General features: G+C 44.9%; 13 protein-coding genes, 3 long non-coding RNA genes and 3 other non-coding genes across 35 annotated transcripts; 10 read left to right on the top strand and 9 right to left on the bottom strand.

Annotated features, from left to right (window-relative positions):
• The first annotated feature begins 31,845 nt into the window (after nt 1-31,845).
• On the top strand, nt 31,846-78,333 carry serhl (serine hydrolase like). Its single transcript, XM_078532085.1, has 12 exons — nt 31,846-31,937; nt 33,050-33,199; nt 39,422-39,535; nt 45,272-45,313; nt 45,999-46,018; nt 47,958-48,032; nt 54,504-54,607; nt 64,212-64,291; nt 71,357-71,391; nt 74,301-74,377; nt 76,066-76,159; nt 78,054-78,333. The coding sequence occupies exons 1-12, from the start codon at nt 31,895-31,897 to the stop codon at nt 78,162-78,164; spliced, it is 945 nt and encodes a 314-aa protein (XP_078388211.1). The 5' UTR covers nt 31,846-31,894; the 3' UTR covers nt 78,165-78,333.
• Nucleotides 78,334-129,010: 50,677 nt separating this feature from the next.
• On the bottom strand, nt 129,011-505,201 carry LOC144669599 (alpha-N-acetylgalactosaminidase-like). 6 transcript variants are annotated; one of them, XM_078532129.1, is made up of 9 exons: nt 505,192-505,201; nt 147,924-148,097; nt 146,090-146,264; nt 142,407-142,584; nt 139,891-139,985; nt 136,833-136,994; nt 134,582-134,779; nt 132,133-132,276; nt 129,011-129,315 (listed from the first exon to the last, which is right to left on the bottom strand). In XM_078532129.1, exons 2-9 carry the CDS (start codon nt 148,076-148,078, stop codon nt 129,181-129,183), a joined length of 1,242 nt encoding a protein of 413 aa, XP_078388255.1. In that variant the 5' UTR covers nt 148,079-148,097; nt 505,192-505,201; the 3' UTR covers nt 129,011-129,180. The 6 variants fall into 6 exon arrangements, with proteins under 6 accessions (XP_078388255.1, XP_078388251.1, XP_078388252.1 ...); XM_078532125.1 differs by lacking the exon at nt 505,192-505,201 and adding an exon at nt 155,368-155,486 and having other exon boundaries at nt 147,924-148,113; XM_078532126.1 differs by lacking the exon at nt 505,192-505,201 and adding an exon at nt 151,993-152,195 and having other exon boundaries at nt 147,924-148,113.
• On the top strand, nt 178,380-193,004 carry smdt1a (single-pass membrane protein with aspartate-rich tail 1a). Its single transcript, XM_078532132.1, has 3 exons — nt 178,380-178,573; nt 183,796-183,940; nt 192,127-193,004. Exons 1-2 carry the CDS (start codon nt 178,412-178,414, stop codon nt 183,931-183,933), a joined length of 300 nt encoding a protein of 99 aa, XP_078388258.1. The 5' UTR covers nt 178,380-178,411; the 3' UTR covers nt 183,934-183,940; nt 192,127-193,004.
• Nucleotides 192,519-204,749, bottom strand: LOC144669600 (NADH dehydrogenase [ubiquinone] 1 alpha subcomplex subunit 6-like). The gene is made up of 3 exons (XM_078532131.1): nt 204,575-204,749; nt 198,225-198,340; nt 192,519-196,302 (listed from the first exon to the last, which is right to left on the bottom strand). Exons 1-3 carry the CDS (start codon nt 204,711-204,713, stop codon nt 196,171-196,173), a joined length of 387 nt encoding a protein of 128 aa, XP_078388257.1. The 5' UTR covers nt 204,714-204,749; the 3' UTR covers nt 192,519-196,170.
• On the bottom strand, nt 222,545-244,980 carry mcm5 (minichromosome maintenance complex component 5). Its single transcript, XM_078532084.1, has 16 exons — nt 244,643-244,980; nt 243,312-243,438; nt 242,132-242,260; nt 237,849-238,021; nt 235,381-235,536; nt 234,208-234,374; nt 233,507-233,678; nt 232,233-232,344; nt 230,982-231,125; nt 230,780-230,845; nt 229,705-229,881; nt 228,280-228,392; nt 226,846-226,974; nt 226,578-226,720; nt 225,031-225,158; nt 222,545-222,949 (listed from the first exon to the last, which is right to left on the bottom strand). Exons 1-16 carry the CDS (start codon nt 244,807-244,809, stop codon nt 222,848-222,850), a joined length of 2,205 nt encoding a protein of 734 aa, XP_078388210.1. The 5' UTR covers nt 244,810-244,980; the 3' UTR covers nt 222,545-222,847.
• Nucleotides 254,265-272,357, bottom strand: LOC144669580 (uncharacterized). Its single transcript, XM_078532083.1, has 11 exons — nt 272,237-272,357; nt 269,618-269,738; nt 266,585-267,076; nt 266,288-266,340; nt 264,781-264,901; nt 262,441-262,932; nt 262,143-262,195; nt 260,618-260,738; nt 258,311-258,802; nt 257,099-257,195; nt 254,265-256,531 (listed from the first exon to the last, which is right to left on the bottom strand). Exons 1-11 carry the CDS (start codon nt 272,266-272,268, stop codon nt 256,392-256,394), a joined length of 2,214 nt encoding a protein of 737 aa, XP_078388209.1. The 5' UTR covers nt 272,269-272,357; the 3' UTR covers nt 254,265-256,391.
• On the top strand, nt 311,115-343,496 carry foxred2 (FAD-dependent oxidoreductase domain containing 2). Its single transcript, XM_078532082.1, has 9 exons — nt 311,115-311,192; nt 313,958-314,512; nt 316,691-316,942; nt 319,990-320,274; nt 323,570-323,736; nt 336,873-337,038; nt 338,827-339,068; nt 339,713-339,883; nt 340,981-343,496. Exons 2-9 carry the CDS (start codon nt 313,980-313,982, stop codon nt 341,139-341,141), a joined length of 1,977 nt encoding a protein of 658 aa, XP_078388208.1. The 5' UTR covers nt 311,115-311,192; nt 313,958-313,979; the 3' UTR covers nt 341,142-343,496.
• On the bottom strand, nt 325,134-328,845 carry LOC144669579 (uncharacterized). Its single transcript, XR_013573696.1, has 2 exons — nt 328,631-328,845; nt 325,134-327,167 (listed from the first exon to the last, which is right to left on the bottom strand). It is a non-coding gene; the product is annotated as an uncharacterized LOC144669579 (long non-coding RNA).
• Nucleotides 364,846-387,973, bottom strand: txn2 (thioredoxin 2). Of its 2 annotated transcripts, none has more exons than XM_078532080.1 (4): nt 387,739-387,973; nt 384,372-384,649; nt 370,185-370,308; nt 364,846-365,910 (listed from the first exon to the last, which is right to left on the bottom strand). In XM_078532080.1, the coding sequence occupies exons 2-4, from the start codon at nt 384,647-384,649 to the stop codon at nt 365,800-365,802; spliced, it is 513 nt and encodes a 170-aa protein (XP_078388206.1). In that variant the 5' UTR covers nt 387,739-387,973; the 3' UTR covers nt 364,846-365,799. The 2 variants fall into 2 exon arrangements, with proteins under 2 accessions (XP_078388206.1, XP_078388207.1); XM_078532081.1 differs by having other exon boundaries at nt 387,668-387,783.
• On the bottom strand, nt 446,525-463,653 carry LOC144669576 (uncharacterized). The gene is made up of 4 exons (XR_013573695.1): nt 463,572-463,653; nt 457,692-458,243; nt 448,483-448,618; nt 446,525-448,346 (listed from the first exon to the last, which is right to left on the bottom strand). It is a non-coding gene; the product is annotated as an uncharacterized LOC144669576 (long non-coding RNA).
• Nucleotides 463,791-647,726, top strand: LOC144669596 (myosin-9-like). 2 transcript variants are annotated; one of them, XM_078532118.1, is made up of 42 exons: nt 463,791-463,956; nt 489,986-490,336; nt 501,667-501,823; nt 527,672-527,699; nt 532,390-532,483; nt 532,812-532,832; nt 536,391-536,483; nt 537,166-537,229; nt 538,475-538,573; nt 541,897-542,040; nt 544,241-544,336; nt 548,444-548,562; nt 554,423-554,575; nt 560,434-560,607; nt 560,695-560,868; nt 561,526-561,640; nt 571,838-572,031; nt 575,074-575,195; nt 580,073-580,142; nt 594,016-594,176; nt 599,222-599,330; nt 601,882-602,013; nt 602,368-602,574; nt 608,658-608,795; nt 608,940-609,063; nt 609,996-610,167; nt 610,556-610,768; nt 613,553-613,697; nt 614,716-614,922; nt 617,852-617,956; nt 618,892-619,044; nt 619,845-620,093; nt 620,782-620,994; nt 622,177-622,389; nt 622,747-622,908; nt 623,593-623,721; nt 625,093-625,181; nt 628,674-628,797; nt 631,188-631,396; nt 637,991-638,099; nt 643,823-643,995; nt 645,486-647,726. In XM_078532118.1, the coding sequence occupies exons 2-42, from the start codon at nt 490,004-490,006 to the stop codon at nt 645,598-645,600; spliced, it is 5,901 nt and encodes a 1,966-aa protein (XP_078388244.1). In that variant the 5' UTR covers nt 463,791-463,956; nt 489,986-490,003; the 3' UTR covers nt 645,601-647,726. The 2 variants fall into 2 exon arrangements, with proteins under 2 accessions (XP_078388244.1, XP_078388245.1); XM_078532119.1 differs by lacking the exon at nt 532,812-532,832.
• Nucleotides 647,727-657,685: 9,959 nt separating this feature from the next.
• slc25a38b (solute carrier family 25 member 38b) lies at nt 657,686-679,065 on the top strand. Of its 2 annotated transcripts, XM_078532077.1 has the most exons (9): nt 657,686-657,729; nt 658,235-658,296; nt 665,817-665,938; nt 667,199-667,283; nt 668,272-668,345; nt 670,454-670,559; nt 672,028-672,196; nt 674,465-674,631; nt 678,538-679,065. In XM_078532077.1, the coding sequence occupies exons 2-9, from the start codon at nt 658,282-658,284 to the stop codon at nt 678,658-678,660; spliced, it is 861 nt and encodes a 286-aa protein (XP_078388203.1). In that variant the 5' UTR covers nt 657,686-657,729; nt 658,235-658,281; the 3' UTR covers nt 678,661-679,065. The 2 variants fall into 2 exon arrangements, with proteins under 2 accessions (XP_078388203.1, XP_078388205.1); XM_078532079.1 differs by lacking the exon at nt 665,817-665,938.
• A 19,779-nt stretch (nt 679,066-698,844) lies between these two features.
• On the top strand, nt 698,845-710,280 carry rpsa (ribosomal protein SA). 2 transcript variants are annotated; one of them, XM_078532075.1, is made up of 7 exons: nt 698,845-698,965; nt 700,039-700,207; nt 703,591-703,709; nt 704,276-704,521; nt 708,437-708,565; nt 708,884-709,127; nt 710,106-710,280. In XM_078532075.1, the coding sequence occupies exons 2-7, from the start codon at nt 700,075-700,077 to the stop codon at nt 710,198-710,200; spliced, it is 966 nt and encodes a 321-aa protein (XP_078388201.1). In that variant the 5' UTR covers nt 698,845-698,965; nt 700,039-700,074; the 3' UTR covers nt 710,201-710,280. The 2 variants fall into 2 exon arrangements, with proteins under 2 accessions (XP_078388201.1, XP_078388202.1); XM_078532076.1 differs by having other exon boundaries at nt 698,921-698,969.
• LOC144669871 (small nucleolar RNA SNORA62/SNORA6 family) lies at nt 702,455-702,607 on the top strand. Its single transcript, XR_013573772.1, has one exon. It is a non-coding gene; the product is annotated as a small nucleolar RNA SNORA62/SNORA6 family (small nucleolar RNA).
• On the top strand, nt 703,793-703,953 carry LOC144669872 (small nucleolar RNA SNORA62/SNORA6 family). The gene has a single exon (XR_013573773.1). It is a non-coding gene; the product is annotated as a small nucleolar RNA SNORA62/SNORA6 family (small nucleolar RNA).
• LOC144669873 (small nucleolar RNA SNORA62/SNORA6 family) lies at nt 707,515-707,667 on the top strand. The gene has a single exon (XR_013573774.1). It is a non-coding gene; the product is annotated as a small nucleolar RNA SNORA62/SNORA6 family (small nucleolar RNA).
• Nucleotides 710,281-715,252: 4,972 nt separating the features above from the next.
• LOC144669571 (ubinuclein-2-like) lies at nt 715,253-793,666 on the bottom strand. Of its 2 annotated transcripts, XM_078532067.1 has the most exons (17): nt 793,251-793,666; nt 782,947-783,039; nt 780,314-780,415; nt 774,202-774,339; nt 773,243-773,355; nt 768,155-768,662; nt 759,952-760,022; nt 759,348-759,477; nt 757,458-757,576; nt 753,572-753,685; nt 745,014-745,157; nt 742,387-742,437; nt 734,806-734,848; nt 732,688-734,280; nt 728,826-729,084; nt 723,931-724,011; nt 715,253-721,567 (listed from the first exon to the last, which is right to left on the bottom strand). In XM_078532067.1, exons 1-17 carry the CDS (start codon nt 793,458-793,460, stop codon nt 721,518-721,520), a joined length of 3,819 nt encoding a protein of 1,272 aa, XP_078388193.1. In that variant the 5' UTR covers nt 793,461-793,666; the 3' UTR covers nt 715,253-721,517. The 2 variants fall into 2 exon arrangements, with proteins under 2 accessions (XP_078388193.1, XP_078388194.1); XM_078532068.1 differs by lacking the exon at nt 780,314-780,415 and having other exon boundaries at nt 793,251-793,620.
• LOC144669573 (uncharacterized) lies at nt 790,824-848,904 on the top strand. The gene is made up of 4 exons (XR_013573694.1): nt 790,824-790,964; nt 826,461-826,572; nt 845,688-845,795; nt 848,274-848,904. It is a non-coding gene; the product is annotated as an uncharacterized LOC144669573 (long non-coding RNA).
• ift56 (intraflagellar transport 56) lies at nt 808,398-888,524 on the bottom strand. Of its 7 annotated transcripts, none has more exons than XM_078532071.1 (18): nt 888,429-888,524; nt 885,971-886,108; nt 884,156-884,248; nt 880,974-881,088; nt 880,376-880,425; nt 879,240-879,385; nt 875,747-875,918; nt 870,423-870,497; nt 866,553-866,655; nt 855,370-855,425; nt 851,787-851,840; nt 848,902-848,965; nt 843,962-844,050; nt 833,979-834,062; nt 828,923-828,992; nt 827,324-827,430; nt 824,617-824,750; nt 808,398-808,789 (listed from the first exon to the last, which is right to left on the bottom strand). In XM_078532071.1, the coding sequence occupies exons 1-18, from the start codon at nt 888,429-888,431 to the stop codon at nt 808,678-808,680; spliced, it is 1,665 nt and encodes a 554-aa protein (XP_078388197.1). In that variant the 5' UTR covers nt 888,432-888,524; the 3' UTR covers nt 808,398-808,677. The 7 variants fall into 7 exon arrangements, 5 of the variants coding, with proteins under 5 accessions (XP_078388197.1, XP_078388195.1, XP_078388198.1 ...); XM_078532069.1 differs by lacking the exon at nt 888,429-888,524 and adding an exon at nt 887,738-887,918; XM_078532072.1 differs by lacking the exon at nt 888,429-888,524 and adding an exon at nt 887,602-887,739.
• Nucleotides 888,525-932,200: the final 43,676 nt, after the last annotated feature.

Genomic DNA, 932,200 nt, shown 5'->3' with positions numbered 1-932,200 from the left:
ACAGGTAGAACCTCAGCACGTAGTGACACTTGGTGTTTGCGTACTGAGGGTCTACGCACCGCTTGATGCAGCCACACACAAAGGTGGCCATCAGTATGAGGGCGATGTTGGGCAAGTTTTTTTCCCCCCTTATCTAGAGGCTTGTATATCATATTGTGTGGGCACGCTCCATCTTCAGTTTTTGATAAAGGAGAAGATGGCTCGGATGACTGCTGTACAGCAGGAGTGTGGAATGGGCCAGACCTGCGCCACGTACAGCAACAGCGAGAGTACCTCACACCTGATGACCAGGTTCTTACCCGCAATGGAGAGGGAGCGTCGCTCCCACATGCCCAGTTTCCTTTTCACCATAGACACTCGCTCCTTCCAGTTTCTAACGCATGCCCCGGTCCCTCCGAACCATATCCCCAGCACCTTCAGGCCGTCAGCCCTGACAGTGAAGGGGACAAAGGATCGGTCAGCCCAGTTCCCAAAGAACATGGCCTCGCTCTTCCCACGATTTACCTTGGCTCCCGAGGCCAGTTCGAACTGGTCGCAGATGTGGATCAGTCTGCGCACCGACAGCGGATCCGAGCAGAAGACGGCGACGTCGTCCATGTACAGGGAGGCTTTTACCTGAGTGCCTCCATTGCCTGGGATCGTCACTCCTCTTATACGCGGATCCTTCCTGATGGACTCAGCAAAGGGTTCTATGCAACACACGAAAAGAACAGGCGAGAGAGGACAGCCCTGCCTGACTCCAGATTTAATTGGAAAGCTATCTGATTCCCACCCATCGATTGAGACTGCGCTACTGATGTTAGTGTAGAGCAGTTGGATCCAATTGCGAATTCCCTCCCCAAACCCCATTTTGGAGAGCACATCCCCCATGTAGGTGTGAGATATTCTGTCAAAGGCCTTCTCCTGATCCAAGCTGATGAGGCAGGTATCCACACCCCTGTCCTGTACATAGGCAATCGTATCACTGAGCAGCGCCAGGCTGTCAGAGATCTTCCTGCCCGGCACAGAGCAGGTCTGGTCAGGGTGGATCACCAACTCCAGAGCGGATTTGACCCGATTGTCGATGACCTTGGACAGAATCTTATAGTCCACATTTAACAGTGAAATGGGTCGCCAATTTCTAATTCCCTCCCTTTCCCCCTTGTGCTTGTAGATGAGGGTGATGATGCCTTTCCTCATGGATTCTGACATACTGCCGGCCAGGAGCATACTCTCGTACACTTCTAGCAGGTCTGGGCCCATCCAGTCCCACAGAGCCGAATACAACTCCGCCGGCAAGCCGTCGCTTCCGGGAGTTTTACTCTTCTCGAAGGACTTGGCAGCCTTTGTCAACTTGTCCAGAGTTAGCGATTTGTCCAGACTCTCCTGAGAGCTGTCATCCAAGACCCTCTGTGATAGAGGACAGGCAGGAACTGTGCTGTCTCTGGGCTCCGTGCCATTCATTCTGGCAAAGGATTTGTTGATCTGTAGTGTATCAGCTTGCGATTACATTACTGAGCCGCCTTCTTCTTTCTGTTGACATTGTGAAGAGCAAATACTCGAGAGTGTGACCTTGAGCAGAAAGGTGAACATCCCAGGGCACTGGCAGTCACTCAGTCACACAGTAAGGGTGATAACGTGTGAGGAAGATGCAGGAGCAAACTTAGACCATCAGGCTGACAGGGGGGAGGAAGGTGTCTTATCCCTTTGCCTGTGATCTGATCCTTTTGAGAAACTCTGCATTAGCAAAGCAGAGAAAGACTTGCACTTATAAAGTGCCTCTCACAACCTCAGGCTGTGTCCAAATATTTTACAGGCGTTAAGCTAGTCTCAAAGTATAGCCCCTGTTGGAATGCAGGAAATTTGGCAGCGAATTTGAGCACAGAAAGGTGCCACAATGCAATAGTGGCCAAATAACCTGTTTCTTTAGCAGTAAAAGCAAAAAACTGCGGATGCTGCAAACCCAGAACAAAAACAAAGATACCTGGAAAAACTCAGCAGGTCCGACAGCATCTGCGGAGAGGGACACAGTTAATGTTTCGAGTCCGTGTGACTCTTCATCAGAACTAAAAAAAATATAAAAATGAGGTGAAATATAAGCTGGTAGAGGGGGTGGGACAGGTAGAGCTGGATAGAGGGCCAGTGATGGCCAGTTTCTTTAGTGTTGTTGGTTCAGGGGTAAATATTGGCCCAGGCTCTCAGGGAGAATGTCTCTGCAATGCCTGGAGTGGGACAAGAACCCATGACCTCCTGACTCAGTGTGAAAATCACTCTGACTATCCAGGCTGACACTGCTCCCTTTGCACTGAATCATCGAGTCACAATGGCACAGGAGGAGGCCACTCAGCCCATCACGTCTATGCTGGCTCTCTGTAGAGCAATCTACTCCGTCTAATTCCCCTGCTGTAATGCTGTAGCCTTGTAAGTTTATTTAATAGAATGGGAGGCCTTTTGACCCATCATGCCCATGCTGGCTCTTTGCAAGAGCAACTCAGATAGTCCCCTGTGGTCCCTGCAATATTTACCAGTTCAGATAACCATCTGATTCTCGTTTGAAAGCCATGATTTTCCTCCACCACACCCTCAGGCAGTGCATTCCAGATCCTAACCACCCGCTCCGGGGAACAGTTTCTATCTACCCTGTGCAGGTCTCTCCTGTTTTTGAACACCTCTATCAAACCTTCTCGATGGAGAATAGCCCCAGCTTCTCCAATCCCTCCATGTAACTGAAGTTCCTCGTCCCTGGAATCACTCTATGGAAATCTTTTCTGCATCCTCTCTAACGCCTTTGCATTCTTCCTAAATTGTGGTGCCCAGGGTTGGACATAATACTCCAGTTGAGGCTGAAGCAGTGTATTACCAAGGTTCATCTTTATCTTCTTTGTTTTTGTGCCTCTATTTATAAAGCCCAGGATCCCATAAGACTTATTAACCACTTTCTCAACCTGCACGGCCACCATCAATAATTCGTGCGCCAAAACCCCCTTTAAGTTGTATTTTATATTGCCTTTCCTTATTCCTACTATCAAAATGTATCACGTCACACCCCTCTGCATTAAATTTCATTTACCACATGTCTACCCATTCCACAAGACCGTCTATGTCCTCTTGAAGCCGATCACTATCCTTCTCACAGTTAATATTTCTCACTCAGAAGGTTGTGCTTTTAAGCCCCACACCAGAAACTTAAGCACAACTCCGGTACAGTCCTGAGGGAGTGCAGCACTGTCAGAGGGTCAGTACTGAGGGAGTGCAGCACTGTCAGAGGGTCAGTACTGAGGGAGTGCTGCACTGTCGGAGTGTCAGTACTGAGGGAGTGCTGCACTGTCAGAGTGTCAGTACTGAGGGAGTGCTGCTCTGTCAGAGGGTCAGTACTGAGGGAGTGCCGCGCTGTCGGTGGGTCAGTACTAAGGGAGTGCCACACTGTCGGTGGGTCAGTACTGAGGGAGTGCCGCACTGTCGGTGGGTCAGTACTGAGGGAGTGCCGCGCTGTCGGTGGGTCAGTACTAAGGGAGTGCCACACTGTCGGTGGGTCAGTACTGAGGGAGTGCCGCACTGTCGGTGGGTCAGTACTGAGGGAGTGCCGCACTGTCGGTGGGTCAGTACTAAGGGAGTGCTGCACTGTCGGTGGGTCAGTACTAAGGGAGTGCTGCACTGTCGGTGGGTCAGTACTGAGGGAGTGCCGCACTGTCGGTGGGCCAGTACTAAGGGAGTGCTGCACTGTCGGTGGGTCAGTACTGAGGGAGTGCCGCGCTGTCGGTGGGTCAGTACTGAGGGAGTGCAGCACTGTCGGTGGGTCAGTACTGAGGGAGTGCTGCACTGTCAGAGTGTCAGTACTGAGGGAGTGCTGCTCTGTCAGAGGGTCAGTACTGAGGGAGTGCCGCGCTGTCGGTGGGTCAGTACTAAGGGAGTGCCACACTGTCGGTGGGTCAGTACTGAGGGAGTGCCGCACTGTCGGTGGGTCAGTACTGAGGGAGTGCCGCGCTGTCGGTGGGTCAGTACTAAGGGAGTGCCACACTGTCGGTGGGTCAGTACTGAGGGAGTGCCGCACTGTCGGTGGGTCAGTACTGAGGGAGTGCCGCACTGTCGGTGGGTCAGTACTAAGGGAGTGCTGCACTGTCGGTGGGTCAGTACTAAGGGAGTGCTGCACTGTCGGTGGGTCAGTACTGAGGGAGTGCCGCACTGTCGGTGGGCCAGTACTAAGGGAGTGCTGCACTGTCGGTGGGTCAGTACTGAGGGAGTGCCGCGTTGTCGGTGGGTCAGTACTGAGGGAGTGCAGCACTGTCGGTGGGTCAGTACTGAGGGAGTGCTGCACTGTCAGAGTGTCAGTACTGAGGGAGTGCTGCTCTGTCAGAGGGTCAGTACTGAGGGAGTGCCGCGCTGTCGGTGGGTCAGTACTAAGTGAGTGCTGCACTGTCAGAGGGTCAGTACTGAGGGAGTGCCGCGCTGTCGGTGGGTCAGTACTAAGGGAGTGCCACACTGTCGGTGGGTCAGTACTGAGGGAGTGCCGCACTGTCGGTGGGTCAGTACTAAGGGAGTGCTGCACTGTCGGTGGGTCAGTACTAAGGGAGTGCTGCACTGTCGGTGGGTCAGTACTGAGGGAGTGCCGCACTGTCGGTGGGCCAGTACTAAGTGAGTGCTGCACTGTCGGTGGGTCAGTACTGAGGGAGTGCCGCACTGTCGGTGGGCCAGTACTAAGGGAGTGCTGCACTGTCGGTGGGTCAGTACTAAGGGAGTGCCGCACTGTTGGTGGGTCAGTACTGAGGGAGTGCCGCACTGTCAGAGTGTCAATACTGAGGCAGTGCAGCACTGTCAGAGGGTCAGTACTGAGTGAGCGCTGCACTGTCAGAGGGTCAGTCCTGAGGGAATGCAGCACTGTCAAAGTGTCAGTCCTGAGGGAGTGCAGCACTGTCGGAGGGTCAGTACTGAGGGAGTGCAGCACTGTCGGAGGGTCAGTACTGAGGGAGTGCAGCACTGTCAGAGTGTCAGTACTGAGGGAGTGCAGCACTGTCGGAGGGTCAGTACTGAGGGAGTGCAGCACTGTCGGAGGGTCAGTACTGAGGGAGTGCAGCACTGTCAGAGTGTCAGTACTGAGGGAGTGCAGCACTGTCAGAGTGTCAGTACTGAGGGAGTGTTGTACTGTCAGTGGATTAGTACTGACTCAAGTATATGATTCACAATACAAAGTAACTTTTAAACAATCTCCAGGCTAATGTTCTTACAAAGTTCTTGATTTGCACTGTATAAAATTGTGCAGTATCATATACTTGTGCCGCACTGTCAGAGGGTCAATACTGAGGGAGTGCTGCAGTGTCAGAAGGTCAGTACTGAGGGAGCGCTGAACTGTCAGGGGGTCAGTTTGAGGGAGCGCTGCACTGTTGGAGGGTCAGTACTGACGGAGCGCTGCACTGTTGGAGGGTCAGTACTGAGTGAGCGCTGCACTGTTGGAGGGTCAGTTTGAGGGAGCGCTGCACTGTTGGAGGGTCAGTACTGACGGAGCGCTGCACTGTTGGAGGGTCAGTTTGAGGGAGCACTGCACTGTTGGAGGGTCAGTACTGAGTGAGCGCTGCACTGTTGGAGGGTCAGTACTGAGGGAGCGCTGCACTGTCAGAGGGTCAGTTTGAGGGAGCGCTGCACTGTTGGAGGGTCAGTACTGAGTGAGCGCTGCACTGTTGGAGAGTCAGTTCTGAGGGATCTCTGCACTGTCAGAGGGTCAGCACTGAGGGAGCTCTGCACTGTCAGAGGGTCAGTACTGAGGGAGCGCTGCACTGTCAGAGGGTCAGTTTGAAGGAGCGCTGCACTGTTGGAGGGTCAGTACTGAGTGAGCGCTGCACTGTCAGAGTGTCAGTACTGAGGGAGCGCTGCACTGTCAGAGGGTCAGTTTGAGGGAGCGCTGCACTGTTGGAGGGTCAGTACTGAGTGAGCGCTGCACTGTTGGAAAGTCAGTTCTGAGGGGTCTCTGCACTGTTGGAGGGTCAGCACTGAGGGAGGTCTGCACTGTTGGAGGGTCAGTACTGAGTGAGCGCTGCACTGTTGGAGAGTCAGTTCTGAGGGGTCTCTGCACTGTCAGAGGGTCAGCACTGAGGGAGGTCTGCACTGAATCTCCAGTAACCTGGGTGAGCTATGTTTATGCAATATTTATTTAACCCTGTCTAATGCAGTTTGCCTGAATCCTGCACATGAACTCATTAGAGAGCAGCTAAGTGAGGGTTTGTAAACAAACCGCATAGTGCACAAGGAGGCCATTCAGCCCATCATGCATGTGCTCGTTTTTTGAAAGAGTTATCCAATTAGTTGCACCCCCATCGCTGTTTCCCCACAGCCATGAAATATTTGCCTTTCCAAGAATTTACCCAACTCCTTTTCCTAGTAAATCTGTTTGTCCAGCGACGCTGACAAGTCTATTATTGCAGGTCCCAGCAGCTCACTGTGTGCAGAAATTTCTGGTCCTCCGGTTTCCGACCCTCCTACCAGCTTTTCATCCCCCCCCCCGCTTCATCAAAACACATTTATGCTTTTTGAACACAAGAGATGAGACACTGGAGCTCGTACACAATCGCTTTATGAGTCACACCATTTATAGATGGGCCCTGCACCCAGTGACCAGCACTTCACACAGTGGCTGTACTGCTGTCCCTCCGAATACTTTCAGAGCAATACGTCAAGTATTGTAGCGTTCGCACTTTGCACCGGCCCAGAGCTCATGCTGCCTGTCACCCGGGAATGTGCAACAACACAGCCTGGGCCAAGCTGCATCAAACCAACAATCTGAAAATGTTTGAGAGGACACCAGCATTCCAAACCCCAGCCTCTTGTGGGCAGAAGGTGTAAAGACCAGTTGCTAAAGGTTATGTCAATATGCAGGCATCTGATTCCAACCCATAAATAGACTTGTGCTGCCAGTAGGATTGCGCGGGCAGAGACAGATAGAATCAGCTCCAGGAATTCCACGTTTCCTGCTGCTGTGGCCTGATTCAACACAGCACAAGTCATTCTGCAGGAGCTGCTGTTCTTCGTAGTGGAGGGGTGGGGGGAAAGAAAATGAAAGACTGGCATTTACATAACGCCTTTCGCTATCTCAGGGCTTGCCAAAGCACCTCAGTGCCAGCTAAGCAGTTCTTGAAGAGTAACCACTGTTGCAATGTAGAAAAGGCCATCGACCCCTGGAGATGACAAAAGAGTTAGAGAGTAAGACGAAGCTGATAAAGGGGGGTATATGACCCCCCGCGATGTCACATTGATAGTACAAGCAAGAACCAGGCAGAGTACAGAAAGTTCAGAGGGGAAGTGAAAAAGCACATAAGAGAGGCAAAGAGAGATTATGAGAAGAGACTGGCAGCTAACATGACGGGGAATCCAAAAGTCTTCTATAGGCATATAAATAGTTAAAGGGCAGTAAGAGGAGGTTGTGGGGCCAATTAGGGAGGGCCCTATGCGTGAGAGAGAGGACATGGCTGAGGTACTAAATGATCTGACTTTACCAAGGAAGAAAGATGCTGTCCAAGTCATTGTGAAAGAGGAGGTAGCTGAGACACTGGATGGGCTAAAAAAAAGATGAGGTATTAGAAAGGCATTAGCACTTAAAGTTGATAGGTCACCAGGGGAGGATGGGATTCATCAGAGGATGGAGGAAGACAAGGAAGGAAGTTAGGGAGACATAATCTTCCAATGCTCTTTGGATACAGGGGTAGCACAGGGAACTGGAGAGTTGCTTATTCAAAGTAAGGTTGCAAGAACAAACTCAGCAACCACAGGCCAGTTAGTTTAACCTCGGTGGTGGGAAAATTTTTAATCCAGGACAAAATTAACAGTCACTTGGACAAGTGTGGATTAATTAAGGAAAGCCATTTTGGACTTGTTATAGACAAATCGCGTTAACTAATTTGATTGAATTTTCTGAGGAGGTAACAAAGAGAGTTGATGAAGGTAATGCACTTAATGTGGTTTATATGGACTTCCAGAAGGCGTTTGATCAAGTGCCACATAATAGGCTTGTCAGAAAGGTTGAAGCCCACGGAATTAAATGGGACAGTGGCAGCATGAATACAAAATTGGCTGAGTGACAGGAGCACTGGCTCTAAAGTTCATAAATCTCCTGGGATTTCGGGCTTCTTGTGACACCTGAGTTGGAACCAAAGGTTTTGTTTAAGATGCAAGTGAAATGGTGTAAGGACTCTAGCGGTTACTATAAACACAACACTACCACTCGTCTTTCACATCTCCTGAATGTGAGTGAGAATAATGCAATGTGATTACTTTCCAGGAGACTTTCCTGGAGATTGCAGTAACTAAAGGACCTTGTGAGTTGCTGTTTGTCCTGTGCTGCAAAATACACTCAGTTTATCCCAACTTCCAGTGAACACATCACTCTGTCATATACCCCCATTCTGTGTACAACCCCCACCACATATACTACTCCCTGTATGTTGGGCCTCAGTATCATTGTATCCAGAGCTTGGCCAGCAACAAGCTGATGCCATTTTCATTCACCTGGGTTTAGCACGGTATCAAACATAGATCCAGGCTTCTGCGGACCAACTTTATTAGTGTTCTTATTTTCAAATAGAACACACAAACAGATTCAGGGAACATCTGCACACTTCCCGGAGTCAGCTGTGCCTTCAGTGAGTCACCCTCTCACCTCAGAATCAGTCTATCGTAGGCTCAGGTCTCACATCATCCAGGCTGATGCTTCCAGTGCTGCGCTGAGGGAGTGCTGCACAATCGGAGGTGCCAGCTGTGAGACGAGATGCTAAGTTGATTCCCTGCTGGAGGATGAAAATCACATGACTCTATCTGAAGTAGAGCAGGGCAGTTCTCCCTGCTGTCTTGGCTGATATCTCTATCTTTCAACCACCATTAATAAACCAGATTATCTGCTCATTATCACATTTTTGGTTGTGGTTGCGCTGTGCACTCATTGGCTGCTGTGTTTTCTACATTACAACATTGACTACACTTCAATAAGTACTTCATTGATTGTCAAGTAATTTGGGATGTACAGGGGTTGTGAAAGGCCCTATATAAATGCAAGTTCCTTTGTTTGTATAAGTGTGCATAATTCATTTTTAAATTTAACCTAATTAATTTATTTTAATTTCTTAAGGCATTAACATTTCACTGCAATCTCCACAAGGCTTTGACCCCGGCTGGTTTAGATGTCCAATCTGACTTGTTTGCACTTACCCCCGATCCCAACACCACTTCCCCCAATTACCCCTCCCATCCACCTGCACCCACCACCAACTCTGGCCTCTGATCCCCAAAAATCTGGGCCCCTCTAAGTTTGGCTGAGTTCTCCTGATCCGATTTTAGCCTCTGATCCATGGCCTGTCCTGTTGGATTCTGGGATTCCCACTGTCCCTCTGTATGGGCCCACTGATCTGCAACTCTTCCCCACCCCAGGCCCGCACTCAAGAACCAACATCCACCCACACCCAAACTCTGGTCCAAACTACAGTCTTAAACCAACAGGCCATTTGGAAGCACAGTGAGCAACAGAACAAACAACATACCCACTTAACCAATGAGATATAGGGATTGAGAAATAAACTGAGGAAGGATTGAGAAGAAGGGTGAATTAGAGGGAGTGAGTTCAATGTCAAATCAGGTACAAAAAGGAAAAGAAAGCGAGGGAATGAAATGTGGATTAAAAGAGGGGGAAAAAAACAGACAGAAAGGAAAACAAATAAAAATCGACATCTTTAAAATCTCCTAATACTATTCACCACCTGAAGGAATGAGACTCCATACTTCGAATCACTCACTTTCCGGGCCAGAGAGGTTGATGGGCAGTCGTCAACAATCAGCACATGGTTTAAAAGGCCATTCGCACAGATAATTATCGGGCTCAACGTGCTTTAGCCAGCTTATTGGGCAATAAACGTTCAAAACATTTTTGTTTTGCAAGAACGTACTTGATCCATATCATTTGTAAAAGTAATTACGTAACAGTTCACATTTGACATAACACAAAGTGTAATACAGATCAGTCATTTCAATCCAAGACATAAGGTGCCTCACTACACCCACACTTGAGGTGTCAGCTGTGGCTCAGTTCATAGCACCCTCGCCTTTGAATCAGAAGGTTGTGGGTTCATGTCCCACTCCTGGAAAACCAAGAACTGTGAATGTACTCGAAAGAGTTACACCCACACTTACAGGTTATATTTACAATGTACATTTACATTGTATGTCAAACATTCCCTGGTGCATACAGCCTGAGGGGTTTTATGCAGTTTCCAGTCTCTCGGTGCACTATGGCTGAAAGACCTTAGACAGAGGCTTTTCCACAATGTGCCTTTAATTTGCAAAACCCGAAACTTCATGGAAATCACAGAGGTTCAGCAATGACATGAAGTTAATGGTAGAGCCTCCCAAAAACCAGGCTGCGATTGATTTGTGATTCAAAGTGAATCTCTTCCTCACCACCAGTTTTTGGCCAATTTGCGCATTACTAAAAATGAGCGTCTTTCACTCGATTATTTTTTTGAACAGAGCCTGGGCCGAATTGTCATATCCGCCAGCCCTGACTGCCAGTGTGAGGCAGCGGCGCCACCTGCTGCCAGCTTCTATAGCCCGCACCCATTAAACTTCACACAAAAGCACCAGCCCCTGTTAAAGCAAGGTACAGGTTTGAGTTTTAGTTGCCCAACTAAGGAAAATACCTTCTCTTGCTCAGGCTGTGAGGAATTTGGGAATGGGAGAGAAGGCTAGAGGTAGAGAGAGGGGCAGAGGTAGATTACAGTCCTATTCTAGGAGCGGGAACAGGAGGAGGCCATTTAGGTCTTTGAACGTGTTCCCACATTTAGTGAAATCTTGGCTATTTTGTGACGTAACTCCATATAGCCGCCTTTGTTCCATACCCCTTAATATCTCTGGTGAGTGAAAATCTCGGATTTAAAATTAACAATTGATCAATCACCAATTGCCATCGGTGGGGGAGTTCCAAATTTCTACCACCCTTTGGGTGTAGAGTATTTCTTATGACCCCTGTGACACCTGACCCTAATTCTGAGACAATGCCCCCACTCACCTTGTTCCCTGTTCTCAGTGCTTTGTATAGAAAATGCTTATTTTGACCACAAATCCTAAACCCTTCAGTTTTAATTTCTGACTCACAACCTTTCTGTCTCCAGATTAATTACTTCACACCTTTATGTTTCTTCTTCACTTGCAATGCCTGAAGCACAATTTCTGACCATCACTTGACTCCCTTCCCTATCGTCTGTTTCTGAAGTATTATTAATACTAAATTTCCCACCTGAGCCCTCGGGCCATTCACTGTTTACCTTTAATGCTTTTTACTAGAACACTGGTGCCAGGCCAGACCAAGTGGAGACCAAGCCAACAGCACAGTTCCTTCCTGTCCCAATATTGGTGCCCAGTTTCCATGGTGCAGAACCCCCTCTTCCCCAAGCAGCATTTTCACTTGCCTAAGCTGCTTATCCCTATATCAATTTGCACATAATAATCCGGAGGTTTATCACCCTTGATGCCTTGTTCTTTAATTTAGCTTTTGGTTCCTGGTGCTCTCCAAACAGGACCTTTGCCCCACTCTCTCCCCTATGGATCCAACAAGGACCCTGACAATTTGAACATCCTACTCCTTGTCCAAGATAATTTGAAGCTGGTCCCTTTAACCCGGCACCAGGTAGACAACATGTTGCTATGGACAGGAGTGGGGTGGGGGGGTTAATTTAAATGTCACTTGTTAACTTCCTGTGATCCGTGTACAACGACCCCCAGGTCCCTCTGAAGACCGACACTTCCCAGTTTCCCACCTTTTAAAAAATATTCTGCTTTTCCATCTTTTCTACCAAACTTCAGTTTTCTCCGCATTATATTCCATCCGCCACGTTCTTGTCCGATCACTGTACTCGTCTAAATCCTTTTGCAGCTTCATTTGCATTATCCTCACAGTTTACATTCACCCCCTAACTTTGAACCATCAGCAAAATTTCACACATTACACTCATTCCCCTCATCTAAGTCATTAATATGGATTGTAAATAGTGGAGGCCAAGGCACTGATCCTTGCAACACTCCACTAGTTACAGCCTGTCATCCTGAAATTGTCCCATTTATTCCTGCTGCCAGGTTCCTGTCCACTCGCCCAATCCTCAATCCTCACTAATATATAACCACACCGCTCCCTGATCACCGCAGGTCAAAATGCTTCAGCAATATGTCTCTCTTTAAAGCAATATTCAAATCTGATACGGAAAGAGAAATAAAGAGAGGGAAAGGAAGATTGGAGTTAAAGAGAGAGAGCAAGGGCAGAAAAGGAAACAAAAAATAAAAGTTGACAGTTTTAAAATCTCCTAAAACAACTCATAACCTCAAGGAATGGGGCTCCGTACTCAGGATAGTTTACTTTCTGGATCAGAGAGGTTGACTGGCCGTCATTAACAATTTATCTCATAGCCAAAGGGTGTTTCAACCGATAATTATCAGTCTTAACATTCTGTGGTGAGTTCATGGACAATCTATGCACTGGTTCACCTACTTTGAGACGATCAGTGTGTGACTTGCTGTTTAAGGGCATCGGATGGCAAAGTGGCACAAATTGGCCAACCACTTTGATGATTTGTAATTCACAGGGAATCTCTTCCTCTGTCCCGAATGGGCCATAATAGCAGCGAGAATCATTCGCTCAAGTTATATTTCACACAATAGACCCTGGGTCAGACTTTCACACCCACAGGCCCTGAGTGCAATGGTGAGGCAGCACCGCCACCTGGTGGCCAACACCTGTCATTCCTGCAACTCACGTCCTTCCAACTTAATGGCCGATTGAATTTGTGGTGAACTTTCAGAGGGTGGTGGGGGTGGATGGGGAGGTATGGATGGGTGAGTGAGGTGGGGGAGAGTGGGGGTAGGTGGGGAGGTATGGACGGGTGAGTGAGGTGGGGGAGAGTGGGGGTAAATGGGGAGGTATGGACGGGTGAGTGGGGTGGGGGAGAGTGGGGGTAGTTGGGGAGGTACGGACGGGTGAGTGAGGTGGGGGAGAGTGGGGGTAGGAGGGGAGGTATGGACGGGTGAGTGGGGTGGGGGAGAGTGGGGGTAGGAGGGGAGGTATGGACGGGTGAGTGAGGTGGGGGAGAGTGGGGGTAGGTGGGAAGGATTGGACGGGTGAGCGGGGTGTTAATTGTTCAGCCGCTGTTGATCACCGGGACTCAGAAGAAATCCTGATGTGTGCACATGCACGGTACTTGCCTGGGCAGAGAGATGTTGCCTGGTGTGGATCCCTCTCACACTGACCCTCACCGCAGTGGACATGGGCTAAATCCCGAACTTGCCCAAAGATTTACTCCAGAACAAGGACGTGATCAATCACAGGTGTAGGACCCGGATTAACAGCAGAAGATGTGTCAGGAAAGCCTCAAAATGTATTAAAAAGTAAACTTGCTGAACAATTATCACCTCAGTCACCTGTCCATACCTCCACACCTACCCCCACTCTCCCCCACCTCACTCACCTGTCCATACCTCCCCACCTACCCCCACTCTCCCCCACCTCACTCACCTGTCCACACCTCCCCACCTACCCCCACTCCCCCCCACCTCACTCACCCGTCCACACCTCCCCACCTACCCCCACTCTCCCCCACCTCACTCACCTGTCCATACCTCCCCTCCTACCCCCACTCTCCCCCACCTCACTCACCTGTCCATACCTCCCCTCCTACCCCCACTCTCCCCCACCTCACTCACCTGTCCGTACCTCCCCACCTACCCCCACCATCCACTAGTCCGAACCCCCAACCCACCCCCCATCCAACACCCGCCCCCACCCCACATACCCACCCACCCCCACCCCACACACCCACCCACCCCCACCCCCACCGTCACACTCTCACCCACCCCCACCCCACACACCCACCCACCCCCACCCCACACACCCACCCACCCCCACCCACCCCCACCCCCACCGTCACACTCTCACCCCCACCCCCACCCCACACACTCTCACCCACCCCCACCCCACACACCCACCCCCACCGTCACACTCTCACCCACTCCCACCCCACACACCCACCCACCCCCACCCCTCACACCCACCCACCCCCATCCCACACACCCACCCACCCCCACCCCCACCCCACACACCCACCCACCCCCACCCCACACACCCACCCACCCCCACCCCCACCCCACACACCCACCCGCCTCCACCGTCACACTCTCACCCACTTCCACCGTCACACACCCACCCATCCCCACCGCCTCCCCTACAACCTGTCTACCTCAGCATCGCCGCTGACTGGAGGGACCAATCCAATATAAAATCAGAGCTCTCGTCTCCGTAAATCAAGCTACAGACTTGCACTTTGCTTAGCCGATTCAGGGAAATATCATTCATCGGTTGGAATGCGAGGAGAGCGACACACCAGGAGTCTCACCCCCTCTGCACGTTGCCTTCGAGGTGGCTGTGGTGGGAAAGAGACCGTTGTTCACCTCCTTGTGGATTGTGCCTTTGCAAAGAAAGTCTGGAGAGAGATGCAGTGGTTGCTGTCGAGGTTCATCCCGAGCAGTTCTGTGACACAGGACTCTGTGCTCTACGGGCTGTTCCCAGGGACACACACCGAGACAAACATCAACTGCAGCTGGAGAATCATCAACTCGGTGAAAGACGCTCTTTGGTCTGCCCGAAACTTGTTGGTCTTCCAGCGCAAAGAGTTGTCCCCGACCGAGTGTTGCAGACTGACACATTCCAAGGTCCAGGACTACATGCTGAGGGACGCACTAAAGCTTGGGGCAGCCGCCGCAAAGGCGCAATGGGGAAAGGTCGCTGTCTAAGACCTTTCAGCCACAGCGCACCGAGGGGCTGGGAATTGTATAGACCCCTCGGGCTGTGTGACTCACATTGAATGTATACAATAAATATTACACGTATCACAATTATTTTGAAGCACCTCAAAGTGCAACATGATTGATGTAGATAACTTAAATACCATTGCACTGTCCGACTGTCTGTAATGACCATGTTGAAATGTCTGTAATGTTCCTTTGATCATATTGAAGCACCTCAGGGTGCGACATGATCTATGTGGAAAACTTGAATATTATTGCATTTTTTCTGATGGCCATTTTGAAGTGTTTTGTCATGTTGTTTCAGGTAGTTTATGAATAAAGTATATTTTTGCCAAAAAAAGTACTCAATGCCTCTATTGATAAAGCCCAGGATGCTATATGCTTTATTAACCGCACTCTCAACCTGTCCCGCCATCTTCAATGACTTATGCACATATACACCTCTGCTCCTGCACCCCCTATGGAATTGTACCCTTTATTTTATATCATCTCTCCACGTTCTTCCTACCAAAATGAATCATTTCACACTTCTCTGCATTAAATTTCATCTGCCACTTGTCTGCCCATTCAACAAACCTATCTCCTTCGTCACTATCCTCCCCCTGGTTCACAATACTTTCATGTTTCGTATAATCTTCGGTTTTTGAAATTGTGTCCTGTACACCAAGGTCTGGGTCATTAATATATATCAGGAAGAGCAGGGGTCTTAGCACCAAACCCTGGGGAACTCCACTATAGACCTTCCTCCAATCTGAAAAAACAACCATTTAACACTACTCTCTTCCCTGTCACTCAGCCAATGTCATATTCATGTTGCTCCTGTCCCTTTTATTCCATGAGCTCTAACTTTGTTCACAAGTCTGTTGTGCTGCATTGTATTAAATGCCTTTTTTGAAGTCCATGTACATTATGTCACCAGCATTACCCTCATCAACCCTCTCTGCTACCTAATCAAAAAAACTCCAGCAAGTTAGTTAAACATGATTTACCCTTAATAAATCCATGCTGGCTTTCCTTAATTAACCAGCAATTGCCCAAGTGACTATTAATTTTGTCCCAAATTATTGTTTCTGAAAACATTACCCCATCACTGAGGTTAAACTGACTGGTCTGCAGTTGCTTGGCTTGTCTTTACGTTTCTTTTGAACAACATTTTCAATTCTCCTGTCCTCTGGCACCATCCCCGAGACTAAGGAAGGCTGAAAAATTATGGCCAGTGCCTCCTCAATTTCCACTCTCAGCCCCCTCAGTATCCTTGGATGTGTCTCATCTGGTTCCCGTACCTTATCAACTTAAAGTACAGAAACCTATCCATTACCTCCTCCTTATCAAGTGTCTGAACTATGTCCTCCTTCACCATGACCTGAGAGGTGTCAGCTGTGGCTCGAGAGGTGTCAGCAGTGGCTCAGTTCATAGCACCCTCGCCTTTGAATCAGAGGGTTGTGGGTTCATGTCCCATTCCCGGAAAACCAAGAACTGTGATTGTACTCGAAAGAGTTGCAATCTGTGACTATTGATAACTTGAAAGAGTTTCACCATGACCTGGGCAGCATCTTCTTCCTTGATAAAGACAGATACAAAGTATTCTATTAATTCCTCAGCCATGGGCCCCCTCCATTGGAAATCCCCTTTTTGGTCCCTAATTGGCCCCACTCCTCCTTTTACCAGCTCTTTCCTATTTATTTACCTATAGAAGACAGTTGGATTACCTTTTATGTTAGCTGCCAGTCTCTTCTCATACTCTCTCTTTGCTTTTCTTATTTGCTTCTTCAATTCCCCTCTCAATCTTCTGTATTCGGCCTAGTTCTCAACTGTATTATCTGCCTGACATCTGTCATAAACGCATACTTTCTGCTTCATCTTCATTTCTATCTTTTCCACCATCAGTGGAGATCTGGATTTGTTTGCCCTACCTTTCCCCTTTGTGGGAATATATCTTGACTGTACCTGAATTATCTCTTCTTTAAAGACAGCTCATCGTTCAGTTTCAGTTTTGCCTGCTAATCTTTGATTCCAATTTATCTAGGTTGGATCCATTGTTATCCTATTGAAGTTGATCATCAGTTAATTGTTCTTACTCTGGATCTTGTCCTTTTCCATAGCCAACCTTATGATACAATAATCATTTTCCCCCAAAGGGTCTCCTACTGACTCTTGACCCACCTCATTCGCCAGAACCAGGTCCAGCAGTGCCTCATTTCTTGTTGGACTGGAAACATACTCCTGAGGAAAATTCTCCTGAACATACTCTACGAACTCTTTCCTCTCTCTGCCCTTTACACTACTACTGTTCCAGTCTACATTTAAGTGATTAAAGTCCCCCATTATAATTACTCTATGGGCGGAATTTTATGGCCCTGTTTCAGCAGAAGGGGCGGGAGGGCAGAGCTGTAAAATGTGGCGAGCTGTTCAAAAGTCTATTGCCGGTGGCTGGACTGTAAAATCCCACCGGCATAAAATTGCTATAATTCTTGCACTTCTCTGTAATTTCCCTGCAAATTTGTTCCTTTACATCCTTCCCACTAGTCGGTGACCTATAGATTACACCGAATAATGTAATTGCACCTTCTTTGTTCCTTAGCTCTAGCTAAATAGATTCTGCCCTCGACACCCTCTCTCTCCAGCACTGCAATGCTCTCCCTAATCAATACCGCCACAACCCCCTTCCCCTTCCTTCCTGATCTTTCCTGACAGGGAATATTTAATACCCAGTCCTACCCTTCTTTGAGCCAAGTCTCTGTAATAACAACAACATCATATTTCCACGTGGTTATCTATGCCAACACCTCACCAATCTTATTTACCACAGGCATTCACATATATGCACTGTAACCCTAATTAAGAATTTATTACTTTCTCTCTTATTCTGAACCCACCTAATATCTTACTACTTCCTACTCCAGTATTATCTCTCTCCCCCTATATTCTTGCACCTTAGTATTCCTCTCTAATATTACCTCCTGGTTCCCACACCCCTGCCAAGTTAGTTTAAACCCTCCCCAGTAGCACTAGTAAATCACCGCACAAGGAAATTGGTCCTGGCTCTGTCCAGGTCTGGCCTGTACAGGCCCCAACAGCCCAGAGCAGGTCCCAATGTCCCAAGAATCTAAAGCCCTCCCTCCTGCATCTTTCCAGCCACACATTCATCTGCCCTGTCCTCCTACCTCTTTTCTTGCGTGTGGTACCTGCAATAGTCCAGAGATTCTTTGGAGGTCCTGCTTGCTAGTTTACTACCGAGATCTCCAAATTCTGACTGTGGGTCCACATCCCTCTTTCTGCCTATGTTGTTAGTACCGATGTGGACCACGACTGCTGGCTGTTCACCCTCCGCCCTCAGGGTGCTCTGCAGACGCTCAGTGACACCCTTGACCCTGGCACCAGGAAGGAAACGCACCATCCTGGATTCACATCTGCTGTCTCAGAAATGCCAGTCTACCCTCCCTCCCCCTAACTATCTGACCTTCTGTTGCCCTTTCAGTTTTCTTCATGCCTCCTGAATAGCAGTTCTGCAATTCTGAAGAAAGGTCCTGGGCCTGAAGAGTTTCTCTCTGTTTCTCTCTCCACAGATGCTGCCTGACCTCCTGAGGATTTCCAGCATTGTCTGTTTTTAATGACAGCTCAGGCATTATCGGGACAATGACAAAATACAATCATTTCCTTAACCATTAATACACTGATGTGGATCAGTTTTACTAACTGAATATATTACTGTCAGAAATGTTCTATCTCCAAAGAAAGAAAGAAAATGAATCAATCTTCTGCAGCCTGTGGGATAGAAGGTGAGGCCTCCAGTCTAGGAGAGCACCTTGTTGAGAATCCCTGTGCAGTCCGTGTCCAGAATCTCCATCTAGAAATCAGTGACATCCAACTGCAATTCCACCTTCTACCAACAGATGTCAGTACCCTATGTTGTGAACATACTGCCTATTCCAGACTGATCCAACAAAGAGTCACGATGTCAGCTGGTTAGAACATAAGAATATTAGAAATAGGAACAGGAGTAGACCATTCGGCCTCTCGAACCTGCTCCGTTATTCAATAAGACCATGGCTGATCTGTTTGTGTTTCGAGTTCCACATTCCCATCTACCCCCGATAACCTTCGATTCCCTGGCCTAACAAGAATCTCTCTACCGCTGCCTTAAAAATATTCAACGACCCCGCCTCCGCTGCTTTCTGAGGCAGAAAGTTCCAAAGTCGCACAACCCTCTGCGAGAAAGAATTTCTCCTTATCTCCGTCCTAAAAGGGCGACTGCTAATTTTAAAACAGTGCCCCCTAGTTCTGGACTCACCCACAAGCGGAAACATCTTTACCCACATCCACCTTGTCAAAGCCGTTCAGGATCTTATAAATTTCAATCAAGTCGCCTCTCACTCTTCTAAACTGCAGTGGAAATAAGCCCAGTCTGTCCAACCTTTCTTCATAAGACAACCCGCTCATTCCAGGTATCAATCTATTGACGTTCAATGGCCATTAACATCACTGAATACCCCACTATCAACATCCTGGGGGTTACCATTGACTAGAAACTGAACTGGACCAGCCATATAAATACTGTGGCTCCAAGAGCTAGGAATCCTGCGATGAGTAACTCACCTCCTGACTCCCCAAGGCCTGTCCACCATCTACAAGGCACAAGTCAGGAGTGTGATGGAAAACTCTCCGCTTGCCTGGTTGAGTGCAGCTCCCACAACACTCAAGAAATTTGACACCATCCAGGACAAAGCAGCCCACTTGATTGGCACCACATCCACAAACATTCACTCCCTCCACTACCAATGCACAGTAGCAGCAGTGTGTACCATCTACAAGATGCACTGTAGGAATTTACCAAACCTACGACCCCTGCCACCTAGAAGGACAAGGGCAGAAAATAGATGGGAACACCACCACCTGGAAGTTCCCCTCCAAGTCACTCACCATCCTGACTTGGAAATATATCGCCGTTCCTTCACTGTCGCTGGGTCAAATTCCTGGAACTACCTCTCTAACAGCGCTGTGGGTGTACCCACACCACATGGACTGCAGCGGTTCAAGAAGGCAGCTCACCACCACCTTCTCAAGGGCAATTAGGGATGGGCAATAAACGCTGGCCCAGCCACTGAAGCCCACATCCTGTGAATGAATTAAAAAAAACCCTCCTCTGAATCACCTCCAATGCATTTACATCCTTCCTTAAGTAAGGAGACCAAAACACAGTATTTGAGATGTGGTCTCACCAATGCCCTGTATAACTGAAGTATAACATCCTCACTTTTATGTTCAATCCCTCCTGTAATAAAGGATAGCATTCCATTAGCCGCCTTAATTACTTGCTGTACCTGCATACTAACTTTTTGTGACTCATGTACTAGAACACCTAGATCCCTCTGCACCTCAGAATTATGCAGCTGTTCTCCATTTAAGTAATACTCTGCTTTTTTATTCTTCCTGCCAAAGTGAACAACTTCACCTTTTCCCGCATTAAACTCCATTTGCCAGATCCTTGCCACTCATTCACTCAACCTATCTATATCCATCTGCAACCTCCTCATGTCCTCTTCACAACATACTTTCCTACCTATCTTTGTGTCATCTGCAAATTTAGCAACCATGTCTTCACTCCCCTCATCTAAGTCATTGATGTAAATTGTAAAAAGTTGAGGCCCCAGCACAAACCCCTGTGGGACTCCACTTGTCACATCTTGCCAATCCAAAAAAGACCAATTTATGCATACTCTCTGCTTTCTCCCAGCCAGCCAATCTTCTGTCCACGCTAATATGTTACCCGCTACACCAGGAGCTTTTATTTTCTGTAATAACCTTTGATGTGGCACCTTATCGAATGTCTTCTGGAAACCCAAGTACAGCACATCTACAGGCTCCCCTTTATCCACAGCACATGTTACTCCTTCAAAAAACTCCAATAAAATGGTGAAACATGATTTCCCTTTCACAAAACCGTGCTGACTCTTCCCTATTGTCTTGAGCTCTTCTAAGTGCCCAGCTATAACCTCCTTAATGGTCGATTCTAACACCTTCCCCATGACAGGCGTCAAGCTAACTGACCTATAGTTTCCTGTTTTCTGCCTCCCTCCCTTCTCGAATAGAGAGGTTATATTTGCTACTTTACATTCTGATGGAACCTTGCCAGAACCTGGCAAATTTTGGCAAATTAACACCAGCGCATCCATTACCTCATTAGCCACCTCTTTTAAGACCCTAGGATGTAGTCCATCAGGACCCATCCGCAGCTCCATCAGTTTCCTCGGTACTGTTTCTTTGTTAATTTCAATTTCACCAAGTTCCTTCCTCCCGTTTACCTCCTGATTTGCAGCTCGAACTAGAATGTTTTTTGTATCCCCTAGAGTGAACACAGAAGCAAAATATTTGCTCATTTCTTCCCCCATTTCCTTATTATCCACTATTAACCCCCCACTGTCACTCCCTAGAGAACCAACACTCACTTTACTTACTCTTTTCCTTTTTAAATAGTTTGTTTTTGCAAAAATATACTTTATTCATAAAATATCTGACACAACATTACAAAACATTTAATAATGGCCCCAATAGAAAATGCAATCATATTCAAGTTTCCCACAAAGATCATGTCGCACCCTGAGGTGGTTCAATACAATCAAAGGAACATTACAGACATTTCAAAATGGTCATAACAGACAGTCAGAAAGTGCAATGGTATCTAAGTTGTCCGCATAGATCATGTTGCACTCTGAGGTGCTTCAATACAATTGTGATACATGTAGTGTTTAGTGCATACATTCAATGCGAGTCAAACAGTTCGAGGGGTCTATACAGTTCCCAGCCCTTTGGAGCCCTGTTGCTGAAAGGTCCATGCTCCCGAGGCCAGTTCGAACTGGTCGCAGATGTGGATCAGTCTGCGCACCGACAGCGGATCCGAGCAGAAGACGGCGACATCGTCCATGTACAGGGAGGCTTTGACCTGAGTGCCTCCACTGCCTGGGATTGTCACTCCTCTTATGCCCAGATCCTTCCTGATGGACTCAGCAAAGAGTTCTATGCAACACACAAACAGGACAGGGGAGAGAGGGCAGCCCTGCCTGACTCCAGATTTAATAGGAAAGCTATCTGATTCCCACCCATTGATTGAAACTGCGCTACTGATGTTAGTGTAGAGCAGTTGGATCCAGTTGCGAATTCCCTCCCCAAACCCCATTTTGGAGAGCACATCCACCATGTAGGTGTGCGATATTCTGTCAAAGGCCTTCTCCTGATCCAGGCTGATGAGGCAGGTGTCCACACCCCTGTCCTGTACATAGGCAATCGTATCCCTGAGCAGTGCGAGGCTGTCAGAGATCTTCCTGCCCGGCACAGTGCAGGTCTGGTCAGGGTGGATCACCAATTCCAGAGCGGATTTGACCCGATTGGCGATGACCTAGGACAGAATCTTATAGTCCACATTCAACAGTGAAATGGGTCTCCAATTTCTAATTTCCTCCCTTTCCCCCTTGTGCTTGTAGATGAGGGTGATGATGCCTTTCCTCATGGATTCTGACATGCTGCCGGCCAGGAGCATACTCTCGTACACTTCTAGCAGGTCTGGGCCCATCCAGTCCCACAGAGCCCAATACAACTCCGCCGGCAAGCCGTCGCTTCCGGGAGTTTTACTCTTCTCGAAGGACTCAAGGGCCTTAGTCAGTTCGTCAGGAGTTAGCGGTTTGTCCAGGCTCTCCCGCGTACTGTCGTCTAAGACCTCCGTGATTGAGGACAGGAAGGACTGGGAGGCCGTGCTGTCTGTGGGCTTCACGTCATACAATCCGGCATAAAAGGATTTGCTGATCCTCAAAATGTCGGACTGCGATGACTCTACTGAGCCGTCTTCTTCCTTCAGGCTGCTGATCACAGAGCTCTCTCTGTGTACCTTTTGGAAGAAGAAACGTGAGCACGTCTCATCCTGCTCCACGGAGCGGACTCTGGAACGGAAGATGATCTTGGAGGCCTCCGAGGCAAAGAGCGAGGCTTGCTGGCTCTTCACCTCTTGGAGCTCCTCCTTGACATCGACCCCCATCGACTGCAGCTGGAGCAGATTCTGCATGTTTTTCTGGAGTCGGGACATTTCCCTCTGTCTTTTCCTGGCCTTCTGAAAATCTTTGAGGATGAAAAACCTGTTGATGTTTTCCTTGATCGCTTCCCACCAGTGTGTCAGGGACTCAAAGAGGGGTTTCACGGTTCTCCAACCTTTGTAATCCCTCTTGAGCTCCTCAATGTTCTCTGGGGTCAGCAGTTGCACGTTTAGCTTCCATTACCCCCTGCCCACCCTCTGGTCTTCCTCTAAGTGACAGTCAGCCAGTAGGAGGCAGTGGTCAGAGAAGAACACCGGCTTGACGTCGGTGGATCCGACTGTGAACGCACGGGACACAAACAGGAAGTCTATCCTGAAACGAATGGACCCGTCTGGCCGCGACCAGGTGTATCTACGCTGTGCTCCGTCTGCAGGGTTACTGAAGACATCGTGCAGCTTGGCATCCTTAACTGTTTCCATCAGGGATCTGGACGTAGCGTCCAATCTGCTGCCGGCCCTGCCGGATCGTCCAGCCGCATCGATGATGCAGTTGAAGTCACCGCCCAGAATGACCGGCCTGGAGGTCGCCAGCAGCAGTGGGAGCTGCTGAAAAACCACCAGCCACTCAGCCCCTTGTGCCGGGGCGAACACGTTAATTACCCGGAGTGGAGCGTTCTTGTACATTACGTCTGCTACGAGGAGGCGCCCGCCCACCACCTCCTTAACCTCGGAGACGGTGAAGTTGTTTCCCCGCAGCAGAATACCCAGGCCGGAGGAACGAGAGACGTTTCCGCCTGACCAGATCGATGGCCCGTGGGACCCACCATGGTGACCATTGCCTGTAGGAGCTGAGGTGCGGGATCGCACACTCCTGCAGAAGCAACAGGTCAGCTTTGACCTTGGCAAGGTAGTCCAAGGTCACAACACATCGCGTAGTAGATTTAATGCTACGCACATTTATGGATACAATCTTTACACCCATTTTTAAAGCATTTTGTCGCTTATCAGTTCTGTTGCCTTTGACAGTTCCAGACCTTTAGTCTGCTCCTGCATACCCATAGTGTTCACAAATTGTCTCACTTTGGATGGGTTGAGGAAACTGTCCTGAACCTCCCCATTGGAGATGTTCCGCTCAGGTAGCATTGGGGGAGTGGGGGGGGTCGTGCAAGGAGTGAAGTTTGAATTGTTCTCTGTTGGATAAGCCTCTCCGATCCATCCCCTCTCCCGGCTTCCCGGAGCTGGGATACGCTGAGAGCTTCACTGCTCCCAGATTCCTGGGGCTGGGGTGCGCTGGCCTCTTCGGGTTCTGGGCAAAGTTGGGGTGTGCTGGTCTCCTCATTGTCTCCAATGTTCTGGAGCTCGGGTGTCTCGTCCTCCAACTTCCTAGAGCTTTGCTGCTTCTTCTGTAGGTGTCGCCCTTTCCCTTCTTCGTCCGAAGAGCTGCTGCCCTTGTCATCCGTGTCGGATGGGAGACGCCTCTTGTCACTTGTCTGGGAAGTGGCTTGGTCCCTTCTTAGCCCCTTCTTCCTTTTGGCTCTCTTCACCAGCTGCCACTCCCCCGGTTGATCCTCTACTGATTCCTCCTCCATTGCTTCGCTCTCCTGAGGAGTGGGAGGTTCAGGGGGCGGTGCAGTTGTTTGGCCGTCTACTGCCTCAATGTTTCCCTTTGTCTTGTCTCTCTCTCTGTCTCCTCCTTTGTCCCGTTGTTCTCACTGGAGGCCTTGGTGGTTGGAGGGTTGCAAGTGTCCTTGGTAGTCGTGACACTGACCATTTCATCTGCTTTGACCTCGTTGGCTTTGGCTGCCTGTGCATAATTGAGGCAGCGTTTGGGGCAGGTCCTGTAGAGGTGACCTGCCTCGCCACACAGGTTGCAGCACTTAGTCTGTTTGCAGTCCTTTGTCTGGTGCCCTTCCTGTTTGCAGTTCTTGCAGAGGGTGGCGCTGCAGTTGGCCGCCACATGACCAGACTTGCCGCATGAGCGACAAAGTTTGGGCTGCCCAGCGTAGACAAGGTAGCCACGGCTTCCCCCGATAGCCAAGCTGGAAGGAGGGTGGAGGATTGCTCCCTTACCGTCCATCTTGAGAGTCACCTTGACCGGCTGTTTGCTGGTCCAAATCCTTTGACCTCGGTGCAGTTCCCAACCTTGTCGACGTACCTGGCGATTCTTGGTAAGAAGGGGGTCAGTTATCGGGGTTAGGCGGGCTGCAGATTTGAGGTTAATGTCAGAACAGCCATGATATTATTAAATGGCGGAGCAGGCTCGAGGGGTCTGTCCCTTGTTCATATGTTCGTATGTTTTTCACCGAGTTGATGATCCCCCAGCTGCAGCTGATGTTTGTCTCGGTGTGTGTCCCTGGGAACAGCCCGTAGAGCACAGAGTCCTGTGTCACAGAACTGCTCGGGATGAACCTCGACAGAAACCACTGCATCTCTCTCTAGACCTTCTTTGCAAAGGCACAATCCACAAGGAGGTGAACAACGGTCTCTTCCCCACCACAGACACCTCGAGGGCAACGTGCCGAGGGAGTGAGACTCCTGGCGTGTTGGAAGGATCTGACGGGGAGGGACTTTCTCACCACCAGCCAAACTACATCTTGGTGCTTGTTGGAAAGTTCTGGCGATGAGGCATTCTGCCAAATGACTTTGACAGTCTGCTCGGGGAACCATCCCACAGGATCCACCCTCTCCTTTTCCCGCAGGGCCTCTAGGACGTTACATGCCAACCACGTTGGTCTCATTCTCAGCATTAAATTTTACCTGATTATGGTCCAGCTATGAGTTTTAGAAAATCTCCATAAAACGTTTTTTAAAAATTTATCCATGGGACGTAGGCATGCTGCCTAGGCCAGCATTTATTTGTTATAGTTATATAGTTCTGTTGAAGGGTCATGAGGACTTGAAACGTCAACTTTATTCTTCTCCGCCGATGCTGCCAGACCTGCTGAGTTTTTCCAGGTAATTCTGTTTTTGTTCAGCATTTATTTCCATCCCTAATTGCCCTTGAGGTGATGGTGAGCTGCCTTCTTGAGCCGCTGCAGCCCATGTGGTGTAGGTACACCCACAGTGCTGTTAGGGAGGGAGTTCCAGGATTTTGACTCTGCTTCCTGTTAGCCAGCCAATCTTCTATCCGTGCCAATACGTTACCCCCTACACCATGAGCTTTCATTTTCCGCAATACCCTTTGACGTGGCACTTTATTAAGTGCCTTCTGGTGGTGTTCGCTTGCATCTGCTGCCCTTGTCCTTCTAGGTGGTAGATTTGAAAGGTGCTGTCAAGGGAAGTGAGTGTTAACAAAGGTTCTCCAGTCTGTGTTCCCTTTCTCTCTAACCAAGGATATTTTTTTTTTGTTGCAAAAATATACTTTATTCTCAAAATATCTTCAAACAACAATCCAAAACATTTCAAAATCACCAACGCAAAAATACAAACAGGTTCAAACTTTTACAACACATATCACGAAATCCATTGATACATACAATAAATATTACATTCATTTTGAGCTGTACAGCCCGAGGGGATTTAAACAGTTCCCAGCCCCTCGGTGCACTATGGCAGAAAGGTCTTAGACAGCGACCTTTCCCCACTGCGCCTTTGTGGCGGCTGCCCCAAGCTTTAGTGCGTCCCTCAGCACGTAGTCCTGGACTTTGGAATGTGCCAGTCTGCAACACTCAGTCGGGGACAACTCTTTGTGCTGGAAGACCAACAAGTTTCGGGCAGACCAAAGAGCGTCTTTCACCGAGTTGATGATCCTCCAGCTGCAGTTGATGTTTGTCTCGGTGTGTGTCCCTGGGAACAGCCCATAGAGCACAGAGTCCTGTGTCACAGAACTGCTCGGGATGAACCTCGACAGAAACCACTGCATCTCTCTCCAGACCTTCTTTGCAAAGGCACAATCCACAAGGAGGTGAACAACGGTCTCTTCCCCACCACAGCCACCTCGAGGGCAACGTGCAGAGGGGGTGAGACTCCTGGTGTGTTGGAAGGATCTGACAGGGAGGGACTTTCTCACCACCAGCCAAGCTATGTCTTGGTGCTTGTTGGAAAGTTCTGGTGATGAGGCATTCTGCCAAATGACTTTGACAGTCTGCTCGGGGAACCATCCCACAGGATCCACCCTCTCCTTTTCCCTCAGGGCCTCTAAGACGTTACGTGCCGACCACTGCCTGATGGACTCGTGGTCAAAGGTGTTTCTCTGCATAAATTTTTCCACGAGGGACAGGTGGTCCGGCACGGTCCAACTACTTGGAGCGTTCAGCGGCAGCGTGGCCAGACCCATCCTTCACAACACCGGGGACAGGTAGAACCTCAGCACGTAGTGACACTTGGTGTTTGCGTACCGAGGGTCTACGCACAGCTTGATGCAGCCGCACACAAAGGTGGCCATCAGGATGAGGGCGATGTTGGGCACGTTTTTTCCCCCTTTATCTAGAGGTTTGTACATCGCGTCCCTGCAGACACGATCCATTTTCGACCTCCAGATAAAGCGGAAGATGGCTCGGGTGATCGCCATCGCGCAGGAGTGTGGAATGGGCCAGACCTGCGCCACGTACAGCAACAGCGAGAGTGCCTCACACCTGATGACCAGGTTCTTACCCGCAATGGAGAGGGAGCGTCGCTCCCACATGCCCAGTTTCCTTTTCACCATAGACACTCACTCCTTCCAGTTTCTAATGCATGCTCTGGTCCCTCCGAACCATATACCCAGCACTTTCAGGCCATCAGCCCTGACGGTGAAGGGGACAAAGGATCGGTCAGCCCAGTTCCCAAAGAACATGGCCTCGCTCTTCCCACGATTTACCTTGGCTCCCGAGGCCAGTTCGAACTGGTCGCAGATGTGGATCAGTCTGCGCACCGACAGCGGATCTGAGCAGAAGGCGGTGACATCGTCCATGTACAGGGAGGCTTTGACCTGAGTGCCTCCACTGCCTGGGATTGTCACTCCTCTTATGCCCAGATCCTTCCTGATGGACTCAGCAAAGGGTTCTATGCAACACACAAACAGGACAGGGGAGAGAGGACAGCCCTGCCTGACTCCAGATTTAATAGGAAAGCTATCTGTTTCCCACCCATTGATTGAGACTGCGCTACTGATGTTAGTGTAGAGCAGTTGGATCCAGTTGTGGATTCCATCCCCAAACCCCATTTTGGAGAGCACATCCACCATGTGGGTGTGCGATATTCTGTCAAAGGCCTTCTCCTGATCCAGGCTGATGAGGCAGGTATCCACACCCCTGTCCTGTACACAGGCAATCGTATCCCTGAGCAGTGCGAGGCTGTCAGAGATCTTCCTGCCCGGCACAGTGCAGGTCTGGTCAGGGTGGATCACCAATTCCAGAGCGGATTTGACCCGATTGGCGATGACCTAGGACAGAATCTTATAGTCCACATTCAACAGTGAAATGGGTCACCAATTTCTAATTTCCTCCCTTTCCCCCTTGTGCTTGTAGATGAGGGTGATGATGCCTTTCCTCATGGATTCTGACATGCTGCCGGCCAGAAGCATACTCTCGTACACTTCTAGCAGGTCTGGGCCCATCCAGTCCCACAGAGCCCAATACAACTCCGCCGGCAAGCCGTCGCTTCCGGGAGTTTTACTCTTCTCGAAGGACTCAAGGGCCTTAGTCAGTTCGTCAGGAGTTAGCGGTTTGTCCAGGCTCTCCCGCGTACTGTCGTCTAAGACCTCCGTGATAGAGGACAGGAAGGACTGGGAGGCCGTGCTGTCTGTGGGCTTCACGTCATACAATCCGGCATAAAAGGATTTGCTGATCCTCAAGATGTCGGACCGTGATGACTTTACTGAGCCGTCTTCTTCCTTCAAGCTGCTGATCACAGAGCTGTACCTTTTGGAAGAAGAAACGTGAGCACGTCTCATCCTGCTCCACGGAGCGGACTCTGGAACGGAAGATGATCTTGGAGGCCTCCGAGGCAAAGAGCGAGGCTTACTGGCTCTTCACCTTTTGGAGTTCCTCCTTGACATCGACCTCCATCGACTGCAGCCGGAGCAGGTTCTGCATGTTTTTCTGGAGTCGGGACATTTCCCTCTGTTCCTTTCTAGCTTTCTGGGTGCCTTTGAGGATGAAAAACCTCTTGATGTTTCCCTTGATCGCTTCCCACCAGTGTGTCAGGGACTCAAAGAGGGGTTTCATGGTTCTCCAACCTTTGTAATCCCTCTTGAGCTCCTCAATGTTCTCCGGGGTCAGCAGTTGCACGTTTAGCTTCCATGCCCCCCTGCCCACCCTCTGGTCTTCCTCTAAGTGACAGTCCGCCAGTAGGAGGCAATGGTCAGAGAAGAACACCGGCTTGATGTCGGTGGATCTGACTGCGAACGCACGGGACACAAACAGGAAGTCTATCCTGAAACGGATGGACCCGTCTGGCCGCGACCAGGTGTATCTATGCTGCGCTCCGTCTGCAGGGTTGCTGAAGATGTCGTGCAGCTAGGCATCCTTAACTGTTTCCATCAGGGACCTGGATGAAGCATCCAATCTGCTGTTGGCCCTGCCGGATCGTCCAGCCGCATTGATGATGCAGTTGAAGTCACCGCCCAGAATGACCGGCCTGGAGGTCGCCAGCAGCAGTGGGAGCTGCTGAAAAACCTCCAGCCGCTCGGCCCCTTGTGCCGGGTCGAACACGTTAATTACCCGGAGTGGAGCGTTCTTGTACATTACGTCTGCTATGAGGAGGCGCCCGCCCACCACCTCCTTAACCTCGGAGACAGTGAAGTTGCCTCCCCGCAGCAGAATACCCAGGCCGGAGGAACGAGAGTCGTTTCCGCCCGACCAGATCGATGGCCCACGGGACCCACCATGGTGACCATTGCCTGTAGGAGCTGAGGTGCGGTATCGCACACTCCTGCAGAAACAACAGGTCAGCTTTGACCTTGGCAAGGTCGTCCAAGGTCACAACACATCGCGTAGTAGATTTAATGCTATGCACATTTATGGATACAATCTTTACGCCCATTTTAAAGCGTTTATTTTCTTAGCAAACCAATTGTCTCTGAGGGCCCCAGACCTTCAGTCTGCTCCTTCATACCCATAGTGAGCTCAAACTGCTTCACTTTGGACGGGTTGAGGAATCGGTCCTTTAACCAAGGATATGGGCGATTGCTCCCCCTGTTGGGTTTATAGGGAATTGCAGCTTGTTGGCGCATTCTGTTGGCGGAAGGCGGGCGTACAGACCCCGGTCACTGACCGCAATGTTCAATGTCATTCTTCTTGGGAAAGCCAACCCTTCATTTGTTTACAAACACCATTTATTTTATTAGGCGGCTGGTCCTTCGCGCCTCGAATAATGACTTACAATTTAACGGACACACTGGAAGCTCATTTCCCCACTTTCCGGCGAATGGGGAAGGGCGCCTGTCACGTCAATCCGTCCACTGATTGGACAGAGCCGTGTCAATCACAGAGATCCCCCCCCGCGGGGTCATTGGACCGAATTCCGTCTCCTGCCCATTCGCTGGATGGTTCCGAGCTCTGATTGGGTAATGGACATGTCAATCAGGTTATGGGCGGGGACCACCCATGCACCCGGCTGCGGACTGCGCATGCGTCGAGCCTTGGCGGTTCAGGCCCGGGGAGGAAAGCGGAGCAACGGTCGTGGCTGTTTCGGTAAAACTCGCATTTATTGTTGTTATTTACTTATTATTGTTGGATTTGTTTTACCTGAGAGTATCCGTGATTTATGGTCACATTAGAGGTTGGTGAGGGGTGAGGTGGGGGGGGTGGGGTGGGGGGGGGAGAGGGAGGGGTGGGGGGGGTGAGGGGGAGGGGGGGGGTGGGGGGGAGGGGGGGGGTGGGGGGGAGGGGGGGGGTGGGGGGGAGGGGGGTGGGGTGGGGGGGTGGGGGGGTGGGGTGGGGGGGAGGGGGGGGGGTGGGGGGGTGGGGGGGAGGGGAGGGGTGGGGGGGAGGGGTGGGGGGGTGGGGGGTGAGGTGGGGGGGTGGGTGGGGGTGGGGGGTGGGGGTGGGGGGGTGGGGGTTGGTGGGTGGGGTGAGAGGTGAGGGGGGGGTGAGAGGTGAGGGGGGGGGTGGTGGGGGGGGTGAGAGGTGAGGGGGGGGTGGTGGGGGGGTGAGAGGTGAGGGGGGGGGTGGTGGGGGAGGTGAGGGGGGGGTGGTGGGGGGGGTGAGAGGTGAGGGGTGGGGGGGTGAGGGGGTAGGTGAGGGGGGAGGTGAGGAGGTGAGGGGGGGGTGAGGGGGGAGGTGAGGGGGTGAGGTGGTGAGTGAGGGGGAGGTGGGGGGTGGGTGTAGGTGAGCCCTCACCTGTTCTTGCAGGTGGTGGGGTGGGTGTAGGTGAGCCCTCACCTGTTTGCAGAGGGGGGGGTGTGGGTGTAGATGAATCCTGACCAGTGGGGGAGAGTTTTGGTACAAAGTTAGCTGAAGGAATGCAAAGTGACAAGTTACGATGAACAGTTGCTCCTCGGACTTATAGGAAGCCTTCCCCTGATTTCGGTATGAGGACCATTGCTCTTTTCAATCACCAGAACAAATGTCATGATTTCAAACTTTGCAAATGGCACCAAAACTTGGAAACATGGTAAACAAGGATTTTGAAGTAATAACAGATTTCGGGAAAACAGACTGGTAAAACGACATATGGCAGATGAAATTTAACGCAGGGAAGTAAGACATAGGAGCAGAAATTAGGCCATTCGGCCCATCGAGTCTGCTCCGCCATTCAATCATGGCTGATAAGTTTCTCAACCCCATTTTCCCACCTTCTCCCCGTAACCTTTGATCCCCTTACCAATCAAGAACCTATCTATCTCGGTCTTAAATACACTCAATGACCTGGCCTCCACAGCCTTCTGTGGCAATGAATTCCCTAGATTCACCACTCTCTGGCTAAAGAAGTTTCTCCTCATCTCAGTTCTAAAAGGTCCTCCCTTTACTCGGAGGCTGTACTGGGCCGCAGGCACGATGGGCCAAATGGCCACCTTCTGTTGATAGACACTGATATTTGAGGTGGAGCTAGATTAAGAAATGTGCTTTAGCCCTTGGGCTCACCGATAATTTGCAGTGTTGTTCTTCCCTTTAAACAGGATTTTATCTGAATCCTTTCCTGCAGCCAGCGGAACAGATGTCTTTCTTTTCAAAATGGATTTCCACAGCAGCCGTAAAAGGTAAGAGTTGATGGGGACACCAACCTGTGGGTGAAACTTGAAAGTGGTCTGTTCCTCCAATTTCAATTAGGGTTATTACCATTGAGAGGGAGATTGGGTACAAAGATGGAAATTCGTTGTGGGGAAAGGAAGAAGGTTGAATGGGAATAAGGATTTTTAACATAAAATTAGTTAATTTTTCATGGTTTATGTTAGGATATTTTTATTACACTGTAAATGACTTTCACCAGTAAATTTTGACTTTCACTTTTGTTTCTGTTGAATTGCGATGCGTTGCTGTTTAATAAAAAAAAAATGATGGAATTTGCATATAAGCCTGTTATAGATTTATCTCTGAGCGAGTGTGATAGAGAATTGTGACATGATGTGTTAACTTGTTACAACGGAAAGGGGAGCACACAGACAGTTTTCGGTACTCTCCTATTCCTTCAGCTTTCCTCTCGCGATCATTGAGAGCACCAGTAACTTGTCCATCTGCCTGTGTCTGTCCCTATAATCAGCTGCTAATGGTTTCATGGCTATCCCAATCCCCCCATGGTGGTGTTCTCCTTGGCACCTTCTTCCTGTGCCTGGCTAAGATTAGAATCTTTGGTGTGGGGGCTGGAGGAAAGATCAGGCTTTCTTCTGGCACTCTGTGCTGTGGCAGTGCCACATTAATGTAAAAATGTTCACTTATTTGGACAGTATTTTTTTAATTCTTTCATGGGATGTGAGCATTGCTGACAAAGCCAGCATTTATTGCCTATCCCTAATTGCCCTTGGACCGAACGGTTGCTAGTCAACCACGTTGCTGTGGTAGTTACAAGGAGGCCAGACTGGGTAAGGCCTGCAGATTTCTTTCCTGAAAGGCCATTAGTGATTCAGATGGGTTTTTACGACCGATTGAAAGTTTTGTGGTCACCATTACTGAGACCAGATTTCAATTCTAGGTTTATTAAATAATGAATTAATCACATTTGCTGCACTGGTGGGATTTGAACCTCTGTTCCTGTACCATTAGCCTCTGGATTACTAGTCCAGTGACCTTGCCACTGCGCCGCCATCTCCCCTTTGCTCTACTGATGCTCACAGGAAAACCTCACAGTCCTCTCCCACTTGTTCTTTCTACACAGGTCTCTGCCAAGAGCTGAGTTTCACAGTCCCGTGGGGCCACATTGCGGCCAAGGCTTGGGGACATCCCAGTGGGCGGCCAGTATTTTGCTTGCATGGCTGGGCAGATAATGCAAACTCCTTTGACCGACTCATCCCATTGCTACCAGAAGGTGAGTATTGGGCTACATTATAATCATGGATTTCGTGACAGGAAGCATCATCTTTTTTTTAAGATAACCAAAAAGGCTAATGAACATTGACTTTTATTTCTAGGGAGTTGGATTGGAAGACCCTGCCTCAGCTCATCTGCTTCTGAAACCCTCGCATTTGCCTTTGTTGCCCCTAGACTTGACTATTCCAATGATCTCCTGGCTGGCTTACCCACCCCCAGCCCCTGTCTTGCACCTCCCCCTGTAAACGTGAGCTCATCCAAAGCTCTACCCGTATCCTAACTCGCACCAAATCATGTTCCCCTGTGCTCACTGAGCTCCATTTGGCTCCTGCTTAAGCAGCGGCTCAGTTTGGAAATTTTCGCCCTCCCTCCACGCCCTCGCCCTCCCTATGTCTGTAACCTCCTCCAATCCTACAACTCCTCAAGATATCTGCACTCCTCCGATTCTGGCCTCTTGCCTATCATCGATTTTAGGTGATCCGTGCCTTCAGCTGCCTGGGTCCTAAGCTCTGGAATTCCCTGCCCAAACCTCTCCACCTCTCTTTCTTCGTTTAAAGATGCTCCTTAAAACGCGCCTCTTTGGCCAAGCTTTTGCTCATCTGTCTTGTGTGGCTCAGTGTCAAATGTTGTTCAAAAATGCTCCTATGAAGTGCCTCGGGACATTTTACTACACTAAAGGCTCAATAAAAATACAAGTTGTTATACGCACCTTAAGTTAAACTCCATTTGGAGTAATTGTTCTCAGTTTTGGGTCCTCCAGCTCAGGAAGGACATCTTGGCCTTGGAGTGGACACATCACATATTTACCAGATTGATGCTGGAGCTCAAAGGGTTAAATTATGTGGACAGGTTGCACAGACTAGGCTTGTATTCCCTAGAGTATAGAAGGTTTAGAGGTGATCTGACAGGTGTTTATTAACATAATTCAATAGAGTAAATAAAGAGAAACTATTTCCTCTTGGGCAGTCCAGAACAAGGGGACATAACCTGCGAAATTAGAGCCAAACCATTCAAAGGTGATGTCAGGAAGAATATCTTCACACAAAGGATAGTAGAAATCTGGAATTCTCTTCCTCACCCCCCCACCCCCTCCCTAAAAGAACTGTGGATCATTTGGAGCTTTCAAGACTGAGATGGATAGATTTAGTTGAATTAGGGTATCAAGAGCTATGGAGCAAAGGCAGGTAAATGGAATCAAAGTGCAGATCAAATATCTAATTGAATGGAAGAACAGGCTCGGTGGGGAGGGGAGGAGGGGAGGGGGGGGAGGAGGGGAGGGAGGGGGGAGGAGGGGAGGGAGGGGGGAGGAGGGGAGGGAGGGGGAGGGGGGGAGGGGGGGAGGAGGGGAGGGGGGGGAGGAGGGGAGGGGGGGGAGGGGGAGGAGGGGAGGGGGGGGAGGGAGGGGAGGGAGGGAGGGGGAGGGGGGGAGGAGGGGAGGGAGGGAGGGGGAGGGGGGGAGGAGGGGAGGGAGGGGGAGGGGGGGAGGAGGGGGGGAGGGAGGGAGGGGGAGGGGGGGAGGAGGGGAGGGAGGGAGGGGGAGGGGGGGAGGAGGGGAGGGAGGGGGAGGGGGGGAGGAGGGGGGGAGGGAGGGAGGGGGAGGGGGGGGAGGGAGGGAGGGGGAGGGGGGGGAGGAGGGGAGGGAGGGAGGGGGAGGGGGGGGAGGAGGGGAGGGAGGGAGGGGGAGGGAGGGAGGGAGGGGGAGGGGGGGAGGAGGGGAGGGAGGGAGGGGGAGGGGGGGAGGAGGGGGGGGAGGAGGGGAGGGAGGGGGAGGGAGGGAGGGGAGGGGGGGAGGGGGAGAGGGTGGGTGGGGAGAGGGAAGGGTGGGGAGAGGGAGGCGGGGAGGAAGTGGGGGAGAGGGAGGTGGGTGGGGGAGAGGGGGCGGCGGAGCGGTGAATGGTCCCCTGTGTGTGTGTGTGTGTGCAGGGAGGTATTGAATTGATGGGGGACGCTTCTTGTTAAGGAGGCCTGAAGGAAGACCATGCTTCACTAGGACTAGAGCTGAAAAACTCAAAAGAATCAACAACTGACACTCCAGTGCAGTACTGAGGGAGTGCTGCACAGTCAGCGTGGTTGACTTTCGGAAGGGACATTAAACTGAGGCCCCGTTTGCCCCCTCAAGTAGATGTAAAAGATCCCCTGATGCTATTTCAAAGAAGAGCAAGACAGTTACCCCTCTCACAAAAATAAAAATAGCTATTATTATTATTTTTGTTTCAGATTTCCAGCATCCGCAGTATTTTGCTTTTATTAAAGTTATCCCTCAGTTCCCTGGCTAATATTTGTCCTTGAATCAACAAAAAGCAGATTATCTGGTCATTATCACATTGCTGTTTGCGGGATCTTGCTGTGCACAGATTGACTGCTGCGTTTCCTACATTACAGCAGTGACTGCTCTTCAAAAATATTTCATTGGCTACAAAACCCTTTGGGATGTCCTGTGGTCATGAAAGATGCCATAAAAAAGCAAATCCTTTTTTTTTTAAGTATTCAGTGTCCTTGAGAATCAGAACTTGGTTCTGCAGTTCTTTTCTCTTAACTCTTATGAGCGGCTGTCATGAGTTACAGGAATGGTTGACCCAGAACTTTTGTTTTAGTGAATCGAACTTTATTATGTTTTATAGGTTTATTTCATTTCACCTCCCTGATGGGCCACATCACTGATGGTGAGAGATTTTACCACAGTGGCAGGTGATGCCTCAAATCACTTGCCGCAACTTACAGTGGATGTTGGTGTATAAGTTGACCTTTGAAGCCTCATAAAATCCCTCCAATCATGGGGGTTGACTTGTATGGTGAATATAAAAGTGAACCGTGAGTGTGGGTGGTCACCATTTTAAAACATATTTTATGGAACCGAGAAAATGCTGCAATCTACGGTACAAAAAAAGAAAGATTTGCATTTCTGTAGCGCCTTTCACAATCTCAGGACTCCCCATCGCAGCCAATGAAGTACTTTTGAAGTTTAGTCACTGTTGTGATGTGGGTAGGAAACGCAGCAGCCAAGTTGCGCACAGCAAGCTCCCATGAGCAACAGTGTGATAATGACCAGATCATTTGTTTCTTAGTGACGTTGGCTGAAGGATAAATATTGTCCCCAGGAAATGATCGCCCTGCTCTTCTTTGAAATGGTGCCATGGGACCTTTTGCATCTGCCTGAAAGGGCTGACAGGAGCTCGGTTTAACATTGCATAGGGAAGACTGCACCTCCGACAATGCAGAGCAGCCTCAGCCTAGGAGTGTAAATTCCATGCCGGAGCGCGTTCGTAGTGTTGGGAAATTCCTGAATTTGGCTCAGCGACCTCCCCCCCCCCGCCTCCCCGATCCCCAGTAAACATCGGTTGGACAAGATGCGTAGCTTCAGCGATGGAAATCCAAGACAAAGCACTGGGGCTCACAGTGCTGTGACACATTAAGATACCAATTCCCACTTGCTAAAATGCTGCATTTTACATACAGAGGCAAAATACTGCAGATGCTGGAAATCTGAAATAAATACAGAAAATGCTAGAAGCAGGAACTGGGAAAATTTAGAGACGTAGCAGGTTTTAAGCAAGCACGGAGGCAGGGAAAGGGACTAGGGGAGGCAGGGAAAGGGACTAGGGGAGGCAGGGAAAGGGACTGGGGGAGGCAGGGAAAGGGACTGGGGGAGGCAGGGAAAGGGACTGGGGGAGGCAGGGAAAGGGACTGGGGGAGGCAGGGAAAGGGCCTAGGGGAGGCAGGGAAAGGGCCTAGGGGAGGCAGGAACAAAAGGGAAGGCCTGTGGCTGGGTGGAAGGTAAGCGAGATTAAATGATGAAAGGGATGATGGGGCAATGCGAAAGGAGATGAATTTGGAGCAAGTAAAGAAATGGGATGGATCGAGAGGAGGTGTAGATGGGAATAACAAAATTGTTGCCAACAGCTGTTGTCTAAATGAATGGGTTTTGCAAGCGCAGGCTGGTTGAGAATGGTCTGCACTCTGCCATGAACAGCTGGAGGAACATATTGTTTGATTCAATCAACCAATCACTGGGACATACAGCCCATGTGTCTGGCATTGCACCAGTATTGAAATTCATACACATTACCTGCCACATGTTCCTCCAGTTCATAATAGGTAGAGAAAAAAACCGACTCAGCACACGCTTGCAAAACCCAAAACAGAGTCTAGTGTCAGATGTGATTCCGCAATTTGGCAGCACCTATTGAACAATCCCGAGTGCGCTAGTAGCTACACTAACAATCAACTCAAGATAATCAGTTGCGCTTGTAATGTGGCTCATTTACACTTTCTAGAAGTGAAATACATTCATATGCAGGGACCCGTTCTCTGCAAGCAAAATGAATATGTCCAAGCCTTGCACTTTGTTTGAATTACCCAGTAGCTTGGGGAACTTATAGTTCCCCGTTGTTTTCTTTATGTTAACGCCTCGGCCAATCAGAGTTGATTTTCCAACCAATCAGCACCCTTTTCTCTCGTCGTATAAATTGTTGTGATCGTGTGAAATTTGGCGTTCTTGTGTTTGTCCTGTCAAACGTTTTGGCGACATATCTCTCTTTTCAGCAATAATAAAGTAAAGATTTGTCTGTAATTTTGCCATGCTGCTGTACACACTGCTGAGAATGATGTCACTTTTGAGCTTTCCTCCTTTGTCTGGTGTATCCCACTATGCCCCGGCTTCTTCCTAGAGACTCTGCTGCTGATGTTCAGCTGCTCTGTTCACTGCCTCAAGCTTACACAAACCACTACAAGTGCTAAAGACTCAGAGAAGCACCTCCTTCTCCCTCTGTACAAAATTCCTACTCTCTCCAAATTCTAAATTTCCCACTCAGTTCATGATGCAATTTCTGTTAAGCTTGCTGCATAAGAATAATTCTCCTCTTCTCCTCTCTGCAGTTTGCCAATCCAGGTCCTCCCAACAGCGGGTACAGTCTCCTCTAATTTACTTTAGCAACAACCTTCATAATTTTGAACACGTCTATTAAATCTCCCTTTAATCTTCCCTTCTCCAAGGAGAACAATCCCAGTTTCTCTAGCCTTTCCGCATAACTGAACTCCCTCATCCTAGATGTCATTCTAGTAAGCCTCTGTCCCCTCTCTGAGACCTTGCCATTCTTCCCATAGAGTGTATGCCCAGAACTGGACATACACAATATTCTGTATACAGAGGCCTAACCAGTGATTTATAAAGGTTTAGCGTAACTTTGTTGCATTTGTACTCTTGAATTATGTAGAACATGCCTGTGTTTATGCTCCATATGCATCTCCTCCACCCCTCTTCATCTCAACCTACCAAGCGTAACCTTCTATTCCTTTCTCCCTCCTATGTTTAACTGGCTTCCCCTTAATTTTGTCTATGCCTCAACTATTCCTTGTGGTAGTGAGCTCCACATTCTCAACACTCTGGGTAAAGCATACCTGAATTGAATATTAGATTTATTAGTGACTAACTTAAATATATGGCCCCTAGTTTTGGTTACCAACACAAGTAGAAACATTTTCTCTACGTCTGCCCTGTGAATCCAATTCATAATCTTAAAGACCTCATCAGATCTCCCACTAAGCCCCTCTTTTCTAGAGTAAAGAGCTCCAGCCTGTTCAACCTTTCCTGCCCGGTGGAGCCGCTTCGTTCACTGGCAGTGGGAGATGGTGGCATAGTGGCAGTGTCATTGGGCCGGAAATCCAGGGGCCCAGACCCAATGCTCTGGGACACATGTTCAAATCCGGCCACGGCAGCTGGTGGAATTTAAATTCAGTTGATAAAACCTGGAGTTAGAGCCAGCCTCAGTAATAGTGACCATGAAACTATCATTGATTGTCGTTTAAAAAAAAAAACCCCATCTGGTTTACTAATGTCCTTTAGGGAAGGAAACCGGCCGACCTTGCCTCAATCTGGGTACGTTTGACCCCAGACCCACAGCAATGTGGTTGCCTCTTAATTGCCCTCTAAAATGGCCTAGCAAGCCACTCGGCTCAAGGGTTAATTAAGGGATGAGCAATAAATGCTGGCCTTGCCAACGATGCCCACACCCTATAAAAATAAGTATCGGCCCTTGTGAATCTATTGCAGTTACACAGCCATGGAAATGAGCTGAGGCCCCTTTGTCAACTGCCAGCTGCAACCCAGTGACCCAGGATTTGACCATCGCTAGGCCCAGTCTGAGAAAGTGAACTTCATTTGATGGAGGAAAATTATTCTCCTGCAGAGACGACGTGTAGTGACTGATCTTTCCTCTTCCAGAGTTTTATTACATGGTGTTGGATTTTCCTGGCCACGGTGTTTCCTCGCACCGGTCCCCGGGTGTACCCTATTACTTCACTGAATACATCTCTGACGTGCGGAGAGTAGCAGATGGTGAGTTTCAGACCCTCGAGTGGGATTTCATGGAGTTGGTGGAAATGGCGAACCTGGTCTTGAGAACGTTGCCCCTTTCGCTCAGCCCCTGCTGGTTCTTCCTGCTTGCAGGCAGCGTGTAGCTGAGGCCGTCAGAACAGAAAATGCTGGAGAAGCTCAGCAGGTCTGGCAGCACCTGAGAGAGGGGGGAAACAGAGTTAACGTTTCGAGCCCAACATGACTCCTCCTCTGAGCTGGAGAGAGGCAGAAATGTGGGTTTTATGCTTTAGAAAAGGTGGGGGGCGAGGCAGGTGGAACAAAGGAGAGAGGTGAGAGGGGCAGGAGAAATTACATGACAAAGATGGCATGAAACACGAGACAAAAGGAGTGGTAAGTGTTAACGGCAGAATAAAGGTCAGCACGGTCTGAAAGCAGAATTTTGCTTAATTTTTCCAGCATTTTCTGTTTTTATTTCGGATTTCCAGCATCTGCAGTGTTTTGCTTTGCAATGTTGCTGAGGCATGCAGATTGGCAGAGCTGACTTAACTAATGGGAACGGGAGAAGCAGCCAAACTTTGATCACTAGAAAGTGGACGTTGGTGGACATTGGCCTGTGTTGGCTAGAATGACTGTTATGGTCAAGGTTCACACATGAAGCATGCCCAATTTAATGAGGTACCAGAGGATGACTATCCCAGCATGCATTACAGTAGTGTTGCGGTTATGCCACTGGTCTAGCCATCCAGAGGCCTGGACCAAATGGACTTGCATTTATATAGCACCTTTCACAAATGCATGATGTCCCAAAGTGCTGTGCAGCCACCGAAGTACCTCTGACATGCAGTCATGGTTGTAATGCAAGAAATGAGGCATCAAATCTCTAGAGAGCAATATACCACAAATGTAACAAGGTAATGACCAGATAATATTTTCTTCAGTGATTTTGGCTGAAGGGTAACTTGGCAAGGACACCAAGGCGAACTCGCCTACACTTCTTTGAATAGTGAGATGGGACCTTTGGCGTCTACCTGAACAGGAGTCTGCACTGGCTCTCTAAAAGAACATTCTACTTAGTTCTACTCCCGTGCCTTATCCCTATAACCATGCACGTTCATTCTTTTCAGATAGCAATCTAATTTCCTTTTGAATACCTCGATCGAACCTGCCTCCACCAACCTTTCAGGAAGTTCATTCCGGTCACCAGTGACCCTCTGGGTGAAAAAATTTTTCCTCACATCACTTCTACTCCTCTTGCAAATTATTTTGAATCGGTGCCCTCTAGTTTTTGATGCTCTCTTGAGTGAGAACAGTTTCTCACCACTTCCACTGTCCATACCCCTCAGGATCTTGAATGCCTCTATCAAGTCTCCTCTCGGCCGCCTTTTCTCCAAGGAAAACAGTTCCACCCTCTCCAATCTATCGGCATAGCTACAGTTCTTTATCCCTGGAATCATTCTTGTGAATCTCCCCTGTACTCTCTTTAATGCCTTTACATCCTTTCTCAGGCATGGTGCCCAGAACTGGATGCAGTACTCCAGATGAGGCCTAACTAGTGTCTTATACAAGTTCAACATAACCTCCTTACTCTTGTACTCAGCGCTCCTATTAATAAAGCCTAAGATACTATATGCTTTATTAACTGCTCTCTCAACATGCTCTGCCATCTTCAGTGACTTATGTACATATACACCAAGGCCCCTCTGTTCCTGCACCTCCTTTAGAGTTGCTCCCTTTATTTTATACTGTCTCACCATATCCTTCATGCTGAAATGCATCGCCTCTCACTTCTCTGCATTATACTTCATCTGCCACTTGTCTGCCCATTCCACCAACATGTCTTATGGCCTTTTAAAGTTCAAGACTATCTTCATCACAGTTGACACCATTTCCAATCTTCGTATCATCTGCAAATCATACCCTGAACACAACAGTCTAGGTCATTAATATATATATATCAAGAAGAGCAAGGGTCCCAAAACTGACCCCTAAGGAGCCCCACTACAAACCTACATCCAATCTGAAAGACAACCATTTATCACTACTGTTTCCTGTCACTCAGCCAATATCTAAATGCCTACTTTCCCTTTTATTCCATGAGCTAGAATTTTGCTCACAAGTCTGTTGTGTGGCGCTGTATCAAATGCCTTTTGAAAATCCATTTACACCACATCAACAGCGTTGCCCTTATCAACCTTCTCTGTTGGCTCCTCAAAAAAGCTCCAGCAAGTTAATTAAACTTGATTTTCTCTTAATGAATCCATGCTGGCTTTCCTTAATTATCCTGCACTTGTCTAAGTGACTATTGGTTTTGTCCCGAACTATAGTTTCCAGAAGTTTCCCCACCGCTGAAGTCAAACTGACTGGTCTGTAGTTGCCATCTTTATCCTTGCACCCCTTTTTGAACAAGGGTGTGATGTTGCAATTCTTCAGTCCTCTGGCACCACCCTTGTCTAAGGAAGACTGGTGCCTCTGTAATTTCCACACTCTCTTCCCTCAGTACCCTTGGATGCATCTCATCCAGTCCTCGTATCTTATCTAAATTAAGTAAAGTTAGCCTTTCTAACACCACCTCCTTCTCGATTGTAAATTCCTCTAGTGTGCCATTTGCCTCCCCTCTCACCTTGGTCTGGGTAGCAGCATCTTCCTTTGTAAAGGCAGATGCAAAGTACTCGTTTAATACCTCTGTTATTTCTCCAGCCTCCACGTGCAGAAGTCGCCTTTCTATCCCTAATTGGCCCAACTCTTTCTTTTACCACCCTTTTATTATTTACATGCTTATAGAAGACCTTTGGATTCCCTTTTATATTCGCTGTCAGTCTCTTTTCATGCTCCCTCCTTGCTTTTCTTGTTAGTTTTTTCACTTCCCCTCTATATTCAGCCTGATTCTCCATTGTATTTTCTACCTGATATCTGTCATATGCACACTTCTTCCTTTTCATCTTCACCTCTATCTCTCTCATCATCCACTCTGGTTTTATTTGTCCTACCTTTCCCCTTCAAGGGAATATACGTTGCCATTGCCTGCAATACTTTTTCTTTGAAGGTGGTCCATTGTTCAGCCACTGTCTTTTCCGACAACATTTCATTCCAACTCACTCGACTCAGATGCATTCTCATCCCATTGAAGTTGGATTTCCCTCAGTTGACTATCCCTGCTCTGGATTGCTCCTTGTCCTTCTCCATGTTGATACAATGGTGACGGTCCCCTAAATGCTGTCCCACTGATATTTGATCCACTTGGGCCAACTCATTCCCCAGAACCAGGTCCAACAGTGCCTGACCTGTTGTTCAAGACTATGCTGCAGAAAATTGTATTGAACACATTCCAGGAATTCTCACCCCTCTTGTCCCTTTGCACTATTCCTATCCCAGTCTATATTTGGTTAATTGAAGTCCCCCATTATAATTACTCTATAATTCTTGAACCGCTCTGTAATTTCTTTGCAAATTTGTTTCTCTACATCCCTTCCATACACTACACTGATCAATGTTATTGCACCTTTAACTTTCCTTGCCTCTAGCCAGAGAGATTCCATTCTTGACCCCCCCGGAACATCCTCCCTCTCCAGTAATGTAATGCCATCTTTAGTCAATACTACCACTTTCTCCACCTGCCCCTAACTTTTCTTCTTTTCCTGTCTTTACTAAACACCTTGTACTCAGGAATATTTCTGCCCTTCTTCGAGCCAGGCCTTTCTTATAGCAATAATATCATAGTTCCATTTGTCAACCTGTGCCTGTAGTTCACCAATCTTATTAACCACACTCTGTGCATTGACATACATGCACATTAACCCTGATTTAGGCTTTCTTTTTACTTTTCCTTTACTCTGACCCCACCTAATGACTTACTATTGCCTACTCTAATTCTACTAAACTCTCCAAGTATTCTATTTACCTTGACAATCTACCTTTGATATATCCCCCTTATTAGTTAGTACTACTTCCCATTGCCAGTTTTCCACTCTGCACTCTGAATTTCTCCACCAGTTCCCACCCCTCCCCTGCCAATCTAGTTTAAATCCCCCCCCCAACAGCACGAGTAAACCTCCCCACAAAGGACATCGGCCCCAGTCCTGTTAAGGTGTAACCTGTCCTCCTGGTACAGGCTCCACCTGTCCCAGAACCGGTCCCAATGCATCAGAAATCTAAAGCCCTCCCTCCTACACTGTTTCTCTGGTCACATATTGAACTGCTCAATCTTGCTATTCTTATGCTCACTAGCACGTGGCACTGGGAGTAATCCAGATATTACGGCTCTTGAGGTCCTGCTTTTTAATACCCTTCCTGAATCCCTAAAATCTGATTTCGGGATCTCATCCCTTTTCCTACCTATGTCGTTGGTCCCGATGTGGGCCACGAGCTCTGGCTGTTCACCCTCCCCCAAAAAAATGTCCTGCAGCTGCTCTGTGACACCCTTGACCCTGGCACCAGTGAGGCAGCATAACCTCCTAGAGTCATGTCTATGACTTCAGAAATGCCTGCCTCCTCTAACCATGGAATCCCCTACCTCTATAGCACTTCCATCCTTCCTTCCTCCCGCAGCTGAGCCACCCGCGGTGCCACAAACTTGCAGCCCTCTGAGGAACCATCTCGCACACCAGTATCCAAAATGGAAAAATGGTTAGAGAGCGAGATAGCCTCAGGAATCCTGAGGCTATCTGCCTGTTTGTCTTTGATACTCTGGTGGTCACCCATTCCCTCTCTGCCTGTGCACTACTTAGCTCCTGTGTGCCGCCGCCTCTAAACGTGCTATCCACGTAATCCTCAGCTTTGCAGATGCACCACAGTGACTCCAGCTGCCGCTCAAGTTCCGCAACCTGCAGCTCAAGTTTCTGCAGCTGGTGACACTTCCTGCAGATGTAGCCATCGAGGGCGCTTTGTGACTGCATGACTTCCCACAATTTAAAAAAAAATTTGTTCTTGGGATGTGGGTGTTACTGGCTAGGCCGGCATTTATTGCCCATCCCTAATTTTCCTTGTTCAGAGGGGATTTAAGAGTCCGCCACATTGCTGTGGGACTGGAGTCACATGCAGACCGGACCAGGTAAGGTTGGCAGATTCCCTTCCCTAAAGGACATTAGTGAACCAGATGGAATTTTATGACAGTCGGCAATGGCTTCATGGTCATCATCAGACTTTTAATTCCAGATTTTTATTGAATTCACATTTCACCATCTGCTGTGGTGGGATTCGAACCTGGGTCCTCGGAGCATTACCCTGGGTCTCTGGAGTACTAGTCCAGTGACAATACCACTATGCCACCACCTTCCCACACCCCACAGGATGCACATTGCACATGGCTGAGCTGTACTGACATACCATGCAGTAATAAACGCTTTATATCAAGTTTAAGGAATGATATAATAACTCAGCTGATATTCACCGATTGTCCCCTTGATGCACAGTCCAGAAAGGCCTATATTTACTAACCAGTCAACTTGAGGGACTCCTGTGACATCACTTTTAGATTTTATCTGTAAACTTCCTTACAATCTTAATGTCCACTGCTGGTTGTATGTGGGTGTGGAGGGAGGGTGAGGAGAGCATAAACTCTGTGATGCCCCCATAGTCTAACAATCTGCAGCACTGAACACCGAGGCTCCCACAAAGGTGATTGGAGAAAATGCTAAGCTAAAATCCATGGAACTTGCCCCTGGTGAGGAGTCGACATCTGCAGGAGACGAGGTTTGGAAATTTGATGAGAAGTTAATGCTTCAGACATGTTTCTGATCATATTTCATTTTACTATTGCAGCCTTAAACTGGAATAGATTCAGCATTTTAAGCCACAGCATGGGTAAGTGAGCATCCTAATTAATCAAAGAAAATGACATTGTATGTGCGGTGACACACAGTAAAGTGCAAACCAAGTGTAGTCTTCAGGTGAAGTGGGGTTAGGGACCAAGTGATCCATCAGCGTAACATGAATGTCAGTGAGTTAGAAGATTGCAGGTTTAAGCCCTACTCCAGAGACTTGAGCGCACAATTCATGCTGACATTCCCAGTGCAGAACTGAGGGAGTGCCGCAGTGTCAGAGGTGCTGTCTTTCAGACGAGACATTTAACTGACATTAAACAAAATTCAAATTTGAATTTAAACCAAGCTGGGCAGTTAACTGTTCCATGCTGCATTCTCTGTGGCCATTAACCTTAACCAATCAGAGTCCACTTGCCAACCAATCAGCGCACTCGCCTCATGCAGTACAAATTGTTGTTCCCCATTGCTGTTGGTAATTTCTTGCGAGCTACCCTGGTGAGTGCAAGACGAAAAACTTTGACAGCATGTCTCTTTTTTTCAGCAATACTTAAGATCTGTACTAGCAAACGACTATTTGATATACTGATAGTACTAGATGAACAGGTGGGAGGAGATTCTTGTGCAATATAAATGCTGGCATGAACCATTGGGGCCAAATGTTTCTGTGCTGTAAACTTTAGGCAATTTTATTTCAGACATTAATCTTTCCCATGGTTCTTTTTCAGGGGGGCATGTTGGAGGCCTGGTGAGTGCTGAGACTTTAACCGTTTTAAGATGAGCTGCAGATTCCAAAGCCCTTGTTTAATTTTGCAATTGTCATTTGCATTGACATGCTTGACTTCCATGTAGTACTTGTGCTGCAATAACCATCAGGTGTTGTAGAAGTAAGTCAGCTTCGTTTAGAGGCTGGGGCTGTGGATGACCCAGGGAGCTATGAGGAAGGAACAGCAGCACCGTTGATGTGTCACGCTGGGTTGGTGGGTTTGGCTTTGCTCTCTCAATATTTACTCCAGGTGCTTAAGTGTGTGATTCAAATGAAGGCCGCATGTTGACGAACTGCCCATCTGGCCGGGGGGAACAGATCTGGAAGAATGAATGGCTCCATTTAATAATGTACAGAACAATCTGCTCGAGGCAAAGTAGTTGATGAAATGAGGGTTGTGGCAAGGGCGGCCGACAGAACCCGGATACTAAGGGGCAGAGTCCATTGAGCAGGCACTTCAGCATGGGACCCCAACAGCAGATGTGCTAGAGGCTATCTTAGTTTTTAGATAAAACGGGAGAGACACACCCAGCCTTGGGAAAAACCTTTTAAATATGTTTGGGCAAGAAGCTTGTCAGATTGTTTTGGTGCTCTGATGAGTTCTCTAAAAACACAGCACCTGGGAGATGGAAGTGCAGCAACAGCATCTGCTGGTGGGAATTTTCTCATTTCAGAATGCCGGACAATGTGAATACTAGGCTTTTCGATAACTTAAGTCATAGAATAATACAGGAGGAGGCCATTTGGTCCATTGTGTCCGTGCTGGCTCTTTGGCACAGCTAACTAATTAGTCCCATTCCCTTGCTCTTTCCCCATGGCTCTGCAAATCTTTTCCTTTCCAGGATTTATCCAATTCTCTTTTGAAAATTACTGTTGAATCTGCTTCTGCCACCCTTTCAGGCAGGACGTTCCAGATCGAAACAACGATGTTCCCATGGGAACACCACCACTTGTAAGTTCCCCCTCCAAACCACACACCATCCTGACTTGGAACTATATCACCATTCCTCCCCTGTTGCTGGGTCAAAATCCTGGAACTCCCTTCCTAGTCGCACCATGTGGCCTGCAGAGGTTCAAGAAGGTGGCTCACCACCACCTTCTCAAGGACACTTCAGGGTGGGCAATAAATACTGGCCTAGCCAGTGATACCCAAATCCTCTGAACGAATAAATAATTTCTTTTAAATTGCGATGTCGCCTCTGGTTCTTTTGCTAGTCCCCTTGAATCTGTAATAAAAACGGAAGTGCGGAAAAATCTCAGCAGTCCTGGCAGCATCTGTGGACGGAGAATAGGAATTAAAGTTTCGAGTCTAATGTGACACTTCAGAACTGAAGAGTGTTAGGAATGTGATGGGTTTTATGCTGTTGAAAAATGGGGGAGGGGCAGGTGGAGCAAAAGAGGTCAGGGATTTTTTTTAGATACTTTATGAATAAAGTATATTTTTGCAAAAAAAGATGGGGTCAGGGATAGGCTAGAGAGCAGGGAGATACAATGACAAAATTGTCATGGAACCAAAGGCAAAGGGAGTGGTAAAGATGCAAAGCTTGGTCAGAATAGGTGATAATCTGCGTTCTCTAATTGCCGACCCTTCTGCCGCTGGAAACTGCTTCTCCTTGTTTACTCTATCTAAATGGTTTATGATTTTAGACCTCTTATCAAATCTCCTCTTTAACCTTTGCTACTGTAAGGAGAAAAATTCCAGCCTCTTCACGTAACTGAGGACTTTGGCAGAAAACCATTAGTCTGAGATTGTGACACAGCAACAACTGTAACGTGACAGGAAACAAGAGTTATAATATATTAATAATGATGCCTAATATATATTCATTTGAGTAAATGTAACTGTGTCCATGTGCATAGTGCATTAGTGAGTTATAACTGAGTCTTTTTTTTTCTTTCTGATTTGTTCTTGCTTTTGTAGTTCTGTTCAATTTTCCCAGAGATGGTGGATAAGCTGATTATACTGGATGGATATGGGTTTTATCCATTCGCTGGTGTAAGTTTTATTGTTTTTTAATATGAATATGCATGCAGGGTGAAAGCAAGCTGGCAGTATGTTACACACAAACTAACAGGTAGCTGAGAGTCCTGCACACAGCAGCCTCCAGATCTGACACTTTGGCTGTATCCAGTCTGGTGGTCCGGGTTATCTGGACAATGGAGCTCTACTTATTGATTTCCCTTCCCCAGCAGAAACAGCCGATCTTCCAGCAATGGGAGAGACGGTGACTCAGTGGAATGTCGCTGGACTAGTAATCCAGAGACCCAGGCCAATCCTCTAGGGGCACAGGTTCAAATCCCGCTACAGCAACTATCATCAATTGTCATGAAAAGGTTCACTACTGTCCTTTTAAAGAAGGGAATCTACCGTCCTTACCTGGTCTGGCCTACCTGTGACTCCAGATCCATAGTAATGTGGTTGACTCTTAACTGCTCTCTGAAATGCCTAGGAAGCCACTCAGTTCAAAGGCAATTAGGGATGGGCAATAAATGCTGGGCTTACCAGTGACGCCCATGTCACATGAAAAAAAAATTATAAAGGGGAGTTTGAAAAAAAAAAATCAGACAGTGCTGTCAGGGATCTCAGTAGGAGGGTTGAACTACTGTTGCCACTCCCCGCTGCACTGTTTTAGTCCACACTGTGGCTCTGTGCTGCAACTGAGAGTGGGAAGTTGGATAGTTCATCTTAGAGCAATAGACAAGACTCGTATCTCAAAGCCTGAGCCTGGGGATGCCTCCCTTCGTAGACTGCACCGGACTTTCAGATCTCACCCTCAGCAAGCGGCAGCGTCTCTGACATCCATTCCCACCATGTCCTGCACCCAGTGTCCACCGATACTGCTTCCACCACCCTTCCCAGCAGTGCATTCCAGATCCTGACATTGGGACTGAGCCGGGAGGATGGGTTAGAGGCAGCAACACTGGGACTCAGCTGAGTTTTAAAGCAGGTATTTTTCACAGCCTTCACTGTCCAGAAGCAGAGTATGGAGAGTAGGTGAATCTGGAGGCCACAAAAGGCTTTTGTAAAAGTTTCAACACTCAAGAGGCCAAGGAAGGAAGGCTGTGTTAGAGTGATGGAAGTAAATTGTCTTGCAGATGAATGGGAAATGGGGTTTAAAGCTCAGCTCAGGGTCAAGCAGAGTGTCAAAGTTGTGAATATTTTGCTTCAACCTCAAATAGGGTACTGTAGTGTGGTGGTTATGATACTGGACTAGGAATCCAGAAGCTTGGACTAATGCTTTGGAGTCATAAGTTCAAATCCTACCACAACCAGTGCAGCTGAGAGTGGCAACTGCAGTTCAACCCTCCTAATGAGAAACCTGACAGCACTGTCTGATTTTTTTTAAACCCCCCCGCCCCCCCACCAATATTAGTTTTTTTTTCATGTGACGTGGGCATCACAGGTAAACTGGTAAATGGTAGCCAGCAAGAAAGAGTGACTCCGTCAAACATCAGATGAGAGGCACCCTCTACATGGTCATACACCTACACCCAGCCGCCTAAAGTCAAGGAAGAGTTTCATGAACAATGTTGTTCCGTTACAATCAACCCCATCTGAAGCCCGCATCGCCTTGTGGAAAGACCGGCTCGCCAGTCTCAAACAACCCCCAGCGATGGAAATTCTACCGGATGAAAGCCTTTACCCAGGAGCTAATTGCAACTGGGCAACCTGGAAGTGCCTTAACAGACTTAGGACTGGTGTAGGTCGTTCAAAGGTGTCACCAAGCAAATGGGGATATACAACCTGCCCGACAACTTGTGAATGTGGAACTGAGCCACAGACTATGCAACATCTCCTGCAATGTCTATCGCTAGAGGAACCCTGCATTGTTGCAGATCTTGCCGAATTCAACAACAAGGTGCAAAAATGTGTCCAGTTCTGGCTGGGCCATGTATAGACCGTCCATGGACACGATAAGAAGACTGGTAAACTCAATATTAATTTGGAACACACAGTCAGTAATAGTTACCACGGAACTACCAGATTGTGGTAAAAACCCACCTGGTTCACTAAGGCTCTTTAGACTCTCGCCTGGTCTGGCCTCACTTGAGTCAAATCTACAGTGATGTGATTTGCTCTTAACTTCCCTCTGAAATGGCTTATCAAGCTCCTCAGTTGTTAAGAAGGCCTACCTCAAGAGCAGTTAGGGATTGGTTAAAAATACATGTCCGTATTCCAAAAATAGGAACTTTTTTTATTCCAGTCCATGTGGTGTAGGTATACCTACAGTGCTGTTAGGGAGGGAGTTCCAGGATTTTGACCCAGCGATAGTGGAACGGCAATATATTTCCAAGTCAGGATGGTGAGTGGCTTAGAGGGGAACTTCCAGGTGGTGGTGTTCCCAAGTGTCTGCTGTCCTTGTTCTAGAAGGTAGTGGTCATAGGTTTGGAAGGTGCTGTCCAAGGAGCCTTGGTGAGTTCCTTGCAATGCATCTTGTAGATGGTACACACTGCTGTCATTGTGTGTCGGTGGTGATGGAGGGAGTGAATGTTTGTGGATGGTTGCCAACCAAGTGGGCTGCTTTGGCCTGGATGGTGTCAAGCTTCTTGAGTGTTGGAGCTGCACTCATCCAGGCAAGTGGGGAGTATTCGATTATGCTCCTAACTTGTGCCTTGTAGATGGTGGACAAGCTTTGGGGAGTCTGGAGGTCAGTTACTCGCTACAGGATTCCTAGCCTCCGATCTGTTCTTGTAACCACAGTATTTATGTGGCGAGTCTAGTTCAGTTTCTGGTCAATGGGAGCCCCAGGGTGTTGATAGAGGGAGATTCAGTGATAGTAATGCCATTGAATGCCAAGGGACGATGGTTAGATTCTCTTATTGGAGATGGTTATTGCCTGGCATTTGTGTGGCGTGAATGTTACTTGTCAGCCTAAGCCTGGATATTGTCCAGGTCTTGCTGCATTTGGACATGGACTGCTTCAGTATCTGAATGGTGCTGAACATTGTGCAATCATCAGCGAGCATCCCCACTTCTGATGTTATGATGGAAGGAAGATCATTGATGAAGCAGCTGAAGATGGTTGGGCCTAGGACACTACCTTGAGGAACTCCTGCAGTGATGTTCTGGGACTGAGTTGATTGATCTCCAACAACCACAACCATCTTCCTTCGTGCTAGGTATGACTCCAACCAGTGGAGAGATTTCCCCTGATTCCCATTGACTCTAGTTTTGCCAGAGCTCCTTTATGCCACACTTGGTCAAATGCTGCCTTGATGTCAAGTGCAGTCACTATCACCTCACCTCGAGAGTTCAGCTCTTTTGTCCATGTTTGAACCAAAGCTGTAATGAGGTCAGGAGCTGAGTGGCCCAGGCGGAATCCAAACTGAGCGTCGGTGAGCAGGTTATTGCTAAGCAAGGGCCGCTTGATAGCACTGTTGATGACCCCTTCCATCACTTTTTTGATGATCGAGAGTAGACTGATGGGGCAGTAATTGGCCTGCTTTGATTTGTCCTACTTTTTTGTGTACAGGACATACCTGGACAACTTTTCACATAGTCGGGTAGATGCCAGTGTTGTAGCTGTACTGGAACGTTTTGGCCTAGGGGCTTGGCAAGTTCTGGAGCACAAGTCTTCATTACTATTGCTGGAATATGGTCAGGGCCCATAGCCGTTGCACTATCCAGTGCCTTCAGCCGTTTCTTGATATCACGTGGAGTGAATCAAATTGGCTGAAGGCTGGCACCTGTGATGCTGGGGACTTCCACAGGAGGCCGAGATAGATCATCCACTCGGCTTCTGGCTGAAGATTGTTGCGAGTGCTTCAGCCTTTTGCACTGATGTGCTGGGCTCCCCCATCATTGAAGATGGGGATATTTGTGGAGCTTCCTCCTCCAGTGAGCTGTTTAATTGTCCACCACCATTCATGACCAGATGTGACAGGACTGTAGAGGTTGGATCTGATCTGTTGGTTGTGGAATTGCTTAGCTTTGTCCGTCGCTTGCTCTTTGGCACATAGTAGTCCTGTGTTGTACCTTCACCAGATTGACATCTCATTTTTAGGCATGCTTGTTGCTGCTATTGGCATGACCTCCTGCACTCCTCATTGAACCAGAGTTGATCTCTTTGCTTGGTGGTAATGATAGAGTGGAGGATATGCAAAGCCATGAGGTTACGGATTGTTGGTGAGTACAACTCTGCTGCTGCTGAAGGCCCACAGTGCCTTATGGTTGCCCAGTCTCAAGTTGCAAACCTGTTCGAAATCTATCCTATTTAGCACGGTGGTAGTGTGTCACGAAATGATGGAGGGTGTCCTCAATGTGAAGTTGGGACTTTGTCTCCACAAGGACTGTACGGTGGTCACTCCTACTGATGCTGTCATGGACAGATGCATCTGCAGCAGGCAGGTTGGTGAGGATGAGGTCAAGTATGTTTTTCTCTCTTGTTGGTTCCCTCACCACCTGCCACAGACCCAGTCTAGCAGCTATGTCCTTTAGGACTTGGCCAGCTCAGTATGCAGTGGTGCTACTGAGCCACTCTTGGTGATAGACATTGAAGCCTGCAACCAGGGTACATTCTGCGCCCTTGCCACCCTCAGCGCTTCCTCCAAGTGGTATCCAACATGGAGGAGCACTGATTCATCAGCTGAGTGGGGGGTGGTACGTGGTAGTCAGCAGGAGGTTTCCTTTCCCATGTTTGACCTGGTGCCATGAGACTTCATGGGGTCCGGAATCGATGTTGCGGATTCCCAGAGCAACTTCCTCCTGACTGTATACCACTGTGCCACCACCTCTGCTGGGCCTGTCCTGCCAGTGGGACAGGACATAGCGATGGTGGTGTCTGGGACATTATCTGTAAGGCATGATTCCATGAGTATGACTGTGTCAGGCTGTTGCTTGACCAGTCTATGAGACAGCTCTCTCAATTTTGGCACTAGCTCCCAGTTGTTAGTAAGGAGGACTTTGCAGGGTCCACAGGGCTGAGTTTGCTGTTGTCGTTTCCAGTGCCTAGTTCGATGCCGGGTGGTTCGTTTCGTGCCTTTTCGACTTTTTAGCGTCTGTTGATGACAGCATTGGTGGGAGTGACCACCGCACAGTCCTTGTGGAGACAACTGAGAGGCTTGCTAGGCCATTTCAGAGGGCGTTTAAGAGTCAGCCACATTGCTGTGGGTCTGGAGTCACATGTAGGCCAGACCAGATAAGGATGGCAGATTTCCTTCCCTAAAGGACATTAGTGAACCAGATGGGGTTTTATGACAATCGACAATGGTTTCATGGTCATCATTAGACTTTTTAATTCCAGATTTTTTTTACTTCAGATTTCACCATCTAATGTGGTGGGATTCAAACCTGGGTCCCAAGAGCATTACCTGGGCCTCTGGGTTACTAGTCCAGTGACAATACCACTAAGCCACCCCTAACTGAAGTAGCCCATTTAGCCCCTTGTGCCTGTTCTTCCATTCTGATCTGCGATCTAATTCCTACACCTTTACCTCATATCCCTCAATGCTTTTGGCAAGCAAAAACCTATCAACCTCCATTTTAAAATTAACAATTGATTTATCATCAGTTGCCCTTTGCAGAAGAGAGATCCATCCCTCAACCATCCTTTGTCTGAAGTGTTTCCCAATGAATCTTTTAAAAAAAAAGGGAGCCCAGGTGAGGAATGGAGTCAGTGGGACTTTCATTAGGACAGAGGAGGTTTATTGGATAGAAGTATTTAAAATTAGGAAGAGATGGAACAGTGTGGATTGAAACAGTGTTTCCAGTGTCTCAAGAACAAGGGACATTAATTTAAAAGATTTTGATTAGAGAACAGGAGAAACCTTTACATAAAAGAGGGTTGTGACGCTTTGAAATGCACATCTGGCATCAATGGTTGAAGTACAGACCATGTCAATATTTAAGAATAGGGCACATGGGTGTTTGGAAAAAAATGGGAGTTAAAAGGACGTGGAAACTGAGTGGTACATGAGACTCGGAATATTGCTGGATATGGAGGATAAATACCAAGATGAACTGATGGAGTGAAATGGTCTTTATTGCATGTTGTGATCTTTGTATAGTTCCCTAACCAGGCCCAGGCTAAGGCCTGGAATGGAAATTGAGTTGGTGGGAAGACCGTGTGGAAATTGCAGCAGATGATAGCTTCAGTCTTCTCCCATTTTTAGCTGAGGAAAGTTATGGATTTGATGTCAAACAAACAAACTGACAGCGCAGAGGGAGCTGTGGGGTCAGGCGAGGTGGTGGAGAGGTACAGCTGGGTGCTATCTGGTAGAGAGTAGAAGCTGAGAGCACGTCTGCAAATGTCCCTAAGAGACATCATGCCGTAAATCCACACAAGTCAAAGTCAATTTAGCCGGTTATGGTCATCTCACTGCTTGAGTCTGGCTCACAGTCTGTTGGGAGAACAGGGAGCTAAGAGCATGTTTTATATACAGAATGGGGAGCAGAAAGCTGGTTTTTGTCAGGTTGGGAGTGCCTGTGCTAAACTATCATTATGAAATACTTTGTTTTAATTACTAGAACGCTTTGCAGGAACAACTTCAGAAAGCAATCAATGGGCTTATAAAGCTGGAGAAGGAACAGGATTCACCCAGAGTGTATACGCCTGATGGAGCTCTAAAGAGGTTGGTACTGGTACTATGGCAAGAATTAGGAATGGGTCAGATTGTTATCTGGCATGGCTTCCTCTTGAGAGAGAACTTGCATTTATATAGCACCTTTCACAGCTGGGACATCCCAAGAGTTTCACGTTACTCCTGAAGTACAGTCACGGTTGTCCTGCCAGCCCTTGCAGCAGCCAATTTTCACACATCCAGATCCCTACGTCCCTAAATTTAGAAGAATGAGAGGTGATCTTATTGAAACATATAAGATCCTGAGGGGATTTGATAGGGTAGATACTGGGAGGATGTTTCTGCTTGTGGGAGAGACTAGAACTAGGGGACACAGTTTAAGAATAAGAGGTCTACTGTTTAAGCCAGCGGAGAAATTCTTTTCTGAGGGTCATTAGTCTGTGGAATTCTCTTCCCCAGAAAGCAGTGGAGGCTGTGGGTCATTGAATTTATTCAAGGCAGAGTTAGACAGATTTTTGATAGACAAGGGAGCCGAGGTTATGGGGGGCAAATGGCAAAGGGTAGTTGAGACCACAACCAGTTCAGCCATGACCTTATTGAATAGCAGAGTAGGCTTGAAGAGCTGAATGGCCTACTCCTGCTCCTGCTCCTAAGTCCTATGTCCTTATCCCACCAAAAGTAACTGAGGTGATTGACCAGTTCATCTGTTTTGGTGACGTTGCTAAAGGTGTGAATGCTGACTGAGACACGAGGGCCGGTTTCCCCGATCTTCAAGTGTGGCTATGGGATATTTTTACTTGCACATGAACAGGCAGATGTGTCCCCACTTTAACATCTCATCCAAAAGACAATACAGCACTCCTGCAGTACCACACTAAAGCGTTAGCCCTTTAAATTACTTGCTCAAGCGGGGCTTGAACCCACAACCATTTGACTTGGGCAGACATTTATTTAATACAAACCAAGATGGATTGAGGCCCTTAAGTGGCCTTTAGTTGACCATCAAGTTTGACTCCCTCCACAAACTCCAAACGCTTGCCACCCGTTTGTAATCCCATCCTGCCCACTGAACCAGACCGTCTGCAGTCCAGGCAATCGAGCCATTCGGAGCAGCAGCGGGAACAGAATGAACATGGGCGGTGAACGTTGCCAGTGGAGCTTCTCGATAAAAGCCTGAAAGCCGAGGCCCAGATCGAGCCAGTCTGAGCAGCAGCTAACCCCAATAGGAACCCTACCAGAATTCGAAAAGGCTGACAAAAGTGACGTCAGCGCAAAGCAGAGAGCTGATTGGTAGGCAGTGGGTAAGTTGTTTTTCTCCACTTTAAAGCTACGTTAAGGAGAGGTAAGAGTTCTAGTTTTCTTTTTTAAAAAAAGAAACTTAAATAATTTTCTGCTTGGCTTACATTTTGGGTAAGAGTATTTTAACTAAGGTATGACAGGGGAGCTTAGTCCCCGTGTGTTGCACATCCTGCGGTATGCGAGAAATCCTAGACGGTCCTGGCAGTCTGGATGACCACATCTGCAGGAAGTGCCACCGGTTTGACCAGCTTGAGTACCGGGTTTTGGAGCTTGAGCATCGACTGGACATCGGCTGTGCCAGCTTAGATGTCAACCCCGCAGCTTAAGGAAATAGGAAAAAGGAGAGGGAATGGGTGACCACCAGTCAGAAGAAGGGGAGGCAGGCAGGTAGTCAGGAAAGCCCCAGAGTGCATCTCACTCCAGAACCGTTTTTATGTGTTGGAAAACGGTGAGAGTGACTGTTCCTCTGGGGAGTGCAGCCAGAGACCAGCTGCACAATGGGGGAGGAGAAGGAGAGGAAGAGCAATAGTGGTAGGAGACTCAGTAGTGAGGGGTACAGGCAGGCGTCTCTGCGGCCGCAGACGTGACTCCAGGACAGTGTGTTGCCTCCCTGGGGCCAGGGTCAAGGATGTCACAGAACGGCTGCAGGGCATTCTGAAAGGGGAGGGCAAACAGTCAGAGATTATGGTTCACATTGGTACCAATGACATGGTAGAAAAAGGGATGAGGTCCTGCAACAAGAATTTAGGGAGCTAGGTAGCAGATTGAAAAGCAGGACCTCAAAGGTTGTAATCTCTGGATTACTCCCGGTGCCACGTGCTAGTGAGTATAGGAACAGGCGGATAGAGCAGATGAATGCGTGGCTGAAGAGTTGGTGCAGGAGGGAGGGCTTTAGGTTTCTGGGTCACTGGGACTGTTTCTGGGAAAGTGGGACCTGTACAAGTCCAACGGGTTGCACATGAGCCAGAATGGGACCAACATCCTTGAGTGGGGGTTTTCAGGTGCTGTTGGTGGGGGTTTAAACTAATTTGGCAGGGGGATGGGATACAGAGTGGAGGTATAATAGGGGGTGATGCACATACATGTATGGAAGACAAACTGAGTCAGTCTGGAAGGCAGGGTGTATATAGTCAAGTTAAGGCACAAGGGAGCATGGCAAGGCTGGATGACATTTATTTTAATGCAAGGAGCCTTGCAAGTAAGGCAGATGAGTTGAGGGTGTTGATTAACACATGGGGATAATGTATCATTGCTATCACGGAGACATGGTTGAGGGAAGGGCAGGACTGGCAGCTCAATATTCCAGGGTATAGAATCTTCAAGCAAGACGGGGTGGGGGGGGAGGTGGTGATCGATATTAATCGAGGAGTCAATTACTGCAATAAGGAGGGATGATGTCTTAGAAGGTTCCTCAAATGAGGCCATATGGGTAGAACTTAAAAACAAAAAGAGGGCAATCACATTGCTGGGAGTGTACTATCGAGTCCCAAACGGTCAGGGAGAGGTAGAAGGGCAGATATGTAGGCAAATCTCATAGTAGTGTAAAAATAATAGGGTAATAATAGTAGGGGACTTCAACTTCCCCAATATTAACTGGGATAACTTAGTGTGAAAGTCTTAGAGGGGGCGGAATTCTTAAAATGTATCCAAGAGAGCTTTTTAAATCAGCACATAAAGTCCTACGAGAGGTGCTGGACCTAATTTTAGGGAACGAAGCCAGGTAAGTGGTGGAAGTGTCAGTAGGAAAGCATTTCGGTGATAGTGAACATAACTCGGTAAGATTTAAGAGAATTTAAGGGAAACAACAAAGATGGACTGGAAATAAAAGTTTTGAGTTGGGGGAAGGCCGGTTTTAATATGATAAGATAGGACCTGGCCAAAGTGGATTGGGAACAGCTACTTGTAGGAAAATCTACATCGGAGCAATGGGAGTCATTCAAAAAGGAAATAGAGAGTGTGCAGGGCCAGTATGTTCCTGTAAAGGTGAAGGGTAGGACCAACAAGCCCAGAGAACCCTGGGTGTCGAGGAATGTACAGGATTGGATAAGGAAAAAAAGGGAAGCTTAAGGTAGGTACCGAGGGCTCAAAACAGCGGAAGCCCTAGAGGAGTATAGAAAGTGCAGGGGGGGTATTTAAAAAGGAAATTAGGAGAGTGAAGAGGGGGTGTGAATAAATACTGGGTAAAATAAAGGAAAATCCAAAGGCATTTTATAACTGTATTGTATTCAAGAGGATAACCAGGGAAAGAGTAGAGCCCATTAGGGACCAAAGTGGCAACCTGTGTGAGGAGCCAAAAAATGTAGGTGGGGTTTTAAATAATTACTTTGCATCTGTATTCCCTCTAGAGAAGGACGATGTAGGTATAGAGGTCAGGGAGGGGGACTGTGATATACTTGAACAAATTAGCATTGAGAGGGAGGAGGTTTTAGTGGGCTTAAAAGTGGATAAATTCCCATGCCCAGATGAGATGTATCCCAGGCTGCTATGTGAGGCAAGGGAGGAGATTGCAGGGGCCCTGACACTAATTTTCAAATCCTCTCTGGCCATGGGAGAGGTGCCAGAGGACTGGAGGACAGGGAATGTGGCACCATTATTCAAGAAGGGTGGTAGGGATAAACCAGGTAATTACAGGCAAGTGAGTCTAACATCAGTGGTAGGGAAACTTTTGGAAAAATTTCTGAGGAACAGAATTAATCTCTACTTGGAGTGGCAGGGATTAATCAGGGATAGTCAGCATGGCTTTGTCAGGGGGAGATCATGTCTAACAAACTTGGTTGAATTTTTCGAGGAGGTGACTAGTCCTGTACATCAGAATAGTGCAGTTGATGTAGTCTACATGGACTTTAGTAAGGTTTTTGACAAGGTCTCGCATGGGAGACTGGTCAAGAAGGTAAGAGCCCATGGGATCCAGGGCAATTTGGCAAATTGGATCCAAAATTGGCTTAGTGGCAGGAGGCAGAGGGTGATGGTCAAAGATTGAGACTGGAAGCCTGTGACCAGTGGCGTACCACAGGGTTCGGTGCTGGGACCCTTGCTGTTTGTAGTGTACGTAAACGATCTAGACATGAATGTAGGAGATATGTAAATTCACAGATGACACGAAAATTGGTGGTGTGGTAAATAGCGAGGAGGAAAGCCTTAGATTACAGGATGACATAGACGGGCTGGTCAGATGGGCAGAACAGTGGCAAATGGAATTTAATCCTGAAAAGTGTGTGGTGATGCATTTTTGGGAGGACTAACAAAGCAAGGGAATACACGATAAATGGTAGGACCCTAGGAAGTACAGAGGATCACAGGAACCTTGGTGTGCATGCCCATGGATTCTTGAAGGCAGCAGGACAGGTGGATAAGGTGGCTAAGAAGGCATATGGGATACCTGCCTTTATTAATCGAGGCATTGAATACAAGAGCAGAGAGGTTATGATGGAACTGTAGAAAACGTCAGGCCACACCAGGAGTACTGTGTGCATTTCTGGTCGCACATTATAGGAAGGATGTAATTGCACTAGCGAGGGTGCAGAGGAGATTCACCAGGATGTTGCCTGAGCTGGGGCTTATCAGCTGTGAAGAGGGACTAGATAGACTGGGGTTGTTTTCCTTAGAGCAGAGAAGGCTGAGGGGGGACCTGATTGAGGTGTACAAAATTGAGGGGCATAGATAGGATAGATCGGAAGAAACCTTTTCCCTTAGTGGAGGGGTCAATAACCAGGGGGCATAGATTTAAGGTAAGGGGCAGGAGGTTGAGGGAATTTGAGGAAAAACTTTTTCACCCAGAGGGTAGGGGGCATCTGGAACTCACTGCCTGAAAGGGTGGTAGAGGTGGGTAAGAAGTATTTAGATGAACACTTGAAACGCCATAGCATACAAGGCTACAGGCCAAGTGCTGGACAATGCGATTAGAGTAGATAGGGGCTTGATGACCAGCCCGGACATGATGGGCTGAAGAGCCTCTTTCCGTGCTGTAAAACTCTGACTCTATGAGTAACCTATCTGATCCTGAGCAGAGCCTCCAACCTATTACTCCTCTCTGTCCACAAAGATCGTCCACTTCCACCTTCATAATACAGCCTACCTTGTTCAAAATGGTGGGTTTTCAGAAAGGTCTTGAAGCAGTGTCAAGAAGATATAATAATTCTCAGTTATTGGAATTTATTGTAAAATAGAGTAATAGTGGGATGAGTGTGTGTGTGAGAGAGAGATTTAGGCCACAAGACCATAAGATGTAGGAGCAGAAGTAGGCCATTTGGCCCATCAAGTCTGCTCCGCCATTCAATGAGGTCATGGCTGATCTGATAATCCACAACTCCACTTTCCTGCCTTTTCCCCATAACCCTTGATTCCCTTACTGATTAAAAATCTGTCTATCTCAGCCTTGAATATACTTAACGACCCAGCCTCTACAGCCCTCGTGGTAAAGAATTCTACAGATTAACTACCCTCTGAGAGAAGAAATTCCTCCTCGTCTCTGTCTTAAATGGGTGATCCCTTACCCTGAGATTATGCCCCCTGGTCTTAGACTCTCCAAAGGAAAACAACCTCTCAGCATCTACCCTGTCAAGCCCCCTAAGAATCTTATATGTTTCAAAAAGGTCGCCTCTCATTCTTCTTTACTCCAATGAGTACAGACCCAACCTACTCAACCTCTTCTCATAAGAAAATCCCTCCATATCCTAATGAATCAACCTAGTGAATATTCTCTGGACTGCCTCCAATGCCAGTTCATCTTTCCTTAGATAAGGGGACAAAAACTGTTAACAATATTCTAGGAATGGTCTAATTAGTGCCTTGCATAGTTCTAGCAAGACTTCCCTATTTTTATACTCCATTCCCTTTGACATAAAAGCCAACATTCCATTTGCCTTCCCTATTACCTGTTGAACTTGTATGCTAGCTTTTTGGGATTCATGCAAGAGGACCCCCCAAATCCCTCTGTGCTGCAGCTTTCTGCAGTCTTTCTCCATTTAAATAATACTCAGCTCTTCTATTCTTCCTACCAAAGTGCATAACCTCACATTTTCCCACATTATATTCCATCTGCCAAGATTTTGCCCATTCACTTAACCTGTCTATATCCCTCTGTAGACTTTGTCATCCTCACCACTTGCCTCCCCACCTATTTTTGTCATCCGCAAACTTGGCGATAGTACATTAATTTCCCTCCTCCAAGTCATTAATATATATATTGTAAATATTTGTGGCCCCAGCACTGATCCCTGTGGCACTCCACTAGTTACAGGCTGCCATCCTGAAGATGCTCCCCTTATTCCTACTCTGTCTTCCATTAGTTAGCCAATCCTCTGTCTATGCTAATATATCACCCCCAATACCATGACTCTTATCTTATTACGCAGCCTTATGTGTGGTACTTTATCGAATGCCTTTTGGAAATACAAATATATTACATCTACTGGTTCCCCTTTATCTATCCTGCTTGTTACGACCTCAAAGAATTCGAATAAATTTGTCAGGCATGATTTCTCCTTCATGAAGCCATGCTGACTCTGCTTGATTGTATTATGCACTTCTAAATGCTCTGCTTTACATCCTTTATAATAGACTCTAACATTTTCCCAATGACGGATGTTAAGCTCACTGGCCTACAGTTACCTGTTTTTTGTTTCCCTCCCTTTTTGAATAAGGGTGCTACATTGGCAGTTTTCCAATCCTCTGGGACTTGTCCAGAATCTAAGGATTCTTGGAAGATTACTACCGGTGCATCCACTGTCTCTGTAGCTACTTTAATTGAATTAGAGGCAGCTAGTCTAGGTGCTTTGATCTTAGAAGAAAGGGTAGGTTTGAAATGTTAAATCGATAAACATGGGGAAGTTTAGAAACATAGGTTTCAAGGGATCATTTGCATTTTGAAATAAACCAAACTACATTGTTTTCAAACGAGGGGTGAAATGTGTCACCTAGCCAGGTGAAGTTTAGAAACAGTCTGTTTATTTTTCCCAAACACTACTGGTAAAACTTAGTGCTGAGAGGGTTTTATTACCAGGGAGATAAAGCCCAAATACATAGTGAAACAATGGGTGTTTGCATTCAAAGAGGAACATGGAAAAAGAAGAAAAGACTGTTTTGTAAGGGAAGGCATTTTTAAGACCATACAAGTATGAAAAGCCTTCAGCATCTATGCCTCAAGCTTCTGTCTTCCAAAGGACTGACGTTAAGAAAACTCACATGAAAGTCAACTTGTTCAGGGTATCATGTTTCTTTGACTGGGACTTTTAAAATCTGGGTGTCTTACTGTTGCCTTAATGAAAGCGTAACTGGGAGTCAGATTGATTAGGGGATTTAGAAGTTATAGTAATTTGTAGATCTATGTATTTAAAATCATTTCTCTTATTAAATGTTTAATCTAGTTTTATAAAAACCTATAAGACTCGGCGGTCTTATTACTACTGAATTCAAGGCATGCATCTCGAAATTTATAGAGTCTGAAAATTGATTGTGACAGTTGTTTCAAGTTTCCCTCTGGGATTTGAATGGCTCAGCATTTACCATTGCAGGCAAGGCTATGAAGGGATTTAAACTCGAGGATGTTAGAGAAATAAACAGCCTTCAAAGAGGAGGGAAAGGAAATGCAGCCTTTGTCTTTTTTCACATCTTAGTCAGGAACCAGGAATTTGCAAAGATCTGCCAACCTCTACTGAATAACCACTTCAGGACGTGGCAAAGTGGAATAAGGCTCCAGATGCCCTCAGGTTGTGCCTATTTAAAGCAGTTGGGTTTTGTGGGTTTAACATCATCTCAACTCAACTAGAATGTGGCTCCAAATGTCACATGGGATAATGCCCTTGTCCTTTTAAATATCATCATCGCCATGTTTAAATCCCTTTTTTGAAAGTTCTGAGTGAATCTGCTTCCGCCAGCCTACATGTAGTCCATTCTTGGTTCCTTTGCCAATTACCTTTAACCTGTGTCCTCTATTTACTGACCCTTCTGCCATTGGAAACAATTTCTGCTTATTTACTCTATCAATAGCCTTCATGATTTTGAATGCCTATATTAAATATTCCTTCATACTTCTGTGCTCCAAAGAGGATTTCTTAATCATCCCACATAATGAAAATCCTTCATCCTTGATACTCTAGTCTCTACATTCTAGTCTCTTCTACACCCTCTCCAAAAGCTTGATATCCTTTCTAACTATGGTGCCCAGAATTAGTGTTTTTCTACAATAAGGGCATGATATAAATGCAAGTTGTTGTTGCAATTGGATGACAATTGCAGAGTATCGAACAGGTGCAAACTCTGACTTGTACAGTGTGTTGTAAGTTCAGGAGTTTGCTGGCTGAGGTCCTGTACGTTGAGAAAGACCAAAATAAAAACCGAAAAATCTGAAATGCGCAGCATCTGTGGAGAGAGAAACCAAGTTTAATGGCCAGAATCTTCTGCTTCCGCCGTGGGGAGTTTGGTGGCGGGGAGGGGACTTTTAATCATATGTGAGCATGGCAGATGGGGATTCTGCTGTCCCAAGTCCATGGTGGAGAGGTCCACAAGTGGCCTTCCTGGCCTGTCGTCAGTTGGAGCCCTTGAGTGGCCAATTAAAGCCCATTTTGGGCTATCTCATTGCTGTTTGTGGGAAATTGCTGGGCCTCATCCCGCCCGCCACTGCAGGTAGTGGGGCTCGCTTCTAACAAGTGTAAATGAGCTTAAAGCAAAATGTCTACTATTAGATGCAATTCCACGATTGGGCAGCACCTGCTGAGCAACCCTGAGTGCGCTAATAGTTACACTAACTAAGAAAGATAAGTGGGGTTCATAACATGATTCGTTGTCACTTGCTAGAAGCGACATACATTCATATGCAAGGACCCGTTCTTTGCAAACAAAAGGAATATGTTGAAGCCTTGCACCTTTTTTGAATTACTGGGGAGTTTGGGCTGCCTATAGTTCCCCATTGGTTGAGGTTAAAAAATATATAAAACAAGGTGAAGGCAGAGGTTGTGATGTAAAATTATCGACCTCCATGTTGAGTCCAGAAGCCTGTAGGGTGCTGAGTCAAAAGATGAGGTGATGTTCCTTGAGCTTACATTGAGTGTCATAAAGCTCAACGCACGACACCACATCCACACACCAACTCCGCCCCTACCCACCCACCCACCCACCACCACCACCTTCCACAGGCTCAAAGCCTATTACGCTTTTACCCTTCTTCATTTCTGATGAAAGGCTATGACCTGAAACGTTACCTCTGTTTCCCTCCACGGATGCTCAGAACTGCCGAGTGTGTTTCCAGTGTTTTCTGTTTTTATTTCAGGTTGTTTTAACTCTGCTTTATCGTTGTCCAATGTCTGTTGTATTGAACTTTCAGATTCTCTTAAACCAAACTCTTTCCCCCATTCTTCAGGCTGCTGCAGGGAAATGGATCAGTTTCAGAGGAAAGCGGCAAGATTCTGCTTCAGCGGGGATCTACTGAGGTACCTGGAGGTACAGTTAGGCTGCGAAATGGGAGTATCTGATTGTGAACTTTTATTTTATTCCTAAGTTGTTGGACGTTTGCCCCGGTGCAGTCATGATAGGAGTCATAGAGTCAAAACGGCATAGAATTAGGCCATTTGGCTGATTGAGTCCATGTTGACTCCCTGTGGAGCAATTCAGCCGGTCCTTTCCCCTGCTCTGTCCCCTGGTGCGGTAGGTTTATTTTCCTTAAATGTCCGTTCAATTTCCGACTGAAATCATTGTTTCTGCTTCCACCAGCCTTGTAGGCAGCAAGCTCCAGGTTACCACTCCCTGCTCAAAAAAATGTTCTTCCTCACAACCCCTGCTATCTCCTGCCCAAATTCTTAAATCCTTGGTCCCCTAATTCTTGTACCATCAGCTACTGGAGCAACCTTTCTTTGTCTATCTCATCCAAACCTGTCACATGTCATTCAGATCTCTCAAACTCCCTTGCTCCCAACCCCAGCTTCCAATACCCTTACAGGTAGTGAGTTCCAAGTTATTACTACATGCGGCATAAGAAAGTTCTCACAGCCCCTCTATCTCTTGCCCAAAACCGTAAATCTGTGACCTCTACTCCCTGCTAATAGGAACAGCTTTTCTTTTTCTACCTTTATCTAAACCTTGTCCACCTCTATCAAATCTCTCCTCAATCTCCTTTGCTCCAAGGAAAATTGTCCCAGCTTCTCCAACCTAACCTTGTAGCTAAAATCCGTCATTCCTGGAACCATTCTGGTGAATCACCTCTGCATCCTCTTGAGGACCCTCGTAATGTCCCTAATGTGTGGTGACTAGAACTTGACGCAACACTGTAGTTGTGGCCTAACCAGAGCTTTAGAAAGTTTCAGTGTAGCTTCCCCACTTTTGTTCTCAATGCCCCTTTGTAGGAAGGCCAAGATCCTAAATGCAAGAAATGAGGGAAGGAAACATTTGCTTTTCCTCCCTTTCTCTTGTGCAAGTCCTGTTCCACGCTCATTTCTCATGTAGTTGGGTCTGGCTCCATCGGGGAAAGAAATGTGTTTGTGACTTTCATGATCAGCTACTGATCACCACCACTGAGAAACAGATTAGCTGGTTATTCTATCTCATTGCTGTTTGTGGGCTATTGCTGGACCCAAAATGGCTGCTGCATTTCCTACCTTGCAGCAGTGACCAGAGTTCAAAAATAGTTAATTGGCTTGAAAACGTTTTAGGAAATCCTGAGGTCATGAAAGAGATTGTATAAATGTAAGCCCTTTTTTGCTACACAAGGCAAGCAGGGGAGAAGGGAACTAATTTGTGAATTTGTCCGTTCAACTCTCCTGTGTTTAGTGTGGATTCTCTTGGAGCATAGGGGAAGACGCACGATGGAGAAGTGCTTGCACTTAATGCAGTAGTAAAGTGAGTTGATGAGGATGTTGGAGATGGCGACCCGGAAAAGAAGCACAAAAGTGGGAGGGTGGTGTCAAATACCTAAATTTTAGAGTCATAGAGTTATACAACACAGAGACGGGCCCTTCGGGCCATCATGTCCATGCTGATCATCAAGCACCTATCTATTCTATGGCGTTTCAAGTGCCCATCTAAATACTACTTAAATGTTGAGGGTTCCTGCCTCTACCACCCCCTCAAGCAGTGTGTTCCAGATTCCAATCACCCTCTGGGTGAAAAAATGTTTTCTCAAATCCCCTCTAAACCTCCTGCCCCTTAGCTTAAATCTATGCCCCCCTGCTAAGGGGAAATGTTTCTTCCTATCTACCCTATCTATGCCCCTCATAATTTTGTATACCTCTCTCAGGGGTCTCAGCCTTCTCTGCTCTAAGGAAACTTAGCGTATGATTGACGAGGCATGTTCTCAGGCCCAAAGAAAATAAATCCAGTGAGGAAGAATATTGACTCTAAGAATTCCTAAGCCAATTTAAACAATGCAGAGTTGCCTAACTCGCCTCAAGACAGCTCTTGCCCATTTGTAATAGCTAGATTTGAACCATCAGAAGAGGGGCTGGGAATTCTGCAGCAAATAGCTCACCTCCTGACTCTGCAAAGCTTGACCAGAAGGCTCAAGTCAGGAGTGTGATGGAATACTCCCCACTTGTTGAATGTGTGTGGCCCTAATGCTCAAGAAGCTCAACACCATAGAAGACAAAGCAGCCTGCTTGATCAGGACCCCATCTACACCGCATATATTCACTCCCTCTACCACCAGTGTGTACCCATATGTAAGCACCTTCCAAACCCGTGACCATTGCCACCTCAAAGGACAAGGGCAGCAGATAGATGGGAACACCAATACCTGCAAGTTCCTTTGAAGTCACACACCATCCTGACTTAGAGCTATATTGCTGTTCCTTCAGTAATGACCCAGCAGTTGGTAAAGCTGAGTTATTTAAAAATCCCAGAGGGAGACTTTAAACAATGTCATAACCTATATTTTTAAGTGGTATGTTTGAGATGCAACTCTAAATTCAGGACTCAGACCCCCAGTTCTCAAGAGGTTTTGTATTAAACTAAATGAAACATTTTATTAATTTACACAAGTTAAGTATATACACATGGCTACAAATTACTGCTATCATAACTTTTACCAAATTCCCAAACTAATCTCCATTAAGGCAACAGCAACCCATCGACTTAACCAAACACTAGGCAAAGCATTTTCCCCTTACGAATAAAAAATGGGGTTCCTGTGGAGTGAGTTGTAGGCTTTGATCTTACATTGCCTCTGCCCTGGACACACAAAACTGCCATCAGTTATATCCAGCACATATTGAATGTAAATTCTCATTGTATCACCAGCCTCTTTTGTAATCCGCCTCTCCTAACAATAAAACCCCTTTCATAGTACCAATTTTATTAGTAATATAAACATATTGCTCGGTCTCTGCTAGCTAGGTGCCAGATTTCACCCCACTTCTTGAATGTTCTATTCAAAAAGATGCAAACGCACTCTACCTCTCTTACACCTCAAAACTAGTACACATCAAAGCACCCAAACTAGCTGGCTTTAATCCAATTAAGACTCCCACAGACTAAACCTCTATTTTAAAAGAAAAATATTTTCCAATAACATTATATACATTAATAGCTTCATGACACTTCACTGTCACTGGGTCAAAATCCTGGAACACTCTCCCTAACGGCACTGTGGCTGTACCTACACCACATGGACTTCAACAGTTCAAGAAGGCGGCCCATCACCACCTTCTCAAGGAAAATTAGGGATGGACAATAAATGCTGGCCTCGCCAGCATCACACTCATCCCATAAAAGAATTAAAAAATAGTGAAATGATACTCTGCACCATCAGTCTTTCCAAACCCCTGGTATCATTTTGGTGAATCTGTGCTTCTGTGAGGTTGACTCTCAACTGCCCTTTGAAATAGCCTAGCAAGCCACACAAGAGGGTGACTCACCACTGCCTCCTTGAAGGCAATCAGGGATGGGTAATAAATGCTGGATTTGTCAGTGATGCCCACATCCCATGAATGAATTCTCTCCCCCAGTGCCCTGGCCAACATTCTGTCGACCAACATTAATGAAGCAGATTCATGGACTCAGATGTTTACAGCACAGAAGGAGGCCATTCGGCCCATGGTTTCCATACCGGTCAACAAAGATCTGACTACACTAATCCCATTTTCCACTGCTTGTCCCATAGCCCTGGAGGCTATGGCAACGCAAGTGAATATCTAAATACTTCTTAAATGTTACGAGACTTTCTGACTCAACCACCCTTTCAGGCAGCGAGTTCCAGACTCCCACCACCCTCTGGGTGAAAAAATTTCTCCTCAATTCTCCTCTTCCTTCTACCTCTTACCTTAAATCTATGCCCCCTGATTATTGGCCCGTCTACTAATGGAAAAAGTGCCTTCCTATCCATCCTATCTATGTCCCTCTGTCTTATACACCTCTATCAGGTCCCCTCTCAACCTTCGCTGCTCCAAGGAAAAGAACCCCAGCCTATCCAATCTTTCCTCATAGCTCAGACCCTCCAGCCTAGGCAGCATCCTAGTAAATCTCCTCTGTACCCTCTCCAGTGCAATCATATCCTTTGGATAATGTGACCAGAGCTGCACGCGTACTCCAGTTGTGGACTAACCAACGTTTGTATAGTTCCAACATAACCTCCGTGCTCTTGTATTCTATGTCTTGGCTAATAAAGGCAAGTATCCCATATGCCTTCGTAACCACCTTATCTACCTGCCCTGCTACCTTCAGGGATCTGTGGGAATGCACACAAAGGTCCCTCTGATCTGCAGTACTTTCCAGGGTCCTACCATTCATCGTGTAATCCCTTGCCTTGTTAGCCCTCCTAAGTGAATTACCTCTCACTTTTCTGGGTTGAATTCCATTTGCCACTGCTCTGCCCACCTGACCAGTCCATTGATATCTTCCTGCAGTTTACAGCTATCCTCCAAATTATTTACCACCCTACCAATTTCCATGTCATCCGCGAACTTCTTGATCATACCTCACCTACATTTAAGTCTAAATCATTAGCATACACCACAAATAGCAAAGGCCCCAGCACCGAGCCCTGTGGAACCCCACTGGAAACAGACTTCCAGTCACAGAGACATCCCTCTGCCATCACCCTCTGTTTCCTGCTTCTTAGCCGATTTTGGATCCAACGTGCCACTTTGCCTTGGACTCCATGGGCTCTTACTTTCTTGATCAGTCTGCCATGAGGGACCTTATCAAAAGCCTTGCTAAAGTCCATGTAGACCACAAAAAATGCATTACCCTCATCAACATTCCTAGTTACCACCTTAAAAAATTCAATCAAATTTGTCAAACATGACCTTGCCTTAACAAATCCATGCTGACTATCCCTGATTAGTTCATGTCTCTCCAAGTGCCGATATACTCTGTCCCTCAGAATTCTTTCTAGTAACTACCTCACCACCGAGGTTAGACTGACTGGCCTGTAATTTCCTGGTTTATCCCTTCCTCCCTTTTTTAATAATGGGACAACGTTAGCAGTTCTCTGGCACCTCACCTGTGGCCAGAGAGGAGTTGAAAATTTCTGCCAGGGCCCCTGATATCTCTTTCCTCGCCTCCCTCAACAGTCTGGGATGCATCTCATCCGGGCCTACAGATTTATCCACTTTTAAGGCCACTAAACCCGCTACTACCTCCTCTCTTTAAATTTTGTCTAATATTTCACAGTCCTCCAACCTGACGTCTATACCTGCGTCATTGTGAAGACCGACGCAAAGTATTCATTGAGGACTGTATCAACGTCCTCCGGTCCATACACACATTACTTCTTTGGTGTCTAATTGGCTCTACTATTTCCTTAGTTATTCTCTTGCTCTTTATATATTTAAAAAACCCTTTGGGTTTTCCTTTATTCAACCCACCAATACTTTTTCATGCACTTTTAGCTTTCCTAATTTCCTTTTTAAGTTCCCCCTTGCACTTTTTATACTCCCCTAGAGACTGTGCCGTATTGAGCCCATTGAGCCTTTGTGGCAGCTGCCCCAAGCTTTAATGCGTCCCTCAGCACGTAGTCCTGGTCCTTGGAATGTGTCAGTCTGCAACACTCGGTCGGAGACAACTCTTTGCACTGGAAGAGCAACAAGTATTGGGCAGACCAAAGTGTGTCTTTCACCGAGTTGATGATCCTCCAACTGCAGTTGATGTTTGTCCCTGTGTGTGTCCCTGGGAACAGCCCGTAGAGCACAGAGTCCTGTGTCACAGAACTGCTCGGGATGAACCTCAACAGAAACCACTGCATCTCTCTCCAGACCTTCTTTGCAAAGGCACAATCCACAAGGAGGTGAACAACGGTCTCTTCCCCACAACAGCCACCTCGAGGGCAACGTGCAGAGTGGGTGAGACTCCTGGCGTGTTGGAAGGATCTGACGGGGAGGGCCTTTCTCACCACCAGCCAAGCTACATCTTGGTGCTTGCTGGAAAGTTCTGGCGATGAGACATTCTGCCACATGACTTTGACAGTCTGCTCGGGGAACCATCCCACAGGATCCACCCTCTCCTTTTCCCTCAGGGCCTCTAAGACGTTACATGCCGCCCACTGCCTGATGGACCTGTGGTCAAAGGTGTTTCTCTGCATAAATTTTTCCACGAGGGACAGGTGGTACGGCACGGTCCAACTACTTGGAGCGTTCCGCGGCAGCGTGGCCAGGCCCATCCTTCACAACACCGGGGACAGGTAGAACCTCAGCACGTAGTGACACTTGGTGTTTGCGTACCGAGGGTCTACGCACAGCTTGATGCAGCCGCACACAAAGGTGGCCATCAGTATGAGGGCGATGTTGGGCACGTTTTTTCCCCCTTTATCTAGAGGCTTGTACATCGTGTTGCTGTGGACACGATCCATTTTCGACCTCCAGATAAAGCGAAAGATGGCTCGGGTGATCGCCATCGCACAGGAGTCTGGAATGGGCCAGACCTGCGCCATGTACAGCAACACCAAGAGTGCCTCACACCTGATGACCAGATTTTTACCTGCAACGGAGAGGGAGCATCACTCCCACATGCCCAGTTTTCTTTTCACCATAGTCAATCGCTCCTTCCAGTTTCTAACGCATGCCCTGGTCCCTCCGAACCATATCCCTCGCACCCTTAGACCATCTGACCTGACGGTGAAGGGGACAAAGGATCGGTCAGCCCAGTTCCCAAAGAATATGGCCTCGCTCCTGCCATGATTTACCTTGGCTCCTGAGGCCAATTGGAACTGGTCGCAGCCCAGGGTGGTCCTCTCAAACTCTCTTCTGATGATCTCTCCAGATGACCTAGTCATTTATCTCATTGCTGTTTGTAGGAGTTTGCCATTACAACAGTTACTACACTTCAGAAGTCCTTCATTAACTGCAAAACACTTGGGATGTGCTGAGGGTGTGAAAAGCACTATATAAATGCAAGTTCTTTCCTTGGAAAAGATCTTTAGAGTGCAGCCTTTCTGAATGATCCCTGTGGTATGGTTTTTTTTTTAGAAGTGTGATAATCTTTAATGGGTTTCTCAATGTGAAACATATAAATGTTAACGGGAGGAATTGAGAATTGTATTTTTTTATGTTTCTGATTGTTTGTTTGTGTCATTCTTGTCAGGTCTTGTCTTCACCCGAGATTTAAGAATCAATCTGGTGAGTTCTCTTTTAATTTTGGCAAGTGCTGTACCAGTGATAAATTAGTATCCACCCCAAACAGACAATCAGCACGAATCTGTCTAATGAACATATTCATTAACCCAGCCTCCACTGCTCTAAGGAAGAGAATTCCAAAGACAAATGACCCTCTGAGGGAAGAAATTCCTCCTCATCTCTGTCTTAAATGGGAGACCCCTTATTCTGAAACAATGCCCCCTAATTCCAGAGTCACCTTAACAGTAACCCACCAGCCCCCAAAAGACCAAGATATGCTAGGGCGTAGTGGTATTGTCACTGGGCTAGTATTCCAGAGACCCACGGTAATGCTGTGGGGACCTGGGTTCGAATCTCACAATGGCAGATGGTGAAATTTGAACTGAATAAAAACCTGGAATTAAAAGTCTAACGTCGACCATGAAACCATTGTCGATTGTCGTAAAAACCCATCTGGTTCACTAATGCCCTTTAGGGAAGGAAATCTGCCGTCCTTACCTGGTCTGGCCTACATGTGACTCCAGACCCACGACAGTGTGGTTGATTCTTAAATGCCCTCTGAACAAGGGCAGTTAGGGATGGGCAAAAAATGTTGGCCTAGTCAGTGACACCTACACCCCATGAACAAATCTAAAAAATAATTGTTTTGTAGCAAAGTAGTAACTGAGATAGGACCTCAGAAAATATACAAGATATTAAACCACATCATAAAGGCAAATCCAGGACATTACTTCAAGCTAAAGCATGACAGATGGATCTCACAGAGGGAGACACGGTTTGAAATAAAAACAAATTTAATGCAGACATCATGCTTTTTTTAATATATTTGTTCACGGGATGTGGGCGTCACTGGTTAGGCCAGCATTTATTGCCCATCCCTAATCACCCTGAGAAGGTGATGTTGCACCACCACCTTGGACCACTGCTGTCCATGTGGTGTAGGTACACCCATAGCCCTGTTGGGGAGATGAGAACATAAGAATTGGGAGCAGGAGTAGGCCATATGGTCCCTCGAACCTGCTCCACCATTCGATAAGATCATGGCTGCACTTTCCCGCCTGCCCCCATAACTCTTGACTCCATTGTAGATCAAGAATCTGTCTAATGAGCATATTCATTAACCCAGCCTCCACTGGTCTAGGGAAGAGAATTCCAAAGACAAATGACCCTCTGAGGGAAGAAATTCCTCATCACCTCTGCCTTAAATGGGAGACCCCTTATTCTGAAACAATGCCCCCTAATTCTAGATTCCCCTAGGAGGGGAAACATTCTTTCAACATCTAGCCTGTTATGCCCCCTCAGAACCTTATATATTCAGTAGGATCACCTCTCATTCTTCTAAACTCCAATGAGTATAGGCCTAATCTGCTCAACCTTTCCTCATAGAACAACCCCAGTAAACCTTTGCTGAATTACCTCCAGTGTAAATATGTCCCTCCTTAAGTAAGGAGACCAAAACTGAACACAACACTCGAGGTGTGGTCTCACCAACGACCTGTACAGTTGTTGTAAGACTTTCCTACTTTTATGCTCCATTACCCTTGCAATGAAGACCAACATTCCATTTGCCTTCCTAATTACTTGTTGTGCCTGTCTGCTATTATCTTAAACACCTTAATTGGATCACCACTTAGCCTAGTCTATACAACCTGCCCTCATAATTTAACACTTTTAGCTTCAGTGTGAATCTGGTGAATCTGCACTGCATCCCCTCCAAGGTCAGTATATCCTTCCTGAAATGGGGTGGCCGGACCTGATTGCAGTTATTCCAGATTAGGTCTAACCAGAAGTCTGCACAGGAGTAACACAACTTCCACTCCTTTGTATTCCAGCCCCCTTGAAATAAAGGCTAACGTTCCATTAGCCTTTTTAATTTACCCTGATCTACCTAACTTAGGTCCAAAGTGAATAGCACCTCACTTTCCCACAGTGAACTCCAGCTGCCACAGTTCCATCCACCCACTTAATCTGTCAATGTTGTCTTCTATCTTTCTGCTCCCACCTACACCATTTACAGTGACACCTGACTTAGTGTCATCAGCAAACTTAGGTATATAGCTCACTACTCCTTTATCTAAGTCATTTATAAATATAATGGAAAAGCTGAAGTCCCAGTGTGAACCTCTGAGGTTCACCACTAGTTGGCTTGTCAATTTGAGAACATCCATTATCCCTACTCTCTCCTACCTTCTACTATATCTCCTATCCAAGCCAATAGGTTGTCTCCACTTCCATGTGTGCTTATTTTTGTTTAAGTCTATTATGTGGAACTATATCAAATGCCTTCTGGCAGTCCTCAAAAAAAAGAATTCAACTAGGTCCATTAGACATGACTTACCCATTACAAATCCCTGCTGCTCTGTCTGCCTGGTCAGCTCATGTTTCTCCAAATGCTAAATCACCCTGTCCTCAATAACTGATTCTAGTGATTTTTTTTCACGAGACATTGGGCTAATAGGTCTCTAGTTTCCTAGTTTATCTCTTCTACCCTTAAGTAATGGAGTGATAGTCATGGACATCTTCCTCTGGGGTACCCTTCCCTCCTCTCCTATGTTTCACTGACTATTCAGGATAGGCAGATGACCCCCATAATCTCAACCCCCCCCTGTCAACCCACTGCCCCTGTGTAACTGGGACGAAGAATTGCAGGAGCTTCCTTCATTTCTTTACCTTAATCTAGCCTTCCCCTGCCGAACACCAGGAGACTCAGAGGGGCAGTTGTGTGTGCCTTTGATGGCATGCCCGGCCACCTGACACAGTTTTCTCATCTGCCTTGAACCGCTGTCATTCGTACGTGCCCGTGAGAGCTGTGTTCTTGGTGAAGAAGGGACTCATCTGATTTGAAGCAAAGAGAGCAGCCAGTAAAAGCAGAAGTTAATGGTTCCACCTTGTATTTTGTTCAACCTCATCAGCGAACCCCTGTGAGGTACACCATTGACCAGTGTCTGGAGTTTCAGAAGAATATCACAGCAACCATTCTCCTTATTAAGTAAGTACATTGCCTGCCTGTAACCCCTCCCTGTTTTCCTAGGTGTGAGCTATGGCTCCATGGGTAGCACTCTCACCTCTTGAGTCAGGAGGCTGCGGGTTCCAATCCCACTCCAGAGATCTGAGCACAAAACCTAAGCCAATACTTCAGTGCAACGCTGAGGGAGGGCTGTCCTGTCTGACCTGCCATCATTCTGATGAGATGTGAACAGAAGAGCACAAGAAATAGGAACTGGAGTGGTCAATATCTCTGTGTAGCCTGCCCTGCCACTCAGTACCATCATGGCCGTCTTGGGCTTCAACCCCACACAACGAGCTTTATCAAACATTGCGATTGTCAGGTTGGTTAAGGGTTAAGTTTATATTTACCAGAGCTCCCCTTTTTCCACTGCACAGCCCTTCGTATATCCATCTAATGTTCGGGGACTGAGACCAGGAAGGCTCCAGATTTAACTCCTGGGGCAGAATTTTCTGCCGGGTGGGCAGACCTGACCCAATCTCCGGCGAGCGGGGAGCCGATCCCCACCGGAGAAGCGGGCCCCGCCGCCATTTTAAGTGGACGGGCCAATTAAGCCCCGTTTAACATGACGTCCGGCGGGAAGTGCAATGGGCTCCCTGTGCGGGCGGGGGGTTCCCCAGATGCGAGAGTGCGCTCTTTCACGCATGCTCACAAAAGAGCGCACATCTCCCTGAGGCTAAGTGCAGCCTCAGGGAGATCGCTGACAGCTTTATAAACTTTAAAAATAGAAAAATAAAAAAATCCTTAACATGTCCCCCTCATGTGACAATGTCACACGAGATGGGACATGTTAATAAATTTCACTGAAACTTTAATAAACTTTTTTTAAACCCTACATGAAACCTCATCCCGCCGTTGGATGAGGTTTCATGTTTTTTCAGAAGCCCGCCGGGGCTCCTGGCCGACCCACTGCCCTTAAAGGTTGGACGGGCAGGTCCTTTAATTGTTTTAATCATCCTGTCAGTGGCCTCAATTGGCCATTGACAGGTCGGCGGGCCCGCAGCTGATTTCGCTGTCCGCCCACCTTCCTGAAGATTTAAATGGGGCGGGGTGACATTGGGGAGTCCCCCTGACGTCATCCCGTGTCATTTTGCCCGTCAGCGAGCAGGCCCCGCCCCCTGCTCATCAACGGCAAAATTCAGCCCCTGGTCTCTGTTGAGTTTGCTGATCTTAGCCTCAATACACTTAGGCTGAGGGCTTGAAAAATCATTCAGGATTCCCATTTCTGAACCTTACGCTCTGGGAAGTGCTTGTGTGGGTGTCTGATGGAGGGGGGGTGGGGATGGCCCCCAGTGTTGAATAGCCTGGTTTCACACACAAAAGAATAGCCACAGGTCAGGCACTGGGTAGTGTGGGGGACTGTGGGCTGCTTCATGGAGCTGGACCCCAGCATAATTCAGCCTCTTGGGAAGGGGAGACTGGCCACAAATAACCCCTCAACTATTTCCCTGTACCCCAAAACCATCTCTCCAGGCCCTGTCCCTGGTCTTCAGACATATCGCGTTGCAGCCAATCAGGTGCTGGAGCAATGGGGTGCCTCCACTGCACATGTTCAGAATCATACTCAAGACTGATCTGATCCAAGCAGGGGTATTTCTGAGCTTCACCCCTTAGTTTCACCGCAGCAGCAGCCTGATGCCAGTGACTCTGTGTCTTTGCTTTTTTTTCAGCGCTAAGGATGGACTGTGGACCCAGGAGAAGTGGAACCCTAACAAGCCACCATTTAGTCTCTTACTGGACGGGTACCGGTCTCTCTCAAATCAGGTAAAAGAGATGTCTCCGATGTCAGGATTGGAAACTGACCTCTCTCCTGTCTGGCCCTTTAAAAACACAAGTCATTCCATCAGGACAACTTTGAATTAGAACGCAACTCAATCAGGCACCTTCAAAAGGGCAAGACTCTGATCTTCACGCCTATAACACAGCACACCTTGTATCAGACCATACATTTGCTACACGTTTTTTTTCCACTATTATTACGTACCTCTTTAGGGTAATTTACAGAAATCAAGGTATAAAAACATAGAATGTTACAAGTCTTAGAGCTCTAAAAGTAGGCACTATCTGTAAACAGTGCACGAGAACATTGGAGAGCCCTTCTCCTGTTGTCTGCCTTATTAGACTGGACTGTTTTACTCACAGGATGTATAGGTGGATGGCCTCTTTTTCTCTGTGTCAGATTTCTATGCACCAATATCTAGTGAAAACATCAATCACCCAATCAAACTCCTCACTCACCGTAAATACTCACTGACACCATTTCTGACATGACTCGCACGCTGTTAATGGCTCCTTTCAGAACCACAACTTGATAAAACATTCTGTACTCTAGCTCCTTGATGTTCAAGGTAACTGTTCCTCTCTCTCGCTGTGTGACCATCTCTCTTATTGAGGTGTAAATTTTCAGTGCCTCTCTAGTCTCGAATGCTTAAAGTTTTGTTGTGTCAGCAGCTCTGGGATCATCCTTCTGCATTATGGGCAGGTTTAGCTTGGCCATTTTATGATCTTTCGCTATGACTCACAGAATCACAGAATTTTAACAGCAGAGAAGGAGGCCATTTGGCCCATCATGTCTACACCGGCTCTCCAAATGAGCATTATGACCTAATGCCATTTCCCTGCCTTTCCCCCACACTCCTGCACATTGTTTCTATCCAAATAATCATCTAATGCCCTCTTGAATGCCTTGATTGAACCTGCCTCCCAGGCAGTGCATTCCAGACCCGAACCACTCATTGTGTGAATAAGTTTTATTCTCACATCACATTCCCCGCTACCTTATCTTTATAAGAGTGTGCTGCTTACGTATTATGATGCTGAACCTAAACAAGAGTACTTTATATGTTTAAAAAATACTGAATCTAAACATAAGTTTCAGACACTGAAACTACCTAATCTTACATTCCCATCCATGAGGGAGAAGGAATGAGTTCCTGACCTCTTGCTGTTTTAATTAGTCAATTCCAAGTTCTGGGTTTTCTGTGAGTCCCTTCACTGTGTAAACCAGCACATCGTTACACTTAAATTTTGAGGGAAATTATCTGGGTTTAAATCAGATATAGCAAACAACAGAATACCAAAATAGGTAACTGACATGCACCTTTGAGAGTGGTACATCATCCCCCTCAAATCCCCGGGTGTCGTCAACCACAGGTTGTTTGGTGCTTTCCTGACCGGTCACTTCTACTGATGGCCCGCAGCTATAACTCCCCTCGATCTTTTCCAAAAATTGGAGAACCACAAGGTGCCAGAGAACTACTGGGCTGGGGTTCTTCAATGACTTTTGGATGTTGATTAGGCCCACGGAACAAAGTCCCATTAATCCTTCTAATATCACTGTCATACATTTGGCCTGTGCTGAGAAATAGGAATTAAAGCACCTAATCTAAATATTATATACTGAAAATGCCAAACCTTATAGTTTGCGACTCTAACTCCACCCCCCTTCCTATTCCTGTTTATGCAACTTGCTTAAAATTAGTGTAGTACAACACTCAATTCAGCCCATTGCGTGTTCCCCAGTTCAGCCATCTCCTCTCTCCCTATTCCTGTGTGTGTAACTTCTCAATCTTTTTGCTCTCTCCTATTCCTATGTTTAATTCTACCACCCTCACTCTTCCCGCATCCCCCCCTCTCGCTTTCCATTCACTTTCCACAGTTCCGATTGGAGAAGGTTGAAGGAAATCACCATGTCCATCTGAACGAGCCGGAACGAGTTGCAGGAATTATCAGCGAGTTTCTCAGGATGGACCTCACCTCCAAGCTGTGAGAGTGAAATGTGGGCAGGCTGTGCCCAGCACTGGTTAAAGAGTGGGAAAGGCCCAGTCACTGGCAACAAGACAAGAGTTCCCAGTCCTCTGAGTACAGCTGGGCCTGACCAGTAAATAACCAGTTTAACTATATGTTAACAGGAAATATTAATGGCGATGTATAATTAATTGCTGGTTTGAATCAAAATGTAAAGATTATTTCTTGCTGACTAATCGGAAGCTGATGGTCTGTTGAAGTAACAGACCTGACAGCAGGTTAATTGCAAAACAATGAAAGGCTGAAAGCTTGCTGGAGTATGGTGGGGGTGGGTGCTGAATGGTTTGAGATTTTGACTTTCTGCTCAGTTCACAGCATAGAAAATTAAAATCTTAAACCGTTTAAATCAGGTACAGTAAATGAGCCATGGCTAAGGTCATTGGCCCTAGTGGTCCAAGGCCCAAGGGCAGAGTTCTCTTAATAGCACTAGTTACTAATGCACTATAACTGTTCGGGTGATAACCCATCAAGAGGCCAACTGCACTGGATTAACTGCACTAACATCTAGCTTTTGTATAAAAGTGTAATTTTTTTAATCCTATAAAAGATTAGTTTGTGTATTTACATAGAATTTACAGGAAAGAAACAGGGTATTCAGCCCCACCCAACTAGAGCCCAACTCTACAACTCCCCAGCCTAAACCTTGCTGTGAAGTTCTCTAACTGTCCAGAGGGTGAGTCTCTGTCTGGCAGCTCCACACTCTGGAAGTGTCCAAGGATCCTATGATGGTGTGTGAGGCTATCTGGGTAAGAGACCGTATGATAATATTGCCCGTGGAGGTGTCCCACCGTGAGAGATTCAGCATCACTGGGAGAGATGGGGAGAGCTCGGGGAGAAAATAAATCGACACATTTTATTTCTCCAGTGCCTTTAGTGTAGGGAACATTCCAGGCGTATCAGAGGAGAAGAAAGGGGACGTCCAGCCATAATGGGAGAGTTAGGTAAGATTGTTAGAGAGAATGGCCTTGTTCAGAGACAATTACTGAGTAAGAGCTAAGTTACAGTGTATTTTGCTACATTCTCAGGATGTCCTCAAGCAGTTCATAGCCAAGGTGAAAATGTACTTTTGCCATTACCAGATTATAGATTTGAATGTTTTCTTGCCAGTAACAGTGTAATTGTATTTTCAAGCAAGAAATAGACATTCTCAGTTGAATGGTTGAAATTCAATGATTGTGGCTGATTCTTTTTGTGTCTCATAACAATGAAGTTAATATATATATTAGTTAATAAGTTAAGCTTTTTGTTCTGAAAGTTCTGAACCTCAGATGGTTCTGGATATGTTTCAAAATGTGACAACCGGCAATTTATAACAACTGAACGATTTTATAAGCACATGCAGCAACTACTTTAGACAATATCCCTCAAACATCAAATCAATGAATGGTCAGTTAACCTGTTTTTGCTGGTGTTGATTGAGGGAGGAGTGTTACCCAGGTCATCAGAATTCTTTGCTTTTGTTTAAATAGTGCCAAGGGATCTTTTACCTCTAATTGAATAGGAGGACACCTCGCCCAGTTCTGGGCCCCATGCTTTAGGTTGCATTCACAACCATCTTCAGCAAGAAGTGCCATCTTGGCCTCCTCCTGAGGTCCCCAACATCACAAGCCAGTCTTCAGCCAATTCGATTCACTCCATGTGATATCAAGAAGCAGCTGAGCACACTGCATACAGCAAAGGCCCTGGACTCTGACAATATCCCAGCTGTAGTACTGAAGACTTGTGTTCCAGAACTAGCTATACCCCTAACCAAGCTTGTTCTAGTACTGGCGCCTGCCTGACAAAGCATAAAATTGCCCTGGTATGTTTTCTGTCCACAAAAAGGCAGGACAAATTCAATCTGGCCAATTACTGCCTCATCAATCTACTTTCATTCAGCAAAGTAACTGACGGTGTTGTCAACAGTGTTATGGAGCTGCATTTACTCATCAGTAATCCACTCACTGATGCTCAGTTTGGGTTTCGCGAGCACCATTCAGTTCCGGACCTCATTACATCCTTAGTCCGAACGTGGACAAAAGAGCTGAATTCCAAAGGTGAAGTCAGAGTGACTACCTCAAGGCAGTGTTTGATCGAGTATAGCCCCAAGGAACCATTCTAAAATTAAACTCAATGGGAATCGGGAGGAAATCTTCCCACTGGTTGGAGACATACCTAGCAAAAAAGATGATCCCAGCCCCTGGACAACGCTGCAGGAGTTAGTCAGAGAAGTATCCTAGGCCCAACTGTCTTCAGCTCCTTCATCAGAGACCTTCCTTTTATCAGTGGGGATGTTCGCTGATTGCACAGTGTTTAGTTCCATTTGTAATTCCTCACATACTGAAGCAGTCTGTGTCCGTATGTGGCAAGACCTGGAAAAGGTCCAGGCTTGGGCTGATAAGTGACAAGTGGCATGCAATGACCATCCTCCAACAAGGGAAAGCCTGACCAGCACTCATTGACATCACTGAATCCTCTACACTCAACATCTAGGGGAAGGGCGGGTGGTCACCACTGGCCAGAATACTAGACTGTGGCTACAAGCGCAGGTCAGGGACTGGAAATTCTGCAGTGAGACACTCACCTAATTCCCCAGTCTCCAGATGAGTCTGCAATTCCCCAGACGAGTCTCAGTGAGAGACTCATCTAATTTCTACTGCATACAGGGGACAGGTCAGAATTGCAGCCCCAACACTTGAGAAACTCAGCACCATCCAGGGTAAAATAGTCTGCTTAATCAATGCCCTCTCCGTTACATTATATGTTCACTCTCTTCATTACCAGTGCAATGTCACTGCATGATGTACCATTCACAAAATGCACTGCAGAACCTCAGTTGACAGCAACTCCCAAACCTGCAACCTCTACCCACTAGAAGAACAAGGGCAGCAGGCACATGGACCCCTTCAAGTCATACACCAACCCTGACTTGGAAATACATATTACAGTTCTTCATCTTGGAGCTCCCTTCCTAACAACACTGTGGGTGTAGCTCCGCCCCACACTGCAGTGGTTGGAGCAGGCAGCTCTCCGATATTCTCGAGGGCAGTTAGGGGAGGGCAACAAATGCTGGCCTAGCCCACATCCTGCGCATGAACAAATTTTAAAATGATCAAAATCTTGGAGGGGGTGCAGAGGAGGTTTGGTAAGATAGTATCACGGCTGAGGGACGGGTCAGGCGGTTACCCTCATTAGCTGCAGCTTCACTAAATTGCAGATATTGTGAGATAATATAAGACCTGGGATTGTTCCCTTAACCTTCTCTGTTCTGTGGAGAGATTGGAGAAGTTGGCATTGTTCTCCTTCGAGCAGAGAAGGTTCGGGGAGATCATCCAACAGAGATGTTCAAAACTTCAAAAGGGGGTTTTAGTTGTATGCTTGAAAAGGGAAATTTTGCTGGGTTATGGAGGTGAAGCTGGTTGGGTAGTTTCTATCTCTGTTGCATCACACCCTTGGCAACTCCCAGGCTTCCCAATCCCCCTCCCCCTCAGCCCACCTGCTATGGAAACCCTCATTTATGCTTTTGTTACCTCCACACTCGATTATTTCAATCTTTCCCAGCCAAAGTCGGAGTAAAGGAGCGAATGATCTGCCTGTCATTGGGAGATTCCTGGTAAGGGACAGGTCAGCTCATCTGCAGCTTCGGAAATTGTAGACATTATGTGAGATGGTACAGGACCTGGGGTTGTTCTCTTAACAAACACCTCTGTTCTAAGGGGGGGATTTAATAGGGGTGTTTGAAATCAAAAAGGATTTTGAGGGGAGGTGGTGACGTAGTGGTATTGTCACTGGATTAGTATTCCAGAGACCCAGGGTAATGCTCTGGGGACCCGGGTTCGAATCCCACCACGGCAGATGGTGAAATTTGAATTCAATAAAAAAATGTGGACTTAAACGTCTAATCATTGTCGATTGTTGTAAAAACAAAAAAAAACCCATCTGATTCGCTAATCCCCTTTAGGGAAGGAAATCTGCTGTATGTAACTCCAGACCCACAGCAATGTGGTTGAGTCTTAAATAGCCTAGCAAGCCATTCAGTTATCAAGGGCAAATAGGGATGGGCAATAAATGATAGCCTCGCCAGCGACACTCACATCCTGTGAATGAATAAAAAAAAAATGCAAAAGTCTTCCCAGTGACAGGGAGGTTGATACCAGAGGAAGACGAGCAATTTTTGGCAGACCAAAGGGCACCTTTCACCAAGTTGATGATCCTCCAGGCTGCTGTTGATGTTTATCTCGGTGTGTGCCTTGGTAACAGCCTGTAGAGAACAGAGTCCTGCATCACAGACCTGCTCAGGCGGAACCTTGGCAAAAACCACTGCATCTCTCTCCAAACCATCCAGAAGGAGGTGGATAATGGTCTCTTCCCCACCACAGTCATCTTGAGGGCAATGTGCGTACAGGTGTGAGACTCTGGGCATCTAGGAAGGATGTGATGTGGAGGGCTTTCTCACCACCAGCCAAGCTACGTCTTGGTGCTTGTTGGAAAGTTCTAGCGATGAGGCGTTCTGCCAAATGATCTGCTCGGGGAACCATCCGACAGGATCCACCATCTTCTTTTCCCACAGGGCCTCTAGGATGTTACGTGCAGACCATTTTCTGATGGACTTGTGGCCAAAGGTGTTTTTCTGTACAAACCTTCCCATGAGGGACAGGTGATACGCACGGTCCAACTGAGTGGAGCATTCCATGGCAGCGTGGCCAGACCCACCCTTCACAACACCATGGACATGTAGAACCTCAGCACGTAGTGACATTTGGTGTTTGCATACCAACAGTCTGTGCACAGCTTGATGTAGTCACACAAAAGTGATCTTCAGGATGAGGGCGACATAGGGTATGTTTTTTTTCCCTGTATCTAGAGGTTTGTACATGCGTTCTGCGGGCATGGCACATTTTTGATTTCCAGCTAAAGCAGATATCTGAAGTACCGCCACAGCATAGAAGCGAGAAACTTTCAGGCATTGGTAATTGGTGTTTAGTTTGTAAAGGGTTGGATACAAGAGTGGGAGCTTGGATTTAATTAATAGAGAAGCAAAATACTGCAGATGCTGTAGTCCGTGAAAGCCCTTTTATCAGACCTGGAACGTTAACTCTATTTGTCTCTCCAGACCTGACTATTTTTGAATTTTCTCCTGTTATTGCATTTATATAACACTTTCATGGTCAGGCCAGCATTTATTGCCCTTAATTACTCTTGTGAAGATGCTGGTGAACCACCCTCTTAAATGTAACTTGAGTGTCTTCCTAGGCCATTTCAGAGGGCATTTAAGAGTCAACCACATTGATGTGGGTCTGGAGCCACATCTAAGTTGGACCAAGTAAGGATGGCAGATTTCCTTCCATAATGTTTTTAGCAACAATCCAATAGTTTTATGATGAGCATTACTCACACGAGCATTTTAATCCAAGATTTAATTAATTAATTGAGTTTTAATTCCTCGCCTGCCATGCTGGGATTTGTACACATCATTAGTTCAGGCCTTTGAATTACGAGTCCAGTGACTTGACGACTGTGCTACCATGCCTGTTTTAACATGCAGTCTTTTTGAAGTGTAATCCTTCCAAACCCACGACCACTACCATCTAGAAAGACGAGGGCAGCAGACACATGGGAACACCGCCACCTGCAAGTTCCCCTCCAAGTTACACACCATCCTGACTTGGAAATGTATCGCCGTTCCTTCACTGTCGCCAGGTCAAAATCCTGGAACTCCCTCTCTATCAGCACTGTGGGTGTACCTACACCACCGTGACTGCAGCGGTTCAAGAAGGCAGCTCACCACCACCTTCTCAAGTGCAATTAGAGATGGGCAATAAATGCTGGCCCAGCCAGCGACGCCCAGATCCTGTGAACGAATTTTTTAAAAAGCACTCATTAAAGTCTGTTCAGAAATCGAAGGGAAAGTCTAATCAAAGTGTTGAAAATTTTGAAGATTTAGATAGTGTAAATAAGGAGAAACTGGTTCTGGCAGGAGAGCAGAGGATACAGGTTTAAAACAAAAGATAGGAGAATATTTTTTTCACGGGATGTGGGTGTCGCTGACTAGGCTGGTATTTACTGCCCACCAGCAAGTTATGATGGACTGGAATGAAAGGGTGGGGAAGCAGATTCAGTAGTCAGTTGCAAAACAGAAGCCAATATATTCTTGAAAAGGAAACATTGCAGGGCTATGGAGAGCATAAAATTACAGAGACATTGAGCGATGAAGTGAGTGAGTGGAACTGTGGCAAATTGCAGCAGTTCAAGAAGGTGGCGGCTCACATTCCATGAAAGAATAAAAGAAAATGGATTAAAATGCAGGTAAGTGTGAGGTCATCCATTTTTGACCAAGAAAGGATAGAATCAAGAGCCAGGTTTTATCAGCAAATGGACCAGTTAAGGCAGTAACAAAGACAAAGTTACAGAGGTGATAATACTTGTGATGGAGAGATCATGGGATCAGAAGCTCAGCTTGAGGTTAAGAGGGAGCCAAGGCTTTAACTGCTCTGGTTCAACCTAAGACAGCGGCCTGGGAGGTAGAAGGATAAAGAATTTGAAGATTATGTCAATAAAACAACTTTACTCCCCAGCTAATTCTGCTTCACCTCAAATGAAGTATCATGAAGGAAACACAGCAGCTAATTTGCTCACAGCAAAGTCCCACAAACAGCAATGTGATAATGACCAGTTCATGTGCTTTAGTTATGTTGATTAAATGATAAATATTGGCCAGGATACTGGGGAGAACTCCTCTGCTCTTTAAAACAGGGCCTTGGGATCTTTTCCATCACCTGAGACAGAATATGGTTAGGTTTAATATGTCATTTGAAAGGCAGGACCTCCAACAGTGCACCATATCCTCAGTACTGCACTGGAGTGCCAAACCTGGGTTATGTGCCCAAATCTCTCGAGTGGGACTTGAACCTCCAGTCTTTTGACTCAGTGAAAGTGTTATCACTGAGCCACAGCTGGCACCTTGTCTAAGTGGTGGCCAGTTTCTCTCCTCTCACATCTCTCTTCCTCTGCTCTGAATCTTCATTGACTAGTTCAATCACTGTCTCTCCCAGATGGTTTTGATTCCTCTGTTGGAAATGGGATTGTTTTAGGCCCTTTAGGTGTCATTTGATTCTTGGAAAATAAACACAAATTGTTCAATAGTTTTTTAGAAGTTTAGAACAAACCACAGACTATTGTCTGCTGCTAGAAAGGTACAGAAAACAGTGGCAATTTTAGACAGAAAGAAAAGAAACAAAGACGTAATAGGCCTCTTGTATGGTAGTTCAGAACTAGAAAAATAACCTCACAAAAGTCTTACTTAAAAAAAGAAGGAACTGTTGGGAGCAGAGGCAACATGTAGAAGACTTGGCACAATCTCTTCAGGAGACATTCCAGGGTCTGGTCGATTTATGTTTTGAACATAAGGGGAGGCGATGGCGTGGTGGTTTTGTTGCTGGACTACTAATCCACAGACCCAGGGTAATGCTCTGGGGACCTGGGTTAAAATCTCACCACGGCAGATGGAGCAATTTGAATTCAATAAAAATCTGGAATTAAAAGTCTAATGATGACCATGAAACCATTGTCGATAGTTATAAAAACCCATCTGGTTCACTAATGCCCATTTAGGAAAGGAAATCTGCTGTCCTTACCTGGTCTGGCCTACATGTGACGCCATTCCCACAGCAATGTGGTTGACTCTTAAATGCCCTCTGAATTAGGGATGGGTGATAAATGCTGGCCAGCAACAACCACATCCCATGAATGAATTTAAAAAAAAAACTAATCCACAGCTTTTTTTTATCCTTTTACATGATGTGGGCATCACTGGCTAGGCCAGCATTTGTTGCCCATCCCTAATTGCCCTTGAGAAGGTGAGTTTGGAAGGTGCTGTTGAAGGAGGCTTGACAAGTTGTTGCAGTGTATTTTGTAGATGGTACATACACACTGTTGCCACTGTGCATTGGTGGTGGATGGGTTGCCAATCAAGCAGTCTGCTTTCTCCTGGATGGTGTCGGGCTTCTTGAATGCTGTTGGAGCTGCACTCATCCAGGCAAGTGGAAAGTATTCTATCACACTCCTGACTTGTGCCTTGTAGATGGTGGAGAGGCTTTGGGGAGTCAGGTGAGTTGCTCGGTGCAGGATCCCTAGCCTCTGACCTGCTCTTGTAACCACAGTATTTATATGGCTAGTCCAGTTCAGTTTCTGGTCAATGGTAACCCCAGGATGGTGATAGTGGGGGATTCAGTGATGATAATGCTGTTGAATGTCCAGGGGTGAAGACTAGATGCTCTCTTGTTGGAGATGGTTGTTGCCTGGCAATTGGGTTGCACGAATGTGACTTGCCCCTTGTCAGCCCAAGCCTGGATATTGTCCAGGTCTTGCTGCAGTTGGACATGGACTGCTCATTATTTATGTTCGGCAGTCGAGTAAAGTGTTTAATCATTTTAGTACCAGTTTGTGTGATCATGTCTCTGCTCTAGGTTAGAACTAGGTTATCGATATTAGCAATAACCCAATACCTCTGAGGACACAGCCCATCTCCAGATGCCTCCTGATCTCATTCCCCAGGCCTGCCTTCCTGTTCCAAATGTGGGTGCTCCTCTTAAACTGGCAGTGGTTGGACACCATGTGCTCATTACCAGGCTCGTGTAGCGCTTCCTGCTGTGATGTCCAAGAGTATAGGCCTCAAGTCAGAACATTGGGAGATACCCACATTCAAATACTCACTCTCTGGGTTAGGCACTTGTTACCTGGTGGCTGTAATGTTCCCTCTTTATCACCCAACACATATCGCAGGCAAATCACATTGGTATCAACTCACCTGCTGTAAGCAGTGGGGACTGTGTAAAAGTATATTTACATTAACAGCATGTGGTGGGGAAGTGCTCGCCCTGTTTTATCCCAGTTTTTCCCCATGGTGACAGTGTCTTCTACATCCCAAATGGAAAAGGATAGAAGGACTTCCATTCCTGTAGCCCCTTTAACCAACTCAGGACATTTCGAAGCACAATTGAGCTCTTTTAAAATGTAGTCATTCTTGCATTCCAGGAAATATGGCAGCCAATTTGTCCACAGCAGGGTCCCACACACAGCAATGTGATAATGGCCACATCATCTTTTTGGTGGTAGTTGAAGGACAAATATTGGCCAGGACACCATGGGCGAGAGCTCCCCTGTTCATGTTCAAGACAGTGCTGTGGGATTGTTTACCTGAGAGGCCAGATGGGCCCTCAATTTAATGTCTCATCCAAAAGACAGCACCTCCAACAGTGCAGCACTCCCTTCTTACTGGGCTGAAGTGTTAGCCTGGATTATATGCTCTACTCTGGAGTTAGATATGAACCCATAACCTACTAAATCCAAGGCATGAGTGCTAACCACTGAGCCACAGCTAAATTGTGCATTGCAGCTAAGAGAGGGGTGGGATTGGGGTGAGTGTTAGGTCCCTCCACAGACAGAGGTCCCTCCAGCAGGTGTTGGGTCAGTAGTTGCTATGGCGTTGGTGGTTATCTCTGCAAAGGGCGGTCATGTTACCATAGCATTAATACAAAATAAGGACCTCTATGACAGGAGCAACTGTTGGACCATTGGACAGGGCAGGGAAGTAAGGTACCATCAGATACAGGAAGAATGACAGGTTTCCAATAACAGGAGGGTCAGTACATAGAGGGCACAGATTTAAGGCAATTGACAAAATAACCAGTTAAGTAAAATGAGTTCTGCCGAAGGGCCATGAAGGCTCGAAACGTTAACTGATTTCTTCTCCGCCGATGCTGCCAGACCTGCTGAGTTTTTCCAGGTAATTCTGTTTTTGTTTTGGATTTCCAGCATCCGCAGTAGCTTTTAGCTTTTTGTTTTTATCTAAGTAAAATCAATATGGGTGAAGGTTAGGAATAGCAAGGGTCAGAAAATGGTGGAAGTAGTTTGTACACCTTCTAACAAGAAATTATTGAAGCTCATAACAAAGGCAATGTAATAATTGTGGGGGACTTTAATCTTCATATGGACTGGATCAATCAAATTGGCAATGGTAGTCTGGAAGATGAGTTTGTAGAATGCTTTTGTGATAGTCTCCTGGAACAGTGCATTATGGAACTCACCAGGGATAAAGCTATTTTACATCTAGTATTGTGCAGTGAGGTGGGGTTAATTAGTAATCTCATAGTAAAAGATCCGCTGGGAAATAGTGATCATACTATTGAATTCCATATTAAGTTTGAAAGCGACATACTCCAATCATCAACAAGAATCTTAAACTTAAAGCTAGTTAGATAGGTATGAGGGGAGCGCTGTAGATAGACTTAATGGGTACGCTGGTAAATAGCAGGAAACATGAAGAAACATTTCAAAATGTTCAACAAAAATACATTCTGTTTAAAAAAAACAAGAACTCGGCAAGATCAACCCATCTTTGGCTTACTAGGGAAATTAAAGATAGTGTTAGATTAAAAGAAGGGACTTATGTTGCAAAGAGTAGTAGTAAGTCTGAGGACTGGGAGTGTTTTAGAAATCAGAAAAAGACCACCAAGAAGTTGACAAAAACTGAAAATTAGAATGAGAGTAAACTAGCCAGGAAAATAAAAGCAGATTTTAAGAGCTTTTACAAGAACATAAAAAGGAGAGTAGGTAAAGTAAATGTTGGGCCCCTAGAGGCAGAGGCAGGAGACAAATTATCATGGGGAATGAGGAAATTGCAGAGACATTGAACAAATGTTTTCTGTCTGTCTTGACTGTAGCAGTTACAAGTTACATAGCAGAAATAAAGGGTAACTTAGGGTCTAATTAGAGTGAGGAAATTAAGGTAAGCGATATCAGCAGAGAAAAAGTATTGGAGAAACTAAAGGAATTAAAAATTAAAGGGATTAGACCTGATGGCCTAATAGTGGATTGGAAGTTAGCAAATGTAACATCGCTATTCAAGAAAGGAGGGAGAGAGAAAACAGGGACCTACAGACCAGTTAACCTGACATTATTTGTCAGGAAATGCCGGATTCCATTATTAGGGAAGATTTAACAATGTGCTTTGAAAATCACAGTAAAATCAGACAAAGTTAACGTGATTTACAAAAGGAAAATCATTTTTTTACAAATTTATTACAATTTTTTGAGGATGTAACTAATAGGGTAGATAAAAGGGAGCCAGTCGATACAGTATACTTGGATTTCCAAAAGACATTCGGTTAAGTACCACGCACAACAAAAGATCTCTCTCCCACCAGGTCCCACATTATCAAATCTCAAATGGCCAATGTTCCAGCGATTGACCCTAATGACTGAGAGAAGCTCGCTACCAATTGTTGAGAATGGCAACAACTTGTCCATCAAGCTGCAACTCCTTTGAGTGCCAACGTCTTAATGATGAGGCAGAGCACTGGCAGAGAAGGAAAGAAAAGGAAGCAAATCCTGCACTCCGGACCCTGCTACCTCGTGGAACGTCCTGCCCCATGTGCCCAGAGATCTGCGGGTTGCGAATCAGCCTGTTCAGTCACATGAACGCTCAGCGCAGAAACTCACGACCCTGAATCGACATCACTCTCGAAGTGAGGGACAGCCAACGTTGATAAGGCCCGAGGGCAGCACCTAAATGGCACAGTTCTCCATTACAGCCTTTAAATATTGAGCTACCTATGAAAGATAAGAACCCTCTGGAGCACTGAAAGCCAACTTCACCAATGCTGAAACCCAGGGTGTCTCAGCAGGTGAGGGTTAGCCAACCTGGGAAGGGACCATTAGGATGGTGGCTAAATGTGCTAATTGATGTCATGTCTTTGTGCCACAGGTGCATTCAGGGAAGCTGGGAAAATACCTTGTAAGGTCATTACACTTTATTGGCGTTGCACTGCTCTCCTGGAACCCAGAGAGAAAGCACTGATTGGCACATGTGGCTCACCCTATGGTATTCTCCTTGACTGGCTCTCTGCCAAAATAAGAACCTGGGGTTCAATGTTGGAGAAGTCGGCTGCTGTGCTTTGCAAGAGGAGGGTTTTGTCTCTTATAAGTTCTTGCCCTGTGCCATTTATATTCTACAGCAATTTCAACCTCTGCTGCATTGGCTAAAGTTACTGCGTTCCCTTTTAAGCAGCTGCTGGAATTTAATCTGCAATAGCTGCAGAACGGATATAAGTGACTGAACCACGCCGACAGCCAAATAGTAGAATACTGCCTTAAAATAATCTTCCCATCGTCTCATCCAGCTCAACAACAGCCTGCACAAGCACCGCTAATACAGTAAGACATCGCAATCTGCTTCATAGAAATGCTACCAAACAAAATTTGACACTGAGCCACGTACGAGGCATTAGGACAGGTGACCAAAAGCTTGGGTAGAGGTTGTAAGGGGTTTCTTAAACAGGGCACGAGAAGCTCAGGGAGCGAGAGGTTTAGGAAGGGAATTCCAGAGCTTGTGCCCCGGCTGCCGAAGGCACAGCTGCCAGTAAAAACAATTAAAATCAGGGAATGCTGATAGAGATTACAAAGATGGCTTGGAGCCAGATAATCGAAAACAAGAATGAGAATTTGACAATCAAAGTGTTACTGGACTGGGTGCCAACGTATCGGTGAACAGTATGGCTCAGTGTCAAACCCCTTTATTCTGTATTTTCTTCCCTCCCCAATCTATAAATTGCCAACGGTTATTTTCTATTTTGTAGGTGCTGTTAAATGGATGTAAGATTTTCTGCTGCTTGTCTGGTTGCTGTGGTTGCACTCAGTGTAACTGGCCTGTTAATGTTCTTAATTGCTTGCCTGCTGCCCTCTGTTGGAGTGATGTGGTGCTGCAAGTGTGTTGCCAAATTAGATCTTCTAAAAAGACTTGTATTTATATTTATACTCACACTCTAATCCCTTCCAAGTGAAACGGCAACTTATTTTAATTTAGTATATTGTATTCGCTTCTCACAATGTAGTTCTCTTTCACACTGGGGAGAACAAACGCAGGTTGGGTGACCACTTATGGAGCATCTCTGTTAAGCCTGTAGGTGTGATACCAAGTTTTTGGTCACGCGTCATTTTAATTCTCCACCTTGCTCTCGTACTAATTTTCTTCTGCAAAAATATAATAAAATTGCATAAAATATCTGAATAAACATTACCAACCTTTTCAAAATGGTCATCGCAGAAAGTGCAATAATATTCAAGCTTTCTACATAGATCATATTGCACTCTGAGGTGCATCAATAAAAAAGAACATTACAAATATTTCAAAATGGTTGTTACAGACAGTGCAATGGTACTTAAGTTGTCTACATAGATCATGTTGCACTCTGAGGTGTTTCAATACAATTGTGATACATGTAATATTCACTGCATATATTTAACATTAGCCATACAAGGGGTCTATACAATTACCACCCTCTGTGCACTATGGCTGAAAGGACTTAGACAGTGACCTTTCCCCACTGCGTCTCTGCGGCGGCTGCCCCAAGCTTTAGTGCGTCCCTCAGCACGTAGTCCTGGACCTTGGAATGTGCCAGTCTGCAACACTCGGTCGGGGACAACTCTTTGCGCTGAAACACCAACAAGTTTTGGGCAGACCAAAGAGCGTCTTTCACCGAGTTGATGATCCTCCAGCTGCAGTTGATGTTTGTCTCGGTGTGAGTTGCTGAGAATAGCCCGTAGAGCACAGAGTCCTGTGTCAGGGAACTTCTCTGGATGAACCTCGACAAAAACCACTGCATCTCTCTCCAGACCTTCTTTGCAAAGGCACAATCCACAAGGAGGTGAACAACAGTCTCTTCCCCACACATTTTGCTCTAATACTAATCGCTCTGTCCTCAGCCTCCTGCAGTGGTTCAGTGAAGCTCAAGGAACAACACATCTTCCGATGAGGTACTTTACAGCCTTTCAAACTCAACATTGTGTTCAACAATTTTAGAGAGTAACCTTTGCCCCCATTTTGTTTCCTTTTTCTTTACAGGTTTTGCTTTCAACTCATCTTGTTGTTTTTGCTTTTGGATAGCAGCCATTCACCATTCTGCCATTCACACACCTCCTCTAAACGCATCTTTGGCTTCTTTCCATGTTCCATTATCATTCCCTTTGGCCTTGCACCAACTCCTTTGTCATTTAATCTCTCCTGCCTTCTATCCGATGACAGACCTTTTCCTACCTCCTTTTTCCCATCCTTCTCCTTTACTTTTATCAAAACTATTGGATTTTTAACTTTTCTTCAGTTGCCTTCACCTCCACTGATTTTTTCTTTGAAAAATATACTTTATTCATAAAATATCCGGAAGAACATTACAAAACATTTCTAAATGGCCATTACAAAAGTACAATCAGATTCAACTTTTACACATGGATCACAAGGTGCATCAATACAATCAATGAATATTACAATCATTTCAATGTGGTCATTACAGACAGTCAGACAATGGGATTGGAGTTATCAACATACATCATGTTGCACTCTGAGGTGCTTCAATACAATTATAATACAATTAGTATTCACTGCAGACATTCATTTTGAGCTGTACAGCCGGAGGGGCTCTCAACAGTTCCCAGCCCTTCGGTGCACTGTGGCTGAAAGGTCTTAGACAGTGACCTTTCCCCATTGCGCCTTTGCGGCGGCTGCCCCAAGCTTTAGTGCGTCCCTCAGCACGTAGTCCTGGACCTTGGAATGTGCCAGTCTGCAACACTCGGTCGGGGACAACTCTTTGTGCTGGAAGACCAACAAGTTTCGGGCGGACCAAAGAGCATCTTTCACGGAGTTGACGATCCTCCAGCTGCAGTTGATGTTTGTCTCGGTGTGTGTCCCTGGGAACGGCCCGTAGAGCACAGAGTCCTGTGTCACAGAACTGCTCGGGATGAACCTCGACAGCAACCACTGCATCTCTCTTCAGACCTTCTTTGCAAAGGCACATTCCACAAGGAGGTGAACAACGGTCTCTTCCCCACCACAGCCACCTCGAGGGCAACGTGCAGAGGGGGTGAGACTCCTGGCGTGTTTGAAGCATCTGATGGGGAGGGACTTTCTCACCACCAGCCAAGCTACATCTTGGTGCTTGTTGGAAAGTTCTGGCGATGAGGCATTCTGCCAAATGACTTTGACAGTCAGCTCGGGGAACCATCCCACAGGATCCACCCTCTTCTTTTCCCTCAGGGCCTCTAGGATGTTACATGCCGACCACTGCCTGATGGACATGTGGTCAAAGGCGTTTCTCTGCATAAATTTTTCACGAGGGACAGTGCATCTTGTAGATGGTACACACTGCTGCTACTGTGTACCGATGGTAGAGGGAGTGAATGTTTGTGGATGTGGTGCCAATCAAGTGGGCTGCTTTGTCCTGGACAGTGTCAAGCTTCTTGAATGTTGTGGGAGCTGCACTCATGCAGGCAAGTGGGGAGTATTCCAACATATGCCTGACTTCTTCTTGTGGATGGTGGACAGGCTTTGGGGAGTCAGGAGGTCAGCCCAAGCCTCTGACCTGCTGTTGTAGCCACAGTATTTATATGGCTAGTCCAGTTCAGTTTCTGGTCAAGGATGTTGATAGTGGGGGATTCAGTGATGGTAATGCTATTGAATATCAAGGGGCGATAGTTAGATTCTCTCTTGTTGGAGTTGGTCATTGCCTGGCACTTATGTGGCGCAAATGTTACTTGCTGCTTGTCAGCCCAAGCCTGGCTATTGTCCAGGTCTTGCTGCATGGACTGCTTCAGTATCTGAGGAGTCACAAATGGTGCTGAACATTGTGCAATCATCAGCGAACATCCCCACTTCTGACCTTATGATGGAAGGAAGGCCATTAATTAAACAGCTGAAGATGGTTGAGCCAAGGATACTACCCTGAGGAACTCCTGCAGTGATGTCCTGGAGCTGAGATGACTGACTGCCAACAACCACAACCATTTTCCTTTAGTGCTAGATATGACACCAACTAGTGGAGAGCTTTCCCCCTGATTCCCATTGACTCCAGTTTTGTTAGGGCTCCTTGATGCCACACTCTGTCAAATGCGGCCTTGACGTTAAGGGCAGTCATTCTAACCTCACCTCAGGACTTTATCTCTTTTGTCCATGTTTGAACCAAGGTCGTAATGAAATCAGGAGCTGAGTGGCCCTGGCAGAACCCAAACTGTAAGCAGGTTATTGCTAAGCAAGTGCCACTTGATAGCACTGTTGATGACACTTTCCATCACTTTACTGTTGATGGAGAGTAGACTGATGGGGCGGTAATTGGCCTAGTTGGATTTGTCCTGCTTTTTATGTACAGGACATACCTGGGCAATTTTCCACATAACCGGGTAAATGCCAGTGTTGGAGCTGTACTGGAAAAAGCTTGGCTAGGGGAGCAGCAAGTCTGGAGCACAAGTCTTCAGTACTATTGCTGGGATATTGTCAGGACCCATAGCCTTTGCAGTATCCAGTCCCTTCAGCTGTTTCTTGATATCACGTGGAGTGAATCGAATTGGCTGAAGACTGGCATCTGTGATGCTGGGGACCTCCATAGGTAGTCAAGATGGATCATCCACTGGGCACTTCTGGCTGAAGATTGCAGCAAATGCATTAGCCTTATCTTTTGCACTGATGTGCTGGGCTCCTGCATCATTGAGGATGGGGATATTTGTGGAACCTCCTCTAGTGCGTTGTTTAATTGTCCACCACCATTCACAACTCGATGTGCTTCTGCTGTTTGGTACGCAAGTAGTCCTGTATTATAGCTTCACCAGGTTGACATCTCATTTTTAAGTATGCCTGGTGGTGCTCCTGGCATGCCCTCCTGCACTCTTCATTGAACCAGGGTTGATCCACTGGCTTTGATGGTAATGGTAGAGTGGGGTATATGCCGGGCCATGAAGTTACAGATTGTGGTTGAGTACAATTCTGCTGCTGCTGATGGCCCACAGCGCCTCATGGATGCCCAGCCTTGAGTTGCTAGATCTGTTCAAAATCTATCCCATTTAGCATGGCGGTAGTGCCACAAAGCATGATGGAGGGCATCCTCAGTGTGAAGGTGGGACTTTGTCTCCACAACAACTGTTCAGTGTTCACTCCTACCGATACTGTCATGGACAGATGCAACTGCGGCAGGCAGGTTGATGAGGATGAGATCAAGTATTTTTCTCCCCCTTGTTGGTTCCCTCACCACCTGCTGCAGACCCAGTCTAGCAGCTATGTGCTTTAGGACTTGGCCAGCTTGGTCAATAGTGGTGCTACCGAGCCATTCTTGGTGATGGACGTTCAAGTCCCTCACCCAGGGTACATTCTGCGTCCTTGCCACCCTCAGTGCTCCCTCCAAGTGGTGTTCAACATGGAGGAGCACTGATCTATCAGCTGAGGGAGGGCGGTATGTGGTAATCAGCAGGAGGTTTCCTTGCCCAAGTTTGATCTGATGCAATGAAACTTCATGGGATCTGAGTCAATGTTGAGGACTCCCATACCATATACCGCTGTGCCGCCACCTCTGCCAATGGGCAGGACCGGACATACCCAGGGATGGTGATTGGTGGTGTCTGGGACATTATCTGTAAGACTTGATTCTAAGAGGATGACTATGTCAGGCTGTGCTTGACCCCCAATTTTGGCACTAGCCCCCAGACGTTAGTAAGGAAAACTTTGCAGGGTCGACAGGGCTGTTGCCTAGGTCAATGCCGGGTGGTCCATCCGGTTTCTTTCCTCTTTTTTTAGACTTTGTAGGGTTTGATACAACTGAGTGGCTTGCTGGGCTGTTTCAGGGGGTATTTAAGAGTCAATCCACATCGCTGCGGGTCCGGTGTCACATGTAGGCCAGACCAGGTAAGGACGGCAGATTTCCTTCCCTAAAGGACATTAGTGAACCAGTTGGGTTTTTACAATAATCGAGTTTTAATTGCTGATTTTTATTGAATTCAAATTCCACCATCTGCAGGATTCGAACCCCGACGGGTCATTACCTCGGGTTTCTGGATTACTGAAGACGAGTCTCACGGACTCGAAACGTTAACTCTGTCTTTCTCTCCACAGATGCTGTCCGACCGGCTGAGTTTTTACAGCAGTTTTTGTTTTCGTCACTGGGTCACTAGTCCAGCGACAATGCCACAACACCATTGCCTCCCCAGAGCTTCGGCTCTGAAGAAGGGTCAAACGGACTGGCAACATTAATTCTGTTTCTCTCTCCACAGATGGTATCTGAATTTTCCAGCATTTTCTGAGATTATGTTGGGCACATGATCAATATTGTATTAGTTAGAAACAACACACAGTTTAAGAACATTATGAAAATAATTAAATAACAAAGAATCTAAGCTTCCAACTCTCTCTGTTTGTTCTGATAAGGAAGGGAGACAGAGCAAGAGTGAACCACTAATGGTCTCCCCAATAGCTGGGGAGATCCGCTCCACCTCCCACATCCAATAAAGAGGTTATTTTTTTTTGCAAAAATATACTTTATTCATAAAATATCTTCAACCACATTCCAAACCATTTCAAAAACACCATTACAAGGGTACAATCCGGTTCAACTTTTACAAAATGTATCACCTGGTGCATCAGTACAAACAATATTACAATCATTTACAGCCTTTCATTTTGAGCTGTACAGCCCGAGGGGCTCTAAACAGTTCCCAGTCTCTCGGTGCGCTGTGGCAGAAAGGTCTCAGACAGCGACCCTTCCCCATTGCGCCTTTGCGGCAGCTGCCCCAAGCTTTAGTGCGTCCCTCAGCACGTAGTCCTGGACTTTGGATTGTGCCAGTCCGCAACAATCGGTCGGGGACAACTCTTTGTGCTGGAAGACCAACAAGTTTCGGGCAGACCAAAGCGCGTCTTTCACCGAGTTGATGATCCTCCAGCTGCAGTTGATGTTTGTCTCGGTGTGTGTCCCTGGGAACAGCCCGTAGAGCACAGAGTCCTGTGTCACAGAACTGCTCGGGATGAACCTCGACAGCAACCACTGCATCTCTCTCCAGACCTTCTTTGCAAAGGCACAATCCACAAGGAGGTGAACAACGGTCTCGTCCCCACCACAGCCACCTCGAGTGCAACGTGCAGAGGGGGTGAGACTCCTGGCGTGTTGGAAGGATCTGACGGGGAGGGCCTTTCTAACCACCAGCCAAGCCACGTCTTGGTGCTTGTTGGAAAGTTCTGGCGATGAGGCGTTCTGCCAAATGACTTTGACAGTCTGCTCGGGGAACCATCCCACAGGATCCACCCTCTCCTATTCCCTCAGGGCCTCTAAGACGTTACGTGCCGACCACTGCCTGATGGACTTGTGGGCAAAGGTATTTTTCTGCATAAATTTTTCCACGAGGGACAGGTGGTACGGCACGGTCCAACTACTTGGAGCGTTCCGCGGCAGCGTGGCCAGACCCATCCTTCGCAACACCGGGGACAGGTAGAACCTCAGCACGTAGTGACACTTGGTGTTTGCGTACCGAGGGTCTATGCACCGCTTGATGCAGCCACACACAAAGGTGGCCATCAGTATGAGGGGAATGTTGGGCACGTTTTTTCCCCCTTTATCTAGAGGCTTGTACATCGCGTCCCTGTGGACACGATCCATTTTCGACCTCCAGATAAAGCGGAAGATGGCTCGAGTGATCGCCATCGCACAGGAGTGTGGAATGGGCCAGACCTGCGCCACGTACAGCAACAGCGAGAGTGCCTCACACCTGATGACCAGGTTCTTACCCGCAATGGAGAGGGAGCGTCGCTCCCACATGCCCAGTTTCCTTTTCACCATAGACACTCGCTCCTTCCAGTTTCTAACGCACGCCCCGGTCCCTCCGAACCATATCCCCAGCACCTTCAGGCCGTCAGCCCTGACGGTGAAGGGGACAAAGGATCGGTCAGCCCAGTTCCCAAAGAACATGGCCTCGCTCTTCCCACGATTTACTTTGGCTCCCGAGGCCAGTTGGAACTGGTCGCAGATGTGGATCAGTCTGCGCACCGACAGCGGATCCGAGCAGAAGACGGCGACATCGTCCATGTAGAGGGAGGCTTTGACCTGAGTGCCTCCACTGCCTGGGATCGTCACTCCTCTCATGCCCAGATCCTTCCTGATGGACTCGACAAACACACAAACAGGACAGGGGAGAGAGGGCAGCCCTGCTGTCTAATTCTGTTTCTCTCTCCACAGATGGTATCTGAATTTTGCAGCATTTTGTGAGATTACTTTGGGCATATGATCAATATTATATTAGGAACAACGCACAGTTTAATAACATTATTAAAAAAACTAAATAGCAAAGAATCAAAGCTCCCAACTCTCTCTGTTTGTTCTGATAAGGAAGGGAGACAGAGCAAGAGTGAACCACTAATGGTCTCCCCAATAGCTGGGGAGCTCCGCTCCACCTCCCACGTCCAAAAATTAAAGAGGTTTCACACGTGGTGAGTACACGAAGCACAAGTGAGACCGAGCAAATCGCGGCTGCTAAAAGTCTTTCAGATCTCGCCACCTTCAAGTCACGGTTACCTACAATTGGCTATTGATTGTAACTAATTGATACTTTAACAATTTATAAATCTGGGATTAAAGTATTAGATCCAACCATCGAAACCAATATTTAAATCTTTTTCGCCAAAGACTGCTTTCATTTGTTCCCACATCTGCATATCATCAAATATTCACCAATCAGTGAGCGGCTCAGTCTTCGGTGTGTCGTCACAATCGATTGTATCCAATCGAGGCAGCCTCAATTAAAGCTGTTGTTTGGACAGTTGCGCGTCCATCAGGTTTTTCAATTCGCGCTGATGATTGGCGGCTTGTTGCCGTCCCTCGCCGTTCCCCACTTGTGATTGGTAAGCTGATTTGGAGGTGGGGTTTAGAGCAGTCCCGCCCTCCTGGGTGAGTTCCAAGGGGGGAAAGTGTGACACTGAGCTGGACAGCAGCTTCTGCCAGTGAGAGACAAGTGGGTGGGGAGTGGTATAAAAGTGCAAAGGGACATTAGCATTGAAGAGAATGGATAACCAGATTCACCAGAATGATTCCAGAGATAAGAAGCTTAATATGTGGATAGATTGGAGAAGCTGGGGGCTGTTCTCCTTAGAGAAGAGAATTGAGGGCAGATTGATTGAGATAAAATTACCAGGGGTCTGGACAGAGGAGACAGGGTGAAGCTGTTCCCATTGATAGAAGATTTGAAGACCAAAGGGCACAGATTTTAAAGCGAATGGCAAAAGTACCAAGCACGGGGAAAATCTTTTTTCCGTGGTGAGATTCCCTCGGACAAGGGTCGTACTTAAACCAAAAGCTTTAAATTAAATGAAATATTCGCAACAGTGGACCCTTGTTAATTTCCTTTTCTGTGTCTCTTACTGAATGCCGCAGCAGGTCTGAGGGACCGATTCCCACCTCTCTCTCTCTCTCTCTCAAGTCTAACACATTTTTTTTTTTTTTTTTATTGTAAAAATATACTTTATTCATAAAAATCTTCAATCACATTCAAAACCATTTCAAAAACAACATTACAAGGGTACAATCCAGGTTAAACTTTTACAAAATGTATCACCAGGTGCATCAGTACAAACAATATTACAGTCATTTACAGCCTTTCATTTTGATCTGTACAGCCCGAGGGGCTCTAAACAGTTCCCAGTCTCTCGGTGCGCTGTGGTAGAAAGGTCTTAGACAGCGACCCTTCCCCATTGCGCCTTTGCGGCAGCTGCCCCAAGCTTTAGTGCGTCCCTCAGCACGTAGTCCTGGACTTTGGATTGTGCCAGTCCGCAACAATCGGTCGGGGACAAATCTTTGTGCTGGAAGACCAACAAGTTTCGGGCAGACCAAAGCGCGTCTTTCACCGAGTTGATGATCCTCCAGCTGCAGTCGATGTTTGTCTCGGTGTGTGTCCCTGGGAACAGCCCGTAGAGCACAGAGTCCTGTGTCACAGAACTGCTCGGGATGAACCTCGACAGCAACCACTGCATCTCTCTCCAGACTTTCTTTGCAAAGGCACAATCCACAAGGAGGTGGACAACGGTCTCTTCCCCACCACAGCCACCTCGAGGGCATCGTGCAGAGGGGGTGAGACTCCTGGCGTGTAGGAAGGATCTGACGGGGAGGGCCTTTCTCACCACCAGCCAAGCTACGTCTTGGTGCTTGTTGGAAAGTTCTGGCGATGAGGCATTCTGCCAAATGACTTTGACAGTCTGCTCGGGGAACCATCCCACAGGGTCCACCCTCTCCTTATCCCTCAGGGCCTCTAGGACGTTACGTGCTGACCACTGCCTGATGGACTTGTGGTCAAAGGTGTTTTTCTGCATAAATTTTTCCACCAGGGACAGGTGGTACGGCACGGTCCAACTACTTGGAGCGTTCCGCGGCAGCGTGGCCAGACCCATCCTTCGCAACACCGGGGACAGGTAGAACCTCAGCACGTAGTGACACTTGGTGTTTGCGTACTGAGGGTCTACGCACCGCTTGATGCAGCCGCACACAAAGGTGGCCATCAGTATGAGGGCGATGTTGGGCACGTTTTTTCCCCCTTTATCTAGAGGCTTGTACATCGCGTCCCTGCAGACACGATCCATTCTCTCAAGTCTAACACATGATTGACCAATGTCAGTGATACGTCATCATCTAAGTCATATATTAGCATATCCCATCTGTTAACCCTTTATTCTACACCTCTTCACAAGTGTGCTATCCTACTTTTTAACAACAACATAAAATTGATTTTCTGCACCCGCCCACCGCTGGGATCTGCTTGTCCCATCGCAAGTCAAAGGGCTTCTGGCTGGGGCGCCCCCTCACCCGCGGCTGGTCCTGCCCGTGCCAGGGCCGGAAAACCCCAGCCTATGTCTTTAACTGTTTACGTTGCGTTTCTGGAACTCCCTTTTTGTACAACTACAGATTCCAGCCAACTCCTACTCTTCCCCTCTCCAAGTCACAGTCCTGGGAGATTCAATCGCCCTCAGTATTCTCGGCCCTTACGGAAGACACCTTGGAGACATGAAGGCTTTCTCCTGCATCTGGTAGGACGTCATCATCTGCAGAATAAGACAACATTTTATCAGCATATTTGTCAGCTGGGAAGCTGAGTGTAGGTTTCAGAATGGCTGAACCGCAAAAACAACGAAGACTTTGGAATGAAAGACTGATTCGAAAGAGAAGACTGAAGAGAATTGACCTTTGGATCCTCTGGGACCAGAAGAGAAGAACTCAGGACACTCTGAGGACCATAAAGGCAAAATACTGCGGATGCTGGAAATCTGAAACAAAAACAAAAAAATGCTGAAAATACTCAGCAGGTCTGACAGCATCTGTAGAGAGAAAGGCAGTTAACGTTTCGAGTTCATATGACTCTTCATCAGACTCTTTAGCTCTGAATAAGAGTCATACAGACTTGAAACGTTAACCCTGTCTTTCTCTCCACAGATGCTGTTAGACCTGCTGAGTTTTCCCAGCGTTTTCTGTTTTTGACTCTGAGGAACTTGTTGCCCTGGGAAGAATCTTCAGAAGAGGAACAATTTTCAACTTCAGGGGAGCCTGTGACTGCTGTATCCTCCACTGCTGTATCCTTCACTGTTGTATCCTCCACTGCTGTATCTTTCACTGCTGTATCCTTCACTGTTGTATCCTCCACTGCCGTATCCTTCACTGCTGTATCTTTCACTGCTGTATCCTTCACTGCTGTATCCTTCACTGCTGTATCCTCCACTGCTGTATCCTCCACTGCTGTATCCCTCATTGCTGTATCCTTCACTGCTGTATCCTTCACTGCTGTATCCTCCACTGCTGTATCCTCCACTGCTGTATCCTCCACTGCTGTATCCTCCACTGTTGTATCCTTCACTGTTGTATCCTCCACTGCCGTATCCTTCACTGCTGTATCTTTCACTGCTGTATCCTTCACTGCTGTATCCTTCACTACTGTATCCTCCACTGCTGTATCCTCCACTGCTGTATCCCTCATTGCTGTATCCTCCACTGCTGTATCCTCCACTGCTGTATCCCTCACTGCTGTATCCTCCACTGCTGTATCCTCCACTGCTGTATCCTCCACTGCTGCATCCTTCACTGCTGTATCCTTCACTGTTGTTTCCTCCACTGCTGTATCCTCCACTGCTGTATCCTTCACTGCTGTATCCTTCACTGCTGTGTCCTTCACTGCTGTATCCTCCACTGCTGTATCCTCCACCGTTGTATCCTCCACTGCCGTATCCTTCACTGCTGTATCTTTCACTGCTGTATCCTTCACTGCTGTATCCCTCACTGCTGTATCCTCCATTGCTGTATCCTCCACTGCTGTATCCTTCACTGTTGTAGCCTTCACTGTTGTTTCCTCCACTGCTGTATCCTCCACTGCTGTATCCCTCACTGCTGTATCCTCCACTGCTGTATCCTCCACTGCTGTATCCTTCACTGTTGTATCCTTCACTGTTGTTTCCTCCACTGCTGTATCCTTCACTGCTGTATCCCCCACTGCTCTATCAAAGACTGAAAAGGCATTGAAGATCTGAGATTTCAATGAACTTAGACAATGATGGAATAAATGACCAACTTCCTGTATTCTGTCAGGAAAAGGAGAAGAAATGATTTCCTAATGATATTTTGGGAGAACCATCCATTTTCTGCAGGCAGTGGTAAGTGAGCCACACTTCACTCTGTGTGAGGTTACTCCACTATGGGCAATGGGAAGAATTACTGACAATATACAGACAAGACAGCCTCATCTTCTGTAATGACAGGAATCTCCTGTAGACAATCAACTCGGGGACAAAATTACTGTTCCTGCAGCTTCAGACGTGCTAAAGATTCTGCTGCAGACTCTGCGCTGACCCTCAGCTCTGAAGTGAGGAAGACTTTTGGCTGGGACTGAAGTATGGATGCCAATTGGCTTTCACACTTGGGAGGTACCAGCTCTTGAGCAACCTAATCTGTATGGACCCTGACCTGGACTCAGGCAAAATACCCTCTGAGGAAAACTCTTCATGAACAACAGGAGGGAAAGGAGGCAAAATCTTTCTTGTGGGCAGGGCCGCTGTCCATGGACCTTCCCAGTCAATGGAGTCATGTGAAGCCTTGGAATCTCACTAAACGTTAATTATCCCCGTTAAATTCTCTAAGCTTGGCTTGCCTCACACACTGGACCGCTTGATCTAAAGCAAGATCATCTTTGGTCCACAGAAAGTCGTGGAGTTTTTCACCCTGGACACCCATGACTATGTGATCACGGATTAGCTTACCCTTCAGCGCCCCCATATCTGCAAGAATTAGCTAGGCAGTAAAGGCTGATTGGAATAAGTCAATCAATTCTCTAGGTCATCGCGAAAGCTGGTTAAACCATGCTCGTTCTATTACTAAATTTTGCGTCAGGCTAAAATAGATGTCAAAGGCTTTAATTATGCAATAAAATTCACGGTGGACTCCTGCACACCCTGCCTTAGGAGAACGTCACCTGCTGCTTGTAGTATAAAGGTGTTCAGGCAGAGCAAGGGTCAATGTGGGACTGGGAAAACAGTACCGCCCACAGTATGATGTAGAGAGTCACATGACGGTCGTCTGCATGTGTCGTAGAGTCTGGAACGGGCCTGCATGGAGACAGTACCAATGCATGGTGGTATCTTGGAGATGTATTCAGTTATGGGTTACCAGTAAACAGTTTATGTTTAACCACACAAGCCTCCAGACCTCTTAGTGAGACAGCAAATAAGCTTACAACATGGTGGCAATGAAGGATGGACCCCGAAATCCAAGAGAAGCTGGAAAAGGAGCCCAGAATCCCAAAGCATGAAGAACTAAAGAAACTGAAGCCTGACCTGAGTGAAGAGTGCCTAATTTGGAGATCACCTAAAAAAGAAAAGCTCTATTCCAGGCGTGGAGGCGGAAGGACTCCAGCAGGGCATGTGGAGGTCCATTGCCAGACCTGATAGAACACAGATTGAATGGACCTAGCTAGATCAAAAAAGGGTGAGCAAAATTCAAAAAAGGGGAAAAAAAGCAGCAGGCAGAGTTTAAAAATCGCCTGCCAGTTGATTCCCGGCCTTGGAGAGGGAGGGAGCTGGCCCAAACGACTTGTTTGGCCATTTCCTGGAGAATCGATTAGTTTGAAAAACAAACGGCCTATCAGCGCAATGGGAGCCTGCCAAAACCCGACAAAGCACAGGAAGAACAAAGGGAAGAAAAGAAATAGCAGCTGCAGAGCCATTTTGAAGAGTAAGAAGTACTCTCCTCCTGTTATGAAAAACAGCCATGGAGAGTAAATTAAAACTACCAGGACCATTTAGGCTAAGGTAAGAGCCAAACCAGACCCAAAATTGGCAGTCTGGGAGAAGAAAATTTTTAGATTACATCAGAATTAAGCAAGGGATCAGAAAAAATACAAGTTAATATGTTTTCTATACTTATTTGGTGTATTTGCGGATGAAGTAATCCTAAATCAAGATATAGATGAATCCTCAACCACATTTGGTGAGGTATTGAAAGCCTTTGGCCAGTATTTCAAAGTCCATGTTGTGGAAAGCGCAACCCTTAAACGAAGTTCTAGAACACCCCCCAATAAAGCACCAAGGGAGACAGAGGACCCCAGGCCAAGGGAGAAAATACCGGCATATCGCAAGATGGTCACAGACCATGTCAATGCAATGAAGTGTACAAGAAGAAGTGTTTAGTGCAGAAGAAAGAAGAGGGTGAAAAGCATCCAGAAGGCTTAAAAATAGAGCTTTTTGAAAATGTCAACACATTACCCAAACTGTAACAGCAGGTGGCAGTGCAGAACAAGCGGCTGGCTGTGAATGAAGGAAAGCCAGCTGAGGTAACCCAAAAGAAACAAAGCCTGCAAAAAGAAAATGAAGCTATTCCACAGGAAAATGTTTGTATAAAAGCTTTGCACGAACTAGAACCAGATGGCAGGGAAGACTCAGCAATCTTCAATATTCCAGGAGGAAGCCAAAAGGTACAAAAAAGAGACTGAACAGCTGAAGAACCTGCAGAACCTTCCAAGCTGCGAGCAGATAATGAAGCCAAGAGTAGCATGATTACAGAACTGAAACAAGTTAAGACTTCGCTGGAGAGAGACCTGGCCAACAGTGAAACCAAAATGAAGGACAAGGACAAAACTGTGCAACAGGTGGAGAAAGAAAAGACAGTGATAAGATCATAAAATGCAAATCCAAAGCTGAAGCTCAAGGAACTAGAAGGAAAAGCACTGTGTTGGGGGATTTCTCAATTACACTTCTTGGGGTCTATAAATTTGCTGAGGGTTTCCTGTCGAATTAGTGCGGCCTAGAGAAAACAAGAGAAAGCCACAAGACCCCGGCTGGAGGTGAAGACACAGCTGATTTTATTATCATTGCAACGAGAGATGTGGACTACACCAGAGTCACATCTAACAAATACAAGCATGTATCCAGTTTTTATAGTAAGACAGTTTCATTCATTGCTATGGCTAACAATACAGCGGAGATAGTAAACAATACGCAGAGATTGCTTCCCATTTCATATTAACGATTGTGCACTGTCAAGTTCATGTTACAATGCAGCCGGAGGTAAACTCTGATAAGTATTGATAGCCTGTTAACAATCGGAGGTGAATTCCGATGAATATTGACAGTCTGCTATTGTCTACTTACAGACATCCATCTCTCTTTAACTACCCTCCCGTAACAAAGTTATGGATGTCCACAACGCCCAGACGATTCCAATAATTTTAAACACACAAAATACACTTACAACCCACGTCAACGTCTGTCCCTATCTTACATAGATTTACATTATTAACTAGTTCAGCCTATTACCTTTGTTCTCAACTGACCCTGGTTTGGCTCACGAGCAGCAGGGGTCCGAGCACCAGCACCAAGGAGTTGTCCCTACATACCTTTTTATCTAGCTAATGTCGGGGGGGACCACCACACAGCCAAGGAACCATGTTCCCTGACTGAAAATTCTCCACAACACACTCGATGTCTCAAACGTACTGAGAACCATTGAGTTGCTGAAAAACGACATGGCTGAAATAAAAATCAAGAACCTAGAAAGCCAAGGAAAAGTTGAACAGGTTGCAAGAGAAAGTAGAAGTTCTCACAAAAGAGCCTGAAGAATCTCAGGAACAATTAGCAGAAGTGAAACTACAACACGTGAGCTTGAAGGATAACACACAGGAGTTAGACTGTGCTCAGGAAAAACTGTTCAGTGTAGAAAACCAACTTTCACATACAGAAGATAGAGTCATCGAGTCATAGAGTTATACAACACAGAACCAGGCCTTTCGGCCCATTGTGTCTGTGCTGGCCATCAAGCACTTATCTATTCTAATTCCATTTTCTAGCATTTGGCCCATAGCAGGATGAGTTTGATGAATTGTTGGAACATCATCGTGAAAAGAGCTTTGAAATTCTTGAACTTCGTTCCAATCTGATGAACATGAAAGATGAAATGGAAGAGCAAATCCAGACTTTGAAAAGGAGATAACTCTGAAACAAAAGCAACTGAACTCACCCCAGAATAGTTGCTGAGCTGAATGAAAAGATTCATAAGCTTGAAAAAGATTGGAAAATAAGAGAGTAAACAAGTATTTGGCTAAGATTGTGCAACAAGTGGAAATGAAAGTTCTATTTTTGAAATGTCAACTTCTAGGAAGACCAAGGCAAACCCCAGGGAAAAAGAAAATCCAAGTCAAGTCCACTCTAGGAATGAATGGAGTGAACATTCCCTGCAGAAGAAATGGGACAAACCCATGCTGTCCAAGCAAAGCAGATGGGTTGTCAATGAAGGGAAAAGCAAGGTAAAGGAGCTCAAAAGGTGAATCAAATGGTGACAACCAAGTGCCGGAAGCACAGGGTACCACATTTTCAATGCCCACCCGACAAAGTCAAGCCAAAGCGATTAAGACCACCATTGCTCCAACCATGACAGAACAAGAACTGGAGGAATTGTCAAGTCTCCAGACCGTCTGGATTTATAAAGTCAGGGACTTGAGAGGAGAAGAAAGGATAGCAAGTAAAGTAAAGATTGTGGTGTAAATATATTTGGGTAAGGACTTGGGGGAGGTGCAGTATAAGGGCATTTGGGCAGAGCAAGGCTTAATGTGGGACTGGGGAAACAGTACCACCTAAAGTATGATGTAGAGAGTCACATGATGGTAGAATGTATGTGTAGTGGAGTCTGGAAGGAGTCAGAGTGGAGACAGCAGCTATGCATGGCAGTACCTTGGAGATGTATATAATTCTGGGTAACCAATAAACAGTTTATGCAAACCCAACCCGTGACAAAGACAGGTGCAGAGAAACCAGTTACCAGAAACTGTGTGAACAGCCACCATTAAAACCCCATTGTGCAGTAGTTGCTTCTAACTTCGAACCAGTTATGTGAACAATGGAAGTATTGATCATGGGGGGGATGGGGAGGGGGGTGCAGGGGGTGGGGAGGGAGATTCGGGGGTTGGGGGTGGGGTAGAGGGTGGGTTGGGGGGTGCGGTGGGGGGGCTCACTTAATGAAACCGACCTCAGATCACAAATCCATTTACTTCAAGAACCAGGTCAGTCGGCAAACCAACAGGGAGAGGGATGTCCCCCAACAGGAACAGAAACCTGCCTAACAACCAGTCAACCCAGGCAGTGAGAGAGGGAGAGGGAGATGAATTCACTTTCACCTGCAAAGCTTCACCTCTACAATTTTGGCCCCAACTTCGTCTGGAGATCTAGAGGCTTCCAACTTCCATTTATCGAAAGAACCATGAGAGAGAACCCATCTAGGCCCACTACGCATACATTTTTAAAGGACTAAAATTTGGGCATTTGATTTACTTCTTGCATTTTCCTTTGCTAATAGCCTAAATGCATGCTTTGTATCTTGAACCCACCTTTACTTGTGTGTATGTCTGTGTGCATGATGGAGTGAGTGTGTTTCGTTGCATTTACATTTCAGGGTGTTGCATGAATAAGCATCATCCTTCCTTTCGATTTAAACTTACCTGAAAGGCTGCTTCGTGTTTAATATGAAAAATTACAACACTCGAAAGGTCTAAACCCTCCCTCTAAAACACATCTTGTTGGGGACAGCTGAGGGGCGAGGAGAGAGGGGAAAAGCTATCCCACCATCTCTCTCCCCATCCATAACACTGAACAGCCAGAGACATACATGCCAACATATCTCTGGGAAATGCAAATGACTGGAATGGATGATAATAGCTGGAACGTTGATGGGATATCAAACATTTCCCCATTGTGTGTCAATTTCATTGGCTTCAACCAATTATGTGGAAAATGGCATACATTGATATTGTCATCACATAACTGAAACTGGCTGGAGAGGAAGCTGATACCTTATTAATCCACAAGGGAAGCTCAGAAAGGCAGCACCTCAGAGGGAAAAATCTCACCCAGCAAAAGGAAAGAACCCTGCCTCAAAAAGAAAGTCATCTCAAGCAGTGAAGTAGGGCTAGCTTGTTTTACCTGCAATATTATATTTCTTTATTACAGAGGCTTGAACACAATTTTGACTGAAAAGCCAGCAACTTCCAACCTCTATTGTCTTTAAGAGACCAGGAGAGAACCCTTCAGACCTGCAATGTTTTCGACCACCATCTTAAAGACTGTAAAGAATTGACCTGTTTCTGTTTTACCTTTCTAGTAATCTAAGTGCATGTTGCATCTATAGAAATCATCTTTTCTTTTGTGTGTGTGGGTCTGTGTGTGTGTGTGTGTGTGTGTATGAGTGTGTCTGCATGTTTAGGGAGTGGGGGTTTGTTGGGTTTACATTTCGGGTGTTTTGGAAATAAAAGTCTATCCTTTCTTTAGATTTAAATTTACAAGAATGCCTTTTGTGTCTGTTCTTTAAAGTCACAGCACTCAAAAGGTTCAAACACTTCTTCTCAAAAAATACATTTTGTTGCAGTCAGCTGAGTGGTAAGAAAAGGGGGAAAATTATCCCACATCTCTCCCTGTCTGTAACAATTGCACTAAGTCTTCATTCCTATACTCCAATCCTCTCATAATAAAGGTGAACATACCATTTGACTTCCTCATTGTTTGCTGTACTTGCTTGTTAACTTTTTGTATGATTCATGTACAAGGACACCTGGATTTCTGTGAATATCAATATTCCCTCAGTCTCTCAATATTTACAAAATGTTCTGCTTCTCCTTCCAAAGTGGTTAAATTCACTCCTCCTCGTACTTTTATATCCCAACTGCCATTCTCTCGCCAACTCACTTAGCCTAAGTATAACCCTCTGCAGCCCCTGTGCGTCCACCTCCCAGCTTTACTGTCCCGCCTAACTTTGTATCATCAGCAAACTTAGATACGTTACACTTGGTCCCCTCATCCAATTCATTCGTTAGAGATTGTAAGTAGCTGAGGCCCAAGCACTGATTCTTGTGGCCGTCCACATGTTACACCCAGTCTTCCCAAAAATGATGGGTTTAGAATCATAGGGCGGAATCGTCCCAGATTTGCACGAGTTGCGGTAGCAGGCAGGGAAAAGAGCGTTTTTCCCGCCAACTGCAATGGCGGGTTTCCGTGTCGCTTCGTCCCAATCCCACCCCTCATTAAGCATGTATTCCCAGGAAACACGCCATTTCAATGGGGGGGCAGTCTCTCATTCGCCCGCCACGCTGTCATCTCGCTACTTCGTCATGCTGGCCGCCATATTAAAGTGCAGCCGCGCGCGCACCTCTCAGTAGAGATCTCATTGAAACACATAAAGTCCTGACCGGGATGGACAGACTGGATGCAGGGATGATATTTCCTCTGGCCGGAGGGGATGGGGGAATCTAGGACAAGGGGTCACAGTCTCAGGATACGGGATAGACAATTTAGGACTGAGATGAGGAGAAACGTCTTCACTCCTATGGAACCTGTGGAATTCTCTACCACAGAGGCTGTGGAGGCCAAGTCACCGAATATATTTAAGAAGGAAAGAGATTTCTGGACTCTGAAGGTGTCAAGGGGCATCGGGAGAGAGCAGGAGTGCGGTGTTGAGATAGAGGATCAGCCATGATCATATTGAATGGCGGAGCAGGCTCGAAGGGCTGAATGACCTTCTCCTGCTCCTGTTTTCTGTTTCTATGTGAAATCTTGGTTCCTGCACAAGATAAAGGCAGGTGTCTCAGTCCAGGGCCTCTTCCTGTGCTTTGTGCAGCCTTCGGACCAAAGTGATGGTCCGGCCTCACACTCCCTGGACACATTACCGATACCCGCACCTCAATGGTGCTGGTCATTGCTGCCAGAATGTAATGGGCAGGCGTCACAGAGTTCCCTCATTCTCTCTGTGTGCTCTCAGCACCTTTAAGGTGGGGCTGGCACCCAAAATGTCAGCATCTGTGACCAATGACGCTGTGCTCCAGAAGGGGACAGGTGCTGAAGGCAGACAAAGGATCAGGCGCATTTAAAGTTTCACGGCTGCATCTCTGTGATATGACCCTGATCACAGAGCACAAGCGAGCTGCCCTCGGCCAGACAGGAGTCAGACATTCACGGAGGCAATGTGAAGATCTATGGATTGTCCTCACTGCATGTCGTCATCACCCTTCACAAATCTAGCAGATATGAGGGCCTCCTGTGTGTGCCTGCCTCATCTGGCCAGTGCGATGACCTCATCGCCTTCATCGTCACCTTTGAGGACCTCCTCACCCTCATCCCCATCGATGTCCTCCTCACCTGAGGAGACCTCCAGCTCCTCCATCTCCTCCTCAGCCAGCTTCTCTCCTCGTTGCAGCGCCTGGTTGTGAAGGGTGCACCAGGCAATGATGATGCATGATACCCTCTGTGGACTATATTGCAGGGCTCCACCAGACCGGTCCAGGCACTGGAACCTCATTTTTAACATCCCGATGGTTTGCTTCACCAGGTGCGAGTTGCAGCATGAGCCTCATTGTACCTTCACTCTGCTGCAGTCTGAGGCCACCACACGGGTGTCATCAGCCACATCCTCTGTGGGGAGCCCTTGTCCCCGAGGAGCCATCCCTGCAGCCTCTGTGGACCCTGGAAGATGTCAGGGACCTGAGACCTACTGAGAATGTAGGAGTTGTGCACACTCCCTGGAAACTGAGTGAAGACCTGCAGGATGTGTTTGTGGTGGTCGCACACCAGCTGCACATTCAGTGAATGGAAGCCCTTGCAGTTGACATAGTCGACCGCTTGTTGCCACGGAGACCTGAGCGCCACATGAGTGCAGTCGATGGCTCCCTGCAACTGTGGGAAACCTGAGCAACTCCAATCGCTCTTCCATCCTGGCTTTCCTGGTCCCAGGCGAATTGCACAAAGTTGTTTGCCTTTGCGAAGATGGCGCCTGTGACCTCATGGATGCATTTATGGGCGGAGGCTTGTGATATCCCACAGAGGTCACCTGTCGAGCCCTGAAAGGAGCGACTGGTGTAAAAATTGAGCGCCACTGTCACTTTCACAGCGATGAGCAGTGAATGCCCTCCATGTCCCCGTGGCACCAGTGACAGATGTGACCGACCAGTTCCCTAGACATGCGCAGTTGTTGGCAACACTGGTTCTCAGTCACCTGCAGGAATGAGAGGCGACATCTATAGACCCTGGGTCTAGCTAGGCCCTGCCCTGCGATGGCTCGCTGTAGCTCTTCAGCAGCGTGTGTGGGAGCCCCAGCCACCCCTGCTTCCTGAGGGTGCTGCTCCTCTCTCTGCGTAGCCAGGTGCCCCTGTTGCTCTCTTCTCCATCATCTCCACTCCCTGTACAGCACAGGGCATACAGCTAGGTCACCAGGCTCCATGCTCCTGATGTGCACCTCCTGCAGGATGAAAGAGAGAGGTGTGGGTTAGCTTGGGTATACTACAAACCTCTCTTGGTTAAGTCTGAAGGCCCCTTAATGCATCCCAGAGAGTGCTGGCCACCACTTGGATGGCCAGAGTTTAGTGCACTGCATGGCTGCCCGAAACCCCACCCACATCCGCCCCACCCTACCTGACCGATTGGTGGCAGCTTTGCCCACTGGACTGCATGCTGTGCTCTCAGCTCAGACACAGGCATTCTCCTAACCCACACTGCAAGGCTGCGCTGTTAACTTAAACATTGGGGAGACGTTTTTTTTAAAAAAATATTTTATTCATAAAATATCTGGAAGAACATTACAAAACATTTCTTAATCACCATCACAAAAAGTACAATCAGATTCAACTTTTACACATGGATCACAAGGTGCTTCAATACAATCAATGAATATTACAATCATTTTGATATGGTCATTACAGACAATCAGACAATGGGATTGGAGTTATCAACATACATCATGTTGAACTATGAGGTGCTTCAATACAATTATAATACAATTAGTATTCACTGCTTACATTTATTGTGAGCCGTACAGCCTGAGGGGTCTATACAGTTCCCAGTCCCTCGGTGCACTGTGGCTGAAAGGTCTTAGACAGCGACCCTTCCCCATTGCGTCTTTGTGGCGGCTGCCCCAAGCTTTAGTGCGTCCCTCAGCACGTAGTCCTGGACCTTGGAATGTGCCAGTCTGCAACACTCGGTCGGGGACAACTCTTTGCGCTGGAAGACCAACAAGTTTTGGGCAGACCAAAGAGCGTCTTTCACCGAGTTGATGATCCTCCAGCTGCAGTTGATGTTTGTCTCGGTGTGTGTCACTGGGAACAGCCCGTAGAGCACAGAGTCCTGTGTCACAGAACTGCTCGGGATGAACCTCGACAGAATTTTTTTTTTTTTTGCAAAAATATACTTTATTCATAAAATATCTTCAACCACATTCCAAACCATTTCAAAAACACCATTACAAGGGTACAATGAGGTTCAACTTTTACAAAATGTATCACCAGGTGCATCAGTACAAACAATATTACAATCATTTACAGCCTTTCATTTTGAGCTGTACAGCCCGAGGGGGTTTAAACAGTTCCCAGTCTCTCGGTGCACTGTGGCAGAAAGGTCTTAGACAGCGACCCTTCCCCATTGCGCCTTTGCGGCAGCTGCCCCAAGCTTTAGTGCGATGAACCTCGACAGAAACCACTGCAGAGGAGATGAGACTCCTGGTGTGTAGGAAGGATCTGACGGGGAGGGACTTTCTCACCACCAGCCAAGCTACGTCTTGGTGCTTGTTGGAAAGTTCTGGCGATGAGTCATTCTGCCAAATAACTTTGACAGTCTGCTCGGGGAACCATCCCACAGGATCCACCCTCTCCTTTTCCCTCAGGGCCTCTAAGACGTTACGTGCCGACCACTGCCTGATGGACTTGTGGTCAAAGGTGTTTCTCTGCATAAATTTTCCCACGAGGGACAGGTGGTACGGCACGGTCCAACTACTTGGAGCGTTCCGCGGCAGCGTGGCCAGACCCATCCTTCGCAACACCGGGGACAGATAGAACCTCAGCACATAGTGACACTTGGTGTTTGCGTACTGAGGGTCTACGCACCGCTTGATGCAGCCACACACAAAGGTGGCCATCAGTATGAGGGCGATGTTGGGCACGTTTTTTCCCCCTTTATCTAGAGGCTTGTACATCGCGTCCCTGTGAACACGATCCATTTTCGACCTCCAGATAAAGCGGAAGATGGCTCGGGTGATCGCCATCGCGCAGGAGTGTGGAATGGGCCAGACCTGCGCCACGTACAGCAACAGCGAGAGTGCCTCACACCTGATGACCAGGTTCTTACCCGCAATGGAGAGGGAGCGTCGCTCCCACATGCCCAGTTTCCTTTTCACCATAGACACTCGCTCCTTCCAGTTTCTAACGCATGCCCCGATCCCTCCGAACCATATCCCCAGCACCTTCAGGCCGTCAGCCCTGACGGTGAAGGGGACAAAGGATCAGTCAGCCCAGTTTCCAAAGAATATGGCCTCGCTCTTCCCACGATTTACCTTGGTTCCTGAGGCCAGTTACAACATGCCCAGTTGTCCAACTGTTCTACATTCACTAAAATGCTCATTAGTTTGAAGTCTGTCCCCGAGGGGTGAAAAGCTCTGGAACACTTGGGGCCGTTTTCATGCCTCTGCATTGCTTGAGTGGGCAGATAAGCCAGAGGCCCAACTCCAAGCATTTCAATGTGGCTGCACCTGAACTGTCTCAGCTGCAGAGAAATGGTCACTTTCTACAAGGTTTCCCTAATGCGTGGCCACTTCTCTCACCTACCCCACCCCAACAACTCTGCACGTGCTTGTGCACTACCATCAACCACAGTGCTGCCCTTGCCCCCTCCCTCAAGTCGCCTCAACTGCAGTGCAGCCCTTATTCCCCCCCGCAAGTCGCCTCCACCTTGAATTCCAACAGGCGCTGCGCAGTGTTACTGTACACTCACTCCCGAATTCCCCTCAAAGTGCAGCCGGCCAAGTGCACGCCTTATATACGCTGTTGTGAAACACGTTGGTGTGCAATCATGCTAACATGCTCAGGTGATCCAGCGTGGGGGGATGATTCCAACGGGATGGACTTATAATGATACGCAGATGTATCACAATGTGGTTCCTGACATCTGACAGCGGGAGACGCAGCCCACCATTAACGGGCGGAGGGGATGATTGCAAGCTGGCTTCACTATGTCGTGAAACCAATTTTTGGCCTTCTCGCCATATCGTCCACTTTCGCTGCCGAGCACGTGTATGGGCACAGAAAATTCCACCCATCGAATGACTACAGCATGAAGGAGGCCATTCAGCCCATCATACCTGTGCTGGCCCTCTTACAGGGGCAACTCACCTAGTCCCACTCCCCTGCCTTTTCTCCATAGCCCTACAAATTTTTCTTTCCAGGTATTTATCCAATTCTCTTTGGAAAGCCACAATTGAATCTGCCCCATGCATAAAAACATTTCTCCTTAGGTCTCATTTGGCCTTTTGCCATTCAACTTGAATCGGAGTCTTTGTTTATTCCTACTGTTGGTTTTCTGTCTGCTAACCAATCCTCAATCCATGTTAACATATTACTTCATCGTGGTTTCCCCTTACCAATGCTGCTGGTTGCAACCTCAAAAGACTCTTAACGGATTTGCCGAATCCTTGTTGACCCTGTCTAAACATTTTATGATTTTCTAAGTACCCCATTACCACAGCCCTAATAGTAGACCTTGTGGGGGTCGGTTAGCTCAGTTGGCTAGAGTGTGGCACAGAATGACGTCAATGGTGTGGGTTCATACCCTATGCAGACTGTGGGTGGTCCTGCTTCCTCCCCTTGCCCCACGATTGCCGAGTGGTGCCCCTCAAGCTATAAATAACCAATTATCTCTCTCCAATGGAGGGATATGCCAATGATCCTTTGTGGGCAAATGCTAATTACTAAGAGTAAAGTCTAGCATTTTGCCTGCTGCTGAGGTCAGGATAACGAGCCTATCGCTCCCTGTTTCCCCTCTCCCTCCTTTCTTGAATAATGGTGTTACGTTTGATACAATTCCAATCCTGGGGACTGTTGTAGAATCTAGGGAATTCTGGATGATCAAAACCAATCAGGAGCAAAATCTCAGAGGGTTTGAGGAGGCTACAGATACAAGAAGTAAAGGGGAAAAAGGCAGGGAAGGGAGATGAGGGTGGAAAGCAACTTTTAAGGGATAGACTGGAAGGACCAATTTCAATAATTTGCCACCCCCTTCTCATCAGCCCTGCACTTCCACCTTTCCTCAACAAGGGTCTGACCCTTGACCTGTTGAGATGCTCAAATGGCTGAACCTTGCCCCCCAGCCCCATAGGAGTCTGTGTAGAACAGAAATAAATGGAGATACAAATGGTATCTGGCATGGGCTCGATGGGCTGAGTGGTCTCCTTCTGTGCTGTAATGGCTGTATGACTGTGAGGAGGTTTTTACTGGCTAGCAATAAACATTATTGGGAAATGCTCAGCACTTTGAGCTAACACCTGTGCCAACCATGACTCAGTGTCTAACACTCTAACCTCTGAGCCAGGAGCCACTCCAGTGCAATACTAAGGGAGTGCTGGACTGCCGCTGTCCCTCAGATGAGAAGCTAAACTGAGGCCCTGTCTGCTCCCTCAGGAGGATGTAAAAGAACTCATAGCTCAAGTTATCCCTGGTGTATTGACCAGTATTCCTCCCTCAAACAACATCACTAAAAAAAGGCGTTCTGAAGAAGGGTCATACGGACTCAAAACGTTAACTCTGTTTCTCTCTTCACAGATGCTGTCAGACCTGCTGAGTTCCAGCATTTTCTGTTTTTTGTTTCAGATTTCCAGTATTTTTGCTTTTATCACGAAAAAAAGGACGACCTGTCCTCATTGCTGTTTGTGGGATCTTGCTGTGCACCAAATTCGCAGCAGTGATTCCTACATTAAACAATAGTAGCAGCTTTATATAGTACCCTTAATGGGATAAAACATGCCAAGACGCTCCAAAGAAGTGTTATGGAGCAGAATTTGACTCTGAATCACATAAGATGATACTAGGGCAGATGGCCCATGGCTTGGTTAAAGAGGTAGGTTTTAAGGAGTGTTTTAAAGGAGGAAAGTGAGGTAGGGAGGCCTAGGGAGGGAATTCCAGAGCTTAGGGTCCAGGCAACTGAAGACAAAGCTGTGATGATGGTGCAAATAAAATTGGGGATGTTCAAAAGACCAGAATTTGCCTGAGAGCAGGGATCTTGGAGGATTGTGGGGCTGGAGGAGGTTACAGAGATAGGGAGGCTTGTAGGGGCTGGAGGAGGTTACAGAGATAGGGAGGTTTGTAGGGGCTGGAGGAGGTTACAGAGATAGGGAGGTTTGTAGGGGCTGGAGGAGGTTACAGAGATAGGGAGGCTTGTAGGGGCTGGAGGAGGTTACAGAGATAGGGAGGCTTGTAGGGGCTGGAGGAGGTTACAGAGATAGGGAGGCTTGTAGGGGCTGGAGGAGGTTACAGAGATAGGGAGGCTTGTAGGGGCTGGAGGAGGTTACAGAGATAGAGAAGAACAATGTCCTAGGGGGATTTGAAAACAAATATGGAAATTTTAAAACTGAGGCATTGCTGAACTGGGAGTCGATGTAGATCAGCAGGCACAGGGGTGATAGGGGAATGGGACATGATGCAAATAAGGCACTGGCAGCAGAGTTTTGGATGACCTCAAGTTTACGGAGTGTAGAACGTGGGGATCCAGCAAGGAGTGCTTTGGAATAGTCGAGTCTAGAGGTAACCAAGGCAGGAATGAGGGTTTCAGTAGCAGATGAGCTGAGGCAGGGGTGGAATTGGGCAATATCCTGGGCAGGGGCGGGGTGGAAAGAGGTGGTCATCATGATGGTATAGATGTGAGGTCAGAAGCTCCTCTCAGGGTTTAATATGACACCAAGGTTGTGATCAGTCTGGTTCAGCCACAGACAGTTCCCAGGGAGAGGGATGGAGCCATTGTTTAGGGGACGGAGTTTGTCATGGGGACTGAAGATAATGGCTTCAGTCTTCCCGAAATTGAATTGGAGGAAATTTCTGCTCATCCAGTACTGGATGTCGGATAAGCAGTCTGATAACTGAGTAACAGCGGAGGAGTCAAGACGGGTGGTGGTGAGGTAGAGCTGGGGGTCGCCAGTATATATGTCAAAATTAATTCTGCGTTTTCAGATGATGTCACCGAGGGGCAGTATGTAGATGAGAAATAGGAGGGGCCAGGGATAGATCCTTGGGGGACACCAGAGGTAACAGTGCCGGAGTGGGAAGGGAAGCCATTGTAAGCGATTCTTTGACTACGATTAGACAGATAAGAATGAAACCAGGCAAGAGCAGTCGCACCCAGCTGGATGCCAATGGGGAGGCATTGGAGGAGGATGGTGTGGTTAAACATGACAAAGGCTGCAGACAAGTGGAGAAGGACAAGGGGGGAAAGTTTATCTTTGTCGCAGTCACAGAGGAGGTTGCTTATAACTTTGATAAGAGACTGTTTCAGTGCTGTGGTGGGGGCAGAAACCTGATTGGAGGGATTCAGACATGGGGTTCCAGGAAAGACGGAAATGGATTTGGGAGGTGACACCATGTTCAAAGGCTTTGGGGAAGAAAGGAGAGGTTGGAGGTAGGCCGGTAGTTTGCAAGGACAGCGGGAGCAGGGGTTGGTTTTTTTGAGGAGCGGCAGATTTAAAGGAGAGAGGGACAACATCAGAAGAGAGAGAACCGCTTACAATATCGGCTAACATGGGAGCCAGGAGGGGAAGTTGGATGGTTAGCAGTTTAGTGGGAACAGGATAGAGAGAGCAGGATGTGGGTCTCATGGGTAAGATGAGCTCAGAGGGGGCATGAGGGGATATAGGAATGAAAATAGAGAAAGGTGCAAGTTCAGGGCTAGGGTGGGGGGGGCATCTTTATAAGAGGTTTGGCCTGGCGGGCTGGTGGAAGGGAGAGAAGCAGCAGAGGCAGCCGATTGTATTGCCTCAATGTTTGTGACAAAGAGGTTCACGAGCTCTTCACACTTATTGTTAGAACCACAGAATGTTTATAACACAGAAGGAGGCCATTTGGCCCATCATGTCTGTGCTGGCTCTCTACAAGAGCAGATCACCCAGTGGCACTCACTGCCTTTTCTTCATCGCTCTGCAGATCTTTCCCCTTCAGATAATGATCCAATACTTCATCGAAAAATCTCCAGCAAGTCCGTTAAATGTGATTTTCCCTTAACGACCCCGTGCTGGCTTTCCTTAATTAATCTATATTTGCCCAAGTGACTGTTAATTTGGTCCTGAATTATTGTTTCCAAAAACTTCCCTACTACCGAGGTTAAACTGATGGGCCTGTTGTTGCTGGGCTTATCCTTAAACCTTTTTTTGTACACGGCTGTAACCTTTGCAGTTCACCAGTTCTCTGACATCATCAGTCCAGCAGTCAATGCCACACATGGCTTTTGATTCATGCACACCCTGCCCGTCTCTCTGCCTAACGTTAACATAGTCAATTAGATGCCAATGCATAGTACGTGGGGGCATCCAAGATGTCTTGTTCCGACAGAAAACTGTGTTGGTGATTAAGAGCTCATGTTTGGCACACATCTTCAGTAAGAGCAGCCCATTGCTGTTACAACTGCCAACCCTGGTTTTTTTTCGCACACCTGGTGATCTGCACCAACTCTTGCCTTGAAGTCACCAAGAGCGATTACCTTGTCTGACTTTGGCACAATCAAGGAGTGGAGGTCACCGTAGAATTTACCCTTGACTTCATCAAGGTTGGTCATGGTAAGGGCGTGTACAGAGTCATTTACCTGTTGCCTGCAGGGGGAGTTTAAGCCCCATCGGGTTATCATTAACACCCTGAAGACGAGTTGACTTACTGACGAGATGGTTCATGACAGCAAAGCCTACGCCAACTTTGTGCCATTCTTCTTTTCCACAGACACTCCAAAAGAATGTGTAAACTGCACCGATTCCCTTGAGCTGACCCTCCTCCGATAGACGAATCTCGCTTAGGGCGGAGATCTGTACCTAGCCAGCACTCTCCCGATGAACAGTTCTTCTCTCAGTTTATAGGCTGTGGCGCTGTCCGTGAAGGTGCACATGTTCCATGTGCCAGTGGTGACCCGGTCTCACTTTTACTTTCTTTTTTGAGATTGACTTGAGACCGCGTGGATGGGATCCCTGCCAGCTGTGCCCCCTGGCCAGGGAGGTGAAGCAGACAATGTTTAGGGCAGCTTTCCTAACCCCTTCCTCACACAGCGTGGTCCTGAAAAGGGCTGCCCAGTCGCTCGGGAGGGGTGGCTGCCAAGTTCCACTTCTGCTTCCTTCCAGTGAAAAACCTGTGGCCCGAGCCGCCCCTGTGCAGATCTATAACTGCAGCTCCCAGTGAATCCACCCGCCCATCGCCACAGGCCGAGTGACAGGTAGACGATGGATGACAGATGGTAGAAAGATGATGGTCACAATTTGCACATGAATTGGATTACAATGAGGGAGAGTTACGTATTGCCAGCCAACACTCTCATCCTGACCTATCTTGGTCAAGTGGCAAGTCTAGCCATTAAACTGCTTCGATGGTAGGCCGAATCAGGTGAGGGTATAACAGGGTCGGGCCTCAGTGACTTAGGGATTTGTCTCCCTGGCATGTGATGACTGATTCTGGTGGGCTGGGCGGATAAAACCGATCTAAGGTCCAATAGTCTTGAAGGCGGGTCAGTATTGTGTTGTGGAATGCATAGAGCTTGACAAGACATGGAAAGAACATGGTGAAATGCTCAAAGGAGGACAAAGCGCCAGCAGAGTAGGGGATCTGGCCAAGGTGTGATCTGGTAATAAGCACCAGACTGCCAACGTGATGATCTTGGTGGGTCTAGTGGTGGAAGGTATTGCCAGGCACAGAGGCTTCATTTAGGAGGACGCTGGCATCATTCTCCATGCGTGTTTCCGTTAACACCATGATGTCGATGCAATCAATGAAGAGTGCAGGAGGTCATGCCAGGAGCAGCACCCGGCATACCTAAAAATGAGGTGTCAGCCTGGTGAAGCTATAACACAGGACTACTTGCATGCCAAACAGCATAAGCAGCAAGTGATAGAGCTAGGCAATCCCACAGCCAACAGATCAGTCCTGTCATATCCAGTCGTGAATGGTGGTGGACAATTAAACAACTCACTGGACGAGGAGGCCCCACGAATATCCCCATCTCCAATGATGGGGGAGCCCAGCACATCAGTGCAAAAGACAAGGCTGAAGCATTTGCAACAATCTTCAGCCAGAAGTGCCGATCCATCTCGGCCTCCTCCAGAGTTCCCCAGCATCACAGATACCAGTCTTCAGCCAATTAGATTCACCCCACATTATATCAAGAAATGGCTGAAGGCACTGGATACTGCAAAGGCTATGGGCCCTGACAATATTCCGGCAACGGTACTGAAGACTTGTGCTACAGAACTTGCTGCACTCCTAGCCAAGCTGTTCCAATACAGTTACAACACTGGCATCTACCTGGCAATGTGTAAAATTGCCCAGGTATGTCCTGTACACAAAGAACAGGACAAATCCAAACCAGCCAATTACCACCCCATCAGCCTACTCTCGATTATCAGTAAAGTGATGGAAGGGGTCATCAACAGTGCTGTCAATAGCTTAGCAATAACCTGCTCACTGATTTTCAGTCTGGGTTCTGCCAGGGTCACTCAGCTCCTGATCTCATTACAGCCTTGGTTCAAACATGGACAAGAGCTGAACTCCAGAGGTGAGGTGAGAGTGACTGCCCATTGACATCAAGACTGCATTTAACTGGCTGTAACATCAAGGAGCCCTGGCAAAACTGGAGTCAATGAAAATCAGGGGGAAAATTATCCATTTGTTGGAGCCATACCTAGCACAAAGGAAGATGGTTGTGGTGATAGGAGGTGAATGTCTCAGCTCCAGGGCATCACTGCAGGAGTTCCTCAGGGTAGTGTCCTAGGCCCAACCATCTTCAGCTGCTTCATCAATGACCTTCCTTCCATCATAAGGTCAGAAGTGGGGATGTTCGCTGATGATTGCACAATGTTCAGCACCATTCAAACACACGACTGGCACCATCTTCTCAAGGCTCCTTAGACAGCATCTTCCCAACCCACGACCACTACCATCTAGAAGGGCAAGGGCAGCAGACACATGGGAACACCACTGCCTGGAAGCTCCCCTCTAAGTCACTCACCATCCTGACTTGGAAATATATCGCCGTTCCTTCACTGTCTCTGGGTCAAAAATCCTGGAACCCCCTCCTTAACAGCACTGTGGGTGTACCTACACCACATGGACTGCAGCGGCTCAAGAAGGCAGCTCACCACCACCTTCTCAAGGGCAATTAGGGGTGGGAAATAAATGCTGGCCCAGCCGGGGATGCCCACATCCCATGAACGAATATTTAAAAATCAGCCACAATAAGTTCCTGGATGGCAAGGGCCTTGTTCACAGGTAAACAGACATTCTGGAGGGAGATGCAGAGAGGGGCATTGAAAGCCAACCCGCTGGCAGTGTCAGCAGTGAGAGGGGTGTGTTGGACCGATAAGAGATTGGCAGTATTAGCCCCTAGCTCCTCAACTAAGCTTCGGAAGTATCGCATTGGCTGTAAAGTGCTTTAGGACGAGAGGCGCTACATAAATACATGACTTATTTTCTTTAATGGCAGAACAGGCTCAAGGGGCTGAACGACCTCCCGCTGTTCTGTCGAAGGGTCACGAGGACTCGAAACGTCGACTCTTTTCTTCTCCGCCGATGCTGCCAGACCTGCGGAGTTTTTCCAGGTAATTCGGTTTTCGTTCCCGCTGTTCCCATCTCAGTTCTCCCAATTTCAACATTTCGATTTCCTCTTAAGGCATTTTGTGCAGCTCAAAAAAATTGTCAGCAGCTGCGGAGAAAAGTCAGTAAATGTTCTTGGAAGTAGATTCTTTCTCTATAAATTATTAAATACTTTGATCAGAAATTTGAATCCTTTCCTTCTTGTTTTGAAATCAATGATATGGGAACGCTCTCTCCCTCTGCTGGATTTATGTGGAACTGTAGTCATTTGACTGCAATCAGATGCTGTACCTGTAGCTATCAGTTTGGATGGAGAAGTGAATTTATCAATGTGGGACTGTGGTCATGCTCGCCAAATGGGACAAGGACATCTATTGCAAGAAAATGGTACTGAAGTGCATCCAATTTCAACAATTCAGCAACTCACTAGTTTCTCAGAGGCTGGAGATGAGGGTCTTTCACAGGCTGAGGGGTGGCAATGATGAACACAGAGGTTCCAGAAGGTGAGTGTTTACTGCTTGAAGCCGCTGGCGTGAATGGTGAAGCCCAGGGGAACAAGGAATGAAAAATGGACCCATGTCGGAACTAGAGTTGCCAACCCTCCAGGGGTCTCCAGGAATTAAAGGTCAATCTCCAGGACACTGTTGTGTGTAACCCTGGGGAAAAATAATCAGGACATTAAAAAAGATTGCTGTTTATTTGGCCATTTTCTTTGAACATTTCTCTTTACCAGATATAAAGATATTGAAAATGGGGAAAAGGGCCCGTTTGGGTTGACAGTCAAGCACCATCCAATTGGGTAATGAGTCTTTTTGCTTTCCAATTGGCGTAGGAAGACAGTGTGTCACAAGGATGGATGTGTTGGCTGACTCATGGCTGGGTAAGCCATATGATGAAACCACCAGGAATGCATTCGAGCACAGTTGGCAACCCTAGACAGAATCATGGAGGGTGAATGAGGGGCCTAGCAAGCAAGGAAACTACTGAGGTGAGAAAAGTTGCATTTATAGAGAGCCTTTCACAAGAACCTGAAGCACCTTTTGAAGTTACTGTTGTTATGATCCCAGCTGAGCTTACCCCTGGACAAGCCTGATCTCAGCGTCGAACCCAGCTTGCTGAATCCTAACTCTTATTTGTTTGTTTAGATACGTGGAGAGTAGCTACTGAACAGAGTCACAGGAGTCAGCTGATGAACTATTAACAAAAGAATGAAACATTTATTAAACAAGGAAAGATGAACTATATTACAAAACTCCTTCACCCACAACTATACCTTTACAGATATATACAGATTTGTAAGGATAACACAAGTTACAAAAGCTATCTTATATTCTAATGTTCACAGTAAGTACACAGTCCATGTAAACCAATAGGTGACCTCTGGTCAGACACACCGCACTCCAAAACCAAGTGACAGATGCCACCTCAACCAGATGCTATGGATCTCTCATCAACCCCCCCCAGATGCTTGTCACACCATGAGCCAAACAGTCTCACTGGACTCTGTCCTTCACACAAGGGTTTCCAATCTCCACTCTCCGAGACCTCGCCTTGGAATCTTCTCCCAAACCGATGCTTTATCCTCAGGCACCTTCTGCAAGGGTTCGCCTCCAGGGTTTCGAACTCCCCTTTCGATGTTCCTCTCCCCGGGTCACCGCTACAAAGTCACAAAAAAGGAATGAAACCGGATAGACCACCCGGCAATGAGTGTGTGTTGGTCACTCCTGCCAATACTGTCTTGGGCAGATGCATCTGCAACATGCAGATTGGTGAGGATGAGGTCAAGTAGGTTTTTCCCTCTTGTTGGTTCCCTCACTACCTGCCACGGGCCCAGTCTAGCAGCTATGTCCTTTAGGGCTCAACCAATTTCATCAGTAGGGGTGCTCAAAGCCACTCTTGGTGATGGACATTGAAGTCTCCCACCCAGAGTATATTCTGTGCTCCTGCCACCCTCAGTGCTTCTTCCAAGTGTGTTCAACATGGTGGAGCATTGATTCATCAGCAGAGGGTTGGGTGGTTGCAGTACATGGCAATCTCCAGGAGGTTTTCTTGACCATTTTTGATCTGATGCCATGAGACTTCATGGGGTCTGGAGTCGATGTTGAGGATTCACAGGGCAACTCATCCTGACTGTATACCACTGTGCCACCACCTCTAATAGGCCTGTCCTGCCAATGGGCCAGGATATACCCAAGGATGGTGATGGTGGTGCCTGGTACATTGTGTAAGGAACCTATATTTTTATTTTTTGGACTGTGGCTTTAAGATTGCACCTTGGCTTTAAAAAGCTACAGTGGCTGCAATTTTTTAAAAAATGTTCTCTGAAGCAGGAAGAGAAGATCTACAAAGTGGTTACTCTTTAGAAGATGGTGTGCCAGGTTGGATGATGGTGCCAGAGAGGACACGTTTGAGAGAGAACTGCCTAGTGATGGTGTTTGATTGGCTGCTGACCAGATGACCAGGGTTTTGTGATAGCAGTAGGGAGCTATGGATCCCAACCTGCCAAGATGAAAGACTTAAAAACCTCTCTGTCTCTCTTATGTTTATGGCAAAACTCCAATAATTCTGCCGTAGTAACTAGCTGGCTATCCCTCACATCTCTGTGTCCTGTTTTTTGAGAAATCACTAGCAGAGATGTTAAAAGCAGGTTTAACTAGTAAACTACAGACTGGAAGTGCTGAAAGATCACCTCATATCAGCAGCACAAGTCTGCAAGGAACTTGGAGGATTGCAAACAAAATCACCTCATCTAACCCTGTACTCCAGATTGGTGCTATTGAACTGTTTTATTCCTCACCCTTAAAATCCTTGTTCTGTGTGTCTTATTTGTGTGTGTGTGTGTTTTGTGTATAGGGGTTAAAAACAGGTAGAGAAAGTTATTGAGCTAAGAGTTAGCAGTTCGTATTTCTTTTGTTATTGGTTAAAAACAATTTGTTCAATAAACAGCTATTTACTTGTTAAGTTTACAAGCCAGTATTCTGTTAATCTAAATTAAATTACACAGTGAGGTAAAATTGGGGCATTGTGGTGGTCTGATTAAACTTTTCACATTTGTCACGGCTTGGGGAGCAGTGGGGCTTGACATTACAGCGCACTATCCCCAGTGAGTTGTGACAATTGTTAAGGTATGATTCTATATGATGACTATGTCAGGCCGTTGCTTGACCAGTTTATGGGACAACTCTCCCAATTTTGGCATAAGCCCCCAGATGTTGGTAAGGACCAACCTTTGCAGTGTTGACAGGGCTGAGTTTGCTGTTGTCATCTCCGATGCCTAGGTCGATGCTAGATGGCCTGTTTGGTTTCATTCCTTTTAGACCTCGTAGCAGTTTGATGCAGCTGGGTGGTTTGCTAGGCCATTTAAGAGTCAACCACATTGCTGTGGGTCTGGATTCGCCTATAGGCCAGACCAGGCGAGGATGGCAGATTTCCTTCCCTAAATGAGCCAGATGGGTTTTTACAACAATCGACAATTATTTCACGGTCACTGTTACCGAGATTCACTTTCAATTCCAGATTTATGGACTAAATTTAAATTTCACCAGCTACCATGGAGGGATTTGAACCTGTATCCTCAGAGCATCTTCCTGGGGCCTCTAGGATTGCTAGTCCAGTAACATTACCACTCTGCCACCGCCTCAATCAGCGAATGGGAATCGGGGAGCTTTCCGATCAAATCCGGAGTCAGGCAGGGCTGTTCATTCTCTCCCTTGCCCTGTTCGTGTGCTGTATCGAACCTTTTGCCGAGTCCATCGGGAAAGATGCGGGGCATTAGAGTGGCAAGCTCAGGCAGTAGAGGCACTCAGGCCAAAGCCTCGCTGTACGTGGACGAACTCACCATCTTCCGCTCGGACCTGCTGTTGGCCTGCAGGTTGATGAGCATCTGCGACCAGTTCAAACAGGCCTCGGGAGTCAAAGTAAACCGTGGCTAGGCCTAGGTCATATTTTTTGGGAACTGGGCCAACTGATCCTTTGTCCCCCTTGACCATCAGGTCAGACTAGCTGAAGATCCTGGGGAAGTGATTTGGAGGGACCGGGGGGAGTGGTGGAGGTGCCAAAAGCTGAGAGCAATGTATAGCCAAGGTGAAACAGAGATTGAGCATGTGGGAGTGATGGACACTCTGTGTTACAGCTGGTCAGTAGGTGCGAGACACTCTTGGTGGCAGAGATCTGGCTCATATCCTGCTCCTGTCCCATGGTGATCATCCAAATCCCTGATGGAATCCTTTATAACGAGGGCTCAAAATCAACTTCACTGTTTATTTGAGCTTTTTTAAAAAATACGATGGAAGACTTTTGGTAAAGTTTTAATTTTAAGTACATAAATCAAAGTAGTAGCAATTTGCTGGACAATTGTTAATATAGTTTATAACGAACAGGAAACTTTCAAACAGTTTTACATTCAAGGGATCAATTCTGCTTCTCTTTCAGTGAGTTATTGTCCTTCCTCAGCACGTAGACACCTTCAATATAGGGAGATTAAGGAGTGATTTGATCAAAGTTTTCAAGACATTCAGGTTCTCTCTATCTAACCCTATTGGATTGTTTATTTCAGCTGGTTGGGGAGTCCAGGACAAGGCGGCAAACCTTTCAGGAGTGAAGTTAAGGAATACTTCCACACTTGGGGGTTGGTCGAAATTTGAAACTGTCCCAAAACAGATTTGGATTGATCTTCAACAACTTCTGTTTAAAAGTCGTTTGGTCGACCAGAACTTGAGTATTGATGAAAAAAGACATTCTGTCAAAGCTTCTCGCCTTACAGTCATCAGGACAATTCCAACTTCAACTTATATTTACTTTGCAACTCTCGTGTAAAACTCTCTAAGCCACTTCACAGAGATATGGTCAGATCAAACTGGACACCTGGTCAAGAGAGAGTTCAGGAGAGGTAACCAAAAGCTTGATCAAGAAGGCTGGTTTTAAAGAGGACCTTAAATGAGGAGAGAGAAGCAGGGAGGTGGAGAGGTTTAGGGAGAGAATTCCAAAGCTAAGGGTCCGGGCACTCGTAGTGGGGTGAATAGAGTGAGCGATGCACAAAAGGACAGAATTGAAGGAGCGTGGGGATCTGGGAAGATTGTAGGCCTGGAGAAGGTTACAATGGTCAAGGAGGGATTTGAGTCAAGGAAGAGGATTTTAAATCAGAGGCTTTGCCAGGCTGAGAGCCAACATATGTCAGCAAGCAGAGGGCTGATGGGTGAGTGGGACTTGGTGTGAGTTAGGATGCAGGCAGCAAAGCTTTGGATGCACTGAGGGTGCGAGATAGGAGGCCAGCCAGGAGAGTGACGGAGTGGTTAAATCTGGAGGTAACTCAAGAGGCTTGAGTCAGAATTCCAGTATCAATCTGAACTTACAGAGGTGGAATAGACGGTCTGTGTGTTTTCCAAGTTACTTAGTACCCACCACAGCTGCTCCCTGGAGCCGACTGACGAATAGCTTTGCTTGAGTTGCCCTCATAAATTCCACCAACACCCTCTGCCCCAAAAAGCAGCTGCTCCCCTCCCCCTTGCCCACGGCTGAAACCAAACTCATGGGGGAAAATAGGTGGATTACACGTGCCCCCCCTCTCCCTGCCAATGTGGGACTCATCAACATCATCCTAACCCAAGTTAAAATGTGAATAGTGACTGTCGGAATGGCTAGTCAGGCAAGTGGTCCAAATAGATCAGCAAGATCCCAGTTTCAGTTGGCGGAGTTAACTGATCACCGCCGGGATGGAGTCAGGCAGTCAATCTTGGTACATGACATAGAGGGAGGATTAAACAACAAGAGAACAAATTATAACTCAGGCAGTGCTGTACTTGCCAAAATTTGGGATTGTAGGTATTTGACAAAAGAACCAAAGGCGAGATGAGAAGTTTATCTGTGCAGTGAGTTGTTGGGATAGGGACTGTGCTGCCTGAAAGGGCAGAGGAGAGAGGTTCAACCAGAACTTCCAAAAGGGAATTGGATAACGGCTAGCAGGGAGAAAGTTTGCTGGGCTATGGGGAAAGAGCGGGGCTGTTTCAATAGCTCTTTCAGAGGGTGCAATGGGCCGAATTCTCTCTTTCGGTGGTGTTTCGTTCTATGCCAGACACCATTGGCAGCAATGATCCTCCCCCCATCAGACACATGCTCCCTTGACCTGTCAAACACTCCCAAGATAAGCAACAGCACAGATGAGGTGCGGAGTAAAACTGAGGCCGTAAAAGCTGTTTCTTTGTCGTAGATTCGATGTATAACATGTTCAATTCTATACCGTCTGAACACATCGGGGTTCCACATTGCCAGACTTAAACCACTCAGTGCATTGTTGAAACTTAAAACGATGACTTCAAATTGGAAAGTCAAACATTGCTATTTGATAAACAGGGTGTCACCTTTTCTCTAAGTTGGAAGCTCGATAAGAGCTGATCCTTTCTGAGGTACAAGACCACTGGCTCAGGCTGCCCACCGTGATTGTGCGTCATGTCCAAGGGGAAACAGAGGAAATTCAGCAAGATATTCGACCAGGGGCGGCAGCCTTGGAAGGAGATAGTGTCAGATAGTGACCTGCACACAGCAGATAAGCTCGGCGTTTTATTCTTATCAGAGAGAGTAAGAAGCTGGCAGGGGGCGGGGGGGGGCAATAGTAAAAGGCAAATTTGGGAGCGATAGTAGGAGATTATCAGAGAGATGGAGATAGAGAGAGAGAGCGGCCAAGAGAGAGCGGCAGGGGTAGGGGGGGTGGTGCCGAGAGCGCATGAGACAGTGGCAGGAGTATGGTGGTACAGAGAGTTGACATGACAGAGCAGAAGGCATCCTGATTAAACCCCTCGCATTCTGGAGGCCCCATAATCCAAGGAAGACAGTAAACGAAATGGGACAGAGGAGGGGCCCGGGAAACCCTGAAAGGGGAAGGCGAGCCTGTTGGGAGGATAAACCTCCTGCTCGCTGCATGGCTGAGCTTTCAAAATAAGACTCAATTTGAGAACAACACGGACATTCAAGGGTCAATGTGCCTGAGAGGAATGAAACAAAGACCACAGCTGTCGCCACGGTGACAAAGGCCTCGCTCACTGCTGCCACGGACCGGCTTCGGGCCTTTCCTACCCCTGGTTCCTTCGCAGCTTTCTCTCAGGATACACGTACAGCATCACCACTCCAGAAGGATTGATGGTGACGGTGAACTTGGCGTCGATGTCCAGGCCCCGCTGGACCCACCCTGAGTACACATCCTGAGCCTAAATCCGGAAGGGAAAAACAAGAAGAGACAGGACACGTCAGAGGGGCATTCCCTCACCAACTGGGAAAACAAACCTAAAACAGCTCATCGTTCTTGCCGGGGCAAAAAAAACGTTTTGCAAATGGAAAACAAAAAAATTGCATTTCTATAACACCTTTCGCAACATCCCAAAACGCTTTACTGCCAATGGAGCGAATCCGAAATACAGTCGTCGCTGTAATGGAGGAAATACTTTGGAGGTAATTTGTACACAGCAAGCTCCCACAAACAGCAACGTGATAATGACCCTATCGATTATCTGTTTCCGGCAGTGTGGGACACGGGGCAAATACTGGCCCGGCTGCCCCACGTCCACCTTGGAGGGTGAACGGGGCTTCGGTGTGACATCACACCGGAAAGATGGCTCTTCCGACAGCGCGGAACTCCCTCAGTGCTGCACTAGAGGGTCAGCCTGGATTTTGTACTCTGGAGTTGGACTCACAGGCCTCGGATTTCCTCATTGAAAGGGGCCAATCGGCCAAAACGGGGCAACTTTGGACACCCAGGGGAAAGGCCCCTTTTAAAATGGCGCCGGTATTAACAGGGCATTGAGGCCCATTTTGAAACTGTTACTCCCTCACCCCATTAACACCAGGGCAGTGAAATTTGTCGACTCCAGTGAGTTTATTCAGTGACTAGCTGAGTTGTGTGATTCAGGTGGGGGGGGAATACAAGGTTTGATCACTGGTCTTTGCTGACCTGAGGTGACTTACAATTGGCCTCAGGATAAGCTGAAACCACCTCCCCCCCCACCCCGCTCCAGATTCTTGTCCAATGACCTCCTCCTGCCTGAGTCTTACTCAGGGAATTGGCCTTGACTGCGATGCCCCAGGTGGTGGAATAGCTGGCACTCATTATACAAGTTCACACCCGAAGGGTGGGCATTTGAGTTGAGTATGACAGGGTGACTGAAACGCAGAAAACTGTAGCCGAGGAAGACTGAGTGCCTTCAGTGAGGGTGTGACTGGGATAAATTGTGAAATAGTGGTTTCAGAAGCTCACATCCCCATGAAAGAATAAAAAACTTGACTAAAGAAAAAAAAAAATCAAACTGGTTTATTTGGCTTGTTGCATTGGGAAGGTCTGTCCAATAGCTGAACACTGGACAATCTCCCAGATGGGCAGTCATGAATCACACATCACAAATCAAAGCCATTCGGCCCATCGTGACTGTGCTATCCAAGAGTTTTCATACTAGCCTCCTTCTCCCCTTACAGGATGACAAGGCAGGCGATAACTGCAGCAGGGTGGGTGCTAGAATTAGTTCCCATTTTAAAGACACACGGGCTGCTCTTTATTTCGTATTTGCATCCTAAATTTCCATGTCTGCAATTATTATGAGAACAGCGTTGTCCGGAAGTGGCGGGGGCCCCTTGGTGGGAGGCTCTCTACGTGGGAGTCCTCCTCTTCACTATCGGAGGGTGGAGGGGAGGGTGTAGCGTGCAGGAGTCCTGTGCAATAGAAGGTTAGAGTGGTTCACGGACTCCCAGACCACCTGTATTTTCTGCGGCCTTGTTGTGGGGGGGGGTCCATGTTCCACGTTCAGATAGATTGTCAGAGGCTGCAGTCCCTTTTTGATTATTCGAAGGGGCTGCTTCTCAAGTTTGGTTGTACTTCAGCCCCGTGATCTTTGGCGCTGAGGGAGTGGGGGGTGGCGGGCAGGCAGATTGGAAGACTTCCTCGTGGGTCTGCTCCTGGGCCTGGTCAAGGTGGCATTAACAGGTACAGGCAGCGGGCCGTGGAGAGGGGCATTAGACCCGACTGTCTGCCCCTATTCTGCAGCTACGTCCGCACTCCGAGTGTCCCTGGAGAGGGAGCATGTGGTGTCCATTGGGTACTCTTGAGGCCTTCCACCACTGGTGTGCCCCACAGGGGCTGGAGTGAATTATCAGCCCCAGGAACATTATTTGAATTTAATTTGAGAAGTTGTCCTTAAAGTTTTATCTTTTTGTTACAGTCCCCCTTTAAGGGCTTTCAATTAGTTTATTAGCTTATTTGTTTATTTTATTGGTTTAAAAAAAAAGAGCATTTAATGTAAACAGCCAATGTAACCTTGTCAGGCTGCAATTACAGCCTCTAACCAGCAAAGGCACTGCAGAGGACAGGGTTTAGATAATGTGAAACGTTTACATAGGAAGTTTCCATTATAAACGTGGAAATAGGCAGTGCAGGCCTGGGGGGCCCAATAGAGGTGATGCTGGCCTGAGGGGCTTGGGATGGAATCTGTTTTTTCTTGTTATGTGGAGAAAAAATGTCCAGCAATAGGTCCCTGATACCCCTTGAAGGGGCCGTTCAGATCCAGATCCAGACAGGGGTTCCCAGTACCTCCATTACATCAAATCTACAGCGCAGAAACATGTCATTCAGCCCAAGTGGTCTATGTTCGTGTTAATGCTCCTGCCCACGTCATCATATCCCATCGGTATATCCGTACATCCTTCTATTCCTTTCTCCCGCATGTGTTTATCTAGCTTCCCCTTCAATCCATTTATACAATTTGCCTCAGTCACTCCCATGGTAGTGAGTTCCACATTCTCACTACTCTCTCGGTAAAGAGGTTTTCCTGAATTTCTGGAAATATCCTCTTTACATCTACCTTGTCAAACCCATTCATAATTTTAGACACCTCTATCGGGTCTCACTTTACCAGAGAAAAGAGCCCCAGCCTGTTCAAAATTCCCTGATAGTTACAACCTCTCAGTTCTGGTATTATCCTTGTGAACCTGTTTTACACTCTTTCCAGTGCCTTTCTATCCTGTGCAAACTACATGCTCACCGAGAACACCTTGGGGGCAGTGATGTTGAGTTGGCTCAGAGATGTGGTGTAGTGGTAAGGCATGTCTGTGCGTTGACTGAAGAAAACCAGTGCCATGGTTGATGAAGAAAGTTCTCGCATCCAGACTTCAATATTGTTTTTACCCTGGTGGTGAGGGAGGGGAACAGGAAAAATAAAAGATATTGATAAGATATCGGCCATAGTTTGCTGGAAAAGTAGTGGCATGTTAATGACACACACCGATATTAATGTGTAACTTGGTCAACAAGTTCTTGCAATTAAGAAATTTGCCACAAGTTACGAATCTGCTGGTTGACTGACTCTGCTCTGCCATTTGCATTGCACATTCAGCATCTCACTCTTAGCTTCCCTGTTATTTTAACGAACTTGCTGGATCTGTACATTAATTTGGCCATTAAATTAATTGTAGAAAGTTAGATTTGCTTACCAACAGTGTAAGTACCTTGTAACAACATGAATATTGTTAATGATTGCCAGTCAACCTCTCTGGCCAAGAAAAGTAACGGTTTAAACTGTTCAGTCTCATTCCTTCAGGGAGTTAATTGTTGTCGGAGATTTTAAAAAGGCTGCATTTGGTGACGTCGCGACTGCAGAGGGCACACATCCTTATGCGGGCTGTTGAGAAACCCTTGTCCCACTTTTAAATGGCACGTTGATTAATCGCTAATAAATGATCAAATCTGGCATCTAATTGCTGCCTGATTGCCTCAAAATTATTTGTCACCTGGGACTGATTAAAAACGCTAATATATTTTTGCTGAGGGGGGAAAGGGCAGGGAACTGAGGTCGAACAGAAAGAACAGAAAAAGGTAGGACCCAAACCATTCTAACTTCTAACATTCTAACATTCTAAGTACAGTCCTCAACACAGATATCATATACTGAACCGACAGGAAAAACTGCGCATGGGCAAAGATATCAAGCACACCTTCAAGACGACATCAGGAGATGCAGCGTGTTAAAAATGTCAAATTTTACATTTTATTTCCTTTTCCTTTTCTGTACCTCTTATCTCTCTCAATCCAATCTTTCTTTCTCTCTCTTTATTTCTCTTACCGTATTTCAGAAAAGCTAATGTTTTAAATCAGCCCCAGGTGGAAAATAAATTTAAGTGATCAAGCAGCAATTAGGTGACAGATTTGATCATTTACTAGTGATCAATCAATTACAGTACAAAAACTGTACAGAATATGCCATTAAATAGCAGGATAAGGGTTTTTGACTTAATGAAGTCTGCCCTCTGAAGTTGCAATGTCGCCAAATGCAGCCTTTCCAAAATCTACAACAATTGACTACCTGAAGGAATGAGATTGAACAGTTTAAATTGTTATTTTTTTGCATCATCTTGCTGATTTGACTCTAATTCATCCCCCTCTCCCACTTCTCAGTTTTCCCATTGTTTATTTCTCAGTTCGTTGGTTAAGGAAATATGTTGTTGGTCCTGTCAATCACAAAAGTCCCAGAAGCCCTGTAACTCTCGCCGCTCCATTATCAGCTTACACTCCCAGCACAAAATGTTTTTCAATCTTCGGCGCTGGGAAACGAAACTTAACAGCAGAAAGTTCCAGCTAACTGTGGAAGGACAAGGGCAGCTGAGACATGGCAACACCACCAGGGAGTTCCCCTCCAAGCCACTCACCATCCTGACTTGGAAAAATATCCCCGTTCCACTGTTGTTGGGTCAAAGTTTTATTCAATCATGGGATGTGGGCTTCACTGGCTGGGCCAGCACGTCACTATTACGGTTAGTGAAGGCCCGATTTCTGGCTCGAGACCTTTTTCAAACTGCTTGGTCCATCCCGGCGGGGCTCCCAACCATGGCTGCCAAGCAACACCAACCCCCTCCTGCTAACCATGAGCGCCCATCCCAAGGTCGGGAGCGTGAACTCCTCTGTTACTGTAAGAGGTGGCACACGCCCCCACACACACATGCAACACACGTGCACGTGAGCGCAGGCCAATTCTAGCCCTTCTCAACTTGTCCTGAGCAATTTTTATTTATTCGTTCGTTGCCCACATTGTTGTGGGTCTGGAGTCACGTGAGGACCAGACCAGGTAAGGACGGCAGATGGGTTTTTTTTTTACAACAATCGGCAATGGTTTTTAATCATCAGGCTTTTAATTCCAGATTTTTTATTCAATTCAAATTTCACCGTCTGCCGTGGTGGGATTCAAACCCGGGTCCCCAGAGCATTACCCTGGGTCTCTGGGATACTAGTCCAGTGACAATACCACATATGAATGGGGTGACGCATTAGAGACTCAAATGACCTGTGACCTTTTGGTTCACGCGGTTTAATGGCGTCTTTACACCCCTGGCCACAGCTGCAATCCCACTTTTCCTCATTCCTATCGAGCGCTTTGGTGCTGGGCCCAATCCCTCTCAAAGCCCCCTCAGCTCCTTGCTCCTCTTCTACCTGCTGCTCACCTTCAGTAACATGCGGCCCTGCACACCCAGCGGATCCTGGTTGATCCTGATCAGCAGTTTGTTCTGTAGGATGGACGAGGCCTTCGCGGAGATACCCCGCAGGTCATTAGACATGAAGAGGGGAGCAGCTAAGATGGCCCAGAGAGCCATCTGTGATTTGGACTGCTCGTAACTCAGGCCAAAGTTCCCTATTATTAACTGGAGAGAAAAATCAAAAAGAGTTGAGAGGGATGGAGACAGCACAATGCTGCGATTAACGGCACAACAAATATAACCTGCATTTATGTAGCACCCACGATGCAGCAAAACATCCCAAGGCACTTCACAGTAGCGTAACCAGACTAAACTCGACCACCGAACCAAGATGAAGATGTTAGATCAGGTGAAGTCGGTTTTAAGGAGTGTCGCAAAGGAGAGGAGGAAGAGGTGGAAAATTGGAGACGTTTAGGGAGAGAATTCCAGAGCTGAGAGCCCAGGCAGTTGAAAGCCAGTGGTGGAAAGATGGAAATCGGAGCTAGATTTGGAGAAGAGCAGTTATCCTGGAGGATCCTGCAGGGCTGGAGGAAGTTACAGAGATAGGGGCAGGTGAAAGGTTTGTAAACGAGGGTGAGAATTCAAGGCATTGAGTTATTAGGAGCCAATGTCAGTCAGTGAGAACAGGGGTGATGGGTGAACAGGACTTGTGTGAGTTAGGATACAAGCAGCAGAGTTTTGGATGAGTTGAAATTGGCCAGCAGTGCATTGGAATAGCTGAGTCTGGAGGCAACAAAAGTATGTTTGAGAGTTTCAACAGCTGATGAGTTGAGTCAGGGATGGAGTCGGGCGATGTTATGGAGGTGGAAGTAGGTGGTATTGATGACGGAGAGAAGATGAGGTTGGAAGCTCAGCTCAGGGTCAAATAGGACGTCAAGACTATGAACAGTTTCGGGTAGTGACATGGGAGAAAGATAGAATCGGTGACAGGGACTAGACAGCGACACTAAAATGTTTGAGATTTCATTGTGCAATGGGTTAAGAACTCTCAACGCATTATTCCAAATGGTTAACATTCCCGTTAAGGAATTTCACACAAAACAGCGGTTGCTGATGTCACATCATCCTGTAAGCGCCGGTCTGAGAGATTCTTGGATTTCTGCTGGGATTGTCCCGATCTCCCACTAACACTCCCAGAGAAACGAAGAGGGGAGATCTCGGCGTAGTCCGACAATCATTAGCCCCTCCCCCTTCCTCCTCCTGCCAATGAGATTAGCAGCTCCTGCGAGGAGGATTCACCTTGAGCGATGGCAGATCAGAGATTCCACAAAGCTGCAAAAACAGAATTCAAATCTCCGGCTGCCAAGGCTGGTTACGGGGACCAAATGGGACAGGTTGCACAATCTGCTACACCCAGCACTATAGAGGCAGAAATTAAAACAGAAAATGCTGGAAATACTCAGGTCAGGAAGCACCTGTGGAGGGAGAAACCATGAAGGGTCATCGACCTGAAACGTTAACTTCCACAGACGCTACCAGACCTGTTGAACTTCCAGCACTTTCTGTTTTTATTTCAGATTTCCAGCATCTGCAGCATTTTGCTTTTGTAGTCCAGCAGCTCAATACTGTAAGAATATAGCCTGACACACAGAGAAAGAACTTGCATTTCTATAGTGGCGTTTGCAACCTCAGGACATCACAAGGTGCTTTACAACCAATGAAATATTTTAAAGTGTAGCCACGGTTCTAAAATAGCAAATGCTACATAGAACCTATGGACACAGCAAGATCCCGTAGACAGCAATGAGATAATGACCAGATAATCTGCTTTTAGTGGCGTTGGTTGAGGGCCGAATATTGTTTAGGACACCAGGGACACCTTCCCTGCTCTTTGAATAGTGCCTTTACATCCTTTACATCCATTCGTGAGGGCAGAAACTCCTCGGTTTAACATCGCATTCAAAAGGCAGCCACTCTGGCAGTGCAGCACTCCCTCAGTATTGCGCTGGGAGTGTCCGCCTGGATTGTGGGCCCAACTGTCTAGAGTGGGACTTGAACCCACAACCTTCTGAATGGAAATTGGCAGTTGTCATTACAAAGGTGGACTCAATATGTATAATGGAAATACAGAAGGACTTTCAAATGGGGTGGGGGACAAGTGCCCACAGCGACTCCTACTCTCCGGTGAACCTGCGGCGTCTAACCCTGCTTCACCTGAAGGCTCCCATTCTGTGGCAGTGCAGGATGTGCAGCAGCGATGTAAAGTAAGGCAGGGTACCATGTCTGGGTCGTTCCATCTCCCTGGGCCAGCCGCGGGCTGTAGCACATCCTGGTGACTCGAGTACCAGTTAATGATTTTGCGAATGCTCTCCCACGAGTCGTCGATGTCATCATAGTTCCTCCACAGGTTGCAGATCTCCCCCAGGAATGTGTAGTTCACCTGCAAACAGCCCATTAAGACAAAGAGTCAATGTCAATGAGTGAGGGGAGAGAGGGAGAGGAGAGAGGAAGGGTTAGTACGTGAGAGTGAGAAAGGGAGCAAAAATGAAATGCATTTCCAAACTCAGATATCCCAAAGTGCTTTCGTGCCTTTTCAAAGTGTCGTTACGAGATAACGATGAGAGGTTAGGATTTCCAGGAGCAAACAGATTCAGACGGCCTTGTACACAAACCACTGAAAGCCGGAGCATAGGCCTTTGTCTCAGGTGCCTGAAATACAATGGGGAGGAAATTCTGCTTCAGAGCTGTACAGAGCCTTAGTCAAACCCCATCCGCATCCACTTCCGGGGATTGTAACCCAGTAAGGCCTTGGAAGGGCTGCAGTGCAGAATCACCAGAATTTGGCCAGCTCGCCGCATCGCCGGAGGATGCCGTCGGCAAGCGGGATCGGAAAATCCCGGCCTAGACTTATATCCGCTTAAAGTTAGACGGGGGATATAATCAAGGTTGATTAAAGGATTTGATCGAGGCGGGGGGGAATGACCAGGCCATTACAGGGGGTGATGTCAGGGGGCGCTTTCTCACACAAAGGATAGTGGGAATCTGGAACTCTTCCGCACCCCCCCAAAAAGGCTGAGAGATGCTGGAAGAGTCCAGGGTTATGGGGAACAAGACAGGAAAGTGGAGTTGAGACCACAACCAGATCAGCCATGATCATAACGACTGGCAGAGCAGGCTCGATGCACCAAATGGACTACTCCAGGTCCTAGGTTCAGTTGGAGGTTTCAGAATTGAGATCTACAGATTCTTTCTGGGAAAGGGTAATGGATCAAAGGCAGGTTAATGCGGTGGAGGTAGAGTTCAGCAACGATCTGAGTGGGCAGGTAGAAGAGACCCAGGCAGAATGGCTGCTGTGATTGCCTTTTAAGATTTTCCACAACTCAGCTTTAACTCTTCCCAAGCTATGGAGATTAAAAGCTTTTGTAATACAGCATTTCCTCATGGTTCATACCCTTTGGAGTTATATTTGTTTCTGATCCCTGAACCTTCCAGGGGGTGGGAACCAGCGCCTGGCAGAATTCCAAACCAGCGCTTTATAAACCCTCAGCAGAATTTCCAAACTGACTCTTCACTCACCCAGCAATGTTTCCCTTGCTAATACCAGGAGGGTCCAATGCAATGAGGCCGTCCATCCGAAGGATACTGGTTGTCAGCAATGAGAGATAAGCAAGTCCAGCAAGTGATCAGCAGAGAATAAGGCAGCTATCTGCTGAGTGCGAGAGGAGGCAGTTGACAGAACGAGAAAGTGTGAAGTAATGCATTTTGGGAACTGCGATAAGACAGGGGAATACACAAAAAAAAAAGGGAGGATACTGAACAGTGTGGGGGCACCTTGGATGTATGCACACAGGTCCTTAAAGGTGGAGGACAGATGGTTAAGAAGGCATGTGGCGTGTTTTCCTTTTTTCGAAATATAGATTATAAGAGCTAGGAGGTTAAGCTAGAACTGTATCCAAAATGGTTAGACCACAGCCAGACTACTGCGTACATGTCTGGGTCACCACATTACAGGAAAGATGAGGGGGCAGAGGAGATTTACGAGGACGCTGCCAGGGCTGGAAGGTGTTCGCTCTGAGGAAAGATTGGACAGGCTGTGCTTGTTTTCCTCGGAACAGAAGGAGGCCGAGGGGTGACTTAATTGAGATATATAAAATTGTGAAGTGCTTAGATAGGGTAAATAGGGACGCCCTCTTGCAAAGGAGATCAAAACCGAAAGACATGGACTTAAAGTAATCGGTGGAAGGATTTGAGGGAAGATGAGGAAACGTTTTTTCACCCTAAGAGTGGTAGAGACCTGGAATTCCCTGCCTGAAAGAGTGGCCGAGGGAGAAACTCTTTCCACTTTGGACGTCTACTTGAAGAGTCTTCAGCTGCAGGAAAGCTGGGATTAGGCCGGCTCTTCATTGCCGGCACGGACACAATGGGCCAAATGGCCACCTTCGGTGTCGTAAATTCTCTCTGACTTTTATGAATGTAAAACAAGTCCATTTATGGCTGTTCTGCCCAGTAACAAACAAGGGGGGAAAAAAGATGTGAAAACATTAGCTCATTGATTTTTTTTTTTCCTTTTTGAATACGTGGTATTCAAAATAAGATGGCCTGGGCCTCATCTCCCAAGGGAAAGGACTAAATCAGCCCTTACTGTACTCACTGGAAAGGCTGTGTGGGAAGCCATTGTCTTATTCAAAACTTGTGTCTCCAAGTCAAATAAAGCTCTTTAGAGTTAGAAAATAACTACTGTCTCACTTGGTCCTTTAATATTCAGAACTGAGGAGAGAGGAGAAAGCCTCTCTGTATCGTACACCACTGCTGTGTGAGTACTAGTCTTCTAATCCACACTGAGACTCAACAGGCTAAGGGTCTTTCTCTCAGAAAAGAGAAGGCTGAGGGGGTGACATGTCGGGGCCCTTTAAAATTACGAAAGGCTTTGTGGTTGAATCCAAAACTAGGGATCACAGACGCAAGAGGATCACCAATGAATCCAACAGGGAATTCAAGAGAACCTTATTTACCCAGAGAGCTGGTCAGAACGTAGAACTTGCTCCCACAGGGAGCTGAGGTGAATCGTATAGATATATTTAAGGGGGGAAGTTAGATAAAGATGTGGGGGAGAAAGGATTAGAAAGTCGTGCTGATCGAGTGAGATAAAGAGGGTTGGGAAGATGCGTGCGTGGAGAATAAACACAGGCATCACTCTGTTAGCCTGTTAGTTAGCTGTGCGTCGGATGTAATTCTGTGCGATTGGGTCTCTCCTGTTCCCACAAAACTGCTGCAGGAATCACTCTCTCTGCTCCCTCTGTCGGGAAGGGAGTACACGCAGTGTCCGGAAGCCTTACCTCAGGGGGAAGGCCTCCCTCATAAGCTGGCCAGCTACAAGAGAAGGCAATCCGACGGCCTGTGGCGTTCAGTGCCTTTGACATCAATGGATACCCTGTGTGATTAAAAAAAAACAAACCAAAAAGTTAAAAATCCATCTCTCTCCGGCCTTCTGAGTTTACGCGAATTTAACCCAAAACAAGTGAACACAGCGGACCAGGAAAAAAAATCTGCTTCCACTCCTCTCATCACCTCCACCCCTCCTCCCACACTCAGGTCCGTGCTGAGCCAGGGCACAAATAGGAGCATCACCGTTTGTTAGTGTCCCTGCGTTTGGGAGCAGAGGGGAGGGGGAACTAGCCAAAGTTGATTAATCAGCAGGCTCTACTGGAAAGGGCCTGTGTGAATGGATTTCAGGCCACAACTATGTGGGGCTTTGACACGATACCACCTGCAGTTGAATAGTTTATAACCTCTTTGCCTCAGGAAAAATTCCCCAAGCCGCTTCACAAGAGCGTGATCAGCAAAGACAATACAAAGGACACTAAGCCAAAGAAAGAGACATTAGGATGGGGTGACCAAACCCCCCGACCACAATGTGGGTTTAAGGAGTGTCTTGTAGGAGGAAGGGGAGGCGGAGGTGAGGGAAGATCTTAGGAGCAAGCTTGGAGCTAATGGAAAGGTGGGCACTGCCCATGAAGCCCAGGCCCCAGCAAGAGGTCCAGTCCTTCAGGAAAAACACTCACGAAGGAAAAACTGGCTAGAAAATAAAAACAGCCACCAGGAATCAGCTAAATATTAGAATTTTTAAAATCTGTTTACAACCACTTCACCTTGTCATGACTTTGGTCACACTTTTGCATCAACATTTAACATTTAAAACTGCCCACGTAAGCATTATGAATTGAAATTCTGCGTAAACAGTGGCAAGTAACACCGTGGCCACTAAGTGGTGATAAGGAACAGTTTCTTTCTTGGCCAGGGCGCTATCGTAAGGAAAGAAGTTTCTTCTGAATTCCCTGTTGAATTTGTTGGTGACTATCTTACATTTATGGCTAGTTTTGTCCATCAGTCTATCAACTTGCAGTTCTAGAGCAACTTTCAGAAAGTCCCAAAACGCTTTAAAGCCAATGAAGTACTTCTTGAAGCATAGTCACTGCCATAACATTGGAAATGTGGCAGCCAACTTGTGCACAGCCACTTCCCACAAACTGCAATGAAATAATGACCAGCCTGTTTTTTGCAACACTTGTTGAGGTATAAATATTGGCCCAGGACACCATGGAGAACTCCCCTGTTCTTGTTCAAAATAGTGCCATGGTATCGTTTACATCCACCCAAGGGGGCAGACAGGGCCTCAGTTTAACGTCTCATCTGAAAGGCTGCAATTCTGACATTGCAACGCACCCTCAGTGCACTGGGAGCACAGCCTGGATAATGGGCCCAAGCCTCTGGAGCGGGGGCTTGAACTCACGACCCTTCTGGCTCCGAGGCGAGAGTGCTAGCCATCGAACTTTCCCGAGGCACTGCTCCCGAGACAGGGAACACAGATCAGGCCGGCTGGAGATCAGTGCTCCTGACTGTCTGGCTATTAATGTACAATAATGACTAGAGTTATATAAGGAGAAATTGTTTCCAGTGGCAGGAGGGTCAGCAACCAGAGGACACAGATTTAAGCTACACCCCCATATAATAGCCAAGAAGAGCCAGTTAGTGATTAGGAGAAATTTATTAAGACAGGGAGCTGTGATGATCTAGAATGTGCTGCCTGAACGAGCGAGGGAAGCAGATTCAATAATAACTTTCAAAGAGAATTAGACCATAAGACATAGGAGCAGAAATTAGGCCATTCGGCCCATCGAGTCTGCTCCGCCATTCAATCATGGCTGATAAGTTTCTCAACCCCATTCTCCCACCTTCTCCCCGTAACCTTTGATCCCCTTACCAATCAAGAATCTATCTATCTCGGTCTTAAATACACTCAATGACCTGGCCTCCACAGCCTTCTGTGGCAATGAATTCCATAGATTCACCACTCTCTGGCTAAAGAAATTTCTCCTCATCTCTGTTCTAAAAGGTCTTCCCTTGACTCTGAGGCTGTGCCCTCAGGTCCCACGTCCACTCTATCCAGGTCTTTCAGTATTCTGTAAGTTTCAATCAGATCCCCCCTCAACCTTCTAAACTCCATCGAGTATAGACCCAGAGTCCTCAAACGTTCCTCATACGTTAAGCCTTTCTGCACAAATACTTGAAGGGAAAATATTTCAAGGGCTATGGGGAAAGAGCAGGGGAGCAGGACCAATTGGCTCTACTGAAGATCTGCTACAGACACGATGGGCTGAATGGCCTCCTCTTGCGCTGTATCATTCTCTGATTCTATGGCCTTTCTGCCGAGAGTCGGGAATGCCAACCTCTACGGCAATTCCCTGATCTCGTGGAGCCAGACCCCCCATGCCAGGAAAGCTCAGGGAATTTTACTCTCTTAACCCTGTCGCTGTGGAGTGCTGCCGGCCTGGCCAGAGGCTCCTGTTCTCACCCAGAGCCTTGGTGGAGGAGTTGGAGTAGCAGCCATCCAGCTTCAACATGTCCACTCCCCAGGAAGCAAAGGTGTCAGCATCCAACTCAATATAGTCCAGTGTGGTGCCTGGATATCCACCACAGGTGTAGGTGCCCAGGTCTCCATAAATGCCCAGCTTCAAGCCTTTTGAATGAACCTGTAAAACAAGACACAAGAGAAACATTTATTTTTATTGCTGGGCAAGGGGATTAAAGGGTTACAGAACCCAGGCAGGTCAACAGAGCTCCGATACAGAATAGTCACGACTCATTTGAGCAGGCCTGAGGGGCTGAATGGCCTCCTCCTGCTCTGACGTTTATGGCCAGCCATCTTGAATTCCAGATGCTGCCTTAACACAGGACGTGGGCAAATTGTCTGATCGAAACGGGGGCCGGAAATCTTCTCCCCTTCCCCCAATAGCCTCAAACCTATTTTGTCCCAGGGTCTTGCGTCCAACAGTAAGGCAGGTTGGCAAGGAAGGGGCTTTCACCCCGTCTGTGAGGGCTGGGTCAAAGGTAGGCCTGAGAGGTGAAAGGTCATTGATAAAGCAAAGCAGCAACGCCAAGTGGAGCCCAGTGAAGGAACCAGTTAGTCCAGAGCTCAAAGGGCCTGGGGTTGGTACAATGGCCTGTAGTGAAAGTTCGGTCAGTGAGGAAAAGAAGGCGAGAAAAGAACTGAGCAGTTGGTAACTCGAGGCCACAGCCTTCACTGAAGCAGAAGTGAGATGGAAATTGGGAACCCACTTAATCGTTTTGCTAATAGTTCCCTCTCTTGATGATGTCGGGGTTTGCTGAAACATGGGTAAGGGAACAAGTTTCCCACAAACTCCTTGACCAGCGCCCACACCTTCAAGCACATTGGGAAAGCTCTGTGGAGCTTACAAATAGAAAATAGAAAATCATAGAATTAAACAATGATTACAGCACAAAAGGAGACCATTCAGCCCGTTGTGTCTGTGCCGGCTCTCAGCAAGAGCAACTCACCTAGTCCCAATCCCCTGCCCTTAACCCTTTTCAGATAATTACCTTCCCTTCTGAAGGCCTCGATTAAATCTGCCCCCACCACACTCTCATGCAGTGCAATCCAAACCCTAACTACTCGCCGTGTAAAAAAATCTTCTTCCTCGTGTCGTCATTGCTTCTTTCGTCATTCGTCTTAAACCGGTGTCCGCTGGTTCTCGATCCTTCTGTCAACGGGAACAGTCTCTCTCTCTATCTACTCTGCCCAGGCCGCTGGTGATTTTGAACGCCTCCATCAAATCTTTTTCTTAATCTTCTCTCCTCCAAGGAGAACAATCCCCGGCTTCTCCAATCTATCCGCCTAACTGAAGTCCCTCATCCCTGGAACAATTCTTGCAAATCTTCTCTGCACCCTCTCTAAAACCTTCACCGTCCCTCCCAAATGTGTGGTGCCCAGAATTGGACACAATGGGCAGAATCTTACTGAGGCATTGGGTGGGCAGGGAGGAGTGGGGGTAGGGGGTTTCGCCTGCTGGCTGGAGAGCTGGCAAGAGACCCACGCTGCCTCTTTCCCGGGAAGGCCCATTGAACTAAAAGCTAATCGGGCACTGGTGAGGTCGGCAGAGGGTCTTCCCCTGGAGTCAAGATCCCGGGGGCAGGAGTCTCGCCTACCGAGAGCCGTCAGTCAGTGCCCGACAGCTGTTGTGCTCAGCACCACCACCACTGAGGAGGATGTGGCTGCTTCCGTAAGGACAGCCAGTGGAGTCCCAGGGTTGTGGAGTGACCCAGGCCACGGGTAAGTGATGTGGGAGGGGGATTTCGCGGGGTGAGGGCGGCAGGGAGAGGGGTGCAAGGGGGTCAGCAGCACGGGAGGGGGATCGGCTCTCAGCGGTCTCCACCCCTGCCACTTTCCTGATAAGCCCCGTGATCAGGCGCTGAGTGCCTTTGATTGAGGGACCCTCCCCCCCACCACCACCACCACCCTCCCTGCCAGAGGTGACCAGCTGCCGGCACCGTTTTAGCTGGTTTAATCCCAGTGGCAGCGGGATGAGGCCCTCAAGCGGTCATCATTTGGCCTCAATAGGCGGCAGGACCATGGGCCTTCCTGCCCAGAGTTCCATTCGGGCAGAGGCGGGTGGGAGACAGGGTTCGGGCGCGCCACAATCCTGCCCAAGTACATGCCCTGGCTGCCACCAAGCTCGCCACCAACGGCGGCACAACATTCCGCCCAACATCCCAACGCCCGCTACCTCATCCAAAGGGACACTCTCCCTAAGTGAGGGCGGTGGGGCGATGATGGGGAGTGGGTTTCTTCCCTCTGTTTGAGCACAAATGCTGGAAGGTGGCAGGACAAGTCGATTAGCCCGTTACAAATAAAAAAGAGGACCCTTGGCTTCAGAAAGATGTCTGGAGTACAAACGCAAGGTTAGGTGAAGAAGGGTTCGTGAGGAACATAAACAGCGTCATGGAGCATTTATGTTGAATGGCCCATTTTGGTGCTGCAAGTTCTGTGTGACTCTCCGTAAGGAAGTTAAGCTAAACCATTATAAATAACCAGTTAGGCCCCAGCTGGAGTATTGTGTCCAATCCTGGGTGTCACACTTTGCGGGCGGTGGGTGGTGGGGTGGGAGGGAATGTCAAGCCTTTAAGAGTGAGTGCAGAGACAATTCACCAGAACAAATCCCAGGGGTGGCGCACTTCAGTTCCGTGGAGACACTGGAGAAGCTGCCACTGTTCTCCTCAAATCAGAGAATGCTTTCAGAAGGGGAAATTTCACAGAGGCGTTCGAAGCTGTTTCCACTCGGTAGAGGGTCGGTAACCAGAGGACACAGGTTTAAAGCCTTTGGCTAATTGAGGGGAAGTTTTTTTTTTAAAACATGGCGAGTTATGATGATCTGGAAATCTCCGCCCAAAGGGGCAGATTCAGTAGTAACTTCCAAAAAGGGAATTGGATAAACAAACACTTGAAGGTGAACATTTACAGAGCCATGCGGAAGGTGTAGGGGGAAGTGCAACTAATCTGGAAAGTTTTTTTTGCAAAGAACAGGCTTGATGCCTTGAACAGCTGTGTCAAGATTATGACAGGTTTATACAAAGCTGAAAAAGGAAAGCCCTTCCCATTCGCTGATGCTAGAGCGACTAGGAGACACAGATTTGAGTTTTGGGCAAGAGTTACAGGGGGTGATATGAGGAATACTTTTTTTTTACATATAGGGAGTGGTAATGTCCTAGAACCTATTCCCCAAAGTGGAGGAAGCAGAAACAATCAATTATTTCAAAAAGAAACTGGATGGGCACTTGAGGGAAACAAATTTCCAGGATTACGGGGACAGAGCAGGGAAATGGGACTGACTGGATTGCTCTACAGAGAGCCAGCATGGACTCAATGGGCTGAATGGCCTCCATCTGCGCCATAAGGATTCTATGATTCTACAACAAAAAAAAATCTGCAGAACTAACATGTTCCTCTTTAAGCAGAAGCCAGACCTCAGAGTGACACATTGCAGAAGGAGATCAGCACCACAACCAGTTTCCATCCCATTCTGACTCATTCGCCATCCACATCAGCTGCAAACCAATGGTTACATGACCAACTCACCGCTGAGGTAGAGCAGTGGAGTCAGGTTCACACACCGAGGGGAGAAGGAGAGCAGGTTAAAGGAGAGGGGGAGAGAGAAACAGAGGGATGAAATCTCGACTCACATATTTAGCCAAAGCTTTAATTCCACTGGGGAATCGTTGGGGATCGGCAACCAGCCGCCCCTCCGAATCCCTCTTCTTTGCTGCCCAACAGTCGTCAATGTTCACGTACTCATAGCCAAGCTCCTTCCAACCATCCTCTGCTAACCGGTCAGCCATGTCCATAAACAGACGCTCACTGTTTGCAAACAGAGGCAAAAAAAAGGACAAAGATTTAGATTTCTTGCCCGCACAGGGCCAGCACAGGCCCCAGTGCAAGGCCCAGGCCCCAGCCCCAGCTCAAGGCCCAGGCCCAAGTGCGAGGCCAAGTCCCAGCTCGAGGTCCAGGCCTAGGCCCAGCACGGTACCCAAGCCCGCCAACCAAGAAACCACCGTCCCCAGACAGAGGCCAGGGCTGGAATGCTTGTCTATGAGTGTCCCCAAGGTGTCGAATGTGGCTTAGTGGGTTCAGGTGCCACCCCAGAGACTTGAGGGCCTAATCCATAATGACTTCCATAAGGAGGATCCCAGCTCGGAGCCCTTGCCTCTGCTCATCAGCTGATAGTTTAAGGGGAGATCGTAGCGGCAATGTCACTGAACGGGTAATCCAAGAGACCAAAGTTCACGCTCTGGGGATATGGGTTCAAATCCAACCACGGCAGCTGGTGGAATTTGAAATCAATTAATAAATCAGGGACACAAAGCGAGTGATTATTGTTAAAAACCCATCTGGTTCACCAATGTCATTCAGGGAAGGAAATCTGCCCTCCTTACCTGGTCTGGCCTACGTGTGACTCCAGACCCTCAGCGATGTCATTGACTCTTAACTGCCCTTTGAAATGACCTGGCAAACCACTCCGTTCAAGGGCAATGAGGGATGGGCAACAAATTCTAGCTTTGCCAGCGACGCCCGCATCTCATGAAATAATTTTTAAAAATTTAATGTCTGGAGTGGCAAAGGAAGGAAATCAAAAATAAGCCCAGCTTCCTGCTCCTTGAGTCTGACTGGAAAGAGTGGGCACTGGGTGAAGACAGGATAGTTGGATTCTGTGATGCCTTCTCTGGTCTAATAGCAATAGACACACAAGATCCAGGTTGACATATGGTCACATTGATGAGCTAATGAAGGCATTTGGTATCTGAGGAACTGAACCCAAAAGTAGCTAAACAGGTGGAACCCATACCCCTGCGAGAGTCGGTGCCCATGGAACTGTCCCCCAGTGACAGACAGTGTCATTGGAAACCGTACCCAAGTGAGAGACAGTGCCCATGGAACCTGTACCCCAGAGAGGGTCAGTGTCAGTGGAACCCGTACCCCAGTGAGCGTCAGTGCCAGTGGGACTGTGCCCCAGTGAGAGTCAGTGCCAGTGGAACCCATACCCCAGTGAGCGTCAGTGCCAGTGGAACCCGTACCCCAGTGAGCGTCAGTGCCAGTGGGACTGTGTCCAAGCGAGCGTCAGTGCCAGTGGGACTGTGCCCCAGTGAGAGTCAGTGCCAGTGGGACTGTGCCCCAGTGAGAGTCAGTGCCAGTGGGACTGTGCCCCAGTGAGAGTCAGTGCTAGTGGGACTGTGCCCCAGCAAGAGTCAGTGCCAGTGGGCCTGTGCCCCAGTGAGAGTCAGTGCCAGTGGAACCTGTACCCCAGTGAGCGTCAGTGCCAGTGGGACTGTGCCCCAGTGAGAGTCAGTGCCAGTGGAATTTTTATCCTGGATGAGTCTGGCTGGTCATGGCTGATATGGTGATAGGGTCATGAGTTCACCTATGATAGTTTCAGGGACAATGGGGCCCAATTTGATTCTCCGTCCAGTTTTCAGCTGATGTTGCTCAGGTTTCTCAGTGAGGTTCAGGTTGTGGCCTCACCTGATGCAGTTTTCGGGGTCAGTTTCGCAGTCGACGTTGCAGCGAAAGCGTTCCCAAGCCAACCATCCCATAGGCGGGGTCTTCATTAAGCCGTTGTCCAAGGAAAGCCCACAGCTGGCAAGCAGCAACACGAGGGACACAACCAGTAGCTCCATCTCTGGCCAAGGAAATCACCTACCAGGTCAACAGCCTATAACAACAAAAGCGGAAAACAGGCAGTCAGACAGGCGCACAATAATACAGCACAGAGAGAAGACGTTCAGCCAATTGCCCCTGTTATGATCCCCAGCTGAGGTTACCCCCGGACAAGCCTGATCCCAGAGTGGAACCCAGCTTAATAGATCCTAACTTTTATTTATATAGATTCGTGGAGAGTAGCTACTGAACAGAGTTACCGGATTAGGCTAACGAAAAATAAAACAATTATTTAACAAGAGCAGATGAACTGTATTACAATACTCCTTCACCCACAACTATACCTTACAGATATATACAGATTTGTAAGGATAACACAAGTTACAAAACCTATCTTATACTCTAATATTAGTCTACAGGAAGTACACAGTCCATGTAAACCAATACGCACCCTGTGGTCAGATACACTCTGAAACTAAGTGACAGAGGCTACCTCAATCAGATGCTATGGATCTCTCATCAACTCCCCCCAGACACTTGTCATACGGTGAGCCAACCAATCTCACTGAACTCCGTCTTTCACGCAAAGGTTTCCTATTGCCACTCTCCAAGGACTTGCTTTGGAATCTTCTCCCAAACCGACACTTTCTCTCAGACTCAACCATCACCGCTTCACATGCCCATAGCAAGGAGTTACAGACCTTCAATTGTCTCTTTGGACCTTCTTGCCTCTTGCAAGCTGTTCTCGCTTTAAATCTGCTTTCTGCAGCTTTTGTCTCTTTAAATCTGAAGCTTGGAACCTCTCTGCCCCTCGCTCTTAACTTCATTAACAGGTACTTTTCCAGGTTCCCCTCCCCTGGATTTTGGGGTCTTTCTTTAGCTTGGGACTTTCGATCTGTCCCTTATTGGCTGCTCCTGCCTGGCAGCTACTTTCAACCAGCTGAACTCCAACAGCTTCCAAAAGCAAAACTACTGTTTTTCTTCTTGTGCGTGTATCTGTGGGAGGGACCTGCCTCTCTGGGCCGCTGTTGCTAGGCAACAGCCCACTTCTTCCTCTCGTTTGTTTACCTAACTTCTTAAGTCGTAAACTCTCATTAGAAATGCAAGTACCTTTTTAAAGTGAAACTAAAGCTCCATTTTTTACCTTTCTTAACACGCAGATACAGAAATACAAATCAAACTTAAACTTTAAAGCTAAATCTCATTCCTAACACTTACAAATAGCAATATAACTTATTAAACTATTTCCATTTCCATTAGTCTCACTCCCTGCTCTTTCTCCATAACCCACAAAATTTCACCTCTTCAAGTATTTATCCAATTCTCTTTAGAAAGTTAATATTGAGTCTGCTTCCATTGCCCTTTCAGATAACGCATTCCAGGTCACTTTGTAAACTCACTTTGTAAAAGTTCTCCTCATGTCACATCTGATTCTTCTGCTAATTCTCTCCAATCCGGTGTCCTCTGGTTACCAGAGGGTGCCAGTGGAAACAGTTTCTCCTCATTTACACTTTTAGAAACCCCCTTCACGGTTTTGAACGCCTCTATTAAATCTCCCCTTAGCCTTCTCTGCTGTAAGGGGAACAATCCCAGCTTCTCCAGTCTCTCCACTTCACTGACACCGAAATAGATATTGGTTTTAAACTTTCTCTGCAGTTCCATGGACGCCCCCTGACCCTAAATGCAAGACCCACTGTGTCTGATCCTGCCCTCAAGCTGGCTGCTGTCCATGGGTGGGCTCCAGCCTGTGTATTTTTCCAGTCTAACCCACTCCCCCCCCAAACTCCCAGGAGAGCGTGTGTGTGGGGTTCAGAAAAGCCCAGTTGTTAAAAGCTCAGGCAGAATACCCGGCTGACCTCGGGGAGAATACACGCTCGCTCTCGGGGAGAATACACGCTCGCTCTCGGGGAGAATACACGCTCGCTGTCAGGGAGAATACACGCTCGCTCTCGGGGAGAATACACGCTCGCTGTCAGGGAGAATACACGTTCGCTCTCGGGGAGAATACACGCTCGCTCTCGGGGAGAATACACGCTCGCTCTCGGGGAGAATGGACGCTCGCTCTCGGGGAGAATGCACGCCCGCTCTCGGGGAGAACGTACGCTCGCTCTCGGGGAGAATGCACGCTCGCACTCAGGGAGAGTGCACGCTCGCTCTCGGGGAGAATACACGCTCGCTGTCGGGGAGAATACACGCTCGCTCTCGGGGAGAATACACGCTGGCTGTCAGGGAGAATACACGCTCGCTCTCGGGGAGAATGCACGCTCGCTCTCGGGGAGAATGCACGCTCGATCTCGGGGAGAATACACGCTCGCTCGCGGGGAGAGTGCACGCTCGCTCTCGGGGAGAATGCACGCTTACTCTCGGGGAGAATGCACGCTCGCTCTCGGGGACAGTGCACGCTCGCTCTCGGGGACAGTGCACGCTCGCTGTCAGGGAGAATACACGCTCGCTCTCGGGGAGAATGCATGCTCGCCCTCGGGGAGAATACACGCTTGCGCTCGGGGAGAATACACGCTCGCTCTCGGGGAGAATGCACGCTCGCCCTCGGGGAGAGTGTACGCTCGGTCTCAGGGAGAATGCACGCTTGCCCTCGGGGAGAATACACGCTTGCGCTCGGGGAGAATGCACGCTCGCTCTCGGAGAGAATGCACGCTCTCCCTCGGGGAGAGTGCACGCTCGGTCTCGGGGAGAATGCACGCTCGCCCTCAGGGAGAATACACGCTCGCTCTCGAGGAAAGTGCACGCTCGATCTCGGGGAGAATGCACGCTCGCGCTCGGGGAGAATACACGCTCGCTCTCGGGCAGAATACACGCTCGCTCTCAGGGACAGTGCACGCTCGCTGTCAGGGAGAATACACGCTCGCTCTCGGGGAGAATACACGCTTGCGCTCGGGGAGAATACACGCACGCTCTCGGGGACAGTGCACGCTCGCTGTCAGGGAGAATACACGCTCGCTCTCGGAGAGAATACACGCTCGCTCTCGGGGAGAATGCAACCTCGCCCTCGGGGAGAATACACGCTTGCACTCGGGGAGAATGCACGCTCGCCCTCGGGGAGAATACACGCTTGCGCTCGGGGAGAATGCACGCTTGCGCTCGGGGAGAATACACGCTCGCCCTCGGGGAGAGTGCATGCTCGCTCTCGGGGAGAATGCACGCTCGCGCTCGGGGAGAATACACGCTCGCTCTCGGGCAGAATGCACGCTCGCTCTCGGGGAGAATGCACGCTCGCTATCGGAGAGAGAGCGCGCTCGCTCTCGGGGAGAATGCGCGCCCGCCCTCGGGGAGAATGCGCGCTCGCCCTCGGGGAGAATGCACGCTCGCTCTCGGGGAGAGTGCACGCTCGCTCTCGGGGAGAGTGCACGCTCGCTCTCGGGGACAGTGCACGCTCGCTCTCTGGGAAAATACACGCTCGCTCTCTGGGAAAATACACGCTCGCTCTCGGGGAGAGAGCACGCTCACACTCGGGGAGAGTGCACGCTCGCTCTCGGGGAGAGTGCACGCTCGCTCTCGGGGACAGTGCACGCTCGCTCTCTGGGAAAATACACGCTCGCTCTCTGGGAAAATACACGCTCGCTCTCGGGGAGAAAGCACGCTCGCTCTCGGGGAGAATGCACGCTCGCGCTCGGGGAGAGTGCACGCTCGCTCTCGGGGAGAATGCACGCTTGTGCTCGGGGAGAATACACGCTCGCTCTCGGGCAGAATGCACGCTCGCTCAGGGGGAGAATGCACGCTCGCTCTCGGGGAGCACGAACGCTCGCTCTCGGGGAGAACGCACGCTCGCTCTCGGGGAGAACGCACGCTCGATCTCGGGGAGAGCGCACGCTCGCTCTCGGGGAGAGTGCACGCTCGCTCTCGGGGAGAAAGCACGCTCGCTCTCGGGGAGAATAGACGCTCGCTCTCGGTTGAATAACCATCCACCCTTGGGGACAATACTCACTAGTTCTTGATTTTTCTGCAATGTTCAGTCTTTCTCAACATTCCTGTTCTGTTCAGTCCAGTCAGTCACCTGATTTGTGTCAATAAATCACCTTTCACTCCACTGAACCTTTGAACAAACCCTCCCCGTATCCTGGACATTGGGAGAAAGACGCTCCCTCTCAAACACAACCAAAGCTCCTTAAACAACACAAGATAAATGGCTGAGGCTGAAAGGGGAGAATACACGGGGAGAATACACACTCACTCTCGGGGAGAATACACTCTCGCTCTCGGGGAGAATACACTCTCGCTCTCGGGGAGAATACACGCTCGATCTCGGGGAGAGTACACGCTCGCTCTCGGGGAGAGTACACGCTCGCTCTCGGGGACAGTGCACGCTCGCTCTGGGGGAGAGTGCACACTCGCTCTGGGGGAGAGTGCACGCTCGTTCTGGGGGAGAGTGCACGCTCGCTCTGGGGGAGAGTGCACGCCCGCTCTGGGGGAGAGTGCACGCTCGCTCTCGGGGAGAGCGCACGCTCGCTCTCGGGGAGAACGCATGCTCGCTCTCGGGGAGAGCGCACGCTCGCTCTCGGGGAGAACGCACGCTCGCTCTCGGGGAGAACGCACGCTCGCTCTCGGGGAGAACGCACGCTCGCTCTCGGGGAGAACGCACGCTCGCTCTCGGGGAGAACGCACGCTCGTTCTCGGGGAATACGCACGCTCGCTCTCGGGGAGAACGCACGCTCGCTCTCGGGGAGAACGCACGCTCGCTCTCGGGGAGAAAGCACACTCTAGCTCTCGGGGAGAATGTACGCTCGCTCTCGGGGACAGTGCACGCTCGCTCTCGTGGACAGTGCACGTTTGCTTTCGGGGACAGTGCACGCTCGTTCTCGGGGACAGTGCACGCTCCCTCTCGGGGACAGTGCTCGCTCGCTCTCGGGGACAGTGCACGTTCGCTCTCGGGAAGAACGCACGCTCGCTCTCGGGGAGAACGCACGCTCGCTCTCGGGGAGAACGCACGCTCGCTCTCGGGGAGAACGAACGCTCGCTCTCGGGGAGAACGAACGCTCGCTCTCGGGGAGAACGAACGCTCGCTCTCGGGGAGAACGCACGCTCGCTCTCGGGGAGAACGCACGGTCGCTCTCGGGGAGAACGCACGCTCGCTCTCGGGGAGAACGCACGCTCGCTCTCGGGGAGAAAGCACGCTCGCTCTCGGGGACAGTGCACGCTCGCTCTCGGGCACAGTGCACGCTCGCTCTCGGGGACAGTGCACGCTCGCTCTCGGGCACAGTGCACGCTCGCTCTCGGGGAGAGTGCATGTTCGCTCTCGGGGAGAGTGCACGTTCGCTCTCGGGGAGAGTGCACGTTCGCTCTCGGGGAGAGTGCACGTTCGCTCTCGGGGAGAGTGCACGTTCGCTCTCGGGGAGAAAGCACGCTCGCTCTCGGGGAGAATACACGCTCGCTCTCGGTTGAATAACCATCCATGCTTGGGGACAATACTCACTAGTTCTTGATTTTTCTGCAATGTTCAGTCTTTCTCAACGTTCCTGTTCTGTTCAGTCCAGCCAGTCACCTGATTTGTGTCAATAAATCACCTTTCACTCCACTGAACCTTTGATCAAACACACCCCGTGTCCTGGACATTGGGAGAAAGACGCTCCCTCTCAAACACAACCAAAGCTCCTTAAACAACACAAGATAAATGGCTGAGGATGCACGCTCGCTCTCGGGGAGAGTGCACGCTCGCTCTCGGGGAGAGTGCACGCTCGCTCTCGGGGAGAGTGCACGCTCGCTCTCGGGGAGAGTGCACGCTCGCTCTCGGGGAGAGTGCACGCTCGCTCTCGGGGAGAGTGCACGCTCGCTCTCGGGGACAGTGCACGCTCGCTCTCGGGGACAGTGCACGCTCGCTCTCGGGGACAGTGCACGCTCGCTCTCGGGGACAGTGCACGCTCGCTCTGGGGGAGAGTGCACGCTCGCTCTGGGGGAGAGTGCACGCTCGCTCTCGGGGTCAGTGCACGCTCGCTCTCGGGGTCAGTGCACGCCTGCTCTCGGGGAGAGTGCACGCTCGCTCTCGGGGAGAATAGACACTTGCTCTCGGGGAGAATGCACGCTCGCTGTCGGGGAGAATACACGCTCGCTCTCGGGGAGAGTGCACGCTCGCTCTCGGGGTCAGTGAACGCCCGCTCTCGGGGAGGGTGCAAGCTCGCACTCGGGGAGAATACACGCACGCTCCCGGGGAGAATACACGCTCGCTCTCGGGGACAGTACACGCTCGCTCTCGGGGAGAATGCACGCTCGCTCTCGGGGAGAATGCACGCTCGCTCTCGGGGAGAATGCACGCTCGCTCTCGGGGAGAGTGCACGCTCGCTCTCGGGGAGAGTGCACGCTCGCTCTCGGGGACAGTGCACGCTCGCTCTCGGGGTTAATGCACGCTCGCTCTTGGGGAGAACACACGCTCGCTCTCGGGGAGAATGCACGCTCGCTGTCGGGGAGAATACACGCTCGCTCTTGGGGAGAATGCACGCTCGCTCTCGGGGAGAATGCACGCTCGCTCTCGGGGAGAACGCACGCTCGCTCTCGGGGAGAACGCACGCTCGCTCTCGGGAGAACGCACGCTAGCTCTCGGGGAGAACGCACGCTCGCTCTCGGGGAGAACGCACGCTCGCTCTCGGGGAGAACGCACGCTCGCTCTCGGGGAGAACGCACGCTCGCTCTCGGGGAGAACGCACGCTCGCTCTCGGGGAGAACGCACGCTCGCTCTCGGGGAGAACGCACGCTCGCTCTAGGGGAGAATAGACGCTCGCTCTCGGTTGAATAACCATCCACGCTGGGGGACAATACTCACTAGTTCTTGATTTTTCTGCAATGTTCAGTCTTTCTCAACATTCCTGTTCTGTTCAGTCCAGTCAGTCACCTGATTTGTGTCAATAAATCACCTTTCACTCCACTGAACCTTTGATCAAACCCTCCCCGTCAACTGGACTTTGGGAGAAAGACGCTCCCTCTCAAACATAACCAAAGCTCCTTAAACACACAAGATAAATGGCTGAGGCTGAAAGGGGAGAATACACGGGGAGAATACACGCTCGCTCTCGGGGAGAGTGCACGCTCGCTCTCGGGGAGAATACACGCTCGCTCTCGGGAAGAATACACGCTCGCTCTCGGGGAGAGTGCACGCTCGCTCTCGGGGAGAATACACGCTCGCTCTCGGGAAGAATACACGCTCGCTCTCGGGGAGAATAGACGCTCGCTCTCGGGAGAATAGACGCTCGCTCTCGGGGGAGAATAGACGCTCGCTCTCGGGGAGAATACACGCTCCCTCTCGGGGAGAATACACGCTCGATCTCGGGGAGAATACACGCTCGATCTCGGGGACAATACTCACTAGTTCTTGATTTCCTGCCATGTTCAGTCTTTCTCAATGTTCCTGTTCTGTTCAGTCCAGCCAGTCACCTGATTTGTGTCATTAAATCACCTTTCACTCCACTGAACCTTTGATCAAACCCTCCCCGTAATAGGGACCTTGGGAGAAAGACCCTCCCTCTCCAGCACAACCAAAGCTCCTTAAACAACACAAGATAAATGGCTGAGGCTGAGAGAGGAGACTACACGGGGAGAATACACGCTCGCTCTGGGCGAGAATGCACGCTCGCTCTCGGAGAGAGTGCACGCTCGCTCTCGGGACAGTGCACGCTCACTCTCGGGGAGAGTGCACGTTCGTTCTCGGGGAGAGTGCACGCTCGCTCTCGGGGAGAGTGCACGCTCGCTCTCGGGGAGAGTGCACGCTCGCTCTCGGGGAGAAAGCACGCTCACTCTCGGGGAGAAAGCACGCTCGCTCTCAGGGAGAAGAGACGCTCGCTCTCGGGGAGAATGAACGCTCGCTCTCGGGGCAATGCACGCTCGCTCTCGGGGAGAGTGCACGCTCGCTCTCGGGGACAGTGCACGCTCGCTCTCGGGGAGAATGCACGCTCGCTCTAGGGGAGAATGTACGCTCGCTCTCGGGGACAGTGCACACTCGCTCTCGTGGACAGTGCACGTTTGCTTTCGGGGACAGTGCACGCTCGTTCTCGGGGACAGTGCACGCTCCCTCTCGGGGACAGTGCTCGCTCGCTCTCGGGGACAGTGCACGTTCGCTCTCGGGAGAACGCACGCTCGCTCTCGGGGAGAACGCACGCTCGCTCTCGGGGAGAACGCACGCTCGCTCTCGGGGAGAACGCACGCTCGCTCTCGGGGAGAACGCACGCTCGCTCTCGGGGAGAACGCACGCTCGCTCTCGGGGAGAACGCACGCTCGCTCTCGGGGAGAACGCACGCTCGCTCTCGGGGAGAACGCACGCTCGATCTCGGGGAGAACGCACGCTCGCTCTCGGGGAGAAAGCACGCTCGCTCTAGGGGAGAATAGACGCTCGCTCTCGGTTGAATAACCATCCACGCTGGGGGACAATACTCACTAGTTCTTGATTTTTCTGCAATGTTCAGTCTTTCTCAACATTCCTGTTCTGTTCAGTCCAGTCAGTCACCTGATTTGTGTCAATAAATCACCTTTCACTCCACTGAACCTTTGATCAAACCCTCCCCGTCAACTGGACACTGGGAGAAAGACGCTCCCTCTCAAACATAACCAAAGCTCCTTAAACAACACAAGATAAATGGCTGAGGCTGAAAGGGGAGAATACACGCTCGCTCTCGGGGAGAATACAATCTCGCTCTCGGGGACAGTGCTCGCTCGCTCTCGGGGAGAATGCACGTTCGCTGTCGGGGGAGAGTGCACACTCACTCTCGGGGAGAATACACGTTCGCTGTCGGGGAGAATACACGCTCGCTCTCGGGGAGAATACACGCTCGCTCTCAGGGAGAGTGCACGCTCGCTCTCGGGGAGAATACACGCTCGCTCTCGGGGAGAATACACGCTCGCTCTCGGGGAGAATGCACGCTCGCTCTCGGGGAGAGTGCACGCTCGCTCTCGGGGAGAGTGCACGCTCGCTCTCGGGGAGAGTGCACGCTCGCTCTCGGGGAGAGTGCACGCCCGCTCTCGGGGACAGTGCACGGTCGCTCTCGGGGAGAATACACGCTCGCTCTCGGGACATTGCACGCTCGCTCTCGGGGAGAGTGCACGTTCGCTCTCGGGGAGAGTGCACGTTCGCTCTCGGGGAGAGTGCACGTTCGCTCTCGGGGAGAAAGCACGCTCGCTCTCGGGGAGAAAGCACGCTCGCTCTCGGGGAGAAAGCACGCTCGCTCTCGGGGAGAAAGCACGCTCGCTCTCGGGGAGAGTGCACGCTCGCTCTCGGGGAGAAAGCACGTTCGCTCTCGGGAGAATAGACGCTCGCTCTCGGTTGAATAACCATCCACGCTGGGGGGACAATACTCACTAGTTCTTGATTTTTCTGCAATGTTCAGTCTTTCTCAACATTCCTGTTCTGTTCAGTCCAGTCAGTCACCTGATTTGTGTCAATAAATCACCTTTCACTCCACTGAACCTTTGATCAAACCCTCCCCGTCACCTGGACATTGGGAGAAAGACGCTCCCTCTCAAACACAACCAAAGCTCCTTAAACAACACAAGATAAATGGCTGAGGCTGAAAGGGGAGAATACACGGGGAGAATACACGCTCGCTCTCGGGGAGAATGAACGCTCGCTCTCGGGGAGAACGCACGCTCGCTCTCGGGGAGAACGCACGCTCGCTCTCGGGGAGAACGCACGCTCGCTCTAGGGGAGAATAGACGCTCGCTCTCGGTTGAATAACCATCCACGCTGGGGGACAATACTCACTAGTTCTTGATTTTTCTGCAATGTTCAGTCTTTCTCAACATTCCTGTTCTGTTCAGTCCAGTCAGTCACCTGATTTGTGTCAATAAATCACCTTTCACTCCACTGAACCTTTGATCAAACCCTCCCCGTCAACTGGACATTGGGAGAAAGACGCTCCCTCTCAAACATAACCAAAGCTCCTTAAACAACACAAGATAAATGGCTGAGGCTGAAAGGGGAGAATACACGGGGAGAATACACGCTCGCTCTCGGGGAGAGTGCACGCTCGCTCTCGGGGAGAATACACGCTCGCTCTCGGGAAGAATACACGCTCGCTCTCGGGGAGAGTGCACGCTCGCTCTCGGGGAGAATACACGCTCGCTCTCGGGAAGAATACACGCTCGCTCTCGGGGAGAATAGACGCTCGCTCTCGGGAGAATAGACGCTCGCTCTCGGGGAGAATAGACGCTCGCTCTCGGGGAGAATACACGCTCCCTCTCGGGGAGAATACACGCTCGATCTCGGGGAGAATACACGCTCGATCTCGGGGACAATACTCACTAGTTCTTGATTTTCCTGCCATGTTCAGTCTTTCTCAACGTTCCTGTTCTGTTCAGTCCAGCCAGTCACCTGATTTGTGTCATTAAATCACCTTTCACTCCACTGAACCTTTGATCAAACCCTCCCCGTAATAGGGACCTTGGGAGAAAGACCCTCCCTCTCCAGCACAACCAAAGCTCCTTAAACAACACAAGATAAATGGCTGAGGCTGAGAGAGGAGACTACACGGGGAGAATACACGCTCGCTCTGGGCGAGAATGCACGCTCGCTCTCGGAGAGAGTGCACGCTCGCTCTCGGGACAGTGCACGCTCACTCTCGGGGAGAGTGCACGTTCGTTCTCAGGGAGAGTGCACGCTCGCTCTCGGGGAGAGTGCACGCTCGCTCTCGGGGAGAGTGCACGCTCGCTCTCGGGGAGAAAGCACGCTCACTCTCGGGGAGAAAGCACGCTCGCTCTCAGGGAGAATAGACGCTCGCTCTCGGGGAGAATGAACGCTCGCTCTCGGGGCAGTGCACGCTCGCTCTCGGGGAGAGTGCACGCTCGCTCTCGGGGACAGTGCACGCTCGCTCTCGGGGAGAATGCACGCTCGCTCTAGGGGAGAATGTACGCTCGCTCTCGGGGACAGTGCACACTCGCTCTCGTGGACAGTGCACGTTTGCTTTCGGGGACAGTGCACGCTCGTTCTCGGGGACAGTGCACGCTCCCTCTCGGGGACAGTGCTCGCTCGCTCTTGGGGACAGTGCACGTTCGCTCTCGGAGACAGTGCACGCTCGTTCTCGGGGACAGTGCACGCTCCCTCTCGGGGACAGTGCTCGCTCGCTCTCGGGGACAGTGCACGTTCGCTCTCGGGGAGAACGCACGCTCGCTCTCGGGGAGAACGCACGCTCGCTCTCGGGGAGAACGCACGCTCGCTCTCGGGGAGAACGCACGCTCGCTCTCGGGGAGAACGCACGCTCGCTCTCGGGGAGAACGCACGCTCGCTCTCGGGGAGAACGCACGCTCGCTCTCGGGGAGAACGCACGCTCGATCTCGGGGAGAACGCACGCTCGCTCTCGGGGAGAAAGCACGCTCGCTCTAGGGGAGAATAGACGCTCGCTCTCGGTTGAATAACCATCCACGCTGGGGGACAATACTCACTAGTTCTTGATTTTTCTGCAATGTTCAGTCTTTCTCAACATTCCTGTTCTGTTCAGTCCAGTCAGTCACCTGATTTGTGTCAATAAATCACCTTTCACTCCACTGAACCTTTGATCAAACCCTCCCCGTCAACTGGACACTGGGAGAAAGACGCTCCCTCTCAAACATAACCAAAGCTCCTTAAACAACACAAGATAAATGGCTGAGGCTGAAAGGGGAGAATACACGCTCGCTCTCGGGGAGAATACAATCTCGCTCTCGGGGACAGTGCTCGCTCGCTCTCGGGGAGAATGCACGTTCGCTGTCGGGGAGAGTGCACACTCACTCTCGGGGAGAATACACGTTCGCTGTCGGGGAGAATACACGCTCGCTCTCGGGGAGAATACACGCTCGCTCTCAGGGAGAGTGCACGCTCGCTCTCGGGGAGAATACACGCTCGCTCTCGGGGAGAATACACGCTCGCTCTCGGGGAGAATGCACGCCCGCTCTCGGGGAGAGTGCACGCTCGCTCTCGGGGAGAGTGCACACTCGCTCTCGGGGAGAGTGCACGCTCGCTCTCGGGGAGAGTGCACGCTCGCTCTCGGGGAGAGTGCACACCCGCTCTCGGGGACAGTGCACGTTCGCTCTCGGGGAGAGTGCACGTTCGCTCTCGGGGAGAAAGCACGCTCGTTCTCGGGGAGAAAGCACGCTCGCTCTCGGGGAGAAAGCACGCTCGCTCTCGGGGAGAAAGCACGCTCGCTCTCGGGGAGAGTGCACGCTCGCTCTCGGGGAGAAAGCACGTTCGCTCTAGGGGAGAATAGACGCTCGCTCTCGGTTGAATAACCATCCACGCTGGGGGACAATACTCACTAGTTCTTGATTTTTCTGCAATGTTCAGTCTTTCTCAACATTCCTGTTCTGTTCAGTCCAGTCAGTCACCTGATTTGTGTCAATAAATCACCTTTCACTCCACTGAACCTTTGATCAAACCCTCCCCGTCACCTGGACATTGGGAGAAAGACGCTCCCTCTCAAACACAACCAAAGCTCCTTAAACAACACAAGATAAATGGCTGAGGCTGAAAGGGGAGAATACACGGGGAGAATACACGCTCGCTCTCGGGGAGAATGCACGCTCGCTCTCGGGGAGAATGAACGCTCGCTCTCGGGGAGAACGCACGCTCGCTCTCGGGGAGAACGCACGCTCGCTCTCGGGGAGAACGCACGCTCGCTCTCGGGGAGAACGCACGCTCGCTCTCTGGGAGAATACACGCTCGCTCTCGGGGAAAATACACACTCGCTCACGGAGAGAACGAACGCTCGCTCTCGGGGAGAACACACGCTCGCTCTCGGGGACAACACACACTCGCTCTCGGGGAGAGTGCACGCTCGCTCTCGGGGAGAACACACACTCGCTCTCGTGGAGAATGCACGCTCGCTCTCGGGGACAGTGCACGCTCGCTCTCGGGGAGAATGCACGCTCGCTCTCGGGGAGAATGCACGCTCGCTCTCGGGGAGAATGCACGCTCGCTCTCGGGGAGAATACACGCTCGCTCTCGGGGAGAATGCACGCTCGCTCTCGGGGAGAATGCACGCTCGCTCTCGGGGAGAATGTACGCTCGCTCTCGGGGAGAATGCACGCTCGCTCTCGGGGAGAATGCACGCTCGCACTCGGGGAGAATGCACGCTCGCACTCGGGGAGAATACACGCTCGCTCTCGGGGAGAATACACGCTCGCTCTCGGGGAGAATACACGCTCGCTCTCGGGGAGAATACACGCTCGCACTCGGGGAGAATACACGCTCGCTCTCGGGGGGAATCCACGCTCGCTGTCGGGGAGAATACACGCTCGCTCTCGGGGAGAATACACGCTCGCTCTCGGGGAGAATACACGCTCGCTCTCGGGGAGAATGCACGCTCGCTCTCGGGGAGAATGCACGCTCGCTCTCGGGGAGAATACACGCTCGCTCTCGGGGAGAATGCACGCTCGCTCTCGGGGAGAGTGCACGCTCGCTCTCGGGGAGAATGCACGCTCGCTCTCGGGGAGAGTGCACGCTCGCTCTCGGGGAGAGTGCACGCTCGCTCTCGGGGAGAATGCACGCTCGCTCTCGGGGAGAGTGCACGCTCGCTCTCGGGGAGAGTGCACGCTCGCTCTCGGGGAGAATACACGCTCGCTCTCGGGGAGAATACACGCTCGCTCTCGGGGAGAATGCACGCTCGCACTCGGGGGGAATACGCGCTCGCTATCGGGGAGAATGTACGCTCGCTCTCGGGGGGAATACACGCTCGCTCTCGGGGGGAATACACGCTCGCTCTCGGGGACAGTGCACGCTCGCTCTCGGGGAGAATACGCGCTCGCTATCGGGGGGAATACACGCTCGCTCTCGGGGACAGTGCACGCTCGCTCTCGGGGAGAATGGACGCTCGCTCTCGGGGCGAATCCACGCTCGCTCTCGGGGAGAACGCACGCTCGCTCTCGGGGAGAACGCACGCTCGCTCTCGGGGAAAATGCACGCTCGCTCTCGGGGAGAACGCACGCTCGCTCTCGGGGAGAACGCACGCTCGCTCTCGGGGAGAACGCACGCTCGCTCTCGGGGAGAACGCACGCTCGCTCTCGGGGAGAACGCACGCTCGCTCTCGGGGAGAACGCACGCTCGCTCTCGGGGAGAACGCACGCTCGCTCTCGGGGAGAACGCACGCTCGCTCTCGGGGAGAACGCACGCTCGCTCTCGGGGAGAACGCACGCTCGCTCTCGGGGAGAACGCACGCTCGCTCTCGGGGAGAACGCACGCTCGCTCTCGGGGAGAACGCACGCTCGCTCTCGGGGAGAAAGCACGCTCGCTCTAGGGGAGAATAGACGCTCGCTCTCGGTTGAATAACCATCCACGCTGGGGGACAATACTCACTAGTTCTTGATTTTTCTGCAATGTTCAGTCTTTCTCAACATTCCTGTTCTGTTCAGTCCAGTCAGTCACCTGATTTGTGTCAATAAATCACCTTTCACTCCACTGAACCTTTGATCAAACCCTCCCCGTCAACTGGACATTGGGAGAAAGACGCTCCCTCTCAAACATAACCAAAGCTCCTTAAACAACACAAGATAAATGGCTGAGCCTGAAAGGGGAGAATACACGGGGAGAATACACGCTCGCTCTCGGGGAGAGTGCACGCTCGCTCTCGGGGAGAATACACGCTCGCTCTCGGGAAGAATACACGCTCGCTCTCGGGGAGAGTGCACGCTCGCTCTCGGGGAGAATACACGCTCGCTCTCGGGAAGAATACACGCTCGCTCTCGGGGAGAATAGACGCTCGCTCTCGGGAGAATAGACGCTCGCTCTCGGGGAGAATAGACGCTCGCTCTCGGGGAGAATAGACGCTCGCTCTCGGGGAGAATACACGCTCCCTCTCGGGGAGAATACACGCTCGATCTCGGGGAGAATACACGCTCGATCTCGGGGACAATACTCACTAGTTCTTGATTTTCCTGCCATGTTCAGTCTTTCTCAACGTTCCTGTTCTGTTCAGTCCAGCCAGTCACCTGATTTGTGTCATTAAATCACCTTTCACTCCACTGAACCTTTGATCAAACCCTCCCCGTAATAGGGACCTTGGGAGAACGACCCTCCCTCTCCAGCACAACCAAAGCTCCTTAAACAACACAAGATAAATGGCTGAGGCTGAGAGAGGAGACTACACGGGGAGAATACACGCTCGCTCTGGGCGAGAATGCACGCTCGCTCTCGGGGAGAACGCACGCTCGCTCTCGGGGAGAACGCACGCTCGCTCTCGGGGAGAACGCACGCTCGCTCTCGGGGAGAAAGCACGCTCGCTCTAGGGGAGAATAGACGCTCGCTCTCGGTTGAATAACCATCCACGCTGGGGGACAATACTCACTAGTTCTTGATTTTTCTGCAATGTTCAGTCTTTCTCAACATTCCTGTTCTGTTCAGTCCAGTCAGTCACCTGATTTGTGTCAATAAATCACCTTTCACTCCACTGAACCTTTGATCAAACCCTCCCCGTCAACTGGACATTGGGAGAAAGACGCTCCCTCTCAAACATAACCAAAGCTCCTTAAACAACACAAGATAAATGGCTGAGGCTGAAAGGGGAGAATACACGGGGAGAATACACGCTCGCTCTCGGGGAGAGTGCACGCTCGCTCTCGGGGAGAATACACGCTCGCTCTCGGGAAGAATACACGCTCGCTCTCGGGGAGAGTGCACGCTCGCTCTCGGGGAGAATACACGCTCGCTCTCGGGAAGAATACACGCTCGCTCTCGGGGAGAATAGACGCTCGCTCTCGGGAGAATAGACGCTCGCTCTCGGGGAGAATAGACGCTCGCTCTCGGGGAGAATACACGCTCCCTCTCGGGGAGAATACACGCTCGATCTCGGGGAGAATACACGCTCGATCTCGGGGACAATACTCACTAGTTCTTGATTTTCCTGCCATGTTCAGTCTTTCTCAATGTTCCTGTTCTGTTCAGTCCAGCCAGTCACCTGATTTGTGTCATTAAATCACCTTTCACTCCACTGAACCTTTGATCAAACCCTCCCCGTAATAGGGACCTTGGGAGAAAGACCCTCCCTCTCCAGCACAACCAAAGCTCCTTAAACAACACAAGATAAATGGCTGAGGCTGAGAGAGGAGACTACACGGGGAGAATACACGCTCGCTCTGGGCGAGAATGCACGCTCGCTCTCGGAGAGAGTGCACGCTCGCTCTCGGGACAGTGCACGCTCACTCTCGGGGAGAGTGCACGTTCGCTCTCGGGGAGAGTGCACGCTCGCTCTCGGGGAGAGTGCACGCTCGCTCTCGGGGAGAGTGCACGCTCGCTCTCAGGGAGAAAGCACGCTCACTCTCGGGGAGAAAGCACGCTCGCTCTCGGGGAGAATAGACGCTCGCTCTCGGGGAGAATGAACGCTCGCTCTCGGGGCAGTGCATGCTCGCTCTCGGGGAGAGTGCACGCTCGCTCTCGGGGACAGTGCACGCTCGCTCTCGGGGAGAATGCACGCTCGCTCTAGGGGAGAATGTACGCTCGCTCTCGGGGACAGTGCACGTTCGCTCTCGGGGACAGTGCTCGCTCGCTCTCGGGGACAGTGCACGCTCGCTCTCGGGGACAGTGCACGTTCGCTCTCGGGGACAGTGCACGTTCGCTCTCGGGGAGAACGCACGCTCGCTCTCGGGGAGAACGCACGCTCGCTCTCGGGGAGAACGCACGCTCGCTCTCGGGGAGAACGCACGCTCGCTCTCGGGGAGAACGCACGCTCGATCTCGGGGAGAACGCACGCTCGATCTCGGGGAGAACGCACGCTCGCTCTCGGGGAGAAAGCACGCTCGCTCTAGGGGAGAATAGACGCTCGCTCGCGGTTGAATAACCATCCACGCTGGGGGACAATACTCACTAGTTCTTGATTTTTCTGCAATGTTCAGTCTTTCTCAACATTCCTGTTCTGTTCAGTCCAGTCAGTCACCTGATTTGTGTCAATAAATCACCTTTCACTCCACTGAACCTTTGATCAAACCCTCCCCGTCAACTGGACACTGGGAGAAAGACGCTCCCTCTCAAACATAACCAAAGCTCCTTAAACAACACAAGATAAATGGCTGAGGCTGAAAGGGGAGAATACACGCTCGCTCTCGGGGAGAATACAATCTCGCTCTCGGGGACAGTGCTCGCTCGCTCTCGGGGAGAATGCACGTTCGCTGTCGGGGAGAGTGCACACTCACTCTCGGGGAGAATACACGTTCGCTGTCGGGGAGAATACACGCTCGCTCTCGGGGAGAATACACGCTCGCTCTCAGGGAGAGTGCACGCTCGCTCTCGGGGAGAATACACGCTCGCTCTCGGGGAGAATACACGCTCGCTCTCGGGGAGAATGCACGCTCGCTCTCGGGGAGAGTGCACGCTCGCTCTCGGGGAGAGTGCACGCTCGCTCTCGGGGAGAGTGCACGCTCGCTCTCGGGGAGAGTGCACGCTCGCTCTCGGGGAGAGTGCACGCTCGCTCTCGGGGAGAGTGCACGCCCGCTCTCGGGGACAGTGCACGGTCGCTCTCGGGGAGAATACACGCTCGCTCTCGGGGACATTGCACGCTCGCTCTCGGGGAGAGTGCACGTTCGCTCTCGGGGAGAGTGCACGTTCGCTCTCGGGGAGAGTGCACGTTCGCTCTCGGGGAGAAAGCACGCTCGCTCTCGGGGAGAAAGCACGCTCGCTCTCGGGGAGAAAGCACGCTCGCTCTTGGGGAGAAAGCACGCTCGCTCTCGGGGAGAGTGCACGCTCGCTCTCGGGGAGAAAGCACGTTCGCTCTCGGGGAGAATAGACGCTCGCTCTCGGTTGAATAACCATCCACGCTGGGGGACAATACTCACTAGTTCTTGATTTTTCTGCAATGTTCAGTCTTTCTCAACATTCCTGTTCTGTTCAGTCCAGTCAGTCACCTGATTTGTGTCAATAAATCACCTTTCACTCCACTGAACCTTTGATCAAACCCTCCCCGTCACCTGGACATTGGGAGAAAGACGCTCCCTCTCAAACACAACCAAAGCTCCTTAAACAACACAAGATAAATGGCTGAGGCTGAAAGGGGAGAATACACGGGGAGAATACACGCTCGCTCTCGGGGAGAATGCACGCTCGCTCTCGGGGAGAATGAACGCTCGCTCTCGGGGAGAACGCACGCTCGCTCTCGGGGAGAATACACGCTCGCTCTCGGGGAGAATACACGCTCGCTCTCGGGGAGAATGGACGCTCGCTCTCGGGGAGAATACACGCCCCCTCTCGGGGAGAATACACGCTCGCTCTCGGGGAGAATACACGCCCCCTCTCGGGGAGAATACACGCTCGCTCTCGGGGAGAATACACGCTCGCTCTCGGGGAGAATACACGCTCGCTCTAGGGGAGAATGGACGCTCGCTCTCGGGGAGAGTGCACGCTCGCTCTCGGGGAGAATACACGCTCGCTCTCGGGGAGAATACACGCTCGCTCTCGGGGAGAATGGACGCTCGCTCTCGGGGAGAATACACGCCCCCTCTCGGGGAGAATACACGCTCGCTCTCGGGGAGAATACACGCCCCCTCTCGGGGAGAATACACGCTCGCTCTCGGGGAGAATACACGCTCGCTCTCGGGGAGAATACACGCTCGCTCTAGGGGAGAATGGACGCTCGCTCTCGGGGAGAATACACGCTCGCTCTCGGGGAGAATACACGCCCCCTCTCGGGGAGAATACACGCTCGCTCTCGGGGAGAATACACGCTCGCCCTCGGGGAGAATACACGCCCCCTCTCGGGGAGAATACACGCTCGCTCTCGGGGAGAATACACGCTCCCTCTCGGGGAGAATACACGCCCCCTCTCGGGGAGAATACACGCTCGCTCTAGGGGACAATACTCACTAGTTCTTGATTTTCCTGCAATGTTCAGTCTTTCTCAACGTTCCTGTTCTGTTCAGTCCAGCCAGTCACCTGATTTGTGTCAATAAATCACCTTTCACTCCACTGAACCTTTGATCAAACCCTCCCCATATCCTGGACATTGGGAGAAAGACGCTCCCTCTCAAACATAACCAAAGCTCCTTAAAGAACACAAGGTAAATGGCTGAGGCTGAGAGAGGCTCTGACACTCCGCAGGCACTGCCACCTACAGGTGGCACCTGACACTGACCCAATGATTGATCTTCTCTCAGCTTTGGCGACTGCTGCTTGTGTTAATTAATTCTGCCCAAGTCTCACAAACAGTAATAAGATGACCAGCCGCTTAATCCGTTTGCTCATTCAGGTCCCGCTCCAGAAACCTGAGCATATAATCCAGGCTGACACGGGTGTAATACTGAGGCAACTCTGTGCGGTCCGGTGGGGCATTGAGCCAAAGCCCCTTCTGCCCTTTCAGGTCGATGTCAAACATCCTGCGGCACCATCCAAAGAAGAGGAGTTTTTCCCCTGGTGTCCTGACCCACAAGTAACCCCCAGCCAAAAACTTAAAAACACGATTAGCTGCTCATGATCTTGTGGCTGTTTTTTGGGATCTTGCTCTGCACAAATTAGTTGACCTGTTTCCTGCATTACAACAGGTACTTAGACGAGAAGTGATTTGGGACGTCCTGGGACTGTATAAGGCGCTATATAAATGCAAGTTTATCCTTTTGTCTCAAAGTGCTTCACAGCCAATGAAGTGCTTTTGAAGTGCAGTCTGTTTTTGTAACATAGGAAACATGACAGCCAATTTGTAGCAAGGCCCTACAAATGGAAAATGTGTTTTGGTGATGTTGTTTGGGTTAACCTTTAGCCAGGACACTAGGAGAACTCTCTGTTCTTTCAATAATGTAATGGCATCTTTTACATCTACCTCAGAAGGCTTAACATATCCTCTAGGGCAGGGCACTGTTAACAGTGCAGCATCGCCTCAGTACTGCCCCTCCGACAGTGCAGTGCTCTTTCAGTTCCGCCCCACTGACAATGTGGTTCTCCTTCAGTACTGCGCCTCTGACAGTGCAGCACTCCCTCAGCACTGCCCCTCTGACAGTGTGGTTCTCCCTAAGTACTGCCCCTCCGACAGTGCAGCACTCCCTCAGCACTGCCCCTCTGACAGTGCAACGCTCCCTCAGTAATGACCCTTCGACAGTGCAGTGCTCCCTCAGTACTGCCCCTTAAACAGTACACCTATCCCTCAGTACTGCCAATCTGACAGTGCAGTGCACTCTCAGTTCTGCCCCACTGACAGTGTGGTTCTCCCTCAGTACTGCCACTCTGACAGTGCAGCACTCCCTCAGCACTGCACCTCTGACAGTGCAACGCTCCCTCAGCACTGCCCCTCTGACAGTGCAACGCTCCCTCAGTAATGACCCTTCGACAGTGCAGTGCTCCCTCAGTACTGCCCCTTAAACAGTGCACCTATCCCTCAGTACTGCCACTCTGACAGTGCAGCATTCCTTCAATACTGCCCCTCTGACAGTGTGGTGTGGTGCTCTCTCAATTCTGCCCCTGACAGTGCACAGCTCCCTCAGTAATGAACCTTCGACAGTGCAGTGCTCCCTCAGTACTGCCTCTCTGACAGTGCAGCGTTCCTTCAGTACTGCCCCTTTAACAGTGCACTACTCACTCTAAATTGCCCCCCTAACAGTGCACCGCTTCCTCAGTACTATCCTCTGATAGTGCACCTATCCCTCAGTACCGCCTCTCCGACAGTGCAGCATTCCTTCAGTTCTGCCCCTCTGACAGTGCAGCACCCCTCAGTACCGTCTGACAGTCTAGTGCTCTCTCAGTATTTAGGTTTAGAGGTAATTACTTGATGTAGATTGTGACGAATGTGCAGACTCCAAGCAGCTGAAGAGAACAGACAATTAGGTTTAATTTAAAAATGTTATTAAAGTATTGGGGAAAGAGCAGAAAAGACTCACAAGGATTTTACCAGATTCGAGAGGATGCAATTATCAAGAAGGATTGAGCAGTCAGTGAGAAAACAGAGAGAAGAGCTGACAGAAGTGGAATTGGATAACTAATTGGATAGCTCTTTCATGGAGATAGTACCGGTGCAGTGGACTGAATGGCCTGTTTCTGCGCTATACAAATCTATGATGCTATAATCAATTGCTCTTAGATCAGTTGACCTCAGTGTGTGATGCATTTGAAAATTGAAACTCACCTCTCTCCCTGCCTTGTCACCTCGAAAGCTGGGACATATCCGCATTCATAATGATGAGCGTTGCTAATGAAGGAAAATACGTTGCAGGAGATCTGGGGAAATCACACCCTCCCCTCCATCCCCAACCACCCCTCTCCTCCCCCCTGTCACCATCTCAAGATAGGTGGGAAAGAAAACGGTCACCCTAAAGTCTTGTTTAAAATAAAAGTCCAATTCACCCCACTTCATTCTGTGTCCCATGATTTGGATAAACAGTTTATTTTGACATTTCGTATGAACTCCCTTCACCAAAAAACAAGTGCCAGAGCTGAAATTTCCTACGTTACAATAATAACCACACACTTCAAAATTTCTCATTGGCTTAAAGCGCTTTGGGTTGTCCTGAAGTCATGGAAGGCGCTATACAAATACAAGCCTTTTTTTATGGCTGACGTTTTGCAACTAAGATGAAAATCACCACAACCCCGGACATAAATGAGTCAGTGAGAATTTAATTGCTGTGGGTGGTACAGTCAGAAAAATGTAACCTTACTCCACCTGTATCCTGCACCTGACTTCACTCCCATGACAGAAACCGGATCCAGTGACACACCTCAAGATTTCATGATATTGAAAGCTCTGAATAAAGGAAGGTAGGGAGTGACAGGAATTGAGCTGAAAACCTTTTTTTAAAATCGGGTATACCTAAACTTGCCCCTGCCACAATCTCATTCTGCTCCTGCAGCTCACCTCTCCTTCTTCTAAACTCCAATGAACACAGGCCCTACCTGCTGAATAAGAAAACCTCTTCATTCCAGGAATCAACCTAGTGAACCATTTCTGAACTTTTTTTTTGAGAAATATACTTTATTCATAAAATATCTGGAAGAACATTCCAAACCATTTCAAAATCACCATCACATAAGTACAATCAGATTCAACTTTTACACATGCATCATCACAAGGTGCATCAATACAATCAATGAATATTACAGTCATTTCAATATGGTCAATACAGACAATCAGACAAAGGTATTGGAGTTATCAACATGCATCATGTTGCACTCTGAGGTGTTTCAATACATTTATAATACACTGAGTATTCACTGCATACATTCATTTTGAGCTGTACAGCCCGAGGGGCTCTAAACAGTTCCTAGTACCTCGGTGCACTGTGGCAGAAAGGTCTTAGACAACGACCCTTCCCCATTGTGCCTTTGCGGCGGCTGCCCCAAGCTTTAGTGCGTCCCTCAGCACGTAGTCCTGGACCTTGGAATGTGCCAGTCTGCAACACTCGGTCGGGGACAACTCTTTGCACTGGAAGACCAACAAGTTTCGGGCAGACCAAAGAGCGTCTTTCACCGAGTTGATGATCCTCCAGCTGCAGTTGATGTTTGTCTCGGTGTGTGTCCCTGGGAACAGCCCGTAGAGCACAGAGTCCTGTGTCACAGAACTGCTCGGGATGAACCTCGACAGAAACCACTGCATCTCTCTCCAGACCTTCTTTGCAAAGGCACAATCCACAAGGAGGTGAACAACGGTCTCTTCCCCACCACAGCCACCTTGAGGGCAACGTGCAGAGGGGGTGAGACTCCTGGCGTGTTGGAAGGATCTGACAGGGAGGGCCTTTCTCACCACCAGCCAAGCTACGTCTTGGTGTTTGTTGGAAAGTTCTGGCGATGAGACATTCTGCCAAATGATTTTGACAGTCTGCTCGGGGAACCATCCCACCGGATCCACCCTCTCCTTTTCCCGCAGGGCCTCTAAGACATTACGTGCCGACCACTGCCTGATGGACTTGTGGTCAAAGATGTTTCTCTGCATAAATTTTTCCACCAGGGACAGGTGGTACGGCACGGTCCAACTACTTGGAGCGTTCCGCGGCAGCGTGGCCAGACCCATCCTTCACAACACCGGGGACAGGTAGAACCTCAGCACGTAGTGGCACTTGGTGTTTGCGTACCGAGGGTCTATGCACAGCTTGATGCAGCCACACACAAAAGTGGCCATCAGTATGAGGGCGATGTTGGGCACGTTTTTTCCCCCCTTTATCTAGAGGCTTGTACATCGCGCCCCTGCGGATACGATCCATTTTCAACCTCCAGATAAAGCGGAAGATGGCTCGAGTGATCACCACCACGCAGGAGTCTGGAATGGGCCAGACCTGCGCCACGTACAGCAACAGCGAGAGTGCCTCACACCTGATGACCAGGTTCTTACCCGCAATGGAGAGGGAGCGTCGCTCCCACATGCCCAGTTTTCTTTTCACCATAGACACTCGCTCCTTCCAGTTTCTAACGCATGCCCTGGTCCCTCCGAACCATATCCCCAGTACCTTCAGGCCGTCAGCCCTGACGGTGAAGGGGACAAAGGATCGGTCAGCCCAGTTCCCAAAGACCATGGCCTCGCTCTTCCCACGATTTACCTTGGCTCCCGAGGCCAGTTGGAACTGGTCGCAGATGTGGATCAGTCTGCGCACCGACAGCGGATCCGAGCAGAAGACGGTGACATCGTCCATGTAGAGGGAGGCTTTGACCTGAGTGCCTCCACTGCCTGGGATCATCACTCCTCTTATGCCCGGATCCTTCCTGATGGACTCAGCAAAGGGTTCTATGCAACACACGAACAGGACAGGGGAGAGAGGGCAACCCTGCCTGACTCCAGATTTAGTCGGAAAGCTTTCTGATTCCCACCCATTGATTGAGACTGCGATGAGCGGGGGGTGGCGAGCGGGGGGCAGCGAGCGGGGGGCGGGGCCTGCTCGCTGACACGTAAAATGACGCAGGATGACCAAATGATGCGGGATGACCAAATGACGCGGGATGACCAAATGACGCGGGATGATGTCAGGTGGAACCCCCAATGTCATCCCGCCCCATTTAAATTTTCAGGAAGGTGGGGGCGCAGCAAAATCAGCTGCGGGGCCGCCTACCTGTCAATGGCCACTTGAGACCATTGACAAGGTCAATTGAGCAATTAAAGGACCTGCCCATCCAACCTTAAGAGCGCATAGCCTTAATTGGCCCACCCACGTAAAATGGCGGCGATCAGCTCCACGCCTGCCCGCGATTGGGTCAGGTCCGCCTGCCCAACAAACAGAAAATTCAGCCCTTGGTCCTTCCATCCAGTCATTAATATAGATTGTAATTAGTTGAGGCCCCAGCACTGATCCCTGCAACACTCCACCAGTTATATTTTTCCAACCTGAAAATGACCAAATCACAGAATAGTTACAGAACAGAGGAAGGCCATTAAGCCCATTGGGTCTGTGCTGCCTCTCCAAAGGAGTAATTTAAAATCCTGGCCTTCTCCCCGTAGCCCTAACTTTCTTCCTTTTCAGATAGCACTTCGATTGAGCCTACCTCCACCACACTCTCAGGCAGTGCATTCCAGATTTCAACCGCTCACTGCCTGGAAAAACTTTTTCTACATATCTCTATTGCTTATTTTGCCAATTACCTTCAATCTGTGCTCTCTTGTTCTCGATCCTTCCACCGATGGGAACAGTTTCTCCCTGTCTACTCTGTCCAGATTGCTCATGACTCATAGACTCAGTCGTTTACAGCACAGAAGGAGGCCATTCGGCCCATCCTGTCCACGTCGGTCAACAAAGATCTAACTGCACTAAACCTATTTTCCAGCGCTTGGCCCATAGCCCTGGAGGCTATAGCAATGCAAGTAAATATCTAAATACTTCTTAAATGTTACGGGAGCTTCTGACTCAGCCACCCTTTTCAGGCTGTGAGTTCCAGATTCCCTCCACCCTCTGGGTGAAAAAATTTCTCCTTAATTCCCCTCTTAGCCTTCTACCTCTTATCTTAAATCTATGCCCTCTGATTATTGACCTCTCTACTAATGGTAAAAGTGCCTTCCTATCCACCCTATCTATGCCCCTCACAATCTTATACACCTCTAACAGGTCCCCTCTCAACCTTCGCCACTCCTTCCCAGCCTATCCAATCTTTCATCATAGCTCAGACCCTTCAGCCCAGGCAGCATCCTGGTAAACCTCCTCTGCACCCTCTCCAGTGCAATCACATCCTTCCTATAATGTAGTTATCAGAATTGCATGCAGTACTCCAGTTGTGGCCTAACTAGCATTTTATACAATTCCAGCAAAACCTCCCTGCTCTTGAATTCTACGCCTCGGCTAATAAAGGCAAGTATCCCATTTGCCTTCTTAACCACTTTACCTACCTGCCCTGCTACCTTCAAGGATTTGTGGATGTGCACACCGAGGTCCATCTGATCTTCACTACTTTCCAGGATCCTACTTTACACCATTGTGTAATCCTTTGCCTTGTTAGCCCTCCCCAAGTACATTACCTCACACTTTTCTGGGCTGAATTCCATTTGCCACTGCTCTGCCCATCTGCCCAGTCCATTGATATCTTCTTGCAGTTTACAGCTATCCTCCTCTACCAATTTTCATGTCAACCGCGAACTTCTTGATCATATTCTCTACATTTAAGTCCAAATCAGTAGTAGTAAAAAAATGGTGCTAGAGAAATTAATGGGGTTAAAAGGCTGAAAGATTCCCAGGGCCTGATAATCTACATCCCAGAGTACTAAAGGTAGTGGCCCTGGAAATACTGGATGCATTGGCGGTCATCTTCCAAAATTCTATAGACCCTGGAACAGTTCCTACAGTTTGGAGGATGGCAAATGTAACCCCACTATTTAAAAAAGGAGGGAGAGAAAAAACAGAGAATTACAGACCAGTTGGCCTAACATTAGTAGTGGGGAAAATGCTAGAGTCTATTATAAAAGACATGTTAACAGAACACTTGGAAAGCATTAATGGGATTAGACAAAGTCAGCATGGATTTATGAAAGGGAGATCATAATTAACTAATCTACTGGAGTTTTTTGAGGATGTAACTAGTAGAATAGATAAGGGAGGACCAGTGGGTGTGGCATATTTGGATTTCAAGAAGGCTTTTGATAAGGTCCCACATAAGAGGCTAGTGAGCAAAATTAAACCACATGGGATTGGGGGTAATATACTGGCATGGATTGAGAATTGGTTGACAGACAGGGAACAGAGAGTGGGAATAAATGGGTCTTTCTGGGAGGCAGGCGGTGACTAGTGGTGTACTGCAGGGATCAGTGCTTGGGCCCCAGCTATGCACGATATACATAAATGACTTGGATGAGGGAACCGAATGCAATATTTCCAGGTTTGCTGATGACACAAAACTGGGTGGGGTTGTGAGTTGTGAGGAGGATGCAAGGAGGCTTTAGGGCGATTTAGACAAGTTGTGTGTGTGGGCAAACACATGGCAGATGCAGTATAAATGTGGATAAATGTGAAGTTATACACTTCTATGTGAAAAACAGAAAGGCAGAGTATTATTTAAATGGTGATATATTGGGAAATGTGGATGTACAAAGGGATCTAGGTGTCCTTGTACACCAGTCAATGAAAGTAAACAGGCAGGTGCAGCAAGCAATTAGGAAGGCAAATGGTATATTGGCCTTCATTGCAAGAGGATTTGAGTTCAGAAGTAGGGATGTCTTACTGCAGTTATACAGGGCCTTGGTGAGACCACACCTGGAGTATTGCATGCAGTTTTGGTCACCCTACCTAAGAAAGGATATACTTGCCATAGAGGGAGTGCAGCGAAGGTTCACTGGGCTGATACCGGGGATGGCAGGACTGTTGTATGAGGAGAGATTGGTTCGATTGGGCCTGTATGCACTAGAGTTTAGAAGAATGAGAGGGGATCTGATTGAAACGTATAAAATTCTAACAGGGCTATACAGACTAGATGCAGAGAGGATGTTTCCCCTGGTTGGGGAGTCTAGAACCAGGGGCCACAGTCTCAGGATACGGGGCAGGCTATTTAGGACTGAGATGAGGAAAGATTTCTTCACTCAGAGGGTGGTCAACCTGTGGAATTCTCTACCACAGAAGGCTATGGAGGCCGGGTCACTGAATATATTCAAGAAAGAAATTGATACATTTTTGGATATTAGGGGCATCAAGGGGTGTGGAGAGAAAGCAGGAATATGGCGTTGAGATAGATGATCAGCCATGATCATATTGAATGGCGTAGCAGGCTCGAAGGGCCAAATGGCCTACTCCTGCTCCTAGTTTCTAATTTTCTGTCATTTATGTAGACCACAAACAACAAGGACCCCAGCACCAAGCCCTGTGGAACCCCACTGGAAATAGACTTCCAGTCACAGCAACATCCCTCTACCATCATCCTCTGCTTCCTGCCTCTCAGCCAATTTTGGATCCAACATGTCACTTTGCCTTGGATCCCATGGGCTCTTACTTTCTTGACCAGTCTGCCATGAGGGATCTTATCAAAAGCCTTGCTAAAGTTCATGGAACCACATCAAATGCATTACCCTCATCAACATTCCTAGTTACCTCCTCAAAAAATTTGATCAAATTTGTCAAACACGACCTTCCCTTAACAAATCCATGCTGACTATCCCTGGTTAATCTGTGTCTCTCCAAGTGTAGATATATTCTGCCCCTCAGAATTCTTTCTGGTAACTTCCCCACCACCGAGGTTAGACTGGCCTGTAATTTCCTGGTCTATCCCTTCCTCCCTTTTTTAATAATGGGACAATGTTAGCAGTCCTCCAGTCCTCTGGCACTTCAACTGTGGCCAGAGAGGATTTGAAAAATACTGCCAGGGCCCCTGATATCTCTTCCCTTGCCTCCCTCAACAGCCTGGGATACATCTCATCCAGGCCTGTGGATTTATCCACTTTTAAGGCTGTTAAACCCGCTAGTACCTCCTCTCTCTCTATGTTAATTTCCTTTAATATTTCACAGTCCTCCACCCTGATGTCTATACCTGCATCGTCCTTTTCCATCGTGAAGACTAATGGAAAGCTTTCATTGAAGACTGTACCCACATCTTCCGGGTCCATACACAGATTAGCTCTAATTGGCCCTATTCTTTCCCTAGTTATTCTCTTGCTCTTTATATATTTTAAAAACCCCTTTGGGTTTTCTTTTATTCTACCCACAAATGCTTTTTCATGCACTCTCTTAGTTTTCCTAATTTCCTTTTTAAGTCCACCCCCTCTGCACTTTTTATACTCTTCTACCATATTGAGCCCTCGGTATCTGCCATGAGCTTCTCTTTTTTTCTTAATCTTAGCCTTTATATCCCTTGACACCCAGGGTTCTCTGGACTTGCTTTGTCTTTACGGAAACATATTTTACCTGTACTCTCGCTATTTCCTCCTTGAATGCCTCTCACTGCTCTGACATAGTTTTATCTGCAAGTAGCTGCTCCCAGTCCACTAGGGCCAAATTGTATCTCATCTTAGTAAAATTAGCCTTTCCCCACTTTAGAACTTTTATTCCCAGCCCAACCTTATCCTTTTCCATAACTATCCTAAATCTAACTAAGTTATAGTCATTATCTCCAAAATGTTCCCCTACTGATACGCCTTCCACCTGCCCGGGCTCATTTCCGAATATTAGGTCCAGAACTGCCCCTTCCCTTGCTGGACTTTCTACATACTGGCTAAAAAGGTTCGCCTGGATGCAACTTAGGAATTTTTTGCTCCATCCCTACCTTGCACGCTAAAACTATCCCAGTTAATATTTGGGTAGTTAAAATCCCCTATTATTACTGTCTTATTATTCTTACACTTCTCTGAAATTTGATTACATATTTGATCCTCTATCTCTCCTTGACTGTTTGGGGGCCTATAGCACACACCCAATAACGTTTTTGCCCCTTTTGTGTTTTTTACTTCTACCCTTATGGCCTCACTTGATGATCCTTCCAAGATATCGTCCCTCCTCACTGCTATAACTGATTCCTTGATCAATATTACGACCCCTTTCTCCTCCTCTATCCCCCTCTCTATCTCGTCTGAATACCCTATAACCAGGAATGTTGAGCTGCCAATCCTGCCCTTTTAGCTAAGTCTCGGTCATAGCTATGATATCATACTCCCATGTGCCTATCTGTGCCCCCAGCTCGTCTGTCTTATTCTTCAAGCTCCTTGCATTAAAATATATTCCATTTAGCCTTGCTAAACTCACTTCTTTCTTACCTAGCTTATGTTTCCTCTGCCTTCCAGACTTACTAGCGTTTTAACTTCTAATTCCATCTCAGCTTCTCTCCCCTCTGAACTATTTTTCAGGATCCCATCCCCTTGCCAATTTAGTTTAAATCTGCCCCATGATTTTATATATCTCTATAAAATCTTCTCTCAACCTTCTCTTCTCCAAGGAAAATAGTCTCAACCTCTCCAATCTATCTATGTAACTAAAGTTTCTCATACTTGGAACCAGTTTCGTGAATCTTTTCTGTACTCTAATACCTTCACATCTTTCCTAATATGTGGCTCCCTAGTTGAGGTTGAACCATTGTTCTGTACAAGTTCAACATAACTTCCTTGCTTTTGTACTCTATGTCCTTATTAATAAAGCCTAAGATGCTCTATGCTTTATTAGCCACTTTCTCAACTTGTCCTGTCACCTTCAATGGCTTCTGCACATATACACCCAGGACCCTGTGCTCTTGTACTCTCTTTAGAATTGTACCCTTTATTTTATATTGTCCCTCCGTGTTCTTCCTACTTCACACTTATCCCATTTATCCCGACTCTGTTTCCTCTTAGTTGGCCAAACCTCTTCCCATGTTAATATATCACCCCCAACACCATAAGCCCTTATCTTTTCCAGTAACTTTTATGTGAAACCCATTGAATGCCTTTTGGAAATCCAAATACACTATATCTACTGATTCCCCTTTATCCGCCCAGCTTGTTACATCCTCAAAGAACTCTAATAAATTTGTCAAACATAATTTCCCTTTCAACTAAACCATGTCGACTCTGCCTGATTGTATTATGATTTTAGAAGGAGGTTGTGAGACCCTTGACTCCGGTTTCCAGCAACCTGTTGACAACCTGTTACCCTGGTCCCACAGATCATATAAAATGGTTACACTACAGGAGGCCATTCAGTCCCTCCTGTGCAATCTACCCTGTCATGGGAGCAGGAGACCATTCAGCCCCTCCTGTGCAATCTACCCTGTCATGGGAGCAGGAGACCATTCAGCCCCTCCTGTGCAATCTAACCCTGTCATGGGAGCAGGAGACCATTCAGCCCCTCGAGCTTGTTCTACCATTCAATCAAGCCATGTCTTAGCTCCATCCACCCACCTTATCTAACAAAAAAAATCAATCAATCAATATGAAAGGCGCTACCCAAGCCATTCAATACAGTTGGGTTTGAAGACTCTGCATGTTACTTGGTAAATTGCTATGGAAATGTTGATGATAGGACCATGGTAACGGGTTGCCATGGGAACCGGGCGGCCGGGGTCAAAGGTCGTGCGGCGTCTTTTAAATATTTGTGACGTCAACAGCCAGCGATCTTCCAACCTCATAAATATGGCGGCGGTCGGGTGGCGTCTGTTTGGGCTCGGAAGATCCCTGAGCACTGAGGTAACCCGGGGCCTTCTGAATCCCCGAACTAAAGCCGGGATTCAACTCAACTCTTTCAGAAACGTGGTGGTGACAAAATCGGGAACCATTTTACCCAGACCTGTCAAGGTGAGGGGAGCGGTGCGTCCGGATGACGGTTAGGGCGGGGCGGGGGAGGGGGTGGGAACCGGTTTGATTGATAGCGTTCCCAGGCCAATCAGCGTGCAGGAAGCCCTGATTGACGTCCGAGTTGGCCACTGACGCGTGGGGATTGCCGGTAGGCGTCATGCGTCAAGTGGGCTCAGTGGTTCGGAATGACAGAAGGAAATGTTGGTGCAAGGCAAATGGAGATGGGCAGGGAAGAAGCGAACAAACTATGGGTGCAGGGGGGTGGGGTGGTCGTAAGAAATGCGAAAAGGAGAAAACCAGCTCCTTTCGGAAAAATGGGGCTGTAACTTCTGATCTGTAATTATTGATCTCAATGTTGCTCGATAATCTGTCACCGTGGATGAGTAAAGAGGGTAATGGAAAGGGAAGATAAAAAGCAGACACAATGAAGGACATGATGACCAAAGGGTATACAAAGAGGTTAGGAAAGAAGTTGAAAAAACATTAGGAAGGAAAAGAACTATGAAATGATCAAAGAATGCTGAAATAAATGAAGTATTCGGGCACACAGAATGATTGATTATGGAAGGAGGCCATTCAACCCATTGTGTTTATGCCAGCCCTCTGCAAGAGCAACTCCATCTAGTCTCACTCCTCTGCCCTTTCCCCGTACTCCTTCGTCTTGTTTCTCATCAAATAATTATTCAATTCCCTTTTGAAGGCCATGATTGAATCTGCCTTTTACTGTCAGGCAGTGCATTCCAGATCCTAAGCATTTACTGTGTATAAATGAAGTTTTTCTTCATGGCCATTGGTTCTTTCCCCATTCGCTTTATATCAGTGACCTTTGAAAAGCAGGGAAGTTATGTTGGTTAGAGCAACATTTGGAGATTACTCTCCACTGTTCTGGTCTCAATTTTACAACCATCTTCTGCTGCATCAATGACCTTCCTTCCATCAGAAGGTCAGAAGTAGGGATGTTCGCTGATGATGGCACAATGTTCAGCACAATTTGCGACTCCTCAGATACTGAAGCAGTCCATGTCCAAATGCAGCAACACCTGGACAATATCCAGGCTTGGGCTGACAAGTGGCAAGTAACATTCGTGCCACACAAGTGCCAGGCAATGACCATCTCCAACAACAGACAATCTAATCTGCCCATTGTCGTTCAATGGCATTACCATCACTGAATACCCCACTATCAACATCCTGTGGGTTACTATTTGACCAGAAACTGAATTGGACTAGCCATATAAATACTATGGCTACAAGAGCAGGTCAGAGGCCAGGAATCATGTGACGAGTAACTCACCTCCTGACTCCCCAAAGCCTGTCCACCACTACAAGGCACAAGTCAGGAGAGTGATGGAATACTCCCCACTTGCCTGGATGAGTGCAGCTTTCAGAACACTCAAGAAACCTGAAACCATCCAGGACAAAGCAGCCTGCTTGATTGGCACCCCATTCACAAACATTCACTCTCTTCATTGCCGATGCACAGTAGTAGCAGTGTGTACCATCTACAAAATGCACTGCAGGAATTCACCAAGGCTCCTTAGACAGCACCTTCCAAACGCATGACCACTACCATTTAGAAGGACAAGGGCAGCACCACTGCCTGGAAGTTCCCCTCCAAGTCACTCGCCATCCTGACTTGGAAACCTATCGCCGTTCCTTCACTGTCGCTGGGACAAAATCCTGGAACCCCCTTTCTAACAGCACTGTAGGTGTACCCATCTGGTTCTGTAATGCACTTTAGGGAAGGAAATCTGCCATCCTTACCCCGGTCTATCCTACATGTGACTCCAGACCCACAGCAATGTGGTTGACTCTTAAATGCTCTCTGAATGAGGGCAATCAGGGATGGGCAATAAATGCTGGCCTACCCAGCGACGCCCACATTCACGAATGAATAAAAGAAAGGGCTGTAGAGGCACTGGAGAAAGAGCACTAAAAATTGGCAACGTTGATACCAGAACTGAGAGGTTATAACTATCAGGAAAGACAACAGGTTGAGACTGCTTTTTCTAGAGGAGAAGGCTGAGGGTTGACTTAATAAAAGTCTTTAAAAAATGAAGGAGTTCGATAGGATAAACATAGACCAGATGCTGTTCTGTTGAAGGGTCATGAGGACTCGAAACGTCAACTTTGCTCTTCTTCACCGATGTTGCCAGACCTGCTGAGTTTTTCCAGGTATTTTTGTTTTTGTTTTGGATTTCCAGCATCCGCAGTTTTTTGTTTTTATAGACCAAATGCTTCCAGTTGCAGGGGAGTCCGGAACTATGGGCCATAATTATGAGATAGTCACTAATAAATCCAATAGGAAATTCAGGAGAAACATCTTTACCTGAGAGAGATGAAAATGTGCATCTTGCTACCACAGGGAGTGGTTGTGGCAATTAGCATAGCTACATTTAAGAGGAGGCTAGATAAATACGTGAGGGAGAATGAAATAGAAGGATGTGTTGATGAGTTAGATGAAGAAAGTGGGAGAAGATTTATGTGGAGCATAAACACTGGCATAGACCAATGAGGCAAATGGCTTCTTTTTGCTGTAAATTCTCTTGTGTGGTAAACAGGATGGAAATTCTTTTTGATCCAGACACTGTTTATCAACATCAGGTTTTTTTTTTAAACAAATCCCCGTAATAGTTTTTCTCTCCGCTCATATCACCCTCTTTAGTTCACAGAATCTTTCATGATACCAGGAGGCCATTTAGTCCTTTCAGGCTGTGCTGCTTCTCTGAGAGAATGATCCAATTAGTCCTATTCCCCTTTTTCCCCATAGCTCTGCAAAACTTTCCCCGTAATGTGTTTATTCAAGTGTCTTTTGTAAGTTCCTATTGAATCTGTTTCCACCACCCTTTCAGGCAGAGCATTCCAGATCATTGCAACTCAAGAGTAAAAACATTTCTCCTCATCTGTCTGGTTTTTCTGCCAGTTACCTATATCTTAAATCTGTGTCAACTGGTCACTGACTCTCCTGCCAGTGGAAACAGTTTCTCCTTATTTACTCTTATCAAACCCTTGCATAATTTTTGGACACCTCCATCGAATCTTCCCTTTACGTTCTTCTAAGGTGAGCAATTGCAGTTTCCCCTGTCTCACTGCTTAACTGAAGTCCCTCATCCCTGGTACCATTTCCAGTAAATCTCCTCTGCACCCTCTCCAAAGCTCTGACATCCTTACTAAAAGGTGGTGCCCAGAATTGTACTGCAGTCAATACTACTGACCATAAGACGTAGGAGCAGAAGTAGGTCATTCAGCCCATCAAGTCTGCTCCGCCATTCAGTGAGATCATGGCTGATCTGATAATCCTCAACTCCACTTTCTTGCCTTTTCCCCATAACCCTTGATTCCCTTACTGATTAAAAATCTGGCTATCTCAGCCTTGAATATACTTAACGACCCAGCCTCTACAGCCCTCTGCGGTAAATAATTCCACAGATTGATTGCGCTCAGAGAAGAAATTCCTCCTCATCTGTTTTAAGTGGGCGACCCCTTACTCTGAGATTATGCCTTCTGGCCCTAGACTCTCCCAAAAGGGGAAACAACCTCTCAGCATCTACCCTGTCAAGCCCCCTAAGAATCTTATATGTTTCTATAAGGTCGCCTCTCATTCTTCTAAATTCCAATGAGTACAGGCCCAACCTACTCAACCTCTCCTCATAAGAAAATCCCTCCATACCCGGGATCAATCTAATGAACCATCTGTGGACTGCCTCCAATGCCAGTATATCTTTCCTTGGATAAGGGGACCAAAATTGTTCACCGTATTCTAGGCATGGCCTAACTAGTGCCTTGTATAGTCTTAGCAAGACTTCCCTATTTTTATACTCCATTCCCTTTCAAATAAAGGCCAACATTCCATTTGCCTCCCTGATTACCTGTTGGACTTGTATGCTAGCTTTTTGGAATTCATGCACAAGGACTCCCAAATCCCTCTGTTCTGCAGCCTTTTGCAGTCTTTCTCCATTTAAATAATATTCAGCTCCTCTATTCTTCCTGCCAAAATGCATAAACTCACATTTTCCCACATTATATTCCATCTGCCAAGTTTTTGCCCATTCATATCCCCCTGTAGTCACCTTGTGTCAGCCTCACCACTTGCCTTACCCCCTATTTTTGTGTTATCCGCAAACTTGGCAATACTACATTCGCTTCCCTCATTTAAGACAATGGATAGACGATTTTTTCTCTTCATCTTTCAGAATATTATCTACTCCATCTTCCTCATTTCTTTGTTTCTGTCTGTCTCTCTTTTTGTGTGGTTTTCACACACGTCTCTTTGTTATGTCTTTCTGTTTCATTCTTTTTCTCCCTCTTTCTGCTTTGCACAGAGGCAGGTACACCTTTAAATTAATCTGTATTATCTTGTGATCCAGTTAAACAGCTTATTCCTTTTTCTAGAGAGTCAGTAGGAAAAAGGTAAGCAATTAAATCATTTAGGCCTGTACTGTCTCAGGAATACCAATTTAGAAGCACTGGAGAGGAGGGAGCAAGAGAGGTTATATTGGTGATTTGGTGGCGCTGCAGAGTTAGAGGCAGGGGGAACAGCGGAGCCTGAGTCTCGACAGGGCTCAACAGGCCCAGGGGGTGGGGAGCAGTGCAGCCTGAGTCTCTGCGGGGTTTGGTAGGGATGGGGGCAGTTGCGGGGGGATGGGGGGAAGAGGGAGAGGGAGCTGTGAAGCCTAAGCCCGATGCAGGAGTCTTTTTATATCTGAAAGACTTGAAAATAGTGGTTGCAGAGGATGTAAATGAAGATGTGTCAAGTGATGTTAGTGATGTTGGCTGAGGGATGTCAAGAAACCAGGACCCAGAGAGAACTCCCTTGTTCCTCTGCAAAATAGGGCCAAGGGATCTTTACATCCACCAGAGGGAGCAGACAGGGCCTCTTTGTAATGTCTCATCTGAAAGATGGCACCTCTGACAGTACATCGCACCCATGGTACTACACTGGAGTGTCAGCCTAGATTCTGGGCTCATGTTTCTGGAGTTGGACTTGAACCCACAACCTTCTGTCTCGGAGGTTAAACTGCTAGCCACTGAGCCACAGCTGGCACCTCCTTGTTTCTGCTTGAAGGTGAGGTCAGGCTCCGCTGTTGAATAGGCAATTAACATTATCTTAGCGCGCCTGTGACATACCATCATAGTGGAACTGCACTGAGTTGACACCTGCAGAGTTGAGGTGGGGAAACCATACAAGGATATGTTTTAAACTTTTGTTTTCTCCTCCACAGACTTCCTTTGGTCTCATGAAAGTCTTTGTTGTTGTCATCCCATTTCTCTACATGGGTACTCAGATCAGCAAGAGCTTCGCCTCATTACTGGAGGAACATGACATCTTTGTCCCAGTCGATGACGATGATGATGATTAACTGATGGGTATAGAAATGTTTCCATAAATTTCCTATTGGTGACACCACAAACCGTTGGAGCTTTTTCATTAGACAGATGTGAGATGTACAACTCCACCTTTAACTGGGTGGTGGAAATCGGTGGCCTGATGTCAGACTGGCTCAGAGACAGCGGGTGTCTGTTTTTATAACTGGCTTTAGGATGCTTTTCTATGTTCATGGTAAAGGTCCACTCAGGGGCCAGTACTAAAGTTTGCTGATTGCAACTGATGACAAGAAACTGTAACTCGTGTCCTGAGTGCTGATCACAATCTGGCAGTCTTGACTGTAAACTGAACAACAGATAGGGGAAAGGAGGGGAGGGTTCAGCCAGTTGGAGGTCAGCATGATCTAAGACAATGCTTCCCAAACTTTTCCCCACTGTGACCCCATTTTGAGGCCTGAAAATTGCCGTGACACTTCACTGAAAACTGTGAGGGGGGTGGGATGGTGTTGGGTGCTTTGAGGCAGGGTGGGTAGGATGTGTTTACTGTTTAGGAATTTTTAAAAAAACTTACCTTTTCACTAGCTTTTTTGGAGCAGGTATAAGGCCTCAAAGATCAGTCAGTTAGGCCATGCCCACCATAAAATAAAGGGGCCTCACAGGTGTTAAAACTTGGTAGTTCCACAGCAGCCTTGGAGGTCGCGACCTCAGATCCTGTCTTGCCACCTGACTGGAAGGTTGTGACCCATAGTTTGCGAATCTCTGATCTAGGAACTGTACTCTAGCATTACACTGTGCCTTCAGGAAGGGATGGAGAGGATGTGTGGGATAGTTTCAGAATAGACTAGCAACTCAAATCTGGGCACCCACGCAGCTCTGTAGGTCATCAGCAGTAGCAGAATTGTATTCAACCATAATTTGTAACTTCATGGCCTGGCATACCTCTCGGTCTTCCATCACTATCAAGCCAGGAGACCAACCCTGGTTCAAGGAGGAGTGTAGAAAAGAGTGCTAGGAGCAGCATCAGATACATGAAAATGAGGAGCTAACCTGGTGAAGCTACATCACAGGACTACATGCATGCTAAACAGTAAGTGTTAGACAGAGCTAAGCAATCACACAGCCAATGGGTCAGGTCAAATTCCTGCTACTTCAGTCATGGGTGATGAAAAATTAAATAACTAACTGGTGGATGAGGCTCTGTGAGCACTCCCATCCTCAGTGATAGTGGAGCCCAATATGAGAGTGCAATAGACAAGGCTGAAGCATTTGCAATCCTCTTCAGCCAGAAGTGCTGAGTGTATGATCCATGTCACCATTCTAAGATCTCAGCATCAGAGGAGCTAGTCTTCAGCCAATTTGTCTCTACGATACCAAGACACAGCCGAGCACACTGGGTACAGCAAAGGCTATGCATCCCCAACAACATCCTGGCAGTAGTACCGAAGGCTTGTGCTCCAGAACTAGCCATATCTCTAGTCAAGCTATCCCAGTACAGCTACAATATTGGCATTTACCCAACAATATGGAAAATAGCCCAAGTATGTCCTGCCCACAAAAAGCAGGACAAATCCAATCTGGCCTGTTACCTCCCCATCAATGAACTCAAAATCATCAGCAAAATAATGGAAGTTGTCGATGACAGTGCTATCAAGCAGCACTTACACAGTAATAACATGCTCACTGATTCTCGGTTTGGGTTCTGCCAGCACCACTCGGTTCCAGAACTCATTACAGACTTGGTGCAAACATGGACAAAAGAGCTGAACTCGAGAGGTGAGTTGACAGTGACTACACTTCACATTGAGGCAGCATTTGACAGTGCAGCATCAAGGAGCCCCAGTAATATTGAAACCAATGGGAATCAGGTGAACTCTTCTGGAAAATGAGCTGGGGTCATATCTAGCACCAAGGAAAATGGTAACGGTTTTTGGGAGCCAAAAATCATTTTTAACCCCAGGTCAATTGTGCAGGAATTCCTCAACACAGAGTCCTGGGCCCAACAGTTTTCTGCTGCTGCTTCATATTGATATACCTTCCTTCCATCATAGCCAGAAGTAGAAATGTGTTTCCTGAGAATTGTGATATTCAGTTGCATTCACAGCTCCTTCGACACTGAAGCTGTCTGCCTACATGCCATCGTTGTCGTCATGCAGGACCTGGACAACATTCAGGATTGGGCTGATAAGTGGCAAGTGCCGTTCATGCCATAAGTGCCCGGCAATGACCATCTCCACCAAGAGAGAATCTAACCATTTACCCTTGACATTCAATGGCATTATCATGGCCAAATCCTCCACCTTCAACATCCTAAGGGTTACTATTGACCAGGAATTGAACAGGGGCAGCCATATAATTACTGTAGTTATAAAAGCAGGTCAGATGCTGGGAATTCTGTGGCAATTGACACACCTCTTGACTCCCCAAAGCTTTTCTGTCATTTACAGGCACAAGTCAAGAGTGTGATGGAATGTTCTCCACTTGTGTGCAGTGGAGTGCAGCTACAACAACACAACCTCAGTAGGACAAGGCTACTTCCTTGACTGACACCTCATCCACTGCCTTAAACATTCACTCCCTCCACCATCAGTGCACTGTGGCTGCAGTGTGTACCATCTACAGGGTGCCTTGGCAAGTTGCAGCAGTGCTTCTTTGACGGCTCCTTCCAAATCCACGACCTCTGCCAGTTAGAAGGACGAGAGCTGCAGATGTGTGGGAACACCACCACCTGCAAGCTCCTCTCCAAGCCCCACATGATCTTGACTTGGAAATATATCGCAGTTCCTTCATTGGCACTGAGAAAAATCCTGAAACTCCCTACTTTACCACATGGACTGCAATGGTTTAAGAGGACAGGTCACCACTACCTCAAGGATTTTAGGGAAGGGCAGTAAACATTGGCCTTCCAGTAATGCCCTTATCCCATGACTGAATTTTTAAAAAAAAGACATGGTTTTGGTCAGCCTTCAAGCACTTGTTCTCAGTGATATTGTTACTGTTACCACTTCTCCAATACTATCCTGTGCTCTATTCCCTGACCAAGAGGACAAGTCAGTGACCTCCTCCCAGGCCATTGCCAATGTTGCTTTAAAAAACATACAATGTTCCAGCACGATTTGCATGGTGTGTAGTGAAGGTGAATTTACCCTTAACTCTTGCCCCTACAGGACTAAAACCAATTAAGACAACAGGACACTTGGATAGCAATTCCAGAAAGTTAGGGGGGGGAACAATGGGCATAGTGATAATGTCACTGGACTAGTAACCCAGAGGCCCAGGCTAATGTTCTGCGGTTCCCAACACGGCAACTGGTGGAATTTAAATTTGATTAATAAAATCTGGAATTGAAAGCTGGTTTCAGTAATGGTGACCGTGAAACTATCATCGATTGTCGTAAAAACCCCTCTGGTTCACTAATCTTCCTTTAGGGAAGGAAACCTGCCAGCCTTACCTGGACTACATCCGACTTCAGATCCACAGTAATGTGGTTGACTCTTAACTATACTGTGAAATGCCCTATTGAGCCACTCAGTTCAAAGGCAATTATGGATGGGCAACAAATGCTGACTTTGCCACTGACACTCACATCCCATCAAAGCATTAAAAAAAATTGGTAAGTAAAATTATGGTTAACAAACTTTAGGCTCTTTCGGCCTTTTCCAGTCGAGGTTTGGTTGCAGTTGACAGTCTTCCTCTGGTCTTTGTTCAGACCTCATGGAGAAGTTTTTTGTTCTTCAACACTTGGTTTCGCCTCGGTGGGGGGGATCTTCTTTCTGCACATTGAAGCATTGCAGATCTTGACTTTTAACCCTTTCTGACCATCAGGCCGCCTTGTCTTTGGCTTGATGGTTGGCTCTGACCTTGTGATGTCAGTTGTTGGCCTATTTTAATTGGAGCTTGGGGCGATAGCTGTGAAAGCTTCTATTCATTCTCATTATCATTCCTATGTGTTGACGCAGGCAATAGGAAATTTGGATGACATTGAGTTACATAAACTGATACTTTGAACATTTACATTGTTAAAGCTACATGATGAAGACATGCGTAATTTAATACATATATAACTCAACCAAGGTTTTAGGATTAATTGTGACTGATTTCCTTTAATACATTGGTTAAAGGAATCATCATAATGTGTTAGTATCAGATTAAAAAAGTAAAGCTAATTCTAACTAGTCCCAAAACTACCTACTATGGTCTTCATTCTCAGAGCTCAGCGAGGACCACGGGCTCAGAGAGTAGGAGGCTGCGGACACAGATTACAACACTGGCACAATATAATTTTAAAAAAATTAGAGATGTTTAATTAACATACTTCAAAACTCTCTTTTTCATGTTAGCCTAGAGTTTGAAAAAGTGGCACGAGGCTAGAAGTCTGTAATATGATGAAGGGGTTCGATAGAGTCAATGTGGAGAAACTGGGTGTCCAGAATAAGGGGGCATACATGTGTGTTAAGGTTGTGGAATTTGCTGCTACATGGAGTAAGATAGCATTGCTGCATTTATGAGAATAGAATGATATGGAGAGCATGGAAACAGTAGTGGAGTGGGAAGAGATATTTGGAGTGGGAGGAGGCTTGTGTGGAATACAAAGAGTACCACAGATCAATTGGGCCAGATGGCCTGTGCTGAGCTCTAGATTCTCTGTAATTTTCCACGTATACAGCTGTAAACTGCTGCAGGATTCTGGCAGCAAAAATCAAACACCAAATTACTGACCCTACAGCCTAATCAAAAAACTAAATGATGCAAATCCCATCAAGTAACATTCCAAAGAATGATCACTCTCCTCCCTCCTGTTACATGATTTTCTCTTAAGCTAGCAACATTCCCTCCAATTAATCCTTCTCCATTTTATTTAGAGTTATTCAAAGGTTGATTATTTCTCAGTGAATGTTTCAGTCCATCATGGACAGTTTGGGTTCCATCATCTAACACAGAGCCTTAGCACTGGGACCAGTGCCTTCACCAAAGCTAACCCATCCCGTTACTTGCGTTGATTTTCATTGGTTGGGTGAGTGAAGTTATCTGAAGCAATCACAACATATTTTTCATAAAACCCCTTTCACCCTCAGGACCAACTCTACACTACTAGGGGAGTCAAGAAGCAAACAGTGACTCACTGTACTGTCCAGTGCAGAAACGAGTCCCAGAGCTTGGGGAAGTTGGACCTTTGTGATTATTGATCACCAGGTAGTCTTTACTTGTGTTAGTCTCCAAACCAAATTGCTGAGGAACCCAAACAGGGAGACTTTCTGTTTGTCAGATGGGGAATCCGCTATTTCTCCCCAAAGGTACACAGTCCATTTACTCAAATCCAGAGAGCTCAGATTGTTGGGGCTGATCCCCAGGTGAGCACTTGCTGAAGTTGAACCACCTAAGCCCACATGGCCTAGCTGGTACAGAGCTTGATAGCTTTCTGATCCTTGTCCAGCCCGAACCGTGCTTTCATTAGGAAGGCTTGTGGGGTCATCCAAAGGAAAAATCCCAGTCCTCAATGAGCCAGTGTCACTGAAAAGGCTAGAATTTATTACCCCACCTACAGCTGCTGACAACTATTTACTCAGTGGGTCATCCTCTCCCCTCTAAGTCAATACCGTATGGGCTCAAGCCCCACTCCAGGGATCCAAGCATAAAATGCAGGCTGACTGAGTACAGTGCAGTACTGAAGGAGTGCTGCACAGTCTGAGGTGCCAACTTTCGGATAAAATGTTCAACTGAGGCCTGTCTGTGCTCTCAGGTGGATGCAAAAGATCCCATGGTGCTATTTTGAAGAAGAGTAGGGGAGTTATCCCTCATGTCCTGGCTAATCTCTAAACCAACACCACTGAAAACAGATGATCTGGTCGTTATCACGTTGCTGTTTGTAAGAGCTTGCTGTGTGCAAATTGGTTGCCATATTTCCTACATTACAACAGGGACAACGACTCCTTCAGACACCATGTCCTAAGAGGGTGTTGATGACCATTGACTTGATTGCTAATTGGGTTATAGTGGTTTTGTCACTGCACTAGCAAACCAGAGAACCTGTATGAGTAATGCAGCGAAGAGCTCAAATCCAACCATGGAAGTTCAGAATTTGTATTTGGTTTTAAAAAGCTGGTATCAGTAAAGACTGCTATATAAATTCATTAATATTTCTATAATTGCCCATTTCGATCCCTTCCCCCCCCCCCCCCCCCACCCCCCCACTAGTGCTATATGTCGCTTGCTCGTCCTGCTTTCTACCCTTAATGTCACCATTATCACATTCCTTAGCTAATATCACCACCGTCAACACCCCTTTGTCCTTTTGTCTATGATATCTTTGGCAATCTCTCCTTTGCCTCCACCTGTCACTGGCCCTCTGTCCAGCTCTACCTGTCCCACCCCCCTCAAACAGCTTCTTTAGTTCTGATGAAGAGTCATACAGACTCGAAACATTTACTGTATTCCTCTCTGCAGATGCTGTCAGACCTGCTGAATTTTTCCAGCTGTTTTTGTTTCAGATTTCCAGCATCTGCAGTATTTTGCTTTTATATTAAACACATTAATATCCTGGTTCGTTAATATCCTTTAGGGAAGGAAACCTATTGTCCTTACCCAGTCTGGGCTATGAAACCTACAGCATAGAAGCAGGTCATTTGGCATTTATGATGCGCGTAAGTCTCCTCCCACCCCCTTTTCATCTAACCTGCATAACCTCCTATTCCGCTCTCCTTACATAGGTCCATGATTATGCTTGGCAAAGTACTGCAGTAGTTTGCAAATGCCTTCTGCAATATGGCTGACCAGGAAACTCTCCTACTCTTAATGCCTGCTATCAGGCATATTGGAAGGATTTACAGACTGATAATCAGCCAGTTTGGCCATATTATGAATGCACTTTCTGTGGCAATCATATCCTGAAGTGGGACTCAGAGCTTCTAGTCCAGAGGTAGAGACACTACCACTGTGCTACAAGACCTCCTACACAACAGTGACTACATTTCAAAAATAATTTAATTGGGTGAAAACACATTAGGACATCCTGAGACCATTAGTATAGCTTAAAAGAAAAAGCCAAGGTCTCGAAGTTTTTCATTTGCACTCACCAGGACAGACACAAGAATGCAAAATTTCAAAGGGAGCAACAATTTATGCTGCATGAGAATAGGTTACTGACTGGTTGGCAAGACAACTGATTGGTCGAGGTGTTGCCATGGAGAATGCACCAGGGAACTATTATGCCCAGTGCTTCTTTCTTGTTGCGTTGTGAAGGTGGTGGCTCTTCTAGTGGTTTTTGGTGCAAGAGTGTTTTGCTGAGCCACCTCAGACAGCAGACGATATTAGTATGGAGTGATGTCATATTAAAAGTAGCAACAGAGAATAACATTAAAAAAGCAAACATATTTCCTACAGGGCTACAGTTGAAAAGCTGGAAAATTATATTATATCTTTTATAGAACTTTGGTTAGACCACACATGGAGTACTGTGCACAGTTCTAGTCTCCATATTATTAAAATGAATATAGAGACACTGGAGAAAGGGCAAAAAAGATTCACAAAAGATGATGCCAGAGGTTATAACTATCAAGAAAGGTTGAACAGGCTGCTTTCTCTCAAAGACTGAGAGATGACCCGATACGATAGTAATAGGGTAGAAGTGAAGAAAATGTTTCAACTTGGGGAATCCAAACTAGAGATGATAAATAAATCTAATGGAAAGTTCAGGAGAAAGTTCTTAAAACCAAATAGAATGTGGAACAAAGAGTAGTTGAGGTGAATAGCATAGATGTGTGAGGAGAGCGGAATAGGAGGTTATGCAGGTTAGATGAAAAGGGGTGGGAGGAGACTTGTGGATCTTAAATGCCAAATGACCTGCTTCTATGCTGTAGGTTTTGTACCCCAGACCGGGTAAGGACAGCAGGTTTCCTTCCCTAAAGAATATTAGCGAACCAGGATATTAATGGATTTATATAGCAGTCTTTACTGATACCAGCTTTTTAAAACCAAATACAAATTTTGAACTTCCATGGTTGGATTTGAACTCTTTGCTGCATTACTCATACAGGTTCTCTGGTTTGCTAGTGCAGTGACAAAACTACTATACCCCAATTAGCAATCAAAAGTGTTCTGTGGCTCTGGCTGTTCAGGATTAATGTCTGCCACGGATGGTTGTAGTCCCATTTCCATGAATAAATTGGGAAGAGGTTAAAAGCTTTATAAACAGAACGAAAGAGTGAAACACTCTCTTCATTTTTATCTTTCAGGTTTCTGCTGTGTTTGTGAGCTGCTGTCATTGGATTGAAAACCATAGGAACTACTAACTGTACATATTCTAGTATCTGAAGCCCCCTCCTGCTCTCTCTGGCTATGAAAAGACATGAACACTGAAGGGGAAATGTGATCAATCCATGACCATGTTATGCATGCGTTGTACATAGTGTGTTGGAGGGAAAAGAGACAGTGTCCATTCTGATGGTTTGTATGGGCTGCATCCAATCGAGAACATTTTTTCAACTTGGTTCCCTTTAGGACTAGAACGGTGATTCTTTTTTCTGCCTGTTCTGGAAAAACCTTTCCTCTGTTTTCCCAGAGAGACATTGATTCAAACGAGGGGCCTCGAATACTTGTGGTTGTCTGTTTATTTGTCCAAAATCTGATTATCTCTCTCCCCCTCCTCACACTACCCACTTGAGAGAGAGTAAATCATCAGGCTGGAATGTGACCTGTGTAAATGGCTTATCACAGAGCCCTACTTTACCATTGCCTCAAGGTTGTGGTAGAGTTGCAGTGGAATATTGGTGTCTGTGCTTTTCTCAGCCAGTATAGTCCCTGGCTTTTATAGCAGGTGTGTTGGTGCAGGAGCAATTTACCCGCGATGCATTTCCAGTGGTGGGGTGTGGAATGGATACTGTCTTGACTCCAGTGATTGTTCACGTTTTGTATCTTAATGTGTGCTTGCTTTCAGTTTCTTTTCTAGGCTCTATGTTTTGTTTAATTGGTGCAGGGTTAAATGCTTTTGTTAAGTGATCTCTTTGGTCAAAAGATACGCTTAGCATGTTTGAATGGGGCTGTGTTGTCCAAGGAGCTAGAACCATTTATGGCAGTGTCTGTCATGCACAGCAATAAATCCAGCCAAAGCCAACTCCATCCCTCACGTCTTTCTGCTACATTACTGCAACAGCTGTGATATTGGCTCTTCTGGTGCAATTTGGACAATATAGAATTGCAGATTTATACATAGGATATACAGTACAGAAATAGGCTATTTGGCCCAACCAGTCCATGCTGGCATTTATCCTCCACTTGAGCCTCCTCTCCTCCCAACCTTCCACATCTAAATCTATCAGCATAACCCTCTATTCCCTGCTACCATATCACTTATGCAGCCTCCCCTTAAATCCAGGCTTCCCAGAAGATGCAGTGTGGGGTCGCAAGCTCTGAGGCAGCGATGGCTGACGTGGAGCTGTGACTGAGTGTTGGCTGCAAGGCACTTTTTAAATCCTTGTTTTTTTTTCATGGTGGTCATGGCCTAACTGACTGATCTTTGAGGCCTGATTCCTGTTCCATAAAAGCCAGTGAAAAGGTAGGTTTCCAAAAAGTGCCTGAAGATATAAACACTAATCCCACTCTTGCCTCACAGCTCTCCCCACTCCCTCCCCACCCCCAGAGTCTTCTCCACAGATACCCGTTTGTTCATCTTTTTCTGATAGGTGTAACCTCAGTTCTGGTATCATCCTTGTAAATCTTTTATGAACCCTCTCCAGTGCCACATAACCAGAACTTGTGTACAAGTGAGACCTAGTCAAGGTTCAATACAAGTTGAGCATAACTTTTCAATTCTATCCCTCTTAGAAATAAACTCTAATGCTTAGTTTTGGCCTTTTTGACTTGCCTTTTAATGATTTGAATATTTGTACTCTTAAAGTCCCCGTGCTCCTTTTTCCAATTTAGATTATTTCCCACCTAATATGTGACTTATTTTTCTTATTAAAATGTAATACTTCACACTTCTCTATGTTGAAATTAATTTGCCAATGGTCCAAATTTTTCACCTCTCTGCCCATTACTTGGATTTTTAAAAATTCATTCATGGGATGTGGGCGTTGCTGGCAAGGCCAGCTTTTATTGCCCATCCCAAACTGCCCTTGAGAAGGTGGTGGTGTTCTTGAACTGCTGCAGTTCTGATGTAGGAACAGATAGAAAGTTATTCAGGAGTACTCTCTTTAAGGGGCCGGTGGCGGGTGCAGGGTGCAGATCCTAGGATTCACTCTCCAGTCAGTGGGGCAGGGGATCTTTGTTCAGAGGGTCTCTCAAGGCCAATTCGAGCACTTGGACCCGTTACCTCGAACAGGTTTCCCTTTCTCATACTATTTAGTTTTAAAACCCAGTTGCCATGTCCTCTGTCCCTAGTCTCCCCTTTACTCCTGGCATACAGTTCTGCAGGAATTAATTGGATTATAATATCTCTTCCCCAAGGGGTCATTGTCCATATGATGGGCTGAAGACTATTGAATGTTGACAGGATGTTTAACCATTTGCTTCACAGGTGGGGCTGTCCTCGTCTAACATCCACACCAAGGCAAAGGAAGTCGGGGAGTCCCTGTCGTATTTCCCCCTCCTAATCCTCAGGTGGTGACGTCATTGCTAGCTCTCCCCCTCTCCCCCAACCCAGTCTAGCTGGTGCATTTATACACTGATGCACAGGGGGAGTAATCTCCCTATTATTGATGATGCCACCATGTTTTAAATTTTGTTCCAACTGTTTTGTCATTTGCACCATTGGAATCACTCTTGCTAGAAGTAATGTTTGTTAAAAGATTATCTTTCCATTCTCATTACACTCTTGTCACATTTTCCCTGCTTTATAGGAACTATCCTGGGATTACCATGATATTGACTAAATGTCAACCTCGTCTAGACCCACTTTTAAGTGTCTTGGCACTAAATCATGCGCACTGTATACGAATGTCAATACTAAAGGTTGGGTGTTTATCAACTGACTTTAGGGGCCATACAGCAACCTGTATCAATAAGTATCAGAGCACAGTGGTGGCCAGTACAATCTCATCATCTTATGTGGTCGTAGATTTACATTCTGTACTGATAGCTTCAGGTAATGCAGTTCACAACAAGTGCCTGATTCTTCACAGCTCCCACAAGTGAATCTTCACCAGGTACATGTACCATTGCAGCCAGATCAAAGGGAACCAGAGTAAGACCTCACTAATATGGGTTAAATCATATGTACTGTGCTTAATGTTTTTATATTTCAAATGATGCTGCTGCACATGCAAATAAACTATTATAGTTCTAAAGTCTCATGACCCAAAGTCCAAAAGATTTATTGTTAACATTTAAAAAGTGCCTATCATAACCCCAGGATGTCCTAAAGCTCTTTACCACCAATGAAGTATTTTTTGAAGTGTAGTCACTGTTGTGATGTAGGAAACACAGTAGAAAGCTGTGCATAGCAAGCTCCCACAAATACCAATGAGAAAGTGACCAGGTAATGTTTTAGGTATTGGTTATACAGCACAGAAACAGGCCCATCGTATCTGTTAAGGCCATCAAGCACCTATCCTAATCCCATTTTCCAGCACTTGGTCCGTAGCCCTGTATGCTATGGCGTTTCAAGTGCTCATCTAAATACTTCTTAAATGTTGAGGGATAAATATTGGCTGGGATATTGGTGAGAATGTGCCTGCTCTTCCCAATAGGGCCTCAGTTTAATCTCTCATCAGCAAGATGGCACCTCTGACAGTACAGCACCCCCTCAGTACTGCACTGGAAGTATTAGCCTAGATAATGGGCTCAAATGAGCCCACTCTCTGGAGTGGGACTTGAACCCACAACCTTGTGGCTTAAAAGTCAAGAACCGCAGACGATGCAATATAATTCCTACCCCTCCCTCTGCAATCAAGAAATCATTACTCCCCCTCCCATAGTGATGTCCTACAACACTACCTAGATAGAGAAAATGACGTCTTTTCATGGTATAATTCAGAATAATCAAACTTCACAGTTTAGTACTTAGTGTTTGCCTTTTTTCTTTCATTTGTTTTACCATCAACTCCCTTTATTTATCCATGTTTTGTTATTGGCTTGTTTGTTCCTGATTTTGGCTGAATATATTTCTCATTCACCTTTTTAAGTATTTCCCACTGCTGTTCTTTTTGTCAATATTTTTGCACAGTGAAATACAGAAGCAACCACCATTAACTACAGACCATTAAATCCACTATACTTAACATTACAAGATTTATTTATTTTTTAATATTTATTTTACAATAGCCATATTCTCTCATTATTTACACCTCGTGTCCCCCATAGAACCTGGAGAGGAAATCTGTGGGTCGGGGTATTTCTGTTTCATGGAAGTAACGCATGATGTGTGTCCGCTGCTTCCACACTTTAATAGTTTCTTCAAGATCCATTTTACCCTGAAAAAGGAAACCAGCAACATGAGAAATCAGAGAACTGGGAAGTTTACAAAACAGAGGCATTCATTCCAAAAAGCAACCCAAAACTCAACCCACTATCTGTATAGCCCTGCATCAATTCCAAACTAATCTCTGTCCCCTAGTCCTGTATCAATTCAAAACTTTTTTTGCAAAAATATATTTTATTCAGAAATAAACATCTAAAAGACCATTACAAAGTACATTTCAAATTGTCTTAACAGGAAGTGCAATAAATAAACAATCAGCCTTTTCCACAGAGCATGTTGTACTGTGAGGTGCCTCAAAACAATTGTATTAACCATATACATTGAAGAACAAGCTTCTATCCAGAGGCGTGCTACAGCATTACCAACCCCTTGGTGTAATATGGCTGAAAGGCCTTACACACTGGTCTTTCCCCATTGCCTTTGCGGTGGCTGCGCCAAGCTTAGTGCATCCCTCAGCACATAGTTCTAGATCTTGGAATGTGCCAGTCTGCAACACTCAGTCGTGGGCAACTCTTTGCACTGGAAGACTAACAAGTTTCAGGCAGACCAAAGAGCATCTTTCACCAGGGTTGAAGATCCTCCAGCTGCAGTTGATGTTTGTTTCAATGTGTCCCCCCTAGGAACAGCCCGTAGGACACAGAGTCCTGCAGCATGGAGCTGCTCGGGATGAACCTCGACAAAAATCACTTCATCTCTCTCCAGACCTGCTTTGCAAAGGCATATCCTAGAAGGTGGTACGTGTTCGTCTCTCCCCACTGCAGCTGATTTGAGGGCAGCGTGTGGTGGAGCAGAGAATTAGGACATGCATGAAGGATCTGATGGGGAGTGCCCCTCTCACCACCAGCCAAGCTAGGTCTTGGTGCTTGTTTGAAAGTGCCGTAAGCACTCTTGGCTACGCTCATTTCTCTTATCTACTCTGGCTCATGACCCATTACTGGATCCAGCAGTGATTCCTGTCTTGTTGGGCTTCTTACATACTGGTTAAGAAAAGAGTACTGCACACACCATCAAAACTCCATTTCCTTTTTCTCCTTCACCATTTTTTCTTGCCAATTTATTTAAGGGTAGTTGAAATTTTCCATTATTATTCTGTGCCTTTTACTCATTTCACAGATTTACCTATCTATTTCTTCCTCCACGTCCCTTCTAGCCCTTATTAGAAGGATGGATTAATTCTGTTTATACCATGTTAGTTATGCTCCTTCTTCCTAATGCCATTGTTATTTCTACTTAATAATGCTACCATTTCATCCTTCCTCATCCTTTCTAAAAACGTTAGATATTGTGGCATTTAGCAGCCCATCCTGCTGTCCCTGTCAGTTATTCCTACCACAGATGGCTCCTCTTTACAAATTATTGCCTACAATCCCTCATTATTTTTACGGATGCTGTGTACATTGATGTATAGGCAATTCAATTTATTTTTATTAATTGTGTCTCATTTTACTTTTAACAATGATTTTAGATTTAAGTTCTATACTTTAACCCTGGCCATTTGTTACCTGAATCATTTCTTTGACCTGATCTTGGATCACAACTCCCATTTCTTTTATCTTCAGGCTACAGTTAGTTTCAACAGGTCCTTCCCCCCACCCGTCGTCCTAGTTTAGAGCCCTTTCCTCAGCCCAATTTATCTTTTCTGTTAGGAATCCAGTCCTGCTCCAATACTGGTGTCAGTACCCACACACAGACCTGCTTATCACTACACAAATTAGCACATGGCTTGGATAGTAATCCAGAGATTCCCAACCATTGGGTCTTGCTTTTTTAGCTAGCTCCTGATACTCCCTTAGCAGGGACTATGATCATAACATTTATATTGTATAAACTCCCATTTCCCAAAGCCGACATAGTTCCAATCACACAACAGAGTCAGTTTTACGGCGGAATTCTGGTAATCCCAGATTCTCAGACCTTAATCACCAGCAAGTCGATAATCCGGGGGTCAGTTACGTGGGCATTTTTCATGAACATTTCCCGTACTTTATCCCGTCCCTGTTTCACTGTGATATCCAGGTAGAATTTATGTACTGTGAGAGAGAATGGAATGATAGTTACAGTCAATCAAACACTGGTTAAGTACTGCAGGGTTCCATCCTACACATCACCGATTACATCGAGTTACATTAAATGTACAGCACAGAAACAGGAAACTCGGCCTCACCGGGCCAAACTGATGTTTACCCTCCACATGAGCCTCCTTCCGCCCCCTCATCTAACCCTATCGGCATGTTGTTCTATTCCTTTCGCCCTTATGTGCTTATCTAGCTTCCTCTTAGATTCCAATCAACTCAATATCTAGCCTACTTTTGACTAGTCTGTAATTTTTCTTTAATACTTGCCATCTGCAGAATCCTACACCGCAGCAGTTCCAGGTTTGTTCGCAGTCAGTAGATATCTGACATACAAAGAAAAACATCAAGAAAGTTCAAGGATCTCCAAGCCAATCTAAAAAGAAATCCACATAGTGTGTGTGTGTCTGCACACACTCCCCCCATAGAGACACAACCAAACTCCACAGAACTTCAGGCACAGACTGGCTCATGAGGACAAAGTACACAGTGTTTCTCTACATTATAGCTCTTCAAAAATACTTCATGGGCTTGGAGTTGTTTTGGGACATCCTAAAATTATGAAAGGCACTATCAAAATCCAAGTTATGTCAGAGTTGCGTTAGCACTCTGGCCTCTGAGTCAGAAGGTCAAGTGTTCAAACCTCACTCCAGAAACTTCAGCAGGCTGACTCTCCAAGGTAGTGGGTACTGAGAGAGTGCTACACTGTCGCAGGTGCTATCTTTTGAATGAGACATTAAACCAAGGCCACTCTACCTTCACAGGTATAAGGAAAAGATCCCATTGCACTATTTTGAAAGGGAGGGGAATCCTCCCCGTTGTCCTGGCCAATATTTATCTCTAAACCAACAGAAAACAACAGGTTTACTAATCAACATCGTATTCCTGTTTGTGGGCCCTTGTGTGCAAATCATGGCTGCTGCATTTTCTACATTAAGTACACAAGAACTACGGAATAGTAATTTTTAATTCATTCATGGAATGTGAGTGTTGCTGGTAAGGTCAGTATTTATTGTGCATCCCTAATTGCCCTCGAGAAGTTTAGTGAGCTGACTTCTTGAACTACTGCAGTCTATGAGGCATGGGTACATCATTGAAGGGGCAGTAGCATGGTAATGTTACTGGACTAGTAATTCAGGGGCCTGGACAAATGCTCCAGAGACATCAGCTCAAATCGCACCATGACAGCTGGAGGAATTTAAATTCAATTAATTACTAAATCTGGAATAAAAATCTAGCATCAGTCATCATGATCATGAAACTATTGGATTGTCATAAAAACCCATCTGGTTCACTAATATTCTTCAGGAGAGGAAATCTGCTGTCCTTACCTGGTCTTGCCTACATGTAACTCCAGCTCCACGATAAGGTGTTGACTCTTAACTACCCACTGAAATGGCCTAGCAAACCATTCAGTTACATCAAACCATTGTGGAAAGTTTTTTAAGAATAAAACCAGACTGACCACCCAGCATTGACATGGGTATAGTATAAAGGACTAATGTTAAATATGTAAATATATATTCTACATCAGTGATGTATGATCACGTGACAGAGCGTGGAGTGAGATAGTTCTAATCAGAGCCTAGTGCCGAGTCTGTATTGTACATAGTTAGCCCAATGTTCAGCAAAAGGTAAAGTTTGCCAACAGTCTAGCCTCCAGCCTAATCTTTAAATCCAGATCCACGACTACCACATTTAAGACCCACAACGATGATACCAGATGGTGACAGCGGTGAAACACGACGAAAGAATCAACAAATGAAGAGCCTAGTGACTGGAAGTAGCAGCAAAAGAAATGACAGCAGGACAAGGACAGCGCGGGAAAATCTTCAAATAAACTCGAGATAGCAGCAGTAAAAAGGAAGACATTGGTAAAGTTAAGATTTTTTCTTGAGTGCTTCGATCACGTAGAACGCCTGGATCAAGCAGAGAAGCAGCAGAACTGGCGTCGCAGGTTTACCAGTACAGAACAGAATCAGGACTAACAGAGGAGACTAGCAAGGAGCAGGTCAGTATCTTACTCAATGCCATAGGCAGTAGTGAAGGCAAGGTAGTGGTCATAAACGAAGACATCATAAAGAAATTATCAGAGCCTTTGATACTTAATTCAGTCTTTGAAAAAACACCATTATAGAGAGAGCAAAATTCAATAGGCATAACCAAAGACTGGGAGAGAGCATAGATTCCTTCATCAATGAGTTACATCTATTAGCTGAAAATTGTGAATATGGAGCCCTGAAAGACAAATTAATTCTGGATTGTATTGTTGTGGGAGTCCTAGAAGAGGCACTATCAGGAAGATTTGACCCTATTGAAGGCTGTGCAGAAAACAAGGTAGGTTGAAGAGAGAAAGCAAAACAAAGCCTTTATTTGAGGCAAAAAAATAAATTTTGTGGTAAATAATGGCTGATACAGTCCAGTTTATACCACATAGAAATTGCAGTGCACCTAATCCCAAACAGAGAAAAAGCAAAGATAAGCATCATCATTCAGTGTTCTCAATGTGGGAAAAGGCTGCATCGGAATGAAGGAATTGAGGATAGCTATTCCTGTAAGAAGAGAAGTCATTTTAAATCAGTTTGCTACAGCAAACAGCCAAAATCAAGGATCATTCAAGAAGTTGAAGAAAAGGAACCAGAATGGGAGAAATTACAGGATCAAATGCGAACAATTGGAGTGCAGATATTATAGTGAACAGACATAAAATAAACGTCAATTCAGACACTGGAGCAGATGTTTCAATTCTTTCAGACATAGAACAGTGATTAAAACCAGGTTTACTCCAGCCATCGACCATAAGACCCCACGATCCAGGAGGCATTCAGCTGAAAGCTAAGGGACAGTTGACTACAAAACTCCAGCACAAAGGAAGAGAAATCACAGAAACTCTGTGCGTGATCCACAATCAAGAATGTTCACAGTTAAGTTGAAAAACTTGCACAGATCTACAACTCATCCTTAAAGGGGATGAATTGGAAAACCTTGAGGAAACCAGGCAGAAGATTTCCCTAAACAGGTGAAGGGACCAGACAAACATGTACAAGGCAAAAACAGCAGCCACACAGCGGCTAAACGAAATACAGCAAGTACAGAAAACAGATGAAGAACGTGCTAAGAGAATACGGCAAAAATGAATGCCAGGATATGTTCCAAACAATCTCATCCTGAAACAATACTTGGAGCAACGCAGAAATCTCAGTATTGTGACGACTTATTAATCTACGATGAGAGGTCGGCCATACCAAGAGAGCTCAGACTTAACATCCTTCAAAAGAATACACTAGGGACAACCGAGGCATTACAAAGTGTCATGTTTGGGCGTGAAATTCAGTTTAGTGGCCAGGAATCTCAAAATCACTAGAGGACATGATTTTGAGCTGCATCACCTGTGTAATCCATCACCTGGAGCAAAAAGAGCCACTGAGGGTGTCCTCATTTCCACCCAGACCTTGGGAACGTCTCGGAATGGAACTACTCGCGCTTAAGGGGAAGGCATTCCTCGTAGTTATTGACTATTATTCCAGATGGATTGAGGTTAAACGTCTTCATGGAACTGCCTCAGAAGCAGTCATTAATTCACTAAAAGAATTTTTTGCCACACAAGGCATTCCAGATCTAGTTTGCGAATGAAGGATTCAAGAAATTTACAGAAGACAATGATGATTTGTCCACACTAGTTCACCCAGGTATCCACAAGCAAATGTTAAGGCTGAGAGCAGAATAAGAACAGACAAAGCTTTGTTGATAAAGAATGATGATACCAACTTAGCATTATTGGCCTGCTGTTCCACACCACTTCGGAATGACTTGACTCCATCAAGACTTCTGATGAGAAAAAGACCATCAATGGAATGGACTAACTATCCATACGATCAGGAAGACAATCTGAAAAGAGAACCAACAGTCTCTGAAGATTCACGTGCCACTGTACTGAGTTTCAGAGAGAACATAGCGAACCTGAATCTTATACGTCCTCTGAGAGATGAGAACAAGGTCAAGGAGAAACCACCATAACGCTTATCTCTGTGAACCAGAGATTAAGGCAGAGACTTTGTGGGGAGATGTAGTATAAAGGGTTAATGTTAAATATGTAAATATATAGTTTACATCATCAGTGATGTAAGATCACATAACCACAGAGCATGGAGATAGTACTATGTAGAACCTCGTGCTGAGTCTGTATTTTTCATAGCCTAGTGTTCAATAAAAAGTTTACCAACAGTCTAGCCTCCAGCTTAATCTGAAAATCCAGGTCCACAACTACCACATCTACGAACCACAACGATGATAACAGAGTAGGCACCAGAAATGACAAATGCACAACCTGTCCAGTCAACCCTGCAAAGTCTCCTTACTAACATCTAGGAGCTTGTGCCAAAACTGGGACAGCCTGATATAGTCACACTCACAGAATCATACCTTACAGCCAATGTTCCAGACTCCACAATCACCATCCCTGGGTACATCTTGTTCCACTGGCAGGACATACCCACCAGAGGTGGCAGCACACTGATATACAGTCAGGAGGGAGTTGCCCTGGGTCTCTGGACCCATGAAGTCTCACGGCATCAAGTCAAACACAGGCAAGGAAACCTCCTGCTGATTACCACTTACGGGCCTCCCTCAGCTGATGAATCGATACTCCTCCATGTTGAATATCATTTGGTAGAAACACTGAGGATAACAAGGGCACAGGATTTTCAGTCTGGGTGAGCGACTTCACAGATTGACTGAGCTACCTGAATCCTGAAGGACATACCTGCCAGATTGGGCCTGTGGCAGGTGAGGTGGTAAGGGAACCAACAAGGGGGAAAAAAAATGACTTGATCTCACCCTCACCAGTATGTTGCACATACACCTGTCCATGACAGTATTGCTAGGAGTGGCCACCGCACAGTCCTTGTGGAGACAAAATTCCCATCTTCCAACTGAGGTTCCATTCTTATCTAATCATAGCCAGAGAATCACTTGCAATGGTTTCACTTCCTGCACCCGCACTGTTAACTCTAGTGTCCCCCAAGGATCTAACCTTGACACCCCCCCTCCTATTTCTCATCTACAAGCTGCCCTTTAGTGACATAATTCTTTAGTTTTCACACGTACAGTGATGAGACCCAGCTATACTGGCTCCATGCCAATTATAATCACTCCACCATTCGAGGTCTCTGGAACTCCCTCCCTACACCTACCCACCTCACTTTCCTCCTTTAAGACACTTTTTAAAAGCTACCACTTTGACCAAGCTTTTGGTCATCCGCACCTAATATCTCTTCATGTGGCTCAGTGTCAATTTTGTTTTATGAGGCTCCTGTGAAGCACCTTGGGGCATTTCATTATTCATTTACGACAAAATAATCATCATACATGATGGAGAACCAGGCTAAATATAGAAACAACCGGGAGATCTATAAAACAAGGGGCAACGGAAGTATGAGAATAGATTATTGACTGACATGAAGGGGAATCAAAATTCATTTACAAACACAAATGGTATAAGAGGGTGGGGCTGATTTGGGTACCAAAAGGAAGACTGTGGAGGCAGAATTTTTTTATGTATATTCATTCATGGGATGTGGGTGCCATTGGCAAGGCCAGCATTTATTGTCCACCCCTGGTTGCCCTTGAGAAGGTGGTGGGTGAGCTGCCTTCTTGAACCGCTGCAGTCCCTGTGGTGTAGGTACATCCACAGTGCTGTTAGGGAGGGAGTTCCAGGGTTTTGACCCAGTGACAGTGAAGGAAGGGGGGGTATATTTCCAAGTCAGGATGGTGAGTGACTTGGAGGGGGGTGTTCCCATATGTCTGCTGCCCTTGTCCTTCTAGATGGTAGAGGTCACGGGTTTAAAAGGTGCTGTCGAAGACCACCCGTGATTTTAGGGACATGGGATAACGACGGGTTTATGGAGTTAGATCGCGGATCAGCCGCCATTTGATTGGTGCCGGAATAGGTTTGAGGGGCTGAATGGCCTCTTGTCTCTGCACCAAGGACATTTCATTCACTAAAGGGAGGCGCAGGGCGCTACAAAAATGCAAGTCGGTCAGCACCCGGCCCCCGGGAGGGTCTCCAGCCCGGGTTACCCCCCAGCTCAGGATCCCGGAGGCCGAGACCCCCACCGTCCCCCAAGAGGCAGCTCAGGGCCGGCTGGACAGCCCCTAGTGACCGGCCGCCTTCCCCGGCTCCCGGCTCCTTACTGGTGTTGGGCACCTCCCGGTACCAGGCCCGGTAAAGCTCCCGCACCCGACGCTTGGCTTCGCTCTGGTTCCGGGACAGAAAAGGCTTCACCGCCTTGACCGAACCCACCACACGGGCGCTCCCAGCCGCCGCCGCCATCTTCAACCGAGCCGCCAGGGCCAGGAAATCTCCGTCCGCTGATTGGCCCAAATCCGACGGCAGCGACCGGAAAATTTTGCCACTCCTTTTCACCTATTGGTGAACGAGAATATCAATCACTGTGTGGACGGACATCCCGCCTCTCCTTTGTGCTCATTGCTGCAAATGAATGTCAATCAACTGTTATCCCGCCCATTCTTCTCACCGATTGGCGAAGGCGAACGTCGGGCTCTTCAACAACAACTTCGCACTGATTGGAGAAGAGAAATGTCAATCATGTTATCCCGCCCTTTTTCCGCAATGATTGGTGAATGTCTGTCACGCCATGTTGGCAGATAGCCCGGCTTCTCCTTCGCACTGATTGGTGAACACTAGCGTCAATCGCCCTTTCCTCACACCGATTGATGAACGCAAATGTCAATCAAACGGGCCGACCCGCCCCTTTCTTCGTAGAAGCAAATTACTGCGGATGCTGAAAACCTGAAACCAAAACAGAAAATGCTGGAAAAACTCAGCAGCTCTGACAGAATCTGTGGAGTTGTTGAACCCTTGAACCCTGAACCTTGACTTTGTTATCAAACCTGCCAACAAGGGTGGTGCTCTTGTTGCCTGACGCACTGACCCCTACCTCACAAAGGCTGAGCGCCAACTCTCAGAGACTTCCTTCTACCCACCACCGAACATCAAGCCAGGACTGTCACTGACCTCGTCCCCTCTGGAGATCTTCCCTCCCCACAGCTTCCAACCTCATGGTCTCCCAACCTCGGACGGTCCGCTTCTACCTCCTACCCAAAACCCACAAGCAGGACTGTCCCAGTAGCCCCATCATGTCAGCCTGTTCCTGCCCCACGGAACTCATTTCTTCCTACCTTGACTCCATTCTCTCTCCCCTTGTCCTGTCTCTTCCCACCCACATCCATGATTCCTCTGATGCCCTACGTCGTATCAACAATTTCCAGTTCCCTGGCCCTGACCGCCCCCTCTTCACCATGGACGTCCAATCCTTCTACACCTCCATCCCCCTCCAGGATGGTCTGAAGGCTCTCCTTGAACAGAGGCCCAAACAATCCCCATCCACCACCACTCTCCGTCTGGCTGAACTAATTCCCACACTGAACAATTTCTCCCTTAACTTGTCTCACTTCCTCCAAATAAAAGGAGTGGCTGTGGGTATTCGCATGGGCCCCAGTTATGACTGTCTATTTATGGGGTATGTGGAAATTTCCTTGTTCCAGTCCTACTCCGGCCCCCTCCCACAACTCTTTTTTCGGTACATCGATGACTGTTTTGGTGCCGCTTCATGCTCACATCTGGGCCTGGAAAAATGTTTCAATTTTGCTTCCAATTTCCACCCCTCTATTACCTTCACATGGTCTGTCTCCGACACTTCCCTCCCCTTCCTTGACCTCTCTGTCTCCATTGCTGGTGATAGACTGTCACAAGTCATTATTCATTACAAGACCACCGACTCCCACAGCTACCTCGACTACAGCTCCTCACACCCCGCTTCCTGTAAGGACTCCATCCCATTTTCTCAGTTCCTTCGCCTCCATCGCATCTTTTCCGATGTTGCCACTTTCCAAAACAGTGCTTCTGACGTGTCTTCCTTCTTCCTCAATAACTTTAGACCGTGAATTCTCTCCTCTATTTACACCCCTTTTTTCAATATTCATTTTTATTTTTTATCCACTTATTTTTATTCATATTCATTTATTCATTGTTTTATCCCCCCTTTTTATCCCATTTTCGATCCCTTTTTTACCCCCTGCCACCGCTCCTCCCCCCACCCCACCCTCACAAGGGCCATCAGTTACTTGTTCATCTTGTTCAGAGTGCTTACCCTTGTTCTGCTATTATCATATTCTGCTTTTTCACCTTAATGCCACTATCAGCACCTTTTTTAGCTCCTACCACTACCATTAACACTCCCTTTGTCCTTTTGGTCATGGCATCTTTGTCAATCTCTCCTTTGCCCCCACCTATCACTGGCCTTCTATCCAGCTTCACCTGCTCCACCCTCCCTTAAACAGTAAATTTCACCACATTTCTACTTCTCTGTAGCTCTGAAGAAGAGTCATACAGACTCTAAATGTCAATTCTGTTTCTTTCTCCACAGGTGAAGGGGAATGTCAATCACCCAGGTCAAAAGAGAGAGGTTTTAAGGGAGGAGAGAGAGGGAAAGGTTTAGGGAGTGAATCCCAAGCTTTAAGACACCAGACAGCTGAACGTGGGGCAATTAAAATCAGGAATGTTCAAGAGGCCGGAATTGGAGAAAGTGTGGAGATTGCAGAGAGTTGTTGGGCTGGAGGAGGTTACAGAGACAGGGAGGCAATGAAGGGATTGAAAACAAAAATGAGACTTTTAACATTGAAGCATTGTTGATATATGGTAGTCTAAGGGAGTGGAAAAGTTAAACCAAAAATTTTGATTGTCAAGGGAGGGGTAATGGTGGACAGGCAGGAAAGTGACTTAAGGCCACTATCATATCAGCCATGACACGAACATACGAATTAGGAACAGGAGTAGGCCACTTGGTTCCTTGAGCTTCTCCACCATTTAATAAAATCATGGCTGATTCAGGCACCTGATCCCTCCTGGGATATGGGTTCCTGCACCCAGACCCTGCTGGGATATGGGTTCCTGTACCTAGACCCTGCTGGGATATGGGTTCCTGTACCCAGACCCTGCTGGGATATGGGTTCCTGTACCTAGACCCTCCTGGGATATGGGTTCCTGTACCTAGACCCTGCTGGGATATGGGTTCCTGTACCCAGACCCTGCTGGGATACGGGTTCCTGTACCCAGACCCTGCTGGAATATGGGTTCCTGCACCCAGACCCTGCTGGGATATGGGTTCCTGCACCCAGACCCTGCTGGGATATGGGTTCCTGCACCCAGACCCTGCTGGGATATGAGTTCCTATACCCAGACCCTGCTGGGATATGAGTTCCTGTACCCAGACCCTGCTGGGATATGAGGTACTGTACCCAGACCCTGCTGGGATATGAGGTACTGTACCCAGACCCTGCTGGGATATGGGTTCCTGCACCCAGACCCTGCTGGGATATGGGTTCCTGCACCCAGACCCTGCTGGGATATGGGTTCCTGCACCCAGACCCTGCTGGGATATGAGTTCCTATACCCAGACCCTGCTGGGATATGAGTTCCTGTACCCAGACCCTGCTGGGATATGAGGTACTGTACCCAGACCCTGCTGGGATATGAGGTACTGTACCCAGACCCTGCTGGGATATGAGTTCCTGAACCCAGACCCTGCTGGCATATGGGTTCCTGTACCCAGACCCTGTTGGGATATGAGTTCCTGTACCCAGACCCTGCTGTAGGATGCAAGATGTAGAGGAAGAAATGTAATAATTGTCAGAGTAATTAGAATGAAAATGATGGTAAAAACAAAAAGCTAAAAGCTACTGCGGATGCTGGAAATCCAAAACAAAACAAAAACAGAATTACCTGGAAAAACTCAGCAAGTCTGGCAGCATCGGCGGAGAAGAAATCAGTCAACGTTTCGAGCATCCATGGCCCTTCGGCAGAACTGCAGCATAGTTTCAACAAGGGAGAAATATAAATTGGTTTAAGGTGGGTGGGGGGCGGGGGGGAAGAGACACATTGAGGGTGTGGTGTGAGCAGATAATAATCAAAAGATGTCAGAGACAAAAGGGTCAAAGAGGTGTTGAAGGTGGTGGTCTTTGTCTGAGAAAAGTGCTAATTAAGAATGGAAAACAGGATATTCAAAGTACAGCTCTAGTGGGGGTGGGGTGGAAAGACTAAAGGTTTTAGTTTTAGATTTAAAAATAATGGAAATAGGTGGGGAAAGAAGAATCTATATAAATTATTGAAAAAAAAGCGGGTGGGGGGGGAAAAGAAACGGGGTGGGGATGGGGGGAGGGGGAGTTTAAGATCTAAAGTTGTTGAATTCAATATTCAGCCCGGAGGGCTGTAAAGTGCCTAGTCGGAAGATGAGGTGCTGTTCCTCCAGTTTGCGTTGGGCTTCACTGGAACAATGCAGCAAGCCAAGGACAGACATGTTGGCAAGAGAACAGGGTGGAGTGTTAAAATGGCAAGCGACAGGGAGTTTTGGGTCTTTCTTGCGGACAGACCGCAGGTGTTCCGCAAAACGGTCGCCCAGTTTGCGTTTGGTCTCTCCAATGTAGAGGAGACCGCATTGGGAGCAACGAATTCAGTAGACTAAGTTAGGGGAAATGCAAGTGAAATGCTGCTTCACTTGAAAGGAGTGTTTGGGCCCTTGGACGGTGAGGAGAGAGGAAGTGAAGGGGCAGTGTTGCATCTTCTGCGTGGGCATGGGGAGGTGCCATAAGTGGGGGTTGAGGAGTAGGGGGTGATGGAGGAGTGGACCAGGGTGTCCCGGAGGGAACGATCCCTACGGAATGCCGTCAAGGGGGGTGAAGGGAAGATGTGTTTGGTGGTGGCATCATGCTGGAGTTGGCGGAAATGGCAGAGGATGATCCTTTGAATGCGGAGGCTGGTGGGGTGATAAGTGAGGACAAGGGGGACCCTATCATGTTTCTGGGAAGGAGGAGAAGGCGTGATGGTGGTTTGGTTAAAGGAGCAATGGAAAAGCTGGGGGCAAAGGCCCAATTCCATTGAATGCACAGCACAGAAACAGGCCATTCAACCCAACTTGTCTGTGCCAGCACTTATGCTCCATGTGAACCTACTGCCCCAGTTCATTTAACTTTATCGACATAACCTATTCCTTTCTCCCTCATGTATTTATCTAGCTTCCCCTTAATTGTGTCTATACTATTCATCTTAACTACTCCCTGTGGTAATGGTTTCCACATTCTCTGTGTAAAGAACGTTCTCCTGAATCTCCTTCGAGATTTATTAGTGCTAATATTTAAGGAGGTCTTGTTGCACAGTGGGTAGCGTCCCTACCTCTGGGCCAGAAGTTCTCCGTTCAAGTCCCACTTCAGGACTTTATGGCCATTCATAATGTGGCCAAATATGTCGATTATCAGCTTGTTAATCATTCCGAGACGCCTGATGGCAGGTGGTAAGAGCGGGAGAGTATCCTGCAGCTATATTGCAGAAGGCAGCAGCAAATCACTGCAGTACTTTGCCGAGCATAATCGTGGACCAATCCAGTGACAGTCCATGGTCGCCAACGCCCTCTTGGGGCCTGGTACCTGAAGGAGGATCATCTAATATTTATGGTCCCTAGTCGAAACATCTCTACATTTAACCTATCAAACACTTTCAGAATTATAAAATTCTCTATCAGGTCACCCCTCAGCCTTCTCTTTTCTAGAGAAAGAAGCCCACCAGCCTGTTCAATGCTTCCTGATAGTTATAATCGCTCTGTTCTGGTATCATTCTAGGAAATCCATTTTGCACTTTCTCCAGCCTTTTGTAACACGGGGACCAGGACTATTCCCAGTGCGGCCTAACCGAGATTCTATACAAGTTTAACAAAACATTTCTGCTTTCCATTCTATCCCTCTAGAAACACGCCCAAGGGCTTTGTTTTGCTTCTTTGAGGGACACTGATTTTCCAAGGTGTGTGTGTGGCCTGTTTATTTTTCCTGTCAAAATGCACCATCTCACTGTTATCTATAATCAATTAAATTACATGACCCTTCTGCAAATTTACTAATGGATTCTTACGTTTTGCTGCAGGCTTCCTCAGTATTAACACACTACCCAATTTGACGTTAAAATTGTGCTTCTGATCCCAGAGTCCAGAGTGTTTCTGGACATGGTCAGTAACAGTGATCCCAGCACCGATCCTGTAAAACACCACTTCCAAGCAGTCTGGGAACTTACCTTTAATTTCTAATGTTTCCTGTGCAGCCACCTTGCTGTCCATTCTACTGCTTGTCACCTGACTCCCCAGGTTCTGACCCCTTTTTTTATTTATTTACTCTTTCACAGGACGTGGGTGTCACTGGCTAGACCAGCATTTGTCGCCCATCCCTAGTGAGTGGCTTGCTAGGGCCATGGGTCAGGAGTCACATGTGGAGCCAGACCAGGTAAGGATGGCAGATTTCCTTCCTCAAAGGGCATTAGTGAACCAGGTGGGTTTTCAGAGCACTAGCCTGGGCCTCAGGATTATTAATCCGGTGACATTATCGCTGTGCCACCATCTCCCGATAATCATGAGGCCACTCTGATACCTTATCACCGGCCCTTTGAAAACCTATAATAATATGCAGCTTTTGTCTTGTCGTTTTTGTTCTGATTGGTTGGCGGGTTTGATTCGGTGGATGGAGCCTGGCACACGCGGAGGCACATGGAGCATCCGACACAGGTGAGGCTGCCAACAGTTGGTGGAGGAAGAGAACAGCGAAAGATATCGGGAGCCCAACAAAGGCTGGGGAGGTGGGGGTGGAGATGGTATAGAGGGACAGGGTTGCCGTGGGGAGGGATGGTTGGTGGAAATGCCGGGGGTTGGTGAGGGTTGGTGGAGGAAATAAAGGGGAGCCCAACGACAGTTACCCTGGCTGGAGGGATTGGCGTAGAGGGGGAACAGTATGGAAGGGGGGGTGGTGGGAGTGCATGGGAAAACAACAACATAGAGGGATGAAATGGGGGTCAGGGATGGCATAGGAAGAGGGGTAGGAGTCTAGCTGGACATATTCCAGGAGATGGTAGTGGAATGTAAAGCTGGCAGCACAGCACAGCCAGGTTCTAGGTTTATGAGCTGTCTGTACAAACGGAGATACATAAATACAAATCCACCTCCTCTTACTGCTGTCAATGCACAATAATTGGGAGGCCGTTGGGTGGGTTTTGGGGGGTTGGTGTGGCGGGGAGAGATACTGGAAATATCAGCAACAAGAAAATCTCAATCCCAACTGAGCTGCTGCTTACCCTCTGTCACAGCTGCTACTCTCACTCTTTTTACCTCAGTTCCCAGGGGTTTCACTTGATAAGTCACATCACCAGCGCCCACTGCCCCCGCTCCTGCCCTGCAGAGTCCTCGGGGAGTTTCAGCCTGCTCTCCACCCGGTTCCCCACTCTCCGCCACGTAGGGATAGAGTCTACATTTCCCAGCCGCTGCCGTGGGACCCTCCTTCCTGGTTTCGGGGGGGTCGGGGGTAGGCCATGGGGGGTGGGGGGAGGACTGATGATGCTGGTTTGAAGCAAAACCAGCCCAACTCACCCAATATTGTTTTCAAATCTCCAGGAAGACTTTCTGTGGCCACCGGGGGATTGATGCCGATTCCCCAGGAGACTCCCAGCCATCCCTGGAGGGTTGGCAACCCTAGTGGGATGGGGAATGGGAATTGAAATGACAGAGGGATGGCATGGGATGGGGATTTAAAGAAATACTGTTGCAATAAAGGTACTAATTTCACGCAAATGTTTTGTGGATCTTTGCTTGTCTAAGTATATTACCTAGACTCCATTATTCCTGTCTGCTCATTCTATTACTTCTTCAAAGAATTTAGTAAGGTTGGTCTAGCATAATCTACCTATAACTACAGAGCCACTGACATAGTGGTATTTTCACTAGACTAATATTCCAGAAGCCCAGCATAATGTTCAGGGGACCTTGGTTCAAATCCTACCACAGCAGATAGTGAAATTCCAATTCAATAAAGAACTGGAATTAGAAGTCTGATAATAACCACAAAATGATCGTTGTTAAAAACCCACCTGGTTCACTAATGCCCTTTAGGGGAAGTAAATCTGCCACCCTTACCTGGTCTGGCCTACATGTGACTCCAGACCCACAGCAATGTGGTTGACTCTTAAATTCCCTCTGAACAAGGGCAATTGGGGGTGGGCAATAAATGCTGGCCCAGCCAGTGACACCCATGTCCCATGAATGAATGCCAAAAAAACCTTCACTTTTAAAATCCGTGCTGACTAAATTATTATATTTTCAGTTCCTAGATGTTTCTCTATTAAATCTTTGAGTAAGGATTCCATTACCTTTCCTGTCACCACCGTGAAGTTAACTGGCCTATAATTCTGTGGACCTTTGAACAATGACCACTTTCCTCCTCTATAATGCAATGGCTATGAGTCTAATTGTAGCACCATTACCCTCACTGGTTATAGGAGAAAAGGTTTCCTCTGTGCACCATCTGAAGCAAAATTGTAAACTCATTGATAACCGGTTTAGAATTTCAGTATACTTATTAAACCTAGGGGAAATCTTCCTCCATAAGCATTTTTGTTAAAAGATCATATGCAAAAGTTGGACATATTACAGCTAAAGATTTTCAATGTCATGCTTATGTAAACCACACACTTGATACGGTTTATTATATAGATTATATATTCAGTGCATGAAAATGTGGTGGAGCTTTCTAATAACTACAGACTATGATAGAACATAACAAAAACAGAATTACCTGGAAAAACTCAGCATGTCTGGCATCATCGGTGGAGAAGAAATCAGTTAACATTTCGAGTCTTCATGACCCTTCGGCAGAACTGAGTATAGTTAGGAGAAAGGTGAAATATAAGCTGGTCTAAGGTGGGGGGGGCGGGGGGAGAGAGAAGTTGAGGGTGTGGTGATTGTGGAGATAAGCAAGCAGTGATAGGAGCAGATAATCAAAAGATGTCACAGACAAAAGGATCAAAGAGGTGTTGAAGGTGGTGATATTATCTAAGAAAAGTGCTAATTAAGAATGGAAGGCAGGATACTCAAGGTACAGCTCTAGTGGGGGTGGGGTGGAAAGACTAACAAAGTTTTGGTTTTAGATTTAAAAATAATGGAAATAGGTGGGAAAAGAAGAGTCTATATAAATTATTGAAAAAAAAGGGAGGGGGGAGAAACGGGGTGGGGATGGGGGGAGGGGGAGTTTAAGATCTAAAGTTGTTGAATTCAATATTCAGCCCGGAAGGCTGTAAAGTGCCTAGTCGGAAGATGAGGTGCTGTTCCTCCAGTTTGCGTTGGGCATCACTGGAACAATGCAGCAAGCCAAGGACAGACATGTGGGCAAGAGAACAGGGTGGAGTGTTAAAATGGCAAGCGACAGGGAGGTTTGGGTCTTTCTTGCAGACGGACCGCAGGTGTTCTGCAAAGCGGTCGCCCAGTTTGCGTTTGGTCTCTCCAATGTAGAGGAGACCGCATTGGGAGCAACGAATGCAGTAGACTAAGTTAGGGGAAATGCAAGTGAAATGCTGCTTCACTTGAAAGGAGTGTTTGGGCCCTTGGACGGTGAGGAGAGAGGAAGTGAAGGGGCAGGTGTTGCATCTTCTGCGTGGGCATGGGGAGGTGCCATAGGTGGGGGTTGAGGAGTAGGGGGTGATGGAGGAGTGGACCAGGGTGTCCCGGAGGGAACAATCCCTACGGAATGCCGCCAGGGGGGGTGAAGGGAAGATGTGTTTGGTGGTGGCATCATGCTGGAGTTGGCAGAAATGGCGGAGGATGATCCTTTGAATGTGGAGGCTGGTGGGGTGATAAGTGAGGACAAGGGGGACCCTATCATGTTTCTGGGAAGGAGGAGAAGGCGTGAGGGCGGATGCGCGGGATATGAGCCGGACACAGTTGAGGGCCCTGTCAATGACCGTGGGTGGAAAACCTCGGTTAAGGAAGAAGGAGGACATGTCAGAGGAGCTGTTTTTGAAGGTAGCGTCATCAGAACAGATGCGACGGAGGCGAAGGAACTGAGAGAATGGGATGGAGTCCTTACAGGAAGCGGGGTGTGAGGAGCTGTAGTTGAGGTAGCTGTGGGAGTCGGTAGGCTTATAATGGATATTGGTAGACAGTCTATCATCAGAAATTGAGACAGAGAGGTCAAGGGATCGTTCCCTCCGGGACACCCTGGTCCACTCCTCCATCACCCCCTACTCCTCAACCCCCACCTATGGCACCTCCCCATGCCCACGCAGAAGATGCAACACCTGCCCCTTCACTTCCTCTCTCCTCACCGTTCAAGGGCCCAAACACTCCTTTCAAGTGAAGCAGCATTTCACTTGCATTTCCCCTAACTTAGTCTACTGCATTCGTTGCTCCCAATGCGGTCTCCTCTACATTGGAGAGACCAAACGCAAACTGGGCGACCGCTTTGCAGAACACCTGCGGTCTGTCCGCAAGAAAGACCCAAACCTCCCTGTCGCTTGCCATTTTAACACTCCACCCTGTTCTCTTGCCCACATGTCTGTCCTTGGCTTGTTGCATTGTTCCAGTGAAGCCCAACGCAAACTGGAGGAACAGCACCTCATCTTCCGACTAGGCACTTTACAGCCTTCCGGGCTGAATATTGAATTCAACAACTTTAGATCTTAAACTCCCCCTCCCCCCATCCCCACCCCGTTTCTCCCCCCTCCCTTTTTTTTCAATAATTTATATAGATTCTTCTTTTCCCACCTATTTCCATTATTTTTAAATCTAAAACTAAAACTTTGTTAGTCTTTCCACCCCACCCCCACTAGCGCTGTACCTTGAGTATCCTGCCTTCCATTCTTAATTAGCACTTTTCTTAGATAATATCACCACCTTCAACACCTCTTTGATCCTTTTGTCTGTGACATCTTTTGATTATCTGCTCCTATCACTGCTTGCTTATCTCCACAATCATCCCACCCTCTACTTCTCTCTCCCCCCACCCCCCCACCTTAGACCAGCTTATATTTCACCTTTCTCCTAACTATACTCAGTTCTGCCGAAGGGTCATGAAGACTCGAAATGTTAACTGATTTCTTCTCCACCGATGATGCCAGACATGCTGAGTTTTTCCAGGTAATTCTGTTTTTGTTTTGGATTTCCAGCATCCGCAGTAGCTTTTAGCTTTTTGTTTTTATCTCTATGATAGAACATGCTCCATTTTCCACAAACTGGCACAACCAATGCTCCATGTATCACAAAGTGATTTAACACGAGAAAGAACTTGCATTTATTTAGCACCTATCAGGACGTTAGGTCTTCTCCCGGGCGTTTTACAGCCAATGGGACACTTTCAAAGTATAGTCACTGTTGTAATGTAGGGAACGTGGTGGCCGATTTGCGCACAGCAAGCTCCCACAAACAGCAATCTGATAAATGATCAAATAATCTGTTCTTAGTGACGTCAATTGAGGGATGAATGTTGGCCGAGACAGTGGGGAGAACTCTCCTGCTCTGCTTCGAAATCGTGCTGCGGGATGGTGAACATCTACCAAAGAGGCCAGGTGGGGTGGTCTCAGTTTAACGTCTCATCTGAACGAAGACTATCAATCTGTTGCTAAATTTGAAAGCTTTGGGAAGTTTTCATGTGGCAAGTGAAATTTTGCCAGATTTTGAGATTTATTTTTAATCTATTTTGCCCAGGAGAAACTTGCCAAGCCTCTAGGATTGTCCTGGAGTCAAAGGGAGAGTAAAAAAAAAATTGACTGACGTTATTTTTCTTTAAACACTTTATTGGTTATATAAATAGGGGAAGTGGAGAAAAGGCTGTGTGACTGGGGGAGGCAGTTGGAGGCCGCACAAAACCTCCAGGAATATGTCCATCCACAGTTGGCAAGCCTAAGGTGAGAGGGGAGGGAGAGGGAGACAGGGAGAGAGGAGAGGAGAGGAGGGAAGGGCAGGGGACAGATGGGGAGGAGAAGGTAGGGGAAGGGGAGAAGGGATTGGGATGACACTAGTCAGGAAGGCTCAGGCTCTAACTCTGCACCGGGCACCTCTTCAACTCTCGGCTCAACCTTTTCTCTTCTTCGATGAGTAGCCTCCAAATTTTCTTCAGATCTTCCAACGCTCGGAGATTTTTGGACAGCTCTCCCTCCTGAATTATTATTCTGTAGTAAACAAGAGCAGCATCTGGTGGGTTTTGTCTGTAATGGTGCTTCCTCCCCTCTCTGCTCCGCCCCTTCACACGCCTCCCCTCCCCTCAGTGTTCATGGAGTCAGGTAGAGGGAGGACTCTTTGGGCTTTGGGTCGGGATGGGGGTGGGGGTGAGGGGTGGAATAGCCAGGTCCCCAGCTCCTGATGGAACATGTCCCTTGGATACAATACCCTTGATGGCAGAATCGCTTGCTCACCCTCACTGCCAAAGCTCACACGAGAATTGGCACACTAAACTCCACTAAGAGGGGCCAGAGGTGGCAGAGAAAAGAATCTAAAGACGAAATAACTGACGGTGACAATTCTCCCACACAAACTACAACCATCTCACACATCAGTCAATCGCTGCGCACCTTTGTTTCTCTGCAATCTGATTGGCCCACTCCAGCACATCCAGTAGATGATTGCGATACTTCCTGAGGATCATGGCTCTGGCCAGCTCCTGCTCCAGGTGGTTGCTCAGCTGCCATTGCAATGACAGCGTCTGATTCTGCAAGTTCTGGTGATAACTGTACTTTGTCCTAAAACACAGAACGGACACCTGAGCAGAGGCGGAGAGGGGGTGGAGGTGGGGAGAGAGACAGGGAAGAGGCAGGGAAGGGGGAGGGGGACAAGGGGAGAGAAGTAGGGAAGGGGTAGAAAGAGGTGGTGAGGTAATCTGACCTTGCTGCAACCTCTTGAACAGCCCACTGCTCTTCCCCCACCCCCCTCACTTAAACCTTTCCAATATGCCTCCCCTTCCCTCGCTCCACAAACCTTAATTGGTCTTCCTTAAAACCTCAAAATAGGAGGTTAAGGGTCAGCAAGAATCTAAACAAAATGAAAATACAAATTGAGGAGAGAAAACAAGACTCTATTCTGAATTCAAAATTAAAGCTTGAAGACAGAATTCTTAGCATCTCAGGCACAGGAGGAGGCCATTTGGCCCCTCATAAATACTCAGAAGTGCAATCGCCAAATCTTTAACCCATCTTTTCTCCTCAACACAGATAGATTTTTAAGAATAAAAACCATTCTCAATGTGATCGCTGGCAAGACCAAGTTACCCTTGAGACGCCTTCTTGAACTGCTGCCGTCCGTGTGGTATAGCTACATCCACAGTGCTGTTAAGTGGGAAGCTCCAAGAATTTTGACCCATCAGCAATGAAGGACAGGGAGATATTTCCAAGTTAGTATGGTATAGTATTTGGAGAGAAGCTTTGAGGTGGTGGTGTTCCCATGCATCTGCTGCCCTTGTCCTTCAAGGTGATGGAGATCTCGGGTTTGGAAGGTGCTGTCGAAGGAGCCTAGATGAGTTGCTGCAGTGCATCTCGTAGATGGAACACTGCTGCCAATGGGTGCCCGGTGGTGGAGGAGGTGAATGTTCAATAAGGTGTCACATAAAAGGGTACTATTTAAGGCAAAGGTAGATAGATTCTTGATAAACAAGGGGATGAAAGATTATCGTGGGTAGGTGGGAGGTTACAATCAGGTCAGCCATGATCTTATTGAATGGCGGAGCAAGTTCAAGGGGCCGAATGGCCTACTCCTGCTCCTAATTTATCTGTACACCAGATAAGAGCACATGTTATTGGGGTGGTATATTATTAGCATGGACAAAGGATTGGGGAACTGACAGGAAACAAAGAGTTGGGATAAATGGTTCATTTTCAGGTTGGCAAACCGTCACTAGTGGAGTGCCACAGTGCTCAGTGCTGGGGCCTCAACTATTTGGATAACTTGGTAAAGAGACCGTGTGTTTTATCCAAATTTGCTAACAATACAAAGATAGATAGATAAACAAGCTGTGAGGAGGACACCAAGAGTCTGCAAAGGGATATAAAATGGGAAAATGCGAGGTTTTCCACTTTGGTGGGAAGAATGGAAAATCAGTGTATTATTTAAATAAAGAGAGACTGCAGGATGCTGCGGTACAGAGGGATCCGGGTGTCCTTGTACATGGATTACAAAAAGTTAGCATGCAGGTACAGCAAGTGATTAGGAAGGCAAATTGAATATCGGCTTTTATTGCAAGAGAAATGGATTATAAAAGTAGGTAAGTCTTCCTACAACTGTATAGGGCATTGACAAGATTGCCAGAGTACCCATGTATAATTTTGGTCACCTTGCTTAAGGAGGGATATATACTTGCATTGGTGACAGTAAAAGGTTCACTAGGCTGATTCCTGGGATGAAGGGGTTGTCTTAAGAGGAAAGATTGAGCAGGTTGGGCCTATACTCATTGGAGTTTAAAAAGAATGAGAGGTGGTCTTATTGAAATATAAAATATTCTGAAGGGGCTTGACTGGGTGGATGCTGAGAATATTTCCCCTCATGGGGGAATCTAGAACCAGGGGGCACAATTTCAAAATAAGGGGTCTTCCCATTTAAGATGCAGATGGGGAGGAACTTCTTTTCTCAGAGGGAGGCAAGGATTATGGGGGACTGGCTGGAAAGTGGAGTTAAGGCCACAATTGGATCAGCCATGATCTTATTGAATTGTGGAGCAGGCTCAAGGGCTGAATGCCCTACTCCTGCTCCTATTTCTTATGCTTAAGGTGGTGGATGGGATGCCAATCAAGCCGACAGCTTTGTCCTGGATGTTGTCAAGATTTTTGAGTGTTGCACAGAACGTACAGCACAGAAAAAGGCCATTTGGCTCAACTGGCACATTCAAACATTTATGCTTCACATGCGTCTCCTCCCATCTTATTTCATCCATCTAGAATACCCTTCACTTCTTTTCTCCCTCATGTTAACCTAACTTCTCTTTAAATGCAACAGTGCTACTCTACCCAAAAACGGGTTAGCTGGTAGAACTTGTGAAATAGTTGAGGTTAAAAGGTTTCTCCTGAAGTAGCTGCTGTATTAGGTTTGTTCCTGATTATCCTATATTTTGGGACTAGTTTTGGACTCCACTACAAGTGGAATCTTCTCTATATCTATCCCATCAAATCTCTCCATAACTTCACTCACTCTCTCTCTCACACTCACTCCATGAGGTCACCCCACAATCTACATTTTCCTGGAGAAGAGGCCCAGCCTGCCGATGCTTCCTCAGAGATACAGCCACTCAGTTCTGGTATCGTTCCTGCAAGCCTATTCGAACCTTCTCCGATGTCTCCGTATCCATTTTATATTATAGAAGCCAGAACTGAGCAGTGCTCAAAGTCTGGTCTAACCAAGATGCTGTATAGCTTCAACATAACTTGTTTTCCAATTCTATTCCATTAGAAATAAAAACAAACAGGAAATATAAGAGCTTCAAAAAGAAGTCAGATATAAAATTACAAAGGGCAAAGAGGCATGAAATTAAATTATCAAGGAATATAAAAAATAGTAAAGTGCTCTACAGGCACATAAATAACTAAAGGAAAATGCAACTGTACAAGGCATTGGTGAGACCGCACCTGGAGCACTGTGCACAGTTTTGGTCCCCTTACTTGAGGAAGGATGTAGTTGCATTGGAGGCAGTTCAGAGGAGGTTCACTAAATTGATTCCAGAGATGCGGGGCTTGTCTTATGAGGAGAGATTGAGCAGTTTAGGCCTATACTCGCTAGAGTTTAGAAGGATGAGAGGAGATCTAATTGAGGTATATAAGATGCTAAAGGGGATAGATAAAGTAGACGTGGAGCAGATGTTTCCCCTTGTGGGGCATTCTGGAACAAGAGGCCATAGTTTTAGGCTAAGGGGTGGTAGATTTAAATCAGAGATGAGGAGGAATTGCTTTTCTCAAAGGGTCATGAATCTGTGGAATTCACTACCTCAGAGTGCAGTGGATGCCGGGACGCTGAATAAATTTAAGGAGGAGATAGACAGATTTTTAATTAGTAATGGGGTGAAAGGTTATGGGGAGAGGGCGGGAAGTTGGAGTTGAGGCCGAAATGAGATCAGCCATGATCGTAATGAATGGCGGGGCAGGCTCGAGGGGCTGAATTGCCTACTCCTGCTCCTAGTTCTTATGTAAAATCAGGACTGGACAAGGGAACTAATGGATGCACAAGATAAACTCACAGGCAATGGCAGCAACATGGAAGAAATATTGAATAATCACTTTGGCTCAGTATATACCAGAGACTAACAAGCTGGAAGAAGAGACGACCAAAAAGGAAATAAAGACACTTAAGAAGGGCCAGGTGCGGAAAGAGAAAGATATTTGCTGAACTAATTAATAATCACTTGGCAGCACAGAATTTGAGTGTTGCTGTAAAAAAAAAGACATACTGTCAAAGATTTTCATCTTGCACTCATCAGGACAGATGCAAGAATACCAAATTTCAAAGGGAAACAATTTATTCTGCATGTAAAAAGGATGCTGACTGGTTGGCAAGTCGACTCTGATTGGTCGAGGCATTGCCATGGTGAACGCACCAGGGACTATTGCCCCCACCCCCAAGCTTTTGTTTTCACGGAGAGATAATGGAAGGAACACTGAAAGATGCAACAGAAAAATATCCAGAAACTGAAAATGTAATGGAGTATTCAACAGAGATTTCAAAAGGGAAGATAATACTTGACCAACTTTATTGAATTATTTGAAGGAGTAACAGAAAGTAGACGTGTGTCTTTGGTCTCCTGCACTGTTCCAATGAAGCTCAACATAAGAGGTGCTGTTCATGGCGCTTTCAATTAGGCACTTTACAACCTTCAAAACTCAATATGGAGTTCAAGAATTTCAGATAGTAACCTCCACCATCTTGTTTTTTTTTTCAGATTTTGGTTTTATTCGTGTCTTTGCTTTTGGATGGCAATTGGCCATCATTCTGCCATTCACACCTTCTCTAGACATCCTCCATTGCAGTCTTGTGGTGGAGTGAGTAGCATCCCCACCTCTGGACCAGAAGCCCTGTATTTCAAGTCCCACTTCAGGACTTGGTGGCAATGGAAGGTGCGTTCATAATGTGGCCAAACAGGTTTGATTATCAGCCTGTAAATCTTCCCAGTACACCTGATGGCAGGTGGGAAGAACAGGAGTGTTTTCTGGTCAGCCATACTGCAGAAGGCGGTGGCAAACCACTGCAGTACTTTGCCAAGCATAATCCATGGCTGCCAACGCTCTTAGGGAATGGCACCTGACGGTGGAGGACCTGTCCCATTACCACTCCCTTTGACCTTGCAACGCAACTCTCATCATTTCATCTCTCCAGTCTTTCGCCCAATCACAGACCTTCCTTTTTGTTCTTTTACCCTCATTACCTGCACACATCCCAGACTCCAAGCGGCATTTTCAGGTCAAGCTGGGCCACAGCCTCGAATTCTGCCACCCGCTCATTGACGCAGTCTGTCAGGCGGGCCCAGTAAGTGGCCAGCGCCCTGAAGGCCAGCCCCCTCCCCAGGAAGGCAAACAAGCATTGGAGACACTTCAGCAGCAGCTTGATAGAGGGGACGGCCTTGAGCCTCTCACAGCCCCGGACGGTCCACGTATAAAACACTTCATCGACTGCCCCCGTCAGCCGGTCAAGCTTCTGGAAGTGCTCCAGCATCGTGCCTGACCCCGCCTTGGGAAGAGACTCGCCTCACGCCCACAGCCCCAGGTTCCAATGCTCGCTCCTTGCGCTCACAGCTCGGTGGCAAAGGGACAGCAGTGCTGGGGCTCCCATGGGTCAGCTCATGTCGTTTACTTCCAAAAGAGAAGGTTCTAGAATGGAACGACACGAATATCAGAAAGCAAATAGGGTGAGTGCGCTTGGGTCAGAGGTTCCAGAGAACAATAAGCGAGGCCAGGAACCTGCTCATTTGGTGGGGCTTTAGGAACAGGACAGTGCAGGAGATCGGCCAGTGGTCTGTCCCAGGAGCGGTCTCCACCAGAAAGTAGAATTCTCAGTTCCGGTCAATCTGGTTAAACCTTTCCTTTCACCATTTTGGGACTGTAGGCGGGAGGACAAAAATAGGGCCAGGTGCGGTGCCTTCCACTGTTAAAATGCCTGAGAGCCAAAGTCCAGTCTGGCCACTGGGATGAGATACTGGGGGAAACCGGGGTAGACAGGAGCCAGGAAACTGCTCTCCGGTGCCAATGCGGGGAGCAAAGGTTATATCCGGGCAGACTGGCGGAGTCAGAATCACATTTAGCATCGCAATGAGTACAAACAGATTCAGGAGCGCAAATCATTAACTTTATTGAGGAATAAAAAAGAGCAGACACCACAAATTCCTTCGTCCGTCAAGATCCACTGAAAAAAAAAGGACAAAAACATCACTGTACAGAGGCCGCTTGTCCAGCCTCAGTCTCTTCCCAGCAGTCTCCTGGTTACCAATAACTCTTCTTGCCACGTCACTGTGGTGATCTCACCTGGATGGGGACAGGGGCAGTTCACAGATGACAGATAGAAGGGACTGGATCACATAGGCAGTGCAGGAACGCTCCACAGGCCCCGGCGCTCACCCCCATGGCCGCCGCTACTTGATGCGGTAAAGGACTTTGCGTTGCATTCGATGCTGGATCTCTCCCCGACGCATCATCAGCTGCAGGACCTTGTAGATGGCGTGTTCCGGATATTTCTGCAGGGGGACAGAGCACGTTGAAGGGAGAGGCACTTAAGAGTAAAACACAGAACCACCGGTGGGGGTGGAGAAATGATAAGAGCAGGAGGTCTGCACCTACACCAATCCCATTACCCAACTCTTCCTCCATAGCCCTGTCTCAATCAAAATAATCCCACTGCCCTGCTCTCTCCCTATTCTCATACTTAATCCACCCAATTCGAATGTTTCTCCAATTTCCCAGAACAGCTGCAATGGTCTCTGTCCCCAACCACAGCTCCTGGGGCAAAGCATCCAACCACCTTTCGTAAAGTATTTCTGAGTTGACTGAATTTTAAATTGTTGTCTCATCACTTATTTTAAATTGTCCTTTGTTAGTACAGAACTGGAGTATTGCTGAAAAAAAAAGAGACATGCTTTCAAACCTTTTCATTTGCACCCGTCAGGACAGCTACACAAGATAAACCAACAATAAAGGGAACAACAATTTATACCGCGTGAGAAGAGAGTGCTGCTTGGTTGGCAAAGGGACTCTGATTGGTAGATGCGTTGCCATGGAGAACGCAACAGAGAACAGATAACTGACAAGCTTTTGTTTCAAATTCAAACCAGGCAGGTCAGCAGATTGGCCAAGGCATCGCCAAGGGGAACGAACCAGGGAACGCATTGACCACAGACCACTTTCCGACCAATCAGCACTCTCTTTTTGTCTCATTCTATAGTCACCAACTGCAGCTCCTCCTGTTCATAAAGCAAACACCTCAGTTAAATCACCCTGGCCTTCTCTATTCCTATGAAAACACTCAGTATAGAGTCTATTCCTCATCAGCTAATGGGAGAAACTTTCCTCTGGCAACCTGACCTAAACCTGTCACAATCTTGTTCACCTCTATCAAATCTCTCCTCAATCTCCTCTGCTCCAAGGAGAACAAGGCCAGCTTTTCCGACTGAATCTTGTAGCCAAAATGCCTCATCCCTGGAACCATTCCGGTAAACCTCTTCTACATCTTCTCAAGCACCCTGGCATCCTTCCTAAAGTGTGGCGGCCAGAACTGGGCACAATACTCTGGCTGTGATCAAGTAACTGTCAGTGAAACACCCCAGGGCAATTCTAGTGAGTGTAACAGGATTGGGAGCAACTGGTAACTTTGGTCCCCAAAGCTCTCCAGCATTGCTTGGTATCTCCCTTCACTTATGCCTGGGTCTACTGGAGACTAATTGATTGACTTGCTGTGGTTAGTCATCAGCTCCATTTTTCTTTCATGGGATGTGGACGCCACCGGCAAAGTTAACACTGCCCTTGAACTGAGTGGTTTGCTAGGCCATTTCAGAGGGCAGTTAAGAGTCAAACCACATAGTCTGGAGTCACATGTAGGTCAGACCAGATTTCCTTCCCTAAAAAAGGACATTAGTTAACCAGATGGGTTTTTACAACAATCAATGGTAGTAGTTTCATGGTCACCATTACCGAGGCGACCTTTATATTCCAGATTTATTAACTGAATTTAAATTCCACCTCCCTCCTGTGGTGGGATTTGAACCCTTATCCCCAGAGCACATTAGCCTGGGCCTCTGGATTACTGGTCCAGTGACAATACCACTGTGCACATCGTCTCCACGACTGTTTCATTCTGCAAATACCACAGAAGGCGATGGACTTTGGATTTTTATTGTTTACAATTTCTGTGCTTTGCTCCATCAGAACCGACTCTCGTTTGATTTTAGACGGAATCTCAGTTCCTGGTCCTGGAATCAGAGGGGATCAGCTTTCCGATGCGGAGACAGCGGGAACTGCGTGCCACAACAGGTCAAAATCCTCCCCTCGTCTCCTCAGAACCACCAATCCCCATCCCGGGCTGCATCTCCACGGGTCCCGGCAAGTCCCCGTAACAGACCAGCAGAGAGAGGTCCCTCCGCTGGGACCGAGTGACACAGACTCGCACTGCAAAGGTGATGGGAGCCTGCGCAAACCCGCAGCCACTGCCCCTGGCTGCTCTCCCGTCGCCAGGAGGGTTTACGGATAACGGGAGCTGGAGCATTTTAACAAGAGGCCAGTCGGCCCATCGTGCCGGTGCCAGCCCTGCGAGCGAGCCACCCACCTGCTTGAGAAAGTCCTGGATGATGCTGTGTTCAGAAACCTGGGACCCGATGGCGAAGCGACGCTTCATCTGCTTCTCGACACGAGACAACATCTCCTGATCCTCCGCTGAGGTGAAGCCTTCCGCACCTGGAATAGACGGGACAATTCAGGCCAGTCAGCCCAGAGTGTGGGCTCCCGCCCTGCACTTCTTCCCAACCAATGGGACTCCATGAGGTCCCCTGACCAAATTAATCCCTGCCCCATACTGTCCAGGGCTTATGGGCCCCCTCCCCCGCCAGGCGATGGGACAGGTTGCAGCCCCTCCCCCAAAACCTTGGTGACCTCTCTGACCCCCAAGATTGACGTCAGGCTCTTGTGCGCTGGACAACAGAAAACAAACTCACCGGGGGCTAACATTCAGGGAGCTCACAACACCCACTCCACAAACAACACCTCCCCCCACCATACACTCTCCCTGTCCCCTCCCCCCACAAACCTCATACACTCTCCTTGCCCCTCCCCTCCACAAACCCCATACACTCTCCCTGTCCCCTCCCCCCACACACTCTCCCTGTCCCCTCCCCCCACAAACCCCCATACACTCTCCCTGTCCCTCCCCCCCACAAACCCCCATACACTCTCCCTGTCCCCTCCTCCCACAAACCCCCATACACTCACCCTGTCCCCTCCCCCCACCCCACAAACCCCCATACACTCTCCCTGTCCCCTCCCCCCACAAACCCCCATACACTCTCCCTGTCCCCATCCCCCCACAACCCCCCATCCACTCTCTGTCCCCATCCCCCCACAAACCCCCATACACTCTCCCTGTCCCCTCCCCCCACAAACCCCCATACACTCTCCCTGTCCCTCCCCCCCACAAACCCCCATACACTCTCCCTGTCCCCTCCTCCCACAAACCCCCATACACTCTCCCTGTCCCCTCCCCCCCCACAAACCCCCATACACTCTCCCTGTCCCCTCCCCCCACAAACCCCCATACACTCTCCCTGTCCCCTCCCCCCACAAACCCCCATACACTCTCCCTGTCCCCATCCCCCCACAACCCCCCATCCACTCTCCCTGTCCCCTCCCCCCACAAACCCCCATACACTCTCCCTGTCCCCTCCCCCCACAAACCCCCATACACTCTCCCTGTCCCCTCCCCCCACAAACCCCCATACACTCTCCCTGTCCCTCCCCCCCACAAACCCCCATACACTCTCCCTGTCCCCTCCCCCCACAAACCCCCATACACTCTCCCTGTCCACTCCCCCCACAAACCCCCATACACTCTCCCTGTCCCCATCCCCCCACAACCCCCCATCCACTCTCCCTGTCCCCTCCCCCAACAAACCCCCATACACTCTCCCTGTCCCCTCCCCCCCAAACACTCTCCCTGTCCCCATCCCCCCACAAACCCCCATACACTCTCCCTGTCCCCTCCCCCCACAAACCCCATATACTCTCCCTGTCCCTCCCGCCCCCATACTCTGTCCTTTCCCCCCTTCGCACCCCCACCCACTCTCCCTGTCCCTTACCCTCATCCCCACCACAGTCACTCACCAGCCAGATTTCCCGACAGCGCTGCGTCCAGTGTGGACACCTGGAAAAGTCGCAGGGCCTCCTCCACATCGCGCTCAGTGGCGAACGGCTGAAGCTTCATCTTCGCCAGCGACTCTGAGATCCGAATTATAGCCTCCAACTGCCTGTGGGGAACAGAGGGAGATGGATGGATGGACGGACGGACACGCGAGGGGAGAGGCATGGGGGTTCCCCGACACAGGGGGAAGTGCTGGGGGAGAGAATGACAGAGAGAGAGAGAGATGTTAACCTGACTGTGATGGGGATGCTGTTGGTCCGATCACTCTCACGTTCATGTTCCCGAGCTCCGCTACGCATCAGAATGTATCGATTCTTCAGCTTCTCCGCAGCCTCCGCCGACAGTCTGGGCCCACACTTCCTGTGGGAGAAAACCCACGGGATTAAACGTGGGAACAAAAAAAAATAAACAGCAGAATAAAACCCACCCACCACAGAACCAACCCCCACCCGACATCACCCCTACCCACCCAATACCACCCATTCACTACACTGGGTACACACCCCCAACCCCTTTTCTCACATCGGAGCCAAAAGCCCAGGTTTCGTGACACAAACAGACTCTTCGTTCCCCCCATCACCCCCCCCAAAATCTCTAAGCACTGCCTGGCTATTCTGCTGCAAAGTGCTTCACAGATCCCACCTTGGCATACCCAGGGCTTACTGAATGACACCCTCCCCTCAACTAAATGCACAAGATGAGGGTCAAACCCCAGTGCCCCCTTTCTAAATTCTTTTCATGGAATGTGGGTGTCACTGACAAGGCCCAGCATTTGTTGCCCATCCCGAATTGCCCTTGAACTGAGTAGCTTGCTGGGCCATTTCAGAGGGGCAGTTAAGAGTCAACCACATCGCTGTGGGTCTGGAGTCACATGTGGGCCAGACCGGGTAAGGATGGCAGATTTCCTTCCCCTAAAGGGCATTAGTGAACCAGATGGGGGTTCTTGTAAGAATCGATGATAGTTTCGTGACACCGTTACTGAGACCAGCTTCAATATCCAGATCTATTAATTGGGTTTCAAATGCCACCATGGCAGCCCGTGGAATTTAAATTCATGTCCCAGGGGCAATATAAAAACAGAAAGTGCCTTAAAATCTCAGCAGCATCTGTGGAGAGAGTCACAGAGTTAACGTTTCGAGTCCAATACGACTTCTTCAGAACTAGAACTAGAGGTAGAAATGCGGTGGGTTTTATGATGTTGAATAAAGGGGGGGGTGGGTGGGTAGGTGGAGCGCTGTGTTCCCTGACGTCTGTGTCATTTAATCTCTCCTGCCCTCCCATCTATCCCTGACCGTCTAGTCTGCTCCACCTGCCCCTCTCCTCTTTATTCAGCATCATAAAACCCATCACATTTCCACCTCTCTCCGGTTCCGAAAAAGTCATCTTGGACTCGAAATGTTAGCTCTCCACACATGCTGCCTAAAAACGACCCCTGCATTTTCTGTTTTTACTTCAGATTTCCAGCATCTGCAGTATTTTGCTGTTTAGTCCCAGGCGCCTGTGGATTACCGGTCCAGTGATATTACCACTCAGCCACCATCTCTGCCTCCTTGGCCCAGCGGGTGAGACATCGGTCAGAGTTGCACCCGCGCCTGCCCCAAACCTTCCCCAACCCCCCAAAAAACCCGGTCAGTCAAAACGCCCCCAGCCGCCCCCCTCACTCACGTGCGACAGTACGAGATGTATTTCTTCAGCTTGCTGAGCTCGATCTCCCCCTCGACCGCGTGTGTCTGCGTCAGCGCGCTGAGGTGCACGTTCATGACGTGTTTGGCCAGAATCTGCGGCAAAAAGGCGAGGCATCAGTCTCGAGGAGCCAGGAGGGAACTGAATGCCAAGATGGCATGGTGGGGGTGGGGGAAAGAGATCAGCGGGGCACAATTTGCATGGGGGCCGCGGGCACCACTGGCATCTTATTACCCGGCCAGAGCAGGTCCTTTTTTAAAAACGTATTCTTTCGTGGGGTGTGGGTGTCGCTGACGAGGTCAGCATTTGTTGCCCATCCCTAATTGCCCTTGAACCGATCGGCTTGCTGGAGCCATTCCAGGGGGCAGGTAGAGTCAACCACATTGTTATGTGGCCTGGAGTCACATGTGGGCCAGACCAGGTAAGGACGGCAGATTTCCTTCCCTAAAGGGGCATTAGTGAACCAGGTGGGTTTTTACCAACATCGATGATAGTTTCACCGTCACCATTACTGGCACCAGCTTTCAATTCCCGATTTTTATTAATTGAGTTTAAATTCCGTCAGCTGCCGTGGTGGGATTTGAACCCATATCCCCGGAGCATTAGACCAGTGACATTACCACTACGCCATCGTCTCTCCGCTCCCCAATCTCCCCCCAGCCGGCAAGGAATATGCCTCAACCAATCAGCTCCCAGATGCACACCGACCCCCCCGAGGGAGTTGAGACACTCCTGGGGTTCACAGTCAGGAGTGACTGTATTTAAGAAGTATTTAGACGAGCACTTGAAACGCTAGAGCATACAGGGCTATAGGCCAAGTGCTGGAAAATGGGGTTAGAATAAATAGGGGCTTGATGGCCAAGGGGCCAGTTTTTGTGCTGTATAACTCTGACTGGATGGGCGGGTTGGGGAGCAATTCCCTCTCTGCAAAGGGGCATTAGCAGTGTTTTGGTGGCAAATCAACAGTTTTCAACCTCATTTATTCCAATTTCAGTCCATGAGTGATAAATACATCCAACCTAACCCCCACACTTTGGGATTGGGGGACATGTCCGGCATCAGTACCCACTGGGAGATCAATGGTGCACAGCATACGGGATCTGATTTATAGGCGATTGCAGCAATCTCTGATCCATCCTGGAATTACCCAGGTGAAGCCAAGAGCAATAAACCCTCAGGATCCCGAGTGCCAAGAGGCCGACAGGATTGGGGCTGGGCAGCCGCTCATAGTCAAAGTGCCCACCAACACTTAACTGAGGGGACTATGCGATCCAGCCATGCCCTCAAAATTACAGGGGCGTGTGCCGCCCCCCCCCAGTCGACCAACCTCACCCAAAAAGCGAAAGGGCAGCTAGAGAACTCCTTCCCTTGCGCAAACCCCTCAGGCCCCACCCCGCCGCCCCTCACCATGTCTCTCTCTTCATTGTGCTCGTCCTTCACAATGAAGATCATGTCAAATCGCGACAAGATGGTCGGCATGAAGTCGATGTTTTCCTCTCCCTTTGTGTCGTCCCAACGCCCGAAGACAGAGTTTGCTGCAGCCAGGACCGAGCAGCGGGAATTCAGGGTGGTCGTGATCCCGGCCTGCGCCAGACAAACAAACGCAGGTCAATTCTCCCAGTCCCAGGTATTCCAAGCAACGCAACACAAGGGCAACCACCTCACCGGGGCTGACAGCAACCACGGCAACCCCTCTCGCCGCCGCCAACAGCAACCCATCAGCGCAACCCTCACCCCCCTGACCCCCCCCAGGACCAACAACAACCACGGCAACCCCTCTCGCCGCCGCCAACAGCAACCCATCAGCGCAACCCTCACCCCCCTGACCCCCCCCAGGACCAACAACAACCACGGCAACCCCTCTCGCCACCGCCAACAGCAACCCATCAGCGCAACCCTCACCCCCAACCCCCCAGGACCAACAACAACCACGGCAACCCCTCTCGCCACCGCCAACAGCAACCCATCAGCGCAACCCTCACCCCCCTGACCAACAACAACCATGGCAACCCCCCTCGCTGGGCCCTGCAGACAAGCTGAAGGAACCAAAAAGACCAAACCAAGCCCATCGAAATCCACTCTCCTCAATTAGTAATAATCTCACCATGTTCCTCTCTCCGTACCCACCGCACATTAATTCCTCCATCTCTCCCCCACTCTCGTGAATAGAAAGGTTACAGCCTAGGAGGCCAGTCAGCCCATCAAGGCCGTGCTAGCTCTCTGCAAGAATAATGCAGCCCGCCTCTCCATCCTTTCCTTCCCCCCTGGGATATTCTACACGTTCCCTACGCTCTAGACACCGACAAACTCTTCCCAATCTCACCCGGAACCGAATACTCGTTCTGGCCTCTTCAGAACGCACGCTCCAAGCCGCAAGACTCTCTCTAACTTTCTGCGGATTCAAGCCCCAGCCCCGATTCCGGAGCACAAGACCTGGCTGCACCCCTCCCACTGCCCCCAGCCTGGGGGGCTGTCCTCTCACCTTGGCGATGGAGATCGTCTGCTGCTCCATGGCTTCGTGGATCGCCACCCTGTCATCCTCACGCATCTGAGACAACAGAGCAGACCAAAAGTCAGCCAAACATCGGGAGAGAAATCGTGTCTACGCGAATTAGGTCTCTCGAACCCCAGAGCATCCCTGGGGTCCCCTCGCGATGAGCGCCTCGGCCCGCTCGCCCTCGTACCTTGTCAAACTCGTCGATGCAGACGACACCCCCGTCAGCCAGAACCATGGCTCCCCCCTCCATGATGAAATTCCGAGAGGATGGATCCCGCATGACAGAAGCGGTGAGTCCAGCTGCACTGCTCCCCTTCCCGGAGGTGTACACCTGCACGTGCAAAAATAAAGAAAAATCTTCCCTCCGTGATTCATTCGTCAAACGTGGGCGTCGCTGGCTGGGCCCAGCATTTACTGCCCGTCCCTGGTTGCCCCTTGAGAAGGTGGTGGGGGTGAGCTGCCTTCTTGAAATCTGCCATCCTTACCTGGTCTGGCCTACACGTCAGTCCAGACCCGCAGCCATGTGGTTGACTCTTCACCGCCCCCTGAAATGGCTGAGAAACCACAACCACGTCCCGTGAAGGAATAATAAAAAAAAAAATACCCCAGCCAACTACCACTCTTAGGACGCAGGCAAAGCTGCATTAATTGCCCACCCCGGTGGCACATGTGACTGAGGCGTGTGGGGGACTGGAGTCACATGTAGGCCAGGCCTGGCAGGCTTTCTTCCAGAAGGACCAAGGGTTTCCATGACAACCCCCAACAGTTTTCAAGCTCATTTTCTCTGAAGCCAGCCCACGAATTGATAAACTCATTGAATCCAATTCCCCAAGAGCTCTGGATCGCAAGTCCAGCAACGCCACCACTGGGGCCAATATAAAGCTGAAGAGCCAAAGCCTGGAGTACTAGGCCTCACTGTGGTCCGAAGGAGGAATGAACCACCAGATTTGTCCATCACCTTATTCAGGACAAAGTTAGCGTCTGCCGCAGCACAGAATGGAGACGCTCACCTGTCAACCTGGCCGTGGATGGAGTAGGTTCATTAAAGGCTGACAAGCAGGACAAACCATCTGTGGGTAACCAGGTGCTGAGCACGCATGGGGTACAGTGCTTGCTGTATGGAGCACTCTACATGACACAGGGGGCATTGCCACTACAGGGAGTGAGAGAAGATTTGCATTTAGCCAACACCCTTCACATCCCTGCGATGTTTATTTGCTTTTCACATGTGGCGTTTTCGAAGGGCCATCACTGTTCTAATGTGGAGGTTGCCCACACCTCAGCCTCAATGCCAGGGGACAGTACTAGCACTCAGCTTCAAGGGGTGAAAATTGCCCCAATTATTCAGCACCCCTCCCTACCGCCACCCCACTGAGTCCCCTTGCTTGCCCCAATGGGAGAGCGCACCCCCGCACCCCAATTGAGCCCCCTCGCTTACCCCGATGGGCGAACATCTCTCCACAAATTTCAGCAGCTGAGACTTGGCTGTCCCTGGGTCACCGAGCATCAGCAGGTTAATGTCGCCTCTCCGTGTCAGTCCATCCGGCAGACTAGAGGTGGCAGGAGGAAAAGGAAAAGGAAAAGGAAAAGCCAGTTAGACCACCCAGCAACATGTGCCACCCTGGTTTCTATGTCACCAAACAGACACATGGACACTGGAGAAGGCGCAAAAGGAGATTTACAAAGGACAATACCAAAACCGAGAAGGTTATAATTATCGAGAGATCGAACAGGCTGGGGCTCTTTTCTCTAGAGGGAGAAGGCAAGGGGTAGGGATGGGTGAAGATGACCAGGGGGTCTTTAAAATGTTGGACAGAAGGATGTTTCTACTAGTGGCTAAAACTTGGGGCCATTACAGTTACTAATGAATCTAATTGGGAATTCAGAAGAAATCTCTTTACCCTAAAGGCTGGAGGAAAGCCTGTAGGAACCCACTGCCACAGGAGTGGTTGAGGCCAATAGCGTATGAGAAGCTAGGTAAGAACATAAGAAATAGGAGTAGACCATTCGGCCCATCGAGCCCGCTCCACTATTCAGAACGATCATGGGCTTCAACTCCACACTCCCACCCGCTCCACATATCCCTAGATTTCCTAAGCCACCAAAGATCCATCTCTCTCAGCCTCAAATATATTCAACTCTGGAGCATCCACAACCTTCTGGGGTAGAGAATTCCAAAGATTCGCAACCCTTTGGAGTGAAGAAATTTCTCCCCATCTCAGTCCTAAGTGGCTGACTCCCCTTATCCTGTCCCCATGTTCTAGATTCTCCCAGAGAGGGGGAAAATACATTTTTAATTGAATTAAACTCTCCAGTCACTGTGGTGGGATTTGAACTCTACAGGCCTCTGGATTGCTAACCCAGGGACATAACCACTACACTATCTCACATACCCCGATCCTAAACATGCAGGGGAAAGGAATAGCAAGTTCAGCTGATGGGATTAGATGAAGCAAGGCAGGAGGAAACACCAGCATGGACCAGTTGGGCCGAATGGCCCATTGTTGTGCTGTAGGCTTAAACAGAGTGTGGTTTCAGGCCCAGAGAGCAGAAGGCCCGGCCGCCAACGATGGGAGCGGTTAAGAGCAGTGACACGCAAGAGAATTTTAAATCAGTATGGGGGGGGTCAGGAGCTCAGCGCAGGGGTCAAACCAGGCGCCACGATCGTGAACGGGTTAATTCAGGAACCAGCCCTCCCCTCGACACACTCACCGCTTCCTGGAGCCGCCAAACAACAAGCATCCAATAGCCTTCTTGATATCGGAGCTGCCATAGATGGAGGGAGCGATGCTCTTGGCGACAGTCTCGTAGACGTTGGGCGTGGCAGCCAACTGGCGGAACTCCTCCTCCTCCTGTGGGGCCGTGGTTCCCGACAGGCCGTGACCTGGAGGTCAAAGGTTCCGTTAGAAAAGGGTCCCGTCGCCCGTGGAGACGACCCCCGATCGGACGCAGCCGAGCGGTCAGCGGCTTCCACGCTTCACGAACTCCGCCGCCAGAATTGATTAAACAATTAAACAACGCAAGCACCTCCTCCCCACCCCCAGACGAGTTGCCGATTAGGTCAGACTACGCACGACAGAGCAGCACTCCCTCAGTACTGCACTTAAGTGTTGGCCTAGATAATGTGGTCAAGTCTCTCTCTCTCTCTCTCTCTCGAGTGGGACTTGAACTCTTGACCTCCTGACTCAGAGGCGAGAGTGCCACCCACTGAAGCACGGGCAAGACGCGATTGCGCACGTAGACAGGGCTGGTGGTGCATTTGAATTGGGTTCCTGTATTTGCCTGTGATTGGGAGGCCCGAGTGTTAACACAGCCCAGTCAATGGTTCCATACAAGAGAGCTGACCGATAGCACAGGCTCCTGTAGTTACAAAACGAGGGAGGCAACAAGGAGCCCGCGGGGGGAGAACGTACCTGTCCCCTCGGTGTCCACCTGGATTCCGACCACTCGGATGTAGGAGCCACGAATTCCCACCCCCACTCGGTCCCGGCCTTTGCTGCGGCCCGTGCCCGCCTTCTTGATGGAGTAGATGCCCATGATGGTGACGCGGTTGCCAGGGACGACCTTGTCACACAGGTACCTGCGGAAGAGAGACAGCATGAGACAGAAGATGGAGCTCAGTCACCAGCAGGAGGCGAGAGCGAGCTTGAGGGCCAATTCCACACCCACCCCTCCATACAAGCCCAGATCACTAACACTTGCAACCTGTTCCAACATGGAGGGCACTACAGTCCAGGAAAGGCCCAACAGCCAAAACCACGCCCCCTCCCTTCCTCCACCTTAAGTGACCAAGCCCAGCAATGACAGTGAGGGTTTAAAAAAAATACATTCACAGGAGGTGGACATCACTGGGAAGGCCGACATTCACCATCCATCGAAGTTGGTGAGTGGTGGTGAGTCCATCACCTCGACAACTGACTGAGAGCAGTTAAAATCCTGGAACTCCCTCTCTAACAGCACTGTGGGTGTACCTACACCACATGGACTGCAGCGGGTCAAGAAGGCAGCTCACCACCACCTGCTCAAGGGGCAACTAGGGAGGGGCAATAAATGCTGGCCCAGCCAGCAAAGCCCACATCCCGTGAATGAATAATAAAAGAAGTTTGAGTCAGCCACATTGCTGTGGGACTGGAGTCAAACGTAGGCCAGACCAGGTAAGGACGGCAGATTTCCTCCCCTAAAGGACATTAGTGAACCAGATAGGTTTTTACAAGCTGGTAGTTTCATGGTCACAATTACTGATATTGGCTTTTGATTTACTTAACTTAACCGATTTGAAAATCTCCACGGAGAGATGTGAATTCTTCACCCCAAATCATTTGTCCAAGGGCCTCTATTGCTCCCGTTCCTGTTAACTAAGCACAGAGCTCCAACCCCCACGTGGGGCAGATACCGACCTCCACCCCACCCTCCCACCTAGTCACCGACAGTAACCAGTCGATCACTCACTCACCAGCCACCGGGCTCAGGGAAGGGATGTGTTGCCAGCTGCCCCACCAGGGAAGGACAGTCTGAGTTAAATACCAGTGATCGAGGCCATGTATCCCCCACCCCCACCCCCACTAGTGTGCCCCGCACCCCCATACCTGTCACAGTAAAGCTGCATGTGCCGGGGCAGCTCTCCATGGGGCACGGCATCCGGAGACTCCTGGAGTTTCAGGGTTTGGAAATCCACGCACTTGCACTTGTCCGGGATGATGAAATAAGGGTCTATGGGGCACTTGGGACGCCCCGCCTGCTCCCTGTAACAGACAAAGCTTCCGTTACCTACCATTCCCCCACTCACTCAGCGCCCAGGGCAGCTCCGCTCCCAGGCCTCGGGCTCAAAGACAACTTTGCAATTGATCCAACACTGCCCTCCTCTCCCCTCCCACCCACCGTCCCCACTCACCCCCAAACCTTGGCTCCAGACCAAGGGGGCTAAGGGCGACCCTCCACCAACACTGTACTGAGCTGGGGAGGGGAGCAGAACACGTCATTTGGGTGTCCAATCCGGCCTCTGCCATTCTGGGCTCCTCAAACCCGGGTTAAAAAAAAGAGAAAGTTTTGCATTTTGCTATCTCCTTTCACGGCCTCAGGGCTCACCGGGCACTTCGCAGCTCACGGAATGTTTTTAGTCGCCCCTGCAGGAAATGCAGCAGTCAATGTGTGCACAGCAAGCTCCCACAAAGTGAACAGGAGCCAGCGACCACTCACTTGCAGAACCCAGAAGCCCACGAGTGGCTCGTGTGATGTCACCCTCTCTGCCGGAGGCAGTAATCACACCGGATACTGTTAGTTGAGAGGAAGGCGAGAAGCACACGGTCCGTGGAGGCACAACAATGCAGTGAGCACTCCGCACAGCACGTTATTTAAATGCAGATGGAACAGTAGCAAAAAAACTCCATGTCTGCTTCAACCTAATCCTTTAATATAAAAATAACAGGGCAGACCCTAAATCACTATAGCAACAACTGAGCCTTCTAAGGGGGCCTATTCAAGTTGCTGTAGGAATATAACTTCAACTCAATACGTGACAAGATAAAGGAACAGACAGCACAACTCAGGAACCAAACAGGTAGGATATTTTAGTGATGGTTATTGTTTCCCTCCGGACCTTGTTTCCTGCTGCACTCGGTTAGGAAATAGAGACAGTTTAAGTAAGTTATATTGGTATTTGTGGGTGTTAGGAATGAGTTTTAGCTTTAAAGTTTAAGTTGTATTTCTGTATCTGTGTGTTAAGAAAGGTCAAATGGAATTTTAGTTTCACTTTAAAAAGGTGCTTGCATTTCTAATGAGGAGTTTTATGACTCCACAAAGAGAAGGTAACCATACATGGGTAGAAGGATTGAACTGTTGTCTAGCAACGGGGGCCCAGAGAGGCAGGTCCCACAGACACACACAGATAGAAGAAAAACAGCAGTTATTTTGGAAGCTGTTTGAATGCAGTTAGTTCTGAAAGTTGCTGCCAGGAGAGGCTGGAGCAAAGGGAACAGATAGCCAGTACCAATCTAAAGAAAAACCCCAAAATTCTTGGGGGAGTGGAAGAGGGGAAAGTCCATTGAAGACCTTCTAGTCAAAGGAAGGACAGGAACCTGGGAAAAGGCCTGTTAAGTGAAGTTAAGAGCGTGGGGCAGAGAGAAAGGCGCCTTTCCTCAGATTTAAAGAGACAAAAGCTGCAGAAAGCAGATTTAAAGCGAGAACTGTTTGCAAGAGGCAAGAAAGTCCAAAGAGATGGCTGAAGGTCTGTAACTCTTTGCTATGGGCATGTGGTACTGTTGACGGCTGAGTCAGAGAGACAGAGTGTGTGGAAGACAGCTTGAATGCATGTGGTGACCCAGGGAAGAGGAACATCAGAAGGAGAGTTTGAAACCCTTGCGGAAGGCGTCTGAGAGAAAACTTCAGTTTGGGAGAAGATTCCAAGGCGAGGTCTTGGAGAGTGGAGATCGGAATCCCTCGTGTGAAGGACAGAATTCAGTAAGATTGGTTGGCTCACAGTGTGATATGCGTCTGGGGGGGGAGTGAGGAGAGATCCATAGCATCCGTTTGAGATGGCATCTTTCACTTGATTCCAGTGTGTGGTTTGTCTGACCACAGGGTGCCATAGATTTACATGGACTGTGGACATCAGAGTGTAAGATAGCGTTTGTAACTTGTGTTAGCCTTACAAATCTGTATATATCTGTAAAGGTTTAGTTGTGGGTGAAGGAATATTGTAATATAGTTCATCTTTTCTTGTTGAATAAATACTTTATTCTTTTGTTAAAAGTCCATCAGCTGACTCCTGTGACTCTGTTCGGTAGCTACTCTCCTCATATCTACACAAACAAATAAAAACTAGGATCTATCAAGCTGGGTTCCACTCTGGGACCAGTCTTGTCCAGGGAAAACCTCAGCTGGGGATCTTACTGGCTCCAACAGGTGCAGCTGAAAATAGGGTCTGGAAGGAAACAAATCTTTTGCACGCGTAACAAACCAAGCTTAGTCACAGCGCCACAAGATGCCAGCTCACCAGGCCCCAACACACACACACACACACACACACACGCGCTGCAGTTAATGGAACCACGCTTACGTGTTGCACTTGCGCGGTAGGGTGTAACCTTCCAGCCCAGGGCGGACGGCAATGTTGCTCATGACATTGCGGCAGCCGCGGCACTCGATGGCGATTCTGGTGGCTTTGGCACGCACGGTGCTGGCAGAGATCACGATGCCCGGAATCTTCACCAACCGAGACATCTGGTCCGACTGACGGAGAAGGAAAAGAGAATTAAATCGTGTCTGCAATGCCCGGCAAACCTTTAACCTCATTTTTTTTAAAAAAAAAACAATTTGTAAAGTTGGAGGCAGTAATCTGCCTGGATTGGTAACAGCATTATTTCAAAACACAGCTCAACACAAACAACATGTTGAAAGAACTTCCGGCGGGTTCCAATTCAGACCTGTTGCTCCTTAAAGCTGAAGTTGCTAATGATTCCATTTCAATAACAAGCTTTCGTGGTCCAATTCTCACCGAGTTTAAACTCGTTGGAGGTCTGGGGCTGTGGGGACTCACCTCCCGGTCCATATCTTGTCACACACTGGCACCACAAACCTTCACCTTGTAAGATTTGCTCTTTCCAAGCTTGAGGTTTTGCCTTGGAGACTCAGAAGCGCTACAATGGCTTTCCCAACTTTATTCTGTACTAAAACCAGCCACAGCGTATCAAAATCCTTACAATGCGGGAAGGGAGGGGCATGGATTGCCTCGAGTTTAGTAGGTTAAAGGGTGATTCAATGTTGTGTCGTCTAAAATGTTAAAAGGATTCAGTTAAGCAGATAGAAGCCTGCTGGGAGGGTGGTGATCTTGAAATTAGGGCTAGGCCGTTCAGGAGTGAAATCAAGACACAGTTTCTAAGGGCAGTGGAAATCTGGATGCTTCCTCCCCCACCCACCCAAAACAAAGACTGAAGGTGCCGGGGGGGTCAAATAGAGTGTGGAAGATTGAGAATGAGAAGATTTTTTATTGGATAATGGCATCAAGGGGTATGAAGCAGCTGGAGTTGAGGTGAAGATCACCTGTCATCTAATTGAATGTTGGGACTGGATCGAGGGGCTGAATGGCCTCCTCCTCTGCCCTAATAACCCTAGGAGTTGGACCTGGCTCGAGGGGCTGAATGGCCTCCTCCTCTGCCCTAATAACCCTAGGAGTTGGACCTCACTAAGTGTGAGTGTAGCACAACCAGAGGTCATGGTAACTGTGGGCTGCTCCACTGTGTCTGCTAGTGAGGGCTGGTGGCAGCAACCACAGGCGAGTACTACTCTACCATCTCCTTGTGCCAACATCAAACCCCTTCCAGCCAATGTGTTTGTGCCAAAGCGATGGTTGCTGTAACACACAATAGTAGCACTTAGGTGAAAAATATTTAAGCTTGTATAGCAGTCTTTGCACTGCATTCTGTTGAATTCTGGCCCCAGTTAATAGGCTCTTGCTTATATTGTCCCAATCTTTAAGTTAAGTTTGGCTAATTTCACAAAAGGTGCTTGTTATCAAAGTATTTTATATTCAAACAAATGCATCCCATGGCTGTGACGTAACATTGCACCCGAGAGCACATGGAAACTTGATATTGTTTGAAAAAGCAACTGCATTTAGATCATTGACACAGGTCCCTGTTTATTTTAATTAGTTTCACCTTTTGGTCAAAGGAATATTTTAATATCACCAATTCAGGTAGACATTGGGCTGTTGGTCTTAAAATCTTGGGCCCTGCTCATCTTCCATCCCACAGGATAGCCAGAATCTTGGGAGGTTCTGCATTTCATGGATCGATTTATGTATTTATGTTTAAGTATTGGTGGCACACTGGTAACGTCACTGTGCGAGTAATTCAGAGGCACAGGCTGATGCTGTGGGGACATCGGTTCAAGTCCTACCACTGCAACTGGTGGAATTTAAATTCAATTAATAAATCTGGGATTGACTGCTCAGGTGGGCAGAGCAGTGGCAAATGGAATTCAACCCGGAAAAAGTCTGAGTTAATGCAAGGGATTACACTATGAAGGGTAGGACCCTGGAAAGTACTGAAGATCAGAGGGACCTTGGTGTGCATATCCACAGATCCCTGAAGGTGGTTAAGAAGATATATGGGAACTTGCCTTTATTAGCCGAGGCGTAGAATATAAGAGCAGGGAGGTTATGCTGGAACTGTATAAAATGCTGGTTAGGCTACAACTGGAGTACTGTGTGCAGTTCTGGTCACCACATTATAGGAAGGATGTGATTGCACTGGAGAGGGTACAGAGGAGATTTACCAGGATGCTGCCTGGGCTGGAGGGTCTGAGCTATGAGGAAAGATTGGATAGGCTGGGGTTGTTTTCCCTGGAGCAGCATAGGTTGAGAGGGGACCTGATAGAGGTGTACAAGATTATATGGGGCATGGATAGGAAGTCACTTTTTCCATGAGTAGAGGGGGTCAATAACCAGGGGGCATAGATTTAAGGTAAGAGGTAGAAGGCTAAGAGGGGAGTTGAGGAGAAATTTTTTCACCCAGAGGGTGGCAGGAGTATGGAACTCTCTGCCCGAAAGGGCGGCTGAGTCAAAACTCTCATAACATTTAAGAAGTATTTAGATATTCACTTGCATTGCCATAGCCTCCAGGACTATGGGCCAAGCACTGGAAAATGGGATTAGTGTAGTCAGATCTTTGTTGACCAGCGCAGACATGATGGGCCAAATGGCTGTAAACGTCTATGAAAGCTAGTCTCAGTAATGGGGACCATGAAACTATCGCCGACTGTCATGGAAAAAGCCCACCTGGTCCCTTTAGGGAAGGAAATCTGCCGTCCTTAACCAGTCTGGCCTACATGTGACTCCAGACCGGCCTACATGTGACTCCAGACTGAAAGCAGCGTGGTTGACTCTGAAATGGCCTGGTAAGCCACTCGGTTCAAGGGCAATTAGGGATGGACAATAAATGCCGGCCTTGCTAGCGACGCCCACATCCCACGAATGAATAACTTTTAAAAACGTCGACTGCGAGGTGTGAGAGTTTATTTTAAGTAGTGCGCCATCACTTCTTGTATTAATTCCTTCAATCACTGAGCAGCGAACATCTTGTACTGGTTTCTGATCTGATGCAGTAACTGTGTCTTGTGCCACTCCAGTGGGCCAAGTAACTGTCTGATCTCTGTAACCTCGTTCAGACCTAAAACTCTGAGAACTCTTTGCTCCTCCAAGTTTGGCCTCTTGGGCTTCCCTGATTTTCCTGCCTTGGCGACAGCTTGGACCCCAAGCTCTCCCTAAACCTCTCCCTCCTCCTCCTTTGACCAAGCTTTTAGTCACCTGCCCTAATATCTCCTTGTGGGACTTACATTTTTAAAATGATCCCTCCTATAAAGGACATAAGAAATAAGAGTATATAGTTTGGCCCCTCGAGCCTGCTTCACCATTCAATAAGATCATGGCTTATCTGACTGTGGCCTTAACACCACTTTCCTGTCTGCCCCCCATAATCCTTGACGCACTTGTCAATCAAAGAGATGTCTAACTCAGACTTGCATACTATTGAATAATGACCCAGCCTCCACTGCTCTCTGAGGAAGAGAATTCCAAAGACTAGCGACTCTGAGAGCAGAAATTCCTCCTCATCTCCATCTTAAATGGGAGATCCCTTATTGCCCCCTAGTTCTAGATTTCCCCCACGCGGGGAAACATTCTCTCGGCATCTGTCAAGCCCCCTTAGAATCTTATGTTTCAATAAGATCATTCTTCTAAACTTCAGTGAGTATAGGCCCAACCTTTCCTCATAAGACAAACCCCTTCATCCCAGGAATTGGCACAGTGTACCTTTGAAATGCTTCTCAGGCAAATATGTCTCTCCATAAGCAAGGAGACCAAAACCGCACACAGTGCTCCAGGTATTGGTCTCACTAGTGCCTTGTACAGTTGTAACAAGACTTCCCTACTTTTATACTCCATTCCCCTTGAAATAAAGGCCAACGTTCCATTTGCCTTCTTAACTACTTGCTGTGGCTGCACACCAACTTTTTGAGATTCATGAACAAGGACACCCAGATCCCTCTGTACATCAGCATTCCGCAGTCCCTTTTCATTTAAATAATATTCTGCTTTTCTATTCTCCCGGCCAAAGTGGGCCTCACATTTCCCCACATTGCAGGCTAGTTGCCAAATTTTTGCCGCTCACTTAACCCTTTGTAGGCTTTTTGCATCCTCCGCACAACTTGCTTTCCTAACTATCTTCGCATCGTTAACGAGTTGGGGGGAGGGAGGGATGGGGTACCTGCTAACCTACCCCCAACCGATGTTCCCCCGACTCCCCCCCACCCCCCGCCAAGCATCGACACCACCCCCTTTACCTTCAAGCTGCGGATGTTGGCAGAGTTGGCGTCTGAGCGCAGCATGACCTGGATCTCCTGGAGGGTCTCCTCACCGGCCGGCCGGGGGCGAGTCACTTCGTCCGCAACCTCTCGTGCTGCCTCCTCCAGCTGCAGGGAAACAGGAGGAAGAGAGATGACGACATAACTCCAGCAGCAGTCTCCCCCACTAAGGCACGCGGTACCAACGCCGCGTGCACCTCTATCTGCCGGGACCAGGGCGACGGTGCTAATTAACCAATTCAGCATATCCAAGAGCGCCGGTCCCTGCACTTGCTACCCTCCCAGAGGATTTTTAAATCCCGCCCTTTCCTCTAGAACGGGAGCAGAGATAAGGGAGTAAAAGCTACGAGGAAAGACGGGAAAAACGGAGATTGTTCTCCTGAAGGCAGAGAAGGTTAAGGAGGGATAGAATAGAGGTGTTCAAAATTATGAAGGGTTTTGAAAGAGGGAATAGGAGAAACTGTCTCTAATGGCAGAACAGTTGGTAACCAAGGCAACATGAGGAAACTTTAAAAAAAAAACACAATGAGCTACAATCTGAAACGTGCTGCCTGAAAGGGCACTGGAAGCTGCTTCATTAACAGCTTTCAAAAGGAAATTGGATAAATAATCAAAGAAGGAGCACTTAACATAGCCCTGGAGAAGGAGCAGGAGCAAGGGGAGTGGGACTAAATTGGATAGTTCTTCCAAAGATCCAGCACAGGTACAATGGGCCGAATGGCCTCCTTCTGTGCTGTATGGTTCCGGGTGCAGCATCAACGCTATCAAACCGAGGAGCAACACGTTGTAGCAAGGACACAGCAGGTGACCCCCTGAGGAATTTTACTGGAGTCCAGCCCCATGGAAACCAGTAATCTACCCCCACCCCACACACCTCCTCCCAAACCATCTCAGCAAACTTCTCATTCTCCACAAGTGGCCCTAGAAAGCACTGGACTCTTCAACTGTCTTGGGCATCGTAACTTTGGCTTCATCCGACTTTCATAACTTCACAGGAAGGGGTTGTTAAATTCCCCCGTGGCATCGAGAATCCCAAGGGCACCTCGCCCATCAGTGCCACTGAGACAAACTGCTCCTTTCCAGCCAGTGTTCCTGCCGAGTGGGACTGATCCACACGTTTCGTTCCCCATGCACTCGGGAAGCTGCGCTGGGTCCTTACCAGAGGCAGGTGCTCGGAGGGCTGCTTGAGGAGGTAGTCAGCCAAATCCTCATCGAAACTGCTCAGATCCTCCAGCGACACCTCGATCCAGTATTCACCCAAATTGTAATGACGCTTCAGCTCATCCCTGGGCATCGGAGAAAACAAAAGGGAATTAAATCCCAGAAAAGGGAATTAAATCCCAGACCCCACAGTTAGCCCAGGCAATGGCAGGTGGGAAAAAGTAAACAAACTGCATTTCGCTAGCGCCTTTCACAACCTCAGAATCTCCCCAAAGTGCTTTTCTGCCAATGAAGCACTATTCAAAGTGCAGTCAGTGTGAATACCCAACTCTACCTCACCACCATCACTCTCAAACCCCTCCCCCAATATCCCCCTACGTCGATCCTCACTATCCCCCATAACCCACTCTCTTCCCGGTCCCCCTCACCACCCCCCCACCGCCCTCCCCACCACCACCCCCGGCCAGTCCCCCTCCCCTCCACCACCCCCCCGCCAGTTCCCCTCCCCTCCACCAACCCCCCCCCACCCCCCCCACCCCGCCAGTTCCCCCCTCCACGCCAGTTCCCCCCCTCCACTCCCCCCCAGTTCCCCCCCCTCCACCACCCCCCCGCCAGTCCCCCTCCCCTCCACCACCACCCCGCCAGTCCCCCTCCCCTCCACCACCCCCCCGCCAGTCCCCCTCCCCTCCACCAATCCCCCTCCCCTCCACCACCACCACCACCACCCCCCCGCCAGTCCCCCTCCCCTCCACCACCACCACCCCCCTGCCAGTCCCCCTCCCCTCCACCGCCAGTCCCCCTCCCCTCCACCACCCCCCGCCAGTCCCCCTCCCCTCCCCTCCACCACCCCCCCGCCAGTCCCCCTCCCCTCCACCACCACCACCCCCGCCAGTCCCCCTCCCCTCCACCACCCCCCCGCCAGTCTCCCTCCCCTCCACCGCCAGTCCCCCTCCCCTCCACCACCACCACCCCCCGCCAGTCCCCCTCCCCTCCACCACCACCACCCCCCGCCAGTCCCCCTCCCCTCCACCACCACCACCCCCCCGCCAGTCTCCCTCCCCTCCACCGCCACCACCCCCCCGCCAGTCTCCCTCCCCTCCACCGCCAGTCTCCCTCCCCTCCACCACCACCACCCCCCGCCAGTCCCCCTCCCCTCCACCACCACCACCACCACCCCCCCGCCAGTCCCCCTCCCCTCCACCACCACCACCACCACCCCCACCCCGCCGCCAGTCCCCCTCCCCTCAGTCCCCCTAACCAACCCCCCCACCCAGTCCCCCTAACCATCCCCCCCAACCTCCAGATCCCCCTCCTCTCCGCCGGACCGACCTGTATTTGAAGGTGAAGCCGGTGCGGTCGCTCCCCACCCGGTATTGTTTGAGGAAGTCCCGCAGCCGCTTCTGGATGTGAGAGTGTCGGAGCTGCCCGGAGTCTCCCGGGGGCTCGGGCCCGAAACTGTCGCTGAAAAACACCCCGGGGTCATCGAAACCCGACATGGCCGAGAGAGAGTGAGGGGGGAGCGGGCGAGAGGAGGGGGGAAGGCGGCCCGGGCTCGGGGGGGAGTCTCTCTCTCTCTTTCCCTTTTTCTTTTTCTTTCTTTCCCTCTCTCACTCTCTCTCTCTCCCTCGCGGGCTCCGGGGGCTTTGGCGCCAGAATCCGGCCTGGCCCCGCCCACTCCCACCCTATTGGCTGTCTGGCCGCGCAGCCCGCAGCCCATTGGCCACTCGCACCCTGCGGCCCCGCCCCCTGGTGAAGGTCTGGCGGGAAATCTCTGGGCCAGGCGGATGTAAAGGTTTGGGGGCGGGCACTCGGCCCTTTGTGTCTGTGCTGTCCCTTTGGTAAAAGCCATTCTGTTCATCCCAACCCGCCAAAACCTTGCAGATCTTTCCTCCCCTTTTCCAACCAGTAATTCAGCCTCCCCCCCACACATTGGAAATGTGGAAACTCATGTATTAACTGTAATTATCTCAGTCTATAACATGAGATTTCAGCTTTCTGCCCAGAAGGGAAAAACAGTAAAAACTGGGAAATAAGAATACTTTTCCTAACTTGTCTTGTATACCTTAAAATGGAACACCAGTAAAAACTGGGAAATAAGAATACTGGTCTGAACTCTTGTTTCCTTCTGTCTGTCTCTCCTACCCACAAGACTGGCTCCACTTTCTCTCCCTCGAGGAGAGTTAACCTTCAAGCATAGAAACTTCACCCCCTCCATTCAAACGTATACCAATAACCCGCATGCACTGAAGTATTTGAATCTCACAATTGTTGTAAATGCTTTTTTAAAATTCATTCATGGGGTGTGGGCGCTGTTAGATAGGCCAGCATTTATTGCCTATCCCTACTTGCCCTTCAGAAGCTGTGGTGAGCTACATTCTTGAATATCCACAGAGCTGTTAGAGAAGGGATTATGATCATGTGTGTGAATTGTGTAGAAATAGATAAATAAATATTCATGCATTTAGGCAATTCTCTTTTGAAGGTTCCTATTGAATCTGCTTCCACTGTCCTTTCAGGTAATCAGAGCATTCCAGATCACAACAAATCACTGCATTAAAAAAATACTTTCTTCTCATCTCCCCTCTGGTTCTTTTGGCAATTCTGGTAATTCTCTGTCTTCTATTTATTCACTGCCCTCTCACTGGAAAGAGTTTCTTTCATCAATTCTATTAAAACCCCTCAAAATTTTGAACACCTCTCTTAAATCACCTTCCTGAATAAATTCCCTACCTGGATAAAACAGTGCCAGCCTCTCCGGTCTTGAAATAACTTAAGTCCCTCATCCCTGGAACCATTCGAGTAAATCTTCTCTGCAAGGCCTTAACATATTTCCCAAGTTGTGGTGCTCAGAATTGGACATAATATTCCAGCTGAGGACTTAGCAAATATTTTCCTGGATTTTTTTTTTACTTTTTGGGCAGAATTGTTTGCTCCTGTTGGCGGCCGGCGTGTTTGACGGAGCGAGCAGATAAAATGCGAGAAGGCCAAAAATCAGTTTCAGGACAGCGTAAGTGGTACATGCAGTGTGTACCATCTACAAGATGCACTGCAGAAACTCACCAAGGCCCCTTAGATAGCACCTTTCAAGCCCACAACCATTACCATCTAGACGGACAAGGGCAGTAGATAGATGGGGACACCACCACCTGGAGGTTCCCTCCAAGCCACTCACCATCCTGACTTGAAAATATATTGCTGTTTTTTTCACCGGTGCTGGGTCAAAATCCTGGAACTCCCTCCCTAACAGCACTGTGGGTGTACCTACACCACTGGGACTGCAGCGGTTCCAGAAGGCAGCTCACCACCGCCTTCTCAAGGACAATTAGGGATGGGCAATAAATGCTGGCCCAGCCAGCGAAGCCCACATCCCGTAAATGAATTTTTTAAATTATCACTTGGAAAGACATCAGTTGGTCTGTGACAAACAGTAGGGATTTGTTAAAGGGAAATTGTGTTTGACTAATATTTGAATTCCTTGGTAAAGTAATGAGACGGTTGTTGAGGGTAGTGTGTTTGATGTTGTGTATGTTGATTTTTGAACGGTATTTGATTAAATGCCACAATATAGTAGACTTGTCTTGTCAAGTCTGCTTTCTGCTTCTGCAAGATTTAAGGCGATAAGATTTAAACAGGCTGTGGCAAGGCGAGTACAAATTTGGTTAAGGAGCAGACTGCAGGCAGTAATGGTAAATAGTTGTTTTTCAGACTGGAGGGAAGTGTACAGTGGTATCTATTAGAGATCATATTAGGATGACTGCTCTTTTTAATATATAGTAGAGACCCAGGTTTGGGTGCAAGGACATTCATTCAAAGTTCACAGATGATGTGAAAATATGGTAAACAATGAGGCAGGCAGTAGCAGACTTTACGAGGACATAGACTGGTGATGTGGGCAGACATTTATTCAAGGTGACAAAGTGTAAAGTGGTGCATTTTGGAAGGAAGAATGAGGAGAGGCAATTTTAACCAAATAATCCAATTTTATGAACAGAAAGGCTTCATGCTTTAAATGCTCAAAACTAGTTGGTCTTCCAGTCCTTTTTTTCTTCTTTATTCTTTCATGGGATGTGGACGTCACTGGCAAGGCCAGCATTTGTTGTCCATTCCTAATTACCTTTGAACTGAGTGGCTTGCTGGGCCATTTCAGAGGACAGTTAGGAGTCAACCACAGTGCTGTGGGTCTGGAGTCACATGTAGGCCAGACCAGGTAAGGACGGCAGATTTCTTTCCCCTAAAGGACATTAGTGAATCAGATAGGTTTTCACAACAATCAATGATAGTTTCATGGTCACCATTACAGACAAGCTTTATATTCCAGGCCTGTTAACTGATATTTAAATTTCACCAGCTGCCATGGTGAGATTTGAAACCCTTGTTCCCAGAGCATTAGGCTGGGTCTCAGCATTACTAGTCCAGTCTCCCCTTTTAATCCTTTTTCGCTTATCCTCCATTTTCTATATTCTGCCTGATTTTCTACTCTATTCTTGTTACATGGATCCACACCAGTTGCAAAATACTGATTCTGTTGGGAAGCAAAAATGCCAAGGACATACCTTGCATTTTCTTTGGTAGTGTCCAAATATCCATTTCATCCTTCCATTGGTCATAAGGTTCAACTTCACAGAACAATGGTGGAAAATCATACCCTGATATGTTATACTTGGTTTCAGACATTCCTCTCAAAAGTAACTCCAATTACAATCTTCTGTCTGAAAAAAAAATCTTTCTAGTTTCCAATCTTCACCTTTAGGCAACCATCCTCTGATACCAAGTTGTACAAATCCACGTCAGTTGGTGAAGTCAAAATTAAGACAGAGTTTTTCCTTGCAGATTGGGTTTATTGACTTAATACAGAGTCAATACTCCTCCACCCCACCAGTGTCCCAACTATCCCCATTAATAGGTGTACAAATACCCATCACCTGTTTAAAAATTTAATTATCATTAAACCTTAACATTGGAATTACCATTAATATTGACAATTATGAGCCTGACATTTCCCCCTTTCTCCGTTTAATTTTAATCTCTAGAAACAGAGTGCCTATTTCCACCTCGATAGCATTGCCCAACTTCACCCCATCTTCACTCATCTTCCACTGAAACCCACATCCATGTCTTTTTGGTTCTAGGTTTGACTATTCTAATGCAATCTTGACAGGTCTCCCAGATTCTACTCTCTATAACCTTAGGGTCATCCAAAATTCCTCTGCTCTTGTCCTAACTCACGCCAAGTCCCAATCACCCTACATCCCTGTGCTTGCTGACCCACGCTGGCTCCCAGTCAAGCAACACCTCAGTTTTAAAATTCTCATCCTTGTTTTCAAATCACCCTATGGTCTCACCCCTTCCTACCTCTGTAGTATTCTCCAGGCCTACAACCCTCGGAGATCTCTGTATTTTGTTCTGGCCACTTGGGCATATCTAATTTCAATCGCTTCCCCATTGGTGGCCTTGCTTTCAGCTGTCTGGGTCCCAAACTCTGGAATTCCCTCTCTAAACCTCTCTGACTCTCTACCTCTCCTTCCTCCTTTAATACACCCCTTAAAACTATCTCTTTAACTAACAGTCAGATGCCCTAATATCTCTTTAAGTGGTTTGGTCTCATGTTTAGCTTTATAATGCTCCTGTGAAATACCTAGGGACATTTTCTTATGTTAAAGATTCTATATAAATGTAAGTTGTTGTTGTTCCATATCTTTAGTCATTAAGGGGGCTCCGGTTTTGGATACCCCGCCTTTCCCTCTCTTGGAATGGGCCAAGTATGTACCCAGTTATCTCCTCTTTGAATGTCTCCTGTTTGTTCATACATTGCTTTACCTGCCAATCCACCTGGACAGGGAACCGTTTCAACTCAGTAGAATTAGCTCTCCTTCAGTTTAGTTTAATTGTTCCTTTTCCTTTTCATAATTACTCATAATTAGTACTCCAGAGACCCAGGGTATTGCTCTGGGGACCAGGGTTCGAATCCCACCACACCAGATGGTGAAACTTGAATTCGATAAAAATCTGGAATTAAAAGTCTGATGACCATGAAACCATTGCCGATTTTTGTAAAAATCCATCCGGTTCACTAATGTCCTTTAGGGAAGAAAATCTGCTGTCTTTACCAGGCCCGGCCTACATGTGACTCCAGACCCACAGCAGTGTGATTGACTCTTAAATGCCTTCTGAACAAGGGCAATTAAGGGTGGACAATAAATTCTGGCCTAGCCAGCGACGCCCGCATCCTATGAATGAATAAATAAATAAATAACTCGAAATCTGCGTCAGATCAGACTGAGATCGTATACTCGTATATCCTTACAAAAAACATATAGGGGGCACTGGAGTAGGTGCAAAACAGATTGACCTGGATGATATTGGAAATGAGAGGTTATGTATGGGGATTGGAGTACGAGAATAAAGAAGTCTTGCTACAGTTGTACAGGGTTTTGGTGAGACCACATCTGGAATACTGTGTGCGGTTTTGGCCTCCTTATTTAAGAAAGGATATACTTGCATTGGAGGTGGTAAAGTGAATGTTCATTAAATTGGTCCCTGGGATGAGGGGGTTGTCCTATGATGAGACGCTCAGTAAATTGGGCCAATGTTCTCTGGAGTTTAGAAGAATGAGAGCCGATCTCATTGAAACCTGCAAACCTCTGGAGGGCTTGATAGGGTGGACACTGAGAGATTGTTTCTGCTGGTCGGGAAATCTAAAACACAGGACACAGTCTCAGGATAAAGGGCTGATCATTTAGGACTGAGATGAGGAGAAATTTCTTCACTCAAAGGATTGTGAATCTTTGGAATTCGCTGCCCCAGAGGGTTGTGGATGCTCCATTGTTGAATATTTAAGGCTGGGATTGATAGATTTTTGGTCTCTCAGGGAATTAAGGGATATGGAGAGCGGGCAGGAAAATGGAGTTGAAGCCCAAGAGCAGCCATAATTGTAATGAATGGTGGAGCAATCTTGATAGGCCGTGTGGTCTACTCCTGCTCCTATTTCTTATGTTCTCATGATTATCAGGAAAGATTGTTCTTCACACCAGAACATTGAGGTGACCTAATGGAGCTCTTTAAAATTATGAAAGGTTTGACATGGGTAGCTGTAGAAATAGTTGAAAAATTAGAGGCCATGAAGTCAAAATGGTCACTATTATGTCAATAAAGAGTTCAGGAGAACTTTCTTTATCCAGAGAGTGGTGTTAATGGGGAACTCGCTACCACATAGAGTAGTTGGGATGAATAACCTAGAAATATTGAACTGGAAATGGGTAAGTGCATGTGGGAGGAAGGAATAGAAGGAAGGGCCAAATGGCCTGTTTCTTTGCTGTAAATTCTACGTTATGATATTATAGTCACTATTCCCCAAATACTTTCCCACTGAAATAGACTCCTCTTACCCCACTTCATTCCCCATTGGGCTGGAAACACACTGATCAAGAAAATTCTGTTGTACATATTTAAGGAATTCCTCACCCTCTTTGCTTGTAGATTTGTTCCTTTATCTCATTCCCACTGTTTGGTGAGCTATAGCAGTGGTTCACAAACATTTTTGGTTAAAGGACCAATTTTCAAATGGATTAATAATCATGGACCCCAATCTAAATTATTTCCCCGTGCTCCCGCTCTCTCTGTCCTGCTCTCCCCATGCTCCTGATCTTGCTCTGTCTCCATGCCCCTACCCTCTCCATGCCCTGGCTCCTTCCTCTCTCTATGCTTCAGCTCTCTCCCTCCTGCTCTCCCCATGCTCCGACTCTCTCCCCGTGCTCCTGCTGCCTCCCCTTAGATAAGACTCCAAATATGAAAATGCTGGGCGTAAGTGTTTTTAATAATGCTTTCAAGAGAACAGCTTAAAGATAGTAGTGGGATGATTCTCACTGTGGTGTCTGTCTATCTTGTCTAGGCTCAAGCCTGGGGGGAGCAGAAGAAGGGAGAGAGAGCAGGAGCACAGAGAGAGTTTAGAGAACATGACCATGGGCAGAGTGGGAGCACAGAACGTGGAAAGAGAACAGGGAACATGAAGATAGAGCAGGAATATGTCTCTTGCTTACACTTGACCTCAGTAGCCTGGTCTCCCATGTTTTCCACACAGAAAGCCAGCTCCATATTGCAGAGCCACAGAAGATTTCTGCAGGTGCTTAGGTTTCCAGACAACTCATGTTCTTCTTTTGACCCAACCCAAATAGATTCTGTCTTTGAATCCTACCAGACATTAGCAGGGTTGTAAGAGTATCTTTAATCAATACATTTTCCACCAGTTGCCATTGTGGGATTTGAGCCCATGGACTCACAGCATTAGCCTGGCTCTCTGTATTACAATCCAGTGATATTGCCGCTATTCCATCTCCCCTTGTTACTATATCTTATTGAAAGCTAAGCACATACTAATAGCGTAGAAACTTGTCTGGCACAAAACGGGCGGTTATGTGTAGGCGGAGGGCTATAGGCCCTGTCTATTAATCAGCTACATTGAAGTCAACAACAAGCAGCCAATCAGCACTGATGAACTTCGACCCCTCCCCCCATTCCTTTTATACCCCGCCTTTCATATCTTCGGGCTGCCTAGAATTCGCTTTTCAGCCAATGACGTCGCTTTGAAGTGCAGTTACTTTTCTAACATGGGCAAAATGCAGCTGCCAATTGAGTGCACAGCAAGATTCCACAAACAGTCATGAGCAAAGGACAGGGTTGTTCTGTTTTCGGAATTGCTGGCTGAGAGATGAATGTCCAGAATGCCAGAGGATTGCCTGCTCTTCTTTGAATGCTGCCATGTCAACGCTGTGTCTATTAAAGTTTATAAGACTGAGACTGATGGATTGGTGTTAGTAAAGGATATCAAGGAATGTGGAGTGATGGTGGGGAAGTAGAGTGGGGTACAGATCAGGCTTGAGGGGTTGAATAGCCTCCTCATGTTCCTATATCCACCTGAACAGGCAGATGGGCCTTCGATTTAATGCTTCATTCAAATGACAGCATCTCAAACAATGCAAGCACTACACTCACTTTTCCATCACAGTCCATCTCTCTAATTCCCCAAATCTCCCATCAAAACCCAACCTTCCAGAATCCTAACTCTCCCACACCCATCCCTCTGGTGTCTTAACACTCCCATCAAAGCCCATTCCTCTGGGACCCTAACTCTCAATCGAAGCCTGTCTCTCAAGTCCCCAAATTCTCCCTTCAAAACTCATTCCTCGAGAGTCTCGGACCCTATCTCTCCCATCACTCAATCCTCTAGGACCCTAGATCACTCATCCCTCTAGGCCCCAAACTCTGTTAGAAGCCAGGATGAAGATTAAAACCCCTCATCCCCTAGCCTTCCCTTCCCCCAACCACAGTCAAGTATTATGAACGCCTCCCCACCAAACCACAGGAACCAGCAGTGCCTTCTCTAACTGGGAATATGGTGATGTCGTGGTAATGTCATTGGACTAGTAACCCAGAGACCCAGGCTAATGCTCTGGGGATACAGGTTCAAATCACACCATGGTAGTTGGTGGAATTTAAATTCAATTAATTCATTAATAATTCTGAAACATAAGGCTACTCGCAGTAATAGTGACCATGACAACTATCATTGATTGTTGTTAAAAACCCAACTGGTTCACTAATATCCTTTAGGTCACACTCAAGATGGACGGTAAGGGAGATTTCCTCCACCCTCCTTCCAGCTTCGCTATCGGGGGAAGCCGTGGCTACCTTGTCTACACTGGGCAGCCCAAACTTTGTTGTTCCTGTGGCAAATCTGGTCATATGGCGGCCAACTGCAGCGCCTCCCTCTGCAAGAATTGCAAGCTGTTATATTATAATATATTATATTATATTATATTATATTATATTATATTATATTATATTATATTATATTATATTATATTATATTAATATAATATAATATAGGCACCAGGCAAAGGACTGCAAACAGACTAAGTGCTGCAACCTGTGTGGCGAGGCAGGTCACCTCTACAGCAACTGCCCCAAACGCTGCCTCACTTATGCACAGGCAGCCAAAGCCAACGAGGGGGAAGTAGACGAAATGGTGAGTGTCACCACCACCAAGGACACTTGCAACGCTCCAACCACCAAGGCCCCAAGTGAGAACAATGGGACAAGGGAGGAGACAGAGAGAGAGAGACAAGACAAAGGGAAACATTGAGGCGGCAGACGGCCAAACAACTGCACCGCCCCCTGAACCTCCCACTCCTCAGGAGAGCGAATCAATAGAGGAGGAATCAGTAGAGGATCAACCGGGGGAATGGCAGCTGGTGAAGAAGACCAAAAGGAAGAAGGGGCTAAGCAGGGACCAAGCCACTTCCCAGATGAGTGGCAAGAGGCGTCTCCCACCCGACACAGATGACAAGGGCAGCTGCTCTTCTGGTGAAGAAGGACAAGGGCAGCACCTACAGAAGAAGCAGCAAAGCTCTAGAGAGTTGGAGGACGAGACACCCGAGCTCCAGAACATTGGAGACAATGAATAGACCCTCAACTTGAAGAGGCCAGCGCACCCCAGCCCCAGGAATCTGGGAGCAGTGAGGCGCTCAGCGCAACCCAGCTCCGGGAAGCCAGGAGCAGCAACATCCCAGAGGGGGGAGTGGTTCAGAGAGACTTCTCCAACAGAGAACAATTCAAACCTTGCACAAACCCCACCTTCCCCCCGCCCGCCAATGCCAACTGAGTGGAACATCTCCAATGGGGAGGTTCAGGACAGTTTCCTCAGCCCATCCAAAGTGAGACCATTTGTGAACACTATGGGTATGCAGGAGCAGACCAAAGGTCTGGAACTGTCAAAGGCAACAGGACTGGTAAGCGACAAAATGCTTGAAAAATGGAGATAAAGATTGTACCCAATAACATGTGTAGCATTAAATCTACTATGCGATGAGTTGCGACCTTGGACTACCTTGCCTGGATCAGGCGCCCTTCTTCCACCCACCCCTTACAAGTGTTGAAACAGATACAACACAGAATCTGAAATCAGTATAGATTTTAATTCAAATGCATTTTGCCTCGATTGAAATGGCTCAGAAAGAATTTGTACAAATATATATTTATATACATTCAGACTAACAAAAAAATAGAAAGAACTCGCGTTTCTATGGTGCCTTTTGTGGCATCAAAGTGCTTTACAGCCAATTAAATACTTTTGAAGTGCAGTCAATGTTTTAACATAGGGAGATTTATGCACAGCAAGACTCCACTGACGTGAAAATGATCAGATGATTTTTTTTTTTTAGTGATGGGCGGAGCAAAACAAGTGGACAAGTTTCATAAACTGGAACTCCCTGCAGTAAAAGTCTCAACGTCAGTGACTTTTTCTCAAACAGCAACAACTTGCATTCGTATAGCACCTTTAACATTGGAAAACACCCTGAGGAGTTTCACAGGGGCGAGGATCGGTCAAAGCTTATGAGGCCAGGTTGCATAAATTTGACTGATATTCCCTTGAGTTTGGACGATGGAAAGGGCAGTTGATCGAGTGTGGAAAGGATTCAGTTGGTTAGATAGCAAGAAATTATATTTTCTCTAATGTGAGAGTCCAGAACAAGGAAAAGTGCAGCTTTGAGGAAAGATGGGATAGTCTGGGGTTGTTTTCCTTGGGCTGAGGGGAGATTTGACTGAGGTGTACAAGGTTGTGAGGTTAAATTGGATGAGAAGGACCTATTTCCCTTAGCAGAGGGGTCAGTGACTAGGGGGCATTTATTTATAGTGATCGGTAGGATTAGAGGGGACAGGAAGAAAGATTTTTTCACCCAGAGGGTGGTAGGGGTCTGGAACTCGCTGCCTGAAAGGGTAGTGGAGGCAGAAACCCTCAACTCATTTAAAAGGTGTCTGGAGATGCACCTGAAGTCCCGTAGCCTCCTGGGCTTGGACCAAGTGCCAGAAAATGGGACTAGGCCGTGGGGTTCCGATTTCGGCTGGCGCAGACATGATGGGCCGAGTGGCCACCTTCTGTCACAATTCTATGCTTCAGTAAGAGGCCATAACCTTAAAATCAGACCCAGGCCATCCAGGAGTGAAGCCTGGAAATAGTTCTGCACACAATGGGCAGTGGGAAATCTGGAACTCTCTTCCCCCAAAATATTGTGGAGACTGAGGGGTCAATCGGAGCTTTGGAAACTAGTTGTTAAATGTTTGTTAGGTCAGAGTATTGAGGGATGTGGAGAAAAGGCAGGAACATTTTGAGATATAAATCATCATTATCAAGTAGAATGGCAGAGCAGGCTAGGGGGTTGTGGTACAGCCTCCTCCTGTTCCTATGATACCTTCCCTGAGTATTTTTCTTTATCCTGTACCTGATTCACGGAGACCAGTGGTCACATGCGATGGTCAGAAACAGCGAGTGAAAAGTCCCACTAGCAGGACCACACTCCGCTCACCCACTAGAACCTGGTTTTCCCTTTGCTCGTGTCGCAAAGACAGAGCAGGCTGATGAAAGTTGAACGGTTGGAGAACTGTCCTGGTCCCACAGCCCAGAACGCGATTCCCACACAGACACAGCCCAGCTTTGGAGAAAGGATTTGCACCTATTTAAGTGCCTTTCACCATCTCGGAACGTCCCAAAGCGCTTTACAGTCAATCAAGTACTTTGCGACGTGTCATAATTGCAGGAGACGCAGCAGCCAATCTGCGCACTACAAGCTCCCACAAAAATCAATGCGATAGTGACCAGTTTTTTTTTTCCTCTATGATGTTGGTTGAGGGATACCTATGGGTCAGAAAACTGGGGAGAACTCCCAAACTGTCCTTCGAAATAGTGCCGTGGGATCTTCCCCATCCAAGCGAGCAGGGCAGACGGGGACTCAGTTTAACATTTCAGACCAAAAAAAAAAGGTGGGCACCTCCAACAGTGCTGCACTCCCTCAGTACTGCACCGGGGGTGGGGGTGAGTGTCAGATTGGATTATAAAATCAACTCTCCGGGGTGGGGTTTGAACCCACACAGCCTTCTGACTCAGAGGTGAGAACGCGACACTCCACCCCTCCCACCACCCCCAAGGCATGGCTAAATAGCTGATAAAGTTCGGTTAGTGCTGTGACACAGAAATCGAGGCGAAGACAGCAGCTGGAATCCCCTCGCTGCCTCTCGTTGAGCATTATCACAGCAGATACTGGTACCAGCCAATAGCAAGTGCTGCTAAACCGAGCAGGAGGGCGAATTGCAGGGATGGGCTGGACGTTAGCGAATCCTGTGGCTGCTTTGGCAGATGCTGATTGGCTCCTGTAGGTATTGCTTGACCTGTGAAGGCAGAAGATAACTGGTCATTGGTTGACTGGGACTGGACAGTAGATCGCAACTGATCTACCGCTTAATGTTTGTACTGAGATTCACACTGCCTCCCGCTCTCAATTGGACAGAGACTGGGTCCTGTTTGTTGGTGACCCTCCTTCTGCTGGTGGGAAGGTGCTTGTGGCCTAGGCTAATTCCCTGGGGACAGGGTTCAAATCCCACCATGGCAGCTGTGGGAATTTAAATTCAATTAATTAACAAATCTGGAATATAAAGCTAGTCTCAGGAATGATGACCATGATAATTGTCATCGATTGTTGTAAAAACCCATCTGGTTCACTAATGCCCCTTTAGGGGAAGGAAATCTGCCGTCCTTACCTGGTCTGGCCTACATGTGACTCCAGGCCCACAGCAATGTGGTTGACTCAACACTGCCCTCTGAAATGGCCCCGCAAGCCACTTGGATGAAGGGCAATTAGGGGCGGGCAACAAATGCTGGTCACAGTCACACCCCCAGTCACACTTTGCCCCCGCTCCCCACCGCCCCCCCACCCCGGCCCGGCCCCAGTCCCTTACCCTGTGCGATGGTGCGTTTCCTGGTCTCTGTGCTGGTCCCGTGTACGGCACCATTGCTCTCCGGTCCTGAGCTCAATGCTTGGAGTTCACCAAAAAGCTGCAGCAAGAAAACGAGGAGAAAGCTTTTCAGTCCGAAGGTCTCCGGTGTAACCGGGACAAGGCGGTGGGAGCTGCGACTCCCAGTGTGGGTTCCCGTTGGTCAGGGTGAAAATGGGGGCGGCAGAGTCTGGGAAGGCCCAGCTCAGAATAAACCCAGTGTCTGAGGGAGCACCCTCTCCGCCCCACCCCCCCCAATCCCGTCTCCTCATTGTGGGGCCCCAGCGAACCCTCTGACTGAAGCAGACTGGCTGCCCTGTCAGCTGAGATGTTTACAGGCACAGATGGAGCGTTCGTATTGTGGCTTCTTCACCAGCTCATGAACCCCTCCACTGTTTTAGAACCATGGAGAGTCATCGCACACAGAAAGAGGCCATTCAGCCCACTGAGCCCATGAGTACAAAGATACAAAAACAGCAAGGACGCCACAAGGTCAGACTATAACTGTCCTGTGAATCAGCCTCTTGCACAGACTCAGTTTCCAGGTATCCCCTGAGACCTGAAGAAAGCCACATGCGATTAAAGTTCACATTTTTTTGACTATTATTAAATTTTACACTGTTGGAAAGCCAGTAATGAGGGAGTGCTGCACTGTCAGAGGGTCAGTACCCATGGGAGTGCTGCATTTTCAGAGGGTCAGTACTGAGGCAAGGCTGCATTGTCAGAGCGTCAGGACTGAGGGAGTGCTGCACTGTTAGTGGGTCAATATTGAGGGAGTGCTGCACTGTCAGTGGGTCAGTACCGAGGGAGTGCTGCATTGTCAGAGGGTCAGTACTGAGGGAGTGCTGCATTGTCAGAGGGTCAGTACTGAGGGAGCGCTGCACTGTCAGTGGGTCAGTACCGAGGGAGTGCTGCACTGTCAGAGGGTCAGTACCGAGGGAGTACTGCACTGTCAGAGGGTCAGTACTGAGGGAGTGCTGCACTGTCAGAGGGTCAGTACTGAGGGAATGCTGCACTGTCAGAGGGACAGTACTGAGGGAGTGCTGCACTGTCAGAGGGTCAGTACTGAGGGGGTGCTGCACTGTCAGAGGGTAAGTACGGAGTCAATACTTCACACGAGGGAAAAGCACAAATACAACAGTCACCATGGTTACTGGTTATGAGTCTTTCTCTTACCCCCATGTTGAGTTGAAAGGCCCGGTTTGCCTCATCCATGATCTTTTCCTTTGTCTCTCTATTGACTTCCAGTGTGTTCATTCTCGAGCGGTACAGCTGTTTGAACTTGGTGGCGTTGGTGACCCGGTCAAAGGTGAAGAATGCGACCCCTTCACCCGTGCTCGGCAGCTGCAATGCTTTCTGGGCCACCCTCTTCAGCATCTGCCCCCCCGACAGGTCCCCCAAGTACCTGATGTAGGCGTGGGCCACCAGAAGCTCGGGCTCCCTTTGCCCCACGTGCTGGATCCGGGACACGTACTCCCCTGTGGCCTTCGGACACTCGATGCGATTCCTCCAGCCCGGCCCGTGGAAGTATTCCAGATCCTGCTCCAAGGCCTCCTTCCGGTGGAGCTCCGAGGGGAAGTAGAGAGGGGCGAAGGCCGGATGATCCTTGTTCCTCTCGATCTCCTCTTCCAAGGCCGTGTAGATGAAGTACAGAGAGTCCAGTAACAGCTGGAGGAGGGAGGAAAGGAAAGAGGATTGTGAACAGGGATTAGCTCAGCTCACTGCCAGAACGCCAACATAGTGGGGGTCACTGAGGGTCAGGGTGCTGAGGGCAAGGGCGCTGAATGTTCACCATTGGCATGTCCCACCTGGGTCCAAACAATACTGAGGAAATGCTGCACTGTCAGAGGGTCATTACTGAGGGAGTGCTGCACTGTCAGATGGTCAGTACTGAGGGAGTGCTGCTCTGTCAGAGGGTCAGTACTGAGAGGGAGGGCTGCTCAGTCAGAGGGTCAATACTGAGGGAGTGCTGCTCTGTCAGAGGGTCAGTACTGAGGGAGTGCTGCTCTGTCAGAGGGTCAGTACTGAAGGGGTGCTGCACTGTCAGATGGTCAGTACTGAAAGGGAGGGCTGCTCGGTCAGAAGGTCAGTACTGAGGGGGTGCTGCTCTGTCAGATGGTCAGTACTGAGGGAGTGCTGCTCAGTCAGAGGGTCAGTACTGAGAGGGAGGGCTGCTCTGTCAGAGGGTCAGTACTGAGGGAGTGCTGCTCTGTCAGAGGGTCAGTACTGAGGGAGTGCTGCTCTGTCAGAGGGTCAGTACTGAGGGAGGGCTGTATTGTTGGAGGGGCAGGGCTGAGGCAGGGCAACAATGTTGGAGTAGCAGTTCTGTAGCGATATCAGAGGAAAGTTTCCAACTCGTGGATCCTTATCTCCCCCATATTGGTGCTGAGTGTCCCTTGTCCAGACACAGCCCTGGGTTTATGCCTGAGTCTGAATTAGCTGCCCTCAGCACAGGGTAGATTTACAATTTACCCCATCTTCCCTGGACAAGGAGGCGAGACCAGATGTGATTCCCATTCCTGACCTTGGGCCTGTGGGTCTACGGACAGGTTCGAACTGTCCACAAGGCTTCCCAGAGTCACTTGCTGTCCGAGATCACTTAAAAAGGGGACTTTCTGTACACTTTTTAATCACCCTGTACATCCCTCCATCCCCTGTACACATTTCCAATGCCTGTACACCTTTCCATTGTGTATACACCTTTAAATTCCCAATACTACAATGCTGTTCTGAACTGAACAGAATTAAGTTAATTCCTTGATCTGTGTTGTTTGTCTTTCTGAAATTCTCTGTCTTCCGGTCTCCAGCGGAAGGAGCTGTGAGTCCCATTTACTGCGCTGTGACTCAGGAAATGGAGGGTGTCAGTGGGAAGTACATCAACAGTGATTGCTCCCTCACTCTGCCCAGTCCGACAGCACAAGACCAAGCCTTAGCTAAAAAGCTGCGGGACGTCAGTGAGTCACTCACCGGCCTCGACAAGCGGACAACTGGAGAGTCAAGTTGGAGGCAGGTTCAATCGAACCATTCAAAAGGGAATTTGACTGTTACCTGAAAAGGAAGAATGTGCTGGGTTATAAGGGGAGAAGAGGGGAAAATGGCGCTAATGAATTGCTCATTCGGATAGCAGGTGCAGACACGATGGGCCAAATGGCCTCCTTCTGCATTGGAACAATTCTGTGATTGTGCTGAGAAGAGGTGTTCTGGTGAGATGGCAGAAGATTATGTGCTGTCCCCTGGAGGTCCCTATCCAGAAACCATTAAAACTTAAGGTGGACGGAAAGGGGTTTAGGGACCCGAGGGGGGAGTGGGAGGGGGGAGTGGGAAAGGCATGGGCGAGAGTGAAGGTGGAGATGGGGGAGCGGGTGAGAGGGAAGGAGAAAAGGGAGAAGGGGAAGGGCTCAGAGGGAAGAGTTGAGGGAGGACTGGGGTTGGTGAGGGAGAGAACAGAGCGTATAGTTTAAAGAACCAGTATCTTTGCTTTACCTTAAACTGATCCTGGGTGAGCTGACCCTTCTGGAAGTTTCTCATGAACTCCGAGTTTTCGGCCAGTTCGTGCGATTCCTTTGTGGCCAACTTCAGGGCTTCCGACAGGTCGGCCGGCATGCTGGAGCAAAGAGGTCAAAGGGCAGGGTTAGTTTGGCTCAACCCAGCTGCAGCCACGGCTTTGGGTCCCTCATTCAAACACAAATCCCCTCCCACCCTCACACACCCTCACACCCACCTACACCTACCCCTACACCACCCCCACCCCCACCCCTGCCACCCAAAACACAGATGGAGACACTTCCATTCTCCCCTGAACAGCCAATCCACCCAGGACTGAGTCCAGTCAGCTCTTCGACAGTGGAAGCTTTCACACTGAGGCCAGTCCTGATGTTGGCAGGATTTCACTATCCAACTGACCTCGTTACACGTGTCCATGAGCAGCGACCCATTGGAATTGAGGTCCATAGGGGACCTCATGCCCACAACCCCATGTCCTTCTGTCTGAGCCACATACACACTCCCCTGCCTGAACAGCACGGTGAGCTAATGGATGCCTTAAAAGGCCCACAGATATCTTCTCCTCGGGGAAGGGGGATAGTTTTGTTGGTAAATCTGATGGCAAGTTTCACACCAACAATCCACAGCCACAATCTGGGTACAATCTCTATCCCTTCAGACAGTTATCAGAGCAGCCTAACCCTTACCCTGACTGTGACCTTGACCCTAACCCTGACCCTAACCCTAACCCTAACCCTGACCCTAACCTTTACCCTGACACTGAGCCAAAATCTGACCCTAATCCTAATCCTAACCCTACCCCTGACCCTAACCCTGATCCTGACCCTGAGCCTAACTCTGACACTGAGCCTAACTCTGACCCTAATCTTAACCCTACCCCTGACCTAACCCTGACACTGACACTGAGCCTAACTATGACCCTAATCCTGACCCTAACCTTAGCCATGACCCTAACCCTCAGGCTGATCCCCCTAGTGGTGGATTTGAAGCCTGTGTTGTGGAGGTACCTGCCCCTCTCCCTCCCGCCCTCTCTCCCCTTCCCCCTCCCTCTTTCTCTCACTCTCTTTGTCTTGGCCCCTCCATCTCCCTTCCCTCTCCCCCTCTCCCACATGTATTTCCTGTCCAGTGGGTTTGCTGCCCTCGGACTGCTATTGGGAAGCGGCCCAGGAAACATTCAGTGGGGACTAAGCCCAGTTCTGAGTGTCCTGTTCTCTCTCAAATGGCCCTCATTCTCACCAGGGTGCACACAGGAGTGGAGCCACTCCATACCCTGGTCAGATAACCACATCGACCAGCTCAGGTGATAACCTCTCTCTCCAACGCCCTGTGCTACTGACTGTATCACACTATCTTATCAGGGAAGGAGGGCTGAGGCTGAGCCGCATTAATGGGCAGTGTGGATGGAGCTTTACACTGCCTCTAATCTGCCATGGGTGTGCCTGTGCTACAGAGATTCACCCTGGCAGGGATAGAGTTCAAATCCTAGCTGGTGCCAAGTTCTTACCTGACACTTTGCTTCTGGTTCTGAGCTTCCAACTGCTGCAGCTCTGCAAAAACCTGCATTGGAAATAAAACAAGAAGCAGTTTGAGGGCCCAGGATGAAGGAAGAAACCGGAACCAAGACAGACCGAGCCTCAGGAGCTAGGCCGAGCCAGCCTTAGCAACAAAGTCCGAGCAAGCCTCAAGATGAAGGCCAAACCCAACCAAGGTTAGAATAGCCTTAGTACCAGGGGTGAGGAAGCATCAGAAATAAAGCCTTGTGTGATAATTAACACAAAATCGAAAGAATATCTTTCTCTTACCCCCACGTTGAGTTGAAAGGCCCGGTTTGCCTCATCCAGGATCTTTTCCATTGTCTCTCTATTGACTTCCAGTGTGTTCATTCTCGAGCGGTACAGCTGTTTGAACTTGGTGGCGTTGGTGACCCGGTCAAAGGTGAAGAATGCGACCCCTTCACCCGTGCTCGGCAGCTGCAATGCTTTCTGGGCCACCCTCTTCAGCATCTGCCCCCCCGACAGGTCCCCCAAGTACCTGATGTAGGCGTGGGCCACCAGAAGCTCGGGCTCCCTTTGCCCCACGTGCTGGATCCGGGACACGTACTCCCCTGTGGCCTTCGGACACTCGATGCGATTCCTCCAGCCCGGCCCGTGGAAGTATTCCAGATCCTGCTCCAAGGCCTCCTTCCGGTGGAGCTCCGAGGGGAAGTAGAGGGGGGCGAAGGCCGGATGATCCTTGTTCCTCTCGATCTCCTCTTCCAAGGCCGTGTAGATGAAGTACAGAGAGTCCAGTAACAGCTGGAGGAGGGAGCAAAGGAAAGAGGATTGTGAACAGGGATTAGCTCAGCTCACTGCCAGAACGCCAACATAGTGGGGGCCACTGAGGGTCAGGGTGCTGAGGGCAAGGGTGCTGAATGTTCACCATTGGCATGTCCCACCTGGGTCCAAACAATACTGAGGAAATGCTGCACTGTCAGAGGGTCATTACTGAGGGAGTGCTGCACTGTCAGATGGTCAGTACTGAGGGAGTGCTGCTCTGTCAGAGGGTCAGTACTGAGAGGGAGGGCTGCTCAGTCAGAGGGTCAGTACTGAGGGAGTGCTGCTCTGTCAGAGGGTCAGTACTGAGGGAGTGCTGCTCTGTCAGAGGGTCAGTACTGAGGGAGTGCTGCACTGTCAGAGGGTCAGTACTGAAGGAGTGCTGCACTGTCAGATGGTCAGTACTGAGAGGGAGGGCTGCTCGGTCAGAAGGTCAGTACTGAGGGGGTGCTGCTCTGTCAGATGGTCAGTACTGAGGGAGTGCTGCTCAGTCAGAGGGTCAGTACTGAGAGGGAGGGCTGCTCTGTCAGAGGGTCAGTACTGAGGGAGTGCTGCTCTGTCAGAGGGTCAGTACTGAGGGAGTGCTGCTCTGTCAGAGGGTCAGTACTGAGGGAGGGCTGTATTGTTGGAGGGGCAGGGCTGAGGCAGGGCAACAATGTTGGAGTAGCAGTTCTGTAGCGATATCAGAGGAAAGTTTCCAACTCGTGGATCCTTATCTCCCCCATATTGGTGCTGAGTGTCCCTTGTCCAGACACAGCCCTGGGTTTATGCCTGAGTCTGAATTAGCTGCCCTCAGCACAGGGTAGATTTACAATTTACCCCATCTTCCCTGGACAAGGAGGCGAGACCAGATGTGATTCCCATTCCTGACCTTGGGCCTGTGGGTCTACGGACAGGTTCGAACTGTCCACAAGGCTTCCCAGAGTCACTTGCTGTCCGAGATCACTTAAAAAGGGGACTTTCTGTACACTTTTTAATCACCCTGTACATCCCTCCATCCCCGGTACACATTTCCAATGCCTGTACACCTTTCCATTGTGTATACACCTTTAAATTCCCAATACTACAATGCTGTTCTGAACTGAACAGAATTAAGTTAATTCCTTGATCTGTGTTGTTTGTCTTTCTGAAATTCTCTGTCTTCCGGTCTCCAGCGGAAGGAGCTGTGAGTCCCATTTACTGCGCTGTGACTCAGGAAATGGAGGGTGTCGGTGGGAAGTACATCAACAGTGATTGCTCCCTCACTCTGCCCAGTCCGACAGCACAAGACCAAGCCTTAGCTAAAAAACTGTGGGACGTCAGTGAGTCACTCACCAGCCTCGACAAGCGGACAACTGGAGAGTCAAGTTGGAGGCAGGTTCAATCGAACCATTCAAAAGGGAATTTGACGGTTACCTGAAGAGGAAGAATGTGCTGGGTTATAAGGGGAGAAGAGGGGAAAATGGCACTAATGAATTGCTCATTCGGATAGCAGGTGCAGACACGATGGGCCAAATGGCCTCCTTCTGCGTTGGAACAATTCTGTGATTGTGCTGAGAAGAGGTGTTCTGGTGAGATGGCAGAAGATTATGTGCTGTCCCCTGGAGGTCCCTATCCAGAAACCATTAAAATTTAAGGTGGACGGAAAGGGGTTTAGGGACCCGAGGGGGGAGTGGGAGGGGGGAAGTGGGAAAGGAGGGGGGAGAGTGAAGGTGGAGATGGGGGAGCGGGTGAGAGGGAAGGAGAAAAGGGAGAAGGGGAAGGGGTCAGAGGGAAGAGTTGAGGGAGGACTGGGGTTGGTGAGGGAGAGAACAGAGCGTATAGTTTAAAGAACCAGTATCTTTGCTTTACCTTAAACTGATCCTGGGTGAGCTGACCCTTCTGGAAGTTTCTCATGAACTCCGAGTTTTCGGCCAGTTCGTGCGATTCCTTTGTGGCCAACTTCAGGGCTTCCGATAGGTCGGCCGGCATGCTGGAGCAAAGAGGTCAAAGGGCAGGGTTAGTTTGGCTCAACCCAGCTGCAGCCACGGCTTTGGGTCCCTCATTCAAACACAAATCCCCTCCCACCCTCACACACCCTCACACCCACCTACACCTACCCCTACACCACCCCCACCCCCACCCCTGCCACCCAAAACACAGATGGAGACACTTCCATTCTCCCCTGAACAGCCAATCCACCCAGGACTGAGTCCAGTCAGCTCTTCGACAGTGGAAGCTTTCACACTGAGGCCAGTCCTGATGTTGGCAGGATTTCACTATCCAACTGACCTTGTTACACGTGTCCATGAGCAGCGACCCATTGGAATTGAGGTCCATAGGGGACCTCATGCCCACAACCCCATGTCCTTCTGTCTGAGCCACATACACACTCCCCTGCCTGAACAGCACGGTGAGCTAATGGATGCCTTAAAAGGCCCACAGATATCTTCTCCTCGGGGAAGGGGGATAGTTTTGTTGGTAAATCTGATGGCAAGTTTCACACCAACAATCCACAGCCACAACCTGGGTACAATCTCTGTCCCTTCAGACAGAGTTATCAGAGCAGCCTAACCCTTACCCTGACTGTGACCTTGACCCTAACCCTAACCCTAACCCTGACCCTGAGCCAAAATCTGACCCTAATCCTAATCCTAACCCTTCTCCTGACCCTAACCCTGATCCTGACCCTGACCCTGAGCCTAACTCTGACACTGAGCCTAACTCTGACCCTAATCTTAACCCTACCCCTGACCTAACCCTGACACTGACACTGAGCCTAACTATGACCCTAATCCTGACCCTAACCTTAGCCATGGCCCTAACCCTCAGGCTGATCCCCCTAGTGGTGGATTTGAAGCCTGTGTTGTGGAGGTACCTGCCCCTCTCCCTCCCGCCCTCTCTCCCCTTCTCCATCTCTCTCTTTCTCTCTCTTTCACTTTGTCTTGGCCCCTCCATCTCCCTTCCCTCTCCCCCTCTCCCACATGTATTTTCTGTTCAGTAGGTTTGCTGCCCTTGGACTGATATTGGGAAGATGCCCAGGAAACATTCAGTGGGGACTAAGCCCAGTTCTGATTGTCCTGTTCTCTCTCAAATGGCCCTCATTCTCACCAGGGTGCACACAGGAGTGGAGCCACTCCATACCCTGGTCAGATAACCACATCGACCAGCTCAGGTGATAACCTCTCTCTCCAACGCCCTGTGCTACTGACTGTATCACCCTATCTTATCAGGGAAGGAGGGCTGAGGCTGAGCCGCATTAATGGGCAGTGTGGATGGAGCTTTACACTGCCTCTAATCTGCCATGGGTGTGCCTGTGCTACAGAGATTCACCCTGGCAGGGATAGAGTTCAAATCCTAGCTGGTGCCAAGTTCTTACCTGACACTTTGCTTCTGGTTCTGAGCTTCCAACTGCTGCAGCTCTGCAAAAACCTGCATTGGAAATAAAACAAGAAGCAGTTTGAGGGCCCAGGATGAAGGAAGAAACCGGAACCAAGACAGACCGAGCCTCAGGAGCTAGGCTGAGCCAGCCTTAGCAACAAAGTTGAGCAAGCCACAAGATGAAGGCCAAACCCAACCAAGATTAGAATAGCCTTAGTACCAGGGCTGAGGAAGCATCAGAAATAAAGCCTTGTGTGATAATTAACACAAAATTGAAAGAATATCTTTCTCTTACCCCCACGTTAAGTTGAAAGGCCCGGTTTGCCTCATCCAGGATCTTTTCCATTGTCTCTCTATTGACTTCCAGTGTGTTCATTCTCGAGCGGTACAGCTGTTTGAACTTGGTGGCGTTGGTGACCCGGTCAAAGGTGAAGAATGCGACCCCTTCACCCGTGCTCGGCAGCTGCAATGCTTTCTGGGCCACCCTCTTCAGCATCTGCCCCCCCGACAGGTCCCCCAAGTACCTGATGTAGGCGTGGGCCACCAGAAGCTCGGGCTCCCTTTGCCCCACGTGCTGGATCCGGGACACGTACTCCCCTGTGGCCTTCGGACACTCGATGCGATTCCTCCAGCCCGGCCCGTGGAAGTATTCCAGATCCTGCTCCAAGGCCTCTTTCCGGTGGAGCTCCGAGGGGAAGTAGAGAGGGGCGAAGGCCGGATGATCCTTGTTCCTCTCGATCTCCTCTTCCAAGGCCGTGTAGATGAAGTACAGAGAGTCCAGTAACAGCTGGAGGAGGGAGGAAAGGAAAGAGGATTGTGAACAGGGATTAGCTCAGCTCACTGCCAGAACGCCAACATAGTGGGGGCCACTGAGGGTGAGGGAGTGGGAACTGAGGATGAGAATGCTGAGGAAGAAGGCACTGAGGGTGAGGGTGCTGACGACAGATCTCTTCTGCTCTCCCAACAGTACTGAGAGAGTGCTGCTTTGTTGGAGGTGCCATCTTTCAGATGTTAAACCGAGTCCCCATACAGGGACACAAAAGCTCCTGCAGCCACTAGGCACAGAAGAGTGGAATTGTTCTCTCGCTCCACTGAGGCCAATATTTATCCCTCAGCCAACAACCCAAAAGCAGATAATCTGGTCAGTACCTCGTTGCTGTTTGCAGGATCTTGCTGTGCACAAATTGACAACAGTGATTACATTTCAAAAGCACCTCATTGTCTATAAAGCCCTTTGGGATGCAGGAGGTGGTGAAAGGCACTATAGAAACGCAAGCCTTTCTTTTCTATTCCTCATGAAGAAGCATTTCTCGGTTACTGATTGAGTCGAGGGCGGTATTGAGTGAGGGGGCTTCCTTTCTAAGCTCTTAAAGTGTTGTCCTGATAAATTCCTGCTGATTCGATGTAGGGGACCGTGTGCCTAGGACCCCCATGCTGCCCCCGGAGCTGAAGTCGGTGCTCGGGGAGGGCAGCGGGGGTTATGGGCGCAGGGAATGGGTGGGCACAGTTCATAAAACCCTGGAGGCAGAGGGCAAGGAATGGACTGTGGAGGGGTTTCCTTTACCCCCGTACTTAGGGGCAGAGGCTTGTAATTTTAAGCTCAGGAGCTGCCAATTTACAATTCATTGGTGTGACTCCACTTTGAACAATGTGTCCAGTTGTGGTCGCCAACATACAGAAGGGACAAGGCGAAAGTTTACAGAAAAGGTCAACCAGAATGAGTTAGGGTCAGAGCAATGATGAAGAGCTATGTTGGAAATTGGGAATCTCTTCACAGGATTATTCTGATAATTGATAATTACAATAGTTATTATCATTATAATTCTGATAACTGATCTCATTGAAACATGCAAAATTCTCACAGGGCTCGACAGGGTCTATGTAGGAAGGAGGTTTCCCCTGACTGGGGTGGGGGTGTCTAGAACCAGGCCGCACAGTCTCAGAATAAGGGGCAGGACATTTAGGACTGAGATGAGAAGAAACTTCTTCACTCAAAGGGTGGTGAATCTTTGGAATTTTCTCTCCCAAAGGGCTGTGGAAGCTCAGCCATTGAGTATGTTCAAGACTGAGATCGATAGGTTTGTACTTATTAAAAACGCCAAGGGATATGGGGATGATGCAGGAAAAAGATGTTGAAGTAGAAGATCGTGCACTATCTGATTCAATGGCGGAACGGGCTCGAAGGGCTGAATGGCCTCTTGCTCCTATTTCTTACGGAGAAGAGAGGGTCGAGCATTGCTACACACAATTACTCTTTTTAGGGTCCTGCCTTCTGGGGTCTGTTCTCCGGACCTCTCGCTCTCTCTCCAGTGTTCCCAGTTCTTTTGACCACCTGATTGTTGCTTGGCCCTGAGACCCAGTGCTCCATACCCCAGGCCTCAGCTCAGTCTTCTCAGATCCTAGGCCCCCCCTCGTCTCCAAAAACCCTGGTCACCGCAGTTGGCAGGACACCCAGGGTCACCGTTTAAAGATAAGGGGTCGTCCATTTAAGACACAGATGAGGAGAAATTTTATCTCACAGAGGGTTGTGAGTCTTTGGAACTCTCTTCCTCAAAGGGCGGTGGAAGCAGAGTCTTTGAACATTTTTAAGGCAGAAGTAGATAGATTCTTGATAAGGAAGGGGGTGAAAGGTTAACGGGGGTAGGCGGGAATGTGGAGTTGACATTAAAATCAGAGCAGCCATGATCTTATTGGATGGCGGAGCAGGCTCGAGGGGCCGAGTGGCCTACTCCTGCTCCCAATTCGAATGCATTTGCATTTTGTGGACCTATGTGGCGAGATTAGAGAAACTCCTTATGGCGGTGGGAAGAATTAAATCGAGGCGTTCACAACCAGGATGGGCTTTGATAAAGTGAACGAGGAGAAATCAGGAAATGGGGTAGGAGGGTCAGTAACCAGAGGGGCCCAAATTTAAGGTTACGGCCAAAAGCACCAGAGGTGGAATGAGGAGATTTTTTTTTAGCAGTGAGTTGTGAATTTGATGGCGGTTGTGGTAGGGGCTGAATGGTGTGGTGCGAGGTGGAAGCTGATTCAATAATAACTTTGGATATTAAAGGTGGGGGGGGGGGTGGGGGGGGGGGGGAAATTTGCAGGGCAATGGGGAAAGAGCAGGGGAGTGGGGAGAATTGGTAACTCTTTCAGAGGGCCAGCACAGACATGATGGGCTGAATGGTCTCCTTCTGTGCAGTAAAGTATTATGATTCCTATATAGGGCTGACGAATACAGGATCGATAACCTGTAGATCGACAAAGAGACGCGTTGGTGTTTGATCTCCGGCTCCCCTCCCGAATTCCCGAAAGCCGACTTTTCTTCTGATTGAAATCTTACCGTAAACTGATCCCGGGTGAGCTGACCCTTCTGGAAGTTTCTCATGAACTCCGAGTTTTCGGCCAGTTCGTGCGACACCTTTGTGGCCAACTTCAGGGCTTCCGATAGGTCGGCCGGCATGCTGGGGCAAAGAGGTCAAAGGGCAGGGTTATAGTTTGGTTCAGTCCACCCCACCCAACCTCAGGCTGGGCCCCTGATTCACACAGACAACCCACACCACGCCCTCCCTCGCCGCCCCCCTCCCAACCCCCATCCCCCATCCCCAACAGCATTAACGTCCCAGTTGTCCATGTGTGAATCTAAACAGTGTTTTCAGGATCATCAACTGTGGAGGCCGTCACACCAAGACAGAGGTCAGAGGGCGTGGCCGGGGCACTGGGAAAAATACGACGCAATTAAGTTGCTGTGGAGCCTGTGCGTTTCTGGTTGGGCCCTACAGCTCCACAGCCATGTCACTCTCACCCACATGGTCATTATTTAGATACGAGTGCAGACACTATAGTTCAGCAGCTTATTCATCTGTAGAGTGCATCGTGGCTGAGTCCAATCATGGCACCACCACCCCCCCAGCCCCCGCCCTGCTCTGCACTCTCCCCTCGATCCTGAGAGGAAACCCACTCCCATTTCCAACCATCTAACTCCAAATTGCGGAGGCCAATTGGGCCCTTCCCCAGAAACACTCATTGCCAAGGTGTCAGGTGCTTAAGGTGCTCAGTGGAGTCTCACTGCCACCTCTGAGTCAGGAGGTTTTAGGTTCGTGTCTCACCCACCCCCCCACCACCCCGAGACTAGAGCAGAAAATCTCACAAGGTCACAGGGATCTCACAGGGTCACTGGGGTCTCGCAGGGTCACTGGGGTCTCGCAGGGTCACTGGGACCTCACAGGGATCTCACAGGGTCACTGGGGTCTCGCAGGGTCACTGGGACCTCACAGGGATCTCACAGGGTCACTGGGATCTCACAGGGTCACTGGGGTCTCGCAGGGTCACTGGGGTCTCACAGGGTCAATGGGGTCTCGCAGGGTCACTGGGGTCTCGCAGGGTCACTGGGACCTCACAGGGATCTCACAGGGTCACTGGGATCTCACAGGGTCACTGGGGTCTCGCAGGGTCACTGGGGTCTCACAGGGTCACTGGGGTCTCGCAGGGTCACTGGGGTCTCACAGGGTCACTGGGGTCTCACAGGATCAATGGGATCTCACAGGGTCACTGGGGTCTCGCAGGGTCACAGTGTTGGCTGCTATGTGGCATTGTGCAGGGTTGGGGTTAGCCAGGGGGATTTGTGTTAGCAGGGAAGTGACCCCATGGAGGAATATGAGGGGCTGGGGTGGGTGGGGGTGTGCCGGTGAGTGGTGTTTGGGGAGCTGGTGTGAGATCGTCATTCTGACAGGATAATCTCATTCACTCCGGCAAAACTTCAGAGTCTGAAACCTATTCCCCTGGGTCTTCTGACCAAACCCGGCAAACAGCTGCTCACCATGTCCAATCACAGCCCAGGATACCGTTCAGTAAAGGCGGCTGCCATGGTTACACAGCACACACCTTCCTCCCGATCTCCACTCCCTGGTATGCAGCCAACTGGACCTGCCATCTGTAAATGTTTAATCCCTTGTGGTTTTTACACAGGTTGGTCGACCCAGCTGGCAGTAGCATTTACACCGTGCCACCTAGCAACAGCACCGTCTGTCACCCTTCACCGGGCAGAGTCTGGCCATGGGCAGGGGCTTCACCCCCAGGAGGCAGGGAGAGAAGGAGCAAGATCGCTAGAGAATACATTGCTCACACAGTCCCAGGATATCAAACAACAAGGAGAGACACTGGTCGGAGTCCGGACTTACTCCGGGTTTCAGAGTCCGGACTCACTCCGGGTTTCAGAGTCCGGACTCACTCCGGTTTCATGGTCTGAACTCACTCCGGGTTTCAGAGTCTGGACTCACGCCGGGTTTCAGAGTCCGGACTCACTCCGGGTTTCAGAGTCTGGACTCACTCCGGGTTTCAGAGTCTGGACTCACTCCGGGTTTCAGAGTCCGGACTCACTCCGGTTTCATGGTCTGAACTCACTCCGGGTTTCAGAGTCTGGACCCACTCCGGGTTTCAGAGTCCGGACTCACTCCGGGTTTCAGAGTCTGGACTCACTCCGGGTTTCAGAGTCCGGACTCACTCCGGTTTCAGAGTCTGGACTCACTCCGTGTTTCAGAGTCCGGACTCACTCTGGGTTTCAGAGTCCGGACTCACTCCGGGTTTCAGAGTCTGGACTCACTCTGGGTTTCAGAGTCTGGACTCACTCCGGGTTTCAGAGTCCGGACTCACTCCGGTTTCAGAGTCTGGACTCACTCCGTGTTTCAGAGTCCGGACCCACTCTGGGTTTCAGAGTCCGGACTCACTCCGGGTTTCAGAGTCCGGACTCACTCCAGGTTTCAGGGTCTGGACTCACTCCGGGTTTCAGAGTCTGGACCCACTCTGGGTTTCAGAGTCTGGACTCACTCCGGGTTTCAGAGTCTGGACCCACTCCGGGTTTCAGCGCCTGGACTCACTGGATTCAGAAACTGGTCTCACTCCGGATTCAGAATCAGGTCTCACTCGGGGGTTTCAGAATCGTGTCTAGCTGCTGTGCCCCTACCTGTCTCTGTCCATGTGGCCCACAATTCCCATCGGAGTATCCAAGCTGTTTATCTTTCGGATTCTCTGGCTGCTTCCTGGCTGCTGGTTCAATCCTCTGTTGGAAGCGCTGAATTCTGAGCCCTTTTATCCTGTTTCTGGGACAGCCCACGTGATGCTGTGGCTCAGCCCTCTTGTTAGAGCAAGTCTGTCCCTCCCCGCCCTCAAAATCTTTCACATGATAATCGGGTGAAGAGCTCGTACAGAAAGGATGTTGACTTCATTTCCTCTGTGGTTTGGAAACTTCTCCTCAGCACTAGCCTGTGTTCTTTGTCCTACAGAAACCTTTGACCTCCTACCTCCCACTCCCGCACACACACACACACACACACACACACACACACAGTTCAAGCCTGGACTGGTAAGCAATTGGCTTCTGCAGAAACGAAACATTTAACCGCTCAGCTGCCAGTTCCAGAGCTTCGGAACAGAATGCAGTAACATCTTGACTCAGAGGGACCGTGAACAATATTCCCCTCTGAGCTCTGCGGCAGGATCGTACCAGAATCAATAGGGCTGCAGACAACAGAGAGAAAGCAGAGGCGGCGCTGACTGTGAGGCAGTGGAATTCGCTTCTGGAGGGGGAAAAAAAAAATTGCATTGCTATAGCCCCTGCCAACACTTCGGGACACCCCGAAGCTCCCCGCAAGCAGCCAAAGGTCATTTTGAAGCATCATCACTGTTGCATTGTGGAAAACACACCTCGCGCACGGCAAGCTCCCACATGCATTGAAAATTAAAAACGGCCAAATGCTCTGTTTGAATGATGTTGGTTGAGGAACAAATATTGGCCAAGGCACTGGGGTGAAAATCTTTCTCAAAATGGTAGCCAGGTGATCTTGTGCCTCCATCTGGGCGGGGCTTGCAGTTTAACATCCCATCTGCATGGCGGCACCTCTGGCAGTGCACCGCTCCCTCAGTGCCGCACAGCGAAGCCTGGATTTTGCGCTCAAATCTCTGGAGTGCGACTGGAACCCGCGACCTCCAGGCCAAGTGCTCCACGCGGAGCCACATTTGACGTTAAGGCCAGTGGCTGTTGACATTGAAACTTCGACTGAGCGGATGAATGAAGGAAGAGGAGGTTGAAAGAATCTGAAGAGTGCGGGGTAACTCTGGCTTTGGACTGTGGAGGGTACAGGCTGGATGGGCAGAAAGGCCTGTTTGACCAGAAGCTTCTGGCACCTCGGGGAAAATTCCCACGCCCAAATAGGCTGGAGATTTGGGGCAAGTGGTCATGACCCCATCTCCGGACCCGGTGCTCAGGGGCAGTGAATTCACCTTCTCATAGGTCATTCCCATCAGTCAGTGTGTGGCAGTGAGGGTGAGGCAAGAGTTGCCATGCCAACTCCTGGGCCTCACTACAAGCGTGGCCATTTAGTCAGAGAGGCAGAGTGGGTGGGGGTAGTGGTGGGGGGGTGCGGGGGCAGGGAGGCAGTGTCACTACCCCAGCCAAGACAGGCATCTTTCTGGAGAGGCGGACGAGGACATTTCCGAGTTGCATCTCTCGTCAAACTGCAGGTCCGGAAAGTTCTAAAGATGGCAGGACAGTCTGACTCATGCCCCAACTGGTGCTGGACGTGTCTTCTCTGATTAAAAAGCAGTCAGTAAATGGAGCCTACCAGAACAAAGCTGGCTCGACATGACAGAGAGAAGGAAAACTTCCCCTCAATTCCTTCTCTCCCTCCCTTCCCTCCCTCTCCCTCCCTCCCCTTCTCCTTCTTCCCCTCACCTCTTCCATCTTCCCTTCCCCTCCACCTCCCCTTCCCCTTCCCTACCCTTCCCATCTCTTCTCCCCCTCCCCACCCACCCCTCAGCTGTAGTGTCCATAGCGCAAGCTTTCCCTCCCCGCACCACCCTCAACCCTTCACCTCCATCTCATTAGACCCCCCCTCACCTCCTTCTCATTTTTCCCCCTCAATGCAACCCACAGCAAACCATCCCCCCACCCTGACCACCCTTTCCCCCTACCAACCCTCTCATTTATAGAGAGAGTTCCCTTCGAACTGAGAGAACAGGCTTTGCTGGTATAGGACCCGCTCCAGGAGATCGCAGGAAACTATACCGTCCATCACCTGTCCTGGGGAACCCCGACGTTAGCAGGAAGTACAAAAGTCAACCTGTGCTTCCCACCTCCCATCTCCAGCCTGTTCATTCAGACTCTTCCACTCCATTGAAGGCCGTAGCCTTGAATTACCATCAGAGTCTTGCTATCCTTCTGTTCCTCACCGACTGAACGTTCTGTATTGTACCATTGTACCAGTTTCAGGTCCTTTGAGGTTGGACTGACGGGTTCCTTCAATGGCCTCCACTTTTTGCTTCATTATACTGACCTTTCACCTTTCGGGCCTAGCTTTGATCCAGCCTGAAAGCGCTTTGTGTGAAGAAACACTTCCTGACCTTCCCTTATACAGTCTGGCTCTAACTTTAAGGTAATGGCCTCCAGCTGGACTGTCCCCACACCAGAGGGAATAATTTCCCTTCATCTACCTTATAAATGATTTAATCATCTTAAAACGCTGCAATTCAATCACCCTTTTTTCCAGGGCATACAAACCAACCAGTCCTTATAAGGTAACCTTTTAGCCCCACTATCTGGTGAATTTCTGCTGCACCCCCTCCAAGCTAAGAACAGTATATCCTTTGTAGGGTGCGGTGCATTGGACCTACACTCCAGATGGCGTCTGACCAATGGAGCAGGCAGCTGTAGAGGCATCAGTGTTGCTAGGACATCAATCCCAGCTCACAAAGTGCACATGAACATACGAAATAGGAGCAGGAGAAGGCCATTCGGCCCTTTGGGCCTGCTCCGCTGTTCAATAAGATCATGACTGATCTGTTTGAGTTTCGAATTTCCACATTCCCATCTACCCCCGATAACCTTTGATTCCCTGGCCTAACAAGCACCCTTATCTAAGATAAAGGCAAAATACTACGGACGCTGGAAATCTGAGACAAAAATAAAAAAACACTGGAAAAACTCGGCAGGTCTGACAGCATCTGTGGAGCGAGAAAGGCAGAGTTAACGTTTCGAGTCCGTATGACTCTTATTCAAGAATCTTAGCTACCTCTGCCTTAAAAATATTCAACGACACCCGTCTCCACCCCGTCCTGAGGCAGAGAGCTCCAAAGTCGCACAACCCTCTGAGAGAAAAAAATTTCTCCTCATCTCTGTCCTTAAAAGGGTGACCCCCTGATTTTAAAAACAGTGCCCTCTAGTTCTGGACTCACCCACAAGTGGAAACATCCTCTCCACGTCCACCTTGTCAAGACCGTTCAGGATCTCATATGTGTCAATCAAGTCACCCCTCACTTTTTTAAAAGCTCCACTCGAAACAAGCCCAGTCTGTTCCTCATAAGACAACCCGCTCATTCCAGGTACCAATCTAGTAAACCTCCTCTGAACCGCCCTCAACATCCTTCCTTAAACAAGGAGACCAAAATTGCACACGATATTTGAAAGCCCACTGCTCTCCCCCATTTCTCTGCCTCTCTGAGCTTCCTACCCTCCTTTAAGACATTCCTCAAAACTTAAAAGAAAATGCTGGAAATGCTCAGCGGTTTGGACGATCTGACAATCTGACGATCATCAACCCGGAACATTGACTCTGTTTAGCTCTTTACAGGTGCTGCCAGACCTGCTGGGTGTTTCCAGCAATTTTCTGTTAATCTAGTAACTGCACTGCAGAGGTGGTAGGGAGAATGTCACGTTCCCCCTGCTAGTGGGCTTGTAGCTGGGGTGGGACCGTAAAATTTCCCAGGTGGCCTTCCCGCCGGGTTCCCGCCTGGCCCGACCTCTCCGAAATTGTACGGAGCTGGTCCGCCCTTCCCCCAGTTGAGGCCCTTAAGTGGCCAATTATTGACCACTTATGGAGCATTTCCTGCCCAGCCTCAATTTTCAGGGAGGAGGTCAGGAGCAGGAAATTAACCCTGTTCAGGCCTTGGGAGGGAAGTTGGGGTTGGCGGGGTGGGGGGGGGGGCACCTCCATCAGTAGCTTCCTTTTAAGATTGGGCCCTCCCTACAAAAGGGGGCACCCTCCTCCCTGGACTCTCCACTGACACCCCAACCTTACCCCTTCTGTCCATCCACCCCAGGCCTCACCTGTCCCTCCCCACCCCCCCCACCCCTCCCTGAAGTTACCTGGCCCCGGACTCCCGCTGGGACTGGGGGGCTCTGAGGACCACTTGCCGTCCCAGTCCTGTCCATTGCGTCTTCTGGGGGCTGCAGGGACTAGAGAGAGCTGCTGGCCAATCAGGTTGGTTGGCAGCTCGCTGAGGCAGGGCTTCCTCCCAAGTGAGGGCCAGATGTCCAACCTCCAGCCAATTAATGCTGACTGGAGCATTAAATGGCTGCCGGGCAGCCAGTATAGGCGGGGATGTGTTCCCCGTCGACTCTTCGGATAGAAAACTGAGGGAATCTCGATCGTCCAAAACGTCCCAGCCATGGTGGTGTGGTGGTAATGTCACTGAGTTAGTAATCCAATGGCTCAGGCTCATGCTTTAGGGTGGGGGGTGAGTTCAAATCCAGCCATGCCACTTGGGTGGTATTTAAATTCAATTAATAAAGTCTGGAATAATGGTAACTATGAAACTATCATTGATTATTGCAAAAGCCCATCTGGTTTACTAATATCCTTTAGGGAAGCAAATCTGCCATCTTTACCCTGTCTGGTATATATGACTCCAGACCCTCAACAAAGTGGTTGACTCCTATCTGCTCTCGAGGGCAACTAGGGACGGGCAGTAAATGCTGGCATTGCCATTGATGCCCACATCCCACGAAATGATAAAAAATATAATTTGACAGCAAACCCCACGTGAGAAGACATTCGGACAGGTGACCAAAAGCTTGGTCAACCTCAAGGGACATTTTAATGGAGAAAAGTGAGGTAAAGAGGGTGGGGTGGGGAGAGGTTTAGGGGAGGAATTCCAGAGCCACAACCACCAATGGTGGAACGATTAAAATCACGGATACTCAAGAGACCAGAATTACAGGAGCGCAGGTATCTCGGGGGGGTTGCGGAGCAAGAGAAGGTTACGTTATAAAGTCAAAGTTGAAAAGCCAGTTTGAAACATACAGGGTTAATTGGAGTTATTTTGCATGGTAGCGGAAGGGGAACTGACCCTAAGTTTGGTGAAGAGGTGAGGAACAGCAACAGCAAGTGAAACAAGCAGATTTTAAGAAGAGAGAGGGGAAGGATTAGAAGGAGTTTGTCGAGAAAATGTCAGTTCGTTCATTAAAGCGACCCCCCCCCATCTCCGACACAACTGTCAGCTCAGGCTATTCAACCACAAGGGGCTTCATAGCCAAATCTGGTCCTTTCCTTATCTAACACCATCCACACATACTCTCCAAGTAGAAATCCCTGGACTGTCATGTGTGTGTCTGTGCATTCATGTGTGTCTGTTCGATTGTGTGTGACTTTGTGTATGAGTGATTCTGCGCGGGTGTGTTTGCGTGTGTGTGTGTGTGTGTGTGGTCAAGTGAGTGCATGTGTGTGTGTAATGGTGTGTGTATGAGTGTGATTCTCGACATTATCACCTGTTGGACCAGAAACCCCACCATTTCTAGATGTCGGTGATCAGCTGGTGAGCACGAGAAATACTCCCCTAGGACACTGCCCACTAATTTTAGAACGAATGCCAATGGTAAATGGGTTTGGTTTTCACCATGTTGCAAGTTTGGTCATACAGAACTTGAGTATTGCTGAAAAAAGAGACATGCTATAGAAGCTTTTCGTCTTACACTCATCAGGACAAGAATCCCAACAGTAAAGGGAACAACGATTTATACCAGATGAGAAGAGAGTGCTGATTGATTGGCAAGTGGACTCTGACTGGTAGAGGCATTGCCATGGGGAATGAACCATGGAATGGCTGTACCTCAAGCTTGGTGCAATGTGTGACCATGCTCCTTCTATCTATAAAGGACAGGGCCTGTGTGTGAATATATGTAACTTCTAGCATGCATAAGTGAGACACACTGTGAGCCCAACTGATAATCTTATTAGTGTAATTCTTAGCACAATCAGGGTTGTTAAGTGAGTGCTGTTCAATCACAGAATCACAACATAATTGTTGGACATTATGGGCGGAATCATCACAGGTTTTCACTAAGTGTGTTAGCGGTCGTGAAAAAAGACATTTTATCCGCTGGCTGCAATGGCGGGTTTTCGCGCCATATTGTCCCCTCCCCGCCTCATAAATTAGGCAGCCATGGGAAACATGCCATCTCGCTGGCAGGTAGCCTCCGATTTGCCCGCCATGCCATTACCTCACTGCTTCTTCGTGCTGGGCGCCATGTTTAAACCGCAGCTGCGCCCACAGTTCTCAACGCCCGCAGCCCAGCACTGCTCCGGTGAAGATGGCCCCGAAAGCCAAGAGGAGCGCAGCCCCTCAATTCAGTGATGCGTGCCTGGGATGCCTTTTGGATGCAGTGGAGGCCCGCTGTGATGTCCTCCACATCCACCCTGACCACAGTGGGGCCATCAGTCCCACCGCTCCGGCTTGGAATGCGGTGGCAGAGGTGGTCAGAGGTGGACAAGAGGTCGGCCATCCGGTGCAGAAAGTGGATGAATGATCTCATCCGTGCAGCAAGGGTAAGTCGACCATCTCATCAATCTCAGCTCACACGCTTACAAGCCCATCACACATTCACTGGCATCTCACTCACTGCCAACTCAAGGGACATCACCACCCACTCTCTCACACACACCCTCACATCTTCATCTGGCCTCAACTCCTCTGGATACCGCCTCCTCAGCTCTCACCATCATGAGGCCATGTACACAGATCAACATGTGGCCCCCCCACACACACCCCGGGATACCCCTCCCTTCCCCAGTACAGCCCTTGTCCTGCAGCCTCTTCCCTTGCCTCAGGCCACTTCTCCCCCTCCCCCAAGCCAGCCTTAGCCCTGCAGCTGTAGAAAAGCCTCCCCCTCCGGCTTTACAGCTGGTCTGTTAGGTAGAGACCCGCCCATGGGCTTCCCCCTGAAAGTGACGTGGTGCTGCCTGTGAAGCCTGGCGCTGATGACCACAAGTGCTGCCCGAAGCAAACCTCAAAGTCCCGGGCGGAGTGCAGCTCACCGGGTGCACGTCGCTTATGTACAGTTGTGAAACACATCCGTGTGCAATCACACCAACGAGTCCGGATGATCCATCGTGGCGGGGTTGGGGGGGGGAATGATTCCGGAGAGCAGGGCTTATAATGAGATGCTAAAGTATTAAAATGAGGTTCCTGACATGTGGCGGCGGGAGACGCGTCTACCATTGGCGGGCGGAGCAGACGATCGCAAACTGGTTTCACGACAGTATAAAACCGATTTTTGGCCTTCTCGCCATATTGTCCGCTCATGCCCGCCATGACGCCTGCTACCAATGGGGCTGGACGATTTGACCCTATATTTTGAGGTTTGCAAGCGTGGGCCTGTTAGGTATGGTCAGAATCTCAGCAGCGCAACATTGGGTTCCGTTAGGCTGTCTCGGAAGCAGACCTCTGTGATGGTGGATTGGGAGGTGGCCCTGATTGTAACAATCGGTGACGGTCAAAGCTGGATTGACATCTCACTGCAACAACAACACCGACTTGTATTTACATAGCACCTTTAGCATTGTAAAACATCCCAGGGCTCTCTACAGCAGCAATTAGGAAACGAACTGTGACACTGAGCCAGAAGGACATAGCATTACAGATGAGCAAAGCTTGGTCAAACACGTAGGTTTCTAGGAGCATCTTAAAGGAGGAGACAGAGATGGGGAAGCAGAGATATTTATAAGTGGGGGGGGGAATTCCAGAGACTGGGGCCCAGGCAGCTGAAGGCACAGCCAATGGTGGAGTGGCTAAAATCAGGGATGTTCAAGAGGCCATGAGTGCCAAGATCTGGGAGGGTTGTAGGGTTGGAGGAGATTACAGAGATAGGGAAGGGCCAAAACAATAGAACCTTACTAAAGTTACGGTGCAGAAAGAGGCCATTCGGCCCATCGTGTTTGTGCCGGCCATGAAAAGAGAAAAAAAGAAACTAGCCGCTCATTTTTAAACACACTTTCCAGCACCTGGTCTATAGCCTTGCCGGTTATAGCACTTCAGATCCAGGTACCTTTTAAATGAGTTGAACATTCCAGCCTCAACCACCAACTTAGGCAATGAATTCTAGACGCCCATTGCCCTCTGGGTGAAAATGTTTTTCCTCATATCTGCTCTAATCCTTCTACCAATCACCTTAAATCTATCCCCCCTGGTAATTGACCCCTCAGTTAGGAGAAACAAGTCTTTCCTGTCTACCCAATCTAGGCCCCTCATAATTTTGTACACCTCAAATAAGTCACCCCTCAGCCTCCTCTGTTCTAAGGAAAACAGTCTCAGCCTATCCAATCTTTCTTCACAGCTGCAATTTTCAAGCCCTGGCAACATTCTTGTAAATCTCCTCTGCACTCTCTCCAGATTAATTATGACCATCCTGTAATGTGGTGACCCAGAACTGTACACAAAATTCCAGCTATACAGTTCCAACATTACATCCCTGCTTTTGTAGTCAATACATCATTCAATAAAGGAAAGCATCCCATATGCTTTCTTGACCACCTTGTCCACCAGTCCTGCCACCTTCAGGGATCTGTGGACATGCACTCCAAGGGCTCTCACTTCCTCAACCCCTCTCAATACCCTCCCATTTAATGAGCATTCCCTTGCTTTGTTTAGCCTCCCCTAATGCATTACCTCATACTTTTCCAGATTGAATCCCATCTGCCAATTAATAAACCTGAAATATGAAGCTAGTCTCAGTAATGGTGACAATGATGACTATCATCCATTGTTACAAAATCCCATCTGGTTCAGTAGAGTCCTTGACGGAAGGAAATCTGCCATCCTTACCCAGTCTGGCCTACATGTGACTCCAGACCCACAGCAATGTGCTTGACCCTTAACTGCCCTCTGAAATGGCCTCAGTTTAAGGGCAATGGGTAGCAAATGCTGGCCTTGACAGCAATGCCCACATCCCATGAAAGGATGATTAATTAAAGAATGTTCCTAAGAATGGTATTTGTTTCATTGAGATGATGGAGTTCATGCAGACTGTATGTGAACGGCCGTGTGTACATCCTGGGGCAAAGGGCTGGCTCGATCGATCTGTTGATGGAGTGTGGAGACATGTCAGCCTGAAGTCAACAAGGCAAATTGGCCTAGGCAAGAGGCCAAAACAAATCCCCTGAACTGAAACAACAAAAATCTTCATCTTTGAGTCTTACAGTTAATAAAAACCATTTCCCCAATAAAAACAATATCTAGCAGATATGGACTGATGAAAGTTCTCACTGTTAATTAACTTTCGATGCTAAACTTCTTATCATCACTCTCAAATCTCCTCTCGACCATGTCCCTGTGTCTGTCATCTCCTCCAGCCCCAAACCAAAATCTCTGCTCCCCTCTATTTCCGGCCTCTCGAACATCCCCGATTTTAATCACTCCACCATTGGTGGCCGTGCCTTCAGCTGCCTGGGCCCTAAATTCAGGAATTCCCTCTCTGACTCTCCAACCCCTTCAAACATCTCCTTAAAACCCACCTCTTTGACAAAGCAATTGGTCACTACATACCAGTCTCAGGTTTTATTTGCTATCTCTCCTGAGAAGTGCTTTGGGATGTTTTGCTGTGTGAAAGCTGATACTTAAATGTTGTTTGTTGTAGTGCAGTGGTGACAGTGTTGGGGAGAGTTAGTGCCTGTTATATGATCCAACAGAAACCTCTGTCAAAATTGGCCATCAGTCAAAAACAGCTTGTGATTGGAACAGGAATAAAATCTGAGCTCAAACAGTGACTCAGCACAAAGCCAAAGCCAAAGGTTAGTCAGCGGTTTCCTGTTGTTGGGACCTTGGTCTATTGTGACTCAGCAAATTTTGCTCAGCCACCATTGACTCAGCAGAGAAAGAACTAGATTGAACTGATGGTGCACCAAGGATTGAATCAGCAAAAAATGCCTGTGAAACAAGGGACTTCACTCAGTCCTTGTGATCATGGCATAGTGAGTGTATGTAAACCTAAGGCTGTGAAGGGCACTATATAAATGCAAATTATAATGTGTAAAAATGTAAGGCTTTCCACTTTGGCAGGAAGGGCAAAATATTGGGCAGAATCTTCCGTTCCAGAGTCTAAGTCCAGTGACAGGTGGGGAAGTCGGAATGATGCCAGCTGGGCAGCGGGAGGGCTGAACGGGCACCATCTTCCGCTGTCCAGCTCGTTAATTATGCATCCACGAGGAGCCCGCCAAATCTCATGGATGGCCGGGGGCGGTACAGGCAGGAAGTTGCCCTCGCCACCATTACCTCTTGGGGGTTGAAGGTCCTGGCGCCATAATTAAATGACACCCGGACAGCCATTCCCTCACTGCAGGCCAGGAGCTCCACAGGACTCCTCCAGAGTCCTTGGCGGCTGCAGCTCCTACTGGGGAAGTTAGCAGATGTGAGCAACCACATCCCGGGACGTGTGCAGGTGCCTCCGGCCATTGCCTTTTGCACATTTTTAGATAGGCTGCCTGTGATACACCCATGGTTGGGGCAATGATCGCCAGTGCAGTGAACTCTGTTCGCCAGCATCTTGACCTTCTTGAGGCCCCGCTGCCTCTTGCTGCTCAGGTTCTTGCTCCTCCTGGTCCTGTATAAACATGTGATGGGCCCTCCATCTCCCCACCTGAATGAGAGCCATTACAAAGGCAGGCTTGCCTGCAGCCTGCATCTCCGGCATCTCGGTGGATCTATGAACGAACTGAAGTGATAAAATTTAGTGAGCATGCCTTTTACAGGTTTCCCTCCATTTTAAAGGCAGTAGGTCAGTGCTAGGCCCTACACCTGGCCTCCATATCGACATGGCAACCCCACCCCACCCCTACATGCTGGAGGACCAGAAATGGGTGTTACTCACGTTCATACATGACTGTGCATGGAGATATTGACCATGGTGAAGAGAGCCTCAAATGGACACTATTCCACTTGCCTTTACTACCCTTGAGGCTCTATAGAGAGATCATTGCCTTGGCAGCATAGAAAGACTGACCACATCAGCCATGCCCATTCACCCAGGAGGATGGAGGTTTGGAGTCCCAAGTTGGCTACTATCCACCAGCCATGTCCCTTGAACGCATCACCCTCCCTCCCTCCCTTTATTCCTCCCTCTGACTGTAGCAGGTAGCAAGTGCACGGAATGAATGTCAAGGACATGCTCACTAAATTTATCACTTCAAATGAACCTTGCTGGGGTCTCGGTGTTGAGACCCATGAGTTGGGAACAGGCTTGCTGCTGTGTGGGCTTCACCACAGAGAGGAGAGCATAACTGAGTATGGTTCACATCCAGTTGCCTCAGAATGATTAGCGTATCCCTTTTGTCGGCCACTTGTGCTGACCTTGAATTCCTGAGAAGACCCTCCTCCCACCTTGAGGGGTCTCACTGACTGACGAACTGTCTGGTCAAGGTCAGATTGGAAAAATGGTGTGCGTCCCCTTCCAGACTCAGTCCACCACCTGCCGCCCTCCCCTGTCACCCATCAACCTCCCCCCCCACTGCCTTTGACTCACCCAGTTTCACCATCCCTCTCCATCCTGTCACCCATGAACTTCTGCCTGTTACCCTGGACCCTATACCATCCACCTCCACACACCTTCCCCTCCCCCCAGAGCTGATCCCATACCCACCCTGACCTTGCCCCCTCCTGCTTTGCCAGCCACCTGCCTAGTTCCCCTCCGTGACCGCCCCTCCCCCACCCCCCCACACCCCCCCCCCCCCCCCCCCCCACCCCACCCCACCCTGAGACCTTCAGCTACAAACTCTCATCCTGGATCTGCCACCCTAACGCATCCCCCTTTCCCCTCTGACTGTGACTCTTCCCTCCTATCACCAGTACCCCGAGTTCACCCCCTAGGACCTCACCATTGGCACCAACGACCCCACCCTCCAAAAACACACTCTCCCCCACCTTCCCGGGGACACACACACTCACTAACCTGCTTCCCCGGGCACTCTCTCTGCCACCCCTCCCCATTTAGCCTGCCTCTTGGGTCCAGCCTTGGCGCGGTGTTGCTAACAGCACTCGAGCGAAGTTATGCGAGGTCTCCAAGAAGGCATCTACTGACCTCAGAGCCATGGAAGTGGTGAATCTCGCCGGCTGCACACCACTTACATACGGTTGTAAAACTGAACGTTCTAAAGTCTCGCTGGCGGGGAACTTAATTTGAAGGGTGAGCTGAGGTCAGGCGAGGTGACCTTTTGATGAGCATGCATGATATGCTAATACATGCAAATGGGGTTCCCGACAGTGTTCGCTGGGAAGCTCAATTAAGTGCTCCTGCTCGCCACGATTCCCATTTGCTGGCAGGACTGGAAGATTCCGCCCATGACTTAAATGGGGAGAGACTGCAGGATTCTGTGGTACAGAGGGATCTGGGTGTCCTGGTACATGAATCACACAAAGTGATCATGCAGGTATAGCAAGTAATGAGGAAAGCCAATGGAACATTGGCCTTTATTGCAAGCAGGATGGAACATAAAAGTAGGGAAGTTTTGCCACAGCCATGCAGGGAATTGGTGAGACCTCAGCAGAAGCACAGTGTTAAAAGCAAAATACTGCAGATGCTGGAAAACTGAAACAAAAATTGCTGGAAAAACTCAGCAGGTCTGACAGCATCTGTGGAAAGAAAGACAGAGTTAACGTTTTGAGTCCATATGACTCTTCTTCAGAACTAAAGAGAAGTAGAAATGTGGCAAAATATATACTGTTTAAGGAGGGGGTGGGATAGGTGGAGCTGGATGGAAGGCCAGTGGAGGCAAAGGAGAGATTGCAAAAGATGTCATAAACCAAAGGTCGAAGGGGTGTTGATGGTGGTGATATTGGCTAAAGGAGGTGCTAATGGTGACGTTAAGAGTAGAAAGCGGGATAAGCAAGTGACAGACGGCGCTAGTGGGCGTGAGGGGAGGGGACGGTGTGGGAAAAAGGATCGAAATAGGCTAAAAGGCGGGGATAAAACAATGAATGGAAATATATATATTTTTTAAATAATAAAAATAGATGGGAAAATATATATATATACATATAAAAATTTAAAAATAAATATTTGAAAAAAGGGGATCAAAAAAGGGTGAGGATGGAGGAGAGAGTTCACGATCTGAAGTTGTTGAACTCAATATTCAGTCCGGAAGGCTGTAAAGTGCCTAGTCGGAGGATGAGGTGCTGTTCCTCCAGCTTGTGTTGAGCTTCACTGGAACATTGCAGCAGGCCAAGGACGGACATGTGGGCATGAGAGCAGGGTGGAGTGTTGAGATGGCAAGCGACAGGGAAGTCTGGGTCATGCTTGCAGACAGACCGAAGGTGTTCCGCAAAGCGGTCACCCAGTCTGCGTTTGGTCTCTCCAATGTAGAGGAGACCTCATTGGGAGCAGTGAATGCAGAAGACCAAATTGAAGGAAGTGTGAGTGAAATGCTGGTTCACTTGAAAGGAGTGTTTGGGCCCTTGGATGGTGAGGGAGGGGGAAGTAAAGGGGCAGGTGTTGCACCTTCTGTGATTGCATGGGAAGGTGCCGTGGGAGGGGGTTGAAGTGTAGGGGGTGATGGAGGAGTGGGCCAGGGTGTCCTGGAGGGAATGGTCCCTATGGAATGCCAACAGGGGGATGAAGGGGAGATGTGTTTGGTGGTGGCATCATGCTGGAGTTGGTGGAAATGGCGGAGGATGATCCTTTGAATGCGGAGGCTGGTGAGGTGAAAAGTGGGGACAAGGGTGACCCTATCATGGTTCTGGGAGGGAGAGGAAGATGTGAGGGCAGAGGCGGGGGAGATGGGTCAGACACGGTTGAGGGCCCTGTCAACCACCGTGGGTGGGAAACCTCAGTTAAGGAAGAAGAAAGACATGTCAGAAGCACTGTTTTGGAAAGTGGCATCATCAGAACAGATGCGACGGAGGCGAAGGAACTGAGAGAATGGGATGGAGTCCTTACAGGAAGCGGGGTGTGAGGAACTGTAGTTGAGGTAGCTGTGGGAGTCGGTGGGATTGTAATGAATATTGGTGGACAGTCTATCACCAGAAATTGGAGTACTGTGTGCAGTTTTGGGCCAGGATCTTCTGGTCCTGCCGAAAGTCAATGGCATCATCCCCTTTGGCGGGGCTGGAAATCCCGGCCTTGGTTTCCTTACTTAAGGAGGGACATACTTGCAGTGGAAGCAGTTCAGAGAAGGTTCACTTGGTTGATCCCTGGGATGAAGGGGTTGTCTTATGAGGCAAGGCTGAGTTGCTTGGGTTTACACTCATTGGAGTTTAAAAGAATGAGAGGTGATCTCATTGAAACATAAAAAGATTCTGAGGGGGCTTGACAGGATAGATGTTGATAGGATGTTTCCCCTTGTATAGAAGCCTTTAGCTCGGGGGCACAGTTAAAAAATAAAGGGTCTCCCATTTAAGACGAAGAAGAAGAGGAATTTCTTCTCTCAGAGAGTCGTTAGTCTCTGGAATTCTCTTATCCAGAAAACAGTGGAATTTGGTCCATTGAATTTATTCATGGCTGAGTTGGGCAGAATTTTGACCTGGGAGGCAGGCTGGAAAGTGGAGTTAAGGCCACACTCAGATCAGCTGTGATAGTATTGAATTGCACAGCAAGCTTGATGGGCCAAATGGCCTACTCCTGCTCTATTTCTTATGATCTTATTAAATCTTTATTTTCCCCCCGTGCTGAATTATTTTATAATTATTATCTAGCTTGGGATTGACCTTTTAGAGCGTAATGTTACGTTCCAGTTGATGATGATGAGTTCAGCGTTGAGTCAGGTGACGTCTGCTGCGGAATATGAGGAAAGGTCAGAGTTCAAATCGTAACATCTCAAACCGTCTAGTTTCACCTGGTGTCATTGGCTGAATCATTCTTAATGCGACTGTTACTTCCCGTGCTGCTAATTAAGTGAAAGCTTTATGAAGCCTCTGTTTATTCTGGCTATTCTGCCATCCCTTTGTGCTGACCCAGCCTTGGGAAGGCCCATTTTCACTCGTGGTCAATGCTTTTCACAGCTTCTCTGCTGCGGTTTTCAGATTTTGCAGAGTCGTGGACAGCTGAGAGGAACGGCTGGAAAATGCTGAGTAACTCTTCAGCTCTGCAACAGGATCCCTCTCCCTGACTCAATGCAGGGCTACACCATGTGACTTGCGGTGTGTCAAGTAGTGTTCCCCTGCACAAGACCCAGTTTCCTCTCAACAGCGTTGGTTCCCCTTGCCTGTTGTGTAGAACACTCTAGAGAGAATCTTACGAAAGAAAAACAGTGCAAATGATTTTTATTTCACTTGGGGCACACAGGCTCACCATCTCTGAGTCACTCTTACTTCAAACTAAGCATTCTTCATTTTAATTTTTAAAAATTCTTTAATGGGATGTGGGCTTTGCTTGGCTAGGCCAGAATTTATTGCCCATCCCTAATTGCCCTTGAGAAGGTGGTGGTGAGCTGCCTTCTTGAACCGCTGCAGTCCATGTGGTGTGGGTACACCCACAGTGCTGTTAGGGAGGGAGCTCCAGAATTTTAACCTAGCGACTGTGAAGGAACGGTGATATAGTTCCAAGTCAGGATGGTGAGTGACTTGGAGGGAAACTTCCAGGTGATGGTGTTCCTATGCATCTGTTGCCCTTGTCCTTGCAGGTGGTAGAGGTCACGGGTTTGGAGGATGCTGTTGAAGGAGCCTTGGTGCGTTGCTGCAGTGAATCTTGTAGATGATACACACTGCTGCCATCGCACATTGGTGGTGGAGGGAGTGAATTTTAAGATGGTGGATGGGGTGCTGATCAAGTTGGCTGCTTTGTCCTGGCTTTTTTTTTATTCATTCAAGGGATGTGGGCTTTGCTGGCTAGGCCAGCATTTATTGCCCATCCCTAGTTGCCCTTGAGAAGGTGGTGGTGAGCTGCCTTCTTGAACCGCTGCAGTCCATGTGGTGTAGGTACACCCACAGTGCTGTTAGGGAGTTCCAGGATTTTGTATAAGCTTCTTGAGTGTTGTTGGAGCTGCACTCATCCAGGCAAGTGGAGAGTATTCCATCACACTCCTGACTTGTGCCTTGTAGATGGTGGACAGGCTTTGGGGAGTCAGGAGGTGAGTTACTCACCGTAGGATTCCTAGCCTCTGACCTGTTGTTGTAGCCACAGTGTTTGTATGGCCAGTCCAGTTCAGTTTCTGGTCAATGGTAAACCCCAAGATGTTCATAGTGAGGGATAGTGAGGGATTCAGCAATGTTAATGCCATTGAATGTCAAGGGGAGATGGTTGGATTCCCTTTGGATTAGACACATTTCAATGAGTCTTTAAGTAATCTCAGTTTTTTTTTTCATTCATGGGATGTGGGCATTGCTGGCCAGGTCAGCATTTGTTGTTCATCCCCAATTGCCCTTGAGAGCAGTTAAAAGGGTCTGGGGTCACACATGGGCCAGATCAGGTAAGGATCGCAGATCTCAGTCCCTGAAGGATATTAGTAAACCAGATGAGATTTTTATGACAAATGGTAACCATCATTCACATGACCGTTCAATTCCGGATTTTATTCATTGAATTTGGATTCCACCAACTACTGTTATGGAATTTGAACCAAGTCCCCAGAGCATTAGCCTGGGCCTCTGGATGATCCAGCGTCATTGCCAGTACACCATCATCAAATTTCTGTGGTTTTTTTTGTACTTTCTATGTTTATATAAATCAGCTTGCTTTGTTTATTAAAATAATTCAAAGTCCGCTGAATATTGAATGGGACCTATACCTGCAACCAGCAGTGCGTTGGAATAATCGAGGTAACACATAAGTGAGGGTTTCAGCAGCAGATAAGCTGAGACTGGGGTGAAGTCGGGTGATGTTTGGGAGTTGGAAAGAGGCGTCTTAGTGATGACACGAATATGTGTTCAGAATCTCATTGAAGGACCAACTAGGTCAACAGGGTTGCCGAAATCTGGTTTAGTCTCAGACCATTGCCAGGGAGAGGAATAGAGTTCTCCCTTATTACCACCCCCCCCACCCACCTTAAACCAATTTATATTTCTCCCTTGTTGAAACTATGCTGCAGTTCTGCCGAAGGGCCATGAAGGCTCGAAACGTTAACTGATTTCTTCTCCGCCGATGCTGCCAGACTTGCTGAGTTTTTCCAGGTAATTCTGTTTTTGTAGAGGAATAGAGTTGGTAGCTAGGGAATGGAGTTCAGAGCAGGAACCAAGAATAATGGCTTCAGTCTTCCCAATGTTTAAGTGGAGGAACATCCTGCTCGTCCAGTACTGGATATTGGATAAACATTAACAATAGTGGAAGAATTGAAAAGGTGATGGTGAGGTAGAGCTGGGTGTCATCAGTTTACATGTGAAAACTAATACTGTGCTTTTGGATGATATCGCCTTGGGGCAGCATGTAGATGAGAAATAAGAGGGGGCCAAGGATAGATCTTTGGGGGGGACACCAGAGGTAACGGTGCAGGAGTGGGAAGAGAAGCCATTGCAAGTGATTCTCTGGCTATGGTTCGATAGAATGGGACCAGGTGAGAGGAGTCCTACACGACTGCATGAAAGTGGAGCGTTTCCTTCACTACAACAGTGATCTTTTTTAATTGGCTGTACAATGCTGTGGGACACCCTGAGGTTGTGAAAGTTGATATATAAGTGCTACCTATTTATCTATTTCATCTATCCATCTATCTCATCTATTGCTGAAAAAAGAGACATGTCTAAGCTTTTCATCTTTCGCTTATCAGGACACTCGCAAGGTTCCCAATGTAAGGGGGAAACAACAATTTATACTGTATGTTAAGAAAGTGCTGATTGGTTGGCAAGTGGCGTTGCCATGGAGAATACACCACAGATGGTGACTGACAGTTAACTGCCAAGCATTGTTTGAAATTTAAACCAGACAGCTTGACCATGATTGGTCAAGGCATTGCCCTGAGGAATGACTCAGCGAATGGCAGTCACTTATTTTGTTTAGCTGAAACAGGCACGATGTGTGTACATGTTCTTTCTGTCTGCAAAGTACAGGGCCCTGTGTATTAATATATGTAGCTTCCAGAACACACAAATACACCACATTGTGAGCCTGACTGACAATCTTAAATTGGTTGTCAGCGTAATTCTTAGCGCCAATATCCATGGCTCCCTTAAGCAGAACATTGATGAATAGGCTAGTAATGTCAAATGAGCCCATGGGCACAGCATTGCTACTGAAATGTAAATCCTGTGGTCTTCACAAACGTGAAGGTCATAAACCTATTCACCAATGTTCCACATAAGGAAGCCACAGATATTTGTGCTGCAGCACTATATCATGGATCCTTATACACTGAACTTTTGAACTCGCAACTCGTGCAGTTGAGTTCAGTTTTAATGACACCATAATGATGCCCAAATAAATGGTGTTGCCATTGGGATCCCCTCTAGGCCCAGCTCTCGCAAACATCTTTGTTGGGTCCCATGAGAAATGTGTCTTTGATGGAATGACTCCTAACCTCCTACCCATTGCGTATTTCCCATATGTAAACAATGTATTTGCTATATTTAAATCTGCAGCTGCATCTGATAATTTCTTTACATAGCTTAATGGGCTCCATCCTGTGCTCAAAATCACCTATGAAATGCAGCAGTCAAATAAACTCCCTTTCCTTGATGTACTAATTGAGAAATCTGCCAGAGGATTCTCTACTATGGTCTACCGTAAGTCTACCTTCACTGGTCAATATACATATTGGGATTCTTACAGTTCCACATGCTAAAAGATTGGTTTTAGCGACAAACTTGTAAATAGGGCCTGAGCCATTTGCTCACCGTGCATGCTTGATGCTGAAATAGGGCTCATCAAAGGCATCCTTCAGATAATGGCTCCCCGATCAGATGATTTCGCGCTGTATATCACGCAAACTCTTGAACAGGCCTAAGGCCGTCACTTTCGTCCCTGAAAAGTGCCCAGTCTACCTCAGGTTACCCTGGAAGGGCAAGGTATCTCAAAAAAACTTGAGCAACAGGTGAAGCTAGCTGTTCCACACTGCTACTATGCAGTAGCAACACGAGTGGTATTCACCACTCACCGTCAAGCCAAAAAGACGTTCTGCCTATCACACAAATGAGTAATGTTGGATATGGATTTCAGTGCCAGTGTGATGCTAGGTATGTCCCAAAGACTGGTGAATCATATCAAACAGCATGTCCCAGCCACTGTTCTGAATGGGCAGGGTATAGACCGTACCCAACCAGCCCGCACTTGCAAAACTCAAAACAGTGTCCAACATTAGATGTGATTCTACAATTGGACCACATTTACTAAATAATCCTCAGTGTGCTAAGAATTACGCCAACAACTCATTTACGATTGTCAGTTGGGCTCGCAGTGTGGTGCATTTGTGTGTACTGGAAGCTACATATATTAATATACAGGGCCCTGTTCTTTGCAGACAGATAGTACATGTACACACATTGCATCTGTTTCAGCTAAACAAAATAAGTGGCAGCCATTCGCTGATTCATTTCTCAGGCCAATGCCTTGACAAGTCAGGGTCAAGCTGCCTGGTTTAAATTTCAAACAATGCTTGGCAGTTAACTGTCAGTCACCATCTGCGGTGCATTCTCCATGGCAGTGCCAACCAACCATCTTGCCAACCAATCAGCACTCCCTCAGTATAAATTGTTGTTTTCCCCCTTATATCGGTATTCTTGTGAGTGTACTGATGAGTCCAAGACAAAAAGCTTAGACATGTCTCTTTCTTTCATCAATACTCAAGTTCTGTTCTACCAAATGACTATTCATCTCATCGATCCATCTCATCTATCCATCTAACCACCAATCCATCTATCCATCTAACCACCCATCCATCTATCCATCTAACCACCCATCCATTTATCCATCTAACCAACCATCCATCTAAGTAGCTATCTATCTAGTTATCTATGGTAGGTACCAAAGGATGACCAATAGCTATTGGAACAATTAGCTCCAACCAAGAGTCATTACCTTCAGACAGGAGAGATCTACAGACAAATTGAAAACAGGCCCATGTTAAAAAGAGGCCCAGCCAATCAAGTCTTTCACTCACATTAATGGAGAGAGACGCTCATTTACATAACAATATTTATGACCCTCACTGATCTGTTTATAGGCTTCAAGTGCTCAAAGTCTCGCTTTGGTAGTTATGTCCAGTGCTGGTTATGTTCATTAGTGCTCCTGAGGCCTGGGTTAATAAAGCAGGGAATGGGTGTTCAAATCCAAACACATTAATCTGAATTTAGTGTTTTTTTTAATAATTGCTATCAGTAGAAGTGGACCATGAAGGTGTTGGAGTGTCATTAAAAATCCGTGAGGTTCTCTTAAGCCTTTCGGGGAAGGATGTCTGCTACCCTTGCCAAGTATGTGATTCCTGCAGTCCCACAATGGACATAGCTGCCTTCTGAAGTGACAAGCCATTCGGGAAAAGGGCCCACGTGTTTTAGGAAAGGCAGAGGTCTATCCTGCAGAAAGTTGACCTTAGTTCTTGGATAAGTTCATCCATTGACCAACAGATACTCTATACATGGTCTTATTGCTGCTTGTGTGACATTGTTGTGCGCAGGAAAGCCCAGTAGAACTTGGAAATGACTGGTACTGGTCGGAGCCGGAGTTCTATTTTGAGGTGTACAAGGCCAGTTACCGGTACCAGTCACTTCCCAAGTTTTACTGTTTTTCCCTTCTGTTTCCTACATTCCAGGCCTGAAAACTACACTCCAAAGCATATACGGCATTAGCTGTAAAGACAAAGGCCAGCAAAGGACCTGTTCTGCTGTCTCCATTCAACGTGGAATCTTCAGGACAGCTGAGGTTATTATCGTCTCGTTTGTTCATTGTTGGAGGTCAGCGTGACCGGTTAAGACTGGATCCTGGTTTGGCTCCAGCCCAAAGGCTGATGCGCTCAAATAGGGAAGGAAACACTGGTCACACTACTTTAGTCCTCCAATGTGCATATGATCAGATTACAGAGAGTGAAACTGACCACATGCCTTGGCTTGTTTTTTGCAGGGGATAATGGTGGATCTGCTAGCAAAGTGGCTCTGGTATTGGATAAATTGTGGGGCGTTCACATTTCCCCTGATATACAATAACCTCAGACCAGGAAAAATGTCATAAAGAACCCCCCTGGCTCACTAAGCGGTGTCAGTTGTGCGTACCCTTCTGGCCTTTGACTCACGAGGTTCTTTGTTCATGTCCCCACTCCAGGGCTTCAGCGCAATAATCCAGGCTGATGTTCCAATGGAGACCGGGCCATCGGAGGTCTAGTTTTTCAGATGAGGCATTCATCTGCGACCCCCTCTGCCTGTTTGGGTGCATGTGAGAGCTCCCATGGTGCTATTTCGAAGGACAGCAGGAGAGTTCTCCCTGGGCCTGAATTTTGAGGTTGTCGGGAGGGCGCGGTGGGCGGGTCCGGGAGCAGCCGGGAAATGGCCCACCGCCCTCGATCGGACCCCCGACCGCGATTTCACGGCCGGATGGCCAATTAACAGCCAGCCCGCGTGAAAGGCGCGCTGCAAGGCTCAGCGCTGCCGGGGTGGGGGCGGGCGCTGAGGTCAGCGCGGGTGTGGGGTGAGCGCGGAATGAAAGCTCCCTGAAAGCAGAGAGCCGCCTCAGGGAGCTGAAGAGTTTAAAAGCATCAAATAAAGATTTTAAAATGCAGAAAAACATGTCCACACATCGGACTCACTCACTTAAACATATAGATTATAAAAATTCTGCCCAAGCATTTTAAAAAAAAAATCTTATATCAGAAGCCTCATCCCACCCTTGGATGAGGTTTCCTCAAAAATCCAAAGGCCGCCTGGCCGATTTGCCCGCCCGCCAACCGTTACGCTGGACAGGCAGCGAAAAATCCAGGTTAATTAATATATTAATGGCCTTGCCAGCAGGCAGGCTGCTGACTCTCGCACGCGCTCGCCATCGAAATATCGTGCGAGTGCGCAGTGATGTCGGGACACTCACCCAACATCATCGTGCATGATTTTATGCTAGATTGGGTCGGTCATGTGCCTGCCCGCGGGATGTAAAATTCTGCCCCCGGTATCTTGGTCAATATTTACCCCTCTAAGCAATGACTTAAAGGAATGATAAAAGCAAAATACTGCGGATGCTGGAAATCTGAAACAAAAACAAAAATAGCTGGAAAAACTCAGCGGGTCTGACAGCATCTGCGGAGAGGAACACAGTTAACGTTTCGAGTCCGTATGACTCTTCAACAGAACTAAGGAAATATAGAAATGAGGTGAAATATACGTTGTTTGAAGGGGGTGGGACAGGTAGAGCTGGATAGAGGGCCAGTGATGGGTGGAGGCAAAGAAGAGATTGCCAAAGATGTCATAGACAAAAGGACAAAGGGGTGTGGACAGTGGTGATATTAGCTAAAGGATGTGCTAATGGGGACATTAAGGGTAGAAAGCAGGACGAGCAAGTAACAGATAGGAATGAGTCTGGGCCACTACTTTGGCTGAAATTTTCCACCCAACCCCCACCCGGTGGCAGGCTCCCCCCCATAGCGGGGCCGGTGAGCCATTCAAATCTCGGTTCATGTCGGCGGGACCGGAAGACCCCGGCGGCGTGAGAGGCTGGAAAATCCTGGCCTTTTGTGTCTGTCCGTGAATCTCTGAAGATGGAGGGACAAGTTACAAAGCAGCTGGGGGCGGAATTTTTAAATCGGTGTGGGACCCGATCGGACACGAAATCGCGCGGGATGATGTCGGGTGAGTGTCCTGATGTCATCCTGCGCTCACGCGATATTTCAGTGGGCGGGCGCACCCAAAACTCAAAAGTGCGCCCGCCGACAATTAAGAGGCCTATTCAGGCCATTAAATTGTCTCCAATCTTTCGTGGTCCGTCCAATCTTGCGGTTGGCGGATGAGCCAATCGGCCAGGCAGCCTTTGCATTTTTCATGACACCCCAACCAAGGGCGGGATGAGGTTTCCGTTATTAAATTTAAAAAAAAAAATCTATGGGCAGCGTTTTTATCATGTATTTGTCGAGGCGACTGGTTGTGATGCTTGGACATTTTCTTTTCCTGATTTTGAAAACTTTATTTATCGGCCTTAAAGTCTTCAGCTTTCATCCAGCGCTCCCCCCACGCCCGCACTTAGGTTAGCGCCCGCCCTCCTCCAGCCCCACCCGCACCCCGGTAGCGGGCTGAGCATTTCAGCGCGCGTGCTTCACGCTGGCTGGCCGTTAATCGGCCATCGGGCGTGAAATCGCGGTTGTGGGGCCAATCGCAGTCGGCGGTCCATTCCCCGGCTGATCCCAGGCCCGCCGTTGGCGACCGCCCGCCCGCCAACCTAACAATCCTGCTCATGGAATCCTGGGCTTTACAAACGGTGTTTTTAAAAAAAAATTCTTTCATGGGATGTGGGCGTTGCCGGCAAGGTCGGCATTTGTTGCCCGTCCTTAATTGAGGATTAGAGGGGGGTGCGAGGAAAAACTTCTTCACCCAGAGGGCGCTGGGTGTCTGGAATTCGCTGCCTGGTTTGGTGGTTCGGCCTTGGAGGCAGAAACCCTCAACTCATTTAAAAGGTACCTGGGCCTGTCCCTGACAGGGGCTAGAAGGTGGAATTAGAATGGGCAGCTAGTTTTTAATTTTCAGGCCAGCACGGACATGATGGGCTGAATGGCCTCTTTCTGTGCTGTAACATTTCTTTGGCTCTATTGCCCTTGAACTGAGCGACGAGAAGGGTTTTTACAACAATTGACACAGGTTTCATGGTCACCATGACTGAGACTAGATTTCAGTTCCAGATTTTATTAATTGAATTTAAATCCCACCAGCTGCTGTGGTGGGATTTGAACCCATGTCCCCAGGACATTTATCTGGGTCTAGGCTGGATGACTAATTCAGTGACATTACCACTATGCTACCGTCTCCCCCAAATATAGAGCACAGAGGTGTAGAGTACAAAAGGCAAGAAATTAAGCTCCATCTTGATGAAATTCAAGTGTGGCCCCAGCTGGAGTATTGTGTCTAATTTTAGGTGCTGCAGTTTAGAAAGGACATAAATGGTTTGGAGAGGGAACAGAAGAGATTGCAGCTCCAACAACAACACTCGAGAAACTCAACACCATCCAGGACAAAGCAGCCTGCTTGATCGGCACCTCATCCACCACTTTAAACTTTCACTCCATCCAGCACTGGTGCACAATGGCAGCAGTGTGTGTACCATCTACTAGAGGCACTGCAGCAATACACCAAGCCTCCTTCGACAGCACATTCCAAATCCACGACCTCTCCTCCTAGAAGGACAAGGGGCAGCAGACACATGGGAACACCACCACCTGCAAGTTCCCCTCCGAGTCACTCACCATCCTGACTTGGAAGTATGTCGCCATTCCTTCACTGTTGCTGGGTCAAAACCCTGGAACTCCCTCCCTAACAGCACTGTGGGTGTACCTACACCACATGGACTGCAGCGATTCAAGAAGGCAGACCACCACCACCTTCTCAAGGGCAATTAAGGACGGGCAATAAATGCTGGCTTAGGCAGCGATGCCCACACCCCATGAGCGAATAAATAAAGTGTACCAGAGTTGTTCCAGGGATGAGGGATTACAGTGATGTGGAGAAGCTGGGGTTGTTCTCCTTCGAGCAGAGAAGGCGAAGAGGAGATTTGAGAGAGGTGTTTAAACTCATAAAGACTGAGTACATAAGGAGATACCGTTTCCATTGGCTGACAGGTTGAGAACCAGAGGTTAGGGATATAAGGTGATTGGCAAAAGAACCAGGGGTGACAGGAGGAAAAACCTTTTTATGCAACGAGTCATTGAGGAATTCACTGCCTGGAAACAGGTTTAATCGGAACTTTCGAAAGGGAATCGGATAAAGACGTGAAGGAAATGAAAGGTTGCATGGCTCTATAGAGAAAGTGGCGGGAGGGTGGGGGTTGTGAGACTAACTGGGTTGGTCTTCAAAGGAGCCAGGACAGACTGGATGGACTGAATGGTCTCCTCATGTGTTGTACTATTCTCTGAATCAAAATCAGCCACAGGCTCTACTGCAGCATCATGCACAGGCACCAGCGGGTATAACAACTTCATTCCCTTTGTTTTCTCAAAATCTTTTACATGCATCGAACTTTCATAAGCATTTTGAACATAAGAGATAGGATAGGAAGTAGACCATATGGCCTACCAAGCCTGCTCCGCCATTCACTACGATCATGGCTGATCTTTGCCTTCAACTCCCCCTTTCCTGCCCACTCCCCTGAGATTTCCTGAGAGACCAAAATTCCGTCCATCTCAGCCTTAAATAAATTCAACGATGGAGCATCTACAACCTCCTGGGGCAGAGAACAGATGCTTGCATGTGAATGCATGTCACTTCTAGTAAACCTAAATGAGCCACATTACAAGCTCCAGGAAAAAGCAAAATACTGTGGATGCTGGAAATCTGAAATAAAAACAGAAAATGCTGGAAAAACCTCACAGGTCTGACAGCGCCTGTGGAGAGAGAAAAACAGAGTTAATGTTTCGACTCTGCTTCTCTCTCAAGAAAGGCAGTTCTCTCTCAAACCACCTTGCCCAGCACTGAGGTGCTAGTCACTCTAAACCAGCTCCGCTGGGTGGGACATGTTGTCCATACGCCTGACACCGGACTCCCGAAGCAATTTTTCTCTTCGGAGCTCGGGAGGCTCCCAGGAAGATACCGGAGACGCTTTAAGGATGTCCTCAGAGCATCCCCGAAGAGGTCAGACAGACCTGCCGACCTGTGGGGAGACACTGGCTTGTGGTTGACCTAAATGGAGAAGGCTGATTTGGGAAGGTGCTGAGCATAACGAGAGATTGCATTGGGAATGTGCAGAGGCAGAAGTCGAGGAGTTAGAGGGAGCGCAAAATTCGTCTACTCAACCCTTCAGGCACCACCTGCACGTGGCAGAATCTGGAGTTCGACTCATTGGTCTCAGCAGCCACCTGAGAACCCATCGAACTGGAGTGGAAGCAAATCATCCTCGATCCTGAGGGACTGCCTAAGAAGGAAGCCACCAGCTGAGCCACCGCTAGAAAAAGGGCAGTTGAAGCAGATTCAATAGTAACCTCACGGGGGAATCTGTCTCCCATCAACCCCATTCTGAGCGACCCACAAAATAAGAGTGAAGCACAACGAGAACAGCAAACTTCCTGTAGCAGATCCTGAAAAATTCTGCGGCGTATTGAATCTGCTTATTTGTTCTCGTTTCTACGAACGATATTCAACGATGGCTAGAACATTCTGGAAGTGCAACAGTGTTTTGCCCACACAATCTCTGTTAATGTGCAGGTCGACCAGTAAGTTCAGGGGTTTAAGAGATGAATTGTGAACCCCGAGACTTTACTGGTATTTTGTGTCATCTTTCCATTTACATTGATGAGACCGTACCTGGAGCAGTGTGTAATGTTTTGGCCTCCATACTTAAGGAAGACTTTATTAGCATTGGAAGCAGTTCAGAGCAGGTTCACTAGGCTGATTCCTGGGATGGGGAGGTTGTCTTATGAGGAGATTGAGCTGGCTGGGCCCATTTACTCACTGGAGTTTGGAAGAATGAGAGGTGATCTTATTGAAACATATAAGATCCTGAGGGGGCTGACAGGATAGATGCTGAAGGGATGTTTCTTCTTGGAGGGGAATCTAGAACTAGGGGCCACAGTTTAAAAATGAGGTGTCTCCCATTTAAGATGGGGAAGGGGGGAATTTCTTCTCTCAGGGGGTCATTAATCATTGGAATTCTCTTAAATAGAGAGCAGCGGAGTTGGATCATTGACTATATTCAAGGCGGAGTCAGATAGATTTTTGATTAACAAGGGAGTCAAGGGTTTAGGGGCGGCGGGAGGTGGGGGATGAGCAGGCAGGAAAGTGGAGTTAAGGCCACAATCAGATCAGCCATGATCTCAATGAATGACGCAGCAGGCCCGATGGGCTCAATGGCCTACTCCAGTTTCTTATGATCGGGTCGGTTAGCTGGACAGCTGGTTTGTGATGCAGAGTGACCCCAACAGTGTGAGTTCAATTCCTGTACTGGCTGAGATCATCCATGGAGGCCCCGCCTTCTCAACCTCACCCCCTCGCCTGAGGTATGGTGACCCTCAGGTTAAACTCACCACCCCAACTCATCTCTTTCTGAAGGGAGAGCAGCCAATGGTCCTCTGGGACTACAGTGACTTTCTTTTGATCTCATTTGGATTTGTGCACACATACAATCAATATACAAACACACACAATCACACACACACACATATGTGTACAAACAACAACAACTTGCATTTATAAAGCTCCTAAGGAGCCATCCATTTAAGACAGAGATGAGGAGAAATGTTTTCTCTCAGAGGGTAGTGAGTCTTTGGAACTCCTTTCCTCAAAAGGTGATGGAAAAAGAGTCTGAATATTCTTAAGGCAGAGTTAGATAGATTCTTGATAAATAAGGGGGTGAAAGGTTATTGAGGGTAAGCGGGTGGTACAATCAGATCAGCTATGATCTTTTGAATGTTGGAACGGGCTCAATGGGCCGAGTGGCCTACTCCTGCTCCTAATTCATGTGTTCATATGTCTTTAACATAGCAAACCATGCTGAGGCGTTTATCTGACAAAGAGACATCCAAACACTGAGAGGAGTCTTGAGGACATTCAACAGTGCCTGAGATGTCAGGAAAAAATGGGAGGAATTTGAACTTTTCAACTTTGAAAGGTTGTGTCTGAGGGATGATCTTGCAGCTAATTTGAAATAATAAGTGCTATTAGTGCACAGCCAGAGGGTCACTACTGAGAGAGTGCGGTACTGTCAAAGGGTCAATACCGAGGGAGTGCTGTACTGTCGGAGGGTCAGTACTGAGGGAGTGCTGTACTGTCGGAGGGTCAGTACTGAGGGAGTGCTGTACTGTCAGAGGATCAGTACTGAGGGAGTAGTGCACAGTCAGAGGGTCAGTACTGAGGGAGTGCTACACTGTCAGAGAGTCAGTACCGAGTTAGTGCTGCACTGATAGAGAGTCAGTACTGAGGGAGTGCTGCACTGTCAGAGGGTTAGTACCGAGGGAGTAGTGCACAGTCAAAGGGTCAGTACTGAGGGAGCGCTGCAGTGTCAGTGGGTCAGTACTGAGGAAGTGCTGCAGTGTCAGTGGGTCAGTACTGAGGGAGTGCTGCAGTGTCAGTAGGTCAGTACTGAGGGAGCGCTGCAGTGTCAGTGGGTCAGTACTGAGGAAGTGCTGCAGTGTCAGTGGGTCAGTACTGAGGGAGTGCTGCAGTGTCAGTGGGTCAGTACTGAGGAAGTGCTGCAGTGTCAGTGGGTCAGTACTGTGGGAGCGCTGCAGTGTCAGTGGGTCAGTACTGAGGGAGTGCTGCAGTGTCAGTGGGTCAGTACTGAGGGAGTGCTGCAGTGTCAGTGGGTCAGTACTGAGGGAGTGCTGCAGTGTCAGTGGGTCAGTACTGAGGGAGTGCTGCAGTGTCAGTGGGTCAGTACTGAGGGAGTGCGGCACTGTCAGACGTGGCTATCTATTGGGTGAGACATTAAGCTGAAGCCCCACCTGCCCTATCAGGTGGCTGTGAAAGATCTGGCATGGGTTAAAAAGAGAACACGGGCTTCTATCCTCTGGGCCCTGGCCAATATTTATCCCTCAGGAAACAACAACAAAACAGATGATCTGGTCGTTATCATATTGATGTTTGTGGGATCTTGCTGTGTGCAAACTGGCTGCTCATTCCCTAAATGCACCATGGACTACACTTCAAAAGTGTGTTATTGGCTGTGGAGCTCTTTGGAATGTTCTGAGGCCATGAAAGGTGCTATATAAATGCAAGACCCTCTCTCTCTCTTTGAAAAAATAATCGACATGTCATAGCTGTGGTTGGGAACAAAACTGTGGAACTGTTTGAGTGACAACTGGATATTGCAATGTGGGGGGCGGGGGGTGGAACGTGAATGAAAGTGGTGGGGGGGGGGGTGCGGTGAGGAATTTATGGTCATTCTGGATGACTGTTGTTTTAAGGTTAACATTGCACCAGGGGGGGAGTGGTGAAGGTTTGTTAATCCTGTGGGTGGAGTTCATGCAGACTGTATGTGAACGGCCGTGTGTACATCCTGGGGACAAAGGTCTGGCTCGATCGATCTGTTGATGGAGTGTGGAGACATGTCAGCCTGAAGTCAACAAGGCAAATTGGCCTAGGCAAGAGGCCAAAACAAATCCCCTGAACTGAAACAACAGAAATCTTCACCTTTGAGTCTTACAGTTAATAAAAACCATTTCCCCAATAAAAAAAAATCTAGCAGATATGGACTGATGAAAGTTCTCACTGTTAATTAACTATCAATGCTAAACTTCTTATCATCACTCTCAAATCTCCTCTTGACCTTGTCCCTGTCTCTGTCATCTCCTCCAGCCCTAAACCAAAATCTCTGCTCCCCTCTATTTCCGGCCTCTCGAACATCCCCGATTTTAATCACTCCACCATTGGTGGCCGTGCCTTCAGCTGCCTGTGCCCTAAATTCAGGAATTCCCTCTCTGACTCTCCAACCCCTTCAAACATCTCCTTAAAACCCACCTCTTTGACAAAGCAATTGGTCACCACATATCAGTCTCAGGTTTTATTTGCTATCTCTCCTGAGAAGTGTTTTGGGATGTTTTGCTGTGTGAAAGCTGATATTTAAATGTTGTTTGTTGTAGTGCAGCGGTGACAGTGTTGGGGAGAGTTAGTGCCTGTTATATGATCCAACAGAAACCTCTGTCAAAATTGGCCATCAGTCAAAAACAGCTTGTGATTGGAACAGGAATAAAATCTGAGCTCAAACAGTGACTCAGCACAAAGCCAAAGCCAAAGGTTAGTCAGCGGTTTCCTGTTGTTGGGACCTTGGTCTATTGTGACTCAGCAAATTTTGCTCAGCCACCATTGACTCAGCAGAGAAAGAACTAGATTGAACTGATGGTGCACCAAGGATTGAATCAGCAAAAAATGCCTGTGAAACAAGGGACTTCACTCAGTCCTTGTGTTCATGGCATAGTGAGTGTATGTTAGTGTGTATGTCTGTGTGTTTGTCTGTGTGTGTGTGTGTGTTTGTCTGTGTGTGTGTGCATGTCTGTGTGTGTTTGTCTATGTGTGTGTGTGTGTCTGTGTGTGTTTGTCTGTGTGTATGAATGTTTGTGTGTCTGTGTGAGTGTTTATGAGTGTATGTTTGTATGTTTGTATCAAGTCTGCTCTGGAATTGGTGATCCACCCTGACCAGACCTGCACTGTGCCGGGCAGGAAGATCTTTGACAGCCTCGCGCTGCTCAGGAATACGATTGCCTATGTACAGGACAGGGGTGTGGACACCTGCCTCATCAGCCTGTATCAGGAGAAGGCCTTTGACAGAATATCGCACACCTACATGGTGGATGTGCTCTCCAAAATGGGGTTTGGGGATGGAATCTGCAACTAGATCCAACTGCTCTACACTAACATCAGTAGTGCAGTCTCAATCAATGGGTGGGAATCAGATAGCTTTCCAATTAAATCTGGAGTCAGGCAGGGCTGTCCTCTCTCCCCTGTCCTGTTTGTGTGTTGCATAGAACCCTTTGCTGAGTCCATCAGGAAGGATCTGGGTATAAGATGATCCCAGGCAGTGGAGGTACTCAGGTCAAAGCCACACCATTTTCTGCTTGAATCCGCTGTCGTTGTGCAGACTGATTAAGACCTGCGACATGTTCTTTGGGAACCGGCCTGACTGATCTTTTGTCCCCTTCACTGTTAAGTCAGACTGACTGAAGGTGCTGGGGATATGGTTCAGGGAGGCTGGGGCTTGTGCCAAAAATTGGGAAGAGTGTATAGCCAAAGTGAGGGACAAACTGGGCATGTGGGAGTGACGCTCCCTCTCCATTGTGGGTAAGAACTTGGTCATCAGGTGTGAGGCACTCTTGGTGTTGCTGTATGTGGCGCAGGTCTGGCCCATACCCCGATCCTGCGCCGCAGTGGTCACCTGAGCCATCTTCTACTTTATCCGGAGGTCAAAGATGGATCACGTCCGCAGGGACAAAGCACTGGTTAGCGGGGGGAAGACATACCCAACCTCACCCTGACGGCCACCTTGTGTGCGCGTAGACCCTCAATACGCAAACACCAAGTGTCACTAAGTGCTGAGGTTCTACCTGTCCCCGGTGTTGGGCATGTTGCCGTGGAATTCTCCATGTAGTTGGACCGTGCCGTATCACCTGTCCCTCGTGGAAAAGTTTGGGCAGAAAAACACTTTTGACCACAAGTCCATCAGGCAGTGGTCGGCACGTAGCGTCCTGGAGGCCCTGAGGGAAAAGATAATTTGTCAAGGTTCATCCTGAGCAGTTCTGTGACACAGGACTCTGTGCTCTATGGGCTGTTCCCAGGGACACACACCGAGACAAACATCAACTGCAGCTGGAGGATCATCAACTCGGTGAAAGACGTGCTTTGGTCTGCCTGAAACTTGTTGGTCTTCCAGCGCAAAGAGTTGTCCCCGACCGAGTGTTGCGGACTGGCACATTCCAAAGTCCAGGACTACGTGCTGAGGGACGCACTAAAGCTTGGGGCAGCCGCCGCAAAGGCGCAATGGGGAAAGGTCGCTGTCTAAGACCTTTCTGCCACAGTGCACCGAGGGACTGGGAACTGTATAGATCTCCTCAGGATTTATGGCTCACATTGAATGTGTACAGGAAATATTACATGTATCACAATAGTATTGAAGCACATTAGAATGCAACATGTAAGGAAAGATATACTGGCATTGGAGTCAGTCCAGAGAAGGTTCGCTAAGTTGATCCCGGGTATGGAGGGATTTTCTTATGAGGAGAGGTTGAGTAAGCTGGGCCTGTACTCATTGGAATTTAGAAGAATGAGAGGTGACCTTATTGAAACATATAAGATTCTTAGGGGGCTTGACAGGGTAGATGCGGAGTGGTTGTTTCCCCTTGTGGGAGAGTCTAGGACCAGAGGGTATGATCTCAGAGTAAGGGGTCACCCATTTAAAACAGTGATGAGGAGGAATTTCTTCTCTCAGAAGGTAGTCAATCTGTGGAATTCTTTACCGCAGAGGGCTGTTAGAGGCTGGGTCATTAAGTATAGTCAAGGCTGAGATAGACAGATTTTTAATCAGTGAGAATCAAGGGTTATGGGGAAAAGGCAGGAAAGTGGAGTTGAGGATTATCAGATCAGCCATGATCTCATTGAATGGCGGAGCAGATTCAATGGGATGAATGGGCTATTTCTGCTTTTATGCTTTATGGTCTTAAGGTTCTATGTAGAAAATTTGAATATTATTGCATTTTCTGTAATGACCATTTTGAAATGTTTGTAATGTTCTTTTTATTGTGTTGAAGCACCTCAGAGTGCAACAAGATCTATGATGAAAATTTGAATATCATTGCAGTGCGAATGCCATTTTGAAATGTCTTGTAATGTTCTTTTATATATTTTATGAATAAAATGTATTTTTGCAAAAAAAGCTCTGTGTGTGTGGTGTGTGTATGTGTGTGTTGTGTGTGTGTGTTTGTCTGTGCGTGTGTGCCTGTGTGTGTATATGTGTGCATGTGTGTGTGCCTATGTGTGTGTGTGTCTGTGTGTGTGTGTGTGTTTGCATGTGTGTGTGCGTATGTGTGTGTGTGTTTGTCTGTGTGTGTGTGCCTGTGTGTGTGTATGTGTGCATGTGTGTGTGCCTATGTGTGTGTGTGTCTGTGTGTGTGCCTGTGTGTGTGTGTGTTTGCATGTGTGTGTGTATGTGTGTGTACCTACACCAAGCATGGACCCTCAGTACGTAAACACCAAGTGTCACTATGCTGAGGTTAAGACCATAAGACATAGGAGCAGAAATTAGGCCCTTCGGCCCATTGAGTCTGCTCCACCATTCAATCATGGCTGATAAGTTTCTCAACCCCATTCTCCCGCCTTCTCCCCGTAACCTTTGATCCTCTTACCAATCAAGAACCTATCTCGGTCTTATATACACTCAATGACCTGGCCTCCATAGCCTTCTGTGGCAATGAATTCCATAGATTCACCACTCTGGCTAAAGAAGTTTCCCCTCATCTCTGTTCTAAAAGGTCTTCCTTTTACTCTGAGGCTGTGCCCATGGGTCCTAGTCTCTCCTACTAATGGAAACATCTTCCCCACGTCCACTCTATCCAGGCCTTTCAGTATTCTGTAAGTTTCAATCAGATCCCCCCTCATCCTTCTAAACTTCATCGAGTATAGACCCAGAGTCCTCAAACGTTCCTCATATGTTAAGCCTTTCATTCCTGGGATCATTCTCGTGAACCTCCTCTGGACCCTCTCCGGGGCCAGCACATCCTTTCTGAGATATGGGGCCCAAAATTGCTCACAATATTCTAAATGTGGTCTGACCAGAGCCTTATAAAGCCTCAGCAGCACATCCCTGCTTTTATATTCTAGTCCTCTCGAAATAGATGCCAACATTGCATTTGCCTTCCTAACTACCGACTCAGCCTGCAAGTTAACCTTAAGAGAATCCTGGACCAGGACTCCCAAGTCCCTTTGCACTCCAGATTTCTGAATTCTCTCCCCATTTAGAAAATAGTCTATGCCTTTATTCTTCCTACCAAAGTGCATGACCTCACACTTCCCCACATTGTATTCCATCTGCCACTTCTTTGCCCATTCTCCTAACCTGTCCAAATCCTTCTGCAGACTCCCCGCCTCCTCAATACTACCTGTCCCTCCACCTATCTTTGTATCATCTGCAAACTTAGCCAGGATGCCCTCAGTTCCTTCATCTAGATCATTAATGTATAAGTGAAAAGTTGTGGTCCCAACACTGACCCCTGCGGAACTCCACTAGTCACCGGCCACCATCCTGAGAAGGACCCCCTTATCCCCACTCTCTGCCTCCTTCCAGACAGCCAGTCTTCTATCCATGCTAATACCTTGCCTCTAACATCATGGGCTCTTATCTTATTGAGCAGCCTCCTGTGCGGCACCTTGTCAAAGGCCTTCTGGAAGTCCAAGTAGCTAACATCCATTGGCTCTCCTTTGTCTAACCTACTCGTTACCTCCTCAAAGAATTCTAACAGATTTGTCAGGCATGACCTCCCCTTGATGAAACCATGCTCACTTTGCCCGATTTTACCATGCACTTCCAAGTATTCTGAAATCTCATCCTTAATAATGGACTCTGAAATCTTACCAACGACCGAGGTCAGGCTAATCGGCCTGTAATTTCCCGTTTTTTGCCTCACTCCCTTCTTAAACAGGGGGGTTACATTAGCGATTTCCCAGTCCTCTGGGACCCTCCCTGACTCCAGTGATTCCTGAAAGATCACCATTAATGCCTCCACTATCTCTTCAGCTATCTCCTTCAAAACTCTGGGGTGTAATCCAACTGGTCCAGGTGATTTATCCACCTTCAGACCTTTCAGTTTTCCTAGCACCTTCTCCTTGGTAATGGCCACCATACTCACCTCTGCCCCCCGACTCTCTTGAACTTTGGGGATGTTACTCGTGTCTTCCACCATGAAGACTGACGCAAAGTACCTATTCAGTTCTTCCGCCATTTCTTTGTTCCCCACTACTACTTCTCCAGCGTCATTTTCCAGCGGCCCAATGTCCACTTTTGCCTCTCTCTTACCCTTTATATATCTAAAAAAAAACTCTTGCAATCTTCTTTTATATTACTGGCTAGTTTACCCTCATATTTAATCTTCTCCCTCCTTATTTCTTTTTTAGTTGTCCTCTGTTGGTCTTTGTAGGCTTCCCAATCCCCTGGTTTCCCACTGCTCTTCGCCGCATTGTATGCTTTCTCTTTAGCTTTTATGCTGTCCCTGACTTCCCTTGTCAGCCATGGTTGCTTCGTCCTCCCTTTAGAATGCTTCTTCTTCCTAGGGATGAATTTTTGCTGTATCTCCCAAATTACTCCCAGAAACTCCTGCCATTGCTGTTCCACTGTCTTTCCTGCTAGGTTCATCTCCCAGTCAATTCTGGCCAGCTCCTCCCTCATGCCTCTGTAGTTGCCTTTATTCAACTGTAATACCGTTACATCTGATTCCAGCTTCTTTCTCTCAAATTGCAGGGTAAATTCTATCATATTATGGTCACTTCCTCCTAAGGGTTCCTTCACCTTAAGCTCCCTCATCAAATCTGCCTCATTATACATCAATAAATCTAGAATTGCCTGTTCCCTAGTGGGCTCCACCACAAGCTGCTCCAAAAAGCCATCTCGTAGACATTCCACAAATTCCTTTTCTTGGGATCCACTACCAACCTGATTTTCCCAGTCTACCTTCATATTGAAATCCCCCATGATCACTGTAACCTTGCCTTTCTTACACACCTTTTCTATCTCCTGGTGTATCTTGTGCCCCACATCCTGACTACCGATCAGAGGCCTGTACATAACTCCCATTATGGTTTTTTCACCTTTGCAGTTCCTCAACTCTACCCACACAGATTCTACATCATCTGACCCTACGTCATTTCTTGCTATCGATTTAATTTCATTTCTTACTAACAAAGCAACCCCACCCCCTCTGCCAGCCTGCCTATCTTTTCGATAGGATGTATATCCTTGGATATTTAGCTCCCAGTCCTGATCCCCTTGCAGCCATGTCTCCGTGATGCCCATCACATCATACCTGCCAATTTCAATCTGCGCCACAAGCTCATTTCCTTATTTCGTATACTGTGTGCATTCAGATACAACACCTTCAGTCCTGTATTTCCCGTCCCCCTTCTCATTGTCGTCCCTTTATCTGATGTGCTTGAAGTTAGATTCCTAGCCCTTTCCAAACACTCTGTCCTATTTTGTGTTCTGGGGACTTTAATAGCCTCTCCTGGGCTCTCCTTTCTTTTCAGTTTTTTCATAATTTTCCATGAAGTTGAATCCACCCCCCTACATGCTAACCTGCTGCTTTGTTTCCCATTAGTCATACTTCTTGGAGTTTTACCCTTCCCTCCCCCCACCACTTTCTAGTTTAAAGTCCTGTTGACCACCCTATTTACCCTTTTCGCTAGAACATTGATCCCAGATTGGTTCAGGTGGAGACCGTCCCAACGGTAAAGATCCCTCCTGTTCCAATACTGATGCCAGTGCCCTATGCAATGGAACCCCTCTTTCCCGCACCACTCCTTTAGCCACGTGTTTACTTCCCTTATTGTCGCATCCCTATGCCAATTTGCACTTGGCTCAGGTAGTAATCCGGAGATTATAACCCTTGAGGACCTGTTCTTTAATTTAGTTCCTAGTTCCTGATAATCCCCAAACAGGTCCTCTTTCCTAGACTTACCTATGTTATTTGTCCCAAAGTGGACCACAACAACTGGATCCTCCCCCTCCCTCTCCAATATCCTTTCAAGCCGGTCAGAGATGTCCCTCACCCTGGCACCGGGCAGGCAACATACCATGCGGGACTCTCGATCCTGCTTACAAAGGATGCTATCAATTCCCCTAATTATAGAATTCCCTACAACTACCACTTGTCTTTTTGCTCCCGCCTCTTGAATGGCCTCCTGTGCCACGGTGCCGTGGTCAGCTGGCTCATCCTCCCTACAGCCCTGTTCCTCATCCACACAGGGAGCAAGTACTTCGTACCTGTTGGACAAGGTCAAGAGCCGAGGCTCCTCTGTTCCTGAACACAGGATCCGTCTACCTGCCTCACTTGCAGTCACACCCTGATGATCCTGACCACTGACCGAACTTGAGGTACTTAATCTACCGGGTGTGACTGCCTCCTGAAAAAAGCGTCCGGGTAACTCTCCCCCTCCCGGATGTGCCGCTGCGTCCGGAGCTTGGACTCCAGCTCATCAATTCTGAGCCGGAGTTCCTCCAGCAACCAACACTTGCTGCAGATGTGGTCACTGTGGCTCGCAATGGGATCTGCCAGCTCCCACATCATACAGCTACTGCACATCACCTGCCCAGCCATCTCGACTTAGTTAATTAATTTATTCATTAGCTTTACAGTGTTTTTTTTTCCAAAGTTGGTGCAGATTTCCTACCAACCAATCAGGTCACAGCTTTCCTGTGATGTCACTTTTTCAATTTTGGCTTCAGTTACTCTGTGCCCCCAGGTCACTGCTCTGGTGCTCCTACCTCCAAGTCTGCTCCCTGGAGACAAGGCTGCGAATCCCCGAGGTAAGCTAGATTTATACTCACCGCTCCGGTGCTCCTCCCTCCGAGTCTGCTCCCTGGAGACAAGGCTGCGAATCCCCGAAGTAAGCTAGATTTATACTCACCGCTCCGGTGCTCCTCCCTCCGAGTCTGCTCCCAGGATTTACTCACCAATCAGCTGCTTTTTCTTTAAAATCCACTTTCAGAAGAGTGTCCCTCGCAGGTCTGGTGCACTCCTGAACGCATTGCCTCTTCCTCTCTCTTTTTTTCAGGTTCTACCTTTCTCTGGTGTTACAAAGGATGGGCTAGGACATGTTACCTCCGAATGCTCCAAAGAGTTGGACCACCTGTTCCTCGTAGAAAAGTTTCTGCAGAAAAACGCCTTTGACCGCAAATCCATCAGGAAATAGTCTCCATGTAACATCATCTAAGCCCTGTGGGAAAAGGAGATAGCAGATTGTGTCGGATGGCTCCCTGAGCAGACTGTCAAAGTCATTTGGCAGAATGCTTCATTGCCAGAACTTTCAAACAAGCACTAACACATCGCTTGGCTGGTGGAGAGAAAGGCCCTTCCCGTCAGATCCTTCCTATATACCCAGAGTCTCACCCCAACTGCATGTTGCCCTCGAGGTGGCTGTGGTGGGGAAGAAACCATTGCCTGTCTCCTTCTGGAATGTGCCTTTGCAAAGAAGGTCTTTTTGTCAAGATGCATCCCGAGCAGCTCTGCCGATGATGTTTCATCAGTTCTGATATGTTAACTCTGTTTCTCTCGCCACAGACACTCTCTGATCTGCTGAGTATTTCCAGAATTTTCTTTTTTTAGTTCAGATTCCCAGCATTTGCAAAATTCTGCTTTTGGATTGTATAGAGTGCAGATAAGATTATTCAGAATGGTCCCAGGGATGGGGAACTTCAGTTATGTAGATAGATTGGAGAAGTTGGGACTGTTTTTGTTGCAGAAGAGAGGGTTGAGGACAGATTTGATAGATGTATCCAAAATCATGAGGGGTCTGAACAGGATAGATTAGGGGAAACCGTACCAATTGGTGAAAGGATCGAGAACCAGGAGGCACGGAGTGAGTGGCTAGGATCTGGAATGCACTGCCTGAGAGTGTGGTGGAGGCAGGTTCAATCAAGGCCTTCAACTGGGTATTGGGTTATTATTTGAAAAGGAAAAACATTGCAGGAGGACGGGGAGAAGGCAGGAGAGTGGCACTAGGTGAATTGCTCCTTCAGAGGGCCAGCAGCACAAATATGACCGGGTGAGTGGCCTCCTACTGCGTTGCTATGATTTTCTTCAAAGAGCTGGCATGGGTACGATGGCCCGAATGGTCTGAGGCTCCTCCTGGCCCTGTATACAGCAGCCCGCCGCTAGGGGGGGCCCGGGGCGCCAGATTACTCTACCCCCGTCCGGCCTGGTGCGGCGCACAGCGGCGTCGCGGGGGCGGAGCCTAGGCGAAGGGGCGGGGCCCGGGACGAGTAGGGGAGGGGGCGGAGGTGAGGGCGAGGCCTGGGCGAAGTGGGGGCGCGGCCTGGGGCGAGGGGAGGGGCTGGGGGCGCGGCCTGGGGCGAGGGGAGGGGCTGGGGACGCGGCCTGGGGCGAGGGGAGGGGCTTGGGGCGGGGCCTGGGACGAGGGGGCGGGGGCCCGGGCGGAGTCCGGGACGAAGTGGGGGCGCGGCCTGGGGCGAGGGGGAGGGGCGGGGAGGGGGGAGGGCGTGGGGGTGGGGCCTGGACGAAGTGGGGGCGCGGCCTGGGGCGAGGGGAGGGGAGGGGCGAGGCAGGGGGCGTGGGGGCGGGGCCGCGGTGACGCGGTGACGCACCGTTCCCATGGGTGACGAAGGATAGAGGAGAGACTGGGAGAGGAGGGACGCTCAGGTGAGTCGGTTTGCGGCTGGCGGTGGTCGCTGCGGCCCCGGTCCGGTAAAGCTGTCCGTTTGGCTTCTTAGTCCTTGTATTCATACGGGCAACGCAGTGACTTTCCATCGGGGATTCAGGCCCCAGGTTATTAACGGCCTGGATTGGATCTCCCTCCTCCTCAGTTATCAGCCCTTCTCCCCCCGCTGTTTCATCTTCCATTCACTCTCCCCCCTCATTCCCAGTGATACTGGCACTTGCTGCGGGGTCTTGCTTCTCGGGCAGTGCCCATCTCCCATCATTATGTCCAGGCGGTGCCAATTTTTATGCATGAGCCTCGATGGGGGGGGGTGTGTGGGCATCAGGACATAATCTATAGCTCAGTGTGGGAGCCCACCACCCTTGCACCGGCTCCTCAACAGCATTAACTACTTACATTTATATAGCACCCTTTAACACAGCAACATGTCCCAAGGGACTTCACAGGGGCTTTATCAGACAAAATGCGATACTGAGCCATGTAAGGAGATATTAAGGCAAATGGCCAAAGAGATGCTAAGGAGGTGCCTTAAAGGAGGAAAGGTTTAAAAGAAGGCAATCCACCCAGAGTTTAGGACCCAGGCAGCTAAAAGCACAGCTGCCAGTAGTGGAGGGACAAAATCAGGGGTGTGCAAGAGGCCAGAATTTGATGAGAGCTGGGATCTCTAGAGGGTTGTAGAACTGGAGGAAGTTGCACAGATAATCGGGCCAGATAAAGGCAGGGAGAGCAGAGTGCAGGGCATAGGCATCAAGGAAACTCAAGAGAAAATCAAATCTTCAAATGATAATTGAGTCTACAACTGTGTGTACACGGGCGTCTCAAAGCTGGAGTACCATCTGGTTGAGTTTCCCTGATGTGCTCCTCGCTCCTGTGCAGCGTTCCCTCAGTACTGCCTGTCAGACTGTGCAGCGTTCCCTCAGTACAGCTTGTCAGACTGTGCAGCGTTCCCTCAGTACTGCCTGTCAGACTGTGCAGCGTTCCCTCAGTACTGCCTGTCAGACTGTGCAGCATTCCCTCAGTACTGCCTGTCAGACTGTGCAGCGTTCCCTCAGTACTGCCTGTCAGACTGCAGCGTTCCCTCAGTACAGCCTGTCAGACTGTGCAGCGTTCCCTCAGTACAGCCTGTCAGACTGTGCAGCGTTCCCTCAGTACTGCCTGTCAGACTGTGCAGCGTTCCCTCAGTACTGCCTGTCAGACTGTGCAGCGTTCCCTCAGTACTGCCTGTCAGACTGTGCAGCGTCCCCTCAGTACTGCCTGTCAGACTGTGCAGCGTTCCCTCAGTACTGCCTGTCAGACTGTGCAGTGTTCCCTCAGTACTGCCTGTCAGACTGTGCAGCGTTCCCTCAGTACTGCCTGTCAGACAGTGCAGCACTTCTTCAGTACTGTCCTGGCAATTGGGCAGTGTTACCTCAGTACTGCCCCTCTAAATGTGCAGACTCCCTCAGTACTCTCCCCCTGCCTGTGCAGCAATCCCTTGGTACTGCACCCCTGACAGTACAGTGCTCCCTCTGAACAGCCTTTCTCAGTGTGGCACTACCACTGAATTTCCCATCTGTAGGTGCAGCACTCCCTCTTGATTGTCTGTCTGACAATGCAGCACTCCCTCTGAACTACCCCTCTGACAGGGTGGCACTCCCTCTGAACTGCCCCTCCAAAAATGCAGCACTCCCTCTGAACTACCCCTCCAACAATGCAGCACTTCCTCTGAACTACCCCTCTGACAGAGCGGCAATGGCATAGTGGTATTGTCGATGGGCTAGTAATCCAGAGACCCAGGATAATGCTCTGGGAACCTGGGTTCGAATTCCGCCATGGCAGATGGTGGAATTTGACAGAAATCTGGAATTAACGGTGCTCCCTCTGAACTGCCCCTCCGACAGTGCGGCGCTCCCTCTAAACTGCCCCTCCGACAGAGCGGCACTCCTCTGAACGGCCCCACCGACAGAGCTGTGCTCCCTCTAAACTGCCCCTCCAACAGAGCGGCGCTCCCTCTGAACTGCCCCTCCGACAGAGCGGCACTCCCTCTAAACTGCCCCTCCGACAGAGCGGCGCTCCCTTTAAACTGCCCCTCTGACAGAGCGGCACTCCTCTGAACGGCCCCACCGACAGAGCTGTGCTCCCTCTAAACTGCCCCTCCGACAGAGTGGCTCTTCCTCCAAACTACCCCATCTTACAGAGCGGCGCTTCCTCTGAACTTCCCCTCTGACAGAGCTGGGCTCCCTCTGAACTGCCCTTCTGAAAGTGGGGCGCTCCCTCTGAACTGCCCCTCCGACAGTGCGGCGCTCCCTCTGAACTGCCCCTCCGACAGTGCGGCGCTCCCTCTGAACTGCCCCTCCGACAGTGCGGCGCTCCCTCTGAACTGCCCCTCCGACAGAGCGGCACTCCCTCTGAACTGCCCCTCCGACAGAGCGGCACTCCCTCTGAACTGCCCCTCCGACAGAGCGGCGCTCCCTCTGAACTGCCCCTCCGACAGTGCGGCGCTCCCTCTGAACTGCCCCTCCGACAGTGCGGCGCTCCCTCTGAACTGCCCCTCCGACAGTGCGGCGCTCCCTCTGAACTGCCCCTCCGACAGAGCGGCGCTCCCTCTGAACGGCCCCTCCGACAGTGTGGTGCTCACTCTGAACTGCCCCTCCGACAGTGCGGCGCTCCCTCTGAACGGCCCCTCCGACAGTGCGGCGCTCCCTCTGAACTGGGAGTACCACCATATTGCTTCAAAGTGAATATCTGCATTTCTTTATTTGGCTAGGGACCGATGCTCGAGGAGCAACATGCCAAAATCATGTATGAGTTGTACCTTCGTCACGCTTGTGGCAAGTATCACCTTTGCCTCTGCCCACGCAGCTGTGCCAGCAGACTATCTCCACCTTGACTACTGTGTAATCGGAGCAGGTCCAGGTGGCCTGCAGACTGCCTACTTTCTGCAGCAGTCCCAAAGACACTACCTGGTTTTTGAGCGCAGCAACCTCTCCGGGAGCTTCTTTGTACGTTACCCCCGCCACCGAAAGCTCATTAGTATTAACAAGCGATACACTGGGAAGCAGAACAAAGAGTTTAACCTCCGTCATGACTGGAACTCGCTTATCAGCCATGATGAAAACCTGCTCTTCAAACACTATGCCAAAGATTTTTTTCCTCACGCTGACACCATGGTGCACTACTTGAACAACTTTACAAACAAATTTGATCTGAAGGTTCGGTACAACACTGAGATAACGTGGATCGAAGCCGAGAAGGACCCCAGGGCCTGGAATGGGCACTACTTCTTCCTGACTGATCAGAATGACAGTCATTACAGATGCAGGTACGGTCATATAGCCTTACCCCTGCCGGCGTTAGTGTGTGCTGGTAGCAGTGGGTTTCAGGAAGGCTGTGAAGGCATTGGAGAGGATGTAGAAAAGCTTGACCAGAATGGTTCCAAGGATGGGAGGTTTCAGCTACAGGGGAAGGTAAGAGAAGCTGGGGCTGTTCTCCTTAGAGAAGAGAAGGTTCGAAATTATGAGGGGTCTAGTTAGAGCAGAAAGGGAGAAACCGTTCCCATTGGCAGAAGGATCAAAAACCAGACGGCACAGATTTATGGTGAATGGCAAAAGAACCAAAGGGGATGCAAGGAAAAGTTGCTTTATCGCAGCGCGTGTTTAGGATCTAGAATGCACTGCCCGTGAGTGTGGCAGAGACAGTCTCAATTGCGGCTTTCAAAAGGGAATTAGATAATTAACTTGAAGAGAAAAGATGTGCAGGGCTACGGGGGAAAGGTGTGGGAGTGTGACTAGCTGAGCTTCTTTTGCAGAGAGATAGCATGGACATGACGAGCCGAATGGCCTCCTGTGTCATGACCATCTTGTGTGACTATCCTCCTCTCACTGCACTGTACTGGTGAAATGATCATGCTTTTATTGGGAGAATAGTTTCTGTTTAGGAACAGGAGGGAGCCGTTTGGCTGTTCGAGGCAGTTCGGCTGCAATACGTAGCTGATCTGTATCCTAACACGATCCACCTGCCTTGGCTCCATACCCCTTAATCTCCTTGGCTAGCAAAAGTCTGTCGATTGCAGATGTAAAATTATTCATTGAGTTATTGCTTTTTCTAGGAGTGTACTCCACATTTCCACCATCCTTTGCATGAAAAAGTGGTTCTGATGTTTGTTCCTGAATGGTCTAACGCTAATTTTAAAGTTAGTCCCCCATCCCCTAGACTCCCCAGTCAGCAGAAGGAGTTTCTCTTTTTCTACACTGTTGATTCCTTTCAAGACCTTAAAAAACTGTATGAAATCACCACAAACTGCAACTTGATAATGACCAATCTATCTGTTTTATTGATGTTGCTAGAGGGATAAATATTGGCCAGGGCATTGGGAAGAACTCCCCTGCACTTCGAATAGTGAGATGGGATCTTTTACCTGGGGGCCTCCATTTAATGTCTCATCTAAAAGACAGCACTCCCTCAGGATTACACTGGGCTGTCAGCCTGGATTATGTAATCACTTTCTTGGAGTGGATCTTGAATCCACAACCTCTGACTCAAAGGAGTTCTTTTTAAATATATATAAAAGCAAAAAACTGCGGATGCTGGAAATCCAAAACAAAAACAGAAACAGAAATACCTGGAAAAACTCAGCAGGTCTGGCAGCATCGGCGGAGAAGAGCACAGTTAACGTTTCGAACTGTTGAAGGGTCATGAGGACTCGAAATGTCAACTGTGCTCTTCTCCGCCGATGCTGCCAGACCTGCTGAGTTTGTCCAGGTATTTCTGTTTCTGTTTTTGTTTTTGAGTTCTTTTTAAAGCCCTCAAACTTGCATCCCTCACCAATTTAAAATGAGTCACTGCTGCTCAGTGAGCGATCACTGAGTGCTATCCGATGAGGCATGGCTGATTCCTTTTACATTGCTAAAGGACTGCACAGTTTTGAGGTCCTGCAAAAAAAATGCCTTTAGAGTCAAACGGGTGAGGCTTAATTTCAGCCTAACGAGGTCAGAGGATGAGGAAGGAGCTTGGATCTGCAGTTTTGAACAAGAGGGCAGAGTTCTGGGAAGCACTGACCAGATTTAATACGATCAAGTTTGCATCAAAGAAGCTGAGAGATGAGAGAGAGAGAGATCAACAATCAGATGAGGTTTCTCATGTACCTAGTCTAGGATTGTGAGCAAGTCCAGGTAAAAGTTAAATCCTTTCATTTTCATTGCAGGCTGTTGAATCAAAACAGGCCCAAGTTTCCCACAAATTGAATAGTACTGAGTGTAAAAAAAAAAAACCAGCTTTCACAGCTGTGCTTCGTGCTACCAGCCCATAACGTGCAGGCCTTGAGCAGTAATGTTTGTCACCCTGACCTCATTGGGTACTTTGGGTGCTGCCGAAGGCTGCGAGACACTGGGTGCAGTATTAAAGAGGCTTGTCGAGTTATGGGGATTCGGCAGGTGAGGGTGCACAGCCCTTTTGTGTTTAATGGTAAGCTGACAGTTTTCATTCCCCTCTCTCCTTTCAGTGTCCTGTTAGTTGCGACCGGAATGTGGGTGCCCAACATGCCGGATTTTCCAGGCTCCGAATACGCCGAGGGCTACGAGAGCATTTCTGTGGACCCGGCCCACTTTGCTGGGCAGGCAGTCCTCATCCTGGGCCGGGGCAACGCGGCGTTTGAGACGGCAGACAACATCCTCGGAATGACTAACTTTATCCACATGCTGAGCCGGTCCCGAGTGCGGCTTGCCTGGGCCACTCACTACGTTGGAGATGTTCGGTAAGTCGACTGTAGTATTTAACCAAGCCACTTGTGTTGGCTTCCACAGTGCAAGGTGACCAGATTGAGACCTCTAAGAATCCCTTTCAGATTTCAATTTTCATCAGCAGGGGCTTCATCATTAACAGTACGATTGTGACCAGCATCTTTAGCAAAAAGATAGATGACTGCAGGGATTGTCTCTATAATCTCCTCCAGCCCTTACAGCTAGTGTTTCCTCTAACTTGTGTTTGGCTATACTTGCTTATTGCATGGCACAACCCCTTAAAGGTTGCCATGTGACTGCATTTGTGTGCATCTTAAAGGGAACAGTAGTTGTGCGTGTCCTGATTGTTCCCGGTGTGACGTGTCCCAAATTGCTGTGCAGCTGCACACTTGTGCAACTTAATGTGAACATTACGTTCAGTCCTACGAGATCTCTGTGTTCTTCCAATTCTGGTGTCTTGCCCATCCCTGATTTTCATCACTACCATTGGTGGTTCTGCCTTCAGTTGTCCAGCCCTCAGCGTTGGAATTGTCTCCTTAAACTTCATCTGTCTCCGTTAAGACTTTTAAAAGCCGAACTCTTTGACCAAGCTTTTGGCTACCACTCCTGCTATAAGGCTCTGTACCAAATGTTGTTTGATCATACCTGTGAGAACTTTTACCAACTCAAAGGTGCTACATGCAAATTGTTGCTGAAAGTGGCCCATGGACAGGACAAGTCAGCCAGGATTTCCACTCCTGATCACCATCGGTGATTGCTCCTGGTGTGCTTTAAGATTGTGAAGGGGTTTCAGAGGGTAAACGTGGAGAAGATATTTCCACTTGCAAGGAGACAAAAACTAGAGCCGATAAATACAAGGTGGACACTAATCAATCCGATAGGGAATTCAAGAGAAACTTCTTTACCCAGTGAGAGGTGAGAATGTGAAACTTGCTGCCACAGGGAGTAGTTGAGTTGATAATGTTTAAGGAGAATCTAGATAAATACTTGAGGGAGAAAGGAATAGAAGATTATGTTGATAAGGTTGGATGAAGAGAGGTGGGTTGAGGATTATTTGTCCCGGCATTCACTGCCTTTTTGGGGGAGGAAGTTCCAGATCTCCACTGCCCTTTATGTGAACAACTGCTTCCTGACTTCACTCCGGAATGGCTGAGCTCAAATTCTAAGATAAAGCTACATAGAAAATACGAGCAGGAGTAAGTCATTTGGCCCTTCGAGCCTGCTCCACCATTCAATATGATCATGGCTGATCCCCTATCTCAACACCATACTCCTGCTCTCTCTCCATACCCCTTGACACCTTTAGAGTCTAGAAATATACCTATTTCCTTATTAAATATATTCAGTGATTTGGCCTCCACAGCCTTCTGTGGTAGAGAATTCCACAGGTTCACCACTCTCTGAGTGAAGAAGTTTCTCTTGATTTCAGTCCTAATTGGCCTACCCTGTATCCAGAGACTGTGACCCCTTGTTCTAGACCCCCCCCAGCCAGAGGAAACCTCATCTCTGCATACGGTCTGTCCAGCCCTGTCAAAATTTTATATGTTTCAATGAGATCCCCTCTCGTTCTTCTAAACTCCAGTGAATACAGGCCTAGTCAAGCCAACCTCTCATCATATGACAGTCCTGCCATCCGAGGAATCAGTCTGATGAACCTTCGCTGTATCCCTCAATGGCTTTCTTAGGTAAGGAGACCAAAACTGCACACAGTACTCCAGTTGTGGTCTCACCAAGGCCCTGTACAGCTGCAGTAAGTCACCCTTGCTCCTGTACTCAAGCTCTCTCAAAATGAAGGCCAACATACCATTTGCCTTCTTAACTGCTTGCTGCACCTGCATGCTTGCTTTCCGCGATTGGTGTACAAGGACACCCAGATCCCTTTGTACATCAACATTTCCCAATCTATCACCATTTAAATAATCCTCTGCCATTCTGTTTTTTCTACCAAAGTGGATAACTTCACACTTATCCACATTTTACTGCATCGGCCACATATTTGCTCACTCAGTCAACTTGCCTAAATCACCTTGAAGCCTCTTAATGTCCTCCTTACCACTCTCATTCCCACCAAGTTTCGTGTCGTTAGCAAACTTGGAAGCATTACATTTGGTTCCCTCATCTAAATCATTGATATATATTGTGAATAGCTGGGGCCCAAGCATTGATCCCTGCGGTACCCTACTAGTCACTGCCTGCCACTCTGAAAAAGACCCATTTATTCTTACTCTGTTTCCTGTCTGCTAACCAATTTTCAATCCGTGCCAATATATTACCCCCAATCCCAGGTGCTTTAATCTTGCACACTAATCTCTTATGTGGGACTTTATCAAAAGCTTTCTGAAAATCCAAATACACCACATCCACTGGTTCTCCCTTATCTATACTAGTTACGTCCTCAAAAAACTCTAGCAGGTTTGTCAAACATGATTTCCCTTTGATAAATCCATGTTGACTTTGTCTAATCCCGTTGGTATTTTCTAAGTCTCCTGTTATCATATCCTTTATAATAGACTCTAGCATTTTCCCTACTACTGATTGTCTGATTGTGTCCCCCATGTTATGGATTCTCCCACCAGAGAAAAATAGTATCTACCTTATTGAATCCTTTTAACATTTTAAACACCTTGATTAAATCACCCCTCAACCTGCAAAACTCAAAGGAATACAAGTCAAGTGCTTATGCAATAACTGTATGTAAAGACGGACATCTGTGTTTTAGTTCAAAGAGGATTTTTCCCCAGTGGCTCATTATTTCTTAAGCACACGAGTATGTTTACAAGTAAAACACTTATACACACAAACCCCCTCTGATCATAGAGGAATAGTACAGGTGATAACTGGTTCTGTTTCACACGTCTTGGTGAAATTGTCTGCCTGTTCTGACCAGTCCCTGCTGGCCCTTGGTGATAACTCTTTGCATCCCTTGCCCTGACTCCTTGGATTTCTGGAGGCCGGTAGGTTTGGAAGTTGCTTGAGTGGCTAACCACACTAAGCGCTGATTGGTCAAGGGGACGTGTTGCTTTCAGTACCTCATATTTCTGTTCACTCTTGTGCTCCTCAGGGCTGTGAATAACGCCATGCTGGACACCTACCAGCTGAAGTCACTGGACGGCTTGCTGGAAGGAGACCTGGACAACATTGCCATCGTCCAAGACAAAAAGGGAAAGCTGCACCTAAGACTGAGATACCACTTTGACAAGAGCAAAGCCTCCCAGGATGTGTCATCCAACAGCAACAATCAACGCCTCATGTACGAGGAAGAGGCTGATAACTTTTCGGTGCGTCAGCCTTACGACCGTGTCATCCGTTGCTTGGGGTGGAAGTTCGACTTTTCTATTTTTAACAAGTAAGCAGAGTCACACTGCTCTTTGAACTCCCAAACAGTGCCATGTGGCTGCTTTAGAGCTCCCCCCCTCGTTTTTGCCTATCATTTGTGAAATGTTCCGTATATTATAGTGAAAAAGATGGTTTTCCTTTCTAAAATCCATCATCTCAACCCTTCTGTCCAGCAGTATTGCTCCACTTTATTTCAGAGCTATCCTGGTCCTCTGTTCCGTTTCATCCTTGAGCTTGTCTGATGCTTTAACAGTAAAGAAAATATTTTTTCCTTGCAAGGACTGCAACCTTATCCCATCTTTCTTTTTACTTTATTTTAAGCTCCCATCTCTCCATCCAATCTTGCACCTTGGTGTATTTTTGCTATCGCGCCCCCCCCCCCCCCCCCCCCACCCCCCCCCCCCACCCCCACCACCCCCAGATGATGCATTCTCAGCATTGTTCCACTCGCCAATCTCAAGCTCGACATGTTGCTAAACTCTTCTCTCAACATTTTCCCTATATATATCCCAGCACCACCCTTTGCATGAGCCACTCACACACGTTCATACACACTCACACTGACACACAATCCCCCTCAACACCTGACCCTCCTGCCTTCTTTCTCCTCGATTGACCTCATTTGATGATCAATCGATCGATGCCAATGTGACAATTGGCTGTCACTCCCTTCACTCTAATTTATCTGCCCTTGAATTTACAATGCTCCATTCTGTGGGGTCCACTCTCAGATGTCATGTTGTATGGCAGCAGGATCTCCTCTAACCGACCAAAGTTCTTGGCAACACCCCCTGGCTCCTAGACTACAATCCCACGATTTAACACCAGGGCATCATTGGAATCATACCTAGAACAAAGGAAGATGGTTGTGGTAGTTGGAGTCTAATCATTTCAGTCCCAGAATATTGTTGCAGGCATTCCTCAGGGCAGTAATCTGGGCCCAGCCATCTTCAGCTGCTTCATCAATGATTTCTCCATCATAAGGTTAGAAGTGGGAATGTTTGCTGATGATACGCAGTGTTCAGTACCATTCACAACTCCTCAGATACTGAAGCAGGCCATGCATGGATGCAGTAAGACCTGGACAACATTCAGGCTAGAGCTGATAAGTGGCAAGTAATAATCGTGTCACAAGAGTGCCAGGCATGCCCATCTCTCCTTGAAGTTAAATGGCATTACCATCGCTGAATCCTCTGCCATCAACATCCTGGGGGTTAAATTCTGTAGCTGCAAGTTTAGGTCAAAAGCCAGGAATTCTGCAGCGAGTAACTCACCTGATTGTCCAGGCATCTGTCCTGACCAGCATTTACAAGACACAAGTCAGGAGTGTGATGTAGCACTCTCCAATTGCCTGGACAAGTGCTGCTCCAACAACATTCAAGAAGCTCGACACTATCCAGGACAAAGCAACCCGCTTGATCAGCACCTCATCCACTAATTTAAACATTCATTCCTCCACCAACAGCGCACAGTGGTAGTAGCATGTACCATATACAAGATACGCTGTAGCAACTTGCCAAGGCTCCTTCGTCAGCACCTTTCAAACCTGCAACCTCTACCATCCAGAAGGACAAATACGTGGAAACACCACCTCCAAGGCACCCACCATCCTGACTTAGAGCTATATCACCATTTCTTCACTGTCGCTGGATCAAAATCCTGGAACCCCCCTCTCTAACAGAGCTGTGGGTAAACCTACACCCACGTGGACTGCAGCGGTTCAAGAGGGCACCCACCACTGCTTTCTCAAGGGCAGCAAATGCTGGCCTTGCTAGAGACGCTCGCATCCCATGAATGAATAATAATAAAAAAAAATCCCAGATGTTACTGACCTTAGCTCCTCTGGAGAACTTCCCATTGAGCCTCCAACCTCATGCATTCCCAGCCCTGTTCAGGCTATTTCCACCTGGAGAGCCTGTTTTACTTTGAATGCTTTTCATGTTCCCCTTTCTACATGTGATGTCTTGTGAGCTCATCCACTTTGGGCATAAGAAGGATAGATCAGAGAGTTTTCTAACTGTGAAAAGCTAGAAAGGGTCCATGTATATAGATCATCAGCATCTGATCAAGAGATACAAAAAAAAAATCCAGGAGGCTCTCAGAATGAGGACTGAGTATAGAAGTCATGCTCCAGCTAAGCAAAGTCCTGGTTAGACAATGCCTGGGGCACTGTGAGTGGTCCTGGGTACTACACCATCAAAAGGCTTTGGAACAGGGTGCAGCATAGATTTACCAGATTGATACTTGGATACTGGAATTAAATTACGAGGAGAGATTACACAAACTATGGTTGCATCCCCTAGAATTTAGAAGGTTAAAGGGTGACTTAATGATGATTTTCATGACATTAAGGGGAACTCATAGGGTTGCTAGAAACTATTTCTGCCGGTTGGGGTATCTAGGACTAGGGGACATAGTTTAAAAATTAGAGCTAGGCCTTTCAGGATGAAAGGAGTGAAACATTTACACACACAAAGGATGGCAGAGGTTTGGAACTGTTCCTCAAAAGGCAATTGATGCTAAATTAATTCTTTTAAATCTGGGATTGATAGATTTCAGTTTACCAAGGGTAATAAGGAATGTGGCGCAATAGCGAGTAAATGGAATTAGGTTGCAGATCAGCCATGATCTCATTGAATGGCAGAACAAGCTCGAGGGGCTGAATGGCCACTTCCTGTTCTTCTGTTCCCCCACCCCTTTAGCTATTCATACACAGTATGTGCCTCATACATACCTTATTTCTTTTCTGATATGTTTTTCCCTCTTCCCTTCCCCTTGATTTGTTCCTTTTAACATGCGGTTCATCTGTAATGTTCTCCAGTTTGTAGCATTTTCTCATTCTGTTTCAGGTATATTTATCATTTGTTTCCTAGTGAGCCAGTACTAGAATTGCTCTTAGTTCCAGTGTGAAAATGAGTTATTGGGATCAGGAAGGCGCAAGGTTCAATCAGCCTGTGCTGAGTAAGCTGATCAACTCCTGGAGATGCTAGCATTGACCTGGGGTGGGAGGGGGAGCAGGCGGAATCAGCCAGGCCCCCTCATCCTGGTCACGCTTCCAGCAAACCTTGCTAGAAAGCGATTAGGGTGAGCTTTGGGTAAGTGACAGATGCCCTTCCCAGTTGAGCAACCTGCCGATGCACCCTCTCAAACCAATGGCCTCCTACTGGAGGGCTGCACATGCCCATCCAGCCAAACTCCAGCAAGAGGTCGCCACCTTCAGGTTGGATGGGGGCAAAAAAAAAAATTGTTGAGGAGGAAAATAAAAGCACGCTTTTCTTTATCCCTGCTCTTGGTTGATCCAACAGTCTTACCAAACCTCAGAGGGGCCGAGGCCGCATGAATAAATACCCACTGGTCAAAGCCTCCTACGAGTCGGAAAGCCTGCCTGGAATGTTTATTATTGGGACAGCCAGTCATTCCATCGATTACAGGAAATCAGCTGGTGGATTCATCCATGGGTTCCGCTATACAGGTGAGCATCAGTGCTACTCATATCCTCAGCAGACAAATCATAGATAAAATTGCATCAAACTTTCAACACAGAAACGGGACATTCGACCCATCTGGCCTATTCTAGGTATTTATGCTGCACATGAGCCCCTCTCACCCTCCTGCCTATCAATATATCCTTCAATTTCTCCCTCGTGCTTATGTAGCTTCCCCTGGAATGCATCAATACTATTCATCTCAACTTCTCCTTGTGGTAGTCATAATCTTTATGGCAAAGAAGGAGGCCATTCTGCCCATCAAGTCCGTGCCAGTTCTTTAGAGCATTCAGTCAGCCCCATTCCCCTGTTCTATATCCACAGGCCAGCCAGTTTATTTTTCTCAAGTGCCTATCCAATTTCCTTTTGAAATCATCCATTCCCTCAGAGACAGTGGGTTGCACATCATTACCACTCATTCTTCCTCACCCACCCCACCGCATCTCTAAATCTGTGTCCCCTGTTCCTTGTACCATCAGCTAATGAGAACATCTTATCCAAATCTGTCATAATCTTGTACACCTATCAAATCTCCCTTCAATCTTCTTTGCCCCAAGGAGAACAATCCCAGCTTCTCTAACCTACCCTTGTAGCTAAGACCTCTCACTCCTGAAAGCGTTCTAGTAAATCTCCTCTGCATTTGCTCAAGGACTCCCATATCCTTCCTAAAGCCTGGTGACCAGAACTGGACACAATAATCTAGCTGTGGCGTAACTAGAGCTTCATAAAGGTTCAGCATAACTTCCCTGCTTTTGTACTCAGTACCTCTATTTATGAAGTCCAAGATCCCATATCCTTTGCTAACTGCTCTCAATATGTCCTGCCACCTCCAAAAATTTATGCACATGAGCCCCCAGGTCCCTCTGTCCCTGCACACTCTTTGGAATTGTGCCATTAAGTCTGTACTGCCTCTCTGTATCCCTTCTGCCAAAATACATCACCTCACACTGCTCTATTAAGTTACAATTGGCACCTGTCTGCCCATTCTATTAGCCTATCTGTGTCATGTTGCAGTCGATTAGTATCATCCTCACTGCTACACCTCCAAATTTGGAACCATCTGCAAATTTTGAAATATTAGTCCTATTCCAATATCCAAGTCACTTATATATTAAAAAAAAGCAGTGGTCCTGGCACTGAGCCTTGGGAAACACCATTGTCTATCATCCTCCTGAAAAATAACCATTTATCATGACTCACTGTTATTATGGACAGGAGGGCAATTAATTTAAACAACCCTGATTTCTCCTCTCACCACCTGTCTGTAAACAGAGAGGTGTTTTTGATTTCTGATTTCTCCCTTTATAAGTGGTGACATAGTTTCCCCAACCCTTCAGTTTGGTGTGATCCAACCTCTATTATTAATCCCATAGCAAACTCAAGATAACATCAATTAAGAGGGATGGTTTATTTTTACACACGCACAAAATGTGAAAAGGGGTTTTGCAAAGTTCACTCTTTTTGTGCTTATACAATAAAAGAGGGATAAGGGAAAGAAAGGGGTACAGGGCAAGACCACGATAGAAATGAGTTGAGGTTTCACATGAGTCCAGAGTCCAGAATCAAAAGTCCAATGGGGTATTCCTCCAGAGGTTAGCAGGCTGAAACTGTTGCAGGGTGATCCATCTTCCCAGAGATGATGATTTCCTCAATGGAAAAAGGCACGTAGAGATAAATAAGTCTTATAAGCACAGATACAGGAGTTCAGATGTTCCAGTAGTTCACAGTGTAGATTAGGGTCAGGCACTTAACCTGGACAGAGCTCTTTCTGCTGCTGCCTGTTAGATGGTAAAATGGTCGATTGCCTGGGTTCAGTTCCACATGGCAATATTACTTCTCGCAGCTTGGGGGAGGTCATGTGACTTGCCTCCCACCACTCCTCCTGGGTGTTGGACAAAGGATGTACTTTCTCAGGTCTTGGAATCTTGAGGTGCTTAATAGAGGAGTCAGGGTTCCTTTTGTCCTTGCAGACATGCTGTCTCCATTGGCCAGCTCTGCCTTAGAAATGTAAAGGGTGTTGGTGCATTTTTTTTGGAATTTGATTTTCTGCAGTCACAGGGGCATTAGAGTTTAAAGATAACGAGGTCCCTGCTGGTTTCTGAAGGTTAGAAATTCCTCTGGCTAGTCAGGGAAAAGCCTTTGTCCATTTAAAAAAATAATAATTTTAATAGAGTAGCCAGGTTGACGTAGATGTAATTATTTTCCATCCCATCTTCTGGATGGGACACTGTTTTCTGCCCTTAAGCCAAATTTTAAATCCAATTTCCACATTCTACCCACACTTTGGGTAAAGAGGTTTCTCATGAATTCCATATTGGATTATTAGTGATTATCATCTTTTAATCCCCTAACTTTGGTCTCCCCACAAGTGGAAACATCTTCTCTACCTCTACTTTCTTTAAACTAAATTAAATTAGTCTAAACAGAAGAGATTTGGGACAGATGGCGTCAGAAAATGTTTTACACAGTGGGTTGTGAGGCTGTTGAATTCACAATTGAATAATTGTTGAGCAGTGAATACATCATCTAAGAATAAGTTAGGTGATTGAAATGAAGGGGGTAAGAGTACAGAGTGGTCACATGCTGGAGTGGAGGATCGCCACCAACACAGACTGGTTGGACCAAACTGGCCAGTTTGGTCCAACCAATCTGTGTTGCTGGTGATCCTTCACTCCAGCATGTGACCACTCTGTACCCTTACCACCTTCATTTCAATCGCCTGTTTCTATACTGGAATTTTTAAAGGAAGGGAGGCTCGCATTTCACAACCTCAGGACACCTCATAGGGCAATGGAGTTGGTATAATGAGGCACTTTTGAAATGCAGTTGCTGCTGTTTTGTAGATAACTGCATACCTCAATCCAGGATTTTAACACATCCTTCCAGCTGGCACTCCAGTGCGGTACTGAGGGAATGCTGCATTGTCAGACATGCCTTCTTTCCAATGAGACTCCATCTGGCTGTTCAGCTGGATGTTAAAGATCAGTGTGCCAACTGACACCACTGCACGAGCCAATGAGCTGGAGGCTGGGTGGGACTTCCCAGCAGGACTTGCAGTAAACAGTCTGTTTTACAGCAAACAATGTCTACTTACTCAGTAGACAGTCTATTTAAACAGTGCACTACAGCAAACAGTCTACAGAGTCTATTTGAAAAGAATCTCTACAAACCTGATCGAACAGAATTGTTGATTGAAACAGCAGCGATGCCTCATTATAAAAGCAAGGTGATTTCTCTAGCGTGGAGGATAGTTACAATCATACAAATCATGTGTTTAAAATCCCAGTCACTTATAGCGGGGTGGTTTCCAGGCGTGAGTAACAGGTGAATTAGCCTCTCCACCTCCATTCTGGCTGGTAATAGTGTCTCGCTCCCTGCAAGATACCATGGCATATTCGCAGCGAGTTCTCTCGGTGGCCTGGGAAAAGAAGGCAGACTTGCATTCATAATTAGTCCTTTCCCGACCTTAGGAGGTCCCAAAGTCCTTTGCAGCCAATTAATTACTTTTGAAAAGTAGTCACTGTCATAACGTAGGGGCAGCCAATCTGCACATAGCAAACTCCCACAAACAGCAATGTGATAAATGACTGTATAATCTTTTTTAATGATGTTGGTTGGAGGATAAAAGCTCCCAGCTCTTGTTTGAAATAGTACCTTGGGATATTTTTGCATCCACATGAAAGAGCAGATGGTGCCTTGTTTTAACATCTCATCTGAAAGACAGCGTCTCCAACAGTGCAGCATTCCCTCAGCACTGCACTGGAAACAGCAGCCTGGATTATATTCTGATCAAGATTTATTTCTTAATCAAAATACGGAGCTGTATAGAGCACCTCCAGCAGAGGAGAGGGGAAGCAGGAAATAGTAATCAGTGACATCTTTTCCAGGATGGCATGTTGCCTCCCTGGTGTCAGGGTCAGTGATTTCAGTGAGCAACTGTAGATTACTCTGAGCGGGGAGGGTAAACCACATTGGTACCAACAACATAGGTAGAAAGAGGGATGCAATCCTGCAAGCAGATTTCCGTGAGCTGGGAGGATGAATATATGGCTGGAGAGATGGTGCAAGAGGGGAGGGCTTTAGGTTCTCGAGGCATTGGTGCTGGTTCTGGGGGAGGTGGAACCTGTACAGGCTGGATGGTTTGCACCTAAATAGAACCAGGACCAATTTCCTCATGGGCAGTTTGTCAGCGCAATTAAGGAGGGGTTAAGCTAACGTGGTACGGGGCCAGGAACCAGTGCGTAGTATTAGAAAAGAGAAGCATGGTGCACAAAGGATTGGGACAGACAGACAGAACTAGAGTAAGAAATGTAAGTTATTGGATGGGGTCAGAGTAAGATGGAATGCAATAAGGTTTACAGTGTATTTGAGTGCATGGGGTGAGGTAAATAAGATTGCTGAGCTACAGGTGCAGATAGCCACATGGGTCAAACTGTTTACTGTAGTGTCAAAAACGGAGACCTGACTCAAAGAAGGACAGAACTGGATACTAAATATTCCTGGATAAAAGGTGTTCAGGAAAGATGAGAAAGAAAGGAGGAAGGGTAGCAGTGTTGATTAAGGATAATATTACAGTGCTGGAGAGAGAGAATGTCCTGGAGGGGTCAAAGACAGAATCTATTTGGTTAGAGTTAAGAAACACTATTTTGTTTTTTATTCATTCATGGGATGCGAGTGTCGATGGCTAGGCTAGCATTTATTGCCCATCCTTAATTGCCCTTGAGGAGGTGGTAGTGAGCCAAATTCTTAAACTGCTGCAGTACCCACCCACAGTGCTGTTAGGGAGGGTGTTCCAGCATTTTAATCCAACAACAATGAAGGAATGGTTAGGATGGTGTGTTACTTGGAGGGGAAGTTGCAGGTGGTGGTGTTCCCATGTACCTGGTGCCCTGTTCTTCTCGGTGTTAGAGGTTGCGGATTTGGAAGGTGCTGTTGAAGGAGCCTTGGAGAGTTGCTGCAGTGCCTCTTGTAGATGGTGCACATTGCTGCCACTGTGCGTATTCCATCACACTCTTGACTTGTGGCTTGTCGATGATGGACAGGCTTTGGGGAGTCAGGAGGGGAGTTACTCTCTGCAGGCAAAGACTCAGACACTGAATTAGCAAATATTATCAAAGTTTATTGGTTATAAGCAAATTAAACATCAATACGATCATCAAAGACTTATCAATCATCTACAAACTAATCAATGAATTAAAACTTTGATTACTAGTCAGTTGATACTGACTAATAAAGGAAAATAAAGGTAAAATATACTGATCAACAAAACTCTACAGACTTCACTCTTTCAAATGGGTGATCAATCCAAAAGAAGTTACTAACAACCTTGACTCTTTGGGCCATCAGGGTAACCTCAACTTTTTCCAAAGAGCACCGCACTTTCCTTGTGATCCGTACTGGCAGGGTAACTCTTGACTGTCCAGTACTACAAACACAATCTCCATACTGACAGGGATTTTTTTTCTTCTGTCCCCAAAGATCAAACCAGTTTCCCCTCACTTGATGTTTACAACTGGATGGTTCCCATAACCTTTTATATACCCAAAAGGTGGTGTAACCCCACTTTAGCCAATGTTGTTGGAAAGAGTTCATTGGTCAATTATGTTGTAAGAGTTAATATAATTGGTTCCAGCTGATTGTGCAAATTGCGTTAAAACTTAAGACAATGCTTGCTTTAAGCTATGTTACTTGTCTTAATGTCTTTACAAGCATCCCATTCATTAAGGTCAGAACCTTGGCAGTCAGGATTGGTGTGTTCCTGATAGGGAGGATCCCAAGAGTTCAGGCTTTTTCTTTCCCAGAGTGTGACAGCACTTTAATTCTTTCATAGAGTGGAAAAATACAGAAATATAAAATAAATGATTTCTTATTGACTATTGATTATTAATGACTTACCTCAATTACCCTGTAATTGAAGGATACTTTCTTATAACAAAATAATCTGTTGCTAGTCAGGGAATACCATATCAGGTTAGTTTCTGAAGTATAATTGTTAGCAATATCAACTTGGCATCTTTTCTACCCACATATTAATATAATATGGCCAAGTTGGTTCTTTACAGGTTACATGATTATATAAAAAGCCCATAAAAATACAGTCAAGTTTGAACAAGGACACTAAATTAACTAAAATAAAATCTAAGCCAGCTTGCTGTTACTCACCGCAGACCTGCTCTTGTAGCCACAGTATTTATATGGCTGGTCCAGTTAAGTTCTGCTCAGTGGTAACCCCCAGGATCTTGATGGTGGGCATTCAGTGATGGTAATATTGATGAAGATCAGGGGGAGATTGTTAGATTCTCTCTTGTTGGAATTGTCATTGTCTGGCACTTGTGTGGTGGGAATGTTACTTGCTATTTATCAGCCCAACCTGATAGGACTGGTTGTAGTCTATAGACTACCAACAAAGGGCAAGATTTGGGGGAGCACATTTTGTATATAAATGTGTATACACACACAATATATATGTAGATTGGGATAGCAACAGTGTAAAGGGCAGAGAGGGGAAGAGTTTTTGAAGTGTTTTCCTGAGCATTTTGCTGGCCCAATGAGGAAGGAGTCATTTTAGGATCTAGTTCTGGGTAATGAATTGGTTCAAGTGTCAGTAGGGGAACATTTTGGGAACAGTGATCATAGTGCCGTAAGGTTTAGATTAGCTATAGAGAAGAGAGAGGAGCAATCCAGAGTAAAAGTACTTAAATTGGAGGAGAGCCATTTTCCTGGTTAAATTAGAATCGAAAATTGGGAGACAGACCTGTAACAGAGCAATCAGCTGCCTTTAAAGAGGAACTAGTTCAGGTGCAGTCGAGGTGCATTCCCATGAGGGGGAAAGGTAGGGCAACCTAAGCCAGTGCTCCCTATTTGACAAAAGAGATCTAGAGTAAGATAAAGCAGATAAAGGGACAAAAGACAGATATCAGCTTGGTAATACATGAGAACCAGGCTGAATATAGAAAGCTCAGAGAGAACATAAACAAGGAAATAAGAGGGAAAGAGAGTGTGAGAAGAGACTGGCAACCAACATAAAAGGGAATCCAAAAATTTTTTAAAAGCATATAAATAGTAAAAAAGTAGTAAGAGGAGGGGTGGGACTGATTGGGGACTAATGAGGGGAGGTGCTAATGAATATTTGTATCTGTCTTTAAACGGACAAGATGTTACCAAAGTCATAGTGAAGGAAGAGGTGGTTGGAGATACAGGATGAGCTAAAAATTGATAGAGGGGTATTAGACATGCTGGCTGTGTCTAAATGTGATCAGCAATCAGGACCAAATGGGATACATCCTAGGATACTGAGGGAAGTAAGGATGGAATTGCAGAGGTACTGGTGTTATGACTAATGCAGTTGGTAAAGCGAAGTTATTTAAAAATTTCAGAGGGAAACTTTAAATAACTGTTATAACCTATAATTTTAAGTGGTATGTTTGAGATGCAACTCTAAATTCAGGAATCAGACCACCAGTTCTCGAGGTTTTACATTATTGAAACTAATTGAAACATTTTATCAATTTACACAGGTTAAAAATATATATACATATGGCTACAAATTAATATCATAACTTTTAACAAATTCCCAAACTAATCTCCATTAAGGCAACAGCAACCCATAGAATTAACCAAATACCAGGCAAAGCATTTTCACCTTACGAATTCAAAACCTGTGGAGCCAGTTGGAGGCTTGTAGCTGCCTTTTGATCTCACATTGCCTCTGCTCTGCACACCTGAAAACTACTGACGTTATACCTACCATCCCCATTGAATGTTAATTCTCATTGTATCAACAACCTCTTTGAACTCCACCTTTTAACAATGAAACCTATTTCATAGTACCAATTTTATTAGTCATATACACATATTGCTTGTAACTGCTAGATAGATGTTTTCACCCCACTTCTTGAATGCTCTATTCAAAAAAATGCAAATGCAAGCTATCTCCATTACATATCAAAAATAGTACCCTTCAAAGCACCCAGACTAGCTGGCTTTAATCCAACTAAAACACACCTGCACACTAAACATCTATTTTAAAAGAAAAATATTTTCCAAAATATTATATACATTAATAGCTTCATGACAACTGGCCATAATCTTCCAGTCCTCCTTAGGAGGTGATACCAGAATATTGGAGAATTGCATATGTTACACCCTTATACAATAAAGGGTGTAAGGATGAATCCAGCAACTACAGGTCAAGTCAATTTAACCTCGGTGGTGGGAAAGCTTTTTAGAAACGACAATCCAGGACAAAATTAAAAGTCACTTGGTCAAGTGTGGATTAATTAACAAAAGCCAGCATGGATTTGTTAAAGACAAGTCGTTTTTAACCTGAATTTTTGTTGAGGTAACAGAGTGGGTTGATGAGGGTAATGTAGTTGATGTGTAATGGATTTCCATAAAATGTATGCAGTATGGACTTGCCGGCAAAGTTGCAGCCCATGGAATAAAAGGGAATATGGGAGCATGGATATAAATTTGGATGAGTGACAAGAACCAGAGATTAGTAGTTAACAGTTCTCTTTTGGGCTGGTGGAAGGTATACAGTGGGGTTCCCCAGGGGTAGGTACGAGGATCACTGCTTTTCTTGATATATATCAGTGACCTAGACTTGAGTGTATAGGACACAATTCCAAAACTTGCAGATTACACAAAATTCAGTATTGTGAACTGTGAGGAGGATAGGGTTAGACTCTAAAGAGGACATCAGTTGGCTGGTGGAATGGGTGGACGCATGGCAGATGAAATTTAATGCAAAGAAGTGAGAGAGATTCATTTTGGCAGAAAGAACAAGGAGAAGCAATATAAAATGAAGAGTACAATTCTAAAGGGGGCGCAGAAACAGAGAGACCTAAGGGTATTGTGCACAAATCGTTGAAGGTGGCAGAGCAGGCTGAGAAAATGGTTCAAGAGGCGTACAGGATCCCGGGCTTTATAAATAAAGGCATAGAGTACAAAAGCAAGAAAGTTATGGTGAACCTTCATAAAACTCTAATTCGGCCTCAAATTGAGTATTGTGCACAATTCTAGACACCATACCTTAGGAAGGATGTGAAGGCTTTAGACACGGGGCAGAAAAGATTTATGAGAGTGGTTCCAGGGACGAGGGACTTCAGTTATGTGGATAGGTTGGAGAAGTGGGGGTGTTGTTTTCCTTAGAGAAAAGAAGGTTTGGAGGAGATTTGATAGAGGTGTTCAAAAGTGTGAGGTGCCTAGACAGAGTAGATAGAGAGAAACTGTTCCCACTGGCGGAAAGCTTGTGAACATTGATTTAAGGTGATTGGCAAAGGCGTGAGGCAGCGAGTGGTTAGGATCTGGAATAGACTGGCTGAGAGTGTGGTGGAGGCAAATTTGGCTATGTCTTTCAAAAGCACCCAAAGAGAAAATTTGCAGGGCTGCGGTGGAAGGGGGGGGAAGTGGGACTAGCTGATGCTTTTGCAGGGAGCTGACATGGATGCAATGGACCGAATGGCCGCCTCCTGTGCTGTAATCATTATATGATTCTTTCCAGCAGTTTGTACTTTCATGGTGTCTTGCTGCCATTGCTGAGGATTCCTCTTGCAGCATGTTTCATAGCACTGGCAGATGCTGCCCTGGATCTGCGATGTAAATGTGGCATTCGATTAGACAATTACAATTACCAAGCACTCAGAGTGAGTAACCACCTACTGAGGGAACCAGCTCAGGGGTGCTGAGCTCTAGGTGGGCTGAACTCTGAGATGGGTGGGGAAAGCCAAAAGCCATTGGGAAGTGTTCCTGCTCCGAATCACGACCCCATTACTCCTGCTGGTAAACTATATGCACGTCATTGTCAGACGAGTGTAGGGAGCAGGCTTGGATGTGGTGCTGCATGCAGTTGAATAGCTATCTGATCCTCACTGTGCAGGATCACCTAGAACAAATATTTGAAATGTTGCCTGAGAGCTGTGGAGCCATGACCCTTGCTGAGCCCTGCAAATCTGGTCCTCGAAGCCCAATCAACCTGGTGCTATTTTGACTTTAGTATCTTTCTTGTTTAAATTTCATGGGCCTGAGGGTTTTAGACACTGCTCTAATTGACACGGTTGCCCCATTGGTGGATAAACTCGAAATCACAGCAAGATCTGTCGGTAGCAGCAGTAAGTATTTAGAAATTAATGGGGGCACGCAGTTAAACTTTGTGTGTTTGCCCCTGAGGCTTCGAGCTCTGCCCTGGTGTGAATTGGTGGCTGCATACAGTATACCAGCATTGTTCCCAGCCAGGATGGAGATTGGGTAACTCTGGCATTAAACCTGCCTGGAGACCATACGGCTAGAGAGTGACTGGGATTGATTTCATGCACCTAACATTTATTATGTAACCATCCTCCACTCACTGGATTCTGCTGTAGAAATAACCGCCTTTATTGGGGGACATTGCTGTAGTTTCATTGAGCTCTGTTTGCTGCAGCTGGTAAAGACTCCCTTTTAATTTCTGTAGTGTGCTGTATAAATAGATTCTCTCTGCTGACTGAATAGACTTTGGTAAAATAGACTGTTTGCTGGGAGCCCTGCCTTAAATCCAGTCCCACCTCCAACCCATTGACTGACAGCGTTGTCAATCGACAGTCTGCAAATGGGCACCATCAGAACACTGAACAAGCTATCACATTCTCAATTAATACCTTGACCTGAGTATGAGGACATTGGCGAGTGTGCACAATATGTGAGGTTGTTAGTGCAACAAAGGGATGGCAGTGGGATTCAGGATAGTCGACCCACAGGTCCCCAGTTTCAGCTTGGCTCAGATTAGATGTGTAACCTTTTGAACCTAGTCCTTTAAATATGATTAAAAGCTTTGTGTAACCTGTCATGAAGGCTGATATTCTCGTGGTGACCTTTCCAATGGCAGTAAGCTTCAATGCAGTTCAGAGCTGGCTTTGTAATGTAGGTCAGTGGGATACAGAGACAGATCATCTCCCTTATTTAAAGCCCTGTGTTTGATCAAGTCTGCTGCCTTGGAATACTTGGCTGATGCCCAGGGTAATGGAGACTGAGAACCTGACCCAGGCCTCCAATAATCTCCAGATTCACGAGAACTATTTCTCTTGATTGGAATTAAATCTATGCATTGACTGTGATCCTAACCAGCACTAATATTGCACAGTCATTTCCAAAGCTCCAGAAACTACCCTGATTGTAGCTCTCAAGAATTTAGGTGAAACTGAGTGCATAAGGCGTTGCTGTGTTGGCCAAACTTGTACCCTCTTTAAACTTGAACTCATCTAAAACTCTGCTGCCTGTATCCTAACTCGCAACAAGTCAGCTCCCCTGTGCTTGTTGACTTAAATTGACCCCCAATCTGGGAAAGCCTCATTTAAAAATTCTCATCCTTGTTTACATATTCCCTCATGACCTTGCCTCTCTTTCTCTCTGTAAGCACTTCACGCCCTACAAACCATAAGATCACTGCACTCCTTCAATTCTGGCCTTTTGTACATCCCTGATTTACATCACCCCATCGTTGGCGGCAGTGCCTTCAGCCCTCAACTCTGGAATTCCCTCTCCTTCAAAACGCTCCATAAAATCTATCTCTTTGACTTAGCATTGGTACATTGACAGCCTTCTGTTTTGTAAGATGATGGTTTGTGCCATGGTGGTTAACTCTGTTTTAAGCGTTGCCTGGTGGGGCTCAGGAGCCCCTCTCTGGCATGGCAGTCTGTGCCGCATTTGCTGCAGATAAAGACAGTGGGCTGAGAAGGTGCACAATTCACTGACTTTTGTTTTCTCTGGGCCCTCTTCTTGGTCAGCTGAGCTTTTTATTTCTGCTCACTTCTTACAATGCTCTGCCAAACAATCAGACTACAAAGGGTCATGGCCATCGGTGAATGTCTCCCAGTTGTCAGTTTCAGTATCCACCATCTTCATAATTTGGTTTCAGGTGTCCTTGTAGTGTAGGGATGGATACCCAGGAGGTAATGACCCAGTGGCCGTACAGAAGGCCTTTGGCCTATCGTCCATCTGATCAGTATGGTTGAGCCAGTGCGGATGTAATTATCTTAGCAATGAGTGTATGCTGATGGAATTAGCACGCTCCGGGACCTCTGACTTAGTGACGTTGTCCTGCCAACAGATGTCGACGATATAACTGGGACAGCGACGGTGGAAACTGTTGAGCCGTTTCTCCTGCTAGTATATGTTGTCCAGGTCTCAGCACGGTAGAGGAGTGCGCTGAGGACACAGGTCTAGTTGCCTCGCAGTTTGGTGTTCTCAGTCAGGTTGCTGTTGCTCCTTACTCAATTTGGTTATAACAGCTGCAGCTTTTGCGACGCATTTGGTCACTTGTCCTAATATCTCCTTATGTGGTTTGGTGTCAAATCTTGTTTAATACACCCTTGTGAAGTGACTTGGGACATTTCACCAGGTGCTATATTCTGAGTTGTTATTAATGTCACAGCTCTCCTCATTGCCTTCTCTGCTTTTCGCCCCTTCCTCCTTTCTTGAGGGCACTGTCCTGTGAGGTTACAGCTCACCTGTACCCTGCTGATGTGTGAGTGCTACTGGGCTTTTGGGCCAGGGTCTCTGGATAATGATCAAGGATAGGAACCCTGTCTGACTCTTTCTCTCTCTCTCTCTCTCCGTCTCCCTTTTTCCTATACTGAGACTAGCTTTCAATTCCAGATTTTATTAATTGAATTTAAATTCCACCAGCTGTCATAGTGAGATTTGAACCTTTACATTAGCCTGGGCCCCTGGAATTCCAGAGCTTAGAGATTAGGCAGCTGAAGACCTAGCCACCAATATCAGAGCAATTAAAAGTGGGAATCTGCAAGAGGTTAAAATTGGAGGAGAGCAGATATCTCTTAGGGGTTGTAGGGATGGAAGAAATTGCAGAGATAGGGAGGGGCGAGGCAGTGGAGGGATTTGATAACAAGAATGAGAATTTTTGAATTGAGACTTTGCCGAATCAGGAGCCAGTGTAAGTCAGCGACCATGGGTGAATAGGGGTTGGTGTGAGTTAGGATACAGGCAGTTGTTTTGAATGAGCTGAGGTTTAGAGGGTGGAGGCTAGGAGGCCAGTCATGTCCGATCCCAGATATCACATTTGATTGTTGTGCGTGGTTTGCAATGCTACTGTCGTAACCTGTGGTTTTTGGTTGTTTCTCACCAGCCCGTGCTGTTCATCACCTGCTGGAGCATCGGTACCATGGCATTACCTGGCCGGCCACCACCCTGCCCATCACCCATTTGACCAACATGATAATCAAGCGCATCAACGAGGCGTCTGGCCTTTATCAGATGTTCAGTGTCCTTGCTGACTTTGTGCTGCTACGGAAGTGAGTGAACTCCACTTTAATAAACTTAATTGGGCTTGGCGCAGTGACCTCCAAAACAGCAAGCTGTTTCCTTAGCATCCAATAAAAGCTCCTGTCACTATAGTTTATATCAGGCCACCCTGGATGACCTTAGCTTGTGATGTGATACACTTCTTTGGGTTTAATCCAACTCCAACCCAGTGTTACCCCCCCATGCAATGTATTTTCTAGCATAAATTCCTGGATAGTAATCAAAGTGAAACCTGGCTGACATTAACCTGATGATACTGAGTTCGCTTCTGCTCCTAGGCGGAGATCATCTAATGCGGCTTAGCTGAACAACCACAGCTGATATCTCCTGGGTCTGTTGGGCTCTATTCCACAATCCCCAAAGTATCTGGGTCTGTTGGGTTCAGTTTTAAAATAAGCACATTTACATACCTGTTCTGTTTGAATCGATGTTGTTATTGCCCCAGGGGCCACCGTACCAATGATTTCAGTGCTGTAGTGTGAAGCTGGAACAAGTGTTGCTGCGACCAATGCATATCTCGCACAGACCTGGTGCTTACCTTAACTTACCGGGTTCACTGAGGCTGGTACCTGGAAAGACCCATTGAAAACCCAGTTGTCCGAGCAAACTTGGCCTCTTCACATTAGCGCAGGTGCTGTCTGCATGAAGCTTGTGTGTCATTGGCAGATGGCACTGACACAACAGAATGAAATTTACTGAAGGAGAGCCAACCAATTGGAAGCTAGCGCTGAAGGTTAATGGAGTTAGTGAGCAACCTTCAAAGGCCTGTTCTATGTCAGCTTGTCATGGATAACCATTCAGGGTGACCACGGAGAAAGCTGTTCCTGGCAGCTGAAGGTTTTTCTCCTCCTCGTTTTCTTCCCTAAAGTGCTGAGTCTCATCGGGGTACAATTCCATCTCCGCTGTTCACACTCTATCTCCTCACCCAATTTCCATATGCAGCATGGGTATAGATGGGGAACGTCACAGGATTGTTCATCCACAGAGGGTATGAAGTGGGACCTAATCTTTTAAGACCTCTGATTGGAGAGCCTAAAACTGAGGGGCATAGTCTCAGGATAAGCAGTCGGTGATTTAGAATTGAGTTGCACAAAAACTTCTTCACTCAGACAATTGTATATCTTTGTAATTCATTACTCCAGAGTACTATGGATTCTCAGTCAATGAATATATTCATGACTGGGGTCTATAGATTCTTAGGCCCTAAGGGAATTGAGGGAAATGGGGATAGAGTGATAAAGTGGAGTTGAAGTGGAAATTCAGCCATGATCTTATTGAATGGTGGAGCAGGCTTGAGAAAGCGCTTGGCCGACTCCTGCTCCTTTGTCTCATGCTCTGATGACCCAATCTTGTTCTCACCCAGTGTCCACAGTACGCACAGGGCAATGATCAGGAGTGGGAGAGTTAGCTCATTTCCCCCTTCCTAGCTCAGGATTCTGAGGCTCTGGCTGAAACCTTCAAATTCCACATTGTTTGGGAATTAAAACTATGACGTTGGATCTGAGTAGCTCAGTCGTGCCCAAGCAGTGCTGTTACTGTGGAGGCAGAGAGGAATCCATTGTCCATGTTGTCTGAGCAGAGATACGCAGTGTGCTGGTTTAGGACAATGACTATAGCCAGTGCTTTGCCCCTCACTCACGCTCCACAATATCACCTCAGCCATGCTGTCTAGCAAAGGCCCCAGGAAGTAGTAGCGAGGAACAAAGTATGTATCTCAAATGGTGAAAGGATTCCTATGTCCTGTGGCTGCTAACATCATTCCTGCTGTGCATTTGCAGAAATGCCACAGAGTTTGAATACTTGGAAGAGTATCCCATTGGAGCACTTCCACATCTTCCGGAAAACACAGGGAAAGATGCAACAAATGGGCTATTTGTTATTAACCTGGAATATGGGAGCAACTTTTCCAGACCAGAGTCTGATGTTTTCCATCCCAGCCGTGCAGTAGGAGAGCCCGGACACGCATGGCTCTCAAACTTCCTCCACCCCGTCATCTACTTCTACAAACGTCTACCAACAGGTCGGTGTTTTTCCTCTATTCTGCCTTTCACCCTCCGATCCTCTTGCTAACCTCAGCCAGGGATCTGTTTGCTGGTGTTGTTACTGATTGCTGATCCAATGAGCGAATTAATTGTATTCAATGAGCTACATAAGTTATCACATTTTATAGGAAAGGGACAATGTTTCAGGACAGTTTGCAAAGGCTACTGAACCAAGCGTTGGGGGAATCCCGGAGAAATCCCAATGAGCTGAGCACAAAATAGTTGGTATTTCACAGGGGTAGGAGCTGTTCCAGTTGTGTGTCCACTGTTCAGTACCTCACTGTGCTCAGGCACCAGCTGGTCGGGTTGCCCCTGATTTCCCTGGCCATGAGTTCAGTGACAGTGAAGGAACTGGAGCTTGCCCTGGGTTGAGCAGATTTTGAAGTCTAAATGTGGAGAGTGAAGAGAACCTATCAGGCTGTGCAAAGTGTAGATCCTGCCAATGTATGGAGAATAACATGGGTCCATGCACAGGGAGCAGAGCACATGCGGTGGGGGGGGAATAGTGCAGGGAGCAGTGTTCAGGTCAGTTCACAGGGAGCAGGGGCACTTGGTATATGGGGAATAGCGCAGGGAACAGAGCATGCCAGGGTGTGGAATGTAATTTTCTGCTTGTTTTCAGAGACTGAGATGATGCAGAGACCGAAGTTCTGGCCCCTCCCGAGGCCAGACAGCATCCATCACATTGTGGAAGATTTCCTGACTAACTGGACAGCTGCCAAAGCTCACATCCTGCCACTGCGCCGCTTCCTGGAGAACTGTCTGGGCACTGACCTCAGGAGCTTCTTTGCAGGTGTGACATCCTCTTGTAATGCAATCATGTAAAACAGGCACTTCCTTATTTAGAGGTGCCTTTATCACAAGCTGTTTCTCCCTGGGCTGGGGACTGTTCCTTTCTCTCTGATTGTTTGCTCAGGCTGTCTCTGCAGCCAAGGAACAGTGTAGCAGAGCCCCACACAAGTGCTGTGGGTGAGATGATGCCCTTCAAGTCTGGGACTCTCCATGTCCTGGATTCCCAACCTCTCACTAGTCCAGTGATACTGTGATTATATGTAGCCCCGCCTCAGATGAACAAACAGCACAGAACCTGAGTCCACATGCTGTGCCACATTGTTGAGCTTAGAGCCTCTGCATCGTGGAGCTCAGGGACCCTGTGCCATGGAAGTAGAGCTCCCAGGCCACGTAACTCAGTTTCTATGTCCTGAAACTCCGAGGATTGGGCCAAGCAATTACTCACTATTTAGAGACACTTCTTTGTTTATCTTCCTAACTCTGCTGTGGTATGGTTTCACCCTCTAGCACCTCCTGGCAATGCTTGTTCTTAATTTGCAGCCTAGGTAGTGTGTGTGTCTACAGTTATTTGACCATGGAGGGCTTCACTGTCTCATCCAGAGCAGAAGCTGAAACCCTGTGTGATTTGTTCACCCTCCCCTTTCTACTATCGAGCCCCCAACTCTTCCTCAGCTCCGGACTGCTTAGGGAGTGAGCTTTCGAGTTATCAACAGTCACGGATTGCAACTCTTTTGAGTACAATCACAGTTCTTGGTTTCCGGGAGTGGGACATGAACCCACAACCTTCTGATTCAAAGGCGAGGGTGCTATGGACTGAGCCACAGCTGATGAGCTGAAATTGTTCCTGGCCTGTGTGATATGACTGGCCGGTGGGACTGAAGCTGCCACATTTCGTACATTACTACAGTGACTACACTTCAAAATACTTTGTTAGTTGTGAAGCACTTTTGGACGTCTGAGGTTGTGAAAGGTGCTATATAACATTTGTTCATTCCTTCTTAACTCATTGGGAAAGCTTGTATTTTGAGCAGTGTGTTCTTGTAGCAGTTGAATTTATGGAAAGATTTCATATTCTAATGGCATTCCATTTCCCTGCAGAATCCTGCTTCAAGTTTGCTTTGACCAATCAGTATGTGCCACCCTTCTGTCGCCATGGTTACTTAAACATGCAAGGATTGCTGGGTGACGAGATCCTGTGGCTCGAGTCTGTGGAGATGGACCACCCTTCCAGTGACGCAGTCTCAACCGAAGAACGCTGAGAGCAGCACTTGTCCACAACCAGGGCATTTGGGCACTGCAACCATCTGGAGATGAAACTATTTAGTGACTGACTACAGACTGACAACCTGTGCACTTTAACCAGGTGAGGGCTGAGTGCACGCAGAATTTCTCCTTGTTGCAGAACTGAATGATTCCAGGAAACACACACAGCGTTGCTGCCATATACAAGGGGCTCACTAAGGTTTTATCCAACTTCTGTGCAATGTATATTTATGAGAAAAGCCAAAAATATCTGTAGGTAACAGGGAGATTATTTTTGTATTGTTCGTTTTGATATTTGGTACGGTTGCTCCTGACGTTTTTAAACACTTCCTCTCATGTTTGAGCACTAAACGTGATGTTTGGAGATTCCATGTGAATTTTCAAATCTTCACAACTGCCAATTCCTGGTCTTGCCGTCCCCTGCTTTTTAAAGTGGCTTCATCAAGTGGCACCTCGCTTCTATATCAAAACAGAACATGCTGAAGATGAACAGCAGGCTTTCTGGAATTCTGGGAAAACTAATTGCAATGTTTTGGGTTAGTACACAGCATCACTACAAACAGACAATCTTGCTTTCACCGTGCTGTTTGTGGGAGCTTGCTGTGCTGTCATGATTGCCGCGTTTCCTACATTACAACAGTAGCTACATTTTTAATGAACGTATGTCATTTGCTGTAAAGCACTTTGGAACGTCCTGATTTCCTGAAAGATGTGACAGAAATGCCTTCCCTCTTTTTCTTGTACCTGCCTCTGTTTCTGGAGAGAGGTTCTGCTGAATAGACACGCTCTTCGAACGGCTGGCTGGAACTGTGGCCCACTGCTCCCCTCCACCTGGCTCCCAGGAGGGAAGAGCCAGCAGGTTGACGACATTCTCCTGCCCTTCACCCCCACCTCCTGCCAACGGAACAGGGTTGAGATTACTGAATCAGGGGTCAGACCTATGCAGGACCTTTGGTGGATGTCAAAAATGCTGCTCCCTAGCGTTGTGTCTATTTTTCCAGCTCACATAAGCTTATGAACATTTTGAATGATACAGCACAGGAAGAGCCCATTCAGCCCACCGTGCCTGTGACTGTTCTTTGAAAGAGTTATCCAGTTATTACCACATCCATAACAAAAACAAAACTAAAAATACCTGGAAAAACTCAGCAGGTCTGACAGCATCTGCGGAGGGGAACACAGTTAACGTTTCGAGTCCGTGTGACTCTTCATCGGATCTTCATTACCACATCCATGTTCTTTCCCCAACCCTGAAATAGTTTCCTTTTCAAGTATTTAAATCTGAAACTCTCCCCCTGAAAAGACGCTGCGAGACCATTGGAGCTTTGGAGACTGAGATTGATAGACTGTTGCTGGGTAAGGGGTACCAAGGAATATGGAGCAATGGCAGATAGTTACAGGCCAGCTATGATTTAATTGAATGGACAGACCATTAGGTTCCTGTAGGTGATGCTACTGAGCTGTTGATATTAGCAAACGCAGGGAAAACCTGTGGCGACAGACAGTTACAAACAGGAAATGAATCATTGACAAATGAAGGAAGTGAAAAAGCCTTCAGGTAGACATGAAGGTTAGATAAATAGGTACCAAAACAGCAGAAGCAGTCTAATATGTGCAAGTGAAAGGTCAGTGATTCATTCAAGGGCTCTTAGAATGATATGGCATGGAAGGAGGCCATTCAGCCCATCGTGCCTGAGTTGACTCTTTGAAAGAGCTTTTCAATTAATCCCATGCACTCACCCTTTCCCCATAGCTCTAGAATCTAGATTGATGAACTGAGGACGAGTCACTGGAGGTCAGACAGTTCCAGTTCCTTTTTATTAAAAAAAATTTCAGACAAATAATATTTATCAAATAAATATAACTGCAGCCAGTGCAGCACAGCAGTGTCCAGTGAATAACTGAGCTGAACAGCACGTGCTTATTTCCTTTGCCAAGTTAACGTAGCTCAGTCGGGAAACTCCTGTTGGGCCTATCTCTGTGAACGTCGTGAGGAGAGGATCGAATTTGATGCCTTCAAATGTGATGCACTGTGCAGTTGAATTACCTCATGGCACTTTCTGTCTAAACACACCAAAGAGAGGATTGGCATCTTGGGCACCTTAATGGAGTCTTGCGGTGGAGATAGCAATGAAACTATACCCCAGCAGAGGTACACTGTACTTGGGAGGAGTGAGAAAGGTTAATGAGGGATAAAGAGCAGGAGCTGTTTGCCTCAATCATGGACTTTTGCAAGAGATGCCATTGGTTATGCTGTCACCCAATTCTTGCTGTCCCAGTTCCCTTGCTTTACCAGTACTATGCCAAGCTGTGTTATTGGGGTTAATAAAACTTACATTCAGCCAGCGTAATTATTGGTAAAAAGGAATTTGTATTGATATATATTTCTGTATTGAGTTTCTGGATCATGTTGGGCTGTGTGTTTTGAGAGTAACTGCTGTAAATGGAGAGGCCACTGGATGTGATCCTGCTGTTCACGGGTCATTACCATTCTGTCCTCTGCATTCTGTTCTGCTGCCTTTGCTCCATGTGCATCTTTAGTCAAATTCCCAATAAAAATAACTTCCAGCTCAGATATTCTAACTAGGCCCCCCCTTGTGTAGTTCTGATTAAGGGATGCGGATGTCAATGGCTAGGCCAGCACTTATTACCAATCCCTAATTGCCCTTGAGACACCACCTTGAACTGTTGCAGTCCATGTGTTGTAGGAACATCCACAGTGCTGTTAGGAAGGAATCATTCCAAGATTCAGGAATGATCCTGAATCCGTATCATTCAGGATTTTGATCCAGCAACAGTGGAGGAACAGCAATATAGTTCCAAGTTAGCATGGTGTGCAGATGGTACACATTGCTGCCACTGTTCGTCATTGGTGGAGGGAGTGAATGTTTGTGGGTGTGGTGCCAATCGAGCGGGGCTGCTTTATCCTGGATGCTGTCAAGCTTCTTGAGTGTTGTGGGAGCTACACTCAACCAGTCAAGTGGAGAATATTCCATCATACTCCTGGCTTGTGCCTTGTAGAAGCATTGTTTCTACAATCTGCCAAATCTTACATTTGCACACATCCACTTGTAAGCAAGCCTTAGTTTCTGTGATTAAGTTGCACACTCCTGTGTCAGTTCTTTTCATTACAGACTCATTTGTTCACAATAATGGGATCTGCCTATGTACTCTATGATGTAATTACAGCTTCACACCAGTGGGAACTCAGTGCTGCCTCTCCTAATGCCCCAGTCCGTACTGAAGACGAAACTCCTTTGCTTCAGTCAACATTACTTGTCATAAGTTGTCCATTCAACATGACACAAAGCAAGATATTAAATGAACATTAGGACGAAATGTGCAGATTTAAAATGGGGAATGTGTTATACCCCTGTGCCCTGGCCCAAATATTCTTACAACCCACCCTCTCCCCAATAGCTGTTGTTCAGAACACCATCAATTAATGATCCTGTCACATTTCTTCCCCAATCCAACTCCCACATCATAAAACTCCACCACATCACAAAGCCACCATTCTCTCCCTCCCCCCTCCCCCTCACTGTACAGTTTACCATTGGCAAAGAACCAGATGGAAGATTAATTTTGTTTTTACACAGCGAGTTGTTGTAATCTGGAATGTGCTACCTGAAAGCGGGGTGGAAACAGATTCAGTAATAACTTTCAAAATGGAATTGGATGAATACTTGAAGGGGAAAGGTTTAGTGTTCTTTGGAGAAAGAGTAGGGGGATGGGAATAATGGATGGTGCCCTCAAAGGGCTGGCACAGGCATGATGGGCCGAATGGCCACCTTTTATGCTCTCTGTTTCTATCATTCATCACTGGTGGTGAATTTGCCATCAGAGCCAGAGGGTGGGGACTACAGAAGTGCAGGCCAGTTAATCAGACCCTGCAGCAGAGGACAACATTGATTAACGTGAATTAATGGGAAGGAACGGAGACCAGAAGCTGTTAAATCTATTAATGTGATTTTCCATTATTGGTCTACTCAGTTTAACAATCTGTATTTATTAATAGCCCTGGTCTGCAGAGGTCATAGGGGTAGGCAATCCGATCAGAGAGCTGACTTTAATTCCTTCTCTCTCTAAAGCCACATTTAGAGTGAAGGTTACTTTCAGAAACATTCTACACAAATCTCGAAGTTAAAATGTTAAATATTTTAATGGGTTAATTTAACTCGAGGGTGAAGGCTGATATTTCTCAATTTGAATTGCAGCAACAATGCAATCTGATCCCGCTGCTTAGTAACCAAGGGTCAAAGAGCAGATGGGTGGCTGTAAAATTTTACTCCATCCTGTGCTGCATTTTTTGAAGGTTTTTTTTAATCATATTTAGCCTGAGAGTCTGGTGAGCAACTTTATCCTATGTTGGAGGGTCAGAGAGCAGTAGCTAACTCCTGGAACCTGCTTTATTACAGACATTCCAGTGAGATATGAACCTTGGTTTCAAAATGTTCCAGATTGGGGTAAATTGAAATGTGAGCTGCTGATAACACAAAACAATCAGCCTATTGTCTGATGTGCCTCACCTCTTGAATTCTGTACAGTAGCAGCAGTGTGTACCATCTACAAGATGCACTGTAGGAATTTAACAAGACTCCTTAGACAGCACCTTCCAAACCCATGAGCACTACCATCTAGAAGGACAAGGGCAGCAGATAGATGGGACCGCTACCACCTGGAAGTTACTCTCCAAGTCACTCACCATCCTGACTTGGAAATATATCGGCCGTTCCTTCACTGTTGCTGGGTCAAAATCCTGGAACTCCCTCCCTAACAGCACTGTGGATGTACCTACATCACATGGACTGCAGCAGTTCAAGAAGGCAGTTCACCACCACCTTCTCAAGGGCAACTAGGAATGGGCAATAAATGCTGGCCTAGCCAGCGAAGCCTATATCATGTGAAGGAATAAAAACAAATAATGGCCCAGAGGTAAGGATGCTACCACTGCGCCACAAGACCTCAACCCCCACTTCACAGGAGTGATTATCAAACAAAATGCAAAACCAAGCCACCTGAGATATTGGGACAGGTGACCTAAAGCTTGATCAAAGAAATCATAGTATTGTACAGCACAGAAGGAGGCCATTCAGTCCCTTGAGTCTATGCTGACTGTTTCGAAGGACAATCCAGTTACTCCCATTCTTGGCTTTGTGCCCCATTTCCCTGCATTTTTTTTCTCCTTCAAACTCTTTTTAAGGGAGATCTTAAAGGAGAAGAGGTTTAGGAAGCGAATTCCAGAGCTTAGGGCCTAGGGAGTTGAAGGCATGACCAGCAATGGTGAAGCTATTAAAATCAGGGATGTGCAAGAGGACAGATTTAATAGTAATTATAGAAAGGAAATTGGATATATACTTAAAAGAAGAAAATTACAGGGCTACAGGGAAAGAATGTGGGAATCGGACTAATTGCATATCTCTTTTGAAGGCCCTGCACAGGTAGAGTGGGCTGAATGGCCTCCTATGCCAAATGATTCTGTTGGAGGAAGGACTACTCCTGATCTGAGCTTCTGTATCAGTATGTTGAGGCAAAGACTTTAAAATTTAGAGGCTGTAAGGAAGGTCCAGACCTCCTAACAGACAAGAACATTAGAACATAAGAAAATGGAACAGGAGTAGACCATTCAGTCCCTTGACTCTGCTCCTCCATTCATTGCAGTCATGGCTGACCTTTGGCTTCAACTCCACTTTCCTGCCCGCTCCCCATACCCCTTGATTCCCTGAGAGACCAAAAATCTGTCCATCACAGCCTTAAATGTATTCAACAATAGAGCATCCACAACTCTTTGGGAAAGAGATTCCAAAAATTCAGTTTACTACCAGCGGAGTGCTTCTGATTCCGAATACAAACCCAGCTCCTGTTTCATGTCTCTGTTAAAATTCAGCCTTACGTCTTTTTGCATTCTCTTTGTATCCTCCTCACAGCTTGCATTCCCACCTAGCTTTTTATTATCAGAAAACTTAGATACAGTGAGAAAAGGATTGGGTGGTGGAGGGGGGTGGTGGAGGGGAGTGGGTGGGGGGAGCAATGTGATGCCCCCACTACAGAAGTCTCCACATACACATGGAAAGAACAGTCGCTCAGGTGATAATAAAGTTCATAAATATATGGAACTGTAACCCAGTAAGTGTCAACACCTTCAGGGAAGTCGGGGAGACACTGCTGAGGGAGATTTTTTTCTAATGTTCATGTTAAATGAGTTACTACATTTGAGAGAAACGCTTATTGTTGTAAAGGTGAGGAAAGTTGTCAGGTTTGCAGGTATTGGAGAAATATTACCCTTTGGATAAAACAGCCATCATCCCAAGCAATAAAAGCTGGGAAACCATGGACTGGTTACAATGGGAATTCTCCTGTTTTCCAGATAAACCTGTGAAGAAGAAAAACTGAGTATGATGTGATGTTGTGTTCCTATTGCAGCCTGTGGGGCCTTTTACAAATTTAAGGCCTCTAACTAGAAACTCGTAATGACAGACCCAGGGCTGCTCCTTTACAGTGTTAAGATCCCCTTGGAACCTTTAACTTTTAAGAAGAGATTCGAACTTCCAGTTGATAGCTGAAAGAATGACACAACAGAATTTCACATTTTAAAACTTTTACTGTAACAAATGACTATAAACACCATTAACCAAACACTATTTTCTTTTTGTAGGCAATGTATACTTTAAACTACAGAGAGGAACATTCCCCTTTCATACTTACCACGCATTGCATTCACCACAGAATTACAGTCCATATAGCAAACAGTCCGCAGTTGCTCCCTGCTTCCAATGGGTTCCTGTATCCCCGCTTCACCAAGTAGTAACTTCAAGTGACTGTCTCCAGGAACATTCCTCAGGTTTTGGAGAGTTTCTTAAATCCACCACCAGCAGTAAAGCCTGTTCCAATTATTCTTCTTCCCTTTGGCTATACCAGGGTGAATCTCCCAGAATCTACTTAGATAACTATAGGATGCATCTCATCAACTGGAGACTGTCTCCTCCTCAATCCAGCTGCAGTAGCTCATAAAGTCAAACCAGCCTCTTCTATCTGCTGACCACACAGAACTGTCTGTCTGAGATATTCATTGATTTGTAGGGAAGCCTGTTACCTGATCTCAAAAATGGTTTCAGCTGCCCTCTTCCCCATGGGAACGCGAAATACATTAACCTTGCACAAGATAGAAATGCTGATTAGCTATTCTTGGCCCCGTACTCTTTTGTCTTAGAAGTAAATGGACAGTTTACAGCACAACTGTTTACAACCTGAAATCTTCAACGCCTTTCTGGGACTTTAGAAGACTCAGATACTGCTGCCGTTGTCTCCAAGTGTAAATACCTTGCACCTTCGTCCCAGCAAACTAATCTAAGCCTTCCTTTGATCTCTAACAATCAACTACCCAGGCTTACTGTCAGGCAATAGGTCAGGACCCCCTTCATTTTTCCTTAAATTTAAAGACACAATTATAAACTTCATATTTGTAACAGCAGCGGTTGAAGAAGGCATATTCCATTTTTATTATGTGAGAACACAAGGTTTCTTTTAAACCAGTGTTTTAAGGATCATATTCTACAAGTCCCTCCATTTTGGTGAAACCATTGCTCTCTAAGCAAAGAGTAGTGATAAATGGGGCATTTTCAAGTCGATAGGTTACGACTAGTGGAGTGCCGCAAGGGGCACTGCTGAGGCTTTAGCTATTTACAATCTATATTAATGACTTAGACGAAGAGACAGATCCTTTTCTCTCTGTAACCTAAATGAGGCCATGAAGCTTGGCTGGCCATTACCCCATTCTAATTCAGGCGGAGTAAGAGTAATTTAGCAATCCTATCTACTGTTCGCCAAATTCCATTTAGTGGGTTGAACTTGAGCTGGGGGGCCATTAAATATTTTATTAAAACATTAAACACTATTTAAATTAAATAGTGGGGGTGGGGGATCAATTGAGGGAAGATGTCATAGATTAGCGGGAGAGAACAAAGCAAGGTAACAATAAGGATAATGATAATGAGACCATGGCAGGAAGGGACAAAGTGTACAAACTTAAGAGTGTGCCAGTTGATGAGGCCAAAGGTTGAAAAAATAGTAAGAAGACAGAACTAAGGCTCTGTATCTGAATGTGCGTAGTGTTCGTAACAAAACAAATGAATTGTAAGCTGAAATAGAAATAAGTATGTATGATCTGATGGCCGTTACAGAGACGTGGTTGCAAGGTGATCAATACTGGAATCTGAATATTCAAGGGTACGTAACATTTTGGAAGGACAGGAAACAAGGAAAAGGTGGTGGGGTAGCTCTGTTAATTAAGGATGAAATTAGTACAATAGTGAGAGGCAGCCTTCATTCAAAAGACCAGGATGCAGAATCAGTTTGGGTAGAGATAAGAAATAGCAAAGGTAAGTCACTTGTGGGAATAGTTTAAAGGTCCCCTATCAGTAATTACACTAAAGAATGTGGTATACATGAAGAAAATAATGGGGGCTTTGAGAAAGGTATAGCAATATTGATGGGTGATTTTAATCTATGTATACATTAGACAAATCAAATTGGCAGAAGTAGCCTGGAAGATGAGTTCATTGAGTGTTTTTGGGACAGTTTCTTAGAGCAGCACATTTTAGAGACAACCAAAGCAGTCTATTCCAGACCTGGTAATGTGCAATGAGACAGGATTAATTAATGACCTCATATTTAAGGAGTCCTGAGGGAGCAGTGATCATAACATGATTGAATTTCACATTCAGTTTGAGGGAGGGAAGAGTGGGCCTAAGACTAGTGTTTTAAACTTAAATAAAGGCAATTATAAGGGTATGAAGACAGAGCTGGCTAAAGTGAACTGGGAAATTAGCTTAAGGGGTAAGTCAGTAGCGATGCAGTGAAAGACATTTAAGGAGATATTTCATAACACTCAGCAAAGATATGTTCCAGTGAAAAAGAAAGAATGACTCTAGGAAAAAGATGCATAATGTGTGGTTTTCTAAAGAAGTTAAAGATAGTATCAAACTGAAAGAAAAAGTTTGCATTTCTGCACAGATCAGTAGCAGGTTAGAAGATTGGACAGAATATAAAAATCAGCAAAGAATGACGAAAAAAATAATAAGGATGGAGAAATTAGAGTACGAGAAAGCGAGATAGAAATATAAAAACAGATAGAGTTTCTACAGGTATTTAAAAAGGAAAAGAGTAACTCAAGTGAGTGTTGGTTCTCTGGCGATGAGTCTGGGGAATTAATGGGAAATAAGGAAATGGCGGATGCATTGAACAGATATTTTGTGTCTGTCTTCACTGTAGAAGACACAAATAACATCCCAGAAATACTTGTAAATCAAGAGGTGAAAGTAAGAGAGGAACTTAAAACTATTACAATCTCCAGAGAAAGGATACTGATATTATTAGAATTAAAGGCTGACAAAGTCCCAGGTCCTGATGGACTTCATCCTAGGGTCTTAAAAGAAGTGGCTGCTGAGATAGTAGATGAATTGGTTTTAATTTTCCAAAATTCCCTAGATTCTGGAAAAGTCCCATCAGATTGAAAAATAGTGAATGTAACTCCTCTATTCAAGAAAGGAGGGAGACAGAAAGCAGGAAATTACAGGCTAGTTAACCTAATATCTGTCGTAAGGAAAATGCTACAATCTATTATAAAGCAGGTTATAGCAAGGCACTTAGAAAATCGTAATGCAATCAGGCAGAGTCAACATGGTTTTGTGAAAGGGAAATCATGTTTGACTAATTTATTAGATTTCTTTGAGGAAGTATCATGCAACATGGATAAAGGGGCACCTGTAGATGTGATGTTCTTGGATTTCCAAAAGGCAATTGACAAAGTGCTTCATCAAAGGTTGCTACATAAAATAAGAGCTCGTGGTGTAAGGGGTAACATATCAACATGGATCGAGGATTGGTTAGCTAACAGGAAACAGAAAGCAGGGATAAATTAGTCATTTTCGGGTTGGCAAGATGTAAACAGTGGAGTACCACAGGGATCAGTACTGGGACCTCAACTATTTACAATCTATATCAATGATTTGGATGAAAGGTCTGAATGTATGGTTGCTAAATTTGTTGATGACACAAAGATAGGTAGGAGAGTAAGTTATGAAGAGGATGTAAGGAGCCTGCAAAGGGATATGGATAGATTGAGTGGGAAAAAATTTGGAAGATAGATGGAATATAATGTGGGAGAATGTGAACTTGTCCACTTTGGGAGGAAGAATGGAAAAAAAGCATGTCATTTAAATGGAGAGAGATTGCAGAACTCTCCGGTACAGAGGGATCTGGGTGTCCTGGTACATGAATCACAAAAAGTTAGTGTGCAGTTATAGCAAGTGATTAGGAAGGCAAATGGGATGTTGTTGTTTATTGCAAGGAGAATGGAATGTAGAGAATGGAGTAGGGAAGTTTTGTTACAGTTCTGCAGGATGTTGGTGAGACCTCATCTGGAGTACTGTTTGCAGTTTTGGTCTCCTTATTTAAGAAAGGAGATAATTGCATTAGAAGCGGTTCACTTGGCTGATTTCTGGGATGAAGAGGTTGTCTAATGAGGAAAGGCTGGGTCTGTATCCATCGGAGTTTAGAAGAATGAGAGATTATCTTATTAAAACATAAGATCCTGAGGGGGTTTCACAGGGTGGACGCTGAAAGGATGTTTCCCCTATGGAAGAGACTAGAACTAGGGGACATGTTTTAAAAATAAGGGGTCTCCCATTTAAGATGGAGATGAGAATTTTTTTCTGAGGGTCGATAGTCTGTGGAGTTCTCTTCCCCAGAGAGCATGGAGGCAGGATCATGGAATACTTTTAAAGCTATGATGAAGCAAGGTAGAGGGTGGGAATTTTTTTATTACATTCATCGGATGTGGGCTTCGCTGGCTGGGCCAGCATTTATTGCCCATCTCTAGTTACCCTTGAGAAGGTGGTGGTGAGCTGCCTTCTTGAACTGCTGCAGTCTATGTGGCGTAGGTACATCCATAGTGCTGTTAGGAAGAGAGTTCCAGGATTGTGACCCAGTGACAGTGAAGGAACGGCGATATATATCCAAGTCAGGATGGTGAGTAACTTCCAGGTGGTGGTATTCCCATCTATCTGCTGCACCTTACCTTCTAGATGTTAGTGGTTCTGGGTTTGGAAGGTACTGTCTAAGGAGCCCTGGTGAATTCCTGCAGTGCATTTTGTAGATGGTACACACTGCTACTACTGTGCTTCGGTGGTAGAAGTTTGTGGATGTGGTGCCAATCAAGCAGGCTGCTTTGTCCTGGATGGTGTCAAGCTTCTTGAGTGTTGTGGGAGCTGCATTCATCTATGCAAGTGGGGAGTATTCCATCATACTCCTGACTTGTGCCTTGTAGGTGGTGGACAGGCTTTGGGGAATCAGGAGGTGAGTTACTTGGAACAGGATTCCTGCTCTTGTAGCCACAGTATTTATATGGCTAGTCCAGTTCAGTTTCTGGTCAATGGTAACTCCCAGGATGTTGATAATGGGGGATTCAGTGATAGTTATGCCATTGAACGTCAAGGGGCAATGGTTAGATTCTCTCTTGTTTGAGATGGTCATTGCTTGGCACTTGTGTGGCGTGAATGTTACTTGCTACTTATTAGCCCAAGCCTGGATATTGTCCAGGTGTTACTGCATTTGGACATAGACTGCTTTAGTATCTGAGTCATGAATGGTGCTGAACATTGTGCAATCATCAGCAAACACTCCCACTTCTGACCTTATAATGGAAGGAAGGTTATGAGGAGGTGTGTGTGTACAGTCAGTTATTGAGGGCATGTGTAGTCAGTTACTGAGGGTATGTGTGCAATCAATTATTGAGGGGGCATGTGTATGTAGACAGTTATTGAGGGGTTGTGCGTGTGTAATCAGTTACTGAGGGGGGGTGTGTGTGTGTATGTGTACAGATGGTTATTGAGGGGGATCTGTATGTGTAGTCAGTTATTGTAAGTTTGTGTGTAGTTAGGGTGTTTGTATGTGTACAGTCAGATATTGTAAATTTGTATATAGTCAGTTATTGTGGGGGTGTCTCTATTTCTGTATAGTCAGTTATCATGACTGTGAGTGTGTGTGTGTACACAATCAGTTATTGAAGCCACAGTAAATTCACTGAAGATGGGTGTGACAGATGGTATCAGTTTGGTGTTGCTGTGAGTTCAGTGCTGCTCATGCAGTCAGTTCTTTGTCTCTTACGTCCAGTTCAAGGTTATAACCACGCTGCAGGGTAGAGAGGCTGGGCTGTGGCATTTGCCTTTCATCTGGATAATTTTCTTCATCTGTCCTACACCGCCTATTGGTTCAACAAACTGGTGAAAACAATCCTGCACAAGTTGTCTCACTGCTGGTGGCTGTTCAGTTGGGCAGCGAACAAAACAATTGTCCCATCTGACTCTGAGAGATGGCTGTGACAAAGCTGGTGTCCCACTCCTGATGACTGTCTGATGACCCCCCTCTGCAGTTGAATAACATCCACAGTAGCCTTCAGTGTCCAGATAAGGAATGGGCACTGATCCAGTAAAAGGTGACACCTGTGGAAGGAGAGCAAATGGCTGGAAAGATGCAATACTTGCCTCAACTCCATTGAAATTCGAAGATTGTTGGCCAGAAACTGAAAGTTTCCTCCCCATGTCCTGTCTTGTACAGCAGTAAATGTTAATTATAGCGGCTGTTTTGTGGTTGGTGTGTGGGCTTGTTTCTTTTCCAATCTTCACCACTCCTTCCCTCAAGGCACTGAGGTCTACTGTCACACAGCTCCACTGCTGGAGTGAGGGAGAGTAAGAGTCAGCCTGCAACAGCAGCTCTGGCTGACAACCCCTCCCGTAGCCCCAACCAATGGCCCTCCCTGCTGCTGGAATAAAATGGGCTAACTTAGCACAGACCAGGGCACACAGAAGCCTTGTGGTTCCAGGTACCGGGCTTGTTATGAGTTCCGATTCCCATCGTGGTAACATGTGAAACTGAATCTAATAAACCTGAGCTGCCTACAGAAATATAATCATAGTAGCTATTGGATTGTCATGGAAACTCATGTCCTTCAGGGAAGGAAACCTACCCAGACTCCTGTCCCACAAATATAGTTCACTCTTCATGCCCTGGGGCAACTAGGGTGGGGCTGTAAACCAGCCTCTCCAGTTGTCGCCCGCATCCTAAGAAAGATAAAAACAATTCAAATTAAAAATGACGTGATCCTGACGAAGGCTGGGATCTGGCTATCTCAATGCTGTTCAAAGTATTGCCTTTACTCACCAGACCGTCACTGGCACTGCTATTGTTCCCCTTTGGATTGTGTCACAAGGTCTCCATTGGATATAATTCTCTAATGACCCTATGAGATCTGTGCAGATCTCCCTTCTGCCAGGGAGTGACAGCTGTGGATTGATATCTCTCACACTGCAAGGACTGAGGTTGGGGCTAGCAAATCTTATCAGTCTCAACGTGTTTGTTGATGGAGAGATCTGAGCGCTCTCCATCTGTTTTTACGTCTCTCCTTCCAGACAAATCCCTCAATTCGAACCACTGGGCATGCTGACCCCGTGGCTGCAGTACCCTGACTTTCCCACTCTCCAATCACCAACCCATGCTGAGCTCACTGCTCTCATAGGGCAGTGGTGGAGTTTCAGAAGTGCCAGGAAAATGGAGACACAAATCAGCCAGAGTTCCTGCTATTGCTCTCCCACTGATTTCAGCTGCAAAACATAGAGGGAGAGTAAAGACTGGATATGGCTTGATTGTAACACCTCTCAAGTCAAAGAGCCAACTGACAATCATCATCAGGGTTTGCATTTGTATAACCAACTGGCCTGAGATCTTGGAGCATTTGTGGCATGTGTATGGAACTGAACCCCAAGGAGAGACATAGCTTATGGACTTGTATCCCCTATGCGAGTCGGTGCCTGGGGAACTGCAGCCCAGTGCGAGTCGGTGCCTGGGGAAACTGCACCCCAGTGCGAGTCGGTGCCTGGGGAACTGCACCCCAGTGCGAGTCGGTGCCTGGGGAACTGCACCCCAGTGAGAGTCGGTGCCTGGGGAACTGCACCCCAGTGCGAGTCGGTGCCTGGGGAACTGCACCCAGTGAGAGTCGGTGCCTGGGGAACTGCACCCCAGTGAGAGTCGGTGCCTGGGGAACTGCACCCAGTGCGAGTCGGTGCCTGGGGAACTGCACCCCAGTGAGAGTCGGTGCCTGGGGAACTGCACCCAGTGAGAGTCGGTGCCTGGGGAACTGCACCCCAGTGAGAGTCGGTGCCTGGGGAACTGCACCCCAGTGAGAGTCGGTGCCTGGGGAACTGCACCCCAGTGAGAGTCGGTGCCTGGGGAACTGCACCCCAGTGAGAGTCGGTGCCTGGGGAACTGCACCCCAGTGAGAGTCGGTGCCTGGGGAACTGCACCCCAGTGAGAGTCGGTGCCTGGGGAACTGCACCCCAGTGAGAGTCGGTGCCTGGGGAAACTGCACCCCAGTGCGAGTCGGTGCCTGGGGAACTGCACCCCAGTGCGAGTCGGTGCCTGGGGAACTGCACCCCAGTGCGAGTCGGTGCCTGGGGAACTGCACCCCAGTGCGAGTCGGTGCCTGGGGAACTGCACCCCAGTGAGAGTCGGTGCCTGGGGAACTGCACCCAGTGCGAGTCGGTGCCTGGGGAACTGCACCCCAGTGAGAGTCGGTGCCTGGGGAACTGCACCCAGTGCGTGTCGGTGCCTGGGGAACTGCACCCAGTGCGAGTCGGTGCCTGGGGAACTGCACCCCAGTGCCCATGGAATTGTACCTCAGCATGAGTCACTGTCAGATTGGCAGTCTGTTACTGGGATAGAGGGGGATGGACGTTTCAAGAATTAGTGCTGGGGCTTCAGCTATTTACAATGTACATCAATGTCTTGATGAGAGGAAAGTGTCATGTATCCAAGTTTGCTAATCATGCAAAGCCAGGTGGGAAAGTAAGCTGTAAGAACGCAAGAAATCTGCAAAGGTTGAGTTAGTGGGCAAGAGGGTGACAGATGGAGTGTAATGTGGGATAATGTCAGGTTATTCACTCTGGTAGGAAGAATAGAAAAACAGAATATATTTTAAACAGCGAGAAAACTTTTAAACTTGGTGTCCAGAGAGATTTAGGTGTCCTTGTATATGAAAAACAAAGTTAACATGCAGGTACAAGTATTAGGAAGTAAAATGTTGGAATTTATTGAAAGGGGTTGGACTACAAGAGTTCAAAAGTTTTGCTGCAATTGTGCAGGGCTTTGATGAGACCACACATGAGCACAGTTTTGGTGTCTGTACCTAAGGAAGGATGTATTTGCCTTAGAGGGCACGTAATGAATGTTCACTAAATTGATTCCTGGGATGAGAGGGTATAAGGACGTCCTGTGGAGCAGTGGGCAGCATCCCTGCCTCTGAGCCAGAAGCTCTGGGTTCAAATCCCACCCCAGAACGTACCTTCATTGCCACAGAAGGAAGTGTGGTCACACGGGTTGAGTATCACCCTGCAAATCCCTCCAACACACACCACTGGCAAGTAGTAAGAACAAGAGAGATTCCTGGTCACCCATGTGATGGAAAGAACATTGGAGCCTCTACCATCACTATCCACTGCTCCAGACTACAACATACAAGTGAAAGTGCAGGTTGCCACAGCAACTCAGACTCCACCACCATACTCTCTGTTTAGAAGAATGAGGAAATTATCTCATTGAAGCACAGAAGATTGAAAGCACTTGACAGGGTAGACACAGAGAGACTGTTTCCTGTGCCTGGGAACTTTGAACTAGAGGTCGTAGTCTCTGAATAAGGGGTTGACCATGTCGGACTGAGATGAGAAATTTCTTCACTTTGAAGGTTGTGAATCTCTGGAATTCTCTACCCCAGAAAAGTGTGGACTCTGTTGTTGAGTATATTCAAGACTGCGATTGATAGATTTTTGGACTCTTAAGATAATTAGGAAGCATGGAGATCAGGCAGGAAAGCAGAATTGAGGTCAAAGAACAGCCTTGATCTTTTTAAAAGTGATGCAGGCTCGAGGCATTCTCCTGCTCCTATTTCTTATGTTCTTATCTGCCTCCAGACAATTGATAATAAAGCTCCATTGATGGTGTAGAGTCTGCATTTCACAAGAACATTCAGCCTGAAGCGGAATTGGACTGAACACTGCTACCTGGCAGCTGCCCTGCTACAGCCTGCCCCAGACTACTGATGGAGATTAGAAGCCACAGATAATGGTGGACAGAGTGAAGTAAGGATAGAAGGGTATGGAGAGGATAATTTCTGAAAGACAGGCATGGGCAGGTTCGATTAGATTGTGAGGGATCATGTAGAAACTGCTTTTCAGCCATTTATTGCGTTACTGTATAAAACCTCTCTTTACATGAAATAAATTGTTTTTTCTTGTATGCTCTCACTGTAGGAATAGAAAGGGACCTCAGCTTTTGAATCTCCTGTGTGACTCTCACCCACAGACAAAACCTTGCCACCATCCTGGAAATCCCTAAAGCAGGATTGCTAATCATACAATGGATAAACACAGAATGAACGCTACAGTGCAGGAATGGGCTGGGTTCAATTCTTAGTCTGTGTTGAGTGACTGGCTTCAGCCAGGAATACAGGACAGATGCAACAATTGACCTCTGCCCCCAAACTAGACAGGTGAAATAAGCCTTTTTTTTAAAAAAAACCCCAAGGCTGAGAAATGGGAAGTCCATGTGGGGTGAAGAGCAAGATCAGAGTCTGCTGTGATACCTACTGTAGCTGAATAGCCTGTCAGCACTCACATGGTTAAGTATGGCTACTTGGGCGAGATCCCAGAGGCTGTTCTTGGAGCTGATCCAGAAATCATTAAACAAAGGACACACGGTCCTTCTGCTCAGCGTCAGTAACAAAGCTGTTCAGACCCAAGAGTCATGTTCTGGTCACGGTGGATTGACGCCACACGGACCCGAGAACATTACTTTGCTCAGGCTTCCTCCAACCTGTTGCTGTGCCCTCCACCAGTTTGGACATTTTGTCTCATTGGGACGAAATCTCCCACTGGCAGAGGGCAGTTGTTTATCCTGCTGCAGAAATCATTCATCCGCTTCCTGTACCGATTTAGCAATAAGGAACAGGCTATGCTGGAAGCCAGCTGTGAAGCGAACAGCATTGAGTTAAACAGATGTTACTTGTACTTGTGTAAGCATTATTTCTACACTCCTGTTTGAATGAGGGTGGAAGGGGTGCCCTCTTGTAGCTGGTAGAGGTCACAGGGTGGGAGCAGCTTGCCAGCAACCCCCTCAGCCAGGTATCGACACACATGGAATCCTATTGCTATGTTTAAAAGTCACTGAACCAAACAACTAAGACATCAGTCGGCCCTGTACGCACCCAGTAGCATTAACATCCCATTGCCACACAGTCAGATCACAAGCAAAGGCTTGGGGAGTTCCAAGTACATGCAAACCTGGCACCAAATCAGCCTGCTGACTCTGTGGATTGCATTTCCAAGTAAGGGAGTTCCTGAGTACACTGTTAATTGACCAGCCTTACTAATTAGGCTGGGCAGGGGAGGGGCAGGGGTGAGCTGTCAATAGAGACTGGGATACTTTCCAGCTCACGCCACATAATTGCTACAAGGCTCACTGGTAGCAAACCCAGCCATTAATAAGAACATAGGAACTGGAGGCCCTTCAGCCCCTCAAACCTGTTCCAACCTTCAGTCAGATCGTGACTGATTTTTAGTGTAGCTCTAGCTACCCACCTCATTTCTCTCCACAGATACTGCCTCACCTGCTGAATGTTCCCAGCATTTTCTGCTTTTCTTACTGTTAGCCTGTTAGGCAGTTCCAAGTCTACTTCCCCCAATGAGGCCTTCAACCCTTGAATCAAACTCCATTGGCTTCACCTAGCCTCTTCTACATGGCCCTCAGCTGGCGAGATGGTGGTAATGGTGAGAGAGAGAGAGAGAGAGTTACACTGGAGTATAATCAAGTTCACAGGAGGGGTCATTACCCCCAGTGTGTGATAGCTGAAAAATGCTAAGCTGTTTGATTGCAGGGGTCTTAACAGTCAAATCTGATCCTCCCCTGGAATTCCCTCCCTAAGCTCCCCGCTCCTCTTTAGGGAATGCTGCACTATCCAAGGTGCTGGCTTTTGGATGGGACATTAAACCAAGGTTCTGTCTGCCTGCTCAGGTGGGCATAAAAGATCCCGCAGCACTGCTTGAAGAGGAGCAGGGGAGATCTCCCCTGTGTCCTGGCCAATGTTTATCCCTCAATCAACATCATTAAAACAGATTATTGGCTATTTGTGGGAGCTTGTGGTGCACAAATTGACTGCCCTGTTTCCTACATTACATCAGTGACTACACTTCAAAAGTACTTCATTGGCTGTAAAGCTCTGGAAAATTAAGGTTGTGGAATGTGCTATAGAAATGCAATTCTTTTCCCTCTTCAACAAGGTTCTTCAAACCTAAATTCTCTGACCCATGTCTTCTTGTCACCCGTTCTGAAGGAGTTATATGGACTCAAAACGTTAACTCAGTTTCTCTTTCCACGGATGCTGCTAGACCTTCTGCGTTTTTCCTGCATTTTATTTCTTCTTGTCACCTCTTCTCTAATATCGCTGTGTGGTTCAGTATCAAATCATGTTTGTTGTCACTTCTGTGAAGCACCCTGTTTCGCGGAGGCTGAGCGTCAACTCGCAGACACTTCCTCCTACTCTCCCTGGACCATGACCCCACCACTGAACATCAAGCCATTGTTTCCAGGACTGTCACTGACCTCATCTCCTCTGGAGATCTTCCTTCCACAGCTTCCAACCTGATAGTTGCCCAAACTCGGACAGCCCGCTTCTACCTCCTACCCAAAATCCACAAACAGGACTGTCCTGATTATGTCAGCCTGTTCCTGCCCCACGGAACTCATTTCTCGCTATCTTGACTCCCTTCTCTCTCCCCTTGTCCAATCCCTTCCCACCTTCATCCGTGATTCCTCTGACACCTTACGTCACATCAACAATTTCAAGTTCCCTGGCCCCAACCGCTTCCTCTTCACCATGGACATCCAATCCCTCTACACCTCCATCCCCCATCGGGATGGTCTGAGGGCTCTCCGCTTCTTCCTCGAACAGAGGCCCGAACAATCCCCATCCACCACTACTCTCCTCCGTCTGGCTGAACTTGTTCTCACACTGAACAATTTCTCCTTTAACTCCTCTCACTTCCTCCAAATAAAAGGTGTGGCTATGGGTACCCGCATGGGCCCCAGCTATGCCTGTCTCTTTATGGGGTATGTGGAACATTCCTTGTTCCAGTCCTACTCCGGCCCCCTCAACTCTTTCTCCGGTACATGGATGATTACTTCAGTGCTGCTTCATGCTCTTGTCAGGACCTGGAAAAATTTATTAATTTTGCATCCAATCTCCACCCCTCCATTATTTTCACATGGTCCATCTCTGACACTTCCCTTCCCTTCCTTGACCTCTCTGGCTCAATTTCTGGTGATAGACTGTCCAGCAATATCCATTACAAGCCTACCGACTCCCACAGCTACCTCGACTACAACTCCTCACACCCCGCTTCCTGTAAGGGCTCCATCCCATTCTCTCAGTTCCTTCGCCTCCTTCGCATCTGTTCTGATGATGCCACTTTCAAAAACAGTTCCTCTGCCATGTCCTCCTTCTTCCTTAACCAAGGTTTTCCACCCACGGTGGTTGACAGGGCCCTCAACAGTGTCCGGCCCATCTCCCGCGCATCCGCCCTCATGCCTTCTCCTCCCTCCCAGAAACATGATAGGGTTCCCCTTGTCCTCACTTATCAGCCCTTAGCCTCCGCATTCAAAAGATCATCCTCCGCCATTTCCGCCAACTCCAGCATGATGCCACCACCAAACACATCTTCCCTTCACCCCCATTGGCGGCATTCCGTAGGGATCGTTCCCTCCGTGACACCCTGGTCCACTCCTCCATCACCCCCTACTCCTCAACCCCCTCCCACGGCACCTTCCCATGCAACCGCAGAAGATGCAACACCTGCCCCTTCACTTCCTCTCTCCTCACCGTCCAAGGGCCCAAACACTCCTTTCAAGTGAAGCATTTCACTTGCATTTCCCCAAACTTAGTCCCTTCCATTCGTTGCTCCCAATGCGGTTTCCTTTACATTGGAGAGACCAAACGCAGACTGGGTGACCGCTTTGCAGAACACCTTCGGTCTGTCCGCAAGCATTACCCAGACCTCCCTGTCGCTTGCCATTTCAACACTCCACCCTGCTCTCATGCCTGTCCTTGGCTTGCTGCATTGTTCCAGTGAAGCTCAACGCAAACTGGAGGAACAGCACCTCATCTCCCGACTAGGCACTTTACGGCCTTCCGGACTGAATATTGAGTTCAACAATTTTAGATCATGAACTCTCTCCTCCATACCCACCCCCTTTCCGTTTCTTCCCCCTCCTTTTTGTTTTTTCCAATAATTTATATAAATTTTTCTTTTCCCACCTATTTCCATTATTTTTTAATGTATTTCCACCCATTGTTTATCTCTACCTTTTAGCCTTTTTAGTATTCCTTCCCCCACTAGAGCTATCTGTACCTTGTTTGCCCTGCTTTCTACTCTTAATTAGCACATTCCTTTAGATAATATCACCACCTTCAACACCTCTGTCCTTTCGTCTGTGACATATTTTGGTTATCTCCACCTATTACTGGCTTCTTGTTCCAACAATGCCCCCCCCTTTAAACCAGCTTATATTTCACCCCTTTCCTATTTTTACTTAGTTTTGTTGAAGGGTCATGAGGACTCGAAACGTCAACTGTGCTCTTCTCCGCCAATGCTGCCAGACCTGCTGAGTTTTTCCAGGTATTTCTGTTTCTGTTTTTGTTTTGGATTTCCAGCATCCGCAGTTCTTTGCTTTTATATTTTAAGCACCCTGGGATGTTTTATTAAGGCACTATATAAATGTAAGTTGTTGATCTTGGCTTTCAGTCAAGCCAGGGATTGAATTTCTCTTGCTAACACAGAGGTGCAGAGCCCAAGGCCCATAGGGGTCCATCCTCATCTAAGCTTAGATCAGATAACTCAGACTGGAGAATCAAGTTCTCGCAATGCCTCAATACCTATGAGAGAGGGGGAAATGGAGAGGACAGGACATGAACAAAAAGGAATGTTCAATTTGCTGTGAAAATTTATTTATAATAATCTGTTACATTGGTGGTAAGATTTAACATTTTAAATAGTTGACGTCAGAATTTGGTTACAAAGGGAGCAGTGTGTGAATCACAGGTAAGAAGCTCAATTCGACAATGAATTTAAACATTCTAAACTCTCAGCCCCATCCCAACCCATGTTTATTTGCAGCAAAGGGAATCTTAAGATTGTGACAAAGATCTGTGACTCAGTATTGGGGAAGTATGCACCAGGAGAGGGGAATAATGGAACAATGCCAGGTGCTGTTGGAAAGGTGCTTGGGTGTCTGATACCAGCAAAATTCAGAGTATGGCATTTATCAGGTGCAAACTATGAGGAAGAGAAGCAACCAAACCCACACAAGAAAAGACACAGCATTTTAGAACAGAGGGCTAAATTCAAATACCAAAAACACAGCAGCTCCAGTCCACTTCAAGCCTCCCAAGAAGTTTTTCAAAAACTAACTTCTGGCCCTCCATTATTGGCTCATGAATCTCTCCTCAACCAAACTTAAACCAGAAGCCATCATTGAGCAGTTCCTCATGGTCAGACATTTGCTTGGAGCCCAGTGTTACCTACATGAAAATCACTTCACAAAAAGCACTGGTGATCAGGAGCTGTGGTCAGGCAGACCAAAGGTTTAGACCCACAATAGCACTTGCCACTCTAAACGGCCCATTTCTGTCTCAGATTCCATTGGTACAGACATTCAGTACAAGCTTAGTGACTGCCAGAAACCTATTGGGATCATGCAGTTGAGCTTGATCTTTCCCTCAGCCCACTTAAAGGTAAAAGCATTATTCAGCAGAGTAACCGACAAGTGATCAGGGCTCCAATCCTGGCCCATTTTCGACTTCCAACCCCCAACACTTCACCCCATCCTCTGACTCAGGTTGCTGAAGCCAGTTTTATGGGACCAATATTGTTCTGCTGGAGCTCAATCAACTCAGTCAAGATTGGTGATTAAAACCAAGTTCCTTTCCAACCTGTAAAATGCTTCAATGCTGATTATACCTTTAATGAGTTCCATCCAACTGGGTTCACAGTGATGGCCTCAGTCCCAACAACACTTCATGATTTTGTTTTTAACATGTTACGGTAAATGTCATTAGCTAAAGTTGCAGCAGACAGTACATTGATGTACCAGGTTTGATTGAACATTCATCATTTTGATTTCAGACTTGGGCAGAGAGCTCCCCTAACACCCGGCCATCAGCTTCCTGAAACATGACCAGTTTATTCAGCAGGAGATCTGAATCCTCATTCCAGCTAAAGTTTTATTTAAGAAATTGGTTATACTTCATTATTTTGGAGCACAGTATGCAGGAGATTACTCACATTGTGTGCAGTGTGGCAGGATGTCGATGTGATCCCTCACTGTGCTGTTAGCTCCAGCACAGAACCAACAGCAGAGGAAAACAACTGAAATCATCATATTGCTTTCCTATAAATTGCAGCTGCTATGAGGGACAAAGTGAGGACCAGCTGAGCAAAATGAAAAGGAAAACAATGGGACCAGGAGTTGAGTATGCTGATTCTATTTTAAGCACCATTTAAACTTAGATTTATATTATTTTCCTCATAATTTGTTTAGTCTTCACCTAGCTACTGCGTTTAAAAAAAATTCAGTAAGCCCCACCAAATCATGCAACACACCCAGTTTTGTTGCATTGGACATAATTCAGGGTTACATCTTGCTTTAATCTGCATTCACAATCTGATTTGACCAAAACTCAGAGTGCTTACTGATTGGGTAGGCACTGCTGGAAGAGTGACATACGCCAAGGACACAGCAGTTAAAGTAGAGCTTTATGTTTTCAGATCAAGCTGATTCTCTCCATCCCTCCCAGTGCATTGTTCACGCGGCCATTCTTCAAGGATGTGCTCAGACTGCAAGCCTCAGCAGGTTATTTAACCAAGGGTTACACCACAGGGAATCACCAGCTTTATCTGTATTCTCCTTAGCCCAGGGACACTGAGGCCTACTGCAGCTGTGGCCATGCCTAGAATCAGTGACTTCAGTAGAGGAAGGATTGAACTGGGGGCCAGGTGTGCCTGGTGGCCAAGCACTACACTTAGCAGTGCCCCCTGTAAACTAATTCATGGATCCATAATACAGACTGCAGCCAAATGGTACCCTATACAGGCACACTGTGCCAGGGTGGGAGGGTGCAACCTCTGCCTTACAATTCTCTCAGCCACGAATTACTCAAGTGGGTAACCTGCCAGAGCCACAATGGAGAAGGAAGGGGAAGGAAGCCATCTTCCCTTGCCAGGTTTTATTTCCCCTCTTACACGACAGGCAGAAGCACTGCCAGAAGACACAGCTTTTTGGGCACGTGAGGAAAGAGGATATAGAGAATAAATTCATTACAGTAGTCCATGAACCAAGACTTCAAATAAACAGCTTTTCTGCTGTCCTTAGAATCATAATTCTATTATTCTGTCTTCATTTTTGTTAAAATTCTAATTTCCTGTTCATTAAGGCAAAGTTCGGCAGAAGAGCTTACATGATTGATAACATGAACAGGACTCACTTTTAGCAACACAGGGGTGACTGCTTCCAACCCCAAATCAGACAAAAGGAAACAGCAGATTGAAAATTAAAATGGATGATTAACCGAAGAAACTTTTTGTGTCAGCATCCATTTCAAACCCTCTTTTCACAGGAGACTGAGATTAGAAGCACTGTTTTGCAAATATTCGGGTCACTGACTCTAATGTGAATTCATCCTGATGGCTGAGCTAGAATTTATTTTGTGATTTTTTTATTTGTAAAAATGGAAGATGTCATTTTTCTAACATCCCCTTGTACTTTGTCCCGCTGGCCTGATCCCAGCTACATGGCCTTTCAGTCACTGCTGATAATCCACATAGCCAGCCATCAGCACTTGACATTCTGTCCTTGCTCATCACCTGCAAATATTTCCTCTCCTGCTCAACAGCTTCTGGTCGGTGCTAGGTTGTTTAATGCAGATCAGATCACTGACCAATGGTGAATTCCTTATCTTCAGCTGTCTGGTGTAAGATGCTGTGCTAAGGCACAGTCAGACACAGAGCAGCATTGGGAAAGGATGGAGAACTTCTCAGAAAACACTTCGCGGACATACAGGAGATGCAGAAAAATGAGGATTGAGGGAGTTGGGGTAGTGAGGAAGGACAGAGGAGTGGAACTGAAGATTGTGCACTGGCTCCTGGAGATAAAGCACAGCAGATAGAACAGGATGGAGAGTAGGATGCGGTAGTGCTGGTGTAAACAAGGTTCTACTGGAGACTGCCACGCGGTAGCTGGAGTAGATTCTGTTGTGTTTGGTGTGCGATAGTGGTTAAAAATTTCAGAAGATGACAGGAGACAGCAGCCTCAGTTATGGCAAGATTTACTAGCTCTTGAATGTGGGTAGAGGCAGGAATCTCAGCCAGACAGGTGGTTAGTAGCAGCATCTCTGGCCTATTTTACAAAACGGGAAACATGTTGTTGGAAAAAGGAGGATCACACGACAGTCACACAGCCATCCCATAAAACCTTTACAGGCCATCAGTCCAGTCACCATCAAATCAACTCCTTGATGAAGACTTCCAGGTCATCTTCACTTTTAACACCTACGAATTTCCCCACGACATCCCCATCCTTCATAGCAATTACAGTCGGGACCACAGTCACCTGCAAATCAATGGGGAAAACACAGCAATCTTCCATTTTCATTTATGTAGCTGGAACTTTAAAAGTAAATCTGTGTAAATATTAAATCACAGTGCAGCTGTTTATTGGAAATCAGTGGCTCAGAAGCAGATATCAACTTGGTGGGAAATGATTAAATCACACAGCAGAGGAGGCCATTCTGTCCAGTGTTCCTGTGCCAGCTGTTTGAAAGAGCTATCCAATTAGTCCCATTCTCTACTGCTCTTTCCCCATAGCCCTGCAATTTCTCCCCCACCCCCCACTTCAATATTTATTCAAATCTCAGTTACTACTGAACCTGCTTCTGCCACCCTTTCAGGCAGCACATTCCAGATCAGAACACCTTGCTGCATTAAAAAGTTCTCATCTCCCTTCTGGTTCTTTTGTCAATTACCTTAAATCTCTGTCTTCTGGTTACTGACTCTCCTGCCAGGAAACTATTTCACCTTATTTCCTCTATCAAAACCCTTCAAGATTTTGACCACTCCTGTTCAATTTCCCCTTAACCTTCTGTGCTCCAAGGACAGTAATCGCAAAATCTTTGGTCTCCCTGTGTAACTGAAGTAGATGAAAGGGGAACACAGCTAGTCCAGTGCTGGAAATGGTACAAGAAGAGACTCAATTATATGGCATCTCAGCACCATTTCAAAATGCTTCACATACAATGACTTGCGTTTAAGTTCAGGAGTAGACATTTTGTGAACAGTATGATGCTGATCACAATGATGTGGTAAACCACTGCTCAATCAATTTTGATGTTGGGTTGGGGAAAGAACGTTTACCAGGGGATTACCACTCCCATCTCTACCAATAGCGCTGCACATGTATCAGCTGAACCACCTGAACAGAAGGAAGGGGCTCCCTTAATAACATCTCACTTGAAAAGCAGCTCCTGTGATAATGCAGCACTCCAGATGACATCCTTGGATAAGGCAATAACCTGTGGACCTCTGAATCCACAGGGATCAGTGCTACTAACTTGAGCCAAACTGCCACCAAAGTCACACAGATAATGGAAAAGGGCACTAGTGAGGCTTTCCCACGTTCTAATTCCAGTTGCACTGTGCCAAATGGCTCTCCTAGCTTCCAGCACACTGTCCTACAGTATGCACAAAGCTCAGTGTCTCCAAGGAATACTCACCCGTGGCTCCTCCAGAGATAGCGGGGAGAGAATCAAACATTTCAGCCTGCAATCTTCCAGTCAAAACACTATGTTCTGGCCCCATGAGGTTGGGGGGAAGAAGAAACACAAGTTGTATGCAGCTGTAACATGTTCCAGGAACAGGAGCACCACACAAATTACATGGGCTTAATTCTTTCATCCCCCATTAACTATAATTTTGTGGTCTGATCTGATAACCTCGATTTAATCTGAAGTCCTACAGTTACCATATATTTTGGAATACAAAATCTGTCTATTATCTGGAATGAACTGTCTGAAAGGGTGTTGGAAGCATATTCAATAGTAACTTTTAAAAAGGGATTTGGATTTAGAAAAGAAATTCCAAAGGTATGGGAACGAACAGGGAAGTGGGATTAGGATAACTTTCAAAGGGACACTTGACCAAATGGCTTCCTTCTGTGCTGTATGATTCCACTTTATACCCTTTTCATCTCTACAAGTCTCATCACTTCTGCAGCTCCTGCTGTAGAGCATCCAGGAATTGTGCCTGGACTTTCTGTGATGCTCTTTGATGAAGCCTCAGAGGCCCCCAATTTCATTCCCCCCGCCATCACCAAACATCTGGGTGGCTGAACTCCCCACATGTGGCCTCTGGACATGAATGCAGCAGGGTGAAGAAAATAAAACCAGCATTCTCCAATCATGGACTCTGCACTGTACCTCAACTCCCTGGAATTCAGTTCAGGTCAAACATCTGCTCCCTCCCCTACCAGATTTACTGCGCATTCCATTCAGGAATGCAAGGGAGATAAATCGACAGACTGGACTGAACCCAAATTAAACAGGTCTGTTTAGCTGCTCCTGGGTGAGTCAGTGAGCTTCAGTCAGGGCAGCTAACTGTGAAAGCACAGATGCTGTGGCTTCAGGTTAGGTAAGGTTTAATTAGCATAGGAAGCACAGTATAAAAATCCCCGTACAAAATGGGGCAGAAAATGTTCAGACGTGAATTGCACGACAGGTTCCTTTCTCTGGCTCGATCATGCGTGAAATGCTAAATTGGGTCCAATTCAGATTGGAATTCAAACTTGTATGACGCACAGAGTTAACGCCTAAATATTTCTACAATCAACTAATTCTACATAGTGATAAAAACTGGATCAATGTCATAACCTAAGTCCTCAGAACAGGAGGACTCTGGACTGCACTACACAAGGTAGATTAGCTCATAATGTTTCACTTTCACCTCTGTTTATCTTCCCTAAATATTCTCCGCCTTCAGAAGCACGTAATCCAAAAAGAGAAGCTGAGTTTCAGCCTCCAAATCCTCACTCCAAAAGGAAGGCCAACAGTGATGATTGAGTTTGCCACTCACACAGGACTTACACACACTTAAGATAGTCCAAATAAGAAACTGAACATGGTCCTAGCAGGCCTCCCATCTTCCACCCTCCATAACCCTGAGCTCATCCAAAACTCATGTCTTGCTCATGTCCTAACTTGCAGTAATTCCTGTTCACCTATCAATCCTGTGCTCGCTCAACTACATTGGATTCTGGTTAGGCAATGCCTTAATTTTAAAATTCTCATCAATGTTTCCAAATCCCTTCATGACCTCACCGTTCTCTATCTCTGTAATATCCACCAGCCCTACAACCCTCCAAGATCTCTGCTCTCCTCTCATACTGGCCACTTGCTTGTATTTATTTGTACTATCGTGGAGCTAAGACCTCACTATTATTATATATATAAAAAAATCAGCATAGCTAATTTATAAAATCTTTAAAACTGGACAAAGACTTTACAATATCTGAAGCCATTGCTATGACTGAAACACTAGGAACTTCGTGGCATTCAGAACAGTCACAGTATCGTTATCCCTGAAGAGGCGCTAACAGCCCTGTGCTTGCAGAGACCAAATTCCAAAGGAATTACACAAAGCCATTTAGATTTCTAAGATCAGACCCAGCCAATGGAGACTACACGTCTGATAGGACAAAGGACCCTGAAACTTCCTTTGAAATTACTAATGGTTGAAACATTAAAACATTAACCATTTCAAGAATCTAGACAAAAGGAATATACATCCTTTGTCCAAACCAGAGTGGAAAAGTGGGAGTCATATCACATGACCGTCCCCCTCCAACCCTGCTGGGAGAAAGCTTTGTGGAGCTGCAAAAACAGTCTGCCATCTTCCAGCAGCCGAGCAACAGCAGAACCAGAGCTCTGTTCAAGTTGAAATTGCCTGTTCCAGCAACCCCCAACCCCATCTACACTATTTCTAACCTCTGAACTTCTGTACCAGCACCTACAAGATTAAATCATCTCTATGTACCTATCCCATCGTGGAAGTCATCTCTACTGGAAAAGTGGATTATCCAGCATCTGTTTTCAACCTGCTGATTCTGTGAAAGAATACACCATTGGACTTTGATTCTGGACTGATGTGAAACAATAGTTCTTATTTTGTCTGTGGTCTTTGCCCTGTACCTCTTTCTGTTCTCTATCCCACCTTTATTGTATGAATGAAAAGGAGGCCACGTTGTGACTCTCCTCACACACGTTTGAGTGTGCGCAAATAAATTGATCCTTTTAGTTCATCCTATCTCGAGTTTGCTGTGGGGTTAATAATAGAGAATTGGATCATACCAAAACTGAGAGGAGGTTGGGAAAATATACACATATAAAAAGGAAAATCAAAAAACACCTTTCTGTTTACGGACGGGTAGTGGGAGGAGAAATCAGGGCTGTTTAAATTAAACCCCACCCTGTTCGTAACAACATGCTTAACAATAGGTAACTATGCCAGAGACAAACAGATTTACCCATTGAATCCAGGTCAGATATAGATGCCATTCTAACAAGAAACTGCTGAACATCTACCGGCTCCACAAAGATGGTGCGGAGGAAGAGGGGTGGTGGGTGGCAGGAACAGTATTTACCCTTTAGTAAATCAAGGAAACAATGCTGGGTTTTCACAAGGAGCTTTAAATCCTGTAAACTTATTGTTTTTATTCTGCTGTTTAAAGTTCAGGGTATATTTGACAAGTAAAGCTAAGCAAGTGTGGAGGTTGGGATGAGTTTCTTAAATAAGTCCTTTTGTCCAGCATTAAGTAATATGATCACATGCCCATACCTTGTACTCGATGGCGAGGTCTGTCTGATCATCTATGTCTACTTTTGCCATTACGACCTTTCCCTCCTGTTTCGCCACCATCTTCTCAAGTCTCGGACCAAGAATGCGACAGGGGGCGCACCAACTGATGGAACAAACAGAGACAGTGAAGGTGGCTGCATTAACAAGGACAAAAAATATTACTTTAACATCAGTCCTCTCGAGAGCCCATTCGCATTTGATACACTGTCCCCAGGAACTTCTAGTACCTCACCCTATGTGGTCATTCATCACTGGATCTGATACACCAAGTACTGGCGGAATATTCCACTTTGCCCTTGAATTGATCCTGTCCTTGACCTGTATCTACAGACTCACGCACCTGTATCACAGACCACTGAACAGTGATCAGATTTTGGGACGCTTTCCTGCTCCATCCCAGAGACAAAGGCCAAAAGCCTCACAGTCAGCCCAGCAGAGATCAGCTAACCTTGTGGATATAAGTGTTTAAATCTGGGCCTGCCCTGGACTATACAACTCAGTATGATAATAGGCAGTGCATTTGACGATTGAGTCCAACAATCTCCAGAAACCTGAGTATTATAAGACAGGTGTCGAGCCAAATATAATGATCTTTGTGATGATCAAATATGATGTTCTTACCCTTCTCCTGTTCTTGCAACACAACCCCCTCCAAGAAATAAGATTTTAGAGCTTCTCTCCACATCTCAGTGACATCAACTGTGGACACTTTCCAAACACTAGGGCCTCACCTGTACCTCAGTGTCAGTATAAGCTCTTAGTTAAAACTCTGCAAGCTGTTTACACCCACAAGTTTCACTGAAATCCATCTATTAGATTTTGAGATACATTGTTTATAGACAAACAGACTAACAATCAAGTGAAAACATTACCTCCGCCCACCTTCAGTGGCAGAGGTAACAAGAGACAGAGAGAAAAATCAATCAGCATGTCAGGAGACGGGAATACTTCAGGTATCAGAGCTGAGGACTAAACTTTGACAAAGCTGGATACATTAACCGCCTCTCTGTCCATGCTGCATTTCTAGCATTTTTCACCTCCAGAGTTTTCAGAGCAGGTTGTTGGATGTGGATTGGCCTGAAGCCTTCTCAGTGAAATAGAAGTTCTTAATAAAAAGCTTTTTTTCTTCAGCATGGTAGTTAGAGAGCATCAGCCAGGCAGGGAAAAGCCTCAAGGAGGTGTTGTATAATTGTAATAACGTTGGGTTACCACAGCGTGGCTGAGGTAGGCGCTATACTGAGTGCCATCTTCACTCGTTTTATTTATTTCCATTCCCTCCCCTTTTTTCTCTAATGATGTCAGCTCTCTTGCCTCGGGGTCAAAAAGTCGCAGGTTCAACAGCCACTCAAGAGACATGTACACAGGAAATCTGGGTTGACACTCTGGTGAGGTACTGAAGGAGTACTGCACTGTCAGAGGTGCTGTCTTTCAGATGGGATGTTAAACTATGGCACCTTCTGTTCTCTGAGGTGGATGTAATAGGTCTCATGGTGCAATTCGAGGAAGAGCAAGGGATTTCCCCCTGATGTCCTGGGCAATATTTATCCATCAACCAATAGCAATAAACCGATAAGTCATTATCACATTGGTCTTTGTGCTCTTGCTGTGCACAAATTGCGTTTCTTAGAACAGTGACTACACATTAAGAAGTATTTCATTGGCTGTAAAGTGCTTTGGAATGTTGTGTGAGTGTGCTGTAATGACTCTAAATGTTAGTCTTTTTCTTTCCCTTTTGCCTCACACTTACATCAAGGATGTCATTTAGAAAAAATGGCAAACCAAAGTGACTGAAATGTACTGCCTAAAAGGGCAGTGGAAACAGATTCAATTGTATCACTTAAAAGGAAATTGGATACATATTTAAAAAGAAAATATCTGGAGGGCTATGCGGAAAGAGCAGAGGAATTGAACTATTGGAAAGCTCTTTCAAAGAGCCAGCACGGGCACAATGGGCCAAATGACCTCATATGCTGTATAACTCAACCAAATATAGATATACACAGCACATTTTCAGTGTGACCGACCAGGAGTGAGTAACAAGACGGGACTTTCTCTCTATTTTTCCCTCCCCATCTCCCCCTCCTATCACACGTGATGCAATTGATTCTTCGTGGCAGTGCTGATTCTTGCTGGGTAACAATTCCGAAGACATTGCCAGCCCTTGGCAGTATCCCCAATAAGTCATCCTTCATATAACAGGCCAAGAAATTAAATGGCTATTCGAGCATGGGAAACTTCACAGCTGAACACACTGGTATCATTGTGCTGTAGGAAAAGCAATCAGGGGCTGGGGTCCTGATGAATTCTGCTCCCTCCATTCAGGGACAACCCAGAGCTATGGGTGCTGATTGTACAGCCCTCAACGATATTGTGTTAATTGAACAGAGGCAAGGTACAGCTCTGCAATTAGTTATGCTGGTACTGAGTACATCTTCGGTGTATCCTTGATCAGGCTACAGTCTGTTTTCATGTAATGCTGTACACAAAATCATTTATAGAAGTCAGAGAGTAATAAACCAACAGCTTTTATCAATCTTCGACGCCATTTATTCAACAACTTTTACTACACATAGGAAGGTCTTAAAAACTGGAAGCCAGGTTAAAACAGTTAACCTTTGAACTGCCAGAAGTGGTAAAGTTCCTGTTTCCATGGACTGGCCAGTTCAGTGAATTCCAACTCACATACAATTGTGATGAAACAATTACAGTAACACAGCTACAGCAGTATTGAGAACTGATCTACATTGGCACCACATTGGATACCACGTGATCAGGCACAACGTACAGATTAAAACGAATAATCTAATTTATTTATAAGTAGAATAATATATGGATACGTAGCAAGAAGCTAAGAATACTGATATCAACATACATACAAACATACAAATTTGGAGCACTCGGCCCCTCAAGCCTGCTCCGCCATTCAATAAAATCATGACCAATCTGATTGTAACCTCAACCCCACATTCCTACCTACTCCCGATAACCTTTCACCCCCTTGTTAATCAAGAATCTATCTAGTTCTGCCTTAAAAATATCCAAAGACTCTGCTTCCACTGCCTTTTGAGGAAGAGAGTTCTCACAAGCCTCAGAGAAAAAATTTCTCATCTCTGATTTAAATAAGCGGCCCTTTATTTTTAAACAGTAACCCCCTATTTCTAGATTCTCCCACAAGAGGAAACATCCTCTCCACATCCACCCTGTCAAAACCGCTCAGGAGATTAAAGGTTTCGATCAAGTTGTCTCTTACGCTTCTAAACTCCAATGGATACAAGCCTAACCTGTCCAACCTTTCCTCATAAGATGGCCTACCCATTCCTGGTATTAGTCTAGTAAACCTTCTCTGAACTGCTTCTAATGCATTTACATCTTTCCTTATATAAGGAAACCAGTACTGTACACAGTACTCCAGATGTGGTCTCACCAGTGCCCTGTACAACTGAAGCATAACCTCCCTAATTTTGTAATCAATTCCCCTCAATAAAAGATAACATTCTACTAGTTTTCCTAATTACTTGCTGTACCTGCGTACTAATCTTTTGTGATTCATGCATTAGGACATCCAAATCCCCCTCAATCTCAGAGCTCTGCAGTCTCTAACCATTTAGATAATAAGCTTTTTTATTCTTCCTGCCAAAATGGCAATTTCATATTTGTCCAAATTATATTCCATTTGCCAGATCTTTGCCCATTCATTTAACCTATGTCCCTTTGTAGCCTCCTTATGCCCTCTTCACAATTTACTTTCCTACCTATCTTTGTGTCATCAGCATTGTAAAAAGTTGAGGCCCCAGCACTGATCCCCGTGGCACACCACTCGTCACATCCTGCCAACCAGAAAAAAGACCCATTTATGCCAATTCTCTGCTTCCTGTTAGCTAGCCAATCCTCTATTCATGCCAATATGTTACCCCCTACACCATGAGCTTTTATTTTCCACAATAACTTTTGATGTAGCACCTTATCAAATGCCTCCTGGAAATCTAAGCACAGTACATCCACCAGTTCCCCTTTATCCACAGCACATGTGACGCCTTCAAAGAACTCCAATAAATTGGGTAAACATGATTTCCCTTTCACAAAACCACGTTGACTCTGCCTGACTGCCTTGAGTTTGATGGGGTTGAGATGTATGCCAGCCATGATCTGAATTGGGAGAATAGGCTCAAGGGGCTGAATAGCCTCCAATTCACATGTTTTGTAAACTGACAGTGATGGTTTACTGATGCTCATGGAACTGGTGGACAGATCCAGATGGCTATGTGTATTTGTCACCCCTTCAGAGACACAGGATTCTTTGAAAGGCGCAATGATCCAAAGCCAAAGTTTTGAAATCTTATTTACCTCCTATCTGAAGTTAAACAAAAAACAACCCGCAATCCCTCAGCCAAATCCCTAAAGTCCACACATGTGCCCAATGGTCACAAGTTTTCCTCCCACTTCACCTTAAATGCAAAGACACAAAGTCCAATTTCAACAGTTCCATTGCAGTCCCAGCTCAAGCCGGAGATGAAAGTTGCAGTTCTCTGGTCAACACAATTTACAGACCCTGGCACATAGTGCACATTTATAAGTCAGCTCAAATCGTGTGGCTTCTCAACAAAACTGCTGCAAATTTACAAAATGGTGACACTGGCACTGTACATTTTTGGACTTTTCACACATTGTGAAGGGTTTTTTGCAGCAGACTCACACTTCTGTGAATGGACTAGGTTAGTCAGCCTCATCAGTGCATATCTTTTTGAATGCAACAGTAATGAATACGCAGGAGTGTGGTCAGTTGGCGCCATCACATTCGACTGCGACATGTCCACAAGTAAATTGGGTCAATATTCTCTGGAGTTAGAAGAATGAGAGGTGATCTCATTAAAACCTACAAAATTCTGAAGGGCTTGATAGGGTGGACACAGAGAGATTGTTTCCATTGGTTGGGGAATCTAGAACACGGGGATACAGTCTCAGGATAAGGGGTCGATCATTTAGGACTGAGATGAGGAGAAATTTCTTCACTCAAAGGGTTGTGAATCTTTGGAATTCTCTACCCCAAAGGGTTGTGGATGCTCCACTGTTGAATATATTTAAGGCTGGGATAGACAGATATTTGGTCTCTCAGGGAATTAAAGGATATGAGGAGTGGGCGGGAAATTGGAGTTGAAGCCCAAGGTCAGTCATGATCGTATTGAATGGTGGAGCAGGCTCGAGTGAAAGATTGGGCGTGCATTTATATAACGCCTTTTACAACCTCAGGAAAGCCCAAGCATTTTACAATTAATCACGTACCATTGAAGTATAGTCACGGTTGTAATATAGGAAATATAGCAGCCAATTTGTGCAGAGCAAGATCACACAAACAGCAATGTGATAATGAGCAGACAATCCTTTGTGACATTTGGCGAGGGATAAAAATATTGGCCAAGAGAGCAGGGAGAAAGCCGCTTCTCTTTGCAGTAGCACTGTAGGGTCTTTTATTTTTACCTGAGAAAGTATATAGGATATCGATTTAACGTCTCCTCTGAAAGACAGTATATCCAACAGTGCAGCACTCCCTCAGCACTACATTGGAGTGTCAGCCTTGACTTTGTGATCAAGTATCTGGAGTATGCCTCGAACCCAAAACTCAGAACCAACAATGGGCTAGCCACTGAGCTCATCATTTTTTTTTTTTATAGACAGCAAAACCTTTCCACCTCAATGTGTTTTTGTAGCCAACTCGCTAGGATTGTATGAAAATGTAGCTTAACTCACTTTCTACATGGAGCGCAGAACAAATATAACTCAGTAGTGAAGGCCACAGAAACTAATAATCTATATGAATATACAATATGGGGCAGGGAGGAATATAGGAAAAAGACTAGGCCTAACCATCTTCAGCAGCTTCAATGATCCTCCCTTCATAAGGTCAGAAGTGGCGATGTTCGTGGATGACTGCGCAATGTTCAATACCTTTTGCAACTCCTCAGTTATTGAAGCAGTCCATGTCCATATGCAGCAACACCTGGACATTTTCTTCATCAGGCTTTGGCTGATAAGTGGCAAGTAACATTTTGTGCCACACAAGTGTCAGGCAGTGACCATCTCCAACAAGAGAGAATCTAACCAGCCCTCATGACAGTCAACAGCATTACCATCACTGAATCTCCCACTATTAACATCTTGGGGTTACCATTGATCAGAAACCTAACTAGACCAGCCATATAAATACTGTGGCTACAACAGCAGGTCAGAGGCTGGGAATTCTGCAGCGAGTAACGTCTCCTGACTCCCCAAAGCCTCTCATCGACAAGGCACAAGTCAGGACTGTGATGGAATGCTCCCCATCAACAATATTCAGGAAGCTCAACACCATCCAGGATAAAGCAGCCGGTGTAACTGAAATCCCAACCTTAAACATTCATTCCCTCCACCACTGGCACACAGTTGCAACAGTGTGTACCATTTACAAGATGTGTTGGAGCAACTCGTCAATGGTCCCTCAACAGCACCTTTCAAACCCATGACCTCTACCACCTAGAAGGACAAGAGCAGCAGAAGCATGGGAACACTACCACAAAGTTCCCCTCCAAGCCACACATCATCCTGTCAACATTCCTTCACTGTTTTTGGGTCAAATTCCTGAAACTTACCACCTGCCTCTGGCATGTGTTGGAAGCATTTGTAGGTAGATATTCAACATGATTGGTCACATCATGAATGAATCTTCCTTAGCCATCAAGTCCTAGGGCAGGACTCAAACCCAAAGCTTCTGGCTTAAACAGGGGGTGGTGGGATACTACCCACAGCACCAGAAGACCTTTCTTAAACAGCTGAGTGACATGCTGTTTTCCAATCTAAAGGAACGGTTCCTATGGATTGGATTCAATCCTTGAACGGGGTGGTAAAGTGGCTCAAGCAGGTTTTCCATTAGCCTCTGAATACAACCCAAGAGAGCGTCTCCATTCTCTGCTGGTGAGGTTCTGCAATGATATGAACTTCGACAGAACCTCCCATGACGCCACCACTTAGAAGGACAAGGGCAGTAGGCACATGGGAACACCACGACCTCCAAGTTTCCCTCCAGTCACACACCATCCTTGACATGGACATATAACGCCATTTTCTTCATCAGTGCTGGGTCAAAATCCTGGAACTCCATCCCTAAAGGCACTGAGCAAGACCCTTCACTACACGGACTTGCCTGGCAAATCCACAGTTTAAGCCACTTCAACTGCTGTGAAAGATGGAGTTTGTGCACTTTGGTGTGCAGTTTAGAGAGCCTTATTTTGCTTCTAACCCACATCATGACGGATCTGGGATTGCACAACATTGACAGCTGAAAAATGTTTTGCTCCCCAGCATAAGCACCTCTTATCTTGATAAACACTAAAACTTGACAAAACAAGCAGTCGAAGGTTCAGTATTTCCTTTGTTTCTCTTCACAGGAGATTCAAACTTCCTCTTTATTCCACTGGAACAATGCAGCTCAATATATTCCACATACATTAACGAAAACAGGTAAAAACTATCAAAATCTCTCCAAGATATTGTACTTCCTTTTTTCACCAACACAAAGCTCGAGACTGAGGGAAGTTTAAAGAAAACACCACTTCCCTCTCTTCGGAGGGCACTGACTCATACCACAATATTCAGCAGGCAGCAGCAGAACCCCAATACCTCAGCAAGGTGGCTATTCAACACAAATCGACTTGAATAGCAAGTACTGGCAGGACATCCCTGTGGTCTCAAGAACTAGTTACCGAGACTTAGAAAATTAAGCAATGGCCATTGGATGTTGTCCTAGACATTCTTGCGAGAAGACTGATCGCAAAGGCCATGCATTCCTCTACTGGTGTCAACTGTGGCTCAAAGCGTAGCACTCTCCTCATTGAGTAAGGTCATGGGTTCAAGTACCCCTCCAGGTATTTGTGCACATAGTCCAGGCTGACACTTCCAGTCAAGTCCTGAGGGAGAGGGACACTGCTGAAAGTGCCGTCTTTTAGATAAGACATGGGAATGGGAGCATAGTGGTAACATTACTGGACTAGAAATCCAGAGACCTGCTCCGGATACAAATTCAAATGCCATCATAGCAGCTGGGGGAATTAACAGCAATTACATAAATAAAATTTAGAACAAAAAGCTAGCGTCGGTAATGAAACTACCATTTTGTCGTAAAAACCCATCTAGTTCACCAATATCTCAGAGGGAAGGAAATTTGCTGCCCTTATCCAGTCTGGGTCTATATGTGACTCCAGACCCACGGCAATGTGGTTGACTCTTAACTGCCATCTGGAATGGCTTAGCAAGCCACCCAGTTGTATCGAATCTTTACAGAGAAGACGAAGAAAAATAAAATTGGATAGACCATCTGACACTGACCTAGATATTGGATACGACAAAGACACCTTCGGCCCAAATGACTCTGAAAAATCCCCCTCATTAACATCTGGGGACTGGTGCCAAGATTAGGAGAGCTGTCCCACGGACTAGTCAAGCACAGAATCATACTTTAGATCACCATATCTGTCCTCCCCAATCTGCAGGGCAGATCCATTAGAGATGGTGGCATATTAGTATAAAGTCAGTCAACATTGGCTCTAGACCCTATGAAGTTTTATGGCATCAGGTCAAATAGGAGCAAAGAAACCTCCTGCTGAGTATCACCTACCACCCTCCTCCAACTGATAAATCAGTACTCCAGCATTCTGAACATCATTTGGGAAAAGCACCTACAGTGGCAAGGGCGCAGAATGTACTCTGGGTGAGTGGGGGGGCTTCAATGTCCATAACCAAGAGTGGCTTGGTAGCACCACTACTGACCGAGTTGGTTAAGTTCTGAAGGGCATATCTGCCAGATAGGTCTGCAGCAGGTGGTGAGAGAATGAGCAAGATGGAAAAACCAAATTAGCATCATCCTCACTAATTTACAGGTCGCAGATGCAGTTGTCCATGACATTACTGGCAGGAGAGACCACCCTACAGTCCTTTGAAGATAAAGTCTCATCTTCACACCAAGGATACGCTCTATGATGTTGTGTGCCACTACCACCATGCTAAATGGAATAGACTCAGAACTAACCTCGAAGCTTACATTTGGGCATCCATGAGGCGCTGTGGGCCATCAGCGGCAGCAGAATTGTATTCAACCACAATCTGTAACCTCATGGCCTGGCATATTCCCCTCTCTACCATTACCATCAAGCTGGAGGATCAACGCTGGGTCAATTAGATGTCAGAGAGCCTGCAAGGAGCATCACTAGCCATACCTATAAATGAGATTTCAACCTGGTGAATCTACAACACAGGACTACATGCATGCTAAACAGAAGCAGCATACTATTGACAATCAATGGATCAGATCAGAGCTCTGCAGTGCCGCCACACCAATCATAAATGGTGCTGGACAATTAAACAACTAATAGGCAGAAGCAGCTCCACATACATTCTCATCCTGAATGATGGCGATCATCATAGGTGTCAGTCTTCAGCCAATTCGATTCAATCTACGTGATATCAAGGAACTGTTGAATTCACTGCATAAAGCAAAGGCTATGGTCAACATCCTGGCTGTAATGCTGAAGACTTGCGCTTCAGAACTAACCACGTCCTTAGCCAAGCTGTTCCAGTACAGCTACAACTCTGGCATCTAAACAACAATGTGAAAAATTGTCTAATTATATCCTGTCCACAAAAAGCACAACAAATCCAATCCAGCCAATACCACCCTATCAATCTACTCTTGATCATCAGCAAGTGATGGAAGGTGTCGTCAACAGTGCAATGAAGCGACATTTACACAGCAATAACCTGCTCACTGATGCTCAGTTTGGGTTCCACCAGAGCAACTCAGCTCCAGACCTCATTAAAGCCTCGGTTCAAACATGGGCAAAAGAGCTGACTTCCAGGGGTGAGGTGAAAATGACTGCCCTTGACACCAAGTCACTTGTCAACAGGTAATCAATGGGAATCAGGGGGAACACTCTCCACTGGCTGGAGTCGCATACCTAGCTCAAAGGAAGATGGTTGTGGTTGTTGGAGGTCATTCATCTTAGCCCCAGGACATTCCCAGAAGAGAGTTCCTCAAGGCAGTTTTCTGGGCCCAACCATCTTCAGCTACTTCAATGATCTTCCTTCCAACATAAAGTCAGAAGTGGGTATGTGCAATCATCAATGAATAATCTTCAGTACCATTCATAACGCCTCAGATAATGAAGTAGTCTGCCCATATGCAGGATGACCTGGACAACATTCAGGCTTGGGCTAATAAGTGGCAAATAACATCCATGCCACACAAATGCCAAGCAATGGCCATCTCCCACAGGAGGGACCTTCCTGCGTGCAAATTAGCAGCTGTGTCTTCTACGTTACAACAGTGACTACACTTCATTAACTGTGAAGCACTTTGGAATGTTCTGGAGGTTGTGAAAGGTGCTACATAAATGCAAGTCCTCTCTTTCTTTTCAGGGATGGAATTTTTAGAACCAGCAAAGTCAGGGGAGTCACCAGAGAGGTCACTGTCCCTCAAATAACATTACAACCAAGTTTCTTATGAGACCCTGAAGACACAACAGGGTGTCCTTCATTTATTCTCAATAATAACCTGGGTCTTACCTTCAATTGATAGTTTTAGTTCAGAGTCACACACACTAGCACACCTCAGCAACCACTCCCACTGCACTGTGCAGCACGCTGGATAATCCCACAGTTTGTTGACACAGCTTTGGTCAATTTGATTATGAAGATAACATTTCAAGGCAAACGTATTTCAGTCCAATCACTCTTCTTTGAATCGAGAAAGGGGAATTGAGTGGGTTAGAGGCACACCGAGGTTGGAAAGAGACCAGCAGTGGAATTAAGGAGTAAAGTCAAGCAGCTGCATTTAGGAGATTCCAAGCTCGGGTTTAAAAGCGCACACAATTGTTGAGGCAAAGGGAAGGCTGAGGGAGGGAAAGACTTCTTCATTGTTACAGTTCTATCAAAGAATGAGCCAGAATGAGAGAGATGTCCCAGAGGAAAGTATGCAGGAGAGCTTCTTTGCAGCATAGAAGAGCAAAAGGTGAGAGCCAGTGTTGGCATTGTCATTTTCAGAAAACTTTCCATTTATGTAACACCTCATCGCAGTTCTGAAACACTATATCCAGTTGTATGTGTGTGCGTGAAAAGCCAGGACCAGGTTCAGCTGTGTTACTTCTACAGTCAAATAGTCTGCCAGCATTCACTGAATTCACATGGGGAAACAGTCAGTTTAAGCACAGGGCATTTGGGGTTGAAGGGGTGGTGGTGGGGGAAGTGGCAAGAGAAAAGACATGTGGCTGTAATTACTTCCTCACTGAACAGATGCAAGAGAACATCACCATCAGCTGCAACTTCCCCTCCAAGTCTCACACCATCCTGATTTGGAAACACATTGCTGTTTCCTTCATCGATGTTGGGTCGACATCCTGGAACTCCCTACCTAATAGCACACTGTGCAGGAGCACCTTTATCACATGGACTCAGCATTTCACCACCAACTTCTCAAGGGCAATCAGAGATGGGCAATACACACTGGCCTTGCAAGCGATGCCCATATCTGTGAAAAATAAAAAAAATTGAACTGCACTTTTCTATGCCCCTCAGTTATAGTTCTGCAGCCCCTGATTTGGATTTCAACATGGAGCCTGTTTCCAGGCTGTGCTGTGAAGCTACAATGCTACTAAGTTTAGGGAGGGAATTGATAGCACCTGGGAAGTACGGTTTGTGAAAACACGCCCCGGTCCATCGAGTATCAGGGTTCAAATTCCAGCTTCAGCAGCTGCAGCGACTCTTCTTTCTTTCTCTGTCTCTTCATTGCCAAAGTTCAAATGAGTTCAGAGATGCTCCCCACGGCATTGCGAGAGGTACAAGGCCACGACATGAATCAACCAAACTCATTACAAATGAGTACTCAATTCACAGTCTGTAGAAGCACTATAATGGGAGTGGGAAATGGGAACATGGGAATGCACAACCAATGTATTACTTTTGAAGTACACTCACTTATATAAGAAAACACAGCAACACTGTGCACAGTCAAAGCACAATGATGGTACTGAGATGTATTAATGTTTGGCTGTTATGACTCTGAGAGCTCCCTGCTTCTTTGAAATGAGCCATGAAAATCTGAAGAGGCAGAAAGTAGACATGATTTACTTCCACAGTTGTTTCTCGGTCCACCTCCCTGACATCATTCTCCTATGGTGTCATTGCTACCCGTCTCCACACCAAAAAAACTTGCATTTATTACGTAGTGCCTTTCATGCCCTCAGGACATCCTGAAAAGCTTTACAGCCAATTAGGTACATTGAAGTATTATCCTTGTTGTAATGTTTGCACATAGCAACAAGATATTCTGTTTTAGTGATCTTGGTTGAGGATTAAACAGTGGTCATATGGGCCTCAACTCATTCAAAGGGCAGCCCCTCCAATTACCTCAGTACTGCGCTGCAGTGTCAAGTGCTTAAATTTCCGAAGTGGGGCTTGAACCCACAACCTTCTGACGCAGAGGCAACAGCGCTACTAATTGAACTATGGCAGGCACCACAGTGCAGTCAAAAAAGCTTTCCAAAAAGGTACCTTCGCCCTGCATGGTCATCCCTGGAGCATTCTGGAGCTCCATCCAAGATTCCATTCATTAATTTCAAACGACTACCTGTCAGCAACATCAGTGACAAGCACAAAGTCAGCTTTCTTGGTGATGATAGCCAACTATAGACCACCAACACCATGGAGCCCTGGGCTCTTGTCATTTCAGTTTATCCTGAGTGGCTGTCACACAGTAACCATCTCTGAATTGCCTGCACAAGATTTCAAGCAAGTGAAGATGGACCAATTTGGACAGCAGAGTGCACTTAAGAGGAAGCTGGATAAGTATATTAGGGAGAAAGGAATAGAAAGATATAACTGAGAGGCTGAGATGAGATGGTTGGGGGAGGATTGTAAACACCAACCAAATGAAGTGAGCGGTCTGTTTCTTTGTTGTAAAAGCTTTGTAATTCTATGTAAATGGCTGCCTGGATGAATTGCAACATCTTACAATTCTCTGCATCACATTTTAGGAGGGGCACCAAGGCCTTGGATAGGATGCAGAGGAGATTTAAGAGAATGGTACCAGGGATGAGGGACTTCAGTTATGTGGAGAAACTAAAGAAGTTGGAGTTGTTCTCTTTAAGAGGTGGTTATGGAAAGGTTTAACAGGAATGTTCAAAAACATTAAAGGTTTTTATGAGAGTAACAATGGGCTAAAAGGTTTCTTTCTATGCTAAGATTCTGATCGAGAACTCCAGCAGCAAAACTGAAACCACCCTGCACAGCTCTCACCAGCATCCGCTTCTCCTGTCAATTCCATTCACCTCCCTGACTGGACCCAGCAGCACACTACCTCCAGGCCCTGCTTAAACAAAGCTGAGCTTTCACTCCACCCATCCACTCCACTCCCTCACTGCCTGCATTTAAGACTTGGAATCCTGGCCTCAGAAAAGGAGCCAAAAGGCCAATCAAATCACTCCCACTGACACTTCACCTAAGATCCATTAACCCAGCAAAGACCAAAGATCCATTCCTGGTTGGCATGATTGATTAATTATAACATGTGCTGCACCTTTAAACCACTGGGGAGGTGTCAGCTGTGGCTCAGTTCATAGCACCGTCGCCTTTGAATCAGAGGGTTGTGGGTTCATGTCCCACTCCCGGAAACCAAGAACTGTGATTGTACTCGAAAAGAGTTGCAATCTGTGACTGTTGATAACTCGAAAGAGTTTAAACCACTGGGAAGCTAAACAAATTCATTCAAGGGGAAATAACATTGCTGGCAGAAGGCAACACGAGGCATTAACTCGTAGCTTTCCCTGATGTCACAGCAGGTTTTTTCAGTAATTAGCTAACGTTATGAAGCAGGAAGGCCCCAGGACCGACACCCACAAATCTCAGTCAAGGAGTTAGCACATTTCTAAGGTGGATCAGATGGGAATAATCCCTGGTTTTCACTCCCAGTCACCAGGAAGCCTTGTTTACATGTGGATTTAAGGATGTAAAGTGAGGGTAGAATTGAGCTCAGTTGCAATGCCCCCTCTGTAGCCGGTTACCACTCAGGCAATGGCCACTTGGACAATTAGTGCCCAAAATGCACTGGCGAAAACCCAACAATGGCTAAAACAAAAAGCATCAACTCACCTTGCATGGAAATCCACCAAGACTGGCTTCTTGCTGTTGATGACTCGATCAGTGAAATCTAGCTGGTTCTGTACATTGAAGGAGACACTGCAAGCTGGAGATTCACAATACCTTCTGACGGTGGGAGGACCTGCTTGGTGTTGGGTGGAAGGCCCAGTGCCGTGCCAGGAGAGGGAGCTCAGGCTTGACAGGAATGCTGAGGACTGAGATCGCACTGGGGCAGTGGTCTTCCTAAGGGTCAAGGGCACAAGCCTCCTCAGCAAAAGCCTCTGAGCCATCTGTAAAAACAGGCTGTTAGCGTTAGGACGTGTAAACAATTTCAAATGTGAATGAATTACTGCAGTAGCCTTCAGTTACCACACTTATAAACTTAAGAACAAGTGAAGGCCATTCAACCCAGAGAATTTTTGAATAGATCATGGCTTATGGCATCTGCATCACACAACCACTGAACTAAATTTAACTGTCCCTGCAACAAGGAATGTTCCATTCCGACCAGGAATATTCCCAGATCACTCCCCATGCCGGGTGCCAGGTTAGCTCTCAGACTGGATAGCAGTATGAATGGGCAGGTAGCTCCAGGTTAGTTTGTTTCACATCTTCACACATTCCTTTGGGGAATAGTTGGGAAGTGTCAGATGGGTTAGCAGGCTGATTATCAGCTTGTTGAACCAAGTCATGAACCTTCCATCCATGGCCAACAAGTCCTGGCGTAGGACTTGAACCGGGAGCCTCTGGCTCAGAGGCAGCAGCGCTACCAACTGAACCACGTGACCTCCATCAGATTGGGGAGGCAACAATCAGCTACCCAGAATCTGTGTGTGGATACCAAGCGAGGACATGGATGGGCTTAACTGTGTCGCTCATGTAGCTGAATAATTTGCCTCTCCTGAACAGCAGACATGTGGATGAAATAATCAAGGGCGCCTGGCATGTAACAGGCTGGAGGGGCTGAATGGCCTACCCTTGTTTGTGTTTATGGAACTGTCCCCTAACAAACAGTCAATGTCATCCCACCCAAAGTCACAGCTGGCACAATGTAGAACCTTCAATGCCTCTACAAGTAAAATTGGCAGAATCAGCAGAGACCACAGGCTTCTCTACTCCGTAGGATTTAGTACAGGGCAGGGAATTTATGATTAAGCCACAGAGATGCAGAAAATAACAATAAAATTGTGCTTTAACGGCCTCTGCAGATACATGTCATGCATTCCAGTTATACCAATGGAATCTCTACTGTACTGAGTGGGTAAGGAACATCCTAATGGTGGAGGGGAATGAATAAAGCGGATCACATGGATTTGTCCTAGCAGTCACCTAAAACCCAACGATCCATTACCTGTTCACACTCTGGTATATGGTGCAAGTCAAGGTGAGCAGGGAAGATAGGTGCAAACAATTTTAAACACACAGAACACAAATTATAGGACTGGTGTTATGCCCAGACATGCAGTAGTTTACAGAGTGAGCAGCCACCCTCACTCTGAGCAACATTCTTGTAAACCTCCTCTGCACTCTCTCCAGAGCTATTACAGGAAGGACGTAATAGCTCTGGAGAGAGTGCAGAGGAGGTTTACAAGAATGTTGCCAGGGTTAGAAAAGTGTAGCTACGAGGAGAGATTGGATAGGTTGGGATTATTTTCCTTAGAACAAAGAAGGCTGAGAGGTGAGTTGATTGAGGTGTACAAAATTGTGAGGGGAATAGATAGAGTGGACAGGATAAAATTGTTTCCCTGGGTGGAGAATTCTTGAACCGGGGACATAGATTCAAGTTAAGTGGCAGAAGGTGTAGGGGGGACGTGAGGAAGAACTTTTTTACACAGAGGGTAGTGGGTGTCTGGAATTCGCTGCCCAAGTTGGTGGTAGAGGCAGAAACTCTAAACTCTTTTAAAAAGTACCTGGATCTGCACCTTAAGTGCTGTAAGCTGCAGGGCTATGGGCCGGGTGCAGGAATTGGGATTAGAAAGGGCACCTGGGTGTCCTCGGGCTGGCATGAACAAGATGGGCTGAATGGCCTCCTTCTATGCTGTAACTTTTCTATGGTTCTATGAGCAGTCTATTATCAGGCAATACACAGATCCACCAAATAAATGACGATGCCGCAGATCAAGGTTGAAGGTATTTACTTGAATGGGCTGAGAACACAATACAACTGAATTAACACTCCGTTTGCCTCTCACTACAATGTATTATCCAATTTCCCTCTTCGCGCATCCACTGCTAAAGTTGGGGATTCTCAGAAGTGCAGAAGCCCAATATTATCTTACCCTTTTCCAAATGTTTGCATGCAAGCCTGTCGCACTGGCTATAATGAAATATGGTAAGCAATTATTGTGAAACAAGTTACATCTTCAGCAGAAATCCAAACAGTCACTGGACTTCAATGAAGGAGCAAGTACCAATTTGATTTCCTGCCTCCCACCCCCCAAAACCCCACCTCTCCTGGTTAGCTGTCATGCTCCACGATGATAGTTGACAAAAGGCTAGAGATCAATTTTATAAATTCCTACATTGCATGTTCATCAGACATTATCAGGCAATTTTTAGATTTCTCTTCAACCCAGCTCCCGGGATTGCCACCCCCTCTCCCCAGATTTCTCGCTCTCCGGATTTGTTTATCTCTTACTCCCCGAGGGCAGTTAAGAGTCAACCACATTACTGTGGATCTGGAGTCACTTGTAGGCCAGACCAGATAAGACTGGCAGATATTTTTCCTTCCCTAAAGTACATTAGTAAAGGACATGGAACAACCAATAATAGTTTAATAGATTGGCTTTCAATTCCACGTTTATTAATTGAATCTAAATTCCATCTACTGCCATGGTGGGATTTGAACCAGTGTCTGCAGTACGGTTGCCAACTGTGATTAAATGTATTCCTGGAGGTTTCATCACATGACTTGCTCCCATGCTTCAGCCATTAGTCAGCCAACTATGTCTTTCTACACCAATTGGAAAGCAAAAAGACTCATTACCCAATTGGATGATGCTTGACTATCAACCAAACAGCCGTTTTATCTCCCATTGTCAATACTTTTTATCTGGTAAAGAGAAATGTTCAATGGAAATGAAAAACAAAACCAATATTTTTAATGTCCCTATGATTTTTTCTGCAGGGTTGTACACAGCAGTGCCCTGAAGTTTGATCTTCAATTCTTGGAGACTCCAGGCCAATCCTGGTGGGTTGGCAACCCTAACCTCGGGGCATAAGGTCGAATCTCTGGATTACTAATCCAGTGACTTTACCGCTACACCATCTTCTGCCCTAAAGTATCTGTTCCCCTTTATCTCTCTCACCTTCCCTCTCCCCGGGTTTTTCTCTGTCAATCCCTCTCTGTCTCGGTTTTTATATCTTTCTTCTTCCTCACCTTTGCTTCCACACGCTGCCAAAGCCACTTCCGGATTAATCCGGCGTCACTTCCTGGAAACGGTTTCCCAGACGCCTTAGCGGTTTTGGGACCGGAACAGAGACTCCTTCTCCTTTTGCAGCGGAGGGGGGAACAGCGCGAAGGTTGGTTTGTGTGGGGCCGGGTGGAGAGGGAACGCTGAAATTAGACAAAAAGACCAGAGTGTGTGCGCGCTGCGGGCGCCATCTTTGTAAAGGAATTGGGCGGGGCTAACCTGTAGTCATGTGGGTGGGTTCAGGCCCCGCCCAGTTGCTTGGTTTCAGATGCTGCAGGTTCCTCTTGTCCCTGGGTGCATTGAGTTAGAGGAACTAGACAACAACTTACATTGACGCCTTTAACAGGGTTAGATGTGGTATAGTGGTAATGTCACTGAACTAGTAGTCCAGAGGCAAAAGCAGAAAATGCTGGAAAAACTTAGCAGGTGTAGCAGCATCTGTGGAGAGAGAAATAAGAGTTAATGTTTTGTGTCTGTATGACTTTTCTTTAAAGCCTTGTTCCAGATTTCCAGCATCCTCAGTATTTTGTTTTTATTATATTAGTCCAGAGGCCCAGGTTAATGTTCTGGAGGCATGGGTTCAAATCCCACCATGGCAATTAATTAACACATCTGGAATATAAAGTTAGTCTCAGTAATGGTGCTCATGAAGCTATCATTGATTGTTGTAAAGACCCATCTAGTTCACTAATATCTTTCTTTAAGGGATGAAATCTTCTGCCTTTACCCTGGTCTGGCCTACATGTGACTCCAAATCCACAACAATGTGGTTGACTATCAACTATCCTCTGAAATGTTCAGTTCAAGGATGTTCAATTAAGGATGTCACCCATATCCTGTGAAAGAATAAAAAAACTACAAAGGCATTAGCAAAATCATAAGGTGGGAAGGGCTGTTGTAAATTATCAATCAAATTTGCTGCCTGACTTTCCCCTCCTCTGTTCCACATCTTGAAATTGTCCCAATAGCTGTTTCCTTATACAAAGTAATGTCTCTGATTAAAGCAGCGCTGTCATATTCAACAGGGATCTCTGTATTGAGTTGGCTGGTCATAATTTGGATGGTAATATGGATGCCATGTTGGCTTTGATGCCCTATTAAATTGGCATTTTTATCCACTCCTGATTACCATCCAATGACCTGTGTTGGGTGCGTGTCAATAATTGGGTGACAAGACTGCCCTCTGTTATGATGCTTCCTCTATTATGGCTGAATAGTCTGGCAATGCGAACTTTCTGGGAATATGCAGGAAGAATGTGGATTTGGCTGGGGCACTGGGCAGATGCTCACTTTCAGGAAAACCAGGAAGAAAATCTCTTCCTAGTAACACCGTCAACCCGGAAACAGAGAGTGGGAATAAATGGGTCTTTTTCCGGATGGCAGGCAATGACTAGTGGTGCACCGCAGGGATCAGTGCTTGGACCCCAGCTATTCACGATATATATAAATGACTTGGATGAGGAAACCAAATGCAATATTTCCAAGTTTGCTGATGACACAAAACTGGGTGGGGTTGTGAGGAGGATGCAAGGAGGCTTCAGGGCAATTTAGACAAGTTGTGTGTGTGGGCAAAAACATGGCAGATGCAATATAATGTAGATAAATGTGAAGGTATATGCTTCGGTGTGAAAAACAGAAAAACAGTATTATTTAAATGGTGATATATTGGGAAATGTGGATGTACAAAGGGATCTGGGTGTCCTTGTACACCAGTCAATAAAGTAAATAGGCAGGTGCAGCAAGCAATTAGGAAGGAAAATGGTATGTTGGCCTTCATTGCAAGAGGATTTGAGTTCAGAAGTAGGGATGTCTTACTGCAGTTATACAAGACATTGGTGAGACCACACCTGAAGTATTGCATGCAGTTTTGGTCTTCCTACCTAAGAAAGGATATACTTGCCGTAGATGGAGTGCAGCGAAGGTTCACTAGGCTGATACCAAGGATGGCAGGACCGTCGTATGAGGAGAGACTGGTTTGACTGGGCCTGTATTCACTAGAGATTAGAAGAGCGAAAGGAGATCAGATTGAAACGTATAAAATTCTAACAGGGTTAGACAGACTGGTTGCAGGGCGGATGTTTCCCCTACTTGGGCAGTCTAAAACCAGGGGCCACGGTCTCAGGATATGGGGCAGGCCATTTAGGACTGAGATGAGGAAAAATTTCTTCAGAGGGTGGTCAGCCTGTGGAATTCTGTGGAGGCTGTGGAGGCCGGGTCACTGTATATTCAAGAAAGTAATTGATTATTTTTTTGGATATTAGGGACACCAAGGGTTATGGAGAGAAAGCAGAAATATGGCGTTGAGATAGAAGATCAGCCATGATCATATTGCATGGCGGAGCAGGCTCGAAGGGCCGAATGGCCTACTCCTAGTTTCTATGTTTCTACTTCAGCCAGGTATAGCATGTTGTAAAGAAAATATCTTTTTATTTCTGTTGGACTGTGGACTAAAATTACAATGGTGCAGTTTGAAAGACATATCTACTGGAACAGTGTGAGGGATATATCCGAGCTGTTAGAGCAAGACTGACATGGTGCTGCTGGAGAGTGACTCGTTTCTGACTGAACTGACCCGGCTTTTCCAGAAATGTCGAACCTCTGGAAGTATTTACCTCACCGTGAAGAAATATGATGGTAGGACGAAGCCAGTTCCATGGAAGGGAAACCCCGATACTTTTGACCCTGCTGACAATAAGTGTCTACTGAGGGCAACTGACGGGAAGAAGAAGATTAGCACAGTGATTAGCTCCATGGAAGTGTCCTGGAACAAAGTGTGCTATGAAAGACAGGACGGTGCCGAGGAGGAGTCCGGTCTAATGGGGAACTGCTTGGCAACAATGTTTTAATTTGCTCCTGACCAGGTGACCAGGGTTTGTGTGAGAGCAGTGCAGCAGAATACCTCCTAGCCTGAAAGGAGAAAGACCTAAAACCTCTCTCTCCTGTGTGTGTAAGATTCCAGTAATTCTACAAGAATAGCTAGCTGGCTTTTTCTCCTCATATCTCTATAATCTGCTCTCTCTCTGAAAACCCCTGTCAAGAAGCAAAGGGGAAAATCACTGTTAGCGACATTGAAAGGCAAGTGCTCAACCAGTGAACTAAAGACTGATAGTGCTCGAAGACCACCTTGTGTCATCAACAAAGAACTGAAAGGAATTTGGAAGACATTGATCAAAATCAATCCATCAAATCCTGTACTCTGGAATTGGTGTTATTGAACTGTTTTATCCCACCCTTGAAATCCATATTTTTGTGTGTCTTATGTGTCTTGTATGTGTGTGTATGGGGATTTAAGAAGGGGTAGAGTTTAAGTTCTAGAGTTAGAAATTAGCAGTTCATATTTCTTTCTTTTGCCACTGGTTAAAGACAATTTGTTCAATAAACAGTTGTTTACTTATTAAGTTTACAAATCTGGTGTTTGTATTCTGTTAATCTAAACTAAACAATTAGGTGGGTTGATCAAACTTTTTTCACATTTGTCGCGGCTCAGGGTGCAGTGGGGCTTGATATTGCAGCGCACTATCCCCAGTGAGTTGTGACAATGTGGTTCAGGCAAGGAAAGCACACGAATAAATTGATAAATATGTAAATATATTAAGATCTATATGTAAAGTATGTGTAAATGAAATTGAATCTAAACATTTGCGTTACGGGCATTTCGTCCTGAGAGTCAGTATGTGTCATTGTGAGCTGCACTCAGGAGTAAGAAGGCACACACAAATTTGATTTTGTTCCAGTTATCCTACACAGACCTGTCAGGCTCCAGGGAATGTTTCTGCCCTCTCTCACAAGTGTTTAAAAGCATTTATTGGATCTCCCATGTGCTCCATGCCTCACTTTCTGAGCTGCATCTTTTTTTTTTCAGTGTACCAAGCCATGAAATCCACTCTTCCAACCTGCCACATCTCTCAACATCTTACCTTTGCTCCCAACTCTAACAACGTTGCTCAAATAGTACTTTATATGCAAGTGCCAGGAAGCTTCTGTTGGTATGTATATAGAATTGCAAAAGAATGAAAGAAGTTGCTCTTATATAGCACCTTTTATGATCTCAGGACATCCCAAAGTATTTTACAGCCAATGAAGTGCTTTTTATTGACATGCAGTTGGTGTTGTAATGTAGGAAAAGTTACAGCTAATTTATACACAGCAAGATCCCACAAACAGGAGTGCAGCACGTGCCAGCTATGGCTTTTTGGTTGTATTCTTCCCTCTGAGTCAGAAGGTTTTGGGTTCAAAGCCTACTCCAGAGACTTTAGTGCATAATGTAGGATGACACTCCAGTACTAAAGGAATGCTGTACAGTTAAATGAGACATTAAACCGAGGCTGCATCTTCCTTCCCAAGTGAATGTGAAATATGGATAAATGTTGGGCAGAGATCAGGAAGAATTGCCCAACTCATCCACGAAACAGCGATATGGGACCTTTTGCATCCACCTGAGAGGGCAGATGGGGCCTTGTTTTAATGTCTCATTTAGGAGACAGCACCTCTGACAGTGTAGTGCTCCCTCAGCATTGCTCGAGGATCAGCCTAGATTTTTGAGCATAGGTTCCTGGAATAAAACTTGGACCTACGACTTCTGACTCAGAGACGAGAGTGCTACCATATCTGACATCTATCACATTGTTGTTTGTGGGTCTTAGAGGCGAGATTGCTACTCACTCAGCCAGCGTTGACATTCATAAGAAGATTCTTTGGCCACTTAATTGCCTGATGTGAATTACTTGAGCTTGGGTCAGGACAGAGGCAGGCTGCTATTGGCCTCAATGTACATGGACAAAGATAAGGAGTAAAATATGGCAGGTTTCCCACTGCTGATTGATATCTGGTTTAGTTACTGACAAATGCAAGTGTGTGAACACTGAGAGGGGACAGGAAAGGTTTTGTTATTACTGCAATGCCAAATAGCTGAACATCCAACATGCCAACACTTGTATCTAGCTCACGCCTGAAGAAAGGCAATTTTGACAAGGTAGTCAAGAGACAGTGCCTGTGGAACTCTGTGTCAGTGTGGGGACAGAACAGCAAAGGAAGAAAATTTGAATGGTAATACAGAACACAGGCAGAGGCTGAGCAACAGATTAACCTGCCCAGTCTCTGAATTAGGGAATAGGAGAAAATATGCGATTCAGGAGAAGGGTAAAAATAAATTGCAAAATGGCAGAACACAGAAACTTCAAATCTGGCTTCAGTCATGTACCACAAAAAATTGCACTCAGGTACTACATGAGGTGATTTACAGCCGTAGTTTTAAGGCAGATTTAAATGTCAGTCATAACCCTGGTCACACTCTCACTTCTTAGTCAGAAGATTATGGGTTCAAGTGTCATTCCAGAAGTTTGAGCACATAATTTAAGCTGACACTTGCAGTGCAGTACTTAAGGAGTGCTGTTACTAACTGTTGGTTAGTGCCACACTTCGGAGGAAACATTAAACTAAGGCCAGGTCTGGCCACTTGGGTAGATGTAAAAGATCCCACGGCACTATTTCAAAGCAGAACAGGGGAGTTCTCCCCGGTATTCTGAATTTATCCCTCAGTCTACATCACTAAAGTTTACAGTACAGAAATATACCACTCGACCCAACTGGTTTGTTCCATGAATCTCCTCAGTTACATCTAACCCAATCAGCATATCCTTCTATTGCGTTATTCCTCATGTGCTTAACTATCTTCCCCTTAAATGCCCCTATGCTATTCATTGTGGTAATGGGTTCCACATTATAACCAATCTCTGAGTAAACAAGTTTTTCATGAGTTCTTTATTGGATTTATTCGTCACTATCTTATATGCATTACTCTTAGTTTTAGAATCCCCCATAAGTGGAAATATTTTCTTTCCATTTGCCATATTGAATCCCTTCATTATTTTAAAAACTTCTACTAGGCCATCCCTCAATCTCTTTTTTAGAGAACAGAGCTCCAGCGTGTTCAGCTTTTCCTGACACTTATAACCTCTCAGTTCTGCTATCATCCTTGTAAACCTTTTCTTCTCCTTCACCAGTGCCTCTACAACATTTGTGTGATATGGAGACCAAGAACCATGTGTTATAACCAAGAAAGCCAAATGGTGAAGGATAGAACTGGAGCCAATCTTTATGCACTGTTACAAGCATTTATTTACAGAGATAGACATTACAAACACCGTCTCATTCATCAACCATAGTTTCAGTCTGTTCCTTTTTAGACACCTTCATAAGCATTTATTTACACAGTTACAGATTACAAGCAAGTACCTCCTAGCCCAACAACCACAGTTTAAATAATTCTCTTGATTCAACCAGAAGGTTGTCAATAAAGAGGAACTAAGAGCCATTTTTGAAAGGGCCACTAAAGTGTCACAAAATTTAAAAACTTTAAAAGGAGATTTAGTGAATAAAGTTAAAGTGGCATTCCCAGGGTGATGATGCATTCCAGAATTCTCCTGATGCCCACTAGTCAAAGAAGGCCTCAAGCATATCTGCAGACACAGTGTGCTCCCTCTCCAAGGAAATCCAGTATATTGTTGCTGAATGACTCTCTCAACTGCCCACCACCTGGGCCAGGCTCAGAAACAATCCCATGTGGAGCTCCTCTGATCTGCCTGCTCCTGTCTGCACCGGGTGGCCAAAGATCAGGCATGAAAGACTGAAGTGCAACCAAAAATTGAGGAGCAGCCCTTTCAGATAGTGAAAGAGGGGCTGCAACCTTACACACTCTACATTAATATGAAACACGGACTCCTCCAGGCTACAGAAATTAGAGACAGCCCAGGGGTCCATGTAACACCTTCCATTGCCAAATCTCCGCGAGACAAAGGTAGGATTACCGCAAAGTCCACCGGGGGTCCTAGCATCCGCCAGGTGTCAGGATGGAACGTCACTGCATGTCTGGATGGCTGAGGGTGAGAAAGTGGAGAGTGTGCAAGAGCAGCTTGTACAGGAATCCCATCTGCTCAGAGTGGAATGGCAGAGGGGATTTCCAAGAGATGACTCAGGTTGTGGGGCCAAAGCACCCCAGGGAGATTTCAGAGTCTGGCATCAATGAGACATTCTATCCAAATGGGGTTCGGCTTGGATGGGAGTGTTCCACATTCCTGAGCCACCTTGACACCAAATATAGTCAGGGCCAAGCACCATATTTTTAAGGTTCTCTACGGCTTTGGCCACAAGCTGAATGCTACCCAGGGACACACGCTGTGCCAGCTCTTCTGGTGACATCCAGCCCGCTTCACTACCATCCAGTATGTCCCCGACTCTAGTCATCGTGGCAGCCTGTGCTCTTTCCTCCACCAGCCACATAAACCCGTACGGATGAAGGTGCGGGTTCCTAAGCAGCGATCCCCAGACAATAGGCACCACTCCTGATGGGAGAGAACTCTGGCTTGAGGCAACCACATTCCAGACCCTGATCAGTTCCTAGTAAAAAACAGGCAGCTCCACCCGCACCCCCAACCCCCCCCTCCCCCCCCCAACCACCATCCCCTGCACCCCCAGGGTAATAAACAGTAGCTGCATGTCATTGAGGCCCTGCAGCTGCTGGAAGAAATACGTCCATCTGGGAAGAGGCTAGATGTACAGGTATCTCTGTGGGGTCTGAAAGTGGAAAGTCGCTACTTTGCACCTGACCGCTCTCCCTATGGGAGAGACCCAGCACCATGGCAGAGATCCAGTACATCCTTTTGTCCCAGAAGACATCGACAGGCTTACTTTGTATCTTGGTGACAAACAGTGGGAGGGATCAAAGTGACCAACTGGTATCACAGCATAGTGACCACCAGTTGTTATATGACCTGTACTCAGCCCCTGTAGGACAGCACTCAGAGCAGTCCTAACCAGCACCCTAGGCAAATGGTGACCTTGGCCTCCAACTTTTGCCAGTTTACTGGCCAGGCTTCCTCAGTAGGATAGACTCACAGGTAGAGAATGTTGGTGGTGCTCCAGACAAAAGGCCTAAACTCCTCCAGGCTGACCTTCGGCAGGTTCTTTCACAAAACTCTGCCAGCATCCCCACTGGACAGTTCGTCTGGATCTGAGACCTGGAATCCATCCTCAACCAGCTTCACCAGGAGCTGCCTAGGGACTCCCTGCCTTTTTTCCAGTGAGCAGTAAGGGGAAGCCATGGTCCAGGTCCTGGAGAAATTGGATCCGTGATCTCACGACTGTGACTTGGGACCCAATGAACCTTACCCATGTCCCACCATAGCCTTAAAGAGGGGAAATCTCCCTGCTCCCTTCTTCAATTGGGCCAGAATCGATGGAACGAGTCCCAGAATTGCTCGTCCTACAGCAGCAGGCTGTTAAAATGCCAAAAACATGGACCCCCATCCACAAGTGGGACAGAAGAGAACAGACCAGGCTGTGGTCTGAGCACAGCTCTGGCTGCCAGAGCACAGGAGAAGTATACCTGAGAAATCTAAAGGGAGCTAATTCTGGACCCCCCTCTTTCAGATTTCATAAAAGTGAAAGCACTACATTCAAGATGGCGATTTCGCCAGGCGTCCACCAAGATGTCAACCAGTTCCCTCAATGATCCCATTGCCATCTGGTGGTGTAGGTTACTGGAGGTCCCTCACCTCAGGGATATAGTTGGAGTCTCCCCAAAGATGACACACTCACCAGCATCAATAGAGCCAAGAAGAGAGGACACTTCTTCAAAGAGACGCATTTGCTGCATGCCGGCCAGGAGACCGTATACATTCACTAAGTGAAGTAGCACAACCCCCAGCCAGATAGTGAGATGAATCAAGCACCTGAGCACAGACTCCTTGACCACCAAGATCTGCAGCTAAAAATGTGGGACCAGGAAGATAGCCACCCCACCTGAAGAGGAGGCAAAGTGGCTCATGTAGACCCCTACTTGTCATTCCAAGAGTCAAGTAGCCTTGTCTCCTGAAACTGTCTGTGTTTCCTGCAGGAAGCATTCCACCTACTCCCTCTGCTTAAGGATCAAGAAGTTGAGAAACCTACGATGTACCTCTCTGCTGCCGTTGGTGTTGAGGCTGGCTATGGTTGTCTTCATGGCTGGAGTATAGTGCAACCATTGCCTACACCTTACTGTGGGAAGTGAACGGAGTCACTTGTGGTGGACGCCTCGAGTCAGCACAGCTCAAGTTGGCTCATGTCCTTGCTCAAACACACTCATTTGAGTAGAGTGGATAGAACTGACGAGCAGCACCAGCTCTGACCATTGGTCAGCTGGATCTTTTCATGACAACTCAAACTATTGGCCAGGAATTCCCAGAGTTCCACAAGAGGGATGAAGGGAGATCCAGGGAGCATGAGGCCACTCTAGCGATGGACTCTAAATCATCCCTGGTGGCCTCCACCAAAAACTGTCCTCCTCTGGGTCACTGGAGGGTCAGCCAGAGGCCCTACCTCTGTCATTATCCCACCCTCAGGATCAGCGGCAGAGGGATCCTGAAATAAAACAGAAAATGCTGGAAAAACAAAGCAAGTCTGGCAGTTAAGAGTCAACCATATTGCTGTGGGTCTGGAATCACATATAAGCCAGACCAGGTTTCCTTCCCTAAAGGCTATTAGTGAAGCAGATGGGATTTTATGACAATCAGCAGTAGTTTCATGGTCACCATTACTGAGACTAGCTTTCAATTCCAGATTTAATCAATTGAATTTAAATTCCACAAGCTGCCACGGTGGGATTTGAGCCCATGTCCCCAGATTATTAGCCTGGGCCTCTGAATTACTAGTCCAGTGACATTAACACCACACCACCATCTCCCCATCAGTATGACTCCCCTTCTTGTTCACTTACCAATGACCACACTCCCAATGTTAGATGTGTGTGCACAGGTGTTAGGAGAAGGCGTCAGCAGGCTTGGCTCTGATGCCATTTGTGGTCAAAACCAGCTGCTGGCAGTCAATGCTCATACATGGTGAATGCCCAGTGGACTGAGGTACAGGGAGAAGGCATCACCCATGGATCCAGAACCCCTGTCCCTCACTGCATCAGCACCTTTAGGAAAGGAAGGGGGAAAAAACCTAGAGGAAAAGATGAGAGTGCAAAATCTGTTGTGTACATGAAAAGCTGTTTTGCGTTAACGTTGCTGGTTATCTGGGGACAAGTGTGACTGGAAGGAGATATGCAAAAAGGTTAAAATGCAAAATAGGTTTTATTCTTGGCACATGTTTAATATAGACTATGATTGTAAACACTTATCAGAAAGCAAGCAATATTGCAAAGTAAAGATTAGCTAATCAGGCGATGTCTATGCATAGTTTATTTTTTGTGTTTAAGTATTTACTGTGACTACAGGCAAAAAATTGACTCCCCTAGTGCCTGATGACACCCTAATTAAATATTTGTACTTGACCTGGCACACCTATGCCATTTACTGGCATCAGCCAGCACCTTAATTACAGAACAAAAACAGAATTACCTGGAAAAACTCAGCAGGTCTGGCAGCATCGGTGGAGAAGAAAAGAGTCGACGTTTCGAGTCCACATGACCCTTCTTCAGAACCTTAATTACAGCATGGCTGAGGAATTGAAAGATACTGGGTCTGTGTTTATTTATTGATCTTATCCAAGGGGTTGGTCATAATGTCCTTTGGTTAGGGAGGGTTGGGGATGAATGTTGATTATATTTATTTGATTGGATCAGCTTTGGTAATTTCCTCTCCCCCCAACAGTCATGTAGTATGCTGACCTTTGTTGTGGATGTGAGGCTTAAATGGCAAGTGTGGTCAGTGCCTGTTCCTGACCATAACCAATATGAACTCAGCAATATAGGAACTGCGTGTTCAGCTTTCCACAATGACATCATTCAAGGTGTGGTCAGACATTTATACAAGCCTCCATAATAGACCTGTATGGTGGATCATATTTCAGTTTGGCAAGAATTAGGTCACCTTGCAGGTTAGTGTACCTTGTATATAATGATAAACTTGCAGACAGTGATTGACAGAAGATAGCACCATATTGTTTGCTGTAAGGGACAGTTTTAATGGCTTAGGTAGTGAAATTCTTTTTTATTCACTACTTGTCCCACACCCTGAGCAGTGACGCATAATAAGTTATGGTTTTGTATAACAGCTCTCTGATTACCTGGCCCTTCCACCATTCTAGTTGAGCACAGGTAGAGGCAGGTACTGCAGAGCATGGAGAGTGGGGAGACTTCATTTTAAAAAGAGCATGGAGAGTGGGGAGACTTCATTTATAAAGAGCATAGAGAACAGGGAAGCTTAATTTTAAAAAGAGCGCAGAGAGCGGGGAGACTTCATTTATAAAGAGCACAGAGAGCTGGGATACTTCATTTATAAAGGGCATGGAGGGCAGGGAGCCTTCATTTTAAAAAAGAGTGCTGGGAGCAGGGTAACTTCATTTTAAAAACAGGGAGACTTCACAAAGAGAGGTGCGAGAGGGAGAGAGCAGCAAGACTTCATAAAAAGCTTGAGAGGTAGAGGAGACAACGATTGGTAACTGACAGGTGAATAAACACTTTATTTAAAGTTTAAGGTATGTTCAGTGGAGACAGGCCATGTGGAATGTGTATCCTGTGGGATGTGGGAAGTCATGAAGGCACAAAGTACCCTCGATAACTACATCTGCAGGAAGTGTCACCAGCTACTGAAACTTGAGCTGCAGGTTGCAGAACTTGAGCAGCGGCTAGAGTCACTGTGGTGCATCCGCAAGGCTGAGGATTACGTGGATAGCACATTTAGAGAGGTGGTCACACCACAGCTAAGAAGTACACAGGCAGGGAGGGAATGGGTAACTGCCAGAGTATCTAAAAGAAACAGGTAGTTAGTGCAGGAATCCACCAAGGCTATCTCATTCTCTAACCTCTTTTCCATTTTGAATACTGGTGAGTGAACTGGTTCATCAGAGGACTGTAGCAAGAGCCAGGTTCATGGCACCACGGGTTGCTCAGCTGCACAGGAGGGGAGGTGGAAGAGTGGAAGTGCTATAGTGGTAGGGGATTCCATAGTTAGAGGAGCAGGCAGGTATTTCTGTGGCCATAGATGTGACTCCAGGATAGTATGTTGCTTCCCTGGTACCAGGTTCACCTGGCTGCAGGACATTCTTTTGGGGGAGGGTGAGCAGCCAGAGGTTGTGGTCCACATTGGGACCAATGACATAGGCAGGAAAAGGGATGAGGTCCTGAAAGCAGATTTTAGGGAGTTAGGAAGGAAATTGAAAAGCAGAACCTCAAGAGCAGTAATCTCAGGATTACTCCCAGTGCCACCTGCTAGTGAGCATAAGAATAGCAAGATTGAGCAGTTCTATATATGGCCAGAGAAACAGAGTAAGAGGGAGGGTTTTTGATTTCTGAGGCATTGGGACCAGTTCTGGGGCAGGTGGGACCTGTACAAGAAGGATGAGTTGCACCTTAACAGGACTGGGACTAATGTCCTCACAGGGAGGTTTGCTAGTGCTATTGGGGAGGGTTTAAATTAGATTTGCAGGGGCATGGGAACCTGAAGGGAAATTCAGAGAGGAGAGGAGAAAAACTGGCAGTTAACTGATAAGGAGGATATATCAGAGAGTAGTATCAATGTAAACAGAATACTTGGAGAGTTTGATAGAACTAGAGTAGGTATAGTAAGTCATTAGATGGGGTCAGAGCAAGGGGGAAAGTTAAAAAGCCTAAATCAGGATTAATGTACATGTATATGAATGGATGGAGCGTGGTTAATTAGATTGGTGAACAACAGGCACAGGTTGACAAATGGAACTATAATATTATTGCTATAATAGAGACCTGGCTCAAAGAAGGGCAAGACTGGGTGTTAAATATTCCTGGGTACATGGTATTTAGTAAAGACAGGCAAGGAAGGAAAGGGGGGATTGCGTGGAGAGTGGCAGTATTGATTAAGGATGGTATTACAGTACTGGAGAGAGAGAATGTTCCAGATAGGTCAAGGACAAAGGTACAATAACATTGATCGGTGTAGTAAATAGACTGCCAACTAGCGGAAGGGATGCAGAGAAAGAAATTTGCAAAGAAATTACAGAGAGGTGCAAGAATTATAAAACCATTATAATGGGGCACTTCAATTATCCAAATATAGACTGGGATAGCAATAGTGCAAAGGGACAAGAAGAGTGAGAGTTCCTGGAGTGTGTTCAAGATAATTTTCTGCAGCAGTATGTTCTGGGTTCAACGAGAGGGCAGGCACTGTTGGACCTGGTTCTGGGGAATGAGTTGGCCTAAGTGGATCAAATATCAGTGGGAGAGCATTTAGGGGACCGTGACCATTGTATCATAAGGTTTAGGGTGGCCATGGAGAAGGACAAGGAGCAATTCAGAGCAGGGATAATTAATTGGGGAAAGCCAACTTCAATAGGGTGAGAGTGCATCTGAGTCCAGTGAGTTGGAATCAAATATTGTCGGAAAAGATGGCTGAACAATGGGCTACTTTCAAAGAGTTAATATTGCAAACGATGTCAAAGTATATCCCCTCGAAGGGGAATGGTAGGACAAATAAATATAGAACATTCTGGATGATGAGAGAAATAGAGGTGAAGATGAAAAGGAAGAAGTACGTATAAGACAGATATCAGGAAGAAAATACAATGGAGAATCAGGCTGAAAAAGAAGGACCAGAGGGGAAGTGAAAAAGCTAATTAGAAAATCAAGGAGGGAGCATGAAAAGAGACCAGCAGCTAACATAAAAGGGAATCCCAAGGTCTTCTATAAGCATGTAAATAATAAAAGGATGGTAAAAGAAAGGATAGGGCCAATTAGGGATAAAAGAGGAGACTTGCATGTGGAGGCAGGAGAAGAAGCGGAGGTGTTAAATGAGTACTTTGCATCTGTTTTTACAAAGGAAGAGAATGCTACCCAGGCTGAGGTGAGAGAGGAGGTAACTGGTACACTCAAGGAATTTACAATTGAGAAGGAGGAGGTATTAGAAAGGTTATCTTTATTTAAAATTGATAAGATACCAAAACCAGATGAGATGCATCCGAGGATACTGAAGGAGCTGAGAGTGGAAATTTCACAGGCATTGGACAAAATCTTCCAGTCTTCCTTAGACACAGGGGTGGTGCTAGAGGACTGGAGAATTACAAATGTTACATCCTTGTTCAAAAAGGGGTGCAAGGATAATGTCGGCAACTACAGACCAGTTAGTTTGACTTCAGTGGTAGCGAAACCTTTGGAAACTATAGTTTGGGACAAAGTCAATAGTCAGTTAGACAGGTGTGGGATAATTAAGGAAAGCCAGCATGGATTCACTAAGGGAAAATCATGTTTAACTAACTTGCTGGAGTCTTTTGAGGAAGTAACAGAAAAGGTTGATAAGGGCAATGCTGTTGATGTGGTCTATATTGACTTTCAAATGCATTTGATATCGTGCCACACAATAGGCTTGTGAGTAAAATTCTAGCTCATGGAATAAAAGGAAAAGTAGGCACTTGGATAAGAAATTGGCTGAGTGACAGGAAACAGAGAGTAGTGATAAATGGTTGCTTTTCAGATTGGAGGAAGGCCTGTAGTGGAGTTCCCCAGGGGTCAGTGTTGGGAGCCTTGCTCTTCTTGATATATATTAATGATCTAGACTGGTAGTGTGTAGGACATGATTTCAAAATTTGCAGATGATACGAAGATTGGAAGCGTTGTCAACTGTGATGAGGATAGTGTTGAACTTTAAAAGGACATAGACATATTGGTGGATGGGCAGACAAATGGCAGATGAAGTTCAATGCAGATAAGTGTGAGGTGATTCATTTTGGCAGGAAGAATGTGGAGAGACAATACAAAATAAAGGGAGAAACTCTAAAGGAGGTGCAGGAACAAAGGGACCTCGTGTATATGTACATAAGTCATTGAAGGTGGCAGGACATGTTGAGAGAGCAGTTAATAAAGCATATGGTATCCTAGGTTTTATTAATAGAAGCACTGAGTACAAGAGTAAGGAGGTCATGTTAAACTTGTATTAGACCCTAGTTAAGCCTCATCTGGAGTACTGCGTCCAGTTCTGGGCGCCATACTTGAAGAAGGTTGTGAAGGCATTGGAGAGAGTACAGAGGAGATTCACAAGAATGATTCCAAGGATAAAAAAACTGTAGTTATGAGGATAGATTGGAGAAGTTGGGTCAATTTTCCTTGGAGGAAAGAAGGCTGAAAGGAGACTTGATAGAGGTATTCAAGATTCTGAGGGGTATGGACAGTGTAAATAGTGAGAAACTGTTCCCACTTAAGAGTACATCAAGAACTAGAGGGCACAGATTAAAAATAATGGGCAAAAGGAGTAGAAGTGATGTGAGGAAAATTTTTTTCACCTAAAGGATGGTTGGAGTCTGGAATGAACTTCTTGAAAGAGGCAAGTGCGATCAAAGTATTCAGAAGGGAATTGGATTGATCTCTGAAAAGAAAGAATGTGCAAAGTTACAGGAATAAGGCAGGGGAGTGGGATTAGGTAGAATGCTCTTTCAGCGAGCCAGTGCAGACTTGATGGACCAAATGGCCTCTTCTGCACTGTAAAGATTCTGTGTCTGTGTCTGTGTGTGTGTGTATCTGTGTCTATGTGTGGGTGAAGTATTGCAGCTGAACTTCAATTCTGGTTACTTTTCAGTGTGTATGTTAGCAGGCTAATCATCATGGAAAGGATCACTTGCCATAACTTGGCATCAATCATACATTTTCTAACATTGGATATTGATTAATAATGGGAACTCTGGTTAATAATTTCCCTATCATCAGCCCAGATGTTCAAAGGTCAATTATATATGCCCTATTACTACTCAACTGAGATTAACAATTCACTCTTCCCTTCAGCTAAATATTTTAAACATCTTAAAATATTTCATAAGGCAGGGGTGATTCATATATCAATGAGAGATTGGAAAAAACCATCTGGGGAAATGAGCAAAGGTGAGATCAAAGAGGATAGTTTTGAGGAAGCTTTTAAAGGTGGGGAAACTTGTAGCAATGTAGAGTTATGAGAAGAGAACTCTAGACAGCACACTGATGGTTGGAGGTTGTAACACTGATGGTGGAATAAAGTTAAGAAAGGTATGCAGATCTTCAGACTAATTTTCCAGAGTGGGTTGAGGGAGCCAGCATGTAAGGCTGGAGGCGGTTGCAGCAGAGGATGGGGTTAAAGTCATGTAGGGATTTATAAAATAAGACCTTGAAGTCAATGGACTGGGGTATAGGAAACTGGTGAAAATCCATAAGGAAAAGAGTGACTGGTGAGTGAGATTTAATGTGAAATAGACGGTTTCTGGTTGAGTTGGAATTTATGGAGCTCGGAGGCTGGTGAGGAAATTGATGTAGAAGTTGAGCCCGATGGAACTGGTGGAAATAAGGCTTTCAACAATAGCAGGGATGAGGTAGGGATTGAAGTGGAGGATATCTTCGAAGTTGGTTGAGGCAATTCACAGTTGAATAGGGAACCTTGACTGTACTCTATCAGGTTTGGCTAGAATGAAGAACTGTGAAGAAGATATAGTAACGTATTATAACAGAAAATGGCTTTGGCCTAGCAATGCTTAGCTAACTCAGCACAGAACAAGGATGGAAGTAGTGAACTTCCTGGTTTAGTATATTCTTCTTTGAAATTGTCATTGACAATTTGGCTCAGTTGGTAACATATTGGATATTGAAATCAGAAGGTTGTGGGTTCAAGTTCCACTCTGTAATTTGATTAATTTGGTCTGACACTCCAGTGCAATGGTGAGGGAGTGTTGCATTGACACCAGTGCTGTCATTCAAATGAGACGTTAAACTGAGGTTCAGGTGGATATTAAAGTTTCTGTGAACCAGCTGAGAAGCAGGGAGTTAACCTGGCCAATTTTTCTCTCAATAAATATCATCCAAAAAAATTATTAACTAGTCATTCATCTCGCTGTTGTTTGCTGTGAACACAATGGCTGCTCCATTTGTTTATCTAACAGCACTCATTACATTTTAAGGCAATTTATTGTGTGGTCAGGTGCTTTGAGATGTAATTTATAAATTTGTACCTTTCTCTCAATTGATCAGTTATTCATTGAACAGTTGAGTCATAGTGATCAGGAAGGTCCCAGATCTGATCCTAGGCTCTGTGCTCAGTGAGCTGGCATGTGCTAAAGATGGGACAGTTTTCACCAGGGGAAAAACAGTCAGGGCTCCCACTGCTCATTCAGCAACCCCTGTTCCAATGCAATAAAAACAGAAAATGCTGGATCAGCAGGTCCAGCAGAATCTGTGGAGAGGATAGACAAGACAATGTTTCAGCTGTGGTCAGAACTGGGAAATGTCACAGATAAAGAGCATGTGAAAGGAACAGAACAAGGGAAAGGAGGATAACAGAAGTGATATTAACATGATAAATGTCCAGTAGTACTGCTGGAATACATGTGGAAATAGAGTTGCCAACCCTCCAGGGTTGGCCTGGAGTCTCCAGGAATTGAAGATCAATCCCCAAGACACTGCTGTGTGCAACCCTGGAGAAAATTCATTGGGACATTAAAAAAGACTTTTTATGTAATTTTCTTTGAACATTGATCTTTACCAGATATAAAAATATTGAAGATGGGAAAGAAAGGCCATTTGAGTCAAGCATCATCCAACTGGGTAATAAGTCTTTTTGCTTTCTAATTGATGTAGGAAGGCAGTGCATCACAAAAGTGGCCGACTAATGGCAGGAGCATGGGGCAAGTCATGAAACCCCCAGGAATAAATTTAATCACAGCTGGAAACCCTATGTGGAAAGTGGGCTCAGCTGAGATGCCCTGGCCCCTGCAGTTCAATAACCTGCCCGCAGTCATTGGAAAAATAAATAATGACCAGTCAGCTGAGGTGCCAGATCGAACCAGTGAGGGACAGAGAACTGGCAAGGGAAAGAAAAAATTGTGAAAAATTCAGAATTTAGAGAATTCCTCTTTCCTGAATTTTTTAAGTAAGTTTTGACCACATAGATCAAAAAAAGATACGTGTCTTTACAAATCCACCTCTTTGTACATTATCAAAGCCTCTTGCCTAATCCCATCAACAGGCCCTGTGTGTGTTTTCTTCCATTTATGGTCGAAAACTGTATGGTGTGCGAACTGGTGGGAGGGACTGTGGTTTCCTATTGCACTAACATTGTTCCCACTGACAACAATCATTTTAAGAATCAAAGTAACTAACCTCTGACACAACTCATTGGCAGGACTCTCCCAGACTGTTAAAGACATACTATGACACACTGACTGCATTCCTCACATTCCTATCCTGCTGCAGCTGGGAACCATAGCTTCTAAGCCCTCAGTTCATTGGTTGTGATCTCACCCTCAAAGTTCTTTCATTTATATATGTTTTTTCCTTTTTAGGGCAGGAAGCTGGGATGGATTGGGCCATACATTGTAAGGAAACTATCATAGGAATATGAATAGGCTTTCATTCATTTATATGTGTCAGTGGTATAAGCACTTTTGGGGCTGTAATGAGTAAGGGTGCTTTAATATGATCTTTAATTGTCGAAAGCACTAAAGGTTTAGAACCTCCCATTACTTCCACTTGATTTGGCAGTGTTAAGTATGGAAAGATGTCTGATAGGAAACAGGCAAAGGGTTTACAGACTATTTGTATGCATTTATTTAACAGGATAAATAGGCCAGAGGCGTGGCCTTGTTTTTCTTTATATAAGTATCACACTGAGGTTGGTGGCGTCCTGATCTCTGTTGCTCCCAATTACATCACAAAGTGAAGTGATACAACTGCACATGCACTGCGTTGTCAACAAATACAGCCTTTGGTGTGATGGGGGAACTAGCAAATACTGCTGTTCCGTAAGCTGGAGCATCAATGATGCAAGCTGGGTTGTTCGATTGGTAATTATATCTCATGCTCTCCATACACAATGTATTAAATGAAGGATTTAATACATTGACCCATCTAAGAAATAATTTTGCCCAATGACACCATATTAATGTTAAGATGAATTGAGGTTAAGATCCAAATTGTGACTTAAGTTTAGGTGTTCAGTGTTCTAATGCTGAATGTGATTGCTTTCAGGATAATATTTCTTTCATTGTTTGTCATCTGCGGCTCAGTTGGTTCCACTCTTGTCGCTGAGTCAAAAGGTTGAGGTTTCAAGTCCCACTTGCAGAGCACATAATCAAGGCTGATACTCTCAGTTTCCAAAATATCGAGGGCTATTCCTTGTAAATGCTACCTTCAGGGTGAAAATTTTGCAATGGAGCTCAGTTTAAGGGAGTAGGTATGTGACCGGGATGACAAAAATCTGTTCAAATAGCTTTTCTTTAGGATAACAAATAGCAAATAGAAACCCAGGGGGAAAGATCTCTTCTGCAAACATGAATATAAGAGAAAACAGTTACTATTTAACTCCTGAGCTGCTCACAAATATGATATGACAGTTTGATACAGATATGTCCCCATCCCCCAGTCTGAGTTGTCTTTAGTTGGGAACGTGTGAATGGTGTTACTGACTGGGCTCCATTCAGCTGAAGATTAAAAACTTAATTTTGCTCCTGGTTTATTGGTGAGGAAGACTGGTTATAATTCAGTGACAGCTCCCCAAGGGCAGAACACTCACTGTAGCAATATGTGCAGGCAAGTCTTGTCTGCAGTTTGTGCATAGCAAAGGCAAATTGATTTATGTGAATTGCATTGTCCTATAGCTGGCAGCTATATTAACAAGGTTAGAAATTCAGTGTCATTTGTATTAGAGTCATATTTTACAAAAAAACATGGTATGTGTCCTCCTGTCTGCAATTTCTGCAAGTTACATATGTGAAACCATGAACTGCAAATTCTTGAATGTTATCTCAGTTGTGGATTTCATGTAGAAATAAGAGCTCGACTTCAAACATGGTGCCTGCACATTGTATACACCAATGCAACCTAGCCCCAAGGCACACATTCATACACCTATATAAAAACAAAAAACTACTGCGGATGCTGGAAATCCAAAACAAAAACAGAATTACCTGGAAAAACTCAGCAGGTCTGGCAGCATTGGCAGAGAAGAAAAGAGTTGACGTTTCGAGTCCTCATGACCCTTCGGCAGAACTGAGTAAAGTAGTACACCTACCTGACAAACACTGCTCACCACATGCAGAGTACCCTGTGTACTCACGAGTTCTGAAGTGTCAGAGAAACAACAAGAAAATAATAAATCTTGAACTCCCTCCTCCATCCCCACCCCCTTTCCGTTTCTTCCCCCTCCCTTTTGTTTTTTCCAATAATTTATATAGATTTTTCTTTTCCCACCTATTTCCATTATTTTAAAATCTATACCTTTAATGCCCTGTTAGTCTTTCCACCCCACCCCCACTAGAGCTGTACCTTGAGTGTCCTGCCATCCATTCTTAATTAGCACATTCGTTTAGATAATATCACCACCTCTTTGTTCCTTTGTCTGTGACATCTTTTGATTATCTGCTCCTATCACTGCTTGCTTGTCCCTACAACCACCCCCCCCACCAACTTCTCTCCCCCCACCCCCCCACCTTAAACCAGTTTATATTTCACCCCTCTCCTAATATTACTCAGTTCTGTTGAAGGGTCATGAGGACTCGAAACGTCAACTCTTTTCTTCTCCACCGATGCTGCCATACCTGCTGAGTTTTTCTAGGTAATTCTGTTTTTGTTAAGAAAATAACAAGTCATTGTTTCAATTTAATGGCAGAGATGAAGATGAACCACCTATCCTCTCTGCATGAGTGCAGTAAACGAGAACACAAGTACTGCAGGAAATCTCTCCTGAAGGTGCAGGGTCGTGCTAGGATATGGTTGCAAATGTTCTACATTTTAGTTCTCCAGCATGTCATACTTGAGCCTAAGCAGACAGTATCGGCAGACTATTTATTCAATCATAAGAAGCATCAATTCAGACCCTAATCCTGTTGCCCGCTAATGTTGAGATGTGTATACTTGCCAGCAGGAGTCATTGGACAGTGACCCAAGTGTTGGTGACCTCTTAAAATGCTTTCATGTAATGGATTCTCTTCTAGCTCCCATACAGTTTTCTCCAGGATATGCCAAGAATTCACCTTTGGTCCCTTCGTCTTTCCCATTTACATGCTGTCCATCAGCAGCATTGTTTACAGACATGGATTCAGCTTGCAAATTTGTTGATGGTCTCTCCCTTGACCAGTGATTTTCTCCATGCCATCAGATCGTCTATCTCATGCTAAAGTTTTGAATAATCCAGAATATTCTACAAACATCTGGAAGATCAAACCACCTGATTATGTCCCTGCCACCATTCTGTCCCCCTCTCTGAGAGCTGATTCATCCAGTTCAACAAAGAGATGAGTTTGATGCTAAAACTCTTATTCATGTCTTCATTACCTATAGGTTCGATTTCTCCAATCCTCTCCTTGCTAGATTCCCAGCTGTCATCTATCATAAAATTCGAATCACCCAACTTTCACTGCCAGCATCCTATCCCACACTAGGCTCTGTTCACCTATTTCCTCCATTCCTCACTAAACTACATGGCCTCCCCATTTCCCAATGGTTTGAATTTAAAACTCTTGCCCTTATCTACGAATCCCTCCATGATTTTGCCTCACCCTACTTTTGGAACCTTATCCCCTTACCATGTCATCTGAACTTATATACATCCCTTCTGTGATCCAGCTGCACTGGAAGAGCTTTCAATTGCTTAGTCCTAATTCTGGAACCACCCCCCATCTTTCTACCCCTCTTCCCATCTTTAAAAGCCTTCTCAAAGCACAATTCTTCAACCAAGAATTCAGACACCTGTCTTAACCAACAACAACACATATTTATATAGCGCTTTTAACATAAAACATTCCGAGGCATTCACAAGAGCATTATAAAACAAAACACGATACTGAGCCACATAAGGAGATATTAGCTTGATAAAACTTGGTCAAAGTAGTAGGTTTTAAGGAGTGCCCTAAAGGAGGAAAGTGAAGTAAAGAGCTGGAGAGGTGGAGGGAGGGAATTCCAGAGCTTAGGGCCTAGGCAACTGAAGGCACGGCAACCAATGGTTAAGCAATTAAAATCGGGTATGCTCGAGGGGCCAGAGCCAAATGAGCACAGATATCTAAGAGGATTGTGGGGCTGGAGGAGATTAGGGAGGGGAAGGCCATGAAGGGATTTGAAACCAAGGTTGAGAGTTTTAAACTCAAGACAGAAGCCAATGTAGGTCAACGAGCACAAGGGTGACCCACCTGCAAAGCCCTGGCATTTGGTCCTCTTGTCCTTTATCATGTTAAAGATGCTGTACAATCAACAGTGCAAGCCCAGGCTGACTTTTATTGTACTTAGCTTTGAGATGCTGAAGAAAACTAAAGCAGCACGTTTTAGCCCCGCCTGAGATATGTTGATTCACCGTGAACTTGGATCTTCTGAATAGCATGCCTCTAGTTCCTGTGGCTGTGTCTTTACAAACAAAAATGATCACATATTCAGCCCCTGGTCAGTGTGGAATTACACAAGCTGAGACTGGTAGCTGTTGGGATGCAGTGAGTGGCATCAGTACATTGTACTTGAGGGACTGAAAACGAATTCAGCCTGGGCATCTTCTTCTAATCACTGAGTGACACTGATGTGATGACAGGTTTGGCAATGCTGACCCCCCCACGCTATCAGCACCCCCGCTCCCCATCCCTCGCACTCCAGTCAAATACCTCCCTCCATCATTCACTGTCCAAGCAATGACATGCTATTTGGGGAGGTATTAGAAAGGCTGCTGGCACTGTGGAATTGTACACCTGCAAGCAACAATGCCTTTGGAAGAAGTGAAAAGAGAATATTAATGGGTGAAAATCAGCAATTCAGCAGAAATTATATGATAAACCACAGAGACTGTAACTTGGAATTTTCCTGGAAGTTTTCCAGTAAACAGATCAATGGAACTCCTGGAGAAACTACATAAATACGGTTTTCCAGTGTTCCACCAACTTAATGACAGGAGATTGGGAAAATGCAGAGAAATTTAGGGTTAGTGAGGCTGGAGGATGAGAAACAGATTAAGATTTAGCACTTGAATGCCCTGAAAGAATGTTTTCACATGCACTTATTAGAATTCCATGCATTAGGTGGGAGGAGTGTGGAATTTGTTTGTTATCTAGTGCTCTGTTTGTTTAATGCTTTCATTTTTGATTTAATTTAGAGCTTACTTCCAAACTGTTAATCTTTAATGTTTGTATAATCCTTATAATTTTCTTCTCCCGTCTCCTTTGGAGGTAAAGATCCATGACTGTCACTCATCCTTCCTCACATGAGGCTTGATAGTGAATATCAGAAGGTTAAATGACTCCATATGGTATCAGAGCTGAAACAAGTTCTGCCTTATCTCATCTTTACTCACATTCACTTTCTAGTGTCAGTCACTGTATGATATCAGGCATGGGAATTTTGGTTGTTTTTCCTCTCCTAAGCCTAAGAGTTGAATCCAATTGTAACACCTGTACTTGCATCCTGACATGGTTTAATTAACGCAGTACATTTATGGTGTCAAACTGGTATATTCCTAGATAATGGCAAAATACTGCGGATGCTGGAAATCTGAAATAAAAGCAAAAAACGCTGGAAAAACTCAGCAGGTCTGACAGCATCTGTGGAGAGAAAGACAGAGTCAACGTTTCAAGTCGGTACGAACTCGAAACATTGACTCTGTCTTTCTCTCCACAGATGCTGTCAGACCTGCTGAGTTCTTCCAGCATTTTTTGTTTTTGTTGGTATGTTCCTGGTCTGTGTGACTCAGCTAAAGGAAGAACCTGTACTCATATTACTGCTACATTTGGATGAACATGGAGAGCCCTTGTGGGAGCTTGCTGTTTAATACACCCAGATACACTGGGCTGAATTTTATATGCCCCATCCCACCACCTTCCTGTCTATCCCCGAGCTCACCTCTAATATGGGGGTGGGGGGGGTGGGGGTGCCGTCGCCAAAATTGGCAGCCCGCTAGCCATATTTAAACATATAACCAAGGGTCGATTAAGCTTTTTTCAAGCCAATTGACCCTGAAAGTACACTGCCCGATTTTTTTACATGAAATGTTTAAGGAGCAGGAAGGAATGGGGGGCTGCTCTTCAGGGGCTGCCCTAGGTCGAACCTCCGCCCTTCCTTCCCACCCTCTCCCTCCCTTAAACCCAACCCCTCCCTCCCCTGTCCCGCTACCTAACCTACCCAAACCCTCCTGGCCCAAGACCCCGGACTTACCTGCTCCGGGTTTCAAGGGCCTTGATCTTTTTTTTCCTGTAGTCCTGGCAGCTGCCACTGACGTCTTCCTGGCATCGCCAGGACTGATGAAGCTGCCGGCCAATCAGGATTGACTGGCAGCTCCAGAGGGCAGGACTTCCGTCCTAATGAGGAGCGAAAGTCCCACTTGGCCCTCATTAAAGAGCTCCAATGTACTTTATGGCTACGGGGTGGGTCAGGTCGGTTCTACACCGATGTGGTTTCCGGGATGGGGGGGTGCGGTTTCATCCAACCCTGGATTATTCCGCCCAGTGAGCCTACAGCACCAAAACAGGCCATTTGTTTATGCTCCACATGAGTTTCCTTCAGCCCTTTTCATATAAACCAATCAGCATATCATTTTATTCGTTTGCCCCTTGTGTGCATATGTAGCTTCCCCTTAAATGTATCTATCCTATTCACCTCAACAGCTCCAAGTGTGATAGTGAATTCTGCACTCTGGGTAAAGAGGTTTCTCCTGAATTCACTACTGGAATTATTATTGACTATCTTATAGTTACTTCTGATATCTAAAAGTGAAAATGTTTTCTCTACACTCACCTTTACCCCTTCATTATTTTAAAGATCTCAATCAGATCGCTCTACAGCCTTCTCTTTTCTAGAGAAGAAAGTCCCAACCTCTTCAGCCATTCCTGATGGTTATAACCTCTCAGTTTTGTTATCATCCTTGTGAACCATAGAACCATAGAAAAGTTATGGTGCAGAAAGAGGCCATTCTGCCCATTGTGTCTACCCCAGCCAAAAAGAGAAAAAAGAAACTAGCCGCTCATTTTAATCCCACTTTCCAGCACCTCGTCCGTAGCCTTGCAGGTTACAGCACTTCAGATGCAGATCCAGATACCTATTAAATAAGTTGAACATTTCAGCCTCAACCACCAACTTAGGCAATGAATTCCAGATGCCCACCACCCTCATGGGTGAAAAAGGTTTTCCTCATGTCCCCTCTAATGCTTCTGCCAAACACCTTAAATCTTTGCCCCCAGGTAATTGACCCTCAACTAGGGGAAACAAGTCTTTCCTGTCTATCCTATCTAGGCCCCTCATAATTTTGTACACCTCAATTAGGTGACCCCTTAACCTCCTTTGTTCTAACAACCCTAGCCTATCCAATCTCTCCTCATAGCTTCAATTTTCAAGCCCTGGCAACATTCTTGTAAATCTGCTCTGCACTGACTCCAGAGCAATTATGTCCTTCCTGTAATGTGATGACCAGAACTGTACACAAAATTCCAGCTGTGGCCTAACCAACGTTTTATACAGTTCCATCATTACATCTCTGCTTTTGTATTCAATACCTCACTGAGTAAAGGAAAGCATTCCATATGCTTTCTTGACCACCTTGTCCACCTGTCCTGCCACCTTCAAGGACCTATGGACATGCACTCCAAGGTCTCTCACTTCCTCAACCCCTCTCAATAATTTCTCATTTATTATATATTCCCTTGCTTTGTTTGCCCTCACCAAATGCATTGCCTCACACTTTTCCTATTGAATTCCATTTGCCACTTCTCCGCCCACTCAACCAAACCATTGATATCATTCTGGAGGTGACAGCTATCCTCTTCACTATCAGCTACATGGCCAATTTTTGTGTCATCTGCAAATTTCCCAATCATGCCTTCCACATTTAAGTCTAAATCATGAATATATACAACAAAACAGCAAGGGCCTCAACACTGAGCCCTGTGGAGCACCACTGGAAACTGTTTTCCATTCGCAAAAACATCCATTGACCATTCCTATCACTGAGCCAATTTTAGATCCAACCTGCCAGCTTCCCCTGTATCCCATGAGATCTCACTTTCCTGACCAGTCTGCCATGTGGGACCCTGTCAAATGCCTTACTAAAGTCCATGTAGACAACATCCATTGCCCTACCATCATCAATCCTCCTTGTTACTTCCTCAAAAAATGTTATTAAGTTAGTAAGGTACGACCTTCCCCTAACAAAACCATACTGACTATCCCTGATCAATTCATGCCTTTCTAAATGACACTTTACCTTGTCTCTCAGAATTGTTTCCAATAATTTGCCCACCACCGAAGTCAGACTGACCAGCCTATAATTTTCTGTCCTATCACTTGCACCCTTTTTAAATAATGGTACAACTTTCACAAACCTCCAATCCTCTGGGACCTCGCCTGTATGTAGTGGATTGGAAAATGATCCTCAGAGCATCCACTGTTTCCTCCCCGGCTTCCTTCAACAGCCTGGGATCCAATCCATCTGGCCCTGGTGATTTATCCACCTTCAAGGATGCCAATCCCTCCAGTACCTACTCTCTCATTATGCTTATTGTATCCAATATTTCACACTCCTCCTCTTTAACTAGAATATCTGCACCATCCCTCTCCTTAGTGAAGACAGAGACAAAGTACTTATTCAGAACCCGGCCCACATCTTTTGCATCAAACCACAAGTTACCATGTACATCTCTGAAAGGCCCTACCTTTTCCTTAGTTATCCTCTTGCTCTTAATGTACTGGTAAAACATCTTAGGATTTTCTTTGCTTTTACCTGCCAATATCTTTTTGTATCCTCTCTTTGCTTTCCTAATTTCCATTTTACTTCACCCCTGTACTTTCTATACTCCTCTAGGCTTTCTACAGTATTAAGTCTTTTGTGACTGTCATGAGCTTTCCTTTTTTTGCTTTATCTTGGCCTATATGCTTCTAGATAACCAGGGAGCTCTAGGTTTGGCAGTACCACCCTTTTTCTTTGTGGGGACATGTCTACACTGTGCCTGTAGAATCTCGCCTTTGAATACCTCCCACTGATTTGACACAGTTTTTCCTTCTAATAGCTGTATCCAGTCCACTCTCTCCAGCTCACCTCTCAGTTTTGTAAAATTTGTCTTCCCCCAATTTAGAACTTTTACTCCTGTTCTATCTTTGTCCTTTTCCATAATGATGCTAAATCTAAATCTAACTATATTATGGTCACTATCTCCAAAATGGTTCCCCCGTTGCTACTTCATCCACTTGCCCAGCTTCATTTCCTAAGACTAAATCTAGAATTGTGTCCCCTCTCGTTGGGCTTGTTACGTGCTGGCTAAAAAAGTTATTTTGAATGCACTTAAAGAATCTTGCGCCCTCTGTGCCTTTCACACTGTTCGTATCCCAATTGATATTAGGGTAGTTAAAGTCCCCAATGATTACTGCCCTATTATTTTTGCACTCAGAAATTAGTTTACATATTTGTTCTTAAAACTCCCTTCCACTACTTGAGGGTCTATAGTACACTCCAAGCAGTGTGGCTGCCCTTTTTTTATTTCTGAGCTCAACTCATATGGCCTCATTTGATGCTTCATTTAGTATATCATCCCTCCTCACATCTGTAATTGTTTCTTTAACCAATAGTGCTACACCCCCACATTTTTTACACCCTCCCTATCCTGCCTGAAAACTCTATATCCAGGGATGTTGAGCTGTCATTTTTGCCCCTCCTTAAGCCAAGTTTCCGTTATAGCGATGATATTATGCTGCCATGTGTCTATCTGTGCCCTCAGCTCATTGGCTTTATTTACTATGCTCCCTGCATTTACATATATACCTTTTAACACTGCCAAATTCCTGTGCTGTACACTTTAACCTGTGCCGCTTCTGTCTTTCAGAGTCACTCACTAGTTCTCCAGCTCCTGTTCCTTGCTCTGAATTTGCCCTCAGCATCCCATACCCCTGCCAATCTAGTGTTAAACACATCGTAACAGCGCTAGCAAATCTCCCTGCGAGGATATTTGTCCCAGTCCTGTTCAGGTGTAGACCGTCTGGCTTGTACAGGTCCCAGAACCAATCCCAATGTCTGAGAAATCTGATGCCCTCCCTCCTACACCAGCTTTTCAGCCATGTGTTTATTCACTCAATCCTCCTATTTCTATACTTGCTTGCACATGGGACTGGGAGTAATCCTGAAATTACTGCTTTAGAGGTCTTGCTTTTCAATTTCCTTCCTACCTACTTAAAGCCTGCTTTCATCCCCTTTCTTAAGTCATTGGTACCAAAGTAGACCACAACCTCTGGCTGATCACCTTCCCCCAGAAGAATGTCCTGCAGCTACTCCATGACATCCTTAACCCTGGCTCCAGGGAGGCAACATACCATTCTGGAGTCAGGTCTACGGCCACAGAAACGCCTGTCTGTTCCCCTAACTAATGAATCCCCTATTACTATTGCTCTTCCCCTCTTCTTTCTCCCCTCCTGTACAGCAGAGCTGCCTGTGATGCCACAAACTTGGCTCTGACTGCACTCCTCTGAGAAACCAACGCCTTCACCGGTATCCGAAATGGAAAATCCAATTGGTGAGTGGGACCCCGGGGGACTCCTGCACTACCTGCCTACTTTTCTTGGACTGCCTGGCGGTCACCCATTCCCTTTCTATCTCCAGGCTCCTGAGCTGCAGTGTGACCACCCCTCTGAACATGCTATCCATGTAGCTCTGAGCCTTATGGATATGCCACAGTAACTCCAGCCACCAATCGAGTTCTGAAACCCAGAGCTCAAGGTTCTGCAGCTGGTGACACTTCCTGCTCCCAGGATTTTGACCCAGCAACAGTGAAGGAACAATGATATAGTTCCAAGCCAGCGTGGTGGGTAGCTTGGAGGGAAAGTTAAAGGTGGTGGTGTTCCCAGGTCTCTACTACCCTTGTCCTTCTAGGGTGGTGGAGGTCATAGATTTGAAAGGTGCTGTGAAGGGAGTCTTGGTGAGTTGCTGCAGTGCATCCAGTAGATGGTACACACTGCTGCCATTGTGCACTGGTGGTTGAGGGAGTGAAAGTTTATGGTGGTGGATGGGGTGCTGATCAAGCGGCTGCTTTGTCTTGGGTGATGTCAAGCTTCTTGAGAGTGGTTGGAGCTGCTTTCATCCAGACAAGTGAAAAGTGTTCCCTCACACTCCTGACTTTTGCTTTGTAGATAGACGACAGCCTTCGGGAATTTGGGGACATTACTTTGCTAATTACATTCCCATTCTGCAAGTTTATTGATGTTTTCTTGTATTTTATAGTGTTCTTCCTTTGTGTTAACTACAATCTGCCTCCCAATTTGGTGGCCTTCACAAAATTTGAAATTGTGCATCTGATTTCCAAGTCTAAATTGTGAATGTAAATTGTGAACAGTGGTCCCAGCAGCGATCTCACTTTCCATCTTCTGTCAGTTTATGGCTGGGATTTTCTCTGAAATCGGCAAAGTCCGATATCAGGTGGGAAATCGACGTTTGACCCTCCGACAGTGATGGCAGAATTTCACCCCATTTCGTGTGGAACATTGTGAAAAATCAGTGGCACAGGGTTTTACGTTGGATCGCTGGTGGGGCAGCCTCACATTCGCCTGCCCCACCATGACCTCAGAGCTTCAGTAATCTGGTCGCCATATTTAAAAGCCGCCCCTGCACAGAGCTAGCACTCTCCAAGGGAAAGGAAGCTGCTGGAAACTGATGGCTGCCAAAGCCAGGAAACATGCTGCCCTCAAATTTAGTGACGGCTCCCTCACGCACCTACTAAACGCAGTGGAGGCCCACTGTGATATCTTGTACTCCTGCTCTGGGCGAAGACCAGCAAGCAAGGTCACCAATCCAGCATTGGAGGCGGTGGCAGCAGTGGTCAGCGCCAATGCATTCCAAAAGTGGACAGCCACCCAGTGCCAAAAGAGGATGAATGATCTCCTCCATTCCGCCAGGTTAAGTCACTCTTCTCATCACTCTCAACTCACACACTCACAAACCCATCATACATCCACAGGGATCTCATTCACTGCCAGCTCAAGGGACATCACCACTCACTCTCTCACACATACTTCCTTCTGACCTGCGGATCGTGTCCTCATTTTGTCCATGGCACCACTGCACCTACACATGCCAGGCCTCCTCATCTAGCCTGACAGACGTCTTGCTTACACTCTCTCCATCTGTCTTCATGCAGGACAAGCTGGCACAGAACAAAAAGGGGAGGTCCCAGAATGGTGGACGAATGCCCGACCTCAAGGTGCTGACAGACTTTGAAAATAGAGCCACCCAGCTGGCTGGCGAGGATGTGGACCATTCGTGTGCTGATGGTGAGGTCGGCAGCACTCAGTCAAGTGAGGATCCAGCAATGCAACATCCATCAGACAAACATGTCTCCTGTTTCACAGGCCACTGCCATGCACTAATTATCTCTCCTTTCTTTCACAGGCACTTGTGGGAATCAGCCAAAGAGCCAGGTTCTTGACTCCAGCACCGAGGACACCACGAAAGAGGAATCCACAGATACCAACACTGAAGTCCCGTCACAGCTCTCACTCACACCCTCCACCAGCACAGGGACACACACCTCGGTGGGACCTAGTTTTAGAGTAGCCTCGGGGTCACAATCTAGTGAGCACTAGTGAGTCTGATCCACAGCAGGCGGAGGCAGGGACATCCCAGGGTGCCAGCACTCGGAGGACTGCTGTAGGCCAAGAATCTGCTGAGTCCAAGTCAGATGAAGAGCCTCTGGACTCGGTCATACCTCAGTTGTTGGAGCTGCAAAGACAAGCTCGGGAACATTGGGAAGGGATGTCTGCTGCACTCCTCAGATTGCAAGGCACGATGGAGGAATCCTTTCACCTTCAGACCGAGGTGATAGTGCCAGCATGCCAATGCGCCGAGGTTAGCACTGGTAGGGTCGTGGCCACCATGAAGACCTTGATCAAGGACATCGATCCAGGGCTGCTGCAGGAGATGCACTCTATCGCTGAGGCACTTGCAGGCATCCAACAGTATCAATGTGAGAGGGGGTGGGGCATCTCAAGCTCACTCCAGCTGCCCTTTCCTCCCAAGGACACAATTAGGAGCCCTCTCCAACCATGGCTAACAAAAGAAGTTAAAGATAATATTAGATCCAAAAAGGAGTCATATGTAGTTGCTAGGAAAGGTAGCAAGCCTGAGGATTGGGAGCAGTTTAGAATTCAGCAAAGGAGGACCAAGAGATTGATTAAGAGGGGAAAAATAGAATACGAGAGTAAACTTACAAGGAACATAAAAGCAGATTGTAAAAGCTTCTATAAGTACGTAAAAAGAAAAAGATTAGTGAAGACATAGGTCCCTTACAGTCTGAAACAGGAGAATTTATAATAGAGAACAAGGAAACGGCAGAGCAATTAAACAACTACTTTAGTTCTGTCTTCACGGAGGAAGGCACAAATGACTTCCCAGAAATGCTAGGGAACCAATGGTCTAGTGAGAAGGAGGAATTGAAGGAAATTAGCATTAGTAGGAAAATAGTGCCAGAGAAATTAATGGGACTGAAAGCTGATAAATCCCCAGGGCCTGATTATCTACATCTCAGGCTACGAAAGGAGGTGGCCACTTCAGCCAATTCGATTTACTCCATGTGATATCAAGAAATGGCTGAAGGCATTGGATACTGCAAAGGCTAGGGGAAATAATGGATGCCTTCATTGTCATCTTCCAAAATTCTGTAGATTCTGGAACAGTCCTGGCAGATTGGAGGGTAGCAAATGTAACCCCACTATTTAAAAAAGGGAGGGACAAAACAGTGAATTACAGATCGGTTAGCCTAGCATCAGTAATAGGGAAAATACTAGAGTCTATTATAAAGGATGTGATAACAGGAGACTTAGAAAATATCAACGGGATTGGATAAAATCAGCATGTCAACATGTCAACAAAGTCAACCTTGTATACCAATCACTGAAAGCAAGCATGCAAGTGCAGCAAGTAGTTAAGAAGGCAAAGAGAACTTGAGTACAGGAGCAAGGATGTCTTACAGCAGCTGTTACAGGGCCTTGGTGAGACCACACCTGGAGTATTGTGTACAGTTTTAGTCTCCTTACCTAAGAAAAGATATACTTGCCATAGAGGGAGTGCAATGAAGGTTTACCAGGCTGATTCCTGGGATGGCAGGATTGTCATATGAGGAGAGATTGGGCTGACTAGGCCCAATTCACTGGAGCTTAGAAGAATGAGAGGGGATCTCATTGAAATGTATAAAATTCTGACAGGGATGGATAGACTGGATGTAGGGATGATGTGGGCATGAGTTTTAATCACTTGTACATAATGTTGACCATTGTAAATACACTCCCAAGAGTGGGGGAGGTGGTGCCATAGGGGGAGGTGGTGCCATAGTGGTATTGTCACTGGACTGGTAATCTAAAGACCCCAGGGTAATGCTCCAGGGTCCCGGGTTCGAATCCCACCATGGTAGACGGTGGAATTTGAATTCGAATTCAATAAAAACTTGGAAATGATTGTTCACTAATAACCTTTAGGGAAGGAAATCTGCTGTTCTCACCTGGTCTGGCCTATATGTAACTCCAGATCTGCAGTAATGTGGTTGACTCTGAAATGGCAGTTGTATCGAACTGCTAAAAAGTCAATAAGAAGGAATGAAACCGGATGGACCACCGGGCACCAGAAGTGACAACAGCAAACTTTTACTTTGGCTTGTGCCAAAATTGGGAGAGTTTGTCTCACAGACTAGTCAAGCAACAGCCTGACATAGTCGTACTCACAGAATCTTAACTTATAGATCATGTCCCAAACACTGTCATCACCATCCCTGGGTATCCCACCAACAGGACAGACCAAGCAGAGGTGGCGGCACAATGGTATACAGTCGAGAGGGAGTTGCCCTGGGAGTCCTCAGCATCAACTCTGGCCCCCATTAAGTCTCATGGCATCAGGTGAAACAGGCAAGGAAACCTCTTGCTAATTACCATGTGTCACACCTCCCCTCAGCTGATGAATCAGTACTCCTCCATGTTGAACACACTACTGTATGGCAGGGGTGCAGAATGTACTCTGGGTGGGAGACTTCAATGTTCATCACCAAAAGTAGCTCAGTAGCACCACCACAGACCTAGCTGGCTGAGTCCTAAAGGACATAACTGCTAGACTGGGTCTGTGACAGGTGGTGAGGGAACCAACAAGAGGGAGAAACATACTTGACCTCATCCTCACCAACCTGCCTCTCGCAGATGCATCTGTCCATGACAGTATTGGTAGGAGTGACCAACATACAGTCCTTGTGGAGACGAAGTCCCATGTTCACATTGAGGATACCTTCCATCATGTTGTGTGACACTGCCACCGTGCTAAATGGGATAGATTTCAAACAGATCTAGCAACTCAAGACTGGGCATCCATGAGGCGCTGTGGGCCATCAGCAGCAGCAGCAGCATTGTACTCAACCACAATCTGTAACCTCATAGCCCAGCATATCCCCAATTCTACCATTACCACCAAGCCAGGGGATCAACCCTGGTTCGATGAAGAGTGCAGGAGGGCATGCCAGGAGCAGCACCAGGCATACCTAAAAATGAGGTGTCAACCTGGTGAAGCTACAACGCAGAACTACTTGCATGCCAAGCAGCATAAGCAGCAAGTGATAGACAGAGCTGAGCATTTCTACAACCAACAGATCAGATCTAAGCTCTGCAGTCCTGCCACAACCAGTCGTGAATGATGGTGGATGATTAAACAACTCACTGGAAGAGGAGGGTCCACAAATATCCCCATCCTCAATGATGCAGGAGCCCAGCACATCAGTGCAAAAGATAAGGCTAAAGCATTTGCTACAATCTTTAGCCAGAAGTGCCGAGTGGATGATCCATCTTGGCCTCCTCCAGAGGCCCTCAGCATCACAGATGCCAGTCTTCAGCCAATTAGATTTACTCCATGTGATATCAAGAAGTGGCTGAAGGCATTGGATACTGCAAAGGCTAGGGGCCCTGACAATATTCTGGCAATAGTACTGAAGATTTGTGCTTCAGAACTTGCCAAGTAGCCAAGCTGTTCCAGTACAGCTACAACGCTGGTATCGTGGAAAATTGAAGGTATGTCCTGTACACAAAAAACAAGACAAATCCAACTCGGCAATTACCGCTCCATCAGTCTACTCCTGATCATCGGTAAAGTGATGGAAGGGGACATCAACAGTGCTATCAAGTGGCACTTGCTTAGCAATAACCTGCTCACTGGTGCTCAGTTTGGGTTCCGCCAGGGTCACTTAGCCTCTGACCTCATTATAGCCTTAATTCAAACATGGAAAAAATAGCTGAACTGCAGAGGTAAGATGAGAATGACTGCCCTTGACATCAAGGCAGCATTTGACCAAGTGTGGCATCAAGGAGCCCTAGCAAAACTGGAGTCAATGGGAATCAGGGGAAAACTTTCCACTGGTTGGAGTGATACCCAGCACAAAGGAAGATGGCTGTGGTTGTTGCAGGTCACTCATCTCAGCTCCAGGACATCACTGCAGGAGTTCCTCAGGGTAGTGTTCTAGGCTCAACCATCTTCAGCTGCTTCATCAATGACCTTCCTACCATCATAAGACCAGAAGTAGGGATGTTCACTGATGATTGCACAATGTTCAGCACTATTCACAACTCCTCAGATACTGAAGCAGCCCATGTCCAAATGCGGCAAGACCTGGACAATATCCAGACTCAGGCTACAAGTGGCAAATAACATTCATGCTACACAAGTGCCAGGCAATGACCATCCCCAAGAAGAGAGAATATAACCATCACCCCTTGACATTCAATGACATTACCATCACTGAATTCCCCCTCTATCAACACCCTGGGGAGTTACCATTGACCAGAAACTGAACTGGACTAGCCATATAAATACTGTGGCTGCAAGAGCAGGTTAGAGACTAGGAATCCTGCGGCGAGAAACTCACTTCCTGACTCCCCACAGCCTGTCCACCATCACCAAGACACAAGATCCCAGGAGGATGATGACAAAATGCAATGAGGACACTCCTGTCTTGCAGCCAGCTAGCTATCCATTTTGCTACTTGCCCTCTGACTCCACATTGTCTGATGTTAGCCATGAGTCTACTATATACCTTATCAAAGCCTTTTGCAAATACAAATATATTACATCTACTGTATTACCCTTGTGTACACTCTCTATATACACTATTTTTTGTTTAGTCAAGGTTAGGGTCGCTGGCAAGGCCAACATTTATTGCCTATCCCATAATTGCTCTTGAGAAGGTGGTGGTAAGCTGCCTTCTTGAATCATTGCCGTCCATGTGGCATCGGTACAACCACAGTGCTGTAAGGGAGTTCCAGGATTTTGACCCAGTAACATATATTACTCTTGATTCTGAGTCAGCAGGTTGTGGATTCAGGTCCCACTCCAGAGACTTGAGCACATAATTCAGGCTGACACTTCAGTGCAGTGACGAATGAATGCAGACTGTTGGAAGTACTGAGTTTCAGACTTGATGTTAAACCAAGACCTCGTCTGCCCTCTCGGATAGATGTAAAACAAACAAAAGAGAAATCTGTTCTTTACCTCCTGATCATTGTTCTGAGCAAGTTTTATTACGTGTTGTCACTGCTTTACAAGAGTTGCACATTGAAAGCCAGCAGCATCAAAACAAGGAACGCAAAAGAAAAATGTAAATCACATTTTTCAATGTTGAATATTAGGTTACAGTTTGGAGAGAATAAACCAATGTCACAAGTGTCTGCTATCTGTTTGTGCAAAGCATCTTCTTGTGCTAACCACATCCTTCATACAAGTACTGTGGTCTGACCCAGCATTTTGCAAGTTGAGATAGAACATATGTCTTACCATAAATTTTTCAAGACAGAGGCCTTTACTCATTCCTCTCAAAAGCATAAGCTTTTTGGCAAGGAATCTTAGCTGATGAGAAATGTGCACTTAATAGAAAACAGCACCCGACTTTTGCTTCCCACATCTCCTTAGGAAATATTTTTTAAAAATCCAAACCAAGCGTATTTTATACATGAATTGTTCATGGGGAAGTTAATGGGGTAGGTTGAAGTTATTTCCTTTGTCATCATTTGGGTTTCAACACATCAGATTTAGCAACCTGCAACAAATTGGTGAAGCAATATGGCGTTATCGTTGTGCAGCACACTGGAATTTGAAAGCACATAAAGCCCCGGGGAATGGAAGGGACCTTCAGCTTTCAGATATCATTGTGGGGAGTCCCATGGTTGAGAGTGGGGAGGGAGAATCATCACTAGATTGCCATTCTGTTGGCTCAAATGTACAACACTGGCATGCCTGATAACTCACTTGGTAAGGGAAATGTGTTACTGAGCCATACAGATCAGAAGGTGTTAGGTTTGATTCCATGTCTGTTCTCAGCCTGGGTCGCAGTAAGCACAGTATAACTTGCTTAATGTTCTTCGGCTAGAGAGGGAAATTAAATAAGCCAGAGTTCAACCTGCTGGTCGTGATCCAGTGATACTGACTGGGTATGTATATACATGGACAGTGTAATAAGTCAGGGTTGGGGCAGGCTGTGTACTATCCATAGCTGACCAACCTGAAAGCATTTATTTGATTAGTCTCTTGGGTAAAGAGGCTGCTTGGGCAAAGTTCTGCAGGGTAACTCATGCCCATGGAACCCAATCATAGCTGAAGTCAATGCCTTCAGGGGAGGAAAGAAGAGATAATGAGCAAACTCCGACCCCAGAGATCTAGATTCAAGAAGCCAGCATGGGTGTCATGGTACCAAGATGGCAAATATATACAAATCCCTAACACAGTATCCCAGCCAATGTTGGAATCTGAATATGTCTCCAGCAAGGGGCCAAAAGAGCTGTACTTGAAGAAACTTCATTGGGGGGATTTTAACTCTCCCTGATTGGTAGAAAGGAGCAGAAGCAGTTAAAATGGATCCCACTGATTCCCCATTTTAACACCGTTGATTTCGGTGGTGATTAAAACTCCTGGTGGGAACCTCATTAATAAATACAAATCAGGGTCCCACCTTATACCTGGGACCCCAATAGTATTTTAAGCCTTTCCTGAGTGACTAACTCTCCAGGTAAAGCTGTTGGGAAGATAATGAGACTCTCTAAGATAAGTTAGAGAACTTTCCTTAGTAAGACCTGGAGTAGCTGGAGTGCCACCCTGACCCCCCATGGAAAGTCCGAATCTCTGCTTGTCTGCTCCCCCACCACCACCTCCAAGACACTCACACATCCTGAACTTATTTTGCTACTGGTAGCCTTGTTGAGGTGCCAGTGGTTGATCTCTGGTCCACCTAATTTTCGCCTCCCCTGGCTCCTCTGGCCTTCTGTTGCTTACTGCCTGAAGTGGGCGAGCTGTTAACCGGCAGCATTCAAATGTTAAGTAGTATCTCAAAAATTATCCACTTTCCTTTATATTTGACAAGCACCTTTATGTTAATAGTTGATCATGATTGTGCACAACTTAAAATTATCAGAAAGCAAAGCATGATTTAAAAAAAAAATTAAAGTTCAGGTTTAAAATAATCAGATTTTAAGTTACAGCCCAAAAGTAACATGAGAGATGCAGATTTGTTGCTGTATAAGGTAAATGTAGTGTGATTATAGCCAAGCCCTGCATGTTCAATGTACAGTCTTCACGCTTGCCCATGTTTATGTGGGAAAAGCAGGAGACAAATCAAATAATTCTTTCACTCAAATAGCAGTTAAATTTTGCTAGGCCTCCGACAAAGACTCTCATGAGGGATTAATATCCGTTTGTCTGGTTCCCACCAAAAGTTAATATTGGCTCTAGTAGGTCAAGCTGCTGAGGCTACCATATGTTATTTAATTTAAAATGATATGGGAGTGTTCCCTTATAGGTTAGTAATTAGATAAGTACATGAGGGAGCAAGGAATAGAAGGATAGGCAGGTAGGATTAGATGAAGTAGAGTGGGTGGAGGGTGAACCATAAACCCAATGGGCCAAATGGCCTATTGCTTTCCAAAAATATACTTTATTCCTAAAATTTATAAAAGTACATTACAAAACATTTTAACTTGAAAATTCCAGAAAGTGCAATAAAAATCAACTTGTCTTCATACAGCATGTTCCACTCTGAGATGCCCAAATACAATTGTCATATTCTTGGTAGCTATAATATACATTCCATGTCAGGCCTACAACCTGAGGGCAAAATGTTTCAAATTGAAATTACAGAAAGTGCAATAAAATTCAACTTGCCTCCATACAGTATATTCCTGTGCTGGACATTCTATGTAAAACAAAAAATACTGTAATGTGTGATACTGAGACACAGAGACTAGGAGCGGAATCATTCCAGATTTGCACAAAGTACGGTAGCAGGCGGGAAAAAAGTTGTTTTACCCGCCAGTCGCAATGGCAGGTTTTTTCATGCCGTATCATCCCATTCCTGCCTTATTAATTATGCAGCCACAGGAAACACGCCATCTTGTTGGCGGGTGCCCTCTGATTTTCCCACCACGCTGCTTCCTCACGCAGGGCACCATATTTAAACTGCAGCTGCATGCACACTTCTCAATGCTTGCAACTGCGGATGGCACCGGTGAAGACATGGCCCCAAAAGCCAAGAAGACTGCAGCCCCCCTAATTCAGTGACGCATCCCTGGGACGCCTTCTGGGCATTGTGAAGGTCCGCTGCGATGTCCTCTACCGCCACTCTGACGGCAGAAATCCCATCAGTCTCACCACTCCAGCTTGGGAGGTGGTGGCAGAGGTGGTCAGTGCTAATGCTGCACACAAGAGGTCGGCCCATCCAGTGTAGAAAATGGATGAATGATCTCAGGGTAAGACAACCATCTTATCACTTTGAACTCACACATTCACAAAGCCATCACATAACCACTGGATCTCACTCACTGCCAGCTCAAGGACATCACGACTCACCCTCTCACACACACCCTCACATCTCCATCTGACTTCATCTCCTCTGGAGACAGCCCTCACCATCTTGAGGCCTCTTGCACAGATTAACATGTGTCCCCACACACACTGCTTCCCCAGAACAGCCCTCACCCTGCAGCCTCTATCTTTGCCTGAGGCCACTTCTTCCCCCTCCCCAAGCAAGCCCTAGCCCTGCAGCCATTGAAAAGCCTCCCCTGCCTTACGGCTGGCCTGGTAGGTAGAGACCTGCCCACGAGCCCCTCTAAAAGTGATATGGTGCTCTCTGCAAAGCCTGGCGTTAATGACCGCGAGTGCTGCCTGAAGCAAGGTAGGCAAATAAACCTCGAAATCCCAAGCAAAGTGCAGCTCACCAGGTGCATTTTGCTTAAGTACAGTTGTGAAACATGTCGGTGTGATGCCCAGATGATCCAGCATGTAGGGATGATTCCGGCATGCAGGGCTTATAATGAGATGCTAAAATATTGAAATCGGTTCCCAATGTGCAGCGGCGGGAAATGCGGCCCGCCATTGATGGGTGGAGTGGACGATCGCAAACTGGTTTCACGACGGTGTGAAACCGATTTTTGGTCTTCTCACCATATTGACCCCCTCCCCCTGCCCACCTGCCAAGGTGCCCAATGCCAAAGGGGCCGGAAAATTCCAGCCTAGGAGTGCCATAGCTCTCATCCAGGACATTGTACCTGCTCTTTGTCGCTATTCAGGACTATTCCTGGAAAGGATGTTTCTTTGTGGACTTTGAGTTAAGAAAGCAATACGATTGGCTATGATCCCCTACGTAGGCACTTGGACCAGGATTTTTGGGTCGACTGCCGCCCGTAATTGACCCCTGACCGCGATTTCATGCCCCAGCTAACGGCCAGCCAACATGAAAGGCGCGCTGAAAGGTTCAGCGCCGCTAGGGTGGTGGTGGGAGGAGGGCGAGCGCTGAAGTCAGCACGGGCGCAGGCGTGGAAGGAAGGCACTCTGAAAGCAGAGAGCTGCCTCAAGGAACTGAAGAATTTAAATTCAATAAAAACAGATTTTAAAATCTGGAAAAAATGCCCACGCATCAGAATGAGATATGGATGCTGAAATTTGTGTCCAAACATTTTTATCTTTTTTTAAATTAATTTCGGAAACCTCATCCCGCCCTCGGATGAGGTTTCCTGAAAACTGCAAAGGCTGCCTGGCCAATTCACCTTCCTGCCAACCATAACGTTGGATGGGCAGTGAAAAATCCCAGTTAATTACGCCGTTAATGGGCTTAATAGACCTCTTAATTGTCAGCGGACGCACTGCCTACTCCCTACTTGCGTGCCTGCCGACTGAAATGGCACGCAAGTGCGCAATGACATTGGGATGCTCACCTGACATCATCGCGCACTATTTCACGTTCGAGCATGTCGGGCGCACGCCCGCATGCTGAGTAAAAAATTCTGCCCATGAAGCATATTCACTACAATACCAGTTGGAGGGAAATACAGAAGATCAAAAATCTGTTAAAAATAGTGAGTTGAATTCATCACTCACTATCGTGATATTAAATGCAGCTCAGCTAACTGGATGCTGGTGTGAACATTTACTGAGATATTGTCTGGATTAATGGTCCTGTCCCAGTTTGGTTCGTCCAGTGGATACACTATGTAAACAGGGATGTGTCAACCACAGGATCCAGGAGGGGTAAATTTATACTGAGCTAGCGGATCTCTAGTGGAGCCTGGGAACAATGTCATTGACCCTAGTGCCCTCAGCCTAGAAAGAGGCAAAAAATATGGTGTCCAGTCCTGATTGCTATCCTGTGATTCTGGCTGTAAAAATATGTCAATGTCAGGCGATAACAGGATGCGGCTCAGGTCATCTCCCTTTTTCCTCCCTTGTTCATTGTCCAGGGATCCATGTGAAGAATAGCCAGTTGTATGAGACATGAGAAGAATGCCAGGGCTTGTGTCTTCATCTGCAGTAGAGAAGGGCTAGGAAAGGATATCAGATGAGGAAAAATAATTTTAAGAAGTTTTGAATACTGGCAATGGAATGTGGATAACTGACAGCTGCAGTCTCTGTGTCTCTTCCTGTAAACCAAGCCACAAAAACAGTTTGCAAATCATTAGATTCATGTATGAGTCACTCAGTGGAATTTATAACTTAGCCTCCCAGGGCAAAATGGAGGTAATTTATAATCAAGCTCAGTTTTCATTAGTGAGAGTGCTGTTGGTAAAGTGATAGTAGCCTGACAGGAAGGCAGTGTTGGTGCTTCTGTTTATATAGACCAATGGTTGGCATTATGTGAAATCCACCAGTACAACTATAAAAATTAGTTAAAGGAAAAAGATGGTCTTTCCAAACTAGATATAGTGTTGGGTAACTCAAAAGGCAATCATCAAAATAGATCAATAATTGGTCAATCCGTACAGCACTATTGTATAGGAAAGCAAAAGAATGGAGTTCTCTGAAAAGGCTGCTTCACTGGGCCAAAGTGATAGTTTTATTTAATAAAATCTGTTGGCAAACTGTTTGGGTCTGGGCAGACAGAGTTGATAATAAGCACCACACATTTATTTTCTAGTCCTTACTCCTCTCTTACCATTGACTACAGAAAGCATCCCATCCAAGTCCTACCCTGTCCTTGACCAAAGTTCACACCTGCTTACTCTCTAGCAGAGGACACTAGATGGTGATCAGGAGTGGAAGAGTGTGAACCCAGCCTGATTTTTCCCTCTTTAGTTCAGAGACACTGAGGTTAATTGCAGTGTTTTCACTGCTATTCTTGGTTAAGATCAGAATCCCACCTGAGGTCTGGGATCAAACCTTGGAATTTCCCTGATTGTGTGGGCTGGATTTTCATGTTGTGCTTGGGAAACGTGAGTTGTGTGGGCTGGATTTTCACGTTGTGCTTGGGAAATGTGAGTTGGGCCATTTCCCAACTTCGGAAACCCGAACCTGTCACTTCTGCCCATACCCGCCATATTTCAATCTCCTGGAGAGGTGGCCGGGCAGAGTTTGAGTTTTCTGACTTCCGCGGCAGCAGTGGAGGAGTGCAGGTGCTGAGGCAGGCTGGTTAGAAAGCCCACCTCAGTTCACTGGGACATTGGCCCTGCTCTCCAACATAGTTCTTATGCTCCCTCATACTCCCATGCCCCTCATATTCCCCCTCATACCCCCATGTATACTCTATAGCCACTCACCCAGTATCCACTATATACAGTCCTCAGGCCCCATGTAATAGCAATAGGAATCCTTTGAAATGGACATTAAGTAGTACACCTCTAACAATCTAATAGAGCTGTCACTGAAAAATGCAACCATTCATATTAAAAACAATCCTGACCTGATGCAAAGAAGTAAACTCAAGTGTTCATTCAGTTGTAAAAACAAACAAACCTGTTTTCAATAACCACATCAAAGACAGATAATCAATTGATAGCCTCTTAAAATTGTCAATCAAACTGTGAATGCAACCCCCTGTTGAGATAAATGATGTTTTTGAAACTCAGCCAAATATTCATAATGGGCTCAGCTGTCAAAACAAACTCTTAGAAACAATGAAGCCTATTAAAACTGCAAAAACAGATGGCTCTGGTTTTTTTTCTAAACTACATCAGATGTCCTGTCAATCAAAGTAGTCCAGAACAGGTAGCTTTTATTTCTTGAAGTAAAAGCCTCAGACCCATATTTGTTTTCACGTTTAAAGTGCTGTGGACATTTAAATCAGTTTAGATCATGACTCTAGAATTCCCAAGCACTGTTTTCTTCAGATTTGAATGTATAATAGCATTTTTCTCAAGGGGAAAAGTACTCTTAATGTATCTCAACGTTTACATAATTCTCGTCAATGTAATGGTCAACTTATCTTTGCAGGACAGAGCCCTATAATCAATCACAACAGTAAAACACATCTAGCTTATAAGACAGCATCTAATAATGACATTTGAAGCTGTCAAATCACTCAGCACTTACCTGTCAGAAATTTCCCAACCCCTCAACAGGCTTCCCCAAGGTTCATGAATTTTCAAACAAGATTTCAGAAGCCTTCTAAAACCTGCCCAACCTGATGCAAATACCAAGAGACAGGAAATACAAATTTACCCTAGGGCTATCAATGGCAACCCCGAAGTCAGAAGACATGCATGTGAGGTCGCGCTTTTCCAATGGAAAATTCAAAATTGCAGTTCATCAGACTCATTTTTTTGACAAACCCACAACCATTCCTGACTTTTTTGGGACATGAAAATCCAGCCCTGTGTCTCAGCACCACAGGCATTAGAAGAACTCTTCAATGGGTCCTTGTAAAACGAAGTCTCATGATTTGGGTTCTTTTTAATCTTTAAATTGTGAAAAAAGAATTTGTATATTTATTTATCATTTTGGTTTTTTTCCAAATTGTTTCCAAATAATGAGTTGTGAATTGTGGGAGTCGATAGCTTTGTGATGTGATTTTCGATCCACTGGGAGTGAAAGCAGAAGCAGGATTAGGAATGTATAAACATCATATCAGTAATCAGCAATGAACAGTCATCTGAGGCTTCCATTCCATCTGTCTGGGCTGCATTCCCAGAGTTGCAGAGCTGAAAAAAGCAAAATCCTAAAAATTGCACCATTTAGTACAACTTCTGCTGAGATCTAGTGACCAGAAATGAAATATAAATTGTCAGGACACCTTGATGTTGTAAGTATGGCCTTATCAACTTTCTGTTTAATAGTAGCTGTGACACTGGGCTAGATTCTCTGGCAGGCATTGAAACCCCAACCTTGAGCCCATTTGAAGGTACTGAGCCCTCCCATCTCAGCAATGAGCCCCCAGGTGCAACCTTCTGGGAGGCGGCCTCCTATTAAAGACGGCAGGCTGGCTCCAGAAGTGCAGGCCCAATCAGAAAGCTCATAGCAATGTCAAACCAGCAGATCCACCATGAGAGATGAGCGCCAGACACCTCAGCATGAAGCCATGAAATAAAGAGGCCCAAAGCTGGCAAGGACACCCCTCCACAGGACGAGTCACAGACTGGGCTGCGGCCTTTCATTCCTGTGGCCCTTTAATTGGGGTATGAAGCCTCCTGGACCGATGGTCCCCTGGCCTGCCACTAGGAAGCTGTGTAGACTGAGCTCTCCACACACTCAACAGGGAACCACTCTGATGTCGATAAAATACTGGGGCTGGTGTAAAATGGCCCCTAGGGTCAATAAGTTGAATTAATTAAGAGCCCAGTTCTGTGCAGCAGACTGGCTCCCCCGGCTGCCTCAAACCCTATCTGTACAGAGATAGGAAACTCCGGCCCAATGTGTCCGTCAGTAACTGCAATTTGTTTTTCTCACTTTTTTCCCCTTTTTCCCTGAAGCTGCGGCTTCTCGCTGGAATATCATCCACAGGGGATGGCAGCATTCTGGTACCTCAGTGAAATGGCCATTCTTCATAAGCAAGTCTGGACATTGTGTGGGAGACATCACATCTCAGTGCAATGTTATCCTCATGGAATTGTACTTTCCAGCTTGTGTCACTGGTCAACAATCAGAAATGGGAAAACCGGTTGATTTTCCTCTCATGGGTCAGGTGTGCTGAGGATGTCTGTAATGTCTCTACCACCAACCTGATTGAGATCAGCTAACTCATACAAACCAGAAATCGAACCTAGGACCCCACTGGTCTTTATGACTCAGTTACTTCTTGGTTTACCAACTGAGCCATCAAGGGAGCTCAATATTATTTTCTCTCATCTTCAGAGAGATATTGGTTGGTGTTCAGGGAGATTTTTGGGTGTCCTTATACAAGAAACGCAGAAAGTTAGCATGTGGATACAGCAAGAAATTAGAAAGGCAAATGGCATGTTGGCCTTTATTGCAAGGGGCTGGAGTACAAGAATAAAGAACTCTTACTGCAATTGTACAGGGTTTTGGTAAGACCACACCTAGAGTACACTGTCCAGCTTTGGTCTCCATACATTAGAAAGGGTATACTTGCCTGGGTGCAGCAAGGATTCACAGATTGATTTCTGGGATGAGAGGGTTGTCATGAAGAGAGATAGAGTAGAATGGACCTACACTCTCTGGCGTTTAGAAGAATGAGAGGTAATCTCACTGAAACATGTAAAATTCTAAGAGGGCTTGACAGGATCAATGCTGACACTGCTTCCCCTGGATGGAGAGTCTAGAAGCAGAAAGCATAGTTTTGGGATAAAGGGATTGATAATTTAAGACTGAGATGAATGAATGTCTTCACACAGAGGGTTGTGAATCTTTGGAATTCTCTACCCCAGAGGACAATGGATGCTCGGTCATTGAGTATATTCAAGACTGAGATAGATTTTTAGGGGAATCAAGGGATTAGGGATCAGGTGAAAAGGGAAACTGAGATCAAAGACTAGAATGATCTTTGTGAATAGCGGAGCAGGCTTGAGGGGCTGTATGATCTATTCATATTCCCAGTTCTTAAGCCCTGTTTACAATTACACTTGCATGTCTGCCTTGATCTCTGCGTTTGGACTTGAGCCCCAAAAATTACTGACTCAGAGGCAAAAATTCTACCAATTAAACATGATTAGGAGCAGGAATACTAGCTGTTTTACCCCCCTCTATAACAATAGAGGCACTGAACTGCTGCCCAGCTGAGAGCAGCTATGACCATAGATTGGGAATCAATGCTATAATAGGTGTTCCAGTATAGCTACAACACTGGCATCTACCTGGCAATGTGGAAAGGTACCCAGGTATGTCCTGTACAAAAAAAACAGGACAAATCCAACCTGGCCGATTATCATCCCATCAGTCTACTCTCGATCATCAGTAAAGTGATGGAAGGGGTCATCAACAGTGCTATCAAACGGCACTTGCTTAGCAATAACCTGTTCACTGACACCTAGTTTGGGTTCCGCCAGGGTCACTCAGCTCCTGACCTCATTACAGCCTTGGTTCAAACATGGACAAAAGAGCTGAACTCCAGAGGTGAAGAGAGAGTGACTGCCCTTGACATCAAGGCTGCATTTGACCGAGTGTGGCATCAAGGAGCCCTAGCAAAACTGGAGTCAATGGAAATTAGGGGGAAAACCATCCACTGGTTAGAGTCATCCTTAGCACAAAGGAAGATGGTTGTGGTTGTTGGAGGTCAATCATCTCAGTACAAGGACATCTCTGCAGGAGTTCCTCAGGGTGGTGTCCTAGGCCCAACCATCTTGAGCTGCTTCATCAATGACCTTCGTTCCATTATAAGGTCAGAAGTGGGGATGTTCGCTGATGATTGCACAATGCTCCACACCATTTGCGACTCCTCAGATACTGAATCAGTCCATGTCCAAATGCAGCAAGACCCGGACAATATTCAGGCTTGGGCTGACAAGTGGCAAGTAACATTTGTGCCACATAAGTGCCAGGCAATGGCCATCTCCAACAAGAAAGAATCTAATCACCCCTTGACATTCAATGACATTACTATCACTGAATCCCCCACTATCAACATCCTGGGAGTTACCAATGATCAGAAACTGAACTGGACTAGCCATATAAATACTGTGGCTACAGGAGCAGGTCAGAGGCTAGGAATCCTGAAGTGTGTAACTCACTTCCTGACCCCCAAAGCCTGTCCACCTTCTACAAGGGCACAAGTCAGGAGTGTGATGGAATACTCTCCGCTGAGTGCAGCTCCAACAACACTGAAGAAGCTTGACACTATCTAGGACAAAGCAGCCTGCTTGATTGGCACCCCATTCACAAACATTCGCTCTCTCCACCGCCGATGCACAGTGGCAGCAGTGTGTACCATCTACAAGATGCACTGCAGGAATCCATCAAGGCTCCTTAGACAGCACCTTCCAAACTCACGGCCATTGCCATCTAGAAGGACAAGGGCAGCAGATGCATGGGAACACCACCACATGGAAGTTCCCTTCCAAGCCACACACCATCCTGACTTGGAAATATATCGCCACTCTTTCATTGTTGCTGGATCAAAATCCTGGAACTCCCTCCCTAACAGCACTGTGGTTGTACCTACACCACATGGACTGCAGCGGTTCAAGAAGGCAGCTCACCACCACCTTCTCATACGAACATACAAAATAGGAGCAGGTAAGCTATTCAGCCCTTCCAGCCTGCTCCTCCAGTCAATAAGATCATGGCTGATCTGTGTTTTGAATTCCACATTCCCATTAACCCCAGATAACTTTTGATTCCCTTGCCTAACAAGAATATATCTACCTCCCCCTTAAAAATATTCAATGACCTGCCTCCGCCACCTTCGAAGGCAGAGATTTCCAAAGTCACACACCCTGAGAGAAGAAAAATTTCCTCATCTCTGTCCTAAAAGGGAAACCCCTAATTTTAAAACAATGCCCCCTAGGTCTGGACTCACCCACCAGAGGAAACATCCCTTCCATGTCCACCTTGTCAATACTGTTCAGGATCTTATATACTTCAATCAAGTCACCTCTCACTCTTCTAAACTCCAGTAGAAACAAGCCAAGTCTAACCTTTCCTCACAAGACAACCCACTCATTCCAGGCATCAATCTAGAAAACCTCCTCTGAACTGACTCCAACACATTTACATCCTTCCTTAAATAAGGAAACCAAAACTGCACACAATATTTGAGATGTGGTCTCACCAATGCTCTTCTTAACTGAAACATAACATTCTTACTTTTATGTTCAATTCCTCTCGTAATAAAGGGCAATTAGGGATGGGCAATAAATGCTGGCCTGGCCAGCGACACCCACATCCCATGAGTACATAAAGAAAGGTGATCTGTTTATCTTCTAAATCCTTGCACAAGCTAATTTTAACGTTCATATAATAAGCAGGCTTTAAATTTTAAAAACATATGACAAGTGGAAAGACCCAATAAAGAACTATATCTGCAATGTGAGTCACTTATATAACCTACTGAGTACTGACATGCAAAACTATAAAAGAGGAAGTTAATCCCTCAATCTGTTCAGTAACCAATCTGAAATCTGCTGGACAAAGGGGTGTGAGGAAGAAACTGCAGCATCTCCCATTGGAGCACAGAAAATCAGGTGCCTCTTAGTAGTTAGCCAAAGGAAACAGGGAATAGATCTGGGAGCAGATTATTAAAACTACCTGTCATCAAGTTTCAGCAGTTGAGATTTGTTCATTCAGGGCATGTAGCCAAATTAATTATATTCAAACCTAGTTTCAGTATATGTACACTTTCCAGTAATGATGGATGGACAATGTTTAGGAGCTGAAACATCAGCTGGGATTTTCCACTCCCGAACATGACAAGTGTGTTTGATGGTGGGATTGCAGAATCTCGCGAGAAGTTTCTAGACGTGTTTCCAGGACATAAATCCAGGACGCAATTGTCCCCTCCCACTGTTGATGGTGAGCCACATTTCCCGCCATCGAACGTTGGGAATTTAATTTGAATAAATTTGCATCTCATTATTGTGGCCACACGTCAGAATCATCCTTCCACTTCAAATTTAAATTGCACTTTGGTGTGATTTCACAACAGCGTGATTTACAATTGCTTTTAAAAGGCGTGCACTTGGCGACCTCAATTTCAAGGGGAACTCGGAGGTGAGTGCACACAACTTTGTGCAGCACTCACGATGATCCCAGTGGCTCCATGGATTTGGGGGGGTACAGGCAAATCTCTGCAGTGGCTTCTTCGTGGCTGGCTTGTGGTGCAAGGGCAACAGAGCCGGGGAGAAGGAAGGGAAAGGAACCTCGGGGCAAGGGAAACAGTGCCGGGGGAGGGGTCATGGCAGCAGTGACTGAAGTTTGAGCACAAACACATTGGTGGGGGGCGGGGAGAAAACCACGGGCTAATGGCATAACACACAAAAGTTGAGCACTCTGCCGCAGCTGATGGCGTTTAGCTTGAACTCAATTGACATGCTTGGAGTCAACCTAGTCAAGCAAGTGTGCCCAGTCAAGCAGCACTAATTCCTCACAATGCCAATGATTGCTCCTCTACTGCTAACTCGAATGAATGCTTTGGTGCTGCAGAACCATTGTGTGACTGGGGAAGCCTGAGGATCCTGTTGGGAAAGGTGGTCATCGAACACTGAAGGAGGGGTGTGCTCCTCGTCCCTTGTATTATGTTTCAGTTGACGTTGAAAAGTCACCCTCATGATACAAGCAAACCGTGAAGTCTTGGAGTCCAGGTGAGGAAAATGCCTGCGCCTGAGATGAGAGTTCATCTGCCGCCACTTGGTCATGTGGTATGGGGCTGTGCTGGATGTGGGCACGGTGAGCCATCATGCACATTAAACACTGGGCTTCCAAATGTGGCCTGAACTCTCTGGCATGAGTTAAGGGGCCTTGGGAAGCAGCTGCGGGCGATGACTTGACCAAGAGTGGTCATTAGGAGACAATTGCTGACCCTTGCATCTTTCTTTTTGACACTGCAGTGAGGAGTCCATCAGGAACATGGAATCTGGTGATCTTGCTGTCTGCCCGATTGCTTATAGGCAGAAGAATGCGACAGAGGTGCCTGGCTTGCCAAAGGAAGGAGCAGAGCCCTGAAGATCAAGAGGTGGCATGGCCTCCTCTGCATGCAGAGGATGAACCCCACAGAGCCGTCGTTCGTAGGCGCATCACTGAACCCAGGGTCTACAAATGGAGCATGTACTACTTGCAGATGAGCGAGAATGCCTGCTCACGTCAAGGGAACTGGTCATGCATATATGCCATCTTATGCAGGATTTGGCACCAAGGAGACTCAGAGAGCATCCACTGCCAGTTAAAGTTACCGCCACGCTCAATTTCTATGGCAGTGGCTCCTTCCAGCACTCCACTGGGGAATTTTGTGACATCTCGAACGGCCACACTCACAAATATATCCAGGAGATCACGATGCCCTTTTTGACAAGGCACACAATTTGTCAATTTCAACAGGATTAGGCAAGCCAGGAGGACTGCTAGAATTTGCTGAGATTTCCAGATTCCCACAGGTGCAGCGTGCCATCAACTGCACTCATGTGGCTCTTAAATGTCCCTGGCAACAAGCAGTCCAGTAAGTGAACCGCAAAGGCTTCCACTCTCTCAATGTTCAGCTGGTCTGCCACCATAACAAACGGATCGTGCAGGTGTGTGCAAGATACCTCGGAAGCGTCCATTTGTATTTGTACATTCTCAGCAGGTCTCAGATCCCTGAAATCTTCCAGGGACCACACACGGTGCAGGGTTGGCTCCTCGGGAACAAGGGTTACCCACAAAAGATGTGGCTGATGACGTCCGTGTGGCAGCCTCAGACTCCTGGTGAGAGAAGTTACAATGAGACTCATGCTGCAACCTGGAGCTTAGTGGAGCACACCATAGGGATCCTGAAAATGAGGTTCTGGTGCCTGGAAAGATCTGGTGGAGCGCTGCAGTATATTCCCCAGAGGGTGTCGTGTATCATAGTGGCTTGTTGCATGCTACACAACCTGGCAATGCAAAGTGGGGAAGACCTGAATGATGAAGAGATGCAAGAGCTGCATGTCTCCTCTGCTGAGGAGGACGTCGAAGCCAATGAGGGTCATGACGTCCTGGAAGGCAACGGTACAGGGGATGAGGCCATTGCACTGGCTAGACAAAGCAGGCGTAGTCGTGAGGCCCTCATTGAAGCAAGATTCCAGAAGGATTATGACGAGATGCAGTAAGGCCACTCTTGAGATCTTCACATTGCATCTGGGAAGGTCTGACACCTGTCTGGCTGAGGGCAGCGCACATATGCTCTGCGAAGAGGCTCATATCATCGAGACACTTCTGAGAAACAGCAGCCACATGGACTTTAAGACAACTTGACCCCTTGGCAGGCTTCATCACCTGTTCCCTTCAGCACCACACCTTCACCTGTCAGGAATGGTGTCAAGATGGGGGGGCAGCCCCATCTCAAAGATACTGAGAGCACACAGAGAGCATCACAGAACCCAGTGACGCCTGGGTACAAGATTCTTGCAGCAAACGCAAGCCATATGGGGTGCACGCATCACTAATCTGGACTGTGTCTTTGAAGCTGGACAATCACTGTGCTCAAAAGGTTACACTCTGCACAGGGGAGAGGCCCTGGACTGTGACAGTAGCCTTTATTTTGTGCAGGAAGCAAGGTTTCCAATCTGATTGACATGATCACTACTCAACATAACAAGGAGCCATAGACAAGGAGATATTCTTGGGAGTGTATTTACAGTGGTCAATATTAAGTACAAGCGACTAATACCCTTTCCCACGTGGTGCAACTAAATCTTCTTGCCTTTCTAACCCTGCTGCTATATCTTGCCACCCAGGCATCCACAGCAGAGGTCGAGGTGGCCTGCTGACTGCTACACCCTGTTGTCTGTGATGAGCTTGGTGGGCTCCTCCGAAGGGGTGAGATGTGGAGGGCCACGGCCTCCTTTCAGGGTCTTGCCATGTGGCAGTGGCATCCTCCTTGGCCTGTGGAGCTGCAGCTGCTGGAGGTCACAGGAAGAGGGGATTCGGATAGGCCAGACACTCCCAGAGTCACCTGGGTGGATGGCTCCGGGGTGTGCACCTGCTGATCCTTCTACCTAAGGATGCCCGAGGGCCCCTGGCTGACTCCTTGAGAGGAAGGGGCAGCTGGAATGAGCTCAAGATGCCCCACCCCCCTCTCACGTTGACACCGATGGATGCCTGCAAGTGGAGTGCAGCTCCTGCAGCAGTGCAGGACCAATGTCCTGGATCAAGGTCTCCATGGCAGCCACCATCCTGCCAGTGTTGACCTTGGTGCATTGCATGCCGGCGCTATCATCTCAGATTGAAGGTGGACAGAATCCTCCAATGTGCCTTGTAATCTGAGGAGTGCAGTGGACATCCCTTCCTGATGTTCCTGAGCTTGCCTTTGCAGCTTCAGCAACTGAGGTATGACCGAGTCCAGAGGCTCCTCATTTGACTTGGACTCAGATTTCTGGTCTCTAGCAGTCCTCCAAGTGCCAGAAACCTGGGATGTCCCTGCCTCTATCTGTTGTGGATCAGACAGTGCAATGTGCTCACCAGATTGTGACCCCGAAGCTCATCTAGAACTAGGTCTGAGGTCTGTGTCTCCGTGCTGGTGGAGGGTGCGGGTGAGCATTGTGATGGGTCTTCAATGTTGGTGTCTGCAGATTCCTTTTCTGTGGTGTCCTCGGGGCTGGAGTTAAGGGCCTGGCTCATGGACCCTCTTGGCTGCTTCCCAGATGTGCCTGCGAAAGCAAGGGGAGATAATGGCAGGGGACTGTGGAACAGGGGACCTCACTCACAGCATGATTGTCTGATGGATGTTGCACTGCTGGATCCTCACTTGGTTGAGTGCTATTGACCTCACCATCAGTGCAGGGACGGTCCAGATTGTCGCTGGCTCAACTTTCAAAGTCTGCGAGGACCTTGATGTCGGGTATTCCTCTGCTAGTCTGCGACCACTTCCTTTTGTTGTGTGCCAGCTTGTCCTGCATGAATACAGATGGAGAGAGTGTAAGCAGGATGCCTGCCAGGAGAGATGAGAAGGATGCCTGGAATGTGTAGGTGCTGAATGGTGGTGTCATGGATGGGATGAGGATACGATCCACAGGGCAGATGAAGATGTGTGTGAGAGAATGAACGGTGACGTCCCTTGAATCGGCAGCGAGTGAGATCCTTGTAGATATGTGATGGGTTTGTGAGTGTGTGAGTTGAGAGTGATGAGAAGAGTGACTTATATTACGAAAGTATAATAATTTTCATAATATTATTCTGGTTTATTGTAAGGTAGGTTTATGGGTGTGAGTGTAGATAGTTCCGTCTGTGTGATTTAATTACATTTGGAGTCAAGTAGACTGCAAGCTTAAAATCATCAAAAGAAACTATGTGTAGAAATGTACTTGAAATGCTAATGAGTAAACCTGGATGCTGTCTTGCCATGTAAGGTGTGAAGGGAATATGCATTTTTAGATGAGTGAAGGGATTGTTTGGATTTCAAAGGGATATTAGTCTGTTTACGACTAGCCAGATAAGCAAGACTAAGGAGTGTGTTTATTTTTCCCAAAGGTTACTGACGATATTGGCAACATGAAAGTTTTTATATTATGGGAAAGGTACAGTTCCAAAGACATATGGAACAATGGAATTTATATTTTAAAGAGAGAGAAATATATATAAAGGAGAATGAAAGGCTATGTGGTGAGGGCCATGTAAGATCTAACAGGAGTATATGAAACAGCCTTGAAGAAACCTCCAGCCATTTGCGTGTAAGTCTGTTGCATCCAGTAACTAAAGTTGGAGAAAGCCATTTGGAATTCCATTGTCAAGTGGGTACTATGTTAACTTGCTGGATATTTTTTAAAATCTAAAATCTATTTTGGACTGTTGCCATAAAGGGTGTGTATAACTGGGAGTCAGGTTAATTAGGAATTTTAGGAGTTGTTATGGTATTAAGTAATTGTAGTCTTATGTATGTGCTTGAAATCTTTTATTTTGTTAATAAATATTTTAATTTAATTTTTAAAATCTCAAAAGGTCTTGGTGGACTCATTTCTTCTGAATTCAGTGCACACATCTTCTTGTAATAAATACAAATTGCAAAACCATTGTAATAGCATGGCCAAGTTTCCCTTGTGGATTTGGTCTGCCTGGCACACATCATCTGCCATGTCATAGCATGGAATTTTGGCCTGTATTGCTAGGGGGCTGGAGTTTAAAAATAGGAAAGTCTTGTTACAACTGTACAGGGTGTTGGTGAGGCCGCACCTGGAGTACTGTGTACAGTTGTGGTCCCTGTATTTAAGAAAGGATATACTGCCATTGGAGGCAGTTCAAAAGAGATTCACTAGGCTGATTCCTGGGATGAAGGGGTTGACTTATCAAGAACGGCTAAACAAGTTAGGCTTTTATTCATTAGAGTTTAGAAGAATGAGAAGTGATCTTATTGAAATGTACAAGATTCTGAGGGGGCTTGACAGGGTAGATGTGGGGGAATCTTGAACTAGGGGACATAGTTACAGAATAAGGTGACAGTCATTTAAGACTGAGATGCGAAGGAGTTTCTACTCTCAGAGGGTAATGAATGTCTGGTATTCTCTACCCCAGGGAGTTGTGCAGGCTAAATCATTGAAAGTATTTAAAGAGGAGGTAGATAGATTTTTGAAGGGAGTTGGGGGCTATGAGGAGCTGGCACGAAAGAGGAGGCCTGGGGCAGATCAGCCATGATCTTATTGAATGGCAGGGCATGCTTGAGGGGCCAAATGGTCTATTCCTGCTCCTATTTCTTATGTTGCCTTGGCAGAACAGAGGAGATAATTTATCCTCTTTCAGCACTGGGTGGCTGTCCTTTTTTGCAGGGCTTTGGCACTGACCACCGCTGCCACCGCCTCCCATGCTGGATTGGTGACCTCGTTTGCTGATCTTTGCCCAGAGCAGGGGTAGAGGACATTGTGGTGGGGCCCTACTGTGTCCAGTAGGCGCTTGAGGGGGGTGTCGTTAAATTTGGGGGCAGCATGTTTCCTCCCTTTGGCAGCCATGGCTTTCCAGCAGCTTCCGATCCTTTAGAGAGTGCACACTCTGTGCAGGGGTGCTCTTTAAATATGGCACCCGGATTACTGAAGGCCTGAGGTCACGTGGGGTGGGCGAATCAAAGGCCGCCCTGTCAATGATCCAACGTGAAACCCGTGCCTCTGCATTTTTGCAATAAAGTGCCATGCAATATGGTGGAAAAAGCCGCCATTGCCATCAGCGGGTCAAATGCCGTTTTCCCTGCCCAATATTGGACTTTGCTAATTTCTGGGATGATTCTGTACACTGACTGCTTATTTTGTCCCTAGCCCAGAGATGGTGATGACAACCATTGTGCTTTTGCTGCCTTCCCTGCCTAAGATCAGTTAACCTGACACTGACAAAGAATCAAACCCTTTACATGCTCTGTATGACTCAACTTTGCAATTGGGGAGTTCCAATGTATCAATTTATCAGAAAGTTACTGAATGATTAGACATTTGTGTAATACCCAATACCCAACTGACCCAGCTTATCTGAGTATATTTCTCAACCCTCCTTGTGAAGTGGAACTGTCAAATTCCAGTATTAATTTTCAGTGAATTTACAGGCAACTTAATGAACCAGCAAACAGTTTTCCTTATCTCACACTTACCCCAGCGAAATGTGGAAACACTACATGCCAAATTTTAAAATGCACAGAAACAAAAATCTTTCTGACAGCCTTGGTAAAGCAGTGATTGGAGGCCAGGTGATTCTGAAGAGATGATCATCCATGCTTATTATAATGCTTAATTTGTTCATATGAAACTCCTTTGTTCAGTATTTAACCAGGGGTGGTAATCCATTTATTTTGAACAGGTTTATGCACAGCCTGGTTTCATGCCTTGGTTGGTTGCCTTCATATCATTCCTGACAGTTGAAAGTATCCTGCTCTATCGTCATTTCTGGGCCTCCCCATCCTCACAATCCTCATGATCATCCTCACGCAGCACCTAACATCCAGTTTCAATGCAGCTGGGGACTGGAACTGAGTCTGGGGAGGCCCAGAAATGGTGATAGAGCAGAATACTTTCAACTATCAGGAACAATATGAGGGCAAACAATCATGGCATGAAACCGGGCTGTACATAAACCTGTTCAAAATAAATGGATTACCACACCTGGTTAAATACTGAACAAAGGAGTTTCATATGAACAAATGAAGCATTATAATAAGCAATACTATGAGAACAGGGTAATTCCAAGGCTGTGACATTTATCAACATGAATTACACAGCTCACCCCTGTGCTACTGGCCTACGTTGACTTCTGGTCTAGCAACTTATTGATTTTAAAATTCTCATTCTTCTTTTCAAATCCCTCTGACAGCCTCTCCTATCCCCATCTCAGTAACCTCATCCAGCATGATAATCCTCCACTCCTTTGGCCTCTTGAGTATCTCTGATTTTAACTGCTCCACCTTTGGTAGCCCTTTCAGCTGTCTATGTCCTTCGCTCTGATAACCTCTCCACCTTTCTACCCCTCTTTCCCATTTTGGACACTCCTTAAAACCTCTTTGACTTAGCTTTTTTAAATTCATTTACGGGATGTGGGTATTGCTGGCTAGGCCAGCATTTATTGCCGATCCCTAATTACCCTTGAGAAGGTGGTGGTAAGCTGCCTTCTTGGACTGCTGCAGTCCCTGTGGTCTAGGTGCACCCACAGTGCTTTTAGGGAGGGAGTTCCAGGATTTTTAACCTAGCGACAGTGAAGGGAACGCATGATACATGTGCGGTTGCCAACAGTTGCTTGCAGCAGGGGTGACGGCAGTAAGCTGAGAGGAGTGGGGTGGGGGTTTAGGTGGAGAACATAAAGGAAGGTAAGGGAAGTCCAACAACAAAATTACTCTGGCCGGACAGATTGTTTCCACGAAGAATGGGATGGGATTGAAGGGAGGGATGAGGATGGCAAGAGCAGAATGGCATGGAAGGGGTGGATGAGATGATGGAATTGGTTAAGGGTGGCAAACTGGAGGGGAGACAATTATCTAATACAACTTATTTTTTGAAAGCTATTCTTTGTGTTTATAAAGATGAAGATTCACTATATTTGAGTGAAAAAGTTTTAGAAAAGATGTCAGGTAAACTAAAAGAATACATTTCAACGTCGATTCTATACATGAAGAAGGTGATAACAATCTATACTCTCCAGAGTTTCCACACAGTCTAACTCTAATGGGCATGCCACCACACAAACATCGACTCAAGGAAGGAGGAGTTATAACATCACTACAAAACTTGAATCCTAAACAAGAGGCAGGATTTTTCAGATGGCGATGTTTCCTGCTCCTCCACCCAAAGAGTCAGTGGGGATACCGGCTGTCCGCAGCCATTTTATGCTTGGTAAGGCATTAATTGACTCAGGTGGAAGTTCCACCTTAAGAGTGCTGCTGGCCAATCTGAACATGGTGCCATGTTCGAGTGATGGCCACTGCTGATACTACAGCCAGTCCCTCAAGAAGAGGAGGTTATGGAAGCTGGACTGAAGGTAAGTCCAGGGTATCAGGTGGGTCTGGCTGGCAGGCCCCAAAAAGGGGGTTAAGGGAGTGTGGGGGTGGGTGCTGGGTTTGAGAGGGAGGTGGGTTAAAGGGAGCAATATAACATTGGGGGGTGGGCGGATGCCTTCGATGGGCAACGGGACCCCCAAAGGAAGTACCCCTCCCTTGCCTGTCACTAGCCCAAACAGCTGAAGTTGCTGGGTTACCCACATGGTGTGGGCCGCCCCCTGCTGCAGGTAAAATAGTGGTGGGAGCCTTAAGGGCCTCAAGAGGTCCAAGGGTGAGCGGGCTGCTCAACACCAGTGGGGGAGCTGTAAAATCCCACCCAAGGACTTTGTTATGGAACAAGATTAATGCTTAGGAGGCTTTGATGATAGATGCTGAAAATATAACAGACAGATTTCAAGGAAGTAGAGGGTGGAATCTTCCCCTCTCTCCCCTCTCGGCGGGATTTGTGGCGGGCAGGGGATGAAGATATGGCGAGATGTAAAAAATCGGTTTCTCGACATCGGGAAATGAGGTTGGGATCTTCCTCTCCCAACATTCATGGGAGGTTGGTGATGTGTCAACTCTCCCGCTGAAGCTCTACGGGAACCCATTTTCATCTCATGCATGCTCATTAAAACCCCAACAGACCGGAATCATGTGCTCCCTTCAAATCTTCTGCCCCATCAGCAGGAATTTATGCCATTCAGTTACTCGACTTCACAAACATGGCAGGCACCCGACAAAAGACTTTCAAGACTTACCAGCCAGTTGACGCTGCCTCCACTACTGGAGAGGACCACAGGAGTTGATGCGCGTGGAAGACATGAAGGGAGGGGGAGTGGAAGAAACTAAGGTGGAGGACTCAAAGTGGGTGTCGGTGGAGTGAGGGGGGAAGGAAGGCATAAAGGGGAAGTAGAGGAGTGAGCAAAGAAGGGGGGGTGGGGACAGAGTGTTTCAAAGATAAGGGTCAGTTGAGTCAATGTTGGAATCCAGTGGGGGAGAACTGAGGGCGCTGGTGGTAGTAAAGGACAATCACTGTGAAAGGGGGAAGTGGGATGTGGTAGGGTGGTAGGGTCAAGATTCATGTGTGGTGGGTGTAGTTTTCATCGGCGGAGGTTATTGAGGGCTACAAGAATGGTGGCATGGATTATGAGAGTGGGCAGGATCAGGGTGGGCATTGGCATGGTGACTGTTGTGGGCTCAGCAGGATGGGAAGGCATATCCAGGTTGACAGTGATAGGGTCCAGGGTGATGGGGGGGAAGTTCAAGGGTTACTGAGGGTGGAGTAAAGGTGACAATGGGGGTGGGGAGGGGGGGGAAGCAATGATGATGGGGGAGAAGTTGGTGGGTGACAGAAGGAGGGTAAAATGTGATGGAAATGGTCTCAAAAGTTACACGCACCATCCTGAGACACAGGCAGTTCACCAGGAAGGCAACGCCTTCGATGTCCAACTATAAAACATTGACATGGGAGGAGGGTCTTCTTGGGTGGGTGGAGCTGAAGGTCAGCACAACTTGACAACTAATGGGAAACCCTAATAATCATATGGAGACTGTATAAGAGCTTTGTGCTTTTGAAACCCTCATTGTCTTGTGAAGCGCACATGGCACAGGTCTGACCCAGAGGGTTCTCATTACATTGACATCCCAACAAGATGTAGAGCTGCTGTTCACTCTGATCCATTTGCCATCGGCTCCATTCACAGTTAAGGAAGAAGGGGGGGAGGGAGGTGGATACCTACAAGAGGCATGCAGATGAATTGTAGCCAACTCATGACTGCAAATTTTCATCCACATGGGGTAATGGACCTGCCTGACAGGGGCTCGTGTGGTTAGTTTTTCTATCATGACAAGACAAAGGCCTCCCTATAGAATCTCAAGGGCAGTGGAGGCAAGTGGAATAGTGGAGTGGGAGGCTTCTCGCACATGGCTCTCATCACCCTTGTCAAAGAACGATGTCTCCATGTGCAGGCAATGTTAGGGGGAGGAACACCCATCCTTGGTCCCCCAGGATCACCTTTCCTGGAAGGAGTGGAGTGCATGCGACCATTACAACAACTAGCAGCAAGAGTGAATCCAGGAGATATCCAATCAGTGCAAGTGAACATATACTTAAAATTGCCCAAACTATATACAATGATTATATGCCCATGCCACCAGTGCTCATTCAAACTTAACTTTTCTAACTGTAAAAAACATATTTTTTTTTTGTTGGACTGTGGATTGGGATTGCAATGGCTGCAGTTTAAAAGACATGTCTGCTGGAACAGTGTGAGGGATATATAAAATGTTGCAGTCCTGGAACAGTGTGCCATGAAAAATAGGGTGGTGGCCGAAAGGAGTCCTGGACCAAGGGAGCTGCCTGACAACAGCATTTTAATTGGCTCCTGAGCAGGTGACCATGTTTGTGTGAGAGCAGTGCAGCAAGCTGAATAGCTCCTAGCCTGAAAGGAATGAGACCTAAAACCTCTTTCTCCTGTGTGTGGAAGATTCCAGTAATTCCACAACAATAGCTAGCTGTTTTTTTTTCTCCTAATATCTCTATAACTTGCTCTGTCTCTGAAAACCCCTGTCAAGAGGCAAAGGGGAAAATCACTGTTAGAGACATTGAAAGGCAAGTGCTCAACCAGTGAACTAAATACTGAAAGTGCTGGAAGACCACCTTGTGTCATCAACAAGAACGGAAAGGAATTTGGAAGACATCGATCAAAATCAACTCATTGAATCCCATACTCCGGATTGGTGCTATTGAACTGTTTTATCCCTCCCTTAAAATCCATGTCTTTTGCGTCTTGTGTGTGTGTTTGTGTGTATAGGAATTTAAGAAGGGGTAGAGTTTAAGTTATAGAGTTAGAAATTAGCAGTTCATATTGTTTTCTTTTGCCACTGGTTAACGACTGTTTGTTCAATGAACAGTTATTTACTTATTAAGTTTACAAACCTGGTGCTCGTATTCTGTTAACCTAAATTAAACAGTTAGGTTGAATTGGGGCAATCTGGTGGTTTGGTCAAACTTTTCACATTTGTTGCGGCTCGGAGAACAGTGGGGCTTGATATTACAGCACACTATCCCCAGTGAGACGTAACAAAGTTTGGGGGCTTGGGTCCAGGATATTTTGGGACAAAAGACAATGACAATTTGGGTGTAGGTGCAGTCTCCATAGCTTGAACAGCTGGAGCTAATGGGGTCACAGGCAAAGGGGATTGGGAGCGCCTGGACACCCTTGAAATCTCTGGGGTGGATGCCCATGGGGTGTCCGCCTGACGCTTTTCCTCCCTTTGGGTGCCTGATGGCCCCTCCCTGACTCCTTGAGGAGAGGGGGAATGTGGGGTGTGGTCAAGTGCCCTGTCCCCCTCTCGCCTAGCCACTGCTAAACACAGCCACGGCTACAGCAATGGTGTGCAGGCCCGAGCACATATCTGGCAGAAACTGCTGGACCTGGGTCTCCATGGCGTCCGCCATCCTACCCATGGAGACTTCCACGCGCTCACATGTCGGAGACATGACATCAGAGAGCACGCAGATTGCACTCTGTTGAGGGCCTCTGACACCTCTGACTGATGTTCCCAGGCATCTCTCTGAATCTCCAACCTATTTTCTATGGCTGCTTCCAGAGACTCATCATCTGACTCTGACATAGCAGGTGCCTGTTCTCCAGCAGTCCTCTGGGTGCCAGAGACTTTTGCTGTTGCTGCATCCTCCTGCATGTGTCTGTGAGGTGACCACAAATTGTGACCCTCTAAACTAGATATATGACCCACTGAGATGTGTGCCTCTGGGCTGGTGGAGGGTACAGGTGAAAGCTGCGACGGCTGTACAGGTGTGAAGTTTTGTCATCTTCCTCCAAGGTCTCCTTTGAGCTGGGGCTTATTTCTGTTGCAGAGGCTGGCCTCCCCCTCTTCCTGCTGGCACCTAGAATGGAGAAAAGGGAATGAATGACCACATAGGCTGGCTCAAATATTGCAAGATCAATCACTATGATTTTCTGAAGTTCTCAGAATAATGCTTGCTTCCTCACTAGTTTCTAGTGAGTCAAGGAGGGGCTGACCTTGCCATCCACACAGGCATGGTCTCGATACTCGTCTGCTGGCTCAGCAGCCTGCTGCTCAAATTGAGTGAGGGATCTGAGCTCAGACATCCCACCTCCCGTCTTCTCTCTCCCTCCTGTTGTGGGCTGCCTTCTCCTACATAAAGACATATAGATGTATGTGAGCATGTTTGGTGAAAGAGCAAGTTGTAGGCTACTAATTCTGTGGCTAATGACTTATCTCCTGACTCCTCAAAGCCAAACCAACATGTACAAGGCACAAGTCAGGAGTGTGATGGAATACTCTCTACTTGTCTGGATGAGTACAGCTCCAACAATATTCAAGAAGCTGGACACCATCCAGGACATTGCATCTGCTTGGGTGGCATCCCATCTACCACCTTTAACATTCACTCCCTCCACCACTGACGCAGTGGTAGCAGTATGTACCATCTGCAAGATGCACTGCAGCAAGTCACCAAAGCTCCTTCAACAGCACAGTCCAAACCCACAACCTCTACCAGCTAGAAGGACAAAGACAGCAGGCACATGGGAACAGCACCATCTGCACTTTGCCCTCTACTCTGTATCCTGTGGCTGTGCTTTCACTGTGGCTGGGTAAAAGTCCCACAGTTGCCTCCCTAACAGCACCCCACATGCACTGCAGCTGTTCAAGAAGGTGACACCCCACCACTCTCTCAAAGGCATTTAGGGATGGGCAACACAATTGCTGGCCTTGTCATTGATGCCCACGCCTCATGACAGAATCACAAAATAAGTGGTGATGTGATTTTGGAGTGAGGAGAAGGTTCACTCACCCTAGCGGAGTAGGAGAGATCATTCACCCATTTCCTGCACTGCAGGGAAGTCCTCTTTTGGACTCCACGGGCACTGACCACCCTGGCGATCTCCTTGCAGGCCGCTGTGGTTAGACAAGTGGGCCTCTTGCTGCCATCCCTTGGAAAGAGGACATCTTGCCTTTCCTCAGTGGCCTGGTGGAGATTCTCCAGGGAGGCATTGCTGAAGCATGGGGCCAGAATTTGCTGTCTTCTCATAGACATTTTTCTCCTGAAGTCCTGGTGCGATGAATGAATGGCTCTCCACTACCTTTTAAATATGGCATGACGGTGGGTCGCCTGCCCCACCACGAGTTAATGAGGAGGGCAGCGCACAATTTGATGTGTGTTCCTGCCTGCTCTACAGTGAAAGTCACTTCGACTTCCCACTCTCGCCACGGAACTTAGGGCTGGAGCGGAAGATTCTGCTTAGTGTGTTCATTTTTCAAACAATATTGAGCCCATCGGATGTAAACCTGCCGTTTCAACTCAGGAGGAAACATTTCTCAATTAGACTTTCATATTCTGTGACTATAAACAAGTCACAAGGCCAAACTCTTGACAAAATTTGTGTTTCTATTCCTAGGCCTGCTTTTACACATGGACAGCTTTATGTAGCTTTTTCCAGAGTGAGATGTTTCAACTCTGTTAAAGTCTTTGGTGAAAGAATAACTAGAACTCCTGAACTTAAAGAAGTACCGTTTCAGTAAACATTCTAATTTCATCGCAAATATTTTGCAGGTCCCTGCAATTAAGGATATATTAGGACAGGTAACCAAAAGCTTGGTCAAAGAGGGAGGTTTTAAGGAGCATTTTAAAGGAAGAGAGAGAGAGGTAGTGCGTCAAAGAGATTTAGGGAGGGAATTTGAGAGCCTAGGGTTCAGGCAGATGGTCCCATCACCATTGTGAATATATTAATTTGGGAGAGTCTCCAGAGGAAAACAAAACAGGTCTACAATAAGGCACTGAAGGGTTATTATCGCTTTTTCCCCTCTGGATGAAACTGCTCCTTCATAGCCGCACAAAATGTAAACATCTTTTATGCTGTTTCTGAGGTCTGTGTTTCCCAGAGGGGACTAAAGTTTTCAAACTGTAATTCTCAGGGGCTGCCTTTATATTTGCAGTAGTATGATGCCAGACAACATCATATGCCAAAATACCACATCAGTTTTTATTTATTCTTGGGCATCGCTGACAACTCCAGCATTTGTTATCCCTAATGACCCTTGAATTAAGTGACTTGTCACATTATTTCAGAGGGCAATTAAGAGTCAACCACATTGACCACACCAGGTAAGATGGTAGATTTCCTTCCCTAAAGGACTAGCTTTTCAATTCCAGATTATTAATTGAATTCAAATTCCACCAGGTACCATGGTGGTATTTGAACCTTTGCCTCCCGGAACATTAGCCTGGGCCTCTGGATTGCTAGTCTAATGATATTACCACAACACCACCATTCCTCCTGCAAAGATTCTGATCCATACAGCAAACTCTCTAACCCTAGCTGTGAAGTAACTTAGGAATTCTCTTGCGTTGGAGAATCAAAGGGAGGGATGCAACAGGAAAGAAGAAATACACAGTAACAAATAGATGGGTGAATTTCACTACTGAATACAACTTTTTCTGTCTGTGGCTGATTTGATCTTGTCTAATGTGGATCAATTGTGGTGCCTCACCCTTAGCTGAGATCAGGGAATTCACCCCAGATAAGGGATCAAACCAGTAAACCAGTACATGGCTCCTACAATGGCTCAGTTGCTGAAAGCAGTAAATAGGTGAGCCATGCACACAAGGAAGATCTTAGGTACGTGCTGAGTTTGCTAATCTCAGCTTGATGAATTAGTGCACAAATAGAGGTAAATGATTTAGATCTAATCGTCATTACAGAAACATGGTCACAAGGTGATCAAGGTTGGAAAATAAATATTCCAGGGTACACAATATTTTGGAAAGACATACAGAATGGCAAAGGAGGCGGGATAGCTCTTATTGTAAAGGATGACATAAGGACATTAGTGAGAAAGGATTTGGCCTCTGAAGATCAGGTAGTAGAAACCATATGGGTGGAAACTAGGAATAGCAAGAGTCAGAAAACACTGGTGGGAATAGTTTGCAGGCCCCCCTAACAGTAGTTATACTGTTGGGTAGAGAATTAAACAAGAAATTATTGTAGCCTGTAACAAAGGAAATGTAATAATTGTGGGGAACTTTAATCTTCATATAGACTGGGATAATCAAATTGGCAAGATTGGTATAGAAGATGAGTTTGTAGAATGTTTTTGTGACAGTTTGTTGGAGCAGTACGGAGTGGAACCAATTAGGGATAACGCAATCTTAGATCTAGTACTGTGTAATGAAGTAGGATTAAATAGTAATGTCATAGTAAAAGATTCACTGGAAAATAGTGATCATAATACCATTCAATTCCATTTTAAGTTTGAAAGTGACATATTCCAATTGCAAACAAAAATCTTAAACTTAAACAAAGCCAAGTATATAGGTACGAGGGGAGAACTGGCTAAGGTTAATTGTATAAATGGATTGAAAGGTATGGAGCTAAATGAACAGTGGGAAACATTTCAAAATGTTCAACAAAAATACATTCCGTTGACGAACAAAAACTCAGCAAGAAGGACCCATCTGTGACTCACTCAGGAAGTTAAGGATAGATTGGAAGAAGAGAAGAGGTTTACAATAGTAGCAAGTTTGAGTATTGGGAGTGTTTTAAAAGCCAGCAAAGGGCCACCAAAAAGTTGATAAAAAGGGAATAAATAGAATGAGAGTAAACTAGCCAGAAATATAAAATCACAGAATCACAGAATTTTAACGGCACAGAAGGAGGCCATTCGGCCCACCTTGTCTGCACCAGCTCACCAAATGAGCATTATGACCTAGTGCCATTGCCCTGCCTTTTCCCTAGAACCCCTGCACATTGTTTCTATTAAAATAGTCATCTAATGCCCTCTTGAATGCCTCGATTGAACCTGCCTCCACCACGCTTCCAGGCAGTGCATTCCAGACCCGAGCCACTTGTTGTGTGAAAAAGTTTTTTCTCACATCACATTTGCTTCTTTTGCAAATCACTTTAAATCTGTGCCTTCTTGTTCTGGATCCTTTTGCAAGTGGGAACAGCTTCTTCCTATCAACTCTGTCCAGCCCCCTCAGAGTTTGAACATCTCTTCTTAGCCTTCTTCTCTCCAAGGAGAAACAGACCTAACCTCTCCAATCTATCTACATAACTGAAGTTTCTCATCCTTGGAACCATTCTTGTAAATCTCTTCTACACCCTCTCCAATGGGTTCACATCCTTCCTATAATGTGGCACCCAGAACTGTCCACAATACTCCAGCTGAGGTCTAACAAGTGTCTTATATAAATTCAGCATAACCTCCTTGCTCTTGTACTCTATGCCCCTATTAATAAGGCCCAGGATACTATATGCTTTATTAACTACTCTCTCCACCTATACTGCCACCTTCAATGATCTATGCACATATACACCCAGGTCTTTCTGCTCCTGCACTCCCTTCAAAATTTCACCCCTTATTTCATATTGTCTGTCCATGTTCTTCCTACCAAAATGCATCACCTCACACTTCTCCACATTGAACTTCATCTGCCACCTATCTGCCCACTCCACCAATTTGTCTATGTCCTTTTGAAGTTCTACACTGTCCTCCTTGCAGTTTACAATACTCCCAAGCTTCATATCATCTGCAAACTTTGAAATTGTCCCCTGCGCACCAAGATCTAGATCATTAATATATATCAGGAAAAGCAAGGGGAATTGCACCACAAACCTTCCTCCAGCCTGAAAAATTTCCATTGACCATTACTCTCTGCTTCCTATTTTTTAGCCAATTTTGTATTCACGTTGCTACTGTCCTTTTTATTTCATGAGCATAACTTTTCTCACAAGCCTGTTGTGTGGCACTGTATCAAATGCCTTTTGAAAGTCCATGTACACCACATCAACAGCATTACCCTCATTGACCTTTTCTGTTACCTCTTCAAAAAACTCCAGCATGTTAGTTAAACATGATTTCCCCTTTGGAAATCCATGCTGGCTCTTCCTTATCAACCCATATTTTTCCATGTGACTTCTAATTCTATCCTGAATAATTGTTTCTAGAACAAAAACAAAAACAAAAACACCTGGAAAAACTCAGCAAGTCTAGCAGCACCTGCGGAGAGGAACACAGTTAACGTTTCGAGTCCGAATGACTCTTCAATAGAACTAAGTAAAAATAGAAGAGAGGTGAAATATAAGCTGGTTTAAGGGGGATGGGACAAGTTGAGCCAGTGATAGGTGGAGATAACCAAAAGATGTCACAGACAAAAGGACAAAGAGGTATTGAAGGTGGTGATATTATCTAAGGAATATGCTAATTAAGGGTAGAAAGCAGGACAAGCAAGGTACAGATAGCCCTAGTGGGGGTGGGGTGAAGGAATCGAAAAAGGCTAAAAGGTAGAGATAAAACAATGGATGGAAATACATTTTAAAATATTGGAAATAGGTGGGAAAAGAAAAATCTATATAAATTATTGGAAAAAAAAGGAGGGGATTGGAAAGAGGGTGGGGATGGAGGAGAGAGTTCATGATCTAAAATTGTTGAACTCAATATTCAGTCCGGAAGGCTGTAAAGTGCCTAGTCGGAAGATGAGGTGCTGTTCCTCCAGTTTGTGTTGAGCTTCACTGGAACAATGCAGCAGGCCAAGGACGGATATGTGGGCATGAGAGCAGGGTGGAGTGTTGAAATGGCAAGCGACAGGGAGGTCTGGGTAATGCTTGCGGACAGACCGAAGGTGTTCTGCAAAGCGGTCACCCAGTCTGCATTTGGTCTCTCCAATGTAGAGGAAACCGCATTGGGAGCAATGAATGCAGTAGATTAAATTGAGGGAAGTGCAAGTGAAATGCTGCTTCACTTGAAAGGAGTGTTTGGGCCCTTGGACGGTGAGGAGAGAGGAAGTGAAGGGGCAAGTGTTGCACCTTCTGCGGTTGCATGGGAAGGTGCCGTGGGAGGGGGTTGAAGTGTAGGGGGTGCTGGAGGAGTGGACCAGGGTGTCCTGGAGGGAACGAGTTCAACAATTTTAGATCATGAACTCTCTCCTCCATCCCCACCCCCTTTCCGATCTCCCCCTTTTTTTCCCAATAATTTATATAGATTTTTATTTTCCCACCTATTTCCATTATTTTTAAATGTATTTCCATCCATTGTTTTATCTCTACCTTTTCGCCTTTTTTGATTCCTTCACCCCATCCCACCCCCACTAGGGCTATCTGTACCTTGCTTGTCCTGCTTTCTACCCTTAATTAGCACATTCGTTAGATAATATCACCAGCTTCAACACCTCTTTGTCCTTTTGTCTGTGACATCTTTTGGTTATCTCCACCTATCACTGGCCCTCTATCCAGCTCTACTTGTCCCACCCCCCTTAAACCAGCTTATATTTCACCTCTCTTTCTACTTTTACTTAGTTCTGTTGAAGGGTCATTCGGACTCGAAACGTTAACTGTGTTCCTCTCCGCAGATGCTGCCAGACTTGCTGAGTTTTTCCAGGTATTTTTGTTTTTGTTTTGGATTTCCAGCATCCGCAGTTTTTTTCTTTTATCTTAATTGTTTCTAGAATCCTGCTCCCCCACGGAAGTTAAACTTACTGGTCTATAATTGCTGGGCTTATCTTTACTTATCTTTTTTGAACAAGGGCGTAATGTTTGCAATTCTGCAGTGTTCTGGCACCTCCCCTGAGTCTAGGGAAGGCAGAAAAATTATGGCCTGCATGCCTGAATTTCTACTCTCACTTCCTTCAATATCTTTGGATGCATCTCACCCGGTCCCGGTACCTTGTCAACTTTGAGTACCGACAGTCTATTGAACACTTCCTCCTTATCTATTTTGAACCCTTCTAGTGACAGAGTTTCCTTGTCTGTCACCATGGCCTGGGTAGCATCTACCTCCTTGGTAAAGACAGATGCAAATTATTCATTTAATACCTCAGCCACGGCCCCTTCGTCCATGTGTAAATTCCCTTTAAAGTCCCTAATCGACTCTACTCCTCCTTTTACCATCCTTTTAATATTTATATGCCTATAGAAGACTTTGGGATTCCTCTTGGTTGCCAGTCTTTTCTCATAATCCCTCTTTGCTTCTCTAATATGCTTCTTCACCTCCCCTCTGAACCTTCTGTATTCCTCTTGGTTCTCAATTGTATTTTCTATGTGACACCTGTTATAAGCACTCTTTTTCTTTTTTATCTTAATTTCTATCTCCTTTTTCATCCAGGGAGTTCTGGATTTGTTTGCCCTACCTTTCCCTTTCGATGAAATATACCTTGATTGTGCCTGAACCAATTATTTTTTGAAAGTAGCCCATTGTTCAGCTACAGATTTTCCTACCAATCTTTTGTTCTGGTCTATCTGGCCCAGTTCCGTTCTTGCCCATCGAAGTCGGCTCTCATCCAGTTAAATATTCTTGCTCTGGATGGCCTATCAACCTTTTTTTTTCATCATCCTAAAACGTACAATACAATGATCACTGTCTCTAAATGTTCCCCCACTGACACTTGATCTACTTGGCCCACCTCATTTCGAAGAACCAGGTCCAATAGTGCGTCTTTCTTGTTGGATTGGACACAAACTGAAGTAGAAAATTTTCCTGAACACAATCTAGGAACTTTTGACCCTCTCCACCCTTTACACTGCCACTGTCCTAGTCTACATTCGGGTAATTCTACTCTATATTGCTTGCATCTCTCTGTAACTTCCCTGCAGATTTGTTCTTCCACGTCCTTCTCACTGGTTGGCAGTCTATAGACTACACCAAGCAATGTAATTGCACCCTTTTTGTTCCTTAGCTCTAGCCAAACTTATTCTGTCCTTGAACCCCCCGGAAAGTCCTCTTTCTCCTGCACTGCAATGCTGTCCTTAACCAATACTGCCACCCCTCCTCCTTTCCTTCCTTTCCTGTCTTTTCTGAATGCCTTGTAGCCAGGAATATTTAATACCCAGTTCTGCCCTTCCTTGAGCCAGGTCTCTGTTATCACTATCATATTTCAACATCATATTTTCACTTGGCAATCTGCCCCTATAACTCCCCAATCTTATTTACTATACTCTGTGCGTTCACATACATGCATAGCAACCCTGATTTAGATATTGTTACTTTCTCCCTCACCCCGACTTCACCTATCAACTTACTATTCTCTATACTAGTACTATTTGTCCCTTCCAGTATTTTGTGCACCCTGGATATTCCTCTCTAATATTTTCGCTTGGTTCCCACACCCCTGCTGAGTTAGATTAAAGCCATCCCAACAGCACTAGCAAAATGCCCAACAAGCAACTCAGTCCCAGCTCTGTTCAGGTGCAAACTGTACGCCTTGTAAGGTGGCATCTCCCCCTGAGCTAGACCTAGCATCCCAGGAATCTAAAGTCCTCCCTCCTGCACCTTCTTTCCAGCCATACATTCATATGCCTTATCCTCCTATTTCTGTACTCACTGGCACTTGGTACTGGGTGTAACCTGGAGATTTCTACATTTGAGGTCCTTCTTGCTAATTTTCTACCTAGCTCCCTAAATTCTGATTGCAGGACCACACCCTACTATCTAAGTCATTGGTACCAATGTGGATCACGACCTCTGGCTGTTCACCCTTCCTAGAAGAATGTCCTGCAGCTGCTTTGTGACATCCTTGACCCTGGCACCAGGGAGGCAACACACCATCCTGGAGTCACGTCTACGGCTACAGAAACGCCTGTCTGCTCCCATAATCAATGAATCCCCAATCATTATTGCTCTTCCTTTCTTCTTCCCTCCCACCTGTACAGCTGAGCCGCTCATGGTGTCACAAACTTGCTCTGACTGCACTTCTCTGAAGAACCAGCGCCCTCACCAGCTTCCAAAATGGAAAACCAATTTGTGAGCAGGACCCCAGGGCACTCCTGCACTACCTGCCTACTTCTCTTGACTGGCTGGTGGTCATCCATTCCCTCTCTGTCTCCAGGCCCTTAAGCTGCAGTGACTACCTCTTTGAACGTGCTATCCACGTAGTTCTCAGCCTCGTGGATGTGCCAAAGTGACTCCAGCCGCTGCTCAAGCTCTGAAACCTGGGGCTCAAGTTTCTGCAGCTGGCAACACAGCCTGCACACTGGTTGTCTAGGACACCAGTGGTGTCCATGACTTTGCACATGTCATAGGACACGCATTCCACTCGACTGAGCTGCCCTGCCATGTCTTAACTCTACTTCCCTTATGTTAAATTTATTCTACTTTGGATTATATATATTACTTTATTGTATTGGCCCTAAATTTCCCTTATTCTTGGCGCTTCTCAGTTAAATCCAAGTACAGCAACTTGTTTAAAAATATTACATTTTTCTAATTTACTCACCAGATCCTACTTACAAACGCTGCCGCTCTTCTTTCTGAGGAAAGGTAGAAAAGGAAAGGAGCACCTCCTCTCTCCTCACTGAACTCCCTCAGTCACCTCTGCTCTCGAAGTCTCTCCACTTTCCGTGTTGTTTTTATAGCTCTTCTGCTCTCCTCTAGGTGCTGCTGACTGCCCGTCCCAGGGTCACCCTTTTCCTATTTTTGCTTAGTTCTGTTGACGGGTCATGAGGACTTGAAATGTCAACTGTGCTCTCCTCCACCGATGCTGCCAGACCTGCTGAGTTTTTCCAGGTATTTCTGTTTCTGTTTTTGTCCTCCTCTCACACTCTCCTTCTCTAGGTGCTGCTGATTGCCTGTCCCAGAGTCCTCCTCTCGCACTCTCCTTTAGGTGCTGCTGATTACCTGTCCCAGAGTCCTCCTCTTGCACTTTCCATAGATGCTGCTGACTGTATGTCCCAGGGTCCTCCTCTCATACTCTCCTCTAGGTGCTGTTGACTGCCTGTCCCAGGGTCCTCCTCTCGCACTATCCTCCTACAAAACAGATTGTAAGAACCTTTATAAAAAATAAAAAGGAAGAGAGGAGATAAACTAAACATTGGTCCCTTAGGAGCAGAGAAGGGATAAATTATCATGGGGAATGAGGAAATGGTGGTGGCACTGAACAATTATTTTGTGTCTGTCTTCACAGTAGAAGACACAAGTTCCATACCAGAAATAGACTATAACCTAGGGGCTAAAAATAATTAGGGAACTTAATATCAGCAGAGATAAAGTATTGGAGAAACTTAAGGAACTAAAACCTGACAAATCCCTGGGATCTGATGGCCTACACCTAGGGTTCTAAAAGATCAGCCATGATTGTGTTGAGTGATGGAGCAGGCTTGAAGGGCTGTGTGGTCTACTCCTGCTCCTATTTCTTATGTTCTTATGAGTGACAGTAGGGGTTATTCTACTGACCTCAGAGCTAGAGAGAAAAAAAAAACTGGATTTCCACTGGAGTAAGTAACGCTGGAAGGTGCACTTTTTGGAATGTCGGGTCTGTCCCAGCTGTGATGTTCCTCCCATTATATAACCCACTGAAACTGACCATCCCCATTCATGCATGAAGAAAGGATGAGGTACTTAGGAGGTATCTTCCCAGTAGGAGTCCTCTCCCTTCATGGTAAGGAGGAAATTAGCAGGCAAAGGAGGAAAGGAGAACAATTCTTGTACTGTCTTCTTTGAATGGTTCAGTACCACAGCAGGGAGTGAGCCATTAGGATACCCTATTGTCACACTTCTACAGATAAGTCTTAAGCCAACCTGAAGAAATGATAGATCCCAGGTATTTCTATTGTGGTAAATAATAAAGTATGATAAGAACAGGACTTCCCTTTCCTTGAGGCCAGTTTGGCTCAGTTGTTAGGATTTTCATCTTTAAGTCAGAGGTTTTGAGTTCAATTCTTGCTCCAGGACTTGAGCACATAATCTAGGCTGACACTTCATACAGAACTGAAAGATTGCTACACTGTTGCAGGTGTCATATGTCAGGTCAGATGTTAAACCAAGGCCTGGCCTAATTTTTAGGTGTGTGGAAAAGATCCTACAGCATTATTTGAAGAAGATCAAGTGGTGTCATGGCTGACATTCTTCCCACAACCAACACCACCAGAAACAGTTTAATTGGTCAGTCATCTTGTTTGTTGTTTTTAGGGTCTTGTAGTGTGCAAATTGGCTTCCACATTTGCCTACCTAACAGCAGTGAATGTATTTCAAAATATTTCATGGGATGTGAAGAGGTTAAGTGCTTAAGATCTACTGAGGACTTGATAAGGCACTGTATAAAAGCAAAGTCTTTCCTTCTGAAAACTGTAGTACCATGTGGGCAAAACAAACAATAAGAAAATGGCATCAATAAATATATTTGACACACATATAAGTGCACAGAGTTGAGAAATAGCACCATTGCATTGCTAGCCAAGGGATGTTGGTGCATATTTAGAATACTAACAGTTCTTTCATTTCTGGGACCTGGGTTCATATTCAGTCCAGAGTAATAGGATGAAAGCCTCTTCTAATTGCTAGGTGTATGCTGCCTTATATGAAATCTGTAACGGGCAATCTCAGCCTAATTCTTATAGTCTAATAGTTATTAAGTCTAATAGTTCTAATATTAAGTCTAATAGTTCTGATGAAGGTCATACGGATTCGAAACGTCAACTGTATCCCTCTCCGCAGATGCTGTCAGACCTGCTGAGTTTTTCCAGGTATTTTTGTTTTTGTTCAGCCTAATTCTTGATTGGTGTTCAAGGTATAAAAGTTTCCATATTTGGTATGAATTGTATAGAACTAGTATTCCCTTATTGGCCTCAAATTTAAATGCACTATCAGATACAATACTGAGCCATGCAGATCAGAAGGTCTTAGATTCAATTGCTGGTTTGTGCCAAATCAGCTGATCTTAGCTAGGTTGCATTAGAGTGCTACAGTTGCTTTCGTGTCCCTGGTCTGTGGAGGGAGAGAAAAATCAGCCGGAGCTCCCAATTTACTACTTCATGACTTTTTGCCAGATGTCTGATGAAAAGATTTTGGCTGTGTTGTTTCCTTCTCCTCCATCACCAATTAAATAGCCTGCTAAAGCTCACCTTATTTGTGGTTACTTGCAATGACCTTGCAAGCTACTGGATCATGACATCACAGCTGGGATTGATTCTCTTCTCACCTGATGATGACACTCTGCACTTTTTAGAAGGGAGTCACTCAATATCTGGCAGTAATTGGAACCCCAACTGATTCTTCTCTTCTCCCTCATCCCAAATACACTGTAACACCATTATTGCAATACCAGCTGACTTCAACTAACAGTAGGAAGCTGGGATGGAAACTGGGTGCTTCCTGGACAACCTGGTTCAACACACGGGCAGTGGATTTACTTACAGGGGTTCAGAGGGTACAAAGTAGCTGTATCATTTAATATTTCTTGATTACAGGCTGGTTAAATGACATGCCAATTATTTTACCAGGATTGCAGCACTCCATGACATCAAATTGGACTGTTTACCAACTTCTTGTAAGCAGTAGTTACTGAAAAAATAAATTCAAGGAACGGACTTTACTGTAATACTTGATAGCATGCATTTGTGCTCATTTATATGCATGTTATCACAAATAAATGCCACAGATACAAGACCTATCAATCAAATGCTGTTGTGTTCCATTGGATGTTTAGTTAATTACTTAATCCTTGGTTGGTGCTATTGTTGTCAGTTTCAGGATGCTACCAGCTACCTTGGTCAGGTCCAATAACTCGGCACTGACCGGGAGTGAATGTGGGATCTTTAGGTTTGTATGATTTAGTGTTACACTGTTACCAAGGAGGAATATTACAAGGGATTAGAATAGAGTGGGAACCAGTGGAGTTTTTGGACTTAGAAGCCAATGGATAGGAATTGTCTATTGGGAGCCTCCTCTCGATGAAGGAAGACATAGATGACAAATTTCATCATTGTCTCCAATGGTGCCAGCTCAGCCTTTGGCAGACTAAGGAAAAGGGTATTTGAGGATCAGGATGTCAAACCTGAGATGAAGGCCATGGTTTACTAGGCAGCAGTGATCTCCGCGCTCCTATGTGCTTTGGAGCCTTGGACAACCTACATCAAGCACTTCAAGGCATTGGTGAAGGACCATCAGTGGTGCCTTCACAAGACCCTCCAAATTGATATCAAGAAAGGCAGTCCAACAGCAGCATCCTCTCCCAAGCTGACTCGCCCAGCATCAAGGCGCTAATCACTCAAAGCCAGCTCCACTGGATAGAATATGTAGTTCATATGCCTGACACTGGACTCCCAAAGCAACTGCTCTAGGAACTTGGTTGAGGCAGGAGACTCCAAGGAGGACAGCAGAAAAGCTTGAGGGATGTTCTCAAAGCATCCCTGAAGAGGCCCAATATCCCGCTGACTCATTGGAGACTCTGCCTGTGACTGACAAAAGTGGAGAAGGCTCATGCAGGAAGACACGAAACACACCGAGAGACTTCATCAGGAAGTTGCAGATGCGAACAACCCACCTACCCAACCCTTCAAGCACCATCTGCCCCATATGTTGCAGATTTTGCAGATGGTGCATTGGATTTATCAGCCATCTCAGAACTCATCAATCTGGAATGAAAGCAAATCATCCTTGATCCAGAGGGCCTGCCTAAGAAGAGAAGGAAGGAAGGAAGGAAGGATTGAGTTGTGGAAATTAACTCACTATTTGAAGTTGAAGTATGCTGGACATTCTCAATTATGATGACTTTATTATGTTGTTCAAATGGGATTTTCTTAACAGTTGAGAAATATAGTTGAAAAGCTAAAGCCTCTAGTGTCAAAGTTGAAAATAAGAGAAAAAGCAAGGTAAATCAGGAAGGAGTGAGAGATGATGTCCACTGTGGGTTTTCAAAGTCTGTGGATTATAGTAGCATCATAGAAATTACAGCATAGAAGCTGGCCATTTTATTCATTGTAGTTATGGCAATGCTTGTTCATCACTTGAAAATATCAACTAATCCCATTTTGGTAACATTTTCCTTTTACTTCCTTCCTTTTCAAATATTTTTTCAATTCTATTCTAAATAATGTTATAATTTACCACAATAGTCACTTTATTAAAGCATTCCATGTTTTAATAACCCACTTGGTGAAATGTGAACAAAGTAATCTATCTTCCCTCTACGTTCTAATAGTAATCCAGAGTTTAGGTTCCGTTGTTGGCTCCCCAAGTAATGAACATCATTTCTCTAATTACCCCCTCAAAATATTTCATAATTTCAAATTCCACTATTAGATATCACTTTAACTTTCTCAATTCCAGTGAAAAAGTTCCTCTTCTTCAGGTGTTCTGGCGACTTTTCACAGCTTGAATACCTTTATTATCATAGGATGCCCAGAGCTGCTCACTATTAGCAGCAGGGAAAAGGTTGATGTAGGAAAAAAATGATTTTAATTAAATTGCAAGAGCAGGGGAAGGGTCACAGGTTCGAATAAATAAAAAGCAAATTTAGGACTGTTAAGAGGGAGTATTTTTTCACACAAAGTGTGACCAATACATGGTCTCGGGTGTAGCAGACTCATTTCAGAATCAAAGGGATTCAGCGATTGAAGGGGGAGGGGAAACCTTCGGGTCATTCTGGATGGATGACTAAAAGGACCAAATACCCTTCCGCATCTGTAGCTTTTGTGATCTAACCAATTGAACATCTGAGGGTAGAAATTCATCTCGGGCAGTGGCACAAAGCAATTGGATCATCTTGCCTTTTCTATAAGCAGCGCCTGATATTTAATTCTTATATTAATTCCATTGACTGTTCTGGAACTGAATATCAGGCGGTGTGTAGAGTGGGCGACCCATCTGATCTGTGCCACACCGCCCAAGATGAATTTCTACCGCGTCTTTGAAATATTGAATTCTCCAGAATCTCTTTGTCTTTTTATGCCCTCTCCCATTCATACTCTCATCTGTAAAGGTCAGTTTCTATGCGCTCCTAGATCTCTCTTTGCCTCCACTTTTATATGAAGAATCATACAATTTAAATTATATTTCTTTTCACTGTTATTTTCCCTAAAAAAAAACTTCAAATTTCTTTGCATCTACAACCAATCTGTCAGCTCCACGAACTTTCGCCCCACATTCTACCTCACAGTTTTGACATGCCCCTCATTTGCTATGAGCAAACTTGCATATCTTTGGGGGAAAAATGGGAAAGGTGGGAGTCTGGATCCTTCATTATGAATTTGAATCTTGTTCCTAGCAAAGCAAAGCAAATCAGAAACTGCCAATCCCTTCATTTCGCTCGTTTTTTTCTCCCCCTCCCTGCTTCCCTGCCCTTCGGCATTGGCTGGAGGAGTTGTTCCTCAAATCCTACCTCAGTGCCGACGTGACTGCGGCAGGGGCCGCTATCCCGGCGCGGCCGGCGGGGGCCACTTCAACCGGTGAGGGCGGCACCCTGCCGGATCGAGGCGGGTCTGTCATTTCTATTGGTCAGGGTGCTGTCACTCAACATCACTCCGTAATCCTATTGGTTGGCAAGGGGACGTGTTGACGTCATGGGCCGGGAGTTTGGCTGCTGCACAAACGGCTGGTGCGCGAGCTGCAGTTCGAGAGCTCGAGCTAGCGTGAGGCGGACAATCTGAAGGACGGAGCGGTTTTTATTTTAATTTGACGAAAAAATTATCAGAAAAAGCCACTTATTTTCCACAGATTCTAATTCCGAAAGGCGAGAGCATTCAAAAAGCACCTGAATCGCGGAGGTAAGAGGCAGAAAAAAAATGTGAACTTATTTTTGGTCAATTTATTGGTGAAGCGGAAAAGGGAGAGAAACCAGGAAGAGTCAGACACCGGGCTGGGCCGGCGCGCTCGCCACAGGCAAATTCTCATTCCAATCTTTTTTAAATGTGCTTTTCTTTTTTAAAAAGCAGAAGCTGAGAGAACAACCTTGTTCCCATGGCTCACATCCTACTGAGGAAAATTTGATTTAAAAAAAAATCAAGCCTTATAATCTACAAGCAAATTAAGTTTTTTTTTCAGCTAGTGTGTGCAACATTGTTAATGCATATAATGCAAATATATTCTATGTTTTTTCAACTTGTGAAAGTCGGGCGACAGGTAACATGGAAACCGCCTTTGCTGTTGTAGCCCGCATAGAAATGGGCTTGGCTTCCGCTTCTTCAGCTCTGTGAGCTTCCTGCCCTTTTAAAAAAAAAATCAAATGTGATTTCCTCCATGAGTCCAAAATTCCCCCTCCCATAATATCAACTTGGTAAGATTGCAGCCTTCAAGTCCGATTACATCCCTGGAATGTGGAGTGCTGCTCAAAAGGGCATCTACTTTCCATTGATTTAATATAAAGCAAATTAATCCTCGCTCGTTTTACAGGGCTGTCCTATCAGAAATAATTTTTGGTGTCGTTTAACTTGCACAGTTGTTTTCTGTTCCAGTATGGTGGCGAAAAGCTGCTTGAATTCTCCTCATTCTTCCAATTCAATCTTTTCCCCAAGTGCCCATCCCACAATCATTAAAAAAATGTTCAGCGCCCTAAGGATAGCTATTGAGTCTCTTGTCTCTGAGCTAAGTGAAAATTATGGCATTAAGTGTTGCTGTTATATTATCTAGTATAGCTTATTCCTAAAGTGAATGCATGAGGAAGTTATAAAAAGGGGAGGTTCCATGATTCCTATTTAGGAAAAGGACAAAGTTATGTACAAAGAGTCCAGACTGGTGTAAGTAGAATACAGCCTGGAAATTATGTACCATTTTTAGTGAGAACAAATGTAATGACTTCCTTTAAACCTGTTAGATTTTTCTACAAACTGTTCATTACATATTTCCCCAAATTTGAAGGTGATGGTTTGGAGGAGTTGAAAAAGAGGAAGCTTAAAAAACATACAACTTTCTTAAAAATACTGCAGGCAGATTTTTTACACTGCTTTGTTAAAGTTGTGTGACGGCTGCTTGCTCTGTTTTACCTTCTGAAGATTCTTGTGGGCTTTACTGAATTTACTATAGCCCCACCCAGTTTGAAGTGTAAGACAGTGTAATGTAAGTAAAGAATGATTCATGGAGATGTGTGCCGATAACTTACAAAAGCCTTCCTGTTAGCTGGCCAGTAATTTTTTCTGGAATTTGTAAACGTTGCTGCTGCTTGAAATTTCTGGTAGCAGCTTATACTGTCTACTGATGAAGCATGCATTTTTACAGAGGCTAGGGATATTAAAAAGGGTTTGACTATTTCTAAAAGGCATGCTGTTATATTGTTTCTAGTACTATGAATAATACAGTAGTGAAATGCTTGCTAAAGATCAGTTGTCTCTTGCTTTATCATTTTTAATATGTGGTCAAAATATGTGGAAAATGAATACATTACCTCCATAAAAATGAACTCATCCAAAATTCTGCTGCTCATATCCTAGTTCGCACTGATTCTAGTTCACCCTTCACTCCTGTGCTTGTTAAACTATAATGGCTCCTGGTCTGGCAATGCTTCTATTTTAAAATCCTCGTCTTTATTTTCAAACCCCTCTGTGGCTTTCTGCCCTGCACAACCTCTTGCCTCCTCCAGCCCTACAACCCTCAGATTTCTGCACTCTTCCAATTTTGGCCTCTCTTGTGCATCCCTGATTTTCATTTCTCTGTCACTGACAGCCATGCCTTTGGCTCCTGAACCCTAAGCTCTGGAATTCCCTCCCTAAATCTCTGCTCAACTCTCTCCTCCACCCCCCCAACCTCGAGATACTCATTAAAAACCTTTGTCTCACCCATCTTAATATTTTACCTGGCTTTATGTGCAGTTTTGTCTGTAACGTTCCTGTGAAGCCCCTTGGAACGTTTCACTGTGTTAAAAGAGCCAAATAAGTGCAAGCTTTCATTGCATAATTTGTTAGTCTCAGTCTAGATGGTAGTGCATGTCGTCTTTCAAAATGTTATGTGATACCCCAAATTTTGTTACTGGGATGGTTACCCTTTACATGTTAGAATAGGCGATAATTTTTAGAATAGGCAATAATTTAACCAGCCTGAATGCTGTAAAATAAAAAAGCCATGCTTTTTCCAATTTGGTTAGGATGTTTGACTTTTCCCTAGTCCTTCAGAAAGTACTGAGGTCATATATTTTTGCAGTTTAGACATTTTATGATTATTATTGAAGTGCTGACACCATGTTCTGCATTATTGGCTCTCCATGCAATTGGAAAGAAATAAATTAACTACCCCATGTGAAATTCATAAGCAACTGAATTATTATTTAAACTGGAATAGCTCTTGCACAAACTGTAGCTTTTCATGGATATTGTACACTTGGAAGAGAAATTTGCTAGTCAAAATATAATCAGGAACATACTGTATAAAAATCAAACCTGCACATCTTGCATGTAACAAGTTAGGGCTACAGGTAACAATATTGCTGTAGGCTGTCAATATACAAGTAGTCCAATCTCCTTTTTTGATGTCTTCTGTGACTTCCAAGTTCCGAGGAGACTAAGGTGTGGCAGGGTACTCAGGAATGTAGGGTGGTGTTTTGACTTGTTCCTGATATGCATTCCATATCACGTGTGCTGTCTCGCTTTGTGTTTCATTCTGGAAAGTCATTTTTAAAGGGAGCAGAAGTAAGGGAGTGGGAGAAGAAGGGGGAAAAAAGAAATCAGGTTGGAGTTGGAAAGAATTTTAACTATCGATCTGTATTGGATGGAGTATTCTGCTAAAATTTGATGTCAGTGCAATGTTTTTGATGGTATCTTGAATTATAGCTCTGAACCTAAGATGTTTAAAATGGAATCTGTGTACAAAGGACTTGACTGCAGAAATCTGTTAAAATGAAGAAATAGTGTGCAAATAGCTAATAGGGGAAAATTTAAGTAAACTATCTTTTGAAAGTGTAAAAAAAATGCAAGGTGAACTAATTCTTACAATTTTGTTCCTTCCCTAAATTAAAGTAGTGAATTACACCGGTGTGGTTGTCGGTTGCTGGTATCCTTCCCCAAGTGTTGCATACGCCTGTGAGCCTAGTTGCATTGACATGAGAGAGAATAGGGAAGAGGTCCTGCCAAGTGAGAATAAGGACTTAGGAGCTAAAATTTAAGAAAAAGGGACCCTGCTGGTTGTAACCTTGGGTATGCTAACTGAAGCAAAAACAGAAAATGCTGGAAAAACTCAGCACATCTAGAGCATCTGTGGAGAGAGAAACAGAGTTAACGTTTCGAGTTCGTATGACCCTTCTTCAGAGCTGCATTCTAATTGGCGTGGGGTGGACAGATCAGGAAAGAGTGGCTGAAAGCGGTGTAGGAAGGAGAGGTTCTTTTTAACGGGGCACTGGGTCAAGCTGTAATTGAACTACAGTAGTAACAAGGTCCTAGCAGGAAGGATAGGACTGTACATAAGACTTTAAACTAGCAAGACATAGGCTGGGAGAGAGGCATCTGGTGAAAATAGCAATAGCCTGAAGATAAAAGTAATGGTTGTGAGTGAAAATCAGACCAAGGAAAGGAATAAGGGTAACAGGAATGGTCAGGGAACAGATGACAATTATAGAGCAGAAGTATAACCTCACGTCGGCGCAGCAGCTGCCTGTCGTCTCTGCGGGCTCCTCTCAGGGAGCTCCGGATGAGAGGGGCAGCTTCTCCGCCTCTCTGCCAGTGACCGTTGCATCCGTTGAGGCTGCGATGACTGGGGGGATGCCAGCTGTGGAACTGGCAGATCCCTCCCAGGTGGGGCCAGCACAGGCTCCAAGGGCCAGAGGACGGCCACCAAGGTCATCGAGGCCAACAGGACAGCAGAGTCAGCAGGCTCTCTCAGATGCCACTCACAGCGAGGGGGGAGCACCAAGATGTAGCACCCGGAAATGAAAACATAAGGCACCTTAGGCACACCACGGGTTTATCACTGGTGCTTTTGTGTTGGCCCGAGATGAGGTCTTTATGAGTTAGTGTGATTTTTAACACCTTTTTCATTTTGTTTCATTAAGTTTCTTTGGTTGCAATATTAAATTAGGACATGTCACCATGGCTGAGGGTGCCTCTTTTGTTCTGCAGGTGGATGGTTTCCAATAATGTAATGAGTGCTTTGTGGGACATTCAGCTTTACTAAAAAGGACTTTAGTTAAAGTTCTGAGCCAGGTAGATTTTGCACCCAGGCCTTGAATGTGGAGCACATGGCCCAGGTTTGTCCTGGAGTTCCATCTGTGATATGCTAGCTGAAGGTTCATTGGATTAAAGCCTCCTGGGTGTCCCAACCTCCCTGGAGTATGCCCAGGTCAGCGTCTACCCCCTCAGCATTTCCCTGTGTGCGCTCATCCTCAGACTCACTGCTGGACTCATCGTGTGCAGCCGCAGCCACTGCGTCGACGTCTTCATTGTCCACAGTGTCCCTCCTTTCCAGCGCAAGATTGTGGAGAGCGCAGCATGCAAACACTATCACCGACACATGATCTGGGGGGTACTGGAGTGCCCAGTAATTAATTAGAATTAATTAATAGAAACCAATTAAATTGTCTATACAGCAACATACACAGCATCTAAAACAAAATGGGGGATTGTAGACAAAAAGAACATAGCTAGCACTAGTATGCTAATAGGGCTATACTATAGATGTAATAATGGAGTAGAAGTAGAGGAAGAAATGTAGGCAAATCTATCAAATGAATAAAAGACATTGAATAATAATCACAGGAGATTTCAAATGCATCAAATAAACTAATGAACCAAGCCAATAAGATAAGTAAGGATTGTGGTGCATCAAAGTAGTAGTGATCTAAACACAAGTTTTCAAATAATTAAGACACAAGTATGCAAGCCCCAAAGTAATAGATGGGGGGGGGGGGGGGGGGAAACTTATTTTGAAAGGATGATGAGGAAACTAGGAGTGGTAAATTAGAAAATATTGATTTTTTTTAAAAAAGCAGCGAAATATTTAAAGTGATCAAAAGAATTCAGGAGAAATATATTCCCAGTTTTAAAAAAACAAATTAGCCATTAATGCGCCACTGTATAAATGGAGAGATGGGCAAAATTGAAACTAAAGGAAAAATGTGTACATTAAGTACTTAGACAAAGGAGAGGATGAAAAAATAGAGGTTTGGAAAGAAGGAAAAAAAACAATTATGAAAGCAAAGATTAATTATGAAATGAAATTATCATTAAAGTGAAGGATTCTACAGTTCAATAACAAAAGGAAAGCTAAGATGGGGATATGGCCATTAAGAGATTTAAAGTAATGACATGGGCAATGAGTCAAATGGCAGAAATACTGAATCTTCCCTCAGATTTTACCAAGGAGTCTAACATGGTGGATATGATGAGACATTAGTGAACATTAAATGTTTTTCCGTCTCTCTTTTTTAAAATTTAGGATTAAATCTATAGAACTATAGACCAGTTAGCTTAATATTTGTAGTAAGTGATATTGGAATATTGGGCGTAATAGAAAAATATGTAGATTCTGAAAATATAATAAAGAATAGTCAGCAAAAATTTCAAAATGGAAGGTTGTGCTCGACAAGCCCTATTGAATTCTTTCGAGAATCAACAGAGTAGGTAAGGACAATGTATAGATTGTTAATGTAATCATTGTTTTTACCCATTTGCATAAATTATTTGGATTCAGAAATTGGAAGTACAAAATAAACATCTGTAGGTGATACCAAATTGTAGGATATAGTTAACGCTTACATTCATAGAAAGATGAAGGGGGACTTTCAGCCCATTTTGTCCATGCAACAAGATGTTAACAAACTTGAAGAATGTTTGTGTGAATAGCAAATGGATTTCAATATAGGTAAGTGCATGTTGATAGGATGAATGAGGCCAGCTGCTTGAAAAATAAGTCTAAATGGGGTAGAGGCATAAAGGAAACTAGGAGTACAGATTCCCAAATCATAAAAGCAGTAATGTAGGTTATCAAAGCCATAAGAAATGCAAAGCAATTGGATTAATTTCTTAGAGCAGAGAATTTATGTCAAACTTGTATACCAGCTTTGCCAGACTGCTCTTGAAGTACTGTGCACAGTCCTGCCCTTCATATTGCAAAAATGATATAGAAGCAACAGAGAATTTAGGAAAAAAAGATTTAAAGAATGAAGAGGGTACAACTATCAGGAATCACTGAACAGACTGGGGCTTAGTTTCTGAGAAGACAAGATGGTCACCATAAATCCAGCAAGGAATTCAGAAGAAACTTCTTTTTAGAATCATGAAATTTTGGAATGGCTACAGCACAAAGGAAGACCATGTCTCCTGTCGTGTGTCATGTGGCTGTCTACAAGAGCAACTTAGCTAGCCGCACTCCCCTGCTTTTACACAATGAATGGTGAATGTGGAACTTGCTACATACAGAGTGGTTGAGGCGAGTAACATAGAGGAATTTGAAAAAACTAAATAAGCATGTGAGAAAGAAAGAAATTGAAAGAGCGAGATGAAGTAAGGTGAGAAGAGGCTCATATGGAGCATGAATACCAACATAGTTGTTCGACTGAATGACCTATTCTGTGCTGCAGCAGATATGCTGGCAGATTGTATGTATTTTTGCCTCAATGCAGTTGAGCCAAATCATTACCTGGTGTCCACATGTGCTTTTCACTGTGGGTTACTGGATTGAATGAGCATGCTGGCAGCTCCTCCCCTTTTCAACTTGGCAGCAGAAAGCAATTTTTGACCCTGTTACTGCTATGATTGAGCTTGGCTAAATGAACCAGGGACCAAGCCCAGGACCTTTCAGCTCCATTTAACTTTGTACCACAGTGCATGGTGTCGTCACAGTAAGTCTTCAGTGGAGCTCATTCAAAAACTTTTAAAGAGAATCTATTTACCCATTTTTGGTTAAGACAACTTATCCTATCTTATAAAATCTATTGGTAAACTAGAACAAAGTGGCTTTCCATTATCTCAATGTTTTCTTTGTTTTCTTTCTCTGGATTAGCTCAATAGATGGAGATACAGTGTGCCATATATTTATGTGAAAATAGAGTCCATATACGAGCAGAGAGTTGTAGCTGCAGCCTGATTGGTACTTATTTTCAAAGTGACAGATGCTTATTTACATAAATTTTGTCCTGAGTGTATATTTGGTAAATTAATCAGACTTTTAAAATGCCAAAATCTTGAGTTTTCTTGTAATACTGACATGACGGCAGCATCAGATGCCATCAGATGTGGCATCAAGGAATACTAGAAAAGATTGTGGTCAGTGACGAAACAAAGGTGTTATCATTCCAGCCAAGGTTACCATTAGACAAGCCTGATCCCAGAGTGGAGCCCAACTTGATAGATCCTAACCTTTGTTTGTTTGTTTTGATATGTGGAGAGAGCCTACTGAACAGTCACCAAAGTCAGCTAATGAACTTTTAACAAAGGCGTAAAACATTTATTAACGAGAAAAGATGAACTATATTAAATACTCCTTCACCCACAAGTATAACTTTACAGATATATACAGATTTGTAAGGGTAACACAAGTTACAAAAGCTATCTTATACTCTAATGTCCACAGTAAGTACACAGTCCATGTAAACCAATAGGCACCCTGTGGTCAGATACACCAGACTTCTGAAACCAAGTGACCGATGCCACATTAACCAGATGCTAGACATCTCTCCTCAACTCCCACCGCGCCCTCCCCACCTGCTAGATGCTTGTCACACTGTGAACCAGCTAGTGTCACTGAACTCCGTCTTTCACACAAGGGTTTCCAATCTGCACTCTCCAAGAACTTGCTTTGGAATCTTCTCCCAAATTGACACTTTCAGAAGCCTCCTACAGGGGTTCACCTCCAGGGTTTCGAACTCTCCTTCTGATGTTTATCTCCCCTGAGCCACCACATGCGTTCAAGCTGTCTTCCACACACACACTCTCTCTCTTACTCAGCCATCAACAGTACCACTGCTTCACATGCCCATAGTCCAAGAGTTACAGACCTTCAGTTGTCTCTTTGGACCACCTTGCCTCTTGCAAGCTGTTCTCGCCTTAAATCTGATTTCTGTAGCTTTTGTCTCTTTACATCTGAAGCTTGGATCCTTTCTCTCTGCCCCTAACTCTTTACTTAAAAGACCTTTTTCAGGTTCCTATCCTTCCTTTGACTAGAAGGTCTGCTTGGGAGTTTCTCTTGTTCTAATCCCCTGGATTTTGGGGTCATTTCTTTAGCTTGGGACCGGCTATCTGTCCCTTCTAGGCTGCTTCTGCCTGGCAGCTGTCGTTAAAAACTGCTGAACTCCAACAGCTTCCACATCAAAATTACTGTCTCTAGCTTTTCTGTGTGTATGTCTGTGGGAGGGACTTGCCTCTCTGGACCCCTGTTGCTAGCAGACTGGAAACGTTAACTCTGTTTCTCTGTCCACGGATGCTGCCAAGACCTGCTGAATATATCCAGTGTTTTCTGTTTTTATTTCAGATTTCCAGCGTTCGCAGTATTTTGCTTTTCCATTGTGTGAAATTCTCTTCCATGAATACCTTCGCTCTGGGATTTCTGCCTTGATCATGTTCATTGCTTTCTATTTCACTTGATCAGGTATCTAAGAAAACTCTCTTTCACAGCCACGCCGCCTTCCTTAGAAACTGTCTCTGGCCATGACTTATTCTGCATAGATTCAACTGAAATTGCACCCTTCATGTTTTAGGCCCATCCACAGTTGCAATGTCTCCTAATTATTTTCACTCTGCCATTTGGTTGAGTATGTAATGGAGACCTTGTACATTTTTTCAGATGGATGCAAAAGATCCAGGTGTTACTTTAGAGAGTTTTCTCATGACTATATTGTAATTTTTTGTTGAGGGTTTTTTTCCTAGCTTAGAATAGAACTGAGAAGGGTGTGAACAAAGCCATGTCGTGACTTTTTTTGATTGAATATACCACTTGCCAGGCTAAAGCTGCCTTATTAAAAAAAATGAGGGACTTCCTACCAGAGAAATCTATCTGGAAGGGTTAGAATCAGTGCCAAGTTTTAATGGAACATTCGCGCTTCACTTGCTAATTGTCAAAGATTCATGCTTCCTAGTTGTATTACCGCAGTCTTGACATTCTTACTCACTTCCCCCTCCAGCACAGCAAAAGGGGTAAACACTTTGAAGGTCAACGCTAATTAAGGTGGGATTATTAGGTTCTGTCATTGCAGCAGTCTTGCACCTCATTTATAAATATGTTGGTTATCATTGGTGGAGTCCTAGTTTCTGCTGATGGTGTCCCGTTGAATACTGAAGACTACCTTCTTGGGTCAGCAAAGGATAGATGAAGTGCATGAAGATGCAATCACAAAAGCCTTCCGTGCACAGCTGCTGCTGTCATCTCACGATGTGCTTGAGACACTCAAATGTTTTACCTGCTATCCTGATTGGAGTGAAGTAGGTCACAATGTTAGAGAAGAAAACATGCAAGTGATGTTGCAATTGGACATGAACTGCTTCGAGGCCTGGACAATATCCAGGCTTGGGCTGACAAGTGGCAAATAACATTTGCTTGGCACTTGTGTGGTGCGATGACCATCTCCAACAAGAGAGAATCTAATCATTGCCCCTTGACATTCAATGGCATTATCATCTCTGAATCCCCCACTATCAACACCCTGAGGGTTACCATTGACCAGAAACTGAATTGGACTAGCCATATAAATACTGTGGCTACAAGAGCAGGTCAGAGGCTAGGAATCCTGCATCGAGTAATTCACCTCATGACTCTCCAGAGCCTGCCCACCATTTACAAGGCACAAGTCAGGAGTGTGATGGAATGCTCTCAATTTGCCTGGATGAGTGCAGCTCCAACAGCACTCAAGAAGCTCGACACCATCCAGGACAAAGCAGCCTGCTTCATTGGCATTCTCTCCACCACTGATGCACTGGCAACAGTGTGTATCATCTACAAGGCAGGAACTTACAAAGCCTCCTCGGACAAACTCCTCCAAATCCACTACCACTATCATCTAGAAGGGCAAGCGCAGCAGACGCATGGAAGCACCGCCTTTTTTTCTTATTCATTCACAGGATGTGGGCTTCGCTGGCTGGGCCAGCATTTATTGCCCATCCCTAGTTGCCCTTGAGAAGGTGGTGGTGAGCTGCCGCCTTAAACCGCTGTAGTCCATGTGGTGTAGGTACACCCACAGTGCTGTTAGGAAGGGGGTTCCAGGATTTTGACCCAGTGAGAGTGAAGGAACGGCGATATATTTCCAAGTCATGATGGTGAGTGACTTGGAGGGAACTTGCAGGTGGAGGCATTCCCATCTATCTGCTGCCCTAGTCCTTCTAGAAGGTAGTAGTCGTGGGTTTGGAAGGTACTGTCTAAGGAGCCTTGGTGAATTCCTGCAGTGCATCTTGTAAATGGTACACACTGCTGCTACTGTGCGTCGGTGGTGGAGGGAGTGAATGTTTGTGGATGTGGTGCCAATCGAGCGGACTGCTTTGTCCTGGACGGTGTCCAATTTCTTCAGTGTTGTTGGAGCTGCACTCATCCAGGCAAATGGGGAGTATTCCATCACACTCCTGACTTGTGCCTTGCGGATGGTGGACAGGCTTTGGGGTATAGGTGCAAAGAAATAGCGACTAAAAGTTATATTTAAATGGTAAAATTTAAAACAATTCACAACCTGAAGGAATGAGACTCCATGCTTATAACTACTTTCTGGACAAGAGAGGCTGATTGGCAGTCTTTTAACATTAGCACATTAAAGGTGTACTTGTGATAGTTCTTAAGAATGTTCTGTGGTTTAACAGGCAAGTAATGTGTAAATGCAATATCTTCATGAAAATCATGGTAATCATGTTGTTTGCGTGAAGCTAACAGTAGAGTGGCACAAATTAAGCAGCAACTTGTTTCACAATTCATGGGTAACTTTCCCCGCTACACAGTTTTTCTAGTCATTTTGTGCACTAATATCACTAATTTTTTCCAACAAAATCATGCCCCATAAATGAGTGAAAGTGTTCGTGGGGCGGAAGCGATAAAAGGAAAGTAGAACAATTCCCAATAGTTAATACTTGGTGCTTCATTAAATCTGTGTTTGATCTTAGGGAATAGGGAGGGAATGGAAGGAATTGAGGTGCTTTCACATGAATACTTCCCCATTATTATGTAGACAGGGTTGTGATACTGACAAGTGTTCAGATATTCTTACAGTTTAGGGGGAAAGGTTCACCCTTTGCAAGAAAATGGCAGACATTAAAATAATTGAGTAGGAAATGATTAACAGTTTGAAGTGGAGCATAGAAAATATTTGTGAGCTATGTCGCTTCTACATGTGGCCTGAATCAACCTCTGGAATTTTGTTTTGTAGCAACAAAACAGTTGAACAACATTTTAAAGGAGCTTAATACTTTCAGATGTGGTTTTCTATTTATACAAAATGTATTTCCATCTTTTGATTCTCATTTCCTCAGCATTAACCCCCTGATATATGGTTTCTCTCATACCTTCAGGCCTCTGTACCTTGTTCAAATGTCATTGTGCATGTATAAATCTGAACTGAGTGTGGGAATTCCATCGGAAATACATAGTTTCCAGTGGTATCTGTATGGCGATCTGAGTGGGAGAACTGCTGATCTTTATTTCTGCTTTCCAGTTTACCAGGAGCACTATATGGCACCCTTACCCTCTGAGATTAGCTAACTAAATACAAATTGGCAAATAATCCAGGAAAATCCCAGATTCAAATCATAGGCTGTGCAGAATTTAATGTCTACCAGGGTGACGATAATACACTAAATCTGAAAATTACCCTCGCTCTGAGATCATCATCACCAACAAAAAAGAGAGCCTATCCACTACCCCATGATATTCAATGTATTACTATCATTGAAGACTTGCCCCATCACAAACCTACCAACACTGTGGGGGTAACCATTGACCAGAAACTTAGCTGAACCAACCCCCCTAGTACTGTGACTGCAAAAGCAGGTCAGAAGCTTGGTAGCCTGCAGTGAATGACTCGCCTCCTGACTCCTCAAAGCTATTTCGTCACCTACAAGGACGAGTCAAGAATATGATGGGATACTCTCCACTTGCCTGGATGAGTGCATTCCCAACAACATGAAGCTTAACTCCATTGCGGACAAAGCCGCTCTCACTTGATTGGCCTCCAACCACCACCTTAAACATTCGCTTCTCCCAACACTGGTGCAACTTGACTGCAGTGTGTACTATCTGTGCAAGATAACTATCCAAAGTTTCTTTGCCAGCACCTCTGAACACAGAATCACTAATATCTGGAAGGGCAGGAGCAGCAGGCAAATGGAAACATCACCTGCAAGTCATATACCATCCTGATTTGGACATCTGTCTTGCGCCTTCCATTCAGCCTGAGGTTACCGACTGGTCTGAGGGGGTGCAGGTCCCTTCTGTGCCCACCCAGCAGTTTGCAGCTGCAACTGGTAAAAATCTGGCTGAGACACTTGAGGTGGCAAGACCATATGTGAAGCCTGCAACATTCACTGCTGAAGCAGTTTCAAAGGACTGGAGTGCTCAGTCTGCTGCTGAAGACTGGTCTTCTGTGCCTACTGCACAGGCTCTGTAATAGGGTGGTGCTACCGCTGATTGGTCCTAAGACTGGGGTCAGAGTTGATCAGCAAACTGGACCTATCCTGTCTGCATTTGGTTGAACGAAGGAAATAAAAATGATTTATTTTTTCAAAAAAAAATCACTAGGTTAGAAACTCTTTACCTAACAGCATTATGGGAGTGCATTCACCACACAAACTGCAGCGGTTCAAGAAGGTGGCTCACCACCACCTTCTTGAGGGCAATTGGAAGTGGCAATAAACGCTAGCCTTGCCAGCGGCACCAACATGCCCTGGGTGAAGGAATGAAAAAAAGCACTGCCGAGGAACTATGTTACTCTCTTGGTAAAATAGCAAGCTATGACTCGCTGTCATTGTTCTACATTTTTTGAATGTGTTGCTTTTTTAGCATCTCTGGTTGAAAATGGAGGGGAAAAGATCGGAGGAAAACAAAATGCTGGAACTCCGATCTGGCAGCACCTGTGGAGAGAGAAACAGAGTTAACGTTTTGACTCTGTATGACGGGATGTGGGCTTCGCTGGTTTGGCCAGCGTTTATTGCCCATCCATAGTTGCCCCAGAGAAGGTGGTGGTGAGCTGCCTTCTTGAACCGCTGCAGCCCATGTGGTGTAGATACACCCACAGTGCTGTTAGGAAGGGAGTTCCAGGATTTTGATCCAGCCACAGTGAAGGAATGGTGATATATTTCCACGTCAGGATGGTGAGTGACTTGGAGGGGAACTTGCAGGTGGTGGTGTTCCCATGTATCTGCTGCCCTTGTCCTTCTAGATTGTAGTGGTCGTGGTTTTGGAAGGTGCCGTCTAAGGAGCCTTGGCTAATTCCTGTAGTGCATCTTGTAGATAGCATGCACTGCTGCTACTGTCCGTCGATGGTGGAGGGAGTGACTGGCACCACATTCACAAACAATGAAGTGGGCTGCTTTGTCCTGGACGGTGTCAAGCTTCTCGAGTGTTGTGGGAGCTGCGCTCATCCAGGCAAGTGGGGAATATTCCATCACACTCCTGATTTGTGCCTTGCAGACGTTGGACAGGCTTTGGAAAGTCAGGAAGTGAGTTACTCGTTGCAGGATTCCTAGTCCCTGACCTGTTCTTGTGGCCACAGTATTTATATGGCTAGCCCAGTTCAATTTCTGGTCAATGGTAACCCCCCCACAGGATGTTGATAACGGGGGATTCAGTGATGGTAATGCCATTGAACATCAAGGGCAATGGTTAGATTCTCTCTTGTTGGAGATGGTCATTGCCCGGCACTTGTGTGGCGTGAATGTTACTTGGCACTTATTAGCCCAAGCCTGGATATTGTCCGGGCCTTACTGTATTGGGACATGGACTGCTTCAGTATCTGAGGAGTTGCAAATGGTGCTGAACATTGTGCACTCATCAGTGAACATCCCCACTTCTGACCTTCTGATGGAAGGAAGATCACTGATGAAGCAGCTGAAGATGGTTGGGCCGAGGACACTACCCTGAGGAACTTCTGCAGTGATGTCCTGGAGTTGGTGCTGCTCCTGGCATGCCCTCCTGTACTCTTCATTGAACCATGGTTAATCCCCTGGCTTGATGGTATTGGTAGAATGGGGGATATGCCGGGCCATGAGGTTACAGATTGTGTTCAATTACAATTCTGCTGCTGCTGATGGCCCACAGTGTCTCCTGCCCTCCAACAGTCACAGCCATCTTCCTTTGTGCTAGGTATGACTCCAACTAGTGGAGAGTTTTCCCCCGATTCCCATTGACTCCAGTTTTGCTAGGGCTCCTTGATGCCACACTCTGTCAAATGCAGCCTTGAGGCTAGCTTTTTTGTCCATGCTTGAACCAAGGATATAATAGGTCAGGAACTGAGAGGCTCTGGCAGAACCCAAACTGGGTGTCAGTGAGCAGGTTATTGCTAAGCAAGTGCCGCTTGATAGCACTGTTGATGACCCCTTCCATTACTTATGATGGAGAGTAGATGGGGCAGTAATTGGTTGGGTTGGATTTGTCCTGCTTTTTGTGTACAGGACATATCAGGGCAATTTTCCACATAGGTGGGTAGATGCCAGTGTTGAGGCTGTACTGGATTAGCTTGGCTAAGGCCATAGCAAATTCTGGAGTACAAGTCTTCAGTACTATTACCTGAATATTGTCAGGGCCTATAACCTTTGCAGTATCCAGTGCCTTCAGCCATTTCTTGATATCACATGGAGTGAATCAAATTGGCTGAAGACTGGCATCTGTGATGCTGGGGACCTCCGGAGGTGGCCGAGATGGATCATCTGCTTGGCACTTCTGGCTCAAGATATCTTTTGCAGTGGTGTGCTGGGCTCCCCCATCATTTGAGGATGGGGATATTTGTGAAGCCTCCTCCTCCAGTGAGTTGTTTAATTGTCCTCCACCATTCACGACTGGATGTGGTAGGACTGCATAGCTTAGATCTGATCTGTTAGACAGAGCTAAGTGATCGCACAACTATCACTTGCTGCTTATGTTGTTGTGGCATGCAAGTAGTCCTGTGTTATAGCTTCACCAGGTTGACACCTCCATTTTTAGGTATGTCTGGTGCTGCTCCTGGCATGCCCTCCTGTACTCTTTAATGAACCAGGGTTAATCCCCTGGCTTGATGGTATTGGTAGAGTGGGGGATATGTTAGGCCATGAGGTTACAGATTGGGTTCAATTACAATTCTGCTGCTGCTGATGGCCCACAGCACCTCCTGGTTGCTCAGTCTTGAGTTGCTAGACCTGTTTGAAATCTATTCCATTTAGCATGGTGGCAGTGCTACACAACACGATGGTGGGTATCCTCACTGTGAAGGCAGGTCTTCGTCTCCACAACGACTATACAGTGGTCACTCCTACTGATACTATCATGGACAGATGCATGGACAGTCCTACTTCCCCCTCATGATTTATTTCATGGTCTCTGAGTGGCAGTGCTTTTGTGTAATTCAAGTGAAGATGGAATTTAATTTATAGACCCCTGCTAACAATACACAGTTGAATATGTGTGTTAATGAGTTATATTAATTGCTACTTTGTTAGACTGCAAATGCTTTAATTTTTTTCCTAAGCCGCAACAAAACTTTGGAAATTTCTTGCTGACCTGTACTCATGGAAATAATGTTTAATGAATACAGATGTCAGTTGTAATTACAGCTTATAGATTGAGGAGCTCTAATTTCAATTAAGAATCTCCAGATTTATTTTTCCATTTAGCAGTTCAATTCACCACAGGATCTACTTTTTATGCAGCTTCTTTGAAGATATTTGAGAACTAGAAAATTTTAGCAACATTTTGCTGTGTAATCTTCTTGTGATCTTATTGAATGGTGGAGCAGGCTCGAGTGGCCGAACGGTCGTCTCCTCCTATTTCTTGTGTTATGTTATTATGTAAAATTGCAATATGGCAGGCCTAATGTGACATCCACACTGGCAAGACATTGCCTCTTGCCATCATGCTGCCTTTCAGCCATTTGGGAAGAGGATTTTTTTTTGTCTTGCTTTCTTATTTTGATCATTGTCATTGATTTCATTATTGACCCATGTGAATTGAAATTGACGCTTCCATCCTTCACTCTACCAGAAATGCAGCGCCTTACATTTGAAATCTGCTCTTTTTAAACAGTTTGAGAGCCAGCAAAACAGATTCATTGAGGTTGGGTGACTTTAATTATTCTTGCTCCAACTGTGTCACTAAGGTAGTGAGTGGCTGAATTGATGCAGTCCAGGCAGTTTCTAGATTTTTATCCTAATTTATGTTGATTTGACTCTACTGCAGTGGTGGCAGCTGCAGTGGTGATAGAAGTAGAACAATCTGCCTAATCATTCCTAGGCTAGAACTAAGAAAATTGGCTGCAGTTCTCAGGTATAATTCCTGGTGTGTGTGTTTGTATGCTTATGCCTGTCTGTTTGCCTGCAATTTTGAAACCATTACTCCAGCAAAGGGGTCAAGATTTTGGGAGAAGGAGGGTTGAAAAACATTTCAAAAATGAAAGGGGAAATTCTCCTTTTTGTGTGTTAACTTTTAATATTTGTTGCTTGGGTTAAAAGCACTTGCTTCTGGAGATCCGTTCACAATCCATTGGCTAATTTTTGAGGATCCAAGCGGATAAAGCGAATAATTTGTAGGTCTTGTCAGATAAATTGAGATGGTATTTATAGCAAAAAAAGACCATTGTGAAATCAGACTTTTTATGTAACAACCTGGATGTCGAAGATCTTTTCCGTACTGTAATTGAAGGTTCATCAATCTATGGAATAGTTATATTTCACTTAAGCTAACAAACTTAATGCTTCATGGTTAAAGCAATTGGACTGGAGGCATATGCTTAAGTTTAATGTTCAAGATTGCAGTTATTATTCTGGTGCTGCTACCAGTATTTGGTCTACAAGAGGATTTTCCTGCCATTTATCAGAATCATGCTGTATCTGTATTGTAATCCAAGTATTTGCAATATTGGTTGCAGATAGGCATCACTGATTACAATGCCTAAATACAGCTGTTGTTTTGACCAGGGAAACTCTGTGCATTACATGTTTGCAGAGACCCTTCATGGATGTTAAATATTTAGTGTAGCAGAAATGAGAGGACTGAAAATTGGAAGCTAGTCTTTTAGTATATGGAAATGCTGAAGTGCGCTGAAATTTATATCTTGAGATCCGCCATCCTTTTCATTGTACTAAGGTAGAGAGGGTACATGGAAAGATTCCTCGGGTATGTCAAGCCAAATTTCCTAAAGGAACTAGATAACCCTTTAGCACAAGACAGTGTAACACGCTGAAATACAGAATGGCCTAACAAATTAATAGAGTAGTTAAAAACCATTTGAAACGACTGAATGTTCGTTTCAAATGTATTCCTAGCTGAAATATGCATTTGAGCAAAACCTAGTTATTAGACTAGATGTGTGTAATTTTGTGATCGGTTCACAGTAAGCTTAATACATATAGAAATACATTTTTATCTTCTCATCTGTGGGGTTAAATCTACAGAGAGTAACCCAAATCCAATAACCTAAATTCCTGTTGTTTTGTGTTATTGCTCACTATTCCCAGCCAGGTAAAATTGTACTTTTGGCTGCTCTGGTTATACTTGCAAGCTCATTAATAATTCAGGCAAATCAAATCATGTTGCAACTTAAATCTAATCTTAATATTTACACCTAGTTTAATATTTTCAGGATGTTAGATCAGGATATTGATGTTTTTTGAATTTGAAAGATTTTGTTACAAGACTGTTGCTGAGCGGACATTAACCAAGATCACATTTATGTATGTAGTACTTAAAACTTTCTAGTATATCATGCGAGATTTGAAAAAAATCTGAATTTAAAATGTTTGTTGGCTGATAACATTGATTTCTTTTTGGTCTGCCAAGGTCATGGCAACCCATTAGAGTTTGAATCTCCAGAATATTGAAAGGAATGAATAAGGAGTTTCTGTTTGAGGATTGTGCACTTGATTTTTACAATCAGTTTGACTCCGCTCTAGCTTCTGTTAGGCGGTGTGTTTGAGCAGGGATTTGAGCATGTAACCCAGACTTGAATCAGTCAGTCAGTTTATGGTTGTCCTGTACCACAACTCCACTTTACCTTCCTTTGTTCCATGTCCCATAATACTCAAGCCTAACAAAAATCTCTTCTTGAATTTTCAATTGACCTAGTAGAGGGAGTGTTCCAGATTGCCACTACCCTTTGTGCCCTTTGTTCCCTTTGTTCCAGATTGCCATTGCCACTGATATCATACTTGAAAGGCCTTGCTCTAATTTTATTGCCCTTTGCTTTGGACTCTCCTGCTAAAGGAAATAGTTTAGAATCATTAAAAAAAAATTACAGCACAAAAGGAAGCCGTTCAGCCCATCATGTTTGTGCAGGCTGAGGAAGAGCTATCCAGCCTAATGCCATTTTCCAACTCTTGTTCCGTAGCCTTCTAGGTTATAGCAATTCAAGTGCATATCCATAAATGTGACAAGACCTTCTGCCTCTGTCTTTTTCAAGCAGTGAGTTCCAGACCTCCTCCCTACTCCTGGGTGAAAAAATTCTCCTCGACTTCCCCCAGTCCTTCTCCCAATTACTTTAAATCTATGTCCCCTGCTTATTGACCCCTAGATTAAGGTAAATAGGTCCTTATTCACAAGCTGTGTTCCTCCATTTTGTACACCAATTAAAATCTTCCCTCAACCTCTGTTCCAAAGTAAAGAACACAACCCTATCTATCCAGTCATTCCTCGTAGCTAAAATTCTCCATTTCTGGTAACATCTTCGTAAATCTCCTCTGTGCCCTCTAATGTGATCACATCCTTCATTTAATTTGGTGACCAGAATGTACACAATACTCTTAGCTGTGGCCTAGCTGGTGTTGTATGCGGTTCCAGCAAAAACTCCTAGCTGTTATATTCATTAACCACCTCAATACCTGTCCTGCTACCTTCAGGGATTTGTGGCATGCACTCCAAGATTCCTTCAAACTTCTCAACATTCTACTATTTGTGTATTTCCTTGCCTTTTCCCTTCTGCAAATGTGTTATCATGCCCTTTTCCAGATTGAATTCCATTTACCACTTTTCTAAGCACCTTGCCAGTCTATAGACATCTTCCTGCAGTCTATAGCTCTTCTCCTCACGATCAATCACACAGCCAATTTTTGTATCATCTCCAAAGTTCCTGATCATGGCTCCTGCACTTAAGTCTAGCTTATTGATGTATACCACACAAAGTAAGGGACCTAGAATAAGCCCTGCAGAACCCCAATGTAAACAGCTGTCCAGCCACAAAAGCAGCTGTTGGCTATTACCGTTTGACCCAATTTTAGATCCAACTTGTCACTTTTCTTTGGATCCTCTGGACTTTCACTTTTATGACTAGTGTGCCATGTAGGAACATGTCCAAAGCCTTGCTAAAATCCATAAAGACTACATGAAATGTGCTACCCTCATCGATCCTACTTGCTACCTCCTCAAAACCTTCCCTTCACAAATCCATGCTGATGGCGCTTGATTAATATAAGCCTTTCTAAGTGACAATACTTTCCCTCAAACTTTTTCCAATAATTTGCCCACCACCAACAATCTCATTTGGTCTATCATTTTCTGCCTTTTTTCTCTTCCTTATCAAATCTTGCAATCATCTGAAAAATCTCATGTAGATCCCACCTTATTTTTTATAAACTACACGGAATACAAGCCTAGTCTATGCAAACTGTCATCGTGATTTAACCTTTTTTAGCGACAGGCATCATTCTGGTAAATCTGTGCTGCACCCTTTCAATATATCCTTCCTCGGATCCAGTGCCCAGAACTGAATTGTGGTCTAGCCAGAGCTTTACACAGTTTTATCATAACTTCCACCCCTATGTATTCCAACCCACTTGAGATAAAGGCTAAAATTCCATTGTTTTGTTATTTATATAACATATCTATCTTCTAGGTATTTTAGTGATTTCTGTACATGGACCCCTAAACCTCTTCGCTCCGCAGCTTCTAACTTCTCACCATTCAGAAAATACTCCGATTTACTTACCTTGGTTCGAAACTGGATGGCTTCTCGCTTTCCCATGTTGAACTTCACCTAACAGTTTTGCCCATTCAATTAATCTATTAATGTCCTTTTGGGGAGATGGTGGCGTAGTGGTAATGTCACTTGTCTAATAATCCAGAGGCCCAGACTAATGATTTGGGGTCATGTTTTCAAATCTGCCATGGCGGCTAGTGGAATTTAAATTCAATTAATTAAATCTGAAAGCTAGCCTTGGTAATGGTGACCATGAAACTATCATTGATTGTCGTAAATAACCACCTGGTTCACTAATACCCTTCAGGGAAGGAAATCTGCCATTCTTACTCTTCCTGGCCCACATGTGACCCCAGTATAGTTGACTCTTATGGCTGGGCCAGCATTTATTGCCCATCCCTAGTTGCCCTTGAGAAGGTGGTGGTGAGCTGCCGTCTTGAACCGCTGCAGTCCATATGGTGTAGGTACACCCACAGTTCTGTAGGAAGGGAGCTCCAGGATTTTGACCCAGTGACAATGAAGGAATGGCGATACATTTCCAAGTCAGGATGGCGAGTGACTTTGAGGGGAACTTCCAGGTGGTGGTGTTCCCATCTATCTGCTGTCCTTATCCTTCTAGATGGTAGCGGTCGTGAGTTTGGAGGGTGCTGTCTAATAATGGTGAATTCCTGCAGTGCATGTTGTAGGTGGTACACACTGCTACTACTGTGTTGGTGGTGGAGAGAGTGAATGTTTGTGGATGTGGTGCCAATCAAGTGGGCTGCTTTGTCCTGGACAGTGTCCAGCTCCTTGAGTGTTGTGGGAGCTGCACTCATCCAGGCAGGTGGGGAGTATTCCATCACACTCCTGACTTGTGCCTTATAGATGGTGGACAGGCTTTGGGGAGTCAGGAGGTGGGTTACTCGTCGCACGAATCCTAGCCTCTGATCTGCTCTTGTAGCCACTGTATTTATATGGCTAGTCCAGTTCAGTTTCTGATCAATGATAAACCCCAGGTTGTTGATAGTGAGGGATTCAGTGATGGTAATACCATAGAACATCAAGGGAAGATGGTTGGACTTTCTCTTGTTGGAGATAGTCATTGCCTGACACTTGTGTGGTGCGAATGTTACTTGCCACTTGTCAGCCCAAGCCTGGATATTGTCCAGGCCTTGCTGCATTTGGACATGGACTCCTTCAGTATCTGAGGTGTCACAAATGGTGCTGAACATCGTGCAATCATCAGCGAACATCCCCACTTCTGACCTTAATGGAAGGAAGGTCATTGATGAAGCAGCTGAAGATGGTTGGACACTACCCTGAGGAACTCCTGTGGTGGTGTCCTGGAGCTGAGAAGACCGACCTCCAACAACCGTAACCATCTTCCTTTGTACTAGGTATGACTCCAACCAGTGGAGAGTTTTTTCCCCCTGATTTCCATTGACTCCAGTTTTGCTAGGGCCCCTTGATGCCACACTTTGTCAAATGCAGCCTTAATATCAAGGGCAGTCAGTCTCACCTCACCTCAGGAGTTCAGCTCTTTTTGTCCATGTTTGAACCAAGGCTGTAATGAGGTTAGGAGCTGAGTGGCGGAACCCAAACTGGGCGTTAGTGAGCAGTTTATTGCTAAGCAGATGCTGCTTGATAGCACTGTTGATGGCCTCTTCCATCATTTTACTGATGGAGAGTAGACTGATGGTAATTGGCTGGGTTGGATTTGTCCTGCTTTTTGTGTACAGGACATACCTGGGCAATTTTCCACATAGCCAGGTAGATGCCAGTGTTTAGCTGTACTGGAACAGCTTGGCTTGGCAAGTTCTGGAGCACAGGTCTTCAGTACTGTTGCCAGAATACTTTTGGGGTCCATAGCCTTTGCAGTATCCAGTGCCTTCAGCTGTTTCTTGATATCACGTGGAGTGAATCGAATTGGCTGAAGACTGGCACCTATGATGCAGGGGACCTCCGAAGGAGACCGAGATTGATCATCCGCTCGGCACTTTTGACTTAAGATTTTAGCAAATTCTTCAGGCTTACTTTTGCAGTGATGTGCTGGGCATCTCCATCATTGAGGATGGGGATATTTGCGGAGCCGCCTCCTGCAGTGAATTAATTAATTGTCCTCCACCATTCACTACTAGATGTGGCAGGACTGCAGAGCTTAGATCTGATCTGTTGGTTGTGGAAATGTGTAGCCCTGTCTATCCCTTGCTGCTTATGCTGTTTGGCACGCAAGTATTCATGTTATAGGTTCACCAGGTTGACACCTCATTTTTAGGTATGGTTGGTGCTGCTCCTGGCATGAACCTCCTGCACTCATCATTGAACCAGGGTTGATCCCTTGCTTGATGGCAATGATAGCTTGGGGAATATACCGGACCATGAGGTTACAGATTGTGTTCGATTATAATTCTGCTGCTGCAGATGGCCCACAGTGCCTCATGCATGCCCAGTCTTGAGTTGCTAGATCTGTGAGAAATATATCCCATTTAGCACGGTGGTAGTGCCACACAACACAATGGAGGGTACCCTAAATGTTAAGGCACGACTTTGGCGCCGCAGTGACTGTGTGGTGGTCACTCCTACTGATATTGTTACGGACAAATGCATCTGCGGCAGGCAGATTGGTGAGAATGAGGTCAAGTATGTTTTTCCCTCTTGTTGGTTCCTTCACCATCTGTCACAGCCCCAGTCTAGCAGCTATGTCATTTAGGGCTTGGTCAGTAGTGGTGCTATCAAGCTACTCTTGGTGATGGACATTGAAGTCTCCCACCCACAGCACATTCTGCGCCCTTGCCACCCTCAGTGCTTCCTCCAAGTGGTGTTCAACATGGAGGAGCACTGATTCATCAGCTGAGGGAGGACGGTACATGGTAATCAGCAGGAGGTTTCCTTGCCTATGTTTGACCTGACGCCATGAGACTTCATGGGGTCCGGAGTCGATGTTGAGGACTCCCAGGGCAACTCCCTCCTGACTGTATACCACTGTGCTACCACCTCTGCTGGGCCTGTCTTGCTGGTGAGTTGTCCTGCCTGTCCAGGGATGGTGATGGTGGTGTCTGGGACATTATCTGTAAGGTATGATTCCGTGAGGATGATTATGTCAGACTGTTGCTTGACTAGTCATTGAGACAGTGAGACAGCTCTCTCAAGTTTGGCGCTAGCCCCCTGATAGTTAGGAGGACTTTTGCAGGGTTGACAGGGTTGAGATTGCTGTTGTCGCTTCCGGTGGTCCGTATGGTTTCATTTTTTGTGACTTTATAGCAGTTTGTTACAACTGAGTGGCTTGCTAGAGTGGCATGTAAGATTCACATGTAGACCAGGCCAGACCAGGGAAGGACGACAGATTTTCGCCCCTAAAGGGCATTAGTGAACCAGATGGGATTTTTTTTAACAACAATTGACAATGGTTCTATGGTCATTGTTAGACTTTTAATTCCAGGTTTTTATTGTCCATCTGCCATGGTGGAATTCGAACCTGATTTCCCCAGAGCATTACCCTGGGTCTCTGGATTACTAGCCCAGCGACAATACCTCTAAGCCATCGCCTCCCCTTTATGGCGCTCTGTCCCTTCATCAAAGTCATTGACAATTATAATGCAAAGCTCAGACACTAGTATAGATCCCTGAAGACCATCATTTGATGCATCCTTATTATTATCCTTATCCATTATCCTTATTCTCTGTTTCCTATTACCAAACCAATGTTAATGCATTGACTCCAACTCCATATGCTTTCATATTTGCTAAGTCACTTGTGTAGAAGCATGTTGAATGCCTTTTGAAAGTCTATATAAATATCATCCTTAAAAACTCCCTTATCTACCACACTAGTGACCTCCTTAAAAAAGTTTACATATGTTAGTTAGACATGACTTTCTCTTTACAAATCCATGCCTGGCTGTCTTTAATCAGTTAATGTTTGTGCAAATGCTAATTTCTGGTAGGGTCTTTCTTTTTGCTCTATCAAGATGCAACTCTTGTAACCAAATTCAGAGCACTTCAGTGCACTTGGCCACAAACCAAGTTTGGAGACTACTAAAGTATACATTGTGTTAACTGGAATTTAACCAGATGAAATTGTGGAGCCTACCAGCAGAGTCCTGGTGAATTTTCTGTTGCTTGTCCAGGAGGGATAATTTTCCCAGCTATGGCATTAGCTTGCAGGGATGTCTGGAGCCAAGTGGGAAGAACCTAGTTATTAAAATTGATTAAAACTTCAGTATAGTAATGAGGGAATGCTGCATTATTGGAGGCACCATTGTATGTATAGATGTCTCAACCCAGAAAAGTTGACATGGCCTGGGATTTAAACGGATGTTATGTGAAAACAGGTACGATGAGCATAATTCTGTAATTTGTTCTGTGGGCAAACTGAACATTGCTTTATTACTCGGGGGAGTTGACCGTAAATGAAACTGGAAATGAGATATAAATGTGGAAGTTGCAAGATCTGTTTTCTGAATGGGATTGGGTACATGCACCCTCATATATTTAGCACTTTTTATGTAAATGCCCTAAATATAAACTTCCAAAGTTCTCTTTATTCATAAATTGTTCCTTTAGATGGAAAATTGTGTGTGCCACACCTCTATTTGAGAAAGATGAGAGGGAAACTAGGGAATTATAAACCCCTTAGCCTAACGTGTGTTGGGGAAAATGCTAGAGTTCATAATTAAGGATAAGGTGACTAAACATCTTAAATTTTCAGTTGATCAGAGAGAACCAACATGGATTTGTCAAGGGTTAGGTCATGCCTGCCAAATCTGTATGTTTTGAAGAGGTGACTAAAGTATTGGACAGCAAAATGTCTATGGATATTATTTGGACGAACTTCCAAGGCATTTGAGAGTCCCTCCTAAGAAACCGCTGAAGCTCATTGAATTGAAAGGAGATTATTGACCTGGTTATGGAATTGGTTGAGTGGAAGGAGATAATGAGCAGGTACTGTAATAGGCAGGATGTGACTAGTGGTGTCCCATAAGGACCCATTTTGAGGCCTCAACTATTTAGTGTATTTATTAACAACTTAGATGTGGGGTCAGAAAACCACATATCTAAGTGTGTCTAAATCAAAGATAGGTGGTAGAAGCAGAGTAGATGGGAGAGTAAAATTACAAAATGATATTGATAAATTAAGTGAGTGGCCAAAACTTTGGTAAATGGATTTCAATACAGGCAAATGCGATGTCATCTGCTTTGGACTTAAAAAGGATAGAACGGGGTATTTTCTAAATGGTGAAAAGCTATATATAGTAGAGGCCCAAAGAGACATGGTGGTCCAGGAGCACAGATCATTAAAATGTTATGAACAGGTACAGAAAATAATCAAAAAGGCAAATGGAATAATGGCCTTTCTATCTAGAGGACTAGAATGCAAGGGGGTAAAATTCAACCTTCTCCTAACTAGACCTCATTAAAGCACTTGACTGAATGTGGCATCAAGGAGTCTAGTAAAATTGCAGTCAGTGGGAACTGAGGAGGACTTCATTGGCTGGAGTTGTACTTGGCGCAAAGGAAGATGGTTGTAGTTGTTGGAGGCCAATCATCTTAGCTCCAGACCAAAGGTCCATGACTCTCCTGAGTTTCTCCTCCTCTCAGTCCTAAATGGCTGACTTCTTATCCTGAGACTACGATCCCTAGTTCTTGACTCCAGCCAGGAGAAGCAGCATCTCAGCATCTACCCTGTAGAACCATCTTATAATTTTATTTGTCAGTCAAAATAAATGATCATTTCCTTTTTTTTGTGTATATAGAGTATTTCTCTTATTTTTCATATTGCTGTCATTGCCAAAAGTGTAGCTTCGACATGTGAGTGACCTGTTTTTTTTAAATTGCAGGTCTCCAGTTCAGTCATAATGGCTCAACGGGATGCAGAGCGATATCTCTATGTGGACAAAAATGTCATCAATAACCCATTGACACAGGCTGACTGGGCAGCAAAAAAACTGGTGTGGGTGCCCTCAGACCGTCAAGGATTTGAGGCTGCCAGCCTCAAGGAGGAAATTGGTGATGAGGCAGTACTTGAGTTGGTAGAAAATGGCAAGAAAGTCAAAGTCAACAAGGATGACATCCAGAAGATGAACCCGCCCAAGTTCTCCAAGGTGGAAGACATGGCAGAGCTGACTTGCCTGAATGAGGCTTCTGTCCTGCACAATTTGAAAGAGCGTTACTACTCAGGGCTAATCTATGTAAGTTTTTATTGTGCTATTGCTCAATTTTGTCAATTCTTCTGGATTCTTTGTGATTTTTAACATTTGTCATCTTAATATGTATTTTCCACTTTGTTTAAAATATCTGATTTATGAGCATACAAGACAGGAAAAAAACACTGGCCCATCAATCTTGTCTCATTCTCACATGATGAAACATGCACCATTAAAGGACAAGGGAATTGGGACTTTTTATACTGAAAAATGTAGATTGAGTGTTATAACCAATTTCGTTAAGTGATAAGATTCTGTCCAATTGGACAGCTTATTTGAGCTAGACCGGCAGATGAGGACTAGGGCCATCAGTACAAGATTAGGGGAGGAAAAAAGTCACCCAATTTAGAAAAACATCTTTCCAAATTTCTTTTCAAGCCTTGAAGGAAATTAAACAAACTGCATGGTGATTGGAATCATGAGTCCCAGTTAACCCAGCTACCTTCTGTAACATAAGCTGTCTTTCACTGTCTGGGACTTAAGCTCCCTTTTAAGGAACACACCAAATCCACACTTGCTGCACAAGCTGGCAGCCTATTTCCAAGGTAATTGGCACTGCAGATAGTAGTACTTCCTGGTATCTAATCACCTCTGCTTTCGTAACTTGTAAGAACAAAGCGTAAAGGAGCAGATGTAGACCATTCAGCCCTTGAGCTTGCTCCCCATTCTATAAGATCATGGCTGATCTTTCCCCTCCACTCCATCTTCCAGCACTGTGCCCATATCGCTTGATTCCCTTAGTATTCTATTGATCTCTGCCCGGAATATACTCAACTGAGTATTCACAGTGCTCCAGAGTAGAGAATTCTAAAGACAACCCTTTGAATGAAGAAATTTCTCCTTACCTCAGTTCTTAATGGCTTGCTGCTTATTCTGAAACTGACTCCTAGTTCCATACTTCCTAGCTGGGGGAAATGTTCTCCCCCAACATCCACCTAGTCCAAGCCCCTTAAGAGTTTCATATGTTTTAATGAAGACCCTTTTAATTCTTCATAACCCTTTTAATTCTTCATAACTAATCTTGTACTGATGATCCTAGTCGTCCTCTGCCAATCTAAATTAAATAAGCTGTACATTTGGACAGAATTTTATCCCTTATTTTAAAGATATTGGATACAACCTTCAATCTACAATTTTCGGTGTAAACAGTCCCAATTCCCTGGTCCTTTCCTGATAAATAAGGGCTCATAAACTGGGTATCGATCAAGTAGCTCTTATGTTTTGATATCCTTTGACATGTGAGGGCACAAAAAAAGTATTTTACGTGTGGATGACCAAAGCTTCTACAAGGTAAGAATTGTATATTTACTTGTCCCAGCTATCTACCCCAGCATAAGATCATAAGAAATAGGGGCCGAAGTAGACCATTAAACTTGCTCCACCATTCAATAAGATAATGGCTGATTTGATTGTGGCCTTAACTCAACTTTCCTACCTGTCCCCATGAGCCTTAACTTCCTTGTTGATTAAAAATCTGCCTAACTTAGTCTTCATATATTCAATGGTCCAGCCTCCACTGCTCTCTAGGGAAGAGAATTCCAAAGACTAACAATCCTCAGAAGAAATTGCTTCTTGTCTCTATCTAAAATGGGAGACCCCTCTATTTTTCAACTGTGCCCCCAGTTCTCGATTTCCCCCATGAGTCACAGCATCTACCCTGTCAAGCTCACTCAATCTTTTGTGTTTCAATGAGATCATCTCTCATTCTTTTAAGCCCAAGCTGCTCAGCCTTTCCTCATAAGGCAACCCCTTATGAGAAAGCATACAATGCGGTGAAGAGCAGTGGGAAACCAGGGGATTGGGAAGCCTACAAAGACCAACAGAGGACAACTAAAAAAGAAATAAGGAGGGAGAAGATTAAATATGAGGGTAAACTAGCCAGTAATATAAAAGAAGATTGCAAGAGTTTTTTAGATATATAAAGGGTAAGAGAGAGGCAAAAGTGGACATTGGGCCACTGGAAAATGACGCTGAAGAAGTAGTAGTGGGGAACAAAGAAATGGCGGAGGAACTGAATAGGTACTTTGTGTCAGTCTTCATGGTGGAAGACCCGGGTGACATCCCAAAAGTTCAAGAGATTGGGGGGGCAGAGGTGAGAATGGTGGCCATTACCAAGGAGAAGGTGCTAGGAAAACTGAAAGGTCTGAAGGTGGATAAATCACCTGGACCAGATGGATTACACCCCAGAGTTCTGAAGGAGATAGCTGAAGAGATAGTGGAAGCGTTAGTGGTGATCTTTCAGGAATCACTGGAGTCAGGGAGGGTCCCAGAGGACTGGAAAATCGCTAATGTAACCCCCCTGTTTAAGAAGGGAGTGAGGCAAAAGACGGGAAATTACAGGCCGATTAGCCTGACCTCGGTCGTTGGTAAGATTTTAGAGTCCATTATTAAGGATGAGATTTCAGAATACTTGGAAGTGCATGGTAAAATCGGGCAAAGTGAGCATGGTTTCATCAAGGGGAGGTCATGCCTGACAAATCTGTTAGAATTCTTTGAGGAGGTAACGAGTAGGTTAGACAAAGGAGAGCCAGTGGATGTTATCTACTTGGACTTCCGGAAGGCCTTTGACAAGGTGCCGCACAGGAGGCTACTCAGTAAGATAAGAGCTCATGGTGTTAGAGGCAAGGTATTAGCATGGATAGAAGATTGGCTGTCTGGCAGGAGGCAAAGAGTGGGGATAAGGGGGTCCTTCTCAGGATGGTGGCCGGTGACTAGTGGAGTTCCGCAGGGGTCAGTGTTGGGACCACAACTTTTCACTTTATACATTAATGATCTAGATGAAGGAACTGAGGGCATCCTGGCTAAGTTTGCAGATGATACAAAGATAGGTGGAGGGACAGGTAGTATTGAGGATGCGGGGAGGCTGCAGAAGGATTTGGACAGGTTAGGAGAATGGGCAAAGAAGTGGCAGATGGAATACAACGTGGGGAAGTGTGAGGTCATGCCCTTTGGTAGGAAGAATAGAGGCATAGACTATTTTCTAAATGGGGAGAGAATTCAGAAGTCTGGAGTGCAAAGAGACTTGGGAGTCCTAGTCCAGGATTCTCTTAAGGTTAACTTGTAGGTTGAGTCGGTAGTTAGGAAGACAATTGCAATGTTGGCATTTATTTCGAGAGGACTAGAATATAAAAGCAGGGATGTGCTGCTGAGGCTTTATAAGGCTCTGGTCAGACCACATTTAGAATATTGTGAGCAATTTTGGGCCCTGTATCTCAGGAAGGATGTGCTGGTCCTGCAGAGGGTCCAGAGGAGGTTCACGAGAATGATCCCAGGAATGAAAGGCTTAACATATGAGGAACGTTTGAGGACTCTGGGTCTATACTCGATAGAGTTTAGAAGGATGAGGGGGGATCTGATTGAAACTTACAGAATACTGAAAGGCCTGGATAGAGTGGACGTGGAGAAGATGTTTCCATTAGTAGGACAGACTAGGACCCGAGGGCACAGTCTCAGAGTAAAGGGAAGACCTTTTAGAACAGAGATGAGGAGAAACTTCTTTAGCCAGAGGGTGGTGAATCTATGGAATTCATTGCCACAGAAGGCCGTGGAGGCCAGGTCATTGAGTGTATTTAAGACCAAGATAGACAGGCTCTTGATTGGTAAGGGGATCAAAGGTTACGGGGAGAAGGCGGGAGAATGGGGTTGAGAAACTTATCAGCGATGATTGAATGGCGGAGCAGACTCAATGGGCCGAATGGCCTAATTTCTGCTCCTGTCTTATGGTCTTCAACTCAGGAATCAACCTTCTCTGAACTGCTTCCAATGCAGGTATGCCCTTCCTTAAGTAAGGTGACCAAAACTGTGCACAGCACTTCAGGTATGGCCTCACCAATGCCCTGTACAGATATAGCAAGATATCCATACTTTTATACTCCATCTCCCTTGCAATAAAAGCCAACATTTCATCTGCCTTCAATTACCTGCTGTATCTGCATGCTAACTTTTAGTGATTTAATATACAAGGGCACCCAGATCCCCCTCTAATGGTGCAATATTTTTGCAAAAAAAATACTTTATTCATAAAATATCTAAAAGAACATTCCAAAGCACTTCAAAATAGCCATCACAAAGTGCAATGATATTCACATTTTCTACATTTAAAAAAATTAATTCATGGGATGTGGGCATCCTAGGCCAGCATTAATTGCCCATCCCTAATGGCCCTAGGAAAGTAGGTGGTGAGCTGCTGTCTTGAACTGCTGCATTTCAAGTGGTGTAGGTGCACCCACAGTGCTGTTAGGGAAAGAGTTCCAGGATTTTGACCCAGTGACAATGAAGGAACAGTGATATATTTCCAAGTCAGGATGGTGAGTGGCTTGGAGGGGAATAGGTGGTGGTGGTATTCCCATGCATCTGCTGCCCTTGCCCTTATAGTTGGTAGTGGTTGTGGGTTTAGAAGGTGCTGCCTAAGGAGCCTTGGTGAGTTCCTGGAGTGCATCTTGTAGATGGTACACACTGCTGCCAGAGTGCATGGTAGAGGGAGTGAATGTTTGTGAATTGGTGCCAATCAAGTGGGCTGCTTTGTCCTGGATAGTGTCAAGCTTCTTGAGTGTTGTTGGAGTTGCACTCATTCAGCCAAGTGGAAAGTATTCCATCATACTTCTGACCTGTGCCTTGTAGATGGTGGATATGCTTTGGGGAGTTGAGAGGTGAGTTATTCGCCCAGGGTTTCTAGCTTCTGACCTCTTGTAACCACAGTATTTGTATGGCTGGTTCATTTCAGTTTCTGGTCAATGGTAACCCCCAGGATGTTGATAGTGGGGGATTCAGTGATGGTGATGCCATTGAATGTCAAGGTGTGATGGTTAGATTCTCTCTTGTTGGAGATGGTCATTGCCTACCACTTGTGTGGTGCAAATGTTACTTGCCACTTGTCAGCCCAAGCATGGTCTCGCTGCATTTGGACATGGACTAATTCTGTATGTGACGAGTCAAGAATAGTGTGGAGCATTGTGCAATCATCAGCAAACAGCAGTTTTGAGCTTATGATGGAAGGAAGGTCATTGATGAAGCAGCTGAAGATGGTTGGGCCTAGGACAGTACCCTGAGGAACTCCTGCAGTGATGTCTTGGAACTGAGATGATTGACCTCCAACAACCACAACCATCTTCCTTTGTGCTAGGGATGACTCCAATCAGCAGAGAGTTTTCCCCTGACTCCAGTTTTGCTAGGGCTCCGTGATGTCAAGGGCAGTCACTCTCATCTCACCTTGGGAGTTCAGCTCTTTTGTCCATATTTGAACCAAGGATGTGATGAGATCAGGAGCTGAGTGGCTCTGCCGGAACCCAAACTGAGCGTCAGCGAGCAAGTTATTGCTAAGCATGTGCCTCTTGATAGCATGGTTGATGACCCCTTCCATCACTTTACTGATGATCAAGAGTAGACTGATGGGGTGGTGTTGTAGCTGTACTGGAACAGCTTGGCTAGGGACGTGACAAGTTCTGGAGCACAACTCTTCAGTATTGTTGCCGGAATAATGTCGGGGCCCATAGCCTTTACAGCATCCAGTGCCTTCAGCTGTTTCTTGATATCATGTGGAGTGATTAGAATTGGCTGAAGACTGGCATCTAGGAGGAGGAGGCCACGATGAACATCCAATCAGTACTTCTGGCTGAAGATTTTTGCAAATGCTTCAGCCTTCTCTTTTTGTCAAGAAGTTGACAGCTAGTACCCATTGCTGAATCACTACAACTCTCCAAGGTCACTGCGGTCCTCCAATTCTGGCCTCTTGATTTCCATCGCTCCACCATTGGTGGCTGTGCCTTCAGCTGCCTGGGCCCTAAGCTCTGGAATTCCCTCCTTAAACCTCTCTGTCTCTCTTTGTCCCCTCCTTTATGCTATTGCTTAAAACTCCATAGGCCCCTGCCCATCTGCTCCTGCACATACTTTAACCCCTACACTCTCCCAAACCCTAGTCCTTCCCAAATCCCATTGACCCTGTGGCCCTAGCTTTTCAAATCATGTGAGTGGTCTCCATCCAGGTTTTTTTTCTGACAATCCCCCACTATGCTTTCTAGTGCAAAATCTCCGTATTCTCTGCCTCTAAATTGCTCCCTGCATTGCAGAGAGATCTTTGGTAAGGGTATTGAAAGGTACCATGGAGTTAAGATACAAGTTGGCCATGATCTGATTGAAAAGTGGGTGAAGCTTGAGGGGCTGAGCGGCCTCCTCCTGTTCCTGTGGATCATTCTGTCAGTATAACAGAGCAATGAGAATGTGGAACGTGCTACCATAGTGGTTGAAGCGAATGGTATAGATGCGTTTAAATAAAGTATGTGAGGGAGAAGGGAATGGATGGTTATGATAAATTTAGATGAGGAAAGATGGGAGGAGGCTCAAGTGGAGCATGAAAATTGGCATGGACTGGTTGGGCTGAATGGCCTGTTTCTGTGCTGTATATTCTACATAATCCTATGAAGGACATTTATGACACATGGGACCCATTCTCCAGCATGCCTAGAACTATCTATCATTATATTTGCGGTCAACACTGTATCAATATTAGAGCTTTAGTTTACTAATTTTCATTAATCATGAGGCCATTTTATGGTCTTATGAATTCAAAACATGATGATTAAAAAAATTTCACTCTCCTAATACAACATATGTAGGAATAAGTGTAGGTTATTCAGCCCTTCAAACCTGTTCTGCCATTCTTTGAGATCATGTTTGATCCTAATTCCATCCATTAACCTTAGCTCCATATCCCTTGGCTAACAAATCTCTCAATTGCAGCTTTAAAATTAATAGAGCTAGCATTTATTGTTTTTTGTAAGACAGAGTTCCACAATTTTACTATTGTTTTGTGCGAAGAAGCTTTTCTGACCCCCTCTCCTGAATGACCTAGCTTTGATTTGGAAGGTTATGCCCCCTAGTCCTAGACTCCCTCCAGGTTTCTCTCTCTCTTTGTCCTACTAATTCTCTTCAAAATTCTAAAAGCTTCAATCAAATCACCCCTTGATTTTCTATCCTCCAGGGAATACAAGTCCAATTTATGTACCTTCTCATAATTTAACCCCCTGGAGCTCTGGTAATGTTTTGAATCTGTGCTGCACTTTGTTCATGGCCTTTCTCTTCTGGGGTGTGGTGCCCAGACCTGTATTGCCAGATGTCGTCTAACCAGGGTTTTGGACAACTGTAGCAAAACTTCCTCCTTTCTGTTCTGGCTCTTAAAAGACAACCATTCCATTGATTTATTTTTTTGTACCTGAATGCTACATTTTAGTGATTTTGTGAATGTGGATCCCTAAGTCTCTTTGGATTGCCACTGTATCACCTATTAGATTAAACCATTATTAGATTATGATTTCAACACTTCTGTAAATTTGGACTCACTTTTTTGTGTGAGGCAGTGATGAAACATAATTTGCATTGCACTTGAGACTGAATGGTTTAACAGTAAGTTTTCACATCTCATTTTCAAATTAGTTAGAATCACAGTTAGGGCCACATTGCACAATTGGGCTCTAAGTTAATTGCTTACCCTTAGCTTATCAGATTCTGGATGATGTGTGGTCTGTTAATTTAAAAAAAAATGAACAGGAAGATGTGCTTCAGAGAATAACAAACTGTTGGGCAGCTGTAAAGAAATAAGGAAAAAACATTTAATAAACATACTGATTGCAGAACAGCTCAGCTTGCATCCTGTTGACTCCAGTTGCTAGGGTATATTATGGGGATCAAATAGCGTTTTTTGAACACAATATGAGGGATAACTGCAGTATGGATTTAGCCAAGAGGTAAATTAAATGTTTTACCACAGGCTGTTCCAGTAAGTGCTTTGCAATTTCTTTGTTGTAAAGGCTACAATATTTTGAAATTGGAGAGAAGGAGATTTAGGTGATGCCTTCAATAGGCCTCCTTAGCAATTCAAGACATGGGACCAACTCCTGTCCCCCACATCTCTCTTTGAATAATTCTGTGCATTTCTAAAGACAGCAATTCTTTCTAGGTTTGCTCAAGTAGTGTACACCTCATCAGGTAGGAGGGGAGAGAAGTACATCAATCAAGTTGTGCATGCTGTCCTTTGAATTTTTGGACAGGGCTTACTGAATATTAATCAGGAGTTGCTTACTGAATATTAATCAGGAGTTGAAAGCCTTGTGTTTTCCTGCCCTACTTCTTCCCTCAAGATTTCTGAAACCCTTATTATAGTCATATGAACATGGCTGAGGTCAGTTAACTGTACAGACAGGATTCAAAACTGTGACCTTCTGGGCCAACATGGCTTGCCATATACTGTTCTTGGCACTGAGGGCCTAGGTTAGCCTCAGCTAACTTGGTCAGGGTATGGAAAATTTATATCTGAAACCTGGACACTTGGTTTAAACTGGTAACTTATAGTGTGCAAGTTCACTTTCCCATGTTAAGCAGAAAAGTAAGAGTTGTGGTTTCCTTGTTTTTTGCTTCAATATTGTCTATTATTGATAGTGGAATTTTCAGGAACCTGCAATTTGTGTTCTATTTCTAGAAATAAAGTTCTTTTTGCATCTAAAAAAGTGATGTGTTAGATGTAGATAGACCCTTCACTGGAACTAGAGATAGGCCTTTACCCAAAAAGTCACTTTTTGCTAAATGCCATGTATTCCCACTGTTTTATTTCAGATTTTAAGCATTTGCTTAGTTGCAGAAATGTTTTGATCCCATTTGTTTGGAAAAGCCATGCAAAGTTCAGGACATTTGAAATTTAAAGTTTATTTTGGACCAGCATTATGCAATCCTTTATTCAGAGGACACCAAAACTCTACCTATTGGTGTTAGAAGAATGGCAAAACAAAAGTTTCAACTTTTCAGTTTAATTATAAACTGATTTGCTCAAAGATGGGTAGTCCGGAATAGCTGCAAAAGAGTGTGATAGATTTTCAAAATTGACCACAAACCTCTTCAGGTCACATTTTAACCATTTCTTGTGATTTGCTTGTATCCCAAACACTACATATGTGATTTGTTAAAGTTTACCTAGAGCATGTAATATGGAAGCCAAACTGATAACACAAACATTTCCAGCACTATACTGAGGGAACAAAATGTCCTTTTTAAAATTAATTTAACTATTACTTTTCTAACAGGATATTGTAGTGTAGTGGTTATGTTCCTGGACTGATAATCTGGAGATGTACATTCATATCTCACCTCAGCAGTTGGGGAATTTAAGTTCAGTTAATTAAATAAATATGGAATTAAAAAGCTAGCATCAATATTGATGACCAAGAAAATATTGTATTGTTGTAAAAACTTAACTGGTTCAGTACCCTTTTATGGAAGGAAATCTGCCAACCTTACTCGGTCTGGCCTCTGACTCCAGATCCACAACAATGTGCTTGACTCTCAACTGCCCTCTGAAATGGCTTAGCAAGCCACTCAGTTGCAGCCATCACCTTCTCAAAGGCAATTTGGGATGGACGATAAATACTGGCCTTGCCAATCACACCCACATCCCATGAATGAATTGAAAAAACCTGCAAAGGATAATTTATCGTAACTGATAATGGCATCAAGATTAATAGAGCTCTACACTGTGCCTCAAGCTTAATTAGTTCTTTTTCATTTTACTGATTATTTTAGAATTCCAGTTAATTGGTAAGTCGCCTAAGCAAAAGAATAAAAATATTCATTTGAACGATGAGAGCAACTGGATGGATACCTGTTGGAACAAACTATAGTTTACAAAGATCCATCAGAGAAACCCAGGCATGCAAGATCAAACAGTGGGCTGAGTTTGAAATTGCTTTTTACACTATTCCTCCTTTAGTGGTGACCTACCAAGTGCATGTGGACATGATTGTCCTGGTGAGAAGCACAAATAACTCAAAAAGAAAAAATAATAGCTTTGAATTAAGTGTGTATGTGTACTTGCTAAGTACATTGCACAGCTAATGGTTTGGGAAAAATATGCAATAATTGTGATTTCCTTGCCTTCCTGTCATCTGACCTTGCATTACTGCCTGTCATCATTATGCCCCTACAGTAGAATGAAGATTATGACTGCCTTATTCATTTGCGGGAAGTCACACAAAACTGAACACTAACACTATACTTAAATTGTCCAGTTTTTCTCCTTACCCTTCCTGCAGTCATTCATTCCTGCTTGGGCGTAGTCCTACTGATGTTTACAGCCCTATCTGATTGAAAGAGCAATTTTCACTTGTAAGCCGAGACAAATGCACTTTACACCGACTTTCTGTATCTTGATGAAAAGAAGATGTGGGTTGCTGTCCTTTTCACTAAAGAGCACTTATTATCAATTATATCACCTACTTCCTTACTTAAAACTGGAGCAGTGCTAGTTGTGTGGCTCAGTAAATCTGTGTTTATTGACTGAATCATGGGGAACCAAGCAATTTTAGTTTTACTTTTACATGTTTTCCACCATATGATGGCTTTAAAATCATAGTTCATGGTATCCTAAATTTCCAACTAAAGAGGATATCTGACTTGACATTCCATTCAAAATGACAAATCTTAGCTGCATGACTCTATAAACTATGAAAACTATAAACTTAGCTTCAGCAATTTTAGTTTTTGGGGCGTGTATTTTTCACTAAACCTCTAACTTAAGGAAAATTATTTTCTAGTTTCCCTTCAGTGCCTTAAGGGATAAACACGCTTGCAAGCATAGTTTTGCAGTTTCTCAGATGCTGGGTATTCTCTAGTATCTCCTATGAGTTAAATTCTGCACGTGGGAACCTTGGTGTAATAATGGGGTATTCAGTGAGTGCCACTCTGAAGTCTGTCCACATATGGCACTGGCTAGTGATCATGAGGAACTTGTGTTTTTCATCACCGTCCTTCCTCTTGAGTGAGCTAAAAGTCTTCATTTAATTTCACCAATGTATCGCAATACAATTGACCTTAGTGAAAACAGCTGGTTTGACATTTGGTTAACTGTTTTGAAATCAAACTTGGTCACTTTAAAATATTTTGGGCACAAAACCTACCTATTGTGAGTTTTGCAATGGGATACAGTTCTGTTACACAAGAACACCTATTGCTTACCACAATCCTGTAAGCATTTAAATAAGTGTTGTCTTGACTAAGTAATGTAGTGAAATTTTAACCTGGATAGTGAATTGAGAGAGAGCTGGCATCTCTGAACTGGCTGAAGGGACTTAAACTAATAAAAAAAACAAGAACAAACTTGCAACTGTGCAGCACCTTTTCTTACTGGATTAACCTAGAGTAATTAGAGGAGACATGGGTTTAACATTACTCTTAAGTTTAGCCTTTGCCTTTTAAATATCTTTTAAAATTTAAAATATGCAAGTGTTGGTATAATGTTAATGGTAAAAGGTGTTTAACTTTGCCTTTTTTTTTAGACTTACTCAGGTCTTTTCTGTGTGGTAATCAATCCATACAAGAATCTGCCTATCTACACGGAGGAGATTGTTGAGATGTACAAGGGAAAAAAGCGGCATGAGTTGCCACCTCACATCTATGCCATTGCAGACACTGCATACAGGAGCATGTTGCAAGGTGAGGATTTTGTCTTAAGGTACTTTGGTAGCCTACAATTACTGAGTTAATACAGCTATGATTGCTTCATTAATATGAAGATCATTCCTCTTTGTTCTGCCTGTAACGCAGGGTAATCTCTGTGCTAATTTAGCACTGCTTACTTATTGGTTTAATATTTTCTGATTAAATTTTCTCTCTTGGTTTCTTTTGAAGATGTATGACTCCTTGCTAGTATAGGGTTCCAGGGAACCAGTCATCTGGCACTGGTTCCAGATGTTGCCAATTTATGCATAAGCTTCAACAGTGAATGTCAGTAGACTATTTGACTCAAAATAGCAAGCATTTCTGTCCTGAATCATTCATCTCCTGTTATTCACCTTATCCTGTTGTTCACCAATGTCCATGCACTCACACTTCCAACAGGAGTTGGTGGATAGTGATCTGGAATGGACTCCTGGCTAACTTTTTTTCTGCTTCAACTTCTCAAACGTTAAAACTACGAGTTGTGTGGACAGACTGTGGAAATTGAGATTGTTCTTCTTGAAATAGGGAAGGTTAAGGGGTAAAGACTCATACAGACTCGAAACGTTAACTCTGTTTCTCTCTCCACAGATGCTGTCAGACCTGCTGAGTTTTTCCAGCATTTTCTGTTTTATTTCAGATTTCCAGCATCCACAACATTTTGCTTTTATCTTAAGGTTAAGGGGTGGTTTTGTAGAACTTTTCAAAATTGAGGAGTTTTGCTAAGAGTAAATAGGGAAAGGTTATTTGCAGTGGCAAGAGGGTCAATAGTCAGAGGACCCAGATTTAAGCTAATTGGCAGAAGAGTCAGAGAGATGAGAATCTTTTAACACAGTGAATTTTGATTTGGGATGCACTGTCTAAAAGGTGATGGAAGATGATTCAGTAGTAACTTTCAAAGGGGAATTTGATATATACTTAAGGAAAAAAATGCAGTGTTATGGGGTAAGAGCAAGGGAGTGGTATCAACTTGATAACTTTCAATAAGCTGGCACAGGCATAATGGGCCAAATAGCCTGTGTGCAGGTGAGTCCGAGTAATGACAAGACAAGCCAAAGTAGCTATCTAAATGTTGATTGAGTTGCTGCCTGTAGTTTTACATGGAAAAAAATCTCAGATGACGCTGCCACCGTTTTAAACCCATTAGAGTCATAGAACTATAGAGGTCTACAGCACAGAAAAAGGCCCTTCAGTCCAACAAGTCTGTGCCAGTCAAATGAGTACCTAACTATTCTAATCCCATTTTCCAGCACTAGGCCCATAGCCTCATTGTTGGATGATATCTCAAAACTGCTTATCCTGAGGTTCTATAATAAATTTAATTTTATAATTCACTATTCTTCATAGAACAATAGCTTGGAACCTAAAGTAAATTGGGGACTAAAATGTACAATATTAAAAACAAAATGCTGGAAACCATTATTAGTTCAGGCAGTAATTTTGAAGCCAATGGACAAGTGGAAGTTTCAGTTGTGGACCATTCTGTTGACGGTTCCACACCTGAAACTTAAATTCTGTTTTCTTCGTAGCATCTGACCTGACTGTCTTTGGCACGTGTTTGATGCAGATTTCTAGCATCTGCAGGAACTTCCAGTTTGCACAGCGTATTAACTTGGAACGCTGACAATGGTCAGGATGATCTCATCCCTTGTGTGCAGGTTTTTATTGGGTGTGGCAGTGCTGTTTCCCTATTAGAGTGCCTTGAAGCAACATAATGGATAATTAGAAGGAAGGGCAAACTTTCAAATGTGGAATGACTTTGTAGTAGTTAGAATAAACATTTTTTAAAAGAGTACTATCAATGAACAGGAGTGACCAGAGTCTGTTCTCATTAGAAATAAAGCTTGCCAGAAAATTTTAGATTTACCTTTTGCAGTGTGTCATGATAGCTTTCAAAATAACCTCTGCCTCTCTCTCCACCCTCAATGACATGAATTACCTTCATTACATGGTAGAATTCAACATGCTGGTGCCTGAATGGACATTTTTTTTAAGGTTGTCTAGCAGCTGTTAACAGAAACACTTGTATGTTTTACATTTTTTTGTGCTTTATTGCATTGTGCAGAATTGTGAAATTTTCAGCAGTTATTGCCCCTGTCTTAATATCTGAACTCCTCTAAAGAAGCTCCTTTTGACATCTTTCGCACACCAATAGACAGATGAACCAGAGATGATGGATGACATGGTATTCAGTCAGGAGGGTAGCCCTGGGAATTCTGATAATTGAATCTGGACCCCATAACTCTTAGAGCATCAGGTCTAACATGGGCAATGAAACCTCCTGATTATGACCTACCAACCCCCTTCAACTGATGACTCAGTGCTTCTCCATGTTGAACACCGCTTGGAAGAAACAGTGAGGATCAAAAGGGTACAAAATGTGCTCGGTGGGGGATTTCAATGTTTATCGCTAAAAGTGGCTTGGTAGCACCACTGCTAACTGGCCTGATGGAGCACTGGAGGGTGTACATGTCAGACTGGGGCTGCAACAGGTGGTGAGAACACCAACACAAGGGGAAAACCTACTTGACCTCATCCTCATCAGATTTTCCAGTGACGGGTGCATCTTCCTGTGACACACTATTGGTAGGAGTGACCACTACAGTCCTTGTGGAGATAAAGTCCCATCTTCACACTGAAGATGCACTCCATCATGTTGTGTGCCACAAGCTCCACACCCATGTTAAATGGGATATATTTAGAACAGATTTAACAACTTAAACTGAGCATCCATGAGGTGTAACGATCATCAGAAGCAGCAAAATTGGGATATATTTAGAACAGGTTTAACAACTTAAACTGAGCATCCATGAGGTGTAATCATCAGAAGCAGCAAAATTGTACTCCACTGCAATGTATAACCTCATGGCCTGGCATATCCATCATTCTACCCTTGTGTTAAACCAGGGGACCAACCTCAGTCCAATGAGGAGTGTAGTAGTACATGCCAGCATCGCAGCACCAAATGTATTTGAAACTGAGGTTTCAAGTTGATGAAGCTTCTACATGGGATTACATCCATACTAAACAATGGAAGCAGCATTTATAGACAGAGTTAAGGGATCCCACGCCAATAGATCAGATCAAAGCTAAGTCCTGCCACATCCAATCTTGAATGATGGTGGACAATTAAACATAATGAGGAGATGGTTCCATGAGCATACCCAAGCTCAATGATGAAGGAGCCCAGCACATGAGGGCAAAAGACTAAGCTGAAGCGCCTGCGGCCACTTTCTGCCAGAGTGGGTGATCCATCTTGGCCTCCCCCTGAGGTTTCACAATCATAGATGCCAGTTTTCAGCTAATTCAGTTCATTCTAGGTGATAGCAAGAAACAGCTGTGTGCACTGGACACAGCCAAGGCTGTAGGTCTTGACCATATTCCAGCTGTGGTCCTGAAGACATGCTCCAAAACCAGCACCTCCTAGCCAAGAGGTCCCAGTACAATTACAACAATGGAATATACTCAGTAAAGTGGAAACTGCTTAGAATGTATTGTGCATAAAAATAAATTAATTCTAGCTGTTACTGCCCCATCAGCCTTTTGTCAATCAAACATGGGCAAGGAAACTTCCTGCTGATTCCTGCTATCTTTTCACCCCTCTCACCTAGCTGCTAAATCAGTTCTCCCCCCCCCCCCCCCCCCCCCCCCCCCCCCCCCCGCCACCCAATGTTGAAGATCACTGGATAGCAAGTGTACAGAGTGTACATCAGTTAGTTACAGCCCTATCAGTCTACTCTCTGCAGCCACATTTCACAGTGCAGTGTATGCCATCTTCAAGATAGATGCACTACACCAACTTGCCATGGCTTTTTTAATCACATCTTCCAAACTAGTGGCCTCTACTGTCTGAAAGGACAAGGGTAGCAGGCGCATGGGAACAACATCACATCAAAGCTCACCCCCAAGTGGTGCACACCATTTTGACTTTTAAATATGTCACCATTCCTTTACTGTTGATGGGTCAAAATCCTGATACTTAACTACCGGCAGTGTTGGAACACCTTCACCACACAGACTGCAATAGTTCAAGAATGCATATCATCAGCACCTTGTCAAGAACAATTGGGGATGGGCAATAAATGTAAGCCCAACCTGTGAGGCCCACATCTCATGAATCAAATATTTTAAGAAAAAAGTTTGAACAAGAGGTGTATTTTGTGTAATTTTGATTACTTTCTTAGGACTGCATTCATTTACATTTACTGATGCAGTGAACTTGGGTTTGTCCAACCTTTTCACTTGTGGGGAGGGGGCAGATTTCCATTTTTTCCTCACTCAAGGGGCCGATGAGCAAATTTCAGAAAGGTATGGTTTGGTACAACATTAAATGTGAATTTCAAAATAAAGTTGAGGTAAGAAGAAAAGGCAATTTGCTCAAATAAAGCAATGTCAAAGCAATAAATTGATAATTTAAAAAATAGTAATTAATAAAGATCACCATTAGAGTGTGAGGAGGACTGAGTCTCTTTGTCTGGCTCACTCCCAATCTCTTGATGCTCTCTCACCCTCAGCCTCTGAGAGTGGGTGTGATTGTGTGCCTCCAGTCTCTTCCGGCACAGCAGCCAGTGTCTTTTGGCATGGCAGCCGGCCTCCTCCCTGACTCATGAGCCTATCAGCAGCAAACACTGGAGAGGAACGGCCTGTGATTGGAGGAGCAGTTTCTTTCCAAATCTTCCATGCTTACCAGCATTTTTAAAACTGCCTCACGGGCCACATCAGGTCCGCAGGCCGCATGTTGGACAAGTCTGTTAATTGAAGTAGTCGCACTGATGTTTGCTTAGTAAGTGATGGGGAGCAAGATATGAAGGATAATCTCCTTTAGTGTGACCCGTGTTCATCCTTGCTCCCAGGCAGTATAAAGGGTATACCTGAGCTACTGGACACTGGTTTCTTCTCTTCATTTCCCATGAAAGAAACATTATTTTACTGTTCCAACTTCTTACCTTCAAGTAATGTTTTGGTCAGTTATTTTAATTCAGCAACATTGCTAGTTTTGTTAACTTAGACATTTTTCATCAATGTTAAAATAATTCTTATTGACTTGAGGCATGTGTATTAGCTTCAGGAGGGGAAAGGTGAAAATTAGTAAAATGGGGATGACAGCTGGGGGACTAAAGTGAAAAATGGGATATTGGTTCCAAACAATGCCAGAGGTGTCTTCAGTAGAGAAATTGTAGGATTCTGCTGTCTTTGGTTTTCATGCAGGCATATGTGGGATATAGCAGTTTGTCTTGGGGTCTTGCAGAGACATGACAGTCGATCACAAAGCATGCAGAATTTGGTTGTATTTAAAATTCCAGGCATATCATCTTGCAATGCACGGAGTACAGCAGCTTGTTATGACAAGCTGCCTTTTAACACCAAAGTAGTTGCTGCAGGATATTGAATTTGGGGTTGTATGAGCAGGCTGATGACTCAAGCATGCAGTTCTCTTTTTTTCCTTATATGGTGAAGCTTGACAAACACATCACATGCAAATATAGGTGAAGAATAAGGCTGGCAGTTGTGTGCAGGATGTGGCAAATGAGTGTGGGGGTGGGGTTGGGGAAGGCTTTACAATATTATCCATTTTGTCATGTAATTAAAATCTTACTGACTTCAGCATATTGTAAAAATATTTTTACTGAGAATGCCTTAGCATTATTCTTGAACCTTCTGCCCTATATAGAACTGAAACAGTCCTAATCAGTTGCAAATAGCATTTTGCATGTGACTGTCTTTCTTGATCTCATCTGCATCTTTGACACGGTATCACCCTATCGCCCTTCAATGACTCTCCTCCACTAATAAAAGCAGAAAACACTGGAAATATTTTGCAGGTCAGGCAGCATCTGTAGAGAGAAAAACAATTAATGTTTTAAGTCTGTGACCTTGCAATCTTAACCATTAGCCAATGCTAGGCCACCTCAAATGATGGCTTTTGGCCCTGTCTGTGCACCATTCCCTCTGGTGTTTCACAAGGATCCACCCTCTGCGCCCCCCCCCCACCATTTTGTACATTTGCGAAATCTTCCAAAGGCATGGCATTGGATTCTACATGTCAAGTGATAACTTGTCTACTTCTCTAGACCCTTGCATTGCCTTTGGTGTTATCTGATTGCTTGTCCAACACCCAGTTCTGGATTAGCTGCAATTTCCTCCAACTAAACATTGGGAAGATTGAAACCATTTTCTTTGGCTCCGCACAGTTTCTGAACCCACATCCACTTTTAAGTTTTTAATCAGAAATTTAAAATCTCAGCTGCAAGTGGCTTTACCGGTAAGGAAGATGCTTCAATAATTCAGTAGCTGTTTCTATTTTTTTAAATCCCTTTACTAAAAATGTCATTAGAATGCATTAAATTGTAAGCATGTGCTATCCCAAATGGCTTGTTAGCTGAAGTGTTGGGCCAAATTTTTGAGGTTTTAGAATAATTTAGAAAAAAATCTCTAGAGAAAGAAAGAGGTTTTGGAGAGCAATAACTGAGCAGAAATTGATTTTGGCAGTGGTCAATTATATTGAAATGTTGTAGAATTTGAAGTTCAATCTTTCTGTAGATTGACATATGGACACACAGTTTAATCTAGGGATAGAAATACTAAGCAGGTCTGGCAGCATCTGTGACGAGAGAAATATTTCAGGTTAACCTAATCTAGAGAGCTGGGTAAGGAATTCAGCATTGGAAATGATTAAAACAATCCAAAACGGATTTATGGTTAAACTATTTTCATGTGAAGAAAATTCTACAGTATTTTTCTGCAGTCAAATCTTTCTTTTCTATACACAGATTTGAAATTAGTTTACTGTTTTATTGACCAGGCAGCACTGTGGAAGTGTTGCAACAGTTGGAGATGCCATCTTTCGAATGACACTATACTGAGGCCCCATCTGCCCTGTCAGATGTACTTAAATGATTGCACAACAACATTTGAAGAAATGTAGTGGTGTTCTGTGTCCTGGCCAATATTAATTTTTTAAATCAACATCACAAGTATATTATCTGTTCATGTACCTTGATGCTGTTTGTGTGACCTTGCTGTGTGTCCCTCCATTAAAATAGTGATTGCACTTCAGAAATACTTTCTTGGTTGTCAAGTGCTTTGAAACATCTTGAGGTCATAAAAGGCATTTCATAAATACCAGTCCTTTCCTTTTTATTTCTTTTTCCTCAGAAATGGTGAAGGTTCATAAATAACTGCGCACAAAACAATTTGTGAATACTACTACTAATGCAGTTCTTAAGTGTTTAAGTCCTTTTGGCTGTTGCCACTTGGGGAAAGGCAGCTAACGCTTATAAATTGCAACTTTACAGATCTGTTGTCTACCTTATTGTGCAAATGTGTCTAGTGCGAGTGTCTAGTACTGAGATGATCTTTGCTCAGCCTGTAAATGGGCATTTTATTGGCTGTTCGCTAAAGTGGCTGTCGCAAAATAAGTGACTTGTGCGAGCATATGCTTTGTTTTGTAAGGACCGAATAGTTACTTGGAGAAGGAAAGGCGCACGGATTTAAAAAACTAAAGCAAAATTACAAAATGTAGCACGGAGCTGGCAGATTGAAAGATTACGCTCAAAACATGAGCATACCTGAAACTGTTTTTGTATCACAGTGCTGCCAGCATGGGTCTTGTGCAACCAACAGCAACATAAAAGTAAGGTTATCAGTTTCATTAACACTGGCAACCAATAAAAGCTAGTTTTGACTGGGTTTCCTGATTATTGGCACTTGTAAATTTGTGTTTGCATTGGTGTTGCCTCTCCCTGGGTGAAATGGGAGATGATAACATGAGGGCATTGTACTATTTTTCAGATGTCAGTTAATCTGTAATGCACTCTTCTGCTTACTCCAGATTCCAAAAATATTAGCCCAGCAGTGGAGGCAAAATCCTGAAAATCATTTAGTTCTTGAATGCATTAGTACAGAAGAAGGGTGTGTGTGTGGTGGAAGAGAGGGCTTAAAGGATTTTTGGCTAAATGAGCTGACATGGTCCTTTATTCCTATTCAATGTACCCCATGCAATTGAAGTACTGAAGATGTGAATCTTTTGGGTTCAGGAGAAACCAAGACACTTCCTCTTTCTTCCTCAAAAACAAAAATAACTTGGAAAAACTCAGCAGGTCTGACAGCATCTGCGGAGAGGAGCACAGTTAACGCTTCGAGTCTGTACACCTTCGGTCTGTCCTCAAGCATGACCCAGACCTCCCTGTCGCTTGCCATTTCAATACTCCACCCTGCTTTCATGCCCACATGTCCGTCCTTGGCCTGCTGCATTGTTCCAGTGAAGCTCAACGCAAACTGGAGGAACAGCACCTCATCTTCTGACTAGGCACTTTACAGCCTTCCAGACTGAATATTGAGTTCAACAATTTTAGATCATGAGCTCTCTCCTCCATCCCCACCCCCTTTCCGATCCCCCTTTTTTCCAATAATTTATATAGATTTTTCTTTTCCCACCTATTTCCATTATTTTTAGATGTATTTCCATCCTTTGTTTTATCTCTATTTTTCAGCCTATTTCGATCCCTTCCCCCCCACCCCACCCCCACTCGGGCTATCTGTACCTTGCTTGTCCTGCTTTCTAACCTTAATGTCACCTATTATCACATTCCTTAGATAATATCACCACCATCAACACCTCTTTGTCCTTTTGTCTATGACATCTTTTAGTTATCTGCACCTATCACTGGCCCTCTATCCAGCTCTACTTGTCCCACCCCCCCTTAAACCAGCTTATATTTCACCTCTTCTATTTTTCCTTAGTTCTGTTGAAGAGTCATATGGACTCAGAACGTTAACTGTGTTCCTCTCCGCAGATGCTGTCAGACCTGCTGAGTTTTTCCAGGTATTTTTATTTTTGTTTTAGATTTCCAGCATCCGCAGTTTTTTGCTTTTATCTTGGCTTTCCGCTTTCCTCTTTCCTCTTGTTCACTATCTAACACTCACACCCATTCCCACTATTTCCAAACTTCTAATCGTGCTCTGAGATGGCTATTAGATGCTCCTCAAGAGGGAAATGTTTGATCCTCATTTGGTTATTAGGGTTAAATGGAAGCTAGACTTCATTATATGGAAATCTCAAGTGATAATCTATGTACTGCTGTCTGAGAATTGACCCTTTACCTTGATGCTGTCCCATCTTTTTTAGTTTTGGGAGTGGGGGATGCTACATGGTGGATAACTCCATGCATGGATTGTTTTGTTTCCCACAATTATTAAAAACTCATGGAGGACAGTGCTTAACTGAAGAATATTCAAGCTTGGTGCATTCTAGTTAATGAGAGCAGGATGCTTCATCCAGTGTTTTTTTATATTCATAATGAAAGCCTGCCTGCAAAGTTATAAAGGAAAGCCTTAGTTTCAGGAAACTTGTTCACCACTGCAGACCAGATCACTAGTTCCAATCTAAACTTGAGTGGTGCAATGTAACTTTGGGAAGAAAGACTTGAGGGAATAGGCAAACCTAGCACTCTTTCTTAAATGGTATGGTGTAGAGCTACAGACCACATTGCTCAACTCCTTGAATAGATTTGTTAGCGTCTTGACAAAATCATTGAAACCATGCTACTATCAATAGCACAGCAAACTAGACCTCCACAACCAATGGGCCTACTTCAGATCATCCACATCAACATATAGTGGGAATTGGGTGGAGAGAAGAAAATAGTCACAATAAATTGTTCAAAGGATTAAAGGAAATAAGATATTGATGCTTTTAGGTTATTAGCGGGTTATTTATAACCAGAGCAAAGATGTCTGGGTGGAATGCCCTGTCCCTTTTTTCTTTAAACCCTTACAGGCAGTTGGGAAGTGTGATTCTTAATGCCTTGTCTCAATGCTCAAAACATACAGGAAAAAGTACAAGAAATTTGGCAGAAACTTTACTTGTACTTTACATAGTAGTCATGGAAATGGAAGACACTTGGGAACTATAGCAAAATGAAAGCGTAAAAGATTATAACCAGTTTAGCCACTGAGTGTTTCTAGTTAGGTTTCTGGAAGCAGCTCTGGAGGATCAAAATGTACGGTTGTTAGACCATAAATTTAAAGCCCCAAGCAGATAGATGATTGGCCGGCCCTTGTGTAACTGTGTACGTTGTGGTCCTAACAGCTCAATTTGCTGTCCTACTGTCAACCAACCAGAGGGAGATTTATCAAACCAGGTGTGAATCCACAATCCTAAAATCCAAGGATTTCCCTACAGACTGACAATTGATGGGATAATACTGAAATCTGTCTCAGGTGCTGTAATTGCAACAGAATGGGGCATGGCATGAATGATCCTTATCACAATCCACATTTCGGGGTAAATCAAAAAAGCTAAAGCCAGCTGTAAGACATGAGATTATGGAGTACAAGAAATGTTGCAGTATTCTTGTACTGCTTCATAGTAAATGAATGACCTGCTGAAGGATTGCATAATGCAGGCTTGAATTTGGTTTAGTGGTAGCACTCTCACTTTGGAGGTCATGGATTCAAACTCTGTTTAAACACCTAATCTAAATACTTAAGTGAATTATTGAGGGTTTGCTACATTTTCAGTGGTGCAGTGTTTTGGATGAGATGTTAAGCTGAAGCCCAAACTAGGTAGTTCAGGAGCACACAAGATTCTGTGGCAAAAAACATGGGAGTTCTGTGTTTTGACCATCATTCCTTCCTCAACCAACATTACCAAAAGCTAATTATAAACTCATTTGCAGTTTGTCAAGCGGTGCTATGTGCAAATTGGCTGGTGGCTTTACCTTCAGAAGGCTCAATTTTAGTTTGTTGACTGTGCAGCTCTTTTCATTTCTTCAGGACACCCGAAGGTATGGTTTTTTGTTTTTTTCACTGGGCATGCATTAACAGTGATGATACCACATTTAGTGTTGCTACAATCCTTTCATTGGTCCCTATTACAAAAGACACTAGCACAATGTCAATACATGGGTAAACTGAATGCAACAAAATTCCAATATTCATGTCATTTTCAAGTGTGAGCATCATTATCATAGGTCCCAAGTCTTAAGAGGAATGTCAGGAAAGCAGTACATGATGGACTATGCACCAAGGAAATAAGCAATATTTCTATTGTCCATTAATTCTGGCATCATGGCTGACCCGCTTATAGAAACTTTCTATCAGGAGACTTGTGTTGCCAGATAAATCAGTTTTGATACAGTGCATATCCTCATCCAAGTATACTGGTGGAGAGATCTAATGGCACATTAACTTGTATGCTGCACTCATACTTCTGTCATAAACAGAACAAGAATTATGAATTGTTGTACAGATGCCAAGAGAGCTGTGGTTGGGAAAAACGAGTTGGATCTTGCCATAGATACTTAATGTCACTTAGTTAATTAAACAACAGTAAACTGACTCCTTTCTTTGCACAATCTTTCTTCCATTTGCTTCAAAGCAAACTCTAGTAAAAATATTTCTCTTAGGTAAAACTGAGTGAGCAGATTGGTCAGGTTTGGGATTTGCACTGGACCTCCTTTGCCAAGGTTCAGTATTTAAGCAAACCTCTAAACCTGTATTCACATATTTATGTGTTCACACATTTGTTAGTGCAGGTAATGAAAACCTGGGCTTGGAGTTTCCTATCAGCTGCACTGTGGATATTTTGGTGCAATTCCTTCTGTATTGGAGTAATTGGAGCAAAAGATAGAAGAATTTTAAGATTTAATTGTGTTCACAACTCGTGTTTCCACCACCTTTTACGTTGGTTTTAAAAACATGCTAGATGCAGACTTCCATCCACAAAACTGGCCATTCACCTATGGTGAATTAATCACTATTGTGAGCTTCTGCTAATTGCTCTTGCTTGTAGACTTTGAAGAAGTTCCAAAATTTAGCTGGAGCGTTTTGGTTCAAGGACACTAATAGGGATGCCTTGAAAGGTTTTGAAAGTTTTTTGCAATTCACCAAGGAGCTGACTACTGTACTCTAACAAAATAGTTCTGTATATTTTTAAAATAATTTTCAATGATTTTAAAATCTGACTACAGATGGTGGATTGACAGTAATTTAAAATGTTTTTTGTGGTAACCTGATTTTCAACTGTATTAATCAAATTTTACCAAGTTACCCTCTTAAATATATTGAGGAAAATATTTTTAGAAAATAATTATTTCAAAATGTTGCCCGATTAGCCTGGCTCAGATCAGATTTTGCACTTCAATATGTGGATAATTTTGTGGAGAAGCATTGTATGAGCCTGTAGACATCGTTCGAGGCGCGATAGGAAGACTTAATTGCTCAATAGTCTTCAGAGTAATGGAATTACCTGTCATCTCATCCTCCATGTACATGAATAACATTCAAGTGAATACTTTTGCAAACAGGTTTACAAACAGATTTTGGACGTGGAGAAGATGCCATGGTAGTTATAAATCTATTGCTACAATACTTCAGACTCCATACGTGTTATTTATTTCCATAAACTCGAGGCTTTTTCTGCATTTTATTCAATTTAGCTGGGTTATACTTTTAGAAGCTAGATTGTAGCCAAGTCTGAAGCTGATCTGATCACCAACCAGATTAAAATTATACCAAAATAACTTGACAGAATTGCTTTTTTGATTTGTGACTGAGCCCTACGTAGGTGAAAGTTTTAGGATAGTACATTGTGATATTCTAACTTTGTAAATAATAACATCAAAAAATGTTTTTTGTAAAACATTCTGGACTTTGCAAGGCTATGGAAATGCAATGTGGGAACTGAGGGTGATGTTTCTGGAGGCAGCTTACATAAACCAGATGGAAACTACTGGTTACTAAGCCTCGAATAATAATTTTCCAAGAAATATTCTGTGAATTGCTTTAAACCGCACATTCAAAAGGCACTAGTGCATTTTTATATCCTGTCAGTATAAATGGTTGGTATCTTTGCACCATTCACTGGAAAAGCAATACTTTAGAATGCAGATGCTTTGTACATTGTGGTCAAATTTAAACCATTGCTGGAACTGTTGAATTCTGTAACCACAAAGCATTTATTTCATAGTTTATAAACTTTTATACTAAAAAAATCTGGAACATTTTTGTGCATGTAATAAATTTGATCTCTGGGAGAACTCCTTAGTTTTGCTTTCCTAGCATTTCTTCTTCTTATTCATTCACAGGATGTGGGCATCACTGGCTAGGCCAGCATTTATTGCCCATCCATAATTGTCCTCTAAGGTGATGGTGAGCTGCCGCCTTGAACCGCTGCACCCCATGTGGTTAGGTACACCCACAGTGCTGTTAGGAAGGGTGTTCCAGGATTTTGGCCCAGTGACAGTTAAAGAATAGAGATATAGTTATAAGTCACGGTAATGTCACTTGCAGGGGAGCTTGCAGGTGTTGGTGTTCCCATGCGTCTGCTGCCCTTGATCTTGTAGGTGGGTAGAGGTTGCGGTTTGGGAAGTGCTGTCGAAGGAGCCTTGGTGAGTTGCTGCATTGTATCTTGCAGATGGTACACACTGCTGCTACTGTGCATCAGTGGTGGAGGGAATGAATGTTTGTTTGAGATGGTGGGGCTGGGTGCCAATAAAGCAGGCTGCTTTGTCCCAAGCTTCTTGAGTTTTAGAGCTGCACAAATCCAGGCAAGTGGAGAGTATTCCATTGATGATTAAGCTGAATATGGTTGGGTCTAGGACACTACCCTGAGGAACTCCTGCATCAACATCCTGGTATTGAAATTATTGCCCTCCAACAAACGCAACCATCTTCCTTTTTGCTAGGTATGATTCCGACCAGTGGAGAGTTTTTCCCCTAATTCCTATTGACTCCAGTTTTGCTAGGGCTCATTGATGCCACACTCAGTCAAATGCTGCCTTGATGTCAAGGGCAATCACTCTCACCCCAGCAAGTGAGAGGTGTTCAGGAACTAGGAGTCAATATATGTCAATAATTATTATGGATCCAGTTAAGATACAGAAATAGGGTTTTGCGTAAATTGGAATTTATGCAGAAAGCAGGAGAGGACATATAGTTGTCAGTCCAAGGTGTGAACAATGTGGTCAACCCATGACAATGATGAGGGAAGAGAATGGAGTTAGTGGTGTGGGTATGGGGATTGCAGTGGGGTGCGAAAACAATTACTTTGGTCTTCGCAATGTTTAGCTGCAGATGTTTGTGACTTATCCAAGACTGGACATCAGACAAAGAATGATACTTTGACTATGTAGTGCTGGATGTCAATGGCCTACATGTAGAAGCTGACCCGCTAGCCTTAGATTATGTCACAAGGGCCAGCATGTAGATGAGAAAGATGAGTCACAGGGGGACTCTGGAGATGGTGATATGTGGCTGGGAAGAGACTCCATTGATAAAGAAGCTCTGGCTTTGATGGTAATGCAGCAGTTGAATAGCTTTCAGACTTCATGTCCAGATGATTTTGTAGACTTAGAATGGACTATGGAGGTCTCGTTGCGCATTGGCAGCGTCCCTACCTCTGGGCCACAAGCTCCGGGTTCAAGTCCGTGTTTATAGCATGGCTAAACAGGTTGATTTTTAGCCTGTAAATCCTTCCAATGACAGGTGTTAAGAGCGGGAGAATTTCCTGATCAGCCATACTGCAGAAGGCAGCAGCAAGCCACTGTAGTACTTTGCCAAGCATAATCATGGACCAGTGCAATGGAAGTCCATGGTCACCAAAGCCCTCTTAGGACATGGTACCAGAAAGAAGTGGAAGAGAATGAGTGACTTTTTTTGCCAGGTCTTGGTAGGGCTCTGAATTCACAATCAAATTTTTACAAACAAGTAGTATTAGCCTTAACTTATTGAGAAAATTCAATTTGCATTGAAGCACATAACTTCACCCATTTGGATTTGGAGTCTCACCTTGAACTTTGCAGTTTGTCACTGGGTCAAAACAAATACTGGGCAAGGTGCTTGCTTCACAACTCTGGGATTGTGGCATTTGGTTTCTGCAGTCTTCTCATGAAAATAACTTATCAGCTAGATGTTTCTGACACATTATTTGCTGTGTTTGTACCTTGTAATACTTGTTTTGCTCATTATTCTGACTGTTGTCACATAATCGCAAAACAATCAATATTTCATCTTTTGTAGATAAGTTCAGTCCAGATCAGGAATGTTTTGTTTTGTAGTGCTGTTGGTGTTTTATTTTGCATTGCCTCACGATACATCAACAGTCTTGTCTTGGGATTGTTTACTGCCTTTAAAAATGCCTCCTGTCCTTATACTTTGCTGTGCCAAATATTAAATATCTGGCAACTAATTGAACCCTGAATTCCCCCTCAATTCTATCCCATCCATTCAGTGGAAGCAGTACCAGGTTCATAATATGACTCGATCTTTCATATCCTATTTTACTAATAGCAAAAAAGAACTGAATTAGCTGGTTGATTGGCTTGATACTTAGATAGAATTTTAACAAATGATGGTGTCCCTTCAGTTATCGAACGAGCGTGTAAGCTTATGGAATGATACAGTACAGATGGAGGCCATTGAGCCCATTGCAACAATACCTGCCCTCTGGAAAAAGCTATTCAATTAGATTCACTTCCCTGCTCTTACACTCGAGCCCTATAAATCTTGCCTTTTCAAATATGTATGCAATTCTCTTTTGGAATGTACAACTGAATTTTCTTTCAACACCTTTTCAACCAATGTATTCTGGATCAATCATAATTTGCGGAGTGATTTTGAAAAAAAATTCTCCTCATCTTCCCGTTTTGGCCAATTATTTTAAAACTGAGCATTGTATTTAAAATGATCCAATATATTTCTGTTCAAACTTGGCAGTTGCAAAATTTATTTAATTGTCATATCTTGGAATTTTTTTCTGTTATGTTGACAGTTTCTGCTGACATGTTTTGAATTTAGTATGTTGGATAGAAAACAGCAATGAAAACATTTAACTAGACTATAAGGCTATTTCCTCTTTGAATGAAAAATGAACATTGAATATTTATATAAACTGATTAAGATAATCACCCCTGAAATACTTGATCATAAACTGATATAAAATACTAATAAGATGTGAAAATCCCAACCTCAGTTGATGTACTGTAACAGTTGTGCTTTTCAAAATGGATTTATTGCACTTGTAAGTAAAAAACACAGCCTGTAAAATGCAAAGAAAAAAGTTTAATGCACAGGGTTTTCAAGTACTGTAACTAGTATAAGATGAGTTTCAGTACAGATTCGGTATTTAAGAATTGTTCTGCAGTATAGGCAGGGGTGCATGTTGTCCCTCCATTATAAACAAGTTTAAAGTATGCAAAATTGGAATCTATAATCCAAGACATTCTGTACAGTTTTGCACTTGTCTAAGTGCTAAAATTTGTTTTGTGTTAAGGCCTTGAGCTATTTGAATAATTCCTCAGTTTTCGGCAAAAAGCTTCATGTCCACTTTCAAAATACCTTGTGTTGTGTATGGTGTGGCAGATGTCAGTTGGTTTATGACCTTGATATTCTCCTCAATCCAAAACAGAAATCTGTTAGTGGAAAGTTCCTCATCCATTGACAGTTGGTCTCCAGGATTGTCACAATTTGCTCTATTTATCTACTTGGCATGATTATCGCCAGAATATTTCTAAAGCAGATTTGGCATTGCCATTTGGAACACTCCAGAGTCTTTCTTGCTGTAACTGTTGGCTTAGAAGACTGAGCATTCTTGCCTTATATATGGTGTGATCCCAATCTCAAATGATATAGTGGTACATCAGGGCACTATACCAATCTGGGATTGCCCACTTTCAGCACGGTAACACTTTCAATTAGGTTTTTCCACAGTTGACCATTCCATTCACTCGGGATGTGTAGGATTAATCAGACCCTTTTAAAGCGATTGCAAAGATAGCTATCAACCTGCTTTATTAGTGTAAGTTCATTGTGGTCAGAAACCCAGTAACTGCAGTGTCTTGAACTTAAAAAGTAATGTAAGTGTAATGTAAATTCTTATGTAAGCTTGGTGTTTACAAACTGCCTTCTTAAAAGATGCAGAACTAAATTTTATGTTTTGAGTATGCTGACAGGCCAGTGATGTTCCAAAGGCAAACCCTTTCCTTCTGGTGCTCCAGTATGTTTTAAAAGCTGCCTTCAAAATCCAACTTTTTTTTTCAGGAGTCCGTTTCAAAGGGGTTCTTTTTTTAATAAGTTAAATTGTGGTAGTGTTCAGTCTTGTTTTGGAACTTGCCTGGGTTTGACGTTTAACTTCACAGACTTGCTGCTCTGTGCATTTGGGCCCATATTGGCCCAAATATTGACTAGGCTTCCAGGGAGAGGGATAAGTTGTTTGTCTGGTAGCAGGCTAAGCAGATGCAGCTTTGACTATGTACCTGCAGTGTGTTGTATTGGAATTAATAGAATCTTGAATAGGTGGAGCCAGTTTCTGCAAGTTTTGTTGCCACCTACTGTCTTCAGAGCTATCTTAATGTAGCCAGAGTATCCAGTGGCTTTTTTCCCATTCCTGCGCTTTCACCTCCTGGAGTCTCTAAGGATCTATCCTTGCCCTCCTTATCTTCATCTGCCTGGTGTCCCTTGTAACATCAGACATGTCAACTTTTAACATGCAAAGTTTTTAACACCTGGTATACCTATCCATCACTTCTGCGAACTCTCAGCTGCCTCTGTGTTGTCAGACTGCTTGCCCAACTTCCTGTATTGCATGAGCTACAGTTTTATCCAGTTAAACATCCAAGGCTGTTGCCTTCAATATCTTATTGAGATTCCAACATCATATCCTTGGCATCACAGTATTATTCTCCATAAAGTGGCCAGGGCCTGTCTTTGCTTCACCCCATCTATTGCTGAAACTTTTCTGTGCCTTTTGTCACTACCGTTCTCAATAATTCCAGTGCCCTTATGGCTAGCTTTGTATCCTCCAATGTTTATTAACCAGCTCATCCAAAACTCTTGCTGCCCATAAGCTATCTCTCACCCCTTACCTTCTCTCATTGACCTTCATTTGGATCCTTGTCTCTCAATTCCTTAAATTTAAAATTCTCATGTTTGAATCTGTTCATTGCCTTCCCACTCCCTATTTCTGTAACTGTGCATAAGCATTCCTTCCCCCAACCACCTTAAACACTCTTCCTCAGTGTGGCCCCTTGTGCTCCCTCAGCCTCTTGGAATTCCCTGCCAAAAGCCCTTCCACCTCTGTGATCACTTTTAAGAATTTCCTAAAAACCCACCTCTTTGACCAAGCGTTTAGTCACCTTCCTAACATCTCCTTGGCCTTGTGTCCATTTAAAAAAAATCTTGGGGCAAGGCCAGCTTTTATTGCCTTTCCCTAGTCGACCTTGAAGTCAATGGTGAGCTTGTTGAAAAGCAAGAACATACTCCCATAATGCCAATGACTATGGATTTCGAGAACTTTGACCCAGCTATGAAGAAGTGACAATATATGTCCAAATCAGGATGGTGTATGACTTGGAAAGGATCCTGGAGGTGGTTGTTTCCATGCACCTGCTTCTATCGAGGTGTGGTGTCACTGGTTTGGGAGATGCTTTTTGAAGAAACTGTGGCAAATTGCAGCAGTGGATCCCATAGTATGCAATGTAGCCATGATGCATTAGTAGAGAGGATTGATGGGCTACAGATCAAGCTTAACTGTTTTATCCTGGATGGTGTTGAGCAAGATGTGTTGCAGCTGCACCTGACAGGCAAGTGGAGAGTATTCAATCATGCCTGACTTGCAGGTGTTGGAAGCTTTGCAGTGTCAAGAGGTGAGACACTTGTCACAGAATACCCATATCTTGCTCTAGTAGCCAAAGCATTTATGGGACTGGTCCAGTTGAGATTCTGGAGAATATCTTGAGATACCCCCAGGAATTTGGTGGGGCACTTAGCAATGGTTATGCTATTGAATGTCAAGGAGAGGTGGTGTTAGGCTTTTGTTGGAGATGGCCATTGCTTGGCATCTAATGCAGTTTCAGTGAATTCCAGGTGAGAATTTAAGTTCAGATAAGCGTATTTCTTTAGTATAATTTTTGCTTTGCTCATCTTCCTATCTGCTAACTCAAAAAACATACCAGCTTGAAAATCTTAACCCAATTTCTCCAACTCTTAACCAAATGTATTCGGTGATTAAATATTTTAGGAGTTAATCACAATTGCATGCAAAGGAAGTATGTTTCACCTTGCAGTGAGATGTAATAATAACTGCTGAGATAGTTGAGCAAGAATCAGATTATGGATCTTGCCTAATGACATTTATTTTAAAACTGTCAGTGTTGGAAACTGATGTACATTTTACAAACACCTTTTTAAGCTGGCAGAAACTTAAAGTAGAATTTAAAAGAATGAAAATGTCTGCACTGGAACCTAATACATGTTATAAAGCCTGTCTACTCTGTATCAAGGATATGCTTGTCCATACATCAGGTGTTGTATATAATGAGCTTTGTTTACGAATACTGGATCATTTTACAAGCTAATAAACTCTGGAGACTATTTGAGGATAACTTAAGTAATGTTTGTAGAAGAAGACTGCAGCTGACAGCAAACACCGGTTTCTCCCTCTGGCTTAATTCTTGGGTTGTAAATACTAGCAACTTGAAGGGAACCAATGGCTTTATGCTTTGCAAATTTTCGGTCTAGGAGGCTACCACTGGACTTAGGCTCCCCACCAAACAAATTGAACTGTGTTGAAGCTTTTAGTTGTATAACTTAATAAATAAATGACTTATATGTGTACACCTGAAATAATTGCATGGCCCTCAAATTGTGGAGTGCCTTTTTAATCCTGACCCACTGTACAAGCAGAGTTCAGGGATAGTTTGATCCAAATTAAAGCCTGCTTCTAACTCTTGCCTTCAAATGCCAGCAGTTTAAGGTTGATAAATCTGCTAGTAAATCAGTAAAAATTATGTAGATTTTTAAAAATGTTCTATTTCAGTGCTCCACAATATACATTTAGGTGACATTAAGTTGCAGCAAATGAGTTTCAGCTGGGTCCAACTACCTGCTTTATGGACCAATCTGATCGCAGCTCTTTAATCTCTAAAGAGAAAGTATAATGAGTTAAAATAACCACATCTTTGTGGCAAGTGGCCAAGTTTTGTAATTTTACACATCCAGAATGAAAGCTAACATCTTTATTTATAAAATTCTAAATCATTCATATGCTTTCTTTTGAAAGTTAGAAGGTAGCTGTCCATTGCACTGATTCCATTGACCATGGCTGCTGCAGTAGAGAGAACTTTCTTCAAAGCCTGAGTGGAACTCTGAGCATTTAATTCAAGTCATAGGCAGATAAAGCTGATTTTTGCTGAACACATTGACTGGTCACACAGCTCTTGGAACAAATCTGTACGTGTAAAGAAACAGCTGGAAATTGTTGAGGTGGTTGGAGCAGGTGAGTTGAGGCAAAAGAATGATTGAGTTTTTTCATGTACTTCTAGCAAGAGTGATTTTTTTTTTTGCTTGAAAGTAGCTCCTGAGTGCGTCCTGTGGATTATTGACTCTCTGATTAGAACTACTTTTATACTGGGCTTATCACAATTTAGATTTAACCAGCTGACTGTCACTGGGCAACAAGCCCAAGAAGACAACAGTTTACTACTAAATCTTCCTGGTGACCTGTATTGGTGGGTCAGCAAGTTTACTTTGGATTTATTGCTGACTGTGCAAGATGTGTATATTGAGAGCTGGAACTCGCTCAACCCATCATAAAACCTTACCACAAAGCTCAGTGGTAACTGTTAACAACAAAGCCCAGTAGTTCGCTGGTAATGCTGTGGTGATCTTGATCTAAAGTTGTCATTAACCCCTCGACTTCACGTAAAATGACATGCTGTGCCATAGTCTTGGATGTGAGCAGGAATGTTTGCAGGCTTGATTAAAGTTGGCTTAATCTGTATTCTAGTTATTTTGTTAAATGTTATGACTCTTTGAGTGTGTAAGTTTCTTGTTATAAAAAGCAGAGTGTGAATGGTGTGTATTCTGAGCTGTGGTGAATGACGGTGTAGTTAACAAAGGGGACTCAGTTGGATAAGAGTGTCAAGGGAAATTAAGCAAAAACTGTTAAATGGAGCTGAGGTATAGAACAACCATGATCTATTTGAATGGTGGAATATGCTTCAGGGCCTGAATGGCCTACTTCTGTTCTTTGTTCCCTGTGGTGAGGTGGTCAGAGTAAGATACTGCTGTGCATATTCTGTATAAAATGAAACCTTTTGCACCTTGGCTAATTTAACCTGGTTAATTATAATGGGTGTTTAGCATTTAAATTAACATCGATCAATTGAACTCGAATCTGAATGAGTCAGTCACCCCCTGACTTATCCTGCTTTCGGTATTTCTTCAAGTGATGTCATCAGTTTTCCATAGGAGTGACTTAATTGCCATCTTGCTCCTTCCTTTTAAGGAAATAAAAAGGTGGGCTTTGCGTTTTCTTTCAGTCTGTAGTAAAACCAGATTAAATATTAATTTCCTCTCCCCTCCATGATTGCTTTAGGTTTATTAAAACTGCAGTACCCCTTTGCCAAAATTCTTACATCAGTTTCAGTTTTTTCACATAGTTTGAAACAATGTTATCAAGCTTCCCAGTGACAGCAATTAATTTTTCTTATAATAGTTTTGGCGAGACACTTGTCATTTTTTGTTCCATTGTAACCCTGCCTACTGAAAGTGTTATTCTTGCTAGTCTGGAGTAGTCTGTGGAGTTTTTGTTTGATATTCCTCTTTAATTCTCACCCATTTTTTTTCCTTTGTACCCCAGGACCTACCAAACCCCTTGAAGATGTTGTCTCAGGGCATGGTTCTTTGTAGATTACTTGCCATCTGATATTTTGCCAACTGGTCATAATTCACCTGTAAGCATGTTGGCTGACTAGTTTACCTGGTGCAGCCAAACCCAATCCTGTCCACCTATGTGCACTTCTAGCAAGGATTAAAAGCAAAATATTGCAGATGCTGGAAATCTGAAATAAAAACAGCAAATGCTGGACAAACTCAGCATCTGTGGAGCGAGAAACAGAGTTAACATTTTAAGTTCAGTATGACTCTTCGGCTTTTGCTTTTACTTGGAGATGATCTTGGGTGTATTTCCCATGGCCATATTTGCTCTCCTCCCGACCTGGTGAAACATGAGTTCATCTATTATGATGTGATGTAGCTTTTGTCCCATTGTTTTAAGTTTATTTTTTTCTCCTGTAACCTCTGTCAAATGATTTGCGGATTGTCAGCATTGCAATTTTATTTAACTGTTTTAATATTGGGGAAGGTGAAATCAAAACAAATTGAACAGTGCTTAAATACAGAGTTGTGCAAATTGTTTCAGAAAAGCTGATATTTTGCCTTAACTGGTAATTGTTGAGAAGTCTAAAAGTTAATTTGAGGTGTTGAAAAAAGTTTCAAAGCAATCAGATGCTCTCACTGGATAGGACATATTGAAGAAAAATGAAGCATATAATTAGTTCGTAAGCAAGCTTTGACCAGTCAGGATGCTTAAAATTTATTGGCAATATCTAACCTCCAGCGAATCGCAACTATTGCAATTACATCTAAATTGCTTTTGCCAAAAAGCAGATGCAAAAAGTGTAGCCCCCTGATGCTCAAGTCTGAATTATGCAGATTTTGTCTGGCTGGGGATAAAAAAGGAAATAATTTCCAGGAAACTGTTCTTAGCTCATAGGAACTTGGAGTCGACTTCTACCACCTTGTGATGCAAGCTTGTATGCAAGTTGTGTAAGTGGCGTTATATTTTAATAAGTATTGCAAACATCTATTATAAAGTTGGTTCAGACCCAACAGATGCAGGTTGCCACCTTTTTCCCATTGTGATTGTGTAATGGGGACAGGAGTTAGCCAGAGTAGCTGAAGTAGAAAGGGGAAACACTTGGTTGAATGTAAGTTTTTTATTATGCATTGCATTAGTTGCCTCTGGTGATTTCAGGCTTGTGTATCAATGGTATCCACGATCAGGTCTGTGCACTTTATACATAACTTCCATACTGTAGGCTGGTCTCCCAGGAGCTGGCCTAAATGCACTGTGAAGTGATTGTGACAGATTGCTCATGGTGTTGTGTAATTGCATCATTACAAAGTCACCTGGTAACATTATTGTGTGCAAAATTTATAAGAATGGGATTTTAGAAGTAATGAGATCATGCTGCCTGTAGACTTTTTATTACTCAGCACTGATGGTAGGATCAATGGACTTTCTGGAAGCCAATCAAACGAAATCCAGTAGTTTTAACTTCCTTTGGTTGCCTGAAACAATGCTTATAGCCATGGAAGAGACTGTGAATGACTGCTGTTCGGAATCTTTAAAAGTGCCTTTTGAAGTGCACCTGAAAAGTTGTGACTTTTTTTCACTGATCTAGAATTATTGGATTAGCCTAAGCAGACAAACTGCAGATTTTTGTCCAAGTTCAGACAGGCGCTCAGCTCTAATATATACTGTCACGTTAGCATCATAATGAGCAAAATGGTTCCAGAAGTCATGTCGTGGCAAATTTAACCTATGTTTCAGTCTTAAATAGCCAACATGATGTTCGTGTTCACAATAGGCAAAATGAACAGCACCTTTAAAAGTTTGATTTGGACTTTTTTTTGCTGTTTTTGTCTGATTTACTAATTACAGTCTATTCCTGATGATATGTTTTTTCTGTAAAAAAAAGTCACAGAATCACGGAATTGTTACAGTGTAAGAGGAGGCCATTTGGCCAATCGTGTCTGCACCGGCTCTCTGAGCATTTTAACTTAGTGCCAATCTCCTGCCTTTTCCCTGTAACCCTGCACATTGTTTCTGTTTAAATAATCATCCCATGCCCTCCTGGATCCCTCAATTGAACCCGTCTCCTCCACATTTCCAGGCAGTGCATTCCAACTACTCGCTGTGTGAAAAAGTCTTTTCTCACCTCGCATTTGTTTCTTTTGCAAAACATTTTAAAACTGGTTCTGCTCTCCTGGTTCTCAATCCATTTACGAGCAGGAGCAGTTTTTCCCCATTCTGTTCAGACCCCTTGTGATTTTGAAAACTTCTACCAAGTCTCCTCTTAGCCTTCTCCTCTCCAAGGAAAACCGCCACAACTTCTCCAATCTTTCCACATAACTGAGTGTCTCATCCCTGGAACCATTCTTGTAAACTTCTTCTGCACTCTCTCCAAAGCGTTCACATCCTTCCTGTATTGTGGTGCCCGGAACTGTACACAATACTCCAGTTGAGGTCTAACCAGTGTCCTATATAAGTTCATTATAACCTCCCTGCTCTTGTACTCTATCCCCTATTAATGAAGCCTAGAATACTGTATGCTTTAGAAACAGCTGTCCCTACCTGTCCTGCCACCTTTAATGACTTATGTACATATGCACCCAGGTCTCTGCTCCTGCACACCCTTTAGAATAGTATCCTTTATTTTGTTCTGTGTCTCCGTGTTCTTTGTACCAAAGGGTATCACCTCACACTTCTAACTGCAATAATTTGAATTAAGCAGTGTATGTATACCATAATGGGAATTTAGTGCCGGTAAATTTTGAATATCAGATAATTCAAATTACATGAGTTTAAGTTAAGAGCAGTATATTTAACTGTGTGCGCTGTATTTTTGTATTTCATACAGGGTCATAGTGACACTTCTAAATATTTTGAATATAATACTGTAAAGTTTGGTAATGTTAATACTAACTTGCTTTTTGGGAGTGATGGGAACTTCATTAGTAAATAAAGTAAAGGCTGTCTCTGACACTGCTAGCGTAATTGTGAAGATTGTCTTTGAAGGTAGCCTCCTTTTTTTGGGGGAGCCATGGTGAGATGAGCAACTGAATTTCCCTTGCCTGTCCTGGTTCAATGTATGTACCTTTTTCAGCCACTGGGAAGGACAAGGGAGTATTCACGAAAATAATCACATCTGAGACTCTATAGAAACTCAATTAAAATTGGGATAGTTTTTACAGCAATTGAACTGTTATCACTCACTTTAGGAAGTTGTTTTACAATATCAATGCAGTTGAAGAGTCACTCAAACTCTAAGCCACAAAATTGATGCTGATGTGTTTTTGCTAATAATAGAGACAAAATCCAGATACAAAATTATGTAAGCAACACATATCAATTATTTACCTTAAAAAGGGAACATTGACACAAATGACTCGTAGTAGTGCATTGTTTGTGCTGAGCAAGATGAAAGACGTATTAACGATAGGGAATGAAGCTCTTCCATTTTCAGATTCCGTGTCAGTTTCAGACTTCAAGCACTTCCAGATTTGGTCCAGCTTGATGCAGTTAAAGCTCACCTTCCATTTTTATTCCCAGTTTCATGAAAACTCCTGTTCCAGTATAGCTCATTCCATTTACCACACCTACAATCATCCTTCAACCTATCATTGTAATTGCCAAATTTAGAGGTTTTTTTAACCATAGGCTCATATATTAAGAGGATCTTTGACAACAGACAGAATATCATCTCGTCAGTCTGGGCTAGATATGTCTGTGTTAAACCCACTGTGCCACTTATAGATTATGTTTTTCAGTATCTGTGACAAAAAACAATGGTGCAGCAACTTGGGCACTGCAACATATTTTCTACCCAGATAATCACTGAAAAAAGGTACATTCAACACATCCAACCACTGCAAAATCTGCAGACTTTGGACCTTTTTAACTTGTACCATTTTCAGCAGTAACTTTTTAAATGCATCTATCCATATTTTGGAAGAGAACTTGAGTAGCAAATGGCAGTTTTAAGGTGAGAAACTAATCCTATTTCTTGATATAAAGTACTTATGGGCTCCAGCAATAGTTAGCCTGCAGAGCTGAGATGAGCACTGTTTATAATTAATTCAGTTTTAAACCTTCTGCAAGGCTGTACTAAACAATTCCACTATACGCATGCTGGAATGTTTGGTGAGTACCCTCTTTGAGGGCAGAATGGGAAAACAACACAAATAGTACAGTAATATGTTTTGTTTGCTTCATTTCAGATCGTGAAGACCAGTCAATCCTGTGCACGTACGTAATCTTTTGTTTGCCTCTTTTTATCTAAATGCATGAGTCTTAAGTTTCCTAAGAAGTCTCTTCCTGTCTTCCATCTTGGTACATCATCATATCAAACCTTGCATTAGATTTGAACTAATAAGCAAATTTACATATTCAAACCCTTTGGTATGGGAGATGGTAGCATAGTGGTAATATCACCTGACTAGTAATCCAGAGACCCAGATTAATTCTGTGGGGACACAGGTTCAAATCTCAACATGGCAGCTGGTAGAATTTAAATTCAATTAATAAAAATCTGGAATTGAAAGCTGGTCTCCATAATGATGACTATGAAACTACCAGATTGTCGTTAAAACCCATCTGGTTCACTTGTGTCCTTAGGCATCCTTACCAGGTCTGGCCTAATTGTAACTCTAGACTCTCAGCAATGTGGTTGACTCTTAATTGCCCTCTGCAATTGCCTAGCAAGCCACTCAGTTCAAGGGCAAATAGGAACAGACAACAAATGCTGGCCTTGCCAATGATGCCCATATCCCATGAAAGAATATTTAAAAAAAACCTTGGTCCATCTATCAATGGCACATTTCTAATTTACCCTGAGTTCCATTTTGTTGATGTGTTGTATCCTGGATAGCCAGGTGGTGAAGGGTAGAACTGGAGCTTAATCTTTACACACTTATAAGCTATTACTTAGAGACACACATTACAAACGTACACCTCCATACTATATGAGCACAAGTGAATCCTCAGTTAATGTCCACCTGAATATAATTAAGCAGTCAATTAATATACAATTAAGAATAGCGGTCTAGTTTGTTCTTGATATCTATTAAGGTTTCTTGTTCCACCATCTGTGTCAGTAATTGGTTCCACATATATAAGTACTGACATTTTAACGTTCCTCCTGTGTTTCCTCATTTCTTTTGTCCTTAATTTTGTCCTTGATTGACTGCACAATGAACAAATGAATGCATAACAATAATGTAATGTAAATTTGTAATAGACATGCTAACCTGTATCTAAAATTATTTTTTAGGCATTTATGCAAGATGTTCCCATTTGTGAGCACTAGAATTTTCATATAATACCTGTCACTGTAGTATTTGCTTTTCACACGTCTGTGCGTGGTCTTCCCAGGAGGCCATTGCAATGACCATCGAGAAGGGACTGCACTCTCAGAGTTAAATTTTTCTTTTGTAAATTAAGTTTCATCTGCAACCAGAAGCAAAGCTTGTTACCAGCGCTTTGTTTCATAAAGCTTTGGACAAAATCTTGTGTGGTTTGACAGGCCCCAGAGACTATCGCATCTTTGGAAGGGATGTATCTGTTGGTAAACATTATGATTATCACTCAAAATTGCAACAAACAAGGGGAGATCCATTCCTGGTATCTCAGATATAATATTGAAGCTAAATGGATTCGAGACTGCCAGATGATTGAGAATAACAGACCTGAGGTTATGACAGCTGATGCTTTTAAGTAGCGCACCCATGCACCAACACAAATAGAAGATTCATGAAAAGGTAGTCCAGTACATTTTCTCAAACCTCTTCACATTACAGGACAACTCCTCCCTTTGTTCAAGGAGCAAGAGAAAGTCATCTAGGAAGCTGGCCTCTTTCCTGGAAACTAATGCTTCTTTACTCAGTTGTTCTAATGTACTGTGTTTTACAGAAATTGAGAGAGGAGGAGATTTTGGTATTCTAGCTGTTTGAATCAGTTTTGATGAAATGTTGACCCATAATACGCACACTTTGAATCCAGAGCATAATAACACAGGAGACTATTCAACCCACTGTGCTTATGCTGGCTCTCTGAAAGAGCTATCAATTAGCCTCACTCCCCTGCTCTTCCTCCATAGCCCTGCATTTTCTATCTACAGTTCCCTTTTGAAGGGTACTATTGCAGCTGTTTTCACTACCCCAGATCATAATTTGCTATCTTGAAAAAAAAATTGCCTCATCTCACTTAGCTTTTAGCTGGTTATCTTCGATCTTGTGCCCTCTGGTTACTGACCCTTCTGCTTGTAAAAACCAATTCGCCCTACCAGCTCTTATCAAAACCCCTCAATTTTGTGCACTTCTATTAAAACTCCAATTAATCTTTGCTTTAAGGAGAACAACACAAGCTTCAGTTTCTCCATATAACTAAATTTCCTCATCCCTGGTATCATTCTGGTAAATTTCCTTTGCACTCTCCTCAAGGCCTTGTCATTGTTTTAAGGTACAGTGCAAGAATTAGATTAGCTGAGGCCTAACCAATGACTTATAAAGATTTGCTATAACTTCCTTGCTTTGGTACTCGATGCTTCTGCTTATAAAACCCGTGAACCCATGAGTTTTGAAACTGCTTTATCAACTTGTGTTGCCATCTTCAAAGCTTTTCAAATGTGAGCCCCAGCCTGTTTGTGCATCTCTTAAAATATTTTAACATTTAGTTTACACTGCATCTTTTTTCCCCCCAAAATGCATCACAACTTGACTATATACTGAAATCCAAAACTTGAGTAATAAAGATTCTCTTAGTGCTCAGTCAAGAGAGTTTGTGTGGATTAGCATCATTGCAGGTGTTTAATGTGGCTTGTAAGTTTACAACATAGGAGTTTGGAGTGAAGAGTTTTTATAAAATATAATTCACTGTTGCAGGAAATACATTTATGATTTACTGGGTTATCCTGTGATATAAAGTGGGAATGCAGCTGAGTAAAGAGCACAATAGCTGAATTAAGATTTCAGAAATAAGTTCTATGCAGTTTTCCAATTGCATCTTGAAATGAAGGAAATTTGGAAGAAAAATATTTAGTGTATAATTAATTGGGAAAAAATGTTTTTTTTCCCCATTTTTTTTCTTCCCTTTTCTTGAAGATAGTGACCCTTTTCTTGAAGATAGTGATATGTAGCAGCCCATTGATATAAAGGAACAGGAATAGAACATTTAACTCCTCGAACCATTCAGACCCACATCCTGGTTAACTCTAAACTATCATTCTCAGATTTAACATTAACAATTTAGCCAGCATCAACTTTTTTTTTCCAGAAAGAATTCCAAACTGAAAGGCTTGGCTGTAGTTTTTTAGGCAATGTTCCCCAGTCCTAAATTCTCTAATCAGCAGAATTGTTCCTTTCTGCCTACCTACCAGTTCCCTAGAATATTTTGAACACTTTGATTAAATCACTCCTTGATCTACTAAATTCCGGGCTTTCCATCCCTAGTTTATGTAGTGTCTTCCCTTAATTTACCCCTTGGAATCTAGGTGGCATTCTAATAAATCTGTATGGCACTCTGTCCAAGGACAGTGCACCCTTCCTAAACTATGATGCCCAGAAGTGAACATTGTACTCTAGGTGTGGTCTAACCAGGGCTTTAAATAGCAGAAACATGACATCTACCCACTTTGGCCCACCAAACATTAAAGTCATATTCCATTAAACATTGTCTTTTTTTTGCAATTTATTGATTTATGTACATGAATCCTAAGTCTCTTTGGATCTCCACAGCTTTCTAACTTTTGACCATTTATAAAGAACTCATTTTTATGTACCTGTATTGAAATTCATTTGCCACAATTTTGCCATTTACTTAATCTATTAATACTGTTGTAATTTTATGCATCTATCCACATTTTTACGATGCCACCTATCTTTGTCATCAGCAAACTAGGATATATGGCTCTCTGTCCCATTAACTAACTCGTTAATAAACACAATGAATAACTGAGGCCCCAATGCAAATCCTGTGGGATGCCACTTGTCAGATTCTACCAATTAGAGTACCTGCCTGTTAGCTCTCCCCTATCTTTTGTGTCTCAGTAAGGTAAATGATATACCTTCAGTTACATGGGCTTTAACTTCAGCTAACAATACCTTATAAAGGACTTCATAGAATGCTTTTTAGAAGTCCATAAAAATATCCATAGACATTCCCTTGGCCCCTACTTTAGGCACCTTTTCAAAACTTAAATAAAGCTCATAAGGGATGACCTACTCTTTACAAGCTGATTTTTCTCATAGCCGAAAGGTTTCAAGGAGTTCAGTGCTCCAGCCTTAATTATAGATTCTAGCAATTTCCCAATAATATTAGACAAACTGGTCTTCCTACTTTCACCTTTCTTAAATAATGACATGCAATTTTCCAATCCAAAGGAATGGTTCTCGAATCAAGCAAACTTTGGAAGATTATAGTTAGGGCATCTGCATTGTTCTCAACTATTTTCTTTAAAACCCTGGGATGAAAACCATCTGGTTCCGACAATTTGTCACTATTTAATGCCGTTACTTTCTTCAATACTGTTATTTCCCTTGTGTTAATTTTGGTGAGCTTTCCTGATTCAGTATTAATTTCCTTTGGTTGTCTGGCGTGCAATCCTCTTTCTCTGCTGTAAATACTGAAGCAAGACGATGATCAAATGCGTCCACCATTTCCTCCTTTTTATTTATAATATAAATGTTCAGTATTAAGGGGCCCATGTTTTTCTTTGTTCTCCTCTTTTCCTAATTTTTTTTGTTGATTTTGATATCCTTTATAAGTTTCATTTCATATTCCATTTGGTTAGCTCTTCCAATGTATTGTAATTAAGGTGATAGTCTGAATTACAGTAAACTTAATTCTTTTAATTCTGTTCCAAACTTCGCTGTAGTGTTTTTTTCACCAGCCTAGGTGAAGCACAATGGAAGTGTTAAAATGTAAATGCATTTCTCTACAGAGGAGAGTCTGGTGCTGGTAAAACAGAAAACACCAAGAAAGTGATTCAGTACTTAGCTCATGTTGCTTCATCACATAAATCTAGAAAGGAACAAGTAAGTGTATTTTATCTTGGTATGCTATTCAATACTATTCATAAAAGTCAGTCACTGATCATCATTTATAACAAAGCTTTTTTTATTTGTATGAAAGTCACTTGAAACGTACAATACTAAACATTGCGATCTATCTGTACAGTGATTATAGATGCCCTGTTTCCTGTTAAAATTTATGCAACTTAAATTGTAATTTTGAATCTATTGTAGCTTAACATTTCGTACTGCCTTTCAGGCTGTTAAATCCCTTTAACAAAGTAAATGCTTGAAGAATTCTTACAGATTTTGCATGCCATTGATAACACTTTTCCCCCTTCAACATTTGCAGCAGTCTACGGTGTTAGCATACGTGAGTGGGTTATTATAATTTGATTTGCAAATTCTGCACTTTTTATGCGTTATATACAGATCTGATAGCTGTTTGGGGAATGGTGAAGCTGCTTTAATTGGTTTCTTAAATTATGATTTCTGGATTAACAAAATCTCTTTTCCAGGATGTGTAACTGCTCTCTGATTGAGCAAACTGTTGAAGTTGAAAAATGTGATAGTGCACATTAAAAGGCACACACTTTCTGCTGAAGCAGTGGAACTAGGTAAAATGATGATAGATATTAATGCCAATATTCAATGCACACTAAATTCTGTGGTGACTGCCCATCCAAAAATTGTGTGGGGTCTGAACTGGTATCCAGTTACTACAATGACCTTATTGCATCAGGAGCTGAAAATGACTCTAATGACATCATTTTGCTTAGTCCAATTTTAATTCCTAGCTCTAATTAATGGTGGCACCAGGATTGGCTCTGGAAGTCACTGCAGTAATAAATGCCTACATTAACAGAAGCTTGGTCATTTTACTGGCAAAATGTCCAGCTATTTTATGTGGTTTTGAGGAGCAAGGTACAGCTCAGATCTGTATATTGTTTATGTTGCATGCTTTGGGTGTAAAGGTGGTGTAAATGTATCCTAATTCTTTTGTTAGAATTGCAGGTGATTGTTTTATAGCAGGACATTTAATAACTCAAATGGGATGTTCCCTATTCTGCGAGTATCTAACCCTTTCCAGTCCAGAAACTGACTGGGAGCTCTCTGGCGCCCAGTTTTCAAAACCACCATGATGCTATAGCTTTCCATACAGTTTGAAAATACGAAAGCCAGTATTACATTGTGGAAGTGTGAGGAAACAAGAGTGTCTGTCTAGAAATTAGGAATTTTCCCACCTAATGTAAATTCCACACTTCAGCTTCATAACTTGAGTGGTTTTAACATTTACCTATTTGGTTAAATTGTAATTCCATGCCTGTAGATATGAAATTTAGATCAGTCAATTAATATATCTGTGGGTACCCAATGAAAAAATTTATTAGAAGACATCTTCCTTTAGAAAGAAATCACCAGTATATTGCTTTATTAGCTTTTGGTGAAACTGCAGTCAAGTTGTCTACTAACCTTTAGAGGCACCTATAGTATCTTCTAGTCAGGGAAGGGTTATTTTTCTTCTTTTAGGTGGGAAGAAAAAATGTGGGTACCTCCAGTGTAAATCCTGCAAATCACTTCATATTAAGTGGACTGATAAACTAATTCAACCAAGCTTAAGTTCAAATTCATGTTCACCTATCAATTGCCCACAACCAGAATTATGTTCAATTAGTTCTCAATCAATGTTCCATTTAAGCACTAGCAGTGCATAACGTAATGTATGACAACAGTATTTTAGTCTCTGCCAGATGCCTCATTGATTCCCCACAGCATTTTCATGATGGAAATTTGAATTTTTAAAAATTCCTTAGCTGTCATAGCTCTTTGTTTTTAATTCCACTCCTCCAAAAAAATGAAAATTATGAATTTAGACGCTAACTAGAATTTGAGTGCCCTATATCAGGCTAGGTTTTTTCATATCGTGAACATCAGTCTTGCTACACATGTGCAATGACATGTCCAAAATACAACTTTGTGGCACTTCTAACCATATGCTGTATTAGCCACGTGTATATCTTTATGTAAAACTCAAATCTCATTCTTGCATTGTAGAGCTGCAAAGTTACACGGACCCTCACTCAATTGATGTACTCAACTCAAATGAAGTAATTCTGTTGTGTGGAAGATGATTTTGCATCTGAACCATGATATTTTTAATTGACAAAATATATGGAATTATTTGCTTCCAAATGTCAAAATTTAGTATGTCCAAATTTATTCCACTTTAGAACAAGAATTGAATTGGATTTTTGGCTTACTTAGACAAGACTACTTTACAGCTCTACGAGACTGAACAGTTTCCATGTCTTGCTTCTCACCTGCCTAACTTAGCACTAATGCTAAAGAAAGCTACTGACCTATTCTAACAGCATTATAAATGGTGAAGTTGATCATTAGTCACAAAGTATGTTCTTCAGTGCACATTTCAGAAATAGTGTTAAGAATGGCATGGCTCAAATTAAGGGGCTATGTTTGTTTCTTACTGTGTGGTAACCCATGTTGAAACCCTAGGTCATCTTTGCAGTCAGCCATTTACCCACTTCTCAGAGTGCCTTAGATGGCAATTAGTGCTATATTCAAGGAAATTGAGTGAAGACAAGGATCTGAATCCCAATGCTTTCATGTTATGAAGAAACTACCAAGGTTTTCCTTGAGAATATTTCTTGGCATGGATCAGGGTAACCGTTAATATCATTCAAACAAGTATCATTAGTGCCCCAATTGTTGAAGTTTTTATATGTATCTCAATTTTTCCCATTTTAAATGGGAGTCTAAGAACTTCTGTGCATCCGATCTCACCACTCAAACTGTGGATATTCCTGTGTGTCTGCTGGATTATTGAGAACAACTATTCTCTGGAGTCAAGTTAAACTTGAATCAACATTTTGCCAGTTGCAAAGCTTTCAATTGGTGCTTACTTGTTTCAAGTGAGTACTTCCCTTGCTTGATGTGAGTGAATAATAAATAATAGTGTGCTTAGTGAACATGTGGTGTCTTTAAATGTGATATTGGAGTGGTGTGTTAGGTGCATTGTTTCTAGTGGTGACTTTTTAAAAAAAATGTAAATGGCATATGTGTGTGCATGAATTACCAAAGGGGTGGTGGTGAGTGGAAGCCCTGCAGGTCTTTCAAGTAATTGGACAGAGCTTTGGACCTTGATGTTACAAATACCTTAATAAAATGGTGTAGATTTGTCATGAGGCACTAAACTTTGTGAACTCATTAAACAATGCAGAGTAACACTTCAATTTTGTTTTGGTGTAGAATGAGCCTTGGTACATGTCTGTCACATGGTACAAGGCAGAACCTTGCTGCTGAACAATTCTGTTCATTTTTAAAATATATATTTCGTTCTGTGCCTCGCTTTTTAGGCCCCTGATCAAGAGCAGTAGTAACCTCCTTTTATCTTGGACATTGTGGTTGTGATGCCACCTCCTGGAAAGGAGGATATCTATAAGAATATTTCTTGGGCCGGAAATTAAGGGGCTTAATTCGTGACCATCTAGTCTTTATTTTCTCTTGGTGTTTCTCCCCCACCACGCCCCTTTCTTTCCCCAATAATGGCAACGCCACATTGGAATCCTTGTCTTGGAGAAATTATTGGCTTGTTATTTTCAAATTAAATGACGCTTGTAGAACCTACAGTTTAGTTGTTGTTTATGAGTAACAAAACTTAACTTTTTCCAGATGGCCTGTCTGGGAAATACTCTTATTTACCAGATAAATATGTTTGCGTTCCATTTCAGGGTGACTAAAAGCATACGTTTGTACCCTCATGGCAGCCAGCTGTTACTTCTAAAGTCTTTCATTTTGCATCAAAGTCTTCTGCAGATCTGTAAACAATACTTCAAAGTCCTCAATTCTCTAACAAGTTCTGTTTGCAAAGCAGATATTCCACTAACTAATCTAAGTACTACTGTGATTGCAGGGAGAGCTTGAGAGGCAACTGCTCCAAGCCAACCCTATCCTTGAAGCCTTTGGCAATGCAAAAACTGTGAAAAATGACAACTCTTCCAGATTTGTGAGTAAAAGTTATTACGATGCCTGTTAAAACTAGTGAACTGCAGTATGCCCATGGATTCTTTTTTATTCTTTCATGGGATGTGGGTGTCGCTGGCAAGGTCAGCATTTGTTGCCCATTCTTAATTGCTCTTGAACTGAGTGTTTGTCTTGCTAGGCCATTTTGGAGAGCAGTTAAGAGTCACCTACATTGGTGTGGATCTGGAGTCACCAGACTGGGTAAATGGCAGATTTCCTTCCCTAAAGGACTCGTGAACCAGATGGGTTTTTACAATCATTGTCATGTTGGCATGGTCATCATTACTGAGAACTTTCAATTCCAAATTCAATTTCAAATCCCATGGTGGGATTTGAACCCATGCCTCCAGGGCATTATTAGCCTTTGGATTACTAGTCCAGTGGCATTATCATTAAGCCACCATTTTCCTTAAATTGAGCTTCTAAATGATTAATTTATATCACTGCCTAATTTTGTGCCTTTGGGTTCCAAAGCACCCTTTGCTACAAGTGTGTTTAATGCAACATGTTAATGAAAACTGAGCCAAAGTAGGCACCTTTTGTCTCCTTTAAATCTTGAAGTTTGGAGCAACAAAAAATTTCTTATCAATGTGTCTGTTTTCTTCTAAGGTTTGTACTTCAAGTGTTTAACTTGTAATTCTGTTTAACTTAATTTTATTGTACAGGGTAAATTTATTCGAATCAACTTTGATGTGAATGGCTACATTGTTGGAGCCAATATTGAAACTTGTATCCTTTACTGCCATGAAAAGCCACAAAACCATTCTTCACTACACTGACTTGCCTCAATAGGAGTACTTAAAATGGAATGTGAACATGTTAATGCATTGTCCAAAATGGCTATAACAGTTTTGATGTTGTGAAATTTGACATGCCTTTGCTCATCTAGGGTTAGGAGTTTTATTCTCAGTCCCTGATCAATAAAAGAAGCAATTGACTTTTTGAAATGTTGGAATGGAATCTGTTCCTGTCCTCCTGCAGAGGTTTATGGGATATCCATTGATACCATTGGGTATATCAAAAGAAAAAAGGGGTGAGGTGGGGCTGGAAGCAGAAAAGCATTTGATTTAGTATTAAATTGGTTATTATTTTGTGCCATAATAACTTATTGTTGGCTAACCTTTATCTACATGCTTAAAATCAAAAAGTTGACCTGGAATTAGAAAAACTTCTAGATCTAGCATTTAGAGAGGCAGAAGGAAGAATTTGAGAGGAAGGCTAGCATTTACCAACTATGAGCAACAGTCTTTTAGACGGTGGAAGATCTGGATTAATTAAATGGAAATGGAAACACAAGGGAAGAAAATTGATTAGAGATTACATCTAACTACCATGACAAAAGGAGAAAATTGGTAGTCAATAAATGCATCAGGAAAAGAGTTAATAATTACAGGAGATTTTAAATATGTAAAATGGAATACAAGGGCGAGGTCAGTTTGTGAAACAGGTCTGCAAATTTGATGAATGAAGCATATTTTTTGTTCTGGGCTTCATTATCATGTTGCATTGTTTTGTGGAACAGACTTGCCCCAATGCAGGAAAGACAAAGTGGTTTGAAGCCTTTAAAATGAAATTAAATTATTTCCTACTTCAAAACTTAAAGGGAAGTGTTAAAATTAGGAAAATAATTCAAACAGGTCTTAGAATTTGGACCTAGATAACCATTACATATTGAATGACTAATTTCTTCAATAATGTCAATCTAAATTATATGTCCATTGATCTTGGAGAATAAGTTGCTACCTAGTTTTAAAGCTTGATTTACATGTCGCTGCTCCCCCCCCAACCGAATTTATGCATGTTAAAGTAATTAACTCTTATGGCAAATCTAAATTAAACTCCATCTTGCTACCAGTTTAAATTTTAGTTGATATTCATCTGCTGTGAGCAGTTGAAATTTTGAAATTTGACATTGCTGTTCAGATCATTACTTACTCTTTTCGTAGTGAAGTCTCTTTAACCACCAACTTCCAGATCTGTTAGAAAAGTCTCGTGCCATACGTCAAGCCAAAGATGAACGTACCTTCCATATATTTTACTACCTACTGTCTGGCGCTGGAGAACACTTGAAGAGTAAGTCTGTACTAAATAATTTCACAGAACAGATACAGTGGGTGGTGGTGGGGAGGTGTATGGCCAATCTTTGTTTATATCAGTTGGAAGCACTTACATCATGCCACCAAGATATTTCTTAAATAATTTCATGACTTTTGCCTTTACTATCTTACCCATAAATTGATTGCATGTCTTGATCATTTTTAGAATGACCAAAAGTTTCCTAATGTCAATCTTAAAGTTTACAATCTTTTACAATCAATTTCCATCTGCAATGTTCTAGATCTGTGTTTTCTATACTGTTTCCTTATATACCTCAAGATCACCCCTTAGTTGTCTTTTTCAAGGTGATCCCTTTGCAATCTCTTACCAGATCACTATATAATTTTGAGTGTAGAATTAAATGTTTACAGCACAGAAGGAGGCCAATTGACCCATCATGCCTGCGCTAACTCTCTGCAAGAGCAAATCAGCTAATCCAACTCCTTGCTTTTTTCCCATTTCCCTGCAAATCTTCTTTGCAGATAAATGTCCAATTCCCTTTTGAAAGCCACGATTGAATCTGCCTCCACCACCCTACCCTCTCAGGCAGTGCAACACAGTTGCTTCTTTTGTCGTTCGCCTTAAATTGAGGTCCTCTGGTTCTCTCAACCCACATATGTCCAGACCCACCTCAATTTTGAGCATCTCTATAAAATCTCTTAACTTTATCTTCAATTTATTCATGTAACTGACGTCCCTCATCCCTTTAATGCCTTTACACCCTTCCCAGAGTGTGGTGCCCAGAATTGTACAGACACTCTGGTTGAAGTTGAACCAGTGTTTTATAAAGGTTCAACATTACTTCCTTGCTTTTGTACTCTATGCATCTATAAAGCCCAGGATGCTATATACCTTATTAACTGCTTTCTCAACCTATCCTGCTACCATCAATAATTTGTGCTTATATACCCGAAGGTCCCTCTATTCCTGCACTCCCTTCAGAATTGCACCCTTTATTTTATATCACCTCCCCTCATTCTTCCTACCAATTGTATCACTTCACTGCATAAAGTTTCATTTGCCATGTGTTCATTCATTTCACCACCCTGTCTGTTCCTCTTGAAGTCTATTTACTCTGGAAATGGAATTCTGAGCTATTAGTTCCAAACAGTAAGTTATCCAGTCACCTTTTGAAAAAAAAAAATCTGTGGCTTTTACTTTCATTTACCCCTCCTTTTTTGGCAATCTGTTCTGCAATTCTATCGTGCATTTCTTTTAAAGTTGCCTAAATTTATTTTGACCTGGCATACTAAACTTCAAACTATGCCCCTAAGTCCTCTGGCAGACTTTCCTGGATCCAAATTCTCCATGCCCAAGAAACTTTAAAACCCTTTAAGTTTTCCTACCCACATCCCCCACTTCAGAAGGCAAAATCTCAGGATGGACAATCTTTTTTCGTAACTCAGTTCTATGTTCAGGAATTTGATCTCTTCTAGACTCCCACCAATTATTTTAAATATTTCTTGGAATATGTAGACCATAGTTCGCAGTGCTTCCAATTTTGTCATTCGCAAATTTTGATGAAATGCCCTGCAGACCTAAGTCTTGGTTGTTAATGTAGATCAAGAAAAGCAGTAGCCCTAATACCGACCCTGGGGAACCCCACCACACACCTGCCTCCAGCTTGATAAACAATCATTCAACACTACTGTTTTCTGTCACTCAACCAACTTCGTATACATGCTGCCACTTCTCTTTTATTCCATGGGCTTCAACTTTGCTGACAAGCCTATTATGTGGCACTTTATTAAACACCTTTTGGAAGTCCCTGTGCACCACATTAACAACATTTCTGTCATCAATTCTCTCTGTGACTCATCAAAAAATCAAACAAGTTAGTTAAACACAATATGCCTTTAACAAATCTGTGCTGGCTTTCCTTAATTAGTCCACGTTTGTCCAAGTGAATGTTAATTTTGTCCTGGATTATCTTTTCTAAAAGCATTCCCACCACAGAGGTTAAACTGATGGGCCTGTAGTTGCTGGGCTTATCCTTTCACCCTTTTTGAACAAGGTGTAACATTTACAACTCTCCAGCCCTTTGGCAGCACCACTGTATCTAAGGGGAATTGGAAGATTACGGCCAGTGCCTCTGTAATCTCTCCACTGTTACTTCCCTCAGTATCTAAGAATGCAACTGATGTAGTCCTGGTGATTTATCAACTTTGAAGTACAGCCAATTTTTATAAATCCTTTTCTGAATCAATTCTTGGCCCAACCAGTATCTCAACTACTTCCTCTTTCACCATGACTTTGGCAACACCTTCCTAGGTAAAGACCGATGGAAAGTACTCATTAGTATCTCAGCAATATCCTCTGCCTACCTTTTTATTCCATAATTAGCCCCACTCTTTTCAGTTTTATATGCCTCTAGAAAACTTTTGGAATTCCTATAATGTTAGGTGCCAGTCTCCTCTTGTATCTCGTTGCTTCTCTTTCTCTTTTCACTTCCACTCTCAACGGTTTGTGTTCAGCCTGGTTCTCATTTGTATTATCAACCTGACATCTGTCATACTCTCCCCTTTTCTGCTTTATCTTACTCCTAATTTCTTTCTTCTTACTTGTGCGTTGCAGTTTTGGCTATATAGTTCAGCATTTCATCTGCTTTGTTAATTGCTCCTCTGTGGTGCCTGGTTGTGTTGACGAAGAAATATATTTGGGCAGTTTCAAGGACTAAATGGGCAGCGGGGAACTATTCCTGCACCAGCCAATGGAAACCAAGATTAGTCCTCAAACCTGAGCCTGTTGTACCTCCACACACAGCTGTTTTGGGCCACCTGCAACACTGACAATGGCCCTTGGGTACTTGCATCTGTGGTGGAGATAAAGGACAGGAGCGGCGGCGGTGGGGGTGGGGGGAGGGAGGGAGGGGGGGAGGGGGGGGGGGGGGGGGCGAATTTCCAGATTGCAGCCAGAAAAGCACTATGCAGCTGGGAAGAACGTGCTTCTGCTTCTCCTGGCTCCACGTCAGTTTAAAAAAAACAATCTGTAATAAATTTAATTCGTCCTCTTAGATATTTTGTCTAAATAATTTAAAATTGTTGAGTTGCTTTCTTAGATTCTACTACCTCTTGCTTAGTTTAGTGTTTGCAAAGTTGACCAGTTTGCTTTGAGTCTCTAAAGATTCTCAACTTTAATTGCACAGTAGGTTGGTTTCACTAATATTAGTACTCTGACTACACCTCAAAGTACTTCATTGGCTGTAAAGCATTATTGGATGTCCTGAGCTCATGAAAGGATCTATATGTAAGTTTGTCCATTCTTTCTAATGCTAATATATGAAATGTCTTTGATTGCAGCTGACCTGTTATTAGAGGGTTACAATAACTACAGATTTCTTTCTAATGGTCACGTTACCATTCCTGGGCAACAAGACAAGGATTTGTTTCATGAAACAATGGAGGCATTCCGAATCATGGGAATTCCTGATGATGAACTAATCGGTATGCTTTGCTGAGTAATAACAAATGGCTAAATATTGCATGTATACACTTTTACTTGAGATTCATATTAATAACTTAAGAGGCCCCTGCAATCCATTTAAAGAACACTGCAACCTTCTCTCCAATTCCCCTAATTTACTAGTTTTTAGTAACTAAGCCTTGAGGTTAATGCATACTCCTTATTTGAAATGATTTGTATTAGCTGATCTGTGGTTTGTATCTCTTTCACACTGCGATTTCTGTGATAAATAATCTAAAAATCTACTTTGTTTAAAAGGAAATGGCTCCAGTTCTGATACAAAAGCGTTGCCTGTAGTTGCCATTATAGAATGTTGAAAAAAAAACCAACCACAGTTTTCATTATCAGATGAGCAGTTCAAGCTCAAATTGCTAACTTTGCTTTCCAATATATACTTAAATATTCCACTGATAAGATGGCGGGGGGTGAGGGTACCAAACTGAGCAACAGCCTTTACAAAGCAAACAAATCTGTTACCTTGTTCAAAACGATTATGCCTGCCATTCTATAAAATATGTTTTAAGCATTAGTACAGACCTGGTGGGGAAAAAGAAATGTCATTACTGTATAGAAGTGCAATGATGGTTTTAAAACAAATTCTTGGGACGTGGGCATCATGGCAATGTCAATTTTTTGTTATCTGTCCCTAGCTGCTGCAGCTGAGGGGCTTGTTACCCCACTTCAGAGGGCAGATGACAGTTAAACTTTCAGTGGAAACATTCTTAGTAAACTTATGTTGAAGCAGCAGTTAATAAATTTAATAGTTGTTTCTTAGTAGCATTCTATTATTTTTGGCAGGGGAAAATAATTGGACCATCTTGCAAACCTTTCCAAACCTCACGTCAGGTTCACTACTGTGATTCTGGAACTATAATAGCTCAGAATTCCCTTTCCAAGCATTAATTTATGCAGCCATCTTTTTAAAAAAAATTTTTTAAAAATCTTTCGGTCCTCTATTCCATTTATCCCCCCTCTTTTTGGCAATCTGTTCCACAATTCTGTCATGCTTTTCTTTTTGTTTAAAGTTGCCTAAATTTATTTTGGCCGGGCATACTAAACTTCAAACTCTGCCCCCACGACCTCAAGTCTCATCTCTAACAGACATTCCTGGATCCAAATTCTCCATGCCCAAGAAAGCTTAAAACCCTTTAAGTTTTCCACCTACATCCCCCACTTCAGAGGGTAAAATCCCAGGGTGGATGATCTTTCTCATAACTCAGTTTTAAGTTCAGGAATTTGGCCTTGTAGACTGTTCTCGATTTGCACCAATTATCTTACTTCTTTCCTGGAATATGGACACCAAAACAAAGCCGTGTACCCAATGTGGCCTCTTCAAGGGCTGCGCAGCTTCGACTTTACCTTCTTTATATCACACCCTGACTCTATATATCAGCATTTTATTTACTCTTTTCATTGCCAATGTTGAAGTTTCAACCACTTAGCCATCGAAACCCTCAAACCTGTTATTGCATGCTCTTTACAATGTAACATAGAATCCACATTCTTGCTTAATCTTAAGATTTTTATCTGTTGCACTCCATCCGAGGGTGTAGGGCTACACTCGGAGGGTAGTGAATCTTTGGAATTCTGTACTCCAGGGGGCTGCAGTAGCTCAATCATTGAGCATGTTCAAGACAGAAATTGATAGATTTCTGGATACTTATGACATGAAGGGCTATGGGGATAGTGTGGGAAAGTGGTGTTGAGATAGATGATCAGCTATGATCTAAATGAATGGTAGAGAAGGCTTGATGGGCCAAATGTCCTACTCCTGTGTTCCTATCTGTGACACCTGCAGCTCATCACGTTGGTTAGCATCATTGGCGACTGCACCCATTAGCAAAGAAATATAAATTCTTTGGATGGTTCATGTTTTGTCATGCACATTCTTTCTGTATCTCCCGGTGACATCCCCCAACCAAGAGCAGACGTGCAATATATTTGAGCCCCTGCCATTGCTGCTCTTTAACCAGCATTAGGTGGAGGCACCCAGCAGCCACTGGGTGATTCTTCCTCCCCTCCTGGTTTACATGCTCACTAAATGGCCCAGCTGAGTTAAGAACTTAACAATGTCTTGTTTTATGGTGCAGTGCATTAATGTATCTATGCAATGTACCCTGGCCCATTTGTCATTAACCTAATCAAACATGTATGTTATTCAATTTTTCCATCTTTATCCAGCCATGCTGAAGGTTGTTTCTTCAGTACTTCAATTTGGCAACATAGCTTTCAAGAAGGAACGCAATACAGACCAAGCCTCCATGCCAGATAATACAGGTAAACAGAACTGTAACTTAAGAGAATCTTATGAGTATTCGACTTATCTTCATGTTCATATGAGTAACCATATTTCAATTTTTAGAGTATTTACTTGGTTGAAATTTGTTTTCTTCTGAAATTGGTGTAGTACCCGCCACTTAGAATGTCCATGTTTTAAACAAGCAGTTGCTGGTGAAAGCCATTAATTAAATATTTGTATTATCAAGTTCAAAGTTGCTGTGTATAGCATGTTAACATAAAGCTGCGTCTTATTTTGGACAGAAGCAACTGTTTGTTTACTGGTTCTCACCTGGATAAGGTGCACTAAAGTGCACCAAATGCAAAAGCTATAATCAGTAAATGGCATCTCTTTAAGATCTAATTACCATTTGTATAATTAAATCCTTCTAATCCTTTAAGTGGTGTAGATTTACAGGTTGTATGGTTTAAAGTCAGTTGCATTGCATACAGTCATGTTTGGTTTCTTCAATAGTGATCTACAGTATATAGAGAGGTTACTGTCTTGTGATACCTTTATATACTGACATCACGTATCATGTAGTGATTATTCAGAGACAGAACCAGTCACTAACTGTTCTAAACGGACTGCTCTTAAGATTGAAGAGCTTCGTGTTTGTTTCAACTATTGACAGAGTAAGGTATATTTTGTCTGCGAGTCAGGACGTAAAATAAAAGCTGAACTTGAAATAATTGTATTACTGCTTACTTCAGCTTGACTTTCTTCCTATTCTACAGAGTTTCCTGTTTTAAAAATATAACTAGACTCAAATTCAATGATGCTTGGTGGGTGTAAAGAATACATAAGTTTCATAACAGGCCTGGCAGATTGGAGGAATAGGAAATTTTGGCAGTGTCTTTTTTGCCAGGTTACCCTAATAGAGCAAATTCCTTTTAAAGTTATTGTGTAGAACTCGCCTCATCTTCCACTCTTAGTCAACCACAGTACACACAAAGCTGTGACTCGAATCAAATCCCATTCACTCAACGTCTCTGTGCTTGCTGATCAACATTGACTTCTAGTTCAACAATGCCCTACAACCCTTTGAGAACTCTTCTTTTAAATCTCGGCTCTTGCGTATCCCCTATATTCTTCACCTTTCCATTGGTGGCTGTGCCTCAGCAATCCACAGCAGTTATATTTATGTAGTGCCTTTAATGCAGTAAAATGTTCTAAGACTTTTCACCGGAGTGTTACCAAGCAAATTCTGACAAGTCAAGGTAGGGATATATTAGGGCAGATGACCAGAAGCTTAGTCAAAGAGCTAGGTTTTGATGAGTGCCTTGATGGTGGAAAGAAAATTAGGGAGGTGAAGAGAATTAATGAGGGAATTCAAAAACTTAAGGCTTTTAACAGCTTGACTTGAATGCCAATGGTAGAGTGGTTAAAATCCAGTAAACTCGAGGTCACAACTGGAGGAGTACAGATTGTAAGGTTGTAGGACTATAGATCAGCGATGGTGAGGGATGTTGGTGGCAAGCCCATGGAGCGATTTGGAAACTAGGATGAGAATTTTAAAAGCGGGGCCTTGCTTAACTGGGAGCCAGTGTCTGTCAGAGCACAGGATTGATGGGTGAATGGGACTTGGTGTGAGTTAGGACGCAGGCAGCAGAATTTTGGATGATCTCAAGTTTTCAAAAGGTGGCTCGTAATGTTCCCCACTCAGCTGTGTGCTTGCACACCTGCATGATAATCTGGAAGGTACTGTACAGGCTGCTCACAAGTTGTTCCTTGTTAGGATACTGCAAAAATTTAAAGGTGCCGAGCATCAAAAAATGAATATCTCCTTACATGGCTCAAAGTTGCATTTTATTTATCACTCCTGTGAAGTGCTTTGAGATGTTGCAGTATGTTAAGGATCCTATATAAATTCAGCTTGTTAAATTGCAGTGGTACAATTGCAATTTACTATTTCAGCAGACAATTTACAAGGTTTGATTCTATCTCTCTTTAAATCTGTAATTATATCTTAATGTTGACAAACAAATTGGGTGGTTAATCCAATTTCCAATTGGGTATCTTGATTAAGTGCACTTTTTCTTCATTGAGAGACTGACGAAACATTCACAGGCTGTGCCTTCATCTCGAGATAATACAAATGAGGGTTTTCAAATTACAGTCGTGCGCTATCACAAGGGTTAAGCAGGATGTATTTGAATCTCTGAACACACAGTGGTGAAATTTGTCCAGTGTGTTTCTGCAAGTCATAGAGTTATACAGCACAAAAACAGGCCTTCCGGCCCATCATATGCGTGCTGGCCATCGAGCACCTATCTATTCTAATCCCATTTTCCAGCACTTGGCCCATAGCCCTGTATGCTACGATGCTTCAAGTGCTCATTTAAACACTTCTTAAATGTTGTGAGGGTTCCTGCCTCTACCGCCCCCTCAGGCAGTGTGTTCCAGATTCCAACCACCCTTTGGGTGAAAAAATATTTCCTCAAATCCCCTCTAAACCTCCTGCCCCTTAGCTTAAATCTATGCCCCCTGGTTATTGACACCTCTGCTAAGGAGGAAAGTTTCTTCCTATCTATGCCCCTTATAATTTTGTATACCTTAAAGGAAAACAATCCTAGCCTATCCAGTCTCTCTCCATAGCTGAAACAGTCCAGCCCAGGCAACATCCTGGTGAATCTCCTCTGCTCCCTCTCCAGTGCAATCACACCCTTCCTATAGTGTGGCGACCAGACCTGCACACAGTACTCCAGCTGTGGCCTAACTAAATCCTTTTATATATCTTCTTCTCCTCCTCCAAACTTTCAGTTGGGAGGACAGGTCAAACTGAGCCATGGAGGAAGGGGAAAGAAAAAATTGCAAGGTTTCATACCTCCAGAAGAGTATTCATGAAGCAGGGCACATGCAACAATTAGAATTGCAGCTGCTGCTTTTGAATTGCTAATACTTATAAAATATGCCAGTTACTATTTGAGGTGTCGTCTCAGAAAAAATCAAATATAAAATCTGGTACAGTACATGTTCTGAGAGCTGGGGAGAAAATCTATTTGTGCCAGTGTGGGTAACTTATTTTTAGCATATCACATCAGGATTGCTCTTGTAGCTTTTACACTTATTATATAAATGATTTGGACTCAAACCATAAGTACAATATTACAAATAACAAACATGACTAAATTGAGAGGTACATTTAACATGGAGGAAGACTGCGACAAAATACAAAAAGATGTTAATCTTGCAGAATGGGTGTGTAAATGGCAAATTAATTTTGATATTGATAAGTGTGAGGTAGTCTATTTTGGCAAGAGGACTAAGGAAGCCGCCTACTTCTTGGAAGGTGAGAGCCTAAATGGGTTAGAAGAGGAAAGGAATCAAGGGTTACAGATTCGCAAATTATGAAAAACAGCAACGCAGATTAGTAAAGCCAATAAAGCAAACAAAGCACTGGAATTAATTTGTAGATGAATAAAATTGAAAAGCAGAGAAGTTATTAAACACATTGAGAACCTTTGTTAGATCACACTTGGAGATCAGAGCTGAGCAAAATACTGTATTGCATAATAAAAAGAAATTATATTACAAAAATAATTTACAAGGATCATGCCAGAAATGAGGGGTTATATGGGGCCCTTTGCCCTGGAAAAGAGATGACCGAGAGGTGACCCAATAGGCTGTTTAATTGGGTAAATATAGAGATGATCCCATTTGGGGGGGGGCGAGTCCAGAACTAGTAGTCATAAATATGATCAATAAATTCAGGAAAAAACTCCTTGCTCAAATGAGTGTGGTTAGAATGTAGAACCTACTACCACATGGAATAATTGCAAATAGCATAAATGCAATTAAGGGTAAGCTAGATCACATCAGTACAAGGAATAGAAGGATATGCTAATGGGGTTAAATGAAGAGGTGTGGAAAGAAGACTTATGTGGGAAATAAACATTGGCATAGACCTGTTGGACCTAATAGCCAGTTTTTGTGCTGTTAACTCTATGTATTGCTATAATTTGATCAGTGTGCACAGATATTACTATATTATATTGTATTTCTGCTTGTTGAAGGTGCAACTAACAGTTTGTTGACTGTCAGCAAAGCATTAGATTCTCAATGACGTAAAGGGAAGTTCAATCTTCATGTGTTTTGCTTTACAGCTGCCCAGAAAGTCTGCCATCTGCTGGGAATCAATGTAACTGACTTCAGCAGAGCGATCCTCACTCCTCGCATTAAAGTCGGGAGGGACTATGTTCAGAAAGCTCAGACCAAAGAACAAGTGAGTATTGGCTTAGATTCTGCGGAAATAATTTTAAAAGCTAACTCTGAAGTTGATGAGTATTGAAAATAGTTTCAAAATTTGTAGAACTTTATCAGAAAGTAGTTAACGCACTCATGAGAAACTGTCACAACATTTCATTATTCATACTCTTTCAATCCGCGGATCAGTGTAAAACAATTGGAATAACAGCATTTAAAAGTCACTTGCATTTATTTGGAGCAGCATAATATACCTCTTATCTGGGATCTAGTAGAATTTATGCATGGTGTTTAAAATCAGGCATGCAATGTTTTATTAGGGAAAGCTGTTAATAGAATCCAAGTCGGTTGGTGAAGCTGAAACCAAGACAGAGCTTTTCTTAGAGCTTTATTTAGGTAAGCAGTGGTGTAATGGTATTGCCACTGGTCTGGTAGACCAGGTACACCTAGACCCTGAAATGCTCTGGGGACCCTGGTTCAAATCCCACCATAGCAGATGGTGGAATTTGAAAGAGCCAATAAAAAAAATCTGGAATTTAAAAAGTCTAATGTGAAGATGGGATTTTGTAGATTGTCCTCCTTACTAACATCTGGGGGCTAGTGCCAAAATTGGGAGACTAGTGGGACAACAGCCCCACTAATCCCATAATCATACTCAGCCCATAATCATACTCACGGAATGGCACCTTACAGATAATGTCCTAGACACCACTATTATCATCCCTGGGTATGTCCTGTTCCAACGGCAAGACAAGACCCAGCAGAGGGGACAGGACTGTGGTATACAGTAGGGAGGGGGTTGCCTTGTGAGTCCTCAACATTGACTCCAGACCTCATGAAGTCTCATGGCATCATATCAAACATGGGCAAGGAAACCACCTGCTGATTGGCATGTACGCCATCTCCCCCCAAGCTGATGAATCAGTGCTGCTCCATGTTAAACACCACTTGGAGGGAGCATTGAGGGTAGCAAGGGTGCAGAATGTACTCTGGGTGGGGGACTTCAATGTGCATCATCACCAATAGTGGCCACTATTGACTGAGCTGCCCAAGTACTAAAGAACTGTAGACTGGGTCTGCAGCAGGTGGTGAGGGAACCAACAAGAGGGAAAAAACATACTTGACCTCGTCCTCACAATCTACCTACCCATGACAGTATTGGTAGGAGTGACCACTGCACAGTCCTTGTGGAGACAAAATCCCGTCTTCACATTGAGGATGCCCTATGCTGTATTGTGTGGCACTACCACCGAGCTAAATTTTGAACAGATCTAGCAGCTCAAGACTGGGCATCTATGAGGCACTGTGGGCCATCAGCAGCAGCAGATTGTATACAGCCACCATTTGTAACATCATGAGCTGGCATATTCCCACTCTACCATAACCATCAAGCCAGAGCATCAACCCTGGTTCAATGAGGTGTGCCGGAAGGCTTGCCAGGAGCAGCACCAGACTTGCCTATAAATGGGGTGTCAACCTAGTGAAACTACAACATGGGACTACCTGTGTTCAAACAGCCTAAGCAGCATGTGATAGACAAGAGCTGAGTCGATCCCACAACCGACACATCAGACCTAAGCTCTGCAGTCCTGTCAAATCCAGTTGTGAATGGTAGTGGACAACTGAACAACCTGCAAGAGGAGGAACTCCACAAATATCCCCACCTCAATGATGGGGGACCCCCATCACATCAGTGCAACAGATAAGGCTGAAGCATTTGCAACAATCTTCAGCCAGAAGTGCTGAGTGACTGATCCATCTTGGCCTCCTGCTCCACAGGTCCCCAGCATCTCAGATGCCAGTTTATGCCAGTTTTCAGCCAATTCGGTTCACTCCACATGATGTAAAGAAATGGCTTAAGGCACTGGATACTGCAAAGGCTATGGGCCCTGACAATATTCCGGCAATAGTACTGAAGACTTGTGCTCCAGAACTTGTCGTGCCCCTAACCAAGTTGTTCCAGTATAGCTACAACACTGGCATCTACCTGGCGATGTTGGAAAATGCCCAGGTATGTTCTGTATACAAAAATCCAACCCAGCCAATTACCACCCCATCAGTCTACTCTAGATCATCAGTAAAGTGATTGAAGGGGTCATCAACAGTGCTATCAAGTGGCACTCGCTTAGCAATAACCTGCTCACTACACTCAATTTGGGTTCTGGCAGGGTCACTCAGCTCCTGACCTCATTACTTTTTTTAATTCATTCACAAGATGTGGGCTACGCTGGCTGGGTCAGCATATATTGCCCATCCCTAGTTGCCCTTGAGAAGGTGGTGGTGGTGAGCTGCCTTCTTGAACCACTGCAGTCCATGTGGTGTAGGTACACTGTGTTATTAGGAAGGGAGTTCCAGGATTTTGACCCAGCGACTGTCGGAACGGTGATATATTTCCAAGTCAGGATGGTGTTGGGCTTGGAGGGGAACTTCCAGGTGGTGGTGTTCCCATCTACTTGCTGCCCTTGTCCTTCTAGATGGCAGTGGTTGTGGGTTTGGAAGGTGCTGTCTAAGGAACCTTAGTTCAAACATGGACAAAAAGAGCTGAACTCCAGAGGTGAGGTGAGAGTGACTGCCCTTGACATCAATGCAGCATTTGACTGAGTATGGTATCAAGGAGCCCTAGCAAAACTGGAGTCAATGAGAATTAGAGGGGAAGCTCTCTGTTGGTTGGAGTCATACCTAGCACAAAGGAAGATGGTTGTGGTTGTTGGAGGTCAATCATCTTAGTTCCAGGACATCCCTGCAGGAGTTCCTCAGGGTAATGTCCTAGGTCCAACCATCTTCAGCTGCTTCATCAATGAGCTCCCTTCCATCATAAGGTCAGAAGTGGGGATGTATGCGGATGATTGCAAAATGTTCAGCACCATTTGCGACTCCTTTTTTAAAATTCATTTACGGGCTGCGGGTGTCGCTGACTAGGCCAGCATTTATTGCTGAAGCAACCCATGTCCAAATACAGCAAGACCAGGACAATATCCAAGCTTGGGCTGATGTGTGATCTAAATGTTACTTGCCGCTTAAGTGCCAGGTAATGACCATCTCCAACAAGAGAGAATCTAACCATTGCCCCATGACATTTAATGGCATTACTATTGCTGAATTCGCCCTATCAACATCCTGGGGATTAGCATTGATCAGAAACTAAACTGGACTAGCCATATAAATACTGTGGCTGCAAAAGCAGTGAGGGGCTAGGAATCCTGTGGTGAGTAACTCACCTCCTGACTCCCCAAAGCCTGTCCACCATCTACAAGGCACAATTCAGGAGTGTGATGGAATACTCTCCACTTGCCTGGGTGAGTGCAGCTTCAACGTCCAAGAAGCTCGGCACCATCAAGGTCAAAGCCTACTTGATTGGAACTCATCTACAAAAATCCACCCCCTCCACCACCCATGCACTGTGGCAGCAGATGCACTGCAGGAACTCCCCAAGAAGCCTCAGCACCTTCCAAACCCGTGACTTCTACCACCTAGAAGGACAAGGGCAGCAGACATATGGGAACACCACCACCTGCAACTTCCCTTCCAAGCTCCACACCATCCTGACTTGGAAATTTCGCCATTCCTTCGCTGTTGCTGGGGCAAAATCCTGGAACTCCCTCCCTAACAGCACAGTGGGTGCACCTACATCACATGGACTGCAGCGGTTTAAGAAGGATAATTAAGAATGGGCAATAAATGCTGGCAATGCCCAAATCCCATGAATGAATATATCAAAAAAAGCAATGTGATTGACATGACATTAACAAAAGGATGCCATGCTTGAATTACCTGCCCCCCCCCACTCCCCAAAACATATCTACCGCCTTAATAGATTTTTGGGAGGAAATATGTCTTGAGGTAGTGGCTGTTGGGGACTAGCCATTTTTCTAAGGCCCTACAGGTATGTTTAATAACCAGATTTTGGTTACAAGGTGAGAGCTTTCATAATATTGTTCTGAACCCCATGGGGGAAGCGTAAACCAAACTAACCAAATTTGCTGAATGACCCTCAAATGAAGAAATTACCAACACAGTTACACTTTTTGTAGCGCTTATTTTAACACTATTCGACACGAACTAATTATAAGGTAACAGGCGAATGATACTTCAAATAAGAAGATACGTTTCACTTTAAATGGCCGATACAAGTACCCATGTCAACCCCCACACAGGTGCGGCACCATGTTCCAATCACAAAGTCTTTCCAACTTGGCCTATGGTACGTAAGATCCCTCAACTTCCCAATTAATCAGATCTGCCCTCAAATTGCATTCACCAGCTGTATGACATCTGAGATCCCAGATATGGTTAATACTGACAAGGCACCCATCTACAAACTCACTCTCGCTCAGGTCACGTCAATCCTGATGGCACAGCTCTCCAGAGTTCCTTTTCAACCAACCAGCAACACCTGGTTCACAATCTGGTCCTCTGATACAAACTCACAGCACTTCCACATGCTTGAGTTATTCACACTGCTTCTAGGATTCAATCCCTTTTAGTTCAGTTGTACATCACTTCCCCAAGAGCTTCTGGAATTCTATTTTTCTTTCTTCCAAACAGAAAACTTATCTTTTTGTAGAGAGCTTGGATTGCACTAGAGTACACCATGAGGTTGACAACTGTGTCCTGCTGCACCACTTCTTTGTGTCTGCATCTGTGTACTGACTGCCTTCTGCCTTAAGCTCTCCTTGGTGCCTGCCAGCCACATGACTTCTGCATTGTCTTCCTTCCTAATGATACTGCTTTCACATCAAGGATCGCCAAGGCACATGGATCGGTGTTTCTTATCATCAAAGAAAATCACAATTGCTCCCTTTACAATTGATGCAAACTCTTAAAAGTCATTTTCAAACATTCTTAAACACAATTACAGTTTCCACAGACATTTTAAAGAAATTGAAAATTATCCTACTGCACTGCTTCTGGGTCAAAGGTTGTCACAATACCTGAGAGCTTCACCAACTGAATTGGATAATTATCATGTGGGTTTAAGCCTTAATATCTCAATGTGTTGCCAGTCTCCAGTGAGCTATCACAGGGAAGCACAGGCATTCTGCCCAGTGAAAGGCTAAGAATGGCTTTCTCTTTTTTTTAAAAGTATGTCACGTTTGAAATTGCACTTAAGTTCTACAAGTTATGAAACCGAAGCCACAATAATTGTCCTGCAATGACTACCAATAGAGCAGCACAAACAGCGTAGAAATCTGCTACAGGGGTTCTGTTTGCTCAACCAAATCAATTCAGAATAACTGAGCGAAAGATCACCTTTTACTTCCTTTTGTTGCTGCATAGTGTAGCCAGTGAGTCTGCTTCACTGCAATTAGTCAGAGAATGTGCAGATGAACCTTTGACTAAGTAACCAATTGTTGGGTTCGCTGAGATTCTCTACAGATTTTGGAGACTGTTGGAATAGATTCTCAATGACAATCTCTATTGTGAAATAATTTTGGCCGTTGCCACTGTTTCAAACAGCTCCCCTGTGCCAGATTCTCAGTGAATCTGTCAGGAGTGAGGAATTGGAATATTTAACACTGAGTTGGAATAAGTCTAACAAGGGAAAAAAACCTGGCTGAACTCAACAGTCTGACATTGATCCAGATAGACATGTGTTAGCACAAAATTCAATAGGTTACTATTAGCAAATCTGTAATGCTTTGATGGGTATTTATAAACCTCATAATCAGGCATATTCCTTATTTTATGCTTCCTCTTTTGGGAGATCATAATTGTGCAATTCACTGCTCTGTCTTCATTTGATATTTACTGTACAAGTAATATGTAGATTTGCTAATAAATATTGTGATATCTAATACTTATATTTTATTTTTCATTTTCTTCTCTTGGGTTTTTAATCTTAATAAATTGCTGACTTGGGTTTTTTTTTGTACATTTAGGCTGACTTTGCTGTTGAGGCTTTGGCCAAAGCCACTTATGAGCGTCTCTTCCGTTGGCTGGTTTTGCGCATCAACAAGGCACTGGATAGGACCAAGAGACAGGGTGCCTCCTTTGTGGGCATTTTGGATATTGCTGGCTTTGAGATCTTTGAGGTATCTTGGAATTGCTTGGGTTGTTTGATTGGGGATGTTTCAAGGTTAGATTGTTGGTGTCAAGACCAAGAACAGTAAGAGCCTTTTGTGCCAATTCTGGCACTACATCGTAGCTGATGTTTTTGGGGTATTTACAATGTTTTGTTCCCTGCAATGGAATGGCAAAAGTCAATTTCCCTTCAGTTTAAATTACAGGACCTCCTATCAGTGTTTTTGCCTCTGGGGTGCATGGGTGGTGGATAGTGGGAGGAATAATGAATGTAAAGTAGCTTTTAGAATGGTTGAAATGTGTTTCAAGGACTTGACATTAAGGTGATAAATACCTGAGCTTTGGTCGCATGGATTGATTTCTGAGCTCAGCATTCCACCCTGAAACCTGTTAAACCCTAAATATGGTGCACTGTTTGTAGATGAGCAGGTCACTTTTTGATGTTTAAAACTGCAATCAATACTTGAATTAATGTGATTGAATTTCATATCCAACCTTCAGAGCTCTTTTTAGTTGGAGAGCACTGGAATTGCAAGCAAGCATGTGAAAACGTGACTTTATCTTCCCTGCTTGTCCAAGTGATGAATTTTAGTTCCAAGTAATCGAGTACTACATTTTGGACAAAAACAAAAACAGAAATACCTGGAAAAACTCAGCAGGTCTGTCAGCATCGGTGGAGAAGAGCACAGTTGACGTTTCGAGTCCTCATGACCCTTCAACACAACTAAGTAAAAATAGGAAAAGGGTGAAATATAAGCTGGTTTAAGGGGGGGCGGTGTTGGGATAAGAAGAGCTAGGTAAATGGCCAGTGATAGGTGGAGATAACCAAAAGATGTCACAGACAAAAGGACAAAGAGATGTTGAAGGTGGTGATATATAAAGGAATGCGCTAATTAAGGGTAGAAAGCAGGACAAACAAGGTACAGATAGCTATAAAAACAAAAAACTACTGCGGATGCTGGAAATCCAAAACAAAAACAGAATTACCTGGAAAAACTCAGCAGGTCTGGCAGCATCGGTGGAGAAGAAAAGAGTCGACGTTTCGAGTCCTCACGACCCTTCAACAGAAGGTACAGATAGCTCTAGTGGGGGTGGGGTGAAGGAATACTAAAAAGGCTAGAAGGTAGAGATAAAACAATGGATAGAAATACATTTAAAAATAATGGAAATAGGTGGGAAAAGAAAAATATGTATAAATTATTGGAAAAAACAAAAAGGAGGGGGAAAAAAACAGAAAGGGGGTGGGGATGGAGGAGAGAGTTCATGATCTAAAATTGTTGAACTCAACATTCAGTCCGGAAGGCTGTAAAGTGCCTAGTCGGAAGATGAGGTGCTGTTCCTCCAGTTTGCGTTGAGCTTCACTGGAACAATGCAGCAAGCCAAGGACGGACATATGGGCATGAGAGCAGGGTGGAGTGTTGAAATGGCAAGCGACAGGGATGTCTGGATAATGCTTGTGGACAGACCGAAGGTGTTCTGCAAAGCGGTCACCCAATATGCGTTTGGTCTCTCCAATGTAGAGGAAACCGCATTGGGAGCAACGAATGCAGTAGACTAAGTTGAGGGATGTGCAAGTGAAATGCTGCTTCACTTGAAAAGAGTGTTTGGGCCCTTGGACGGTGAGGAGAGGGGAAGTGAAGGGGCAGGTGTTGCATTTTCTGCGGTTGCATGGGAAGGTGCCGTGGGAGGGGGTTGAGGAGTAGGGGGTGATGGAGGAGTGGACTATGGTGTCACGGAGGGAACGATTCCTACGGAATGCCGCCAGGGTGGGTGAAGGGAAGATATGTTTGGTAGTGGCATCATGCTGGAGTTGGCAGAAATGGCGGAGGATGATCCTTTGAATGCGGAGGCTGGTGGGGTAATAAGTGAGGACAAGGGGTACCCTATCATGTTTCTGGGAGGGAGGAGAAGGTGTGAGGGCGGATATGCAGGAAATGGGCCAGACACGGTTGAGGGCCCTGTCAACAACCGTGGGTGGAAAACCTCGGTTGAGGAAGAAGGAGGACATGTCATTTATATAGAATTAATTTTCCCACCTATTTCCATTATTTTTAAATGTATTTCTATCCATTGTTTTATCTCTACCTTCTAGCCTTTTTAGTATTCCTTCACCCCACCCCACCCCCACTAGAGCTATCTGTACCTTGTTAGTCCTGCTTTCTACCCTTAATTAGCACATTCCTTTAGGTAATATCACCACCTTCAACACCTCTTTGTCCTTTTGTCTGTGACATCTTTTGGTTATCTCCACCTATCACTGGCCATTTACCTAGCTCTTCTTGTCCCAACACCGCCCCCCCCTTAAACCAGCTTATATTTCACCCTTTTCCTATTTTTACTTAGTTGTGTTGAAGGGTCATGAGGACTCGAAACATCAACTGTGCTCTTCTCCACCGATGCTGACAGACCTGCTGAGTTTTTCCAGGTATTTTTGTTTTTGTTTTGGATTTCCAGCATCTGCAGTTCTTTGCTTTTATCTTTTTACTACATTTTGGACACCAAGTATCTGGATCAACCACTCCCAGGTCTGGTATAATGCAATTAGTTTCAGAGTAGTGCCATTTTAACCTACTTTAACAATTTAATATATCCCAGTCTTCAAATTCTATACCAGTGTGACATTTTTTTTTCCTTTTCCCTACACTAACCATCACCACACCAGCCTGAGTGACATTGCCAATTTGTTTCCAAGTTAAAGGTGACGTTTATGTCTGAGTATATGTCCACTAGGAACTAGATTGAACTCATTCAAACTTGACATTGTCCAAACCACATTATTGCACTGGAGCCTTGCCACCAAGAGGCAAAGAATATTGTCTTGGTGTTTCATCTAATCTGTGTGGGCTGGTTTTTAGCCCAGATTCCACAGGTAAAAACAAATGGAATTGAGTTGGCGCCCAGGTAGTGATGTGTTGAAAACAAACAAAAACTCAGTTGGAAAGATCCATCCGTGGTTTACTAAAGAGATTAAGGATAGTTTTAGATTAAAAGAAGCGGCTTATGATGTTGCAAAGAGTAGTAGTAAGTCTGAGGATTGGAAGCATTTTAGAAACCAGCAAAGGGCCACAAAAATAGTTGATAAAAAGGGAAAAAATAGAACCTGAGAGTAAGCTAGCCAGGAATATAAACACAAATTGGAAGAACATTTTTATAAAACATATTATAAAAGGAGAAGAGTAGCTAATTTAAATGTTAGTCCCTTAGAAACAGAGATAGGAGAAATTATCATGGGGATGAGGAAATGGTAGAGAACAAATATTTTGTTTGCCTTCACAGTAGAAGGTACAAGTTACATACCAGAAATAGAGGGTAACCTAGGGGTAAATAAGAGAGAGGAAATTAAGGTAATTAATATCAGTAGAGAAAAGTACTGGAGAAACTCGAGGGACTAAAACCTGACAAACCCCCAGGACCCAATGGCCTATGTCCTAGTATTCTAAAAGAGATAGCTGTAGAGAGAGTGCGTGTGCTGACTGTGATTTTCCAAAATTTCTAAGATTCTGGAACAGTCCCAGCAGATTGGAAGTTAGCAAATGTAACATGATATTCAACAAAGGAAAGAGAGAGAAAACGAGAAACTACAGGCCATTTAACCTGACATGAGCCATTGAGAAAGTGCTGGAACCTATTATTAAGAAAACCTTAACAAAACACTGAGCAAAGCATAGTATGATCAGACAGAGTCAACATGGTTTTACAAAAGAGAAATTCTGTTAGTCAAATTTTAGTTTTTTTGAGGATGTAACAAGTAGATTAGATAAGGAGAACCAGTAGGTGGAGTATATTTGGATTTCCAAAAGGTATTCAATAAGGCGCCACACAAGGTTGATATACAAGATAACTCATAGAGTTGGGGGTGATGTATTAGCATGGATAGAGGATTAGTTAACTGACAGGAAGGAGAGAGTACGGTTAAATGGGGCATTTTAAAGTTGGCAGGCTGCGACTAATGGAGTGCCACAAGGATTGCTGCTGGGGACTCAGCTATTAACAATCTATGCAATCACAAAATTGTTACAGCACAGAAAGAGGCCACTTGGCACATCGTGTCTGCACTGGCTCTCCTAAGGAGCAATTCACTTAGTGCCATTCACTCACCTTCTCTCCGTAAACCTGCACATTCTTCCTTTTCAAATAATGACTTGGACAAAGGGACAGAGTAATGTATCTAAGTTTGCTGACGGTACAAGCTAGATGGGAATGTAGACTGAGCAGGACCCAAAGAGGCTGCAAAGAGATATAGACAGCTTAAGTGAGTGGGCAACAAGGTCGCAGATGGAGTAAAATGCGGGGAAATGTGAAGTTTGGTTGTAAGAACAGAAAAGCAGAATATTTTTTTTAAAAGGTGTAAAATTAGAAGTGTTGATGTTCAGAGACTTGGGTGTACTGGTCCAAGGAGCATAAAAAGTTGGCATACAGCTACAGCAAACAATTAGGAAAATAATTAGCATGCTGGCTTTCGTTGCAAGGGGATTGAAGAACAAGAATAAAGAAGTCTTGCTACAGTTGTACAGGTTTTTGGTCAGAGCACACCTGGAATGTGTGCAATTTTGGTCTCTCTAATTAAGGAAGGATATGCTTACATTGGAGGTAGTAGAGTGAAGGCTCACTAGATTGGTCTCTGGAATGAGAGGGCTGTCCTATGATAAGAGGCTGAGTAAATTGGGTCTATATTTCCTGGAGTATAGAAGAATGAGGAGTGACCTCATTGAAACAATATGAAACAGCTTGACAGGGTAGATACTAAGATTGTTTCGCCTGGTTGGGGAAATCTAGAACAAGGGACAGTTTTAGGTTAAGGGGCCAATCATTTAGGGTTAAGATGAGAAATTTCTTCACTCAGGGTCATGAATCTTTGGAATTCTCTACACCAGAGGGTTTTGGATGCTTCATTGTGGAATATATTTAAGGCTGAGATGAGCAGATTTTTGATGTCTCAGGGAATCAATTATATGGGAGCAGGTAGGAAAGTGAAGTTGAAGCTGAAGATCAGCCATGGCCATACTGAATGGTGGAGCAGGCTTGAGGGGCTGTATAGCCTTCTCCTATTTCTTATGTTCTTAAAACTTGCAAACGTCACCAGCTGAATGTTAACGTCCACGTTTATGTAAAAGCCTTTGTTTATTCTAACTTCATGGCTGGACATTTTGCAGAAGTTAGTTGCACTGGTAATAGGATTCCCAGTGGGTCATAACACTTTTATATTAAAGTGCCTGGCCATTCTAAAAGAGAAAATAAATTCTTATTGTTTATTGAAGTCTATCTGTTTTTGAAGCTAATTACTTACATCTCTCTTGTCTTAGGTAAAGAAAAAAAATAGTCAAGTTTATGGGGAAAAATTTATCATGTGCATGCTTGTGTGTGTATACTGATCATTGGAAATACATGGCGTTCAACAGATCGTTCAACATTTGGAAGGGTTACAGTTTTGTTGGGGAGGTTATTAATATTCAGATGTGACCCATTAAATTTCTGTAAATATGCTTCTGATGCAGTGCTACCTAATATCTTTTTGGTGGAGCTATCAACATAATGACTTGGAGCAAGACACTCAAATGTTACCAAGTTTGATTCTGAAAATCTCTCACTGTAAGGGGGTTTACAAACAGTGCCAATGTGGTGATAATAAATTTCATTAACTTCTTTGCATGATAAATTAAGATGTGATGGAACCTTAAAAGTTGTTAATGTGTATGACTGGAATGTCAGAATTGTGTGACAAGCTAGTATACAATCAAGGCAGGAACTTTGCTGATCTTGGCTGGGAAAGAGCTTCTTTACATTTTGGTGAATATGCAACACAAACCATAGGTGGCACTATCCTCTTATTGCTCCTTCCCTAGTGACTTTGTCTTTTGTACTTTTGCAGCTGAATTCCTTTGAACAGTTGTGCATTAACTACACAAATGAAAAGCTGCAACAGCTCTTTAATCACACAATGTTTATCCTGGAGCAAGAAGAGTACCAGCGAGAAGGAATTGAATGGAACTTCATTGATTTTGGCCTCGACTTGCAACCTTGTATTGACCTAATTGAAAAATCCGTGAGTCATTTTTCTCATTACTTTCACTTAACTAGATTCCCAGAAGTATATTCAGATTAGCTTTTAAAAAATTATTTCCCTTTTCAGGCTAGTCCTCCTGGTATCCTGGCTCTGCTCGATGAAGAGTGCTGGTTCCCCAAAGCCACTGATAAGACATTTGTGGAGAAGGTGGTGCAGGAGCAGGGAACCCACCCTAAGTTCCAGAAACCTAAGCAGCTAAAAGACAAAGCTGACTTCTGCATTATTCACTATGCTGGAAAGGTAAGCTGAGCCAAAGCTTGATGGGGTTGTCATTTACATAGTTTATCTAAAAGAATTACCTTGAGTGTGTTAGACAATCCAGTCATTCAATTGCTATTTTGTTGAGCTGTTTTTTTATTCTTGCCTGAGCTTGTGCTCCCTATGAAGAGCATGAAAGTAAAATATGTATACCAGACTTCATGACCAGGACTCAACAGATTAAATAATTGCTTAACCTCTGTATTGTGTAGGCAGGGGGAGATGGTGGCATAGTGGTAATATCACTGGACTAGTAATCCAGAGTCCCAAGTGAATTCACTGGGGACTGGGGTTTGAATCTCACCATGGCAGCTCATAGAATTTGAATTCAATTAATAAATCTGGAATTGAAAGCTTGTCTCTTAATGGTGACTATGAAACCATCATCAATTGTCATAAAAACCTATCTGATTCACTAATTTCCTTAAGAAAGGAAACCTGCCATTCTTACCTGGTCTGACCTACATGTGACTCCAGACCCACAGCAATGTGGTTGACACTTAACTGCCCTCTGAAATGGCTGAGCAAGCCACTCAGTTCAAGGGTAATTAGGGATGGGTAACAAATGCTAGTGACGCCCACATCCATGAAAGAATAAAGAAAGGTATTTATATAAGGTATCTCCTCTTTGCAATACAGGTGGACTACAAAGCAAATGAATGGCTGATGAAGAACATGGACCCCCTGAATGATAACATTGCCACACTATTGCACCAGTCCTCTGATAAATTTATAGCTGATCTCTGGAGGGATGGTATGTTAAAATTAGTAACTTGGGCTGTCTAAAATACTTCTACTGTTTATTGTAGCTCTTGATTTCAACATTTTTTAACTACTTTTGCTTCCCTGAATCTAGAAAGCATCACTTTTTAATATTCATGAATTAAGTTTGGTGTTTCAGTCACTTGCTAAGCTCTGAATTCTGAAAATCTTCACAACATGTGCCTGATTATAACACTCAGATTGCAAGGATCCAGCACAGGCATACTCCATAGTATGCAGGGATATCTTAATTAACCTAGAGGAAATGTGCTAGCCATAAGACCCTCACCTTATCTTGTAAATGGGGCAATCCAATCCAATCCTCTCTTCTTTGCTTCAGGTGAATTTTATTTGCTTAGAAAAGGAAATGTAAAAATTACTTTCAGTAACCCATTTCTAACCAATGGTTAGTGAATTGAGCAGTGGGGTGTTTTCACTCCAAAATCACAATTGCCTATTAGACTTTTGCTTCATGTATTTCAGACAATCAACATGGAAAATAGAGAGGTTTGGTAGAATGTAAGAATCATTTTCCTGCCATGTGGAATATATCCATTTATGATTTGATACAATTTCTTTGGTTTGGTGACTTTGAATAAGAAGATAATAGGAACAAGAGTAGACCATTTGGTCCTTTTGAGCCTGCTCCGCCATTCAGTTTGATTGTGGCTGATCTTTGGCTTCAACTCCCACTTTCCCACCGACTCCCCATATGCCTCGGTTCCCTAAGAGACCAAAAATCTGTGTCTCAGCCTTAAATATATTCAATGATGGAGCATCCACAACCCTCTGGGGTAGAGAATGCCAAAGATTCACACCCTTTTGAGTAAACAAGATTTCTCTCTGTCTCAGTCCTAAATGATGAGCCCATTATCCTGGGACTGTGCTCCCATGTTCTAGATTCCCCAGCCAGGGGAAACAGCCTCTGTGTCTGTCAAACATGTCAAGCCCCTTTATAATCTTTTATGTTTCAATGAAATCAACTCTCATTCTTCTAAACTCTAGAGAATACAGACGCATTTACTCAACCTATCATCATAGGACAACCTTCTCATCCCAGGGACCGATCTAGTAAACCTTTACTTTACCACACCAATGCAAGTATATCCTTCATTTAAAGGTGGCAACCAAAGCTGCACATAGTATTCCAAGTGTGCTCTCAACCACAGTCCTGTACAGTTGTAGCAAGTCTTCCTTATTCTTAAACTCCAGGCCCCTAGCGATAAAGGTCAACATTTGCCTTTCTAATTGCTTGCTGTGCCTGAATGCTAATGTTTTGTGTTTCCTGTACAAGCACACCCACGCCTCTCTGAATATCAACAGTTACAGGTTTTGCGTCTTCTTAAAAAAAAAATTCTGTTTTTCTATTCTTACCCAAGTGAATAACCTCTCACTTCCCCACATTACAGTACAGCCTTGTTGCCCACTTATTTAACCTGTCTGTATCACTTTGCAGTCTCTTTGTGTATCCTTCTCACAGCTTGCATTCCCACCTAGCTTTGTTTCATCAGCAAACTTTGATACATTCTGTGTCTCTTTGTCTAAGTCATTAATGCCCCATAACTTCTGCACTCCCCAGTGTCAGACTTGGGAGGGTATCCCAAAGATGCGCTGGGGAATCCCTCTGGCAAGTTCTCAGGGCTTGTATGGCAATTACCCAGAAGTGCACACTCTGGACAATTGCGCTGTGCTGGGAACCATTCGAAAATGCAATTTAAATCGCAAACTTCAGATGGTTTCGCTGGGGTTATACCAATAGTTACCCAGAAAAAGTTAGAAGAATTAAAACCACTTCTAACTTCTGAGTAACTATTGTAAGGACCCAGATCAACCCCACGGGACTACCCCCACCCCCACCCAAAACCCTATACACTTACCTTAAGACACGTGCCTGGCCCTTTAAACTTACCTGCTTTACAGCAGCAAGTGCTGTAAAAAAAGGGGCATGGCTTTCTTGAATATGCTGGATCTAGACTTCGCTGGGCCCTGCGAGGAGTCTTTCAATGCAGGCCCCAAGCAGCTCCTGTGAACGGAAGTTTTGATGTTATTTTCAAGACCAGGTAAGTAGGTATTCTAATTCCTCAGGCCAGCACTATCTAGCACTAGTCGGAGGTTATGGCCTAATATAGATTGTAAATAGTTGAGGCCCCAACACTGATCCTTGTGGCACTCCGCTAGTTAGAGCCTGCCAAAATGTGCTGTTTATCGCTGCTCTTTGTTTTCTGTCTGTAAACCAATCCTCTGTCCCTGATCCCTTATCTTGTGTATTAATCTTTTGTGTGGCAACTTATTGAATGACTTTTGGAAATCCAAGTATACTGGTTCCCCTTTATCTACCCTACTGGTTGCATCCTCAAAAAAAACTCTAAATTTGTCAAACATGATTTTCATTTCTTTAAACCCAAGTGATTTTGTCTGAATACACTTATTTTCTAAATGCATTGTTAACACTTCCTTAATAATATAAACCAGCACTTTCCCAATTACTGATGTCAGACTAGCAGAGAGCACAGTGAGAGATTTTCCTTACGTTTGAATTCAAACTGATAGTATTAAAACCATGTCACTGAAGTCCTTGAAAAATGGTAGGATTCAATCTGTTTAATTGCACTTGCCTATTATTTTCTGCAGTAAGATGTTCTATCTTTAGCTCTACATTCCCATTTCCAAATCCCCAATAGCGCACAATTTTTCAAAAGGTAGGCAAGTGATTGTTTCACAGTCCTCTGCTAATAATGTTCAATAACTTGATATTAAGAAATGATAAAAGTGACATTCCTCTATCTTTGATATCTCTCTCCCTCTATCCCTCCCATTTTAGAGGAATGCCTGGTCTGTGCTCAGCACCTACTGGAGATGCAGCCTGCGCTGTAATTGCTAAATGATTTAACAGTTGACTAACTACCTAAGGAGACCAAATCTTGTGTATCTTGTAGTTCTCATTGTTAGTGGTTTTTTTTTTAAGGATTCATTTTTTTCTTCTTTTTGTCTTGATGTCTCTGTGTCTGTTGCAGAGATAAAAAGCTTTCAGAGAGCCTATTTCTATACACGCTTTCCTATTCTACATCTAGAACCAGGTGACGTGAGAGGAGACTGTGATAGTGCCGTAGATCGATGCTTCCAAGAATCGCCTGCTTTGAATGCTCATCCTTCCTCTCCATTCCTGCTTGTGCAGTTTTCTTTTCTGTTTCCCCTTCGCTTCAGGTTAATGCAGCCCAACCATTTCAACGGTGCCTCATCCTGAGCTGCAGTGGTGAAACATGTTCCACCAACTCGTAAGCAAAATGCACCTGTGTGGAAAAAGTTGAAATTAGTTTTATCTTGAACCTTGACTCGTTTTAACTTAAATATTAACTCATTTTCCTGTACGAGGAATTTTCTTCTGCATTCAATGATGAGAATGTAATTTCATAAATATAACCATTTGGCTTTTGTTGGACCTAAATTTAGATGCACAAGGGACTTGGTGCCCTGCCAGTTTCTTTAGGACAGTGGTGGGCCATTGCGAACTAATTCTCAGTTAGGCATCCTGTGTTTTAAAAATGCCCATTTCCACAATTCCCTCTTGTCTCCCATCTCCACCCTAGCATCCCATCACTATCCTTGCTGAGAAAGGAGGAAGACTGGCATCAAGTTGTCAGACATTTACAGTGCTAGGCTTGAATGGACTGGCAGAACATGTATGTAAACAGCCCGAGGTAACCCTCTTGCTATTCCCTCGTTTTAATTCCATGCTTCACTGTGTGGAACATCAGGCAGCCTGGGCTTCTGCAATCTTTGGAACTTGCCTATTCAGACATTTGAGCTAATTATTTTTCTCTGTAAAACTATATGCACACAATAAGTGCACTTTGTCAACCACCTCTACTGTATTCCACAGATTATGTTTTATGAAATTGAGGTTCTGATTTGTCATTTAAGAATGTAGAAGGCTTAAATGAAAGGTACAGGTGTGTTTCCTTATTTGTGGTATTAAAGATCGTTGCATGAAATGGGTTTCCAAGAGCATGCCGTGTTGCTGATTCTCATAACTAATACTGAAGCCTGCAGTGGTATATCAGCACAAAAATTTATATACTAAGTTGGATTAATTCTAATTTTATGGTTTACAGACCTGTTACAAATACTGTAGAAGGATCACGCTCTATCTACCCCTTGCACAGTCCCAACACTAGAAATACCTCTGTGCTGCATATGTTTGAATCTTAAACATTGCATTGAATTAACTATGCATCTACACTGACAAGAGCGCAGGAACTACCAGAAAAAGGAATTTGTTCTTCTATGGCCCTTCAGATGGACAGTATTACTCCATGCTAGTTAGCTTAAAGCTGTGAACTATTGGCAAGTTAAATGCAGTGGAATTGATGGTAGCAGGAGAAAGCTAGTCTCATATATCAAGCTAGCCTCCATTGCTTTATGGACAATAGGTAGACATGCAGAGGGAAAATGGCTTCATCCAAACTTTCCTTCCCTTTTTATCACAGCAAACTTATTGAAGGCTCAAAGGGGAATTGAAAAAAACAAATAAGTTAAAGGGCTGGTAGGAGGAGTGGAGCCAATTTGGGACCAAAAAGGGGATTTATGCATGGAGGCAGGGGGCATGGCTGAGTAATTAAATGAATACTTTGTATCTGTCTTTACCAAGTAAGCTGCTGCTGTAGAAGTCATAATGAAAGAGAAGGTTGTTCAGATACTTGAAGAGTTTAAAATTGATAAACAAGAGGTATTGGATTGGCTGCCTGTATTTAAAATTTAAAACCAGGACCGGATGAGATGCATCCAAGGATACTGAAGGAAGTGAGCAGAAATTGCGGAGGCACTTAGCATAATTTTCCAATCTTCCTTGGACTAGGGTGGTGCCAGAGCACTGGAGAATTGAAAATGTTACACCCTTGTTCAAAAAAGGGTGTAAAGATAAGCCCTGGCCAGCCAATTTGACTAAGATGGTGAGGAAGCATCCAGAAACAATAATTTGGTCCAAAATTAATAGTCACTTGGGCAAATATGGGTTAATTAAGGAAAGCCAGCACCATTTGTTAGCTAACTTGGCTGAGTTTTTGGACGAGGTAACAGAGCATTTTGAGGGTGACCCTTTGGTGTACATGGACTTCCAAAAGGCATTTGATAAAGTGCTCACAACAGACTTGTGAACAAAGTTAGAGCTCCTGTAATAAAAATGACAGGAGCAACATGGATACGAATTGGTTGAGTGACAGAAGGCCAAGAGTAATGGTGAACAGTTTTTTGGAATAGAGGAAGGTTTATAGCGGAGTTCCCCAAGGATTGGTGTTAGGACCCTGTTCTTCCTGATGTGTGACTTAGATCTTGGTGTACAGGGCACAGTTTCAAAATTTAGGGTCAATACTAAACTTGGAAGTATTGTGAACTGTAATTAGGTTGGTGGAATGGGTGGACAAATGGCAGATGAAATTTAGTGCAGTGAAGTGTGAAGTGATTCATTTTGGTAGGAAGAATACAGATAGTATAAATTAAAGGATACAATTCTAAAGAGCGTTCAGGAGCAGTATATGTGCATAAATCATTGAAGGTGGCATGACAGGTTGAGAGTGTGGTTAATGAAGCATATGGCATCCTGCGCTTTATAAATAGGGGCATAGAGTATAAAAGCAAGGAAGTTGTGTTAAACCTGTATAAACTACTGGTTCAACCTCAGCTGGAGAATTGCATCCAGTACTAGGCATCGCACTTTTTAAAGGATGTTAAGGCATTAGAGAAGGTGCAGAAAAGATTCACTAGAATGATTCCAGGGATGAGGAACTTACACAGTAAGATATGAGAAGTTAGGACTGTTCTCCTTAGAGAAGAGAAGGTTAAGAGGAGATTTGATAGAGATATTCAAAATCATGAGTCTGGACAGAGTAGATGGAGAGAAACTGTTTAAATTGATGGAAGGATTGAGAACCAGAGGGCACAGGTTTAAAGTATTGACAAAAGAAGCAATGGCGATGAGGGAAAAACTTCTCCACAGAGTGAGTGGTTAGGATCTGGAATTCACAGCCTGAGAGTGTTGCGGAGGAAGATTCAATTGAGACATTCAAGATTGAATTGGATCATTATCTGAAAAAGTTTGCATGACTATGGGGGAAAAGGTAGGGGAGTGGCACTAGGTGGTTCCTTCAGAGGGCTACACAGATGCAATGGTCTGAATGGCCTTCTCTGCTGTAACCATTCTGATTTTGTAATGTCATGGAGCAGTTGAAGATTCCTTGAAATATGTAAATATTGATTTTTGATGCTTGTTTTAAAAAAAAGAAATTGTTTTCATTTCTTAATAACGTTTGTTTTCCACACCTTGCATTTGTGTTACATCAGCATTTGTCTGCATTACAGCAGCCAAACTTAGAAAATTTAACCTGATTACAAAAGACTTCAGCTGTAATTTTTATGATCCAAATTGGGAATTCCACCCGTATCGCACATTTCCTTAAAGAAAGGTTTATTTAAGTGTAACCTCCAAAGATTAACCTCTGTGTCTTTCGTGGAATATTAGAGATCGCAAATTAAGCAGCAGCTATTGATCTCTGAGCAATGCCTAGTTTCAGGTGAATACCCATGGCCTTATGTATTCTATGATTTCCTCAAATACTATATGCGTATGCAACAGGATATAATACAAGGCACCTTGGGTGTTGAGATGATGGCTCCCTTTATCAGAAATTTGGGATGTAACTTACTGGTGGCTTGATCTCCCAAAAGATTGAAGTTCTTTAATTATGGTTTATAAAATGAAAAGTAGTAAAACTTCACTAACTTGGTTTGCCAGGAGTTTATTATTTACTGGATTTGATCTCTTACTCCAACTTTGACCATTGTTTTGGAACTTCATGCCACCATTTTGTTAAACAGGAATGGTTTTAAATGTATTCATCTATCTTCTTGATAGATGCAAAGCTATGATTGCAATGATAGAAAATTATATTTTGAAAAGAGTAGTAGATAAGCAGCAAGACCTTGGTGCCCATATACACCATTCCTTAAAAGTGGTAGAGCAAGTTGATAAGCTTGCTTTAAAAAAAAAAGCAAGTGTGTTACTTGGGGTTATAAATGGAGGAATAGAATAAGAAAAACAAAGAAATCATGCTAGAGCTTCATAAATCACTCAATAGGCTTCATCTGGAGTATTATAGACAATTCTGGGCACCATACGTCAGGAAAGATATTAAGACCTTCGAAAGGGAGTGGAGGAGGCTTACTAGGTGATGTTACCAGGGATGAAGGTCTTCAGTTTTGAGGAGACGTTGGAAAAGTTAGGACTGTTCCCCTTGGAACAGAGAAAGTTGAGAAAGGACCTAATAGAGGTTTTTATGATAGAATAGATAAAAACTATTCCCGCTGATAAGCGGGACAGTAAGCTGAACTCGTAGGTTCAAAATCATTGGCAAAAGGTCTGAGGGAAGGTGACTTTTTTTAACCCAGCACTGTTGGGATCTGAAAGACTACTTGAAAATGTGGTGGAAGCCGATTCCATGTGTAAAAGGGAGTTGGACAGCTACTTGAGGATGAGCAATTTGCAGGGTTGCAGACAAAAAGTGGGCATATGGCACTAAGCAAACTGCTCTTTCAAAGAGCCAGCAGAAGCACTTTCGGCCAAATGGCCACCTTTCATGCTGAGTTTCTATAACATGAAAGAATTATACCATGAATAAAAAGTTATTGCTATGAACTATACTTTAAAAATTGAACTTCTCTCCCTGGAAGAAAGATGGTTGTGGGGAAATGAAAGAGCTTTTCAAAATAGAAGGTTTTGAGGGGGTAAATATGTATGATTATTTACACTAGTAAGTGAATCATTTGCTGAAGGCATAGATTAAGTTAGTGTTAAAAGAATGAAGGAAAGTTAAAACATAATTTTTTGACATACGAGGAACGCTTTACCACAAAGCTAGGAACAATAACCTAATTTGAAAAGACATTGTAAAGGATACAGGAAAATGCAATTGATGGTTGCAGTTGAACAGCTTAGGTAAAGATTATAAAAATGGAACTTTTTTGAAATTAGGATAGAAGTATGAGGGAATTAGAGATGAAGTGAGTGTTGTTTTTAGTACAGTAATTTCTATGACTAGAAAACATGAAAGTAGCTGCTGGGGTGATTAAAAAGCGCAGCCACATAACTCCCTTTATATCAAAACCATCTTAATATTGTAACATGCTGCTCTAACATCAGTCAATCTCACTATCACCAATAGCTGCAAATAATTGAAAATAGCAGTGTTCCTTAGGCTCATTAATCTTGGTTTGCATTCATAGCGTTGCTCATAACTGAGCATTTAGTTCATTGAGTTGCATGTCCCCAGGATGTTCAGCCTAAAGTTGCACTGGACATATTGTGTAGAAATTACAGCTGAAGTTTAAAGCTGTTGTGTAATTTGTTTATCCTACATGGGTGTTAAATATTGATTTCCTGCATTTCAGTTAAAATAGATATCTATTTTTACTGTTGTGGAATGCTGAAATGCCTCCAGGATATCCGTTGCAGAAAATTCCCTTTTTTAGTTTAGCCGTTTGGTGCTCTGCTGCGTTCACCATTTGAAACCGGTGCTGCTGTCTCCGTTGGAAGGGAAAACTCCCTTTATCATCTTGCCCAGTTCTGATTACATCACCACCTGGCTGCCAGTGATTCTTTACTTAATGTGGAGCATCTGTGACTTAAACTTTCCCACATTCCCAGCCAAACTACTTCCAAAGAAGAAAAATATTTAAATGCACCATAATGTAGAATCTGTATTTGATCCCTCAAGCAGCTTTGTAAAGGTCATGGTAGCAAAACAGGTGAATAGGACTTTACTAGTTTCATAATCTTGTTTGGCCAAAATGTGGATGTGCAAAAGGAATATTTCTTGCACAGTTTGGATCTTATTTGGGTAGTTATTGACGTGTGAGGGACATTGGTGCTGACGAATGGCGTGCTTTGCCATTTTGGACATCACTATCTGCCTCAAACATCCCTAAGCCTGTACCATGACTAGCTGTCGAATAAAGTTTCTACCCTAACCTCACTGCAGAACAAAAGCCCATACCACACCAATGTACTATTTCCACTTCCACATAAGCTATTTTCATAATCTCTAATTACAAAGGAAAAATTGAAGGCAATTTTGTCCTTTGAGATGAACATGTTGGAAATTAAGTTGTGATTATGCCAGCTCAATTCCTGTAGAATCAGCGAAGAGTTAATTCTAGTCTGGGCTAGACTGAGAGGAAAGGTCAGTTTGCTAACCCACTGTATCAATCAGCCCTTAAGTATGTTCACACTTGTTTTTATTTTTAGATATTGATCCAACACTTGCTGTAAAGGTGGCCATAGTTAGCATTTTATTCCATCTTTCATTGATGTTCCATGCAATTCTTGTCTCATTTGAGACTTGACAATGTTGATTTTGTCCCTAACCTATGATCAATCATAAGTTAAATAACACAATTTGATTCACTAACCTGCTTACATTAACAGTGCCTATTGGTATTTGTAATGCACTTGTTGAGTTCCTCATAACTTAAGTCTCAAAATCCTTCACTGTCTTCTGAACACTATGCTTTATCTGTGAACCCTAAAATGTATTAACTTATTTTTTAGAAGCTATGCAGTTACCAGTTGGCTAATTACAATAAAACAGTCTGTTACTGATTAATCATCAAAGTAAATTCTTTAGCTTGGGCAATGGTTTTACACTTTTTGTGGTCATCAAATCTTTTACTGCCAGTGCCAATAATTCCATCTGTTGAAGACTTGTTTTATTTGCCAATGTGCATTGCTGCATTTTCCCATGTTAAATTCATTCTTTTAGTCAAAGGCATTCAACACCTTTTGAATGTTTTCTGTTTCTCAGTATTTAAGTGGGATTTAACAAATCAAACCCAGGAAATAGGTTTAGAAGACTTTAATCCATGTACATTTTTCTCCTTCCATTATATTTTTAATTTCTACTGAATATTGCACCATTTAATTTTTGAGCTTGTCAGCTACTCAGAACTATTGAAGAGAAATTCCTATGGCTTTGAAGTAGCACCTGTGTGGGTTAATCAAAATTGCTGCAACTTTTCAGTGTTTATTACGCTTGCTGTCACTTCTCACCATGTCCCTACTTTTTCACATCATTGGCACCCTTCTTCACGGTTTCCTATATCCCTAACACAGTTAATCAGCTTGAATCAATTGCTTTCTCAGTGGACCGCATTGTTGGACTGGATCAAGTTGTAGAGATGTCCCATACAACATTGCCTGGTGCATTCAAAACCAAAAGGGGAATGTTCCGCACCGTTAGTCAGCTTTACAAGGAGCAGCTTTCGAAATTGATGGCCACACTCAGGAACACCAATCCTAACTTTGTGCGCTGCATTATTCCTAACCACGAGAAGAAGGTGAGTGCATGATCTCCTCTTGTCAGTTTTTAGATAAGATAGGGAGGAGGATCACAATGTTGATTAAAGAAACAATTATAGCTGTGAGGAAGGATGATAAGAACATAAGAAATAGGAGCAGGCGTAGGCTATCCGGCACCTCAAGCCTGTCCCGCCATTCAATAAGATCATGGCTGATGTGCCCCAGGTTTCAACTCCTCTTTCATGCCAGCTCCTCATAGCTCTCAACTCCCTGATATTTCAAAAATCTATCTACCTCTTTAAATATTTTCAGTGATCTAGCCTCCACAACTCTCTGGGGTAGAGAATTCCAGACATTCACTACCCTGAGAGAAGAAATTCCCTCGCATCTCAGTTTTAAATGAATGTTGCCTTATTCTGTAACTATGTCCCTAGTTCGAGATTCCCCCACTAGTGGAAACACCTTCTCAACATCTACCCTGTCAAGACCCCTCAGAATCTTGTACATTTCAATAAGATCACCCCTCATTTTTCTAAACTCTAATGAATAAAAGCTTAACCTGTTTAGCCATTCTTGATAAATCAACCCCGATGTTGTAGAAGGAACATCAAACGAGGTCATGTGGATTGAACTGAAAAACAAAAAAGGGGGATCACACTACTGTGTGTGTACTTGATTCCTAAACAGCTAAAAGGAGATAGAGTAAAGATGTAAGTAAATCTCTGAGAAGTGCAAAAACAATATGGTGGTAATAGAGAGAGAAGTTCAACTACCCTAATATTAACTGGTATAGTTAGTGTGAATGGCACAGAGAGCAGAATCCTTAAAATGCATTCAGGAGGATTTTTTTTGTATAGAAGCTCAACAAGAGAGGGCCAGTTCTTGACTTAGTTTTAAGGAATGAAGCTGGACAGGTTGAAAGTGTAACAAATGGGGAAGCAATATGGTGCAAGTGATCATAATTCAGTTAGATTTAGGGTAGTTATGGAAAAGGGTAAAGATAGACCAAGATTAGAAGTCCTCAGTTCAGGAAAAGTTAATTTTACTAAGTTCAGGCGTGACTTGATTTAAAGTGGTCTGAAGATAGCTACTTGAAGGTTAAATCAGTGCCAGATCAGTGGAAGGCATTCAAGGAAGTGATAGTGGGTTCAGAGCAACTATGTTCCCTTAAAGAAAAAAGGTGGGACCAACAAATCCAGAGTCCCCTGGATGTTAATAGGTCTTGAAGGAACGGTAACAAGGAGGGTAAATGAAGATAATGCATTTTATGTAGTCTATGGATTTTGATGAGGTCCCATATGGTAGACTAGTTACAAAAGTAAAAGCCCATGGGTTCCAAGGTAAAGTAGTAAGTTGGGTCCAAAATTGGCTCAGAAGCAGGAAGTGAACGGTAATAGTCGATGGGTGTTTTTGAGAGTTAAGGCTGTTTCCAGTGGGATTCTGCAGGCTCAGTGCTAGATTCCTTGCTTTCTGTAGTGTATACCAATGATTTGAACTTGAACCTAAGGTACATAATTAAGAAGTTTGCAGATGATACAACAGTTGGCCGTGTGATAATCAGGGAGAAAGCTATCGACTACAGACTAGTCAGGCGGGCGGAACAGTGGCAAATGGAGTTCAATCTGGAGAAGTCACTTTAGAAGACTAACAAAGGAAGGGAATACATGATAAATGATAGGATATCGAAGTGTAGAGGAACAGGGACCTTAAGAGTGCATATCCACTGATCCCTGAAGGTGGCTGGACAGGTAGATAAGGTTGTCAAGGAGGCATATGGGATACTTGCCTTATTAACTAAGGCATAGAATATAAGAGCTGGGAGGTTATGCTGGAGCTGTATAAAACACTGGTTAGGCCACAGCTGGAGTACGGTGTGCAGTCTGGTCAGAGCACTATAGGAAAGATATGATTGCACTAGAGAGGGTACAGAGAAGATTTACGAGAGGTTGCCTGAAGTGGAGAATTTTGGTTATGAGGAAAGATTGGTTAGGCTAGGGTTGTTTTCTTTGTAACTGAGGAGGTTAAGGGGAGATTTAATTGAAGTGTATAAAATTGAGGGGTCTACTTAGAGTGGATAGGAAGCCCCTATTCCCTTTGGTTAATGGTCCACAGCCATGGGGCATAAATTTAACATGAGAGCTAGGTGTAGTAGGGATTCAAGGGAAGGTGCTGTCACCTAGAAGATGATGGAGATCTGGAACTCTCTACCTGAAAGAGTGATGGGGTAGAAACCCTCAATATTTAAAAGTATGGATATGCACTTGAGTGCCATAACCAACAAGGTTACGGACCAAGAGCTGGAAAGTGGGATTAGGCTAGATACCACTTGTTGGCCGTCAAAGATGCAATGAGCCGAATGGCCTCCTTCCATAGTGTAAATTTCTGTGATTGAGAGAAATGTGATCCATGCCTTGTGAGAAAACATTATAAAAGCTCCTTGAAAAGAGAGAAAATCTTTAAAGATTTTAAGGCACTAAGTGAAGTAGAAAATGTTGATCCTGGGCGCACTATTTCAAGTTGAACCCTAACTTCAGAACAAAAGGCCATGATAAAAGTCAAATTTGGGATTGATTTTAGGAAGTACCACACAGTGATAACTGGAATAATTGTTCAAGTGGAATAGTGGAGGCATAATCTAGTAATTTGAGGCTGTTGGATGCTATGAGGGAGCAATTGTGAATTTCTATTCAGGGTAAGAATGATGGATTGAATAAACTCTCCCTCCAATCCCCCAACCTTTACTGTTTGGAATAATCCAAGAGCAAAATAAAGGAGGAAACAGTGCATCTATTAACCTGGTAAATCAAAATCATTGCCAAAAATAGATTTTTTGGCTAGCCTTGCATTGTCTCCCAACATTTAGTGGAGAAAAACCTGCATAGTTTTAAATAAAACCTCTATAAATTTGGCAGTCTCTCAGTTGGCAAGAACTGAGGAAACAAACTATGAAAGTTGGATTTGTGTATTTTAGGCTAGTTACTTTAGCCTGATCTGAGGCATAGGCCATCAGCATAATGCCAAAAATTGTTACCAATATACAATAAAGATGTATAAAATCCTGTTCCTCCCTGATTTAATAGTCTGGAAAACTGGAAGCTCACCTTGTTTTGGAACAGCTACGATGCAATGGTGTCCTTGAGGGTATTCGTATCTGCAGACAGGGCTTCCCCAACCGGATTGTGTTCCAGGAATTCCGCCAAAGGTAATCTTCCTTAACCTTTTCAGTAGTGGATTTCTGTTGATCTGTTGCACAATAATGTGTATATATCTGAGTTCAGTTCCCTGAGATGGGATGGCGTCTCTTGGCTCATGAAGCAAAATAGCTTTAGCAAAGAAGAAAATACTTTCTGTTCCTTTCTTTCTGGTTTTCTGGGTGAGAGGGCAGGTGACCTTCCAATTCTGTCCTTCTCTATGACTGGTCACTAACCATGTAGAAAAGCTACTTGGAGTTAACTTCTTGTAAAGAACTACCAAGTTTACTGCTTTTTCCAGTGATCTGACCGGTTCTATGGGCAAGCACACCATAAGCGAATGTGGCTTAATTAAGGAACACCAGCACTGATTTAAGGGAAATTTGTATTTGATTAGGTTTTTTGATGAGCTAACAGAAGATTGATAAGAGTAATAATGTTGATGTCGTGTACCATGCTAAAGTCCTGATAGCTAGTGGAAGGGTGAAACCAGAGCTAATCTTTACTCAGTTTAGATTTATTCAGAGTGAAAGATTATTATTATATTATAAATGTTAAGTGCCACATAACAGACTTGTCAGCAAAGTTAAAGCCTAGGGAATAAAGGGGACAATGGCAGCATGGATACCAAGTTGGCTGATTGATAGGAAACAAGGTATTGGTGAATGGTTGTTTTTCAGACTGGAGAAAGGTATGTGGAGGGGTTCCCCAGGTGTTGGTATTAGGACCACAGCTTTTCTTGATCTATCACCTAGTTTTTGGCAACCTCAAAATTTGCAAATGACCCAAAATGTGAAGATATTGTGAACTGTGAGGAAAACTTAAACAGGCTGGTGGAATGGACAGGCACGGGGAGGATTAAATTTAATGCAGAGACGTATGAAGTGATACATTATGTCTATCCTTGTTCTTCCTACTAATATAAAATAGTGGATACAATTCTAAAGGGGTGCAGGAGCAGAGAGAAAGGTGATTGGCAGGTTGAGAAAGTTGTTAATAAGGCAATTGAGATTGTGGGCTTTATATCCCAGTGAGGAGGAAGGATTCTAGGAAGAGGATAAACCAATCATGGTTAACCAAGGAAGTTAAGGATAGTATCAAATTGAAAGAAAAATAACATACAATGTGTCAAAGATTAGTGGCAAGTCAGAGGATTGGGAAAGTTTTAAAAACCAACAAAAGATGACCCAAAGAATAATATAGAGGGAGAAAATAATCTTTAAGGGTAAACTAGCAAGTGATATAAAAACAGACAGTAAGAGCTTCTTTAAATTTATAAAAAGGAAGAGAGAGGCCAAAGTGAACATAGGACCTTTAGAGAATGAGGCTGGGGAAATAATAATGGGGAACCAGGAAATGGCACAGGAGTTGAATAAATACTTTGCATCGGTCTTCACAGCAGAAGACACTAATAGCATTCCAAAAATGCTAAATAATCAAGTGGCGAAAGGTGGCGGGGGGGAATAAATACAATAACTATTACTAGAGAAAAAGTACTAGGGAAACTAATAGGGCTAAAGGCCGATAAGACCCCTGGACCTGATGGGTTGCATCCTAGGATATTAAAGGAATTAGCTACAGAGATAGTGGATGCACTGGTAGTAATCTTCCAAGAATCCCTGGATTCTGGAAAAGTCCCAGAGGATTGGAAAACTGCCAAAGTAACACCCTTATTCAAAAAGGGAGGGAGGAAAAAAAGCAGGTAATTATAGGCCAGTTAGCTTAACATCCGTCATTGGGAAAATGTGAGAGTATTATAAAGGATGTAATAACAGAGCATTAGAAATGCATAATATAGTCAAGCAGAGTCAGCATGGCTTTGTGAAGGGGAAATCATGTCTGACAAATTTATTAGAATTCTTTGAGGAGGTAACAAGCAGGATAGATAAAGGGGAACCAGTAGATGTAATATATTTGGATTTCCATAAGGCATTCGATAAGGTACCGCACATAAGGCTACTTAAGATAAGAGCCCATGGTGTTGGGGCTAGTATATTAGCATGGATAGAGGATTGGCTAACTAACAGAAGGCAGAGAGTTGGGATAAGGGGCGCATTTTCAGGATGACAACCTGTAACTAGTGGAGTGCCGCAGGGATCAGTGCTGGGTCACAATTATTTACAATATATATTAATGACTCGGATGAGGGAAGTGAATGTACTATCACCAAGTTTGCAGATGACTCAAAAATAGGTGGGAAGACAAGTGGTGAGGATGACATAGTCTACAGAGGGTTATAGACAGGTTAAGTGAGTGGGCAAAAACTTGGCAGATGGAATATAATGTGGAAAATATGAGGTTATGCACTTTGACAGGAAGAATAGAGGAGCTGAATATTATTTAAATGGAGAAAAACTGCAGAAAGCTGCAGCACAGAGGGATTTAGGGGTCCTCGTGCATGAATCCCAGAAAGCTAGCATAAAAGTTCAGTAATAGGGAAGGCAAATGGAATGTTGACCTTTATTTCAAAGGGAATGGAGCATAAAATAGGGAAGTCTTGCTAAAACTATACAAGGTACTAATTAGACCACACCTAGAAACAGTTTTGGTCCCCGTATCTAAGGAAAGATATATTGGCATTGGTGGCAGTCCAGAGATGGTTCACTAGGTTGATCCCAGGCATGTACAGTTGCAACAACACTTCCCTATTTTTATACTCTATTCCTTTAGCATTTATTGTTTTGGTTTTGGTTCCCTTACTTGAGGAAGGATGTAGTTGCAGTGGAGGCGGTTCAGAGGAGGTTCACTAGATTGATTCCAGAGATATGGGGCTTGTCTTATGAAGAGAGATTGAACAGTTTAGGCCTATACTCGCTAGAGCTTAGAAGGATGAGAGGAGATCTAATTGAGGCATATAAGATGTTAAAGGGGATAGACAAAGTAGACGTGGAGCAGATGTTTCCCCTTCTGGGGCATTCTAGAATGAGAGGCCATAGTTTACGCTAAAGGGTGGTAGATTTAAATCAGATGAGGAGGAAATACTTTTCTCAAAGGGTTGTGAATCTGTGGAATTCACTACCTCAGAGTGCAGTGGATGCCAGGACACTGAATAAATTTACAGAGGAGATAGACAGATTTTTAATTAGTAAGGGGTTGAAAAGTTATGGGGAGAGGACGGAAAATTGGAGTTGAGGCCGAAATGAGATCAGCCATGATCGTAATGAATGGCGGGGCAGGCTCGAGGGGCTGAATTGCCTACTCCTAGTTCTTATGTTCTTATGTTTAGAAGAATGAGAAGTGACCTTATTGAAACATATAAGGTTCTTAGGGGGTTGACAGGGTAGATGCTGAGAGGTTGTGGGAGAGTCTAGGACCAAAGGGCTTAATCTCAGAGTAAGAGGTCGCCCATTTAAAACAGATGAGGAGAATTTATTTTCTGAGGGTACTGAATCTGTAGGATTCTTTACCACAGAGGGCTGTAGAGGCTGGGTCATTAAGTATATTCAAGGCTGAGATAGACAGATTTTTAACCAGTAAGGGAATTGAGGGTTATGGGGAAAAGGCAGGATTATCAGATCAGCCATGATCTCATTGAATGGTGGAGCAGACTCGATGGGCCGAATGGCCTGCTTCTCCTACATCTTATAAATAATGACAGTGTACAAAAGCAAGGAAGTTATGGTGAACATTTTACAAAACATCCCTTTGGTCTCAACTGGAATATTATGTCCAGTTCTGAGCACCACACATAAAGGATGTGAAGGCATTGGAGAGGGCACAAAAGATTTATGAGAATGGTTCTGGGCTGGTGAGGTGGGGAGATGAACTTCAGTTACATGGATAGATTGGAGATGCAGGGGCTCTTTCTTGGAGAAAGTTGAGAAGAGATTTGATAGGGGTGCTCAAAAGTCATGAGGAATCTGAACAGTGCAGATGGGGAGAAACTTCCCATTGATGGAAGGGTTGAGATCAAAAGGGCTGTGATTTAAGGTGAATGGCCAAAGAACCAAAGATGACATAAGGAAAAACGTCTTACTCTGGTTACGATCTGGAATATACTGCCTGAGAATGTGGTAGAAGCAGATTCAATCATGGCTTTCAAAATTAATAATTATCTGAATAGAAAAAATTGTGGCTCTACTGGGGAAAAGGGGGAATTGGACCAACAGATTAGGCACAGACACAACGGGCTTCCTTCTGTGCTGAAAACATTCTATAATTCTAAACTTAGTGACAAGTTATGACATCAAATTCAATAAATTTGGTAATTTGTGGGCTGGAACCGAAAATGGATACAAAAGCTGAGTTGTCATTACAAACATGACAAGTTCTTCCCTGAAGGTTGTTACTGAACTAATCATCCCCACGTTGTCTGAACTGAATTAACTCCAGTCCCACACTATTCTTAATGCCCTTTGGGTAAATAGAATTGAGCAATGAATGCTGCCTTGTCAGAGTTGCCCATAATCCCAATAACAAAAATGGTGCCAGCCACCCTGGGTAATTTATTTCCAGCATGACTTTCTTGTGCTTTATCATCATCCATAATATGGTGCTTGCACTGAGCTCGTTGAACAGAAATGGATTCTTTGCATTGCTGTCTTAACTGGTTCTGGTTCATATTTGATAATGGGTGTGAAGGTAATCAGAGCAAGGAAACTCATCCCTAATTGACACTTGCTAGCCGGATCATAGTATTTGGTAAATGCATGGAAATTAATCTCTCTTGATTGCATGTGCTAATCTAGTAATGGAACAATTGTAGCAATATTTTGTAGAAGTAATTCTCAAGTCATTCAACCTATACTGACAGGGTTTTGTTATTTATAGTTTAGGTAGATTGCCAGTATCTGCTTTTTTTTTAGCAGGCTTTAATAGTAAGTGCTGTGTATAAATGGGATAGTCAGTTATTTTTTGTTTTGACTTGTTTCTTGTAATTCTCTTGCAGATATGAAATCCTTACTCCTAATTCCATTCCTAAAGGTTTCATGGATGGAAAGCAGGCTTGTGTACTCATGGTATGTACTTTTAAAGCTGTTACTGGATTTGGGGGTATTTTCTAGCTTGCCTGTAATTTTTTAATTCATTCATGGGATGTGGGTATCATTGATAAGGCCAGCGTTGAATGCATGATGTGGTCATGTGATCACATTTAGTCTCTCCAATATCTGTTTTAATATGAAGCATGGTTTCTTTTTTAATGCAGCTGAGATTGGTGTATGATCAAATCCACCCAGTTCCTCAGCTGCTTGTAATGCTGTAACCTGGCTGATGGAATCCTGAGAAGTGTCATTTCTGTTCACTTAAACTCTATGAATACGCTCATAGAATGTTGCAGAACAGGAGGCCACTCGGCTGACCTTGTTCCTGCCAGCTCACTGCAAGAACGCGAGTACTACTCCCCTGCCTCTTCCTGGTAACCCTGCCCATTCCACCTGTCCTCTTGAAGTCTATAATTATCCTCCTCACAGATCACAATACTTCCAAGCTTTGTATCATCTGCAAATTTTAAAATTATGCCCTGTATTCGCTTGCCTGGGTCATTAATATAGATGAAGAAAAGCAGCGGTCCTAATATTGACGCCCCCCCCACCTCTCAACTTTGTATCCATGCTGCCACTGTCCCTTTTATTTCATGAGTTTCAACTTTCCTGGCAGGCCTGGTATGTGGCACTTTATCAAACACTTCTTGGAAATCCATATATACCATGTTAACTCCATTACCCTCATTGGTACTCTGTTACGTCTTCAAAAAAAATTTCAGGCAAGTCAGTTGAGCATCATTTGCTTGTAACGAACCTGTGCTGGCTTTCCTTAATTAATCCACGTTGGTCCAAGTGACTATTAATTTTGTCCCAGATTATTATCTGTAAAGGCTTTCCATCACTGAAGTCAAACTGTAGTTTGAATTTATTCTTGCACCTCCTTTTTTAAAACAAGGGTATAACATTTGCAATTCTCTCATGTTCTGGTGCCACTGCTGTACCTAAGGAGTATTGGAAGACTATGGCCAGTGCCTCTACAGTTTACACCCCCCCTTCCCTCTGTAGCCCCATATGCATTTGATCCAGTCCTGATGACTTATCAACTTTAAGTATAGCCATCTAAGAACTCCTCTTTATCATTTTTTAGCCTATCCAGTGTCTCAGCCAGTACCTCTTTATGATTTGGCAGCAGCATCTTCTTTGATAAAGACAGATACAAAAGAATAGGTGGAGTCAGAGTAAGGGAGAAAATCATCACATCTAAATCAGGGTTACTGTGCAAGTATGTGAATGCACGGAGTATAGTACATAAGATTGGGGAGTTACAAGCACAGATTGCCATGTGGAAATATGATGTTGCAGCAATGAGAGAGACCTGGCTCAGGGAAGTGCAGGACTGGGTGTTAAATATCTCTGGGTACAAGGTGATCAGGAACGATAGGAAAAAGAAAAAAAGGAGGAGGGGTGGCAGTATTATGAACATATGAAAAAAGGAGCAGGAGTAGGCTATTTGGCCCCTTGAGCCTGCTACGCCATTTAATAAGATCATGGCTGATCTGATAGTAAACTCAAATCTGCATCCCGCCTACTTCTGATAACCTATCAACCCCTTGCTTGCCAAGAATCTATCAACCTCTGCCTCAAAAACGTTCAAAGAATTTGCCTCCACTGCCTTTTTAAGAAAGTTCCAAAGACTCTCAATGCTCAGAAAAGATTTCACCTCATCTCTATTTTAAATGGCCTACCCCTTATTTTTAAACAGTGACCCCTAGTTCTAGATTCTCCCACAAGAGGAAACATCCTTTCCACACCCACCCTGTCAAGACCCATCAGGATCTTATGTTTCAATCAAATCACCTCTTACTCTTCTAAACTCCAGGGGATACAAACCTAGCCTGTCCAACCTTTCCTCATAAGGCAACCTGCCCATTCCAGGTATTAGCCCAGTAAACCATCTCTGAGCTGCTTCCAATGCATTTATATCCTTCCTTAAATAAGGTGACCAATGCTGTACACAATACTCCAGGTGTGACCTCACTAGTGCTCTGTATAACTGAAGCATAACCCCCCCCCCCCACTTTTGTTTTCAATTCCCCTTGCAATAAATTATAACATTGTTAGCTTTCCTAATTACTTGCTATACCTGCATACTAGCCTTTTGCGAATCATGCACTAAGGCACCCAGATCCCTCTGCATCTCGGAGCTATGCAATCTCTCACCATTTAGATAATATGCTTCTCTTTTATTCTTCCTGCTAAAGTGGACAATTTCACAGTTCCCCACTTTATACTTCATTTGCAGGTCCTTGCCCCCTAACTTAACCTATCTATATCTTTTTGTAGCCTCCTTATGTCCTCTTCACAACTTACTTTCCTACCTATCTTTGTGTCATCAGCAAGTTTGGCAACCATCCCATCCATCCCTTCATCCAAGTCATTTATATAAATTGTAAACAGTTGAGGTCCCAGCACTGATCCCTGTGGCACACCACTCATTACACCTTGCCAACCTGAAAAAGATCTATTTATGCCTACTCTCTGCTTCCTGTTAGCCAGCCAATCACCTATCCATGTCAATGTACCCCTGTACCATGAGCTTTTATTTTGCACAATAACCTTTAATGTGGCACTTTAGATTTCCAGAAGGCATTTGATAAGTACTGTACATCCACCAGTACTCCTTTATCCACAGCACATGTTACTTCCTCCAAGAACTCCAATAAGTTGGTTAAACATGATTTCCCTTTCACAAAACCATGTTGACTCTGCCTGATTATCTTGAACTTATCCAAGTGCCCTGCTATAGCTTCTAACATTTTCCTACAACAGATGTTAAGCTAACTGCCCTGTAGTTTCCTGCTTTCTGTCTCCTTCCTTTTTTGAATAATGGAGTTACATTTGCTGTCTTCCAATTGAATGGGACCTAGTACCTAGGGAATTTAGAAAATTAAAGCCAATGCATCAACTATTTCACTAGCCACTTCTTTTAAGACCGGAGGATGAAGTCCATCAGGACCTGGGCACTTGTCAGCCCGCAGCTCCTTCAATTTACTCAGTACCACTTCTCTGATGATTTGTAATTTTCCCCGAGTTCCTCTCTTCCATTTCCTGATTTATAGCTGCTTCTGGGATGTTACTTGCATCCTCTATAGTAAAGACTGATGCAAAATACCTGTTCATTTCATCTACCATTTCCTTGTTTTCCATTATCAATTCTCCAGACTCACTTTCTATAGGACCAATGCTCACTTTGTTAATTCGTTTCTTTTTAAAATATGTATAAAAACTCTTACTATCTGTTTTTATGTGGTTGGCTTGCTTTCTCTTGTACTCTTAATTTTTCCCTCCTTATTAATCTTTTAGCCATCCTTTGCTGTTCCTTGTATTCTTTCCAGTCTTTTGGCCTTCCACCTACTTTGCACATTTATGTACTTTTTTCTTTAAGCTTGATACTATCTTTAACCTTTCTAGTTACCATGGATGGTATGTCCGTCCCTTGGACTTTTTCTTACTCGTTAGAATGTATATATTCTGTGTATTCTGAAATATCCCCTTAAGTGTTTTCCACTGCATCTCTATTGACCTATCCCTTAACCTAACTTGCCAACTCTGCTTTCATGGCCTCATAATTGCCCTTATTAAGTTTAAAAACATAGTCTCAGGCCCACCCCTCTCCCTCAAACTGAATGTAAAATTCAATCATATTATAGTTGCTGCCTAGGGGCGACTTCACTGAAGTCTTTAATTAATCCATCTCGTTGCAGAATACCAGGTCTAATATCGCCTGCTGTCTGGTTGTCTCCAGAACATGCTGTTCTAAGAAACTATCCCGGAAACATTCTCTGAAGCCCTCATCTAGAATACCTTTGCCCATCTGACTTGTCCAGTCTATGTGCAGATTAAAATCTCCCATGATTATCGCCGTGCCTTTCTGACAGGCTCCCATTATTTCTTCCTTTATGCTCAATCTTACCATGTGGTTACTATAAGGGGGCCTGTACATGACTCCCACAAGTGACTTCTTGCCTTTACCATTTCCCATTTCTCATCTCTACCATAACCGTTCCCACATCTGGTTTCCTGAACTTAGGTCATTCCCCCTCTATTGTGCATTATATAACATTATTAACTAACAGAGCCTACTTTTCCTCGCTTCCTGTCCTTCTGAAATGTCCTAAACCCTTTAATATTTAGGTCCTAACCCATGTCCTCCTGCAGCCATGCCTCTGTAATGGCTGCCCCAGCACGGTTGAGGTGTTGAATCATCCCAACGGTACAGATCCCACTTTTCCCAGTATTGGTACCAGTGCCCCCCACACCAGGCTTTGAGCCCACATTCATGTCACTAATCTGATTTGCCCTATGCAAATTTGCATGTGGTTCAGGTAATAATCCAGAGATTATTACCTTTGAGGTTCTGCTTCTTAATTTGGTGCCAAGCTCCTGATACTGACTATGCAGAACCACCTCCTTTGTCCTGCATATGTTGTTGGTACAAACACGGACCACGATGGCTGGGCCATTTCCCCCCCTCTCCCCACTGCAAATTCCTCTCCAGCCCTGACTAGATGTCTCGAACACTGGCACCGGGCAGGCAACACAATTGTCTGGACTCATGCTCTTCGCTGTAGAGAATGCTGTCAATCCCTCTGACTATACTGTCCCCTACTACTACTATATGCCTTGTAACTTCCCCTGCTTGAATGGCTTCCTGTACCACGGTGCCATGGCCAGTTAGCTTATCCATCCTGCAGCCCCCACTCATCCAAACAAGGTGAAAAAACCTGTTGGGCAATTGCAAGGGCTGAGGTTTCTGCAGTCCTGCCCTCTGGGTCCCCTTACCTGCTTCACTTGCAGTCACACCCTCCTGTCCCTGACCAAATCAGAAGACTCTTATCCTAAGGAGTGTGACCGCCTCCTGGAATAAAGTGTCCACTTAGCTTTCCCCCTCCCTGATATGCTGAAGTGCAACCTCCAGCTCAATAACTTGGCACCGAAGTTCCTGCAGCCGCAAACACTTACTGCAGATATATTTGCCCTGGATCACACCGGTTTCCAGAAGCTCCCACATCCTGCAGTCGTAGCACATCACCTTTCCTGCCATCTCCAATATGTTAAGTAATAATTGCTAGTTAACAAAGCCTACACCTCCCATTAGGTTTTTGCACTGCCAATTAACTTTACAATACTGATAAAACAATACCGTTGAATAAACTAATAATACCAGTTACTTGTTTGCCTGTCCCTTCTGCACAAAACTGGAAATCAAATACTGGAGTTTGAGAAGAGAAGAAGAAAAAAGCACCACCTCCCCGCCCGTCACTGAACTCCCCACTCAGCACACTTTACTTCTTACAGTAAACCTTACCTAAAGCACACACACACACACCCACCCCTTCCCCCACCCCCCACCGTGCACTGGAGAAAGAGTGTCCCAGAGGGCTTAAGGACAGAATCAATATGGTTAGAGCTAAGGAACAAAAAGGGTGCAATTGCATTGCTCGGTGTAGTTTATACACCGCCAACTGGTGGAAAGGATGTGGAGGAACAAATTGGCAGGGAAATTACAAGAGCTGCAGACATTAATGGAGGACTTCAATTACCCACATGTAGGCTGGGACAGCGGTAGTGTAATGGGCAGAGAGGGGAAAGAGTTCCTAGATTGTGTTCAGGAGAATTTTATGCAGCACCGCATCTCCAGTCCAACAAGAAAGGATGCACTGTTGGACCTGGTTCTTGGAATGAGAAGGGCCAAGTAGATCAAGCGTTATTAGGGGAACATTTAGGAGACAGTGGTCATTGTATTGTAAGGTTTAGGATGACGGTAGAAAAGGACAATGTACAATCCAAAGTAAGAATAACTAACTGGGGGAGAACTGCCTTCAATGGGGCAAGAATGGAGCTGGGCTGGATAAACTGTAACCCAAGGTTGACAGGAAAAACTGTGGCTGAACAATGGGCTACCTTCAAAGAAGAAATGGTTTGGGCACAGCCAAGGTATGGGGGAGGCAGTGGCTTAGTGGTATTATCACTGGACTAGTAATCCAGAGACCCAGGGCAATGCTTTCCAACAGGTACGAGGTACTTGCTCCCTGTGTGGATGAGGAAGAGGGCTGTAGGGAGGATGAGCCAGCTGACCACGGCACCGTGGCACAGGAGGCCATTCAAGAGGGGACAGCAAAAAGACAAGTGGTAGTTGTACGGGGATTCTATAATTAGGGGAATTGATAGCTTCCTTTGTAAGCAGGATCTAGAGTCCCGCATGGTATGTTGCCTGCCCGCTGCCAGGGTGAGGGACATCTCTGACCGGCTTGAAAGGATATTGGAGAGGGAGGGGGGAGGATCCAGTTGTTGTGGTCCATGTCGGGACAAATAACATAGGTAAGACTAGGAAAGAGGACCTGTTTGGGGATTATCAGGAACTAGGAACTAAATTAAAGAACAGGTCCTCAAGGGTTATAATCTCCGTATTACTACCCGAGCCACGTGCAAATTGGCATAGGGACGCGAGAATAAGGGAAGTAAACACGTGACTAAAGGAGTGGTGCAGGAAAGAGGGGTTCCATTTCGTGGGGCACTGGCATCAGTATTGGAACAGGAGGGATCTGTACCGTTGGGACGGTCTCCACCTGAACCGATCTGGGACTAATGTTCTAGCGAAAAGGGTAGGTCAACAGGTCAACAAAAATAGGGTGGTCAACAGGACTTTAAACTAGAAAGTTGGGGGGGAGGGAAGGGTAAAACTCCAAGAAGCATGACTAATGGGAAACAAAGCAGCAGGTTAGCGTGTGGGGGGGGGTGGATTCAACTTCATGGAAAATTATGAAAAAACTGAAAAGAAAGGAGAGCCCAGGAGAGGCTATTACAGTCTCCAGAACACAAAATAGGACAGAGTGTTTGGAAAGGGCTAGGAATCTAACTTCAAGCACATCAGATAAAGGGATGACAATGAGAAGGGGGACGGGAGATACAGGACTGAAGGTGTTGTATCTGAATGCACACAGTATACGAAATAAGGTAAATGAGCTTGTGGCGCAGATTGAAATTGGCAAGTATGATGTGGTGGGCATTACAGAGACATGGCTGCAAGGGGATCAAGACTGAGAGCTAAATATCCAAGGATATACATCCTATCGAAAAGATAGGCAGGTTGGCAGAGGGGGTGGGGTTGCTTGTTAGTAAGAAATGAAATTAAACCGATAGCAAGAAATGTAGGGTCAGATGATGTAGAATCTGTGTGGGTAGAGTTGAGGAAGTGCAAAGGTGAAAAAACCATAATGGGAGTTATGTACAGGCCTCAGAACAGTAGTCAGGATGTTGGGCACAAGATACACCAGGAGAGAGAAAAGATGTGTAAGAAAGGCAAGGTTACAGTGATCATGGGGGATTTCAATATGCAGGTAGACTGGGAAAATCAGGTTGGTAGTGGATCCCAAGAAAAGGAATTTGTGGAATGTCTACGAGATGGCTTTTTGGAGCAGCTTGTGGTGGAGCCCACTAGGGAACAGGCAATTCTAGATTTAGTGATGTGTAATGAGGCAGATTTGATAAGGGAGCTTAAGGTGAAGGAACCCTTAGGAGGAAGTGACCATAATATGATAGAATTTACCCTGCAATTTGAGAAGAAAAAGCTGGAATCAGATGTAACGGTATTACAGTTGAATAAAGGCGACTACAGAGGCATGAGGGAGCAGCTGGCCAGAATTGACTGGGAGATGAGCCTAGCAGGAAAGACAGTGGAACAGCAATGGCAGGAGTTTCTGGGAGCAAAATGGGAGACACAGCAAAAATTCATCCCTAAGAAGAAGAAGCATACTAAAGGGAGGACGAGGCAACCATGGCTGACAAGGGAAGTCAGGGACAGCATAAAAGCTAAAGAGAAAGCATACAATGTGGCGAAGAGCAGTGGGAAACCAGGGGATTGGGAAGCCTACAAAGACCAACAGAGGACAACTAAAAAAGAAATAAGGAGGGAGAAGATTAAATATGAGGGTAAACTAGCCAGTAATATAAAAGAAGATTGCGAGAGTTTTTTTAGATATATAAAGGGTAAGAGAGAGGCAAAAGTGGGCATTGGGCTGCTGGAAAATGATGCTGGAGAAGTAGTAGTGAGGAACAAAGAAATGGCAGAGGAACTGAATAGGTACTTTGCGTCAGTCTTCACAGTGGAAGACACGAGTGACATCCCCAAAGTTCAAGAGATTTGGGGGGGCAGAGGTGAGTATGGTGGCCATTACCAAGGAGAAGGTGCTAGGGAAACTGAAAGGTCTGAAGGTGGATAAATCACCTGGGCCAGATGGATTACACCCCAGAGTTCTGAAGGAGATAGCTGAAGAGATAGTGGAGGCATTAGTGGTGATCTTTCAGGAATCACTAGATTCAGGGAGGTTCCCAGAGGACTGGGAAATCGCTAATGTAACCCCCCTGTTTAAGAAGGGAGTGAGGCAAAAAACAGGAAATTACAGGCCAATTAGCCTGACCTCGGTCGTTGGTAAGATTTTAGAGTCCATTATTAAGGATGAGATTTCAGAATACTTGGAAGTGCATGGTAAAATCGGGCAAAGTGAGCATGGTTTCATCAAGGGGAGGTCATGCCTGACAAATCTGTTAGAATTCTTTGAGGAGGTGACAAGTAGGTTAGACAAAGGAGAGCCAATGGATATTATCTACTTGGACTTCCAGAAGGCCTTTGACAAGATGCCGCTCAGGAGGTTGCTCAGTAAGATAAGAGCCCATGGTGTTAGAGGCAAGGTATTAGCATGGATAGAAGATTGGCTGTCTGGCAGGAGGCAGAGAGTGGGGATAAGGGGGTCCTTCTCAGGTTGGCGGCCGGTGACTAGTGGAGTTCCGCAGGGGTCAGTGTTGGGACCACAACTTTTAACTTTATACATTAATGATCTAGATGAAGGAACTGAGGGCGTTCTGGCTAAGTTTGCAGATGATACAAAGATAGGTGGATGGACAGGTAGTATTGAGGAGGTGGGGAGTCTGCAGAAGGATTTAGACAGGTTAGGAGAATGGGCAAAGTGGCAGATGGAATACAATGTGGAGAAGTGTGATGTCATGCACTTTGGTAGGAAGAATAGAGGCATGGACTATTTTCTAAATGGGGAGAGAATTCAGAAATCTGGAGTGCAAAGGGACTTGGGAGTCCTCGTCCAGGATTCTCTTAAGGCTAACCTGCAGGTTGAGTCGGTAGTTAAGAAGGCAAATGCAATGTTGGCATTTATTTCGAGAGGACTAGACTATAAAAGCAGGGATCTGCTGCTGAGGCTTTATAAGGCCCTGGTCAGACCACATTTAGAATATTGTGAGCAATTTTGGGCCCCGTATCTTAGGAAGGATGCGCTGGCCCTGGAGAGGGTCCAGAGGAGGTTCACGAGAATGATCCCAGGAATGAAAGGCTTAACATATGAGGAACGTTTGAGGACTGTGACTCTATACTCGATAGAGTTTAGAAGGATGAGGGGGGATCTGATTGAAACTTACAGAATACTGAAAGGCCTGGATAAAGTGGACGTGGGGAAGATGTTTCCATTAGTAGGAGAGACTAGGACCCGAGGGCACAGCCTCAGAGTAAAGGGAAGACCTTTTAGAACAGAGATGAGGAGAAACTTCTTTAGCCAGAGAGTGATGAATCTATGGAATTCATTGCCACAGAAGGCTGTGGAGGCCAGGTCATTGAGTGTATTTAAGACTGAGATAGACAAGTTCTTGATTGGTAAGGGGATCAAAGGTTACGGGGAGAAGGCGGGAGAATGGGGTTGAGAAACTTATCAGCCATGGTTGAATGGCGGAGCAGACTCGATGGGCTGATTGGCCTAATTTCTGCTCCTATGTCTTATGGTCTTAAGGTATATTCCCTCAAGGGAAAGGTAGGGCAAACAAACCCTAAGATCTCTGGATGAAAAAGGAGATAGAAGTTAAGATAAAGAAGAAAGTGTGCTTATGACAGGTGTCAGGTAGAAAATACAATTGAGAACCAAGCGGAATACAGAAGGTTCAGGGGGGAGGTGAAAAAGCAAATACGAGAAGCAAAGAGGAGTTATGAGAAAAGACTGGCAGTCAACATAAAGGGGAATCTCAAAGCCTTCTATCAGCACACAAATAGTAAAGGGGTGGTAAAAGGAGGAGTAGGGCCAATTAGGGACCAAAAAGGGAATTTACACATGGCAGGGGGCATGGCTGAGGCTTTAAATGAAAACTTTGCATATGTCTTTACCAAGGAAGCAGATGTTACCGAGGCCACGGTGACAGAGGAGGAAACTGTCCCTAGATGGATTGAAAATCGATAAGGAGGAAGTGTTGGGTACACTGCTGGTACTTAAAGCTGACAAGGCACTGGGGTCAGATGAGATGCATTCAATAATATTGAAGGAAGTAAGAGAGGAAATTGAAGGGGCAATGGCCATAATCTTTCAGTCTTCCCTAGACTCAGAGGACTGGAGAATGGCAAGCTTACACCCTTGTTCAAAAAACAAATGTAAGGATAAGTCCAGCAATTACATACCAGTTGGTTTAACTTCAGTGATGGGGAAGCTTCTTGAAGCAATTATTCAGGATAGAATTAATAGCCACATGGAAAAACGTTGGCTGATTAGGAAGAGCCAGCATGGATTTCCAAAGGGGAAATAGTGTTTAACTAACATGCTGGAGTCTTTTGAAAGGTAACAGAGAGGGTTGATGATGGTAATGCTATTGATGTGGTGTACATGGACTTTCAAAAGGCATTTGATACAGTGCCTCACAACAAACTTGAGAAAAGTTATAGCCCATGGAATAAGAGAGACAGCAGTGTGGATACAATATTAGCTGAGTAATAGTAACCAGAGGGTAATGGTTGATAGATACTTTTTGGGCTGGAGGAAGGTTTGTAGTGGAGTTCCCCAGGGGTCGGTATTGGGACCCTTGCTTTTCATGATACATATTAATGATCTAAATCTTGTTGTGCAGAGGACAATGTCAAAGTTTGCAGATGATACGAAACTTGGAAGCATTGTAAACTGAGGAGGACAGTATAAAACTTCAAAAGGGCGTAGGCAAGTTGGTGGAGTGGGCAGATAGGTGACAGATGAAGTTCAATGTGGAGAAGTGTGAGGTGATGCATTTTGGTAGGAAGAAGATGAAGAGACAGTATAAATTAAGAGGTACAATTCTTAAGGGGGTGCAGGAACAGAGGGACTTGACTATATGTGCATCGATCATTGAAGGTGGCAGGACAGGTGGAGAGCGCAGTTAATAAAGCATACAGTATCCTGTGCTTTATTAATAGGGGCATAGAGTACAAGAACAGGGAGATTATGCTGATCTTGTACAAGATACTGGTTAGACCTCAGCTGGAGTATTGTGTACAGTTCAGGGTGCCACACTATAAGAAGGATGTGAACACATTGGACAGACTGCAGAGGAGGTTTACAAGAATGGTTCCAGGGATGAGAAACTTCAGTTATGAAGATAGATTGGAGCTGTTCTCCATGGACAGGAGAAGTCTAGGAGGAGATTTGATAGAGATGTTCATATTCATGACAGGGTTGGATAGAGTAGATGGGGAGAGACTGTTCCTGCTTATAAAAGGATCGAGAATAAGAGCGCATAGATTTAAGGTGTTTTGCAAAAGATGAGGAAAGAACTTTTTCACACAGTGAATGGTTCGAGTCTGGAGTGCACTGACTGACTGCAAGTGTGGCGGAGGCAGGTTCAATCGAGGCATTCAAGAGGGCATTCTATTTTTTTTTAATAGAAACAATGCAAGGGTACGGGGCAAAGGCAGGAGAATGGAACTAAGTCATAATGCTATTCGGAGAGCTGGCTGCAAACACGATGGGCTGAATAGCCTCCTTCTGCACCATAACATTGTGATTCTGTGAAGCACTCTTTCTGTATCTCAGCCTTCTGCCTTCATGTGTCAATCTTTTTGGTCCCTAATTGGCCCCAGTCTCCTCTTACTACCCTTCTACTGTTTATATGCCTATAGAAGCTTTTTGTGCTCCCTTTTATGTAAGCTGCCAGCCTCTTATACTCTCTCTTTGCTTCACTTATTTAATTTACTCTTCGTCTCTGAACTTACAGCATTCAGCTTAGTTCTCACTTGTATGATCAACCTGATACTTGTCATATGCCCCCTTTTTTTTCTGTTTCATTTTATTTTCTAGTCTGTTTGGCCTGTATCGGTCCCACCTTCCCCGAACCAATCCAAATATCTCAGGAATGTAAAGCCGTTCCCCCTCCAGCATCTCTCCAACCACGCATTCATCTGTTCTATTCTATTTCTATACTCATAACGCGTGGCACCAAGGGTAATCGGAGATTGCTACTTTTGAGGCCATGCTTTCTAGTCTCTTTCCTAGCTTCCTAAATCCTGCCTGCAGGGCTGCATTCCTCTTTCTACCTATGTCAGTGGTATCAATATAGATCACGACTGCTGACTGATTGCTTATCTCCCTCACTTACTCTGCAGCTGCTCAGTGACATCCTTAAACCTGGCACATGGGAAACAGCATATACCAGCCTGGTTTTAAGTCTGCTGTGCAGAAAGCATGTCTGTTTCACAGACTAGAAAATCCTCTATCACCACTGCTTTCCAACTCTTCCTCCTGACCTCTGTATAGCTGGGTCACCTGTGTTGCCATAGACTTAGCTCTGGCTACACTCTCCAGAGGAACTATCACTCAGAATTCTAAATTGGTAACAAAAACAAAAATACCTGGAAAAACTCAGCAGGTCTGACAGCATCTGCGGAGAGGAATACAGTTAATATTTTGAGTCCGTATGACTCTTCAACAGAACTAAGGAAAAATAGAAAAGAGGTGAAATATAAGCTGGTTTAAGGGGGGTGGAGGTGGGACAGGTAGAGCTGGATAGAGGGCCAGTGATAGGTGGAGATTGCCAGAAGATGCCATAGACAAAAGGACAAAGTGGTGTTGACGGTGGTGATATTAGCTAAGCAATGTGCTAATGATGACATTAAGGGTAGAAAGCAGGATGAGCAAGGTACAGATAGCCCGGGTGGGGTGGGGGGAAGGGGGAGTTAGGCTGAAGGTAGAGATAAAACAATGGATGGAAATACATTTAAAAATAATGGAAATAGGTGGGAAAAGAAAAATATAGATAAATTTTTGGAAAAGGGGGGATCAGAAAGGGAGTGGGGATGGAGGAGAGAGTTCATGATCTAAAGTTGTTGAACTCAATATTCAGTCCGGAAGGCTGTAAAGTGCCTAGTCAGAAGATGAGGTGCTGTTCCTCCAGTTTGCATTGAGCTTCACTGGAACATTGCAGCAGGCCAAGGACGGACATGTGGGCATGAGAGCAGGGTGGTGTGTTGAAATGGCAAGCGAAAGGGAAGTCTGGGCCATGCTTGCGGACAGACCAAAGGTGTTCCGCAAAGCGGTCACCCAGTCTGCGTTTGGTTTCTCCAATGTCGAGGAAACCGTATAGGGAGCAGTGAATGCAGTAGACTAAATTGAGGGAAGTGCGAGTGAAATGCTGCTTCACTTGACTATCTGTTTTGTTCTGCATGCAATGTCTTAGATGTAAAGCAACAGATAACTACTTTTGTCTAGATTAGCTGCCCTTTTCTGTTAGTATAATCTTGTGCTTGGAATATAGGTGCCAGGTTCCAGCACCTAGGTTGACTAAGAGGGCTTAGTGTTGTGAAACAGTCATTGCCTAGGCTCACATAGACTCCTGTCTTGTTATCAACTGATGTCTATACATCCAGTAGGGGCCATTGGCTTGCTACCAGGACTAAGAATTCTGACAATGCTCTGTGACTATCCCAATTGATATTTGATACCTCAGCTCATCTGAGTTTCAGATCATGGACCAATCAGGAGACCCTTGTTATAGCTATTCCTCGAAAAATCTTAAATCTGTTGGATTTCCCACCTGTATTGCTATATTATTACAGATCAGAGCTCTGGAGTTGGATCCTAACCTGTACCGGATTGGACAGAGTAAGGTTTTCTTCCGTGCTGGTGTATTGGCTCATCTCGAGGAAGAGAGAGACTTGAAGATCACCGATGTCATCATTGAATTCCAAGCCTTGTGCAGAGGCTATTTGGCAAGAAAGTAAGAAACTGATTTTTGAATGATTTTTAACTTTGGGAGTTGGGGTTTGAGTCTTGTTATTGCTCTCCAAACCTCATTAAAAGTTATAGTAATTCTAGAGGGAATGTAGAAATCTGATTCCTTTGCTTGGGTTAAGTAAATTTGGGAATATTTTTGATCTAAGTAACCATCCATTGGGTCTTTTCCAATGTCTGTCTGCCCATTGGAGGCATGAGAGTAGTAGCTTTGGAGTGACATTTCTTTGTGATGTAGTGAAGCTGTGATCAGTACTCTGTTTACTGGGTTTTGAACTGGTACATATCACACATACATCCTGAACTTTTATTCCCCCTACATTGATACATTACAAGTCTTGCTTTTCCTCCTCTTGTTCCATTTAGCTGGCTGTAATTTATTCCGCCCTTATTCCTCTCTTGCCAGCTCCATGCCTTGAAAAAAGATAAGTCAATAAGGATTAGATAATTACAATTCACATGAACTAATGGAAGTTTAAGCCATATTTTTCAATGTACTTGTACAGTCATTTCTGACTACAACCCACAGTTTAGATGAGAGTCTATTTGAGTGGCCTGAGACACTAGTATCCAAGCCCCACATTTAGCTAAGGCAGCTGTTTTTTTTCTTAATAGAAATTACACTGGGTTTTGAAATATTACTTTGTTCTCCTGGCTTAGGCTGCAATTTGTTGACTAAGTTGAGGCAAACTATCTGTACCCAGCTGTCTACCAGTCTGCATTTACAATTTGCGTTGCATTTCTTTGTTTTCTGTCTCTGTGGGCCATCGGTTAATGGAATGCTGAGATTAGGCAATTCTGTTGTTAATCACAGCCACAATGCTGCATTCTAAAGTAGATAGAACATGCTGATACATGAACATGACCAAATACTCATTCTGCATTCCTAAACTCCTGTCTGCTGATGACTATCATATGTCTGATCTCACAAACCTTTCCTAGGAATACGATCAAGCCAAGTATTTGATCCAAAACCTTTCATAATTTTAAAGACCTATTAGATCACCCCATAGCTAATTTTTTCAAGAGAAGAGACCCAGCTTGTCAATTCTTTCCTGATTTTGTTTTTAAACTGTCAAATTTCAGAACAAAATCACCACCCTTACTTTATCTAAATATGCTATTGTGATACATGAAGCCAGTCGTTGCTGAGAGAGTGCACATTAGATTAAAGAAACAGGCCATTCAGCCCAGCTAGTCAATGCCATTATTTATGCTCCACTCGAGCCTCCTCCCATCTTATATTGATGGCCTCTAGTTGTGCTCTTCCCCATAAGGAAAAACATTCTCTTTGTATCCATTCTATCAAAACCTATGATAATTTTAAAGACCTCTATTAGGTTACCCCTTAGCCTAATTTTGTTCAAAAGAAAAGAGATCCAGCCTATCAATCCTCTCCTGATATGTGTACCCAAGCGTTTCTGGAATTACACATTGTAAATCTTCTCTGCACCTTCTCCAGTGCCTCTATATATCCTTTTTTATAATATGGCAACCTGAACCACACACAGTGCAATGTGGTCTAACCAATGTTCCATACAGTTTAGCATAACTCCCCTACTTTTAATTTTTATTCCTCGAGAAATAAAGGTGGGGTGGGCGGTGGGGGGGGAGGTGTAGCGTGGTTAGCTCAGTTGGCTAGATGGCTAACATGTTGTTCAGAATAATGCCAACAGCATGTGTTCGAACCTGTTTCTACTAAGGTAGACTTAGGGCCTGCCTCCTCGTCCTGCCCTGAAGTGGAGGACAATGGCAAACCACCACTGACAAAACCTACCAAGAAAATGGCTCAGGATGAAACATCAGACAACGAGCCAATGACCTGCCTCCAGACAGACCGCACATGAATGAATGAGAAATGTGTTTTTATAGCCTAACTAACCTTTGGTGCAACTTTTAATGATTGTGTAAGATCCTTTTGTTACTCTGTGTGCTCTGTCTGGAGGCAGGTACCTGGCTCGTTGTCTGATGTTTCATCCTGAGCTATTTTCTTGGTAGTTTTTGCCAGTGGTGATTTACCATTATCTTCCACTCAAGAGCAGGGTGAGGAGGCAGGTCCCAAGTCTACCTTAGTGGGAACAGGGACCTAACCCATGCTGTTGGTGGTGTTATGAATGACATGTCTATCCCACTGAGACTTGCTCCTGCCAAATCATAAATGACTCCTCTATTCTTTGTACCAAAATTAACTACTACTCATTTATCTGTGTTGAGCCTCATGCCATTTATTTGCCCATTCTCCAAGTTGATCCCAGCTGATGTTACTGCTGGACAAGCCAAATACCAGGGGGGAGCCTGGCTTAATAGATCCTAACTTGTATTTTTTTGTTTAGATACATGGAGAGTGGCTATTGAACAGAGTCAGAGAAGTCAGCTGATAAATTTTTAAGAAAAGAATAAAACATTTATTCAACAAGAAAAGATTAACTATGTTACAATACTCCTTCACCCACAACTACACCTTTACAGATATATATAGATTTGTAAGGATAGCACAAGTTACAAAAGCTATCTTCTACTCTAATGTTCACTGTCCATGTAAACCTATAGGTGACCTGTGATCAGACATACCACATTCTCAAATCAAATGACAGATGCCACCCCAAACAGGTGCTATGGATCTTTCATCAGCTCTCCCTAGACGCTTGTCACACCATGAGCCAACTCACTGAGCACTGTCTTTTACATGAGGATTTCCAAGCTCCACTCTCGAACAACTCGCTTTGGAATCTTCTCCCAAACCGATGCTTTCTCTCATGCGCCTTCCACAAGGGTCCACTTCCAAGGTTTTGAATTCTTCTTCCAATGTTCCTCTCCCCTGGTTCACCACTTGTATTCAAACTTTCTTCCACACACACTCCCACTGACTCAGCCATCAACGGTACACCACTGCTTCACATGCCCATATAGAGTTACAGTCCTTCAGCTCTCTCCTTGGATCTTCTGGCTACTTGCATGCCTATATTGCTTTAAATCTACTTCCTGCAGCTTTCTTCCTTTAAGCTTGAAGCCTTTCTCTGCTCCTCACTCTTAACTTCATTTAACAGGACCTTTTCCAGGTTCCTGTCCCTTTCCTTTGACATAACTTCCCTCTTGGGACCTTTCCTGTTCCACTCCCCTGGATTTGGGGACTTTCTTCGTTAGATTCTGGAACCTATTTCTGCCATTTCCTCTCCTGTCCAGCTTCCCCTGGCAGCTGGCTTCAACTTCAGTTTGGGACTTGCTATCTGTCCTTCCTTTTCTGCAACTGCTCCCAACTGAGCAGTGTCTGTCTGTACCCCAGTTACTAGGCAACACCACAGTTTTTTTTTTCCTACTCTTGTTTGCTTTGACTCTTTAAGAGTTGTAAAAATCTCATTAGAAATGCAGGTATGCAAACAGAGCTTTAGACCTGCTGTCTCCACTCAAAATGAAACTAGATCTCAGATTTCACCTTTTAACCCACAAATAGAAAAAAATATAAATTGAACTTAAAGATATACCTTATTCTTAATGCACCCAAATACACATATAACTTAAACTTTCTCTATTTCCTAACACAGTCCTCTGTCACTGCACCTTTTTATGGATGCATTATTAAATGTGTAGTAATGCCACTGCGAACCCTTCCCTAGATTATTTTAAAGTACTCTGATACAATCCATCCAGACCAGGTCCTTTGTCTTCTGAATTTGTTTAGCTTGTTCAATGCATTCCCTTTTTATTTTAAATGCATTTAATCTCATTATTCATGTCATCGTTCATGTTACTCATCTCATCATTCAATGTATGCTTAATTGTTCTAACTCCCTTGTAAATACCAAAGCAAAATAATTTTTTAACATTTCTGCCATCTTTCTATCATTACCTGCAGTATTATCCTGTCTATCCCTTAATTTCCCTATTCCCATCACAGCTTTATTTTGTTGATCCTATAAAATATTTTGTTATTTTCCTTTGTTCCGTGATAATTTAATTTCATAGTACCTCTTTGCCTTCTTAGTTGTTTTTTTTTACTTCGCTCTTAATCTCTTCGTATTCTTGTATAATCCTCTGATGGCTATGTATTTAGTGTATGCATCTTTTCCTAAACCTCAGTTGTTCCCTTATGTTCTTATTCATTCATGGAGTTCCACTAGTGTTTACTTTGCTCTTTCCTTTTAGTGGAAATATATTTTCCCTGCACTCTGAAGAACATTTTAAATATTTCCCATTGTTCTACATCATTGTTTGCTAATATAGTTGCCTATTTTATTTTCCCAAGTTCTATTCTCAGCCCCTCAAAGCCATTTTTAATCCAATCTACTAGCTTGTTTTTCATCATAACTATGATCACCTTAAAGTGTATTATATTATGGTCACTGTTGCCTAGGTGTTCCCTTACTTTTAGTTCTCTTATCTGCTCTCGTTCACTCCCCATTACTAGATCCAATTGCAAATCATCCCATTTTGGGCTTTTTATATATTGGGTTAGAAAGGAGTCTTGTACACATTGTAGGAACTCTATTCCCTTATCCCCTTTACCTGCCTCTTCTGCCCGCTTAATATCAGGGTAGTTGAAATGCCCCGTGATGATTCTTTTTTTCTCTCAATTCCCTAACTTGTTTGCATATTCTTCCTGTACCTCCCTTCCACTGCGAGGTGGTCTGTAGACTACATCCAACAGTGTGATTGATCCATTATTATCTTTTATCTTTGTCAATATGGATTCTATTTTTGTCTTGCTGCATCCCTTTTTTTTCTACTGCCATTATCCTGAATAAATACAGCTACTCCACATCCCTGTTTTCCTCCTCTATCGTTTCTAAATATATTTTACCTTGCAATGCCTCAGGAATTCCTGCCATGTCTGGCTCCTCCCAATTCATGATTATCTTCAGTTTCCCTGTTTTGGTACAGACACTTGTGCATTGCTCACCTATAATAGGATTTCCTCCTGTTTTATGTTTAATCATGCTTTTAGACTCCTGTTCTATAACTGAGTCCTCTAAGAATATGTGGTGCTTGTGCTGCTATTATGGGAGCTGTTTTCTAATTGCTAGTGTATTACAGGGCCTTTGCCAGACGCCAGCAGCAGTTAAATGCCATGAAGGTGATACAGAGAAACTGTGCTGCTTACCTGAAATTGCGTAACTGGCAGTGGTGGAGACTGTTCACAAAGGCAAGTATGAATTCCACCCCTTAGAAAAAATGTCTGTCTTAAAAGGAGCTTGCAACTTTTTCTGCTTTATCCTAGATATTAAAGTATATAGTAATTTGTAAATTTCTGCAATCAGTGGATACTCTATTTATATTAGAGAATGCTGGAAATACTTAGTAAGTCAGGCTGTATCTGTGGAGAAGAACAAGGTTGATATTTCAGGTTGATAACCCTTTGTCAAAACTGGAAAAATATAGAGATGTAACAGTTTTTAGGCAGGTACAGAGGCAGGGAAAGTAGATGGAGAGGAAAGAAGAAAAATGCTAGGCCTGTGATAAGGCAAAAGGCAGGATCGATTGAATGACAAAAGGGATGAATGGTGCAAGACAAAAAAGGGTAGTAATGGGACAGGTAAAGACACAGTGGGTCTAGAGGAGCTACAAATGGCAACAGCAGAATCATTACCAGCACCTACTGTCCAAAAAAAATGGGAGCAGTGTTTATGATGTGAAATTGTTGAGACAAAAAGTTGTAAAATTTCTAATTGAAAATGAGTTGCTGTTCCTGAAGCTTCCATTGAGTTTCATTGGAACGGTGTAGGAGGCCGAGGACAGAAGTGGGAGTAGACAGAATTAAAATGGCAAATGACAGGAAGTTTAGACTTCCAGACTGAATGCAGGTATTCAGTAAAGTAATTGCCCAATCTCTGTTTGGTCTCTCCAGTGTAGAAGAGACCACGTTGTGAGCAGCAAATATAGTAAATTAAGTTGAAAGTAACCAAATCACCATTTCATCTGGAAAGAGTGTTTGGGAAAGGAAGGTGGCCAAAGAGTAGGTGTTGCATTTCCTGCACTTGCAGTTGTAGGGGAGAAAGTGATGGAAAAATGGACCAGGGTGTTGGAGAGGAAACAGTTCCTTTGGAATACTGAAAGGGATGAGGAAGGTGTGTTTGGTGGTGGAAATGGCAGAGGATGATCTGCTGAATGTGGAAGCTGATGGAATGGAAGGTGAGGACAAGGGGAAATCCATCATAATTCTGGGAAGAGAAGGGGTGAAGGTAGAAGTGCACAAAATGCACAGTGTAGGCCCCTGTCAACCAAAGTGAAGGGGAATATTCAGTTGAAGAAAATGGAAAACACACTGGAAGCACTACTGTGGAAGGTGATGTCATCAGAACAGACGTGGCCGAGATACAGAAACTGAGAAAATTGGAATTTTTAAACTTGATCATATAAATTGAAGTTGGCTGCCTTGGATTTTGGAGGTAAAGTACTCTTAGCATGGCACCAACCACAGTTCCTTACCCCAAGACTGGAATTTTGGATGTTTAAAACTGATACTGAATATTTCTGAAAATTGTAAGCATTTTAAAAAGAAAAAGAAGGCATATGGCAAACAGGAGCAAGATTTAGTTAACAAGCAGGAAGAGTATCGAAGGAGTTGTAAAAGCTAAGGAGACAAATGAAAGTTGAGAGAAGATTAACCGACAACATTATAAAATGTTTTGGAGTTTAAAAGTTATAAATTGTAAGTGGTAAACTTACACTTTAAGTGTAAGGCTACTGGGGCTATTACAGCCCCAGAGGGAAATCTTCCTGTAGAGGCAGAGAACATGGCTAAAATATGATTACTTTATCTTCACAAAAAAGTGGATGATGCGAAGGTTACATTGGAAGAGTTATAAGTTAGGATAGGAATGAATAGAAAAGATGTGCTAAAAGGATTAACATTACTAAAAGTTGGTAAGGCACCTGCTTGAGATGAAATGCATCCTAGGATGCTGAAAGAAACAAAGGTAGAAATAACAGGTATTGTCACCATATTTCAATCCCTATTGGATACAGGAGTAGCACCGGCTGGGAAGTGTTTTGCAGTAATGTTCCCAAACAGTCAGCTTTGGGTCCATTGCTCTTTTTGATTTTTGCATATGACCTAGCCTCCTAGCCTCAGGTTTAGGGAGCAGCATTATAAAGTTTGTGACGAAACATGGCATTGTAGAAGATGATGAGAATAGACAGATGGTAAAATGGGCAGAAACATGGCAGTTGGAGTTCAGTGCAGAGAAGTGTGTAATGATGCATTTCAGAGGACTACCTATGAAAGACAATATACTATAAATGGCTCCATTTTGAAAAGTATAGATGAGCAGAGAGTTTGGTGCCATATACACAGATCCTTAAAGGTGGCAGGGCATTTGATAGAGTGGTTAAGAAAGCGTTTTGGCTATTTGAGTTTATAAACTGAGGAATAGAACAATAAAAGGAAATCATTCAGCATTTCAATCCAGAAACCACATCAATTGTGTCTGGAAAATGGACATTGTCACCAATTCAACTAAGAATGCTCCATTGATTATTCTGAGGAAATTTGAAAGGGTAATGTAGAGTCTTTTCTAAATTGCTGTCTTGCCATAACTGAACTAAATGTGCTTCATGCCACCCTATGAAAAAACTGAGTTCTATTACCTTGCATTGTCACCCTTTTATGCCTTTGTGTACAAGCATTTTTTGGATTCATTTTCTGAAAAATTATCAGGTTGTCGCTTCTAACAACTGTACTTTAATGTACACAGGTGAAGCCATTGTTGCAAGTAAGTCGACAGGAGGAGGAAATGATAGCCAAAGAGGACGAGTTGCTCAAAACCAAGGAGAAACAGTTGCAAACAGAACAGAGAATGTCTGAGCTGGAGGAGCAACAGACCCAGGTGAAAGTCTTCCCTTATACATAACAAGCTAACCCTGGGGAAAAACATTAACACTAAAATTGCAAATGACCTTGAGATTGAGTGGTTCTTGGGCTGGTTTGAAATTCCATCCCTACTGTTTTCACTGGGAATACTTCTAGTTGACCTGACTGGAGAAATCCAAAACTGACAATTTTTTATTTTAAATATTGGGTAATATTTTGATCAAAACATATTTTCCCCTTCTTCCAAACACCCATTCACCCCAAAGTTTCCTTTATTTAACCTCTCGTGGGAATAGTCGTCTTCTAATTGGAAATGATGGTCTGGGGTTTTAACTCACCTATTGATGTCAACTTGCCAATTGTCTTGCAGTTGCTGGTTGAGAAGTCTGCTCTGCAGGAGCAGCTACAGGCTGAGACTGAGCTCTGTGCAGAGGCTGAGGAGATGAGGGCACGTCTTGCAGCCAAGAAGCAGGAACTGGAGGAGATCCTGCATGACCTGGAAGCGCGTGTAGAGGAGGAGGAAGAACGCTGTCAGCAGATGATGACAGATAAGAAGAAAATGCAGCAAAACATCCAGGTAAAGTTGCTGTATCCTCTTGTAGGGTAAGCTGGAGTGTTAGACTTGCTGCATTGAATTCCCTGCTCCTTCCAACCCTAGGAAGATATGTGAGAGTAAATGTCAGATTTTTTCCTTTATCATCTAAGAAAATGTTAAATATTTTGGAGTGAGGTTTGGTGTAGTACCGATGGTCTGTTAGATATCAAACCACCCATGCACTGGGATTAGTTTATTTTTTGGCTGGTAATGAGAGTTGACTGTGAGCTATTGCCAAAGCAAACACTCAGTTTGTTAATCAGCTGTGAGGGCTGCCAGGAACCATGATCAAAGACCATAAGACTTAGGAGCAGAACTTAGGCCCTTCGGCCCATCGAGTCCGCTCTGTCATTCGATCATGGCTGATAAGTTTCTCAACCCCATTCTCCTGCCTTATCCCCGTAACCTTTGATCCCCTTACCAATCAAGAACCTACCTATCTCGGTCTTAAATACACTCAATGACCCGGCTTCCACAGCCTTCTGTGGCAATGAATTCCATAGATTCACCATCCTCTGGCTAAAGAAGTTTCTCCTCATCTCTGTTCTAAAAGGTCTTCCCTTTACTCTGAGGCTGTGCCCTCGGGTCCTAGTCTCTCCTACTAATGGAAACATCTTCCCCACGTCCACTTTATCCAGGCCTTTCAGTATTCTGTAAGTTTCAATCAGTTTGTAAGTTTCAACCCCCCTCATCCTTCTAAACTCCATCGAGTATAGACCCAGAGTCCTCAAACGTTCCTCATATGTTAAGCCTTTCATTCCTGGGATCGTTCTCGTGAACCTCCTCTGGACCCTTTCCAGGACCAGCACATCCTTCCTGAGATACGGGGCCCAAAATTGCTCACAATATTCTAAATGTGGCTTATAAAGCCTCAGCAGTACATCCGTGCTTTTATATTCTAGTCCTCTCGAAATAAATGCCAACATTGCATTTGCCTTCCTAACTACCCTCTCAACCTGCAAGTTAACCTTAAGAGAATCCTGGACCAGGACTCCCAAATCCCTTTGCACTCCAGATTTCTGAATTCTCTCCCCATTTAGAAAATAGTCCATGCCTTTGTTCTTCCTACCAAAGTGCATAACCTCACACTTCCCCACGTTGTATTCCATCTGCCGCTTCTTTGCCCGTTCGCCTAACCTGTCCAAATCCTTCTGCAGACTCCCCGCCTCCTCAATACTACCTGTCCATCCACCTATCTTTGTATCATCTGCAAACTTAGCCAGAACGCCCTCAGTTCCTTCATCTAGATCATTAATGTATAAAGTGAAAAGTTGTGGTCCCAACACTGACCCCTGCGGAACTCCACTAGTCACCGGCCACCATCCTGAGAAGGACCCCCTTATCCCCACTCTCTGCCTCCTGCCAGACAGCCAATCTTCTATCCATGCCAATACCTTGCCTCTAACACCATGGACTCTTATCTTACTGAGCAACCTCCTGAGCGGCATCTTGTCAAAGGCCTTCTGGAAGTCCAAGTAGATAATATCCATTGGCTCTCCTTTGTCTAACCTACTTGTTACCTCCTCAAAGAATTCTAACAGATTTGTCAGGCATGACCTCCCCTTGATGAAACCATGCTGACTTTGACCAATTTTACCATGCACTTCCAAGTATTCTGAAATCTCATCCTTAATAATGGACTCTAAAATCTTACCAACGACCGAGGTCAGGCTAATTGGCCTGTAATTTCCTGTTTTTTGCCTCACTCCCTTCTTAAACAGGGGGGTTACATTAGCGATTTCCCAGTCCTCTGGGACCCTCCCTGACTCCAGTGATTCCTGAAAGATCACCACTAACGCTTCCACTATCTCTTCAGCTATCTCCTTCAGAACTCTGGGGTGTAATCTATCTGGTCTAAAGGTGGATAAATCACCTGGACCTTTCAGTTTTCCTAGCACCTTCTCCTTGGTAAGGCCACCATACTCACCTCTGCCCCCCAACTCTCTTGAACTTTGTGGATGTTACTCGTGCCTTCCACGGTGAAGACTGACGCAAAGTACCTATTCAGTTCCTCCGCCATTTCTTTGTTCCCCACTACTACTTCTCCAGCATCATTTTCCAGCGGCCCAATGTCCACTTTTCCCTCTCTCTTACCCTTTATATATCTTATAAAAGAAGATTGCAAGAGTTTTTTTTTATTACTGGCTAGTTTACCCTCATATTTAATCTTCTCCCTCCTTATTTCTTTTTTAGTTGTCCTCTGTTGGTCTTTGTAGGCTTCCCAATCCCCTGGTTTCCCACTGCTCTTCGCCACATTGTATGCTTTCTCTTTAGCTTTTATGCTGTCCCTGACTTCCCTTGTCAGCCATGGTTGCCTCGTCCTCCCTTTAGTATGCTTCTTCTTCCTAGGGATGAATTTTTGCTGTGTCTCCCAAATTACTCCCAGAAACTCCTGCCATTGCTGTTCCACTGTCTTTCCTGCTAGGCTAATCTCACAGTCAATTCCGGCCAGCTGCTCCCTCATGTCTCTGTAGTCGCCTTTATTCAACTGTAATACCGTTACATCTGATTCCAGCTTTTTCTTCTCAAATTGCAGGGTAAATTCTATCATATTATGGTCACTTCCTCCTAAGGGTTCCTTCACCTTAAACTCCCTTATCAAATCTGCCTCATTACACATCACTAAATCTAGAATTGCCTGTTCCCTAGTGGGCTCCACCACAAGCTGCTCCAAAAAGCCATCTCGTAGACATTCCACAAATTCCTTTTCTTGGGATCCACTACCAACCTGATTTTCCCAGTCTACCTGCATATTGAAATCCCCCATGATCACTGTAACCTTGCCTTTCTTACACATCTTTTCTATCTCCTGGTGTATCTTGTGCCCCACATCCTGACTACTGTTCTGAGGCCTGTACATAACTCCCATTATGGTTTTTTAACCTTTGCGGTTCCTCAACTTTACCCACACAGATTCTACATCATCTGACCCTACGTCATTTCTTGCTATCGATTTAATTTCATTTCTTACTAACAAAGCAACCCCACCCCCTCTGCCAACCTGCCTATCTTTTCGATAGGATGTATATTCTTGGATATTTAGCTCCCAGTCCTGATCCCCTTGCAGCCAAGTCTCCGTGATGCCCACCACATCATACCTGCCAATTTCAATCTGCGCCACAAGCTCATTTACTTTATTTCGTATACTGTGTGCATTCAGATACAACACCTTCAGTCCTGTATCTCCCGTCCCCCTTCTCATTGTCATCCCTTTATCTGATGTGCTTGAAGTTAGATTCCTAGCCCTTTCCAAACACTCTGTCCTATTTTGTGTTCTGGAGACTGTAATAGCCTCTCCTGGGCTCTCCTTTCTTTTCAGTTTTTTCATAATTTTCCATGAAGTTGAATCCACTCCCCCACATGCTAACCTGTTGCTTTGTTTCCCATAAGTCATGCTTCTTGGAGTTTTACCCTTCCCTTCCCCCGCACTTTCTAGTTTAAAGTCCTGTTGACCACCCTATTTACCCTTTTCGCTAGAACATTGGTCCCAGATTGGTTCAGGTGGAGACCGTCCCAATGGTATAGATCCCTCCTGTTCCAGTACTGATGCCAGTGCCCCACGAAATGGAACCCCTCTTTCCCGCACCACTCCTTTAGCCATGTGTTTACTTCCCTTATCCTCGCATCCCTATGCCAATTTGCACGTGGCTCAGGTAGTAATCCGGAGATTATAAACTTTGAGGACCTGTTCTTTAATTTAGTTCCTGATAATCCCCAAACAGGTCCTCTTTCCTAGTCTTACCTATGTTATTTGTCCCGACGTGGAACACAACAACTGGATCCTCCCCCTCCCTCTCCAATATCCTTTCAAGCCGGTCAGAGATGTCTCTCACCCTGGCAACGGGCAGGCAACATATCATGCGGGACTCTCGATCCTGCTTACAAAAGATGCTATCAATTCCCTAATTACAGAATCCCCTACAACTACCACTTGTCTTTTTGCTCCCCCCTCTTGAATGGCCTCCTGTGCCACGTTGTCGTGGTCAGCTGGCTCATCCTCCCTACAGCCCTGTTCCTCATCCACACAGGGAGCAAGTACCTCGTACCTGTTGGACAAGGTCAAGAACTGAGGCTCCTCTGTTCCTGAACACAGGATCCCTCTACCTGCCTCACTTGCAGCCACACCCTGCTGATCCTGACCACTGACCGAATTTGAGGTACTTAATCTACCGGGTGTGACCGCCTCCTGAAACAAAGCGCCCACGTAACTCTCCCCCTCCTGGATGTGCCACAGCGCCCGGAGCTTGGACTCCAGCTCGTCAGTTCTGAGCTGGAGTTCCTCTAGCAACCAACACTTGCTGCAGATGTGGTCACTGTGGCTCACAATGGGATCTTCCAGCTCCCACATCATACAGCTACTACACATCACCTGCCCAGCCATCTCTACTTAGTTAATTAATTTATTAATTAGCTTTGCAGTGTTTTTTTGCAGAAACTGACACTGCAACAGTCCCAGATCGAGCCAGAAACTGGTCCAGTTTTCTCAAGTAATGTCAGTGAACCATTGTACACCGCAAAAACCGACAGCCTACTCCACAAGTCCACTATTCTTTGGAAAAGAACCGTCCCCTAACATGTAAACTAATTCTGCCTTCACATAACTTGAGAATGTGACAGTGATCAGCTTTAGTTTAAATGTTTTTTGCTTCCTAGCTTGAATAGTGATAGGATAGAGTCTCCTATTGCTTCAATGGGTGAGTAGTCAGCAAGTCTGAAATGTCGTTTGATGTTTGCTGAGCAACCTGCACATTGAGTATATTTATATTGGTGAGTTTATGTAGAACCTTTCCCACTCGCACTCATCTGAGCAGCAAATGCTGTATTGGTGCCACAAGCGCAGCAGCTGAAATGATGCAGGTTTTAATTTTGGAGTTGTCCTTCTCTCAGATCAGGTGCTAAATAAGCTGGAGAGTTTCACCTGCCCTATCTTTGTCACCATTCACTCCATTGGCACTGTCTGTGTTCTTCAGCACTGTCAGCTGACAAAGACTTTACTAATTGGCCTGTGACTGGAAGTTTAAAATCAGATTTTTCCTTCTCCTGGGTAGGCTGACAACCAAAATTGACAAGCCCCACATGCCCGGAGCTATCTGGTTTTGAGGCACCAGACACACTCCTTCACGCCTCTGCTCACAACGGGGATCAGGCAGCAGGAGTTCGATTAGGAGAGACTATTTGAGATGCTGACCTTAGGAACTTTTTGTGGATGGAGAGCTTCTCAACTCTTCACAATTCAGTCCTTTCTAACCCTTTGATCATTGTGGTGATTTACACATAACTTATAATGTCTTATAAAATATATTGTTGCTTAGTTAAACCTCTGCGTGGAGTAGATTTATAGACTGGAAAAGACAAAGGCGGTGGTCCTTTACTGTGTTAGTATATTCTTGATCCCAAAGCATCTTTCACTTTTCACTCTGAAATCTATGCTTCAGTTGATGTGGAGAAAATGGTTCAACTCCCCAAGTTAGCAACCTGAGAGCTGCTTGGTTGTAACGAAAGAAAATGGTTCTCTGTACTGAATAATGCTTTTAAGGGAAATTATTTGACCTGTAGGAGAATTCATGATTAATTTGTCAAATACTTCAATTTTGTTAGCCAAAATCATCTTAACATGAGATTCTTTAAAAGCTGGACAAATGTGTAGCATTTAGGAGTGATCAGGATAAACTATGGTCTGACTATAATGGCCGACACATCACTTGGTACTCGCTTGAATGTCTATGGGAACTAACAGTTGAATTTTAAATGCATCATTCTAAATGTAGGAACCTAAGAACTCCATATGCCCATATAAGACTTGGAGGGAGTTGGGAAGCAAAGGAGAATGTGCTAATAAAGCTGTAGCTTTGTTTTATTTGGTGGGAAAGCTGGTACAAAATGTCTGAGTTGGCACTTGGCTTTTCTGGTGGGGTGAACCTCTAACAGTGTTGCCCCTATCTGTTATTCTGCTTTCTTGCCATTGAATGAATATGGAGAAAATGTTTGCATGTCCCCAAGTTAGGGAAAGATGTTTTTAAGGAATGAGCGATAGTGATGATCCAATTTGACTTCTGCATTTCCAGGACCTAGAGGAACAGCTGGAAGAAGAGGAGGCAACTCGACAAAAGCTGCAACTGGAAAAAGGTACTGTTGATACTAAGCTGAAGAAAATGGGTGACGATATCTTTCTGCTGGAAGATCTGAACAATAAACTCATGAAGGTTAGCAGTTGCTTTTAACAAGTCTTTATATACAGCATATAGTTTTTTCCAAATTTTTTTAAAGTTAAGCATTCCTAGCAATGATTTTCATTATCTCAGTATGTTGATCTATTTTATATACCCTTTGTGCATATGGATCTACAGGAAAAGAAATTTATGGAGGAGAGACTAGCAGAGGTTAATACTAACCTTTTAGAAGAAGAGGAGAAGTCCAAAAGTCTGAACAAGCTCAAAACTAAACATGAAACCATGATTACAGATCTGGAAGGTAAGGAACTCCCATCAGCAATATTTGTACCTGTCAATTGTATACATAATTGTATTAACGAGTTTATAAATTTGCTTTTGCAAATTTAGTTGTTCAGTTTCATTAATCATAATGCTTGTCATAGTTAATCTCGGACTGCATTTAGGTGGGTTGCGTTCAATCCTTTGCCAAAATGGCATTTGAACTCTGGTACCCTGTAAGAAAGTAAGTTTCACTGAATTTCATCTGGAATTTTATTATACATTCCTCAGGATGTGCATGTCACCGGGAAAGATGCCATTTATTGCCCATCCCTAGTTGCATTGAGTAGTAGTTTGTTATAACTGAATGCTTTACTAGGGCACTTAAGAAGGTATTTAAAAAATCAACCACATTGGTGTGGGACTGGGGCTGCACACAGGCCAAACTTGATAAGGGCAGGAGGTTTCCTTCCCTAAAAGGCATTGGTGAATCAGTTGAGTATTTTATGACAATCTGACAGCTTCATGATCACTTTTACTGTACTTTTTTTCTTCAAAAACGGAATCCCATGATGGGGATTTTGAACTTGCATTCTTTGGATTATTATTAGTCCTGGCCTCTGAATTACTATTTCAGAAATAGAAATATTGCACTATCATATCCATGAATGCTTTTCAGTACTGGAGTATTGATTCTCAAATTGCTGATGCTTTGAAGATGCACCTTGACCTATTTGTAGGTGAAACAGTCGAAGGATAGGATTAGTGGAAAGTTTGGTGTTTTGTTGACTGTCAATTATGGGTCCTGATTAGGGTGGGAAGCTGTTCAGCAATCTGCCTTCCAAGACAGATTTGCTGCAGTTTTCACGACATATTTTAGAAGCATTTTCAGGAGTATCCACCTTTATGAAAACAGAGTTTGAATTGCAAATTGTAAAACAATACATTGTAGTATATTTTGTTTTCCAACAGACCGTCTGAGGAGGGAAGAGAAGCAGCGACAGGAATTAGAGAAAAATCGCCGTAAATTGGAGGGAGATTCCTCTGATTTACATGACCAGATTGCTGAACTACAGCAACAGATTGCAGAGCTCAAAGCACAGTTGGCTAAGAAAGAGGAGGAACTCCAGGCTGCACTATCCAGGTAAAAATTGCAGCAGGAGCGTATATAGTCAAGGAACAAAAGCTATCTGAGCATTTTTTTCCTGTCTAAAATGCTTTTATTGCCAAAATGGAAATAATTTTGATGGAAAAACAAGGTTGTGTATATTTTGTTCCTGCACTTAGAATGAGTAAAATAATGCAACCTTGTCTTTTGGTTGCTGGAGGCTTACCTATTTTAGATGGAGATGCAACATGTAAATAGTGTCAAGTTTCACTTAAGCTTCCTGCCTATTGACCTGGCCAAGGAAAACTCAAAGCTGATGCATATGCAACTGACAAACACTGATGCTGACCAGTTCAGAATACATCTGCGTCGTTGAACCCATTTTTTTTTTTAGTTTTGAACTGGTTCTTTGTATCTTCTACAGAATAGACGAAGAAGCTACACAAAAGAATACTGCCCTGAAGAAAATCCGTGAGCTTGAATCTCAAATTGGTGAGCTACAGGAGGATCTGGAATCTGAAAAAACTGCTCGAACTAAGGCTGATAAACAGAAGCGAGACCTTGGTGAGGAGCTGGAGGCTTTGAAAACAGAACTGGAAGATACACTTGACTCAACAGCTACCCAGCAGGAACTCAGGTAACCATTAGAACTGCAATGGCTATATTTTCAAGTTTCGAGATCCAACTGCAAAGTTGCAAACTTTAAATCACTATCTCTACTAGTGTTATTTCTTAGGTCTCCTTAAGCAGAGCCTTCTTAGTGATAGGAGACTACTCTCTTATTGTCCAAAAGTGTTTTGGATGGCTCAACTAGCATAGTGGTATCAAAAAGGGGGAAGAGTGAAGGAATGAAGACTGCATTGTCGAGCCAAATTCAGAAGTGTCCTCAGTTAGGCATTTTTAATCAAGCTTACTATTTCCCTGAGGGTTTGTCTCTAGTACCCGTTAAGCAATTGATTTTAAATTTTGACTCTGAAGCCCAAAAAGAGCCTGGTATATTTTGTGCATTTGGACTGGTTAGTGTTTCCACTGGATGCCAGTCTGTAGGGGCTGTTACTGATAGTTAACAGAGAGAAAACCAGCATTTAGAAAAGTGCCTTTCAGTTCCTGAGGCCATCTCAAAATGCTTCACAGCTGAGAACTTATTTTTGAAGTGAAAGTGAAGAAGTTTCTCCTCACCTCAGTCCTAAATGTTCTACTCAGTATCCTGAGATTGTGATCCCTTGTTCTAGATCAATTGTTATGTACGTAAATCATAGAAACAGAGAAATAGAAGCAGGAGTAGGTCATTCGGCCCATCAAGCCTTCTCCGCTATTTAATATGATCATGGCTGATCCTCTTTCTCAACACCATACTCTCACTCTCTCCCCATACCGCTTGATGCCTTTAGAATTTAGAAATCTATCTAATTCCTTCTTAAATATATTCAGTGACTTGGCCTCCACAACCCTCTGTGGTAGAGAATTCCACAGGTTCGCCACCCTCTGAGTGAAGAAGTTTCTCCTCATCTCAGCCCTAAATGGCCTACTCAGTATCCTGAGATTGTGACCCCTTGTTCTAGATCAGCTGTTATGTACATAAATCTGGCAGCCAATTTGTGCAGCGAGGCCCCACAGCAATGTTCCCACTAAGTTGTTTGGGTGCATGGTTGCACAGCACCCTTAAAAGATCCACACACATCTTGTTCTGTGATAAATAATATGTTAAAGGACCGCGTACTAAAAAAACGGGTTGCACATGACAACTAAATTTTAAAGGGAGCGTTGTCCCACAGATATTAATGAACAATTAAATATATTTTTGCTGATGTTTATTGAGAGAGAAATATTGGCCAGGACACCAGGAACGCTCAACCGCCTTTCAGATAGTACCTTGGGATCCATTATGTTCTTCTGGAATAGATAGGCAGAACCATTTCACCTTAAAGACGGCTTCCAACAATGCAGTATTCCCTTCATTATTGCACTGGTTGAAGCATCAGCCTAAAATTATGTACCTTGATCCAGCAGTGGTGCTTGAATCCATGATCAGGCAAAAGTCAAGGCTGAAACAAATTATCAGAACATAGGAACAGGAGTAGGCCATTTAGCCTCTGTTTTGCCATTCAATGAGATTATGATTGATCTGTGACTTAACTCCATATAACTGTGTTTACCCATACTTCTTAGCTTTTTGTTTGCCAAATGTTTTATCAGTGTCAGTTTTAAAGTTAACAGTTGATCTACCATAATTTGCCATTTGTGGAAGAGAGTTCCAAACTTCTGCAGCGCTTTGTGTGAAGAGTTATTTCCTAATTTTACTCAAAGGTCTGGCTCTAATTTTTAGACCATCCTTTCTGTCCAAGATCACCTCAACTAGCAGATATAATTTCTCCTAATCTGTTCCACCTAATGTCTTTGAAAACTTCAAACAAATCATCCATTAACTTTCTAAATTCCAGGAAATACAACCCTAGTTTGCTTAATCATCCCCCATACCTTGACTCCAACTGGTTAAGCTATCAGTCTGTTTAACCTATGCTGCACTCCTTTCACAGCCAATATATCCTTCGTAAGAAATGTCCAGCACTGCTTGCAGTATCCCAAGTGTGGCCTAACCAGAGCCTTGTATATCTGAAGCATGGCTTCTACCCCTTGTATTCTATTACTCTAGACATAAAGGCCAACATTCCATTAGCCTTTTTGATTATTTTCTGTACCTATTCATGACATTTTAATGATTTTGTGCCTAAAACCCAAAATCTCTTTGGACCTCCATTGTTTCTAACTTTCCACTATTTTCAAAGTACCTTGTTCTATCCTTTTTGAGTCCAAAGTGAATGACCTCACATTTGCCTACATTGAAACCCATTTGTCACATATTTACCTTTCACTTAGTCTATTACTATCTCTTTGGAATTCTATGTTTCCATCCACACTTCTTATAATACCTCCTATATCTTTGTGTCATTAGCAAATTTAGATGTGTGGCATTCTAACCTATCATCTAAGTCGGTAATGAATAGTTGTGGCCCCAACATATATTCTTGGACACCACTAATCACATTGGCCAATTAGAGTACCTGCCCATTATTCCTATTCCATTCCTTCTGCTTGACCAGTTTCCTAACCAGATCAATAATTTGTCTTGTATTCCATGGGCTTCACATCAGCTTAGTCTCTTCTGAGGGGCTTTATCAAATGCCTTTTGGAAGTCTATATAAATAACATCTATAGACACTCTCATGTCCATTACTTTAGTCACCTCTTCAAAAAAATTCAAATAAATGGGACTTTTTCCCTTCACTTGAGGTGATTAGCATACTGGATTGCATTTGGTATCCCTTTAATACTATAAGCTAGTTATCCTGTACAGATAAATTAATCTGAATTTATTTTTCGTTATGTGTGACACTTTCTTCTTCCTTTATAATCATTAAAGAGCAAAGCGTGAGCAAGAGGTGAACCAGATGAAGAGAGCTTTGGAAGATGAGGCAAAAACCCACGAACTGCAGATCCAAGAGATGAGACAAAAACATTCCCAGATTGTGGAAGATCTGTCTGAGCAACTAGAACAGACAAAACGGGTATGTTGGTTTCTTTGGTATAGGTAGTGGAGTTTAGAGGAGTAAAGAATTGAACATATTTTTCTTGTGCAAAATGGGAAAAATAAACATTAATGGCACACTGATATCTCATCAGGAATATCCTGTGGGAACTTACCAGCCACCAATTGTGTAGTTAATTTAAGACTCCTTTATACTGTTACAACCTTGTGAAGAGTTTGGTAGAACTCAGTAAGGGAGGAACAACAAAATTGGTTAAGTGATTAACTTACATGTATGAAGTGTTCTGTTCGTATAATGTTATTCCTGCCAATGTCCGTACTGGCCATAAAACTAAAAATGTTTTGGTAAATTGATCTTCTAAAATACTATCATTATCTAAAATTAGAATAAAAGACATTATATTTTGGCTTGTATAAAGTAACATAGTATTTGCAAATGAGCTAGTGGTGTTAATGAGTTGTATTTGAGTAATACTTCGACAGTCACTGAGGAAGGAAATTTCTGCTTATACTCTTATTGGTCTTATTAGTAACTATCTTGTATTGCATTCCTCCACAAGTGGAAATATTGTCTCCACATCTACCCTTTTCGACCCATCATAAGTTTGAAAGACCTTTTATCAGGTCTCCAGTAAGTCTGTCATCTTACAAAAAAAATGCCTCAACCTATTCAGTCTTTCCCAATATCTGTAATCTCTTCGCTTTGATGCCATCCTTGTAAGTCATTTTTGCACCTTCTCCGGTGTTTTTTTGTGCTCTTTATCGAATGGTAACCGGAACTGCACTCTTAAGTGTGGCCTGATAGATGTAAAATAGATGATAAAGAATTTAACTTGCTGTGGTGCAGTATAGATAGTGCTGAATAGTGTTGACCGATAATAGTCAACAGACATATGTATAATCACATTGCTGAAAATCTGAATGCTGAATCAATTAATATTTGTCTCTACATAGAGGAAGTGGGTGTTATAACTTCAGACTTTGCTGTGAGCTAGGTTCTGACAAACCTAAACTGACTAAACTTGTTCTCTCTGCAGTTCAAAGCTGGAGTGGAGAAGGCCAAACAGGCACTGGAGACTGAACGCAACGAGATTAGCACTGAGGTGAAACGTCTGATGCAGGCTAAGGCTGAATCTGAACATAAGCGGAAGAAGGTGGAATCCCAAATGCAGGAGCTGCAGGTTAAAAGCACGGATGGAGATCGGACCAGAGTTGAGCTCGGTGAGAGAGTCAGCAAGCTTCAGGTAAATACAAAAGCTAGGTCCTACCTTGGTGAAATGAGATCAATATACCCTACAAATGTAATTAATCATTTGGTTGGGTGAGAGGGCCAACAGTAGAATAAAACTATTGTGCAGTTGAATTTCTGAGATGCATATAGAAACATGGAAACTAGGAGCAAGAGTAGGCCATTCGGCCCTTCGAGCCTGCTCCGCCACTCAATATGATCATGGCTGATCCTCTATCTCAACGCCATATTCTTGCTTTCTCTCCATACTCCTTGATGCCCATAATATCCAAAAATGTATCAATTTCTTGAATATACTCAATGATTCAGCTTCCCGGTTGACCACCCTTAACTTGCTGTGGTCAACTTGCTTACCCAGCTGAGTGAAGACATTTTTCCTTGTCTCAGTCCTAAATGGCCTGCCCCGTATCCTGAGACTGTGGGCCCTGGTTCCACACTCCCCAACCAGGTGAAACGTAAACATCCTCCCTGCATCCGGTCTGTCTAGCCCTGTTAGAATTTTATACATTTTAATCAGATCCCCTCATTCTTCTAAACTCTGGTGAATACAGGCCCAGTTGAACCAACCTCTCCTCGTACGACAGTCCTGCCATTCCCGGTATCAACCTAGCGAACCTTCGCTGCATTCCCTCTATGGCAAGTCTATCCTTTCTTAGGTAGGGAGACCAAAACTGCGCGCATTACTCCAGATGTGGTCTCACCAAGGCCCTGTATAACCACAGTAAGACATCCCTACTTCTGAACTCTCATCCCTTTGTAATGAAGGCCAACATACCATTTGCCTTCCTAATTGCTTGCTGTACCTGCCTATTTACTTTCATTGACTGGTGTACAAGGACACCAAGATCCCTTTGTGCATCCACATTTCCCAATATACCACCATTTAAATAATACTCTGCCTTTCTGTTTTTCACACCGAAGCATATACCTTCACATTTATCCACGTTATACTGCATCTGCCATGTGTTTGCCCACACACACACACAACTTGTCTAAATCACCCTGAAGCCTCCTTGCATCCTCCTTACAACTCTCAACCCCGGCCAGTTTTGTCATTAGCAAACTTGGAAATATTGCATTTGGATGCACAGGCACTGATCCCTGTGACACACCATTAGTCACCTCCTGCTACCTGGAAAAAGACCCACTTATTCCCACTCTCTGTTTCTGGTCTGTCAACCAATTCTCAATCCATGTCAGTATATTACTCCCAATCCCATGTGCTTTAATTTTGCCCATTAGCCTCTTAAGTGGGACCTTATCAAAAGCCACCTTGAAATCCAAATACACCACATCCACTGGCTCTCCCATATCTATTCTACTAGTTACATAATTAGTTAATTTAATTTTGCATATTTAAAAGTTTTTAAAAATAAAAATCCCCAATATTTTTGCATCTCTACATTTGCACCATTCCATAATCAAGCAAACTGCACCCAGTATCTGCCAACACTGTGTTGAATATTGTGTGCAGTTTTGGTCTCCTTATCTGAGGAAGGATGTTCTTGCTAGAGAGGGAGTGCAGCGAAGCTTTACCAGACTGATTCCTGGGATGGCGGGACTGACATATAAGACGAGATTGAGTTGGTTAGGATTATATTCGCTAGAGTTCAGAAGAATGAGGGAGGATCTCATAGAAACCTATAAAATTCTAACAGGACTAGACAGGGTAGATGCAGGAAGGATGTTCCCGATGGTGCGGGAGCCCAGAACCAGGGGTCACAGTCAGAGGATACGGGGTAGACCATTTTGGACTGAGATGAGAAATTTCTTCACCCAGAGAGTGGTGAGCCTGTGAAATTCACCACCACAGAAAGTAGTTGAGGCCAAAACATTGTATGTTTTCAAGAAGGAGTTAGATATAGCTCTTAGGGTGAAAGGGATCAAAGGATATGGGGAGAAAGCGGGAGCAGGCTATTGAGTTGGATGATCAGTCATGATCATAATGAATGGCGGAGCAGGCTTGAAGGGCCGAATGGCCTACTCTGCTCCTATTTTCTGTTTCTAACACCGCTGCAGAGTTGGCTGCAAGAAAACATTGGGTAGCATAGGGTATTATGCCAGTAAATCCAAGGCTTCTGGTTCATGCTTTCCTCTCAGGGCATGGATGAGATCTGAGCAGAATTTATAGGACTGGCAGGAGCTAACTATATCCAGTGGATCAGTGTGTTGACCACACTTGTGCAGTTTTGATCCTGCTTTACAGGATTGCTTGAAGCTGTTGTTTGTTGAAATGGTGTAGGGTATGTAGTATGTTGTTAGTCTGTGGAACTCTCTTCCCCTGAAAGCAGTAAAGACTGGGTCATTGAACTTATTCAAGGCTGAGTTAGATAGGTTTTTGATAGACAAGGGAGTCGAGAGTTATGGGAGGCAGACAGGAAAGTGGAGTTGAAATCACAACCAAATCAGCGATAATTTTATCGAATGGTGGAGCAGGCTCGAAGAGCCGAATGACCCGCCTCCTGCCCCCAAGTCTGATGTGTTCACCATCTTATTTGCCCCCACTTAGATTTCTGTGGCTTCCCCTGGGGTGTGGTTTCATGAGCAGTAACCCTATGCTAGATTGCCCGAGTGCCTACTTCTGTATGAGCCCAGGCAATGACTGTTGATACGTAGTTTGAGATTGGAGCAACGTCTGAGATGGCAGTGAGACGCAGCAGTTCTAATTTTCTCCTAACTCAGGAATGTTTATGCTGGTTGTCATGCTCAGACCTCAACGCCAGGTTTGTGAGAGCCATGTAGATAGGCCATGGCGCCCATGGGGAACATTAGAAATCTGGAAGCAACCAAACCACACATCAAAGTAGAATTTAAATAAGGGTCCAGGTGCCTTCGTTCCATGGCGGAAAATTAACACTTGTTCATAGCTCTAACTTGCTGTTAAGTGGACTACCTAGTTATTGAAATATTTGCTTTATATTCAGAGTGAATTGGACAACGTTACTGCCCTCATGAATCAGGCGGAAAGCAAGACCATTAAACTAACCAAGGACCACAGCACTCTGGAATCCCAGCTACAGGACACACAGGTATGAGAAGAAGAACTGGGCTGAATGATTTTGTGAAAGACCCTTTAATCTAGAAACCGAGTAAAGAGGTGTTTCATTTTAAAACAAGAGCTCCATTACCTAAACTGATCTATAATTCATGATTAATTGGGTAGTACGTTGTTTATAGATATTAAGGTTATTAACTTGTTTCTTGCTTAGACAACCTGAAAATCATGGGTCATCTAGAATTCATTCCAAAGCTATCAAAATGCTAATGACTAACCAAAGCACAAACTTCTGTCTGGTTTTAAACAATTTTAAAACTAATTTGAAGCCTAAGGTCTAAAAGTGCATCTATATGGAAACTGTATAGTACCAGAAATGCAGCTCTATTACTTTCTAAATATTGCATTATAAAGGAAGCTACAGCTGGGGTACAAAGGTTTCAGGGCATGTAACTAAAAGAGAGTTCTGATTTCTCCTCAGTTGGCTTACTTCACTAAGAAATTTAGTTAAATATAAATTGAGCCAGGAACCGAGCCTGGAGTACTTTTAGGAAAGAAGAAAGGATGCACACTGCTTATACTGGAAGAAATGCAATTGTGGTTATTTGACTATAGGCCATGCAAATAGAACGGTACTGAATTGGTAGGAATGTAGACCCATTTGGTGCAAGGAGAAGCTATGTTGAAAGCTTTATAATAAGCTATACTTAATTTAATGTGAATCAATGGATAGTCTGATTTCCAATTTGGTGACTGACTTAAAACCCTGTTGAAATGAAATCTAATGGTGGCTTGAAAGTGACTACAGTTTCTCCGATGCAGATACCTGGGTGTTTTATAGATTCCAAGTAGGAAACTGATTATTTCGGAATGCATATTTTTGAGCATTACGGCTTACTAATCCATAGCCTTGCTTTGTTTTGCCCCATTCACCCATGACATTTTGCTATTTTTTCATTCCCTGTACAGGAGCTGCTTCAAGAAGAGACTCGACAGAAGTTGGGTTTTAGCACCAAGCTAAGGCAAATAGAAGATGAGAACAATCGCCTCCATGAGCAGCTGGAAGAGGAGGAGGAAGGAAAAAGGAACTTGGAGAAACAGATGTCCAACATTCAGGCTCAGGTAAAAATGTCTCCAAACATTTCTGTGCTATTTTGGTTATACATAGGCTCCTGCTGGAAGCCCTTCAGTCCTCTTGACAAATGTCTATTCCTTGTGGATATTAGCAGTCCCATGGTAATCAATGCTGTGACACATCATTATAATGCCTTCTCTAGGGGTTTTCAAATTTCATCACTCATTACAAGTGTGATTATTTTCGCAGTCCTACACTCCAATCAATGTGTTGCTTTAAATTGTGCAATTGTTACTCCATCCAAGTCCCCAATATGGAGAAGTTGGAGTAGGCAATTGGCCTAGGTACACAACAATCCGCAACATGTATTTCACTAGGCTGTTCAAACTCTAGTTTTTGTCAGTGCAGCTGTGTGTCTGTCTTTTGTTTGACAGTGGCAAAATTGTTATTTGTAACTGGAAAAAAAAATTAGAAGGAGTTTATTCATTGTGACGTTTAAAATGCTGTTCTGCAGGATACTGAAGGTGTTTAAGATTTCAGCTGATATAATTACCAAAATCCATGTAGTATTCCCTCATAATCATAACATTGACTGACTAATTTTGAAATATAATAATTGATGGGACAATATTCTATATTTTAGCTGATCTGCTTTAAGATTGTTTCTCTCACACACCTTTTGGTCACCCAGTCCAATTTTAAGTGTCATACTGTATACATCAGTGAACCATTTTCCTACCATGCATTAATATAAATTGTATTGAACTGATCTTACAGCTAAAATAACCTACATGCACAGGTAGAGTATGTTGAAGTACTTTTTATTCACTGTCGGTTAATATTTCAGTTGGCTGAGTTCAAGAAGCGCCAGGAGGATGGGAATGCATCATTGGAGTTTGCCGAGGAAGGTAAGAAGAAGCTTCAGAAAGACATGGAAGTCTTGACCCAGCGTTATGAAGAGAAAACGGCAGCCTATGAGAAGCTAGAGAAGACCAAGAACCGTCTGCAGCAGGAGCTGGATGATCTGATTGTCGGTCTGGACTACCAACGGCAGATTGTTTCCAATCTTGAGAAGAAACAAAAGAAATTTGATCAGGTGAAAGAGACAGAGATCAATTGATTGATCCGAAGCCTATCACTTTGTTTTTAAATGATTCAACGTTTATTTATTCTAAAAGGGCATAAACATTGAGTATATGGAAGATATAAAAATTAAATTATAATGCAAATTTAGGGGACCACTAGAGACCAATGCAGCATCCTGATTCTTAGTTCTAGAGATTGCAATAAAATTTGTCCTGAACCTTTCCTATAACTTGGAATACTTTTGGTTTGAAACTTGAAGTTCATTACAGTTTTAAAATCCAAACCAAAATTCTTAATGTTATTTATGTCAGCAGTAACATTTACTAGGAATAAATTTTCCATCTAATTTATAAATTGGCAATGTACAAACTTGCCATTTAGCGGAAGCTTTTCCATCGGAATTGATTTCTAATGCCAGAAAGAAGTCAGAAAATCATTATTTTTGATTGTGGATGTGGTTACCCAGCAAGATTTAATTATATTGTACCAAAATATTTAAATGTAACTCACCAATTCAGAATCAATCAACTTCAACATTTATTTTGCCTAACCTTGAAACTAATTAATATTTGGGTTAGTCCAAAAATATTCTCTAAGGTGTTACATGAATAGTCTGAGCTCTGCTTTATCTTATCCTTTATCTAAAAAAAAATGTTTGAGTGCAATCCTGTTAAATGGGTCACATTTTACTGTTTCAGATGCTGGCTGAAGAAAAGAACGTCTCCTTAAAGTACGCAGAGGAACGGGATCGGGCTCAGGCTGAGGCTCGCGAGAAAGAGACCAAGACCCTATCGCTGACCCGTGCCCTGGAGGCAGCTATGGAACAAAAGGAAGAGATGGAGAAAATGAGCAAGCTGCTGCGTACAGAGATGGAAGACCTAGTTAGCTCCAAGGACGATGTAGGAAAGAGTGTAAGTAGATGGTAGCAGGGTTTCGGGAACTGTCATTTTCTTCCTTTACTTCCCCAGTACAGATCCACAGCACACCAATAGTTCATTTAAGTAGCTATTCTTCATGTTAGGCTATTCAATCATTAGTGGTTTCAGAATGAAACCTGATTTTTTTTTTAAAAAGTTATTCTTACATAGGGTGTGGTGTCTCTGGCAAGGTCAGCATTTGTTGCCCGTCCTTAATTGCCCTTGAGCCAGTGGCTTGATAGGCCATGACAGAGGGCGGTTAAGAGTCAACTGCATTACTGTGGACCTGGAAACACATTTAGGCCAGACCAGGTAAGGTTGGCAGATTTCCTCCCCTAAAGGAAATTAGTGACCCAGATAGGTTTTTGCAACAATCAATGATAGTTTCATGGTCACCATTACTGAGACTAGCTTTCAACCCCAGATTTTATTATTTGAAATTTAAGTTCCACCCATTGCTGCGGGCAGGATTTGAATCTCTGTCCCCAGATCATTAGCCTGTGCTTCTGGATTACTAGTCCAGTGACATTACCGCTATGCTCCCATCTCTCCCTGATCATCATCTCGCATAATGCCCCCACCACCCCCACCACACACTTTCTACTAGAGATCGCTGGACAATGGTCAAGAGTAATACTCCAGCTACCTTGTCTTAAATTGCTCCCTTGACTGAGGCACTGAGGCAAACTGTTGCTGATACTGGGGTCCACTGACTCTGAAATCTCAAATCAATCCAGAGACCTGGGGCAGGATTTTCCGGTCCGCCTGTCAACGGACTTTTGGCTGCTCTTTAAATTTTCCGGTCCCGCCCATGACGATCCCCACCGCGGCTGAGACCGGAAAGTCCCAGCTCTGGTCTCCACAGCTTAGTGCTACTTTCACCCACCAGGCCATTGAGGGGCTCTTGGAAACATCTTAAACATATACTACACCACTTAGTATCTTTCTATGAAATGCATTTTATTTTTGATGTGTTAATCTGATAGACTATAGGAAAAGGTGCTATCTTTCCTTCCTTAATGGAATTTAGATCAACTAAATGACCATGCTTTGTGTGCTACTAATTTTATTGAATGGGAGCTGTTTTACTGATATCTGATCTTCTGTTGCTGTGCATGAAAGACACTGCTGTTTGAATCTACTGTGATTTACAATATTCCATTTATTTGTGTGAAGGTACATGAGCTGGAAAAGTCAAAACGTGCTCTGGAGCAGCAAGTGGAAGAGATGAAGACTCAGCTGGAAGAGCTGGAGGATGAGCTCCAGGCCACTGAAGATGCTAAGTTACGTCTAGAAGTAAATCTGCAAGCCATGAAAGCCCAGTTTGACAGGGACCTGCTGAGTAAGGATGAGCAGAGCGAGGAAAAGAGACGACAGCTAATTAAGCAGGTTAGTATGTCCTTGAGGGTATATAGACGTGAGTATCATGAATTTAAGTTTTGGGAAAAGTTGGTTTACATTGGAGAAAAAGATAGACTTTTTAATGGCCTAATTTAAGTTTACAAGATTATCTAGAGAATTGATGAAGCTGATGTAAACAATTTTTTTCCCGTGAATGGTTCAGTTATCACGGCTCCAATCCAAAATTAGCTTGTTAGGCCTAATGGCTTTATTCTGTTCCTTGTCTCAAATATTCAATGGGTTTAGGAGGACTGGATCATTTTTATTTGCTCTGGCTTTTTAAAAATAAACGTTTTTTTTTTAAAGCAGTAACTATTTTATCTGCTGCTAATTTGTGTGTTCCAGGTGCGAGAGATGGAGAGTGAGCTGGAAGATGAGCGGAAGCAACGTTCCATGGCTGTTACTTCCAAGAAGAAGCTGGAGATGGATTTGAAGGATTTGGAGGGACAAATTGAAGCATCAAACAAAGGTCGTGAAGAAGCCATCAAGCAGCTTCGCAAACTACAAGTAAGCTCTAGCAGTTAGCATAGGGATATGATAGAGCACTCAGCTCTGTGGCCACAGCATTTTGCAACTTCAAGAAGGCTGCTCAGCATCTCGCCTCAGTGGTGCATGTAGAGTAAACATTAGCCCCATTCTTTCAGGCTGTTTGTAGTGCAAGTTGGGAGGTAGATGTAAGCCCACCCAAAATGTAATGCTGCTCTGGATTCATTTGGCTTTAAGAAAATCCTCATTGCCTGCATCAGTCCTCATTTGGATGGTAGGCATTGTCTGGATCTCTCTGCTAATTTTCTGTCCCTGTCTCCATTCTAGAGTCCAGTATGACAAGTGCTGACAGCCCTCTTGTCCCTCACAAATGCACATTCAAGGAACCAAGGTGATGGTCAGCAGCCAACTGGATTATGGAGAGTATTGTGGTTGAGCCTGCTGCTGTGCTCTCCTGACATCCAAACTTGAGCACATCCAAACAGATGGCTCTGAGAAAGCTGCTCCTTGGAACCCAGTGGTGTTCAGGCTAATTGTCCTGCCCCAACTACTCTAGCTAACTTAGCGCAAACTGGAAATTAGTCTGTGGAACTGTACACCAGTACCATACAAGAATTGTGTTTCCTGTTTTGGGAGGAGGAAAGTTGGGAGAGATACAACTAGGTGCCTGGCTGTGATATGTTACATTCTCTTTGTCTTCAACAGGCTCAGCTAAAAGACTGCCAGCATGAACTGAATGATGCTTGCAGCTCTCGAGAGGAAATCCTGACCCAATCCAAGGAAAATGAGAAGAAGCTGAAGTCACTTGAGACAGAAATGTTTCAAATGCAAGAGGTGCGAGATTAAACAATGCTATGAAATGAATTTAGAAGAAATTCTATTAAATACTGGAAGATTCTGGAACGGTAGTTTTAGCGCTCAACAGATTTTGTTTTTCATTAGTGTTGATCCAGTGCTTGCAAACCATTGAGTGACTCAGCTCCCTCTTTAATCAGAATTTGCTTATTTAATTGGCCTAATTCTGTGAATTTGACAACAGCCAGCTGAGTCATTTGGCAACTGAGGTACTTTAAAAAGTACTATATTATGTCTTTGTTGCAATAAAACTGTTGTAAAGGTCTGCATACCATTGGAACGTTTTACGCAGTGAGTGATTGACATCTGGAATGCACTCCCTGTGTGATGGGGGCAGATTCAATCGTGGCTTTCAAAAGGGAATTGGATAATTATCTGAAGAGAGAAAACTTGCAGAGCTGCAGGGAAAGAGTGGGACTGGCTGAGTTGCACTTGCAGACAGCTAGCACATACACAAAGGGCCAAATAGTCCCCTTCCGTGCTGTAACCATTCTATAATTCTAGGTACATGGTTATCCATGATTTGGGCTCTTCCATTCGTTATTTAATGCACTATGAAACTTCAGTAGGAAGGACAATATCTTGTGTTGAACATAATGCAAGTGCTGACTCAGGAGTTTAACCTCTGACAGGGTGTGCAGCAGCCAGGTAGATCTGCTTAATCTTCCACAGGAAAATTTACTTGGGAGCTAGTGCACTAAGCAAAGTTTGATCTGTAATTTTAGTATTGTTAGATACTTTCATTACCTTCAGAGTTGAATTGAATAAAAGTAAAGTCTTCAAATGTGAAGGAGCAAATGTTAGACATGTGAGTTGCAGTGAAAAGTTCTGTAAAAAGGCAACTGGTCCAGAGTAGATCTTGCCTGCTAAAAAAGGACTCCACTCAATTGAACAAAAGCCTTTGACCTCACAGGTACCTTGACCAATCCTGAAAGCTTGCAGACCTTGTTATCACTTTGGCGATAATCTCAAAGTACAGTTTTACAATCCCTAGCATTGTGTAATTCTAATTTGAGCGCTCTACATAGTGCAATGTGTGCAATGAGCTGATATCTTACCTTTGCAATATCATGGCTCATGTGTATGTTAAATGACATAGTTAAGTGCAGCCCAAGAATAGTGCAGCCCAAGAATAGTGTAACTCGAACAGAAATTTCTAAATTGACCCTGGAGTTACTAAATTACTGGGAGAATTTATGTTGGATTGGCAGGTGGAGAATGTCTGTAAGATGCATATTTCATCAACTGTTTAAATACAATTTTGGTTTGATGCATTTGTTGTGAGCTTTTTAAGAACATGACTAGTTGAACAACAGTGACTAACACTGAGCACAATTTTTTATTATCTAGGATCTTACTGCAGCAGAGCGTGCCAGGCGGCAGATTCAGCAGGAGAGAGATGAGCTGGCTGAGGAGATTGCCAGCAATTGTTCAGGAAAGTATGTACTTCTCATAAATGGGGCCTTGGTTTCATTTTCAAGTTTTGTACCATTCACACAATCGTTGTTCAGTGACTGCCCCTTCTAAGCGAAGAGAGTTAAGCAGGATCTCCTTAGAAACAGATTAGATAGATTAGAACGCAATTGATATTCTGTAGCAGATTCAGTAATCCAATATCTGGGCCCATTGGTGTGCAGTACTCCAGGGCATTGATTTAACTTGACTAGTTGATTAACCCCAGAGAGGTAAACATGTCACTAAAGGTTTGGTTTCACCCCACTTGACTACAGATAACCCTTAATGCCAAGTACCTATGGCATTGGGTGGTCTTGACTGATAAAACAGTGGAAAGCTTATGAATAGTCATTTGGTAGTATAGAACTTAAGTATTGCTGAAAAAAGAAACATGTCTCTTACCTTGCACTCTTCAGAACACTTCACAAGAATATCAATATAAGGGGATAACAATTTATACTGTATGTGAAAAGAGTGCTGATTGGTTGGCAAGTGGACTCAAGTAGATGCATTGCCATGGAGAATGCACCAGTGATGGTGACTGACAGTTAACTGCCACACATTGTTTGAAATTTAAACCAGGCAACTTGACCCTGATTGGCCAAGGCATTGCCCTGAGGAATAGGTCAGCGAATGGCTGTCACTTATTTTGTTTAGCTGAAATAGGCACAACGTCTGTACATGTTCTTTGCAAAGAACAGGGCCCTGTGTATTAATATATGTAGCTTCCAATACACGCGAATGCATGACACTACGAGCTGGACTGTCAATCTTAAATTGGTTGTCAGTGTAATTTTTAGCACATGGAGGATTATTTAGCAAATGTTGTCCAATCACAGAATCTCATCTAATGTTGGGCACTATGTTTTGAGTTTTGCAAGCACGGTCTGGTTAGATATGGTCTGTACCCTGCCCATGCAAACAGCAGCTGGGAGCATGCTGTTTGATATGATCTGCCAGTCTTTGGGACATACAGCCTACATATCTAGCATCACACTGGCACTGAACTTCATATGCCACATTACTCATTAGCGTGATAGAAAAAACATGTACACACATTGCACCTGTTTCAGCTAAACAACATAAGTGACAGTCATTCACTGACTGGTCAAGGCATTGCCCTGAGGAATCAATTGACCTGGTTAATTTGACAGTTAACTGTCAGTCACCATCACTGGTGTATTCTCCACGGCAATACCTCTATCAATCAGAGTCCACTTGCCAACCAATCAGCACTCTTTTCACATACAGTATAAATTATTGTTTTCCCCCTGATGTTGGTATTGTGAAGTGTCCAGATGAGTGCAAGACAAAAAAACTTCAACATGTCTCTTTTTTTCAGCAATGCTCAAGAAAACCTACTAGAGCTTTATCTTAGTAAGTTATATGATTTTGGCTGGATACACTCCAGAATTTCTTTACTTTGGCCAATCTATGTTTAAAATCTTTGAACTTGGAAAAATGTGATTTGCCCACATACAGGAAGGGAGTGCACTCTCTTTGAGACATTCTCTTAGGTACAGTGGTACAAGCCACTTGCATAAGTGGTTTAAACATAGTGTTTCAGAATGTCTTCATGCTACCCAAGGAGAGCCTTTGTGATGAAATCACTTAAAGCTTGGACATACTTGATCAACGAGGGGTCTACCACAATACTGACCGATATGTATATCTAACCTGGGGATGTAATAGCTGTATCCCCTTGTGGTTTGGAAGTGTATACTCATGTTTTTCATGTATGCCACTTTGACCTTGTCAAAAGCCAACACGTGGTGAGATGAGGTAGCACAGGAACATTTGTGATTGTAATCACTTACAAGTGCACTTATCACAAATAAGTGCAACTTGTCTTTGTCATATGAAATAATGAACAAACTACTGTTATGACGCGGCAGATGATGTGTGCCAGGCAGATCAAATCCACAAGGGAAACTTCATCACGCGGTCACAATGGTTTTGCAATTTGTATTTTATTTCAAGGTGCGTGCCCTGAATCTGGAAGTAATAAGTCTACCAAGACTTCAGAGATTTTTAGACAACTAAATTAAACATTTATTAACAAAAGATAGGATTTCAAGCACATGCATAGGTCTACAAATAATTACTACAATAATTCTTAAAACCCCTAATTAATCTGGCTTCCAGTTGCACCCCCGTTAAGGCAACAGTAAATAAGTTTTAACAAATAGGTTTTAAACAGATCCAGGCAAGTCAACAAAATGCCATGGACTGTTGAATTCAAAATGGCTGTTCCAGCTTTGGTTTCTGTAGACAGGCTTAATGAACAAATAATGGAGGCTTCTCACACTTCTGTTCGATCTTACAATGCCTTCCCTGACACACAGCCTCATTCCATTCCATTGTTCCATATGTCTTTGGAACTTTACCTTTCTCATAATATAAATCTCTTCATGGTGCTAGTAACCTTTGGGAAAAATAAACACTCTGCTTGGCCTAGCTTCTCTGGCTAGGTGTAACATCCTACTATCCCTTTGAAGTTCAAACTACCCTGATTTATCTAAAAATGCAAATTCCCCATACCTCACATTCTAAGACTTCAGCCATGTTTACATATTTAGCATTTCAAACCTAGCTTCTTTTGATGAGTCAAAGCCTCCAGACCAGCTGTCTCCAATTCAATTAAGTCCCATGCATATACAAAGTATCCAAACTCCACTATTAGCCTACTTTTATAATAAATCACAATTATATGAGAATTATTATACTTTTGTGACGCTACACTTCCCACAACAGTGCTTCATTTTGTTTGACATAATATGCTTCCTTGCTGTCATCTGTAAACTAACCTCTTGCAGCTTTTTGTTGGACACGACTGTATCACAGCTTTGTTACAAAAACTTGATTGATTGCCTGTGTCTCTTTGAATAGCTCGAGACCAAATATAAGAGATGCTTATTCTCTTCCAGAAATGGATGAAAAATTTTCCAATGTAATGTGTCTGGAGTGTTTTCCAATTACTAGAACAGGCTGACAAACTACTACTACTCAGCCTCACTGTGGAGATGGATAATGTCACCAGATATACAGAGCTTAATGATGCTTTAGTGAAATAAGTGATTTTTGAAGGCGTTTAAAGCAATGCATTACTCTCTTTGGAACTGGCTAGATGGTCTTCAATGTTTTTTCTCTGGCTTGATGTGTCCTTATGTTTGTGCATGTCAGGCAGCAATAGGATTAGTACTGCTGTGTTTGAGGAGCCTATCTATAACTTGCTGACCAGGCTCATGGCAGGGCTTGGAAGACTGCCACCCTGGTTGAGGTGACATTACTGCTGGCACTTTTACTACTCTAAGTGCATGCATGAGAAAGTAAGTAAGTTTAGAATAGGGTAAATGGAACTTTCAGCATTTTCCAAGTAGGGATTGGCTCTTGTTGTAGTAGCTGTCCTAACTAAGGCAGGGAACCAGTTGCAATTAAGGACTTTATTTTGACTAATGTCATTGACTCTTTTGTAGGTCTTTGGCCCTGGAAGAGAAGAGGCGCCTTGAGGCCAGGATTGCTCAGCTGGAGGAGGAGGTAGAGGAGGAGCAGACCAATGCTGAAATGGCCAATGATCGTCTCAGAAAAGCCAATCTCCAGGTATGTGCCCCATCAGTTATCACTTTGTTACTGTGAATTGCAATGAGAACATTTTTTAAAAATGCAGCCTGTGGACAATGAGAGATTCCATAAAATATTCCAGTTCCTTGACCAAATAACTCAATTGACTTGATCAATGGTGGCATCTTATGGTTGGGTCAGAAAACATTGGACTTAATTTTTTACTGGACAATCGCTGATGTGCAGAGTCATTAAACATCAGCACAGGTTGAAAATAGGTTGTGTTTATTTGTGTCACAACATTAGACGGGGAGCTCTTTTTGCACATGCTCATTTGCAGTATCAGTATCAGCTGGCACATTGGAAGCTGCAATGTAACTTGTTTGTTTCAATTCAGTGTGAGATTACATAGCCTTTGACAGATCCAGACTCCTGTTGCTAACCAGAAAGATGTCAGAAGCAGCTGCATATGCACCATCAGTTGCAATGTGGGCCAAGCGTGCAAGCACAACTATTCCTGATGCCTTTCCACTTGGCTGCAGGAGTTAGTATCGAAAATACGGCTCTAAAAATAGTATAGCTTTGATTCTTTGGCACATATGTATGCACGCACATGCTCTTGTCAAAGTGGCATTGAACCCAATGAAATTACTTTACTGTGTATATTTTATAGTTTGCCAGCCAGTCAGAATCTTGGAGTGCCTAAACTTTCATTCTCATTGTAACCTGGAAACAGTTCTTCAATAAAAGCCAGTGTATGATTAGGGCTTTGTGTGTGTGGCACAGAGTCTAAATGCTCAGGCAGATAATATGAAATTCATTTTTTTTTGTAATGGATGATTTCATTCTGCAAGTTTTGAGTTGCCTGTTGGATTTTTTTATTTAAAAACAATTGTTCTGAAGCCCTCACTAGGGGACTGACTTTGTGGACTCTGAATTCATATTGCTGAAGTACCCTTGTAATCCACTGTACTTTGGTGGGGATAACTTAATAGGGAAGTCGGTTTGTAGGAACTGCAATATGCAGGACAAATCCAACCTGCCCAATTGCCGCCCCATTAGTCTACTCTCGATCATCAATAAAGTGATGGAAGCAGTCATCGACAGTGCTATCAAGCAGCACTTGCTTAGCAATAACCTGCTCACTGACAGTTAGTTTGGGTTCCGCCATGGTCACTCAGTTTCTAACCTCATTACAGCCTTGGTTCAAACACAGACAAAAGAGTTGTACTACAGAGGTGAGGTGAGAGTGACTACCCGTGACATCAAGGCAGCATTTGACTGAGTATGGCATCAAGGAGCCCTAGCAAAACTGGAGTCAGTGGGAATCGGGGAAAACACTCTGCTGGTTGGAATCATACCTAGCACAAAGGAAGATGGTTGTGGCTGTCGGAGGTCAATCATCTCAGTTCCAGGAAATCACTGCAGAAGTTCCTCAGGGTAGTGTCCTCGGCGCAACCATCATCTTCAGCTGCTTCATCGATGATTACACCATGTTCAGCATCATTTATGACTACTCAGATGCCATGTCCAAATGTGGCAAGACCTGGACAAAATCCAGGCCTGAGCTGACAAGTGGCAAGTAACATTCGAGTCACACAAGTGCCAGGCAATGACCATCTCCAACAAGAGAGAATCTAACCATCGCTCCTTGACATTCAATGACACTACCATGGCTGAATCCCCCACTATCAACATCTGGGGGTTACCATTGACCAGAAACTGATCTGGACTAGCCATAGAAATACTGGGGCTACAACAGCAGGTGAGAAGCTAGGACTTCTGTGGCGAGTAACTCGCCTCCTGACTCCGCAAAGCCTGTCCACCATCTATAAGGCACAAGATGGAGTATGATGGAATACTCTCCTCTTGCCTAGATGAGCACAGCTCCAACAACATTCAAGGATCTCAACACCATCCAGGACAAAGCAGCCACTTGTTTGGCACCCCATCCACAAATCTTCACTCCCTTCACCAGTGTGTACCATCTACAAGATGCACTGCAGGATCTCACCAAGGCTCCTTAGACAGCACTTTCCAAATCCATGAATGCTACCATCTGGAAGGGCAAAGGCAGCAGACGCATGGGAACACCACCACTTTCCTGATTTGGAAATATATCGCCATTCCTTCACTGTCGCTGGGTCAAAATCCTGGAACTCCCTCCCTAACAGCACTGTGGGTGTACCTACACCACATGAACTGCGGCAGTTCAAGAAGGCAGCTCACCACCACCTTTTTTCAAGGGCCATTAGTGATGGGCAATAAATGCTAGCCTAGCCAGCAACACCCACATCCCAGGAAAGAAAAAAAGCCACTCTAGGGTAGTGGGGGGTGTTGTCCAAAGTGTTTCACTTCATACTCTTAGAAAAAGGTGCGAGAGTTAAAGCTGATAATGTTTTATATCTCCTAATGATTCTGTTAAACAGGTTGACCAGATAAATGCTGATCTTTCTGCTGAACGCAGCAATGCCCAGAAGTCTGAAAATGCTCGCCAGCAACTAGATCGTCAGAACAAGGAGCTGAAAGCCAAGCTGCAGGAGTCGGAGAATGTTGTCAGATCTAAATATAAGGCAAACATCACAGCATTGGAGGCCAAAATTGCTCAGCTGGAGGAACAACTTGATGCGGAGACTCGGTACAAATAGATCAGAACTATAGATTAAATATGCCAGGAACAGATATTTTGGGAAGGAGGTGGGGAAACACTTGTTTTTAAAATGATTGGAAGCCAAGTACCCAAAACAAATAAGGTCCATAATTTGACCCAAGGAGTGTCACTTAGCCTGCATAAATGGTGGATTTGGGAAATGTAAATGCTGCAGTTTAACGTTAGTGCTGTTTCAAAGTTATAGACTCGTAGACGTCTACAGCACAGAAGAAGGCCATTCGGCTCATCGTGTCTGCGCTGGTCAACAAAGATCTGACTACACATCCCATTTTCTAGTGCTTGGGCCATAGCCCTGGAGGCTATGGCAACACAAGTGAATATTTAAATACTACTTAAATGTTACGAGAGTTTCTGACTCAACCACCCTTTCAGGCAGAGAGTTCCAGACTCCCACCACCCTCTGGGTGAAAAAATTCCTCCTCAATTTCCCTCTTAGCCTTCTACCTCTTACCTTTAAATCTATGCCCCCTGGTTATTGACCCTTCTACTAATGGAAGAAGTGCCTTCCTATCTATGCCCCTCATAATCTTTTACACCTCTATCAGGTCCCCTCTGAACCTTCGCTGCTCCAAGGAAAACAACCCCAGCCTATCCAATCTTTCCTCATAGCTCAGACCCTCCAGCCCAGGCAGCATCCTGGTAAATCTCCTCTGCGCCCTCTCCAGTACAATCACATCCTTCCTGTAATGTGGTGACCAGAACTGCACGCAGCACTCCAGTTCAATTTGCAATTGCAAGTTGCAATTGAGACATATTTTTACACTGAAGGATAGCCCAAGATAGGGCAGAGTTCCCTTGTGATCTGGTAGTGCTTTGGTATCAATTCCGCTGTGCACCACTTCTTCAGTGATAACACAAATTTAAAAAACACAAATTATAGAATGGCTACAGTACAGTAGGAGGCCATTTGGTCTGTTGCATCCATGCTGACTCTGTGCAGAGAATTCACTTCCCTGCCCTTCCTGAAACCCTGAAAATTCTTTCCCTTCAGGTGCTTAATCGATTCCCTTTTGAAAATCATGATCGAATCTGTTTCAACCACAGTCTCAGGCAGTACGTTCCAGATCCTACATTCGTATTTTTTAAAAAAGATTTCCTCATGTCACCATTGGTTCTGTTATCATGTCCTCTGGTTCTCAACCTTTCCACTAACGGAAACCATTTCCCCTTATCTGCCCCATCTAAACCCCTCATGATTTTGAATACATTTATCAAATCCCTCCTCAACCTTCTCTTTAAAGCGAGCAACCCCAGCTGTTTTGATCTATCCACAAAACTGAGGTCCCTCATCCCTGTAACCATCCTTGGACTCTTTTCTACCCCCCCTCAAATGTCTTTACATCCTTCCTAGTGTGCCCAGAATTAGACACAATCTTCCAGTTGAGCCCAAACCAGTGTTTTATAAAGATTGTTCATAACTTCTTTGCTTTTATACTCTGCCTCTATTTCTAAAGCCCAGGATAGGATCCCCAATGCTTTTTTAACCACTTTCTCAACCTGCGCTGTCACCTTCAATGATTTGTACACATATACCTCCAGGTTTCCCTGTTCCTGCACCCTTTTTACAATTATCCTTGATTTTATATTGCCTCCCTTTGTTCTTCCTACCAAAATGTATACTTTACACATCCCTGTCTGAAATTTTCATCTGCCATGTGACTGCCCATGCCAATGTCTATGCCCTCTTGAAATCTGTCGCTATCCTGCTCACGGTTCACAATGTTTCCAAAGTTTGTGTTATCTGCAGATTTTGAAATTGTGTCCTGTACAAGTCTAGGCCCATGTTATTAATATATATCAAGAAAAGTAGTGGCCCAGGTAACAATCCCTGGGGAACCCCACTGTATACCTTCCTCCAGTCCAAAAAACAACTGTTCACCACTAATCGCATTTCCTGTCACTCAGCCAACTTGGTATCCAGGCTGCTGCTGTCACTTTTATTTGATTTGCTTCAACTTTGCTAGCCTATTATAGGGCACTTTGTCAAACACCTTTTTGAAGTTCCATGTACACTACATCAAATGTATTACCCTCATCAACCTTTGCTGTTAATTCATCAAAAAACTCAATCAAGTTAGTTAAACAGTTTGCCTTTAACAAATCTCTGCTGGCTCCCCTTAATCACTTGGACAATTGTGGATTAATTCTTAATTTTTGTCCCGGATTATTGTTTCTAAAAGTTTTCCCACTACCAAAATTAAACTGACTGACCTGTAGTCGCTGGGTTTGTCCTTACACCCTTTTTTGCATAAAGGTATAATATTTGCAATTCTCCAGTTTCTTGTATTACCCCTGTATCCAAGGAGCATTGGAAGATTATGCTGATGTCTCCATAATTTCCACTCCTGCTTTCCTTCATCCTGAGGTGCATCCCACACTGTCCTGGTGACCTATCAACTTTAAGTGCAACTAGCCTTTCTAATACCCCCTCCATCAATTTTTTAGCCCATCCAGGATCCCAACTACTTTCTCTTTCACTTTACTATCCCAGTTTAAAGTAGGATAATTGAAGGCCCCCATTAGTTTTTGCATCTCTCTGTAATTTCCCTGCAAATTTGTTCCTCTATATCTTGTCTGCTAGTTGACGACCTATTGCATACGTCAGTAGCGTAGTGGTACCTCTATTTTTTCTTCACTCTAACCAAATAAATTCTATCCTTGACCCTTTATAGAATGCCCTCTCTCTAGCACTGTAATATTATCCTTGATCAACACTGTCATCTCTCATCTTTTCTGTCTTTCCTGAACACTTTGTATCCAGGAATATTTATTACCCAATCCTGCTCATTTTCTTGAGCCAGGCCTCCCATTATCATCGCACCATCAAATTTCCATGTGGCTACCTGCACCTCACTAACCTTGTTTACTGTCCTTTGTGTGCTTGCGTACATGAACTGTAAACCTAATTTAGACCTTATTGCGTTTCCTTTTACTCTGACCCCATCTAATAGCTTATTATTTCTTACTCTAGGTTCTATCTGTCCCAATCCTTTATGTACCATGTTTTTCCTTTCTAATGCTACAACCTGGTTCCAATCCCCCCCTGCCTAGTTAATTTAAATCCTCAATAATAGCACAAGAAAACCGCCCTGCCAGGACATTGGTCCCAGTTCTGTTGAAGTGTAACCCATATAAATTCCACCTCCCCTGCCACCAGCCCCAATGACCCTTGAATTTAAAGCACTCCTTCCATCTATTCAGCTTTGCATTCACCTGTGTCATCCTATTTCTGTATTCATTAAATTGTGGCACTGGAAGTAATCTGGAGATTAGTATCTTTTGAGTTACTGTTCGCTCACCACCATCTTCACTCCCTGCACCACCACATACAGTGGCAGCAGTGTGTGCCATCTACAAGGTGCACTGCAGCAACTCACCACGGCTCTTTCAGCGGCACCTTCCAAACCTGCGACCTCTACCACCTAGAAGAACAAGGGCAGCAGATGCATGGGAACTCCAACACCTGCAAGTTCCCCTCCAAGCCACATACCATCCTGACTTGGAATTATATCGCTGTTCCTTCACTCTCGCTGGGTCAAAATCCTGGAACTCCCTCCCTAACAGCACTGTGGGTGTACCTGCAACACATGGACTGCAGTGGTTCAAGAAGGCAGCACACCACTTTTTCAAGGACAATTAGGGATAGACAATAAATGCTGGCATAGCCAGCAAAGCCCATATCCCATGAACAAATTTTTAAAATCTCTTCACTGCTCAAGGAAAAGCAATACTGACTGACTTTCTGTATTGACTTTAATTTGGGAGGGTATGCATGGGACAGTCAAGTTTTAAATACCATTGATCAGTTTCCCACTTCCAAATACCTTTTAACCTTGCAAAAAATAAGACTAAGCTTTCACCAACTAGGTTAGTAAATACCCTACACAATGTGAAGATGCACCATGAGTTGCAGGAAGGTCCCAGGTTTGATCCTTGGTCTGTGGTTAGTTAACTGATCTTAGTTGGGGCAGGTTTAGGCCATAACCTCTGAGCTTGGGAAGGGAGAATATTAGTTAGTGATGACCCTCTGATTAAATAGCCATTTGGTAGTACAGAACTTGAGTATTACTGAAAAAAGACCAATGCTTTTTGTCTTGCACTCATCAGGACAATTCGCCAGAATACCAAATTGCAAAGGGAACAATTTACACTGCATGAGAAGAGAATGCTGATTGGTTGGTTGGCAAGTGGACTGTGTTTGGTAGAGGTGTGGCCATGGAGAATGCACCAGTTAACTGATAACTGACAGTTAACTGCCAAGCTTTGTTTACATTCAAACCAGGCAGCTTGACTGGTCAAGGCATTGCGCTAGAGAATGAACCAGGGAATGACTGTTGCCTGTTTTCAATTGATAAAGGTGCAATGTTCCTCCTGTCTGCAAAAACATGGCCCTATGTATTAATATTTGTAGCTTCTAGCACATGTAAATGAACCTGACTGATGATCTTAAATTGGTTGTCAGTGTAATTCTTAGCACAGTCAGGATTGTTTAGGCAAATGTTGTCCAATTGTGGAATCGCATCTACTGTTGAACACTCTTTTTTGAGCTTTGCAAGCACGAGCTGCTTGGCTAGGGTCAGTACTTTGCCTGTTGTGAACAGCCGAAGGGACATGCTGTTTGACCCACCAGTCTTTGGGACATACGGCCCATATACCTAGCATCACACCAGAACTGAAATTCTATACCACATTACTCATTTGTGTCCACTGTACTCACTGCTCCCAATGCGGTCTCCACTACATTGGGAAGACTAATCACAGACTGCGTGATCCGTTTGTGGAACACCTTTGTTCAGTCCGCAAGCATGACCCAGACCACCTTGTCGCTTGCTATTTCAATGCACCACCTTGCTCCCATGTCTACATGTCCACCTTGGCCTGCAATGTTCCAGTGAAGCCCAACGCAAACTGAAGGAACAGCATCTTATTTTCCGATTAGACACTTTACAGCCTTCCGGATTTAACAATGATTTCAAAAACTTTAGCCTATTGAATCATTAACCCTTACCATCTTTACCACTTTTTTTACTTTTGTTTATCTATTTAATTATTTTCGTTTTTTATTATTATTTTATTGTTTTTATCCTTTTTCCCCAATCCCCCCACTTTCCTCCTTACCCCCACCCTCCTCAACTCCCACACAGGGCTATCTGTCACTTGTTTCTATGTTGCGCTTTCACAGAGCGCTAACCCTTGTTCGGCTATTAACGCATTCTGCTATCTTACCTTGATGCCACTATCAGAACTTTCTTCAGTTTTTAACACTGCCGTTAATACTCCCTTTGTCTTGTGTCCATGACATCTTTCAGTCTCTCCTGAGCTCCCACCTGTCCCTGACCTATTTTTCTCAACCTGCTCCACCCCCTCTTAAACAGTATAATATCCATCACATTTCTACTGCCCTTTAGCTCTGAGGAAGAGTGATATGGACTCGAAACATTAACTCTCTCTGTCTCTCCACCGATGCTGTCAGGCCTGCTTAGTTTTTCCAGCATTTTCTGTTTTTATTTCAGATTTTCAGCATCTGCCATCTTTTGCTTTTACTCATTTGTGTTTTAGACAGTATGTCGTTTTGGCTTGACGGCAGCATCCTGTTAGTGGAGAATACCACTCGTTTTGCTATTGCACAGTAGCAGCTTGAAATGGCTAGCTTCACCTGTTGCTCAAACTTTTGAGATAGCTTATTTTTTCAGGGTACTCTGAGGTAGACTGGGCACTTTTCAGGAACAAAAGTGGCAGCCTTAGGTCCATTCATGAGTTTGCACAATATGCAGCGTGCAATGCCCTGATAAGGGCAGCCATTATCCTGTAGGATGGCTTTGACGTACCCTATTGCAGCATCAAGCTTGCACAGTGAACAAATGGCCTTATTTACGAGCCTGTCAATAAAGCCAATCTTTTAGCGCGTGGAACTGTAGGAATCCCAATGTGTATATTGACCAGTGAAGGTAGGCTTGCAGTAGACGGTAGTGAACCCACTGGGAGATTTCCCAACTAGCACTTCAAGGAAAGGGAGCTCGTTTGACTTCCATTTCAAATGTAAATTTGAGCACAGGATGGAGCCCATTAAAGTGTGTAAGAAAATTCTTACGTGCAGCTGCAGATTCAAATATAGTAAAGGTATCATCCATATATCGGAAATATGTAAGGGGTAGGAGGTTAGTTGTCATTCCATCGAAGATGCATTTGCAAGGGCTGGGCCTAGAGGGGATCCTATGGCAATGCCATCTATTTGGCCATAAATAATGTCATTAAAACTGAACTCAACTGCATGAGTTGCTAAGTTCATAAGTTCAATGAATACTGATTCAGACAATGGCAGCAGGTCATACATTGGTGAATAGGCTAACAATGTCGAATGAACACATGGTTTAGCTGAATGAATACTTGGTTTAGGAGAGGATGGGGCTACCTGTAATGTTCCAAAACATCAAATAGCCTGTAATGTTGGCTTAGCCTCATAAATAAAGAAGTACAGGAGGCTATCACACATCTGTCTTCAGTAAGTGTTATCACTTTGAGAAAATTTGCAAACTAACTTTACTGTCCTTATCAAACTAGCGATAAACAAGCTGCCAGTAAGATGGTGCGTCGCTCTGACAAGAGGCTGAAGGAGTTGATGCTGCAGATGGAGGATGAAAGACGCAATTCTGATCAATACAAAGACCAGGTCAGTCGCAGCTTTTGATGCTGTCTATTGCACGATATGCTTTTGAAACGTGAGCCACACAAGTTCGTAGGCAGAACAAAGAAGGTGGTTCTGCACAGCCAATATGAGGACCTAGGCATCAAATTAAGAAGCAGAACCTCAAAGGTCATAATCTCTGGATTATTACCTGAGCCACATGCAAGTTGGCATAGGACAAATCAGGGAGATGAATGTGTGCCTCAAAGACTGGTGTGGGAGAAGTGGGTTCCAGTCTGTGGGGCACTGGCACCAGTACTGGGGAAAGGAGGATCTGTACAGTCAGGACAGTCTACACCTGAACTGTGCTGGGACCGGTGTTCTTGCAAGCACATAACAAAGGAAGTGGAGAGGGTTTAAACTAAATAGTGGGGGCAAGTGATCAAATTTGGAAAGATGTGGTAAACCAAAGAATAGAGACAAGGCAAAGGAGAAAGGTACTATTACGGGAAATGAAGAACAGAATGCGACAGGAAGGGAGAGTAAATCAACGGATTAAATTAGAGGCTATATATTTTTTTTAAAAACTGAAATGCACGTAGCATTCAAAACAAAACAAAATGATGAACTGAGAGACCACATAGAAATAAATAATTATGATTTGATAGCCATCACGGAGACATGGCTGCAAGAGGACATGGATTGGGACCTGAATTTTGAAGGGTACAGGATACTTAGGAAGAAAAGGAAGCGAAGAAAAGGTGGAGCGGTGGCTCTGTTAATGATGGTATTAGCACAATAGAGAGGGATGACCCTAGTTCAGGAAACCAGGGTGTAGAAACGATTTGGGTAAAGGCAAGAAGTCACTTGTGAGAGTTGTGTACAGGCCCCCTAACAGTAGCCATGCTAAGGTTGAACATAAAGGAAGAAATAATTGGAGCTTGTCAGAAAGGCATGGCGATAATCATGGGAGATTTTAATTTACATATAGACTAGAAAAGTCAGATGGGCATAGATAGCCTAGATGAGGAGTACATTGAATATTTTCAGGATAGTTTCTTGGAATAACATGTTCTGGAGCCAACCAGAGAGCAGGCTATACTACACCTGGTATTTTGCAATGAGATGGGAGTAATTAATTAACTTATAGTGAAGGCACCCCTAGGTAGCAGTGACCATAATATGATTGAATTTTACATTCAGTTTAAGGGAGAGGGGAGTGGGTCTGAGACTAAGTTTTTAAACTTTTAAGGGCAACTATGAGGGCATGAAAGCTGAACTGGCAAATTAGAATAAGGGATATGTCAATAGAGATGCAGTGGCTAATATTTAAGGGGATGTTTCAGAATACACAGAACAGATACATTCCAACGAGTAAGAAAAAGTCCAAGGGACAGCCACACCGTCCGTGGTTAACTAGAAAAGTTAAAGATAGTATCAAGCTTAAAGAAAAAGTATATAATTGTGCAAAGACAGGCAGAAGGCCAGAAGATTGGACAGAATGTAAGGAACAGCAAAGAATAACTAAAAGACTAATCAGGAGGGAAAAATTAGAGTATGAGAGAAAGCTGGCTAGCAATATAAAATCAGATCGATAGAGTTTTTATACATATTTTAAAAAGAAAAGTTAACAAAGTGAGCATTGGTCCCATAGAAAGTGAGTCTGGAGAATTGATAATTGAAAACAAGGAGATGGCAGATGAATTGAACAGGTATTTTGCATCAGTTTTCACTATAGAGGATATAAGCAACATCCCAGAAGCAGCTATAAACCAGGAAATGGAAGTGGGGAAGGAAGTCAAGAAAATTACAGTCACCAGAGAAGTGGTCCTGAGTAAATTGTTGGAGCTGTGGGCTGACAAGAGCCTGGGTCCTGATGAACCCCATCCTAGGGGTTTAAAAAAAGTGTCCAGTGAGATAGTTGACGTATTGGTTTTAATTTTCCAAAACTCGCTAGATTGAAAGATAGCAAATGTAACTCCATTATTCAAAAAGGGAGGGAGACAGAAAGTGGGAAACTGCAGGCCAGTTAGCTTAACATTTGTCGTAGGGAAAATGTCAGAAGCTATCATTAAAAAGTTAGAGCAGGGCACTTGGATAAGCTCAAGATCATCAGGCAGAGTCAACATGGTTTTGTGAAAGGGAAATTGTGTTTAACCAGCTTATTGGAGTTCTTTGAGGAAGTAACATGTGCTGTGGATAAAGGGGTACAGGTGGATATACTGTACTTAGATTTCCAGAACGTATTGATAAAGTGCCACATCAAAGGTTATTGTGGAAAATAGAAGCTCATGGTATAGGGGGTAATATATTGACATGGATAGAAGATTGGCTGGCTAACAGGAAGCAGAGAGTAGGCATAAATGGGTCTTTTTCAGGTTGGCAAGATGTATCGAGTGGTGTGCCACAGGGATCAGTCCTGGGACCTTAACTGTTTACAATTTATATAAATGACTTGGATGAAGGGATGGTTGTCAAATTTGCTTGTCAAAGATGACACAAAGATAGGTAGGAAAGTAAGTTGTGAAGAGGACATAAGGAGGCTACAAACAGATATAGATAGGTTAAGTTAGGGGGCAAGGATCTGGCAAATGAAGTATGATGTGGGGAAATGTGAAATTGTCCACTTTAGCAGGAAGAATGAAAGAGAAGCATATTATCTAAATGGTGAGAGATTGCAGAGGGATCTGGGTGTTTTAGTGCATGAATCACAAAAGGCTAGTATGCAAGTACAGCAAATAATTAGGAAAGCTAATAGAATGTTATCATTTATTGCATGGGGAATTGAATACAAAGGTAGGGAGGTTTTGCTTCAGTTGTACAGGACACTAGTAAAACCACATTTTGAGTACTGTGTACAGTATTGGTCACCTTAATTAAGGAAGGATGTAAATGTGTTGGAAGCAGTTCAGAGAAGGTTTACCTGACTAATACCTGGAATGGGGGAGTTGTTTTATGAGGAAAGGTTGGACAGACTAGGCTTGTATCCGCTGGAGTTTAGAAGAGTAAGAGCTGACTTGATTGAAACATATAAGATCCTGAGGGGTCTTGACAGGTGGATGTGGAGAGAATGTTTCCCCTTGTGGGAGGGTCTAGAACTAGGAGTCACTGTTTATAAATAAGGGATCACCCACTTAAAACAGAGAGGAGGCGAAGTTTTTTCACTCTCTTCCTGAAAAGGTGGTGGAAGCAGAGTCTTTGAATATTTTTAAGGCAGAGGCAGATAGATTCTTGGTAAGCTGGGGGTTGATAGGTCATTGGTGGAATGCAGATTTCAGGTTACTGTTAGATCAGCCATGATCTTATTAAATGGCGGAGCAGGCTCAAGGGGCTGAATGGCCTACTCCTTGTTCGTATATTCCTTTTACCCTGAAACACTTTCTAAGCCATACAAAACATTTGCCTTGAGATTGATGATGTATAGTTTCATGCTGTGATATGTCTTCTGACAAGCCAATTTCTTCTCACTGAGAAACCTATCTGCAAAATTTGTAAATTGCAGTAAAGGTGTGTGCATATTTTCTTCCACATTATAACATATACAGCAGCCCAGATTATTAAATCAAGAACAGAAGTATTTATCTTCCTATTATAGCCAGCATTTTTTCTGTTCTATGACTCCTGCTGGAGCTTGTGACCTTCTGCTCATCCTCTGGTGGTACTACTTTCAAACTGACTGCTGGGAGGAGCAGTCTGAGGATAACTCTGAATTCCCTCCCACTCTGGGAGAAACTACTTGAACTCCGTTTAATACTTCCTGCCAGCAGCATAACTCATATCACATGCCATGAGCGTCAACTTTAACCATTTGGTCTTGAGTCCTTCTGACATCAACTTTTCAATCACCTGGCTCTGAAACAGCAGCTTTAAATTTTTTGCCAAATGTCGCAGTTCCTTTGTACTGCAATGCCCATGATGCACGTCATCCATAGCTTTGTCATCTCAGCCTCTTGCAGGTGTGAAGCCTGTTCCAGGCTAGGCTACACCAAATTCACCCAGTCATTTCTGCCTGGACTTGATGGGCCAACTGGCTTCCTTTTGTGCCGTTGTGACTCTGTCTTACTGGAAGAGAACCCTGGGGGTCTCCAGAATATCAATGTTTGATTTATCCAGTGGAATGTTGAATAAAATGGACAAGTAGTAGAATACAAGTCAGAGAAAGTCTTAATTAAATTGCATAGTGTTCTGGTGAGAACTCATTGTGAGCACTGTGTGCTTTCCAAGTCACTATGGACACAAGGGAGACATTCAAGTTGTAGATACAGTGCAGGGAAATGCCATTTGTCTAAATGATCCTTCTGCGTCATTTCCATTTTCATTTAATGTCCAGCTAATGAGATTGTTTCTTCATGCAGAATTCAGCTTGGTCTTAAGCAACCTCAGCCCCCGAAATGGTGTCACCTGTGACACAGCTGGTAGTGCTGTTGCCTCTTGAGTCAGAAGTGAGTATAGGGAACAGAAGGATGGAGCAGATGAATTCAAGCCCCATTCCAGAAATCTGAGCACAGTTGAGGATTGAGGGAGTGCGGCACTGTTGGAAGAGACTGTGTCTGCTCTTTCACGTGGAAGTAAAAGATCCCACAATGCTGAAGAGCAGGGAAATTCTCCCTAGTGTCCTCGCCAGCATTTATCCCTTAACCAATAGCACTAAAACAGATTATTTGGTCATTATGTCATTGCTGTTTGTGGGAGCTTGCTGTGCCATGTTTCCCACATGAAACAGTGACTACACCTCAAAAGTATCAGCTGTAATGATCCGAGTGTCTGAAAGTTGCTATATAAATACCATGTTTTCTTTAACTCTGACACTATGCTTCAGCCAGAAACTAACACTCTGTTTATAAAGCAAAAAAAACCCATGTCAGATCAGAGGTGCAAAAATAATACATGCCAAAGAAAATATTAGGAGAGTGGGCCAAAAGCTTAGGCAAAGAGGTGAATTTTAAGAGGAGAGAGAGATGGAGGTACCTAGGAAGGGAATCCAGAACATAGACTGCTGAGAGCTGCAGGAAATCATAACATTACATGAAATATAACTGGTGGCTGAAGTTGACATATACCCAGCACAAGCCCATTAGGTTTAAGGTAGTAATCTCCAGATTACTCCTGGTGCCACACAGTAGTGAGTATAGGAACAGAAGGATAGAGCAGATGAATGCATGGCTGGAGAGATGGTACAGGAGGGAGAGCTTTAGATTCCTGGGGCATTGGGACCGTTTCTGGGGGAGGTGGGACCTCTACAAGTTGGATCGGTTCCATCTGAACAGGAATGGGACCAACATCCTCACAGGGAGATTTATAAGATTGAGGGGCATAGATAGGGTGGATAGGAAGGCACTTTTCCCTTTAGTAGGGGAATCAATAACCAGCGGGCATAGATTTAAGGTAAGAGGTAGAAGGCCAAGAGGGGAGTTGAGAATTTTTTTCACCCAGAGGATGGTGGGAGCCTGGAACTCACTGCTTGAAAGGGTGGTTGAGTCAAAAACTCTTGTAACATTTAAGTATTTAGATATTCACTTGCGTTGCCATAGCCTCCAGGGCTATGGGCCAAATGCTGGAAAATGGGATTAGTGTAGTCAGAACTTTGTTGACCCGCATGGATGAGATAGGCCGAATGGCCTCCTTCTGTGCTGTAGACCTGTATGAGTCTGAGGTTTACTTTAGCCATGTTTCTCTCTGAAGAAAACAAGGCCATGGTAAAAGCCGCTGCCTAGCAGCGATTGGCTATCTGGAGAAATGGAGGTTATCCCCTCATGTCTGTCTTGCAGGTTGAGAAAGCCAATTCCCGTTTGAAGCAGTTGAAACGGCAGCTGGAGGAGGCAGAAGAGGAAGCCCAGCGTGCCAATGCTTCCCGCAGAAAACTGCAGCGAGAACTTGAAGATACTACTGAAACTGCAGATGCAATGACCCGTGAAGTCAGCGCACTCAAGAGCAAGCTCAGGTAAGAGGGTGACAAAGTACTAATCCTCGAATAATCCTGCTTTGAGCACATTGAAAAAGCAATGTATTTATGCATTTAAGTTAACTGGGCCTGTCCAACTCTTGTTTATATTCTGGTCACATTTTATGGTGCTGCTTTCACTTTGTTATAGTTAACACCTTGGAAGGAGGAGAAGCTCAGGATGTGTATGTTGAAGCCTCTGCCCAAGCAATGAAACAACATTCAATTATGAAGTAGCAGAAGTAAAATATATTTAATTTACTGGGACAAGTCCAAAGCGCTGCTTTAAATCAAGATACAGGGGGTGGAAAAGGAGAGGAATACAAAGAAAATTAGAAAGGGACAACCAGGTGGTAAATTTGTAAAACTTAATTAATGAAACGGGAATGAGAGAGAAGTGTTTCATTTGACCTGGAAATTTAAACTGAAAAGGAAAACTAAGGATATGGAAACTGAACAGTTTTTTTTTTCAATTACAGCTTTCTAAAAGGGCTTGTCAGTTTTTTAGTTTTCTAGTCATTGTGCCAGTCAGCAGAAAGGGTTTGTGATTTTCAGCAGGTATATTAAGCCAGTTTGATGAAGCTGAAGCAAGTTTCACAGTGGAAAAAATAAAGTCTGCGTATAGAGTGTAAATGCACGTCCTCTTTTTGAGTATAGTGTCATGATAACAATGTTTTACTTAACTCAAACAACAGATGGTTGATTCTGCATATTCAGTCTGCTGCCTGAGGGGAGAGAATCAAGTGGTGGAGCTGCTTCACAGAATACAAGTTTTCTGTTATGATCTCTGGGTCTCTCCATCATTTGTTTGGACATAGAACAGGTTAAAGCACTCTCCAAATTGTAGCGATTTCAAGGTCCACTTACTGAAATGGCTAGGAAAATGTCTAGCACAAAAAGCCCACCAGCTTGATATTTTAGTCAGCGCTGAATCATTCCAATCCTTTTGAAGATGGGTTGCATAAACTTGGTTTGTATCTCCTAGAACTTAGAAATTTAAGAGGTGATCCAATTGAGATGCTTAAACCTAGAATGGAATTTGACAAGTCAGGGTAAATGGCCTACTGTGTTGTTATGAGATATTAGCCAAAACATGGCCTCGAGTCCAGGTAATACACAACTGCAAGGAAATGTGGGTACATGTGAATGGTGATAAGATGCTAGTTTATTTAAATAGGGCTACGAGTCAACCTGTTCAAGCATAGTCCTTTGGAATTGGCTTTGACTTCAGTCTGTGCTATTGGTTAAAAAAATTGCCAGTTTTAAGGCTCCCAATTAGAGTTTGTTGAGTCCTAAGCTAAATGCTGGTGGGCACAACTTGAATTGTAATCTGTCTGGAAATGGGTGACTGGAGGGGAAGCTCTGACCTCCATCTGATCTGTCCCATCATTGAACTGAAACTACTGCATATTGAAAAAGACTAATCTGCCATTCACAAAACTGCTTGACATAAAATTCAATGAGAAATATTTAAATATTTTTCTTTGTAGGCGCGGGGATGTGGGATTCACTGTGCGCCGTACCGCAGGCAGAAAACTGGATGAAATCTCGGATGATGATGTTGAAGGTCGTGGTGATGCAGGAGATCCCAAAGCTGCTGAATAAATGCCAAAACTCCAACCTACACTCAGTGTAAACACCATCATTGGGCCAATTGTTAAGATATTTTAAAATGCATAGCTGTGTATTTTATTCTGCAGCAGGTAACATCAGGGCACAATCCCCCTCTCCTTTCCCCCTCCGCTTTATATTACTTCTTTCTGAATAATTTTGTAATGTGCTAATAGCATAGAACAGTTATTATGTATCAGGAAGAACAAGGCTCTCATATGTGCAGCAGCGCACCCAGTGAAGAAGGGTTAAGGTTTAACCCCAATGTAGAATTATATTTCTTCAAATAATCGCAACTCTGCAATTCTCAGCTTGTGACCTGACTTGGCCTGGAATTGAGCCTGTGGAGCAGTCCTTTTCATTTTCCTTTGATTTTTTTGTCTTTGTTTTACTTTGGGTTAGGATTTTAGTATTGTGATTCAGGAATGTAGCATTTTGTTGGGCAGGAGGCTCTTGGAACTAGTGTCTAGTTTTAGACAACAAAACTGTTATGTTGTTTTGACAATCCTTTAAAACCATTTTGTGGGGCTCACACAGCGTAAATTGACAATTCAGTGGCTTAGAAACATCAATGGGTGTTGTAAATATGGCACAATGATCTAAAAACTCAATTACAGAGGAATGCCTTAACATGTGCTAACAGCAGTTCTGTCTCATGTGGAAATATCTCATTTCATATTTGAAGTCTTGCTGCTTGGTGTTGGTTCCTAGTTGGAGCAGGCTACCCAATCACTGCCCGAGAGATTTCAGTGTATTCGAGAACAGAATTTTGAAGTTTCCCTTTCCCTATTGATGTGAATTGGCTCAGGTGGCAACAGAGAACATTAACTTCTAACTGGAAGCCCAACTGTTCAGTTTGCCTTTGTGTTTGTTGATGCTCAGCCAGCCAGTGTGCTTTCTCCAACACCCGTTTATTTTCTGTGAACTTAATTGTGACAATCCTTCTTTTCTAGCTTTAGTTATTGGGATATACCTATTTCCATTTTCATGGGAAAGGAGAGAAGGGAGTATACCATTTTTCTCCAGTTGTTGCCAATTAATGTTTTCAGGTAATGACCTAGTTTGGAATGTCAGTTTCCAGAACATGCAGTTAGCATGGGCATTCCTCCTATTCTAAAAGCAAGGCTTATAACCGGTACTGCCAGTTCTCTGTGACACCTTCCTGTGGTGCAAAATGCAAGCATTACAACTCCCACCTAAGCCAGTTATTTATGAAGTGTTCTGCTTGGTTCAGAATGTCTGTTGTCAGATCCCTGTGCAAGAGGGTTACAGTACTGGCCCTGGGAGAAGAGATGCATGCTCATCTAACACTGCAGACAGTAAAAGTCAAACCTGGCCAGTTCCAAGATTTCTCTGCAAATGTTTTAATGTGCAATGACATCTAAGAAGACTGTTGAAAGGAAACGCCTAGATATATATATTCATTTTTATCCAAATGAGTATTGCTTCATAGTTGTATTGGAAACAGTTTTTGATAATCTGTTGGCTTTACTGGATTTGTAAAATGACTTCATTTCCTGTGATTCTTTTAAGGACCAAATATATATTTAAAACAGGAAAAATATAATCAAGAAAAATTTGTTAATGGATTCTCATTTTTTTATATATATATATGTATAATGTAACCATTTGCTCTGGCCAATCATGACCTTTTTTCTGAGCGCTGGCCTCCAATTAAAAGAAAAATAAAACTGGAAAATGTGTTAAAACTTAAACTGCACAGTTTTAAGTTCAGTGGCCATGTTTGGTGAGGGATGCAGTATGCACTGGGTGCATCAGGAGATCCCACATGCATTTTCCCTTATTTACTGAATTTTTTGGGACCTTGGTTTAATGTGTTTTACATACACAACACAGAAGTATTGGGCTAAGAGAGTAAAAAGTGTCTCACTTTCCTGTATGCTGCAACATGTTTCGCACAAGAGAAGTTGCTCCATTTTTCTTTCTGTCAGGGTTGCTATAGAAACTGGTTAAATTCACAACAGACACACACGCACTCTCATATATTTTTATAAAAGTGCCTTAAGCATGTGTCACACCAGTGCCGCTAAACTGAATTGTAACTGTGGTTTACAGATGTTGCCACAAATGTGTTACAAATAAAGTTTATTGAAAAAGCATGGTTGGTGTGGAATGTTTGTCAGCTTTGCCATTTTGTGTTGTTCATGAGAAATAACTCCATTTTTTATGATGTTCCTTGCTGTGCTATCCTGCAATAGTGAAGGGCTGCTCCCTGATTGCTAGCAGTGTACCTGTTCAGACACATTTGCTTTTCAACTTTGTACAGTTTGAAGCTCCACATCCATCTCTCTGTCTCATGTTCTGACCTACGAGCCCTTGGGATATCAGTTCTCTGCATGCGTATGGAGTGTCCTGATTTTTATTTAGCAGTGAGCCTCTCATTTCCCAAATGAAATTCAATTTAAGCAGTAAAGTTGACTTTTTCTCATTCCCAACTGCTATTTAAATGTTGGTTTATACCTTACTCCATCCTCCAGATACTACTGGGTTACACTTTTTCTCTACCACCTGCTGTAGGTGTAAGTCTCTGCTCATTCTCTACCTGCTGCATACGCTTACTTGACAGGTTCTGAGGATACCACACTGAATGCACTCATGAAATTTGTGCTGTTACAGATATTTCTACATGTCAGAAAATGCTAGGAACCTTTCTGTTTGGGCCATTTATTTTTCTTGGATTAGAGGTTCTTCACTGCTATTAGACATCTTATTGACCCAAAATTTGGAACAAAATCTTCAGCAACTATACAGGATCTTGTTGGACTGTGTATCAGACTTTGAGTGCTTGGCAGACCTAGGATTGTTCTCAAGATTCAGAGGACTGTCAGAACAAGTCCATAGTGGGTGATAAAACTCTGAGAAATATAGAAACTGTTTCCAGCATAGAACGGTTCTTTACCCTGTTCTGTAATTACCCCCAGGGAACAAGTGAAGTGACACAAAAAAAAAAACAGCTGGCATGTGTGTGCTGAGGACAAACTAGAATTTTCCAGTCCACAGCCAATGCTTCAGGGCACTTGGTCATACGGTGCATCCTTCAGCACTGATCTAAGTAGTTGCTTCAAAAATAGTGCCTCCATAGTAGATTTTGTGTTGCAGAAGGCTTTTAATATATTGAAGTCATTTATCCTACAGTCCCTCATTATCCACAGCAAGGTTGATAACCTGAAGAGGCCTAAGTGATCCAGGCCAGTGACAGCCTTAGTGCTTCAAGTCCTGTCCAGGTATGGAAGATTTACCATTTAGGAGACTAACTTACAAGTCAGAGTTAATTGACGAATGACCAATTAGAGTCTAATCCAGTTAGGATGGAATAGCATCATGCCAAGCAGTGGGTACTAAATCAGATTAGAGCATTTTTTTTGAAGTCTATTTCTGCCCAAAATATAGGCTGCCATTCCAAAGCCAGAAGTAATGATTAATCCCTGGAGTTGGCAGCACGATTCTTAGTTTTCAGTATGTTTTACATTTTGGCAGTTGTTCCCATGAAACTGTTGTTAGCAATTACGTAACTTTGTTCGCAATGACACATTTTTGAAGAAGAGTCATATGGACTCAAAACTTTAACTGCCTTTCCACAGATGCTGCCAGACCTGCTGAGTTTTTCCAGTATTTTTTGTTTTTGTTTCAGACTTCCAGCATCAGCAGCATTTTGCCTTTATCTTAATGACATAACTATCCTGTCTCAGGAAAGTTGGGCAGGTAGAGGAAAGAACTTGCATTATGTGCTGAGGTTTGAGAGTTGCATGTAAAGTGGGCAAAGATTTGAGAGCAAACAATACATTCAGGCACTAGAGATCTCAAAGTTCTATCAAAAGTTTCTCCAGTTCACTTCCAGTGGCAAACTGTCAAATCAAAATACTCATTTTTTTTGCCTTTGCTTTAACAACTACAATTTGCATAAAGTGCCTGTTAATGGTAATGGTGAATTTCGGGATCCTACGTCTGTGTAGATCTATACCTGAACAATTTCCTCATCAGCTCTTTGCCTTGGGTCTGTCGGGATAGCTGTGTGGTAGATACTTGACAGGTTCCAATGGTTTGGATTCAGTTCAGTAGTGTCAGGGGCACTCTTCTGATTAGGCACTTGGACGAATTGATCATATTGATCAGAGAGAGCAGCAAGGATTTGTAAAGAATAAGTCATTCTAACAAGCCTCTTTGAATTTGAGGTGGTTAAGGAAATAAAGATACTATTTATATGGACTTCAGAAGGCACTTGATAAGGTTCCACAGAAGACATTGTTAACAAAAATGAAGGCATGTGGCATTAGAGACAACCTCTTGCTATGGGTATGACATTGGTCAGGAGGTAGATGAAGAGTAGGGATAGGAGTAGATGCAATTGGCAAGATGTGACAAATGGGTCCCCAGGGATTTTCACTGGGACCTCAGCTTTTCAATATATGAATGACTTAATATAGAAAATTATATGGAAGTAATGGCACCAAGTTAGGTGGTAGAGTGAAGGGTATAGATGGGACATTGATGAACATAGTGAGCAAGGGAAAACTGGCAAATGGAGTTCAATGTCCGATCATCCACTTTGAAGGAGCAGAGAAACATAGGAGGCCAAGCACAGAAATCACGAAGTTAGTGTGAACAGGTACAAAGAAAAATTAAAATGGCTGATGAAATGTTGGCCTTTGTCTTAAGGAGGTTGGATTACAAAATGTGTGAATTGTGATACATAAGAATATAGGAGGAGTAGACGATGTGGCTTCTCAAGTCTGCCCTGCCAGTTAATAAGATCATGGCTGATCTACCTCAACTCCATTGTCCCACCTTTTCACCAAATCCCTTGCTTCCCTTAGTTTCCAAGAATCTACCAATTTCTGTCTTGAATATACTCAGTGACTGAGTGTCCACGGCCTCCTGGAGTAGAGAATTCTAAAGATTCACAGCCCTCTAAGTGAAGAATTGTCTTCTCATCTCAGTCCTATATGGCCAACTGCGTCGTGAGACTTATGATCGTTAGTTTTTGACCAGACCTGGAGTACTATAGTTCTGGGCATTGCACTTCAGGGAGGATTTATTGGCCTTGGCGGGATTGTATCACAGATTTACTAGAATGGCACTCTAGTTAAGAGTTAAATAATGAAGACAGGTTTCACGGTCTAGGCTTGGATTTCCTTGAGTATGGAAGATTAAGAGGTGTGATCTATTTGAGGTGTTTAAGAGTGATTAAAGAATTTGGTAGAGGAGATAGGAACTATTTCTTCTGGTGACGGGAGTCCAAAACAAAGCAAAACCTTGAAATCAGAGTTGGGTTGTTCAGAAGCGATGTCAGAATGAACTACACACAAAAGCTAGTGGAAATCTGGAACTCTTTCCACCCCAAAAAAAACTTGAGGCTGGGTCAATTTATTTCTGATGCAGAAAGCATAGCAGCCAATTTACACAAAAAGATCCCATAAGCAGTAATGTGATAATGATCAGATCATTTATTTCAGTTTGAGAAAGCAAATGGTTTCCATCAGCAAGATGGAACCGAGGTCTGTGCAGCAACCCCTCAGCACTGCACTGAAGTGGCAGCCTGTGTTAAGTGCTCAAGAGAACAATAGACCCCTGAGCTGTAATTTCATTGGTCTGATATAGGATAACATTTTAATGGAACTGACCTTGCAGTGAGGTCATAAAACTGATCATTGAAGCAGTGGGCTTTGCATCCAGCCTCCTGGATTGCCTGACCAGCCTTAAGTGTGGGCACAACCAGCACCTGTCAATAGAAGGATCTTTATTTAAACAGATTCCAGCAGGATCCGAATGATTGCACCTGAACGTTTCAGCAAGGAAAACAATGGAAATGAGACATGAGAAGGCTAACCTCCCAACTCTCTGACCCTACCATGGAAATGATGCTGGAGGCTGTGAGGGGCCCCACAGGGAAATGATGTTTCCCATGGCTTGGGAGGTAGAGGCCAACCACGGAAACTAAATAGGTGTGGCTGGAAGTTGCAGAGGCAGTCAACAGCAGAAATGTGGCTCCTGGAACATGGATACAGTGTCACAAGAGGTTCAATGACCTCATAAAGGGTGGGAATGGTAAGTGGCTTCCCACTTTCAGGAGGCAACCTCCGCACTGATTTCCCCAGCATTCTCCTGCGCAATACACCTTGAATAAGCTCTACTCATTCTCTCAAGGCACATCCTCACTGCACAGCCAACACTCTCACTTACCCTTATCTCAGTGCCATCTCATACCCATTCCTCACAGTCACCCTGCGCAAATGTTATCATTCCCTCTACTCCAATTCTCTCATGCATAATCCTCTGTCTTGATGTTCTTGCTGAACAAGAGAACATACAACTCCAAGGAAAGACTGAAAATCGGGGAGATGGGGCCTCCAGTAATCACCACACTGACAACTGTGGAGGAGGCAGCCAATGAGATTGGCAGGATGGCAGAGTTCATGGGCATAGGCTATGGAGAGACAGCAAGGAAATAGGATTAGTTTTGGATTGTTTTATCAAAGTACCAGCACAGATACAATGAGCTGAGTTTCCTCCTTTCTTGCTGTAGAGGTCCATGCTCATACATTTAGTACCCCTATGTATAGAGTAATTGTGCTCTTTGGGATGATGTTGACACTGGGGAAAACCTGGGAACAGCATGAGACTTCTTGCATATAGCATCATTAAAGAAAACTTTCATATTTAGGATGCAGTGATGCATTTTGATCTCAGCCAGAGCCTTTGGTCAAGATTACTTTCCAGTGACTCCAGCTAGAAAGTGTACATGAGTCAACAGCAGGATCAGGTTGTGTTTCCCAGAAGATTTGGGGAAAAAACTGGGATTGCCAGCTGTTGGTGGATGTGTTACAAGAGGTTTTTTACTTTGTTCTTGGAAAATGTGTGTTACAGACAAGATTGGCAGTTATCAAGTCTCACCCTTGATGTCCCTGAGAAGGTGATGTTGGGCTGCCTTTTTTAATCATTTCAGTACAGGTGGTGAAGGTGCTCTTACAGCACTGTTAAGTACACAGTTGGTAGTGTTCCCATGCGTCTGCTCCCTTTGTCCTAGGTGGTAGTGATTGTGGGTTTGGAAGATGCTATTGAAGGAACTTTGGCCAGTTGCTGCAGTGCATTTTATGGATGGTACACATTGTTGCCACTGTACACTGGTGGTGGAGGGACTGAATGTTTAAGATGGTGGTTAGGGTGCCAATTAAGTGGTCTGTTTTGTCCTGGATGCTGTTGAGCTTCTTGAGTGTCGTTGGAGCTGCACCCGTTCAGACAAGTAGAGAATATTCCATCACACTCCTGACTTGTACTCTTTTGGTGGTTCCATCACATGACATCTGGCTTCCAATGGTTCCAGACCCAAGCCCCCACCACTAAAATGTAAAAAGGATTTCTAGGATAGAAATCAGAAATTAATTCCTCTGGTGAAGGAATCAAGAACAAGAGGATAGAATCTTAAAATTAGAGCTAGGCATTCAGGAGTGACATCAAGAAACACTTGAAAACAAACCGTAGTAGAAATCTGGAATCTCTCCCAAAAAGGCTGTGGATGGTGGGTGTGAATTTGAGCTTTCAAGGCTGTGATTAATAGATTTTAGTCTCACAAAGATATTAAGGAATATGCGCAAAGGTGGGTAAATTGGGTTGAGGTACAGATCTAACTGAATGACAGAAAAGACTTGAGAAGCTAAATGACCTCCTAAGAACATAGGAAATAGGAGCAGGAGTAGACCATTCAGCCTCTCGAGCCTACCCTGCCATTCATAGGATCATGGTTGATCTTCTGCCCCAACTCCTCTTTCCCACTACCCATCCACTCCAGTTCCCCATATCCCTTGATTCCTTGAGAGACAAAAATATAACAACATAAATATTATTCCTAAGCTAATGGAATCCATTATTTTGGGTAGAGAATTTTAAGAAATGACTTTTTTGATATTAATGGTGTTAGAATCATATCTCCCAAGACTTGATTTTTCTCTTATACAAAATGGAAGGGCTTGGCATTATCTGTATCTCTGGATGCTGACAACAAACAGGCCTCTTCCAAGAAATCACCTGACCTTTATGGTACTTGAGGAACTGCAATCACTTTAATTGATGGGGATAAAACTGAAACGGCAAATGTTGGTAACTTGCTGGAAATCACATGGGGGAGAAAAACTTAAGTTGTGAACCTGCTGGTTTTGAAGGTAGTCTTGTTGGGGAACAAGCTGAGGAAGGAAGGCTACCCTAACTGGCTCCCCCTCTCTCTGCAATTGTGTGCGGCTATCAACCTGTAGCCAGAGAACCCACATTTGAATGTTTATCCTTTTTTATAATGCTCATCCTCTAAAGCCCATCTCTGCAGAGAGACTCTATCTGTTTGTCCTTTTTTTGTCTGTGTGTGTGTGTGTGTGCAGGGGGAATTCTTTAGGAAGAGATAGTTATACTTCTGGATTACAATAGTGTTAACCAGTAGTTGCAACTTGTTAAAAAGAAGTTCTGTTTTATAATAAACAATTGTTCTGAGATAATTGAAAGAGACCTGATTAAAGTCTTTTTATTCTGGCACCAATAGGGGAAATATATGATTGACTATTTTGGTGAGAAAATTAAACTTTTAAATAAATGGTACAGCCTGCGGAGTAGTGGAGCTAGATCAGCACTCTTCCCATCCAGTCATAACAATGGTTATTTTTTTTGCAAAAATATACTTTATTCACAAAATATCTTCAACGTTTCAAACCATTTCAAAATCACCATCACAAAAATACAATCCGGTTCAACTTTTACAACATGTATCACGAAATGCAAAATATACAAACAATGAATATTACAATCATTTGCAGACATTCATTTTGAGCTGTACAGCCCGAGGGGCTCTCAACAGTTCCCAGCCCCTCGGTGCACTGTGGCAGAAAGGTCTTAGACAGCGACCCTTCCCCATTGCGCCTTTGCGGTGGCTGCCCCAAGCTTTAGTGCGTCCCTCAGCACGTAGTCCTGGACTTTGGAATGTGTCAGTCTGCAACACTCGGTCGGGGACAACTCTTTGCGCTGGAAGACCAACAAGTTTCGGGCAGACCAAAGAGCGTCTTTCACCGAGTTGATGATCCTCCAGCTGCAGTTGATGTTTGTCTCGGTGTGTGTCCCCGGGAACAGCCCATAGAGCACAGAGTCCTGTGTCACAGAACTGCTCGGGGTGAACCTCGACAGAAACCACTGCATCTCTCTCCAGACCTTCTTTGCAAAGGCACAATCCACCAGGCGGTGAACAATGGTCTCTTCCCAACCACAGCCACCTCGAGGGCAACATGCAGAGGGGGTGAGACTCCTGGCATGTTGGAAGGATCTGACGGGGAGGGCCTTTCTCACCACCAGCCAAGCTACATCTTGGTGCTTGTTGGAAAGTTCTGGTGATGAGGCATTCTGCCAAATGACTTTGACAGTCTGCTCGGGGAACCATCCCACCGGATCCACCCTCTCCTTTTCCCTCAGGGCCTCTAGGACGTTACGTGCCGACCACTGCCTGATGGACTTGTGGTCAAAGGTGTTTCTCTGCATAAATTTTTCCACGAGGGACAGGTGGTACGGCACGGTCCAACTACTTGGAGCGTTCCGCGGCAGCGTGGCCAGACCCATCCTTCACAACACCGGGGACAGGTAGAACCTCAGCACATAATGACACTTGGTGTTTGCGTACTGAGGGTCTACACACAGCTTGATGCAGCCACACACAAAAGTGGCCATCAGTATGAGGGTGATGTTGGGCACATTTTTTCCCCCTTTATCTAGAGGCTTGTACATCGCGTCCCTGCGGACGCAATCCATTTTCGACCTCCAGATAAAGCGGAAATGGCTCGGGTGATCGCCATCGCGCAGGAGTGTGGAATGGGCCAGATCTGCGCCACGTACAGCAACAGCAAGAGTGTCTCACACCTGATGACCAGGTTCTTACCCGCAATGGAGAGGGAGCGTCACTCCCACATGCCCAGTTTCCTTTTCACCATAGACACTCGCTCCTTCCAGTTTCTAACGCATGCTCTGGTCCCTCCGAACCATATCCCCAGCACCTTCAGGCCGTCAGCCCTGACAGTGAAGGGGACAAAGGATCGGTCAGCCTAGTTCCCAAAGAACATGGCCTTGCTCTTCCCACAATTTACCTTGGCTCCCGAGGCCAGTTTGAACTGGTCGCAGATGTGGATCAGTCTGCGCACCGACAGCGGATCCGAGCAGAAGACGGCGACGTCGTCCATGTACAGGGAGGCTTTGACCTGAGTGCCTCCACTGCCCGGGATCGTCACTCCTCTTATGCCCGGATCCTCCCTGATGGACTCAGCAAAGGGTTCTATGCAACACACGAAAAGAACAGGCGAGAGAGGACAGCCCTGCCTGACTCCAGATTTAATCGGAAAGCTATCTGATTCCCACCCATTGATTGAGACTGCGCTATTGATGTTAGTGTAGAGCAGTTGGATCCAATTGCGAATTCCCTCCCCAAACCCCATTTTGGAGAGCACATCCACCATGTAGGTGTGCGATATTCTGTCAAAGGCCTTGTCCTGATCCAGGCTGATGAGGCAGGTGTCCACACCCCTGTCCTGTACATAGGCAATCGTATCCCTGAGCAGCGCGAGGCTGTCAGAGATCTTCCTGCCCGGCACAGCGCAGGTCTGGTCAGGGTTGGATCACCAATTCCAGAGCGGATTTGACCCGATTGGCGATGACCTTGGACAAAATCTTATAGTCCACATTCAACAGTGAAATGGGTCGCCGATTTCTAATTCCCTCCCTTTCCCCCTTGTGCTTGTAGATGAGGGTGATGATGCCTTTCCTCATGGATTCTGACATACTGCCGGCCAGGAGCATACTCTCGTACACTTCTAGCAGGTCCTTTAATTTGTTGTATAAATCAGTTAAGGTCAGACCCTGTGAACACTCCACACTTTTTTTTGGATAGATATGTACGCTATCTCACATTACAACAAAAGAGGACAGTTCCTTTGAATGAAAGGTGATTTCTTGGAAGAGGCCTGTTTGTTGACAGCATCCAAATGTACGGATAATGCCAAGCCCTTCCATTTTGTAAAAGAGAAAAGTCAAGTCTTGAGAGATATGATTCTAACACCATTAAATGTCAATGAAGAAACATTTCATTGGCTGTAAGGTGATTGGGAATGTCCTGCTTTATAAATGCAGGTCTTTTTCAGACTTGTCTGGGGGTTTCTGGCTTAGCTGGTCCTTGACCTGAAACGTTAACGCTGCTTCTCTCTTCGCAGATGCCGCTATTTCTGCTCAGCATTGCCAGCAATTTCTGTTTTTATTTCAGATTTCCAGCATCCGCAATATTCTCCTTTTATATTAGCTGCAGTGCAACATATTGCCGCTGGATGTCGCCGCTGCACCAGGCTGCGGTTTTCAAGTTGTCTTCGCCTGGAGCCGGCAGGTGGCGGTCGCGGCCCATGGTTCCCGACCCCCTTGTCGTCACCGCCTGGAGCCGCCGGCAGGTGGCGGTCGCGGCCCATGGGTCAACGGCCCCCTTGTCGTCACCGCCTGGAGCCGCCGGCAGGTGGCGATCGCAGCCCATGGGTCCCGGCCCCCTTTGTTGTCACCGCCTGGAGCCGCCGGCAGGTGGCGGTCGCGGCCCAAGGGTGCCCCACTTTGTCGTCACCTCCTGGAGCCGCCGGCAGGTGGCGGTCGCGGCCCAAGGGTCCCGGCCCCCTTTGTCGTCACCGCCTGGAGCCGGCAGGTGGCGGTCGCGGCCCACGTGCGCGGTCCAGGAGCAGAAGCAGCTGAAACCGGTTTAGATCGAGCGAGCGAGCGAGCGGTGGGGGTCCCGGAGCCGGAGTTTAGACCCGGAGCCGCGGGGGGAAAGGAGCAGATTCACGGCCTCTCAGAGGGAAAGTGGAAGATGAAGTGGAGTCAGACCCCCCAGTGACCGGGAATCTGGGATTAGGAACTGACAGGATTTAGAGATTCCACCGGGATCGATTATTGATCCCAATTCAGGATCAGGGGAAACTGGATCAAACCCCCCCCCGCCCCCCTAAAAAAAACCCACTGGATCCCAGAGGCAGGGACTGGATCCCAGAGGCAGATCTGAAAACACCCTTTTGGATCCCAAACCCAGGAACTGATCCCCCAAGACTGGATCCCAAGGTCAGGCACTGAATCCAGTCTCTGGGAGACTCGGAATTGATCCCAGCCCAGGACACCAGGTAAACACTGAGCTCAGCCCCTCCCCCCCTCAGCTTTTATTACTTTTAAATCTTTAATTTTAGACACAAAAAAGGGACCAATTTGCTCCTGTCCAGTTTTGATCCCAGGAATCTCCCACCGGGGGGGGGGATCATGTTTTATTTTTTAAGGGATGATGTCCCATTTCCATCCTCCTTCCAATATTGGATTAAATTTTAATTATTGTTTCTCTGACCCCCCCCCCCCCCCCCCCCTCATGTGACAAGTTTAATTTCTAAAGAGGGATCATCTCCCCCCCAACCTCTTGACAAGCTTGCGGAGATTCCTGGGGGGGATTTGACAGTCTGGACCTTCGGGGAGGGAGGGAGGGTGTCGTTGGGAGGGTGTCGTTTCTCCCGGCTTAAAAATCGAAAGGATTTTGTAATTTTATTTTATTTATTTTTTTGGTTTGTTTCAATGAATGAAGAGTTGAGGTCGTTAATCCAGGATTGTACCCTGAAGAAGAAAGAGAAGATGGAAGTGTTCCTGGTAAGTGAAATGCCTTTGGTTTAACGCGGGGGGGGTTGTTGGTGATTTTGGGGGTTAGGAACATAAGACTTAGGAGCAGGAGTGGGCCATTTGGCCCTTCCAGCCCGCTCCGCCATTCCATTAGATCATGGCTGACCTTGTTGGGGGGTCTCAACTCCCGTTTTCCTGTCTGACCCCCCCCCATAGCCCTCAACTCCCTAGTCAGTCAAAAACCTGTCTAACTCAGCCTAAAATAAATTCCATGACCCAGCCTCCACCGCTTTCCCCTGGCGACCCGCTGAGAGAGAAAAAATTCTCCTCATCCCCGTCTTAAAAGGGAGACCTCTCATTCTTGAACTGTGTCCCCTAATTCTTGTCCCTTCCACAAGTGGAAACATTCCCCCGATATCCACCCGATCAAGTGCCCTCAGGATCTTATATGTTTCAATAAGATCACCTCTCTCCAACGGGTATAAGCCTAACCTGCTCAACCTTTCTTCATAAGATAAGCCCCTCATCCCAGGAATGAGTCGAGTGAACCTTCTCTGAACTATTTCTAATGCAGCTGTATCCTTTTCTAAATAAGGAGACCAAAACTGTGCACTGTATTCCAGATGTGGTCTTGCCAAGGCCCTGTACAGTAAAACTTCCCTACTATTTTATTCCATTCCTCTTGCAGTAAAGGCCAACATTCCATTTGCCTTCCTAATCATTTGCTGTGCCTGGATACTAACTTTCTGTGATTCATGTACCAGGACACCCAGATCCCTCTGTAACTCAGAGTTCTGCAATCTCTCTCCATTGAAGCTGTCTGCTGCTTTTCTGTTCTTCTTGTTCGGGGGACATTCACCAGAACATGAGGCCATTCAGCCCCTTGAGCCTGTTCCATCATTTAATCAGATCATAGATGATTTGTAACTTCTCTCTATCTGCCTGTCTGAGTTCCCATACCATTACCTCTTCAAAATTTGTCAATCTCAATTTTGAGATTTTCAATTCACCCGCCCCCCCCACCCCCCCTGCCCCAGCCCCAGCCTCAAGGGTTTTTCGCGGGGGGGTGGGGGAGAATGACTTTCCGATTTCCTCTACCCTTTGTGTTGAGAAACGCTTCCTGAGATCACCCCTGAATGGCCTGGCTCTGATTTTAATGTTGTGCAGCCCACCCCTAACCACACTCCCCACCCCCTTGTTCTGGATTCACCCACCAGAAGAATTTGTTTCTCTCTATTGACCCTGTCAAAACCTTAGATCATCATCAACACCTCAGTTCGGACCCCTCAATCTTCTATACTCAAGGAAACACAAGCCTAGTCTATGCAATCTGGCCTCGTAATTTAACCCCTTTAGCCCAGGGTTTGGGGAGGGGGGGGGGTTAATATCCAGTTTGTTACCGTGGGTTCCCTGCACCGATACCCGCCCCTGGAAGGTGGGGTTGCTGCCTGGCCCAAGGGGGCAAAATGTGTTTCGGAATAAAAACAGGTGCGGCATTTGCCCCCCCTTCCAGCACACGCTGAGCATCCACAGCAAGGTTCCCCCAGCTTTGAACCCCAGTCTCAGATACACCGGCTAATGTCAGCCAGCGGGACAGTGGAGTCAGACTCTGCAGCCCGCCCCCCCCCCCAGACCCCCCATGTCCCCAGCCTCCTCCTCCATCCCGCTCTCTGGGATTAGGAAGGGGATTCCCAGCCAGGAGGAACTGACAGACCGGCTGAACTCCCTGGATTAGTTGCGCAAGGAGTAGGTGAGTCAGATGACTGGGCTGGACCCACATTCCAGTTGCTGCTCACAAACCCCTCACCCCAGTTAGAGGCTCCCGATGGGCAAATAGACCAAGTTCACATGCGGAGAGTGGTCACAGGATTAAGTACCAGAGTGGGGTGGGGGAGTGTGTCCTCCATTGATCTGAAGGGCTGTCGGAGATTGGGGGGGGGGCACGTTTTGTCTTGATGGTGCTGGGTCTTCTCTGCCTCCCTGAGGGGCTAGGATTCACCCCGAGGGCAGGTCAGATATGGGTTTGTGTTCAACCCGACTGCTTGGCGTGACCTTCCTGCGTTTTTCTGAGCCTGGTCCGTTGCAGAGTGTGTTGCACACACAAGGACAAGAGCAACAGGAGAGTGAGGATGGGGGATGGGGTCTGTTTGAACTGCAAAACAGCAAATGAAAGGATCATAACTGTGTCACTGTGGGTGAGGTGAGTGAAATATTCACAGCCTCAAACTGCTCAAAGCTATGCAGTTATCAGCTACATAGAGAGACTGACAGAGAGAGAGAGAGAGACTGACAGAGACTGAGAGAGACAGACAGAGAGAGAGAGAGACTGAGAGAGAGAGACTGACAGAGAGAGAGAGAGACTGACAGAGAGAGAGAGAGACTGACAGAGAGAGAGAGAGACTGACAGAGAGAGAGAGACTGACAGAGAGAGAGAGGGAGAAAATGAGAGACGGGGAGAGAGGGAGGGAGACGTAGTGAGAGAGGGAGAGGTGGACGGACGGTATGAGAAAGAGAGAGACGGTGTGTCTCTCTCTCTCTCTCTCTCCCTCTCTCTCTCTCTCTCCCCCTGTCTCTGTCTCTCTCTCTCTGTTTCTGTCTTTGTCGCTCTTTCTCTCTCTCTCTCTCTCTGTCTCTCTTTCTCTCTCTCTCCGCCTCACATAAACACAGATGCCAGACGTGCCCCTGCCACACCCTCTGTTCTTTGCTGTGTGATTGGCTCCCTTTTCCTGGCTCCCTCTGTGTTCAGGAAACACTGAGCTGGGTTTCCTGTTGCTGGGCCAGGCATATAGCTGACAGATTAAATAGGACAGCGTGAAGTTCTGCAGTCGATACCTGTAATGGTTATGGGCCTGAACTAGCAGCCAGAGTCCATAAATTCAGTTCGTCAACCTTTTGTGAAACTGAGTTAAATGGATATGTAATTTTGTGAGATGTCAGATTATCAGAAGAAACTTAACCACTTCCCCAACTCCATCAGAGTAAAGAGATTGACACCCTTTCTGGTCCGACCTATAGTTACAGAGTCAGACGTGACAGACTCAGCCCCCTCTTGGGGTAACAATGGGCGTGTGCAGTAAATGCCAGCCTTGCCAATGATGCCCACACCCCAGTACGAGTCCCAGTGTAGTGCATTCCGCTTGCTTGAGTTTCGATGACTGGTTTCACCTCAATGCCCAGGGCGATGATGGATTTAACAGACATGGAAACTCGCAGAGTCAGGGTTCATGGGTCAGAGGTTGGGGTGAAGAGCTAAGCTCTTCCCTGGACACAAATAGTTGTCGGGTGAGAACAGGGACGAGCTCATTCGTAATGGCTCCAATAGGTGAATAGCTGGTGCCTGACTATTCACGCAAGAAACAGCCACCTTGCTGAGGAATAATTGTTTCCCGTGGGATTTCAGACAACTGAGGGTGGAGTGGCGTCGGGGGTGAGTCTCAGTGGGTTTGATGTTAGCCAATCTGAGTGATCTCCGAAAGCTGCTGTCCACGTCCTGAATCGCCCCCTGTAGTGCATGGCATGTTGGGAAGAAGGGTCCGCGAGCTGCTGCCCTTTGACCCTGGCCAGGAGCCCTGATGCTGTAACTCTGGGTTAGTTACTGCTGCAGTCAGGCTTTCAAAATTAAGACAGCTTCCCACTGTGTCAACTTCCATCCAATGCAGACGGCATCTGCTGTTCCACTGCTTTCTGGAATTCCTGCTCTACCTCATTCCAGTTCTATGTGTGTCATGGATTATTGAACTGTGGAAGGCCTCACAGAATACCCATAGCAATCCTGAACGCCCGTACACATGCATTTTTCCATTAGGGATGCTAAGACAACATTCAAAGGTTGAATGAGCCTGTCCCTGTTGATTTGCCCCCAGTTATCAGCCTTGGATCCATCACAGCCCCCTCAGAGCAGATCAGCTGACAGACTGCGTATTGAGCTACTTTTTTATTCTTTCACAGGATGTGGGCATCCCTGGCTAGACCAGCAATTAATCCCCATCCCTAATTACCCTTGAGAAGGTGGTGGTGAACTGTCTTCTTGAACCACTGCAGTCCGAGTGGTGTAGGTAGATCCACAGTGCTGTTAGGGAGGGAGTTCCAGGATTTTGACCTAGTGACAGTGAAGTAATGGTGATATATTTCCAAGTCAGGATGGTGAGTGGCTTGGAGGGGAACTTGCAGGTGGTGGTGTTCCCATGCATCTACTGCCCTTGTCCTTCTAGGTGGTAGAGTTAGTGGGTTTGGAAGGTGCTGTTGAAGGAGCCTTGGTGAGTCCCTGCGGAGGAGGTACTGGGGAAGGTGCAAGAAAGATTTACCATCATGATATACCTGAGAGGTTATACCTATCAGGATAGGATGAACAGGCTGGGGCTCTCTTCTTTAGAAAAGAGAAGGCCAAGGTGTGACCTGACAGAGGTCTTTAGGATCATGAAAGGGTTTGAAAGGGTAAACACAGAGAATATGTTTCCACTTGTAGAAGAGACTAGAACTAGGGGCCATAAATATAAGATAATCACTGACAAATTAATAGGGAATTCAGGAGAAATGTGTTTATCCAGAGAGTGGTTAGAATGTGTACCAGAAGGAGTACATAGGAACAGGAGGAGGCCATTTAGCTCCTTGAGACTGATTCACCATTCAACAAGCTCATGGCTGATCTGTGACCTTACTCCATGTGTGCCACCTTTTTTCCCCATAACCCTTAACATCTTACGGTAACAAAGATCTGTCAGTTTTGGATTTAATTTAACAATTGATCTTGAATCAGTTGCTGTTTATGGAAGGAAGTTCCAAACTTCTGCCACCCTTTGTGTGTAGAGGTGTTTCCGAAGCTCACTCTGAAAGGTCTGACTCTAATCTTTAGACTCTGCCCCCTCGGTCGTAAACTCTCCAGCCAGTTTTCTCTCTCTAATCTATCTGTTCCCAATAATATCACCCCATAAACATCGAAATTCCAGGGAATACAACCCTGGTTTGTGTAATTCTTAAAGTTCAGGTATCGTTCTGGTAAATCCACACTGTACTCCCTTCAAGGGCAATATATCCTTTCAATGGTGTGGTGCCCAGAACTGCTCATAGTTACTCCAGGTGTAGCCTAACCAGGGCTTCTACCCTCTTGTATTCTAGTCCTCCTGACTGATTATGTTCAATTTGACATTTTAATGATCTATATACGTGGACCTCTAAGTTTCTTTAGACTTTCCACTGTGAGTAGATTTTCACTGTTTATGAAGTCCCCTGTTGTATTTTTCTGGGTTCAAAGTGAATGACCTCACATTTGCCTACATCGAAATCCATTTGAAACAGCTTTGCCCATTCACTCGATCTTTGTTATTTAATATTTCCATCTGCACTACTTACGATGCCGCCTATCATGGTATCATCAGCAAACTTGGATGTGTGACCTTTTATCCTGACAGCTCAGTTGTTGATAGATATGGTGACCAGACGAAGGCCCCAAGACACATCCCTGTGGCTACCACGAATCACATCCTGCCAATTAGCTTGTCAATAATCTCTACTCTCTGTGTCCCGCCACTCAGTCTCCTAGCCCGGTCAATAATTTGTCCTCGATTCCATGGACTTCAACTTTAGTTTACTATAGTGGGAAGATGGTGGCATAGTGGTAATGTCACTGGACTAATAATCCAAAGGACCAGGCTAATTCTCTAGGGGGGGACATGGGGTCAAATCCCACCATGGCAGCAACTTAAATTTAACTAATAGATCTGGGATTGAAAGCCAGTCTCAGTAATGGGGCCATAACATCCATCATCGATTGTTGTAAAAATCCATCTGGTTTACTAATGTCCTTCAGGAAAGGAAGTCTGTCTTCCTTGCCTTATCTGGCCTACATGTAACTCCAGACCTACAGCAATGTGGTTGACTTAACTGCCCTCGGAGATGTCCTAGCAAACCAAAAAGGACAAGTAAGGATGGGCAACAAATGCTGACCTTGTCAATGAAGCCCCCATCCTGTGAAAGAATGAAGAAATGAAGTTTTGAGGGACTTGATAAAGTGCCTTCTGCGATTCCACATAGATGACATCCAGAGACATTCCCCTGACCAGTACTTTCATCACCTCTTCAAAACCTTCAAACAGGTTGGTTAAGCGCGACTTAGGCTTTACAAATCCATGCCAGCTCTCTCTGATCAGCTGAGTATTTTCAAGATGTACAGTTACTCCACCCTTAATTGTAGACTCTCCCAACAGCACATGTTAGAATAACTGGTCTATCATTTTCTGTCATCTCTCGCACACCTTTCTTAATAATGGAGTGATGTGTATAATTTTCCAATCTAAAGGAATAGTCCCTGAAGAGGGAGAACTTGGAAGATTATGGTTAGGTGATTTGCAATGTTCTCATTTACTGCCTTTTAAAACCCTGGCATGAAAACCATCTGATGCTGGGGGTTTGTCACTCTTTAGTTATTACTGTTACTTTGCTTACGTTAATTTTTGTGAGTCCCTGTCTCTTATTCAATATTAGTTTCCTTGGGATGGCCGTCATGATATCCTGTTGCTCTTCTGCAAACACTACCGCACATATTTATTTAACATGTCTTCCGTTTCTTTATTTTCATTTACAGTACCACTGTTACCAGTTTTCAAGGCATCCACACTGTTCCTAACCATCTTTATGTAATTGTAAAAGTTTTTATGTTAATTTTGATAATCCTTGGAAGTTTCCTTTCATTCTCCCTTTTTGTTGCTTTGTCACCCTTTATCCATTCCTATTTTTAATTCATGGGATGTGGGCGTCGCTGGCTAGACCAGCTTTTATTGCCCATCCCTAATTGCCCTTGTTCAGAGGGCATTTAAGAGTCAACCACATTGTTGTGGGTCTGGAGTCACGTGTAGGCCAGGCAAGGTAATATCAGCAGATTCCCTTCCCTAAAGGACATTAGTGAACCAGGTGGGTTTTTACAACAATCGACAATGGTTTCATGGTCATCATTAGATTTTTAATTCCAGATTTTTATTTAATTCAAATTCCACCATCTGCCGTGGTGGGATTCGAACCCCGAGAGCATTCGAACTCCCCCGAGCATTACCGTGGGTCCCTGGATTAAGAGTCCAGCGACAATACCACTACGCCATTGCCTCCCCGTTCGCCGGGCCCTATGTTATTTTTGTATTTTTATATGCTTTTTCTTTTAGTTTTCAGTTGTCCTTTCAGTTGTTCGTGGTTGTTTTCCTTGCCAAGTAAAACTCTTGTCCCTTAAGGGGTGTAAACTGGTTCTGTATCACATTAAAGGGAGTTCTTGTGGTGCAGTGGGTAGTGTCCCTGTCTTTGAGCTAGAAGCTCCAGGTTCGAGTCCCAGCCCAGGAATTGATGGCCCGGGAAAGTGTGTTCATAGTGCGACCAAATGTGTTGAGTGTTAACCTGTAAATCCTTCCAGCGCACGCCAGTAGCAGGCGGTAACGGCAGGAGAGACTTCGGGTCATGTGTGCTTGATGTGGAGTGGTGCCCCTCAAGCTGTAGCCTCTGGCATTTCTTCCTCTGCCCAGTCGATGCATGTTTAATGTTTTCCTCTCTCTGCCTTCCCCCCCTCCCAGTGTCACCCTGTGCTGAAAGCTTTCATGTGTGGCTCTCTGAGTGGGACCTGCTCAACGCTGCTCTTCCAGCCCCTCGACCTGGTGAAGACTCGCCTCCAGACTGTGCAGGGTTCTGTAAATGGGTACGTGTTCACAGCGGTGGGGCAGTCCCGGGGACTTTGGGAGTGGGGGTTCCTAGGGACCATTAGAGTGGGTACTCTCAGAGAGTGTGTGGTTCCGGGTACTGGGGGAGTAGGTGGTCTCGGGGTCACAGGTCAGTAACAAAGCCTATGAATAGTGATCACACAAGGAGCAATGTCAGTTGAATTCACTCCCAGTCCTACACGGTTCTGAGGGCAGTGAGTTTACTGTGCAGTGTTTCTGCAGTGTTGTCCTGCTGAAACAGTCTGTCTAGCTCATTGCTTGCACCCCTCACATAGCTGACACCCCCACCACTCCTCCTCCCACCTTCAGACTTAAAGCCCTGGGGCTTGAGGCTGTCTGCTGGTCCACAGCTGGAGAGACAGATTTTGTTTTCCATGTCCCTGGGGGAGTAGTCCCGCAAACCCTGCTGGAAAGTGTCAGTGTGTGAACACTGGAACTTGACTGTGATGCCCTATGCAGTCGAATAGCCTTGAATGGTGTGTGGGTGTCTCTGGCCCTGTAAGCCCACCACATGGGCATCTCCAAGAGTGAGGAGACAGTTAGGAACAGAAGGGACAGAGAGTATTATACCATCCAGACCATCTCCTAACCCAATATTGGAGACGCACAACAGAATGGAGGGGGCGGGGTAGACATCACACATCACCCCAACCCTTCTCTTCGATAGCCCTCTTGCCCAACAGGCTTATATGTTATCTGGGGGAAAAGGGACAATGTGATGAAGTACAATATGTTTTTGAAATCTGAAATGCATTTAAGAATTTGCACATGTCGCCTTTCACACTCCCAATATCACAAAATGGTTCTCACTGCCAGATTATTTTTGACGTGTAGTCAGTCTTTTAAAGTGGATGCTGGCAGCCAATTTGCACGCAGCAAGATTCCACAAATAGCAATGTGATGTTGACCAGATAATCTCTTTTGATGATGTCGATTGAAGTGTAAATGTTTGGCCAGGACACCAGGGAGATCTCCCTGGCTTCTGGACAAGTGCCATGGGGTCTTAGGCATCCACCTGAGAGGGAGGACGGGGCCTCGGTTTTAACATCTCATCCAAAAGATGACACCTGTGACAGTGCAGCACTCCCCCAATCTGGATTATGGGCTCAAGTCTCTGGAGTGGGACTTAAACCCATAAGCGTGTCACCCAAAAGCCACAACGAATGCTCGTTACAGACACAGCAGGTTAACCTTTTGTAGTCCAGGAGATTTTATTTGGGGATTTTTATGTATTTTAGATCAGGGCGAGTTGGAATGATTGCCATCTTGCTGAATGTTATTCGCACCGAGCGAATAATTGGACTGTGGAAAGGAGTCTCTCCGGTACGTGAGTGATGGATTCAGCATCTGCGTGTGTTTACCCTGTGTTCTACCTCTTTGTGGAAAATGTAGTTTAAATGTAGTACCTGCTGCTCAGGCAGCTGTGGGAATGCCTCACTCAACCTGAGTGTCCCTGACTAAGGTGATAGGGCCTTGGGGTGGGGTGAGATCTAACCTCAGTCTTATCTCTGTCCTGACAGTTCCTCTGGAGTGTCCACATGTGCACAGGATCAAGTTTGATGATGGGGTTCTTCATAGTTGAATAGCCACTTTGGGTGTGTAGAGTGAGGTGCCACAAGAACCATTCAGCAGAAAAGAAGGTTGCGGGGTGGAGATAAACTGGGGGTGCAGAGGGAAATGGAGCAAAGGCAGGTAATGGACTTAAGATATGGTTTGGCCATGGCAAAACAGGCTCAAGGGGCTGAATGGCCTCCTTCTGCTCCGGTGCAATCAAACGAATCTCTCATAAAGAGACCCCGGGATGTTCCATGGGTTGGAGTTGAGACAGAGAAACTGAATTGGCAAAGGAAGCCATTCGGCCCATTGAACCTGTCCTGGTGCTAGCTGCCGAAGTGCTGCCCTATTCCCCTGTCCTTTCCCTATCCCTAGAGGTGTACCACAGTTGTGTTTCTCCCCTTACCCCGCTTTCCCCAGCCTATATGTTTTATCCCCCTGACCCAAGGCCACTGGGACCAGCCGATGTCCCTTGACTGGAACCAGCACAGACCGGGGATTGAACCTGGAATCTTCTGTGTCTGTGTGATGTAGGTGTAAACTGGTCAGTGGCAGCAGCAGCTTTACCCATTGCCCATCAGCAGGCCTGACCTGCCATGTACCCATTACCCACCTGCACTCCGGGAGGGGACCAAAGCTGCCTTTTCCTACAACGTTTAGCATGTTTTACAAGCTGTGTTGTGACTGTATATGATGACCCACAAGTTATGAGCCTCACATCCAATTCCTCCTTTTGTCTCTATCTCCCTCGGTCCAGTCGTTTGTCCGATGCATTCCCGGAGTTGGGATTTACTTCAGCATGCTCTACTCCATGAAGCAGCATTTCTTCAGGTGAGAAGGAGAGACCTCAGGATGTTTCGTCACGCTGATCTTTTAGCTCCAAACCTGGGTTCAAAATCCACTCCAGGATGTTGCCTGTCTCTCTCTGCTCAATGTGAAATTGTGGGCTGTAATTTCTGAGCTCCAGAGTGTTTTATCTGGGGATACCCCAAAGATGAGCTGGGGAACCACTGCCCCCCCCAAAAATTCCCAGGTAAGGTTTGCACGGCAATTGCCTGGGAAGTGCAGACTTCCCCTGGGCAATTGTCCTACACTGGGAACCATCCGAAAATGTGATTTAAATCACAAACTTTGAGTGGTTCTGACTGTGTTACATCAATAGTTACCCAGAAAAAGTTAGAAGGATTAAAACCACTTCTAACTTCTGGGTAACTATTGTACAGACCCACACTGACCCTCCATGGGACTCCTCCCACATCCCCGAATGCCCACTGGACTCCCCCACCCCCAACTACCCCTCCCACTGGGACTCTGCACCCCTTACAATTCCGGGATTCCACCCCCCCCATGGGATTCCCCCTACAATCAGGACTCCTGCCCCCGCGGCCCGACTCCTGACTTTCGCTGCCCCCCACCCCCCTGCCCTGAGATCCAACCCGACCGACACCCCCCCCCCACACCACCACCCACCACCACCGAGGCCATGCCCGGCCGAGTCCGACTTCCCCAAGGCTCGACCTGACCTGACCTGACCTGACCACCCCTCCCCCTGCCACCCAAATCTGAGGCCCAACCCGACACTCGCTTGAGACCTGACTCCCCCATCCCCAAATCCTACCCACTTACCGTAAACACTTACCTTCTCCCTGGCCTGTCGAGACATGTAAACTTGGCTGAACCTTAAACTTTCCTGGTTTATGGCTGCTAGTTCCATTTAAAAAAAGGGGGGCGTGACCTCCTTGTATCTGACTGAGCTGCCCTCGATGCTAGGCCCTGGGGACACGCTGCACTCCGGGGATCACACCCGGCCTGAGTTGGAAGGTCAGGCAAGACAAGATCAAAAAAAATTTCAAGTAAGAAAGTAGGAGCGGAATGGCAATCCAACTCTGATTGCCTCGCCAGTTCAGGCCCTGTATCTTGGCAGTTTCCTAACTAGCACGGATTGAATGTTCAATTCAGCACCAAACCTTGGGGAGGGGAGCAGTCATTGGAGCCACAGGATGGTGCTTATTGCAGGATGGGCTCTTTTTTGGGAGCTGGGGCAGTGTAGAGGGTAGTTTTGTGCATCAACCCCATGATGTACCTGCCTTGAGAGTATTTGTAGGGGATAGCATTGAGCGAGGTTTACTCTGTATCTAACCCTGTGCTTTATCAGCCCTGGGAGTGTTTGATGGGACAGTGTAGAGGGAGCTTTACTCTGTATCTTGCCCTGTGCTTTAACTACCCTAGGAGTGTTTGATGGGGACAGTGAGAGGGAGCTTTACTTTATATCTAACACGTGCTATATGTGCTCTGAGAGTGTTTGGAGCATTTATAAAAGAGGGAGCCCTATAAGAAAGGGGAGGGCATCTCCAGACTCTTTGGGGGAGTGGGTCTCCAGGTCTTTAGTTTCTTCAGAAGTACAGAGGGACAGTTGGAAAATGGAAAATTTGAAGCTCCCACAAAGTCTAGGCTGACACCAGGACAGTTCCGGTGAATCTTTGAAGGTCCAACTCCTGCTTTTGATTGGTTTGTTTTTAAGACGTCATGTATGCAGCTGGTGTAACTGGGAGTGAAGCCTTGAACGTAAAGAGGTGTACTCCAAAGGAATGTCGAGGGAGGGATGTGGGTCCCTGTGGGGTGGAGGGGGTGGGGGTGGTATATACGACGCTGGAGCTCCGCCCTGAGCCTGAAACCCCCCCCCCCCTCTCCTCCCCTGAAGCATCAATCAGGCTGCAGAGTCCATTCAGAATAAACGTCAAGAGTAACCAATCGCAGGGACAGTCAGTTGGCTGTGGTGGGAAGAGGGTGGAGAGTGTTCTGGATCATAGGGTGGAAGCCTTTGCTTTCCCCACACCCCTGAGCCGTCCCGTCCCCTCCCCGCCCCGCCGCCATCCGGCCCACGAGAGGCTGACCCTCCGCCCAGTGATGATTTCTTAAAAACTGTTTTTCCTCTCCAGCGAGAGAAGCCCAACGGCGCTGGAGTCGGTGGGTTTGGGCGCCAGCGCTCGCACAGTGGCGGGCATCTGCATGCTGCCCGTAACCGTGGTGAAGACTCGATACGAGGTGAGTTTTGACGCCACGTCCTGACTGCAGGGTTTTTAAAAGCTGTTCAGGTGGATGTGTACCAGGCACTGGCGGGGCGGTGGGTGGGGGTGCTGGTATTTAACATGCAGGCCCTTTCCTTGGATAGATCAGTGCTGTAAATATTATACCCCACTCACACTGCACATTGACATGGCTTGAAACTGAAAGCAGAATAATTAAGTGGTGGGAACAGGACTTTTTTAAAGAAGGCTGTGGAAGGCCAGGCGGAAGGGAGGGAACCAACTACTCTTGTGGCTGGCTATCTCCAGCGTGAAGTGAGAATGTGTGGCCCCCAGTTCCAGTGGGTCTGGCCTGCAAAGCACTAAACCGCCTCTGAGTGGACACTGCAGCTCATTGTAGGAAATGGAAAGGCTGTTCCGACTTTCTGGGATAGGGCTGGAGTTCATTCTTTTTATACACCAATACCTGGCTTGTTTAATTCTGCTTTCAGCCTCTACACCTTGACCTCTAGATCCCTCTTCCAAATGGTTTATAATCTCACCACCCCCACTGCCCCCTCACCACCTTCCCTTTCTAAAGTCCCCTGTAAACCCAGCTCTTTGGCTATGTCCTCAGTCTCTCACACACCCTCTCCCCAAGACGTTCTCCTTCCTGCTAATGTGCCCCTGAGCTGTGTTGCGATTAATAAGTTGCGAATGAGCTGGTGGCCCAGTCAGGAGATTGCAAGCAGGACTTCCGCTTGTGATGTGTTTGCTGGGGCTGGCCCAATGCTAACAGTACCAGGGAGCCAGAGAAAGGCACAGACAGGACCCCACCCTCTAACAACCTTCACTCCGCTCGGCCCCTTCCCTAAGCACCCAGCAATGTCCCAAAGCCAAACAGGCTGCAACTGGGACTGCCAGGGACATCAAGATCGGAATCTGCCCAGGTTCCCTTGTTGGCGTGCGTGATTACATTAACTAGGATTGCGCATTCAGGCAGGTGTTGAAGATCACTGGTACTGTTTGAAAAAGAACAGCATGTGTCCTCATTTGTCCCTGGACAATGTTTCCCCTTCGGCCAAAATCAACTTGACGGGTTGTTCATTGTGCAACAAAATGGCTGCCGCCTTTGCTGGGCTTTGAACACCTGAACAATGAGATTCCTGGAGATGTTGGAAAGAAAGACCTTACACCTGTAATAGAGCCTTTGATATCCTCTGGATCTCCCAAAGCACTTCACAGCCAATGAATTCACAGCCTGATGAGCTGTGAGGCGTTTGGTGGGCAAATGTGGCAGCCAGGCAGTGCAGAGCAAGATCACTCAAATAGCAATACTGTGATAACTGGATAATTTGTTACTACATGTTGGTTGAGGGATAAATGCTGACCTGGAAACTCCCCTGCATGAAATCATCACTTCTTTAACTAGATGTGTGTGTGGACGGGGAGATGGGAAATCAGGACATGGGAAGAGAAAATGAATGTGCATGTGTCTATGTCTGCAGAGTGGGAAGTATCGGTATGAAAGTGTGTTTGGTGCTTTGAGAAATATCTACAAGACAGAGGGCACGCGAGCACTGTTCAGCGGACTGACGGCTACACTCCTGCGTGATGCCCCTTTCTCTGGGGTTTACCTGATGTTTTACACACAGACCAAGAAAGCAATGCCTGAAGGTGGGTGTGGTCTTGATAGTGCCTTAAAGAAAGTACTTTATGGGAGGTGGGGTGGTGTTTGGCACAGATAGTCCTTACAGCGCACCTATTTTTTAAAAATTCTTTCACGGGATATGAGCTAGGCCAGCATTTATTGCCCATCTCTACTCGCCCTGTACAACATGTGATATTCTAGCACTGTGGCAAAGGCAAGGATCCACTTCTCTCCATTGTACCTTAAAAATTCCCCCAATCTCATAATAAATTCCAATGTAAACTCATCATGTTGTAATTACACCATCCCATCAGGGAGGTGCTGCAGAACCAACATCGGTTAACAGGTGTAACTACACTGACAGGTTTTCTTGGTTTTACTGTAACTGTGGACACAGGAATTTATCACAGAAGTATAAACATAAGGAACAGAATTTCTGACTTTAAAATAGGTCTGAAGTTGGTCAGCACTCCTTGCCTGCTGTCAAACCTTGGTGTTCATTGTGTCTGTGCATTCCCAAGGAAGACCAACCAAGAGTGATTTCCAATTTTCTCCTTGCATCTCCCAGAGAATCTGCCAGGTACCTGGGAGAGTGGGGAACCATCACTGGGTTTGACCACATTCACGATCTTGCCCTTTATGGAGTCCTGGCACTGAATGTCAGTGGGATGTTCCACTATGAAGAGCGCACAGCCTGGTAGCACAGATTACTGAGTAGAACAGGACGTTGTTAAGGTGGAGGAGGTGGTGCTTAGCCTGCTTGGCGCTCCGGAGCAGCTTTGTGGCTGTACCTACACCACATGGGCTGCAGTGGCTCAAGAAGCAAGCTCACCGCCACCTTCACAAGGGCAATTAGGGATGGGTAATAAAATGTTGGTTTGCCAGCAACATCCACACCCCATGAATGAATAAAAAAAAAGTCATGCTGTGTGAAAAATTCACACTACTGATACCTCCCCTCTAACAACTGGTCCAATCTAGCTGACTGTTCAGGCTGAAGTTTATCTATTACAAACCCTAAGCTGCCCACTGCCAGATGACATACTATTTTTTTTCCACATGCAAGATGGCAACACTTGGAATTCACTGTTTGAAAGGGCAGTGGAATGAATGGTAGATCCAATATTAACTTGCAAAAGGGAATTGCTTAAATACTTAAAAAGAGAAAAATTACAAAGCTATGGGACTGTGGAGGAATAAAATACGTGTATAATTGTGAATGAAATAAAATACGTGTATAATTGTGAATGAAATAAAATACACGTACAATTGTGAAATAAATAAAATACACCTATACTTGTGAGAGAAATAAACTTAAAATACATGTATAATGAAATTACTGTTGAATGTCCCCAAACAGTCACGCAGCCAGCACATAAATTAGCAAATCAAAGGGCCAGAGCTACCTTCCCAGACTAAAGGGCTCCGGATGTCAGATACGGTGGCAAAACCAAAAAAAAAACTATTGTGGTGTCATTTTATCCTCCTCCTCTACAGCCTTGTTGTAGTTCTTGGCCAATTCCAGCATTTCTTTGACAACAGTTTCATTAAGTTTACAATGCTCACTGTAGTCCTGAAGTGTCAGGCCGCATTGCCCAGGATATGTAACCAATTAGCACTTGTCTATTTGCTAAACCATCGGCATTGTCCTGTCTATTTGCTAAACCATTGACATTGTCCTGTCTAATTGCTAAACCATTGACATTGTCCTGTCTAATCGTTAAATCATTAACACTGATCGCTATCCTTTGAAGCCATTTGAAACTATTGTAATTGCCCAAGTTTCTGTCACGAACCTTTTGCTTTATCTATGTGTGTAAAGAGGTGTTAGGCAGAGGCTGGTTCGCTCCCTTGTATGCGACTAGGCTCTCCGTGATATCACGACTTTAATAAAGACTTCCTAGACAAGCCTCCAGGGTCTGAGTGTTCACTCCGTTTTTTCCGCGACAGGGACAGAGCAGAGAGGAGCGAGTCTGATCTTGACAGCTCTTCAAATGGCCTCCATTTGTGTTGTAATATTCTATGACCTGCTCCAAATAGGCACTTAGTGGTTGTGATTGCAACTACATTGTGACAATTGACAGAATGAAATGGAAAGGGTAACGTCTACATAGTATATAATGGGAAAACCATGACCACAAGTCAAGTCTGTGAATAGTAGTGTGCATTCTACACAAAATGGTTCATGGAGAGATAGACAAGTGTGTTAATTGACTGGAGGTGATTGGGATCTCAAAAGGGGATGTCTGGATTGCTTTGTATGGCCAAAGCTGATTTTTGCTTCTATCTTTCAGAACGGTTTGACACACCGGTTGTCCCTCTGATCAACTTCAGCTGTGGCATCTTCGCAGGCATTTTGGCATCTTTGGCTACGCAGCCAGCTGATGTCATAAAAACGCATATGCAGCTCTCTCCCCAGAAGTACCGACATGTCAGACACACCATCATCTTCATCTTCGAGGTACAGCCATTTGGCGCCATTCATTTTCCGCTGTGTTTTCCGACTGATACCTTATCTTCAACCAACCATTCCTCTTCAAATGTAGATGAAAATCTTGTTGTTATCCAATACCATCCACAGCCCCTTCTGCTCTCTCTATTCTGGCTTCTACTATAAACTTGGTCCTGTACTGGCCCAGGGTAAAGTCTCTCAACACCTCTTTTGAGATGTTCCTGTCACCACCTAGCCCTCGTCCCTTTGACCACTTGCCTTTAACCTCTGACCTGTGACAATCCCATCTCCTCCGTTAGCTCCCTTCTATATTCCTGTGGCCCTGCTCCTACCTATCCCCAGTAACCACCCATACTTACAGATCATTGCTGGAGTACCTCTGGGCTTCAACCTTAGCCCCTCTGTTCTTCCTTATTTACATGTTATCCCTCAGCAATAACATCTACAAGTCTGGAGCTGGCTTCCCTGTGTTCCTGATATTCCAGATTTCATGACTGATGTCTACTTTCCAATTGTCTGTCTGACAAGAGCATGAGAAATAGAAGCTGGAGGAGGCCATTTGGCCCCTCAAACCTACTCTGCCATTCAATGGCTGATGATCTATATCAGCTGTACTTTTCCAGCCTTACCCCAAATCCCTTGATTCCTTTGAGTGTTCAAAAATCTGTCGATCTCAGACTTGAATATACTCAATTTCAAAGATTCACAACCCATATGTTTCAGTAAGATTGCCTGTCTTCTAAATTTCAGAGAATACAGACCCATTCCATTTCAATCTAATCTAATTTAATAAATGAAATCAAAAACCAATTCAAATCTTCTTCACCAATAAAAGTGGAACTGCTCTTCTTGGTTCCTGTCAAAACCAAAATGCCTTTGGTCCCACCTCAATCAGTCTCGCCAGTCACCCACTTGTACAAAATTTGAAGATACCCAACCTCTGTGTGCTGCTCCATAGAAAGATTGGAGCAGCATTGGGCCTGCTACTCCATTGAAACAGATTATGGCCGATCATCTACCTCTACGCCATTTTCCCCACTGTCCTCATATCTCTTGATGTCATTAGTATCTAGAAATCTTAGCGATTTCTGTCTTGAACATGCTCAATGATTGAGCTTCCACCACCCTCTGAGTGAAGAAATTCCTCCTCACCTTAGTCTTAAATGGCCTACCCCTTATTCTGAGACTGTGTTCCTGATTCTAAACTCACAGCTAGGGGAAACATCCTATCTACATCCACCTTGTCATGCCCTGTAAAAATGTTGTAAGTTTCAGTGAGATTACCTCTCATTCTTCGAAACCTGAAAGAATACAAGCCCAGTTTCTTCAGTCTCTCCTCATAAGACAACCCTGCCATCTCAGGGTGAAACTCCTGTTGCACTCCCTCTACGGCAAGTATATCCTTCCTTAGATAAAGAGATCAAAACTGCACACAGTGCTCCAGGTGCTATTTTACCAAGACTCTATACAATTGCTGCAAAACATCTTTACTTCTGTACTCAAATCCCCTTGTGATGAAGGCCAACATACCATTTGCCTTCCTTATTGCTTGCTGCACCTGCATGCTAACTTTTAGTGACTTATGAACAAGGACGCCCAGGTCCCTTTGGACACCAACACTTCCCAACTTCTCACCTTTTAAGAAATACGCTGCCTTTCTGTTTTTTCTGCCAAAGTTGATAACTTCACGCTCATTCACATTATATTCTATCTATCATGTTCTTGCCCATTTACTTAGCCTGTCTAAATCCCCATGATTTTCCTTTCAGAAATCCATGTTGACTCAGCCCAATCAAATCATTATTTTCTAAGTGTCCAGTTATCACATCCTTTATAATAGACTCTAACATTTTCCCTACTACTGACGTCCAACTCCCTCCCTCCCTTTTTAAATAGTGAGGTTATATTTGCCACTTTCCAGTCTGCGGGAATCTTTCCATAATCTATCATATTTGGAAAGATAACCACCAATGCATCTACGATCCATATAGCCACCTCCTTCAACACTCTGGGATGTAGCTCAACACTCTGGGATGTAGCTCATCTGGTTCTGGCAATTTATCAACCTTCAATCCAATTAATTTTTTGCATACTACTCCTCATTTTCACAAGCCCCTTAGTTCCCTAGTATTTCTGGTAGATTTTTTGTATCTTCCTCCGTGAGACAGACACAAAGTAATTGTTGAGTTTCTCCATTATAAATTCTTCTGTCTCCGCCTATAATGGACCCACATTTGTCCTTGCTAATCCTTTCCTTTTCACAAATCTAAAGAAGCTTTTACAATTAGTGTTTCTCGCTAGTTTGCATTCATATTCTCTTTTCCCTTTATCAGTTTCTTGGTTCTCCTTTGCTGAATTCTAAAATGCTCCCAATCCTCGGGCTTACCACTTAATTTGGCAACTTTATAAGTCACTCCCTTTGATCTAATGAAATCTTTAACTTATTTTGTTAGCCATGGTTCATTTACCTTTCCTATTGGGTTTTGTGTCTTAGAGATAACTACATTTGACGTAGAGCATGTAACGCTTCTTTAAATACTATCCATTGCCTGTCTACCATCAAATCTTTTAATGTACTTTCCCAATCCACCATTGCCAACTCCATTTCATTCTGTGCTCCTACACCACACTCGCTTTCCCTATTTAGGACATTGCCAGCCTGCTTGGCCCATCCCCACCTCTACTGAAGCTCTACCAGTCTCCCCAACATCTTGAGGTTTGACTTTTCCAATGTTCTCATCTCCACCCTCCCAACTCCTTTCTCATGTGACCATTCTTCCCATTCACACCAAGCTCTGTTGGCCCTCTGTACCCCTGCAGATCCACTTCAAAATTCTCACGTACCTTTCCAAACTCTCTCTGGTCAGAACCCTGTTAGTGATCTTCAGCCAGAGGCCTCCGTGCATATCGATTTCTGCTTATTCTCCCTCAACCCCACCCCCAAACCTCCAATAAGTACTTTGCTTCGCTTCCTCCCTCCACCCCTCTAAACAGTCTCTCAGTCCTCTGTATTTCCAAATGATCTCTTCCTCTCTGTCCACCTAATCCTGAGAGATGTCTGAACTGGAGCGAAAGGAGGTGTAATGGGAGCTAGCTGTGGGAGGAGACAAGTACAAGAGCAGTGGACGTAACTCAGATAAATGTACAGGTACCATTGCATTAAATGAGATCTCAGTTGCTGGTAGGTGGGTGGGAATAAAGGTGAAGGGAGCAGGGGAAAATGATGATGTCTCATTTCATCAGAAGAGGAAACCATTTTGGAGCCTTCCAATGGTCAGCGCTGGTATTGCTAGTGAACTAAGAGCCGGTTATCTGCCAACAACATTTATATAGCGCCTTTAAAGTACTAAACCGACCGAAGCCACTCCATAGAAGTGTTATCAAACAGAAGACCAACATTGAGCCACATATGGAGATATTAGGGCAAGCGGCCAAAAGCTTGGTGAAAGATGTTCGCTTTAAGAAGGGGAGAGAGGAGGAGAGTTTAGGGAGGGAATTCCAGAGCTTAGGGCCCAGGCAGCTGAAGGCACAGCCATCATTGGTGGGATGAAGAAAGGGTGGGGAGTAGGGGGAATGGATGAACAAGAGGGCAGAGTTAAAAGAATGCAGGAATCTCAGAGGGTTGTAAGAATGGATGAATTTGCAGAGATGAGAGAGGAAATGCCATGGAGTGATTTTTAGCAGGGGGATGAGAATTTTAAAATGAAAGCCTTTGAGGAACAGGAGCCAATATAGGTCAGCAAGCATACAGCTGATGAGCTTTTGGAGGTTGCAAGGTGGGAAGGCAGCCATGAGAGTATTGGAATAGTCCTCCACCATGGCGAAGGGGAAGAATTAAACTGAGCACTTTCTCAATGGACTCTTGACATGATTCATTAGCAGCATAACAATGTTCCTCTCCCTTTCCCTCCTCAGAACCACGGCATGGTGGGCTTTTTCCGGGGTGCTGTTCCTCGGTCATTGCGTCGGTCACTAATGGCAGCCATGGCATGGACAGTTTATGAACAGATGATGACCAAGTTGGGCCTCAAGTCATGAAAACCTGGGCAGTTGAATGAAGGACTGTTGGGTAATGGAGGGGAGAGTGAAGTTTTTGCTTGTCAAGACTTCAGTGGGCCTGGAGTCTTTGAAAGTGAATTATGGTACTTTTTATTTTGGTTTAAAGAATTTGCTTCGTAGCGGAGTGGAGTTTACACTGTTTGAATCTGTGCCAGAGAATTCCTGGTAAATGTACGCACATGTATACAGATGCCAAGTGTTTTGTAACCTGTTGATCTCTATTTGCTGTTTCCCGAGGTTATGTAACAGGCAGAGGCCAGCTGTTTGTAACTCTGGACCCAGACCTGACCTTTTCCTGATTGGTTATCACTTTTCAGAGCTTCTGGCCCCGAACCAAGTGGAATCTGAGCAGCGAGGCAGAGGTTATTAAAATAATCCAACTGTAGCCACTCAACAGGAGCTGAGCACAACTCCTGGTCATGTTGTATCGAGGGGACTAAGTCTGGTTAACTAACAGGCTGGGGAAAGATTACTGTCAGCCCCCTTGGCATGAGGTACAAGAACCCAGAGCTGCCCATGTCTGTTAACAATTGTGACCCTCACAACCTCAGCCACATTTAACACGTTAGTAATTCCTGAAAGGAGTGTGGGTGAGTGCATCACCCTTTGCCATGTTGTACAGGCAAGGAAGTCCGTTGTCTAAGCTGGGTCAGCAGTAGGGGTCTGCAATTGGTCTCAGCATGTCTGAGTTGTGTGGAGGGGAAGTCACCCCCAACTCCATCCAGGCATATGGGTGACAGCAGAGGGCAGGAGAAGCTGCAATGCCTTCTGAGGTTGAATAACCAGTCAGTACTCAACAATGAAAGAATGGCCTCTTAAGTGTCCAATAACACAAGGACGAGGCAGTGTCTTCAATGACAAATCAGGAAGACCAGTTAGAGTAGAAATTGTCTGCCCATTGGGTGAGTTAGTCCTTTGTACATTGGACTGGAGACATCAGAGCTTCAGTCAGCCTCCTGCTGTACCAACCACAGTCTGAGGACACTCACTGATTTATTTCATGAAATTGTGGAAACCAATCTCATGTGACCCGTTTCATTTCCCAGGATGCTGTTAGTATTTATGGGGTCAAAGGTCATGGTGAGCTGTTAAGAGTAACTGCTGTGCTCGTGGAGGCCGCATGTATTTGTCATTGTGGCAGCCAATCTGATGCTTAGGCCTTTGCCCTATCACTCCTGGAGCACATCTCATGGCAGCCTCGTGTTCAGCTTTCTGCATTTCCAATTGGCCTGAGCCCAATTAGCTGAAGCACAAGCGCAGGTTGAATACTTGTGGCTCTGCACCATACTAACTCAATTCTCCGACCATCAACCCCCAGCCCCTCCCACCCCCAGCCCTCACACCACTTTCGCCCTGCAGCTTGGTCTTCAGTGAAGAACCTGCTCGTTAAAACTATACGTCCCACTCTTTGCCCACACATCCTCATCCTTTTACAGCTGCAAGCAGAAGCTGATTGAGCCACTGCAGGGCAGGGCCCCAGGTGGGCCTTTTGCCTGGAGATTGGGAAGGGAGAAAGAATTGTTTAGAATCGATCTGCTTAGTTAGATTGGGACAAGAGCTGGAGAACACCCAGTGGGCAGAGTTTGCAGGTAGCAAAGAGGCAGGAGGAGACAGTTTCATTGGAAATTGGATCATATACTTTTCAATAATGAGGCAGAATTCATCTCAATATCACACAGTTGCTGAATTGTAAGAGGGTATTTTTTATCTCCATAATGTCCAGCTGAAATCCATCTAAATTACCTTTGTATCTGGCCAATAGCTGTGTGCAGCTTAGAGGGAACACTGCTGTCCAGGAAAGGGTTAAAATTAGTTACATCTTTTCAGAGAGGAAGGATGGAACTGTAATTATTTATTTGCATGTGAGTCACACTGCAGTTACTGAACTTTGGAGTATTCTGAAATCCAGTGGTTTAATTGTGTAAGGCTTCCAGTTTGACGCAGACTGGAAATTTCTACTGACTCAGGATCTGGAATCTGCTTTACTCGGGCATGATGTCAGCACAGGGAGAGTGGATTTGGTGCTGGCACTGTAGCATCTCTCTGATGTCTAAGCTGGTATCAAGAGCAGTCCGGTTGAGACAAAACAGAGCCCATTAAAGCTGAGATCTCCCAGCCAAGAGCACATTATCCCCAGCCAGTCCTTCCACAGAAGCATGAACATCGCATTCCACCCCTCACCCAATTGTATTTCTTGCCCTCTGTGTGAAGCTATGAGCCTGAATGTTTGGAAAGTGTTGTCTCGGTGCTGATGTGTCATGGGTGGGTAAATCCTAAATCAGAACTGCAAATTGTGGAAGCTGGAAGTTAATGGGAAAATTGGATTTCCCTTTTTTTTTTACATGGATATGAAGCTCTTGAAGACAACTACATGAACGATCTAATCTTGACGGTGGCAACAGTGCAGACCCATAGGTTTTGATGCTATTGGATCCTTCACATATGGTGCCTGTGAAATGGTTCCATCGTCCCCTCCCTTGAGATTGTGTTACACTGGGGTCGGAATGTTTGGTTTATTCTGAGGCTGTTTTGAATCTTCAGTTCTTGATTTGAAATTATTGAAATTAACCCCTCCCCCCCCCCCTTCCCCAAACACTCATTCTTCCCACACACGCATTGTGCAGATGCTGTGGGGCCAGTTTGATTGGGGTTAACGTGTGAGGTTCCCCCCCACCTCCGATGTCCGTGAAGTTGCAGCAGAGATCATTGCCGTAACACACTCGCACGATTCCTCATACAGACGCTCCCAAACACACCTCTCGCTCTGTGATTTTTTTTTATGATTAATTCTAGTGTTTGATGCTAATGTTTGAATAATACAATAGCAGTAATTGTTGGTTTACAAATATTGAATGCAAATTAAATGTGCAATAAGTGTCTCTAGGCCAATATAGAGAGCTGTATGAATTGTTTATTGCGAATGGATGAAAGTTAAGAGACACCCTGCCATTTTTATACTGTTGGGTTTTAGAAAGACAACTTGCTTTTTGTAAAGCTCCTGATGGTTGTACTCATCTCCTGCCTATTTAGATCGAGACCAAGCCTCAGGACCTGTGCTGCCTTGCCTCAAAAACTCCATTGGTGAAACTCACCTACATCAGTCACAAGTGCAGCAGGGCATTGAGTGTCCTGGGAGCAGGGAGGAAAATATAACAATGTCTGTCCATTGCCCCTGCCACACCCTATGATGACAGTGGAATGGTGTTGGCAGTGCCAAACCATCTCTGTTTAAAGTTGGTCTGTAGTCTGGTGAACAGTCTGTGCTGGACTGGGTGGGAGAGGAGAGATCAGAATTGCTGGAGGCAGTTTTGTGCAATGCCCCAGCCTTTGCCTTGCTGGATAAAAGCACTAGGTTGCACAGGGCAGGGTGTTCCAAGATTCATTCCTTCAGCTGGGCCAATGAAGGGGAAGAATAAGGGCCAGAGTTCTGTACTTATCACCAGTCAGATAAACTGTTGCTGGAGAGTGCAGCTCTGTGTGTGCCTTCTAAACATTAGGTTGGAACCTCTTTGTGCTGACTCAAGGGTTCCAGCACCCACTCGTCAGGCTGACTCTTGAATGGTCTGTTGGATATGAAATTTGAGGGCTTTTAGGGAGCTGTTAAGCTGGAGTCTCAGTAAGAGACTCTCAGTAGAGGAAGCGAGTGAAAATTGAGCCAGTCCGGTGGCAGTTTATATGCCCCAGTGTGATCGGACTAACTAGCCCCTTTCAAAAGAAAGAAGTTGGACTGAGCGCGGTGGAACATGAGCTTGATTTGTTTTTAATCTTTTGTTCTCCTGTTGAAAGCCTGAGGGACTAGGCACTGATGCCCTTCAGACTTTGCCAAAGCTACCCTTTTACCAGCTGGTACAAGGTGGCATGAAGTGACCTCCTCATTATTTTCTTCCCTTCCTCTATGGAAAAGTATCTCCTATGGTGGCATGGCACCACAATGGGAGATGGAGCAAAATCAAGGAACAAAAGATCACGATTTTAAACTGTTGCTGCTTTCTGCCAGAATGTTTGGAATTAATTTTTACAAAGCGGGTCTTCTGATTGCAGTCAGTTGGTAAATGAGTCTGATTCAGTGCAGGGATAGAGGGATGCTGACGGGCCACGCTGAGATTTCTTGAAAGCATTTTTTTTAGTATGGCTTATGCCCAACTCCCCCACCCCAAACCCTGGGATCGTCCCTGCTCTCCGACAACTCTTCAAAAATCTGGCTACATCACACGTCCCGTGTCATTCCGATGGGAGCTCTACTGATTTCCAGAGGAAGAAACCGTCTGTATTGGATAAGCTGAGTGATCATAAGCTGAATAATATGCACTTTTAAATAATTCTAACAGTGTAAAAATGGAGCATTACGTTGATACTGATTGACATTGAATATGAAATGGTGCTGTACAATGCTCACATTCATGTTATTGACACAACTAAAAACTTGTAACTAAAATTTATTTAATAGGGATCAATAAAGATTGATTTGTTTTGAATGTAGATTTTTATGTTTGGTTTTGAAGTGGAATATCTGAGGTCATTATTCAATTTATTTTTAGCACTCAAAAATCATGGAATGGAACACTTTCCGCTAGTTATTTTTAATTCATTCTCAGGAAGTGGGCATGGCTGACAAGGCTGATATTTATTGCCCATCGTGAGTTGCCCTGAAGAAGATGGTGGTGGGCCACCTTCTTGAGCCACTGAAAGCAGTGCTGGGTCACTTGGGAGGGCAGTTAAGAGTCAAACACATTGGTCTGGGACTGGAGTCTGTATAGGCTAGACTGGGTAAGGATAAGGTAGGCCTGTTTGTTACTCAGAACTTGTGCCTCACTGAAGTGCCAGTACTGAGGGAGTGCTGGACTGTTGCAAGGTGCTGTCTTTCGGATAATACTTCAAACTGAACCCCTGCTTGCTCCCTCAGGTGCACCGAAAGGAGCTCTACACTATTTCAAAGAAGACCTAGTTTTCTAGCCAATATTTATCCCTCAATCAATGTCACTAAAATAATTATCTAGTCATTATCACATTACTTTTTCTAGGAGCTTGCTGTGTGCAATTGGGTTGAGGGGCTTCCAACTTCACAAAAACAACTACGTCTCAAAAATACTTCATTAGTTGTAAAACGCTTTTGTATTATCCTGAGGTGATGAATAGAGCTATGGAAATGCAAGACTTTTCTGATCTAGAAGCAAGACATTTCATTGTACTGGTATGTTTTTATGTAATTGCTACATGTCAGCAATAAGCCAAACTTTTGAAAATAGAACTTTTAAAGCTTTCCCTCTGAATTTACGAAAAGACAATAAACTCACGCTTTTAACAATGTGCAGTACAGATTCGCAACCGGTCAGCAAGTTTGTAGCTGTGATTCAGTCTGAACTGTGATCAGTTCTAGCTGACCGAACAGCTCCTTGAACTTAACAGCAGGGCGCTATGGAAGTTGGCCAAGAACATGTTTACTATGCTAATCCTTTCAGGATCACTGAGGCAAGGAGGAAAAACACTTCTGAGCAAAACAAGCACTGAACCATGCCAATTTTATTTTTTGTTCCCTCTACCCCTCAATGCACTGACTCATGCTGGTGTTTGGTTCGTTGGGCATTGACACACTACCTAAGTGGCTACTTTTCATCTTTGAGAGACGGAGAGGGTGGGGAGGGTGAATTGTCGGCCATGGCTCAGCGTGTTGTGGGTTCAACTCCAACTCCGGAGACTTTAGCTTGTAATCTAGGCTGATGCGCCTAGTGCAGTACTGAAGGAGCCTTCTTTTGGGTGAGACTTTAAACCGAGATCCTGTAAGCCCCCTCGGGTGGATGTAAAAAAAGATCCAGCGGCACTATTGGAAGAAGAGCAGGGGAGTTCTCCCTGATGTGCTACAGTATTTATTCTTCATTCAACAACATTAAAACAGTTTGTGAAGTCATTATCACATTGCTGTTATTTGGAGCTTGCTGTGCTCAAATTGGCTGCCATGTTTCTTACATTCCAACAGTGACTAAACTTCGAAAGTACTTCACTGGCTGTAAGGCTCTTTGGGACATACTGAAGTTGTGCAGGGCACTATATAAATACAAGCTGTTCCCTTTTTTGGGATCACATCTGAATTCAATTCTGCCTTCACCACCTGTAAACTGTTTCCGGCAAGGGGTTCATTGAATCAAATCAAGAGAGAGAACTGGGCCGAACTTTCATCCTCTCCCCAGACTGCAGCATTGAGCCCAAATAAAATGCCCCACTGTCACCCAGCTAGTATTTCCTTACTCAGCACTGGGTAGGCGTGATTTTTTTGAGCCTTTATGATCCGACTGATTTGGGATCACATAACACAATACTGTTCTCTGTTACCCTAAGTACTGAATTAGTGAAGTCCTGGGAAAAAGGTTTATAGAACCAAAATGCTTCTTAAGCCAGAACTAATAGTTCGAAGATCAAACTTCTGTTGTTGAGCCTGCAGAAATAAACAGAAGCAGATGTTCCTGAAGGGAGTTTGTGTAGTTCAGCTTTTAAAGGTGTATTTTTCAAAATGTCATTGCAATGGCGTTTGTTCACTCTGGAATTTGGGTCTAAATCTGGAATGATGAAATAAACATTTCCTCCTTGCTGCCTGAGGTTGTTGATGAAATGACTGATCAATGTTGTCACATCCCTTATGTGTGTACAAGCCAATGACCCAGAATGTCACATGATGAGGAGAAAATTTGGAAATCCTGCTCCGAAAGACAATGATACTACTGTAGGAAGTGGAACACTCACATAAAACGAGCAAATCAATGCTACAAATACAGCAGGAAGGAAGGGGCAGCCAGGATAACTATATGAAATCACAGAAATAAATGAAAAGGAACAAAGACTGGCCACAAACATAAAACATAAGAAGAAGAAATTCTTTCAGTACAGTACTTAAAAAGTATAAGGGCATGAGACTGAAAGTGGGAAGCATATGTCCTTGGTTAGACCTCATTAAAAGTACTGTGCCCAGTTCTGGTCTCCATATTCAAAAATGATATAGACTCTGGAGAAGGTGGAAAGAAGATTTACATAGATAATGTCAGAACTGAGAATCTGAAACTATCAGAAAAGATTGAACAGGCTGGGGCTGTAGTTTCTATAAGGCTGCAGAAGGATTTGGACAGGTTGGGAGATGGGCAAAGAAGTGGCAGATGGAATACAACGTGGGGAAGTGTGAGGTCATGCACTTTGGTAGGAAGAATAGAGGCATAGATTATTTTCTAAATGGGGAGAGAATTCAGAAATCTGGAGTGCAAAGGGACTTGGGAGTCCTGGTCCAGGATTCTCTTAAAGTTAACTTGCAGGCTGGGTCGGTAGTTAGGAAGGCAAATGCAATGTTGGCATTTATTCCGAGAGGACTAGAATATAAACGCAGGGATGTGCTGCTGAGGCTTCATAAGGCTCTGGTCAGACCACATTTAGAATATTGTGAGCAATTTTGGGCCCCGTATCTCAGGAAGGATGTGCTGGCCCTGGAGAGGGTACAGAGGAGGTTCATGAGAATGATCCCAGGAATGAAAGGCTTAACATATGAGGAACGTTTGAGAACTCTGGGTTTATACTCGATAGAGCTTAGAAGGATGAGGGGGGATCTGATTGAAACTTACAGAATACTGAAAGGCCTGGATAGAGTGGACGTGGGGAAGATGTTTCCATTAGTAGGAGAGACTAGGACCCAAGGGCACAGCTTCAGAGTAAAGGGAAGACCTTTTAGAACAGAGATGAGGAGAAACTTCTTTAGCCAGAGAGTGGTGAATCTATGGAATTCATTGCCACAGAAGGCTGTGGAGGCCAGGTCATTGAGTGTATTTAAGACCGAGATAGATAGGTTCTTGATTGGTAAGGGGATCAAAGGTTACGGGGAGAAGGCAGGAGAATGGGGTTGAGAAACTTATCAGCCATGATTGAATGGCGGAGCAGACTCGATGGGCTGAATGGCCTAATTTCTGCTCCTATGTCTTATGGTTTAAAAGAGAAGGCTGAGAGGGTTACCTAATAAAAAAATTATGGGAGTGATTGACAGGGTAGATGTAGAGAAGATGTTGCAACTTGTGGAGAATCCAAAACTAAAAGACATAAATATGAGATAGTCACTAATAAGGAATTCAGGAGAAACATTTTTTACCTAGTGAGTGATGAGAATGTGGAACCACAAGGAGTGATTGCGCTTGAATAACATAAGGGAATACAGAGAGAAGGGAATGAAAGAATGTGATGATGGGATTAGGTGAAAAGGCTTGAAGCTTGTGTGGAGCATAAACAATGTTGGGCTGGTTTATACCAGCACTTTAAATTCTAGGTAAGGAGTCAATAAAACTAATGGAATATTGGCTGGAATACAAAGGTGTGGAACTAGTGATACTTCAGTTGTGCGGGATCCCTTGGTCAGAATCCCATCTCCATTACTGTATTCAGTTTTGTGCATTGCACCTCAGGAAGAATGTACAAGCTTTGTGGGGGGGTGTAGTGCGGGTTCACCAAAATGTTACCAGAGCTGAAAGGATTTCATTACTCAAGAAGAGATCAGGGAGAGTTGTCAAAGTACCTGACAAGCTCAACCTGTGACATTATAACTTTGGGGGGAGTTGACAGGAATGTAAATAGTTTAACAAAGCAATTTAACAGTTTTGAGATTATACTTGGGCTGGTAGGGGTGGGGGGGAGGGGGAAGAGTGGAAATATAGCATAATGGGTTAATGGTTTTGTTAATGAGGCCATGATGACATTAATGTGTAACTGTGACATCAGATAACCAAGAGGGTGCTGAGTAGTCTGTGCCCCTGAAACCATGTACTTACTATGACGCCTTGTAAATAGTGTAAATAAATCACTTTTAGTAAAACTATACCGCCTATCTCAAGTCACTTGTAGACTTAAGTCAAACCTCCTTGAAACAATGAGAACAGGTTGTATAAACTAGATTTGTATTCTCTGGAGTTTCAAGAGTTGAGGGGTGATCTAATCAAGGTGTTTGAAATGATAAAAGATTTGGTAAGATAAAGAGAAATTATTTTCTCTGGTGGGGTATTACAGACAATGAGTACAATCTTAAACATAAAGCTAGGCTGCTCAGAAGTGAAATCAGGAAACACTTTTCACACAAAGGGTAGTGGAAAAGTGAGCCTCTCGTCCAACTGAACGCCGGAACATTAATGCCTTGAAGGGCAGAATGGCCTCCTCCTGTTCCTATGTAAGCATAAAATATGATAATGCAGTCAAAATTGAGAATGAAGATGATACTATTAATTTACTAAAATATAATTCACTGAATATCGATAAACCAAGTGAAATTAACAGCTTTGAAATGAATGAGGTGGAAATTCTAGATAATCTAGGTCCCAATGAATTAGCAACAGGAAAGCTTACTGTTCATTTTCTAAAAGAATGACAAAGCAGTAACCATACGAAATAGCAGAATTCATTGTCAGGAGCAACCTTGAGAACCTTAAATGAAAATAACCCATTATACAGTAATTCAGTTAGGCATTAACCTGCTTAGCTGTTTTGAATGACATCTCTAGTGAATGGAAAAACCCTATGACAGGATATAGCCTGACTTCCAAGAATCTATTTGACAAGAGCCCTCAGGAATGGCTGCTACTTAAGCTTAAAGCTGTTGAGATACTGTTAAAGGTTGTTTTTGGATCCCCACTGCTTGTACCTGACATTAGCCACTTGACTCAACACAAGCTCATCAAATTTGTAGACAATGACAAAGGAGAAGGGGAAACCAAATTTTCCAGGTGTTACAGTATAAATAGGAAGAGAGGGAGGATCAAAATGTGGCTGGAAGCATAGTGCAGGAAGGAGGGCTTTTGATTCTTTTGACATTGGGACCAGTCCTGGGGCAGGAGGCATCTATTCAAAAGAACTGGGATAATGTCCTCATGGGGAGGTTCACTGGCGTAGTTGGGGAGGGTTTAAACGAAATTGGCAGGGGTGTGGGCACCAGCGTAGAAAAGAGTAATAAGATGGATAAACGATTGAGACTGTTAGATAGTATTAGAAAAGGAAGTACTACAGTAGACAGGAGTAGACTAAGAAGGTCTACGGGGAATACAAAGACAGGTTTAGAACACATGTATGTAAATGGACAATGTCTAGTGAATAAGATTGCTGAGCTACAAGCACAAATGGCAGTGTGGGAATATGATGTATTGGGAATATGGTTTAAAAATGGTGAGCATTGGGCACTTGATATTCAAGCTTACAAAATGTTCAGAAAAAATAGGGAAGGTAAAAAGGGAGGTAGGGTGGCAGTATTGATTGGGAAAACATTGTAGTGCTGGAAAGAGATTATGTACTTGAGGGACAAAGATACAATCCATTTGATCAGAACTGAGAAACAAAAAGGGAATGAGCAAGCTGCTGGGGGTATTCTATAGACCTCCAAATAGTGACAGATGGAGGAGCAAATCTGCAGGGAAATCAGAGGGATGTGTAACAACTAAAGTGTGGTGATATTGGGGATTTTGATTACCCAAATATCGATTGGGATAATGTTAGAGTAAAGGGTAAGGAGAAGGAGGAATTTCTGAAATGTGTTCAGGAGAATTTCCTTGACCAGCATGTTCTCGGCCCAACTAGGGAGGAAGCATTGCTGAATCTAGTGCCAGGGAATGGAGTGGGCCAAGTGGACCAAGTGACTGTGGGAGAACACTTGGGTAAGAGTGATCATTATATCATAAGTTTAGATTAGTAATGGAGAAGAGCAAGGAACAGTCTAAGCAGAGGGCTAATTACAATGGGATGAAAGAGGATCTAGCCAGGGTAAAATGGAACAAAAGATTTACAAGAAACCCTATATAGATATTTATACAACCTGTGCAAACTTGTCAGAAGAAAGAACTTGCATTTATATAGCAACTTTGACATCCCAGGACATCCCAAAGCTTTACAGCTATTGAAATACCTCAAAGCCACAGTTCATGTTATTAGGTGCATGACTGCAGCAACCAATTTCTGCACAGCGAAGTCCCACAATCACAATGAAATAAAAACAGTTAATCTATTTTGATGAGGATTAAATGTTGGCCAGGACACCCAGACGAAGCTGCTCTTTGAGTCTGTGACATCCACCTGTATGGGCTGAACTGGCTTAATAACTGTTCTGAAAGATGGCACTTCTGACAATGCAGCACACCCTTAGTATTCCGCTGGTCTCATCACTACTTTCTTGCCTCTTCCCCACAAACCTTGACTCCCCTGTAGTTTACAAATCTATCCATAACTCAGCCTTGAATGTATTCAATGACCCTGCCTCTACTGTTCTCCAGGGAAGAGAATTTCAAGGATTCATGAGAGAATTACTTCTCATCTCTGTCTTAAATGGGAGACCTCTTATTCTGAAACTATTCCCCCAAGTTCTAGGTTCCCTCACGAGCGGGAACATTCCTTCTGCATCTACCCTGTCAATCCCCCACAGAATTTCTTTTGTTTCAATTAGATAACCTCTCATTCTTCTAAACTCCAATGAGTAAAGGTCTAACCTGCTCAACTTTTAAGACAACCAATAAGACAACCACTTCATCTCTGAAATAAAAACAGAAAGTGCTAGAAAACCTCAGCAGGTCTGGCAGCATCTGTGGAGAAAGAAACAGAGTTAACATTTCATGTCCAATAGCACTCTTCTCCGGCTGTGTTTTTCCAGTACTTTCTGTTTTTATTTCAGATCTCCAGCATCTGCATTATTTTGATTTTACCCTTCATCTCTGAACTGCCTCCAATGCAATTAAATCCCATTTTAAGTAAGGAGATCAAAACTGCACACAGTACTCTAGGTGTGGTCTCACCAATGCCCTGTACAGTTGTAGCAAGATTTCCCTACTTTTATACCCTATCCCCCTCACAATAAAGGCCAACATTCCATTTGCCTTCAGAATTATTTACTGTACCTGCATGCTGACTTTTTATGATTCATGTACAAAGACACCCAGATCCCTCTGTACCGCAGTATTCTATAATCTCTCTCCATTTAAATAATATTATGCTTTTCTATTCTTTCTGCCAAAGTGGATAGATAACTGCACTTTTTTCCACATTATACTTCCAGGCTAATCCTCTGGGCCTCTGGATTGCTAGTCCAGTGACACTATCACTATGTTGCCTTTGCTGTACCCAGTGCCTTCAGCCGTTTCTTGGTATCATGTGGAATGTATTGAATTGTTTGAACACTGACATCTATGATGCTGGGGACCTCAGGTGGAGACGGAGATGGATCGCCCACTTGGCACCTCTGCCAGTGGTCAATCCTAACAATAATGTCATGTATTGATGTATCTGTGACAGGCGAGGTCAAGTAGATTTTTCCCTCTTGTTGTTTCTCTCACCACCTGTCGCAGGCCCAGTCTAGCAGATATGTCCTTCACGACCCAGCCAGCTTGGTCAGTAGTAGTGCTCCAACCAGAGTACCCTCAGTGCTTCTTCCTAGTGGCAGAGTGCAGATTGATCAGCTGTGAGGGGGAGGTAGGTGTAATCAGCAGGAGGTTTCTTTGCTCATGTTTGACCTGATGCCTATATGAGACTTCGTGGGGTCTGGAGTCAATGTTGAGGACTCCCAAGGCCACCGTCTCCCCACCGTATATCACTGTGCTGCCACCTGAGACAGGACATACAAAGGGATGGTATGGGGGCATTGGTTGTAAGGTATGATTTTGTGAGTATGGCTATGTCAGGCAGTTGCTTGACTAATCTGTTGGACTGCTCTCCCAATTTTGGCAAAAGCCTTCAAATGTTGGGAAGGAAATTTTGGAGGGTCAACTAGGCAGGGTGGGCCATTGTTGTTTCCAGTGTCTAGGTTGATTGCTGGATGGTGCCCCCAGTTTGAATCCTTTTCAACTTTTTTGCAACAGTTTGGTACAAAAAAAAGTGGCTCACTAGGCCATTTCCAATGGAAGTTAAGAGTCAACCACATTGTGTGCGTCTGGAGTCACATGTAGACCAGACCAGGTAAGCTCAACAGATTTCCTTCACTAAAGGAGCATTAGTGAACTAGATGGCTTTTTATGACAATCTGATAGTTTCATGGTCACCATTAGATTTATTAATTAATTGAATTTAAATTCCACCAGCTGCTGTGGGGAGATTTGGACCCATGTCCCCAGAGCTTTAGCCTGGGTCTCTGGATTACTATTCTGGTAATGTTGCCGCTATGCCAGCATCCCCTAGTTGGGCAATCCCTCAAATAATCATCCTCATGTTCAAATCCCTCCATTGCATCATTGCTCTCAACCTCTGAAGTCTCTTTCAGCCCTAGAATGCTCTGACATCTCTTCGCATTCCTCCAATTCTGTCCTATTGTGCACCCCAATGTCCTTTGCTCATTACTGGCAGTTGTGCCTTCAGCCATCTAGGTCTTAAGGTCTAGAAATCCCTCCCAATATACCTCTCTCTTCTCCTTAAAACCTACCTCATTGACTAAGCTGTTGGTTATCTCTCCTAATATCTCCTTCTTTGACTCGGGTCTTTTTTTTTTTGTCTGATTACATTCCTATGAAGCAACTTGGGAGGAATTACTATGCTAAAGGCACTACATAAATGCAGGTTGTTGCTGTTGAAGCTCCATGGTACATACCTAAGTGGCACGTGACGACAAAAAATTGGACTGTACTGGACTGATGGACTATTGAACCAGAGAGATCTAAAAGATCTTGAGTGTAATCCTGGGCTGTGCTGCGTTAGCTGATTTCAGCTAGGACTTCATCAGAGACAGAGGGCCTATAATTGATCTCGCTGTTGCCAGGTTAGTGATGGGAAAAATCACCCTGGTTTCTATCTGCTGGTTGCTATTCAAAGAAAGACTTGCATTTGTATCGCACCTTCCACATCCCAAAGCATTTTACAACCAATGAAGTATTTTCAAAGGGTACTCACTGTTACAGTGTAGGAAAAGTAGCAGCCAATTTGTGCACAGCAAAATCCCACAAGCAGCAATGTAATGATGATCAGGTTATCTGTTTTAGTGATGTTGATGGAGGGATAAATACTGACCAGGACACCAGGCATAACTTCCCCGCTTTTCTTCAAAATAGTGCCGTGGGATCTTGCTGCCCGAGAGCGCAGAAAGGTCTTGATTTAAAATGTCATCCGATAGATGCCAGTGAAGCATTGACAGTGAAGCACTCCCTAGGTACTGCACTAGAATGTCCACCTAGATTATGTGTTCAAGTCTTGCAACGAGGGGTCAAGACTATAATTTAGTCACCAATGAGGAGGAAAAGTGGTTAGGATGTGGAACTTGCTGCCACGAGGAGTTGGTGAGGTGAATAGCACAGATGCATTTAAGGGGAAGTTAGATAAACATATTAGGGAGAAAGGAGCAAAAATGTGTGCAGATAAGATTAGATGAAGCATGGTATGGAGGCTCAAATGGAGCATTAACACTGGCTTAGACCAGTTGGGCTGAATGGCCTGCTTCATTTAAAAAAATAATTAAAATACATTGTCAAGCCTAAAAAGCTGTGCTAAAAATAAAACCTGAAAACTGTAGGACTGTTGACTCTGACAATGCCAAAAGTAGCTATCAGGTACGGATATGAGTGGGGTCTGTTGTGATGCCAACCATGTGGGTATATCCTGTTGACACTGTGAGGTCTCACGCCCAAGAATGGCCAGCCAATTGGGCGAAGTTCCAAAAGACTCACAGAATGTTCCAGATGGAGTGTTTGGGGTGCTTCCTCTCCACTGGGTGTAACAACGAGTGTTGCAGCTGCAGGGGACAGAGAACAGTTTTTTTTGAGACACGGCTTGGTGCAAATAATCAAAGTGCAGACAAACAAGAATGAGAACTTCCCAAGCAGGTTTGCTGTCCCGTTAGGAGTAAAAGCAACCTTTCTGCTTCTGTGCAAGACCTCCTACACGCAGCTGTGCAAAAGCAGCTGAGTGTTGCTGGTCGATTAGATTATCAACTAGTCCCAAGGCACAGGCGTAGGATCAGGGGTTTGTAAAAGAAGCATATTTATAATCTTGGAACAGCCTTTGCTCAGTCCTGTAACTCAGTCCTCAGTAACTGTTGCGCAAGTTAAATAGGGGACTGAGAGAAGAAAAATGGAATCTCCTTACAATGTTCATGGGTATAGTTTAGCTGGTTTGGTGCAGGAAGTGGGATAAGCATAGAAAGAAAGGAAACTTGAACCTATATTTATTTAGAGGTTCCCATAAAGACTCAAGATGCCCCAAAGTACTTTGCAGCCAATGAAGTACTTTTTAACACAAAAACAGAATTACCTGGAAAAACTCAGCAGGTCTGGCAGCATCAGCGGAGAAGAAATCAGTTAACGTTTCGAGCCTTCATGGCCCTTCGGCAGAACTGAAGCATAGTTAGAAGAAGGGAGAAATATAAATTGGGTTAAGGTGGGGTGGGGGGGGGGGGGGGGGGTGGTGGGAGGAGAGAGAGACATTGAGGGTGTGGTGATTATGGAGATGAGCAGATAATCAAAAGATGTCACAGACAAAAGGGTCAAAGAGGTGTTTTGTCTGAGAAAAGTGCTAATTAAGAATGGAGGACAGGATATTCAAAGTACAGCTCTAGTGGGGGTGGGGTGGAAAGGCTAACAAGGTTTTAGTTTTAGATTTAAAAATAATGGAAATAGGTGGGGAAAGAAGAATCTATATAAATTATTCCAAAAAAAGCGGGGGGGGGGGGGGGGAGAAACGGGGTGGGGATGGGGGGAGGGGGAGTTTAAGATCTAAAGTTGTTGAATTCAATATTCAGCCCAGAGGGCTGTAAAGTGCCCAGTCCTACTCCGGCCCCCTCCCACAACTCTTTCTCCGGTACATCGATGATTACTTCGGTGCTGCTTCATGCTCTCATCGGGACCTGGAAAAATTTATTAATTTTGCTTCCAATCTCCACCCCTCCATCATCTTCACATGGTCCATCTCTGACACTTCTCTTCCCTTCCTTGACCTCTCTGTCTCAATTTCTGATGATAGACTGTCCACCAATATCCATTACAAGCCTACCGACTCCCACAGCTACCTCGACTACAGCTCCTCACACCCCGCTTCTTGTAAAGACTCCATCCCATTCTCTCAGTTCCTTCGCCTCCGTCGCATCTGTTCTGATGACGCTACCTTCAAAAACAGCTCCTCTGACATGTCCTCCTTCTTCCTTAACCGAGGTTTTCCATCCACGGTCGTTGACAGGGCCCTCAACCGTGTCCGGCCCATATCCCGCGCATCCTCCCTCACGCCTTCTCCTCCTTTCCAGAAACATGATAGGGTCCCCCTTGTCCTCACTTATCACCCCGCCAGCCTCCGCATTCAAAGGATCATCCTCCGCCATTTCCGCCAACTCCAGCATGATGCCACCACCAAACACATCTTCCCTTCACCCCCCCTGACGGCATTCCGTAGGGATCGTTCCCTCCGGGACACCCTGGTCCACTCCTCCATCACCCCCTACTCCTCAACCCCCACTTATGGCACCTCCCCATGCCCACGCAGAAGATGCAACACCTGCCCCTTCACTTCCTCTCTCCTCACCGTCCAAGGGCCCAAACACTCCTTTCAAGTGAAGCAGCATTTCACTTGCATTTCCCCTAACTTAGTCTACTGCATTCGTTGCTCCCAATGCGGTCTCCTCTACACTGGAGAGACCAAACGCAAACTGGGCAACCGTTTTGCGGAACACCTGCGGTCTGTCCGCAAGAAAGACCCAAACCTCCCTGTCGCTTGCCATTTTAACACTCCACCCTGTTCTCTTGCCCACATGTCTGTCCTTAGCTTGCTGCATTGTTCCAGTGAAGCCCAACGCAAACTGGAGGAACAGCACCTCATCTTCCGACTAGGCACTTCACAGCCTTCCGGGCTGAATATTGAATTCAACAACTTTAGATCTTAAACTCCCCCTCCCCCCATCCCCACCCCGTTTCTCCCCTCCCCCCCACCGCTTTTTTTTTCAATAATTTATATAGATTCTTCTTTCCCCACCTATTTCCATTATTTTTAAATCTAAAACTAAAACCTTGTTAGCCTTTCCACCCCACCCCCACTAGAGCTGTACTTTGAATATCCTGTCCTCCATTCTTAATTAGCACTTTTCTCAGACAAAACACCTCTTTGACCCTTTTGTCTGTGACATCTTTTGATTATCTGCTCATCTCCACAATCACCACACCCTCAATGTCTCTCTCTCCCCCCACCCACCCCACCTTAACCCAATTTATGTTTCTCCCTTCTTCTAACTATGCTTCAGTTCTGCCGAAGGGCCATGAAGGCTCGAAATGTTAACTGATTTCTTCTCCGCTGATGCTGCCAGACCTGCTGAGTTTTTCCAGGTAATTCTGTTTTTGTTTTGGATTTCCAGCATCCGTAGTAGCTTTTAGCTTTTTGTTTTTATCGAAGTACTTTTTAAAGTGGTCAATGTTGTAATGTAGGAAATGCAGCAGCCAATTTATGCACAGCAAGCTCCCACAAACAGCAAAGTGATGAAGACCAGATAATCTGTTCTTGTGAGGTTGATTCAGGGATAAGCATTGTCCGGGACAAATTCCCTGTTTTTCTTTGAAATAGGGTTAAGCAATCTTTTACACCACCAGGATCTTGGTTTTACATCTCATCTGAAAGATGACACCCCTGACGGTGCAGCACTCCATTGGGACTGCACTGGAGTATCAGCTTTCATTTTTGTACTCAAGACTCAGATGACTAAATTTTTGTTAGCTATAGGTTTCATGGGATGTAGAGAAAATGCAGGTATTTGGAGTTGAGGTACAGATCAGCCATGGTCTAATTGGATGGCAGAATAGGCTTGAGGGGCTGAACGACCTACTCTTGTTCCTACGTTCGCCTGACTTAAAAAGACAATGGAGCTCTGCCAGTTGGATACTGTGCTTAATTAAATAGAATATGGGAGGAATTCACAAACGAAGTGGAAAATTTAAAAGTTAACTACATTAGTAATTCAATAACTTACAAAATAATTAAAAACAGCAAGACATTCATTTCACAAAGCCGTTTCCAATACCTGGAAGATGATCGATGTTCATCACAACCAAAAGTTCACCGTACCTTAGCTATCAAGGAATGACAGTTTGTTTAACAGATTGTTTACGCAGTTGGCTGTTGCAACAGTAATAGGCTGTAGCTCTGATAATGACTGATTGCTCCGATTCCCAGGGTCAGCTGAAATGTCACAAGCTTAAGTGCAGTCAAGGAAGGCTATTCTGCACATCTTAGCTCATCCAACTCCATCTTAAATGACTCCTGGGATTTTGCCTCTGCCATTCAACCCCTAAGTTCTATTTCAAGGATTGGTCACTCTCTTTGTGTGAAGAATTTTCTGTTATCATGGCTAAAAGGGTCAAATTAGGGACAGCTTGCTTAGATTTGCTTGATTTTAGAAGATTAAGAAGTGAACTTATTGAGGTGTTGAAGATATTTAAAAGATTTAATAAGGTAGGTAGAAAGGTACTATTTCCACCAGTGGGGGAATCTAGAATAAGGGGGCTTAACCTTAAAATTAGATCTGTACCATTTAGGGGTGAAACCAAGAAGAACTTTTCACATAAAGAGTAATAGCAATCTGGAACTCTCTCCCCAAAGCGCTGTTGTATGTGAGGGCCAACTGAAAATGTCAAATCTAAGATTGATAGACTGTTAGACAAGGGTGTTAAGAATTATGGAACTCGTGTGGGTAGATGGAGTTAATATATAGATCGGCCATGATCTAATTGATTGGTGGTACAAGCTCGAAGGGCTGAATGATCTCCTCCTGTTCCTATCTGACCTAGGCTTCTATCGTTGTCAGACACCTGAGTGTTGTTGGGTTACTCAACAACAAAAGACCTCACAGCTGAGCCTGATCTTGGACGCGCATGTCCATTTTTTGACAAGGGTCATTGGATGGTGATCAGGAGCAGGAACCAAGGGCTGTGACCAGTTGTGGTGCCGAAATTCCTGCCCTGACTGAGATCAACAATAACCAGGGCTAGATGCTGGAAGGCTGGTGCTGCAGTGGAATGACCACAAAGGGGCCTGCACTGTAAGAGAATCGCTTAGGCATTCCCTCGGAATCGAGGATGACTTGCTTCCACTTTGATTTGTTGGGTTCTGAAATTAATATGTGGAAGATGACTGTGCATGATTTATTTTTAACGTGGGGCAGTTAAATGCCAACCATCACATGGTCTTGACAGAATGGCACCTTGGTCCATTGGCAAAGGGGTTCCAAGGCAATTGGAGGTCAGGCTGTGAAACATTAGTACTGTCATACGCAGTTCAAGAATTTCAAACAGGCATAAACAGGTTGGTGGAATGGGTGGACAAGTAGCAGATGTTTGAACCAAGGCTGTAATGAGGTCAGGAGTTGAGAGGCCCTGGCGGAACCCAACAGCACTGTTGACAACCATTTCCATCACTTTACTGATGAGGTAGAGTAGACAGATGGGGCATAAATTGGCTGGGTTGGATTTGTCCTGTTTTTTGTGTACAGGACATACATGGGCAATTTTCCACATTGCTGGGTAGATGCCAGTGTTGTAGCTGTACTGGAGCAGATTGGCTCGGGGTGCCGCCCAGGGTTGCCAAACCTCCAGGATTGCCCTGGGGTCTCCAGGAATTGAAGATTAATCTCCAGGACGCTGCTGCAACAGCAGCGCAGGAATAGGGAGGATTAAAAAGACTTTTCTTCAATTTCTTTTGAACATCGTTTTTCGTCGTTATAAAAATATCAGCAATAGCCAGGGGGTTGGGGGGGGGTGGCGGAGGGTGAAAAGACTGTTTGACTGGGCAAGGGAGCGGGGATGAAAATCTCCAGAGACACATCCAATAAGAGTTGGCAACCCAGGCACTGCCTGAGAGCACAGGGGAGGCAGGTTCAATTGAGGCATTCAAGAGGGAATTGGATTATTATCTGAAATGGAAAAAAAAATTGCAAGTCTAGGGAGGGGAGGCAGGGTGGGGCACCTTCAGAGGGCCAGCACAGACACGACAGGCCGAAAGGCTGATCCCTAAGCGTGTATCCAACCGCACCCCCCCGCGCACAGAGAGCCCGCAACCGCCGCCGTCCAGTTCCACGTGGCCCAGTCCCGGGAGACCTGGTACTGGGACAGGCCCAAGTCTGCACCATTTCCCTCACCCAGCCCGAGTCTGCCCTCTGCTGCCGGCCGCAGGGCCTAACTCCTCACCAGAAGCCTAATCCGCCCGCGTCGCCCCGGCAACGGCCCCGGAAGTGAACGGCCGGAGAGCTGCGAGCTGATTGGTGGGGGGGCGGGGCCGGGTCGCCTATAAAAAGCGTCACTTCCTGCGCACGCCCTCTTTGCCGCCGAGCTTCCACACGGCGTTGTACCGAGTGAGTGACTGGAGTGAAACGGGAACCAATCGAGCCTCGCTGCACACACCGGGCCTCCGCATTATAACAATAACAACACCTTACCGAGTGTCAGAAAGGAGGGGGGAGGGAGGATCATTGAAGCGCTTCAGTCACGGAGTGCGGGACGGGTTAGGCCTTAGGCCTCAGGCTTTAGGCCTCAGGCCCCAGGCCCTGAGCGCTCAGGCGGCCATCAACATGTGGTTGCTTTTACTCGCTGCTATGTCCTCGCTGTGGGGGGGTGGGGGTTTTCGAGAGAAGCGTCGGCCCTAGGCCGCAATCACGTGTCAGAGGGGCCACCAGACAGTAAAGTGGCACCACGTGACCCTGGATGGTCCTGAGGTCAATTATTCCAAGTCACGTGTCAGTGAGGGGCACGGTTCACAACTGGAGCTGACAACTTAAAGGTTGGCATTTATTACCCATCCCCAATTGCCCTTGAGAAGGTGGTGAGCTGCCTTCTTGAGATGCCTGTTGCCCCAGAATATGGTGTAGATACACCCACGGTGCTGTGAGGTAGGGAGTTCCAGGATTTTCACCCAGCAATATAGTTCCAAATCAGGATGGTGTGGAGGGGAACTTGGTTCCCATGCATCTGCTGCGTTTGTGCTTCTAGATGGTATATATTAACATCACCAGCACCTTGCCAAGAAGAAGCCTTGGCTAATTATGGCACCACCTCTTGTGGATTGTACACATTGTAGCCCTGGTAGACATTATTTTCATGCTGTGCCAAGCCACCATGGTCACCAACCATCTTGGCAGGTATGAGTCACACAGACTTGATCTAATTGCTGGTCTGTGCTGATTTGTTTGAGAGTTGGGGCAACAGTGGAAATGGTTGGACAAAAGCCAAATACTGCAGATGCTAGAAACCTGAAGTAAAGACTGAAGATGCTGGAAATTCTCAGTGCCTGTAGAGAGAAAGGGTTAACATGACCTTTCATCAGAAGCTCCTGATGAGATATTCTGACACTTCAATTGTGGAGTAGTAAATTTGTGTGCCTGTGTTCTATGTTTGGATCTGTTTAAAGTGCCGGACTCTTGTCCCTCAGGTTACCCATCGTTGCTTTTAACGGGAAACGTTCACAATGTCCGGAGGTCTCGATGTGCTGCAGATGAAGGAGGAGGATGTCCTCAAATTCCTTGCTGCTTCTACCCACCTGGGCAGCACCAACCTGGACTTCCAAATGGAGCAATATGTCTACAAGAGGAAAAGTGATGGTAGGCACCTGGCAACTGAGTCAAAGAGTGAAGCTTAAAGTACACCCGGAAAGATTACTTGTCATTATGTAGAGTTAGTGTCCAGTCCAAAGCTGAAGGTCCCAGAAAAACCCATTGTAATCTGTTCCAATCTGGTATTTTAGACAAAATTGGTTGCATTTCCTGTTGTAGTTGGGAACTGTTAAATCACTCCTGTTGTGGCTTCTTTAATATTTGGGCTGAAGTTAAGGGATGTCACTGCTGGGGAAAGGAGCTCTTCTATTCAAGCACCTGGTGTTGGTGTCCAGCTCCACTTCAGTAATGTGCTGCACTGCCGATCTCGGCAGAGATACTAAAGCTGTGATGTCAAGTCACTGTGATATCCCATTACCTCTGGCTGTCCTTAAAATGTGCTTCTTTATTTGAACCTATCTTAATTTTTTTTTGTCTGATTATGTGGCTGTGAAATGCCATGATGCGTTTTAATGGTACTGCAGGTGTACAGGTATCGGACCCCGTATCTGGGACACTCGGGATCTTCCGGAGTTGGGGATTTTACGGATTTTGGGTCCTGCATGATGCCCTGATAAAACATTTTAAAAAGTATAGAAATAAAACTAAAACTACAAAGTCTTTTACTTACATTTATTGTTTAAGCTTTTTACTTTTCATTTACATCTTCGTTGTTTTATTATTTCACATCTCAACCGAAGAAGAGTCCGCTGTTGTACAGACACAGGCTGCAGAAGTTGAAGGCTCAGGCTCCGTCTTACCTCTTTTTTTAAGTGGTTAAATATGTGGGCTTTTCTTTCCAAAACACCTTGTATTTTGTAGACCTACATAATATGCTACTCTGCAATGAAGCTCTTCTCCATCCCCTGAACCAATTCCTCCGTAATGTTTATTCGCCTGTTAAAGACACTTTTTCCTGTTCATCCAACACACCATTTTCATTATCATTCTCATTCTTTTCTTATTCATGACCATGTCGCATATTTCACTATCTGAACTGGAGCATCATTGTCAACATTCAGACAATTTTTGACAGTTTCCTTGTCCAATAACTTGGCTTCAGCAAACCTTGCACATAAAACTGCAATGACTTTTTCCTCAAGACACACGGAAGCCACTAAAATCAGGCTAATTTTCACAATCATTTAAGAATATGATAACGCCACAAATTATGCCATCCATTTATCAAAATATCCTGGGGTGCATTGGCCCAGGCCTTTGCAGCATTCCAGTGTGCATCTTTAACAATTCACTAAATCCCAAGCCTCTACTGCATGTAGTGAACATTTTGTGTGTGGATTCAGCCTTGTACCTGTATATATAAAGACAAGCATTTTTTCCACTTCTCATGCCTGGCTTCACTTGCTAGTTGTACTGTAGACTGTTGCAGCCAGCAATGCCCTTTAGGGAAGGAAATCTCCTCAGCAGGCTGAGGAGAGTTTATTCTGACAGTCTGGCCTCAATTTGAACTCTGGCCCGTTAAAATCACCCAGTTTCCCCAATTCCTTTGCTTTTTTTTTCGTTCACAGGATGTGGGCGTTCTTGGTGTGATCAGCATTATGGATGGCTTCTCGTCAGGCCATTTCAGAGGGCCGTGGACCACATTGCTGTTGGTCTGGAGTCACATGTAGGCCATACTGGGTAGGGACAGCAGATTTCCTTCCCTAAAGGGCATTAGTGAACCAGGTGGGTTTCAGTGGCAATCCAGTAGTTTCATAGTCGTCATTACTGAGACTGGCTTTTTATTCCAGAATTATTTAATGAACTAAATTTAAATTCTCCGGCTGCAGCCGTGGCATTTGGATTCGTGTCTTTGAATCTTTAGCCCAGGCCTCTGGATAACTAATTCATTATTTTACCGTAGCCTAAAATTAAACGGCTTAGTGACATACTTTCTTGTGATGAGAATGTTAGTTGTGAGCTTGCTGTGTTATCTCGCAAGTAGTAGTAAGGGTGTCCTGTCTACAGGGAGCCTCTTGTCTGGTGAGGTGTTAAGGGGGGTGAAATTTCAGCACATTGGTGCTGCACAGTGCACTGAGAAAGACAGAGCTATATTTTTTACCTCAGACCATATTATGTTAAAGCTGTATGCCTCTCTGTTGAGGCAGCATGCACCAGTCCCAAGAGGAAGATTCAGGTCCTGGAGACCGTGCAGAGAAGGGCTGAGGGACTGATGTGCACCATTGGGAAATTGACCAGGAAAAATTTGGCGTCAGCCTCCAAGGGATGTGGAGTGATTCTGTTTTTCATTTTCTTTCCGCACATTCTTAAAACTCAGTGCTGAGGTCAGTTCCTGGCCAATGAACTCTGAGTGTCGGAGATGTGCTACAGTAAATTGGCAGGAGTTTCGCTAACACCACTAGAGTCTGACTTAATGAGTGGAGTTTGATAGTAGTTCCTGCTACATCTGTACTGCCTAGTATTCCCTTGCACTAGGGAATGTCCAGGTTCCTGTGCACTAACCTAGAAATAATTGAAGTTAACGGATTTGGGTTAGGAAGGGGCGAACTGTTATCCTGTGCAGCCTTGTTATGTGGCTGGAGTTTGAGGCTCTGAGTAATGATTCAATGTTATCCAAAGAATCTTCTTCACCCTCCTCATCCCTGCCCTGGAATTGCACTGTCCTGTACAATGCAATCTGCTTGGCTAATTAGGTTGGTTCATGAGTTGTCTCCAGCCTCTGCTGTCTGTTGCCGGTAGTGGTGGTGGAGCATTTTCCTCCCTTCCTGTGAGGTTTCTCCTCTTGGGCTTCCCCAGCCCTGGGCTGCTGTTAGTTGGAGAGGAAGGAAGAACTTGCATTGATAAAATGCTTGACACATTCCCCCGGATGTCCAAAAGTGCTTTACAACCAATCAGTCCTGAAATCAAACTCTGATCTTAGCCCTGTGGGGATAAACTCAAACTCTGGAATTCTCTCCCTAAACCTCACTGCATCTTTCTCCTTAACACCCATCTCTGTGACCACTTACTTGTCTTAATAACTTCGTGTGGGTTCAGTGTCAAACTCTTTGATGTGGCTCGTTGAGGTGTATTGGGCCACCACTATGTTAAAAATGTGATTATAAATGCAAGTTGTTTGTAGGGTGACCAACCTTTTCATAGAATCTTGCAGCCCAAGAGGCCATTTGGCCCATTGCCCTGTGTTGGGCTGTTTGAAAGAGTTGTCCAATGAATTCCACCCTGTGTTTCCCCGTCACCCTGTAAATCTTTGAGAATCCAATTCATTTTCTGGATACTCGAGGTGCTTCAGAGACACTGGAGAGGCCGGGGGAAAGAGGGGATTATATAGAACGCTGGATAATAAACCCAGGATTAATTTTGATCCCCTACTTTATACGTTTGTGTTTTATTCTTTATACTCATATATGTTTGTATGTTTTGTTTATTAACAGGTATCTATATCATCAACCTGAAGAAGACATGGGAGAAATTGCTGCTTGCAGCTCGTGCCATTGTCTCTATCGAGAACCCAGCTGACGTCTGCGTCATCTCCTCCAGACCGTTTGGGCAGGTGTGTGCAGAAGCAATGACCTGTCTGTGCTCTGTATTCTCCATCAGCCGCTGTTATCATTGTGCCATGTTGTGTCTCGTAGAACTGCACGTTATTAAAACCTGGGGGTTAGGGCTAGTACCTTGGCCAGTGATCTCTCAGGTGTCGGAAATGTGCTACATTAATGCTGGCAGGTTTTTCGCTAACACCACAAGGGTCGGTGTGACTCGATGAGTGGGGTTTGATAGTAATCCTTGTCACAGTTTATCTCAAACTAGACTCAGAGTTTAATTAATGTTGATGCATCAGTATTACTGCGGAGTACCACTTATCATTTAGCTGGAGGTTTTTGGAAGCTGATAATGGAAACGTTAGAGGAGATTAAGACTGAAAGGGGATTTGAGAGATTTGCTTTGTTTTAAAATCCCTGCAGAAGTTTGAACATTGAAACCATGTTGGGAGTTATACATGTGTGTTGTCTGCTCTGGGAGGCACTCGACTGTAGCAGAGCTGTGTATGAAGGCTCGGCTGAGTTACCAATAAGTTCCTTTAACGTTTGTTTACCATGATTGCCTCTGCTCCCTCAGCGTGCTGTCCTGAAGTTTGCTGCTGCCACTGGCGCCACCCCCATTGCTGGAAGGTTTACCCCAGGTACATTCACCAATCAGATCCAGGCCGCCTTCAGGGAGCCCCGTCTGTTGGTGGTGACAGACCCTCGACAGGATCATCAGCCCTTAACTGAAGCATCATACGTTAACATCCCCACCATTGCCATGTGCAACACTGACTCGCCCCTGCGTTATGTGGACATCGCAGTCCCGTGCAACAACAAGGTACAGCTGTCTAACTGAATTCACCCGATGTTCTTTAATTGTTGTAACTTTAACTTTATTCTGAAGTTTCCGTTTTCTTTCTCCTCTCTTGATCCTCTAAATAGACGGGTAAGTTTCCTGTTCTTGGGCCTTTGCTGCCATGAAGGGTATCTTAGAACCATCCACTTTCTTTATTCATCCAATTAATATGAACAGTGGATGGAGTGGCCAGGATGGAGAGCCTGTTCCTGGGGACTCGAACATACGAAATAGGAACAGGAGTAGACCATTCGGCCCATCGAGCCTGCTCTGCCATTCAGTAAGATCATGGCTGATCTGTTTTTATTACTAATTCCACATTCCCATCTACCCCTGATAACCTTTGATCCCCTTGCCTAACAAGAATCTATCTACCTCCTTCTTAAAGATATTCAATGACCCTGCCTCCTGAAACAGAGCCTCAAAGTCACACAATCCTCAGAAAAAATTTCTTCTCCTCATCTGTCCTAAAAGTATGACCCCTAATTTTAAAACACTACCCCCTAACTCTGGACTCACCCACAAGGGGAAACACGTCCCACGTCCCCTTTTTCAGTACTATTCAGGACCTTGTATATTTCAATCAAGTCACCCCTCACTCTTCTAAACTCCGATGGAAACAAGCCCAGCCTGCTTAACCTTTCCTCATAAGGCAACCCACTCAATCCAGGTATTAACCTAGTAAACTGCCTCTAATGCATTAACATCCCTCGTTAAATAAAGAGACCAAAACTCCACAGAGTATTCAAGATGCGGTGTCACCAAAGCCCTGTATAACTGAAGCGTAACATCCTTACTTTTATGTTCAATTCCTCTTGTAATAAAGGATAGCCTCCATTAGCCTTCTTGATTACACGCTGTACCTGCCTACTGACTTTTTGAGTCATACACGAGAGCACCTAGATCCCCCTGCACCTCTGAATTCTGCAGTCGTTCTCCATTTAAGTAATACTCTGCTTTTTTTATTCTTCCTAACTTCACATTTCCCCACATTGTACTCCATCTGCCAGAATTTTGCCCACTCACTCAACCTATCTATATCCATCTGCAACCTCCTTATGTTCTCTTCACAACATACTTTCCTATTTACCTTTGTATCATCTGCAAATTTAGCTACCATGGCTTTGCTGCCCTCATCCATGTCAATGTATAAATTGTAAAATGTTGAGGCCCCAGTACAGACGTCTACGGGACTCCACGCTTTGCATCCTGCCAATCAGAAAAAGACCCATTTATGTATACTCTGTTTTCTCCCAGCCAGCCAATCTTCTATCCATGCTAATATGTTACCCTCTACACCAGGAGCTTTTATTTTCCGCAATAACCTTTGATCTGGCACCTTATCGAATGCATCCTGGAAATCCAAGTACAGCACATCTGTAGGCTCCCCTTTATCCACGGTGCAATGAACTCCAATAAGTTAAACATGATTTCCCTTTCACAAAACCATGGTGACTCTTCCCAATTACTGAGAGTTTTTTTCTAAGTGCCCAACTATAACCTCTTTAATGATTGATTCTAGCACCTTCCCCATGAGAGACATCAGGCTAACTGGTCTATAGTTTCCTGTTTTCTGCCTCCCTCCCTTCTTGAATAGAGAGATTATTTTGTTACTTTCCAGTCTGCTGGAACCTTTCCAGAATCTAATGATTTTGGGGAAAATTAACAGTGCATCTATGACCTTGTTAGCCACCTCTTTTAAGACCCTTGGATGAAGTCCATCAGGACCTGGAGACTTGTCAGCTGGCAGCTCCAGCAGTTTGCTCAGTGCCGCTTCCCTAGTGATTGTAATTTCACCAAGTTCCCCTCTCCCTTCCACCATTTGATTTACGGCTATTCGTGGAATGACTTTTGTATCCTCTATAGTGAAGACAGAAGCAAAATATTTGGTCATTTCATCTGCCATTTCCTTATTATCGACTTAACACCCCATTCTCACTCTCTAGAGGACCCAACACTCACTTTACTTAGTGTTTTCCTTTTTAAATACCTGAAGAAGCTCTTGCTATCCGTTCTTACATTTCTAGCTAGCTTCCTCTCATTCTCCAGTTCTTTCTCCTGATTAATCATTTAGTCATTCTTTGCCATTCTTTATATTCTGACCATTCGTCTGACCTGCCACTCATCTTTGTGCAGTTATATGGTTTTTCATTATGTTTGATGCTTTCCTTACTACTTTAGTTAATCACGGATGGTGGTTCCTCCCCTTAGAATATTTCTTTATAGAAGGAATGAACTTATTCTGAATAATCTGAAATATCCCCTTAAATGTCTCCCTCTGTTCCTCTATTGATTATCCTCTAGCTTAGTACCCAGTTCACTTCAGCTAGCTCAGCTCTCTTGCCCACGTAGTTGCCCTTTTTTAAGTTTAAAATATTAGCCTTAGACCCACGCTTTTCTCTTTCAAACTGGATGTAAAATTCAATCATTGTGGTCGCTGCTACCTCGGGGTGTCTTTACTCTGAGGTCACAGAGAGTCCCTCGTTCTGCTGAGGATGCTGCTCCAGACTAGTCGATGCCAAGAGAACAAAAACATTTTCCCTTGTCAAGTGCTTTGTTCCAGTGTGAGATTTTGAGAGGGACTAAATCCTGAATTGCTTCAAAATGAGATGGCAGGTAACAAATGGGAGCAAAGTTGAGCTGAGAGATTGAAGAGCTCGGAGAGTGGCCACTCTAATACCTCATTTCAGTAGGGATCTGGAGTCTAGTTTAATACTATATCTAGTTGTAAAGAAATTTAATTGGAATCAGCTAAAGCATCTTTCAGAAAGGCAGATCATGTCTGACATATTCAGGTGAAGTATGTGGTGGCTGGGGAAAGGCAATGGATGTGGTGTAAATGGACTTTCAGAACATTTTTGTCAAGATGCCACACAGGGGACTATAAAAGGATATAGAATTAGGGACAGGGTCAGAAATCTGATTAAAACCCGGTCTCACCCAATTTCTTGGTAGTGGTGGGTTTGCAATATATGAATGCACATTGCTAGAACTTGGAGCTGAGGCCAGTCAGTGGCCGATGAACTCTGAGAGTAGGAAATGTGCGACATTATTCTGCAGGAATCTCTAACACTGCTCGAGTCTCTGGCTCAAGTGAGCAAGGTCTGGTAGTAATTCCTGCTACATTGCCAGTGTAATGCCAACGGGTTCAGTAGCAAGCAATTAACTGAGACACTCTGACTGTTTAGGACTGCTCAACTGGTAGAATGAATAAATAAATAAATGGGTGTCATCATTTGTAGTCTGGAATTGTTTCAATAGAGTATTACAAACAACTCTTGGAATTATGATAGTTTATGATCTTAATCTTTCAGATGAGTCAATTGAGATTTACTTCAATAGAATATCTAACAAGGGGGGGTGGGGTGAAGTGGACGCTAAACAGGATTTTGTGTTGCAACAGTATTTACATTTCATGGCTTTGTGGTGTTCTGCGGTTGTATATAATTTCTTTGTAATGTGAGGTTTCAGGTGTTGCTCACTGCTGCCCTCAAGGATCACGTGAATGGAGCAGGAAGGCTTCTGATAGCTGTGGAACAGCACTGCCCCTGTGAGTTCTTGTCTTCTGGTGACATTGGTACTCATTGAGATGACATTGTCCATCTCTCGTAGCAAGCAGCATTTGGACATGTCCAATGAGTTGCTGTTACAAAGCACTGCTGACAATTGTTCTGTTTGCATTGTAGATCGAGGCATGTTGAAACGGTTAATGATACCACATTAAAGAGATGCAGTCAAATCCACTGCAAATGATGTGTTGGGTTTTGTAACCTTGTGTCTTTGCATGCAGTTCAGAAGACTCTAGAATTTATCTCAAATGCTGTTAGGATTTCAATCTTTCATTGCAGGTTTAAAGGATGGGAGCCGATGAGCATAACTGTTTGTCTTGTCTGTTAGGGTGCCCACTCCATTGGTCTGATGTGGTGGATGCTTGCCCGGGAAGTTCTGCGTATGCGTGGTACCATTAGCCGCGAACATCCGTGGGAGGTGATGCCTGATCTGTACTTCTACAGGGATCCTGATGAGGTGCGTTTGATAAATGGCTGATTAACTTGCTTTTGAAAGTTTCTCGGGTTGCCATGCGTTCTGGTAAACTACCTCTGAAATCTTCTTGTTCCGGGAGGTCTTTGTGTCGTGGTTTTGATTTTTTAATTTCAAAATTGAGGCTTCAAAACTGGAATTATTTTGTTGGGAGAGAATCAGGTTTGGTTGCGTGATTATGTCACTGATGCACCACTCCGGCATCCGGCTAAGATTGTCTTTGTAGGTGTAGGCATCTTTCCATTGGATTGATGAATGACTTGTGGCCGTTGCTTATAATTGTTTTTACCAATCCTGTTGTAGATTGAGAAGGAGGAACAAGCCGCTGCAGAGAAGGCTGCTGGTAAGGAGGAGTACCAGGGAGAATGGACTGCTCCCGTTGCAGAGTTCGTTCAACCTGAGGTTACCGACTGGCCTGAGGGAGTGCAGGTCCCTTCCGTGCCCATCCAGCAGTTTGCAGCTGCAACTGGTAAAAACCTGGCTGAGACACTGGAGGCAGCAAGTCCATACGCGAAGCCAGCAACGTTCACTCCTGAAACAGCTACAAGTGAGTTTAGGGATAAACAGCATTTTCTGAATGATTGAGGTCAGAGATGGAAGGTTGTGTTGGGGGAGGGCGGGGGTGGAGGTGACCTTTAAAGAGCTTTAGTTTTTTCTGTATCCCCCTCACCCGTGTGGTTAACATTTCCTTCTGGTGTACAGTTCCACTTACTGTGCAACATTCAAGAGACTTCCGAGCCCCATCTTCCACTTAATATCTGCTCACGTGCTGTGATCACCACAAGGGTTTTGATTTCCATTTCCAGACAAGCACAAAAGATTATTGTTGGAAAATGTTGACTGATTTCTGACTTCCCAAAGCCTTAATCTGTGCTAATGAGTATCCCATTTCCAGCTTGTCAGCTATCCACCTTGCATTCAATAGGAGTTATTTTCAGATTCGGGTGGGTGTATGATATTTCACTATATCACAAAGGGCAGAATTCACCGTTGCTGGTAGATTTTGTGGATTGCAAAATAAAACTGGTCCAGCATTTCTACCAGGCCAGAATTCAGCCACCAGAGACAGTCCAAAGCAGGATCCTGTAACCTGTGATAGTCCAGGACAGAGTCTGGTAGCCCAGTGAAAACTATTTTTAACAAAAATGAAACTGGCTGAATGCAATATTTGGTAGGATTATACAGTTCAAGTTTCAAGGTCTGCGATTTCTGGTTTGCTGAAGTATCTGGGAAACATCCGAATAGCTATTTGTGGAGAGGGAAAATGGGGATGTCAATTTGGCAACAAAGTGGAAGCTGGAGTAGGGGATACCCACTGCTAATTCTGAGATGCTTATGGAATAAATTTACAATTCTGAATCCTTTCCATGATAAACCCTTGTGAAGGTGCTCAAGTTGGAGTGTTTGACTCATCATTTGATTGCATTAGCACTTCAGGATCCAGTATTGGCTCCCTCTCCTCGTGACTGAGGATCTTCTGAGTGCAGGATTTCTCTAATGCTTTTCCCTCTCTTTCTTTTAACAGAGGACTGGAGTGCTCAGCCTGCTGCCGAAGACTGGTCTGCTGCTCCCACTGCACAGGCTCCAGAATGGGGTGGTGCTACCGCTGATTGGTCCTAAGACTGGGTTGGAATTGGCCAGAAAACTCACCTGCCTGTCTGCATTTGGTTGAAAAGGAAATAAAATGATTTGTTTTTAAACATTCTTGTTTGGTGTAATTAATTTAATCTTTCCTTTGATTCCAGTACTAAAGGAAAAACAATTGGAGCTCTGTCCCAAGTTAGTTTTTACTCTTCTGTTGCACCTGATCAGATGTTGAGGTTGATGTTTTCCTGGGCACCTGATACCCCCTCTCAAATGATTGGCACAAACTGACTGAGGTGGAGTCTGCTGTAATTGAGAAACTGGCTCGGAACCAGTCCCCTCAATCAGGCTCTTCAGCCTTGGTTTGTGTTTCTGTGCTCTTGCCCTTTATGAGGCTGGGCCTGCCACATTCGGGCTTGGTGACAGGGCTGTGTGGTGTTAGTGCAGGAAACAGTTTCTGCTCTGTGAGAGCAGCCTTTGACTGGAACATCTTGTTATCCCTGAGCATTTATAAAGTAAGAGGATAACTACAGTAGTAAATTAGGGACATGAGTTTCTTTGTCAAGAAGCAATATTAATTATTCATTAAAGGGATGTAGGTGCTACTTGTAAGGCCAGCATTTATTGCCCTTGAGAAGGTGGTGGTGATCCGCTGCAGTTCATGTGGTGTAGCAGTGCTGTAAGGGAGGGAGTTCCAGGATTTTGACCCAGCAACAGTGACAAAACGGTGATATATTTACAAGCCAGTGTGAAGCCAGGCTTGGACAAATTTCCATGACCCTTGAGCTTCTAGGTGGTAGAGGTCACATGTTTAGTGAGTTGCTGATGGTGCATCTTGCGGATGGTGCACTCTGCTGCCACTGTGCGTTGGTGGTGGAGGGTGTTAATATTTATGGTGGTGGATGAGGTGCTGATCAAGTGGTCTCCTTTATCCTACTTGGGTGTTGGAACTCATCCAGGCAAATGGAAAGTATTCCACGTGGACTGCAGTGGTTCAAGAAGGTGCTTCACCACTGCCTTCTCAAGGGCTATTGGGGATGGGCAATAAATGCTGGCCTGGCCAGCGATGCCCTCATCCCATGAATGAATACATTTTTAAAATTCCACCAGTATCTGAGTAGTTGTAAATGGTGCTGAACATTGTACAATTATCAGTGAACGTCCCCATTTTTGATATCATGTTAGAGAGATGGTCATTGATGCAGTAGCTGATCAGATAGCCATGATCTTATCAAATTGCAGAGCAGACTTGAGGGCCCACATGGCCTACTGCTCTTCATTTGCATGTTCATATGAAGGTGATTGGGCTGACGAGCTCCTGCAGCAATGTCCTGGGACAGAGCAGTGGTTTGCAACAAGAGCCTTTGTGCTAGGTATGACTTCAATCAATGGAAAGTTTTCTCTCTGATTCCCATTGACTTCAGTTTTGCTAGGGCTCCTTGATGCTACTCTTGTCAGATGCTGCTTTGATGTCATGGGCAGTCACTTACCTCACCTGTATTATTTGCACACAATGGTTGCAGTTCAGTTCAGCACTGCGAAGCAATGTTAATTGTGTCTGGTGGGCATTGCTATATTTATGAATGATCTTTTGACTTATTACCCTGTGCTATCTGTTGGTGTAATTAAGACTGTCATTAGTGATGTTTTTATTCGGGTACTGGATGTGGAGTGCCCATATTTGTTTTGTTTGTTAGTTTGTGCCTGGCCCCAGACTTTGGTACTAGATCTAGCAGGTGCCTGACTGGCTTCACAGGAAAGCTCGCTGGGCTTGGCTAGTTTCTTAAGGGAAAAGTGAATGCTAAGATCTTTCTTCTGAGTGTTCTGTTTCAGGATGGAAGGTTATCTCCGGGCCTTGCTTCATGAACTCTATATCTAGTACCAAAATCTGGGACCTGTTCTTACCCACTAAGAATAGTTACAAGTTAACGTGCCAATTGCAATATATCTGCATATTGCATCCTACATCAAGAAATGCAAAGAGCCCTACTTAAGGACAGTCTCCATTACACTAACAGATGGTGTGGGGACTGAGTCAAAAGATCATTCATTGACAAAACAACATGTACCAGACATGATCCAAATAGCTTTGCAGCACTGAACTGAAATATTGCGTGCAAATGCAATCTCTTACATTGTCCAGAAATGTTGCTTCTTGGCTGCAGGTGTAAACACTGATGTCACTAATTCACAGTTTCTGTTGTCAAACAGTCCTCCCAGTGCTGTAGGATCTGATGGCTGTGAAACTTGGTGTGCACCAGGGGGTACTTCTAGGACCTCCCTGATTTGTGATGTTGCTGGTACTAACAAGCCAAGTAACTGAACATTGTTGAAAATTCTGCACTGGGTGGAATCTCTTTTCTCGATTTTTCAAAGTTAAGGGCTCTCTTGGCCTTGGCTGATTCATTGTATGAAGCATTGAGACATTTAAATGGGAAAGTGCTGTGCAAGTATTTAATGGACACAAGTAAAAATACCTGTGACATCATAACTCAATTGTATTAGGAATGATGCAACCGTAGACGGACCTGCATCTGGCTAATGCAGGACCGAACTGGTTGAAATTTCAAATGCGCTCTCCAGTAGTGTATTTGGCACCATTAACACAATGTGCAGCCCAAATGGCCATTGCCAGGGCTTTAATTCTTTCTTCTTTTCCAGCTCTGATCTTAGCTTCTGAAACCAATCTCCAAGCAATGTGTGCCCTCTTTGGTACCTTGTCCAACTGCTCATTCTTCCATTTGATCCTAGATTATCAACAGGATCTACCTGTGGGTGATCCCAATTCTGTACCTGGGGTACTGCACATGCCTGATTTTAATCTCTCCAACATTGATGGCAGTGCTTTCAGCTGCCAGCGTACTAAGCTCTGGAATTCTCTCCCTAAAGCTGCCTACCTCTCTTTACTCCTTTTAAGATGCTACTCAAAAACCAACCTCTTCGATCAACCTTTTACTCGTTTGTTCTAATATCTCCCATGGTTCAGTGCCAAATTTTGTTTGATGATACCAATGTGATGCACCTTCAGCCATTTGCTACGTCAAAGGTGCTTTATAAATGCAAGTTATTGTTGCAGTGGGTGTCACTATCCCTCCCATCCTAATGGCAACTGAGGGCCATGGTGAACTGAATTTGAATTGAACCTGGAATTTCTGTATAGCGCAAGGCCACACTGAGCTTTTGTCTAACCATGATCTTGACAAACTATGTTCACTCCTATGATCAAAGTGGGGCCTGCTAGGTAAGAAAGATCCATAGAGTGCCTGATATTGAATCATACAAACCAGGTCTTGTTGCATTTGGACATGGACTGCTTCAGTATCTGAGGAGCTGTGAATGGTGCTGAACATTGTGCAATCATCAATGAACATCTCCACTTCTGACCTTATGATGGAAGCTCCTCGGAGCCTGCTTCTTTAGAAGATTCCTACCATTGCCTGCTGAGCAGAGCAAGTCTCTGTATACCAACCTCATCTCACTGCGTCCCCATCAACGTTAAAGGAGTTCTGCAAATCCTGCTTCAGCTAGTTGAACTCACCTGAACCATAGCTCCTCTGTGAAGGAATCCCCACTGGACTCTTTCTGGATTCTGGCAATGACATGAACTGATATCCATATCTGGTGCTTTTTAATTATTCATTGTTGTAAAAACTCCTCTTTCCTATCTTCTTATTGCATGTTTGTGTGTGTGTATGAAGCAGCGACCATTTCCTGGGATTGAATGTTCGAATAAACTATACTTCTGATTTAATCCTAAAGAGAATTTGCTGCGAGTCATTTTAAAAACTGACCTCACAAACAGGAAGTTTTGCGAAACACACCACACCTATTTCAAAAATTAAAAACGCCTAGGCTTATGGACAGATAGCAAGAAAATAAAGGAGTTCCGTTTTGCCTCCCTCCCCTGTCCGTAACACTCCTCTAGCTCCACAAATCTCCAAGATATCTGCACTCATCTAATTCTCACCTCTTGAACATCTCTGATTTTGACTGCTCCACCATTGGTGGCTGTTCCTTAAGCTGCCTAGGCTCTAAGCTCTGAAATTCCCTCTGTAAACTGTCTTTCTCCCTTTAAAATACTCCTTATAGCCTACCTTGGGATTCACATTCCTCTTCCTCTGCCCCCACACAACTGTACTACAAATCATCTAACTGCAGACATAAGGCCAGTATATGGCCTCTTTGCTTCAACCTTAACTCCATCAGCTTCACCATTCCTTACCTCACTGCTCCCTCATGCCTCAAAAAATGAACAATTGGGGAGTAGCCCTCTCTCCTATCCCAGGTTGACTGCTCAAAAAAGACTGAAGTCCACAAGGATTGGACTAAAGGTGAGTAAATGAAGTTAAGGTATAGAGCAGCTATGATCCAATCCCTTGACTATAGAAGATTAAGGGGTGATTGAATTGAGGTATTTAGGATGATTACAGGATTTAATAGGGTAGATAGAAACAATGCTGTGGTGGGAGAGTCCAGAGCAAGGACGAACCTTAAAATGAGGACTAGGCCATTCAGGGGTGATGCCAGAAAGCACACAAAGGATAGTAAGAATCTGGAACACTCTCTCCCAGAAAAGTTGTTGAGGTTAGGATTCAAAATTGAGATTGACCCTGAGGGGTTTAAGGGTTATGGGACTAAAGTGAGTAGATGAAGTTAAGATACAGAATGGTGGAATGGACTCAAGGGCTGAATGACCTCCTCCTGTTCCTATGTTACTTAGAGTGAAAGAACCATACCAACCAGAAAGGTTAAACATTGAGTCCCTGCTCTGTGCTGAGGTAGCTATCTCAGTCAGCCCAATGGAATGGATGAAGCAATTACCCTCAATACCCTTCCATTAGGGAAGGGAAATATTGGCCAGGCCAGGGTTTCTCCACCTGATTGGCTTTTGGCAAATCCAGGTGAGAGACTGGAGCTTGGCTGTGATGGCCCATGTGGTTAGATAGCTCGGGTGATGTGGTGGCTACTTAGACAGAAGGGGATCCCAGCCACAAATTTAGAACCTGTAGAAGGCAATTTGGAGAGTAAGAAAGGGGGAAACAGGTGCAGAGATGGTGGGTTTTTAGACAACAAAACATTAGTTCAGAATTTGATCATCATTTACAATTTTATCTCTTTGTTACACACAATGTCACATCAAGAAAAAAAATTACAGTTATGGCAATAACAGTCAGATAACAACTGACAGAACAGGACGCCTCACGGGCAAATCACTGGTGTTTGCTCTTTTGTGAACAATCCCTCTTGAACAGATCAGATATCTCCTGTATTTCAGATACCAGGGTTAATGGGCAACAGGTTTCTCAAGCCTACATTCCTGTCTGAACAGATGAGGTTTTGCTCCAATATGTAGATTTGTTGGTTTACCTGTTTTGATAGATAACAGAAGTACAGTGACACTATCGCTCATCCAGGGTTCAAACGCCCGAGGTCCTGACACCAGTTCATTTAGAGGGTAAAAGGTGGATTAAGGCAGCCCAATAGATCCCTGCTATTAAGCACTAGAATGAATTTTTCAAACACGTGATAAAAATGGGTTAGTAGTTTCCATATCACCAGGGTTAGAAAGCAGGAGTCTCCCAAAGACTACAAACTTCCCTTCTATTTTACTGGGACACAAAAACCTATTAGAAATGATCATGGAGTGATACAGCACAGGAGGCTATTTGGCCCATTGTGCCTGTGCTGGCTCTTTGAAAAAGTTAATCCTGCTTCCCCCCCCCCCTGCAATTTTTTCCCTTCAATTATTTATCCAATTGCATTTTGAAATTACTGATTAAAATTACTTCCAGCCCCCTGTCAGGCAGTGCTGTCCAGATCACTACAACTCACTGTATAAAAATGTCTCCTTGTCTGCCATTAGCGCTTTCGCCAATTAACTAAGATCCGTCTCTGGTTCACGACTCTTCTGCCACCGGGAATAGTTTCTCCTTTATAAAGCCCTCCATTAAATCACAGAAGAGATTCTCGGTTAACAGTATTTAACAGGCTGAAGCTGCAGTTATTCAAATCCTGAGATTTAATCCTTTACAATTCTCCAGAACTGTCTAATAAATTATTCTAACATTCTAAGACAGACACACACACACATACACACAAGACTGTATAACACTTGCCTCCACCTGGGGTGTGGAGGGGACAGAGAGGGATGGAGGACGTTAACTGTCAAACGGGTTAAAATGCTGCAGTGACTTTACTGTGCATCTGGATTTTAAACTTGTCAAAGTTAAATATTTAGGACATGGGCGAAGTGGAGTAGGCAGGGATTTAACATTTAATTCAGCAGATTAAAGGTTTAAACCTCTTTTTAAAAAAAAGCTTCAGTTGGAGAGTGGGGCGGACTCCTGTGATGTTAATTCCCAGTGACCTGCTTCATGGTAGGGCAAGGTTGGGTCGCAAAAAAGTCAGTCATGAAGCAGGGCTGGGAGAAAACACACTGCAGTTTCCTCCACCCACCAGTCGCTGTGGGACCCAATCGCTCAGGTTCTCCGCAACTGGAATCCCTGATGTTGAAATGGTCAAAGTTTTGTGCAAGTTAAGGAAACAGAAAACAGACCAGTTCCCAATTTAGCCAACCGCTCCCCCACATCATCTCAGCGAAAGGTCAGTGTCGGAGAGGCGCAATCCAGCAACTCACTCCGGACTCTCCTCAATCTGGACACTCACAAGGAATATCCCGGCCTGGAATCCCACAAGTGATACTCTTGCAACTTGCCTTAGATCCAGAATTTCTATATTGTGCAGGGGCTGATGTAAAACACAACAGGGAGTAGTATCCTGTTGCGATGTAGTCCAGGGAGTGAGGGAAGATATCCAACAGCAGATTTTCTATCATTTACATTCAGGTCATCACTGAGGTGTGGGTGAAATTCGCACATTTGGAAGGCACTCAGCTGTCAGTATAGATTCTGTCCACCTCCTCGCTATGGGAGACTCGGCGAGCCACTGACAGGTGGGAACTGCATTCCGAATATCATGGGTTGTCATGACAGCCTCCAAATAGGCAACAGCTACTAAGTCCCCAACCAATCTTGATTGAAGAGAGGAGGTATCGCTTACATCATTACTCTCAGTGAATTCTAAATGGTTACTGCATATAGGAGCAAGTCACTGGGCTGAACCTGACAGTAAACCAGCTGGGATCTTGCCCACTGGCAGCTGCAGCAGTAAACGGGACCCAGCCTCCTCCCCGTCACCTTTTGGAAGGGAGACAGACAGCAAAACGGTCGGAGGTAGAATCAGCAGGGACAGAGCAACCTCCTTCCTTACCTCTTCTCCATCATTGAATATTCATTCTCAAGGCACTCGATAGTTTGGTTATTATTTACTGAGCAGGTGGGAACTGGAGGTCCCATCATCCAAAGCTGTAAACCAGCTTGAGGATAAGCTGGCAAGGAGTCTGATTGTCCAGGGATTTAGAGCTGTGGGTCACTCAGGAACTTATCAAGACTCGAGCGAGTCAGTGCTTGAATCACACTAGCCCGAATTGCAGTGGTATCTGCTGGAAGTGTGTGTGTGTGTGTGGGGATGGTTGCTGACAGAAGAGCAATGCAACCACCCCCCCACGACCCACATCCGTTAGCTTATGGCGGGGAGGGTGGGGGGCAGTGGTTGGTTGGGTGGGTCAGCCCACAGGATGATGGGGGGAAGCTTAGCCTAAAAATTATCACCCTACCTTCACCTGCACAAGAGCTCATGGTGTTGGTGGGGGGGGGGGGTCATATATTACCATGGATAGAGGATTGGCTAACAAACAGGAAAATGGGTCATTTTCAGATTGGCAAACTAACTAGTAGAGTGCCACAGCTACCAATGTTGGAGCCTTAACTATTTACAATCTATATCAATGACTGTATTAGAGTCAAATTTGCTGATGATACAAAGATAGATAGAAAAGCAAGTTGTGAGGATACAAAGAGACTACAAAAGATATAAATATGTTAAGTGAGTGGGCAAAAATTTAGCAGATGGAGTAGCATGAGCGAAAATGTGAGATTGTCCACTTTGGCAGGAATAACAGAGAAGCAGAATATTATTTAAAAGGGGAAACACTGCAGAATTCTACAGTACAGAGGGATCTGGGTGTTGGTGCACCTGAATCACCAAACGTTACCATTCAGGTATAGTAAATAATTAGGAAGGCAAATGGAATGTTGGCTTTTATTGCAAAGGGGATGGAATATAAAAGTAGGGAAGTTTTGTTACATCTGCACAAGGCATTGGTGAGACCGCATCTAGAGTACTATGCACAGTTTTGGTCTCCTTATTTAAGGATGGACATACTTGCATGGGAGACAGTTCAGAGAAGGCTCACTAGGCTAATTCCTGGGACAAAGGAGTTATCTTATTAAAGGTTGAACAGGTTGGACCTATACTCATTGGGGAAGCAAGGGAGGCAAGGCAGGAAAGTGCAGTTTAGGCCACAATCAGTGTGATCTTATTGGATGACAGCGCAGGCTCCTGCTCCTATTTCTTATGACTTGTCATGTGAATAAAGGTCTTTAAATATAAAGGAGTTTTTAATGTGTAAAAAGCTGTTCCCAGTTAGAAATCAGCCGCCAAGGCCAAACTACAGCAGATTTGGGGTGTGGGCTGTTTATGAACCAGCCCTTTCTCCACACACTTGAGTAGGGAACACAGTCTCACCTCACCAAAAGTGATTGAAGTTAGCCAGGCCAGAGGCTGCAGGTCAGCCCCAGAGTATCAGTACCCCAAACCCAGGCCACATACCATAGCACAGAAGTTCCAAGATCAGCAAGTCTGGAGAAATGAATGTTGTTATTTCAGAAATTAGCTGCTTTTAGAAAACTAACTTCACACTACCCACCCCTCAAAAAAAAGACAAATTGCCAGTTAAATTCATGTTTGCATGTTTATATATATTAGAAGTTCTCTGCTTGTCCCTGACAGACGCCTCATTCAGGTTGGCGGGATCTGGGTTCCATGGCTTCAGTAGGGGAGAATGCCTTTTTTCACCTGAGAATGCTGGCAAGTTAGTTGACCTGGTGGGGCATTGCAGCTCAGCACTGCCTGGTCTTCAGTGTACAGTGGCTGTTGTTTATCTATCCCCACTTCCTCCCTCAGGCCAAGAGCCCACTGTCAACTCCGAGCGCTGGAATATCTGAAAACTCAGAGAGCAGAAACTTTGGGGGAAAAAAATTAAACCAGCAGAGCCAGTTTGTCCTTACTGTGAGGTGGTGGTGCTCAGATCTGCTGCTCTCTGTGGTGTATAAGTCACTCCACCATATTTATAGATGTAAAACACTTGCACATAACCCAGGTGGGAAATGTTAATGTAACAGTCTGGGAGATGTCAACATTCTCTCGTTTGTTTCTCGAAGACAGGTGGAAGAGATGCAAGATTTGATTTAAAGAGCCCCAATAAATCCTTTAGTCAGACAATGATCAAGGACATCACCCATTTCCCTCCCTGTGTCTGATGTGACCTGGAATGCACTAAATCTCGCCATCTGTCCTCATGGCCCCAGTTCAGTGATGTGACCTTTAACAACTCCAGCATTTCCAACAGAGACTCGGGGGGAATTTGAAGCAACATTATTTTTAAGAAGGGGTGGACAAAATAAGTTCTTTAATCCCACAGGCTGGAGTTTAAAGGGAGATGGGAAGCTTGAAGGCTCCCCCTTCCCTGCATCTCCTCCCCTCCCTTGAAGGCGCCAACACTTAGAGTACTGTGTTCCAGGTGGCATTCAGCCTCTGGTACCTCACCCAAATGTGGGGAGGGGAGAGCTCACAAGCTATTCAACCAAAGAACGTTACAGACCAGTCCAATGTTGTCCTTCATATACATATGCACTCTGGCTCAGTCCAAGGGCAGGACCCAAGTTTATTCTTCCACTCTTTATTGCATAGGGCGCAGAGCTGACAGCGGCACTGCTCAAGCCGAGGTCAACTGACGCGGCAGTGACACTGAAAACCAAGCTGCCTCGACTCAGTCTCAAAACCCGGGGCACAGCTTTAACCAACTTGGGAAAAGCCTTGAGCTCGAACTCCAATTTCAGAGAAGGGCAGATGCTTTAAGCTGGCAGCAACATAGTTTAATGCTTCACCGGTGGGGGAGAATGTTAATCACCACACTGTACAATCTCAGGGCTTTTGCCAAGAAATGCAACTGCTTGGGTGCAAGTTAATTAAAGGCCCCCATCACGTTACACCAAGAATCCCAAACATTGCAGGTGTATATCACAACATGAATTAAGAATCCCCTGACACCCACTACGTGATCCTTCCATCCCCGAAGTTTGGCCAGAAGGAGTCCCCACAGTTACTGGTGGCCATCCAGCCAGCACAGTCCACGTGGCATAGACTGCCACAGCATAGAAAGGGTTGAATTACATTATAAGTTGATCCTGGGCTGCCAAAGATCTTCTCGAAGTAGCTTGTACAGGTCTTGTGACAAACCAATTTTTTACTTTCCCCCTGCCAATCAATAATTTCTGATCTGCAGCATTGTTAATTATGTGATAATAATCAAGTCCTGTTTTGAGGGTATTCCGGTCAAAGACTGACCTGCCTGAGGATGGGTTAGATATCATGACCTTGTGAGACTGTTTTACAGCCCTCTTAGCACCCCAAATTTTGCCCACTAGGTTAAGGTACCTCCCCACTCCCTCAAAACCATCACCCCTACCTTTCCTGTCCTTCATTCCAATGTCTCACCACCTTCTGTACATAAGGCCCACTGGGTATTGGATAAATAGAACATTAAAAAACAGTCACTTGGCTTGAACTCCTGACAGATCTTCAGCCTTACTCCTTACACAGCCTTGGGCCCCATACTTCACTCCCATTGGCCTCAGGCTCTGCTCAGCCTTGCTTCCTTGGCCCCAGGCCTCACTCCCCCAGGCCCCAGATTTCACTCTCTTGCTCCCCCTTGCCTCACTCCCACTAGCCCCAGGCTTCCTCTCTGCTCGGTGCTACTCCCATGGGACCCATGGCTGCTCTATACACATTTTTGTGATAAAAACTGTGCTTTTTTAAATGACCCCTGGCTTTCGAATCCCATTTAACCATTTCGATTAGTCTTTTAAACCATTGAACTGTTCCTCAGGCATGGCTGAAGTCCTCCCAGTTAGCGGATAAGCTAACGCACCCGTCAGACTCGGGTTCAATTAGGTCCCATTTGTAAATCAACTCAACTCAGTAAATTTTTCCCTTTTCCACAGTGTTCTGGGTCAGAAGTGTTATAAACGTAACAAAAGGAAAACACCCTCAGTCATGTACCCAGCAAGAGGCCTCCTAATTGGAGGAGGCAACTAGACCAATTGGGAAACTTCAGTCCAACAAATCCCATGTGATGCTGTCCATTGCGACCTTGTGGAGGATTCAGAAGTCATTATGATTTCCGTTGGACCTTTGAAGAGTCTCCCTGGCTTTGGTTGCCATCTGGGGAAGAGGAGAAAGTGGGAATATTAACAATAGGCAGAGTGTTCAATACTTTCGTTATGGTTAAGTATCATAGATTCATACAGCATAGGCGGGCATTTGGCCCAGTATACTTGTGCTGGCTTCTGAAGGAGTTATCCAGTTAGTCCCATTCCCCTACTCTTTTCCCATACTCCTCCAATTTTTTTTTCCCTTTTGTAAAATAAGAAGAGAGGGAAGCATAAAGCCCCTGGAGCCTGCTCTGCCATTCAATAAGATTCTGGCAGATGATCTATGTCAATATTTCCCTGCCCTATCCTGGATTCCCTCAGAACCCAAAAACCTATCTATCTCTGTCCTGAATATACCCAATGACTGAGCCTCTGGGGTAGAGAATTCCAAGGACTCATAAGCCTCTGAGTGAAGAAATTTCTCATCTCCATCCCAAATGTGAGATTATGATCCCTAATTCTAGATTCCCCCAGCCAGGGGAAACAAACTCTGTGTCTACTATGTTAAGCCCTCTCAGAACCTAGTATGTTTCTAATTATATTATCTCTCATTTTTATAAACTCTGGTGAACTTAGGCCCAATTTACTCAATCTCGCCAGCCACATAGGAAAACTCTTTCATGCCAGCAATCAATCTAGTGAACCTTCATTGCACCTCCTTTAAGCATATCTTTCCATAGGCAAGGAGTCCAAAACTGTACATAAATTGGTTTCACCAAAGCCCAACATAACTGCTACAAGACTTGCTTACTCTAATATGTCAACCCCCTTGTAATAAAGGCTAACATATCATTTGCCTTCCTAACTGCTTGATGTACCTGCTTGTTAACTTTTAAAGATTTATCCGATTCCCTTTTGAAGGTTACTATTGAATCTGCTGCCATCTCCCTTTCAGGCAGCACTTTCCAGAACTCATTGTGCAAAATTTACTCATCTCTCTCCCACCAATTTGCCAATTATCTTAAATCTGTGTCCTCTGGTTACCAATCCTTCTGCTACTGGAAACAGTTTCTCCCTATATACTCTATCAAAATCCCTCAATTTCAAACCTCTACTAAATCTTCCCTTAACTTTTTCTGCTAAGGAAAGCAATCCCAGCTTCTCCGGTCTTTCGACATAACTGAAGTCCTTCATCCCTTGTCCCATTCTGGTAAATCTCTCCAAGGCCTTGACATCCTGCCTTAAGTGTGGTGCTCAGAACTGCACACACTACTCCAGTACAGGTCTAACCATATTTTCTAAAGATTTCGCAAAACCTCCTTGCTAATGCATTCTATGCCTCTATTTATGAAGCCCAGGATTCTCCTTTTTTTTAAAACAGATGTCTCAATTTTTCCTGTCCCCTTCAAAGATCTGTTTGCAAACCCTAGGTCTCACTGTCCCTGCACCACTTTAAAATCTAGTTTATATTGCCTTGTCTCTTTTTGCTTTCCAAAGTGCATCACTTCGTACAGCGTAGTCCATTTCAGAACAGTTTGCTTAACACCAGTTTCACAGTTTAATGACTAATGACAGGACTTAGCAGCATCTAAACTCCTGGAACTCACTCCCTAACAGCACTGTGGGTGAACCGACGCCACATGGGCTGCGGTGGTCCAAGGCAGCGGCTCACCACCACCTTCTCAAGGGCAACTAGGGGTGGACAATAAATGCTGGCCTAGCCAGTTACGCCCACGTCCCATGAATGAATTTTAAAAAGCATCAAAGGAAGCCGTGACAGGGTATCAAATATCACAGTTGTTGCACTGCATTAAACAGCCAGAGGCTCCGGGTTCAAATCTCACTACGGCAATATGTGGAACTAAGTTAAATAACTCATTTTAATTCCAGTTTAATATATTCACTACTGCTTTTGCAATCCCACATTACATGAATGACCCTTCATGCCTTCTGAAATAGCCCAGCAAATCAGCCAGTTCACTGCTACTAGGGATGGGTGTTAAATGTCCCATATCCTGAGTACAAGTATAAAGCTCGCATTATCAGATTTTGGTATCTGACTGTTGGTGAAAGGCCGTTTCTGTTGCTCAGCATTAATGGCTGCCCAACTCTGTCCATTGGATTGTGGGTGTTGGCCCCGGGGCTGTATCAATACTTGCTTGGGAGTCTCCAGGCACTCTTGTGATGCAGCAGTTCACAGAGTAGTTTTTGGGTAAGATGCTGATTCTAATGCAGTTCTTGGTACAATGGTTGAGAAACTTAAAGTCATCATTCTCCACCACCCACATTGCAGTGAAACCCAAATACTAGACTGAAAGGAATAATTCTGGAGATTGATCCATAACTTGTTTATCAAGCAGCAGATACTGCTGCATTGGCCCAATAAAACACTCAAAATCACTATGCATGGCATGTGTACAAACAGAATGGTACCTGTGTAGGCCTGTTGTAAGTGGGCTGGCACACTTGATCGGGAAAGCTGTGTAGAACCAGACTGCAAACCTTTCAAAATACCTGTCAGGAAGAGGGAGAAAATTGAGAGGTTGAACAGCCCGTCCATCTCCTTTTTAGGAGAGCCAGGCTTCCATATCTTGCTAGCACAGGTCTTCAGGGAGTGATAAACCCGTAGAATCAGAGAATCATACAGCACCGAAGGCCGTGCAAAGCATTAAGCCTGGAGCCATCTCTTTGAAAAAGCTACAAATTAGTCCCACTCTCCTCCTTTTTCCCCCAAAGTCATGCAAATTTCTCCTTTTCAAGTATTAATCTAATTCCCTTTTTGTAAGTTATTATTAAATTTAATTCTACCACCTTGTCAGCCAGTGCATTTTAGATCATCAGAACTTACTGCAAAAAAGAAATTCCATCCCCCCATGTCTTTTGCCAAAAAGCCCATGTCCTTACGTTACCAACTGTCCTGCCAGGGCAAACAGTTTCTCCTTATTCTTTCTGGCAAAACTTCTCGTGATTTTGAACATCTGTATTAAATATCCTCTCATCTTTTCTAATCTTAAGGATAACAATTTTAGCCTCTCCAGTCTCTTCACTTCACTGAACTCCCTCATCCCTAATATCAATCTAGTAAATTTCCTCAGCAGCCTCTCCAAAGGCTTGACCATCCTTTCAAAACTGAACACAATACTCTAGCTGAGGCACAAGCAGCAACTTACAAAGGTTTAGAATACAAAACCAAGGAAGTTATGCCAAGTCTCTATGAAGCCAGGCACCTTCTATAATATTTTTAAAGCCTTCTTAACTTGCCTTGCCACCTTCAAACATTTGTGTATGTGAACCCCCAAGTCTCTGTTCTTCAACCATTTAAATTGTTTTAAAGCCATTAAAGAGGATTGCTTCCTCTCATTCTTCTTACCAAAATGCATCACTTTACAGAGTGCGGCCAATAACCATTTTTACATTCCATCATCCTCGAGTTTGCTCATTTCACCAGTCCATGTCCTCCTGAAATCTGCTACAAACCTCATCACTATTTTTTTTTATATTCCTGAGTTTTGTGCCATCAGAAAGCTTTGAAATTATGCCTTGTACAGTCAAGTCTAGGTTATTAATATCTCTCAAAAATAGCAGTGGTCCTGATATTTACTCCTGGAGGGGGCTGCTATATACTTCCCTCCAGTTTGCAAACCAACCATTCACCGTGACTCTGCTTTCTAGTCCCTTAACCAATTTTATACCCATGCTGCCACTGCCCATTTTACTCAATGGGCTTCACTTTTGCTAATGAGTCTATTATTTGACGCTTTCATCAAAGTCCATATATACACCATCAGTTACCCTTGCCAACCCTCTCTGTTACTTCATCAAGAACTCAAACTGCAATAAACATAGCAACCTCCTAAACACCAGGCATGAAGAATGGTTGTAGTTGTTGGTTAAACATAGTTTATAAATTATTAGCACGTTCCCATCTACACCCCAAGTTAGTTCAGGAGGTAAACCCATTGCACAATGTGCTTGTGAGCCTTAAATCCCCAGCTTGTATTCAGTTTGTTGATCTCCATTAACAAGGTGGTTGGGTCTTCAACCAGAGGTGAGTGGGTGGTGGGGGAGGCTAGACCCTGTAACATTAACCCAGAGATCACACTGGAAAGTCTCAAGTGTCAACCATGGGTCAGTGGGTAGCACTCTCACCTGAGTCAGAAGATTGAGAGTTCAATTTCCACTGTGGAGCATGAACCCAAAATCTAGACTGGAATTTCAGTGCCGTACTGAGGGAATGTTGCACTGTCAGAGATGCCGTCTGTCAGATGAGACATCAGACTGGGCCCTGTCTGCCCTCTTGGGTGGATGGAGAAGATCCCATGGCACTACTCTGAAGAGGAGGAAGTTCTCTCCGGTTCCTGGCCAACACTGGACCCTCAACCAAAACCTAAAACAGGTTACTCAATTCATTTATTTAATTACCTCTGCTACTGAAGGTGAGCAGAGGTAATGTTTTCACCTCTGTTTGTTTGTCTGTAAACAATAAATCTCAAAAACTAATGTGCGCATTTCAATGAAACTTGGTACACAGATAGGGTGTGGTACAAGGAAGAGCTGATTAGTTTTTGGCAAAGATGCAGATCTGGTTCCTGGAATTCTTTTAAAGGATCCGTTAACGTTGGGCGAATTGGCTTTTTTAAAGAAAGTTTTGAGTTGTATTATTTAGATTGTTGCTGATTGTTTTAGAATGTTGTGGATAATCTCAGTCGTCAAAACGTGAGCAGAGTTTTCAGAGCAGGTTGTTGGATGTGGAAGGGTTGAAGCCTCCAGTGTGAAATGAAGATCTTAATAAAAAAAAAATATTATTTCAGCTTGTAGTAACAGAGACTCAAGAGCTGTGTAATTGTAATAACGTTGAGTTAACAGAGTGTCAAGGAGGCATGCGGTCTTTTGAGTGAGCTCTTCACGTTTTGCTGCTTGTGGGAGCTTGCTGTGTACAAACTGGCTGCCATGTTTCCCTACATAACAACGCTGACTACACTTCAAAATGTTGGTTCATTGGTTGCAAAGTGCTTTGGAACATGGTAAGACTGTGAGAAGCTCTGTATAAATGCAAATCTTTCTTAATGTCAGGTGAGTGGGATTGGCTCTGATGGCCCCATAGTCGAATAGCCTGTTACTATGCACTGTCTAGGCCACTCAGTATATTGGGCACCCACAGAACCCGCACCCAGTGTGCGTCACTGCTTTTGGGAGGAAACTGAGTGAAGGGAACTTTAACTTTGTTGGAAGAAGTGAGAGACTTGATCCTGAAACTGGGATGTCGCTGATGTTATATACAAATAGCGAACCATCGGGAACAAAATGGCAGTACTTTCACAGTTTTTAGGATGCTTTTACAGGCGTGCTAACAGTATTTTTTGATGGCTTTATGATTATTTTGAGGTAACTGGGCTTCCACATCATTCAGGCCCCAGGGGGACTGGTGGAAAGTAGTTTTGTACAAATTTGCATGTCACACTTGTATCCTTTTGTCAGTCTGTCAGACTCTTCCTACAAGGGTGCTGTATAGGGGCTACTGCTCTCAGACTGTATGCGCGCAAGCTGCTGCCCAGGAAACACCCCCCCACCCCTTCCCTGAACCTCCTCTCGGTGACTACTGGCTCAGCCCAGCCCAATTCAGAAATGGGGTGTAGCAGGTCAGTGGATCTGCATCCTCTCATTCCATGGCATTGAGCACAGGCCAGTGAGCAGTGTGCCTCAGCACACTGACAATGAAAACCCTCCGGTCAGTCTCTGTTATAAAGACAGCCGACTTGATACTGCGCGCTGTTGAAACGTGAGTAAGCCCAGTGTAAACAAACATTCAGCTTATCAAACTTACGCCTCCATCATTCTATCATGGACTACCCCCAACCCCTCGACTGCACCCTTCAGCACCTAGTTTGGGAAACAAGGATTTTCCACAATTCTTGTTTATAAGACAACTGAAACAAGACTCTTAATCTGAGAGTGTGGTGGAGGTAGATTCAATTGTGGTTTTCAAAAGGGAATTGGATAATTATCTGAAGAGAAAAGATGCGCAGGGCTAAGGGGAAAAGACAGGGGGAGTGGGACTAACTGGGTTGCTCTTGCAGAGAGCTAGTACAAAGACGACAGGCCAAATGGCCTTCTTCTGTACCGGAACCATTCTATGAGCCTCAACTCTCCCTTCCCAATACACATCAATTCATTTCCTTACAGAATGGGTTGATTGAAACCAAATCATTACCTTTTATGTTTGTTCCACATCTACCACAGTCCTGGTGGGTGAGAGTTTTATTTCCCACACTGTGCTCCCACTCCCCACACTGTACTGAGGCTATCTGGAGCCTTCAGACATCACCCCAGATTTTACAAGTATATATTAATTCACAGGATATGGGCTAGTTGGCAAGGTTGGCATTTATTGTCCATCACTAATTGCCCTTGAGATGGCGGTGGTGAGCCACCTTCGTGATCTGCTACATTCCGTATGGTAAACAGCCTCCCACAGTCTTGTTGGGGAGGGAGTTCCAGGACTTTACTCAGTAACGGTGACACATTGGGATGATGGGGAGATGGTGGTGCAGTGGTGATGCCTCTGGACTAGTAATCCAGAGACCCAGGCTAATGCTCTGGGGGCACGGGTTCAAATCCCACCACAGCAGCTGATGGAACTTAAATTCAAGTAATAAATCTGGAATTCTAAAGCTAGTCCCAGTAATGGTGGCCATGACAATTATCACCGATTGCCGTAAAAACCCATCTGGTTCACTAATGTCCTTTCGGGAAGGACATCTGACATCCTTATCCAGTCTGGCCTCCATGCAACTCCAGGCCCACAGCAATGTGGTTGATTCTTAACTGCCCTCTGAAATGGCCTAGCAGGCCATCCAGATCAAGGGCAATTAGGGATGGGCAACAAATGCTGGTCTTGTCAGCAATGTCCACATCCCATGAATGAATATGTAAAAAAAACTTGGAGGCGATACTATTCCCACTCATTTGCTGCCCTTGCCCTTCTAGTGGCTGAAGGTTGCAGGTTTAGGAGGCCAACGTTTACTGTAGGAACCCAACGAAGATGAGGCAACATTGGGTATGGAACAGCAAGCCTGTCATCCAGCAAACTCTTTTTTAAAACCCATTGCTTTCTCTCTCTTCAGAACCTTCTCCGAGCCAAGCACCATGACTACCTATTCAAGAGCGGACATATGACTTAGAACAGGGCAGGAGAGCCGCTCAGGCACCTCGCCACCTGCATGACAATGTCTGATCTCAGTGCCCCTCTGGCTCATCCACGTGTCTGTGACAGGTTCCCTGCATCCCCAAAACCAGGCCCCCTCATCCCTCCAATCCCGAGGACTTACTTTGCGTTAAGTTGTGCTGGAACGTGACTGAGGTAGATCCAGTAGGCGCAGTGGTGGAGACATCCGATTCTGAAGCGAAGCTGAGCAGGTTGAGCGGGAGCTGGAAGGGCAGGGAAACGGGAACAAGACCGCCCAACATGCTGAACGCTGCTGCCGAGTTCAGAGACGCTGACGTAGCGTTCAGATTCGTTACATTCAGGGGCGATGTCATTAGAGTCAGAGGTGACGTGTTTGCCAATAAGGTCGATCCAGCAGTTGCCTGGAACAACAACAACAACTTGTACTTATGTAGTAAAACGTCCCAAGGTGCTTCACAGGAGCATTATCAAACAAAATGTGACACACACACATCGGAAGATACTAGGGTAATTGGCCAAAAGCTTGGTCAAAAATGTAGGTTTTAAGGAGCATCCTGAAGGAGGAGAGAGAGAGAGGCAGAGAGTTTAGGAAGGGAATTCCAAAGCTTAGGGTCTTGGAAGCTGAAAGCACAGTTGCTAATGTGGAGTGATTAAAATCAGGGATGCTCAAGAGGCAGGATTGCAAGAGCGTGGATATCAGGGAGAGTTTTGGGGCTGGAGATGATTACAGAGGTAGGGAGGGTGAGGCTATGGAGAGATTTGATTTTAAAATTCTCAGCCTTGTTTTCAAGATGTTGCTTGATCTGGAGCCAACACAGATCAGCGGGCATAGGGATGTTAGGGGAACAGGACATGGTGCGAGTTGAGGCAGCACAGTTTTGGATGACCTCCTGTTAACAAAGGATAGAATATGGGAGATTGGCCAGGAGTTCGTTGGCATAGTCAAGTCAAGAGGTAAGAAAGGCATGCATGAGGGTCTCAGCAGCAGATGAGCTGAGGCAGGTAATATTACATGAGTGGAAGTACACAGTCCCAGTGACGGCATGGGTGTGTAGTCAGAAGCTTATCTTGGGGTCAAAGATAACGCCAAGGTTGCAAACAGTCTCGTTCAGCCTCAAGGTGATTACCAGGGAAGGTAATGTAGTCAATGGCCAGGGAACAAAGTTTGTGGCAAGAACCAAAGTCAATGGCTTCAGTTTTCTCATTGTTTATTTGGAGGAAATTTCTGCTCATCCAGTATTGGATATCAGATAAATAGTCTGAAGATTTAGAGACAGTGGGGTTAGGTCAAGTGGTGAGGTAGAACTTGGTGCCGTCAGCGTATATGTGAAAACTAACACTGTGCTTTCAGATGATGGCGCCAAGGGATAGCATGTAGCTGTAAAAAAAAGTGGTCAAGTACAGATCCTCGGAGGCACACACACACACACACACACACCAGAGGCAATGGTACTCGAGTCGGAACAGAAATCATTGCCGGTGATTCTAGGTATTCTCTGCATAGATAACAATGGAACCAGGTGGGTGCAGTCCCACCCAGCTGGGTGAGGGTGGAGAAGTGGATGGTGTGATCAACCAGATCAGAAGCAGAAAATTAAGGCCAACTGCAGAGCCTTCAGGGTAAGACATAAGTATGAATAGGTGCCATACAAGACAAAAATGGAATGGAAAATTGTGGAGAGAAAAGAAATCGCATAACCGAAATAGTTTTTAAAAAATATTTAAAAAGTGAAAGCAAATTTTCTGTGAAAGGGAGACATCCTGTCTCCTCAATTCAATTTCTCACTCTGTTGCTGGGTTTGTCAGTGAACCGCCTATTAACAGGGCTGCAGTCCAGCCAATCTGTGGCAGTCACTGGGAGAAGCATAACAACTATCCAATACTCAGCCCAGGAGTAACTCTGCTCCTGGTCCTCCCTCCCCCACCAAGTGGGAAAGTTTGCTGATGATTGCGCAGTGATCAGATCCATTCACAATTCCTCAGATAATGAAGCAGTATGTGGTTGCATACAGCAAGGCCTGGGCAATATTCAGGTTTGGGGTGATAAGTGGCAAGTAATGGTTATGCCAGGCAATGACCATCTCCAACAAGAGGCAGTCTAGCACCTCCCCATGACATTCAATGGCATTTTCATTGTTGAATCCACCATCAACATCCTGGGGATCACTGAAATTTTATGGACAAGCCATAAAATGCTGTTAAGAGTAAGAGTAGGTCAGAGGCTGGGAATTCTGTGGTGAATAATTCACTTGCTGACTCCCCAAAGCCTGTCCATCTACAAGGCACAAGTCAGGAATGTGATGGAATACTCTCCACTTGCCCGGATGAGTGCAGCTCCAACAACACCGAAGAAGTTCGACACCATCCAGGGCAAAGCAGCCCAGTTGATCTGCAACTCGTCAACCAACATTAACTCCCTCCACCACCGACGCACAGCGGTTGCTGCGAGTACCATTTTACAAGGTGCACGGCAGCAACTCATGAAGACTTTTTCGACAGCACATTCCAAACATGGAACCTCTATCACCTAGAAGGGCACGGCCAGCAGACACATTGGAACATCACCGCCTACAATTTTCCCCCCCAAGTCCCATGCCACCCTAACTTGGTATTATATCGCTGTTTCTTTATTGTTGTGGATCAAAGTCCTGAAACTCCCTCTGTAACAGCACTGTGGGTGTACCTGCACCACATGGACTGCAGCAATTCAAGAAGGCAACTTACCACCAGCTTCTCAAAGGCAATGTGGATTGGGCAATAAATGCTGGCTTTGTCTGCACATCTCGTGAATGAATACATTTGAAAATCACGTTTGTGGGATCTTTCTGAGAGAAAACTGCCTGCTGTGTTACCTACAAAAGTGATGATGCCTTGAAAATGTCTAAAGACGACATTTCATTGGTTGTAAATGCTTTGGGCTGTCTGGAGGGTGTTGGGAAGTACCATTTAATGAAAATCTTTATTTGTGTCCCTAAGGTTGATGAACAAGAATATCTCCAGCCAGTACATGCAACAACACCCAATGTATTAATTAAATGCACAGTGGGGGGTTACTTGTAAACCCTCCTAAGACCAACTAGTAACAGAGAAGGGATCTTCTAATACTATAGAAACAAAGGTTACAACAGCCTTATAAAACTCCACTTAGTGAGGAGCAATTCAACAATTATCAAATGTTGGAAATTATGCATTTGCACCTCTTGTACAGTGCTTCTCTGTCTAGCTCTGTTTATTGTTCTGGGGACCTATACTCAATGCGGTGCAGCACTGAATTTCACAAACAGTAGAGAGCCCAGAGAAGAGGATCAGGGATTTAGTTGATACAGTCCACGCCTTGGGGCACTGCACCAGAGGAAGACAAAGGAGTTAAAAATAACTGGCCAGGTTGCTATCAACCTGCCTCTGATTCTGCTGTGAAGTTGGTGCATGTGCATCAAGAAATGACATGAAACACTTGGCTGTGATGCCTATCGGGGTCTAATAGTCCGCACATACCGTCAGGCTCAGCTTGATGAACGGTCACTGGGGTCAGGTATTGGAGATTGCTTGGCCACATCTCATTGAATCAAGATAATTGTTGTTTTGGAAAATGCAGCTATGGTCGTGGCATCGTGGGAAGGAATGAGAGTCGAGATTTTGCCCTGAGAGGAAAGTTCTCACATGAGGGGTTTGGGGCAGAATATGGGGTTCAGGAGGCAAAGCACACAATAGCCTATCAAAGTTCTCTGTGAAAAACTCCACCCTTTTTGTGCCTTTCCCTTCCCAAAGCCAAATTATTGTTCCTGAGGTTTGGTGTCCAAAACTAAAGATAACATAGGAAAATTGAAACAGGGCAATCAGTCCACTTACAGTAACGCAAATGGCATCTAACCAAGACTCTGAGCAAGTGGAGCATCACTTTCCCACTTTCCTATTCCAGCCCGCTTGAGAGAAACCTGTTTTCCCCGCCAAAAGTCTATTAAAACATGGGAACATAGAGAGCAATAATTTCAGCAAGTAGTTACCTGGATACCAGTTGATGATCCTGAGCCAGAGGGGGGCCTGTGTAGGGAGGGCAGCATTTTTATAGCAACCTGAGCACCACTTCCCGGCCCCCCACTCACATTAGTCCTACTGACAGTTCCGCTAGGGCTGCTCCTATTAGCAGCTGAATTGCTGAGAGACCCAGTCCGACTGACAGAGACATTCGGGCTCGTGGTGCTGCGGTTGGGGGTGCCGATGCCCACTGCCCCAGCGGCGCTACTCCTACCGACAGTCCCACTGCTCCTGACGGGCGCCCCGCTCACGCTCAAGCTGCCACGGCTGACAGTTCCGGCTGTGGTGCTTCTGCCAAGAGTCCCGGCACCCAGCGGGCTGGCCAGTTTCTGAGGCACTGAGGTTTTTTTTACAAGAGCTGCTGACTGCTGCTGACCAGCGGTTGATCCGGAAGGCGACTGCCTGCTGCCGGATGGGCTGCCGGAGTGTTTACCACTGCTTTGCCTGCTGGCTGGAGTCCCGGTCAGGCTACTTGACCCCGTCGACACATTCTGGTTCACGGTGCTTGAAGGGGCTGTGGGCTTGAGCGGGCCAGCCATGGAGAAGGGAGGTTTAAAGCCTTGGGCCGAGGTGCTCGAGGGCACTGTGGCTTTGGGCGTGTAATCGCTAGAGGTAGACGGGCTGGAACTGGTCCGAGACACTGCAGTGTGAGAAACCTGGGTGTTGCTGGTGGCCGAGGGAGAAAAGGACGTCGGGTAGGCAGTCGACTTCTCTGACAACTGTGGCATATGACTGGGGAGCAGGTGCTGCGGACAGGCGTTCAACTTTACTACCGGATTTTGGTGCGTTTTGATGGCAGAAATTTGGGGGTGTGACACGAGGCTGTTGGGGTGCATGCTGGACTGGGATTGCTGTTTGGCGGAGTGGGCCTGTGACTGGCTCAGCCTCTGCAATCCTGGCTGGTGCTGCTTGGCCGTGCAAGTCACTGGGGGGGGTTTGGGTGTCTGGGACGAAGGTGTGGTGTAGCCGGCGATCAAGCTGGTCATTCCTGGTCGGGACCCTTCCTGGGACTTCTTGGTGCCCGAACTGTGGCCAAATAAATGACTGAAGGTCAAAGGGACAGGAGAGAGCGTGGGCACTTTCGGAGACGGCGTGCCTGGTTTCGGAGACGGCGTGGCTGCTTTTGGGGACGGCACGACTGTTTTCGGAGACGGCAAGACTGCTTTTGGCTGGGGCGCAGTTGCTTTCGGTGACGGCGTGGCTGACTTTGGGGAAAAGGAGGCTGCTTTTGGGGAAAGTACTAGAGGTGTGACCTTGGCTATGGCCTTTTTATCTTCCTTCGCCACAGGCTGAGGTCGAGGTGCAGGGGGAACAGAGTTATTTACAATCCTGCCGATCTTGGCCGAATTGTTGAAGACAGACAATGCATCCGACACCGATTCGAGGGAAGGGGGCTTAAGGGACAGATCTTCATCCAGAGAGTCGTCCAGGTAAATAGTTTCCCGGTTTTGATTACAACTGGACCTTGAGATGCTGATAGGCGTGACGTTACTCATAGGCAGCACTTTCAGACCAGTGCTGCCTGCAGTAGTGAGCTTCTGCTCTTTCTTGGGGCTTGAGTCCTATTTAAAGGAAAAGTGAAAAAATAATTAAGAGTGAGGAATTGTAACAGCTGTCAGATCACCTCACATCCCACCTAAACAGCAATATCATCTGCCTACACAATAGATAAACTCCAGAAAAAGGGGGAAAGGGGGCGCAAGGGGGGCAGTGTGAGGGAAAAAGAGCAGAGGTGGGGGAGGGGGGTGAATTACTTAGGCCTCAGTTTTAGCGACACATTTTGCAGTCATAAACTTGCTCCACAGGCACCAGCTGAGACAAGCTATGTTTGGACTGGTCTTCCACTCTACTCCTGGAATGTAATTAGGAGTCTCAGTCTGTATAGGCAGGGGGCTGGGGCACAACAGATATACTGAGCAAGGCCAAAGAAACACAAGGCTTGCCTGCGTTAACACTGCTCCCAAAGCACTGTGTTTCTGATAGGGCACTATATCTTCCATTCCATTTTCTGGTTGTTACCTAGTTTAAATAAACCAACAATGTTTACTTGAGGGAAAAAGAGGAGAAGAGGAAAGGGAAAGACTCACCTTTACTTTAGGCTTTGGGGCTAATATCACCTTCTTCTTGGCCCTAGGAAAGAAAAGACAGTGAGATAAAGAAATCTTGGCTGCAACAACCTAAAGCGTATTGCTGAAAAAAGAGACATATCAAAGTTTTTTGTCTTGCACTCTTCAGGACACCCGCAAGAATACCGATATAAGGGGGAAAACAACAATTTACACTGCATGTGAAAAGAGTGCTGATTGGTTGGCAAGTGGTGTTGCATGGGGAATGCACCACTGATGGTGACTGATAGTAAACTGTGAAGCATTGCTTGAAATTTAAACCTGGCAGCTTGACCCTGATTGGTCAAGGCATTGCCCTGAGAAATGAATCACTGAATGGCTGTCACTTATTTTGTTTAGCTGAATCAAGCACATGTTCTGTCTGCAAAGAATAGGGGCCTGTGTATTAATATATGTAGCTTCCAGTACATGCAAATGTACCACACTGTGAGTCCGACTGACAATCTTAAATTGGTTGTCAGTGTAATTTTTAGCACATTGAGGATTATTTAGCAAATGTGGTCCGATCGCAGAATCACATCTAATGTTAGACACTGTCCTTTGAGTTTTGCAAGAATGGGCTGGTTGGGTACGGTCTGTACCCTGCCCTTTAAGAACAGTGGCTGGGACATGCTGTTTGATACAATCCGCCAGTCTTTGGGATGTACATCCTACATACCCAGCATCACACTGGCACTGAAATTCTTATACCACATTACTCATTTGTGTGATAAAAGGCACGTCTTTTTGGCTTGACTCCACCATCCTGTTAGTGGTGAATACCACTTGTGTTGCTACTGCATTGTAGCAGCGTGAAACAGCCAGCTTCACCTGTTGCTCAAATTTTTTGAGATACCTTGCCCTTCCAGGGTAACCTGGAGGTAGACTGGGCACTTTTCAGGGCCAAGAGTGACGGCCTTAGGCCCGTTCATGAGTTTGCATGATATACAGCATGAAATCATCTGATCAGAGGAGCCATTATCTTCCAGGATGTCTTTGATGCACCCCATTCCAGCATCAAGCACGCATGGTGAGCAAATGGCTCAGGTCTTATTTACAAAGTTGCTGATACGACCAATCTTATAGCGTGTGGAACTGTAAGAATACCAATCTGTATATTGACCAGTGAAGGTAGACCGTGGCAGAGAATCCCCTGGCAGATTTCTCAACTAGTATGTCAAGGAAGAGGAGTTCATTTGACTGCTCCATTTCATAGTGAATTTTGAGTGCAGGATGGAGCCCATGTAAGGAAATTGTTATATGCAGCTACGGATTTAAATAAAGCGAACGTATCATTAACATATCGGAAATATGCGAGGGGTAGGTAGTTAGGTGTCATTCCATCAAAGACACGTTTCTCATGCGACCCAACAAAGATGTTTGAGAGAGAGAGCTGGGCCTAGAGGGGATCTCATGGCAACACCATCTATTTGGGCATACATGATGTCATTAAAACTGAATTCAACTGTGGAAGTTGCCAAGTTCATAAGTTCAATGAATACGGATTCATGCAATGGTGGCGGGTCTAGATTGCCATGGTATAGTGCTGCAGCGCAAATATCTACGGCTTCCTTGGAACATTGGTGAATGGGCTACTCATGCCAAATGAGCACATGGACACAGCATTGCTATCGATATGCAAGTCTTGTATGGCTTTCGTAAATATGAAGGAGTTCTTCACTGTCTATGTGGAAAACTTGGGCAAAACTGGTTGTAGAAATTCACCCAACCATTGGGCCAATTCATGTTGTGCAGAACCAGTCATAGATAAGATGGGGCATAGAGGACTTCACTTGTATGTGTCTTGGGCAGCCCATACATATGTGGACATAGCAAACCGTGAGGACAAACCCTGTCATATATATCACGGCTATATATATATCATATATATCAAGAGCTCATTGCTCTTACACAATTCCAGCAAGCGTTTTTTTTTTAGCTTACTATCGAGCAAGGCTGTCCGGTCATGTCTGTGATACTGAACGACTATTTGCAACCTAAAGAGAGTTGCTTAAAAGGGGTTGCAAATTAAAAAATGTAAAATGTACAGCAGCTCAGTCAGCATCCAAAAGAGAAAAGCAAATTATGTTTAGGTGGGTCTTTTGATCAGTTTTGAAGAAGCTCCTTTGCTAAATGACCTGCTGTGCACTTCCAACTCTTATTTCAGATTGGGGGCGTTCCTTTTATTCCATTATTCGTTCTCAGGGTGTAGCACTGGCAAGGCAGTGCTTGTTCCCCAGCCCATGTTAACAAGATAGCGGTGGTGGATCTCGACTGGGTGGTGTTTACTGGCCACATCACGATATGGGGGACTGTAGTCAGGTGGAAGCCAGCATGGATAGAAAAGGAGGCTCCTTCCCCTTAAGCATATTATTGAGCCTGTTGGGATCTTACAATAATCCAACAGTCCCTTTTAATAATTTTTTTCTGGTACCAGCCCACAGATCAGAAAATTTATTGAGCTCTGTTTGCAACAGCAGAATTTGAATTCATGACCTCTGGCGAGCAAGCTCAGTTCTGGGACCGCTATACTGCTTTACTGGCTAACTTGTTTTTTTGTTGAAGTTCTAGGTATCTCAACATTGAAATAGTTTTGATCGCACACCTTAATCCAATCTGAGGCTTTATATTGAAGTGCTCCATGGAATGATCCATTGGTCATTTGAATGGATGAAACAGCAAACAGGGAGCTGGGTTTGGTTTATCAATCATAACAAGTCCAAGGTCATCACTCAGAGGCATCTTCTCTCAACCACAGAATAAATACTCGGCTCTGACTGCACCAGTGATCAGGAGCACTAAGATGTTCACTCACTTGGAATGCGATGGAATTAAGGAGAAAAAATATAATTCTGCAAATAAGATATAGAAAGGACAGGCTATGAGATAGCCTAATCCCCCTGCTTTGTAAAACTCATACATAGTTTGCAAATTATTGAGAATTTAATGAACTCAACCTGGCAACAAATAATCTATGGGCTTTAATACAAAATGCAGACTGCAGTAGGCCTTTCATTTTTATTCTGTAAATTAAGGAGAGCTGCATTTTGCAACGTATTGTAATTATTTGTATACTGAAATCATAATTGTACCATCCTTCTATTATCTTATACCTTATGTTTATTTCAATGATTTGCTATAACTGTTATGAATTATGATTACTTGTTTTATTTGTATTATCACAATTAAACACATGCAGTCATGATGATTTTCAATAAACCAAATATCTATCTATTTAATGACCAACAATGGTCAAGGGGTGTTGTGGGAGATGGAAAACAATCAAATGAGAGCTGCAATGAAATGTGGAAGAAACCCCCAAGCACTTAGTGAGCTTGTGCAGTGCATGCTGCCCCAGGAGGACTGTAAGGTTCACCCTTGGTCAGGCTCAGTCAACTGATCTCTGCTGGGGCAACTGTAATAAGATTACAATTTGTCATCAAGTCCTGGGTCTGGAGTGAGTCCTGCTGGAAGCCCTTGATTGGTCAGTGGCAGCGCTGCCCCACAGTCGAATAGCATGCCCCCATTTGCTGTCTAAGCCCGTACTTAAAAAAAATGACAGGCATTTGGGCGGGGGGAGAATATCAGTGAGGAGATGAAAGCGTTTAAAAAATAAAATAAAATCCCAATTTATTGAGACAATGAGGAGCAGAACAACAGTTAACTCCCTGTTGCTGAATGCAAGGTAGTTGGGCAATAAAAACAAACTATTTGCGTACTGTGAACATGGGGCACTGCTGCACATCAGGCTGATCAATCAGTAACGCTGGTAGGCAGTGAATGAATAAATCAGTGCTATCTTCATCACATGGAATTATTCCCAGTGTTTTCAGGGATTAAGTTCAGAGATTTCATCCTCTTTTCATAGGAAAACTGCAAGGAATTGGCCTTGATCAGAGCTGGATTGAAAAAAAGGTGGACTGTGAAGGGGACTAAAACTGTGCTCCACACAATCAGGAGCTAAATTTTACTTTGGAATTAGACCCCCCACCCCGTGCAGTTCTCTCCATTCTATTCTCTTCCTGTCAAAGGAACTCTGACTGCCGTAGAATCATGCAGCACAGGAGGCGGCCTTTCGGCCCATCATGCCTATACTGGTTTTTTAATTGGAGCTATCCAATCCAACAGGTCCCACTCCTCTTTTAAGTATTTATCCAGTTCCTTTTGAAAGTTACTATTGAATCTTTCTCCACTAACTTTCCAGATGATAACTTGCTGTAAAAAAAAAACAAAATTCACCTCTGTCCTTTGTGCAAATTATTTAAGATCGATTCACTGATTACTTACTGACCCTTCTTACCAGTTGAAATGGGTTTCTTATTTAACTGATTACCCCTCCTGATTCTGAACACTTCTATTAAATCTCTCCTTAATCTTCTCTGCTCCAAGGTAAACAATCACAAATTCTCTAATTATTCCACATTTTTGAAGTTCCTCATTCCTGATATTATTCTCTGCATCCTCCCCAAGGTCTGTCAGCTTTGCTCCAAAAGCATCCACTCAACAGCCAAACTGGTGTTATTTATTTACAGACTGTTCAAGGACATGAAATCCCAGCATTTTTTTTAATGCAAATGAGTTCAAATATGCTGTTTAACTCTTTGGAACAAAGTTGAATCTTTGTTAAAGTGTGCAACCCTGTGAAATTACTGCAGCATTCTCAGAAAAGAGGGATTTCACCCCTTATCACACTGTCCAGTCACTGTACAATCGCCACAGTCTTGCAGCTTTCAGCATGAATGTGGAAAGAGTCTTCAAGTGGCCTGGAAAGTAATGCAGCGCCCAGTGGGGTGCTGGACAAAGCAACCACTTATGTGGGAGCGTCCAGTGGCCATAGCCTGGAAATATGCCATTACATTAGATTTCCATCTGTTTATATAGGCAGTTTCAATTTCAAAAGTTAACATGAAATTGTCGTCAAAAATCGTGAGTTTGACAAAATGTAAATACATAATACACAATTATATATATATTACCTTCACACATATGTATGTTATAAGCTTATTATGGACAAAGAAATTGACAAGTTGCAAAAAAATGTTTTGGATTGGGGCAGAGCAGATTTCAGTAAAATAAGGCAGGATCTGGCCAAGGTAGACTGGGAGCAGCTACTTGTGGGGAAATCTACAGAGGAGCAGTGGGGTGGGGGGCGGGGGGAGAGTTCAAAAAGGAAATGAGGAGGGTACAGGCTCAACATGTTCACTCTAGGGTGATAGGAAGGAGTAACAAGCCCAGAAAACCATGGATGACCAGAGATATTCAAGATACGATAAGAAGGGAAAGAGAGGCTTTTAGCAGGTACAAGGGAAGCAAATCAGCAGAGGCATTAGTGGAGTACAGAAAGTGCAGGGTGGAGCTTAAGAAAGCAATCAGGAGAGCAAAGAGGGGATATAAGAAAGCTCCGGCTGGTAAAAGTAGGGAAAATCCCAAGATATTCTATAAGTACATCAATGGGAAGAGGATAACCAGGGAAAGAGTAGGGCCCATTAGGTACCAAGGGGGCAATCTATGGGTGGAACCAGAGGACATCAGTAGAGTGTTGAATGAATACTTCACATCCATCTTCACCCAAGAGAATGAGGATGAAGGTATCGAACTCAGGGAGAGAGACTGCAAGGTTCCTGAGCAAGCTGATATAGGGAGACACAAGGTATTGGAGGTGTTGGCAGGCTTAAAAGTGGACAAATCTCCAGGTCAGGATGATTTGTGTCCCAGACTGCTGAGGGAGGCAAGGGAGGAGATTGCAGGGGGCTCTTGCCCCAAATTTTTAATTCCTCTCTGGCCACGGGGGAGGTGCCAGAGGACTGGAGAACAGCTAATGTGGTTCCGCTATTTAAGAAGAGTTGTAGAGATAAGCTAGGGAACTACAGGCCAGCGAGTCTCACGTCAGTGGTAGGGAAACTATTGGAGAAAATTCTGAAGCAGAGAATCTATCTCCACTTGGACAGGCAAGATTTGATCAGAGATAGTCAGCATGGCTTTGTCAGAGGGAGGTCATGCCTAACAAATTTGATTGAAGTTTTTGAGGAGGTGACCAGGTGTGTAGATGAGTGTAGTGCAGTTGATGTAGTTTATATGGATTTCAGCAAAGCCTTTGACAAGGTCCCACATGGGAGACTTATAAAGGCGGCAAATGCACATGGGATACAGGGTAATTTGATAAAATTAGCTTAGTTGTAGGAGGCAGAGGGTGATGACAGAAGGATGCTTTAGTGACTGGAAGCCAGTATCCAGTGGCATGCCACAGGGATCTGTGCTGGGTCCCTTATTATTTGTCATTTATATAAATGACATAAATGACTATGTGGGGGATTAGTAAGTTTGCGGATGACACAAAGATTGGCCAGGTGGTTAACAGTGAGGATAAGTGTCTTGGGCTACAGGAAGGTATAGACGGGATGGTCAAATGGGCAGATAAGTGGCAGATGGAATTTAACCCTGAAAAGTGTGAGGTGATACACTTTGGAAGGAGTAATTTGACAAGGAAGTATTCAATGAACGGCATGACACTAGGAAGTTCTGAGGAACAAAGGGACCTTGGCGAGTGTGTCCATAGATGGTGGAGGGACATGTTAGTGGGGTGCTGAAAAAGGCATATGGGACACTTGCCTTTATCAATCGAGGCATAGATTACAAAAGTAGGGAGATCATGTTGGAATTGTATAGAACCTTGATGAGGCCACAGCTGGAGTACTGTGTGCAGTTCTGGTCGCCACATTATAGGAAGGATGTGATTGCACTGGAGGGGGTGCAGAGGATATTCACCAGGATGTTGCCTAGGATGAAACATTTAAGTTATGAAGAAAGGTTGGATAGACTTGGGTTGTTTTCATTGGAGCAGAGAAGACTGAGGGGCGACCTGATCGAGGTGTACAAGATTATGAGGGGCATGGACGGGGAGCAGCTGTTCCCCTTAGTTGAAGGGTCAGTCACAAGGGGTCATAAGTTCAAGGTGAGGGGCAGGAGGTTTAGGGGGGATGTGAGGAAAAACCTGGAAAAGTCTGGAATGCGCTGCCTGGGAGGGTGGTGGAGGCGGGTTGCCTCACATCCTTTAAAAAGTAACTGGATGAGCACTTGGCATGTCATAGCATTCAAGGCTATGGGCCAAGTGCTGGTAAATGGGATTAGGTAAGTAGGTCAGGTGTTTCTCACATGTTGGTGCAGACTCAATGGGCCGAAGGGCCTCTTCTGCACTGTGTGATTCTGTCATATGTGAAATGCCTTGGGATACTTTCTTACATTAAAGATGCTACATAAATGCAAGTTATATACACATATACATTTCATGACTTGAGACAATCATGATCAGGTAAAGAGAATTGATAGGAAAATAGACACAGGCACTGACACACAGGCACCAACACAGGATCGATCAGTGCTGCGCTGATCTGTAGATGGGTGACCTGCTAACACTCTCACTTCCAAAGCGCTCATATGAACAATTGCTCTGGAAATCTGCATGAGCCTGCAGAACACATTTCAGGAAGGAGCCTGTGCCTTTAGAGGGAGGGAGGGGGGGAAATAAAAGTGGGGAAAAAAATTAATGGCTGTGGTTCTACTCACGGTGTGGCGGTTAGATGATTGTGCACTCTCTTGCTCTCTTTAAGCAGCATCCTGCAACAGAAAAGACACATTCAGTAACATTATTGTTCTTTGATTAGGGATAATCTACTATCTTTGAGGGATGGGGTGGTCTGCCCTATGTATCCACTGATCAGAATATGGGATGTCAATAGAACTCTAATGTTAAGGAACAGTTATAGAGTAAAATTCCGTGTCAATAGCATGCTTTTAATGCTAATTTAAGAATGGTACCCAATTACCTCATGATGACATTAATCTTTTCCATGCCAGTTTTCTCTCAATGGTTCTGAGTGTGCAGTTTCTTTTCTCTATCTGTCTCTATTCACTATGAGCTGGCTCTGAGTGCCCCTCTGGCAGGCTCTATAACAGTTAGAAGCTTTTATTTTGCACTGTTATCTTGAAGATTGGGATCCCGGTGAAGCAATGTTCAAACAGAGACCCCTGACTACTGTGCCCCAATTTTCTTTACTTCCCATTGTTGCACATTAAGAGCTGTGGGGGCTGGAGTCCCACAGTTGACAAGGCAGAGAATGTTGCTTTGAGCTAAGCCCTGACGTGGATTTCGGGTTTTAAAACTACCTGTCCCTGTAAGGAAAAAAGTCTTCTCTTATTATTCTCCAAAACGACAAGGTAGACAGGGAGAAAAGTTTCCTACTGGCTGGAGGGGAGGTAATCAGAAGACATAGACTTAAAATAACTGGCAAAAGAACTTGAGGGAAGGTGGGGAGATTGGTTTGTTTTATTTAGTGAGTTATGATGATCTGGAACATGAACTAGAGGGAAGATGGGGAGATTGGTTTGTTTTATTTAGTGAGTTATGATGATCTGGAACATGCTGCTTCAAAGGACAGTGGAAGCAGATTCAATGGTAACTTTCAAAAGTGAATTGGATAAATACCTGAAAAAGAAATATTTCAGGGATATGGAGAAAGGGGAGCAGAATGGGATTATTAGGTCAAAGTGTTTTGTAAAAGTCTATGATTCATTTCAGGTGTTGTCAGCACCAGTGTTTTTAGGCTAAAGGTGGGGCAGGAGTTCCCATGATGCTGCTTCAACCATCTGCCCAAATTTCATGGAAGCAGCAAGTGCAGGATTTGACTTGTATATTTCCTCTTCCTTCACCAACTCACCTGGATGTCCAACTGAGGTGAGCAGGAGCACATCACTTGGGGAACTGCAGGCACAAAGTCCAACCAGCAATTCTTCAGCAATTTCTGAGGGGGTAGGGTGGAGAGCTGGAGGTGAGAGTGTTGATGCCTGTGTGCAAGCCGCTATGTCAACAACCCTGTGCCACTACTGTAGCCTCTTAAATAACCTCCTCAGGTATGGTCTGCCACCTCTTAAGGTTCTCAATGTGTGATCAAATACTTCTACTGCTGTTCTGATGACACACCATAGGGCATGGATCCTGTTTCTGAAATTGTATGTCCAATGCTGACTTGATTTCACGCTACACGTGTTGCCAGTTTTACAAAGCTACCCAGCTCAAGGAGAAGATGCTTAGAAGTTGTAAGTTAAGCGACTGTGAATTATTGAGGCAGTATGCTTGCCATTGTACAACACTTTAAACGGGCTAAGCTCTGGGAAGACACTGAGGAGGGTAAGCACTGGCTCAGGTCTTCCTTCTTACAAATGGGCTATTCAAAAGCAGAGGACACTGTGGAGAACTCTCTTCTTCAAAATGGTGCCATGGGATAGTTTACATCCACCTGAGAGTGCAGACAAGGCCTCACTTTAACATCTCACCCAAAAGGCAGCACCTCCTCAAAGCAACACTGGAGTTTCCTAGAATATGAGCTCAAGTCTCTGGAGTGGGACTTGAACCCACAGCTTTGTGACTCAGAAGCTTTGTGACACAGAGTGCTACCCACTGAGCCTTGGCTGATGTAGCTTGAAATGGGATCCATGCACTAAGCAGTAGTCAGTGCCCCTCGCTGGAAAGTGCAAGTATGTGCACAGCAAGTGAGGGCAGGATTGAGTAAAGCTGCGATGCTTTTCACAGTCGATTACCCTGCTGACAAGCTGTCTCAGCTCGTGTATGAAGAAGGTTGACTTGGGCAAATGTGCCCATAGCTCAAGGCAGTGCCAACGGGAGAAATGCAGGGATATCTGGCTGGAGAAATGCAAGGATGTCTGGCTGCTGGACTGGGGAACTCCATCTTAAATAATATTTCACCCAATGGATCTCTTCCAATTTGAGCCAGATTGTGAGGGGCGGAGAGAAGGAACCGTGGACCGTGGCGAGCAGATTCAGACCATGTGGAGACAGCAGCTTCTCTTCAGTCCTGCCTTGCAGGCTAGGCCAATAGCCTTTGTGGAGCTGTTCACGAAGTAGACAATCCCTTTTTCCCATCGAATGGTTTTACCTCAGTGGGGGAAGAGACATTACCCCCATGCTCACAGAAATGATCAGCCCTCTGAACAACTGTGCTGCCTTTATAGAAAAGGCCATGCTTAAATTGGGGAAAAATATGGATGAATAAAATGCAATCAGAAAGTAATACGGTGCTCAATGACTGAAACTAATCTGCAGAAATTCGTCACTGTGCGAATCATTTGTTACTCTTCAAAAGGTGTGGAGGAATATAAAAGGCAGCCCATCTTACCGTGCTTGCATCCAGCCTTTGGGCCAGATAGGTTTCACCTCAGTCTCCATAAAAGCCTTCAGATAATCCTCTGCTGACTGTGACTTGTTTTGCTCCAGTTCGTAACATCCCAGTTTTATCTTCACCAGGTTACACAGCAGGTCCCTGATCATGGCAATGATAAACGGAGTGTTGTCAGAGTTTGCACACTTTCTGGGTCAATCATCTTGCACTATTAATTCTCTCCACCCTCTTTATCGCAAGTTCCTACTTTCCTCGCCTGAAGGTGTGGCCTGTGGCTGTTGTACAGATCCAGTGGATTGTCAAGTCACCCTCGACACCAAGTGGCAATTCACATGAGAACGTAGACGGCCAGGCAGTCACCTAACCTAGCACAGAGTGAGAATGAAATCCAGGATAAAAATAAAAATACCTGGAAAAACTCAGCAGGTCTGACAGCATCTGCGGAGAGGAACACAGTTAACGTTTCAAGTCCGAATGACTCTTCAACAGAACCGAGGAAAAATAGAAGAGAGGTGAAATATAAGCTGGTTTAAGGGGGGAGGGGGTGGGGCAAGTAGAGCTGGATAGAGGGCCATCGATAGGTGGAGATTGCCAAAAAATGTCATAGACAAAAGGTCAAAGAGGTGTTGAAGGTGGTGATATTATCTAAGGAATGTGCTAGTAGGGACATTAAGGGTAGAAAGCAGGACGAGCAAGGTACAGATAGCCCTAGTGGGGGTGGGGTGGGGAGAAGGGGGAATTAGGCTGAAGGTAGAGATAAAACAATGGATGGAAATACATTTAAAAATAATGGAAATAGGTGGGAAAAGAAAAATATATATAAATTATTGGAAAAAGGGGGGTGGGGATGGAGGAGAGAGTTCACGATCTAAAATTGTTGAACTCAATATTCAGTCCGGAAGGCTGTAAAGTGCCTAGTCGGAAGATGAGGTGCTGTTCCTCCAGTTTGCGTTGAGCTTCACTGGAACAATGCAGCAGGCCAAGGACGGACATGTGGGCATGAGAGCATGTGGGTCTGTCCGCAAGCATGACCCAGACCTCCCTTTCGCTTGTCATTTCAATACACCACCCAGCTCTCATGCCCACATGTCCGTCCTTGGCCTGCTGCATTGTTCCAGTGAAGCTCAACGCAAACTGGAGGAACAGCACCTCATCTTCTGACTAGGCACTTTACAGCCTTCCGGACTGAATATTGAGTTCAACAATTTTAGATCATGAACTCTCTCCTCCATCCCCACCCCCTTTCTTCCAATAATTTATATAGATTTTTCTTTTCCCGCCTATTTCCATTATTTTTAAATGTATTTCCATCCATTGTTTTTTCTCTACCTTTTAGCCTATTTCGATCCCTTCCCCCCACCCCACCCCCACTAGGGCTATCTGTCCCTTGCTCATCCTGCTTTCTATCCTTAATGTCCCTATTAGCACATTCCTTAGATAGTATCACCACCTTCAACACCTTTGTCCCTTTGTCTATGACATCTTTTGACAATCTCCACCTATCGCTGGCCCTCTGTCCAGCTCTACTTGTGTTCCCCCCCGCCACAACCCTTAAACCAGCTAATATTTCACCACTCTTCTATTTTTCCTTGATTCTGTTGAAGAGTCATTCGGACTCGAAACGTTAACTGTATTCCTCTCCGCAGATGCTGTCAGACCTGCTGAGTTTTTCCAGGTATTTTTATTTTTGTTTTGGATTTCCAGCATCCGCAGTTTTTTGCTTTTATGAAATCCAGGATGTCTATCCTGCTTTAATGCTACTCTGGGAGGTGCCTTTATCTGTTATGGAGTATAACCTCACTTTATATCTACAGGTATCCAGCCAGTTATAGACAAATCTTGTTACCAATTATTAGAGTATAAACCCCTGCATAACATGCTCTCTGATGCCAAACATAGCTGCACCAATTGTAAAGATAGAGAAATCCTTGAAGGCGGCTGAACAAGTGAAAAGCAAGGAAGTTATTATGTCTTTAAAAATCAACGGTCAGCTGGAGAATTGCATCCAACTCAAGGCATCACATTTGAGGAAGGACATCAAGGCCTTAGACAGGGTGCAGAGGAGATTTACTAACAAGGGTAAGGGGCTACAGTTGTGCAGAGAAACGAGAGAAGCTGGGATTATTCTCCTTAGAGCAGAGGAGGTTATGGAGGATTTAGTAGAGGTACTACTTTATGAATGAATATCCAGCTCTACCTGTCCCACCCACCCCGTAAACCAGCTTACATTTCACCTCTTTTCTATTTTTCCTTAGTTCTGTTGAAGAGTCATACGGACTCGAAACGTTAACTGTGTTCCTCTCCGCAGATGCTGCCAGACCTGAGTTTTTCCAGGTATTTTTATTTTTGTTTCAAATTTATGAATGAGTTCGATTAAGAGTAAGAAGGTAAAAACTGTTTCCTTTGGCAGGAGGATCAGTAACCGGGGACAGAGATTGAAAATAACAGGCATGAGAAGCGCAGGTGGCAGACATGGAGAATTTTCCTTTGTAAACACAGCTCTGATCTGGAATGCAGTACCAAAAAGGATGGTGGAAGCAGATTCAATATTATATTTCAGAACAGAACTGGATATATTCTTGAAAAGAAAAAGTGCAGACACAGGTATGATAGGCCGAAAGGCCTGATTCTGCACTGTATGATTCTATAAATTTACAAAAAAATATATAATATGAAATGAGTTTTTTTACCTAGTCACACTCTGCCAATAACTGTGGTCATCCATAAGGCAGGGTGTCTCATTCTTTTAACCACTAGCCAATATTGTGACAGTTCTACCATTCTCCCCATGGCTCAACTTTACCACATGGTGTGGTACAGAGCTTACAGATCAGAATAATTCACTGGATTGTCTATTAGCTGATTTTAGTGATGTTCTCTTGGGCCTGGGTGCCCAATCATGATCCAGAGGGTCTCTGTTGGAGAGAGTGTTGAGGAGGTATATGGGTGGGAAAAGCTGTTACCATAGTTGGAAACCCTTGAATGTGCTCATAGTCCAGCCTCTAGTGTGACTCATCGAGTGGCACTGAATGGCTTCTAGCACCCGAAAAACTGTAGCCAGCGACTCTCAGCAGCATCAGAGGAAGAGGCAGTTGGCAAAAAAGTTCAGGATGTACAAGTGACCAAAAATAGCTAGCAGAAAACTTGAGGCAGAAAATCAACCATAGGCATTCATGAAGTGCTCGTCAGAGAGAAGAAATAAGAAAGAAATTGCATTTATAATAGCGCCTTTCATGACCTCCCAAAACCAATGAAGCATTTTTGAAGTGTAATCACTATTGTAATGTAGGGAACACAGCAAGTTCCCAAAAACAGCAATGAGATAATGACCAGATAATCTGTTTTAATGATGTCGATTGAGAGGTAAATACTGGCCAGGACACCAGGGAGAACTCCTTGTGCTTCTTTGAATAGTGCCATGGGGCATTCTGCGCCCACCTGAGGGGCAGTCGTGACCTCAGTGCAACATCTCAGCTGAAGGATGGCACTTCAGGCATTGCAGTACTCCATCAGTACTGCACTGGATTGTCAGCCTGGAATTTTTTTGCTCAAGTTGCTGGAGTGGGCCTTGAACCCACAACCTTTTTGGCAGGAAGAATAAAAAAAACTTATTATCTAAATGGTGAGAGATTGAACAGCTCAGATTCAGAGGGATCTGGGTGCTCTAGTGCATGAATCACAGGAGGCTAGTATGCAGATACAGCAAGTAATTAGCTAATAGAATGTTATTGTTTATCGGGAGGGGAATTGATTGCAAAAGTAGGGAGGTTATGCTTCAGCTGTACAGGGCATTGGCGAGACCACATCTGGAGTATTGTGTACAGTACTGGTCTCCTTACTTAAGGAAAGATGTAAATGCGTTAGCAGGTCAGAGGAGGTTTACTAGACTAATACCTGGAATGGGAGGGTTGTCTTATGAGTAAAGGTTGGACAGGTTAGGCTTATTTCTACTGAAATTTAGAAGAGTAAGAGGTGACTTGACTGAATCTTTAAGATCCTGAGGTATCTTGACAGGGTGGATGTGGAGAGGATGTTTCTTCTTGTGGGAGAATCTAGAACAAGGGGTCACTGTTTAAAAATAAGGGGTCACTCATTTAAGGCAGAGATCAGGGTTGTGAGTCTTTGGAACTCTCTTCCTGGAAAGGTGGTGGAAATAGAGAATCTTTGAATATTTTTAAGGTAGAGCTAGATAGATTCTTGATTAACAAGGAGGTGAAAGGTTATTGGGGGTAGGTAGGAATGTGGGGTTGAGGTTACAATCAGATCAACCATGATCTTATTGAATGGCGGAGCAGGCTTGAGGGGCCTAGTGGCCTACTCCTGCTTTTAATTTGTATGTTCATATGTAACCTCTGACTCAGAGGCGAGAGGGTGACCTAAGGAGCCACAGCTGTGGAGTAAAATTCCACCCACACTGATTTGATAAAATACGTCATAACCCGAATCTCTTGCTACCCGGGATGAAGGATTTGTGCCAAAGTGTAGGATTTTGGGGCCCATGCCTCTTAGGGATCGGGTGGATGTTCGGCAGACTGAACCCATTAACAGGAAGCACTTTGTCGTTCCAGATATTTTCCTTCAACGGCTGTAGCTGCACCTTCCTAAACAAAAATGCTCAAGAGTCACTTTCATAACATGGTTATGCAGCTCATCAGTTCCTCTCTACTCCACTGAGTTGAACACATTGTGTCAGCTGCAACAAAAGCACAAATTGCTGAAAATACACTTTTGATCAGTCAGCCTCTGTATTGGGGCTATGGGGAAAGAGCAGGGGCAGTGGGGCTAATTGGAGAGTTCTTTCAAAGAGCCAACACTGCCATGATGGGATGAATGCCCTCCTTCTGTGCTGTATGTTTCTATGATGTTTCTGGTGCACGGCATGGCCCTTTACCAAGGGTGTGCATGCATTGCTTCATGCTGGGGGCAAGATCTGACAAGGCGCCAAAAACAGTAGAGGTGAACAGCTCAGAGGTATTGGTGATCAAGAGGGAATCCACAAGAGGATCTGTGTAGAAGTGGGAGATTTGTGTTGAGTAAGGAGATAAGGCTTTAAACATGGGTTTTACAATTACAAAGACATAGACTCAAAGGAAAAAGGAGAAGAGTAAATATGCAGAGCAAGAATGACTCAAACAGAAATAATGACAAAGACAAGAACTTCATTGGTTGGTGTTCATGGAAGAGAATTACCAGCAAGCTAAAGAGAAAGATTTTTTAAAAACTGTGCGCAGGAAATGAAGGGTACGTACTCCAAATGTTATCTTGTATTTTAGGAACATTAGGAGGCCATTGGGTTCCTCAAGCCTATTCTATCACTCAGTTAGGTCATGGTTCATCTGCACGTCAACTTATCCTTGACCAACACAAACCTACTGATTTCAGCCTTAAAAAATTGAATTGCTCTTCAATGTCAATGTCTTATTAATGACATTGATAAGGTTTAATGTAAATTACATTAAGGTTTAAATGGCAATTATATTGTTAAACAGGTGATGGGTATTTGGACACCAATAACTGGGACACTGGGGGTGGAAGCAGTATTGACTGTGAGCTAAGTCAATAAACTCTCTCCAGCAAAGAAACTTGTTGTGTCTTAGTTTTAACTTTACCAACCGGCGTGGATCCAGTTAACACCCAGCATTGACAACCTTATTGGGAGAGAGTTCCAGATTTGTGAGAAAAGTGTTTGCTGATTTCACTCCTAAGTGGTCTAGCTCTAATTTTAAGATTGTATCCCATTGTTCTGGACTCTCCCCTCCAGAGGGGTTCGTGCCTCTGTTTCCACACTATTAAATCCTTTCAGCATTTTAAACGCCTTGGTCACATGGTCTGAACCGTCCCTTCACAGTTTGTCATGTTTGGGGATTTTTGCCCAATTTTCCACACAAAGGAGTTGGAAAATAGTTACATTTAAGTCTAATTGTTTCAAAGCATAGGTGGCGCAGTGGTCAGCGCTGATGCCTCACAGCTCCAGGGACCCAGGTTCAATTCTGACCTCGGGTGTCCGCATGGGTTTCTGCCGGGTGCTCTGGTTTCCTCCCACCTGGTGAATTGGCTATGGTTAAATCGCCCTTTAGAGAGTGTGTGTGTGTGTGTGTGTGTGTGTGTGCGCGCGCGCACGCGTTAATGTGTGCCCTGTTGATGGACTGGCGTCCCATCCTGGGTGTACCCTGACATTGCCTGTCGGGATAGGTTCCGACTCCCCGCAGCCCTGAATTGGATAAACTGGTTCTGGAAAAGTGAGTGAGTGTTTCGAAGCAAAATATATTCATCTAAGTGGGAGACTTAGCCTAAATACCCTTTGGGAGTGGGAAGAATCAGCCAAGAATTTTGCTTCTTATCCCTATCCATTGACTCCTGCTGCAAACGTATGTACCACCAGTGCACTCGGAGGCAAGAGTGAGGCTCAGCTCACACCAATGTAATTCAGTCCCATCTTAAAGCATATATTCGGTTTATTTTCAATATAATTTGATTTTTGATTATTTATAGTTGAATAATAAAGCTTAGAACAATTTGGGAAATAGAGTTGGTTGGAGTTGGGTTTATCCACAGTGCAGATAGAGCTGGGAGATGCAAAGCTGGGGAACTACATTGTGTCCACTCGTTGGTGGATGAAATTACTGCATGCAGAAACAGGAAGTGAGGCTTCATAGGCAGGAACTGTGTATATTAATATTAAAATAGTGTAGATACATGTTAGTTCACAAAAGGTGGTGAGTAGCCAACCTTAAGGAGAACCTGGCAATTTTTGTAAAAACTCTAAATTTGTACCAAATCACCTAGGTTGGCTAGTAACAATCTCTTTTTTACCACTCCTGCAATCAGCTGTAAATGAAGATATGAAGGACTCGGTTGTGTGTTAGGCAATGTGAATGGGTGAAGAGATAAAATTAAAGGACACAAAGAGAAAAATTAGAATCACTGAACATTAACACCACAGGAGGCAGCTATTTAGCCTAGCGTGCCTGTGTCAATGAGATGTCATGTACTTAATATTTAGTACAGAATATCAAAAGGGCAGGAGGCATTTTAGAAAATCTGAATAAACAGACTACTAAATATCACAAACAACCTGATTGTTTTTTTTTCTTGCATACTGTTCAATGACCTTGTCATGGGGTCCAAGTAACTGTTAGTCACAGGGTCCAGCTAATTGTTAGTCATGTGAGCGCTTGCACAGTGAGCACCAATAAGCTGTAGGTTGCATCACAACCCAAGCTCAATCCTTCTCTCAAACAATATTTGCACATGTGCGATCTGGGGAAAGAGAAGTCAAGTGTTTCAGTGGCTGGTTCCAGTGCTGCGACCGGGTCAAACTCTCATCAATCAACTTCTCCATGGGTGCTCTAAATCAGGAGATGGCTTTAACAGATGGGGGTTCCAGGTCCAGAATATAGCACTACCAGATGGGGTGTTAATCACTAACTAACAAATAAAGGAAATTAGGAGTAAAACAGATAATAAAAGGAAGAAATAGAATAAATGAATAAGCACCTTATTACATCCTATAAAGCGGTTGAGTAGGTTGGGACTTAATTTCCAGAATTAAGATAGCGAGAGGTGATCTTGGTTGAAACATATAAAATTCTTAAGGGGCTTGACCTGGTAAATGCTGGGAAGATGCTTCCCCAAGCTAAGAATCTAGAACATGTGGTTACAGTCTTAGAATAAGGGCTCAGTTATTTAGGACTGAGTAAGGAGACATTTCTTCACTCAAAGGGTTGTGAATCTTTTGGAATTCTCTACCCAGAGAGCGGTGGATGCTCAGGTATTAAATATATTCAAAGTAGATATCAACACATCTTTAGGCAAAGGGAATTAAGGAGCATGAGGATAGTGCGGGGAAGGTGGAGTTGAGGTAGGAAATCAGGCATGATTTTATTGAATGGTGCAGCACGCTAGAAAGGCTGAATGGTCAAACTTGCTCCTATTTCTTATGTTCTTAGGTACTGAGGATAACCTGAGATATTTTACAGCCAATGATAAAAGTTACTGCTGTTACGTAACAGCTGATTTGTGCAGAGCAAAATCTCTAAACAGCAAATGAACAAATGGCCAATTAATCAGGTAGTGCTGCTTTTAGGATATATGTTGGTCAGGACACAGAGCGCTTCGTATTCTTCTTCAAATAGTGGAATGGGATTGTATATGTCCAGGCAAACAGGGCTTTGGTTTAACTTCTCGCCTGAAAGACAGTACTTCTGCCAATGCAGCACTCCCTCAGCACAGCCCTGTCATGTGTGCTCAAGTTACAAAGCTTGAGCCCACGTACCTACTGACAAAGAGCACAGGGTGTTACCAACTGAGCCAAGCTGACAAAAATTAAAATAAGGAGACAAGACAGAGAAGGCAAAGGAAAAGAGATACTAAAAAGAGATAACAGGCGGAACTAAAATACTATTTTATTTTGAAATCTCAAAAGAGTGGCAGGCCCAGGAAGGACAAAGCTATTTGGCTAATTTAAGGGTCAATAAAGGCACTGTGGAAAAACCCAACGGACAATCTTAAAAAATGCTCCCTGGAGGGATGCCCTCAGCTTGTGAAATTCTTACCTGACATAATCATTCCAAAGAAACTTTTTCCGTGGTCCCATGACTCTTCGGCCTGGCTTATCGTCATCTTCCTCTTCAGAGGCATTTTTGTCTCGGTCCTCTTCGGACGCCATTCTGAAAAGACACCCAGTATGAGAGGAGGAGCTGGAAACTGACATCTGCCCTTTGCTCCCACCAACAGCCCGCCACCGCCCTTTCTCCCTTAGATCTAGGAACAGCTGCTGTTGCTGCCCATGCTCTCTAATATCCCCAGGTGCAGATGCTGACTGTGACCAATGGCTCTGACCCTCACAGGGAGCAGGACAGGAGTGTGCTGGGCTTGTGCAGTCAGCATGTGCATCTGGCATGCTGCAATGCAATCAAATAAAAATTAAATAGTCCAGAGAGAACCCATGTATCACCGCAACCCCACCCCACCCCACCTCCCATTTCAATAAATCACCACAGCTCCCTGGCCACAAACTAACACCTGCAATGGCCACATACTAACACCCTGTAACAGACCAGGAGAAAAGGGGTTTAAGGGTCCAGATACACAAATTACATAAGTTACTACACAGGTACAAAAATGTAACCAAAAAGACTAACAGAATGGTGGCCTTTATCTCAAGGGACTGAAATACAATGGGGAAGAAACTGTAGTTCAGTTGCACAGTGCCTTGGTCAGACCCCACGTGGAAACTGCAATCAGTTCTGGGCACTGAACCAACAGGAAAGTTATATCAGCCTTGGAGGGGGTGCAGTACAATTTCACTGCTAAGTGTTACATTAACAAGGGTGCATAAACTTGGCTTGTATTCCATTGAGCTTAAAAGATTGTGGAATGATGTAATAGAGGTCTTTAAAATGATAAGATGAATAAAACTGTCTTGTATTCCCTCAAGTAGAGAAGATTGAGGAGTGATCTGATGATTATGTTTAAAACGTTAAAAGTATTTGATAGGGTAGATACAGAGAAACCACTGGTGGAGGAATCCAGATCAAGTGATAGCAATGTAAAGAAAACAAAAAATTGTAATATTTTTCTTCCGTTAATAACCCTGTTATTCTTGTGTACTGGAAAACAGGCTGTTGGGGGTGTAAATATGGTAGTTGGAGTAAGAGCCAGAGTGACTGCAAGAGTCTAAAACCAACATTAAGAAAAGGTTTTGATATGTTAATGAACCAAAAGGAACTTCAATCAGAGTTTTACATTAAACAACGACAGCAGTAGTTTTGAACTGAGTTGCTTTCAAAGGGGGATACATGCATGTTGTAAAAAGATGTAAGTAAATAAGGTAAAGGTAGGGTAAGTTTATTTTTTTTAAAAAACTTAAGAGCTAAAGTAAAGAAGAGTCTAACAAGTCTGAGAAGAAAGCACTTCTAAAGAGATTGGTTGAAACAATAGAGAAATCAAAGGGAAGGAATACATTTAAGGAAATACTGAAGCCTATGTGAGGGGGTAGCTGTTGAGATCTCCCAGAAGACAGCAGGATAGCTGGTCAGACCTCCCAGAAGACAGTGTGAACAAGGTCAGACTGGGAGAACCAGTTGCTGTCAGCCTCAGAGGACACCTCAAGAAAAAAAGGCACTGTGTGGTTAAAAATTACTGGAATTCTATAGATTTTAACATCTATAAGGATAGTTGATGAACAGAAAAGGGGGAGGTCAGCTCTGAGGGTAGTTAAGGTCTTGTGGAACTGTTTTAAAGTACTGTTTACTGTGTGAAGCCATTCTTGTGTTTAAGTGTAACTGCCATTTTTTATTTTATTCTTTTAATAAACGTTTACTATAAAATCATCACAAATAGTCAGGGACATCACTTACTGATTTCAAAACCTCTCCTCACATTATACAAATTACAAAAACTGTTTTGGCAGCTGTTTCAAGTTTCCCTTTGGGATGTGGACAACTCGGCATTTATCATCAGCTGTGCCCTAACCTCAACCTTAAAATTAAACCTATACCATTCAGGAGTGAAATCAAGAAACACTTTCGCACGCCAAGGGTAGCAGAAATATGGAACTCGCTCTCCCCCAATGGGCAGTGGATACTGGGGGTCAATTGGAGCTTTCAAAACTGAGATAGATTTTTGTTGTGTCAGGGTAGCAAGGGATATCGAGCACCTGTAGGTAAACTGATTTGATACTGAGTGGCTTACTCCTGTTGCTATGTGACTAAGTGACAGAAAGTGATTGGAAAAAGGTTGCCATTAGAACTTGTGTTAAGAATCACCATCCTGTATGACACTGAGCTCTCTACTAGGAAATGCAGCACAATTTTACACTGTTATATGTTTGTTCAATTTGCTTTTCAACGCTTGTAGAAGTGATTGTTAACATTCTTGGTCCTGGTGCAGTGGGGACCTCCCAGTGCACATGGCGCTGATTGACATTAACCTCCCCCAAGGTGAAAGGAAATCTCTGCCTGCAATGACTGCCTTTGCCTCACATGAAGGGCAGGTTTGATGCCACAACTTGTCAGACTGTGTGTGTTTGCAGCTTGTTCACCACTTCCTGATCTTTCTTCACCATGTCCATTCTCTAGCATTACTGAGGAGACATGAGCCCCGGGGTGATTTCCTTCATCCTGCATTCAAGGTTGTCCAGGTCAATGATAATACCTCATCGGCTGCCCCAGCTAATATCTGCTGAGTTATCACCAATGATGCCTATTTCCACTTCCACAACATTGCCTCCCTTGGCCCACCTGCAACTGAAACCTTCATCCATGTCTTTGTTAACTCCAGACTTTACTATTCTAATGCTCTCCTGGCCAACCTCCAATCTACCACCTTCCGTAAACGAGCTCATCCAAAATCCTGCTGCCTGTAGTCTAACTCACACCAAGTCCTGTGACCCATCACCCCTGTGTATGCTAATTTACATTGATCGCCAGACCCCCAGTCTGGTAATGCCTCAGTTTTAAAATTCTCAACATTGTTTTCAAATCCCTCCATGCCCTCACTCTTCCCGATCTGTACATTCTCCATGGCAACGCCTCTACCAATCAGAGTCCATTTGCCAATCAATCAGCACCCTCTTCTCATGCAGTATAAATTGTTGTTCCTTCTGAGATTTGGTATTCTTGCAAATCTGTCCTGACGAGTGCAAGATGAAAAGCTCTGACAGCATGTCTCTTTTTTCAGCAATACTCAAATTCTGTACTATCATTCTCCTCTAACCCTGCAATCTCTGTGCTCCTCCAATTCTGCGCTCTAGCGTAGCTCCGATAGTCATCAACCACCACTGGCTGCTGTGCCTCTGCTGCCTAAACTCTAAACACTAGGATTTCCTCCCTAAACCCCTTCACCTCTCTCTCTCTCTCTTCCTCTAGTCCCTTCTTTAAACTCTTTGACCAAGCTTTGGTCACCTGTCCCTGTATCTCCTTATGTGGTTTACTGTCAAATTTTATCTGATAGATGCTACCATAAAATGACTTGTGACATTTTACTACATTACAGGCACTATATAAATACAAGTTGTTGCTGCTAGACCAACTTCAGCATCTGTTGATCCTGATGACTCAATGCTAAGTGTGGCTTTCTCTAGACAGTTCCGCCATTGTCTGTTCGTAATTGGCTATTTGGAGGGTGTAGGACTGAGCCTAGAATGATTCCCCTTACAATTTTCCCTGTGGAGAAAGGTTTGTCTCCCTTTACAGTGCTGTCACATAACACAAAGAAGTTGTGCTTTAACAATTTAACAGAGAACGCTAGAACTCCAGGGTGCTTTGCTGATCTAAATTTTAGTACTTTTTTATCTAAAAAGTACAAGAGAAAAATACCTCAGGGCAAGCCAATGAACCCTAGCACATCATTCACCATGACTTTTCTGGTCTAGTACTTGAGTCTGGGAGAGCACTTGGAAGAAAACAATTGGAAAAGAGGGCTGAGGAGTACACATACTTGGCAAACCGGGCCTGCGTATGTGCTTGCAGTTCTTCCTGGTATTTTATCAGCTGAGCTGGCATCACATTTGCCACTGCTTCCTTCAGCTTCTGTGTCGGATCCCGTAACCGCTCGTCCTGGGAAGGCAACACAGGCATTGAGAAAAGAAAATAACTCGCATTTCTACAGCGTCTCTCATAACTTCAGGATGCCCCAAACACTTCAGAGCCAATGAAGTCATTTTGAAGTGTAGTAGTTACTGTTGTATGAAATGTGGGAGCCAATTTGTGCACAGCAAGCTCCCACAAACAGCAAAGTAATAATGATCTGTTTTGGTGATGTTGACCGAGGAATAAATATTGGCCAAGATACTGGGGTGAACTCTGTTCTTTTCTGAATAGCACCATGGGATTTTTCATGTTACCTGAGAGGGCAGATGAGGCCTTGGTTTAATCTCTTATTTTAACACAACGTCTCTGACAGTGCAGCAAGTACTGCACTGCAATGTCAGCCTAGATTATATGTTCAAGTCTCTGAATCCACAGCCATCTGACTCAGAAGAAAGAGTGCTACACACTGTGCCATGGAGTAAAATCTTTTACTCTGTGTAGTAGTTGATCTCCTTTTGGTGTTGCACACGGAGATCATATGTAGTCATCAAATTTAGCAGGGCCAAGAGATGATAAGTGGACCAGGGTGTGCAGACATAATCCATTCCCATTTTAAAATCGTACACTTTGTACTTAGATAGTACTCTTATTTCACTTACAATTAAAGAACAAAACTTATGGTAATTTACAAAGCAGACTTGAGCTATTTGGTGCTTCAGAATTTCTTTCCAACATAGCCCAAGTAGCTGGGAGATGCAAACCTTTGGCCCTACAGGGGAAGGATGTAATTACAGCATAAGTTTACACAGGAAAATTCCACAATGAATGCAGGCATGGGAATTTATAATGGGTAAAGGCAACTTAAGAGCGACATTGAGCGATAGTAAGGTTTTTCAGGTGGGAAGTGCATTTTAACATTTTGTAGATAACGCTGGGAAGTCCAATCAGCAGCCTTTTTTGCTCGGGAGCTCCACCTATGTAGCCTGTTAAGTCCTGAGTAAAACATCTCTTCCTCTGCTTGGTTCCTACATTTGAATTTCACAGGTCTAATGGTCTGGAATGGGCTGTTCTGATTGCAACTACTTCACTGATGAAAGAATTCTACATTGATCCATAACTTACATTAAGAGGTAGAAGAGGCAAGATTTGTGCTTCATCAACATTTTACTAAATGTTGGTGAAATTTTAATTTAGCAGTGGCGCTCAATGTTCTACGTAACCCATCGGGCTCAATATTCAGCAACTAATTGTAGCATGGAGACAGAAAGCTGGCCACCCTTTGTGAAACTGCAACACAGCATAAATCACAGCTACACTCAGCCATTCACCCCCTCCCTAGTACACAGTGGGAGGCGGAAGTGGCTCTTATTATCTCCCTAAGACATCTGTGTAGTATACGGGCCTCTACAGCCTCCGCTGTGGTTGATGATCAAGGGATTGTATGCACCTGCTGCTGGGACACAGGGCAGCTTAGGACAGCTACTCAGCTATGCTCCTCGCTAACAGCGCACTTAGAATGAGAAAAAGGAAGAGGTCAGGTCTTGGTAAGCTTGAAGTCTCTTTCCTTGACCGCCAGAGGCCAATTAAAATGCCCCTACTGTTGCTTAGACTGAGTCTCATCACCTCAGCAAGACTGGGAATCAAAGCTGGAACCTGCTGGCCAGTATGATTGATATACTATCCTTGCCCCGTTTATATCCCTCTGGGCATTTTAATGGGCCAGCGGTCTACACAAGACAAGTCCTGTGTGTGGAAAGAGGGAACACAAATTCTGTACACTAGCTCGAGTTCTTTTTACCTGCTCGTTGAGATGTAGTTTCTTCAGACGTTTCATTAGCGTGTCCTTGCTGCAGGGCAGGAAGGAGGCCAGGAAACCATACACTCCTGAACGCAGAGTCACATTCAACTCCTGCATTTGTAGCTCAATGCTGTACAGACAGACAGATGGACAGGCAGACGCTACTATTAGCAATAAGTTATCGATGACAAATATAAATACAATATAAATCCCCGCCATCACTGCTCTCTCTTCCCTTCGAAAACTGGAACTTGAAAAACATCCTGCATTTTGTCACACAATGTCAGTGCGCTGCCATGCACTTTAGGAGATCACGTGCACTGAATTTGTCACTTTGAGTGCAAGCAGGGAAGGAGGAAGACATCATTCAGCCAATGAACAACCTTATATTCATTCTCAGTTTCGCCTATTACCATCTTTTATGCTTTCATCAAAATGGAATAAGACCATTCAGCCCCTCCAGCCTGTTCTGCCATTCAAACAGATCATGCCTAGAGTTTATCCATTGCTTTGGGGATAATACTCCATCCATTTTTCTTACAAAATTGCATAAGCACAGGTCTTATCCTTGATCTTGGAAATCTGAACAAAGCAGAATACTTACTCCAGGAGGATGGTGTTAATATCCGGGGTGAAGAATTTCTTCTTTCCTTCCCCTTCAGGGACCTTGCTAGCCTGGGTAAACACAGTAACAGTATTAAAGGTACGGCCTTGAATATAATCACACCTGGGTATAAGCCCTCCAAGTCATTCAGTTAGAATCGGGCCTGTCCAGTGAACCATGGTGGAATGTATGTGGAATGATAAACTGTGTATATACAAGTGTTGCACTGAGTAATGTACAGTTAAGTACATCACTGTAAAATATATAGAATGTTACAGCAAAGGCTGTCATTCAGCCCGTTGTGTCTGTGCTGGCTTTCTGAAGGAGCAATTCACCTCATACCACTTCCCTACCTTTCCCCTGGCCCCGCGCACATTTCCTTTTCAGATAATAATCTAATTCTCTTTTGAATGCCTTGATTGAATCTGCCTTCACCAAACTTTCGGGCTGTACATTCCAGATCCTAACCACTAGCTGTGTGGAGAAGTTTTTCCTCATGTTGCCTTGCTTCTTTTGTCAATTACCTTAACTCTCAATCTGGTTCTCGATCCAAATGCCAATGGGAACAGTTTCTCTCCATCTACTCTGTCCAGGCTTCTCATGATTTTGAATACCTCTATCAAATCTCCTCTCAACCCTCTCTTCCCCAAGGAGAACAGAGTTAACTTTGCCATTCTTCCTACATAACTGAAGTTCCTCATCCCTGGACGCATCCTCAAGAATATTTTCTGCGTTTCTTTAATGCCTTCACATCCTTCCCAAAGTGTGGTGCTCAAAACTGGATGCAATACTCCAGTTGAGGCTGAACCAGTGTTTTATACAGGTTTAACATAACTTCCTTACTTTTGTGCTCTATGTCTCTATTTATAATGTCCAGTACGCTATATGCTTTATTAACTGTTCCCTCAACCTTCAATGATTCAATGTCCTTCAATATTTATGCAGGTCCCTTTGCTCCCACACCCACTTTAGAATTGTACCCCTTATTTTATATTGTCTCTCCGTGTTCTTCCTACCAAAATGAATCACTCCACGCTTCTCTGTATTAAATTTTAACTGCCATTTGTCTGCTCATTCTACCAACCTGTCCATGTCCCTTTGTAGTTCTACACTATCTTCCTCACAGTTCACAATATTTCTAAGTTTAGTATCATCTGCAAATTTTGAAATTGCGCCCCATACACCAAGGCCTAGGTCACTGATATATATCAGGAAGAGCTGGGTCCTAACACTAAACCCTGGGGAACTCCACTACAAGTCTCCCTCGAATCCAAAAAATAGCCATTAACCGCTACTCCTTGTATCTTGTCACTCAGCCAATTTTATTTCCATGTTGCCACTTCTCCCTTTATTCCATGAACTCTAACTTTGCTCATGAGTCCGGTTTTGTGGTTCTTTATCAAATGTCTTTTGGAAGTCCATGTACACCACACCAACAGCATTACCCTCATTAGCCCTTTGTTACCTCTTCAAAAAAAAACTCAAGAGAGTTAGTTAAACATGATTTTTCCTTAACAAATACAAAGAACAAATTGCCCTTAACAGCTACAACACTGGCATCTACTCGACAATGAGGAAAATTGCCTAGGTATGTCCTGTCCACAAAAAGTAAGACAAATCCAATTACCACCCCATCAGTCTACTCTCAATTATCAACAAAGTAATGGAAGGTGTCATCGACAGTGCTATCAAGCAGTACTTACATAACAATAACCTGCTCAACTGATGCTCAGCTTAGGTACTGCCAGAGCCACTTGGCTCCTGACCTCATTACAGCGTTGTCCAAACATGGACAAAAGAGCTCAATTACAGAGGTGAGGTGAGAGTGACTGCCTTTAACATCAAAACAGCATTTGACCGAGAGTAGCATCAAGGAGCCTTGGCAAAATTGAAGTTAATGGGAATCAGGGGTAAAACTCTCTATTGGCTAGAGTGATACCTAACACAAAGGAAGATCGCTGTGGGTGTTGGAGGTCAATCATTTCAGCCCTAGGGCATTGCTGCAGGAGTTCCTCAGGATAGTGTCCTAGGCCCAACCATCTTAAGCTGCTTCATCAGTGACCTCCATCATAAGGTCAGAAGTGGGGATGTTCACTGACAACTGCACAATATTCAGCACTGTTCGCAACTCTTCAGATACTAAAGCATCAGTGTCCACATGCAGAAAAAGCTGGACAACATTCAGGCCTGGACTGATAAGTCATGCCACACAAGTGTCAGGCAATGACCATCTCCAATAAGAAAAAAATTTAACTATCTCTCCTTGACATTCAATAGCATTATCCTCGCTGAATCCCCTCTATCAACATTCTGGAGGCTACCATTGACCAGAAACTGAACTGGACTAGCCATATAAACACTGCTGCTAGAACAGGTGAGAGACTGGGAATTGAGGTGAGTAACTCACCACCTGACTCCTCAAAGCCTGTCCTCCAACTACAAGGCACAAGATGGAAAACTCTCCACTTGCCTGGACGAGTGCATCCCCAACAACATTAAAGAAGCTCGACACCATCGAGGACAAAGCAGCCCACTTGATCGGTACCCCATCCTCCAACCTCAACATTCACTCCATTCAACATAAATGCACAACTGCAGCAGTGTATACTATGTACAAAATGCACTGTAGCAACTCACCAAGGTTCCTTCGACAGCAGCTTCCAAACCCATGACCTCCACCTCCTTGAAGGACAAAGGCAGCAAATGCATGGGAAAACCACCACCTGCAAGTTCCCCTTCAAGCAACAAACCATCCTGACTTGGAACTATATCGCCATCCTTTCATTGTCAGTGGATCAAAATCCTGGATCTCCCTTCCAAGCACCACTGTGATTGCGCCTACATCACATGGACTGCAGCAGTTTAAGGCGATGTCTCACCAGCACTTTCTCAAGGGCAATTAGGGATGGGCAACAACGCCCACATCACATAAAGAATAAAAATAATCCGTGCTGCGACGGGTATTGCACAGTACATCATTAGAGAACACACACATACGCCCCTGTTTTGGGATGTAACGGACAGTATATCACTACAGAATATAATTGGTAAGGTAGTGTCATTATAAAACATATACGAGTAATATATCTCAATTTTTTAATGCAAATCTTTGTGTTAAGGTGTTTTGGAAAAGAAATGAGTCTCGCTGGGGCAATCTAGGGCAGGAGCCCTCTCTCACTGTAACCATATCCTGCAAATCCACCTCGGTTTTGGACTTTCTGCATGGGATAATGGAAGCTATTCTGCTGAATCCCTAGAAGCTCTGCCACAAGCTTCAACTGATTTAGCGCTTTATGGTTGGAGATAGGAGATCATATTGTCCTTCACACTTTTCCAAGTAAGTCCCAAAGGTGTGTCCAAGCTGTGCTTCAGTGACTATAATTGAGTGGTCTCAGTACAGCTTTATAGGACGTCAATACCATGCCATGGACTCTCAATCTTTAAACTTACTCTCAACTAGTGTTTTCTTAATCTGCAACAGCTGCCCTAAACTTTGATGCTTTGGCCCTCTCTTCTCAGGTGTTGATTCTTGCTGAAGTACAGTTCCATGGTTGACATCACAGATGGCCATTTTTCATGTGTGAACTAAGTGTTTGTGGACCAATCAACTATGTGGGGCATCATGGAAGATTCCATCCTCATCCGATAACCATACACAGTTGTTTCCCAGCAGCAATGAGGAACGGGTAACCTTGCCTTATTATTTTCCCCAAGCCTAGGGTTGTTGAGATGCTGGTGTTAGTATGTTCGAGGTGATGGAACCAGGTTGAACTAGGGGGTTCATGTAAATTAGGAAAGGAGATTTGGTTGACTATCCGAAAAGGTTTGGTGACATCTGGTACGAGGGGGAAAAAAAAGTCTTTTAAAGGTAATTGATGGACTCCTAGATAGAACAGCTGATCATAGTGAATCATCCTGCATAATGACTAGTGGATTTGAGCACATCAGGGGATTGCCTGGTCATTCATGAGGAATCACAAAGGAACTTTTCAAAGAGTCTTCCAGGATAGGCTGGTGTCTGGAATTCTTCCTCTCCCAAGAAGTAGGGGATGAAAAGGTTGGGATGCGAGAAGATCATCAGGCAAAGGACAGCAGCAAGCATGCACGGGGCTGACAGCCTTTTTCTGTACCCAACACAAATACTAAACAACTCTTTCCCTTATCTGATTATCAAATCTACACATCCTCGTTTGTCCCAAGAACTTCAGCCAGTCTGCTACACAGCCATTTTGTCAAATGCATTTTGAAAGCTAAAATACACAACAATGACCACGTAACCATCATCCAAGTCAGTTACAATCTCAAAGATCCTCAGTTAATCTGTTAACTATGACCCAACTTTAATAAACCCACAGTATGTTGCAATATTTATTTTTACTCTTATACTTGAATTTGTTCCTTTATTATAAATGCACAACATCATCCTCGCTATGGAAGTCAAGCTAATGGGTCACAGATTGAAGGTTTTGGACAAGAGATACTGGGGTGGGGGGGAAACGTGAGGAAGAATACTCTTCCCACTAAGTTGGTGGAAGTGGAGATGATCAATAATTTCAAAAGGAAACTGGATAGACACTTGAGAAAAATAAACTTGCAGGGCTACGAGGATACAGTGGGAGATTGGGGATGACTGCATTGCTCTATTGAGAGCCGCATGGACGTAATTGGCCAAATGGCTTCCTTCTGTGCCATGATGATCCCATGGCAGGTCTCTTATTTTAGCCTTTTTTTTTTAAAAAGAGATCTGTCAGCTTTTTTCCCATTTTCATTCACTGCCCCTGCACTGGAAAAGCTCCAATAGGAAGATGCTGCCAGCGCTTCCATCTAAACATTCTTGATCAGTTCTACCTGCTACTTTGTGAATATTCAAGTCCTTCAGGTTTCTTGCGATCCTTTTATTATTGCTCTCTACTTCTCCATAAGTTCAAATACATTGTCTGCAGAGCACTAGGCCTTTCAGACTAGAAGGCTTGGCGTTAGTGTTGATTCAGCACTTCTCAGGCAGGCAACTAAGTGGGCTGAGTGTCCACAACGTTTCTGCAGTAGGACAGTGTTGTCTAATGGCAATTGCTGACTAGCCACAGGTGTGAAGGCAGCAATACTATTTTAGTCACATGCATTAAATTTCGTTGAAAATGCCTGAGATGCAGCTGTTAAAATAGCAAACAGGAAGCCTGACTTTATTGCATGGTATTTACAGCACAGAAACAGGCCCAAGCTGGCATTTGTGTTCCACATGAACCTCCTCCGCCTTGTCCCCAGCTTCACCTAACTCCATCAACATAACTTTCATTGTTTTTTCCATCCTGTGTTTATGGAGATTCCCCTTAAATGCATCAATCCTATTCACCACAAACACTCCTTCTGGTAGTGAGTTTTACATTTGAATCACGCTTTGGGTAAAGAAGTTTCTTCTGAGTTCCCAACTGGCTTGATTAGTGACCATCTTATATTCATGCTCCCTTGTTCTGGACTCTCCCACAAGTAGAAAATCTTCCCTATCAAACCCTTTCGTAACCTTAAAGGTCTTGATTAGGTCACCCCTTGGTCTTCTCTCTTCTAGAGTAAAGCACCCCAGCTTGTTCAATATTTCCTGTTGGGTATGACTTCTCATTTCTGGATATCATCCTGGCAAATCTTTTTTTTGTACCATCTCCAGTGCTTCAATATTCTTTTTATAATTTGGAGACCAGGACTATTCACAATACTCCCAACTGTGTTCTAACTGAAGTTTCATATAAGATTAAGATTACTCCTCTATTTCTCAATCCTATCCCTTTGAAAATGAACCACAGTGGTTTGTTCGCTTTCTGTTATGGCCTTATAAATACAGTCACAGAGTTGTGAAGAAAGGAAGTGATAGTAAGCCTTTGTAAATCACTGGTCAGACCTCAGCAAGAATGTCGTGCCCAAATCCGGGCACCACACTTTAGGGAGGATATCAAGGCATCGGAGAGGGTGCAGATAAGATTTACCAGCATGGAACAAGGGATGAGAGAATTCAGTTACGTAGAGAGACTGGAAAAGCTGGGGTTGTTCTCCTCCGAGCAGAGAAAGGCAAGGGGAGATTTAATAGAAGTGCTAATTATGAGGGGTTTTGAGAAGAAGAGATAGAGAGAAAATGTTTTCACCAGCAAGAGGGTTGGTAACCAGAGGAGACTTAAGATAATTGGCAAAAAAAGAGGGTGTGGGAGGAAAATGAGAATTGTCTTTATATAGAGTTATGATAATCTGGAATGTGTTGCCTGAAAGGGCAGTGGCAGTGGAAGCAGAAGCTGATTCAATAGTAAATTTCAAAGGAGAACTGGGTACATACTTAAAAAGGAAAAAATTGCAGGGTTATAGAAAAGAGCAGAGAATGGGACTAACGGCTCTTTCAGGGATTTGGTGCAGGCAAGATGGGCTGAATGCCCTCCTTCGAGGCTATATGATTCTATGATGCACACATTATGCAAACAAATGCACTTTATATGTATACGCGCATACTTCTGCCACCTTTCAGTAACCGAGGCACTTCCAACAATTAAAAAAATACTTGTACACTTTGCTTTTCGTGTTGCCAGTTCAATATGCATAATGCATAAAGAAGGTTAAAATACACACACACACACACTTAACATGCGTACGAGTTGAGATCGCATGCCCAACGACAGTGTCTACCGATCATAGTTGCTAAGATGAAATGTAAATCGTCATGTCAGGATTCCCAATGCACCACATTTGGCTAATGTATCGGACAAAACTGGTCAAAGAAACTATAATAAATTCAGCTTGGGTTCCTGTTTCTGATCACGATGCAGTGACACCCTCTGCAAGATTGCACCGGCGGACAGGACTTGTGTCGGATGTGTTGCAGTGGTACCAATTACAGAGCAGCTGTGCAATGGTCTCTCAAAACAGATCCACTCAATGCCCTGAGTTCACACTGGTTTGCAAACACATGCTACAGGCTGAGCATGCTACAGTCAGTGCTGTCACTCATTCATCTCAGCATTCTTGCCCCTGAATCAGTCCACTCCAATATCCTCCTCCCAGTCAGCCACTATCTGAAGCTCAACCAGATCGTTTGTAGCTTTGGCATCCTATTTGATCCCATGATGAGCTCCTAACCAGTTATCCACTCCATCAACAAGACTGCCTGTTTCCACCTCTAACATTGCTCATCTCCATTCCTACCTTAGCCCATCTGCTTATTATAGCCTTATCCATGCCTTATCTCTTGACTGGAATTTCAAAAAAGTGCTGAAAATTCCCTCTCCCCCTTTAAGACCCTCCTTAAAACTCACCTCTTTGACCAAGCTTTCAGTCACCTCATTTCATATCCTTTCTTTTACATCTCCATGAAGCACCTTGGAACATATTTCTATGTTAAAGGTGCTACATCAAGGTCAGGGGTGGGAGGAGAAAGAGTTCCATGATTTTAACTCAGTGGCAATGAAGGACCGGCAACAGATGTCCAAGTCAGGATGGGAAGTTGGAGTGGAACTTGGGAGGTGATGCTGTTCAGCACACAAGGACAGGGTCCATACTATTTGAATAGTATGCCAATATTCACCATTCAGATCTGCATGTGAACAATGTCTGGTGAAGTGCAAGAGGGCTGCGGGCAAACCAAGGAGGTAAAGGGAAAATTAAAAATGAAAACAGGTCCCTCCAAAAGTCATGTGTGTAAAGGCACTGGGGCACCCAGACCACTCAGACTCTGTACTGTATCAGTTGGCTTACAACTGGCCTCATACTCATTGAAAGGGAGTGGGACAGGGGAGGGAAGGAAAAATCAAATCAGACAGGGCTCCCACTCCTGGTCACTCTCCAATCATTCCTGTTTGAATGGTGGACAGGATTGGGTTCAGCTGTGACAAAATACATGGTTGAACAACTTAAGAAATAAGTGCTTGGGGAAAGATTTGGATGGGTCTATCAAATGTCTTATTTCCCAATTTTTGCTTCCCATTTCTCTCCCAATTGAAATGGAATCCCTTTCCCTTAGCCCGCCCCCACTCAACACTTTTGAAGGTTCCTTCTCCATTTCTTTTGAAAAAAAGGTCAAACCGAAGAGTGCTGTGGTCACTGTTCCCTAGATGCTTTCCTACCCTTACATTACTGACCTCAGGAAGAGCAGCACCTTTAGAGCTGAGAATAAATGCTGGAAAATGGAACTTATCTTTCCAAATGCCACTTCATGATTTTCTAATGTACTTACATAGGTTTCGTTGTTTGAATGTACAGCGCATAGTGCCTTAAGATCATGGATCCGTTTCTCAAGCTGGGCAGGTAACCCCACTGGCAACTCAGACACCTGCTTATGGCTCTGGGCCAGGAAGCTGAAGCTTGAGGACATTGCGGTATTGCTATTTTCCTCGGTTTCAGAGGCTGGGCTTCCGCTCGGCGTCTCTGCCAGCAGCTTATCTATGTCCAGGTCCCCAAGCAACTCCATGGCATTGGCGGCTTCCTGAAGCAAGTCATTCTCATTGGAGTTCCCTAGAATTGCAAAGACCTGGTCAGAGGCAGTCAGGCTGATCTCGGAACAGCCAGAGTTCTTTGCAGCCTGCTCAGCGACCTGAGAGGAGGGTGGAGGTTTCAAGGTGATTTCCTGCTTTTTCATGGCTTCTTTCTCCCTCTGGAACTTTTTGAGCATTTCGGCCAACGACAAGGCGTCACTGTGATTTTTCCGCTTCTTTTTATGTTTGTCAGCGTTGAGGGCCACCACTCTGAAAGAGAGCAGAGAGGTGTTTACCGAGTAGAATAGTGGTTGCGTTAGAGGGCTAATAATCCAGAGAACAAGTTCAAATTCCACCACAGCAATTTGAGAATTTCAATTCAAGCTTGAAAAAGCGGAATTAAAAAGCTTGCATCAGTAAAAGTGACTCACTGGTGTCCTTTAAGGAAGGAAACCTGCCCGGTCTGGCCTACATGTGACTCCAGTCCCACATCAATGTGATGGACTCTTACCTGTCCCATGAAATAGCAGGACACTCAATTGTATCAAACTGTTTCACCAACTTCTCGGGGGAGCTAGGCTTTGGTAATGAAAACAGAAAATGTTGGAAAAGCTCCGCAGGACTGGCTGCATCTGTGGAGAGAGAACAGAGTTAATGTTCTGAGCAAGCATGACTCTTCTTCAGAGCTCTGAAGAGTCATACGGACTCAAAACATAATTCTGTTTCTCTCTCCACAGATGCTGCCAGACCTGCTGAGTTTTTTTATTTCAGGTTTCCAGCATCAGCAGTTTTTTGTTTTTATTTTAGGGTTCGGTAATGACAGCCTGGCCAGCCTGCGACATCCCAAGAATGATTTTTAAAAATAAAATCAGGCAAGATGACATGTCGATAATTCATGGTTTACTGACAAAATCATGTTCTGACAGTGACCTCACTAGTAATTACCATGAAACACAACTAAGCTCCCAGCTTTTTTCTAGATAGTGAGCTTCACTATGTATTTATTTTGCAATATACAACAGGTTGTCAGACCACAAAACTGGCACTTGAGTCAATTTCTCACGATTGAGAAGGGTGGGTGGGGTGGTGAGGGGATGGACAGATTAGAAAAAAGTAGAAGCTTTTAAAAAAAATGTCAGGCAGATGTGTTGTCCAGCAGCAGAGTGAAGAACATCAACACTGATGATAACCAGAGCTGACATATTATAACTATCAGTGGTTGTCTTCTTGAGAAATGAGAAGCCTGAGGGGTTACCTAATCAGGATCTTTAAGATTATCCAGAGACTTGATAGGTTAGATGCAAAGATTTTTCCATTTATGGGGAGTCCAAAACTAGGGGCCGTAAATATATGACAGTTGCTAATAAATACGTTGGGAATTTAGGAGAAACTTCTTTCCTCAAAGAGTGTTAGAATGTGGAACTCACTAGGTGAGGTGAATAAACAGATGCACTTAAGGGGAAATGTGTGATGAAGAAAGGAATAGAAAGTCATGCTGATCGGGTGAGATGAACAGGCTTGTGTGGGGCACAAACTCCGGTATGGACCAGTTGGACCAAACATCCTATTTCCATACTGTTCATTCTATGTAACATGGACGGGTCGGGATTAATTCCTGCTCTGGTCACTTTCCATTCAAGCCAGTGACAAGCAACATTTGTAAAGTATTTAACCAAGGGGCTGGGGGAAGCTACAGAAACCCCACTCCATTGTCAGCCTCAAGTTGACACGAAATTTTCAAAGAAAAGAAAACTTGTTTTCAATCTTTCTTTTCAGATGTGTATTCTGCAAACGGTAGAATGGGGTCAAGACCCACACATGTCCCTAAACTTAAAAAGCGTTATAGTGCTGATATAATGTGTTTCCTGTTTATTTCTGTTTTGCAAATGAAATGTAAATTTCTGCTAGAAGAGACCTGCAAAGCATCTGCAGTCAAATTGGTATCTTTAATGCAATGTTACTTTTTAAATTTAGTCTTCCCCTGCCATCCCTCTCATGCCAACCCCCTTCCTTTCATTCCTCTCATATTGTCCTCATCGCATTCTAACCCTTCTTCCTGTGCCATCTCCATCCTGTCATCCACCCATCTTCCAAGCATTCCCCCCCACCCCCTTTGTTGCCCACCCACCATGACATTTCCCTCCCATGCCCCTCACCCCACTCATCCCTCCAGTCAGGTTGGGCTCTCATCTTCCAACTCACAAAACATTTACAGTGCAATTAGTATCTTTATTGCAACATCATTTCCTGAAATCCCCATCCCATTCCATTTCCTCATTCCTATGCCATTCACCTCATATCATCCTCATGCTATCTGTTCTCCCTGTGCTAACCCCACCCCCAATTCATACTTCCCATACATTCATCCATACCTTCTCCCCACCCCTCACTCCACCACCTACGCCCACCCCTCACCCCATACTGTCCCCGACAACCCTTCCCCTGCCAAAGTGTTCCCGTCCATCCCTCCCCTTTCCAGAGTGCCTTGTGCTTGGTGAGGTTGTTCTGCAAAACTCTGTTGTTCTGTCCCTGTGGGGTGGCAGTTGGTTAATTAGATTTTTTTTAAAACCGTTTTTTAAAAAATAACATTCAGGTGCTGAGTGCATCCAGGGACAATCCACAAATAAACCCACCAACAGCCACAACCTCTAAACTGACCAACGAAAACAGTCCAGACAGACAAAAGCTGTGTGTTATTACAGATAATATACTAAAAATTTTACACCCACTGACAGTTTCCCATCTATAAACCCATATTTCCAGTTGTCCATTACTTATGTCAACATTTCCAATATAAATTTCAACGGTAACATTTATAATGCCTATGTAAACTCGTCACACCATAATTACACCCCCCCTGCACTATAACAGCACACAGCCCTTCAGCCTGTACTGCGGAGTGATGCCTCTGTTTCTCTGCTCCCCAAATTGCTGTCAATTTTGCTATTCAACAGTAAATAATATTTATCCAGGTATAATATAAAAATAAGGACCGTGCCTTTGACTTTAAATTGGGGAATTATGTCTGAACACCCAGGCTCAATTATTCCTTGCTCTCCAGGTCCTGAATTCAATACCAAAGGAGTGGGTTAATAGTAAAGTTCAAAGTCCCATGTACTCTGTTACAGATGCAAAATAACCTTCAGAACAAAAAAAGGGAGGCATTTTGTGCTGTTGCATAATCACTGACTAACAATTACTCTTTGTATTGCTGAAAAACAGACAAGCCATCAAATCTTTTTGTCTTGCACTCATCAGGACAGCCACAAGAATGCCAAATTTCAAACGAAGCAACAATTCATACTGCATGAAAAAGGGTACTAATTTGTTGGCAAGTCGACTCTGATTGGTCAAGGTGTTGCCATGGAGAGTGCACCAGGGAACTACTGCCCCCCAAACTTTTGCTTAATTCAAAAAAGGCACAATGCCTGGCATGTTCCTTTTGCCAGCAGAGTTCTAGTCCCTGCATTTGCGCAATTACTCTTTGGTTAACCTCAGGATATCCATGAGAAGAATTAGCTTATTAACCTTGGGATGGGCTTACTCACACCTTGTGGCCTTAAAGGGACAGTTCTCATTATGCATAGCAGGATAATACACCATGTGCTAAATGGCATAATACTTTTATCTTTAGCATATTCTAGAAGGGCCAGCAAGAAGCTTTGTGCTGGTAAATTGCAGAGTTTGAGCTGATAATTGCAATAGCAACCCAGCACACTTTGGGGTGCCTAAGGTTTGGTTCTTGACAACCTGTGCTAAGCTTAGGTTTGGACATAACCCGTATAACATAAAAACAGAAAATGCTGCAAATACTCAGCCGGTCAGGCAGCATCTGTGGAGAGAGAAAGAGAGTTAATGGTTCAGGCCTCTGACTTTTCATCAGCACATACCTCATAGAACATAGCTATGGTGGCTTCTCAGTGGCTGGGTTTTGAGAACAGTGAAGTATTTTTATGCACTATCAGGCATCCGGTTCACTCATTGCTAACTTCCTCAAGAACCTAACTATCTTTTCTCAAAAAAATCTCCTCCCTGGCTCAGGAGGAGCAAGTCTAACTCCAGCATCTACACTGTCTGAGCTGAGTTAACTCAGTACAAGCTAGGAATCAAGACATGGGAAGTTACTGGTCCGTCTGATTCAATATTTAGCAAACAAGCTTAGGGCCTAGACAGCTGAAACCATAGCTGCCAATGATATGAAGAAGGAAATTAAGGATACAGAAGAGGCCAGAATTAGAGGAATGCAATGCTTTTGGAGGTTTGTAGAGCTAAAGAGTTTACAAAGAAAGGAAATGGTGAGGCACTGTAGGATGAGAATCTTACATTGGAGGAGTTATCCCCAGAGCTACGGTTCACCCATTGCTAACTTTCTCAAGAACCTACCTATCTCTTATAAAAATCTCATCTCTGGAACAGGAGAGGCAAGCCTAAGGGGGTGATGGATAAAATGGACTAGGTGCGGATTAGGATGTGGACAAAGTTTTTGATGAGCTCAAGTTTCTGGAGGGTGGGTAGGTGGGAAGCTGTCCAGTAGAGCACTGGAATAGTCATGGAACAGCACAACACACTGAATGACATCAACAATGTGATGACACCAAACCATCCAATGCAAGATGCATCATTACACAGAACCACCTGCTCCGGAGGACGTGGAGAGAAAACCCAACATTTTGCCATAAGCAAGACAGGGAAGAGAAAAGACAATAAAGCCCATCTTTCCAATACATTAAATCTCCCATCTCACTGTATTTTGAATATCTATCTAATCTGCAGTAACAACTTTTCAGTGACTGTGATTAATGACACCTTGTATTCGCTGCCATTCTAGAAACTCAGCATGAACGACTCACCCAGACTCCTTTGAAACCTTCAGCTTCCTTGATTTCTTCTCTTTCATCCCACTTTCGTCCTTCCTTCTTTGTTTTTTCACCACCCTGTCTTCTCCATCTTTTAATTTTTGTCTCTAAAAGGAAAAACATGACTAGTTTTCTGCTTACTGTCAACTAAGAAAACACATACACACGACATTTTGTTACTTCAAGCCCGAGTTTCACGCAATACCTAACAATGGCATTTCATCAGTACTTCCAAATTTATTACAAAACATCCTTTTTAAAAAGAAAGCAGTGGAATTATACAGCATCTCAGGAAGCTTGGTGCATTTTAATCCCTGTGGTAGAACATTGGCAATACAAACTACAGCAAATAACAAGGAGGCGTAGACAGAGGGTTATCACCCGAAGGGGGAAGCTAGGAGATATCTTTCCTAAAAAAAGCTTGTAGGCTCTGGAATGCATTACCAGAAAAAGCTATTAAGGCAGTGACTAGAACACATAAAAGTGAATTGGACAAGTGAACATATATAATGATGTGGTGAACAGGTGAAAAATAGGATTGAAGTAGATAGTTATAGCTTAAATGCTAGAATTAGATGGCAAAGAGTTGATAACCAGAATAGAAGGCACTTTGGGGCTGTGTTGAGGCAGGGTGGTGTGGGTGTCATAGACACTCATGTTCAGCAGATAGATTAAGTAAACATTACAAAGGACGAGTCCACCAACTCGCTGTGTCACTGAATTGCGTGACACAGACATGCATGCACATCTCCAAACTCAACCTGCAAAGTGGAAGTGTGCAGTTCCGAGTAGAAAGTCTGATTAGAGGGTTACTAGAAACTGAGGCGGCCCACTCTCATCATTATGCCTGGTGTTGGGGGAAGGGGGGTCCATGGTGGTCAAAATAAACATTATTTGGGGTACTTTCCAAGTCACACAATCCGCCATGGAATTAAAATCAAACCATGACTTACTTTTGGCGATTTCAGTCTTTTCTTTCCCACCATATCTTCATCTTCAGTGTCGGACGTCTGCCGGAACTGTAAAGTTCCTGTGTTTATGTAAAATCCTCCGTATTTTGTTGTCAGGGAGGCCGGCACCAATTCATCATACTGGAAAATAAATTCAGGTTTCAGCAGGAGCCTTTGCTAATTGCAGCTGTGAGCTGGAATTTTTAGTCTGGGTTAAAGAGACAAGTGTGCGGTGTTCAAGTGGTTGGAGCTACCCAGTATATATTGCTCAGTGTTACTACGACCTAATCTGAAATATATACATTTTTGGTATGTGTGATGATACCCTGTACATGTCAACGGTTGCCTGTGCAGTTCTATAATACATTAAAAATGTGTCAACACTATGCTACTTCTTCCATTATGAATTCCTATAACACAATCAGAATAGAAACTGCAGAGAAACCAAATCTGAATCTCAAAATGCTATAAATTTTGCTATTTAATTATAAATAATATCAAACTATAATAAAAAACCAAGGATAGAATATATCTGACATCAAATTTCACTTCAGACCAATCACTTATTCCCCACTCGTAACCCCTCTTCGCCTAAAGGCATGCTTGCCCTCAACTCCCTGTGTGCAATGTCACTGATCATAGAATCATACAGCACATGAGGAGTCTGTTCAGCCCATCATGCCTATGCTGGCTCTTTGAAGGAGCTATCCAATTCATCCCATTTCCTGCTCTTTTCCCATAAGCCCAACAATTTTTCCTGTGTCTGAAATTTTGTTTCCAACTTTTACCTCCAGAGCTGTAATCTGTAATGTGTTTTTAGGATATTCTGGAGGAAATGAAAGGCTCTGTATAAATGAAAGCTTTATTTTTCTTTCCTTAATTCACGTCACAGCTTGACGAAATGGAACTAAAACCACCCACAGCTCGTGGAAATTTACATTGCATGTCCTCCACATTGATGCTATATGGGAACAATGTATCGTGGTAATGTTACTGGACTAGTAATCCAGAGGTCCATCACGGCAGCTGGAGGAATATAAATTCAATTAATTAATAAAAATCTGGAATTAAATCTAGCCTCAGTAATGGTGACCATGAAGCTATCAGATTGTCATAACAACTCACCTGGTTTAGGGAAGGAAATCTACTGTCCTTACCCAGTTTGGCCTACATGTTACTCCAGATCCACACAATGTGATGACTCCTTAACACTCCTCTGAAATGGCTTAGAAAGACACTCAGCTGTACTAAACTGCTATGGAAATGCCTGACCGAGCTGAATGGGCCCTGAAGGACATATCTGTCAGGCCAAGTCTGCACCAGATGAAGAAGGAACCAATAAGAGAGAAAGACCTACTTGACTTCATCCTCACCAATCTACCTCTGGCAAGTGCATACATCCATGACGGTGTTGGCAGGAGTGACCACAGCAAAATTCTTGTGGAGACGAAGTCCCGAATTCACACCAATATCATTACTGTCATGTGGCACTGCCACCATGCTGAATGAGATAGATTCAGAACAGAACTAGAAGCTCAAAATTGGGCATCCATGAGACAGAACTGTATTCAGTCACAATCTGTAAACTCATGGCCCAGAATATATCTCACTCCACCATTACCAATAAGCCAGAGGACTAAACCTGGTTCAACGAGGGATATAGGGCTGCATATCAGGAGCAGCACCAGGCACACCTGAAAATGAGGTGACAACCTGGTGAAGCTACGGCACAGGACTACATGCATGTCAAATAGCAGAAGCACCATGCGATAGACAGATCCAACAATCAACAGATCAGTTCTGCAGTCCTGCTACATCTAGTCACAAGCGGTGGTGGACAATTAAACAACAATGATGGGGGAGCTCAGCATGCCGGTGAACAAGTCAAGGCTGAAGCACTTGCAGCCATTGTCAGCCAAATGTGCCGAGCAGATGATCCATCTCAGCCTCAAGGTCCCCAAAATTACATATGCCATTCTCCAAACAATTCAATTTACTCCATGAGAGATCAAGAAATGGCTGAAGGCACCGGATACCGCAAAGGCTATGGGCCCTGGCAACATCCCAGCAACAGTATTGAAGACTTGTGCTCCAGAACTAACTGCGCCCCTAGCCAATATGCTCCAGCAATGCTACAACACTGGCATCTGCTCGACAATGTGGAAAATTGCCCAGGTATGCCCTGCCACAAAAAGCAGGACAAATCCATTCAATTACCACCCCGTCAGTTTACTCTCAACTATCAGCAAAGTGATGGAAGGTGTCATCGACAGTGCTATCAAACAGTACTTACATAGCAAAAACCTGCTCCCTGATGCTCAGTTCAGGTTCTGCCAGGACCACTTGGCTCCTGACCTCATTACAACCTTTGCCCAGATATGAACAAAAAATCTGAATTCAAGAAGTGAGTTGAGAGTGACTGCCCTTGACATCAAGGCAGCATTTGATGGAATGTGGTATCAACGAGCCCAGAAAAATCAAAGCCAGTGGGAATCAGGGGAAGCTCAGGGTCATATCTAGCACAATGGAAGATTGTTGTGTCTGTTGGAGGTCAACCATCTCAGTCCCAGGATATTTCTGCAGGAGTTCCTCAGGGTAGTGTGCTAGGCCCAACCATTTTCAGCTGCTTCATCAATGACCTTGCTTCCATCATAAGGTCAAAAGTGAGGATGTTTGCTGGTGTTTGCACATGATTCATTCACTCATAAACTGAAGCCATATGTGTCCATATGCAGCAAGATCTGGACAACATTCAGACTTGGGCTCAGAAGTGACAAGTGACATTTGTGCCACACAAGTGCTAGGCAATGTCCATCTCCAACAAGTGGTAATTTAACTATCATCCCATGACATCCAATGGCATTACCATTGCTGAATCCCCCACCATCAACATTCTGGGGGTTATGGTTGACAAGAAACTGAACTGGACCAGCCATATAAATGCTGATGCTCCAAGAGCAGGGGAGAAGCTGGGAATTTTCAGGTGAGTGACTCACCTCCTGGCTTCTCAAATCCTGTCCACCATCTACAAGGCAGAAGTCACCTAAGTTCACCTAGCTTACTGTCAGCACGTTCTAAACCTGGGACCGCTACCACCTTGAAAGACAAGTGCAGCAGATGCATGGCAACACCACCACCTGCAAATTCCCCTCCAAGCCACATAATATCCTGACTTAGAACTAAATTGTTGTTCCTTCATTGTTGCTGGGTCAAAATCCTGGAAGTCCTTCCCTAACAGCACTGTATGACTTTCTACACCACATGGACTACAGTGGTTCAAGAGGCACACATGCACCTTCTCAAGGGAAATTCAGAATGGGCAACAAATGCTGGCTTTGTCATTGAAGCTCACATCCTATTAAATAATTTTTTTAAAATGTGGCACGTGCTCAAAAAGTAGCTTCGCTTTGGAGTGTCAGGATTTTCCATGCGAACACTAAAACGCTTCATCAGATACAGGTGGCCTTCAGGGATACTATCATCTGCCATTTCCAGAATGAACCAAGTTTAAGAACCATTGAGGAAAGAGGAGGTTTTAGGTGATGAGTTCTCAAAATGTGCCACCCCACCCCCCAGAGCGAGATCATCATGGTTGTGAAATTGTTTCCCAGAACTGAAAGGATTCTGTTGTACATAGTTCCCTTATTCAGTAACAAAACAGTAGTCTGCATTGACATGTACTCATGCTCTCAGCGTTGAACTTCCTCCGGATTTCGAAAAACACAAGTCAACCCATATCAACTAACACCGGTGAGACTGAAATGCAAGTTATTTTTTCCATCATATCTAGCCACGAAATTAAATTGTGCTAATATCACCGCACAGTTGCACTATATGTCTGCCAGTATTCAAACACTAACCGCTAAGTTTGCAAACATAACAGTCACAGCAGAGGATATTTTTTGAGGACATGCTGGTGGTGGAGAAACTATGAACACAAATGGAAAATTACCAACTGTGGACTTCTAATAGTCCAGTGCACACAGCTGGCGGCCGCTGGCCCCCTGCCACTTGGAAAATTACCCTCTTAATGTTCAGTATTGCTCACAGTGATGGCAGGAAACTCTGGCCACAATTTAAATTCACTCCATGGACCTTGCAAGTCTTATTAAGATTCTGCTTGTGGATATGGACACTCAGGAAAGACATCCACACCTCATGCTGGTAGGTAGAAAACCTTAATAACCACATAAGGGAAGAGAGAAAATACTTTGCTTGAAGAGTGCACTGATAATGGTCAGAATTACTAGTCCAAAATGCACGATTTACGTAAGAAAATAAGAAATAGGAAGAGTAGGCCATTCGGCCCAGAGCCTGCTCCCAATTCGATATGATCATGGCTGACCTGATTGTGGCCTTAACTCCACTTCCCTGCCTGCCACCTGCCACCCACCCCCCCATAACCCCCGAATACCTTACCAACAAAAATACGTTAAACCCAGCCTTAAAATGTACTCGATGACCCAGCCTCCACTGCTCTCTGGGGAAGGGAATTCAAAAGACTAACAACCTTGAGAAAAAAAATTCTCATCTCTGTCATAAATGCAAGATCCCTTAGTTTTAAACTGTGCCTCCAGTTCTAGATTCCTTGATGAGGGGAAACATACCCTCAGCCTGTCAAACCCTCTCAGGGTCATATGTTTCAATAAGATCACCTTTCATTCTTCTAAACTCCAATGAGTTAAGACAGAGATGGGTGGAGTGCACTGTCTGCCTCCAGTTTCACGACTCCACAGGTCACAACATATATTTAAATGATTTTTCCAGCTAGCTATAGGGTCAAATATGTGCTTTACCTATTAATCTCAGAATGACCATGCAATGCCCAGGCTTCTTCAATAAACAAGAAAATTATTAGTTTATTGTAAAACCAGACTTCTCAAGTTGAAAGGCAAAGCTTATTACATACAGTACGAAATATGGGAGTATAATAAGTGCTCCTTCTAAAAACCCTAATGCTCACACACAAAAATAAGATAAAATAGAGGAATTCTGCCAAAAAATTAAAAGTCGATGGTTCAAGGGAAAAGAATAAATGGCAGAGTCCTTGAAATGGTGTCCAGGTTATACAGTCGGTTTCTCAGCACTGATCTGGGAAATAATCAATGACTCTTACGATACTTTTCAGACGGACTTCAAGGAAAACTTGCAGTTAGTCGATTTCAGAACGTAGAGTGACTTCGGAGAAACTTCGTTTCACTTTGTGCTTTGGACTGGGTCTGGAGCTTCAGGACCTGTTGTCTTCCTTACCCAAGCAGTTGATCCTTCTTGTTTCCTCCAAAGCAAAACATCCTATCAGCTTTTTAACACAGCTTTCATGGCATCATTTTTTCCAAAGCCATTAATCGCCTTGTGACCCTCTTGTAAACAGTCCACTGGGGTCAAGGGGTTTCCAGCTTCTTGAAAACTGCTTAATTACCTTTTCTTGTAAAATGCTGCCTTTTCCAGGAACAGCAGCAACCAGAGTTCTTGCATTAACCTTTTAAGGAGCAGTATCGTTTAAAACACAAATTCTTCTAGAATGTTCTTAGTCCTTGAAGATGAAATATTTTCCATGATTAAAGTGTTTGTGATACTCTTTCGAGTTATCAACAGTCACAGAATGCAACTCTTTTGAGTACAATCACAGTTCTTGGTTTCCAGGAGTGGGACATGAACCCACAACCCTCTGTTTCAAAGGCGAGGGTGCTATGAACCAGAGTAAAGATCCAACCTGCTCAACCTTTCCTCTTAAGACAGCCTAGTGACCCTTCTCTGAACTGCTGCTAATGCAAGTACATTCCTCCTTAAGTGAGGAGATCAAAACTGTACACAAGGCTTGAGGTGCGGTCCTGTATGGTTGCAACAAGACTTCCCTATTTTAAACTCCATCCCCCTTGCACAGAATCACCAATTGTTACAGCACAAAAGGAGGCCTCTCGGCACGTTTAAAATGTCATGCAAACCACCATAATATCAGCCGCATCTCACTGTGCTTTGCTGTTGGTTCTGCTGCTGATTTGTCCCATGGAGTGGCTGGTTAGGTTCTTTACAACACACAAAGTGAAGCTTAGAAACAAGTACTCATTTCTTGCCAAAGGAACAGCAACACAGGTCATCAGAAACCAACACTCACCGCTTCAGAATTGTCAATGAATGGATCTGTGTCATCGTAACCGTACCCCATGTCAATTAAATCCTGCATGCGGTCTTTCCGTCGCTTGTGATTCTTTTGACCCTGCAATTTGCAGAAGTTGTTTAGTTTGTTTCCCTTTTAGGTAAAGGGACAAGAGGACAGATGCAAAATTGCTCATAGAATTTAAATGTGTTAGTCGATATACTGTCGTATTTTTGGAGATATATCCTTGTTAGAGGTTTACCTCAAGGTGTACGTTTACAACAAGGACAAAAAAGCAGTCATTTCACACTGGATTCTTCCACATTAGCAAATATCCTGAACTCCTTTGCGACAGTTTTTTGCCAGTGACCAATATGCAACATTGAAGCACCATATCCTCATAGGTATAATTCGGCCAACACCAGAGACAAAAACAACACAACTTTTAGAACATAAGAAATAGGAGACGACCATTCGGCCCCTCAAGCATGCCCTGTCATTCAATAAGTTCATGGCTGATCTGCCCCAGGCCTCAACTCTTCCAGCTCCTCATAGCCCTCAACTCCCCGATATTTCAAAAATCTACCTACCTCCTCTTTAAACTTTCACTGAACTAGCCTCCACAACTCCGAGGTAGAGAATTCCAGACATTCGCTAACCTCAGAGAAGAAATTCCTTCGCATCTGAGTTTTAAATGAGTGTCCCCTTATCCTGTAACTATGTTCCCTAGTTCGAGATTCCCCCACTAGTGGAAGCATCTTCTCAACATCTACCCTGTCAAGCCCCCTCAGAATCTTGTACTTTTCAATAAGATCACCCCTCATTCTTCTAAACTCTAATGAATAAAGGCCTAACCTGTTTAGCCATTCTTGATAAGTCAATCCCTTCATCCCAGGAATCAGCCTAGTGAATCTCTTTTGAACTGCCTTCAATGCCAGCATATCCTTTCTTAAATACAGGGACCAAAACTGTACACAGTACTCCGGGTGCGGCCTCACCAACACCCTGTACAGCTGTAACAAGGCTTTCCCATTTTTAAACTCCAACCCCCTAGCAATACAGGCCAAAATTCCATTTGCCTTCTTAATTATTTGCTGTACCTGCATGCTAACTTTTTGTATTTCATGCACAAGAACACCCAGATCCCTCTGTGCTGCGTTTTTTTGGAGTCTCTCTCCATTTAAATAATAGCCTGCCTTTTGATTTTTCCTAAAAGTGCATGACCTCGCACTTTCCTACATTAAACTGCCAACTCACTCACCTTATGTCCTCATCACAACATGCCCTCCCACCTATTTTTGTATCATCAGCAAATTTGGATACATTACACTCTGCCCCCTCCTCCAAGTCATTAATATATAGTAAATAATTAAGGCCCTAGGACTGATCCTTGTGGCATTCCACTAGTTACATCTTTCCAACCTGAAAAAGACCCATTAATCCCGACTGTCTTGTGTGTGTTAACCAATACTCAATCCATGTTAATACATTTCTTCCAATACCACGAGCTCTTATCTTGCACAATAACCTTTTATGTGGCACCTTACCGAATGCCTTCTGGAAATCCAAATACATTACATCTAATGGTTCCCCTTTATCAACTCTGCTTGTTATATCCTCAAAGAAATCTAGCAAATTTGTCAAACATGATTTCCCTTTCACAAAATCATGTTGATTCTGTTTGATTGTGTTAAACTTTTCTAAATGTCCTGCTATTTCTTCCTCAATAATGGACTCTAGCATTTTCCCAACAATGGATGTTAGGTTGACTGGCCTATAGTTTCCTGTTTTTTGTCTCCCTCCCTTCTTGAACAGGGGCGTCACATTAGCAGTTTTCCAATCCACTGGGACCCTCCCGGAATCCAGTGAGTTCTGGAATATTTCGACCTATCTCTGCAGCCACTTCCTTTAAAACCCTTGGGTGCAGGCCATCAGGTCCTGGTGACTTGTCTGCCTTTAGTCCCATTAGTTGCTCAAATACTTTGTCTCTCATCTTAGAGACTGTTACAAGATCTTTCCTCCTATTAGCTCCTTGCTTATCTAATATCTTTGGAATGCTTATGTCCTCCACCCTGAAGACAGATGCAAAATGTTGGTTTAAATGATCACAATCAATTATATTGATCACTTTATAGTTTGAATTATCCACATGTGCTTAAGAGCCAAGAGTTTGAATATCAAAGCTGCTACCATTTCAGCTTCATCCTATACCCAGGGATTGAATGTTCGTGGGCACAGGCCTGAGACAGTCCACGGAAGACTTGGGAAATTAGCTGAGCTGAAACAGCCAGCTTGCAGGATGGCATTTTATTGGGCATGGAGCTATGCTCAGAGGGCTGGAGTGTTTCTGTATCCTGTTTAACACATTATCTTACCATTATCTCATCTGCGGTTTTTGGAAGCTTGCTGTGCGCAATTGGCTGCTATGTTTCCTACATTACAAAAGTGACTACAGTTCAAAAAATACATCACAATGGGTGTAAAGAGCTTTGGGACATCCTGAGTTTGTGAAAGTTCTTCCCTCTTAGGAAGGGCAGAAGTGTTGTGTGAATGTCAAGATTCTGTTCCCATAATTGCTGATGTACCTCCCGTGTGCACTCTCTTGCTTGTGTGCTCTCGCAATTGCATCTCTTCACACACACAACACTCACGTATTTTTCCTCAAGTTTCTTTGCTAAAGCTTCCACTTCTTTTCTCTCCTTCTCTTCATTGTTGAAGGGATCATCAGGATTGGCAAAATTTCTCTGTTGAAACAAAAAGAAAAACGTTTTGTCTGAGCGCGTGGGAGAACAGGTTGACAAGTGATATGGGAGAGTTCTCGGTGTCTCAGTTGAGTGCCTGCATAGTGAGGTGCTGACTCAAACAGGCTACGGAAGTGCCAGGTCTATGCTGTGTTAGCTGATCTAAATTAGAGCAGAGCTGGTGATGCTATGATTAGTCCAAGTGTCTCTAAGGTAGGAGAAGAACAAAAATCAGCCATGTTCCTGTGACAGACTGTTGACAAGCAACTCTTCTCCCCGCCCCATCTCAGTTAAAAGCACATATAGGTGTCAGGAGCACAGGATCGAGCTTATATGTGAGGCTGATCAGATTAGAACAACTCAACATTATCTCGCTAATGACTAGGTGTGCAGGATACAGGAGGTCAGTCAGTGAGGCAATGCCTGGTGAATGAGGGAGGAGGGAGTTAATGGCCTTTGGTGGGTGGGGGTTGCAGCGCAGATTCAGCAGAATGATACCAGACTAAAAACGATTAAATTATAAGGCGAGGCCAGGTGTATTCCCTTGAACAGAAGATTAATGGATGATATTATTGAGGTAGATTAAATTATTTGATAGTTTCTCTCTAACTATCCAACTCTCTCTGGTGGGGAAGAGTCCAGAACAAGGGGCATAACCTTAAAATTAAAGCTAGGTCGTTCAGGGGTGATGTCAGGAAGTACTTCTTCACACAAATGAGCCATTGGTGGAAACGGCACCCAGGTAACGAATAATGATCATGATTCAGCTGACCTGCCAAACACTGAATCAAAAGGTCATTGTTGGGAGTTTTTGCCAAAAGTCTGACAACATTGATTTGTTTAATTTAGAGTAAGCCAGCAGCAATCAGCATTCAATATGAATGGGATCCAAAGCAGTTGCTCTGAGAAGCTTCACTATTCAATCAACATACAACATGCCAGAGACTGAGATAAAAACAAAAAGCTAAAAGCTACTGCGGATGCTGGAAATCCAAAACAAAAACAGAATTACCTGGAAAAACTCAGCAGGTCTGGCAGCATCGGTGGAGAAGAAATCAGTTAACGTTTCGAGCCTTCACGACCCTTCGGCAGAACTGAAGCATAGTTAGGAGAAAGGAGAAATATAAGCTGGTTTAAGGTGGGGGGGGGCGGGGGGAGAGAGAAGTTGAGGGTGTGGTGATTGTGGAGATAAGCAAGCAGTGATGGGAGCAGATAATCAAAAGATGTCACAGACAAAAGGATCAAAGAGGTGTTGAAGGTGGTGATATTTGTCTAAGAAAAGTGCTAATTAAGAATGGAAGACAGGACACTCAAAGTACAGCTCTAGTGGGGGTGGGGTGGAAAGACTAACAAGGTTTTAGTTTTAGATTTAAAAATAATGGAAATAGGTGGGAAAAGAAGAATCTATATAAATTATTGAAAAAAAAGGGAGGGGGGAGAAACGGGGTGGGGATGGGGGGAGGGGGAGTTTAAGATCTAAAGTTGTTGAATTCAATATTCAGCCCGGAAGGCTGTAAAGTGCCTAGTCGGAAGATGAGGTGCTGTTCCTCCAGTTTGCGTTGGGCTTCACTGGAACAATGCAGCAAGCCAAGGACAGACATGTTGGCAAGAGAACAGGGTGGAGTGTTAAAATGGCAAGCGACAGGGAGGTTTGGGTCTTTCTTGCGGACAGACCGCAGGTGTTCCGCAAAACGGTCGCCCAGTTTGCGTTTGGTCTCTCCAATGTAGAGGAGACCGCATTGGGAGCAACGAATGCAGTAGACTAAGTTAGGGGAAATGCAAGTGAAATGCTGCTTCACTTGAAAGGAGTGTTTGGGCCCTTGGACGGTGAGGAGAGAGGAAGTGAAGGGGCAGGTGTTGCATCTTCTGCGTGGGCATGGGGAGGTGCCATAAGTGGGGGTTGAGGAGTAGGGGGTGATGGAGGAGTGGACCAGGGTGTCCCGGAGGGAACGATCCCTACGGAATGCCGTCAGGGGGGGTGAAGGGAAGATGTGTTTGGTGGTGGCATCATGCTGGAGTTGGCGGAAATGGCGGAGGATGATCCTTTGAATGCGGAGGCTGGTGGGGTGATAAGTGAGGACAAGGCGGACTCTATCATGTTTCTGGGAAGGAGGAGAAGGCGTGGAAGACCCAAACCTCCCTGTCGCTTGCCATTTTAACACTCCACCCTGTTTTCTTGCCCACATGTCTGTCCTTGGCTTGCTGCATTGTTCCAGTGAAGCCCAACGCAAACTGGAGGAACAGCACCTCATCTTCCGACTAGGCACTTTACAGCCTTCCGGGCTGAATATTGAATTCAACAACTTTAGATCTTAAACTCCCCCTCCCCCCATCCCCACCCCGTTTCTCCCCCCCTCCCCTTTTTTTCCAATAATTTATATAGATTCTTCTTTCCCCACCTATTTCCATTATTTTTAAATCTAAAACTAAAACCTTGTTAGTCTTTCCACCCCACCCCCACTAGAGCTGTACTTTGAGTGTCCTGTCTTCCATTCTTAATTAGCACTTTTCTTAGACAAATATCACCACCTTCAACACCTCTTTGATCCTTTTGTCTGTGACATCTTTTGATTATCTGCTCCTATCACTGCTTGCTTATCTCCACAATCACCACACCCTCAACTTCTCTCTCCCCCCGCTCCCCCCCACCTTAAACCAGCTTATATTTCTCCTTTCTCCTAACTATGCTTCAGTTCTGCCGAAGGGTCGTGAAGGCTCGAAACGTTAACTGATTTCTTCTCCACCGATGCTGCCAGACCTGCTGAGTTTTTCCAGGTAATTCTGTTTTTGTTATGCCAGAGACTGAGCCAGTCCAGTGGAGAGGTAAACAGGGGTGAAGCTCAATGCAGCTGTGCTGCCTCTTGCTAAATGGGACATTTTGCTTGACACGTTTATCAGAAGATAACATATTAATCTTTGACTTTTCATCATTCCTGTCCAAAAGTCAAAAACTTGATTCTTGGAGTGGCAGGATGAGTGATAAGAGCAGTTCAAAAAGCATACAACATCCTAGGTTTTATTAACGGGAGCAAAGAGCACAAGAGCAAGGAAGTCAACTGGAGTACGGCGTCCAGTTCTGGGCACCATGCTTTAGCAAAGATGTGAAGGCATTAGAGAGAGTGCAGAAAGATTCACAAAAATGGTTCCAGAATGAGGAGCTTCAGAAGATAGATTGGAGAAGGTGGGACTGTTTTCCTTACAGGAGAGAAAGTTGAGAGGAGATTTGATAGAGATATTCAAAATCATAAAGGGTCTAGACAGAAGGGGCACAGATTTAAAATTATTGCCAGAAGCAGCAATGGTGATATGAGGAAATATTTTTTCATGCAGTGAGTGGATTGGATCTGGAATGCACCATCTGAGAGTGCAGTGGAGGCAGAGTCAATTAAGGCATTCAAAAGAGAATTGGATTATCTGAAAAGGAAGAATGCATAGGGTTATGGGGAGACTGTGGACACTCAGTGAATTGCTCATTTGGAGAGCTGGTACAGACACGATGGGCTGAATGGCCACTTTCTGTGTTGTAACAATTCTGTGAAGAACAGCCTGGCTTTGGGATGAGGGAAGGAGAAAAGATATCTCAGGGACCCATGTGATGTTGTTCTCTGAGTGAAGGATCAGAGCAAAGAAAAAGGGGCTCACTTGTGATGCCTTACATAGTTGAGTAGCTTTCCAACATTTCATATCTGGGATTACATATGAAAAATGGAACAAGATGGCAAATGGTGCAAATGCAAGCCCACACCCTCAGCTTCCGTGTAAACCCCTGTCCCAGTACCCACTTCACTCCCTCAGCTCCCACCCAACCATGCAGCCCCCCTCCCTTAGTGCCTATGCAACCTGTCCAGCACCCCCACCAGCACCCAAGCAACCTCTTCCAGGACACCCGCTTCCAATGACTCATTGATCCATGTATAATGGGATGAGTCACTGATGAACAAATAGATCAATCCTCACATTTCACAAACTGGTATACAACATGGAAATGAAAGCTTCAAACAACAGAAACTGCTGTAACCAAGAGAGAAAAGGCAGGTTCATATTTCCCTCCTTGAAGGGTTACACAAGAATACTTAACCCACAGGCAAATTAACCCAACATATTTTCTGTTTCAAGACAAAAACAGAACTTTGTGGTGCAAAAGCACTGAATAGTTAATACTAAAATGATAAAACTTGCAGCTGTTCCACAGGTGTTAACTCATGGGCTTCTGCATATTTCACTTAACTGTCTCCAATTTTTGTACTTCATCAAACCCATCAGAAACTCACCAACACCTTTATCACTATTAAGTCCCACTCCAAGAAGCACAGGAGCTGGGCACCATGCTTAATTTCTGAACTAATGGAAGGTCATTGATCTGAAACATTAACTTCACCTCTCTCTCCACAGATGCTACATGACCTGCTGAGCATTTCAGAACTGTCTGGTTCTATTTCAGATTTCCACATGCGTAACATTTTGCTTTCTGCTTAATTTTCCACTGCCACAAAAGTGTATCGCTGTACCTCAACAAAGCGCAGAGTAGCCCCATGGAGTTCAGTCCCCGCAAAATAACACAAACACATTAAAACTTGGATATCTGTGTGCACTTCCTGAATCAACTTTTCCATTATAAATTCCTGTGTCCACACTTAAAATTGAAAATGCCTATGTAAATATGTCACACTGTAATTACACCCTCCTGCCAGTGGCAGCACAATTGCACACCAGATTTACAACTCAGCCCACACCGCAGAAACATTCCTCGGGTAAAACCAAATCTGCTTCCCAAATTGCCAAACATTTTGCCATTCAACTATATAAAACCAAATGTAGAACAGTTTGAAAATATAGGCAGAACATACGGCCTTCATGTTGGACCTGAGTTACATTGAACATCCTGGCCCAATTTATTCTCTGCCCTCCAATTCCATTTTACTTCAAGATTGCAATTACAGCAACATACCCCCACACTCTCAATATTTTGGTTGTCTCTTAATGGTCCCAGAGGTAGCCTAGCAAATTACTCAGTTGCCAGGGGAAATAGGGATGGACAAAACGCAGCCTCACCAGTATCATCCTCATTTTGAGAACAAATTAAACTATTAAAAAGTCAGCCAACGCCTCCAGGAGGAAGATGGGCAAACAATGAACAGGGATGACCGAAGTTTCTGAGATTTACAACTTCTGGACCAGTTCCTGCCTGCAAGAAACCAAAAATCCAAACCAAAGAAACATGTTTTGGACCATGGTAAGTTGGAAAACATGAATAGAAGTTCCCACAGTTATTGCTTGATGGGAGAGAACAGTCTGTGAACAGCAGACAGGATTATGAGAATCTTTCTGAGGAACGGACTCAACATCACCTTCCAATTTCCCTCCTGGTTGAATAACAATGTGATATTGAACCAGAAGGTTCTAAATTGGACCCTTGGGATGCAGAATACAGTGATCTCAATCAGCAGGTGCCACAATTTATGAGGGGAGGTGAAACGAATCAGTGAGACAAAATTTTGCATTTATATAGCACTTTTCTTGACCTCAAAATTTGCAAAGCGCTTTACAGCCAATGAAATACTTAAATCTAGACACTGCTGTAATCTAGTAATTGACTGGAAAGTTAGTGTGCACTGAAGGTCAGGCTGTGATGCCCTTCACAGTTGAACAGCCAGCCAACATTCACTATCTAGGGTCAATGAATCAGTAATTACATTGTTTTTGGACCTTGACAATCCTCTTGTTGACTGGCAATTACATTGTACAGCGTTACATTGTTAAAGACAACTGCTTGTTAAAACGGGTGATAGACACTGGTTCACCCACCAAAATAGTATAAGTGGGTATAGCTGTAATGCTCTGGTGTAGGAGGGATTGGAAAAGCCTGCTGCACTGAAGAGCTGTCTTGAGCATAAACCAGCTTGAGGTAAAAGATCAACTTTGGACTCATTCTTCCATGACAAGCACTTATTGTGAGTAGCATCTCAGTCCACAGATGAAGAGTAGCCACTTGGGCAAGAGCCTTGGCGGATGCCTTGTTCCTACATAACCGAATCACAGCAAGAGTCGGCATTGACTGGAAAGACTGCAATAAAATTGCAAAATGAGTAATAAGTAAGATGTTTGGCTGAGGGGGAAAACAAGTTTGCATTTCGGTAAGAGGTGGCAGTTAATCAAGGAGTCCGCTTGATCCATCCATCACCTTAAATATTCATTCCCTCCACTACTGACGTACAGTGGCAGCACTGCGTACTGTATACAAGACCCACTGCAGCAACTCACCAATACTCCTTTGACTACATCTTCCAAACCTGTGACCTCTACCACCTAGAAGGACAAAAGCAGCAAATGCATGGGAATACCAACACCTGAAATAAATGACGGCCAAGCCAGTGACACCCACATCCCATGAAAGAATAAAGAAAGAAAAAGAATAAATAAGGTACCATTGAATGTACAAGGTGCTCAAAACACCGAGGATAAAAACTTAACACAAATTTTCCGCAATGTCACAATGGCACCGGATGTACAAACTTACAACACCTCAGTAAAATGTCAAACAAAGCCTGAGGTGGTACAGGATTGCTCTCCTGTCCCGACAGCAAGAGATCATTGTACCGGATTAAATTCAATGTGTCCCAACATGCAAATTAATTTCATATGCAGAAAGCTAATTCCAAAGTGGGACAAACTCCTTGCTCAACTCATAGTTCAGTTGATTTCAACATAGGTCTTTGGTGTCAGAACACAGTCTACATCACGAGTTGTTTTCAGAACATTAGGAATGAGAGAAGGCCATTCAACCTCTTGATGTTTGCCATTCAATTCAATCATGGTTTATCCGTACCTCAACTGCATTCATCTGCTTTAGCTCCATATCCTTTGGTATCTGGATGGCTAACCTGTCTATCCAGGACAAAACCACCAATGATTCAGACTTCTGTTTCTGTGGGTTTTGTTGGCCCTCACCCAGCTGCCAGCCAAAGGCAAGAAATTAGCTTGTTCAGCAGAATCACAACTTCAGGGGAGGCAGGTATCTCACACAGTGTTCAAAGCAGCAAGCAGATTCACATTTCTTCCAGTCATTTACAAGCCTGACTCTACTTCAGCCTTCAGGCCTGGACCCTACTGCATATCTTCAGTTCCCAACTATAACATACATGTTGAATATAGAAGGACATAACACATGGAGAGATGGTGGCATAGTGGTAATGTCACTGGAGTAGTAATACAGAGACCCAGAGTAATGCTCTGACAACATGGCCACTGATGGAATTTGAATTCAAATTAACAAAAAATCAAGAGCCAAAAGCTAGTCTCAATAATGGTGACCATGATCAATCATCATCAATTGTCATAAAAACCCATCTGGTTTTAGGGAAGGAAATCTGCCATCACGTGACTCCAGGCCTACAGCAATGTGGTTCTGAATCTTAAATACCCTCAAAAGGCCTAGCAAGTCACTCAGTTCCAGGACAACAAACGCTGGCCTTGCCAATGTCACTCACAACCCACAAAAGAATAATAAAAATCAAAAGATACATGGGCTGAACAAGAGGTCATTCTATAAAGAAAAACAAACTGCCATAGAGCTGACTCTAAGTACTTGCGGCTACTGGGCAGGCAAAAGTGTGGCCATAGGGCTGACCTCAAGTGCAGACAGCACTGCGGATAAAGTGTTAAATGGTTTGAATCATGATAATCCCAGAACATTACTTCACAGTAAATCCTGGAATTAAGAAGAGGATTTAAATTGGTTTAAAAAGTAAATAGTTAATTGGAGAACTTCCTTATTCGAAAAGTGAGAATCGTATCGAGTATCGTGCCAGGGAAGGCTGTGGGGACAAAAACATCATGGCTCTATGCAAGGGTCAGTGAATGCTGTAACAGGAGAGTTGACATACTGAAGGTCAAACCAACAACCTGTGAAACTGTTCCTGAAATTTCAGGTAACGCAGTTGCATTTGTGATTTTATTTCTTACTTGCTTGTTTTGTCCTGTTTGAATCAGTGAGCCTGACTGGTTATTATCTGCAGTTTAAGGCACATGGATTGGTACTGCACTAGAGAAATGAGATTAGTTAGCCACTTAGACTTTTCTTCATCGTGACTTTTCATCTTGTGTTTATGAAAAGTTGGTTATTTACAATTGCAAGCGTGACTCAGTGGGTAGTAGCCTTGCCGGGGTCAAAAATTGTGGCCTTGAGCCTCACTATAAGACTTGGTCTAGGCTGACACCTCAATATGGCATTGAGACATTGCTGCACAGTTGGAGGTGCAGGCTTTCAGATGAGACTTTAGACCAAGTGTTGACTGCTTGTAAAAAATAAGTCCCATTGCATTATTCAAAAAGGAGAGGCAGCTCTTCCTGGTGTCCCGATCAACAGTTATTCCTCAAGCAACAACACCAAACTGATGATTTATTACATTTGCAGACTCTGGGATGTTGCTGTAAAAAAAACTTGCAGCCTCATGAAGTGCTTTGGGATGTCCTGAAGTCCTTTAGGATTCTACATAAAAAGCAAGTTTGTTGTTTATCCAAGGCTGGCCAGGTGCACAGGTTACAGACCTGGTAAATAATTGCTCTGTTCATAAACAGAGGCCTGAGCCTTCCTGAAACAGCTGGCAAATTTCAATGACAATTTTAATTCTGCTGTGACATTCCTAGTTTTCAGTGTTCCTGCTTGACAAAGAAAACCGCTGATGAGACAACAACACCAAGCGGAAAGCTCAGCAAATGCTCACAACAGAAGAAAAAAGCCTTCGATCTTCAATTTGTCGGATATTAAAATATTTCTCGCTCCCCTAGTAAAATGAATCACTTGTAAAAATAAATCGACCACTTCAGTCTTTGCTTACAAAATAATAGCCTCATGCCAGTGCTGTTTTTATTGTTTTCTGTGAAGGTACACCCAAGGCCACCATGAGTTTAAGCAGTGTTAAATTCAGATTGGTAGCAGTGAGGCGACCATTTTTTAAAAAACACAAAGTGAACACATGTAAACACAGCAACCAAAAACTTTAGCTAATCTCTCCTAGTGCTTATTCCCACCCTTATTCTAGGGGTCTCGGGAGGGATGGGGCTAGAGGGTCAGGGTCAGGGGTCTCGGGAGGGGAGGGGATGGAGGGCCAGGGGTCTCGGGTGGGGCAGCATGTCTCCAGGGATTTTGGTGGGGGGGGGGGGGGGGGGGGGGGGTGTCATCTCCGCGAATTCCGTGGTGGAGTGTCGTCTCCGGGGATTTGGAGAGGGAGGGTGTCATCTCCGGGAATTGGGAACGGGCGTTTCCGGCGATGGAGGGAGGGGTGTCACCAGCGATTAGGGGTGTAAGGGGTGTCACCAGCGGTTGGGGGGGTCTACGGGGATTGGGTCTCCCCGGAGATCCGGGGGGGGGGGGGGGGGGGGGGGTGCTGCCTCCGGGGATCGGAGTTTGGGAGGGGGGGGGTGGGGTGTCTCCGGGGATCTGAGTGGGGGGGTTCTCCGGGGATCTGAGTGGGGGGGTGGTCTCCGGGGATCGGAGTGGGGGGGGTCTCCGGGGATCGGAGTGGGGGGGTCTCCGGGGATCGGAGTGGGGGGGGTCTCCGGGGATCGGAGTGGGGGGGTCTCCGGGGATCGGAGTGGGGGGGGGGTCTCCGGGGATCGGAGTGGGGGGGGGTCTCCGGGGATCGGAGTGGGGGGGCTCTGTGGGGTTTGGAGTGGGGGGGCTCTGGGGATATCGGGGGGGGGGGGGCTCTGGGGATATCGGGTGGGGGGCTCTGGAAATCAGGGGTGTCGGGGGGGGTAGTCTCCGAAGTTCGGGAGGTAATCTCCGGGGTTGGGGAGTGTGTCTCCGGGATCGGGGGGGTGGGGTGGGTTTGTCTCCGGGGTTTGAGGGGGGGGGCTAATCTCCGGGATTGGGATGGGGTGTCTCCGTGGTTCGGGGGGTAGTCTCCGGTGTTGGGGTGGGGGTGGGGAGAGTGTCGCCGGGTGTGGGGAGAGTGTCGCCGGGTTTGGGGAGAGTGTCTCCGGGATCGGCGGGGGGGGTTTGTCTCCGGCGTTGGTGGGTCGTCTCCGGGGAGAGGGGATTACTGTGGGGTGGGGGTGAGGAAGGTGTATCTATGGGGGTGTATCTCGGGGGGGGGGGGGGGGGGGGTGTCCCTGGCGGGGACGGAGCAGTTTCTATGGTCGGGGGTCTCTGGGTTGCCAAGAAACACCAGGAGAATCCCAGAGACATTGAGCTGCCGTCCCGCGGTGCTTACCTTGGCCTCTCGTAGCAGCTCGTTGTAGTTGTACTCGGTGTGGCTCCGGTCGCTTGGCTCACTCAGCCGGAGGCCGAAGCGGACATTAGCCGGAGCCGAGCCGCTCCGCTCCTCTCGCCTCTTCTTCTTAGTCGTGGCGGTGGGAGGCGCGGGCACGGCGTCGGCAGGCGCGGGCACGGTGTTGAAGGCCACCCTCCGCGGTTCTGTCATGTCTGCGCGGGCCGAGCCTGCCGCGCCAGGCCTGGGGCCGAGGCCGGGGCCAGGGCCGGCTCCAGGCCGTTGTAACGCGATCAAAGCCCCGCTCCCCTCCCCTCACTGAGCCCGCATCAGCGCCGCCATGTTGCGCGTCCCGACGTCACGGCAGATGCGCATGGAGCGCGCGTTACGTCATGCTTGTGCGTGCCCACGTCGTCAGTGCGTCGTCACGTCTTGTCAGTGCGTGGTTTGGGCGCTATGACCTTACGTCATCGCTACGCACGGGCCACTAGTCACGTCACCTGTCAATCATATCTCTGGTGACGTTAAGACTTGGAATCTCATTGTATCCCTTGCCCCATACATTCCCCCCATGTGAATGCAGCACTAGGTTACATCCTTTCCTTTCCCGGGGAGCTTTTATATTTTCTTTTTAAAACTATTGAATTTTCATGCTTTTTACAAATAGAAGGAGGTCCAATTGAGGCATTTCAAAACAAAAAATAAAAAATACCTGGAAAAACTCAGCAGGTCTGGCAGCATTGGTGGAGAAGAGTACAGTTGACGTTTTGAGTCCTCATGACCCTTCAACAGAACTAAGTAAAAATAGGAGAGGGGTGAAATATAAGCTGGTTTAAGGTGGGGGGGGGAGAAGAGGGGGGTGGTTGTTGGGACAAGCAAGCCGTGATAGGAGGAGATAACCAAAAGATGTCACAGACAAAAGGACAAAGAGGTGTTGAAGGTGGTGATATTATCTAAAGGAATGTGCTAATTAAGAATGGATAGCAGGACAAGCACGGTACAGATAGCTCTAGTGGGGGTGGGGTGAAATAAGACTAAAAGGGCATAAGAGGTATAGATAAATGATCGGTGGAATACATTAAAAATAATGGAAATAGGTGGGAAAAGAAAAATCTATATAAATTATTGGAAAAAACAAAAAGGAGGGGGAAGAAACAGAAAGGGGGTGGGGATAGGGGGAGGGAGTTTAAGATCTAAAATTGTTGAACTCAATGTTCAGTCCGGAAGGCTGTAAAGTGCCTAGTCGGAAGATGAGGTGCTGTTCCTCCAGTTTGCGTTGAGCTTCACTGGAACAATGCAGCAAGCCAAGGACAGACATGTGGGCAAGAGAGCAGGGTGGACTGTTAAAATGGCAAGCGACAGGGAGGTCTGGGTGATGCTTGCGGACAGACCGAAGGTGTTCTGCAAAGCGGTCACTCAGTCTGCGTTTGGTCTCTCCAATGTAGAGGAAACTGCATTGGGAGCAACGAATGCAGTAGACTAAGTTGAAGGAAATGCAAGTGAAATGCTGCTTCACTTGAAAGGAGTGTTTGGGCCCTTGGACGGTGAGGAGAGAGGAAGTGAAGAGGCAGGTGTTGCATATCTTGCGTTCGCATGGGGAGGTGCCGTAGGAGGGGGTTGAGGAGTAGGGGGTGATGGAGGAGTGGACCAGGGTGTCACGGAGGGAATAATCCCTACAGAATGCCGCCAGGGTGGGTGAAGGGAAGATGTGTTTGGTGGTGGCATCATGCTGGAGTTGGCAGAAATGGCAAGAGGATGATCCTTTGAATGCGGAGGCTGGTGGGGTGATAAGTGAGGACAAGGGGGACCCTATCATGTTTCTGAGAGGGTCATGACATGTTTAAACAGAGTAAATAAAGAGAAAAGCAAAAAACTGCAGATGCTGGAAATCCCAAAAAAAAATACCTGGAAAAACTCAGCAGGTCTGTCAGCAGCTGTGGAGAGGAACACAGTTAACGTTTTGAGTCCATATGACTCTTCAACAGAACTAAGTAAAAATAGAAAAGAGGTGAAATATAAGTTGGTTTAAGGGGGGGGGGGGGGGGAGTGGGTGGGACAGGTAGAGCTGGATAGAGGGCCAGTGATAGTGGAGATAACCAAAAGATGTCATAGACAAAAGGACAAAGGTGTTGAAGGTGGTGATATTATCTAAGGAATGTGCTAATTAAGGGTAGAAAGCAGGACAAGCAAGGTACAGATAGCCCTACTGGGGGTGGGGTGGGTTGAAGGGAAAGGATCAAAATAGGCTAAAAGGTAGAGAAAAAACAATGGAGGAAATACATTTAAAAATAATGGAAATAGGTGGGAAAAGAAAAATCTATTTAAATTATAGGAAAAAAAGGGGGGATCGGAAAGGGGGTGGGGATGGAGGAGAGATCCCCCCTTTTTTTCCAATAATTTATATAGATTTTTCTTTTCCCACCTATTCCCATTATTTTTAAATGTATTTCCATCCATTGTTTTATCTCTACCTTTTAGCCTTTTTCGATTCCTTCACCCCACCCCACCCCCACTAGAGCTATCTGTACCTTGCTCGTCCTGCTTTCTACCCTTAATTAGCACATTCCTTTAGATAATATCACCACCTTCAACACCTCTGTTCTTTTGTCTATGACATATTTTGGCTATCTCCACCTATCACTGGCCCTCTATCCAACTCTACCTGTCCCACCACCCCCCCCCTTAAACCAGTTTATATTTCGCCTCTTTTCTATTTTTCCTTAGTTCTGTTGAAGAGTCATACGGACTCGAAACGTTAACTATGTTCCTCTCCGCAGATGCTGCCAGACCTGCTGAGTTTTTCCAGGTATTTTTATTTTTGTTTTAAATAAAGAGAATCTCTTCCAATGGCTGAAGGGACAATGACCAGAGGGCACAGGTTTCAGGTGATCAGCAAGAGAACCAGAGCCTACATGAGGAGGAAGCTGTTTATGCAAAAGAGGGGGGAATGACTGGATTGCTCTTTGAAAAATCTGGCACAGGCTCAAATAACCTCCTATGCTGGACTGTAATACATTCAATGATCAGTTTTGAATATTTTGGTTGAGGGATAAATGTTGCCCCAGGACACCAGGAGAAATTCCTTTGCTCTTTTTCAAAATCGTGCCATGGAATCTTTTCATTCCACTTGGGAGGTCAGACACAGGTCTCTCATCCAAAGACAACACCTTCAACTGTTCAGCGCTCCCTCAGTACTGCACTTGAGTTTCATTCTCGATTATGCATTCAAATCTCTGAAGTGGTAATTGAACCCACAACCTTACAGCTGGGGATGAAGACACCCACTGTCACAGTAATAAATGACACAGGAAAGATGTCACATGTATTAACTGTAGTGCCCTAGAATTGGGGCAGATAAGCCCCAGGAGTGTGATAGCAGGGTGGGGAACTGGGTGACTGCACTGGTCTCAGAAGCAACCCTATTAGTGACCAACATCTGCCCAATTCATGGCACAAAAGAGGGGCCTAAGCTGGCTGCCTGAAAGAGCAATCAGATTTGTGCAATTTCCTGCCTTTTCCCAGATCCATTAAATTCTTCTTTTTCAAATATTTATGCACTTTTATTTGATCTTGTTTCTACCACTATGGTACTCCATGTCCTAGCAGCCTTCTGTGTAAAAATAAAATTTCCTACTCTCTGCTTTAGTTCTTTTGGCAGTCTTAAATTTTTACCCTGTAGTTACTGACCACATCATCAATGTGCGGTTAGGTCACCTCGCTGTGACCTTGTGTCATCACCACACACAGGCCACTAGCCACGTCACAAGTCAATCATCTCTCTGGTGATGTCATGCCTGGGACTCTCATTGTACCCCTTGCCCCCACTGCAATGCCTCTCCCATTTTCACATCTATTCTTTTTTAGGCATGGTTCTAAGAGAAAAAAGAAAGATTTGCATTTCTATAGAGGCTTGCACAACTGCAGGACATCCCAAAGCGCTTTACAGCCAATGAAATACTATTGAAGTGTGATCACTATTGTACTGTAGGACATACAGGACAGTGAATTTGTGCACAGCAAGTTCCCACAAGCAGCAATCTGATCATGAGAATTTCTACAACAGTGACTACACTTCCTCTCGAATTCACTGTAAAGTGCTTTGAGATGTCCGGTAGTCATGTAGTCATGTCAGGAAGATGTGATAAATCAAAAAGCAGAGACAAGACAAAAGAAAAAGGTATTATTACGGGAAATGAAAAACTGACTGTAACAGGAAGGGATAGAGAGTACAAATCTAACAGTAAATCAACAGATGAAACTAGAGGTTATAAAAAGAATAAAAGGATAAAACTAAAAGCTCTGTATCTGAATGCATGAAGTATTTGAAACAAAACAGATGAACTGAGAGCGCACATAGAAATAAATAATTACGATTTGATAGCCATTACAGAGACATGGCTGCAGGAGGACATGGATTGGGACATGAATATTGAAGGGTACAGGATATTTAGGAAGGACAGGAAGTGAGGAAAAGGTGGAGGGGCGGCTCTGTTAGTTAATGATGGTATTAGCACAATAGAGATGGATGACCTAAGTTCAGGAAACCAGGATGTGAAAACGGTTTGGGCAGAGATAAGAAATGGTGAAGGTAAGAAGTCACTTCTGCGAGTTGTGTACAGCTCTCCTAACAGTAACCACATGGTAGGGTTGAGCATAAAGGAAGAAATAATTGGAGCTTGTCAGAAAGGCACGGCGATAATCATGGGAGATTTTAATTTACACATAGACTGGAAAAGTCAGATGGGCAAAGATAGCCTAGATGAGGAGTACATTTAATGTTTTCAGGATATTTCCTAGAACAGCATGTTTGGGAGCCAACCAGAGAGCAGGCTATACTACCCCTGGTATTATGCAATGAGATAGGAGTAATTAATGATCTCACACTGAAGGTGCCCCTAGGTAGCAGTGACCATAATATGATTGAAATTTACATTCAGTTTGAGGGAGAGAGGAGTGGGTCTGAGACTAAGTTTTTAAACTGAAATAAGGGCAATTATGAGGGCATGAAAGCAGAGCTGGCTAAAGTGAATTGGAAAATTAGGTTAAGCTTTAGGTCAATAGAGATGCAGTGGCTAATATTTAAGGGGATATTTCAGAATACACAGAATAGATACATTCCAACGAGTAAGAAAAAGTCCAAGGGATGGACACACCATCTGTGGTTAACGAGAAAGGTTAAAGTCAGTATCAAACTTAAAGAAAAACATATAATTGTGCAAAAACAGGTGGCAGGTCTAAGCTTGGACAGAATATAAGGAACAGCAAAGAATCACCAAAAGGCTAATAAGGAGGGAAAAAATAGAGTATGCGAGAAAGCAAGCCAGAAATATAAAAACAGATAATAAGAGGTTTTTTTTATAAATATTTTTTAAAAAGAGTTAACAAAGTGAGTATTTGTCCTATAGAAAGTGAGTCTGGAGAATTGATAATGGAAAAAAGGAGATGGAAGATGAATTGAACAGATATTTTGCATCAGTTTTCACTATAGAAGATATAAGTAACATCCCAGAAGCTGCCATAAAGCAGGAAATGGAAGTGGGGAAGGAAGTCAGGAAAACGACAGAGAAGTGGTTCTGAGTAAATTGTTGGAGCTGTGGGCTGACAAGTGCCTGGGTCCTGATGGATTTCATCCTAGGGTCTTAAAAGAAGTGTCTAGTGAGGTAGCTGATTTCAATTTTCCAAAACTCCCTAGATTCAGGGAATGTCCCATTAGATTGGAAAATAGCAAATGTAACTCCATTATTCAAAAAGGGAGGGAGACAGAAAGCGGGAACTACAGGCCATTTAGCTTAACATCTGTCCTAGGGAAAATATAAAGAAGTTATAGCAGGGCACTTGGATAAGCTCAAGGTAATCAGGCAGAAACAACATGGTTTTGTGAAAGGGAAATCATGTTTAACCAACTTATTGGAGTTCTTTGAGGAAGTAACATGTGCTGTGGATAAAGGGGAACCAGTGGATGTACTGTACTTAGATTTCCAGAAGGCATTTGATAAAGTGCCACATCAAAGGTTATTCAGGAAAATAAAAGCTCATGGTATGGGGAGTAACATATTGGCATGGTTAGAAGATTGGCTGGCTAACAGGAAACAGAAAGTAGGCATAAATGAGTATTTTTCAGGTTGGCAAGATGTAACGAGTGGTGCACCACAGGGATCAGTGCTGGGGCCTCAACTGTTTACAATTTATATAAATGCCATGGATGATGGGATTGAAGGGATGGAAGGGATGGTTGCCAAGTTTGCTGATGGCACAAAGATAGGTAGGAAAGTAAGTTGTGAAGAGGTCATAAGGAGGCTACAAAAAGATATAGATATATATAGGTTAAGTGAATGGGCAAAGATTTGGCAAATGGGGTATAATGTGGGCAAATGTGAGATTGCCCATTTTGGCAGGAAGAATAAAAAAGAAGCATATTATTGAAATGGTGAGAGATTGCAGAGCTCTGAGGTGCAGAGGGAGCTGGGTGTCCTAGTGCATGAATCACAAAAGGCTAGTATGCAAGTACAGCAAGTAATTAGGAAAGTTAATAGAATGTTATCATTTGTTGCGAGGGGAATTGAATACAAAAGTAGGGAGGTTATGCTTCAGTTGTACAGTACACTAGTGAGACCACATTTGGAGTACTGTGTACAGTATTGGTCACTTTATTTAAGGGAAAATGTAAATGCATTGGAAGCAGTTCAGAGAAGGTTTACCAGACTAAATACCTGGGAAGGTTGTCTTATGAGGAAAGGTTGGACAGGCTAGGCTTGTATCCGCTGGAGTTTAGAAGAGTAAGTGGCGACTTGATTGAAACATATAAGATCCTGAGGGGTCTTGACAGAGTGGATGTGGAGAGAATGTTTCTTCTTGTGGAAAAATCTAGAATGAGGGGTTGCCCATTTAAAACAGAGACAAGGTGAATTTTTTTCTGTCAGAGGGTTGTGAGTCTTTGGAACTCTCTTCCTGAAAAGGTGGTGGAAGCAGAGTCTTTGAATATTTTTAGGGCAGAGGCGGATAGATTCTTGGTAAGCATGGGGGTGATACGTTATTGGGGGTAGGTGGGATGCAGGTTTCAGGATACCATCAGATCAGCCATGATCTTATTAAATGGCAGAGCAGGCTGAAGGGCCTGAATAGCCTACTCCTGCTCCTCGTTCATATGTTCGTATGTAAAGCGCTACATAAATCCAAGTCTTTATTCCTTTTAAGCTATTCAGTGGTACAGTTCGGGAGCACTGGACACAGCAAAAACTATGGGTCCTCACTAGCCTTGCCCCTAGCCAACTTGTTCCAGTACAGCTACAACACTGACATCTACCCTGCAATGTGGAAAATTGCACAGATATGTCCTGTCCATAAAAAGCAGGACAAATCCAATCTGGCTAATTACTGCCCCTTTAGTCTACTCTCGATGGTCAGCAAAGTATTGGAAAGTGGGATTAGAATGGGTGGTAAGTTTTTTTCAGCTGGTGCAGGCACGATGGGCCTTTTGGCCTCTTGTAGCTATTCTATGGTTCTAAAGTGTCATTGACAGTGCTACCAAGCAGCACTTCCTCAACAATACCCTGCTCACTGGGGCTCAGTTTGGGTTCCACCAGGGCCACTCAGCTCCTGACCTCATTACAGCCTTGGTCCAAATATGGGCTAAAGAGCTGAACTCAAGAGCTGAGGTGAGGTGAGAGTAACTGCTCTCAACACCAGGCAGCATTTGACCAAGTGTGGCATCAAGCAGCCTTAGCAAAACTGGAGTCAATGAGAATCGGGGGAAAATTCTCCACTGGTCAGAGTCATACCCAACACAAAGGAAGATGGTTGTGGTTGTTGGAGGTTCCGCAGGAGTTCCTCAGGGTAGTTTCCTCGGCCCAACCATCTTCAGCTGCTTCATCTATGACCTTCCTTCCATCATAAGGTCAGGAGTGGGGATGTTTGCTGATGATTGCACAATGTTCAGCACCATTCACGACTCCTCAGATACTGAGGTAGTCCGTACCCATATGCAGCCAGCCAGACCTGGACAACATTCAGGCTTGTGCTGATAAGTGGCAAGTAACATTCACGCCACACAAGTGCCAGGCAATGACCATCTCCAACAAGAGAGAAACTAACCATCGCCCTAACATTCTAACATTCAATGGCATTACTATCACTGAAACTCCCACTATCAGAATCCTGGGGGTTACCATTGACCAAAAACTGAACTGGCCAAGTGATATGAATACTGTGACTACAAGTGCAGGTCAGAGGCTGGGAATTCTGTGGCGGGCAACTCACCTCCTGACTCCCCAAAGCCTGTCCACCATCTACAAGGCACAAGTCAGGAGTGTGATGGAATACTCTCCACTTTCCTGATATGTGCAGATCCAACTGCACTCAGCTTGCTACCATCCAGGACAATGCAGCTCCTTGATTGGTACCACATCCTCCACCTTCAACATTCACTCCCTCCACCACCGACGCAGTGCATGCCATCTACAAGATGTACTGCAGCAGCTCTCCAAGGCTTCTTTGACAGCATCCTCCAAACCTGCAACCTCTACCACCAGAAGGACAAGGGCAGCAGATGCATGTGAACACCACCAGCTGAAAGATCTCCTCCAAGCCACAAACAATCTTGACTTGAAACTATATTGCCGTTCCTTCACTGTCGCTGGGTCAAAATCCTGGAACTTTATTCCAAAAAGCACTGTGGGTGTACCTACACCACGTGGACTGCAGCGGTCCAAGAAGGTGGCTCACCACCACCTTCTCAAGGATAGTTAGGGCTGGGCAATAAATGAAGGCCTAGCCAGTGAAGCCCACATCCTTGAAAGAATAAAATAAAACATCCAGTTATGTGAGGAATCAACCATTACAGATGGTTGGAATCTGCCTCAAACTTACAATCGCACTATTAATATTTAGTGACTGATTCACCTCTTAGCACTTTCTGCTGCTGAACCCTCAGTCATACCTTTGTTCCCTCTAGTCTTGACTAATTCCAATGCCATCCTGGCCAGCCTCCCACCTTGCATCCTTCATAAATTCTAACGTGTACCAAGTTACCTTCACCCAGCTGGTTGATCTATGTTGACTTATAGACCAGCAACACCTCAATTTTAAAATTCTTATCCATGTTTTCAAAACCCTTCCATGATCTCACTCCTCCCCATCTCTGAAAACTCCTCCAGGTCCATAACCCTCTGGGATCTCTGCACTCCTCCAATTCTGACCTCTTGAGCATCCCCAATTTTCATCTCTCCACCACTGGTGGCCATGCCTTCAGCTGCTTCGCCCATAAGCTCTGGAATTCCCTCTCTATAAACCTCTCCATCTCTCCTCCTTTAAGAGGCTTCTGAAATTCTACCTCTTTGACCAAGCTTTGGTTACCCTTTCTAATATTGCCTTATATGGGCACAAACATTGTTTGCTAACACCCTTGTGAAGTGCCTTGGACATTTTACTAAGTGAATGGTATGAAGAGATATTAATATGTATAATGTTATTGGAAATGATTTTTTAAAATAGAATTCTACTGGGGGTCTGTGTCTAAGTGCGTGTTTGTGTGTGTCTTAATTGGATTAAATCCAGTTAGTCTGGGTGCTTTGATGAACAGTAATTTTGAGATGTTAATTGGGTAAACAGTAAGGTAAAGGGTTAATTTGCATTTGTTGAATAAACCATTCAAGACTGCAGGTAAAATTTCACACCTAGCTAGAAGAAGCCAAACAATGTGTTTATTTTTTTCAGCTTACTAATGAAATTGGTGCAATGAAAGGGGTTTTATTGTTAGAAGAGTTGAAGTTCAAAAGACCTAGTGATAGAATAGAAAATTTATAGTCAAAGAGAAAGCTAGACATATAAAGAAAGGAGTTTGTGTGTGTAAGGTGGAGGCATTTAAGACCTAACCAGCCTGTACACCTCCGACCAACTTGCAAAGGAGCCTCATTTGGAATTTGTAATGTCAAATGTGCTTTGCCTGGTGTTTATTTAAAGTCTATGGGTTACTGATGCCTTAGATTTACCTGGGGGGGGTGAGGTGATTAATTTGGGGATTTGTTAAAAAGGTATTATCATAGTAAATTGTAGCCATTGTGAATGTGTTTAATTTGTTGTTAAATTAATAAATGTTTAATTTAGTTTTATATAAAAACCATGAGACTTGGTGGTCTTATTCAAAGTCTGCAACTCAAAATTACAAATTGCAAAAACGGATTATGACAGTTGTTCAAGTTTCCCTCTGATTTGGATTTGAACAACTCAGCCTTTACCAACAGCTGTGTCATAATAATGGTTCTATATAAATGCAAATTATTGTTGTTGATATTACATTGCTTGTCAATTAATCTGAATCAAGCTGCAATATATTGCTATAAAACCGAATATTTTTATCCATTGTTTGACTCTCACCTAGCTGTATTAAACCATAGTACAATTTGGTTACATTAACTTTGGCATGGCCAACACCTGTCAGACACCGCTGTCAGTCATTAGTATGCTGGAGTACACAGCTGACTATACATTGCTCAAGAATAGCTCCTCAGTTGAGTAATTAACTTCTCAAAAGAAGGAGTGTATTGAGGGGTATGAAGTTCAGATGTTTATGATGTTAGGTTTGTCATGGTTTAACCTTACCACAACAGAAGCAAGATAATGTTCTAGTTGGAAATGCTTTTAAAATTTCAAAAATGATTGCAATATGCTATTGGCAACACTTACAACCCTGTGATATTTGGAGTCACACATAACGCTTAAAATCGGGTTAAGGGAATTGGATATAACCTTAGCGAGAAAAACATTTGCCGGGCTTTTGGGGAACAGCAGAGGAGTGAGCACCAGCACCATGGGCTGAATGTCATCCTTCTGTAATGTGTCATTCATAGAGACAAAGTAACCATTCAATAATTCTGCTATTTTGCTGTCATAACCATTAATTTATCTGGTGCATTCCTTAGTAGATCCATTCAATTTCTATCTTTCCTTTTGTTATTCAGTGTCTGTAGAATACTTTACTATGTAATTTTATATTCTTGATAATTTAACTTCATAGATCCTCTGTCTTCCTTTTTTAAACATATATCTTCCTTCCAAACCCATGTTCCCTTTTTTCAAACACCCCTTTATTATCTACTTATTTAGTGGATGCCCTTTCTTTATTTTAAATCTTGCTCTCACCTCTTTATGCATCCATGATGTTTCACTACTGATTAATTAGTTCTTGCTTTTTCATGCAATGTATTTTTCCTGAATTCCATTGATCATCTTTTTAAGAATTTCCTGCTACTGTTCTATCTTTTTTTGGTTAATATTTTATTCCAGTTTATCTTCCTTTGTTCCATTCTTATCCCCTTGAAATAAATAGTTTTCCAGACTATTACTTATGATTTTTTCAAGCATTATCTTAAACATTACATTGTGATTGCTATTGCCTAGATGTTCCTTATCCATGATCAATCCATATCAATTCTGTTTCTATCTTATTAGTTAGGTCCCTATTTTCTACTGCCATTCTTATCTCTAATTACTACCCCCTTCTTTCTTATGTTCTAAATGTTAAACTTACAATATTTAACTTCCAATCCTGTTCTCCATATAACCATTTTTCAGATATCCTGACTACATCTTGTTCCTTGCTAGGAATTGTTGCCTCCAGTTCCTCTATTTTGCTTCAGATTATGTGCACATTGCTCTACAAGCAATTTAATTTATTTTTATTCACCAATTTCATCCCCAACAACTTCTGGTTCCATTCCGGGAATGGTAAGTCAGTTTCTTTTGCCATAGATGCTGCCCGACTTGTCAAGTGTTTCCAGCTTTTATTTCAGATATCCAGCATCTGCAGTATTTTGCTTCTGTTTTATTGCAGTGACCCCTTGGCTGCAGCCAATTGGTAGGACTCTTTTTAAAATAAATCATTATCACAGCATTACTTCCAGGTTAAAACAACCAAAAAAGATAGTTTTGTGCTTGTCAGGTCATGTGCCATACAAATAAAATGATTACATTTAGAAACAGCAAGTCTGGGATGTGGGCATTTCTGGCAATTACTGCCCATCCCTAGTTGCCCTGAGGTTGTGCTGATGGGCTTCCTTCTTGAAGTGGCTTGCTAGTCCACTTCAGAGGACAGTTAATAGGCATTCACATTGGTGTGGGATTGGAGCTACATATAGGTCGGACTGGATAAAAACGGCAGGTTTACCTCTCTAAAGGACATTAACGAAGCAGCTGGGTTTCTAAAAGACAATCCAATAACTTCATGGTCACTAATATGACAGTGGCTTTTAAAAAAAAAATCTGAATTCAAATTCTCAGAACAGCTGTAATGAGATTTGGACTCTTTTTCTCTCGACCATTAGTCCAGGCCTCTATATTACTAGTTCAGTAGCATAGCCACTGCATTACCATACTTAGTGAAAAGCGTACGGCTATAGGAGGGCACCATCTCTCCGTCAATCACTGCGTGACAAGGAAACACTGCAATTCTCAGTCCAGAAAAGGATCGAGAGTTATAGATATTATAAAACCGTTTGATTGACTGACTTCAAAAGGAGCTTACTGAGATCTTGGGGTAGGTTGGGAAAGGTCTATAAGTCATGAATTAGGCATGTTGTCACTGCACAAGGAACCTTCAAAAAGCAGCTCATGCTTCTTATTAGCCAAAGTACAGCTGGTAGGCTGGTAGCCAATGGGATGAGACATGGAATCAGGCCTAACTGGTTTACACCGTCCATCATATAGATCATTATCTGATAGGGAGTTACATACCCCACTGACAGAGTTTGCATTTCAGTCCAAACTACCATTAACTAATAAATACATCTAGATGCAGAGAATTTAGAGCCCAGGCAGCCCGCTTGACTGGCACTCAGTCTACCTCCTCCATCACGGACACTAAGTGGCAGCAGTGTGTACCATTTACAAGATGCACTGCAGCAACTCACCAAGGCTCCTTCCACGGCACATTACCACTTAGAAGGACAAGGATAGCAGATGTATGGGAACACCACCACCTGCAAGTTCCCCTCCAAGCCACACGCCAAGATGACTTGAAACTGTAATTGGGTCAAAATCCTAGAACTTCCTACTTAACAGCACTGTGGGTGTATCTGCACCACAGGGACTGCAGCAGTTCAATAAGGCAGCTCAGCACCACCTTCTCAAGGGCAACTAGAGATGGGCAATAAATGATGGCCTAGCCAGTGGCACCCACATTCCATGAACAAATAAAAAAAGCAAGCTGTATGGCCCAATATTCTAAACTGGTGTTTATTCTCCACACAAGCCTCCTCCCGCCACTCTTCATCTCACCCAGCCACTGTAGGCTTCTATTTTTTTCCTTCATGTACTTATCCAGCTTTCAGTTAAATGCATCATTAAAAGCATATTGAAATCAACAGATAAAATAGGAATGTTGCATTGAACTCTCGCTGATATGTTTAACTGTTTTCAGAGATCAAAATAACAAAGCATTTCCAGATTCTTCCGGCTGTGTTTTGGAGTGCTATGCATGGTTATGTGCAATGTCAGTGTTCCTTCAGCAGCAGTGGGAAAAATCAATTGAAGAGATTTTCAGCATCACTTGCTTGTCACCATTTTTTTTATTATTAGGCATATGGTTGATCCAAGAATCGAAAGCTGACATTCAGACATATCTGGTCCAGGTGGCTTCTCACATCTCAGAACAATAGTCTTTTCCACACTAAGCAAGTTTCTTGGGCCGGGTGGAAAAAAAAACCTACATCCTTTCAAATGAACATTTTAATCAATTATACCCTTGAGGCGAAGAGCACAAAAGAGAGAGAGAGAGAGACAGTTGGAGGGGTGGGGGGAGTAACTACTCTTTCATCCCACTGGGATCAAGCTGTGATGAGGAGAATTTTTTTCTCTCAGAGGGCTGAGTCTCTTTGGAACTCTTCCTCAAAAAGCAGTGGAAGCAGAGGCAGAGCTAGATAGATTCTTGATTAACAAGGGGGTGAAAGGTTATCAGGGGTTGGCAGGAATGTGGAGTTGAGGTTACATTCAGATCAGCCATGATCTAATTGAATGGCGGAGCAGACTCAAGAGGCTGAGTGGCCTACTCCTGCTCCTAATTTATATATTCGACTGTAACTGCAAGAACAGTTACAGAATTCACTCTGAATGAAACATATCCATCTCCAGCAATAAAAAAAGATTGTATTAGGAATGCTTTATTTGTACAATTTACAAATCTTTAAGTGTGTTAATTATACAAGATGTATGTAAAAACAAACATGGAAACATGAAACTAGTAACAGAACTTCAATGTCTCTAGAAAAGGTTGCTTTTCACCAGTAAATATTGTTCTAAACTGAAACTTTTGCGAAAATGCTCTCCTGGAGGTGCTGACAGGTGCCAGGTTATGGTTCCATGGGCACAGGACCTGGCACCTCATGCAAATAGTCATTCTTTACACACACACGCTCAATGGTGAGTGGTGAGTCTCTGCATGTTATTCCACCATTGGGTTGGGGGAGGGCGGGGTGTGTGGTTATGTATCACAGCTAAGCCTGATCAGTTCTTATCAATATGCATTCATGCACACTTTCCAGTGCAGGACACTGGGTGGCAATTTGGAACATGCTGCCTGGTTTTGCTCCCCTGCACTATTCCCCAACTCTGAGTATCAACCTGCTCCCTGCTTCTGCTCTCTATCTGGAAGTCATTGGGCACAGCATGTGGGTTGCCTGATGCTTTGATAATTCCTTCTTGGTGGGAGGTGTCTGGCCGCTGCTTAGAGCTCCTCCTGGGAGGAATTCCATGTGTGGGTAAGCTGTATCTGGTTTCCATATGGGGAGATCATTGCTGAGGGAAATGCTCTGCTGGTATGTTTGGTATTTAAACCATATTCTTGCTCATCACTGATTTATAAACAAACAAACAAACAAAGTCTCACGATAACACAGTCGCAGGACAGGACAGCAATGAGTACAGAAAAAATAAGTGTGTAGTTTTAAGTATAGTATTATTGTTGCATACTTGGGGGAGGAGTATAGTTTCCACAGATGTTTAAGGGGATCTTGTAATGTATGAAGTCACTTTTGCTCAAGAACTAGAACATTGCTCTAGTCCACATGACTTGCTGTTCTGCATCCTATTCAGATGAATGGGTGTGGAGAATAATATAAAAGAATAATGCTTAGAGTGCAATATGATTTGACAGTGCAGATGTTGAAGTGTTTGAAACAATCTTTATTCCCCAACTGGGGCCAAGTAACGGGAATTTGGTCAAATGTGTGGTTTTAATTTTGGCAGGCAATTAACGACAGTTAGTGGGAGAGAAGCAAATGTTTTCCACGGAGCACTGCACTGCATCACCTCACATCAAGAGAGCTCTTTGTCAGGGCTGTGCAATAACTACTCACATCAGTGAGAGAAACAGAAGCCTCCCACTGAGCAGCAGCTCCATACAGGCTATCAGTCTACTTCCTGGTCCTTTTGCTCTGCACCTTTAGACAGCGACTCGATTGTCTTTAGCCCATTTCTTTAAGGTACGGATTATGTATTCAACCTGAGGATTCCCAGTATTCCGAAGGAGATGGAGAACTTCTCGCATGGTATCCCTAGAAAAGGTGCACAATAATTTAGTTAGGACTTTTGCATAAATCACCAGGGCCAGATGGATTGTATCCCAGGCTGTTGAAGGAGGCCAGGGAGGAGGTAGCAGATGCTCTGAGGGTCATTTTCCAATCCGCACTAAATACAGGAGAGGTCCCAGAGCACTGAAGATCTGTGAATGTTGTACCATTATTTAAAAAGGGTGCAAGGGATAGCCCAGAAAATTATAGACCAGTCTGTCGGACTTCGGTGGTGGGCAAATTGTTGGAAACAACTCTGAGACACAGGATAAACTGTCACTTAGAAAGGCATGGATTGATTAGGGATAGTCAGCATGATTTTGTTAGGAGAAAGATCATGCCTTTGGAGGAAGTAACAAGGAGGATTGATGAGGGTAGTGCAGTGAATGTTGTCTACATGGATTTCAGTAAGGCATTTGACAAGGTCCCACACGGCAGACTGGTCAGGAAAGTGAGATCTCATAGGATACAGGGCAAGGTGGCAGGTTGGATCCAGCAATGACTTCGTGACAGGAAACAAAGGGTAATGGTCAATGGATGTTTTTGCAAATGGAAAACAGTTTCCAGTGGTGTTCCACAGGGCTCAGTGTTGGGGTCCTTGCTCTTTGGTGTATATATTAATGATTTAGACTTAAATGTAGGAGGCATGATTGGGAAATTTGCAGATGACACAAAAATTGGCCATGTACTTGATAGTGAAGAGGATGGCTGTTGACTCCAGAATGGTATCAATGGTTTGGTTGAGTGAGCAGAGAAGTGGCAAATGGAATTCAATCTGGAAGAGTGTGAGGTAATGCATTTGGGGAGGGCAAACAAAGCAAGGGAATACTCAGTAAATGTGAAGTTATAGAGAGGGGTTGAGGAAGTGGAAGACCTTGGAGTGCACGTCCACAGGTCCTTGAAGGTGGCAGGACAGGTGGGCAAGGTGATCAAGAAAGCATATGGAATGCTTTCCTTTATTGGATGAGGTATTGAATACAAAAGTGGGATGTAATGATGGAACTGTATAAAACGCTGGTTAGGCTACAGCTGGAATTTTGTGCAAAGTTTTGGTCACCACATTACAGGAAGGACATAATTGCTCTGAAGAGGAGGTTTACAAGAATGTTTCCAGGGCTCAAAAATTGCAGCTATGAGGAGAGATTGTATAGGCTAGGGTTGTTTTCCTTAGAACAGAGGCGGCTAAGGGGTGACCTAATTGAGGTGCACAAAATTATGAGGGGCCTAGATGGGGTAGATAGGGAAGATTTGTTTCCTTTAGCTGAGGGATCAATTACCAGCAGACATACATTTAAGGTGATTGGTAGAAAGATTAGAGGGGACATAGGAAGAACCTTTTCATCCAGAGGGTGGTGGGTGTCTGAAATTTACTGCCTAAGTTGGTGGTTGAGGCTGAAACGCTCAACACATTTAAAAAGGTACCTGGATCTGCATCTGAGTGCTGTGACCTGCAAGGCTACAGACCAGGTGCTGGAAAGTGGGATTAAAATGAGCGGCTTGTTTCTTTTTTCTCTTTTTGGCTGGTGCAGACACGATGGGCTGAATGGCCTCTTTCTGCGCCTAACTTTTCTATGGCTCATTAAAGGAACACATGGCACCTCCTGCACTGTTCCATACTAATTTCACACCCCTTTGGGTGGAGGGGTGCTGGCTAACCCTCCAAGATATCTGTGGTCATCTAATTCTGGTCCCTTCTCCTTGGCCCCTCCACCAGTGGTAGCCATGCCTTCAGCTGCCTAGGCATTAAGCTCTGGAATTCTCTCCTTAAACTTCTCCATTTCTCTTTCTTCCTTCAAGATGCTCCTTTGACCATTTGCTCTAATATTACCTTATGTGACCATTTGCTCTAATATTACCTTATGTGACTTGGTGTTGAATTTTGCTTTATAATGCTCCTACGAAGGTCCTTGGGATGTTTCATTGTGTTAAAAGCACTATACTGTTGCTGTTAGCGCTATGGCCCCATGGACATTGTCTGGTGCTTTGCCAAAATAGGTATTATTGACATCTGAGGCAAGACAGCAAGCAGGCCAGCTGAACCCAATGCTGTCCTCATCTGACTGCTACATGGACACTTGTCATAAGGAGTAAAATGTGAATCGGGAGTGAAGCCTGGCCGATTGAACCTCCAGCCTGAAATGCTGAGATCAATTGTAGTGCCCTTTTGCTACCCTGATTGAAACCAGCTATGTCAACACAAAAATGTTGAATCACAGAATAATATAACACAAAAGGAGGCCATGCAGCAGAGTCTGCCTGGTGATGGCTCTTTGAAAGAGTTATCTCATTAGCTATTTTCCCACTGTTCTGTAAATTTTTCAAGTATTTAGTATTTTCAAGTATTCCTTTTCAAGTATTTAGCCTTTTGAAAGTGACTACTAATCTGCTACCAGCACCCTTTCCGGCAGCATATTTCAGGTCATAAGTTGTTGCATGAAAAAAAATCTCACCTACCCTCTGTTACTTTTGCCAATTATCTTAAATCTGTGACCTCTGGTTCTAACCATCCTGCCAGTTAGCCCTTATTTACTCTATCAAACCCCCTCATAATTTTAAACAACTATGAATAATTTTTTATTCTTTCACAGGGTGTGGACGTCGCTGGCTAGGCCAGCATTTGTTGCCCACCCCTAATTGCCCTCAAGAAGCTGGTGGTGAGCCACCTTCTTGAGTCGCTCCAGTCCATGTGGTGTAGTGCCCACAGTGCTCTTCGGAAGGGACTTTTCCTTAAACCACCTTAGCCTTCTGCTCCAAGATAAATAATTTCAGCTTCTCCAACTCTCCCCATGTAACTGAAGTTGCTCAAAATAGAGACTAACCCTGATATTACTGTGGTTTAAATGGCTCTGCCACTTCTTGGATTAATTCAACTGAGCTGTCAGCTAAACTACAATAAATCTTGGAAAATAAAAGCAAAATACTGCAGATGCTGGAAATCTGCAATAAAGACAAAAAATGCCGTAAAAAACTCAGCAGGTCTGGCAGCTTCTGTGGAGAGCAAGACAGAGCTAATGTTTTGAGTCTATATGACTTCTTCAGACACCTTGGGTGTCTGTCTGTGTGGAGTTTGCACGTTCTCCCTGTGTCCACGTGTGTTTCTGCCGGGTGCTCTGGTTTCCTCTCACCATCCAAAGACATGGTTAGGTGGATTGGCTATGGTTAAACTGCCCCTTAGTGTGTGTGTGTGTGTGTGTGTGCGCCCTGTGATGGACTGGTGTCCTGTCCTGGGTGTACCCATTGCCTGTCAGGATAGGCTCCGACTCCCTTTGACCCTGAATTGGATGAGGTGGTTCTGGAAAAGTAAGAGATAGAGAGTGGGAAGGCCTGCAAGCTAATCTCCCACTCCACCTACTCCCTGATCCAAACTGTGTTGAGCAGGAGTCAGCAAGAACAGCTAATCCAGGAAAATCTCCCAGAGAAATGCATTCAGCCAAACAGACGGACCAGCACTGAAGGTCTGCTGGGCAAATCTTGTTGTCAGGTCTTTCCACTTTGAACATGTATAAAAATGACAGGCAGAAAGATCACTGATCAATCAAACTTGCCACAAACTACGTACATACATATGAATTAGGAGCTGGGCTAGGCCATTCGACCCCTCGAGCCTGTTCCACCATTTGATAAGATCATGGCTGATCTGATTATGGTCTCAACTCAACTTTTCTGTCTACTCTTTGACTTCCTTGTCAGTCAAGAATCTACAAAACTCAGCCTTAAAAATATTCATTGACCCTGCCTCCACTGCTCTCTAGGGAATAATTCCACAGATCAATGACCCTCTGAGAGAAAAAAAAATTCTCATTTCCATCTAGTTCTAATCTAATTAATCCTAAATCATGATGGTTGTAGCAAGCTGATGAAGCACTTCTTACTCTGCACACCTCCATCCCATCCATCATAGCCATGTAACCTCCTGGGAGATGCAAAAATTAAAAACCCAGAAAAATCCAGGGTAGGAGGCAGTGGTGTAGTGGTATTGTCGCTGGAATAGTAATCCAGAGACCCAGGATAATGCTCTGGGGACAGGGGTTTGAATCACACCACGGCAGATGGTGAAATTTGAATTCAATAATAATCTGGAATTAAAAGTCTAACGATGACCATGAATTAATTGATTGTCGTAAAAAACCCTAAAAAAGCACTAATGTCCTTTAGGGAAGGAAATCTGCCGTCCTTATCTGGTCTGGCCTACATGTGACTTCAGATCCACAGCAATGTGGTTGACTCTTAAAACGCCCTCTGAAATGGCCTAGCAAGCCACTCAGTTATATCAAACTGCTAAAAAGTCTCAAAGGGATGAAACTGGACGGACCATCCGGCATTGACCGAGGCATTGGAAATTACAATGGCAAACTCAGCCCAGCCCTGTTGACCATGCAAAGTTCTCCGCACTAACATCTGGGGACTTGTGCCAAAATTGGGAGAGCTCTCTCACAGACTAGTCAAGCAACAGCCTGACAGTGTCTGTAAGGTACGATTCCGTGAATACGATGGTGTCCCTGACATGGCAGCACAGTGGTACACAGTCGGGAGGGAATTACGCTGGGAATCCTCACCATCGACTCCGGACCCCAAGTCGTCTCATGGCACCAGGTCAAACAAAGGCAAAGAAACTTTGCTGCTGATTACCATGTACCGCCCACCCACAGCTGATGATTCAGTATTCCATGTTGCACACCACTTGGAGTAAGCACTGAAGGTGGCAGGGCACAGAATGTACTCTGGGTGGGGGACTTAAATGTCCATCACCAAAAGTGGCTTGGTAGCACCACTGCTGACCAAGCTGGCTGAGTCCTAAAGGACACAACTGCTAGACTGGGATCTGCGATATGTGGTGAGGGAACCAACAAAGGGGAAAAACGTACTTGACCTCGTCCTCACCAACCTGCCTGCTGCAGATACATTTGTCCGTGACAGTACTGGTAGGAGTGACTGCCACACAGTCCTTGTGGAGACGAAGTCCCGTCTTCACATTGAGAATACCCTCCATCGTATTGTGTGGCACTACCACTGTGCTAAATGGGACAGATTTCGAACAGATCTAGCAACTGGGCAACCATGAAGCGCTGTGGGCCATCAGCAGCAGCAGAATTGTACCATACCGCAATCTGTAATCTCATAGCTTAGCATTTCCCCCACTCTACCATTACCACCAAGTGAGGGGATCAAACAAAAAATGCTGGAAAGACTCAGCAGGTCTGACAGCATCTGTGGACAGAAAGACAGAGTTAATGTTTCGAGTCCGTGTGACTCTTCTTCAGAGCTGATTTCCAGCATCCGCAGTATTTTGCCTTTAGCCAGGGGATCAACCCTGGTTCAATGGAGATTGCAGGAGCAGCACTAGGTATACCTAAAACTGAGATGTCAACCTGGTGGAGCTACAACACAGGACTACTTGCGTGCCAAACAGCATAAGCAGCAAGTGATAGACAGCTAAGCAACTGCACAACCAACAGATCAGGTCTAAGCTCTGCAGTCCTGCCACATCCAGTCAAGAATGGTGGTGGGCAATTAAACAACTCAATGCAGGAGGCGGCTCCACAAATATCCTCATCCTCAATGATGGGGGAGCCCAACACGTCAGTGCATAAGATAAGGCTGAAGCATTTACTACAATCTTCAGCCAGAAACGCCAAGTGGATGATCCATCTCTGCCTCCTCCAGAGGTCCCCAGCATCACAGATGCCAGTCTTCAGCCAATTCGATTTACTCCACGTGATATCAAGAAATGGCTGAAGGCACTGGATACTGCAAAGCCTATGGGCCCTGACAATATTCTGGCAATAGTACTGAAGACTTGTGCTCCAGGGCTTGCCGCACCCCTAGCCAAACTGTTCCAGTACAGCTACAATGCTGGCATCTACCCAGCAATGTGAAAATTGCCCAGGTATGCCTGTACACAAAAAGCAGGATAAATCCAACCCGCCTAATTACCACCCCATCAGTCTACTCTTGAATCAGTAAAGTGATGGAAGGGATCATGAGCAGTGGTATCAAATGGCACTTGCTTAGCAATAACCTGCTCACAGACGTTCATTTTGGGTTCTGGCATGGTCACTCAGCTCCTGACCTCATCTCAGCCTTGGTTCAAACATGGACAAAAGAACTGAATTCCAGAGGTGAGGCGCGGGTTACTGCTCTTGACATCAAGGCCACTTTTGACTGAGTATGACATCAAGGAGGCCTAGCAAAACTGAAGTTAATGGGAATCAGGGGGTAAACTCTCTGCTGGTTGCACTTGTGGTGGCCTGGGCAACTGCAGGGAGCCCATTTGGTGCTGGAAGGGTTAATGAGAAGTTGATTGTACGCCTCGGCTCAAGAGAAAAATACTGCAACCTTGAGATGAATACAATCTTGCCTGACCACAGTTACAGGATGAACCTTGAGACGTTCCATTTTGTTTTTCTCAGGCCAAATGCAATCAGGGTTGTGATAAGCAACTGAGTAACCAAACATCTGTTGTGAGGAAAAGGGAAATTTACTGGAACATGGATTGGTCAGTTAACTTATGCAAATATGTGGATAGGTTTGTTGCAAAACTTACTGATTGGCTGTAAAAATGCTTTTAACAAGTCTGTGTGTATTCTGCTACGAAACTGTACAGTAGCTCTCATTGTGCTGTCTCCCTTGTGCACAAGTAATAAATGGGGTTTCTACGTAATAAACGATGCCTCGGTGTGATTAATCTCTGACACAGTCATACCTAGCAGAAAGGAAGGTGGTTGTGGTTGTTTGAGGTCAGTCATCTTAGCTCCAGGGCATCACTGTAGGAGTTGCTCAGGGTAGTGTCCTACCCCCAACCAGCTGCTTCATCAATGACCTTCCTTTCACTGGGGATGCTCGCTGATGATTGCACAATGTTCAGCACCATTCGCAACTCCTCAAATGCTTCCTTTTGCAAATCCTCAAATACTGAAGCAGTCCATGTCAAAATGCAGCAAGGCCTGGACAATATCCAAGCTTGGGCTGACAAGTGGCAAGTAACATTCACACCACACAAGCGCCAGGCCTTGACCATCTCCAACAAGAGAGAATCTAACCATCACCCCTTGACATTCAATGGCATTGCCAGCACTGAATCCCCCACTATCAACATCCTGGGGGGTTACCATTGACCAGAAACTGAACTGCACTAGCCATATAAATACTGTGGCTACAAGAGGTCAGAGTAACTCACCTCCTGACTCCCCAAAGCCTGTCCACAATCTATAAGGCACAAGTCAGGATTGTGATGGAATGCTCCCCCCACTTGCCTGGATGAGTGCAGGTCCAACACTCAAGAAGATTGACACCGTCCAGGACAAAGCAGCCTGCTTGATTGGTGCCCCATCCACAAACATTCACTCCCTCCACCACCAACGCACAGTAGCAGCAGTGTGTACCATCTACAAGTTGCATTGTGGGAATTCACTAAGGCTGCTTAGACGGCACCTTCCAGATCCACGACCACTACCATCTAGAAGGACAAAGGCAGCAGATACATGGCAACACCACCACCTGGAAGTTCCCCTCCAAGTCACTCACCATCCTGACTTGGAAATATATCACCGTTCCTTTGCTGGGTCAAAATCCTGGAACTCCGTCCCCAACAGCACTGTGGATGTACCTACGCCACGTGGACTGCAGCTGGTCAAGAAGGCAGTTCACCACCACCTTCTCAAGGGCAATTAGCGATGGGCAATAAATGCCAGCAAAAGCCTAGCCAGCGAACCCGTTGAAGTAACAAAATAAAACACAGAAAAATAGAACTTTTGGAAAATTCCTTTCCTAGCTGCTGAGGCATTCAAGAAACACAGTAATGTACCATCAAACCACAAACCATGGTGTGCTGATGGCACAATGATATTGCCTGCATTCCTTTGGCCCGCCCCAGCGAAACAAGTTGTAGCCTGCACAACTGCTGAGAGGGAGATTCACTCACTGCTCTTAAATCAAATTCCCACCCAAATCATAGGATAATGAGGTGAGAGTATAAAGCAGTGCCAAGCCAAACTTAGATTAACTATCAGAAGGAGCACCTTCAGATAAAAGGATATAAATATGTGGTACAATCTGCCCAGTGGTAGTTAGTGCACAGGAGGGATGAGCTTCAATGGGTTGATGGGCTTTTTTCATTCTTCATCTTTGTTAGGAATTTAACTTTGAGATAGTTTTTCTTTTATACTGCACATTTCTGAATACAGTTGATTAAAGAAGATACAGAAAACGAGCTCCGAAGAAGGGTCATACGGACTCAAAACGTTAACTCTGTTACTCTCTCCACAGATGCTGCCAGATCTGCTGAGCCTTTACAGCATTTTGTTTTTGTTTCAGATTTCCAGCACCTGCAGTATTTTGCTTTTATCTTATTTGATTAAAGAAGATAGTTGGAATGATCATTACTGGGCTCCTCTCAGATGTATAACTTTAGTTCTGCTTAAGGCACTGAGGTGGGCCTGCCATATGAAGCACAACAGCAACACATCACTTACTGTTATTAATTCAGTTGCAACACACTTTCAGCAAGATACCAAACCAGATGTTATCATTACCATTGATTTAAAAGACATAAAAAGCAATATAGTTAAGCAACGGGAGGCCTGTACAACGGAAGGTTCTTTATAAATATGGCCGTCCTGAACAGATGATCAGTGTTATTCGTTTGTTTCATGATGGAATGATGGCCAGTGTGATGCAAAGTGGTATGTTATTGGATGCCTTTCCTGTCACCATGGCACCAAACAAGGCTGTGTACTGGCTCCAGCTCTGTTTGCTGTGTACTTCTTGGCAATACTCCAGTACACTCAAAGATCTTGATGCAGGATTACTCATGCAATTCAGGACAAGGTGGCAGCCTCTTCAACTTGCAAAGGCGCAAGGCTTGTACAAAGGTTACTGATCAGCTACTGAGCGAACTCTTGTCCATGGATGACTATGCTCTCATAGCACATGATCTGGAGGAATTCAGCTGCTTGTTGATTTTTTTGACCTAGCCTCAGAACTCTTTGGCCTGAAAATATGGCTGAAGACAACAGAGATCATGTATCAACGTGCCCTAGCCAGGTACTCAAGGCCTCACAGTTGCTATCAACAACACGTACCTCTGTGCTATCTTGGGAGTATCCTCTCCAATAACATTTCGCCAGATGACAAAATCAACCATTGCCTGGCAAAGGCAAGCTCCGAGTTTGGCAGGTTCACTCACAGACTTTGGAAAGAGGATGGAGTTTGGCTGAGAACAAAGCGCAAAGTCTACCAGGCAGTGGTTCTTACATCATTTCTTCATGGATATGGGACTTAAGACAACCTACCGGAATCACATAAAGCAACTAAATAACATTCCATCTTCGCTGTCCGAGGTCTATTTGTAATATGAGCTGGCTTGACAAAATCCTCAACATCAGACGTTTTTATAAAGTGCTGCATACCTGGCATCAAGAGCATGCTCATCAGAGTTCCACTTTGCTGGCCATATGGTTTGCATGGGTGATTCCCGCATATGAAAGGCAGTACTCTACAGCCAGCTGAGCACAGGAATTTGCACTACAGGACGTCTCAACCTTAGACAAAGACGATTTCAAAGCCAACCTTAGAGCTTGCAAGCTGGATCCCAACACATAGGAAAAAAACAACCTTGGACGGACCCAAATGGAGAAGCGCCTGCCCATCAGACAATTTTGACATTTGAGGAGTACAGTGCTCCCATCCATCCTTGCAACACCAACTTCATATGTAGTATTTGCAATCAGTTATGCAAGTCGAGACTTGGCCTAATGTCACAAGACACAACATCATCTACGCTGTAAACCAGTCTTTTTATTGCTGAACACTCATCCATCGAAGTGACAGGAGAATCCAGCACCAACATGGACCAAAAAGCTGAACTCCAGAGGTGAGGTGAGAGTGACTGCCCTTGACATCAAGGCACATTTTGACTCAGTGTGGCATCAAGGAGCCCTAGTAAAATTTGAGTCAATGGGTATTGGGGGAAAACTCTCCACTGACTGGGGTCATATCTAACACAAAGGAAGCTGGATGTGGCTGTTGGAGGCCAATCACCGCAGCTCCAGGACATGGATATACGAGTTCCTCAGGGCAATGTCCTAGGTCCAACCATCTTTAGCTGCTTCATCAGTTACCTTCCCTCCATCACAAGGTCAAAAGTGGGGATGTTCGCTGGTGATGCAGTGTTCAGTTCCATTCACAAGTTCTCAGTTAATGCAACAGTCAATGTCTGCATACAGCAAGAACTGGACAACATTCAGCCTTGGGCTGGTAAGTGAAAAGTAACATTTGCACCACACAAGTTTCAGGCAATGACCATCACCAACAAGAGAATCTAACCACCCCCTCTTGACATTCAATCACCATCAATGAATCCCCCACCATCAACAACATCCTGGAGGTCACCATTGACCAGAAACTTAAGTGGAACAGCCATAAAAAAATATTGTGGTTGCAAGAGCAGGTCAGAGGTTGGGAATTTTGTGGCGACAATCTCAGCTCCTGAATACACAAAGCCTGTACACCATGTACAAGGTGCAAGTCAAGAATGTTATGGAGTAGTCTCCACTTGCCTGGATGAGTGCAGCTCTAACAATACTCAAAAAGCTTGACACCATCCAGAACAAAGCATCCTGCTTGATTGGCACCCCATCCACCAGCTTAAACATTCACTCCATCCATCACTGATGGACAGTGGCAGCAGTGTGCACTACCTACAAGATCCACTGCAGCAATTTGCCAAGGCTCCTTCAACAGAATCTTTCAAACCCGCAACCTCCACCACCTAGAACAACAGGGGCTAGAGGCACATGGGAACAACACCACCTTCAAGTTCCCCTCCAATTAAGACACCATACTGGCTTTGAAATATATCACTGTTCCTTCTCTGGTTCAAAATGCTGGGCCTTCCTCCCAAACAGCATCATGGGTATATCTACATCACAGAGACTGCTGCAGTTCAAGGCAGCAGCTCACCACCTTCTCAAGGGCAATTAGGAATGGGCAATAACTGCAGGACTTATTCGTGGGACGTGGGTGCTCCTGATGGATAATAAAAAAAAACACAAAGCAAAGGGGATCCTGGGCTTAATGAATAGAGGACACACTGTACACAAGCAAATAAACTGTAAACCATTACAAGTCACCAGTTAGGGCTCAGTTGGAGTATAATGTCCAATTCTGGACAACACACTTTAGGAAGGAAGCCAAGGCCTTGAAAAAGATGCAGAGGAGATTTACCCAGAATGGTTCCAGAGAGGAGTCTCTTCAGTTATGCAGAGACTAAAAAAGATGGGATTATTCTCCTTATAGCAAAGAAGGTTAATGGGAGGTTTAATAGAGGGGTTCAAGTTAATGAAGGATTTTAATAGAACTGGTAGGGAAAAACGGTTTCTACTGGTAGTGGGGTCAGAAGCCAGAAGATGCAAACTTAAGACAATTGGCAAAAGAAGAGGCGGAATGAAGAGGAATATTTTAACCTAGTAAGGTTGAAAGGTAGGTGGTGGCAGATTCAATCGTCGTTTTCAGAAGGGAATTGGGCAGGTACTTTAAATCAGAGGAATACAGAACTTAGGAGCAAGAGTGGGCCATTCGGCCCTTCGAGCCTGCTCTGCCATTCATTAAGATCATGGCTGATCTGCTTTCCTGTCTGCCCTCCATAATCCTTGACTCTCTTGTCTATCACCTTGAATAAATCTAATGTTCAAGCCTCCACTGTTTTCTGAGGAAGGAGAATTCCACAGACTAACAACCCTCAGAAAAAAAAATTCTCCCATCTCTGTCTTAAAAGGGAAACCTCTTATTTTTAAGCTGCGTCCCCCAGTTCTAGTCTCCCCCACAAGAGGAAACACCTTCCTGGTATCCAGCCTATCAAGCCCCCTCAGGATCGTATAAATTTCAATAAGATCACCTCTCATTCTTCCAATTTCAATGGGTAATGGCCCAACCTGTTCAGCCTTTCTTCATAAGATAAGCCCTTCATCCCAGGAATGAGTTGAGTGAACCTTCTGTGAACTATTTCTAAGGCAATTATATCCTTTTTCAAATAAGACCACCAAACTGTATACAGTATTCCAGATGCGGTCTCATCAAGGCCCTTCACAGCTGCAGTAAAACTTCCTTAATTTTATATTCCATTCCCCTTGCAATAAAGGCCAACATTCCATTTGCCTTCCTAATCACTTTTTGTGATTCAGATACCAGGACGCCCAGATCCCTCTGTACCACCGAGTTCTGCAATCCTTCTCCATTTAAACAGTATACTACTTTACTATTCTTCCTACCAACGTAGAAAAGTTCACATTTTCCCACATTAAACTCCATCTGCGAATTTTTTGCCCATCAACTTAACCTATCTATATCCCTTTGTAGACTCTTTACCTCTTCTTGACAACTTACTTTCCTACCTATCTTGGTGTTGTCAGCAAATTTAGCTACCATACATTCGGTCCTTTCATCCAAGTCATTGACATAGATTGAAAATAGTTGAGGCCTCAGCACTGATACCTGTCGCACTCCATTAGTTACAGCTTGCCAACCTGAAAAGACCCATTTATCCCTGCTCTCTGCTTCCTGTTAGCTAACCAATCCTTCCTGCTACCCCCTACACCATGAGCTCTTAGTTTGTGTAGTAGCTTTTGATTTGGCCTCCTACGAAAAGCCTTTTGGAAATCCAGATACACCACATCCACAGGTTCCCCTTTATCTGCCCTGCTTGTTACATCCTCAAAGAACTCTATTACATTAGTTAAACATGATTTCCTTTTTATAAAACCATGTTGACTTTGCCTGACCCCATTATGATTTTCATAAAACATGATAAGCATCCCGCTATAACCTTCTTAACAGATACTAGTAATTTCCCTATGATACATGTCCCGGCCAGAAATCAGGATGGAAAATGTGTATATGTGTATATATCTACGTTAACCTGGCTACTTTATAAAATTATTATTTTTATTTTTAAAATGGACAAGGCTTTACCTTGACTAGCCATGACTCACTCATGCTATAGGAATTTCTAACTTTCAGAAACCAGCAGGGACCTTGTTATCTTTAAAGAGGTGCTAATGCCCTCTGTGATGGCTGACAATCAAATACCAAAGAAATGTGCCAACGCCCGTTTACATTTCTAAGGCAGAGCTCTGACCAATGGAGATGGTGTGAAGGGCAAAAGAGAGCCTGACTCCTCTATTAAACAACTCAAGATTCCAGACCTGGCAAAATACATCTCATGTCCAACACCCAGGAGAAGTGGGAGGTATGTCACATGATCTCTCCCAAGCTGCTAGACTGTAATATTGCTGTGTAGAACTGAACCCAGGCAGTCTACCATTTTATGATCTAACAGTTGCAGCAGAAAGAGCTTTGTCCGGGTCAAATGCCTGGCCCTCATCGACACTGTGAACTACTGGAACATTGGAACTTCTGTATCTGTGCCTTCAAGACTAAGTAATCTCTACGTGCCTTCTTCTATCATGGAAGTCCTCACTTCTGGAAAGTTGAATTACTCTGCAATAGTTTCAGCCGGCTAACCTCTGAAGGAATACGCCACTGGACTTTTGATTCTGGACTCTTGTGAAACCATAACTCTCACTTTTATCGTGGTCTTGCCCAAACCCCTTTCCCACATTTTGAGCGTGCGTAAATAAACCAACCCTCTTATTTGACCTTATCTCGAGTTTGCTGTAGGGTTATTAATGAAGGATTCGACCACGCCAAACTGAAGGGTTGGGAAAAACACACCAACACTTATAAAAGTTGGAGGGGGGGTGGGGGGGGGGTGGAATCAGAAATCAAAAAACCTTTGTTTTCGGACTGGTAGTGAGAGCAGAAATCAGGGCTGTTAAAATTAATCCCCCTCTGGTTCCGTAACACAGATGTTAGGATAACTGGCCCATAGTTTCTTGCTTTCCCTCCTTTCTTGGGTAAAGGTGTTAGTTATTTTCCAATCTGCTGGAAACCTTCCAGAATCTAAGGAATTTTAGAAAATTATAACCAATACTTCTACTATCTCTGCAGCCACTTCTTTTAAGGCCCTAGGATGCAGCCTTTATGTCTAATAGTTTTCCCAGTACCTTTTCCCCAGTGATGGCGATTGTTTTAAGTTCCTCCCTCCCTTTCACCTCTTGATTTTCAAGTATTTTTGGGAAGTTTTCCAAGACTTCTACAGTGAAGACAGACAAAATACCTGTTCAATGTTTCCGCCATTTCCTTGTTTTTCATTATTAATTCCCCAGACTCACTCTAGTTACTCTCTTCCTTTTTAAATACTTTTAGAAACTCTTACTATCTGTTTTAATATTACTAGCTAGCTTTCTCTCATACCCTAATTTCTCCCACTTTATTATTTTTTAGTCATTCTTTGCTTGTTCTTAAAATCTGTCCAATCTTCAGACCTGCCACTAATCTTCACAGAATTGTAGTGTTTCTTTCAATTTGATATGATCCTTAACTGCTTCATTTGGCCAAGTTCCTTACTTAGCCACGGATGATCCATCTATCTCAGAGGTTTTCTTTCTCACCAAGTTAAATCTTTGCTTAGCGCTATTAAATATCTCCTTATAAGTCTGCCACTGTATCTCTATTGTGTTATCTTTTAACCTAGTTTCCCAGTTCACTTTAGCCAACTCTGCATTCATACCCTTATAACTACTTTTATTTTAGGTTTAAAACACTGGTCTGAGAACCACACCTCTCACCTTCAACCTGAACGTGAAATTCTATCATATTATGATTGCTGTCGCATCCTGTATCATTGCATGTTACCAGGTCCAGAATAGCCTGCTCCCTGGTTGGCACTAGAACACACTGCTCTAAGAAATTGTCCTGAATACACCCTATGTACTCATTTTCCACACTAACTTTGCCAATCTGATTCGCCCAATCTACCTGTAAATTAAAATTACCTATGATTATTGCAGCACCTTTCTTACGCGCCCCATTTATTTCTTCTTGTGTACTCTGCCCTTCAGTGCAACTACTGTTAGGAGGCCTATAAACTACTCCTACAAGAGATCTCTTACCTTTCCTATTTCTTATCACTACCTAAGCTGATTCTACATCTTGCTCTTTCGAGCTAAGATCATCTCTCACTACTGCACAAATGTCATCCTTAACTAATAGAGCTAACCCACCACATTTCCTAGCTTCCCATCTTTCCAAGTGTCAAATACTCTTCAAATATTCAGGTCCCAGCCTTCGTCACCTTGCAGCCATGTCTCCGTAAATGACTATCAGTTCATGTAGATTTTTTTCTATCTATGCTAACAATTCATCCATTTTGTTACAAATGCTGTGTGCATTCAGATGCAGAGTCTTAATAACTCTTTTTACCATTTTTGCAATCTCTGATTTTATCTGCTGGTGCACTTTTAAGTTTGTACGCTCTGTCCCTTCCTACCACATTTGGTTATTATTATGCAAATCGCTACCCTGCTCTATTACTTTGTTGCCTTTGAAAAAAGGAGAAATTTGCAGGGCTAAAGGATTGGATTTGGACAGCTCATTCAAACACAATGGATCAAATGGCCTCCTTCTGTGCTGGGTAATTCTACGATACCTTGACAGGCAGCAAAAAATCGATGTATGCTGGAGGGTTTAAAATTCATTACAACCATTCAATTTTAAAATGGACAAATTGACAGGAAGACCTTGTTGGACATCATAGGATCGATCAGCCTGGGTTTTAAAAACCTGCCAACCAGTAATCTCATGGCAGGTATCTTCCTATAAAGCAATAAACTATTATTTCAGCTCTGTTAGTTTCTAAGACATGAATACTGTGACCGATGTATTTAAAATGGGTCTTGCATCCTGGAGATACGCACTTTGGTTCCCGTCCTGCTAAGATCATTTGGAAGATCCCAACGCATGCTCCACGTTTTCCTTCCCAATATTCCGGATTTGGATCCAGGCGCTCAAGCACGTCAAAAGCTTTTGCGGCATAGTAGAACTGCCCCATCTGAAAGGAAAAAGATACAACAGCTGAAGTCTGGAGATTCACCATTTTTAATTCATTTTAACCAAATACACTTATTTTTGAAGCCCCATCACCTTAATGAAAGTGGCCAGGATTGAAATGGTTTTTAAAAAATGGTAAGGAGAAGGGAGAATTTACATAGAATCCACAGCACAGAAACAGGCCATTCGGCCCAACTTGTCCGTGCTGGTTTTATACTCCACATAAGCCTCCTCCCAGTCTAATATCTTTTATGTGGTTGCAATTTCAATTGTGGTAGATTACTTCCCTTGCCAGGTCAATGAAAATCCACACCAGGAAGTTCAGTTAGTTTTGCTGTTGGTAGTAGTCCCAGCACCAAGGTTTGTCAGTGTTGCGTGATGGGACCCACACTGTCCAATATGGATTGAAATGAACACCAAGAAATAATTAACATTTAAACAATTTGTGTATAAATAAAATGGAGAAGGATTAACTGAAGGGAATGTTGCTAGTTTAAGATACAGAGTCGTGTAACAGGAAAGAGAAGTGATCAGTCTTTGGAACATTATTCAATGTGATTTGCATTGACTAATGTTCTAATTGGACTGCAAAGGGGACTTGTCAATAATTCAGTGTTTGTCTCTTGCTGCTAGAATCTTGTAGCAGTTTACAGCTGTATACATGGAATTACAGAGAATCTACAGCATAGGATCAGGCCATTTGGCCCAAAGGTCTGTACCAGCGTTTACAATCTACATGAGCCTCTTCCCACTCTAATTCCCTCTTCTCACCCCGCCACCACCTATGCCACCCGCCCCCGCCCCCATCTCGTATGTTTGACTTGAGATACTGGGACTATTTTACTGAAGCAGAGAAAACCAGCAGGAGATTTGATAGAGATTTTAAAAATTATGACTGGTTTTCATAGGTAAATAAGCAGCTGTGTCATCAGCTGATATGGACGGATGTATTGGTGCCATGTTTAAAGAGTTGCCATGCCCAGCACACTACCTCAGACCAACTTTGCTATACCCTTTAGCCCAGCAAGAACCCGGTGACCCTACAGCCCAGCAAGAAGTCTGTGACCCTTTAGCCTATCAGCCCAGTCAAGAAATCGGTGACCCATCAGCCCGTAACCTTTCACACCAGCAATCCTCAGAACAACTCCTGAGGAAAGACGCTTTTGTTGGCATGGCAGAAGGAAGATCCTGGGTGGCCTCACGCTTCAAAAGGTGATGCCCTGCATGTGCTCCTCCATGCTCTTTGGGTAAGGCAGAAGGTCCCCTTCCTCAGGGACAGACAGAGAAGATTTCCCTGCTTAATCAAGCAAACCTGGACAGAGGTGGCAGAGAAGGTCAGAAGCCATGTGGTTGTCAGGAGAACCTAGCCACAGTGCCACAAGCACATCAATGGTTTACCCAAGGGTGAGTACCACAACTCAGTTCCCAGCGGGGTGGGTGGGGGAAGGAGGGCAGCAATTGGATATGTGTGAGGCAAGACTTACTATGTAGTTGGCAATGTGTCGAGTCTGCAGTCTCCCCTTGGAAAGTAATGGCTGCAGCTCTATCAAGGAGCACGAGCCTGGCACTGTTGATCCTCGCAAGGTCAATGCAGAATGGCCTAAGGCAACAGGAATGCTAGTGGCCACAGAGGCAGCAACTAGGATGCTAGCCGAATAGGGAGTGTGTCTGCTCTTTGGGTGACTAATATCACTTTTCCTTGTTCCTGCAGAAGAAGGCAGCCCAAAACCCAAGGCCCCAGACCGCAGGGTCCTGATTCTTAAAATCCTGACGCATGGAGGAAGCGGCTCTAAAGCATCTTGGCAGATGTTCGATCATGGATAGTAAGGCAAGAGTGCAACCACAAGAGAGGGAGGGGCCTGGGCCGCGCACGGGGCGGGGGCCGGGGCTGCGCACGGGGCGGGGGCCGGGGCTTGGGCCGCGCACGGGGCGGGGGCCGGGGCCTGGGCCGTGCACGGGGGGTGGTGCTGCTGTGTTCGCCACTGTACATACAATGATCTGAAGAGCATCGATTCTGTAGGTCCATATCTGGAGGGGCAAAAACCATTGATCCTTCTGTTGTCTCACCCAAGTCAAACATTGGAACACAGAGCTGCTGTCTCTGGGGGACAATTGCCCACCTCTAAGGAGGAAGTGGAACCTCAGAGGGTGCAGCATTACATCATTCCCCTGCACTCACCAGCACTTCAGATGCTTACACCTTGGTGGGTACACATTTGAAAGTTTCTATCTAGCATTGGTGGCTCTGTGGCATTGCTGGAGTGTCATAGGTCGCACCAAGGGTTGGTTGTGAGCTACAGTGGCATGTGTGGTTATCATTTGTACATTCCAGAAACACCAGGTGTTCATGGGCAAGGGGCTGTGGTAACAGCGTAGGCTGAATGTGAACCTTTATTTTGTTGGATGGCTGCAGTGGGTAAGCACTACCTATGGAAAGAATCTATAAGAGCAGCGCAAACACAAACAAATGTCAGAAACACTGGAAGTTTTGCAAAAGTAGATTTGAGCTGTTTGTTGCAGTTGGTGGAATCCCTTCAGCTCTAATCAATCCTCAAAAGGGTTTGCCTCACTTACCTTGTAGCAATCATTAGCCAAGAGCTGCAGTAGGCTGAATGATTCTCCTGATGTCTCCATCTTCAGGTAGAGTTCCCACGCCAGACGTGGCTTCTTGTTCATGATATCTATGAGGATGGAAAGATTGGTAGCAGCTTGTGAAGTGAAGTCAGCACCGGACCCACAAACAAACAAGGGAAATAGGGAAGCGGGGAATGGAATATGCATAACTGAAATGGTCCTAATATCACAAAGACCTTCATCCTGAGTAGGCCCAGGTAATTTAGGGAGTATTTAGGTTTTATACCACAAATACACAGAAGAACAAGGGATACATTTTCTTAGATCTCATTCAATCAACCACTGTCACTTGATGCTTTCCTATTAGGGAAAAGAGAAACTCAATTTTTTTTTGACATCCTGGGAGCATTTGCTACTAATCCACTATCAGAGAGCAGCTGAAGGCACCGATGGGCAGGCTGGAGCATCTGATTAGCAACCTTCCCTTTCGCTGGGAAAATATCTCAAGTGTTTGGCTTGTACTGTGTCTGCTGAATCAGAGACCAGAGAGGTCAGGGCCAAGATAGGTGATTGCAGCCAAGGACAATGGTGGGCCTCTACAATTGACCTTAGGGTTTACCAGACTAGGGAAGTGAGGAAATCAAACATCCAGCCTCCTGCTCTTGATGCAGTCGCTTCCTAGAAGTCCGGTACTGAGTGTGTGCTGTGGGCTTTAGGCAGTGTACCACTCGACTGTACACAATGTTGGAAGAGTATCATACCACTTCATATGGCTAGTGAAAAATACCATAGCAACAAAGCAATTGCTGAGATATCAACTGGATCCCCACAGACACCTACAATTTCAACAATATTAAAGGATGCATAGTCCTCAACAGCAGACCAACTCTGCACGGGCCGCACCAGTTGGCTTTATTCTAGTCCAGGATGCCTGTTAATGTTGAGTACATCTTATCTATTGGTCCAATCAGAAGCTGAGCAAACAACAGATCACTGTTGGTAAATGAGGGCAAAAGCATCAACATTGGCATCACTAATTGCAGCAATCTAAAAGCACCAAAATTGCTGTAAAGTACTGCTCTATTCAAACACTCATGGAACTTTGAAATGAAAACAAAAAATGGTGGAAATACTCAGCAGGTCAGGCAGCATCTGTGAGATAAACAGAGTTAACGATTCAAGTCAATGAGCAATGAAAGGTCAACGTTTAAAAAATTAATTTACAGGATATGGGCGTCACTGGCTAGGTCAGCATTTATTGCCCATCCCTAATTGCCTTTGAGAAGGTGGTGGGGAGCTGAATTCTTGAACCGCTCCAGTCCCTATGATGTAGGTACACCCACAGTGCTGTTAGGGAGGGAGTTCCAGGATTTTGGCCCAGTGACAGTGAAGGAACAGCGATATATTTCCAAGTCAGGATGGTGAGTGGCTTGGAGGGAAACTTGCAGGATGTGGTGTTCCCATGTATCTGCTGCCCTTGTCCTTCTCCACAGCTGCTGCCTAACTTGCCGAGTATTTCTAGCACTTTTTGCTTTTATTTCAGATTTTCAGCATCCACAGTATTTTGCTTTTGTAGTCATGGAGCTTTGTTTAACTCACAGCAACGGGCCAGCCAGCTGAGATAAATGTAGTCATTCTTCAGCTTCTCACTCTGAATCAGCTGGAAAACCTGAGGAGTAATAAAAAAAAGGTTCAAAGTTTAGAAGAAGAGGATGATAAATTGGTTAACGTACTGAGCCATGCACATCAGGAACGTTCCAGGGTCAGGTGGTGACCTGGGTGAGCCATAAAATGCAGGACGTGGCAGCATGTAGATTCACACTTGGACTCACTGTGCCCATTCTAAGGAGGCGATAGTGGTAGCGAGAACTAAGGTTACCGCATCTGATCATTATCCCATGATTCCTTCTGGAAGTGCATGTGTGTGAACATCAGAGTTCAGCTGTGATTTGCTTCATGGTCGACAAACCTAATGCTTATAATGAAGAATGGCCAGCCAAGAAAAATGTTGAAAGGAAGATTGACATGTGCTGACCCAAAGCGAGAAGGTGAAAGAAAAACATAACTTCTCCAGCTAAGTACCGAAGGTCAAACAACCTCCAGTTACTTCAATTCAGCACAAGAACAAAATGCAACTGGAAAAGTGATTGCGTAAAGTCAATTTTAACACTCTAATTAAACAAAGGGTTGAGCATAAACCTACAGTTCTCCGTAAGGAACCTACATTGATTGGGGTCTGAATATTCTATGAATTAATTTATTTAATAGTGCTAAGGGACTTTCTGAAACCAGGGCTCCTAAGTGATCATTGCCAACAACAATTTTAAATTTGAGAAATCCAGGCAAAGGCTCAATGCCCACAATGCAAGACATCAACAAGGTTCAAAAAGAGGAAGGCAGAAAATGCACTCAATTGGTAACAGTGATGGGAAGAGGTCAAGCTTGGGGTTTAAAAAAGGGTAGGCGGTTGGAGCAAGGGAAGAGAGGAACTCGAGTTTTCAAGCCTTGAGGGGGAAGAAATGAGTTAAGAGTAAGGAAACAGAACAATGAATAACAATTTTAACACAGGGAGGAGGAACGCGAAGCATGAATTTGAACATCGCAGGTACAAGAACACAGAAATCCAGAGGTGCACTGACAGCGACATTGTGATTAAATAGAGAGATTGATGGGTAGAGGCAAGAGAAGCATCTGCTAACAAATAGCAATTTTTTTTCTTGTACCTTAGCCAGGAACGTGCACTTTAGGGATGGGGTTGAAAAACCCTTCAACGATATGGGAACCGGATTCAAGTCTTGATTGCAGGGAGTTTCTCCATTTCTAAATTTCACAGAATTGTGGCAGCACAGGTTGTATGTTGAAGAGTGCAGCTGGGCTGTATCATACAGCTAGTCCTCCAACTAATAAATAAGCTGAATGCTGGGAGCTGGCACGAGATCGGTTTACATTTGGCCAAACAGACTAAATGTGCTGAACAGGCAGCTTCCAATGATATTGTGGGAGCAAGCTCCAGCTTGTAAACATTATATTCTAGATGAATGGGAGCCTTTAATACCTGATTAATGAGATGCCAATCAGTACAACAGAAACTCCTAAATGTTTCAGGTGGCTGAAGGAAGAATTTACAATAAAGCCGATTTAAATTGCGTGGTTTGTTTATTAATGTATCTGAATACTTTACAATTGTATGCAAGAGTCCTTCACAGAAATTCTGTGGAATAAAAGCTGGACATACAAAAAGTCCAGATTTATATTCCTGCTTATGTATTAAGATCACTACAATTAGTGTAGACAGTTAAGACACCACCAACAATATCTTTCAGGATTAAGGAACCAAGGCAGGCAGATGGAGTTGAGAAAAAGATCAGCCATAATCTAATTGAATAGTGGGATGGATTCAGGGGGGTGCTGAATGGCCTCCACCTATTCCTATTAAAAAAAACCCATCAGACCGGCACACACTCGCCACCGTCTCCCCAGTTCTTTGAATTCCATCCAATACATCCGCCCTCTTTCTAAAAGGCAAAATAAAATCTATAGCCAAATCAGGAGTCTACTGCCAAATATTTCTCTCTAAACCTGCATGTATGTGAAGATAAGCTGCAGGAGGTTTTCCAGCACTAGACATTTAACAGGACCATGCACAGATCTGTGTGATCTGCACTACTGACTTGATCCTGGTCTGGTTTTGACTGGGCAGAATGTGGTCACTTGATTTTCCTGACAATTCACAACTAACCAGGTGCACTTCTGAAATTCGGCTAGTTATCCACCACAGGATGATCTGATCCAACACAGGACAGCAACTGGCGATCTGGCAACCTGCTTCCTGTAATTCAGAAGTTAGCTCTGTTATCACAATGATGTCAGAACCTTGTGTGCAGCACGATGGAAATGTTTCAATCAGATATTTGCGCAGTGCTGTCCCACAGCCAAGATAAAATTTATTTTAAATGCAAATTTCCAGAAACATGCATGCAATTTATAAAAAAGCACAGAGCGGCTGGATAACAAATTTAGAGATACACTAGTGAGAAGGGCAAGGGGTAGATGTACCAGTGCGGAGATACTCGCACCAAGTTCCATTCACCTGTCACACTTGAGCTCGCTGACCTACATTCCTGTAAAGCAATGCTTTGATTTTGAAATTTTCATCCTTGTTTTCATAGCCCCCCATGGCCTCATCCCTCTCCATCTCTGTAACTTCCTCTACCACAACCCTCAGGTATCTATGCTCCTCTAATTCTGGCCCCTTGAGAATCCCTGATATTAATTGCTTCACCATTGGCGGCTATACCTAAGCTGCCTCGGCCCTAAACTCTGGAATCCCTTCCATAACCCTTTCCATCTCTCTTTGTTCTATTAAGAACTCCTTAAAACCTACTTCCTTGACCAAGTTTTGGCCATCTGCCCTAGTGTTGCCTTAAGAGGTTCAGTGTCAAATTTTACTTTATAACATTCCTATGAAGCACGTTAGGTTATTTTATTATGTTAAAGGTGCTATATAAATACAAGTTGCTGTTGTTGTACATTGGTGATGGGTTCTTAGACCAAGACTTTGGCATGGGTTTAGCCACCTGCTCTAATATCCCCCTTTCTGGCTCGGTGTCAATTACTGTCTGATTTACCCTCCTGTAAAGTACCTTGGAATGTTTTACCACTTTAAAGGTGTTATAGAAATGCAAGCTGGTGCTAGGGGTTAAGAACATAAAAACATTCTAATTTGGTGATATGTTGATATGGTGGGCAGGGTGTAGATATGAACCAACACAATTGCATATGAATGGGGTGTTGTTAAATCAATTTACCGATATAGTGGTATTGCAGTAGGCTGATATACCAGTCTGTTGATACATTACTCTGGGGTGGGGCCAGGCCCCAAAACTGCATTGCGCAGGCTCACAATCACAATTCCCCTCATGCCACTGTCCCAGCTAGAGTGCTGAGAGGTAGGTACAGAGTAGTGAGCAGCAAAGTACAAAATTATAGCGTGGAGACTATTAATACTGGTTAGAGGGTGAAAGATACACACAGCATCAAAAAAGCTAAAAAAATGAAGGTAAAACACAGCCCCCTCCATTCAGCGATTAGCTGAGCCACAAATTACAAAGTATTCAGGATTAATTCACTAAGTTGCCCTGAGTTAGCTGATCTCAGGGCAGTACAATTCATCTCAGTGCCCTGGGTGAGGGAAGGGAAATTCAGCCAGAGTTCCTTAAATAGCTGCCAGTGACTCCTGCTGGAGATTTGTGTGTGGATTCTGGGCAAGCACAGGATCAGGGTGAGCCAAGTTGTAGTGCAACACGTGAGGAATGAACCATCATACATGAAGAACCGCCACTGGGCAGTGCCAATTAGGAGTCAATGCCTTCAAGAGGAGGAGAAAAATGGCAAGAAGCAGCTATTTCTTTCACAATACACAGAATGGACTTGATTTCACAAATCACTTGAGGCAAGGGTGTCCAAACTTCTGACTTTGTGGGCCATCTAGTTTAAATTTCTGTTCCCATTAATACCTCAAGCTGCTGATACTAACAGAACTTGATGCTCTTGATTTAAGATTTATCCACCAATGAGACAACAGGACCACAACTCTCCCAGTCTGCAGAGTTCAAACAGGACAAAGCAGCAAGATAGAAGTAGAAGAACAAATAGGATAGAAGTTCCTGGCTGCAAGGGTACGATAGCATGCTTTGGGGTCACACGTAGTGTCGGATCAGTTGCCCATTGTGTACGAATGCAATGGAAAGAAAAATTGCGCAGGGTATTTAAGGGACAGCAGTTCTGATAATCGTAATTTTTTTTTAGCTCTTTTTGTGCCTCTGCTGAGACTGAAAGTTCCAGTGATATATGCATAGATGTCAGGAAGCTTTTTTAAAAAGAGGTTGACCAACAGCTGGAATGGGTTTGCCAGGAAGGATGGCTGATGCTGAGGTACAGAACTTACTTAAGTAAGAGCTCAATGTCCTCATTGAAAGATGTTGCGGTTGGTATTCTCTAAGGACTGGATTAAATGGGCTAATGGGCTTTCTATATTGGAACCTAACATGGGAACTGTGCTCTATCCAAGGTACTCCCTTTTTTTTTTGAATATGTTCAGGAAAACTTGTTTTTTGAAAACAAATATGCAACTCCTACAAACTACACCAAGACCCATGGATCAGGACTCCTTGTTAAGCCACTTCACCAACAGACAGCAGCTGTCCTGCCTGTAGAGAAGCAATGGGGTCCCCTCTCTCCAGACCAGCCTGTAAACCTCAGGAAGCCAGGCAACAGGCAGTGAACTCTGTAGTGCAGTTTCTCAGGCTCCTGTGACTTATAGTAGAACCCACTGACTAGTCCAAAGTCATATCCCTCTTGCAAGTTGTCCCAAGGTAGCATTTATAGGGATGTCTCCTGTTGGTGTTTAAGAATCATCGAGGCCAGATGGTCTGTACAAATCAGTTATGTGTTGCCCTGAACCAATCGAACTACAGGAAATCCCTTCCCCCACCCCCCCTTTGTTAGCACCACAATTAGTGCTAATAAAATGTCTGCAGTATGTCCATCTACCCAAAGAGATCCCGACATCCCTAAAGGAGGTCCACAATTTTTCTGAAGTTGCAGCCCAAGTGCTTCAAAATAATGTTGCAGCTCAATTGCCTGAGCAGCTTACCTCCTCAGCCTCCTTGAAGTTGCCAACAGCTGCTTTTGCCTGTGCGTAGTTGAAGTTAAAAAGGTCATCATTATAGAAGTAACTCTGTTTAAAAAAAGGAATAATGTGTCACATCCTACAGACATTCGCTATAACACCCTACCTGGCATAATGTTCATAGAAAACGTTTCATTGAAAATCAGAGATAGATGAAGGAGTCAGATCTCCTTCCCATCTTGTAATACACTCCCCAGTGAACTTTCTGAGTCTGTTATTTTCTTCCATTTTCAACATTTTCCCCACCACCCCAACTATATGCTGTGCTCCCAGGACTCTTATATTTTCAGTTCCACCATGTGTGTATGAGAATGGCTGAACAGAGACATGCTGTCAAAGCTTTTCATCTTGCACTCATCAGGACAGATTCACAAGAATATCCAATTGGTATCCTTGCAAATCTTTCCTGATAAGTGCAAGACAAAAAGCTTCAACAGCATGTCTCTTTTTTCAGCGATACTCAAGTTCTGTACTACCTAGCAACTATTTAATATGTGTATGGGTGGTCCCTTTCCTTACCTGCTACGTGGGGGAGGAGGAGAATCTCCCCTTACTGGGCTAGACCTTGGTAGTCTATCGCCAACAGACTGCAGCACCTCGAATGAACTTTGTTAAGTGTGTCTGCCGACAGCTGCTCCTCATTCACAGCAGAAACACTTGTCATATATTGTGCAGTGAAATTCAGCACATGGGTCACAGTTTGATCTTTCAGACTCTGTAAACCTGGAGTGTTTGCTTTGTGCACTGGTGAAGTGAATATATGCCTCCTTCCAACTTATAATCAACAGAAAGCAGTTTAAGGTACACATCCCAGGAAAGAATAAAGGAATGCAAATCTATTTTCTTCCATTTTATAAAAGAGCATACGTATAAAATTCAACTACTTACAGCCAGGAGATTTCAATTCGAAATGAGATTTTTGAGAGAATTTTGTGCTTATAAAAGGTGAGGGGCAACAGAGCTGGGCAATGGAACACTTTCTCACTTCTGGTTCTCAGCTTCAGCATCAAGCATTTTCAAGCGAGGCATAGCCTGGGTTAGGTACTAGGTAAAGCTCACTCCACTCTGTCACAACAATATACCGCTGCCCCAATCTCAGAACAAGGTCTTTTAGTACACAAAACTGACATTTCCATTACCCATGTCAACTGTCCCAGAAAGCCATTAGTTTCAATTTGTCTAAGTTTGGGCAGCTTTGTTGTCTTTGCCCTTGTCTACTGGGCTAATCAAACCAAACTTTGAAGAAGTTTGGCTCTGGAGAAGAGTCATACGATTTCGAAACATTAACTTTGTTTCACTCTCCACAGATGCTGCCAGACTTGCTGAGTTTTTCCAGCATTTTCTGTTTTTATATCAAACAAAACTTTGCCTAGGCCCATACCAATAGCAGTGATTGGAATCTTCTGATTATAGCAGAGTTGATAAGCCTCACTTCCTGCTCCCTCGATCCTATTTCCAACTGCTGCCCACCCAACTACTCCTCCTGGCCCCCATGTTAGCGGATATTGTTAACTATTTTCTCTTCTCAGGTTCTGTCCCTCTCTCCTTCAAATCTGCCATCATTGCCCCTCTCCTCAGAAAACCCATCCTTTACCACCTTGTCCTTGCAGATATTCAATCTATCCCCAACCTCCATTTCCTCTCTAAAGTCCTTGAATGAGTTGTTGCCTACCAAATCTGTGCCCATCATTCCCAGAATTCCATAGTTGAATCCCTCCGATCAGGTTTCTGTCTTTGTCACATAATGAAATGCTATTGAAACGGCAGTTATCAAAGTAGAAAACGATATCCTAGGTGATGTAAGACAGGTAAACTGCCCCTCCTCATTCTTCTTGACCTGTATGTAACCTTTAACTCGGTTGACCACATCATCCCCCTCCAATGACTTTCCACTGTCATCCAGTTGGATGGGACTGTACTTGCCTGATTCCATTCTTGTCTATCCAGTTGTAGCCAGAGATCACCTGTACTGGTTTCTCTTCCCACTCTTGCACTGTTGCCTCGTGTTCCCCAAGGATCTATCCTTTGCCTCCAACTACATGTTGCCCCTTGGCAACATCATCCAAAAACACAGCGTCAGTTCCCATGCGTATGCTGTTGACACCCAGCTCTACCTCACCATCATCTCTCTCAAGACCCACCCACTGTCTCTAAATCATCACAATGCTGTCTGACATTCAGTCCTGGACGTGTAGAAATTTCCCTTAACAAAATACTGGGAAGACTAATGCCACTGTCTCTGCCACAAACTGTCCTCTAGACATTGACTCCATCCCTCTCCCTGACAACGGTGTCTGAATCAAACTTTCACAACCTGGTTGGGGTGTCATTTTTGACCCCAGAATGAGCTTCCAACCAAATATCCATGCCTCCATATGATCATCCTTTTCCTCCTGCATAATACTGCCCGACTCTAACCCACATCACCTCATCTGCTGCTGAAACTCTCATCCATGCCTTTGTTAGCTAAAGGCTTGACTATTCCAACACAATCTAGGCTGGTCTCCCACTTTCGATGCTCTGTAAACTTGAAGGCACCTAAAGTTCCAATGTCCATGTTCTAACTTGAGCCGAATCCAATTTACCCATCAGCCCTGTGCTCAATGACCTACACTGACATCCGGTTAAGCAACACTTCAATTTTAAAATTTACCTTTGTTTTAAAATCCCTCCATGGCCTCACCCCTTCCAATCTCTATAATCTACTCCAGCCCTAACTGCCCTCCAAAATTGAGCACTCCTCCAATTCTATCCTCCTGAGTATCCCCAATTTTAATTGCTCTATAATTGATGGCTATGCCTTTAGCTGACTAGGGCCTAAGCTCTGGAATCCCCTCCAAACCTTTCTGCCTCTCTATCTCTCTTTCTTCCTTTAAGATACGCCTTAAAATCCTATCTCTTTGTCCAAGCTTTTGGTCATTTATCTTAATATCTCCCTATGTGGCTCAGTGCCAAATTTTATTTGATAATGCAACTGTGAAGTGCCTTGGGACATTTTACTACATTGAAGGCACTGCATAAATATACATTATTGCTGATATAAAGCTAAGTCTCAAAGGCAGAAGATCAGTAATCCAATACATTCAAGTCCCTTGACAGTCTTGTGTTTTGATAGACACACAGAAGGATTGGATTGGTTACCAGTAAATATCTCTGGATTTATAGAATCTACCCTAGAGGGTTTATATGACATGGAACCAGATTGTGGAGCTGATTTATATCCTCAAGTTCACCTAATACCATCTGTCCCAACTACTTGAGTCCATGCTTTACGTTGTAAAATTTCAATCTCTTTTGATTTATATGGTATTCCTTTGCTATCAGCCCAGTACGTCATTTCCCTTTTTCAAGTGCAGTTAAGCACTGGATTGACAACTTCATCAATTGGTCCTGTGTAACCAACCACCTTTCTTGATCAGTACATTAGATAAGAGTTCAATTTAATACCTACTCTCTCTTTTGGTTCTTCAGTCCCAAACTAATTATTTTACATTTATCTCACATTAAATTGCATCTGTCACCTATTGGCCTGGTTTCCTTAAACATCTAATTTTTTCTGGTTGAATTGACCTTCATTATTTGCCTCATGTCCTGTTTTGATCACCTTTTTCAAACTTAGGGAATTTGCTTATGATGTTCCAAAATGGTCCCAAGAGACCCTCAGAATACTCAGTTTTCTTGCACTCTGAGAAGGTCTAATTTAGAGCTATTTTTGGTTGCCTATTTTTAAGCTGATTTTCTAACTGTTGCTATGCTTCAACTGCTATTCTCTGACTCGTTATCTTTCCTAATAATCGCCAAGGTGGAACATTGCCAAAAGCTTTCTGAAAATCCAAGTGTACAATATCAACTGCATTTATCTATATCTGCATTTATCTTTATTTGAAGCGTTATACTGTATTAGTAACATATTCATACACTTCTGCAGCTTCAGCAAACATGTTTACCTTCCCTGAATCCATGAAGAACCCCCTTCCACCATTCATGGAGATCTGATCTCCTTCTGGTAACTTTACACCTTAACCTTGGAAGGGAGAGGTAAAGTCACCTAATATATTTTTTGTTTCTGCATTACAGCATCCTGTTAACCTAAAACGAAACAACAGCTTTTTTTAAAACTGCAAATAACCCTCTACTTTTACCTGAGATGTTCTCCTTAATCTTACATCTAATGTCTTGTTGGTATTTCATTACCTTTTTCATCTGCGTTGCTTATCGTTGTAATCCTCTTTCCTATCGAATTCCTTGTACATTTCAAAAGCCTTCCATTAATCCCCAATACGACTCTTCATATCCATATTTAACCACATTGGCTTTTGTTACTCTTTAATCTCTTGATTTGACCAAAACTAATCCTGATGGTAGCCTCACCAGCACATCCAATTTATCTACTCATAGAAAGGTGCAGCGTAGAAGGTTATCATTCGGCATATTGTGTTTGTGCCAGCTCTTTGAAAGAGCTGTACAATTAGTCCACTTCCTGCTCTTTCCTCACAGACCTTCAATCTTTTTCTCTTCTCTTCAAGTATTTATCAAATTCCTTTTTGAAAGTTACTGGCATTCCATTACAACAATTCACTCCAGAAAAAACTGTTCTCTCATCACCTCAGGTTCTTTTCCCATGGAGCTCAAATCTGTGCCCGCTGGTTACCAACGCTTCAGTCGCTGGAAACAAATTCTCCTTAATTAAACTATAGAAACTCATCATTTTGGACACCTTTAATAAATCTCTTTTGGATCTTCTCTGTTCTAAGGAGATACATTGTTGATCCCCCCAAACTAAATTTACACCTCATGAAGACTGCGCTTTTGAAATTCAAATTTTAATTCACTGTCCTTTTTACGCATGTTTATAAATATTTCAGTTCTAATATTATGATGACTGGAGCTTAGGTGTCTACTATATATCTGAGATTATCTGAGAACACTAGGTAACTTGCTCATTCGGAGTGCCAGTGCAGACATGACCGGCCGAATTCTGTGATCTCTGTGCTCCTTCAATTCTGGCTTCTTGAGCATCACCAATTTTCATTGGTCCACTATTGGTCGATATTCCATTCACCTGCCTAGGCCCTAAGCTCTGGAATTTCCTTCCTAAACCGCTCTTCTATTTCTCTCTTCTCATTTAAACCATTGCTTAAAATTTACCTAATTGATCAAGCTCTTTGTCATCTATTCTAACATCTCCTACGTGTCAAATTTTGATATCGCTGCTGCTGTGTGGACACGTTTATCAAAGTCCATCTGGTTTAAATATTGCAATGAAATGAAGTGACTTGGGACATTTTTACTACATTAAAGGCACTGTACAAATGTTTTATGCAATGGCTGTGTCACGTTTAATCCAGAATAGCCTCTGACTTCACTGGCTGTTGACAAACTGAGTCAGAAAGAAATGGGGACCAACTCTAGAAGCAAGGTAGTCTTCAATTCACTCCACGATACAATCTCAATCAGCATCTGAGTAATTGCATACATTCACAGGCCTTCCTTATTTGTACAAAATTTTCCAGTCACAAAACATCAGAGATGTAAATCCTGTGAAAAACAATCGTTCTCAGGGTTTGGGTGTCATTGGCCTAGTTGCCTTCGAGAAGCTGTGGTGAACCTTCCTCTTGAACCACTGGTAGCAATTTGATATGAGTGGCTTTTTATGCCACAGGTGTTAGCCATGGTTCAGTGGGTAGCACTTGCGCCCCTGAGTGAGAAGGTTGTGGATTTAAGTCCCATTCCACTGCACATCACCTTCTGGGTGAATCATCAAATTGACACCCAATCTGTCCGCTACGGTGGAAATAAAAGATCCCGTGATGATATCCTCAGTGTCCTGACCAACATTGATCCCATAACCAACTTTACTAAAAAGAGCTTATCTAGTCATTATCAGACTGCTGTTTGTGAGAGCTTGCTGTTCAGAAATTGGCTGCTGTATTTCCTATATTAAAACAGGGTCTGCATTTTGAAAGTGCTTCATTGGCTATAAAGAACTTTGGTATGGCCTGTGATCATTAAAGGCACTATACAAACGCAAGTATTTTTTTGAAGTTCTGTTGAAGGGTCATGGGGACTCGAAACATCAACTCTTCTCTTCTCCGCCGATGCTGCCAGACCTGCTGAGTTTTTCCAGGTAATTCTGTTTTTGTTTTGTATTTTTTTCCTGTTCATTTCAGCAGGAAGTTCAGTCAATCAGGCTAGTGTGTGACCGCAGTCACGTGTAGGCCAGACTGGGTAAGGCCTAAGGTGAATCTGGGTTTTTAATGACAATCCAGATTCACAGAATTTTAATGGCACGAGGCCATTCGGCCCATCGTGTCTGTAACATCTCTCCAAATGAGCATTATGATCTAGTGGCTCTGCCTTATCCCCGTGCCCTTGCACATTGTTTCTATTGAATTAATCATCCAATGCCCTCTTGAATGCCTCGATTGAACCAGCTTCCAACACATTTCTGGACTGTGCATTCCAGACCCGAACCACTCGTTGTGTGAAAACGTTTCTTTTCACGTCACATTTGCTTCTTTTGTAAATCACTTTAAATCTGTGCCCTCTCGTTTTTGATCCTTTTATGAGCAGGCACAGCTTCTCCCTATCTACTCTGTGCAGCCCCCTCATGATTTTGAACATCTCTATCAAATCTCCTCTTAGCCTTCTTCTTTCCAAGGAGAACAGTCCAAACCTCTTCAATCTATCCACATAGCTGAAGTTTCTCACCCTGGAACCATTCTTGTAAACCTCTTCTGCACTCTCTCCAATGTGTTCACATCCTTCCTATAATGTGGTGCCCAGAACTGCACACAATATTCCAGCTGAGGTCTAACAAGTGTCTTATATAAATTCAGCATAACCTCCCTGCTCTTGTACTCTATGCTTCTATTAGTAAAGCCCAGGATACTATATGCTTTATTAACTGCTCTCTCCACCTGTCTTGCCACCTTCAGTGATCTATGCACATATACACCCAGGTCTTTCTGCTCCTGCACCCCCTTCAAAATTTCACCCTCTATTTTATATTGTCTATCCATGTTCTTCCTACCAAAATGCATCACCTCACACTTCTCCACATTGAACTTCATCTGCCACTTAGCTGTCCACTCCGCCAACTTGTCTATGTCCCCTTGAAGTTCCACACCATCCTCCTCACTGTTCACAACACTCCCAAGCTTCGTATCATCCGCAAACTTTGAAATTGTCCCCTGCACACCAATATCTAGATCATTAATATATATCAGGAAAAGCAAGGGTCCCAATACCGACCCCTGGGGAACTCCACTACAAATCGTCCTCTAGCCTGAAAAATATCCATTGACCATTACTATCTGCTTCCTATTTTTCAACCAATTTTGTATCCACGTTGCTACTGTCCCTTTTATTCCATGAGCAATAACTTTTCTCACAAGTCTGTTGTGAGGCACTGTGTCAAATGCTTTTGAAAGTCCATGCACACCACATCAACAGCATTACCCTCAGTGACCTTTTCTGTTTCCTCTTCAAAAAAGACTCCAGCAAGTTAGTTAAACACGATTTCCCTTTTGGAAATCCATGCAGGTTCTTCCTTACCAACCCATATTTTTCCATTTGACTACTAATTCTACCCTGATAATTGTTTCTAGAATCTTGCCCACCACTGAAGTTAAACTGACTGGTCTGTAATTGCTGGGCTTATCCTTACAACCTTTTTTGAACAAGGGTGTAATGTTTGCAATTCTCCAGTCCTCTGGCACCACTCTGGTCAGTGCCCCTGCAATTTTGACTCTCACTTCCTTCAATATCCTTGGATGCATCTCATCTGGTTCTGGTGCCTTATCAACTTTAAGTGCCGACAGTCTATTCTATGCTTGTCAAATCTGAACCATTCTAGGGACAGTTTCCTCGTCATGGCTTGGGTAGCATCTACCTCCTTGGTAAAGATGGACGCAAAGTATTAATTTAATACCTCAGTCATGGTCCCTTCGTCCACGTATAAACTCCCTTTTGGGTCCCTAATCGGCCCTTTTACTATTTATATGTCTCAGAAGACTTTGGGATTCCCCTTTATGTTGGCTGCCAATCTTTTCTCATAATTCCTCTTTTTCACCTCCCCTCTGAACCTTCTGTATTCCTTTTGGTTCTCAATTGTATTTTCTACCTGACACCTGTCATAAGTGCACTTTTTCTTCTTTATCTTAATTTCAATCTCCTTTTTCATTCAGTGGCTCAGGATTTGTTTGCCCTACCTTTCCCTTTCAATGGAACATACCTTGATTGTGCCCAAACCAATTCTTCTTTGAAGGTAGCCCATTGTTCAGCTACAGTTTTTCCTGCCAATCTTTCGTTCCAGTCTATCTGGTCCAGCTCCGTTCTTGCCCCATCAAAGTTGGCTCTTGCCCAGTTAATTATTCTTACTCTGGATTGCCTATTGTCCTTTTCTATCATCATCCTAAAAACGTACAATACAATGATCAGTCTCCTAAATGTTCCCCCACTGACACTTGATCTATTGGCCCACCTCATTTCCAAGAACCAGATCCAACAGTCCATCTTTTCTTGTTAGATTGGACACATGCTGCTGCAGAAAATTCTCCTGAACACAATCTAGGAACCTTTGCCCCTCTCCGCCCTTTACACTACCACTGTCCCAGTCTACAGTCGGGTAATTAAAGTCATCCATTATAACTACTCTATAATGCTGCATCTCTCTGTAATTTCCCTGCAGATTTGTTCTTTTACATATTTCTCACTATTTGGCGGTCTGTAGGCTACACCAAGCAATATAAATGCACCCTTTTTTTTCCTTAGCTCTAGCCAAATTGATTCTGTCCTTGAACCCACTGGGTGTCCTCTTTCTCTAGCGCTGCAATACTCTCCCTAACCGATACCGCCACCCCTTCTCCTTTCCTATCTCTTCTGAACACCTTGTACCCGGGAATATTTAACACCCAGTTCTGCCCTTCCTTGAGCCTGGTCTCGGTTATCGCCACAACATCACATTTCCACATGGCAAATGGCGCCTGTAACTCACCAATCTTATTTACTATACTCTGTACATTCACACACATGCATGGTAATCCTGATTTAGATTTTGTTACTTTCTCCTTTGCCCTGGCTTTACCTATTAATTTAATATTCTCTATACTAGTGCTATCTGTCCCTCCCAGTATTTTGTGCACCCTGGTGTTCCTCTCTAATATTTTCTCTTGGTTCCCATACCCCTGCTGAGTTAGTTTAAAGCCCTCCCAACAGAACCAGCAAAACACCCCACAAGGAACTCAGTCCCAGCTCTGTTCAGGTGCAACTTGGCTTGTACAGGTGCCATCTCCCCTAAAGCCACTCCCAGTGCTCCAGGAATCTAAAGCCCTCCCTCCTGCACCATCTTTCCAGTCATGCATTCATCTGCCTTATCCTCCTATTTCTGTACTCATTGGCATGTGGCACTGGGAGTAATCTGGAGATTACTACATTTGAGGTCCTATTTGCTAATTTTCTACCTAGCTCCCTAAATTCTGATTGCAGAACTACATCCCCCTTCCTACCTAAGTCATTGGTACCAATGCGGACCATGACCTCTGGCTGATCACTCTCCCCCAGAAGGACATCTTGCAGCCGTTCTGTGACATCCTTAACCCTGGCACCAGGGAGGCAATATATCAATACCACAGCCACAGAAACACCTGTCTGTTCCCCTGACCAATGAATCCCCTATCACTATAGCTCTTACTTTCTTCTTCCTCCTCTCCTGTACAACTTCATGGTCACTTTCACTAGTTAAAAAAAAATTCAAATTCTCAAGCGATCATGATAGGATTGGTATTTACATTCTCTGGGTTATTAGCCCAGGCTGCTGGTTTACTAGTCCAGTAATATGATCACAAACCCCAGGTCACTTGTTTAACATCTCAAACGTACAATGACCACATAGAGGGGGTGAGAACCTGGAGTAAGGATATAAAACAAAAAAAAATGCGACTGACCTTGACAGAGTTTAGGTAGATCAAAACATCTTCAAACTGTTTCAGTAGGAAAAAACATGAGGCCATACACTGACGTCCAGGGATGGTATCTGAAAATAAAACAGGAGTGTTATACAGGGAATAAAAGAAAATGATTGGGAAGTAAACTGTGGCTCTTTTGCAGAGATCTTGTGCGTGAGGTTCATTTTCAAATCTTAATACAATGCCTGCAACACATTACAAGCTGGACCACAGGGCAGATTTAAAAAAAAAAGTTAGTTTCACTGCTTTAAAATCTCCACGAGGTCACAAGCAAACCCTGGTCTAAGGATGAGTGAGTATACTGGCCTCAGTACTCTTTGGTAAGTGCAGATAACCATTAAAATGATTTGTAAACTGACATAGGGAAGAGAAGTGATACGGGGCTGAACTGTTTATGACCTTTGATCCCTTATCAGCATGCTGTCCTCATGCCTTTGAAAATGGGGTGGCCAGGAACAGCACAGCAGAAACATACTTTTAATTTATTCTTTCACAGGATGTGGGCATTGCTGGCAAGACCAGCATTTATTGCCCATCCCTAATTGCCCTTGAGGTGGTGGTGGTGAGCTTACTTCATGAATTGCTGCAGTCCAAGTGGTGTAGGTACACCCACAGTGCTACTAGAAAGCAAGTTTCAGGATTTTGACCCAATGACAGTGAAGGGAGGGCAATATAGTTCCAAGTCAGGATGGTGTGTGGAGTGGAACTTGTAGGTGGTGATGTTCCCATGCATCTGCTGCCCTTGTCCTTCTAGTCAAGGGTGGGGAACCATTTTTCTCATCAAGGTCCACTCACACATAGACAAAGTCAGTCACGGGCCACACACACACACAAACCAACTTAATTTATTCTTTTTTTAAAGAGATAATATAGAAAAATCCAACTCACCCACTGCTTTAATGCGATGGTTGAGGTTGCTTCTCCTTAATGAGCCTCGTTATTGTAGATTCTACACCATTCACAATGACTAGTACTTCCGTCTGCATTACTGCTGCTTCCAAAACCTCCTGCCCATCACTGCTGTGTTCACCAGAGGCATGAACACTGTGGACAATGACTGCTACTGGTGGCGATCTTTAAGTGACGGAGTTTGACTCGCCACCACCTTCTCAAGGGCAATTAGAGGTGGGCAATAAATGCTGGCCTAGCCAGTGATGCCTGCATCCCATGAATGAATAATTTAAAAATGGCACAGTCTGAACTTGCCTCCTTTGCTAAACTCTGTTAGGTTATGGGACTAAATTTTGTTATGGGGTGGTCCTCTGATATGCCCAGGCATCCTCCTTTCCTCATCCTCCAGAAAGAGTTTGGTCCTGAGGCAAATGCCCACGGTGTTACAGGAGAGTGGCAGCAAACAGAAATGGACAGGGTCGCTTAGAGCAGAACTGGGCCTGCACTGAATGCCAACTGAAATGGTAATAAAATGAGTGCGCCGTTTAACAATGGGAATATCACAGGATGCCCCCATTAGGCAATGTATACCCTCGAACAGGTAAAAAAAAAATAGCAGCAAATGTTTCCTGGCCTAGCCAGCAGCTGACTGCCTGTTAAGAAATTTTCGTATGAATAGGCTTTGCTGAAAGAAGCAGCATTTACATGAAATCGTTGGCAAGTTAGTTATTAATTCGTGTAGGCTCTGTTTTCTTTGTCTATGACTATTTATTTAGGAATTGTTTTCTGATATATTTTTAAAATCTCACTGCAGGCCGGATGAAAAAGTGCAATGGACCGCATCCGGCCCTCAGCTCGGGGGCTCCTCACCTGTTCTCGGTGGTAGGTCACGGGTTTGGAAGGTGCTATCGAAGGAGCCTTGGCGAGCTGCTGCAGTGAATCTTGCCACTCTGTGTCAGCGATGAAAGGAGTGAATGTTAAGGTGGTGGATGGAGTGCCAATCAAGCCGGCTGCTTTGTTCTGGATTGTGTCGACCTCTTTTTGATTGTTGTTGGAGCTGCACTCATCCAGTCAAGTGGAGAGTATTCCAACACACTCCTGACTTGTGCCTTGGTGATGGTGGACAGGCTTTGGGAAGTCAGGTAGTGAGTTACTCGCCACAGGATTCCTAGCCTCTGATCTGCTCTGGTAGCCATAGTATTTGGCTAGTCCAGTTCAGTTTCCGGCCGATCGTAGCCCCCGGGATATTGATAGTGGGGGGGGATTTAGCAATGGTTAAGCCATTGAATGTCAAGGAGCGATGGTTAGGTTCTCTCTTGTTGTAGATGGTCATTGCCTGGCACTTGTGTGGCATGAATGTTACTTGCCACTTATCAGCCCAAGCCTGAAAGTTATCTAGGTCTGGCTAAAGATGGGCACGGACTGCTTCAGTACCTGAGGAGTTGTGAATGGTGCTCAACATTGAGCAATCATCAGCGAACACCCTCATTTCTGACTTTATGATGGAGGGAATATCATAGATGAAGCAGCTAAGATGCTTGGGTCTAGGACACTATCCTGAGTAACACTTGCAGTAATCTCCTGGGGCTGAGATGATTGACCTCTAACAACCACAACCATCTTCCTTTGAGCTAAGTATGACTCTAACCAATGGAGAATTTCCCCCCCACCGATTCCCATTGACTTGTTTTGCTAGGGCTCCTTGATGCCACACTTGGTCAAATGCAGCCTTGATGTCAAGGCCAGTCACTCTCACCACCCCTCTGGAGTTCAGCTCTTCTGCCCATGTTTGAACCAAAGCTGCAATGAGGTTAGGAGCTCAGTTGCCCCGGCAGAACCCAAAATGAGCGTCACTGAGCAGGTTATTGCTGAGTAAGTGCTGCTTGATAGAACTATTGATGACCCCTTTCATCACTTTGCTGCTGATCAAAAGTGGACTGATGGGGCAGTAATTGGCTGGATTGGATTTGTCCTGCTTTTTGTGCAAGGACATAGCTAGGCAATGTTCCACAATGCCAGGTAGATGACAGTGTTGTAGTCGTACTGAAACAGCTTGGCTAGGGGCGCAGCTAGTTCTGGAACACAAGTTTACAGTACTATTGCTGGAATGTTGTCAGGACCCATAGCCTTTGCAGTATCCAGTGCTTTCTGCCATTTCTTGATATCACGTGGAATGAATCGAATTGGCTGAAGACTGGCATCTGTGATGTGGGGGACGTCAGGAGGGGGCTGAGATGGAGCATGGCTGCAGCCTTGTCTTTTGCACTGATGTGCTGGGCTGCCCCATCATTGAGCATGGGGATATTTGCAGAGCCTCCAGTTAGCAGTTTAATTGTCCACCACCATTCATGATTGGATGTGGCAGGGCCGCAGAGTTTAGATCTGATCTGTTGGTTGTGGGATCCCTTGGCTCTGTTTATCTCATGCTGCTTCCACTGTTTGGCTTGCAAGTAGTCCTGTGTTGTAGCCTCATTTTAAAGGTGCCAACCTGGTGCTGCTCCTGGCATGCCCTCCTGCATTCTTCATTGAACTAGGGTTGATTCCCCCAGCTTGATGGTAATGCTAGTGCGGGGGATTGCTAGGCTATGATTGCTGCTGATGGCCCGCAGCGCCTCATAGGGGATGCCCAGTTTTGAATTGCTAGATCTGTCCGAAACCTATCCCATTTAGTAGGCTGGTAATGCCACACAACACCATGGAGGATATCCTCAATGTGAGGGACTTCAACTTCACAAAGACTGTGGGGTAGTCATGGACAATTGAATTTGTGACATGTAGGTTGGTGAGGACAAGGTCAAGTAGGTTTGTCTCCTCTGGTTGGTTCCTTCACCACCTGCCACAGACCCAGTGTAGCAGCTATGTCCTTTAGGGCTCGGCCAACTTGGTCAGTAATGGTGCTACCGAGCCATTCTTGGTTATGGACATTGTAGTTCCCCCACCCTGTGCCCTTGCCACCCTCAATGCTTCTTCCAAGTGTTTTTCAACATGGAGGAGTACTGACTCATCAGCTGAATGGGAGGGGGTGGCGGTGGGCAGGAGACAGAGAGAGACAGAGGCAGACAGGGAGAGATAAAGGCAGAGAGGGAGAGGGAGATAAACTACTCATCCATACATCTCAACTGTTAAGGTGCCCGTTCTCAAATATATTTCAGCAGATACCTTAACCCAGGGAATTACTAGGGTATCTGGGATGGGTGCTAAGCTATTATAGTATGGGAACATATTTACTCCAAATAATGCCAGAATCTTTGTAAAACAAAGCTATGCTTAAGACAGTGAAATTTCAGAATGGTTTCTTATTACTTGCACAGTACTTAGCTTCATTCCTGCTTATAGATTGTTGGTGTATAAAGCCACAAGTTGAGGTCCTGTTTATTCTCCAACTTCCATTTTCTAATAGGCGAGGTAAGGAGATTTAACCTCCATTCAGACCACTAAAGAAGGTTGCACTATAATATGGAATATCTCAGGCTCTTTCAAGGCACTCAGCACCCATTACAATTAAATAGAGCATACCAATTTTAAGCTGGTCCCACAACACTCAAGAAGCTTGACACCATCCAGGGCAACGCAGCCCATTTAACTGGCACCACATCCACAGACATTCACTCCCTCCATCACCGGCGCAAAGTAGCAGCAGTGTGTACCATCTACAAGATGTACTGCAGGAATTCACCAAGGCTCCTTCGACAGCACCTTCCAAACTCACGACCACTACCATCTAGAAGGACAAGGGCAGCAGATACATGGGAACACCACGACCTGGAAGTTCCCCTCCAAGTCACTCATTATCCTGACTTGGAAATATATCATCCTTCACTGTCACTGGGTCAAAATCCTGGAACTCACCCCCCCACTAACAGCACTGTGGGTGTACCTACACCACATGGACTGCAGCGGTTCAAGAAGGCAGCTCACCACCACCTTCTCAAGGGCAACGAGGGATGGGCAATAAATGCTGGCCTAGCCAGCAAAGGCCACATCCCATGAATGAATTTTTAAAAAATTAGCAAGGCTCAAGTACGTACCGCATTCACTGGCAGAGCCTCCGACTAGCTGGAAATACTGCTGTGCAATCTTCAGGTGCTCCCTCTGCGAGAAGTCAAAGAGACACACTCAGCTGTGAGCATTTCTGTGCACTGGTTATCAACTGGCTTTTGTCAACACAGCACTAAATCAGGTTTCCTTTAAAGCTTTTTCTTGCTGAATAAAGCTGGTAACATAAAAACATATCAACATCCTTGTAGGTTTTGGAATTGGCTCCAGGCCTCTGGGTTTCTTCCTCACCCTCTGTTGGGAGTGGCAAGGTAAAAAATCAGCCAAAGAATAAGAGTGAGCACACAAGAGTTTGATGGCCTTTTCACATCTTTGACACGTAGACAATAAAAATGTTCCACACCTTTCTGGTTGTTATCGATTCCTTTCTCTGAAGTGAAACAAGAAGCTCAATATATTGAAATTACTTTTGAACATTGAATGGTATAAGGAACAGGCAAGGTGTTAGTTAGCTGGGTGTATGAAATGCGGGACATGCTTCCCATTTAACAAATAAAGACCTTTCTAGGCCTCCATTCATGCCCTCCAGGTATAACTAAGAACAGTGGAGGAACCCTTACATGCACAATTCTCCTGCCTATTGTACACAAAGCATCTCTCAAAGATCGGGGGAGGTGCAAGCTCCAATCCCAATCAAAGACTATGAGATAAATAAACTGCCTTCAAACTGCCAACTTGATTCAGCATTTACAGGCTGACTTATGACCATAAGACTTAGGAGCAGGAGTAGGCCATTCAGCCCATCAAGTCTGCTCTGCCATTCAATGAGATCGTGGCTGATCTGATAATCCTCAATTCCATTTTCCTGCCTTTTCCCCATAACCCTTGATTCCCTGACTGATTATAAATCTGTCTATCTCAGCCCTGAACATACTTAACAACCCAGCCTCTACAGCCCTCGGTAAAGAATTACACAGATTGACTACCCTCAGAGAAGAAATTCCTCATCTGTTTTAAATGGGTGACCCCTTAGTCTGAGATTATGCCCTCTGGTCCTAGACTCTTCCACAAGGGGAAATAACCTCTCAGCATCTACCCTGTCAAGCCCCCTAAGAATCTTATATATTTCAATAAGGTCGCCTCTCATTCTTCTAAACTCCAATGAGTACAGGCCCAATCTACTCATCCTCTCCTCATAAGAAAATCCTGCCATACCTGGGAACAACCTAGTGAACTTTCTCTGGACTGCCTCCAATGCCAGTATATCTTTCCTTAGATAAGGGGACCAAAACTATTCACAGTATTCTCGGTATGGTCTAACTAGTGACTTCTAATAATTCTCAAAGAGCAGACCTAAAGAATAATAGTGATACATATCTAACTGATTAGTTTAAAATGCTAAAGGGGTTTGACAGGGTAGATACAAAAAAATCCATTTCCTCTGGTGGAAGAAATCAGAAGGGGGCATAATTTTAAAACGACATCAAGGTCACTCAGAAGTGGAAGCAAGAAGCATTTTGCCACTCGAAAGGTAGTAGAAATCTGGAACTCTGTCCCACTAAAGGCTGGATTCAGGGGGTCAACTGGAGTTTGATGGCTGATGTCAATGATATCCTTACATAATAAAAGTCAAATGATGTAGATCAAAGGCAGGTTGGAGTTGAGACACATCAACCATGACCCTAATGGAATAGCAGCACAGAATCAAAAGACTGAATGGCCAACTCCTGCTCCTATGTGACATCTGCTCCACTTGGGAGTCTTACTGATATCTTTCATGCCATAACATTTAAAGTTAGCCCAAGAAGCAATATATGAGTTCATTTTTCAGTGATCATCCACCACTCTATATGAATTCTCCTCTAGGGCCAAGCTGAGGAGCGAGAGCGAGAGGGTACGAGAGGTGTTTTAACTGTTTCAGTCCCCAAGTACAATGGCAACCATTTGACAGTCAGTCAGAGAATCTCACAAGTAGAGAAAAATTAACCATAAAACATCCTCGGAATGTTACAAAGTACATCACAGCCAATGTGTTGCACAGTAAATGCATTCTTTGTTGTAGCGTAGGCAAACCTGCAGTGCAACAGTAAGATCCCACAATCAGCAAATTTAGACGACCAGCCGGCGAATCTGTTTTTGTGGCATTGGTTAACAGAATCATGTTGACCAGAACACCTAGAGACTGCTGTGCCATGGAACATTTTACAGTTCCTTGAACAGAAAGACAGAGCCTCAGTTTAATGCCGTATCCAATAGACCGCAGCACTCCCTCAGTTTTGCACTGAAGTGTCAGTTTGAATTATGAGCTCAAGTCCTAGAGTGGAGCTTGAGCCCATGACCTTCTCAAAAACGAGAATGTTAATAATTATACAGGAAGTGTGGTGTGCCAATGGTGTAGTAGAGGTCAAGTGTGTAGTAGCGTACGAGGTATTTATAAACATCATGCTGATTCCCAGTGTTGTTATTTCCTAACAGAATTGCTGAGGCTGATAGGAGAGTATTACTAATGAACTGGCGAAAATTCAAAACTGTGGCATTAATTCCATATGCGACTGTAGTGCTTGAAGGAACAGTCATAGATGCACAACAGAGAAATACAAAGGAACAGAAGGCAGCACACAGCAGCGCGCATATTCACAATGTTAGAGATATATTAGTGCCTGTTAAGTGTGAAATCCAGCATCCATTACCAAGATATGAAGGGGTTGGTTACTGCACCAGTGCATGATCAAGGCTGATGGTCAATACAGGTCCACATCAAGATTTCCCCACAGGTGAATTCACAATTTCAGTCTCTCCCCAGTTCAGAAATCAAAGCATGAGAATTTATGAATGCAATCCCGTATCCATTGTACAATGTACTGGAGCACTGGCCCATCACGCACCATCGATATAATTTATAATGGATTCAACTCACCGAGCCCTGTTCCTGCCCAAGAGCTGCATTCACCACACCTTTCAGGATATATTCCTAATAAGGGAGAAGAAAGACAAAGTTGTACATAACATGGTCCTTTAATTTAGAGGTCCACCAATGCATTAATGTCCAATCCTCCTGGCTCAGAGGGACAGAAGCAACCTTCCCTTCACAAAGGCTCGTACATGACTGAAACAGAGCATGAATTTTGAAGTAGAAACAAAATGTTATGCTTTTTGTACTTTAGGAGAAAACAGGACACATGCCGCCGCCACCACCACCACCTTCTCAAGGGCAATTAGGCCTAGCCAGCAACACCCACATCCCATGGACGAATGAAAAAAAAAACATACACGCAGAATCTGGTCATTTACTGTTATGACCCTGTAACAATGGAGGCATTAAAACATCCAAGAGTTTTTTTGCTTTGTGCCTTCAGGAAATATTGTGAAGATGATAAAAATAAAGCTAAAGGCCGTTATACCGTTTTATAACGCTCCTGTGGAACTTCTTGGGATGTTTTATTACAATGAAGGCTCAATTCAAATACAAGTTGTTGTTGATGAAAATCTGATCTCCGGAGGCACCTATAGCTTTTAGCTCACTTGCAGCCTCTGGTGGCGGTGAGGTGGTAGCGCAGCAGTGCAATGCCAGCTGAGAAAATTCTAAAACTCTGATGTTAGCCGCTAGCCCAATGTGGCTAATTGCATTTCTGATTAGTAAGTAAAATAAGAGTAATAGACACTGTCATTGGACATATGATCTCAGTACTCATATTCACACGCTATGTGTGTGTGCACATTTTAACCTTTTGGTGAGTTATTCACATTGACTGAAAGAGCTGAAACTGTATACCTTAGGTGAATCATAAACATTTTGATCGTGGTTTTCATGATGATGAAGAGTGTGTTTGAGGGGAGTTTGACCTAATTAGGAAGGTTTTGGAGGACCCGGGTCACAATTTTAAGTTAAAATTTAAATTAGATGTCAGAAGTGGTTCTTTTCCCGGAGAATAGTGAACCTGTGGGATTGGCTGCCAGCTCGTGTGATGAATGCTGATTTGCTGAATCCCTTCAAACGAGAGCTGGACCTGGCTCTGGCTGGGGTGGAAAGCATCTCATACAAAAGGTACTGCATAGAATTTCCAGGGCCAGAGTGATCTTCTGATTTGGTTTCAACCACCACAGGGTGGGAAATTGGAGAGGAATTTCCTAGATTTTTAATTTGTTTTTTTGCCTCTCCCAGGAGGTAACATGGTCTTTGGGCAGGGTGAGGGGGTAGGTGTGCAGAGTGATGCACAAGATATCACAATGATGTGGGACACAGTGGATGGACCAGTCTTTTGCTGCCTGTCATTGTTCATATGAGCAGAGCATTTGAGTCTCCTCCGCCATTCAATGAGATCATGGTTGATTTGCACTGCAATTCTATTTATTTACCGTTGCTCTATATCCCTTTATACTTGTATGTAACCTGATAAAAATCTATTGATTTTAGTCAACGGGCATCTACAGCTTTTTGGGGGAGAGAGTATAGATTTCCGATACCCGTGGTGTTAAAATGTGCTCTCTAATTTCCCTTCAGTATGGCCCAACTATAATTTTAAGATTCTGTCCCCTTCTTCTTGATTCCCTCACCAGAGGAAATAGTTTCTCTGTATCTACCCTGACAAACACTTAACATTTTAAACAACTAGATCAGATCACTCCTAAATTTTCTATAAACAAGGGAACATGCCAAATTTATGTAATCTGTCCTCATAATTTAATTGTTCTGGCAAAATGATAAGTCAAAATGTAGAGTGTGTCGATAGTGTGGGCGACTTATGATTGCTTTAATTCTTTGATTTACTTTTACAGCCTTGAAATTTGTTATGCCATTGATGAGCAGAAATTTCCTCCAATTAAACATTGGAAAGACCAAAAGCATTTTCTTGTCTCTGCCACAAACTCCGTTCCCTAGCAATCCCTGACCACTGTCTGAAACTTAGCTATATGGTTTGCAACCTTGACATCCTGTCTGACCTCGAGCTGAGCTTCTGATTCCATATCCTCCCTAATTACCAAGATCGCCAACTTTCACCTCCACAGCATGGTGCATCTCTGCCACTGCCTCAGCCCTTCTGCCACTGAAACTCTCCTCTATTGTTATTTCTAGGCCAGATCGGTGCTCTCCTGGCTAGCCCCCCACCTCCTACCCTTTATAATTTTGAACGCATTCAAAACTCCTAACTTATACCAAGTTTTATACACCTAGCCAACATGTGCTCACTAAGCTTTAGTGGTTTCCAGTCCGACAATGCCTCAATTTTAAAATTTTCATTCTTATGTTCAAATTCCTATGTTGTCTCACCCCATCCTATATCTGTAGCCTCTACCTGCCCTACAACTCCCGAGATCTCTGCACTCCTCCAATTCTGGTCACTTGCACATCCCCAATTTTCATCACCCCACCGTTAATAGCCATGTCTTCAGCTACATAGGCGAGCTCTGAAATTCCTCCCCTCCCCCGCCCTTATCCTCTCTGGCTCGCTAGAGCTCTCTTTCCTCCTCTAAATCTCTCCCTAAAATCTACTCTTTGATTAAGCTTTTTCCCAGCCCTGTTTCTTTATATGGCTCAGTGACAAATTTTGTCTAATAATACTCCTGTGAAGTGCCTTGGGAATGTTTCATTATGTTAAAGGCACTACATAAATGCAAGCTGTTATTGATTACTGAATTTGCAAGATGTTTGTTGAATAAATTTACATGTGAAGTATATTTAATTATCTTGTGTGAGCATGCGTGAAGCATTTTTATTAGAGGTAGTGAACAAATGCAGAAGTGTTCATATATTTCTCTATCTGCTACTTTAGCAAAAATGTTAAATTCCTTAAAATACATTGGTTAACACTAGCATTAAGAACAGACAAAGGAAATGTCATACAAAAGCATTATGAATTTACCCAGCGTGCCAACAGTTAATTTCTAAATTAGTGACTGGATCTACACATGTTGACCTAAGCCAATGGTGAGATGCTAGGAACTGCAGAGGAGCAGAAAGATTTAGGGGTTGAAAGATTGCCAGGATTAAGAGCTGTATCCTTTCAACAACGTAAATCCAGCAGAGAGCATTTTTACAGTCTGTAATGGGTGGAATTTAATAAAGTTAGATAAGACAAAACCCACCCAAAGGATGCATTTTTGTTTAGTTTGAATGGTTTAAATGTGCTTTGTTTGGTGCCAAACAGGAGCAAAAACTTATCCTAAATTACTGTGGCAACCTTGCTCCAGTTCCCTCACTTAAGGTAGCATGGCATGACTAAGGAGGCATTTGGAAGTCCGATTTCACTGAATTTCTAGCTATACAACAACAGCACTTTTACAAACACTCACTCAATCATGACATACATAATCCAAAATATGCACAGGATTAGTGTAAACAAAACACTCTGGATTTGCTAACCAAGCACAATGAGAACATTCCACATGCCTCAGCGCTTCCGGCTGTCCAATCATTGATCATTAGAATTTGGACATTAATGCCTCCATCATGCAAGTCCTAAGCCAGCTGTACTGAACAAAGACTTACAAGATCTGCCTACCTGAGGGGTTGTTGGCTCCAGGTCCTTGATAAGATTATAGGCCTCCTGCACATCATCTGTAACAAGTTATCTGAGTGTTAGCAAAGCAAGGTGGTTACAGATAAACAAAAAACACAAAGGTGGAATAAAGGCAGAGAATACTTGGCAGCCACAGCAGCGGGTCAGTTCACAGACAGAAAATCCAGGTTATATGTTGGGGCCTGACTTTGGAACAGGTTATGGTTTCCCTGAACTTTACATGTCTGGCCAACTGTTGACCCCAGGTGAATAGGGACAGAGTTACATATGAACTTCTTACTTACAGAACAATTGGTTTTTACCATCAAGTCAGGAATGGGTAAAGCATTTTCAGGAGCAAGTTCCTGATCAGGAACTGTGCTGCTGAAAAGCCTTCAGAAAACAGTTCTGTTGAAAGAACAAAGGGCAAGGATTGCTCATTTACCATCAGCATTTAAAAGATTTCTGGAGGTTTCACTTTTTTGTCACATTCTTTCTCAAACTTTTAAACTGTTTTACACAGATACACTCAACAAGTGCCGATTGGCCCAACTGCTAGTTTTAGGTGACAATGGGCCAAACATATTTCAAAGAAGCAAGAGGCAAGACATGCAAAAACAACTTTATCTACCATAAAATTGGGCTCCAGGAATGCTTAAAAAAATTCAAGTCTGAATTCAGCTGAACCACAGTAGACAATGCTAAGCAACCTTCAGGCATTGCAGCTCCAGTTGTTGCAGCAGTTCTCAAGTCCTATTTAGCCTTTATTTTGTTACGGACAGGGATGAGAGAGAACTGAAACCCCTGTTCTCTTTCCTTACTGTCCATGAACTGTGTGTTTTTTTGAAAAGGAAGAGATGCGCGTTTCTTTATCCCCCGAGCGTGTGGAAAATTTGAAAAACCAGCAGCAAGTTTCTTCGTGGCACACACACACACACAAAAACACACTCAAGGAAAATACAGTGAAAGAGAATATTGCACTTTTACAAGTTATTAACAAAAGAATAGTTTGTAATTCACATGATCAGCTTGTCTTGGAAATCATATGGTGCAAGTTTGATGAAGAAAAAGTTTTTCATTCCTGATGTGTAGTTTGGTGAATTCAATAGCCAAAGTCGTATGCCAGAGTCATTGCAGGATTCTCTTGAAAAGATGGACTTTCTGCAGGTCGTAGAGTTAGTTACTTGTAGTCTTGTTACCAGGAGGTCCATCTGCTATATTGGTGGACTTGAAAAGGAACAGGCTTGGAGATCATGCAATGTTTTAGTCTCCAGTTCTTAAGGCATAGGTGTTGCTGCCCTTTCTGCTGCTGTTGTTTCTGCAGTTGTTGTTATGCCTTTTAACAGGCAGCACTTACATATTTAAATAGGGAGGCCAACATGACTGCCTTACCATGTGGTTTCTCAAAGCTCCTTTCTAAATATCATGTTGGGCTCAAAGTTGATTAGCCACAACCTGGATTATTGTTTGCAGACATTCACCCAGGGGGTTTAAGACAATCACCATCTTGGTTTCAGAACGACCCATTCAAGTCAGGAAATACCTTTTTGGATGGTTTCAGTAGATGCCTAGTGACACCTCTAGTCTGAAACGTGTCCTCTTGTCTTTTGAGACAGTGAGGCAGTTTTGAATCCACAGACCGAGAATCAGGGGCAGCCGCTCAGCAGCCATCATTGGCAGGCCATCGTGGTACATTTTAAAAAGAAAAGTCAGTTCCAGAAGATTCCACACCAAGTGCAGTTCATGTTTTAAAAGTTTATGAATGCGGTATGTTTTTACTGGGCATGGAGAAAAATGGAATCTTGACTACTTTTTTAAAAACATTGTTTTCATGGTAAAGCAAAAGAAATATAAGCATACATTCTGCACACACTCATTCTGATGTCCATACAGTAATCTTACCCTACTACAGTTCACCTGGTCGGTAACAGACATTTTTCTGCTTCAAGCCTAAGTTTCTCATCACCATTTTTTGATGAGGCACACTTATAGTTGATTATTTTCCTCGTCGAGATCTGGCCTTAGGGAGGCTTTTGTTCAGGAAGGTAGTGCCTCCTGTCCCTTTCCCCTTCTAAAGATCCAATTTATGTGTTGTCTAGCAGGTTTGAATTTTCATTAGCATCCGTTCATAGTGTTCTGGGAATTTTAATACCAACAGACCAACCACGTGGGCTGGACTTTACAGCCTCCCCCACCCCCCACTGGGTGTTTTATTCAATGGTGGGGCATGTAAAATATGAGGGGTAGCTAGCCCACCACCTTCTCACCCGCCCCCAAGCTGTTCCATCAAGCAGGGGGGGGGGGGTGGGTTGAAATTGGCAGCCCGCCATATGTAAATCAATAATTTAAGGTCAGTTGAGCTTGTTTCAGGGTGGGGGGTGCCCTTTGCGCATCAGGGGCACTCCCCCGAAAATAATAACCCCACTTCTACCTCCTCACCTGCACTACAAAACCACGAACCCCCTCGTGCGCCCCGCCACCGCCCCTCACTTGATCCCTACCCTGACTTACCCGAGTCCAGGATCCATTAGGGTTTCCATCCTGGCCTGGGCCTGCTTGCAGTCCTGGCAGTGCCCACTACTGAGTTAAAGAGAATAGTACACTTTTGCAAGATATAAACAAAAAAAGGTTCAGATTGGCTCATCTTGGAAAACACATGGTGCCGACTTGATGAAAAGGAGGTTTTTCCACTCCTGATGTGCAGTGCAGTGAATTCAATAGCCAAAGTTGTATATCCAAGTCGTTGCAGGATTCTCTCAAGAGATGGGCTTTCTGCTGGTCACGGAGTTAGTAATTTGTAGTCTAGTTACCAGGAGGTCTGTTTGCTGTATTGATGGACTTGAAAAGGAACAGGCTTGGAGATCATGAAATGTTATGGTCTCCAGTTCTTAAGGAACAGGTGTTGGGTGTTGCTGCTTTTTCTGCTGCTGCTGCTTCTGCAGTTGTGCCTTTTTCGCAGACAGCACTTAAAGATTTAAATAGGCTGCAGTGCAAAAGGCAGCTCACCATCACCATCGCAAGGACAATTAGGGATGCTCAATAAATGCTGGCCTACCCAACAATGCCCACATCCCAGGAATGAAAATTTTTAAAAATGGAGGCCAGCACAGCTGTCTTATCCTGTGGTTTCTCACAGCTCCCTTCCAAAAATGGTGCTGGACTTAAGTTGATTAACCACAACCTAGATTATAGTTTGCAGACATTCACCCTGGGGGGTTTGAGACAATCATAATCTTGGTTTCTGAACAACCTATTCAAGTCAGGAAGTACTTTTTTGGATGGTTTCAGGAGATGGGTCGTGACACCTCTAGTCTGGAATGTGTCCTTTTGAACTTTCAAGACAGTATAGCAGGCTTTGAATCCACAGCTGAGAGTCAAGTGACCTGTGGCAGACATCTTTTGTAGCCCATCACGGTCCATTTTCAAAAGAAATGTCAGTGCCAGAAGATTTGACACCGAATACAGTTCATGTTTCAAAAATTATAAATATGACATGCCTCTGCTGGGATGACATTACATTTTGAGAAGTGAGGTTTGGATTTCACACATGCCATTTTTAGGAGTCCTGAGCCTGGCAACATTGATCTATTACAAAAAGAAAGAAAAGCCTCTCGAGGGATTCTGACAAGAACTTGCATTTATATAGCACCTTTAACACAGTAAAACGTTCCAAGGTGCTTCACAGAAGTGATGATTAAACAAAATTTGAACCGAGCCATGTAAGGAGATAGTAGGACAGGTACAATCAATGTGGTCAAAGATGTGGTTTTAAGGAGTGTCTTAAAGGAGGAGAGGGAGCTAGAGAGGTTTAGGGAGGGAACTCCAGAGCTTAAGCTGAGTTTTTGGAAAGTGGAAGATAGGCAGCTGGCCAGGAGAACAATGGAATAGTGAAGTCTAGAGATAATAAAGGCATGGATGTGGGTTCCAGCAGGAGATGAATTGAAGCAGGGGGCAGAAATGGGCAATGTTAGGGAGGTGGAAGTAGACTGCCATGGTGATGGAGAGAATGTGTGGCTAGAAACTCATCTCAGGATCAAATATAGGCCAAAACAAAAAGTCGTCATGGTGCATTATGGAGTGATGGGGGCAAAGGGGAAACAAAAGGAACATTCAAGGAAATGAGATTAGAAAGGGTCAATGAAATCTTAGCCAAATAGATGGGCTGATGTTCAAGATGCTGCAAGAATTTAGATCTATTACTGAAAAAAGAGACATGCTATCAAAGCTTTTTATCTTGCACTCATCAGGATAGGGTTAACATCTAATAAGTTCTGTTTAATGAATGTTAAATTCCCAGTACTTGAAAGTAATAAAGTGAACAGGTGCTTTATGACAGAAGAAACGCCTTTATGACAGAAGAATTACAACAATGGGTATGAGGACAGAGACCCTTTTGGGACCTTCCACAGATGGTGGAAATTGGGCAACAATGGAAGGAGGATGAACCCCAGGAATAACGAAGGGGTGGTCAACAGATGCTTCAGATGCAGATCTAAGTATCATTATGCGTTGAATTGCCCGGCAATGAAAGGCAAAGTTTTTGAGGCGACACGTGACATCGAAGGTACGGAAGGCGAGGAGGACAATACCGACCAATCAGAAGGAATTGTATTAGTTACCAAAAGCTTCAGTCCGGTAATGACTATCTGAGTTGCAGATTCATTCAATCGCGCAGTTCTAGATAGTGGGTGTACGTCCACAGTATGTGGAGTGGGCTGGCTAAACTGTTAGGTGGATTCTTTAAGGAAGGAAGACTGGATTAAAGTCAAAGAATATGATAGTTCTACTTGTTTCAGATTCGGTGATGGTAACACGTTGAAATCACCAAAAAGAATAGTAATTCCACGTAAAATAGGGGTAAATTGTATTGAGTGAAATACCTTTACTGTTAAGTAAACCTTCAATGAAAAAGGCCCAAATGAAGTTAGACATGGAGCATGATAAAGTGATAGTCTTTGGAAAATCTGTAGGTTTGTAATTCATACAGATGGAACATTATTCTATTCCTTTAAAGGCCTGTCATCTCTAGACAGAATGGTAAAGAGGTATTAATAGCAGCTGGGGATAACGATTTAAGGGAGAAGAAATAGATTATCACAAAATTACATCAACAATTTGCGCATCCCTCTGGCCATAGGTTTAAGATTTTGTTAAAAGATGTGGGTGTACTAGACTTGTAGAGGATATTAGTGAAAAATGTGATATTTGTAAAAAGTACAGGAGAACGCCACCAAAATCAGTAGTAAATTTCCCATTAAAGTATGGGATAAATGAAATATTTTTCTTCTACATTTTGTAGACAGCGATTAGATTTAGTTTGTCAACAGTAATTTTTAGCAAAGATAAAAAAGTAATTATTGATAAAATAATGGAAAGACTGATAGGAACTGAGAAGGGAAAATCAACTAAATTCCTAACAGACAATGGAGAAGAATTTGCCAATGAAGAATTCAGGAATATGTGCCGTTTAATAGTGGATTATGCAAGAGAATTCACGCTGTGATTGACGAAATCGCTGAAAATTTTTGGCAGACCAACCGAATTGTAAATTAACAACTGCTTTAGCATAGGTAGTTGCATGCGAAAAATTTGCTTCAGATAATTGGGGGCTACAGCCCTTATCAATTAGTTTATGATAGGAATCTGAAGTTACCTCCAATAATGTGGGATCATCCCCTGGCTTTGGAGTGGACAACCATTAGTTCCATTTTTGCAGAACATTTGAATGTTATGCATGCAGGGAGGAAAGCATTTATTAAGGTGGAAGCTTCAGAAAATATCAGCAGAGCTTTGAGGTATCGAATCAGGCTGTCAGAAATGCATTTTCAGCCTGGGGATATGGCATATTATAAAAGAGGACAGAAAGAATGGAGAGGCCTAGGAAAAGTTACAGGCACTGATGGTAGAATGATAATCTTGCAACATGGTAACCAAACTGTTAGAGTACATTCCACACGACTTGCTGGCACTGATTATAAATTGACAGAACCTGAACAGATGATGAAAACTGAAGATGCACCAAGCACCTCGCAAGCATGTATGCTAGACCTGTACAAACAACCAATTGTGGTAATAATGTGCCAACTGAGAGTAGACTAAGTGATAGTGAAGTTCAGGATAGAGCAATTCATCACAAAGATCAACGACCAAAAGTTGGAACTAAGGTGGCACATATGCTAGAAGGGGCTAGTAAGTGGAGAGAAGCTACTATAGCAGGAAGAGCAGGAAAGGCTACAGGGAAATTCAAAAACTGGCTGAAAATACAAGACATGGGGCAGAATATCAGATCTATGGGTTGGCAGAAGAAAATGAAAATGTGGAAAGCCAGGAAGCATAGTAGTATTTCAAACAGTGGGCCTAATAGTAATCACAGCTCAAGGAAAAGATCAAGAACTTGTGAAAAGAAGTCTAGTCACAGGAGGGACAGGTCAAGTAGTAGCAGTCCAGAAAGGGACAGGAGATCTAGTAGGGGGTGTACTTTAACTAGAACAAAGACCACAGAACAGGCGAGGAATGACACGAAGTAGAAGGTCCTACAATAGAGAAGTTCTAGAGGCTACTAACAAGTTAGATGGTAAGTTAGTAAAGGAAACAAAACAAAAAGAGCCTTTGTCCAGTGGGGTTCCACAGGGATCGGTGTTGGGTCCTTTGCTCTTTGTGGTATATATAAACGATTTAGACTTGAATGTAGGAGGGTTAATCAGTAAGTTCGCAGATGACACGAAAATTGGTGGGGTGGTAAATAGTGAGGAGGGTAGCCTTAGATTACAGGATGATATAGATGGGCTGGTCAGATGGGCTGATCAGTGGCAAATGGAATTTAATCCGGATAAGTGTGAGGCAGGACAAACGAGGCACGGGAATACAGGGTGAATGGTAGGTATGGGAAGTACTGAGGATCAGATGGACCTTGGTGTGCATGTCCACCGGTCCCTTAAGGTAGCAGGACAGGTAGATAAGGTGGTTTAGAAGGCATATGGGATACTTGCCTTTATTAGCCGAGGCATAGAATATAAGAGCAGGGAGGTTATGCTGGAACTGTATAAAATGCTGGTTAGGCCACATCTAGAGTATTTCGTGCAGTTCTGGAATCCGCATTATAGGAAGGATGTGATTGCACTAGAGAGAGTGCAGAGGAGATTTGCCAGGATATTGCCTGGGCTGGAGAGTTTGTTATGAGGAAAGATTGGATAGACTGGGGTTATTTTCCTTGGAGTAGAGGAGATTGAAAGGGGGCATGATTGAGGTGTATAAAATTATGAGGGGCATAGATAGGGTAGACAGGAAGGAACTTTTCCCCTTGGTGGAGGGATCAATAACCGGGGGCATAGATTTAAGATAAGGGGCAGGAGGTTTAGAGGGGATGTGAGGAAGAATTTTTTCACCCAGAGGGTGTGGGAATCTGGAACTCACTGCCTGAAAGGGTGGTAGAGGAAGAAACCCTCATAACATTTAAGAAGTATTTGGATGTGCAGTTGCGTTGCCATGCGGATCTGTGACATTTGAGAAATATGTAATGGATGAAATTATGAAGGAATTCAAAATTGGAAGTTGGGTTTCTGGTCCTTTTAAATACATAGGGTTGGATATTAGGCAGACTAAGTTGGGAATAACCATGCCATGGTACTGGAAAATGGGATTAGAATAGTTAATATGAATAGTTCTGATGAAGAGTCATACGGACTCGAAACATTAACTGTATTCCTCTCCGCAGATGCTGTCAGACCTGAGTTTTTCCAGCTATTTTTACTTTAGAATAGTTAGGTACTTGTTTGACTGGCGCAGATGCGATGGGCTGAAGGGCCTTTCTCTGTGCTGTAGACCTCTATGACTCTAATAACCTGACAATTGGAGAGAGTTTTGCATTTACATGGAGGTTTCAGACAAAGGACAACTAACTGTGTCCCATAGAAGGATATGTACAGAGAAAGTACTTCCCGATGGGACATTTAAGCTAAGGCTAGAGCGGGGATTCAAAGAACAACTGGGCGACCAGGAGGTTAGAGCAGATTCCCCAATAGCAGGAAAAGTAAGTTTGAGGATATTCCTAGCACTTCTAGCGACATACTCTTAGGTATGTAAATCCATTTACGTCAAAGCAGCATTTTTGCAAGGGGAGCAATTTCAAAGAGAAGTATTTTTTAAGCCTCCAAAAGAAGCTGGAGATACAGAGGGGAGATTATGGAGTTTGAATAAGTGCATTTACAGGCTAAATGATACATCCAGGGTTTGGTATTTTTAAGTTAGGTCCGTCCTATTAAAAGCTTGTTGTGTTCAGTTAAAAGTAGATCCAGCAATGTTTTATGCGTATTATGAAAACTAGTGGGCATTTTCTTATTGCAAGTTGATGATTTTATGTTTGGGGAGGGGAGGGGGGGTGCGGATCTGTGACATTTGAGAAATTTGTAATGGATGAAATTATGAAGGAATTCAAAATTGGAAGTTGGGTTTCTGGTCCTTTTAAATACATAGGGTTGGATATTAGGCAGACTAAGTTGGGAATAACCTTGCCTCAGCAGTCTTACCTAGAGAATGTTAATAGGATCCCGATAAAGTCAGGCTAGGTCCTCACCAAAGGAAGTCTCTGCAACTAAGGAAGAAGCAGATCAATTAAGAAGTTTAATTGGGCAATTAAACTGGTTATGCACGCAAACTAGACTGGATGCATGCTATGGTGTAATAGAGTTGAGTACAATGCTGAAATATGCTACTGCTGGGAAAGTGCTAGAAGTAAATAAGACATTGAAGAAATGAAGTTCAGAAGAACATACAGGTTTCCAGACCTGGGTGGCTCGAAGGGATAAAATTTGTTATTTTTAGTGACGCCTCACATGCTAATCTGCCCAATGGTTATTCAAGTACAACAGGATTCATTATATTTTTAGTGGGAGGAAACGATACACGTTGTCCATTAGCATGGGAATCAAAGAAGATAGAGTAGTTAAAAGCACCTTAGCTGCAGAGACACTTGCACTGGTAGAGATGACAGATAGGCTATATATTTATCAAATATTTTAAAGGAGCTCCTATATAAGGAGCAACTGGGGAAAAAATATGCCCATGGAATGCTACATAGATGATCATTCTCTCTGGGGCAATGCCCAAAGAGTGTCACAGAAAAGAAGTTGAGGATTGATCGCGTGAGTATAAAAGAGATGTTGGAAAGGAAGGAAATTTCCAAAATTAAATGGGTTGACACAAGTCACCAGTTATCTGATTGGTTCACAAAAAGAACTACTTATCCAAAGAAATTGTTGAATATCCTCGAAGAGGGATGCCTTGTACTATAATGGATTATGACAAAATGGCAATTTTTCATGTTATAGCCTCATTGGTTTTTGCTTCTTTTTTTTTTAAAAAAAGGGGAATTTGGATTATGTCAAAGACTGACTGACTGCATAATAAAATGACACGTATTTTCATTTTGTATTTTTTTTAATGCAATCAATTTAATTTAGTTTAAAGAAAACATGAACCAGTTAGCATCTAATAAGTTCTGTTTAACGAATCTTAAATACCCAGCACTTGGAAGGTAATAAAGTGAACAGGTCTCGGGTGTTGATTTGTTATTATACTCAATTGTATACAAGGACGAGTCAGCCAGCAGTGGCTGTCTGGTGTGTTAAATGGGAGAAGTCAACTCTTTAGTGGGCAATAAACCTTCTCTACCTAAGTATCCTATTCTCTTGTATCCTTCACATCCAGGCCTGGGGGTTATCTAACAGCTCACAAGAATTTTCAACACTAACGGGGGAAACAACAATTTATACTGCATGAGAAGATTGGTTGGCAAGTGGACACTGATTGGTAGAGGTGTTGCCATGGAGAGAGCAGTATGGAACAGTTAACTGCCTAGCTTTGTTCAAATGTTCAAATTCAAACTAGGCAGGTCGACTCTGGTCAAGACATTACCTTGGAGGAATGAACCAGGGAATGACTATTCCCTAGGTTTTGTTTGGTTGAAAAAGGCATAATGAGTGGATATGTTCCTTCAGCCTGCAAAGGACAGTGCCCTTGTGTGAATATATGTGGCTTCTAGCATGCATAAGTGTGAGCCACACTGCAAGCCCAACTGACGAGCTTAAATAGCTTCACCTGTCGCTCAAACCTTTGAGACATCTTACCCTTCCAGGGTAATGAGGTAGACTGGGCACTTTTCAGGACTGAAAGTGGTGGCCTCAGACCCATTCATGAGTTTGTGCGATATGCAACGTTATCCTTGCACACCTAAAAGGCTTCATCCGGTACTCAAATTCACCTTTGAAATGGAGCAGTCAAATGAGCTCCTTTTCCACAACGTGCTAGTTGGTAAATCTGCCAATGAGTTCTCTACTACTGTCTACCACACGCCAACCTTCACTGGTTAACATATGCGTTGGGATTCCTATGGTTCCACAAGTTATGAGATTGGCCTTATAAATAGGGCCCGAGCCATTTGCTCACCCTGCAAGCTTGATGCTGATATAGGGCACATCAAAGCCATCTTGCAGGATAATGGCTACCCTTATCAGGTCATCGCTCGCTGTGTGTCATGCAAACCAAGTCTGCCCTTTTGATCCTGAAATTGGCCCAGTCTACCTCAGATTACCCTGGAAGGGTAAGCGTTCTTAAAAATTTGAGCAACAGGTGAAGCTAGCCGTTGCACGCTGTTACTATGGAGTAGCAACACGAGTGGTATGCGCCACTAACAAGATGCTGCCATCAAGCCAAAAAAATGTTCAACCTATCGTACAAATGAGCAATGTGGCATATGAATTTCACTGCCAGTGTGATACCAGGTATATAGGCCATACGTCTCAACAATTGCCGGATCAAATCAAACAGCACATCCCTTAATTCTGGTCCATTCCCCAGGGCAATGCCTTGACCAATCAGAGCCAACCTGCCCAGTTTGAATTTGAACAAAGCTGGGCGCTATCTATTGCATGCTGCATTCTCCATGGCAACACCTCCACTAGAGTCCACTTGTCAACCAATCAGCACTCTCTTCTTGTGCAGTATCAATTGTTGCTCTCCCGTTACTGTTGGAACTTTCTTGCAAGTTATCCTAATGAGTGCAAAACAAAAAGTTTTGATAGCATAACTCTTTTTTCAGCATATTCAAGTTCTGTACTACCAAACGACCAATTTAGACCTATAGCAGCAACAGAGTATTTGCTATCTTCATCGTGTGGCACAATACCTACCTTGCCGAAGGTAATATATGACTAAGTTGAGCCTGGCTTCAGGGATGACATCAATAAGAGGCGGGAGGACCTGCAGGGAGCCCTCCCCGCCCCGGAATACCACCTAAAGAAAAACACACAGGTTCAACACAACTGTTGCAACTAAGGCCCATTCTCAAACCAGGCCTTTAATTCCATTTTATCTTATTTAGGACAAGCTTGCAATAAAACTGACATCAGGAAATTTTACTTCTCTCAGGCTCCTAGTGTAAATGTGGTGAGCACAGCCACTTATGGATTTAGTGCCAGACTTGCTACCTAAGAAACAATTGGAGATGCCAAGGGCACAGCTTCTTTCCATTTGGTAGTTAATGACAAATTAGAAGCCAGTATATTAATGTTGTACCACTGTCTCAACTCACCTTACAAAGGTGGTAGAGTCCAAAGCTACAAGATCTCCATGAATATAACATTTAGTGGTTGCTACACAGGTCAAGCTACAGCTCAAGGACATCTGACTAAAAGTTCCAATTGTGTACTGATCACCGGTGACACCACAGTTAGAATATTAGATGCAATCCTGTGCACCTGCCCTCCAAAAGGATATCTAAGCATTGATGGATTCAAAATAGATCGACAAAGATTATTCTGAGATTTAGAGATCTACGGTTAGGAAGCAACAGCCACAGAGGTGAACTTAGTTTAATTGCAGAAAAGATGATGATGTGGGAAAGTGACCTAGTTCGTTAAAAACCAAGAGAGACAGGTACTGTAGAAGTAAGGCTATCAACTCAGATGCTCAGTACACAGCTAGGGATCAAGTGAGAGATTAGGGAGTTGAAGGATTCCATCCGTCCCCCAAAGTAGTGGAAAGGACTTCCAGCAAAAGCACCTGTAACTGTGCTGATTAATTTCTTCCAAAAGGAACTGGATAAATATCTGCTGGGATTGGGATTGGAGCTACAGCAATATTTCAGTATTAGGCTGGCAAAAACCCATATAAGCTAAATAAACAAATGTGTAATTAATGATATTTTGTTGATGCTACATAACCAAAAGGGCAGAAATTTACTGACAGAATAGAGTTGGATACATGATGCTATTTAAATAATATTCAGTGTTGGCCTTATATACATTTTCAGGTCATCAAGGGATGACAGGAGCTGTGAGGAAAAGGTTGCATTGATATTTAATACCATAAGATGTAGGAGCAGAAGTAGGCCATCTGGCCCATCAAGTCTGCTCCGCCATTCAATGAGATCACGGTTGATTTGATAATCCTCAACTCCACTTTCCTGCCTTAACCCTTGATTCCCTTACTGATTAAAAATTTGTCCACCTCCGCCTTGAATGTACTTAACGACCCAGCCTCTACAGCCCTCTGCGGTAAAGAATCCCACAGATTCACTACCTTCTGGGAGAAGAAATTCCTCTTCATCTGTCTTAAATGGGAAACCCCTTACTGAGATTGTGCCCTTTAATCCTAGACTCTCCCACAAGGGGAAATGACCTCTCAGCATCTACCCTGTCAAGCCTCCTAAGAATCTTATGTTTCAATAAGGTCACCTCTCATTCTTCTAAACTCCAATGGGTACAGGCCCAACCTACTCAACCTCTCCTCAGAAGAAAATCCCTCCATACCCGGGATCAACCTTCTCTGTCCTTAGATATGGGGGGCCAAAGCTGTTCACAGTATTCTAGGTGTGGTCTAACTAGTACCTTGTATAGTTTTAGCAAGACTTCCCTATTTTTATGTTCCATTCCCATGGAAATAAAGGCCAACATTCCATTTGCCTTCCCTATTGCCTGCTGAACTTGTATGCTAGCTTTTTGTGATTAATGTACGAGGACCCCCAAATCCCTCTCTGCTGCAGCTTTCTGCAGTCTTTCTCCATTTAAGTAATATTCAGCTCCTCTATTCTTTTTGATAAAGTGCATAACCTCACATTTTCCCACGTTATATTCCATCTGCCGAATTTTTGCCCACTCACTTAACCTGTCTATATCCCTCTGTAGACTCTTTGTGTCATCCTCATCACTTGCCTTCCCGCCTATTTTTGTGTCATCTGAAAACTTGGCAATAGTACGTTCACTTCCTTCATCTAAGTCATTAATATATATTGTAAATAATTGTGGTCCCAGCACTGATCCCTGTGGCACTCCACTAGTTACAGGTTATCATCCTGAAAATGCCCCCTTTATCCCAGCTCTCTGTCTTCTTTTCATTAGCCAATCCTCTACCCATGCTAATATACTACCCCTAACACCATGGGCTCTTATCTTATTAAGTAGCCTTATGTGCAGCACCTTATCAAACGCCTTTTGGAAATCAAAATATATTACATCTACTGCTTCCCCTTTATCTATCCTGCTTGTTATCTCTTCAACGAATTCTAATAAATTTATCAGGCATGATTTCCCCTTCATGAAGCCATGCTGATTGATTATATTATATATTTCTAAATGCTCTGCTATTACACCCTTTATATTAGGCTCTAACATTTTGTATTAATTTGTTTTTGCTAACATTTAGCTGTTAAGTGAGTTACTGTTGGAAGGAGAGAGGGAATTGAGACTTATTGCACAGACACAGAACAGGCAGAGACAATCTTTAGCTGATAAATGATTCAGCAGCAACAACCAGGCTGCCTTTGTTGAAAGCAGCCATAATGGGGCCTTCTACTCCTACATATCTTTCAGTTTTGCAAAGGAACATGAGATATGGGAAATCTTTGTTGAATGACCTCCAGGGCATACTTTTGTAAGCAATTCAAGAAGTCACAATTTTGATTGATTCTTGAAGGTATAAGGTGGGTATAATAACTTCTCAAAGGACACATCTGCACAAGGAATGTGGAAAAGTGATAATGTTGCATTCAAGGGCCTTTGTTCATTAATCTCTCGGTAACTGTCTCCAGTTGAATGGTTGGATAAACACTTCAAACAAGGTGAAGTAATGGCAAAGTTTGCCATTGATCAGGGAACAGCTAAAGGAATGAGGTAATCCTACAAAACAGGTGAATTCTCACTTAGCAGGATTGAGAAAAGGGAACAGAAGAGTGGGTGTTATGAGATACCAGAGAGCCTGAGGAGGCCTTGAAAATCTGAGCTCAAACCCATCACGTTTGAATTCTCCAATGAACTCAAAGTATTGTCGTGTATGCATATTAAATTGTCATCTTAGTTGCATATTTCAATATGATGAGTGCCAATAAAAGCTTTGAACCCTACTATTCTGAGGAATAATTTATAAATTTAAGAAAATCCATTCTTTAACTTTTGAGAAAAAATGTAAAATGCTGGAAATAGTATGTCAGACAGCATCTGTAGAGAGAGAGAGAAAAAATGAATCAGAACTAACGTTTCGGGTCAATAACCTTTCATCAGACATGATGGATTTCCCTGCATTTTCTGTTCTTATTTCAAATTTCCAGCATCTGCTGTATTTTATTTTGGTGAGAACATTTGAGACTTAGATATCATTAACCGTTTTGATTACAGCAATTAAAAAAAATCATGTGCACTTAGTTAGATAAAGGGCATTTTCTTGTATTATTATACAAGTATAGCATCCTAACTGTTATAGTACAGGCAAAGTCTTGCATTTCTATAATGTAATGACTACAAGTCATGAGCTCAAATCCCACCATGGTAAGCTGTGAAAGCGAATTAAACAAATGTGATTAATTTGTGGGTTTGCACCAGAAAATGACCAGGAGAGCTGCAAATACTCCTAATGACCTACTGGTTTACACATGATTCTAATCCCGTAAGGTGTGGTTGATTTTTAGTACTGTCAGGACAATAAATGTTGCCTTGCCCCAATCTCCAGAACAAATATTTTAAAAAAGAACAGTCACAAAACTGGCAGGGACGTGTTTACATACATACCAGATTGTGCTTAATGAGCTCCTTCGCAAAATCAAACACAGGAGATGCAATGTCCATTAAATTTTTCAGCTCTGCCTAGGGAAAAAACACAAAACTGATAAAACAAAGGTCATTATTTTCCTAAAAAATTTTACAAAAATGAAAACACCTATATGATTGTGTCATTCTTGACACATTTTGTTAGAAGTCATTTTTTAATCTGAAAGTAATGTCAGTAATCGATTGTCAGTATGTCAGCTAAGCTCGACTTTGTGGTGGAACTCTCACTCCTTTCCTAAGAAGTGGTGGGTTCCAGGTCTTGAACATAATTTAGGATAACTCTCCAGATCTGTACTCAGAGTGTTCATTGATAGAATCATTTCTCTTTGCATCAGACATTAAGGGCTGGATTTTTATTGATTTGGGAAGACTCCCTAGATCTTTGAAAACGGCAGGCAGGACCCGGATTTGGAATTCCCATCCCCAGTTCCAAAACATCCAATTTTTGTTGTTAGGGGAAAGGGGGCGGGGCATGATTCACACAGGAGGAAACCCAAATTCATCAGGGCCATTTGAACTCTGTGCTGAGTTCAAACAGACCCCATTTTGACTGTTGCAAGATCCTTAGCCCACAGGGTGGGAGTCAGGAATTGATGGAGTAGATATAAACACTCTTGAAAGGCAGATAAGGTCTGTATAACTGTCATGATCTGAAGTTTTTTTTAAATGTTCCACTTTAAATTATAAAAACACAGGCTGTAGCTGTTGGGAGAGTTTAAAAAAAGCCCTCTGGCAGACTGCCTTGATTGACCTGTGTAGGCAATGAAATAAAGTTGCATCTTTGTGGTGCAGTTTCAATAGAATTCTTCGTTGACATTTCCCCAAGGGTTATCATTGCGTCATTACAAATGGTTGGCTGGGTTTCAAAAAGCTACAACTATCTCAGCAGCATGTTCTGAGTGCACATTTGACTGACAACTTAAAAGAGGCTTTAAAGGACTAGCTGTCTTTGTTCTTGGGTCAGAATAGAAATCTGTTTATTCTGGTAAGAAAATAACCACTGGAGGAGATTTAAAAGCTTTGAATGGATTTTATGAATGGGACTTTTTCACTATTAAGTGCTTAGGAGCGAGCAGCGTATTAGATTGCTAGAAGTTTATTATTTTTAGTCTCCTTGTGGTTCCTGAGGTCTGTCCATGATGAATACTGGGTGAGTGGCAATGGAAGTGGCAGGAAGGTATGAGGAGTGGGTGGGAGGGCATGCATTAGTATTAAATTGCCATGGACAGTACGACGGGCCATAGGAGATGGGGTGGAGGGGGGTAGGGGTAAAAGCCAAGAGGACCTAACAACTTCTAAAACAACTTGGATAAAGTCCAGAGAACCAAGGCAGGCCTGCTAACCAGCCTGCCTCAGCACTCACCTGCACTTATGGCTGCCTATGCTCTGCTTCCGGGGTTGGTAGGCCCAACTCTATCCAGCCCCCAGATTGAAAATTGCACATTTCAGGGTACTTTTTAACCAAGGCAAATCCAGTGAATTGGAAAATTTCCCGACTCAAGCTACCCGTCTCAGTAGCCAAAATCCAGCCTTATGTGCGAGGAACTCATGCATTTTTTTGTCACTAACATTGAATCCACCCAGTTTCTATACCTTTCCCACCAAGCCAAACCTTACCCCTCCAGGTCAGCACTGCCCTGAATCTTTGGTTTGCTTCTATTCCCCACATACCCTTTCAAAGCTCATTTTGCCCATAAAACCCATCTCCTGTTTCCTTGACTCCATTACCATTCAACATAGATCACGTAACCTTCCTTGGTCCTTTTGTATCTAACTTTCTAAATGGATTCCTCTCCTCACCTTTCACCTGCCATCATCAAATGTCACCTCAATATATTCACCCTTAACCCCATTGCCCTCAACAACTTCCATTTTCCAACTTCTCTTTCCTCTCCAAAGTCTTTGAATCTGCCGGTCATTATTATGTCAACTTGAGCTCCCCAGCCAATGCATCAGGCTAAATCAGAATACTTGCTAACTCACATCGTCTTCAACCCAAACTGAGCTTCCAACTTCACATTCTCCCCAACACCAACACCACCTACTTACACCTCAGTAACAGCACTAGCTTCCCCCTACCTCAGCCTATTAGCTGTTAAACTCTCATCCAATTATAAGAACATAAGAAATAGGAGCAGGCCTAGGGCCCTTGAGCCTGCTCCACTATTGATCTTGGTCTCAATTCTACTTGTGTTGTCACCTACAGGCTCCACTCTTCCAATGCTTTCCTGGCCAGCTTTCCATTCTCTACTCTCTGTAAACTTCTGCTCATGAACAACTCCACAGCCTGTCTCCAAGTCCGGCTCAGCCATCACCGGAGTCTTCACTGTCCTACATTGGCTCCAGGTCCCCCATTAAATCTATGGCCTCTCTCCCACTCCAGCCCTACAAATCTCAGATCCCCAAACTCTCTGCCCCTCTGACTGGTCTTTGGCATAAAGTGAGATTATAATTGCTTACATTTGAAGTGGTGAGAGGGTGGTGAGCCTGAGCTCATCAGGAAGATTCACAATGCCTGAAACATCCTGGAAAACATGATGCAAATAATTTCATTTGATCTCAATGGAAAATCAGATTGGGCAGGGAGTATAACGAGCAACTGATCCGATATGCCAGTTTTATGCTCCCATTGAAAGTGGAAGTTAATCCCTATCCCCCCTGTCAACCAAGGGCATTTAAAATCATCCTTCTTACCTGGGCAGCATGACATGGGTGAGGATGAGTTTAAGCATACCAAACATTTAACGTTAGATTTGTGACTGGTGCAGCAAGCTACAGATCAGTTGAGTCTCCTAATCTCAACTGTAATGGGCTGGAAATGACCCCATCATATTTACAGCTTATTTCCCACACAAAAACATTCCAGGCCTGATAAACGTTTGCCAAATTATTGAGATTAAAAAAAATTCTAATGTGTTTCCCAACCTCGGGGCAAGCTAAAACACTTTACAACGAAGCAAGTACTTTTGAAGTGTAGCCACTTTTGTAATTGTAGGGAAACATGGCAATAACTTTGTGCACAGCAAGATCCCACAACATAAAAACATAGAAAATAGGAGCAGGCGTAGGTCATTCAGCCCTTCGAGCCTGCTCCGCCATTCAATATGATCATGGCTGATCCTCTATCTCAACACCGCACTCCTGCTCTCTCCCCATGCCCCTTGATGCCTTTAGAGTCCAGAAATCTCTTTTCTTCTTAAATATATTCAATGACTTGGCCTCCACAGCCTTCTGTGGTAGAGAATTCCACCCTCTGAGTGAAGAAGTTTCTCCTCATCTCAGTCCTAAATGGCCTACCCCATATCCCAGGACTGTGACCCCTTATTCTAGATCCCTCCAGCCAGAGGAAATATCATCCCTACATCCAGTCTGTCCTTCCCAGTCAGAACTTTTCTACGTTTCAATGAGACCCCTCTCATTCTTCTAAACTCCAGCGAGTACAGGCCTAGTTGATCCAATCTCTACTCATATGACAATCCTGCCATCCCAGGAATCAGTTTGGTGAACCTTCTCTGCACTCCCTCTGTGGCAAGTATAATCCTTTCTCAGGTAAGGAGACCAATACTCCAGGTGTGATCTCACCAAGGCCCCATACAGCCGCAGTAAGACATCCTTGCTCCTGCACTCAAGTCCTCTCGCAATGAAGACCAACATAAAATTTGCTTTCTTACACTGCTTGCTGCACCTGCATGCTTGCTTTCAGTGATTGGTGTACAAGGACACCCAGGTCCCTTTGTACATCAACATTTCCCAAACTATCACCATTTAAATAATACTTTGCCATTCTGTTTTTCCTAGCAAAGTGGATAACTTCACACACATCCATATTATACCGCATCTGCCATGTATTTGCCCACTCACTCAACCTGTCTAAATCGTCTTGAAGCCTTTTTACATTCTCGTTGCTCACATTCCTTACAAACTTACAGAATACTGAAAGGCCTGGATAGGGTGTACGTGGGGAAGATGTTTCCATTAGTAGGAGGGACTAGGACCTGAGGGCACAGCCTCAGAATAAAGGGAAGACCTTTTAGAACAGAGATGAGGAGAAACTCCTTTAGCCAGAGAGTGGTGAATCTTTGGAATTCATTGCCACAGAAGGCTGTGGAGGCCAGGTCATTGAGTGCATTTAAGACCGAGATAGATAGGTTCTTGATTGGTAAGGGGATCAAAGGTTACGGGAAGAAGGCAGGAGAATGGGATTGAGAAACTTATCAGCCATGATTGAATGGCAGAGCAGACTCGATGGGCCGGATGGCCTAATTTCTGCTCCTATGTCTTATGGTCTATTCCTACCCAGTTTCGTGTTGTCAGCAAACTTGGAAATATTACATTTAGTTCCTTCATCCAAATAATTGATATATATTGTGAATAGCTGGGACCCAAGCACTGATTCCTGCGGTACCCCACTAGTCACTACCTGCCACTCTGAAAAAGACCCATTTATTCCTACCTGTTTCTTGTTATCTCCTCTGGCCACACAACCCTGAGATATCTGCACTTCTCTAATTCCAGCTTCTTGAACATCCTAGATTTTAACCACTCCACCATGATGGCCACACCTTTAGCTGTCTAAAATGCTGAAATTCCCTCCCTAAACCTCTCTGCCTCTCTAGCTCACCTTCCTCTTTTAAGGCATCCTTAAAACCTACCTCTTTGACCAAGCGTTTGGTCATCTGCTCTAATATCACATTATGTGGCTCAGTGTCTTATTTTGTTTTATAGTGTCACAATGAAGCACCGTGGGATGTTTTATGTTAAAGGTGACTTATAAATACAAGTTGTTGTTGTTAAAATCTTAATATTGAAAAATATGCTTTCACAAGATAATTACAGATAACTCTTCAGCCCACTTGAATTAATCAATCCAGAAAGCCCTTACAGTACTGCTCCCCCTTGCTATATTCAATTGGTCCTTAAATGATTCCACCAAGTGATTGCCCTCTACCACTCTGACAGACATGATGGACCAAATGGCTTTCCTGTGATTTTTTTAAAAATTCATTCATGGGATGTGGGCGTAGGAGGCTAGGCCAGCAATTTATTGCCCATCCCTAATTGCCCTAGAGAAGGTTGAGCTGCCTTCTTGAACCACTGTAATCCATGTTCTGTAGGTACATGCACAATGCGGTTAAGGAGGGAGTTCCAGGATTTTCTCAAAGGACCTGGATAAACGACCATGTAAGCAGGCTGCCAGGGAAGGCTTTGTCTAGGACTCGACAGGTCTGTTGTGGGAATGAAGGAAAACTTAAATCTTAGTCTCTATCCTCAGCTCAGGATGTTACCTCTGCTGCCTTGCCGTTGTAGAGTCGGAAGTGATTGCAGGCTTTCAGGTTCAGAGCGATAGTGCTGTCAGGATAATGTTGTAGATAGACCGCCAGGACTTCCTGGGAAACATCATAATAGTCCAGTTTATAGTAGCAGAGTGCTACATACACATTTAAGGCCATGAATTCCCTAGCAAAACATGAAGGGAAAAGTTAGCAAGCTTGAAGAACCAGATTCTAGTTTAAAAGGAGAGCATGGCAGTAATAATCTGTGTGTTGGGAAGGGGGGCTGGGGGAGTTTACTGGGAGGACTGGGAGAGATTGGAGGAGTGTCAACTGTGGCTTATCAGTTGGTAGCACGCTTGCCTCTGAGGTTCTGGGTTCAAGTCCCAGTCCAGGGCTTGAGCACAAAATTCTATGCTGACACGCCAATGCAGTATTGAGGTAGTTCTTCACTGTCATTTTCAGATTAGATGTTGAACAAGGACCCATCTACTTGTTCGGGTGAATATAAAAGACCCCAATGACACTATTTTGAAGTTATCCTTGGAGTCTTGGCCAATATTTAACCCTCAATCAACATCAAAAAAATAGATTATCTGTCATTAACACATTGCTGTTTGTGGGACTTTACTGTGCACATATTGGCTGCCACATTTCCTACACTACAACAGTCACTATGTTTCAAAAAGTATTTCAAAAGCAGTCAAATAAAACAAGGGACAATCCCTTAAAATGAGACACATTTGGTCACCCTGATTTCCCTCCATGTAAACTCTCCAGCCCATATTCATGGCTACCCACTTGTCTTTAATATCTCATGAGGTCTTGCCTACCTCCATAGTATCTGACCCCGAGTTGACACTGACACTGCCCACTTCCACCTCCGTATCACCGCCTATCCCCCTCCCAGTCTCAGTTGTATTTTTGCTGAAACCATCATCATTGCCTTTGTTATCTCCAGACTTGACTATTCTAACACACCCTAGACTGGTCTCCCACATTATACCTTCCGTAAGCATGAGGTTGTCCAAAACTTGTACCAAATCCCATTCACCTATCACCCTTTCCTACACTAGCTCCTGGTTCAACAATGCCTCCATTTTAAATTCTCATTCTTACTTTCAAATTTACTTTTCAAATTACACATTTTACGTAATTGACAAAAGAAGCAATGGAGACAGGAAGAGAAATCTTTTCAAGCTGTTAAGATCTGGAATAACTCTGCTTAACTGTGGTGGAGGCAGGTTCAATCGAAGCACTCAAAGGGGGAATTGGATTATTATCTGAAAAGGAAGAACGCAAGGTTACGGGGAGAAGGTGGGGGGAATGGCTCTAGGTACATTGGTCATTTGGAGAGCCGATACAGACACGACTGGTCAAATAGCCTCCTTCTGCACTATAACAATTCTGTGATTGAAATCCCTCCATGACTCCACCCTTCCCCATCTTTGTAATCTCTTCTAGACCTACAAACTGCCGAGATCTCTGTGCTCCTTTTAATTCTAATCTAATTCCTGCCTCTCGAGCATCCCTTATTTTAATTGCTCCGCTATTGACGGCCATACCGTCAGCTGCCTGAAGCCCGAACTCTGGAATTTCCTCCCTAAACATCCCTGCCTCTCTACCTTGCTTACTTTCTTTAAGACATTCCTTAAAACCAACTCCTTTACCAAGCTTTTGGTCACATGTCTTATGTGTTTCTGTTTCATATTTTGTTTTATAATGCCTCTGGAGCACCTTGGGATATTTTATTATGTTAAAGGCACTTTTTGAATATACGTTGTCATCGTTTGGTCACAGGCAAAGATTTAAAACAAGTGTCTCAGTCTTTCAGTAGCTCTGTCTCTGTTTAGCCTCCATTCTCTGCATCGTCTGCCTCCCTTCTGTCTGTTAATGTTCCAATTTTTGTGCCACCCTCTAACTTAATGCTTTAAACAGAGATGAGGAGAAATTGTGTGTGACAATTGCAAGTTGTTTGTCTCTGATTCTTTTTCTGTATATTCAGCACTCTGTGCTCTCATACACATTCTTCATCTCGCTTTTAATGTCTATAAAGATGCAGGGGAAGGCCATTCAGCTCCTTGCGCCTGTTCCTTTAGATTAGGTCTGCGACCTAACCCCACATACCCACATTTGTCCCATTACCCTTAACGCCTGTGATAGGTTTTTGTTACCAAATCTCAGATATAAATTTATAATTGATCTAACATCAACTGCCATTTGCGGAAGAGAGCTCCCAATTTCTATCACTGTGTAGAAAAGTTTTCTAATTTAACTCCCGAAAGGTCTAGCTCTAATTTTTAAAAATATTCCTCCTAGTGCTAGACTCCCTAAACAGCAGAAATGCTTTCTTTCTATCTACCCTATCTGCTCCCCAGTATAAATGCTTTTTATCTAATGAGATAAATAACAGTGTGCACCGGTCTACGGGAATTAGCGAATGAATAAAAGTCCTCCAAAGATTTTTAACAGGTATCTTGTATAAAATACGTGAACCACTGGGCTCATCCATGTGAACCAGTGGTTCAGTTCCCCATTGGATGGCTATTACAGAAAAAAGAAAATAACTTCAAAAAGTCCAAAAGTTGTGCAAAAATAATATTTCAAAGACAAACAGAGCGAAACATAAAGAGGGCAACAAGTGGGGATACATGGGGTCACAGGAACTGGAATGGGGAAGAGTAGCTGACCTTCTGAGTCACTTCTTTAGGGAAATAATATGAACTGAAATTTAGATAACGCATCTTGCTGAATGGAATGGAAAGTTCAGAAAAAGCTTTTCACTTTTTTTAACTTCAGAATAAGCCTGGTTGAAATAGGTCTTCAATTCATGATGACTCCTGATCGTCAACCAGGTTCAAAACCTGCATAAGAACCCATGACCAAAGGTTAGAATAGAAATGGTCACTGACTTATCAGGAATGAATAAATAGCAATTGCCATGAACCAGTAACAAGGAGATGTTCAGTCACATTGCTCTATGGACAAATTAGAGCAAAGCCAATGAACAGCAGCTACCACAGATCAATGACAGGTGGGAATTTTCAGTCAAATTGGTGGGAAAAACTAATCAGCTCACCCAAAAACTCAAGTTATCAATTGAGACATTGAGTGTGGATGCAACTCCATTGTTTCGTCCTGAAAGTTAGCACCGAGAAGTTGTCAGGTGTCCTTCCATAGTGAAGACAATGAAATTATTTGGCTAAATAAAACAGTTCCAGATGGCTGGGATGAGGGTACAACATTAACTTGTCACATTTACCACTTCTACAATGGGTTCTGTAGACCCATTAATAACTCGTTACTACTCAATGGGACTGCACAAGTCCTATCTGGACTGTCTTGGCCAGTGTACTGATGTTACCAACTTGCAAACAGGACGTTAGCTTACTCCACAAGCCTACCGCTCCTCTACCCATGCCTGTTGTCTCAGGTAACCAGCAACTGGGCAATATTTTCCTTCCCCTATATTTGGCAGTGAACATATAAGAACAATGGCAGGAATTACCGGTTGTCAAGTAGGATGCGCTTGTAGATATCAATTGCCTCTTGGTAATGGGAACGCATGTAGTGGATTGAAGCCAGACTGAGTTGATCCTCAGTGATGTCCTGTAAATTCTGGTGGTAGTTCATCAGCCTCTTCTCATCACTGAACTAGCACAAAAACCAAGGAAATCAATTATCTATTAAAATAAACACATTACGAAGAGAAACAAGGGAGGCAAACAAAAGAGAAAGGTAATTGAGGGAAGGAGAGACTTACTGAAAAGGAACATGAAACAGCTGAATAGAAAGTGGAGTAAAAAAACTAAAGACAGGAAAGAAAGACAAAAAGTGTGTGATAGCCATAGAGAAAGATGAACAGAAAAACACAATTGAGAAAGGAACAGGGAACGAGGGAGAAACAGTGGGGGAGATAAGGACACAAAACAATAAAAATGTGAGCTAGAAATAGAGAGGGGGCACACGTACACAGGAGACAAACAAAATGGACCAACTAGTATTTGGAAAACAATCACGAATTACTTTATAATGTACAATAATAGCTCGTATTTATACAGCACTTTTAACATTCCCAAGGTGACTCACAGTTACATTATCAAACAAAATGTGTCAGATATCCATGTAAGAAAACATTAAGGCTGAAGATCAAAAGCTTGGCCAAAGAAGTAGGTTTTAAGGATCAACTTAAAGGAGCAAAGAGAGGAGGAGAGGTAGAGTGTTTTAGGGAACAAATTTCAGAGCTTAGAGCCCAGACAACTGAAGGCACAGCCACCAATGATGGAGTGGTTAAAATTGGGGATGCTCAAGAGGTATAGATATCTGGGATTGAAAGGCTGGAGGAGATGATAGATATAGGGAGGGGGAAGGCCATGGAAGGATTTGAAAACAAGGATGGGAATTTTAAAACTAAGATGTGCTTAATTGGGACCCAGTGAATGCCAGTGAGCACAGGGATGATCAGTGATTGGGACTTGATGCAAGTTAGGACTCAGGTTTTGAATCACATCAAGTTTAGGGAGTGTAGAGAGTGGGAACCTGGCCATGAGTGCATTGGATTCCTCAAATTTAGAAATAACAAAGGCATGGATGAGGGTTTCAGTAGCATTAACCATTACACATTCAATGATTTGAAGAGATTACCTTGTGAGCCAAATGAAACAACAGGCGATTCTGCAGTCGACTTTTAGGAGCTGAAAATAGAAGTGGATTTCTAGTCATGAATTAGTCAATATCTGAATTTCGAGTCATCTTTGAAGATTTATGTTCCTCTCTCTTCTAAGTTCTCAAGTAATGAAGTGCACAGTACGTTGGTACAGAACCCCACTGGAAATAAGTGCTTTACAATAAATGGATTATTTTTAAAAATACAAGTTATGGTAAAACAAATAGCACAGAAGGAGGCCATACGGCTCTCTTAAAAGAGTTATTCAATTAGCATCACTCCTTTGCTCCTTCCCCATAGCCCTGCATTCTTTTTTTCCTTTTTAAATAGAGATCCTTTTGAAAGTTACTATCAAATGTGCTTCCATCATCCTGTTAGGCTGTGTGTTCCAGATCATAATAACTTGCTGCATGAAATGTCTTATCTTCATCTCTGGTTTTTGCCAATTATTTTAAATTTGTGTTCTCTGGTTGCTGACCCACCTGTCAGTGGAAACAATTTTGACCATCTGACATCTACTCTATCAAAATCGCTTATACTAAAAGTCACTTAAACTTCTCCAATCTAAGGAGTCACCTTTCGTTGCTGCCTCCTCTGCCTCCTTATACATCCCTAGGAAAAAGAAAGTACATGCTAGATTCACCCAAACATCAGGGTGACAGTCTTCACTCTTCGTCAGGGCTTCATATTCCTGAAACACACAAACAGAGAAAGGTCATAAATCACATGTACCTGGGACAATCATTATATTACGTGCACAATCCACAAGAATGAACTCTGACCAATTCACAATGTCATGTGGGCCTTGCAGAAGGATGACAACCTTTAACACACTTCAAGGCAGTCTTTGTTTCATGTGCAGTGCAAATCAGGTCCTACATGCCAGTGCATTCATGTATTAGGTGGTAATCCCCACCTACATAATCAAAAAAAAGCATATTTCTGCAAATCAATGCACTCTCTCATCTGAAATCCCTACATGTGATAAGGTTTCCCTGGTCAAGGCAAGAAACTGAGCCACACCTCAACTGTAGCCCATGTCCAGCCACCAGGAACTACACAAGAATAGCTTAGGGTGACTGGATATTAAATTTCCATTCCTGTTGGAAAATGCCTGCACTCTATTCACTAATAGTAAATGTGGTAAAGTGGAAACAAAAGCAAATTATTGTGGATACTGGAAATCTGAAATAAAAACAGAAAATGGAAGTGATACTCAGCAGGTCAGGCAGCTTCTGTGGGGAGAAAAACAGACTAAATGTTTAAACATTACATCAACTCTGTTTTTCTCCCCACAGAAGCTGCCTGACCTGCTGAGCATTGCTTCCATTTTCACTGTATCTCTCTCCACAGATACTGCCAGACCTGCTGAATATTTCATGCATTTTCTGTTTTGCTTAATGGCAAAGTGGAGAATGGGGAATCCCCAGACTGGGGGTCTCCAATGACGGATGGATGCTTGAAAGGGTAGATAACAGGAGGGTATTTCCTCTTGTGGAGGAGAGTTGAATTAGGGGACACAGTTTAAGAATAAGAGGTTGTCCTTTTAAGATGGAGATGCAGAAAAAAATTCCCTCTCAGAGGCTCATTATCATGTGGGACTCTCCTCCCCAGAAAGCTGTGGAGGCTGGGTCATTGAATTTACCCAGGGCTGAGTTGGATAGCTTTTTGATAGACATGGGAGTCAAGGGTTATGGGGGGGCAGGCAAGAAAATGGAACTGAGACCACAAACAGCTCAGCCATGATCTTACTGAATGACAGAGCAGGCTCAAAGACCAATGTTTCTCTGTTCACACACTTGTGACCCAGTGTCCTGTTGTTCAGCAACAGGAGCTCCAATGTCCTGTCCTGCTGTAAAATAAGTTCTTGAGGCCCAATTTCTAACAACATACCCACAATACAGTCAGTGCCCCTTGGGCTGGAAAGACAAGGTTTTGTTGTATTATATTCAGATTTCACCCACTTAAAAAAAGTGGGAACCTGCCATAACTTTGGATGAATGATGACCAGATAAAACTTAGGAATAATTTCTGGGGTAAAGCAGTAGAGCTGAAGACATTTGGGGCTTTCAAATGGATGGGGGATATAGGGGGATATAGGGGGATGGGCTTTGATGGATTGAGTGGCATTTTCTGCTCCGTGGCTTTCCTATTACCTTGTGCCAGTATGTGTTGAACACAATACAGGAGATGACATAAATTCTTTGGCGGCCGCAAGTGTCTCACAATATGGAATCTAATGCTGGTATCCTCGTGTCTTTACAGCTGCATAGCATACCTATGTAAACCTGCTCACACCGCTGCAAAGGCAGGGCCCAAGACAAAAAAATTCTGTCAATCGTGACGATTATGCAAAACCTTGTGAGAAATACTATTGCAAATTTTTACATGTTTTGAAAATGATAAAGGCTTTTGATAGAAGGACTACTTTTGTGTTTTTTTCTATATTTAGGGAGGATGCTGAAAAGATTTGCTAGAATGTTCCCAGAATGATGGACTTCAGTTACGTATATATCTTGGAGAAGTTGGGACTGTTCTCCAAAGAGAAGGTTGAGAGGAGGTTTGGTAGAAGTGTTCAAAATCACGAGGGGTCTGAAGAGAGAAGATAGAGAGAAACTGGTCCCATTGGCAGAAAGATTGAGAACAAGAAGACACTGATTTAAGATGATTGGCAGAAGAACCAGGAACTACATGATGCAAACCTTTCTTTATAAAGAGAGTGGTTATGAACTGGAATACTCTGCCTGAAAGAGTGATGGAGTCAGATTTAGTCATGACTTTCAAAAGGGAATTGGAGAAGCACCTGTGTGGAAAAAAAAATGCAGAGCAGGAAAGGTCAAGGAGGAAAAGTGGGACTTTCTGACTCTCTGTAAGAGCCTTTAGCATGGACTCAATGGGGCAAATGGCCTCCTTGTGTGAAACTATTCTATGAGTCTATTTTCACTAGCTATTCAGTGACGAGGGGCCATAAATTTAAAACTTTCACTGAGAAAGCACAGAGGGAGGTTCAAAGAAATTTCTTTACATGGAGAATTGATGGAGCATGGATTGCTTTGTCATAGTGCATAGTTGAGATAGGGAAATACAACTGCACCTTTTAAGGGAAGAATAGATAAATGCTTAAAGCAAAGAAAAATAGAATCAAGTCTCCTTGCAGCATTGAGTAAATTGTTCCTCTGAACAAGTCAGCTTCAAAACGGGTGGCACACATGAAGCAGCAGAGGTGACACCACAGACAGGATGCGCTGACTGGGAAAGTGCAGGTAATTTAAATGAACACAAAATAAGTCTCTCTTGACCTGCGAAATCCCTGCTAGCAGTTCTCTGTGCTGAGAGGGCCCAACTCAGGATTACAGCTTGCAAGCCATCAAATCACATGAGCGTATGTGGTTATAGATATTTGGCCCAAGATTAATCACGTACACTGGTTAACGTTAACCTTGAAGGAAGTTCAAAGAAAGTGTGTTTTAAGAAGTAAAGTGATGGAATATTTTTAAACCACTGTTTTGCTTGTCGGGGAGCTCAGGAAGGAGGCGAGTGAAAAACAGTTCCAATCCGCTAATACACAACACGATAAACATACTGTGGTTTCTTATCCTGGAGCTAGGAATGAATGCAGGGATGGTGATCAATGATAAGGGCCTGGTTGATGGAGAAGAGGATTTATAGCACCTTCATATACTGGCTGTGAAGTCTTCCTGATACCTAGGGCAGACTTAAAATGTCAGAATTCATATTCTTTGCAAGGTTTCCCTTACCTCCATGGCCCTCCTATAATCCCCAAGGTGGAATGCACAGTATCCCATCCATAAGTCAATGTCTTCCTCACTCTCACCCACGTGCCGCTTGAACTAGGATAGAAAAAGAAGTTACTGCCAACTGAAACAAAAAGAGCCGCAGCTCCCCCACCTCGAGAGGAAATAGTTTCTCCCTATCTACCCGTGTAACTCCTCTAATCATCTTAAACACAACAATTAGATCATCCCTTAATCCCCTATGCTCAAGTGAATACAAACCTGGTCTATTCTATTAGCTCTAGCATTTCCTCTGTCAGAAATTGTGCGCAATGGTTCTAGAGCAGAAGCAAAACCAGAAAATGCTGGAAATACTCAGCATGTCAGGTAGCATCTTGACCTGCTGAGTGTTTCCAGCATTTTCTGTACTACTTCTTGATTTCCAGAATCTGTACTATATTGCTTGTGCTCCGAGTTGGATAAAACATCAATGTACTGCTCCTCCCTTTTTCCCCAAAATTGAATTTGCATGATAAACCTGTCAAATGGTCATAAACAGAAATCTTTTTCTGTATAAAGCACACAATTATTTTCTCTGAAAATTTCTGTGTACAAATGGCTCATTACCACTTCAGATACTATAGTGCATAAGCATTAAGTACATTTAAAAACACATAAAACCAACCCAGTGAAACACTGCAACAACACAGATCTAGTCACAATGTGCATAGCTCAAAGCCTGATTTACAGTGTCGGATAGCAAGGAGGGAACTTCCCTCTGGTTAATATGGATTAGCAGCATTTTAAATACAAGAGGAAGATTTCCTCCAAAATATTTCTAGCAAAGTGTTCCTGAAGAGTTAGAATTTCCATGCAAATTTGTGATCAGAGGAAATCTTCCTCCTAGCTTTATAATGTTGCTAACACATAGGGAAAGAATTACTCTGAAGAAAATACGGACATGTTCTTTTACAGCAAAAGGTTGAATACATATTTAAAACAGGAAAACCTGCCATGGCACAATCAGAAATACAGAAAGGAGACATTAGAAGAAGGGAGACATTCCCCACACAATTACTCAGCGAGCTTCAAACACATGATAAAACTAATAGAAATCCATGGAGAACTTTGACAGTCATTTTCCTTCACAGGTAAACATGTATTTCTGCAAGGTAGCACAGTTTCAGGGGGTCAGATGCTTTTGATTGTGACTATTACAGTTAGATATATAAAAAGAACTGATTGCTATGAATGTCTCTGATTTATGACAGCTTTTTAAGAAAGGACGAAATTGCATTTATATAGTGCCTTTTTTAATCTTAGGACCATCCCAAAATGTTTTACAATTAAATAAACGTAGTAACTGTAGGAAGCATGGTAGCCAAGTTTGATACTTCAAGGACCTGCAAACCAACTGAGGTAAATGACCATCTGTCTTGGGATGTTGATTCAGGGATAATTATTGGCCAAGATCAGGCAAACTCTGCTGTTCTTGTTAGTGTTGTGGGATCTATTACGCCCACCCAAGAGGTAGACAGTGCTTTGATTGAACTTCTCATCCGCAAGCCACCATCTCAGACAGTACAAACTCCCTCGGCACTGCACTGAAGTGTTAGCCTTGATTGTGTAACCCAGTCTTTGGAGTGGGGCTTCAGCTCACAACCTCTAACTTGGAGGAGAGAGTAATATCAATTGAGTCAAGGCTGAGACAGATTTAAGGAATCAGTGAATCACATTGTTTCTCTCCTTGCCTTGACTATGAACCACAGGTTACTTTTGAACTCTAAGGGATAATTGCATTGGATGTACAAATCGACTGATCTCAACATCTGATTTTACCTCCAGCAACGTCAGAGCCCCTGAGTAGTCTCTGTTGGTCAGATATTCCTCCAGCTTTGGAATCTTTTTCCCCTTTTTCTTCTTTTTATCCATCTGCAGTATCTCCCCACTGACCGCAGGTTTTGCACGTGACAGCATCTGGATAGAATGGGAAAACACTGACACTCAAATCTGGAGGGTATTTACATAGAGTGCTTGCACAAACATTGCAGTTATCTTTGGTCAACTGTATAACTGAAATCCCAGCCACCAAGACACATGAAAAGCATATAGTACCAGCAAACTCCTCCACAGTAAAGACATTTTTAAAAATTTGCTTTTGTTTGTCCCAATTTACTACTGCACTATCCTCACTGAAATAGTTTCACAGGACTCAATTTCTAAAGGTGCTCAGGCTAATTTGGTATATCATCAGGTTCCATGTGACCATTCTTCATTGCAGTCTCGACAGCTGTGAGTTCCTGCAGGTTATTCAACTATAGAGGGTATCACAATGAAGCCAAGCCCTACCCTCACCCCATAATTTGCTTTCTCTAGTAGGGTCAAATCAGCAGTGGAACCTCATCATCCTGGATAATTTTCATTCTCCAACAAAAATGATTGCTTAAAGATGAAGGAAAGTCTGGGATCTTTGTTCTTTTACCATTTTGATATAAAAAAGGTTGAGAATGTGCTCATTATCTGAAGAGGAAGAATAAGGCGGGACGAGATGAGTTGCTCTTGCAGAGAGTCGACACAGACACGACAAGCTGAATGGTTACAGCACAGAAGGAGGCCATTCTATGGTTCTATGAGAAGCCTTATCAGGAATCCCCTTGATTCCTGGTAGATTATTCTGAGCATCCTTATGCAAGAGTAATCATATTTTTTAAACCAAATCTGGAGATACACAGAGTGGGAGCACAGCAAATAGCCAGGGCAGAAAATATAGGCTTCACAGTGTAGCAAGGCAAAAATCTTTAGCAGCCTAACTTTTAACAGTTGCACACACACAATACAAACATAAAACAAACATACAAATAATTACTCCAGTTGTGATGTTACACTATTGAAGCACATTCAAACACTGCTTATAAATAATAAATACTGTCAGTGTTTTTCAACTCCACTGTCTAAACCACCAAGTCTCTGTTGGCTCAACTTAGTGGGAAAAAAAATCAGTAACCAGCACATGCTGTCAGAGCAGCTTGATGTTTAGAGTTACCTCCCTGATCATTTATAGGTGTCCTGGCCATCACTTGAAATGGAAAATGTTGACCGGGATTTTGAACACAATACATTTGTCAACTCTTTTCTTCTCCACCGATGCTGCCAGACCTGCTGAGTTTTTTCCAGGTAATTCTGTTTTTGTTTTACATTTGTTTCCTTTCTAGTTAATCTTAAATATGGAAAAATCCTTTCAAAGCTGGCTACTAAAGCAGCAATTACACTTTTTTGACAATGTCATTTTCACTTTATAACAAATCTCAACTCTTGCTTGTATTCTACTCCACACACCATTCAGACAGCACAGTAGCTGTACAATATACTAATAGAGCTAATAGAAACAGCAAAAGAAATTTGTAAATGTTTTTCCAATGCATTTATTATGCATTATATTTATCCAAGCACCTTTAACCAAGGTAACATACACTGCATACTCCTTTCTATCCCTCACTTATGCATTAGACATACTCCAAAAAGAGAATTAAAAAGTTTGGGTATTCAGGAAGGATTTTCATGCACCAGGAAATTTTCTGGGTCACTATTTGCCCGAGGGCACAATACCTTATCTGGGGTCATCTTATCCTTTGCGCCCAGAGCATTGCCAGGTGGAACTGCCTGGGAGCATAACTTTATAACAGGTTTTCAAGTTCCCTGCAAATTCATTCTGACTTTCGCCCTCTCAGATTCCCCAGACCCCTTTCCCTCCTATACACTCTGTAGGCCTCCCTCACATCCTCTCTGCCCCTAGTCACCCTGCCCACCCTCCCTGGACCTCCCTCTCCCAATCTATCCCCAGTTCCCCTGCCTACCCTCACTGCCACAGCCCCGGCTCCCCCTGCCCATTCTCCCCTTACTCTCCCTCATTCCCACTCAGTGACCCTGCCCACCACCCCCCCCGGACCTCCCTCTCCCACTGTTCCCAATCCCCTCTCCCACCATCCCTGGACCTCCCTCTCCCACTGTTCCCAATCCCCTCTCCCACTGTTCCCAATCCCCTCTCCCACCCTCCCTGGACCTCCCTCTCCCACTCTGTCCCCAGTTCCCCTGCCTACAATCCCCTCACACTCCCTGGGCCTCCCTCACTCCCACTCTGCCTTCCCAGAACCGCCTCAGGCCGCGCAGGGTTTTGCAGCTCGATCCGATGAAAAAATGAATCGAAATCAGCTGCTGTCGGCCCAGCGCCTGCAAACAGACTGAAGGCGACCGTTCGGTCTGTGTGGCTCCCCGGGCTCGGGCTAGGCACCAAACCCACCATTTTGTCGGATCTCCCCCCTCGGCTTCCAGCTCCAAGAACTCCAAACGCCTGCCCCGGCCGTCATAGCAACAAAGCCACCCCCACGGGCCGTCATGGCAACGAAGCCCCGCCCCCACCAGCATCCAGAGCAGCGAAGCCCCGCCCCCACCAGCATGCAGGGCAACGAAGCCCCGCTCTGACCGGCATGCCGAGCAACGAAGCCCCGCCCTGACCGGCATGCCGAGCAACGAAGCCCTGCCCCCACCAGCATGCGGAGCAACGAAGCCCCGCCCTGACCGGCATGCGGAGCAATGAAATCCCGCCCCCTCCGGTCATGATGACAACGACGCCCGCCCCCCACCTCCGCGGTCGTCATGGTAACCAAACCCCGCCCCCTCCCCTACCTCAGAGCAAAGGCTCTCCGTCTGCACACCTCAACGACAATTTAACACAATGAAACATCCCAAGCCCTACACTGGAGCATTATAAAACAAAATATGACACCGAGCTACATTAGGAGATATTAGGTCAGATGATCAAAATCTTGGTCAAAGAGGTAGGTAGAAAAATCATAGGGACGTTAAAGAAGATTGTTTTTTTGACATTTTTCTTTGAACATTTGTCTTTACCAGATATAAAAATACTGAAAAATGGGGAAAATGGCTGCTTGGCTAACACTCAAGCATCATCCAATTGGGTAATGAGCCTTTTGGTTTTCCAGTTGGTTTAGGAAGACAGTGCACCACAAGGATGGATGTGTCGGCTGACTCATGGCTGAAGTGCGGAGCAAGTCATGAGATGAAACTCCCAGGAATACATTTAACCTCAGTTGGCAACCCTACTTCGAGGAGGAAAGTGAGGACAAGTGAAGAGTTGTAGGGAGGGAATTTCAGAGCTTGGGGCCTAGGCAACTGAAGGCATGGCCACCAATGTCATTTCAGCACCAAATTGGTGCCTCTTGTGAGTATGGGCTCCACAGACTCCATCTTTGGAGTGATTGGTGCTCAACACGGTTTTTAAAGACTTGCATATACTGTAGTAGTGGGAGAACTGGCAAATTTACCAAAATGTTTTCACAGTAATACCTCAGAAGGTATGCAGTCTTACATGCTGTTTAATGGACAGTGCACATTTACGTAAATCCTGCATTCACACACAGGCATAGATTTACACTTAAGATTCACAATTACAGTAATGGCATGTTATGTTAGTCTTTATTACAAAGAGTAAATAAAGCTGCCTGAAATTTTGTAGGACCTTGTCACGACCATATCTGGAGCACTGTGCACAATTTTTGTCCTTTAACCTCAGGAAGGATTTTTAAAAAAATCATTCACAGGATGTGGACTTCGCTGGCTGGGCCAGCATTTATTGCCCATCTCTAGTTGCCCTTGAAAAGGTGGTGGTCAACCCTCTTGAACCACTGCAATCCATGTGGTGTAGGTACACCCACAGTGATAATATTCTGGTACTTGCCTTGGAACGAGTCCAACACAGGTTCACTGGACTGATCTCTGGAATGAGGGCATTGTCCTACGAGAGATTGAGTAGATGAGGCCTATTTTCCATAGAATTTAGCAGAATGAGAGATGATTTCACTGAAACATAAAATTCTTAAGGAATTTGATAGGGTAATTACTGTTTGAATATTTTCCCAGACTGGAGAGTCTAGTACTAGGGGTCACAATCTTAAAATAAAGGGTTGACCATTTAGGGCTGAGATGAGGGTTGTGAATCTTTGGAATTCTCTACCTAAGAGAGTTGTGACTGCTCAGTTGTTGAATATGTTAAAGACAGGTTTTGATAGCTTCAAGAGAATCAAGGGATATGGGGATAGTGTGGGAAATTGGAATTGAGGTAGAATATTAACCACAATCTTGTTGAACGGTGGAGTAGGACCAAATGGCCTCCTCCTCCTATTTATTATGTTTGTTGCACTTATCTACACATGCACAAAGGGCACAAATATTACTTCTCATCTGAATATTGTCCAGGTCTTCCTGCATGCGGGTGCAAACTGCTTCAGTATCTGAGGAGTTGTGAATGGTGCTGAACATTGTGAAATCATCAATGAAATCCCCACTTCTGACCTTATGATGAAGGGAAAGTCATTGATGAAGCAGCTGAAGGACACTACCCTGAGGAACTCCTGTCATCATGTTCTGGGACTGAGATAATGGGCCTCCAACAACCACAGCCATCTTCCTTGGTGCTAGGTATGACTCCGACCAGAAGAGATTTTTTCCTGATTCCCATTGACTTCAATTTCAGAGGATAGTTAAGAGTCAACCATATTGCTGTGGATCTGGAGTGATACCTAAGCCAGTCATATAAGGACAGCAGGTTTCCTTCTGTGAAGGACATTAGTGTACCGGTATGCATTTTTACATCAATCCAGTAGTTCATGGTCACCACTAATGACACTAGCATTTTATTCCAGATTTATTTAATTACTTGAATATAAATTCTCCAGCTGGTGTCATGAGACTTGAATTCAAGTCTCTGGATTACTAGTCCAACAACAAAACCATTGTGCTACCCCCATCTGTAAATGTGTAAATGAGTGTTAATACACATGTGCATTTTCATGCATGCACATTTTTGCAGGTGCTCTCATACATTTACATTCCTGCACATGCTCATTAACATATGTAGACATACATACTGGTAAAGGAAGGAGTCCTGTACACGCTGAAAAAACTCTATTCCCTTTTCCCCTTTCACTACCTCTTCTTGCCAATTTATTGAAGGGCACTTGGAATCTTCCAATATTATGTTGAGTACTCATTTAATAGATTTGCCCACATATTTCTCCTTCTAGAACCCTATCTGTTAGGTGACCTACAGTTATCCCCCTATTACTGTGATGCATCTCTCCTTATGATTTGTCTCAAACAACATGGATCCTGTTTCTGTCTTAATGTTATTTGTGCTCCTCTTCTACTGCCACTGTTATCTTTAATTAATTTACTTCACTCAAAATGTTGTGAATCTTTGGAATTCTCTACCCCAGAGGGGTAGCCATTAACAGTGAGAGAGTGTGAGAGGAGCAGCATGACCTTTAGCAGTGAGAGAGCAAGAGGAGCAGCATGGTCTTTAACAGCAAGAGAGTGAGAGGAGCAGAGGGGCCATTAACAGTGAGAGAGTGCAAGAGGAGCAGTGGGGCCATTAACAGTGAGAGAGCGAGAGGAGCAGCTTGGCCTTTAACAGCGAGAGGAGCAGCGGGGCCATTAACAGTGAGAGAGAGCGAGAGGAGCAATGCGGCCTTCAACAGCGAGAGAGCAAGAAGATCAGCGGGGCCATTAACAGCAAGAGAGTGCGAGAAGAAGCGGGGCCAGTAACAGTGAGAGAGAGGGGCCATTAACAGTGAGAGAATGAGAGACCATTCAAGAGCACAGAGAGCAGCTGTTTGGTGAGTAGGGTTGGTGAGTATTTCTAGTCTTTAAAGTAAAAGTAAGATCCTTAGTTTGTGTTTAGGCCTGTATTCTTTTTTTCTTAAAAATAGCTTGATAAGTATAAGATCGATACTGGTGTGTAAAAAAATTATAATAAAGTGTAAAGAGCAGGGATACTAGAGTAATTAATTAAGTAATTAAATAAAATACAATCGCGATGGCAGGACGGGTGATGTGTTGCTGCTGCAGCATGTGGGCGCCGCTGGATACCAAGGTGATCCAGAACGAACACATCTGCGGTAAGTGTTTGCAGCTCGAGGAACTTCGCATCTGAGTTAAGGAACTGGAGTCTGAGCTGCAGACATTGCACCACATCAGGGAGGGAGAAAGTTACCTGGACACTTTGCTCCAGAAGGCAGTCACACCCCTCAGATTAGGTACTTCAAATTTGGTCTGTGATCAGAAACAGGAGGGTGTGACTACAGGTGAAGCAGATATGGGGACCCAGGGGGTAGCATTCGAGGAGCCTCAGCCCCTGCAGCTGTCCAAATAGTTACGATTTCTTTCAAGCTGTGTGGACGAGAGTGGGCACTGCAGGGAGGATGAGCGAACTGACCACGGCACCGTGGTACAGGGAGCCATTCAAGTGCAGGGAGGAAATAGGAATGTAGTAGTGGGAGGAGGCAGTAGTAGGGAGATAGATACTGTTTTGTGCAGCCATGTGTGTGAGTCCCGAAGGCTGAGTTGCCTGCCTGGTGCCAGGGTTAAGGACATCTCCTCAGGGCTAGAGAGGAACTTGGAGTGGGAGGGGAGGGATCCTGTTGTCGTCGTCCACGTTGGTACCAACAACATTGACAGGACTAGAAAGGAGGTTTTGCTGAAAGAATTTGAACAGTTAGCTGCTAAATTAGAAAGCAGAACCTCCAAGGTAATAATCTCGGGATCACTACCTGAGCCAGGGGCACAGTGGCATAGGGTAAATAAAGTCAAGGAGTTAAATGCGTGGCTCAAAGATTGTTGTGGAAGGAATGGGTTTCAGTTCATGGAGCACTGACACCAGTACTGGGGTAGAAAGGAGCTGTTCTGGTGGGATGGGCTTCACTTGAACCATGCTGGGACCAGTGTCCTGGCGAATCGAATAGCTAGGGCTGTAGAGAGGGCTTTAAACCAAATGGGGATGGTGCGGGGGGAGGGTTCTGGAGAGTGGATACATAGGTTAACAAAGCAAAAGGGATATGGCAGCATTGCCGGACAGCTATTTAGGTAATGATACCCAGAGTGTGACAGGAAGGGACAGAGTGTACAAACATAAAAAAAAGTAGCAAATATGGCCAAAGGGGGAAAAAATGGTAAAAAGGCAAAATTAATGGCTCTTTACTTAAATACATGTAGTATTCGGAACAAAATAAATGAATTAACGGCACAAATAGAGGTTATTGGGTATGATCTTATAGCCATTACAGAGACATGGTTACAAGGAGATCAAAGCTGGAAACTAAATATTCAGCGGTATGTGACTTTTTGAAAGGTCAGGCAGGAAAAGAAAGGGTGGTGGGGTAGCTTTGTTAGTACGAAATGGAATAAGTACAACAGCAAGAAATGATCTTGCATTGGATGATGTAAAATCCATATGGGTGGCGGTAAGAAATAACAAGGGAAGAAGACACTGGCGGGAGTAATCTATAGACTCCCGAACAGTAGCTATACTGTCGGACAGAGAATAAATCAGGAGATACTGAGGGCATGTGAAAAAGGCAGTACATTAATCATGGGTGACTTTAATCTTCATGTAGATTGGGAAAATCAAACTGGCAGAGGTAGCCACGAGTAAAAATTCATAGAGTGTGTTCAGGACAGTTTCCTAGAACAATATGTTGTGGATTCAACCAGGGATCATGCTATCTTGGATCTGGTAATGTGTAATGAGACAGGTTTAATAAATGATCTCAGAGTAAAAGATTCCATAGGAAACAGTGACCATAACCTGGTAGAATTTAGCATTTGGTTTGAAAGTGAGAAACTTGGGTCGGAAACAACTGTGCTAAACTTAAATAAGGGTAATTACAAAGGGATAAGGATAGAGTTGGCTGGAGTGGACTGGGAAAGGAGTTTAACAGAAGAGACGGTTGATGAACAATACAGACGTTTAAGAAAATAGTTCATGAATCACAACCAAGGAAGTTAAGGATAGTATCAAATTGAAAGAAAAAACATACAACGTAGCAAGGATTAGTCGTAAATCAGAGGATTGGGAAAGTTTTAAAAACCAATAAAAGATGACCAAAAAATAGAGGGAGAAAATAAACTTTGAGTGTAAACTAGCAAGTAATATAAAAACGGACAGTAAGAGCTTCTTTAAATATATAAAAAGGAAGAGAAAGACCAAAGTGAACATAGGACCCTTAGAGAATGAGGCTGGGGAAATAATTATAGGGAACAAGGAAATGGCAGAAGAGTTGAATAAATACTTTGCATCAGTCTTCACGGTAGAAGGCACGAACAGCATTCCAAAAATACTAAATAATCAAGGGGCAAAAGGGGGAAGGAAGTAAATACAATAACTATCACTAGAGATAAAATACTAAGGAAACTAATTGGGCTAAGTCCCCTGGACCTGATGGGTTGCATCCTCGGATATTAAAGGAAGTACCTACACAAATAGTGGATACACTGGTAGTAATCTTCCAAGAATCCTAGAGTTTCCTGGCAGTGGGTCCATGTGGAGTGGCCACTGCTGGTTAAATTCTAGACTGAGGTCCTAAAGTGGCCACCTAAGGCTCTTAATTGGCTTCTGGATGGGAAGGCTGTCCTGAGCCTTCTGCCCTGGACTAAACTGGAGGGAGGCCGGAAGGTGGTGCTTCGCATGTTCCCGCTCAAACACTTCCCCCCCGCCGCCTTCGAACCTGCCACTGGATGGTGGGGGGAGCTTGGATTTACTCCTCTCAGCAGACTTGAGATCGCAAGAAGGAATGTGATAAACTATCACCCTAGAGTTGCATCCCCCATTTGATCATCTCCTTATTTTCTCTAAGGAAAAAGCACTGGCAATTACATAGCACATTTCACACGTCCCTGCTTTACTGTCAATCAATTTACCTTTGAAGTGTAGTCACTAGTGTAATTGTTGGGAAACGTGGAAACCAATATGTACATAGTAAGTTCCCATTAACGACAAGCGATGATATGTTTTCATTGTGTTGGTTGAGGGATGAATGTTGACCAGGACACTGGGGAGAATGCCCCAGCTCTTATTAAAACTATTGGGCTGGAGTTTACTGGGGTGGAGGGTGCCGACTGCTTGCCCCCTCAGAAGGAGAGTTGGTAGGCAGCTGACACGCCAGAAATAAGTCTGCCCCACAGCCGTAACATGGTGGGGGTGAGCTAACCTAGCTGAGAATGGGACTTGTGCCCCTCAGTGCGAGGAAGTCCCGCCTTCGAGATCTGCCAGGCAATCTGATTGGTCAGCAGCTCTAGCAGTCCCGGCAATGCCAGAGCTCAGTAGTGGGTGTTGCCAATGTTCTGAGATGTGTTCTTCTATCTTGGATTTTAAGAGTCGGACTTGGTTATTAGAAAGACTGTAGGCATACTCTGGTATCTGCTTAATACCTGTTTATTAGTACTACATTTAAACAAATTACAGAGTAGGCTCCGAGGTATGATTCCAATCTCTTTCTCTCTCGAGAGGGTCTAACACAGTGACTGACTGATGTCCGTTGTACATTATTATCTAGACACACATAGCATATCCCAACTATTAACCCTTCATATTACAGCTGGAATTGTAGGAAGGAGCACAAAGGAGAGCGATAGCTGATGCAGAAAGTTAAGTCCTGTGCTTTTAGAGTGGGGAGGGATCTGAGAGACCAGGGAGGAGCGAGAAGGGGTTGAGAGGCCTGGTTTTGGAAGGCAGGCAGTGAGAAAGGAAGGAGAGGGTCAAATCTTGGGGGAGCAGTGCCCCTGATGCACACAGGACACCCCCTGAATGAGGAACTCCTTCCCGCCCAAACCTTTATTCCTGCCATTTTTCATCCAGACCTCACAAAAAGGCCCAGGCCAACCATATTATAGTGTGGATAGCGTATTATCCATAAGACCATAAGACGTAGAAGCAGAAGTAGGCTATTCGGCCCATCAAGTCTACTCCGCCATTCAATGAGATCATGAAGTGCTTCATAATAACTAGAGCAGCATTGAGATGAACAAGCAGACCTGATGACTTCCCTGTTATTATAATTTTAGTAAGCTGATCTAGTAAATGATTATTTATTATAACAACCTTTTTCCCCACTTATCCACAAATTTACCGTTCACAACAGGAAAGTATCCTGCTGTACCAACTGTAATTTTCTGACCCATAAGATAACCAAAATCAAAATGTCCAATTAGATTATCCAGAGTGATTTGAGTTATGGTCAGATTGTGGTTGCAATAAGTCTACACATTGCCCAATAAATTAAAACCTACAAACAGAAAATGAATTGATGAGATTAGCGTATTATGCTCAGGATGAAATGATGATACGTGTACCAGCAAAATTGGGCTCATGTCGTGTAATGCTTATAGGACAGGATTAGCAACACAACAGTTGCAATTCAGTTTCAACCATGGTAGATTACAGAATTGAATTCAATACATGATGTAATTTATGGATTAACACCAGAAAAAAATAATGGATTGTTGTGAAAAAAGTCCCACATTACATTGTTGACTCTAAATACCAACAAGGCAGGTGTATAGATAGATAATAAATGCCCACATCCCAAAACATAATCAGAAAACATTAGATTGACCTATCAGTAACATACACCATTAGCTTGTATTTTACATTTTGTCTAAAGGCTGAAATGATATATTAATGATTGAATTATGATTTGAAATGCATGTTTAATACATATTTTAGAGTTCCAATTCTGCCATTTAGGAGTGAATTAGGAAGAACCTTTTCACACAAAGGATACTGGATATATGAAGTTCTGCCCCCAAAAAGACTGTGGGTGCTGGGTGAATTGAAATTCTCAGACCTGAGATTGCTAGATTTTTATTTGTTAAAAGATTCAAGGGATAAGGATCAAGGGCGGTGGTGAGCAAATTAGTAGAATCAATCCTGAGAGATAGGAATAACTGTCATATGGAAAGGCATGGACTAGTCAGGGATGGTCAGCATGGATTTGCACAAATTTGATTGAATTCTTTGAGGAAGTGACAAGAAGGATTGATGAAGATAGTGCAGTGGATGTTGTATACATGGATTTTAGCAAGGCATTTGACAAGGTGCCACATGGCAGATTGGTCAGGAAAGTAAAAGCTCATGGGATTCAGGGTAATGTGGCAAACTGGGTTCTGTTGAAGGGTCGTGAGGACTCGAAACGTCAACTCTTTTCTTCTCCGCCGATGCTGCCAGACCTGCTGAGTTTTTCCAGGTAATTCTGTTTTTGTTTTGGATAAAAGGTTGGCTTTGTTACAGGAAACAAAGGGTAATGGTTGATGGATGCCCTTGTGAATGGAAAGTTGTCTCAAGTGGTGTTCCACAGGGCTCAGTGTTGGGACCCTTGCTGTTTGTGTTATATATTAACGATTTGGACATGAACGTGGGGGGCACGATTGGGAAATTTACAGATGACACAAAGATTGGCCGAGTACTGGATAGTGTAGAGGATAGCCATAATCTCCAAAACAATGTAGTTGGGTTGGTGGAGTGGGCAGTAAAGTGGCAGATGGATTTTAACATAGAGAAGTGTGAGGTCATACATTTAGGGAGGTCAAACAGTAACAGGGATTACACAATAAATGGGAATATACTAAGAGGGGTAGATGAAGTGAGAGATCATAGCGTACAAGTACTCAGGTCCCTGAAGGCAGCAGTTCAAGTAGACAAGGTTGTAAAGAGGGTATATGGAATGCTCTCCTTCATTGGCAGAGGTATAGAATATAAAAGTAAGGATATAATGTTGGAATTATATAAAACAATGGTGAGCCCACAACTGGAGTATTGTGTGCAGTTCTGGTCACCACATTACAGGAAGGATGTAATAGCTCTGGAGAGAGTGCAGAGGAGGTTTACAATAATGTTGCCAGGGTTAGAAAAGTGTAGCTATGAGGAGAGATTGGATAGGTTGGGGTTATTTTCCTTAGAACAAAGAAGGCTGAGAGGTAACTCGATTGAGGCGTACAAAATTATGAGGGGAATAGATAGAGTGGACAGGATAAAATTGTTTCCCTTGGTGGAGAATTCTCGAACCAGGAGACATAGATTCAAGATAAGTGGCAGAAGGTGTAGGGAGGACATGAGGAAGGACTTTGTTATGCAGAGTAGTGGGTGTCTGGAATTCGCTGCCCAAGTTGGTGGTAGAGGCAGAAACTCTAAACTCTTTTAAAAAGTACCTGGATCTGCACCTTAAGTGCTGTAAGCTGCAGGGCTATGGGCCAGGTGCAAGAAGGTGGGTTTAGAAAGGGCACCTGGGTATCCTCGGGCTGGCATGGACAAGATGGGCCGAATGACCTCCTTCTGTGGTGTAACTTTTCTATGGTTCTATGACTGATCTGATAATCCTCAACTGCACTTTCCTGCCTTTTCCACATAACCCTTGATTCCCTTACAGATTCAAAATCTACCCATCTCAGCCTTATATAGTTAACAACCCAGCCTCTACAGCCCTCTGTGGTAAAGAATTCCACAGATTCACTGCCCTCTGAGAGAAGAAATTCCTCCTCATCTCTGTCTTAAATGGGCGACCCCTTACTCTGAGATTATGACCTCTGGTCCTAGGCTCTCCCACAAGGAGAAACAACCTCTCAGTATCTATCCTGTCAAGTACCCTAAGAATCTTATATGTTTCAATAAGGCCGCCTCTCATTCTTCTAAACTCCAATGAGTACAGGCCCAACCTATTCAACCTCTCCTCATTAGAAAATCTCTCTGTATCCGGGATCAACATAGTGAACCTTCTCTGGACTGCCTCCAATGCCAGCATATCTTTCCTTAGACAAGGGGACCAAAACTGTTCACAGTATTCTAGGTGTGGTCTAACTAGTATACAACTAGCTTTATATATTTTTGTACTCCATGCCCTTTGAATTATAGGCCAACATTCAATTTGCCTTCCCTATTACCAGCTGAATTTCTATGTTTTTTGTGATTCTTGCACATGGACTCCCAAATCGCTCTGTGCTGCAGTCTTTCTCCATTTAAATAATATGCACTCACTCACTTAACATGTCTATATTTTTTTATTCATTCATGGGATGTGGGCGGCAGCATTTATTAGTTGCCCTAGCTCACAGGGCATTTAAGAGTGTGGGCCTGGCGTCACATGTAGGCCAGACCAGTTAAGGACAGCAGACTTTCTTCTTTAAAGGTTTTTACAACAATAGTTTCATGGTCATTATTAGACCTGAAATTTCAGATTTTTATTGAATTCAAATTCCTGCTATGAGGCAGGATTTGAACCTGGGTCCCCAGAACATTACCCTGGGTCTCTGGTCTAGTGACAATACCACTACACCATCAGGTAGTGGGCTAGCTACCCAACAAACTTTAGATACCCAACCCATCAAAATCATGCCCAGCAGGTGGCCATAAATTCCAGCCCATCACCATGGGATCTTTTCTGCCCATCTAAGGGGCCAGATGGGGCCTTGGTTTGACATCACCACTGACAATGCCATGCTCTCTCATTACTGTACCCTAGTGTCAGGCGTGAGGTTTGAACCCTCAACCTCTGGCTCATAAGCAAGAATGCTATCTACCTTTCCTTGTCCTTTCAGACTTCAGCAAATAGAATGGTGAGGAGAGTCAACATGAAGAAATGAGTAAAGAATGAATACAGACCTAAAGCACAGTGTGTTTGATATGATTCAAGGGAGTATATCAGCACAAAGCAAACTTGAAGTGTCCAGTTTTAAATTTTCTAATCGTATTCTCATAAATTGAAGACAAATATAGAATACCGAGGGAGTGCTGCAATGTTGGAGGTGCTGTCTTTTGGATGAGATTTTAAATGGAGGCCCCGTCTGCCCTCTCAGGCAAACTAAAGATCCCACGATAGTATTTCGAAGAAGAGCAGGGGAGTTATCCCTTGTGTCCTGACCAACATTTATCCCTCAGTCAACATCACACAAAAAGATTATCTGGTCATTATCACTTTGCTGTTTGTGGGAGCTTGCTGTGTGCAAATTGGCTGCTCCATTTCCTACATTACAACTGTGACTATGCTTCAAAAGTGCTTCATTGGCTTTTTTTTTATTGGTTCATGAGATTGGGCATCGTTGGCTGTTGCCCAATCCTAATTGCTGTAGATCGCTTTTAGATGCCCGGTGGTCATGAAATGTACTGTATAAGTGCAAGTCTTTTTCTCTTTTTATCAGAGCAATGCCTAAGAAACAACAGGTTTGAAAATGTAATGGGCGCTATGAAGGGACAGGGTACAATTTTATTTAGTCATTTCCCACCTGTTGTTTTCTCAATTTGTTCCACCTGTTATCTGGAGCCTTGCTAATGACAGTTTGGAAAATCAATGGAACAAAGTAATTTCTACGTGTCAATGCAACCAGGAAAGAAATACTCGGTGGACTTTGGTGGCTATTGATAAATATGAGTGGGAGTGTATTTTTGCTAGTGATTTCAGCACTAAATCGATATGCCATGTTATTATATGTGGTACAGGTGCTATATGTGGTGTAAATGGTGTTTTTCTATGTAGCACATTCAATTCGAAGCATAGAATTCCAGACAACAACTCTACACAACTTTCCTTCCTGCACTCCATCCTAGCTGACATTGTAAATGATTCCCTCTTCTCAGGTATTGTACTCCTCCCTTTCAAAACTGCCATCAACTTCCTCTTCAAAACCTTACCTTTGACCCCTATATCCCTGCAAATTACCATCCCCTCTGCAACCTTAACTTCCTCTTTAAAGTACTGCTGTCACCTTCCAAATTCATACTCACCTTTCTCACAATTTCATGAATCTGTCCAACCAGGCTTCTGACCACATCACAACGCCAAAATGGCAAGAATCAAAGTTATAAAAGACAGTGGCCTGGATTTTGCAATAGAAATAATTATGAGGCTAACAGCATTCACCGGTATAAGAGAGTAAATTGGGCAGCAACTTCCTGCGTGCACAGTTAAACATGAAAATCCAGAATTTGCTGTCAGAGATATTGTGCTTCTCGACAGGGTACTGTACTCTGCAACAGTCTTCACCAATAGACTCGCCATTGAAATCAATGCAGTGGCGTGAGCTTGAGGTTCTTGCTCACCAGTTCCTGACTAAAGATGTTTGAAAAAGGTGTATTCAGGGGTAGGGGAATTTCTAATGGTACGGAAAAGCCTTTGGCCTTGAAAATCAAATTTTACAAGTTCTTTTTCCTTCAGCAGTTAATTCAAGTTAGTGATGTTTTAATAATTAAAATAATTTTGAATCTTTTAAACTTTTTCTGTCTCTTTCATTTCTCTCTTTTAATCTCATCTGTCTTTCCTAATCTTCATTTCAGACTTTATGTATGATTTAAATCTAATTTATGTTTACAGTTTTATGCCTCCTGGTTTAAACTCTGTATATCTCAATGATGGTTTTCCAATCTGGTGGAAGGCCCTCAATATTTTTTGCCCTGCACCAGATCAGATGCTTGAATAGTGCAAGACTCTGCTCTAAAGCCCACAGAATCTTTGTGGGCACCTGTCAATGAGATGAACAGTGAGTGATGGTCCTTTGCCTCTGACTGCAAAATCCAGGCCATAATCTGTGACTGTAACCATGGCCCATTGTCACTCTCCCTCATGCAACTTCTCTGCAGTCCTTGATATGGTTGAACCATCCTCTAGTGCCTTTCCTCTGATGTCCAGCTTAGTAACTCCCGTCGCTTGGTTCCACTCCTATCTATTTACTAACAGTTCAACTTCATGAATGGTGTCTTTTACCTCACTGTTACCCCTGGAAAATGCCAATAATCTGACCTTGGACAATTTCCCTTTCTCATAGCCCCTTGGTGAAGCAATTCACAGACATGTTGTCATCTTTCACATGTACACCAACAACATCTGGATCAACCTATTCATCACCTGTCTTAACCCCTCACTGCCTCTTGTGTTGCAGATTGCTTATCTGATACCCAATTTCCTCCAGTTAAATATTAGAAAGACTGAAGTCACCGTTTCAGCCACTGAGAGAAACTCCGTACGCTCACTACCGATTCCATTCCCGGCCATAGTAGCGAGCTGAACTAGTAAATGTTGGCGCCCTACTCAATCGGAAACCAAGCTACCAAACCCACACCCTCTTAATCAGCAAGACCACCTATTTCCATATCTGTAATATCGCATGATTCTACCCCTGCCCATTTGCTGCTAAAACCCTTTTCTGTCTTTGTCAGCTTTGGACAGAAACAAGTCAGACTGATACTGATTCTCCTTCCTGAAATCATGACCCGAATATTACCCCTGGCGGGCGGGCGGGATCGGTGGACCCACAATCGGTCGGGAAACGGGCCGCCATCTGCGATTGGCCCATGATCGCAATTTCATGCTGGCTGGGCAATTAAGGCCCGTCCAGCGTGAAATGCGTCCTCCCAGTGGTCGGGCGGGGGCCTGTTGGTTGCCGGGTTCAATGGCGACCCAGCGGCCAGTTTAAAAATGGCATGGTCAGCTCCTTGAAGGCTGCCAGGGAAGAACATTTCTTCTGCGTTGTGAATACTGAAGTTATGGCATCAAGGCATAGATTACAAAAGTAGGGAGGTCATACTGGAGTTGTATAGAACCTTAATGAGGCCACAGCTGGAGTACTGAGTGCAGTTCTGGTTGCCACATTATAGGAAGGATGTGATTGCACTGTAGGGGGTGCAGAGGAGATTCACCAAGATGTTGCCTGGGATGAAACATTTAAGTTATAAAGAGAGGTTGGATAGACTTGGGTTATTTTCATTGGAGCAGAGAAGACTGAGGGGTGACCTGATCAAGGTGTACAAGATTATGAGGGGCATGGACAGGGTGGATAGGGAGCAGCTATTCCCCTTAGTTGAAGGGTCAGTCACAAAGGGGCATAAGTTCAAGGTGAGGGACAGAATGTTTAGGGGGGATGTGAGGAAAAACTTTTTTACCCAGAGGGTGGTGACGGTCTGGAATGCGCTGCCTGGGAGGGTGGTGGAGGCGGGTTGCCTCACATCCTTTAAAAAATACCTGGATGAGCACTTGGCACATCACAACATTCAAGGCTATGGGCCAAGTGCTGGTAAATGGGATTAGGTAGGTAGGTCAGGTGTTTCTCACGTGTCAGTGCAGACTCGATGGGCCGAAGGGCCTCTTCTGTACTGTGATTCTGTGAAGTGTGGCTGGAGAGGCCAGGCGGGAGGGCAGGTCGGGTTGGCACTCGGTCCACCGGTTTTCAGATGAGTGCCTCACGTTCCTCCTGCAGGAGGTGGCTGCCAGGAGGGACACCTTTGTCCCCAGAGATGGAAGGAGGAAGCCACCTCCTAATAAAAAGAGCTTTGGAGGAGGTAGCAGCGCAGGTCAGCAGTCATGACGTTGTGCGGCGCACATGGGTGCAATAACGTAAAAGGTTTAACGATTTGCACTTAAGAAGGGTGAGTACTGTGTTGGCATGGATCAGTGTGTTGAAGTGTAACTATATAACTCAGGGGTGTTAGAGTCTGAGTGTCAATTGTCAATGACACCGGACCTGGCTGCTTGGACTGAGTGCCTTGCGGGTCGAGGGTCACGACTCGGGTGTGCCCTGCAAGGTGTTCCTCAGGTGGGGTTGGCCAGGTTGCAATGGCGCTGCAGGTAGAGAGTGGACTAATTCATGCTGCTCTGTCCTTTCAGGAGAAGATGACTCACAACAACATTGAAAGGTTGTGGTCAGGCAGCGGCTCCCAAAATCTCCTAATCTTATCCAGATTTGAGCAGGCAGCCTCGGAGCTGGAGAGGCGCCATGCACCTTGGTCAACCGGCTGCAGAGAGGCTGGGGTGTCAGACGAAGCTGAGAGTGCAGTGCACAGAGGTGAGAGTTTTGGATGGTACAAACATTCTTGTGTAGTCTTTTAATTGATGGGAGCCTTAAAACTAGATTCCCCATTGATCATTGAAAGACGATGGCACCATGATGCAAATCTCCATCGTCTCACCAAGGTGCCTGGCATGCACAGTGACAGTGTGATGACTTAAACGACATGCTGTTGTTCTCCCTTAGATTCGCGAGCATGCACTCAATCGCAGGACCCCGAAGAGCCACCCCTGATGCCAGAGGACCACCAGGATTCACATGCACCTGCATCACACCAGCTCTCTGAATCAGGCACCAGTGCAGATACCAGCACCTCGGTGGGTGTTAGATCCACGGCTAGAATGTCAGAGCACTGCAGTGAGGGCACTTCATACTCGGTTGAGGTGCAGGCGGAGGCAGAGAATGCCCAGGGCGCCAGCAGTCGGAGGACTGCTGGAGACCAGGACGATAATCAGCCGAAGGCAGGTGATGAGCCTCTGGAGCCTCCATTAGGCGGCAGATGCTGGATGTTGCAGGAGGATCTGGCAGAGATCCATGAGGGTATGCCTGCCATGGCCTCTGTTATAGAGAAGTCCATGCAGAGCATGAGCACTGCGTTGACCCTCAAGGCCGAGCTCACTGCCTCCTCCATTGAAAGAGTGGTGACTCTCATGGAGAGGCAGCTCCAGGAACAGAATCAGGGGTTCCTGGGGTTGCGCTCGGACCTGCAAGCCCTTGCACAGGCAATGACCTCAGGTGGTCAGTGTAAGTGTGGGAGATGGATGAGGCACCCAGTATCTCAGCTAGGTGCCCGTCCATCAATGGCAAGCAGGGAGGTCCAGAGCGACCTCACGTTGGTGCACGAGCTGCTTGTCATCTCTGCAGCCTCCTCTCAGGGTGCTCCCGATGGTGGCAGCAGCTCCTCCACCTCTCTGCCAGTGACAGTGTCTGGGGAGATGCCAGCCGTGCTGGCCGCTCCCTTCCAGGCAGGGCCAGCACAGGCTCCACTGGCCAGAGGACAATTGCCAAGGTCACTAATGCCAACAAGACACCAGAGTCAGCAGGCTGCCTCCAATGCCGCTACCAGTGAGGGGGAGGGGTGCGGGCACCAAGACGTAGTACTCGCAAACGTATCTTTAAGGCACCATGAATACAAGAGGGGCTGTTCACAGGTGATCTTCTGTTGTGCAATGTTTTGTTTATGTTTTCTGGTTTGGAAATTAAGACCAGAGAAGGTGATGTTAATTTTTTTTGGATTGTCAAAATGAGATAAACTTTGTTTTTGTCTGAATGGCCTGAGTATGCTTCACCTTTGTACTTTTTTGGTGCAGGACACGCCAAAATGTAATGCTGGACGTGAGTGGCACTAAACTTTATTGCATAGGCACTGAGAGGACTTTGGATTCAAATGAAAGGGTCATTTCAGACATCTGGGATGGGCGCGGCAGCCCTGCCATGAGGTGGAAGTAGATCTTTGGCAGCCCAGCTGAAGGAGCGTTGGATCAAGGCGTCCCTGGTATCCCTGCCTCCCTGAAAGATACAAAAGGTCTGCCTCCACGCCCTCAGTATTCTCCTCACCGTGCTCCTCTTCTGACTCACTCCTGGATTCATCCTCTGTGGCCTCTGGAGCTGCGTCAACATCCTCTTCCTCCAGTGGGTCCCTCCTTGCCAGTGCTAGATTGTGGAGAATGCCGTATGCAACCACTATCAGTGACACCTGCTCTGGGGAGTATTATAGTGCTTCCCCTGAATGGTCCAGGCATCAGAAGTGTATCTTCAGAAGACCTATGGTCCTCTCTAACGCCGCCCTTGTGGAGGCATGACTCCTAGTATAATGCTGCTCTGCCTCTGTTTTTGGGTGGCAGAAGGGTGTCATAAGCCACCTTTTCAGCGGATAACCCTTGTCACCCAGCAGCCATCCATCCAGTTGGGCTGGAGCACTGAATAGCCTTGGCACCTGGGACTGTCCGAGGATTTAAGCATCATGGGAGCTGCCAGGATACCGTGTACAGACTTGCAGAATCTGCGTCCTGTGGTCACACGCTATCTGGGCGTTTATCGAGTGGAATCCCTTCCTGCTGATCCACTGGCGCCTTGAAGGCCACGCGTATGCAGTTGATTGCACCCTGGATGCAGGGGAACCCAGCAATCACTGCAAAGCCTCTGGCTCGCTCAGCCTGGCTGGCCTCATCCGTACAGAAGTGAATAAACGTCATTACCTGCCTGAACAGAGCTTCTGTCACCAGCTTGATGCAACTGTGGACAGCTGATTAGTACGCTCCACAAAGATCCCCCACTGAGGCATAGAAGTTGAGGGCCACTGTGATCTTCAGAGCCATTAGCATGACGTGTCCACCCACACAGTTGGAGGTGATCTCAGGCCCAATCATCTGACAAATGGAGGTTATGTTCTCCCTGGAGAGGCAGAGTCTCCTTCGGCATTGCACCTCGGACATATTGAGGTATCTGCATCACTACCTGTAAACCCTTGCAGCAGGATAGTGGCATCTTCTATGGCCCCTTCTGGGGACGACCTGCTGGCCCTGCGCCTCTAGTGCCTGCACCTCTTCTCCCACAGGTCACTCCCCTGGAATCTGCATTGGGACACCTGGCCTCCTCTTCCTTCTGCCCCTCTCTTCCTCCTCCAAGGAGGTGCCAGCAGCGGAGATCACAATCCTCATTACCAAGGTAACGGAAGACTGATACCTGGAAGGGTCCACATGGTCAAAATCCTTTGGGGGCCTTGGAGACACCAATGAGCCCTGAAATGAAGCCTAGAAATGCTAAGATTGAAGCTCAGAACGGAGATGAAGCTGTCAAGTTCAAATAAGCAAGCAGCAGCAGCAGCCGCCGCCTATCTCCTAAACCCCTCACCACTCATGCTGGCAATACTGTCGAACCTTTTTATCCTGCACTTGGATGAGGTTTTGCAAAATGTGGGCTGTCCACCTGCCCGTTTTGCCCGTTTGATGAGTGCAAAATTGCATGGGTAATGTAAAATTGGCTTCAATTGGGCTTTTAATGGCCTTTTAATTGATAGCAGGCACGGCTCCGACTCCCATGCGCTCCCACCAACCTGAAGATTGAGTGTGTGCAGGATGACATTGGGACACTTGCCCGAAGTCTTCTCGTGCTATTTTACACCTGATTGAGTTGGGCGCGCGACTGCCCGTGAGGCGTAAAATTTTGCCCCATAAATTTGTGAGTGGGGAATGGGGTGTTAGACTGAGCGTTTTCATCAGCTTGTTGAATCTGATTGGGTGTCACTGTGGAGCCCCATCATATCCACACTCCATATCCACATATGGGCACATTCTAGCAAAGGCCACTGGAAGTGACAACTGTGGCAGATTGTTTTTACTCCTTATCCCAAAGATGCTATGGTCAGTTTTGCCACTGCTACCTCCACTCTGACAGGTAACCCAATCCAGACTAAAGGATAACACTTTGGGGTGTCTGGTCTGTGTTTTACCTTTGGCAAATGAGCTATTGAGAGAAGTCCTGAATTTCCATGTTGTGATTAATGGATCTTCCTAAAATGACCATCTTGTTACCTTCTTGATTCTATCCTTTCTCAAGGTAATCCGCCATGTGCTGTCTCTTTGAGCCAGCTCTGCAGGGATGACCATGTTTGATAAATAGGCCTAGTACGCTTTACCTACCATATCCCAAACTCCCTGGATTGATAATACAATCACAGAATTGTTACAGCGCAGAAGGAGAGCATTCAGCCCATCTTGTCTGCACCGATTCTCCAAATGAGCAACTCGCTTAGTGCCATTCTCCCGTCTTCTTCCCATAACCTTGAAAATTCTTCTTCTTCAGATAAGTCTCATTTCTTTTTGAATGCTTCGATTGAACCTGCTTCCACCACATTCTCAGGCAGTGTATTCCAGACCTTAACCACTTGCTACCTGAAAACGTTTTTTTCCCATATCACTTTTGCTTATTTTGCCAATTATTTTAAATCTGTGCCCTCTCATTCTCGATCCTTTCACAAGTGGGAATAGCTTCTCCCTTTCTACTCTGTCTAGACCCCTCATGATTTTGAATACCTCTATCAAAGATCTTCTCAGCCTTCTCCTCCAGGGAAAACAGTCCTAACTTCTCCAATCTATCTTCATTACTAAAGTTTCTCATCCCTGGAGCTATTCTCGTGAATCTTTTCTGCACTCTCTGCAATGCCATCACAACCTTTCTAAAGTGTGCCGCCCAGAACTGGATGCAATATACCAGCTGAGGCCAAACTAGTGTCTTATACAAATTCAACAAAACATCCTTGCTGTTGTACTCTATGCCCAAAACAAATGGGAGAATGTTTCCACTATTGATACCATGATCTTCAGCATCACTGTTATTACTTTGTTGACAACAAGCTGGTCAGCTTTGCAATTTGCACTGATTTCTTTATTTAGCTTCAAGACCTATCTTCTATCAGGATCAACCTGGAGTCACTGAAGTACTGTAAGCATTGAACTCATCCTGGATCGTGAGATTTTTGGTTCTAAGCCTCTGGGTATGAGGGTGAGAAAAATCTGCCAGTTACCATTTGCTATTCAGTGATCCCTATTGGAAAGTTTCCATTAAGTGAGGATAAGACAAGGAACAGCTTTTGTTGAGGCATTTTACGTCCTTCCAGACTCAACAACAAGCCCAATGCTTTCAGATGAGAAACCATTGAGCCATTTTATTTGGGCAGCAGATGCTGAGAATGATTCTGGATTTTCCATTTACAGCTCCTGTAGATCTAGCTTTTGCTTCTTTCACAGGATGTGTGCTTCATTGGCTAGACCAGCATTTTTATTGCCCATCCCTAATTGCCCTTGAGGTGGTGATGAGCTGCCTCCTTGAACCACTGCAGTCCATGTAATGTAGGTACACCCACAGTGCTGTTAGGGAGGAAGTTCTGGGATTTTGACCCAGCGACAATGAAGGAACGGCGATATAGTTCCAAGTCAGAATGGTGTGTGGCTTGGAGGGGAACTTGCAGGTGGTGATGTTCCCATCGTCTGCTGCCCTGCCCTCAGTGGTAGAGGCTGCGGAAGGTGCTGTTGAAGGAGGTTGGTGAATTGCTGCAGTGCATCTTGTAGATGGGGCACACAGCTGCCACTGTGCGTTGGTGGTGGAGGGTGGATGTTGGAGGTGATGGATAGGGTGCCAATCAAGCAGGCCGCTTTGTCCTGGATGGTGTCAAGTGTCTTGAGTGTTGTTGGAGCTCATTCAGGCAAATGGAGAGTATTCCATCACCTGACTTGTGCCTTGTAGATGGTGGAGAAGCTTTGGGGTGTCAGTAGGTGAGTTACTCACCACAGAATTTCCAGCCTCTGACCTGCTCTTGTAGCCACATTATTTATATGGCCGGTCCTGTTCAGTTTCTGCTTAATGGTAACTGCCAGGATGTTGGTAGTGGGGGATTCAGCGATGATAACCCCATTGAATGTCATGGGGAGATAGTTGGTTCTGTCTTGTGGAGGTGTTGAACTTGTCCCATCACCATCCCTTTTGCTTTGTACCATCATCTCTTTTGTCATTTAATCTCTCCTACCTTCCATACTATCACAGCCCTCCCCTTCTGTTGATTTCCCACCCTGCCACAAGCTTTCCTTGCCTCAACACTTGCTAAAACAGAATAATAAAATTGTTACACACAAGGAGGCCATTCGGCCTGTCGTGCCCATACCAGTTCTCTGAGTGCACCCCAAGTAGTAAGAAATCACCTATCAAGCAGTGAAAGAACCCTCTCAGAAGAAGTGCTGTGAGCACCAGCCTCTCACCTAGTCATGGCTGCAGCTATTCAGTTTCCCTGTTTGAAGGCTTCCCAGCCTGCTAGTTTCACTGAAGAAGCATTCCCACTGTGCACTCATCTGGTTGACTCACACTTGGGAAACTCCTGCACAGGTTGTTAAAGCTAGAACTCTGGATTAAATTCTCCGTTAATTGGGGATTTAAATATTGTGTTACGACTGGGTGAAGAGAGGTGAGCTGGCTCCCCTATTGTTCAGCCCTCTCGGTTGGTTGCAACAAAGATTTTTTAAAATTTGTTTCCCCGTAGATACATTTTCTAGTCCAAATGTATTTACTTCTTACTAAGGAGCCAATTAAACCAGGTTTTCTTGAGTCAAAATATGAATAGTTTATTAGTTACTAAAACCCAAGAAAAATAATAAAAGATGCGACACACACAGACACAGACACAGACACACAGTATGAAAGTTAGAGTCCAAATAAAAGTTAAAAGAACATATGAGTAAGTCCTTTGCTTGTCCGTGAAGCGTAGATTGTGGAATGTTGTGGCCGTTGAAGTTAGGTGGTTTCCGGTAGAATTCTGGAGTCGACTTTGTTCCGGTCTGCATTCTGTTGAAGCCCCTCTGGCTTGGTTCAGGTCTGCACTTTGTTGAAGACACACTTTTTGCTTCCAAAGAGAGATAGATCTTTCCTGCTCTTTTTCAGCAGAGTTCTTAGATGACTCCATGTATAACATTGAGATACACGTTATACTGCATCTGCCAAGTATTTGCCCACTCACTCAACCTGTCTAAATCGCCTTAAAGCCTCTTAACACTCTCCTCAATGCTCACATTGCCACTAAGTTTTGTGTCGTCAGCAAACTTGGAAATATTATATTTGGTTCCCTCATCCAAACCATTGATATATGTTGCGAAAAGCTGGGGCCCAAGCACTGATCCCTGCCACTCTGATACCCCATTAGTCAGTCTGCCACTCTGAATAAGACCCGTTTATTCCTACTTTGTTTCCTGTCTGCTAACCAATTCTCAATCCATGCCAATTTATTACCCCCAATCCTATGTGCTTTAATTTTACACACTAACCTCTTATGTGGAACTTTATCAAAAGCTTTCTGAAAATCCAAATACACTACATCCACTGGTTCTCCCTTATCTATTCTGCTAGTTACGTCCTCAAAAAACTCCTGTAGGTTTGTCAAACATGATTCCCTTTCATAAATCCACGTTGACTTTGTCTAATCCTGTTGATATTTTCTAAGTGGCCTGTTATCACATCCTTCACAATAGACTCTAGAATTTTCCCTATTACTGATGTTATGCTAACCGCTTTCTAATTCGATGTTTTCTCCCTCCCTCTTTTAAATAGTGGGGTTACATTTGCCACCCTCCAATCTGCTCCAATCTTCTAGAATCTACAGAATTTTGGAAGATGACAACCAAGGTATTTCCATGGCCACCCCATTTCGTACCCTGGGATGTAGATTATCAGACCCTGGGGATTTCAGTCCCATTAATTTCTCCAGCATTATTGTTTTAGTGATACTAATTTCCTTTAATTCCTCCTTCTCACTAGACCTTTGGTTCCCTAGTATTTCTGGGAAGTTATTTGTGCCTTCCTCCGTGAAGACAGAACTAAAATAGTTGTTTAATTTCCCTGCCATTTCCTTGGTCTCTATTATAAATACTCCTTTTTTGGACTGTAACATTTGTCTTCACTAATATTTTTCTTTTTACATACTTATGGAAGCTTTTAGAGTCCCCTTATGTGTTCCTTGCAAGTTTATTCTCATACTCTATTTTTCCCTTCTTATCAATCTCTTGGTCCCCCTTTGCTGAATTCTAAACTGCTCCCAATCCTCAGGCTTGCTACTTTTTCTGCCACCTTTATATGACTACTCTTTGGACCTAAAACCATCCTTAATTTCTTTTGTTAGCCATGGCCGTGATTTGCCAGCCCTGTCGCAGGTGGGACCCACCGCGGTGCCCCAGCCAGAAGTCCAATGACTTGCGGCGGAATCAGAAGATCGTGCCGCATGATTGGGCTGCTTTTCCTGTTGTGTTTTTGCACCAGAAAGAAATGTATAACTGTTGCAACGCATACATTCGTTCCTTAAATATTAGACATTGCCTATCCACCTTTTAATGAAGTTCCCCAATCTATCTTAGCCAACTCACGCCTCAGCTTCATAGTTTCCTTTATTTAGATTTAAGATCTGAGTTTCAGATTGGACTGCTTCACTTGGTTATGGTCAATGTTCCCTAAAGGATCCCGCACAACAAGATTATTAATTAACCCCTTCTCATTGCTCAATACCAAATCTAGGGTAGCCTGTTCTCTAGTCGGTTCCTCGACATACCAGTCTAAAAAAAACCATCTCGTACACACTCCAGGAATTCATCTGCCACAGTATTATTGCTAATTTGGTTTGCCCAGTCTATATGTAGATTAAAGGCACCTATGATCACTGTAGCATATTTGTAACATGCGTTTCTAATTTCCTGTTTAATACCGTCTATTGTTTGGAGGCCTATAGACAATTCCCAGTAATGTTTTCCACCCCTTGTTGCTTCTTAGCTCCACCCAGACTGATTCTACATCTAGATTTTCTGAGCCAATATCCTGTCTCATTATCACACTAATTTTACCTTTAACTAACTATGCCATCCCAACTTTTTGCTTGTGTGACCTAAATATCGAGTACCCTTGGATATTCAGTTCCCTGCCTTGGTTGCCCTGCAGCCATGTCTCTGTAATTGCAATCATGTCATACCCGTTTACATCTATTTGCACTGTTAATTCATCTACCTTATTGTGAATGCTCCGTGCATTCAAATACAGTGCCTTTAGACTTGTCTTTTTAACATTTTTACACACCTTTTTTTTGTACTATGGCCCTATTGCTGTTAGCCCTTGTTTCCTTTTGCTTTCTATTTTTCTGTCTTTCATACCTATCTTTGTTTCCCTTTTTTGTGTCTCCCCTCTCGGGTTCCCATCTCCCTGCCAGTCTAATTTAAACCCTCCTCCGCAGTACTAGCAAGGATATTGGCCCTGGTCGTGCTGGGGTGCAACCCGTCCAGTTTAAACAGGTCCCATCTTCCCCAGAATCGGTCCCAATGCCTCAGGAATTTAAATCCCCCCTCCTACACCATCTCTCCAGCACGCATTCATCTGGTCTATTCTCCTATTCCTGATCTCACTAGCACGTGGCACTGGGAGTAATCCTGAGGTTACTACCTTTGACATCCTGCTTTTTAATATATTTCCTAGCTCCCTATATTCTGCTTTCAGGACCTCGTTCCTCTTTTTACCTATGTCGATGGTACTAATAGAGACCACAACCTCTGGCTGTTCACCTTGTCAGCTGTGGCTCAGTTCATAGCACCCTCGCCTTTGAATCAGAGGGTTGTGGGTTCATGTCCCACTCCCAGAAACCAAGAACTGTGATTGTACTCAAAAAGAGTTGCAATCTGTGACTGTTGATAACTCGAAAGAGTTTCCCCTTTCAGAATGCCCTGCAGCCACTCAGTGACATCCTTGACCCCGGCACCAGGGAGGCAACATACCATTCTGGTGTCACGTCTGTGGCTACAGAAATGTCTATCTGTTCCCTTACAATAAAATCCCCTATCACTATTGCTCTTCCACTCTTTTCCACCCCCCCACCCCTCTTTGCAGCTGAGCCACTCATGGTGCCACGGACTTAGCTCTTGCTGCATTCCCCTGAGAAACCATCTCCCCCAGCAGGATCCAAAATGGAAAATATGTTGGGGGGGGAGATGGACCCAGGGGACGCCTGCACTACCTCTGGCAGTCACCCATTCCCTTTCTGCTTGTGCATTCTTTATCTGCGGTGTGACCACTCACTGTATGTGGTATCCATGAAGATCTCATCCTTACGGCTGTTTCACAGTGACTCCAGCCACAGCTCTGAAACACGGATTTCGAGTAGCTGCAGCTGGAGACACTTCCTGCACACATGGTCGCCTGGACACTGGAAGTATCCCTGACTTCCCACATTGCATAGGAGGAGCATTCCACTTGGCCAAGCTGTCCTGCCATGACTTACCCTTAAATTACTCCCTTTACTTTTACTTCCTGTAGTTTAGAGAATATTAAGGACAGGAGAAATACTCACTAGGCCCTACTTACCAAGGCAGCCTCTTTTCTTACTAAGGAAAGGTAGAAAATGAAAGGATCCCTCCGTCCCTCTTCAGAGAACTCCCTCTCTCACCAAACTCCAACTGATGCACTCCAGTGCAGACCAAAGCAGCACTGCAGGTGGCTTGCTTTTATGCTGTCTGAATCTAGCTTCTGAAAACCTGTTTAAGCTAGTTAACTAATTAACTAGCTGCAGCTGCAAGCAGAGCCTGAATAACCCGTTTTAAAGTTGGACTAAAACCTACCTTCTCCCAACCCAAAGAGCAACTTTTAGTTAGTTTCCTAATTAAAGAAAGATTAGACTTTAGATAAAAATTAACCCTTAAAATTCCCTCTCACCAAACTCCAACTGAAGCACTCTAATGCAGCCCAAAGCAGCATTCCAGTGTAGACAGTTCAATATGTCTGTGGTTAGCTGGGGAAGTTGTCAGTGGATCTCACTCAGTCATCATGTCCGTCGTCATGACAATTGAAATTACTTACCAGACAGCTCAAGGGGAGTTTTCCCAATCATGGGCAAACCCACCCCGGGTTAAACCTAGAAGTGGGTGGAATTATGTCAGATCAGATTTTCTGGGCTTTAACCCTCTGCCTGCACTTGAACCTGTCTCTGCTTGGCAGTTAAAATCCTATGTCTAAGATCGCACAGGTACCATTGGCTCCCCCCTCTGTCTAAGATTTCTTGGATGCTGTGTCTGATCCCACTGTGCACTGAAGCCTGAAGTTCTCTGGAGTTTATAGATTGTGCTTTTGGATGGACATACTCTGCATCTGCTTGAGTTGACTGAGGTTGAGCATTATGTTCAGTGTGGCTGAGTACAGGTTTCCTTGTGTGCTCTGCTGTTTAATGGATTCTCTTTGATGCCCTTCTCACCTCCTGTGCACTGGTTTATTACCTTATCTCATTATTTACAATGGCATAAACTGAAGCAGTGAAATGTTGCATTGTGCCCATGACGATCGATTATGTTATCCATTGATGTACTTGTCATCTGTCCTTCCATCCTTTGCAATGATCAACAAGGCAACTTATTTTTGCCAATATTCTTCACTTTTCTTGCTGTTCCTCTCTCAAAGATTTTTCTGGGGTCAAGTCTCAACAGGACTGGCTGCTCTCAGTATCTCGCCCAATGACCATTCTTTGGCCATGGGCATTGCTGGCAAGGCCACATTAATTGTCTGTCCCTTATTGCTCCAAGAAGGTGATGGTGGGCCTTCCTACACTGTTTGAACAACTGAGTGGCTTGCCTGACCAATTAAGATGGTATTGAGTAAATCATATAGTGTGGGACTGGAGTTACATGTGGGCCAGACTGGGTAGAAGTGGCTGCTTCCTTTCCCTGATGGACATTAGTGAACCAGTTGAGCCTTTCCACAAATGTGACATTTTTAATGTTCTTTTTCGAGTACCAGATCACAAATGTCCAAATTTGTTGAATTGAGTTTCACAGTGTACCACAGTGGGATTTGAATTCTCAGCCTTCTGAGTTCCTAGTTCAGTACCATAACAGTTTTGAGGCTGAACAATGATAGCATATTGACTCATTAAACAAAAAAACCTTTCATTTCTATAGCGCCTTTCAGATCTCAGAATATCCCAAAGCACTTTATAGCTAATACTCCTCCTTAAGGTCCCATGCCCTAAGAGGGCATTGGCAACCATGGACTTCCATTGGATTGGTCCATGATTATGGTTGGCAAAGTTTGCTGTTTCCTTCTGCAGTATGGCTGACCAGGAAACTCTCCCACTCTCACTCCCTGCCATAAAGCAAATTGGAAGGATTTACAGGCAGGCTGATAACCAACCTGTTTGGCCACATTACGAATGCACCTTCCGTGGCCATCAAGTCCTGACGTGGGACTTGAACCCAGAGCTTCGGACACCACCACTGCGCCACAGGATCTCACAGCTAATATAGTAGGCGGAATTTAATTCAGCATCAGGGAGCCTCCGCATCACCTCTGTTGGAGAAGGCCCTGCAGAATTCAGTACCTATCAGGCACTTAAATGGCCATTGCTGGGCCTTCCTGCGGATTAATGATCCCGGGGGCGGTATTCCTCCCGATCAGAGATCAGCAGATCTCCATTTCAGGCAGCACCACCAGGAACGGTGGCAGCTACTGGCAATGCACCTACCAGAGACCCAGGATCAACGAGGGACCCGAAGCCAATGGCGAGTGTGAGTGGGATGGGGGTCACAGGAGGGGATCAGAGGCAAAGGCAGGGTTGGCTTCAGCGGCCCCCACCCCTTCCCGATTCTGGTCTCTCGATCAGACGCTGAGTGTCTTTGAACGAGGGACCCCGCCTGGGAGCCTGAAGCAAACCAAATCAGGATTTGCTTTTCTGTTTGCTTGGTGAACCCCCACTGACTGGATGAATACCAGCAGCGGCAAGATGAGACCCTTAAGTGGGCATTAATTGAGGGCCTCAATTAGCGTCTGGGCCATCCATGAGCCTTCCCACCCTGGACTGAATTAGGTGGAGGTGGTAAGGTGGAGGGGTTCCCACTCAGCACCCTCCTGCCCAATTAAATGCCTTTCCATCTCCAAACTCACTACTGGAGCAGGTGTGGGGGGAGGGTATTACAATCTGCCCAGTATTTCCGAACTGTGGTCACTGTTGTAATGTAGGAAAAGCAGCAGCTAATTTGCACTATTGTCAAGATCCCTTTTGATTACAATAGCTAGGATATTGTTGATATTCATCTCAGCCATTACCATACAAGTTAACAAAGGAAACTAGTAAAAGATGAGTACAGTTTTAGAAAAGTTAACACAGCCCTCAAAAAGCTGACAACTCAAAAATGGCCCTGAGACTTGAAAACAATTTACTATGCGGACTTTAGTTCTAATCTCTCTGCGTAAAGAATTCTATTCCTTGGTGCACTGCTTATAGGGCTGTGTTTGTTTTGTACTCTGTTTATCTTGTGTCTGAAGATTTCCCATAGCTGATCTGTCACCCAATTTGTTATCTTTCCTACCATGTTATTGTGGCCCTTTGACCTCATTGAATTTTGATCATTCCCTCATCGTTCCCCCACCCCCCCACATTTGCAATCCTTATCTTTAACTCTTCATTGTTCTTTTCTATTTTTACATTGAATCTGTGTGGTTTGTGGTCACTATTTCCTAGTTATTTTTCAACGCTCCAGTCAGATAGTTGCTCCTTTTATTTCCCCAGAACTAAATTAAGCAATAGCAATTTCCTTGTTGGACTGAAAATTTATCAATGAAATAGTCCTGGATATATTTTGAGAAGCATTTCCCACCTTTACATGAAGTATCTTTGTTTAGGTCTACTGTGGGATAATTAAAATCACCCAATAATAACAGCCCTTAACTGACTCTGTAGCCAGAACACAGAGCAGTCCTACAGGTCAGATGTGTCAACATAGCCTCCCAGTTACCCTTTCTGTGTATAGTCTTATCTTCAAATAAAGATCCCACATTATTGTTTTACCATTCCTTATTGTATGATTGGTATGCTTGCGATAAATAGAAGAACACAACAGTTGGCAGATTAGTAGTGGAAAATCCAGCTATTTGTGGTAAAGATGAGATATGCCATGCAATTCAATCCTCTACCAATTGGCGGGACAATTAGCACCGCTCCACCGTTAGCCTCGCGTTATGACCCAGCAGTTGGTAAAGCTAAGTTATTTAAAAATCCCAGAGGGAAACTTTAAAAAACTGTCATAACCTATATTTTTATTTTTGTATGTTCGAGATGCAGCTCTAAATTCAGGGATCAGACCACCAGTTCTCGAGAAGCCTTGAGACATTTATTAATTTACACAAGTTAAATATATACAAATTACTACTATCATAACTTATAACAAATTCCTAAACTAATCTCCATTAAGGCAACCCCACCCTTGGACTTAACCAGCTTTTTCACCTTACAAATTCAAAATGATGTCCTTTTCACTTTGGTTCCTCTGGAGACAGTTGGAGGCTTACAGCTGCTTTGATCTTACACTGCCTCTGCCCTGCACACACGAAAACTATTTTTGGTTGTATCCAGCACATTTCATTGAATGTAAATTCTCATTGTATCACCAGCCTCTTTGAACTCCACCTCTTCTAACAATAAAACCACTTTCATAGTACCAATTTTATAAGTAATATAAACATTGCTTGGTCTCTGCTAGCTAGGTGCCAGATTTCACCCCACTTCTTGAATGCACGAGTGAGTATAGAAATAGGAGGTTAGTCCAGATGAATGCACGGCTGGAGAGATGGTGCAGGAGGGAGGGCTTTAGATTTCTGGGATATTGGGATCGTTTCTGGGGGCAGTGGGACCTGTACAAGGCAGACAGGTCGTACCTGAACCAGAATGGGACCAACATCCTTGCAGGGAGGTTTGCTAGTGCTGTTGGGGAGGGTTTAAACTAACTTGGCAGGGGAATGGGATCCTTAGAGGAGGTTCAGCAGGAGGAGCTGCACAGCCAAAATTAAAAGAGAGAGCAAGTGAGTCTGGAAGACATAGAAATTATAGGCCAGTTAAGGCACAAGGGAGTTTGGCAAGGCTGGATGGTATTTATTTTAATGCAAGGAGTCTGACAAATAAAGCAGATGAGTTGAGGGCACAAATTAACATGTGGAAGTATGATGTCATTGCTGTCACAGAGACATGGTTGAGAGAGGGACAGGATTGGCAGCTCAATATTCCAGGATATAGGGTCTTCAGGCGAGACAGGGAAAAAGAGGAGGTAAAAAAGGAGGGGGTATCGCAATATTGATCAAGGAATCAATTACAGCAGTAAGGAGGGATGACATCTTAGAAGACTCCTCAAATGAAGCCATATGGGTAGAACTGAAAAACCAAAAAAGAGCAATCATATTGCTGGGAGTGTACTATAGGCTCCCAAACAGAAAGAAATAGAAGAGCAGATATGTAGGCAAATTTCAGAGAAGTGTAAAAATAATAGGGTGGTAATAGTGGGGGATTTCAACTTCCCCAACATTAACTGGGTTAGTCATAGTGTGATAGGTTTGGATGGAGCGGAATTCTTAAAATGCATCCAGGAGAGCTTTTTAAGCCAGTACCTAGAAGATCCTATAAGAGAGGGGGCAGTCCTGGACTTAATTTTAGGGAATGAAGCCGGGCAAGTGGTAGAGGTATCAGTGGGGGAGCATTTTGCAGATAGTGATCATAACTTCGTTAGATTCAAGGTTGTTATGGAAAAGGACAAGGATGGGCCAGAAATCAGAGTTCTAAATTGGGGGAAGGCCGATTTTAATAAGATTAGATATGATTTGGCCAGAGTGGACTGGGAGCAGCTACTTTTAGGTAAATCTGCATCAGAGTAGTGGGACTCATTCAAGAAGGAAATAGGGAGAGTGCAGGGTCAACATATTCCAGTAAAAACAAAGCGTGAGATCAACAAATCCAGGGAACCCTGGATGTCGAGGGATATACAGGATTGGATAAAGAGAAAAAAGGAGGCTTATGGCAGATACTGAGGGCTCAAAATAGCAGAAGCCCTTGGGGAGTATAGAATGTATAGGGGGGAACTTAAAAAGGAAATTAGGAGAGCAAAAAGGGGGCATGAAAGAACATTGGCAGGTAAAATAAAGGAAAATCCAAAGTTGTATTACAAATACATTAAGAGTAAGAGGATAACTAGGGAAGGAGTCGGGCCCATTAAGGACCATAGTGGTAATTTGTGTGTGGAGCCAGAAGACGTAGGTAGGGTTCTAAATTAACACTTTGTGTTGCTGTTCACAAGTGAGAGGGATGACATGGGTATGGAAATCAGGCAGAAGGACTATGATATAATTAAAGAAATTAACATAGAAAGGGAGGAGTTTCTAAGTGGTCCGGCCAGCTTAAAAGTAGATAAATCTCCAGGCCCGGATGATATGTATCCCAGGCTGTTGAGTGAGGCAAGGGAGGAGATAGCAGGGGCACTGGCAATAATTTTCAATACCTCTCTGGCCACAGGAGAGGTGCCAGAGGACTGGAGGACAGCTAGGGAGGAAGGAATAAACCAGGGAATGACAGGCTAGTCAGCCTAACCTCAGTGGTGGGGAAACTATTGGAAGCAATTCTGAGGGACAGAATTAATCTACACTTGGAGAGGCAGGGATTAATCAAGGACAGTCAGCATGGCTTTGTTAAGGGGATGTCATGTCTATTTGGACTTCAGCAAGGCTTTTGATAAGGGCCCACATGGGAGACTGATAATGAAGGTAAGAGCCTATGGGATCCAAGGCAATTTGGCAAATTGGATCCAGAATTGACTGAGTGGCAGGAAGCAGAGGGTTATGGTCAAGGGGTGTTTTTGTGACTGGATGCCTGTGTCCAGTGGGGTTCCACAGGGATCAGTGTTGGATCCCTTGCTGCTTGTGGTATATATAAACGATTTAGACTTGAATGTCGGAGGGTTGATCAGTAAGTTCACGGATGACACGAAAATTGGTGGGGTGGTAAATAGCGAAGAGGATAGCCTTAGATTACAGGAGAATATAGACAGGCTGGTCAGATGGGCTGATCAGAGGCAAATGGAATTTAATCCGGATAAGTGTGAGGTGATGCACTTGGGCAGGTCAAACAAGGCATGGGGATACATGATGAATGGTAGGACCTGGAAAGTACCAAGGATCAGAAGGACCTTGGTGTGCATATCCACCGGTCCCTTAAGGTAGCGGGACAGGTAGATAAGGTGGTTAAGAAGGCATATGGGATACTTGCCTTTATTAGCCGAGGCATAGAATATAAGAACAGAGAGGTTATGCTGGAACTGTATAAAACGCTGGTTAGGCCACAGCTAGAGTATTACGTGCAGCTCTGGAATCCGCATTATAGGAAGGATGTGATTGCACTAGAGAGAGTGCAGAGGAGATTTACCAGGATGTTGCCTGGAGAGTTTTAGTTATGAGGAGAGATTGGATAGACCGGGGTTATTTTCCCTGGAGTAGAGGAGATTGAGGGGGGACATGATTGAGGTGTATAAAATTATGAGGGACATAGAAAGGGTAGACAGGAAAGAACTTTTCCTCTTGGTGGAGGGATCAATATCCAGGAAGCATAGATTTAAGGTGAGGGGCAGGAGGTTTAGAGGGGATGTGAGGAAGAATTTTTTCACCCAGAGGGTGGTGGGAATCTGGAACTCACTGCCTGAAAGGGTGATAGAGGCAGAAACCCTCATAACATTTAAGAAGTAATTGGATGTGCACTTGTGATGCCATGGCATACAAGGCCTAGTGCTGGAAAATGGGATTAGAGTAGTTAGGTACTTGTTTGACCAGCGCAGACTCGATGGGCCGAAGGGCTTTTTCTGTGCTGTAGACCTCTATGACTCTATGATTCTATATTCTATTCAAAAAATGCAAATGCACCCTACCTCTCTTACATCTCAACACTAGTACACTAGCATCCAGACTAGCTGGCTTTAATCCAATTAAGACACACCCATAGACTAAACCTCTATTTTAAAAGAAAAATATTTTCCAATAATATTATATACATTAATAGCTTCATGACACTCGAACAAACCAAAAAGGAAATTGCATCCTCATCATGAGCTTATCCTTTGAAATTAATTGCATGTCATGAAATTGCACCACAATTGCAAAGTAATCTCACCACTACCATTTAGGGCTCGCAGTTCAGATTGTAAGGACCCTGGTGATGATGTGGTTTAAGGTCTTGTTACGGAACAAATGAAGCTGTTGAGTCTCACCTTCACAGGTAGTAAGTTGTTCTTAGAGGATTTTTTTTTAACTGTGAGGTTTGCTTTTTTTTATCTAATGTGGCTGTATATTTCAGCTGGTCTTGTCCACAACTCCATTAATGCTGGAAGGCAATAACGTTCAGGATGAAAAGCTTTTTTGCCACTCAGAGATACGAATTAGACGGATTTTGTTCAGAAAATAACTTTAGGATGCAATATGTGAGTAAGACCTTTTGTACATTTTGCTCACCTGCCCTGTTAGTCACTCAGTATTAACCAATTCAAGGATCAATACAACAATCCCAAACATAATTGGGTTCCAATATCCTCTTCTGTTTATGTTTGTTCTCTGAAATGTTTTTCTTTTCTTTCTGTCTCCTTTTCTTCTCTTTCTTATTTCACTCTCTTTCTTGCTCTTTTGTTTCTCTTTCTGTGTCTATTTTGACTCGTATTCATCTTATTTCCAGCGAGAGTAAAGGAACAGCTACATAGTTCCAAGTCAGGCTGGTGGTGGGCATATGCAGATGGTGGTGTTCCCATGCGTCTTGCTCCTCTTTTCCTCTAGGCATTATAAGTTGCAGATTTGGGCGGTGCTGTTGTCTGCAGTACATGTTCTAGATGATGCACGCTGCTGCCACTGTCCACTAGCATTGGAACGAGTGAATGTTTAAGATGGTGGATAAGGTGCCGATCAAGCGAGCAGGTTTGTCCTGCTGGTGCCGAGCTTCTTTAGCATTGTTGGAGCTGCACTCATCCAGGCAAGTGGTGAGTATCACACTCTTGACTTATGCATTGTAAACAGTAAGGCTTTGGGGAGTCAGGATGTTAGACACTTGGTGCAGAATACCCAACCTCTAACCTACTCTTGTGGCCTCAGTATTTATGGCTGGTCCACGTGGATGGTGTGTGGCTTGGTGATGGTAATGCAGTTGAATGTCAAAGGGAGGTGGTTGGACACTTGTTGGAGATGGCCATTGCCTGGCACCTGATTGGCACACCTCTTATCTTTCCTGATGATGTTATAACCAGGAAGGCTTTTCTGATGCACACACCATGCATTTTGTACTCTGTCCATTTCATTTATCCATCTCTTGAGTATGGAACTGTTTGAGAACTTATCTGCCCAGTTAATTTGGGCCAAATCCTTCCTGAATTCACTGAACTATCAAAATGTAAGCATCGTCACAATTGTACTTTCTTACTTCACTTCCCTCCATAATAATTAATGTTTCTAAGTATACATTCACATATATATTTTGTGAAGCACTTGTACATTTTAACTGTTACCTATTATCCGGTTTAACACAAGATGCACAAACAAACCTTTCCCCAACAGTGGACAGAATAATGGAATACAATCCACTTTTTAAAGAGGCCCAAGTTTTCTAGTTTTGGCCAAGACTTTTAGATTAAACTCAGGCTGAAATCTTAGGTTTGGGCAAGGTGAAACAAAATCACGCGCACTGCAGATACTGTTAATAGATTTACTGTTACCATTAACAGCTTCTCTAGACCCATCTTTTGTTTCTTTACTTCTCTCCCATTACCATCTCCTTTTGCACCATTGTCATTTCGTCACTCTCTCCTGCCATCCACTCGATCACAGAACTTTCTTACCCATTTACCCCACCCATTTTCCCTTACATAAAACCTGTTAACTCTCTAACATTTTTCAGTTCTGATGAAAGAGAATTGACCTGAAACGTTGGGGAGAATTTTACCGGCTTGCATGAGGTTGGAACGAGGTGGGTTGGAGGGGAGCAATAAAATTCGGGGGAGCCACAGCGGGGAATTTTACTGACAGATTACTTGATTACGTAAAGGCCCTATTAAGAGCCATTTTGCTGACAGTGGATCAACTGTTTGCCGGGTAGGGAGACCGCCAGCTGAATGTAAGCAGCTTCCCAGCAGCTGCCCGGGGTGTGGGGGGGTTTGAGGGGAGTGTTTTTAAAGCAAAGAAGAGATTGTGGGCAGGGAAGGCAGGCCCCAAAGCCCCACCACTTTCTTCAGAGAGGTTTCCTCTCCATCAGGGATGATTTGATTTTTCTTAATTCTACTGAAGCTCCATGGAGCTTTAAATGGCTGCAGGGCTGCCGACATTGCCGGGAATGCTTTCCCCACCATCTCTTTTGGTGGCTGGACAGGAAATGCCACCATCCAGAAAACCCTGCTCATTAACTCTGTCCCTCTCTCCACAGATGCTGCCTGATTTGCTGAGTATTTCCAGCATTTTCTGTTTCTGTTCCCATAATTGCTTATGTTATGACTGATTTGAATGTTTGCCTTAATGCATTAACTGTGCAACTTGGAACTTGTCCATTTCCCCTCTCAAACATCATTTTTTAATTAAAATGTTTATTAAAAGTATTCAAAGCTCAAATTTTCACTTCCCACTTACATAGAAACATTAAAAAGATAATGCGGTACAAACATCAAATACAATAAGTAAATTTACAAAGGCTTTCTGATATAAAATTTACGGGGTTGCACAGAATTAGATCAACAAATGATAATTATGCAACTGTAATAAGAACATTATTGATCTAATAAACTTAAAGTAATAAAACCTGCTGCACTGGTTGAAATTTTATAGTCAAATGTTCGACGAATGTCATCTAAAAGCCCTTCTATCTCCTCAGCGTATTTTATCTCAACCCCATCTCTCTGTCTTTCCACTGCTAAAAGTTTACTTCATGCCCAGGCTAATGCCATGTGGACATGGGTTCAGATCCCATCATGGCAGCTGGTTGAATTTGAATTCTATTAATAAATCTGGAATATGACACTCGTCTCAGTCGTGATGACCATGAGATCATCATCTGGTTCACTAATGTCCTTTAGGGAAGGGAATCAGCCATCCTTACCTGGTCTGGCCTACATGTGATTCTAGATCCACATCAATGAAGTTAACTCTTAACTTCCCTCTGAAATGGTCTCGTAAACCACTCAATTTCAAGGACAATTAGGGATGGGCAACAAATGCTGGCCTTGCCCGTGATGCTCCTCATCCCATGAAAGAATAAAAGTAAGCATTGATTCCTCAAATGGGCTGCTCGCTGGCTGCTCTGCCTTGACCCTCCACAAGCTTCAACTCATCTAAAACACTGCAGACCTCCTCTCCCATCACCTGGGTTATCAAACCCACTTTTGAAATTCAAAATTCTCACAGTTATTTCTTATCCAAGTGGAAGGTGAGAATGGAATGCTTTGGGGAGTCAGGATGTGAGACACAAGGAATCAAGCCATTTTTTTCACATGTAGGCCAGACCAGGTAAAAATGGCTGATTTCCTTCCCTAAAGGACATTAGTGAGTCAGGTGGGTTTTTACGACAATCGGTGATGACTTCATGGTCATCAGGACTGAAACTAGCTTTACATTCCAAATTTATTAATTTAATTCAAATTTGCCATGCTGAGACACACCCTGAAAGGAGATGCAGTATTATTTGAAAAGCTAATTGGATAAATACTTGAAGGGGAGAATAGCAGGACTTAGGAGATAGAACAGGGGAATGGAACTAATTGATAGCTTTCAAAGAGCTGTTACAGGCACAATGTGCCAGATGACCTCTGTCTTGTATCACAGAATCACAGATTTGTTACAGCACAGAAGGAGGCCATTTGTCCATTGTGCCCATGACAGCCCTTTGAATGATCTATGCGTTTGGTGCCATTCCCCTGCCTTCTCCCCATGACCCTGCACATTCTTGCTTAGCAGATAATAATTCACCTCCCTCTTGGACGCCTCAATTGAATCTGCTCCACCACACTCTTAGGTAGCGCGTTTCAGATCTTAACTATTTGCCGCATGAAAAAGTTTCTCCTTGTCTACATTGCTTCTTTTTACAAACACCTTAACTCTGTGCACTCTCGTTCTCAATTCTTCCACCAATCATACATTTTTGTATGATTCTATAGTGTTCCTCCTGGGCCTCAGCTCACCCAATTGTTGTCATCTCTTTCTTTTGTATGTCCCCAAACCCATCCGCTCTGCTCCTCTTACAACCAGCCTCTCGCTCCCTCCGCTCCACCACTGGCAGCTCCTCATCCAGTCACTGCACCCTGTAGTAGAAGGATCTGGTGCCTAAAGGGCCCATGATGATGTAAGAAGGCACATGACCTCGAGCTAAGTGCAGTCTAGAGATAGATAGCAATATGTAGGGACCAAGTATGAGGTCCTCGCCATACCTTTACCCTCTACTGTAAATATGTACATATTTCAATGATGTTAATAAAGACTTCTTTGTAACTTTAAAAAGACTGCCTCATGATGCCCAAGCCATATCACGGGTAGCGACAACAGAACAGATCATTGCCCTCTGGAACTCATCACCCTGTTCCTTATGCTTTCCCACCTCCTTCCCTGCTTTCCCTCTACGCAGATGACTTCTGCTCCCTGAGAATGTTGTGGCTTAACTGTAAGAGTAGAGTGAACCACAGAAACCAGAAATATCTAATGTTAAATTAGGTAAAAAGAATCCAAATGTGTAAATGTAAATGTTCAGGGCAAGATTCCAGGAACTGTTTACTATTGGACAGAAGGTGATCAACAGCTGGAACTGGGTTACCAGGAGGGTGGTTGAGGAAGAGATTCTGGATTTGTTTAAATACAGCTCAATGCTGTCATGGGAAGATGGAAGAGGGTGAGATCAAATGGGCCAAATGTCAAATAAATTGAACATAACTTCTGCTATTGGGGTAGAACAGAATATTTCAGAAAATACAACCTGCATTCCCCGCTCCAGCTTAGATGGCCAGTGATGGAACTCAGGAAACACACACACACACACACACACACACATATTAATGCTTGATGCTTGCTTGATGCTGGCAGTTTCTCTGTGAAGTGGAAATATGTCCAAGTACACACTCTGTCGATCATAAGATCATAAAAAATAGGAGCAGGAGTTGGCCAATCGGCCTGCTTCACCATTTAATAAGATCATGGCTGATCTGGTTGTGGCCTTAAGTCCAACTTCTTGCTGGCCTCTCTTAGATAAATTACTTATTTCTAAAAGCTAATCCATTGAGGGATCTGCGAGAAGGTAATCAGGGACAGAAACTGTGAGGTTTCACTGCTGGTGTGAGCCTCACAATATGGGTATATGATACAGAATTGGAGGTATAATCAGCCCTATCTCTGTCCTGTTTAGGCTGCACAGTGGCAGGAACTCCTCTGAATATCTGTCCTTTAGTATCACAACATTATCATCTGTGGCATGAAAACACTGCCCTCATTGTTCAACTTTTGTTTGTGATTGATGACATCAGGAATTATACAAAAGACTGTTTTATCCTAACGATGTAGCAAATTATTATTGTTTTCAATTTGTACTGTGTTAAGTCTTACGGCTAATTGTGAATCAATCTATTACTTTTAACCTGATAATATAGTCCAACGCTGTGCTATTTGCTGCCTCTCAGACTTAAGTAGCATGCTGGGGGCACCAAAATGAACTCCAGTGCAATATTTTGTTATTATGGAGTAACTGTTAATCCAATCGCAAGTTGTCCTAATCATGGTACACCTAAAATTACATGTGAGGCTCAACATGTCTATTGCAAACTCTCTTTCTGCTATAAGCACAAGTTAATGCTGTCAAGAGAAAATCCAAACCGCAATGATGTCACCAGCTTCACAAAGAAACTTTTACTGCTGAGCCTCTTCGTGGGTACATGTCCTTTAATCACTCCCTTGTTTTTATTTTCTCTGGTCTTCTCAGGAAACACAGTACTTAAGACAACAAAGATAGGCAGACAACTCATTAGTCCACTTCCAATATTGATCTAGAACCCCTACAAGGAGATATTATGGCCAGGATTTTTCCTATGGCGGGCGGGCTGGGCGGGGGCGGGTGCAGAGCCGATCGCCGCCTGCAATCGACTGCGCACTGCCATTTTACACGGGCAGGCCAATTAAGGCCCGCTCAGCGTAAAACGCGGCTAGTTTCGCTCAGTGCTACCTGTGCAGGCCCGGGGAGGAGGGAGAGTCGGGCCAACACTTCACGCAGTAATCTCCCTGAGGCATGGAGCTGCCTCGGGGAGATTGAATGGATAATAAAACAGTTTAATAAATGATTTGAAAATTTATTTAAACAGTGTCACACAAGTTTGGACATGTTTGTAAAGGTGGGAAATTTATTTTATAAAAGCTTCAGGAAACCTTATCTGCCCATGGATGAGGTTTCCTGAAAAGCATGAAGGCCACTTGGGCTTTTCACCTGCCCGCCAACCTTAAGGTTGGATGTGCAGTGTTCTTAACTACTTGAATTAATTTCTTAATGGCCTTAGTAAGCCGTTGACATTTTGGCGGGTGCGCAGCTGACTCAGGCACCTGGCCCGCCAAGCGAAATATCACAATGGCACGTGATGACGTCGGGACACATGCCCGTCATTTTACGTGTTGGTGTGTCGGGCCCGTCCCTGCATGCCGACTGGAAAATTCAGCCCTATGGAACAAGGATTGGGAACAGTGCTTTGTCAGACGTTCCTTAACTTCTGCAGAGCACTGCCCACATAAAATGTCTGACCTGAGGAATGGGGCCTTGTGCTTTCGACCCATCACTCTGTAGCAGTGCGTGTAATGCTGCAGTGTCTATGAAGTACTACATTTCTCCTCTTTACAAGTCAGTATCAACTTCTTTCTTTACCTTGTCTTTGACAGCTAATGTCCTGTCCCTCAGATAGTGGACGAAGGATCTGATTTCCATCTGACACTTGTCTTGTCATTCCCCATCACCCCCAGTGGGTTTGTCTACTTCCCTTTCACTTCTCACACCTAGGCTCAATCCAGGAAAGTCCCCTTCCCCCTTCCAAACTCCTCTCTCTGGCAGATGTACAAGTGAGTTTCAAATCAGTGTGATAACCCAGCTTCTCATGGTTGCAAATGCACAGATAAAACTGTTCCTAGTGGACATTTAGAGGCCATGAATAGTGCTATAGAAATGCAAGCCCTTTCCTTCAGTTCAATAACTTGTATCTATATGGAACCATCCTCAAGACATCCCAAAGTGTTTCACAGCCAATGAATTACTGTTGAAATGTTTTAAAGGAAAACACAGCAGCCAATTTGGAAACATCAATGTCTCACAATCATATCCTAGCTCACCAACAACACCTCTGCCACCACCGCCCCCCCCCCCTCCCACTGCCCCATGTCCCTCCAGATAGGCTACTTTAGTCAGTGGGCATAATGGGAATGCCAGCACACCTGACTGCCACTTCATCATCGTGTGTTAATCGCAGAGTGTTTCTCCAGGTAGTTCTTTATCATGCTTCGGGTGAAGTAGCTTTTAAAGAGCTATCTCAGTTTCCTCAGTTTAAAGGAACCTGGTGCCAGGTAAACTGTGAACATTTTATAACCACTGAACTTTTATTGAGCAAACAACATTTGATATGAGCTGACCTTTACACTCAGCCTCACATATTATCTCAGGGGAAAACCTTTAGCATGACATTTTAACATACCTCGCAGTTGCACTTCCTGTGCTCTTCGAAGTTAAAGACCTGAGGGAAGGAGAATTGGAGTGTTTTAACAACACAGTGGAGAAATGAGGCGATTGCTAAGTTTCTGTTTGTGGATCATAGTTGCAGTCCATGGGTATTTGGCCTCAAAGAACAATTGTAAGTGTACCAAAGAGTTGTTTACAGTTAATGTGATCCTGTTGAATGATTCCATCTCTCCTTGGACCTTGCATAACATCCGTCCAGCCGTAAAGGATGCAATTCAACATATTCAAAGCAAATTTCATCAGAAAGGTAAGAGGCAAGTTTTGCTTTGTCCTTATTGCTTGCGGTGCTGTTCCCCATTGTATGAAAATAATGTAGGAGCACCGGAGAAGGTGCAAAAAAATTCATAAGGATTGCAGCCAGAACTACAGACTGGGGCTCTTTCCTCTGGAAAATAAAAAGGCCGAGTGGGAACCTGACAGAGGTCTTTAGAATTATGAAGAGGCTTGATAATGTAGATGTAGAGGAGGATGTTTCTTCTTGTGGGAGAGATCAATACAAGGGGCCAAAAACATTAAATAATGACTAATAAATGAATTAAGAATTTCAGGAGAAACGTTTTTAGCCAGAGTGTTTAGAATGTGAAACCTGCTTTCACACAGAGTAGTTGGGGCAACTGATGTAGAAGGAGAAACAAGATAAATAGGCGAGGGAGAAAGGAATAGAGGGTTATGCAGTGATGGTGATATCAAGAATGGTGGGAGAATATTTGGTTGGAGCACAAACACTGGCATGGATCAGTTGAATGGGTTGTTTCAGTGCTGTAAATTTTATCTAATGTTCCATAGGATTGTCCTTTGGCAGTATTGGGTGTTGCAGTGGGTTTGTTCACTCTCTTTTCACCTCAGATTTGGACTTAATGCAGCCCGCTTTAATGGGAAGAAGGTCCACCTACCACCCCTTTCTCCCTTCTGTGCCTGGCGTACAAAAGTACAAGGGGAAATGAAAATCGAGTAGACTGAGACAGCTATAAAGAGGGATACAAAGGAAGTTGTAAGAAGTACAAAAAGGTGATATTTGAAATGGATATTAAAGCGAACAGTAAATGTTTTTAGCAAGTGAGGTCTACTTTGACCTTCAGGCAACTGTTGGTGGATGCTGTGGTCTGATGCCCATTCCGACCATGAAGAAGCACCTTGCAATTTTGAGGGCCTGCTTTATTCAAATCAAGCAGATGAGCTTGGGGGAGCCTAATAGGCCTCCAAATTGGACCAGTGTGATTGTTAACAAGATAAATCACTGGAGTTGTGGGGGAGGCATGTCATGATTGCAGAGGGTTAGGATGCTGGGGAGGCTGAGGCACATATTATTTTTGCAGGCCCCGGCGAATCACTTCTGGACTCTGACTTGTGCCACGTAAGGTCAAAGAGCCTTCAATAAAAGCTATGAAGCCACCTGCAACATCATGGACAAGCCATCGGGGCCCTAAAGCAGAGATTTTGTTGTTTAAGTCGTTCAGGATGAATCTCGGCAGCTCATGCCTGAGAGGGTCTCCATGTTTGTGGTGGTGTGCTGCGCCCTCCACAACCTCGGATTATGAGGGCCCAGCCACTACTTCCTGGAATCCAAGAACACTTCAGGATCAGAGAGGAGGAAAGGAGGAGACCACATGCAACCGAACAGAGCAAGAATAACTGCATTGTGAGGCTTTACTTTCAGTTAATAGAACTTTTTTTTTTCTGTCCAGAAATAATATGACATAAGAACGCCAAAATTCATAAAATGAATAAAATAAGCCATGCCTTGCTACTGTGGAATGTGCAATGCCTATTGAAATTCTAGCCTTGACTCCTTAACATTTCGGCTTTGATACCATTCACCCGTATCCTCCCAGTTTAAAGTGGGCTGGATTAAGTCCAAGTCTGAGATGAAAATCCTGGCACTCCCTCCCTAACAGCATATGGACTGCAGCAATTCAAGAAGGCAGCTCACCACCATCTTCTCAAGAGCATTTAGCGATGGGCAATAAATGCTGGCCTAGCCAGTGAAGCCCACATCCTTTGAATGAATAATTTTTTAAAAATGGACTTATCTTTTCCTCACTGTACGTCCATTTCAGACTCCTTATAAAAAATTTCCCTTGGCCACATCACTCAATTAAGGCCAACAGCAAAAATATTCATACAATTTTACCCAGCACTGCATCAATAATAAAAAAACACATAAATAACCACATTTGTGCATCCCCTTAATGCATATCTTGTGGCTGGCTTAATTCTCTTATGCAGTAATACCCCAGCGGCTGCAGCATGGCTGGTGGAAGGCTGCTTACTTTCATAGATGGAGACTGTAGAGTGCACGACAGGATGCCCTTGAACAGCTCTGGACCTTTGGCTTGCACCACCCTGGCATGAACAGCAGCTGTCTGGGATGGCTGGCTGCAAAGGCAGTGGCTGAGTGGCAGAGGTGGGAGTACAGATGTTGTCACCCTGCAGAAGGACTGTACATGCTACATGGTGCCCCTGCCAGTCCTACCAGGTGGCACCTCAGCATTCCTTGTAATTTGATGGGGCACAGATTGCTAGACTACCATGGGAGCCTGCATGCCCCATTGAGCACTAAGATATGATTCCATGATGGCAGCTGTCTGCGCCTGTATGGCAGCAGCTAGGGATCTCATGATCTCTGACTGAGCTTCCCCTGCAGCACTGACACATCAGGATGCCTCTGCCTGTGTTCTTGTGAAAGCTGAGACAATGGCCATGAGACACTCCATCATGCCCCTAACCAGTGACTGCATGCCATCTGGCAGGCCTGCCTATCCACCAAGCATCTTGGCTTGCATGTTTATCAGCATTCTCCTGTAATTTGCTTTAACGAGTCCCTGCAGCAGAACTGGTGTGCGTCTGCACCCTCCAGGGAGTTCGCAAACAAGCTGTCTCACTCCCCTGCACTTCTTAGTGCAGGTGGCATTGTTCACTTATGCCCCTGGTAAAAAGAATAAACAAACTCTGGTTGTTGGGTTAGGAGGTGCCTGTTTGTGATGTGTACCTCTGTAAATAAATGCTTATAAAAGTGTATAAAGATTGGCCCCAGTTCTCTCCTTCACTTTTTGGATTTCTGGATTATAACTTGGTGGCTGAGGATAGTTGCCTAAAGGTGAAGGTTGGAAACTAAAGAATTTTTCAGACAGAAGATTAAAATCTTAGTGGCCATTGTGAAAAATGGCAGAAAGCAAGCATAAATTGTCAGTGTATTATTACCCTCTGTTGTCTCAGAGTCTGAGCAATATGACCAGTGGAAGAATGAAGTGGATATGTGGACACAGGTTATGTCCCTACCAAAGAGGAAAAATGGCATGATCTCCCCATTTTTTCTTCCT

This window comes from Cetorhinus maximus, chromosome 29, assembly GCF_964194155.1.
Source record: "Cetorhinus maximus chromosome 29, sCetMax3.hap1.1, whole genome shotgun sequence".
Taxonomy (NCBI): domain Eukaryota; kingdom Metazoa; phylum Chordata; class Chondrichthyes; order Lamniformes; family Cetorhinidae; genus Cetorhinus; species Cetorhinus maximus.
This window is presented reverse-complemented; position numbering and strand designations above follow the sequence as displayed.

Excerpts from the sequence above, each read along its gene's own strand:
- serhl (XM_078532085.1), top strand. The coding sequence starts at position 31,895 with ATGTCTTTCTTTTCAAAATGGATTTCCACAGCAGCCGTAAAAG. Across the intron at positions 33,200-39,421 it reads CATCCCATTGCTACCAGAAG|AGTTTTATTACATGGTGTTG; the intron begins GTGAGTATTGGG and ends TTCCTCTTCCAG. Across the intron at positions 74,378-76,065 it reads GCAACCATTCTCCTTATTAA|CGCTAAGGATGGACTGTGGA; the intron begins GTAAGTACATTG and ends CTTTTTTTTCAG.
- LOC144669599 (XM_078532129.1), bottom strand. The coding sequence starts at position 148,078 with ATGGAGCTACTGGTTGTGTCCCTCGTGTTGCTGCTTGCCAGCTGTGGG. Across the intron at positions 146,265-147,923 it reads GACCCCGAAAACTGCATCAG|TGAGCGTCTGTTTATGGACA; the intron begins GTGAGGCCACAA and ends GTTTGCAAACAG. Across the intron at positions 134,780-136,832 it reads GATGGAACGACCCAGACATG|TTAATAATAGGGAACTTTGG; the intron begins GTACCCTGCCTT and ends TTTTCTCTCCAG.
- smdt1a (XM_078532132.1), top strand. The coding sequence starts at position 178,412 with ATGGCGGCGGTCGGGTGGCGTCTGTTTGGGCTCGGAAGATCCCTGAGC. Across the intron at positions 178,574-183,795 it reads TTTTACCCAGACCTGTCAAG|ACTTCCTTTGGTCTCATGAA; the intron begins GTGAGGGGAGCG and ends TCTCCTCCACAG.
- LOC144669600 (XM_078532131.1), bottom strand. The coding sequence starts at position 204,713 with ATGGCGGCGGCGGCTGGGAGCGCCCGTGTGGTGGGTTCGGTCAAGGCG. Across the intron at positions 198,341-204,574 it reads CCGGGAGGTGCCCAACACCA|TACATAAATTCTACCTGGAT; the intron begins GTAAGGAGCCGG and ends TCTCTCTCACAG. Across the intron at positions 196,303-198,224 it reads TCGACTTGCTGGTGATTAAG|GGTAAAATGGATCTTGAAGA; the intron begins GTCTGAGAATCT and ends TTCCTTTTTCAG.
- mcm5 (XM_078532084.1), bottom strand. The coding sequence starts at position 244,809 with ATGTCGGGTTTCGATGACCCCGGGGTGTTTTTCAGCGACAGTTTCGGG. Across the intron at positions 235,537-237,848 it reads CTACCGCGCAAGTGCAACAC|GGAGCAGGCGGGGCGTCCCA; the intron begins GTAAGCGTGGTT and ends TGTCTGTTACAG. Across the intron at positions 230,846-230,981 it reads GCATCGACGAGTTTGACAAG|ATGCGTGAGGATGACAGGGT; the intron begins GTACGAGGGCGA and ends CTGTTGTCTCAG.
- LOC144669580 (XM_078532083.1), bottom strand. The coding sequence starts at position 272,268 with ATGGGAATTGTGGGCCACATGGACAGAGACAG. Across the intron at positions 264,902-266,287 it reads AACCAGAAGCAAAGTGTCAG|CATGCCGGCCGACCTATCGG; the intron begins GTAAGAACTTGG and ends TCTTTGCTCCAG. Across the intron at positions 258,803-260,617 it reads TCACCCAGGATCAGTTTAAG|CTGTTACTGGACTCTCTGTA; the intron begins GTAAAGCAAAGA and ends TCCCTCCTCCAG.
- foxred2 (XM_078532082.1), top strand. The coding sequence starts at position 313,980 with ATGCCAAAATCATGTATGAGTTGTACCTTCGTCACGCTTGTGGCAAGT. Across the intron at positions 316,943-319,989 it reads CACTACGTTGGAGATGTTCG|GGCTGTGAATAACGCCATGC; the intron begins GTAAGTCGACTG and ends TGTGCTCCTCAG. Across the intron at positions 323,737-336,872 it reads CCATGGGTTCCGCTATACAG|CCCGTGCTGTTCATCACCTG; the intron begins GTGAGCATCAGT and ends GTTTCTCACCAG.
- txn2 (XM_078532080.1), bottom strand. The coding sequence starts at position 384,649 with ATGGCTCAGAGGCTTTTGCTGAGGAGGCTTGTGCCCTTGACCCTTAGG. Across the intron at positions 370,309-384,371 it reads TTGGTGGATTTCCATGCAAG|TTGGTGCGCCCCCTGTCGCA; the intron begins GTGAGTTGATGC and ends TTGTTCCATCAG. Across the intron at positions 365,911-370,184 it reads ACCTCGCCATCGAGTACAAG|GTGACTGTGGTCCCGACTGT; the intron begins GTATGGGCATGT and ends ATTGATTTGCAG.
- LOC144669596 (XM_078532118.1), top strand. The coding sequence starts at position 490,004 with ATGGCTCAACGGGATGCAGAGCGATATCTCTATGTGGACAAAAATGTC. Across the intron at positions 560,869-561,525 it reads TTATTCACTATGCTGGAAAG|GTGGACTACAAAGCAAATGA; the intron begins GTAAGCTGAGCC and ends TTTGCAATACAG. Across the intron at positions 628,798-631,187 it reads TCAGAAAAGCCAATCTCCAG|GTTGACCAGATAAATGCTGA; the intron begins GTATGTGCCCCA and ends TCTGTTAAACAG.
- slc25a38b (XM_078532077.1), top strand. Across the intron at positions 665,939-667,198 it reads GTGCAGGGTTCTGTAAATGG|ATCAGGGCGAGTTGGAATGA; the intron begins GTACGTGTTCAC and ends TATGTATTTTAG. Across the intron at positions 667,284-668,271 it reads TGTGGAAAGGAGTCTCTCCG|TCGTTTGTCCGATGCATTCC; the intron begins GTACGTGAGTGA and ends CCCTCGGTCCAG.
- rpsa (XM_078532075.1), top strand. The coding sequence starts at position 700,075 with ATGTCCGGAGGTCTCGATGTGCTGCAGATGAAGGAGGAGGATGTCCTC. Across the intron at positions 708,566-708,883 it reads TCTACAGGGATCCTGATGAG|ATTGAGAAGGAGGAACAAGC; the intron begins GTGCGTTTGATA and ends ATCCTGTTGTAG. Across the intron at positions 709,128-710,105 it reads CACTCCTGAAACAGCTACAA|AGGACTGGAGTGCTCAGCCT; the intron begins GTGAGTTTAGGG and ends TTCTTTTAACAG.
- LOC144669571 (XM_078532067.1), bottom strand. The coding sequence starts at position 793,460 with ATGACAGAACCGCGGAGGGTGGCCTTCAACACCGTGCCCGCGCCTGCC. Across the intron at positions 780,416-782,946 it reads AGAAACTTGAGGAAAAATAC|GGTCAAAAGAATCACAAGCG; the intron begins GTGAGTGTTGTG and ends TGCAAATTGCAG. Across the intron at positions 757,577-759,347 it reads AACTACATCTCAACGAGCAG|GACGAGCGGTTACGGGATCC; the intron begins GTAAAAAGAACT and ends TTGCCTTCCCAG.
- ift56 (XM_078532069.1), bottom strand. Across the intron at positions 875,919-879,239 it reads CGCATCCTACTTGACAACCG|GGAATTCATGGCCTTAAATG; the intron begins GTAATTCCTGCC and ends ATGTTTTGCTAG. Across the intron at positions 851,841-855,369 it reads TGGAGCCAACAACCCCTCAG|GAATATATCCTGAAAGGTGT; the intron begins GTAGGCAGATCT and ends CTCCCTTATTAG.